The sequence below is a fragment of the Aphelocoma coerulescens genome, chromosome 10 (genome assembly GCF_041296385.1).
Source record: "Aphelocoma coerulescens isolate FSJ_1873_10779 chromosome 10, UR_Acoe_1.0, whole genome shotgun sequence".
Classification (NCBI taxonomy): Eukaryota; Metazoa; Chordata; class Aves; order Passeriformes; family Corvidae; genus Aphelocoma; species Aphelocoma coerulescens.
This window is the reverse complement of record NC_091024.1, coordinates 20,216,818-21,335,344: the sequence shown is the minus strand read 5'-3', so window position 1 is coordinate 21,335,344 and position 1,118,527 is coordinate 20,216,818. Positions and strand designations below refer to the sequence as shown.

Sequence of the window (1,118,527 nt, the reverse complement as noted above, 5' to 3'; positions counted from 1 at the left end):
CATGGCTGGACAGAGGCAGTGTAGCTTTAACAGAGTTTGATGGCAAAGTTCACTCTGTTGCTTACTAAATGGATGAAGTATAAATAGAATATTGAATTGTAATCAATGTTGAATGTTTTATAGGGAGACTGTGCATTTAGAAGTGTACAATATGCAAAGGATATGGATACAAAATTCAAAGGGTGCAAAAGGGTTTACAAGCTCTCAATCCACAGTCATAGGCCTCAATCCACAGCAAGGACTTAGTTATACATTCACAGTGACAACATTGATACCATTATCAATTCACACACCCCCACACTCACAGAGGCACAGAGGAGAGCACATCTGTATTCAGGTGTGTAAATGTACCTATTGAAAATGCCCCTCGGGCTCAGTGAAACGCTCACATCAAATCCCTTTGCGTTTCTCAACCAAGCATGGGTTGGACTTTGAGGAGTGTGTGTGGATGTGTGTGTGGATCAAACCAGGCCTCATCATCAGTGGTGGCCTTTTGAGTACCCCAGCTTTATGGTTCTCAAGCTGCGAGAGACGTTCCACCCAGAGGGAGGTGCTGGCACAGCCCGCTGTGGCCCAGGAGGCCTCCAAGAGCCTCACTCAGGACAGAGCTGTTACAGGCTCACAAGATGATTTGCCTCAGTCATCAGTAAGGTTCCATCTCTGACATAATCCATGGTGGAAACTACTGGAAACAACTCCCAAGACATTTGGAAATTGTTTCCAAAACTGAAGCAACAATGGTGGTCTTCCACTTGGGCTACAATTCATCGAGAGAACGTTTCAAGGCTGTCGTGGGATGACTGATTATCCTTTGTTCCCCACCGTGGCTCATGCTGCTCATGGGAAGCTGATGCTGCTGTTTTGGTCACGGCTGTTCCCAGCTGTATCATGCAGCAGCACCTGGTGTGCTGAGGGACCTTTCCCTGCCCAGCTGGTTTGGTGAAGGGGATGCTTCCTCTTGCAGCTGGTTCAGTCAAGGCTTGTCAGGGGGAGGAGCACAGGAGAGGATGAATGACCACAGCCACAGGGCAGGGTCTCCCAGATGCCTGGCTGAGGCCAAGGCTCAGGAAGCTGCAGCCGGAGACCCTGGGGTTGTGCCTCTTGGGCCTCTGGAAAATGGCCCCAGGGGCCTTTCTTGCTCTCTGAGGGTCCCAACTACAAAGGTGGAGTGGAGCTGTGGTGGGGCATTCCTCCCCCCTGCTTTTTCAGGCCACACTGAGATCTGAGAAATGCTCATTAGGCCTCGGCCTTGAAAACAGCACCTGGTCCCAGCTCTTCCTGAGCCTCTCAGAAACACTCTCTTTCCAAGAACTGCTGTCTGACGGGCTCCTTTTCCTTATGACCGGTCTTTGAAAATACTTTTGTTTCCTGAACGCCATAACATTCCCATTCTCACAGTTTCAAAGCAAGTGCCAACACAAACTGTGGCCAGGATGGAACATTGTTATGGCTAAAGCCCACTCTCTTGCGACCCTATAAACAGCGGTCCAAAATGAGACCATTTGAGCTCTCCTGGAGCACAGCAGGCTGTGACCAGCAATCTCCCTCTGGGTGAGATGCCTCTCAGAGCCAGCAAGCTCTCAGGTTTGCAGTACTTGGAGGATTGCCAAACAACAACAAGTCCTGGGCTGACACCCTCACTCCTTGAGGCCCGACCCTGTGCCCATTGGGAGATGCAAAGGCATCCAAAGTGAATATTTCACTGACCTCTGATGGGAATTTTTCACAGGTACCTTGCGTGCACTGACTCTTTATGTCTGTGTGCATGCACATGCACGTATGCTATAGCAAATCTGGGAGAAATACTGCTTTCTTAGATGTTTAAGTAGCTTGGATATCTAAGTAAATTAGGCCTGTAAGTAAGGTTAAGTTACAGTTATAAATTTGCCTAAATGCTTGTCCTGGGGTGATGTTATCGGGCTGCTTTATTCCTTAACCATCCGCTTAATGCCCAAGGCAGCTCTATCTTTAAGATGGACCTGGGGGCCGGAGCCGCAGCCGCGGGAGCCCGGGTGCGGTCGGTTCACCGGGTCTGTCCAACGGCTCTGGCTCCAACAGCGCTGCACCGTGCTCTGGAGGGAGGGCAGCGGGGACACTGCACTGCTCCTGGGGTGGTTTTTCATTCCCGCTAGCTTGGAAAAAGGTTTTAGTTTTTTTTTCTTTCCTCCCGCTGGCCTTCCTACCTTCCTTCCCTTCTCTCTGGTCCGGGGAGCCTGCAGGGTGGCCCCGGCTGGCCCGAACCCCGAGGAAGGCCAAACCAGTGAGCGAAGGGACACAGAAAGCCACCAGCTTCGCCTGCTGCAAGGAGGAGGAGGACTGGCATCGGAGAAAAATAGGTTTTCCCAGCTGTTCTCTGGAAAATGGCCCTAGGGGCCATTCTTGCTCTGTGAGGGTCCCAACTGCAAATGTGGAGTGAAGCCTTGGCCCAAAGTGCCTGGGCGTTGGTGTCGTGGCACAGGGCATGTGATGAGGAGGGCAGGGAGGGCTGCAGCAGGTAGTTCTGGCTGAGTGGTGAAGGCAATGAACTGGAAATCCATTGGGATTTCCCTGTGCAAGTTTGATTCCTGCCAACTACAGGACACACACTTCTTTTGGGCTGCAGGCAGCTGACCACGCTGCAGCTGTGACACTCCAGGTACCTGCAAAAAGGTACCACTCTACAGGTGGGTGCCATGGACAACAGCTGGGGCTGCCCAGAAGGCTCCTGCACTTGCAGTCCCAGCTGTTCCCACAGAGCAGCCCCAAGGGAGGAGCTAAAGTCAGCCTGCCGCACTTCTAAACAGTGCTTTCTTAAGGAGGTCTGGGTGGGCCTGCCCCTCCCAGGGACTACTGGGAACCGTCTCCCACCCTCAGTAATGTTACGCAGGACACCAATCTGCACCAGGCAGAGAGGAGATTCCTTGTCTCCCTGTCTTGATGTTCGGGGCATCCTTTGGCTGTTGGGCTGTAAAAAGGCAGAGATGAGGCAGGAGGGAGGACAAGACAGGGGCTGTGGGGGAGTGCAGCACAACACAGCCAGGGTAGGAGGTCACAGCCCCTGTGAAAGGCAAGGTACCAACAGCTCTACAATCTGCTTAATGCAAAAAACTCCGTCTCAGACTGAGTTTTTACCTCGCAGTACATGTGACCTGAAGGCCCAACCTAAACCAGCTCTCACTGGCTGAGAATATCCCATATGGACAATAAAAGAATTGGACATTTGTTTAAAACAAAAGACAGTTAACACCCCACTGAGGATCTGTCCTCACCACCTACACAGGAAAAGCACAGAGTCATTATGTGATCAACAGTATCTAATTAGCTCCTCGCAAAAAGATTCATGTCACTGGTCAAAAGAACTGTACTGTAAACGTAAACCTTCTTCCTCCTCTGGGCTGGTCTCCTATATGAGTTGGGCTGGGACCCCTTCTTGTGCACAGCTGTAATAGCAGAATTCCTTCCCTTGGTAATTCCAAGCAAAGGGAGCCTGCGTCCCTCCTTGGCCAGCAAAGAACCAAACTGTTGGGCAGGTGCAGTCCCCAGCGTGCTGGGAGCAGAGCTGGATTTCTGGGCAGCGCTGCAGCCGTCAGGATGGCGCTGGATTTCAGGTGCCCCCGTCCCTAGCAAGGCCCAAGGCTGCAGCCTGCCTCCGGGGTGCCTTGAGCATGTGCAGCGCCAGCCTGGGGGGTCAAAGGGCAAGTGGCCGTGCAGGGCTGTGGGACAAGGGCGAGGGCCGGCCCGGGAGCTGTGGAGCGTATGCCCAAGGGAGATGAATTTGTCGGGGAGTCCATTTTGTGGGGTGCGGGAGGCCGAGCAGAGAGGAAGGCACGGAGGGAGAGAGGGAGGGAAGGAGAGCCAGCAGTGCCCGGGCAGGGTCAGGCCCGGCTGGGGGCGGTGGCGGCCCAGCCCCAGGGGGAGCAGAGTGGCGCAGCGGGAGCGTGCTGGGCCCATAACCCAGAGGTCGATGGATCGAAACCATCCTCTGCTAGGCCTCTTTTTCACCAAAGCTGCCCCACCCAACAGCTTTTACCCTGCTTGCCTCTAGCTCTCTGGGCACCCCTGGTCCTCCTTCTCCCTCTGCCCCTGGTACAGCCCACGGATGGCTGCAGAGCAGTAGGCACAGTTCCCCCACAAGGCCTTGGGACACAGGTCTTCCTCCTTTCCCTGCTGGCAGCTCAAGCTGCAGCTTCTCAGGCACAGGAGGGCACCTCCTGTAGGGGCAGAGGAGGCTCAGCCTGCTGCACCTGGGCTCAGCTCAAAGACCTGGGAGCTTTCTCTGTCCTTGTCTCTTTGCTGCCGTGACCATTTGTAGGGTGATCCAGGATCAGGGCCAAGCAGGTATTCCCAAGGGACACTGTATTGGCTAGAGGTGGCTGGGTGTTGGGAATGGAGGGGACATGGGATTCTGCAGTGTGATCGCTGGGGGAAGAGGAAAGGGGCTGCCCTGTGCTACTCACAGATGATTCAATCTCCATGTCAGACTGCTGAGCTGTCAGCAGTTTGTGGCCTCCATGAAAATACAATGCAGGAAGAGCATAGAGAAAATTTATAAACCCATGCTGCTTGAGTGGATACAAGAATGTGAAGTAGATGAGCTGATCCTGGATAAGAGCAAGGAAAGGTTGTGTTTACTGTTTGTTTGGGGTTTTTCTTTTTGTTATTTACTATGTGAACCTTTTTCAATTGGCCAAACGTGAATTTCCCCAAGTTGAGTCGGCTTTGCCAACAACAGTTTTTGCAAAGCCATGTCTGAGTGTTTATTTTGTCCTGGAAGAATTCTTGTCTTATTTCCTATGCTCCTCATTCACTAAAGGTGGAGCAGGAGTGAGCGGTTGGCTGTGCTTACCCCACCACATGTATGTACTCACAAATGCACCTACACCTGCACGTGTATGAAAGTGGGTGGGGAGTGATGCCATTAACAGCTTTAGGTCCACTAAATCACCAGCAGCACTCACATAAACAAGGGAGACAATCTGATCCTTTTCTTTCTCTGGCTGCTCAGGACTGGAGATTGGTACTGGACACAGATCCATCTCCCACCTGCGCACCCTAGGTCTGTGCAGTCTGCGCCTGCAGCTCAGTCATAATCTGTCCAGGGTCCTGCTCCAAGCCTGGTCACTCCCTGCTGCTGATCTCCTCTAGTCGGTGTCTAGCCCAGCTTGAGTTTCCCAGACAATATCTTACACACAGAAAGCCCTGTACGCTGTGGCAGCTCGTAGCAGTGTGCATGGAAGACACCAGGCTGTGCCTCCATCTGGGCAGCTGTGAACTCCAGATAGCAGAAGAAGCAACACAACCTGCAGGCGTTGGTGGTATAGTGGTGAGCATAGCTGCCTTCCAAGCAGTTGACCCGGGTTCGATTCCCGGCCAACGCAGAATTCATTTTTTGTAGGCTCAGTAGTGTCCTGTCTAATCCCGAAGAGCAGCACGGAGGCCTCGAGCTGTTGTGTCTCTGTAACCCTGGGTGACAGACCACGGCTTCTACTTCAGCCCTCTATTACCTGCCATGACACGTCTTATTTTGATGCACAGGTTTCTCCTCACCTGTGGTTCTCCCCAGTACCTCTCCCAGGGATTCAGATGAGGGTGATGAAAGATGTTTGTATAGCACCAGCTCTTGGGGCCCTGGAGGACACGCTGCTTTCACCAGTGTACTTTTCCAGCTGAGGGGGCTCTGGGCTGGGCTCCTCACTGTACAGGAGCCAGATGAGAGGGATTTTCAGTGTTGCTGCTGCAGGTGGTTGCACCTAGCAAGAGAAGCATGCTGCTCTGACACGGTTATGATGAAGACTGACAATGCCCACGTGGGGACCAAGGCATGAACTGCACATCATGAGGCCAGATATGCAATTTGGGGGTATAGTGGGAGAAGGCCTGTTCTTTATAAAATGTCTCAGTGTCACATTGGAGTGAAATTGCTCTCCATCCTCCACCTTTTCCATCTCTGCAGTGCCGGCTGGTCAAATGCCTTGTTATTCCCCTTCAGAGGGGATGCTGGTATGTACAATGTCTGTGTTCATAGCACAGAGTCATTTAATATGTAGGACTCTTTCTTGAAAAGAGACTGTGGTCCATGTGGGAACTTAGTTTGAAATGACCTGATTAACAATCATGACTGCATGTCTTAGGCACACTGTGTAGGGCTGCTGACCTATTCTGTCCAGGCTCCAGCACCACAGTGATATGCTAAAGTTTAATGGAATTCATTGTAATGATGTTTTTGGTAACTAAAGGCTAAAACAGTCTCATTTCTCTTACAGCTTATGGCTAAGAGAAACTGGCATAAGTTGCTAAACTACTACCCATAAAATTGGAAAAATTGTACAACGAGGGAAATTCCCACTGACTGGAAAAGGGGAAACATAACCATCATTTCTAAAAAGACAAAAAAGGAAGTCCTGAAGAATGATAGGTTGGTCAGTCTCACCGTGGTGCTCGGCAAGATAATGGGAAAGATCTACTGGGAAACTTTGTTAATGCACGTGGAAAACAAGGAGATGAAAGGTGACAGACAGCATGGCTTCCCTAAAGGCAAAATTATTGGCCTATTCTACTGAAATGCAGCCTGGAGAAGAGCTGTGAGGGTGTCAGCATGCTGAGGGAACAGAAAGGCCAAGGTCCCACTGAGAGGTGAACTCAGATGACTGGATTCAGAGTCCAGAGTGCTCACCATTACACCATGGGACCTCCTGCATAGGTGGCCTCTGGCTCCTGTGCCCAGCCTTGCTCAGCCTTATGCCCCTGGCTGAGCAAGGCTGTCTCTCCATCGCCTTGGACATCCATCACCAAGTGCAGCCTTCCTGCAGGGCCTCCAGGCACTCTCTGATCACACCACCCTTCAGGGCAGCAGCACAGCTCCTTCTGCAGGCCCGCCATGGCCTCTCTTACAAGTGCCAGGCTTGAAACCTCACACAATCTTGTCTTTCCCAAATTGCAACAAGCTCTTTCTGTCTCAGGGAAGGCCTTGGAAAGTCACCTTCCCTCAGCAGAAGCCCCCTTGCCTTCTCTTCTCCAGCCCAAACCAGCCCCGCTCCTTAAGGACTAATGAGAGGGAAACATTGCCCCATCTCTACAAAAGGTGAAGAAAGACCTTCTGGGGAACCCAAGGAAAGGGGCTGGAGAGGCAAGGAGAACGGACAGGTGAGACACCAAGGGCTGAGCAACGACTGAGCTCCAGTTCCTGTGGGGAAGAGGTTCCCTCACTGCCCGCGGTGCAGGGCAAGGAGGGCAGAGGCCTCTCTGGGAACTCCTTCTTCTCAGAAGGAACTTGACTGCCAGGCGTCCCAGGAGGACACAAGTCCCAATGGCTGCTCAAAGCAGGGCTGCAGACAAAGCAAGAAGCAGGAGACTCAGTGCCTGAGCCCCATTGCAAATCCCGTGTGATGCCCAGGCGTGGGGAATCACAAAGATCTCTGCACACCTGGCTCCAGTGGCTCTTTGCTCTCTGGGAGTCTCTGCAGGATCCAGAGTAGCCCCCACAGTCTGCTTTTGCCAAGGCCGACCTGGCCCAAAGCCAGTCTGTGCCTGCTGGGCTGGGAGGTGCCTGGAGTCGCGGGCAGGAGGCCCGGCTGAGGGGAGCAGGAGCAGGAGCTCAGCTGCTCTGTGGGAGCAGAACTTGCAGAGGGAAGAAGCCGCGCTGTTCGGGAGCAGGAGAGGCCAGGCAGTGTGGAGCCAGGCTGAAGAAAAGCTGGTCTGCCTTGGCCAGGAATGACCGAGCCCTGCTCACCTGCCTGAGGGCAGCTCTGCCAAGCACTACCCCGCAAGGCTCCCGCAGCGCTGCTGCTTCCCGCTCCTGCCGCCCGCAGCCGGCGCTGCCTCCTGCTCCTCCAGTGCCCACGGGCACTGCCTCCCGCACCGCCACCTCACACCCTGGACTGGCTCCAGCTCCTGCACCTCTCACACTGGCTGCCCCCTCCTTCCACCCCCTGCACACACCCCAGCTCCAGCTCCTGCCATGTGCCTGCGCTCCTCTGGCTCTCACACGTGGCCAAGCTCACGCTGCTGGGTGCTCCTAATGGAGCCCCTCCAGTTGTAGAACACAAGTCCTGTTTCACTGGGGAATCCTCCGTGGTCCCCAGGCCTTTCAGGAAACCTCTTCAGTGCCATGGCTACTCTGCAGGATGGATTGCCATCTGGAATATTCACGTGCTCCAGCAATGGTGCTGAGGGTGCCACGAGCTTCGCAGGTGTTTCAGTGTTGTGGTGGCTGCAGGAACCAGCTGTGTCCTGGGCAGGCCAACCCCTAAAGGTTTTCCAAGAGAGACGGCACCCACAGCACCCTGTGTCTCCTCCATTCCCAACACCCATTCCCAACACCCAGCCACCTCTAGCCAATACAGTGTCCCTTGGGAATACCTGCTTGGCCCTGATCCTGGATCACCCTACAAATGGTCACGGCAGCAAACAGACAAGGATGGAGAAAGCTCCCAGGTCTTTGAGCTGAGCCCATGTGCAGCAGGCTGAGCCTCCTCTGCCCCTACAGGAGATGCCCTCCTGTGCCTGAGAAGCTGCAGCTTGAGCTGCCAGCAGGGAAGGGAGGAAGACCTGTGTGCTCATAATACGCAGGGCCTCGAGAAGGGAGCTGTTCCTGCTGCTCCGCAGCTGCCCATAGGCCATGCTGAGGGGCCCTTTGGGAGTGTTGGTGCCTGAGAAAGCCAAAGAGAAAGTGTCACCTAAGCCTAGGGAAAACAGAAACTATCAAACAACATCTTTTCAATGTTAGAGAATTAGACATTACTTTATTCTGGCCAGGATGTGCTGCCTGGGATGTGCAATAGAAATTATTCCATCCACACATGCCTGGTTTGTGCAGTGGAAATTTTTCCATCACACATGGTTCTTTACCAGATTTTTCACATATTTATATGTCAAAACCCCAAAGAAATTCTTCTTCATTGGACCTGAATTACACAATCCTTAGTATTCCATCTCCTATTGATTATTGATCCCTTTTCCTTGGATGCTAATTTGGTGCTCTTAACAATCTTTTCCCAGTCCACACGTCTCCAGCCACACCAGGCGGTAATGTTAATGTCTGTTTATCTCCTCTATATCTTCTGGCCACTCCCAACCTGTAGGTGCATGTTAAACTCTCATAATCTGGGAATCTTCTTTTTGTTGATTGAGGCCTACCTGGCCCCAGCCAGCGAAACTCCAACCCTGAGTAAACAGAGTCTTTTGAAGAAAAGCTTTGATTCCCCTCCCCCTGGGCAAAGATGAACAAACCCCTGATTAAAGTTAGTTAAAAAAATACTAAAAGTTGTATAATTTCTAACAAAAGCAGGAAGCGGGGGCAGAGGGAAGCAGAGGGCTATCTGCTGGGCAGGGGTGCCCAGAGAGCTAGAGGCAAGCAGGGTAAAAGCTGTTGGGTGGGGCAGCTTTGGTGAAAAAGAGGCCTAGCAGAGGATGGTTTCGATCCATCGACCTCTGGGTTATGGGCCCAGCACGCTCCCGCTGCGCCACTCTGCTCCCCCTGGGGCTGGGCCGCCACCGCCCCCAGCCGGGCCTGACCCTGCCCGGGCACTGCTGGCTCTCCTTCCCTCCCTCCCTCCGTCCCTCCCTCCGTGCCTTCCTCTCTGCTCGGCCTCCCGCACCCCACAAAATGGACTCCCCGACAAATTCATCTCCCTTGGGCATACGCTCCACAGCTCCCGGGCCGGCCCTCGCCCTTGTCCCACAGCCCTGCACGGCCACTTGCCCTTTGACCCCCCAGGCTGGCGCTGCACATGCTCAAGGCACCCCGGAGGCAGGCTGCAGCCTTGGGCCTTGCTAGGGACGGGGGCACCTGAAATCCAGCGCCATCCTGACGGCTGCAGCGCTGCCCAGAAATCCAGCTCTGCTCCCAGCACGCTGGGGACTGCACCTGCCCAACAGTTTGGTTCTTTGCTGGCCAAGGAGGGACGCAGGCTCCCTTTGCTTGGAATTACCAAGGGAAGGAATTCTGCTATTACAGCTGTGCAAATTGTGGTGCCTGAGCTCAACGCTGCTCACAGTTACCCTGAAGGAAAAGCTCTGGGTTCTAGGCACTTTGTGCTAAGCAGGCTGTCAAGCTGCAAGTTCTTGCCTTTCACTCTTGGTGCTAATGCGAGGTGACAAAATGCTCAGCTCCAGGTGCTGTCCACATTTCCCCTTTCCTTCTTCATTGATGCTGACAACATCGCTGAGCTGCTTTTCCCTTGCGGTGCTTTCCCCACGGCAAGTGGCTTGGCTGCAGGGCAGAGACCTTGCAGCAGCACTGGGCTTTAGTCTCCTGCCCTTCCGTGCGCGCCTGAGGCTTTCCCGTGGCCCGAGGAAGGGCCTTCAGAAGCCAGGCAAGGCCGCCAGCAGCTCCTCCCTTGCGGCTGCTCTGCGGGAAGAGCCGGGGCTGCAGTGGCAGGAGCCCTCTGGGGCTGTGTCACGGCTGCAGCGTGGTCAGCTGCCCGCAGCCCAAAAGGGGTGTGCACCCCGTAGTTGGCAGGATTCGAACCTGCGCGGGGAAACCCCAATGGATTTCTAGTCCATCGCCTTCACCACTCAGCCACAACTACCTGCTGCAGCCCTCCCTGCCCTGCACATCACGGGCCCTGTGCCACGACACCAATGCCCAGGCACTTTGGGCCAAGGTTCTTCTTAGGAACGAGTGATTGAGATTGCTTAAAAAAATCGCTGGCAAGGGTATCAGCAAAAGCCAGATTTAATAATAACTGAAAGGACAACAAGGAGTTGTGTTCTCTTGTTGGCAAGAGAAACTCTACTACTTACAGGACAGTTAAGGCACAACAAGGAAAAACAAGCAACAACAAAACCAAACAAAATCCAAGCAATCAAAACAGAAATGGACTAAGAACTATCTAGGGGAATGTGTGTGTTTGTGTGTGTGTGACAAAAGACAGTGAAGGCAAGGATATAACAGAACACAGCCTAACACCTTAACAGCACTCAACAGTATTTTTACTTAACCTATCCCTTAAACTTAATTAATATCTGAACCTTAAAATTTAACAGAGGAATAACACTTGAATAGCATTTAACCTAACATATAACTTTGAAGTTATACTTAGCAACTTAGCAGAAGAGCAACACTTAGCAGCTTTGTCTCAGTTTTGGAGACAAAATTTTAGGAGGAAACGCTCTGGAATGAGTGACTCCTCAAAGGGAAAGGGCCTCCCCCTTTCCTCCGCCAATGAGACAAATTAATAACAGCAGGTGAAAGCGAAAAAAATGAACTGTTTATTAACACAGAACAAAACAGGGATAAAAAAGGAAAAAGGTTATGTGGGGAGGTGCCCGCAAGGAACCTATTAAGATCGGAGTTAAGAAAGTTGGCTTTCACAAAGTTGTTGATTAGTTGTTGATTAGTTATTGAAATAAAGTTGGTAATTAGGGAATAAAGAGGGTTGTTAATTAGTTTGTTGAATGTTTCTGCAGTTGAACAGTTGTACGTTGATCAGATTTAATTGTTGCAACTGATCGAGGTTAAAAGTTATTAGTTAATAACTAATGTGTCATTATATTTACGTGTTCATTTTATTTATTGTTAATAAAATCATTATAAGCATAGTGGTACAAAATGGAGAACAGGGGAATGTTCCAGAACCTCCATGAGGTAATCATAAAAGGAGGGCCTCAACCCTTATCTACATAAGGGTGGAAATGAAGGACTCTTACTGGATGTTCCCCGGACCAGTCAGAAGACCCCAGACAACAGCCAAAGGACACCAAGCCAATAAATGGACTCTAGACAACAGCGAGCCGATCGTGATGCTCCAGTTGGGCGAGGAAAGGGGTGGCTGGGAGATGGAGACTGGGGATATAAAATATATCACCCGAGGCTGCGAGGGGAGCCTCTGCTCTGTGCCCAGTTGAGTTCCTACTGCTGCACTCTTTTGACTTGTGTGAGGCAAATAGCCGCAAGTGGTCTCTTACTGTCTTTTAATTTAGTCTTTGCTAATAAATTTCTTTTAAGGCTCAACCTTGAGCCCGTTTTTAAGAGAAGCGAGAAGGATTGAGTAAAATGTTAACCCCAGAAACTTATCCTCTATCCACACAGCTACACACCCACCCACAGTAGAACAGAAAAACAAAAAAATACAATAAATATGTGGAGAAGGAAAATACACAGGCTGGCAACTGGTCCCCCCAGTCTCCAGGAAGGGAAAGGAGAGTCCACACAGCAGCCTGAAGAAGAGGAGATGGGAAAAAAAAAAACCCTGTCGATTCTCCTGCGCCTGATAACATCACCCCAGGACAAGCATTTAGGCAAATTTATAACTGTAACTTAACCTTACTTACAGGCCTAATTTACTTAGATATCCAAGCTACTTAAACATCTAAGAAAGCAGTATTTCTCCCAGATTTGCTATAGCATACGTGCATGTGCACGCACACAAAGAGTCAGTGCACGCAAGGTACCTGTGAAAAATTCCCATCAGAGGTCAGTGAAATATTCACTTTGGATGCCTTTGCATCTCCCAATGGGCACAGGGTCGGGCCTCAAGGAGTGAGGGTGTCAGCCCAGGACTTGTTGTTGTTTGGCAATCCTCCAAGTACTGCAAACCTGAGAGCTTGCTGGCTCTGAGAGGCATCTCACCCAGAGGGAGATTGCTGGTCACAGCCTGCTGTGCTCCAGGAGAGCTCAAATGGTCTCATTTTGGACCGCTGTTTATAGGGTCGCAAGAGAGTGGGCTTTAGCCATAACAATGTTTCATCCTGGCCACAGTTTGTGTTGGCACTTGCTTTGAAACTGTGAGAATGGGAATGTTATGGCGTTCAGGAAACAAAAGTATTTTCCAGGACCAGTCATAAGGCAAACAGGAGCTCGTCAGACAGCAGTTCTTGGAAAGAGAGTGTTTCTGAGAGGCTCAGGAAGAGCTGGGACCAGGTGCTGTTTTCAAGGCCGAGGCCTAATGAGCATTTCTCAGATCTCAGTGTGGCTTGAAAAAGCAGGGGGGAGGAATGCCCCACCACAGCTCCACTCCACCTTTGTAGTTGGGACCCTCAGAGAGCAAGAAAGGCCCCTGGGGCCATTTTCCAGAGGCCCAAGAGGCACAACCCCAGGGTCTCCGGCTGCAGCTCCCTGAGCCTTGGCCTCAGCCAGGCATCTGGGAGACCCTGCCCTGTGGCTGTGGTCATTCATCCTCTCCTGTGCTCCTCCCCCTGACAAGCCTTGACTGAACCAGCTGCAAGAGGAAGCATCCCCTTCACCAAACCAGCTGGGCAGGGAAAGGTCCCTCAGCACACCAGGTGCTGCTGCATGATACAGCTGGGAACAGCCGTGACCAAAACAGCAGCATCAGCTTCCCATGAGCAGCATGAGCCACGGTGGGGAACAAAGGATAATCAGTCATCCCACGACAGCCTTGAAACGTTCTCTCGATGAATTGTAGCCCAAGTGGAAGACCACCATTGTTGCTTCAGTTTTGGAAACAATTTCCAAATGTCTTGGGAGTTGTTTCCAGTAGTTTCCACCATGGATTATGTCAGAGATGGAACCTTACTGATGACTGAGGCAAATCATCTTGTGAGCCTGTAACAGCTCTGTCCTGAGTGAGGCTCTTGGAGGCCTCCTGGGCCACAGCGGGCTGTGCCAGCACCTCCCTCTGGGTGGAACGTCTCTCGCAGCTTGAGAACCATAAAGCTGGGGTACTCAAAAGGCCACCACTGATGATGAGGCCTGGTTTGATCCACACACACATCCACACACACTCCTCAAAGTCCAACCCACGCTTGGTTGAGAAACGCAAAGGGATTTGATGTGAGCGTTTCACTGAGCCCAAGGGGCATTTTCAATAGGTACATTTACACACCTGAATACAGATGTGCTCTCCTCTGTGCCTCTGTGGGTGTGGGTGGGTGTGAATTGATAATGGTATCAATGTTGTCACTGTGAATTTGTAACTCAGTCCTTGCTATGACTGTGGATTGAGTGCTTCTAAACCCTTTTGCACCCTTTGAATTTTGTATCCATATCCTTTGCATACCGTGCATTTCTAAATGCACAGTCTCCCTATAAAACATTCAACATTGATTACAATTCAATATTCTATTTATACTTCATCCATTTAGTAAATAACAGAGTGAACTTTGCCATCAAACTCTGTTAAAGCCACACTGCCTCTGTCCAGCCATGAAAAGAAGTGTTTTTCTCCTTTCCAGCCCACAATCCTGTACTCATCCCACTGAGAAAATTCCAACATCACCAACAGAAAAGATAAGATTGATTTTCCTATGCTTTTGTGAAGAAGCTCTGACAGGACTGAAAACTTACTCAAAATATATCTGAATTAACTCTCTTTCACAAAGAACAAATTGGCACTGGGCTCTGCAGGACCATGGTCTCCAGGTTACAGACCCAAGCACAGTGACTGAGGCTTTGGTGCTCTGGTGTAATTTCTGGGGGTTCTTTGTGCAGCTGCTGGCAAGCTCAGGAAAGCAGCCAGTGCTCACCCTGGCAGAGCAGGTGGTAGCTGAGGGAGGAGGAGAACAAACGACCACAACTCTCCAGCCATGCTGCACAAAGGCTTTAATGAGAAGGAGCAAAAGCAGCGGCACAGAACACAGACCAAGGGACACGTGTGCGGGGGCCAGGCAGGGAAAGAGATCGGCCCGTTTGCCAAGGACAGAGGGGATGACCCGCCGGCTTCAGCAGATCTGACCGCAGCGGGGGAAAGGCAGACACAGGCCTGACCCCCCCAGCCCAAGGGAGCCCCCAGAAGAGATGGGAACCCCCGCACTGCTGAGGGAGCTGCCCACAGCAGCTGACAGAGAGGATCCCACGGCTGTGCTCTGAGGGAAAGAGCTGAGGATGGGGCCCGGCATGGTCACCACCACCGGCGAAGGCTCGATGAACACCGTGGAGTCAGCGCAGCGGGCGACACAGGGCTCACTGCAGCTGCTTGCAAGGGGGGTTGGGCCACAGGGGCCGCAGGGCCGTGGGGGACAGGGTCTGCAGCAAGACATCTCTCGGCGCAGGAGGCAAAGCTGCAACACAGAGCAGGGAGCGCCAACCAGCCTCAGGATCAGTCTGTCTGTCCTTCAGCTCTCTCCAGGGACACATTTGGTCTTCTAAACACGCTCTGTGCCTACAGCTCCCACGACCCTCCTCATGCCCTGCGAGTGGCACGGCACAGGAAGGCCGCCCCACTTCAGGAATAGGACCCAGCACAGTGGCTTTAAGGCCCCTGTGGAAGGACTGGCCACAGCCCATGTCCAGAACAGACATGGCTGTGTTAGAGATGTCCGGGGACATTTTGCTACACCACGGCAGGTGTGAATTCTGCTGGGCACATCCCGCTGTGGCTGAGCCCCATTGATCCCCTTCTGCTGGAACAAAGCCCCCTCTTCCCAGCTGTCCCCAGCCACCACCATGGAAAGGCTGACGGCCCTTCAACAGTTCTGTGTCAGGGCCGAGCTGAGGCAGCCCAAGGATCAGCCTGGGCAGCCTCCATGACAGCAGTTCAGCCCACAGGGAGAGATGGAGCGGACTCAGGCTTACCTCGTTCCTCGAGGAAAGGCAGGCCAGAGAGGAGGAGGATGCAGAGCCTGCAGCAGCGCAGCCTTTTATGCCGTGTCCCAGAGCCCTGTGGGGCCACAAACATTCCTTGTTCGTGAAACATCCAAACTCCTGGGAGTGGCCACTTGCGAGTCCTCGCTGCTGGTGAAGTCCCTGCCTCTTTCATCTCAGACATTTTTCTCCAGTTTCACACCAGCACCCATGGAAATGATTCATCTGTGTCCCAGCTTCCTAAGGCCCCTTGACTTGGAGTTCCCAGGCCAGTGTGTAAGGTGAGTTTAAATGGATTTGTGGAGTGTCTATTGCTTCTGTCACTTGTTCTTCTTTATGGTTAATCTGGCTCCAGTTACAGTTAAATTCAGCCATGAGAGACACCTCAGGTCAGCTCTCAGGAGCTTTCAGTGCAGGCACTCGGGCTAACCTTGAAAGTCATTACTTCCACGGTCATCACAGATGTACAGAAGACTGTGGGTCAGTTGAGGCAGAAAGTCAACTCTGCACAATCCCATAGTGGGGAAGAGACCCAGCTCTGCAGGGAGGTGGCAAAGCTCAGTGGCAAGCAAAGTGCTTGTTCAGCTGGAAGGATGTCCCCTGCAGGCCTGAGTGACAGCCACAGGGATTTGCTTATGGTCCACAGGCTGTGCCACGGCCTGGTTTTGTGATCAAAGAGATGCCGTGTCCTTCCCTGAAAGAGACCCACAGCCACATTGACCTGTTTTGCTCAGCGTGTTCATCCCAGAGGCCAGAGACCTGGATGGCGGCTTTGGGGCAAGGCTGAGGGCAGGGAGCCCAAAGCTCACGGCTCTTTTTTCTGGGTCAGGAGCGCGGTTTCCCATTTGATGCATTTTACATTTCAAAGGGACACTGGATCAGTCTCCCAGAGCACGTGGGTGTCATCGTGATGTGGAAGAGTTGGGAAAATCCCTGAGCTCCAGGCAAACCTGAGTCACCCAGTGTGGACTGGGTGCCGTAGACTCAGGCATTCAAGGGTGAACAGAGCTCATATCCTCAATGTTCTGCTGCCATGAAGGGCATTTCCCCACCTTTTATCCTCGTTCCTGGATCACCTGGTACAATCTCCTGCATTTGCTGTCTCCCAAGGCATGGCCTTTTGGTGGCTGCTCAAGGGCTCAGATCAACCCCAGAAGGTCTGGGTGGAGCTCTGGAGGTCTTGTGCTCCTATCAAGTGCTCTGGGCAGATCAAACTGCCCCGGTTCCTCAGCAGGCTCTGGGCCTTGTCCTGCTGACTTCTAAGCACTGGCACAGCTCCAGAAAGAGGTCACTGTCCCTTGTGCAGTTCTCCCAGGCCTGTCCCTTGTCTTCCCCCAGGGAGTCCTGGGATTTCTTTTCTTGCAACTTGTGATTGCTGCCTCTTGCCCTTTGGCAGTGGGCCTCTCAGGAGAGTTTGGCTTCATTCTCTCCAGAACCTCCAGGAGGTGGTGGAGACAGCAGCTGCATGCCTCCCTCCACACCTTGCTCACCTCCACCAGGTTGCACAAGCACAGTGCCCTCCGCCTCCCCCCATACGTCAGGGGCTGCAGCCCTTATGTTCTGCCTGGTCCTCTGCCAGTGCCTCTCTCCATAAGAGATCACCACCACCTCCCTTGTCCCTGGGGACACCAAATGGGGACACCAACCCAGATGTGGCTTCTGCAGTGCCAAGGAAAGGGCACCATCCACGGGGTGATCAGATCCCAGGCTTATGGGGCGGGATCTGGAGATGGACAGTAAGGAACTCTCAGGATTAGGGGTGAAAGCTCTCTTGGGACAGACTTTCTTTCTGCTTTCCAGCCCTTGTACCCCAAAGGGATTCCTTGTCACTGGCCTGCCAGTGCAATGCAGAGCAGTTGGCATTCCCTGCACATACCCAGCCCTGTGCTCTCCAGACTGCCATGTGGCGTGTGCTCACCAGTGCAGGCAGCCTCAGTGTCATCTCCTGGTGCTCCTCCCCCTCGAGGACCTGGCAGGCTCAGCTGTAGGAGCCCGTTCCATCTCCTGGTAGCTCCCCAGGGGTGCAGGGCATCCCTGGAAGAGCTGTCCAAGAGACAGGCACCTGTCTGACAGCGGCAGTGTTCAGAGGACAATGGGACAAGGCCCACAGCTTGTGGAGGCAACTGGGAAGTGTGTTCTTCTCAGAGCAGGAGCAGAGGACTTCCATTGGTCTCTGCCAACCTCCATTATCCTGGGTTGCCCCGTGTCCCATGGGCCCTTGAGCAGCCACCAAAAGGCAATGCCTTTTGAAAAGCTGCAGCAGCAGCAGCACAGGATTCCACAGATGTACACGAGGTGGTTTGGGACTGGTCCTAAAGGGTCTGGGAATGCCCCTGACAAAGGTAGAAATTTTGGAGGGAAGAGGCTATGTGTTCTGGTATCCCAGGAATGCCTGAGTCCAGGGCACCGTGTGCACTCATTTCCACATCAAGATGATTCAGGTTTGCCTGAAGCTCATGGATTTTCCCAACTCTTCCACATCACGATGATTCCCACATGCTCTGGGAGACTGATCCAATATCCCTTTGAACTGCAAAATGCATTGAATGGGCAAAGGGATGCCTGCCCCAGGAAAAAGAGCCATGAGCTGTGGGCTCCCTGCCCTCAGCTTCTTTCCCAAATCCGCCATGCAGATCCTGGCCTCGGGGGTGGACACGCTGAGCAAAATGGGTCAATTTGGGTGTGAGAGAATGGGTCCATTTGTCTTTCCGGGAGAGTCGTAGGCACGTGCCTTTGATCACCTTCCTACCTGTTGATTTCCTTGTTCTCTAGAGGATCTCAACTTCCCCAGCTGAGGCCAGAGCTCTGCTTGTAAAATGCATGAGGGCCCTGCTTAGTTTTTGAGGGACACACAGCTGTGGAGATTCCCTTAGACAAGTCCCTTGAGAGACAGTTTATTGAGTCCTTGGTTTTCTTCTCTTGGTTGTCAATCTGCCTCTGTTCCCCAGGCTCATGGGCAGAAAAAAGCAGGCTGTGGCAGAGACTGATAAGAGAAAACAAGGCCCTCGTGGTCCTCCCTCCTCTCAATGAGGAGCTTCCCTCCAGCCCACAGTGATCCTACTTTGCCACTGAGTTTTGCCACAGCCCTGGAGAGGTGCGTCTCTTCTTCTCTATGGGACTGTGCAGCCTTGACCTTCCGCCTGAACTTACCCACCGTCTCCTCCTTGTCAAAGTGACCCCTGGGGAGAAATGCCTCTCAGGCCTGGCTTGTGCATCTGCACCAAAAGCACTTGAGGGCTCCCTCGAGCTGTGTCTCATAGCTAAATTCCACTGTTGACAGGGCAGGCACTGTCCCCATGAAGAGGGCAATGTCACAAAGGCAATCCTTTGTGTGACACAAACCCACCTCCAGTCTTCCTCCACTTCAGCCTCTGACCTCTGAGCCAATTGGCCTTATGCTTCTGGGACACAGATGAATTGTTTTGATGTTGGGACACAGCCCACTCACTTGGTCCTGGTCCTGAGAGGAACTTAAACCACTCAGTCATCTGCTGGCAAAGCAGCACAGGGAACTGCCAGCAGTCCTGGGAACTACTAGAGCGTGTTGTGGACAACTTCCTAGCACAGGGGATAGAGAGCCTGGCCAGAGGAGAGGCACTTCTGGACCTGCTCTTTGCATCCTTCTCTCTAAATAGGAGTGATGTGGATTTTATGGGGAGTGGCCACTCAGTGCATATGGAATTGGATGGATGGCGGCACTCCAGGACTGGTGGTCGAGATGTCCAACTTGAGTGGTATCCAACCAGTGATGAGTGTGTTTTCTCAGGCTTTGGTGATGGGACCAGGAATATTTAATGCCTTGTTGGGAGACATGGCGGGAGGGATTGAGTGCATCCTCAGCAGGTTTGTGGGTGACACTGAGCTGAGTGATGTGGTTGGTTCTCTAGAGGAAGGGATGCCATCCAGAGGGACATGGACAGGCTGGAGAGGTGGGTCTGTGCAAACCTCATGAAGTTCAACAAGTGCAAGTGCCAAGGTCAGGGCAATCCCAAACATGGACACAGGCTAGGCCATGAGTGGATTGAGAGCGGCCCTGCACAGAAGGACTTGCAGGTTCTGAGGGTTGAAATACTGAACATGAGCCTGCACCACGTCCCGGCAGAAAGCCAATCGTATCCTGGGCTCCATCCAGAGCCGTGTGGGCAGCAGGTTGAGGGAGGGGATTGTCCCACTCTACTTGGCTCTCATGACACCATAGCTGGGGTACTGTGTCCAGCTCTAGGACCCACAGCCTAAGAAACACACCGACCTGCTGCCGTGGGTCCAGAGGAGCCACAAAGACCATCAGGCAACTGGAGCAGTTGCTCTGTGAGGACAGGGCTGAGAGGCTTGGGGGTTGTGTAGCAAAGAGAAGAGAAGGCTCCCAGGAGACATTCGGGTAAGAAAGGGAGGGACACCTGGTTGGTGTGTGTGGGGATGGGACGAGGGCTACTGGTTTTAAACTGAAAGCAGATGTGTTTAGGTTAAATATCGGGAAGGAATCCTTTCCTCTGAGAGGAATGAGACACTAGAACAGGTTCTCCAGAGAAGTTGCAGAAGCAATTTCAGGGGGCTCGAGCTAGATGATTTAAGATCCATTCCATCCCCAGGTGATTCTAAGAGTCATTGCACAATTCTGGGTTGTATGAAGTGGGAGCACAACATTTGAGATGAAAGAGGCAGGGACTTCACCAGCAGCGAGGACTCGCAAGTGGCCACTCCCAGGAGTTTGGATGTTTCACGAACAAGGAATGTTTGTGGCCCCACAGGGCTCAGGGACACGGCATAAAAGGCTGCGCTGCTGCAGGCTCTGCATCCTCCTCCTCTCTGGCCTGCCTTTCCTCGAGGAACGAGGTAAGCCTGAGTCCGCTCCATCTCTCCCTGTGGGCTGAACTGCTGTCATGGAGGCTGCCCAGGCTGATCCTTGGGCTGCCTCAGCTCGGCCCTGACACAGAACTGTTGAAGGGCTGTCAGCCTTTCCATGGTGGTGGCTGGGGACAGCTGGGAAGAGGGGGCTTTGTTCCAGCAGAAGGGGATCAATGGGGCTCAGCCACAGCGGGATGTGCCCAGCAGAATTCACACCTGCTGTGGTGTAGCAAAATGTCCCCGGACATCTCTAACACAGCCATGTCTGTTCTGGACATGGGCTGTGGCCAGTCCTTCCACAGGGGCCTTAAAGCCACTGTGCTGGGTCCTATTCCTGAAGTGGGGCGGCCTTCCTGTGCCGTGCCACTCGCAGGGCACGAGGAGGGTCGTGGGAGCTGTAGGCACAGAGCGTGTTTTGAAGACCAAATGTGTCCCTGGAGAGAGCTGAAGGACAGACAGACTGATCCTGAGGCTGGTTGGCGCTCCCTGCTCTGTGTTGCAGCTTTGCCTCCTGCGCCGAGAGATGTCTTGCTGCAGACCCTGTCCCCCACGGCCCTGCGGCCCCTGTGGCCCAACCCCCCTTGCAAGCAGCTGCAGTGAGCCCTGTGTCGCCCGCTGCGCTGACTCCACGGTGTTCATCGAGCCTTCGCCGGTGGTGGTGACCATGCCGGGCCCCATCCTCAGCTCTTTCCCTCAGAGCACAGCCGTGGGATCCTCTCTGTCAGCTGCTGTGGGCAGCTCCCTCAGCAGTGCGGGGGTTCCCATCTCTTCTGGGGGCTCCCTTGGGCTGGGGGGGTCAGGCCTGTGTCTGCCTTTCCCCCGCTGCGGTCAGATCTGCTGAAGCCGGCGGGTCATCCCCTCTGTCCTTGGCAAACGGGCCGATCTCTTTCCCTGCCTGGCCCCCGCACACGTGTCCCTTGGTCTGTGTTCTGTGCCGCTGCTTTTGCTCCTTCTCATTAAAGCCTTTGTGCAGCATGGCTGGAGAGTTGTGGTCGTTTGTTCTCCTCCTCCCTCAGCTACCACCTGCTCTGCCAGGAAGATCCTTCCCTCTCCCATGGCAACAAATGTAACCCCAATGATGGGGCACTGCCCAGTGTTGGTAGAGCTCCTTGAAGTGACTGCAGAGCAATAGAAAGACATTGGCAGGGAAAAGAGGAAAAGAAATGCCGCAGAGGAAAGGAGCAAGAAAGGAGAAGGAGAAAGGACCAAGGTGGGCATACAAGTAATGCCACACCGAGTAAGCTGGTGTTACGGTGGGAATGGTCCAACGTGGAAACAACTGCCCAAAGCGTGTAGCCCAGTCTCCAGTTATTGGATGCATCCAGTGTAGACGCAGAGAGTCCCAGAGCAGCCTCCTGTGCGTGACCCACTTTGAGTGGGTGATCTCCACCTCAGCTGCTGTGTGATTCATCAGAGATCATTCCACAAGTGACCCAGCAGCAGAGTAGAGCTGCGAGGGTGTCAGCATGCTGAGGGAACAGAAAGGCCAAGGTCCCACTCAGAGGTGATCTCAGATCACTGGATTCAGAATCCAGAGTGCTCACCATTACACCGGGGCACCTCCTGCATAGCTCACCTCTGGCTCCTGTGCCCAGCCTTGCTCAGCCTTATGCTCCTGGCTGAGGCTGGCTGTCTCTCCATCGCCTTGGACATCCATCACCAAGTGCAGCCTTCCTGCAGGGCCTCCAGGCACTCTCTGATCACGCCACCCTTCAGGGCAGCAGCTCCTTCTGCAGGCCCGCCGTGGCCTCTCTTACAAGTGCCAGGCTTGAAACCTCACACAATCTTGTCTTTCCCAAATTGCAACAAGCTCTTTCTGTCTCAGGGCAGACTTGGAAATTCACTTTCACCCAGCAGAAGCCCCCTTGCCTTCTCTTCTCCAGCCCAAACCAGCCCCGCTCCTTAAGGACTAATGAGAGGGAAACATTGCCCCATCTCTACAAAAGGTGAAGAAAGACCTTCTGGGGAACCCAAGGAAAGGGGCTGGAGAGGCAAGGAGAAAGGACAGGTGAGACACCAAGGGCTGAGCAACGACTGAGCTCCAGTTCCTGTGGGGAAGAGGTTCCCTCACTGCCCGCGGTGCAGGGCAAGGAGGGCAGAGGCCTCTCTGGGAACTCCTTCTTCTCAGAAGGAACTTGACTGCCAGGCGTCCCAGGAGGACACAAGTCCCAATGGCTGCTCAAAGCAGGGCTGCAGACAAAGCAAGAAGCAGGAGACTCAGTGCCTGAGCCCCATTGCAAATCCCGTGTGATGCCCAGGCGTGGGGAATCACAAAGATCTCTGCACACCTGGCTCCAGTGGCTCTTTGCTCTCTGGGAGTCTCTGCAGGATCCAGAGTAGCCCCCACAGTCTGCTTTTGCCAAGGCCGACCTGGCTCAAAGCCAGTCTGTGCCTGCTGGGCTGGGAGGTGCCTGGAGTCGTGGGCAGGAGGCCCGGCTGAGGGGAGCAGGAGCAGGAGCTCAGCTGCTCTGTGGGAGCAGAACTTGCAGAGGGAAGAAGCCGCGCTGTTCGGGAGCAGGAGAGGCCGGGCAGTGTGGAGCCAGGCTGAAGAAAAGCTGGTCTGCCTTGGCCAGGAATGACCGAGCCCTGCTCACCTGCCTGAGGGCAGCTCTGCCAAGCACTACCCCGCAAGGCTCCTGCAGCGCTGCTGCTTCCCGCTCCTGCCGCCCGCAGCCGGCGCTGCCTCCTGCTCCTCCAGTGCCCACGGGCACTGCCTCCCGCACCGCCACCTCACACCCTGGACTGGCTCCAGCTCCTGCACCTCTCACACTGGCTGCCCCCTCCTTCCACCCCCTGCACACACCCCAGCTCCAGCTCCTGCCATGTGCCTGCGCTCCTCTGGCTCTCACACGTGGCCAAACTCACGCTGCTGGGTGCTCCTAATGGAGCCCCTCCAGTTGTAGAACACAAGTCCTGTTTCACTGGGGAATCCTCCGTGGTCCCCAGGCCTTTCAGGAAACCTCTTCAGTGCCATGGCTACTCTGCAGGATGGATTGCCATCTGGAATATTCACGTGCTCCAGCAATGGTGCTGAGGGTGCCACGAGCTTCGCAGGTGTTTCAGTGTTGTGGTGGCTGCAGGAACCAGCTGTGTCCTGGGCAGGCCAACCCCTAAAGGTTTTCCAAGAGAGACGGCACCCACAGCACCCTGTGTCTCCTCCATTCCCAACACCCATTCCCAACACCCAGCCACCTCTAGCCAATACAGTGTCCCTTGGGAATACCTGCTTGGCCCTGATCCTGGATCACCCTACAAATGGTCACGGCAGCAAACAGACAAGGATGGAGAAAGCTCCCAGGTCTTTGAGCTGAGCCCATGTGCAGCAGGCTGAGCCTCCTCTGCCCCTACAGGAGGTGCCCTCCTGTGCCTGAGAAGCTGCAGCTTGAGCTGCCAGCAGGGAAGGGAGGAAGACCTGTGTGCTCATAATACGCAGGGCCTCGAGAAGGGAGCTGTTCCTGCTGCTCTGCAGCCACCCATGGGTTGTACCAGGTGGCAGGGTCAGAGGGAAAAGGAGGGCTTTGGCCAGGGGTGCCCAGAGAGCTAGAGCCAATCAGGATAAAAGTTGTTGGGCAAGGCAGCTTTGGTGAAAGAGTGCCCTAGTAGTGGATGGTTCCAATCCATGAACCTCTGGGTTATGGGCCCAGCACGCTCCGGCTGCGCCACTCTGCTCCTGCCAGGTTTAACTGTCACCATCCCCTGTCTGGCCTGATGCTGCCAGGCACTGCCAGACCTTGCTCCCTTCCTTCCTCTCTTTTTGGCCCTGGACACACTTTTGTCATTCCTAGACAGGTTAAGCTTTCTGAATGAACTATCTACAGGATTTTAGACCCTTGCCAGTGGTACCTGGTTTTGCCCAAAGCCCCTGATGTGTATTATTTTTTAACTATTCAATATGGCAAGCAAAAAAAAATATGAAGAATCAGTCCTGCAAACATCTATCCAGAGACCGGATCCTTCTGGTAGTGGTCTGATGGCATGATGGCAAGGTGTCAAAAGCCTTTGTGTGGAATTATGCTCCTGTTTACAAATTACAGTCACAGCCTGCTCTAAACTGCCAGTCCCAAGGGCTGTTGATATGGCTGACATTTATGCCTTTGAAAATTGGACCAAAGATTTAGCAATGATTTTAATAATATAGAGTGTTGCAATATGATATAAATTATGTAACCCTAAAAATGGCAAGAAATAGTACCATAAGAGTTTATATTATTGGCCTTTTTTGTTTTTTTTCTGCTTTTGTCCAGTTTATTCTGGAAATGGAAGATTTCTTTTGGTAGATGTCTGCTTGTGTGCTGCTCACCTGAAGCACTTCCCATGATGGCATAGAAACTCAGTTTAAAACACAGGTGAAAAACTAACTGACATTAATTCAAGACTGAAGTATTCAGCACTGAATCAACTCCAGCAAAGCCAACCTTTGTATCCTGGAAAGACAAGTTGAACAAGCGGAACAAAAGAAAACTCTTGTACCAGTGCATCACAGCTGGGAAACGTCACAGAGAAAACACTAGTGTTCTCCTATTGTGAAAGGTTTGACTTGCACCCACCTTCCTGACTGTGCCCCAGGCAGGTCTGATGCTGCTTCTGCTCTTCCCTGAGCCCTGGCTTTCTCATTTGTGTGAATTCTCTCATTTGTGTAAATTCTCTCATTCCTGTGCATGCAAATGTCTGGTGGCCTGGCTTTGCTGGGTGCCAGGCTCTTACCCAGTGCTCTCTCACTCCAGTTCCTCAGGAGGACAGGACAGGGGGACAAAATGAGATGAAAAATCTCATGGGTCAACAGAAAGACAGGGAGATCATTGACTGATTACCATGTGGGCAAACCAGACTGATTTGGGGGAAAATTAACTTACTTCCTTGCCAATCAAAATTATTTGGATGGTGAGAAACAACCTACAAAAACTACATCACCTTGCCCCTACCTTCCCCTTTTTCCTGGGGTCCATTTCATGGTATTTTTATTGATGATCTGGACAAGGTGTTGAGTGTGCCTTCCGTAAATCTGCAGACAAAATGGGGGGGAGCATGGATCTGCTGGAGGACAGGAAAGCTCTGCAGAGGGATCTGGACAGGTTGGATTGATGGGCTGAGGCCAATGGTTTGAGGCTCAACAAGGTAAATTGCTGGGTCCTGTGCTTATGTCACACCAAGTGCCTTGGAACACTCCAGCCCCTCATGACAAGAGCGACACTGAGGGGCTGGAACATGTCCAGGGAAGCAAATGGAGCTGTGGAAGGGTCTGGAGCACCAGGAACAATTAAGGGAGGGTCAGCCTGGAGTAAAGGAGGCTCAGGGGGGACCTTCTTGCTCTCCACAACTCCCTGATGTGAGACTGTAGCCAGGTGGGGGTCGGGCTCTGCTCCCAAGCATCAAGCAATAGAAGAAGAGCAACTGGCCTCATGTTGTGCCAGGGGAGTTTTAGATTGGATATTAGCAAAAAATTCTTCACTGAAAGGGTTGTCATGCACTGGCACAGGCTGCACAGGGCAGTCACCATCCCTGGAGAGATTTAAAAGATGTGTGGATGCGACACTTGGGGGTATGACTTACTGGTGACCTTGGTAGTGCTGGATTAATGGTTGGACTTGAAGATCTTAAAGGTTCTTTGGAACCTAAAGGATTCTATGATTCATTCCTGAAACTTTTATCTCCTCCCTTTACTGACCAGTGGGGGGTTGTGGTAAGTTCATAACAATTTGCCGTTGCTGATTCTTCCTCCACCCGTTTTTCCACTGCTCCAGCGTACATCCTCTCTGGGGTAGCAGTCCTTCAGGATAAATCTGCTCCAGTGTGGGCTGTCTCCAGGCCACAGTTCTTTTGGGGAATGGTCTACGTACAGGATTCAGGCAGGCAGAAGAGCCCCTGACAGATCAGGGGCTGAAGCTGTGTGGTCGGACTTGCACGTGGTCTGGTCATCCAGCCCATCTTGCTGCTGGGCCTGGCCAGCTTCCACCCTCATAAATCCACAAGCTATGTGAGCATAACCTTAAAATTAGTTTTGCCTTGCTCTACCTCTGCATTTCTATAAGTACAACTGGTTGTTCTAGTTTTTGCTCTTTTGTCAAAATAAAACAAGTGAACACCTGCAGTTTCCTTTCATATTGAGATGATTTTGGTTTCTTTTGCAGTAGCTGAGAACAGTTGCTCCATCATCCTCCCCTGAGCCTCCAGGGCTCCTGGCCTCCGCTTGTCTCTTCCGAGAATTCCTGCAGTGTGTGGTGCGTGTTTGTGCATGCCTGGGTGTGGGTGGAAGTGTTTTGGTTGGCCTCTGCTAGTATGTTCTAAAACCGTGTATAATAAAAAAGATTAACTAACATATGATTTCATCATACCAACAAGTTGCTGTCTGGAGACCTGATCCTACTGGGAGCATATGAAAATTGAAATAGCCCCAACAGTTAGCTATAAGAGCCTTTTGAATCAGAGAAGAGATGCTTCCTCTTAGAGAGGAAAACAAAGGGATTTGTTGGGGTTTTTTTTCTTTCATTCTCTTTATTCATAATTTCTCTTTCTCTATGCCTTTGGAATTATTTCTCCTCTTGAAGACAGAGAGAAAACGCCACAACTTTTTGTAACATAAGGTAATATTTAATTTTCTGTTCCTCCTTCTTAGTTGGTTCCTAAGGCAAAACCAAAACATACTTATGTTTCCATGGTTAATTTTTCTAATTGGCACCTGGAGCTGTATTAGATTCTACAAGAGAAATCTATCCCACCTTTAAGCACCAGCAATGTGGATTTTTACATCTGAATTACTCACTCATCCAAAAGGAACCAAAACATCTCTGGCCTAAGTATGTTATTTTCAATGTTTATGATGGAGAAACTTTATACTGACAGTACATTTGCTTATTTCTATTGCCTGTAGAAGACTTTGGCAACTGTAGCTGCTTATTTTGCTGATAAATGTGTGGAACAAATCAATCACAGTGTCTGTATTTTCTCATCTCCTCACCTCTCTTTCAACATTGTTAAGGAAAAGAAAAAGACATTTTCAGAAATCCTGAAAACCCAGATTCCAAAAAATCTATTTTATCGTTATTACTGACGCAGTTTAGCTGTTGTGTAGGTAGCAAGAGTTTTCCTTCATCTGGGTAGAAGCCAAATCCCACTGGACATACAGATATTTTCATGAGACTCCAAGCAATTTATTTTCATTATTTGTTTGGAATTTTTATCTTATCTCATACATGTGAACCTTGTAGAGAAAATGTTAGTCCTTCATTCTCTTAGAGTAAAACTAAACTCCAGGTCTTGTGGGCCACATTATCTTAATCCCAATGGTGTAAATACAGAAAAAAAAAAATTATAATTCTATTATTGTTTTTATGTGTCTTTCAAAATCATCCAAGTTTATTTTGGCTAAAACAGTCCGGGAAGTTTCCCAGACAAATAATTCTCTTAGCAGATTTGATGAGATGGAAAATTCCCAGAAAAAGGAAGCAAGGGGTAGATATGAGCAGCCATGTCTATGCTGAGCATCTTTTTATTCCCCAGAGCTTATTTTATATAAAAACTCAGAATGTGGATTTTATATGATTCGACAAAACAAACAAACACTTCTGGCAGCCTAAACTTGTTTAGGCTTGGATTGTACTTCTGCAGGGTTGAAATGAAATAATGTATGTGGGTCACTTCTGCTAGAGTCAACCCAGCAGGTAGAAAGCCACAGAATCTCCATATCATCTGTCTTAGAGCACCAATAATTAAATTAATTTCAGTTAATTCTAGCTATCCAAAAATCTGGTATTTGCATATTGCATACTCACTTCATTAAGAAGTATACCACCATTCCTTGCATCCTTGAACATCCACGTTAGAAGGAAAAAAATTCTGCATCTGTCTTATGGTATCTTTCTCATCATTAAATATGAAGTGATTCTAAGATCCCTGGCTCCCATTTAGATGTCCATAGACATTTAGATGCTGAAGTTAACTGAGAGGAATCCAGCCCATCCAAAGTCTAATTCTGCTGTCTCATCAAAAATGCTTCTGTCACTCTAAGGTGAGCTGCCCTTTGGAGGTATCAATTTCTTTCTGTATAAAATGAACACAGAATGGTTATTTGAAATTTGTATGTCTGTCTTCTGTTCACCTAATTTCAGGAAGACAAATCCCAGCCTGTTACTGTTAAAGATGATTTTGAACAGGTTCTCCAGCATAGATTTTTTTTCATGGGGGTCACTGTCGTATCCAGTCCAAGTTTCATGACATGTTTTAAACCCCATTTTGCTGCAACTGTAAATATTTCTTAGTCCACAAGTCTGTCTCCAGCTGCTAATCCTTTTGTAGTGTAGTGTGCTTTTTTCTCTTTTAGGATGAGACCTGTTGAGGAAATGAAGCTGGGAAACCAAACCGTCACTATTCACTTCTTACTTTTGGGGTTTGCCTTGCATGGCAAGATGCAGGTACTGTTTTCACACTGATTTCCATTGCGTTTGTGGCCATCTTGATAGGGAACTCTCTTAACTGTTTTGATCACAACCACTGAGTCTGTCCTACACATGCCCATGTACTACTTCCTGCAGAACCTTGCCTTGACAGAGATCTGCTGCAGGCTGAGCATTATCCCCAAGATGCTCATGATTCTGCTGATGGAGGAAAAAATTATTTCCTTCACAGCTTGTGCATTGCAGCTCAACTGCATTATCCTTTTTGTCACCTGTGAGTGTTTCCTCTGGAGTGCAATGGCTTGTGACCAGCAAGTGGCAATATGTCATCCTTTGCAATATGCCACCACGATGAATAGGGATCTCTGTGTCAGGATGACCCTTGGGTCTTGGCTGTCTGGTGCCCCTGTGGCTCTGAGCTTCCCCACATGGTTCTTCTGTCTGCCCTTCTGTGGGAGAAACATGGTCAATCATTTCTTTTGTGGTGTTTTCCCTGTGTTAACGTTGCTGTGTGCAGACACAGCCTTGTTTGAACTACTGATTTTTATTGCTGTTGTCATAATAGTAATGATTCCTTTTTCTCTGATAGCCATCTCTTACCTTCGCATTATCCATGCTGTTCTTCAGATACCACCAGCTGTGGGCCAGAGAAAACCCTTTTCCACATGTGCAGCTCACCTGCTGGTGGTGGCTCTTTTCTACAGCACAGCTGGCATCATCCACCTGCAACCCAAGGCCAGCTTCTCATCCAACATGAAGAAAATGGTTTCCCTGTCCTACACAGTTATCACCCCGATGCTCAACACCATCATCTACAGCTTGAGAAATCAGGAATTCAAGCAAAACCTGAAGAGATGCACTGACAAGTGGTTCCTTAGGAAGCAGGTGGCTGTTTTTTCACTGTCCAGGTGATGGATTCCTTGTAGCTGCACAGAACATGAGAGTTCCCCTCCTAAAAGTAAAATGAAATTTAAGAATAAAGTGAAATTCCTTTCAAAGAGACCTGTGCTGTTTTAGCAATCTTTTGCTCTTAAATCCATACAATATTTTTTTACTCAGCATGTTAGAATACAGTATAGCTGTACCTCTGACCTTGCAAACAAATGAGTAGACCTGAGTCAGTGTAGGAACACTACAAAAGTGGATTATAAAACTCTTATCCTCCCCCACCAATCATTATACTTTTATCTCCCTAAGTGTATAAAATCTCTGTCATGGGAATAAGAAAATTTTTTTCCTCTCTGACAAAGCAAAAGGGATAACCTGAAACTCTCACCACCACCATCTCCACCCCCAAAAAGCCCTCAAAAAACTCATTACTGAGTTGAGAAAAAAGTTAAAACTTTATGATTGGAGGGAAGGAGACATGTCTCCTCAATGTATCAGCTAATGTTGGACCTGAGCATGAATCCAGAGGCTATGGAATAAGAGCTGGCGATGGTACTGTGCCTGGCTGGCATGGTGTCAACTCTTCAGAGCCATCCTGATGGTGTGTCCTTGGCATCTGTGGCTCAAACACTGTTCATAAAACATGAATGTTTTTTCTATTGCTGAACAGAGCTGGTACAGAGGCATGTTTTTTTTCTCCAGTTCTAAGTCCCACAAAGACCAGTAGGCTGAGTGGGGGAACACAGTCAGGACAGCTGACCCAAACTGCCCAAGGGGATATTCCATACCATATTGTATTTTGCTCAGCAATAAAAGCACCTGGAATGGAGGAGCAAGAGGCCGTGTTCGTGGTTAAGGTGTTTGTCTTCACAAGCCACAGTTAGACATGCTGAGCCACTGCTTCCTAGGAAGAGACTGCACATCACCTCTGGATGGGAAGCAGTGAATCAACTCCATTTTTTGCTAGTGTGTACAGCTCTTGCTCTTCTTATTAAACTGCCATTACCTTGACCCATGAGTCTTTTCATTCCACTTTGATTTTCTCCCCAGGGAAGAGGGGCATAGGAAGAGGTAGGATGTTTATACTGTTTCAGGCAGCTTAAGATTAAACTGAGTTACTTTGCATTTTGCAATTAACCCACTTCCTCATACAAGCAGTTTTCCACTTTTACTTCTGTGTTAAGTAAATACCTTATTCTTGTATAAACATGTGACCAGCTGACATATAGAAAAGATCCTCAAGATCTTGTTTGTGGTGTTATGCTGGTGGAACCTGAAGTTACCACTTCCCACGCCCCCTGACACTGGTTTTCTTTGGACAGTGTGAATTCGTCCCCCAGACATTGGCAGTAGTTGTGAACTACTACTACAGTTGAACAAAGCTAGCAAAGGCCGTAAAGAAATAGCCTATATGGTGAATAAATTAAGCATCTTATTAAGGACATGTGGAAGGACAGTGCCTGCTCCTTCAGGGTACCTGGTCAAGGACCTTTTTCAATGTGGCAAAGATAGGAAAGGGAGGAAGCAATGAACAAGAAAGTACAGGAACACAAATCTGACTGTCAAATGATAAGGGAGACAGTGTGGAGAACCAAACCTGGGCTAGCAATAATGTAGTGAAGGGAAAACAGGGATGAACAAAGGGAGGGTAGACAGAAAAAAAAGTATAAAATGTCAGGCTGAGCCCTATGCCTCATCCCCACAGTCATTCTCATCATCTTACTAAATCTTTGCAGACCTTTTCTAGCTCCCAGATCCCATCTTAGAGCAGGCCTCGACCATGTCTGTGAGTTCAGGTTCTCCTGGTAAGGCATCTATGATTTTTCTGCACTCCTCATTTGCGTTATCTCTCACTAACTGCCTTAACAACATCTGCCTTAACCCATCATCCTCAACCTGCTTCCCGAGAGAAGCAGCGACCTTCTCCATGAAAGAGAAATATGACTCGACCACCCCTGAATTACTTCAGTATATCGCCTTCTAGGAGCAGACAACTCTATGGTTTTCAACAGGGCTGTCATGCCGACCAGCTGAGCTTGCTGCAGGACGCTAGGGGGAAAGGTCTCCTGGGGATTGGGATCAGAGAAGGGACCAGTCCCCATAAGAGCATCCATCCCCACTGGTATCTAGGGTCTAGGGTCCTCAGCAGGGAGCTGCATATTCCCTAATGCGGCTTTATCAGCCACCTTTCTCCAGGTAGTCTCAAAAATTGCACATTGTACAGGTTGAAATAGGATTTGACCTAAGTGCCTGATATCAAATGGAGCAAGCAAATCCGTGTTTATCACCGTTATCATTTGCATAACCTCAGCACAACCAAGCCCATGTTGTACAACCTTGGATTGCAGATCCTGTGCAACCTTCCAGGCAATTACCTCATGCTTATCATGCTGGCCTGAATTTGGGAGAGCCTTATACACTGGGAAAGCTTGGATCTCCCCTTTCAGGGAGTCACTACCATCCTGAACTACTGGCACAGCCTGTGGATGCAGTGTAGCAGCTTCCCAATTACTCTCAGAACCCTCAAATCTGCTTGGCATCCCCAGTGTTTCCAATAAATCCCAATCGCCATCCTCCAGAGCCCGCATCTTAAGCGACTCCCAGAAACGGTTGTAGTGGGTCGGACGCACTGTCACAGTGCAGTCCGGGAAGGTCCAGGGGCAAGACTAGAGCAGCCTTTACTTTTGCCGCCTGGCTACAGTGGCTTTACACCCTGGGGCCAAAGCCTCCTCTGCCTCACTGGCTGTCGATGAATTGTCGGGTATGAGCAGCTTTGAGGAGCCGTGAACGAAGAGAGGCAGGCGGGGAAGAATCGACCAACCAGAGGAACTGACAGCAGAGGCTGCAGTCGGCTGTGCAGGGTTTGAACCGCAGCCCCTGTCAGGGATGCAATCTCGGGCGGTTTGAACCGATCCGGCGCTGGGGCTGCTGTGGCCGTCTGCAAGGCTGCGGCCACGCCCGGAGCCGCCGCTGCCTCCTGTGCCGTGGCACCGCACGGAGCCGCTGCCGGCTGGGGCATGGCCACCGCCACCGCCGCTTCTGTTGCCAGTCTCGGCTCCGCTGGCAGCTGGGGTGCAGGCTCAGTGCTGGCTGCTGACACCGCCGCTGGTTCCGGGTTGGGAGCATCTCTTGCAGGCGGGGCATCTCCGGCAGCTGCAACAGCTGCTTGTGCAAGGTGAGCAGCTCCGCCAGCTGCTGCGATGTGTTCGGCAGCTCTGTCAGCAAAGGCAGATGCCATACTAAAAGGCTGACTGCTTGGTTCTGCGCTTGCCCGGAGCAGTCTGTCGCTATGGAGGGAGACGAGCCGCATGCGGGCATTCTCGGCGTCACCATGGGGGCCCAAGACACAAGCCCACTGAAACACGGCGCCGAAAAAGCAGTGACCACCGCTGAGCCGGACGGCAAGGTGGGCTGCACAGGCCACACATGAATTTTTCATCCCCCCCATGTACTTCAAATGGATTAAAGAAACAAACAGTTTGTGATATTACAGTTTCTTACCACGGCATGCAAGAAGATTTTTTTAAGCTGCGCGCGAGAAACGCAACACCGCCCTCTTTTCTCACTTCACCATTTTCAGCTTCATCTCACGGGACTCACTTTCTCTTTCTCTCTGACCCTGAAACCGCCACGTTGAAGAGTGTCCTCGTTCAGGCTTTACGGTGGAGAAAGCCTCGCTCCCTTTGTGCTGCTGGCTGCATGGTGTCCTCTTCAGTTCAGCGCGGAGTGTGCTGGCTGCAGACAGGAGGCTACGCCGGATCCTGTTGGCTCTGCCGGCTCTGTGTGTGGAGGGGAGAGGGACCCGCCAGTCCCAGGAAGCCACGCTGGATGGGTTTAGCTGTGTGACAGTCCATGGCTGGTTTTAGCTGCCTGCAGCTCTGGGACAGTTCCCCCCACAGCGGCCCAGGGTCTGCGCCGCGGTGTTGGGGAGAGGGGGGTAGGAGCCCCGGCCCAGCGCGGCAGAGCCCAGAGGCTCCAAGACCCCCTCCACCTTCCAGCAGGCGAGCTGGGAAAAAAGGCAATTCCTGCTTTTCCATGCTGTTTAAATATGTAAATTGTGAGAAGCGTCATTAGTCTAAAAGCCTGTCCATCAGCTCAGGTTCAGCTCACTACAATCTGTGTATGGGTGTGTGTATCTGTGTGTGTATCTCTGTGTGTATCTCTGTTTCTCTGGGATATGTGCTCAGCTTTGCTGCTGGTTGAACCTTCAGACAGGACAGTGGCTCCTCTGTTCCCCCCACTGTGAAGTTTCCTGGGCCAGAGCAGCGGAGGAGCAGGCTGCACTCCCACATCACTTCACAACCTTAAAGGGAAAATCACACAAGTTATAGTTGTGAGAAATGAGACAACTCTTAGTAAAAAAATTAAAATAATTTATTGAAAACAGAAAAATGGAAAAATTACAGAAATTAGAAAAATATAAAAATTTGGGATCCTATGGCTCGGTAGATGGCATGCCCCAGGAGCGCAGGGATTTTAGATCTTCTGGCTGAAACAGCACTGCACCTCAGGTAGAGAAAAAGGACTTACAGTGCTTGGCTGGCTTTTGGCTGGTCCAAAAGCAAAAAAAAATTACTAAAGGCTCCTTAATAGGAGTAGGCTTTCCCCAGCACTGAACTCCAGCTGGCCTGGAGAGAGAAAAAAGGGGCATGTCTCTAGCTGGCTCGTTATTTTATAGTGCCTTTGCTCCGCCCCAGCCCGCACCCCCAGCCCACCCCTTCGGTTTAAAGTGATTGGTGCTTTCCCTTTGAGAGATTATCTCTGTCCACCAATGGCTCGTCGTTGTCAGAGGGGTGGTATCAGTTGAGATAAGGGTGCTACAATGCCTTCATTAAAATTCAGGTTGCCATGGAGCTTGCCTGCAGGGTAAGGGCTGAGGGGCTAAAAACAGCTGGTGGCTGTTAGAAACTGGGGTTTTTGGAATTAGCCTTGGAACCAAAGTACAAGTAAAAACACCTAAAAAAGTATTAAAATACATCCAACACATCTTAAAACACTTGTAAAAGTATACAGTAAACGCAGGAAAGATAACTCTTATGGTGTACAGGTGGTTTGAAGTTTGAAAAGGGAGCATTAAGTTGGGAATTTTTAACTGGGAAGGGTGCAACTCTTAATAAACTACTTTGAACAATTGAAAACACTGATAATGGAACTTGATTTTTGTACCTGGGCTGATGGGTTAATTTTAGCATTCAATTTAAAAATATTTAACTCAAAATTAATTAATTAAAGCACTTAATATGCAAAGACCAAGCACAAATAGGGATTTCATGTATGACATTACTTCTAGTTGTTCACATCTGAGGTGTAGAGTCTACATCCAAGAGTATTTTGGGGGTTTGGATTTGGTTATTATAAACCATGATCCAGAAGCACTTGGTGCAATACACTAAAGAACTTCTAGTTTATACAGGACATGCAATGGAGACATCCAGTCTAAAATTCATTAAATGCTGTCCATATTTGGGCTGACAATTAAAACCCTAAAGTAAAAGAAAAATTCCCACAACAACATTGCAACAACTTCCAAAGAGGAATGCCCACTCTGTTGCTGTTTGGTGAGAGGAAGGGAGATAGATGAATGGAGAGGGCCATCTTTACCAGACTGAAATTAGTTTATTTTGAATGTGTATTTTCATTGTCCTTGATAATAAACAGGAAATAGGAAAGGGTGTTTAGAATTCTGTAGATTGTGGAATTGTGATTGTTATGTGTGTTCTAATGGTTAATGTGGTTTAAAAAATGAAAGAAATAGTGGTTAACAAAGCTTCCTGCATCACTGAAGTGTCCAAGCAGTGCAACAAGCAGCAGAGAAGAGGCAGCAAAGAACAAGGGTGGTGATCACAGTAAAGAAATAAAGCTTTTAAAAGCAATTAGAAGAGCAAAAAATGGCTAATGGGGAATGTCCCTAGGGTCTAGAGGAGGGAATGACTGGAGGGAGGATTAGTAAAAATAAGAAGGAATAGGTACCACTTGCCACACAAAGCTGGATGAGACAGGAAAATCTTTCTCATGCCTTGACTGAGTTTAGGCAACTAAATAGGGTTTTTAACTCATGAATAAGCATCTATCTGTCCCACACCACTTATCTATAAGACGCCAAATTAACCAGGCCCAGAAATGTCTGTATTGCTTTGTTTGCTTTAATGGATTTCCATTAACACGTAGACATCTGCAACACAAACTCTCCGTGTGTGTCAGTCACCTGGTTTCCCAACATTCTCAGTCAGTGGAGAAAGGCATTTCTACATTGTGACTTCTCTCCACATTTTTGACTTTTGAGGCTGTGGTGAATTGCACCTTGGAAGTGTCTGTTCCTTTCCTTTGATTGTAGGGCAGGTGGCTATGACAAGTTCAGATGTAGAAATTTAGGACTCAAACCACTGGGCAGTGAAGGGCCTTCAGTGCTGTTCAAGACACTCAGGAACATCTTAACTGGTTTCCAGTAACATTGCAGAAGAAGCAGTCTCCTGTGGTCTCTATTTTATTTGCCAATATGAAGCAGATATTTTGGATATTCTAGAATATTTTAAAAGGCACTGGGTATGTCCACAGCAATTCAACCACTGGATTATAGATGTCTGCAGTTACGTATGGTGAATCATTGACTTGCCACCATATTTCCTTACTTGGCACAAAACACTTTGTTCAGTGTGGGTGTAGAACACTCCAAAACCTGGAATCCTCCTTGAGAAGGAGGATTTCCCTAGGCCATCAGGCTGTGCCATGGGAAAAAGCCACCCACTACCAGTGGGAAGACACTGCAGGGGATGAGGGACATCTGGGCTGGAAATGGGAGTATGTACCTGTTTTCTTCATCCTTGTCTCCTTGTCTCTCATCCTTGTGCTGCCTGAGCTCTTTCTTTTTTTTTCAAGCCCTTCAACCCTGAGGGAAAATATAACGGGCAAGGGCTGTAGGAGCAGGCACAGTCTCCTGGATGCCACAGGTGAGCAGAGCATACAGACACAGCTCATGAGACAGAACAACCCTGAGAGGAGGGGGAGCACCCCAGGAGATCTCTGGTTCCCCTCATCCTCAAAGCAGGGACAGCTGTTGGGGTGAGACCACATTATTCCAGGCTTCATACAGCTTGGTCTTGGAGATTTCCAAGGACAGAGGCCACAAAACCTTCCTGCATGACCTACTCCACTTCTTGACAGTCTTCAAGGCCAAAAAGTAGTATATATGACTTTTTATATGAAGATGGCTTCTCCACCTTCTTTAGCATCTGCAGCAGTGCAGTTCTTGGACCCAGAAATATCTCAGAGGTGAGAGATCCCTTTCTCTGAGCATGGCCCTGGTACACACCTCAGTACCCTGGGGCAAGATACTGATGTTACAAGGCAGGAACACCTCAATAGAGTCAGCAGCTTTTGGGAGTGGTCATCCCAGGACCAAGAAAAGGAAAAGGTTTATCCAAAAAATCTGGGTAACGCCAACATGGCAAAACACCAACCCCCCCAGGGGTCCACCCCGCTTCCTTGTGCCTGTCAGAAGGAGGCTGTGGGACTGAAAAGGGACGAAGTCACTGCCAGCAACCCCTCAGGGTAAAACAGGCTCCCGTGCTGGGTAAGCACGTGGGCGACATCCTCAACTTCTCCTCAAAATGAGGAGTCACATCGCAGTGCTGACAGCGTGTCCTCCTTTTGCGCCTGAGTCCCGCTGCCACGGGGCTGCTATGAACACAGTGGTGCTGTCCAAGGCAGATACAAGGTGTGGGATGTGCTGAGTAGCCCCAGTCCCAGGCTTTATGTTCTCATCCAGGGTTTTTTCCAAAATATTTATACCTCCCACTGACAGCAGTTTGGGAAACCATGCTCCCTAATTTGTGAGAAACTTGTGCAAAAATCCACCTACTCACCTGCCTTCTTATATGTTCCCCATAGGACACCTGCCCGTTTTCCCAAAATATGATGGACAGGTGGTTGTACACGACAGGTGAATGGCAGCTCCTACCAGGCAAGCCAGAAAGCAGAAGATACCAGATGGGCTTTGTCTCTGTTCTGCTTTCAGCAGCGCAGTGGGCACTTAGCCTGTGGTTCCCGGGCCAGGGTCAAAGCTATAACAGCCAGTGGGGCAGCCACGCACCAGTGCGTTCATTCCTTGTGCCCCGTTTTGGGGCCAGCGGGGTGTTCCTGTCACCCCACACGGGCTGTCGGTGCCTCCCGCATTGCGATGCCGCCGCTGCTGCGTGCCCGGGGCGGAAGCGGAGATGAGGCCGTGCATGGAGGAGCTCTGCAGCGGCGAGAGCAGAGTGGCGCAGCGGGAGCGTGCTGGGCCCATAACCCAGAGGTCGATGGATCGAAACCATCCTCTGCTAGCGGCGTTTTTGTTCCCTTTTCTGGGGCGGCGCAGCCGGCGGCGGGGCAGGGGATGGCGGCGCGGGGCCGCTGCCAGGCCGGCCGGTTAGCTCAGTCGGTTAGAGCGTGGTGCTAATAACGCCAAGGTCGCGGGTTCGATCCCCGTACGGGCCACCGTAGCTTTTCGTGAATTGCGATTTTTTTTCCCGTCCGGCCCTCCCTTTTTGGCAATGCTGGTGCAGGGAAATAGTCTGTAGGAAAATAGGGATCCTGCCTGCACTACTCAGCCCTGGCTGGATGGTCCACTGGGAGAGCTGCTAGGCTCTCCCCCTGCTTTCCCTACTCCTCCTTTTGCAGGTGTTCATTCCTATTTAAGGATAAATTTCACTGGGTGCTCGTGGCAGGTGCACCAGCTCCAGCAGCCCTCCAGACCTGGGACTGATCTCAGCCGAGCCACAGCTGGATTCAGGCGTGCAGCACTAACCATTGCATCTGCTGGTGCTGTGGAGGGGCTGAAGGGCAGGTGGCAAGGATGTTGTGGCCATCTGACAACACATCAAACTCAGCTGGGGCCCTGGTGGGCAGGCAGGGCAGTGGAGTCAGCTGTCCCCAGAGAAGGACTGTTGGGATCTCCTGCCTTGAGCCATGATGCTGCCCAAAGCCACTCTGTGAGGTTGAGAGCCCTCAATTATTTGGGTGAGTGTTTGCACATTCTGTGTTACCCTTCTAAAATCTTGAGAATTCTGAAGGTACTCAGGTACTACAAATTCCACTTGACATCACACATCTTTATGCAAATATTGACAGAGCTTTAATTAGTTTGATTTGCTTATCTGTTTTAACTGCTTTATAAAACAAATCTCATCAAATTATCTGTGGATTTTACAAGCCTCTTTGGCAATAATACAGCCAACATCACCCAAACAGCGAATAATTGTCAGAAACCAGCTTTGCACAGAAAGTGCACCAGTCAGTGTCCTGCCCCTGCACCTGATTAAGCACCCTAAGAGTGACAGACATCCATGTCCCCGCATCAGCCACCAGCAAGGCTCAGTGTGTCCCCAGGAGGCACAGACTGCGTCTGTAATCCCAGGCTGGCAGATGGGCATTAGATGCCACACAGGCTGTCATATCCTTATCCCTCTATTTTCCCACATTTATGGCTCCCCCAAACCACTTTGATCCCTCCTTCTCCCCACTTTTGGTTCCTCCCCTGAACATCCCATAAATCACAATCCCAAAATGCTCTTCCTTTCCATCCTATAGCACAACATACTTGCTGCTAGCAAGGGACCAGATGTGACCTGCATAGTGGCCCCATTCACCCTTCTGGATGGGAGCTACCTCCGAGCCCTGGGAGCAGCTGGGACAGGGAATCCCTAGTACAGTGGAGGTTCCCAGGGCTACTCCAGCTCCCCCTGCTCCTCTTCATTCAAGGACGTAAGGTTTTAATCACAAAACCTACTGCTGTCTCAGGGGGGAAGGAGGGCTCCCTGCAGCCCTGGCTGACCCCAACACCCCTCAAAAACATCCCACATCCTGCCCTGTCCCTTCCAGAGTGTCCCTGGCAACCTTAGGGGACCTACAGCCCCCAGGCCATTGACCTGAGGTGCCACAGGGAACAGCCCCCACCCCAAGGTGCTGCACCCCAGCCAAGTCCCAGCTCACTGCAGCCCCCAGCAGCATCTCCAGCTCTGCAGAGCCTGGAGGGAACAAGGCTGAGGTTATGAGAGGGGTTGGACATGGGGCGAGGGGTGACAGGGGCCAGGGATGTGGCTCCAAGAAGGGATGTCAGGGTTGTAGCTGGACCTCAGGCATGGGATGCAGCTCTGGGTTGTCAGGCGGGACTCACTCTTGAGCACTGATATTCTAGAATATCAACCTTCTTCCTTGGGTGCCACCTACCTCCAGGGCTTGATCCTATGGGACTGGATCTCCAGATACAGATCTCCACAGAGGCCAAAGTCTGCTCTCCCACTGCCCAGCCCCATAACTTGTGCCTGGCTACCCCCCTCAGACCTCTGAACTCCACCACCTTTTACTGAGGGAAGCAGCTGCACTTTGTTACCTGATCAGAGTAGGAGAAACCCAGACCCTGCAAATCTCATTTTAGCACCTGTTGAAGCAGGCCTATGAGAGGTAGATCTTGAGATTCTTGAGGAATCACCATCTAAATCCCACAAAATGGAGGCACTTTCTCCTAATCAGGGACATGGAATTCATTAACAGCCCCTGAGCTCCCAGAGTCATTAGGAGGCACCCTACTGCCTGGAGACCCTCTGGAACCATGCATGGTAACACTTGAGCTCTAAGAAACTCACTTACCCGTTTTAGGTACTTGTATGTCTCTTGCCCTAAGTGATGGAGCAGCTGTTCCCTCCCTAATCTGGAACGATCTCCTCATTTGACCAGGCTCCTGAGGCAAAGGGGGCTGTAATGCTTTGTAAATGAATAATCACATCAAGCACCACTGGGAGGACTGAACATGGGATTATGTCTTGGGAGAGAGCAATCCGGTTTCAGATATAGGTGCCAGAATGCCGTAAACAGGCACATGGGGAAACAGGGCAAGCCAAATGCAAGAGCACCTCCTAGCAGTCTGCATGGCCAAAGGAATTTTTGGAAATAAAACCCAACAGCTCTGTTTCCTGTATTACAAATTGTGTTTGTAGGTTAATACATACAACACAAGCAGCTTTAACAAGCACAGTTTATATACATTGTCAAGCACCAAAACCCATCTGTTCCAAGGCCTGATTTAGGTACTGTTGCCTCCCCCAGTGTTCTTCCCAGAGGCTCCTGCCTTCTGCATACGGCTCACGCTCGGCTGTCGGGGCATCCTCTGGGCAGATCCTTCCCGGCTGCTTCTTTCGGCCAGAATCTGTGTCCCACTGACAGCAGAGCTGGTTTTATTTCTCCCTGAATAAATAAATACATCCATTAATTTTCACATCCCAACCCAAGCATCACTGCACAGCAGATAGCCACAAGCGTTCCTCAGGAACGATGCAGGAGGCAAAACTCCATTAGATCTCACAAACATCTTCAGCATCCAGTGCAGAAAGCAAATTGGTGAATTCAGCCCAACAAGTATTGGTGCTGCAAAACACAAAGTTGCAGTGGAAGCATTTTTAATTTTCATGAGGTTTAATCTACAAAGTAACCAGCCACTTTGTTCCACTCACTCTGCACAGGAACAGCAGCATAGCAAACAGCACTGCTGGAACACCAAGAGCTTCCAACACCTTGAGCTGGGATAAGTGAAAGGATGTGCCAGTGTCCACCAGCATCTGCTGCCACATCATCAGATCACAAACACTTCTCCCCGTATCACTTCTGTCACTCAATGCACAGATTTGGATTTCCTATAATTTTCTGGTGTTTTCAAGACATTTTCTGGTGTTTTTCTACACAGGACTTCCAGTGTTCTTACTGAGTTCAGGAGGTGAGAGTTCCCCTCCTGGAGGCACCACTGATGGGCTCTGAGAGGCAGAGCAGGAGCAGGGAGCAGCAGTGGGTACAATGGCAGAAGCTGAGGGAGGCAAGAGGCAACAGGATCCTGTCAGAGCAGAGAGTGACAGACTCGGTATTGCTGACACAAATGTCAGGAGGGGATGAAGGACACTGACTTTTCCTGCCACTCCCTCAAGTGAGAAGTAGGACTCACTTTAGGAAAGAGAATAAAAGGAAAGTGATGCACAGCTTTTACTAAAGACGCCAACCTCCATGAAGCACCATAAAAATGAATAATAGCAAGGAGAAAACAAAACAGGAATACAGTGGGCTGTAGTTACATGCATGCAATTAAAATGAAGAGTGACATTTTGGCAACCATTATCAGAGCAACTTCCACAATACCAACAGCTGCTCTACACTCTAGAGTCTCCATGGACATGGTTTGGAAATCTTTATCTTGGATCATCTGTGCTACAGACAGAGGACTGTTACTTATCAGACCATCCTGTCTCCTTGGAGCAGCTGTCTGGGAACAGGACTCACATCAATACCACCAGTTACCACCCTGCTGCACCACAAAGACAATCTGAGAACTTCCAAGTAAGAGCAGGTGGCCACTATTCATCTATAAAATTTGGGTGGCACAAAAATCCATTTACTTATCCCAGCCAAGTCAGGTGCTCTTGGAAAACTCTCTTCTTGTCAAGCACGGCAATGACGTGCCAGCAGTCACCATCCCATGCCAGCCAACCAGCCTTGTCAGCTGTGTAGTAGCTCAGGCACTTTAAGCAGCTTCACTAAAGCAAGTGCTGTCCATGAAAACAAACACTCTGCGCAAAGGCAATACGTGATCTCACAGTATTTGAGAGAAAAAGTGGCAAGAATAAAAGCATTATTCACCATGATGCTTTTAGCAATCCCAGACATGTCCCCAGGTGAATGTCCTCCCCCTTCTCACATGCATCTGTCCGCTGAGAGGGCAGGTCCTCAACCCAGGTATGCATACACACACACCCGTACCCTTAAGCACCACTGGATTCAGGCCCTCAATGTTCTGAAAACAACTTGGGGAGAAAGAATCATTTGACTGAAGAGAAGCTGCACTCAAAGCATGTGCTGTCCATCCCCCTAGCCTTGAAATCACAGTAAAACAAACCAGTGAAACTGCATAAATACCCAGTGTATTTTTGGAAGCAGTCTGTGCAGACCCATGCACCAGACAAGGACAGCTCCAGAAGTGTGCAGGGACAGGTATACAGTTTGTGCTTCCCTCAGTTACACTATCAGAGATAACAGATACAATTACCACCAAGCACAAAAGCAGCTCAAGGACCATAAACTCTCTGTAATTCAAGTAGTACAGACGAACAAAAGGATTTCACTGATATTTTCCTTGGTGACTGCCGTGGTTTGACACTGGCCAAACTCCAGGCACCCCCAAAAGCCATTCACTCACCCTCCCTTGTTACAGCTGGGCAGAGGAGAGAAAATTTAACAAAGGGTTCATGAGTTGAGAGAAGGACTGGGAGAAAACACTCCAAGGGCAAAATGGGCTCATCTTAGAGGTACAAAGTGAGTTTTTTACTAAGAAAATCAGAGAAGGATAATGAGAGGTAAAATAAGTCCTTAAAAACATCTTTTCTTCCCCCAACCCCTCCCTCCTTCCCATGAACAGCAGAGGGAGGCAGGGTGTGGGGGTTTTGGTCAGTTCATCACCCAAGTTTTTCTTCTGCTTGGCTCAGGAGGAGAAGTCGTTCCCCTGTGAGACCAGTAAGAGGTCCTTATCTTGAATGTGTCTGGCTGCCAGAGAGTAACTGCAGCCCAAATAGGTATGGAAGCAAGAGACAAGCCAAGAGAGAGACTAATCAAATATGTGCCTCCCCAAAGACGACCCCAGAAGCAGGAGTTGTTTATCTCCTCGAGAGCCAGGCACAGTTTGGGAAGAATGGTATGTGCACACAAGCAGTCTTAAGTACCAGAGGGAGAAAGAAGCACTGCCTTATGTCAAGCAGGAGGCAAGAAAGGAACCTCAACCCCAAATATGCTTTCAGATGTAGGAATTTAAAGCTCTTCTCTTTCAGTCCCCTCTCTACTCAACCTACTGCTTTCCTCAAGGGATCCTTTCCTGCCTCTGAGCAGTAACAAGGACTACAGATTTTTCTTTCACTGGTAAATAAATAAATACATAAATGTCTGTTGGTACATTTACTTGTAGCACAGTCAGGGATACCAGGGCTGCAACACTCTCAAGATATCTCCTGCAGTGCATATTGCCATCAACTCCACAAGTTGTTCTCTTCTACAACACAATTCTTAGGTCTTCAAAGCTGCTGCCACATCTTCAACAGTTAATACGTAACCTGGGCTCTTTCCAGAACCAAAACATCACTCAAGAGCCCAAATCATTCACCTCTCCTGCTCTTTTGATAAATAGTTCCCTTCAAGACTGCTCAGCAGAGCCACATGAGCTTCTCTCCCATCACTGATCAACATGAAGCACACCAGCCTTTTCCCTACAAATTCTCATGTGTCCCTGGTTGCTCCTCATTTTATTAGTTTTCACCACCACACTTGGGATATCTCATTTTCTCTCTTTCTCTTGCACGTAAGATTACAGAAAGAGAAGATGGAGAAAAGGTCCCTCATTTTTCACAGAGAGCTCTATTGAATCTATAATCATAAGATTTTTTGAGTGTTTCTTTGGTAGGGTGGGGGGAAATAACTGTCACTGAGTTATCATTCAAACTCATTACTTTGCCACAAAACCACACATGACAAGTCTGGCATTTACAGTATTCCTCTAAATCCCTTTCCATTCTTGCCTTGCAGAGCATGAAAAAGAGGAGGAAAAAAGCGTGATAATCAGCCAGAAAAGACATACTGAAAAAATTATCCCAGTGCAGCATTTAGCTCAATGTCAGCAGAGAGAAAAGCTCAGAGCCTCAGGTAAACCTGCAAAGCTCCCGTGGGGAAAGTGTGACAGGAGAGAAACCTCCATGGCCACCTATTCTTTTGGGACTAGAGCCACAGCAGGTGACATTTCAGCCTAGACTTTTAGCAAGTTATTCCTGGGATAAGGAAGAAGAAATAAAAGCTGTTAGTCTGCTGTTTCTCCTGAATTAGAAAAGATTCCTTCACCTGTATTTTGAGAGGATCAAAATTTATTATTACTTCCTGGGATAGGAAAGGTACAGGAACTTTTAACCAAGGCAATTTCAGCCATCCAAAAAAGTACAGGTGAGAAAAATTTTTATCGGTTCTAAAATAACTGACATAATGATAATTTCTGTACCAGAAGATGGCAGAGGTCTATAAATTGAAGTCAGTTGCCTACAATACAGAAGAATCATTCATTTTAGAATGTGAGCCTGAGGGGAAGGGAGAGGAACAGCAACAACTTCGCATCAGGAATGCTTTGTGCATAGAACTTGTCCCATGTATTTACCATGTCCATCACTTCACAAAACATGAATAAAGGCCTCTAATTCAGAAGGCCTAAATTCTATTGTTTATGGTAGGAAAAGCTGGAGGGAGTGAGAGTTGCATGATAAAATCCTGAAGGCAACCTAATTGCTCCTCAGTGAGTGTAGGAAATCCACTCATTGGAATGGTATTGAATGGAGTACTGGAAAAAACCTGAGTATGAGCAACAAAGTAAGAAAACCATGATCAGGACTCTATTAGTCCTTTGATTAGTCCTATTTAAGTCACCAATAGGTCATTCTACAGATTTTTTTCAGAGAAGACATGCAGACCACAAAGTGTCTGGGAATTTTTTCAGGTGCAAGGCACACATTGCCACCACTCAGATCCCATGGAGACATTTAATTTACAATTAAAGCATAATAGCCAGTATAACCCGCAGGAAAATTCAGTGTATGATGTATAAACCCCAGATTAAATAAATTTACGATAAATCCTTAGCATGTCCATGGGGATTCCCCCTGCAATACCAGAGCTTTACACAGCATTCTCCTTGTCAGCATTATCCTTATCTCCTTAATACAGAAGTCTACACTACAAATCCCACATCAAGTCGAACCCTGAGATAGCTCAAGGCTGCGTGGAAGAGGAATGCAAAGCAGCTAGCGTGGCCAGCCAGCAGCACCCAAGAGTCACCACTGCAAAAGGCTGGTCACAGCTAAAGGCAGACAGCACAAGGGGAAAGAAACAAGAAGTGAGAAAAAGGGATGAACAGGGAAGGACAAAAAAACCGCAAAGATGGCAAGAACACACAGGAAGGACAAAGTTGGCAACAAGCTGTGTAATACACGGAGGAGTATTTAGGAAACAGTTGAACAGCAACACTTACAATTCTGAGACCTTGACTGTACCTAAGTATTTACACAGGAAGAAAGTAGTTAAAAATGCTGGGGCAGAAAAGGACTTGTGATTCTCCACAGCATATTTTTCCACACAGACCATAAAAACTCACCCTGTGTGTGAACCTTTGACAGAGCCCATGGCTGGTGATGGGCTCAGTGGCTTTTCCAACAGGTACTGAAGTTTGTGACAGTTTCCCTGGGCAGGAGAGCATTCTGACCCCTGCTATGCACAACTCCTTTCTTCCTGTGTCAATTAGTTCCTTGCAGCCTTAAAAGCCACACACCAAGTGACAGGCCTACAAAGGAGACAGGTTTTGAAAAGCAAGCTCAGGTTAACAACACATTCAGAAGAGAAATAAGCTGGGGTAAAGCTTCGGGAAGTAATTTTATGTGAAGACACTTTCTGGGGAAGCGGGGAATGTGAAAAAAGAGGCTGGAGTTCAAAGAGTGAGAGAAGCATCAAAGACTATTCATCAGCCTAAAAAAAAGAGCAGGGCATTGACATATGCATGTGTATAAAGGGGTAGAAAACTGTGTGGGAACCAGCAGGGACTTGGGGGTTGGCTGATGGAAACAGAAAGCACAGAAAGAGGATGTGAGAAAATGGGACACTTAATTATACATGTTTAGTCTAGGCCAATCTCAACACCACTGTCCTTAACAGAACCCTCCCCCTCACACACACAAAAGAATACCTGGGAATTTCTTTCTCTTTCAAACCAGCACTTTCCCTCCCAAATCAAATGCTGAGGGACCATTTTGAACATAGCTCGCATTAAGTTGCATCCAGCTAAATATGCCAGATGGATGCTCTAAAAACCACACACAGCAATTTGCAGGCAGCTGTCATGGATTCAGTTACCAGCCAACACAGAAGGCCATGGCTGTGTTCTCTGGCAAAACACAAAGTCACTCATTTCAGACTCCCTCTGATGCTTCATCAGCACAAAAGCTGAAATAACTACGGGCACCCCTCACTACCAACAGTGCTGATCAGAACTGCTGAGTCAGCCTTATTCAGCTGTTTTAAAAAGCCTCCCTGCACCATGATGTACTGGGAAGCCTAAGCCAGGATCTCATTACTGATACAACTGGTGCAGAACAGGCTTGGGTGATCTTTGGTGAGACCTGGATTCCTTCAGCCACTTGTGTGCCTTCTGACAGGGGAGGGAGTGCAGGGGCTGAGCCGAAAGCCGTGAAGCAGCTCGAGAAGCCAGCGCAGGACAATCACTGTTCTTGATACAAGCACAGAGCTTGGGCTGTGACCACACACCCAAGTCCCAGCAATGCAGAACAGGCATTTTCCCTCGCCAAATGCCTGGTCCTGCATGGAAGCTGCACCATCCTCTTCTTAAATGGAAGCAGCACCTTCCAGTGAGATTGCAGAGCCAACAGCAGGTAGTGCTTAAGCTCCCCTTCTCTACAGCAGCTCCTAAAGGGAAAGGAGGCAAGGCAAGGCAAACCAAATGCTCCTGCAGAACAGATCCAGCCCAGAGGACACCCCCAGACACCCTGTTAACACTTACCCAACTCCTGAAGGATGGACTTGGACTGTGCCCAGAACTAGAAAGCTCAGTGAAAGAGAAGTAATTCTTTTTCAAGTTGAAGGTTGATAAGTTTAGATCAGGTATTGGGAAGAAATTCTTCCCTCCGAGGGCTGTGAGGCTCTGGAACAGACTGCCCAGAGAAGCTGTGGTTGCCCCATCCCTTGAAATATCCAAAGCCAGACTGGATGGGGCTTGGAGCAATCTGGGATAGTGGAAGGTGTCCCTGCCCATGGTAGGGAGTGGAATGAGATGAGCTTTAAGGTCCTTCCAACCCAAACCATTCTCTGATTCTGTGATCCTTGCAAGGAAGACTGGACAAAACATGTCCTTAATATTAACAAGATCTTACCAGCACTTCTTATACTCACAGAAATGAAAACACAGGACTAAAGTTGTGATAAGCCCCCGCTGAGCTTACATTCTGCCTAAACCATTTTCTGAGCGTTAGCTTTTCAATGATAATTTTATTCACAACGGAAATAGCTCGTGTCAGTGAATGCTGAGTGACAGCAAAGTCACCTGGGCTAGCAGAAACTAAAAAGAGAAGTTTTATTCAAAGTGAGTTAGGGCTCCAATTTAACACAAGCTTACAGAAAACAAAAAACCTGATACAGCTGGGAAGACCAAGTCTTCTGACAAGGTATAGAAGTGCTGTCCATTGGAATTTGGTCAGGGATGAAAGTGAAAAGAAAGAGGAGGCCCAACTGCCTCTTCAGCACCATTACTGAGCAACAGCTTGCAAAGAGGGCAAATCCAAGATTAGCATTTAATGTTTGACCCTATCTGCAGCAAAACTGTAGCTTGATGGGCACAATCTTCCTGCTTCAGCAATTCCAGTGCATTAACTTGCACTGAGAACATATTTTAGCCATGGAAAATAAGGCAGCAACAGGCCAAACTGAACACTGAAAGCCAAACTAATACTGAAAATATTTGCCAAAAGCACCCCCATCTTTCCCTGATCTTCACTACACTTCGCCTTTGGTTCCAAGGGCTTGTCCCAGAGCACTCCAGGATACCAATGTTGCCTTTCCCTGGTCTTAAAATTAAGAGCCAGACATGGTTAAGGGAAACAGGGGTTTTTACCTTGGTATTTATTTAAGGATCCTCAAGGTGCACCACTTTGTCCAGGTGGAATGTGTCGAAATGCAGACCGAAATGCACACACGATAGATCACATATACAATTTATAGGCCTTGCAAATTAGCATCTATCAAAGATTCTCCAATGAGAGGCTCGAATGAACCCCCCCTTCCTGAGGAATCCCCCCCTGGATGGGCCTGTCTTAGTTTACAGGATGTTCTAGGGAAGACCTTGGTTTCTCAGGATAGCATAGGGCTTTCTGGCCTCCGACTGCAAGGCCTCCAGGATGTTTGGTCTCCTGGCTTAACAGAATATTGGGTCTAAGCTAAGTTATCAGACTTCAGGAATTACAAATATGCATGCTAAAAGCACTGGGGATACACAAAAGCTATATAAAAGGGTGTATAAAAGGTATATATATAAAAAGACAAAAAATCATCATAGCATCACCAACACATCAATTTTAAAGGGGTACTAGGGAGAGAAAAGCCTGGCTCGACACAGTAGGACTGAAATCTGACTCAGACCAGGAGATGCTCTGCTAAAGATACAGAATGAGCACCAAATTAAGCTCTCAAGACAACTACTAACTCCTGCAAACTCAGCCTCTCTAAGGTGCCTGAAGCAGGCTGGTAGGAGGCAACAGTTAAGGGCATACCAACTCTACCTTAGGGCTTCTGGCTTTCATCTTGAGAAATTTAATGTTGATTAGAAAACAAGTGGCTATCAGCCTGTTTCAAACCTGAGCCAGCCTACTACTAGCTAAAATTTAGCTCATAGCAGTAGCCCAGTCCAAGAAAAAAAAGCCTCATTTGTCCATAAAGTACCACTCAAAGAGCATACATGAGAGAACAAAAGCTGCTCCACATCACAGACGGGAACAAAAACCACTGCAAGATTCCTTCACAGTTTGAGCAGCCTGTAACAGCTGGAGCACCAACAGAGGAGAGGAGAAAGTAAAATTTAACAGCATCTTTTGTTCAAAATCTCTGCTCTTTTGGGATGTTTCATCTTAATGTGGTACCAGAATAGCACACTGCTTCACACTTCAAAAAATCAAAGTGCTGCACTTCTCCCATTTTGTTCAGAAAAAAAGACAGGTGTCTTCCCTTGCCCCTGTGCATATTCAGAGTCATTTCACAGTCACATGTGAGGCTGTTCTCTTCACGACAACAACCTTCTCGGCAGGGAATTCTTAACCAAGAGCATCTCCTGAGAAAGGGAAACCTGTTCATGGTGAGTCCAGGGACTCCTGGACACTTTACCCACACACTCCATTTGGGCTTCAGCAAACTTCCTAAGTTCCCCTCAGCTGCTAAAGGAGGGGATTCTCATTGAGCTCTGCCGTTGTGAAGGTACCAGATTGTGGCATAATTCCTTTTTCCCAAAACTGACTACTTTTCAAACGAATCCCCCTCTCAGCTTCACCTTCTACAGGACTTGCAAGCGCAGTCAAGAGCATGAACACACCCAACCACCAATGCAGCAGTGAGACCAGACTAAGTGCTACTATGCTATCACGACAGGGAAACCTCACTCTTCTCCCTCCTATGCCCACCAAGATTTTCTTTCTTGCCCCATTCTCTGTGTTCCCAGCATAGTCCTTGCTGACAGTTACTTTTTCAACTTTTGCCTCAAAATTCAGCATAGATCAACACAGACTCAACAGCTACAACAGTGTTTTCACCCTGAAACAGAGAGAGGGAGAGAGAAAAAGACATGACAACACAATTTCACTTGATCTCATCCACTTTCAGACTCTTGCTGGGACCATTGCCCCTTTCTGACACATTTTTGAGCACAAGAGAAATGAACTTTTCCACTGTGAATTCAGGCTTAGTGACAGCAGACTTACTCTAGTTACTTGTTTTTAAACGTTTTGGAAGTAATCCACAGAGTTGGTGAGCTACCAGCCACAAGTCACTTCAGGGAGTAAATAGAAGTTTTATTAGAACTGGCTAGGAAAAAAATAAAATTACATATATATATATATATATGTATATATGGCACACGTTCAGAGCTACTGTTGTTACCATTCACGGAGGTTAGAGCAGTAAGGAGAGATAAATGAATTCAAAAGCAGTAACTATTTTAGCTGACAGTCCCCCATAGCCTTCCACTTCATCTTCCCACACAAATACCACCTCTAGAGGATGGAAACCGCTGGGTGTTAGAAGCCACCACACACGTGAGGACAGAGTAAAGGAAGCATCACAGCTCTCCTCCTTTTCCGGGGATTCCTCATGACCCGGAAACTTTAACTTTTTTTGAGCTATATACAAACAAAGCAGTACTGTATAATATTGTAGAATAAAGGGTTTTGTTTGTTGAGGGCTTGGAGAGAAGAGCCAGGAGGCTACAAAACGCAGCACAAGTACTACAGCAACCTGCCCCCGGCTCTCTCGCTGCCTAGAAACGATGAGCATTAAGACAAACGGGGCGCGGGCCGCGGCCGGGCCGGGGCTCATACCGAGCGGGCCCCTCGGCCCGAGCCGCCCCCCGGGCCCGGCCGAGCAGCCCGCGGGCCCCTTCCCGCGGCGGGCCGGGCGCGGGGCAGCGCCAGGCGCGCTCCGGGCCGCAGCGGCCGCAGCGAGGGGCCGGGGGGCGGCGGGGCCCGGCCGTCCTCGGGGGACTCTGCGCGGGAACACACCGGGGAAGGGCCCGGCACCGCCCCCCGCCCGCCCCGCTCCGCCCCGCTCCGCCCCCGCCCGGCGCGTACCTCGGGTGTCGGCGGGGATCGGCGCCGGCGCGGCGGGACCGCCTTCGGGCCCCGGCGGGAGCCGCTGCCCGGCGCACATCGACTTCAGCACCTGGAACACGGCGAGCGGCGCCACGTTCATGCGCAGCAGGTCCAGCAGCACCCTGCGGGGGGGACACCCGGCACCGAGAGCACCCGTCAGAGGGGACTCCGGCGGCACCGGCGGCTCCCGCGGGGGCCGCCCCTGCCGCTCACCGGAACACCTCCGGGTCCAGCCCGCTGCCCGCCGCCTGCGCCAGCTCGAACAGCTCCGCCTCCTCCGCGCTCAGCAGCTGCTTCCGCCGCAGCCGCGCCTCCGCCATCGGTGCCGCCGCCGCCGCCATTCCCGCCGCCGCCTCCGACATGGCCGTGCGGCCGCGCGCCCACCCAGGCCGCGCCTCCTCGCACCAGGCCGCGCCTCCTCGCACCAGGCCGCGCCTCCGCACGGTTCGGCCGCGCCTCCTCGCACCAGGCCGCGCCTCCTCGCACCAGGCCGCGCCTCCGCACGGTTCGGCCGCGCCTCCTCGCACCAGGCCGCGCCTCCTCGCACCAGGCCGCGCCTCCTCGCACCAGGCCGCGCCTCCGCACGGTTCGGCCGCGGCTCCTGGCGGCCCCGCCCCGCCGGTGCGGCCCTGCTGCTCCCGGCAGGCGGCAGCCGCGCTCCAGCCGCTCCCCGGCCGCGGGCCCCTGCCCGGCGCCGCCGCAGCGCCCGAGCAGTGACAGGGTCTGGGGTGCGGTGTCCGGTGTCCCGTATCTGCCCCGCTGCCCTCCGCGCGGCCTCCCCGCGGGTGCCTCTGCTCCAGAGCAGGGCAGAACCCAGCGAGGGCCGCTGGGCGCGCTAAGGGCAGGACGGCAGTTTCGGATGCGGAGATGCCGTGGGAACGAGCGCAGCTGCACAGAACCGGTGTTCTCGCCCGCAACTGTCCCCAGGGCCGGGCGGCAGCTCCCCCGAACGCGCTGCAGTCCCCGAGCCCAGAGAGCATCTGGCGTTGCTCAGGAAATTTGGGTCTTGAGTTGCACCGTGGCGAAGAGCTGGCAAACTGAGATTGAAATTCCTCTATCTAAATGGAAATGAGCTGTTGCCATCAGGGAGGGATGGCCCATTCCCGCTGACCCTGGCCCACCACACACAGACCCCGGAGCTGCGCTGCTAATGGAGAGCAGAGCAGAGGGGTCACCGTGTCCCCCCAGCACTGCCATGAGAGACCCCATCCCATCCCTATACCAAGCCACAGGAGAAAAGTGCTCCCACTCCACATCCCAAGCAACCTGTGAGTCTGTCAAAATCATCCCCTGCCACAGCTGACCCGACCTTGTGCCCTGATGGCCTTGCTGACAGACATTTACTGCAGCTGCCAAGACAGGAATGAGATGGATGACGATAAAAGAAGGATCTTGCTCCTTATGGCCCCAAGCAGGACCAGCCCAGCAAGAACAATTATGGCTGTGTTTTGAGTGGGAGCAGCTGCTGCCAGCACAAATTACTGTGCTATCTGCAGGGCTGCCAATGCCAAAGCCACAGAGCCTAAGGGTGTCCCAAAAGTTGGATTTTCAGAGGGACCCTCAGCTGAGCGGGGAGTACAGGGTCTGTGATGCAGAAGGCACTGAAAAACATCCCTGTGCTTGCTCTCTTGCCTGTTCTGGTATATGATGTGCCACTTCCTTTGGGACAGGCTGCAAGTGCAAGAGCCCTCATCATGTGGGTGGTGCAGTCTCCAGACCTGGTCCCACATAAACTACCTCCCCCAGCCTGTGGCATGTGAGAGCTCAGCTACAACTCACAACAGAAGTGAGGAAGATGGTTTTTAGCTCAGCACTTCTCTGGGAAAAAACAAACAAACAAACAAAACCCCACAAACTGCCTTCTGTACAAAAAGCTGGAGAAGTCTCAGCTTGTACCTCCCTCCTTCCCAGCCCCAGTCTGTTCCAGCTGGCAGCTCTCCCTGCATGCTGTGGTCACCAGCATCACAAACAGGGCTGGAGACCTTCCCAGGACAAGGGACAGGAGACCCTGTCCCTCCCATGCTTCCTTCATAGCCCACAGCTGTGTCACACCTTCCCCACATTTCTTGGCGTAAACCTGGATGGGCCTAGTCTGTGACTTGGAGTAACAATCCTCTCCTCTGGACTTCAAGGTTTTCTCTGAAGCATTTCTGGGGGCTCTGATATCTCAGTTTCTCCCTTTTGCTCTCCCAATCCAACAGGTCAGTAGAGGAAGTCCTTGGGAATCCAGACACTTCCCCTGAGAAGGCCTCAGTTACTGGAGCTGCAGTGTGGGTGGCAACTGGGACTCTGGCTTAAATGACACTGAGCAGGACCCTGGGTCTTGCTGCCTGCCAGACACTCTCCATTACCTCTAGCAGGACTTTAAAACTCAGTCAGCACTCAGTCCGTGGTTTCCAGAGAAGGATGAGCCAGGACAGCCCAGGATGTTGATGCCAGGCTGCATCTCAGCCCTTGCAGGACATGGTTACGAGAGGGGCTGAGCAGATGGGGGCAGGGGAGGCTCTGACAGCCTGCATGTGTGGAAGGAAAAGGGAGTTAGGTGCAGCAGAGAGCCTGCAATCCTTAGAGTGAGTTACCAGAAAGAGCTGGGGGTTGCTCAGACATCGCCCTACATGGAGGCAAAGAGATGCACGAGCCTTCCCCATCAACCAGGACATGCTGTGCACGGTCAGAGCGAGCACACCAGAGCCAGACGTGCTGTGAATGTGCAGAGGTAACTGTGGGCAGAAGCCGCGACGCTGCGCTCAGGCTGTAAATCACAGCGCGCTGTGGATGCACAGCAAGGCACGGGACAGGAAGAGGGGACATGCAGCAAGCCTGCCAGTCCCACACAGGCACAGGTCAGGGCCTGCCATTTAATGAAGAAAAAGATAGCACACACATGTTCAGGGTGAAAATTAAGAGAAAGACTGGTGGCTGTGCAGGTCATCGAGCTGAGCGAGATGGGAAGGACAGAGAATGCAGGTGTCCCTGCCCATGACAGAGAGCTGGAACAAGATGAGCTTTAAGGTGACTTCCAACCCAAACCATTCTATGATTCTATGATTCTATCTTTTATGATAATTTAGCCTGGTTAGATTTAAGGAAGAAGTTTGACTTGCACCCAGTATGAACCAATTTCCAATGCTGGAAGTCATGGGTATGGATTTAGCAAGAGGAGGAACCAGCTAACCAAGTAAATGCTGGGCTATGTTAAAGGGATGTCTCTGAGCAGCTTCCAGCACTGTTCCCCACCCCAGTCTTGGGATGACCCCACTAATGTTAATAGTAAGAAATGCAGGGCTGGGAGTGTGGAATCATCATGCCTGGGATGTGTTTTGGGGAGGGACACAGCCACATCACTAGCAAGGCACCGGGATGGTCTCACCTGGAAGATCATAGAATCCTAGGTTTGGGTCAGAAGGGACCTTTATAGGCCATCTAGTCCAACCTCCTATTGTGAGCAGGGACATCTTCAATTAGATCAGGTTGCTCCAAGCCCTGTCCAATGTGGCCTTGAACGTTTCCACACATGGGATCTCCACCACCTCTCTGAGCAACCTGTATCAGGGTTTCACCACCCACACTGTAAAAATCTTCTTATATCTAATCTAAATCGATGTTCCTTTAGCTTAAAACAATTTCCCCTTCTATGTGCCTGAGCATGCTGGTTTGGAGACAGGCCTCCAAAACTGTGCATGGAAAAGGAGAGAACTGCTCACAGGTGTAGACTCAAAATTAGGTGGAGGTATACAAGAGGAGATGTCTTGGGACAATTTTCAAACAGGGCACCAGGAGCAAGAAAGTGGCTGGAAGGATGCTAGGAACAGCACTGAAGGGACTGAGTGAGGCTGGTCTCCAAGTCAGAAGCTGAGACTTGTCCCTTGGGTAAAACATTTGGTCTTTAAGAGAAGATTAGAGAAGAGGCATTCAGCTGGCCCATGTCTGTGCCAGTGCACATGTGTGCTATGTATGTGCTACCCTGCACATTCCACTGGCAGCCTGCAAGGATCAGGAACAAATTTTTCTCCTTTGCTCGGAACTCTGGCAGCTGAGCTATTATCTGATCCTCCTGCAGATTGCTGTGGTTGGAGGCAAAACACAGGGCACAGCATTCTCAGGGACACTCAAGTAATTAAGCATCACTGCTAGGGCTGGGGTTTCAAACTAATCACTAGGCTTGGGCTTCAGGGAACTTCTCCAGGCCAGAGGGGCAGGAAGGGGGCATGGATGACAGAGCACACCCTAAACAATGTGAAGGTTTAACCCAGTCCCACAAGGATCATTTACTAGTTGTCTCCAACCTCTGAGGTACTCAGGAGCCTTGATGACTTGTGCTGGGATGGGTGATGTGAGGCTTGGCACTAACCAAAGAGCTTCATTTCCACCAGGTGGGAGACATTAGGGACAGAATTCAGTGAACACACCCCAGCTTCCCAGGTGGGCAGGCTCCAATTCTGCCCTCCATCAGTCTTTTATCCCTCTTGGTTGCCTCCATCCTGCAAAACTACATCTTTTTATAGAATCACAGAATGGTTTGGATTGGAAGGGACGTTAAAGCTCATCATTTTCCAATCCCCTGCCATGGGCAGGGACACCTTCCACTAAACCAGGTTGCTCCAAGCCCTGTCCAACCTGGCCTTGGACACTTCCAGGGATGGGGCAGCCACAGCTTCTCTGGGCAACCTGTGCCAGGGCCTCACCACCCTCACAGCCAAGAATTTTTTCCTATCTCATTTAAACCTGCCCTCTTTCAGTTTGAAAACACTGCCTCATCTTGTCACTCCAGGCCTTTGTCCAAAGTCCCTCTGCAGCTCTGTGCCCTGTAGGCACTGGAAGGGGTTTTTAAGGTCTCCCTGGAGTCTTGTCCTCTCCAGGCTGAACAGCCTGAACTCCTTCTGCCTGTCTGCATGGGAGACAGCCCTGTGAGCATCATTTTGGGCAGTGAAGTCCTGTGGAGGGGTAACACAGCCCCAGGCAGAGCCACAACCAGTCAGAGTGGCACAAGGCCGGGGCCACACCAGCTCAGCCCTGACACTGTGCATGAGCTGTTCCCAACAGTGCTAATCCAATTACAAAACAAACTTCCTTCCTTCATTATCAGGACCTGCAGTATGCTAAACCAGCCTGGCAATTATGGAGGGCTTAGTGAGGGACTAGCAATCGGCGATGAATGACAGAGCTGTTTCACTTACTGGGAGGAGGGACACAGAACACAGGCAGTTGGGAAAACACAGGGGATTGCTGGACAAGTGGATTGGGAATTATTACAAACAAAGGTCTTTGGTCCAACTTTATGCTCCCAACAGGGTTAACCTCAAAGCCACATAAGGTTGCTCATGCCCTTATCCCTCCTGGGGATTAGCGTTCTCATGAATGGGGATCCCTGTCACCTCTGCAGCCCTGGTGGATGCCTGCCCTCACCCACCTCATTCCCAAACAATGCTCACTTCAGTCACAAGATGGCAAAGGCAGCACTAAAATACCCTTTGAAGAGAAGTTCAGTTCAAATCTTCTGGGGACCTGCTGTTCACATTCCATCACTGAGGATGCTAGAACTGGAATCATGTATTTTTGATGGTCAGGACAAAAGGAAGGGGTTATTTCCCTTTATCTGGCATTAGTGAGACCCCACTTGGATACTATTTCCAAGTACATGAAGAGAGTCAGAGAGTCCTGCTGAGGATGGTCAGGGGCAGAACAAGGGAGTTTCACTTCTTTAGCCTGGAGAAGAAAGGGCTCAGGCGGGATGTAACTCCCACAGCAATGATCAAGAGCCACTTTCCTGAAGCACCTGGACACACAGCGGAGCTGCAGGGCAGTCCTGCTGGTCCATGACTGGTTCTGGGGAGCTGGTGCAATGCACACAGGTCTCATTCCTCTCATCCCTGTGCTCAGCAGGGATGCTCCTGAGATGGAGCCAGGCTGCTTGAGTAAGGTTTCACCATAAGGCTGCACAGCCAGCACTGGCTCCCAGGCAGTTTGCTCCCTGCCACAGTTCCTCAAGAAAACAGCCGCACACTACGTGGGGAGCTGCATGGACACAAGAAGCCTCTTCTCTCCCACTCACATCCTCCAAGAAGGCAGAGGATCCCCCGTGATGAGCTCTTCACTGGAGCCATCAGGGGACAGCAGGGCTGCTAAATAGTACTCAAAACCTTCCAAGTGCAGAAAGGGCACACAGCAGCATCTGTGCAGACTTCTGCATCTCCAGCCCTTCCTGCAGGCTCTGGGAGAAAAGCCCTCTCACTAGACTCACCTCCATCCCCACAAAATGCCAAAGGACAAAATGCCTCCCTGGGATGGAGAGAGGCAGCCAGAAGTGCCAGCAGCCAAGTGGGCTGTAAGGAGACACCGACCAACTCAATCTGCTGCCTTTTAAGGAGTGGCAGAGGCTGAGGCATCCTGGAACAAGCTAGCGCAGTTCTGCAGGCTCCCAGCCGCGGGGTGCATTCACAGACCACACCGGCCATGCCTCATGGCCCCCACAGCAGCTCAAAACTGTGCAGGGCAGCCACCCCTCAGCTAAGATAGAGTCTGAAAAACCCCAGAGCCTCGGATGGCAGAGCAAGGTTCCTGCAGTGGCTGCAGCGCTCACTCACGCAAGGTCCTCACAATCCCATCAATCACCTCAGTCCCTCACAGCAACCAGGAGAACAGCTTCTTCCTGGCAGCAGGCAGAGGGGAGGATGATGCTTTTTCAGAAAGCCTTCATCGAGCCACTGCTAACTCATCCCACCGATGCCTGAGGGCTTTGCTCCACTTACAGAAAATATTTTGCTGGTCCAGCAGTGAATTTGCTGCTGTCATTCCCACCCATGGAGCAGAGGGGAAAGGGAATGTGCTGCTGGGAAGCAACAGCAGGATGGAGTTTAGGCTGAAGCACGGATACAGGAAATATAAGTGCATGGGTACAGGAGCAACACCAGGAACAAGGTTAAAAGGCAAGATATGCATGAAACAGTACAGAGCACCAGAGAGAACTTCAGCCAAAAAAAGAGGAGCAAGCTGGCCCAAAGACAAGGTGTCAGGAAGACAAAGAACAGGACTGGAGCCAGTAAATTCTCAGAGGAGATCAGGAGCTCTCTGAAATTCAGGGATTTTGCCTAAGATTTATGAGAGATGAAGGAAAACAAGAAGGCAAAAGATCCCAAAGAGCACCCTCTCTATAGGGAGTAACAGGCAAGTCCAAAGTCAGCTCATCACTGCCCACAAAGGGTCTCAAAGATATGGCAAGGACATGACCACCAGCATCCTTTGTCCCCTGTGTCTCAGAGGAGTGAACTGGCTGGACGGGCACGCTGATGTCAGTGTAGGCAAGGGAGCAGGGAAAATCAATTCACTTAAAAGCTTCCGGCTGCTTTGCCACACTGATCCCCCACGTGCGGTGGGATGTGGGCACACAGTCCCATGGAGCAGGAGGCAACCATGCACCGCTTTATTAGGCAGTGGTGCTGCACACACAGCCGAGGCCGGTCACTATTTACATTTGGCAAAGGATGGCAGTGAGTACTGAGCACCGGTGCAGGTGAGGGCAGCCTGCCTGGGCCCCTGCGTGCCTCGCTGGCCCCAGGCAGGTTCTGCTCACCCCTGCCAGCCTTCTTACCTGCGGGCACAGCCGTTTTGTCTCTCATGGGCACCCTCATGGAGGCACCTCAGGCCTGCTACCAGATGATTTATCCCCGTACTCACACACACTGCCCCCCTCCCTGGACTCTCCAAGGTCCCAGCCCCAGTCCTGGCATCCCAAGCTCTGCCTGGAGGCAGGTGTGGACAGCCGGCGAGCCCCGCTCAGCTCTTCGCACAGGGGGTCCTTCCAGTGCCATGCCAGCAGGCAAACCAGTGCATGGGAGCCCCTAGAAGAGCAGGACAAGGGGCCTGGCTGCAGCAATCCCCAACAGCACTGGCCGTGCCCAGCGAGCTGCTTGTGGGCTGACGGTCTGGAGCCCATCCTCATCACGGTGGCGCTCAGCCCTGCAAATGGGCCAGTTTTGGGTGCACCCAGCCTTAAGCCTGGCTCGTGGGGGTGAGTACTATAGGGTACGGATAGCCACTGGGTAAAGCAAGGACATGTGCTCAGCCCCCTTGATGGGCAGCTTGCGGCTGGCGTAGTGATGGATGATCTCCGGCACGCTGTCGAAGGGCGGGCTGTGCTGACCCAGCACGTACTTGTTTTCCTGCGTCCGGGACAGTTTCATGTGCATGAAGCCCTGGCTGCTCCTGCAAGGACAGATCAAGGCAGGGTTAGGGGGTACAGTTGGCCCCAGCCTCCCAGCTCCTGACCCCCCGACAACAGGCAGTTTGCCTCTGCAGCTGAGGGGGACACTGCTGGCTCCTCTCTGCAGCCATGGCCCTGCCTGCACCATCCTGCTCCTGGCCGACTCCAACAAAGCCCACGGAGCAAAGGAGGGACATGGCCAACCACACTGCACTGTGACCCTTTGGGGAGCACAGCCATGCGACAGGGTGTGCAGGACCCATCTGGGCTGTGTGTGGGCATCACCTGGGCAAGGGCAGCAGGGGCACTTGCTGTAGGGTCATGGAGGGGTAGCAGCTTTTGCTCCTCGCATGTGACAATGCCCCTTTTGCAACCACTGGCTCTCACAGGAGCCCCTCAGCTCCCAGGACTTCAGCTCCCAGATCTCCAGCCTCGCCATGGCAAACCAGGTTTTTCTCCTGTGGCCCACAACCGAAGGATTTTCTCCTTCCCCCTCTCCCCACGCCACTGCTGCAGGCTCCATAAAATCCACTCGGCGTAGTGAGGCCATTTCCCAGCACAGCACGGGCACCAAGCCACGCCAAGCTGTGCAGGCAGATCCTGCCACAAATGCTGATTCCAAGTGGCGGACTAATGGCCCTGTTGCTATTAATTTGCGTCTCCGAGGAGAGCCACAGCCTGTCTGCAGCGTCTGGAATGCACATTACGGCAAAATATTGATGACTTAAAAGCAGACAGGACCTCATCAGTGATGCTGAGCCGCTTCTAGTGCTGCACAGCCTGGCCCCATCCCCCCAGCTGGAGATGGGCCATAATGGACAGCCCAGCTGCATTACTAGAATGGGTTTGAAATCCATTTAGAGACAGAAGCAAAGAGCCAGCTGTCCTGGGAGTCAGCTACAGCCCCCCACCAGGGGCCGAGGAAAAGCAATAGCTTGGCCGTGTCCTGTGTCCCTGTGGCAGGGAACTGGAGCGCTGCCACATGGGACCATGGAGAGATGATACTGGTTGTGTTTTGCCCAAATTGCTCCACAGGTCTTTGTCACAAGCTCAGGGATGTGATGAGATCGCACCCCTAGAGCGATGACTGAGGGAACAGGCTGCAAACACCAGCAGCCAGGACAAGGGGTGGGTGGTGCTCCTGCTGAGCACCTTTACAGGCACAAGGAAGGACCCAAAGCTTTGCAGTGTGGCCTCAGCCACTCTCATGGAGGCACAAACCAGGAGGGACCCACTCTCCAAGCATCTGAGGCAATGACATGACCCTGTCCATGACAGGCAGTGGGGGGCTGCCTATCCTGGATCAGCCCAGGACTGTCACAGCAAGGTTAAATCCTTCCAGCTACCTGACCTCCTCCTGGCTGCTCTCTCTTGTGCATATTTTCCTTTAAAGAAACACCAAAGAACTTCAGGTCAGCATTGGAATGCTTTTCAGACCATCTCCTTGGCTGTGCCTCCTTCCTCAAGGAAAAAAAAAAAAAGTTTAAAAAAATAATAGAGCGAGCTGCAGACAGCCAGCTTACAGCTCTATAAAAAGCATCCCAGGGGATTTTTCCTTGAACAGGCTCTACAGAGAAAGGCAATGGAGTAAAAATCCTGCTCTCAGGGCTGTGAGTTCTCCGCAAACTCTGCAAGGAAGGCAATGCCCAAGCAACTCCTGTATGGACTGGAGAAGGTGGGTGTGATTGCTGCACACCATGCCATCTGAGAGGAGGATTTTGCCATAAAGCTAAGGATGGTGGCAAGAAGTAAGGGAAAAACCACTAAGAAACAGGTGACTGGCTTGTGGAGAGGTGATGGAAAGCCACCTTTGATGATGGAATGGCACCTCCCAGGCTCTCCAACACACGTGCTGACTAATGCCACTCACAAGGTGATGGTGAGACCTCTCGCAGCCTCAAATGCAGCTCACCAACCAGAATAAGCTGTTGTTCCAAAATGGCTCACAAGCCAGGGCAAGGAAAAAGCACTGAGAAAACTAAAGCATCAGTAAAAATTCTGACAAAAAAAAAAAAAAGGGAAAGGAAGGAACTCTTCCAGAAGGGTTTGTTGGATGATCTGAAATCTCTATGTGCAGAAGGAAGAAAGAGTATTTTCAGTGGAACTCCTGCCCTGGGTTTGGTGCTGAAGGCAACAAAAAGAGTGAAAAAAAATATGGAGAGAGACAGAGCAATCTAATTCACAATTGTGCCACCGGGAAATAAAGAGAAGGCTGAAATCCGCAGGGAGCAGTGCAGGTAGAGGGACCACTGGGGAAACCCAAAGTATACTGTGAAAAGTGTAGGGTTACAGGGCCTGCTGTTGGGCAGAGACAGCTGAAGTGCTCCATAAATACTTGTTTCCCATCTGGCAGGAACAGAGCTAATATAGCTGTCCATCAGAAGAGCAAGAAGGTATTTGCTCATCCATCATCATCTTCAGAAAGTAACGGCTTTGATTTTCGCACTGCCCCAAGAGCCAGGAAAGAGCTGGATGAGGAGCTGTGGGCAGTTCCCCCCTGTCAGAACACATGCAAAGATGCTTCATGCAATTTTGGCATTCAGGGAATCTGGAAAACTGGGGAGTATGTAAAGAGTCCCCAAAAAACCCCAAGCATAAACCAAGCTGTGCTGTGGGGATGAGGTTTCCCTACTGGCAAACCAGAGCAGGGTAGAGCCCTCTCTACAGCTGGGAAATGGATCTGTGGGCTGGGGAGGCAAGGATGGGTACCCCTATTTCCATCAACAATGGGCTTGCACAAACTTTCTTTTCCCATGAAACTAAGCTACAAAAAAAGGGGGAACAAGAAGGCAGAGCTGGAAGCTGTAACCAGACACATTTGACTGGGCACTGAGGCACATCATTTGATCCATCTGAGGGATTGTTAGCACTGCCAAGGAAGAGCAGTGGGCCTCCAGATCTCCAAGCCTTCCTGAGAGATGTTTTTGCACGACATCAAACCAGAAACCTGTGCCACACCACAGAGAAGTGTGGACTTCATACTGCAGCCATTTCTGACCACCCATGGTCATCTCATAATTACCCAATTAGCATGGGCACAATTCACTTGGGGCACCCACCTATGGCACCGGGTCACCTCTGCTGTGGGTCCACACCCCCCAGCCCCACCAGGCTCACTCACTTCAAGGAGAGGGAGAAGTCATTCTTGCTGGTCTCGCTGTTGCGCACCAGGTAACTGGCCTCCTTGCACAGCCTCAGCAGTGTCTCTGCGTCTGTCCGGCTGATGGCTCCGTGGTACCAGCTGGAGGGGAGAGGGATGGGCTGTGCTGGGCACAGAGCAGACACCATAGGAAGGGCTCTGCCCTGGGGCAGCAGCAATGCCAGCCCCCGGCACCTCCCCAGGGACTGCAGCCACATTCAGGGAGAGGGAAGAGGGTGGCACCACTGGGGCTGGGAGACAAGGGGCAGGGACAAACAGGCTGAAGTGTGGGGACAAGCAAGAAAGAAAGAAGCAAGTCTGCCCCAGGGCTCCTCATGGTGTGACCACAGGGCTTCCTAGTGCAGGTAGAGGGGTTGGGCAGCCACTCTGGGCAGGCAGGACTCACCACTGGCTCTCCAGGGGCAGGGCAGGGTCAATCCTCTCCCCAACAAAGGGGCCAGGCTCAGTGGTCAGCGTCTTTGTGCTCTTGAGGCTGCTGGAGCCATGCCTGAGGGCAGCCCTGGCCTTCTCCTCCCTGCAGGGCGAGGTGCGGCCGTACCCCAGCCCCTCCGACGGACCTGCAAAACAGACATGCATCACAGGCTGGGATCCTAACTTTCTCCAGCAGGAAGAGCCAGAGCCACTTACATCACTCTGGGTCCCCTCACAGTGCCCCATCCCCCTGCTCTAAGCAAGGGCAGGGCAGCTCTTGGGCTGCTGATCACTGCAGTGCCCAGGCTGGGTCCCCACCATGCCAGGCCTGGAGCCAGTAGCTGAACCCATGGAAGACATTTCCAGGGAGGTTTCAAAAGCTCAGGAGGTTTTGCTAATGCAAAAACACATTTGGTGGCTGTGGTAGAGAGTTAAGTGAGATGCAGCAAGAAGAGGTTCCCCAGTCTCAGAGGAAAAAATTAGATTCAAAAAAAAAGAAGAGGGGATAGATGGAGCTAAAGGAAGCAGTCAGTTTGGAACCGATGGACACATTTCTGCTGGCACAAATAAACATGGGGTGAAAAAACAATTCCCTGAGGTGGGAAGGGGATATTTTGACTGCAGATACCTCCCCTGGCACTGCCACTTGCCTGTCACCAGCCCAGCCATGGCCATGAGCGTGGGGGATTGACCAAGCCATGCCCCAGGGACCTGGCCTCCCACTGCCTGTTATTTCCGTGCAGGATGATTTCACATTAACAATATTGTTTCTCCCTCCTCCCAAGAGTTCATTATTGCTCCCTGTACTGCCAACCCCCTTGCACAAATTACTTATCGATCAGGCGGAGCTGCCACAGTGTGGGGCTGCCAGGGGCTGATACCATGGCAGCACAGTCACCCCAGAGGTGGCTGAGCCCAGGAATCACAGCTCCCAGGACTACTGGAATGCCCCGGACAGGACAACTTCTCTCCATGCTTCCTGGCTGCTGGAGGGGGAGGCAAAAAATAGCCAGAGGGATGTTTTCCTCTCTAGCAGGGCACCCTCTAAGGCAGGGTGTTTGAGTGACACCTTGTCCACATGCTATGCAGGTGAGCAGGACTCCAGCCCCCCCAGCACTGTAAGGAGGGGAAGGCAGCCAAAAGCAAACCCAGCCAAAATCCTCTGCAGCTTAGCATGGCTTGAACCACCATAAGCAGCAGCTCAGGGAGGAGGTACCCAGCACTACGACTTGACAAGCCCTGCCTCTGCGGTGCTCTGGCTTTTCACTAACCATGCTCGCCTTTGTACATCACACCCAGGCTTCAATTTCAACTCATCACCTTAAAAAATGGGGGCAATCGTTAAAAGCTAGACAATCAAACAGCCCAAGTATTTGCTGGCGGCACAGTCATTGCGTTACAGGCTCAAAAGAAATGCATTGCACCTGTCAAGAGGGAGGCAGAGGCATGTGCATGATTAAACAGGGTATTAAAAACAAGCCCTTAGGAGGAAGAAGACATCCTTCAAGACGTTCAAGTCACCCCAAGACACGGGAAGTAGAAAATGAGACAAAACTCTGGCAAGATAAACTTAACATAACAAAGCAAGGCAAGTCAGAGAGAAAAAAGAGACTCTGTGTTGCTAAATCCAGGAAAAATGACAAACTGATGTATTCATCAGGAGCAAGATGCATGTCAGAGTGACTGTGGGCATAATAAATGATGGGAGAAAAGAAGAGGCTGCATAGCAAAGAGATTAATTTTTCTTGACACGTGCATTCATTGCAGGAAGAGGATCAGAAAGTTCCCACCTGCCAAGACCTTTCTTCTTGAGAACTGATCTCAGCCTGCAGCATCGCTACAGTTTTGGGAAGTCCCCAACAAAGCCCTGGCAGAGCGGCCACTTCACTCTCAAGTGACCCCATCACCAGCACCAAAACAAGCCATCACCTGCAGCCTGTGCTCAAACCCACCCGGGAAGCAGCAAAGGCCACTCTGGCTTTATCTTATGAAGCTCTGCAGGGATCTGGGTAACTGCAGATAAGGAAATCAGGTATCTGTACCTGGCATGTTGCAGTGCCCACCTGGGCAGCGTTAGTGGGGAAGGCATGGCATGCCGCTGCACAAGAAAGGGCACAGCTTGCATCCCAGTTCCCCACTGCTAACGACTCAGTCATGGCTTTCCACAAAATCCCCCCACCTACTGCTCTTGGCAAAATCCTAATTCACCACAGCGTAACAGCAAGGTCCTTAAAATATCAATAAAGGGTTAAAAGAGAAGCAGCAATATTTGGCTTTTATAAGCGAGACTGCCAGCAGCATCCAAAGGGGATTTACCCAGGGGCTCTGTGCTCAGCACACACAAAAAAGGCTTCACAACAAGGCAAACCTGAGATGACAAAGTGTACCTGGGAGATTTGGCTGCTCAGGATAACAAAAGCAAGAGTGGAGAATCCACAGGGACCTCCTGACACTAAGCAGCAAGGTAATAAAACAGCAGAGGAAATGGAGCAGTGCTAAATGATGAAGAGGGGAAAAACCAGCCCCATCTTCAGCACTGGGATCTGAATTAGCTGCTAGCACACCTGTAAGGGACCTGGGTATTAAAAGTCACAAGAAAACATCAGCTAAATACTCAGTGCAATTGTCAAGAAGACCTTAAAAGCAGCCATCAAATGTTGGGAATTTGGAGGCAAAGAGGAGAGAACAAAAGGGACAGTAATGACTCCACCACAGAATAATCTCCCAGAGCAGCTCCACTGCTGCAAAGAGCTAGTGCCTCTTCGTAGCAGGAAGGTGCAGCAGCACAAACACCTGGTGTCCAGCACATGACAACTGAGGGGGCCAGGAGGAGCTGCAGGAGGGCAGAGGAGGAGGGTTGTGTCTGGCAGTGCACTGGGCAAGCTCCGAGGCATCGCAGTGGGCCAGGGTCACAGCAAGCACCGGCCACAGCCCCCCCGGACACACCGCTGTCACGCGAGACCCACCATTGGCGTCTTCGTAGCTGTGCTGGCCGTGCTGCAGAGGGACGGGGGCACCAGCCTCCCCATCCGGGGGGCTTTCACCGCTGTCGAGCTGTCCCACCGGTGGGGGCCATGGCAGGTCTTTAATGACCTTGATTTCAACTGGATGGGGGGTGGGGAGGGTGTGGGAAAGAGAGAGAAAGAGACAGAAAGAAAGGGCTTAGAAAAAACCATCAGCAACACCAGAGGTCCATGGAGAAGGAGAACAGTTGTGGGGGGAAAGACCTGAGGACTAAATTCCTGGGAGCCCTACACCAGCTTGGCCATCTCATCCCCTCCATAGCACCAAGCAAGGACAGGCCTGAGGTGGGGTACATTCCCAATGGAGAGACCCTGCTCCTCCATCAGGTTTTCCAGCCAACCCTCTCTAGGATATGGGGGAGCCTGCAATGACCCTATTCCACATACTTGTCTGGGGGCCTTGGCCGAACATTCCATTGCCATCTGTCCTGCCCGTCTTGCCCTAGGTGTCTCCCAGCCACCCACAGGGCCCACATTCCCCTGCCAGGCAGCAGTGGGCTGCAGCCTTGTGCCAGTACCAGCTGCCCATCAACAGGGGTCCCATGGACCCCCAAAGGGGGAATGGGACAGCACAGATATTTTGGCATCACCGGAGAGAAAAAACACCCCACGAGACACAGCAGGACCTTCTCTGGCTTCAGAAAAAAACAGGCAGCAGGTCCCAGCGTGGCCCAGAGAACAGCAACCTGACTCCCTTGGGACTTGGAGCAGGCCTGAAGCAGACTGGGCAGTGCTCACATGCATCCACATGTGAGCCAGACCTGTGAACACACCACCTCCACCCAGGGATATCAAGCAAGGTGGCTCATCCAGAGCACAGACACCGAAGCACAAACCCAGCCCAGCAGTGCACACTGTTCCAAGATGGAGCCCGACACACCGAATCCTCAGAACAGGGTGCTGTGGGACCTGGTGGCCCCAAGCACAAGTAGGCACTGCAGCGCTGAGCCCAGCACACACACCTCCAGCTCGCAGTGCCCAAACCCAAAAGGTGAACCACTCTCCAACCTCAAATTTTCACATCTCTCTCTGCCATCATCTCCACACAGTGCCACCAGCCTGAGCACCCTCAGTGCCAACTGCAACACAGACACACAATGGTGCAATTAAAATGCATCCTAGATAAGAGCGTGGCAATTAGCCAGCACTGGCGAGGAGCCAACGCTAATGCACAGCATGGATTTCCTCATTACCAAACACAAACACAATCGATCCCGCAGCACGGATAAATAGGTCGGGGGGCTGGACGAAGCCTGGACGAAGGCTCCTTGGGCATCCTCCTGCCCTGAGGATGGAGGGATCTGCTTGAGCCCAGGGTTGAACCTACCCCTGCAACCCAAGGTTGGGGGTGCTAATTTGCACCAGAGGCTGTGATTGGTCAGAGCAGGGAAGAGGCAACGGGAGACAGGTGTTGGACAGATGACCAAGGCAGCTCTATCCATCACTCTGTCCAGCCTGGCTCCCTGCTCAGACAAACAGCTTCTGCAAGAACACAGGCGCTCCCTGAGCCATGGAAATGCAGAGGCCAACATTACTGACCCCAAGGATCCAGTTTCACAAAAAGTGTTGTTTGCTTTATGGCTGTTCCCATCACTCACCTGCAAAGGCTTTGGAGATCCGCTCTTTCTTCCACTCCCAGGGCTGGTCATATTCCTCCGGTGGCCGCTCATCATCCTCGGGCAGCCGGGACTCCCTGGGCCTGGGGCAAGCTGGGCAGTCACTGTCCATGTCCAGCACAGGCTCATAAGGAGTGTCATAGAGGTGCAGCGGCCGGGCGGGAGCCTCCCGTAAGCCCTTCTGGCGGATCTCTAGCAGGAGAAGAGGGAAAAGACCATGAGCCTTCTGCCCAACACAGCCATGGTCCCCAAAACCGTGCTAGATGACAGCGCTCAATGTCACCCATGGGTAAAATGGGGTAGGGAGCATCAGCAGAGGAGGAGACAGCGAGCAGCTGCCAGAAGTGGGAGAGCTGCTCAGCAGCACCAAGATCCCCACAGTACCACACCCTCCCTCCTGGGCAGCCCGGCAAAACGGGGTCAGTGGGGACAGAGTACCCCCCAAGCCTGATTTCCTGCAAGCAGTGAGGCTGGGTTTCTCCCCAGGAGACCCAGAGTGGCCAGTTTAATAAAACGCCCTTCCCTCAAGCAAAACATAGTCTCTCCCACAGGCACAAGCAGCCTCTCCACTGTTTGCTGGTTTTTCCAAGAAATATAATGGTCTACTTCAAAAAGCCACATGAGCTTTCCAGAAGCCATTCGCTCCATGAAAACCACAGAGCTCCAAAGCAGAGCCAGAGCTTGGAGCACACAAGCCACCATGGTGACTCTGAGCACTGCCTTCAGGAGCACATGCTCCCAGCTTGCCAGTTTTCCAGCCCCAGACAGGCCCACAGGGGACCCTGCTGCTGCAGCAGACACAGCATGTTCTGGCCCAGTCCTAATTGAATTAAATAGGTCCCACATCCATCTTAGTTTTAAGCCAGATGCATGCAATGTCAGGTCCCTCCTGGCTCGGCCTGGCAATTGGGAATCCTGGGGGACAGCATCGCAGGGAGAGATGTGCCTGTAGTGCTCAGTCAGTTTTTGAGTGCTCTGGCAAACCCAGAGCACAAGGTTGAAGCTGGGAAAATTTGCCTGCAAAATGGCTGTCCCCCACCACAGCCATTGCCCTGGTTTGCCTTGTCTGGGGGAGCCAATGCTGTCACAGGCTGCAAGGAACAGAGTACAGTGGCCACCAAACTTGGGGACCAGAGGTGCAAAGAGTGGCCTTTGCATGAAGCCTTCCACCTTACCAGCCATCATCTTCTGGGCTTCATACGGCTCCATATATCCGTCATTCTCCATCACCTTCTCCAGCCCTGCCTGGCTACCTGCCACCTGTGCCGCATCAAAGGGATCTGCGTAGTCCTCCAGGACAGCCAGCTGGAAGAGGGGAAGAGTAGGAAAAGGGTTAGGGCATTCTCTGCCTTTACTGGGAGGTGGAAGGCAGAGCTCCCCACGAGCTCTTCCAACAGCAGCCAGAGCGGCCACTGACAGCCCAAACCTGCATCATGGCAGCCCTGCAGAGCAGGTGCTGGCAGCTGACAGCTTTCCAGGCACCGGCACTGGGCCATGGAAACGCTCCAGCCTTTGTCCCAAAAGCTGGGATGGAGCCAAGCAGAGCAGAAGGCAGACCTGCCCCTCCCTCACCATCAGGCTCAGCACTGTCAGCACCCACACACATGTCCTGGCCGGGTCCCCACTGCGGCGCAGGGCTGCCAGCAGTGCCGTACCCTCCACGGCACACAGATGCTCTCCTGCACACAGCCACATTTCCTTTCCCAAGGTGGAGAAGGGGCACAGATCCCAAAAGAGGGGTGTCAGCTGGCACTGACATGACTAGGAACTTGCTGGTTATTTTCCAGGGCTCCTGTGCACTCATTTGAAGATATTTTCTAACAAAAGGGCTAAGAACAGCCTATGGCTTCCTCTCCACTCCTTCCCAGGCCTCCACAGCATCCCCAGACACATCCTAAGTAAGACACGATAGAGCCTTCCTCCAGGAAGCAGAACCAGGAGCTTCTCAAGTGCCATGTCACAGGGTCAGCACTAAATTCCTGAGATTTGCACTTACTAGTGAGAAGGAGAGGATCCTGCAGTAGGATATGGGGCATGTCCCAGAGCTCAATCCCCTCCAGCACTGGAACCACATGCCTGCTCTAGCACCTCAGCAGCTTCCCAGCCAGAGCACTCCATCACACAACACTGCAGTCCCCAAGAAGCCTGGAGCTGTACATCCCACCCTCCAGCTGCACAGCCTGCTCCCAAAGAAGGGCCAGGCAATATTTCCAGCAGCAATTAAGCGTACCCAAGCACCTTACCAGGGTCTGCTCACCTACCAGGATGCAAACCCCTGGCTTAGAAAGGTTTGCTACCACAACATGGGCTATGGAGATGTCCCACAGCAAGGACCAAATGTCCCAAGCATGGTGTGGCAGCTGTCTAATCCCACCCAGTGCCAGGCTCCATCATCACCACTACACTGCCCCTGCTCCTGGCCAGCCACAGAGACCACGGCTGCTCACACATTCCTCTGCAGCTCCAATAACCGGCTTAAAACAAAACACTTCTCCCTCCTTCCTGTGCAAAACGCCCAACAATGGCCTGTAACAGCAAAACCCATCAGGAAAAGGGAACAGGAACTGGAACTGTAAACACCTCCGTGCAGTCCCAAGACTTGGCATCCCTATGAGCTACAGGAGGCACATGGCTCTCTGCACCTGGCTCACCACCTCCTCCCTAAATGTCCCACCTCCATGGGCAGCCAATGCATGGGGAACTGGGTCAGCCCTCCAAGCCTGGTCCCTCCATGCCAGGGCACGAGCGAGTAGCTGATCATCCTCAGACCAAATCCCAACTGCCCTAGAGGAGTAAAATAGGGTTCAAACATGGGAGATGCAGGTGCTCTCACCCCTTGGCAAGGCAGCAGAGGACAGACAGTGTCAGAGTACTGGCTCCACCCCGGGCATGGGGCAGAGAGCCAGGACAGGGCAGCAGGAGCAGCCAGCCCCTGGCTTTGCAATCTGCTCTCACCTCCATCATCCGAGGGGTGACATGGCATTGCTCAGGCCCTGTCAGGCACTGGGGACATGAAGAGGCAGTGCTGAGCCCAGGACTCTGCAGCCCTTTGCTTGCCACCACCAGGACAAAATTCCCCAGGGCAAATGCAAGTTGCTGGTGACTTTTACAGGTGCTTGGTCAGCCAGGACCTGCTTCCCAGTTGCTGTCTGCGAGATCTCAGTGAAGCCGCTCCGAACAGCCGGGAGATCCCATGGCCTCTCCCATGCCTCAAAAGCTGCACAGAGGCTCCTGCTGCACCTCCACATCTGTAGAGCAACAGCATCTTCACACACGTGCTCGTGACAATGGAGGCATGGGCATGCTGGCAGTGTCCCCACACACACACAAATGCACCGGTTCGACAGGCAAGGTGGGTGGACGGGCAGTGCCATGTCCAATGCTCACCCTGTGCAGAGCTCTCATGGCTCCAAGCATGCTGGGGAGCTGTGAAATGCAGTCTGCTGACCCTCCTGGGGTTAGTTGTCTGTTCCTCTGGCCCCAAGCCCAACCTGACCACATTTAGACGTGCCACAAACCACATTTCCTAGACAAGCGCAGACCCAGTCCTGGACCCTCCCTCTGCCCCATACACACATAGCAGCTTCAGACAGGGCCAAGAGGCTTCCCTGCATGCAGTGGTCACTGCCATAGAATAATTAAGGCTGGAAAAGACCTCCAAGATCATCAAGCCCAACCTTATTTCCAACTGTATTTCCTCGTGTTTAGGTCTGGCATCTCAGGGGGGAACACACAAGCTCCAGCAGGCTCACAGAGTGGCCTCCACTCAGATGCCTCCAGGTCTAGAAAGCAGAGGATAGTGGAGAATCCTAACAGGTCTCTGTCAAGACCCATAAAACTGGGTATTTTGCCTGAAGAAGGGTGCAGTGGCACTCAGCAGAGATTGTTGACAGAGGATGTGGTTTGCTGGGCTCAGCTTGGACCCAGAGAAAAGGCCTTGGATTAGAGGCAAGCTCCTTGAGTTTGGGGGGAATTTGCCACACTAGTTTGCTTCTCCACTGCCTCAAGGAGAAGGAGCAAGGTCTCCCAACTGTAGGGTGATGAGAACACAAACCCATTTGTTTTTTAAATGGTTAGATATTACAGCAGAGAGCCACGGAAAAGGTGGGGAGGTAATTACAGCCTCCAGGAGCATCACAACCTCAGGGTGCACAAGCAAGCACACAAAAATGTGCTTGACTGAGGGACTGGAGGCTCCAGCCAGTGCCTGGAATGGGGCAAACAGCAGAGATCATGCAATTACCAGGCACATCCTAATGCCCTCGCACATGAGGCCATATTACAGTTGCTCAGGAAACTGCATCTCTGACATTTCCTAATCTGAGTACTGGACTTGATGAGCTATGCAGGACCCTCAGCAGCAGCCACAGGGCAAACGGCTGCTCCCCAGAGCAGGAGAGGGCCACAGCCGCTAGCAGGGCAGCTCCCAGGGTTGCCTAAGCCCCCACACTTTGGTCAAAGGCCAGGCATTTCCATGCTTTGCTCATGTTCCATGTTGCTGAGGGAGCTGCTCACCACCTGCTGATCCCACCACATGGCTATGGAGGCATCGCCTGCTCATACACAGCACAAGGTTCGCTAGACTTGAAATAATTTGGGTGCAAAGCAAAGCCTGACATGCAAAGCCACCATCCCAGGGCAGCTCTTGGTGCAGACCAGTCCTTCAGGGAGCAGCCAAGCACCACTGGCACCTGGACACATATCCTGCTTGAGCATGACTGTTTTTCATGTATTTATCTGCCATGGCAATGCAAATCCCAAATCCCTGCTGCAGCACCAAAGCTTGTCTCGCTCTATTATACATGCCAACTGTAAGGGAAAAAAAAGAAAGTCAAAACAAAATTAATGCAAAGAACCAGATCATCACTGGGTTCTTGCAATCAAACAGCTTTTACGCTGCCCACTAGTGAAGGTGACAGATCACAGCTCTTCAAGAGCATTCACAGTTCCGACACCAAAGTCCCAGGGCAGAGCTGGGTTCTTTGTCCCATCTTGCCCAGAAACATTCTACCTGCCACCACCTTATGCCACAACAAGATGTTCCACTCTATACAGAGGTTTGTAGAGGATTCCTGGGGAGATCTTCCACCTTAAAAACAAGTTTCCCACCCTGGAGATAAAGTGCATTTGGGGTCTCCTCAGAAGACTGGTTAAACCGAGCAAACTCATTTCATTCTGTCAGGTGCAAAATTCCTCCAGTTTTACACATCTGGCAGCTTGGCTTTTGGCAGACACTGAAGCCAAACCCAAAAACAAATACAACACTGACCTTCCAAGAAGGGTCTGGTCCACAGCCCCATGGGGCACGGCATGCCCAGGCTGGGAGCCTAGGGCTGCACCCGTGGCACAGGAGGAGGGCATGCGGGACGGACAGCACGGCATCAGCATCGCATAAGATGACTCAGTTTGAGGAGGCTCTCACAGGAAAGACACACACCCAAGAGCTTCCTGACAGGCTGTTCCCACACCCTGCAGCACTGACCCTGCGCTCCCAGCAAGAACAGCAGAGACAAAGATGTCCTGAGGCAGATCCCCAAGCCCATCCTCAAGCACATCCGGGGTGCGGGCAGCAGAAGGTCCCTCATCGCATCTCTCCCTGCTGCATCCCAGTGGCGTTGCTCCTTGTGCCTAATCCAAACACGGCAGGGAAGACATCTCCAGGGTATCCACCTGGCTCAGGTGAACCACACAGGGCCAGTCCATTGTCCACTGCTGCAGGGAAAGGCCTGTCAGACCAAGAAGACTGAGAAGGGCTTGTGCTGTCTGCACCATTTCCAGCAGAGTTTGGAAAGCAAGTCACTGCAGAGCTCACTCTAATGCAACCCCACAGGATGCTGCAGATCCCACAGAAGGCGCAAAGATGAGATGGCTCATGCTACAGCAGCAAGGCATCGTGCAGCCCAGGCAGGAAGGATTCCTGTGCCAAGATGTTCCTGCCCATTCCATTCTCCAGAACTGGCAAGATAGCTACAGCAGGCAGAGGGCTCCCAGGGAACATAGTCAGCCCCCAACCACAACAAATGACACGGTCTCAGCCAAACCACACAGTCAGACCAGTGACTGCTCTTTCCACTTCTCTCCATCCTCATTGTCCCCACTTGGAAGGGCTGCACATTTTATTAAGAGTGATTTTCCCCATCAATCATTAACAAAAACCCTCTCTGCTCCAGCAGCTTTGTCTGTACACAGAATTGTATTTCTCCTTTATCTCCAGCATCAACACAACCCAAGGGGTCTACAGTCCCAATCCCTGCAGCAGGTAGGGAACAGTGCCCAGAGCCTCTTCCTAAGTGTGTGAGCACTGAGCCCCCTGCACAACCATGATCTCAGCAGAGGCTGCAGCCCAGCTCCAGCATCCCTCCCCTGTTCCAGGACAGCTTGACATCACCAAGAGCAAGGGTCACAAGCAGCAGGAAACCCCCACCAGGCACTTCCATCCTCCTGTACCACCTCCAGGAAGTGCCACCATGATGTTGGAGCAGCTGGGGAACCCACTGCTCAGCCCAGTGCCAAGGCTAGCAGATGAGAGCTGCAAAGGGCATTTCAGCCCAACAGAGTTGCTCCACATGGTGGATGCTCCCTGGCTCCTCCAGGAAAATTGTATTAATGGACAGCTGCAAGCACTATCCAATATTTCCACTTTTACTCCAGTTTCACCCAGGCTCTGGAGCTCTGTCTGTGTCCATCATGCACCAGAGCCCTAAAGAATTAGAAGCCTCCTCCCTACAGTAGTACACAGGAGACTAGCAGTAATCTAATCACCGCCTATCTTGGATAAATGAAGGGTCTTCTTCAGCCTAGCGCTGTTAGCACAGTTTCCCCAAATGTATTCCAGCTTCTGACTTTTCTCTAAACTTCCCAGATTCTCCCCCGCCTTTGGACCCCCAAACAGCCTGGCTGTGTCTGTCAGCAGTCCCTGCTTCCCACAACTCTGGCTCAGCCCTTTGCACATCACAGCCTGAGTCCACACGCTCCTGCTCTGATCCCGCAACGCGTGCTCCAGAGGAAAAACCATCCAGGCTGCCTCAGCAAACCACAGCACCGTGGTGGCACCTCTGGTCCCTGCTACCAGCGCTCCCCTCCTCATCCTCCTCTGCTGCCTGCAGCAGCCAGTTTACCCAGCTCAAAAGGGGAGCTCTGGGCCACTCTGGAAATCTCCAAAAAGCGATTAGTCAGTACAAGCAACTTCCCAAGATCCACCGCAACAAGTTTTTCTATCTGCTTAAAACATTCTCTAGCAGATTTTTTCCCGGTGCTTATTTCATTGTGCCACCCGGCAGTCCCAGGACCACGGATGTGATCACTGACTGGATCCACGACTCCCTCCGCCAGCCGGATCTGCAATCCCGTCGAGTTCGCCTGACAAGCTCCGTCTTGCAGGCGGCAGCGCTAGCGGGCACTAATTACCCCCTCCTGCCTTTATTTGCGCAGTCCCCGCATCAGCCTCTCCGCCGAGAGGGAGGCCCGCAGCCCCGGTTGGGTTTATCCTCCACCAGGCCTTTGTGCCACTAAGAGCCCGTCTCCCCATAGGGAGCTTCTGCCCAGCTCCTACCTCTCACCGGGGATGTTTCTCGCCCCCTTGCCAGCACCGGCAGCGCCAGGCTCTGCTCTCACCCTGGAGAAGCCGGCGGGGGGGCGGCAGACAAAGAGGCGCTGAGGCTCCCTGACAAAGCAGCACGGCATCTCCGGGGGTCCGACCGCCGCCGCTGGCACGGGCAGCCCGGGCAAGCGGGCAGAGAGAGATCCGCCGGGCATGGAGCGGTGTGAGGCCCAGGGTCACCGGCCCCAGCGTCGGAGGGCACCGCAGACGGTCCTGTACTCCTCTGCGAGCGCGCTTCCCGCCGGGGATCATACCTGCCTCCCGCGGGAGCCGGAGGGGAAGCCGGGGCCGCCCCCGTTCCCGCTGACGTGTGCCCGGCATGTCGGTGCTACCAGGGCACAGGGGGGGCGCGACACGAGAGTCCCGTGGAGCCTGGCCGTGGCCCCCTCTCGGTGCTCGAGGATCCTAACCCTGCTCCTTACTGTGGATGCCAACGGTCTGGCGGAACCACCGAGGGCATCTCCGTCACCGAGGCGCTCAGGCTCCACCTGCCCCTGGGGTCCTGGCCCTGCTCGTCACGGCAGGGGCCGAGGGTTCGGCGTGGTCACTCGGGGCATCCCAAGTGCCGGGATACCGCGGGGAGAGCAGCGGAGCCCCGTGCCCGGTCACTCACCTCCTGCGGCGGCTCGTCGGGCGGCTCGGGGCCGGCCGGGGGCGAGCTGGGGGGGGCGGGCACCAGCGGCGGCGGCGGGGGGCTGGCGGGCACCTTTTCCACCGCCTCCACCTTGATGAGCCGGTGCTTGGGCGAGACATAGCGGGGCCCGTCGGGGGCGGCCGCGGGCGGCGGGCCGCTGTAGGGGTCCTCGAAGTCGCGCTCCTTCTGCAGCCGGTAGGCCGCCACGATGTCGGGCTGGGCGGCGGCCAGCGGCTCGGCCGCGCCCCCGGGCGGTAGGGGCGGCTGCGGCGGCGGCCCGGCGCGGTAGTCGGGCTTGGGCGGCGCGGGTGGTGCGGGCCGGGCGCTGCGGAAGCCCAGGTGCTCGCGGAGCCAGCGGGCCATGGTGCCCACGCACTGCGGGGCTCCGCCGGCCCCCGCCCCGCCGCCGCCGCCGCCGCGCTCCGAGCCGGCCGCTCCGCTCAGCAGCATCGGCGCCGGCGGACTGAGCGCGGCGGCGGGGCCGGGGGGGGCGCGGGGGAGGCGGCCGGGGGAGGCGGCCAGTGCCACCTGCCGGAGCGCCGGGTGCGGGGCCTCCCCCGCCCCGCCCGCGCCGCGGCCCCGCGCCCGCTCCCCCCGGCACGGCCCGGCGCGGCCCTGAGCGCGGCCCGGCCTCCCCGGCCCGCCTCTCCCGGGGCCCGCCCCGCTCCCCGCCGCCTTCCGCTGCGCCCGGCGCGGCCCTCCCCGGCGCTCCGGCGGCTGCGGGCTCTCGGCTCGCTCCCGGCGGCCTCGGGCCCGATCCGGCGCCGGTGCTGCCCCCGGCCACCCCGGAGCGTCCTCCGGCACCAGGGCAAGGGCCATCGGGGAGGCAGCCGGCGAGGCAGGGGCGATAAAGGTCCCTCGTGGGGTCACAGAATGTCCTGAGCTGGAAGGAGCCCACGAGGGCCATCGAGTCCAACACCTCGGTGCAAACCCCCTGCCTGGGAGGTATTTGGTGGGAACACTTCGCTCCAGAGAGAGACTGAAACACAAGGCTGGTGCTGTGGACCCCCACAAGAAACACTGCAGGAAAGGGGTGAGCAGGGACAAGGCAGAGAAGTGCTCGGGAAGAAGGCTGAATTCAAGCTGGATGTGCAGAGACATTGGGGCGAGTGTGCAGGGCTGATCCCCAGCACACGGGCTGGAGGACATCCCCTGGGTTGCAGTGGGAATGTGGCACTGAGAGCAGTGTGTTGGAGCATGGCAGCAGAGCCCGAGGCTGCTGCAGCAGCAAAGAGCATGCTAACACACGTTCTGACTGCTCCCCCTGGACACACAGCCATCACCAGCCTGACCACCCCCTCGGCTCACCCACCACGGAGACTGCTTCCCTGTGCTCTCCAATGCCCCAGCAGCCCTGTCTCCAGAGCTATGCCCCCAAATCCTTCACATGCCTTCCAAAATACCACACCTTCACCCAAATCTGCTTCCAGGCTCACAGGCTGAATCCCCTGAAGGCCATGAAGAAAGAAAAGGGCCAGAGACAGGATGCTCCAAGAGCAGGACTCCCACAGAGCTGAAGCTGTGCAGAGGCATCCAGGGAGCAGGGACAGATGCCACAATGGCATGTCCTCACAGCATGAGCCATGGTCCTGCACAGTGTGGGGACAGGTGCTGGGCTATCTCTGTCAGGGTGCCGAGCTGGGGAGCGAAGTTTCTTGTGGTGACCTCCTTCCTACCAGCCCTGTGCAGGAGGAGAGTAAGGATGGGGCTGTCAAGGAACAGAGCCTCTTGTGCCAGCCTGGCACTGTACACACCAACATGTGCCCAGGGAGCCCACTGAGTCCCAGATTTGCTGATTCATTGAGCACACTCCTGCTTGAGAGACCCATCCAGATTCCCCAGGTCCAACCAGACACCAAGGGAGCTTCCTCCACAGGAAGAAGAAAACATGGAACCCAGAAAACAACACTGGAAATTTCAAAGCATAGGGATTGCAAGATGCAAAAGGCATCAGGAGAAAAAGCATCTGCGAGGAACAAAGTGATCACCAGGCAGTGTTTGAGGTCTAGCAGCAGACCTCGCTCCTGGCAGATGGAGATGATGAGACTTATTGAAATGCAGAAAAGACAGAGATTCTCAATAAATCTGCCTGTCCAGCATTTGGAAGGAAGCAGGGCTAATGGCACTTGCGATTGAAAGCAGTTCCACCCTCTGTCAGTAACCAAGGAGGATGTTCAGCAACAGCTGTTGGAGATGGATCTTGTTAAATCCTCAGGTCTGGAAAACACACGCTCAGTGTCTCCAGAGAGGGGATGGAGGAGGTATCTAGCTTGTAGTGGTGTTTGGTTTTTTTAAATACTACCGTACTAGAGGAATTGCAGAGGTTCTTCCTTCCCATCCAGTCCTAACACATCCCTCACATCGCTCCCTCCTTGGAGAGGCAGCTACGCTGGGGCTGTGCTGGGATTTGACAAAGGTCTGTGGTCCACGCCCATGTAGGACCCCAGCACCTCCTCACCATTTGTTGGGCCTGTTTCTCTTCCAGATTGGCCCAATGTAGCCCTGTTCTCTGATCTGTGCCCCTGAGGCATCACCTTCTCACCTCGGGCTTCAGCAGAGCTCGGAGGGGCATCAAAATCCCTGGATGCACCTGAGCCCTCAGATTTGAGCTTCCCCTGGTTATTGGCTTCCCCCTGGCCAAACCACCCAGGCAGCAACACAAGCAGCAGGTGAAGAGAACACATCTGAGGTGACAGCCCCCTTGGGAGACTCCTTTTTGCTTGGGGGGCTTTAATGGCTCTCCAGAAGGAGACCAAATTACCTCCTTACCACCTGCATGGCTTGGCACAGGCACAGGCTGCTCATATTTTTTTCTGCAGCCATGACAAGATGCTGGTGACATCCCTCTGCTCACAGTGGTTCAATTCAGGTTTGGAGGAGCAGTGGCAGATTTCTACATTCCCCCCGCCAAAGCCAGGCTCTGTCTGCAGCTCATGCTGCACCTGGTGCTGCTCCAATCCCAACTGTTTACATGCTCCGTATCTGATGCACCTTGGGACCCAGGTTTGATGCCTGCACTGTGGAGACTGACCCCGATACCACAACGGTGGCTGTGATGCCACTCTGCCTGCGAGTCACCGCAGCTCACCATGACAGATGGCTGCCATGGAGTGCCGCGGGTGTAGGGACTGGCAGGGGATGCGGGAGGGGAGGATCAGGGAGCACACGCCGCACCACTTGTGTGTCAGACTCCACATTTTAGCTTCTCTCTCACACAGCCGCAGCGGGAAGCATCCCCAGGTAGGATATGCAGTGCTGGAGGCTGCCTGCTGCTGGCAGTGTCTGCAGCCCATGGAGCCCCCAAGAGGGAGGGAAAGATGGTGATGAAGCCTTTTGCACACTGTCCTTCAATAGGAAGAGAACAACCCATGGCTGTGCAGAAGTGATTTGGGGTTCACTCTGAGGGACCACAGGAATAGGGGAGGCAGAAGGGCTTTCTGCAGTTGTGCACAAGGATGCAGGGCTGGTCCTCTGCACTGGAATCTCTGCTCCCACCCTCTTCTCCACTTCCGAAGGGTCCAGGAGCTCTTTGCTGAGATCTCCAGGCTGGTGCTCACAGCATCGCCCTTCCTCTCACCAAAGGAGCTGCTTGTCTGGGTATATCTAGACAGGTCAGAGCACGCACCAGGAAAAAAAAAGCCAGGCAATGTCTTCTGGGCTCCTGCCAGCCCAGCAGAGAGCTTTGTGCATCCTCAGCCCTCATCCATCCTCCAGGGCTTGAGGAGCTGTTTCAGCTGCCCTAAGTGCTCCTGGTGCTCACCCCCAGCTGGACACAAGAGCCCTGTTTGGCAGCCGGGCCAAGAACAGGACACAGGACCTTCCCTGGGCTGAGGAGGGATTGTGCCACATCTTCCTGGTAAACCTTCCCCTCCAGTTTAACCTTGGGTGGTGCGGACACAGCCCAGCGTCCCCCAAGCAGCAGCTTCCGGTGACTCAGAGGAGAAGGTCTCTGCCCTTGCACACTCCCTGGTGACTCACCCCCCGTTAATGTGGGGGCTGAATCTGACTCTTGCCAATGTGTCACCTTAATCAGGTGCTGGGTCGGCTCTTTCCCCTGACGCCAGCATCTCCCCCGGCTTGCAGGGAAGGCTGCAGCTCCTTGAATCTTCAGGTACTTCTTCCACAGCTTCAAATAAAAGCCATTCGCAGGAGCTTTGAAATGCCTGTGGTGACTCCTGCTCCTTTCCTCCCCGGGAGCAACCCACATACACCCCATTGTGCAGCACAGCAGGGACCAGGAGGATGTCACATCTGCTAGGTGACACCCGAACCTCCCCCGGGGTCTGGGTAGAGCAGGGGACATGAGGACTGGAAGGTGGCAACTGTGACACCAAAAATGCTTCCTGGGAGGCAGCCAGGGAGTCCCAGACTGATAAATGACACATCTGTTCTCTGCAAATGAACAAAAATTGGCATACGGAGAAGGAAACTGGCATCGTTAGGGGACAGATGGGTAAATATGACATATTGGGGAAGAGTCAACACATCTCTCTTGCAGTGAATTTCTCTTTTCCAAAGCTAGTGACTTTCTTGGAAAAAGCCAGCAGGCCCCTGAGGATGATCCAGCAGAGGTCCCTGCGTTTCCACACACAGATCTTTTGACAAGATGAAGTCAACGGCAAAATCTGCAATAATACGGAATTATTCTGGAAATTGCGGATGCGTGCTAGGAATTGCAGGAGGACTTTGAGAGGCTGAGGAACCTGGCAATGAAATGAGACAAAAGCCAGTGTTAGGGAAGTGACACACATGGGGAAACCAAGGCCAGGCTCTTGTCTAAAGTGATGGGCTCTGAGACTGGGAGCTCTGACAGTCTGTGAAACCGTCCCCTTAGCACTCAGTAGAGGTCAAAACCTTAAAGACTCTCTGTCAAGCTGATAGGAAGGGTCAGGAAAAAGGAGAGATGAAATCAGAGGTGCCACTATTCCCTAGCCAGTCCCAGTCTACATGCATTCCTGGTCCCCATATTCCAAGGATACAGCAGAGCTGGAAAATGTACAGAGAAGGGCAACAGGATGATCCAAGGTCTCTGCACATGGGGTCCATGAAGGACCAGGGCTCTTTGGCACAGCAAAGAGACAGCCAGGGTCACAGAGCAGAGATCTGCACAGCTGGGGGAGGTGGGAGAGGCTGCAGTAACAAGGATAACACAAGGAGGAGACTCAGCACACAGCAGCCCTCCCTGCCAGGAGCTGCTGCAGATGCTACATGGTTTAGGAACAAGACCAGACAAATCCACAGAAAAAAAATCCATGAATACATATTAAATACAAGGACTGGCACAAGGAGCCTTGTGAGTCTTTAGAGGCACAGATCGTGTCCAGGGGAAGTGTTGCTACACATTTGCACCAGGAGACCATCAAAGCCTGGGCAGGATATGCCCAAAGCATGTGTCTTTACCAAATGGAGCGAATTTCTGCAGGCACTTTTTGCAGCTCCCCAACCTTTCTGTAAAAGAAAAAAAATCATTATGTAGTTGATAGCATAATTGAAGCAATGCTAATTGACCAAAAGAAGAGATGACAACTTGCTGAAAGACATCTGCCAGCTTGGAGCCAGATCCATCGGTCATCCCCTCAGCCATGCCAAGCCTGGTCCCTGCCTCTGCTCTTGGTGCTGACAGCCCTCTGCACATCACAACCCCAAATGTCACAACTGCTCTGTGGTGTGATCCGTTATGTCATTAACACTCTGATGAGGTGTAGAGAGCCGTGGGGAACTTAATTTCCACAGGTTCAGGTGCAGCACCCTGGAGACAGGCCAGTGAGAAAGCTGGGTGACAAGAGACGAGGGAAAAATGACTGTAGGACTGACACCCAGAGGGTAAGAAACACTTCTTTCACTGACAAATGCCAGGTTTGAGGGAAATTTCCAAGCAGCCCTTATGTAAACTCTTTGATGTTATTTTTTTTTCCTGCAAGATCGTTCGTGTGGGCTCAAGTCCCAGTGAGCTGAATTCTCCCCACTCAGCTTACATGGGGACAGGGAAACTGAGACACAGGAGGTTTCCTGCAGCAAAACAAGGATCATGGCAGGGGAACCTCATGACAGATGCTGTCTTGGTGGCAACAGCTCTATTATATCATGCAAATTGCATAGCCTCACCCAGCCACCTGCTTCCACACTGCCAGCCAGGTGGATGCTCTTAGGGCTTCAACCGTAGCACAAATTCTGTCCCTTCATTGCTGGCCCTCCATGGGGTTTTATTTGCTCCTACCAAAGGGTTTGACCCTGCAAGGGCAAAGCAGTGTCCAGCTGGGATAAAATGCCTGAATCCCTCTTCTGAGTGAACAAAGGAAGCGGGACCAGCTGGGAGAGCATGCATCTGAACTCAATAGCAAGTGGTAAAGTGGAATTGATTGGAGCCGCCTGCACTCATCGATCTGAGGCTGAGCAAACTAAGGAGTTGGAGCATTTGCAGCTCAATCAGAGCAGCATGCGGGTGGGGGCCTGTGCTGGGGGGCTGGCAGGGGACCTGAGTGCCCCAGGAAGGAGTTAATGGTGGGTTTGATTAATCCAGCTGCAACAGCCACGATCACACAGCTGAGTCCTTCTCCAGACAGACTCACTAGCTTTACATTGCCTGTGGGGTGTGAACCACCCCTGATATCCCCTTATATCTCTTAATTGGGCTGTCATCAGCCATCAGGAAGATGGGCTCAGTGGACAAGGGTAAAACAGTGGCCATTCCTCCCACAGAGAGGGGATCAATTGCAGTTGCCACCAGTCCAGTTTCTCTGAAGGGGCTGAGAGGCAGAAAATGAAGGTGAATTCAGAGACAAGTGCAAGAGGTGGAGAGGTGAGGGCTGGCAGGCTGCCTGGCAGCTCATGGTGGCCTGTTTTCTGCCCATTCAGCAGCACAAAGCCGGGTTAAGAGGTGGCTGTGTGCAGGCCATAAATCCCTGCAGCAGGAGGAGGCTCCTGCTGTGCACAGACAAAGGCAGAGTGAGAGCTGGAGCTGGAAGCTTGAATCAGTCAGGGCACACACAGACATGTGGCAGCATTTATTTAGGGCTGCAGGATGGTTCTCCCCTGGGGCACTCTCCTCTGTTACATCTTCAGCAGGATGCTGGACACACAAGGAAAGGGCTCCAGAGGCTGCTCTGGGCTGTGCTCCCTGGGTTTTGGACAGGACAGCTTTGGTAAATCCTTGCTCCACACATTTTGTGTACCATTTTCTTTGATTTCTGAGCATTGGAGCCAGGCAAGGGGATCCCAAAATATAACCAAGCAGAAAATCAGTCTGTTATATCCTGTTTGCCTTCCCCTCCAGTTTTCTCACTGTCAGACTGTAAAATGTCCTTTGAAGTTCAGGCTTTGGAAGAACCAGGACCCACCTCATGTGCTGTTGTGGGCTCATAAAGCCTCTGGAGAGCATCACAGCCGAACACTCATGTCAAGAAATGCTCAAGTCCTTCTCCTTCAGTCCTTGGTTCATGTCTCATGAGGTACAACCATGGAATGGTTTGGGTTGGGAGGAACCTTAAAGCTTATCTCGATCCACTCCCTGCCATGGGCAGGGACACCTTCCACTGTCCCAGGTTGCTCCAAGACCTGTCCAGCGTGGCCTGGAACACTTCCTGGGATGGGGCAGCCACAGCTTCTCTGGGCAACCTGTGCCAGGGCCTCACCTCCCTCATGGCCAAGAATTTTTTCCAATATCCCATCTAACCCTGTCCTCTGTCAGGTTGCAGCCATTCCCCCTTGTCCTGTTACTCCAGGCCCTTGTCCAAAGTCCCTCTCCAGCTCTCTTGGTGCCCCTTTAGGCACTGGAAGGGGCTCTGAGGTCTCACTGGAGCCTTCTCCAGGTTGAGGCCCCCACTTCTCCCAGCCTGGCTCCAGAGCAGAAGGGCTCCAGCCCTTGGAGCATCTGTGGCCCTAGAAGAGGACAGTGGAGACAGTATGAGGTCAGGTTGATTGCAATTGTTTCCCAGTTCAGGTGTTTTGTCCTTCACTCCTAAAACCCACCCAGACCTTCACCTTCAAATCATCACAGCCCCAGAACCTTTCCCTGCTCTTGCTCCAGTCTCCAGCTCTGCCCCAGCAGCACCTATGGGTATGGGAATATGGGATGTTGGGCTCGATGGTAGAGTTGCTCTGATTTCCTTAGGAAGGAAGGTGGGATTTCAGCAGCAGAACAATTTCTGAGTTGGATTTATTGGCCTCTGAACAGCCAGAGAGGACAGCATTGACCTGCACCGCTGCTTTTTCATCACCAGTAAAACACAGAGCGCCTCCTCACAGCACTGACATCCATCCTGCCTCCCCAGCACCAGGGCTGCTCCTGTGGCTGCTTTAGCAATCCACGAGAAAAAGAGGAGGTGGTGGGGATCCCTCTGCCTCCCATCTGCCTTCCTGAGACTGGGAAAGGAGGCCAGGGGCTGCCTCAATGAGGGAACAGCTGGAGAGGCCACTCAAGGGGCAGAGCAGCCAAGGCAGCCATGCAGTGATGAATTGCTCTTGTCCCTGTGCCAGCTGCAAGATTTATATTTGTGCCACAGAGTGGCAACGTCTGGGCGCAGCAGCAGTCTCTGCCTGGCTGCACCAGTGTTTTGACATTCCAGGCACCTTTAAAATCCCTCTGAATGCAACCCACAGGCATCAGAGGGCTCAGAGGGACAGAGCAGGGTGGGAAGAGCAGAGGAGCCTGCCTGGAGCAGCCATCCTGCCCCGGTGCTGAGCAGCCTGAAGGGATCAGGTTACCCAGTAGACAGATGGGTGCCTCAATGCTCCCACAAGCTCGTCTCTTTTCCTCCATGCTGTGCAAGTACATCCTGGCAGGTCCAAACCACCCGGACAAAAAAGCACATGGCAAACAGGCTGACAACCTGGCACGGTTTCCTTAGGAGTGCTCGCATCCCAGTTCTGTTGGGGAGGGCAGCCTATGGCAGAAAGTTGTGCTGGGACAGGCCACCACCAGCGATGGGTGGCAGCAGCTTCTTGCCCCCTCCTTCTCATCCACAGCCGGTAACTTATCTGTGTCCTCTCGCACCTCCCTGCTTACTTCCAGGCCGACTCCCCTGTATTGCTGCAGTGTTATCTCAGCCATGCCTGTTCCAGCAGTTGAGGTCATTGTAATTCTGCCAACTTCCACATTCTAGAAACATCTGCCAAGCATCCAAAGCACGAGCCCTTCTACCTCCTCCATGCCATCAAGGAGCCCACTGTGCCCAGTGCCCAGCATCCTCCCACCTGCCCAAACATGAGCTCTGCATCCTGCCAGGCCAGGAGTTGGGATAAAGGCCGTGGTGATACCAGCCTCAGGGGTCCCACTCTGCCTGCCCATGCAAGTCCCCGAGGAGGAATCCCCTGGTCATCATGTGTGTCACTGTAGGTTCTCTGTCCCCACCAGTCACGGACAGCATGTCCTGCCAGAGCATGTCCCACCATCTCCCATGGGTCCCACCACACTGTCCTGACTCAACACAGCACCTGTCCAGGCCAACATGGAGCTGGGCTTATCCCTTCACCAGTGACATGGTCCAGCTCATGGCATTGTGCCAGTGGGGAGGGAGGCAGAAGAGACCAGGCACAGGGCAGCACAAGGACCTTTTCCCTTCACAAACTCATGCCCTGGGATTCAGAGCTTGCAGTGATCCCACCTCTACGACTCAGCTACACCTGTCCTGCAGGTGTCTGGTGGCTGGATTTGTCTCCTTGGTGCAGTCAGGAGGATGATGATGGTGTCAAACTCCTTGGGCATGGGAGGAGAACCACGTATCTCCTTCCAGTGTCGCTGTATCCATTTTGTTCCAGCATAAGGACACAGATGGTGATAGGGTTGGACACAGGTGAACAAAAGCAGTATCCCTGCAGTCCCATAAGAGGCATGGACTGGGATCTTGGTGCGTGGGCAAGAGAGGGAGAAAGGTGACACTGGCAGGACAGTAGCACATGGACACCCAGTGTTACAGTGGGGATACTGCAACACGCCTATATCAAACCAGGAGTCCCGTGGAAAAGAAATATATACGGACGGATTCTTGCTAGATGTTTCAGAGATGTTTATTTCCCCAGCCGCATGGCCGGGCTCTGCCGAGGAAACTGCTACAGTCAGGACCCGAGCTCCTTTTGCCCGCGCAGGGGAACACAAACCAACCCATGGGGAACGAGGCTGACCAGGGGCAGGGAAACCCCGTGCCTCCCCTCAGGGCTCCCAGGGCTACATGGCAGGGGAGGGACCCCGACATTTCACCCGTTTTATTTTAATAAAAGGAGAATGAAGACAACTGGATAACCATAACAAGAACTGTTTCAAAACAAAACAAGCCACCCTCCTGAGTCTTTAAATGTCCAAACAGATTCTGTGGAACATCTCAGGGCTGACAGAAGGGAGACAGAACTCTCTGGACATGCCTGTGGGGAAACTGAGGCAGGAGAGGGTTCAATCTCTTCCCTCCCCCTTTTCATCCCCCCATCGGCATCGGAGAGGAATTGTAGGGAAATGGAATTGTATAAGGAAGCCATGGGGTGAAAAACGGATTAGGAATAAACTGGGGACAGGGTAAACTTAGGAAAGGGTTCATATTGGGTATAGGATAAAAGGGGAAATTAGGCTGTGGGTAGGGAAATTGCTGGAATGGATATTGTTTATAATTTTGTGCATAACGGCTGCCTTTGACGGGAATACCTCCAGGCCCAGTAACATTCGCTGCTTGTAAACCCTTCTTTCCTAGTACTATATCAAATTGTACAACTTCCCCATCTCCTACACTTTGCAGGTAATTTTTAGGGTTATTCCTTTTAATGGCAGTTCTATGGATGAATAAATCTTCCCCTGTATCATCTCGTGTTATAAATCCATAGTTGTTTTTTACATTGTACCATTTCACAGTTCCTGTGACTTTCGTTGCTAGAACGTCTCCTATCACGTGCTTGCGTGTCTGTCGTGGGTGCCGGTCCCGCGTGGCCGCCGCCTCGCCGACTCCGACGTCTCGGTCAGGCCCCCGCATTGCGGCTGCTCTGCGCTCTCTGCACGGCCCCGCTCCGGCGCGTGTCTGGGCTCTGCACGGCCCCGCTCCGGCGCGTCTCTGGGCTCTGCACGGCCCCGCTCCGGCGCATGTCTGGGCTCTGCACGGCCCCGCTCCGGTGCGTGTCTGGGCTCTGCGCGGCCCCGCTCCAGCGCATGTCTGGGCTCTGCGCGGCCCCGCGCTGCCATCGCCGCTGGCTCCGTGCCCTGCGAGTGGTTCCGCTCCGCAGACTCCACGCTGCTTCGAGAGCGGCCCCGTTCCGGCTCGGCGCTGCGCGGCTTCTCGTGTCGCTGTGGAAACCGCCGCTTCTCCCTCCACAGGGCTCTCTGAGCCGTATGCACAGAGCGGGCTTCCACGCTGACCTCCGGTTCCTGGCTGCTCGTGGCCCACGGCACCTGCAGCGCCTGCGGCATCGCTCCCTCACTCGCGGCCGCGTGGCCGGGGACCCCGAGACAGGGATGGGGTCCGCAGTAAGGCGCGCGCTCCTGAGGGGGCCGGGCACATCCAGCACAGGCACCTCCGCCGGCATGGCTGCAGTCATACACTCCCGGGATGGCTGCCACGTGGTCTCGGCCACGGGAGAAGTATGATCTTCTGCTTTAGGGGTAATGGGACCATACAAATGCTCCTCAAGAGCTTCGCTGATTATAAGGGATCCACGGAGAGCTTCTATCGCTAGTCCATCCCTTAGCTTATCGCAGATCTCCTTCCAGAAACACTCATGACAAGATCCAGGAGGTTTGATATCAAAAAGTAAGTCTCGAGAAATACAGGGGAACCCTTTGAAAAGCCAGATAAAAAAGTGTTCAAGATCTCCCGGTTCCAATACTTTTTTGTTTTGTTGTTCAATAATTCCTTTTACTTCTAGATACATTTTTTTCTGTGGCTCGGAGAGCCCCATTTCCCACGATTCTTCCATAGTCCAGATATGGAATAGCGAAACAAAACCAAGAAGAGGAATCCAAAGTTTCCAGGGTTTACTCACACGAATCAGTCGCTTAGGGATCGGGGATCGTTCTGCCCTCAATTCTCTACCATATGTTACAGTGGGGATACTGTAACATGCCTATATCAAACCAGGAGTCCCATGGAAAAGAAATCTATACGGACGGATTCTTGCTAGATGTTTCAGAGATGTTTATTTCCCCAGCCGCATGGCCGGGCTCTGCCGAGGGACTGTTACAGTCAGCACCCGAGCTCCTTTTCCCGCGCAGGGGAACACAATCCAACCCATGGGGAACGAGGCTGAGCAGGGGCAGGGAAACGCGGTGTGTCTGTGCCCTCAGGGCTCCCAGGGCTACAGAGAGGGGGGAGGAGACCCCAACAACTCAGGTCATTCAAATACCACCAAAGAGACCCCCTTCACCATCTGCTGGTCAGCCAGTTTGATGTGGGAGAGCATCTCCCACTGCAAAGGCTCCCACCATTGCTGAAGGACCACCGGTGCACAGCAGCAAACTGCTGGGGACAGGACAAGGTGGGCATAGACAAATGGAGGACACAAAAAACCATTCTGTCTTACTCCACCACTATGAGCTCGCTCTTTTGGGCTGGTTATGAGCAAGATGAGCTCAGGGTGCCTGGAGCAATTACTTCACAGAGTAATCAAGGTGCACAGGGCATTTCTCTGGTTTCTCCCAAGCCTCAGGAAGACTGATTTAGATTTAGGACTTGCCAGCTGCAGCAAATACACCAGGATGGATGGGGTGCAGGGACATGCCCAGCACAGTTGTAGGGGACCCCTGCCTCTCCCTGCGCCCCCTCCCATGGGAAGTGTGTGTGTATGACAAGCGATGAGCTCATCCCATGCGAAGGAGATGATGTTTTTGTGACCAGCTCTTCTGAGAGAATGAGTCATACTGCGATGACTCTAAAATATTTTATGTCAAAAAATCTTTTTGATCCCAGGTGCTTGGAATTCTTTGCATATCTGTGAAAATGAAAGGACCTTTAATACTGGGAGCAGGAAAGCAGCAGCAGTGGTGAGAGCAGTCATTAGCTATTGATATGTGCTTCAGCAGGAGAAACAAGGAGTCTGGCACAGACTGATCCCTGGTACTGTTTCAGGGGCATAAAATCCTTAGTCCCACTCTTCCATACCTCTGTGCCCAGTCGCTCATTAGTCCTGCGGCTGGGAGAAATTTTACTCTCTGAGAAACACGAAGGGGACCGAGAGGTGAGGTTACAGCTGGGGAACGGGGTTGCCCTGGGATACACAGGGCTGGGATGAAGGGAGGGGTCAGGATCAGGGTCAGAGCAGGGCGCTGGGCCCAGGGCAGAGGGTGAAGGGGTGAACGCCGCAGCTGGGCTCAGACACGGGGCGAGACTCGGGGCTGGGGCCAGGGGAGGGGGAGCGCCGTGAGAGCACCGGGACCACGCAGAGAGGGGGTCCCGGCCCGGGGCCCATCACCAGGGCCCGGCTGCGCGCGGGGAACAAGGGACGGAGCCGCGTCGGGAACGCCCGCGGGGGCGGAGCGAGGGGCGCGGGCAGAGCAGGGGGCGCGGAGCGGGGGCGGAGCGAGGGGCGCGGAGCGGAGCGGGGGGCGCGGAGCGGGGGCGGAGCGGAGGGCGCGGGGCGGAGCGAGGGGCGCGGAGCGGGGGCGGAGCGGGGGGCGCGGGGCGGAGCGGGGGGCGCGGGCGGAGCAGGGGGCGCGGGCGGAGCAGGGGGCGCGGAGCGGGGGCGGAGCAGGGGGCACGGGCGGAGCAGGGGGCGCGGAGCGGGGCCGGCCCCGCCGCGCGTCAGCAGCGCAGCACCAAGAGCCGCCGCGCCGCCCCGCCCGCCCAGAGCCCCGGTAGCGCGCCGTGATCGTATAGTGGTTAGTACTCTGCGTTGTGGCCGCAGCAACCTCGGTTCGAATCCGAGTCACGGCATCGCCCGGCGGTACCACGGCACACGGGCTCTGCTTTTGCCGTTTTCGCTCGCCCACCGCCCCGGCCGGTTTTTGGTCGCGCCGATGTTTCATTTTTCTTCATTTTTCTTTCTTTTTTTTTTTGCCGGTTGCCGGCGGGGCTCGGGGGCCGGGCCGGGCGGGGGGGGGGAGTCCGCGGGCGCCGAGAGAGAAGGAGTGGAGGGACAGAGAACAATAAAACAACGTAAGATGAAGAAAATAACATAAAAGTAGAAATAATAAACAAAATCATAAAATTAAATCTTAAAGTAGTATTTTTAAAATAAGAGGAGAGGAGACGAGAGGAGAGAATGAGGTACAAAGTAAGAGTAAAATTGGAATAAAAATAGAATTTAAAATTAAGCAAAAATAAAATATAAAAATAAAATATAATAGAAAATATAAAATTAGACTAGGTAAAATAAAAGTTAATAAAATAAAGTAAATAATTAAATTGAAAAATAATATAAAATGAACTATTAAAATAAAATTAAAAATAAAATATAATAAAAAATATATAATTACACTAGGCAAAATAAAAGTAAATAAAATAAATAATTAAATTGAAAAAAAAAATTAAATGAACTATTAAAATAAAATTAAATATAAAAATAAAATATAATAGGAAAAAACTAAACTAAAAGTAACATTCGATGACATAAAGGTAAATAAATGAATAAAATTTAAAAATAGAATAAAGAAAATAGTATTAAGGATAAGAACAAAACATAAAGTAAAAATAAAAAACTAAACTGAAAATTTTAAGTTATATTAAACAGAAAAAATTAAATAAATGAACATAAAGTAACTAAGTAAAAAAATAAAATAAATGAAAAATAATTAAAATAAGTTCAAAGTCCTAAGAGAGAACAACGATATTAAATTATAAAATAAACCAAAGCAGCAACAGCCCCGGCAAAAGCAGAGCCCGTGTGCCGTGGTACCGCCGGGCGATGCCGTGACTCGGATTCGAACCGAGGTTGCTGCGGCCACAACGCAGAGTACTAACCACTATACGATCACGGCGCGCTACCGGGGCTCTGGGCGGGCGGGGCGGCGCGGCGGCTCTTGGTGCTGCGCTGCTGACGCGCGGCGGGGCCCAGCCTCTCCGGGCTCCTTCTTTGTCACCCACGCACCGATCTGTGCCATCGCGCCCTCGCCCTCCCCAACCCTGGGCAGCTTTAGCGGCGGGATTGGCCGAAATCCACAGGGAGAAGGCGCGGAAGTGGCTCGCAGAGCGTTTGTTTACGGGCAGCGCGTGGCACGTGGGTGCCCTGAGTGCCCGGTGGTGTCATTAATCACCCATGTCTGAACTGATTCCTGCCAGCCCCGGTTTGGCACACCCGGAGCCACATCACTACACCGCTCCCTGTGCAAATAGAGAGCGGGAGGTACCAGTGGGGTGCACAAATCTGGGGATGCGATTCCCACCATCCCGCGTGAGAAGGTGGTTTCGAGCGCACGGTGCAAGGGGGGACATTTTTTGTTGGCTTCCACCCCGTCCTTCTCAGGGACCAGGTGATGTGACTTCACGCCACTGAAGCTTTGGAGGCCACGTGTCCCGCACCCCGGATTTCTTTGGGAAACATTTCCTGGGGTGGCGTAAAAGTTCGGTTTCTACCTTCAGTATCTCTCCTCAAGGCTCATTTTGCCTGGGGGGAAAGTCTCCCAGCTGACCTTTCCTTGGGTGGCACGGTGCCCGGCGCGGCCACGCCGCTGGGCTCCCCCGCACGCCTTCCAGAGCGCCCCGGGAGGAGCCGGGGCGGCCCCGGCGCCGCAGTGCCCAGCCCAGCTCTTTGGACCGAGCTGTTAATGGGTAACCGAGGCATTGGACCGGGAGCTGCGGGGCTGGCGGGGCTGGCGGGTGAGTGCGGGGGGACGGCGGGTGCCAGGGCGGGGGAGCCGTGGGGACAGGGAAGGCACGAGGCTACCGGGGGTGTGAGGACGCGGGGGATGAGGCCACCGGGAGTGTGAGGGCGTGGGGTGCAGGGACACAGGGCAGAGGGTCCCGTGGCCACGGTGCTCCAGGGGCTGCGGGGGACACGGGACAGGAGTGCGCGGGGCGCCGGTACACGGGGGGCAGTGGGGGCAGCCCTCCGCGCCCTCCCTCCCTCATTATCTGCCTGTCCAAGTGGTCCCGCCCCTGAGGGGACGGCAGCCAATGAGTCTGCACCAAAACAAGAGGTTTTGGGGCTGGCGCGGGGACGACGAGGTGGCATCAGCCGGGGGTCCTGGGAGGCACCGAGCTTGGGACTGGGTCACAGCCAGGAACCCAGGGTGGTCCTGGAACTCCGTGAGGTCCCGGAGAGGTCACTGAGAACAGATGGGTCCTGGGGAGTGTCCTTGAAGTGGTGGTGGACTTGGGGAGGGGGCCCTCCTGATCTCTGCCAGAGTCCTGGGGAGACATCCCTGAGCACCAGGAGCACCAGCGATGTTGGAGGCCCCTGAGGGGAGTGTGAGGTCCTGGGTTCCCACCATGGGCCTGGGTCCTGCCCTGCTGCTGAGGAGCCATGAACCCAAGGACACATGGGCGCCAGCACGCCCCAGTGGCTCCTCATGGTGGCTCTGTCAGCCTGTGGAGTCCTGGCCACACCACCTTCAGCTGCCATGAGGTCCCATGACGAGGGGGATGTTCTCCAAAACTCCCCACTTTCACCTCTTTCATTTGGGGCTGAGTCTTTCCCTTCAGTGGACACTGTGAGAAACTGGCGATGATGACCCTGTAATCTCCTCCTTCTCCACACAGACCTCTACAACTCTCCTCAAAGCAAAGACAACCTCTTACTGCCCCTGTCCCCACACAGAAGTGCTTCTGCAGTCAATCACTGCCTTGCCTGCAAGTCTCTGCTCTTCCCTCATCCTTCTCCAGGTAGAGGAACCGGGAGGGTGTCCAAATGGGATGATGCTCCAAGGGTTCCTGCCCTGGCACAACACTGGTTCTTCTGGGTTTGCTGGACCAGTTCTCCCTGTATGATTCTCCTTTAGGACCAGTCCCTATGCAAACTACCACTCATTCCTACCCCTCATTCCTTCACTGTGTTAACTATCAGCATGAAAGGACCTTCTTCCTCTTACTTGGTTGCACCAAGACCTTTCGATGAGGAAGGATACTTTTTGAAAAATCCATCTTGCAAAGGGGCTCACAGAGGCTGGTGGACACTGTCACCAACTTGGATGAGGAGTACCAGCGCTCCCTGCTGCATACAGTCCTCTCCTATAATTCCTTAGAAGCACATAAGAGTAAAGACCTCTCCAAAGTTACAAGGAATTCAGCACACCAGCACCATCGCCTGAGGACCCCATAGGATGGTCCCTTGATGCGCTGGGGCAGGACCTGCTCTGAATACTGACTGCAAGGGGCGTTCTCCTCTCAGACACCCAAAACTCAAAAGCAGAGTGGGACATTTGAGCTTCCCTGAGGTGATCCCATATTTCTCTCCCTAGCCAGCACTGGGCCCTCCCAGTGCTGTTTCCCTAATGCACTGAAGCAAAGGAACTTCTGGAGATGGAAGGAAATCAGATAACCCTGGCCAGCCTTGAGAAGGGGACAGATAACCCAGCTTTCAGCTTAGAAGTAAGTTCCCTTCCCTTCCCTTCCCTTCCCTTCCCTTCCCTTCCCTTCCCTTCCCTTCCCTTCCCTTCCCAGCACAGGGTGCTCCAGTTAATGATGTTTTCCAGGGAGAGAAGAGACACTATGAGGATTGTGGTGGTCCATGCAGTGAGAGCCAGGAGGAGAGAAGAGAAGGGAAAGGGAGGTTCTCCTCCTACTGCAGGTGGGATAATCTGCAGAGATGTGTGAGCTCTGCCAGAGACAAACCTGATTTGGGAGTAGAGTAGGGTGGTATTGAGCACATGGAGGGACGGGACAATGTCTGATGGCTCCATGTGGCCTTGTAGGGTGCCAGTGGCGGGTCTCTGTCCCCATAGCAGGTGATGATGGGGGTGCTGGGGTTTGTCACTATGGCCCAACTGTACCACCTCCTGCTGCTGGAAGTGCCCGGTGGGAGCCATGGTCAACTGCCGGCTGCAGTTGGGGTGGTTTGGCTTGGCTTGGGCTGATCTTCCACATCCATCTTCTGTGTCTCTCATGTCTCTGGCATGTGATTCTCCCCAGGAAGGCCCTGCAGCCAGCATCCAAGGCAAAACATTTCTGCAAGGCTCATGCCAAGATGTTGAGAAGAGTTGTCCTGGGGCTCCTTGGAGTAGGTGAGGACTTCCCAGCACTGAGACTCCACATCCCCACCCCTTTGGCTGGCTGCGCCTCCAGACTCCATGTATTGAATGTGGTCATGTGTGTGCAGGTTGTATCCACTCCCAGCAGCCTCACTGCCCCCACCTCACCCCATCACTCCTGTCCAGTTCTGTCTTCTCCTCACTGTCCCCCTGGCCTTTCTCTACCTGCCCAAAGGGTTTTCTGTGCCCCTTCTGCTCCCTGCTGGGGTGGTGCTCTTAAGGTCTCCTCATGCAAAGATGGGATCCTCAAGGGTGGTCAGGGAAGGACATTTGGAGGAAATGAACCTCGTGGTTGGCCCCAGTTAGTTATGAACCCATGATCCTACAGCCCTGATGTTTCTGACCCCCAATGTGCCTTCTCCAGCCTACCTGTGCTACTTCATTGCGGCCTGTTACCTCAACTTCCAGCGAGCCCTTGCCTTGGTGGTCATGACTGCTGTGGTTGTCTTCTTCATCTGCTGGGACATCTTCAAGAAGCACTGTGGGGCAAAGGTTCTGCTGCTCCTCCACCCCATCGGGAAGTGCTTCCAAAAGTCCTGGCAGTGGCTGAAATGGTGAGTCAGAAGGCAGGGCCAGATCCCTCCCAGCAGCTGGGTCCCCTCCCATGGCCCTTGCCAGCACAACCACAGCCGATGGCATCAGGCATGTGCTCTAGTGCCATGCTGGCACCTCACAAATGGCGAGTATGGCCCAGCCTGGGAACCACTTAAAAGCCATGGCAGAGATGTCTTGCTGCTCTGCCTCAGTAGTGTGATGGCTGTTCACACCCCTCGCTTGTGCCTGAGCCCCAGGTTTCTTCAGGTACATGGACCTTACAGTGGCAATTCCATCACAATCAGCTCCTGCCCTTTGTGAGCTGCTCTCCCCATGGGGACACGGTCTTGCTGACAGTCTGGGGTTTCCTCTGCAGGCTCCTGTGGGCGGCCCTCCTGGCAGGCCTGATTGTGTGGCTGGCTTTGGACCCTGGCAGAAACCCAGAGCAGCTCATCTCATTAGGTGGCTTCTGCTTTTTGGTGCTGTTCCTGTTTGCCTGCTCCAAGCACCACAGTGCGGTACGTGTTTCAGGTGTGACTTGGCCATCGGTCCCCTTGCAGGAGGTGGCCACCCAGCACTGGAGAACAAGCACTTCATTCCCCCGGCATCCCCTTCTCTAGAGGAAGCAGAAGCCCAGCAGAGCTGAGCTGAGCTGGGCACAGCCTGGGGAGCTGAACTGGTTGGGTGGGTGGACCCCAAAGCCACCTCACTGCTCTTCTTTGCATTGCTCTCCTTCCCAACCCAGGGCTCCCCTACCTTGCCTCTGCCCTGTTTTCTGCCATGTCCCTCATGGTGGGTCAGACCTAGAAACCCAGCACCAGACCCACACCTGAGCTTCAGGTGCTGTGGGTGGAGGGTGGGCCTGAGTTTCAGGTGCCTTGGGTGCCTGAAATGGTCAGAAATGATTGAAGTCCCAGTGGCTTCCAGCCCAAACTGCTGCAATGCTTTGGGCAGTCCCTTCATCCTGCTCCTCCAAAGGGTTATTGAACAGCCAGTTTCAGTCTAGCAGGCCTGTGCTACCAGTCATCATAAAGTCTTTGTGCTTGTCTCCTGGGTCAGCCTAGAAGGTTATGTTCCAGCCAGTTCCAGAGTCCCACCAACTCATTTCTGGCTCTGTCACCAACCCACGTTTGCCGGTTTCTGTGACACTGTATCAGTCTCCCCATGACCTTCACCCAGGGCACTGTGTGGTGTTTGCCATGTGCTGCTGTTGCAGCAGCTGGAAACCAGAGGGGGAAGCCTGTAGGCTTTGACAACATTTCAGCTCCTGTTCTGCTTTTTGTCCCCAGGTGTCCTGGAGAGCCGTTTTCTGGGGTCTTGGTTTAGAGTTCTTACTTGGACTATTCATCATCCGAACGACTCCCGGCACTCAAGCTTTCCAATGGCTGGGAGACCAGATCCAGGTACTGCATCTACTGATCCCATCCTGTGCTTGCACCCTGCGATTAACAGGAAAAGCTGAGTGTGGCATGGGGAGGGGACATGGCAGGGATTGCATGCTCACAGACACTTTTGTTCAGGACTGGAGGGAAGCCAACTCTTCCCTGGTTTTCTGCAGCAGCCCAGAGCCCTCGGTGTGCTCTCACTTGCAGGCTGTGGCTTTGGGAAAGCCCAACAGTATCCCCATCTGAGGTCTCAGAGAGTCATTCTCCAGTGCGCAGTGAAGGGAGGTGTGGGACTGGGGGCACAGCCCCTCACTAGGCAGAATGAGATATCAGGGAAGGACCTGATGGAGATCTCTGTCCTACTGTGTAACTTCTTCCCTTGCAGTACTTCCTGGGCTACACCACAGCTGGCTCCAGCTTTGTCTTTGGGAACACACTGATTGAAGACGTCTTTGCCTTCCAGGTCAGCCAGGGAATGGGGCATGGGGAGGTTTTCTTCTGGTCTGGCTCTTTGCTGGGTCCTGGAGAGCGGAGAGCTAAATGCAGCCAGATCTGCTGCAGTAGAGCTCAAGCATCTCAGAGACGGATCTTCCTCAGCTGTGTATCCACCTGTGGACTTCCTCAGTGCCATGGAGGATTTTCACTGGTCCCTGTCCCTACTGCCAGCCCAGCTGGGCATTGTGGCACCCAGTAGTGTGGGCTGGCTGTGCAGTACCACATCATGCCCAGCCTGGTGCCCATGGGTGCCGGGATGTGTGGCTCAGCTCTCCTTTAACCCTGTGCCTTGCCTGCAGGCCCTGCCCATCATTGTTTTCTTCAGTTGTGTGATGTCCATCCTCTACTACCTCGGTGTCATGCAGTGGCTTATTCTCAAGGTAGGGCCTCACTCCTAGATCTGAGATGGCAGTGGAAAGGAGAGGAACCTGTTGGGTTCTCTGTCTACTACGGTCAGCTGAGAGATGTCCCAGGAAAATTGTCATGGTACTAATTTGGGGCGATTTGTCCTGCTTAAAAGAATAGGCACAAACCCCCTCTTCCTAGCGTGTCCTTCTCAGAAAGCCGAAAAACCTGAACCCTAGAGCTGACGTTTCTACCAGGTCTGGGGGTGCTTCCCAGGATCGCCTCCGTGCAGGGGCCAAACAGTGCCTGGCTTCATGGGTATGGTGGCAGGGTGCCAGGAGCCTCTGTCAACACAGTGCCCATGTCTTTCCCCAGATCTCCTGGCTGCTTCAAGTCTCAATGGGCACCACTCCCACCGAGACTCTCAGTGTGGCAGGGAACATTTTCGTGGGACAGGTAAGGTCCTGGGCAGCAGATCCAGCTCCTCAGTGCTTGCAGCTGAGACTGCCCTGGAGAAAGGATCTTCTCCGTCCCTATGAAATCTGTGTCCCTGTGTGGCCTCATCCCAAGGACAGGAGGGTTTTCTCTTCCACAGACCGAAGCCCCGCTGCTCATCCGCCCATACCTCACAGACATGACCCTGTCAGAAATCCATGCTGTGATGACTGGTGGCTTTTCCACCATCGCAGGCAGTGTGATGGGTGCCTACATATCCTTTGGGGTGAGTGCACGAGCAGTTGGATTCACATGCTCCCTGCTACGGGGTCCTGACATGCAAGAACTGCCCCGGACTTGAGGATGAGAGAAGACCCCCAGCAGGTGCCCCATGATCCCCTTCCATAAGCAGGATGAGAGCAGGATGTCTAGACTCATCTTGTCCCAAAGACACCCCATCCAGCCTCACCTTTGCTGTCCTGGCCAGAACCCCAGAGCCCTGTCAGGTAGAAGGCAGTGCTATGGGACCCCTACCGTGTGTCCCTGCACAGAATCATGGGATAATATAGCCTGGAAAGACCCTCTGGGAAGGTCTCTGGTCTGGCCTCCTGCCAACTGAGATCATGGCAACTGAGGGGATGCCTGGGGCCTTGTCCAGGTTGGTGGTGAGCATCCCATGGATGGAGATCTCTCCCAGCCTCTCTGGTTTCCCCCACAGGTGCCTCAGTCACAAGAAGCAAATTTTCCTTATATCCAACTCAAACTGTGCCTGTGATTCTCACCTTTTCACTAAGTATCACTGAGCAGTGTCTTCCCTCCAACCCCTTTTTACACAGAACCAGCAATACCCACCCCCCTCTTTTTGCCCAACTGAACAATCCCTGCTCCTCCAGCATCCCCTGGGCACTCCTGGCCCCAACCCCCCAGGGTCCAGAGCACTGATGCCTCTCCAGTTCATCAGTGCTCTGAATAAACCTTCCCCTTAACCTGCTGCCTGAGCTCCTGCTATTTAAACATTAATTAGTGTCCTTAAATGGGGAACCAAGGGTGGAAGGTCAGAGAAATGAGACATTGCCAGGGGAGGGGTGAGGCTGGGAGCTTGGCCCTTTGTCAGCAGGTAGAAGTTCGAAGTGTTACACAACCTATTGCTCTGATACCAGTAAAAAGGGACAAGGAAGGGGCAAGAACCATTATGATTAAATCAAACAGCAGGAGGGATTAACATCACCAAGGGTACAATCACTGCAGCTCCAGCAATGCTTCCATGCAGGCGAGCTGCCCCATGTGCATGGCTGCTTAGCTGGGAAAACCAGCCAATTTTCCCACCCTGAGCAAGTGGAGAGCCCTGAACTGCTCTGAGTGTCACTGGCTGACACCAGGCACGTGCTGGGATGCCCTCAGCCACATACTGGGATGCCCTGGGGTGGCAGGTCACGGGGTGCAGCCTTGTGCAGAGGTGCCTATGCCCCTGGTCTGCACGCTGCAGATCGATGCAGCGTCCCTGATCGCAGCTTCTGTGATGGCTGCGCCCTGCGCCCTCGCCATGGCCAAACTCGTCTACCCTGAAGTGGAGGAGTCCAAGTTCAAGGGCAAAGCAAGCATCCGCCTCTCCAGTGGGTGAGTGTGAGGAGAGGGGCAGTGGAGTGGGGCTGCATGTGTCCTTCCAGTGCAGGGAAGCCATGGGGGCACTTTGGGGCACAAGTGGACGCTGCAGGTGGCCCAAGGCTGGGAGAGCCTGTTGTGTGCACACATCCATGGAGCGAGCGCTGACCTGGCATGGGGGATGCCCAGCCAGATGAGTACATTGGGGTCTTTTTCCATGCAGGGAAGAGCAGAACATCCTGGAAGCTGCTAGCAATGGGGCTGCCGCCTCCGTGGGTCTCGTGGCCAACATTGCGGCCAACCTCATCGCCTTCTTGGCCGTGCTGGAGTTTATCAACGCCACCCTCCGCTGGTTAGGGGAGATGGTAGACATTGAAGGTCTTACCTTCCAGGTATCCCCAGGAGCAGACCCATGGTCTGGGCTGCCAGATCCTGCATCCCCCACCCACCCCCACCTTTGCCTGCTGCCTCAGTGGGCTGCTGAGACCCTTGCTGGGTTTTTGGCAAGTGCTGGCAGCGGATGTCCAATCTGGGGGCTGTGCAGAAGGTCAGCTCTGAGTCATCCCCTTCTGGGATGCTTTTCCCAGGTGATCTGCTCCTACATCCTCATGCCTGTGGCCTTTCTCATGGGGGCAGACTGGGCAGACTCACCGCTGGTGGCTGAGCTCCTGGGGATCAAGATCTTCCTGAATGAGTTTGTGGCATACCAGCAGCTGGCCACGTACAAGAAGAACCGTCTGATGGGCCTGGAGGAGTGGGATGGGAACCGGAAGCAGTGGATATCTGTGAGGGACACCTCCCACCCTGCCAGGCACAGGGCAGGGATGGAGCCAGCTGGAATGGGGCATGGGACCTGGCTAGGCAGATGGGGGGTGGGCAGGCAGAGGATCATAGAACCATTTAGTTTGGAAAAGTCCTCTAAGATCATTGAATCAGGCTGATGGTGCTGGGAGTGGAGGGGCACCTATGGCCAGCTAGACTTGGATGTTTGCTAATGGCTGGGTGTGGGAGGAAGGAGTCAGCGAAGCCCTTTCCCATTTATTCTGCTCCTTGATGGGATGGATCATGGTGCTACAGGGCCCCTTGTCCCCCCAGCCGTTCACCCTTGCTCCCAAAAATAGCTGAAGGAGAAGGGGTTGGGGACTTCTCTCTATCATGTCTATCTGGGAGCTCCAATGTGGTGCTCAGCTCTGGGTGCTCTGGGGTTGCTCTTGGGCAGAGGTGACCATCCCCTGCTGCTGTGCCTTCCAGGAGCGAGCCGAGAGCATCGCCACCTTTGCCCTCTGTGGATTCGCCAACTTTAGCTCCATTGGCATCACTCTGGGAGGCCTGGGTGAGTGTGACCCATGTCCTGGGTGCCTGGGCACAAGAGAGGGGGATCCTGGGCCAGGGAGCAAGAGCTCAGCTGAGGCAGGAGGAATTTGCTGCCCTCAAGCCTCCATGTTTGGTGTCTGCCAGATAAGAAACAGGATTTGCATGAGGTAACTGGGATGATTTTGCTCTGTACCCACGTGCAAGAGCACATGCATGTTACCCCAAGCCTGGGTGTCACCCAGCCACAGGGCAAAGAGCAGAAAGACTCCAGTGCTGGGAGTGCTCAGGGCTCTGGTGGATCACCCACAGGTGCAGGGTGGGCACAGTGCTCTGCCAGGATGGGCAGATAATGCACTGGGTGTTAGCTGGGATCACCACGTCCTCTAGACAGCAGGAATTGGGCTGGGCAGGGCACTATGTGGCAGAGCCATCTTGGGACTGAGGACATGTCCCCATCTGTCCCCAGCCCAGTGTAAAGCCAGAGCAAGGGTCTGACTCACCCCACTGTGTGTTTTGCCCCCACAGCCTCCATGGTGCCCCAGCGCAAGGGTGACCTTGCCTCCGTGGTGCTGCGGGCCCTGCTCACTGGCATCTGCGTCTCCATGCTCAATGCCTGCCTGGCAGGTAGGTCTCTGCCCACTGCCAGTGGGGCCAGAGAGATCCAGGCACAGGGCTGAAGACCCCATAAGTGCAGGGTTCAGGGATGGAGGTGGATGGCCTGTCCCCCCAAGGCTCTGCCAGAGCCTCCAAACCCTGCTCTCCCCTCATGGCTCTGCCAAGGGCTGCCCAAGCCCAACAGCTCTTCTGAGGCCCCTCATCCTCCTCTGGGCTGGAACATTTCAAGGGCAACTTTTGAAGTATTTCAAGGAGCTCCCTGAAGTCTTGGGGGGGTGATGTGGGATGGCCCATGGGACCTGCACAGCCCCAGGTACAGGATTTGCACGCAGGTATAGTCAGGGTGTGGGATTTGTGAGCAGGCATGGGGGTACAGGACTCACAGCTTGCTTGGGGCGTGGGATTTGGATCCATGGTCACGCTTAAGTCCCAGTAGAAGACCTTGTCCCCCAGGTCTCCTCCATGTGCCAACAGAGGTGGGTGACTGCGCAATGTTCTTCAGCACCACCAACTTCAGCTCGACCAGCTACACCATGTACACCTGCTGTAAGCAGCTCTCTGCCAGGTGGGTGTGAAGGGCCCCAGAGCCATCTGGTCCTGCTCAAGGACCCAGGTGGTGGGGCAGCAGCTTGTCCTGACCCTGTGTCTCTCCTTCCAGCTCGGTGTTCCAGAATGGGACACTCTCCTTCACTGGATCCTGGGCTGAGCAGGCAGAGAGCGTTCTTTGGCTCACAGAGTGCTGCGGGCACTACAACCACACGTCCTGTGCATGGACAACCTAGAGGTGGGGGAACACCAGGACCTGCAAGGCCTATCCCCAAAGGTAGAAAAAACCCCAAAGAAACCTGAGCATTTGGTCTTCTCTACTCCAGTGCTGACGGACAGCTGTGTGCACCTTGCAGCCTGCACCCTTAGGTGCTGGCCCTGTGGACACAAGGGAGCAGCTCCCAAATAAATTATGGCAACCCTTGTGTGCTTGCCCTCGGACCCCTTCTGGCCCCTGACTGTGGCTGTCCCACACAGCACAAGGTCCTTTGCTGTGGCTGCATCCCATGCCCGATGCAGACCTCGCAAGCTGAGCCCCTGTCTGCTGCCAGCCTTAGGCTCTGGGCCCAGCCACCATCTTTTTCCCCACGGGGCATGGATGGGGTAAAGCCAGTGCTTGAAGATGTTTCCTTCCCCCAAACACAAAGCCAACCCATCCCACTGTACTTGGGTGCACCTTTCCCAGAGGGACCACAGTGCCAGGGAACAGGCCAGTCCTTCTCGCTTTATTGCACTCGAGAGCACCCAGGCGCCAAGGCAGCCACGTTATGTACACTGGTATTTTACAGTCACCCAACGATGAAGGACCAGGAGTCCAGAGCCTGCCACGCTCCCAGCCCGGCCCCTTCCCTCCATCAGGCTGCACCGAGCCACCGCTTGGGACCCCACCCTGCAGGGTAGTGTCAGTGGCACCCAGCACCCTCCTGCAATGCCCCAAGGAAGGGGATGCTCTGCACAGTGATGGAGCAGACAGTTCCTGTGCCTGTCCATCACTGCCTTGAGCCAGGGGTAGCAGGATTTGGAGTGGGTACCGCCAGCTGTCACTGGAGTCCAGCATGTGCCAAGCAGGGGTGATGCTAAGCACCAGATTGTGCTGTGGGGCTGGGGCGTACAGGATCTATGTATGGCACGGAGGCAAGGAGGAGCGAGTCCTGTGGGCTACACACCCCCATGTGCCAAGGCAGATCCTGGTATGGAGGGGAAGTCGCTCCTTTGTCCTGCTCCCAGGTATCCCATGTGAGGTAGAGCATCCTTACCATAGCACTGGCCACCATCCAGAGCAGCACGGCTGCCCTCAGCAGCCACCCAGCAACAGGGTGGGAGACTTCCCTGGGATGCAGGGGAGGGCAGGAGTGCAAAACCTCATCCCTATGCAGCAGCTGGTACCAGTGCAAGCACCCCGCCCTGGGACCAGCCAACACTCCAGAGGCCCACACCATAGCAGAGGAGCCCTGCAGTGACTGCTGGAGCCCTCTGCAGGAAAAAGGGTGTGCCAGGGCACAGGGGACAGCCTGGGCACTGGTGGGATTCTCATCCTTGACAGTGCTGGCAAGGCTTGGCCCGGTTGCTTTATGGGGACACAGAGAGGGACATGAGGTGCTGGGAGCCAGGAGGGTGTCCAGGACTTCCAGTGTGCTGGGGAGCCAGGCAGGGACATGGTGCCTGCCAAGCCCGAGCAAGCAGCTCTGCCCCTGCCTTAAGGAAGGCCTACGGAAAGTTGAGAGAGGAAAGCGAGTCCGAGCGTGGAGAGGCACACGGCCCCACAGGCTCCCCACAGCAGCAGCAGTAGAGGTACTGGGGAGGTGGCCCATGGCTCACAGCTCCCATGGCTCACAGCTCCCGCAGCCCTGGCCCAGCTGCTCACAATTAGCACACACCACACAATGCAAGCGCTGCAGGCTGGGCAGGAGCCCCACAGAGAAGGCCACTGCCAGGGTCTTCCCCTTCCCACAATGGTCATGTGGGGGTCCCAGCTGCAGCAGCTCTGACTACTGCGGGCAGCCAGCTCTGTTGCTCTCTCCTGACCTGGGTTTGGAGGCTGTTGGGGCCTCCCCTGTTTCTGCAGCTCTCCGGGAGCTCTTGGGGCTCACAGCAGCCTTGCGGGTGCCCTGAGGACTTGTCAGCACCTTCTTCTGGAGCTGGGGGCTGGACTGGGCAGATTTCCTGCCCAGGCAGGGACTCTTGGAGCCCTTGGGCTTGGCTGGCTCCAGCATCTTCAGGCCCAGGATGCTGCAGTAATGATTGCACCTGTGAGCGGCCGGGAATTGCTCCAGCAGAGAGGGGAAGCAGCTCTCCTTCAGCCCCTGGTACCTGCCAACACAGCCATCCTCAGCTCCTGCTTTGCACCAGGACATGTCCCAGCAGAGCAGGGAGGCAAGGATGGAGCGTGACCATCATGGCCCTCGCCAGGTGAGCAGCAGAGCTGGGGACAGCCAGGGCTACCCTGCTCCAGCAGCTGGAGGTCACTCACCCTTTCAGGTTGGTAGCGATCCGCACGTTGGTCAACTTCCAGCCCACTCCTGTAATTTAAGAGGACAACCAGTCTCTGACCAGAGAAGGACAGGCACCAGCACCAAGGGCAGGTCATTGCCCTGGGTAGAGGGCTCCATGGCATGGGGGAAGAGAGAGGCAGGAGGGCAAGCCTGGGGCTTTTCCTCCTTTCACAGGCCGGAGGGTGGTGATGGGCCATGAGACTCACACAGGAGATCCCTTTACCTTCCATGTCAGTCACGAGGATGTTTCCATTTGTCCACTGGTAGACCCAATGCTGGAAGGTGCAGCATTTGAGCACAATCTCTGAGGAGCCTCGTGCCACCAAGCTGCCATCTCTCTCGGTGACACAGTACTGCTCGCAGGGCCTGCCGAGGTCCTCCTCCATTGTGGCATAAGGGATGTTGTTGGCTGGTCGATAAATCAGGTACAGAGGAATTATCCTGTTTGGGAATTCACAGACAATGTCAGCATGGTGACCTCTCCCTCCTCTGCAAGTGGAGATTCACACCACGGTCTGCAACCCTGGCTTTTGCCTTACTCCCAATATCCCTTCCATTTGTGCGTGGGAGTAGAGTGCACTGCCCTTTGGGATGCCCCATCACCCACAGGAAATCTTCCCACCATCCCCTGCAATGCTCTGCCAGGGCATCAAGCCAGTGGAGCTGCAGCACATCACTTACTCAGGCACTGCTCCAAAATCAGGGATGGCTCGTGCCTCAGCAGCAAAGATCTTGCAGTACTCACGGCTGGAGTTTTGGACTTTACATTCCTGGAGGAGCAAACAGAAGAGTCAAGAACCTGTCCCATCTTGCACCAATGCCTCCATGGGACCGCTGCCAGTTGTTTCCCTGTCCTGGTGGTCAAAGGGTGATGGGAAAGTCCCGAGCAGCTCCATGTTAATCAGAGGGAAGAGCTGAAGCCAAGAATGGCAAGGACATGTCCAGCCCCCTGGAACACGGCTAGACCTCTCCAGAGCATTCCAAAAGTGGAAGGAAATAGCAAAAGTGGGCACAGAGCTGGGGACTCTCTGGGGACCAACTCACACGCAGATGGGGAAGGTGGGAGGGAGAAAGGTGCATGGTGGCCCACAAGGATGCCCACCTGGATGGTGATATCATAGTTCTTCTCGATAAGGCTGTTCTCATTCTTGGTCCCAAAGACGATGAAATTGTGCACTTTGATGACACAGGTGTGGCCGGACTCAAAGACAGGCTCCAGGCCGTAGATGGCTCTGGCACGGCAGGCTTTGCGCAGGAAACCAGCACCCACTTCCACGTCCTCGCTCACCACGCGCCCGAAGAGCTTATCCCCCCAATAGCCTGCGTCAGCCAAACCCTTGGCAAACACCATGGGTGTCATCTCGATCTCCTCTCCAACTGGTGGGGGGAAGAGCTGGTGAGGTGGGGACAACATGGGCACGTCCTGCTTCTGCCCCAGAGCTGCCTGCCCCACTCAGCAAGGGGCAGAGTCGCAGCTCATCACATGTGGCCCTTACCTTCAATCTCTTCCCGCAGGATAAATCCTGACAACACTAGAGGAGACAGAAAGCGAAGAGGTGTCAAGGTCCTGCCAGGATCCCACCTTGCCCCGTGCACTTGCACAGCTAGGGATGGCAGGCAGGATGGTGGGAATCACTCATAAATTGGCACACGGAGGCAGAAGCACCTCAGAGGTGGTGTTAAGGAACGTGCCAAGGCTCCCCCGCTGCAGCCTGGCACCGAGCCCTCTCCGCAGTTGGCTATACCACCCATGGCACACCCAGGCAGCTGTGAGAGGCTGCTGAGGGCTCCTCACCTTCTGGGCTGAGCAGGAAATCTGTGGAGTCGGTGCCATACTCGTTGCTGATCACGCACCGATAGACCCCGCAATCCTTCTGGGACGCCTGCACAACAGCCAAAGCTGCCTGGCCCTCATCGCCAGCACTGGAAAAAAAAATGGAGCATGGCCACATCCCCATGTGGTGTGGGGGGGGCACATGGGAGCCCTGTGACAGGCACTCTGGGTGCTGTCACCTGTAGTGACAGCTCTCCAAGAGCAGACCACCTGTACTGCTCTTGGCAGAATGGAAGAAAGCTACAAAGAAAGCCATCCCAAGGGCAGCTCAGCTGCTCCCCCGGCATGTCCTGGCACCAGGAGTCCTGCCCTGTGGTTTGTACTAAGAGACATGCTCATCCTCCAGGCAAACCCTGCAAAGTCTGACTGGGATTAGGCTACAGACTGATAAAGGTACTTGCCCCTGAGTGAGGGCTTCATAGAGGGAAGAGGTGGGACCCTCATCCTGAAACCCACTGGCTGAGAAGGCTCTGCTCTGGTCTGCTGGAAGGCAATGGCCACTCCTGCCCATCTGCCCCAGCTCAAATATCTGCCCCAGGAGACAATTTCTGCCCGAGAATCACCTCTTTCCATCTACTCACTGTAAAGGGAACTCGGGGGACACCAAAGGCATCAGGCAAACCCTAAATGATGTGGATGATGTTCCTACACAAATCCTCTGGGCTTGAGAACAAGTTGCTCTCCATAGTAGACCCAAAGGATAAAACCAGCAACGCAGCTGTCTGAACATGCTCTCCCTGCGCAAGGGCAGTGCCAAGGGATAGGGAGGGCATAACCAGAGCTGCTTTCTCCCAGCAGTGGTTGCATAGAAGACCCTCCCAGCACGGCTGTCACATCCAGCTCTTGATTTCTGTGATGGGAGTAGCACCTTCTCTACCCTCCCCACGGTTTGGGTACTCCAAGCAGACACTCCAGATGGAGCATCAATAAGGATCAATTTGGCAGCAATTCCCCATCTGGGCGATCCTTCCCTCTGTGGGGCACTGAGATGATGAAATTCACAATGTACTGTGCCATGCACGGAGCTTCCCACGCTGCCTTAGCAAGAGGGGCACCTTCACCCTGGTCAAGGCAAGGAGTGGGATGTGACAGGTGACAACATGGACTGTGCTGCCGTGGAGCCGACAGGTTACCTCCTTTGGGCTTCAGCTACAGGGATCTCGTCCTTGTACCACGTCAGCTTAGAGTCGCTCAATATATTGAAGAACTGGCACCAAAGTTTCAGGTTTCCTGATGCATCGGAAAATTGTTCTGCCCTGATCTTACGGACCACCTGTGGAGCTAAGGACAGGGTGCAAAGAGATGGGTGGTGAGACACAGAGTGCTGGCCACAGCTCTGGGGACAGGCCAGCCTACGCCCACGCTGCTGCTCAGGGCTTTGGGTATCACGTGTATGTCAGCACAGCCTGGTGTAACACTGCCTTCCCAGGGAAGGTCTCAGAGCTCCATTGGGATAAACAGGGTGGGATACAAGTGGTACAACAAATTCCTTCAACAGTGCAGCACTGCAACACCCAGTGAGGCCTGGCCAGAGGAAATGCAGAAAAACACTGGAATATTGGAAGAAACATTCATCTACTGAAGTAGGGATTTATCAAGGTTACCCTTACTTTGCAAGAGACCTCATTCCCATGTCACCTAGTTCCTTCAACCCCAGGATTCTGCCTTTTTACAGTCGATGCCACAAGGAATCAAATTAGCACTGACCACAGACGTGGAAGAGGAGTGTGTACCCTGTGATGCCCACTGAATCACGGAATCATGGTTTGGGTTTGAAGGAACTTTAAAGACCATCTCGTTCCAACCCTCTTGCCATGAGAAGGGACACTTTCCACTCGACCAGGTAGCTCAGGATCCCCTACCAGCATCAGGCTTGATGAGGACCAGAACACAGAGACCATAATCAAGAGGATTCTGTGATCCCTTGGGCTGGGGAAGCCCAGGCTGTGGAGACAGCCAGTGTCAGAGCTGCTGCCTCTTGCATTCCTCATCCCTCCCTGCACTGGGGCAGAAGTCTTGGGAGAGACTTTTGGCTTTCACACAGCCAAAGGCTGATGCTGAAAACCCTGCAAATGCACAAAACTCATGTGGCCCCAGCTGACAATCACTGGCTCCCTTTGTAGGCAACAAGGGAATGTGCTTCGTGGGGAGTCTCTCTTCCCTCACCTTTAAATGGGTTATTTGTTTTCTGGGACTCTGCTGGCTGTGCTTCTGGCTTAGCATCTCCAGGGACCTCCTGGTCACCACTGGTGTCACCTGCAGGCTCCTCATACAGCTTAGGAACCTCCAGCGTGGCCATCTTCCTCATGAGGGTTGGAGAGCACTGCTCTGAGGGAGAGGATGGAGCCAGGGCAGGAGAATGTGAAAGGGATGCATTCTTCCTGGATTGCCGTGGTGAAACAGTCGGACTTCTTGTGTGCTCCAGGCTCTCCGGGGTTGCCTCCTCTTCCACCCCCACCTGTTTGGGTTTTGGCAGGTATATTTTGCGCCGGGCCCCCAAAGCGAGCTCTTCTGGTGTGGCACAAGGTAGTACTGCCAGAGGGTCAGCAGGGCTCTCTTCAGAGCCCACTGGAGGCGAATCAGAAAGATGAGGAGCCACTCCTGCTGTGGGCATGCTGCCCACCACAATGGAGGGCACTGAGAGTGGAGGCGGCCCCTCGGCCTCAGGAGCCCCCCAGGTGCGTCTCTTCGGTGGCACAGGCCTGCCAGCCAGCATCTCCTTGCTGGTAACAAATTCCTCGTTAATCATGCCTGTGATCCGTCTGGATGTCCTGGGGGTCAGAGGCAAGTTCTCTGCTGTCTGAAAGAGCTGGTTGTTTTGTACTTTTTCCAAAACTTTCCTTGAGGTGCGAGGGCTAAGGCCAGCAATGCCTATCTCTGGGATTATGCCTTCGCCTGCATTTGGCTGCTCCTTGTCCCCTGAGTCAATATCTCCTTTTGTGGCATCCTTACTGCTATCTGACATTTTTAGAAGTAGTAGCAGGTAGTTCTTTAAGGAGGAAACCAGGTTTTTGTGCTGCATTTTCTCCTCCAAAGACATCTCCTGAGATCTCTCAGAGCCAGGCAGGACCAGTGGTACCTGTGGCTGAACCTCAGAGACTCCTTCCCAAGTCCCTGAAGATGCTGCTGGTTCCTGGCATGGAGCTATGGCTGTCAGGAGTCCTCCCTCCTTCCCCTGAGGTCCCACGGGCACTGGTTTGGCATTCTCCTCCTCTAACATGACGGCTGAAAACATCTCCCGCGGAGCAGATCCATCTGTTTTTGTGATTTCTGTTTCTCCACTCGCAGGAGGCAGCAGCTGGGCTCCAGACAGGACCTCTCCTGCAGTGGCCTCCATCCCTGGGGTGCCATGAGCTACCAGTAGTGCCTCCCGAGCCACTGATGGCCTCACTGGAGGAGCAGGAGGCAGCTCTTCCTTGGCAAGAGGAACTGAAGCAGGAGCTGCCATTTCAGTGTTCTGATGGCCCAAAGGTGTCCCTCCTGCCTCCCTGGGCACAGTCCCAGGATATGGCTCTGCTCCATCACTTCCTGCTGTCCTCACACCAGGATGGCTCCCAGACAACTCTGCTCCTGCCTCTTTGCTCTTCCCATCCTTGACTGTCTGACATGGGATTTGTTCAAGAGGAGTTTTTTCTCCAGGTTCTGGAGGACTCAAATTTGTTAGCAATGACTCTTCCTCACCTTGGCTTTTGTTCTCTTGATTTAACAGTCCTTGCTGAGTCTCTCTGCCCTCAAGAGCACGGGAATGTCTTTCTGCCTGTTTCCTGGGGGGTGGGTGCTCCTTGCCAGACTGTACATGGTCTGGAGAAGGTGCTGGTGGCTTTGGTGGCACCTGAGGCCTAAACCGAGGATTTGTCCTTTCCACAGCCCCCCTGGTCTCCTGGCAAACAGGCACTTCTTTCCTGACCTCCTCTACCTTACTGGCTTGCTGACTGGTCTCTTTGGTTGGACTGGACACTGGATGCTTTAGGTCACCAGGAAACTGTCCCACTCTTGCTGCAACCTAGTTAAAATAAAAAAAAAAAAAAGAAAATTAGCATCATGTTACTGCCCAGGTCTGTGCAGTCATACTTGTGGTCCACCTGTACCATATGGCACTGCCCAACTTCTTCTTGAATCATGAGAATTACCCTGATACCAGTGCTACTCTGTCATCCAGGGTCTTCTAGCTTCACCATTATCCCACAGGAGTGGGTCCCACCTGTCAGGCTGCACAAAATCTTTCTTCTTTTAATCAGCTCCAACCCTTCTGCATTTCAACACCCTTGCAGTGCACAGAGACAAGAGATCTACCTTTCTAAATAATTCAGCTTTTAGTCCAATATCCTCTGGCTCAGCATCTTCCCAAGGAGCAAAGCTTTCCCCTTTTCACCAGCCACGGCTGAGACCTTGTATAATTCCTCTGATGTTTTTAAAGACTCAGTGCTCCCCTATCTCCACTGCGAGACGGGGCAATCAGCATGTCACACACTATCAGAATGAGGCTGCCCAAATGATTTATAGTGAAACTGTACACCCTGACGTTATCAGCACTATTCAGCCATTCTGCTGCTCTGACATTCGGGAAGCTCAAATGTTTCCGACTGCAGCTGCACCCAGCAGACGTGTCAGCAAGCTGCCGGCTGCGACGGCCAAGCTTCATCCCGAGGAGAGCTGCCGAGATCCTCCAGCCAAGGGGCACGGTCTGTTTCTGCAGGGGAGGCAGCGATACCGTGGGACACGCTCTGCCCAGCTGATGCTCTGCAAGCATCACCAGGACAATGGCACGGGGACAGGGCACGCACACAATGGGTCCCCCTTCCACCCTGGAGGATCCGCTGCTAAGGATTTTCTCCTGAGGTCCCTGACTTGAGTTTTAAGCCCACCAGAATGAAGGGCATGGGAAAGGAGGGCTGTGGCTCTTTTTTGTGCTGCTTTTGCTTCATTTGGTAGCTTGGGAAAAGAGGAAAGGTAAGACCAGTCTCTCAGCCCTTCCCCAAGCAAATAAAGGAAACATAGAATGGTTTGTGTTGGATGGGACCTTAAAGCCCATCTCATTCCAATCCCTGCCATGGGCAGGGACAACTTTCACTAGACCAGGCTGCCCCAAGACCTGTCCAGCCTGGCCTGGAACACTTCCTGGGATGGGGGAGCCACAGCTTCTCTGGGCAACCTGTGCCAGGGCCTCACCACCCTCTCAGCCAAGAATTTCTTCCCAATATCCCATCTAACCCTGCTCTCTGACAGCGGAAAGCCATTCCCCCTTGTCCTGTTACTCCAGGTCCTTGTCTAAACTCCCTCTCCAATTGTTAAGGCAACATGAGTATTGAAGGGCTGGGGTGGGGGAAGCACCATTAGAGGCCATTCCTACCTACAAAATTCAAGTATAGTAAAATCATCAGTTTAAAATTGAGGCAAGAGTGATCACCATGCAAATCTAGTTTCTTCTCTGCTCTTGTAGAGGAGGATGCTCACAGCCTGGCTACAGTCTGGCCTTTTGCTACAGATAAATCCAGCTCAGAAGAGAAGTCCTGAGCATAAGGCCCAGCTATGTCCCAAGGCTAGGAAAACACTCAGGCTATGACCTGTATTGTTTAAAAGAGAAAGAATAAAAAAGAAAAGGACAAGTAACCCCTGTCCTGGGAGTTGAAAATACCCTGAAACATGCCTGGAATCGGCTTTAAACCAGCTTATTTGCTCTCACAAAAGCTTGAGGACTTTCCCCAGCAGCACCAACAAGCTGAAGCATTCAAATTCAAATCAGAAGCATTCCCTTTTGTCTCCTCAAAGGCACACCAGCTGACAAGTCACAGGTTTCCCTCTGTGAGTGGGGTTTTTAAAGAGAAAAAAACCTTGATGTACTGTCAAAGGCTCAGGGATGACAGCCCAAGCCTGGCTGCTCCCACCAGCATTTTTCCATCGTTTTTGAGAGCGAGGGGTGTTAAAATGAGCAGACAGGGGAGAAACAAATGGCTTTGCCATGGGCTGGCCTGAACAGCAATAATTTCTGCAGCAGTATGTGATGCTGGTGGGTCAGGCTGAAGACAAGTTCATGGCACTGTGCAGCAGCAAGGCCAGAACCCAGGTGTGCACTGCCTAACACAGCAGGTTCTTACCAGCAAAGCTGCACTCACTTATGGCTAAAGAAATTTAAAAGAGGAAGAAAGGTTATTTTTTTTTCCACTGGAGCACCAGTCAGTCCCTTATGCATTGTGGATTTTTCCACATTCTGAAATACGTGCACTACCTACCAAGCAAGAGGTGCTGCACCTGGAGCCTTGTCTGTACTGGAAGTGTGCACCTCCCACAGCCCAAACTCCAAATCCTGACAGCACCTGCAAACTGGACTCAGAGAACCTTTTATGACAGAAAGGGTCATTAAAGAAAAATGGGGGAAAAATAGTCTGGTAGCTTCCAGTCTAATATTTTCACGGCAAATACTTCAGGTTAGGCGACAAAAATAGTGGTTGACTAAAAGATGCTCTGAGGGTCAGGAGCAGGTGCTGTACCCTGGCACTTCATCACCACCACAATGAGTCTCCCAACAGAGTTTTTCCGACAGGGATGAGCCAAAAAAATAGTCCAGACCTACTGTATACATGTTGCACTGTAAACAAAACTCGAGGCCCTGAGGGTCACATGGGACCTAGCACCCCGAACTCATCTGCACAGGGGGCTCATTAACTGAAGTTCCCTTGCTAAACTGAACAGATGCCATCACAAGGCACCCAGCCCAGCTATAAATACCCATTCAGTGCTCCCTGCCGACCTGATCTGAAAACATTTCGCATGAGGTCAGCCTGCCGATTAAACTGGAGAGCCCCAGGCCACTGAGACCAGCTGCTCAAATGGCCCCAACTTACATCTCTCACCACCTCAGCTGACATTTGTTTGGAGATGGGGTGGAAGCTCTGCTGTCTGGGCTCATCAAATCCAGAAAGCCCTTCTCCTGGGTGCTTTCACCAGTGGAGACCTGCAGAGCCTTGGCAGCAGATCCCGTGGGGTACAGGCAGCCCACCAGGCCCAGTGCCACAATACAAATGCGCAGCACAGATACTTTCTTGTTGCCACCCCTGTGTTGGCTGTTGTCTCTCCTAGTTACCTCTTTGTTTCCCTCCAACTTCTGTTCTTGCTGCTGGCCTCTCTGGCCCTCGGACAGCACAGATTTTGCCTCCAACACCTCAGAGGACAATGGAGCATCCTCTGTCTGTCTGCTGACTTCCACAGGCCACAGGGCAGCCTCACTCCCAGCCTCATCTTTGGCTCCCACATCCTCCTTCCCTGCCGCTGGCTTCACTTGCTTATCAAAATACATGTCCTTTAAAGAGAAGTACACATCATCATTGGTTTTAGTGTCCTGTTTCACAGTTTTCCCAGGCTCTTTGAGCTTTGGACTGGTTTCCACTTCTTGATCACTCGCTGCCCTCAAACGTGCATTCCTGCGTAAGGGGACAGGAGGAGCAAACCTGGGATTTGAAGACGGATTGGCCCTGTCTCTCCCACTTTCTTCTCGCTTAGAAACTTCCTGCGTTGCTGCTGAAGGAGCCTCCACCTTCTTTTTCTTTTTAGCTGCAGAGTCTTTCACCCCTGGCTTAGTTGCCAGGTCCTCCACGGTCTCGTAGATGTATGTGAGAAAGTTGTTCCCATTCTCCTCCCCACTTTCCAAAGTGGCATCTCCATTGGTGGTCACCTCTGCTTTCAGAGGTGCCACCAGTTTGTTTGGGAAGCCTGGCACTGCGTTAAGTGGCTGCTCCTTTGTCTCCTTTGCAATATCCTTGTGTAACCTGGACTGTGAATCAGCAACGTGCACTTTTGCTGCATCTTCCTTCTCCCATGAAGAGTCTCCTGACCGGAGATTCTGATCTCTAGCCAGCCTCCGCTTCCTCTGGAGCCGTTCAGGGCTCATTCCTTGCAACTTCTCCACTTCCACATTTTCTTTTCCTCGTTTCTTGCCCTGTTCTATCTCTTGCAGCTTTTCTTCAGCTTTTCTCTTGATTTTGTCAAACCACTTCTGATGGATTTTGAACTCCGTCATGGTTCCCACTTCCAGCACACCGGAGCAGGACACAATGCCTTTGTTATTTCTAGCTGAGGCCTGGTAAATGCCTGCATCCTCTTCTCGGCACCTGGAAATCAAAAGCTGTGTGTGAGACTACCCATCCTCCCCAGGATGCCCACTGGACACACAAGCATGCACGCTCTCCCACTTCTTGCTCCAGAGAGTCCAGAAGATGTAGCCCATAAGGTGCCCGCAGAACATCTGGAGGCCTTGGGCTGGCCTCCGTCCCTGGCCCTGCCTGCTCTCCACACTAACAGACAAGCAAGTTTGATGTTAAATTTGTTCTGGCTCCAGCCTGGGCTGTAACTCTGGTATGAGGGCTGTGATGGAGGAGCAACAGGCAGCACCAGGCTTCCCAGCTGTTCTTGGTCACAGTCCTCTTCAGGATCTTTCTCTCTCAGCTCTACACAGCCCACATGACATTCTTGCTCTTCCTCTACCCTACTGCACCACCAAAGTCTTCCTACCCCATGTCACAGGCACCAGCACAAGCACCTGCCTGCCTCCCTGCTGTCACCCCTTGAGAACACCTGACCCATGGAGATCCCTCCTGCAAGAGGTGAGCCAGCCTCTGATGGACACCTGGAGCACAGCTGAGGGAGCAGAAAAGCTCAGGCTAGAAGCACAAGGATGGCAGGACTATCAGCAACACTGATATTCTGCATTTTCAGTCAGTGCCACCCACACCTGTCTGACATCCCAAATCCAGGACTCAAGGTGTGACAGGTCTCTGCCTGCTGGGGACAAGGTGTGCCTGGCTCTCCAGAAACACAGTCCTCGCTCAAAGTTAAAAGAAGTTGGTAGTCAGGGCTGGATAAAGGAGGCCCTTAGATTCATTAGTCAGGGCCAAAGCAGCACTTCCCATGATGACAGTTAGGAAAGGCCCACCTGGGCCACGGCTGCAGCCCCTTCCTTGCTTAGGACAATCCTACTGTTTCTACCTGATTCCCTGGCCCATCATCTTGGAGGCAGATAGTGCTTTCCCCTTGCTCACCTTTGTCAGTCCCAATGCTCAGCACTGGAAGGCTCCAGAGGGAGGGATTTCTCCTTCCCTTCCTCTTGCTTCCAGCATGGCAGCTATCACTGGATGCAGTAATGGATCTCATACTGGTGTGATTGGGGAGCCACAACCGGAGGGGAAGGGCCAGCTGTGAACTCACAGTGGGGAGCAGACGGGGCCAGCCAAGTACTGTCGCCACATCACTGCTGACAGCTTATCCAGCCACTGAGAACACACTCAGAGAGAGCTCCCATCACCAAAGCCAGCCACTCTCCAGCTCCTTTACTCACTTGTAGAGCTGCAGGGTGTGGCGGTTTCCGTGGCGGAATATCTCGTACTTAGGTAAGCCACAATAGCGATCCATCTCCTCATCATCCTTGTACCACGTCACCTCTGGCTGTGGATACCCTGGGGAGGACACGGAGGGTATATCAGAGAGTGAAACATTCCACACAGGAGCACAGCCAGCATGGTATCAGCAGCAAAACAATCTGGTACACCAGGATAGATGCTATTCTGGGCTCACCACATTCCTAAATTGCACAACAGAAACAGTGGAAACTTAATGGGCTTATCTCAGACTTTTATCACTCCTAGGAATAGCGCTATTTTTGAGAAAAAATCCCAGCACTTCATTCCTGAACAGAGAGGAGTGGATCACACGCTTGTCTCCTGTAACACTGGCTGCGAGAAGGTGAGCATGCCGTCACTTTTATGTGAAGAGAGATGTTTTGATGAGGCCAAGGCTATGGTTGGAGAACAGGCACTCACCCCTCCATGGAGCTCTCAGCATTTCGCACAGTGTCACAGCCTGTAAGCTGATCCAAAACTTTCCATTGAACAGAAACAACCTTGATTGCATCACAGTCAGCTCAGTGTCCTACAAATGTCACTTGACAACAGATGTCACCTGCCTTTTCAGTAGAATGACATCATGCTGTGTGTGACTGGCTGGCTGGGAAGCTGGGCATGCAGCCATGTACCCCACCACTGGCAGAGGTGTTGGATCAGCATGTAGGTCCCCCATGGACCAGCGCTAGCCACAGCCTTCACTGCCCACTGACAGCAGCTCTAGCTCGGATTAAGAGCAGTTTTCATGCAGCCAGCAGGGGTTCCTGCACTTCACTCAGGGCTTACCGCCCAGCCAAGCTGACCCCCAGGGCATGGGATGAAAGTTTCAGTGATCACATCATGCCTTGGCTGTAGTCAATATGCTCAGCAGCTGTTCGAAGCCCCAGTGCAGACACCTGAAGCTTATCTGCTGCAAATGTCCCTGTAGACTTTCTGTGTGGCCGAAGGAAGCAGTCTGGCATGCTCCTCAACTCTACCTGACCCCAAGGATCACCCACAGCACCCCAGAATGTAGCAAGGGTCAGCTCCCATGGACATCCCAGACATGGGGCTGATGAGGGCTTTCCAGGAATATCCAAAGTGTCCCAACCCAATGGCTCTGGAGTAATGAGAAGGCAGGGAAAAGGTGCACTCTGGACAGTTCCCAGCTACCAAGCCACAGGTTTCAGGGCTAACCAGGACCTCAAATGTCCTTGCACCAGCCAAAGGTGTTGTCAGCCCATAGCAATGCCTGAGCCCAGCTTACTCCTGCTCTCATGAAGGTCCTAGAGCAGGACTGAGAGTCCAGAAGCAGACTCATCAGCATGAATTCACCCAGGTTTTGGCCAATCCAACATGCCTTTGCCCAGAAAAGCAGCATATGCCAAATCTCCTGTACTGCTTTGGCTCCCCTGCTCACCCTTGCTTGTGGTGGCTCCTCAGTGTCCTCTGGCTCCTCAAGGGATTTAGTCCACTGAGACCAGACAGGGCTGGGAAAGTAAGTCTCAGAAGCTTTTCTTTCCTGTTCTCCTCTATGAGCAGCATCCATCCCCACAGCACAGACACCTCAAAAGACTGGATTTTACTCTATTCTTCCTCCCCCTCTAAGGCCTCCTGCTCTACACTGCCCCAGCATCCCCCCTCTCCACCCTCGCTATCCGTACATCTCCCACGTGCTTTGCTGCTTCAATCCCCTCCCACTGCTGCCATCAGCAGCTTTGGCTTTCTGTTGGGTAGTGTCTTGTTTCTCCTCTTCTGCAGGAAGCCAAGCCATGACTTTCTCCCAACACCCTTCCTGCAAGGCTTTCTGTCCTCCCCCTCTGCCCCACTCTTGTCACAGCCTGTTCCTTGCTGTTGTTCTGACCTCCCAAACAGGTTCCTAGAGACATGCAAAGCCCTCAGGTACTTGTGGCTGAAGAAAATGAGCCCTAAACTGGGAACTGGAGAATGCCCTGAGAGCATCCCAGTGACAGGATCATCAGGGATTGATGCTGCTGCTTATATTTTTCATAAAATATTAACTATTGCCTGTACTTGGAAGCAGGACCCTGGGCTGAAGGAGCCTGTGGTGAATTCTTTCTGCTCCAGGGATGATGAACACAACAATTTCCATACACAGCTCACACTGTGCCCAGAGCAATCCAACCCTTCCCAAGGGCTGTTCTGCAAGCAAGACCTTCAGGAGGCCCCCATGGTCCATCCTGCAGGGAGCTGGCAGGTGGACTTTCCTGACACCCTAAGAAACAGCAATCACAGCCCTTCATTCAGGGAACTGCCAGCGGACAGTTTCCGAGAAACCCTGTGATGTCCCCCCGTGGCCTCCACAGCTGATTTCCATTCCCAGCTGACATCTGCCGGAAAGAGCTGCCATTTCCATAGCTGTGCAGTGCCTTCCTGCTATGCTTAAACTCCCTTTGACCTGTAGCACTTCTGTCCTTGAGGCTGCCTGCTCCCTCTGAGCAGCAACCGTCATGCAAGCCCAGTGCCAGGACCAGCTCCCACTGCACGCTCCAGCCTGCAGCCAAAGGGAGCTGCAGGCAAGTGCTGGCTGGAAGTCTGCGGGCAGGTGGATGCTGAAAGGCTTCCCACCTCCCACACAGGGACAGTGGCCCCAGCTGCCTGTCCAAACGCCATCCATCCCTCCCCAGGGACTGTAATTAGAGCCAAGCAGGGGATGGAAAGACTCCTGTGCAGGGACAAGTCTCCCCGGCACGGGGAAGGGAGCTGGTGCTGATGCTGCTGACATCCATCTTTGGGCTGCTGAGGGGGGGGAAAGAGGGGTCAGGCATCACTCCAGGCACATCCCCTGCAGGCACAGCATCCGCAGCTTGTCCAGTGGGATGAAGTGGAACTGAGGGATTGCCACGCTGCAGGCACCGGATGGCCACCCGTAGCAGGAGACACCCTGAGCAGCCACACGTCCTTCCAAACCTTCCTCTGCTGCAGCCCCCCCGTGCAGCTGGTGCCGAGAGGGATTTGCTGGCAGCTGGGCCCCTGCAGCCCCCAGCCAGAGCACCGCAGCTGCAGACAGAGTGGTGCCGGGCGCTCCTGCGAGGAGGGAAGGCATCCACTCCTTATCTTCGGGTCCAGCAAAAGCTTTTTGGGAAGTGTGTCTTCCAGCAGCATTTCTCCAGTGTGATGGCCAGCCACCACAGGATCCTGAAGACTTTTCAGAGCAAGGATTTTTTTTTCATGGAGACTGCCACGTTTAGATCAAACATTTTTTCTGAAAAATGTTAAAATCTGAGAAGTCTTCAAAGCTTGGTGACTGCATCTAAAATAGTTCTTAATATACCTATCCAAAATCACCCAGAGAAACTCTATTTCAAGTCACTTTCTTCTTTTTTTATTTTTTTGCGGGCAGGGAAGGAGAGGGAGTTAGTCTTCTGAAACTTGGGAAGGTGGTAAGAATTTAGAACCATTAAACAATCTCCACAGTTTCTGCTCTACACAAGCTACATGGAGTAGGGGCTTCAAGAGTCTTGGGAATACAATTCATGGTAAGATCTTACCCTTCCTGGTTTCATGGATTTAAACCCCTCCAGCATGCAAGGACAAGGAAGCTTCTAGCAATACTGACAGGAGGGACAGATACTAAGAGCAGTATCTCCCCATGCCACTGTGAGCAGCGCTCATCCACCATCCTTCCTTTGTCCTTGGCCCCAAAGCCAAACCTCCTCATCTCCCAGCAGCCTACTCTCTGCTCTTGTAGTCACTACCCCATCCCCAAACCCCTCTCACAGCCCTTGCATGTCTCCAGACATTCTTCATCCAACACTTCAGTCTCATCCTTCAAACACTTCCCTCAGAGGGTCACCACCAATGCAGCAAGTTAAACTCCTTTAACCTTATTAAAAACTGCATCCACTAAGCATGTGACTGTCTACTCACCCTACCCCAACTCCTTCCCCTTTGCACACTGTACTCTGCATTAAACCATGGAGGCAGGGATGGGATCAAGCTCCTGAGCTGATGATCTGGGAAGCCAGATCAGAGAGGTGGAACGTGGCTAAGGAGGGCTGAAACAGCACTGAAGAGGCAGCTGTACCACAGTGGGCTGGTGCTGACATACAGTGGTCTTGGCTAGATGCAGCTATCACCTGTCCTGGCTGGACTCATCCCTAACAAGCAGCCAGAGACCTAGGCCCCTTCATCCAACTCCCCTCATTTCATCAGCTGACATCTCTCCTTCCCAGCCAATGCTATACAGAAGTGACTAAAAAGCTGGAAAATCCTTGTGGCAGCACCTCCACAAAGAGCCACTCTGAAGAGAGAAGCCCAATATCCACTCACTGGGAATGAGCTGTGATGACCCTTGAGATCCTGAAGTCCAGACAGGCCCACGAAGGAAAGCACTTGGTGCAGAGATGTGGGATGAAGCTGCACAGTAAATGGAGATGTTCTTGTTCCCTTTTTCACATCTCTTAGAGAACAAAGGATGAAACTAATTTTGTCTGAAAAAAGAAAACATCTAATAACTGATGCAGGATTTGACCCAAAAAAGTCAAATCAGACATAGGAGGGACATCAGCAGCAGGCTGAACTAGGCATCAGGAGGAAAGGAAGGTTTGTGCCTCCACGCACAGGAATCTGCCTCTGCCTGACCTGCTTTTTCCCTGCCTGCACCACTCAGCACATTCTGGAGATTGGTTCTTCAAACGCTTGCATCTTTCTGTGTTCCTAGGACAGGCCCAGCAAGCCCTAGTCCAAGTATTCCCAGATGTGGGACTAGCCTGTAACTCTCATTACTGGTCAAGAAGTAGCCAAAAAAAAAAAAAGATGCTATTGTAGGTCATGTATCCATTTTTGTGGCTTGACCGTCAAAACAGGAGCAGGTGACTGTCTGCCCTTTGCCTCCGCCCAAGTGTCCCTGGACTCCAGCCACAGTGCTGGGACTGAACTGGTTCCACTCTGGTCACTGGCCAGGGATGTTGCTGCCGCTTCCTTGCTCCCAGCAATGCCTCCCAGTTGAACACAAACATCATGGCAGGGTGAGATAACTGAGCTACCACCCAGACTCTGCAGTCAGAGTATGCTTTCCACCTCCTGCCCCTCTCTCCCACAGAGATCCCAAGCTCGTAAAGCAGTCCATAGGACCACATGTGGGAGATGCCCATCTGGAAAAGGTAGTCCAAGGCTGATTTTAAAAACATTTCCATGGAAGTTTCTAAGTGCATAGAGACGTCCCCTAACCTAGTTTACCAAGCACAAAAATACTGTGACACATGCTGAAAGAGACTCATTGACAATTTCCTTCACTTGAGCAGAAAATGAGGCCAGTATCAGGTCAAGTTTTCTGCCTGGTGCAGCACACCAGGAAGAGACGGAATTTGTTAGAAGGAACCATCAACCTTCTGCAACTGGTGAAGACTTAAGCCAGTGAGAGAAGCCAGGACTGTTACTCTGTATTTCCCAAAATACCTAAACATTTTCTCACCTCTGACACTTGCAGAATGGTGTGCTCCATGGTACTGCACAACATGTCAGGCTTTTGCTTTCAAAAAACTTAAATTGGGAAGAGCCCTTCTAATGACTCCCCAAATGTTTGGAGACATCTCCCAGCAGCCCCCTTTGGCCCTAGAAGCAGCAAGAAGGTGTGCTGAAGTTAAGCCTCAATAAAATCAATACATCAACTGTGCCCCTGCAAGTTCAGGTGGTCAGCCTTCAGAACAAGGGAATCCAGAAGAGAAAATCCAAGAATTCATAGCTGGCAGCTCTTGGAAGGACTGAGGCTGTGCTTCCTTATTTCCAGCCTGTTTCTAATAGCAAACCAGATTTCCTTAGGAAAGCTTTGGCCCTTGTGCCTAAGAGGCTCACTGGATATACTCTCCTCCTTCCAAAACTTACAAACTTGTTTCATGTCTCTCACTGAGTAACCTGTTGGAAGTCATTAATACTAGTGAGGTCAGGAAGGATCATGGAGTTGTTAACAAGTACATTGAGAGAAGAGATTTTAGTCTCCATATCTAAAGAACAAAATCTCATCAGCAAAGGAGCTACTTGCCTCTATACCAATGTGCTGCCATGCCACATCACCACAATGCCTTAGCACCAGCCCTCTCTTTTGGCCTCTTCCTCCTCCTCTTCTTCTTGACTTGACACCTTCCTTCCCAAGGGGAGATTTTAGTTCATTGGGCAGTGACCAGCTTTTACTTCAGATGTTGACAGACACAGAAGTTTATCACTGATACAAATGTAGCTGTGCTCTAACCATCTACAGCCAGCAAAGACAAGAGTTGGTTCCAGCATGACAGCCTCAGTCTTCAAGACTGCACATTCCTGAGTTATGGAGTGCAGGATTAGAGAAGCAGAGATTAGGACAATAAAATGTAGCTGGTCCAAGCAGCAACCAGCATATCCCACTTCCTGGTCTTTCATTTGCCTTGTTTGAGATGTTAGCTCAAGCCTTTACGTCTTTACACTCTCAGGTGCTTCCCCCCTCCCTTAAATTAAAGCTAAAATCATCATGCAATTGTTGAACCTCTACTTGGCATTCTGACAACAGTGGGCTTGTTATCCTTGTTATCACTTGCTGCACAGTTTAACTGGCATAAGTCCAGCAGGTGAGGCAGAACCAGGTTATTCACTGAAGACACTGTTACCTGTCACTATGCACGTGAATTTAGCATCAGAGTCCTCGGACACAGCACGGGATTTGATAGTGGTTTCAAATAGTGGCTGTGTTTCCTCCGTCAGCTGAGAAATGATTGCGCAGAAGGTGCTCCTGGAAGATTCAAGAAGCATTTCTTAGAGATAAAAGCACCAGAAAAGCCAAAGGGTCCACCTCGTGTCTCACCTCAGCAGCCTGTGTTGTTGCTGTCCATGCCCTCTTACCTCCCATCATCCCTACACTTGCTCACAAGTCCAGTCCAGTGACAGGGCATTTGACTGATTTCTCCTTCCCAAGATGACTATCAATTTAAAGTGTCATTCGGGAGCCATTCCCTTTGTCTTAGCCCCTATGGCTATCAGGGCAATGAATGTTGACTCACTGGATTAATGAAGACCCATTTCAGCTCTGGATTATACCAAAACACCTCTTTGGCCAGCCAGCAAAATTAGAGCCCCATAAAGCCCAATAAAGTCAATTCCCAGTTCTTGAAACATAAATGTTTCAAGAGTTCTTCTGTTCACTGGGATTTTTCTTTATTTGTGAAGAATTTGTGTCATTTCAGGTCAAGTGTGAATCGAACATGTCTCCTGAATGCAGCAGCCCTCTTAGAAGGAAGAAAAGCTGCCAGCCGTGGGACAGCTCACTGAGGAAGACCTGAGTCTGGCTAGCAGCTTTCTGAGCTCAGGAGTTAGCTGGGAATTCCCTGTTTAACTCTTCACTGATGCAGGTAGGCACTCACACTCCCTACTCCAGGAGTTCAGGCTCTGACCTCAAAGTTTGTGCTGGGACACCCAGATAGCCAGCACTGTCCTAACAGTGCAATCTATAATGCTCAAAAGTGGACCATGGATTCTCCAGGTATTTCAGCACTGTTCAGTGAGTGCAATAAATCACCATATTCATCCAGCACTGCCAACCCTGCTGCAGCATCACTGAGAGAGGTCCCAGAAAATCTGGGCTTTCTTAAATAAAGGGAAATAATTTAATCCTAAATTGGGTTTTCCTTCAGATAATGCTGAGGCTCTTGGAAGGGAAGAGCTTCTTATTTCATTTTTCCCTCTGCAATTAAAACACTACACATTTACAATAGGAGAGGGGACCCCGAGGTCTCAAGTGCAAGGACATTGGGAGAAACAGCAAATATTGCAAGAGAACCGGTAGCTGGCAGTTCATTTACGTAATTTTCAGCAGTGAAAGACATTCCTTAAACAAGTGATCAGCTTCTGGAAGCATGCAAGGGATGGAACAAATGCCCAAACCACTCCTGACAAAGCTCCACCACGAGCAGAAGGGCTCAGAGTATATGGTGGGGGTTCCATGAGGAGGACCCCAGCCTCACAAGCAGCCCCAGCTTGCAGGCAGGATGCTGGTGCTGCTGCCACTAATGCTCTACCTGCTAAGGAAGCAAACTGGTTCAGGGCAAACCAAAAAACCCCACATTTAGCATGACCCAGCAAGGGTAGGTGCACTGACAGGGACTAAGCATGCATGGCTGAAGGTGTCAGGAGAGCTCCAGCCACAGTGACTGCCTGTTCCATCCACCCTGAAAACTTACCTGGAGGTGGCAGTGTCATTATTTTCCCTCTGGCTTCCTGCTAGAATGGGTTTGTAAGAGATGCAGGGAGATGAATCCCTGAGTAACAACCCCCTGGGATGCAGCAGGAACCTCACCCAGCTCCCAGGCACCCTGTGCTGGATGAGGGTCAGGACAGGGGAAGCTCAGGATGTTGCAAACCCGATTCATCTACTGGATGAGGGTTAGAAACATGGTCTGTATCCAAACACATGTGTGGGATGGGGTAAAAAAACCAGATTCCACAGCTCAGACTCTTTCCTGTGGAAATCAATGGTTACTAGGACACTGGCCCTGGCAAGCAACTCTTCACTCAACTGTGGGGCCAGGAAAGGGCTGTGGGAGTCAAAAGCTGTTTCAAATCAGAGCAACCTTTCCAAACTCCAATCCCAAGAAAAAAATGCCCATTTCCATGGAGCAAGGCAGACAATCCAGTACAAGGCAGTTACTGGTAGGGTTTTGATGCTCCCTTCAATACAGATCCCCCACCCCATACCAGTAAATGCCTTTCAGATCCACATAAAGGAATTTCCCAAGCATCAACCAACATTTCATACCCCAGCAGGAGGGAAACTGGATCAGCATCTTATAATCAAGTGATGCACACACACATAGTGACACTCGGGACCCAGTTTAATCCCAGCACCACACCACCAGCACCAGCAGGCAGCACCAGGAATAAGTCTGGTCCACTCAGTGCAAATCCCATAACCAGGTGAAATACATATACCAAAGGCTACTGAATGGCTTTGGAAAGCAGCTGTGGTCAGAAGCTGGGGGCTCCACAGGCTTGGCAGATGAATCAGAGACTGGCCCAAATACACTTGGCAGGAAGCCTGGAAGGTCTACTGAGTCTTTCAAAGAAACCATTGTGTTGGTCACAGCAGGATTTGAAGGCTCTGGCACTGTGGGGCTCTCAGCTGACTCACTCCAGCTGCAAGGAGGCTTGTCCAATTCAAATTGCTTTCTAAACCAGTAATTCAGAGTATTCAAGGAACTGGACACAAAGCACTACCCACTTTTTCTCTGGGCCTTCCTGGAGCTGCATCTTTGGGGCAGAAAAAGCCCTGGAGCCTAGAAGAGACCCCCAGCAATTCAGTAGCCTTTTCAATTAAAGAGGGATTTCCATACAAAAGCCTGCTGGAAAAGGAGATTTGAGAAGTATATTCTTCTTGTCATGATTTTCTTTTTCTGACTTTTTGGTTAGAAATCCCAGAGCTACAGAGGTGTTCCGGAGAGGCCTTTCCCTCCACAGTCATTCTTCCACCTGCCACTCCAGCAAACCAGAAATGCCAACTGATTTCCAAATGTGTTCTTTTGCCAAAGGCAAAGTACAGCTGTACAAGTACATTTTGGGGCAGAGTCCAAGTGAAAGAGGATCCTCACAGCAATGATGGGGGGAAGAAAATTTTTTCTCTGGATGTCTCAGGGCAGTCACATCCAATTTTTAATGTCTCTGTATGGAAGTCTCGCTTTAATATAAAGAAGTAGCTGAACACCCATCCTTTGGCCAAGAAAGAGGAATATTTCTTGCACCTTAATACAGGAATTATGATGAACATTCACTTTTCTTTCTGCAGTTCAAGCAAGTATTACAGATCAAATCATGCAAAATGAGGCTGTTAGATCACTTCAGGGCTCTCGACTGATTAATTAATTAGTACCAAAGCATTACAGGTTAATCGTGTGCAGACAGATTCAGGAAAGTGTTTGGTCAGAGCAGTTTAATGCAATGTAGTTTTACCTTCCTAAACTGGAGGGAGAGAATCTGCTGCTTGATAAGCTAAGCAAAAAACAGCATAAAAACCATTAGAGAGAAAAGCATGGAAAGGAGCTGAAATAAACAAACCGTTACAGAGACGTATTAATGATGAGTCGTTTTGCAGAGGTCAGAGTTCCTATTAAAAGAAGGTACAGCTGCCTTAGGCTGCCTGCCAGGACGAGCAAGCCACACTGTGAATTGAAATCAAAGGCTGTAAAACTGAAATGGTCGTTAACTGCACAGAATCAGTGTCAGGACATTTATACAAGTAGGTTTCCAAGAAGCAGCACCTTGAGCCTTCCATGCACCATCCGCAGCACTGTGCTCAAAGCAGGCAACTCCGCCACGGGAGACGTCTGGTTAAACGCAGGCGGGAGTATGGACGAGACCATCCCAATCCTCTGCTGGCAAGCAGGTGGCCTGAGCTGGGTGCCCTCTGTGTTTCCAAGGACAGCTCCTGGGAGAAGCTGAAAACTCTCTGATCACAACACATTGCCTTCCAACCAAATCACTAAGGTCTGGCAAAACATCAAAATAAAATAACAGAAGCAGACTTTACAAGAATCTACAGGTTTTGCTTTCTTTGCAGGAACATGTAGTAGCATTAACCAATTCAGGGAATGAAATCAAACACACAAGTCCTGCACAAGACATCTGGATGAGCTACTTACCAGTGGTCACCAGCTCTCCCAAAGGAGTGTCTTCAGGGACTCATGTCCTAGCCAAGGGGCCACACTGCTGGACTGTGGCAGCAGCCCCTTGCAGGCTGTAGGAAACAACCTCTGTGCACTGACCTGCAGCAGTCAGGAACAGTTCCTCAAGCCTTGAGCTCGCCCATGTGGTAATCAAAGTCTACAACTAACAGGGACAAGCTAGTCAGCAGCATGTAAGCTCAGTGGTTTAATTGCACTGAGGTACATGTTACGCCTATGCAACAACCTCACCATATAGCCTTGGAAGTGACTGCAGCGCAGGCACCCCCTCTGGGATGTACCAAGCCAGACCACCACATCTGTAGATGCTGACAGATCAAACCTTCTCAGCCTCTGTTCTGAAGACCAGTGAACCACCAAACTTCAGTGCTCTAGAATGGTGCTACAGAAGACAGCAGAAAGAACCACATGGAAGTCCACCTGAAGGTGCACCTCTTCAGGTCTCCTACCCAAACACGTGAGTCCCAGTGATGTGGAAGCCAGCAAGACTCCAAGTCTTGCTCTAAAAATGACCACAGAGAGATTCTGAAAACTGCTCCTGCCAAGTGTACATTCCACCTGTGGAGGCAGAACCTCCATGTGAACAATAATGAAAAAAGTAGTTCAGCTTGAAGTCCTGACACTTTCCACAAAAAATTTCCATCAAGAAGAAAAACCTGAAGGGCTCACTGACTCTTCTCTGTCAGGAAAGCAAAGACAGCAGAAGTTTAGGACTGCTGCTCAGGAGCAGCTTTAACCCAACGAACATGGGTGGCACCTGGCCTCTTGGCAGCAGCTTCACCCTCTTCACCCCCCGCCACACGATCCTGGTCCGTTCCCAGCGCCAACTGCTGGTCATGCAGCCAAAGGATATGCAGGCTGGGTGGGATCCAGCTGGGAAAATCAAATGCTCACAGTAAAAGGCTGAGGATCACTCACTCACCTGATCCATCTTTAATGTGCTGTGCTGGTCCATGGGAGAAGCCAGACAGAGAAGCTGTGTCCTTCGAGCTGTGTTCTTCCACCTCCGGCAACATCCCTGTGAGCTCCATGCCCTTTCTGGCACTGCCAGGCACAGTTTTGCATTATCTGCCTTACTGACCAGCACCTCACCAGTCCTCAACACTGTCAGACACCCTCAGAGCTTCCAGAGCTCAAACTGCACCTCGTGCTGCTCTCACCCTGTCCTGTCCTCCTGGGGATCCAGGTTCCTCCTCCCCACACTCCTTCCAAGCACAACCACCCCAAGTGGCAGCTGTATCCCTGGGGTGGTTGCATCCCCTGGGCTGATCCCAGGGGCAGCTGTATCCCTGTGCTCTGGGCTGCCCCCAGGCAGCTCTCTGTCTGGAAGCACAACTCACAGGTTTAACTTGTCTCAAAACATTTTTCTTATCACTGCAAGGAAAAAGCATCTTTTTACCCTCCAGGAATACTAAAGACCTTCTTGAGGGAAGTTCCCAAAATCCTTGCTGGCTAGAATGCTAGTGTATGCAGTAGTGTGGTTTTAATCATGATTTCTTGCGTAAGACAAATAGGGATGTGTCTTGGCTGGGGTGTAAAGAAAATAGCAAGAGGCAGAACAAAGGTTGCCTGTGCCATGAACCCCTTGTGCTCATGGATGGGATCAAACAGTAAGCACTGACAACACTTTTTTTTAATCCCCAGTATTAAGACAACACGGGCTTTATTCACTGCACATCCTGAGACAGTGCTGAACACTGAACTGAGGGTCTCTTGAGGAGCCTTGATATTATCAGAAGAAAAAGACCATCATGCATTAACTGAAGTTTAACCTCAATATGCTAAATTTGCTTTTCAGACTAGAGATTTAAGCCCCAGAGAGCACGATCAAATTGTGGAGGCTGCAGCCAGCACAACCCCGCCTGCAGGCAGCTGGCGCTTCACTTCAATTACGTTCCAGCATATCCATGTAGAGCTGCCACAGCACAGCTACATCAGAACCCAATCCACTCCGCTGGAAACACGGGACTCCTGAGCAGGGCACCAGATGCTCCAGCGTGCCTGGTCTGATTCTCCTGGGACCGGGCTGTCTGTGCCCCAGGCTCCTCAGGGACTTACTAGCACACACAGCACAGGGCTCTGCTAATGAAATGCAGCATCAGCAATGGATGTGTCTCCCTCGAGCAAGCTCAGGGCCATTACAGTTACTGGATAAAGGCAAATGCTCGTGTTATCCTGAGGAACACATCCAAAGTAGTGAATCAAGGGCTCAAGTATAACTTCTCCTTCTATTGGAAAAGTGGACTTCAAAAAGGTCTGCTCTAGGCATGTCCAGCACCCGTGGGATGAAGCCTCCTTCCCATTCATGAAGAGAAGCTCAGCATTTTATAAGCTATTTCTGAAAATATAGAACTGTTCTTAAGTGCTGGACCATAGCATTATACGTTTCTACCACATCCCCTCTACCAGTCTCAATTCTTCATTAAATTTCATTTTATCATATGCTTTCAAACTCCTTTGGCCGTTTATCATCCTCTCAAAGGTTTTAGCCCTTCAACTACTCATAAGTTTCTTTGGAAGTGAAGATAGCCTTCCCCGTTTTTCGTGCACTTGCTGAATTTCAGTCTTGCAAGGGCAGGATGCAGAACTGTCAACACCACCCACTTTTTTTAACCACTCAAGTTGATGGTCTGGGCTGGTACATCACCCCACTGGCACTGAAAAGTTAACTGCTTGAAAAACATAGATTTTCAGTCTGGCACCTTTTCCAACCCTCTCCTGCAATCACTCCATGAAATTACTCTCTTTTGGTATTTCTTTACCCTGAGATAAAGAAATCTTTCTCATTCCAGTTCATTCCTCACATGGAAGTGAACAAGAGCTCAGGAGACCCTAAAATAGGCTTAACAGTGGCTCCATCCTCATATAGAAAAGCACCTGGACTCGAGCTGCTTGAGCTGCAGCAGTGATCAATACTTCTCAGTGCTCTTCCACAGCATGAAAATTGACCAACACAAGCTGTCCAGTGAAGGATAAAAACAGCAAAATATGTCTATGACAGCAAACCTGACAATTCCAAGTTATGTTTTGAGGGAATAAGCATTGCACAAAAGCTACTTGGGAAGCCCACGGAGAGCCGGGCAGCCTGTCCATCCCGGGAGCTGGACAGAGGGACTGGCAATTCCCTACAGACCCTCCTCCTCGCTGGCTCTCTGATCTGTCACATTATTGGGCATGTTTTGGACATGCAGACTTCCAAGTATAAGGTTTCCTATGAACTTGTCTGCCTCCAAGGTTAATACTGCTTGAGACAAATACAAGCCACTCTGAAACCCGCCTCAGCTGTCAGCAGTGACCCCTTTTCAACATTGAAAAGCCAGTACTGAGGCTTTCATGTACGCATGGTTGTGCTCACAGCTGCTTTCCTGCCACGTGTCCCGCTCCTTATCAAGCACTCCCTGCACACACAGAACGAGTGTGCTGGTGTTCATACACCATGGCAGGAGCTATCAGCAGGCCCGTGATAAAGCAGCTCCGAGTGCTGTGTTGCTGTACAAGACACATTATTATTTCACTGACTGGAAAACAGATGTATTGAGTCTTTGCTTGTCAAGGTCACAGACCGAATCGGTGTCAGAGATGCAGAAATATTGCAAATTTTTCTGCAGGTAATTTACTTTTTGCTGAGAAAAACATGGACTTGGGTAGATTTCATTAACAGAGAAGGTGGAAAACAATCAATTAAGTTACACATTCCTGTATCAGCCTCTGTAATGCTCTGAAGATGGCTCAGATTTGTGTATTTTAACTGGGAATTATTGCTGCCTCTATGGCCCAAGTTAAACTTAGAAAGACATCAAGGAGTGAGAAATGGCAAAAAAAAAGCAAAGTAAATATTGGACAATGAGATGCCCAAGAAAGGTGACATCCTCCTGGCAGCTCGCTACACATAGAAAACAACAAAAAAAAAGAAAAGAAAATTGCCTGTAACAGCCCCTCCATCTTCCTCTTCTTGGGACCAGGCAATGCTGTGAAGTGTGAGACTGAGTCAGTGAGAGATAACAACTTCATTCACTCAAGACCTTCTTCCCCTCATCGGAAGAGAGTAAGGGTAGAGCAGGCTTTAATTCCATCTCCTGGAAACTGCCTCTGCTGTGGCATGAGAGGTGCCTTGTTTGGAGATGACCACATTCTCCCCTCACGCAATGGTATCTCTGGCCTGGGAAACATCTCTTTTTATGAGGTTTCCAGAGAGAAGCACAGTTCTCACATGTGATATACCCTGTATTTTAACAGTGGCCCTGAAGGGCATTGGCTCATCAGCCTACACACTCAGCTCTGCTTGGCCTTGTAGGGGAAATGGACATATGGACAGGAGGCTATGGAAAGGGAACTGAAAAATCTCCCTTTGGAATTGTTGGGGATTGTTATTCAGAGTGCACAACTGCCAAGAAGCCCCACTCAAACCAGACACCACACTGTGCAGGTAGTTAGAGCAGTGGGAAACAGACACCTCTGTCCTACAGGTCACAGGGTGTGGAGATGAGTCATTGACGCCTTTAACTTTGCCTTTCCAGTGGGTACTGGCTGTCCCTCCTTCCAGAGTTTGGGACACTTCCATCCCACAAATCAAACTGACTGAGTGCTCTCAGGTGCCTCAGCTGGCATCTGACCAGGGGGTTACACCACTCCTCGCCAAAAGCAAAGTCCCATTGATGCCCTAGGTTTTACTTTTATATTTTTCAAATCCTGTACTGCCTAGTGTGTAACTCTGAAGTTTCTTGTGGCCTTTAGCTACTGTTCTCTTATGCCAGGCAGACATAACAAGACACTCTAGGTTTGCTCTCCAAGGACACCTAGATTGTCCCAGGCTCCAAAATATGTAAACTAAGGCCTCTGAAGAGGAGGGCAAACTTGGGGTAGTTACATCATTAACTGGGGTTCTAATTGGAGAACTGATCCTGATATGCAAATGGACCAAACTTATAAAAGTGTGAAGAAGTCGTGACCTGGGGTCCATCTTGGGAGTAGCCTCTTGACTGCCAGGGGTGCACCTTGAAGGCCCTTCAAATAAATACCTACCTTTGTTCCCTTATTCTTGTCTAGTCTTCTGTCTTTTAGGTGGCCATCTCAGGCATCACCGTCAGACATTACAGATGCCCAGCTGCTAAAGAGGGAACTCATCTGAACTAAACCTGCTTTTCAGGAACCAAGTGCTCCTGAGTTTCTAGCACACTTTATTATAGCAACAGATCTTTCTCCTTCATTTGATATTATGTGCAAAGCAAGAGGGACAACATCGGGAATGGCTTCCAGCCAGAAGAGACAAGTGGCAAGGCCCTCTCCTGAGCTCAACTGCCACCCCGAGCAGTCATCCAAGAAAAGATCAGAGGCAATGTCACTACACTCTATAAATATCTGCATATGATGCAGCCGTGACAGTAGAGAGATATTTGAGCAAGGAAGCAATGCTCTAACAAGACTGAGGAGCAGACACCTGCATGAGGTAAGAGGTGCTGATTACTTCCAGCAGAGAGGTTTGCCTAGCACTCAGATGAAGATTTTATATAAAATTGCATCTCTCTGCACAATACACTCTCCAGACTCACTAGTTCTTACAAAAAGGACACCTAAAAAGATGTCTTGAGAGTTGTGGCCCATGAATGCAGGTAAGGCAGACCCTGGACAGGACTGAGAGCTCCTCCTCTCACTTTGTGAAATAATTATAGGCAAGTGCTTTGAGACATAAGAGGTTTGTTAAAAAAAAAAAAAGCCCACAACAAAACAGCTACCCCAAAATTAAAAAAAATCCTGTCAGCGGCCAGAGCAGAAGGCAAGTCACTGTGGCCAAAAGCTGTTCCTCACACTGTCCAATATCAGGTAGGCTAAAAGACCAGCAAAGGAAAGACACTGAGCTGTTTGCTCACAGGGAAAATCCTTCCAAAAGACTAGTTCCTGAGGGCACAAAGAGTAAATACCCTGAATGCTCTGTTTAATAAAAGGATGATGTTCTCTCTATGGCCATTTTCAACATCTCTATTCTTCTGGCCCCCTTAGCACCACCTCTGGAAAATTCTACAAGTTAAAATCCAAAAAAATCATGTTCTGGTTACCCAATTCATATCCTTCAATTTACATGACAACCCTTTCCTCTGACAGGATTAGGGAGACCAAGTAAGACCATCCAAACTGCCCTCAACATAGAATCACAGAATGGTTTGGCTTGGAAGGGATCTTAAAGCTCATCTCGTTCCATCCCCTGCCATGGGCAGAGACACCTTGCCCTAGCCCAGGTTGCTCCAAACCCCATCCAACCTGGCCTGGAACTCTTCCAGGCATGGGGCAACCACAGCTTCTCTGGGCAACCTGTGCCAGGGCCCCACCACCCTCACAGGGAAGAATTTCATCCTAATAGCCCAACTAACCCTGCCCTCTGGCAGTTTGAAGCCGCTCCCTCTTGTCCTGTCACTCCAGGCCCTTGTAAAGAGTCTCTCTCCATCCTTCTTTTAGGCTGCCTTCAGGTACTGGAAGGCCACAATTTGGTTACCCAAAAGCTTCTCCAGGATGAACAATTCCAGCCTTTCCTAACAGCAGAGGTGCTCCATCCCTCTGACAATCTTGGTGCCTCCTCTGGACTTGTTCCAACAGCTCCATTGCTGTGCTGGAACCCCAGAGCAGAATGTGTTCATAAGTCACCCCAGAAGCAGGGATTTACAACCTCAGTTTCTTTTCTTAAAGAATTTTTCCATGTCTTCATGAATCTCTACCATGTTACTACACTTTCTATTGCTTTAAGAAGTGGTGAAGAGAACAGGCAAATATTTTGGTTAAACATATTCTATATAGACATATAAAGACAGAAAAAGAGAAACCTGAGAAAACCACCACATTTTCTTCGGATCGGAATATCCACTTTTGTTTTCTAACCACCAGAGCAGCCTCCCACAGCAATCCTGTTCTGCATCCCTTGTCCCATTGCCTTTGTTAGCTTCAAACCCAGCAAATCCAAATCCATCCTGTGTTAAAGAGAGCTGCTCAGTGTTATCTGCTGTTCTGCATGTTGCTCATCGTGCTTTTCAAGTTCTCCTAGGCAAGCTCTCCAGATGTTCCTGGATTTAATTACACTCATAATTGTTTTCTGAAAGTCTCCTTGCTATTCCACTCACTTGCCTTCCAGAATTGTTATGATACATTATTTAATTACAACATAAAAAGCCCCACTTCATTCAAGCCCTTGCCCTGCATCTTAGACAACAGTTTCCAAAAATCCTGGCTCAAGCCTTCAGCACTTGTAGGGCTCTGCAGGGAACCAGACTTTTATATGCCTCCTTCCTAACTCATTAGGGAACCTGGAAGTTGCCATGAACTCAAGGAAAGGTCAATTTTGCCATTTAGCAATTATTTAGTCACTGCTTCTTACAACAGAAGGGGCAGACAGCAGAGTTACGAGGCAAAATGAAATTGCCCTCCCTCAGGCTTTGCCAATCATGTATATAAGCGGTTGGAAAAATGACCGGAGAATTTGTGGAAACTGAATGTGCTGCTGATTTAAGCGGGGCAGCACAGAGTCCCTTTGCCAGCACTGAGCTCCCGTGGATGGAAACTGGGGTGCAGCCATGGCAGCATTAGACTGACAAGTTCAAGAGGTTCAGGGCTCAGAGCTCTGCAGCCATGGGCCGGATTTACCACGCCTGAGCCACAGCCTCAAGTGGTGGTGCAGCCAAAAGACACCAGGTGCACTGCCTGCATGGGCTCTGCATTGCTCCATGCCTTCCTCAGCAGACCTAACTTTGGGAATCCGGCTGGGAACACTGAAGGTACTCCTTGCAGGATGGACGAACCCTCCTTCACCGTTAAACTGATTAAAGCTGCAATTTGAGCACAGTCAAGGGAAAGAAAAGTTAAGCTGTAGGCAACCCAAACACCTCAACATCTTTATTAAAGCCTCTCTCAGCTTGTAATCTGCAGAATGGAGTCACTGGGCTCAGTTAAGAGATTTCCTGTCCATGGTATGATCTGAGGCTGCTGGCTGTGGAAGCTGTATGGGCGTTTGGTGGTGCTGAAGATGTCATAGTGTGCAGCCAGTCTGCAATTAGCTCACACCCCAGCATGACACGATACCAGCACAAAGAAACTGAATTTAGGCAACTTCACTTTGGCATTACCCCAGTTTTAACACCTGACTTCCAAGCAGCACTTTTTTATCTCTTTTGGTCCTGCGTTTATTTTTATGAATGTCTGACTCCCTGAGGCATCAATGCTTGACATGCTGGAAATGGATTATTTATAAACCATCAGCAGGGAACAGGCACACTCAATTGGAGAGCTCATAAACTGAAGAACATTCCCAGTGAATTCAAAGAAATTTCGAGGCTTTTTTGAATGCCTCACACAATCACTGATACCTTGGGTGCTGCTGGCATGTCACCCTGTAATTTTGTGTTTCCTAACCTCAGTCAGGCTCAGCTGACAGCATGTTTATCATACCTTTTCCCTGCAAACAAAGCCTTATTCCTACCCCAGACCCTCTGCTGGAGGCCATTCCTGACCCAGGAATGCTGATCTCATTGCTACTCAGCCCCTATCTACATTGTAGAAATGCCTTTTTGGCAATAAGATAAGGCACCCGAGCACAGAACCCAGCGGGCCCCTCGCTCTGTCTGGTGAACAGCTTTACTACAATGAAGGCAGGAAGGTCAGCGCTGTTCCCTGAGTTTAACTGGAGACACTCGTGTTTGTCAGGATTTCACAATTACAGCTTGGACTGAGGCGTCACTGGAGTCTGCAGCTTTCTCATGAGGGGAAGAGGAGAGGCAGCACGGATCAGTCTCTGGTCTCTGGTGACCAGGGACAAGACCCGAGGGACCAGCATTAAGCTGTACAAGGGGGGTTAAAATAGATTAGATTATTGGATATTAAGAAAGGGTTCTTCACTCAGAAGGTGGTGGGTCACCAGAACAGGCTCCACAGGGCAGTATTCACGGCCCCAAGGCTGCCAGAGCTCCAGGAGTGTTTGGACAACCAGCTCAGGCACAGCGTGGGATTGTTGGGGTGTCCTGTGCAGGGCCAGGAGCTGGTCTCGATGATCCTTGTGGAGAGGATATTCCATGATTCTATTCTATGATGCCACCACTTCACACACCCGCCCAGCCAAACACAACGTGCGATGCTGACAGGCCCTGCCCTGCAATAGCTGTGACACCCCCAGCTCTCTTTGGGGAGGCGAGGGACTGGTCTACAGCACACCAGCTCCTCTGGAGGGCCCGAGCCATGGCTTGGTTTTGTCCCCTGGAGCAGCTCCCCGGGGATGGCCAGGCCCATTGGCTACACCACTTCCAGGCGGCCGGCCCCGCGCTCCCTCCGAGGCCGGGGTAGCCTCACGGCTTGGGCGAGGGCCAGCCCGCCCTCCCCGCCTCCCCCGCGCCTCCGTCCCCCGCCCGTCCCCCGCAAGCCCCGCGCCCGCTGTCACCGCACCCACGGCAGCGGCCAGCTCGGGGACACACCCACGGCAGCGCCTTCCCACGGGCCGGCGCTCACCTGTTCTGGGGTCGGATGCCCAGCAGGTAACTCCGCCGGTCCGGCCGCGAGGCCCAGGCCGCGCTCTCGGCCTCCTCCGCGCCGTCGATGTGGCTCGTTCCCCGCCCGTAGAGGCCCGCGAGGGCCCGGCGGGTCGAGCCCATGGCCGGAGTGCGGCTGCCCTGCCCCGCGGCCGTCGCTGCCCGCCCTGTCACTCACGGCCGCCGTTTATAGGCGCCCCGCACATGCCGCTGTCAATCGTGACGCAGCGGCCCCTGCCCGGCCTCCCCGGGCCGGCTGCCCGGCCTCCTCCTCCTGCCGCCCTCGCTGCCGGCTCGAGTCCAGCCTTTGAGGAGGAACTGAACTTTTTCCTATACCAACCTCCCAACCGTGGGGCATTTCTCACACCTCAAAGATGTCTCTGGTGACCCACTGCCAGGACCCGACGGTGCAGCGTGAAGTTGTGTCAGGTTTACCTTGGATATGAGGAAAAGGTTCTTCCCCCAGAGAATGGTCGGGCACTGCCCAGGCTCCCCAGGGAATGGTCATGGCACCAAGGCTGCCAGAGCGCCAGGTGAGTTTGGACAATGCTCTCAGGCACAGGGTTGGATTGTTGGGCTGTCCTGTGCAGAACCAGAAGTTGGACTCATTGGTCCTTGTGGGTACCTTCCAGCTGAGGATATTCCATGATTCTGTGATCTCTCAGGATCAGCTACAACATCCCCCGATTCCTTGCAGGCACAAGGCTCCCACCCTGGCTGGCTGCACCACTCAGTGTGGTCATGGCAGTCACATCCTCACATTGGGGTCTCATGACTTGGCAGCCTGTTTTTTATCCCAGAACGCCAAAGAGAAAGTCTGTGATGGTATTTATTCAGTCTCCGTTTAAAAAGACAGCAAAAAAGAGGGATGTAAAAGGTGGATACATGTCACAAACAGTTACTAGCAGTGATTTAATACCAAATGAAAATATAATGAGTAATAAAATTGGATTATTTTCTTGTTCTACCTTTCTCTTGCCTGTCAAGCTGTTGCATCATGAGCTGCAGACATGTCACTGGTGGCACCGCATCCCTCCAGCACTGGAATGATGGATGGAGAAGATTCATCTGAGTGGATGAGCTGCCTGCCCATGGCTGCACAGCAGCGATTGCGGCAGGAGCAGGGAAATGATGGCAAATTGCTCCATTCCAGGAAATACAACGTGATTTGAGCTGATCCTCCCTGGGCAGGAGAGGCAGCAGATGTGGCGGCAAGCAGCAGGGCAGGTGATGGATCAGTTGCTGCAGGACACTCCTGATTCCTTTTCCCCAGCAAACACTGTGATTTGGAAGGTGACTTTGGATAGGGATTGGCACCAGGGTATGCACAGACACACAGAGTGTGTGCATCACCTATACAGGTGACACAACAGTGGCAGATGATCACATTATCAGGCATGTCAGGTGCAGGATTTGTGATACCAGAGAGGATACTTGATCTTGGCAAATGCAAAGGAGATGGACCTCATAAGACATTTGGATGTGGTCCTAGGAAATATGGAGAATGGTGGTCCCAGAGGGCTGAGTGAAGACCTCACCTTCACCAGGCAGTGATATAGGAGATGAAATTGCATAAAACAAATGTAACATGATCCACGGGGCAAACCACAATACTCATTTTCAATAGGCAGCAGTGCACTCTGTGTGAGCTAATGTCACTTAGAAATAATCCATCTCAAACAGAATACAGCAGACCCAAAATACCCAAAGGCAGAACTCAGAGAAGGGCAGCGAGGATGAGCCAAGGTCCAGACTGGCTGCTGCATGAAGGGTACCTGTGAGGACTGGGACTCTTCAGCCTGGAAGAAACTACTGGGGTGCCCATGACTGAGGGATACACAGCTGAGAAGGACAAGGAGAACAAGTCAAATTAGCAGGTAAAATAAGTGAAAGGGAGATGCTTCCTCCCTCCCGTTAGCTTTAGGCTACTCCCACACATGGCTGTGGCTGTTCACTGTCAACAGGGATTAATAAAATCCACAGGACAAATCTGTGGAAAGAAAATCTCCTGAGGTTTATGCAGGATGAAGATATTACCTTCAGTTCAAGAAATGTTTGAGCTGCATAAGAATATTCAGTGTGTGCATGCCCTGATGTCACACCCTTTGCTCTGCTCTGGCTGCTGCCCAAATGTGGGAGGCAGGATGCTGGGCTGGGAGGACCCAAGCTGGCATTCTCCTGCTCCCATCCCTTTCTTGGGAAGGAGAAGGAGGACTTTCAGGTCCCACACCTTCAGGAAACCTGAATTCAAGTCCCAGCCTATGAATTACATATTATTTTACCACGAGCCCAGTCTCCTGGCATATTGATCTGATGGAACAGAGTCCAGACTATCTAAGAAGCGTGTCCAGAACAGGTAGGTTTCTGCTTTGAGCCTGGAACTGTGTCTGTTCAGATTCCCCAATACAGGAAAGACACAAATATGGTGGATCAAGTCCAGTGAAGGCCATCAAAAAGATTGAAGGAGCTCAAACACCTGACATAGGAGAAGAGGATGAGAGAAACTGGGTTTTAGGCTTCAGGGAAAGACCTTGTTTTCTTCACTACCTCACAGGAGGGCACAGACTCAGAGGTGCAGACTGATGGAATGAGAAGAGAAAATGCAAATGGCAAGGAGGAAAGTTCTGATTAGATATTGGGAAAATTACTTGCCCTGTGAAGCGAATCAAGCAGTACCACAGGGACCCAAGAGGTGGGCAATCTCCACTCTGTGAGACAGTTGGCTGTGGATGGGACATGGTGCTGAGCAGCTGATTGACATCCTGCTCAGAGTGGGGGGGTGGACCAGAGACCCCCAGAGCTCCCTTCCCACCCTGCTCATACCATGATTTGGTGCTTCATCCCGTCAGTGGAGAGAAGCCTGGATAGTGAGCGCAGGTTTAGCTCCAATGTGATGAAAAAGAGCCTGCTATGGTGTTTGATCGTCCCTCCCAGATGCAGAGGGGTTATTTTATATTCTTTTTCTGCCCTTGCAAGCTCTGAATGGTTGTTGTGCCCGTCACTTGCTGAGACAGCTTCCTCTCACAGCATCTGCTCCCCCGTCAGTCTGCTCAGAGAGTGACAGTGCCCTCTGCTCCCAGCTCTGGGGGAAACGTGTTCAGCTGCTGGAGCCTGAGCAAGCTGGGCACGAGGCTTCAGTCCTCATTAGCAAAGCTTTCTTCCTCTGCCTGCAAATCCAGCACTGACTCACAGAGTCACAGATGTTTTCTCACTCCTCTCGCACAATTTATCCTTCCCTTTCCCATTCTGCACCCTTAAGTTCCTCCCTTTCTAAAATGACAGGCTTCTTCATGCGCTCTGACAACAAGCTCTCACCTCTGGTTCTTCCCCAAATATCCACAGATGGTGCCAGGGAAGGGCTCTGACAGAGGACGAGCACAATGGACTTTTTGAGGAGGTCTTTGGAGGAGGATTCTCTCTCTCAAACCTGGAGAAACAGTCTACAGGGAACGGAGCAACCTCCAGCTATTTGAAGAGATTCTGCATCAACCAGAAGTGTTATCTTTAGCCATAGGAAAGTGCTGGGCTTTATTTAATGATAATTTTTATTAGCTACCTGTGCTGCATAGATAATAATTGTGCAGCATACGCATGACATGGAGCTGCTGGCACATACTCATTTACAATCATTCATAGATTTTCAACCTGCAAGGGTGTATTTCCAAATGCCTGGCTGGACCCTCGAGAAAATAGGAAAAAGGACGGTCTGTGTGATTTCAGACAGCTGGGGAGATGAGCACAAAGAAAGGTCCCATGCTAAGCATCACCTTTCCTGTATCCATGGAAGGAGAGGATCAGTCCTTTTTGGAGCAGGGGTTGCTCTGGGTCACATTGGATGGACAAGGTGTAGCAGGTTTTCCTGCCTTTGCAGTGTTAAGTGTCCCATTCTGCACAAAGGAAAGGATGTGGAGGGAGAAAATCCTTCCTTGATCCACCAGGTGTGTTTGGTTTGGCTTTTTCCTACCACCTTCTTCCCCAGTGGTTATAAAAGAAAAGCAGCAGGTAGAGGTGCAGCTCTCAGCCTTTCTTAATCCCTCCAACCCTATGGCACAGCTCAGCCCTGCCCTGGGTTCCATAGAGCGTGGATCCATGAGCACTCGGCCACAACTGCTTCTCTCTGCCATCCTGATGCCCCTATTTGTGCCCTTCCATGCTGCCACCTGGGAGAGACATCCCTGATGGCCTTGCTTTTCCTTGGTCAGCCCATAGCCACTGCTACAGCATAGAGAAATTTCAGCAGCAGAGTGAGAGTCTCACAGCCTCCTCTCTAACTGGTCCATCATCCCCCTCATGCTGAAGTCTTGGTCCCCGTCACTCCTGGCACCATGGGAACCTGCTTCCTAGGATTATGAGCATGGGGAGAAGCCAGCCCGATGCGAATTTCTCTGCCCTGGGAATGGGAACCTTGTCACCACACATCCTGAGCCCAGACCTGCTTAATTCCTATGGGCTTTGTGTCATGCTCCCTTCCCAGTCACTTCAAAGTTCTTTGGGAATGACACTCAGTCACTCCCTGGCCACCCTCTGTCCTCTACATTCACCATTTCCAGGTAATTTCGTTGTAGTCCTGCTGCTTCTGGAAGGGTGATGAGTTTTGGGTTAATGAGTCTGACCCTGTAAGTGCAAGCTACGGAACAGCACTGTGGAGTCGTCAGTCTGTCCTTTCTTTCCCAGAAGGGCTTGTGCAACCTCCGGAGGGCTGGCCTGGCACAACTTCCCCTGGGGCCCTCGTGATGCTCGGCCCAGCTGGCAGGGACTTCTTGGAGGAAGCGGGTTCTACGTGCCCACCCGTGGGAGTGCTCCACCATGAACCTTTCGGGCTGTGGTTCCCAGGAGAGAGGTGAGCGTGGCTGTGGAGCCTGGGGGGTGAGAGCGGTGGGCAGAGGGGATGTGGGCAGGGGGCAAGAGTGGCTGTGGGGATGAGAGCAAGGGTGGTCATGGGGACAGGGGCAAGGATGCCCGTGGGGATGAGGCAAGAACACCTGTGGGAACAGGGTGAGGACACCAGTGGGAATATGGGTGAAGACAGCTGTGGGGATGGGGCAGAGGACATTGGTGGGGAGGGAGGTGAGGACACCAGTGGGGATATGGGTAAGTACACCCATAAGCAGGTGGAGGGCAGTGTGGGGAGGAGGAGAGGACACTCACGGTAAGTGGCTGAGGCCACCAGAATGGGGACATGGACACCTGTGGCAAAGGGGCAAGGACTGTTGTGGGGATTGGTTGAGGTCACCAGTGGGGTTGGGGGTGAGGACACTTGTGGGACATGGACCAGTCCAGCTGTAACGGGGGGGTAAGGGGGGCACTGTAGGGAGGAGGGAAGGCCACCCGTGTGAATGAGGGTGAGGTCAGCAGTGGCGGTGGGCATGAGGACACCCCTGGGGAGAGGGAGAGGTCACTCGTCGGAAGGGAGGTGCGGGCGGCCGTGGCACCCGGGCTAGGGACACGTCCTGCAGCGTCCCCGTCGGAGCGGGCCAGACACGCGGAGCCGGTCCGTGCGGGGCCGGGCCATGCGGAGGCGGTCAAGTCCGTGCCGGTCCGGTCCGGTCCGTGCCGGTCCGTTCGGGGCCGGGCCGTGCGGAGGCAGTCAAGTCCGTGCCGGTCCGGTCCGTGCCGGTCCGTGCCGGTCCGTTCGGGGCCCGGCCGTGCGGAGGCAGTCAAGTCCGTGCCGGTCCGGTCCGTTCGGGGCCGGGCCGTGCGGGGCCGGGCCGTGCGGAGGCAGTCAAGTCCGTGCCGGTCCGGTCCGTTCGGGGCCGGGCCGTGCGGGGCCGGGCCGTGCGGAGGCAGTCAAGTCCGTGCCGGTCCGGTCCGGTCCGTGCCGGTCCGTTCGGGGCCCGGCCGTGCGGAGGCAGTCAAGTCCGTGCCGGTCCGGTCCGGTCCGTGCCGGTCCGTTCGGGGCCGGGCCGTTCGGGGCCGGGCCGTGCGGGGCCGCCGCAGCCCCGGCGCGTGGCGGCGCCGCCCCCGGTGCCGGCGGGCGCGGGGCGGGCCGGGAGCGCGGAAGTGCCGGGGCCGCAGGGCCGGCGGCAGCCGAGTGCGGGCCCCGGCCCGGCGCCGCAGCCCCCAGCCCGCCATGGGCCGCCGCGCCGGGTGAGCGGACCCTCGGCCGAGCCCGACCCGCCCCAGCGCCGCCGTCCGTCGCCGCAGGTGCCGCCGCCGCGTCCCGGGGAGAGGAGCTGCCGCGGGCCCGGCCGGCGGCCGCCCAGGCCGGCGAGGAGCCGCCGGAGAAGCGATGCAGGAAGGTGAGTGGTCACGGGGCAGTGGGTAGAGTGACTGTGCCACCCCCCGGGCACTTGCGAGAGTACCCAGAGGAGCCCCATGTCATCCATCCACCCACCCATCCTTCCATCCACCCATCCTCTTGTCCATCCATGAACACATCCATCCATCCATCCATCCATCCATCCATCCATCCATCCATCCATCCATCCATCCATCCATCCATCCATCCATCCATCCATCCTTCTCTCCAGTCTCTGGGCACAGGAGCATCCCTGTTCTTCCAATCTTTCCTACCTGCTGGGATGAATATCCCTCTTGAAGCCCCCCATGCCTAGCCACTGGGTGAGAGTGAGATGCTGGGCTGTGACTGCAGTGTTGTTCCCAGCTCCACATGCTGTTTCTCCACAGCCATTGCCATAACTGAGCAGCCGGTCTCCGTCTCTGTCCCGGTGGGATACTCCTTCATGCTGCGGTGCCGAGCGCAGGGACACACCTCACTGCAGTACCAGTGGTTTTGTCAGTACCAGGTAAGGATGGGGTGGCCCTGGGTATGGCATCAGGCTGGGTCCTTGCACACAGTGGGGGAGCTGAAGAAGGGGAGGAAACCAGGGATTTCTACTTTTGCTGCTCTTACAAGGGGCTTCCTAGTGCCTTCTACTGCCAGCAGCGTGGAAGGAATTGCTGCCCACTGCCTGTGTTTTCCCTTTAGTCTGACTGCCGCCCGATTCCTGGAGCGACCAACCAAGACTTGCCCATCATTGCAGAGCAGACCCAGCTCTACACCTGCAGGATCAATGATCTCCACAGAAATGCCGTCTTCTCCGACTGGGTGAAGGTGGAAGTCCATCAGTGTGTTGCCAGAGGTACAAGCCTGTCTTTTACCTTCTTGATGTATTATGGAATTACAGAATGGTTCGGGTTGGAAGGGACCTTCAAGCTCATCTTGTACCACTCCTTGCTGTGGGCAGGGACACCTTTCTGTCTCGGTTCAAAACAAGTTTAGGGGGAAACACTCTGGAAGGAACGTCTCCTCCCCAGAAGACAGGTTTCAGCACTCCCCCCCACCAATATGAAAGGAATTTCGTGGATGAAAGTGAAAAAAAACCTATTTATTTAACAAGCAGAGTACCAGCAAGGCACAGGAAGCAAATGACTAATGTTAGAAAATAAACCTCCTCGATGCGGAGAAAGCTGGCGGATTCAGAGTTCTTTTCTGTAGCTGGCTCAGCCCCTCCCGATGTCCAAGGCTGAGATGTGGCATCCCCACAGCCTCCCTGCTGGTCCACGGGGTCTGATGATCACCACGGGGTTCTCAGATCACAGCTAGGCAGAAGAGTTCCAGAAGAAGAGGAAGAAGAAGAAGTTACCGGAGGATTTCAATATGCTAATATGGGAAAATTTCTTGCCTCAGCTAAGAGGCTGGCTAAAAGCAGGAAGATGCTCCCCCGGCTCTGCAGCGGTGGTCCTTGAACACCAACCACACTGAGGAATTCACCTGGCTTCTCTCCCCCCTCTTCTGGACCCAGCTTAAAGCTATGGGACCCATTTCTGGGCATAAAGCAGACAGTAGGGAAATACAGTAGTATCATAAAATCACCCCAAGACACTTTCACTAGAGCAGGTTGCTCCAAGCCCCGTCCACCTGCACCTGCACCTCATGCTTGCCATGGGTTTCCCAGAGTTATTCTGGGTATTGAGACTGGAAGAACCCATCTGGCTACTTCAAAGCTGACCCAAAATAACTTGGGGCGTGGTTGACCTTAGAATGTTGACTGCACCCTTGGAAGGAAAGGGCGAGGATCAGGTTTGGGAAGCCAGAGGCAGGGCTTTGGTGTGGCATTTACTATCACAGGCGTTGCTCTCAAGGGTTCCCTGCTCCCCAGGGAGAAAGGTGATGGTCGAAAATGGCCGTTGTTTGCTGTCCTTGTGGAAGGAGGACCAATTCTGTGTTGCTGCCTTGCAGGTCTGCCCCCTCGGCTGTGGCGAGGAGAACCAGTCATTGTCCTCAACCCCAGCGAGCAGCGGGTGGAGGTGGGGCAGCCGCTGCAGCTGCAGTGTGCTGCCATGGGGGTCCCAGCCCCCAGCTACCAGTGGTACCACAATGGGAACCTGCTGGAGCAGCAGAAGAGAAAAAAACTCTGGGTAAGGTTTTCTGGGGATAGTTCAGAAGCTTTTGCTGCTGAGGTGGGTAATGGGAGAAGCTGATTGCAGGGTTGTGAGAAAGCCCTCCACGTATCACCCCACTGCTTTGATAGCCAGCTGGATGGCTCTGTGTGAAGGGGGAATATGTTTTACGGACTCCTTTCAAAGTTGTGGATATTCCTCTAAGAGGTAACCAATCCACAGATGCGGCAAGGGCTCTCAGCACATCTCTTGTGCCCTTTTACAGCAGAGACATGAGAACAGTTATTGCCTGTGCATGCAGGGGAGTGCGGATTGATGGAGCTGCGGGAATGCTGTGTGCCTGCTGGAGACCTGGAAGGAAATGTGGTTTGCCCTGACAGAAAAGAGTCAGGGAGGCAGTGGAAGGGCTCGCTTTGTTTTGTGTCGCTGGCTGAGTGTAAATCAGTGCTGTCTTCTTGAATCAAGAAAGGAGATTTCCTTCCAGGGCATTACGTGAAGGGCACAAGGACAAGACATCCAGTCTCTTCTCAGTAGTGGTCAATGGTATTACAGATGGCCTTTAATGGTATTACGTGGTGGCCTTAGCTTGCACTTCTGATGGGAAAGCTCAGTCTGGGCACTAAGAAGAGGTTGTTTTCAGAGGTGGATGGTGCTGTGCTGGAGCCAGAAAGGCAGCAAGGTGTCTGTCCTTGGAGGTGTTCAGGGCTTGCATAGACAGAGCTATGGCCACCGTGACTCAGTGGTGGCTTTAGTCCCTCTCTGAGCAGGATCCTGGGCTGGAGAACCAGAGTCCTCGCCAGCTAGTACTGCTCTGGTTCTTGTCCCCATCCTGATTCTTTGTGAGGCAAAGTCTCTGTGAACAACAGGAAAAATACTTCTTATTCCATGAACATGAGTGCCTTCAGCAGATCCTGGCAGGGAGCTTCAGACTTTCACCATAAATAATGTGATTTAACTTTTGGTCTGCCTAGATCACCCATACCAAGGTCAGTGACTCCGGCACGTACCTCTGCTGTGCCTCTAACAGTCACGGAGAGCACTGGACCAACGCCGTGGACGTTCACATCGGTGAGCAGAACCAGCCCACGTTGCTTTGCTGCACATCACCTGGTGTGAGACATAATTACAGGGGACAGAGGAATTTGGTGCTCTCTGGAGGTGCTGAGCTGGTGAACAAGGACTGTGATAAATAGGATTCCTTGATACTGGGGCTCTGAGGGAGTAAAAGGAGCAGTGGCTGGAAAACCCCCTAAATGCAGGGATGTGCTGTGTGACAGGTGGGATGCTGCTGGGCCCTGCAGTGTGTCAGACACCTGCTGTGTAAGGACAGGCTCAGTGCTCTCAGCTGCTCCCTGCCCTTCTCTTGCCATGCCAACGTGCTGCTTTCACAGCTCCAGGCCAAATCACGGCAGGCTCCTGTGGCCAGACCCATTTCCAGTCTCACTGAGATGAAGGGATGTGCTCAGACAGGGAGCTGGAGAGGATGGTGTTTATTTGGGAAGGTTCAGGCCCCTCGGGCTGGCAGCTCAGGGCTGATGCTGTGTGAGTGATGGATCCCAGGGAGAGGATGAGTCCCCAGACTCCCAGGCATGTTCCACCTCTGGCTGCTTTGACCCTCTGCCTTTACCCTATGTGAGGCAGGAATAGCATGGGCTGGCTTTGCTGGCTCTTTACTCCATCTAGAGATTTTTCTATGCCATAAGCTTCTTATCCTGCCTTTTAGGCTGGCTTTAAAATTTCTCCAAAGTGCAAAATTGATCTTGTGTAGCCAGAGAGCACTCTGCCTGCCTCCTCATAGCTGGCAAAACACATCCTAGGGGGATGGACAGTGAGATTTGGACACCAGATTGGGTTGGGTTCAATGTGTTACTGCTGGGGAGCTTTAACATGCAACAGGTGCCTCTGTCAGAGGCAGAAAAGGATGAGTGGTTTTGTTCTGAAGCTTTTCAGGCATCTCTGGTGCATCAGCAACACTGGTTCAGGGGTCAAGGACCCATGAGATTTATGCAATTTATCCCTAATTTTTTCTTTTAGAGCATGTAGGGTTCTGGAATTTTCTCCTGGGCTGGATTTTTAAATTTGTTTCTAATTTAAATAGGAAAAGCTGGAACTGTTAGGGTAATGATGATTTTAAGAGGCTAGAAGTGCTCAGGTAGGAGAGCTTGTGGACCAAAATGAGTAACATTTGGGGCAGCTTTTCTGAGCCAGGAGTGCTAAAACAACAGGGAAAGGCAGAGCAGGGAGATGAAAAACTCTGGGAATATTATTGCAATAAAAGCAAACAGGCAAACTTTCTCTGTTCTGGACATTTCTGGGGAGAAACTCTCCGTTTTGGAGCTTTTATTGAGTCATTGTGTTTCCTTTGCTTTTGCTGCAGCAGGGTAGCAGGTGAGTCACAACAGGTACGAGCTTCTCCATGTTGACCCTCCTATCCTGGTCTGCCACTTCTCCAGGCTTTGCATCCCAGCTGCTCAGGATGTCATAAATCTGGCTGGATTTCATAAATCCTCCTGACATCAGACCAGTGTCTTTAAAGTTAGCAGTCAGGCTATGAAGGAGTTGCCTGAGGAGCATTGCTTGTGCAGATCCTCTGTGTGTTTGATCCAGCTGTGCATTGTTGGGGATATTGGAGCAGGATTCAGACCTGGCACTGGGTGCTGGGCCCAGGCTTATCATTTCCCTCTTTCTTTTCCAGGTACATGTGGCTCTGGAAAGTTTTTTGGTGAGTACTTTCATCTTTTCTTCCTGAGCAATTTTTCCTTTAATTAAAAGCCAGGCTCCAGGGTGGATGGGAGGACAAGGAATGGGAGTGCTTTTTCTGCAGAGACTGCTTCAAGCCTTTATGCCCATATTGCCACAGGCTCTGCACTCTTGGATTAGAGCTGCACAGCATAAAATGAGTCCCATCCCCTGCCAAGCCCTGATCTTTCTCAGCAAGTGGAGTAAGATTATTTGTAATGAGTAACTGAGTCCTAAACTCTGTGCCTGCCAAATGATTTTAAGTGTTGTTCACATGACAACTTATCCCTACTTGAAATACCTCCTCAGAGCAGGGCAAAGTTCCTTGCTCCCACCACTACTGAGCGACATAAAACCCATTTTTTTACAGTGGGAGGTGGGGATAAAATCAAAGCAGGAGCCATGGGTTTCTCTCCTTCAGCCCTGTGAGGGAGAGGACCCCTCAGCCTGGCTCAGCAAACCCCTCTCCCATGCACCACTGACACGCCAGACCTGTGGCCATGGTAGGGCAGGTAGAGCAGAACCTCTGCATTCCTGGGATTTTGGTTGTCAAGTGAAAACTTTTCAAGCCTTTCTGTCAAAATGATTGTTTGTGTATTTTGTTGAAGTATTCAGAAAGCCAAGGGCTTTCTGGAGGGTGCTCCAGGCTTGCAGCAGCCTAGGGTCTATCCTTGCTGCCTAACTCTTTCCTTAGATTGCCCATATCCTCACTCCAACAGGAGGAGGTGAGGTGATCTTGCCTCCTGCTGAGCATTTATGGCTTTTTCACTTGGTGTTTGTTTTAGCTACAGGCAAAATAGCACTTTTAGTGGGCAACAACCGCTACCAGCATCACCCCAACCTCATGGCTCCTGTGAGGGATGTGTTTGAGCTGAGTCGTCTCCTGGAGCATCTGGGCTTCCAGGTTGTCTCCCTGCTGGATCTGAACAAGGCTGAGATGGTGGCAGCAGTCAGTCGGTTCCTGCAGCTCCTGGGGAAGGGAGTCTATGGTAAGGCAAAGCCAGCTCAGCCACCTGCCCATGCTGAGTAGAGATTAGGCAATTTTCTGAACAGTTATTGAATTAGAAGAGAAGAAATTGAGCTTTGCTATCTCAAGGGAGACCTGCATCAGTACCAGGCTTGGCAGGAGCCCCTGGATAAGTGTAGTTCAGTTTTGGCCAGGTTATAGTCAGGCAAAGTGGATGTTTCTCCAACACGTGGCTCACCTCCAATCCCAACAGTGTGGGATCAAACTGAGTTTTTGGGGAGCCAGTGCTTCTGACAGTGAATGGGAAAGGGGGCTTTGATTTTTCCTTGGATGAAAGAATTGAGGAGACTGACTGATTGTCCTCCCCCGTCATGTGTGAGGAAGGGAGCTCCTTTTGAGCCCTGACTGCTGAATCTGGTCATGATTTTCTTAGTTCTCTTTCCTGAAGGTCTAATTTGGGCCCTTGACAACCCTTTGGCAGAAGAGCATTTCCATCTGCAGGTGGCTTTGAGGTTGGGCTTCAAGCTTATTGCACACTGCTCAGTGGGAAGCGTTCCTCAGCCACAAACCCAACCAGCAGATTTGTGGGTCTTAAAGTAGATGTTCAGATTTGGTGGTGCAGGTAGCATCTTTGGGGTCCCTGAGATTCTCCCAGCATGACAGATACCCTGAAAACACCTTGCAGGTGTTTTTTTTTTTGCTTCCAAACCTCAGTGTGGGGCTTACCTGCCAGCTGTGTGGCACCCAGACAGTGAAAGTCATCATGGGCTGATTCCAGGCTGGCACTCAGTGTGAGGTTTGGAGGTTGTGCAATGGATGGGGACCTGGCCATGAGGGAGATGCTGCACAGCCACCTTGTTCTGGGAAGCACTGACTGGAGGGGGAGGCTGAGCTGGTGGGAAGGGCTGTGTGCAGTCCTGGTGCTCCAGCTGAGCGCATCACCTATGACAGTGTATTCCCATGACTTCACTTGCAGCTTCCTTTTGTTGTTGCTCTCTGAAATCCCCTTGTATCCCAGACTTTACCTCCTCTCCCAGGCCAGAGTCATCCCAGCTGCCATTCCTACCCTCTGTCTGTGGCATGTGAGGACCAAATGGCATTTTATCCATGGCCCTTCCTAAGCACTGGAGAGAAAAAATGCTTGGAAACAGCAAACTGTTCATAGTGTCATTCCTTATTTGAACTTTTAGAGCTTTTCTGCATTCGTGGCCTCTGATCCTTCCTAGCAAAACTGATTTTGTGCACTGTCAGGAAAAACCCTAACAGCTGAGTTGAGTGTTGAGTGTTTGTGAGGCAGCGCCTGCTTAGGTTGAGGTTTTCTTAACAGCTCTCCAGGCTGAGTGGTGTGCTGTTCTTTGGAGGCACTGAACCCCAGTGTGAGCTGGGTCCAGCAGTGATTGAGGTCAGGATTCTTGCCACATTGGCTGGAATCCTAATTTAATGGTGGGACATTGGGTCAGGCTGCCTGCTGAGTGCCCCAGTTGTGGTGAGACAGCAGCTCCAGGAACAACCCAGGCAGCCTGTTAAAGACTCCAGAGGTGCCTGTGACAGCCAGTCCTGTACATCTATGTGTGTGTTGGACACGCTCCTGCAGCATCCCAGTGTTCTTGAGGAACCTGGAGGTGCCACCTCCTGTGTAGCAACCACCAGAGCTGAAGTCAGGAGAGCTTTGTGTAGACATACAGAGGGAGGAGAGGGCTGACTGGTGAACATGAACCTCCGTGGGTTGGTGCTCATTGCCCCTTGTTGTATGGTCTGTGCCGAAGAGGGCAGTTGGGCTTTGTGGTCTCTGTAACTGTCCCTCCAGGAACTGTGGGCTTTTGTGAGACTTTCTTCCACTTCCACATCTCCCAACCACCCCAGCACAGCTCCTTCTCCCTCTCCTCCCAGGCCTGGATCCTGAAGTGTTCAAAAAACAAGTGGATGTGGCACTGCATGATATGGTGAGGTTCAGTCCAAGGTTGGACTTGATGATCTTGGAGGTCTTTTCCAACCCTAATGATTTTATGATCCAAAGGTTTCTCCAATTCACTGTATGGAGGTGGTGGATTATCGGGCTGCTTTTCCTCCTAATCTCATCTCAGAAAAGCTGCAGAGGATTTTTGAAGGCCCCAAACATCCCTCAGGCAAATAGGGAATCCCCGTGGATGTTATTTCGAGCATCCTAAAAAGTCCCAAATCAAAAAAATTACATTGGAAATGCAATGAGAGCAGAAAGTTGTGAGTGGAATACTAGGAAAATGGAGTCCTGCCTTTATAAAGCCTCATGCTGCATTGTAAGCAGTGCCTGGAGCTTCCCCTTTTTAATTTGGTACTCGGAAGTTTGTCTGTGATGGGCAGTTCTGACTCATACGATGTGGAAAGAACTCAGAATTAAACAGCCCTTTCCTTCTCTGGGCAAATTGTTGACTTTCCTGCTCAGGAGGAGAGATTTAGTCCAGAAGAGGCTGGAGAAGTTGCTCAGGTGATGTGAAACCCACCCTTTTTGATTTGAACATGAGTCTTTGTGGTTTATATAGCATGGGGAGCACTTGATGGTACATTCAGGTGCTCAACAAGACCTCAAAAGTTAGAAGATTTAAGGATTGAATCATTCTTTGTGGGCTTTCCTGTTATATTTCATTTTTTTCCAAACCTCAGTGATGCTGCCTGGTAACAGATGTCATCACTTCCCTTGTGTGTACAGGCAGAGGGACGAAAGCCACCAGTGCTCAAAGGCTCAAGGGGCCCAACCTGCATCTGATTTTTCTAGAAGGCTTCCTTTTTTATTCTCTTTTCTAGTCTCAGGGGAGGGTATTGTGGGTTGGATTTGCAAGTTATGAAAGTTTAAAGCTTCTGCAAATCAGATCCTACTGTCTCTGGCTGGCAATCCACAAGAAGAGGAACCCAAATCTCATGGGCACCTGTGAAAATGGCCGTTTGAGAAACTTTCCATTGTGCCCTGAGAATAGAAACCAAAGGTGACTCAAGGCCTTTTTGACTATGAGATCATGTTTTCCATCCTCCACACGATGAGATCATGCTTTCAGCCCTTCAGCTCCTGCCCCTGTTACTGCATCCTTGCAAAATCAGACCAAAGTGAGCGTCCTCCCAAGTCCAGGGGCAGGAACAGTGGAGGGAAAATAGAGGAGAGGTTACTCACTGAAGTGTGGGCTTTGGCAGCGAATCTGAGTGAAGAATTTCTCCTGTTGTTGCTTCTTAGCTGCTTTTTCCGATTTCTGACCTCTCACTCTTCACTGTCCTTTGGTTGCAGTAACACAGCTCTCTGTGTCACCTCACAGAGCTATTTTCAACTCTTTTCAACCCATTTCAGCTCTCCAAGTTGGCTTTCACCAACCAGCATCCCCCAAGCAGTGTCACTGGTGCTGGGGAGGGGCAGCCAGCCACTGTGCAGCTTCCTTTTGGGAAGCTCCAGCCTTCTTGGGGATCCCTGTGCCAGCCCTGCACTGAACACAGGGCTTGGAGAGGAGCCCCAGCTTAGGCTGTTCCAAGCTCCCCAGTGCTGGCTTCCCACCTGGATGGCCCTGTGTTGCCATCTCTTGGGAAGGCAGAAACCATTAATAAGTTTCATGTGCTTAAGTGTAAAATCCAAAATTCTTGTTGAGTCTTGGGCTTCCCACCAGCATCTGCATGAGTCTGACTCCTCCCCTGCCTAACAGGGCTGGTGCCTGGTTTGAGGTTGTTGGAGCACATGATCCTTGTGTTCTGGACATCTGAAGAACTCACTTCTCTCTATGTCTAATTTTTCACCAGCTTACAGGTGTGTGAAAACAGGCAGACCCTTGAAATCAAGAATGTTTCCCATCACCTAAGTTGGTGCTGATCACCTAAGAAGAGTTGTTAGTCTCTTCTCCCAAACTAGGAAACTGAGGAGCTTCTCATTTAAATGGCTGTTAATGTATTTTCCATCCTGGTAAAATCCTTTTCTGTTGCCTTATTCCTTCAAAGAGCTGAGGAGCTCTTGTACAAGACATTGTACAAAGGTGAAATTCAGCCTGGCAGGTGCTGAGCCTGGGTGTTGTAGCAGAGAGGTTTTGGAAACATGTAAACTCAGGGATTTCAGGAGACAAGCAGTGCAGGAACCCACAAGTACAGGAGAGCCTCTTGGGGCTGCTTCCAACTCTAATTAAGGGAATAGTTGGGAAAAAGTTGAAACTGTGAGGTCAGTGTAGCTCCAGTTCCATAGGTGCTACTGGTCTAGGTCTGCCCTGCACCAGTATTCCTTCAGGACATGAGGTGGGACATGGCCATGGGGAGCTGGTTACAGACCTGCAGGTTGGCATCCTGAGTCATCCTCTCCTCTCCCTCTTCACAGCTATATTCTACTATGCTGGGCACGGGTACGAACATCTGGGGAGGAACTACATGGTCCCTGTTGATGCTCCACAACCCTATGCCCCTGAGAACTGCATCAGTGTGCAGAGGATCCTCCAGAAAATGCAGCAGCAGAAGACGGCCCTGAACATCATCCTGCTGGACACCTGCAGGAAGTGGTAGGGTCCTCTTCCCCCTTCCCTGCCCGGGCTGGGCGTTCCAAGGGCTGGAGGAGGGTGGCCATCCTCACCTGTGGGTTTTGGCAGCCCCCGTGATTGCCACATCCCCCATAGTGCTGCTGAGCCTCTGTCAGATGTTATTGATCTGTGCCATAAAATCAACCACACTGTCAGGTCCTGCAGGGTGTCCTTGGGGATGGCTCAGTGTCGCGGTGTCCGGCTTGGCGCTGCCGGAGCGCGAGGTGCCACAGCTTCCTAAAAGCATCTCCAGGGCAAAGGCGCTCGGCAGGACCGGCACACACTCACACACACGTACACCCCACACCACACACAGCTCCAGGGATGGGTGTACACCCCACACCACAGACAGCTCCAGGGATGGGTGCACACCCCCACACCACAGACAGCTCCAGGGATGGGTGCACACCCCCACACCACAGACAGCTCCAGGGATGGGTGTACACCCCACACCACACACAGCTCCAGGGATGGGTGCACACCCCCACACCACAGACAGCTGCAGGGATGGGTGCACACCCCCACACCACAGACAGCTCCAGGGATGGGTGTACACCCCACACCACACACAGCTCCAGGGATGGGTGCACACCCCCACACCACACACAGCTCCAGGGATGGATCGACAACAAAGAGATGGGAAGGGTCCTCTTACGGGGTTCCATGGGAGGAGTTTAATGCAGCCACGCTTGTGAAGGGTTCCAGGGACGAAGACAAAGAACATAGGAGGGTCCAGGGTTATATACAGGAGTGGAGGGAGCATGAGGGACCAGTGATCTGAGGGCACAGGGGTGGTACACAGGCAGGACTAGGGTAAGGGGGACAGTGGGGAGCTCTGAGGGGGTGGCAATGGGGCAAGGGCCAATGGGGGAACGGGGAGTGGAGAACCTTCTAGGGCAGGGACATATAAAGTACCAAGGGGCAGGGAGGCCAATGGGCCAACCAGGGAAACAGAACTGGGGTACATTAACATAACAGAGCAATGCATCCTGGGGAAGCCTCTGCTGTCACCCTAACCTGGGGAGGATCTCTGATCTTAGGGACTGTCCCACCAGCAGACTCTCTTTGTCCCTTGTTCCTTAGGCTCACCGGCCTCCACAGGTCAGTCACGTATTAGTGCAGACCTTGTCTGAGATCTGCTGGAGAGAAGGGGCTGGAGACCCTCCCTTGGTTTTTTCAGGTGTAGAAGCCTGGCAAATACAGGCAGGTTGCCTCAGGGCCTGTGGAGGGATAGCTCTGCCTGGCATAAATTGTTGGCTGAAACTCAGCACAGAGTTTGTCTTGTGTTTCAAGCCTGACCCACCTGAGCTGATCTTGCTGACTGTGTGCTTTCCTGCTCCATGTTTCCCACGTGCTCAGGCTGGGAGCGTTCAGTTCACCTCTCTTCTCCTGGCTGCATTCTTGTTAACATCTCAGTGAGAAGAGTGCAGCTTGACAGGGAAAATATTTTAAGCCCTGCTACTTGTTTTTCCTGGCCTTAAATCCTCCTGAAGTGGTTGTGTTGTGAAGCAGCTGCTGCTGAGGTCAGAGATAAGCATTTTTCCTCTTTCTGTGGAAAACCCATCATCCTCACTTGGCCTGCAGACTTCTATCCTGCTGCAGAAAATTACTACTTGTCCAGTTTCAGCAGAGGTGGGTGGACTGTTGCAGTAGAAGCTGTCATTAGTTCATTTATTTCAGGCTCCTGAGGCAGATTTACAGGTCAGAAAAGACCTGGAGAGCAAATGTAGGAATGCCTCTCTCTTTGTGCTGTGGTTCCTGTGCTAAGAACTGGAAAGACAACAGAGCTTTTGATACCCTGAGAGATCTGCCAGCCCCTGGAGAGATGATAAATTTTTCGTGCCTTTTAGCTGTCATGGTGGGGCTGCTTGCTTTGAGTAGCTTAAAGCTGGCTGTGCTGGGACTTGTCCTGCAGCTCTGGAGCGGGAGCTTGATGTCCCTTGATGCTGCCCTGAACTCCCCAGAACGGAGCATCCCCTTTCTCCCTCCTTGCTGGCAGCTGAAAGCAGAGTGTGTTGCTTCCCTGGCACACCTCGCAGCACCTGGCTGCGCTCCCCAGTTTGATAACAGGCAGGGAATGGCCTGCAGCCAAGCAGGAACACCTGGCTCTCATGGATACTCTGCTGGAGCCAGACTAGTGCAGCTCTGGGCTGCTGGTGTGCCATCTGAGGGCAGTGTGTGATGGGGAGGCAGTGTGGGGGCTGCACAGGGACCCCAGTGCCAATGTTAACAATCTGTAAACCAGCTTTTGAGCTGCTGTCTGTCTCCCTTTGAGCTGCTGTCTCCTTCCTTGGCATTTCCAGTGGTTCCTTTGCTCAATGAGTCTCAGTGGTGCTCTGGGAAGAGGATGCAGTGTGAGATCTGCTGTGATATTTAGGCAAAGTTGTGCAGCTGGTTTTCTCCCTCCTTCCGCAAAGTTCACACCTCCCCTTTTCCTCAGCAAGCATGGTGCTTCATGCAGTGGGTGTTATCCCAGACCTTTTGGGGGCAGGAGCTCTCTCCTGAGCTCATTTTTTCTCGAGAAATCACCAGTTCAGCTTAGGGAAGCACCTGGATTTCATAGCTGTGTGTGTTTACACCTCTGTATAAAACAAGGCTCCCAGGGCCTCCCTTCCTGACACCCTCCTGGTCAGACTGATGCTGCAGGTCTGTCAGCAGCTCATGCATGAAGCTGTGTCTGTGCTAAGAGGGAGCTCACCCAGAGTTCCTCCTCACCCCATGTGTTGGCATCAGAAATGCCAGGGTGGTGAGAAACACATCCTTTGCCAAGGGAGCAGATGCTCAGCCTTAGCAGGCGAGGAACCAGAGCACAGAGCCTGTGTGTAGCCTCATACATTTATATGCTGATTTTGGGTGGATGCGATTGCCTTTTCCAGGAATTCCCTGATTTATCCTTGGACCTGGAACCAAAGATTTCTGCTTTAAATTAGGAGCAGTTGAGGAGCAGATAAATCTCAATATTCACATTTAGAAACGTGTCTTCTTTCTCACATTTTCTCTTCTGATCATCTTTAAGACAACTTATACAAGTCAGTTGAATTCTGCCATTAAACATCTCCAGACTGTGCCACCAGCAGTAGGTGACGTGCTGGCTGCTGGCAATACCCCTGTCCCTTCTGCTCTCCTTAGGGTCCCAGCTCTAGCCCCAGGAAACTGTGCTGGAATTGAATTGCATGGACTAATGCTGCCTCTGTGCCTGGCTCTTGCACTGTGTGACTGGAAACAGCTCCGAGTCACTGGTGTGAACTGGAGGCAGCCTGTCCATGTGCTGTCAGTCTGGCTTCAGTCAGATGGGCAAGGCACCATTCAGTGGAACCAAGATATCTTTTTTTGTTGGAAATCAGATCCTGTCACCATGGATCTACCTGATTTTGGGAGTAACAGGGGCTGTGCTCATTCAGCTGCATCTAGACTGAGGTGTCAGGACCAGTTTTGAGCTTTGAGACTTGTGTGCGTGTCCTGGTCCTGTCTCTGAGGGAGATCTGGGGGTGTATCATCCATAGCCTGCTTTGGTTCCCTGAGGCAAAAGTGTGTGTGTGTGGTCTGGAAGGGCCCCATGGGATGTCCCAGACCCCCAGCAAAGGCAACTGAGCCATAACCATGGTGCTGTGCACCTCTGACTTCTTGAGGGACAGTTGTCCCTTGGGCCATGGTGAACCTGTGTGTTCTCTGCACCGTGGTTCTGCCTGGAGATGTTAAAATCCAGCCTCTGGAGGGAGGTGGCAATGTGCACCCATGGCTCCAGGTTGTACCCACAGCTCCAGGTTGTACCACAGCTTCAGGCTCAGGGCAGGGAGCAGTTTACCAGTGCAGTTAAGTCACAGCTGGACATACCTACTCCTTCTCCTGTGGTTTGGGTTCTTGGTGGGACTCCCAGCTTTAGTCTCTCTGGTTATATCTGAGGTGAGGGTTGATCCTACTGCCATCCCTAAGAGATGGACATGAGGAGTGTGTGGGCTTTGTTCCTGCCAGCTGCAGATGTCCTCGACACTGACTTGTGCCTTTGCCTCCTCTCCAGGTACAACCCAGGGTGTGCCTTGTCCCAGGTGCAGCCACTGGAGCCGTGGGGAAACACTGTCTATGGCTATTCCACGTAAGTGACTTCACCACCCCCACACCCTCACGTGGGACCACACTCTGGCACAGCTCTGTCTCCTCTCATCCTTGCATACATGGTGGCTCTGGAGGCTGGAGAGGCCTTCTCTTGTGTTCCCTCTGGCTCTCACCCTCCATCTGCTGGGTTTGCTGTTCAGGCACTTCTGTCCTTCCTGCTGCTGTCAGCCTGTGCTTCAGTTACAAGTTGTGTGTGAAGGTGACATCAGCTCCTGTCACCTGTTCTTCAGCCTGATTCTCCAGGTGCATGTCCCATGAGCAGCCCACCCAAAGCCTTCTGAGATGCTGGGTATTATTTCCTGGTCCAGTGCCAGTTCCACTGGCTTTTCACCTTCATCACTTGCCTGGGCTGGCAAAGGAGACTGTGCTGTCCTATCCCATTCCCTTCCACTGTTTTTTCCCATCCTGTGGCCTGCCCACCCTCTCCAGGGCACAACCGAAGCACTTTGTGTTATTCCTTGAGAAGCTCACTTGGACCCAGCCACTACAGTCTGGATGGAGTTGGCCACCCCAGACTCACCTTGGACCTCATGCCCAATGCAGAACTGTGAGGACTCTGAAGAAATATCCTTATTCTTGCAGGAGTGAAGATGCAGAAGCCTATGAGTTGCAGGATGGGGAGTTCAGCTCTGGGATCTTCATGAAATACCTGAAGAAACACATTCTGCAAGAGAAGAAGGTTACACATATGCTGGAGGATGTGTTAGAAGGTGAGAGACGAGTTAGAAACCACTTGCTTCAGCGCAGGGCGTGAGAAGAGAGAGCAGAGACCATCCCATCCCAGCCAGCCAACCGTTCCTCCCTAAAATCCAAATCACAGGCCATGCCCCATGGGATCTTTCAGTAGCCTGGGAGCAGCATGGGGACATTTGTGTAGGGCCTGAAAGGCAGGGAGATCAATGAGGAACCTGGAGTGATCCTTGTGCTTCCGACTCTTTGCTGCAGACATTGGCCATGATCCCCTGGTCACTGGGAAGCAGGTGATGGAGATCAAGCACACTCTAAAGGAAGCCCGGTCCCTGACGGATCCCATCTGTCCCTCAGGAGCAGCCACTGAGCCCTGGGGACACGGCCAAGGTGAGCCATGGGGGGTGTGGGGAGGAGGGAACTGGGGGGCCCCATGCCCCTCAGGGACACGGCACTGCAGGGAGATGTTGACAGGACCCTCTGAGGAGTTGATCCTGCTTGAATTTCCCTTCCAGAGCCGCTGAGCAGAACGGTGACCTTCCCATGCGGGGCACGGGTGGAGCTCCACTTCCTCCGGCTCTTCTCCAACCTGATGTTCGTGTGTGCCAAGCCACAGCCACCCCCGGCCCACATCACTGACCCCCAGCTCCTGCTCCGCTGGCCTGCCGTGAGTCTTCTGGCCAGTTCTGTTCCTGGGCTGCTTCCCCCATTTCAGAGGTCGGAGGGTGGTTGGGCTGAGTCCTGAGGGCTGGGAAAGGCTGATCCCAGGTGAAAATGGATCCCCTCCCCTGCATACACCTCTTTGAGGCTCCTTCCACACCTCTATGGATTCCCTGCCTTGCTCATCATGCATCACAAAAAAGATTTGGCAGCAGTTTGATGCCTTTAACCAGTTGCCCCTCAGATTGATTTCTGTCCTGCCTGATTAAATTATTGCATTTAATCTGATTGAGGCCAAGAGCTATTCTGTTTTCTGTGTTAGAAAGCAGCTCTGGCTTTTTGACTCATGCCTTCTTTGTCTGCCATGCTAATATATCTTAATGCAACAGTATATTCCTTCCCAGTTGAGCTGTACCAGCTTCCTTGCACCCTTTCTCACACCTTTCCTCACAGACCATGTGCCCAGTGTGGGCTTTCCTGGTGGTCTCCATGGGCCACCCCTATGGATTAATTTGCTGCTCCTTTCTGTAACCATCTCCCTTGTTTTCTGTAGCCCTTCTTCCAAAGCGTAGCTCGTTTGTGGTGGATTTTTTGGCCCTTGTTGCTCATGGAGGGACGCTGCTCCTCAGCACATTGGGGTCACTGATGCAGCGTGGTGTATCCAGGAGGTTTGGAGCCTGATCCTGCCCATTCCTAAGCTGCACCACCATTTCCTCTTGTGAGCATCATGCATGAAAATTGTGTCTATGTGTGTGAGCATGTATTTGTGGGCTTCCCCCAACATCAGTGACTGGGGGGGAAGGGGGACCCAGCTGCCTGCTCCTGCCTCTGGAGCTGTCTCAAGAGGGATCAGAGAGTCAAAAAGGTACCCCAGTACAGCCAGATCCCTGCTTCTGTCCCACTGCACGGCGGAGCTGGCTCATGCTGAGCTCCCGTGCTGTCTGAAGAGGCAGCAGCAGCATGTCCTCCCATGACTGTCACCTGCCCCACCTCAGACATCACAGCCACGACCACACCCCTGTGGGGTCCCTGAGATGCCCTCCGGGCTCCCTCCAGAATCTTTCCAGAGCACCTGAGGGATGCTCAGGGCAGCTGGGGTCCCCCTAAGTCCCACGTGCGTGGCTGAGCTGCAGGAGCCAGAGGCTGAAGGCCAACAACACCAGGCTGAATGTGAGGTTGTAAGCCCTTAGAATGATCCCAGAGAGCTGTCTTGTTGAGGAAATGGGGAATGTAGGAAATGGGAGTGTTGCCACCATTTGCCACATTCTGGTTATCAAAGGGACTTAAATAGGCTTGCTGTGGGTTTTCCAGGAATAATTATGATGGAATTTTCTGGCATTAATTCATTTTCTTTAGTTGTCCCATATTCCCTCCCATCCTGTGGGTTGCCTGACTTGCATTTTTACCTGACAAGCACTGTCTGTAGAGGGAGAGTCTCACACATGACCCAAGGCATTCCTATTTTTTTTTTCCTCTATACTGTTTAAATCCTTACTTTTTAAAAACCTTTATGTTGGATCTCCTTGTTTACCAGACACTTGATCTGGAGCTGTTTGGCATAATGGCCTTGCCAGTCAACCTTCCCCCAACTTATTTAGAATATCCCTATTTGAGGGCCAGCTAAAACCTGGCCTTACCATTCCTGGGCACCATCTTCATTAAAAAACACATCCCACCACGGGGAAAGGTTTATAAATAATTATGAATTGTCTAAAAAAATTAATTTAGAAAATGCTTTTCTCCATTTTCTCCTATACAGCCAGAAATGATAAAGGAGAGTGTGGAAGGGAATTAGTTTGTGGAACAGGAGGCTGTGGAGGCTGGGAATTTAGCAGACTGCAGATACTTGTGGATAATGAGTTGCTGTCAGCTGACAGGTTTTGAATCTCATGTGTCAGGGCTTTAATTCATCCCTTGTGGTCACAGAGTCATTGAACTTTTGGGGTTGGAGGGGATTTCTGCAGATCACAACCCTCCTGCTGAAGCAGACACACCAGGTTCTTGCCCAGGTGAATGTCTTGAAGGTCACTAGGCTGGAGAGCTGTGTTCCCATGGGATACAGCCCTGGATCCCAGCTGGTGGATTTTCAAGGATCCTGAGGAACAGGGAGTCAAGCAAAGGCATCAGGAGGCCTGCATGGGTTTGCTGGGGGCTCCTAACTGAGCTCACACATGAAAAGGTGTGCAAGAGGTGGAAGCAGGGGCAGGTAATGTAGGAGAACTACAGAGATGTGGTTGAAGCATGTAGGAATGGGGCTCAGAAAGCCAAAGCCTATGTGGAGCTGGATCTGGGGGCAACAAGAAGGGCTTCTACAAGTATCTCAGGACTCCCAGAATCCTGAAACTAAGGAGAAGGTCTGAAGCAAGGGAGACACATGGAGGAGGAGCAGGACCAGGTCAGGGAGCACTGAGACAGCTGGACTTTCACAAATCCCCAGGACCCGATGGGTGCACCCACAAGTGCTGAGGGAGCTGGAGATGAGACTGTGAGGACACTCTCCATCTCCTCATGGTCTTCCTGAGGCCTGGAAAAAAGCCACTGTCAGTCCTGCCTTCCAGGAGGGCAAGAATGAAGATTTGGGGAGCTCCAGGAGAGTCAACCTCACCATGACCTCTGAGGAAGTGACAGAGCCAATCACCCCCAAACACAGCAAGGACAAGGAGGTGACTGGGAGCAGTTACAATAGATTGCAAAGGGCCTCCATGCCTGATAACCTGATGCCTTCTGCATCAGTGATGAGCTCGGGGGACAGGGCAAGGGCAGTGGATATTGTTTGTCCTCCACCCATGTCCAGTTCTGGGCTCCTCAGCACAAGAGAGACATGGACATACTGGAGAGAGTCTGGCAAAGAGCCATGGAGATGATGAAGTGGTTGAAGCACCTCCCCTGTGAGGAAAAGCTGGGAGAACTGGGGCTGTTCATCCTGTGGAGGGACAGGCTTAGGAAGAACTCATTCAGGTCTACAAATACCTGCAGGGAGGGTGCAAAGAGGACAGAGCCAGGTTCTTCCCAGTGGTGCCCAGTGCCAGGACTGGAGGCCATGGGCACACACTGATCCACAGGAAATTCCATTTAAAACTAAGAGAAAACTCTCCTTGGAGGGTGATTGAATATATTTGGGCATTTTGGAAAATCAGGGCTGTGGGATTGATTTTTATTTTCACTGATGTGCTTATTAAATACACAGATCCTGTAACACCTGCAAGTGTCTCTGCAAGGTGCTACAAGGCAGGGTTAGATTTTAGAAGGATTTGGATAAACAGAAGGTGCAATTCGAGGCCAAGGCTGTTATTCAGCAGATGCAAGTTCCTGCATATGAGCAAGAATAAAAAGTAGCATAAGCATGGGATGGGCAGTGAATGGGAACCAGTTCTGGTTGGAGCCCAAAACAGCTGGGGCGACAAAATCAGGGCACAGAACCATGGCAAGGTTGCAAACAAGAGCTCTGAGATTTTTGTGAGATCCTGTCTGGCTCTCCTGGCTGTTGCTGGAACACTGGGTCCAGTTTTGGGTCCATGCTTCATAGAAGTGTGCCAAGTAAAGCACAGACGAAGTAATGAAAGGAAGGAGCAAGACAATCGTAGTTTAGGCAAGAAAAGCAAACATTTTGATTTTACAGGGCCTTCAAGTCTATAAAAAGTTGTTTGCATCATGGAAGTAAGTCATGGTTTGAATTGCAGGGAGGAAGTTCCAACGTGGAGATTGCATTCTCCCTAACGTCTAATCTACCGCTACCCCTGCAGTAGGAAGCCATTCCCCTCTTGTCCTGCCTCTCCAGGCTCTTGTCCAAAGTTCCTCTCCAGCTCTTCCAGTGCCTGAAGGGGCTCTGAGGTCTCCCTGGACCCAGCTCTCGCAGCCTGGCATCAGAGCAGGGGGGCTCCAGCCCCCAGAGCATCTCTGTGGCCTCCTCTGGACTTGCTCCAGCAGCTCCAGGTCCTTGTGCTGTGGGACCCCTGGGCTGGAGGCAGCGCTGCGGGTCGGAGCATGTGCTGAGGGAGGATGGAGCTGGCTGGACACAGCAGGGCTGCATCCTCCCTTCTGCAGCCATGCTGCCAAAGCCCTGTGTCAGCAGCATCTGGCTGACCTGCTTTGTGCCTCTTTGGTCCCCAGGTTTAGTTTCCATTCACTGGTTTGATCTTCCCCAAGCTCCCTCCAGTTTATCTTTCCAGTAGTGAGCTGCCAAGTGCAGAGATGGATTTGGCTTTCTCTTGCACAGAGATAAATGGTGTTTCCTCAGCCTCCAGTCACCTACTGGATCAGCGATGGTGCTACTCCTGTTCCACCAGCCTTGCATGCAGGGGTGATCCTGATGCCTGCAGATCCCAGCCAGCATTTGGGATCCAATGTTTTACTTCATACTCTCCTGGCCAGAAACAAATCACTTTGTCTGTTTGCAGGCAGCAGTTCAGGGAAGGCCAGGAAGAGCTCCCAGGGCTTCTCCAACTTCTACCTCCCCAAATATCGTAACGGCCTCCTTCATCAGCATGCCCAGCACAACTTCTCCTGCTAAGGATCACACTGGGATGGTTGCCAGAGTCAGCTAGCAGAGGCAGGTGCCTTCTGGAAGGGACTGGTGGACTATGGTCCATTCTGGAGGGCTCAGATCCAAAGTGAGAGGGACATGGTCACATCCCCAAGGCTGCCAGAGCTCCAGGAGCATTTGGACACTGCTCTCAGGCACAGGGTGGGATTGTTGGGGTGTCTGTGCAGGGCCAGGGGTTGAACTCAATGACCCTTGTGGGTTCCTTCCAACTCAGGATGTTCCATGGTCTATGATTTTGTAAGGCCTTTATTCCCTTGTCTCTTCCCGGGGTATTAGCAGCTCCAAGATTCAGTCAGTACGATCTCATAGACACAGGGCTGTTTTGGCTAAATTTGAGGAACTCAGCAAGAATTGGTAGTTCTGTAGATGGTGGGAGGCTAATTCAGCACTCAGCACAACTCAGAGCTTCCAGCTGTGCCCTTGGAAAACTTGCTGCCTTCAAGCTGCTGGCAGTACCAGTGGTTACAATACTGGCTGGTGCTGCTTCAGGCTCTGCTGAAAATCCCACCATACCCCATTTTTCATAGTAAGATGTACTCGGGGTCTTCTCATTGATATGCACAAGGCAAGTGTGTAAAATCTCTGCATTCCTGTTGCTTGCTCTCTGTAGTACTTCCATATTAGGATAACACAGCATTTCCACCAGGCAACATGTCAATCAAAGCCCTGAGCACGTGTTTGATTGGCAGTTGTGCCTCAATGCTTCATGCTGATGCTAAAATTTCCTTGCATTTCCTCTTGTTTTCCTGGCCCAGGAGACGGATGACGTGGCCATCCAGAGGGAGAGCCATCTGGACCATGTGGAGAGTCTGCTCGCCTCCGTGTACAAGCGGGAGGAGCTGGACTGCATCTTCCAGCTCTGTGCACTGCAGAAAATTCAGGTAGAGAGTAACCAGGTGCAAATTTCTACAGTTCTCCTGCATTCTCATGGAACTGGTGTCCCCATCCCCGTGGCTGGAGCTGGATATGCCTTTCTGACCACGTGTCTGTGTCAGTGTCACATCCAGACTGATGTTAGAGGAGCTTGTTGATCTTCAAGGCACAAAAGCTGCCCTCTTTTACAGAATCACAGAATCACAGACTGGTTTGGGTTAGGAGGGATCCTAAACCTCATCTTGTTCCACCCTCTGCCATGGGCAGGGACACCTTCCATTATCCCAGGTTGCTCCAAGCCCCATCCAGCCTGGCCTTGGACACTTCCAGGGATGGGACAGCCACAGCTTCTCTGGGCACCCTGTGCCAGGGCCTCGCCACCCTCACAGGGAAGAATTCCTTCCCAATATCCAACCTAGCTCTGCCCTCTGGCAGTGGGAAGATATTCCCCCTTGTCCTGTTACTTTAGGGCCCTTGTTTGAAGTCCCTGTCCAGCTCTCTTGGAGCCCCTTTTTAAGAACTGGAAGGGGCTCTAAAGTCATCTTGGATCCTTCTCTCCTCCAGGCTGGACACACCCAGCTCTCCCAGCCTGGCTCCATAGGAGAGCACTGTCCTTTCACCTCACCTTTTCCACCTTAGCATAATCTTTCTGATTTACAGTCAGGCTGCAGAGCCCAAGCGTGGATGCTCTTTGCTGTTGTGTTGTCTCCCCTGCCTGACCTTCCTATCAAAGCTGACCCACACCAGCCTGTGCTGGGAGCAGAGACAGGCATCACCAGTCATGGATTGTTCTGTTTTTCTGTGCTGCCTGGCCAGGGAAGCTGCTCTTTGCTCCATCAGCCACGGGGAGGTCGGACCTGCCCAGTTACCTCAGGTGGAGGATGTCTCACGGGGCTGTGTGCTGGCCTGAGAGATGAGCTCATGGGCTGGCCAGGATCTCCTGTCATCAGAGTAACACTGCCAAGCCTGATCCAAGCTGTGCCTCTTTGGCATGCTTGAAAACACCCTCAAACTATTTAAAGACCATGAGAGAGGCAGAATTGCTGGTCTCCTGGCTTGCCTCTCCTCAAACAGCAGTGTGCTCTTTGTCTCTACTTGGACTTTTTTTCCTCTCCTAACACACAGCCAGTGGATCTTACACCGAGTGCTGCTCTCAAGCTGCTGCCTCAATCTGCCTACAGCAACTTCTGCTTGCTGAGTACGTGATGTGCTTCAGCATATGGCAGTGCTTTCAGTTCTTGATTGTTCCTGGAGCTCTTTTCTGAACCTTTCCCAGTTGTTCTGCATTGCTTTTAAGTGCAGACAGAGACCTGGACTGGGCATCGCCTGCCAAAATCTTCTTGTTCTGTTATACATCTCCCTGCTCTTTACAGGTGTTTCAGGCACAGCGCCGTGCTGGGGTCTGCTTTCAGGGGTTTGACTGCCATGAATGTGGTTATTCTCTTATTTCTTCATCTTCTAGAAAATTCTAAAATAGTGCTAGGCTGTGAGCAGCTCCCTGTGGAGCACTGCTACTTAAAGCTGTTGGTTTTTAGAGTGTCAGGTGTGTTTTAGTTCATAGAATCCCAGAATGGTTTGGGCTGGAAGGGCCCTTAAAGCTCATCTTGTTCCACCCCCTGCCATGGGCAGGGACACCTTCCACTAGACCAGGGTGCTCCAAGCCCCATCCAACCTGGTCTGGAACACTTCCAGGGTTGAAAGTGTTTAATGCTTTCCTCTCCCATGTGCGTTGGTTTTGGCCATGGTGCAGCCCCTCCTGCTCCCCTGTGCCCACATCGCCAGAGTGGTGCTTGCAGTGACAGTGCCCTGATGGAGCTGATGAGATCCCACATGTCCTGATTGCAGGAGAAGTCCTGAAATACAGAATCCATGGCTGAGGCCTGTAAGCGTTGTGAGCTGTGTGAATATGAACAGCTCATTTTCTCTGGCAGTAGCATTGCTCCATCGTGCCACAGCATGGGGCTGTGAGCCCGCACAAGAGCCAGCCAAGGCTCCTTTCTGGCAGCAGCAGCAGCAGCAGGGGAGCTTTGCTTCCGATCGAATTCTCCCATTCACTTTGTGTTCTTTGCTCTCCCCTTCCAGACAGACGTGGTCCTGCAGTTGGATTTGCATTACACCCGGCCAAGCACGAAACAGAGGACTTGTGAAAGCCTCCAAACGACCCTCCAGAGGTCCCTGCTGGGGCAGTTTTTCAGCCAGAGGAATGACTCCCAGCCAGCTCCCGGCCGCGCCGGCAGCGCGTGCCTGCGAGATGCGCTGGCGCTGAGCGCGGACCCGAAGGGCCAGGGGTCCCTGAGCACAGGCTCTGGCCACAGCTTGCCCAGCAGCAGCCCCTCCAACTTCAGCAGCGAGCCCGAGGAGAACGATGAGAGCGACCTGGGCGAGCTCTGCTTGGCGCTGCTTCGGGCTGGCCCGGGGCAGGACGGGCCCTGAGCCTCAGCCCTGGGAGCTGCTCTTTTAACTGAGGCCTCGATTTGAGTGCTGAATCTGTCAGAATCCACCAGCTGCTTCCCAGCCTCGGCATCGCCCTGTCTGAATGAGGCCAAGGCTGCTTTTTTGGAAAGGTTTCTCCTATCTGCACCATGTGGTGTGCAGGGCCTCAATTCCGGGGAATATTCCCTGTGCCATGGCTGCATCGGGACCAGCGGGGAGTCATTGTGTCTGGCAGAGGACAGGGCCACCCTCCAGTCACAGCATTGCCAGGTAAAATTGCAAGACAAGGGCACTGGTTGATGTTTTCTGCCTGAAAACAAAAGTTGCTGCACGGAATGTGATGAGAAGCCCACAAACACTACAGACCCCTCTGGCTCAAATCCCAGCCATGGCTGCTGGGTCTCACCAAGCTGTGCAAGGGACACAGGGCTGGACCAGGGGGACCAGGTGAAAGAGTGTAGGCTCTCCCTGGGGTCCCAGCATGGTTTCCTTCCCATGCCTGTGTCAAAGCAGGTGTTAAGTTATGCATTTATGTATTTCTGAAGAATGTATTTATAACTGGGGCGAGACAGTCGCCAGGAAAAGAAGGTCAGGTTTTCTATGCAGTGTGTGTTTACATTGGAGGCTGGTGTTCCACCAGGAATAGCCTCCAGGCAGGTGCACTGACACCTGCCCCTTCCAGCCTGGTACAGGGGCATTAAAGGGTGTTCAGCCCTCTGCAGTTCCGAGTTCCTCTCAGGTGCAGAGTGTCCTGCTGGAGAGATGGAATGTACCGGGATTGAGAAAGGATAACCTCAAAAAAGTTATTATTAGTGCAGATTGTTTCTTCTGTGTGCCTGTCTGTGCTGTGGGCAACCTCAAGCACTACATGGAGAACCAGCTGTTCGGGGAAAGCCACAGGTGAGCAGGGCCCAAAGGACAGCCTGGGTGGGCACAGGCCCCTCCCTGATTGCTTCCCTAATACATGTTTGATAAAGGTGATTACTCAGTAATGGCCTGAGAGGGTGATCCAATAGTTCCAGAGGGGCCAGTGACCCCAGTGAAGTGTGCAGTCTCCATCCTTGGAGGACAGTTCACTTTGGGCTACAGAAGGTGCAGATGACCTGATCCAAGCTGGCTGAGGGCTGGACCAGAGACCACTGGCGATCCCTTCTGGCTGCTGTGGTCCTGTGGAAGAAAGAGGTTGGAGGGCAAAACTTCTGGAGAGGTCAAGGGTAGCAGGGTGGGGAGAATGCCTGAGCTCTGTCTTGCTTTAAAAGAGGGTTGGAGGCAGAATTTTCTCAGTTTTGCTCTCCTTCAGTGAAGATACATTTCTGTCTGTGGTGTCAGTTGCAGCATAGAAAAATCTGAAAAGTTGCTTCCAGATAAACCATTCTACAAGTGCTGGAAACCTGTCCAAAGAGAACAGAGGAGGCTTTTATTCTTCTCACAGTGAGTAGAGCCAAGAGAAAGAAGAGGGGCCCCAGCTGGCTGAAGGCTAGAAAGTCTCCTAGAAAAAAACCTAAAGCTCAAAAAAAAAAAAAATTCAGAGGATGTAGTTTAAATAAGATGCACTGATAGAAAAGCTAAACCAGAAAATAATAAACTAATTTCAGGAAGAACCAAAGATGAACTCAATACTAGCAGCCACTGAGGGCAGGTCAGTGGGAATGGCTCAGCAGGCATTTGGGAGGAGCTGGGGGTCTCCGTGAGGATTATTCCCACCCTCCTGTGCTGTTGAGGCAAGGCTTGTTCCTGACTCCCATTATCATGCCAGGTGTCATCTAATGTGAATGTTTTCTCATTCAAAGTGAGGCTGTTTATTTTTTCTGAATAAAACACTATTGGTGTTTTTAATGCACAAAGCTTCACGTGGCTCTGAGTTAACTGTGTTTATTTTCCCTCTGATTGCCAGGATGTAACTTAATATTGATCTACTGGGATTTCATGCTTCCATCTTGAGCTTCTAGGCTCTTCTATGTGAGCATTGTTTCTTTTTTTAGGTAACTAAAAATACTGAAGTTTGGATTTAGAAGGCAGATCAAATGACTAGATAGGATGAAATGATGTCAGGTGAAATGTGTAGATAAAATAAGTCCTCATTCATTGTGATTTGCCCCTCTGCTTTCTAAGTGTGGCTCTGATGGCTTAGGTGGTCTCCTGTCCTGGTGCCAACCACAGCACTTGTCCCTGTCATCAGTTCTCCTGCTCCTCCAAGGAGACCCTGCAGCCAAGCCCAGAGGAGAATCACCACATTCCCATGGTGGTTCATTCCCTGAGATGATGGTTTGTCACGTCTGGGAGCTTGCTGAATTGCAAAGGTGAATTTTGTGTCTTGGGCCTCAGCTGGAGTCACTGTAGGAGGGGATGGAACTGTGGATCCTTCATCCCCACCTTTACACATGAAATCCAAACACCCTCATGGTGGTTAGTGCCAGTAAATTCTCTGGAAATCTGTGTTTCCATCTCCCAGCATCCAGGACAGACAAGGCATCCCAAGATTCCCATGTGTGTCTCTTAGCCATGTCCTTTCTGTAGAGCTTGGCCTCCACACCCCCCTGGAAGGGAGGGAAGGGGGAGTGCCCAGGCAGCAGCAGGCAAAGCGGGTCAGCTCCAGTTCACATTCCCTCTCTGCCTCCTTACCTTCCACAGCCATTGCCCTCCACTTCCTCTGCTGCTGGGCCAGCCTGTGCCCAGAGGCTGCAAGCAGTGCTTAGAACCATTTTTGTAGGTAGTACAGCTGCTTTCCTTCACCCAAGCCTGTATTTTCTTTAAAAAGCACCAAGTGAACTGAAGCTTTAAAACAATACATGATGAAAATAGCAGCACCTAAATATTCAATAATTTTATTTTTAGATAGATGCCCTTCTTTTCTTCTCTGCTAGGGCATATGTGTTGAAGGGAAAGGCCTTGGACAACAGCCTGATACGTTCTTCTTCTGCTATAGAATTCATTTGGGATGCAGTTCTCGGCTCATTTGCTGATGTTTGGCAGTTCCTGACACAACAAGGCAAGTGTACCCAACAGGATTGATAAAACAAGGCAGTGAAAATCAGAGAAATCAGGGAATCTTGGAAATGCCATTTCAGTCTGTTTCTGGAAAATCGTGGTCCCAGGTGCAGTCAGGGGGTGTGTTATTTGTGCACTGGCAGATCCACCCCAGCCTGGCACCCTTCAGTTGGCAGCAGATTCCTGAAGGTTTGTTCTCAGTTGGCTTTTTTGTGATCAAAGGAAGGAGAAGATGGATTTGTCTCCCATCAGCCACTCTCCAGCCTCAACCAACGAGAGAAAGAAACACAAGACAGGTCCTTCATTGCAGGAGTCATTTCTGGGGGGAAAAATCAGTATGGGGCAATGTTGAAGTCATTTCACTTACCAGCTCACTTAATTCTTTCCATCTTTTTGGAACAAATCCTTCTCCCTCACAGGAGTAAATCTGAATTTACTCTTCAGAAACTGGTAAAACTAGTAGGTTCTCCCTATTTTCCACTTGTTAAGAGGTTTTCCATGATGTACAGAACGTGCCAGATCATTTCCTACTCCACATTACAGGGCAGAGCACATGGTGCTGTTGATAGAATATGCTTGCAGTGTAATAAAACATATAGAGGGACGTGTAGGGAAACTCCAAGATTCAACAATATAGTTTTGGTCTTCTTTGCCTAGTTTTTGGAAGTAGCTTCTCATACAGACAGGAGAGATCCTGAAGGCATTCAGTGGCCATTCCCTCCCAGGGAAGGAAGGAGCTTCCCAAAGGGCAGGTTATCATGTTCTCTAGAAGTTAATGCTGCCTTTCATGTGGACAAGGAGTGAAGAGGATGATCCTGTGAGCTGATATGATATGGGAATCACCTGTTTTCTGAAATGCTGAGGGTTGCTTTCATTAGCTGAGGATCACTTCTGGAACACCAGGTATTGGAAGTCAGCTTCCTCTTAGCACATCAGGGCCATGCACAAGACAGTAATGGGAGACACAGGCTCAGTACTAGTGAGGAGGGAATCATTAAATCCAGGTGCTGCTCTCACAGCCAGTGTGTCACAGACGGCCTTTATCCATCACATTTTGCACATGGAGACACCCCCGGCTCTGCTCTGCTCTCTCCCAGTGCTGGCAACTGTCCTGCTTCCAACAGGAGGTTGGATTCTGTCCCTCCCAGCCAACGCTGTGGTTGTGCTACCAGAGTGCACCCAGAAGAGTGCATGTGTTCTGAGTGATTCTGAACACCAAACTGGAGTTTTAAGACTCTTTCAGTGAAATATGCCTGCTCCCTGTCCAAAAAGCAAACAAGGACATAGGTTCAGCTTAGCTGGATTCAAAACTTAAAAAACAAAGTTCATGGCAGGGCTAGAAAATAAGGAAAAAATGGTAAATCAGTTCATTTGAAAATGTCAGATGGTTCAGACTCAGTTCTTCAGGGCCTCCCCATCAGGCAGAGGGCTCAGGAGTGAAACCAGGAGCACAGTTTGAAACAAAAGGGGTGAGTGAAGCCATCCCCTGTCAAGCTAATAGACCCAAGGTGACTCACAAGGAGATTCACACTGCTGACCTGCATTTGGGCACCTCTGCAGAGACTGGGGCACCTCTTTGGAAAGCAGAGGCAGGAGCAGGTCTGGTGTCACGGTGAAGTCTTGCAGACCAGGATTTTCTTGTTAATGGTGAGAAATTATTGATAGCACAGACTTTTCATGTTGTCCCAGGGTTCTCTCCTCTATCACAGATTATTTCAATGACTCTTTTGCCACTGTTACTAATTGCTTGAAATTAGGTCTCTAACATCATGTGGCAGTGGAGAAAAACACATCAAAAAAAGGAGGCTCCTTGAAACGCTTGAAGTTGCTTCTTATCTTCACAGTTTGGATAACCTTTTGCGTAACAAGCAACAATTTCAAATGTATTTGTCATATCACCCCCTCAAAGAGATAGAAGACACACTTTGAAATTACAGACCAGACTTCATGCGCAGGAGAAGAACTGACACGGTGTCACACAATAAGGAAGAGCTAATGTCTCTTTGATAAATCTGTCTTCATGGAGTTGGATTTTCTTGCCACAGTGTCAGGAGTAGTTGACGAGACAGACGTGTTATTAAGTGGTAAAAATAAACAGATGGAAGAGACAAGTGCGAGATTTCAGCTATGGCTTTCCAGAATGTCTCAGCAAAGAATAACCTCCTCATTTCCATTCCCTACTAGAGATGAAAGACAGGCAGTACTTACTCACCGTTGTGGAGAGCATTGACGCCTGACCACATGAGCAATGACTGCCTTGGGTCCTCCTGGGAACTGGGACCTATTTTTGACACCCAGCCCCTGTATCCTCCCTCTTCTCTCTGCCTCCCTCTTCCACAGAAGGGGCATCTCAGCCCTTCCCTCAGTGGAGGATGCAGCAGTTTGGCCAAGGCTGTGTTCCCAACCAAGAACAAGGACAGAGGACAGGCAGGCTGAAGATACAGTCACTGCAAGAGATCCTCACTCCAAGGCAGACATTGAGGGGCTGGAGCACGTCCAGAGCCAGGAGCAGAACTGGGGAAGGGGCTGGAGCACCAGGAGCAGCTGAGGGAGCTGGGGGAGCTTGGCCTGGAGAAAAGGAAGCTCAGGGGGGACCTCCTGCCTCTCCACAACTCCCTGACAGGAGGGTGCAGCCAGGTGGGGATTGAGTGGTGCTCTCAGGGAACAAGGGACAGAATGACAGGAAACTGCCTCAAGTTGTACCAGGGGAAGTTTAGATTGGATATTGGGGAAAAGTCCTTCACAGAAAAAGTGTTCAGGGACTGGCACAGGTTGCCCAGGGCAGTGGTGGAGTCACCATCCCTGGAAGTGTTCGAAAAAACCACGTGGATGTGGTGCTTGAGGACATGGTTTAGTGGTGGACTTGGCAACTGGACCAATGATCTTAGAGGGTTTCTCCAACCTCAGTAATTCCATGATCCTATGATTCTATAAGATGTTTCATCCCCTGGGAATGCAGTGGTAGAGCACCAGCTCCTGCAAATGTGACACTGAAAGAGAGTCAAGTGGTCTTACAGTGTTGTAGGAGTGCGGGAGCTGGCCTTGGCATCTGGGATCCTCACCACAGCAGGGCACAACACAAAGTCCTCTTTCCTGTAGAGCTGATGGTCAAGGGATGTTGCTGCCAGAGCTGGCTCATGTCCAGGCCGTTGGGCATTGCTGGAAGAGCAGAGGGTGGCTTCTGCTGTGTCACTGCAGCCACCTCCTGCCTGCCTGCCTTATGCTTCTGTGTCACTTCATATCAATTATAAAATATTAGATCAGATAAATACCTCTAACCTTTCTGGATGATAAGAAAAGATATTGTTCAGCCTCCTAAAATGCCTTGTTTTCACTGGAAAATGCTAATGGGATTATATAAAGGTTATTTCAGCCTCCTTTCAAGTCTGGAGACGTGGCAAAACAATCACGATGCCCTTTGTTTATGCCTTTTTAATGACTGCTTTTACCTTCAGGTAGTTGAGGCCTCTGCATCTTTTCAGGTGATCCTCTGGGGGGTCCTTGGACTGCTTTTTTGTGGAAACTTCCTGGGGAATGTAAATGTGCCTGTGAATTTAGAGGTCTGGAGGAGAGCTGGGGTGGTGGAGTACTCTGGAAGTCTGGCAAGGGTTTGATGTCCATGTTTTGATGCCCTTGTGTATTTTGCAGTGTGAGGGTCAGGAGCTGCACCCCCGGGTCCAACAAGTTCCTGCACTGTGTGTGTGCAGCAGTGCCTGCAGCAGTGCAGCCCTGGGACACTGCTCGTGTCCTTCCCTCGAGGCTCTGCCTGGGAGCCTGTGCCAGGCTGCACACAGGAGGAGCTCAGTGCGTGGCACCGTCCGTTCACAGCCTCCAGCCCAGAGGGACCTTTGCTGCACCGTGCAGGAGTGACGAGAGCGTAAGAAACACAGCTCATGACCCAGAGAAAGCTGCAGAAATTATGTTCCACTCACTCTGTCCTCTGGGAAGGACCTCCCAAACCCGTGATTTCCTCTAATTTTTTTGTTGTTACTGGTCTTTTCCCCAAGTTTTGATTTTCACTAAATCTTGTGTCCCAAGCAGCTCCAATGTTGTGCAGGGAGCTTGTGATGGCCTGATAACCTCCCTGCTTTCCAGAGCAAAGCAGAGCACCAGTTTAGCACCAGGGCAGCCTGCCATCACTTCTAACACCAGAAACAGCAGCAAAGAATTGGTTCTCAGCAGGGAACTCCACCCATGTCCCATCTAACTGGGCCTTGAACACTTGCAGGGATGGGGCAGCCACAGCTTCTCTGGGCAACCTGTGCCAGGGCCTTACCATCCTCACAAGGAAAAATCCTTCTAAGCATAGTTTGTTTGTGTTAATAGGTCGAGTAACTGGAAAGGAAGAAGAAATTGTTCCTGGACAGCAGAGGGCAGGTTAGCTGGGACAGCAGGTTCACAGCTTTCACAGCTGCTGCAGAAAGAGAAGGTGGTTGTCGCTGCCTGTGGAATACAAAAGCATTTAGCCAAGAGCAGAGGCAGAGAAGGTAGTGCATTCCTTGTGTTTGGTGGAGATACAAATGACATATCCCATTACTGAAAGTTGTAATTCTCTTTTTTGAGGTTATTTGGCAGGTGTCCCTGGAGGGTCAATGCCTGAGAGGTCAGAGACAGCACAGAGCAGCTCCTCTGGGAGGACAGTGTTCTCTTGCTGATGGGACTTTTTCATGCACGTTGGCTATGCAAATTCATAAGCACATTTGGGTTTCTCACCCAGTTTCAGTGAGACCATGTGAATCCTCCCAGACTGGGGGATTTCACGGTGTGAGGTGCACACAGCCTGTGTTGGTCATACCCGGATGAGCTGGGCAGTGATCCTGGCAATGTCTGCAAGACAGGATTTGGGGGGGGGCTGGGCTTGGCACGCTCCCTGCCAGGTTGGTTTGGATGGTCACTTTGGGAGCATGTGAAGGGCACAGAGTGAAAAGATTTGAGAGGACATTTGCTTTTCCTCTACAAGTGCCATTTGAGTAGTGTTTTTTTCTGGAGAGCTCCCAGTCAAAGGTGGTGTGGGAGAAGCAGTGGAGGTTCAGCAGGGGACCTTGTCTTTCCTCCGCAACAGTTTCAGCCGAACTCTCTTAAATGAGATTTAAGCACTCTCTCTGCAGCCCTTTCCAGTCACATCCTCACACCACTGGCATTGCTAAACCAATACCTTTGCTCTCTGTGCTGTTTTCCAAAGTTCCACTGCTGCCAAGTTTCTCACATCCTTTTAAAAACGTCTCTCTGGCATCTGTGTAAATTAGGGAAAATCTGCAATTTAATCACTAAGACACCATTTCCAGTTTGGAGATAGTTTTTCTCAGTGCACTGCTGGCATAATGGAGCCCCTGGAGTCCCTCCTGAGCCTGCTGAGAGCTGCTGAGAGCTGCTGCAGCCTCGTGGGTGCCCACCTGCACACAGCCTCCTATTGGCATCGCTGCTGGGCTCCCCCTGACACTGCCTGCCCTCAGTCTCCCTCTCCTGCAAGCCATGGAGTCACTGTGGCCCCACTGTGGTGGCCAAAATCACAAGAAGAAACAGAATGACCCACAGCTGTAACCATGGACGAAGGTCCAGCTCCACTGTGGGCAGAGAGAAGCCCCAGCCTGGGCTTGAATTTCAGTGAATCACAATCACAGAATGGTTTGAGTTGGAAAGCTCATCTTGTTCCACTCCCTGCCATGGACAGAGACACCTTCCACTATCCCAGGTTGCTCCAAGCCCTGTGCAACCTGGCCTTGGACACTTCTGGGGACCGGGCAACCTGTGCCAGGGCCTTAATTTTGGATACACACACTCCTTCAGCTCTTTTGTGCTATAGCTCTTGAATGAAGCATCTGCTGCTTGAGAAATGGTAAAGTCAAAGTTAATCACTTTGCATCAAAAGTGAGATCTCACCAGGAGGGTCCAGCTTCTGCACTGGTTGGGACAAGAATGCAATGGAGAGCACGAAAAAAACATGCTGAAAATTACAATCAATCTGGAAGGAAAAATTGAAGGATTTGGGGCAGAAGAGATTCATTGAAAGTATAAGATCAAGCCTTCCAAGTGGTCTGCATGCCTGTGTCTGTCAGGCTCTGGAGTTCCTTGGGTCATGGATGCTTTTCACTCCATGAGGCAAAGTAAATCCCTATTTAATGCTCACCCACTGCCATGATTTGGCACCAGCCCAGTCACCCCATTTCAGCTCCTCCTGCAGGACATTCAGAAACACATCGCAAACCCCCAGCACATCAGCAACCTCCAGTGGCTTCCTTCAGGGCACTTCAGTGGCTGGAACAAAAAGAGTGTCCCAGACACACACGGTCCCTGTGTCACGGGCAGAAATGCAGAAGCTCTTCCTGAGGTCCTTGTGTGATGCACATCCTTCTTGAGGAATGTGACATAGGGCAGTAGGACCAGAGGAAACGGCCTCAAGTTGCACCAGGGGAGGTTTAGGTTGGATATTAGGAGAGATTTCTTCACTGGACATTTTATGACATAGCAAGATGCTCCAGGAGAAGATGACACATGCTACCTCCCAAAGGGGCCAATTCTTTTATTACCTGTTTCCTTTCTACCTTAACCTACCTGTCTACCTGGGGGTTATAATTTTATCCTGTCTACCTCATTGTAATTTTATTCTTTGACTTCATCAATGCTTTAACAAGGCCCACTTAGCCCTTTCATAGGAAGAGGTTTTATGATCCACAATGCAATAAGGCTGCTTATTCATTCCTGGCTCCTCTCCACTATTTTCCCTGACAGGAAACACTGCTGTTTCCTGGTAGGCTGCAATGAGAGTGCTGAGCGCATTTCTCTGCTGTGCTGGCATGAGTCAATACGAGTTCAACCTTTGGAAAATTGTTTCTTGAAGGCCAGAGACATTTGTTTGTCCTATAGTTAAACATCTTTTGCTGACACATCAGAGCCACCGCAGCCCATAGCTCAGTGTCCTGAGTGACAGCCCAGCTTAACTGAGGGCCCCATGGATGTCTAACAGGATAAAAAAGGACATGAAAATGCTCTAATGTCCACAGTTAATGGGGTCAAAGGAGGCCCACAATTGAAAACTTCATTTTCAGGTCACTTTTGAATGTGCTATTACAGTGCTTTCTCAGTGCAATCCCTCGTGTTTTTAAGGCATAAAAAGAATTTTCTTCTTAACAAATCTTAACAACTGTTGTCTTTTTTTTTTTTTTCCTGAAAAGCCCATTTGTCACACCCCCTTATAGTTTCCTATCTTTTTTCCTTTCTTTCAAAGCTTGGTTTGAACAAAAAGTATTCAGAACCCTGCACTTCTTATGAGACCCTGTGCCCTGATGGGGCTTGGAGCAACCTGGTCTAGTGGAAGGTGTCCCTGCCCATGACAGGGGGTGGAGCAAAATGAGCTTTAAGGTCCTTCCAACCCAAACCATTCCATGATTCTATGAGTTTCTAACTTTTAGGAAATTGATATTGCATCTTATACTGCTTCTCAGGAGCTGCAGCCCTGCAACATGTGGCTGACGGCTGTGTCCTCTCCAGGGGAGTAATTCCTGCTGATTAATTCCAGCCTTTTCCTCAAGTAAGTCTTTCACAGGGGCATGGAGCTGTGTCCTGTGTGGTACCAGTATGGGCTGCCCCACTGGGCAGAGGATGCAGAACTAAAGGTGATACAAGGGCCAAAGGCAAGGCAGGAACAAGAGGCAGCACAGGAGGGAGAGAAGATGCAGGAAGCACAGGAGATGCAGGAGGAAGAGGAGGTGCAGGAGAAATAGGTAGAGGCAGAGGTGATGCAGGAGGCACAGGACATGTAGGATGCTGAAGCTGCACTGACTTGTCTACATTTATCCCCCTGCAGTAGATATGGGGGGCTCTGCCCTCGTGTGTGAAATAATGCAAGACAAAAAGTTGAAGGCAAGACGTTTGTGTTGACAAAATCCAAACCAAATTGAAAATTCAGTTTTTCCAAGATGCTGGTCTTTCCCTTGACAGAGAGCTTGGTGGAAGGATTACCCAGGGAATGAGAGCAGCAGAGTGCCCTGAAGCACACCCTGATTTGCTCGGGACACACATTGGGCACCATATGGGTGGATCCCAGCTCCTGATGCAAATGCATTAGTATGCCACTAGTCTGACATTAATATGACATTAGTATAGCAGGATGGAGGTCAGACACAGGGGATTTTATTACCTCACCTGTGGGATTCCTAGGAACTTGAAGGTTTGGAGAGCAAGAAGAAAAATCCTCTGGTTCCTAGTTATCCTCTTGTCCCTAGTTATGAAGAAAAGCCTCTGCCCCAGATTTGGAACGGTTTAAAATCCAGCTCCTCAGCACAGGCTTTGGGATAAAGCCTCAACATGTGCCACCCTGCCTGGGGCTGGACCCACCCCACTCGAGCCCAGCTGCAGAATAAATTGCTCAGATGCCTCACAGTCCCCGTGACCTTTTCATTATACCCCGGGGAGGATCAGCAGGGCTCCTGTGAGCACCTGGGAAAGTGCCAGAGGCCATTTCAACAGCCAGAAGCACAAAGAAAGGGGCTCAGGAATGTAAGGGCTGGGGCAGAAGTGGCACTGTTGGGGGGAAGGGGGTGCTGTCCACCAGAAGCCCTCATTTCTGAGCTATTTTATCCTTACTCAAGTACTGGAATTCGCTTCTGTACATGAGCCCCTTGTTTTGGGATTATGATGCCCTTAATCCTTGTTTGACACCTGGAAACATATTCTTATGTTCTCCTAAATGCCTCTCCTAGCTCTGTGTGACAATTTGAAGCAGAAGAATTTAATCTACTCACCTCTTCTTTTCCTGCCTTACCTTAAACATGGTCACTTTGGCTGCCTATTCCTCCTGTTGGGAAAAACATCCCACTCACCCCTCAGCTACACCCACACTGGTCTCGTGCCAGCATCTATCTCTCTTTTTGTGAGCATGCAAAGCAATTTCTTGAGTTTTCTTGGGGAGGTTTTTCAAGATACAACTTCCCTGATATTGCTTGGAGTGTGCTACTGGCAGTTTAAGACAGAGAACACTTATGGAATTATTTTTCCTGCAATTTTCTCAAGCTTTGTTTAAACATTTTACCAATGTTCAGGAGAGCTTCCAGGAGCAATGTCGGATGTAGCTCGATGCTGCTGGTCCCTCTACCCCAGCAGGTCTCCCTCCAACTGGATCCCACCTGGGAGCCAAGTACCTCGGTCTTCATTTTTGCCCACACAACCACTTGCCGGACTATGTGTAAGATGAACTTGCATCCTGGGGGCAGTTCTGGGCCCCTCTTGACAACAAAGACCTGGAGGGGCTGGAGCAGGTCCAGAGAAGGGAACAGAGCTGGGAAAGGGCTGGAGCAGCAGGAGCAGCTGAGGGAGCTGGGAAAGGGGCTCAGCCTGGAGCAAAGGAGGCTCAGGGGGACCTTGTGGCTCTGCACAAGTCCCTGACAGGAGGGGGCAGCCGGGGGGGTCGGGCTCTGCTCCCAGGATGACAAGAAGAAATGGCTTCGAGTTTCGTTAGGTTGGATATTAAGGAAATTTTCTTCACTGAAAGGATGTTCAGGCACTGGCACAGCTGCCCAGGGCAGCAGTGGAGTCCCCACTCCTGGAGGGATTTAAAACACAAATGGATGTGGCACCTGGGGACATGGTTTAGTGGTGAACATGGCAGTGCTGCATTAATGGTAGGACTCAATGATCTTAGAGGGCTCTTCCAGCCTAAGTGAGTCTATGATTCTATGACGAGGGATGATTCAAAGCTTAATTTCTTCTGTGAAGAGGTTTACAAGCCTGGATCAGTCCTCTTTGGTTCACAGAGCTGTCCCACTGACACCGCATGGGGCAGCTGGAGGCACAAAGGCCAGAACAGCTCAAGCCAGCCTTGTCACTCTGGGAAATGTATGGGGAAACCATGGTGTTCCCCGGCCACTGCAGGCCCAGGGCCAGGCCCAAGACTGCAGCCACAGGAAACATTGCTTCAGCAGAAGAGAATCTTGAGAAGGTTCTCTTGCCATAGGCTGGAGCGTGGGAGTGACTCCGTTTGGAGGCAGCTGGAGAAGGAGGGGGTCACTGTGAATCACACTCATGTTCAGTGGTCATGAGGAACCCCTCAGTCACGTCAGCTCTACTCGGGCAGAGCAACACGGAGCCCAGGGCTCTGCTGTTGGCACAGAGAATTGTGAAAAGGGTCTTTGCTTGCCCAGATCCTGGAGCGTGTCCTACTGCACCAGAGCCTGCAGTTCTCATGGGTGAAGAAAACTGGCTGTCTGAAGTTATTCTCCCAGTCTTCTGGTCGAGTAGTAGAACTGGTTTGGTATTGCACCAGAAAAAGCTGATAATGGCAACGTGCATCCTTGGCATTTCAGCAGGGTTTGGCTGCAACCTCTCTGCAAGAAATCCATCTAACTCATTCTCTTGGTTTGAAAGGCAGGTGTCTGCTAAGGAAGGCAGGAGCCTCCCTTGCAATGGCAGATGCGACCCCCCTTCCCTCTGAGTTATTATAATTTTGAAATCAAGGGGCTTTCAGGCAAAGATGTGGGAAATAGGAATAACAGTGCTTTACTATTCTATATCTGTATGTGTATAACCAGTCAAACAAACAGCAATAGCTATGGCAGTAACAGCAAACAATCCCAAACCCAGTCCCAGCCTTCTCGGCTGTCAGGCCCTTTCCCCTCGGGTGCAGTTCTGCTCTCAGCCAGCAGTGGCGCTGGCGGCTCCCGGTGAGCAGGGCAGGTGCGATGGTTCCCCCACGGCTGCAGGGGGCGCTCCGGAGCGAGCTCGGGGAGCACACGGCACTGACGGCCTGGGATCCCGGGAAGGGATGGAACAAAGATTTCAAAAACCCCCTGGGCAGCCGATCCCGATGTCCAGCTGGACCCTCGGGAACAGCAGGCTGGAACGGCAGGGACGAGCACAGATCCCAGAGGACAGACGAGATGTATCCAAACGGGGAACCCCCTGGAGGTCTGGGCAGGCAGGGCGAGCACGGCTACAGCGCAGTGATGGCTCGAAGCAGCAGCGGGGCAGGGCGGCCACAGCCCGGCTCCCAGCGGGGCAGGGAAGGCCGGCTTGGGATCCCGGGGCTTGACGAAGCAGCCTCCCTCTCCGTCCAAAACGCTGGGGACCAACTGTCCGCACACCCAGGTGAAACAAAAGAGTAGCCAGATGCGCAACACTTATGGGGAAAATTCCTTTAACAGAAAAAAATCCAGGAGAACTCCTAAAACCTCAACACTCATCATGTCTCCATCTGGAAATCTACCAAATTCCAACAAATGGGATTCAGAAGCACGCCATGGTATGAAACAGTCCTCCTCTATTAGGATGTTGCCACATTATGGTTCTTATTCCTGTTCCCAAACTTGCTGGGATACATGGCTTTGTTCTCTTAGATTTGACTGAGGAATTTAAGGTCAGGGCTCCATCACTGCAAGAGCATATTACAACCACTCCAAGTCATGCTGAGTGAGCATGGATGTGGAGTAGAGGTGGGTTTTTCTGTGTTCATGGTGGATCAGTGGTTGTATAGAGGGATCTTCATTGAAGAGATGCATTGGCTCATCCATATTTGTGTCCATAAGGAAAAAGAGAAAAAAAACACTTTGGGGCAATGAAGAGGGCAGGTCCAGGGAGTGAGGAAGACCAAAAAGCCAAAGTGATAGGTGTAAATGGTTTTACGTGTATACAGAAGACATCAGTGTAATTAATTACCCTGATTTAAGTTACACCACTTTTTGTGTGTGTGTGTAGATAATGCCAAAGGCTACACTGTTATCTTAGAGGAATGTTTGTGTCTGGGGATTTGTACTCACCCTGCCAATAACAAATCTTCCCTGGAGTTTCTGAAACATTAATTATAGTTTTGTAACGCACAAGTTTTGCAACCAGCTCAAGGTAATACCCTACAACACAAACCTCTGGCAGAAACAAATGAATGCTGATGTGAAAACTGACAGTTGCTTAGACATGAATGTTCAAGACTTTGTGATGTTTGTTATTATAAATAAAATGTCTCACTGTTCTTGCCAGCCCGCCTGACTCCATACACTTTTCAGCACATTAGCAGCTGGGAAGAACCATTTCCCCTAGCTAAAAAGCAAGCACTAACAACCCCAAGCAGGTTAAGAATTAAAGGTAAGGTCTCACATGCAGCTGGACATATCTTAAGAGTATTTCCAGGGGCTTCCCTCTCTGAGGTGCCACCAGCAGGTCCCACCGATGTTCCCTGCTCAGGCCTCAGTGCCTCCCACGTGCGGAGGGCTGCTCTGTACATCATCTCCTTAGATCCACACTTTTTGTCTTTTCCACATTAAATCACAAAATCCCAGACTGGTTTGGGTGGGAAGGGACCTTAAAGCTCATCCTGTTCCATGCCCCTGCCATGGACAGGGACACCTTCCACTAGACCCGGTTGCTCCAAAACCTGTCCAGCCTTGGACACTTCCAGAGATGGGGATTCCACAACCTTTACAAAACAAGCCTAGAGACAAATTTAAACTTTAAAAGGAAAACAAAGAGGAGGAAGATTTTTTTACTTCAGATTTGTCATATCACCACATTGGACTAAAAATAAGAAAAGGAATGTGATTTTTAGGTCATGCTGGAAGTCATAGACTCAGAGTGTTTTGTGTGTCTGCTGCCTTGAGGAAGGGACCCAGCCACTCCAGGGCTGTCTCTCCTCCTTGGCCATCTGCAGGATGGAGCTAAATTCCCATTTGCATTACATTTCTTAATTGTCACAATCCTGCAAATTACCGCAGCTTTTCTGCAAGCTACAACTTGTTCGGGACTGTGACTGCTCTTAGTAAATTGTGTAACAAATGTCAGCTCTCTTACTAGATACAACTTAGAGGTTTTCATAGACGTGCTACAATTACAGGTAACAGTTGCAATTTTGAAAATGTTTTCTTTTTGTGACTCCCTTTGTCCTTTTGCTCATTTTTGGAAACTGGCTATCGCCTCCAAAAGGAGAAAAGTGATGATACTGATTCAGAAATCAAGGATGTGAAGCTATATGTGTCAGTTAAGAAAAAAAGATTTTTTTTTTTTGCCCATGATGACAAAGAAAGAAATTAATATTTAACTAGATGAGAAACAAATGCAGTATGAGCAATGCTGTACAGCTGGTATTGGGGGCAGATGGTTAAAATGTCAGTTCATGGGAAGACAGCCTCAAGAAATACTGTTTATTTATCATGATAGGAATGTGCATACCCACACCTGGATCCAAAATGCCTCACAGCATCCCAGAGTATTTGAGGGTGGAAAAGAACTCCTGAGGTCATCTGGTCCAGCCTCAAGCCAGGCCAGCTAAAGCTGGCTGCTCAGAAAATCCAGACTACTTTTGAACAACTCCAAGGATGGAGACTCCACAGCCTCCCTGGGCAACCTGTGCCAGCGTGTGGTTACCGTCACAGGGAAAAAGTATTTCCTGATGTGGATCAGTGTGTGTGCCCATGGCCTCCAGTCCTGGCACTGGGCACCACTGGGAAGAACCTGGCTCTGTCCTCTTTGCACCCTCCCTGCAGGTACTTGCAGACGTTGATGAGCCCTCCCTGAGTCTGCTCTTCCATGGGATGAACAGCCCCAGCTCTCTCAACCTGTCCTTACAGGGGAGGTGCTTCAACCACTTCATCATCTCCATGGCAGCTCGCTGGACTCTCTCCAGTATGTCCATGTCTCTCTTATGCTGAGGAGCCCAGAACTGGACATGGGTGGAGGATAAACAATATCCACCACCCTCTCCTCTTCCCCTGAACTTGCCACAGAATTGGTTTGGCTTGGAAAGGGCCTTAAAGTTCATCCTGTTCCAGCGCCTGCCATGTGCAGGGACACTTTCCACTGTCTCAGGTTGCTCCAAGCCCTGTGTCCAACCTGGCCTTGGACACTTCCAGGAATGGGGAAGCCACAGCTTCTCTGGGCAGCCTGTCCCAAGGCCTCACTACCCTCACAGGGAAGAATGTCTGCCTAACCTCTAATCTAAATCCACCATTCTAGTAATTTTGATGCAGAAGGCATCAGGTTATCAGGGATGGAAGCCCTCTGTAACCTGTGCTGACAGATCCCAGACATCTCCTTGTCCTCGCTGTGTTTGGAAACGACTCCAGGGGTTATTGGCTCCGTCGCCTTCCCAGGGATCAGTGTGAGGCTCACCAGCCTGGAGCTCCACACATCTTTGCTCTCGCTTTTATGGGAGATCAGTGGGTCGGTCAGTGTAATTGTGAGCAAACTGCATCACGGTGGGTGTGGGACACAGCGAGGAAGGAGCTGAAGACACGGAGCGGGGACTGCAGCGGGAGCTGTTCCCGGGGCAGGTTTTGGTGAGGAAACCCAAGAACAGCGGGAGCGCGGGGCCCCGGCGGCATGAGGGGGCGGCGGGTCCAGGCCGGGCCCGTGGGCGCCTCTGTCAGGAGCCTCCCGGAGGGGGAGCGGCAGCGGGGCCCCGGGGTGGCGAGTCTCTGGGGAAGGGAAGGGAAGGGAAGGGAAGGGAAGGGAAGGGAAGGGAAGGGAAGGGAAGGGAAGGGAAGGGAAGGGAAGGGAAGGGAAGGGAAGGGAAGGGAAGGGAAGGGAAGGGAAGGGAGGGCGGTTCCGCCGCGCCCGGCCCGCCCCGGCCCGCCCCCGGCCCCGCCCGCCGCCGCCGCCGCCATGTTGCGGCCGTTGGTGCCCGGTGCGGGGTGAGGCCGCGCGGGCCCGGCGGGCCCAGAGGAGCCGCCTGCGTGGGTGAGTCCTGCCCGCCCGCCCGGGTCTGGCCGCGCCGGGCCCGCCCCTCCCGCTGCCCTCCGCCCTCCCGCGCTCCCTCCTTCCCGCCGGCCCCGCGGCCGGGCGGTGCTGCCGCCCCGCGGGCAGGGCGGGCGGCCCCGCCGCCGGCGCACCGAGCCCTGCGCGCCCGTACCGGCTCTTCCGGCCCGCAGGCCGCCGCCTCTCCCCGCTCCTCGGCTCCCGGCCCCGGCTCCGCTGCGGTGCCCGCGGCGGCCCGGCCCGGCCCAGCCCGGTCCAGCCCGGCCCGGCTCGGCTCGGCTCGGCTCGGCCCGGCCCGGCGGTGCCGGGACAAACTAAGTTCGGCGGGCGGCCCACGTGTGGCGGGGCCGGGCCGGGCCGGGCTGGGCTGGGCTCGGCTGTCAGCGCGGGGGGCGGCGGGTCCGGCCTTTGTCTCGGGTGGGGACGGCGTGGGCCGGGGGTGGTGTGTGTGGGTGAGTGTCTCTGTGTGTAGGGGTGCCATGGGCCGGACGAGTCCCCAGCCCAGCGGCCCCGTTCGCACCGAGAACCGCACCGGGCTCGTGAAACTTTCACGGGTGTTACAGCCCCGGGTCCCGCCTGCCACTGAGCCGCCCTCTGGTGTAGTCCTCCGCCAGCTGCGGCTGCCCCGTGCCTTCCCCGCAGCCCTGACAGCCCCTCCGCGGCTGCTTCCCCCATCCCTTGCCCTCCCCGCGCTTCCCGGCGCCTGCTATTCCTGCCTTCCCAAGGGATTCCCGTGGCATGCAGTCTCTTCATCCCCTCCCGGAGACACCAGCGCCGTGTGAGCAACCCTTGGCAGATGTTTTCCCTTGTACGCTGTTGTTTTGCAGAATTATCAATATTTAGTAATGGCAACGTACGTGATCAATCCCCACAGCAGGGGATTGGAGCTAGATGGTCATCAAGGTCCCTTCCACCCCAAGCCGTTCTATGATTAATTTCCTTGGTGTAACTGGGAAATTATGCTTTCATGCTTCACTATTAAATGGCAATCTCAAACCTCCTTCCTGGTTTGAAAGCTGCAGAGCATCTACTTCCAATCTCCAAAAGCCCCTGGGAATAGCACTGCTAGCAAAAGGTTTGTGTGAAGTGGGTGCAGGATGTGGATCCTGTGGTGCCTCTCCTTGACTTTGAAGCTAATCCATAGCACAACGCTCTGGGATTTCACATCCTTCCCCAGGGTTTTTTTGGATGGCTTGGAGCCTTCTAGGTTTCCAGAGTCCTGGAGAAATGTGCTATAGTGGGGCTGAGTTTGCACACTGAAATATACTCTTTACTTCATAAATCCTTCTTCTTTGCTGATTTTATTCACCTCTTCTACTGCTTTGCAAATCTTAGCCTCCACATTTTCCTTGGATCCCAAGCTTGGGTTCTTATTCCTTTGCACAAGAATGATGGAGTAAGGACAAAGTTCTTTATTTTCAGCTTTCCTCACAAGCTAGTTTACATAATTTCCCTTAGTATCTCTTTCCTGTTTGTTATCTGTGATGAGAGATAAACAGTGTTAAGTCAAAAGTTTAAATTTATGTTAATTAAAAATCACTTCTGTCGATAAAATACTTATTCTCTAGAATCTGGGTCAAAACTTGCTTTATTCTGAGAAGCTGTAGCTTTGGGTTTGATAAGCTTAAGATGCAATTTTGTGGATAAATACTTGGGTAGAGACTTGTGCCCTCATGATTGCAAAGACAGTAAATTCACATTTTATAAGACTCAAAGATGAACACCAATGCTTTCTGAAAAAGCAAGGTTTCTCCCAAGAGATCTTTTGAGATGCTGCAGATACCTGGGATTTATTTTGTCTTGCATTTTAAAACACAGGTGCAGAGAGGTGTTCCAGAGTGGGAAGGGGAAGATCAAGAGTGATTGGCAGGTTCATTTTTCTCTGTACGATACTCAAGCATGCCAGGTTATGGAATGAAGTGTCTTCCTTTCCGAAGGATTTGTGTGCCAGAAATTTTGGTGCCTAGCTCTCTCCCAGCTGGCACAAGGTTTCCCACCCAAAGGAATGGGAAGTTTCAGGTCCGTGCCTTTGCCAACTGCAGTAATCTGTGTTGTTTCCAAAGTCCTTATCAAGTGCTGGGGATGTGGAGTGTATGGATAATTTGGGCTTCCAGGGACTTCATGCCCAGCTGCACTTCCTTGAGGGACATGATTGTAAATTATTGCATAGCCCCCTGTGCATCTTCATATTTAGGGTTTAATTTAAGAACGAGTGTAAGCTCAGCCACAGCAAGCCACTCTTAAGCCAAGTACTCTCTGCAGTGTTTTGCAGTAGATTAACCAAAGCAGCACCTCTGGGACCTGTCTGAAGGAACGGCTGAGCTGAAGCTCAAAGACTGTGAGCTGTGTCCCTGTGCTCCACTCTGAAGTGATTTCTCCTGGCCCAGGAGTTGTTCCCCATTCCAGCAGCCTGGCCAGAAGGGTTGGGCTTTGTTTGGTTTGAGTGCGATGCCTGACAAACTTCTAAACCCATCTGTCAGTAATGACAGCAGCCTTAAAGCAGGGCCCTTTTGGGAAGGCATCAGATGGCTTCTCTCTCTCCCTCTGCCTTGTCCCATGGTCTTCCTCTCTGCCTGCACCTCTGCTCCCAGTTCTTCTCCATTGTCCTGGAATCCTGCCACCCTCTCAGTCTCCCTCTCTTGCTGCTGGCTTTGGCAGCGTTGCTGCAGCCCAAATTGAGTGTGGCAGGACTTACCTTGCCTGTGGATGCTCCTTGCCAAGCAGGAACTGGTGCCCTGCTAGTTCTGTTGACATGCTTTGGTTTTTTTTTCCCCTCCCCTACATACAGCATGCACCAGTTCACATAAATTTAAGGTTTGAATAAAACATATTAAAAGAATGGCTCATTAAATATTTGTGAAGTCTCTATATTGTACCAACTTGAAAATATTTTGGTTTAACAGTGGCAATCCGGTATCTCTGACAGAAGTGAACACAAATGTTCTAGTAATTCTGAGATGTCAGCTTTCATGCATCTCATCAGAGCTTGATTATTCCTGTTGTAGGTTGCTGTGTTGAGTGTTCCAAGTCCCCACTTCCTTTCTGAAGAGCTTAGAAAGAGAGAGCTGGCTGGGAACATGATTTCTTCTTACGATTTGGATATAGATCTTTATTCTATCTTTGGGTGGTTTTGCTTCACGTGTTTACCTAATTAAGGATTGCCCCTGTTTCAAATAACACTTCTTGGAGCTGTTGTATTGAAATATTTACTGAAGATTTCTATTATTTAAATTCCTTAGGGTAGGGAGCCATCTCACTTTTCAGGCCTGTGTCTCTTGGGCCAGCTGTTTGCCCCTGCCTTTCTTCCTTGAGGAAGGACTGAGTTCTTCAGATGTGACAATCTGTTGAGAAATAAGCAGCAATTGCTGCCTATTATCTCTACAAAAACCCTAGCCAAGCAAAAAAGCCCCTCTGCTAATGTACTTCAGAGTCTTCTGTTGATGATGGCTGGGTTTGGATTAGTAATGTACCTGACAGTTCAAAAAGATGTCCCCTGCATGAGCTCAGTGTCGTTTCAAAGGTCATGCTTGTACCAGCTCTGTTCTCGGGGATCCTGGATAAGGGGATGCTTGCTGTCTCCTACCATGCTGCTTGAAGCACCTCCGAGGGGCAGCTCTGCCCACATCCCGGGCTTTGGGCAGCTGTGATTTTTGTAACAGATTTTTGTCACATGTTGATGCACATGAATCTTACAAAGATTGTCCGTGGGGGGAATGTGCTTGACAGTATTTCTTCTGCTTTTAATTTTAGCTTTCATCATGGGGGACATGAAAACCCCCGACTTTGATGACCTCTTGGCTGCTTTTGACATCCCTGATCCGACTAGCCTGGATGCTAAGGAGACCATTCCATCAGCTGGGGAGGAGAGTGAGAATCACCTGAAGTCGTCAGGAATGTGCATCGATGAGAGTGTGTCCTTATCCCACTCTCTGCCTCCCTCTGATGCGCCTGTTGTGAGTGTGATAGTGAAGAACACAAGTCGCCAGGAGTCTTTTGAGGCAGACAAGGAGGGGAATCACCTTGGACCTGGTCTGTTACACAATGGGTTTCGTGGCTCCGATCTGCCAGCCGAGGCTCATGCTTTAGTCCATAATTATGGCAAGTTTGAGTCAACTTTTATTAATGGCGACAGCTCAAGAGGTTACTCTGATAAACTGGACCAGTGCAAGTCAGAGCCTTTGCCGACATTTAGTCAGTTTAGCCCCATTTCCAGCCCTGAACCAGAGGATGCATTCAAAGAGAACAGTATTGGGGATAAACCCAAACATGCCCAAACTCCCTATTTTCCACCGCCTTCAATATATATACCAACAGGGGCTTCAGTCCTAGATCATCTTAGGAAGGTGCCAGAGCCCGAATTAAGCATGTTTGATCAGTACTGTAAAAAGGAACAGAAGATGGAAATCCACTGCCAGCCGGAGAATAGGCTGGAAATGAGCAGGAGAGAGCAAGACAAAGCAGTGGAGAGGTTTGCGGAGTCAAGCAAGGACTTGGTAGATACCAACAGCTTTCTTGGAGAAGGTTTGGTGTTTGGAGACCTCCCTCACAATAATTTAGGAGACTGCAAGGGGTCTGTGCCTGAGCTAAACATGTCTTCATCAATACCACCTCGGCAGAGGCTAAAGCCAACTCATTCCAAGTTGTCGTCCTGCGTGGCAGCGTTAGTAGCTCTTCAGGCCAAAAAGGTTGCGTGTATTCCAAAAGGCGATCAGCCAAATTTTACCAAGGAACCTGGTCCTTTTAAAGACGGGATGAAGGGAAGTCCAAAAATGCCCAAGTCGCCAAAGAGTCCCCGAAGCCCCTTGGAGGCGGTGAGGAAAGCCAGCAAGCAGCCTGAGAGTCCTCGGAGCGTGTGCAGTGACAGCAGTGGGAAAGGCTCTCCTTCCATGGCAGCTGGCTCTCCGCCAGCTATTCCCAAAGTTAGAATAAAGACTATCAAGACATCTTCTGGTGAAATTAAAAGGACTGTAACTAGAATTTTGCCAGAAAATGATGAATTGGGCAAATCTTCAGAGGAGTCACCTGCAGAAACCTCTTCTGCTGAAGAGTTTATCAAGTCTTTCCCATCCCCTGATACTAGTGCAGTTATGGAAAGTGAGGCTGGCAGGAATTCAACCAAAAACGGGGCTGCTGTGGCTATCCAGCTGTCAAATGTAACGAGTCCTTACTCAGACAGTATGAAAATGGATATTGCAAGCAGCACGTGTACCGTGTCCTTATCTCCACTGCCAAACTGTGGCAGCGGTGCCATAAAAGTGGGGGTCAAGAGGCAGCAGCAGGGTACTGTGACGCAGCCATCCAACACGACCACCTCCAGCCTTCTTCCCAAAGCTGTGCACTTGGCAAATCTCAACTTGGTCCCCCACAGTGTTGCCGCTTCTGTTACAGCGAAGACATCGGCACAGAGGCGAAACCAGCCTCAGGTGACACAGATGTCAGTGCCACTGGTGCACCAAGTCAAGAAAGCTGCTCCTGTTGTCATGGAGGCATTCCATAAAGTGCTACACAGTGCCAATCCAGTGCCGATATATACTCCCAACCTTAGCCCCCCGCCTGACACTAGTATTAATTTACCTGCTTCTGGGTATTGTTGCCTGGAATGTGGGGACTCATTTGCCTTAGAGAAAAGCCTGACTCAACACTATAGTAGGCGAAGCGTTCACATTGAAGTCATGTGCACTCAGTGTTCAACTATGCTCCTTTTTTTTAATAAGTGTAGCTTGCTTAAACATGCACGAGATCATAAGAGCAAAGGGTTTATCATGCAGTGTTCTCAGCTGCTCATGAAACCAATTTCCATAGACCAAATGTTTTCACCTTCTCCTACAAGCTCTTCAGTCTCTCCATCTCCTCAGACTTTGCTCTCGTCCTCTCCTCCACCTAAGTCCACTGCTGCTTCAGGAGGCGGGGTAGGGATTTCTGCGAACACTCAGCCAGCCTTGCCTCTCTACACGGACCCTCAGAGGCTAATCCGTCATGGACTTAAGTGTTTGGAGTGTAACAAGCAGGAGCAGGATTACGCTTCTTTAGCAGCTCATTACCAGAGAACCTCAGAAGATAATGAGAGACTGGTAAGTCATCATTTTAATGTTATTAGTTAAATCTCTCTGAGTTTAAAGAGATTGTCCTCAAGGGGAAAAGTAGGCATGGTGGTGGCAAATGAGTTGCTCTGCCTAAAAAAGTGCTTGTGGGGAGGATTTGGAATGCACATGAGCCCAGACACATGTGCGTGAAGGGACGTTTGGTGGTGTTTGCTTGCCCTCTTTTTACCCTTTGCCAGTAAAAAGAGCAGAGTAAGGCGACTGTGGAGATCCTCGAGCATCAAAGAAAGGTGCTGGAGATGAAAGATCGCTTGGATGAGGCGTGCAAGAAAGCCGTAGGGGTGGATCTGTGGAGCGTTTCCTGAAACAGGTTTTTGTGCTGTAAGCATGGCTGGAGGAGATCTGATACAGTTTAATGTTGCCTTTGCTGGAACTGGTGCCAGAACCTTCCGTGTAACACGTCAGGTGCTATTGTTGCTGTTGGCGTGGTCATGTGTGTATTGGACAGGCCTGCTGTGGTACGTGGGGTGGGAGGGTGGTTCTGGCTGTTTTTGCCCTTTGGGTGGTACAGGGTGAGTGGGTACCATGATTGCGTAGGGGGGTTCAAGATCCTTGTTAGTGGCTTCCTGCCTTCCTCCTGTGCTGCCCTGCTCAGGTCTCCACTGCCTTTATGGACCTGGTTGGAATCCCTTAAATTAAACTCCAGATTAGGTTTCTCCTGATGAAGAGAAGAAGATGATTCTTCTTGATATTGTTGTGTACCAGGACCATATACTTTGTTTATGGCTTTTATTTTGGAAGACACAGTCTTGTTTAAGTGTTAACCAACCTGCAGTTCAAGAGGAGGAGGACTCCTTTCTCCTTATCTCTTTGGATGAGGTGAAAGCTTTCCAGGTTGGTATGGTGGCCAGCAGAGCTGGCTCCCTGTGCAAGGGCTTCACAAAATAGGACTCCATGCCATCATTTGGGAAGATGACCACATCTCTGCCATGGCTGTCAGAGCACCTGCACTCTCCAGAGCCTCCCTGTGCTGCTTGAATGGCTTGCAGGAGTATTGAGGTTGCTGTGGTCCCATTTAGATGCTTTGTTATCTTAAATTCATCAGCCACAAAACAAAAAAAAATAGATTATGGCTGAATGGTTTTGATGTCATAAAAATGGCGAGGCCAGAAGGGATCAGTGTGGCCATGTAATCAGGTTTCTTGCCCGAGGCAGGCCAGTGAGCACTGTGCTCTGTCAACACCTGAACTTATTTTTCAACTCTAATGCGTTTTTAGGAAATGTCGGCAGTCTGGCATTAAAAATTCCAGGAGAAGGGATACAGTGGCTGCTCCAAAGTGAGCTAAAATGTTAATCAGTGGCATTAAAAATGTACTTCCTATTTCTGTTGTGGGATTATCAATTCAAGAGCTCCTTAAAGAGGAAAAGAATGTGTGATAGTAAGTATTTTTAGCTTCTAATCAAATAATTTATTCTGTAACTTAACCAAGAATAGAATTTAAGCCTCTCACTTCAGGTAGTTCTGCTAGATGTGAGATTATTTTTGCAGTATTTTTCTGAAGAGAAGCATTGAAAAAAGAGGCTACCTTTGAGCTTCTGAAACCAGTTCCTCCGTTTGATCTTCCCATGCTTATAGTCCATGGGATGCATGCAGTGCTCTGGGAGTCCTTTTCCACTGTATCTGCTGTCCTCCAGGCTGCCTGGTGCTCCATGTTGTTCCCAGAACATCTGCTTCAATAAAGTTGTTATACTTCTGAGGAAATAAGCATTTGTGCCCCATGCCTGTAATTGTAAGTCTGGATTTAGCAGTAGCTGATGGAAACCATCCCACTGCCTTTTACCAGAGCCCAGGTGTTTGGTGTCACTGGGCTGAGAGGTAAAAGGATGTGTGAAATTCAGTGGTCTCATAGGGGTCCCTGGTTCTCTGAGCAGTCCAAAGGAAAAGGTAGGGATGACCTTCACATCACGTGTCCCACAGGGATAACACAGTGTAGCTTCCAGCAGTATCAAGGTCTGAGAAGCTGAAGGTTTTGCATATAGGGTATTAATGAATGTAATACTATTAATCATGGTGTGAGAAGGTCGCAGGTGAAGCTGTTGGAATGTGTGTCATAAACTCCTGGAATAGGAGAATTTGGCCACCCCTTTCCGAGATGATACCCTGACTCTGCATTAAGTTAATTCCTTGGGTTCTTTCTATTTTGGTCAGAAAAAAGAGAAATGTTGGTATGAGCAGGAGAGGATCAAGTGACTGATTTTAGAAACACTTTCTTACATGGTAGAAGGTGGTTGAAAACTCTGGTTTCCATCTCCAGATTTGTGCCAGGACACCTGTGTTTTGGGGCAGTGGTAAAAATTGGATGTAGAGAAATTCTTCCCTGTGATGGGGTGAGGCATGGGGTGTGCAGAGAAGCTGTGGCTGCCCCATCCCCATAAATGTTCAAGGTGAGGTTGGATGGGGCTTGGAGCATCCTGGTCTCGTGGAAGGTGTCCCTGCCCCTGGCAGGGGGTGGAACGAGATGGTCTTCATGCTCCCTTCCAACCCAAACCAGTCTGGGATTCTCTGACTCTCTGAAATTGCGTTGCTGAGGAAGGCATTGATGTAACACCTGTAGTGAACATATTGAGGTGCCCCTAGTAGTGGTTCAAAACCACTGTGTCCACAGGGCAGAAGGTGTTGATTTACATACTGGTACATCTAATTAAAACCACAGTCCACACCAGTCGTCATGCTTGATCCACAGCATGCTGCAGTGGTGGGACAATCTGTCAGAATGCAGAAGTAGTATTCATTGTTGTGGGCAAGCTTGGCTGTGAACCACATCCCTAGATCTCAAGAGACTATCTAGAGTTTGATCATAATTTTGTGCATTTGAGCAAAAACTGTGTATTTCTTCCTCCATACCTGATGTCTTTCTCACTGTATTGAAATGTTGGTTTAGAAGTGGTGGTATGGGATGCAATTGTCATAGTTTCCTAAAGATAGCAAAAAACTGCACTCTGATTGATAATTTGGAAATTTTTTGTATTTTTAAATTTCTTACTGAATCCCAGAATTCAGGCACAAGCTCTTTGCCATGCCGCATTGAGAAACTAGGAAGTACTGATACTTTCCACATAAAGACATGGCTTAATTTATGCCTTCTAAGGAGCTTCAAGAAGTAGCAGGGCAGGTCCCCATTGTATTATGGCCAAAAGCTTTTAATCTGTGACTATTCAGATGCTTGGTACCAGATTGTCCCTAACAATGAGAATTCTTGGAGAGGGTAGATGAATGTATAATAGAAAGAGGAACTTCAGCTGAAGGGAAAGGGTAAAAGCAATTTATCTGCAGCACCTGGGTTAGTACTAGAAGGTGGAGACCTGTGGAAAATAAGCCAGGTGATTTTTGATCAGTGTTCTTGGAAGCTTTTCTGTTAAATGATGCCAAATCTGGATGTACATCCAGTGTGACCATAACTTGAGAAACCAGACAGGCTTTGCATTGCTCAGTTATGGTGCTTTTAACCCAAAAACTGTTTTGGACATGGCTTTGGTGTGGCACCTTGCTAAGAAGGAAGGGTTGATCCAGGTTGTTGGAGAAAGGAAATAGCAGGAAAGAGACTTGTTTTTCAGTACGATGTTTTCGGTTACCCAGAAGCTGAAGGACGAGCACCCTGCGATAAGAGGCAGGAAGGATTGGATTGGAGAGGGGGAAGAGCCTAAGTTGGCTCTGCTCCATGAGAAAACTCATCATTAAGACTTTTCACTTTAACTGGAATTTCTTACCATGACTTTGTGAATTACTCTGACGTTTTCAGGTTTCCCAGAGCTGCTTGAAAGGGGATTGTTGGGTTTTCTCTTTCTTCTAGATGGTGGCTTGGGAAATACCTGGTGTTACATTCCTACATGGCTGCGGGTAAATCCCACATTAATAGGACGGATAAAGGGTAAATGACCTTCATAGGTGTGGCCAAAATGAGAATGACGTGGCTGGGTCACAGTTCCGTTGCAGGAAGGAAGGAAGAGAGGGATGTGGTCTGGACAGCAGGGAAAGGAGGAGATTTGGAGTAAGTGGGAGGAAGAGAGGGGGACAGTGATGTGGTTGAGAAGGCGCTGTGGTTTTCTAAAGGAAGGACCTTTAGAAAAATGATTGAGAGCTTGACCTTAGTGTTGTATTTTAAACATGTACATGATTGCAGTTGCTCAGAGTACAGCAGGGAAATCCTACCTGGTTTATTTTGGTACAGAATATTTGTAGGCAGCTCCTCCCAGCTGAATACCATGGTGGGATGGGATCTCCATGGCTTTCAGAAAAGATACAGGCTTGAATAATCCACTTCAGAAACAGTAAGAACTGGATTTATTAGATGTATGTTTTGAGTGCATCACCTTAATGGATCACAGTGACTTTGCCTTTTTTTGGCAACTAGTGAGGCCAATTCTGCAATTTTTGCTTGTGAATCAAGTTGCCCAATGCACCTGTGTACTGCATTTCCATTGCTGAGCTGCAAGAAGGAAGCAGTATGGGAATTTGAATAGCTGGGAGGTTGGATTTTGTTCAAACCAGAAGCTGTGCTCTATGTAGGCATTATGCTTGTCCAGATGTTGAAGAGGTGGTACCAGATGTTTTGTGTAACTTCAGGTCCATTTGGTCTGACACAGTGGTGTGCTCTAGAGCAAGATGTTTTTGGAGGGGTGGAAAGCTGTAGTTTATGCCAAATTAATCTTTATTTTTGGAATAGAGAAATGAGTGTATCCTCATCTTGATGTTCAGTGAGATGGTTGTTATAGTGCTGCATGAAGAATGGATGTACTGGAGAAGTTGGGTTATGAGGTTGGAGCTGAATCAGGTAAAATCCAGGAAATAACTGCAACTGGGATCAGGTTTTTGTGAGATCTCCTGATGCATGGTTTTGGGTACCTCTGGAGTTAATATTTGTGTTAAGGAGACCTTGGAGGATGACTGTGTAAAAAAATTTGCTGAACCGAACTAACAAAGTAAGAAGTCATGGAAAGTGGGGAGTATTTTACAGGAGGATCTAGATGATCTTGAAGACTGGGTAGGAATGGTATGAAAAGCAACCAAAGGCAGGATTTTTGGTCTTGAGAAGTCCTTGAATGACTGAGGTGACACAACTGTGCAGGAGACTTACGTCAATCTGCAGCACCAGTCAGGGCTGTGGTAATGCTCCCTCTTGCTAGAAATAACCGAGCTGGAGAGAAGTGTATTGTTTTGTTTATCAGGGTAGACTGGAATAAGTGAGGGAAGAATGACCAGAAATGGAAATATGATCTCTTAAGGGGAAATTAAAACACCTTTATGAGTTTAGCTTGGCAAAGGCCTGGTAAGTGAGGGTGGGTCTACTTCAGCACTGAAGCAGACAAAGGATTAAGGTGGGTATAGTGGCACTTTTTTACCCACCAGAAACGAAATCTGCCTATAAGAAGTATTTCCTGTTCTCACAGGAATTGCTCTGGGCAGTTCATCAGCATCAGACAGTTTTTTGTAGCCTTTTCAGGGCTCAAATTACAGGAGAGGAACAAAGCCCATGCAGCTCCTGGTGCCTGCATTTAGGATGTGCTTTTCATTAGTGTCCTCTGTATCCATTCTCACCCTGTATCTGGTGCGATGTTTGTAGAAAGGAGCTTTTAAATTTAGGGACAATAATGATGCAAGAACAGACTGAAATAGATTTACATAGAAAATTAGAGGATGGTCTGTAATCATCAGAGGAATGACTTCTGGAAGAGCTTTGCAGCAGAAGTAACGGAACAAAAGACACAAACTGGTTTTGAGACGGAGCTTATTTGTTTTCTTGGCAAGGACAGACCAGTGCACAATAACGTGTTCAAGAATTAAAAGTACTTCCTTACCCTCTCGGGCATAATTGTCCATCTGCTGGTAACCAGAGATGTTTAATCCTTTTTTCTTTTCCTTTCTTTTTTGACTTGACCACCCAAAATCCACCAAGGTAGCTAACAACTCGAAGGAAGTACAAAATATAAACTCAGGACTTCTGAATTTTCTTGAACCTTTATGCTTTTGTTCTCCTTACTTTTTTTCTTGTTCTTTTATATTTTTTTTTGTCCAATAAGAATTTTTTGGTGAGTTGTGACGTGTCCTGTTTACATACCACCTACACTGGAGTTACTTAAAAGCAATTTTATTGCTGCTTTTTCTTCTTCTTCCTTCCTCCTCTTAAATCAATGCTTTATAATTTATTGGCTAAAACTTGCCAGGAGCTAGTCGGACCACATGCCGCCCTGGTAATTTCCCAGCGGCAAAAAAAGAAAGGCAGCAGCTGTATTTTTCCTGTTTTTCTCTTCCTTCCCCCTCCAAGTTCATGTTTTAATTTAGAAAACAAGAGGGTTGAAAATCAGCAAAAAATTCCCTTGGCCCCATAAAGCACTGTTTTCTCCCTGTCCCAAACCAAGAGTGATTAATGCAGTCCTTAGGTACTAACAAGGATGGGTTTTGTTTTATATGGAAATTTTCCCTGTGGATTTTGTAGAAGCAAAGGGATGGAAGATGTTATGATGAAAGCATGTTGGGGTAATGGAGCTCCAGGCAGAGATTGCTGGGAGTGAAGACAAAGAGATGAGTGGCAGGATAGCAGAGCCTGCACCCAAGGCCAAACCAGAGCATCAGGATGAGGAGGAGAGGCTGGTGAGGAAGAAAAGCCAGGGTGCGGCTCCGTGGTCTGCTTAAATCAGTGTGTGATCTGTTGCCATGAGGCAGCAATCCCACCCTCTTCTCCTTCACCACCCATGCCTGGCCCTGGTGGTCCTGCAGCCCCTGGGGGACTGAGAACAGCTGGAGGGAAGGGGATAAAGAGCAGGGCTGGGAACTGGGGGCCAGGACATGGCTGAGAGTGACGAGGAGGAGACAGCTGGAGGGAGACAGGAGGGCTGTCCTGGGTAGGATGGAACTGGTGTTTGCTGGGACTAAAAGGAAGAGTCTTGCTCCTGCATTTTTCTTCCAGCTGAGAGTATCAGAAGTGACTGCAGAGCTCTGGGGGTGACAGGCCGGGTTATGAGAGCCCAGGTAGTAGTGATGGTCTGCTCAATCCTTGCTGTGAGGAGAAGGTGCCCTCTGAAGTGTCTAATGCTGGTGCAAACACCACGGGCAATAAACGCAATCTCCAATCCAGAGACGCCGTGGCTGCTGCATCCCTGGAAGTGTTCAAGGCCAGATTGGACGGGGCTTGGAGCAACCTGGTCTGGTGGAAGGTGTCCCTGCCCATGGCAGGGGGTGGAATGAGATGAGCTTCAAGGTCCCATTCAACCCAGACCATTCTGTGATCCTGTGATCTATGTGCAGGACTCTGGTCATGTTGACATCACAGGAAAGAGATGGGATGTATTGCATGACTGGAGTGTTGTGATGAAGGGACACAGGCTTTCTGGGAAGGACAGGCCAGGAAGACAAGAAATTGGGGTGCAAGGTGAGAAGAAAAAGGCAGAGCTGGGAGGCTGTGAGATGGTCATCATGGATGGGCAGGAATCAACCCTGCAGGGTGGAGGAAAGAGCAGAAGCCTTTAACATCACCATTGTAAGAAAAGAGAGGGAACGTGTGCCGCGTAGCACATGGGGTCACACTGGTGACTTGAAAGCGTGGGTTTGAAAACTCATTTAATCCACTAAGTGATCATTTCAGCAAGTGGGAGTTCCGATTTCTAGTTGGAACCAGGTGCCTACTCAGCCTTACTCCTCACATTCTTCCCCTGCTCCATTATGGAGTCCTTCCCATGGGAGACAGTCCTTCACGGACTGTCAGCATAAGTCCTTTCCACAGGCTGCAGTTCTTCAGGATCTGCTCTGGGATGGATCCTTTCTGTGGGGTGCAGTCCTTCAGGAACAGGCTGGAAGAGCATGGGCCTCCCATGGAGTCACAGGTCCTGCCAGAAAACCTGCTCCAGTGAGGGCTCTCTCCATGGGCTGCAGTGTCCTCCAGGGCACATCCACTGTGGTCCTCCATGGATTAGAGGGGGACAGCCTGTGTCACCATGGATTCATGATGGTATGCAGGGGAACCTGCTCTGGCATCTGGGCTGTTTCTCTCACATCTTCTCACTCCCCTCTCCCAGCTGCTGCACAGCATCTTTTACCTTTTCCTTGTCCCAGAGGTGCTGCTCAAGAGTTTGGCCTTGGCCAGTGACAGATCCATCACAGAAGTCTGTCCAACATGGAGGAAGCTTCTGGTGTCTTCTCACAGGCCACCCCTGCAGTACCTCCCTATCAAAACCTTGCCATGTAAACCCGGTACAGTGGGTCAAAAGAAAAGATGTGGAAACTGAAATTCTTGAAATTAAAGCTGAGATCATAAAGAGAGAAGAGCTACAGTTTTAGCAAATTCAGAAGTAAGCTGGTTTGATGCAATATTGTCTAAGATCTGTGATGCTAGTGGATTTTTCCATTGCAATTCCACTTTGCTTCTCTAAGCTGTCAAGTTTCTAGACTTACACTGATGCTTTAACCAGGGATTTTTCCAGGTACGAAACAATGGATTTTGTGTTTATTTAACAGCCTTAGTTTCCAAAGATAAGTTTTTATCCGAGTGCCTTACTGAAGCTTAAGCATCGGTGCGTTGGGATGATTGAGATGTGTGTATAGGAGTTGGTCTTGGTGAAGGTCTGAGGAGGACACTGGATTTGGGAGTTAGTGAGGTTCAGGGATGCAAATACAAAAGGTCTAAGGGAGGAGGTGGCATGCAACAATGAGGCTGAGGATGAATAGATGTGAGGGGGGAGTGAGCTGAAGGTAGGAGAGAGGATGGATGGGAGAAGTTTGGGATTAAAGGGTGTCTTGTGATCATGTCCTTTGGCTGAAGGTCAGGCAGGCTCCCTCAGTGGCATTGGCTCCTTAGGCTGACAAAATGGGCAACTATAACCTAAGGAAATAACAATAGCTGCTCTGCTTGGGTATGGCAACAGAGGAGTGTTAATTAGGATAAAATCTCTACATTAGGACTGACCTTAACCTCTGTTTTGTCACTGAAACTTTAACGCACTGGTTTTAGGGTATCAGTTTGGTTCTAGGTTTTTCTTCTTCAAATGAATAATCTTGAGTTTCTGTTGAAGGGGTTTTTTTCATCCATTAATTGAACATGTTAATGCAATGATGCCTGTTCATTTAGAGAGAACCTGGGCAGGAGTATAGTTCAGTTATCACAGCAACAGCAGATTCAGTTCTCTGCTCACCGCTTCTCCTCACATTGGTAAAATGTTGTGTTGCAGTGCTGTAACCTGGATGGTTGAAAGAAGTCAAAAATAGCCCTCCAGGCATCTGGAGCTTGACTGTAGTGTGGCCCACAGACAGTGGGGGATGCGGGAGGGGGAGCACAGGGGGCAGAGATGAAGGTGTTGGGACCAGCTGTGCTCCCAGAGCCAGCACATCACAGCACTACAGTTAAAGCACCCCTGCTGAGGGTTGCAGGTTGCTGGCATTGATCCCAGCCAGGCAGTAAGGGAGAGCTAATGGGAAGTTAACCTTTAACTTTAAGTACTAATTGGTCACTATTTTTTTTTAATAGCAAGAGGATCCTGCTAATCTCTGTCCGTGATCCCTTGGCTGCCCCTGCAGCTCTGCCCGAAGCAGAAAAATTATAGCTTGCAAAAGGCTGGATTTGGGAAGAACTGGGGCTGTTAGGGCACCACTGGTAGGGGATTTTTGGTTTGAATATGTTAGGGGCAAGCATTCTTTAAAACATTAGCAGTCTGCAAATATAATTTCTGTTCCCCTATGACTGTTTCATTTTGAGTCCTTAGTAATTTTGTTGTTGTTTTTTGGGGTCTGCTTTTTTTCTTTTTTTTTTGGTTTGGTTTTGTTTAGAGATAATTTGGTTTGTGAATCTTTTCCTCTTTCCTAGCCCTGGTCCCATGCCATAGGGTTGGTGCCTAAGTGTTTTTAACTCCATGATGAAGCTCCATGATGATCATGTGAAGGTGGACCCTTGTAGTCTGCCTTGGGGGCAGCTCTGAAGTAGGTGTGGACTTCATCACCATTACTTCACCCTGGAACAGCAAAGAGACTAAAACTGCTGGAATGTTTCTTTGCTCATGCTAAAGCCCTGTCCACAGGCACTGTCTGGGGCAAAACTGTGTGTTACTATAAATGCCCTGATTTGCAAACACCTCTATGGCCACAGGGTTGGGTTTAACAGACAAACTTTTTTTGAGTAGTAGTAGTTCAATCTTCACTGTATCTCAGTGAATATTTAACTTTTTTTCCCTTTTGAAGAAGCTAACAAGTAAAAATGGGAATCAACTCAAGTATTCCAAAACCGGCTGAGCTTCTGAGCATTTGTCTGTGTGTGAATGTGACTTGTGGAAGAAAAGCCCAAATGAAATGTGTCAGGCAAACCAGAATTAAAGAAAACTTGTAATAAATAACTCTTGATTAAAGCATAGGCTATGGGAGTATAGGAAAAACACAGACATTACACAACTCAAAATCCTGTCCTGGTAACATGCTTTAGAAATAACTGACTAATGAATGTCTCAAATTGCTGCCAGACTTCTTTGAAAAGTCATGGAAAACTAGGAGAGAGATAAAAATGTGACATCTGGAACCGAGTTATAATTTCTCATACGAAGCAGAATAGTTGCAAAAGGAAAAACCACTCCGTGTCCAAGACTTAGCATTTGGTGGGGAGCCCAGCATGGCCACACATTGGCTCCTGACAAGTGCAGCAGCTCCTGGTGCAAAAGGGATGAGCAGAACCTCCTGTAATCCCCCTGGGCAGGATGCCTGGCCTCGTGTCTTCTGCAGGCATTGGGAAAAGGATGAGTGTGAGCATGAAGATACCAGTTACGTTTTTTTTCTCTTCCTGGCACCTTCCTCAGCTCTAGTATGTTCCTTGCTTGGTTCATTTTATTACCCCCAGCCCTACATGTTCTTTTTGCAGCCAGCCCTCGTGGTCAGCCCTTATCTGTAACATGCTGAGCTACTGGGTTATGATCATCAGTCTTTGCTGTTTAACTTTCCCAGATACTTTGAGGTTATTTTGAAGAGCCCAGATGCCAGCAGAACTTCCTGGGGACCTTGCTCTGTCAAAGGACTGCTTGTTCTTCTCTTCTAACCACTTACTTACCAAGCAAAGTCCTTCTCTTATGTGGTGGTACCTTAGTTTCCTCAAAATCCTGTAGTGAAGGGTGTTGCAAAGCTGTTTGGGAAATCCAGGTATCCTGACCCGTTGCAGCTCAGATCTTCCTTACCCATGTGGTTGTTGACTCCTCTGGAGAGCCCGGATAGCTCCATGTGGCCAGAAGGGAGAAGCTCCATTGACTTCTCCCAAGTTCAGCAGTCATGCTGCTTAACGATGACAGTTTCCTTATTTTTACTCATTTATCCTCGTGTCTCATCACTCTTCTTTGTCTGTTTACTGCCCAACGTCTAGACTCTTCCACAAGACAATCTGAACTTGGAGCCTTGGGCTGGTGTTTGTCCCCCCTGTGGTGTGTGGTGTCAGTGTGGGAATCCTTCCAGCGCCTTCCATGGTGTCTGCAGGAGCAATGAATTCATTTAGCTTTATCCTCACTGAGTCTTGCTTTTTATTCCTGTATCATGTGTCCACACTTTCTGGCAGTCTTCCTGCCAGGCCTGAAGTAGATAACCACAATTTTGATGCCTCTTGCTGACAGTCCCCAAACTTTTCTGCCCTGTGTTAGCCTGGTTTTGGTCCCTGTGGAGCCTTTCGCATAACACAGGAGGTGACAGGAGCTCGCTGCTCCTCTGACATCCCCAGGCAGCAGCACCCTGGCGTGTAGCTCATCAAATACTGAGTGGTTTTGGCATATTTTAGATCCAGCACAGGAACACACAGAGTGGTGAAAATTCAGGTTTTCAATGTGTGGTGATTGATTTTGGAGCAGTGGGTATGACATGCGTGGGAGGAAGAGGTGAGCCTCAAACTGACTTAAAATCCAAACTAAATTGGCTTTGACAAGGCAGGATCTGGAGAGAGGGTTTCTCACTGAGTTACAAGGGCAAAGGTGCTTTCAGCTTGTGGTTGTCCTGACTCTGCCTTAAATACTAGTTGAGATCACAGCAAGAAGAGTCCTGTTTTAACAATGCCAGGGAGATAAATTTTCCATTGCAAATCTCAAGCCAGTTAGAAAAAAAGTCTTAACCACAATAAAACTGCTTTTACTTCTTACTTATTACTACTCTTACTACGAATTTATTGCTAATTACTTACTTCTTGTAGCTCTTACTTGGGGATTTGAGTGTGCATTGGATAGTTAAGGGTCCTGCTCAACTCCTCGCAGAGAGATCCTGGGGGCTTTTCTATTTCCCATTTTCCCATTCCCATGCCTCATTAGCACTGTTTTTCTTTGCTGAAATTGGGGGACTTTTGCAGCATTTGAAATGCTCTTTGAGTTTCCTTTAATTGCAGATGGGTGTGTACATAGGGTCTCTACCATGTGGTTTTTCCACTCATTTCTCTCCTTCCTGGAGAAACCATTTCTTCTCTAAACTTAAGTTGTGGCATGTCTTGGGTCATGTGCCTGAAGCTTTTCATGTGTTTGGCAATTTCTGTGGTTTTCACTTTTGAATGCCTAATTTTTTATTCCCTTCCACCCCATGAACCTTTCAGGTTTGTCATAGCTTTGCATTTTATTAAAAGTGATGCTTTCTCTTAGCTGCAGGGGTTTTGACAGCTCCCTGATGGATGTTATGTAGTGGAGCATCACAGAGGTGCTGCATGAAATAGTAATGATACAGAAAAGGGAGTTGGCCATTAATTTTATGCTAATTTTTTTCAGATTTAGGGGCTTCTGTCCCATGTTTCTACCCTGGCTGCCAGCAGTGAAGTCCACAGAAATTATTTAATTAAATTACCTGATCTGATAATCCATAATTAGCTGCCTGCTGTTGTTCATTCTTAAGTTAGAGGAGTGATTTTGCTTGGGATTATTGTCGAAAGAGTTTTTGCTCCTGAGGGTCTCAGGGTGGGCTGGGATCTGTTCCAGCTCTACTCCTGCTCAGGCATCCAGTAATGTGCATCCTACAGAGGATGAATAGCTGCTCCTGGGCTTTGAAGGAATATAGAGAGTTGAGACACCTGTGAAAGGGAGCAGAGGTTTGACAGCTGTTAAAAATGGGATGATACATCTACATAAAAACTTTACATGTCAGGTAAGTGATGCTTCTGCAAGGCAGTTTTGATCGAAAGCGTGTGTGTAAAAATGGTTTTCGTTAAGGATGAAGTAGGGAGAGAAAGAGGCTTTGTATTATTTCTAGTCACCAAGAAGTTTCTGTAAGGGAAACACACAGTTTGTGGTCTTGGAAAGTTCAAATTTCATCTGATACAAAGAAATTTTGCAAGACACACAGCAGTGGTTTTGATGGGGAAGGTGCACATCAGGACTGCACTACTGCCTTCAGCAGCAGGGGTTTGGAGTTGGGCTGTAATTTTCCTCCTTTTTTATGATGTTTTGGTGTGGGGTGGGGGCTTGTTGAGAAAAGTGCTCTCCTTCTCAAATCAGGAAATGAAAGTGCTGAGCATTCAGAACATCCTCAGAGCTAAGAGGTGAAAAGAGTTTGCTTTTCTTTTTTATGGGGTAAAAAGGAAATAAACCATAGAGGATGTGGTTTAAATATGGAGCTTTTACTTGGAATGGTTAATTGTGAAAATGTTGGGAAAAGATGATAAGGAGATTAGTTAAAGAGCTTTGTGGAGACGATGCTGCTGCTGCTAGAGGAGTATGCCTGTGCTTCCTTTAAACCTGGAAGTTTTATGGGGTGAATTTGGGGGAAAAACCCTCAAACAGAGAATAACTGACTAATGTAACCTTTCTTCCACCAGACGTGCCAAGTGTGCCAGATGATGCTGCCCAACCAGTGCAGTTACTGTGCCCACCAGAGGATCCACGCTCACAAGTCCCCGTACTGCTGCCCGGAGTGCGGGGCCGTGTGCCGCTCCGCCTACTTCCAGACCCACGTCAAGGAGAACTGCCTGCACTACTCCCGCAAAGTTGGCTTCAGGTGTGTGCAGCTCCACAGGCTCTCTGGGAAGCTGGGATTTACACCTCTGCTCTTTGGTTGTGCTTGTGAGGTTATGGCTGTCCCTGTGCTGGCTGTGCTCCCCCCCAGTTTGTTTTGTGTGCCTTCTCACTGGCAGAGCAGGAGACAACACACGCACAAAAACGTCCTTGACTTAGGATAAGGACTTAGCAAAAACCAAAACATCGGTGTGTTATCAATGTTATTCTCATTCTGAATCCAAAACACAGCACTGTAGCAGCTACTGAGAAGAGATTAACTCTATCCCAGCTGAAACTGGGACACCCATCCCTGGAAGTGTTCAAGGCCGGGTTGAACAGGGCTTGGAGCAACCTGGTGTAGTGGAAGGTGTCCCTGCCCGTGGCAGGGAGTGGATGGAATGAGCTCTAAAGTCCCTCTCAACCCAAAACATTATGTGACTATGAAATGTGTCTTACTTACAGCAGAAATGAAAGTGGATGTAGCTGGAGCCTGGTGTGGTTTTCTGCACGACAAAACACATTTGAAATGGGAAATTACTAACTGGATTTAAGGAAGGTTTCTGAGAGCAGACATTATTTTGTGGCATCTTTGAGCTGAAAAGCTCTTGTATTGAATTCATGTTGCAACTGGGTGTCTCAGGATTGATACTTACAGCAAAAAGATTGCAGATCTTAATCCTCTAAATCTCCTTAAGGCTTGAATTTATATTTATGTCAGTTATAATGGTCTGAGGATGTGTGCCTCTGTGAGAAACAGCATAGATTATTTCCTTCTATGGCCCTGCAACTCTCTGAACAGTTCTCATGAGCTGAGACAGGTGGAGGAAGGCTCCCAGGGTTCTGGATGTGGTACAGTATCTTCAACTAAACTGCTTGCTCTAGTAAGATGTTACTTTTCCCTACAAGCCTTCCCTCCATGGCATGTTTAGATCACCCAAGCTGCAGCACAGCTCTAAACACATGATGATTTGCTTGGGACATGAGACTGGGTGATCTTTTGAGGTTCCTTAAAGTTCTGTTTTTTCTCTTGGTTGCCATTAAATAAATACTCTGAGATTTCAAACAAACAGGGCAATTTCTGCTCTTGGAGCTGTTCTTTTAAGATGTCTGCAGATTCAGGAAGCTCTGCTGTGTGGTTTGGTCTGAATCACACCGAGGTTTTCAAGGGCTTTTTCTTTCAACCGTGAAGACAAGAGGCACATAACAAACTGATTCTGAGTTTAATTATATACAGATAAGGTTTTTTAAGGTTTTTTAAGATGTGGGATCTGATTTGAGGAGACCCAGCCCACAACAAAGAATTAATTCCATCACATATTAAATGGCTGTGACACTGGGGCTGTTTGAAAATTAATTAATCTGGGAAGGAGGAAGGCTGGAGGAAAAAATGTTTTCCCTGAGATGGAAAAATGGGAATGGAGTAGATGTCAGAAAATTAACTTGGATTTGGTGTAGTTCTTGGGACTTCAGTGGCACCTGGGAATCAGCAATGAGAGCTTCCATCTGTCTACAGATGTCGTTAGCAGATACCTGCTCGCTGTGCCAGGGACATTAATGAAGATCTAAACAAAGGCAAAGCTCACAAATTAGACTTAGGGGTTTTTTAGCTTTACCCAGCTTCTCTAAAAGCTGAATTTCTTTAACTGCTCCTCTAATTCACATCTGCTGAAGCTCATCTGTGAAAGCTGAGTCCACGAGACAGGTCTGGCTGTGCCATCCTTGTTATCCTGCCTGTCTCTGCTGCAGGGCTGATGTCACTGACATTGTTGAAAACAGAAGAGATAAATTTTGGTTGCAGAGCCATATCTAGATAATCTGTGGCACCTGCCCTGTAGTCACAGAGTGACTTTAATCTTTTCTTTCACGTTTCTTACTTGCAGAGCCGAAAAGCTGAGGAACTCTTTAAATCCCCCCCAGGATGACCATGACTCTTGCTGCTTCTCTTCATGTCCCTGTTTTTCTTGATTTTCTGGAGCATAGATTTGGTTTTGGTTTTGTGATAAGTGCTTATTCTGTCTCCTTTTCTGCTAATAGCCCAATGCTCTCAATTAAATTTGGGGTATGGTTGTTTTATTTGGAATTGAGTCATGGCTAGTGATTGCACTGAAAATGAGAATAGTCTTCTACAGTTAGAAATGAAACTCAGCAAGATTGTCCTTAATGCTCCTTTCTTCTTGGCTCCAAGTGTCACCTTGCCCACTTTTTGAAGCCCCTTCCAGCTGTCCCCACCAATTTGGGGCTCATTTTTCTGCTTGGTGCCATTTGGAGAATTGAGGGGTTGGAAGGTGATGGCATAGGAAGCATTCAGAGGGTTAAGACAACATCTTGTAGCTGTTATCTCCTCTCACAGGATGCTTTGCAGGACTTCTAGCCACCCATCCTTGCCCTGAGGGATCCAAGAGTGCTGGGGATAATAGCGGAATTTGCAAGAATTACATGGCAAGCCTCTTGACATCTCCATCCACTTTGTTCAGCTAATTAGTTTATCAGACCTTGTCCTTCTGGCACTGGAATTCTTAATTACAAAGTGGCTGTTGTTTAGACTTCCATTTACTGTAAATTAAATTAACCTGTGATCATTTGACCCGAGTTAGTGCTTGTTTGTTCCTCATTCTTAATGAAGTACTTCCCAAGATCGAGTGTCAGGCAGAACCATCTCTTGTTAGTTCTGGGAGTGTTTGTGGAGAAAGCCCGTTGGATATTCCTGGATTTACCAGCCATTCCTTACTGCCAGGATTAGTATTTGTTTTTCCATTTATACTTGGGGAATTTATTCTTCCATAATAACGTGGTTCCTGGTCTTACTGTACTAGAATTGTCTGTCTCATGTGCTTGAGGATCAGGCTTGAAGGCAGAGCTACCCCAGCAGAATGTTTTCATGCTTCCCCAAAGGTGACACCAGCTTCTGTCACTGCTTCGCTTTCGAAATTTAGGAAAACAGCAGTTCTGTGTTTTCTTAAAAGTCTGGGGGAGAGGGTTTGGCTCCTTTAGGCTGGCTTCTGCCTAATGATCTTTTGAAGTGTAACTTCAAAGCCTGGGCTTGTTTCCTAAACGCTGTTGGGAGGCTGGTTCGGAGGGAAGGATATTCCAGCAGCTTGTTTGTTTTTGATACGGGCTTGGAGCCGCTCCAGTGCGCGATAGCTGGGGTCCATCTGCACCAGCAGCGCCGAGCGCGCGGCCCCGAACGGCGCCGTGGGCACACACGGCCCTCAGGGTGAAGGGAAAGCCTGCTTATAAGGTGGGGAGCTTGTCCTTGTGCATCTCACATCCCACAAGCACAAGGTTGGCCCTTGCATTGCCAGGCTGGGCTCTCCTGCTCTAGCATCTGTACATGCAGTGCTGCCTTAAGCAGAGTTCCACTGGTGTCATTTTGATGGAATACCCTTGGGAGAGGCTGTTCTGGTCCCGTATCAGCAGAGGTGCACCTATGGGATGGCAAACCCGGCAGGTGGCTGCATCCTCACGTGCCCTTCTAAGTTGGAGCATGGCATCTCTCAGAGCACAGCAGGTAGATCTGGGGAGGAGTGTTAAAGTCAAATGAAGTAAGGTTGCTGGTTGTTGCCATCTTGTGGGAATATCAGGTGTGTGTCTGGAGGAGAGGTGGGCTGGGACCAGAGGGGTGGCCCTGCTCTCCTCTTGGCCTTGTTTTCAGCTGCTGAGAAGAATCCTTTTCTGCTTCTTTCTTCCTCTCTTCCCTGAGCACCCAGGCAGCCCTTCCAGACAAGCACTTTCCAGGCAGCACCTGCATCTTAATGATTTTAATGAGCTTTATCAGTTCCCTTGGGTGTTTCTGTTGCTGTTTTCAGTATCTTCGCTGTTGCTGTTGTGATTTTCTGGAGCTCAGTGGAGTAGCAGTTGCTGAAGATTTCTGACTGGATATTCTTGCTCTTTATTTTGTACTGGGGACTAACTGGTATTTGTGCTGCCTTCTGCCACAGGGAGATCTCATCAGGTACTTTTACTTTAGTCCTTCACTTGTGCCTGGGCTGGAATTGGCTTTCACAGGTACAGGGCTGGCATTCTGTTGAACCACATCTTTATTCTTTTGGGGTTGTTTTAGTCTCTGAAGGTTTCTTTTATGGGTCTTGTTTGCTTGTTGCTAACATTTAGCTGTGAGTTTTGCGCCAAATTCCTGTATCTTATTCCTCCTTGACTCTTCTACATTAATATGGAAGAGATTGAACTGATTGAACCAAGGACCCACTGTAGCCTGGTCCTTCCATCTGTGCCGTTCCAGGGGTGTGATGGAAGCGATGCTGTGGCTGTAACTCAGCTCTTTGTCATCCCTCCCCAGGTGCATCCATTGTGGAGTTGTCTTCATGACCCTCGCCATGCTCAAAGTGCACATCCATGAGAAACACTGCGAAGTCTTCCACAAGTGTTCTTTTTGCCCGAAGGCCTTCAAGTCTGCCGACAGCACCATGGCTCACATGGCCAGCCAGCACCCAACAGAGCCTCACAAGACTACTCAGTAAGTGTTTTGGCTTTATCTCTTCTTCTTCTTCACTGGGTGGCTCCAGGATTCCCCCTTTCCCTCACAGTTTTTTTCTGGTTTTGGCTTCTGTCCTTTTATAAGATGATCCACTGCTTTGTCTGCCAGCAGGGGTCTGCTCCAAACCAGAGCATGCTCTCCTTGGTACAAGCACAGTCTCCTGGGTAGGAGAGGACTTTGGGCAGGGAAGACCTAAACATCCATAAAAGGAACTTAATTGTCACCTCTTTGTCCAGCAGGCCCACAGTGGCACCTCTGGGTAGATGGCTCCAGGGCAAGTGCTGCATCTGGCACTCAAGGGAAGAGGAGAGTTATCCCAGGCAGTGTTGCCCCCAAAAATCACTAGAGAGAAGCCTCCTGATTTTTCCACTCTGTAGCTTTTCCCTCCAAGGCTTGAGCTGGTGCCAAAAATCTGTGCTTTAAGGGAGGAACTATGGAAAGGTGGGATTGAAAGCAGTGTGTAGCTGGCTGGTATGCTTTGTTTTTGCTCCCATCTGTGCTCACACACACTGGAGTTATGCATATGCATAGAAGTAAACTTATTTTTAGCAAGCTGTGGTATGTGCCTGAGGCATTTTGTTGTTCTTCCCAGTTGAGTTAGTGGTTCAACTGCCCACGTGGGTGTGTGTTGACAATACATGGAGAGCACAGCCCTCCTCAGAAGTCCATCCCTTTCTGGAGTTGCTGAACTTTTTCCATTGTCTTGAGGCAGAGAGACTGAATTTACTTTCTTTAATTGTTTCAGGGTGATCTACAAATGCTCTTGCGAGATGATCTTTAACAAGAAGAAGCTGCTCCAAGAGCACTTCCTGCAGAACACCAGCAAGTTGTTAGTGGGAGTGTTTAAGTGCCCACAGTGTCAGCTGGTGTATATGCAGAAGCAGCAGCTAATGCAGCACGTTAAGGTAGGTAACTCCCTCCCTTACTGATGCAAGATCCTTTGTTTTGAGTTCACAGAGAATTTACATCAACCATGTGAGGCAAGTGGTTGAAGAAGTGGAAGATTCTTGAGGAATATCTTAGTGGAAAATATACACTACAGTGATTTTCAGGATCTGGAAATGTCAGTGGAGTGGTTTGTGTTAGTTGGCTTAATGCAGGCAGTTCCTCTTATCTAGATGCATTTTAGCTGTATGACAAAAACTTGTTTTCACAGGTAAATCTCTTTGATTTTTAGCTCTTCTGTTTTCCTAGAACCACAGAAACACAGACTGGTTTGGGTTGGAAGGGACCTTAAAGCCCATTTCATTCTACCCCCCTGCAGGGACACCTTCCTGTATCCCAGGTTGCTCCAGGCCATGTCCAATGTGGCCTCAAACACTTCCCGGGATGGGGAGTCCCCAGCCTCTTAAACTCAAAGAAAGTAATTAAATTCATGTGGCAGCTTTATCTTTGGTTGGGAGACAGGAACAATTAATCTCTGCCCACAGTGTTACTGAATTTACATAGTGAAAGCTGCATCTACCATTCTGGGAGCTCACCTGAAGAGCTTTGGCCCCTTTGCAGCTGCCCCAGAGGGAGGTTACATGGCATTTAACAGCCTGAATTCGTGCTGCTCTGAACCACGCCAGAGTGCAGGAGGGGACTGACAAAGGCAGAAGTGATTACCCTGGAGGTGCCAGCCTTACAGGTCTGATTACCCCATCCATGTAAAAGTGCCACATTTTTCTGTTATCTTGCTCAGGATATTTTTATGTTCAGTGTTCAACAACACTCCATGGAAATCCTGTTGGAAGATTTCTCAGTGGCATTCTGAAGAAAGAGCTTGCAGTCTTCTTTCCCTTTGATTAGGAAAAAAAAAGGATTCTTTTTTTTTTTAATCCGTGACTTTATTTTTTTTTTATACTTACACTGCAAAAGCCACAAGGTTTGTTAGCTCATTCCTGAAAGCAAAACCCATTCAAAACTCCTTCTTTGCTCTCTCCCCCATGTCTTTAACTTGGAAATCTGGAAGTGCTTTGCATGCAGTAATGAATTACAATTTGAAGCCCTCCTGTGAAGTCAATGATTGCTAATATTGGTGCATTATAGCTAGGAAAATGGAGTTGAGATTAAGGCTGGGACCTTCAAAGAGGTGTTCATCCCCAGTGCTAAAAAGCTGGAGCTGAGATACACACCTTGTGGTTCACTGTCAGATCCCACCCCAGGAACCTGCCTGCAGCAGTTTGTACACCAGCACCCCGAGATCTTCACCTCAAAGCTTTGTCTCTTAACCTCTGAGGTAATTGAAGGCTTTTTGGCTGTGGCAGGGTAGTAATTGCACCCCCCCATCTCCTCTGCAGTCACCTTCATGCAGTAGAGTTTTTAGGAAGGGCTGTCTAGTGTGTGCCTACAAACAAAATAAAGAATCCTTGTGCCTCCTCATCTTCCTTGGCTTTAAAGCGTCGCAGAGCAGGAGTTAGCTCTGCTCACTGGTGTTGATTCTGCAGAGAAATCACTTCATTTTTCCATAATCCTCATTTGTTTTACCCCAGTGGTGTAACAATGGAGTAATGGGCACTGAAACACTCCAGAGATTTCCAGGTGGGGAGGAAGGTGACGTGTCTGTGTTCCTGAGGTGGAGGTGGCAGTGCTGTGGCTTCTGTGGTCATCAGCTGGGCCAGGTGCAAAGCACACAGACTTCTCAGCTGAGACCTTGTGTTTGGAGGTTTGTTTGGTGTCTAACCCACAGAAAGACTTCCAAATGCCTGGGGCTTTTGTGTGTTGAAACTTTACCCGTTATTAATTACTGTGCACAATTAAACCTCTAAATTGGCCTTTTGTGTGGATGAACTGTCGATGTTCCTAGGGGAATTTCTTGAGGTTTCTTTGGTATGTTGCTGTTTTACTTGCTTTTGCTTTCCCACAGCTCTTCATTTTTAGATTATTTTCCTTCTGTTCAATTTTCTTTGTTAAAATAACTTTTTGGTGGACTTTGGATTTTGGCGTGTTGAATAACCGAAGAGCCTGGAGCCATATTCCTTATAAGGCTGGTTCCTGGCTTTATGCTTGGTCTTCTATGTCAGGAGCAAAGTTTTGAACAGTGAAAAATGTAAATATCAATAGATGGAGGGGAATTGAAGGAAATAGACTTGGAGAAACTTAAACATTTTCTCTTCCCATCCCTTGAGCAAAGATTAAGCAGCTTTGGAGCCCCCAGGATACCAGCAAACATTTCATTCAGAGCTTACCAAAGCTCTGTGTTTTTAGAGCTTAGGCTCTTGAAATAATGACAATTAAAATTTCTCTTCCATTACATCTTCCCTGTTTAACCAGAGTTCCCAGGGCTTATCCAAAATGCTAAACAGGCAGCACCAAGGAGTGGCTGTTGTCATGTAGGAAACAGAAATAGAAGCTTCGTGTTTCTTGGGAGAATCTCTTGTCAGGGAAAGCACTGCAGCAGCTTCTAGGAGAAATGGGAAAACATGCAGGAGCAAGACAATAACGCATTGTTTGGCCAGTGGGGATTTAAATTAGGTGTTTAAATAGTAAATAGTGTTCCTTAATAAATAAGGGTGTGAAATATGAATTGTATGTAAATGTTATGTCCGTTTCCACTATTACTGTTATACAGGGTGTTCATGGAGTCCCCCAAAATCCTGAAGAGCTCTCAAACTTGCAGCAGAAGTCTGAGAAGGCTTCAAGGAACCAGGTTCATACCTCACCAAAGGAGCTTTTGGTAGCCAATGGGACTTCTCACTCTCCTCTGATGAGGAAAGACATGAGGGTGGAAGGACACAATCCCGAATCCAAGTCCAGACTGAGAAGAACTGGTTGGACTTGCAAGGAATGTTCACAGTGGATCCCTGATCGGGAAACCTATGTGTCCCACATGAAGAGAAATCATGGAAGGGTAAGGACTTGGATGAAACACTTGAGCTGGGGAACTGGGGAAGAGCACCAGGCTCCTGCATTCTAGGCCCCTTTGCAGGGCTGTCGGTACAAGAACTGCAAATCTCAATTTTTTGTGGGTTTCATCCAGCTCAAGCTTTGCATTGCCTTGACCTACTTCTGTCAAGCTAATCCTTGTCACTGGCAGAACATGGGCCAAGATGCTGTGTGCAGCCAGATTTCTCAGTACTTTGGCATCAGGGCCTCTTGTTTGATACCCTGAGTCACCCAGCCATGAATGGGAATCGGGATCATGGTGTTTGAGTCCTTCTAACTTGATTTGGGGAGGGCTGGGTTGTCCCACTTGATCATGTCCTCACTTCAAGAGAAGACCATGAGGGCAGACTGAGAATGCTGATTTTTCTCATTTGAATTCCACAGAAGTAGGAGATTGGGCAAATATTTCAGTTTAATACATACACATAATAATTAAACAAGTCTAAGAAGACTTTAACTGGAGTGTGCATGCAGGTTATACGAAGGGCTGTAGGAAAATTTTGGAGGAGGCTGGTAACAGGCTGGGCGGACTCTCGTAGGGGAAGGTAGATATCATACATGGAGAACAGGAGGGCCCATGTGATGGTTTTTAGCAGATGGGCCTTTTCTTGTGCTGAATTATGAGGAGTGCGAAGGGTAAGTGGATTTTTACTTCACTGGGGTCCTGCTGCCTTCTGGGGCCAAAGGGACCTTCCACTGAGTGAGTTCTGCACGGGGTCCAGCAGTGAAATGAACCCACAGGAGAAGCATATGTGCAATTCCTAATAAAAAAAATCAATAAATTTAAGCATGTGCTTTAAGTAGTCCTGGTTTTATAAGATCAGTGCTGCTATTACCCAGCTGTTGGGCTGAATCTAAGTGGGATCTCAAAATCTCAGTGATCTCTATCAGTGGAATTACATATTATGGAAGAGATTTTTTTGCATCTGAGAAGTAATGTCCAGGTGAAGAGCATGAGAATTAGAATCCAGTCAGTGCCTTCCCTGTCCCTGCTGTTCAGAGCTGTTCCTCTTTTCCTGCCAGTCCGTGAAGAGATACCCCTGTCGCCAGTGTGAGCGCTCGTTCAATGCCTCCAACAGCCTGCGCAGACACATCCGCAACAACCACGACACAGCAAAGAAAGTCTACACTTGCTGGTACGTACCCAAGGCCACTTTGCAAACTACTTTTCAGCAGCAGTCTAATCCTTCAAGTTTGGAAGTTGTAATAACTCGTGTCTGCTGTTCCTGTCTACTCCAGACCGTAAGTTACTGAGGGAAAGTGAGGAGAAGAATGCGTTAAACATGAGAGACTTAGTGGCTAAAATAAGACCTTGCTTTTGACTGCTCAGTGAATGTCCTTTGGAAACTTAAGGGAAGGTGTGATTTGAGACCTGCAGGTGCAAAATGAGATTTACTTTGTGCATCGTTGTGAAACAGCCAATAAAATACTGGGCCAGTCTTTCACTGCTTTGTGCTTGGTGTGGTTATGCATCACTCTTGTGCCTTCTCCTTGGGTGCAAAAGGTGTGTAAAATCCTAATGAACCAGGTCTTGCCACCGCTTTACAAGGGCAGAACTGACTGCACAGGCTGCAGGGCAATGGAGAATTAATCTTGCTGGAATTGCTTGGGAAGTCACACCTCAAAGTTGGAAAATGGATCTGAAGACTTCAGACCAGTTATGTAAATCAGTGGTGAATGAAAATCATTGCTGGTGAACATACTTTAACTGTGGATACAATCTCAGTTCAGGACAAAGCCCGGTGCTTGTGAATCTGCCTCTAACTGCTGCAGAGAAAGTTGTATGCTGAGCAACCGTGCAAAATTCCTTCCTGTCTCATTCTGAGACATCCTTTTGAAACAGGATTAAAGCACATTTGGGTTGAAAAAGAAGTTTGCAGTGATGTAGGTTGGGGGATATTTCTAATTTATCTAAAAATTTTGGTTTAATGCAAGAGTTTCTGACATTTGTTGTCACTTCGCTGCACTCAAGTTGCTAAAACCTCATCTGAAGAGTACAAGTACATTCCTCAAGTACTGTATTTTTTGGGCTATCTAGTGAGCCACAATAGCTTTTAGTAAATGGATGCTGCATAGGCATTACTACTGGGAATACATTCCTGAAACATTTTTTCATCCAGGACTTCTAAACTTTCCATTTCTTATAACTGCTCTGACTTGGAACGTCTGGAGGAGATGAAATGGGTGCTCCCATTGTGTTTCATTCAGCTTTAAGTTCATGGGTGATAGTCTTTGGTGTACATTCACCTGATCTGTGTAAATCTGTTCTCTCTGGATCAGTTGTTTTTAGAGTGAAATGTTTCAGGATCAAAATGAGCATAAGATGTTAGTGGGAAGAAGGATTTGTGTGTGGGAATTCCTGACAGCCTAGGATATGCCAGCCTGCTGTGCATTACCTTGTTACTTTTCAGAACAACACACAGCTGTGGATCCACTGGTTCACCCAAGGGGCCATGATCATGCCAGCAGAGAAGACACACCTAGAAAAGCAAGGGAATTGTGGTTGCATTTAATTCTCCAGCTTGTAGTTGCTCCTTCTCAAAATCTGTTGATGAAGTCTTAATTGCACAGTGGTTGTGCTCTCCTCAATCATGGTAGTGGCAGACTTACTGAAATCACAGCACTCTGCAGATGAAACCTCTTCCTTGGAGTACTGTGCCAGCATCTCCAAGAGCTGCTCTTTGTTTGGATCTGATGTCTCTTGTCCTGTCTTCCATTTGATCCCTCTTAGCTTGTCCAGAGCGCTGTTCTAAAAATCTTACCATCCGGTCTCTGAGTTCCTCCCTGACTCTTGTCAGCACTCTGTAAGGCATCACACGTCCGCTGCTCCTTGTTTCTTCTGCTTCTGGTGTCCCTTTTCCTTCTTCCTGTTTGGCATTTTGTATCACTCTCACCTGTTATTCTCTTCAGGGGTTTTGATGTCTTAACTTCATGTCACCCTCTTCTCCTGGGTTTCCATGTGGAATATGAATAAAATCTGTCATGGATTACTGACTATTTTTGTGACTCCAGCATGCTTGCTTGTAGGTGACCTCCCTCTGACTTCTAACATTCCCAGCTGTGATTTCCCCTTTCTCCCCTTGCCCTGCTTAGGTCTCTGGCTTTGGATAAATTTGTAGGGAGAAACCAGTGCTAGAGGACTTGCTTGAACACTCTCCTGCCATGCTTGTCACTGGAGTAATTCAGGATAGAAAAGCATCTTTCCCTGCTCACATGAAAAGAATTCTAAATAAGGGCAAATTGCAAAATATTGTGATGTATTTTGTATTTTCTTTCATAATTCACTTGGTTATTGTTGTAAGATCTTGTTCTTCTTTTCCAAGTCTTAAATACAAACTGTCTGAAACACTTGATTTTCAACATGTTTATTTTTGATAAATACCACTTAATAACCTCTCAGCTTTTCTCCACAAGGGAGAAAAATTCCATCATCATTAAATATTGATTTATCCTCTGAGCAATTCCTGTTAAAACCCAGAAGTACTCAATGAGCACGTCTGCATTTTTCACATCATTGCTCAGTGTTATTTAATTTCCCTCTAGTTACTGGAAGATCAGTAGGAATCTTCTTCTGTACTTTCAGAAGATGTTGTTGTTACCCAGAGACACTTCAGCTCCTCTCTGTTGCCCTTAATCCCATGTTGCTTCTGTCTCAGATGCAATTAGGGCACTTCAGGGGACTCTGGTGTCACTTGTCCTTGCTCAGGTCCACGTGTAGCTGATGGACCTTCACCGTGCTCTGCTGGCAGGCACCAGAACAGCACAGATACTCAGTTTTGGCTTTCTCAGTTGCTAACAGAACCCTCTGTGCACTTCAGGGGGGCTGGTTTATATGTCTGCAAGGCCTGGCACTTATTCCAGTAGATCTCAGTCACCCAGGAGCAAAGGTACAGACGGCACATCCCCTTCACAGCTCCTTTTGAGATGTCAGCCAGCTCTGTGGCAACTCTGGAGTCCTGCCAGGTTGGAACATGAAGAGTTACATACAAGTGGCATGTTCATGAGTGCTTCTGCCTAGGTTGTTGGTATAAAAGTTGGAATTTCAGCAGTTTAGTAAGAATTTTAACTGTGTTTTGGTACCATCTGGTGGATATGATGCTGGTTCTCCCTGGTACTTGGGAGTGCTGAGTGCAGGACTGTGTGTGCCCCAGGCCTCCTAGGTGTCACTTGAGTCATCAGCTCCCTCTGTGTAGGTCTCTCATGTCAGAGTCTGATTTTCTCCCATATGTTTTCCATCCTGATTATTTATCCTCTGGCACTTGTCACAGGGGGCCTGACCCCCACTAGTCCCTACATTTATTTAGCACTGTAAAGAAGACATGCCCTACTCTCATTCATGAGCACTGTGACAAACTCCAACCTGTTCTAGATTTCTCTTGGGGGTAATGTTTTATTATTAAAATGATGCTTTGCTGTGTATTTTGGTAATCTAATGGTATATTACTCACCAGAGTCTGTCTCCAATGACAGCTCTTGGTTTGGCACAGTACAACGAGCAGGTCCTCTAATAAATTGTCTTCTTTTTTTTATTTCCAAGGTACTGCACAGATGAAAATCAGACATTTCCTCAGCCATTCATGCTGGAGAACCACATCAGCCTCATGCACGGCATCAAAAACCCAGACTTATCCCAGATGGCCAAAGTGAAAGCTCCAGAGAGAGACAGAGCAGAAGTAACTGATACCTATTTTCATGGAAAATTAAATGTGCAATTAAATGTACCTGGCCAGTAGCTGTTCATTTGGGGTGTTACATCAAGCTGTGGCCTTGTGCCAGTCAAGCCCTCCCATCCATAGGGCAGATTTCCTTCCCTCACTCAGTTCCATCCAGCCTGATTCCCTCTGGCAGAGTCAGGGTCAACAGTGTGAGCACAGCTGAGCTGCACCAGGACAACATATCTTGCATTTCTCAAGATTTGCTTGCTGTGTTTTACTGGTGTTTATTCAGTCTACTTTGTAATTTAAGTTTGTTATTACCCTTGTTTTCCCCTGGTACCCCGTTCATGAGCGTGGCACATTTTTCTTCTTTCTCCCTTATTTTTTCTGCTAGTTATAAAAGATTTATTTTCTGTTTTAAAATACTTGCTAGATGAGAACCTATGAGAACTGCATTTTTCTTAAATAGGAATGTGTAATTTTGTATAGTGTATGTAACTGTTCTACTGGTTTTGTTTTGGATTGGAGTGGAGGGTTGGCTGTTTGGGCTTCTTTGCTCCATTTAATTTAAAAATACACATTTTGCATATTACCACAGGGACATATTCAAGCAAGCCATCCTCATGGGAGAAGAAACTGGAGGATTCTAAGAGGGGATGAGTTACTGGGAGATGCCACTAAGACAAAGTCTGAGTGGAGGGGAGGCTGTTCAGAGTTAAATCTGAGAAGTGTTGTCTGGGCTGATGACGACCCCTGTGTCCCCCAGCTGTCCCTCTTCTGTGGGCCCCTCCTTCCCACACCAAGTCTAAGTTGTTTCCACACCAAAACAAAATTTTACCCAGAGAGGTTGTGGCTGCCCCATCCCTGAAAGTGTCCAACACCAGGTCAGGGCTTGGAGCAACCTATAGTGGAAGGTGTCCCTGCCCATGGTAGGGTGTGGAACTGGAAGGGCTTTAAAGTCTCTTCCAACCCAAACCATTTCATGATTCTGTGATTCTAAACCATTTCCCCATTGTGTTTCTGCCCAGCCAGCATCTCCCAGCGTTGCAGGACAGCAGTTGGAATCCTGTGCACCGGGTGAGGTGCTTGGGTATGGGTAGGGAAGGGAATGCCCCAGGAATCCCTAGGCATGACTCATCTACAGACATTCATGTGGATTTTAGCACTTACTCTGCCGTGGGTTCAAATGACAAAGTAACTTTTTAATCTTATATTTTTTAAGGCAAAGTCTCCAAAGAGGATGGCACTGGATGAGCTGGGTCAGGGAGAGAGCACTGCAGGCTTGGATGCGCCGCCAGCCAAAAAACTGAAAGCGCCGTGGAAATGCGCAAAGTGCGGCTTTGCGACGGACGTGCAGCCTGAGTTCCAGGAACACATACCTCGGCACAAGACCGACAGCTCCACCTTCCAGTGCTTGTTCTGCGGCCTGTGCTACACCTCCCACATCTCTCTGAACAGACACCTCTTCATTGTTCATAAAGTCAAAGATGAGGAGGATGAGGAGGAGGAGGAGGAGGAGGAGGAAGATGAAAGGCAGAAGTTACAAATGGAGATGGATGAGAATGGACACAAGGACTACAATGGCGAGTTGAACACTTCGGTGGAAGAGGAAAACAAATACAAAGAGTGCAAAAGTGACTCAGCTCTTTGTGAGCACAGTCAGACATGTGGCGCAGAAGGCCCCAACAGCACCTCACAGAACAATCACTCAAAGTCTCTTAAGACTTAAAAACAAGGAAAAAAAAAGCCCTTTTGGTTGGTTGGGAGTTTTTTGTTAGGGGGTTTCTACTCAGAATACAGGGTGGGGATGGGGCAAATCTTTGAAATATTCTGTTGATTTCTTGGGATGGACATTGCTTTCCGTTAACTCCTATTTGTAAGGGAAATTCAAAACACAAAAAAACAAAACCAACCCTGCCATTGCATCCTAAGCACTAACTCTCTGCCAGCCCAGAGAGGTGAAAAGGGAAAGCAGGGCCAGAATCCTCAGTGGAGCTTGGCCAAATCCTGAGGATCCAGGAGCACTTTGCAGCTGTAGTTTCCTTCAGACGAGCTCTCCTCGAGTGTGCACTGCCTCAGCCTCTGCCCAGAGCCCCAGCCTTGCCTTCCCAATCTCCCTTTCTTTCTCCTTCTATTTATGGCTTCTTTTTTCTCTCCCCATCCTGCCTTTGTGTTACTCATTTTAACTCATAACACTGGCTCGGCCAAACGCACTTGTCAGGGTTGTGCTGGCTGATCTGGGATCTGCGTTACACGGGATGGGTTTGAGCTGTAAGTTGTGCTGATTATTCTTTAGTTGCCCAAATAACAACATTCTTTTCCAAAACACAGTATAATGAAATGTCTTGGACCTGAATCATCCTCGAAAGAGGATTTTGTAGCCCCAGTCCTCCTGGTGAGTACCGTGTTTAGGAGGGCCTGGTTCCCTCCGGGACGTGTTGGCCCTCTGTCTGTGGAGCTGCGCTGCTGGAAGCCATTCCAGGGTGGGTGCTGCCAGGCCCGGCGCTCAGTGGCTCATCCCAGTGGGAAGCTCAGCTTGGCACCATTGCCAGAAGGGGATAACATCCACCATCCCATCGGTGGGGTCAACTGGAGTGAAATTATTCTGGAACTCCCGATGTGTCAGTGCCAGGGCTCCCTTACAGCTTGTTTTGAGGGGAGAGGAGCAGAGCACAGCCCACAGAGGCGTTGAAACCAGTGGGAGGCACCGTCCTGTGGCGCGGCAGGGGCTGGCGCTCCGTCAGTAGCTCCGTAACTCCTCCCCTGCTGCGGCTCAGCGTTACCCATCCTTTAGGAGATGTTTCTTTCCATGTAGTCACATTGACTCTCTCTTCCCTCCCTCATTTCCTGTCACACCCATGCTTTGTGTAATATAATTACCTTCTATACCATTATTTTTTTTCATTCTGTTGAGCCAGAACTCCACTCGTTATTGTTTACTCTGACAATGTTTAAATAATTTAAGAACTATTTATCTCCTTGCTTGGGCTTGTCACCATCTGGTCTTGCGGTGCTTGGATGCAGCCCGTTTGGGCTGTCTGGATGTGGGATTGTGCGTTTGTTGGATGAGTAGAGTTTGGATGTGAGGTGTTGGTTGGATGTGGTGTGTCAGTAGGATGGGGAATTGGGTGGGTGGGGTGTCCGATGGGGGTGTAGATGAGATGAGATGTTGGGTGAACGGGGTGTCGGGTGTCAGTTGGATAGGGGTTTGGTTCGATGGGTGTTGGCCAAATGGGGTGTTCACTGGATGGGGCACTGATGGAAGAGACATCGATGGAATTGGGCATTAGTTGGATAGCTTTTGGTTGGGTGGGGCATCGCTTGGATGTGGTGATTCAGTTGGATGGGTGATTTGTCGATAGTGGGGTGTTGGTTGGAGGGGGTGTTTTGTTGGATGCGGGGCGGTGGCTGGTTGGGGGGTGTGGAGCTGGATGCGGGTGTTGGGTGCGTGGGGCGCTCTCTCGGGTGCGGGTGAGCCGCGGCTCCGCGCCCGCTGCGGCTCCACGGCCGGGTGACCCCGGAGCCTGACCCCGGGGCCGCCCCCCGGAGCCTCTCCCCGAGCTGCCCCCGGAGCTCCTCCCGGAGCCTCCCCCCGGAGCCTCTCCCCGAGCTGCCCCCGGAGCTCCTCCCGGAGCCTCCCCGCGGGGCCTCCCCCGAGCTCCCCCTGGGCCTTCCCCCGGAGCCTCTCCCCGAGCTGCCCCCGGAGCTCCTCCCGGAGCCTCCCCCCGGGGCTCCCCCGGAGCTCCCCCCGAGCTGCCCCCGGAGCCTCTCCCCGAGCTGCCCCCGGAGCTCCCCCCGAGTTCCCCCCGGGGCTCCCCCGGAGCTCCCCCCGGAGCTCCTCGGGCTCCGCGCGCGGGGCGGAAGCGGCGGTGACGTGGCCGCGCGGGCGGAAGCGGAAGCGGGGCCGTGCGGGCGGCGGCGGCGGCGGCGGCGATGATGCTGTCGCTGGACTTTCTGGACGATGTGCGGCGCATGAACAAGCGGCAGGTGCCGGAGGGGCCAGGGGGGCCGGGCGGGGGAAAACCGAGCGGGCGGACGGGGCCGGTCCGCCCTGCCGTGTGCTGGCGGCGGGGCCTGACCGACCCCCTTCCCCCCCAGCTGTACTACCAGGTGTTGAACTTCGGCATGATCGTGTCCTCCGCCCTCATGATCTGGAAGGGGCTCATGGTGGTGACGGGCAGCGAGAGCCCTATCGTGGTGGTGCTGAGGTCAGTCCCGGGGTGCGGGGGCTCAAACCCCACAGGGATGGGTCAGATGGAGGCTCCGGCCACAGCCCCAGCAGGCGAGAAGCTCCTTAGGAATCCAGGCTCAGGAAGAGCGAGGGAAGAGGGAGCGGGTAGAAACAGCATCTCACCTCGCTCTGTCAGCCGGCTGGGTTGGGCTCAGAGGGCTGGTAAAAAAGAGGGAGAGGGACTTTACACCCGGGCAGGTGTGACGGGACAATGGCTTCCTACTCACGGAGAGCAGGGTTAGATGGGTCACTGTGAAGAAATCCTTCCCTGTGGCTGCCCCATTCCTGGAAGTGTCCGAGGCCAGGCTGGACAGGGCTTGGAGCACCCTGGTCTAGCAGAAGGTGTCCCTGCCCATGGCAGGGGGTGGAATGGGATGAGCTTTAAGGTCCCTTCCAGCCCATCTGTGATGATTCAATGGCTGTCCATTACAGAGGTGGTCCTGAGCTTAAGGGTTGTCACCGTGTCACTGGGTGTTTTGGGTGTCACACATTGTCCTTACAGTAGTGCCCTACAGTGGGTACCACCGGGGTTACTCCCACCCTGCTGCTGCCTGGGACAAATTCCCTGGGCTGCCACTGGATGCTGGCACGGATATTGCACCTGCTCTGTGGCCACGCTGGCCTTTCCTGTGTGTTCTGTGTCAGTGTTCATGATGTAGAAAATGCTGTAATGCCATGACCAAGTGCCACTTCAGAACTCCCTCCTGATGTGAAGCATAGGGCAGATGTTTCCTGCTGTTTCTCCCAGTGAGTGAGATGGGGCTGTGAGGTCACATCCCCTCTCCGGTGATGTGATCTGCAGTTCTGAGCAGCAGCTGCTGTGCTCTGTGAAGGTGAAACACAAATGCATGCGGTACTTAAAGTTCATTGTTATGTTTTGCATTATTTATGTAGAATTAGGAAGGATAAGTAGTTGGTAACAATTGCCATTTACAAGACAGAAGAAAAATAACTTGACTCGTGGTGCCTGAAATGAGATCATTAAGCAAAGCAATGAATCACAGTAACAAATTTTTGGCAAGTCCCTGTGTCTGTTTCAGATGGGAATGCAAGAGCCTGATGTTTTCAGTGCTTTGTTTCTGAGGAAAATCTATCTGTCTGCAAAAAATAAATGAAATTAAAAAAAGCTTCCCAGCATTACAGAGCTGCCAGCATTGCCCTGCCAGTGGTGAGCTCAGAAATCCAAAGGTAGTGTTCGTCTTCAGCTTTTTGCCTATTAAGAAAACTTTTCCCTTTGGATGTGCTTGTAACACCAGGTACTGGCAGTGCTCTTCTCCCAGCAAATCCAAACTGCTGGCAACGTGGTGATTGAAAACCTGATTGCAGTAGAGGTTACACAGTTGCATAGTCTCCAAAGTGGTTTTCTCAGAAGCTCTTCATCAAGGTTTCAGCCTGGTCTTGAACACTTCCAGGAATGGGGTATTCACAGCTTCTCTCTCTCTCTGAGGTTCTTGTGAGATTATTCTTAAGGAACCATAAACTCTGAAACCTGGTACTGAGTGTTTAAATATTGTTCAATTGTTCCTCTCCTCTCTTTCAGTGGGAGTATGGAGCCTGCTTTCCACAGAGGAGATCTCCTGTTCCTCACGAACCGAATTGAAGATCCAATCAGAGTGGGAGAAATAGTCGTCTTTAGGATAGAAGGAAGGGAAATTCCTATAGTCCATCGCGTCCTGAAAATCCATGAGAAGTATGCTAAGAATCTGGGGGGTTCTACTGCTGATATTTCCCTAACTGGTATTATTCTTCATCTCCTTGGGTAAACAAGTGGGTGGGATGTCAATCATAGATATCCAGGTGCTGTAGGAAGTAACACAAAAGTTTCAGACAGACAAAATCTGTCCTCCTTGGTTCACTTGTAAAGATCATCCAGTAGAAGGCACAAGCTGTGAGTGTGTGCCAGTGCCCTGGGCACTCCAAACTGTAGAATCATAAAATTGTTAGGGTTGGAAGGGACCTTAAATCCAGTCTCATTCCACCCCCTGCCATAGGCAAGGACACCTTCCACCATCCCAGGTTGCTCCAAGCCCCGTCCAGTCTGGCCTTGGACACTTCCAGGGATCCAGGGGCAGCCACAGCTGCTCTGGGCACCCTGTGCCAGGGCCTGCCCACCCTCACAGGGAACAATTTCATCCTAATAGCCCATCTATCCATGGCAGTGGGAAGCCATTCCCCCTTGTCCTGTTACTTCAGGGCCCTTGTTTGAAGTTCCTCTCCAGCTCTCTTGGAGCCCATTTAGGCACTGGAAGGCTGACACCACTTACCATCTCCTGTGCCATCCTGTCTGTCCCGAGCTGCTGTGCTGTCTGCTGTAGCGTGGCTGCGTTTGTGGGTGAAGTGACTCTTGTTTGTGGGGCATAGCTGTGGCAGAAGGGTATTTTGTGTGTAGCATGTGTTATTTTAGAGCTTGTCTCCATGGTCCTGGTCTTTGCTGTCATGCAGACTCAGGGCCTTTCATCTCCCTAGAAAGTTGTGTTGTTATCCTTGGAGTCTTCATGTACTGTTCACTCTCAGCACTGGGCAGGTTGTGTGTGTGAAGGAATGGAACAGGCATTGGTTTCATGGCTGAACAGGGCTTAGTTTTCCAACCAAGGCTTCCACTGCAGTTATGAGCTTTCCTGTTTTGCTGGATGGAACTGTGGCCTCTCCAGGCCAGTCTGGGGAGATATGAGCCAACCATGTGAGTTGTTTGAGTGAAAACTGAATCTTGAACCGAATCCCTGATTCTTCATGGCAGCTCTGAGAGGCAACAGCTGGTTGGGGTCCCAGCATCTGTTTCTGCTGAGTAAATGTTTTCTGGAGTGAGCTGGAGCTGTGCCAGGTGGCATCTGAGGATTCAGAGTGGAGAGGTCGATGGGATGGAGAGGGTCCCTTTCCCCGTGGAGCATCCAGACCAGTTGTCTGGTCCAGCCCAAGGGGGACCAGCACATAAATGCACAGATGGAATCCTGGCTCTGAGGGAATGGTGCCTCTCCCAGTAGGCAAAGCACATTCTTTGTTGTTCAGATTTATTCTGTACCCAGAACTTTGAACAATGTAGGTTTTCAAAGTGCTGTTCTTTGATACCACTAATTTAAAAATAATGTCAGTTTATGCTCTGAATTTGATACCTAATGTTGCACGAGCACTTTTTGTGATGATGTGGGAACTCTTTCAAGTGAAATGCAGTTTTCCTCCTCCCCTCTTCTGTGCAGCATTTTCTCTCCAGATGTTGCCCACCCTTCTTTTTTTGCCTGGCTCTGTCTCTAGATATTAGGGTATCCAGCACTATTTCTTGTTTAAATGTAACAGGGCCGTAGTGCCAATCCTGGAAAGGTGAAACCATTCTGCAGTACTGTAGGTTTCATTTAACTGAAGCAACCAAACACAAACCTAATCTTTTTATTGGGAGTGATAAAATGAAAAACCCATACTGCAACCTGAACCTGGGAGCTGAAAGCAGGATTTGGGTGTCAGTTGCTTCTTTCACTACTTAAAGAATAATTTTCTAGTGCCAGTTCAGAAGTGAAAAGTCTCTGCAGAAGCTGACAGGAGTGTCAAAATGCAGGAAAACAGAAACAGTGCTCTCTGTGATTTTGGGGCAACTCAGGCCCCAGTTCACATCAGTATTGGGTCAGTGATGAAATGTCTGTTACTCGCTGGCCTTTTCTTTTTGTTCCAGCCCAAAATTGAATTCATTCTTCATTACTAACACAGAGTCTGCCATCAAAATCTACTTAGTGGTTTTGGAGCAGGGCAGCCAGACCAGACTTCAGTCACCTCACACAGTAGAGAAGCACATCCTGGGCTTCTCGTGCCACGTCGTGACAGAGCCTTGACTCTGCTCAATAAGATGCTGCACTCCTACACCTTCACTCTTCAGAGCTAAACTACATTATCTGCACCTTTGGGGATCTTTATCTTTTCCCAGACAGTGTTTCTAAGCTCCCAGAGTGTTTGTTGCTCCCACACAACAAGCCAGATGTGCTTTGGAGAAAGAGCTGCGGGTTTTTTCCCTTCTTCCTTTCCACGCTTCTCTTGTCAAGGAACCTGTTGGTGTTCAGGCATGATGAAAGCAGCCTGAGCTCCACAGAGCTGCGTGCTTTTGTGTTCTGCATTCTATCTGTCATTTCTGTGAGAGCTGAGATTCAAGCACTGAGGACGCTCCTGCTCAGCACCTGCCTGCAGGTGCCACAGGAAGGTGACAGTGGCCAATCCCTGAGTAGTGGCATGAGCTGCTGTCCAGCATCTGAATGGGAATGGCTGGGAAAGGATCTATAAAGGTTTTTCCTGGTCAAAGCAAAGATTCATCTGCTCCAGGATCCCATTTCTGGCAAGCTAATTAATTCATCTCAGGATGAATTAAAGACTAGAGAGAGTATGTAGTGATAATTTCCCTGTTTTCTGCAGGTTACAATTTCAAGCACAAAGTCCTAGTTCTTTGTGAATAGCCTAATGTCCTCTTTTACATGGAGTGTCTGGTCAATTTTTGAGCCAGTGGAATTTTTTGCCAACCAAAATACCTTTGCAGAGAGACGTGGTTTAGTTTGCACTGTGGCTATTTCTGCATACCTTCTCTGCCTGGTTTTAACCCCTTACTTCTGAGCTCCTTTTGGTACCCTCTGGCTCTTGCATTGGAAGAGACAATGAAAAGCTATTTGACTGTTGCTGTCATTTGTGGTGGACTATGTCATATCTCCCGTCAGTTCTGTCTTTTCCAGGCTAAAGAGTCCTGGTCTCTAGTTTCTTGTGTAGAAGTGGTTCCAGACCTTGTTAATCATTTCTCAACCTTTGCCAGTTCTTCTCTCTATTGCAGAAAAGGATCTGGGGGGCTCAGCATTGCCCAGAGCATTCCAGATGTAGGCACATCGTGAGTTCATGCAGTGTCATCATGGTACTATTTGTTTTTTTTCTGTCCCCTTTTCCTAATCAGTTCTAAGTTTCAGCTTGCTTCTGCCCACTGCTGAGTAGAGCTGTGTGCTTCAATCCCAACCTCTCCTTTTGTGTGGTAGTAGGGAGACCAGAACCCAACATTTGTGTGAAGCAAGAGAAGCATCAACACAAGATGGGTCAAAAGCCAAGAGGCAATAGCTGCATCTGCACTAGAAACAGCTCACCTTGCTGGTTCTGTACTGAAACTCTGCTGGAAAGCTTGTCTGGGGCCAGAATTCATTCTTCCCATGGCAGTTTTTCCAAACCATCTGCTTTCTGCTGCATTTGACAGAATTTCCCTCTTTTATCCTGCTTGAATTGTAGGATATGGTTGCTTCTAGTGCCCTTGTGTTGGTCTCCCCGTGCTTGTTGTAGAACTTTGAAGCTTTGAACAAGTTTCTGTCCTGCCTTACCTGGCTGTCTTGTCTTTACCAGGCAAAACGGAGACATCAAATTTCTGACAAAGGGAGACAACAATGCTGTAGATGACAGAGGGCTCTACAAACAGGGGCAGCACTGGCTGGAGAAGAAGGACGTAGTAGGACGAGCAAGAGGGTAAGTGAAGTCGAAAATGATGAGGCTTTTCCCACTGCTGTCCCCCAAAGCCATCTGGTAAATCCCCCTTGTGCCGAGCTGCCCCTGTTGGGTTTTGTAACCTGCCTGAGAGTGTGGAGAGTTCAGTTCTTAGTTTGGCTTAAGCAAAGGCATCAAGTTGTGAGCTGCATCCTGAGATGTTGCTGCTGGATGGACACGGATGTAAGGGTAGCATGGGCTCAGATTTGATCAGAATTGTCATCAGATTTACCCTGGGAGGCTCAGCATTTGCAGGCAGGTGAAATCTGAACCAGGCAGAGGCTGAAACACGCTCTGGGGCTGGTTGTCACTCAGCCCCACTGCCACAGCCTCCCTGCTCGGGAGGAAGTCCCCAGCCTCAGGATGCTTGAGTGACTCTCCCTGTACACCCTGGAATAGTGTTTGTTTTAAGAAAACCTTTATTCTTGTAGATTTGTGCCCTATATTGGAATAGTGACTATCTTAATGAACGATTATCCAAAATTTAAGGTAAGAGCTCTTCCGTTTCCTGCCTGCTTTTACCACCCCAGCTAAAATTCCTTCATGAGAACAGGGGCAGAACCCTGTGCCCTGTGCATTTGCTTCTGTAGATGTGAGTGTGCACTCCTGTGTCTCCTCTTCTCTCTCTTCCAGTATGCAGTCCTCTTTTTGCTGGGTTTATTTGTGCTGGTCCATCGAGAGTAGTCCCTTGCACTGAACTACGAGGTGAAGGTGCCATGGATTTTTCTAGACGAACGTTTTAAGTAGCTGATGGTCGGATGTGCCAGGAGAAAGAAGAAAACATGCATTTCAGAGCTTCTTGCCAGTTTGGGTTTGTTTTGGTTTTTACTGCGTAAGGGCGAATGTTTGTCACAGTATTTCCAATGGTTTGTCACATTTTAGCCTTTTTAGTGAATTTTTATATTAAAAGTTTGAGCCAAACTGTTTAGTGCTTGTACTTTGAAGCTGAGCTTCCTCTCCAAGTGCCTCTGGGACTGTGTCCTGAGTCTGTGCCTGGCTGGGCCAGGTGCCCCCTCCCTGTGCTGACTGAACTGTCCAATGGTGAGCTGTGGCCGTGACGGTTTTTTTCCAATTCAGAACTGGAATAAAGATTTTGCCTCTTGCCAGGTTCTTTGTTATTGCCCTGATGAGAGCAGCCTCCTTGCCCACGTTCTGGGGGATACCTGGGCTTTGCTCTTGCACACTCACTCCTAGAGCCACCATCTAACTTGTCCTCTCTTCACAGAGCAGTAGCAGCTGCTGCTCTCATCTCTTTTTGGAGAGTAATCTGTCCTGAGCTGTAGATTGTTTTAATATTTCTGTGTTTCTGTAAGTCACACTGAAATGATCTGCTTAAAGACTGCAAGGTGTTTGGGGCAGGAGATGGCAAAGAATTGCTTTGTGCACTAGGTAACAGAAGGATTGAGATAGGAAATACCCACAGCTGTTTGGCAGGGATGCTTTAGCAGGATGCAATAATAAAAATTGCTGGATTTTGGAGAAGGGTTTCAGGTCTCCAGCTGGCCACATCTCACAGCTCACCTGAAAGCTACAGGCTGCCCTGAGGTCTGAAATAAAAACCCCACTTGTCAGCACATGCAGCAGCTGTTTTTTTCTGAGCTTCTCATTCAGGCCAGTGATCCTGCTGGTGGAGGTGTCAGAGAGAGCCCAGGGAAGGAGGTGCAAGGCAGCGATGCTGCATTTTGTCAGCTCTTCTCCATGACTGCTCCAGGATTCCAGAGCAACAGGAATCATTGCAGATGATCACTGCCACACACACACAGCTTGTATAAAGCAAAAGTAGTCAGGAAAAGCAAGGACAAAACCCAGTGGGGTGTTCATGGCTGTTTGCAGTTTCTTGCATATGTCCCTCATTGGGTTTGTCAGGCCTCTCCTATCTCTGGAGGTGAATTGTGCTGTTTTGCTGGTTTTGATGTTGCCAGGTGCTTTTTTCTCTATGTAGGATAAGCAAACATCACTTGTAGGGCACTGCAAGAGTCTATGAACAGGTCCAGCCCCCAGCACTGAGCTTCGGGCCTGTGGCTCTGAGTAATCATAACTTCATAATAAAAATGGTAATAAAATCTGTATCTCTTGCTCCCAGTGTTAGAGCCCTTGAGTGGAGAATGTGGATAGAGTTTCTCTGTAATTCTTGAGATAAGGATGGGATGTTCTGTCAGAAGTCAAACCCAGGCAGCAGTGAGAAAACAGAATCTTTGAGAGCTGCTACCCCTGTAGAGCACCTTCCTGAGGGTTGGAGCAGCATTTCCGCCTCTGCAGCTCATGTGGAGCCTGAGTCTGTCCCTGCTTTGCCTTGAACCTAAACAGCTTTTGTGCATAAGTGGGTTTTAGACTTGGGCTCACACAAAGGGCTGAGCTGAGCTCGTCTGAAAGCTGCTAATCAACACCTCCCCATGAGCACTCGCTGGGAGCGCTGCTGCTGCTGCTCTCCAAGTCCTCTCCCTTTCACACCTCCAAAATTCTGAGCATGCGAAAGCAGTTGTGTTCCTGTGACTGAGTTAATTTAACAAAAAAAAAGGCTAAAACACGAAGGATTATAGAGCAAGGATTAGCTCTCAAACTGCTGAGGCCGCAGTTCTTTGGCAGGATGCTGTGTCCAGAGGGTGGCAGCTGCTGTCAGGAGTCCCTGGGCTGGGGGACACATGGCCAACATGAGCTCTTGCAGGAGGCTGTGCCCTGCCCTTGCCTGATGCTGTGTGAAGGAATTGAACAGAAAGTGCTTAAAATATGCGGGGTGAGGGGTGACTGGAGCCCGCTGCAGCCCAGCTTCAGGGGCTCCTCTCCAGCCTCTGCAGGTGCTTGAAGAACAGGCACAGTTGCCCTAAACCAGGGGCTGCCATTTTGAATTTGGGAATTCATCTCTGCAGCCCTGTGCTGCATGTTTTCAGCTCTGTGCAGCTGAGAATGTGGTTCTGTTACCTGCAGTCATGAAATGAGGAGTTGACTAATTAGGGCGAGAATAAACGAGCAGTCAACCCCCTCACAACTCCAACACCCACCACCTCCTGTGGCACCTCCCACATTGCCTCCTGCATTCCAGCAGCACCTTTCCTGCCGTAGTGGGATGAGGGAGTGCCGGGGATGAGCCTGCACAGGCTGGAAACTGGGGATGTGGGGGCAGGATGACACAGAGTTGTTGCTGGCTCCATCCCCGCCAGATTTATTCTGCTTTGCTGAGCAGAAAAGCTACAGAGTGAGCAGGATCTCTGACTGGTTGGGTGCTGATGCTGAGGTGTTTGGGAGCCCTGCTGAGCTCCCACAGAGCCAGGGTGGTTGACGGTAGAACTTGATGTGTTCATGTTTTATTTCAGTTTTACACTACTTTTTTTTTTTAAAGGTGCAACTGTCTGGGCAGCTCCAGCAAAGCCGGTGAGACTGGAGGCTTTGGAAATGGACAGAGATCTTTGTGTCACCACAGGAATGGGATTTGTTTGTAAAGTACGTGGGTGTTGAAAGGTCTGGTTTATAAAGGAGAAAAAAAATGCAGGAAAAAATCTGCCAGGGCTGATTGCTCCTGTCTCTGTTGTGGTTACAGCCAAACAGGGCAGCTTTTCTGGTAGCAATTCCAGTGCTTAATTACTGTTCAGTCACATCCGCAGTTCAGGGCACAGATTCCTTCATGGGCAGGAGCTGTTGCATGGAGCAAAGCCGTGCTGGGCTCTGTCTGATCGCTGCTGGAATTCCAGTGGGTGATTTTTTTTTGTATCAAAGCTAAATGCATAAGCAAGAGTGTGATGGTTGGGAGGTGAGCTGTGAGGGGTGACGTGCTGCAAGCTGGAGCTCCATGAGACAGAGGCTGGTTTTGTGTATTTATGACGCTTGAATGCGCGGTTGTTGGTTAAACAGCAGTGAGCATCGCGGTGCTTCATGCAGATCTGTCGCTGCTTATTGCTTTGCAGGGGTTCACAGGGCTCAGGTTTGTCAGATGGTCAGTTCCCCACTGTCTTTAATGAGATTGGGTGATTTCATGGTGATTTTCATGCCCTTAAAATCAGAACGAGTCAACTGTATTTTTTTCCAAGGAGCATCTTCAAGATGAAACCTGGTCCGTGCATGGTTTGAAGACCACTCTCTGCTGGAGAAATGCACAATGTAGACCCACCATGCAGCTCCCAGGACATCCCAAAAGTTGGCCAAGAGAAGGAGAGGAGACAGGGGAGGGGAGAAGGAAGAGAGGAGAGGTGCTTAGAGCACGTGCCTTGGGGATGGCTCCTGTGCCAGAGCAGGGGCAGTGCAAAGCAGCTGGTTTTATGCCCCACACAGTGCCAGTGACTCAGTGGCTGAATCAGATGAGGAATGTCCTGGTTCCATCCTCTGGGAAGGTGCACTGGGGTGATGCCAGAAGGGCCCAGCCTGCCCTCTTCCCACCGTGTCAGCAGCTCAGGGTGGGAGTTGATGTGTGGTGAGTGACTGATCTGACCCTCTCATCACTGGGAGGAGAGAAACAGCACCCACACTTTGAGCCATTTGAACAGCCTCCTGCCCCTTTTACCTCTCCCCAAGCTCATAACACTTCTGTCCCTTTGTCAGCTGCACCCAGATTCTCAGCTGCCAGGAGCCACAGGTCTCTGCAGGGGTAGATCCACCAGCCCAAGCATGTTGGATTCACATGGGGCACAGGGGCTTTCCTGAGAACCCTGCCTTGGTGGCTCTATTTTGCCCTAGTTGAGTGACTTTGCTGCAGGTTCCTGGTCTGCCCAGCTGTGAGAGCCCCTCTTCAAGTTTGCTCATCCCTGCTTATTCCTCAGTTTCTGTAAAAACCCACCAGCTCCCTCAGACACAGTCCTGCTTCCCCATGGAGCAGGACCTGCCTCTGTGTGCTGGCTGCTGGTTGAACACATTGTGTGTTAAACCTGCTCCAGCTCATGGGGAAACTCATACACTTGTTCAGTTCTAGCAGATCCTGTGAATGGCTGATCTAGCAGGGTTCCCTGAACCTTGGGGGGAAATAAACATCTTTACAGAGAAGAACAGTCTAAATAGGGATGGACTAGAAATCCAACCTCTGTGATTCAGATCACAGAATCACCCTTTCAGAACATCTGTGTTCCAGGATGGAGCAGATGCTCTCAGTCTCTTGCTCCTTCTGCCCAGTTCTTTATCTTTTCACTATTTTTACTCCTTCTGTTTAATAATTCAAAAATTCCTGCATCTCTGCTGAACATTTTGGTATCACCTTTGTTTTCCAACTTCCTCTTTCTCCATAGAAACAGATCTGAAGGAAAAATAATATGGAGTAAATTAACTTCTCTGGGCCTTGATTCTCTCAAACTGGGATGTCAGATTTCTGATGTGTAATTCTGGCTGGGACACTTCTGAGCTGGGCCTGGATTTGCCTGCAAGAAAACACAATTTCCTTCTCTAAGTCTTCTTGCAGAGCAGTTATTTGTATATGTCCAGCAGGCATGGAGTGAAAGGAGAACCTCCGGGAAAACCACAACTCATTTACAGCTTAAATGAAAATTGAAAATGAGTTGAAAACAAGATGTGTGAGATTTCCACTTTTATCTTTTATAAACAACAGCTATTGCCTGTGGACAGATGGATGTAACAGAGGGATTTAATCTTTGTAAACAAGAGAAAAATACATCAGAATAGACCCTTCAGGCATGTGGCAGGACCTGGCTTTGGAAAAGTGGTGAAGAAGAGGCTGAAGCAACTTAACTGCTACTAAGAGTTTTATTGGCACCAGGAGCTCTGTGAAGGAGACAAATAGGGGCATTCGAGGCCTTTGCTCTTTGTGTTTGTTTTTTATTAGAGCCATCAGTTTTGAGCCCAGGTGGATTTTGCAGGGCCTGGGAAGCCTGAACTCCACAGCAGGGAGTCTCTCCCTTGCCAGCCTGGCCACCTCTCTGGGAGATGCAGAGTCAACGCCAACGGTACTAAATCGTGGAATCTTAGAATGATTTGGGCTGGAAGGAACCTTAAAGCCCAACCAGTCCCACTCCCTGCTGTGGGCAGAGACACCTCCCACTAGCCCAGGTTGCTCCAAGCCATGTCCAGCCTGGCCTGGAACACTTCCAGGGATGGAGCAGCCACAGCTGCTCTGGGCACCCTGTGCCAGGGCCTCCCCACTCTCACAGCCAGGAATTCCTTCCCAATATCCCATCCAACCCTTCCCTCTTCCCTCAAGCCATTCCCTGTGTCCTGTCCCTCCAGCCCTTGTCCCCAGTCCCTCTCCAGCTCTCCTGGAGCCCCTTCAGGCACTGGCAGGAGCTCTGAGCTCTCCTTGGATCCTTCATCCTTCTCCAGGGGAGCACCCCCAGATCTCCCAGCCTGGCTCCAGAGCAGAGGGACTCCAGCCCTCAGAGCATCTCTGTGGCCATGTCTGGACTTGGCTCCATGTCTTTCTTGTGCTGAGGACTCCAGACCTGGATGCAAAGCAGAGGAAAAACAAAATGGACCTTGCTTTAAAGCCCTTGAACCAGGGTGTTTCCAGGTTGATCTGTTACATTTGTTAGTGAGGCCCTCTTGGCTGTGCAGTTTTTGCATCCATTTATTTTGCTTAGTTGTGGTTTCCTTTCTTTATCTGGTGAAATCCTGCTTCATCTTTGGGTGCATTTAGAGGATTTGCTACTAGTGCCTGTTTAACAGGTCTGTTTTTGCTCATCTTATCCCTACTTGGACAGGAATTTGATAAGGAACAGGACACCCTAAGAGTAGACTTGGAACTTGTTGAAGGAATTCAGAGGCTCACGGGCAAGGTGAACCCACAGGGATCATCCACCTGGATTCCCACAGGTATTTGGCAAGGTCCCTCAGCAAAGGCTCCTGAAGGAAGGAGGCAGCCCTGGAACAGGGGGTGAGATCTTTACAGGGGAAAATTGTTTGTTAAAATGTAAAGAACAAAAGGGAGAAGGGAAGAGGGAAGAGACTGGGTAATAAAAAAGATGAAATTTTAATGTACATAAATATAAAACAGTGCACAGGGGGGAAAACCAATTTTAACTCTATTTGTAAAACAATGGGTTCCAAGTTAAGTGTTACTATCTGAAACGTCGGCGTTGTTACAGATTGTGCTGTGAAAATGTCAGTTCTGTGGTCAGCAGCCATCCAGAGGAAATGGTGTGTGTCGATTGCTGGGGGAAAACCGAGCAAAACAACCCCTGCTCCCTCTGGCTGCAGGCATCTGCAGGAATCTTCCGGGGAAGCTGAGGATCCCTGGACCTTCGAGGTGTTTTGGGTGGGAAGGGACATTCCTGGAGGGTGTGGGGCTGTGCAGGGCTGCTCTCACCCAGCCCCGGAGGGTAAATCCCACGGGGAGGGGTAGCTCTGTGCTGACCCTCCTCTGCCTCGAGGACATAACCATCAGCAGCCTGCCATTTTCCAAGGAGTCACCTCTGCATCTCCTGCATCACCTGTGGAAGTCAGTGTGCTGACCTCTGCCAGCAAAATTGATTTATAAAGTAGAATTTCTACAGCTTTTTTTGATATGTAAGCTGGGAAGATTCCCGTGGAGGCTGGTAGCTATTGGGAAGGTGAATCTCTGCTGAGCTGGAGAGAGCAAGTGGTGGGGAAGCACTGCAGTGTCAATTCCTACCTGGAATGCTGCAAGTCCCAGCAGGCTCCAGGCTGGATGTGGTGCTCTGACCCACCAAAGCAGGACAAAGGCAGAGGCAGAAAATCTACCACAAACCCACCAGGCTGGTGACCAGGGTCTGGAGCTCAGGTCCTGGTGCCCTTCCCAAGCAGGTCCTGGGTGCCAGTTATTTTCCTGAAAATGAGAAACAACTTCTTTGTGAAGACTGGGAAATCCAGAGAAAATCTGGTCTCTCTGTTGGTGTCTGGGGCTGGTATTTACCGAGGCTGCTGTGGAGGAAGGAATTGCTGTTCCTGGAGCCCTGCCTGCATCCACAGCACTGGTGCTGCTGCTGCCCAGTGAGTGCTGAGCTCGGTGTCCTTTCACCAGCTGTTTGCCAATGAAGCCCCACCGGCTGCCCTGAGTTGTGCTCCCACTTCCAGCCTCCAACACGTCTCTGAGTAGCCGTTGCATTGCTCTTTCCAGGCTTGAAATCAGGGTTATGGGCTCACATCTCCCACACAGACATCAGGTTGTCAAGCCTCAGTACTCAGCAATTAATCTGACATCCCCTCCGTTTCTGAGGGTTTACAGTGACACTGCAAAAGGGCAGGAACTCCCTGATTTCCTTTTCCCAGCCTTTCCCAAGCTTGCTTAGCAGTGCCACTGGGATGGAAAATCCTGTGCCTCTGCTTCTACCTTGGCTGAGGTAACACCGGCTGAAAAAGAAGGAAGATCTGGGTCCATTTGGTTGTGCATTTAATTAGAGCAGTGCAAAAGGCTTCATCCTGTTTGAAGCCCTGCAGCTTCCCACTGCTCAACCCCTGTCCCTGGGGCTGCCTGTGAGGAGCACTGAAGGAGTGGGACTTAACCCCGTCACACTTCAGCTGGTGCCATAATTGCCTGGGGCTCTTTCGTCTGTCCTCTGTAATTGGGATCACTTTATCCCTGGCTTCATCCTCCCTAATCCTACAGGTAACCCTTCAGCTTGTTCTTCCCCACAGTGGAGGATTGCTGCTCAGCTTCCCAAAAAACGCTCCTTCCCCAGGGTAAGGAGAAGCCAGACTCAGCTGTGCCAGTGCTGGGCAGCACCAGGAGCTTCATCCACATCCAGAACCTTCTCTGGACCTCACATCCTCCTCCTCCTCCTGCCCTTCCTACATCCCACACCTTCTCCAGACACCCCAAATTTCCATCACTTTGGCCACCATGAGTGGATTTAAAACTGTTTTAAAGAAAAGGCTTGGGATAAGGTCCATCCATTTCAGGCTGTGTTTTGTCAGTGCAATGGCAGTGCAGGACACTGGCAGGGGACACAGGCTGAGAGAGGAAATAGAGAAGGACCGGGGGTGTTTCTGTCTGTCCAGCTGCAGCACTGGCATGTGGGCACTGGCAGGGGCACCAGAGCCCAAGTGGTGGTCCCAGCCAGCAGCACCACTGGCACCAGGGGCCTCAGGTCTCCTGTCTCTGCTGACTCTGGGGGGGAGACGAGGCTGCCATGATGTGAATGTGGGAGTTGGGGCTGCGGTGCTGCAAATGCCGTATCTGGGGTGAGCACTGTATTCATGCACCCCGTGGCCCCCTAAAGGATCCCATCCTCTAGTGGCAAGGCCAGCACTGCCTGCTCAGCCATTCTCCTGCTGAACACAGGGAAGGAGTGTGGTGAGAGAGCAGAGTGAGATCCCCTTTTAAGTCCAGGACCTCCAGCACATCTGGACACACAGCTGGCAGAGGCGTCACACCTGATGGGTGAGGGAGGAGAAGGCCCTGTCCATCACTGTGCCACATCTCTGGAACAGTAAGGGAGCCCACGCTGACCTGGCCGCCCAAGGGGACACTCACACAGTCTGGGAGGATGCCTGGTAACACAGGAACACTTTGGGATTTTTTTTTCTTCTCATAAGCTTAGAGCTGAGTTTGCAGTCTGAACCCTGCTGCTGAAGGGAATGTGTCCCCTCCAGCCCTGTTCTCCTGAACAGTAGCACACGCTGAGGAGGGCATTGCTAATGAATTCCCTTTGCCACTTCCCAGAACTGGGTCATCTCATCCCCACTGACCAGCAGCTCCTTGCGAAGTCGTGGAACTGTAAATCCAGCAGAAGCTGTCAGGGTCTTTAGGACACGAATTGACTTTCATGTCTCACCTGGGAATTTCCTCTATCCACATGGACCCAGGAACCACTTGAGCTCAGCCCTGGGCCTGTAGTCCGTCACTGATCTGTGTTGTGGGAGCTCAGCAGTGCCTGACTGACTGGCTTGACCTGGCCCCAAGCCCTCCTCATCATTTTGGACCTGCCAGGACTGTGTCGGACCCTGGATACCCCCAGCAGACCTCACCCCAGCCTGCTGTGGTCCAGACTGAGAGTATCCCTGTGTAAATATGGAACCTGGAGGAATCCCTGCTGGCTGCAGGCAAGGGATAAGAAGAAACAGAGCAGAACCTGTGTCTTGGAGCCCTCTGATCAAATGCTTCCAGTTTTACCTGGAATTCACTTCACTTGAGCCCTGGGCACACACAGTCTGTGTCCCAGGCCCCCACTATCTGCATCCCTGGCATGGCCGGGCACAGCTCCATGCCTTTAATGGAAAAGGAGGAGCTCTTGGGGAACATGATAATCCATGGAAGGTTTGGGTGTAAGTAATGAGGAAACAGCAGTCTCCAAAATCTGAAAGGGAGTGGGAAAGGTGAGAAGCGATACACGGACTGGTGCTCACGCTCTGCTCTAAGTGGGATCCTCTGGGAGGCTCCTCTGGAAAGTGAAGGAGCTGGGCAGAGCTGGCAGGTCCTTAAGGACAGGATCCTCGGATTATCCATCCCGATAATCAGGTGCACAGGTACATGTATTGGGAGATGGCTTTGAGCTGAGCTGGAAATGAAGCTCATGGCTGAGCTCCAGCGCAAAAAAGCAGCATGGAGAAGGTGGAAGCACGGAGAAGCCACGACGGAGAGATTTGGGAGCGGGGCTCAGCCCCAGCGGTGGTTCTGCCCCGCGTCCCGCGCCGCCCCAGCGCCAGGCCGGCACCCGCCGGGCACAAGCGGAGTCGGGTGCGCCCGGCGGGCCGGGCGGGGCCGGGCGGGGCCGGGCGGGGCCAGCGGGTCCCGCCCCGCGGCTATAAGGGCGGCGGCGGCGGCGAGCGCGGGCCCGCGGCGGCCATGGCGCTGCGCTGCCTCCTGCTGCTGCTCTGCGGAGCCGCGCTGGGACCTGCCGTCCACCTCGACTTCGCCGAGCACCGCAGCCAGGCCGCCAAGATCAAGGTCAACCCCCGCGGCAACCTCTGGGCCACAGGTACCGGGCGGGGGGACGCGCGGGGTGTGCGGGGCACGGCGAGCTCCTGCGCTGTCCTGCGGCTGCCTGTGCGGAGCCCCCCGCTCCCACGAGGGGAGGGGAATGCTGGCAGGACCACGGTGGGCAGGGGGAGACCAGGGCAGGCGTGAAGCCACCTCCACCTGCAGCCCCGGGCGGCAGGTCCAGCATCCTCAGGCGACTGACGAGTGCAGCATCCCCGGGCGGCAGGTCCGACATCCCCAGCAGACTGACCACTCCTGGGTATCGGGTTCAGCCTCCCCGGGTGGCATCTCTGTAACCCCGGAGATCCCGTCAGCAGGAGCCGAGTGGGAAGTTTCCCAAAAATCCCATGCGGAGTGACGACCTGGGATTTCTGGGTTTCCCTTAACTCAGCTGGTTTGGGCATTAGGTCACTTGGTGCTTCTTGCTGGTTTGTGGCAGTGCAGGGTGGCCGGTGACAGCCCAGCCGGAGCCCTGTGTCCCCCCAGACACACCGTATGTGGTGTTGCAGGTCACTTCATGGGGAAGAAGAGCGTCACAGGCTCCCCACACCTGGAGACTCCGGAGGAGCCTGCAGTGCCAATGGTCTTCGGTCCCTCTCTGCGAGCCCTGCTGGAGGACATGATGGAACTGCTGACCCGGGAGCTCCTGAAAATCCTTCTGCAAGAAAGACTATTGGATGAGAACCAAGGGAAATATGACCTCACTGACCAGGTGAATATTGACTTACATGGAGGGAGATGCTCTGAGCAGGAAGGTGGAGGAGCTGTGCTGGAGATGGGAGCACCTGCACAGCTGCTAGAGGTGCACTCCCCCCTTTACCCTCCTTTTAACCCTCCTTAAACCATTTCTTAAGACCAACCATAAAGGGACAGAGGAGAAGTGTCCTGGGGCATGTGTCTAGCTGGGCGGTGACAATCCCAGGTGCTTGGGAAGGGTGTGAGGATGAGCCAGTAACACTGCGATGGAGCTGTGACAGTGGTGATCTCAGGGGTTGTTAAAAAGCATCTGGGTCTTCCTCAGCCAGATGCAGAAGAGGATGGTGTCCCCTTTTCTAAGGATAGGGAAATCCTTTCTCCCTCTTATTTCCGAAGAGAGAGACCAAGAGGGACAGAGTGTGAAGGGAAAGCATCTGTCAAGCAAAGAGTTTTGGCTCTGTGTCACGGTGGTTGGGATCCCTCAGTGCTGAGGGCACAAAGCCCTGCAGAAGGGAGGTGGGCATTGGTCCTGCTGCTGCAGAGCGGGTTTTGGGGAGCAGGGAGAGGGCAGGAGCTCCACTGGTCCCACTGTGTATCGGCAGATCCTCAGCCTCCTCACTGTGGCTTTTACCTTGGAGCTCGCTCAGCTCCTCGTGGAAAACCTGTCCCTGGGAGCAATGCACAGACACAGATCCTCAGGCAGGACGTGGAGATCAAATTGCTCAGTCCAGGGATGGAATTGCTGTGTCCATAGATGGAATTAGTCTGTGTGGCTCTGCTTGTTTGTTGCCTCCTGCACACTTCCCTGGTGCCTCACCCTTTCCACTCACTGCAGGAAGTAACTGGGAGTCTAAAAAGGATGAAATTCTCTTAGGTCAGTCCCACCTGTGCTGTCCCACTGGGCCAGAAGCCTGAGGAGCTGTCCAGTAGCACTGCACACAGGTAAAGCTATTTCTGCTATGCAGGGTTAGGCAGGGCTTGCTCCTCTGTGCTTTTTTTTGGGAAGGCACAGGTGGAGCAGAGTTGCAGACTTGGGAGCCTGAGTGCCACTGATTGTTCAAGCACCTTTTTGACTCACTTTCAGCAGATTAAGGTAAACTGAGGCTTCCTAAAGAGCCATTCCCATTGGGTAGAGGGCTTTTCACAGTGAAGATCCAGCTGGGCATGGCTGAAGGCATCAGCTCACCCCACTCCCTGTGTAGTGTGCTGTGCTGGGCTGCTGCAGTCTTTGCTTCTCAGATGCAGCTGGAAAGAATATGAGGGCTGTGGAGGTTCTGGACCCTTCCCCATCCTCCTCGAGGAACCTTTGAGCAGGAGGGCACTTGTTGAGAGGATGGGAGAGCTGGTAGATGTGCTGACCTGCTTTGTTTCTGAGCATGTGGTGTGAATTTGGTAAAGGTGCTCCCTGGGGCTCTCCCCTGCGTAGGTCGCTGCTCATGTTGCAGATGTGTTTGTGCAGAGGCTGCCCCGAGCACTGGTGCTGTGCCACAGGCTCCAGCTGAGTGCCTGAGCCCTGCCAGCCCTGCCAGTGCTCCTTCCCAGTGCTCAGGGGTGGGTACTGGCCAGGTGTGGGACTGGGTGCCAAAGCTCTGCTGCTGGAGGGCAATTTGTCTGTGGCCATGCAGGTGCCGGCCAGTGCCTGTCTCAGTGCCCGGTGCCTCTCTGGGTGGGATGCCCTGCCCACGTGTGGCATCACAGCTGAGCTGCTTGATGTACAGCTGCCTTCTGCCCCTCCCTTTCTCTTCCCAAAGCCTGAAGCCTCTCCTTGGCCCGTGCCCTGGTTCCCTTGGTCACCTTGCTGGGTGCTGTTTCTGGTTTTGCTCCTTGGGCACCTCTGAGCACCTCACTTCCCCAACTCCTGTCCTCCTGCTCCTTTCTCCCACCCATCCCCAGGGCATCCTCACCTCTGTGCTGTTGTGGATATTACAGAATTGCTTCTCCCCAGTGCCTCTGAGTGCTGCCCAGGTCGTACTGTTCTGTGTGACCTTACTTTTTCTTGCTCCTGTGGTTGTCACAGTGCCAGTCCAGCTTGGCTTGGCTTGAGGGGGAAAGCTGTCAGGATAGCTTGTCTACCCTGACAGCTTTCCCCCTCAGCATGACTGTTGTTAGACAGTGTTAGACAGCACCCAGCCTGAACTGACCTGTGTGCTGTGTTCCCACCTTCCTCACAGGCTTTTTCATAGCTCTGCCCTGTGCAACTCCCTGTCCATGCCCTGCTCAGGATCTGTTGCTTCCATCTCAACTTTCCAGCCATGTGTGGCAGACAGGGCTTGGCTCTCAGCATGCTGGGGCTTCACAGTGCTGCCATGCTGCTGTGTGTGACAAGGACTGGGCTGGCAGAGGAGGATCCTTCCCATCCTTTGTCATCTCCTTGGGTGTGTGGCATTAATTCCCCAGGATGCAGAGACCATGTGCGTGGAATGGAACAGCTCCAGGGGTATGGGGAGAGCCCTTCTGCCTGAAGGCAGGTGCTGCCTTGCATAGCTCTGGGACCTGGGGGCAGTGCCACTCCCACAAGCCCTTCTGTGACTCTTCCCTGCTGTATTTTCTGTCTCTTTTTGCCTTCTCACATTCTCTGCTGAATGAGGCTCTCCCCCTGGAGCTGCTGCCTCACTGGGATGAAGTTTCCCTCTGACATCTGACAGCCATGGTTCAGCTGTTGGAGCACAGATGGGAGGCTTCTGGCTGTGTCCTTCCCATGTGCTGTCCCAAGCCACCCCTGAAAGTGCCATCATGCTTCCAGGATGGGATGTTTGTCTGATCTGCCCCGTGGCACCCAGCATGGGTGGTGATGGTGGTGGTTGTGTTCATGACCCCGTGTCTCACCGTTGTGTCTTGTTTTGTAGGAGACAGGGCTTTTAACAAAGGTGCTGGAGAAGTACTTTTCAAACTGAGGAGGTGCAGCTGGGGACGATGAGGTCTGCAAGGTCGGCTGTGCGTGGTGAACGCAGGAGAGCATCGTCCTTGGGGGTTTCTACAGCAACATCACTTTTATTTATTGTCTCTGTAATATTGTTAATAGTGATGGTGTGTGTGAAAAGCAGAGCCTCCCTGTATAGTTCCTGTATGTTTTGTGTTGTCTTGATGTCTGATGTGCCCCTGTGAATAAAACTGGCTCTTTGCACAGACTCTTCTGTGGAGGTAGGAGGGCAGACCCCCCTGGGCCTGTGCAGGGAGAAGGGGAAGTGTGGGAGCACCTTAGGGCAGGGTGAAGGGGAGCTCCTGGCTCTCAACAGCTCAGAGGGGTTGGATTCAGTCCCTGCAGCCTCTGCTCACTGAAGGAGACCCTGATATGACAAAACAGCACACTTGGGTGAGCTGATCATGCCACTCACCACTGGAGTATATTCCTGACCCTCCTTGCTGGGAATATTACCAGCAAAATCTTGTCCTGGCAGTGGTGGGATTTCTGGCTCAGTCAGAGTCCCAGCCTTGTGGCACCTCAGGGTTAACTGCAGGCTCGTTGGCCTTGGCATCAAACAGTCTGATGGTGAGGCTGCTTTGTGAGGATGGCTTGGTGCACCCTCACCTCGTGCATGTAGCTAAGCACACCCAGGGGCAGAGGTACAGCCCTGAGGCCCTTTGTTGTGCGGGATGGCTGGGAAAGGGAGCTGGGACCTGGCTGGAATGAGTGATGGAACAGTCCCATGAGCAGACTCTGGTTCTATACCTTCTGAAAGTGCTGCTCACAGATGCACCCCAGGGCTGCCAGCACCTCCTTGGGGTCAGGGGATCATAGAATGGGTTGGGTTAGAAGGGACATTGAAGATCATCTTGTAGCCCTATTCCATGGGCAGGGACACCTTCCACTGTCCCAGGCTGCTCCAAGCCCTGTCCAGCCTGGCCTTGGGCACTTCCAGGGATCCAGGGGTAGCCACAGCTGCTCTGGGCACCCTGTGCCAGGGCCTGCCCATCCTCACAGGGAGAAATTATTTCCCAATATCCTGTCTGTCCCTGCCCTCTGGCAGTGGGAAGGCATTTTCCCTTGTCCTCACACTCCAGGCCCTTGTCCCTCCCTCTCTTGGAGCCCCTTTAGGCACTGGCAGGAGCTCTGAGGTCTCTCCTGAGCCTTCTCTCCTCCCAGCTGAGCAATTGCTACTGTGTCAGCCTTTCCTTGGAATATCTCCATGGCCCTGGGGATGTCCCCCGGAAGGGCAAAACCTGGCAGCAGAGCCCAGAATGATGCCATAAATGAAACCATAAACTTTCCACTCTGCTCCCCATAATTCTGATAATATATTCAACCTCATCCTCTGATCCCGCAGGATGAGAGCCCTTCTCCCAGGAACAGGAACCTCAGAGCCACGTCACACCCAAGCCAAGGGATGATCCAGCATCTGAAGATGCTGATAACTAGTAAAGGGGTCAAAGCCATGCTAGGAGACCTTCCCACCATGCTCCCTATCCCTTCAAGGATAGTTCAGATCCTGTGAAGCCTCCTCTTCCTCACTGGAGCAGTTGCTTGGCTGCAGCCCCAGGGAAGAGCATCACCTTGAGCCTCCCAGGTTCTACATCCTGCTGGTGAACAGCCCACCTGTAGCACCACCTGTAGCTATTCCCTTTGTGAGCCCTTCATGGTCTCCTACCCACCAGCTTAGCTCAAGAGGTTTCTCACTGTCCTGCAGTCGTTCATGCAGGAATCTGACTTCTGTCTACTTTTTGCCCAGACTGGCTGTTGTGTTCTGCGATGTGGGTGACCCCCAGCTCACCTTTTCATTAGCTGGAGCTAAGCTAATTGGCTTAAAACTAATTATTAGCAAGAAAAGTAATGATACTGTGGATTGTGTTTGACACTGGAGGAAACCAGATGCCACTCAGCCAGCAGTGTGAGGGACTGACAGCCTGATGGGGTTCCTGACTTGATGTGTCATGGGACCACCCTGTCAAGCTCACTGGAGGAGGAGCAGGTTCCTGGCAATTAATTTAATATAAGTATTTGATTCAGGTTTTGGAAAAAAACAAACCCCCCAAGCATTTTCACACCTGGGGAAGGTATCTCCCCTCCCCCTTGCCAGACTCAGCACCTCTCCTCCCTGTTGTCACTGCAGGTGACACTCAGTCCTCTTGTGGAAGCAACAGCTGCAGGCAGGAGGGATGTACCTGCTGTGTCATGGATGAGCCTTCCACAGGCAGTGCCTTCCGTGGCAGTGATCCATTCAAGGAGTGCATTTTCCACCGTGGAGCATCTCTTCATCCTCCTCCTCTGAACTGCTGCCCAGATTGGAGCAATGTTGGTCCCCCGAGCCCTGAGTGTCCCACACCTGCCTTGGACACCATCCTACATGCACAGGATGACTCAGGCTGGAGAAAATCTCAGCAGATCTCTAGTGCAGCCATCTGCCCAAAGCAGCATGAGCCCTGAGCTCAGACTGGGTTACTCAGGGCTTGAAAACCTCCACGTGTGGAGACTGGGTCCGCTGCTCTGCTGTTTCAATGTTTCTATTTCTCCCTCACAGGCAAACAACTAAACCCCTATTCCCTCTTGAATTTAGATTACAAACTGAGAAGGTCAAGAAAGCTTTTGAAGAAGCTCATCATTTTGGCAGTTTGCCAGCTCTGCCCTGTCATCCACCTTTCTGACATTTACCTGCTGGCCCACAGCATGCTCAGGCTTTGCACAATGTCCTATCACTCACCAGGTCATGTTCTTTGGAAAGTTCCAGGACCAAAGCTTTGTGCTCAAGCTTAGAAAATGAGTAAATTCTTCACTCTAGTGTTTTTCCTGGCTCTGTTTTGTTCCCATTGCTCCTCTGGTTTGAGGATGACCCTCCACACTGCTGCTGGGGCTCAAGTCCTTGCTCACAGCAGAACTTGCTGTTTCTGCACACCACAAGCAGAGATGCAAGGAGACCCCTCAGGGTCACTGGGATGACTTTCCTGGGCTGCTCAGACCTGTGACACATTTCCTTGGAAGCCCTGAGGGCTCATGGACAGCTGTGAGCATTGCTGCTCCTCGGCTTCCCCCCCAGCCTGCCATGGCACGACCCCAGGGATGGGCAAAGAACGTGAAGTGAGATAAATGGACACGAGCCACCTTCACCATTGACATTTGCGTCTTTGGTTGTGCGGTGACTCAGAGCAGGAGCTGGCTCAGAGGGGTGTCAGTGGAAGCCCTCTGCCACCACTTGGTGTCATTGTTGTCCCAGGCTTAGTGAAGTGTTCCCTGCCGTGCTCACTGACAGAGGACACTCCTGCCGTGTTCTCGCAAAGACATCAGGCTCCAGGTTGGGGTGCTCCCTCCTCTGAGGTGCTTGGAGACCTCTCTTCCACAGGAGACCAACAAGCCAGGCAGTGAGGAAGGGAGGGAAAGAGGCAGAAAGGGAAGCAGGCTGCCATCAGGGAGCAAAACAGTCTCCTAAATTCCATTGCCATCCCCCATGCTCCTCCAGGGAAAGCTCTTCATATCCTGATATGGGCGTGAAACCCTGACCTGCCCAAGGTAAACCCGGCCAGGACAGAGGCCAGGACAGCCCGAGGAAGTGGGTTTCCAGAGCTTGGCACTGTATCCAAACGATTTCCAGGGAGCAAGGCATCCTAGTGCAGAGGAGGTGATGTTAAATGCAGTGTACGATCTCAAAGCTTATAGAGATTCCAAGTGGCCAAAGAGGCCAACAGCACCTGGCTTGTAGCAAAACTAGTGTGGCCACAGCCCAGGGCAGTGCCCACCGCCTGTGCTGGGCACTGCTGAAGCACCTCCAGTCCTGCGGGGAGCTCTGGGCCCCTCACTCCAAGAAGGACATTGAGGGGCTGGAGCAGGTCCAGAGAAGGGAACGGAGCTGGGAAGGGGCTGGAGCCCCAGGAGTGGCTGAGGGAGCTGGGAAAGGGGCTGAGCCTGGAGCAAAGGAGGCTCAGGGGGGCCCTTGTGGCTCTGCACAAGTCCCTGACAGGAGGGGACAGCCGGGGGGGGTCGGGATCTGCTCCCAGGGAACAGGGACAGGAGAAGAGGAAAGAGCCTCAAGCTGTGCCAGGGGATGTTCAGTTTGGACATCAGGAGAAATTTTTTCACAGAAATGGTGGTCAGGTATTGAAAGGGGCTGCTCAGGGAGAGGGAGTCCCCATCCTGGAGGTGTCCTAGGAATGACTCAACAGGGCACTCAGTGCTCTGGTCTGGTTGGCGAGGTGGGGATTGGTCACTGGTTGGACTCAGTGGTCTTGGAGGTCTTTTCCAACCTCAGAGATCCTGTGATTCTGTGCTAAGGGATACAAAGGCCTTTTCCTTATGATATGACCCACCAGCTCACTTTTTCCTATCATGCACCAGCCTCTGGAAAAATCAAACTGGTGAAGATGACACTGAGAGGGTGATAGGACCTTTGAACATTGAGATATGCATTTCACAAAGGCCAACAACCACTCAGTCAACATCAGGGGATCTGCCTGTTGGGCTGGCCCTGCCCAATCCAAACCTTCAGGTACAGTAGAATGGGATAAAGCTCTGCAGTGCACATAAAGTATATGCTGGAGAAAACAATCTGGGTTATTCCTGCCTCAGGCAAAGGCAAACCCATCTATGGGATTCCTTTTGCTCAAGGACTTGAGTCCACTTCGGGGGTGCTGGAGGATGGGAAAGACCAGTTGTGCCTCAAGGCAATTTGATCTCGGGTGAGAACAGCTAATAAATTCAATTGTATGAAGTCAGTTGGTACATGATGCTGTGTATTATCACTTCTATGGCACTTCTATACACTCCTCATCCCACCAGGCACTTCACAGCACGGTCTGGATTTGGGGATCTGAACCTGACTCCCCTCTGATCATCCCATTAACAAAGGATGAACTTTGATGAAACTGGACAAGTGCAGTGGTGATGGAATAAGAACTGGCTTTAACATGGAACAAACTTTTGCGGCCCTGAAAGACAGCTGGAACCCAAGGTCATGGTCCAAATGAGCTCAGTGGACTTTTACAGGCATAGCCCATCAACTGCAGGAATGATCTCTGTGTGTATCCATCAGAACACAGGGAAGGTGACGGGGTCCTGGGAAGTGTGGAACCTGGCATACCATCAGTGGTGTGGGTAAGGGGTGGCTACTGCCCTAGTTTTACTGGGATAGAGTTAATTTTTTTCTCAGTAGCTGGTCCAGAGGTCTGGTTTGGATGCGGGACCAGAATAATGTTGACAACACAGGGAAGTTTTTGGCTGTTGCTGAGCTTACTCTAAGTCAAGGACTTTTCAGTCTCCCATGCTCTCCCAGTGAGGAGTTGCCCAGGAAGCTGGGGGAATCATGGCCAGGACAGCTGAGGGATATTCCATAATACAGAACATCATATTCAGTATATAAACTGGGAGGAGCCTCCAGTTGCCCTGAGGGGCAGCCTGGGCATTGGTCAGCAGATGGTGAGCATGAATCGTGCATCCCTTGTTTTTCTTGGGTGTTCTTTTAACATTTTTTTTAATTACAGCTATTATCATTAGCAGTAATAGTATGGAGTATTGCTAGTATTATTAGTATTTTTATATTTTTGTGATCTTTCAATTATCAAACTGTTCTTATCTCAATCCACAGAATCTTTTTTCCTTTTTCTTGTGGTGAAGCCTTTCATTGCATCAGGTCCTTGGCTCTTGAAGAGATTCAACTAAAGATGGTAGACAGTAAGAGGCCTGACAGAGATCTGGTACTTCTGTAGGAGCCCCAGCAGTTTGGAACCCATTTCACATTGGAACAAGAGTTCTCCAGTTTCACTTGGAAATGAGAAGGGGCCAAACTCCCTGGACACACCAGTCTGTTCTCACTGCTCTGGTCTTTAGAGGAAACTCTTCTCCTGACCCCCTTTCTCAGCCCAGGAGAAATCCCAGCCTTCTGGGATATGAAATGACTCCAGTGTTGCTGGTTCCAAGCCAAATCTTCCGCCAAGGAAATGCCTTGCTCTGGACTGGGACGGGCTGTGCTTCAGAAACTACAGCATGGACATCACAGAACATGGAGCCTTGAAATCCTGAGTGTTCTCCTGCTGTGAATAACCCATGGAAAGAGACACAGGTGCTTGGCTGTGTCAGCAGAATCACAGTCCCCTGCCTGCCCAGTCTGGGAGGTCTCAGGGCTGTGTCTGAGCCAAAGCCCTCTATATGACCCTGCTCAGGAGATGCTCTTACAGTGTGTGTGCACCAAACTGGAGCAAGAGACAGGGATCATCCCAGCTACAGACCCACAAAGTCTTCTTTTATGGGCTTTTGTATGGGATGAAAATGGCTCCAGAGCAGTAGGGACAAAACCAGCCATGGGGTTGGATGAGAGCCCTCCTGCCACAGGACTCCCAAAATCATCAGGGTGCTGGAGTGCAGTGAGAGAACACAACACAATCTCGCTGCCATCTTCTCTTCGTTTCTATTCATTTTAACCCCTGTACGGGGCTGAGAAGAAGCCAAGGACTCCAATAGGAATAAGGTGCTCATATATTTATTGGTTCTTCAGGCTCGTGGAGCATAAAATACAGTGAGCAGGATGCACCTGAGGTAGCACTGGGAAATTGCACCAGTTACAGCTCGTGGCACTCACGGTCCCGCTGTGCTGCAGAGGAAGGTGCCATAAACCACCTCCTACCATGGCCACCAGCCAGCCTTTGAACTCCTTGCACAATGTTGAGACTATGCCAGGGATTGTAGAGCTGGAAGAATTGCCATGGAATTTAGGGATTTTATAAAATATGTGTAGGTCAGTACCGCCACACTGAGGTGTTTTCCTATTGTGGAAGACAAGCGAAGCAGTAATTCTGGCAAATCTGCTTCCTAAAGGAGTAGGCAGAGGTGGGTACAGTAAGACCCTTTCCTAGTCCAGGTGGGACATAGAAACTTAGGACACTCCTTTCTTCCATTTCCTGCTCTCGCTGTTCCCACAGCCTTGTTGACATCCCCCACCCTCTCACGTGCCAAGGAGCACCTTTGCCTTCAGGAGGGAATCTGTGCCTGTTCCAAATGTTTTCAGGCCAAAACCAGCAAAAACTGGTCCAAGGTGGTGGCACTGATAAGGGAGCCACCAGCCTCCAGCATGGCCTCAGGAAGCAGCTCCAGCCTGGCCATGCTGCTGGTGTGGGAGGCAGCAACCTGCTCCAGGACCTGGATCCAAGTGCCACAGGAAGGGATAAGGGAGCTCCTGGCAGGGCAGGAGGACTTGTGGGAATACTTACCTGGGACTTGGGACAACAGGGACTCTGTTCCTCTTGCCTGGGAATATTTGGGTGGCAGGCCTAGACCTCAGAAGACCACGTCCTTTCATGAAGGGCCAGCTTCCTAGCTCTCTGCCATGTGTCTTTTCCCTGGAAGGATGGGAGACACATACCCTGAAAGGTTTTAGGGAACCAGCTCTGCTGGGAGGTCTGTGAGACTATGGTGGGAGGAACAGGCCCTTCAGCCTCGTGTAAATTCTGGTGGGTGACTGCTGAGGGCCTCTGGTTCAACCCTTCACTCACAGCAGGACTGTCACCAACTGCAGGACACCATCCCAGGGTGATGTTTAGTGGGACAGGACCACTGGGTGGGAAGAGCTCTGAACATCGTCCATCAAAGCTCTTGTGACACCCAGAGCTGGTAGACAACATGCATGGGAGACCTGGCCAACCCCAAATCTGCCTTGGATATCTTCCACCACAATATTCCTGATCCGAGATCTGGAAGCTCACACCCCTCAGGAGGTGGTGGGAAGGGATTCCAAGGCTGGCAGGGAGATATAAGACAGAGGAGTTTCCATGGAAAAATGTTTATTGCTTAAAATTGGCCTCTAATGCCAGGGATTACAAGAGAAAGCTTCTCTCTAAGCTGCGGGCAGGGATGAAAGGGCTAATTACCACACAGTGCATCATTAACAAGCCCCAGCAAAGCTGGGAAAAGTTCAACTCCCTGATGGTTACATCGAGCTGGCAGGAAGGGCTGTTATCTGTTATCAAGGTTCCCCAAGCTGGGACAGTAAAATCCCTGATGAGATGCATCCCAAAGCTTATGCACTTCCCTGAGACTCATCCCAGGGCAGAAAAGCTCTGTCAGATGAAGGAGACACTCTGGGATGAGGTTGGAGGAGCAGTTTGGGAGAAGGCAAATCCATTTGCACTCTGATGGAGAGGAAACACCTGTAACAGATGCAAGATGGGAAGTGATGTCTTTCCCCTCTCCTCCCACCTCCCAGGGTATCAGGGTACCTGCTTAGATCCTCACATGATCCCTCCCCATATCCCTGTTGCAGGCTGGGATTAGGGCAGCCTGGAAAGGGCACTTGGGGTCCGTGGACAGCAGAGAAGGGCCAGACCTGCAGCCCCTCATCCAAGCTGAGTAGCCCCAGGAAGGCAAGGGAAGGAACGGGACCAGGCCCAGCCCATTCCCCACCCAGGCATGGGTCAAACATGGAGTCTCTGGGTGGGATGGAGATATTTGGGAGGGCAATGGGATACTATGCTTCTGTCCCCTGGATCTCTGAGAACACATGGAAACCTGTAACCCTGGCAGGAGCGGACAGCAGCTGTTTGGGACTGGAAGTAGAGATGATCAAGTACCCAAAGCAAGATGCTCTTCCTGTCATGTGCCACAGAAGGTCCAGGCCGTGTCCAGAGACTTGTTCCTCTCCTGCATGATGGCTCTGGGAAGGGGCAGAGGGCTGAACACTCAACAAAATTTCTGGATGAGGATTTCCTCAAAGTGCAGCTGAAACCCCTCCTGTTTCAGTTCCCACCAGGATGATGTGTGGCTCCTACTGAGCTCTGCCTCCATCTCCTGGCAGTCCTTTCACTTGACCCTGACCTGTCTCCATCATAAGATGGGAAACTCACTGGTCGGTGTAGCGGGTAGAAACACCTTCTCCCTCTCTCAAAATGTGTAACTTCCAAATAGAGCTGGAAAATGGATCCTTCTTGCAAATATATCTAGAGTCAAACCAAGGCCACGGCAGCCTCTCTGCTCACCAAGGTGGAACTGGTGAGAGGGAGTCCCTCCTTCCTTCTTCCTGTCCTTTCCTTCAAGCTGCTCAATCATGGGCCATTCAGCTGTGGCAAAGATTCCTGGGCAAGGACCCACGGGAGGGGCTTCATCACAACAGAGTCCCAGCTCGACCACAGCTGCAGCTTTGTCCCTGTCAGGGAAGAAGACAGAGGGGTGATGGGGACAGCTGTGGGGCAGAGTGACACCTGGGCATCACATCTGTTTTTCTGGCTCCAGTGGGTCAGAAATCTTCCTGGTCCATCCCAAAAATCACCTCCCTGCCCAGGCATGTACCCACTCTTTCCTCACTGCACTTCCCAGCACGGAGAGAGGTGGCTGATCCAGCACTAAACGTCTGCTTGCACAAGCGGCGCTGGGCGCTGCTCCCCTCGCCCCCACCTCCCTCTGGTGACCTGGATCAAATGACTCATCCCTAATCGGGGGATCCATCTCTCCAGAGGGAGTGAAGCAGAAGCTGCCCAAGGAAGAGGACTGCCCCAGCGAGGGCAGGGTGCTGACAGCGGGAGAAGAAACTCCCTGGAAAACGTGTAATGTTCCCTCGAAACTGTGTGAGGAAATACACACCTTTACTACCTGCAGAAATAGCCAGGAAATTTAAAATTTGAAAAGGTGGAAAAAACACCAACACAAAGTTTAATAATGGCCTCTTCCTATATGCAGAGTGCTGGGTGAGGGGTAAATCAAGCAGTTTTCTCACACTTCCCAGGGTATGATCTCATCAGCAGTCCAGGGAAGAGGAGCATCCCACTGTCACCATCACACCCCATTTCTATCACTGCTGGGGACAGAAGAGGGAACCAGAGCAGCTCTGGGAGCTCCCCCCTGACATCCTTGCACACAAACCCTGTGTTGCTGAGAAGAAGGGGAACTCCCTCCCCCTTGTTCTCATTTCTGGCAATAGGGTATGTCCCCAAAGGACAGGTTTGTGATGCTCACCTGAACAGCCCCAAACCCGCCGTGCCTCAATCCCTTTCAAAGGCAAACTCCACACTTTGGTCTATCCAAGCCAGTGCAGGGCTCATCTCTCTGCTGCCTCTTCCAGCTCCAGGGAGTGCAGCGAGGGATGGTTTAGACCCTCATCCCATGAGTCACTTCACTTCCCCACCTTGATTAATTTCATCCTGCCAGTTACCACCCACCTCCTCAGTTATCCTCTCCCACACTGGAGGGAGACGTGTTTCCACCTTTCCAACAGGTCCAAAGCCCCAAGGGCATCCGTGTGATCACTCCTAAGGATTTGCTCTATTTGCTGTGAAGTCCACAACTCCCTCTTCTTTGCAGAGGCCGACAGAGCTGGAGCTGGTGCCACATCCCCACCAGACAGCACATCTCTGCACAAGCATTCCCCAGCCATGTCACCCTTGCCACCCTTTATTTAATTTTTTTAAATGACTCTTGGGGAGGGATTCAGTGTTCAGACTGGGTGGGACCATTTGGGGACTTGAGGGGAAATGGCAAAATCCTTGCCCCAAAAATGCCTTTATTTCCTGCTGGGCATGAGTGGAAACTTGTTGCCTCCCTCTGCCAAGGGGGTGGGCATCCAGCCAGCCCATTCACTGGGATACAAAAAGAAATAGCCAGGGGATGGCTGTGCCAATTTCAGAGGGAAGACCCCAAACATGGGTCAGGAGAGTGTTTCTGCCACGCTGGTCCCTCTCAGTATCAATACAACCTTCTTCAGCCAACCAAAATGCCAAAGTACAAGAGCAAACCACAAAAGCTTGAATTTCCATGGTCTCCATGCCATGGCCAGGTTACAAAGCTGAGCATCTTTTGCATCATGGAGCTGGGAGCACCTCTAGACCCATTCCTTTCTGCTGGTCCCCTGTGCCAGTCACCGTGTCACCTTGCCCGGTGACCAACAGCTCAACCAGGACCTTCCCAGGGAAACTCCCCCAAGGATGGAGCCAGGAGCAGGGTCATCAAAGAGGCCAGGCAGCCACAGCCCGTGCTCGATGATCTCAGCTGGGAACCTTCACCAGGCGCTGCAGGTGAGGGCTTTGGAGACCTCTGCTCTCTCGCACCAGGATCCACAGGGGCCTGGCAGCTCCACGGTCTTCCTGCCCTGTGGAACTGGACTTTTCACTGTTCTGCAAGAAAAGTAAAGGAGAAGAAGGCAAACCACTCTCAGGACTGTGCCAGCCCGTAGCTTCCCTGTGTGCCCTGGGGCTGAGCAGGAGTGCCGGAGCGGCTGGATGATCTAACCGCCTTTGGAGGAGGGCACTCTGAAAAACACCGAGAGAAACACAGCCGTGACTCCACGCCAGGCTGGTCCTCGCCCGCAGCCCCGGCAGGAAGCGCGGGCAGGCGGGCAGGCAGCATCCCGGCTCATCCCGGCTCATCCCGGCGCTTCCCGGCTCATCCCGGCGCTTCCCGGCGCACGCCCCAGCTCCCAGCCCGGGACCGGCCGCAGCGGAGGTAGGCTCGGGGTGGGGAAGGGGATGTGGGTGTTTCTGCTGCTGCTGCAGGGATAGCCTCCATTCCCGGGGGATGCTGAGCAGCCCTTTCCCAGCGGGACAGTGAGCTGGCCGAGTGCTGCGGTGAAAACAACATTTGGTCCCCCAGGCAGCGTCCCAGCGCTGCCCCCAGGCGGGTCCCGGGCGGGCGGCACAGCGCAGCCAGGGACGGGCAGTTTGTCCGTCCCCTCCGGGTCACTGCCGCTTCCTCGGACGATGAGGAGCTGACACTGCCGGCCCAGCGAGGAGCAGCCCGGCGGGGCTCATCCTGTTGGTGCAGCGATTCACCCAGAGCTCCGGGCACAGAGCGAGCCAGGCTGTTGGATAAAGAGCTGAACTAGGGAGGGTGGGAGCAGAGGGAAGATTTTGGGGATGGAGAACAGGCAGAGGAGGGGAGTGAGCAGCCCAGCGGTGTTTGCGTGTTTTGCTGTCTCTCTTTGGGGACAACCTGATGCCGTGGTGGCTCCAACCCTGTACGCCGGGAAGACGGAGGGCTCCCGCAGGAGATGCTTGAGTGCATGCCCAGTGCGGGATTGCAGAGTCCACGGGGCACTGAGGTGCACACACAGCCGTGCCCGGGACCAGCAGAGTGCTGGCAAGGGGGCAGGAGGTGGTTCCGTGGAGAAGGCTGGGTGGAGTGGAAGTGTGGAGATGATTTTCTCTCATCTGGGTGCCAATTTCCAGTCCTTCCAGGCAGCAAGATGACGCTGTGGGATGGCTCCTACCCCTTCTACCCTGGAGCCAATGCCTGCTTCCCCTTTGACACCACCCGGGCTGTCATCGTCACCGTCTTCCTCTCCATGTTGTTGATGTTCATCATCATCCTGCCAGGGATCCGGGGTAGGGGGGTAAGTGGAGGGGCAGGGGCAGTTCAGACCTCTGGTCCCTGCCTCTGCATCCCACATTCCTCTTCCTTCCCAGCCTCGATAACAGACTTGGCAAGCAAACCTGCCCAGGGCTCTGGGATCTCTAGAGAGCCATGGGGCTGAGCTCTAGCCCATCCGAGCAGGCACACCCGTCCCTGAGACACCAAACACCACCACCCCAGATTTCTGAGGAAGCCAGATCTATCTTGTCTGGATTTCTCTGTGAACAAGCCTGAATGATTTCACCAGAGTGGAGCAGCAGGGTGAGGCTCAAAGATCTCACCCCACCTTCCCAGAAACCTCAGTAAAAGCAGGAGGTGTGTACCAGGCATGTCCCAGCACTGCTCGCTGGGCTCTGCATGGCCAACAGACCCTGCTGTGAGCCACACTGGGTGCTTGTTGTGTGCCCAGTTTTGCAGCAGGGCTGGTTGAGGGGCTTCTGTCCCCCAGGGGACACTCTACAAATGCTCAGTCACTCCTTTTGTCTACAGCTGTGGCCAGCTGTCAACAGGCCCAAACACATGAGGTTTGGATAAGTGTGGAAATGCTAGCTGAAGACTGTTAGGAGGAATGTCTCCACCCTCCTTCCCAAAAAAGGGGACATCACAGCTTTCTCCAGTGGGTCCTTTTGATCTTCTTTCTCTATCTGGATCTCCCTGCTGCCTCCCCCCTGCCCATGGCAGGGATGCCCTGGCCACATGTATCCCCCATGCCACCCACCCACAAAGCACACGGGGTGACTCCTCAGGGGAGGAACAGGTCTATTTCTCACCACCTGGTGAATTCCACGCTTGGTGCCTGAGGTGTCCACGGCAAAATCTGCCTGATAGCTGTCCCTGCACTCTGCTCACCCCTTACAGCGACTCTTCTGGTTCCTGCGCTTGGTGTTGGGACTCTTCATGGGAGCAGCGCTGCTCAGTGAGTACTGGGGTCCTGGGAGGAAGCTCATGGATGCCCAAGACATGGAAGGGAAAGGAGGGGGAGGGTGAACAGACCAGCCAAGGGCCAAGACCAGCCTGTAGGATGAGTTCATGGGGAAGATGGACACATGTCTTTTGTCTGGGGCCTGGTTCCAGCAACTGGTGGAAAGTGCAGGCACCCATCTGTCTCCAGGCTGAAGACTGGTGGTCATATCCAGGGCAGTCACCAAAAGCCCACCACCAGCTTCCAGGGGTTCAGGCAAATTGGCAGGGGCTTAGATGAGAAGCAGTGCCCAGACAGCGCCCACACATCAGCCCCACTGCCTCCAGGGCTAGGATCTACACCAAGGCTGGGGAAAAACCAACCCAAGTGGGGCTTTCAGGGTCATGGGCCGGGGTTGATATTGAGGAAGGACACACAGGACTTTGCCCCAGCCCAGCCATGACCCTGGGGGGAGGTAGGGGATGCTCAGACAATGGTGACTGTCCTGGCAGGTGCTTCCAGCACCAGACATCTTGCTGCCAGGCTGTAACTAACCCCTGAAGTCTTCACAGCTGTCCAGTTCACCAGAGACTGGGAGACGGGCTGGGTGCAGGCAAACACCTCCTACAAGTCCTTCAGCCATGTCCAGGTGAACGCCGACATCGGGCTGCACATCGGCCTGGCGGGGGTGAACGTCACGCTCAGGGGTGAGTCTGACGTCCCCATCTGGAGCTCTGCAGTGGCCATGGCCCCAGGAGGTCTCCAGCTGCTCTGTAGGGGCCCTTGGTCTGTCTGGAGGCTCCTGGGACCCTGCTGTGCCCATGCTCCTGGCTGGCAGTGCCCAGGCGCTGGCACAGCAGGAGCTCAGCTCGTCCCTCCTGCAGGAAACCCAGTGCACCAGATCAACGAGACCATCAACTACAACGAGCACTTCCCCTGGAACTTCGGAGCGGATTACGACCGCAGCTACAGCGAGGGGCTGGAGAAGGGGCTGCCCAGCCCCATCCTCTACGTGGCAGAGAAGTTCAGCAGGCAGAGCCCCTGTGCCGTGCACGGGCAGTACCGCATCGCCGGCCACTACGCGTCCCTCGCACTGTGGTGAGTTACAGCGAGGGGGAGCTGGAAAGAACCAGGGACAACACAGGGAGCTTTATGGAGCCCCCCTCGTCGCTGTAAGGCCGTGCCAAAGCCTTGGCTTTCTGCAGAATGTGGGGTTCTCATGCTTCCTGGCCTGACACAGATCCATAGAATTGTGAATCACAGAGTGATTTGGGTTGGAAGGGATCTTAAAGCTTATGTTGCTCCAACCCCCTGCCATGCACAGGGACACCTGCCACTATTCCAGGTTGCTCCAAGACCTGTCCAACCTGGCCTTGGACAATTCCAGGGGTGGGGCAGCCACAGCTGCTCTGGGCACTCTGTGCCAGGGCCTCACCACCCTCACAGGGAACAATTCCTTCCCAATATCCCATCCATCCCTGCCCTCTGGCACTGGGAAGCCATTCCCCCTTGTCCTCTCCCTCCATCCCTTGTCCCCAGTCCCTCTCCAGCTCTCCTGGAGCCCTTTAGGCCCTGCAAGGGGCTCTGAGCTCTCCCTGGAGCCTTCCCTTCTCCAGGTGAGCACCCCCAGCTCTCCCAGCCTGGCTCCAGAGCAGAGGGGCTCCAGCCTTGGAGCATCTTTTGTCGATGTCTCCAGACTCCTCTTCTGTGTTCCCTGCCTTGATGTACAGAACTGTATTCTGAGAAAAATTATTCTTCATTTAAAGGAAAACAGAGGCAGCTCTGGGGCTCATGGTTTGAGATCTCTCCCAAGGACCAAGATAGAGAGTCCCAGTTAGGACAGGCTGTGAAGGGTCTTCTTTTGCACATCCAAGTGGGCACAGACCTGCCCAAGGGGAGCAGGAGGGACCATCAAGAGGGTGCTCAGAGCTCATCTGTTGGTATGAAGCTGGGAGCCCTTTGTGTGTGTTGTGATTGTGAAGTCTCAGAGGTGGTGGGAAAGGCACCGCAGGGAAGAGCGAGCCTTGCAATTCCCCCGTGAATGTAGGTTCCAGGTCCCTCTACCCATCTCCTTTTTTATTTTCAGGAAAAATAATTATCCCCACCCAAACATTCCTGTACTTCAAAGCAGAAATGTTCACAAAAACCTTATTTTTTGGTTTTTTCCTTGGAATCAGAAAAATTTGTTAGGCTCACCCCCCAGGGTGCTAAACCCAAGCCCCAAGCACAGGGTAGGGCTGGCAGCTGGGTGCACTCCAGGTGCTGAATCAGGTGTGGGCACGGCTCATGGTGCAGTTCTCCAAACAAAGGTGTCCCTTGATGCCATTGTTCCTCTGAACACGTGGGAACTGCCTGGGGGTGGCCGGTTGTGGACAACCACAAGAGTCAGAAAAAATTTACTTTGGAGGGACTGTTGAGATCCAGTTGTTGGAGAGACACCTCTGCCCAAATTAAGGTGCAAATGAGACCATATGGTGACCAGTATGGATTTTATGTCACAGTAAATATGAGGTAGACAAAGACAGAAAGAAATAGAAAAGGAAAGGGGGGAGGAGAGAGAGTGAGAGAGAGACAGATTAAGTGAGAAATATGACCACCCATCGAACCAGACAGTGTCCCATTGATCCCCTTCTTCTGGTCTTCTCAGTGGTGGGGGTCCCACGAAACTCAGAGTTCAGTGCAGGTTCAGGTTTAGGTGGGAACACCCAGGTACCTTCCCTGCAGGGTGACTTCTACTTTGCAATGCTGTGGATCAGGTGTATTTTTCTGGTGGAAGGGCTCAGAGCCTGGGGGTGCTTCAGGGTTCATGATCCCTTCTAAGACATGACCCTGCCTTTCACGCCAGCGTTGAACCGGTTCTGCCCCTTCAGAAGGGATGCAAACCCTCAGGCCGAGGTGTGAGTGGGAACAACGTCCTGTCCCGTGTGAACGGGACCTTTCTGGGAAGGGAGGGCGAGTTTTCCAGCTGAGCCAGTTGTGTAACGGGACATTGGCACGATAATAAACACCACCCCGCCTCTCCAGGGTCTGCTTCTTATCAGCCTTCTCCCTCATTTGGCTCAAAACCCAGAGCTTCTGGGCTGGGTCCTCTGTCTGATGCACATCGGAGGGTTTGCTACCACACCCCCAAAACCCCTCCTTCCCCTCTCGTGGGATGCAAACCCAGCCCCAGCAAAGCATCTGCAAATGGCCAAATGTTTGTGCTATTAAATATTAACATTTCAGTCCCTCACAGGAACCTCCAGAGATTTCTCCTCCAGTCCCACACTCAGAGCAGGGCTGATGCCAAAGCCATACCAAGGCGCTTGGGGGCTTCAGGGAGTTCAACACTGAACGTTCCCAGGTGTGGAGATGGCTCTGCACTGCTGTGGGATCTGTCCCGCAGCTCCAGCACTCGTCTCATTACAGAGCTGCTTGGGTTGTGAGGGACCTCTTCAGATCAGGCTGTCCAGCCTTGCTAGACCAGATTGCCCAGGGCTTTATCCCTCCACTGGAACATGGAGAGGAGATCCTGAGTAGATATTCTAAGCCTGATGTTTTCTGCTCCGTTTTGTGGTCCTTTTGCAGGCTGGCCTTTTGCACATGGCTCATTTCCATCCTGCTCTTCTCCATGTCCATCCTGCTCTATGGTGGCCACATGCTTCTCCTCACTGCTGCTCTGATCCTCTTCTCACTGCTCCTCTTCTTCACCGCGAGAAACACCCCGAAGTGCCCCATCCAGTTCGGCCCAGTTTCCTTGAGAACAGACTATGGCGAATCCTTTTGGCTGACGTTAGCGACAGGTGAGTGCTCAGCTTGCTTCTGGGGCTTTTCTTGTCCCTCCCTACAGAGATGATGCCCCAACAGCACCTCATCCCTTCTTTCTCCATGGCTGGTCACAGAGAATGGTAATTTTGGGTTAGAAGATTTTAGATTAGAATTATCAAGGTTGGGGAGAAAAAGAGATGAGCAGTCAAGAGATTTGAATGTCTGAAGTTCCCTGCTGGATAGAGATTCCCTCTGCCTTTCAGGACCTGCCCCACATCCGGGCAGCAATTGTTTCCTTTGATCAAACCAGAATTTTCCATGCTACAACATCCAGCTCCAGGGAGACCAGCCCTTTTCCGGTAGCAGATAGTAATGAATTCCCCCTGGATAATCCTCTTTTTCAGGCTAAACAAGCCCAGGTCCTCCAGCCTTTCCCTGTGCACAGTGGGCTCCATCCCCAACTCTCTGCCCCAGTTTATGGACCTCTCTTTTGTACTGGGGAGCCCAAAGTGATGCTAAAATCAAGATGGGGAAAGAGAAATCAACACCTTCCCCTGATGTGCCAGGTGATGGCACATGTCCCTGGTGCCCAGCTGGGTCTGGAAGGAGCTGGGAGCCAGCAGGACTCCTCCAGTGGGGTCACTGTGTGTCACCGTGCATTGCAGGGCTGCTGTGCCTGCTCCTGGGGCTGGCCATCATCATCCTCAACTCCGTGCAGCCAGAGAAGCTGAAGCTCATCTTTAGCCTGGAGAAGAGCAGCAAAGAGGAGGTGTGGGACAAGTCCTGCCTGCCAGCTGAGCCCAGCTGCTCTGCACAGGATGTGCTCATGGTCCCCCTGGGTGAGCTCTGCCAGGTGACAGCCACCCAGCTCTGAGGCATGGGGAGGTAGGGCAAGGCCTGGAGATGCTGCTCCTGAATTCACCAAATCCATCAAGAGGCCAGCTGGGAAGAGACATGACAAGAGCCAAGTGAGGAGAATATCCGGATCTGAAAAGGTGTCTCAAATACAACAGTTTGCCTTTTTTTTGTTGTTCTGTTTTTCTGCCCTTTCCTTCTGTCCATTCCTGTGTCTTCCCCAGGACACAGAGATTAAACCAGAATAAACTGGGGAGAAAGCAAGTAACTGCAGACTCATAGATATGAACCAAAGAGAAGCAGAGCCCCCACAAGAGCCCCCTCACCCTGAAAACCCTCGAAAAGTCCCCTTGCCCTTGGATGCTCTTCCCATCAGCAGCCAGGAGGTGCAGATGGAGCTGCGCTGCCCAGGGTGCCCTGTACCCAACATCTCTGGGGTGAAGAGCAGGATGGCAAAGAGGAATATGATTTAGTAGGATGCTGGAGGCACCAGGCTGGGGGGAGGGAAGGAGAGGAGGAGGTGGGAAGGGAGGTGCAGCAGTGCCTTGGAGACCAGCTCTAACCAATTAGGGAGAGGGGAGCAGCGCCTGCAGTCTGGGTTCCTCCTGCCCAGCTGTGGAAACACTCATGTCAGGGGCAAGAGACACTGAAATTCTGCACGCCCAAGGCAGAATTGTCCAAGCCACTCTGGGCTGAGGGCAGCCAGCACCTTGTCCATGCTGGCAGGGAGGGGGCACGCTTCAGCTTTGCCCCCCTTTGCCTCTCTCAGGGTTTCACTACGTTTTTTCTGTTTTGTGCTCACTTATTTTCCCCTCTATCTCCATAAAATGTTTGACCTGGCCTTTCACTTGCCTGTTGATAGAGATGTCCCTCTGAGGGCTGTTGCTGTGACATGGCAGCCACAGGGAAGGGGTAAAGAAGGCAGAGACCTTTTGTGGTCCTGAATGGGGCCCCTAACCAGGGCCAGCCAGTGTGGGGCAATGAAGCCAAGTCAGTGCACCCTAAAGAGGGTATTGGAATATCCCCAGCAAACAAGCAGGGGCAATATGGGAGGACTTTAGCTCCTGGCGTGCCCCTGAGTGTGTGGGAGGTTTGATGGGAGCGATATCCAGCCCTGCAGAGAGGTTTGCAGAGGAACCACCATGGGCCAGGCCCTCTGGGGAGGAGGAGCTCTCCCATGGCATCCTCTCCCATCCCATTCCAGTGGGAAGAGCCTTCAGTGAGAACCTAGAGGACCCACCAGGGTTTGGAGCTGAACTCCCTCAGCTTGGGAGATCTCAGCTGGGATGTTTCCAATGACACCTATCAGGAGATGCTCCAGCCTGCAGATGGACTAAATCCAAGGTGCAACAAATGCCTGTGATTTAGTCAGTCGAAATTCAGGCCTCAAAAACCTTTCCCTGGTGTGTTCCTGGCTGGGCAGCAGGGCAGTGGCTGCCTGCCAGATGCCGTGGTGGTTGCAGTGAGTGCCACCAGGGTGCCACGGTCCTCGCAGAGCCCCAGGCTGCGCTCCCTGAGATGCTCACAGTGCTTTTTCCATTGCTGGCACCGACTCTGGCTGGATGCCAGATTCCCTGGACACTGGGGGGCCAGAGTCCACATGGGCCAAGAGCCGGGGATTTAGTGGTGATCATTTTACCTCTTGTTGTCCAACAACACCTCAGTCCAGCCAGGAAACTGAGCTGGGAGCTGCGGTGGAGGGAGGAGGTGGGACCTGCAGCAGCACGATGCAGGGGCTGCTCAACCACGGCTCTTACAGGGCAAGTGCAGAAGCTGCTGCGACCTGGTGAGGCACAATAATCACCCCGAGCAGCGGCCCTGGCTGTGCCCGTCCGTGGGGAGCCAAGGGAAGAAGCCCCCCACCTGCACATGTTCTTGCAGGCAGCCAGTCCCCTGCACAGCCCCGTCTGTCCTGAGCCGCCCCTGCAGTGCGTGAAAGGTCCATCCCCCATCGTGTCACTGTCGCTGTCACAGCTCAGCTGGCCCCGTGCAAGACCTGCTGCAGCAATCCCGGCCCTCCCGTGTTTAATCTCACAGCTCTGGTCCCAGCCCTCAGCTCGTTAAAGTCCTTTTGAGGCTCTCCCATCCCTTCACAGCTCCTCATGACAAAGATTTCTTAGTGGCTGACCCTGAAATGTGCCAGTGAGACTTTTGTCCCCATGGGAAGGATGCTGCTGCTGGAGGCTTGCCAGAAGTGCAAGACCTTCAGATGTGCCCCATGGCCCCTCCTTGAGAAACCAGCCCCCCAAATGTCCACAGTGTTTCAAAGGACAGGGGTTTCAGTAAAGTTTTATTGAAGAGCCACAGCTGCTCTGGGCACCCTGTGCCAGGGCCTCCCCACCCTCACAGGGAACAATTCCTTCCCAATATCCCATCCATCCCTGCCCTCTGGCAGTGGGAAGCCATTCCCTGTGTCCTGTCCCTCCACCCCTTGTTCCCAGTCCCTCTCCAGCTCTCCTGGAGCCCCTTTAGGCCCTGCAAGGGGCTCTGAGCTCTCCCTGGAGCCTTCTCTTCTCCAGGCTGGACATCCCCAGCTCTCCCAGCCTGGCTCCAGAGCAGAGGGGCTCCAGTCCTCAAAGCATCTCCGTGGCCTCCACTGGACTCACCCCAGCAGCTCCAGGTCCTTCTCTGCAGGTGGGGTCTCACCGAGTGGAGCACAGGGACAGGTTCCCCTCCCTCCCCTGCTGCTCCAGCTGGACAGGGATAACTTCATTCTTCTCTCTCCTTCCTTTCCTATGGCATCTTTTTGGCCTACACTAGGCTACAAGTTTTGTCTAATTATGGCCAAATTTGAAAATGAAAAGAATCACATCACCACATCCCCCACAACAAACTCTGTGGCACATTTACTCAGTCTTTGTTTCTGGAGCAGTTTTTTTAATTCCAGCTCCTGTAGCATCCAGCCTGCAGAAGCTGGATCCATGCCTGGCTTTCCTGGACACACCTAAACCATGAAATTTCATGTTTGGGAAAGAAATGAGCAGGTGTAATCCCTGGCTTTTGGAGTGGCAGGCGGTCCCAGGGAAAAATATCACCCATGAGCTGCTTCTCATTTTCAGCAGGAACACACCAGTGGAGAATCCCTGCACTGTGCTGTGGCAGGGCACGGAGCAGGAAGAGCATTGCTCTGGGACAGGGATCCCCGGGGGGCTGTGCAGCTCAAGCTTCTGGAGCTGGGAGCTGCTCTGCTGGGAGCCTGCCAGCACAGCCTGCCCCTTCCAGAGGGCACTGCCAGGGAGATACTGTGAAGGCACTTGCCAGCAAGGACCTATCCCAATGTGGACTTCAAAGGCAGTTGGACGGGGAAATGCATCTCTGGGGACATCAAGAAGAGTCTGTGATCTGCCCTTTTGGGTCCATCTTCAGGGAAGGAGTGAGAGCTTTCTTCTAGATGCTGTTGATTTCAGAGGGCTGAGAAGGAGACAGGCCCTTGTCCACAAAATGAGGGTTGATGAACACCTCAGGCATTTCCTGGTACTCCTCTGCTTTGTCCTCACGGAGATCAAAGAAGGCTTTCAGCAGGTCCAAATTGAGGTGGTGCATTGCCACGATGGTGATCCCAGCCACAAAACAGAGCAGGCCTGGAAACAAACATGCTCTCTGATTGGGTTCCTGTCATTCCAGCACTGTCCCCACCCAACAGCTCTTCTCGGATGGTCCCCTGCCAGAGGACAATGCCTTTGCTTATGGAAGGTCACCTTCTATTGTGTGAGCAGTTCTGAGCATCTTAAAACCCAGGCACAGGTCTGAAAACCCAGGCAAGTGATCCCAATGTCTTTGCACCTCAGGAACTATAAATGCCTCCACCGCCCTTGAGATGGTGTTTCCCCTTTTCCTATCCCTCTCCACATCTCTGCCAGGATCTGCTTTGCCAAGGCACAGGCTGGGGCTCTGGGGAGCTGCACTTCCCACCTGGGAGGGAAGCACTGGGACTCTCATACATCCAGAGGGACACAGTAATGTGGCCTGGGGCACCCTGATGTTCTTACCAATTGCTAGCATGAGCCAGAAAGATCCCCCGTAAGCTACGTGCAGGGTCCTGGTCCCAATCTGGATCAGACACATCGGGGAGTTCCTCACGGTGGAGAACGAGAGCAGCGAGAAGATGGTGAAGGCCCCTGTGACCAGGAGCATGTATCCTCCATAAACAAGGACAGGCATGGAGAAGAGAATGTTGGAGATGATCCATGTGCAAAAGGCTACCCTGGAGACAAGAGAAGACCAACAGATGAATGGTGCGAGTACCACGGATTAGGATGCTCTGTGTGAGGATTTCCAAGTGGGAGGAGGAATCTGGGCTCCAGAGTGCACTGTACAGGTGGAGAAGCTCTGTGGGCAGGCAGGAATGATCCCTAATCCCCACGCTGAGCAAGCACACGTGCAAGGCTCACACTGCTGCACCCAAAGGGCAGAAACACAGATTTCCTCTTCCCGTTGCTCAGCCTCAAGGAGGCTGTGGCAGCCCACTCGGTGTATCTGGACCATGCCAGTTCCCTGCCCTTCCACATGCGGGGCAGCACAGACCCTGAGAGCAGCACCAGGGCTGGGATAAATGCAGGAGCAGGCAAAGCTCTGCACTTGCTGAGGAGTTGGGCTACAGGGAAGCCCTCAGCTATAGACTAGGAGGTCTTGTTCCATGGCATCCTTCCCTAGTTTCTGTGTCCCTGCTGTCAAACACCAAGCAGGGTGCACTGCAATGGCTCTTGATGGCCAATAATGTGGTGGAAGGGACCATCTCCTGCCAGCTGGGGACCAGTTCTCGCCCACACCAAGTGGGCAGTGACATATCTCTGACCTTGCCAAGGAGTCCAGACCAACTCCACAATAACAGCAGCAGCATCTTTTCCTCACCTGATCCTAATCCTAGTTACAAAATACACTCACAGGGGAGGCTGGGAGAGTTCTTCTTGTGTCCATGGGCCTCTCTGGGCTACTAAGGACAGCAGCTCCAACTCCATCCATGGGGGTGGACTTCTGCCATCATCACCACATCACAGCAAGGACATGCACCATGTTCCTCTCTCCTGTGCTCAGTCCTGCTAGGTTTATCCAGCAGAGAGAACCAGGACTTCCTCTCCGCTCATCCCAAAGCGTCTACAGTGCCTGGCAGGGACCCCTCCATGCACACAGCATCCCTCCCAGAAGGATGCAACCCAACCCATCCCAAAGGCTGGGGGAAAGGCAGCCAAGCCCTTCACATCCCTGCACCTCCTGTGCCTGCAGCAGGATGGGACAGGGCTCACCAGAGCATGGCTGAGGCGTAGTGGCCGGCGATGCGGTACTGCCCGTGCACGGCACAGGGGCTCTGCCTGCTGAACTTCTCTGCCACGTAGAGGATGGGGCTGGGCAGCCCCTTCTCCAGCCCCTCGCTGTAGCTGCGGTCGTAATCCGCTCCGAAGTTCCAGGGGAAGTGCTCGTTGTAGTTGATGGTCTCGTTGATCTGGTGCACTGGGTTTCCTGCAGGAGGGACGAGCTGAGCTCCTGCTGTGCCAGCGCCTGGGCACTGCCAGCCAGGAGCATGGGCACAGCAGGGTCCCAGGAGCCTCCAGACAGACCAAGGGCCCCTACAGAGCAGCTGGAGACCTCCTGGGGCCATGGCCACTGCAGAGCTCCAGATGGGGACGTCAGACTCACCCCTGAGCGTGACGTTCACCCCCGCCAGGCCGATGTGCAGCCCGATGTCGGCGTTCACCTGGACATGGCTGAAGGACTTGTAGGAGGTGTTTGCCTGCACCCAGCCCGTCTCCCAGTCTCCTGTGAACTGGACAACTGCCAGGGAGAATTAAAGCGGGATTAAAGCAGGTCCAGTTTCAGGCTTTGTTGTGCTCAAGGGGAGAATCACAGGCGAGTGGCACCATTCCCACCATGGCACTGCAAGGGAGTGTTAGGAGGGCAGGAGTGCTGACTCAGCCACCAGGATGTGCCCCAACCAGCTCCCACACCCTGCAGAGCTCAGGTCCTCCCCTTGCTAAGCATCCACTCCCTGGATCCGGGAGCAGCAGAGCTCAGATCCCCAGGGATGAACATCATGACCTGATTTCTCCTTGGACATCCTCTCCAGAACTTCCCTGCAAGCTCCCCGCCATGGCAAGCAGCACAGCACCCAGGGACAAGGCTCAGAGATGAGCCTGTTTGTCAGCCACAGGAACAGGGGTGAGTCTCATTTCACACATTCAGCTCCCTAAATTGCACTATTAGTGAATAGTAAAGGTCACTGTCAAATGGAGGCAGTGGAGAGGGGTGGGAAGTGTCATCACAGCTCGGACAGTCCTTCTAGCTGGGAGAAAAAGAAAAATTTGAAGCATTTCTGGTATATGTTTTTTGGCACAAGGTATCCTTTCCCGAAGCACTTCCACTCCACAGTGGGTGTGGAAAGTAAAGCCGATGATTTGATGTCAGGGTGAACAAAACTTTCCTGAGAAAATGTTCAGTTGCTGAGTCAACTTGTGAGGGCACTGATGCAGTGGGAGCTCCACAGGAATGCTTTTTGGCTGCAGTGTGCCCTGCTGCTGCCAGACAGAAACTCTGATGCTGGCTTCGGAACAATTCGTTCCTCCCATGTGCCCAAGCAGAGCCCGGCTGCAGCCGTGTCATGGAGCAGGGCTGGATGGCTCTGCAGGGTGACCCGGATAGGGGGCCGTGGAGTCAGCCCTGGCCTCACCCCTCTGCCACCTCCAGCCTGGCACCATGTTCCCAGGCAGCTCTGGTGGCATCTCCCAGAACCTGGACATCCCCAGGATGGCAACCGCGTGCCGGGATGGTCCATGAATCCTGCAGCTGGTCCCAGTCTGGCTACCTGCTTCTAGTGCCTGGCCAAATCAGGGCTGAATCTTTTAGGTTACCATTATCCCTCTCCCTTCATCATCCCTCTCCGAGCAGTCCTGTAATCCAACTTGTCCTTCACAGCAGGAGGGATTCTTTGATTTAGGGTCAGGGTTGGTTTCTCTCACCACCTGCTGTCTTCTGTCCCCTCAGCACACCTTTTCTTACCCATCCTGTTGCCCTGTCCGAGTTGGAAATCCCACTGCCTGGTTTCCACCACCAGTTATTACAGAAGATTTCCTGGATTTTAGTAAATTAAATCCTCTCCTTCCTCTCCTCTGACCTTGCTCCTTGGGAAGTCTTTACCCCACTACTGCAACCTCTGCCCTGCCTGTGTTTTATTCCAACCTGCTCCCTCCACATCCCTGCAAGGCTCCTCACACCCTCCAAGCATCCTGGCTTGCAGGCAGCACAAGAGGGCTCACATAGTGAGGGAAATAATGGAAAATTGGTGAGGAGGATTGTAAACACACTCAACCAAGGTGCAGCTGGGGTGTAGAAAAACCCATAGATCACAGTAACCACTGTCTAGCCTTGTGTGTTGGAGAAGCAGAGCATCTCTTAGACAGCTCAGAAGCACCTATTGAACAGGCTTGAGATCCTACCCTGCTACAGGAAAGATCAAAGTACATCAGTGAACTATACCTGCACAAATCCCTGAAATACAGGTGAAAACAGCAGGTTTGGTGATCCTCTGGCATGGACCGAGCTCCGTGGTGCCGGTCCCCCCTTGTCCCTGCCCAGTGCTGCTTTGGGGAGCCTCCCGAGGGTGAGGTAATGAAAATAAATCTGCTCTTTGCATTTCATCCTCGCTTTTGTGGTTGTTTCTGCACCCTGTCTGTGTCAGGTCACACACGCGGTCAGAGGAATGTGGGGCTGTGCAGCCTGATGGAGCTGGGGCTGGTTGAGTTACAGCCAGCAAAGCTCCCAGAAGTAACCATGGGCACCTCCGAGCGCCCTCAGCCCCCGTACCAGGGAAGGGAAAGCCATTTTGGGAAGATGTGCAACTGCTTTGCAGAGCAGGGGTGAGTTTGGTAGACCCCACAACCAGCCGTGGCTGTGACCCCCGGCTCACATTTCCCAGACACAGACCCTGCCCCAGGGTTTGATCCCGCCCCCAGACCCATCCCCGAGGGCTGCGCAGCACTTACCAACAATCCCCACTCCCACGAAGAGGCTGAGGAGAACACGGAGAGTCCAGTACAGCCTCTGCAGGGAGAGAGGTGGGACATCAGGCAGGGACGAACAACCCCGGCTCTCCTCCTGCCTCACCCTGAGCCACCCCGGAGGCTCCCAGCAGCCAGAACAAGGGGAGCAGTTGCCCATGCCCGGGGCCACGCACCGCCCGTCCACGGATGCCCGGGATGATGAGCAGAAAGCTGCAAGCCAGCGTCAGGAAGACCACGATGACTATGATGGTCCTGATGTCGAACACAGCAGCCTTCCTCTGCTGCGGGTAGAAGGGGTAGACGCCATCAAAGAGAGTCATCCTGCACCTCCAGAAGCCTGCGGGAGAGGAGTGGTCACAGCAGGGACCCTGCACTGCCCTGCCCCTATGCCTCCAGCCCGTGATGGCTCAGCTCTGGAATAACCAGCTGAGGGAGGTTCGCCTAAAGAGTCCTCAGAGGGACAAGGAAATGTGACGCTGCAAGCCAGCAGGAGGGTGGAATACTCCCCAGCAGAGAGCATGCCACCCAAAAGCCCTCCTTGGAGAAGAGGAGGTGCCTGGGGCAGGGCTCCAGCAGCCCGAGGGACTGTGGCAGCCCAAGGAACCACGAGCCCCTGAGCTGCTGCAGTGTGAGGAGCAGCCCCAGAGCAGGAACCTGTTGAGCAGCTCTTGCCCAGACAGCGCCGGGTCTTTCCCTCCAGCAGGTGCAGCCAGGGCTTTCCGCTTTGGGGTGAACCCTTAGGGGAAGTGCCCAAGCCAGTGACCCCTGCAGAAGCGTTTTCCTTCAAAATTACAAGGAACCACTGAAAACATGGATTTCACAATAGCAAAATTATTTCCAGCCAAGGGCCAGCAGTGCCAAGTGGAACAAAGCCCACTACTCCCACTCCTGCCCATTTCCTCCAAGAAGCTTTTCCCCAAGAGCTGCTGGTCTGGTGAAGGAGGAAGAGGAAGAGGGAGGATTGGTCCTGCACTTGGTCCAGAGGGGCCAGAAGCAGCCCCTAGTCCCAGGATGAGAGTCCAAAGAACATACAAACTTCGGGAGCACATCTCAAGGCTAAAGGAAGCTGAATTACATAAGTTGAAAAGGTGTGTCCATCCCACAGATGACTTTGAACTTCCTCTGACACTCCAGTTCCAGCAATTACACACCTTCTTCCTGCGCCTGAGTTGGATCTTTTCTAATAAAATTGATAACATGCTTAGTCCTCCTGTTTTGCTGATTTAATAGCCTCTCTGCATGTAACCACCCCGGCAAGGTTGCTAAAGCCAGGCAATGCCAGAGCTGATTTGATTCATGACCAAACAGCGTTTTATTCTCTCCCTGTACGGAGGAGGTGATTTTATTCTCTTTTTCCGAGAACAGTATTACTCATATTTTTAGGTAAGATCCAACCCAGAGCAATTCAGCCACAAAAAAATGGCCCCAAATCCCTAGAAGTGAGTGGGGGTCACGACAGCTATCATAAAACAGTTTGCTTGGACAGCTGAATTGCTTTTCAATACATAAAGCAATATTTGATTGGAGAATAATTTTCTGTCCAGTAACCCAGCTAATAACAGCAAAGAGTTTAATGGAGACTGGGATTTTGCAACAGATCTGGACCTGAATTTATCTTGTCTCTGCTCCAGACTAGCAGAGCTGTCATGTGGTCTTACGAATCTCCTTTGGGGCTATTTTGCTGCAAGAGCTTTGGGTTATTTCCTTGGAAAGCCAAACCCAGAGAAGGGCAGCCTTCAAGTGCTATGATTACCTGGCAAGCAGGAGCTGTAGCTGATTCCCAATGCTACCGAAATCCAGCAAAAGTGCCCACAGAACAGTCAGAGCTGCTGCAAGAACAGAAATAAATGAGCAGTTTAACCTAGGACAGATTAAATCTTACTGGCTTGAATTCCACTTGCTCCCTGGTATCTTTGCCCAAATTTCCTATGAGATACAATGGAGCAAAGAAAGATTTCCAAGTCCGTATTCACCAAAATGCAGCTCTTCACAGCTTAAAAAATGAGAAACCAGAACATAACAAGGAGAATGCTGCCTTGTTAAATCTAAATTTAACTTTCAACGAACACCAAGGGATGTCTGCACTTCTGTACACTTTGCAATTTCTGGGACTTGTTTTATAGAGAATTTCCAGGGAAACAACTCTTTTGCTGCCTGCCCATCTTTCTCCCTTGATTGCCCTTCACAGAAGACCAGCTCTTTGGCATTTTTGCAGCTTTCAAGTGGAAAAGTTTTGCCTACAGTTCATGGCAGGAGAAGCTGAACTTGTTGCACCTTGGAAAGCATCCTCCACACTGAAGCATTGCTGTGACCTCAGAGCCCCTGTGGTTCCCTCTGCCACAGTGTATGGAGGGGGGGAAGACTGGAAACATCTCCAAGGAAGGGTCAGCAATTCAGCAGGAATAGACAATTTATCTTATGTTTTAAAATATTCTGGACTTGGGGGAGAGAAAGACAAAGGAGACAGAAAGTTTGCCCAAACCCCAGAAGTTTCTCCGTACAGAAACTCCATTTCCCCTGCTCCAGAACGAATCGAGATAAAAGGATTTTTTTTAAGTGCTCGGCCAAAAACTCCCGGTGGCAGAGCCAGCATCAATCCTAGCTGGGTTGCTCAGGGCTGCAGGTCGGTATTCTCCGTAGGAAAAAGAGAAATCCTGTCCCCTGGAAACTGAATCATCAGAGCTGCAATTCGCAGGTGGAGAAGGAGGGGCGAGGGGCCAACCTCGCTGCACTTTCCCGACCCTGTAGCAGGGTGGAATAGAAGAAACCGAGGGTTAGCTCCAGACGGGGAGCATCCTCCCCTCGCGGTCCCTGCGAGCCGGGACCCCCGGAGCGCGGCGGGCAGCGCCGGGGCCGCTCGCAAAGAGAGGGGCCGGGGCGGGCGGCGGGGGGGGCCCGTCCCTCACACCTCACACCTCGCACCCCCCACCACCTACCTGCTGCTGCTGCTGCTGCAGGCGGCGGCTCGGGCGGCTCCGTCCCGCTGCGCTCTTATAGGCGGCGGCGGCGGCGCGGGCCGTATGTAACCCGCGGCACCGCCCGCCCGCCCGCCGCACTCCGGCCGCGCCGCACGCAGGTGAGGCCACCGCCACCGCAGCGCCCACGGGGGACCGGGGACACGCGGCTCGCTGCCTGGGACCGGGATCGGGACACGCGTGTCCCCGCTTGCGTGGAGAAAAGGGAGGCAGAAGGGCTGGGGATGCTCGTGTCCTTGCTTGCGCGGGGGGACTGAGGGATCAGGGACACCGGCGTTCCCCGTTGGGGGTGTGTTTGAGGGCCACGCGTGTCCAGGCTTGGAAGGATGTCTGGGGGACCGAGGCCACGCGTGTCCCTGCCTGCGTGGGTGGGGTGGCTCCTCGGGATCGGGGCCGCGCGTGTTCCCGCTTGCGTGGGAGCTGCGGGACCGCGAGCGCGCGTGACCCCCCTGCCCCGCCCGGGGACGCGGTGGCCAGGGCCGTGCACGCTGTTACCGGCGGGGGGGTCTGTTGTCACTTCTGGAGGGGACAGGGGCCCGTGCTGCTCCCGCTTTCTCCCGCTGTGGGGACACGTTGGGATCGGGCCGTGCCCGGGGGATGGAAGGGCTCGGGCCGCGTCCCCGTGTCACTGCCCGTCCTCAGGGCTGGAGGGCTCTGGGTGATGTGTGAGGACGGTGAGACGGGGCCGTGCGTGTCCTCACCTGCAGGGTGCGGTGGAGCCACGCGCATCCCTGCCGGTGAGGGAGCAGGCGCGGGACAGAGCGCGTCCCTGCGCGGGGACAGGCAGAGACAGACCCCTGATGTTCCTCCAGGGAACAGAGTCTCTGCTGTGCTCGGGGGCACCGGGGCACCCGGCCCTAGGGGGAAACTGGAGACACCACTCGTCCCTGTGTGCACATTGTCCATGGGGTGTGCACGTGTCTAGGATACTCTGGGATCCAAGGCTGGGGAGATGTAGCCTGTTCTGAAATCCTAAGACTGACTGGTGGGTGGGGTAAGGCGGCAGCGTGTCCCACCAGAGATAGAAATTAGCTGGCACTCACAAGACCGTAGGGATCAGGCTCCAGGCTTCTGGAATGCCTTGGATCTGCTGTCCTCTGTGTGACCACACTTAGGTTCTGCCGTGGGGCTGATGCTCTCTCAGGATGATGGTGTTTTCCACAACCCCAGGTGACCTGTGGCCCTGGGGAGAGCCCAGGAGACTTTTGGAGGCTGAAGCCCTAACTTTAGGGGAGCCAAGTCTGCTGGGATCAGGTGGAACAAGAGATCCTTGCTCTGTGGGAAGCTGTGTGTTTGCACTATCTGACATACAGTTTTTGGAGGGGGGTGAAACTCCAGGCTTTGACAGGGCACAGGGATCCTCTCTGATGGGAGAAGACAAGGATGACAAGCTTAATTTCACTATATGTGGAAGGAGGGAATGAGTTTCCAAAGGTAGCACAGGGAATCTGTGGAAGAGTCTGGATGGCTCATCATTGCAATATTCCTGGAAAACTTGACAAGGCTGTGGAAATAATCCACACTTGGCAAGCTTTCCCTCAGCAAGCTGCACCATGGGCTTCCAAGGTCAGTCTGCAAGATCACCACTGTTACTGTATCACACTGGCCATGACCCAGACTAGAAAACCTTCAGTCTTGGATTGATAAGGCAGTAAGTGAATTTTGGTTTCTGGGGCACGGAGAGATAAAGGCATCTCATCTCATGGCTCGGGACAAGAGCAATTCCCACACTTGAGAAAAAGGGAGGTGTGCTCAGTGACAGAAGGAATTTTAAAACACTTGTTCTGCTGGAGCTCTATGAGAAGACCCAGAGGGAAGGGGGAGACAATCTGTGCCGTGGCTGTGGTGATGTGCTTTGAGCCTTGGCTTTGCTCTTGTGTCTCCTGAGCCACTTCTGTGGCACCTTCAGACCTCACTCTGGATGGGGGTTGCAACTCTGTCCATTTTGAGCCAGCTGTGCCTCTGGGGTGTCCCTTCCCACAGCACAGGAGGCCACGTGGACCTCTGTGCACAAGTCAACCACAAGTGCTGCTGATGCTCAGGGAAGGGGCTGTTTCAACAGGGAGAGCTTTCAGGCAGGAGAGTCCCATGTGATGATGGTGACAGGGCTCTGCCACTCCTGCCAGAGGTCACAGGCATCTCCATGTGTCACCAGAAGCCAAACTTTCATGTTCTTTGCACAGGATGGGGCTCACGGAGCCTCTAGTTCCCAGCAGCTGCACGGTGCAAATCTCACATCCACCAGATAACGCTAAGCACAGGGCTGTGGGATGGAAAGGATGTGGGCTGGAAGAGCTGTTGTGATGGTGAAGGAGCGTGGAAATGTCACTTCTTTAGACACAACTTATTTTCTAATGCAAAAGACCAAAAGTACAGGGATCTCTGGCAGAAGGACTGACCACGGCTTACATGCTCTGTTCACAGCCTGGTGATGAGTGTTTAAATTGATGAACGTAATTAATGTGAGTGCAAATGATAATATTTAAGTCTCAGACCACTTTGTTTTCCAAGCAGACAGTGTGACATGAACTCACACTTTGTGGTTTGCACCACTGGGAGATATAGGTGAAACATCCCCACTGCAACTCTCAGTAAACCCAAAATAAAACCTGCGGAGTTGCTGGTAATGTGTAAGCCTTTCCAAACCCAGATTTTCTTCAAGTTTTAATTAAAATAATGAAAAAAAAAATAAAAGGATCACTTTGGACGTGACAGAGTGGTGTAGGAAAAGCTGAAACCTGCGCAGTGCTGCATCTCTTGGCAGCACAGCTCTTCTGAAATAGTGCTGATCTTTGGATATGCACTGAGACGGGGCAAAGAGCTGTATTTAGTGGAAAGCCCCATCCTGGAGTTAAATTCAGGTCTGGCATTTCTATGCATGGCATTGTCACATTTGTGGCTCTAAATCTTCAGGGCTGGGAATCCCTCTCCTGCCAGGTGTTGCCTGGGATTTTAAAGGTTCAGCTCCCAGTGATGAAATCTGCTCTGGATCCAGGGCTTTTGTGGAAAGGGAGGTGGTAAAGTATCATGAGAAAGGCTGGTCAGGAGGGATGGCAATCAGGTTAGCTCAGAGGGGATCAAGCTGTCTTGTCTGCAGTACTCGCATGCTTTGGGATGTCTGCCCGTGTGCTGAGGCTTTTCCATCATGTTCACAGCTGGATGGGTCAATGCCAGAAAAATTTCCAGCTGAAATGTGCCTGTTTCTGTCTCTGTAACAGAGCAGGCACAACTGGATGATGAGCTGTGAGTCTGTAACTGGGATACCCCGAGGCAGGGCCACTGCTCCTGCTCCAGCAGGAAGGTGTTCTCAGCTCAGCTGACACATCCTGACAGAACTTTCCCAAGGTGACAGGGTCTCACATGAGCCCTGCCAACTTCCCACAGCCCAATTCAGGAGACACTGCTGATGGATGGTGGCAGCAGTGGGGTTCTACCCAGCAGCAGAACCCACAGAAAGGAGCCGAGGTTTTGGTCTGTGCATGTTTCCAGCCTCGGGGAGCAGCCCACCTCCACCTCCAGCTCCAGCTCCCTCCCTCTCCTCTCCATTTGCAGGTCGCTGCTTCCAAGGACCCAGTGGCTGATGCAACCTGCAGCAACGATGTTGAATTTGGTTGTGGTTCTGGTGGGGACATGGACCTTGGGGAGTAAGTGCGATTTTGGGGAAGGGAACCCAAGGGGAGATCCTGGGTAGCTGATGCCCCTCTGGGGAATTTCCTCTGACCCACAGGGCATCATATCAGAGCAACTTGATCTGGTGGAAGGTGTGAATGGCATGGCAGGGTGAATGGAACCAGGTGTTTATGGTGCCTTCCAACCCAAATTCTACGATTATATGATTCTATGATGCAGTTTGTGAGGAGATAAGAAAAAATTGGAGCCAAGTGCAGGTTGAGAGACTGCACTACTGCAGCTGAGATGAGTACACAGCTTGTAAGCAGGAACTGGAAGTCTTTGCTAGTATTAGCAAAGCAAAAAGTAAAAGTAAAAGCAATCAAAATTAACATGAAGGAAATAAGGCTGATGCTGACACAAGAGCACAACTCCAGCGCCAAGATCTTTCCTTGGCTCATGTGGACATTGTAGGAGTCAGAAGTAAGGAGAGGTTTCTGATCCAGTGAGAGAGAAAGAGGAAAGGAATGTCTTTTGGGATTAGACTGGTGGTGGCCACAAATTGATCTGGGCACATCAGGATCACAAGCACAAATTTCTAATTTTAGCTATTGTCCCTCAAAAGTACTGCAAAACTTGTCTAAAAAACTGCATATTTGGGAAGTTGCAGAAAGAATATGGGAAAAGAACACAATATAAATATAATTCTCTAGTGGTGGTGCTTGTTTCATGCTTTTTTCTTGCTGCTCATCAAGTGGGTCCTGTCTCTTCCAGGAGCCCAGGAGAGCATCTCCTGGGAGGTCCAGCGCTACGACGGCTGGTACAACAACCTGCTGCACCACAGCCATGGCTCCGTGGGTGAGTGCCAGGCCTGGGGACAGGAATGGTGGGATGGGGTGAGGCGAGCTGCCCCTTGCCCATCTGGCTTGCTTTGTGGCTGAGACAGAAACCTTTCTGACCTGAGCCTGAACCAGGCAGGTGAGCAGACAACGCCACCTCCCACGGCCCTCAGACCACTGAAGCTAAACCTCTAGACCCCAGAAGCACCTGAGAGCCCTGATAGAGAAGTGTGGAGGGGCCAGGCAGCCCGTGTCCGGGCATTGCCACCTTTAGCTGCTGCCCAGGCACAACCTGCAGGTCATGCTGGTGTTGGATCTGTCCCAGAGCAAAGCTGTGCCTTTCTGAGATCACTCAGAATATCCGAGGCAGGGAGGACCCAGCTCTTTCCAGCAGGCGTTTCTGTGATGGTCAGGGATCCCAGTGCTGCAAAAAACCATCTTTAGCCAAAATCAGCATGCAGTTCAACCAGGATTCAACACAAGGTGGAAGAGTTCATGGTCTGGGAATGCTGAACCTATTGATTTTCTGCCCTGCACAGAGCGGATACTGTGTACTGGTTGGTACTGGGAGAGGCATTCGGGATTTCCCTCTGCCAGAGGTGAACTGCTTCCTCATGCCTACAGCCAGCCCATGGGCTCAGCTCCAGATATCCCTGAGCCAGGGGCCAGGATGGATCAGGCAGGATCTGAAACACTGAAGTTTCCGAATCCTCATTCCTGGCAGCCCAGGTTGGCCACTGCTCTGGCAACGCAGTGGCACAAGGTGGAGCAGCAGCTGCACAGCTTCCTCCGAGTCCAAAGGGCTCTCCCACATGACGTGTGTCACCAGCCCTTTGGTAACACCAAAGCCTGCCAGGGAAAACCAGCCCTGGCAGATCAGGTCTTCCTCTTCTAGAGCAAACAGGTCAGACCTTAACTTTTGGAAACCAACACATGGAAACTAAGCCACAAACTAAGGCAGGAATTCAGGATTTCCCCCAGCTCTGGGGAGCACCAGCAAATGGAGCCCACCACACTGGTGACAAGCCAGTGAGAAATGCCCTCCTGCCTCTGGGCTTCTCAGTTTTGGGACCAGCAGTGCATGCAAGGTCAGGGTGTTTCTCTCTCATCTTTGCACTTGTCTTGCTGCCTCTCTGGCTGTTTCCTCTCCTATTTCCTGCGGTGCTGGCAAACACCACAGGCGTGTAGGATTGCACAGTCAACATGGAACGTCAGCATTGCTCCAGTTACCCACTGGAGCACCACCCCTGACCTCCAGGAGGCAACAGGGATGCACATAGACGAGAGAAGGACAAGTGGAAGAGAGGAAGATGGAGGATCCCTCCTGGGTTTAAGATGACTGATCCCTGTGTTGCAAGTTTTGGGTGATGACACCAAAACTTGCATGTTCTTGGCCACTCTGAGAACCTGTGCTATCCTCTGACCCTCTTCTGGGACCTGCACATGTATCTGTGTATCCCACTATGGCTGTGCCACCCACTGGGTACCACAGAACCCATTCCATGTTTTTTGGCGCTGCAGGGGCCAGGCTGCTGCGTCTCCTGCCAGCCAACTACGCAGACGGCGTCTACCAGGCCCTGCAGGAGCCCCACGTGCCCAACGCTCGCCAGCTCAGCAACGCGGTGGCACGGGGACCCTCGGGGCTGCCCTCCCGCAGGAACACAACCGTCCTGGCTGTCTTCTTTGGTAAGACCTGGGGCCTGACACTGGCTGGAAAAATGGTGGTTTGGGTGGAAAAGTGTTGGTTTCTCACACACCCAAGGCCGTGCATCGGAGTGCTCCTCACCCTCCATAGCAGACCCACATGTGGAGATCAGCCCCACAAAGCCTTGGGTACCACTGTACCACATCACTGTGCAGCCAGGAGAGTTTGTGTGGATTTTCGGTGACCTTTGCCAGCTGACCCAAGTGCTGATATTTGTCTGTTGGGAACTTCCTCATTTGTTTTAGCAGTGGAGTTGCCCCACGGCAAAAACACCGGCCAGGACCGATAAGAGCCGTGCTGGGCTGAACTGCTGTAAGTTGGAGCAGTTTTTTCTGTCTCCCAGGAGCTCAGTGGGGTCTTAGGTCTCCAGGCCCAGAGATGTCTATCTCTGGGAGATCACAAAATCCCAGAATGTTTGGGTTGGAAGGGACCTCAATGGTCATCTTTTTCCACTAGGCCAGGTGTCTCCAAGCGCTGTTCAACCTGGCCTTGATCACCCTTGCTGCACATGGTGGTCCCCTCAGCCCACCTACAGCTGCCCACACTGATGTCCTGCTTCAGGTGGACAGTCCTCGCAGCTGCTGACCATGCTTTGGTCTCTGCCAGGTTTCCATGTGCTCTTGGACATCCTGGAGACGGAGAAACCTGGCTGCCCTGCTGAGTTCCTCAACATCTACATCCCATCTGGAGACCCAGTGTTTGACCCTGCTGGCACTGGACGTGTGGTCCTGCCCTTCCAGCGCGTGCGCTGGGCAGCAGAGACGGGGCAGAGCCCCAACAATCCCAGGGAGCAGGTAGGTGTGGTCTCCTCTGCTCTTTCCCTTTCATCTAAATTCTTCTTCACCCACCATCAGGGTCTGTAGCAGCCAAGATAATTTGCAAAAGTAAAATGAGACACCACTATTTCCCTAAAAAGATGCAACTCTCTAGTGTTTGAACCAATGAAACGAACCCAAAGTCAACCTCCAAGTTACACACTGAGCAACACTGGTGGTTGCTCAAGGTCAAAGAATTTCCTGGACAAAGAAAAGGTAATTAGGTCAGTTAATTATTGCACACTGTTTTAGGCACCAAGCTCTATCTTTAATAATGTATCACAAAGCTGAGCTGGCGCTACCATAAAGTTGTAATGCTTCCCTGAATTTCAGTCATTTTGGAAAATAAATCCAGGTTTTCCCCCAATTTCTCTGGATTTTGCTGTTCTGCTTGTGTTCCCCAGATTCCTTTCATGCTGGAGATCTTCCCAGCCAAACTCACCAAAGTGAAATACCCCCCTGAACCTTTCACGTGACCAATCCTGAAGAGACCAGTTTATAAAGTCATGTTTTTATCAGCATTTAAAAGCTTTAAAAAATGGAAGCTCCAGCATGTTTTCAGAATGAAAAGGATGTTTCCATGCAAATATTTGGCAGGGGGTATACTCAACATGCTGCCAGGACAGCAGGACTTCCTGCTGCGAGGTCAGCTCTGGTGTTCCCAGTTTCCCAAGAGATGGGTTTTGTCTCCTTCCAGCCTACATAGGGACTCATAGATGTCTGCTTCTGGCCATAGTCAAAGTAATTGGGGAAAAAACAACCCCAAATGTACTTTTGAAAAGCCTGGACCTGGTCTTTTTCTCTGCCTGGCACTAATTCCCAAAGTTTGCACAGAGATTGTCTGTGTATTTGTCTGCTTCCCGAGAGCTCTTAAAACAGGGTTAAAACAGGCTGCTTTGCAAGAACCAGAGACAGACTAGGGCTTTCCAGACCTCTTTTTTACACCTTTCCAGGGAAATCCTGGCACCTCTTAATGCCTATTCCCTGTGCCTGCCCTAGACCAACGAGGTGACAGGCTGGCTGGACGGCAGCTCCATCTACGGCTCCTTGCACTCCTGGAGCGATGCCCTGAGGAGCTTCTCGGGGGGACAGCTGGCATCGGGGCCCAACAGGAGCCTCCCGAGGCAGACGGACGGGAAGGTTCCCATGTGGAAGGCACTGGATCCATCCACGGGACAGGGTGGTCCCCAAGGGATCTACGGTAATGGTGGCATTTAAATAGCTTTCCATCCCTGATTGGGAGCAGGGGGAGAAGGAGGTCCCTGGAGCTGAGCCCAGAGGGGTCCCCAGGAAAGGGAAAGGGCAGGAGATGCAGGGAGGCAGGACACATGGGTCAGGAGGCTGTGGGAGAGCAGCAATTTCCCCAGGGGGAGGAAGATTTGAGCCCCAGTGAAGACATCCCAGCAAGGACACACCAGAAACTCCAGAGGCCACGTGCCCAGGAGGCAATGTCAGAGACCAGCTCTGATCCCAGGTGAACTCCTCTGGGGAAAAGGGCTGCTGCTGATACAAGCTCGCTCAGCTTGCTTTGAATTCCTCACCTGCCCAACCCTTCATCCATGCTGGGGGCCCCGTGCTGCTTCTCACTTGCTCAGGTTGCTGGTCTGCCTGGGGAGGAAGGAAGGGCAAGGGGGCAAGGGGACACTGGGCTGCATCCACAGGGCTAGGTGTGCTCCTCCAGCCATGGGCACAGCTAGACCCAGTGGTGACATCCCCTGCTGATGGTCATAGTGGCTCTTGCAGACCTGGGGAGTGCCTGGGGGAACGAGAACCCCTTCCTGCAGGCTGAGAGCATCGCCTGGTTTCGGTACCACAACCAGCTGGCCAAAGCACTGGCCCAGAAGCATCCTGCCTGGTCCGATGAGGATCTCTTCCAGCACGCTCGCAAGAGAGTCATCGCCACTTTCCAGGTGAGGGACGGGACCCCCCAGCTCTGCTGGGACCCCCAACATCCTGCATGGCTCTGGCCCTGACCCAGCTTCCCTCTTCCCTAGAGCATTGTTCTGTATGAGTGGCTGCCAACCCTGCTGGGCACACAGGTCCCGGAGTACCAAGGTAAGGGGTAGGCAGACAAAGGAGTATTGGAAGCAGGGATAGGGGGACCAGGGGAGCTGGTGGGTGGGGAGGGAGAGGGAGCTTGGCCCCTTTTCCCTCCAGCTTGGCTGCTGCCCCACAGGTTACCAGCAGCACCTGGACCCCAGCCTCTCTCCAGAGTTCGTGGCGGCTGCGGGGCAATTCCTGGCCACCATGGTGCCTCCAGGTGTTTACAAGAGGTAGGAGCAGCCCGGCAGGATTATGGGACTGCAGTGCCTGTGTCAGGGGAGGGAATACCCGAGCTGGGTTGGTGGCTGGGAATGGTCTTTGTTGGGATGGTCTCTGTCCCTTCCCTATGTCCTGCCCTTGGCTGAGACAGCCAAGCCCTGTCAGCTCCAGGCAGCCCTGGGAGGGTCCAGTTCTTCTCTGTTGTTCCAGAGACACCAAGTGCCGGTTCCAGAACGTGTCTGTCTCCAGTGGCTCGTTCCCAGCAGTGCGGCTCTGCAACAGCTACTGGAGCAGAGAGGTACAGGGGAGGGAGCAGGGGGGTCCTGAGGATGTGGCAGGCTGGCCAGGGGGCCTCATGTCTTGCTCTGTGTTGTGGGGGACCTCACAGGGGTCTGAAAGGGAAATTAGGTGCAGAGTATGACAGCCAGACAAGGGGTGAGAGATCCTCCCCATCCAGCATCCCCAACCTTCAGCTGTGTCAGGCTCAGACCTCAAGGCTGAGCTGATGTGGAGAAAATGAGCCTGGAAGAAGTCCCTGATTCCCCTGAACTATGGGTCTGCACCCCTGGGGGCACCAGTTCAGGGTTGTGGGGCTACTCCCTCATGCAAGAGGAATCACTTGCTCTTCCCATACCTCTCAGAGGCCTGGGCTGCAGCAGGCAGAAGATGTGGACAACCTCCTGCTGGGGATGAGCTCACAGATTGCAGAGCGGGAGGACAATGTTGTGGTGGAAGATCTTCGAGGTCTGTACTGCAGCTGTGCCTTAGGGGGGGACCCCTACGCCTGAGGCTGTGCCGGGGCCAAGCTGGGGAGGCAGGGCCCATTGCCTCCTCCAGCAGCACCCAACCACATGCTTCAGCTTCAGCCTTGTTAATGGAGGTGCATTGTCCATGGGACCATTCTGGCAAGGCCATGGAGGTATCTCCATGTTTGGCACAGCCCATGGCAGAGGACAAGGCCGGGCCAGCAGCTGTGGTGGTTGGAGCAGCTCCTCTGGCTCTGCCTTGCCATCACCATGGCTTCAAATCCACCCACAGATTACTGGTATGGGCCCCTGAAATACTCCCGCACCGACTACGTGGCCAGCTGGGTTCAGCGAGGGCGAGACCTTGGCCTGCCAACCTATAACCAAGTCCGGGAGCGATTTGGGTTGAAACCTCTCCAAAACTGGTCAAACCTTGCCTCACACCTGGAGCCACAGGTAACAGTGAATTGGTCTGGGCAAGGAATGTATGTGGGCCAAAGGATGATGGGACATTCCAGGCAGGAACTGAATTCTGCAGCATCATAGGAAGAGGGAGATCCGTGCATGTCCTGCCCTGGCTGATTTTCATGCCTGCAGGGGGGTAGCTGTGTAATTTTCATTCTTGCATTGGGGTAACTGTGTAATTACACGGCATGAATAAACCATCCTGCCCCAGTGCTAAACTCCTGTGCCCCCAGGCACTCTGCTCCTCCTGAAGCTGAGATGCTCTGGGAGCAATGCTCAGTCGCTGGAGTTCAAGTCATGAGCTTGAGGCATTGTGAGGCTCAGCATCCTCCCAGCCCACAGAAGTGTGTGATGCCTGGGAAATGCACATTCCTTACACCTCCTAAGGCTTGCCAGGACTTTCTGATGCCCTGGCAGAATTCCCTCACATGTGGTGGGGGTTTCTCACCAGGTCCTGCAGAACGTCGCTGCCCTGTATGCCAACAACATGGCTGGGCTGGAGCTGCTCCCTGGAGGCATGCTGGAGGCTGATGGCTCCCTCTTCTCTACCATCATCTTGGACCAGTTTGTGCGCCTGCGTGATAGCGACAGGTTTTGGTTCGAAAACACCAAGAATGGGTAATGGCCTTGTCCCTATCTGGTAGCTGAGCAGCTACCAAACCCCAGTAACACATGGAAACTGGGGCTGGAGGAAAAAGCATCCTCCAGCTTCCTCAGTTCCCTCCTGTTGCTGGTCAGTGACACCTGGGGCCACCACTTGTCTCCACGTCCTTTTCCTCAGGCTGTTCACGGAGGAGGAAATCAGGGAGATCCGTAACACCACCTTTCACAGTGTCCTGACTGCTGTCACCTACGCCAAATCCACAGACCTCCAGCCCCACGTGTTCGTCTGGACAGAGGGTGAGTGCACCGTGCAATGGGAGGGAGCAGGGAGGGAATGGCTGCAGCAAGGCAGCAAGAAAAGCAGAGTCATCCCAGTGACAGAGCCAGCGACTCAGTGACGCAGGGAACACATCAGGTTTGGAGTTTCTCAAGCCTCACACTTGCTATGACCCTAAACCAGCAAAATGGGCACAAAATGCAAGGGTTGCTTGTGAGCAAGACGTTGATGCATGATGCAGGTGTTGAAAGAGAGCTGAAGTGCAGGCATGATCCCAAGGGGAAAATCCCTACTACTGTGCTTGGCAATATGCCTTTTCCTCTTGGAATCTTGCCACACTCTTTCCATTTACTGTAAGCATTTCATCTGGGTCACGTTCCAGCCCTTGTTCCCTTGGCGTGTATTCCTTGTAATCACACCAGGAGGTCTCCCTGGATTTGCAGCATCCAGATGAGCAGAGGCTCTGAGCCCCAGTTTGCTGTGGCTCAGGGTGCCCCTTGGCCAGCCCATCCCATCAGGAGATGGGCTCCAGAGCACTAGAGTCCAGTTCTGTGCTTGGTTTGCTGTGGCAGGCAAAGGTTGAACCCAAACCCAAAGGCTGTCTCCAAGATCTGGAGTTTGACTCAAGCACCCCAATTTTGCAGTGCTCCCTGAGTCACTCAGCCACAAACCCTATCAACATCTTAATGCAGAAGTTCCTAGGGGCGATGCAGGTGAGCTGGGTACAAGGTCAATGACACTCACAGCTTGTTTCCCCCTTGCAGGGGACCCATGCCCCCAGCCCCAGCAGCTGACAGCTCAACACCTGGCCAACTGCACGCCCATGATGGTGCTGGACTACTTTGCAGGCAGCGGCGCAGGCTTTGGGATCATCATTGTTGTCCTCTGCTGTCTGCCCCTGGGTTTGTCACTCTGTTTCTTAACCCTTCTCCTCTTTCACCTCTCCACCAGAGAAAGGGGCTGGGTGCCCATGGACAAAGCACCTCCCAGCAGGAGCTGCGGAGTCACGGTCACTCCTGAGGTCCTTGGGCACCAGGAGGGAGCCGAAAGTGGGAAGGAGCTTTGTGACCTCTCATGCCTCCTTCTCCCGTGTGTCCCCAGTGACTCTGTTCGTTGCCTGGGTTGTTGCTGCTTTCCGCAAGAGAGATTTCAAGAAGCTGCAGAGGAAGCAGGGCACCAGCGTGCGCAGGGAGGTGTCCAGCGAGGCCATACACGGTGAGGGGGCACTTTCAACCCTGCGGTGGCACCTGGTGGTGCTGCTGCAGTCAGGGCACACACTGAGGCAGGGCTGGGCCTGGGGCTTATACCCAGATGGGATGTAAGGAGGAACTGTTTCCCCAGGAGCATAGTCAAGCAGTGGAACAGGGAGCCCAGAGAGGTTGGTAGCCCATCCTATCCAAGACTTGACCCGATAAAACATTGAGCAGACTGACTTGTGGCTGATCCTGCTTTGGGCAGGAGGTTGGGCAAGATACCCTTCCAGCCTGAGTCCCTTCCAACCTGAGTTATCCTATGCCACTCTAATTCCAGTCCTCCCCAGATCACACCATGCCTGAAGGAAACCTGTGTAGAGCAATTTCACCAGTAGATCCAGGAGAGGGACTGTATCTCCTTGCTCTGCACACTGGAAAAATCCTTCCTCCCTGCTCCACAGTCTGTACTCCTCCTGTGTCCATGTGCTTGAGCTCTGCACTTAGGAGATCATCATTATTCCTTTAAGATGAGCCTGGTTATGAAATCACTCCCAAACTGCCTCTTGAAGGAGGTTCTGGGATTAGTAGGAGCCTTTCCAGCTGAGTCCTGTGCTCTCTCCCACCAGCCTTGGAGTGGCATGGGCCCAAGACAGACAGCTCTCCTGTCTACATTCAGCTCCAAGCTGACAAAGTGCTCAAAGTGCTGGATAGCAGAGGGTCTGTGCTCCGGAGCATCAACCTGAAAGCCCACCAAAGAGTGGAGGTGATCCTCTCCAACAACAAAGGGAACAAAGCTCTGCTCCTGAAGAGCCCCAAGGACTATGACCTGGTAAGTACCATGGTGCATGGGGTATGACACCTTCTTCTGGACCCTCCACAGTCCTCTGCACCACTCAGCTGGGGGCACTGGGAGCAGTGTAAGGCCTTGAAGGGAGGTTGTGGCCTCCTGAGAACCACCAGGTCCAGCAAATACCATGGAGCTGAGCCTCTGATGATCACGGCCAGTTGGTGGGTCCTTTGCAGGTGCTGCTCTTCAGTGAGGAGGCTGAGAGGACCATCTTCATTGGGAAGCTAGGAGACTATTTGAAGGAGAGCAGATTTGACCTGCATGTGTCTGAGATGAAGGAGCAGAGCCTGATGAAACGGGCAGTCACCCAGGAGCAGAGAAAACAAATTCTGGAGACTTTCTTCAGGCACCTGTTTGCTCAGGTGTGTAGAGGTGTAGCAAGCCCTGATGCGTGGGGGAAGGTATTTCTGTATTGATTAAGCAAAGAAAGTTGGGGCTGGTGCTCTCTCTAAGAGCTGGTAAGCCACACACAAGGAAGCTGCCAATACTTCCAGGTCTGAGGGACATTTTCCTTTGCAGAAGACAAAGGGAGATCTGCTGCAGTGATACAAGTGCCTAAAGTGGCAAAGAGACTTTTGGGTGGTGTATCAGTCTCCAGAGTGGTCAGTCGTGTGGAGTGTGAAAAGTCACACCGTGTAGGAAAGACACGGGACTTTCCCCATGGTATCTGCCACGAGTTTTGTGCCAGGGAGCCACCAGTCCTTGTGCAATAGGTCAGAAAGGAAACACCAGCCTTCTGCTCTGCCATCACTCACAGGATTTCTTTTGTGGGACACAACCTGCAGGTGCTGGAAATTGACAGATCCGATGCCGGGGAGCTCAACCTTGAATCTTCACAGAAGGCAAGGGAGGCTCTAACATGTGAGCTGACCAGGGCTGAGTTTGCTGAAGCCCTGGGGCTCAAAGACCACTCCATGTTTGTGGAGTCCATGTTCTCCCTGGCTGACAAAGACGGCAATGGCTACATCTCCTTCCGGGAATTCCTGGACATCTTGGTGGTCTTCATGAAAGGTGGGAGCTGGAGCTGGTTAATGCCTCCATCTGCTGCCCTTGGTCCCATTTCTAGGCTCTGTCAAAGTGGAGGACAAGATTCACCCAGCAGATCAACCTATAGGCATTTAAACCTGCTACAGATTTAAATTCCCTTCACTCAGGACAGCTTCAGCTTGAGTTATGGGCATGACAATGTAATTGTGTTTTCTGGAAGATGGCTCACAAGGGGAGCTGTCTGCCAGCACCACAGACATGTCTGCCCTGTCTCCTGAAAGGGCTGTGCATCCTGTACTTGAGAGATCATAGCAACCGTGTCTGATATCTGATTCTCCCTAAATGACCCCTGAAAAGGTGGATTCATAGGTGGAGGTGTTGAATGCCAGATTCAATCAAAACAACTCCCAGAGAAATCATTGCTGTGCAAAAGCACACCTTGTCTTTGAAAAATAATGTGCAAGAAAGAATATGTGATCAATATTTCACCTTGCACTTGAGAAATTGCAGAAAGTGAGGCTTCACTGCTGTAGGTCCAGACATTCAAAAATGACATATTGAAAACATCTTTGTTGATGAAAATAGGATCTTGTTCTTACTTTGCCTCTCTCCCTCCCCACAGGGTCCCCAGAGGAGAAATCCAAGGTGATGTTCAGGATGTATGACATTGATGAGAATGGGTTCCTCTCCAAGGAGGAGTTTCTGAGGATGCTCAGGTACTCTTCCTCCTCTCTCCTAATGTTTCACAATGTTTATAGGCATGTCTTCAGAAGCAGCTCCCAGTTTCTGTGCTTCAGGCCCCATGAAGACCATGGGCTCAACACTTGCAACCAAGAGCCCATTTCTCCCGTGAAACTGGTCTGGGACTCTGCCCTGTGTTATTTGAGGGACTCAGCTGGTGTTCCCATCTTGCCTTCTCCAGGTCCTTCATCGAGATCTCCAACAACTGCCTGTCAAGAGAACAGGCAGAGCAGGTGACCGAGTCCATGTTTCGGGCCTCGGGGTTTCAGGACAGGGATGAGCTGACATGGGAGAATTTCCATTACATGCTGCGGGACCACGACAGCGAGCTTCGGCTCACCCAGCTCTGTGTCAAAGGTCAGTGGGCACGAGCACTGGGACGCCCCTGGCCCTGCAAGGCTGGAGGCAGGGGCAGCACCCAATATGGAACTCTCAAATCCTGGCTCATCCATCTCCCCCAACCCAACTGCAGTAATGGGGCATCAGCTGTTACTTCATGTGTGACATGTTTGGGCCAGTTCTGAGCTTTTCCCTGCCCACAGGAGATTCCTAACCTTTGTCTTGCACCTTCTGAATGGCTATTTGTCCTTTTGTCTCCTCAAAGGTGTCCCTGAAGTGTTCAAGCAAAATCTGCAAAATTGTGTCTCCTTCATAAAAAAGAAAGAGCCAAAAGGGTAAGGTCCCTTCCTTAGTGTCACTGTTGCTATTCCTTCTCTTTCTGCCCTGGCTCACATCTATCCTTCACCCCAGGCCTTCCAACAGTTGCTCCCACCAGATGTTGAAACTCCCAGCGCTGGGGAAGGGGTGGGAGGTGCGCACTGGGTGCTGCAGTGGGGCTGCCATCCTCCTCCCCAGGCACAGCCAGAGGGGAGGAATTGCCTCCTGTAGAGCCCTGTTGCATCCTCTGTGTGGAGATGGGAGTCCTGCCTTGCTTGTCAGAGGGAGGGGTTATCTTGGACTGAATCCAGACCATGTGCAATTAAAGTTAATGCAAGCAGGCTTGTGGGAAAAAGCTGGACACATTCCCAGCTGAGCTCGAGACAGGAAGTGGAGAAAAGGGGAAGATTTTGGCAAGCACTTCTGGCAAATAGAGCTTTGGGCTAGACACAGCTCTATTTCCACAGAACCATCTCAGAGGAGAAGAAAGACTCAAATCTGGACACTGTGAGTCACCACACGGAGCGAAAAGGCCAAGAACTGAGGAAGAGACCAGGAAGAAAGTGAGTCCCCTCACTGGCTGTGTCTCTGGGGCTTGGGCTCAGCCTGTTTGCTGTTTCTCACATCTCCATGTCAGACTGGGTAGTCCTCCAGTCAAATGACACTACTCCCAGGAGGCACTCATTGGCCAAGGAACTACAGAAACAGTCCCATCTTGGCAGGACAGTGCCGTATCTGGGTCTGGGTGATGTACCTCTACAAAAAAAAAAAAAACAAACAAATGAAGTGGCCAACTCCAGAGGCTGGGATAGTGGTTTTTAGAGAGGGGTCTTGTCTGACAGTTCCTGCCTGTGCTCCTCTGCCCCTTGGGATGCTGCTGGTTCACCTGGGCTGCCTACAAGAGCTGCAGGAGAGAATTTGGTCCTCCCTGCTAGGGCAGAAGCAAGTATTTCTTCAAGGAAGTAGCTCAGCTGTTGTTATTGACGGCCAGAATATCTTGGTTTGCTGTAATTGCACCAATTAAGGAAATTCCCCCTTTGTGGGATAATTTTTGACAGTTGAATATTATTATGAAATTTTCTTTTACAATTCTTATCTACACTTTCATTTGTGAGTCACTCTCTCCACCTTTGTTATCAGCTTTTGAAGGCATTGTAGAGCAGGCTGACCTGAGATCACTCTCTCATGGTGTGCTCTGCAGGCCACCCCTGTCACTGATGTTCAGGGGAGATCATGGTGCTGTGGGAGGAAACCCAAGCTTGGGCCCTGAGCCATTCCTTGCCGGGAAAACCTCGCGGTGACACCAGCACTCCTGTATTTGCCAGGGCAAACCAGTACCAGCTGCGTCTGTACACAGAAGCACAACGGAAGAAGTACGAGAGGAACAGAGTTCAGCAAAAGATCCAGGAGTTCAAGCGCTTCGTTGAGAATTACCGGCGCCACATCGTCTGCGTCGTCCTCTTCTCCGCCGTCACCGCCGGCGTCTTCGCAGAGAGAGCCTACTGTGAGTGCCCACCCAGCCCCACTGTGGGCTCAAAGCTGGGGCTGCCTGGGGCACCATGGGGAGTTGTCCAGCACAGCTTTGGGCAACAGTGTCAGTCTTCCCCTAGAGTGACCAAGGGATCACTGAGGTTGGAAGGGATCTCTGGAAGGGCCTGGTCTAGGTCCCTGCTCAGAGCAAACCCTTTTCCAAAGCTGAATGAGACTGCTGAAGGCCTTGTCTAGAGAAGGTGTGAAGAGTTCCAAGGCTGGTGATTTCACCACTTTGCTGGGCCTCTGCTAGTTTTTGACCATCCTCCCTGTGGAGACCTTTTATTTTACATCAAACCTGAATTTTCTACAGTGAAATTTGTGCTCCTGCCTCACATCCTTCCATTGTGCATCCCTGAGAAAGACTTGCTCTGTTCCTCCATGTAATGCTGCAGACAGCCAGCTTTCCTGACCCATCTCCTCCAGCCTGAACAAGCCCATTTCCCTCAGCCTTTCCCTTACATGATGTCACCCAGCTCCCACCCATCCTAGTGGTCTCCACTGGACTCGTTCCAGTTTATGGACACCTCTTATATTGGATTCTCCAGCTGAGGCCACAGTCCCAAGGTGCAGATTTCCTGTTGGACATTCCCCTCCCTGGATCTCCAAGGTCACCCTGTCACCCAGCAGTTCTGGGTCGTTGTGCCCCTTTCCCCACACAAACCCATTCCTGGTGTCCTCTTTTTGGTGGAGTCACACGGGTGGCCGTCCCCTTGTTGCAGGAAGGCTCATGGCCCTCAGCACCAGGCACGTGACCCCTTCCACTCTCTCCCCCCAGACTACGCCTTTGCATCCCCCAGCACTGGAATTGCACAGACCACCTTCGTGGGGATCATCATCTCCCGGGGAGCAGCTGCCTCCATCTCCTTCATGTACTCCTACATCCTGCTTACCATGTGCCGCAACCTCATCACCGTCCTGCGGGAGACCTTCCTCAATCACTACATCCCCTTTGATGCCGCCGTCGACTTCCACCGCTGGATTGCCATGGCAGCCCTGATTTTCTCAGGTGGGTGGGCTGCTGGGGGATGTGCCACCCACAAGCAGAGGACCAGCTCATCACACCATGGCAGGACCAGGCAGAAGCCTAAAAACTTTGCAGAGACATAGATGCCTTGCACTGCAGAAGAGGAGGCATCTCTGGGTCCCTGGGGACATCAGCAGAGTCTGACACATCTCCATCCACATCAAGAGATGCTTTCTCTGTGTTTTTGTCTCTTACAGTGCTTCACACTGCAGGCCACGTAGTGAACGTCTACATCTTCTCAGTCACACCTCTCAGTGTGCTGTCCTGCCTCTTCTCCAGTGTCTTTACAAATGATGGGTAGGTGGAATTTAAAGCAGAGTCCAGACCAGGTGTCCTGGGCATGGACAGAAATGAAAATGGAAACCATTACTTCATTCTGGTCACTCTGCAGCGCAATCTCTTGTCTTTCTCCAGGTCACAGCTCCCACAGAAGTATTACTGGTGGTTCTTCCAGACTATTCCAGGTGAGAACACCTAACAGACAGACCTGCACACCTGTGCCCAGGATGGACAGCCCTCTGCCCAGCCCAGGTAGAGCCCCTGTGGGGCTGCCCTGTTCCTGCCCACAGGGCCTCCCCACTCTTCCTCTCACAGGCATGACAGGAGTGCTGCTTCTCATGGTCCTTGCTGTGATGTACGTGTTTGCCACCCACCACTTCCGACGCGTCAGCTTCCAGGGCTTTTGGATCACTCACCACCTCTATGTGCTGCTCTACATCCTGGTAAAGGATTTGGGCTGGAAGAGAGGGAGTGTGCCAATGCACTGCACACCTGTAGGTCAAGTCAGTGCAGCTGATGAGATGGAATAGCTGGGGTGGTCCCAAGGGAGATGGTGGCCCCAGTCCTGGCTCCCCATGCTGTTGAGCTTACACCAAATCATCCCTGGGGTGACGATCACCTTGCTAAAGGGTTCTGCTCCCTGCCCAGGTCATCATCCATGGCAGCTACGCTCTGATCCAGCAGCCCCGTTTCTATATCTACTTCATCATCCCGGCTCTTATCTACAGTGCAGACAAGCTGTACAGCCTGAGCAGGAAGAAGGTGGAGATCAGTGTGGTGAAAGCTGAGCTCCTGCCCTCAGGTACCACAACATCCCTGGCCACACAGCAGCAGCCCAGCCCAGGCTCCCTGCAAGAGCATCAGGGGCTGCAGCAATGCAGGAACATCAACTCCTCAACAGCTCCACCTTCCCCATCTCCCCACAGGTGTCACCCACCTGCAGTTCCAGCGGCCACAGGACTTTGACTACAAGTCCGGGCAGTGGGTGCGCATTGCCTGCGTGGCCCTGGGCACCACCGAGTACCACCCCTTCACGCTGACCTCGGCGCCGCACGACGACACGCTGAGCCTGCACATCCGCGCCGTGGGGCCCTGGACCACCCGTCTGCGGGAGCTCTACTCTCCTGAGAACCTGGGCCTCCTCGGCACACTGCCCAAGGTGAGCCCGGAACAGGATCTCAACCACGGGGACATCTGAGCCCAAGAGCATCTCAGCAATGGGTTGTGCCAAGCCTGAGGCTCTTCTCCAGTCCTGAGGGCAGCCAGGACCTTGGCAAGCAGAGACTTCTGCTAACGGCTGACTCCCTTCCAGCTCTACCTGGACGGGCCCTTCGGAGAGGGCCACCAGGAGTGGAACAAGTTTGAGGTGTCGGTGTTGGTGGGAGGAGGCATCGGGGTGACACCCTTCGCATCCATTCTCAAGGACCTGGTCTTCAAGTCATCCATAAACTCCAAGCTGCTGTGTAAGAAGGTAAGAGAAAGTATCTGAAAGATGAGCCCCCCTGAGAGGTTGGACTTGATGATCTCAGGGATCTTTTCCAACCTAATTGATTCTGTGATTCTGAGATCCCTCCTGCTGCTGCTGGCCTCTTTGGGGGTAAAATCCTCTGTGGAGTCCATGGACATTCATAAGGATGCTGGCCCCACTCTGAGCCTCATCCCAATGTGCCACAGATCTACTTCATCTGGGTGACACGCACCCAGCGGCAGTTTGAGTGGCTGACGGACATCATCCGGGAGGTGGAAGAGTTAGACAAGAACAGCTTGGTCTCGGTGCACATCTACATCACACAGCTGGCCGAGAAGTTCGATCTGCGCACCACCATGCTGGTGAGCCTGGACATCCAATGGGAAGGATGCCAGGCCGTGCCATGCCATGCCATGCCATGCCAGGCTGTGCAGGGCCACGTTGGGCTGTGCGGGGCCATCTGACGTGCACCAATCTCTCTTTCAGTACATCTGTGAACGGCATTTCCAGAAGGTGCTAAACAAGAGCCTGTTCACAGGGCTGCGCTCCATCACCCACTTTGGGCGCCCTCCCTTTGTACCCTTTTTCAGCTCGCTGCAGGAGGTGCACCCTGAGGTCAGTGTCCAGCTGGGAACAGGAGGAGGTGCACCCACTGGCCAGTGTGGAGGACTGGTCCCAGCCTGTCCCCAAGGTCCTGGAGACCTCAGTGGCATCTGCACCAAGAACAGGCCAGAAGGGGAATGAATCCTGCTTTCCCTCTGGTGCCAGGCTGAGCTGCAAGAGTCAGCAGTGCCCCGTACCAGCTAAACACCCCCTGCTTTTGCAGGACCCCAGCTGCAACCAGTGATCAGAGCTGGAGGGCTCCCATCCTTCCTCCACGGCCCTGGCATATCCATGGGGAGGTGACAACCTCTCCAAAAGCCTCTGGAGACTGAGACAGACTGCTCAGTCAGCATCCATGCCCCAAGCTGTCAGAGAGCAGGGGATCAAGGGGGGCTGGACTGTGGGGAGAACTGGTGCTGCAGTCTGACCCCTTTGGCTCCCTCCTTTTCCAGGTGCAGAAGATCGGGGTGTTCAGTTGTGGCCCGCCCGGGATGACCAAGAGCGTGGAACAGGCTTGCCGGCAGATGAACAAGAAAGACCAGACCTACTTTGCACATCACTATGAGAATTTCTGACCCTACCCCACACTGTTGCACCCTCTGGCTGCAGCCCGCATTGTTACACCCCAGCACCTAGCAGTGATGCTTCAGGTGGCCACGGTCCCAGGCCCCCACCCACCACCCTCCCCAGGGGAAAGCCATCCACAGCTGAGAGCAGGGATGCTGAGACCCGCAGAGCTGAGACCGCTGTGCCAGTAAAGCCTTGACATCCCAGCATTGCCCCACATGGTCCCAGTGTGAGCTCCTGAGCCCAGGGCATCCTGCTACCATCCACACATTCCTGCAGCCCCATGCCCATGGTCAGGCTGGTGTGTCCCAATCCAGAAAATTCACTCTTTGAGTTAAAACCAGCTCTGCCACTTTAATCCCACAAGACAGAGCTTGTGCTCTGCTGGGGGACTCAGGGAATGTCTCTGACCAGCTTTGGGGAACAGCTTGGTGCCCACACAACCTGAATTCACAGCACTTTGTTCCAAGTGTGGTGAACAGATGGGGTGAGGAGCCAGAGAGCTCCCCACTATCCCTCCTCTTGAAACAGCTTTCCTCACACACTCTTCAGTGCCTGCTTGTTAACTCTCCGAGCCTTCCCTGGGTTTGCATAGGGCCTTAGTTTTGTTTGCATTGGCTTCTTCCAGCAGTGTCACCATCCTTCAATCAGGGATCAGTTGTGCTTGTTTAAGGAATGCCTGGCTTTGCATCACAGCTGCTTTTGCAGGCTGTTGGTTGAGCTTAAATAAAGCTGATTGAAGTTTTAAAACACTTTTTTGCCTCCTGTAGTTGGGTCTTGGTCACCTGCAGACTTGTAATACGTGTGGCACAGTGCTGGCCTTGCTCCTGGCACAGAGCATTAACTCCAGCCCCCTGGGAAATGGGCTATGTTGGAGTGAGTTTCCCCTGCACTGGTGACGTAGGTGGGGTCAGGGATTACAGGCACAGCCCCACTGACTGTGGCCCCCAGCAACGCTCCCACAGTGTCAATGTCCCCAGCAAGACCTGATGAGGGAGCAGATCAGACAAGGAGCCCAACCAGGCTGAGCTGTGGGAATAACTCCAGCCCTCAGGATGCTAAACAGCCCCCTAAGACTACATTTCCCAGTAAGAACAGTCTTGCAAGGGCCAGTGAATCCCCAGCTGTGCCAACGGGGTTCCTCCCAGCATGGGAATGTGCTGAGCACATGTATTCTGACCACTTCTTCCAGCTACAGAAAACTCCCCTGGGTTATGTCTCATCCCTGTAAAATTCAGCATGGACTTGGGGCCTTTCATCTCTGCCAGAATTAACTTGGCCACATCTGGAATAACCATGAAATTTGATTTCCAAGCAGTTGGGTCATTGGAGCTTTCACAGTCCTTCCAACACTGAGCTCAACGTGCACGCTGGCAAGGCCTAGGTCTGCACAGTCCCCTGCAAACCCCTCCAACCCACCACCCCACACTAATGGACACATCTGGAAGGTCTCAGGTAGCCAGAATTTATTGAGGAAAGTTCAGTATCAGCCCAAGGAAGGAACTGATCTTTCAGTACTAAAATTAACATGACTGTAATTAAAGATTAGATTTTTCTACCTTGTTAGTACCATTTTTGTGGCTCACAAACAGCAGGAAGGCTTGATATTCCCAAATAATAATGATTTGTTTACAGTGGCAAAACCTTTGAGTGATGCTGTCCCCTCATGTCTCACCTGTGCTCCCCTCCACACCAAAAGCAGCTGTGCTCCCCAACAGCTCGTTCATGGGAGCCACATAAGGACAGGGCTCTCAGCAGTTCCAGTTTTCCTGCCTGCAGTGGTCCCACAAGGAGCTGCTGCGGGATGACACAGCAAATGTGGCCCCAGCTGGCCTCCAGCTTCCACATAAACCCCAGGTTCTGAGCTTTGTGAAGAGCATGGAGAGAATGACCTGGATGTGCCAGTGCTTCCCGTGGAGTGGGGATGGCCAGGCTTTGTTCCACAGGCTGAACGGTCCCTGAGCATGCACGAGGGAAGGTGCCACGGGAAGGGGGGATATTCACACAGGGCTATCTTGCATCCACGCAGGAAATGCTGCAGCGAGGGCAGTGCGGGGTGGGAAGGGGGAGTGCCAGCACCTCCATCCTGGTTGTGCCACATGCTGGTGACACCCTCCGGGGCACAGAGGAACCTGGCCAGGCTCTCCTGCATGTGTGGTCTGCAGAGAACAGCCACCAACTGTGCAAACCATCATCTCTAATTCAGCCTTTTGATTCAAACTATTGGATGTCCATTTGTAGTTACCTGTTAATGCTCTAGTGCTGTATCCCAGGGCCACTCACCCTCTTTACATGTGATTTCCTAGTTACAAGCAGCAGGGATGAGAGCTGGGCACTGGGACAGCTCAGGGGCCCTGATCAGTGGGGTCACACTTCAGCATGACTTTGACGCCCTCACCCCTCTTGGTGGTCTCGAAGGCCTCTAGAGCCCTCTCCAGGGGAAAACGGTGCGTAACCAAGGGCTTGATGTTGATCCGCTTGGATGCGAGCAGAGCGATGGCCACAGGCCACCTGCAAGGGAAGCAGAGAGCAAGGGATGAGAGCAGCCACTAGCCTGGAGTCCAAGGAAAGAGCACGGAGCAGCCCGGATCATGACAGCTATTTCCTTAGCCCAGGGAAGTTTTGCCTGCAAAGAATCTTCTGGGGAGGGAACCTCAAGTGTCTGGTATGGGAGATGGGACAAGCCACCTGCTCTGGGCTGTCAAGCTCTGAGAAGACAGGCACTGCTACACAGACAGTTGGGAGAGTAAGTGAAATCACAGGAAGACAGTGAAAATCACAGGAAACTACCAGTTTGGGAGCCCTGAATGAAAACCAAAACTGCCATGCTCTGCTCTCCCCTTGCCCGGCCTCCTTGCCCGCACACTGAGCATGGCGGAGCTCAAACTCACGGACTCAGTGCAGGGAGAAGAAAGGAAAAGCCTCAGTCAGCCCCCAGCTTCTTCTCTGGCACAGAGTCTCTCGAATGGATTGCACTGCAACTCCATTTAGAATCATAGAAACATTGCAGTGAGGAAAGGCCTCCAAGACCATCAAGTCCAACCATGAATGGGCCAAGTTAGAGCAATAGGGATACAAAGGAATGCAGCATCTCATCTAATTTTCAAACTGCCTACTTAATAATACTTCTCATTTTAAGAAGGAGCTTGACAACATCCCACGAGTCGTTCCTGGAGAGCTACAGATTAAGCAGATACTTGTTCCATTAGCAAGAAAGTACAACTCTGAAGAATTTTAACTTGGAGACACGTCAGACCCCCTGCACGAGACTCACGTGTTGCAGTAGCGGAATATCCCGCGGATATCCACTTCCCGCACGGCGGCATTCACAATGGGCACCGTCACCATCTCCGGCCCCAGCCCCACCAGCACCAAGGTCCCACCAGAACGAGTGGCCTGCAGAGCAAACACACAAACAGGCTACATTTTGCAGAACACAGCATGTGCAGGGTCTGTAAAAAATAAAGCCCCCCTTTGTGGCTGCAATGCACTGACTGGGGCACAGCAGAGAAGCTGGGGAGAGGCAGGATGCTGTCAGGAGTCTGTAAGAGTGAAACACATGGTAATCAAAGCTAAAAGTGCAATCTTTTGAAAATCTCTGAAGGATTTTGGTATCCAAACCCCATTCTGAAAAATGGCTGGCATTTAGGACTACAAAGAGTACTTTGGGATTTCAATGGGACAGATCTAAAACCAAAAGCTTGATGCTCTACTGGAATTACTCTTTTTGCAGTTTGTCCCATTCCCCTCCCATCCTCTCACTGTGAAACTCCACATGAACCTTCCCCCATCCTCCTGTTAGGATGTTCATGGCAGCAAAACATCCCTTTCTTAATTGCTTCTTTCATTGCTTCTGGAATTAATTTTCTTGATTATTCTTCTTATTTGGAGATAACTTCAGTGGAAGGTGCTGTCCTTCTCCCTGGGTTTCAGGGTCTTTACTGGGGTCTCCTTGGTAAGTGGTTAAGCACCCAAGCATCAAATCAGTTATCAATTATCCCCATGCTGATGTTAACACTTTAATTGTCTCTCTTTGTTTACTGTCTAATGAGCACCTTCTCTCTCCACACCAAGCCCACTTAAATTAAGCACTGTGGGAGTGAAATAGCTCATTCACTGCACCATCCCAGAAAAAAAACCAAACCAATGCCATCACTGGTCTGCCTTGGGAACAAGTGGCACTCACATAAATTCCAGTCTGGATACAGGTTTGCACTCCTGTGCACTCCACAGTTATCTCAGGCATGCAGCCAAGCACACTTTCCACTTTGGAGGCCACCTCCTTCGGGGTCTCATTCTTCACCTGAATGGTGAAATCTGCCCCCACCTCCTTGGCTTTTTGCAGGCGAGTGGCAGATAAGTCTGTGGAAAGAAAATCAAGTCAAGAACGGGAGTACTATGTGAAAGAAGAGGAAGAACCTGGCACATGCTCACTACGTGTGTGTACAGGACAGTGCACAACCAGAAGTGAGAGTTCACTCCTTCTTGGCAGGCAGAGAATGATCATAAAATATTGGAATAGTTTGGGTTGGAAGGGACTTCCAGACTCCACTCCACTTTAAAGTTCCACTCCCTGCCATGGGCAGGGACACCTTCCACTAGACCACAGTGCTCCAAGCCCTGTCCAGTCTTGAACACTTCCAGGGATGGGGCAGCCACAGCTGCTCTGGGCACCCTGTGCCAGGGCCTCACCACCATCACAGGGAACAATTCCTTCCCAATATCCCATCTATCCTTGCCCTTTGGCATGGGAAGCCATTCCCCCTTGTCCTGTCCCTCCAGGCCCTTGATCCAAGTCCCTCTCCAGCTCTCCTGGAGCCCCTTTAGACACTGCAAGGGGCTCTGAGCTCTCCCTGGAGCCTTCTCTTCTCCAGGCTGGACACCCCCAGCTCTCCCAGCCTGGCTCCAGAGCAGAGGGGCTCCAGCCCTCCCCCTTTATTATCTTCATGCCCCTCCTTTGGACCTGCTCTAACAGATCCACATCTTTCATGTGCTGGGGGCTCCAGATGATGAGGATGATGAAGGGTGAGCGATGAGGACAACTTAATGACAGAAGAGATGCCAAAGGCTCCCCAGCTGCAGAAGAGGGTGTGCTTCAAAGAGACTGAAGCACAAACCCACAGATGAAACCCACACCATGCAGAACAATGTCTGAGTGAAGGAACAGCCACCACCACTAGACTGCAGAAGTGTCTTCTAAGACCATCAGTTTGTAGATAGCCCAATTTCTCTTTGGCACTGCCAGAAACACTGAGAGTGTGTCAAGACAAACCAAGGCCAAGCTTAACTCCAAAGGGCACTTCAGGGACACCACAAGAAGGAACCAGATCAGGAACAGCCACGGCCAAGCTGTTGTGGTTGTACTGGTCGCTGTCCTGACACAGCAGAGCAGAGGAACCTCAGTGCAGGCAAAGGCAAAAGGCAGCAGGAGGCCAGGGCTGACAGGGCACCTACTCCAGAGTCAGCTGTGTCCTACCTAAAGCTGCCTCTGGCTGCAGCTGCACTGCCCAGTGTCTCTCTGGCAATGACTCTGATGAAGCAACTTCATTAATTCCCAGGGGACCTTCATCCTCTAGTGAGAATGGACTGTAGGAAACCCCATTGCACACAGTGAGTTAGCCTGTAGGAAGAGCCTACAATGAGGCAAAACCCCACCACTTTTTTTTTTCCTTCTTGGCTGTCCACATTATTTACTCCCACCCTCAAGGACACCTCTCAAAGAGCAAGAGCCAAGGGCAAAGTTGCTCTGACCCTGCTCCTTGATGGCACAGAAATCACCTGGCTATGGACAGCACCAAGAAATCTTTCCAACAGGAGACAACAGGCTCAGAGGATTATTAATGTGGCCATTTCACTTCATTTCACTTCATGATGAGAACAGACCATGAGGTCTCCAAGGGCTTCCTCAAGGAGCCCTCAGCGAGTGCTTTCAGCTGAGCAAACTGCAGAATGCATTAGTTGTAAGCACTTAGTGTGTTCACACTGTCACAGACCTGTCCCAGTCTTTACCCTCCTTGTAGCAGCTCTGGAGGCTGCTGAGCATCTCTCAGATAGTTTCTGTCACACATGAATGAGCAGGCAAGCCCATGAAGAAAAAAGGGAGTGGATCTGGTAACAAGGAGGACCTGAGACACCCCATTAACACAGAGCAACAAAGCTGGTGATGATAAACATCTGTGAGGGCATGGCTGTACTCCTGTACTCCGTCCTGAGGGATCTTGACAGGGCTGTAAATATCACCTGAAGATCCCCAGGGGGTTTGTACCACGGAGCAAGCTGTCCTGCTGGGACATCCCACATCCCCTGGAAGAAAGCCACCTATTCCTCTCCAGGCACCACTGGTAACCAGGCCACCTCTGGAGATAAGGACAGGGACAGCTGAGGAGAAGAGTGGCATTTCCCAGGAAGGAATCACCTCTTTTTCCTGCACTAAAGCAGTGGTCTACAGGGGTCTGCATGCTGGCACTGGAAAAGATGTAATAGCCAAGATTTCCTGGACCCAGAATTGAGGGGTGGGCTCCTTGCAGAGGTCCTGGGCTTGAAGACTCAGAAAAAGATGCCTGTGCTAGGGACACACATGGGAAAGAGGCAGGGCACAGTCTTCAAAGAAGTCAGAGGTAGGGTGGGGTGAAAATATCAAGGGAAAGAGGAGGAGGATAAGGCCAGTTCTCCAACATGAGCTGCTCTGACTCAGCTGCAGTTCTGGGAGTGAGCCAGGCAGAGGCTGTACCCTGCCCATCCCACAGCAAAAATGATGGCACTCACTGGCAGGGCAGGGGATGGACAGGCACTCACAGGCAGGACAGATGATGGACAAACCCCCACGGGCAGCTGGAAGGCTCAGGATGCCAAGTGTGGGCACACCTACCAAGCTGAGCACCCAGGAAAGCTGTGGAGGGCATTTCAAGAAGGGATAACAAAGGATAATAAAATGCAGAAGGAAAGAGGAAAAGCCAAGGCTGAAAAGAAAAGGCAGCATCCCCCTGGAAGCCCCAACATGGGCTCGTTCCTGTGGCTGCAGGAGTCACATCTGTCCCTCCCAAGCTCTGGGCACTGGGCTCCAGGCTGTGTGTGGGGTCATGCTTGACCCCAGCTGAGCTGCACTCAGAGACCTTCCATGCACCAACTGCATGGCCAGGGGCTTTTTGAGGCACTTCAAGTGGTATGAAACACTTTTGCCCAGCATGGCTGGCATCTCCCAAACCTCAGTGTATGGCAAGGAGACCACAGGGGTTCAACAGTGCTCTCAAGTAATGACTCAACTCCCTGTGAAGTTTGGTCTCACAACACCAGCTCACGGCAGACACAGCTGGATTCTGCCATTTTTAACATCTGCTCAGTCACTAATATATTTTAAATTATAAATATATATATTTTATATGTATAATATATATAAACATATAAAATATAATAGAAATTCTATTCTATATTTTACATATTTTATACTGTCTCTCTGGCAGAAATAATCCTCAGGCAGTGCCCTAGGGTAACAGGGCAGCCAGTGCATTTCAAAGTGGCCACAAAATCATTCTCAGGCAGGCAAAAAGCCCTACACCTTTCCTGCAGTTGGCCTCTGTTTGGCTGACCTGCTCAGGAGGGAAGCCCTGGCTCCAAGCAGCACATGGAATGCAGCAGCAACACTGTCAGCCCTGGCCAGGGCTGCAATAACCTCAGTACACCTGAATCACCAGGAAGCACTTACTGAAGCAGACAGATCTGCAAGCCACTGGATTGTGCAGAGCTCCAGACACTTGAGAGTCTTGGGAAGGATCAAGTCATTTGGGCTTTAAACCATACTGTGGCTGAACTCCACACAGCTCTTAGGAAACTGGTCAATTGTAAAATTAAAGGCTTGCATCCTGCCTCTAGTCAGAAATTTGTTTTCACTTCCCAGCCCTGGAGCTAATTAAAGTTTTGATTGCTTCCAGAGAAGTTATCAAATTACCCTTAAGCTTCTCATGATGGTTTATGAGCCAGCTTAACAGACAAATAAATACTCTTGATTTTTCTCAGATTTTCTATGTTGATCTTCTTTCTCAAAGGAGTTGAGCTCTGTACAGTTACTCACCTCCCCTGACCTTGAATTCCAGGATTTCTGGAGGCACCAACACCCAAAACTTCAGATTCAGATAGAACAAGGGGAATAATTTCCCTTCAGTAGGAATTATTAAGTGCACCTTCAGTGACTGACAGAGCAAAGCAAGACAGCCCTAAACACCTAAACTGTCCCTTCACTTACTGGGGAGGAAGGCTGATCTTTTACATGTATCTAAGGAGAAAAGCAGCTTTTCAGAGCAACAGCAAGGCAGAAGGACTGGAGAAGGCTGCCCATAAATACCAATCACACCCACTCGAGTGGAGTGGAGTGGAGAAAGACACATTTTTGGGAAGAGTAGATGAGGACCCATAAAACAAACTGATCTTCTCACCCAACTGGAGTCCACTAAATACATCAAACACTCCAGGCCAGGCAAAGACAGAAGCTGTAGGAGGTGAGTTCTTGCAAAAAAGCTTTTCTAAATATTTCTATACCTGTGAGAAGCTTGTCAAAACAAACACAAACATCTAAAGCCATAAGTGCTGCACAGACAAAGTTCCTCACAGACAAACAAATGATAAAAACTCAGGGCAGTGTATTCAAATAATCTGGTAGCAAAGTGCGAGAGGGCCTCTGTGGGCAGGCAGGCGCCTCACAGGTGTTGGCTCCGAAAGCCGAAACAAAAAGCAATTCCTTGAGACAGGCAGCAAAATCTCCAGTGGCAATGAGCCAAATCAAACCCATTCCTCAGCTCATGTGACACACAAATATTTGACTTGGGACAGCACCTTCAAGGGTGTCTCAGCACCTCAGCCAAAACCCTCATGCGGAAGAGACATCTACAAGTCAGAATCAGTACCTAGGCCAGCACATAAAGATAAGAAGGGGTAATTCCATGCATCCAAGCTTGCTGATTCTACAAACCAAGCACCGGGAACCTCCTGTGGCACATGACCGCCAGCTCAGCTTGCCCAAGGCCCCAGCAGCAGCAGCTCCTGGTGCTATGGAGGCTGGAGTAGGAATGGGGGGCAGGCTGAGCCAGCTGCCTCAGCCCCACCAACCCCAGCTCACCAAGCCTTCCCCACCCAGGGAGCAGGCCACCCCCAGCCCCTGCACCAGCCCAGCTGGGCACAAGGTTCCTCGTGCGTGATTCAGGAGGCAGAGATGTTTTTCTTCCTACAGCAAACATCATCCTCAAATGACAACACTTCACAAAATCTGAGGTGTGGACTGATCACGTCCATCAAGCACACACACCTGCAGGGTGAGGCCAGCACAGCTAAAAATGCCCTGGACTTCGCAGCAAAAGGATTAAGGGAGAAGGGAATACGTGCCTTGTGTTTTGACCTGAGCTGCTACAGAAGGATGTTTCCGTAAAGGCAAGAGGGTGGGACCTGAATTTTATCTCTCAACCCAAAGATGGAAACACAGTAACAGAAGGGTCAAAAATACACCTGGCTCAAAGTATGGGAGGTGAATAACAGCCTCCTGAGAGGTCCAGATCCTTTAGGGCTTTGACATACAAATGGCAGCAGTCTGTGCTCAATGTCCAGTGGCACCTCTAACTGCTCCTCCTGGCCATCACCATTCAGAAAGATTGCAGAGTCGTGGTGGGAGCTGGAAGCACCACTTCCAGGCCCTGTTCAACCCCCAGGTGGAAATTTCAACCAGAGAACATCCTGTGGTTACTCCAGTTCTCCATCCTTCTGGGCAAGCTACAGAGAGAGAGGGCCTGAACCTTAGAGGAGAGCTAGGGGGAGCTGGGCTAGGCTAGCACAGCAAAAAAAAGGTGGGAATGGCTGTCTCAATAACCTGAAGGGCAGCTGCAAAGGTGATGAAGACTCATTTCAGTTCTTGCATCAAGGGGAAATCTCCATAAATGACAGTTTGTGAATGGACCCCAGAAAAAGCTTCACCGTTAAGAGATGCAAACTTGGAGAAGGTATCTAGAAAAATGGGATCTCCTTCCTCAGAGGTTTTCCAGACACAGCTGGACAAAGACATTCCTGCAAGCAGCAGCTGGACTAGAAATGTCTAGGATAGAGTTAAGCAAGGAAGGCCCATTTCTGAAATGCAGAGACCCTGAAAAGGCCATTTCAGTCACTGTGGATAACCAGTGGAAAATGAAACCCCCAGCAGGAGCAGACAGAAGGGCAGAGAAAGACAAGTGGAGAAGCACGGTGTGGCTGCACGCAGAAAACAGTGTGCAAACACTGTCCAGGCCATCACCCAGCACTACCAGAGGAAAAAATAACCTGCTAAGATCAAACCTCCCTGAAAGAGTGGTCAGGCACTGGAAGAGGCTGTCCAGGGAAGTGGTGGAATCACCGTCCCTGGAACTGTTAAAAAAACATGTGGATGTGGCACTTACGGACGTGGTTAGGCTGGGCAGTGCTGGGTTAATGGTTGGGCTTGATGATCTAAGAGGTTTTTTCCAACCTTAATGATTCTATGATTCTGTCTGGTGGGAAACAGGCACACTCTGAAAGGGCTAAAAGGACTTACCTGTAACTACCACGGCTGCTGCACCCATCATCTTAGCAACAATCACATTAACGAGCCCAATTGGTCCTGGGTACAAAGGGGAGAAAGACAACATGAACCACTGCCAGGCAGCATCAGCCCCACCTCGGAACATGCCCAGAGCTCAGCGTGCTCCTGGCCAAAGGAGACTTTGGCAGCCCCAAGGTCCCCCTCACCATGCCTGTGGCTCTGCCATGACCCTCCCTTACAGCAGAGCCCAGAAACAGAGCCTGAGGCTGTCCATCCCCCCCCAGCAAGCAGGGAACCCAAGGACTGACTACGATCACTGTACCAGAGCCAGACACAAAGACTTTGCTTCCCAGAGTGACTCCTGCTCTTTTGCAGGCATGGATTCCCACCGAGAGGGGCTCGATAAGGGCTCCTTCCTCAAAGGTGACGTTATCTGGAAGCCTGCAAGAATGGGACACAATGAACACTTAGCAATGTAGTTTGTGAGGGTGATGAGGAAAACCGTGACACTCGAAGACCAACCATGGGTGTAAATCACAGTGGCAAAACACACTGCCACCTGTGATCAGAGAAACACCAGGCTGGAACACGCTTCAAGAGGTTCCATTGCTTCCTTCTCTCCCCTGAAGCAGCATCAAGTACACCTGAACCGTTTATCAGTGAGGTTTCCCCAAGCACCACACTCAGGGACCCACAAACTTCCCCACATCAACTCTCCAGTACTTGGTGAGTCAACAAGGACTCGGTTGCCACTCAATCCCTTTGGACTAAACCCCCCAGTTGCATATGTACCACCCTGAAGCTGCCCTATGCCTCACCCACCAGTGAGTTCCCAGGCCCCTCACCAGGGTTGAATCAGCTTTTAGAAAACATCCTGCTGCCAGAGGTGATGCCACCAGGAAAGGCAGCCAGATCCAGGTCTCCCTGTAACAGCCAGGATCTCCTCTCCTGAGGCACCAAGTGTTTCAACAAGTGGCCTGGTCCCAGCATGAGCTCTCCCAGCAGTCAGAGACAATGTCTGCAGTGGGTATCAAACACCTTTTGGACAAAACCAGCCCTGTAACGCAGCCACCAAAAGTGACAGAGAAAAGGAGAGGACGTGAAACCCTTCTGAACTGCTGGAAGAAATAAATCTCAGCCCCACAACGCTGCCCCCCAGCAAGCCACCAGTGTGGGCTCTCACACAGCTCTGGGAGCTGTGCCTGCCAGGAGGGTCTCTGTGACAGCACTGGGAAGCTCGAGGTCAGATCTCACCCAGGCCAATGTGAAGCCAAAAAAAATGGAAATGATGGTTAAGGGAAGACAGCTGTACGATATCTGCATGTCCCTTATTTCCAGGAGGCTTTAAAGGTCTGACTCCAAGAGTTCAGTTGTCACAGAGTTTGGCATCACGTTTGCTACTGCTGGGTTTGGGCACTGCCCTGTCAGTGGGGAGGGCAGCTTCACAGCATGACCAAGTTACTCAGAGCACCCAACAGAGAGTCTGTCCACCAGCAGGACACACAATAACTGCCCAAATGTGAGAAAGCTCACTGAGCTCAGCCATCATCTGTTCTCAGCAAATCTGGGCTGGCAGAGTGACTGCATGCCAGGGAATCAGCTCAACATGAGCCACCCGCAGCACTGCTGATCTGAAACTGGGAGCATCATGTCCAGGCTCTGCATCCCAAGGCTTAAAAATAAAATGAAATTGCCAAAGTAATATTTTCTCCAATTGGAGAGAAAAAGGAAAAGCCTGGAAGAAGCCAGCTACAAACCAACCACTTCCTGTCAAGCAAAAACGTGTGATGTTGTCATAAAATGTTATTTTGATACACAGGAAATCGATGACAGTGGGTCTGGACAGTGAGATGTTAATCCAATCCAGACCAGCAGCTGCCTGGTATCTGTTTTGAAAGCTTCCTGCCTGAGGACTCTCAGGAGAAGAGCAGTCAAGCGCCTCCTTCCGACTGACACGATCCTGAACGCTTTCCCTTGACATCAAAGATCAATCCCAAGGGTGTTCCTGCTCATGGAAGTACCAGCTCTGCACACACTGAAAAAGAACAAGCTCCACAGGTAGAGCAGCCTCAGGGGGACACTACTTGGGCTGTTTTTAACTCCTTGTTAAAGGCACTTAAGTGGGTACAACGTTGCACAGGGTTTTTCAGGTCTTGGAGTATTTGAGGCCCTGGCACAGGGTGCCCAGAGCAGCTGCCCCATCCCTGGAAGTGTCCATGGCCAGGCTGAATGACACTTGGAGCAACCTGGTTTAGTGGAAGGTGTCCCTGCCCATGGCAGGGGGTGGAATGGGATGATCTTTAAGGCCCTTCCAAACCAAACCCTTTTGGGATTCTATGATTTGCCAGAGTGTTTAAGCACAGATTTGCTTCTAAGCAAATGTGTCAGTGCTGCCACAACTGATAACATACTCAAGTTTGCTGAACTGGACATGAAAACAGATGTGTAATGCTGGTAGCTTAGTGGGGACACTCAGAGTCACACGAGAAAACAGCTCAGCAGGGGCCCTGCTTTCTGTTCCTGCTCTGCTCAAAGCAGGATGACTTTGTTTCAAACGACAGAGCGAGATGTCAGCAGTCACCCTGGTGTTTCCTGAAAAGCAGCAGCAAAACTCAGCTCAAAGAACCAGACAAAGACCTTCAGGCACTGGCCTAGGAAGGCAAGGATATAAAAAGAGACAGGAAAAAACCCAAGAACCGGGGGCAAATGGGAAAAGGAAAATAATTAAAGGGTAAACCAGCGGTGACATCCCAGGAGACATGCAAGAAATGTTTATGTCTGGCACCAGAGGGGATAAACTATGCCTGCCTGACAAACCCTTTGCAAAGTGGCTGCCATTCAAGCTTAGGCATGTTATTTATGGACCAGAAAGCAATAAAACCTGTTGGGATCACATAAAGAGTGCTCCAAAGGGCCAAGAGGTGATTGCTGCAGCTAATCTCCCCCCAGGGAGTGTGTATTTCCCTGTGGAGAGAACATGGACTGACTTGTAGCAGTAGCTGGCACTGTGCTTGTAGTAGTGGCACAGGTTGCCGTCGTCGGGCGGTGTGGCACAGAAGAAGATGGTCGGGGACAGGTTGTAGCGCCCGGTTTTGCAGAACTCATCCACTTCCCTTGGGACACCCGGCTCGATGGCCACACGGTCACCTGCCAGGGTGAAAGCAAACACAGTGGGTCAGGGACAGGGTGGCACACAGGTAGGAGGAGCATCAAAAACCACAGGAACACTGGCACCATAGAGGCAGGAGGGACATGAGGAAGGTCTTGCTGCATACACTAGGCTGGTTCCCAATGCTCCCTCCACAGCAGCCTCATCACCCAGATCTTCCCAGGTACTTGCAAAGAGGAGGCGTTTTGGAGGCACAGATGGAAGCTCAGCCACGCACACACCTCCCTCCAGCTGCCTTGCAGACAACCTCAGCAGATGAAAGGGCAGCCCCCAGACAACCACACTGTGGCCAGATATTTTGCTGAATCTGTAGTAATCAGAAGAGGAAATACTGAGGATAGGGCAGATGAGCTCAGCTAGCCACCACGCTGCCAGCTGGAAAGAGCTGTTCCCTGGGAATCATAGACTCATGGAAGTACTTGTGTTGGAAGGGACCTTAAAGCTCAGCTTGTTCCACTCCTTGCCATGAGCAGGGACACCTTCCACTAGACCACAGTGCTCCAAGCCTCGTCCAACCCGGCCTTGGACACTGCCAGGAATGGGGCAGCCACAGCTGCTCTGGGCAGCCTGTGCCAGGGCCTGCCCACCCTCACAGGGAAGGAAGCTTAAGGTGCAGAACACCCAGGAGCCTGGCATGACTTATCTGGGAACAGAGACAGCTTGGTGCTACAACAGAATAGCTCAGGGTGCTGGAAGGACACACACTGCAGGACAAAGAGCAATTATTTAATTGCAGTCACAAAGCAGGATGGACTAGAGAAAACAGTGTGAGCACAGTACAAGTACACAAGGGGACACAAAGCCTCACATTTATTTGGCAGAGGAAGCCAATCAGAGCCAAACCTCTGAGCCAAGCTCTCCACCAATAGGCTTTCAGGCAGACATGGGGATAAGCAGCATGGAAGAGCCATCTAGGCCACTGCATCCCCTCTGAGCTGGCCAACAACAGGTGTCTGACAGGACAGAGGCAGACAAGCACATACTGAATACTCTCCCAGCCTCATATGATACACAGCTGTGAGGCCTCCCAAGTTGCAAGTGGTTTTTTTGTCTTCAGTAACACTCAACAGCTTCTCCTCCTCCTTCCACCATGTAAACTACATGGTCTGCTACATCTCAGGTGAATGCTGCACCTCACTGTGACTTGCTCTGGTGCTGGAGCTGATGCCTTAGGTCTGAACTTTCATATTTCTCAAATTCTGCACTGCCTAGTGTGTAACTCTGAAGCTTCTTGCAGCCTGTTAACTTCTGCTCTCTCATGCTAGGCAGACATAACAAAGCCTCTCCAGGCCTGGTCTCCAAGGACACTCAGACCGTCCTAGGCCCAAAATGTAAACCAAAGCCTCTAAAAGGGGGGGCAAGCTTGGGGAAACTACATCATTAACTGAAGCTTTAATTGAAGAATTAACCCTCATATGCCAATGAACCAAACCTATAAAAGTGTGAAGAACTTGTGACCTGCTGTCCATCTTGGGGTCCATCTCAGCAGTAGCCTCTGGACTCCTCAGGGGGTACCTTTGAAGGCCTTTCAAATAAATACCTACTAGACTCCTGTCTAGTCTCTGACTTTAGGTGGCCTCACAAGTCATCAGAGCAACCAGAGAATGGGCAACCTGCTCTCCCAGGCCTCCATGAGTCCTCACATCCTTGAGTTGTCTCTCTAGCTCCCAGCTGAAGCTCCTGACTTGGACATTCATCAGAGATGCTGTTCCACATCTCGTTATCTCCTTGTCCTCCTCTGAACCTTTCTCACTTGTCTTACATCCTTTTGGAAAGGAGGAGACCAGAACTGCACACAGAGTTCCAGATGTGCACTGACATCCTCTGAGTCTCTGTCCCCTTCCTACCAGTGATTTGCATTTTCACTGCTGCTGAGCCAATGCTCCTATGCACAGTGCCAGAGCCATCACCCTTCAGCAGGGATGGTCAGCAGAGCATTTTAGATATGAAGCTGATTTTGTTTCCTCTGTCGTGAACATCACTTTGTGTTTGTCTGCGTTGAATCTCACCTGCATCTCATTGGCACCCCTTGGGTCTCTCTGTAACTCTTGCTGGCTCTCCCCCACATCCTCTCCACCTTGCCTAAGTTGCTCTCATCAGCAAAGTTTGCAAAATTCCCTGCTCAGTCCATTTTCTAGGACATGCATGAGCACAGCTAGTTGTGGAGGTCCCACCACAGGGCCTGGAGCAGTTGCTGTAGTGACCTCTGCACTGTAGGAGGCCATTTGCTCCTTCAAGAACACACACAGAAAAGAAACACTCACAGCAAGTCGCTGGAAAGAGCTACAGATGTGGTTTCTGAAGCTTTATCAAGTTTTCTTAAAAGGTACCTTGTACCAGTATACACTCTGCTCTGCATTAAAATACAGCCAGACCAGCTCAAGATATCCCAGGACAAGGCTACCATAATCTAGTGGCCAAGATGGGTGACTAACAGCAGTGCAGTGACACTTTTTGAAGGAGAAGGTCATACTGTGAGTTCAGAACCTCAGATAAACTTACGAAACAGAACAAAACACAGCCTGTTACCAACACTTCCTTGGGAACTGATTAGGAGGAAAAGGAACAGATGGTTTTGGTTCCAGATACCTGGTTTCAGATGAGTCACCCCTGAGCCCACTTTTACGACAGTCCCGGAAGCTTCATGTCCCAACACCATGGGATCCTTGACAACAAAATCCCCAATTCGACCATGCTGCCAGTAGTGAACGTCGGAGCCACAGATCCCAACGGAATGCATGCGCAGCAGGACCTCTGCCAGAAAAGGAGGAAAGGTTCCTTGTAGAAAAACTGACCTTCTTAGGCACTGGGACAGTAGCACATGGGCTGTCCCTGGGCCCCAGGGCAAAGGCCAAGCCAGTATCGACACATCCAAATTTAATGGCATTCAATCAACACACCAGAATTGTGTGTGCACATGTTAGAAAAGTGGCACATTCATGAGCCACCTGCTGAAATACAAAACTATGCAATGATTCACAAAGCAAGAAGGCTTAAAATAGAGTAAGACAAAAGCTAATGTCAATAAAAAATATGGTCAACAAAATAATACAATTTAAGAGGGACATTATTATTGCTGGAGCAGGAATAAAAGAACAAGTCCATTTAATTTTTCCTTCTCCCTAAGCTATGATTTCAGCCCTGGAGAGTTAGTGAATCAAATTTCTATCAGCCCATATGCCCATCCTATTAATATTGAGTCCTGCATAAGATCATCTGACATGTCCCAAGAGCCATTTACTGTGACATACCCAAACTGATGGAACAGGAAGCAAAAAAGCCAGATAAAGGTGTTTATCTGTGACTGCTTCAGCTCTTCAGCTGGAAAAGCAGCATTATCTGTTTCAGCGACGCAATCTTTTTTTGGATAATTTTGTACTTCCTCAGAAATATTTTATATTATCAAGGAGCAGCAAAAGAGAATGAGAAAACAAAGAGAGAAGTAAAGAAAGCAGACAGAATCAGTCATCTGTAGACCTACCATTGGGACCTGGTTCTGGGATTGGACGGTTTTCCTATGGACAAAAGGAAAAAAAAGCATTTAGCTGCTTGTTCATATCTCTGGGAATATCTGTGGAAACTTAGCCCTGGTTAGCTCAGGCAAATCCATAAGCAGACAGGGTTTTTGGTTCTGTCTGCTCCATGAGACACGGCTGTGCCACACAGAGCCTGCTCCTAAGCTGCCCTCATTTTCCATGCCCAGTGGAGTAACACGGGCACCTGCAGGAGTAAGCACACTGCCAGCTTGTAAATCCACTCACCAAATTATTTTGCAGTGAATTCCCTTTCCCTGCCCAGACAAGAGGCACATAATAAATTTCCCTGCAATGGAGCAGCCCCAAGTTTCAGCTGAATCCTTCATCCATCCCACTGGCTGACAAAAAAAATCCCTTTCTGTAATCTGGGAAGATTCTGAACCACCTGTTCTGTAAAGCCTTAATATTGCAGCACTTATATTATTATCTTAAATAATACAAAACTTTTTTACTACATAATCATAGAATAACTGAATCACAGAAGGAAAGGACCTTAAAGCTCATCTCATTCTATACCCTGCCATGGGCAGGGGTATCTTCCACTAGGCCAGGTTGCTCCAAGCCCCATGCTTGAACACTTCCAGGGATGGGGCAGCCACAGCTTCTCTGGGCAGCCTGTGCCAGGGCCTCCCCAACCTGTGCCAGTAATACATAATTTATACATAATATTTATACATAATAATTTATACCTAATAAATATGTAATGATTTATACCTAATAAGGTAAACACTCACATTCTCTTGTAATTGCCATGGCACCTCTTTACAGGATGAATGAGGAAACCAGAGTTAGAAAAGTGGCCCATATTACCCTTCCACCCAAAAGGTCCACAGAGCTTTTGCCTTCACCAAGCTCCCTCAGCTGCCTCAAAAGCCAAAGGAATAATTTTGTTGGGTTTTACAACATCAGGACAATACAATACCCACCCTGAGGATCATGTCTCTAAGAAAAGCCCCCCAGAGTAGCACCAACAATAAACTCTTAAAAATTCATTTGCTGCTCAGTCTTTGAGGAGTTCTGTTCTGCATTTTAACTATTTAAATCCCAGCAAATTCCACAATTGCTATTTTGTACATCAGCCTGCTAAACAGCATGGAAAGACAAACTCTGGAAACATGTTTTCATACAACTCAACTGACTGAAATTTTCCATGTTCAGGCCTGTATCTGCAATTTTTCTATGTGGGGGCTTTGCTTTGTTCTGCTGAGGACACAGCCCAGAGCATTATTTCTAAAAGAGGTCAATCTAGATGTAACCTCTTCTATAGAAAATGTGATAATCTCAGGATCTGGTGACACACCAGAGGTACAGACCACCTCAGACCAAACAGAAAGTCCACGGTGAGAGACAAAGCCAACTTCTAGCTGAAAAGAGTATGTGTGTGAAAAAAAAAAACAAAACCACTTTTTTTTTTATGGCAATAACAACTGTGCCCAAAAAACCCAGACATCTTGGTGGGAAGTGAATCCTCCAGCCTGAATTGGAGAAAATAGGAGCGACCAAAGTGGAGAACACCAAAGACACAAGTTCTGCTTGTTGTCTGTTGTTCACTGCAAAGTTCAGAAATGGTGGTAAAGTAAACACAGCAAGTATTTTCGGTGAAAGGAGACATGGAAAGGGAGGCCACAGTACAAGTATAAAACAAATAAATCCTCAATGGGCAGCAAAGAGGAACCTGTGCAACTACCTAAGGACAAGAGGAGAGTCAACAAAAACAAAGCAAACACATTTTCACATGGCACAGGGATCACAGCGACTCTGCCCATGAGAAACATGTCCAGGAATCAAGAAAGGTGCGGGAATTACGGGAAGATGGTGTCACCCAACCTTGGGTGTCAATAACAGATAACAAGTTCAGAGTCCACTGCTGAGACTTCTGTGACCAGTGAGTCAATACAGCGAGCACCATCCACATCGTGGAAAGGAACTCCAGGGAAGCCCAGGAGGATCACACAAGGTGCTGCCAGTGAGGCAGGAGGGCACTGGTGACCAGCTCTAAGGTCTCCAGCAGTACAAATATCCAAGGAAAACTCACACATCTGGGTGTAAGCCCATTTAGAGACCAGCAACACAGATGTCGCATGTGTCGCTTGAGCTGGGCGGGAATGGTAAAAAATCAACTGCTTCCCTGGTAATCATCCCCCAAACAAGGCATGTATCCAAAGTCTGTGTGCTCCTGAGAGCCCTCCTGCCAGGACTCTGTGTACAGAACATCGGTGCCTGCCAGTGTTTGCCCATGGAAATCTTCCTTCCTCCCTTTGGCACTTGCCAAACTGGAAGACACGGCTCTCCAGCAGTGCCATGGTGATTCAGCATCCAGGAAGAGCCGAGCATTAGCAGCCAGAGAAGCAGAATGAGCCTAAAGTACTAAAAAAGTAGAAAATAAAAGCCCCCTCCATCTGGGACGGTCCTCCAGCACCTGCTCCCCCTAAACCCTCTGTCCTGCTGCTCACCTGGGCTCTGACAGCCCAGAGAAGCAACAACCACCCTCCACCCCTGCTCCCTGGGAGCGCCTATCTCAGGTGTGAGAATGACTAATCGCAGGGGGGAAAAAAAATTGGGGGGGGGATTCTGGGTTTCAGGGTTAAAAGGTTTTCCACCCAAACGGGGCTGGCAAAGATCTTAAGATTATCCCCTCCTGTGTCCCCTAAGAGCATTCTGCAGCTGAAACCTTTCCAAGACTGTAAAAACAAAAAATGTACAGGATAGGACATGCAAAGTTGCCAGAACCAGCTAAAAATAGACCATGCTTCTGATTGATACTGTTGCATTCTTCTGTTTGCGTGAATGAGCGTATCTATGAATTTATTTCCCTTGTAAAAATGTTACACCTCCCAGGCACACGAGGGCTGGTGCATTTCTTTTTTCTCTGTCCGGGTCATTCCCCGTAACGTTGTGAAGAGCCCGGAGCGGTCACAGGCTTCCCCGCAGAGGGGCTGGGGGGGCCCAGCCATGCATGGCACACCCCCGAATTCGGGCCCCCGCGCCCCCCAGGCCACCCCCCAGCCACGGGACACCCCCGAATTTGGGCACCCCCCTGCCACGGGGCAGCCGCGGCCCGTCCCCGCTCCCAGCCGGGGGCCGGTTCACGGTCACCCGGTGCCGGGAGGAACCGGGGCTGCCGGACACCCCCGGTGCCGCGGGCTCAGCCCAGGCCCCGGGAGCCGCCCCCGCCCCGCCGCCTTCCGAGCGCGGCCCCCGCCCGGCCCCGGCTCCTCCCGGCCGTACCAGCCGCAGGTCCCCGGCTCGGTGAACCACCACGGCCACGTTCTGCCCCGGTGCCGCCATGGCTCAGCTCGGCGCGGACCCGGGTCCAAGGGCCGCCGCCGCCGCCGGGGGGGCCGCCCCCGCCCCGGCCCTCGCCCGCCCGCCGGGCCCGGCACCGCCCCCGGGCACCGAGCGGGTACGGCCGGCGGCAGGCACGGCTCCAGCCGCGATCCCAGCGCCAGGCCCAGCTCCAGCTCCAGGCCCTCTGCCGGGCCCAGGGCCCCCAGCTCCAGTTCCAGGCGCCATCCCCAGTTCCCATTCCAGGCCTCAGCCCCTGCTCCAGTACCAGCCTCAGCCCCGACCCCGGCGCCAGGCCCAGCTCCAGGCCCGGCCCCAGCTCCAGTTCCAGCCCCAGCTGCAGCCACCGCTCCCCCAGCCCCAGCTTCAGGCCCTGGGTCCAGCCCCAGCTCCAGTGCCTGCTCCAGCCCTGGCCCCCGGCCCAGTCCCAGCCTCAGCCCCCGGCTCCAGGTGCAGCTCCAGCCCCAGCTCCAGCCCCGGCTCTAGTTCCAGTCCCTCTCCTGCTCCAGCTGCATCGCCAGCCCCGGCTCTAGTTCCAGTCCCATCCCAGCTCCAGCCCCAGCTCCAGCCCCGGCTCTAGTTCCAGTCCCATCCCAGCTCCAGCCCCAGCTCCAGCCCTGGCTCTAGTTCCAGTCCCATCCCTGCTCCAGGTGCAGCTCCAGCCCCAGCTCCAGCCCCGGCTCTAGTTCCAGTCCCATCCCTGCTCCAGGTGCAGCTCCAGCCCCAGCTCCAGCCCCGGCTCTAGTTCCAGTCCCATCCCTGCTCCAGGTGCAGCTCCAGCCCCTGCTGCTGCTTCCAGGCCCAGTCAGGGCATCAGCCCCAGCTCCAGGCCATGCTGATGACAACACTGCACCCTGCACTTTGACTAAAATTCAGTAAAAGACTTGCCTGGACATGGCACCATTGGAATGTGGTTATCTCAGCTGCAGAAATAGCTTATTGGTGGGGGGGAAAATGGAAATTTCAGGGATTCTGGGTATTGGGGACAAGAGGTTTTCTGCTCAAATGGAGTTGACAAACATCTTAAATAGAATATCCCCTCCAGTGTCACTGAATCATGGAATCATGGAATATCCTGGGTTTAAGGTACCCACAAGGACCATTGAGTCCAAGTCCTGTCCCTGCACAGGGACACCCCAAAATCCCACCCTGTGCCTGAGAGTGTTGTCCAGACACTCCTGGAGCTCTGGGAGCCTTGGGGCCAGGACCATTCCCTGGAGACCCTGCTCAGTGCCCGACCATTCTCTGGGGGAAGAACCTTTTCCTCATACCCAACCTAACCCTCCCCTGACCCAGCTCCAGCTGTTCCCTCGGGTCCTGTCATTGGTCACCAGAGAGAAGAGCATTCTAAGAACATTCTGTAGCTGAAAGCTTTCCAAGGTTGACTTCCTTGGAAAAATAGAAAATATACAGGATTTATTGTGTAAAATTGCCAGAACCAGCTAAAAATAGCTTGTGTTTCTAATATTGTGTCCTCCTCCTTGCATGAATAGATATATTTATGAATTTAGTTTCCCTAAAAATGTTTCACCTCCCAGGCACATGAAGACTGATGCATTCTTTTAAAACACCTTACTCAGTGCTTACACAGCAGTGTAATTCCTACCACATGCATGGAAGCAGGAATATTTGCATTTTATGGAAAGGTGGGGAACAGCTGTCTCTTCCTGGATGTGCTTGTTTTCTCAAGACACCTGCCTGTGCCTTTCCTTTTCAGGGTGTATTTGCCTCCACACTTGACTTGCCACTCAAATTCTCTGCGTGGGATTCACCATGAAATCCCACAGCTCTACCAGCACAGTGCAGCCCGATGCCTGGGCTCCCTGACTCTGAAAAAATGCTGGAGGCATGGACTAGGAGCTTCACTGGGAGCTCAGGGCTCTTGCTATGATACAAGTCCTTTGGGTTCTCGTGTTGGTTCCTTGCCAGCCTTTGGGCAAAAAGTGTCTTCTTGTTGGAGCACAGGAACTGGTTCCTTCAGCTCTTCTGCTCCTCCCTGCCATGAGTGTCAGCACTTTGCCTTCAGTTTTCTCCCCTTTTCTTTCCTGCTTCCTTTCTGAATCAGATTCACTTCACACTTCCATGTTTTCTCTGCCAGAGTTTGCTGCCTGTGCCTGCTGGGCCTGCTCTTCCTTCAGGACCACGAGGACTTCACTAGCTACTACAAACCCTCCAAGATCCTCCTTTAAAAGACGTTTTGAAGACCTTGCCATGGTCCATTTCTCTTTGTTTGCCTTCAGCATTGCTTGACTTTTTGACTGCCAACCAAAGACAAACCACACTTAGGACTTAGTCCTAATTCCTTTATCTTTCACCTACACGTGTGGGTGTCCAGCTTTTACTGGCAGGGAGGCCATTCACGTTCCTCCAGGCACAAAAGAGCAGTGCTGTGGGATTGTCATAGCCATGGTGTGACCTTGCACAATAATCCTTATTACCAGAACCGTTTCACTTTGCTTTAACTCAACCACAATAAAGGTTTGCCTGTTTAGTCAATGATCAGGATCGTTGTGGCCTCACTAGGTAAGGAGGTGGGTGCTTTGTTGACATGAAAAGAGCTCAGTTCACTTGCAGCGGTCAAACTCGGTGTGTATTTTCCCTGTGTGCAAGTTATGAAACACCTCAGAACTAACTCAGTGAGGAAGGGGGGCATGACCTCAGGGAGATGTATCCCCCATGTCTTGGAGGATGAACTCCCCAAAATAAAGAGCAGTGTTGCAGGTCACACACCCACCAGCCCCCATGGAGGGGGAGGACGATGCTTGGGCCCATGGGCTCCCTGCAGTGACCCTTCAGCAGTCCCACACCTGAGGCAGCCTCAGGATGATGGGGACCCTGTGTGGAGTGGCCAAATAGCTGCTGTAAGTTCAGATGTCAGGGTAAGGCTCTGCCTGGTCCAAATTGCACCCAAAGGGCTGAAATCTCTGTGGCCTGGGCTAAATCTCTCCATCTGCATGAGCTCTCCATCTCCACGCACAGCTCAAGCAGCATTCACACTGGAGGCAGATGCTCCTATTCCCCTCCCCTTAGTCACCTTGTAAAGGACTCTTGTGTTTGCCTAGGAGGTGTTGTGACTCTCAACAGGGTCGCTCTGGAGCTTCTCCTTGCACATCCCAACGCCACAATTCTATTTCTGACCAACTAGGTCAAAGTGTTTTCTCCCAAACTGATGCAGAAAATTCTAAGGTGCCTGTCCAAGATCTACCATCACCTTTGACAGAGTTGGAAATGTAAGTCAGCTATTACAGTACTAACTGTGGTAACTGTACCTCAGCTGTAAAGCCACCATCCTGTAACAGCCTTATCTCCCCTCTGAGCCAAAGGGACCTTGACTGGTAGGGCTGTGTAAGGCAGTGATCTGCCACCCAACCTAGATTAGAATGAAGCTCAGTAATGCTATGGGATAGCTCCAAGTGGAACAATTCGATTCTGAAATAATAATCAAGTGATCCAATGGAAGGAGAAGGCCCTGGGAGCCTTTGTGGCCGCTGATTGTAAGTTTTTTGCATTATTGTTCTGTTCTGGGTCAAGACTTTCATCCGTCCCTTCATGTACGTGCCGCTGCTCCCTCCACCTCTTCTACAAATGCCATGACTCCATCAGTCAGGTATTTACTAAACATGGAGTTATTTGCCTACTCAGATTTGTGATTTCCACAGAAGCCATCCTCAGCCCCGACTTCCTTGTCCACCCCTGCTCTCAGCTCTGCCTGATGATAAGGCATGACACCTCATATCATCCCATCAATTAATATGGTAACACACTAACACAACTGTCCCCAGGAAAACACCACTCAGGAAATCATTTGAAATGTCCTTGTGAGACAAATGTTTAGGGACCAAGTGCTAGATTTTGAAGAGCATGAAGGTGTGTGTGTTCCCCCCTCCTGGGAGAGGTGGCTGTTCCCTGCAGGACAACCACCCTGTCCCCAAGCCCGAGGTGGGACAGGAGCACAGTGGCTGACAGTCCCTCTGCACTGCGTGTTCGTCCCCAGAAATACAGAGCTCGCAATCAAACTCCTCTGCAAACGAGCTTTGTCTGAATGGCAGTGGCAGATCTGGGACAGGGGTTGGTGTTGGCACTGGGGCAATGTGTCCACCTAATTTTTTGTGTGTGCTTTCCTGGAAAATCCCATAGGTGTGTGAGTCACGCTGGAGACTGACAGGCTATGCCAGGGCAGGGTGCAGAACGCAAGAGACACCCAGGAATTTGGTGGAGTTCAGGGTCATGGTCATAACCCACAGAATCTCTGCTTTGTTTTGTGACTAACTCCTGCTCTGTGTGCCCACAAACAGCTGGTGTAAAGTCTGTATTTGCTCTTCCTTAGAGGAATATCTGCAAAATTATCCAAACCAGCTGACCCATTTCTCCCACATGTTTTAATAGTGACCAGAAATATCAGAGTAGCAGAAGATCCTAGAAAAAAGGAATAAAAGAGCGGGATGCAAGTGACAGAGAGATATGTAAATCAGTCCAAAATCCGTGGGAGTGGGAGGAAAGGAAGGTGTACCCAGGAGCACTCTCTGGACATGAGCGTGTGTGTCCCTCTGGCCCCAGAACTTCCCCCGAGCAGGTTAGGTTTGCCCAAAGGCTCTGCTTTGAGCAGCAGTGGGATTTCTGTGGGCAAGCCAGGGCACCTCAAGGCACACCTCTCCAAGTACAAAAAAAAGACTGTCGAATGCTTTCTTGACACCAGTGGCATTTCTGAGGAGTGTCAATCCTTGAGATCAGTTACTGGGCACAGCTCAGGCCCCACATGGTTTGCTGGGCTGACATGGAGCTGGTTCACCCCAGTCAAGTCCTCTGTTCTTTCTGGGATGGTTTTGTGGAACAGCTTATCCAAGGAAAGGTGTCCATCCCTGCTCCTTTATTTCAGGGAGGAGATGTCTCCTCTCCTTGCATCTCTCTCTCATCACGGGCTCTGGAGATGCTGTTCCTCACTACCCCTAGCAGTGCTCCACCATTTGGCTTTTCTTCTGGGACTGTCCCAAAATGCTGCCTTGCATCCTGCCTCATTCATGGAAGGCTATGCTGGGAGGAAGAGACATGAAATTAAATGGAAGTAGTTAAAAAAATACTATTTTCCACAGTCCACTGCACAAAGCCCTCGATGTGGTGGCTCAGGAATGCTTTTACCCTGAACAGCTCAGCCCAACTCTCCCCTTCCTCATCCTGACATTGGCTTTGATCAGCCCCTCTCCATCCTTGGAGCTGCAAGGTCTGACATTCATGCCTAAAACTTTGCCCAGAAAGGAAAAGCCCACTGTTCTGATTATTTCCACTGCAAAAAACATGAGAAAACCTCTTGTTTTTCCAGTGTTCACCCCAAAGCAGCTTCTGTGAGTGTCACCAGCATTTGCTTCCAGTTTCTAGCTCAAGAACCTTCTGTGCATGGCAGCTTTGCTCTGATCCCATACACAAACACGCACTGCTGGGAAAACACCTTTCTCTTCACCACAACATACTTGCTTTAGAAACCCAGGGTTTGCTTAATGCCTTGGGATTTGTGTGTCTGTTTGTAATAACCTCTTTTAAGAATACAAACAGATTAAAAAGAAGTTGTTGTCTTCCAGTTTTGTTTTATATAATGCTTTTTTTTAAGGGCAGGCATGAAGAGAACACCAAGAAGTGCTCACACACTCCAGAAAGGTTTAAACCTTCTGGAAAACATTGTCTGCATTCAGTGTCATATACTGAATCCTTAAAACAATAGATATTTTTCATTCTAGCTAGAAACCTTTTTTCTTTAAGGAAAAATATCTGTTCATCCTCATTTATTGAGTGATAAATGACTAGTGACTGTGGCCTGAGACCAGCTTAGCCAGAGTTACCCCTCTCCTAAGCAACATCCCCTAAATTGCAAGAAACAGGGAAAGTTTGAGGTGGAGGCAATTCTGGAGGTCTCCAAGGATGAAGAGATCCCCTCTCCACTGCTCCATATCCTCTCCACTCACTCCGCCGCTCCCAATGTAAATTTTTTGCCCTTGTATCCAACTGGAATTCCTCCCATTTCCCAACAAGGCTGCTCCCCAGCCACAGGCTCTCTCCATCAGAAATGAAAAATAATAATTTTAAACTGTTAAATGCTAAGAGAGGATTTTTAGCCTTCACTAAATGCTAACATCATTTTTAAGGTTCCACCACCACATTTTATTTTACATATATTGGATATAAGCTTTCCGTGTGAGTTTAACAAAGCCAGATCCATCCCAGGAACTCAGCACATCTTCCCAAGAGATACCCTGGAACTTTGGGGTCTGTGGCAAGGACAAATTTTTCAAAATTGGCTTTTTTCTTTTTTTTTTTTTTTTTTCTTTTTTTTTTTTTCTTTTTTTTTTTTTTTTGAAAAGAAACCAAGACAACAAGCACAGTGGTCCCTTGGATTTCCAGGTAAACCTTTCCTTGGTAAATATTAAGGAAGTAGGTCCATGTCAAAATGCTCTGTTCAAAGCCAGTTACTGCATTTCAGGAGGATACTGGCACAGCCAGGCTGATCCACATGAGAAAAATTTCTCTTCAATTCCCAAAAATTGCACCTGAAGAGGCAACTACCTACAAGTGTCAAATTCCATGGAAAAGCAATATTTCCTTGCTGATTCCCAGCGCACATTGAGGTGCTACACCAGAGGGGCAACCTAAAATAGGGGTATTTAATTAAACTTCAATCAAATTTTACCCTGTTTAGTCCATCAGCATTTTAATGTGCTCAGGGCACAAAGGCAAGGCTGGAACAGGATCACAGAACCACGGAATCATTTAGGCTGGGAAAAGCCTCTGAGATGATCAAGTCCAACCATTCCCCCAGCACTGCCGTGTTCACCACTAAACCAGGTGCCACCACCACACACTTTGAACAGTTCCAGGCATGGGGACTCCCGTACTGCCCTGGGCATCCTGTTCCTGGGCTTGACCATCCTTTCAGTGAAGAAATTTTTCGTTAATATCCAATCTAAGCCTCCCCTGATGTGACTTGAGGCCGTTCCCTCTCCTCCTGTCCCTGTTCCCTGGGAGCAGAGCCCAACCCTCCCTGGCTGGGAGCTGTGCAGAGCCACAAGGTTCCCCCTGAGCCTCCTTTGCTCCAGGCTGAGCCCCTTTCCCAGCTCCCTCAGCTGCTCCAGCCCCTTCCCCATATTTCCTCATTACATCCAGGTGGGATCTGGGAAGCAGAGGTGCAGCTGCAGGTCTGGCAGGAGGGCAGGAGAAGCTGTGGGTGGCTTTGTGATGTGCGGGGTGTTATCAGGAGTTTCTCAGCCCATCAGGGGCCCTGCTGAGCTGAGCACGAGGAATTGACACGGAAGGCTCCGACTGTCAGCTCGGCAGAACTTGTTCCCGAGGAAAGATGCCGGGATCAGTCAGTCGGCATCCACCTGCGGCAGCAGGCGCCTTCGGAAGCGCCACACAGGGTCACCCACTCGTGCAGGGACCTCCTGGGGGCTTTGGCAGAGATGAGCCAACCCCTGGCAGGGAGGAGGCGGCAGATATTTGGAGCTGGGCAGCCATAACGCTTCTTACTGAGGGAAGGATGATCCAGCTCAGGCTGACACCGGAGGCACTGGGGACACAGAGCAGCTGACAGCCTTTCCCAGACATTTGCAAGGATCAGGCTCGTCTGCCAAAACCTCGCTCATGATCCTTAAGGGTGACAGATCCCCAGGAGACTCCAGCACATTCTGAGTGACTCCAGTTGGGGGTGGGCAGGTCTTGCTGTCTTTGCCACCAGAGAGGGAAGAGCACTTGTAGCTGTCCCATGAGGGACCCGTGCTGTCACCCATAGACCGCTGAGCAACCGGCTCAGCCCTCAGCATGATGCCAAGGACAGCGGGAGGAAGTGATGGAAACACATCAGTGTCAGCCTGCCCTGACAGCCAGCAGTTGCTGCAGCAGCCATCAGCTTTAACACGCTGATGTCTCCCTTTGCCTGCTGAAACTCCTCTCCTGGGTGAGCAGCATGGAGACCCAGGAGCGATTCAGGAGGTCCCACTCACTCCTGGCACCCAGAGGAGCATGAAAGGAATGTGTCAGCCATAATTAAGCCCAGCAGGTGAAGCCCAGTGGACAAAGCCCAGGGATGATGCCCAGTGGATGAAGCCCACCGGGTGAATCCCACCTGAAGAAGCCCAGGAGATGAGGCATGCTCTGCCATGCCTAGGGAGCATGGGAACTGGAGGGAAAGGGAGAGCTCTGGGTTCCCATAGCAGGACAAACACTCAAGAGACTCCAACCCGTCTGCATCCCGGAGGAAAAGCTGGGATTTCTCCTGATCTGAGCGCCCCAGACCAGGAGAGCAGGACATTCTGATGCATTTGGAGATCCTTCCATGTTTTTATCAGGCTCTGGTGTTCCCGTGTTCCAGGGGCTGCTGCAGCTGGCTCTCCGTGGTCTCCTGCCTGCGCTGGGCTGAGACCCGCAAGTGCAGCAGTGGCCTCTTCTCCCTTCGGGCATCCCAGCTTGTCCCGGGCTAATCTCCCGGTGCCTTCTGCCGTCTGTCCCGACACACCGCGGGTGACAGTGGTGCCCCTGCCCCTCTCAGGCTCCTCGCCAAAGGAGCCGCTCAGGTTGCCCACTGCCTCCGGGTGGCTCCCGCTGCCCGCACGGGTAGAGAGCCGAATGCGTCATGGCTGTGTCATCACAGAAGGCAGCACATTGCTTCTTCTTTTTGAGTTAAATGAGTAATACCAGGAGCTATGCATGGGAGAGGCACCCAGAAGAGGGACAGCTCCAGCCTCAGGGCATTCCCAGGCTCAGCTGGAACAAGCCAGGACCGGCCTAAGCGGTGATAGTCCCACCTCAGCCCGGGTGGACTGTGAACAACTCCCCCCCCCCCCCCCCCCCCCCGTCCCATCCCAGCTCAAATTCAGTGTATTTTTCATAACAACGCTGTAGCTGAACAGAAAAATTAAAACATTTTCCTCTGTTAACTTAATCCAGAGATTCTTTGCCCAAAGTATCTCCACTCTCCCCATCCCAAGGAGGAGAAGAAGGTGCATGACAAAATGCATGCGTGTTTCCTCACTGTCCCGAGCTGCCAGCCGCTGCTGAGCTCCTGCTGGCGGTGACCTTGTTGCCCGTGCTCAGGTCTCGGATGCCACCTCCTGGCTTTCCAGCTGAACTGTGCATGTCGTGGCAGCGCTGTTATCCGGGAGCACATTTCTCACCGCGCTGTCCCGGATAACAACGCCGTTGAAGCCGGACTGGCTCAGAGCAGCTTTTGTTCTTTGCGGATCTGACCCGATACCGTGTATTCCTGAATTGCACTGGAGGTACCTGCTGTAATTAATAACCCTCAGGATCCCATCGCGGCAGCACAAGGCCCCCTTGACTCCCAAGACCCCTCTGGGATGTCATCCATCACTTTGGGGTGGGACCCGGCACCCCTCACCTTTCCCTAAGTTATTTTTGGGGTGTATTTTGTTACATGATCCCTGTGCCATCCGTTGTTTACCACCTGTGTCTTTCCACGGGGGATTGGGATGCCAATTCCAAGTCTCTACAGACTTGTTGCTGGGTTAGGGAATAATTCAACAAGTAGGTGTTTGGCAGGGGGAGAGCAGAGGTATTTTTGGAGCTGTGAGAGTGTGGTGATATCCAAGCAAAACTCCTGAGAGGGAGCACTGTGCAATAAGGAATCATGAGGCAGCCAGAATGTTGTCTCCTTCCTGCTTGGTGTCCATCATTCCCTACCTCTTCCTGCCCTCCTGGTGGTATTTCAGGCCTGGCTGAGCCTGCTTGTACACCTGCCAGCCCAACCTGCCTCTTCCAGAGGGGCTACCGAGTTCATCCATCATTACACATCTCAGCCAGTCATTTTATCTGGCCACGTGCCATGGGCTGGGGCCCCACAGGCATGTGATGCTCCCTGACCACAGGAGACCTGCTCCTCACCCTTGTGGGGGTGGACTACAAATATTTGCCAGGGGAATCCCGGCAACACTGCATGAGATGCAGCTTTTTGCCACAGCTCAAATCCTGTGTTCAGCTTTGGGCCCCTAATGACATTTTGGTGCTGGAGCAGGTCCAGAGAAGGGAACAGAGCTGGGGAAGGGGCTGGAGCACCAGGAGCAGCTGAGGGAGCTGGGAAAGGGGCTCAGCCTGGAGCAAAGGAGGCTCAGGGGGAACCTTGTGGCTCTGCACAAGTCCCTGACAGGAGGGGGCAGCTGGTGGGGGTCAGCTCTGCTCCCAGGGAATGGGGACAGGAGGAGAGGAAATGGCCCCAAGTTGTGCCAGGGGATGTTTAGGTTGAGTGTTGGGGAAAATTGGTTCCCTGAAAGGGTGGTCAGGCATTGCAAGGGGCTGCCCAGGGTGGTGGTGGAGTCCCCATGCCTGGAACTGTTCAAAGATGTGGTGCTTGGGAATGTTGGTTCAGTGGTGGACCTGGCAGTGCTGGGGAATGGATGAACTCAATGGTCTTAGAGGGCTTTTCCAACCTAAAATATTCTGTGATTCTATGATTTGTGGAAATCAGCAGGGAGCAGTAGCTGCTAAATCCTGCTGCAGAAAGGAGCTGGAGCTCTCTGAGACATTTCCTCACAGCTGTGGCCATTGTTCTCTGCCTGATGGCCAAACAACGGGCAGGTCATCAGTGATGTCCAAAATGCTCTCTAGCCATGACAGGCTTCTGCCTGAGACAGGACAGGAAAGGGGATGGTGGCAGCAGTGCTGGCACAGACCATGGGAATCGCTGGGCTTTGATCCTTTACAAAAGCCCTTTGAATTGTTCTTCATTGCATTTCCCGGAGAAACGGGAGGAAAGCACCGATCGTCACCCACGTGACTGAGCTGCATCTGGGGACCCTTCACCATCAGCAGAGGTGTGTGGGACACGAGGGGAGCATCAGCGCTGCGGGATGCTCCTGACTCAGAGACAGGAGCTCCTGTGACCAGCACATTCCTGGATGAACGCTGGTGTGAGATAACCTGAACCCCTTCCTAACTCTCTGGTTGCAGCAGGGACAGAGTTTTGGATCTGCCCCCCCCGGCTGGCTGTGACTGTGTCTAATCACCTCCAATAGGAGCAGCTTATCCAGCACAGCCGTGTCGAGAGGCCCTTTTGCATCACAACAGCTGGATTTTCTATTCCCAAAGTGTACCTTGCCTCAGTGCCCAGACCACACGCCGTGGCAGAGCACAGAGTGTTCGGGAGAGAAGAGTCCGAAGCTCCAAAATTTGTCTTTTGTCCACCTTCAAAACAAAGGAAATAGGGGGAGTTTCCAGTAAAGAGTAAAATGAAAGCATGACAAAAAGCAGCTTTTTTCCCCTGTATTTTTTCCACCCTCACTGTCATCTTCTCTATTCCCTGGTAGGTTTGTCCTTTGGCTATTGGCTGACACGCCCAGGCAGCACAAGGACCAAAGGTGCCATGAACTGCATCCTTTCCCTGCTGATGCCAACAGCTCGTGCCCCACCCAGAGCTTCCCTGCACCTAGAGCTTCATCCTGTCTGGGGCTGTGGATATTCTGGGGGCACTGGCTGTCCCCCAGTCACCTCCCAGAGCGTCCCTGTGAGCAGGACCCCGTCGGGAGCAGCCGGAGCAGCGCGCACGCGGCCGGGCCGGGCACACACGTGGGGCCCCACGCCGGCACCGGCCGGGCAAGGGACGCGCGGGACCCTCGGAGCAGACGTGACCTACTTTAGCTCCGAGGCGAGCGGGTCCCAGTGTAAGAGCTTAATAGAGCCAGGCGTAAATTATTCATGGCCTGGCCATGTTAATGCATGTGCTAAAGGCTTTTTAAAAAAAAAAAAAATAGAGAAGAAGAACGGGAAAAAGTCTGCTCTATAATTAAAGCCTTGCACACTCCCATCACCAGGCCCCGCTGCTCTCCCGGGTGTTTCCGCTCAGGTGAGCAGAGCTGCAAGATGTGGACAGACCCAGCAGGGAAGAGCCGGCCCACTGGAGCTGGGGCTGGAGCCGGGATGCAGGCAAGAGCCTGGGCAGTGGGCAGGGGGAATCCCAGGGGAAGGGGCTGGCAGGCCGGGCAGCCCGCAGCCCCACAGCGAGTCACGGCCCCAAGCAGCAGCGCTCGCTCGAGTCCATTCCCAGGCACGGTGGCCAGCGGGGCTATTTTTAGACCTGCCTTTTTATTTTTCTATTTTTTTTCCTTGCTTTCGTTCAGTGCTGCCCTCGAAGCCCTGGGGAGAGAGGAAAACACTGATCCCCGGGGCGGGACGAGGCGTGGGAGGGCTCTGGAGTGTCCCAGCGCAGGGGCGAGGGAGCCATGGGGACTCCTGAGGCACAGCAGGGAGAGCCCCTGGCCCCACATGGAGATTCCCTCTGGGACAACCAGCCCCGGCCCCAGGACTGCTGTTCCCAGAGCTGCTTGAGCAGGTACAGATAAGGGCACAGAAAGGTTTGGGCAGCCTAGGCACCAGAGCAGGAGCTGGGCGGGCGCGAGGCAAGGCTCCAGCCACGGAGAACATTTGCCTTCTATGGAGATCTCCTTCTGCACTGCTGGCACGGAGGAGAGGCCCTCAGCCTCCACAGACACTGGGAGGGGGAACAAAAACACCCAAAAAAGCTCAGGGCTGCCCGCGCAGAGGGCGCCAGCAGAGCTCAGCACCACCAACCCCCCCACCCCCACAGACCCGTTGAGGCAAGGACTTGCCCTGAGCCCAGCAGGCTGAGGAAGAGCCCAGGTCCTGTCCTCAGCTGCATCCCAAACCAGCCCGCAGCCTTCCAGCCTGGGAAACGGGACCAGGCAGGGGCCAGGCTGGGCCTGAAGCATCCCACACCATTCCCACAAGAAAACACCCAAGACCACAGAAAAAGTCACAGCAGCCTCTGGGTTTTTTGGTTTTTTTGGTTTTTTTTTTTTTTTGGTTGCATTTCATATATTATCCAGTTTCACATTCTCATAGGATCAGCAATTATAGAGCAACTTATTCTCAAATCTTTTAATACAAGCGAGACAGCCATGATCAGATAATACTTAAAGCACTTCAATACCAAGCAATAAGATGCTAAAACAAAAATTGCACAATGTCTTGTTTACTATGCCTGACTCAATCATTGGTACAGAAGACAACCCTTCTTCTTCAAGCTTTTAACTAAACATTAACTTATCTTACAGGATTACAATTTCTCTTTAATAATAATAATAATAATTAATTGCACACAAACACACAAGAAATTCTTTATGATGCATAAATATTTCCTTATTACACATGGTACAAAAATACTCATACTTTTTATTCTTTTTGTTCGGTATTCCCATAAGGATGGATGATTTTTTGGCAGGACTGGATGCTCTCCAATCAGAAGGATGTGGGGGGGAAAAAAAAAAAAAGAGATTAGATATTTTACAGCTGTTCTATATATAGAAGTCTGAAGAAGGAAAAAAAATAACATAATAACCCTGACTTTAAAACCAGAGCAGAATGGATGAGAACAAAAACCCAGTGCATCGTACTTTGAAAAAAAAAAAAAGGAAAAAAAAAGCATTTTTCAAATTTTTCTGGTCGTCCTGGGGAGGGGAGGGTGAGGTGGGAGAAGGGGTGAGACAAGGACAGTTAGTATTTCTCAAAGCCAAGTCTTCACCGAAGCAAGAGGAAAACCTTGATGGATCAATCCGTTGGGCCAAGACCTGTTGCTAACGGTTACACAAACGCTAGAACAAACAAACTTACACTCACACAGACACAAGTTAAGTGTTTTAATTCATGCCAGAAAACATGCAAAACCCATTTTGCCTTTCGATTCCTTCAGCCGAGCTGCCCCCGGGGCAGGGCGAGCCCGGGGAAGCCCAGGACCTAGCCCGCGGCTGGGTTTCAGCGCAGCCGGACGGCAAAGCTCGGTCAGGAGAGGTCCTGGGGCTGGCTTGAGGGAGGGATGGAGGGATGGAGGGATGGAGGGATGGAGAGAGGGACAGAGGCAGCGCACAGCCCACGGCTGGGGCCGCGGCGGCTTCACAGTCCGGGGAAGGGGGTGCTGGCAGCCCCAGGGGCAGCGTGGCGGGGCCGGGCGCGTTGTCTGCCGGCTGCAAACCAAACCCAGAGGAGTCGGAGCAATCGTCCCTGGCACGTCCCTCTGCGGAGAGGCAGGGAGGAGGAACACAAGCCGAGGAAAGACACTGTGGGAGAGGAGCACGGTCAGCAGGGCCAGCTGGACCTGTGTCCTGAGTGTGTCCTGAGTGTGTCCCACGGCCCCCTCCCCACCCCAGGGCTCGGGGGGTCTCCCGAGCTCCCATCACCCAGCTGGGAAAGCCAACCACATCCTTGGGTGGGTGTGTGGGGCTGAGCCCAAGCTCCCATCCCTCCTCCCCACAAGGGTCCAAGGAAGAGCAAGACAAAGACCTGACTCCAAGAGTAATTAATTACTTACTAACGAACTAACAAAACTGACGAGACTTCCATCCTTGCTGGGTAGCTTCAGAGGGAGGATACCAGCGCATCTGGAAAAGAAAGCCACGGCAGAAGTCCATGACCCAGCGTTACCTCAACCAGAGCACAAACCTTCAGCTCCTTCAAGCCATGTGCAAGGTCCACAGAGCAAAGATGTCTCCAGCATGGGAAAGGAGGCTCCAGGGTGAGCTCCAAATACTACTTGAGTAGCTCAGCCAGCCAAAGGAGGCATCTCAAGACCACACATTAAAACTAGACAACCTCTACAGGACATGTATGGGTGAAGAAGTGGCTCATCCACTACAGCAGAGGCCCACAGAGTTTTCCAAGCACCAACCCTGCTGCCAGGAGTGGCTCCAGGCAAACCACAACATGGGAAGAACTCAGCAGAACTGCAAACCAGCAAGACTTGGAGGCTGCCCTGTGCTTGCTGCCACATCTATTTCTCAGACCTGCTCAATGCCAAGGAAGGAGCTGGATGGAGACCTAACAAGGGACAGTAACTGAACAGACACTTTCCAGCCCCTTAGGAGACACAGTGAGCGGGCAACGTCCAGCCCCACAGCCTCGGACCTCCAGTGTGTCCAGCTGGGCTGCATCAGCAGCTCCATGCCTGAGAGCAGCAGGAGACGAGCCCGTGCCACTTGACTGAGCATGGATCCAGCAGCTGGAGCAGCGAATGGAGCTTGGTCCTGCTGCTGGAGCACAGCAGCCACCCCCTGCTCCTCCCTCCCCAGCTGCCAGGAGAGAAGCACAGCCTCAGTACGTTCAGGGCTCTGGGAACCAGCACAATGATGGACTTGGCTCTCAGACAGGGAGAAAAGTGGCAGAAAAGCCCCTGGAGCCCCATGTGAGCCACTCTCTGTGTCCCATTCATCCTGGCACAGCTGTCCCCTCACCCAAACAAGCCTGGCTAGATGCTCCTCTCCCAAGGATGTGTGAAGACATGCAGGGAACTGCTACAACCTCGGCACTGCTGCCTGCAGTTGCCAAGTCCTCCCCCCAGGCATGAGGGCTGCGATGCCAGGAACTGCAGCCACACGAGCTGTGGGCCTTGAGTCCCTCTCCAGGAGGTGGCTCCTGAAGGAGCCCTGCCAGTCTGCAGAAGCTCTGTCCTCACAGGAGCCTCTCATCAGCTCAGAATAAGGCCAGTTTGGACAAGACTTGGAACAACCTGGACTAGTGGAAGATGTCCCTGCACATGGCATGGGGGTAGAATGAGACACCCTTTAAGGGTTTAAGGTCCCTTCCAACTCAAACCATTCCACGGTTCCATAATCTGCTGGACTCTTGCCAGACACCTTCACAGGGCAAGTGGGTGCCACTAAATCAGCTCCCAGCTGGCCCCATACCTCACTTCATGGCACAGCATCCCAGCCAGTCCAGCTGTGGGAATCAAGGGGATGGATGTTACCAACACCCTCCTCCCCAGCGAGGGGTCCCATCCAGTGCCAGGAGCAAGTGCCACACACAGCGTGTTTTCATGTCTCCTTTAGCCTGGGAGAGGGACCTTTGCTGCCCAGCCAGGGCCACCACACTGTGCATAGACACTGCCCAGGAAGGCTTGGAATGGGCAGAAGCATCACTGACAACTTACAGGGCCACCACAGCAGCTGCCAGAGCAAGGACAGGAGCTTCTTGCTCCCCCCAAGCCCTGTCACCAGGAGGTGTTTGCTCAGCAGAGCCACATCTAGTCTGCAGCCATCCTCCCTGGCCTGTGTCTCCCACTCCACACCCCTCCCCTCGACAGCTGGAAGCAGTTTCCTCCTGCCCGGCAGCAACAGGAAACTCCCCCTTCGTTCACAAGGCTGTGAGTGCTTAACCCTGAGAGCTGCCTCCATCCCACGCGAGCTCGGCCAAGCCATACAGGAGCCAGTACAGCCCAGGTGCTGGCCCCTCCACCCTGTCCTCAGAGCCACCTTGTGGCTCACCTGCTGAGCCTCAGCACCTCCACTTCCAACAGAAATTCCGGTTTTCTCTTAAAACATGCCCTGTTCGTAGCTCTGGTGCTAATAAACCATTACTGCAATGGACCCCTCCTTGCCTTCCTCCTGCAGGTCTCCAATGCTCAGCCACCAAACCCACCCAAGCCTGACCCACCGTGGCCCCACAGACCACTAGCCCAGCCCTGCATTCAGAGGGACTCAGCCTGGAGCCCAGCAGGAGCTTCTACAGACGTGACAATCCTGGGTACAATCCAAGGCTCTGACATGCTGGCAGGGCGAGGGAATGACCTGCCAGGTCTTCAGCCCACAGGATTAAGGGTTTGATGGGATGAGGCAGGAACTCAGTAGGAGGGATGTTCCTGAAGCCAGCAGAAAGCACTGGAAGCAGTGGATTGGAGGCAGCAGATAGCCAAGAGGACACTCTCTAAGTGCCAAGGCAGTTTTCTCTTCACACACCTCAAAATACTACATCCGTCAGGGAGGAAGCTGAGAACTAATGGAGACGTCCAGCACTGGGTGAAGAAAGCAGAGCAAGAGAGGCTTTTACTGGAAGAGACACAGTTGTTTCTGGAGAGGCATTAGCTCACAGTTGGAAAGGAGTCTGGTCCCACCACCAAAACATCTCCTGCTCGCAGGGATGAGGCAGCCACTGCCGGCCAACTGCAGCAGCCTCGTGCTGCTGCCTTCAACATCTGTCCCAGGAAACAGCTGGAGAGGAGAAATGTGTGCCTCTGCCTGCCACCTCCCAGAGGCCAGGAACCTTTCCCTTTCTGCAGCACAACACCAGCAGCTGCCTAAAAATCACAACGAAATTATAAATGGGGCAGAGAAACACCCCATCAGAGGTTCACTCTCCTTTGACAAAGCCTCCTTTGCCTCTCCCAATTGCCCTCAGAATTTAAGTATCCAATTGCCCACCACCCTCATGGAGAGCAAGCCCTTCAGAAGGAAAAAGGGGAAGCAAAGACTAAGTATGCAGGTCCCTCTTCAGACCACCTTTGGCTTGGAGGACCTGCCTTTTCTCCTTAGTTACCTCTAGGTCTGCAGCCAGCCTCAGCAACCCTTGGAGCTCTGATCTATCTCTACAGCTGGAAGGGTCCCCAGGGATCAGAAAGGCTCCCGGTGCAGGCAGGGACAAAGCACTCCTTGTGCTCCAGGAGCTGGTAGGATCCAACTAACACGTCCAAGAGCCACATCTCGCTGCCAAGCTGCTGGATTGCAGAGCAGCATCTTCATTGGTGCTGCTGAGATCCTCAGATCCTCAGCCTGGCGAGCCACGAGCCCCTCGCAGGCAGCGCCGGAGGTCACCGGGTGTGAGCCCTGGGCAGCCCCCGCTGGCGGCCGGCGAGAGCTGCTCTGCTCCAGCTGGAAACGCAGCCCGTGGGAATGTGACCCCGGCAGGCAAGGACAGGACAGGGCAGGACAGGACAGGCAGCACAGGCACCACCTCAGCCACTCGTGTGGGCCGGACACACGCCCGCCCCAGCAGCGGGCACTGCACCCAGGCCAGCTGCTCAAGGGCCCCTCAGGGGGGACAATGAGGTGTGGGACCAGAGCAGCCCAGCCCACCACCAGGAAAAGGAGACGCAGTGGGATCGAGCGCGTACATCTCCCCAGGCAGCTCTGGTGAGGGAGAGCTGGAGGATCAGCACAACATCCCACACCAGGGCGAGGAGCACGTGGGGAAAGACAGGCGCTGATCCCTCCTCTTGCTTAGGAATGTTCCAACAGGCACTCATCCATCCACCAATCCAACGGAGACACACCCCTCTCTCTCAGACTGCAGCAAACAAGCATTTCCGCTTTCCCAGCAAGTTGTGCTGCTTTCTTTTGGATTCAGCCAGCCAGGGAGAGCCACTGCTGGCCACAAGTCTCTTCTGATGGCATCTCAGTCCCGTTCACCCACCACTTAGTGAGGACAGCTGCTCAGGAGCATCCTCTGCTTGGAGGATGCTCAGAGCATCTCCTGCCTGCTTTTCCCTGGCTAGGAGGGAACTGCTGGCTTGGGACTGCTTGGCCAGCTATGCCACCACTAAGTCACTGTAGTTCAGGATGTTACCACAACCATGAACATCTTGAAGAGGCTTCACATCTCTGGGAAGCACGGAGCTTGCCCAGAGAGAAATAATCCTGGGAAGTCCCTACACAACAGCACCAACAATCAGGCAACAAGTTATTAGAGACAGAAAATTCATCACTGTCTCCAGTCTAGGGAGGGTCTGTCAGCTTACCTGCAAGGGAAAGGGGGTTTGGAGTACTGACCTCTGCCTTCATCAATGGGATCAGCCTCAACCCAGCACTAGGAAGTCCCAAGGTCCTTCCAGGCTCTTGCACAACCACATGGCCATGATCCAGGACTGCTCCCTCCACCCACCGCTCACTGGGACAGGCCCAAGAACCAGAGACCCATCTCTGCTATCTCCTCAAGGTCTCTCCAGTGGATACTTCGAGGGAACCTTGGGCAGCCCACTCCCAAAAAGACTGGCATCTCTGTGCTCTCAGGCCTTGACCTGGCTGCCTGCCTTGGAAGCACCTACCAGGATCTCCAGGGCTCCAGGTACCCAACACATCAGCTGTGTCCCCAGCAGCACCATGTGGCCCTGTTCTTATGAGCCAATCCTGCACCCAGCCCCTGCTTCCCAGGGCAAGTCCTGCCCAGAGCAGAGCCCTGTCCTCATGGGTGCTGCCACAGCTGGAAGCATCTCTTTGCAGAAGAGCTCAAGGAGTGTGGATAGCCCTGGCCTCCTCTGCTGCCCACTCAGAGCCTGGCTTAGAGGCACCCCAAAAACAGCGGTTCCACCTCAGAGACATAATGCAGCCCAACTCCATCCCACCAGCAATGGATGGGCCTGTCTACCAGGACTAAGCAGAACAAGACAAGCTGTATCACTGTCTCTAAGCCTGTGTCAAGCTCTTCCCATCCTCCCAGGAGGCCAGCTCTGCACATCTCTGCACCTCACAGCTTTCCAAGGGCAAAGGCAGGCCTGGGCCCTCATCTTTGGTGGCTTCTTTTCCCATCATCACTTCCACAGAGAGAAGAAAAAGTCTGCTCAGAACCACAGCAGGGAGAACTGAACCAGGGCTCGTTTCCTTCAGTCAAACATCAACCATCCCCCTGCCAACCAGGCGCAGGCCCTTCCCTCTTCCCAAGCTCCCAGTCTCCTACAGCGCTCTGCTCTCTCCCAGGCTGCCGACTCCCTCCATTACGGCTCACACGACCTGTGTCCTGCCTGTGATTTCAGGTTGCAAGAGAGAAGCCAAGCTCCAGGTAGGAACTGGCTCCATTTCCATTACTGGAGAGGAAAGAGGTGAGATTAGACCCATGATTAAGGGCAGGGTCTGTCCCGGTATGCGATTCTGGAACAAAGTGACCGGCAAGTGATGTTGTCTAAGGTGCCCGCTAAAATTTAGTTGTGTGCTATCACTACCACGTCACTCACCTCCCCCACCGTGTGCCAGGAGTGAGGTCAAGGTGTATTTCTGGTTGCCCTCGAAGGGTCAAAGTTGGGGAGAGACCAGGTTTCTTTCAGGCCGAGTGGCAGGGTGGTCTCTGCCCCGGCTCCACCTCCCACCGGCGGGGCCTGGCCAAGCCTGGCTGAGCTGGGAGGAGCTGATGTAAGATGGTGCCATGCTGTGTGCGCCATGTCATGTGCTGCGAAGTTGGAGATGTGGGTTAGAAAGAAGGCCTGGCATCTCATTCCCCAGGCTCTGGTGGGTGGGTAGCGTGAGGCCCATGCACTGGGTTGCCAAGGAGATACGGGCTACAGAGATGGGCAGAAGCTTGCAAATCCCACGGTGCACCTTGGAGGAGAGATGGTTACCTTACCAGTCTTTCCAGACGTGGCTGCCATCATGCTTAACACTTCTAGGAAAGGAGCTGTAGTACAGCCACTCCACTAGCTGCAATAAGGCATCACTAGGGCGTCCCATCTCCAGGGACAGCTCTGAGCTTCGGGGCTAGCCTGCGCTGGCATCATGGCTGGAGTTCACTAGGGACATCAAAGGAGGGATTTGAGAGAGGGTGGGAGGGAGGGAAGGCAGATGGGACAATCTTAAAGTCAGCAGAGTCCCCAGTGGGGCAGGGTCAGGCCACAGCCACAGCAGCCTGGTGCCTGCCCAGAATATCACCGAGGCAGGGACGTGCCAGGAGCAGCAGCCATCAGTCTTGGCTGGGAATGGCTTACCAAGGGTTCCCGAGGCCAGGCCAGCCTCTCAGCACCTCCTGCCCCTCATCCCTCCTGCCAGCCCTCTGGACAGCTCTTCAGGAGGCCAGGCCAGGCCACCTCCTCTCCCCCTTGCTGAACTCAGCACTGCATGAGCCCTTCAGGTTTAAATCTCTTGTGACAAGATCTTGGTTTAGCTACAGCCTCCAACTTCTTGCCTGCCTCGAGGCTGATCACTACAGAGCTGCTAAAGCTCTGGCCATCCCCACGGATGCCCTCCAGCCAACACCAGTCCACCAGGAGGGAGAACCGTGACTGTTCTGAGCCCACCACATGAGTGAGCCAGCCCCTCCCAGTGAGGGCAGAGGGCTCAGTGCACTGGGACTAAGGGCACAGCTTTTAGCCCAGTTTGTGAGCAAAAGTCATCTCCCTGTTGTGCTCCACCCTCAGCTCTGCAAAGGACAGGGCTCCAGCCCAGAGCTGCCAGCACGAGTAATGTTTAACCCCGCTAAATTTTATTGGTAACATATCCTATGCCAGGACGTGCCCCTGCGGGGTCAGCACCAGCTCAGCACAGCCAGGAACGGCTGGGACTGCCCAGTGGCCTCTTTGGGAAAGAGCTGGGTGCAGCCACAGCCTGGAGGGGCTGCACTGGCTCCCTAAGGCTTAGAGAGCCATCACCACCCATGGACCCCCTTGTGCAGGGAGCTCCTCAGGGTTTTATGGTGAGGACAGACAACCCCTTTGGAAACCAGTAGCTCACCAGCTGGAGGGCAGGAACTAAGACCCCAGAGGGAAGAGATGTAGCTGGAGGCCTCCTTAATACTCTCCACTCTACGAGAGCAGAGTTTTCTCCCCCACCATGCACCACAAAGTTTTGATGTCTAGCCCTCACACTCAGGGTTCCTATACAGTCACCAGTAACCATCCTGGAAGAAACTGCAGCAAAAGTTTCACCTCCCTCAGCCACCTCAGACAGGCCAGAGAGGTTGTTTTTTCTTGGTCTTCCCTTCCAGGGACAATTCAGCCTTGACCATCACCCTACACACACAAGGGGCAGGAAGATGCCTCTCTCCTGGGCCACTGGGAAGCACAGCACAGCCCTGTAGTTGTGGGCACCACCACCAATTTTTGGAAAACACCAGCAAGCACAACCTTCCCAGTGAAGAATCAGCCTGGCTCTGGAGGTCCTTGGAAGAACATCCCAGTACCTGGTCCTGTCCTGAACCCCAATGTACTTCTCCCTACCCCACAGGAGCTTCAGCCCAACACCAGCTCACCTGTAGAAGGGCAGAAGCAGGAGAGGTCTGCAGGTGTGAGAGGGGCAGGACAGAGGATGGGAGTTGGCATCTACTCCATGTGGCATTTGGGAAGCAAGCTTGGCTTGAAGCTGGCCAGTTACCACCACAAAGCTTGCAGGAAGCAACAGGATGCCCAAGGGCCAACATAGCTCACTGCCAGCCAGGACAGCAAGGTGAGAGGACACAGCTCCTCTTCCTCTCCATTTAAGCAGGGAAGAGTAGGAGTCCACACCCTGCTTGGCAGGGCAGAGAGCAGAGGCTAAGCCCCAACGCTCAGTCCCACTGCCCCAGTCCCCCATGGCACCGCTACAGGAGCAGACGGAAGCAGGCAGAGCACAGCTGGCTGGTCACACTGAGCAGGGCAGGGACAGGGGCTCCAGCTTCTCCTGGACAAGTGCTTCAAGCCAAGCACCTTAACTTGGAATTAGGACACTGCTACTCTGTTTGGCTTTCTCTTTGCATATTCATGGTTTCAAGGACTTTATGTGGTCACTGTACATGAAAGCATCCCAGTGTCAGACCAGTACAGGCATTGCTACATCCCCAGCTGTCAGCAAGCAAACCCTGGGACACCAGGCAGTTGGTTGCACCACCACCTGCACTTCCAGAGGTTCATGCATGGAATGACCCTTCTCATTAGCCTGTACCCAGGGGGGCTAACACCCTGTTCCATCAGTTTCTCGCTCTGGCAAGGCTCTAGTCACTCATCTCCTGCAGGACACCCTCCTCCAGCTTTGGAAGTGTTTGAGTCATTTTTGCCCACAGGGTCCCAGCTGAGCCCCTCAATTCAGCATAGAGCTAAGCCCATTGCTTTTGCTGTGACTTGGGATGACATTTCACAGCTATGTTACTCGCTGGCAGGGAGTGTTTCCTCCCAGCAGCCCCTCAGTGTAGTTCTCCGGCCATGGGGAGCAACAGGGCCAGCCAGAAATCGAGCCCCGACTTCCTCCCACCCACCTGCCCCTTGTGGGAAAGAGGGCTGGACCTGCAAGGTCCGAAATCATCACCCAGCTCTGCCTGCTCTCGGCCACACAGAGCCCTCCCTTGGGGCTGGGCGCCCCTGCCCTGCAGCCGGGAGCAGGCTCTGCCCGGGAGCCAAGGTGCAGAGGCCAGGGTCGAACCGGCCAAGCGGAGACCGCGGCAATGAGAGCAGCGGGGCGGGGAGAGAGGAGGGCCCCGCCCTGGCACGGGAGGCGGAGCGCGACTCACCTGAGCGTGAAGAGCGGCGGCCGCAGCAGCAGCCGCCGGGTACGTGAAGGCGGCGTGGGGGATGGCAGGGGTCAGCTCCGTGGTGTACAGTGGGTAGGGAGCCCACGCTTCCGGGGACGCTGGGATGAGAGCCGCTCCAGTCAGGTCATCTAGGCAGGAGGAGGAGACAAGGGACAGCATCTCAGTAGCCGGCCCCAACAGCCTGCTTTGGGACAGGCTCCGGATTCCCCACTCCAGGCTAAAGCTTGGCACTGCCCTCGTGGTGAGGTATAAAACGTGTGTGCACAGCTGCTCCAGGAACGTGCTGCATTACAGCCCCACACGGGCTTTGGACAGACTGGTCCTCACAGGCAGCACAGGGCTGGTGCCACAGGATGCAGGACAGGGGGCTCAGAGCCACGTTACAGGTCACCACATGAGCCTCAGTGGGGTGACCCCACCAGGCTACACAGAGGGTGATGGCACAGGACTCATCCTTTATGCTTCACAATTAGGGACGCTTTAAAGAATTTATGGCATCCCTTGAGCTACCCAAATCCAACTTTCACATCTCAACAGTTCTGTGTAGGCCAGATGCCAGTTATTCTCCTGCGGCTCCAACATCCTGCTGGCCTCCCTGCCCCAGGCAGATTTCAGGCAGAGCAAAGGTGGGTCTGGGTTCCTTTCCACCCTGGAAGCATTCCCAGAGTTGGGCATCTCTCACGTTGGAGCCATGACCTCCAAGCCCCTCCCAGCATACTCACAGGGGTCCCGTGCAATGAAATGTGCGCCCAAGGCAGGGTGGATGTTGGTGGGGTTTGGTGTGGCCATCAGCTTGCTCTTGGCCATCTTTGTGTTGGCTTTAGCGAATTCTAACCGCAAGGTCTGGGGGTTCTCAGGGTCAAAGCGGATGCCCTGTCACAGGAGAGAGCACAGGAGTTTCTCAGAGGTGAAGCTCCAGTCCAAGCACAGGCTGTGGTTATTCATGGAGCAAAGCCCAACTGAGGAACCAAGGCCACCACACTACAGTCACATGCCCAGATTTTTGTGACCTCACTGCAACACTCAAGCTCCCATGTGGTTTTATCATTACGTTTAGCTGGCCCAGGACCACTGCTTCCAACATAAGGGACACAGTTCTGCTCCTTATGTGCAGTTCACCAACCACTGTAGCAGGTATGGCTACCAATGCGGGTCAGGAAAGGTCTGTCTGCTGGAGCTGGGATAACCCTGTCTTACACTGGAACTGGAATAACCCCCATCTGCATGGGAGCTCCCATCTGTGGTGCCCCTACAACTTCTGCCAGCCTGAACAGAGGCACTAGCAGGTGCCACAAAGTCCAAGGCAAGGTCTACAGCACAGCAGAACCATGTCTTGCTGACCAGATCCCACCAACACTCCTTCAGGATGGGGATCATTTTGGGTGTCACTTCCATGTTGACCATCCTCAAGATACTTTCTTGAGTCACAGCAGTTCCCCACACCCACAGAGGCCCTGGAGCTGTCTTCCAGTGGTCAAAAACTACATGGAGACAGCTTGCATCCATTTGCCCAGGCTGATGTCAGCCTTGAACAGCTCTCCTGCTTCCCTGGTGGGATGCTTCAGGACCATTTCACTTCCCTAGTCAAGGGCACAGCTGGGAGACCCTGCCCCTTCCCTGCCCTCAGCTGTGGCTCCAGCAAGGCATGTGGCCCCCAGCCCCCCAGCACGTTGGGTACTCACATTCAAGGCATTCTTCGCTGCTTCAGCGCCAGCCCGGCTGTCGAAGGTCACAAAACCCACTGGCTAAAAGAAACAACACCAATTTCAGCTTGGAAGCTTCTTCCAGCTCCTCAGGCTGCCCTGCCATCCTCTCTGCCCCATACAACCAGCAGAGGAGACCATCCTAAGCTGTACAGGGGCTTCAAGCAGAGCTTGGGTCACTGGCCCAAGGTTCCTGCTCTGCACCTGCTCCCACCACAAATGCTTTGGCACTCCTGTGAGTGGGGACACCGCTCACCCTGCCAGCCCCCAGCATGGGCACCCCTGCCTTGATCAGCAGGGGAGTGGGGAAGGCTGATGGCAGCACAAGGTTTGAGGCTGAAGCCTCAGGTCTCACCCAGGGCAGCAAGAGAAGACATGGAGACATTCAGAACATGCTGGGTCAGTAGAAACCTGCTGTGTAGCTGGTGCTAGCCCAGACAGTGCTTTGCACAGTGAAATGGGATTTTTCCCCCTCTCCCCTCCTGGCGTGTCCAGTTTTCTAGCAAAAGCCAAAAATGCACAGGCTGGAAGGAGGTACCTGCTTTGAAGTCAGCTTGATCAGTGACCCTTCATAACCCTGCAGGAAGGAAGAAAGCAAGTCAGTGTCAGGCTCCTGAAGAGGCCACGCTACAACCAAGACACAACACGACAGCTCCAGGAGTTCCTGTGGCTCCAAGCCCTCCATAAGGCAGGGGCTGCAGCAGGAACAGGGACCATAACACCTCTTTTCCACCAGTGGAGAAGACTGGGGGCAGAGCAGGTATTTTAGCCATTCCATCCTGGCCCTTTGGGAAGGAATCCCATTTTCTAGCTCTTCATCCAGCTACAAAGATGAGCACCCTGCCCTGGTTAGTGCCTAGAGAAAGCAGAGCACCCACCCTGTGCTAGAGGAGGGCAGACAGGGGAACCTCGCTTCCCCAGAGACAGCCTGGGTGGTTATTAGAGAAAGATGGAGTTCAGGGGATGAGGACACATCCTCAAGGAAGGGCTGGTCCAGCTGAGGAGCAGGGCTGACCAAGCAAGTTTCATCAAGCTTAGAGACAGCACAGTTCCAATGGCAGGCTCCCGGGGAGGTTTCCCAGTTGAGCACAAGTCCTGGGATCCCACGCTGGCTTCAGGTTCCCATGTCATTCCTACTTCCCCTGACAGACCTTTGCTGCCAGGTCATCCACAAAACAGCATCTTTCCCACCAAAACCAGATCTGAAGACCTTCTTACCTTGAATGGTCGGAAGAGAAGGTAGAGCTCTCTGGGTTTGATATCCACAGGAAGGCCACTGACAAACAGCGTCCGTACCTAGGGGAGAGGCCAAGCAGCTGTACTGAAAGGAGCTCTCTGGTGCCCAAGCAGGAGCACAGAGCACAGCTCAGAAGATTGGTGCAGTAAGAACAGGACACCTTGGCTCAAAGGTCCACTAACCCCTCCCTGCATTAGAGGGGCGTTTTGCAGGATAAAACATACCCAGCCCTTTGGCCCCTGCCTCAAAGGACTGAGGCTTTTACAAAAATTCAGTCCCTGGCATCGTGGCCTGGGTTGATCAAGGCCTGACAGGACCTTGGTGGCTAAACTGGAAAAGACCATACACTGCCACAAGAACTAAGTTTGACGCATCCCAAAGGTCCAGAAGGGACCAGTACAAACCCCAATTCCCTCCAGCTCTTTCTTCAGACCACATACTAGATCTCCTCTCCTCAATGTACCGTGGGACTTTAATTACATCACCAATTCAAAAGCATCCCTCAATTTTGAGGAACACCTCACTGCCCCACTCGTAGCTTTTGACTTCTGCAACAGCCCCAGAACATCACTGCAGGAAGATTTTTGGGTCCATCCCAGCTCCTTCCCCAGCATACCTCAGACCCTTCAGAATTTGCTCCCAAACCCACTTTCAGAGCAGTTGTTCTGTTGTTCCCAGCCAAGAGCAGCTGTCCTAGGCCAAACCCCTGCAGGCGTCTGCTCTTCCCAGGCTGTTCAAGTCATGGACCAAGTCCAAACACTCATGTCAAAGCAAAAAATACAGTGCCAGGGGAGGATTTCAATAGATAATCCATTAAAATTATAGATAATAGTTCACTTGAATAACCAGGAAGAAGAAAGTGCTGGAGGCTCATGGCCTGGGAGAATTCTGCTCAACAGTCAGACTCACCATGAACCCCTTCTCCCTGCACACTGGCTGGCAGACTACTTCCATAGAAAGCAGCATGATGAAGCTGCAGAGACCTCTTGTAAATCAGCACAGAGCTGGCAAAGGGAAGTTATGCACAACAGCGGTCATGAAGACACTTGTCATTATTAACAAGGAGCAGGAGCCCCAAGCCAGAACTCATCTCCTGGCCTGCTTCCAGCATGGAGTGACCCCACTACATTTGCAGGGCAGAAGGACTCTGCTCCCACATTTCTGGTTTTTCTCAGCCATTTCCCCTTCCCCAGACAGAGCGGGTTGTATCCAAAACCTCTTTAACCACCGAACTAAGCAGCACACACTTGCCCTGCTCCTGGGCTGGAAACACAGGAGCCTCTGCCTCTGTAATTCTTTGGGGGCAGCCAGACACAGACTCCCTCATGCAGGGAAGTTTCTCTCATTTATGGATGAAAACTCACCTCCTTGAGCTCCTGTGCCCAGGACAGTCCTGCCAATGCAGACAAATGCCCTTCCCAGGGTAAAGCCCTCCAGGATGGACAGTGATTGCAAAAGGCTTGGGGTGCTCCTGCTCTCTTGCTCATGCTGAGACTAAGGGCTGCCACTGTCCCCCACTAGTGTGAGTGAGGAGCCCTTCTCGGGCCCAGCACATCTCAGGAGCAGAACCAGAGCATCCTTCCCATCCCCTCCCCTGACCCCTCAACATGGATGGCTCTACCATACACTCTTGCTTTGCCCTGCCCAGGGAAGCAGGATGCTACGTGGAGCTCCAGGAACAGTTTCCAAGCCCAGGCTTGGTCTGACAGGCTTCCCAACCACCCTGCCCCTCACCTGATGCTTTAAGACACCACTCCAAGGCCACCCCATGCCCGGACAGAGGGGACAATGCCACTGTTTCTTGGCTTGCTGGCTGCCTCAAAGACCTCAGCACTTGCACTTCAGCATGAGCGCCACAGAGCGCCTGCAGTGCATTCCCAGAAGACCCACAGCCATCTCTTGCAGGGGAGGACTGCAGAGTGTGGTGGCACACATGTGCCTCAGCCATGTGAAAGCACTGTTCCTTTTCAATATTTCAGGATCTGAGTGTGCTCAGCCCTCAGAATGGATGTTTCTTCCGAGCAGATAGAAATCTGCATCCCTGTTGGGTCTCTAAATGGTCCCGTGATGCGTCACTTGGTAAGTCCTTGCGACAGGCATGACAGGATGGAAGATGCGTGGTGGCTCAGGGAAAGGGGAGTCAGAGCTGGAGCCCTTGCATCAGCCTGAACAGAGCAAGGCAGGTGCCCAGGAAAGCTCTTTGTCAGGGGTAACATGCTCCCAGTGCCAGCCCCATAAGCTGCTGCCAAGGACAGGAGCAAGAAACCTTCTCTCACTGGCCTCCAAGTGCTGTTTGTCACCATCCACAGCATTGGAAAGCCAAGCCACAGCACCCATCAAGGGCTGCCATTGCTCCAAAGCCTGGGAAATTCCAAATGCCACCAGCCAACCTTTTAAAAGAGGGTCTCAAGACAAACTAAGGAAGCCCCTGCTCAGAAGAGCTTGTTGGAAGTGACAATACCAAGTGGTTGGTTTTACAAGAGCTCTGCAATTCAACTCATCCATAAGTGATACAGGGAAGGGTAAGAAAAAAGGGAGACCAAGTTATTCAGTGGAGGGTGAGGCTGGTGAGAGACCTGAGCAGTATTTTCAAGGGACAGAGTGAGCTAAGCCAGAGGGAGCTCACTTCTAATACCAGGCATAAAGCAAAGGAGATCTGGGTTATCCCACAGGAGAAAAACAGGAGGCAGCTCACCAGTCTGAGCATCCTGTGCACTGTGGGCAACCTGGTCCAGTCTCTTCCCCTGCTCCCAAAGAGAGGAAACTGTGGATGAGGGCAGCAGAGTCTAGCATCTTCCAGTGGACTAACCAAACCCAAGTCCTGCAGGCTTTGAGAGCCCAGTAGTACCACCCAGGGCTGACAAATCCAGGCATCCAGCCCTTATACTCAACATGCCACGACAGGATAGCTTCTGATAAAATATATTTGCCCTACTTCAAGTCCCTGCCACCAAACACCAAATCCAGCCTCCCGACAGTGCATCCGGGAAAGGCACAGGACAAAAACCACCAAACCAAAACACACAAAAACACCATCAAAAATATCCATCCAGGGCTGGATCAGGAACCGCCTGGGCCAAACTACATGTCCAGATCTCCAGGAATACCATGTTCTTCTGCTCGTTCTTAGGTGCTGCTGCCAGCCACTCGAAAAGAGATGCCAGGTGAGAGCAGCCTCATCCTACCCAGGGCTGATCTGAACTGGACACACGGGCATGGGGGGAAAGCAGGGCAGCTCTCACCTAGGACAGCCCAGTAGGGTCACACCACTGCAGGCCCTGCAGAAAACATTCTCCCTTCCCCATCCCTGCCCCTCTGGGGATGTCCCTAGTCCAAACACCTGACAGAGACGGAGGAGAGCCATGGAAAACAGGATTCATGCCAGGAGGGACAAGACCATCTAGGCCATCTCTTAGGGAGGATCCTAACATAGCTTCCCACACAGGAGGAGGGAGGGACAAGGACAAACCACTTAGCCCTCAAGTTCCCAGTGTCAGTCCTTGCACAGCTGCATCTCCCCAAAGAGACACCCACCTCGTGCACAGCCAGGAGCTTCGCACCAAGGCTGCAGGGGAGCCAAGCAGCAGCGCCCGCCTTATGCTACCACAGCCCCAGCACCACCAGGAGACCAGCACAGCCCCCACAGCATCCACAGCTCCTGGCCACAGCTGCTTTGGAACAAGAGCTCTCAAAAGGGAGTTCTGAGCTGCCCTGCAGCCCAAAAAGGGAAGAGTTATATCAGAAGTGTCCGATGCAAGGGCACAGGTACCCACCCCCTGAGGCTGCAGCGATGGGTGGTTTTTTGTTAGAAGACTGCTCTGAATCCCCCTCTCAGAGCCAGCAAGGCTGACCCTCCCCTTTGGAGGGATAAGCCCTTTACATACATCACCCACAGCACAGCTTGGGCTACTCCAGCCCCCAAAACTGGCCTGGTCCTGGATCCATTCCAGCAGCCAGAGCACACAAGCCTTTACCAGCTGTGGTCCAGAGACACCTGAGGACAGGTACAGCAGGAGCCTGCTCTGATGCCTCCCCCACAATGTGCCATTGGACATTCCCCCTCTCCAGGAATCCCCAGTTGCATGCCAGTTTTTCCTAGAAATGAGCCATTGCCCACTAGTTCACACTATGTGAAATACGTCCACTGAGCCTTCTTCCTATGCCACCAGCCCCACGCCATCCTGCTGAGGACAGGGACGAGCTCTGCCACAGCATCCCAAGGGCACTCCCCACTCCTGGCAGCCACCCTGAGGTGCCAGGGGCTCAGGGACATGGACTACAGCTTTTCCCGTGGGAGAGCATCTCAGTGGGGTGCCTCCCTGGCATCCGGGGTCACCAGCGAGGCCAGAGGGGGACACAGAGCCCCGGTCCCGGCCACCGCGATACAGCCAGGGCCACTTGACGCGAGAGCGCTGGAATGCGTCGCGGCTGCGGCTGCTCCCGGAGCCGGGACTTATAAGGCACGGGAGGGGAATGGGGCGGCGAGCTTGCACAACAGGGCTGCGGGGAGGGGAACGCACAGAGTCCAGTGGCGGGGCCGAAAAATGGGGCAGCATCCTCCTCCGGGTGTCTGACACGGGCCGCGGGGCTGCAGAGTCCTGCCACTGCAGCCCGGGGCTGCTTTAGCCCTCAGCACAAAGTCCCAGGAACCACAAGGGAGGAGGAAACTGAGAGAGAGATGTGTGGTCTGTGCGAGGGACAGGCAGGCAAGCAGGGCAGCCTCCACACCACGGAGTAAGAATCCTGAGAGAAGGGGCTTGTAACAGGCTACTTCACTGCTCCGTGCCTCAGTTTCCCCTCCACTAGTAAGAGAGGTGTCAAGAGCCAGGGGCCTGCTGCCATTTCAGCCCTAGCAGAGCTCCGGTATCCTCAGGCAGGATCAGGCCAGGAGCCACTCCAACCAGGAAGCCCCAGGCAGGCAGAGAACTTCCCACCCTCTGGAAAGATATTCACCCATCCCCAGAGTGGAAAGAGGGCCTTGAACCTCCCCCAGCTCTTGAAGCAAGATGGGCTTCAGGCATTTCCCTCTGAAAACAGTCTTTTGCACAAAAAGCACACGAGGACCCATGTCCCACTGGCTCAGAGGGAAGAAGGCTGACCACGAGGCAGGCCAAGTGCACCAGAATTTTGTCCCCAAAGCTGCAGTGTTCCACACTGCTCACAGCCGGAGCAGCCCATCCCCAGCACCGCTCTTCCCCCCCATCAGGCAGGGGATGTCAACGGGGCTCAGCCACCCCTGTGGTCAGGGCAGGAAGACACTCCAACAAGGGGGAAGCAGGGAGAGGCACCAGCCCCACTCTGGGGGAGCAGGAAGCACATGGGAGCTGATAAGTCCAGGCACAACAGGACAGCACCCAAGAATAGACCTCGGCCCTGGCAGAGGAAGCGCTGCTGGTGCGGCTTTGCCATGGATGCTTCCTCCTGCTATCAGGTCCCGTCACCTGTGTCTCTGCAGCATCTCATGAAAAGGATGGCACCCAGATGGGCTCGGACCACAACAGGGGCTCAAAGCTGATGAAACATTTGGAAAGGTCAGCCCCACAATTCCCAAGAGACTACTGTCCAACGGGGCAGCTCCCCAGCACAGAGAGGTGCTGGCTGAGCACCCTCAGGTTGCCATCATCACCTTTCCCCTTGCCAAAAGGTCCACTAAGCCAGAGGTGACAGGCACAAGTGCCACAGCCAATGTGCTGAAGGACACTCACATCCACCCTGGCCCTACCCAGCCACCCTGGGCTCCAGAGACCCTCACCTGCCACTCTCTGGTGCTGGGGACCTGCAGACACCTGTCACCACCGGCTGGAGCCATGGACTTTACCTGCTATGGGCAGCTCTTCCTGCCCACACACAAGCACCTGCTCTCCTGGCAGGAGACAGTGGTGAAGTGAGTTCCTCCCCATAGTAGAGGCTGGCAGGAGACATGGGTCTGGAAGCAGGACCCTCACAAGAAACATTCTCACCTCAGATCTTTCAGCACATTTGTATCTGCTTCACCCCACCACACGATGATTCCTGGGCATGTCTCAGTCCTGTGCCTCCCCAGACACATCCAGAGACAGAGGAATCTCTCCTCAACCCAATTTGGGGCAGCACACCAATGGCCACACCCCAGCCCCACGTAGCACATCAGGTACCTCCACAGCCCAACAAGCAAGGACTACATAGAACCCAGGTGATGGAGACCTGAAAGCTCACAGCAGCTCTTCACTGTGGACAGCAGTTATTGGAGTGTCACCCCCAACACAGGGAAACCTTTGGGAACACCGGGAGGATGACAACCACCCACAGGACTAAGCTAACATTGCATCAGTCCAGCTCTTATCAAGACAGGGCCGCTATGGAAGGGCTGTGCTACCAAAACATGGACCAAAAGTGCCAACCCTAACCCACCACAGGCCCTCTGGCTGCTCTCTCCCAATCCATAGCTCACGCTGCACTTCAAGCCATTGCTACAGGTGACCCAGGGCAGTTACACCTTGAGGGAGACATTGGCCTGCTGTCCTCGGAAGTAGATGGGAAGGACACACATCCCCAGGCCAACAGCTTCCGACCCACGGACACATACCAAGACTGACCCCACAGCAGTGCAAGGACCTGTCACCACAGGCAGCACAGGAGGGAAGGCACTATCCCAGACTGGGAGGTCAAACATTTCCACAGCTTCTCCTGGGCTGTGCAGAAGGGCTGGAGAACCTCCACAAGGGTAAGACCACCCACTGGGCCCTCGGGTTTCCAGCCACCCCAGCACACCATGACCCGAAGGGGCAGCGGCCAGAGCACCCTGGCCAAGCCTGTAGCACCCACTTCTGCCGTGCCAAGGGCATGGTCACCTGGTGACACTACTCCCTTCTCATCAGATGTGCTGGGCTGGCTCAGGATCACACCTCAGTATGGGCCAGGTTCAGCAACTCCAGTGCCGGGGCTGTCCCCCCACTGCCCTGCCCCTCCTCAGGTCCAGCTTCACCCGGTCGGGCACAGAGGAGGAACTTGGGATGGTTTCCACCATCCCACATGGTGCAGGAAGATGCTGAATATTGTAGTGAGGTCTGAGCACCTCACTTCTATACTCATGCCACAGTGAAGCTTCAAGCTGAAGCCTTTATTGCAGGCAGAGCTCCAGAGCAGGCAGCAGCACTGCTCATTGCTCTGTGATCCAAGCAGCAAAGTCTCCATGATTTGGCATGGCCAAGACCAGCAACCTCAAAGGATCTTTCATTCCACAACCTCCCACATCAGTTCCAGCAAGAGTCACTCTCAAATTCCCAGATTTTCAAGCAGTAACGAGTATTTTAGACCAAACCACTACAGCTATGAGGAAGGACAGCAAAGCCTGAAGTACTCTTAGCTACCTCCCAGACATCTCAAAGGGCACTTCCTACTTTGGTGAGGGGAAAGCAGAGACCTAGCAAGGGAACCTTTGAGTTTGGCCCTTCCTAACTTTCACAGGCACCACCAAGAACTCCTTAATTCTGAGGCTAAGTAGGGAAAGCTCTGCTCAGCAGCTCCTCAGATTAGCAGAGGAGGAAGACTCATTTCTGAAGCCAGGTCTCATTTAGTAGCCCAGGTGGCAGGAGAAAGAAGTTACCCCATAACGGGGACTAGTTGAGTTGGGATGTCGACGCTCAGACTCATGTCCAAGAAATTTGGATTTGAAAGAGTGAGAAAGGAGGAGGACACTCCTTCCGAGGGTATTCACAGGCACCAGGACACAAGGAGATAATGGGGAGATTCCCACATCCCTCCTCCTGTCAGAGCAACTCAGTGCTCAACTCAAGACCAAGAGGATGTCTGGGAACACACCAGTTCCCAGAACCTCTGTGTGCGTGGTGACTCCAGGGTGTCTGCTCAGCCAACAATCTGTCACTGACAGAAAGCTGCATCTAACACTTAAGGGACTTTTAGGATGCATGAAAACAGCTCTGAGGCACCATCCTGCTTCAGCCAGGCCAAGTGCAAGAGGATTAGCGAGTGGTGACTGTAACTACTACAGCCTACTGTTCTTCATAGCGAAGAGCAGCATCAGAGGAGACATTTGACTCCAGAACTTACACTAACCTTATTTGTTTGCAGCCACAGAGCTGGAATCCACACATGCACGAGGTATCTAGGTCCACTCAAGCAGAGATTACAGAAGTCAAGAGATGCCTGGCACCAGTCCATGAAGTGCTACAGACATCCAGCACATAACACAGCCCACTCACCAGCAGCATTCCCAGGCAGTTCCAGCAGCCCTGGAGTGCAACAGCTAAGGAAAAATGGATGAAGGACTTGCTACTGAGGAGGCTGTCTGGAAGCCAAGAGCCTTCTTGCCTCCCCAACACAAGAGTTTTCTGGCCCACAGCCTTCCATGGACCAATAGGGAAGATCACAGAATTACAGAATGCTCTGGGTTAAAAGGGGCTTTAAAGATCCATCTCATTCAATGCCCTGCCATGGGCAGGGACACCTTCCACTAGAGCAGGTTGCCACAGGCCTCATCCAACCTGGCCTTGAACACTTCCTGGAATGGGGCAGCCACAGCTTCTCTGGGCACCCAGTGCCAGGGCTTCACCCTATCACATGGAAGTATTTCTTCCTAAGATGATTCTCTCTGGCAGAGCTTAGCCAGGTCCTCATCTGGGCTCTCCCAGGACAACCTCACATTTAATGCTTTCCACCTTCAGCAGTCCAGGATGCCCAAGCTCTACCTCAAGAGCAGCAGCCACCACCCATGGAGCTGCACACAGGCCCTTGAGACCAGCCAAGAGGACACACAGGAGGATAACCACAGACTTCAACTGCCAGTTTGGGCACCTACACAGCCAGCTCCACATTTCTCCCGCTCCCACTAGACCTACAACTTCCCAGGAGAGCAAGGACAAATTTCTAGAGTAGAACCAACACGTCTGCATCAGGCACTCCAGAATGCAGGGTGAACACGCAGGGTTTTATTGCAATACAGCCATGGACACAACACACAGTGTCCATGGGAAGCATGAAAGCTCCTCCAGCTGCTGGAAAAAGCTCTGCCTGCCACAGGGGTGGGAGTGCAGCACCTAGGCAGCGGCCCGTCCCACACTACCCCTCAGGACTGCCAGGACAGATGCTGCCACGCAGATTGGCGGCTGCCTGGAAAATTAAACAGAAGATAGCAGCAAGTGGGGAGAGATCGCGTTTGGGGAGGTGTCTGGTGAGGAACAGCAGGGACTGACATTAGGCCCTGTTTGTTTAACATTCCCGTTAACGACCTCGAGAGGAGCGAGAGGCATTCCTGTCCTCTGCGTGTCACCGGCCAGGAAGCGGCTGCAAGATCCAGGGGCTCGCAGATAAGATAAAGGGAAAGGCTGAATTTGGGAGCTTCGCCCCGCTGTATCTGGGGCACACGGCGCCCTTCTGCGAGTGCTCGGGGAGGCAGCAAAAGAGGCGCACGGCGGGGGGGATGGAGGAGTGTCCGCAGCGCCAGGATCTGGCAGTGTTATCCGTACAGTGTGGGAAAATATTCCAGCACACCCTCCTGCATATGTTGGGACCGAAGGATTCCACTTTGCACTGAATGTATTTATCACTCTCTATCAAGCGGAGCTCCGGGCAAGAATTTGGGCCCCCAGACCATGCTGGGATCCTGAGCACAAGGTCACTCCTTATGCCTCCATTAGCTTCTGCAGTGAGGAACAGCTCCTGGTCATCCAGGAAGAGGTACTGGAAAAACAAGCATTCAGAGTAGGCTCAGGGTAGCCACCATGGAGCCCAAACTGTGCTCACCACCCACAGCATTATTTCCGTTAGATTCTGGTGGAGAGAGGACTTTCCAGCAGCAATCCCACTGGGGATTGGGACATTAACCCCCCACCAATCCTAGCCTAACCAAGGTGGTGGGTCCTTTGCTGCAGCCCTGGGTGCAGGGTAACAGAGACAGCCAGCGAGGCCACAGACCATCCAAAAAGGTGGACAGACCGTCCCCCTCCCCGCACGCTCCTGGAGGCTGCACAGTGGAGAGCAGGAGCTGCTTCCGTCCAACCCCTGCCCACTGCATGCCATCTTTAACTCAGTTTTCCAGCCATCAGGCTCCACTCCTGAGAGGACCAGCCTCTCCAGAGGGTGAGGATTTCCAGGCACCTGAAATGCTCCAGCACCCGCTTTGCCAAACAACCACCCAGCAGTGGGGAAAAGACTGGCCCTGCCCCAGCACCAGGAGCTCACCTGACCATCACCTGTGAGGCACCAGCCCAGCTGGAACAACGCCACGGGGATGGGATGCACCAAGTGACATCGACCTCGGGGAGCTTTGCAGGCCGGTGAATAACTGGATCAAGGAGCCGCATTGAGTCTTCTGCGCACGCGTGCGCAGCCCGTGAAACCCCCAGGTACCAAACCTCCCTCCACTGGGAGCGGCACAGGGCCCCAGGTGCTCTGGCTCTCAGCCCACCCACACCAGTACCACCCAGTGACGCTGGGACATCTCACCAGCAGCATCCACATCCCACTGCGCCATCGCATCACCTACACCCTGCTCCACGCTGGGGACGGAATCGCTAAAGCCGCCACCTGCCAATCCATTCCACCCCATTACTCGGGTCACCCTTGCCGGGGTTGAAGCCCAGGGGACACGATGGCCCCAAGTCAGCTGGTGCACAGGGCCCGCACAGCGGCCCCAGTGGGTGGTGGAGCAAGCCAGGCGCCATGTTGCGGCGGCGCGAGCGCACGGAGGACAGCGAGGGGAGGGGACTGAGCACCTCCCCAGTCCTGAGGGCCAGGCGCGGAGGACTGCAGCAAAACGTTTCCAAGGCCGGGCATTTTCTAGAGCCCTCTCCAAGATGGAGAGCAGCTGGTAACCCACTGTGCCAGTACCTGCTCAAGGGGTGCAGTGATGACATCAGCCAATGGCTCCAACAGCCAAAGTGCAAATGTGGAGGGCTGCAAGCTCAGCTCTGGCATGTGGCTACAGACAACTGACCCTTACTAGCCTTCTGGGCCCCGAGTCCAGCAGCATTCAGGCTCTGGCTTGCAGTGGCATCTGGGGGAAGGGGCTGCCGGCAGGTCAGCTCGCAGTCCTCGAGCCCCAGCCAGGCTGCCAGCACACAGAGAGCACGGCAGGGGCTCCTCCACTATTGACCAAGTAGGTCCCTTGCAGCCCACACGAGCAGAACGGTACTGGATCCAGGAGCCCTCCAGCTGCAGGGACTTGGCAACAGGAAATCATGCCCACGGGCACCGGCTGCGCTGGACGGAGCGGGGACATGCCAGCCCGCTGCCCCGCGGGTCTACAGGGACACTGGGCTGAGCAGGGGACTCGCCCTGCCCGGCCCCAGCCCCTCCTCGAGACGGCCCGGGGACTCCAGCGCCGGCTCCCCGACACCTCCGTACTCTGGCTCCCAGAGCCCGGCCCCAGCTTCCCAGCCCGCAGCAGCCCCGGCATCTGGGCTCCGGTTCCCCGACGACCCGGGGGTCCAGCCCTGACGCCAGGTCCTCTGCGCCCCAGACAAGGCGCTGCGCTCCTTCCCGGCTTCCCCGACGCCCCGGTGCCGCCTCCGCAGTCCCCTCTGCCGCTCTGCTCCATCCCCAATACTCCAACCGCGGCTCCCCGACGCCACCGCGCTCCATCCACCGTCCCCCGACACCCTGGCGCTCCATTCCCGTCGCCCCGTCCCTGGTCCCGCCGCCGCTCCCAGTTCTCCGCCGCCGTCGCGACCCAGCCCCAGCCCCCGCGGTGTCCCACCGCCGGCGCCGCTCCCGGCTCCCCGGCGCCCACCTCCTCCTCGACGGTGCCGCCGCCGTTGGTGTGCTCGGTGTCCTTGTTGAGGTTGCTCATGGTGGGGTGCCGGGGCGGGGGGTGGTGCCGGCTGCTCCGGAGCTCCGCGGGGCCGAGCCGGGGTGCCGGGGCCGGTGTGGTGCCGGTGCGCGGGGGCGGTGCGGTGCGGGGCGGTGCGGGGCGGTGCGGCGCTGCCCTCTCGGCTCACATGCGGCGTCCCGGGACGGCGCCGCTGTTAAGGGCCGGGCCGGGCCGGGCCGGGCTGGGCCGGGCCGGGCGGAGCGGGGCCGAGCGGAGCGCAACGAGCCGCAGCTGCGGGGCCGACGCGCCCCAGCCCCCGCCGCCGCTCCCGGTGCCGCCGCCGCGCACCGAGCAGCGGGGCCGGGACCCGCCCGCCTGCCCCGCCCGGGGCCGCCCCCGGCCGCAGCCGCCGCCAATCCCGGCCCGGCACGGCCCCCCGGGACCGCGGGGAGGTTTTTTTTTGTTGTTGGGCTCGAGTTATTTTAATTATTTTTTCCCCTCCTTTCCACGAAAAACTTTGTCAACTTTGATGAACTTTCGGGTTTCGACTTTCTTAAAGGGCCCGCCAGGCTCTGAGCCCGCGGTGGGGCCGGGCCGTTCCCTCCGCTCATCCCCGGGGCGGGGAGACGTGACTCAGCCCCGCGGGGTTCCGAGAGCCCCACGGCGGCACCTTTGTGACCCCCGATGAGAGCCCCAAGCCCCAAGAACAGCAGCCCTGAGAGCTCAGGACGAGGATCCTATAACTCCGGCCCTGAGCCTCAGGAGAGCAGCCCCAAATCTGCCCCGGCAGCACCCCCGGTCCCCCTGGGGACAACAGCCTGGTTCCTCCTGCCAGGGCAGCCCCACATCCATCCTCACGGATACCGATCTGCTCCCCGTGCAAAGCCCTGTTCTTGGGCCCGAGAGGAGGAGCCGGGTTGAGGCACAGAAGCATGGAATCCCATAGTGGTTTGGGTGGGAAGGGACCTTAAATTTCATCTCGTTCAACCCCCCTGCCATGGGCAGGGACACCTTCCATTACACCAGGTTGCTACAAGCCCCATCCAACCTGGCCTTGGACATTTCCAGAAATGGGGCAGCCACAACTTTTCTGGGCAACTTGAGCCAGGGCCTCACCACCCTCATTATCAATCTCCTTTCCTTTCTCCCTGCCCAATAGGATGCCCAACTGGCCACATCCTAAAGCACAGCCCGCTGATGGAAAACATGAGCAGAAAATGGAATACATAGCCAATTCCTGCACACTGCATCCCACAGCCTGGTTCCTCTGCAAGGCAAAGGTGTAAAACCCCAAGAGCTTGGGTCAACCTGACAAGTGGGAGATGTCCAGGGATCTGAGCCCCATTATTTTAACCAGCGTTTCTTGTGCCCAGTCTGTGCTTCTTCCCCAGCACCGAGGCCAGGTGAAAGAGGGGAAACATCAGCCCTGCCCTGCCCTGGAGGTCCCACAGCCCCCCTGCACTGCAAAAGCCATGTGTGCTCCCTGTCCTCCATTGGCCCTGGCTGGAGATACCTGTGCTGTCCCCATGGCACTGAATGTCACTTCAGAGTCAAACTGAGTCCACACCTTGCTCTGAGTGACCATTTCGTTCCAGCAGGAGCTCAGGTTTTGCCTCATGTGCGTGTTGTGAAGAGGTGTGAGCCTGGCTGGGGGTAACCACAGCTGATTTCCCACCACACCTGGGTCCACTGCCCTGTTCAAGCCCCAGCCTCTAACTCCATTTGCCACCTGGATACACAGAGGCTCCCTGTGAAAACGTAACCCTAAACTCAGCCATCCCCCTGCACAAGCATCGTCCCACACCACCCACGGCACTCCGAGTCTGGCACCAGAGAGGCAATACAGGAAACACCATCACCAAGGGGGTGCCCCCAGCCAAGTGCATGAGGGACCAAGTAATCCCTCACAGGAGGTGTGTTGGAGGGAATGAAACATCCTCCTGGGAGCTTGGGCCTTATGCTTCCCTGCTTTCTAGGTTCTGGCTTTTAGCAGCAGCAGCTGTTTGCATGCAGCACAGGGGGTCTGTGGACAGAGTCCTCACACAGACAGCAGCAAAGCAACCACTTCTTTTTCCAAGGCTTTGTAATGAGCTGCTAAGCCAGAGAGCCTGATCCCTGCCAGGTCCTGCATGAGGGGAGAAAACTCCCACTTTTTGACTAAAAAACCCAATTTATTCATTTAAAATGCTATCCTACAGAATGGTTTTGGAGAGACTTTTCACACACCAGCTCTGAGCACCACAGCAAGAGTCCCCCCAATCCACCCATGGAGTTCGGCACGGACAGATCCAGATCAGAGCAAGGACTTTCTCCAGTCTTCAGGGATGCTGCCCTTCACCAAAACTTTGTCCCCAAGGCTGGGTGACAGCCCCATAAGGCTGTGCAGGCATAACTCCCAGGAACAGTGTTGCCTGCCATTCCTCAAAGATTTGAAGCAAGCCCATCCTGACAAAGACCAGGAATATTTGCTTCCTGTGCCAATGGAGCAAAAACCAGAGTAAGCTCACAGCACTTTCTCTGTGCTTAGGTTTGGTGCTTCACTTTCTACAGACTTTGAGTGAGGAGCCTGAGGCAAGTGGAGGAGGGCATGAAAGGGTGGAAGTCAGGAGCAGCAGCAGGCTTTCATCAGACCCCCAAGGAAGCCATACTGCACACACATGCAGAGGAGACATTCTGCCTCTTCCAGAGCAGGAAAACCCTGGCCACAAGCAGAAGAGTTTCTGTATCCATCACTCTGGGGCAATATCAGTGGGTCTACCACGTCACTGCCACACTGATGGCCACAACCTGGGGTTTATTTTGTAGGCAAATCCATGGCATTGGGCTGGAGATAAGTATCCTCCTTGCACAACCACCCCTCCGAGCTGTATGTGGTGGCAGCATCCCTACATCCCAGTATCTTGTGGCTCATAGTGCCTTTGATATCTTCATAAACATCACACCCAGGCAGCCTCTCCCCTCCCAAAGCACTGCAGCATGTGCTTCAACACATGGAGCCCTTGATGGTCCAACCAGCTGTGCACAGAGGGGATGTTTTCTCCCCCCAGGAACTTAAAGGGATGGACAGAAGGTGGGACAAATGAAGCCATCACTGCTACCAGCTTGTGCAGGTGAGCCGGTCCACCAGAAAATGGTGATGGCTCTGCAGAGATTTTGGCTGAGGATTCCACTTCCACGTGGAGATGCTCAGCTTTAAGTGTGCAATCCAAGGCCACACAGCTGAACCAGTGCAGGACCAGGCGACATTTCAGTTTGGACCTTGCTTGCCCATGTCTTGCAGTGGTGTATTTTTACACCAACACTTTTCCTCCTAAAGTATCTTCCACTCAACAGCATCTGGCTCTGCAGTCTGGCCAAGGGCTGCACCAGAGCCTTGTCCTTGCCATACCATGTCCACCAAGATGTGATGGTTAGAAGAGCAGAGGTGATGCTGTGAGCCATCCAGCATCCTCTTACCTCTCCCACATCAATTCCTCATCAGGGTGGACAAGCTGACAGTGAACCCTGTGACCATGTCCCCACAAGCAGCTCCAACCATGGTGCCTTGCAAACGATAGGAACTGCAGAGGCTCACCAGGGAAAAGGAGTAAAAGCTGTGAGGTGTTCACAGCCAACAAGCAGGTCCTAGAAAGGGGGTTAACAAAGTACTTGAGATAGAAACAGGTTGGAATCAGCTGAGACATCAAGGTGGGACTTGGAATGACAGCCAGCTGTGGACAATCTTGTGTTTTCACCCAGCTTTGCATTATCCAATTCTCACTCTTGAACAAGCAGGTGACCAGCTCAGGACACTGGTTAAGGTGGTAACGAGGGATGACTCTCTCCAGCTGGGCTCCTGCATCCTGCCCACTCATTCTGGGATCCCAGACCTCCTTCACCCACCTGTAGAGAGGCAATGAATGTTATTTTGGGCATCATGGTGGTTGTCATAGGGGGTACTTTAGGCCCCTGTTCCTGCCAAGCCCATCACAGGCAGTGCCACACTGGCTGAGGTGCTGGATTGTTTTTGCTGTTTCTCAGTGCTTATCTGGGACAACAACTGAGCCTTGGCCCTTGTCCCAGGGCAGAGAGGATGCTCCCATGCCACTTCCAACATTTCTGAGGTACGGTGAAGGGAGGATTTCCTCTGCTTGCCACTGGCACCAATTTCTCCTCCTGTCCTTGTCTAGGAGGTCCCACATCTCCCCAGACTGCTCTGCTGCTCTCCTCCATCCTCCACCCATTCCAGCTCTTGACTCATGCTCTTAGGCTTTCTGATTAATTATTCTGGACTGGCATTTGCTATGCTGACTGGAAAGAGGCCACCAACCACGAGACATGGAGGAACCCTGATTTCAAACAAGCAGTGAGACCAGACAACACTCTGTCACTGCTCAGACCAGTGACGGGCACGTGCAAGCTGAGTGCTGGTGTCACCAGAGACTCTTTACAGGGCCTCAGATGAGTTCTCAGAGAACTTTCTGGCCACAGGCAGGTGAAGGCTTTGGGACTGCTTTTGGTATGGATCAGCATCCAAACATCTGGAGACTTGTTATAGCAAAGGTGGGAGGGTACCTCAGAACTCTCCCATCCAACATCCGGCAGGACTGTTACTAGCACTGGGTCAGGTTGGTCCTGCCTTGAAAACCCCTAAGGATGGACCAACCCCACCTCTCCAGGTGTCCATCCCAAGGCTGCACCATCCAGCAGGGAAGAAGTCTTCCCTAACACTTATCCTGACCCTCTCAAGCCACCATGTGTGGCTGCTGCCCCACGTAACATCATCTGCTGCCACTATCAAGGAAAGTGTAACTCCACCATCTTCATAACTACCCCTCTAGGGAGGTGTACGCTGCAGGTAGACCCCTGTTCAACCTCTTTTGGCCAGACTAACCCAGCCCAGTTCCTTGCTGACCCCTCACCAGCACCTTCTGTGCTTCCCCCTCTCCCGGTCTGCATCTCTGCCTGACACAGAGCCTACCCAGCCATTCCTCCCACCCTGTAGCCTCCTTTGGTCTATCTGTCTCAAAACAGCAGGGATGGCACTTGTTCAAGGCCAAGCTGAAGAGGAGCTCCCAACCCCTTCCATGGATTTGGTCCTTCCACTGCACCAAACGCCATGTCGCTACAACAGCCCTAAGCACCACAAAGGGCAGAGGATAAAAGGTGTGGCAGGAAAATTCGTACCAGAGACCCCTGATATTTGGGTACTGAATCACAGGATGCAGTTAGCCCCATCCTGGGAGCTGTGCAGGACTTTGAGTGGCCCAGTGGGTGCAGGGCAGAGACAAGCAGCAGTGGAATTGCAGGGCTCATCCAGCATCACATGCCTGGAGTAGCTGCTTTGAGGACGGCAGCGAACACTTTCAAACTTTAATTCCTTTCCGTACGTCACCGCTTGTCTCCTCCAGCTCCGCCTTCCCCCAGGAGGACAAGCTGAAGCTAACTGAGAGAGACAAGGGCTCGGAGGTGTGCACAAATGTTTGCTCAGACGTGTTGGATCGCTGCAAAGCTGCTTTTATGGGCATTTCGGAGCAGCTCCTGGCAGCGCCGCACAAGCCGAGCTCCGCGGATGCTGCGGTGCCCCATGACGTGAACCCACCAAGTGGGCTTCCGACCAAAAACGGGTGAGGAGAGCTTCTGTTTACACAATTTGAATAAAAAGATAGCGCCAAACAGAAAAGCCTGCTTGGAGCCAGGAGCGGGAACAATAAACCCAAACACTTTCTCTGATGGGTTGCAGATGCAGCATTGCCGGTGATCTGGTGGAAAAAGCATGGCTGCATGGCGGGATCTGTCACTTAGTCACCTAGGAAATGAAGACAGGACTTTAGTCTGCCCCAAAACTCATACTTTTTTTGCCTAGAAGATGAAATACAGAGAAGAAAGAGGACAATGCTCCTCCTTGCTTGTGCAGCACTGAAACAATGCACTGTTATCACTTTAGTTTCATAATTAATGTGTCATTTGCACTGCCAGGCATATTAAATATGAGGGGATGAACCAGGGGGAATCCTTTACAGAGAATGTGTTAACTAAAGGCCCCAAAGCCAGCTCAGCCCTGTGCATGGGATGGCCACACACCTGGCTCTAGCCTGCACCTGGCTCTAGCCTGCACTAAACTGCTGCCCAAGGTGCATCCATGGCTGATCATTAACGAGGACTTTTTGAAGTGTGGGGTGCAGGCTGTCTCAGCTCCAGGTCCAGAAGATGTGCCCAGACCTGGCGGACATGTTGGAGCATCAGGGCTCTCCCTCTGTGTCCATCCCCTGCAGCTCCTTCCACCATCGTTCAGCCATGAGGGCAGCTGAAGCCACCACCATGGTGCTCTTGTGGGCCAAAATTCTCATAGTGCAGCTGGACCTCACCAACGACAGGATCATTCCATTGCCTCATCCACAGAGGAGATGGGAGCTGCCCAGCTTGCAGTGGTCCCATGCCAGCTGTAACGGAGGGATTTCTGCAGTTGGATCTGTCCCTCCTCACTGGAGCCATGTCAGGAGCTGCCCCGCTGGCAGAGGGACAGGCTCAAGGCTCCCCAGCCCCGCTGTCACCACCGCCAGCAGCAGGCACAGCTCTGCTCCGGCACCTGGCACTCAGCATTAACAAAGTGGCACCAGTGGGTCTCCAGACCTGTCCCAGCAGCAGGGAGGAGGCACAGCACCTCTGGCAAGTCCTGCCAAGATCCTGCCCCTTCCCTACTCTGCAGTTGTTTGAGTGAGGTTTTGACCAGGTGCTCAGGGAGAACATCGGCTTCAGTGCCAACAGGGATGTGGAGCAGCAGGGATGGGACGTGGCTTGACCCAGACTACCAAGAGACAATCAGTGTTATTGGTGTCCTGAGCCCTCATGTGTGGTCCTACTCCCAGGATCTGGCCCCTCAGGGTGTCAGCAGATCCAGCTTTGGATCCCTCAGCCAGGTGCTACCAAGTAGAGGACCATGTCCCATCCTGCTCTCCAGAGCCACCTCTGACCATCAACAGGGCTCTGCAGGCCTCATCCTCTGCTACATCATCTTCATCCCTAATGAACAGACATTATGGATCATATGGAGGGGAGAAATGCTCCCAAAGTCTGCCATTAAGTATCTGGACAGCCAAAGAGGGCCACCTCTGTAAGGGAGGAGGTGGGCAGCTTTGAGCTATGCCATGGGATACAACCCCTGGTCACAGCAGAACGCACCAACCCGAACTCCCCGAGAGAAAGGCATCCCATTTTCACCAAGGTTATTAATGTCCAGCCCCTCTGCACACTGGAGACCTTGTCAAACAAAACAAAAGGACTTGTTGTGGAGGAATCCTTGGCAACACGACCAACATACACATGACCTTCCGACTTGGAAAACAGATTGTCAAAAACCCAAGCAAGCGATCCTGCCACATACGGCACGGCTCAGCTCCCCTGCCGCCGCCGCGAGTCCCAAAGCCTCCTGGAGCACGCCAGAGAGCAAGAGGGGGTGTGTGGGATGAGCATCGCTCCAGCCTGGATGCGGCACTTTCTCTGTGGCAGCTGCAAGCTTGGAAAAGCCCTTTATCAGCTCATTTATCATGTCCTTCCCCAGGACACTCCCAGCTCTCATGGGTTCCCCTCAGGCAGCCCTCTGCAGATCCACCCCCGGGTATGTGTCCATGGGTGCCCTCGGGGGTAGGGAAGAAGTCTCCTTGCAGCTTCCCTCCTCCTCCCTGCTGTTCTCCAGGTGCTGAGCACTGTGGAGGACAGCCTGGGACACCTCCATTGTCAGACACCCTGTGTGACAGTGCCCAGCATGGGGGAGATCCCAGCATGGATGTGGCACAGAGGAGACTTCCTGCTGACTGCAGCCTCCCATCTCCTCTGGCCAAGCAGGACCCATGCTCTCCTCCTGGAGATGACACCGCCCATCCAAGGGTGCAACCTGCTGTGTAAAAGCTGCTGCCAGAACTCTGAAGGCTGCTCCTCAGTCATGTGAATAACAAGAGGGATTAGCAAGTCAGGGGATGATGAGAGCTAAAGCATTGCCTTGCAAGAGGCTGCTCCATCCATCCTGCTTGTCTTTGGGCAGAGAAGGGAAGGTGGAGGGCAGCACTGGGGCAGGCCAGGGATGCCAGCATGGCTCCACTGTCCCTTCTGCCCTCCTGGAGCTGGGGGTACAATGAAAGCCAATGTGCCACAGCAACACCCTTCCCAGTGCTGTTCCCACATGGGGGATGGACCACAGCCAAGGCTCCTGCACCACCTGCCACAGACTCCTCAGCTTGGGCACAGCCCAGAGTTCCCAATGGGCACAGTTAGTGGCCCATTTCCATCCTCAGGGCACCCCAAGTCTCACCCCTTGGAGTTTCCAGCCTTGACAGCAAACCAACACAGTACATCTTCCCAGTTTTCAATCCCAGCAAAGACCAGACTTGTTTAAACTGGGTTATTTAGATGACTTGGTGTATGTTGGACACCCAGCCTGAAAGATTCAGCTCATGATGAAAGTTTGGCAAAGCCCTAAAACCAGGGAAAACAGAGTTTTATCATGGGAAGCACTGGTCCCTGAGAGGAGCTGTAATTATTTGTCCTGCTTCGACCACAGTGCGTAAACACCACGGACTGACGGCACAAGGGCCGATTTTCCAGAGCTGATCCCTTCGGCTGATGGGACAAGCTGGGGTGCAAAGTGCCCATGTTCCTGCAAGGAACATGCTGGACTCTCACCTGCAGTCTAGGCATTTCCCCTCAGATCCCTATGAAACACCTGTTGCATCACTGACCATCACCAGTGCAAACTTCCCTGGAAAAATTCATTTTCATGCAAGGAATACAGCTTGGAAAATTCCAGCCTCGGTGGGGAAGGACAAGCAAGGGGCTGTGATGGAAACTATTTTGCAACCTTAATTATTTTACCCCAAAGGCTGGCAGCCTGTAATCGCATTAGTCTCCTTGGGAACGCCTGCCCCACCAGAGCCCCTCTTATCGCTCCCCCCAGGCCCCGAAAAGAGCTCCCGGGGAAGCTCGGGGGCCTGGAGAGCCCCTGCATGCAGCCTGCCAGGCAGATCCCGGGAATGCCTGATTTATAGTGTTATGCCTCATTCTGTTTACGCCAGGCGAGTTATTTAAAACGAGGAGAGCGAGAGGAGCCCGGGTTTTGTTTAAAAGTCCAGCGAGGAGATTTGCCTTAAATAGTCAAGAGCTGAAGTTGGAGGGGAGGCCGCCCAGCAGCACGGACCTCCGGGATGGGAGCGGAGCTGGCACCCGCGGGGGGAGCTGGCTGGCTGCAGGAGAGGTGGCAGAAGCCTCGCGTTTAACCCTGGGTACTTAAAGCATCCTCGCAGCCCTGACTTTGCGTGGCCTATGGCACCAGGGACATGGTTCACCTCCACAACGTGAAACAGTCTCAGAGGAGAAACGGCACTGGTCTCACAACACTCTGAACCCTAGCGATGGCAGTCCAAAAAGCTGCTCCACAGCCAGAATTGGCACAGTCATCCCAAAGGAAGCCATGCACAGCCTGGCACAGCCCCAGCTCCGAACCCTCTGGGCAGCTCCTGCCAGCCTCCTCCTCAGGGCAAGGCTCAGTGTGAGGCCACGCTGCTGGAAGGGCCTCCCTCGGGGGACTGACATGAGCTCGGTCTGCTTGGTGCTGAGCACAGATCTGATTGCTCTCTATAAATACATCCGGGGTCAACACCAGGGACGGGGAAGAGCTATTTAAACTCAAGGGGGACGCTGGCAAAAACAAAAGGCTATATATAAACTTTCCATGAGCAACGCCACGCTGGAGGGAAGGTTTTAACTCCTAGAGCAGGGGCGTGGAGAAAGAGCCCTCCAAGGAGTGGGGTGAGGCAGTGGGATGAGGCCAGACATGTTTCACTGTGTCCCCGGGGTGGGTAACCTCAGCAACATCCCCAAGACCAGTAAAACCAGCTGAGGGGCCAGCAACTGGCCTTGGCACCACAGAGAGAGCTCCCAGTCCCACCCCAGGCAGGACGGCAAGGGGTAAGAAGCCCTTCAGATATTTTTCCACTTTCTTGACTTATTTGGTCAAAACTGCTGATGAATTAAGCAGAATAATGAGTAACTCGGGTGCCTCAACACACTCAGCAGCAAGGGTTGACTGCTGAAAGGCTGAACTGTTGAGCCAAGCCTGGCACCCTTTGCTAGGCCTTTCCCTGCATCGCTGCAAATGCCTGTATCCCACAAAATTCCTGTTCCTCCTGCCCATCCTGCACCCCAAAGTTCTGCACCCACTGTTAGCACATGCTAATGTTAGCACCCACATTAGCATCTGCTAATCCCTAACCCTGGCAACCTTGCCCATCCCTGAACCTCTCTGATCCCTGCACCTCAAGGAGCTGTGATGTCTGCTCCCAGGGTACCCACTTGATCCACCTACCAGATCCTTGAATGCCAGCAGTGGCTTGTGGGATCAGCATGAGTGAAAAACATTGCGTTTGGGAGGTGCCATGAAGATGGTGACAAGGAGGACAAGGAGTTATGTGGTGGGGCAGGCTGGTGTCATGGCCCCAGCTAACAGGCAGGCTTGTGGGACACTAACCTGACTTTTTTTGGAGCTTGTCTCAGATGGAACTGAGGCCAGGACATCACCAGCCCCAGAAGAACCATTTGCAGGGTGGGGGATGAGATATTCGGAGAGGTTTAAAGCAATTCAGTGTCTCCCATGGAGCACTGATGAATATTTCAGAGGAATGGGCATCCAAAGGAGGGCTGGGAGCCAGCTGAGCATCCCAGCAAACCACCCAGTCACCACAGTGGCCATGGTGTGGTCTGGCAGGGATGCTGCTGGGGATCGACTCGAGGCAGCCTGTTGGCCAGGGAGGACACCTCTTCTGGAGGTGTCCCATGTCTTCTGCTCTGCCCCCAGGGATGCACCAGCAGTGAGGGCTTGTTCCCATGCACATATCCATGACAGCCATGCATTAGATATCCCATGTCACCGTAGAGTGGCTTCCTGGCAAGCGCCAAGGCAGACCCCATCTTCCCAGTTCCTCCCAGCTCCCCCCATCTCGCTCATCCCCTCCAAGCAGCGTGGTCACTGTGCTCCCACACTGTCACCCCACATGCTGGGCTCGCTGTAGGGGGAAGGTGACAGCAGTGGGTACAGAGGACATTCATTCCATCATGGGAAATCCCTCTCCTCACCCCAGTCCACACAATCTGGTCCTTTCCAGGCGGTATGAGGAGGGATCTGACTACATGGACACTGAAATGTGGGCTCTACATAAGGCACATAAACACTTGCCACTGTAAATTAAAGCAGAGCTGCCCATATCTGCCACTCTCCCAAATTCCCTAAGCCACGGTCCTGAGAGCAGCCCCACCGGCGCCGGTTTTGCAATGACCAGGGGAGTGTGGGGAGTCACATCCTGGGTGAAAAGTTCAGGTCCGAGCCAGGAAAGCCTCTGGGGTAAAGGCTGCGGGGTTTGGGATGCACTGCCAAAGGATGTGCTGGCACCCGGCTGTCCCCTATCTGGCACGGAGCTGCAAGCCACCATCGGACACATGCCCTCTTTGCTCCCAGTGGAGTCAGCGCAGGGCAGGGCTCCAGTGTGCTGCGAAGGGGGTTTAACTCCTGCTACATCCCCCGGGAATGGCAGCAGCACGGCCAGGAGCCAGCAGAGCAGGGACATGGCTGGCTAATGGGAAACTTTGGGATAGCAGGAGGGAAGGCAGCATGGCTGTCGGCACTGCCGCCACAGACTCAGCCAGCACTGGGGCCGCATTCCCCAGAGACAGATAAAAGCTACCGTAAAAGGGGAGACCTGTCACTCAGGCTGGCCTGGCTTGTCTCAGCACAGCGGGGAGAGCGGAGCACCACTCAGCGAGCGGGTGCACTGCAGCTCCAGGGCCTGAGGGCCACCTTATCGCCTGCATGCCACAGCCCGGGCGCCCAGGGATTGCTGAGTGATGCCAGGGAGGGCACCAGCTCGCCCGGCACCTCTGAGCAGCCTCAGCTCCGCCCCCTGTGATGGCAACCTGCAGCCTGATGGGCAGCTGGAGCCGTCGCAGCCCATCAAGCTCCGCTGGCCACCTGATCCGCGCACCGTCCCCGTGCCACTGCAGCTGTTCAGTGGGAAGTTGGGATGGCTCCTGGGTGAGCCCAGGGTTTCCAGGGGTACAGCCATGCTTGGTTCCCTCCATCACCCTCTGCACGAAAGGGAGAGGGAGCTCAGACAAAGGGAAGGCAGGAGAGAGCAGCCCCCTCCAAAGGAGTAAGAGATGAGACCCTCAGCACTCACAGTGCAGAGCATATCCCGCAGGAGCTGGCGGGGAAGCCACCGGCTGCAGCAACTATTGCTTACGATGAGCAAAACACTCAAGATCCATAAGCAGGAAGAGGCTCTTTCGGAGTGAACTGCAAAATATCGTCTTTGCACAGCTAAACTCCCCCGCTTGCGCCTTCTCCTTGAGGCCTCGGCAGCTCTCGGGGAGAAGGTTCCTTCCTGCTCACCCCTCCGCGAAGGGCAGGGTTCCTCCCCACAGTCAATTAGTGAGCTGGGGTCGGGGGTCAAGGGGCTTCCCGAGTTCACGGCACTTATCTCCGAAGCGCTGCCGAGCGAAGCCAGCACCAAGCGGCACATACAGGGCAGCTCCCATGGTCGTCCTGGGACACTCTGGGGACAACCAATTTGTGTGTGTCCCCCCGAGGTCTGCAAATTCCCCTCCTCACCACCGACTGCCAGGTCCCCTCCCTGCACCCGGCTCCCTGCTTCATTCCTCCCTCGACCTGACAGCCTCCAGCTGCCGGCCCGGCCCCCACGCATCCCTCTGCAGAGCCTTCACAGCTTCAGCCCACCACTGGCAGGTTTGCAGGGGTGGAGGAGGAGCCCACATCTCTCCAGCCCCATCTCGGCACCACCACACTGACCTGGGCAGCCCCACTGCATGCCAACCCCCACAGCCCCGTGCTAGCCCCATCCCCTTCCTCTGCAGGCCACGCTGCAGCGGGCTGGTGGCCGCTATCAAATATTGATGGCACTGTGTGGTAAATAAGCATTATGAATTTATGACTTGCTGAATTAAACAGGCCCTGCTTGGGCTGGCTGCTGTTTGGTGAGGCGGAAGGAACAGCGGCATTGCTGGCACGTGCAGCAGCAGAGGCACGGCCCCACAGCCGACTGCGTTCAGACCCAAACCAAGCCCAGGCTTCAGGAGCACCCAGAGCCCTGCAGCCCCGGAGAGCTCGCACCAGGCAAGGGTTCCTGTCCCTCCTGCAAATGCCTCGCTGCCTTCTGCATTTCAGCTCTCCCCAGGGCAGCTGACAGTGCAAACTTCCCCCTCCTTGGAGCTGCAGTACCTCGGACCAGAGAGAAGGGAGTGAATTGAGGCTCAGGTTCACCAGTTTAAACAATAGTGAGTCCGGCACTACAGTTATGTGAGTAACCAGGTTAATTAATAACACGGCGACTGTTGCCTGACGCAGCAAAGAAGCACAAAATGATTCTGCCTGGTACAAAGGGGCTGGTGGAAAGTCACCTGTGAAAAGCCCAGGCAGTGGGAAGGAGAGATGCCCAGCTCTGTTGGAAAAGGCTGGTTTGCCACAGCCAATCCAACATGCTGGGTGCAAGGAGAACCATAGACTGGTTTGGGTTGGGAGGGACCTTAAAGCCCACCTCGTTCCAACCCCCTGCCATGGGCAGGGACACCTTCCACTAGACCAGGTTGCTCAGAGAGCCCTGTCCAACCTGGCCTTGGACACTTCCAGGGATGGGTGTGAGAAGGTGGCATGGCTTGACATCTGAGCCTGGCTGCCTCTTTGGAAGATGTTTGGGTATCCTTTTGAACATCCTCACAGGAAGTGAGACATAAGGACAGGATGGTGGGAAAAGAGATGGGATAAACACTGCAGCAGCATGTGAGACATCACCTAATGTGGGCCAGGGAGGTAAGTGCCAAAGGAAAAGCCAGGGAATGGGATTTCCAGGATTGACACAAGAGGGAGCAAAGGGAAACATAAAAGGAGCTAGAAAGGCTCCCTGCCAGCACCATTTCCCAAGGGAGCACCATGTAAGGCTGGTCCTGTGTGACAATCATAGAATCACAGTTTAGCTTGGAAGGGACCTTCAAGATCATCTCGTTCCACCCCTGTGCCATTGGCTGAGACACTTTACACGAGACCAGGTCACTCCAAACTCCATCCAGCCTGACCTTGGATCAAGCCCAGAGAAGGAAACACTTTTGCCCATGCAAATATGGCCCTTTACACCTCCTTGCCACCCAACAGATTGGCCACTCAGTGAGGCCTGGGACATTGCTGTCACCACGTCCCCTGTGAGGTGGCAACAGGGTGTCACCAGGCCTGGCTGGTCCCCATGCTTAGCAGATGGGATCCCCACCCTCGCTGTTAACACAGTAAATGATCTCCTCAGCCCTCCTTGGTGTGCCAGGCTGGGCACATCCTTCAAGGACCAGCATGGCCAGGCCCTGGCATGACACCACAAAGCCACTATCCTGGAATTGCAAAGTGCCCTGCACTTGGGTGACCTGCTTCCCATGTCTTCTCCATGCTCCTCTTCCTTAAGTGACAACGGAGCCACCAGGGAGGATCAGCAAAGGGGCTGGCTGGGATTGCTGCTTTGGGTCACTGCTACCCCCTTCCCACCCCGTCTTCCTGTCCCCATCGGGTGTCCAGGGCTTTGCCACCCAATGACAGCAGGAACCACAGACACTCCTGGCACACTTGGCTCATCACACATCAGGCAGAGCCAGCTGGGCTCTTTCACCACCACTAAATTTATCCCTGAAGACCCCCTCCCCGGTACAATCAGTTCCCATCACCGGGTGATGCTCCCACCCCCGCAGTTCCCCACCGACCGCCCCACCTCCTCCCCCAGGACAGGACGTTCCCACGTGGGATGAGCTGGCTGGGCTGGGAGCAGCCGTGTTCACACGGGACAGCAGTGGGGCTGGACCCCCTGAGGATGCTCCAGCCTGACCACCAGGGAAGAGCCCGCAGGCTTCAGCCCAGCACCGGGGGGACCTTGCTGTGCCCCCCACAAGCCAGCCCCATGCACCACCACAGCATCAGCTCCTCTCCCTGGCTGGGCAGGGTGCCGCAGGGTGTGTGCTGGCAGACCAGGCATGGCTTCGGTGGGTCGGTGCCCTGCTCACACCAAGAAGAGGGGAAAACCAAACGTGGGATAAGACCTCCCCACAGGAAACCTAGCAGGGTCCTGACATCACCTCACACTCCCCATCATGGAAGCATGGAGGGTTTGGGGTGCTAAGGCAGCTGCAACGAATGCCATGGCGTGTGTTCACATGCCAGACCTGAGGATGACACCGTGAGCTTAAGCCACATCACTCCCTCCCCACCAGTGACAGCCGGGAATGGCCAGAGGAAGAGCAGACCCCAGCTCCCTTGCTGGATCCACACCCAGAGAAGCCCAGGGAGCTTGAAAGCTAATTTATCAAGCTTCCAAGACCACAGAAAAAGTTTATTCCTGCATGGCTGCAGTATTAAAATCAGAGATATTGCTGACCCTGCGTTTGTCCAGTGAAGAGTCCTGGGAGCTTGAAATCCCAGCCAGCACAGGATGCAATGCTCGGAGCTCGTCCTATTGGAAAGCGCATCTGCAGCTCAGGAGGAAAACACTCGCTGTGAAAGAGTGACCCCAAGTGACGCGGTGGAAGGAAACCTCTGCTGGAAAGCGCAGCTGGGAACCTCTGCTGCCGCTCAGCCGTGCGATGCCAGACAGCGAGGGCCGACATCTCCAGGGCAAAGCGTGAAACCTCTGCGGGGAGACACAAGACAGGGACAGAAGTTAGAGGCTCTCGCAGGGGACTTCTCCAGCAGGAGTTTGCTGCCGGGGGAGTAAAGCAGGCTGGTGGAACCTGGTTTGGCATTAAAACATTGGAAAATGTATTTGAGTCCCAAAAGTTCAGCTGGGATTTAAATGCACTGAGCTCTCCATTTTCACTGCCAGCAGCACTGAGATACAGCACTGTTCCTGCTGTCAGCTTCCTGGGACTGGGAACCCTCCTGACCCACACCGACCACCTGTGCCCCAACCGAGCCACAGGAGTTGATATCAACCCCAAAAAGGAGGAGAATACAGTCACTCGTGGGAATGTAGGGGACAGAGAACCAAGGGAGGGAAAAAAGACCAGGTAATGGATGAGGTGACAAGTGACACTGGCAGGGGCTGCCTGGAGATGTGGCACAGCAGGAACAGGGTGGCTGCAGGGTGAAGATGAAGCCTGGGTTTGGTCTCAAGGACCCATCACCCCACAGTGCTCCCCTCTGGCTGCAGGGCAGATGGGGTACAGCCCCCTCAGCATCACTCTCACACCTGGATTCACTCCATCACATCCCAGGACACCCTCAACAACTGACACCAGCCAGAGAAATATGGACCAGCCTGGGAACACTGCAGAACATAACCCACCAACTGCCTGGAAATCCATCCCAAACCTCCCAGAGGCTGTGATCATTGTCCCGTGTCCCAGGAACCAATGAAAAGGGCAACCACAGCTTTGGGCTGGAATTTTTTCACCGCCACAAATAGAAATTTCTACAGGAAAAACTGTCTGCATCTTGCCATTGCTTCCCCACTCTGTTGTTGCTCCCTTTTGACTTCCAAGCAATCCCACATTCCTGTCCCAAATAAACCACCTTCTTCACATGCATCCAGCCCTCTTGCTAGAGAGTGACCTGGAAATGCATGGAGAAAACAGCTGGAAGATGGTGGCTGAGGTGAATATCCCATAAAAGCCCCACAGGGGAAGCGGGCCTAGCAAGGCTGCGCTCGGGCACAAGGACAGGGCACTGCTGCACTCATGTTTCTGGGGCTCTTCCTGCAGGATAATGGCCCCAGCAAGTCCTGGGAGAGATCTGGAGGACAAGGAACTCCAAAAAACAGCCCTTTTTGATCAATTGAAAGGAAAACTTGGCAAATAGTTTAAAAAATGCTTTAACAAAAATGCTGTCAGGGCTAAAAGTGACACTTTAATAATTCCCAAGCACTCAGAGGTTTTGGTGTTCAGAGGAGGCTCCTCACTTAATAAAAAGAAGGAAAACACTAAAAGGCACCTGAGGCATTTCATCTGGCCCATAACAACCTGCCCAGCTTCACGCAGCCGCCGGCGCCCACTCAGACAGGTGTACAGCGGGGGAGTGATGGCTGAGGAGGGAACAGGGTGAAGGGGGTGCTGGGCACCCATCCTTTGCTGAGGAGCACGTGGGGTGCGATGGTGGGAACACGAGGCCGGGCGGTGAGGGGCCTGAGCTGGAGGTGTGTGTGCCCTGTGCTGCCCAGCTCCCTGCGGCGTTCCGCGCCTCCTGGCCCAGGAGAGCGGAGGCAGCGTGCCGGGCGCTGCTCTTGGCTCCTGGGGCGGCTCAGCCTCCGCTCCTCGGGCCAGTTCCCACGACCTGCTGCACTTCCTGTGGCTGGCGGCTGCTGGAGGGCTCTGGGACGTGGTGGCGGAAGCGCTGCCGTTCGGGGGAAGGAGAGGCCGAGAGCTGGCCTCAGCCTGGGAACAGCCTCCATGTGGTGTTCCCCACGGCCGTGACACCCGGGCTGGGATCCGCTGGCGGCCAGGAACCCCTCTGCCTGCCCCCAGTGGGTCTGTGGATGCCCTGGGAGAGCAGGTCTTGGGAAACTTGGTCCCAAGTGATTTCTGCTCCATGTCCAGCACAAGGCTGCACCCTGAGCAGAGCCATTACATGAGTTTGGAAAATGCCCAGGGTTGGCTCCAGCCCAAAATCACTTCCCCTTGCTGGGGGCTGAAAGGGGGCATTCTGGGAGACAGGTGTCGGTGCTCCTGGCCTTGCAGTGGCTCCCATCCCTTCTTCCAGAGATGTGCAGGAGGAGGCAGGGAACAGCAGTGCTTCCCTGCTCAGGCTGGGCACCAGAGCTCACAGAGGCATCTATCTTAGGTATGTTCCACACCTACCCATCACACACATGGCAGGGCAAAGCTATCCAAAAACTGAATTTGGGAATGCCCTCCACGTATGTGTCTTGGGCAGCTTTTTATCAGTGTTCCAGAGCGCTACAGATGGCAGCTCATGTTTGATGGGCATGTTCCCAAGTTTCTTCTTGCAAAACACTTGGACTTTTCTGGAGCTTAGGATCACTTGAAGGTTGGAACTGGAGCTCCAGGACAGCAGGCTGTCCCTGCACATGGTGACAATGACTACAGCCCAGCCTGCACCTGGTTTGGGTCTCCTGAAGGGAGAGAGGTCTCTGGAAATCTGTTAAGCTGTGGGCTCCTGAAGACAAAGGCATTTGGTTTCTCAGGGACTCCTCCTGATGGTCAACTCACCAGGATGAATCCAGCTGGAGTCACCTGCAACTCAAAGGTGTTCCTGTCCCAAATCACAGGCAAAGCTATGCAGAGCCCAGGAGGCCCTTTTCCTGTCTCCCTCTTGTTTCTTTCCTCTCCATTCTTTGAGCAGAGCTGTGTTCAAATAACACTTCCGTGGAACAAGGAGAACTGCAAGGTAATTGGGATGAAAAGGTTTGGCACCTGGCCATGTTCAGAGCTGACAAACCCTCACCCTGTTTTCCACTGCAGTTATAACAATACTGGAAAACTACACTCAGAACACACCCCTGCCACGAGCCCCCAGGGCTGCCCAGCAGACAGAGGAGCACAGAGTGTCACTGCAGGCACCCACAAACACTCACGGGAGCTCTGAGAATAAAAGATCCTCCTCTTCTACCTCATGGTGGCACAAAACCTTCCCAGGTGTGTTCCCCACTCCCAGGCAGACACACACCCACTCAGCTTGCTGTGGATATGTGCCAACAACCCCCAAAAGGTCTGCAGTCATTTTTGCAAGGTAAAAACCGAATCATTCATCATCTATTGTAGCAGGAAACCGCATGAGGAACCCTGATTTTACTTTCTTTTTATCAGTCTGCCCCGAGAGTTCCAGGTGATGGGAGTTCTGAGCTCTTGAGTGTTCTATGATGGTAGTGTAGACCTTTGTAAAAGAGCTCATGGCATTTTTCACATTCTTCTCCCAAACTGCCCTTCCCAAATTAAACTTTCAGCTGCTCCAGAACCCGAGCTTTTTCTCTCCCTCTGTGTGCCCGAGCAGTGATTACTTGGAGAGATTCAAATAAAGAATGGAATTTTATAAGAGTAAATTAATTGCATCTTAAAAACCCCAAAAACACAGTAACTTTGAATCACAAGGGAAAGGAATATTTGGTGGGTTTGAAACAGGAAAAGATCCTAAGTTTATATCAGAAGGAATTTAGCATATTGTGAACAAATTAGTGACCTGCATCACTTGGAAAAATATCCATTAGACCATAAAGCCCAAAATTCAAGGAGACACAGACATTCATAATAAAACTACCCAGAAGATAATTTTAACAGTATTTGGATATTATAAAGGAGCTCATCTCCAGAAAATGAGCAACCTGAGGAACAGCAGCACCCTGGCTTGTGGTTAACACACTGCAGCTGCTGACAGGAGCCAAAAGCCAGAGCAGGGTAGGCAGCTTTGCAGAAAAGTTTTCTTCCATCAGCCCTTTGCCTCTGCTTGCAAATGATGCAGAGGGCTAACACCCAGCCAGCCTCTGCAGGGAGCCCCCAGCGATTTCACTGAGCCTGCAAATTCCTGTGGGGCTGCAAAAACAGGAGCTTTATGACTCCGACCACACTGGAACAGAAACGTGCCCAGCAGACGTCTCACACACACAGAGCCACAGAAGAGAAGAATCCACACAGATCTGGGTGCTTTGCAGGGAGTGCATCCCCAAACCCAGCTGGCAAAATCCATGTTTGCATGTGTGACATGGAAAGAGAGAAACAACACTACCTTTTTTCCAGAGGATGGGCCAGAGTCATGATCACGTTCTAGAAATATCTGGATCTCAGAATGAATCCTCTGAGTGATCCAGTGCAGTGAAACAGGCCTGGACACATTATTATGGGGGTGTAGAATTGAGAAAAACAAAATTATTAAAGCAAAAGGAGGTGTTTTGCCTGGACAGGTCCTCAAGCTTCTTGGCTCTTTGTTTCCAACGGCTTCACCGCCAGCACAGGAGGTGTCAGCAGACAGGAGCTCTGCAGCCAGGGGTGAATCCTCGGCCCTGAACCACTGGTGCTGCCTTGCAGCATCCCCAAGACTTGACACACGTCCCTCTGGAGGATGGGACCAACCCTGGTGTCGGATCCATGGGATCCACTCCTTGGCTCAGTCGGCTTAAATCGAACACGTGGGGAGAGCGAGGCTTAGGGTGCTGCTGGTGTCACCTCACGAGGGAGCACCCTCTGCTCAGGGAGCTTTGGGGCAGCACTTTAAGGATTCCACATCTGCAGGGACCCTAGATTTCCAGATTTGGGATTTCCTATTTTATGGTACAGCCATAGGTTAAGATGAATGACACAAAACAAGCTCCCTCAAGACACAGTTCTGAGTTCTTGCCATGTGAAATTTCTAAGAAGCCTCACTCAGGTACTGTGAATGCCATAGGCAGACACAAGGCTTTAATTTTTTTTACTGTCCTCGCAGTGTGCAGTCAGCTGGTGGTCTTAAAAAGTGCAACTCCAAGAGGCCTTTTGGATTTTTGGCTGGAATAGCAGTGGCTCATCACCATGTACCACCAACACACCACTCAGTCTTTTCCACAACTCCGTCTCTGTTCACGGGAACTTAGGGAACATTTCCCTAAGTACTGACCACAGAAAACCAGCTTTTGTGCAAGTCCCACTGCACAGAAGCACACACAGGCCCCACTTTGGCTCAGTTCAGGCAGCTCCATCAGAAACACCTCCAGCTCCATCCATCCCACCTTCACGCAGCGCCTACAAGGAGCCAAGACAAGACCTCTTTTTCTCCAGGAACAAGCAGCAGAGCTGCTGTTCCCAGCTTACATGTGGATGACTACAGAGAGGTGAACAATGCCTGCCATGCCAGTATGGAATGAACATAGCAAGGATGTGCCAGGAAAGATGAGCTCATTGTAAAAATAATTGAAAGAGCTTTTAAAGGAATCAATACAAAGCCCTGGCTGGATTCAGAAGTGCAAATGCCAGCAGCAAGGCACCTCCCCATCACCCAAGGGCTTTCCTGTATGCTCCTTTTTATCAATTTGTCCTTGATTTTATCCCTTTTTTGTCTCTTTGTGCCACCCACCAGACCCTGCACTGAGTATCCTGGAGTGTGTCCTACTCCACAAGCAGCCAAGGAAAAGAGCTTCAGGCACAGAGCAGCAGGGATGATGCAGAGAAGCTAGAGGCTGTGGAAACAGGGCCAGGGAATCACAGAAGTATTTATTTTGGCCAAGGAAGAAGTGACCTCCGGAGTGAACCCCGGCTCCCACAGATACTCCTCACTGCCAGCTCGGCTGACACAGTCCAGAGCCGGGAGCCGCATGCCTGAACCTCGCATCTACACGTTCCTGGCTTGCTGGAGGCTCTGTACTCCATGGATTACTTTCTCCATCACACCCCATTCCCAGCTTCTGTTGCGCCAGATCACCACAGGTGGAGGAATTGCCTTTTCTTCCCAGTGTCTGCCAGTAAAACCCCTCTGCCTCTTCAGGGCAACCCATCCCGACACTCAGTGCGTGGAGGGACAGTCAGGGACTTGCTCTGGCATGTCTTCTGCACAGCCATCTCATCATCCCAGCAGAGCCCTCTGCAAAGGCACTGATGCTGGCCCACAGCATCCTCCTGGAGCACAGGGCTCATCAATGACACAAGTTTGTGACAGACCCCTCTCATGGTGGGCCACCATGCCACATCACCAGCTCATCCCCCTGACACCATCCAGCTCCTCAGCCCACCCCAATACTACCCAAATTCGGGCTGCACAGGAACACCTTTGCTTGGTGCTGATGCACATCCCACTGGCATGAGGAGGGACAAGGCCTCCTCAGAGCACAGCGGTGGGAATTCATCCCTCATCATGATTTCTAAGTTTTCTTCTGCCTGTTCCCTGGTTCCAGGCCTTGGACACACCAGTTATCGCCATTCTCTGAAACAAGGCGTTCCTTGACCTCCTTTTCCCTCATCACTAATTCACACCGAGCAGGTTTCAGCTCAGCTCATGCATGAACTCCGCGCTGGCACCGCTTAATGGCTAAAGAACGAATTCTGACAAAGCTCATTAAAAAAGAAAGCCACTGATGTCAGCAACGTGCCTTAAATCTGACCCTCAGCTCTAGGCAGGTCTGCCAAGGAATCAAGTCATCCTGCTGGAAATATAAAGGGAGAGCAGAAAACTATCATGCTTTGGAAGGAACCTCATTTGTTGTTACAGATGTGAAGCAGATCGAAGACACAGGTGAGTGACACCAACCAATATGACCATTCAAACTATTAAAACCCACCTTGCAGATGGGCACTCAAGAGACAATTCCAGAAGCACAGATGGGCCAGCTTCATGGAATTTATGCACAGCTCACCTCAAAACACAGGGAGCCAAAATCCCAGGAATGCTCCTGGTGCTGTTGTGGTTGTAACAGACACAGACATGTCAGCACAGGGAGACCGAGCTGGCAGAAGGGCTGGGACTGAGGTATGAAAACAAAATTCCCTGGCAGTGTTCACTTTTGTTTTTTCATTAGGAAAACAAGATCCTCACGTAAAGAAGAAAAAAAAAAAAAAGCAGAAGGGGGATGAAAAGGCACTGTTGAAAACTTAATTACATCCCCAGATACATGTCCAGCCCTAGAAAGTTCTGAATGACACATTTCTAACGATGTTTTTAAATAACTACAGGGTATTAATTACACTTAAAGCTACCAACCCTTTTCCCTCTGTCTGGAAGCCTTTGGAAGTGTTTTTCCATGAGGCAACACTTTTAAGCACAGCCAGCTATGCAGCACTCCTGCAGGTACTGAGGAGCTGTCTGTCTGATGTGATGCCCATCGCACAGCCCAGCGCTGCCCGCACTCCGCTGCACGGGCAGGACACTGCGGAGGGACACGTGCAGTGCTCCCTGGGGGAACAGACACAGGGAAAGGCTGCACCCCACTGCTTCCCTGGTACAATCCCCTCTGCAGCAGGGCTCTTTCCCTTATCCGAGCGGCCGCGTCACCGCGAGGTCGGCAAGAGCCGCTGTGGCTGCGCGGTCACAGAGCCGCCGAGCCGGTGAACTCACTCCGGGCGCTTTCTCACACACAGGCAGAGCCAGGACTGTGGCCAAGGAAGAGCCCAGAGCGAATGTTGGAGGGACAGCCTGTCCTGCAGCAACCCCACTTGCCTCCGTGGCCCCGAACATGTGGGCAGCGTCTCTGCTGTCAGTCCTGTGCACAAGGCGGCTGCGACCGAGCGATCTCGCCTTGGCCTCGCCTCTCTCCCATCCAGGAGCTTCTGTCCCGGCGTCAGGCAGCTCCGAGAGGCTGGAGCCACCTGCCCAGCCCCAACCCACCAGTGTCACCAGCTCCAGGCACAGAGGGGCTCTGAGTCTGTATTCCCTAGCTGGGGAAAAACTGATCACTTCTTTCCATAGTTTGTCCTCATGGAAAGTATTTTTAAGAGCTACACAGTCCATGTATTTAATCATGATAATTAAGGAGATGCTCAATTAGTGTTTGCAAGCTTCTAAAACAGAAAGGTTGCAGATTGCATCTGTTTTACATCAAAAATTTGGGATAGCCAACCCCAGAACCCAGTATGACAGAGTAAAGCTATTTGGAGGTGCCCATCCTTCATCAGACTGGCTGTGGCTAAAAGAAACTGTCCAAAAATATGGTGCAACAGCATTTCTCACTGCCGAAATCCTGGGCAGGGCGACAAAACCCAGGGACAGAAGGAAGGCCTGGTGGCACAGAGGGAATGGAGCGATGCAGGACCTTGTGGGGCAGGGAAAGAGAGAGCCAGGAGCACTGCAGGCAGTGCAGCCAAGTGACAGTGACAAGGGAGAGGACAGGCAGGACCTGAGTCCAAGCAAGGTGGTTTTGCTCTGTGAAATACCTGCCTGGGAGCTCAGGGGCAGCACAGAGCTGCCACAGCCCAGCTGTGCCCAGAATATCCCACAGCAGCTCCGTGCAGGGAACAGCCTCGCACGGCCAAGAATGGCAAGTAAAGAATCCGCCGGGCTCTGCTGGCACCGGCTCCACACAAACAGTGACCCCACGGCCTGGCTGTCCGGCCCAGCCTCACGTGGCAGCTCTGCCACCCCAAAACTGTGGCGCAAGGGCATGTCTCGATGCCAAACCCCAGGCAGAGCAGGAACGATGAGCCCATTGCTCCCAGCAGGGTTCTTGGTGTTCCCTCCTCCGCACTCGGGGGACACTGAGGCACAGAGCAAGCGACATGATGGGTGCTCCTAGGGTTTGGCACCGAGACAGGGGCTGCGTCTCGAGGCCAACCCTCTCTTTGGACTCCATCCCCATGGCTTGTCAGGACACCTCTAAGAGCACCCAGCACCCTTCCGGAAAGGGGCTCATGGGAACAGACCCCCAAACCAGCAGTGGCAAAGCGTTGGAGAGCTGTAAGCAGCACCAGACACCTTGTGCTTCACACACTCTCCTCCTCAGCACAGATGGGGACACGCAATAAAAAAAAAACCACCCTTCCCAGGGGGATGCAAAAATAATACTATGTACATTCCAACTTCCCAAACAACAATTGCTTGAGAAGCCGGCACTGTGGGAAAGTCTCAGTTCGCTTTTCCTAGGCATTATAAATAGAATCAGGGCTACAAGCAGGGCTGGAAATGTGGAGGAAGGGGGAAAAGGCCATTTAATGGGCTCTGTTTGAACTTGGGCCCTGGCTGATGTCCAGCTTTCTGCAGAACAGCTGGTCCCTTCCTGCTGAGCAAGGGGCAGTGCTGCTGCACTGGGAACTGGGAAGCCCCAGCCCAGGGCTGCTTGTCAGAACCCAGAGCCCTGGAGGCTACCGGGGCATCGTACCTCAGGCTGCCCATGTGTCACTCAGGAGCCTGCACTGTCATTCAGAAGCTGCCTCTGCCATGCCAGGTGTGAGACCAGGTGGGTCAGCGTGAGATTACGCAGGGCTCCAACGCTGGGGGCTGGCATCCACAGGGACTCCAGAGCTTCTCTTCCAGAGGGCTTCTCAGTCCTTGACCCCATGTGAAGGCTCAGCACCCACCAAGCTCCCTGCAGGACTGAACCCCACAAGTTCTTCAATCTGCTTGGTTCTCCAGGAGCCTCATCTTTGGTGACTGTTTTTCTCTTATGGATACACTGCTCACCAAAAGCCCCTGCAGAACCCTGCCATGGGCAGCTCCACATTCTGTTATCCGTGTGTTCATTCCATACTCCGGCTCCTACTTACCTGGGTTATAAGCCTGTTGCATCCCAGGCCACATTTTATGCACCAGCAACATACTTTAAGCAGGATACAGAATCATTTTGTGAGGGAACGGTTTGGGTTGGAAGGGACCTTAAACCCCATCTAGCTGCAACCCCTCTGCCATGGGCAGGGACACCTTCCGCTATCCCAGGCTGCTCCAAGCCCCGTCCAGCCTGGCCTTGGACACTGCCAGGGATCCAGGGGCAGCCACAGCTGCTTTGGGCACCCTGTGCCAGGGCCTGCCCATCCTCACAGGGAGGAATCTCTTCCCAATCTCTTAACTCTGCACCAGTGGCTTCTTCTGTGTGGCTCCACCAGTGCTTGGCTGCTCATTCCTCGGCCCTATTCCCAAACCTCTTCTCCCACCACCTCCTCCCGTGCTCCTGCCTGGGCCTTGTCACTTCCCACAGCCCAGGTCGCCGGCCTGGGGCTACCTGAGACCTGCCCCACAGGGGTGTGGGGGGAGAACGGGGAACCCGAGAAGAACTGGGAGCCTGAGGGGAGAACCGGGACCCTGGAGATAAACGGGAGCCCGGGGAGAGCCGGGAGCCTGAGGGGATGACCGGGGCCCTGTGGGTCACCGGGAGCCCGGGGAGAGCCGGCAGCCCGAGGGGGTGACCGGGGCCCTGTGGGTCACCGGGAGCCCGAGGGGGTGACCGGGGCCCTGTGGGTCACCGGGAGCCCGGGGACCACCGGCCGCCTCAGGCGCGCTCCCCTCACCCCCTCCAGGGACGCAGGGCGCGCGCGCGCGGCTCGGTGACGTCACGCGCGGGGGGCGGGGCGGGGGCGCGGCCGGGCGCGCGCTTTTGTTTGGGGCGGCGCGTGCCCGGGCTGCCCGCGCGCCGCGGGGCGGGGCCGGGGGCGGGGCCGGGGCCGGGCGCGCGCGGCGTGGGGGGCGTGTCCGCGCGCGGGCCCGCGGGGTCAGTCGGAGCGCGGCGCCGAGCGGAGCGGAGCGGGGGCACAGCCGGGCCACAGCCGGGGCACAGCCGGGCACCAGCGCCAGCAGCGACCGCAGCCGCACCGGAGCGAGCCCAGGATGATAAACACCCAGGACAGGTGCGCGGCGCGCCCCCTGCTCTCCGTCGCTCCTCAGCGCGGCGGCCGCGGGCGGGCCCGGGGGCGCGGGCGGGCGCTGAGGCGGCGGGGAGGCCGCGGGACGTGGGGAGGCCGCTCCGCCTTTCCCCGGTTAAAATCCTCATCGAGGCGTCGCTTCCCCGTTGAGGAACCTCCCGTGGGTGGGTCTGGGCTCGCCGGGGCCTGAGCACCTCTCTCTGAGCAGCCCTCGCCGCGGCGGGGTCCGAGCGCTCCCTCCCGCACCCCCCGCACCTCTCCCTGTCTGCAGAAAGGTGGCTTTTCCGGGCAGGTTGGGTGTCAGCAGGCACGAACTTGCAGGATCTCTGTATTTTTCTCAGCTGACCGATTTATGTCGTGTGTCTGTTCCTTGTTTAGAGTCCCCAGAGTGTCATTTCCTGCGCCTCTGTCGCCGATAAGAGCACAGAGGATGCGTATGGAGCAGCCTTGGTTCTTGGCCGCTGTCTGTGTGGGAGATGCTTGAGCTGTGCTGTGTTCATCAGATGGTTGTTTACAATTTACTCCTCAAATCGGGCTCCTGGATATGTGTCTAGCATTATTATTATTGTTGTTGTTGTTGTTGTTGTTGTTGTTGTTATGCAGCTGCATCTCCAGTGCCTGTTTTGGGAAGGGGCAGAAAGGAAAACGAACAAAACAGTCATTTCTCCAACGTCAGGGGAGCCCTGTCGATTCTTCCATCTGGTCTAAGTGTTCAAAACAAATAAAACCCCTAAAACACAAGGAAATGTGCCGATTTTGACCCCCGATGTGCTGGTGGTAATCCCAGCCTGGCTCCGGGTGCCGGGGCTGCCTAGGAACAGCTGTGATGGGGTTTTGAAGTTGCCGAGCTGCCCTTTGCACTTCCCAGGGCCAGGGCACGGGGCTGGGATCGCTGGGAGTTTAGGGAGTTAAAATTACACCCGCGGGATGAGAGCGCAACACCGGCCTGCAGCTCCCCTTTCGGGCACGGCTCAGCCGAGCAGCTTTTACTGAGGAGTCTCTCCAGGGAAAGGCCTTGGTGATCTAAATGCATCTTAATTTCAACCAAGCTGCAGGAAAGCAGCTTCTCCGAGGAGGAGAGACATCAGAAGGGAGCACAAACCTAACTTTTAAGCAATAAACAGGGCTCAGGGAGAGTTGCCGTTTGCACAAGGATGCATGAAGGGATCAGACGCTGTCGGGTGTTTGCATGAATTTCTTCCCAGGGAGCTGAAGCACAGCTGGAGAAAGCAAAAGCCCTTTTAATCTGTGCCCCACACGAACTCTCTCCCCTGAGGGTGCTGCTCTCAGAGCCCTTATCCTGGGGGGGATAGTGGTGGCATGCAGGGACCCTGATTTTGGGGGGGGGAGAGTGGAGGTGTGCAGATTTGGGCCAGGACGTGCAGGCAGCAGCCGAAGGGGGCTGGTGTTTTGACTTCTGCATGTGCCAGAGGAAGTGAAACTGGGAAGTGTCTTGGGCTGCTTTGCATGAAAACTGCCTCTCTGTTTAATTTTTTTTTTTCCCACAACTCCACTTCATTATCCAGCTTCTCGATGCCTTGGCCGCAAGTTGGAAAGAGCTATCAATAGTACATTGTTGGCTGGAGGGTAGAGGGAGGAGGGAAGGGAATAACAAAGCTGCCAACAGCTTTCTGGGGGTGGGGACGGCACAAAGTGCTTTGTCATCCTCTCGACATCCACTACTACTGAACACACACTGGCCCATTGATAGCCCGAGGCACACCAGGCAGCACAGAACAGCGGGCTTTGCCCCCAGACGTCTCCTGGTGTATTTAAACTGCCTTTTCTTCAAGAAGTCCCTGCTCTAGCACATGGGAATGCTGCCCCAGAGCCCCGTCTAGCGAACCTGGGGGAGGGAATATGTGGAGGAAGAGTATTAGTGTTTCCTGTAGAAAGATGGTTTTGGTGGTAGGTGGTGAGCAGAGATCCGTGGCGAATTCTGCCTTGTGCTTTCGTGAGTTAGGTTTTTGGCACTCAGAAATGCCAAATTTTAGTAGTTTTTTTGCAGCTGGCACAGGGAAGTTACAAGGCCAGGGTGGATGGGGCTTGGAGCAACCGGGTGTAGTGGAAGGTGTCCCGCCCGTGGCAGGGGGTGGAACTGGATGGGCTTTAAGGTCCCTCCCAGCCCAAACCAGTCTGATTCCACGTTTCTAGGCATCTCAGGTGGTTCTGACAGTGCTGATCTTTACTTGGTGTTTGGATACTTAAGCCTGTCTGCCTCGTGGAGAGGGATTAGAGTGGAAAAACTCTGCATTGAGAACAGCTCAAGTGAGAAGTTTCAGGACAGACAGTGAGTTGTCAGTACAGCTGCAGAATTTATCCACTTTAGCCTCATTCCTCACTCCGTGCTCATGAAAACCCTCCCTCACCCGTTGTTCTGGTGGTGCTTCCATAGCTTTGTGCCGGTGTGTTTCATAACAGGAGCACTGGGGAAGGACTGGTTTCCCTGCATGGCTTTTGCAGGCTGTGCTAGAGGAACGTTGCCGAGCCTCAGCACAGAGCTCTTGTGGTGCTGAGAGAGGAACCAAGGCTCCAGAAGTAAAATAATTTGCTTTGATGAGCTTCCTAAAAGCTGGAGCAGGTATTAAAGCCTGTGTCCAAAGCGATCCTGGAAGACCGTGTGTAGGACTTCCAAACAAACTTGGAAACTGCAAGGGAAATGTGTTTTCTTGCTGTTCAAAGTAGCTCTGTGGGGTGAACTTGTAGTTTTTAGGGTTGGGGTGGAGGATGCTTGCATGACATTTCGTGTGTGTGTGAAAACATCGCCGTGGACATTGTGGAGCGTGTTGAAGGCGTTTGAAGAACCGATCCTTTCACTCCTCCTGGGTCTGAAAATGTGAAACTTAAACCTTCTCCTCCTGGGCCCTGTTGATCTATTTGTAGATATTTGTCTCTAGAAAATGTGTGCTCATCTGGTCATGTGTTCCCAGCCATCTGCTCCTGGCAGCCTTCCAGGCCTCCCTTATTAGCATGAGGTTGCTCAGCACTCTCTCTGGGTTCCTGGCTCCAGCCCCTCCTCCATTCCTAACAAAACACGCTGGGTTCTAGTGCCACTGGGGCAGGGGGTGGTTTCGATGTTGCCATCTGGGTGCTGTGGAGGAGCAGGGATACAAATTGTTTGGGGGTTTGAGAAGCTGGAGCCTCTGAAATGTGATCCCTGCTAATGTAACCTGGTGCTCTCTCTTTTTCTTGCAGTAGTATTTTACCTTTGAGTAACTGTCCCCAGCTGCAGTGCTGCAGGCACATCGTTCCAGGGCCTCTGTGGTGCTCCTGATGCCCCTCACCCACTGTCGAAGATCCCCGGTGGGCGAGGGGGTGGCAGGGATCCTTCTCTTTCAGCTCTGATATATAAGGTGAGAAAGATTTAACATCTGTACATTGACTTGTACCTGTGTTACAGCTGTGCTCAGTTTCTTTCGGAGTCTGATGGGAGTAAATGCAAAGAACTCCAAGATAATAAGTGGGAGAACAGGTAATTTTTCAGAGACTGAGCTGCAAGCAGGTCTCTCCTGCTTAAATATCACCTGTTTATTAAGAAATGAGAGACCATTGTGCAGCAGATCATTCACCAGCCTGTCCCCTGGGCCCTGCTGCAGCTATTGTACACAGAGCCCACATTATCATAACATGAAAGGGCTTCTGAAATGTCTGGCAGAGAGAGGAAGCGGGAGGCAGAAAGGTGAAATGCAGTGAGGGTAGGGCTGGTAAGCGCCTTCCTGCGCCCTGCTCCGGAAGGTGAAGCTGTCGGGGCCTGGGGGCTGCCTGAACCGAGGTGCAGATGGGAGAGGCAGCCATCCAGCTCCCAGGCAGGGGTGCCTCTGGAACATGACCACAGGCAGGGCAAGATCGGGAAGGCTTTGTGTCTGCAGGCTTGCAGCTCTCTCATTTTGTGTTCCTCTTCATTCCACGGGACCTTTCCTTTCGAATGAGGAGACCTGGCTGCTCCTTCCTGTAGAGTAATTGGCACTTGTGTGACTTGGCTCACATCTGTCTCCTTTCTGGGACAAGGGCTGCCCTTCCATTTAGATGAGGCAGCCTGAATTTATGCTCATCTTGCAAATTTGGCTGTTGAGCCAGGGGTGTTGTCATAGGCGTTAGACCTGATTTTTAATTAACCCGTGGGTGGCACACAGATGTTACGTGATGAAAAGATACAGACTCTTCTGGGCCACAGCTCCCAGAGTCTCCTCTTGGAGTTGCTGAGAGAATCACAGACCTCATGGTTGCTTTCAGAGTTACCTTTGGTGAATTTTCAGCACTTTTCTCACCCACTTCCCTTGCAAAATGGCAACCTCTGAGCCTCCAGTGACAAGATCCCATCAGTTTGATGCTCGAGGTGAACTGTCACAGATGTTTGGGGGGTACAGACTCCAGAGAAGCAGCACAATGGGTTTCCTGTCACAGAAAGAAGGTACAAAAATAGCTTCAAGAGGGCTCAGAACAAGTAGTTAATTCCCCTCTGGGTGGGAAATGGGAACTCCTGCCAGCCAGCTTTGCCAAGCCTCATGTGTGCACCAGGCAAGGCCCAGAGGCAGAAAATGGGCTCAGCATGGAGGAGGAATCATGGTTTGGCGACTTTGGAGTCTTTGATTCCAGTACAGCCTTCAACTTGCACAGATTTTGGCAGTGGTGTGTAGGCAGGGGGGATGTCATCCAGATAACTGCATCCCAGAAATATGGATGGAATTCTTCCTGGATTTATTGCTTGAGAAAACTAGCAGAATCTATCAGAAAATCAGCCCCTTCTGTAGCAAAGGATCATGGAATCGTTTGGGTTGGAAAAACCCTCTAAGGTCATTGAGTCCAACTGTTCCACCAGCACTGCCATGTTCACCACTAACCCATGTCCCCAGGTGCCGAATCCACAGGGCTTTTAAATCCCTCCAGGGATGGTGACTCCAGAATTTCTCTGGGCAGCTTGTGCCAGGGCTGGACAGTCCTTTTGGAGAAAACATTCTCCCTAAGATGCAACCTTCCCTGGCCTGGAAATGGTTGAGATAGTTTCCTCTCATCCCATCCCTTGTTCCCTGGGAACAGAGCACCACTCCCACCTGGCTGCACCCTCCTGTCAGGGAGTTGTAGAGAGCAAGAACGTCCCCCATGAACCTTCTTTTCTCCAGGCTGAGCCCCCCTGCTGCTCCTCATCAGACTTGTGCTCCAGACCCTTCCCCAACTCTGTTCCCTTCTCTGGACATGCTCCAGCCCCTCAATGTCTGTCTTGGAATGAGGGGCACAGAACTGACTCCAGGATTTGAGGTGTGTCAGACCTCAGAGGGGTTACAGGGCTCTGTCTGCCCCCTTGGTCACCCACTCAGTCTGGCAGTGCTGTAGTTACAGCAGCCTGAGCTTTGCAGCCAGCAGCCACCAGCATGACCTGGAAAGGCATCTGGATCCAGAAGCTTAAGTCCTTTTTCCAGCTGTATCAGCTGTTCCAGTCCCAGGGATGACCTTTCCGAGCACGCCTGCCTCTGCCGGCGCACGCAGCACTCGGATACATCGCTGCTATAAATTGGGGCTCCCTGTAAGTGCTGGCATTTTTGTGTTAAGAGACTTAAAGCTCAGCCCTCCATCCGGGGAGCTCTGCTGGAGCTGGGAATGCCACAGTGCCCAGTGAGCAGCTGAGACGTGCCCTGGCTGGCAGACTTGGCAGGAGGCTGCAGGTGTAGCACATGCCAGCAGCCGGTGCTTCCACGCCTTTCTCCAGCCACTTGGCCAGGGTGGATCATAACATCCTTCCTTCTGACCCTGCCAACACGCCAGGGCCTCCCCCTGTCCTTCCTGGGACATCTGAGGAGCGGAGCAGAGCTGGAGAATCTTGGGCTCAGTGAATTGGAACCAAGTGGAAGTTGGTCCTCGTGACTTTGTGTTGCTGAAATGGAGCCGGAGGGCTGGGGAGCCAGGGTTTGGGCAGCTGGGTAAAATTCAGTCTGGTGGCAGGGGGTTTTGTCCACAGGAACATGGCAGGGAGATTCTGTGTGGGGATTTTTCCAGGGTGAACTAAAACCGAGTGCTTGTTGTGTAAACAGGATTTTGCTTTGAGCAGCTTCCAAAGAATTCTGGGCTGCTGCTGCTGCTTCACAGGAGCAGCCCACAGAGCCCTTCTCTTCCCCGGCATCTCTTGTTTGGATGCCTAGAAATAAAGTGTCAGCTGCCCCAGCCAGGCTGTGTAAATGTAATTCCCACTGAACCAGGGGAACTGGTTCTGTTAATCCCTGTGGTTGTGCTGTCTTTGGCTCCTAGGCGGTCACAGGGGGGTTTCAGTGGAACAACCTCACTGGGTTTAGAGCACTGGGCATAATTTCTGGTGACAAGGAGGTTCTGAACCAAATGGCTCAGAATGCTTTTCCCTTCCTGTGGCAGTGCCAGTGTTCCCACCCAAAGGCACACCTCCCATGTCAATCCCAGCCTGCTTTCCTTAGCTTCCTCACCCGGTTTCAGTCTTGTGAGCATGAGAAAAGCACGATCTGTGAGCTTTTCTGGAGAGAAGGATGTTTTCTGGAACAGAACCACTTTCTACACTAAAACAACAGCTATAAAGGCTCCTGTGAAGTCACTGCTGAAGGATATGTACATAAGTCCCTTGGATTTGGTTTTTTTTAAGTACCTCTGTACTCAGCCCTGCCTCTCTCTGCTGGCTTCATTACAGCCACAGCCTGACCTCACTGGAGCAGCTCTCAGTGCATTTCTGGTGCACTCAGCCACTCAGACTTCCTTCAAACTCGGTGAATAAACTTATTTCCTACAGGATATTTATTCTGATGAAGTGTAAACTTGTTTTTCAGCTCAGCTTTGTGGGCTTTCAATGAATGGCAGCTTCCTCTGCTCTGCTTTCTGAGGCCAAGCAGCTCCCACTTTGCACATGGTGCTACTTTGTCACCAGTGTGAATGTCCTCGGTGGCTTCTCTGTCATACAATAGTCAAACCAAGGGGCATCTATTTTAAGACATGAGGTAATAGGAATTAAAGCACTGGGACAGTGGCTGGAGGAGCCTGGAAAGGCTTGTAAGGAGCTGCTGAATTAATCACCCTGTTAAAATAAAATACTTGGAGGCTGGACAGTTGCTCACCCAGTGACCCAATGGAGTGAACCACTGCCCACCCACCTGCTGAGGAGGGAGGGACACAGGGCCCTGCAGGTGCTCTCATGACCTCGGGTATCTGCTTTACTTCTGCCCTTCAAAGCTGTGCAGGTGCCTGTGAATGTGAGGGCCAGGGACACACGAGCTGTCACCAGGCACAGGGGACGCATCAGCTTCACTGCAGTTAACAGCATTAACTCAGGGCTCTGCTGCTTTCGCTGGGGCTCTTTGCACTGGAACATGGAAATCATTACTGGGCAAGCCAAGTGCCTGCAGGAATTGTCTGAAGGAATGGAGCTTTAACCACGGAATTGTTTTCTAGGAACTGCTGAGCTGATCCCAAGTGATCTGCATGCTTGGCATTCTCATGAGGCAGGGCTGGGGAGGGACGTGTGTGTTTGTGGTCTCTGGAGAAGACCTCCTCACAAGCTTCACATCGGCCCTGGAATCTCCCTGCGCTCTGTGTTTCCCTCCCTTACACCAGGAGGCAAACCATTGGTTATAAAACCTGGGAAAGCAATTTGTGGTCACTCCTGGAACAGAAGGGCCGTGGTGGGGATGGGGGAGGCACCAAAACTGGTTGGGCTGCGGCAGCAGAAGCTCTGCCAGTGTGTTGGGTCCAGTTGTGTTCCTGGAAGGGCAGTTCATGAAGCACCACCAGATGTGGCTGGGGAGGCAGTGAGGGAGTGGAGTCTTCTACTCTGAAATTTAATATTATGTCAATATGTAACACTACATTCCCTTAACAGGAGAACACAGCTATAAATCACTCTGAGTGATTTGTGATCTGTGTGGTGTGTCCCTGAGCCAGCAAAAAGGGAAGGGAAAATCATAATCCTCAGTAAAACCCTAAGACCATTCCTTTGCATTTGATGTCTCCAGTTGTTCCCTGGCTGTGCAGGACTTCACATTTTTCATTTTCCCAGGATGAGAAGATCACTGTTAGCCAAGATGTCCCAGTGCACGAAGGGAAGCCTCACATTGTCCACTTCCAGTACAAGGTCACAGAGGTGAAGACCTCCTCCTGGGATGCAGTGCTCTCAAACCAGAGCCTCTTTGTGGAAATCCCTGATGGATTATTAGCTGATGGAAGCAAAGAAGGGTAAGTTCTGGATCCCAAAGGTGCAGCTGTGGCTCCTGTGGGGCAGGACTTCGCTTACATGGGTGATGGTGGACAGACACCCCATCCCTGGAAGTGTTCCAGGCCAGGCTGGATGGGGCTTGGAGCAGTATGGTCTAGTGGAAGGTGTCCCTGCCCATAGCAGGGGTTGGAAGGAGATGAGTTTTAAGGTCCCTTCCAACCCAAACCGTCCTGGGATTCCAAGCTGTGTGCAGGGAGAATGGGCTGTGCAATGGCAGCTCTGTTCATGGTTTGTGCACATTCTGCTCCCTTGTCTGCAGAGTCCCCCATGGGAACATTTTCCCCCAGTGGTAATTGCAGATGAGTTGCCATTTTTTGAGTCCCAGCACTAATGAAAAACAAGCAATAAATGAGCAGAGTGAATCTTTGTATACTTTGCTACAGAAAGCCAACAAGATTTTCTCTGGTATTTTATTATTTTTTCATTTTATTTTTCCGCTGGCCACTTGGCAAGCCTATCTTGGCTGGTTTTCCTCTCTTTCAGGGAAGAAAAAACCCCTCCATCCTATTGATGCTCTCCTCGTCAGTAGGTGGATCTGCTCTTGGAGCGCTGCCGCGCTGGCGCCGGGCTCTGCCAGCAGCTCTGATTTTTCTCTTGGCAGAATCTGGTCGTGTTCTGTCCAGACAGCTCTGCTCTGGGAAGTTTGGGTAAACGCAGCTTCCAGAGCAGCTCCTCCTGCCAAGTGCTGTGCCAGAGGTCTCCGCTGCAGCGTAGATGTGGCTTTGCTGGATTCCTCTGCGGAGCAATCCGCTCCGCCTAAATCTCCAAGCAGGCTTCATCCCTCGGTGACACGAGCTAATTAAGGAAAAACCCACTGCTGTGCACCTTCAGGAAGTGGCAGGGGTGCTGCTGTCTCGCACTTGTCTCATTTGACTCTGAGTCCAGATAAATGTTTGTGTAATTTCTGCGGTGGGCCCGTAAATCTCTGGGCTCTCCCGGGAATGGGTCCTTCTGGGAGGGGATTTATTTGCCAGTGTCATTGTGACTTAAAGCACAATTTTGTCAGGTTATTTTTAGCTGGGTGAAACAGCCGAGGAGAGGCCATAATTAAAGTAGTTCATTAACATATTAACAGAACCCTTGCAAATTTAATCTCCTGCGCTGCTGTGCTGACGGCTGGTTAATGAGATGTGGAGTGAAGGCCTGTTTGTCACTGCTCTGGCAGCGCCAGTGGTTACAAGTGACAGCAGTTGCTCCATGTGCCACCCCGGAGGCTCGCAGAGGGGTTACTGCAGCACCGCTTCCATCAAGAGGTGGCAGAAATAATCCAGCTGGAAAGGCAGGAAGCGAGGATTCAGGGGGAAGCAGCTGTGCCAGGCAGCCAGTGCGCTCAGGAAATGGCTTTGCCTGCACACACATTCTCTGGGGATGGCTGGCTCTCCTTTTCTGCCTGCCATGAGCTCGGTTCTGGGCGGTTTTCCTTCCCAAAAAGCACAGAACTCCCAGATCCCCCCTGTGCATTGTCAGGGAATGCAGCCTGGCCTGGGAGCAGCTGCGATATTCCGCTTCCTGCCTAGGAAGGCTTCAGTCCCAAAGCACCACGGGTGGGGAGGGTGTTTGTGGCTGTGAGGACAGGGACTTGTCGTGACTCGGAGCAAGGACAGCTCTTGAATCTGCAGGGCAGGAAGCCCATTGTTTCAGCACCCATTGTTCGCTGGAAGGGGGCTGTAAACAATCTTTGTGTCTGAAAACATCCAAACAGTTGATAATTCGATAATGCTCAGAGGCTTCCTCAGGACAGGACTTCCCAGAGCTGATGTCCTTTTGTCTTCCCCCTCCTTGGCAGGTTGTCAGCACTGCTGGAGTTTGCTGAAGAAAAAATGAAAGTCAACTATGTCTTCATCTGCTTCAGAAAAAGCAGAGAAGATCGAGGTGAGGGCTGGCCCGCGCTCGGGTTTGCTCCTGACATCCCACATGGTGCTGCTGAACCTGTAAAGAAATTTGGTAATCCCAGGGCAAGACCCACAGGACCCTCCTAGTGCAGGGGTTGTTATGTGCCTAATTCTTAGAGGAATAGTTTCCTCTAAGTGGAGGAAATAAGCCCTTTTTGGAGGGTAAGGGTGAAGGGAGTGTTGTGGTTTCTCCAGCAGGTCTGCTGGATAGGGCTTGGAGCACCTGGTCTAGTGGAAGTTGTCCCTGCCCATGGCAGTGGGGTGGAACTCCATGAGCTTTAAGTCCCTTCCAGCCCAAACCAATCTGGGATTCCATGATAAGACCTGGTTTGGTGCCCTGCCATTAAATACTCTGGTGCAAAAAGCTGCTCCTGAATGATTTGGGGGGTTTTCTCATCCAAAGTCAGTTAATATTCCCCTTTTGGTGAGCAGTGAAGTCTCTGTTTGGCACCAGGCTGCTCTGATGTGGAAGGTGAAACCAGGGAGGAGTTATCAGATGGAAAACAAGCACTTAGACCCTGTTGCCCTGAAATTCATCAGCTTTTTAAAGATCTCCTGGCACTTCTGTCCTTTCCAGGCTTACAGGTAATCCTGGCCCTGGCTCGAGATGCTTATGGCTTTGGGGGCTGCATTAGGATCTAAAGATAGACGTGTTGGGTGAGGGATTACAGCTGGGGGGCTGGGGACATGTCACTCCTAAATCCCACCAGCCTCAGGCTGTATCCTGGCGAGTAACTCCAACCCCAGTTCTAATTTTACTCTGCAGCTTCATGAGCTGCCCCGGCTTCTCCGAAATGAAGGCCCTTAGTAGAGCTAAGCTGAGCTGAGCCCAGGAAGATGTCATCATCCCATATTACCATGCCAGGAATAATTTCCAAATCAAGTCCTGGCTGTTATGTCACCACCAGCACTGGTTTGTGTAGGTGGCCCCCGCAGAGGCTGGGGCCAGGGGACAGCCAATGCCAGGGGTTGTTGTAGGAATTCTGGAGGGCTCCAGATCCTGGGTCCTTGTCTATGCAGCTGAAATTCAGTGCTGCCAGAAAATACCTTCAGGAGCTCCTCTACATGGTCATTCAGTGTCCTGGAGCTGATTGCCCGAGGGTGCCGCAGGAATGGGACACTGCACCAGGGTGAGTGTCACAGGTCACGGGAAGCCATTGCTCCAGTGACACAGGCACGGCGTCACAGAACCGTATCTGACAGCCCCGAGGTCTGGGGGCTTCTGGGCTGGCCCCGCTCTGAATCCCCACATGTAACCCAAAGTGGCTTTCCTGAGGTCCCACCCCGGGCTGTGCAGAGCTGTCTGGAGTTTCCACTGAGCTCCAGGACCTCCTTATGGAGACAGCAAATGCCTCGTCCCTAAGCAGGTTCCTCTTTGCTGCTCTCTGTCCTCTCTCGGCACTCTGGGGATGCTGGGGCAGGACAAAACCTGTGGGATGGCCACATGCGTCCTGGGAAAGTGGGGATGTGCACCTGGTGCAGGCAAACCACCAACCACTGCTGTTTCTCACAGGGGATAAAAGAAACATTGCAGGAGAAATATGGACAAAGCTGCTCAGCTGCACAACTGAAATCCCTTCACACTTAGGAGCAGCTGCGATGAGCACAGGAGGAGACAAAAACCCCTGCTGGAGAGGGCTGTGCTTCTCTGCATTGGAAGCTCTGGATGCACTCATAGAGGGTGTCCCATGCACTTGGATGGATATTCATGGCTCAAGGGACAGGTAAAGAGGATTATTCCTGGTGGTAACAGATTTCCTTCTCTTTGGTAGCTCCACTCCTGAAGACATTCAGCTTCTTGGGCTTTGAGATCGTGCGGCCTGGCCACCCCGCTGTCCCGTCACGGCCGGACGTGATGTTCATGGTGTACCCCCTGGATCAGAGCTCTTCCTCCGATGAAGAATAGCTGCAGAGGGGGACTCCAGCAGGACCCCAATTTGCTGTGGAGGGGAGAGGGGACCACCTCCTTTCCTGAGGAAAGGGAAGCCAAGCTTCTGTTGGACTGCAAGCGCATTTCTCATTGTTAGATTGGCTGCGTATCCCCAGAGTTGACTCTCATTGAAACGTGTTGCCTAGAGAACTATCTATCACACATGTAATCATCACTAGGAAAAGGAAGATGTTCATGAACTGCCATAGGAGCTCTTCCCCTGCAGCTGCGTGGTGTGGGAGCCCTGGGGTCGGTACCACCTTGGGGACTCCTCCCAACCTGCGTCGGTGCCTCCTGCCCGCCCGGTGTGGGCTCAGCTGGGACACCTGTTCATTTCCCACTCGAGACCTTAAAAACGGCCTGGCTTGGTGTGGGGTACGTGCAGGAGACGCTCGAGTTTATCCTTTAACACTACATTAAACCCCCCCTGCGTCTCCACTCCGATGCTGGTTTAACTGGTCTAACCTTTATTTTTCCCTTTTTTTGAAAACTTGTTGCTCTTCCAGCTTTTGTTTTACGCAGTCTTAACCCTGTTCCATGTTCCCGCTGCACTATCACGGCATTCAATAAAAGGGGCATTCAGATGAACTTCACACACCCGGGGCTGCTTATTTGGGAGGAGCAGTTTCCTGAGCTGCACCGTGATGGTTGCGATGGTCCAAAGAGCCAAGAAAAGCTCCTGCCTTTACCCTCCGACCCAGGATGGGTCCAGAGCAACCCCAATCCCTCACCTCTGCTCTTGTTCACCTTCCCACAGGGATGAGCTCGAGGCTTGAGATGCCACCAGTGGCTGTATCCAAACCAAAGGGCTGTGTGGGGGCGGGTGCTGGGATGCTCTCCCCAACCAGGAGCTTTTCTGGGAAGGGGCCATGGTGCCAGCAGTAGGTCGTGGCTCAGCCCAGCCCTGTCCCATGCCGGAGAAGGAGGTGCCCTGTCCCTATGCTGTGGCACTGTATCCTGGCTGGCTCTGTCTGACAGGCCCCAGGGAAGGGGGATGTGCCCCAGGGCCGTGCCCTCAGCTCTTCCTGGCCTGGCTCCTTGTTGTGGGATTGCTCCTGTTGTGCTCTCGCCCTTCGATGGATGATTCTGTTGGAAGTTGGACCTGAGTCATTCCATATCCACCATGGTCATTGTTTGGTTTGGGAGAGGTGGGGCTGGGATATGAATGTGTGTGAATAAATCACCTTAAAATTTGGGTCTCTTTTGCCCTCCTTCCCCTCCATGAAACCAAGGGGCCAAAAGGAGCTCTGCTCCCTCCAGCAGGGCATTAGACCCTACATCAGTTTAAAATCAACTGGGCTGTCCCCTGAAAGAGGAGCCCTTGGGAATGGGTGTTCCCTGGCTAAAACTGCTGAGTGCTGCTTCTGGCTTGAGAAGGGCGCAGTTTTATCCCTTCTTGCAGCTGGAGCTGCCCTGGCTCTGGCCCGGGACTGGCCGGTGCCTCCTGGGCATCTCTGCATGTGCCAGCATCCTGCTGCCACCCCATGGTGCTCCAGGCTGGCACATCGCAGCTGAGGGGATGGGAACCACTTTGCTCCTCACTGGTAAAATTGACTGGAAAAGTGCAGGATTCTGGTCACAGGAGCTGGGGTGAGGCTGATCTGAGCTCTTTATTGTGCTGAAGATGCGGGGCTGTGCCACTGCATCTGCTTCTCTGACAGTCCCAAATCCTCTCCTCCCTGCCTCAAGTAAAGGTGGGCAAATGTGGATTTCTCAGATCACCAAATGCATTCCGAAACACCCTCTGGAAAATCTGGAAGGTACCTCTGATGTCCCTGGGTGCTGCCTCCCACACGGATCACCTCCGTGGCAAAGCTGGAGGAACCAAGCCCTGCCCTGTGACCGCCCTGTGCGCCCAGTACCTCCTCTGCCCTGGGGCCATTGTAGGGCAGGGCCTTGGTGCCCAGGGGCTCAAGCCTGGGGGGTTCTGCCTCCAGTTACCAGGTCTGAGTTCAGCTGCAGGCCCCGCCAGAGCCCTAAGTGCTGGGGCAGAGCCGGATCCAGGGGCACAGGGCAAAAGCCTTGGATCAGTGAGCACCAGGAGCCTTCTCAGATGCCCAAGATGGGGGAACCCCCTCTCCCCCCCCCAAAAGTCACTGGCCACAGTTTTTGGGGATAAAGGACCAGACTTGGGGGAACAGGAAGAAAAAGCCACCCTCACAGGTTTGTGATTGTCTCTTAAAAAGATTTATTCTCCCTCCTTGCCCAAATGTACAAAGGCAAGAAGAGTACAGTTTGTATATATATATATTTATATATATATATATAAAAAAACAAGGAACTTGGTAATAATGTACACTTTACAGAAGGGCAGAGTCAGGAAGACTGAAATGAAACCCAACACAGCAACGCCAATGGAAACGAGCTATAAACACCAACGGTCTGACACCGGGGCTGGGGGTGGCCCCGTGGGCAACAAGTGGCCCAGAGAACCCAGGAAATGTCAAACCTCAAACCTATTCTGCATCAACTGTTGTTTCATTTAACACCTAAAGGGAGACTCAACTGGGACCCAACTGGGAAGGTGGGGAGCAGCCCCCCGACCCCCTCCGACTGCCAGCAAAGCCTGTGGCACCCCCCAACACCCCCAGGCACTTCCTCTGCGCCGCTGGAGCCGCTGTGGGCCCCGGCCGTGCTGGGAGCCAGGCTGTGCCGGGCCGGCCGAGGCTGGAGGTAGGAGCAGCCAGTGGGACGCTCCTCCACGGGTGGGATGTGGGGCTCTCCAAAGCACTCCGACCCCTCCAGTCCCCAGCCCCGTGGCTGCACGTGGCTCTGTGACGGGTGTGGGGTGGGTCCGTCACCCACCCCGTCCCTGCGGAGTGTGCCGGGCCACGCGGCCCCATCTCCTTCCAAAGACAACGAAGAGTGGCAGAAAAATGAGTCAAACAACAAGAGCAGGCCGGGGCCACCATGCTGCCAGCACCTGAACTGGGGCCGAGAGCAGCCAGTGCCTCCTTTCCAACTGGGTACAGTGGGATGGGGAAGAAACGGGGAAAGAAAACAAAACCCAAAACAACAGCTTTCAAACAATTGCTTTTTACAGTATGTACAGAGCCCAGCGGGCAGAGCATCCCCGTACAGCGGCCCTCGGGGCCGGGTGCGACACGGACACACACAACCGAGACCGATGGCCCCCATGTCCCCCGGCTGGGCAGCGGGAGAGGCGGGGGCAGCAGGGGCGGCCCGGCCGCTGCGGGGCCGAGGTAGAGTGTCGGCCTGGGGAGAGAGAGCCGCTCTGGGGCGGGGGGCAGAGGACCAGAAAGCCCCTGTCCTCGGAGCTGGGGAGCAGCCAGGAGTGGGGACCATCTTCCTCCAGGACCTGGTGCCCCCAGCCCTGGCACGAGGCTGGAGCGGGGACCAGCATGGCCCCACATGCCTCTGGCAGAACCTAAGTGTGCTTGTTCCTCACTGCGCCCTGCCTGCGGCCTGGGGAAGCCGCCCTAAAAGCAAAAGGTGGATGAAAAGGGGAGCCACAGCCCCCCACAGCAGGATGTGTTGCCCCAGGGTTTGGGGGGCACTTGCCATGGTAGTGGGGCAGAGGAAAGGCTGGGATTTGCAGAGTTGCAGCTCAGAAACCAAAGCAAAAGCCATGGGCAGGTCTGGACCATGCACGGCCTGAAGGGCCCTGGCAGCCTGTGCCCTGCTGCCCCCAGCCCCACAGAGCCCCAGCCCCCATGGGCAGAGGCTGCTTTGCCAGAGCCAAGAGCTTCCCCAGCCCCACTCTGGCCATCGACCATGTGTTGGCAGATCAGGCACAGAGTTGTGGGTGCTGTGGGGTGCAGGACCAGATGAGGGACTGGGAGAGCCCCACAGCTGCCTCCAGCCAGGCTGCCACCCGCCCGCCCAGCTCGCACCAGCCCCCCGACACCTGCCGAGGTTCCGTGAGCCAGTCCTTGCTTCCTTTCCTGAGACTGTGGCCACACGGCAGGCTCAGCCCCGTGTTCCAAGTCCCCACCTGCCCCCAGTCCTGTCATGAAGCAGCAGCTCGCAGAGACACGGCAGGGTCCCAAATTCATCGAGAAACCTCAGTGCTTCTGTTTCCTCTTCATATGCACCAGGCAGGTAAGTCATCTCCAACCTGAGCGCTGGTGCCCAGTAGAATAAATATATCCGCAGGTACCAGCTCATCCACTCACCAGAGAGGGGTGTGGTGGGGAGTCAGTGTGTGTGTCTGACAGGGGAGAAGACAGAGTCTGCCTCGGATCACGGCAGGAACGTCAAGCAGTACAAATTAACACCATTCAACTGATGTCTAAAGGAGTCTCCAGCGCTTCCCCATGTGAGCCAGTCACACGTCTTGTACAGCCCAGGAATCCTGGCGTGTCACATCCTGCCACGACCCAAGGGCAAGTCAGCTCCCGCGAGCCCCGAGGCCACGGGCAAACCCTAAACCCTCGAGGGCACCCGTGAGCACCCGGCCCAGCCACCTGCGGCCCAGCCCAGCCGCCCACGCGGAGGTGCGGCGGGAGCAGAGCCTTACCGTTCTCACCTCCGGGGAGGTGGGTATAGGGAGGGAGTGGAGCCTTGCTGGCTGGCAACGATGGCTGTGGAGGAGAGACCTGGGGGGGAGAAGAGGTGTCAGGAGCTGGCAGACAGGGCCGGGCACCTCGCCGGGGACAGTGTGAGGGTCCCACAGCCCAAGGGCAGGTGCAGCTCGCCCCCAGCCCAGCCCCGCTCTCACCTGTTGCATAGGGCAGGTTGTACTGTGCTGGCAGCAGCGAGTACCCGAGGTGGTGGTGGTGGTGATGCGTGGAGAGCAGGCGCTGGGAGGGCGACGTGCGGGGCCGGTCGCCGCTCCTCTCCCCCACGCCTGCTCCCCCGACGCTGCTGCAGCTCCCGCTGCCCCCCACCACCCCACAGCCGCCGCGGTCCCGCTCCTGAGACGTCTTCTCGCTTATCTGGAGAGGGGAAAGCAGACACATGCTGAGGGACATGACCAGCTACCCCGGGGCACACACCGGGATATTCCCTCTGCCTTTGCCCAAAAGGCTCCCATGATACTTATGGGAAGTGGTGGGACAGCCAAGAGCCTGTGGAGAACACAGGGCCTGTTTGAGGACAACTCTTTCCTCACTGTGTCCAAGCTCTGTCTCCCAGCTCAGCCCAGGAGGAGCCATGGGATGGAGATAGCCCCCACATCCCACCTGCCAGCTCCAGGGCTGAGGACAAGTGTCACCTGGTCGCTGCAGGGCCTGGAGAAGCCCCAGTGCTGGGGCACAGGTTTGGCTGGTCCATCCGAAAGGCTTTGTAACGTTGGGATACTCCACAGCTGCAGGTCCCCCACAGCAGCAGAAATAGCAAAACCACACGGCAAGCGGAGCTGCTCCCACCTCATTACAGGATCCAGGGACTATCCCACAGAGCTGGGCAAAGCCAGCGCCCTCTGACCCTCACCGTGGGTGATTTGCTCTTGTAGTGGCTGGCGTGCTGCTGCAGGATGTCCAGGGCCTTGGACTCCGAGCTGGATTTACAGCTCACACTGGGGCTGGCTCGGGACTTGTCGCTGTCATCGCTGCCGGACGCCTTGCTCCCATACGGAGAGAAGGAATAGCTGGAGGGTAGGTATGACCCTGGGGGGAGAAGAGCAGTCAGGGCACCAGGAGTATTCGGGCAGCACAGTGGGAGCATGGGGCTCTGTATGTGTGTGAGAGGATGTCCCACAGCCATCCCCCACCCTGGGAGCAGGGGCAGCCGGGAACGGACACCCCTCGAAGGGCCTGGCTCCCTACCTGGGTAATTCTGCATCATGACGGTGGGCATGGCGCGGTAGCTGGGGTGGTTGGGGTCGTACGACTGGCTGTAGGAGTAGCCGTGCATGTAGGGGATGTAGGACTGATGCTGCGTGAGGGGTGAGGACACGGGGACGTGGACACTGGGCCTGGGGTCCTTCCCCACCATGCGAGCCTCCTCAGTGGGGGTCAGCTTGCACTCGGAGCTGGTGCTCTCCTTCCCGTCCTCCTTGGACGAGGCTTCTTTGCTTCGATTTCTTTCTTCCTTCAACTTTCGGTCCCTCTCCTCTTTCCACCGCTCATCCTCCGTCTTGATGTCTGAGTACTTTGCCGGGTACACGTAGGTCCACATCCGCGGCTCAGCTTCCTGCAAGAACAGCCAACCATCAGAACAGCTGCCTCCCCCTGGCCCTGCCTGTCCCAAAACCAGCCGGTGTTTGGAGGAGACTGGCAAACCCCACTCCCCTTCCCAGGGCTCTCCTTGGCCCATCCGTGGCCTCCACTTCCTGCAAGAACAGCCAACCACCAGAGCAGATGCCTCCCCACAGCCCCACCTGTCCCAAGCTGGGTTTGGAGGAGATCAGCAAATGCCACTCCCCTTCCCTGGGCTCTCCCTAGCTCACCCATGGCCTCACAGCCCCACCCTTTTTCTGGCCCCAAGGGAATCCCATGGAATGCCACCACAAGCAGAGTACAACACGTGTTCTCCGAGGTGATGGCCCCAGCAAAGCCCAGTGAGCAGCTTCCTGCAGGAGCAAACCCGTGGCTGGACAGGCAGACAGGGCAGGACATTACCTGTCTGTACCAGAGAACAGGGTCCACCTCCGCTTGCCGGCCACACTCGGAGCCAGGCTTCATCTCAGCCGTCTCCTTCCCTAGGTGACCAGCCTCACTCAGCTTCACCTTGAGCCCCTCGGCGACCTGGCTGCTGGACAGCTTGGACGAGTCTTCCAGCTTGGGGATGATGACGGATTTGGCCATATCAGGACCTCCCTGCTCCTTGGGCTTGCTCAGCCCCGACTTGACGAGGTCCGTAAGGCTCGGGGCTTTGGTCAGCGTTGGGGGCATGGGTGGCTTCTGCTTCCATTCCTCTTTGAGAGCCGCCTCCCTCTCTTTCAAGCCCAGCTCCACCTTCTTCTCCAGCCCTCGCTGCTGCTGCTGCTCCAGGCTCTGCCGCTGCTTCTGCTGTTCCTCGTACTGCTGGCGGTAGGCAGGGTTGGTGCTCAGCAGGTGAGCATGGTAGCCCTGCTCATTGTAGCCATAGGGCGGCACGTAGGCGTACTGGTTGTAGTAGAGGGACTGCATGTACATGTTGGGGCGCTGCTGGATGACCGAGGGCTGCTGGCTGGAGCCACTGCCGAGCTCTGCCTTCTTCTCTTCACAGCCTTCACTCTTCACCTTCACCTCCGGGTTCTCCTGCTCCTCGTCCTTCTTCAGCTTCAAGGCCTGTGTCTCGGATCCAGACTGCCCGCCAGGGTTCAGGGGTCCTGGGCTAGCCTGGGGGTAGCCAGGGGAATAGTAGGTTTCAAACCCTTGGTAGTAGGGAGACTCTTTGCTCTGTGGTTGTGGTGGGAAAAGAGCTTTTTTGGCGCCTTCCTTGACCAGCTGCTCGGGATCCTTTGCCTTCACGCTCTCCAGCTTGCCCTCCCCATCCTCCCCAGCGTCGGAGATGTCTGAGTAAGCCGGGCTGTTGGTCTTCACCGAGCTGGCCTCTGCCCCGTTCTGGGTGACAACGTGCAGTGGGGTCAGGGGCTGGGCTGGGTTGGTGCTCTCCAACCTGCTGGCCCCGCCGATGGAGGGACTGGGTGCGTTGTCGGTGAAGCTGTAAATTTTATCCGCCTCGGCCTTGATGCTGGCGAGCCGGCTCTGGTGGGGGTCAGATGAACCATTCAGCAGCCCCTCGCCTTTCATTCCCAGCTCGCTGGATTCCCCCCGGAAAGGGCTCTTACCTTCCTCTGCTCTGCAGGCTTTGCCCGGAGTCAAAGGGTTTTCCACCTCTTTGGGCTCTTTCTTCTTCTTGTCTTTCTTCTTCTTCTCCTTGGAAGGGGTGAGGGCAGGGTTGACGGCGAAGGGCTCTCCCATCACCGTTGGCTTAGGCTGGATGGGTTTGAGCTGGGGGCTGTTGGGCATGGTCTGGACCACGGTTGTGGTGAGGCCAGCGGAGGAGCCGGGGCTGGCTGTGGTGAGCGTGGCAGTCTGGAAGGTGTAAATCGGCTGCGGGGGAATGGCCGGTGCAATGGGTCTGGCGGACTTCAAGCTTTTGGAAGGGATCTTCTCCTGTTTAGCACCAGAGGCCTTCTTTGACTTGTCCTTATCAATGCATCGCTTCTCCAGAGAGTCAAAGTCATCGTTACTCGTCTCATCGGCCACCGAGGGACCATCCTCAGAGCCATCATTGGACAGAGCACCTGGGTCTGTGTCCCCTTCCCCACCCACCTTCTTCTTGCAGGGGACCTTGGTGCTGAACTTGCTGGATGGGGAGGGGCTGTGGGGCTCCATCAAACGCACCTTGGGGGTGGCCGAGCGAGCGGGTGAGAGGGAGCCCTTCTGTGTCCCGGCGGCACCGTTGCAGCTCCCGACATCAGCATGCAGGGAGGGCTCCTCGCCATACTCACTGTCCACATCCGCCTCCAGCTTGCTGTCATCATCCGTGTGTGCGTGGGCCTGGTGGTACTTCAGCCCATTGATATGCTTGTACTTCTTGTTACAGTTGGGGTGGGGACAGTCGATGAGGATGGGAGAAGGGCAGTTGCGCTCCAGGACAGCCGGCTCCACCTTGACCGCGGCAGGTGGCACCGTGGCCGAGCCCATTGAGTTTGTGCGGATGCGTTTACTGCCCTTGGAGTCCTCTGAGCTGGAGTTCAGCTCCATGTCAGAGAGGGGTTTGCTCTTCCGCTTGGTGACGGAGGAGGGGCTGGCCTTCACGTCCTCAGCGGTGCCACCAGGCGGGGTGCGGTGGTCCGAGGAGTTCTGGCTGCCCCGGCGCCCCTTGCTGTTGGCTCCCGCCCGGGTCTTGCTGCTGTTGCTGGTCCCCTTGCTGTCCGAGGCAGCGGCCGTCTCGTTGACCGGCGTGTTGCTGTTGGGGCGCATGCGCTTGCCCCTGCCCCGGCCATTGCGCATCTCCAGGTCACTGGTGGGAGAGTCACAGAACCTGCAGGGAGGAGGACACAGAGGTCTCAACAGAGAGATGGCTGTGCTGTCCCCAAGGCACAGTGAGGATCCCCTTACTCCCCTCACTACCAATCCCATAGACTTCTCCCCCCCACTGACCGATAAAGAGGAACCAGAGCGGTCCCCGGGATGTGCTAAACCATCTCCAGTGCCCAGGACAAGGGACGTGTGACTGCAGGGGCAGAGAGTCACGGGAGCAGTTGGGCTGGGCAAGGAGGAGATTCCAACCCCTGTGGCAGCCCCGTGGGCACATGGCAGAGTGTCCTGGGTGCCGTGGGGGCCGTACAGGGCTGGATTTGCCCTCAGTGCTGGGAGCCCACCGGAGGCCCCCGCCCGCTTACCGGGGAGGTGCCCAGTCATGCTGCGTGCAGTCCAGCAGCGTCCCCACGTACGTCTTGTTCCTCCAGGTGACGTTGACCACCAGCATCCCTGCAAGGCAAGGGGAAAGGGCCAGGTGTGATCCCACCGTGCCAGGAACCTGCCCCTCGAGACAAGCAGGAGGAAGAGCTTAGCTCTAGGGCTGAAGGAAGGGGGACAAGGGGTCTTGGGCTCTCAGAAGAGGTGAGACATGAGGCTCAGGGCTGAAGGGGCACCAAGATGGGAGCTGGAGACTCCCAGCTCATCCCTTTCCTTGGCATGTCTCACCTGCCCCCTCCTCCTGTTCCCTATTTTCATGGGATGTTGACGCCCAAAGGGCTGTGCGATTTCAGGGGGGACCTGAAGATCCACATTGGCTCCATGTGCGCTTAGGTAGGGTAGGGAAGGTGGTCTCCACGGAGGAAGAGCTGGGAAGCCCCTCGGGGAAATGCAGAAAGCCCCCAGCAAGGCTGTGGAACCCACAGCAGAGCTGCACAGCCCCCAGCAGGGCTACGAACCAGCATGGCCATGAACCTCATGACCCTCCAGAGAAGGCTGCTTTTGCCACTAGATGGCAAGCTGAGCCCAGCATTCCTGTTCAGGCGACTGTCCCTGGCAGGAAAACCCAATCCTGGTGGAATAACCCTCGTTGCCCTGCGCCACTTTGCTCCAGCACCTCCAGGGACATCCCTCTGTCCTGTATTTCCATCTGGAGAGCCATCCATGGGGCCACATCCTCCCATCATGGAGCAAAGCCACTGGGCGTTCAGAAAACCTTGGAGTTTCAGCTTTTCCACACTAACTCAGAAGAGGAACTGCCTGGCTCATACCCATGCCAAGGCCAAGGACTCTCAGCACCTCTTTTGGGAGGCAGAGGGGTCCTCCACAGCATTGTGGTGTCTCCTCCCTGCCTCTGATTTCCACACAACTGGAGCACAGTCTGCTGTGCCAGGCACATTTATCCCAGCAAGGTAAAACTCGGGAAATAAGAAACACGTTTGCAAGGGTTGATGAGCGCAGTGAGATATACAGCCCCGGGAGATGGATGGAGCCAAGGGAGCCTGGAGCAGCTGTGCCTGAAGCATGTTTATAAATCTCAGCCCCCATCCCCCGTTGTGCTGTGCCAGCAGCCAGCTGCAGGCTTCGGCATGGATAATACATGGAGCCGAGGCCCGACACGTGGGGCTCCTTCAGAAAGAGAAATGAAATGCAGATCTTCTCTTTCTCCTTTTCCTCCTGGAAAATGTCAGGAGCAGGTCATGGGAAGACACGGTGCCAGCACACGGCCAAGAGCCACAACCAGCTCATCCCAGTGAGCAAGAGACGCTGGGTTCTGCCTTCAGAGAAAGGTGCTGGGGACCTGCCTTAACAAAGACATGGCCAGGATGTGATGATAGAGACAACCTGAGGGAGAAACCAACTGCTGGGAGCCCACAGCCTCACACATGGAAAGATCGATGGGAACAGGGGGATGCTGGTTCCAGGCATCCCAAAGAGGGCACAGGGAGTGCGGCCTTCTGTTCTTCCTAATGCAGCAGTTGTTGGCAGGCAGGAGCCCGTCCCCCTTTCCTTAAAACCCAAGGAAGCTCCTGGCTGCATCCTGCACCCCAACCCAGCCCCACCATTCCCAGGACGCCTCTGGGGAGCTGCTGTGGGATGCTCCCAGGAGCTGCCCAAGGACCTGGGAGCCACTGAGAGACAAGCAGCATTAACCCAGCCCCCACCCCTCCCAGTCCCTCTGCTCTCCCCACCTTTGAAGCCAGAGCAGACCGTGTGTGCCGCTGGAAGTTAACTGCACGACAAACCACTGGAGTCTCTTGTGCATCCTGGGGCCAGCGTGTGACACTAGAAAGGAGGTGCTGGCATTTTTCCTCCCTACCACCACAGTCACAAGAGAGATGAAAGAGGAAGGGGCAAAAGCGAGCCGGCACCATCCCTCCTTCCCTGTTGGAACATCAGTCCTCCAACACACACCAGCCTATATTTAACCCGCTGCAACCAATCATACCAAATCCCCTCCTAATCCTCCAACAATAACCCAGGACAATTTAAACCCCGGGATAGATCCTAAGCAGCTTTTTTCACCCGCTGTGTCCCCCTCCCACGGCAGGATGATGAGCAGGCACAGGCATGACAAGGGCGGCAGGGAGGAGGCAATGCCCTCGCATCTCCAAGAACGGAGATGCTCTTGAACAGAAGGAATCCCACTTGGGTAACTCCCATCCCACCTAGTTTCATGGGAAGGTGACCTCTTTGAAGCTCTTAAGGAATCAATACCACCCAAATCTGGGTGCAAACCACTCAGCATCCTGGTCACCAAGTGCTCACATGAGAGTCGTAGCCTGGCTGGAAAAATGAAGGACTGGTGATGGTGCAAAGTTGCCATTCAGGAAGGCAATGTTTGAGAAAATCCTGGGACTATGTGGGATGGAGGACAACAACTGCTGTGGGCGCCAGGAGCCGTTGTATTGGGGCACATGTCCCCCCTTTTCAAAGATGAATCCCCCAAGCACAACCAAGAACATCTCCATGAATTCCTCCTCCACCTGCATCACTTCCAGGCCACCCTGACTTTGGGATGCCCCTTCTTCCAATAATTTCTTCCCCAGCTGCATCACCTTTGAGATGACCTTTGTCATTTCCCCTCCAGCTGCATCACTTTCAGGATGCTCCAGCTTTTCCATAAACCCTGCCCACATGCAGAGATCCCACCTGACCTGTAGTGCCCAGGCTTTGGGACACAACACCCAAAGCTGTTCATGGCCACCATGCTCCTGCCAGGAGACGGGGACACCATGGGGCTGGGGATGGCCAGCACAATTGTCACCTCACCCAGTGAGGAGAAATCACTCACCCTGGGAAAATTAATTTAATTTATTGCAAATCAAATCAGAGTAGGGTAATGAGAAATAAAACCAAATCTTAAAACACTTTCTTCTGGCTTCTTCCCAGGCTCAACTTCACTCCTGATTTCTACATCTCTGCCCCCAAACAGCACAGGGGTATGGGGAACAGGGGCTGCTTTTTCTCCCCTTCCTAAATACATTATCCCAGAGGTGCTGCCCTCATCGCTGATAGACTCAGCCTTGGCTGACCTGGTCCAACATGGGGGAAGTTTCTGGTGTCTCCTCACAGAGAAGTCCCCTCTATCAAACCCTGCCAGGCAACATGAACACAGTTTGCCCAGCAGGGCCAGAGGGAGACGGGATCATCCCATCATCCCATGCAGGGATGCATGCTCAGATGGTGCATGACTGTCCCTGGCCATCCAATTGCTATCCAGGGACTGCAGCACACAGAAGGATCATTGCCCTGGACTCCAGGAGAGAAAACTTTGGCCTCTTCAGAGACCTGTTTTGACAGGGTGCCATGGAATAGAGCCCTGGAGGGCACTGGGACCCAAGGAAGCCGGCTGATGTTCAAGGATCATCTCTGAATTCAGGAGCAATGCATGCCAACAAAGAGAAGTCAGGCAGAAATGCCAGGAAGCCTGATGGATTAACAACGAACTCTTGGAGAAACTCAAACACACAAAGGAAGCCTGCAGTCAGGGTAGCCCACAGCTGAGGGGCTCAATGACTTGTTTGCCTTGATCTCCACCAGCAAGTGCTCCAGCCACACCACCTGAGATGCAGGAGACAAAGACAGGGACTGGGAGAAGGAAGAACCACCTGTAGGAGAACTTCAAGGTGCACAAGTCCATGAGACCTGATGAGATGCATTCACGGGTCCCACAGGAACTGGCAGAGGAAGTCTCTAAGCCACTACCCATTATATTTGAGAAGTCTTTGCTCTCACCCTCCCATCTTCTCCATTCTGTCCCCATCTATTCCATTTCCCTCCTGCTCCAAGCAAGGACATGTCCATGCTGGCATCTGCCAACCCTGGGCATGCTCATGCTCCATCATACCCTCACGAGAAGTTTGCAAAAGGACAATCCAAATGTCTGGAGTCCAGAAATCTGAGCCACAGGTAACCTGCCACTAACGTCCCAGCAAGGAGCTGGAGGAAGGGATGTGCAGTGTGCTGATGTTTTCCAGGTGCTGCCACACCATGATCCTCGTTGCTCAGAGGGTTTGTGTTTCTTTTGCTGCGATCAGCACTGGTGTGGCACCATGGGGAGGTGAGAAGGTGACATGGTCCAAGCCAGGTGACACCATCTTCACCAAGGGGGATGGAGGAGACCTGTCAGCTCATGAGGCAACAAAGAGAGTGATGCTTCCTGGTGTGATCAGATCAGTTAATAGTTCCTGGAGATCAGAATCACAGATAGCCACACTAGGGGAGCTGCCAAGACAGCTGCTCCCCACCAGAAGTGTCCTGATAAAACACATCCCTGTGCAAGCCAGGCTCAGCAAAGGGACCACGGCCACAGGAGAGCATGAACAGCGTCCACCACCGGCGAGACCAGACTTTGGGCCAACACCGACCTGAAATGGTGGAGGAGAAAGTGGACCAAAAGCCCTGAGCCAAATGGTTGGTAGTGGGAGCCCTCTGGGACGCCTTTGGCAGGGATCATGGACTCATGGCAGGTTTTCTAGTGGGGGATGAGGACAAAGTTGGTGTTTAGGGCAGGAAGGACATCATCAGGTTCCTTGGAGCTTCATGCTCCCATCTCAGATGGACTTGTCCTTCTTGTCCAACTTATCCTTCCAAGCACTGCCAGGCTTTGGCTTTAGAAGCTTTTCTCCATGATTTTGCAGCCCCACACAGAGTGGAGGAGGCTGGCTTCACGGAGACTTTAGAGTCCTTTCCAGTGCCTAAAGCAGAGCTAAAGGAAGGCTGAGGAGGGACTTTTTGCAAGGCCAAGAAGTGACAAACCAAAGGGTAACGGCTTTAGGCTGAAAGAGGGGAGATTTAGATTGGATATTAGGAAAAAAATTCCTCCCTGTCTGGGTAATGAGGCCCTGGCACAAGTTTGCCAGAGAAGCTCTGGATGCCCCATCCCTAGAAGTGTTCAGAGCTAGGCTGGATGGGACTTGGAGCAACCTGACCTAGTGGAAGGTGTCCCTGCCCATGTCAGGGGGTGAAATGAATTGGGCTTTAAGGTCCCTTCCAAACCAAACCACTCCTCAGTTCTGTGATTCTAAACTTGCAGGCCGAGAGCTGCTCTGCTGTCCAACAGTCCAACAAGGCTGCTACATCCCAAGCAGCAAGAGGAGAGATGGATCTCTCTGGGTGAGGTGCTGAGATCCCTCTGGAGATCTTGAGGAATGTTTCCAGATGCTGGAAGCACCTCATCTGGCTTTGCAGACATGCCCTTGGTGTAGCTTTCTCCTCTGCATCCTTTGGGCAAGGGGTGATCCTCGCTGCATCCCTGAACATTTCACAAGCTCCAGCTTCCGACAGCCAGATCCAGCACTGCCCTTGACTCCATCTTTGACAATGGGAAGGCAGGGGAGAGATGCCAGGCAAAAACCAGGGATGATTCCCCTCTGCCTTTCACTCAAGGACGAGAGATGGCGTGACTGGAGCCAAGGCACGCAGCAGACCAGAAGTGACCAAAGGCAACATCAGGGCCTTGTGCAGGGCTGGATGTGAAATCCTTGCTCCCAACGGTGGCAACCATCAGCAGCTGGCAGAGAAGGATCTCTGCACAAGTTCACTGAATTACCACAGACTAAAAATATCTGGGCTGTGGGAAGTCACAGGACGCCTCCAAGGCACACTCCGAAACGGTGGCTGCGGAAGCGAGGGGTAATGCGGACGGACAGGCAGACGGGCACGGAGCTCCACGGTGGGGTGAGGAGCAGGAGAAAAGGGAAGGGAGAACAGCAACCGCTCCCACGGCAAGGCCTCTCAACCAGGAATTGGCAGGGAGGGATGTTTTTGTGCTCCCTGCCTCAGGGATGATCAGTTCATCCATCCTGGCATGGCCACCGTGACCCTCTCCTGATTTCTACCCAAAACCAGCATACAAGGTCCAAGCTCTCATCAGCTTTGCCACTGCCTGTGGGGCTCTCTAGCAGCCCTGGGATTTTCAGGGAACTCTGCAGCTCCAGGGCTTTTGGGTTGAGGGAAGTCACATCAGGAGAGCAGGCTGATGGGGCTGGGGAGATGGGGCAGACCCACAGGTGGAGGGTGTCAGTACTCTGTACTGCTATGTGTCCCAAAACCCAGCCCAGCTGTGCCTCAGTTTCCCCAGCTGAAGGTGTTACATCCTATAAAGTGACCAGGCTCTTGGAGACACCAATCATGCAGTGCTGGAGAGGTGGTAGATCAGTGCAGACCTTCCACAGGTTTCTTTGGAGCAGATCCACCCCGCAGATCCCCTGGCCCTGGGATGCACATAGCAGAGCTCCTGAACTCTCCTGCTTTGTGTTTCCTTCTCACAGATTTTACAACGTGTGACATCCTTCTGCCTTGGAGCAGCAGAGAAAACACACTTACAGCTCCCAGATGCCTCAATCAGGGTGAATTTTTTCCATATGGAATGGACAGTAAAGCAGAGGGCAGAGGAGTGTGGAGATCCCATCCCAAGCTAGACATCCCAGTCTTCCCCAGCATGGTCCATCCACTGCTCTCTTTCCAAACATCTCAGGTGCTGTTTCTCAGTATGCTCTTTCCAAGGGGAACAACTTCAGGGCTCACATCGGGGGCCACTGCAGCACTCGGTCGGTCCTGTGCCAACCATGGTTTCAAAACCAGTTTCCCAGTAGGAAAAAAGAAAAGGCAAACTGGGCCCACCCCCACCTTCCCAAAGCATGGGACAAGAAGAGAACCTCACTAGAAGCAGCTCATGGGAATGGAGATTTCAGCTCAGCTTCCATCATAGATAATAAAGAGTCTCAGTGAGGAGTGGCTGGGATAAAGGCCAACAGCTTCATTCTGCGCAGGGAACAGCAATAGAAGAGTGGGAGCAGATGTCCAAGAGGAGCACGTGGATACCTAGCTGAGATGACCCACCAACCAGCCTCCACCACCGCTGCTCTCTCTCACCTTTGTGCTTCTGGACTGTTTCTGCTTCCAGACACAAATACAAGGAGCTCACCCCATGCCTCCCAAGGCAGAAACCTCCAGCATCCTACTGAGGCTAGAGGGAAGGCCAAGTTCCAGCGCTCGCCATGGGCTGCTGAGCCACCTATTCATCCCTGCGTTCCTTGGCAGAGCCCCAAGAGCAACGAAAACCCATCAAAGGACCTGGGAAAGCAAACCAAGCTGTGCACGGATGAGATGAGCTCCAGCGGAAAAGAAAGATTGGATTGGCTTGGCAAGAGAGCCGAGAAGCTGATCTCCCGCCGAGTCGATTTTGAGAGCTCTGCTGGGGTTTTTTAATCCAGCAGGGGATTTCTGCCGCCTCCCAGGGTTTGAGCGTTTTTGTGACAGACCTGCGGGTTGCCAAGCAAAAATGAAGTCAACTCTGTCGAATTCCCATGCCGGCTGGCACGGCCTTTCCCCTGGCACCTCCAGAACAAGTCAGCTCTTGTCGAAGGGCAGAGAAATGGCAGCTTAGATTTTCGCCTGCTGTCTGGGCAAAGGGAGAACTCAACACATGGGGCTGACGCAAGTATTGGCCCGTTACTCCCTTTGCTGGACGGATTACGGGCTGCTCCCACACAGCTCCTCTGTCCTGACCACCCAGCTGGTGGCAGGAAAGCCCACGATGTGCCAAAGAACAACACAGCAGGGACATGGGAAGGAAGGGACTGCCGTAACTCCCTTGTGATGCTGTCAGAGAGCGAGAAGCTCTGTGACACTCACCGTCCTCTGTCTCCTGCCAGACGATGCCCTCCAGGTTCACGCTGGTCCCAGGCTCGCAGGGGCCCAGGCACTCGGGCTCGGTGGCCAGGGCCACATCGCAGGTGTTCACCCCCACGGAGCGGGTGCGTACCATGATCTGCTCGCACGGCGACGAGATGTCGTTGTTGACGACGGGGACAAGGAGGTGCAAGGGCAACACTGCAGGCGTAGAGACGGGAGATTCCATCTGTGGGGAAGAAGAGACATGTGGTCACGGTCAGGGATACTGTCAGGAACACAGAAGGGAGAACAAGTATCAACAGACATTTACGTTCCTGGAGAACCTCAAGCTCAGGGCTGCCACCTTCAGTTCACGTCCCACACCTCAGCAGAGGACAAGGATCTTGCAGGGCTCCCCCACGCTGGCATTCCCGTGCCCATGTAACCCCAGGGAGCTCTGCAGTCACAGAGATCACACCCAGAAGTCCTAGTGCAGAAGATATCTGTGCTCCTGCTTGAAAGAGCCTGTGCCAAGTTCCTTCCCTGACGGCTTCTGTAATCATCCCTGGTGAGGATGCCTCTTGGCTATGGCTCAGATGTTAATGCAGTCAATGACTTTGAACCCGATGGCTCACTAGAAAAGCTTCAGCTCAACCAGCAGGACAGGACAAATGAGTAGCAAACTCCCTCCAGCACCCATGAAAACCTTCTCCTTCCAGATCTACCCTATGACTACCTGAAGACACAGGCACCTGGATCATATCCCTCTTCCCTATGCAAGTATCTGCTTCAGAGCCTGATCCAGGCATTGTGCTCTCTTTGCACATGGAAACCAGATCCCACAGCCAGAGCCGGGCTTGGAAAGCCAACAAGCCAACTTGCCAAGTGGAAGCCCAGCCAAGCCACCCTGCTGCTGAGAAGCCAAGGTCTTTGGCCGCTCTGCCACGCAAGCAGATTACAGCAGTGTCAGGAGGAGGATGGCTGACAGGCTGATTCTGTGGCTATCCAAGGCAAGGGCAGGGTGGAGACCTTCCCATCCTTCGGGGTTCATCAGCCAAGCCAGCCACAGCCAGCCACCCCCGCGCCTTGGCTTGCGAGGACCTGCAGCAGCTCTGGGGCAAGCCACTCCTCCTTCAGCTCAGACCTCCCCTCTTCACCTTTTGGGATCTTTAGACACTGGGCTACCTCAGAAGAGAAGCAGACTGAGGAAACTCATCACACCAGCAGCAAGTGCTGACCTGGGTTCCAGTTTCAAGCAGGCAAAGATTCCTCTAGAGCATCCATCCAGCACTACTCCCAGACCCCCTAAATCTCTGCTGAGGGAAAACATGATAGATCTGGAGAGCCCAAGTTCGTGGTTATCAAGTGTGGACATGGGCACCAGCCCATGATCACTTCCAGCCTTGCTGCTGACTCCCATCCTGGTCCTGACCAGCTGCCAAATTCACCTGCTCCCTCTCTTGCTCACACATCTCCATCCTTAAAGCAAGGGAAACAACTCCAGCAGAACCTTGCATGTCCAACCTCCCTGGCCCCACCCAGTAGGGTGCCCACAACCACAGCAAGTGCCTGGAGAACCCCACCTCCCCACCACCTCCTGACCCACAGAACCTCTCCACATCCCTGGTGACACAAATCTCTAGGCAGAGGAGCAGAGAGGAGGATATCATATCCTGGCTCTGATAGGGCAGGTGGATTTGCTCTTCCAGCAGAACACAAAGCACTTTCTGTCTGCAGCCCCCTCCTTGCCCTGCATCCATCCTCTCTCTAGACAGCTCATCAGAGCAACATGCAGACCACTTGGCACTAAAGATGACCTGGAGGTCTTGAACAACAGTGGTTTGACTCCACAGTCCCCTCCCCAGCAGCACAGCTTGTGATCCACAACTACCTCCAATCTCCCAGCAACGGGACCAGCTCTCCCCCAGGAATCCATCTCCAGACCACCCATCTCCAAGGCTGCCCCATGGCCAGTGGCCCAACTGCACCCCATGGGTTTCAAGAAGGGTGGTTTGGGCATAAAATCACCCCAGAAGGCTGCCAGTGGAGCTTCCATAAGACTCCCACAGGAAAATCATCCCTCAGAACACAGCAACCTCATCAGCAGATCCAGGGCAAGATGCTCCAAGGAAGCGTGAGGCTCCTTTGAAGGGGCTCCTCAACACCACATTCTGCAAACCACAAGTCAGTGTCCAGCAAAGGAAGAGCCAGGGAGGAACCAGGCAGGGCTGGGCTGCCTGGCTTGGGTGGGCAGCAGGAACAGCTCAGGGGGTGGCAGGGATCACTCGCCCCCATTGCCTGGGGACTGGTGGCTGCCTGTGTGCGTTGGGGACCTGCGGGTTCTGAGACCGTTCAGCTTCCTTCCACTCTGCAACAGAAACCACAGCGCAGCACAGGAGCGTTTAATTACAGTTCCAGCTCTGCTAATTATCGCCCGGTCACATTCGTAATCTGCATTATGCCACAGTGCATAATAAGCAGCTCGCTGAGATCTCTCTAATAAGCAAGGCGGCTTGATGGGATTTCATATCTCACCCTGCTCTGGAACAAACAGCCTCTTTCAGCAGCCGTGGGGAGACAAGGCGGCTCTCCTGCTCCCTTGCCCGAAGCTCCAGAACAAAATAAAAAGGCCCAGGATGCTTCTTCAGGGGTGAGGGCAGAAACAGAGGTTCCCCACTGGGACAAAACCAAAAAAAGCTGAAAGCCATGCTGGAGGAAAAGACAGGGATCAATCCCTGAAATTCACCTCCCCCTCTGTGTGTGCCTTATCTCCTGGTGCCATGATCTTCTCACCCTCCTGCTTTCCGAGCAAGGTCAGGAGATGCAGGATGGCTGGGAGAGCCCTACATACCATGGGGCAGCTCTGCTGGCCACTCTTCCCCTCAGAGGGAGAGAGGGAGCCCAGGGCGATGCTGGCCTGGGGATGGTGGGCAGCACTCACACCCCTCAGCAGTGGGTTTCTCATAGCCTCTGGGGCTGTGCTAGCTGAGATCCCCAGCTCCAAAAGCGAGCCCTGCACCTTCTGGCCACCCCCCATACCACTTCTGGGCCCTAAATCCCCTTTGCAGAAATAAAATTGATTTCTCTTTCCATGCTGGGTAGGCTCTAAGATTAAATACCGGCTACACTGCTGGAGGAACCTGGTGTGTCTCCAGCCACCCCTGTGGGAGTTACATGGGGTGAAGCTTCCCCGTGCCGGCGCTGGCCGTCCGTGTCCGCCCGCCGCTGCCTCCCCTAATGAAAGCCCTTTGTGTTTCTGGCGGAGGCTTTCCCATCACGAGGAACGCGCTTTCACCACCGCCGAGGACAGAAGTGGAACGGAGCCAAGCCTGGGCGGCAGCGGCCAGCACAAGCTCTGCTCGATGGGGGAAAAGCAAATCCACTGAGAGTCCAGGGTGATGCCAATGGCACCGTGGGATGCCAGGCTCCGGGGGATAATTAAAACCTACCCCCTCCTTGTAGCCCCCCTGGAAGGTGGGACGGGGTCCCACGTGAAGGGAAGTGCAGCAGTGGGTGCTGCCGTGGGGAGATGCACACAAAGGAGTTCCTGCCATCTTAGCAGCACTGGTTCCTTAGCATCAGCCGCCCTCAAGGGGACATCACAGCAGCAATTATTAGTGAGAGAATGAGAAGAGGGCAAACCAGAAATAAAAACACCCCTCTGATTTTAATGCCACTCTGTGGACCATCCAGACCATCCATCTGTATTTATGAGAATTTTGGTTTGTCCCAAATAATCTAAGTCAGGCAAGAAAAGCACATTTTGGAGCAATAAAAGCCAAAAGCAATGCCAAAACCCCTGAGAAGAGCAACCAGCAGAGGTGTCTGTGGTGCATCTCCAAGGGCAGAGAGGGTGTGAAGGTGTAGGGCACCCCCAGGAGCTGCACCCCATCTGTCTGCAGGGCTCAGGGTGAGACCACCGAAGCATCTGAGATGGTTCTGGGCTCCAGTGTACCCCCATATGAAGAAGCTATGCAGCATGTGGACCATTCTTCTCACCTACAAGGTCCTTCCACTCCTGCAGACACAGAGACAAGAAAAGCCAAGAGGGAGCCTCGCTACTGGTCACAAACTCATGACTGTGTGTGTCAGGAGACAGAAAGTGGACCAAAACTGCTCCATTACAGGAGCGCTGCTCGAGGCTGCAGTGAACACGTCCCATATCACCAACCAGCTCAGCCCAACCTTTGGGAGCTTTGATGTTCTTACTCCTGTCCTGGTCTGCCACCACATCCCCCACAGCTTTGCTTTTTCAGAGTAGGAGCTGGGAACATTAGCTTGGAGCTCCTTGGAGAGAGATCTCCCAGGCATAGCTCCATCCAGCTGACAAGCACCCTTGGTGGGCATCTCTAGACCCCAAAACTGCAGCACCCACAGTGTCTCTTCCCCTCCACTGACGTCCGCAGGGATTTCACAGTCTTCTCCAACCTGACCCCCAAAGCTGGGTATGCAGAGCCTGAAGACAAAATCCCTTTGTTGGCTCTGGTGCCCACAGTGTCTACAATTCCATCATAAATCCACCTGAAAGCAGAGTTCCCAGACACGTCCCCCAGCAACATCATCCCAACACACTGGAGGTACTCAACCCCAGGCCATGTGCAGCAGGCTACAGAAGACCCCCTCCCCAAACAGTGCAGGTGCCACTCAACACTGACTGTTTGCTGGCTGGATTTCTCCAGCAAGAAAGCAGCCAACAAGAGTTTCCAGCAAACACCCACATGCAGGGAAATAATGGTGGCACAAGCGTCAGGCCCAAGGATGGAGCCAGGACTGTGGTCTGGGGCACTGATCCCATTGCTGTTGCCCATTGCTCTTCCCTCTTGCTATAGCAGGAGGTTGAGGTTGCTGACATCAAGCTGTGAAAAAAGGATTCTGTTCTAGATGAAAGTCTTCCTTCCCTGGATAAACACAAGCTCAAATAAACAAAGCCAGTTATTTCTACAGACCACGGGAACGCTTGGGGAATATACTGGGTTCCTTAGTTGGCAAATCTGAGCCCACAGGGCAACAGGGCAGCTGCTCCAAGAAAAAAGGATTGACATTTGCGACAGCCCTCCCTACCAAGAAGCAGTAAACACCACAAGGAAGGATTAATGCTTCCATGTGCTTCCACATGTGCAGAACGGAGTGGGCTTGGCATCGTACTGCCGGAGTTCGCTGCACAGAGAAGACAAGCGAGCGTGGGACCTCCTGGCCAGCACCACCATCAAAGAGCCAGGCAACTCAGATGGGACGTAAGGATTCTTAAGGAGCAGAGGTCCCAATTTCCCAGCTCCAGGGCTATTAACATCCCCCTAAAAACAAGCCAGGAGAGGCCAATTCCCCACCACTCTCCTTTACAACTTGTTCCCAGTGCTCCTCACCCTCTGCTCCCACCCCTCAGATTTGGGATTCACGGCATCTCCCAGCTGCGGGGCTGTCGATGCCAAGGTGTAATGGGAATGCTCTACCAACAAAAGGTGCCTCGGTGTCCTCTCCTGCCCATGCCAAGCACCTGTGCTCCAGCTCTGAGATCCAGGAGGGGGTTTGCCTCCATCCATGCAAACACCTTCCCTGGCCAGCAAGTCCCTGCAGAATGGCCAGAGGAGATGGTGGCCGAAAGGATGGCACAATGCAGCAATGGCACAAAGCTGGGGTGGGCAGCACATTCCCAACTCAGATTCATCTTTATCTGGGCACTTTGAGGCGGACCTGGCTGAGGAAGTCTGTTCTGGCCGCAGGTGAGTGGGCCACAGGAATCAAAGCCTGGAAGAGGATTTCTGCATAAAGCTCACAGCCCCACCACCAGCACCACCAAAACCAGACCTGGCCACAGTTAATGGGAATATTGGGATGAGACATCCCACCCAGTGATGCTGGAGGTACAACCTCCCACCGTGCCAGTGATGGGGGACTGATCCAAACACCCAGGTGATGCAGACAGCCGGATGCTATCAACCTCAGCCATGCTGCTGGAGAAATGCAAATACAACCCAGCATGACCTACGACGAGCTGCTTTCTCTCTGCAGAGGAGAGGGGAATAAAATCCCTGCTTGAACACAGCCGGTCTTATCTCAGTGCTTGCAGCGTTTTGAGATCAAGAGGAGGCAGACACCGCAGAGGCAGCCTTGCATATTACTGTGTCTTCAATAAAGCCAGGAATAGTATCCAAGGCAGACGTGCTGGCACCAAGTCACCTGCTCCAACCACTTACAAGACTATCAGATCTGCTCTTGGAAGGGAAAAAAAGGTGTCTCCAGCAGGAGAGAGGTAGTGAAGAGCAGTGATGAAAGGGGACAGGTGACATGAGTGAGAGACATGGGAAAGAAATCCAGGCTGGGACCGCTGGGCATTGGTCCCATGACATGTCATTGGGTCTCTGCTCAGCCACCATCAACCACTGATATCCCACAGATTGGCCATGGGTCTCCTCATTTATTGAATTAAAATGCAAAGCAGCTCAGTTGGTGGGGAAAAGGGGAAAGATCCCATGTGGAAAAGCACTGGAGATGCATCTGGGTCATGGGAGAGCAGAGATGGTTGGAAACATAGAGCCTGACCATGGATGGCTACAAGCATCCTTCACAATGACCAACCCAGCCTCCGGCCCCTTCTTCAGCACCACTGCTGCCATGGTCACCAGTCACCCTCACCCCTGGCAGCGCTGCCTGAGCAGGAAAGCTCTGATGACAGCAAGTGACTTCCCACTGGGAACCCAGGTCTCCCATTAAGCCCCACAACTTGCACCCACCCTTGTGCCAACACCATTGCAGATGTGTGGCTGGCGTCTCACTTTGCTGCTTCCTGCATCTCCATCCTCCAGCATCCCCTGCACTGCTGACACCAGCCACGTGTCCTGCAAGCCACCTTTCTACGTGGAAGAGCCACTGTGAGGGAAAGTCTTGCTTTTACTTCTTTTCTTTCCACCAAAACAAGCAGAAAGCTGCACCCAAGGATCCGAGCAGTGCTCAGCTGCTGCCATTAACAGCAGCACTCGCTGACCAGCACATTCAAGCAGGCAAAGGAGAACATAAAAGGTTTCACGAGCGCCTCAGCACATCAATCTCCCAGAAGGAGGACATAAATCCATGAGACCTTTCACAAGCCACTGGCAGCTCCAGCCACTGTTAAAAGCCGTCTGATAACCACCAGCTCCACAAACCCGGCCAAACGACTCTGAGGTTAAAATGGCCAAGCTAGAGACATCCCTAAAAGCTGAATCTGCAGGGCAGGCAAGAGAAATCACAGGAGAAAGCGGCATTTTCGTGGCAAGTGGCTTTAATCTGCCTACAGGGTCTGCCTTGTGCTACACAGCACCCTGGCCGGGATCCTGAGCACCAAGCACAGGCCCCACCACCCAAGTAGGGATGAAGAACATATTGCAGAGCTTGGCATCTCCATTTCAACAGATCAAGAGATCAGCCTGAAAGAGGCAGAAAAACAGGCTCCTGGAGACAGCAAGAACACAAAAGTTACCAACAAACCTTGGCCAGGATCACCAACCAAGGACTGCAAGCCAAAGCTGACACTTGGTAGGTCAGCACTGAGCACAAGAAGCTGGCACAGCAGCTCAGCTCTCTGTTAGGGAATGGCACGGCTCCACCTGCCTCAACCTTTCCTTCAGTTTTTCATTTTTTTTCCTTCATTTTTTTCCTCTACCTCAGTCTCACAAATCTAAACCTTCAAAACATGGACACTGTAGCTGCTGGGCCTCCAGCAATTCATGCCAGGGCATGGCCACACACACACACACCCCCCCCACACACACACCCCTACATGGAAACTCAGAGCATTAATAATTCAATCACTTTTAATTAATGCTTTTCTAGGCACAAAGTCCTTACCTTTGGAAAGCTGCAGTACATAGGAGTCAATCAGAGGGGAGACAGCCTGGGATTTACAAACCATTTCAGCACAAAATTGGATTCTTGTAAATGTAGAAGGGAGAAGATGGATCCAAGCCTTGAAGTAAAAATGAGCTAGGCTCAGACCTGTCTCATCTAGGATGGGTTCTTCTGCTTGCTCGGTGCACAGTGCAGGGACCAGCTTTGTCCACATCCATCCCAATATCCAGTGCCCACTTCCAGGTGAGAATGGACAAAGCCACCACAACCACTCTGTCACTGTGGACCCACGGTGGACAACACAGCCACGTGCATGGATGTGGCTTCATGACACCACCAAGAAACCAACTTTTACACTTGTAAAGCACAAGAGATGATGTGGTAAAGGCCCTGGTGTTTTCAGAGCAGAACCGAGAAAGAAGAGCTAGAGTGGGGGTTAAAGATGGATTTTGTTTGGGGGTGTTTTGATCAACCAGGCTGTGAATGTGGTGTGGGGACAGCTGGACCTTCCATAACAGCCAAAGCTGTGGCATTGGGTTGTGCCTGGAAGGCCTCAAACGGGGCCAAAAGCAAGTGTCGCTCACATTCGGAGTCACTGTGCAAGAAACCTGGGAGAATACGGACTTACAGACATACATAAAACAAGCACCATCCCAGGTGATCCTTTCAGTGACCTAGAGGGGATCATCTCCGAGCTGCCATCTTAATATCCCAGAATGGTTTGGGTTGGAAGGGACTTAAAGCTTATCTCATTCCACCCCCCTGCCATGGGCACAGACACCTTTCACTAGTCCATTCATGACAGAAAAGGACACAAAAGACAAACCGAAGGAAGTTCAGAGAAGAGGCACAAAAATAACAAGGCTGAGGAGATCGGTTTGGAAGAGGAGATTAGAAGAGCTAAATATGGATAGCTTGGTTCAGTGACAGCTATGTGGGGACACAGCCGTAATCTACAAACACATGGGGGATGAAAACATCAAAGGAGAGAGAGGAATTACTCAGAGGATGATACAGAGGAGCAAGGAGAAAATGGGATGAATCAAGGATAGGAACGTTTAAGACAGACATTGGCCACAGCTTTCTGGCAGGGAAATTGTTCCTATGCACACCAGTATTTTCCAAGTGAGAAAATCCTTCACCCTTCCATTGCTCTGCTCCTTTCCTCTTTCTTTCCTACAACACTCCATTAATACCATACAACATACATCACTCCTCACAGCACCCCCTAAGTGCTGCTGACACCCCAGATCCACCCCATGCCAGGCTCTGAATCGCCAACAAGCCACAATCAAGGTTTTCCCAACACATGGCAGCAGTCCTTCTCCTTTGAGAGAGCCAACATCCAGCAGTTTTGGAACTGCCCAAGTTCAGATTAGATTTGCCAGGTTTTGGCAGGGTTTTACTTAAATTTTGGCAGGGTTATCTTTTCTTGATGTTCTTCCACACTGCAGCCATGATAACAAGCATCTCTGATGAGAGAGCAGCTTCAGCTCTATGGTCCTCCTCCATGGCTGGACCATGAGATCCATGGCCAAGCAGATAAGAAAAAAAAAATCCTTCTCTTCTCCCATCCATGTCCCAACAAATGGCAGTGGCAAGATGGAGAGTTTTCTAAGCAGTTCTGCACAAGAAGCCATCTGCCCACAGTTACAAACAGCATTTGATCCTGAAGGTCTTGTGGATCGTGGACAAGAAGCCAAGCCATGTGCTCAGGGCTCACACCGGCAAAATTTGTTTGGGGAAGGGGTGGGAGGGAAGGAGGCAACACTCCGTCCCTGAAAAGCAGGGTGCACCTCCTGAGGCACCCACACAGCTCCTGGAGGAGGTCTAGCACTGGGAGGGCACCAGAGGACCACAGCTGTGACACTTGCCTTGGTGGCACCGTGAGAAGCGTCATGTCCAGACCATGGGGTGCACGTAGCTATGGACTGGGGGAAAAAGAGGCAAATCCATTCATCGGATGCTTCTCCCAGAGACTTTCCGTCACATCCCACATACACGACGAACACCGGAGCATTTTTACACATGGGTTGTAGCCAGGTATTGGCAGCTCTTGGAGAGGCTCAATTCCAGGGCGAGACACACATATTTCGGATGCAACAAGCAGCAAAGTCTAGGAGGAGTTTCAGATCTATTTATCCCTCAGGCAAAAGGAGACATCTTCCTTCCATCTATTTAATATTAAAAACCTGCTTTGGTATGATGTGCACGTCCCAGCCCCCGCAGGCTGCACGTTTAGGAAGCCGCCCACTTGGCTCTCATCTCCTCTTCTTTGTAGGTTTTGCTCCAGTTGCCAGGAGAGATCCTGGTGCTTTCCAGACACAAAGCCAGCTCTGTTCCACGGCCTGATGGGGAGGTTACAGGAGAAGAGCGAGCAAGAAATGAGCCCAATCACATGATACATGAGGATGTGGGTGAGGAAGACGGTGTCACCACATGTGTCTCACACCAGTGGCCACAGAGAGGGGACTCGTGTCTGGAATGTGCCTCTGTGTCCCAGCACACAAGATGGAAACCTCATGCTAACATGGAAATGACAAATGTGCTGCATCCCATGACTGCATCACCCCCCACTCCACAAACCCCAGTTTTCCAGCAAATTCTTTCAATTATGCTATTTTTAAAATGGCACAAGCCAGTATTCCCATTCTGGCTGATAAACGCTGGGCTCACCCCAATCTTTCAAGCAACAAGTTTGCACCCATGTCCATCAGCTCCCATAGGGAACATGCAGGAATTGGTGCCTGCAGGACACACAGCAATTGCCATAGGAAGTTTTTCAAGCCAATTCCCAAAGTTTTATTAATTATTGAAATCAAGCTGCTGCTGCCTCACTATCCCTGAGCAGAACAGTGCCCGGGCACTAACCCCAAAGCAGCACAACACGTGCTCATATTACCATGAAATCTCTAGATGAGCTGCAAGAGAAGGAGGAACAAGCTTTCCACGTGAACCCACAGGCTCCCATCACCTACCCTCACTCCAGACTTTAATTCCAGCCTCAGGGTTGAAAAGCAGCTTTCCTGTCTTTGGCTCAAATGCCTCTTGGTGCCTCTGCTCTGATCACACAATCACAGACTGGTTTGGGTTGAAAGGGATCTTAAAGCTCATCTAGATCCAAGCCCCCACTGCGGGCAGGGACATTTGCCAGGAGGAGGCAGAGCTGATGCTCCTGTGGGAGCCAATGCCTGGCTGCTGGACACAGCAGGGCTGTGATGCCTGAAGGTCTCACCTGGCAGGTTTTGTGCTGACGACCAGCAGCCGCCAGCGGTCGAGCAGCAAGGCTGGGGAGGATCGATCGCACCCTGCAGGGAAGCTGAGCAGCCAGGGAGAAGAGAGCTGAGCCAGAACCAAGCCAGACTGTAACTCATCACCTGCAGGCCACCTACAGCCAGGGAGCGGTGGAGCCACAGTGGGGCTTTCAGCACACCTCCGGGAGCAGAGGGAGCTTCATTATTCGCATCACAGGACTGTGCCGCCCGCAGCCATGCTCCTCCTTGAGAGCACTCCATGTAAAAATAGAAAAATAGCTTCAAGTAGCTGCTTCATCAGCTCCTCTGGACCATAGCAAGGGGAAGAGCTTGGATCTGAAATCCAAATCAGCCCCCACCAGACAGGGACGGATGCTGACACCACCCACAGCTGAAGCCTTCTGCCAGCCCAATTAAGCTCCAGGAAGGTTTTTAGCCTCTAACCTTGCGATTCTCAGGCTACATGCAGGGATACCCACGGGTCACTGAATTCCAGCTAACGAGAAATCATTCCCCTTTGCCACAAAACAAAGCAAAATGAGACAGAAAACAGTCACTACTGAAAAAACACCATCTGATGCCAGCAGTCGCTATGCCTCCTTCCACCCAGCAGCACCTCAGACAGCACAGAGACATGTAAGAATGAGATGCCAGGGGCTGGTGGGCATACAGATCAGGGGAGAAGCAGGGCCAAGTTTATATTCAATCAACACTGGATTTTTAGCTGGCATCCCAAAAATAAGGCAAAGATACTGTCGGAATTAGACCCATCATAAACAAGCCCAGATGTTCATAAATTTAATTTCTTGACCTGCTGAAATGTCTTTGATTCTTCAAATTACCAGCCAGCTATGGCAGAGAAATCCTAATGGCATGAGGAATAGTGGAAAAATAATAAATGAGTTTTATCTCCAAGGATGCCATGCTCGAGTATTGGGGTTTGCTGGCCACTGCACACCTGAACCTGGCCACACACCATTACAATTCAACTCTTCCTCTGGGGGCCAGAGGGACCATGGTGGTCTCAGCTCAGACAGGCAGCCCATGGAGGATAACACAAGTCCTGTTTGGAAAGACACAACAGAGTTGTAAGTCAGAGCCTGGAGGGTTTTTATGCCCAGCAAGGGGGGCATAAATAAAGGGAGCCCTTGGCAGGAATGGGGAGTGCCAATGCTGCATCCTGGGCATCCCAGCTGGCGTGGGAAAGCAGCCATGAGCTCAGCAATGGATTAGCCTAGGGTTGTCATTAAACACCCCCATGCCTGCATGCAGAGGGTCCCAGCTGCAGAGAGCTCTTCCAAGGCAAGAAAAGTCAACAAGGAGCCAGCACTGGGCTCAACAGCTGGCTGCATGGTTCACCTCCTCCACCTCACCTCCTGCCTTGGTGAGAGGTGGGAAGGGATCAGGCAGCTCCACATCTCCTCGCCTGGGCTTTCCATACCCAACAGTTGGCTTCAAGGGATGATAAAAGAGTCATTTTGACCAAAAAATGCTGAGGGTTTGGGGTCACATCCATAAAAAGGATGTCCTTAGCACAGGGGAAGCCACCACCCCACAGCTCCACATTTCCAGGTTCTTTGGGAAGACGGTCCCTCAGTGTTTCTTAGCATTTCATTCTTAGTTTGTGCTATATCTCTTTTTTATAGTCCAGGATCCTGGAGAGTTAAAAGAAAAAAAGAACAACAAAAATACTAAGTCAAGGCAAGTAGGACAAGCAGGATACCAGAGTCCCTCCCAGGAATGCCACTAGATCAGTGTCATGATCTAAGGGAACCCTGTAAGAGAAGATTCCTCAATATCAGTGGGACAGTCTTCCAGAGCCTACTCTGGAAGTTCCAGGACCCCAGCAATGGTTGTCCAACAGCTTTTGATACCTCTGCTCCAGCTTGAAGCAGCCAAAATGCACTTCTGTCTGTAATAAACCCATCTGACCTTTAATCACACCATCTCTCCTGAAAACACAGAGGCAGCATGTCCATGCACATCATCTACTCCTGCTCATACCTGAGGGAAAGGAGCAACAGCTTTTTATTGATAATAATCACACCAGACATTGTTTGGACAATGGGGGAAGGTTCCCATCGTGCCAACCAGCAGCTCCAGGATGGCCAGGACATGCTAATGAGCTGCAGGTCTGCAGGTTGGGGCTAGGAAAGCAGGCACTGGCCAGGGAGCACCAGGGCTTTGTGGAGCTCTACAACACCCAGGAGCAGGCAGGAAAGTGAGTATGAAGACAAGATGATGGATGGATGGATGGATGGATGGATGGATGGATGGATGGATGGATGGATGGATGGATGGATGGATGGATGGATGGATGGATGGATATTTGTGTAACCCCTGTGCTCAGAGTGGTGTGGGGAGCAACACCGTTCCCATAATTTGGGATTTCTGCCACCATCTGACCTGATGGTGGCTTTTACCAAGCCAAAGCAGGTGACTGGTGCCTGTCTGAACACCACCCAGGCCTTCTCTACAGCAGAGACCATGGCAATGTCCCTAAACATACATATCTCATATACATACATAGCTCCTGTGGGGACAACCAAAGAGCTTCCCAAGGGCCTCCAAGAGGCTGCTGGGAAAGGAGAGGGGCACAGCTGATATGGCAGATCCCAGAGATGCTTCTTGGCCATGGAGACTAAGAACCAAACACTGACTGGCATTTGAAGGGCAGTGCCTCAGAGAAGGAAGTTGATGGCGGCAGGGATGAAAGCCTGAGAAAAGCTGCATGGGCACTAGGAAAGGACCTGGGGCTGGGAGGGGCTCAACAGGATTAAAGAGTTAAAACTTGGCAAAAAGCCTGAAAATCACTCCCTTCACATGGAGAAACAGCAACAGCCAGGATGAAGAAGGGGACCTGAAGAACATTCCTGGATACAGTAACACAAGCCAGGCAAATAAGTAACAAATAAGCATGGGAACAGCCAAGGGGACACACCAAAGCCAAGGGTCAGTGATGGTGGAGTACTGACAACCCAGAGGAGCAAGTGAAGAGACCAAAGACAGAGCTGGCACACAGCTGGAGTCACACCGGGGACGCTGCCTTGGGCAGTGCTACGCAGCCAGGGAGAGACGTGGGAGGCAGCTTGGCAGAGGGAGAAAGCCTTTCTCCATCACACCAGCAACTTCCCTTCCCACCCAGAGAGGAGCAAGTGCCCTCTCCGCCCTCTGTGTCGGCAGCCTCCCCAGCTGCCATCCTCAGAGATTGCTGAGCAAGGGTCCTGTTCCTGTAGCTGAGCATCTCCCATGGTCCATGACTGTCATTCTATTCCCTTGAAAGTCCAGAGACCATAATTCATCGCTCAGCTGGCTTTAGTTTCTGTGCAAATGACCCCCAGCCCGGCAAGATGTCCTGCCCATCAGTCATCGCCAACTCAGCCTGGCAGCTATCGCTGTTACACATCAGCTGCAGGAAGCCAGACAGTCCCTGTTCCAGCCTGTTCGCAACCTTGGGAGCGCCAGGAGTCAGCCAGCCACCTCCTCAGGCTGGGAGATACAGCCCTGTGACAGCCCTGGCTCAGCCACTTCCCCTCTCTGGGGACCATCGCTATGGGCATGAGCCAGCCAACGTGGAGACCTGCCCTTTCCTGAGCCAGCAGCTCCCACCTCCTCGCACGCAAGCAGAGGAATACCTTGGAGAACAGAGGCAAGCACCGTGGCTGCAGACACATTTTGTTTTAATTGCATCAGCAAACCCTAAGCAATTAATGGCAGGGAGGAAGAGGAGGAAGAACGGGGCACTGAGAGAGAGAAAGGGGTGCAGCAAGCAAAGGGAACCATTTACTCCTTCCCTAAGCAGAGGGGCACCATTTACAGCTGCAGCAGCCTCACTGACTGCATCCCACTCCTGGAGCATCTCTTGTGCTGTACCCAGATCACTACCATGCCTTGTTTTGTGCTTTAAGCCCTAAAGTCCCTTAACCAGTCATCTCAGCCCCAAACAGAGATCTCCAACCCCTCCACACCCACAAACCCTTCCACATGCTTCCCAAGAGCCACAAGCCAGGCAAGCGCCCATGCCAAGGGCAAACAGGGACTGGAGACAGAGCCTTGCACCACCACCCTGGAGCTCTGGTCTGCAACAGCACTGCCGCTCCCACCCAAAGCACAGCCCAGGCCCCATCACTACCCCTGCCTATCCCAACAACCACAGCAGGAGAGAGACACTCGTTCCTGGGAGTTGTCACCATGCAAAGCCTCCACGCTTGATCCCAGAGATCGCAGCTCCCCAAACACAACCTGGAAAGGGGAGGCGCTGGGATGCCAGGAAAGCGTTGCTGTCAAAAAGCAGTAAACCAAGCGCCGGGATCCATGATCACCTTTGCCGCATCTTTAGGCATGGGAAGCAGAGCTTAAGAAAAAGCTTGAACACAGGAGCACCAAAAGGTGGATAAAAAACCTTCCAGGAAGGGGAAAACAAGGAGATGCTGGCCTGATCCCCAGCTGGAAAATTCAGCTCTGAAAGGAAGGCAGACAAATGAGGAAAGCATGCATGGGAATAGTCCACCAATGGCTTGCAGCAGTCTCACCTAACCCTACTCTTTGTCCCGCTGGCAACCCAGCCCGCTCTGGGATGGCAAAGCCCGGCAGAGGCAGCCTCCCCTGGCAGCTCTGCTCGCCTCTGCTCCCGCTGCTGGAGTAACACACTACAGGAAGTTTTTGCTCTGTTTAGCGAGTGCCAGGACGACCAGCGCTCAAAAGGCTCAGGGCCTGGCTGTGCTCCCTCCAAGCACGCCCTGGGCACTTCACCCACAATGGAAAATAGCTTTCGGATCATTAACAAGTCTATGTTGAGATTAGGGGATTCATCCCCCCTGCTCCCTACAATCTCAAGCACCCCAAAACTCAGTAGTGATAATGCCAAGCATGGATCCAACAAAGCCCTTGGCCAGATCCCAAGTCCTCCTCCTGCTCAGGAGTAAACCTCCGAAGTCCAAGGAGCTGGACTCGTGAATTCACGTGTGCTTAGAGGAAAGGCATGAGGCGCTCCATGCCAGAAAGCTGCCGGCTGGAGCAGGGTGCTGGCAGCAGTGACGTCTCTCTGAGGATACCTCCAGAACGGCCCGTTTGGCACTCCCAAAGGTGATTTCACTGCTTCTAGAAAAAGGCTCAGCAGTGCAGACTCTGTTCCCCACTGTGGCTGCTCCCAGGACAATCCAGGAATGAGCACAGCAGAGCAGTGGAGACCTGGGTAAGTTTAACCATCATGAAGTAGAAACCTGATGCACGCCATGACTGAGCACCAGGTAACTACTCAAAACCCAGAAAACCCACCCTTTATCACCAATCCTTGGCTTTTAAAGACTCAGGCTATCATCAGTAGGATTGGGCAGGAGTCCTGATGTCCATAAGGAGCCGTGCTCCCCAGCACAAGGCTAGAAGGGCAAGACAGCAGTTTATCCAAGTTATTTTCTCTGGCTGAGGAATGACAATAAAAGGGGCAAGGGGACTGGACAGAAGCCTGCCCTGTCTCCTCGCCCCGCACAGGCGCTGATGGCACGCTCGCCCGGCGGCGAGGAGCCATCCGGAGCCTCGCTGCGGATATCGAATTTGCCAAGAAGCTGAAGAGCGGCGCGAGGCACCGGCAGCAGCAGCAGGCAGTGATTTATGGAGCTGACGTGACTTCCCAGGTCACACATCGATGGGAGCCTCGCCTCCTCCGCGGGCCAGCAGCCAGGCCGATTATCTGTCATATGCTGCAGGATGCAGTGCCAACAGCCAAGCCCAGATCACCCAGCTTGTTTGCAAAAAAAATAATAAATAAAACCCTGTAGATCCAGGCGACCGGCTTTTGTTCAAGCCTGTGCTTGCCGGTGGTAGGTGAGCAAGCACAGCAGCCTGCAAGAAAGCATGTAATGCCTGGAGGCTGATCCTCCCCGGAGCTCCTGGAAAGCGCGATGGCAGCTGGCAGCAGGAGCAGCGCTCATGGGAGCAGCTCTGCAGCTGCCTGGCATCTGCCTGTGGGTGTTCTCCCACCTAGACTCACCCCAAATTCGGCCCTAGGGTTTTCGCGGTGCTACAGGCATCGGGATAGAGCTGGCTGCTCCTTGAATCCTGACGCTGGTGCAGAGCTAGGAAAGCAGGAAAACAGCCTGTGCAAAGAGGGTGCTCACAGGGCCGCGAGCACAAGCCACGTGCCTTTTACGATTAGCCCCTGCTGACAAATGCACTTTTTTTCAAAAAAATCAATTTTAAGAAATCAATTTTTCAGAAATTTAGATTTAATATGGTATTTCCTCCAAATCCCTTTTCCTCTGGCAGACCTGAGGGATAAGCTGAGAACCACCTGCACTCGAGTCACCGAGCTGAATCACGGCAGCCTGAAGGACACGAGATTCTGGAGCTGTCGGCTGCCAACACTGCATTAACCTTTTTTTCCCCTTCCTTCTGTTTTAGTGAGTAATCCCCAGATGCAGCCACTAGGCAGCAAGATGCCATTCAATATTCCTTGGGGAGTCTCAGAGCCTTTCCTCCCTCTGGGATCAACAGTGGAAAAAGGTTTGTGGTTCTTGTATGTCAGTCCTGTAATGAGAATCCCATAAATTCCAAAGTGTATTTCATCAGGAGTTTTAAGGGAGAAACCAAATTTCACAGGAGAGAAACTCAAGATGTGGGTTGCGACTTTGAGAAACCAATATTTTGTTCTCTTGGATTCTGCCAAATGCCTTGAAGGATGTCAACTTTCAAAGCAAGGGATATTCAGAGATCCTCCAAAAGATGATGTACAACACTTGAAGCTCCTAACCTAATCACCAATGAAAATACAGCCCAAAACAGTGACCCAACCTTGTGTTCCTCCAGGAATAAGCAAGCCTGAAAGAGCCAAACAGCCATGGCTGAGAGCAAAACACCAAAGATGTGAGAATTTGGGTGCAGACAGGCGAGCATGACCACAAAAAAGCTTTACTCTCATTATTTAGCCCATTTTTGCCCCATCAGCTGCATGCCCAGCTCATGTAGACAAGAAACAGGGCCAACACACTCTGTCCCCACAGGACAGGTGGCTCTTCAGGGAGGTGAGACCTCATCCACATGGAATCTAAGCAACAAATTCTCACCTGTGACGTCAAACCACCTGACACACTTGGAACCCCTCATTAGGTAATCCAGAACCTGAACGTTTTTACACCTCAGATATATCACAGAAGGCCACATGCAAGCGTAAGCCATCCACTGCTCCACAGCCATGGCGAGGAGCCTGCAGCACCATCCAGAACTGGGACCAGGAAGGACCAGCAGGTGATAATCTGGGAACAAAAATGAAACCTTGGGGTTGTGAGCCAGGCTCCATCCCAGCCGAGCTTGCGTGCTAGAATTTTAAGAAGGGGGTTGTTTGCTGACAGCTTAAAGGATTAACCATGGCTTTGCTGATGAAGGAACCAGTGGCAAACTCGGAGCAATCCCATGAGCATGGGGAGAAGCTGGAAGAGGACAGGGAAAGGGCGGACGAGCCTACGACAGCATAAACAACAGGGACAGTTTGTTTTGCACAGTGAACTCAACCAGGAGCAGCTCTTCCCGGCATTGACAACCTTGGTTTGCTGCCCACCAAACATGGGACAGCCAGCTCTGGAGTCCCACCTTCACAGAGCTGGATCATTGGGGTAACCGGAGGTGCCCTGAAGCCGTACAAGGGAGAACATTGCAGACCTCAGCCATGAGGAAAGGCGCCCAAAAAGAAGAGTGTGGAAGGCCTGGAGTGAAAGGATGTGGTGGTGGTGGGAGTCCTGCTCTGGAGGTGGGGCAGGAGGGAAATCCTGCTGTGAGCTGCAGGCAGCAAGGAACCGCAGATCCGCAGCACTGGTTGCCGCACCAAAAGCTTCGTGTTGTTGCCTAAGAACTCCTTGAAGTGTCTACAGCTGAATCAGGCTTATATCCAGGTGAATAACACAGATAAAAGCAGGAGGCTACAGATCTGCTGCAGACTGGCAGAGGAACGCTAACCTGGAGGGGTTTGCTCCAGCAAGCACGGGATGCTGGTCACCAGGAACACACACAGACAGATCAATGGACTTGTCTGGCAAGATGGAGCCCAGCAACAAGGGCATGTTCCAGCTGGGAACAGCTAATCCACCCTCTCAACCCAATGCAGCTGCTCGGCAAACAAGCACGGTCCCCTTAAGAGAAAGCACAATCAGCCCAGATTTAGCTGGAAGAGGGTGGGGATATCGCTGAGCTCCAAGCCATGGTCTGAACCTTATCTGCTGCTTTAATACCTATCAGTGTTGATACAGATTAAAGGATTAGTCAGGATTACTGAAGGCAACCCCCCCTCGCCCAGGCAGTGAGGATGGGCATGGGTGCGGTGCAATTCCAGTCCTCCCCTGCGACCACAGCCCTTGGCTGCACCCTTGGAGAGAAGGAGCCTGAGAAACACCTGATGAGAGGCTCTCCATGAGCGATGGCAGCCATGAAACAGATGCAAGGGAGCGAGACTGGGCTCTCTGGGAAGAAAACAAAGACTCACCAGCCACAATCCAAGTGGGAGTCGGGTTCATTGTCCCTACTGTTGCCTACCAACACAGCAAGCCTTCATGGACCAGCATCACCACCCAAAGAAACCATCCCACCACAATCCATCCTTGGCTGCTTATTCCTGCTGCAGCCCAAAGCCCTCTTTTCCCAACACAGGCATTTGTGGACTGTCGGGAAACTGCCTGGTTAAAACCTGCTTTCGATGTCGCTCAGCACAGCTTTTAATTGGATCATGTCCCTGACCCAATTCCCCACATGGCTGCACAAACCCTTGAGCATTGATGTGGGAAGGGGTGGCCAGGAGCAGGCAGGACACCTCCTGGGGAGCAGCAAAGCTCCAATGACTGCACAAGGAGGCAGGAAGGTTCCTGTGCCCACATTTAGGCCGAACACAAACCTGAGGAAGCTCTCCTCTGAGATCTCCCATCTTCCAAGAGATCATCTCCAAACATCAGCTGTGTCCAGAAGGCTTGGTCCTGAAACATGGCTGGGCTGAAAGTGGTTCAGGACAATGGCAAGATGAGAGATCTCACAGTAGAACAATTCCCAAGTCCTGCCTCCCATCGACATGTATTCTGCTCCCTTCTCCAGGCAGGAGCCAGTAGTAAGGAAGACCACGGCCATCATCTTCTCCTGGACAGCAGGACCTCACATCCCAGCCTGTCATCCAGTAGAGCCAGACTCTCAAAGGACACGGGTGGAAGAAAATACATTTTGCCCAGGTGAAGATTGCCCAGAGAAGTTGTGTCTGCCCCATCTGAGGTCAGGCTGGCCATGGCTTGGAGCAATCTGGTCTAGTACAAGGTATCCCAGCCCATGGCACAGGGTGGAATGAGGTGAGTTTGAAAGTCCCTTCCAACCCAAACCAGCCTCTGAGTCTGTGAAACACTAAGATGGAACCAAACCTGGCTCCTCCAGCTTTCTTGCTTCTCCCACCAGGGTAATGGAAGGGAATGGCAGAAGCACTGAAGCTGTCAGCAACAAGAAGGCAGGCAATTTTGGGCCAAAGACTTGCAGAGAAGGACATCACTGATCTGAAACGATCACCTTCCAGAGCCAAACTTAGCTTACAGAACCACAAAAAAGCTTGGGTTGTTGGGGACCTTAAAGCTTATCCAGTTCCAAACCCCTGCCATGGGCAGGGACACCTTCCAACTTCCCCATGTAGCACACTCACATCCACATGCCAACGTCCCACCCCCCGCAGTGATTCAGGGATGAAACTTCAGATCTAGCCACAAGCCCAAGGCAGTCCCCCCCATTCATCCCCACTCCCCCCAAACCATCTCCTCTGAAGCCCAGGCAGCTGCTTCAGCCATTAGTTTCTTCCCACCAAAACACTACCAGGCTACACACGGCTCATGAAGGAATGTGGAGCCCTGGCCGCAAAAAATACACCCAGATAAAAGACTCCTTTCCCCTGTGCAGAGAGGATCTGAGTAAGAGAGAAGACCAAAACCTTCACGGTACAATCACCTCAACACAAGAAACAAGCTGAAGACCTGCACTGTTGGACATTCAAATGATACTAAAAAAGTCCAACTACGCTGAGATGTTAGCTTTGGTCTCATAAAACCAAGCAGGGTTTGCCCCACTGGGAACACACCAGCTGAAGAAGCCGCACTGGGCATCTGGGGGCCAACAGCAGTAAATCTGACACTGGAAGAACATGCCAGCCTAATGCCAGGACAGGATGATTAAACCCCTACAAATTCTTGGCCCAGATGGAAGAGTGGCTGCTTTCAGCCTCGTTGGGTCACAAGCCAGCTGGAGTTCTCCAGTGAGTCTCCAGAGCCAGGCCCCCCAGCCTGCCCTATGACCCCAGGCAGGAGCCAGAACAGCTCCCAGCCAGCATGGATGCGTTCAGCCATCCTGGGAATTTGAGGAGCTCTGCTGGCAGAGCCACCAAGGTGGTTTCTGGCGATGCTTTCTGATGGTGCTTTCCAGAGTTCCTGTTTCTAGAGCCAAGAGAAAGCCCTGAGTAGGAAGACTCTGTCCTACCAACACAACCTCCTCCAAGTTATTATCATAACTGTTTATGGAGTCAAACCTACCAGGAGTTGGACTTGATGATCCTTGTGGGTCCCTTCTGACTCAGGATACTCAATGGGTCACAACTTCAATCCTCTGCTCACGGGCCATGGTGTGATTCCCAGGTGGGATACACGAGCCACTAGCCAAGAGCCTCAGAGAAAGTCCTCCTATGAACATGCATGTTTTAATAGCACCTCGTTAATTGTGAATTAACTGAACTGACCCAGAGCAGCCAATCCCAGGTCCTTTGGGAGAGGCATGGGGCAACACACATCCCACAGAAGCGTTAAGCTTCCTCCAGCAGCTCGGATTCTGCCCCTCAGGAAGCAGATGGCATCCAAACCATATTTTGCTTCAGGGCCATGCAAGTTTGGAGAGCACATGCCGTGTATACCTACACATCTCGTCAAGGAAGAAGTTCAGCTCCCTGTCACTGCACAAGTTGTCAAACAAAGTCACAGCATACGGACGTGATTTTTAGCAAAAACACTGCCAGAAGGAGGATGACAAAGGGGGCAGCATTAAGGCTGCTGTGCTCCGCTGAGCTCGGCACCTCCCAGGTGCTGACAGCCAAACAACTCCAATGCGGCACCAACCTACTTTCAGATGGATCTTCATACAAAACCTCACGGCTCATCTGTATCCCACTGCCACCATCACATCCTCAACACCTAAAGCTACACTGAGGAAGTATACTTACAGCTTTTTACTGCACTGTAACACTACACCAACTATCACCCTCATTACATCAGCTCGTCACAGGAGATGACAACCCATCCATGAGCAATCCACTGTGGGGTGTGAGGAAGATGGATGTGCATCAGCAGTGCTCCCGTCAATCCAACCACGTTGCATGCAGATCCCTCCTCTCAGGGATTCAGTCACCTCAGCCACAAATCCTGAAACTTCCCTGACTGCTATTAGATCACCTCAGGCAGCACGCGACAAATTCAAACACTCTTGTGGAGAATTTATAGTCCTCCAACCCCCCAGCAGGAATGACCATCTGGAGCATTTGGGGCTTCCTAGGATGGTTCTTCACGCTCACCCACAAATTGTTTTACAAGACAAAGTCCCAAGAGCGGTACTTAGTCTCAAGCAAAGATTATTTTTGGCAGCTTTATCAGAACAGTTCCCACTCCCTTAATCTCTCCTTGGATGAAAGCACGTTTAGGAAACCGTCCAGATGTTGGAATATCAATAAAACAAAAAGCTGTGGTACAACGCAGTCTTGAAGAGCCCTTTACAAATAAACACAACTTGGGGGGGTTTCTGCTCAGCAACGCCAGGCCTGCACTCATAAACCAGAACTACATGCTCCCCTCCCCAGGAATCGGAAAACAAAAGCTGGTTTGGGTTACCCAGCTGCAGGACACACACGCAAGAACTGCTCTTGCAGCTCTCCTACCCCTAAATGGTCAAGCTCCTCATACCACTCCATGGATTTTTAATCAAATTTTCCAAAATAACAATTTACAAAAGGAGTTACAGCCGAGCCAAGAAACTTGAGCTAAGAAGATGTTATGAGAAACTCACCATCAGCTCTAAGTGAGGATATGGAAAGCTGATGAAATCTCCCATCACAGCAACAGGTTTGTCCACTCCTCACACGTCTTAGTTTGAAACCAGACATCATCTACAAGGGCTTTGAAACTCATCGCAGCATTTCTCACTCCCAGCAGTACTCACCCAGCACCACTGAACCATTGAACACTTCGGGTTGGAAGGGATCTTCAAACTCATCTCATTCCAATCCCCTGCCATGGACTGGGACACCTCCCACTACACCAGGTTCCTCCAATCCCCATACAACCTGGCCTGGAACACTTCCAGGGACGATGCAGCCACAGCTTCTCTGGGCAACCCGTGCTGGGGCCTCACCATCCTCACAGGAAACAATTCCTTCCCAATATCCCACCTATCCCTGCCCTCTGGCAGTGGGAAGGCACTTCCCCTTGTCCTCGCACTCCAGGCCCTTGTCCCCAGTCCCTCTCCAGCTCTCCTGGAGCCCCTTTAGGCACTGGAAGGGGCTCTGAGCTCTCCCTGGAGCCTTCTCTAGTCCAGGTGCACACCCCAGCCTGGTTCCAGAGCAGAGACACTCCAAGTCTCATAGTATCTCCATGGCATTCTCTGGACTCTCTCCAGCAGCTTCTGATGTTGGACCCTCAGACTGGAGGCAGCTCTGCGGGTAGGGTCTCACCTGAGTGGGGCAGAGTCCCCTCCCTCCACTTGCCAGCTCCACTCCTCTGGATGCAGCCCAGGTTGGCTTTCTGGGCTGCAAGCAGACACTGCCAGGTCACATCCAATTTGTCAGCCACCAGCATCCCCAGGTCCTTCCCCCGGGGCTGTGCTCAATCTGTTCTCCACCCAGCCTGTGTTTGTGCTAGGCATGGCCCCGGCACAGGGACCTTGCTGAACTTCATGAGGTTCACACAGACCCACCTCTCCAGCCTGCCAAGATCAACCTCTTGAAGAAATCCAACCATACGACAAGACAGTCCCAAACTCCAAGGTCTCTATTAGTAAAAATTACGCAATCTCCTCCTCCTGAGCCATGCTGGCCATCTCCAGCAGGTCTGGGATGACTTTCATCATCTACTCCCAGGGGATTCGGCCTCATTTCCAGCTGACAAGTCTCCAGCATACTGAAGAAGGCTTATTTCCCCCCCTCCCCTCCCAGCAGGGGAGGGCAGAAATGCTAATGGCATCCCATTAAACGAGCCAGAAGAAACCCAACCCACCCGAGCCAAGGCCCTGCCTTTGCCCTTTCCATTCATTGGCAATCCCTGCGTGAATGTGGCTGTCAGAAGATTTCTTGGGTTTCCTTAAGTTCTCCTGCCAAGTTCTGATTAAAATCCTCCTAAGTGGTTTTCTCTTTATTCCATTTCCTAGAACTGAGAAGCAATGCGGACCTGAGAGCAGCTCTGAGTGCTGGAGCTAACAGCCCCCAACTCAGCCAGGCCATCCAAGTCTCCCACACCAGCTCATTCGGATCAGTGGGAAATTGAAAGCAATGCTCTTCCCATCTCCCGTATCAGACCACCAGCTCCCAGCGGAGACTGGGTTTTAATGGCCACGTTCACTGGCAGGAGGCTGGGATTGCTCAGCCAACAGGGGCTGCCGAGGCACCTCACCTGCTTCAGTGTCATTTTTGCAACATGTCTACCAGGGAGGAACATTCCCAAAGGCTTTTGGACAACACACAACAGTGGAGCAGTGGGGAAGGAGCAAAGCACTGCACTGTAACGTGTCTCCATGCCCAGAAACGTCCAATTTACCAAAACCCCAGTCTCTCACCCCCACTCAACATGCTCTGGTTCATGATGGTGGCTTCAAAAGAGAAGGCAACCTCTCACCACAGGCTCCTCGTGCTACCGGCTTGGGATCTGCACCAAACTGGATCCCCTCTTTGCTCAGAAAATTCTGGCTGCTTTGGTAGCCTTTGGTTTCTTGCCCAGAAAGAACAGGCACCTGCAAGTCTAGTCACTCTCATTCCTGCAGCCAAAGGCTGGAGGCCATCGGGACACCACCAAGATGGCTCCTGCCCTCCCAGCCAAGAATAGCTGAGGAGAGCCCCTTCCCTGCAGGAAGGCACATGAATTTGGTCCCGGGGCTCAAGCACACCGAGAGCACTGTACAGGGGTGATGCAAGGGAACCCCAAAACAGCCTCTGTTCATACAAGAAAAACCAGAACCAGATGTGCTGCTGCCCTCTCTGCTGCGTCTTCCTCCTTTGCAGGGCCCTACACGGGGAGCTGCTCCTGCCAGAGCCAAGGCCTTACTGGTGAGTACACAGCCTGGAAATCCCAACATTTCTAGTTTTTAATGCCATGAACCTCCTCATGGCCCCTGGGGGAACAGGAAAACACCGACCCTACTGAGAGACCACGAGGACAGGACACAAGCTGGTCCAAGCTGCCATTGAGGGATCTGACACAGGGAACACCAACAGCTCCTGTTTTCTAGGTCTGGAGGAAGCAGCAGGGAGGAGCACAGCTGTGAGCCCCAGTAAAGCAGGGCCTTTTCCTGGGAGGTGGCTCCTCCACAAGCTTGGCAGGGATCTGGCAAAGCCACAGCACATTTGGTCACATTTGGGCGTGGCTTCACATGCAACTTTGTCTTTTTGGATACAAGATCCAGACCCAGCCCAAGAGCTGAACCACCTGCTCTCCCCACTCCCAAGGGGCTTCGACTCTTCCCCCAGGCCAGGGCAGCTCTGCTCCTGGCTGTAGGGGTTTGACCAAAAGGCTGGTTTCCGTCAAAGGGACATTCACCACTCAGCCCCTCCAGCTCCCTCACCCTACCCACAAAGCAGAGCATTAATAGCCAACCTGTGAGGCCATAAAACACTAACACCCAGAGAGTTCCTGCACCTTGAAATGTTAATGCTGAGCAAAGAAAGAAACCTTCCTGTCAGCAAACCAGGTCCGTGATATACAGACACAGTCGCCTTCCTCCCCTCCAAGCCACAGAACAGCAAACAGCCCTGGAAATGCTGAAACTTTGCTCTGTGTACAAGGTACCCCACAGATCCACTGGTCCCACCTGTGCCCAGGCACGAGAGGCTTTGCCAGTACGGGCCAGCTCTGCTTGATGACTTTGTCACCACCTCAAAGAGCTGCCTGGTGGCCAGCCATCCTCCCCTTTCAGCCTTGGAAAGGAATTTCCCCTGGCCCCTGAGCACATGGAGTCCAGACCCAGCGCTCAGCCGTTCTTTCAAGCCCCTCTTAGCCATTCGATCCCCAGAACTTGGCTCCAGCCTTCATAGACTCATAAAGGCTGAAGAAGACCTCCAGTGGCTGGACCTCTAGTCCAGCCATTAACCCAGCACCACCACGGTCACCACCATACTCCAAGTGCCACATCCACACACTTTTCAAACACTTCCAGGGATGGTGATTCCACCACTTCCTTGGGCAGCCTGTTCCAATGCCTTGCCACCCTTTCAGTGAACCCTTTCTTTGTTCCCTTCTCCTCGCAAAGGGGCATCCATTCTTTACACCACGGTGGGTCAGAGGGACACACAAGTGCAGACCTGGGGCTTGGTGTCCTGTGCAGAAGGCAGCTCAGGATCCCAAGCTGGCTGGGCAGCACCAGCTGGAAATACTTGCTTGGAGCTGGTGCAGTCACAGTAGCCATGGCTCTCGGCGTGCACCATGTCTGGTGTGGGATCACACGGACACAGCAGCCTCTCTGCTGCACCGCAACAGTGATGGAGCATCCCAGCTGCAGTGGTACCGATGATTTTTGGGATGGCCTCCCCTTTCAGACAACACACCCCAAGACTCTACTTGCCACTACCCACACAGGACCCACTGGGTGGGTGCAGCTCTCCCTCCTCCAGCCCAGCTCGAACACAGGACCAAGACCCAGCTCCAGGGTCCTTTTCTGAGGGCTGATCCTAGGATGGCAACCACCAGCCACACGGCAGGCAGTTCACTCCGGAACATGGCACAGCCATCTGCTAAACAGATGAGAGGGCCATTCCCAGCACGGGAGGCAGCGTACCTGCACCCCGACGAGTGGAGGGAGGGGTGGGGGAAGCGTTCATTTGCATAACACCTGGGGAAAATATCACAACGCTGCATTTCCATGGCTAATTGGGGGAGCGAGCGAGCTTCCTGGAATGAAACTACTTTCTGGCTTGGGAAAAAAACCAAGAACACAGCGCCACAACCACAGGATCTGTAGCTTCAACGATGCCTTCTCTACCCAGAGCACCCTCGTGCTCCCCCCAGCAAACCCCACGCTCAAGCCTAAGAGGAGAAACCAATCCATGCAATGGACAGGGGAAATTGAGACACGTAGGCTCCTGCATCTGCATTAAGGGAGGGCAGCCCAGGGGGTGCTCTTACTCCCTCAGCACCAGACAAAATCCACTTTTGAGCTTTATCACACCTCATCCCCTCAACAAGACATAAAACATGGTGACCTCCACATCCCAACCAGAATTCCAGCTCAGGCCTGCAGAGCAGGCATGCTCTCCACACTATTCATCACAACACATTCCAAGACACCCCAAGCAAATGAGGGCCAGACAGTATCTTAAAATAAATCTAGATACTTTTTAAAAGCCACTTTTTAAAGCCACTTCAATGTCAAGGACAGGAAAAGTCAGCAGATATGAGTACATGCCATCACCACACCATACAAAAGCTCTGTGGTAGCATCTTCCTGCACAGGGATTTATCCTGCCCACAGAACACTGGGATGGAGCCAGCACCATTCAGCTGGCAAGGCTGGGAGCACAGGAGGAGGAAGGATGGGAGCACAGGCACCATGTGCTCTCCCGGATTGAGCAGAGCTCATCAAAACCACTGTGAGCCCTGTGAGAGGCCAGTGAGACCCTAAAACCTTTATACCACAGCATGGTCACAGCAAAGCCCCCATCTCCAGCCCCAGGTGCCACTACAACTGCTGTGCCCCCACCCCAGGTGCCACCATCACTGCCATGCCCCCATCTCCAGCCCCAGTGCCATCATGGCTGTCCATGCCCCATCCATCCCAGCTCACCCGTCCATGCCAGCCCACAGCCTGAGCTCACCCCAGAAAACCCTGAGCACGTTTATTTACATCAGATCAGTTCCCTGATCTGCTCCGTGGGCAGGAATGAGTAACAGGGACAGGAATATCTCGAGCAGATGTTGTCACCAAATACAACATATCGTCAGGCTGCTGGTGGCTTTAAATCATTCCGGAGCCCGGCAGTTGTTTCCCAGCCCTGGGCTGCTCTCCCAGCTGCTGCTCAACAGCTCTGAGCCCTGGGGTGGCTCCTCTTGCACCCCCTGAGTGCTTGAGTTCCAGGCACTGATCACCATGAGGTAGGAACGTCACAAAACCACCCCAGAAAGTCCACAGCAATCACCACTGCTTTTTCTCCTGCCCACCTTCAGCTCTGGGGATTTAAGTGCCCTCTTGCCCAACACATGTCCAGGGTTGCCTGTACACGAGGATTCAGAGGGAAGATGGATTTCACAGCTCCAGACCAAAGCAGCCTCGAGAGTAGCAGCAGAGCAATGCAGCACTGTGAAAGCAGTGGCACAGAGGATGTCGTGCCTGCAGAAAACAGGGAAAAGGCAGTGAATCCCCAACCAAGCAGCCTTTAAAAGCATAGGAGGGGAAAAGCAGGCAGCCTGTGCTCTGCAGCCCTTTCCCGTGGCCTCCCTGGCTGCCGGGTGGAGGAGCAGCTTTGCTCATTAGCGGGTTATTCCTGGCACACTCCCCCTGCATCAGCTCCCCGGCAGGGCTTCAGGAGCAGCTCGCAGAGTTTTGAAGCTTTCAGGGTCGCACAGCACTCCAGAGGCGAAAATCTTCCTTTAAAGAAATCTCCCTCGGCAGATAAATGGTGCTGGGTAACTGGGGTCATTAGGCTAATGAGCAGCTACAGCCAGCCTGGAAGCAAAGCAAAAAAACACCACAGAGTCTACCAGAGCCCGTTAGCCTCAAAATCTGACCCATCTCCAGCAGTTCCTGTTGCTCTCAGGGGAGGAATCAGGCCCATGAATCAGCAGGATCAATCACCCGTCAGCCTTCCCATCCAAATCTCTCATCAAAGCACTGGGGGAGCGGATTTGCAGGTCGCTTGCACCAAGGAAGCAGAGAAGGGGCTGTTCCTCTTCTGTCCCCCCTCTATCAGCCCCCTTGTTACCACGGTGTCATTCTACTCTCACGCTTCAGGAGTGGGGAGGTTTTTCCTCTTCTTTCCCAGCGCTGCTCCATTTCCTACCACGATGTCCTTGACAGGGAGCCACATGTCCTGCTGCCCGTTCTGGTGGAGATCAGGCCATGTTTCAGCATGACAGGCAGCTCACTGGGATACAGCAACACTGATGGGTCGGGCATCAAAGCTAACTCAGCCCTTTAGTCCTTCCTAATACTGCCATCTGGGAAAGCAACCAGGGAGAGATGCAATTTTCCCTTTGTAAAGCCTTCAGAGGTGGGATCAGCTGGAACTCCCAGCCTGCTACATCCAGTGGTTATAAAAAAAAGCCCACATATAAATAACCTCTCAGCAGGAGCCAAAACTCCAGCACTAACCCCATGGTTTGAAGTGAACGAGGCCAATTTCCTCCTTTGTAGCTCTTGACACATGTTGGCTGCATGCCCCCTTCTTGCCTTGTTCCTAGAGCAGAAGGCTCCGGGCGGCAGGGCTGGGGACGATAAGGAAACGAGTGGTGTCATTCCCAAGGACTCCCAACACAGCCCTGTCAGCAGCTCTGGAGGCGGCCGATTCCAGCATGGCTGGAGAAAAAGAACCACAGCGAGCAGATCAGGCAGGAGCCAGTAGCTGCCTGCATGCCCCTGCCACCTCCCTGAGCTGCCAATTCCCCGGAAAGAGACAAGCCCTGCAGAGCAAGGGCTGGGAAACAACTTCTCCCCAGGGTTTCGGGCATGAGCAGGTCCCTACCCAAGCACTGGGCTTCCCACACGCCCTAAAGATCCCCGGGGAAAATGAAGCACAGGGTGAACACCAGCTCCAAAGCCAGCAACAATTGTTTTCACCAAAACAGCTCTACTGGGAGTTGCTCCACCCAAATTCTGGGCCCAAGGCAAGGAGCCCCACACCAGTCAAAATCCCAAGCACATCGTCAAAGCACAAGGCTAGGACCAGCCCCCATCTCATCCTGGTTCTCCCCCACATCAAGAAATGTTCCCAAGACAGTCTATGGCCATCTCCTGTTGGGCTTGGACCCAGCAGAGGGACTGGGAGATCTCACCTTTTCAAGCTGGAGATCTCACCTCTTCAAGCTGGAGTCTCACAGAAATCCCTCACCCCAATCCTTGCTGCTGCACCCACAACGAAGCTTCATCCCTCCCCCCAAAAATAGAAAAATGGCTAAAAAAAGGCAACCACGCTTTCATTCCAGGTAAAGGATTAATGGTGCAGGACATCTGGCACCTGGGGGTCCATCCCACATCCCACTGAGGCTGTAGGACCAGCACTGGAGACACCACGCAGGTCTGCATCCCTGGATTAGGGCATGAAGGTCCGCAAAGCTGACACCACAGCCACCCTGCAAACTGCTGAGCAAGCCAGCAGCAGCAGGGATAGTGCACAGCATTGTTTGGGTGTATTTCTTTTTTGGCAGCTGCCACTGGTGTGGGGTCACCACCCCACTGCCTCCATGGCCACCTGACGCCAAGCACTCCCTCTGCTGCCACGCTGTCCTCCCACGGAACCACCAGTTTTGGTGTGAACACACTGCAGTGTCCCCCATCTCACAAGAGCCCCTCTCTATCAGGTCACCCACAGCAGGGATGTCTGCTCTGAGCATGCACAGGGCATCACTACACTGTGTCTTGGGAGAAGTTCAGGAGAAAAAATGCACCGGTGGCTTCCACCCCCTCTCCCGCAGAGGGACACGGATGAATCCATCCTCCTGGCTGCCCAAAACCGCAGCACACGTGACCCAGAGAGGCTTTTCAGAAGAGCCGAGTCTCCAGCGGCTTCTGTTTGCCTTTCCCTTGTCTGCAGCAGCGTCGCATCTGGACGCTCGTCAGAAGAGAAGGGAAAAAAAAACCCCCTCCCTCCTCCTGCTGAACAACCTCTCAATCAAAACAAAGCCGGAGCGGCAGCCAAGAGCTGGGAGGCTCTTTTGTTTAATGCTCAACATCCCCTGGCCAGGCCAGCACGCCCCGGAGTGCCGGGAGCGGGTGCAGGGGCCCAGTGTGGGCAGTGTGGTGGATGCAGGGCTGGTGAGGAAGGGGCCAGCTCGACCACCAGCCCCAGGGCCAGCTCAGCCACGTGACGGCGGCCGGTGGGGCAAAACCAGCGCTGCTCCTCTGTGCACGGCCATTTTGCTGAGCTCGGCTGCTTGCCGAGAGCTGCCATTCCCTCCCAGCACCAGTGTCCCCCAAACCAAACCAAGCCAAACCAAACCAAGCCAAACCAAACCAAACACCAACTCAGCTCCAGCCATCCCCAGTGACCCAGGGATTGACCCAGCCACCGGTCGCCATGCTCATGGGTCCACCAGCACAAGCTCTTTTCTCTCCCTGCTGCAAGTATTTTAAGCTCCCACTGCTGCCCCTCCACATATGTTTTGGGGCTCCAGGGAGCCGCTCAGGCACTGACCACAGCCAAAGGTAAGCCTTCTCAAGGTGTTCAGCCCATCCCAGAGACCCTGGAAGGTCTCAGCAGCGTTACTGCCAGTGGGTTTCAGATCAGCCCCATCCCTGGAGAAGTTATCGCCTGTGTCTCAACACATTGATGGCACTGGGTTCGAGGAGAGCACATAACAAACCAGGACACGGCCAAGATCCACACCAAAAAAAAGGATATTTGGGATATTCAGTTCTGAAGGCTTCACCCCAGAAAGCAGCAACCAGAGCCATGGGGTCACTCTGGCAAAACACATCCCACAGAGCCCAAGGGCCATGTCCACAGGCTCCATCACTGCTGTGTCAGACATGGGAGCGAGGTTGAACTCGCCCATGGACACAGAGCCATGGAGCACCGGCTGACACGGAAAAGTGTCTGGCAAAACCCAAAGCAAAACTCCTTCCTACACCCAACAAGGACTCGACGGCTGCCAAAACCTACAGCAAGATACTGGAAGAACACAAAAGCAGACGTAGAGGCAAGTGGGGTGAGCTGGCTGGGGCAAGAGCTGGCTGCGGCATTGAAGCACCTCATCAAGGAAAAATACTCCCTGCTAAAGTGCTCGTTATTCCAGCCATGGAGATACAACAGAGCCTCCTGGCTGGCGGCTGCCAGCTCAGCACACATCTGCTGCGGGGAGGTCGCCTACCCCAGGCTGAAGGCAGTGGAGGGACAGACAGTCTCCCTTTCTTCATCCGCAGATGGAGACCAGCTTCCCTGCCCGAAACGGAAGCGGGAGCAGCACAGGGTTAAGCAAAGGACAAGCTAAGGGAGACCAAAGGTTGGGCTGAGTCACGTTGTGGCCGTTCCTGTTTCAGTCTGAGCAAGTTTCTCTTCCCAGGCGGGGTTTGTCCCCAGGCCAGAGTGAACCTGCTGCCTTAATCCTCTCAATGCACTGCCTGGAGGAGTTGCCTTCCCTCCCACAGCCAGCATGTACCTCTGCGCTTGGCTTGTCCTTTGGACTCCACATGCAGTTTCTGGGGCATTGCTGCAGCTTTCAGGAGACAGACGGGCCCAACGCCACATCCCCCATTGCATCCCACTGGTCCTCCACCCTGCCCCAGGCATCCACCCAGCCTCAGGCTCTTCCCTCAAGACACAGAACTGCTTTCCCACCCCTTACCATGCAGACACCTTTCTTCTCGCCCACGGCTTTCCCGACCCAAAGGAAGCCATCCAGCTGCCCCCAGGAGGCTGACGAAACACAGACAATGCTTCCTCCTAAGTGACACATGTTCCTGCAGATCCAGACATCAAATCCCTTCTCAAAACAGGGATCAGCCCTCCAGCCTGAGCCTTCACCGAGGGGGTTGTGCCTGAACCTGGACAAGTAAAATGGCAGAACTGTCCTCACCAGGTGTTGGCATGAAGAAAATAGAATCATTTGGGTTAGAAAGGGACCTTAATGTCCATGTTTTTCCACCTCCTGCCATGGGCAGGGACACCTTCCTTCCACTAGACCAGATTGCTTCAAGCCCCATCCAACCTGGCCTGGAACACTTCCAGGGATGGGGCAGCCACAGCTTCTCTGGGAAACCTGTGCCAGGGCCTCCCCACCCTCACAGGGAAGAATTTCTTCCCAATATCCCATCTAACCCTCCCTTCTACAAGTAGGAAGCCATTCCCCCTTGTCCTGTCACTCTTTATCCCAAGTCCCTCTCCAGCTCTCCTGGTGCCTCTTTAGGCCCTGCAAGGGGCTCTGAGCTCTCCCTGGAGCCTTCTCCTCTCCAGGGGAGCACCCCCAGCTCCCCCAGCCTGGCTCCAGGGCAGAGGGGCTCCAGTCCTCAGAGCATCTCCATGGCTTCCTCTGGACTCTCTCCAGCAGCTCCACGTTCTTCTGATGTCAGGATCCCATGGTTGGAGGCAGCTCTGCAGGTGGGGTCTCACCTGAGCGGGGCAGAGGCGCAGAATCCCCCCCTCCCCTGCCGCCCATGCTGGGTGACGAGCCCAGGACACAGAGGGATTTCCAGGTGCCAGCACACATGACCAGGATGTGTGGAGCTTCTCGTCCACCAACACCACACCTCACGTTGGTCTCTCCAACTGCAAAGAGTTTCTGCAGCTGTATCAGTGAAAAAAAAAATCTTTAATAGTAACAACACAGCAAAGCCATGCAGGGTACAACCCAAGGTCCTGCGGCTCCAGTGCTGGCTGTCACAGCAGCCAGCACAGATGGCTACGAGGGAACATAACAGCCAAGCATGTTGAGGTATTTCCCAAACCAATTCCCAGGCTTCTGTCCTCTTCATGTTTTTCCCAAGCCAAAACACATTGCCCTGTACGCCCCCCCAATAAGTTTCTCCTCCACAAGCCCACCCAGGTGCCCCAAATCATAGGTGGACTTCCAGCATCCACAGCTTTTACAAGCAGCATTCCAGTCCATCATGCAAAAGAGCATCTGCTGCTCTTCCTGGTTTCATTCACTTTGGTTCCACTGCCAGAACAAAGGAACATGTCTCCACACCTGAATTTTACAGGCTTCAATCATCTGCCCCAGGAGTCTTCCTCTCAAGTGGAGGAAACACCAACCTATTTAGCAGCCCTTGTCTCAGAGCCATCCCATGGCTGACCATCCCCACCACTCTTTTCTCCGTATATGCTCCCCAACAAATCTCTGGTCTCAGCACCTCTCCCAATGCCACTGTGCCCGCCCCACCCACCCCAGTGCCCCCATTGTGATCCCGACACCAAAGCAGAAATCCTCCCAGGGAACCTGTGGCTGCACATGTGGTGACACTGCTGCTCATACTCCCCAGCCACTCTCCTGACGCACCAGCACTTGCCGACGGCAACAGGGCCAAGCCGACCCGAACGCACGTGCTTGTGGGGCTCACCCTGTGCGTGACAAACACAGGGCTTCACAGGCACGTGCCCACATGCCAGTGACACCTCGTGTGCAGCTGGCACAGAGGAAAGCATAGACCTCCATGTGTTCAAAGTCTTCCCCACCTGAACCAGAAATTGCATCAGCCACTGTGATTGCTTAGAAACCAGCAGAGAGTCCTGAAAAACGGCCACATGCAGACACAGCCATGAAGCCACCCAGAGCCCAGCACCGCCCAGATGGACAGGAGGCCGCTCATCCTGTTGGCCGTCTGCCACTGGCAGGGCTTTTCGTGCCCCTGGTGACCTGGGAGAGCAGCTTGGCCAGCTCAGCATCACTGCCACGTGTTAGTAGAGGAGTGACACGTCAAACATCACCCATAGCCACCCACCAGCCCTAGACCACCACCGCAAGTGGGACAGAGCCCACGTACCATCGGCAGAGCCAGGAGTGAGGTGCTGACTCCTGCCAGCCCTGCTCCTTGTGCTCACCCGCATGCCCATGCAGATCCCACATCCACTAACACGTTAAGGGATCCTTCTCTGCACATGATGCAACCAGCAGGAAATAAATTCCTTCAGGAGCTGCAGGGAGCCTTGACACACAAGGTGAAGCCAGTGGGATGCAGAGCACAGCACAGACTCTGCATCCCCTTGGGAGATGGAGCAGGCAAAGCACCAGGACATCACCATGACTTCAGAGTGACAGAGGCCAGAGAGGACTCACTCAGCACAGCCACAGTGCTGAGAAAAACCAAATCTCAGCGGGTACAGCAGCATGGTACCTGGAGCACAGTGTCTGCAGGTGATTTGCTCACACATGGTTCCCAGCAGCCAGGCCTGACCGGTGTCATTCCATCGCCACGTCCAGACACCAGCACATCACACGGCCAAACCACCTTCATGCCAAAACCAGGAGGCAATGGTCACACATCAGTGCTGGCCCCAGCAGTACAAGACACACGGTCCTGCTCCCTTGTCACCCACAACGCCATGTCCCAGCAACGCCATGTGAGCAGCAGCAACAGCATCCACGCCCCAACACCTTTCTTACCTTCTCTGACTTCACCTTTTTCAGCTGCCGGCACTCACTTTCTCCATCCTCCAGCTCCGACTTTACTCCCAAGGGATTGAGCGCAGCTCCCGTGTCAATAGCTATACTCCCAAGCTGCTCAGTAGTAGCAGGCTCTGTCCCCTGGCCCCCATCATACTGTCCCACCCTCACTGCCAGGGCCAGGGGCTGCAGCACGCTGGGCTCCTTCTCTGCCGCAGCCCCCGCACCCTCACTCCTTTCCTTCTTGCTTTTGGATGAGCTGCCCTCCTTCTCCTTCTTGGAGCCAGCCACACTGCGAGACGCCTTGGCCGACTTCTCCGAGCCCTTCGGGGTGACGGCGGGTACCAAACCACCCGAGTTCGCACCATCCCCAGAGCGTCCTTGAGCCTCCTTCTTGCCACCAGCTCCCTCACCGGGAGTGAACAGGGACGACCCTGAGGTCGGCTTCCCACTGTCCTTGCCAGTCTTGCTCCTTTTCGACTTGGATTTGCCCTCCTTGCCCTGCGGGCCCGGCACTGGGCTCACAAACTTGATGTTATCCGGTAGCGTCGCCACTGCGTTGGGTGCCGGGAGCCCCACCTCCTTGGAGCCCGACATTTCCAATTTCTGCTGATCCTTCTCCAAATCAGCGTCCAGGTCAATGATGAGATTCCCTACACCAATGTCCCACTCATCCCCGCTGTCATACGTTTCAACCGGGTTCGCATCAATTCCTTTCCCTCCGGAAGCTCCGCTGCTCAAGGACATCTTAGAGTTAACGGCCCCTCACGGTTCAAGGCTCTTCCCTCTGCCTCTATGCCCTGGGGGTCACCTACGTCCTTGGGGGGCTTCCAGTGGTCAGGGTCTGCCCAGGTGACGGCATCGCTGCTGGAAGGGAGAGCAAAGAGAACAGGGTTACACACAAAGAACCATGGGCAGGCAGATCATTGACAGCCACACCTGCAGGCAGGAGAGATTTGGGCAGGGTGAAGCCCCCAACCTCCCAAATCTCCCTCGCAGCATCCTTCTGCCACCCCCTGGGCTGGGGCTGCTCCACAGCCGCCCCCGCAGCAGCGGCCATCTGGCACCAGTCCTCGATCAATACCAGCCCTGGCAGGTCACGGCTCTCGGCTCCAACAAGACATTACTCACACATTTCCCCGCTCGCCATTTCCCTCTGAATTATCGAGCGCTGCCCCTGGGAGGGAGGATTGATTCCTCTCCTGCCAATGCCACCCGGAGGGAGGGCTCCCCTCCACACCAGCCTTGCTGCAAGGGACAAGAGCTGCTCGCCAGGGAAGTCAAGTGCCTTGGTGGGAAATAAATCCCAGGCTTCAGAGTGCCTGTGACACTTGGGACGCGTCAGAGCAGTCACCAAAGGCCAAATCGCAACGGGAAGCATGAGAGTTCCCACCCCATCTGCACCTCTGGGCAGAGCAACACAGCACCCTGATTTGGGGTGTTTACCACCATCGCCTCTGGCCATGATAAGCCTCCAGTGGGAAGCAGAGATGCAATTGTACAAGCGCCCAGTCTTAACTGGGAAGCAGGGGTTCAGCCCTACCTGCCCACACCACAGCTGACCCCGGAGAGCACAAAATATCTCCTCCCTGCTTCCCAGCCTTTCTCCCAGGGAGAGAAACAAGAAAGACACCCACGCGCAACCTGACACAGCACCCGAGTCTTGGCAATTACCCTGACGAGACATAATTAACACATGTAACAGCTTCTTCCCAGCACCGCCCAGCCAGGCCGCCTGCTCTCCAGAATCCTTAAGAAATCCTTGACCACCCATTTGGATGAGGCTGCTCTCGAGCAGCACTGTCATCCCCTTCCCTGCCAAGCTGCAGGCCTGCCTGCTCCTGGTACTATTTACAAGTGACACTTCAAAAACAGGTGACTTAAAGAGAAATGAGAGGTAAAAAAAAAAAAACCCCACACCACACACACACAAATTTCTTCAAACCCCAGCAGGCAGGAGCCTGGAAAGCAGCTTCACGGTGCATTTCCAGAGATGCAAACACTGTAAAAATGCCAGGGATTCTTTCATCAGCCAGGCTGCCGCAGCCAGACCATTTTCCATCTGCTCCCCACAGCATCCTCGGCTCTGTACAGCTAATAATCCGCTCTCTGACAGGTCATTACGGAGATTTTTAACCCCAGGAACTGGGGGGCTTGCATGCAAGCTAGAAATGAAAAGCACTGACCTCTCATTTCAGCAGCAGGGAAAATGCCGAATCAGGAGATCACTTTGTGCTCCGGAGTCGCTAACGGCTTCCCAAAGCTGCCCTGCGTGTTTCTATGGCCGCCTCCTCCTCCCCTTCCTACTCCTGCCCCAGCACCTGCTCCCCAGTTCCAAGCTGGTGTGTCCAAACCAACCCCACCAACCTGCCTCTCCAGAGCCTCTCTCCAACTCACCGATGGGGCCGGCGAGCGGCAGCGAGCACCTCACCCCTGCGCAACACTCTTTGTGTCACGGATCCACAGCAATTCCTTTGTGCGGGTGGGCAAAGACGGTAACGAGCTGGATGAACCAGATTTTTGGCTGGTACCAGTCCCTTCCCAGCCCTAAGCTGAGGCATGGAACTCAGGAACAATCCCAGTGAAGCGGTGGACCACTGATGACCACTGATGTGCAGGAACAACCCACAGGAGCTGACAGTAGAAGACGAAGTTCAATCTCCAAATCCAAGAGGTGCCAACCCAAAGCTGGAGCACGCAAAGAGCCATGGCAGGCTTGGGTCAGAGGGAAAAACAAACAAGGATCTGACCTTGCAGTGGCAGGAAAAAGACAGACAATCTGCAGGGTTGTACTGCAACACGCATATTATCACCTGCTCCATCAACACCTGCACGACGCCAGCTTAGCCAGCTCTCCACTCCCACCAGGGAATTCACCTTGCTGCTCCAAACGTGCACATACACATGCACACACATCTCTGTAAATATTATTTATACATGTGGAATAAGGAGAGCAGATGAGCGGGACTTGGGTCTGAAACTCTGCAAACAGCAGCAGCTTTTGCCAACTCCTACCACAACAAAAGGAAGAAGGAGCCCAGAAGTCCGCTGGGTCCCCAGCAATTAGAGAGACAGGAACAATCAAAGGGTTAGAAAACAAGAGGAGCAAAAACCCTCACCCTACGGAGGAGGCGCCGAGGGAGCACAGGCTCTGCTAACGCAGACGGAAGGGAACCACAAACAGGACGGACAGGAACATGCTGGATTGGCAAGAGCAGGGGAAAGGCACGTCCTAACGAGAGTGGGGCAGGGAACTCCAGACATGCCACCACAGGAAGAGGGACTGGGGCAGGGATCGGCCCTTTCCAGACCAGAGCTGAAGGCTGGGACCCTGGAATGCAATCGGGGGGGGGGTGGGGATCTCCTGAACATTCTCCATTGCATGTGGCTCCAAAGCATTTTCTACAGCTTTTTCCCTCCCCAAAACTCCCATCCCAGTTCCCCATTTCTCTACTCCACTATCGCGGGCTCAGCCTCTGCAGCCAGAGGAGCATTTGGGGTCCCTCTCCCAAGTCAAAGCCCCAGGGACCCCAACCTGCCACACCATCGTTATTTTGCGTGCATAAGAACCCCTGGCCACCGCATCCCACGGCCCAGAGAAAGAAGTGCCTTTCCCACCGCCTGCTTTGCCCAAGCTGGAGAAGCACCGGGTGGTATCCAGATCCTCCCCACTCTCCTGCCGGGGGAGTGATGCTGCCACAAATCACAGCATCCAGAAAACAGAGCAAGGAGATTGATTCAGCTGTAAACGTGTCCTTCCCCTTACCTCCTGCCATCGCAGGATTGATCCCCACACAACATGAAAGGCATGTGCTCACTTGTTGGCCTGGAGACCTGCCAACAAAGCGTTTTAAGAGCAGTCCTGGAGCGCAGATCCTACAAGGAGACAGCTTTCTGCTTGGGAATGCTGCACACACAGAGCACCAGACATGAATAATTCAGCTCCATTAGGTGCTGAGACCTCTATAATCCACATCTACGGGCTGGGACTGAGCCAAACCGTATTCGGAGACAAACCTGAAAGTTCACTTTCAGGGCTGCACACACACCTAGAGACAGTTCTTCCACCAGAACAGCTCCACTTCCAAAAGGTAGCAAGGAAACCGCACCAGCCCCTGGCTGTATGTGCTAAAACCGGTGCAGGATGCTCAGAACCCACCGAGCCCGCGCCACTCCGGCCTTCTCTGCCAGTTACCAGAGGCCAGGAGACCAAAGCTGGGAAGGATTGACTGTCCAAGGGTGGTGAGACATAGGAGAAAGCTCTTCTGGCAGCAGCCAGCCCACACATAGGGAGACTGTCTCATAGCCATGTGCTCCAGCCTGCAGCGCTCCAGGATCAGCCTCTGGTGGCTTCCAGACATGACCGACTGCAATTTTCACCCTGATTAACTCTCAGGAATGCCCGCAAGAAGGAGCGGCAAAGAGGACAGGGAAGGGGGGGGAAATCTGCAGGACGCAGCATTTCCTCTGGCGGGCACAAGGCAGGGAGCCGAGGGTTTGGTGAGATGGTTGCTCCAGCCAGCAGCAACCCTGAGGAGCAGAGCCCTCCGCTCCCTCCCAAAAGAGCCAAAGGCAGCGGCGTGGAAGGGATGCTGCCCTCCCAGCTTGCCAAACCCCCAAAGGGCTCCCCACAAGCCCCCAGCTGAGGCAGCAGCAGCACTAGGGGCTGCAGTGCCGAGGCCATTCCTCCAGCCCCTGGCAGCCAGCCGGCTGCTCTCCCCATCCGCTGCCTCTGCACAAGATCCCTTTTTGTTTCCTTTTACGACTAAAGAAACTCAGGGCAGTGGGGGGGAACACACTGCCTAACCCGCACTGCCGCGCTCACTCCCCACTCAGCTCCTACCGCCGCGCCTGTAATCCCCCAGCTGGGCTTGTTTGGGTTGGATTTTTGTTAAGTAACTCCCATGTCTTTTCTGCAGATTTCTTTTTAAGATGTTCCCTTTCTCCCCACCCCCTCTCTCTAGAGCTGGGGGAGAGAGAAGAGAAGAGGAAAAAAAAGAGAGAAAAAAAGAGAAATGTTGAACGCGAGCCAGCTGGCACGAACAAGAGGAGACGGAGAAATCTGCACAAAGGAGCTTCCTCACTCACTTGCTGCTTTCAGCTCAAGAAATCACGCAGGGGAGGAGAGTTCGCTCTCCCCCAGACATCAGTCAGGCCGTAGCAGACAAAGGAGATTTGCCATGACACCCTCCAGAACTGCCACCCAACAGGGGCAGGATCCCTCCACCGCCTGCACCCCGCGGGAGTCCGAGCTGTTGCAAAACACGCCAAGGCACAGGGCTTCAAAACAAGCTGTTCAATGTGGAATTAAGCAAGATTTTGAATGGAGGAGCTGTGCTCCCGCCTCTGCGCTCACACAAGGTGCCGAGAGAACTTCAGTGGCTCTCAAGGCTGAGCGGGACGGCACCAGCAAGCTTCCAGGAGGGAGGAAGGCTGAACCCAATTTGAATAAAATGGAGCCACCCTTCTTTTTTTAACATGGAGGTGCACCCCATCAAGACTACATCTTCCAGCATGCACTGCAGCCAGAGCGCCCAGAGAGACACCGACAAACTTAGGCCAGGACTCCCAAGTTTCCGAAGGCTGAGCCTTGACACTGGAGATGAACCTGAGACAGGGCAGCGCTCGAGCGATGAGTCATTTGTTGGCATTCTTGAGAAAAGCTTGAAATACTTCAGTCCAGGCATGACAAAAGCAGGACAGACAAGGTCACTGGAAGAGGCTGGAGATGGAGGAAAGCGGAGAGGTGAGCAGAGACCACTCTCATGCAGGGCAGCCAGGCAATCACCCTACCTGAAGCAAAGCTCCAGAGATTTAGCCACAACACCCATCTGCTCCCAAATACACACTCAGACCTCAACTTCACATTCATCATCAGGCAAAAGATGCTCCTGGGATCAAAATTCAACCTCACACCCACTCCCATTCACTCATTACTTTAAAACATTAATTTTATAGCAACACTCCACACAACTGCAGCACATGACAATGTCCAGCAAAGCTGTCAATACAAAAGACAGGCACACGGTACCTGTGTGTTTGAAGAAAACACCAGAATAGCTAAAACCTAGCGTTTGCTTCTTCTTGACACTTCTATAACCCAAACACCATGAGGATCAACTTGATCTAGGGCTGAAAAAGCCAGGGTTCTTGAATACGTCTGACTAGCAAAGCCACCGTCGTGAGAAGCCCTCACTTTCCTCAACTCCCAACAGGCTACGCGCAGCCCTGATACACGAGGCACACAGAAAGGGAGAACACAAAGAGGACCAAGAGTTTCAGGCTTTCCTTTGTATCGTGAAACGGGGAAAACTGAAACAAGGACCTCTTTAATCCTCCCATCAGTCTTGCAAGTGTCATCACCAAAGTCCAAACTTTTTGTCTATTCGTGCCTCGAGAGCCTGCGGTTCTTCAGATTTAGTTATTTGATTTTGATGTCTCTCAACTTATGCATTCTTTTCAAGGTACTACTTCTGTACTGAATAAAACACAGCTCACATTTCCCCCACCAACTCATAACAAAGTCCAAGAGCTTCATATTTCAAGAAAACTACCAGCAAGAGAACCATCACGTGGTCCTCAGCACATGGTCCTCAGGTCAAGCAAGAGGCATACCGATACCTACAGACCCACGTGAAGGCACCAAACCCTCAATTCTGTTCCTGTGAAGGATGGCTGGCAAACAGCACCTTCCTGGAACATCTGCTCACTCTCTGCCAAATTGCACTGCTGGAGTCACTTCTCCGGTGGGAAGGTGAGCAAGCACCATCGTTACACACAAGCCTGAACGCACATGTCTACATGACTTGGGTCATAGAACCGTAGAGCAGAGCAGTTGGAAGGGACCTTGAAAAGTCACCCGCTCCAACCTTTTGCGGAAAAGGGAGATCAGGTGAGATTATCCACCACCCTGTCCAGTCACATCTTGACAACCTCCACTGGCATGGACTCTTACTGTGTCCCAGAGGGAGTTGTTTCAGGGAATGGCTGTAAAAAATTTCTTTCTTACGTTGAGATGAAACCTCTCCCAGTACAATTTTTATCTGCTGCCCCTCGACTTCTCCATATGGCTCACCTTTGTAGCTGCCCTTAAGTCCAGCAATGTTCTGCACACACAGCACCCCTGCAGAGAGCTGACAGACCTCCTGCCGGGCAGGAGTCAGGTTTGCAGGAAAGGCCGCAGTGCTAGGATAACACAGTGGTACAGACTCGAGGAGCATCAAGCACAGCACGAGCAGGGGCAAGAGTCACGCCAGCGCTTTGTTACAGCTCTGACAGCACTGTCCTGCGTGAGCCGCGTCCCCTTCCCAAGCCTCTGCCATGGAGATGAGCAGGGAGTAGCAAGGCTCAGGCTCTGGATCACAGCCTGCTCATCAAAAAACGCCACGATAGACATCTTCCAGCAAGCATGACCTTGCACACTCTAAAATCTCAGGCAGCTGAATATGGCCGAGATCTTTCTCAGCACACACATTCACAAGCACAAACCGGTGCCCGGTATCTAAACTTCCGGCTGTATAGGGAAAGAGGAATTGAAAAACCCACATGTGTGGGAGAAAAAGTATTCGATAGGTAAAATGACAGAGCAGCTTCCCTCCTGCAAGCTCAGCTCTCAGATCTACCCTGCATCAGGGCTGCCCAACAAGGATTTACCCCTCACTGTTGGGTCTGCATGCTGGAAGATACCCATGTGGAACTGCCATGCCCAGACCTGCACACAATGGTTTATCAATAACCAGAAACACAGCTCCATCTTCACCCAAAATCTGCATCCCCTGCTCGCCCCGTGATCCTCATGTGCTGCCCTTTGGTGTCATAGCATCACTGGCACCCAGCAGGTGCCCAGCAGGCGCTGGCAGTGCCACAGGAGTAGAGCGGCAGCGCCACAGGGTCCGGCTGTCGAAGGCTGACACACGGGCCATTGGCAGCTACCCGGTGGCAAAAGCAGAGCAACACCATGAGCAATAACCAGCCAGGATTAACCTGGAAGCCCTTTGGGTGAGTCTAACCCAGACAAGCCAGTGCGTTCCGGCAGCACCTGACACGGCCCTGGTGTTCCTTTAACACCACAAAGGCGAATCATTCTTGTTGAGCCCAGCCAGCCGTGTCACTGCTGGCTGGTGCCAAAAATAACATTAAACACTCAAAACGAGATATCTGAGCCAATCTGCTTGGCACTGCAATGCTTCCCATAGGGATAAACCTGGGGAATGACTGTCCCTTGAACAGAGAGCTGGTTTCCACTGGGAAAGTGGAAGAGCTGTGTGGATTTAAAACCAGTGCAGTTACATCCTTGCTAACCCCAACACAGAAGTGAACTGATTTATGAGAGGCTTAAAAGTATCTGAACTGGTGGCCTGTCCTTTCGCGCAGCCTAGAAGCAGGTAGAGGGCACATAAAAATAACCCAAGAGGCTCCCAAACTTCAGCATTCCATGCAGGCTGGAAGATCGCCAGCAGCAAGAGGAAGCAGCAAGATGGATGTGACCAGGAAAGATCCTCAAAGCATTAGTCACGGAGATGGGAAGAAAGAAGACCTGGCGAAGACCAAAGACAACCAACAGGCATAAATAACCACCGGAGTAAGTGCCAGAAAAGGGAGCTTGCCCTTTTCCCCTGCTCACCCAATGGTGTCAGCAGGGATGCAGGAAGGCACCCAGGTGCCGGCAGCATCCCGAGCTCAGGGTGTTGGTGGGAGCAGGGTGGGCCCTACTGAACCAGTCACCAGCTCCCTTTCCCTACAAGGCTCCGGAGGCAGCCTGGCTCCTCACCTTGCTCCTGGTCTCCCTGCTGGCCCCCAGCCCCATCATAAACCCAAACTGGGTTCTCATGGTCACAAGAGATGCAGGTATCCAACAAGGATCACCCTTCACAGAGGTACAGCAGGAACAGCAGACCACTGGCTGCACTGCCACTCTGCAGCAAAGTCAACATCTCTTTTCCATCTTCTTCATCCAAAGGAAGAGCACTGCAGTGATCCCAGCTGAGCAGTGTCTCCCGGCCACAGCCCTGCCTCGACAGGAGAGGGGCACAGCAGCACTGGTTGGAGAGGACCGACAGCTGCTGGCTTGCTTGCTCCCAGGGAAGGGAGAGCTTCTGGGCTTTATTTCCTTTATCTTTCCTTTTAGGAGCAGAGCATGCAGCCAGCCTTGGCTGTTTCCCAGCCTTCTGAAGAGGATGAACATCTCTCCACCGCTCCAAAACCAAAGGAGCTGCCACTTCACCTATTAATGCCTTTAATTCCCTTCATTCGATAACCAATTAGGGCACCTTGGCTCCCAAAGCTGAGGCTCCGTTTGTAGCAAGGCCAGTGCACGCGGCTGTAATCCCTCTTCCTGTCACATCATCAGCCTGGGAACACTTTGGGAAAAAAACAACCAGACTGTGAAGTAAAGGAGGAGGGAAGGCAGATGCAGACAGGGACAAATGCAAGCAGAGCAAGTACCATGCCGAGAAATCCCTTTTTTTTTTTCCCTGGGAGGGATAATAAATAGGTGTATCTCCTAGATTAATACAGCGCATTTGCGGAGCTCTGATATCTATCAGAAAGTTGTTAATTCGTGCTAATGACCCATTGCAAATTGCTGAATTTTGTGAATTAGCCAGCACACAGGAATACAATAAAACCCAATGAAAACCATGCATCAAAGCAGGCTGGGCTTATTTGGGGAGTCCTAGTGCACTTGGAATTACTTGTGGCAATAGATGCAGAGGGAAGGTGCAGATAGATGTGAAACCCCCTCAAAAATAAACAAGAAATCCTCAGGACAAGAAGAAATTTCAACAAGGCTACTAAGTCTTTGGGGAAGGAGAAGCAATTCTCCCAGAGATGAGCAAGATTCGGCCTCTCCTATTGGATTCACGGTGGTTTCTGTTAGTGAAGTCATTACACACCTCATTTTCACTCCTTTAAAGCTGTACAGCACACTCCTCCTGATCCTCCCTTCATCCCCTTGGAGAAGCTTCAGGAAAACTCCAAGTCAAATCTTTGGACCCACTTGAACCAACAATGCTCTCTTTAATCCAAACCACAAATGGGCTCAGCAAATTCATTAAAATCAATTTTGTTATCAATAAATCAGCATAGCCCCATTGCACATGATGGAGCACTGTAGAGATCTCATCATTCCAGCCACTGGAAGAATGAGCAGCCCAAGAACAGCTTAGAGGGGAAATCCAATGCCACAAAACCTTTCTGTGCTTGGGGAAAGAGCAGCATAAAGCAACGTCATCCTTCCTTTTCTTACGCCATGAACAAGGCAATGAATTGTAGAAGTTGGGCATTTAATGTTTCAATACAAAATATCAAGCTTGTCCTGAAATTATCCTTATTCATCCACAAAAAATTGCACTTGCATCCTTTCATACCCCTCACACCACATCTGAGCTGACGCTCAGCAGCTACGTCAGTGGGTTTTGTGAATGTGAAGGACACTCAGCTGCGGAGAAAACAAAACAACCTCTTGGGCTCGTCTCAAAAACTGATTTTTCACCCAAATGCAGATGGGAATTGGTTTCCTTTGAAGAAAAAAATCAATCACAAGAGCAACTTGAGTCCCAGAGCAAGTTTCCTGGTCAGGCAGACATTCCCTATTTTCTTACTGTAAGATTGTTCAAGCTCAGCCTCACTCCTTCCTCTGACCTCACGTCATACCTCAAGGCACCGACCCTCGGTAGCAGGAAAGTGCATCTGCATGGCAAAATAAGCCATATCCCAGCGGGATCTCTTTTCCTGCCCTTTCCCAACACAAAGCAACACCCTTCCTCATCCAAGTCAACCCAGCATGGGAACACAGAGCAGACCAGTTGCTGCCAGGGTGGCCAAAGCTCTGGTTCAGGAGCCGCAAGTGGCCACCAATGAGCTCCCAGGACAGTTGCATGCTCTAAGCCAGTTCATCTACCTACCCCTGATCTTAGAAAAGGTCCTTCACACCCACACGGGCTCCTCAACACACACCCACCCCAACCCCAAACCCTGATGGAGTCAGGCAACCCCATGCAATGGCATCCTCATTCCTCCACCCACTGCCACAAGCACCCAAATTAGGATGTTCCCAAGTAAGCAGGCAAGACCCAAGGGAAAAGGAGAAGCTCTCCCCATGTCCAGAGAGCCCATGAAGCACCAGAAGAGACATCACGGGAGAACTGCAGACAGCCTGGGCCATCTCCAGGTGCTTCAGAGACTTTGGTACTTCCCAAAAAATATCTCCACAAACCACCATCAGCTGCAATGGAATACAGGTTTGGGAACAGACACGTGACTCTCCCAAACCCAAGGCTGGGGAACCAGCAGTCTGTATGCTGCAGGAAGTCTGCTAGGATAACCATGGACTTCTCCATGACCTCAGTGGGCAACCACCCCACGGACTCCAGCACTGATCCACTCGCTGCCTTCACCGCATACAAGCAACCAAGCATGGTTAAACTGTCACCAGCTCCTGGCAAGGTCACCTGCAGCCTCACCTCCTCTCTGCAGGGAGCCAGCATCTGACACACTCCCCGGGAGCATCTGCCCCAGAGGGTCCCTGTCTCTGGCCAGGAACACCGGCAACAGAGCCAACGCTCAAAGGGCATCGCTGCGCACGCAGGATGTCACACAGCCCCGGAACAGCATACCTGGGACCATAAATACCATCTTATTTACATAATGCTCTGGATAAAGGGGACAAAGAGGCTTATTGCATTACATCTGGGACTAGTATTGCATCAGCGCCCACAGGCCCTAATCCCAGTCGGAGCCGTGCCGTGCAGTGGCCTCGGGACAGTGCCGAGGTGCATCCCCACTCCCAGCCCGGCCAAGGTCGAGCTCAAGACTTTTCCTCTTCCCACCACAGGAATGCAGAGAAAGATCCCTACACCATGGAAATGCCAATTAAATCAGGCACGACACGTGACTTTGGTCCTCAACCACCATCAGCTGAGCCCAGGAGTGGGATCCCAGATGTGGGTCTCCACCCTGTCATGGCCTGGACACAACACACAAACAACGACTTTGTCTGGGGAATGAAGCCCACATGGAAGTGCTACAAAGACCAGGCAGGTCCTGGTTTTCTTTAATTTATGCAATCACAATTAATACACTGTAAATATAACCTGGAGGCAATTTTTGATTCAAGGCAGCCCTGTTCTCCAAGAGAATAAACCAGACGGAGCGAACTCTGGTCCATCCTTCTCGTTAATTCAAAATAAAGACACACAAGCTGTTGGGTAGCTCCAATACCATGTGAGAAACACCTCAACCGCCTCTGCAAGCCCTTTCTTCCCAGAAATGCACCTTTTCAGCTCAATTTACAGGGAAAAAGCTTTTGAGGCAGCAAAAGCAATGCCGTCACCACCGACATCCAACAAGCCGGGTGCAAGGAAGCGTGAGGGGACTTTGCAACTGAGGCAAGGGAGGGATTATTTGGGGCTACCACCCAGCAAAGGGCTACAGACGGACAGATGGATCCCCCCAAAAACTCAGGCTGCTTTCAGCAGGCACAGAGATAACAAGTGTGTTAAGAGATACCTCCATGCACACACACACCGGCCCCTGAGGCTAACAAGCAGCCTAATGGCGACTCACCAAACACACAGACCGAGTGCCTGGCTTGGAGAAAGGAATAAAACCCCCTCCCCGTGCTCTGGCCGTACTCAATTACAGGTCATTACAACTTGCTCGATAATTAATTTCCTCCAGTGGCTCTAACGAGAGGCAGCCCTTGCCCTGCACACCAGGCCAGCCCAGGTGAAACATTAAATCCTTGTCCTTTTCCACCACAGAGACGCCGCGCTCTCGGTGCTGCGCACGTCTCCCTTCTCCTCCTCACAGGAGAGGAGAAAACCTCACTGGATGAATGAGGGCATAAAAGGGCAAGGATTTGTGTTTTGCGACTGAAACAGCTTCAAAATAATAAATTATAAATTATTTCTGGTCAAGAGTTAATCAATAAAATCAGCTGCCTGGGTTTTCTGACTGCCATGCATGTGCGGTCGTGTACTGCCAACAAAGAGCTAGAAATGTGCAGCATAATCCGATGCTGGAGTCACTGCACAAAGCATGGAAATAGGTTTTCCTGAGGATGTCCAGGTGAGGAACTGCCTGCGCACGATAGAGCCCAAAAGCCAGCCCCAACACCGGCATCCTTGGATATTCTGAAGGAGGGGGAAAGAGCCCACGGGGCTTTTCGGTGCACGCTTTGGAAAATGAGTGTCTAACGCCTCCTCCAAGGGAAAGGGCCTTCCCAGAAAGGAGGGAAAAAAGAAAGGCAAAAGGAAGGCTGCTGGGAGATGGAGGGGAGCCAAATCTCGCAGACCAGACCTGAACCTGTGACCTTCCCCGTGTACACAACGGGCGGGAGAGCACACGGCAGGAGTGCTTGCCCCGCCGGCCGCCCCAGCCCTCGCGGGACACCCGGCCACGTTGTCACCGGCGGGGTCACCTCCGGATCGGCCCCGCTGGCCAACGGGGGCTCGAAGGACTTGAAGGAGGGCGGCTCGTCCTGCGGCACCGGGCCGCGGGCACACGGCCCAGCCCCAGGGGTGATGCCCGGAGGGGGCTCCGCTCTCGGGGTCTGACCCCCCCCACAAACTCACAGGAACTCGCTAAACGCATTGGGGAACATTTAATCTTCCCGGGATTTGTGCCGAGAAGCCCCTGCCGGCACTACAAAAGAGCTGGGGTCCAGGGAACCTCCGCTCCCGCGGTTCCTCTGCTCCTGTGCCCCCCAAACCCTCCCTGCACAGAGACGGGGGTCAAGAGAGATGACCCCCCCTCCGCCCAGGAACACCGCTATCCCCTCGGGACCCTCCTCCCCGCCTGCATCACCCCCCCAACCCCGATCCTCCCCGCAAAAGCTGGCACGGCGGTGACCCCACGCAGGGGACACCCCCTCCCTGCAGCCGTGGGGACCCCGGGACCCTGAGCGCGACCCTCGCGATGCCAAAGCCGGGCCCCGCACCTCTCGGGGGGACCCGACCCCCAACGGCCACGACACCCGCGGGGGCTCTTTCCCAACGGCCACGGGAGGGACCCGCAACCGCCCCCGTGGTCCCGGGGGGGGCACACAGCCCCTCGTCCCCTGTGGTCCCGGGGGGAGGCACCCGGACCTCCATCCCCACGGCCAGAGGTGAGGGACGGGGAGGCACACATCCCCGTCCCCAGTGGTCGCAGGGGTGGGGGGCGCAGACAGACCCCCGTCCCCAAGGGTCCCGGGGGGGGGGGGGCACAGCCCCATTCCCAGGGGTCACGGGGGGGGGCGGAGGGGGCAGCACTGAAACCCCCGTTCCCAATGGTCCCGGAGAACGGGTACCCAGAGCCCCGTCCCCAAGGGTCACGGGGAGGGGGGGGGGCACAGCCGCGTTCCCGGAGGTCACAGGGAAGAAGGGGGGAGGGCACATATCGCCGTCCCGGCGGTCACGGCTCACGGCGGCGGCCCGGGCCCAGCCCGTGCGGAAGGGGCGGTGGGGGGGGGGGGGTGCCCGAGGCCCGAGGGGAGCCCCAACTGCCGCCCCCCCACCTCCACCCCCCCCGCGGCGGGGCGGCGTGGCGCGGGGCCGGCCCGGCGCGCACTCACCCGGTCGCTGGGGTGTCCGCCCTAGGTGCGCTCCATGCGGGCCGGGGCCGGGGCCGGGGCCGGGCCGGGCCGGCCGGGGCCGCCACGCGCTGAGGCCGCGCCGCGCAGGCCGCGCCGGGTCCGCCGGGCGGGGCGGGGCGGGCGCGGCGCAAAACGCGGAGGGCGGAACGTGGAGCGGCGTCCCCGGGCGGCGGGGAAACACGGAGCGGATACGCCGCCCGGAGGATCGGGAGCCGGAGCGAGACAAAGCCCGGAGCGGCGCATTCCCTGCCCTAGGAGGCGGAGCCCCCGTGGTGCCACCTCGGAAATGGCGGGGGGAATCTTCTGGGGGTGTTTCACGCTCTGAGCGGTGTCTTGTGAGACTTCAGCCTGGGACAGTCCCCCTAAGGCCATGCTTTTAGCTCCCTGAGCCAGCACAGAAGGGCGGGGGGCAGGGGTCATCACCACCCCGGGGCATCCACACCTACCCCAAACCCACCACATCGTGCCCCACGCTGCCACTTTTCCTTTCCAAACACTCTTCTGGAAAAAGCACCCGGATCCCCAGCCGTTTTCATGCCCTGGAGGTGACATGTCCCCTAAACCCTCTGCTTCCCACCCAAAGTCTCAGCACTGGCCCAGCTGTCCAGGGAGAAAATTCCAGCTCATCTCAACCCTGGCCCCTAGACACCCCAAAACCTCCCAAAGCCTCAGCATCAGCCCCACTGTTTGGTGAGGAAATTTCGGTTCACCTCAGTGGGGATGCCCCAGTCCTGTCTCCAGGACACCCCAAGAGCAGGAAGGTGAACTGGTGCGGCAAGCTGTGCCAATGGGAGATGGGATGCAGGATCCAAGCTGGATATGCCAGTGCCTGAAGCAGGAACATGCAGGAATCTCCGGGTCCTGCAGATGGAGAGGGGAGCACCAACTCCATCCGCCCACCCAGGGGCTGCTGTGGGTATTCCAGCCCGGAGAGGTGCCACCATTTCTTGAGTGTGCCACCATCCAGTGTGGTTTCAGGAGGGCACCGAAGGAGATGCCGATTTCTTCTGATGCTTTTTGTCCCAAACAAGGACAACACAAGACCCAAATCCCTGGCAAAGGAGGTGATGCCGAGAAGGCCAGAGGTTTGGGTGTCTCTCCGGCTTTTGGGGCTGGGGCAGGCGGGAGGGAGCCAGCAGAGGTTTAAAGCAACAGGAAAAGAGGGATGAGAAGAGAATTCTTAGAGCCCAAAAGAGAGAAAGAGGAGAAATGCTTCCTTATCCTGATGAAGAGGAAAAACTGTTCTCGCACACCACAGAGTCAATGCTGACAGGCTCCAAGACAACCTGTATTAATAAAACCAGGTCAGTTTTTACTGAAGTATTTTCAAGGATTGGGTAAAAGGTTTTCTGGGCATTTGGTGTTGATGTTCAGCAAATCTCAGACCACGAATGGTGCTTCCAAGGGTGGAAAAACCAGCGTCAGACAGGAACGCAGGACAAACCAGGGATGGGTCAGTGCATCTTTCCTGGCAAAATTGTGATGCCACTAACACAGGAGGAAAATAAAACCCCTGCCAGGCAAGGCAATTCCATTGGGAATGATCTCGGCTTTGCTGCAGTGACACGAGCAGGGCCTGTGATCCAGCAGGGATCCCACGGAATCCTACAGACAACGGTGGACGTGAAACCCTTAGGGATGAAACCTGCAGGCACCAGGTAGATATGAGCTGTAAGTGACAAAGGACAGGGAGGTGACAAGGCAGCTGCCACTCTAGGAGGTGGATGCAGGAGATGGATCTGGCTCAATATGGAGCCAAATCATGGGCTCGTATTAAAGCCTGGCTCAGGCATGGGATGGGTGACCCATCCAGGGAAGCAGCACCTCAGGATAGGGATTTTAACAAGCACTAGGTGTGATGGGCAGGTGGGATTTTATTGGATGACAGAGTTAGTACAAGATCCCACTTTGCCATGGTCTTGTCTGATGGTGCTGCTCTCCTGGGACAGAAGCAGGAGCTGCGGCTGCACCACCTGGAGCCAGCCTGGCACCTCCTCCCTGGGTGCTCAGACTCGCAACCCTCTGTGTCCTGCCTCTCCCACACAGCCCACAAGGAAGGCCTCTCCTGCCTCCTTCTCCCCAAGGCACCAGGACCCCAGGATGACTCCCCAAGCCCCCCATCCCTTTCCAGCTCTGCTCCTATTGGCACTGTAGATATTCCCCATCACTCTCAAGGGACATCCACCAAGACAGTAGGATCTCCATGTAACAAGAGTGCAGGGAAGCCTCCAGGAATCCCAGCACAGCTGACTGGACCATAGTGGTGGGACACAAGGGACAGAACGGATGGGGGGATGGAGCCAGAGGAGGAAGGAAGCAGGAGAATCCCATCGCCCTTGGCCACACCGAACAGCAGCTCCCACACCATAAACTCTGTGCTGATCGCAGGCAGCTCAGGGCTGAAACACCCGCGAGAATTTTCCCACCGAGGAATAACGTGGGTGGGCTTGGATCCAGCCCCACCCTTTTCAGCACCTCAGAGATCCCACAGGCAGCAAATGGAGCCAGAAGACAACTCCCAGGGCAAATGGCATGGGATGATTTCCAGTGCTGCAGCACGAAGGCTTCACACCCTTCCTCCTCCTGTTCCATGGGGCAGAGGGCTGGGACAACTGACACCCAGGGACTGTGGCAAGCAGTTGAGTTGGCAGCTCCCACCACCTTCCTGGGAAAGAGGAGGAGAAGGGATGCTGGGAGTGCTGGGGGGTCAGTCCATCCCCCCCAGAGCAGGGTGGGCTCAGGGTAATGAGGAGGAACTCTTAGACCATGGCAAGGCCTGGAGCCCCGCGGCACGAAGGGATCACAGCCCAGCGCATGATGAGCACGGACATGGCAACACGTGGAGAGGCTCAGTGTGAGGGAGTAGAGAAAAAGGCAAAATTCAGCTTATTCCAAAGGTGCTCTACACAGCTGCCGGGGGCCAGGTCTTGGGGGGTGGCTGCTGCCTTGGTACACATCAGCAGAAGGATGTAGGGTTGGGCACTCAGCAGTGATCCCAAAGGGCTGGAAGAGCACCTGTGAGCAGGCACAGAGCCCACCTCTAACCCCAAACCTCCCATCCCCACTTGGCAGGGCTCAGGATCTCTGGCTGTTGGGAGCCATTCCCCTCATCCTCTCAGCTTCTTGCCCTTCTCCTCCTCCATGTGTCTGACCCCATCCAGCCAAAAATGCCTCAAAGGCACTCTTTGGAAAGGGAGATCCTGCCATAGCCAGGACGGAGCTGGGCTGGCCGCTGCCGGTGAGCTCCCCATGCTCGTTCTGGGACCCGCTGCTCCTGGGGGTGCCAGTGATTGTTGAACCCCATCCTGTCAAGCTCCATCTCCCACCCACCCGTGTCTGCAGTGCGGGACCTCCCCGGAAGCACAGGGCTGTGGGGCCAGTCTTGGTGGAAACATGTCTCTTTTAATACTTTTGGAATACAAGAGATAAAGCAATACCTAAAAACAATCTGGGATCAGGGATCCATCTTGCACCTGCTTCCAGAGCTGAGGACCATCCTGGCACCCTTCAGAGGCAGTTGGGTGCTTCATGGGAACCAGTGCTGCTCCCCGGCGCTCACCCCACAGCTTTCTGCTTCATTAACCCCTTCTTTGCTCCCTGATGGATCTTCGCATCCAGCTTCCCTGTAAAGAGGGGATTAAATAAAAAAAACCCACAACAAACCCTCATCACTCTTTATTTTTAAATGCTATTTGCAATGCAAATGAGCTGGAGGCAGCAAGGTCTCCTAGTTAGTGTGTTCCTGTCACATCCAATTATCCTGCTTGAGGAGCCAGGCGTTTCCAGCCGCCACGGCCTCCCTCCGCAGGCGCGACACCGGGGAGCCAGGGGCAAGCGTGTCCGACGCGGCCAAGAGACACCGGAGAGGGGGAAACTCAGCGAGGAGGAGAGTAAATTAACATCCAGCACTCGCCTGCCACTACCAGGGGGGAAACCGATCCCTGCGCCTGCCCGCGGGATGCACGTCGACACGTTCCGAGGGAACAACGTGTCGGGGACACGTTACTCCACAGTGCGAGCAGAAGCCAGGACTAGGGACAACAAACCCTCAGCTTGGCATGATGGTGCAATGGGCACCCAGTGTGATGGGGACACCTGCTCCACGTGGCCAAGTGCCAGGGTGGTGGTCTCCAAGGCCACCTGCTGCCTTTGCCACCAGGGCAAACCTCAGCCAGCAGCTCCAGTGGGACCTGGAGAAAACACTGCCTCCCCTTGACCTTCACAGCCCTTGGTGGCTTCACTGGCAGCTCTGCTTTCCCACCTAGGACAGGAGCAGGACACCAGAACATGGGATTTTGGGAAACTCCTGCTGAAGAAGACAGAAGCCAGGCATGGTGATGTGCTGCCTCAGAGGAGCGTCCCTGTCCTCTTCTTCCTGCCCATAAAAACGCAAGGATGCTCCAGCTCTCCCAGCTCCCAGAGAGGCTCTGCCAGCAGCCAGCTCCTCTATGCCACGTCTCTCCAGGACTTGCCTTCCTGCTGCTCCCCTGCATCTTCCCATCCTCTAAATGCCAACATCATCCTGTCTCCATAGCTGGGAACAGAGACAGGGCAAGATACACCAGGCTCCAAAGTTCTACTTTGGCCACTGCTCCGGAATCTGCTGGTCAATGCCCGTGTGCCATAAGAAGCAGGTGCTTCTCCAGAGAAAATGGCTCCTAACCAGCCAGTGACCATCACCTCCTCAAACCAAAACGTCTCTGCTAGCTCAACAGAGGGTTTGCGGGTCACCATGCCACAGATCCACAAACTGAAACACGGCTTGGAAGACTGGGAAGTCTGGGAGATCCTCCATCCCCTCAGCCACCTCAGAGAAGACTTCCCCCCCCCACCGCCTAAGGATGGGGAAGAAGCCCCCTCCTTGTAATGGCTGTTTCCAGTCATTGGCACCCAAGGAGGCTGAGCCAGCCCACCCAGAAGCAGTGTGTCAGACCACCCTGTCCCCATGCCAGGGGTGGTTTTGGCAGGAGAAAGGGAGCAAGTTCACACTCTCTCCATGCTCTGGTCCCCCACCACTGCTACTGTCACCAGGGCTGTTACATTTCACGTGCCTGCCTGCTTCTCCTGGACCCCAAAACCACTGGGAGGCTCCTCTGCTCTTCCAGCTGGCAAACAGCACACAGCACACAGGTAACCTTTAAGAAAAGGCTAAAAATAAGGCAAAGCCCCAGGGTCCCTTGCTCTTTCTGATCAATGATTCAAGGCCTCTCATCTCACACCATGTCCTCTGCTCCTCTGCACTCTTCCAGCCGCTGGCTGTTGGAGGCTGGGTTTTAAGTGATGCTTCAGGGAAGCTTTGCCTGGATTCAAGGAAATCTCCCAGGAGAAAGGCCACTGAGCTTTGTCCTCACTAAAACTACGTGGGGACGTGTTTGGGGAGAGCTGTGCTCCCAGATGCAACACTGTGCCCATCCCTTCCACACAAACAATGACCCTGGCAGCAAAAATCGAGCCATGTTAGGGTTTTTTTCCCATCCCCAGGCTGCTAGAAACAACTAATTTGCAACAGAGAAGCATCCGGATGTCATTGTGGCGAGGTCCATGCTGTTATCTGGCAAGGAAAACTGCTCTGGCTTGGCTTCCCAACAGGACAAACTGGCATTTTGTCATGGTTTGAGCCAGGTTTCAAGGAGACCAGGGCAGCCAGCAAGCCCAGGTGGGGATGTGAGCCGGCACCTTCCCTCTGCTCTGCTTCCAGCTGGGAGAATTAAGCTTCTCACTGCCTGGGATGCAATGCCAGCTTCTATTAACACAGCGCCTTGCGCCGATGAAAGGTCAAAGGCTTCCCTGCTCCTTCCCTAGGCTGTCACAAATATCACCCAGACGGACCATGTCCCTTCCGGGAGGTGAACGTGCAGCTCCACAGCCCCCCCGCGCTGCTCCTGTGACAGCTCCTATCGGGATGGAGGGCAGGGAAGGCAGGGCCAGCAGCGGGAGTGGGAGCACAGGCAGCCGCCAGCACAGCCGGCTTCCTTCCAGGCTGTTAGACTGATCCTTCTCCAAGCAGGAAAGTGTCACAACACAAAGGAGATGAAGTGACAGATGGGGAGGGGACCGGCAGCACCTGCACCCGGCGAGGCAGACGCGCAGGAGCTGCACAGCAGCTTCGCCCTCTCCCACCCACGGCTGGACAGAGGCAGAGGCGGGAGAGAAGGGGCACGAGTGAGCCTGGCGAGAGCAAAGGAGAGGTTAAAACAAGGGAAAAGAAGGATGCAGTGGCTGCACCAGCACGCAACGGCCACAAGGCTGTTCTCCCACAGCCAAGACGTTTGCATCCTCAATAACTCCTGCCTGCTCACTGGCACTGGGAATAACCCATCCATGGGGAGGACTGTGCCACAAGCAAGATCTGAGCACTTGCAGCTCTCCAAGCGCTGGTCTCCACTGGCTGAATGCACCTCCCAGGTGCTGCTCAAAAAGGCAAGGAAGCAACCAAGTGGTTTTGCAGGAAATACCCCAACACCCAACTGTGGGAGAAAGGTGCTTCTTGAGCAGCCTCAAAGCCAACAAAAATAACCCTCTGCTGTGCTTCACAAAGCCCTTATTAACCAGTCCTGAGAAATCCCAACACTCCTGAGCCCCAGGTACTAGTCCCAAGGATCCATGTGCAAAGGAGGGAGATCGCCCAGTTGTCAGCTCTGCTGAATAAACAGCCAAGACTCTTCCTGCTTCTGCTGCTTTTAGCCCGTCAAATTAATTTTTCACATCCCCTGCAAGCGCGCGCGGTGCCTTCCCCGGGCTGTGTGGTGGGGAGGCTGCTAATAAGGACGGAGCTGACTGCGGGCTCCCCAGCTGCCGCATCCCTCCTCCATCCTTTTTATAGCAGCGGGCAGGAATAACTGGCAGCCTGCGGAGGGGCTGGTGGCTCGTAAAAGGGACTAACGACGCTGGCAAGTGGAGCGCGGACAGATGCTGCGGCGCTTCCCCGTGCGCTCTGCCAGGGCATCCCATCCCACCGGCCTGCGGATGGGGAACATCCATCTGGCCCTGCAGCTCTTGCTGTTCAAGCCCTCACTGTCCTCAGGAGCAAGAGGGTGATTTGGAACTACGGGACACGGAGGTTGCCAGGATCTGCCTGGGCATCGCTGCACCGACTCCTATCCTGACCCAGGCTGATGCCGGCAGCGGATCGGCCACCGACACGAATGCTCCTTGACTCCCCCAGTGTCTGCAGAGGCAGGAAGAGGCACGCATTTGGAAGGAAGCAACATCTGGGGAAAGGGGAACCGAAGACAAAAAAAATATTACAGATGTATTCGAGCCATTAAACAAACACCTCGAGATCAAAGAGCAGAGGGCAAAGGTTGGGAACTCATCTGGCAACGGCAAGCTGGGGTGGCGAGGGGAGCCGGCTCCGAGGGCCGGGGGGGCATCTGGGGAAACTTTACTACTTACAGATTTTGTGTTTTCCTTTGATGGGAAACTTCAGAACCATCTCCTGGGGATTAGTGCAGATAAAGACAAATGGAGACCCGGACTCCTGGCTCAGGTCCGGATACTGTGAAACACGGAGAGACACAGAGAGCAGAGTCAGAGCAGCTGTGTGGGTGCACAAAGAGCTCAGTGGGCAAGAACAGAGGGATCTTAGCCAAGACATGGGTTATATGGAGGCTGTAGCAGCTCAGACTAAACCACTTCAAGAACTTTTAATGAAAAAAACCCAAACAATTTCAGGTTTGGGTCTTACTCTGCAAGCCCCTTGCTCAGCCTCTTCCCACCGCACCTCCGCTGGTGCTTGCTGCCTCTTTGGATCCGCTCACCCTGGGTGTTCCCAAAACCCCCTCAGCTCCCTTTAGCACTGACCTGTGTTACCCCTGTGGTTTCACACTTGATTTAGGATGATCAGAACCCTGGGGTGTTGACAGGGAGGCGGTCGGGGCCCTGCCATCACCAGCCCACCTGTTCACTGGGACAAGCAAGGGACAGATTTTCAGCCTGATGCATCCAACACTCAGCTGATCGGAAATGTGGGTCTTCCCACTAATACCTAACTAGTCATGGACAGCACACCAGCACCTCAACCAGAACAACCTGCCAAACCCAGCCTGAAATGACCACCAGAAAGGTGGCCACCATCAGCTGTCCCAGCTACGGACACATCCCCAAATGTTCCCCACAAAGCTCAATCCCGAACACAAGGATTTGAGATTTGGAGAGCATGTCCTCTGTCCTGCTGTGGGACACGCATCCTTTGACATTCACTTGCATCTAAAGGGTGAGCAACACACCTGCTACACACCCAGGCGATGGCTCAGAGAGGCCAGCTCAGGGCCGGTCAATGGAGGGATTTTACCACATTGAAGACACGGGGGAATTTTATAGGAAGAGAATAAACAGATTATAGAATCACAGAAGCATTTAGGTTGGAAAAAGACCTCTAAAATTTTTTCTCTCATTAACCATGTGGGGAAAAAGGAGAAAAAACCCACTCCATGTGGGAAGCACACCAAGATCCTGGCTGGCTGCAGCTCAGCCTCTCTGGCATTGAGAGGTGAAATGCAAAACAGTCATAAAAAATGTATATCTCAGCTCTCACCTCAGATTGTCCATGAGCTGCAGAGCTGGTGCTGACAGGCGCTGAGGCCAGCGCATGCCACAAGAGTGCTCCAGCCCAGGAAACCCTGCTCAAACAGACTGCGGAAGTGGTTTTCCTTCCATGGGAAAACTGCCTTCTTTTTTTTCCTGCTCCCCTGCTTTCCTCGAGCAGATCCATCAAGGCTGCTGGAGGGGACAGGATGCCAGACCAGATGGAGCTGCGTGTCCTGGCAAATCCCCCATTTGTTACTAACAAATGACTCCTAGGCCGAGTGTTTGAAAAGCTCTCACCAACCTGCCAAGTTGAGTTTGGATTTGCCCTGGAACAGCTGGGCACAGCGAGGGAAGCAGGGAGCGACCCGCTCTCCCCACACTGCAGCAGGGTTTGGCAGCACTGCCAGCAGTTCAGGGAGACTTACAGAAGCCCAACGATGGGATTGGATCAATCAGCGTTTCCAAGCCCTCTCATTTCACAACAGCATGTAAGAGCTGGGCACTGAGTAAGAGAGATGTACAAGCACTCAGCTGCTCCACGCAGCTCCGTGCCGGGGAGGAGGAGCCGCGCCGATCCGCATCGCGCGCCGATGCCCCGCTGCACCGACCCGGGCTTGGACAGGCTTCTTCCTCTCCGGTTTTTTTTTTTGGCTGAGTCACCTCACTTGACTTGCTTCCACTGCTGCATGCCTATGCCAAGGATTTTCATTTCCCATCTGCAGGGAAGGAGGATCTTGGAAGGTTAGGAAGAGCCGACGTGAATATCCCCGGCCAACACCTGCAGAGTGTGAAATGCTGGCACCGCTTTGTCGCTCTCGGCATCACACGGGTGACTGGTGGCACCTCCATGGCTGGAGGACCTGAGGACAAGCACGGCCTCCAAAGGCCACCCAAACCTGGCTGCAGAGGTGATCCATCCCTGCTCCCCTACACCTGGTTCAGCCCATGGCTTCTTCAGCCAGGTGGGGCAGCCAGGACGGGTGTGTTGCAGAGGTCCTGCTGCTGGAATACAGCTGCTTCCCAAATCTCCTCAGCCACCATCTCCCAGGTGGACCTGGACACCACCATGTCCCCCTCACACCCTCATCCAGGGAACATCTCCCAAACAGGCATCAGCAGTGAAAGCAATAGCCAGGTCGGCTTCTCCACTGACAGCTTTCATCCAAAACCAGGATCAAGCCTTCAGCTCCGACAGTTCCAGCTCAGTCTGATCCCAAGGCCAAGGTGGATGCCACAGCTGTGACTTGGATTCCCACTGCCACACCACAGCCTTTCATCTTTGCTCCCAGGGTGCCTTTCTGTCCGTGAGCCAAATCCCTTCATGTCCCACATTTTAAAAAGCTTTGGTCCTTCCTCTGGCATCTCACTCCTAGGAGGCAGGGGAGGAGCCCCTCGTCCAGCAGCTACATTTAAGGCTCCCTTCTTCCCCTAGTCCCTTCCATGAGTACATTCCATTCATTCATCCCACAGAATTTAGGAAGCTCCACTCTCAACGGAGACGATGCCACCAAGACACCAAACAGGTTTGCCTCCGTCACATTTTCCAAAGCTGCCCAAGTTTATGTACCAAAACCTCATTTCTCACTGTTTCTGCTGTGAAAGGTCAGTCAAGTCACTCCACTGTGTCTGCAACGCAGGAAGTGTAGGAGACGGAGAACAAATTTATTCCCAACTACTCCACCCCACAGGCAGCCCATCATCACTTCAGCAAATCTGAGCTTGGAATAAAAGTCCAAACCCCACAGCTGGTGTGGCAGAGTGAGAGGACAGAGCATATCCTGTCACACTGGTCAGGTTGGACGGGGCTTGGAGCAACCTGGTCTAGTGGCAGGTGTGTTTCACCCCATAGCAGGGGGTGAAATGAAATGAACTTTAAGGTCGTTCCCAACCCAAACCAGTCTGGGATTCTGTGATCCCCAGTAAAGACAATCTTCAAGAGCATTTTTTCAAATAAGAGGTGAATTCAGAGGAAAACCATGCTCCCTCTCTTCCAGAGACCAAGAATCAAACCCAGCCAGGAGTCTGATGGGGGATGTCCCTTCTTAAATTCAACAGCACGCATCGTTCTCATCTTGGAGTGTTCCTAAGACAGGTGCTGGTACTCCAGGCTTTACACTGCCTCTACCTGGAAGCAACTTGGCTTTTAGGGGAAGGTGGATACAACAGACACAGTGCAGAGGCCAGATTATCCCTCAAGAAGGAGCAAGCCCACCCTCCTCCAATCCTGCAGATGAGCAGGGAAGCTCGAAAGAGAGGGGTTATGCAATGCAACTACAGTGTGAAAAAAATGATTCAGCCTCCTTTCAGACCTTCTGCCATCTTGTAGCTGGCTGGTGACAAGGCAGGTGGGAGGCCAGTGGGCTCTGTGGGCTGCAAGCAGCCGACATGGCTCACCAAGAGCTGCTCCTCCCACTGCTTCGCACCAATACCCCACAGACGCGCTCCACACACGGCCTCCACGCAACCACTGCCCCCCCTGCTCGTCCCACCTCTCCAGCTGGGCTTCAGCTTGCTGCTAACAGGTTTGGAAGATCCCGGCTGTGAGGAGATTAGGTGGGAGGGAAGAGAAAAGCAGAGCTCAAGGCAGCTTAACACCCGCAGGAAGAGCTCGAGGTTAAATGAAGCTGGAAAAGGGAGCTGAGCACTGGGCTCCTCTGAAAACCGGCCACCAGACTCACCCTCACGCCAGAGCCAGTGCTTTGGACGTGTATTAAGTGGCTATCAGATGTCCCCAATAGCCACCCAGCTCAAGCTGCAAGCAGGGATAATTGCTAATGAATGTTCCCTACACTTTGTTTTCGCCATCCCTCGTCTCCCATCACCAGCTTGTCACCACCAGGAATAGCAGCAGGGCTGCCAGCCTCCCGCTCCACAGCCCACAGCAAAAGAGCAAAGGAGGGGACGAGCCAGCTCAGAGCCAGCAGAGACACGAACCCACCTTCTCTGACATCTGAGAAAAAAAATTCCTGCTATATTCCCCCCACACACACACCAATCTGTTAAATTTTTTTTTTCCCCAATTTAGGTAAAGCCTGCAGCAGGATGCCAGGGCTATGCAGGCTCACCCAGCATCGCTGGTACCAACGCAGCATTTGGGACCCTTTGCTCATCCTGATGCCATCTCCACAGGAGAAAAAACCATGGAGACGGGCCATCCCAAGGGCCATCCCAAACCCCTCAACTGCTGCACCCCTCCTCAATAAGCTGCGCTGGCTTGAACCCAACTGCCGTGACCCGAAGGCAGAGGAATGGAAAGAGCAGAAGGAAAACGTCCTGGGGGGAAGCCAAACCATCACTAACGAGATGAGCTCTGCTCTGGTGCATCCGAGGCAGGAACAAAGGCACCGCGTGCACGGAGCAGCAGCTCTGCGCAGCACAAAGCCCGAGCGCTCCCGGCAGCTCCTTTAGCGACCCTCCAGGAGCATTCTTGCTCTCATTAAGGCCTCGGGACACAAAGGGGTGGGAATAGCCCCAGTTTCACACACAGCAGCCTAAGGAGCCCCGAAATGCAGCCTGAGCTCTCTGCTTTCCTTGCCATGGAGCGCACATCCCGGTTAGCTGGAGCGTGGCGGAGAATTGCACGCTGGAACCTGTGGTCCTTCCCCTGGTCACTGCCACTCTCTCCATCTTACAGCTGCCGGGGGCACCAGCAGAGAGGAGATGCTTGCAAGGTTCATAATGGAAAGGGGTGAATCATTTTCCTGGCGTGGCTCCTCAGTGAACAACAGGGAAAACACGGCTCGCTCTGCCAGGCAGCGCCGGGCCAGGACACCCGCTCCAGCCTTCATTTCCCTGCTGCTTTCCAAGAGCTTCAGAATAAAAGAGGCAGCACTGGAAAGCAACGCTGTCTGGAAAGAATAAAAGCAAGCAGAGCCCATGTGTTGGCAACAGAGTTCACCATAAAATGCATTCAAAGGGGAAAAAATCATCCTGGTGGAGGCAGCATCCCCTCTGAAAGAGCGGGGCTGCTGGAGCCAGCAGTGGCAATAAATCGGCTCCTCCCAGCAGGCAGAAACACACACTGGGCTCTTCCTGGGTGTTGGAGACACCCCTTGGCCACGTGCAAAAAGAGGAGTGGGATGCAAGGGATCCCCTGGGAGCCCAACTTCCTTCACCCCGTTTTCTTGGTGATTTGTGGGACAGGCGGATCCGCTCTTCTTTCATGCCTCATAAGCTCCACCGCTGTCAGAGCAACGTAACAGGTAATTAACTACTAAACAGCCATTTTCTCGTTCTCTCCGGAGGGAAATTGCTCACCATCCAGCTAGAAAATATTTCTTCAGTGGTTTGCAAGAGCGAAAAGAAAATGGGCAGCTTTTTGGGAGTGACGGGGGTGCTGCGGCCAAACAGGGGCACTTGCAGCAATTCCCGCACCAGGAACACATGGATCCAGGAGAAAAGAAGCCACCAAAAATGAGAGACGATGCTTAACTGGATGTGGGTGCCACTGTGCCCAAGGCACGTCTGGCTTGTCACTTTTCCAAGGAGAGGGGTTTAGGAGCATCAGTTCCCTGTCTGTTGTTCCAATAGCAGCGGTCTCCATCATCTCTTTACAAGGACATTCCCTTTGGGGAATTATCCAGCCAATTTTCCCAACACAGTCCTCACCCCGGGTGCTCCAGGGCACATTCACCTGAAGGTGACGCCCAACTGCGAACAGCAGATCCAGGCTTACCACTGCTGTGTCACCTCCTGACTCAGCCCTCCAGTCCTGGAAAGCACTTGCAGAGCACCTCAAAGCTTCGCTCTGAGCTTTGATCCCCCTCATGACACAGTCTTGCGTCACACTTCCAACTCTAAGCACGTTCTCAAGTACCATCTTCCTAGGTCATAGGCCAACCAGCCTTTGGCCCATGAGAAATGTAACATTTTCCTAAACAGAAACTCAAAAGCAGATCCAAGTTTCTAGAAATGCCAAATTTTCTAGCTTGAGGCAGAAACATCCAGAACACACACCCAAGGAACACTACAAGCTGTCCTTGGCCATGGAAGAGCTCGGGGATGCAGCAGAGCTGCTCCACACAGAGGCTGCGTTAGCAAAGGGATACGCAATCCAGATCAACAGAACGTGAAAAGAAGGGAAAAAAGCAGGATCACAAAGAAATCCAAACAAAAGCCGTCAGCCAAACTTTTGTTTGAAAGCCTGTCAGGTCTAGACTGCAACGTGTGAGGAAGGAACAGCTCGAAACCACAGCTGCTAATGGTTATGGATTTGGCAATCAAAATGTCTTTGTTAAAAAAAAGAGAAAAAAAGTTAACTGCCTGACTATTGAGGTTACAAACCGCAGCCTTGATGCATTGTTGCAGTCAACATCCTCCCTGCTGTTCCTGAGCGCTTACAGCTGCTGCTGGCAGCTCGTGTGCTGGCACATGCTCCCTGCACCAGGATGCACAAGGAATTCTGCGAGCCTGCCTTCCTTTCCCCTTCTTCCCACCACAATTCCTGGCAGCCCTCGGCTGCTCTGCCCCTCGCACGCCTGGCTGGTACGCAACCAGATCCAGGCACAGCAGGCTGGGATGGCCGCGGGATCCTTCCCTGGCCGGGCGGATCCATCCGGTGGGTGTTCTCCACCCCCAGCCCGGAGCCCGGCTCTCATCGTGGTGTTCCTACACCACAGGCTGTACTTTGATTTGAAGGGCAGGGGAAGCAATTAGAACGCAGTAAGTAATAACAGGACTTTGAAATGTAGATTTAAAATTCAAACTTGCGCTGGTGCACTCGGAGCAGTCTGCCAGGGCTCCAGGAGACCCAGAGGACCCAGCGGTGCCAGCAACAGCCGCTGCATCCCCCAGCTCTCCCTGAACCGGCATCGCAGGACCTACAGCCACCAACACCCTCCTAAATCCCAGCCCAGGACAACACCCGCCCATGGTAAACCCTGGAAGGGCTGGACATGTTTATAGAGCGCCTGACGACTGGTTCAGGAGAAACTGGGTGGACTTGGAAAAATATTTGGGAAGGTACTAGCTGAAAGAGCTGTTTTCATCCCCCCGTGCCAAGGGACAGCAGGGGCAGGGCTAAGCTCAGCTCCAACGCGGCCCCGCCGCCCGCGCCACCGGACAGAGCCGGCAAAGAGAAGGGAAAAGCGATGGGGAGGAGGAGACAAGGGGAACCAGGGCACCTCATGGATCTGCGCCTGGCGAGAGACAGTCAGACTTCAAGCAGCTTCACAAAGTCCTTTCATAACCAGAGCTGGGAAGCACAGGGGTAGGACACGCAACCAAGCTGGAGAACCCAAACTTTGGGAACAGGCCCTGCACACCTGTGTCCCTGCCCTGGTTCCCGAGGGCAGCTGCCTCTCCTCATGCTGACCCTTGCTGCTGCTCCCAAAGGAGGTGTGATGCCAGCAGCTGCTCCCAGGATTGATTCAACCCCTCAGATGGGATGGGATTTCTCACAGGACCAGGAAACGCATCGGAGCAACCGGTCTGTTCAGGGTTAGGAAATCAATGACACACCAACAAAAGCTTAAGCAAGCAGAGTCCTTGGGCACTCTACATGTACTGTGGAGGTTGTATTTTGCAGCTGACACATCATTTGGGGTCACCATGGAAAGGGTGGTCACAGCTCAATCTGGACTGGGAGGCAGTGGGGCACCTGACCTGGGGCTCCAGGTCAGTTTAATCTAACCCTCAGTTTCAGGACTAAATAAAACCCAAACACTGAGAAGACAGCAACTATCAGTGACCACATCTGAGAGAGGGAAAAGGCCCTGCCAGCTCGTGAGTAGTTTGCTGAAATGGTAGCAGAGGCGAAGTCCACAGTCATCATTAATTAAGTCATATGCTTCAGCCTTGGCTTCGCTTTCTCCCTTGGGTCTAGGAAACCAGAGGAGAGGGCAAGCAGGCCTCTATCATTCGATTTCTTTGGCATGCTAATGCATTCCTAAATTAATCATCATCAAGTGACAATCTCTCCTTCATCTTAACAGCCTGAGCAGTGGCCTGAGCAAACCTGCTGGCTTATGCAAGGCAGCTGGAGCCTCAGAAGAGCCTCTGATGAAAACCAAAGCACTTCCCATATGGAAAAACTCCCCCATCTCTTACCGTCTCTAATCCAAACCAGCTGCATTCCTGCTCTGCTCCCAGAACCACGAATCAGGGGATTTTGTGGGGTGAGAACCTGAATTAAAGGGATGCATCACCCTGTGAGCCAGCTTAATGCCTGACACCACTGGATCTGGCATCTGGCTACACAGAAAAGACAAATTCAGCTCAGGAGAACGCAGGGACCTGTGAAGTTCAAAGGCCTTTCATGGATTGCAATCATTAACAGCCACGTAGACTGCTGCAGAAGGAAGGATATCTGACCTAGCTAAAAATCCTTCACTGGGAGAGGTGCCTCAGGAATGAGAAGGCAAACATCCCGGTGGTGGAGGCGAGGAAGGTGCCAGGACAGCCACAGCACCACACAAACAGGCATTTGTCTCACTCGGAGCCTGCGCTAGGAAACCCTTCCTTCAGGGACCGGGTCCTCATAAAAAGTCTCTATGCATTTATACTGTTCTTAGAAGTACACATCAATGTCTGTGTTTGTGTTTCTCCCTCTCATTAACTCCTTAGGAAAATATTCCCAGAGGGCTATTGTTCCTTTATTTGGAGATAATCTAAACAGGCACCTTCTGGAGTCTAAATATAGAAAGCCTCTACCCTTCTTCACTCCTGTTTGAGAATCTAAAGTGAGTCCTGTACACTGGGCACCTGAGTCTCATTTTTTTTGTTGTTCTTTTCACCAGGGAGGGAAGAAGAGGCCAAGAGTTTAAACCCAAATTTCCTGAGTGAGAAAGCTGGAGCCTATTTAAATAATAGTTGCAATCTCGTGGCACAAAAATAACTTCTACGTGTTCCCCTGTGCAGATTTAGGACACTAAGTGATCACCTAGAAATGAAAAATAAACACTTAACTCCCATCAAACATAATTAGCCAATATTTCAGCCCAGCATAATAGCTCCATCCAGATATTGGCATGAGTGTGTGTCTGCACTCAAAATAAGCCAAACACACCTATCAGCCACCAAAACAGCAGCAGGAAACGCTCTTTTTTCAGTTAAATAGTCTCTCAGATCAAAGTCATTAGCAAAATGAACATGGACTTCAGAGCACATGGAAATGGCATCAGTGTAAACACTTCCCTGCTGGCTTTAGTCCTGTGCCAAGCCCTGCCTGCCCCATCCCACAGATCCCAAGTGGGCGCTGCTGAAGTCACTGACACCTCGTGCAGGAAAACAAGGGCAGCTCCTTGCTCTGCCCAAGGTGTCGGTGACGTCAGCCCCGGAGCAGGGAAAAGCCGTAGCGAACGCTTGGATCTCCAAGGGGGAAAAAAAGTTTCCAGGTCACCTCTAGCTGAAAAGTGTAACAAAGGGATCATTCTGGTCTTGAGCAGGGCTTTTTGGGCTGCTGCCAGGGAGAGAAGGAAATGAGCCCAGAATGTAGTCTGAGGAGAGGCAAGATGTGCAAAGCTCAACTGGAAATCCTGAGATTTCAGAGGGATCTCCAGGCACCCGGCAAGCTGGGCTGAGTTCAGGAAGCAGCTCCTGCTTCGCTTCCCTGCAAACAAAGCAGGTGACACTGGACACCTGGGCTGGACCCTCCTACCTGAACACAACTTCTGCTGCCAGAGCAGCTTCAAGCCAAAGATCACAGCTCTGAGCAGTAAAATGTGGTGTAAATAACCTCTGACTGGAAGAACCGCTTCATTTTCCATGTGGGAAGGAGGCCCAGAGGAGCAGATTTAACTAGTTCATGCAATAGGCAGCACAGCTGGGATTAGGGTACCTGACGTGCCACTGATCCTAACCCCAAGGACATCTCTACTCTTCCTCTGCTCCCTGCCACCTCCAGCACTCCAGATCCTGTTCCATCATCACTTCCCACACATCCTCAGGATCTGCAAACCATCTCAACAACATCATTTGGGCCTCAAATGCTGCAGGTAGGTCAGAGGAAGGTAGGGCTGCCTCCTCTGAGCGATGACGAAAGGCCAGGCTTACATGTGCAGTAAAAATGTGGATAAAAAACCCCTCCCTGGTCATAATGCAAGAGCTCTGGCAGGGAATGGGCCTGACTCTGCTGGGGCAGCATTGCTTAATTTTGGTTTTTTGAGCACAAGTGTAAAAAAAAATTAAATTAAATGAGGGTAATGATAGAAAAATACCAGCAGGATGCTGCAACATCTTCATTAGCAACCCGAGAGAGGATGCAAACAGCAGGGAAATTAAATCTGCAGACAGTGCTAAACAGGGAGTGGGTGACAGCAGTGAAAGGGCTGAGAGATAATGGAAGAGTCACAGTGGGGACAGACCACAAAACCATGGAATCACAGATTGGATTGGGTTGCAACAACCTTAAGCCCATCCCATTCCACCCCCTGCCATGGGCAGGGACACCTTCCACTAGCCCAGGGTGCTCCAAGCAGACTGGCCTTAGACACTTCCAGGGATCCAGGGGCAGCCACAGCTGCTCTGGGCACCCTGTGCCAGGGCCTCACCACCCTCACAGAGAAGAATTCCTTCCCAATATCCCATTTAACTCTGCCCTCTGGCAGTGGGAAGCCATTCCCCCATGTCCTGGCACTCCTTGTCCCAAGTCCCTCTCCAGCTCTCCTGGAGCCCCTTTAGGCCCTGCAAGGGGCTCTGAGGCCCCCTCAGAGCCTTCTCTTCTCCAGGTGAGCACCCCCAGGACGAAGAAAAACAGGTCCAAGACCAGGAAGAGCCTCCCTTGCCTATGGGAACAAATAGTCACAAGAGTCAAACCAAGCTTCTGTGGCTGCCAAAAAACACTGGATCCCCACCAAAACACCATGAGCAAGCCAGGAACTATTTCATCCTTGGGAGGCTGGTATAACCTGCAAGCAAGGCTCGCCCTGCACTTGTGAAATGATTTCTTCTGGAACATGCAGGAGCCTCAAACGGGAGGTGGTGAGGAGGAGAGGTGTGAGTCAAAGCACAGCGCCTGGAAAAGCTCCACGGCGGCTCAGTCCCCGAGAGGTCTCTGCTCTGCATCCCCTCCCCTCGCCTGCTCACACATTCCTTGAAAATATCCAATGTTTCTGCACGCCCTAAGTGGTGAAAAAGCATCATGTTTCCTTGCCTCTGTCCCTGAGCTGCAGGGAGTCTTTGCACACCGGGAAATGGCTGGATCACAGTGCTGACGCTGCTGATGAACCCGGGCTGAAACACCCACGTGAGCAACAGGAATTCCTTATTCCCAGCGAGACCCAACTCGGATTTCTGAGCTGGTGCTGCACACTTTGTCATCTTGCTGACATTTGCAATTAAACTCGGCTCAGCTTCCTTCAGATGCACTTGCTGCTCCTGAGAACCCACAAAACCAGACATTTCCTCAGAAAGGCTCAGATCTCTGGATTTAAGCTCACAAGCGAGGGAAATTAACGCTGCTTAAAGGAATCCTGGGAAAAATGGACAAAACCACTGTAAAAAGGCAGGAAATTAGGAATTATAAGTAGTTTGCAATACAGAAGCAGCAAAAAGCCAGAGAAATGGAACCCAGGAAATGCCAGAGCATTGAGGAGAAAGGAAAATTTGTCATTAACAGGTTGGATAATGGTGCTCCTGGAATACACTGCTCTGTCTCCAGTGCCTCTGCAGCCAAGCAGTGTCAGCAAACTGGGAGGGATTTCCAGAGAACGTGGCTAATTGTGAGGGTCCTCCATGGGAAGATTAAAGCTAGCTACCTACAGCACAATTCCCAGATCGGAGATGCTGTCACAGCCGTTCTACCAGTGCCTGAAGAACACATCCACAAAGGAAGAGGAGGGATTGTGACAGACAGAAAAGTGCTTGTAAGAGACCAGGATCTATTTTTCCACCACTGTTACAGACAGCAGAAGATAGACAGGAATCTCCACTGAAGCCCAAACTGCAAATCAGTGGATGCTACAAAAGGAAATCCCTACAGTGGCCTCGGTGTCCCTTCCTCTCTCTCTCCCACGGCTTATTCCCATACAATGCCAAATACTCCTGTAGGTTTCATGGTATTCCAGTCCCAAAGCTCCCTCTGCTGCTCATACTCCAACCTCTCTGCCTTCCTCCTGTGACTAACAGACACAACCTCACCAGAAATACAGTCTCTGTCTTTCCAGGCATCTCTTCCTGCTAAAAACCTCACAGGGTCTGGGAAAGCCAGAGGAGCACTCCTGCTGCCTCTACAGTTCGTCACAGCAAGATCACCCTGGTGGATTCCTTCCCAAAGAATCCATCTATTCCACCTCACAAGATGGTCATGGTTCACTACCAAGCCCTATATGGTTTGGTGATTCCCACCAGACCAAACCTGACGTACACAAGGGGCAGTGGAGTGAACAAGGATGAAATGGGATCAGGAGCAGCTGTGCTGTGCTTGGTGCTAAGTGCAGGTTTTGTAAGTCCATGAACCACACCCCGAGGAAAGCTCCTGCTCCAGATTTTGGGCATGGAGTCAGTCACAGCATCAGACTCAGGCCTCAGGAGGTCTCCCAACCAAAGCAGGGCCAACACTGAATTCAGGTGAGGCTGCCCACGACTTTGTCTTCTTGGGTCTTGAAAATCTTCCCAGGTGAAGACTGTCCAACCCTTTGGGCAATGCCTGCCCCACTGCTGGGCCATCCTTATGGTAATTTGTGTTCTTAAGCCACATTGAACCCTCCCCTATCAATTTATGACCCTCCCACCGTGCATGTCAGCACGCAGCCTGGCTCTGTCTCCCAATAATCTCCTTGCAGGAAGTGAAGATCTCTCTGTCTCCTGCCTCTCCCCACAGGGCTCCAGCCCCTAACCACCCTTGGGGTCTCCATGGGATTCGCTCCAGTTTATCAACAATTTTATGGTGACCCAAGTATTCCAGATGTGGTTTAACCAATGCAAAGAGGAATAATCACTTCTACTGCCTATGACTCCTCTGGGATTTGTGCCTGCTCCAGGACAGCAGGTTAACAGATACTCTCCACTCTAACTTTTGGATCCAAGAAGGTCATCAGGTTAGTCAAGCATAAGTTTATCCTTAGGAAAATCCACACTGGCTATTCCTAATGTCCTCCTCCTCCATGTGCCCAAAACTGGCTTCCCAGAGTAATCTCTCTACGAGGTTCCCAGAGACCAAGCTGAAGCTGACTGGCCTGAAGTGTCCAGATCATCCTTCCTTCTCTTTCTAACCACAGGTGCAACAGTTACCAAGGGTCCTCTCCTCGTTTCCACAACCTTCCCAAGGCAAGAGTGGCCTCACAAGGCCACCTGCCAATGCTCTCAGCACATCTGGACACACACCATCACTACCCATGGACTTGCATGGGTTGAGATTTCTCAAAAGACTCCCGCTTCTAGCCTTGCTTCTCTACAGCGAGTCCTGTGGCTCTCCTGTCCATCCTCCCTGGTGGGAAAGAGTTTACCTCCTCCCACGGCTCCTCCTCCAGGTCCAGTGCCCCAACCAGGGCACAACACTCACCAGCTAGGCCAGTGTGACACCACCAGTGAGGCCACTGTGACCTCCAGCTCCTGGAAGAAGCACCAGGCAGATCCAGCAGCTACAGACCGCGATCCCTCCACAGGGGCCAAGCCCCATCTCCTATCCCAGGGCAGTCATTGCTGCTGGCACCACAGGGCAGGGACAAGGTCCCATGGCACAGCACCACCACTGCTGCAGAGTTTTCCATGCTGTCCTGAGTTGCCAGGCCCCTTCACGTCCTCTGCCACACAAATCCCTGCAACAACTTATGTCTTCTCAACACCATGTAAAATTTCCACTCAGTGTCTTCTCCAGAGGTGAGTTCCACCACTTTAAGAACTCGCTGGTAATGCAAGCCTGGAAAGGTTCATTTCTGCACTCACCTGCTCCTGAAATTGCTCTTGTGATAAACAATCAGTCACGTCCACACAGCCCAGGAGGCATCCTGAGGGATAATCACTTGGAAATTCCACATCTGCAGCAAAAGAAACATCTCTTCAGGGAGCCCATATTCCCACACACAGCTGGGATCTTCCAATCCCCAGGTGCCCTTCCCTCTCTTCCAGGCACCTCTACTTTCTGAGGCACAAGAACACACACAGCAATTTTAACACTTTTGTGTGCCTTTTCCAGGTCAGGCTCTTCCCCATGAAGGGCTAAGGCTGGGAAATTTAATTTTATATCTAGCTTTCCCTGCTCAGCAGAGAGGGATTTCTGACACTCTCATTCTGTGGCTCAGTGTACCAAAGCATTCCAAGAATCAGGGAGAGGAGTTCACCTTTCCGGAGCAGCATTCTGTAGGTGGCCTCCAGTTCACAGATCTCCTGAGGGGAAGGTCTTTTAGCAGTAGCTGCAATCCATAACCTCCCTCGATGAGAGGTGTACCAGGTCCTGCCCTCCACCCTAAAGAACAGAGGAAAATTTAGGACTAAAATTCCAGCAGAAATCGCCCACATGGACAGATTTTTCACTCAAACATAGTCAATTCCTGCTGCTAAGCTTTGCCCTGATTATCCCAACTCAAGCAACGTGTCAGGACCACAAAGAAAAGCCGAGACAGGCAAAAAATGTCACAAATAAAGCAGAGCGTGTCCTCAGGGCTTTAGAGGACATCAATCCCCAGCAGGGCTAAGCTCCCAAGCTCCCAAAATCAAGCAGAACAATCAAAGGAGCAATAAGGCACTAGGTCTCTGCATGGAGCAGAGATCCTGGGATTCTGCAGCTGTACCAGAGTGGCTGGAGCATCCCCAGAACACCTGGGTGCAGGATCTGGGCACATTAAGATTTACAGCATCTTTAGCTTGGGAAGTGAAAAAGCTCCACTCTCCAAAATAAGAAATGTGGTGAAGGGAAAAAAAGGCTGAAGAAGATTTTTTGTTCACTATTAACAGTAGGAGCTTCTTTTTGTAACCCAATTCCCAGCCCAGAGGGGGAAGATAGTGGCAAGGGTTGGGTTTCTTTTAAACAAAGCCTGGTGCCACTGTTGCCTTCCTTATACTGAACAAAAACCCAGAACATATTTCAAGTGATTACCTTATTTGCTTTTCAAATTCCACACAGGAACACCCCAACTATAGCAGTGAAATCTCAGCCTCTCTCTACATTCACCCACTGTGAAGAAACTTGTCCCTTACAGGTTAGGTACTATCCCCAAAATAAAAAAGAGGTTCTCCAGCTCCTCAAGCCATCATTACACTGGAAGAGGAAGCACAGCTTCCACACCTGGAGCTATCACAGGTATCAGCTGTTGCACAGAGCCAGTGGGTCCACAGAGATCCTCTGAGGAACACAACTTCCCACCTTCCCTGTGGAGCAGGAGCTGCCTGGGATACCTTCACCTTTTGATTCCTCTCACAAGCAAGGAAGCCCAAGGCTGGTGCAGGCTGAGGCACCAACCATCATCCGAGATCTCCTGCAGCTCTCGGTCCTGAATCCGCAGCCTGCTCCGCTCCAAGCCAGACTCACTTCCAGCCTCCATGGAATGAATGGTTTTCCTTTGTGGGAGCAAACCAGTTTGGTCCACCCACTTGAGTGTTCAAAAGAAAACAGGGAAAAGGTTAGCACCTCTCCAGGAATAATGTGTATCAAGTGCAAATCCTATGTGAAGTTTCCCTTCATTTATGACCTTTATGCCCTTTCGAAAATGGGAATCTGGCAGAAAAGGCCTCATAAAATAGAGCTGAAAGGATGACACAGCCTTAGGCTGACTCTCAGAAATTCTTCTGCTTTCCTGAAAAGCAGGTGGGAGGCTAAAACTCCAATAAACCAACCCACCAGGAGCAGGGCATTGGCAAACCCTCTCTATCCCAAAGTGGGATGGTCAGCGAGGGACACAGGGGAGGAAAGAGGGGGTGAAAAACAAGGGGAAGCAGGGGGAATGGCTTCCCACTGGCAGAGGGCAGGGTTAGATTGGATATTAGGAAGAAATTCTTTACTGTGAGAGTTGTGAGATGCTGAAACAGGTTGTCTAGGGAAATCACCCCATCTCTGAAAGTGTTCTTGGCCAGGCTGGACAGGGCTTGGAGGAACCTGGTCTAGTTGAAGGGGTCCCTGCCCACAGCAGGGGATGGAATGAGATGGTCTTTAAAGTCCCTTTCAGCTCAAACCATCCTGTGATCCTTTGGGGCACTACAGATGTGCTGGAATTGACAATTCTTCAGCTCAACTCTCCCAAAATTAGTCACTACTCTGGAATAAACCACTGAAGCCCCACTGACCAAAGGAGCAGGCTGGAGGAGACGGGGATTCACCAAAACCCCAGAGTTTGGTGTCATCTCTGCCCTGGGGCTCCCGGCTGGCTCACTCAGTGCACCACAGCTCATGGCCTCGATGGTCTCATCCAGTCTGCAAGCACAAATGAGAGGAGTGAACATTCCCTGCTTCCCCTGGAACATCTCCCTTCTCCCCACACACTCTGACCCAAAGCATTTTTTGCCCCATTCCCCCCAGCTAAATGATTTCCTTGCTCGGTCTGATTTCCAGTTTGAGCAGTCACTGCTCTCTACTGCAGAAACTCAGCTTGGTGTGCATTTGAGCTGAATTGGTTCTGTTGAGACAGGCCTACTGCAACACCTCTTTCCCAGGCAGCTTTAACAGGAATGTCAGACCACTCTCCAGAAGGATTTGCACCTCCTTGCTCTCGGGCAGGCTGCCAGCCCTCACGCACTTGCTGTGGTACTCAGCCATGTTGTTGTCTTCCTCCAGGATCTGCCTGCCAGCGAAGTCGATGGTGATTTTCTTGGCAAGCCGAGAGGCGTGGCGCAGCTCCCGCAGCTCCTGCTCCCTCTTCTGGAGCGCTTCCCTTTCCTGCTTGGAGAGCCACTGGTTGGAGTCCGTGGCAAAGTAATCCGACTCGTCATCAATGACCTGGGTGCGACGCACGCTGGGAGAACAACCCCCACAGGAGAAGATGAGCACAGTGGGACCGTGGCAGAGCCCCAAACCCACCCTCCAATCTGCTCCTTTCCCATCTCTCTGGAGAGCTGGACTGTTGGGACAAAAAGCAAGGACACCCAAACAGGATCCATTCCAGAGACTCACTCTTGTCCCACCAAATGCCATAGTTCGGGTGTCTGTGGCTGCAGTCTGGGTTTTAGAAGGAATTCCCAATGTTTTGGCTAAAGGCACCTCACCTGCCAGGTCACTTATGCTATTCATGACACTCTCCCACCTGGTATCTTACCTTGTTCTGTCAAATTCCAGTAACTTGTCTTTGTGCTTCACAGCCATCTCCAGGCCTGATTTGAGTCTCGCTTCCTGGCGAGGCAGCAAGCCTTTGCTTATGGCATCCAAATTCCCTGAACTTTCAGCACCTGAGACACAAAACAAACCACAGCTCAGCAGTCACTGGGTTAAAGCCATTTGGGTGGGACAGGCTGCAGAAATGCCCCCTAAACTAAATGCCATCCCAGGAGCTAAAAGTACAGCTTTGTAGCAAGATCAGCATCTTTCCAGGGAGGTTGAAGCCTCAATTTTCCCTCAAGCCCATTTCACAGACTCCTTCCTCCAAAGAGGAGGAATCACTTGAATATCACAGTGACAAAGTCTGGGTAGAGTTTAGGGAGAAGCTCTTGGTCTTTGGTTCTCTTTCACCCTTCCCTAATAATTCGGGCGGTCAAAATTCCTCCCATCGCCAACCACAGGCCTCGGGTCACAGAATCATGGAATGGTTTGGGTTGAAAGGCACCTTAAAGCTCATCCAGTTCCACCCCTTGCCATGGGCAAGGACACCTTCCACTAGCCCAGGGTGCTCCAAGCCCCATCCAACCTGGCCTGGAACACTTCCAGGGATGGGGCAGCCACAGCTACTCTGGGCACCCTGTGCCAGGGCCTCACCACCCTCACAAAGAGGGATTTCTTCCCAATATCCAATTAAATTTCTCATCTTTTAGTTTAAAAACATTCCTTCTTGTCCTATCACTATCTGTCCATTTAAATAGCCCCTCTCCCTCTTTTTCATAAGCCCCTCTAGGCACTGGGAGGGGCTCTAAGCTCTGGAGGCTTTTCTTCTTCAGCAACAACCCCTGCTTTTTTAGGAGTCCCCTCCTAAAAGCCAAACCCTCCCCACATGTTGTTACCCCTAAAAAGAGCCTCTTGGCCAGGACAGATTCCAGAGAGACCCAGAGCCTTCTGCTGCTGTTTGTGGCCCCCACAAACAATATTCTATCCTGACACACCACACCAGGTTCCCCAAACCAGCTGTTTCCAGAGATGGAGAAATCTATTCCCAGCATATGTTCTTCCTTCTTACCCCTCCTGGCAAGGGGCCCAAAGCCAACCAAACAAACAACAGGGAACGACCAAAAAAAACCACAAAAGGTTTGAACCAGAGCCATGATGGAACAAACCAGTGTATTTCACCACACTGGGAAATGCCTTTGTTTCAGGGAAACAATTGCCTGTATTTCCCTTTGGTCACTGATCCATAATTGTTATTCCCAAGACAAACAGCAAACCACATTCCAGCATTTTTACACAGATAACAAAGCAAGAGCTGGCAGGGGCAGGAGGGAAGAGAGATAAAACAAGTAAGAAAAGGGATCCTGAAGTACACCAGCATGTGTATGGGAAGGACAGAACAGCCTGGCTGGTGCTCTCAGGGACTTCCATCCTCATGCCATCTCCACAGCTCTAAGGAAAAGCCCAGACCTGGAGTAAATATTTCCCCCCCACACCTGGAATAACTACCTCCCCAGTTCTTCAGCAAAGTGTATTTTCCAACCAGGAACACCATGACCTTGGCTGTAGTTCAGCTAAACTCGGACAAACATCCCCACAATGCACAGGTCTTCGCTGGGACACTGGGTAGTATTTCCTCTTGCTTTCCTTGGCTCTGTTCCTATTTTTAGCTCCCAAGATAAGTGTGAGACAAGAAGAGCCATTAGGGAATATTAACCACCACCTCTCTAAGCCCAGCAAATCAGACAGCAGCACTTCATCTTCCACAGCACACATTCCAGAGGAGACTTATCCTAATTTTCAAGGACTGCTACAACGATCCGGTTCATGTGATTGATTCTGGAATGCTGAACGAGCAGCCTTGGGGCCTCAGGGAAAGGACAGCACACGCTGCCATTTGACACTCGCCACTGCCACCTCTGCTGAAGCCCGGGAATGCTGCCGAGGGCTTGCAGGAGAATCCAAGGAGGCAGCTTCAATCCGTCCCTTCAACGCCTACCGCAGACACAGGGCAGCAATGAGGCAAGAGGCTCAGTGAAGTCTGAAGGAAATAACGCACACAAACCATTTGGATTCATTCTGTTCCAGGTATGGAATTGCTACTGACCTGCCATGAGCTTCTTCAGCAGCTTCTGGCTCTTGCTGGAGTCCCGCTGAAGAATGTCCTGCTCTTCTTTAGTGCACACCTGAGGAAAAGAAGGAAATGAAGGCTTGGGAAGGACATCACATGGGAAGGATGTCACAGCTTGACCAGTTTCAGAGCCCTGGACAACAGTTCAGGCTGTTTAAAGTGGCAGTGACAATCCACACCTCCTTTTCTTCCCCACTGACACGGGGAGAACCCTGGAAACTCGTTGTTTACTAAAAGAGAAGTGCAGAGTTTGGTTTCTCCCTGTTCTGTGGGTGGACACGTTGCTGACTGAGCTCAAAGGACAAGAGATGAGCTCAGAACTATCCCAGGCAAAACCACAATCCTTAACTTGGAGGTTTTCTGTCCTTCTTGGCCACTGGCAGTTAAACTGATCATTCAAAATAGCAACCAACCTGCTCTAAAACATTTTGTTCTACCCAACCAATATTTTCCTCTCACACGAAGAGGAATTTCCTCTCATCTGCCATCAGTAACTTGCCCTCTTTCTCCAGAAGGTGCCCTTTGAACTGAATCTGGGTGTTAACAGATATCCCAAAGGATCCACATTGCACAAGAGTTGAAGGAAAGGCAGGACACTGCTCCTGACAGGGCGAGCAGGGCTGTGCCCGGGATGGGGCTGAAGCCTTGCAGAGATTTTGGACACTGGTGTGACCCACAGCAGACTGCCAGAAACCAGACAAGCTCCAAAGCCATGTAAATTATGAGGGAAACCTCCCAAGACGTTCTTTCCTTCCCTGCTTTCGAGCTCTGCAAGAGGAACTTCCACCTAAAGGGCTGGCTCAGCCACCTTCTCCAGGTCCAAGGGGGCAGTGACTCGCAGGTTACTCACCAGGGCCCCGCAGAACAGGCAGGGCCCCGAGCCCTCCTGCTCGCAGACGATGCGCCCGCACTCCAGGCAGTTGTTGATGAGCCTGTGCTTCTGGCCCAGGCACTCGCAGGCGTGGCGGCCCGGGATGAGCACGGCCAGCCTGTCCTGCCCCTCCCTCGTGTACAGGCTGACGAACTTGGGCTTCTTCTTGGAGGAAATGCTACTGCTGCCGACTCCACTGCTGCTCTCCTGGGCCTGGGAAGGGAAAAACAAACAAACAAACAAACAAAACTGTGCTCCCAGTGCAGCACTGGCAGCAGAGAGCGAGTGCTGACCCCTGGGCAGGCCAGGAGGCTCAGACAAGCGTTCTGCTGCCTCACTGGAATGAAACTTGGACCAGACCCCAGACTGAGCGGAAAGACAAGCTCAGGCCTGCCAGAAAAGCCCTAAGGAATCCAAACAAAGCAAGGACACCAGGATGCACTCAAAGTTTGCCACCCGTGCCAGCTGGAGCTGCTGGGATTTGGGCAGCCAGCGCTGCTGTCCACGCTCCACACCTGCAGGAGAGCCTCACACACCTCTTTAACAGCTCCAAACAGCAGCTCAGCCACTCCAAAGTTCATTTCCAAGGATTATTTAGACTCCTTGTTTGTAGCTGTGCACCCTGTGCGTGCCTGTCCCCAGACACAGCTGGTGGTGGCACCAGGGCTGCTGCAGTCACAGACATGTCACCTCCCAGCAGCTTCCCCGCCTGGCACAGCCACCTCAGCAGAGCTTTTCCACACAGGAAGGTTCAAGTACTGAGCTGTAAAATAAATTCTGTTCCTCCTTCTATGATCTGGTCTCAGTGATTTCATGATCCACCTCTGAGTTTCAGTCTGGTTTAGTGACAAGCAGATGCAGCATTTCCAGTCCCCCCAGTTTTAGTGCCACTGCCAGATCCAAACACTGCCACCATGAAAGAAACCCAAAACAAGATAAAGGGACTTTGGCAGATCTTTCTCACTTGTTTTTTTAAATTTTAATTAAGTTAGAAGGTAACTACAAGGAAATGGAACATCACTGTCCATTTTTAACCTTCCAGTTCAAAAATGTGGCATTTTATCCTATAAACACTTTTACAAACACTTTCAGCCTCTGCAGCCTCCCTGCTCCAAAAAGTTCCATTCAAAAACATGGATTCAAGTTCCACTCCTTACTCAGGAGTAGCAGCATTTCTCAGGTTTAGTGTTTCTATGCTCTCATTCCACAGTTTCTTTCTGAAGTATTTCACTTGCCAAGTGATGTTTTAATCAGCATGACTGGGAATGTTTAAATACAGCAGGAAAGGATGTTCTTAACCACTCGGTGGCTTCAATTCCCCACCCTCATATCTGACTTAAAGAAATCCCTTTTATTCCTAATGACAGCCTCGACTTCCTTCACCTGCTCTCTGCTTCAGGCTTTCTGGGGGAAGAAAAATCTATGCTGGCATATTTGCTACCTGATGATTATTTTACTCCCAGTTATAGACACAAACAGACATAACCTTTCTCCCCAGCCTGGATATCATAGAAACATGGAAATGGTTAGGTTGGAAAGGCCCTCCAAGATCACAGAGACCCATCATTAACTCTCCCTCCTTTCCTCTCCCTCTCTCCCTCCCTCCTTTTCCCTCTTCCTCCTTCCCTTCTTTCCTTCCTCCCTCCCCAAGTGCCTCATCCACAGGTTTTTTGAACACTTCCAGGGATGGTGACTCCACCACTGTCCTAGACAGCCCATTACAGTATTTGGCCACTGTTTCCAGGAAAATATTTTCCCCAATATCCAACCTAAACCTCCCCTGGCAGAGCTTGAGGCCGTTTCCTCTCCTCCTGTCCCTGTTTTCTGGGAGCAGATCCCAACTCCCACCTGGCTGCCCCTCCTGTCAGGGAGCTGTGCAGAGGTAGAAGATCCCCCCTGAGCCTCCTTTGCTCCAGCCTGAGCCCCTTTCCCAGCTCCCTCAGCTGCTCCTGCTGCTCCAGCCCCTTCCCCAGCCCCATTCCCTTCTCTGGACCTGCCCCAGCACATCACTGTCTTTCTTGTGAGGGGCCCAAAGCTGACCCCAGGATTTGAGGTGTGGCCTCACCAGAGCATCCCAGTCTGACATGTCCTGGACACCCATTTCCACTTTCCAGTCACATCTTTACCAGTCTCTGACATGCACTTTACCCAGGCCCCAGGTTCCAAGCCTTTCCAGTGACCCCCAGCCTCCCTGGCACACCCCCCACACTCACTTTGGCCAGGTCCAGAGGGGTTTTCACCTCCTCTCCGTGAACACTGGGCTCGGTGTACGCCGGCGCCTCCTGCTTGTTCCGCCCTTTGCGCTTCCCCTTCTTCCCTTGGTCCCCAGCCCGCAGCACTTCTGGAAGTGTGAGCAAGCAGAGAGAGGCTGGCTCAGTGCCAGCAAGAGAAAGATGTCCCTGGACTCCACTTGGTGACTGAAAAGGGGCTTTAAACTGTCCCGACAATCAGGAATGGGAGCAGTGTCCAAAGAGGGATGCACGGCATGGAAAGGTTTTAAGCACAATAACCCGGTTTATTGGAGAGCTTTCCACCCTGCACCACTCACCGTCCTTTTTCCGATACACGGGGAAAGGCTCGGAGGGCAGCTGGGCCGATTTCCTCCACCTGGCCAGCAGCTCTTCCACAAACCAGCTCTTCTTCCCTTCGGTGCCCTGAACGAGGTCAACAACGTATTCCCGGATCTCATCCTCGTTTGTGATCGACAAGATGTACCTACGAGGGGCCGGGTGGATAAAAAGGGGTGAGGGGAGGATGTCCCGAGGTCTAGTCCAGTGATCTCATCGCACAGGTGTGTCATTTATCCACAGGTGTATCATTTATCTACAGTGTGCATCATTTATCTCTCGTTTTCGGATCAGGTTTCTGTGGAGACCGTGGTAAGACCGTAGCAGGGGGTGGAACGGTGTCAGCTTTAAGGTCCCTCCCAGCTAAGAGCAATCTGTGATTCTGTGACCCCACATCCCCGCCCCGCCACTTCCCCTCCCCAAATCTCCACCCGAGAGACAACCCCGGGCACAGACTCCCGACAGCTGCTCTGACACACCCCATTTCCTCCGTGCTGGACCGAGGAGCCCCTGCCAGAGGGCAGAAGGGCCCCGCCCGCCCCGACCCCGCTCACCTCACCACCTCCTCGCCCACGTCCAGCCCGAAGTCGCCGCGCAGGTGTTGGACGCACCAGGCCAGCAGCGCGCTGGGCGCCGCCATCTTCCGCGGGGGACGGGAAACGGCGCCGCACCGCCCGACACCCTCCGCTTCCGTTCCCTTCCCCCCGGGAACGCGGCCGCGGAGCGACCGTTCCGTAAGCGGCTCACAGAGTCCGGGAATAGTTTGGGTTGGAAGGGACCGTAAATCCCATCCCACTCCAACCCCCGGCACAGGCAGGGACACCTCCCACCAGCCCAGGTTACCCAAGCCCCGTTCAGCGTGGCCTGGAACACTTCCAGGGATCCAGGGGCAGCCACAGCTGCTCAGGACACCCTGTGCCAGGGCCCCACCACCCTCACAGGGAATTCCTTCCCAATATCCCGCCTGGGCAGAGGGGAGCGGGAACGGGAGCGGGAGCGGGACGGGGGCGGGCCCGCGCTGCATTGGCGGGCTGAGGCCGAAGGCACTGCCGGGGCGGGGCCGGGCCGGGCCAGGCCGGGATGGCGCGGACCAAGGCGGCGCAGGGCGGCCGCGTCTTTCGCAAGGGTGCGGGGCCGCGGCGGCGGGATGGGACGGGATGGGACGGGATGGGACGGGATGGGACGGGATGGGAAAGGGACGGGAAAGGGATGGGATGGGATGGGAAAGGGACGGGATGGGCGGCGGGCAGGGCCGAGCCGGGTCCGAGTGCCGCCCTGACCCCGCGCTGTGCCCCTGTGTCCGCAGTGTTGGTCGCCCGAGCTCCCCGGAAGGCGCTGGGCTCCAGCAGCATCAGCGCGGGGCCGCCGCTGCCCAGCAGGAGAGGTGAGCGCGGCGGGGCTCGGCCCTTCCTCCTCCCTTCCTTCTCTCCCTCACTATAGCCTTCCTTTCTTCTTTACTTCTCTCTCTCTTTCCTTCCTCCTCCCTTCCTTCCCTCCCTCCTTCTCTCCCTCACTATAGCCTTCCTTTCTTCTTTACTTCCCTCTCTCTCTTTCCTTCCTCCTCCCTTCCTTCCCTCCCTCCTTCTCTCCCTCACTATAGCCTTCCTTTCTTCTTTACTTCCCTCTGTCTCTTTCCTTCCTCCTCCCTTCCTTCCCTCCCTCCTTCTCTCCCTCACTATATCCTTCCTTTCTTCTTTACTTCCCCCTCTCTCCTTCCTTCCTTCCTTCCTTCCTTCCTTCCTTCCTTCCTTCCTTCCTTCCTTCCTTCCTTCCTTCCTTCCTTCCTTCCTTCCTTCCCTCCTTCCCTCCTCCCTCATTTCATCCCTCTCTTTTCCCCTCTTTTCCTCCCTCCCTCCTTCTCACCTCCTTCCTTCCCCCCTCCCTCCCCAGCACTGATATCTCACCCCCCGCAGGTGACAGGCGCCCTGTGGGGCTGAACCGGGTCTGTGTGAGGCCGGTGCCCGCCTGGCAAAGGGGCATCAGCGACTTCCTGAAGCTCCCACCCAAGGACAACGGGGCACCCGACGGAGACGCGCCCGGCACCAGCGGCCTGGAGTGGGTACTGGGGCAAGGGGAGGCACAAGTTGGGGAAGCAAGTTGTGATTATTTCTTCTCCGTGGCTCTGTGAAACTCCAGTTTGTCTTTGAAGGAGCAAGCGACTGCTGAAAAGTTGGCAGTGTGTCTCCTGACCTGTGTATCCTCATGGAAATGATGTTTCTCAGCAAAGTCTGGCAAAGTTTCCAGGGACCTCGTGGAGGTTCCTGAAAATGGGTGGAGTAACTGGTAGTTGAGGCAAGTTCTCAGTGCTCAGACGTAACTTTGCCAGCAGAGCAAAGTTTTGGAAAAGCTTAGGAGACCACTAACAACTTCCATGTGCCAGAAATTGAACAGCTTTTGCAAGCTGAAACCTCAGAGATTAACCTGTGGGCTGCACTACTGACTTAAAAAGGCAGCAGTGTAAAATACTGTCTTACAGACACTCTGTTTTCCATAGAGAATTCTGGGTTGAACCCCCATTTCTCCACCAAATATAGATATTCCTAAACTGCCAGGGGGAGCCCATAAGAATCAGCCCCAAACTGTCCTGCAGGACAAGCAGACAAAGGCTTTTGAGTGCATCCCACCTGTTGGTGAAACAGAAAGCGTTTGCTGTAGCACAGGAAAACCTTCATCCCTTTAATTTGGAGCTCCTTGGGCCGAGTAAGAACCAGGTGCTGAGAAGAGGATGCAGAGTTGTCCCCATCCAAAGCAATTTGCAGCTTCCCCAGTGTGTTCTGGAAGCAGCAGGAACTGCACAAGCTTTTTGTTCCATAAGTTAGTCAGGTGGAAGCTCGGGTGTGAGATGGAGTTACACAGCTTCCAAAGAAAGGTGTGGAGCCTGTGTGTGGCCCTTGGGGTCCAGGACATGCAGGGACCATCCAGGGATGTCTTACTGTGGGATTGTTTGGAAGAAGTGTCTCTGCAGCTGCGTCTGGGCTTTGAGCACGTGGGATAAAGTAGCCCCTGTCAGTCCTGATGCCTCAAGGTGCTGGATGAGGCTAATTAAAGTCATTTGGGTCACATGGGCTTTGGGAAGAGGTCTTGGTTAGCCTTTCAAATCAGAGCTGGGTTCTGCTAATGCTTCTGAAATAATTCTCCTTACAGAGCTCGGCCCCTGCCACTGGATCCTGCCGAAGATGGAGAGTGCTTGGAGGAAGAGTAGATGTGATCTGACCTCAATTTTCATGTTAAAATGCTCTTCCTACTCAAGCTGAGTTTTGTACATTTCTATAGTTTTTTTACAATTTTTTATGGCTTCCTTTCAGCTTTTGTACAAGACTAAAAGTCTGAGAGACAGTATGAACACTGGATAAATTAATTACCTTTTACTATTTGGCACTTAATGTTCAGTGTAAACCACTGGTTTAATGTTTGCTTGAGTTCCTTCTGCATGTTGGGCAGCTTTTGTCTTTCACCTTTTGACTGCCTTGTGCTCATCCAAGATTTGCATGATCGCAGTTGTTCTGTTTCTCAGAAGCAGATCCTCATTTTTTTAAATAAACCGAGGCCTTCTGACCACAAACCTGTGTTGTGTCTTTATGGTAGTAAAAGCTGTAAATGAAGATTTCTTTGTCCAAAGATGGGAAACTGGATTTGGAAAGACACTGGAGAGGTGGGTGGGCAGCTGGAACTTCCTCTGATTAGAGGTGAAGCTTGATTAAAACAAACTGGTTGTTCTAAAGAATCAGAACCTTGAAAGCTGGGGGAGCAATAAACGGTTAAAATGAAATAAAACTTGTTATAGTGGCTGTTATAATGTTGCCACGTAACTTTTGGGGTAATTCATAAGGAAAAAAACAAGTGGGGCCGTGTGATGGGTCTTAATATCAGAGGTTCTGCTTCTGCTCAGGAGCTCCCTGAAAGATCAGAGTGCTGTTGAGCAGATGAAAAGGGGAATTTAGGAGGAGATTAAAATTTAAATTTAGCACATGAGGAGAGTTTAGCTCTCCAGCTCTTGTAGGCAGCCTGGTGGGGAAAGCGGTGAGTGCTGTAAAAACCTCCTCCCAAAAAGTCTATAGCTAAAAAGGAGAGTTGTTACAGAAAAGCAGTTCAAGTTTGAAGGAGAAGTAGCAATTGATTTCTCCTTTAACAGAAATTTTTAAAGATTATGTAAATTAAGGGGGAAAATCTGAACAAGCCACCAACTTCCTTTCCCTGACACCACACAGCAACATCAGTGACAGGTCCCACAGTGGCACTACTGGCAGCTCTTTCCCTTTGACCTGCCAAACCAGCGTATCCTCAGTTCCATTTCTCCTCTAAAAATGCCTGGCAGCAAAAACCTCTGGGCTCTGATCAGATCTGCTCATCACCTGCATCCCCTCAGCTGTTATCCATGCTCAGCTGCTCCATGAGGGCTGTGCAGCTGCCAGGTGGGAAGGGGGGAAGATGAGGAGCTGCTCATGACAGTGAAATCCAGGCTGCTCATCAAGGAGCAATGGCTCGTGGAGACCTGGATCACAGATCCCAGAAGGGTTTGGGTTGGAAGGGACCTCAAAGCTCATCCCATTCCACCCCCTGCCATGGACAGGGACACCTTCCACTAGACCAGGGTGCTCCAAGCCCCATCTAACCTGGCCTTGGACACTGCCAGGGATCCAGGGGCAACCACAGCTGCTCTGGGCACTCTGTGCCAGGGCCTCACCACCCTCACAGGGAGGAATTTCTTCCCAGTAACCCATCTATCCCTGCCCTCTGGCAGTGGGAAGCCATTCCCCCTTGTCCTGGCACTCCAGGCCCTTGTAAATAGTCTCTCCATGTTTCTTGCTGGCTCCTTCAGGCACTGGAAGGCCACAATCAGGTCACCCTGAAGCTTCTCTTCACCAGGCTGAACAATCCCAGCTTTCCCAGCCTTTCCTCCCAGCAGAGCTGCTCCATCCTCTGAACACCTTGGTGCATCCTCTGGACTCGCTCCAACAGCTCCATGGCCTTCCTGTGCTGGATTGCTCTCACACATCGTTAAACAGATAAAATCGGATGGAGCAGGAGCACAGGAGGCTGTGGAGGGATGTGAGGTGCACAGAAGGAGCTTGGGATCAAATATGTGCCTCTGTGGTTACACACCCACCCTGCCGGCAGCCTCAGGAAAGAGCAGCACTTGGTATTCAGGAGCAACTAAACTGCTTCTGCCTCTAATAAACAAATACATGTGCTCCCTCTGCACAGATTAAATCCAAATGTTTACATCAGGAGCTGCAGTCTTAGAGCTGAGATTTTAACAGGAACAAAATGCAGGAGAAGGTGTTTACTGGGCTGCCTTCCTGCCCCCGTGGGAATGCGGGAGGGTGACCTTCAAGCCACGCTCGCTGGGGCTGGAGCTGCTTTAGCTCCAGCTGTGCCCCTGCTGCTAATCTGTGAGTCTACAGAGAAACAGGAACAGCCCCCAGCTCTCCCGAAATGAGGGGGAAAATCTGAAAGGGGGAGAGTGCTAAAGCTCAGGAGCTTCAGACAACCCAAAATAAAATTTATAGGTAAGACCAGACTTGTAGGAGGTTTCCATGTCCAAAAGCTTGCCTGGTTGGTTTTTTTTTGGTTGGTTGGGTTTTTTTTTCACAGCTATTGTTGTTCCAATAAAAATCTCCTAAAAATGGCACTGTATGGGTCTTAGAATGCTGAGGGAGCTGCACCAGTGCTGACACCTGTGCTGAAGGACTTCCATCGATCTCAAGAAGTGTTTCAATCCAACAACATAATTAATAGTGAAGTTTAACGTGGCAAAGAGGGGTCATGCACAGTGTTGAAAATTAATTTATGGATAAATTGTCTGTATCACTGTACTGGATGTAATGTTACAGCACCTAACAGAGGTTCTCCCTGTGAAAGGGGATTTCTGCAGCCGTAGGGCAAGAGGTGTGGTCCAGAGAACCTCCTAGGAGGAACAATCAGCTGGAAATCCAGTCAGTATTAGTTTTATATCTTCAGAGTAGTTTTCCCTTCTGAGGTAATTTCTTGTAATTTTGAGAGATTATTCCATAATGATGGATGATATTTTGGTTAAATCCATATGAACACCACAGCTCACAGACAGCCCTTGGCAGGGCCTAAAGGGGCTCCAGGAGAGCTGGAGAGGGACTGGGGACAAGGGATGGAGGGACAGGACACAGGGAATGGCTTCTCACTGCCAGAGGGCAGGGCTGGATGGGATACTGGGAAGGAATTGTTCCCTGTGAGGGTGGGCAGGCCCTGGCACAGGGTGCCCAGAGCAGCTGTGGCTGCCCCTGGATCCCTGGCAGTGTCCAAGGCCAGGCTGGACATTGGGGCTTGGAGCAGCCTGGGATAGTGGAAGGTGTCCCTGTCCATGGCAGGGGGTGGATTGAGAGGAACTTTATTAAAGTTGTTTTCCAAGCCAATCCAGCCTGTGATTCCAGCACTGTTAAACACCAGTACCCCGTGCTGACCGTAGGTGTCAGCAGCATCTTCAGCTACAAACGCTGGGCTGTGCCAGGGACCGGGCACGGCTCCTTCTGCCTTGGACCAGTTTATTTAGGAAACGCGAAGAGAATATATAAATGTATGGATGAGAGACTGGAACTGCTCATTTCCGGAGAGTCTGTGTTATTTTGCCAGGTAAGGAAATGGCTTCAACAAAATCACCCGCCGTGCCGCCGGCTGAATCCCCGTGGCTTCCTCAAACCCAGCGGTGCTGCAGGGACAGGGATGGGCAGTGAGGGCAACCCACTCCCCCCAGCAGATTTTATTCCCATCCCAACACGTGGAATTTTCTTCCAATAGTCCAAATTATTTTTCTGCCCCCCGACCTTGAGAACATCACAGCCCTGAGAGCACAAATGAGCAATAAACTGTTCTCAGCTGAGCCCCCCCTTCATGCCTGAAGGTTCAAAAGCTCCTTTTGACCCAGGCTGGGGCACCCTCACTTTTCCCCAGGGGACATTGGATCACACCACAAATGAGAGCTCGGGATACACTGCTGGTACAACTGGACGTGTGTTTCAGCAGGAGCTCTTGGATGCTCCAAAAGCAGCTGCAAAGTGAGCACATGAAGCTTTTAGGAGAGGAGATGGAAGTTTTTCAGGAAATAAGAATTCCTGAGGGTCTAATATGTTGAATTTTAAATCTTACGGGGCAAAACGATCTTTGGGCAAGAGAGAGTGATGGAACAGATGCCATCCTATCCCATCCCCATAGCCTCAGGCTTTTCCTTCTTCAACATAGGGATAATTACAAATTGCTGCTGCTCCAGAGCACTTCTGAGCTTTTCCCGGCAGACCCCTTCTCCCCTCGTGTCCGGAACAGGACAGACGGCACATTTCTGGTGGATTTAGCTGGAAGGAAGGATCTCCTGCTGCTGTCCCACAGCCGGGGCTGTGCAGGGGGGCAGCTGGTCGGCGGGGACAGCAGATGTCCGGCCCATGGAGGTGCAGACGGAGGGGAGGGGAACAGGGCCATCAGCTGTCAGGCTGCCGACCTCTCACCCCACCACGGGAAATCCAGCGACAAATCTCAGGGACCTCATCCCCAGATGAGGGGTTTTCATCGGTTTTTTCTGATTTTCAAGGCTTTTCCTAAAAAATAATCTGTTGCCAGACCATGTCCAATTTACAGCCATGATTGTTGACTCCCCTCTCTTTGGGGTGCAGCCTCCCTGCTGCAGACACTGCGGTTTGGAGTTCAGGTGTTGCCTGCTTGTGTTAAGGGAGTTACACTCGACTCCTTCTAGAGCACGATTAATTTCGGTAAATTCCAAAATGTATATTCCTGCTCTGGATTGAGTGGTTACAGGGCTGTTTCCATTGGAAGAGAGAAGGGTGACACCCTGGTGCCTTCTCGCTCTGAGCAGTCGCTCCTCTGCCCTCGCCTCTCTGCCAAAACAGGCACTTCCAAGCTTTGTTTTTACTTTGACTCTGTTTTCTCCCCCTCTGCACATTACCCAGAAGGATCTGAGGTCCGTGTCTGCAGGGTCCCCCCTGCCCACGCTGCTGTGCCGGGGTGGTGCCTCCCTGTGCCTGATCCTCAACAGGAGCTTCATTGTCCTTCCCGCTGCTCCGGACAAAGGGGAATTGTCCTGCCCACCAGCTCCAGCCGCCCTGCGGCCACAAGCCGCTTCATCCCGACCGGAGATGCAAGAAGAAAGGCAGGATGTTTCATTTCTGTTCATAATAAGGCGTTTGGGAATCGGGCTGGAACCTCACCTGTCTGGGCTGAGGACGAGGAGGCAAGTAGAACCTCTGCTGGGGTGCTCCTCATCCCCCCCAAACGTTTTTGGGTCAGCTTTGACCCCCCCCTTCATTCAACACAGGCTGGCGTTGGGATAAACTCCCACGGGATTATCACAGGGCTAATGAGAATCCACACGTTGAACAGGACGTAGCAAAAGAACTACTCCAACTAAAACTGATGATAAATAATTTTGCAGAATTAAGATGCTCCTTGGGAGTGCCTAGAAAAAATGGGAGCCGAATCACAAAAGTGCCTCTCCCTTTGATCAAAGATATTGTCAGTATTGTGATATCCACATTATTATTATTTTCCACGGATAATTGCACAAAGAATAAGCAAAATAAATTCATTCTGTAGCAGAGGCTCAGGGTAAGGTTTGACAGGATGCTGCCAGGACAGGCTTTTCAGGTGGGTGGATTGAGACATTCTACTTTTGATATTGACAACACAAAAGGTTTGATAAGAAATATTAAGCCTTTATTAAACCTATACTGAGTCGGCCAACTGCACATATGTTTTAAAAGAGAAAGGAAAAGATCTAAAGTGAAATATCCATTTTTATTAGAACTGGGCTTTGTTTTCAGGTTAATTATGGCACCAGGGAAAAATTTCCAAGCTCAGCCTCAGGATTATGAGGTAGTAGGGGAAATAAATAATTTTAAAGCCTAAATTCCGGCTCTGAACACATTTTCCAAGTGATATTTCCAAATAAACCTGTGGTTCCTCCTTGGTGGGGCCCATATGCTGGCAAGCTGTTATGTGTGTGGCTGGATAATGGGATTGTCCCCAGGCTGGAGGCCTGCCCACCAGGGAGGGAGGTTTTCCTCACGGTGTTTTTAACCATTTTCAAGGAATGAACAACCTGGTCTGGTGGAAGGTGTCCCTGCCCATGGCAGGGGGGGAATGAGTTGGTCTTTAAGGTCCCTTCCAACCCAAAGCAGTCCGTGATTCCATGATTCTATGTCAGTTTAAAACATCAATTTAAAACTGGAAAATGCCAAGTTTCACCAGAATCAGCCTGAGAACATCCAGGTGACAACCCCAGGGGGTTTCTGCTCCTCTTCCATAGAATCAAGGAATGGTTTGGGTTGGAAGGGACCACCCCAGTGTGTGCCGAACCTCAGAGGATGCTGAGCCTCAACGGGGTGCTGAGCTGAGCCCCAGAGGATGCAGAGCCCCATCAGGTGCTGGGCCGAGGTTTGTGCTGAACTCTGGTGGGTGCTGAACCCTGGAGGATGCTGAGTCCCAATGGAGTGCCAAGCTGAGCCCTGGTGGGTGCTCAGCCCCAGAAGATGCCAAGCCCTGGCGGGTGCTGAGCACGGCTGATGTTGAGCCCCTGTGGGTGCTGAACTCCAGAGGATGCCAAGCCCCGGCAGATGCTGAGCCAGGTTTGTGCTGAGGCTGGCTGCTGCTGAGCACTGGTGGGTGCTGAGCCTGGTTGATGCTGAGCCCTGGAGGATGCTGAACCCCAGCGGGTGCTGAGCCCCGGCTGATGCTGAGCCTGGTTGATGCTGAGCCCCAGAGGATGCTGAGCCCCGGCTAGTGCTGAGCCCCGGAGGATGCTGAACCCCGGAGGATGCTGAACCCCGGAGGATGCTGAACCCCGGCAGGTGCTGAGCCCCAGAGGATGCTGAACCCCGGCAGGTGCTGAGCCCGGCTGATGCTGAGCCTGGTTGATGCGGAGCCCCGGCTGATGCTGAGCCCGGTTGACGCTGAGCCCCGGTTGATGCTGCACCCCAGGAGGTGCTGAACCCCGGTTGATGCTGAGCCCGGCTGATGCTGAGCCCCGGCTGCCGCTGAGCCCCGGCTGTCGCTGAGCCCGGCTGTCGCTGAGCCCCGCCGGGAGCGGAGCCCCGGAGGATGCTGAGCCCCGCCGGGAGCGGAGCCCCGTGCCCGCTGAGCCCCGCCGGGAGCGGAGCCCCGTGCCCGCTGAGCCCCGCACTCCCCGCCCGCCGCTTCCTCCTGGCAACGCCACGCGGTTTCCAGGGCCCGCGGTGCCCCGGAAGCGGCGCGGGCGCGGCGCGGCCATAGGGCGGAGCCGCGCGGGGCGGTGCCGGCGCCGAGCGCTGCCGGGTCGGGCTGTGCCCGTCGAGCGCCGTGAGGGAGGAGCCGCGGCGGGCGCGGGGAGAGCAGCGGCGGCTCCGGCCCGGCCCAGCCCGGCCCGGCCCGCCCGGGGAGCGCAGCGCCGGCGGAGCGGGTACGGCCGCGGGGCGCGGGCGGCGGGGCCCGGGCGGGGGGCGGTTCTCGCGGCCCGCAGCGCGGCGGAGGCTCCGCCGGGCTCGGCGCTCCAGCCCTCCCGGTGCGGCGGCAGCGGCTCCGGCCGACCGGGCGGAGGAGCCGCCGTGGGGCGGCCGAGGGACCCCGCGGAGAGCGGCGGCGGCGGCGGCGGGCGGGGGTCGCGGCTCCCCCCCGGGGCGTGGGCGAGGGGAACCGGGGCGGGTTCGGGGTGCTGGGCTGGTGCTGCCCGGCGGGGCGGAACGGCGGGATTTGGGTCGGGGGAACGTGGCAGCCCTCGCTGAGGGGCTGTCCCGGGAGTGCGGGGAAGGGACCTGCCGGGGAAGGAGCTGGAGGTGCCTTGGGAACTGCCGAGCCTGGTGGTGTTCCCAGTCTAAGGAGGAGAAGTGTTCTGTGTAACTGGAGGTGTATCAGCAACTTATTTGTGTGAAGAAGTTATATATCCCCTCTGTGTCTGGGAAGTATTTCCATATGTTGTTTGGTACAGTGTGGAACTCTTAAGGTTTGGGGTTTGTTGTCTTGTCCAAATCATAGAATCAGGATGGTTTGGGTTGGGAAGATCTTAAAGCTCATCTCATCCCACCCCCTGCCATGGGCCGGGACACCTTTCACTAGACCAGGCTGCTCCAAACCACATCCAAGCTGGCCTTGGACACTTCCAGAGATGGGGCAGCCTCAGCTGCCTCAGGAGGGTGACATCTTCCCTTCCAAACGTTTCACTGCTGCCAGCAGTCCCCTTTAGGCTTTTTCAACAGTGACTTCTCAGTTTGTGGGAAGTCTTCTGAGCAGAGCCCAAGCTCTGTTGAGCTGCCTCCCGTGCTCCGACTTCGTGTGACATTTTCTACCTTCCTCATTTCTGGGGGCTCACCCTGACCTGCCTGAAGTCCCACTGTCATGGGTGTGACCTCAGACTTGATTTTTTTTTTTATCAGTGACCTAATGCCTGTCAGCTTGTGCAGCCACTCCCCAAGTTCTTCAGGACTTGCCTTTTCCTTCTCTCAGCTCCCCAGCTGCCGGCTGTGATTTACCCAGATAAACCATCTCTACATCCCTGCTTCAGTGCTTTGTTGGTAACTCAGTGTCTGCTGGGAGAGGATGATGGGTGAACTGGGAATCACGAGCTTTGTTTCTGTTGAGAAGCTCTTATCAAATATTAGCAGCATTTTCCCACAGACACATTCCAAAAAATACAAAGAGTGCCTTTGAGTTATGAGTTTGTGGAGATTCAGGCTGCAAAATCTGTGAAGGACTCCTCACTGCTTGCCAGTAGCTCAAGTTTTGGAAGCACCTGGGTGGTGAAGTGTTACTGATGAGAGAATTTGGGTTTTGTGACATTGCTGTTGTAGAGAGATGCACACATTGGTTATTTCCACGTGAAGCTGGGCTCACACTGGAGCTCTTGGAGTCAGAGATGAGCTGGGGGTGCTGCCAATGATAAATATCACCAGGAGCTCTTGTGTGGGAAAGGTGACCGCTGGCAAGGTGTGACCAGATAAGAAAAGAATTTAAACACTGTGGTGTGGAATAAAAAAAAAAAAATCATTCTTAGCAAAAAAACCCGCAGATGTACTTAGGAAGAGTGGAGGGTGGAGGTGAGAGCTGCCAGGGAAATCTCAGCTTCCATGTTGAAGTTCTGGCCGCCGGTGTAGCGGCACCGCTGATACTCCAGCCTTCTGGCAAAAATCTTGCCGACTCCAGTGAAATTTTAGACTATCGGCTTGATAAAATCAGGGCTTTATGCTCACACCTAAGCTTTTTTCAGATACAAGTGTTTCTTTAAACAGTTCCTACCCTGAAATCACTTTTTCTGGACTTGGCTGGTGCCTTTTTTATTTTTTAAGAACTGTTGGGTGGTGAGGAAGAGGAGGCGTAGCTCTCTGCTTTCCTCTGCGAGTCTATAACTCTATGTTTTCAACTGCTGGCCAAAAGTCCTCACAAGTTTGGCCCAATTTGGGCTCCTTGCTGTGTTCTGTGTAAGCACAGTTTTCTGGCCATGAGGGCTGGAAACTCGCACTGGATTCTCTCAGTAAATTTATCCGTGGCTGGTACATACCTGCCTGTGTTTATGCCAGAGTTCCTTCCTGTAAATCAGCTCTTCTCTCCCTTGGTGCTTTCGGAAAGCTTGGCCTGAATGTTGGCTCCTTATTTTCAGAACCACACAGTCACTCTTTTCCGTGTTCTGTGTTGCTCTCTTCGCTGCACGTGTTTGCTCAAAGCTAATCCCTGCAGGGAGTGGGCAGGGGAGGGCTCTCTGGGATGCTGTGCCGTGCCATGGAGGATTCCTTTGTGCTGGTATCCTTCATGTCTGAGACAAGTTGGTGGCTCACGGGTCATGGCAACAAGCTAATATCCCGTCTCTTTCTTTTTCCTTGGATTAAAGAGCTTTCCAGTTCGTAGAAGTGTTTCTTGTGAAGTCTGAAGTGTGTGACCTTGCCTCATTCCAGCCCATCTATCGTGCTCTTCCACAGGAGTTTTCATGCTGTTCCAGTTCTTTGCACTGGCAAGAACCTGGTTTGCTGTGCCGGAGTCAGCGGTGGAAAATATTCAGGCAGGCTCAGAGCTCCACTGTGAGGGGAGCTGTGAGCTGGGCAGGATCCTGAGTCCATCCTAGTCCACAGCCACTTGCTGCTTTCCCTGCCCTGACACTGCCCCCTTTTCCAGCTCTTTGGAAGCAATCAGCCACTGTGTATTTTCAGGTTAACAGATGAAATCCTGTGTAATGCCTTAAAAAGTGCTACCAGATGAGACCAGGAATCCATCTGGCCTGGTATCCTGCTCACTGGTAACCAGGAGCAGATGCTTGGGGAGGGGAGAACACAAACATGGCAGATCTAATCCAGGGAAATAGCACTTTATTTTTCTCTCTCTAGCAGTTCATGACCTCCCTGAGCCAGGTGTTGAATTTAGGAGACTTCGCACTTCTCTTCATGATATTCGTGATTTTAGGAAAATACTTCTTCCATTCCTAGTAGTCTCTTGGCTGAATTGTCCTCATATATTTAGACTTTCTGTGGCTCTTCTTGTTTTTCATGTCATTGCCAGCTCTGCTCCAGCCTCCTTGAGACAGGTAAGGCACGAGGGGTGGGGCACAGGACAATGGGGGATGTTGACAGAGGTGCTGGGTGATATTTATGGTGCAGGTTCCTCTTCAGAGGTATTTTAGAGGTATTTTATCCTATATTATTGTCTCTGTAATTACAGATGTTGTGCTTGTTCATTAGTGATCTTAAAACCATGGGGCCATGGTTTTTGTGGAATACTCTGCTGTAGTCCTGCTTCCTATGGTTAGCCTGAGTTCAGTCTGTGGTGTTTCTTGAAGTTGACGTTAGGGTGGTTGTTCCTGATGTGCTGCGCTGTGAATTGTATCACCCACTCAGATCACGAGATTTTACTGCAATTCCTTGGAGTCATGGCTCTTATTTACTTCTCATCCTGAATTATTCAGAGTAGCAAATGTTGTCATCTTAGTAACACAGCTCAGTGTCGTTGAGCAGAATCCTTTGGTGAGTCCCTTCTGCTGCAAAAGGGACCAGTGATACGTTCTTCCCCCTTCCTTACCCTTCTTTCCAGTTATTTATGTACATGTTATTTATGTACGTGTACATTTTCCTTTTATCCTGTAGGGCTTTTCTCTCTAGAGAAGTTTGATGGATTCTGCCATGTAGTATTGCTTTTTTCAGTGGAGTATATCAGCTGCTTTTCCCTTGTTGATGTGCTCTGTCCACTGCAAGAGGAAGAAGGAAAAGGGTGAAAAAAGACAGCAGCCCCTGACTGCTGAGACACAGCTTCATTTTGTACAATATAATTAGCCCTGCAGCAATTTAGGCTGGTCCTTGGGCCAGCTCTGGTTTGCCCAGCATGGCTGGGGTTGCCCAGATGCAGCTGCATCGTTCTGTGAAAGCTGGGCCAAGAGACTTTCAGGTACCAGCTTTAACCAAGGGCATTTCCCCATCTCCTCCTGTGTAACTTTGGGGTAAAGTGAGGCTGTTGCTGTCACCTCATCATCCTTTGCCACCAAAAGCCTGATTTCTGGGGTCAAGCGGGGAGGGAGGAGATGGCCAAGCTCAGCACAGTGCGTGTAAAACACAACTTTAATTTTTGGGAGACGTTGTCTGATGATTCATTAACACACAATAATAGATCCTGTGGCTTCTAACCTTTTTTTCTTACTAAAAGCTTGTAAATTTAGATTTTGTTTCATTCTTGGACATTTAGCCTTGCTGTACAGATGGGTTGGCTTTGATTACTTGGTCAGATCACACCATAGGGCTCGCACCAATATTCCAGCTGCTATCCAAGGTGAAGGCAGGAATTAGTTTTGATTCGATGTTAAGATGAAATTCTTTCCTGTGAGGGTGGTGAGGCCCTGGCACAGGGTGCCCAGAGCAGCTGTGGCTGCCCCTGGATCCCTGGAAGAGGCCAAGGCCAGGCTGGACAGGGCTTGGAACACCCTGGGCTAGTGGAAGGTGTCCCTGCCCATGGCAGGGGGTGGAACTGGATGAGCTTTAAGGTCCTTTCCCATCCAAACATTCCATGGTCCTATGAGTTTCTGCTTCTCTCATCTACCCCTGGAGAGGAATCACTTTTTGCTGTTTAAGAACCAGTGTCACACTGACCTGGCATTTGCTCTGGTGACACAGAGGCAGGTGGAGCCTGGCTAACGCCGGCTGCTGTCGCTGCTCCGGTGTCTGAGGCTCTGGTTTTCTGGTTTAAACTTGGAATTCTGATTTACAGAAGATTTCTTGCTGACACAAAAAACTTGAATTGCTCAAATGGTGGTGTCAGCTTAGGTCCTCTAAATGTTTGCTTAGTCCTTGTGTTTTTTTTAATGTCCAGTGGCTCCTCTACTCTCCACTGTGTTTTGAATTTGAGTGGTTTTGCTATGTCCACTTGCAAACCAGACATTTGAGTTTTTCCATCATACTTTTAGACTTCCAGCGTTTGTGAACAAACACACCTGACCCTTGGTTTTGTCTTTCCATCTGACTTGTACTGTGTTGATTTTTTTCTAGCTGTGGATTTTCACATGGCTAATTCTCGTCCCATCTGTAGGAGTTCTTGAGGAGATGAGGTTCTTATGAATCACCTTTCCCCCCCCCCCCCCCCCCCCAAAACTGCATCCTCCTCAAATATACTCTTCTCTGGATCTACTGGCTTTCTCTACTCCTCTTCTGCAGGGTGAGAGGAGCCTTTGATTGTGATTGCAGGGGCCACTGTCGTGGTGCTGTTTTGATCCATTCAGTCCTTGTTCTTGTACAGGCTTCCAGTTGTCCCAAAACCTTCTCAGATCCTAATGAATCCAAGCCTGAGTGTGGGAGCCGTTCTTTGAGGTGCTGTCACACAGCTCTTTCACATTGCCTTCCTATTCTCAGCCTGAATTTTGCCTCCAGACAGCTTCCCTCCATTCCTTGCTGGCTGTACCCTTGCAGCCAAGGGCCTGGAGGGACAGGACAAGGGGGAATGGCTTCCCACTGCCAGAGGGCAGGGATAGATGGGTTACTGGGAAGAAGTTCCTCCCTGTGAGGGTGGGGAGGCCCTGGCACAGGGTGCCCAGAGCAGCTGTGGCTGCCCCTGGATCCCTGGCAGTGTCCAAGGCCAGGTTAGATGGGGCTTGGAGCAGCCTGGGATAGTGGAAGGTGTCCCTGCCCATGGTAGAGGGGTGGAATGGGATGGGCTTAAGATCCTTCCAACCCAACCCATTCTGGGATTCTATGAAATGGTAAAATCTCAGAATTGTTGTACCTACTTCATCTCTGTGTTCCACATTAATACCCTCCACCCCCCGACCTTTGATTTTTACTTGAGGGAGTCAGTATTTGAACTCCTTGTTAAATGGCCCATTTGATTTCTGGTTCATCAGACACTCCCTACTTTTTAAACAATCCCTTTTTTTTTCTAGAAATTAGCAAAAGCAACAATGAAACTCAATCGGGGTGAAATTACCACCATTTTCTCCTGGCTTTTCATATGTTCTTCCTTATTGTCGGATCCATTTGGAGCAGCCCATCTCCTGCAATGGATAGGTGTCTCTTACCTGTCTCAATCTTCTGGTTTGCTTTGCTCATCTGTGAGCAAATCTCTTCTGGAGAGCAGCTTAATAGCCTGAAGAGTTGACAGTGATTCCACCCTCAAGATCAGCCTGACAGTTTCTGTGTTGTGGAAGACAATTGAATAGCTTGGATTTGCTACTCTGAGCATTTAATGCAGGAATTGGGGATATTCACTGGGGAGATGGGAAAACTGTTTTCCTGTCTGCCTCTGCTCTCCTGCTCCCTTTTTTTTTCTTTTTTCTTCTTCTTATAATTATATTATGACATTCCTTTAGGCTGGGAATATTGTGGCTGTTTACAAAGATGTGAAGGCTTCTCTGCAGTCCCAAATATTTTTCCTGAAGCCATCGTGTCTCTGTAGCTCTCTAAGATGAGTTGGCCACGTTGTGTGGGGTGCATTAGAGGAGCCACATCATTTATTAAATATCCTGAGTAGCTGCTGTCCTATATACGTGTTTTAATGTCTTGGGATAAAGCCTGGGGAGTTCATGCAGTCTGTGTTGAGGTTAAGAATACTCTGGAATACCTGCTTCCTATAGAGCTGCTCCTTTTTCCCAGCCCACAAGGAATCGCTGTGCATCAGTGCCAAAGGTAGTTAAATGAAGTTGTAGGAGAAACCTATTTGAACTGTGTGAAACCAACCTGTCCAATGTGTTTCCTGGAGCTATTTACTTTATGCTGGAAAACACAGTCACTTCCATGGTACCAATTTGCTGCAGAGCTCAGTTCAGGATTTAACCCCTGCTGTGCCCTGGACCAATCCCCCAGTGTGGGCAGCAGGGGAGGAGAGGATTCTGCCCCTCTGCCCCACGCAGGTGAGACCCCACCTGCAGAGCTGCCCCAGCCATGGGGTCCAACAGCAGAAGGACCTGGAGCTGCTGGAGAGAATCCAGAGGAGGCCACGGAGATACTCCAGGGCTGGAGCCCCTCTGCTCTGGAGCCAGGCTGGGAGAGCTGGGGGTGCTCCCCTGGAGAGGAGAAGGCTCCAGGGAGAGCTCAGAGCCCCTTGCAGGGCCTAAAGGGGCTCCAGGAGAGCTGGAGAGGGACTTGGGACAAGGGCTGGAGGCACTTTGGACAAGGGGGAAAGGCTTCAAACTGCCAGAGGGCAGGGATAGATTTGATACTGGGAAGAAATTCTCTGTGAGGGTGCTGAGGCCCTGGCACAGGTATCATCTTTCTTGTAGAAATAAGCCAAACTCAGTGTTCCTTTGTTTTGCACATTCATTTCTGAGTTACAAGTCAGAGGATAGATTCAGATCGTTTCAGTTGTCATCCTTCACATTAATGGAGGGCTCACAACAGGGAAAGCAAACACAGGAAATCTGTCTGCATCTGGCTAGTCTTGCTCTCAGCAAGGAGGGATGTATAAATTGACCATAGACTCATTGACTTGTTCAGGTTGGGATAGCCTTTAAGATCATTGAGCCCCACCATCAACGTTATGTCTCTTAGCTAAAATCCTTTAGGTGGGTTTTGGAAGAGCAGCAATTTGAAGCCTCTCAGACTTGCTGGATTTTCAAGCTTTCATTCCTCATCACTCAAAATTCTTTCCAGATCTGACTGCTGTTTGTTTGGGTCTATTACAGCAAATGAGAGGAAGTTCTCTAAAATACAACTTTTATATTGTTCATTGACAGTGGCAATTCTGCCAAGTGTAATGGAAGGGTTTGACTCTTCTCAAGATTGGAACAAGCTGCTTCATCGTGCAGCAATCCCATCCCGCCCGATCTTGGCTGTCCTTAGGTACCTTGTAACTGTCTTCCTTTGTAATGCACAAGGCCAGTTTAGTTTCTGCAGCTTGTTTTTATTTCCTAGATCTTAAAAGAACAAGTTTCAATGAGCAAATGAAACTTAAGAACCTTTAACGTCTTATTTTAATGAAGCAGAGGCCACAGGCTTTGTAGTTGTCTCCTTTCAAGTCCGGGTTAGACTTCAAAGGTCTTGCCTTCAGGAGTTTCACACTGACTCGTTCTTGCTGTCGCTTTTTGGCAGGTCACAGCACTCTGGTGTGTACTGGGGAGAGACTGGGGTTGCACGTGCTTTAAGTAACTTCTTAGATGGAAAGAAACACTTCCAGCGTACTGTGTGTCATTCTTCCAGCTAGTGAGGTTCTTGAAAGTGTTCAAGGCCAGGTTGGATGGGGCTTGGAACAACCTGGTCTAGTGGGAGGTGTCCCTGCCCATGGCAGGAGGTGGAACAAGGTGATCTTTAATGGCCATTCCAATCCAAATCAGTCTATGATTTTATAGTTCTTCCCCACCCTGAATAATTTTCACTCCCTGGTTGCTCTCACACTTTTCTAGCCATGGCCTACCTCAGCTGGCTTGCCTTCACTGCCAGGTTGGATGCTTTGGAGGCCCTCGGGTTCTCGAAATGATCATCCTGCAGCTGACATCAGGCCTGTAGCCACTTTGGCATCTGATACTGCTTCCCAGCTGTCCTCTGTTTGGAAAGGTTTTGACAGGTTTCCTGTTCTGAAGCAGCTCTGTGCAGTGTTGGCAGCACTGAGGCTTCAGTTTGACTTGTGATAGATGCAACACCAGTGTGGTAAATCATCGCTGGGCTGTGCTTTGCGTCTCTGGGGGGAATACCTCTGCTCAGATCCCTGGTATTCTGTGATTAAAATCCAAAACTGATATTAGGCTCCAAAGCAATTCACAGCCCTTTGTTTTTGTGTGGATTTGCTGGGTACAGCACTGGTACTTAGTGTTTTTTATCCTTTCTAAATGTTAGGAGTTACTGCACGTGCCAAAATGCCTTTGCCTTGTCAAGATCCACAACTGGGAGTGGGATGTTTTGGAACCACTTGTTCTGTTCTTCCTGGTTCTTCAACTGTAAGGAGACAATGAGATTGAAGGCAGGGGTTTGGGGTGAACTTGGCTGCTGTGGTGATAGCTACAGGTTTTGGCTGGGGCACCTGGGGGTCATGGCATCCTCTTGGCTGGGACCACTGCAGGGGAAGGTTTGGTAAGAGCAGCGATGTGCAGGGTGACTGTTGGATGTTCAGGGAGCCTTCTGTGTCACCATCTGTTTGCAGAGGCGTCAGGGGATGCAGCGTGACTTCAGATGCCTTTTGGACACTCAACATCTACTGTGAGAAACCTTGTGCCCGGTGCGGTCATCTTAGTAATCCTGGCTTTGTGTTCTTGAGCTAATGCTTCTGTTTGGGTTTCTGGCACCAAAACAGGTTCTTGAGCATCTCTGAAGGCCTGTGGGGCTGAGGCAGATAGTTCAGAAATTCCCCAGTGGTGTCCTGAAACTAGATTTTTGGACTTGTTTTTTCCAACGGGTAGATTCTTGCAGTGATCCTGGACATCAAACCTCAGTTGAGTGGTGTGATCCTTCCATGGGCTCGTGGTTGACACTGATCCTGAGACCTAACACAGTTGAAGCAGCTGAGTCACCCCTGCCTTTTTGGCTTGGAAAATTATTAAATGTTAGACAAAGCTGTTGGCTTTTGGTAAACTGGGGCTCGTCTTCACAAACTGTTCAATCAGCCTCTGCTAACATTTACAAAACCTTGGAATAATCCCCGAGTTCCTGTCGATCCACTCTTGTGTAGCTGTTAGAACTGTAGTGTGAGGTGTGGTAGAGGAGGAAATGTGCTTGCTAAGGAGGTGTTCTAAAATACATTTGTGCTGAAACCCCATCTGTTAAATCTTCTTGAGCTCCTCCTGCTGACTCTGAATGTAGTAGTTTACACATTGGAGCAAAGCAGCCCAAACAGGACTGCCGTGTCCTGGTGCCGAGTTTGTGGGGTTCTCAGAGACATCTCCCCTTTGATGGATTGGGTTTGGGCTCCCCATTAATAACTTCTAGATCATTCAGAATTAAATGGAGTCGATCTTCCATGGGATTTACCCTGGGACCAGTGCTCCACACCAGTATCCAAGCTTCCCACAACTAACAGGCTTGCCTGAGGCACAGGTGGCTAAATTTAGTCTTCCAGCGAGCTTGGTGTGACCTTGTGCTGCAAGGACTTTTTCTGCTTGTGTCTCTCTCAACACGTAAACGCCGCTTTTGTGCGGTGGACGGAGCTTTGAGGCTCGACGGTGCCAAGCAGCTTTTAGTGTTTGTCACTGGCCAGCACTTCCAGTGTGGCTGTTAGCAGGAATTAATTCCAGATCTGTGTGCAGTGTGAAAGGTCCACGAGTGATCTACAGGTACAAAGCCATCCTCACTGGTGGGTATTAGGGCTTCAAAGGAGACGACGTGATGTGGTGTGTAGAGCAGATTACTTGCTAACAAACATTTCTAATTGACAGCTATGCTGAAGATTAGGGCTTGAAAGCAGAAGTTGAATCAAAGCAACTTCATACAGATGCAATTTCCAAACTGTGGGAAAGGTAATGTTTGCCTTCGAGGTAACATGAAGCTTATCTGTGCAAAATAGCACTTTACTTCAGCTTCTGGGAGAAGTTTGTAGTGTGTGTGAGATGGTGCACAGAGGTGGCCAGTTCTGGCATCTGCTTCCTTGCGTGGGTTTGCCTCCTTGTGTGAAGTGAGACATCCTCCATGTTCAACTTTGGCAACTTCTCGTTGAAGCTGCTTCTAATTAAATACATAATTCAACCTACGAGCATAATGAAGAAGATGCCTTCAGTGTGTACTCAGGCTTCTGGAGCTCTTCTGCCATCCTCCAAAAATGCCAGACTCCTCTGAAGTTGGCAGCATGCTGCCAGCTGAATGGGAGAAGTTGCTGGGAAGTTGAACAGGATTTTCAGGTGTCTGCCACGCTGTTCAGGAGCACAGCGAGTGGTGTGGGTTTTTTGCCTTGTGAAAGAAACTCTTTTGCAGGTGACTGGGCAAAACCCTTTTGGTTGGCATGGGCATGGCTTGGAGCTGCTGGGACTCCCTGGTGTTGACTTGGTTGTTGTTGGCGTGCTGGTCTCTTGCTTGCTACAGATAGAACACATGGGGGTTTTTTTCGGAAGGCTGAAATACTAATCTGATTAAGAATTAGGGTTGCTGAGTGATACACTGAGTGAACTGCAGTGGGTGAGTGTGTGACTACTCCTATTGTGTTGTGCATTTCTGGTCATTGCATCTTCACCAGGGTTGGGAAACATACGGGGAAGGGAAATAGAGTTGAAGGCAGATGAGCAGCTGCCTGTCCTGGGGAGTCTGAAATGCCTGAGACTCTTAGGATTGGGAGGATCTCTTTAAAAAGCAGGCAGCAAACTTCTGAATGTTGTTCTGGGGCTGTGTAGAAGCTGCTGGTTTAGGAGGTTGGACAAACAAAAAAAAGTGGTTGGACAAACCCAGGATCAGCATGTCCATAAAATGAGTGCTGGTAGGACTGGGCAGTTGTGTCCATGCCAACATCTGTAATCCAGTGGTGGCAGATCCTGGAGCAACCTGCAGAAGTTTGCTGCTCCCTGGATCATCCTCAGTTGTCGTGGACAGAACTGACACAAGTGTTCTGCTGCTATTAATTCCACCTTTATGAACCTCCTGCCTTTCCAGAATCCTGGGGCAGCATGAGGAGGTGGTATTTCTGAAGAACTCTGGAGGATGCCTTAGGGATTCTTACAGGAGGGGAAATCTCCAGCTGTTTCCAGGATACTGTCCATACCTACAGGTCTCCCCAGCTGTGCTGTTCAAAGGAGATTTGCTGTACAATGTACTGTGGCTTATGAGTAGAAACATTCTAGGGGGGATAGGTAGAAACGGAAAGGAGGGAAATAAAATTAGAAATTAGGGATGAAGAAAGGAATTGAACATAAAGTTCTTGGTCCCTTTAAAAGGGAAAAATTCTTGAAATTCCACCTTTCTGTGCAGAAAGTGGGAGGAGGTGGTCATAATGCCTCTCTTCAGCTTTCCCAGTGTGGGATCCAGCAGGCAGCTGGGCTGGCAATCAGCTGCTAGCCCAGAACGGGGCAGGGACAGCCAGGAGTGAAGCAGCACATGTTAATGTCCTACTGTGTGTCATACTAATTACATGCAGTGTATATACACGTAGGGATGATCCTGATGTGTCCCTGGGGCTGTTTTGCTTGTGTTCATGTCATGGCTGACCAACTGTGGGTTGCTTTTTTAGTTTCCTGCTCTGTGCCTGCTAAAAATCTAGTTTTAATCAGACTGACTTATTAAACCAGTGATTTTAAGCACGGATGAGGAGCCATTAATGTAGTTTCATACCTAAACATGAAACTTGGTATTTCAATACTTTCCCTGGGATTGAAACGTCCTATTGTGGAATGTTCACAGCTTGAAGCCTTGTTTGTTACCTCCGCAGAGGTACCTGCTGTGCCCAAAAGGGGAGATTTTGTCCTGCCTTTCCCATATATTGCTTGTCAAACCTGTTCCTGAGCTGCTCTGAGTTTCTAACCTGGCACAGAGCTCTCCAGGTATTGTTGGGTCGGTTTTCTCCTGTTGCTGTAATGAGTTAGACTTGCTCAGCAGTGGGTCTGATAAGGGGAGAAACCACCAGGAATTCCTGCTGGGGGTTCCTGCAGCTCTTTGGTTGCTCCATGTTATGAAGAGCACATGTTAAGTTTTCCTTCAGAGATGCTGTTTCATCCTGGTGTCAGTTCTAGACTGCCAACATCTTCCCAACCTTTGGGGCACCTGTGGATTGTTGTGGGGTTCACACATGGAGGAGGAGAACCAGAAGCAGCAAAAAACCTGAGGTCTCCTAAAACTCTTGAGGAGCAGCAGAGGCCCTGAGGAATGGAGACTACTCCGCTTAACTTAGTGTTGCTCCCTCTGTTTAGAGAGCCGTGGTGTCACCTGAGCATGTGATGAACTTTCTGAATCTCTCAAGTAGGGAAAAAGGATTTTAAATATCTGCATTTGGGTTACTGACTTGTGCTTAGGTCTGAGGAGGGGTATGAGCTGAGCTGGCTGTTTGAAAGAGCATTAAATCAAGAGTCTGTTAATGATTGAGTAAGCCCAGGTAGTAAGGGGGAAATGTGGAGCAAATCATTGTTGCTGCTCAGGTTAGGAGCAGCGAGTGCTCCAACAGCTCTGTTATCCTTTCTTCAAAAGAACGTGAAGAACTGGAGCAGTTCACCTTCAGATGTGAATCAAAGGGATCTTGGAAGAAAACTCCTTAGACTAGATGGGAAATTATTTTTAAATTTTTTCTTTTTAAGTATTACTGCATGATGGTCTGGGTTGAGATTGACATCTGGAGTGTGAACTCGGCCGTGTCTGACAGCAAATGCCGTTTAGCACGACTCTAAACTTACCTTAGGAGGGCTTTATCCCTCTTCCAGAGGCACTGGGAGTGGGAACATTTCTTGTGCATATGCTAGACAGATATTAACTGTGTGATTCATGTAACCCGTAAAGGGATCCTTGGAAAAGAGGAAAATAATAATAATAATACAAAATATGAGCAAAGTGCACGGTGATCATGGTAATAGGGAGCGTGTGAGGCGCGTACTGTGTGCTTCAGAGGGGAGTATAAGGTGAGTGAGTGCTGGGTAGAGGCACTTGGGGCAGATCGTGATCAGAGTCTTCCTCAAAGCGTTTTTCCATACAATAGTGAGAGTTCAAAATCCCACGTCTAAATAATTTTCATGACTCGGTGTTTAGTCGAGGTGGATGCTCTGTTTTGGCCCTTCTCCCTGAACTCGGGGCACCCAGACCCTTACTGGGCTCTGTGTCATGGGGTACGCTCTGCTCTTGCTGCAGGGGAAGCCAAAAGGGAAAAAACTCTATTTCTTTCCAATAAAAAGAGAGTAAAAAGCAGATGTTTCATATTAAGATACGTGCTTGTTTTTCCCTGAGCCACACGCTCTCTTTCTTCCAGGCTACTGTTCATTGCACAGTATCTGCAGCTGCTGCAGGGGAAAAGGTTAAATCATCTCAAAGTGAACAAGTAAAGTACTCCTTGGGTGGGCTTTCCCTGTTTGAGTTTCAAGCTCTGGAAGCTGTACCAGACAGGTCAGGGTTTGGGAGCAGAGGCTCACGTTGAAAGGATAAAATAGAGTTCTCTTTGTGAGCGTCCTCAGCCGAGCTGTCACATCTCTGTGCTTCCAGGCCGAGGTGTCACCAAACCACATCATATGGAATGATTGCTGCTGGAAGCATGTAGTGCAGCTCCATGCTGGGGACACCTCAGGTACAGTCAGGGAAAACATCTCGTGAAATTTAATTTAGAATAAGCAGGGCTCTGTTCCTGATGAGTCAAAAGATTTAAAGAATCTCATTCCGTGATATTCCTGTGTTGCAAGTAGGCTCTACCTGAACTTGCCTTCACGTTTTCTCTAAATTTTGTATTCTTGTGTTATTTGAGGCACTGTTCTGTTCCCTTTCATCACGAAGAGGGCTGGCATCAGTTTTGAAGCCTTTAATATTTTGCTGTTAATAAAGTGTAGGCTCCTGTTGTGTGTTAGGGACAAGCAGTTTACTGGGAATATCGAAGCTTCATGTGCTGGGATTGCATTGGGCATGGCATTAGGTAACTCCAAAAAATATTTGCTGTTTTCCTTTTGTAAAGACAGAATTGAGATCTAGACCTGTTCACAGCATTCCCTTGCTGTGTTGGAAGTATGTGGGCTACTCACGAGTTAAGGGAGTTGGGAGAGAGATGTCAAATGGGTTTTGTAAGCCGCAGGTTTGTATAATTCTATTTTTTTACCTTGGTGTGAGCTGACGAAGGCTGTTCTGAGCAGTGCCCAAGTACAGTGCAGGATAAAGGCTGACTCTTTTTCTTCAGCTGAGCAGAATGAATGTAGATGTCAGCTTTAGGGTGTATGCAGGGAGGAATTTGCAAATTACTGAGTCCAAGCAGGACCTTTGCTTCAAGTGCAGTTATGGATGTATTCATCTTTCTGTCCGGCTCTTCCTCAGGCATTGAATGTGTTTGGTTTTGGCAAAAAGACAGCAAAATCTACTCAACAATGTATGACTTTTCCCCCTTTGACCCTGCTGCTTTCCATGTTTTAAGGGCAGACAGCCTTAATGTGTCACTGAGGTCCTTTCTGCTTCACTGCTGCTCTGCTGGTTTTGATATCTACTGATAATCGGCAGATAATGTTGCTGATTTACTCACAGTAAAATGCTGTTTATTGAGTCTGTGCAGTCAAAGTTCGTGTCTCTTCCCCTTCTGCCAAGAAGTGGTTATTTACACCTGTGTGACGTTAAAGGGTCAGCGGGGGGTAAGTCAGGTCACAAAGCCATCAGTGGTGCGTGTGGCAGGACAGTCCACTCCTGCTGCCCGAAGGTCCAGAGAGGGTTAAATGGAGCTGGCGGGAGGTGGGCTCAGATGTTGTTCAGGTAGCCAGGGACTCTTGTGGCTACAAAAACTTTGTGTGAGTCTGGAGAAGAACTGGACACACGCTCGTGAAGAGGCTGCCCTGAGTGTTCTTCACAGAATTGTAGAATGGCCTGTGTTGGAAGGGACCCACAGGGATCAGCGAAGTCCAGCTCCTCACCTTGCACAGGACAACCCCAGCAATCACACCCAGAGCACTCAGATGCCCAAACTGACTTGGGGAGGCCCAGGAATACAAGCCACTGGAGGTGGAAAAATGCCCGGAGAAGTTCAGTATTCTTACTCTCTTCCTTTCCTTCCCGAACATCTCTGCACAGCTCCTGTTCCAAACTGGAGGTCAAGCGAGCTGTGCCCTATCCTTTGGTTCACCTCTGTGCCTCCTGGAGGATGTGATGTGAGGTGTTTCACCTCTGAACTGGATCATCAAATGCAACTCCTGGCGCTGCACAGACACCCCTGCAATCCCACCCTGTGCCTGAGAGGTTGTCCAAACGCTCCTGGAGCTCTGGCAGCCTTGGGGCTGTGACCATTCCCTGGGGAGCCTGGGCAGTGCCCCAGCACCCTCTGGGGGAAGAACCTTTTCCTAATATCCAACCTAACCCTGCCCTGGCACAGCTTCAGTTTCATATATTTAAAGGTTTGTGCTGAAGCTGTCTGCAGAGTTGAGGTGTCCTGAAGGTGCTTTAATGGTCTGCAGAGACCTGATATTTTTCCATATGGTTGTGGAATGCTTTGGTTGAGAGTCTGCTCATGTGAACCCCCACTGATCAAGGACTGATGGGTTGCTTTTGAGATAAGTCACTTGTTTTTGGAGAATTACACATCCCAGAGAATTACACAATCCTGGGCACTGCTAAGCTAGGTTCTCACTGAGCTCAACACAAGTGCTGGAGCATCACGCTGGCTCCCGAGGTTGCTTTCCATCATCTAATGCTGGTGGGAGCCGTTGCACCTTTTCTGCTGTGCTTGATGGTGTGAACACTTTGGAGTAGGGCAGTGCCCATTAGGTTGGAATTTGAATATTATTCTTGTGCTTTAATTTGGGAAGAGTACAAACACCTCGAGCCTAAAGATGAGAAGCTTTTTTAAAGTGTTACCCAGAGTTTTGTGCTGCTAACTGGTAATAAAATAATAATGAACTGAAGTACAAAAGATCCAAGAACTGTCTGTGTACCAGCTTCCTGAGAGAATTACGGAGAAGTGGATTTGTAGAGTCACCTTCCCTGCTGTGGCAGAAGCCATGTCCTCCTCGGGGAGCCAAAAAGGGGCTGTGCTGTACCCCCACCTTGGAAGCACTGTGCCACAGAAGTCACACCTCCTGAGTCAGGCTGGCACATATTTCCCCAGCCCCTGGAGGAGACGAAAGACCTGGTTGTGTACCCCAGGTAGCAAATATCAGCTTTTCACACGATGCCTCCAAGGACGTTAGTTTTTACTCTGAAACTGAAACAAACTTCTCATCTGCTCCTTCCTTTGAAAATGAATGGGGAAAACAATCTGCAAGGCTTCAAGCTTCTGGTGGAGCCTTGTTCTCTCACACTGACAGCTCAAAGAGGTTGTGAGGGTCTTTGTGGCTTCTCCAGCCAGTGTGGTAGTGTTTCTGTGATTCTGTGATATCCAGATAATGGTTTAGGTTGGAAGGGACCTCAAAGCTCATCTCGTTCTGACTCCTACCATGGGCACGGACACTTTTCACTAGACGAGAGCCCTGTCCAGCCTGGTCTTGAATACTTCCAGGGATGGAGAGTCCACAATCTCTCTGTTCCAGTGCCTCACCTGGAAGAAGTAAAGAACTTCTTCCTAAAGTGGCCTTTGAGGGCTGACCACGCTGCTTGCTGGCCATGTGCTGGGAAGAGACAGCTTTGCTGTGGTTCTCTTGACTGGTGCAGAGGGGCTTGTCCTGAATACAGGTGTGTGGGACCCGTGCCCAGCTCCACACCCCTGAATGCTTCATGTCTTCCTGCCTTTGGCACTCTGGAAAATAAGTAACTCTTCTTGCTGAAGTGCCTGGTACAAAGCAGAGCATCCTCGTGGAAGGATATTGCACAACCCCTGAATGGTTGTACAACATCAAGGCCTGTTCAGCTCCAGGTGTCTCTCCAGGCCTGAGGCCTCGCTAGAACCATCTGGGCTAGGACGTGTCACAGGAAATGGGCTCAGTGTCTGGAGCTGCTAATGAAGCACAAAAAGAGTTAATTCTTTGTCAAGAGCTAGAAAGGATCCCTCTTGCTATTCATAGTTTCACACTTCCTCTTTCACTGTCATTCTTCGTTCTGCCTTATTCTTCCCTTCACCCAGGGACCTGGTCCCTGGATTCTCCTTGATATCAGGCTTTGGGCATTGAGGCTGGATGGAAAGGGAGAGGCTGGAGCTCATTACAATGATAAACTGGTGCTCTGACCAGGCTGTCCACATATTCTCACTTGCTAGCCAATGCTTTCTGCTGCTGCCAGAGGTGCCTTTCTGCTCCATGCCATGCTTGCAGCTGAACGAGGTTCCTGCCTTCCCAGCCACGTTTAACATGGGCAGGATTCCTGGATGTATGGCCAGGGACAGGATGGAGACCAAGCTCCTCATTTTGAACCTTGGGTTCTTTCCAGATGCTGTGCTTCAGGTCAAAAGCTCTGTTAAAAAAGATCTTGAATGAGGTGGGGATGGGTTTTGTCACTTGGCCTTGCCAGTGGGAAGTGGCAGAGTCTGACCAGCGTGGGGATTTTCCCATGGTACACTTTGATCCTCTGTAACATGCTGGTCGTCTTGTACTTTGAGCAGAACGTGAATAATGCCTAACCCCCTGGTTCAAACCTGAACCTCAGAATGGCATGAGATGACTTCCTTACCTTTATTCCTAAAGTGAATCATTGTACCATGAAGTGTGTTATAAATAGGCTTCTGTTTCGCTTCCTTGTTCGGAGTCACCACCAAATGCTGGGATTGGTGGAAGGAAACTGAGTAAGTTTCTGGCCAATGAACCCCATCTGGAATTTTTATGCACAGCTTTTGGTTTTCTTTCTAAGTTTAAGTAGGGCGTGTTCCAAGTGGCAAGAGAGCAGAGCTGAAAGGGTGTTCAGCATTTAAATATGTGGACTGTCATGTTAATGGGGTGCTCCAGTTCTTTGCCCAGGAGTGGATGACAAGTGACTAAATAAAGCTGCAATCCCTGTTTTCCTGTGAATGGGTGCTTGTGTTTTTCCTTTCTTGTAGGTCTTGGTTTGGTACAAGTTTGGCTGGTTCTTCCTTGCTGCAGCCTCTGACCTGGTCAAATAACTTGGAATGACTTTAGTACCAAGTAGAACAAAAGCTGGCCTTAAATGCTTCACAATAAATTTAATATTGAGGGCTACGATCAGCTCCCTAATGCCTTTTCATTTGAGAGGAATGAGTGCCACTGCTTGCACACTGGAGTGGTGGCATATGTTCCTTGCACTGGTGGTTGGCTTCATTCCGGAGCTGGTGCTGGATAATTGCAGAGGAGGGTTAATTAATGAGAGCTGTTGGGCTGTGAGGGCTTTCGAAGTCTGCTCCAGCCCCAGTGAGGAATCCTCCAGGCTTCTTGAGGACAGAAACTGTGAACAACATCAGAAGGGCACGGATGTGACTTGGACTGGACTGACCACAAGCTTCTGAAAGGACAGGGCAGAGGTGGACACCAAATTCCTGTGTGCTTCAGTCACAGTGGTGTCACTCAGCAGCACAGCCACAGTGGCTTCGGTCTGTCTTGCACTTCATGTTGGAGAGAGTAAAAATGCTCTCTGGTTTAAGATGTTAATATGGACCTTTACTGTTACGTTGCTGTAACAGTTGGAAAAAGAAGGATAAAGTGCTGACTTAACTTGGAGTACCCATTGGGGAGCTGATTGCTTGTAGCCTGTGTAAGGGAGTCTCCTGTGGTGTTTCAGAAGAACCTTCTTCAGATGACAGAGCTTCTCAGAACTTCAACTTGCTTTTTAAAATTTTCATTTTTGTTAGAACCATCCATGTGTTTTCGTCCAAAGGATGTTACAGGCCCAAGTTTTGAGTACAGAACAGGCTGTCTCTGGTTGCTTTGGGCAGAGTTACCCAGAAATAGTTTCATTTTGGTTTGATTTCCACACCCCCTGTTACAGTGCACTCCCCCTCAGGAATTGCTATTTGGGCCCTGTGCTCTGGAAGGTGTTTTTTAAGGAAAAAAAGTCACAGACAAACAAAAAAAACCCCCATATGCTTCCTTCTGACCAAAGTGCCTGGAGCACAGCAGGAGATGGAGCCAGCCCAGGGATACTGCATCAAAGGAGTTCAGGTTTGGGAACCTGTTTCCCAAGGTGGGGAAACACAGCTTACCAAAAACCAAACCTCCAATTACTGAAGAGACGGAAACATCTATTTTTTAAGAAAACTCTGTCTTCTGAACTAAAGTTCACATTATTTATTGCATGGAAAGCTATGAGTTTGCCCTGATAGCGGGTAAGGAGAATGATTTTCCTATGAGCAGTGGGGTTTGGCTCCATTTCATCCCCAGTACTTGGAAGCTGCCATATCCAGCTGAAAACAAACAATGCCTTTTTGTTTTTAAGCAGCATACAGTAAGATTGGAAGTCACTGGTGTGAGCTGTCGCATGGAGACTTCCTGAAATGTGCTTTCTTCCTTGCCAGGTTCAGTACAGATATGAGTGCCTGGCTGCTCTGCTGCTCCCGCGCCCCAGCGCTCGCTGCCCTGTGATTTTGGATAACAAGCCTAAGAAGTGAGTTGCACCTCGTGTGGTGAGTGTCACATGCCTTTGATATTCTGGAGTGTCTTAGCTTGGAGATATTCAAATATTCCTTCCTAAAAAACCCAAACTCGCCTGTATTTGATAAGAGGCACCTCCCCTACGGAAACAGGGAGAACTGAGGCTGTTCCATCTGGAGAAGGGAAGGTTGTGTGGACACCTCAGAGCACCTTCCAGGATCTGAAGGGGCTGCAGGGAAGCTGGAGAGGGACCATTCATCCAGAACTGTACTGACAGGACAGGGGAGAATGACTTCAAACTGAAATAGTTTAGGTTAAATATAAGGAAGGAATTGTTCCCTGGGAGGGTGGGGAGGCCCTGGCACAGGGTGCCCAGAGCAGCTGTGGCTGCCCCTGCATCCCTGGCAGTGTCCAAGGCCAGGACATGGCTTGGAGCACCCTGGGCTAGTGGAAGGTGTCCCTGCTCGTGGCAGGGGGTGCAACAAGCTGAGCTTTCAGGTTCCATCCAACCCAAACCATTCTATGATTCTTTGATTCTCCAAATAAGGCAAGACACTAAAAATCCAGTATGGTGTCTAGATTATCAATGAAATATCTGCCAAGCCTGTGGAAGGACTCTTAGAGACCCAAATGCAAGTTGTTCAATTCTTATTCCTTATTTCCATTTTAATTTTTTTTCCCCCTCTCAGTTTTGTCAGCATTTTTCATCTGAAGTAACTTACCTGGGAACTTACATTCCTTTCCCTGGCTTTATTTTTAGAACGACACGTGTAGAGCTGAGAAGTAGGTAGCTGCAGTGCTGCTCGTCAGTGACGAACAAGGAAATTGGGCAGGATTAAAGGCAAGGAGAGTCCAGAGTCTTGTGGTGAACTGAGAGCAGAGTTGTTGTGTTCTGCATCTGAGTGTTTGAGTGACAAATAAAATAAGGGCCAGGTTACCTGTTCTATAGCAGCTGACCTGGAATGAGCAGAGAACTCGAAACTGAAGTTGTTGGGAAAATTTTCCTCTCCAGAAATCAAAAGGAAATAGCATTTGTAGGTGAGAGTGTTGGACTGATTCCAGTGGGGATAGATCCCTGGATTTCATTAAAATGAACCAGCGAGTGTTCTGGTTTGGTGAGGGTGGTGACCTTTAGGGAGTGCCAGTCCCTGCTTGGCACAAGGGTTTTTTGGGGTGTACATAAAGGCTGAAACTGGCACTAGAATTCCCTTTCTGGACTTCTGAAAAAGCATTTATGTAGCGATAAACTATTTTTTCCTGTGCGGACTGAGTGATCCTGATTAAGTCATTGGGGTGTTTTGTTTAGGGCCATAATTGTGCAGCATCCTTTGGGAATGTTGTTTCTATTTTTGGCCAAAGTGATGTGACAAAATAAATTCTTTCAAAATTGTCATTTCCATTTAGAATTTTCTCTGTAGAAAGCTTCATGAGCTTCTTGTCTTTTGGTAATTTCAGCTGGGGGCGAGGGGTGTGTGATGGATGGGGCCACAGTTTCATCCTCTCAGCATCTTCCAGCCTGGAGGAGAAATCTGGTTCCACTTTTGCTTGATATTGTATCTCAAATTATTTTTGCAGCTTCATTCCCTAAAACCAATTTGTCTATTTTTGGTGACAGTAGTAGGAGTGTCATTAATTGTTGAAAAGTGTTCAGTTTGAGCAATTCAGGCTGGTTCTGTGCTTTAATATCTTCTATGAGCCCAGCAGAGGCTGTGTCATCTGCCTGGGCCTTGTTTCACATTATTTTTTTTCTCAAAGAGAAAACAGTCTAAAGCTTTGCTGTTGTGATGTTGTGGAGGGTTTCTTTTGGAACTGAAGTCACTGGCTTGTTTTTCTGCATGCTGCCTGTAAGATATCTGGGATCTTGGGAAGTTTTTTTGACTCACATAAACCTGTTTCCTGAGGTTTGGGTTCGTAGCATGCTTTTTCACTTGGGTGAAGCTGGTTTCCTGTTCCTGCCTCCTTTTATCTCTCCGTATATTTTAATTTAATATTTAAAGAAGCGCTGCTTTTCCCATTCCATGGCTTCCACAGGTGCTCCTGTGAGCCAGCACTCTGCCTCATGCCATTACTTGTCTGTGTGTGTCCTCACCTGCGTGTTCCCTGCCTCAGGATCCCCGAGGTCTGCTGGCCTGACTTCCCAGCTCCAGTGAAACCAGTGCCAGATGCTTCCCTCCCACATTTGTGCTGCAGAGCCAGACGCTGCCCATGTGAGTGAGGAGCTGGCTCTTGGCACTGCCGTGGTGACCTCAGTGTGCTTGGTCAGCCACGTCCAGCTTGAGGAATTTGGCCTTAGGTGCAAATTTTTTTCCCTGGATGGCATAAATGAGCAAGAGCAACAGCAGCTGCAGCCTCAAGCTGATGTCCAGAACCAGGGAGACAGCAGAGAGGGCTGCAGGTGCCTCCTCTGTACCCTGCTTGCATCCTGAGAGCGGCCCTGGTAATGTGGGGAAGCCAAAATTTCTTCTTGTACATGGAGCTTTCTAGTTGTATTAGTCATCCATCAGGCTTCTGGATTATTTAAGTGCTTCAGCTCTCCTCAAAAAACAGCAATATCTATTTGTAGAAAGGTACATCATGTGAAGTGCAGTTCCCGTATATTAGAGCTGCCTGCTGGAGATGTTCTTGGGAATGCTGCCCCTCCAGTTGTGGGCCTTGAGGAGCTGGAGAGCCTCTATCACAGATCCGAAATCTTAAAGGCTTCTGGTTGGTCTTGTGGACGTGAATGGTGATACATTAGAGCTCCTCTCAACTTCTCCCACAAAATCACTCCTCCTGTTCAGCCCAGTGCAGCCTCAGCTGGTGGGTGTTGGTCTGCAGACACTGAGAAACCCTGAGGAAAAGATGATCTGTAGCATTAAGGGAAAATACTCTTCCATTAGGCATGGGAGAACTCCTGACTCAAATGGTGACAGACCAAAACCCTCTTCTCTAACTCTTGAACTTGTCCTGGCTTGAACTAAGTCTGAAAGTGCCTAGAGCTGAGCTGGCCCGTTTTTAAGCTGTAAGTTGTCTGTCTGTGCTGTTTGCAGAAAATCTTTAGGATTTTTAGTTGGTAGCTAGAAAGTTAATTCCAATACAGCATGATTATATCCTCATAAACTTAGAGAAAACTCAAATCTTGGTGGGGTTTGTAATGTGTGTGAGTTGACTTCATTGTATTTTAACCCAGAAATTAAACGTGAGCTTTCATGTAAGGTTCTGAGATTCACAGACTGGCAAAACACTTGTCCTTGCTTATGCAGTCTGGCTTTTATGTAACTCATTATTTTTGCTCAAATGTTGCAGATAGTCGGTTTCCTCTAGCAACAGCCACCAGATGTTTCACTGAACAAGACTTAATTCTTTAAAATTGACCTGTGAGAAATGTGTGAAGGCGAACAGGGAGGCGGAACAATTGTATGTCAGCGTGATTTCCATTTCCTTGCTGAAATCCCACTGCAAGCCTTGCAGTTTGATTCCAGCAACGATGGATCCTGATTTTTGTGGTATACTATGAGGCCTTTTCCGTGGTTTTTAGTGCTTCCATAAGTGCAGTGCTGGGAGCAGGGGGATGGGATTGAGCTGTCTTACAACAATTAGTGTTACTTGGGCAATTAGCACTGTATGGATTAATTCTATTTGGTGGATATGCCACCATGGGAATCCTGCTGTCTGTAGGTCTTCTGTGATCCCCCTTGTGCTTTGCTAGACTATTTCCTATTTCTCTATTTCATATTTCCATGGGAAACCAACTCCTACCTCAGTTTTCCAGCTGGGGGAAGAGGTGATCCAGTGTTTTACTGGGGGACATGGGGCAAGTGGTCCTGGTGGTCACTGCAAGAAGTTCCCAGCAGCTCTTGTCTCTGAAACATCCCCATTTTGGGGGTTTGTCCTGTCCATCCAGGACCACTTTGTGTGGGAGAAGATTGCACAGGGATTCTTTGCTGGGGGTGAATGATCCATGACCTGGATTTTTGGGTCTGTTGTTTCCTTGTCCAGGTCTGCAGAGACTACATAAATCAAGGCAGAGCTGTGCCATTTCTCTCCCCCATGAGGATATCTTGCTCCCATTGTGCTGCTTCTTGTGCAGTTTGGACATGGAGGTGTGCAGTGATCTCCAAGAGGAAATTTACTGGTCTGTAACTGGGGGTACTGGTGATAGCTCTGTACCTGAGAAGTAAGGATTGGGTAGAGGAGTTCAGCTCTGCAGATGTTTTCAAGGTTTTGGAGATTAAAGCATCTGCTGGTTTAGGCTAAAGGTGCTTCTGCACCTTTTCCAGTGCTGGAAATGCTTCAGGACACAGTGTGGATGCTCTGCTCCAGTCTTCAAAATTAGGGATTTTGGTATATATTGAACTTTTTTTTTGGTGATTTTTCAGATGTTCTTGGTGTCTGCCACAAAATTTTGGCACCACTTAAGCCAGAGGTAACTTGAATGTCCTTTCCTTGTAGTAAGATGTGTGACTGGTACTCGAAGTAGCATCCTGAACTCTTTTCCCTTGTGCTGCTTCTTCCAGTTTTGAAATTCAGCGTTTCCTGTCCTGTTTTCTCCTGATGGGATGGTGGAGGGGGGCTGTGCTACATCCCAGCATTCCAGAAACCTGTGAGGGTGGAAAATGTGGCTGCAGTTTGAGGGAAAGCTGTTGCTGCTTAGCACAACCAATGTGTTAAGTATAACACGAACGAGAGCCTTTATGTTCTGGCATTGTTACACAGAACTACTGAAAGTTACTGCAGGATGGGGGAAGCAGAACTCCTCGAGTTTGTGTGTTTATTGTGGGGTGTTAGAGGAATCATGAATGTCCAGTTGTCCCCAAGTTCCTTCTCTGTCCAGTTCATGGAGCAACAGTGTGTGACAACCTGTTCCTGCTGGGAGCAATGGTGGCACCGACCAGTGCCTTTCCTTGTGCTGGTTCTGAGGCTTCTTTAACCTCTCAGGAGGATGGTGAGGCCCTGACACAGGTTGCCCAGAGAAGCTGTGGAAGTGTCCAAGGCCAGGTTGGATGGGGCCTGGAGCAACCTGGGATAGTGGAAGGGGGATGGCACTGGGTGAGCTTTAAGGTCCCTTCCAACCCGATCCAGTCTGGGATTCAGCTGGCAGCCAGCCCTGCAGTTCTGGAGTTGACTCACTGAGAGGTCAAACAAGTGCCAGAGCTGGTGCAAAGGAGAGAGTTGAGGGTGTCTGATGGATGGAGGAGCAGGAAGGTGCCTTTTGGAGTAGCTGGATGTTAACTGGGGTACACGTCTGATGTGTGTGTACCAGGCATGCCTGTGCGGCAACCTGGGGGCTGCTCAGCTCTTGAGTCAGAATTACCTCGTCCCAGAATTACAGAATCATTTAGGTTGGAAAAGACCTTTAAGATAAAGTCCAACTTTTGACCAATCACCACCTTTTCAACCAGAACAGAGCACTAAGTCTACCATCAGTCGTTTCTTGAACACCTCCAGTGATGGTGACTCCACCACCTCCCTGAGCAGCCCATTCTGATGCTTCACAACTCCATCTGAGAAGAAATTCCTCCTGATGTCCAACCTGAACCTCCCCTTGCACAGCTTGAGGCCATGTCCTCTTATCCTGTCGCTCCCTCAGCCCCCAGACACCTAAAGAAAGCCTGGGTTTGCCTCCTACTCTGTCCTTCCTCATTGTAACTGTGCCAGTGTGGGGCTGTCACTGCTCATGGAGCTGCTCTGTCCCTCCCAGCAGCATTGGAGGTGTGACCCTGACCCATGGCTGCCAGTGCTGGGAGGCTCTGCTGTGCTGGAGTTGCCTTGTCTTCGCCTAATTTCAGCTTTTAGCCTGTCTCAGCCTGGCTGCTGAACTGCTAATGCTCTGCTCATGGTCTGTTACGTCCCTGGAATGGGCTGGAGGAGCCTGAGCTGCTCTGTGCTGTGGAAGCAACGTTTCAGGCCCATGGGGTGCTGTGGGGCCATTTGGGGGTTCACCTGCAGGCAGCTGCTGGGAAGTGCTTGTAGATTGGATAGATGTTGCTGGGATAAACTGATTTTTATCTGGGAAGGTTTCCTTGCTGCTCGCTTCCTTTGGGTCATGAATCTGGAGGTAAACACTTAATTGTTTCAATTCTAAGGATTTGGAGCTTTTTCTCATCACCTCAACCCCTCATTTCTGAGCTTCAGCAGTTGCAGATGGTTGAGTATGAAACATTTCCTGTGTGTCTGAGAGACTAAGATCGAATCTAAAAGGGACCTGTCTTAGTGAGCAGCATCCCTGCCCATGGCAGGGGGTTGGAATGAGGTGGGCTTTAAGGGCCCTTCCTGCCCAAACCATTCCATGATTCCACGAGCGTGGGGATTGCTGTACATACGGAGCTTTGACTCTCGCCCAGACTCTGTGGCTGTGCTGTTGTAAACAGAGCCAGGAGGGCTGGTTTTGAGCCGTGCTGAAGGCTTGGTCTCACTGACTGCTTTCCTGGGAAAAAAACCCACTACCAGGAAAACTAAAGCTTGATTGCTGAGTTTTGTACCTGATCACTGCCTAGATCAGGTATAAGCTGCTTTTTTGTGTTTGTACATGAATTGGGAAAATTGTCATACGGTACCTCTGACCTTTCCTTGGAACAAACCAACCCCACTGCTAACGTGCACCTATCACAGTAAACCAGGGAGTAATCCCTGGAAAAGACTATAAAATCATTATAATCCTTTCATTTCTCAGCATACAAGTGTGTAAGGGATGTCAGGAGATACTTGGGCATCATCACCTGTATCTGGTAGTGTTTCAAGGGACACCAGAAGAGCTGGCCCCTGGAAGTGGCATCTCCTGTTTCCTGTCGGAAGTCCTTTGGTGTGAGCGCTCCCAGGTTGTGCTGTGCAGCATTTGCACATGTGGGAGAGGAGAGATCAGCTGCAGACAGGGACTATCCGACCTCCTTCCTGGCCAGCTGGCAGGTGATGTGATTTCTACAGGCAAATACATGGTTGTTGTCATCTTCTCTTCCTCAAGCAGCAGCAGAGGTTTGCGGGGCTATAAATCACTTCAGAGAGTGCAGGTAGTGAAGCCAGGTCCCTTGGGGACATCAGACTGGTACTTTATAGATGTGGTCAAGCAATGATCCATCGCAAATAAGAGGTTGATTATATTTAGGTAGGTTGTTCCCTTTTCCATGTGCAGCTTCAGCTTGTCCTGAGATGCAGCCTGTGAGGGATGATGGCCAGACAAGCATGGTTGAGAGTTTATTTTCATTTTAATGTTGCCCTCAGCTGCTGGGAGATCTAATTTTTAACATTTCCTGTAGCAGGAGGCAGATGGCCCTCAGTTTCCTTCTCACCTAAACTTTCTTCTCCAGGTGAATGAGAATCAAATCTGGGCAGTTCTTGTGACAAAACAGTGTTCTTCCAATTCTTGTTCTCTCACTTATCGATGGAAATGGAAAATGGGTTAAGAAGACCTTTCTGATGCAGATTTCTAAATTGGCCATGGTTAATTGTATCAAGCTTTTCTTTTTCTGGGATGCCATCTTTGGGGGCATGGAGCTGCTCCTGTGAACAAGGACAGTGGTTGCCCTCAAATGAGCTCTGAAGGTCACAGGTTCAAGAAAGGATGAGCTACCTCGTGTGGCCCAAGCTGCAGGGCACTGTTCCATGAGCTGTGGGAACAAGAGGCTGCACAGATTCACCCAGAGCAGGGTGAGTTCAGTCAGGGAGGAGAGCCAGTCCAGCACGGTTGCATTGATGATATCACAGGTCCTGAGGTGGTCTGCAAGTCCTTGGCTCCAACACGGAGCATCGCTGTGCTCTTCCCGTGCTCCCAGGGGCTTGGCTGGCTGGTGCTTGTCCACCACACCTGCACTCTCGTGGCATTTCTCTGAATAATCTGAAATGCCCTTGTGCCACCTGCCTGTTTTCATGATCTGTCTGAGAAGACTCAGCTAGAAATAGCCTGAATTTTCTTCCGCATGCGGTGATTCGAAAGCGTACTTTGTGGCTGAGTACAGAGCAAATCATTTCTGGGTTTCAAACCACAAAGGATGATGTTTGAAAAAGTGCCTGAAGTACTGGGCTGTTGTCTAGAGATGCGATCAAGAGGTGCTGTCTTTCCTTGTGGAAGAACTGCCTTGTAGGCAGGAGAATTGGGCTTGCTTTTCCAGCTTTCTCAAGGTCGTGTTGTTGGCATGGGTCAGGGAACAGGTGCTGTAATGGAGTAATTAATCTTGGAAATACAGTTTAAGATAGCACCTAAAGGGGATCTGTGGTTGAGGGAGGCAGGGTTCCAGCAAAGGATTCTTAGAGCTCAGCCTGTATTTAAGTGAAGATTTGGTGGTGGGGGGGAGGATTTGGACGGGAAGTTGGTGCCTCTCAGAGGACAAAGAGGCTTGGTAGCATCTCTGATTTCTCCTGTGGTTTGGAGGCAAATCTTGCATGGGACAAACCCCCACTTCTTGTTTTAGATGATGGTATTAGGACTAATAGGGTGGAAAAAGGTGTTGTGTCTCTGCTCAGTGAGGTTACTGCTTGTGAAATAAATGATGAAGCTTAACGTGAAGAAATGTGCCAGCTGTGATTAGTCCAGGGCCATGCAGTGCAGGTTAAAGGAATGTTATCATCAGGATGTGCTTCCCTTGGCTACAGATCTCTGTGAGCACCTGTGTGGCATCTCTGCTTTGTTTTAAGAGAGAAACTTGACTCTGAAGTCCAGATGAGTGTGAGAGGTAGAATAAACAGCTTTCTCCTTCAGCTCCAGGGACCTCCTCTGATCACCACTCCTTGTTCATTGTTTCCGTGCAGGGCATTGGCTTCAGTTTCTCCCACTGCTAATCCAGGGAGTCCGTAAGGTGTTTTCTAACCTTTCTGCACCAAACTGTTGCTATATCACAGATTTGGTTCTTGAGGAACCTTTAGGCTTCTCTCTGCAGTGTCACTAATTTGTAAGTCATTCTAGGATGGGAAATACGGTTTCATGGAGCTGCACACACTTCCTGTAGATTCTGCTGCTGGAGTAAGTGCATTCAAGGATGTCTTAGGAAACATGGTTTCTGTTTGGATAATCCAGTACCTAATAAGGCCCAAGTTCTGAGGCTGCTTCTGTGAACAGGGCTGAGTGACTCCACTCCCATGTGGATTCCTTTGTGTTACGCTGCATAACTGAGCTGGTGCTTCATTATTTTCCTCACTGAGGTAATGTGTTGATTGGTCTCCTATGAATTTATCATAAATTCAAGGCCTTTGAATTCTTTGTTAAGTGGGATTGATGCCAACTTTGTGTTGTGGTCGGCAGGCTGGCGGGAAGGGATGGCATGCAGAGGGACCAGGGGAGGCAGGACTGTGGGAAGCTCACGGAGCTCAACAAGGCCACATGCAAGGTCCTGCCCCTGGGCCAGGGCCATGCCAAGCACAAACACAGGCTGGGTGGAGAAGGGATGGAGCACAGCCCTGGCAGCCCCAAAACCCCCACTGTGCCCTGGGCTGATTCCCCAGCATGGACAGCAGGGCAGGGGGGGATTCTGCCCCTCTGCCCAGCTCAGGTGAGACCCCACCTGCAGGGCTGCCTCCAGCCATGGGGTCCAACAGCAGAAGGACCTGGAGCTGCTGGAGAGAGTCCAGAGGAGGCCATGGAGATGCTCTGAGAGCTGGAGCCCCTCTGCCCTGGAGCCAGGCTGGGAGAGCTGGGGGTGCTCCCCTGGAGAGGAGAAGGCTCCAGGGAGAGCTCGGAGCCCCTTGCAGGGCCTAAAGGGGCTCCAGGAGAGCTGGAGAGGGACTGGGGACAAGGGGTGGAGGGACAGGACAAGGGAGAATGGCTTCAAACTGCCATAGAGCAGGGCTGGATGGGATATTGGGAAGGAATTGTTCCCTGTGAGGGTGGGGAGCCCTGGCACAGGGTGCCCAGAGCAGCTGTGGCTGCCCCTGGATCCCTGGCAGTGTCCAAGGCCAGGTTAGATGGGGCTTGGAGCAGCCTGGGCCTAGTGGAAGGTGTCCCTGCCCATGGCAGGGTTGGAACAAGCTGAGCTTCCAACCCAAACCAGTCTATAAACACAGGAAAGGGTTAGAAACTTCTGAAACAGGAGTGTCAACACATGAGTCTTAATTCCTTGAGGAATGCAGCAAAATCCTTCTTTTTGGTAACCGCAAGCCTTCCCTCTTGTCCATACTAGGGGATATTTATAGTTTTAGTGGTGTGTGCCTTGCCTTTCCTTCCTAATGGATTGCTACCACAAGTGGGTGGCAGATTTGTTTGTTTTGGCACAATGTTCCCTTTACATAGGCACGTCTGGAGTTTACAGCAAACGGAGCCAGGCCGTGAACTGTGCAAAGTCCTTAACACGAGGGAAAGGAGAGAAGCAGGAAGAGCTGTCACGTAAAATTAGCTCTCCAAAACTGAGCCATCTCTTCAGCTCATTTCCCTGCTGCTTTACAGGCTGCTTCCTTAAGCTGACATTGCTCCATTGGATGCACCGTGAGCTTGAGTGTTTGTGTCAGTGCTGCCTGTTCCTGCCACTTGCCCTCACTGGATGTGCTGTGGGTTGGGAATCCAGTATCCCTCCTCCAGGCCATGGAGTAGCTCCAATGGTGATGCTCTTCTGGCACAAATTGTAATGGAAGGAACCAAAACAGCAAGGTGACCTCAGAAAGGGAGCTCAGGTGTTCACTCACTGTTGGAGTGCCTTTGATTGACCTGTCAGGTAAGCATCAGGTGGTGATGCAGTGCTGAGATGGACATAAAGGGTTATCAGTGGCGGTGGCAGAGGCTGACATTAATTAAATCCACTGCCACAACCTTAACACGGCAGCATTTCCAAATATCTGGCTTAATAATGAAAATGAATGTGCTGTGGATGCTGGATATGGCTTTGGAATTACTGCTTGTGGCTTGAAAAATCTTGTGGAATATCCCGAGTTGGAAGGGACTCACAGGGATCATCGAGTCCAACTCCTGGCCCTGCACAGACACCCCAAAAATCCCATGTCCCTGAGAGTGTTGTCCAAACACTTCTGGAGCTGTAGCAGCCTTAGGGCCGTGACCATTCTCTGGAGAGCCTGGGCAGTGCCCGACCACCCTCTGAGGGAAGAACTTTTTCCTAATATACAACTTAACCCACACATGGTATTTTTCTTGGTCTGCAGGGATTTGGGGGATTGCAGGTGTCCCTGTAGGCATTAACAGCCTCTTGGGCACATTGTCACAAGGCAGGTGATGTCTGACCACACCTGTTTGTCAACCCGTGTTCAGAAGAGCCAGGTGATGTCTGCACCAGGCTGATCCTTCACAAATTTACATTTGTCCCTTTACTGAGAGCTTGAGGGGGGAAATTTGATGACCTTGGTGATGCCCATGTGAAAGCTGGATGGGTACTGGCAGAAGACATCTCTGAAGCTTCTCCAGACTGTCGCTGTGGGAGACCAGAGAGTGTTTGTTGCCATCTCTGGTGCTGCATGTGCCACCCAGGCGTGTTCTGGTGTGTAGGATGGCTTTACAGGAATGCCAGTGCAGAGACTGATGCTGGATGCTCCTGCATGGAGCACATGGATCTCATCTTGGGCTCATTTTACAAAGAAGCTGCACCTATGAAAGCACAGGTAGAAAAATGACAGGTGTGGGATGATGCTTCCTAATACAGCTGGAGGAAGCTAAAATATCCATCCAGGGTGTGAAGACTTTTTAGGAGCTGGCAACTTCAAATTTGAGGAAGAAAAAACCCATAAAACCAACCAAGAGCACAGATCTTCAAGTATTATAATTTTTTAAAGCCATGTGGCTGCTCTTGGAGTGTTGGTGGCTCCTGCTTGGCTTCCCCCTGCGGGCGGGTGCCACGGGCCACTTCCTTGCCAGATTGAGGAAGGAGCTCGGCACAAACATTTACTTGCTGTGAACAAATGCAACTGTCTGACTGTGTATCTTGGGATTATGGTGCCTAATTGCCCTACTGAGGAAGTGCAGATTTTTATGGAGCTGATGGTGTGGGTGTAGCCACCAGCACAGAGTTAGACCAGTAACCAAGACTGGACCTTGCACTGGGGAGGAGGCGGCTCAACTGCCAGCAAATGGAGCGACCTTTGCTTCATTTAGAAATAAATAAAGAAAAATAAAATACAATAAATGAGAATTTAAAAGGCGAGAGACAGGCTCTAAACATCCTCTGGCCCGCCTGCAAGGGGGTTGTGCTTCTCCAGAGGGTATTTTGCTGGGTCTGGATGTAATTCCTGGCACCTTTCAGTCGCACAGGTAATCTAGGTCCTTCTGACAGCTGAACTGCTTCGTCAGGACACACAGTTGGGAGATCTGGGAGATTTAGGGAGTCCTACATCTCAGAGAGGAAGGAAAGGGTGGCTCTTTATGTGCCATGAGGATGCTGCCTTGTGGGATAGATGGGTTTTGGGGTGGGACAGCTTGTTTTGGGGCTGCAGTGTTGACATCATGGAGTTTTTATAAGCCCATACCAGGAAGGGGAGACAAATTGCTGCAGAAGGTTTCAGGCATTGAGCACAACAGTGCCTTAAATATCAAACTCTAGCAGTTTTTAATGGATGTGATCTATCCCAATAAAAACCTTCCTCTCCCAAAACAGAGCTGGCAGGCAATCTGGATGCTGGCAACATTGTTGGGTTGCTTAGGCTGAAGCACTGTTTTTATTAAGCCCAGATGAGCAGGACTCAGGGGTTGTAGTTCTTACCTTTCCAGCTCCCTTGTGCTCTAACCCTTGTAAGCAGCTGAGTGGTCAGTCACCCCTGTCTGACAGCAATTTGCCTCCAGAAAAGCAGCCCATTAAAGGCTGGGGCAGATTTCTCTCCCTGTGTAGGTCTCAGGTACATACTTTCCTCTCTGAGACATGGTTTAGTTGCAAACAAAATATGTAGGTGATATCAGTTGAATTCCTGCCAAATGTCTCATTATATGACGAGACAGCATGGTCTGATCCTCTCTCCATGACTGCTGGAAAAGGCAGTATCTTCACTTAAGGAGAAGGTGAAGTTCAGGCATTAAAAGGAAAAAACATGTACATTAAATCATGGACTATCAGGTTTTCTTGTGTTTTCCCTTAACATACTCCAGCTCTCTCCTGTTGGCATCACCATTACTAACTGTGTTTTTAAGAAGTGCTGCTGTTCCAGCTCACCATCTCTTACATCACCGTGTTTCCAGTTTATTACCCAGCTCTTACAAGGAGTTTTTAGTGATGAGCAACCTCAAGTGAAGTCTGTTGGGCACAGTCAAGAGTCTGTGGGATGGAGTGGCGCAGACTTGGCAGAGTTCTCCTCTTGCCCATTTGCTCTGGAGCATTTGGCCTTGGCCTCCCAGGCCAGGTCTTAAAGTTCAGCTGCACAGAGTGTACTTGAGACTTTTACCCACCTCTGCTGTTCTTGGGCGTGTTCCCTTCTTACCTGTTCATCCCCTCTTCGTGTGAGGCTGTGTGGTGATGAAGAACAGCTGCTTGAGTTACTGTGGGGTGGTGCTTGGAATCACAGAAGGAGGTGGATGCACAGGCTCTTACAGCCACACGAGCTTTGGCTGGTGGCTGCTGTTCATCCCTGCAGGACACACCTGAGCCAGGCTCAGCCATGCCCAGGTCACGGTGCCTTTGGCACTCGGTGGCTAAATCCTCTCACTGAATTAGGTACTCCCTTTCTGAAGGCACCTACTTCTGGTGCACTTTCATAACTTCATCCGTGTTGCATGGAAGTGGAATTTTCTCCAAGGCTTTGCTGCTCTGTGGTGGACACTTGGACACTGGGAGAGCCCTTACACCCATGTTTAGATGTCAATGCTGTGAGAGTCCAGATGTTTTCCTGTCTCCTGAGCCATCAGGTCCAACCAGTGAGCACCAGGAGCCTGATCCTGAATCTGACCAGTGCTGTCTGAAGCTCATTTTAGGCACTGATATGAGACTAAGCAGAAGTTTGGTGTCATTTTTGGTGTCATTTTGAGCTGAGGCAACAAAGAAACAGTTCTGCTTGTTTGTCCTCAGCTTTTGGAGGTGCTCTGGTGGGACAGAGAGGGGACAACCTGTTCCCAACAGGTAACCATAAGCCAAGCCTGGGGTCTTGTATCCCAGCTTTCTCAAGTTGGGATACAAAGACCCTGCATCTGAATCCCACCTCACTGCTCTTCTGTTATGACACTTTTTGTGGGTACTGGATGGCTCTCAATAGGAATATGTCCTTCCACAGGGGAAACACATCCCTGTTAGGTGCTGGATTCACCTTGGGACAGGGCTAAAAGCCTCTCAGCACCTCAGGGCTCCCTGTTATCCTGAGCTGGGTTCCACTAGCATAGCTCTACCCACCCTTGCCATCAGACTGTCTTCAGTTTCCTTTGACCCATCTCCTCAACTTCACAAGGACTTTTCTTCTGGTGAGAGGCTTTTCCCCACCCCACACACACTCTGAACGCTGCCTTGGCTCTGAACTTGATACTTGAGTTTCTTTCTGAAGCAGAAAAAAGCACTTCATGGTTTGGATACTACCAGGGTTTTTGGGGGCAGGGGGAAGTTGTGTTTGGCTGCCAAGTTCACCAGTCTTTTCAAACTGTCTGAGCCTGTCTGCAATTCATCCTCTGGGCTGCTTTTCCTTGCCAGACAGAGCACAGATAAAACAGTCGTAGATGATTGAGGCGCATCTGGGTTAAATTAGGCTGGAGATCTGTAAAAGTGATGTTGCTGCCAGTGATCCAAGGCTGCTCCAGAGCCTAAGCTCCCATGGTGGTCTTGTCAAGGACTTTGATACCACTAACTGCAAACTACATCCATCAGCCACCATGGATGCACCTGAATCCATGTGCTGTGGGTTATTCCTTGATGATGGATGCACATGGCTGTCTAGAAGACATCTTTGCCCCTTTTTTCTTCAAATCCATTGCCTGGAAGGAAGGGGATGGTATAGGGACATCTGCCTGTCTTTTTGCTGTTAAACAACCCAGCATTTTAAGAGGAAAAATAAAACTACAGGTTTATGATGCCTGGATAGCAGAGAAAAGAACTTCTGCAGGGTCTGTTGTAGACCTCTTGCTGCTGGCAGGTTTTTCCTCATTTCCTCTGTAGCATCCCCATAAAAGCATATTTCTGCTGGAACCTGATCTTACGTGGCCTTACACAGCCTGTTTTGGGAGCAGAGGTGCTATCCCGAGCACCAGGCTCTTTGGGAAGCTTTTCAAAGGTTGGACTTGATGATCTTGGAGGTCTTTTCTGCCCCTAATGATTCTAAACACTGGATCGTAAAGCTGGGCTCAGTTGCTGTACTGTCAGGAGGTAGATCCCAGAAGTGCTGTCGGTGTGAGGGTCCCCTCCTGGCAGGGGCTGCAGGATGCAGGACCTGCAGGATGCAGGGAATGCAGCCCTGGGGCTGGTGGGCTGTGTGGGCTGAGCACCTGCATGGATCACAGGGATGTGCTGCTCACAGCCAGGCTTTGGCACTTGGATGGGATTTCTGCAGAAGGGTGTGAGTCTGACGTCTGCTCAAGCCCCAGAAGATACAGGGGAGCTGAGCTGGCAGTTGTGCTTCAGCTTTTTCTCTGCCCAGCCTAAAAAAAAACCAAAAATATGTAGAGCTCGGGTTTCGTGAGGGGATTTTTTTCATTTTATTCCATCATTCAACTGTTCCTTTAGCTGTTCCAGCATAATCCACCTCTTCATAAACTGCACTAACCCTCCTTTACTGACAGATTATGGTCTCTAGTCCTTTTTACATCTATAGGAATGTGCATCCATGGCTGCTGGCACACGTTTGGCTGGGACTCAGTTGAGGGAGAGAAGTCGATGAATTGATCTCACATCACACAAACAACTTCCCTGGAAAATGCTCTATGCTTTGTTTTGACTCTGCTTGTGTGGAAGAACTAAATTACCAACTAAATTAGATTTTCCCTTCCTAACATTCCTGGCTTTTGTGCTGAGCTTCCATCGAGGGTTGGGAGCAAAGTTCAGGAACGAACTTAGGGAATGGGTGCTTGGATCACTCCCAGTGAAACAATCAACGGAGATCACTTGGAAAAGTAACTTGCCAATGTATTTAGTTGGGGATTATACAATTAATATGTTTTAGCATGTTCACAAGGTCTTCAAGGAAAAGAGCTCTTGGAAGTTCACTTCCCCTCAGATGGAAAAAGCCACGAGTTCGTTTGGGCTCATCCCTGTCTGTAAAAACTCTAATTGGAGGATGCAAACTTGACAATCCTGGCCATTCATGAGTAATGAATGAGTGTAGCGATCCACAGTTGTCCATCCTTCTCCCTTCCCAGCAATTTAGACTTAAATACTGTTTGTGTGCCTCCTTATTTTCCGCCTGTGAAGCACTGAACAAAACTAACTGCACAAGCTGAAGATTAAATTGTTGGGTCAAATGATTCAAGGGAAGCAATTCGCAATGTTTAAAAGGCATCTGCAGCCTCCAAGGTTGGGAAGAATCTCCCAAGTGAGGGGCATCCGACATGACGTGCACCTGCTTGCTGTAGTTGGCAGCCAGCTTTGTCACTGCTGTTCCCAGCTGTAAATTGCAACAGAGAATTTTGACCTACTTTTTCAGTTTTTCTGTTGTTTTGCACAACATTGAGGACACTGAAACCAGGTCACCGTAGTGCTGGTTGGGGAAACACAGATAAATGCTGATCTCTGTGTGGAGGTGCTGCTGGGGTACAGGGGGGGAGCTGGAATACATCCAGTGGAAGATCCTTGAAGTAACCAGAAAGCTCTTGAGTGGGAGACAAAAGGCAAAAAAAAAAATCCCAAAAAGGGTATTTCTCATGTCTGAGTGGGGAAAGCATTTGACCTTCCATAATCCTCTGTTCCTTGGCTTGGGTAATAGCCAAGCACCAGAGCAGGGCCCTCTTCCAGGTAATGCCAAGAGTGTGGATCTGCTGGAGGGCAGGAGGCTCTGCAGAGGGATCTGGACAGGCTGGATCCATGGGACAGGGCCAGCCGTGTGGGGGATCAATAGGGCCGAGTGCCAGGTCCAGCACTTGAGTCACAACAAGCCCGTGGAACACTCCAGGCTTGGAGTTGAGTGTCTGGGAGGCTGCCTGGTCAGAAAGGACCTGGGGGTGCTGGTCAACATGAGCCCAGGTGTGCCCAGGTGGCCACAAAACCAGCAGTGTTCTGGCTTGTGTCAGCAATAGTGGGACCAGCAGGACCAGGGTAAGGATTGTCCCCCTGTACTGGGTGCTGCTGAGGTCACACCTGGAATCCCAGGGTCAGTTTTGGACCCCTCAAAGCAAGAAAAACATTGAGGGGCTGGAGGGTGTCCAAGGAAGGGAACCGAGCTGGGGAAGGGGCTGGAGCAGCAGGAGCAGCTAAGGGAGCTGGGAAAGGGGCTCAGGCTGGAGCAAAGGAGGCTCAGGGGGGACCTTGTGGCTCTGCACAACTCCCTGACAGGAGGGGACAGCCAGGGAAGGTTGGGTTCTGCTCTGAGGGCACAAAGGACAGGATGAGAGGAAATGGCTTCAAGCTGTGCCAGGAGAGGGTTAGTTTTGATACTGGGGAAAGGTTCTTCATAGAAAGGGTTGTCAAGGATTGGAACAGGCTGCCCAGTGCCATGGTGGAGTCACTATCCCTGGACTTGTTCAAAAGATGTGTAGATGTGGCGCTTGGGGACATGGTTAATGCTTGGACAGTGCTCGGTTAATGGTTGGACTTGATGACCTTTGAGAGCTTTTCCAACCTTAAGGATTCTGTGATTCTAAGATAGGATATTTGGTAATCTGTTCATTTGTCTCCTCAGGAGCAGGGCAAATCTCAAAACTCACTTATTTTCTCGTTATTAGAACAGTGGCTCTGCCAGGAGTAAGTAACGAGATGGCTGCAGAAGAAGAAAATTCTGTTGTGTCCAGTTGGAAGGACAGAAGCAGGATAAGAAATGCAGTGCCATGAAGGTGGGGAGATAAAGGATGAGAAGGCTTGAAGGGACATGAAGCCGGTGGAGATGTGTGTCCATGCAGAAGAGAGCAGGGCTGTAAACGAAGGCTTTGCTAATTGCGCTTTAATAAAGGCAGAGCCCTGTCGCCTTGGAAGCTGTTAATGCACACAGTGAGGCAGAGCATACAAAGCCAGCTTGATCCTCTAAATTTAGGGGTGTAAGCTCATGAAATGAGTTGGCAGATGCTGAAAACGTGAGCAAACACATCGTGTATGTCCTGGTTTCACATTGTTCCTCCTTACCCGCAGCCTGGCTGCTCTCCCTTTTCCAGAGGGTGAGCCCTTTGTCCCAGTCTGTGGCAAAGCCAGTGAAGTTTTCTGCTGCTGAAGGCTCTACATTTTACACAGTGGGAGGGTGGAAGCTGTGAGCTCATATCTGTGTGTTTATAACATGTCAGTTGAGAGCCCTGGAGGATTTTCTAGTCTTTGAAGTCATGTGGGAAGTAGCAGATCTTGTCTGGAAAGCACTCTCCAGATCAGGAGACTTACCAGACATATTACACAGGCACGTGGGGTGGATGTTGGAAAACCCAGTGGGAAGGCATGTGCCTTGTCCTAAAGCAATGATCTTGGAGCTGCTTTGAGGAATTGTGGTCCTGTGTCTGTAGAGAGCGGGGTGAGCTCACCCATCCCAACACAAAATGGGGTATTCTTGGAGGTCTCTTCTTAAAATAATTTAAAATGAATTATGGGGCTGAATTCCTGCTTTTTTGGGTGTTACTTCATTCACCTTCATTCACAGTTTTATTTCTGGCACGTAATGACTCCTTCAGGGATCAAAACCACACGCAGAGCTGGACCAGGCCTGCTTGCTTCAATTTGAAGCAGGGCGCTTCATTGGCTATTTCAGTTTGGACAGATTTCTGAAATAGTGCCACAAACCAAGACTTTGACAAAACTTGTTCCTATCATGGAAGGGTCTCCAGAGTAACTCAAGGATGTCAAAGAAGTTTTGAGTTCAAGGCAAGCGAGCTTTTCTTTTGAAAAGGGGGAACAAGGATGGCTTTGGCTTCTTTACACCAACCTCTCATTTGCGATGTCCTTTCCTGTGTCTGAAGGGCTCCCCTGTAAAACTCTGTGGCTGTGAGCAGTGTCTCTGTGCCATGCATTAAACACTCCTTTACGCTGGATTATGGATATCAACACAAACAGCAGCTGACTTCCAGGGCTGCCTGGAAGTGTCCAAGGCCAGGTTGGACCAGGCTTGGAGCAACCTGGGATAGTGGAAGGTGTCCCTGCCCACGGCAGGGGGTGGGACAAGATGAGCATTAAGGTCCCTTCCAGCCTAAACCATTCCATGATTTAACACCATCTGGAAGCTGGTTTCTAGCTGTAGTGCTGCAGGTTTATTGATGGAGGAGAGGTTGTGACATAGATTTGGGTCTAAGTGTTTAGAAGCGTGTAGGATACAGTGCTGCTGTTTTTTACATAGCTAACTGTGCTGCAAGTAATTTCCTTTCAAGCCTGTGTCTTTCATTAAATAACTGTTCCTGTGTCTCCAACTGTATTGTAGTGAAATCAATCCTGGAATTGGGCTGATTCACCATGAGGGAAATATCTTCATGCAGCTCTGTTCAAATGGAAGTAACTTTGAGGAGCAATCTTGCTGAGTGGGTGGAAAGGTAGGAAGGAATCATCATAAAAAAGTTTGAATCGTGGCAGGAAGTCATCCTGGTGTTCTGAGCAGCCTTTAAATATTAATGTGACTGACAGTCTGGTCTTCATTCTTCTGCCGCTTCCCCTCCAAAGCTGAGTGCTGTGCTGGTCCTCAAAGGCCATATTTGATGCTGTATTTACGACTCCTGTTTTTAATAGGTGGTAATGACGGCGTAAGATCTGTGTGTGAGCCGGTGTGCTGGCAGCTGGGCTCTGCTCCTCGGCTTAGCCGTGATAAAGAGCTTCCCAGAGGCACCCTTCACTCATCCTTCGCTGCTCCGAATTCCTGTTTGCAGGAGGCTTTCAGCTGAGAGGGGATGTTTAGTGTTTGCAGACTGTCAGGCGTGACCTTTCCCTCCTTCTCCCTGGGGAGACCTGATCCAGATGGGGAGCGGGGGAAGGACGGAGGCGTAGGAGCTCAGAACCGTTAACATCTTATTTTGCGAGCCAGAAAATGTGTGGTGGGACTCGTGCTTAAATTTGCCTGAGAATAATGGAGTTGCTTGTCCCATCTGAGAAGTGCTGAGCAAGGTATAAACTGGGCAGGGTTTGTGCTCTTGCTGGAGATTTCTTTCTGTTTCCATTTCTGAGGTTGTAGGTAGTTCTTGGTCTTAAATTATTCAGCCTTGATTAAAATAATGACTTTGGTCTCCAGGGGGAAAAAATTCTTCTCTGGCTTTGATGGGATCTAGTGTGTTTTCCAAAGTGTTACTGGTTTTTTACTCATAGAATTCCTGTGTCCTGCTCATCTTTCTTAGTGATCCAACCCTAGGAACACCCCAGCATCATGGAATCATTTAGGTGGGAAAAGCCCTCTGAGATCACTGAGTCCAACCATTTTCCCAGCACTGCCAAGCCCATCACTAAGCCATGTCCCCAAGTGCCAGACCCATATGTTTTATTACATGGAAGATGATGGCTTTAACTAGAAATAAAACAACACTTGGCTGGAATGTTCTGTGGCTACTTCTCTTGCCATAGCAGAGATAGACCAAATAGGCAGATAGACCAAAACTTCCCATGCTTCAGTTTTATCTTTCCAGAATTTTATCAGAAATACCAGTGTGAGTAGATCCACCTATTACTAGAAGTCATTCTCACGTTTGGTTTGAGTTCAGCAGTAAAACTCCGTAGTTTCACTGATGGTTCTTTTTCATGTTGTTTGTTTTGAAGCCAGTCTCTCCTCCCGGGACAGCCTGGGGTGGGGTCCAGTCAGGGTGATTTTCTGATATCTGATAGAACCTCATCACTGCTCCTGCAGACTGGTTTCACAGGGCAAACACAACTGTGCTGTGTCTGTGCCAAGCACAGCAGCTGAGAGTGTGTGGAGATGTCTGTGATGAGAAACCAGTTCAGCCGGTTCACCGGTAACGGGTGCTTCCTGCTTATCCATATTCAGTTCTGAGTATTAAATCTGGAATTAAATTGAGGGATGAGTAAAGCTTGGTGATGCTAAACAATTTCTTGTACATGAACATCTCCAGCTCTTTTGTCTAGGCCAGAGGTGCTGAATGGCAAATGGTGTTCCACACGTTGCTGGGGAGCACGCTGGGAGCTTGTCACTTGGGTTTATGGTCAAACTGGTGGTGTGGCTGAGACACCTGAGGTTCTCAGGTGACCCAGTGATTGTCAGACCTCCTGGATATGCTGCAGACATGCTGTGTGACATTTTCTGCAGGGATCCACAACAGTCCCAAGTGACAAGGAGAATTCCAGTACCTAAAGCGGACCTACAGGAAGGCTGAAGAGGGACTTGTTGCAAGAGCAAGAAGTGATAGGTCAAGGGGGCTTTAAGCTGAAAGGATATGTTTAGATTGGATATTAGGGAGAAATTCTTCTCTGTGAGGGTGGTGAGGCCCTGGCACAGGTTTGCCAGAGAAGCTGTGGCTGGCCCTGGATCCCTGGAAGTGTCCAAGGCCAGGTTGGACGGGGCTTGGAGCACCCTGGGCTAGTGGAAGGTGTCCCTGCCCATGGCAGGGGGAGGAATGAGATGAGATGTGCTTTAAGGTGCCTTCCAACCAAACGATTCTGGGATTCTATAAATACTCAAAACCTGGAATTTCCAGCTGGTAGTTCCCTGCATTTTCTGGATCCAGCATGGTGACTTCTGCCTTCTATCCAGGTGCCTTAGGTCAAACCAAAAGTCTCCAGAAACAGAGGTGTTCCACAGCTGGAGGCCAGGGAAAGCACAGTCGGATTTCAGGAGGGCTCATGCTTCTGTTCTGTGTGGATGGGTAATAATCCTTGTCTTTTATTTTTGAATAACTGGAAGTAGGTAGCATAGCTTCATCTGGTGGACCAGAGGATCATCCCTGACTGGGCCAATGCCGGGTTAATGGTTGGACTCGATCATCTTGGAGGTCTTTTCCAGCCTTAATGATTTCCCGGCAAAATGAACACAAGGAACTCTTGCTAAGCCCTCTACAGAGGTATTGCTGCAGGAGAACTGAGCCAGTTGCCCGAGTAACTTTTGAGCTCCCGTTTACATGGTTGTGTTTCTGGGTGTCCTTCCACAGGACTCTTGGTTGGATGGTCTCATTGAGCACTTGTGGGATTGCTTTGGAGGACACAAACCTTGTTGGTAACATTATTCAGGAACTGTTCCATTCACATCTGGAAAATCTGAATGCAGCAGTGTTCCTGTGTGGCTACAATCCAGTACCTTTATATCCTGGGATGTGGGGGTAGTTCCAGGGGTGTTCATTCTAATTCTTGCCTGAGAGCTACACCCCGAGAGTGCCTGATACCATCTCTGGATGCAGCACCTGTGCAGACAAGACATCCTGCAACCTTTCCCTTTATCATGCTGATTTCTTGGGAAGTGAGGGGAAGCTCAGCCACCATGATGGTACCTCTGGGCTGCGCTTGTGGGGCAGGACCTTCTGGCTCCTTGCAGCTCCTGCGAGTCGCCTTTGGTCTTGTTCTTGAGCACAGAAGAACCGCTTGGCCTGCAAGGGTTGAGAAGCATCTATGTTTTGTCCCTTTTTGACTGACTTGTCAGGTTTTAAAAAATAGTTAATCATGTTTTGGCTCCTCATTTTGGTCATCTCTGTAGGACAGCAGTTTGAATTAGCAAATATATCTGAGGTCGATTTGGAGTTGGATTTCAGTGATCCTTGTGGGTCCCTTCCAGCTTAGGTTATTCAGGATAATGTAGATCAACTTGAAAAGAGGTAAAAGAATGGAGAATTTTATTTAAGTGCTACAAAATTTTCTTCTCTTGGCACCTTTCATTGGCCCCTTTGTATTTTTTGTCTGGCATTTGTGTAGTGCTTTATAAATGTGTGAAGTCAGGAGAAACTAAACCTACACTTCACAGGGACTTAAAGGTGGGGTTTCCTTGCAGTGTCCACCTGACACGCTGGTGTAGTCGGAATGGCTTTGGTCACTGTGTGTGGTGTCAGTCCTGATAGCTCCAGTGGAACCATTACAGACTGGTTTGGGTTGGAAAGGACCTTAAAGCTCAGCTGGATCCACCCACTGCCATGGGCAGGGACACCTTCCACTAGACCAGGTTGCGCCAAGCCCCGTCCAACCTGATCTGAGACACTTCCAAAAATGGGACGAGTAGCAACAGTGGATGGGCAGCACTTAACATTTCTTCATGACATCAGGGCTTTTTATCAGAAAATTGTTAAGAAAATGATAAAGTTTTCATATAGCTGTTAAATTCCTTGAGGCCAGGAAAGTTCTGGACATTGGCCCTGTTGTACCTTTCTCACCTGGTATTTTAAAATAATGATCTTTCATATATCTCCTCTTTTCCCCAGGTAAGAAACCAAAAGCAGCCTGCCTTTACTGAATTCTCAAGAACAGAGTCGACCCTTTGGTACATTATCAAGATGCATTAGGAAACTGGATCTGGTGCCAAAAGAACTCCATGAGTTTCCATGACTCTCTTGAACTCCAACACAGATACTTTTGGATATAAATTTCTGTTCTAAGGAGAAGAGTGTGTACTCCAAGTCCTTTCTGCCAGCTTGCTGGCAGAGGTTTTTCACTAAGATCATGGACCATCCTAATAGGGATAAGGATGAAAGGCAGCGGACGACAAAAGGAATGCCGGGAAGGAGTGGGCACGGTTCTCGGCCGAGCTCGTCGGCGTCTTCCGGCGTTCTCATGGTGGGACCCAACTTCAGAGTGGGCAAGAAGATTGGGTGTGGGAACTTTGGAGAACTCAGACTAGGTAAGAAATGAGCGTTTTAGTGGCCTGCGTTATGCAAATTAGCGTTTCACCACTGGAATATAAATGCATAAAAATTTACCCCGGCTCGAGAAACACGTGCGCTTGTCTTGTTTCCCAAGTGTCGAGCTGCCTTACCCGAAGCTTCTGACTCAGAAGATGTAACTCTTAGCATGATTTTGATTTGCATAAAGTCAAAGGGAATACACTGGAGAGGCCAAAGATGCAAATTTTGAACAATCCCAACAAATGAAGACTGTTCACAGCGCTGAATGTCTTGCCTGAGGTGAAAAGAAACCTTCTTAACTGTGAATTGCTAAATCTTGCTCTCAATTTTTTGTTTATAAGCTAGAACGCCCATTTAAAGGGATGGGTGAGACTCTTTCCCAGCACTCAGACTTGATTCCACGTCCCTCTCTAACCTCACTGCCCTAATTTCAGCCCCATCACCCTCTCCCTGCCCTGTGCCTGTGTTGGACTTGCTGGGGAGCAGAGGATGTGCCGAGTGGCCATCTGGCTCCCTCAGCCGACCCAGCAGCAGCCCAACATTTGTTCATGGTCTGTTGGTCTCCTAACCACGTCTTGCAGCTGGTTACCCAAACAGATGGTTCCACTAATGCATTGTTTGTTCAGGACTGCTGAGGAGACCAATGCAAAGCAGGGCACTGGGCTCTTAAGTCATCCTAAAAAAACAATGATTGTGTTTTAAATGAGGTGGGGGAAGCAGCCTCACATAACTCAAGGCTCATAACACTACTGATAGTGTCTTTGTAGATTCCTGCTCATCTTAAGTGAATCTGTGTAATCTCCCACTCTGAGGTTGGGTTATCACATCAGTGCATGTGCTGCTGCTCCATGCCGTGAAGATCAACCAGCTCACTTCTGGTGTGTCTCAGTAAATGGGTATTTTGGTTTCAGCATTGCATCAGAGAAGCTTTACTGATTCACCTGAGCAGAGATAACACTCCTAAGGTGGAGAGAAACCAAGGACAAGGATGGAAACTCCCACCTTCCTGCACATGAGTATAATTGGCAGCTAAAGATAAATTTGGATCCTTACAGTGACATAACATGAATTGCTCTGTTGCATTCTCAAAGCCCCCCCCAAGAGCAAACCTCACGATCTCAGGATCCCCAGGGAGATGTTGAATTGCTCTGTAATCCAAGCTCTGCTCTGAGGTTCAGCAGCTGTAGTGGATCCCTCTGGGTATAATTGAGTTTATTCAGCTGGTGCCCAAATCACAGAACCACAAAATCCCAGACTGGTTTGGGTTGAAAGGCACCTTAAAGCTCATCCCATCCCACCCCTGCCATGGGCAGGGGCACCTTCCACTAGCCCAGGGTGCTCCAGGCCCCGTCCAACCTGGCCTTGGACACTGCCAGGGATGGGGCAGCCACAGCTACTCTGGGCACCCTGTGCCAGGGCCTCCCCACCCTCACAGGGAACAATTCCTTCCCAATATCCCATCCATCCCTGCCCTCCAGCAGTGGGAAGCCATTCCCTGTGTCCTGTCCCTCCATCCCTTGTCCCCAGTCCCTCTCCAGCTCTCCTGGAGCCCCTTTAGGCCCTGCAAGGGGCTCTGAGCTCTCCCTGGAGCCTTCTCCTCTCCAGGTGAACACCCCCAGCTCTCCCAGCCTGGCTCCAGAGCAGAGGGGCTCCAGCCCTGCAGCATCTCCATGGCCTCCTCTGGATTCTCTCCAGCAGCTCCAGGTCCTTCTGCTGTTGGCCCCAGGGCTGGAGCAGCTCTGCAGGTGGGGGCTCACCTGAGTGGGGCAGAGGCGCAGAATCCTCTCCTCCCCTGCTGCCCACACTGGGGGGAAGCAGCTCCTATTTCCATGATTCTTTTTCACATTTCTCAAAATTTTAAAGGTGGTGGGTTTGTGATTCATGTATAGTTTCATGGCATGGACTTTACAGATGAGATTTCACTTCTGAAAACTTAATTTACAGAGAAAGTCAGTTTAAATATGGATATGTAACACCTGCTAATTAAGTGGCTCTTTTTCCAGTAATGCATGTATTGTTAATGCTGGTTTACTAAAAATTTAAGCAATGAGCCACACGTACTGATAACAACTTGTTGTAACAAATTGATAACACATCATTGTAAGGTTCTTACAGATGCTGTATGACTTTTTTTTTCATTTCTCTTGCTTTTTGCCAGTCACTATCACTTTAAGAGCTCCTGTTTGCTCCAACAGCAGCTCTTGCTCCTGCACAGCCCATGGTAATTATTGCTGGGGGGAAGGAGAAGCAGCGGCTGAAATCCGAGCGCATGAGTCTCTGATAACGTTTTGTCCTGCGAAGATGAATGATGTGCCCTCTGCTTTTTGCCTGTTTTTTACATGGTTTCAGAGCAGTTAAGCACCAGTATCACAGGCAGAACAAAGTCACTCACTGATAAGCAAAGGGAAAATAGGCTTTTCCAATTCCCTGAAGAATTTCTCTCTTTTGAGGTGTTGTGTTTTCAGTTTAAGCCAGTCTTGTATCAAGGACTGATTGTTCAGGGTGGAGATGGCACTTACCTAATGAAGCTGTTTGCTGTAAATATCCAGCTCACTGCTCAGGGTTGATCTTTCTTCCTGAAAATACAGATCACCCAAGGATATGACTTTTTTTGGAGCATGTGGGAGCAGCACAGTTGGATTCCAGCCCTTGAGGAGCTGAGATGGGGAGATGAACACAAAATTTAATGTTGGATAGGACAGGGGAAATGGCCACAAATTGTACCAGGGGAGGTTCAGGCTGGATATTAGGAAAAATTTCCTCTCTGAGAGGGTGGCTAAGCATTGGAACAGGCTCCTCAGGGAAGCAGTGGAGTCACCATCCCTGGAAGTGCTCAGAAAAGGAGAAGACGTGCCACTGCACGATGTGGTTTAGTGGGAATGGTGGGATTTGTTTGAATGCTGGCCTGTATGATCTTGGAGGTCTTAAACTTGATGATTCTTTGATCTGGCCCAGAGTAATGAGCTGAAACGGGGTTAGGCAGTGGCTGTTTCTTCAGACAGGCTGCAGAGTAGGGGCTCTGCAAGAGCTTTGGTTTCCAAAGTGGCTCAACCCACTAGCAGGAATATAGTGCCAGTCCCCACCCCAGACCCTGCATGGATTTGGGGGTTCATGGGGATTTAACCTGTTGTATGGAGTGCTGTGCTCAGCCATGGCTGTGAACTCCACCAGAGACCTCTCCAGCCTGGCATGTGAGCTGCCCCCTTAAACTGACTCAAGAGCTTACCCAGGAGATGTTCCTGGTATTCTCCTAAAGTCCTGAACCATGAGCCATGGTAGGGATTAATAAGGCTCTTCAAAAGTCTCTTCTCTTCCCAGTGTTTGGCATTCTTGTTTAAGTAAAGCAATTAAATAGGTACTAATGTAAAATTATTATTGTGTTTTTGGTAGGTTGGCGGGATTTCTAAGATAAACATTAAGTTCTTGTTACAGCAGGCGTTTCTTTCAATCAGAGAATCACAGAGGGGTTGGCTTCAAACTCATCTTTTTCCAACCCCCCTGCCCTGGGCAGGGACACCTTCCACTGTCCCAGGCTGCTCCAAGCCCCGTCCAACCTGGCCTTGGACACTGCCAGGGATCCAGGGGCAGCCACAGCTGCTCTGGGCACCCTGTGCCAGGGCCTCCCCACCCTCACAGGGAACAATTCCTTCCCAATATCCCATCCAACCCTTCCCTCTTCCCTCAAGCCATTCCCTGTGTCCTGTCCCTCCAGCCCTTGTCCCCAGTCCCTCTCCAGCTCTCCTGGTGCCTCTTTAGGCCCTGCAAGGGGCTCTGAGCTCTCCCTGGAGCCTTCTCCTCTCCAGGTGAGCACCCTCAGCTCTCCCAGCCTGGCTCCAGAGCAGAGGGGCTCCACCCTTGGAGCATCTCCATGGCCTCCTCTGAGCTTGTTCCAGCAGCTCCAGGTCCTTCTGATTGTTGGGGGCCCCAGAGCTGTAGACTGGAACCTAAATCTTTTTGATCTAATTGAAACATTATCTGGCATTTTCAAAACAGTGTGTTCAGGTGTCAGTTAAAAATGGCAGTGAACACCGTTTTTCACCCTGCCTGAAACTGTAAAAAATGTTAGAAGAGCAGCAAGCCCCAAGCCAGCAGAAAAGCTGCTTCTCTGGAGGTTGCCAGGTCAGAGGAGTTCGATTGGAACTGGGAAGGTACTCCCAAAAGTGAGAACCACCCAGCTGCCTCCCACGCTGCAGTTTGAAGCCAGGAGCTCTGCTTCAAAACAAGTAAACCAGCAAAATAAATACTTCAAGGTGATAATAGTGTCTGATCCTGGGGCTGTAACTCCAAAATAACAAGTCATGGTGTGACTGGAATAAGGTTAGATGTGGAGGGCAGGGTAGGAGTAGATCCTGGGAAGCACCTACACCAGGAGCTGTTAGTTGGAAACCTGCTCTAGAGGGGACAGCAAGTCAGGCATGTCCCAAGTGCCCGATGCTCTGGTGTCTGTGCAGATGCATCACTTTGGATCATTTGGGGCTTCTCTGCTGTCTCCAGTCCATCCACACGTTCAGGACATCTCACTGCCAAGGCCTTGAGAAATCCACGGGGGGAAGTTTCCCACGTGAGTGCTGCTGACGTAATGCATCTCTTCTCCTTTGGAATATGGAGTTCATCATTGTCTGTGGAACTACCCAAAACTGAGACTTGGACTTAACTGCTCCATCCAAAGTGCTGATTCAGCTTGAAGGGCTTTTGCCAGCACAGTCACATCCTCTCGCTGTGCTGCGGATCTTTGGTCGTGCTAAATGAAGGTGCAGCTGCTGCTCAGGGCTTGTTTCAGTGGGCAGGTCACTGTCTCTGTAAGCCTTTGCTCTTCCACACAACCTGTGCTGCCCAGGAGGAGGAGGAGGAGGAGGGAGAGTAAACCATTGCAGCTTGGACAGTGTGACGGCAAAATCAAGGGGGAGATCTCAGTCTGGAGCAAACCAGCAGAGAGATTTTTGGGATTTACTTCCCTAGAGCAGCTGGCAAAGCAAGCATCTTGGGCTGCAGCTTTGGGAAGGGTTTGAAGCTCAGAGGCTGGACTCATTTATGTTGAGGATCTCCCCATAGCACGTGCTCCGAAGGGGATGAACTGGAGGATGAATTGGTTCATTTACCTTTGGCTGCTGGCCTGATCTAACCCCAGTTATTTAACCGAGGAATTTCATTACCAAAAGTATCTTCTGTCTAATCCTCAGCTTTATGAAACAGACCATAATAGACTGGATTATGGCTCCACATACATGGAGGGTGTTGGCCATGTCCTTCCTTGCCTTGGAACAAGTTTGGAAGAGCACTGCTTCCCGAATGCCGTTACCCTGCCTTGGTGGGAGAGCACATGTGTTGATGGAAGATCTGTGGGGCATCATTCCCTGGGTGGAGGTGGATCTCCAAGGCTGTGATGGGGGTCACAGGATCCATAGGGAGTGGAGTTCTCATGCCTCCCTCCTTGGGGTTTTATTTTGCTCTTCAAAGCATCTGACTTCCTCAGGGATTTGGGCTGGAGCTTCCCTTCCCCAGTGTGCTCAAACTGAGTGTCTCCACCATGTCCTGGGCCGATCCCCCAGCATGGGCAGCAGGGGAGGAGAGGATTCTGCCCCTCTGCCTTGCTCTTGTGAGACCCCACCTGCAGAGCTGCCTCCAGCCATGGGATCCTACAGCAGAAGGACCTAGAGCTGCTGGAGAGAGTCCAGAGGATACCATGGAGATGCTCTGAGGACTGGAGCCCCTCTGCTCTGGAGCCAGGCTGGGAGAGCTGGGGGTGCTCACCTGGAGAGGAGAAGGCTCCAGGGAGAGCTCAGAGCCCCTGGCAGGGCCTAAAGGGGCTCCAGGAGAGCTGGAGAGGGACTGGGGACAAGGGCTGGAGGGACAGGACAAGGGGGAATGGCTTGCCACAGCCAGAATGGAATATTGGGAAGGAATTGTTCCCTGTGTGGGTGCTGAGGCCCTGGCACAGAGCAGCTGTGGCTGCCCCTGGCAGTGTCCAAGGCCAGGTTGGACAGGGCTGGAAGCACCCTGGGCTAGTGGAAGGTGCCCCTGCCCATGGCAGAGGGTGGAATGAGATGAGCTTTAAGGTCCCTTCCAATCCAAGCCATTCTGGGATTTTGGTAGGAGTGATGTCCCTTTTTCCCTTAGGGGAAAAGGCAGTTTCAGGGAACAGGATACAGCTGGAGCTGCCAATGGGGCTCATTTGCTGGTAGCTAATACAGAGCAGATAATCCAGGTGCATTTAGGTTTCCTTCCCTAATGTCTTCAAGTCTTCTCCCCCCCCGCTGTTGGCTGGAATCCCAGTCTGTCTCAGAGGGTGGAGGGGTTTATCTGCCACCTGCTTTTCCATGGATTTGGCCTGTGAGCTCTTTCAGTGCTTTCTGGTGTCAGAGGGTTCCTGATGAAACTGCAAAACCTCCTTTCTACCCTTAGTTTCCAGTCTGGGCATAATACTATGTCTTTTTCTAAAAGATGGAAAGAAATACATGGAAACCCCCCTGTGTGTTAGGGGTTAATGCTGGGGCTCAGCTTTCAGCTCTGCTGGCAGAAAACACCCCCTTTGAGGATATTTAACCTCACATTTAAATCCCTGTTCTGTGTTACAGACCATCAGCAGGTACCAAAACAGGTTGGAGCTATGACATATTCCATTCCTGAGGGATGTAAAAACAATCTGCTTGGTGCAGACTGGGCCTAGGAACACCCAACCACAGATGTAGAGGCCAGAAGTACCCTGAGTGATACAGTGGGGAAAGCATCAAAAGAAGTTAAATGCAGAAAACACGAGCTGTTATAAAGTAAACTCAATTTCCCCTGATGTTTCAGGATTTAAAGATGACTGTGTGTCTTTTCCCATGTTCATAATACCTCTAATTTTATTGAGTCTCCCAGGGCTGTTGTATCCATGTGCTGAGGAAGACATGGCATGTTTTTTAATACTGCCATGTGGATATGGAAGAGCTGCTCCAGCTCCTACCTGCTCTGAATGATGTCACTCCCTGTCCTGGGCTTTCTCAAGGGCTGGACTGTCCAAGCATCAATATCTGTTACAGGAATTGGAAAATAAATGAGTAAGAGAGCTGGGGAAAGCTGGTGCTACAAATAAGCCCTGATGACTTCCATCCTGGATTCCTCCTGAATTTTGGAGCTGCTCAGTAAAAGCATGACTTGTGCTGTGACACTGATGAGCAAAGGTCAATGCTTCCCTGCATAAATCCATAGGGAGCTTTTTTGGTGGGGGCTTCCCTCCTCCAAGGGGACAGGGGGACTAGGGGACATCAGGAGGGTGTCAGGATGGTGGGACAGAGAGGGTCCCGGGACTGCCCAAGCATCCTTCCCAGTGGTATCTCTTCCAGGAGAGTTTGCTGTCAGGCCTGAGCCATGTGGAGGTGGCAGGGGAGTGATTGCTCCAATTCCCTGGCAGAGGAAGCAGAGGACGTTGAGTGATTCGGTAACGGGCAGTGTCAGAACACAGGGAGAGCTGCTCCGTGGCACGGAGCTGTGCATCACTGCCTCGCATCACTGAGGAGGCCCAGGGTGCTTCAAACACCAGACAGGCTCCTGGAGAAAAATTCCCCTCCAGCTGTAGCACACGTGGGTGCCAGCTCCAGCTCGGTGCACCAGGAGCTGGATTTGAGCTTGACTTGTGCTCATCTGACACTCCTGCCCTTCGTGCTTCCCAGAGCATGATCAACCTAGTGAAACTCCCTGTACATCCCAGCATGAAGTTGTTCAGTGTCCAGCAGATCCAAGACATTTTCAAAAGCAATGACACTCTGACTCTTCGTTTTTTGTTCCCCAGACTTTTGGCATGATATGGATAATGAAACCTAGTGTGTCTGGGATACCTCCTGTAACACGTGGAGTGAAAGTGCTGCCCTGAAATACAATTATCTTGTGCTGAGTGGAAGGTGTTATTTGCCTGCCCTGCTAAACTGCTGCAAACTGCTCATTATTCTGGTTATTTTCAGGCTTATTCTTTGTTAAAGGCAGGAACTTCAGGGGGAATTGGGAAAACAGCCCTTCGGCATCAGTGTCACTCTTTCTCATTGTGCCTCGAGCTGCAAGTGTTGAATGTGGAACTAAAAGATTTTTTTCTTCTCCCTTTGCAGGTAAAAATCTCTACACCAATGAATATGTAGCGATCAAACTGGTAAGTAAAAGCTTCAGCTGTCCTTAAATGACTTGTACTTCTTGTTAAAAATTCAGACCAAAAGCAGGTTTTTCACTTTGAGCTCAGCGCTGCTCTCACACTCAGCTGGGAATGACTTATTAAAACTAAGATAAGTTCTTAAAAGCACTAAAAGCAGGGAAAGAACCCATCCTTCCACCTGCTGAAGGTTTTTGGTACCTAGAGGGTCTGTAGCTGTTTTAGAGCAGTGAGAGCCTTGTTCCTCTGCCCAGGTCCCAGTGAAGGGCACTGGCAGTGGCTTTGCCATCTCCTGCTGCTCCATGGCTCGAGCCTTTCTGTTCAGAACTCCATGAACTTTCCAGAGTGTTTGGTTAAGAGCGTGGCACTGTGCAGCCTGGTGGTCCATGTTTTTGGAGGCAAGAGGCAGAAAAGAGGGTGTTCCTATGATGAAATTCCCTGGGGGAGCAGAGCAAAGCTCGGTCTGGTGCGATGCCGAGAGACTGCAGATGCAACAGGCAAAACAAGATGCAATTTGGGGGAGGTCAGTCTTCCCTCTGGCTGCCTTGGGTTGCAGAGAAGATACAGTCTCATCATCTGTGGAATCTGGGGGATGGGGAACTCCCTACCTTGCAGCTCTTCCGCATTTATACACTCACAGCCTGGTAGTTTGTGTTTAGGCCTTAACTTTTCCTATCTGTAAACTCAGACTTTCATTAGTCCCTTGGGGTTTCAGATTCGATGTCTTCAGCTGATGTGCTGAGTTCTCATGCAAACACTCTTTTAACATGATCCAAACCCTACAATCTGAAGTTAAAGTTGTGGTGCTAATTTGATACTGCAGCAAACCCTCTGGTTTGTCCAGTCGATGCTGTCTGGCAAAATGACAGGGATCACTCTGGTGACAGAAAATCAGGATGGACTTGGTGCATTAACTGTGATCATGTTCGAGTGCCCCAGATTCCATAACTCTGGCATTCCCCTAATGATGTGTAGTAGATGAAAAATAATTACAGCTTTGCAGGAGGGACTTGTTTTCACACCTGTTGGCAAATGTCAGACAATGTTCCCTAAAGTAAATAAATGAATGCCTGCGGAGAGATTCAGGAACACAGAATCCCAGATGGGTTTGGGTTTCCTGGAAGGGATCTTAAAGCTCATCTCATTTCATCCCCTGCCATGATGGAACACCAAGGACACCTGGCGCTGTCCCAGGGTGCTCCAAGCCCCAATGTCCAGCCTGGCCTTGGACACTTCCAGGGATCCAGGGGCAGCCACAGCTTCTCTGGGCACCCTGTGCCAGGGCCTCACCACCCTCCCAGCCAGGAATTCCTTCCCAATATCCCATCCAGCCCTGCCCTCTGGCACTGGGAAGCCATTCCCTGTGGCCTGTCCCTCCATCCCTTGTCCCCAGTCCCTCTCCAGCTCTCCTGGAGCCCCTTTAGGCCCTGCCAGGGGCTCTGAGCTCTCCCTGGAGCCTTCTCCTCTCCATGTGAGCACCCCCAGCTCTCCCAGCCTGGTTCCATAGGAGATGCCCTTGATGTGGATTCACATCAGGAAGAAGAATTGTTGATTTTAGGCCCTAGAAAATGTGCTGTGTACACAGAGGAGGCGTTTTATTGAGGCAGTGATGCTTCTAATTTGCTTCCAAAGATAATCCCACAAAGATGTTGCATTGGAAACCATAAGGAAGTCATAACCCAGGTAAAACACAGCTGTACTAGTCCAAAGGGTGCTTTTTTCTCTCAAACAAGTGGCTGCAGTGACACCTCTCAGTAACCTGAAGCTTTTCCATATGGCAGGACTCAATGGCATTGCCTCATGGCTGCCTCAGTCTGACCTGTTTTTCTGGCCACATTCTTTCTTCCTTTTTCCTGCTATTTTTTTTTTCCTGAATAACTGAGTGTTAAAACAGTTACTCTGTAACCCACTCCAGTTTCATTTCCTGTTGTGATCCAGGCTTAAAAATCTCAGGTCCTTCTTGTGTAAAGGGCTGGAATTGCCATCTGAGGGCCATCCAGGTGTCCATGTACCTGCTCCGTTTTGGAGAAGTTTAAGGAGGGAACAGTAGGAGAAATGGGGGTTTCTCAGTCTTCTAATCTTAGACAGAATTCCGCAGGAATAAGAATTACTCAGCCTCCTCAGCAGCAAATACACTTCTCTTACATGTGGACTTAACTGCTATTTTCTTTATCCCTCGAATAATTTGTGGATTAGTGGTGGAGTAGCTGCTTTTGATGTACTCACAGGCAACATTTTCTTTTATCTGCATTGTTGGACCGAGTCAAAGCACTGCTCCAAGTCCTTTGAGTTGTGAGATCATCTCCCACCACTGCAGCCCTGCTGTTCCTGCCTTCTATCACAACGTTAGAGCTGGAAAATGAGGGAATTGTGTGATGGATACCAAGAGCCCACCAGAAAGTGCTGTGAAATTCCATGCTAATGCCTCATGGTTTCTTTTTGGGACTGAGGCTACACCTTAGAAAACTGCTGGCAGTGGAGATTGGTCCCTGTGTTGATTTGTGGTGTCACCATGTAGCTCCTGGTCCTGCTCTTCAGCTGACTTACTTGGTCAGGGGCATCTGGTTTATTCTTCTGAGGGTTTTCAAAGCCCCATTGCCCACAGGAAGAATTTCTTCCCTGGGAGAAGCCAGCCTGGTGCCACCCAGCTGCAGTCAGAGCACAGGTACCAGGCCACCCCCTCGCAGCAGTGATGACGCCGTTGGCTCCAGCTGTGGATTTGCTCCGTTGGGCAGTAGCAATTCAGTCATTTTTGCTACAAACACAACATCTGCCATCATCCCTAAGCCCTTGGCCTACAGGACAACCACCTGTGCTGGTATGATCTTCTCAGAAGCTGCCATGACTCTGGCAAGTGTCCAGAGCTCCGGCTCCAGCAGCTCCTGATGCAGAAGTGGCTCAGGGCTACCTCCCCTGATCCCACAAGCAGCATCATGTCCTGCTACATCAATCCTTCCCCTTTGAATGTTTGGATAAATAAACTGCTCCCTGAACAGGCTGAGTTCCTGTTGCCCTGAGTCCCTGTGCTCTGCAGGTGTCTGTAGACTCTCCCTCAAGCCATGAGCAGCAATTAACTTAATTTAAATGTGACTTATAGAACAAACTTGTTTGTGTGTTGCTTTGTATTTGCCTTCAGTGCAGGTTCAGTTTGGCCTCCAGAATATTTTTTCTCATTGTTTGCTGAGTATTTGGTCATATTGGTCTTCTGGAGCTTTAAAACATCGGGAATTTGGTGATCTTGGAGGCCTTTTCCTACCTCAATGATTCTATGACTGAGTTGAGAAGTAACCAGGAGCACTTGTTCCCCTTGCTGGGAAATGGATGGGATGACTTGAGCTGGTGAGGAACAGCTCAGCTGCAAGTCAAACTGCCTGAATTCCCATACAGAATTCCTTCTCCACAGTTAAAAAGGAGCCTTGACTGTGGAGTTCACACCCAGTGTGGACATCAGTCTTACAGTGCAGACTAGAGGTCATCGAAAACAGAGGCCAGTATTAACTTCTATCTCCAGGCTGCCTGGGCAGGCGGTGAACCCACATCCATGCCCATCCCAAGTGCACAGTTGCATTGCAAATGTAATTACTCCAGTCTCTTAATCCTCTCCATATTAACTTTGTATTTTTAGAAGCTCTGTAATCTTGCACGTTAATGCCTTGATGGATCGTTGGCATTAAGTCTTGTGCGTAAAGCGTGGCTGAGGAACAGCTGACAAATGGGATGGTTTGGGTGCATTGCAGACTTACCCATTTTATTTTTTTTGTGTTTTGTGGATAAAAATAGAATATTCTTGAGCGCTTCAAGATGTTTGACTGACACCTGCCACAAGAAGGGGGAGACTTCTTCCTTTTTCCCAGCTGTCTGGCTTCACTGTGGTGCTCACTGTGAGCGACTGTGGTCTGATCTAAAACACACTTGTATGACTCAACATTTTTCAAAAATACAGGCTGGAGACCAACAAAAGCCCTGTGGGTAATCACAGTGCCCACAGAGTGAACTTGGGGCTTGAGCTTTTGCAACCTTGACTTCCCCCTGCCAATGTCCAGGGTCATTCTTCAAGGACCAGGAGCTTTGTGGAATGATTCTTGAATTTCACTGCAATGAGGGAGCTTTGTATTTAAATGAGGAGGTTATTTCTCCTCCAGAGAGTAAATCTTACTGCTTTTTTAAATGACTTTTTTAAAAGTGAAGTCTGTTGTTAGAATTTCAGTCTGGGGTGTTTTCAAAATGCACAAATCTTCAAGTATAGGATGGAATTTCTTTCAGTCAAACTGATTTTAACCAATTTATTTATTTCTGTTCTAGGAACCAATTAAATCCCGGGCACCACAGCTTCATTTAGAATACAGATTTTATAAGCAACTTGGAAGTGCAGGTGAGTAAACCCACCTTAAGCTTGTCAAAAGTTTGGGATTTCTTTATTAAATCAAACAACACCATAGTATTCATTCTGTAACTGACTTGAACTTAGGGATCTGGGCCAATTCCTTTTAGCCTCACAGAAGTTTTGGAAGAGATTTGGTGAGAATGAGATCATAATGATGATATTGGGTAATTGTGTGGACCTAAACCCTCGAGTTCTTGAGGATTTGCTGATAAGGAAATACTCCTGTGTGTTTGTAAAACATAGGAATCGTCAGTGGGGGGAACATTATTTGTGTATAGAACAACACACCTTAAGCAGGTGATCTAAAGTCTTTAAACCTAGGAAATTGCTCTCATTTTTACTTGTTAAATCATAAGAGTGTCCAAAAGCCCCTGGGCTCCTCTGTGCAACCATGGTCTACAGCAAACAGGAGAAAAATAGAGCAGGATCAGCCAAAGGTGGAATTTTTTATACATTTTTTTCTGGCACTCTCTGATTTCTCTGATACAGAGCTGGAGTTGTGTTTGGATTTTTCTTCCCTGAATTTATGGTTGTTTTTTAAACCTGAAGAGCCTTTTAGCACATGCTGTTTCCCATGCCAAGGATTTCCACAGCCTCGTACAGGGTGTTCCACTGCTCAAGGAAGTCTCTGTGAAGCAACAACATCTCTGCTCCTTCTGTGCCTTGATCATGTATTGACTTCGGGTTTTGACAAATTTCTTACATGACTGTAGTTTTTTTACACTTCTGATTTTATTTTTCCTGTTTTCCCTGAGTGGACCCAGCTTGCAATTGCAGAGGATGTCTGATGGACACCCAGAAATACTTTGGTAATAATGTATTACCAAAACACTAAGTTGAGCTTCCTGCTGGAGTTCTGTTGGTGCTTGTGATTTCTGGGATACCCCAGCCCACATGTCTTGTGACACATGAATGAATCCCAGTCTGCTTTTTCTACACCACTTGGCTTCCTTCCACTCTTTAAAGATGTTATTAAGGAATTATAAAACTGATCAAAATTTGAAGGAATGGCTTTATTTTGGTTAGATTAAATATTTTTAGGTTTTCTCCTGTTCCTAAAGAATTTAAGCTTTCCATCCTGTAATACTTAACCACTCAGAGCATTCATGGAATCATGGACTGGTTTGGGTTGGAAGGACCTTAAAGCCCATCTCATTCATCTCATTTCACCCTCTGCATGGACAGGGACACCTTCCACTAGCCCAGGGTGCTCCAAGCCTTGTCCAGCCTGGCCTTGGACACTTCCAGGGATCCAGGGGCAGCCACAGCTGCTCTGGGCACCCTGTGCCAGGGCCTGCCCACTCTCCCAGGGAGGAATTCCTTCCTAGTCTCTAATTTACTGTCTTGGAGCATTTGTCAAGGGACTGTTGAGAAGCTGCCTGAACAACCTGACTCTGTTTCTCTCTCTGTGTGGTCCCACGGGTGCCTCACACCCAGCTCTGCGGAGCTGTTGGATGCCATTAGAAGCTCTTGTGCTGCAGTTTTGCTAGAACAATTGGAAATCGGCCAAGACTCGAGTGGAGGATGTGAACTACAGTTCTGGTCTCACCATGAAACCTGGAATCTGAACAAAACAAATTTTGGTGGAGTCAGCCTGCCAGGAGCAGGGAGGCTTGACTTGGTGCCTGCACCAGCGATTAGGGGAAGAGTGTCTGGCTGAGAAAACAGATCAGAACTAAGTGAGTGCCAGCTTTGGGGAAATAGAGGGGTCTGTTCTCAGTGATGTTGCTAGTGCCAGGCTCCCCTTAATGGTCCTTGCTCTGAAACTGCTCGAACAGCCAGGCTTGAACTTCCAGTAGAGATGTCTGGTTACTTGGAATTGTCATACGCTTGCCAAACCAAGACTAGAGGTGTCCGAACCCATGGTGTGCATGACTCAGAGAGAACAACAGTAGCGTTGCATGTGACATTCTGCTCAATAAATTAGCCAATTAATCCTGCCAAATGACGTGGCTGGCTGAAGCTCCCACCGTTAGCTGAAGGAGGGAGAGCAGAGGGAGCCTGGCAGTGACGCCGCGGGAGCCGCCTCGTCCCCTCGGCAGCGCAGCGGCCGCGTTCAGCTGCGTGTGCAGCCAGATGGTCCCAGTGAGCTCTGAGACGTCAAAGTTGTCATCACCTGCAGCTTTGGGAGAGAAATGGGGGGTTTTTTCCTAATGAGAAGAGTCTTAATGGTGATTTCCTTCTTGGATGTTCAGAATAAACATTTTTAAATGTATTACTCTTTGGTAGTAGTCAGAGGAAAACTTTGGCTGGAAGGGAGCGACCTACTTGGCCAGTGCCTGAAGGATGTATGCAGGTATCAATACCTGCTTCACTTGTCATCATCAAAAACTAGTGAAAATAGTATTTTTTTCCTTTTTCTAAGCTATTTAGTCAAGTTTTGCATTTCCCTTGGTGTGGTTGGACAGAGTAGCAAATAGCCCAGTAATTCAGAAGCTGAATCCTGAGATGAGCTTCCATGTGAGATGTTTCCACATGAGCAGAGGATGCAGTAACTGCCTCTTCCTTTCACAGTGACTCTGTGGCTCCCTGTGCCACGTGCTCCATCAGCTTTGATGTTCCAAGACTTTCTGACAGGGCACTGAAGTTGCATCTGTTCCTTCCCAGCAGCACCGGTTTCTCTGCCTGCCACATGGCTCCGTGAGGATCCCTAGTCACCTTGGATTAGCCAAGGAACAGACTGGATTTCATATGTCTCAGACATCCTAAGATGCTTCACACTAGATTAAGTGGTGGAGCAGGGAGAAGTTTGTCAAAGGGATCGAAACTGTAGGAATGTGGCTCTTCTTGGTCCTTCTCAGAACAGCTCAATACTGGTGGATGGATCCAGTGGATTCAGAGAAAGTCCTGGGTCAGGAGTAACCAACTAACAGACGTCTCTGATGTGCTGCTTTGGACATTTGATGCTGTCTCTGATGTTTTAGTGCCTCCCTGTTTTAGGGAAACTAACAGCTGCCCTGTAATTCCCTTCCTCTTCCTCTAACTGGAGGAATGTTTGCACACAGAAACAGATTTTCGTGATTCTTCCTTGAACTTTTCTCCCCCCAGAAGTCAAGCAAGGCCCTGCTGCACACTGACCATCTGCTGGCTTCTTATTTCTCGCTGTGGAATTAAATATTTAATAACCTAAAATAGTGTCTGAGTGCTTTACCTTCATGAGAGCAGCAAAACAAAACAGCAAAGCGCGGGCACGGAGTCAGAGACCTGATGGTCAGTCCGTAGGGTGTCTCAGGAAAGGACATCTTTCCTTTAGGAAATGTAATTCCTTCAGGTTTTAGGTAGTCTGGGATACGATCCATTTGCTCCCCAAGGTAACTGAAGCAGTTTTAACAATCTCTGTGCAAACTAGTTGCGTTGCTCTCATCAATCCTCTAATGCCAGTGTTGTACTGAATCATTTCATAATTGTTCTTTGTCCTAAAATCCACAGGAGCTTGCCACCAGCATCCTGGCTGGAGTCGTCCTGGGCTATTCCCAGGATCACACTCCACTGGTGGTGGCACAGTCAGTCCTGGTGGCAGCACCTACCTGAGCATGAACATGAGCAGCACAGTCCAAGTGTGGTAGTTGTTCCCCAAAATTAGGCTCTTGCTCTAAGACCCTCCTTGAGGACTGGCTGTTCCAGGTATTCCCTCCTCCCCAAGGCTGGTTCCTGGGCTTCTCCTTGCTCTGAGGCTTTGTACAGCTGCTTGAATCCGCTGCTTCCATACCTTGGGGACAAGAGGAGCTCCCCCTCTGACTTGACTCGTTGCTTTTGCATCTCCAAGTGCTGCCGGAAGCAGTTCAAGTCTCTGACACGTTTCCAGTATTGGATAAGTCACTTGAACGTGTCATTTGTCCCCTGTACTTGAAGTTTGTGGAATAAACTGAGTTATTTGTCCATGGTCAAACAGACTGCTCCTGGCTCCTGGAATGGTTCCACTTCCTGGGCAGTTACCAAAGGACAAAGCTTTGACTTTGCTTGAACTTGCCCCCTGCTCACCCAGCAGCATCCCAGGACGCTCCTGCTTGTTTTGGGATGAATAAAAGCAACTGCTTTTCCCACGGCTTGCAGGAGTCCTGCAGCAGCTGGGTCTGCTGGTGGCACACCAAGGTCTCAGGGATTCCATTGGCTCTGTCCTGTGGGCTCTGTCTGCTTGTGGATAACAGGAATGGTCTTTCTGTTTTAAGGCTGATTCCAGGTTAGAAAAATCTAATCTTCTCTTCAGGAACAAGGCCAGAGGAGGTCATGGAGATGCTGCAGGGCTGGAGCCCCTCTGCTCTGGAGCCAGGCTGGGAGAGCTGGGGGTGCTCACCTGGAGAGGAGAAGGCTCCAGGGAGAGCTCAGAGCCCCTTGCAGGGCCTAAAGGGGCTCCAGGAGAGCTGGAGAGGGACTGGGAACAAGGGATGGAGGGACAGGACACAGGGAATGGCTTCTCACTGCCAGAGGGCAGGGATGGATGAGATATTGGGAAGGAATTCCTGGCTGGGAGGGTCGTAATGCCCTGGCACAGGGTGCCCCATTCCTAGAAGTGTCCAAGGCCAGGTTGGACGGGGCTTGGAGCAACCTGGTCTAGTGAAAGGTGTCCCTGCCCATGGCAGGGGATGAAATGAGGTGGGCTTTAAGGTCCCTTCCAACCCAAACCATTCTGGGATTTGTTACCACATTTCAAAGCACCTCTGGCATCTCTCCCTGCTGAGGCCATGTGTAGTGCCTTCCCTGTGAGCATCACCTCTGGAAGGTAAAATGGAGCACTGCGTGCTTCCAGGTTTCTTTCGTCTGCATGGAGCCGATGCTCAAGTTTCCACATAGTGACAGCTTCTGCCTGTGCACATCGTGTGCAGAAGTCATGCATTTTTGATTCAGTAGTAGTTTATTTTTATATCAGCTGGCAGATGAGTCACACCTGCCCCCACCCTTCGCAGTCCCACCTTGGCACATGTGATTCATTCGGACACGTGGCACCGCGCGTTCAGTTCTGTGCCGTGCCTCTGTAGCCAATGGTCATCCCCAGCACAGGCAGGTGACACTGGCAGGTGGATGTTGGACGTCATGAGCCTCCACAGTGGCGTAGTGGGGAGCAGAAGAGGAGTCTGATACGCTGGAGAATCCCAGGAAACCGAGATCTCTGCTGTCCCAAGCCCACGCAGTGGATGAGTCACAGTGTAGGAGCAGAATGTTCTGAGTCAGGGAGGGCTATGTCAGTACATATAGAATATTGACGGATTCTCTGGGTTTGTTTTAATTCCTGCTCTGTAAACAAGTTCACCTCTAATGAAGTATGGAGTCTGTGTGTTTACTTTGGGACCTCTCTGTGTTGCACAACTCGCCAGAGCGAAGCAGTCTGTTTACTTGTCAGGAGGTAGGACCAAGGGAAATGAAGGGGGTATAAATAACCGAGCCTTTGCATAGTCTAGTCAGTATTTGCATATATATTCCTCAGTGAGGCTGAGCTGTCTGCTATCCGTGCTGCCTATGGAGTTCTCCTGTCGGGATTGCCCGCCTTGAGCACGTTTTTCTGTGTTGCTCTTGCTTTACCCACACACACTTTGTATGTATGGCTGTGCTTCGTGAAGAAATTCTTTCCGTGCCAGTTGCACAATGCTGTCATTCACATGGCAATCATGGGTCATTTTGGTAAAGCTCGTTACAGGATGGATGTAAACAAGTCTCCTTGGTGGAGCTGCCAACACCACGATTTCACAGGGAGGTCGTTGTGCACAGCACTCTTCCCCAAGGGAGCAGGAGTACCTCGAGGCCATGTGAGGGAGGGTTAGTGCAAGAGGTCCCCACCCTTCTTTAATTAAGAAGTGTGAACATATCCATTAACCGGGGCCACAGTGACTTTAATCTTCAGAATTCCCACTTGTATTTGCCACCTGGATGGAAACATTGCTGTGGCCAGGAGCTGAGCCAGGTCACCCCTCAGCAGGGGGCTGGTTTGGCGGGGGGATGGAGCTGCTGTGTGGGGATGATCATAAAATCATAGAGTGGTTTGGGTTGGAAGGGACCTTAAAGGCCATCTTGTGGCCATGTGGGCAGGGACACCTTCCACTAGACTGGCTTGCTCAGAGCTCTGTCCAACCTGGCCTTGAACACTTCCAGGAATTGCCCTTCTGCACCCCAAGGTGGGTTTGGAGTGGTGTGGAGCAACACGTGGCTGTCACCTGAGGTATTTTGTGTCCTGTGTATTGTGTGGAAGGGTTTGTTCATACCTGTCACACTGCAACGCTCCAGAAAAGCACTGCAGCCTCCTCCTTTGAAATACTGGAAATATTTTAGATTGCCAGTGTTCAGTGACTCTGAGTATTTAATAAATGACTCATCTGTGCAAGGTGATACAAAACTGACATCCATTTGCAAGGGAAACAACTTTGGGACACATCTCATGTCAGTCATTCTCTACCTCAGATGCCTTCAATAGACCCGAAGGTTTTAAGATGTTGGGTTAATTTTCTACCAGCGAGGAAAAACTTCTTCATTCTCGAATCGTGCAGAGAAATGTGCCCTTGGCCATAGGTGGAGATGCTCAGCAATGGACAGTTTCATTCTCCTGAAAATGTGTTTTTTAGGCAAAAAGTGGAGATCCTCACACTGAGCTGCATCTTAAGGAATGGTGATCAGCGGCTTCTCTGTAAAGTCAGGAGCTTGAACTTGAGGGATCCCGGACTTCCAAGCTTTTGAATTGCAGAATGAAATGTAGTAGATTACTGTAAAGTCCTCAGTTAGAGCCTGCTGCTTTCAGAGCTGGCTTGCTGTCGATCTCCAGAGAATTACGTTTTACTGTTTAAAAATACTTGGCTTTTTCTTCATGTGGCCGTTCCCTTGTTAGGAAGGGCTTCCTGAATGTGCACATTTCAGCATCTCAGCATCAGAAGTTTTGACTTCCTTGGGCTAAATTTAGGTTTTGTCAATTGGAAGCTATCAGATGCTTTTAAAGCAAGGCCATTAATATTTGAATACGAGATTAAGGCAGTTTCCTTTTTATATTCTGAAAAGTCCTGATACATCTCATACTCTTCCGGTATTCGTGGCAGTAATCACAAATCAAACGCCAGCGACTCCAGGCAGCGCGTGGAGGGGAACAGCAGGATGCTGGGAAGCTGGAAAATGCCTTTCCTGCAGACACTTTTCCTTGGAGCCCGTCATGGCCATAAACCTGTAACGTCTGGAGTCATCCCAGATGGCTCACTGGGCTCTCCCCGTAGTCAGCGATGTCCGCTGAGAGCCGGCTGTGGGCTGTGGGGTGCACTGCTGCTCTGAGGATCCTGCAGGGCTCGAGGAGAGGGACAGACATTTAGTCATGAAGGTCTCTGTGCTGCTTCTGGTACTTTCTAGCAAACCTGGAGTCGAAATATCTCCTGCTGGCTGTCACCCAGGCTGTGCTTGGAAACTGGAGTGCCTCAGCCATCAGAGTGGGGAGGTGAAGGCCACAGAACCACAGATTGGTTTGGGTTGGGAGGCACCTTAATGCTCATCTCATTCCACCCCCTGCCGTGGGCAGGGACACCTTCCACTATCCCAGGTTGCTCCAAGCCCTGTCCAACCTGGACTTGAATACTTCCAGTGATGGGGAGTCCACACGACACGTGATGTTTGAAGATAAAGTCTGGAGTTTATATTTACATTGAATGATAAACCCAGTTTGTCAGTGAGGGCCAGGATAATTAATAAGGATGTAGGAGTTGTTTGGCTGTTCTGCTTGTCCCCTTTTCCTACCCCTTCTATGAACATTCTTCAAGCCATGGGGTTGCTGCACTTAGAAACTAATTGAGGTCTAAAGCTATAAAATCAGTTTTCAGGGGGGGTGCTGTGTCAAGTGTTGAGCACTACCTTGATCCAAACAAAGCTCTTTCCCCTTTGGAAGGTGGGTGCCTGATTTAGTGGGATCCCTTTCAACACAGCAGAGGCATCCTGCACACACTGGAGGTTTTTAAGGTGAAACACTGAGCTGTGCCAGGGAGGTTTGACACCAGTGAAGTCCTGGGATGGAGGGCTGCCCACCTCCCTGACCAGCTCTCCAGTGGGTTTGGAATTTGTGTTTTGGAGCTGTGCCCTGCCTGCTATTGAAGAACCTCCTCCCATTGTTAAAAGATAAGCCACAGGCTCTGCCCCTGAGTCTGTGGTGGATCAGGCTGGACTTCTGAAATTTTGTAATAATTTTTCTGTCTGAAAGTGGCAGTTTTCCCTTTAAAATTCCATTTCTACCTGTTCCTACTTGGCTCTCTTAAGGTGAAACAGAGATAATATCTGGAGGTAGGATCTGATTTAGCCCCTCTGAACTTCTGTTTGGCAGCAGGTTCTCCTGCGATAGGAGGGAGTGGGAGGTTTTCCCTCAGGCTGGAAGAACCGTGTGGGTAACACTTTCCTACTCATGTGAAAAATCCCTTTTTCCCTCCAATCCTACAGTAGTGATGGGACAGATGGATGCCAGTCTCTTGGCTTCTTGTGGAGAGTTTATGTGCCTTTGATTCTCATCCATCACTTTCTAGTTTGATGCTGCCGCAGGGGCAAACCTGCAAAAATCCACCCTCCCAGTGGGACCAGTATGGGTACTGGAGGCCCGAGCTGCACCACAGCTTTGCAGGCAGATCCCAGCACAGCTGTGGGATCACACATAGGGCTGTGCTGCCAGAAATGGCACCGGATTGTCCCCCCACAGTCTGGTGGGAATCTGCCCTTCAGCTGCCTGAGCAAGGCCGAGCATCATCTTCCTCCTGAGCACCCAAAGGTGCGTGTCTGATACCACTGTCTGCTTTGTCCACCTGGATCTGACCCACTAATCTGCCATCCCAGTTAAAAATGCTGTTGGATCCAGGACGAATCCTGCCTGGTGTTTGCCAGTTTTGCCTTATGCCATCCTGGTGAGAGTGACTGTGGCCAGGGCTCAGCGCTGTGGCTCTCAGACCCGCCCTGCATTGTCATCGTGGCAGTGTCACCAGCTGGGAGGAAGCAGGGAAGAGCTCTGCCTCCAGCCAGCAGTCTCCAATGGAGACAAGCTGAGGAAGGGCAGGGGCCACCCGGGACTTGGTGTGATCAAACCGAAATGGTTCTCTGGGCAGCAGAGGAGCAATTCAGCACAAGCAATTTGTTTTTGGTGCTTTCGTGGCATTTTTCATCTGCCTAGAAGTAGCCTCTTCCCTGGAACTGCTTCTGGAGTTCAATTTGGGTGCTGCTGAACAACCAAGAACTTTTGTTGTTGATTTTTCTTAAGATTATGCCTGTAATGTCATAAACACACATCACTTCATGTGCATAACGTGTTCCTGAGGAGCAGCTCTGATCTCTGCCCCCTGTGACCAGGAACAGCACCTGAGGGAACGGCTGGAGCTGTGTCAGGGAGGTTTAGGCTGGATATTGGGAAAGGGTTCTTCCCCCAGAGGGTGCTGGGCACTGCCCAGGCTCCCCAGGGAATGGGCACAGCCCCGAGGCTGCCAGAGCTCCAGGAGTGTTTGGACAACGCTCTCAGGGACATGGGATTGTTGGGGTGTCTGTGCAGGGACAAAAGCTGGACTCATTGGTCCCTGTAAGTCCCTTCCAGCTCAGGATGTTCCATGATTCTGTGAACTTGTTCTCAAAAGAAAAGAAAATTATCAAGGACCTGTGATTTCATCCCAACTTCTCTGTTACCTGGTTCAGATGAAGTGGCCCAAACCTGCCACTTAACTCCCTCTCAGCAGGTAGGGCTGGGGAATTGCACAGCAAAGGAAAACTGATCAGGAACAATTGCTCCTTAGATTTTTTTTTGGGGGGGGGGGGGGGGGCGGGTGGAGTGGAACTTGTTTCTTTCTTTTTTTCTTTTTGGTTGGGTTTTTGTGGGTGTTCTTGATCAGCAGAACCCGGTTGGCCACACAGATGTGGTGTGGCTTTGAACTGCCTGGCAGAGCTCACACGGCTGTGTGACCTCAGTGGAGCAGAATCACAGAATCGTTCAGGTTGGAAAAGAAGCCCCCCTCAGACCATCAAGGCCACCAGGAACCCGTGTCCCCAGGTGCCACATCCACATGGCTTTTAAGTCCCTCCAGGGATGTTGTTGAGTGACTCCACCACTGCCCTGGGCAGCTGTTCCAATGGTTTTCTTTCATCCTTGTCCTTGTATTGCAGGTGTGTGGTAAAAAGTAATTAAGATAGAACTTAAGCTAGACCTTTTTTGTGTGGTTTAAAATAACTCTCCTAAAATTATTTACTGGTTTTGTCCTTCTCTTAAGGTGGTATTCTATGTGCCAGCTGCTATCATCACTGTAACAAGACGTTGTGTTGGATATAAAATCCAACAGTAACACAGAGATTTGAGTGCAGTCGTTTCCCCTGAGCCCTAGAAATGTGAATTCAGTCTTTTGAAACTTGCCAAAAAAGCAGTTTATTGTGCTGTGCTTTATTCTTTTGTGTTTGTCAAGAATTGAAACAATTTCACTTGACTACTTTAGTTCTCAGAACTAAAATCTGCCTGTGAATGGGTATTTCTAGGTGAGTTTCCCAGATTTTGAAAGTTTTCCTGCATTCGACCTTTCCAGCTAGGGCTGATTCTCCTCCCTGTCTTTTTTTATCTTTATGAATATAAATGTGATTGTCTCCTTGGTACCCCTTCTGCAAGTGCTTCTTGCTTTGTGGATGTGGAGAGTTGTTTAATAAAGTGAAGCCATGATGTCAGGAAACCAGCTTGTACCACTCAAGATGAAATGCCACCCCGTTCTACTAACACAGCAATCCTGAGATTTGTTTTTCTGCAGCTGAAGTAAAAATCAAATCATTTGGATTTTTACCAGCAGCAAGAACAAATATGTTCTTCCTTCTGTCCTTCCCAGGTCTGTTTTTCTTCTGTTCCTTTTCCTGTCTCTTTTCTTTCTGTAGATTCAAATACTACCAAAACGAAACAAAACACAGCAGGGATTAAATATATCCTACATCTCCTGAGATAAGCTGGAGTGAGGCTGGAGTCTTGGAGTCCATGTGGAACTCCTTGGAGATGACAGTAGCTCTGTCTCCTCACACCTCATACACAGCTGTTGCACTGTTATGGGCCTGGTGTCGTCTCTTCCCATTAAAAGCTCAGCTTCCTCTGCCATCATCTGGGGAGAAGGTGTTGATCCAATACCTTCCTGAGGCTTCCCCATCCCTGGAGGTGTTCAAAGCCAGGTTGGTTGGGTCTTGGAGCAACCTGGTCTAGTGGAAGGTATCCCCACCCATGGCAGCTTTGAGGTCCCTTCCAGCTTCTGATGTTCTCCCTTGAGTTATTTCTTCTTGAGTTCAGAGAGTGTTTGAGCTGCACCTTTTCCACATCCAAGGCTGGGAACAGGGCCTTGCTCTGCCTCTCTTCCTCCTCCTCCACCCATGGGCTAAAGGGGAAAGTCCTGCTGCAGAAATTCCTGCTAGGCAGTGGTGCCAGAGCGTTCAGCATTTGCTAGGAGAAATGATTTATCGCCCCGTCGAAGCAGGGAAAAGACGCTGTGAAAAGCTGGCAGCAGAGAGCCAAGTGTCTGGCAGCAGCTGGAGCCAACAGAGCTGGAGGATGTTTGGGGGCAGGAGATGTGCCAGGGGCTCTGGATAGGTCTGGCTGCTCTTCACCCTGTTCAGGTGAGTGAGAAGAACTAAAGGAAAATTGTGGGCTCTCAAAGCACAGTATCACAGCTCGAGAGAGCGAGGAAGTTGTTCAGGAGCGTTTCAGGCTGGCAACACTCACAGCATGGTGGTCACCCCTGTGATCACCATCGGAGCTGCCGCAGTGCCGGCCGTGCTCCGGCTCCTCCGACCCCGCTTCTCCACGTGCATATTTCTGTCTGTGGTTGTTGGATCAGATCACTATTTTTAGGTTCTTTCCCTGATCTTTTGCCAGCTCAAGGTTTGTGAAGCCTTGGAGTGGCTGGTGAGATTGTGGCAGACCTTTTCCACCACCTCTTTTTCCACCTGCAAGTGAGCTGGTGCTAGAGTCACAAATTGCACTTTCTGCTTGTCTTCCTTCACATCTCAACTGCTGTTTCTCAAACAAGAGAAAACACTCTCAATCACCCAAAATCTCTGTCCTTCTCTAAGCTCCTCCAGGTAAGATTGAAGGTGAAGGACTGTATCATAAAGCTTTTGCAGCCGTACTTTGAAGGAAGATATCTCTGAAAGGCATCCAGTCAAACACCTGAAAGACCCTTAGGACAACTTTATTCCCAGTAACAAGCCCAATCTCAACTTTTCTCCCATCTTTCTGTTTTTGAAGCAGACACTATTCCAAACCCTGAAGGGCAGGATGAGTCTTTTTACTTCCAGCTCACAGACATAACCTGTTAACTAACATGCTTAGGTAGATTTACATGGGGCATGTTTGAAGAGGTTAGAAGCTGAGATCTTGGCCCAGTCCCTGTTGATCACAAATCTTCTCTTTCAGCCAGGATTTTATTCCGATTTGAAAATTAAGAGAAGGGTAGATCCTCATTAGTGTAATCAGCTTAAATGGGTTGACTACTCTAAAGCAATTTGTTTAATTTGTTTGGAACATGTTTAATTTTAGCTATAGATATTCAGCCCTCTCACAGTTGCTATTTATGCTGTTCATCGTGTAATTTTGTGTTCTGTGATTTGTAAAAATAAACTTTCTGCTCTGAATGAGAATTCTGTGACAATCTACGGTCCATTCATCAGAGCCTCTTTAAAACCACACAGAACCTTCTGTGCACTGAGGCTGCTGGGGTGTGTCTGCATCTTTTTCAGGATGGGAAAGAGTTCAGGAGTGTCTTCCCTCTGCAATAGAGCTCAGTGTCAAAACCTGCACGAAGAGAGGGTCTGAATTCTTCTTTAATTCTTGAAATTGAAGACATCAGCTTCTCTGTTTGGCCACACCTCATCAAAGGGCCATGGAAACCAACTCCCCATGGGAGCAAAAACCATGGGTGGTTCAGAAACTGCAGATACTGATCACAAGCTCTGGATGTTTCCTGGTGATTTGCTGTTTGGGGATGTGGCACTTGCCCTTCCATTGATGTAGATGCCACGTGCAGCTTCCTGCACTTGCTCCCTCATCCGTCCTTGGGTGTATTTTACTTGCTCTTTATGAGATTTATTCAGAGCCTCTTGTGATGCTCACACAAAGCCTCAAGCCAGGTGCTCTTCTGGTGCCTTCTGCCTCCCGTGCCTTCCATGCGGGGCAGGTGCTGCAAACTCTGGTTTCCCTTGGGCATAACCTTTGATTGGCATCTCTGCCCATCGCTGTTTCATAACCAGTCCTGGAAATGGCTTTGGAATGTCTGTGCCTGAACTAATGTGGTTTTTTGGAGTATGTTGGATGTCTGAGGAGTTGTGGGGCCATTAGTCATGCTGTAAAACATATGGCAGCAAGATAACATTAGTCAAATGGTCCAGGACACTTGGTTGTGTGATGGAACTTTCTGAAAGGTGTTGTTCCAAGTGTTAGTCTGGCTCAGATGAAGCTCTCTGGAAGAGCAGTGATCCTGCTGTTTGTTACTGTTCCCGTTCTTGTGTTCAAGCTCAAGCCAAGGGTTTTTTGGGTTGATCCAATGTATTGCTCAGCCACAGAGCATGAGGAAGGATGGGAAAGTCCCTTTTGGTGGCAGCCCAGAAGCAGTGAGAGTTTAACATCCCCAGAAAGCCAGGGCCAGTCTCGGGAGTGTGGGGGAATCAAAGTCTTGAGTTTTTGGCTTTGATGTCTGCATTTGCTCTCGTTCCAGCGGTGATGCTTTAATCTACAAAATGCTTTGCTTGGTTTTCGCTGTGCTCAGCTTGAATTTCTTCCAAGACATCACTCTGCTGAAATAGCAGAATTTGCCTGTGGATTCCAGTGCAGCGATCAGTCTGTGTTTATTGGGGTGATAAACTTCCTGTGAGAGTGAGGGTGGAGTGGGGCCTTTTCCATGTAGCTGAGCCAAATCACTCAGCAGCGAGACCAAAGCCGTTAAGCAAATTGAGATGATTTCTGCTTGCAGCAGTCTCTGCTGTAATAAACTGGTTTTCTTCCAAAGGAGAACCTGCACATATCATGCCTGTATTTTCTTCCTTTAGTGTATTGCTCTTGTTTGATGCCATGGAGAAATTCCTAGTTCTGATGTGATTTCATGCATTAATTGCATTAAACAGATCATGGTTTGTACTTCAAGTGTTGAGTTGTACCTTTGAATCCTCAATATGAGACTCTGCTCTGCTGGTGACTTTTCATGCCACGGTCTCTGAATCCAGAGCTGCTCACCTACAGCACGACACCGTGGCTTTGTGTGACCTTTCCAGTCTCTCCCAATGTGATGACTTGCCATTAAAAACCTCAACCTCAACTGCCCAGGCAAAAAAGTCCTTTTTCCTCCATCAGTCTCTTTAGTTGGCAACATCCTTCTTAGGTATTTACGGATCTGCTGGTGATATTTATGGAGTTCCTGTGGTTCACTGTGACAATGGACTCAGCACCAGGACACGACGCTCGTCACTGAAATAGAGCCAAGCTACGTCATAAATTATGCAGATGGTCTGTGACAAAATCAAATTTTATGCAGATTTTCTTTGGCTGACCCTTTTTACTGTTCAGAATGGCTCTGGAGCTGCCTGTATCTCAAGTTTTCATCCAGTCTTATCTGCCAACACGCCCTGCAATGTGTACATCAAGTTCATCTGTCGAGTTTTTCTCCTTCCCAAAAAGACAGTGGATGTTGAGTTGAGTTTGAGTGAGCTGAGGACGTGTTACCCTGAGTCCCTCCCAGCTTTATTCCATAACCAGTGTGGAACTGAAGATCCTTGGCTTGGGCTGGGAGCTCCACAGGGCTCAGCAGAGCTGCTCCTTTGGATCCAGGACACAGCGGTGCAGCCTGGCTCTGGAAATCAGAGAGATGTTACAGCAGCTTTATCCTGGCAAAGGCAAGAGGGAAGTCCTTGACTGCAGAGCTGGCAGCACTGCTGAAAACCCTCAGGGAAAAATCAAACCCTAAAAATATGCCTGAAGCCAATGATATCTCCTGTATTCTGACATTTAGGATGCTTTTTTTATGTTCTTCACTAAGGCCTCACCTTGTCAGAGCTCCCACAGAAAGCAGAGCCTTCCTGAGGGTTTTAGAGGGTACTCCAAGGTCTTGGCTATAAGCTCTCAGTAGGTAAAGCTGAAGGAACTGGGATCCCAGAGAGCACTAGGTAGTGTTGCTTCCTTCCCTACATGAAATCCCCACCTTTTGGGTCTTGCTGCAGTCTGTCTTCCTGGTTCTTATGCCCAGTAGGAGTTCCATTTTAATTGCAATGCTCACCAAGGGAGGCTGTAAATGTTCTCATCTTCCCCTGCTCTGGGAATGGGATCCTTTACCTTCCTTAAGAGTCTTTGTGCAATTTTATTCTCCTGCATACCTTAATTAGCAGAGTCCTAATCCTGATTCCTTCCTCAGTTCCACTGTTTGAGACTTGTAGAAATTGTGGTAGAGGTACTCATTGTCTAGCTGTATCTAGAATCTATAATGGGCTCAGGTTTAAACTTGCATGAAATACTCTGCTACTCTCTTATTCTCTATTATTCTTCTATTATTCTCTAAAAAGTAGAGATGCTGATCTTGGTGTTAGAGGTGATTATGTAGGTAAGTCCTCATCAGACCTTACTGAAAGCCCAGTGGCTCACCATGAGTCACTTGCAATTGTTCCTGCCTTCAACACTAAGCTGATGACATTAAATTGCCATTTGTGTCAATTTGGGGGTATTTGAAAGCATCTTGGAGCTGCCTGGATCGTATCCCATCATTGTTTGGCTTTCTGAATTGCTTCTGCATCAAAACATCCTGTCTTCCTAGAGGATTTAATGACTGATGCTGCTTCCTGAAGCATGGGAGCTCTGTTAGGAGCAGCAGCCTCCCAAACCCTGGTTGGGTCAATGTTTAGATGGGACACAGAACTCTGGTTAGACAGGGAATTCCTGCAATACTCTGTAATATCCCATTAATACATCCTGATGACAGATTCCCTGAGCATGTGAGTTAACGAGATTAAAACCCTCCTCGGCTAATCTTTGTCAAGCTGCGTTTTGTTCTTTTGGGGCAGTACTTGGGAGCACAAGTTCTGTGGCATTTCAGCTCTAGTAATCTCAGTGCTGCATTTGTTACACTGTTGGCAGGTTGCAGAGTTCCCTCTGCCATCGGGTGGATTAACAGGGCTTCCCTAAATCTGGAGTAGGACATGTACTTGTTGTGCTGCTGCCTGAAATGCTTCCCTGCCTGAGCACCTCGCAGAGCCGACACCAAACCGTGCACTTAATTAGTCGAGTATTTTGCTGTATCTAATATTGATCACTTATGCAAATCCAGGTGTGTGCCTGCACTTGCTTAAAACATGCCATAAAATTAATAATCACAGTGCTTTCAGGTCCCGTGCTCTGTAATTTATGGATCTCTGGGGGAAAAAAGGCTGCACACGTGGCAGTGCTCCCCGTGCTCAGCCTTTACGCTGAATAGCAGGACGCCAGACCTTTGGGCATTCAAGCAGATACCACGTTGTGACATAAGACAAAGCCCCATATTTCAAAACAAAACCCTCCCATTGTGTTTTGGAGCTGCTTCTGAGGTGTAGACTGGAAGTAGATGGATATTTAAACGCGTTACCCAGCCTGACGCTGGTGCCGGGATGCCGAGTGCTGGTACAGGTGCTGATTAGCAAAATGAGCAGTTGGGCCTGCCCTGAATTCCTCCTGTATGGGCTGCTCTGGTTTCCTTTTCGACTCAAAGGTAATTCCAGGAGTGCTTTGCAGCTCCGTGAGTCTTCCAACACCAAAGCTGGTTTTTTCCCTTTCCTTCTGATGCCTTTCAGAAAGCTGATCCACCCAAAAATCCCCTGCCAGCTGAGTATCAACACTGTACTCCCACAGAGCAATCTGTTGGGTGGGAAGATGGGCTCTGGCTCCTACCAGTTCCATGTTGATAGTTGTGTGTGTGCACATATGCTAATGACCGTGATCACCTATTTTTATGTAGTGATTGGTCAAAATTTAAAACTTTTCCCTATTTTAAAGGAAAAGGATTTTTTCCTTTTTTCTGAGTGTAGACTTCATGTAAGGTTGTGCTGAAAAACAAGGGCTGGGTGTTATCTTTGGTGACAAAGCAGCCCTTTTTTGGCCATGCCTCATGTTCTCCAAGGACTGTTATCTTTCTAACTGCTCCAATAAGTGCCAGCCCCCATCTGGGGCTGTTCTCTGCCTGATGTTTAGTGGAACACAGGGAACTCCGTGTCTTGTTCCCTAAATCCAAGCCTTTAAGCTGTCAAAGCTCGATGCTTTCAGACAGTCTTTTTATTGCTCTGAAATCCATTTGTCTGTCCAAGGGTGTAGCTGAGCAGAGCCTGCACTGGTTTGTCCTTCAGTTCAGTCACAGTGTGTGCTGGAACTTATTTCCTTGCTGGGCAGCATCAGAGAGAATACTCAAGAAGTGACAATAAAGCTCTGCCTAATGAATGGTGTGCACGCAGGAGGAGGGGAATTAGCCTTGTCCCATTGACTGATTCCAGTTCTTTTCCTGTTCTTCCAGCTGAAGGGCTCCCCCAGGTGTATTACTTCGGGCCGTGTGGGAAGTACAACGCCATGGTACTGGAGCTGCTTGGCCCGAGCTTGGAAGATCTGTTTGACCTCTGTGACAGGACGTTCACTCTGAAGACGGTGTTAATGATTGCCATCCAGCTGGTGAGTGCCAGGCAGGGCCCTGCCCTGGGGTTTCCTTGGGTGTCCAGACATCCTAGGGTCGGCACAGTGCACGGTTCAGGGCTGAGAGAATCTTCTTCCATTATAAAATCACTGGGTGGTTTGGGGTGGAAGGAACCTTCAAAGATCTAATCCCACCCTCCCTGCCATGGGCAGGGACACCTTCCACTAGCCCAGGTTGCTCCAAGCCCCATCCAACCTGGCCTTGAACCTTTCCAGGGATCCAGGGGCAGCCACAGCTGCTCTGGGCACCCTGTGCCAGGGCCTCCCCACACTCACATTCTTCCCACTATCCCATCTAACCCTGTGTTCTGGCAGCAGGAAGCAATTGCCCCTTGTCCTGTCACTCTGGTCCCTTGTGCAAAGTCCCTCTCCATCCTTCTTACAAAGAAAACTTCTCGGGTGAGAAGGACTCCTGCCTATGAAGGGAAGGTCAGAGTGTGCTTATGAGAAACTGGCTCCCTGCGCAGCAGAACCAGTGGAGCTGGATTCCTACGGACTTGCATCCCCTGTCCCCTACACGCCCCTGCCCCAGTACCTGCCCCAGCTCCCTCCCTCTGTTTGGACATCCCAGGAACATCTCATTTCTCACCCACTCCACGGCACACACGGAGCACAGCACCCTCCCACACTCCTACCAGTTCTACTGGTTTAGTGCTACTGGGCTGCCCGTAGACTGAAACCCTGTGGGGCAATGGGAGCTGAGCCCTCCTTAGCCAAAATACCAGCATTTGAGGGCTCTCTCTTAGTCAAATTTGGTCCAAATTGGCCAATGGGTTTAAATTACTGTCACGTGGAAAGTGATAGTTCTATGGGCAGCATCACAGAGCCTTTAGTGTACCTGAAAAGGAAAGGAAATCAAGCTGGAAGGGATCTAAGTTTGTATTTGGATTTGTGTTAAAAGTGGACAATGTGAAAGCTGAACATACTGAATGTGGTGAGGAAACTTCCATAAGTCAGTGGGGCCATCCAGTCAGTTTGGCTTTTTTGGTTTTCAGACTGGTTTGCAGATTCCCAAGTGTCTGGGTACCTGCAGATATCCAGGTCTTGGGTACCTGCACCTTGGGGTCACCTGGATACCCCACAGCAGAGTTGGGATTGTATATTCACATTAATAGCTCCGTGGATAGAAGCATGGTAGGGAAGAGGAGATGCAACATGAGGAACACAATCCTTCAGATAAACTGAAGTTTGACACAGCAGAATCTCAAATGGAAAACTGAGGTCAGAACTGCAGAAGTTTGAGCAGCACCTGCCTGGTACTGAGGCCTCCCACAGCAGAGCAGTTGGGTTCTCTTGGTTTTGAGTGTTTCCTCGTCGATGGAAAACCAATTTATAGTGTTGGTTTTGATTAAATCAAGTGGCAACAGCTGGCAAAGCCTCAGATACGGCTTGTGTGACCTTTGGAGGGAAAATGTAAAGGTGTAAATTCATTCCCAAGGGACTGCTGGGGAAATCAAGACTGTCACAGCCGTGGCTGCTGCCTTTTGCCAAGTCCCAGGGCTGCAGCTCAGCTCTGGGCTTGGATGTTCTTCACTGGCATCACCTGTTGATCTTGTGGCCAGGCTGCAGCTCACTGGGGCACTGGTGCCAGCTGGAAAACACATGCTGGGGCTGATGCAGGGGGACACCCAAAGCAGTCGGAAATGGAGGAGCTGATGTTCTCTCACAGGGTCAGGCGCTCCTTTGGCCATGGGGAGATGTTGTAGGACCTTCTTAGTCTCCTCAGGGAGTTCACATGAGTTGCCAGCTTGGAGTGTGCACATTTAAGGAGGCAGGTTCTGCATCCTCAGGCGTGCCCCATGACCTGGCCCTGGGAGAAGTGTTTTCCAAAGGGGCTGGCACTTCCTGCTCAGCTGAAATGAAAGCCCTTTGCTCCAGCCACAAGGCTTTAGGGAAAGTTGTCTTTATCTTTCTCCCACACTGAATGATTGCAGTCACTGAGTCATGCTCCAGTGTGAGACCCATGAGAAAGGAAAGCTGGACTCTCAGACCCCGTGGGTTCACGTCCAGGAATTGCATTTTGTTCTTGCTTCTGACCGGCCAGGTCTGCTTAAGCTGCTGTGATTCTAACCCTGGGCATTTGTCCCCTGATCTTTCTCCTCATACTTAGGGTGATCCCCATGTCTGTAGGAGCATCCAGTCCCTTCCCTTTGTGTTCCATGGTCAGTTTTTAACCAGGGACATCCTGGAAAGACATTTTTAATTACGTATTTCTGGTTGGCTGGTGTGAATGAGCTTGACAGGTTGTGGCATCTCAGGACTGGGGTGGATCCTTTACAGATGTTAGAAGAAAGAGGAGTTTCTCTAGGAAAAACAAGGGCAGTGTCATTTTAAGAAGTACCAAGTGGGATTAAGGGAGAATTCAAGCATAGTTTTACATCAGGAAGGCTCTCCTGGCTGAGGGAGACAGAGACTGGATGGTAATGAGTCTTCAAGAAAGCCAGCCTGTTTGGGAATTGTTCAGACTGGAACTGCTTCCTCCATACTCCACGTGCAGCTGAAGACATCCAGTGGATCAGATCCAGTGGGTGAAGCTCCTGAACAAAGCCAAGCGTGGCAATTAAAATGTGGTCACTATGTCAGTCCCTACAGCCCATAAATTGGGAGAGAATGTTTTTTTAGTCAGGCTTCTGTTTCTCACTCTTGGCCAGGTCCGGCCTGTATGAGCTCACTGACAGCTCACAACAAGCTCTATTGTGCCACCAGGCACTGGCAAAATATTCTGGATGTGATCTGGACCAAATCGTGGCAAGAAGTTTTTCTACTGGTGACCATCAAAATTGCCTTTGAATGAGATTAATTTCATTCTCTGCTGATCTGATCTATATTCAAACGGGTGATGTGTGAGAGAAGGGCTCCAATTTGTCAGGAAGGTCTAGAGATGGAACTGCTGCCAAGATCAGCCCCTTAAGAGTTACCTTTCTGGGAGAAGAGGGTTTGTTACACTTGCTGCCTTGGCAGGAGGAAGGCAAATGAAAGCACGGGTGTCTTTGGCACCTGCTAAATGTCACAATATCCTCTCATTTCTCCACCGCAGCGCAGGGGTCTTGCTGTGTGCCAAGGGATTCTCCCCCCTCCTGAGGGTTTCTCTGACATCTGAAATGGAGATTTATGGCTCCAAGGATGGACTCGGCCGGCCGTGGCCATGGAAATCCCTCTGTAATTCACAGCCTTCCATCTACCCTGGTGCTCCCGTGCTTGCTGTTTTTCCAGTGTTAGAGCAATTCCAAGTTAGTCCCAGTTCCTCGAGTGGTTTCTCTGCCCATAAAAGAATGAATTCAGAATGTTTGAGCCTGTAGTTCAAACCTAAAGGAGGGGGCACTGCACCTCTGCATCCAGCACATTTCTGGAGTGGGAACTCCACTTCCCCTCTCCTTCAGCCACTATGAAGAGGGGTTTGATGCCGAGGTTGTGCCATGGCACCACTGCTCATGTGTGCTCAGGCAGAGTCTGGAAGGGAGATGCAGCACAGACACTCCACATCACAGCAACCACGAGCAGGGAGAGTGTCTTGTCAGGGTAAATAAAGCTACTCGAGGAAACATCTTTTGGGGAGCGTCTTTCAGCTGCCATGGCTGAGCAAAGCTCTCCAGCATGAAGCGTCCAGGCAGGTGGAAGTAAAGAAGGAATATGAAAGACCCCACGGCAGCTGTGTGTGGTGGAAGCAAAAAAAGCAGGTGGGAGGAAAAAAGGCAGGAAAACAAGTACCCCTGAGTGCTGCTGGAGGATATTGTATTGGCTCATCTGACACCTCAGCTGTCCAGGTTGTTGTCCGGCTTGCTGCAATTTGCCGAGAGTTTTTAAAGAAGAAAAAAATGGGCTCTTTTCAGGTTCTCTAATTGCTGTTGGGATTTCAACAACTGAGCTGCTCTGGTAGCAGGAACAAATCAAATGAGCCAGTCAGGCTCTGCTTGGAAGCTTGTTATGTGTGGAGAGGCAAGGAAGCTCTTTGTTCCACTTTCAAGGGTTGCATCTTCATTTGAATTGCCTCCCAATGTAGCTTTTTGTCTCCCAACCTGCTGCTGTGTCCTGTAGGTGATTCAAAGTGTGAAGAATGACTGAAAAGCATCTGCTCTGCTCTGCACCAGCCTGTAATTGATTGGAAATAATGGCTGTTAGCCGTGAAACCCATTTTCTCGGCACATTGGAATCAATCACTGCGTCGAGGGGAGGGAGCGGCAGCACGTGCTGTTCCCTTCTTTGAAGAGTCTTTGAGCAAGCTCTATTTTTTAAGCCTGATTCACCTGCAGCCAATTTTTTCCTGTCTGCTGCCCTCCCTGAACAGCTGTTTATTTTATAAGGAGGGCTGCCCCCTCCTGCCTGCTACTTCTTTCTGAGAGGTGGAAGTGCAGCAGATTTTCCTTTAGAATCGGGTGCATGGTAAGGGAGTGGGATGGAGGATCACATGCATATGGACTTCTAAAGCCAGGTGTGGGTCCAAGATCTGTAAAGAGAAAGAGTGCTCTGGGTTTGCCAGCTGGGAATGTGTCTAGGTTTGGTGAGAAATGGAGGAGCAGTCAGGATCTGTCAGCCCAACGGAGTGAGCAGGGGGCTTGGATGAGCTGATGGGGGTCCCTGCTGCTTGGCTGGGGGAGAGCTGGCTCAGTGACCCAGAACTCCAGCCTGCAGAGCTTTCCCACCAGGATTCACCCAGCGGGGGTGACCAGCTGGTGGCCCTCACCCTGGATGTCCCCAGGTGTTCTGGCACTGCGCTGTCCCTCGCAACGGTGTGGCAGTGACCTCTGGGGACTGAGGCTCGTTAGTGCAAAACCAGGAGCTGGTGGAGCTTTGCAGAGGTTTCGTAGCATTGCCAGCCCACAAATACCCAGGTCAATCCCAGTGGCCTTTCCAAAGAAGCATCTTGTTTAACAAAGCCACTGTGCCCTCTGGCACGTAGGGCAGCTGCGACCAGGACAGCCATAAATGGGGGTTCATGTGTGTTCATTTGAAACCTAAAAAGGCAGTTAAAGGTAATAAATGCAGTGAAATTGAGAATTATTTCCAGTTGGAATCATCTCTTAAGTTTGGGACCCAAAGGAGAACTGCTTGACAGCCTGTTCAGACATCATCTGCAGTATGTTTGGTTTCAAAAGCAATTTCAATGAACTTCTGAATAAGGTGTGTTGTTAGAGGCCCTCCATCACCTCAGAGGTGGGATTCCTGCCCTTTCACCTTCCCTTTCAGTCAAACTTCCAGAAAAAAGTTAGTCAAAAGCTGAAAAGTATTCCAGCTATTCCTAGTTGACAGCAATGAGATTAATTATTATTTTAGTCAGCTTTGAAGATCGTAAAGATTCTGCCTGCCCAAAAATCCCCCTCCATGAAGAATCTGGCGTGTCTAAGACAACATATGGGTCGAGGGAGGAAGGTGGTAAGACACAGAGCAACAGGGGAAGGCGGTGGGCAAGGGAAGAGCTCTTGGTAAGCAGTTTAGTATGTTTAAAATCAATACAAAAAGGCTGCTGCAGCTCCCCGTGGCATCCTGCCAAGAGCTGCATCCCAGCGGTAACGCCTCAGAAGCAGCCTTTGCCATTTCCGTGGGAATAAAGCAGGGAGCACAGCACGATAGCCTTGGAAAGGAGGGGATGACAAATCCCTCTTGCAGCTCTGCTGGGAGCCAGAGCCCTGCTCACAAATAACGTTTCCCCGGTCGTTTTGCAGATCTCTCGGATGGAGTACGTGCACTCTAAGAACCTCATCTACCGCGACGTGAAGCCGGAGAACTTCCTCATTGGCCGGCAGGGCAATAAGAAGGAGCACGTCATCCACATCATAGACTTTGGATTGGCCAAGGAGTACATTGACCCGGAAACCAAAAAACACATTCCCTACAGGGAGCACAAGAGCCTCACTGGAACGGCGAGATACATGTCCATCAACACACACCTTGGCAAAGGTCTGTCTGCAGGGGGGGAGTCCTTTAGGCTGGAAAAGCTCTCCAAGGTCACTGAGTCCAACAACTGACCAGCACTGCCGTGTTCACCGCTAAACCATGTCCCCACGTGCCACATTCACACACCTTTCGAGCACTTCCAGGCGTGGCAGCTCCACCACTGCCCTGGGAAGCCTGTTCAATCCTTGACAAGTGAATTATTTTCCCTGATAGCCAACCTAAACTTCCCCTGGCACAACTTGAGGCCGTTTCCTCTCATCCTGTCCCCATTCCCTGGGAGCAGAGCCCGACCTTCCCTGGCTACGCCCTCCTGTCAGGGAGTTGTGGAGAGCCAGAAGATCCCCCCTCAGCCTCCTTTTCTCCAGTCTGAGCCTCCCCAGCTCCTTCAGCTGCTCCTGGTGCTCCAGCCCCTTCCCTAGCTCCATTCCCTTCCCTGGACACATTCCAGCTTGCCGTTTGAATCCTACAGACCTCCCACAGCATCTTGGCTCACAGCTCTCTCGCACCCTTGGAGCTATTTGTGAACCTTCCAATGCTGTTTACAGTTGTGAGGCTTTTTTTTCCTCCCCTCTTTTGAGGAATCGAGCCAGCTGAAATGTTGGAAGCCTCATAATTATAGTTTTTATTAGGAACTAAGTAACTGGGAGCAGCCCTGCACTGATATAAGAGAATCAGGCAGGCGGTGATTGCTGCACTGGATGATGGACAAATAGATTTTTATAGCACAGCACTGTCCCAATGCCTTGCAGTTCCAGGTGTTAGAGTTGGATGTTCCCTGACCTAGTAATTGGTTGGAGAAAATGAATGATTTAAATAACTTTAATCCTGGCTTTCATCTTCTCTCCTCGCTGCTTTCTTTCCTACCAGAAGATTACATTTCTGTGGCTGAAAGGCAAAAAAAAAACTTATTAAATGTTTATATTCTCTTAAATCCATACGAGCAGTGAGATAATGGAATATTCTCTGGGAGGCCTCCCGGCATGTTGGCTCCCACTTGGAGAGCTCACTCTCTTTGGGGCGTCAGGAGGGATGAGCCTAGCTTCTAATTTTGGAAAGTGAAGAGTCAGGCAGAGCTGGAGGAATGGGAGGGCGCAGTGGGGCTGGGAAGCTGCTGGTGCGGGCGATGCGGAGGGAAGATGTGTTTGTGGTTGAGGTGCACCCTGTGCCTTCCTTAGGACCTCTTTCCCACAGGATGTCAGCTCCTGCCATGGCTCATGCAGGGGAAGGGTCCAGATCGGTTCTGGGGGTGTATTTGAGGGGGCTGTCCCTGCCCAGAGGGGTTGTGAGGAGCTGATGAGACCAGCCCAGGCGGAATCAGTCCTTTCACATTTCAGACTCGGGGGTCTGCAGTTTTTCTGACAGACAAGTGCACTCAGCCATCTTCCTGGAAGTCCATCTGCATCACTGCTCTAAATGACCCAGGGCATCCTCTTTTTTCCCCCTTTTTATCAGGATAACTTCAGGAACTGTTGTTTCAGTTCCCATGTCCCCAGTGTTCCCACTCCCAGCATCTCCTGCAGGTTAAGTGGCCACAGTGTCATGGGTTGGATCTGCTCCTGATCGTGGAGGACATTGTTTGGAGCAGGTGGGGTTCACAGGAGAGGAGGTTGCACCACATGAGTCGTGAGCTCAGTGAACCCAAGGATACAGCTCAGCCCAGCCCAGCATTGCTGGCACATCTTTTGTTCTCTCCTATCCTCTCCTGGAGTTTTGGATACATTTTGGCAGCTTGTTTTAAGGATACTTTTTCCTTTGGCTCCGTGCCCCTTTTCCCCCCTTCATTTATCATTATAACATCTGCATGGCAACAGCAGCAAGTGTCCCACGGCAGCGCTGGAAGGAGCTATTTTTGATCTGCTCTGATGAGCAGCAGGGGCAATTGGGAAAGGGTTGGCACTGTGCAAGGGTAGATCCCTGCAGCTGGTTGTGAGTACCCCCTGTTCCCGTTTAGTCCAGAGGAAATGATCCAGCACCAGATGGCACCATTGACACTGGCAGGTCGGGGAGGAATTGGGGCACTGCTTTATTCCTCTGCAGTTAAGAGTTGTCCGTTCTACCTCAGGTTGAGCTGTGTGTCGTGCAGCTCCCATGTTATCTCATGGCTTCTGGCTGATTTTACACATTTTCTGACTTTCTGAAACAGCTTCTAGGTGGTTTTGCACGAGATCTGAGCTGCAGACAGCGAGTGGACGTCCCTGTGGTACCTTTATCTCAGATACAGGTGTGGCTGCTGCTGAGATCTCAGAGCCATTTCTGCCTCTGCAGCAATAATTTGTCTTCTCTTTTAGAGCAAAGTCGTCGAGACGACTTGGAAGCCCTTGGCCATATGTTCATGTATTTCCTCCGAGGCAGCCTGCCCTGGCAAGGATTGAAGGTAGGTTTGAGCTTTAGGTTTTGTCCTTTAAAACTTTGGTTAGTCTCTACCCAAAGGAGAATCCACTGGGGAAACATTGGCAAAATCCAGTCAGAAACACTGTCCTCTCCTTTGTGTCCTTGAAGCCTAACACCAAGGCATTAAGTTTAGCTACAGGGAAGATTTTAAGGTAGAAATACATTACCTGGCACTTCAAGTTGCCGAATTGGTAGAATTTTGGAGAGAAGGTTGAACAGAGAGACAGAAACAATGAGAGAGCTGTGATTGGAAGCTGCCCCGAGCTGGAGCGTGACTGGGACACAGTGGTTGTTTATGAAATTCAAGTTACAGCACACAATCCCCCAGCTGCATCTGTGATCTGTGTTTATAATGGGAGCAGTTTGATGGGTTTAGATGCACAGATGGACTTCAGCTTGAAAAACTGGTTTTCTGGCACAAGTCTTGGGCTTGGCTTCCCTCCAGACGCACTGGACACTCAGTGCTGGGGAGTTTATGAGATGCTGTGTACAATGTGGAGAGCTGCAAGTAATTGAGTTACCAACTGCCGCCAACATCCATCAGCTGAGCTAACCAGGAGTAAGTCATTTGCTGGCTCCAGAGCTGTTGGAAGCTGCATCTTCACTTCTCCATCACCTCCCTGATGATTAAGCTACTGTGTTCAGCTTTGGAATTGCAGGGAGTGAAGGGACTGAATGTGATCAGGTTAGGTTTATCAGGGGAGACAAGAGCTCCTGTTGGAAAAAGGAGTCGAGGCTTTGGGTTCAGAGCTCTGCAATGGTCAGTGGGTTATAGACCCAGCTGGAGGCATAGACCTTGTTCAGCTGTTTGTCACCACCTATCCAGAGTTAGTCTCAGCTCAGCCTCATCAGGCACATGCCAGAAATGTTGGCAACAGCTCATAAAAGCAAAGAAGGGTTTTTCAAGCATGAAAGGGATTGTGAAAGAAATCAGACTCTCTGATTTTATGTCCACGCCTCTCTGTAAGTGTGTTGTTCTAGTACATGTTTTCTTTCTGGCTTAGTTGAACTCATCTGCTTTAAATTAATCCTGTAAATTATTCTAAAATAATTCCAAGTTTATACAAGGTTCTACTAAAGTTCCTCAGTTCAGTGCTGAACTTCATAAGAATTAGTTGACTCCTTTCTGAGGTCCAGGGCAAACACAGACTCTCCAGCTGGATTTAGAATGTGGTATCTTTGCTCTTCTAGGTTTCCTCAGCTTACACTTCTGGTCTGTATTGTCAGGGCTGTGTCTGCAGAGAATATCTTACAGTGCTAATTGTGCTGCTGCCAGGTCTAATTGGCATATTTTGAAATAGAGGCAAGAAACCCCACTTTTAGGGTGCCAACTGCAGCAGAGTTCTCTGCCTCAGGGTGATTTAGGTGGGAAATCCAACTGCAAATGGTTTCATTTCCTTGTTGACCAGATATTAAACCGTGCTGAGTGATGATGGTTTGGGAGTGAAAGGAGAGGCTGTGTGGGAGCAGCCTGGGATTTGGGAGAAGTGTGACTGATGTAGAGTCAGTATCAATGTGGTGACATCCTGTTGCACAGAGGAAGACCCAAACTGCTGTGTAATGGGTTTGTTTTGCAGTTGTTTGTGAAGGCAGCTTGATGGCCCTAAGCCTGGGGAGGTCCTGATGTGCCATCACAGTTCATGCACCTTTATTTCCTTCTCCCATTAAACCTTCCCTGCACAGTCCTCAGGACTGGGCTGTGAGAAATGAGCCTTGTGAGACACTAATAAGGGTCGTGCCTTTCATTGATGAAGATGCTTTGAACATCCTTGGATGTTCCCTGCCGATAGCCTGTGAAATGTTCCTACTGGTGTAGGCCAGGATGCAGTTCAGGTAAAAGTAACATCTCCTGATGTCACCCAGAATGGGCATTAAATACCTTGTTTTTCTTCCCATACAGCATGTCCTTTCTTACATGGTTGAACTCTTTCTCCACAACTGTTTTGTCTTTGTGCGCTGCAGGCTGACACCTTAAAAGAGAGGTATCAGAAGATTGGGGACACAAAGAGAAACACTCCAGTTGAAGTTCTCTGTGAGAACTTTCCAGGTAAAGCCCTGGTGGGAGCGTGTGAGTGCAGCTGGAGGTGGCCATACCTTGTTAAACAGGATGGGCCTGCACTCCTCTGGCAGAAAGTACTTGGATGACATGTATCCATCATGTCGTTCCTCCAGCTGGCAAAAAACTGGAGCTGCTGCTATAAATTAACAGGGCCTGAGCTCCTAAAATGAACAAACCTCTTCTCATGAAGGAGACTGGACAGTGCTCAAGGGCCTCGTGTGCCTGCTGTGCTTCTTGGCTTCCTTCCAAAAGAGCTCCTCATTATTTTCCCTCTCCCAAATGACCGTGTTGGAACACCTGAGTTAATTCTTTTCCAAATGGAAGGTTTTACAGGTGTTGCAGGTGTAGGTGGCCAGCTTGGAAGCTGGGATGGTGTGTCTGGCCATGAATGCCACCTTCTGGGAGCAGTTTTAAGGAGAGTGTTACTAAGGACATGCTTCTAGCCAAGCCCAGCACCTGATCTCCAGTTAAACACACCCTGGAGCCAGGAGAGCAGGGTTCAGAGTTAGAGCCTTCCCCAGGGTCCCTTGGCCACAGAGTGGCCCTGGGAGGTTTTGGGGAGGTTTCTGAAGTCCTGACACCAGGGAGAGCACCCACAATTAATCCCATTCCTGTAAGAGCTGTTGTGGAACAACAGCAGCAAGCCTGGAACGGGCTCGTTGTTCACTCAAGTCACTGTAATTCCCCAGATGTGTGATTCCAAAATCCACCTGATTCCAACCAGAGTGGCTTCAGGTTGGCCATTCTCATCTTTTTCCCAGTACTCCTCCTCACAGCTCTTTCAGGTCTGGGCTGATGGGAGATGAGAGAACTGAGTTCTGTTCCTTCCTTGCCTGAAACCAGTTGTTCTCCACCTTCTGGAGGTACTTAAAAGAGGGGATTCTTTCTTCTCCTTTTTTTTCCCCTCTTTTACCTCCATGGAAGTCGCAAGCCACAGACAGAGTTAAGTATCAATGAGCAGTTCTGTTCTTTATTTTTGTCAGCTGAAGGCAAGGCCATGAGCCAAGGGAGAGCCAGGAAGGGGCAGGACATGAGTTCCTAGGGCTCAACATTCTGTGCATGCAAACTGCAACCCAGCTGCAGGAAAGCAATTCAATAGCTTAACACCAAACCCTGGTCTGTAAATTAACCCTCTTCAGGTAAATTAACCTTGGACCCTCCCCCTCTAGTCTAGTTTTGAATATTCAGAGGTGTCATGAGGTTGGGCACTGCCGTGCTCTGGGCAAACAGACCCTGGTTGCTGCTGGAGCTCTGGGATGCCTTGGGAGCCCACCAATATCTCCTGCTTTCCTTCCCCAGATGAATGTCTGTGGCTGTTTTATAGAAACATGGCATCACAGAATCCCAGACTTGTTTGGGTTGGAAGGGACCTTAGAGCTCATCCAGTCCCACCCCCTGCCATGGACAGGGACACCTTCCACTGTCCCAGGTTGCTCCAAGCCCCATCCAACCTGGCCTTGGACACTTTCAGGGATGGGGCAGCCCCAGCTTCTCCGGGCAACAGCATTCTAAGTGCCTGTGAGCAGCCTGTCATCAGGTTCAGGGAGTTTATTTCTCACTCTGTTTATTTTTATACAAATGTACAGAATAAATCAAGGTGTGGAAGTGAGATTTGAGCAGGGGTGGGACTTCCATCTTTGCTTGAGAAGTGTTTGAATTGTTTTCAACGTTACTAAAAACCATGACTTGTAGGGGAAAAGCCAGAGGCAGCGCTGGCAGCCCAGACATTGGTTTCTAACAACTCCTTTGGAAGATTCTGGATAAAAGCTGCTGCTTTTTCCCCTTTTCTGGCAGAGGAGATGGCCACGTACCTCCGCTATGTCCGGCGATTAGACTTCTTTGAGAGACCAGACTACGATTACCTACGGACCATCTTCACAGAGCTGTTTGAAAAGAAAGGCTACACCTTTGACTACGCCTACGACTGGGTCGGCAGGCCAATTGTGAGTTGTCCCTGCAAAATCCCATGCCTTGCCTTCCAGGTGCTGCTTCCCCACCTTTTTGTTCCCAGTAATCCCAATTAATGCCAGTGAGTTTAGGATCAAATCTTTCATTTCTCAACACAGTGAGATGTCCTGACGTTGTGTTCAGGGGGTTCTTGCAGTGCCTGGGAGTTTTCCTGAAGGACAGAGGCCCCATCCCACCTCTCTGGACATTCAAGCCTCATTTTCCCACTTGTGACAATGAACACGATGAGACTGAATTCCCTCTAGTCTAGCACAGGATTGGAGACCAGAGTCTAAAATCCATCTCAAAGCAGGAGAATCGTAGAAACCCCCTATAATGGTCATGTGCCCATTGGAAAGGTACAGGAGGTCCAGGCAGGGCTCTGATGGATGTTCAGTGAACAGCAGAATCCCAGAATGGTTTGGGTTGGAAGGGATCTTAAAGCCCACTTTGTTCCAACCCCCTGCCACGGACAGGGACACCTTGCACTATCCCAGGTTGCTTCAAGCCCCGTCCAACCTGACTTTGGACACTTCCAGGGATCCAAGGGCAGACACAGCTTCTCTGGGCAACCTTGCCACCTTCACAGGAAGGAATTTCTCCCAAATATCTAATCTAAATTTGTTCTCCTGAACTCAGAATATCTTGGAGGACACTCAGAGGCCAAACCAGCTCTGTACAGCACATGGCAAGGAAATGTGGGAGTAACCAACCTCCATTTAGCAGTTCCATGAATCCATGTGGACCATGACCCTGATTTTGTTGCGTCACCTTTATCATCAAAAGCCAGTTAAACTCAGAAGGGCCTTGGGCAAAGGATGTGTTATGGGGAAATATGGCAGAAGAATCTAAAGCTCTTTGTTTTGGGTCATTCTGCTCATGACCCACCCCAAAAACCAGTAATGACATCTGTAAATGAATTGTCACTGGTGCCAGATCAAATGCCATCAGTGCTAAACTTGGTACCACTGCCAGTGCTTTACTGTCACAACTATATTTAGCATTCCCAATGCTTACTGTGCTTAGCAGAGTTCCTAAGAAATCATTCCCTTTGTGAATCAAGATTTTCTCTTCATTTTTCTTTAATTACAAAGGCAATTGATAAAGAGCACCTTGTAAGACAAGCGTGCTATTGCTGACAACTGCGGTGGTTGCCATGGAGATCTCGATGTTGGGAGCAGGGATTATGACTTTGGTGAGAAGAGAGCAGATGAAGCTTTAATTTTAACACGTCCTGTTTCTATGCAAGCGTGATTTTTACAAGTGGTGAGACGATGGGATGAGGAAAACAAGTCTCTATATTTTCAGTTGTAATAATTCTGTGTGAGACGCACTAGGTGTGATTTGACACTGAAACAGGCACCTAACTGCATCTTCTTAATTAATTTTTATACGAGACATGTGGTGCTGGTGTCCACCATCAAATCTCATGTCTGTAAATCACAGAGAATTTATAGCCCTGGCTGTAATTCTCCTTGGTTCCTTTGGGCAGTGTTTTGATGTTTTTTCTGCTTCCTACCAGCTTGACAAGGTGGGTGTGCACATGTGAGAGTCCTCACCCTAACCAACACTTTGTTTTCCAGCCTACTCCCGTGGGATCTGTCCATGTAGATTCTGGGACGTCTGCAGTGACAAGAGACAGCCACATCCACCGGGACCGACCGTCGCAACAGGCCCTTCGCAATCAGGTGCATCGCTTGGCTCCTCTCCCAACTCCTCTGGCACTGGAGAAGCAGAAGCCACATGGCACTATAGATGGCTGGGGCTGATTCTTGGTCATGGCACGGACAATTCCTGCTTAATTTAGAGATGATGATTTGAGGAGAATTTTGTCAAAGCAACACGTTGTTGAAATAAGGTATCAACCAGTGGAATTCCTCGGGATCGTGAGCCAGCCAGAGTCCAGTTTGGAATGGGGTAACATGGGTTAAAGTTGATGATCCAGCCTGGTCAGACTCCCTGACTACCACATTTTTTGGGGTGCTTTTACTCATAGCACATGTACCGTGGAGCAGACAGAGTTGTGCTGTTGGCAGCCTGTTCCCAGGTGCCCTCTGCCCACGGAGCGTGTGGCTGCGATAGGGATGTGTGTCCCAAGAACATCCATATGTCCTTCTCAGAGCGTCCAGTTCATAGTGTGAGTGTTGCAGAGCACGAAGGACAGGCAGGGCAGAACCCTCAGGAAGGCATCATGGTCTGGATGAGCGGCCACGGGGAAGCTGAATTCCCCATTTTCTCCTTTCTCATTGTACTGTTTTGTTGGTGTTGAGAGTTTGGATTTTCCGTGGTAACAGAATTCTCAGACGTTCAGTAGGTCTCCAACTGCAGCTCCCAGCTGGAGCTGTTGCTGCTCTTATTCCAAGGGAGTGGTTCTGGGCTTATTCTGCTCCTCCAACCTCCATGTTCTGCTTGGTTCCTCGAGCTAGGGGTTGTGGGTGCAGAACCGAGCATGAGGTGTAACAACCAGCCTGGGCTCAGCCTTGCTGGGCTCTGAAGGGTCACACAGCTAACATAAGGTAGGATACATCCCAGTCCATCAGCTACACTTGAGATGGCTCCTCCTTGGGGTGTTGCTGTAGGAAGCCGGGTTGTTTGCAGCATGTGTGATCAGTGTGGGCTGGAGTGTGAGCCCTGATACAGTCATCTGCTTAAATAAATTCCCTGATGGATGCAGTAACCCCTTGGTTTTGGGAGGATTGTCCAGCCAGTTTCCCATTGTCCACCTTGACCACAGACCTTCACGCTGTGTATGCGTGAGGCATCGTGTTGCCTTGACAGCACAGTGACACCTGGCTTCGTTTTCAGGCATTTTAGTTCACAAAGACCCAAAGAAATCCCCAAATAGGCAGGCAGCCTGCAGGCCTCGTTCTCCTGAGCTGCACGGGTAGTCTGGATGCTGGATTGCACAGCAGTTTTTGTCATATTTTCACTTAAACATTACTTAGGATGATGAATTATTTAATATAACATGGGAGAAATCAGGTTCTTCTCACCAAAACACAAACAACTCTCTTCCGAGGGATTTTCCTTTAAAGTCTTGAGCAAAGCATTTCTCTAAAGGAAAAAGGCAAAATAACATAAACATCTCGAGCAGTGAATTGGAGGCGTGGGTTTGGGCCTCCAGATTTAATGGCCTAATTTTTCTTCTTGGGTGTAATAACTGCAGATTGTCTCTTACAATATTTGGCTCCCAGTAAAGAGCTAAGGTGGGATCTCCTCTTTGTAGCCTTTTCCTCTGGAAAGTGAAGGGTTTTAATCAAAGGTGAGTGAGCTCTTCCTCCTCTTTAGTCTTTAGTCTTGCCATGGAAGCTGGTAGGAGGGTGATGAGTGTTAATGGGAACTTGATGCTCCCATGCTGTGTCAGGGGACGTTTTGGTTGGATATTAGGAAAAGGTTCTTCCTCCAGAGGGTGCTGGGGCACTGAGCAGGCTCCCCAGGCAATGGTCATGGCCCAAGGCTGCCAGAGCTCCAGGAGTGTTTGGACAACACTCTCAGGCACAGGGTGGGATTGTTGGGGTGTCTGTGCAGGGCCAGGAGTCGGACTGATGGTCCTTCTGGGTCCCTTCCAGCTCAGAATATTTTATTCTATTCTGTTCTATTCTATTCTGAATTTCATGGCATCACTTCCTCAGTGTCGCTCCTTAGGTTGTGTTGGGCTCAGCACAAGCCAACTTCAAACCCAGTTTGTCACGTACTTGGATGTAGAGCTAAAAGAGACAAATCTGGCTCTTGTGGCCACTGGAGCCTTTCCTGGAAATTGCTTCCAGGCTCCCAGGCTTCTCCCAGTGCTGATGTAGCTTCATTCCCTGGGCTAGTCAAGCCACCTGATGCTGTGGAAGAATAGCACTCAGTATGTTCTTTCCACTAGCTCATAAAACCTGCATTTAAATTCTCCAGTTGTTCTTAATCTTGTGAATTACAGCCATTAAAAAAAATATTCCAAGGGAAATGCTTTTCCTTTGGATGTCACCAAGGACTAAAGGTGTGAGCAGCATCTCAGGCTGACAGGAGGAACATGTAGTGAGAAGATTGATAAACGAGGTGATCTTAAGGTCCCTTCCAACCCACACCATTCTATGATCCTATGACAAAACCACCTCTAGGGAAATAGCTCTTGGTTTTGGTTCCTGTTTGGAAGAGCAGCCCTGTGGGTCACTCCATGAGGCAGGCAGAGCAAAGGGAACAACAATGGATGTTTTATGGAGACTTCTCTTTTAATTCTCCTACTTTTTGTATGTGCTCCTGCTCTAGTTGAATGACAACTTGCTATTGATTGTTGAAGTTTATTCTAAGGTGTCTGGAGCCTTCACCTTCACTGCTCCAAACCTGGATTTATTCACTGGATCCTCTTGTTTCTTGGCCAGATCTGTGGTGTCTCATTCAGCTGAGGCCTGAGGCCAGCACAGATCTGTTTGTCCCACACTTCCCAGTCTTGGGACCCGTTCTTCCTAGTGGTCAGTTGGGTTCAGGTGTGCTGAGATCCTCCTGGGTCTTAGGTGAACGCTGGATGTGTTATCATCAAAGCTGGGTGACTGCCTTGGTTTGAAAGACAGGTGTCTGCCAAAGGAGGAAGCAACCTCCCTTGGAATGGAGAACATGACCCCTTCCCTCTGAGTTATTATAACTTTGAAATTAAGGGGCTTTCAGGCAGAGCTACAGCAAAAGGAGTAGCAGCTCTTTACCGGTGTGTGTGTGTGGGTGCCAAGGCACACAAACAGCAGCGCCGGCAGCACCAGCGAGCAGCAGCAGAGCCCAGGGCCGGCCTCTCCCGGCCGCGGGCCCTTTCCCCTCGGTGCAGCTCCGCTCGCGGCCGCCAGGGGCGCTGGTGGCTCCCGGCCGGGCGGGGCGGCTGCGGGGATTCCCCCGCGCCTGCAGGGGGCGCTGTGGCGCCGCTCGGCCGCCTCTCTCCCTCACGCGGTGATGGCGGGCGAGCGGAATGGCGAAATGGGCGGCAGCAGGAGCCTCGGCGTGGCAGCTGGGACAGCAGGGATGAGCAGACTCCAGAGCAGCATATGAAATGTATCAGAAACTGCACCTGTAGCAGGAGCTGGGGGCAGGGGGTGGGGGGCGACACTGTAGCAAAAAGCCCGGAGCAGTAACAGAGAAGCAGTGGGGCTGGGCAGCGGCAGCCCGGATCCCGAACCCGGCCAGGAGAGGCTCCCTCAGAGGGGCTCAGAGCTCAGGGTCCCGGGTTTTCCCCTGAGGCACCCAAGTAGATGGTGAGGGTCCTTTCCAGTGAGGTAGGGTGATAACAAGGTCCCAGTCCAACCCCTGCTTTTATGAGCAAAGGCTCACCCACAGTAAGGAAGAAGCAATACAGGGCTGGGCTCTGGCTGTGGCAGTGAATTCTCCCCGCATAAGCAACAGCTTGACCATCCTCCTCCGATGCCGACAGAGAAAGGGAGCTAGGAGCTTGGCCCCATCCCCTTTCCTCAGCCTAAAATCTCGTGTTAACTCTGCCCTTCCCAAGCAAAAAGCCCTCAGGTAAGAGAATAGCCAGCTGCACCCTTCCCCCTCCTCCTCCCAGCCACATCTTTTGTTCTCTTAAGTATGGGTAGTTGTTGTTTCTTAGCAACAGATAGGACAAAATTCCGAGAAAGAAACAAAAGGAAAAATCCTAACCTCCAATAGTGACCCACCAGAGTTTCATGTGCAAGTGCAAAGTGATTCTTCTAATAAAACAGATGAAATTCTAGTAATTTAAATTACCTGACCTTTACATCTGTTGGGAACAAAGAGGAAACTTGTTAGCCAAAGTTTCTTATCTACTTTTCTGCAGAAACCCCAAAAGCCCCCAACCCTCTCTCCAGTCAAGCAGGTGTGGTGGATGTTTCCTTCTGCACTGCACAGGTGAATCAGTGTGTGGAACTGCCTTTGGGTGAAATGAAATGTTTGGCTTTGGTTTATGTTGCAAATTTTAGTTTTAAAAGATGTATTTGAGGGAGGTTGAGCTTGTGAATCTCATCCTGCTGCCATGCCAAGTGCTCTGGTGTGTGTGGCCTGACAGACGTAGTTAAATACTGTCGGGTGATTGTGGCTGTGCTGAAATCCATGGAAGTGAAGTTGTCTAAAGAAATTAATTCCAAAATAGATCTTTCCCTTAATTCAGCAGCTAGAAGAGATGAAATCCACTCACACAGTGGATCAGTGCAGCCACCATGGAGGTAAATAATGAGGTGCACTAGGTAAAGGGGAATTGTAGACCAGCTAAAAGTGTAAATACCTTGCTTTCTGCAAAGAAACTAACTCACTAACCAACACACCTTTATTTCTTCTCATTCATCTTTTGCCCTCTCTTCTCTTTCTCTCACGCTCCTGAACTCCTGAGCAGGCATCATCCGATCGCCGAGGGGAGTGGGAAATCCAGCCGAGCCGGCAGACAAATACCTCGTACTTGACATCTCATTTGGCTGCGGATCGACATGGAGGATCAGTGCAGGTACCTCTTCCTCCTGTTGTGTGCAGCCTTTGTGTTAAACCCCCTGAATTCTCCTCAAATTGCAGCGATGTTGTGGCCAGGAGAGCGATTTCACTGGTCCTGTCCCATATGTCATGCTCAAGCTGTGGTTTGGGAGGGACCCGAGCTGTGATGTCCAGCACCGTGGCTTTTACTGTTTTAACAAAATTTTTTAAGCTGTTTTGAATTCAAATTTGTTAAACTGAAGACAGAAAGGAGTGGTATTAGTAGGTCTGGTCTATAAAGCACCCTCTTCCCTATGTTGGAGGTGCTCTAGGGCAGTACAGGAAGCTGAAGTAGGATTTGTTGGACATTATCCCCATTAATGTTGGGAAAAGAGCTGAGCTGTTCCAAGGAAGACTACTACCAGTCTGAGGGCACGGTGGGCACAAGGTGGATCTCCAGAGGGTTGCACTGGAAGGAGATGAGCAGAGGATGTGCAACAGACAATGTTGGAGCCAGCATTACCAGTCTTTAAATTCCTGGAAAATTCCTGAAAAATTCCTGTTTGTGAAGCCCTACCTGTCCTGGTTGTCACTCAGGCTCACTGAGGGACCTTCTGGCACTAAAGCCAGAATGAGCTGGCTGGACAAGGTGGAGAGAAGGTGCAGGAGTCATCCAAGCAAACCAGAACTCTGATACCGCTGCCTCTTTGGCAGAGCTTTGCTGTGAGAGCTGGGTCTGCTGTCAGACACAACACCCTGAACACTGGCTCTGGTGAAATGGGAATTAGTGCCTGGAGCAGGACAGAGCTGAGCCAAGGAAACGGGTAGTGCAGGATGTCCCTGAGGAAAATGTAGATTAGGTTGACATTTTTACTTATTCCTGATACTGAGTTGGGTTCAATGCGTTTTTGGCTTGATTAGCCATGGTCCTCTTAATGTAAAGATATTTTACTGGGTAGCAGAGAAACAAAGATAAGGTGGACCTGATGAATGTGTAACTCTGTTTTCAGATGTGAGCAGAGAGTGACCCAGAGAAGTGTCCAAGGTCAGACTGGATGGGGCTTAGAGCAACCTCTTCTAGTGGAGGTGTCCCTGCCCATGTCAGGGGGTTGGATTAGATGAACTGTAAAAGGTGCTTTCTGATCCAAACCATTCTGTGATTGTGCAACTTCAGCACTCAGAACAGAGTAGATGTTTTTATTCGTATTTTTTTATGTGAGGGGAATGTTTCCTTGTGACAGCAAGACTGAAGTAGCCCTAGGAATCAGGCGGGAAGAGTTGCCAACCTGAGCAGTTTATGAGCTCCTTGTGCCACTGTAAGCACTAAAATCCTGCTTATCTGCAGTTGAGAACAGGAAATGAGCTGTGTGTGGCTGCTAAACTGCAGAGGCTGGAATTGTTCCTCAGCAGACGCCCCAGCTCGTGCTGGACCTTGGCAGGTCAGCAGCTCCGAGCCGCCATTCCCTTTAAGGTGGAATTTGCCACATGAAAATGAAGTGGCGGCACGTGAAAAGCGAGGAGGAAAATCAAAGCCTTTTGTAAAATGGAATTTAACAAGTAGCTGAACAAAGTGTGGGAAGAGCCCTGGGAACAGCGCGATTAAGTGCCAGCGCTCTGCAGAGCTGCGTGGGAGGCGTGGGGGTCTGGAGAACCTGGGGCAGCCCAGGCGTGATGAGTCAGGGAAGGGGTGAAGACCAAGGCGTTGTCACTCAAGGAGAGCTCTGAGCACCACGTGAGCCAAGTCCTGACCTGCCCTGGCAGAGCCCGAGGGGCCTGGTTGGCAGAAACAGCAGCTCCTGGTAGGACTGAGGTGTTCAAAATTAAGGTAGCGTGCTGACTGGGGGACGTCTGCACCAAGGGCTTCCTTCCCTTCATTCCTGGTGGTCAGATCATCCGGAGCCACCAGGAGTTCTGGGTACCACCCCTACCTCCACCCCATGGGAGATGTCTCCTTTTACTGTATAGAAAGGTGAAGAGGAGAAGCGGGCAGGGGGAAACCGGGCATCCTTACAGCTCTGGAGCCAAGAGCAGCTCCTGGTTTTCACAGCAAGGTGCCGGAGCTTGTGCTAACATCCAGGTGAAGCATGGAAGGGCCGGCCAAACTTTCATCCCATGCAGGTTGCTTTGGGGGTTGTTGTGGTAATGAAGCAGTGATTAGTTGTCCAGAAAATGATGTGGATGTCTTGGTTTGAAAGACAGGTGTCTGCCAAGGAAGGTGGGAACCTGCCTTGGAATGGAGAACATGACCCTCTTCCCTCTGAATTATGTAACTTTGAAATTAAGGGAAAAGGAGTAGCAGCTCTTTACCGGTGTGTGTGTGGGTGCCAAGGCACACAAACAGCAGCGCCGGCAGCACCAGCGAGCAGCAGCAGAGCCCAGGGCCGGCCTCTCCCGGCCGCGGGCCCTTTCCCCTCGGTGCAGCTCCGCTCGCGGCCGCCAGGGGCGCTGGTGGCTCCCGGCCGGGCGGGGCGGCTGCGGGGATTCCCCCGCGCCTGCAGGGGGCGCTGTGGCGCCGCTCGGCCGCCTCTCTCCCTCACGTGGTGATGGCGGGCGAGCCGGCAGGAGAGATGGAGGCTTCCTGTACAAACCCCCAGGGGCAGCTGATCCTGGTTCCCCTCTGGATGGCGAAATGGACTGCAGCAGGATCCTCAGAGCGGCAGGCTGGAATGGCAGGGACGAGCACACCTAATGCAGTACTTGTGCTCGAGGCACGAGCTCTGGTGAGCCCCCGGTCAGAGAGAGTCCAGCTGCGTTACTTCTGTGCGTCACTGAAGCGACTTCGGCATCAGGAAAAGAGCTGCTGGCTGAGCTCGCTGGCTTCTTTGCAGAGGGAACATGGCAGGAGCCGATGGTATCGGCTCACATTAGCTCGGAGACAAAGGAAGAGAGAAGCTGTTCAGGTCTGACCCCTAACAGGTTTATTGTTAGAAGTTTCACAACCCGAACAAGCTCGAAAGGGATGGAATGTGATGGGATTGCACCCCCCGAGGCTTGTCCTGAGTTTTATAGGGAATTTGAAAACCCCGGTGAAAGGGGAAAACAACCAATGAGTTACAAGCCAGGGGGAGGATACAAGTTAACAAGAACCACTGGTGGGAAACCGAGAGGCGTGAGTTAGAACCAATGAACAACCGAGTAACCGGGAATTTTCCCGAACCGGGAGAGGTGGCTTGTACCCGGGCACCGCCCAGGGGGTGCAGCTTAGGCTTCTGAGCCGCCCCTCGACCCACCCTCTGAGTCTGCCTCTTCGGGAAACTCGGTCCAGGGGGTGGGCTGGGATTGATTGGCATCACGCTGCCCCAGCCCCACAGTGGGCTGGGTCACACCAACACACACCCTGGGGTGGCAAACGAAATGTATCACAAACTCTGCAGCTGTAGGAGCAGCTGTGGGGTGTCCCGGTTGGCACAGGATGCTGGGTTAATGTGTAGCAAAAAAGCCCGAGGCAGTGGCAGAAATCAATGGTGCTGGGCAGCGGCAGCTTCCGCACAGGTGCCCTTCAGGAAGGCGGGAGGGGGTCGGAGTCCTGAGTTTTTCCCTTGAGGCAGCTGAACAAATGGTGAGGGTCCTTTGCAGTTAGGTAGGGTGTTAATGGGGTCCCAGTTCAAAAGCTGCTCTTACGAGCAAAGGCTGACCCACAGTAAGGAAAAAGCAGAGCAGGGCTGGACTCCGCGGTGGTAGTGAATTCTCCCCCGCAGTAGCAGCAACTCGACCATTCCCCTCCAATCCGAGAGCGAGAGAGTGAGCGAGGAGTTGAGCCCAGCTCCTCACCCCACAGCCAAAATCTGGAGGTATCTCTGCCCTTCCCAAGAGAAAACCCCCCAGCTAAGAGAGTAGCCAGCTGCACCCTTCTCCCTCCTTGGCCACTTCTTTTGTGGCCACTTCTTGGGCCACTCTTAGGCAACAGATGGGACAAAATTCCCTGAGAGAAAGAAAAAAACCAATAATCCTAATCTTCAGCAGTGGAGCTGCTGGGAGCTGGGGAGCTGGATGGTTATCCCTGTAATGGAAAAGCTGGAGTGAGCCATCATCGAAGGTGTGAGGCAAAAAGAGATGAGGGGCTGTGTCGGTAGCTTTGGGGTGAGGACATAATTCCCAAGATTGGCTGTGTAAGGAATGAGACTTAAGGAATGAGGCTTCTGCCCACGGTACTGTCAGGCAATGGGACTGAGCTGCTCACCTGTAAAAATGTCAGGAGAAAACAATCAGCATCGTACAGCTCATGTGTGTAGGTAGGGCTGGCAGTCAGTGCTCACACCAGTGCCTGTGCTCCCAGAGGGGCCTCTCGATGCCAAGTCATGTGCTGGGCACAGGGATGTGAGCTAGGGAACCCACACATAGCCCCTGCCTGCTGCTCTGCTTTGGCTGCTCCAGCCTGGAGACTCCAAGGCACCCATGTAGCCCAGCAGCCTCCTGAAAGGGTGCAAAGAGACAGGAGCAAACAGATACTCATCAGACTTCCCATTCCCACAGCAGCTCTTGCCAGGGAGCCTCATGAACGGGGTGTTCCTTTGTGTTGCAGGTGGTGAGCTCAACCAACGGGGAGCTGAATGTGGATGACCCAACAGGAGCACACTCCAACGCGCCCATCACAGCGCAGGCGGAGGTGGAGGTGGTGGAGGAAGCTAAGTAAGTTTCCTTTACAACAGGCTTTCCACTGGTTGGTCATTAATCCTTCTCCTGGGAAGCGAGTGGGGACGTTTTTGTGTGGCAAAGTCCTCAATGCTCGTGTCCCATGCCCTTTTCCTTGCATATTGCTGCTTTTGTGCATGGTGCCTTCAGTGCTGCTGCTGCTGCTGCTTCTCTTTGACACTTGTCATGCCTGGAGAACATAACTTTTACTCAGAGCATGTATTGCCAGATAGACATTTCAGGAGCACAGATACCAAAATACCAGGAGCTGATCTCAGGAATCCCAGTGAGTGTCCCCCATTGCAGAGGGAGAATGTGCTGTGCTCTCATGCTGTGAGTGTAGGAGTAGCTCGAGACAGCTCAGCAAAGAGATCAGTGGTCTGAGAGCTGTCACTTCATTTCTGGCTGTGAGAGATGGGTGCCAGGTATCCAGTCTGAAAGTGACTCCTGCAGGGATGGGTAGTTCTCCCTGGGGTTCTCTTGGACCAGCCCTGTAGAAGCTGAGTGAAAGGAACCAGAAGCAGCTTGTGGAGGAGGAAGTGCTCCCTCTAAGCTGACCTCTCCTGTAGCTTGTGGTCAGAAGTGAGAGCTGCTGTCAGAGCTGCTGCGTTGACCATTTTGGCTCCTGTCCTGCATCCAGCACCATCGTGTCACCTTCTGCACCTTCTCGCTGCCTCTGAACTAAACCAGGACCTGTCACTGCAGGGTCCGCACAGAATTCTGGCGCTCTCCGAGCGAGGGGCCAATAGGCCCAGGGCTGCCTTGGAGCCGGTCGGTGCTGAGACGTGGCCCAGCTGCCTGGTTTTTATTTCACTGGGTGATAGTGGTGCCACTTGTCCCCCACTGTTTACCTCAGCCTTTGCGGGCACTTCTGGGTGAAGAGGAAAAGTGGCGGGTGCGAGGAAGGGTGTATTGGATGGAAAAGGTCCCTAGGTATGTGTCATCTGTGCTGGTTGTCCTGAAGGTCTTCGCTCTATTCCCCAATCCCTTGGGAAGCACCTGTGTGGGATCTTGCTCACTGGTAGAAGCCACAGACAAACCTTCTCCTCCCAGCCCAAGAAGCCTCGGATTTGGTGCAGGCTCCTCATCAGGGTGGCAGGGAGGGGGAGATCTTGAGAAGCAGCTTCCAGAGTGGTCAACATTCCTCTTAGATATGGGTTGCGTGGCTGGCAGAGACCACCAGTTTGGCGTCATGGGCTCTGAAGGGGGTCCCCCCAGGCATGCGGCTCCTAGGATGGGGCAGACTGTCACCCTCAACAGTTCTGATCCAACAACCCAGTGCAAGGAAGAACCAGGAACGTCTCCAGCCCGTGTTCATGCAGTGAGGCCAGGCCCAGCTTGCACTCTGTGTACAGGGTAGACGTCAAGGCAGGTGGGAAGGAGCTGTGCCGCCCAGGCCCTGTCCCACAGCACATGGAGCTGTCCTGTCTCTCTCCAACCCTTGTTTGTGGGCTCCCAGATTGGTTTTGGAGGTGCTGGGAAGCAGAGCATAAGCTGCTTTGCACTGACAGATTTGGGGTCTCTTGTAGTTCCCAAGCATAGATCACCTCATTCTGCTTGCCACAGGGAGGACTTTGTCTTTCCTCACATCTCTGATCACAAATCCCCTCAGGCACACAAGAAGAGCAAAGAATTTTGGGATTCTGCTCTGCAGAACAGGGTGCCAAAGACAGCTGGCAGGAGCTGGAGCCAGAGCTGGGCTCTGTGTTTTGAGATGGGCTTTCCCTGGCACTCCACAGGCAGAGCAAATGCAAATGCTTCTGCTTGGAGTCTGTTGGAGAAAAGCTCTGGATTCCGGCTTGTGGGTTTTGCTGGAGGGCAGGTCCCAGGTGTGGATCCATCATCAGGCCCTTCTGCTGCTGGAGCTGCAGGGGACAAGAGCAGATGGTGGCCCGGAGTCCCTTTCTGATCCTAGCCCCAGATAAGAACCTGACGGGGCCGGTGCCCCTGTGGAGAACGGGTGTTTGTCGGAGGCCTCACGCCCACGGAAGAGGTGGCGAGGACAGAGTGGTGTGAGTGCTGGGGCGGGCGGCGGGCAGGCCTGGTGTGTGTCTGCCACTCTGCACTGCATGTTTGCATGGCTGCGGTGACTCGCTTCCATCCCACCTCTGTGAACTAATCGCTCTTTCTTCCTTTCTGTGTTTTTTCTCTACACTCTCTGTAGCTGCCTGAAAATGCTCAACTTGTGGTGAGTCCCTCTCTCCAGTCCACATGCAAGGGGGAGCGGACCAGACTAGACTGGGGTTGGCAAAACCAAACCCACCAAACGCTAAAAAGGCACAAAGTCAAAGCCATCCCAGAGCTGTTTTGATTTTAGGACCACATGCAATATTGGGGAGGGCATGGGCTGTGTCCAACCGGCCACACTAGGCTGAGGGATTCAGCTGATCTCTGAATGGATGGATGCAAAATCGGATTTTAATCCTTCCCTATTTGGCTTTCCATCTCCCCCAAACGTTTACGTCCGTGAGCAGATGATGCCTGATGGAGTTGGGCAGAGTCGGGCCTAAGCTGGCTGAGCCTCTTGCAGGAATTCCTCACGCAGACGGTTACAAAGGGAAAACCCTGCACTGGGTAACAAGCAGAGGGGCCAGTCACTTCCTTGGAAAGTCTCCTCTTGGAGAAGCACAGGCCAGAGAGCATAGAAGGACAAGGCCAGGGAGTCCTCGTTAGTAACAGAGCCCCTGCTCAGAGAGGGTAGGTGGGAGGTGGCTCCTTTCCACCCAGCTGAGGTGCAGGGGAATGGGCTTCTCCAGGAAAGAAGGGGTGGAAAGGTTGGGGTTAGCACTGGTCCAAGCCCAGCTTGGGGCTTTATCGGGGTTTTGTGTCTCAGTCTCAGGTTGAACCAGGAGGAGCCCCTTGGGGAAACCATGTACCCAGTAAGTGGAGGACCAAGCAGATACTCAGATGAGTTTGTAGGCGCCAGGGAGAACTGATGGGTGGGAATTGCCACAGAGTGAGGGGACCAAGCCTGTGTGCGGCGAGGAATGTCCTTGTTGGATGGGAGACTGACTCTGCCCTGCTCTCCATAGGCATCGCCTCCAATACCTCTGGCATCTCTGGCTTCTCTGTATGTCATAGTCTGGGGCTGTTCTCTTGGGCATCGTCTGCATGCAGAGAGATCACGTTCTGTAATTGTCAGCCTGCCTTATCCTTTTATTTTGGTGTTTTGCCTCTGCCTGTCTGAACTGCCAGGACTTCCTTTCCTGAACCCTTCCCTGGACCTCTGAGTAAGAGCCTAAAAAGACAGTCACAAGGAAAACCAGCCAGCAGTCAGTCAGCTCCCTTTGTTCAGTGCCCAAGGAATCGAGTGCTGCTCAGCCCCTTCTTCCCTTACCCGCTGCATGCAAAACCATCACTCATGCATCCTCCATCCTCTCCCTGTGACGTCCCCCTTACTCACCATCGCCCAAGCCATGAAGGAAGGTGGTGGCTACTGTGGGAGAGAAATACTGTGACAGGCTAAAGCAGGAGATGGGGGCAGATGGCCCAGGACAACAAAATGCCAGAGCAATGCCAAGGATCGTCCTGGGGTGGGGTTCCAGCCTTGGCCGGGGGTGCTGAGGTGGCACACAAATACCTCAGGGTGGGTGGGCAGCAATGGAGGCACCACTTGCCCTGCAAGGACAAGGGCTTTGCGTTTCTTCTCATCCCACATCCAAACCGGGCCTGTTCAGGAGCCTAGAGACAAATCATGGACATCAGTCCGTGCAGTGGGAGGGGTGCCTCCTCTTGGGGGGCTGTGAGAGTTCCCCATGTCACAGGGGGACTTGTTTGTTCTCCCAAGCAGTCCATCTGTGCTGGCAGGCTCCGCTCACAGCAGGTGGTGCTCACCCATTGCTTTTGCACCCCGGAGTGAGGCTCCTGCACCCAGGGACAAGCACCTGGATGAGAGTTCCTCCAGCTCTGAGAGGACAGGGGTATAATGCTGACATTCCATGAAGCACCCAGTGAAAAATAGTTTGGAGAAGATGTTAGAGTGGTTTGGAATGTTTTTAGCCTGCAACAGATGGTTGTAGGAAAAAAGGTCTTTGCATCCTCATCTTTGAACAACACTCTCAGGCACATGGTTGGATTCTTGGGGCTGTATTGTACAGAACCAGGAGTTGGACTCGATGATCCTTGTGGGTCTCTTCTGACTCAGGATCTTCTATGATTTAGTGGTCTACTCTGGTTGCTTATCCTGGCATCCTTTCCAGCAGCCTGGAAGAGCAGTCTTCCAGGATCACCCGGGCTTCTCCAGGGACAGCTGTCCCAGCAGATGGAGAACTCTCACAGAGGTGCAGAGAATTCCTGACCGTGGGCTCAGGGTAGAAAGGTAGATACATGTTCAACACCAAGGAATCCTGTAGGAAGCCAGCAGGAATATAGGATCTGGCCAACTGCTCCCAGTGTATCCCACAGGGAACCCACCGCTCCTTACGGTTCAGCTGCGTTGGGCGTTCCTCTCCCCACCTCAGCCTCCACTCTCCATCCTTCTTGCTTCCCCTAATCCTGTGCACCTCCCTCGCATCGGATGGGGGAAGAAGCAGGGGTTCTGCATCCCAGCACTGAGTGATTGATCCGAGGTGGAAGCTCTGGTTGTCGTGAAAGGTTCAGTAAAGAAACCTGGTCCCTGAGCCGAGGTCTCTTTGGAACTTGTTTTTTTAGTGAACGGTGGTGAAAACTAAACTTCTCATGGCTGGGAAGAGCAGCCAGGGCTCGCCATCCCAGTCCACTTCCTCTGGGGTGTGACGGGGGAGTGGAGCACCTGGGTCCCCGTTTTACTGCTTTCCCAGATGGCTCCTTGTGTTGCTGCTCCAGTGGAGCCTGGGAGGGAGAAGCCCGGCCAGCACTGTGGGGCCTGGCAGTGGGACACCCCAGCTGGCCGTGGCCGGTCTCCCAGTCCGGGCTGGTGGTGTCATCCACCCACCAGCACCTGCCCCCCGTACCGGCAACGTGGTGGGGCCTGGGCCGGGCGGGCAGAGGTGCTGTTGCATGAGGACAGGTGGGGGGATGGTGGGAACTTGGCGGGGACATCGCAGGGTGCCAGGCGCGGGGCTGACTCTCCTTGTCCTTTGTGCCCCAGGTGCTGCTGCTTCTTTAAGAGGAAACGGAAGAAGACGGCTCAGCGTCACAAGTGACCGGTGCCTCCTGGGCCTTGCAGGAACCACCATGCCTGCAGCTCCTGCCCTGTCTCACTGCAAGGGGCTTCTCTTTAGGAGGGAGGATGAGGAGGAGGAGGCATAGGAGGAAGAGAGAAAAAAAAAAAAAAAAGTGACATTTTAAACCAAAAAGAGAAGAAAACGTTCCAAAACAAACCACTCTGGGGTGGATCTGCTGAATGGTCTCCCTCGTTCACTCCAAGCCTGAAGCTCCTTTTGGGACCAGGACTGTGGCTGGCTCAGGTCTTGGTCGCCCTGGGAGGGGGGCTGGCTGGCTGACCCTCCTTCCTGTTGTTTACGGCGAAGGCATCGTTCACACAAACCTGAGGACTGTGCTTAGTTCCTGCTCACTTTCCTCCCCTCCCTCCCCTGCACTCTGCTCCTCTGTCCTCCTCCCTCCTTAATTTAAGTGAAGAAATCCCATAGGCTCGATTGGCTGTGGAGAGGGCAGGAGGATGCGGGGCAGGCAGGAGAGTTGCTGGGAGAAGGGCCTGACTGCTCCAGCAGGAAGAGACAGGTTCCCTCTATGGCTCCTTGGGAACAGTTACACTGTAATGTGCAAGCTGTGAGAAATTTGCAATCTACTGTCCCAGTTAGGGTTTTTTTTCCGGCTCCCTTGACACCTCCCTCCTCTGACAGTAACAGAGCAGTGTGGATTGTTTTAAAGAAGCTGACGTCGTTGCACTTTTTATTATTTTTAGCATTTACAGATGCACATTGTATCTGTGGATCTCTGCGTGGCCGCGCCAGCGCAGGCAGACATCCAGCGGGGAGGACGGTGGGGTGCACGGAATGCCCCTGAGTGGGGATGCCCAGGACCCTCGTGCCAGTCTGGGGCTCCCAACACCCACCCTGGGCCGTGCGCTGAGGAAAGCATACTTGAATTTCCAATCACCCTTCCTAGCTGCCAGTGAATGTCCTTTCCATGGTTTCCTACACCGTGCCTGACCCAGCTGGCTGGGAGACGCTAGGCTGTCACCCAACATGGGCCAGAGGAAACAGCACTGGCTTTGCTGATCCTGATGAATTTGTGCTGGTTTAAGAGGTAGATCAGGATTGAGGTTCCTGAGAAACAGCCATTTCCTGAAGCCTGGGCGTTTCTCGGTGTGGGCAGCCAGGCAGCCTTCCCAAATCCCTCCTTGGGGTGGTTGGGAACCTTCTGCAAGAACGCATTAGTGGGAGCAAAGTTTCCCCAGCAGGGGATACTTCATGCCTTAACACTGTTGCCATCTCCCGATGGTCAGATAGGTTTGACTGGAATCGCCTTCACATCGTCTCTGTGAGCGTGGGGCAGGCGCAAGTGTGCCCGCACTGTGCCGCCCCCGGAGCAGCCACGGTTCTCCTGCACCACTTTGAGCCAAACCAATAGCAAGGAAAGGGCTTGGGGTGCTTTTCACACCCAGAAAAACAGTGAAATCTTGCATCCAACTGCAGCGTTGCCCAAATTGGAGGAGATGAGGCTGCCAGGGGTTACTGGAGAGGTGGCAGGGCTGTGGGAGAACTCGGGCAGCTTTGGGGAGGTTGTGAATAGGTTCCTTCGACTTTGTCTTTCCATGTGTGACACCAGACCAGGCTGGAACTGCTCACTTGTCATAAAGTTGGGCCTGGCTTACCCCAAAATCCTAGAGAGCATGAAGGGAGGAAGTGGAGAGACTAGATCTCATTATCATTTATTCAGTTTAATGATAATCTGCGTAGCTTGGAGTTCACAGAGTGGCATTGCCAGGAGGTTCAGTTTCCCTGGCTGGGTAGGAGCAGGCTTAGAGGGCAGGAGATCAGCCTGGGCAGTAAGCTCTGGGCTTGCTCCTCACGCATTCCTGAGTCAGGCAGACACTGGTGTGGTGCCAGGGTGGAAAAGCCTCGCTCCTGGCTGGGATCCCCGCAGGGCATCTCTTCTCCATTCTCCGCCGCGTTCTCTCCATGCCTTATCCCAACAAGCGCAATGGAGGCGCGGAGCCCTCGGCTCACGCGTGCACCTCCTTCCCCCTTAGCAAAGCACTTTTCCTCCAGCCGGGCTGTGGGCCGGGGCGGGAACGGGCAGGAAGGGCACCGCTCACCTCCCGCAGGCACGTGCCAGGCATGCGGCCCTGTCCCCTCCTGCCACAGGGAGGACGTGGCCATGGTCACGTTCCACCTTCCCAAACTCCTCCGCTGCCAGTGGCTCCCAGAAGCCGTGTCTCTGGCACAGGCATTCCCCTCTCTGCTGTAGGAAACCATAGTTTGGCGTCTTGGGAGGGGGGTCCAGGGGCACAGGCGCTCCCCGGGGAGCTGCCCTGCCCGCTGCCGACGGAGCCGGGCCCTGAGACACTTCTGTTGCTGCCCTCCCAAGCCCCACTAAGTGCCTGTCACCAGAACTCGATTCCTTCTGCATCTCCTGCCGTGTTTGGTCATTCCTCGCTGCCTCCGCTCAAGGAGCAGCTTGTAGTTGCAGCATATGTAAGTGTTTGCAGGGTGAGGGAGGGCGGGGGGAAAGGGGCCATCTCAACAGGTTTTGTTCTTAAATGTTTTTGGTTTCTTTTGTTTTGGTTTATTTTTTTGTTTTGGTTTTTTTTGTTTTTTTAAGTGAATGTATTTGATTGTTTAGAAACTTTCCTGACCTTGTTTTTAAGTGGGTTGGTTTGAAAGCTGTTTCATGGTGACCCACTACAGCTTCTCTCCGGAGATACGGTGTTCTTTTAATCCTACAATGATGTGTTTGTAGGGGAGGACTGTCCCCCCACGGCATGCTGGTAATGCTCACTTGTACCAAGCCCTCTTGCACTATAATCGTACGTTGGACTCTTCAAAAAAGGGCAAAGATGTGGGGTGGCTTTTTAACAAAAAAAAAATAAAAAAAAAAAAGAAAATAAAGCAGGTTAACAGCAGGTCCTGTGCTTGAGGGAACCACTGTCCCCAGGGAGCTTGGAGGTGACGAGGAGAGCCAGCGATGCTGTGGAAGGACGTAGGGCATTAACCTGGGCAATCCCTCCTCTCCTTGCTGGGAGTGGTCAGCAGCCGGGAGACCCCGGGCAAGGGGAGGGCTCTCGGGGGCTCCCTGTGCGGGTGCCCCTGACACCGCTCTTGGCCTACCAACGTTGCGATGCAGTCTTCTGAGGTATCAAGTGAGATGATTATTATTTTTTTTTCAATAAAACATTGCACTGCTGCATTGTTCTCCATTAATAGATGTATTTATTACCTCAGCCTGACCACAGCGCTTGTGTTTTGTTGTCCTTTGGCTCTGCTGGGCACTTGTGTCACCCTCTGCTCCCCTTGGAGGGGGCAACGCATGGGTGAGACCTTGTGGGACCTCAACACTTCGTGCTTTACAGCCATGGGCAGTTCAGCCCCATGGAGCTCGGCCAAGGTGCAGTGGCACTGATTTCCCTTCTCCCTGGGCCAGCACATTCCCACCTCAGCTGTGTCCTGGAATGCAGGATGCCTTGTCCTGAGGCAGCCCTTGAGAGGGGTACTGGGACCTGCCCCCCTGGCAAGGCTGTGGGATAAAAACTGAAGGAAGGAGTGAGAGAACCCCAAATTCCTCTTAAATACTAGGAGAGGTCAGGCTGGAAGTACACAGGATTGTCTGTGGTGTTGCAGGTGCCCACGTTCAGCTTAGCACCATCACTGAATGTGTCACTGCCCATGGCAGGGATTGGACCTGTAAAGATCTCTTCCAACCCAAATCAGTCTGAGATTGCAAATCCTGGTGTTAGTTGAACATGTAGGAATTAGGTTTTTTTCCGGTCTGGGTCAGTGTCAAGCCCCAAAAAGATAAATCTCAAAGGTGGAGATGCGGGTTCCAAGGTTCAGGGAGGAAACATTGAGGTTCATCTCCTTGTCAGAGTACACATGTCCCAAGACAAATTTTTGGGAACGGGAAATGAAAGCTCATGCTAAAAATTGGACATTTAAGGCTGGGAATTAAGGGACAAAATGTCACACACGAGAGATCACTGTGGAGCAGGTTCCAAACGTGGGAACACCTCGGTTCAGGTGCGGGTGTCTGTGTGGGGCAGCGCCAGCTGCTCTCAAAGGTGGTTCGGCCCTCGGGTGGCATCTCTTTAACGCGACTGCTCAGACATTGACCCGCAGCCTTTGGCTCGCCGGGGGCTCGGCTCGTCCTCCCGCCGCGGGCACGGGCACCGAGCGGTCACCGCCTTTGGCAGCTCCATGTCCCTCTGCCCGGCGGGCCGCCGCTGCTGCTACCGGGGACGCACCGGGCCCGGGGACAGCGGCCCGGGGCAACACCGGCACACACCAGGGACGCGCCGGGCCCGGGGGGCACACCGGGACACACCGGGACACACCAGGGACGCACCGGGCCCGGGGGGAACACCGGGACACACCGGGACACACCAGGGACGCACCGGGCCCGGGGGGAACACCGGGACACACCGGGACACACCAGGGACGCACCGGGCCCGGGGGGAACACCGGGACACACCGGGACACAACAGGGACGCGCCGGGCCCGGGGCACACACCAGGGACACAGCAGGGAAGCCCCGGGACACACCGGGACACAGCAGGGCCGCACCGGGCCAGCTCCCGCCCTCCGGCCGCGTCCATTGGCCATCGCCACCCTCGGTCCCGCCCTTCTCCCGCCTCCTCCCCCTCAGCGACCAATCACCTCGCGTTCCACTTCTGATTGACAGCGCCGCGGCCGCCCAGCGAGGGGCAACGTGGCAGACGCCCGCGCTCCGCCCGGCCGGAAGGTGCCACGTTCCCCCCCCCTGTGGCCGCGGTTGGTCGCGCCCGGGCGGGCGGAGCGGGCGGGCGCGCAGCTCGGGCGGTACCACGACGCGGCGCGGGCGGGGGTGTGCGGCGGGCGTGGCCGGATGCCGGCGGCGCGGCGGGCGCTGTGGCCGGGCTGCGAGCGGCGCAGGATGAAGGTGCTGGTGGCGGCGGCGGCGCTGGGCGCGGCCCTCCTGCTCCTGCTGCCCGCGGCCTCCCGCGCCGACGAGCGCAAGAAGGGACCCAAGGTCACCGCCAAGGTCGGGGGGGGGGGGGGGGGAGGCGGGGCCGCCGGGGGGATATTGGGAAAGACTTCGGGTGGGGGGAGCCCGCATGGGGCGGGGGAGACCGGGGGAGGGGGGAGGGTGGAGTGAGGGGCCCTGGATGGGCTGGAGGGATCTGGGATTGAGGGGTCCGGACGGGGAGAGAGGGGTAAGGCCGTGAGGGAGGGAGGGTTCAGCGCGGGGGGTCGGGGGTAGCACCCGAAAGGGGGGAGGAGACCTGGGGACAGCTGGGCCCGACTCTGGGGAAGCTGAGGTGGGGGAGCCTGGGCTGGAGGCCTGGGCTGGGGGCGGACCCAGCTGGGGTGAGGGGTGAGGCTGGTAGGGGGATGCAGCCGGCGGGGTGGGGCACCAACCAACCTCACCCAGTGAGGTTTGGGGCCTGGTTGGAGCTGGTGAGTTGGACTCCGGGGATGGATTGGCCCAGCAAGGTGAGTCCGGCTGCCCTGATCCCCCCAACCTTCCTTCGCCCCCCACAAGGTGTTCTTTGACCTGCGGATCGGAGAGGAGGATGTGGGCCGCGTCGTCATCGGGCTCTTTGGCAAGACGGTGCCCAAGACAGTGGAGAACTTCATGGCCTTGGCCACCGGAGAGGTGAGGGGTGTGTGGCACCCTGGGCCTCACCTGCCCCTCCTCGGGTCCTGCTCAGTGCCCTGGGGCAGCGCTGGGGCCATGGAGCTCTGGTCCGTCCCTTTGCCTCACTCCATGTTCTCCCTCCACATGTCCAGAAAGGATTTGGCTTCAAGGGCAGCAAGTTCCACCGTGTGATCAAGGACTTCATGATCCAGGGAGGAGATTTCACCCGCGGCGATGGCACTGGAGGTAACTTTGTGGATCCAAACCACTTGTCTCAGAGTGAGACAGCAGCCACGATTCCAACCACTGCAGGGCTGTCCCTGGGACCACTATAGAGCTGGACCTTGGTGGGAACAAGTGGGCATGGAGCTCACAGAGACGTGGCCTCGGAGCAGAGCTGAGGGCTGGGGTAACTGTGGTGCTGGGAGCCTCCTGCTCCAGCCCCTCGGGCGCGTGATGCCCCTGCCCAGCTCCTGGGGTGCTTCCAGCTCCCTCCAGCAGCCCGTGTCTCATGTATCCCTGTGGCATCAGTGCTACTCCCTGCTCTGCAATTGCAGAGCCAGCCAACTTGTTTTGGAGCTCCCACCACCATCACACCCCTATCCCAACATATTCCATGAGACCACTGTGGCCTTTTTGTCCCCACCTTTAGGAAAAAGCATCTATGGGGACCGCTTCCCTGACGAGAACTTCAAGCTGAAGCACTACGGGCCGGGCTGGGTGAGCATGGCCAACGCCGGCAAGGACACCAACGGCTCCCAGTTCTTCATCACCACTGTGAAGACGCCGTGGCTGGACGGGAAGCACGTGGTGTTCGGCAAAGTGCTGGAGGGCATGGTGAGGGATGGGAGAGGGAAAGGGGTCGGTGCTCCGGGGAGAGCGGGACCGGGTGGGGATTGGCCGAGCTGGCTCTGCCCCTGTGTCCCGCTCTCACACTCTGCTCCGCCCAGGACGTGGTGCGGAAGGTGGAGAACACAAAGACGGACAGCCGGGACAAGCCCCTCAAGGACGTCACCATCGTCGACTGTGGCACCATCGAGGTGGAGAAGCCGTTTGCCATCGCCAAAGAGTGACGGGACCAGGCCCTGCCAGGCTGTGAGGGGCTGTGGGACGGGGGCTGCCGTGCTCCCCCTGCCCCGGCGCCACTGGGTCCTGCTGTGTCCCAGTGCCCGGCCTCTCTTCCTGCTGCCTCCCAGCCAGCAGGACGGGGCACGAGCTGCTCTTCCATCACTTTTGTAAGAAGCACATGCACCAATAAATGTGACCAATGTGTTTTTTTAAAGAGCTGCCTCTCTCCTGCCTTCGGAGGGCTGCAGATCACTCTGCATCCCTCTCCCAGATGCGCCCCTCAGCCTTCCAGCCGTTCTTCTTCCACCTCTCATCCAGCTGGGAGCAGTGCCACAGTTGGCCCTGGGTTTGCTTTGCAGAATTCCACAGCACAGCACTTTGCCAGTCAGTCAAATCCAAGAGATTTATTGCACCAAAGCCTGGACACAGAGAGGTTTTCCAGCACCGTTCAGCATCCAAAGGCTCATACTGCAAGCCCAAAACAGCAGGGGGGGAAGGGGGAGCTCCTGCTCTCCCAACAAAGGCACTTTGCATGGTGGTGGGAGAGCAGTTCCCAACATCCCTTTGGCTTCTCCCACTGTCCCCTTGGGTTCTCCCACCATTTCCCAGCCCCAGCCCAGAAGGGAGGAGTGAGTTTTCACCAGAAGGATCTCTTCCTCACCACTGCGTCTCTGGGTGCTGGGTGGGTGTCTGGGAACTCATTCCAGAGGCTCCGGGCGCTGCCTGGCCGGGGACACAGCTCGGGGCGAGGCAGAGGCCCTGCAGGACCCCGATGAGGACGGTGTTGGGGAGCAGGTCTGCGAGGAAAGGGGAACAGCTGGAACAACTTGTTCCCTCCTGGGCCCCATTAAAGGAGAAGCGCCTTTGTGGGGCCCAGAAGAGACTTCTGGAGGTTTTGGAGACCTGCTCCATGGCCCTGCTCCGTACCAGTGCCGTGTGGCCGCACGTAGGGATCAGAGCAGAAGCCAACGATGGGGCGCTGGGAGGGCCGGAGCCTGGTGCTGCTGTGGAAGAGGGGACATCAGCCCTCAGCCTGTCCCCACTGTCCCCAACCCCGTGGACTTGGGGTGCCTAACACAGGCCAGGGGGACAATCCCGGTGCCGTGAGGGATAACCATGGTGCCGGCAGGACTCATCTACTCACGGGGGGCTGCTGGCCTTGGGGATCTGCTGGCATCGCCGCACCTTCAGGAAGTCCAGGACATCCTGGGGCAGCTCCTCGTTGTGGTACAGCACGCCCTGCAGTGCTCCCGGGGGGTCAGCACCCCAAAAACCCATCCCAAACCCACCATCATGAGTTCCTCACCCCAAAAACCCACCCCAAACCTGCCATATGCTCCTCACCTGCAGGTAGAGCTCCAGGCCCTGCCGGCGCTGCTCCAGCACTTTGGGCATCCAGTTGGGGACATGGCGTGGGGGGAAGTCAGGGACCTTGCAGGTCTTCTTGATCTGGGGAAGAGTGTGGGGCATCAGGGCAGGCCACAGAAGACGAGGCCAGGCCTCCCATGTCCCCTTCCTGTGGAGCTGGGGGGTCTCACCCGCTTGTGCAGCGCCTGGAACTCGCTGTAGCGCTTGGTCACCGTGTGCCGCCGGCCATTGCACAGCACCTCCACCCGGAACACCTGCGACAGGGACAGACACCACGTCCTCTTCATCAGCCCCAGCCTCACCATCCTCGTTGTTCTCACCATCCTCATCATCCTCACCACCTTCACCATCCTCATGAGCCACAGCCTCATCGCCCTCACCATCCTTGCCACCCTCACCACCCTCATCAGTCTCCCAGGGGAGGTAGGAGCCTCTAACTCACACACCTGGGGAGGGCACTTGGGACCCTCCACCCCCACTTGTCCAGGACAGGCAGAGTCCCCCAACCTCCAGGGCGGACCCCCCAACACCCCCATGGCCAATGGGGGCACCCTGGGACCAGGCCAACCCCCAAAAGCAGATGGGACCCCCTTCTCCCCTCCTGAGGGGAACACAGCAAGGTGTGACATCCCAACCCTCACAAAATCCCACCAGACAGTTGGAACCCCGGGGCTGGCAGGGACCCCCAACACCTTGGGGTGTGCAGGGACACCGGGAAGGGGCACATGGGGACCTCAAACCAGTGGGACAGAGGGAGACAACCCATCTTTCCCCAAGGCAGGTGAGGCCCCCTACCTAGGGTTAGATCTCTCCTGGGGAAGGCAGGAGAACCCCTTCTTTCCCCACAGGGCCAAAGGGAACTCCCAGACATGGGGTCCCGCCACTCCACTCCCCAGGGCCAGTGGGGATCCCCCAGGGCGGGGACACCCCCTGCTTCCAAGGGTGGACCCCTGAGGACAGACAGGGATCTCCATCCCACAGTGCTACAGGGGACCCCCCAAAGTAGAAGGGCAGAGCACCCTCCTCAGAAAGGAACCCTGTGGGGACCTCTGCCCACCACCCCCTGGGCCAGGGACCCCTATCCCCTCCCCTTCAAGGGCTTTGTGTCCCCCTCCCCAGAAAGGGATCCACGAGGACAGTTGGGGACCCCATCTGCCCTTCTCTCCCCCTGCCTCCTCACTCACCTGGATAGCTGGGACCCCTGGGAGCAGGTAGGACTGCTGGGAACCCCCCAAGCACTTGGAGGATGTGGGGACACCCCGGTGGGCATGTTAGGAGTCCCACACCCTCCACCATCCAGGGCAAGCAGGCACCGTCATGCCTGGGGCAGAGGAGGCACCCAGAGACAGACAGGGACCCACCAACACCCTGAGGCCAGAGGGGACCCCGTGGGCCAGGGACCGCCCTGCCCTTGCCGTTCCAGGTGTAAAGAGTGCTCTGACAGGGACCCCTCAGGGGCACTTGGATCCTGCACTCCTGGGGGAAGGACACATCCCCATCCTGGGGGCACAGGGGTATGACAAGGACCCCCGGAAACAGAGGGGACACCCTCGCCAGCAATGCCCCTTCCCCTTCCAGGGGTAGAGGGTCACTGTCTTTCCCTCCCTCTCGCCCCAGGATCCCCTGGATGCAGGCAGGGACAGCCACTCCCGGGCATTTGGGGACACCCAGGGGGACACTTGGGGACATGCCACCCCCGGGGCAGATGTGGGACACACATCCCTGGGGCAAATGGGGCTACCCAGGGACGGACAGGGACCCTGTATCCCTCTGGGGTCAGAGGGGGTTCCCAGGGTAGAGGAACACCCCCAGTATCAGGGACAGAGGGTGGCCCCTGGGCTACCCCTGGGACAAGTGAGGTTCCCCAGCGACACTTAGGGATCCTCAATCCCTAGTGCACATGGAGATACCCTTCCGGGCAGATGGGGACCCCGTGGGAGCGACAGGACCCCAGAACAGGACCCCAGGGCAGGCAGGAGGAGCCTCCAACCCCTGGGGCAGGTGGAGGCACTCTCGGGATGTGGGGACCCCCGGGGACAAGGCAGGACCCTGCACCCCCGGGCCGAGAGGGGACCCGCAGGACAGGAACACTCCCGACTGCAAGGGCAGAGGGTGCCCCCGGCAAGGACCCAGGGCAGGCAGAGACCCCTGGGGCAGGTGGGGACCCTCCAGGGGTACTTGGGGACCTCCAACCCTTGAGGCTGGGACATTTCAGGGTCGTCTGGGGGAACCAGGGGACCTCCAGTCCCAGGGCAGGTGGGGCATCCCGGGGAAGGAAGGGAACCCCCAGCCATGGGGGCTACAGGGACCTCTCCCCCTTCCAAAGGTAGAGGGTCTGTGCTCCCACCGGCCGGGACACCCCGGGACAGGCAGAGACCTCCACCCCCCTGGCTCAGGGTGGAGGCAGAAACCCCCAATCCCTCGGGAAAAGGGGAACCACCGTCACGCCCCCATCTCCGCAGCCACGGGGGTGGGGGCAGGCAGGATCATCCCGCACACCCGGGCCCAGAGGGGACCTCCGGAGCAGGGACAACCCCCCCTTTAAAGGCAGAGGGTCAGTGTGCGCCGCCGGCAGCACTGCCCAGGGACCGGCAGCAACCTCCGCTCCCAGAGCACGCGGGACACCAAATCCCCCCGGGAGCACGGCCTGACTCCCCCGCGGGAACCTGGGGACCCCCCCCAGACCAGGGACACCTCCCCCGGCAGGGACCCCCGGGGGAAGGCGGGGACCCGCACTCCCGGGCCAGCCGGGGGACGCTTGGGGACAGCGGGGAGAGCTCCAGCGCCCGGGGCAGACACCGCCACCCACCCGGCCCTGGGGGCGGCCGAGCCCGCACCCCGCGGCGGGGGGACCCGAGCCCCGCACGGCCCCGGCGCTCACCGTGTGCGCCCGCTCGGGGCTGCGCGCAGCCGCCGGGGGCTCCGCCGCGGGGATGGAGACGGCGATCATGGCCCGGGGCGGGCGGGCCGCGGGCGGGGCGGGACCGCCCCGGGCGCCCACGGCGGGGACACGGTGCCCGGAGAGCCCGGGGACGGCCCCGGGCCAGCACAGGGGGAGGGGGCAGCGGAGACGCCGCAGGGACCCGGCTTACAGGGATAAGGGGAAAGGAAAGTGGGAAGTCAGCCCGAGCTGCCTTTTCTCTTTTTTACGGCAGGAAGGGTATCGGTTTTGATACAATCCACACGCCAGGCTGGGGCCGGGGAAAAAGGCTCAAACCCACGCCCGGGTAAGGGGGGTTAGGAGCACCACACGCCGAAGTGGGATTGCTACAGAACCCCGCTGAGCTCAGATCCTAAAAACGGCTCCCGCTGGAAGAAAGGCAGAGAGCCAAAGCCTAATCAAGAGCGGGGACAGGTGGCCAGAGCAGTGTCCAAGGTCACCTCTGTCCCGTCACAACACGGGGGAGGCTCCGCTGCCTCCCTCACCCTCCACGGGATGTGCCCTTACCCCACCCCGCTCCCACCCCGAACACCCAGAGCCTGTTTGCCCTGATAGAAGTTTTATTACAGAATTTTAATGGCACTGCAGGAGTAAGATAATTCATTAGAGCCTTAAAACCCAGCCTGAAAAATAGATATTTGCCAGATCTCATTAACCCCCTGGCTGCGGGTCTGGTCTGGAAGCAGGAAACTAGTTTCTCTTCAGTAAGAAAATATATGTTGCTAAATGAAAAATATACAGTTAGAAGAGTTACTGGCTCGCAAGCTGCTCGTCTGGGGGTGACACCTCTACCAGCTCCAGCATGTGGAACGAGGGGTCGCTCACGTGGAAAAGAGGAGGAGGTATAGTGTATATAAAAAAAAAAAAAAACAAAAACCAAAAAAGGCAAAATTCAGGTTTGTTTGCTCGGTCCAATTAAGAAATGGCCTTGGCTTCGGGCAGGAACGCTTCCCAGTACTTCACCAGCTGCAGGGAGGAGAGGGAGAGAGTCAGGAGCCTTCAGGATGGAGCTGCAGTGGGGGGTCATGCTTGAGAGGTTCACAAGCTCGGCCTGAACTTGGAGGTAAAACCACATCAGGGACCACTCACCTGCTGCTGAGAGTTCAACAACGTCTCAAGGTATTTCGTGACGTGGTTTCTGAAGTCCTTAGATTTCTCTCTCTGCAACACATGGGCACGAGGCTGGACCAACCACCAAAACCCTCCAGATTTTGGGAGGGGGAAGGAGAAACCACTGGGATTTTCCTGTTCCTCCTGGGGTCCCACGAGGAGACCAGCACAAGGGACACAGGATCTCTGCCCACCCACCTTCCTTTTAACGGAGCCCCTGTGGGGAAGCCCCCTCTCAGCCAAAAGCCCTCAGCGATGCCCCAGCTCCCACAGGTCGGGATTTAGGGATGCTGCTCTGCCAGGAGCAGGGGCAGGAGGCCTGGTCAGCCCCAAGGTGCCGAGGGCTGCCCTAAACGTACCTCAAACCGTATCACTTCCTTGCGGATGACGGCAGAAATCCGCTCAAAGTCCCTTTCGTACTGTGTCACCCGGGACTCCCACTGCGGAGACAGGAAGTGCACTGTTTCGGGGCAGGGGAAGGAACTCCTGCCCCCCTTCTCCACGGGGGTTTGGAGCCACGACTGTACATGTGAGAGGTGTTACTGGAGCAGAGCCTGGTGTTTCCAGCCTTTGTCACCACCTTGGCATGGAAGCCACGGCAGGTGGGACCACGAGCGGCCCCTCCTGCAGCTTCACTCAAGGCTGGCTAAGCCCTTGGTGCAACCTGGCCACAAGACACCCGTCCCTCCCACCCAGGAGGTGCTCCCCAGCCCAGAAGGTTCCTTCCCCAGCCCAGAAGGTCCCCCACTGGAGCACGGAGGGCAGGAGCAGAGCAGAGACCCCACGCTCCATTCCCTACCTCCGAGATCTCGTCCTTGGCCTGCTGCAGCTTGTCAGGTTTGTTGGCCCACAGCAGCCTGGCTTCCATCTCCCTCTTCTTCTGGAGCATGGTCTGGGCATCCTGCCACCGCTGCCAGGTCTTCATGCGCTGGTCGAAGGCTCCCTGGAGGGCAGGAGGGGCAGAGTCGAGCTCTGCGCTACCGCTGCACCGAGCGGCTCCAGGGGACTCTCCTGACAAGGGGACACTGGGGGTCCAAAACTGAGCCAGAACAGAGATTGGGTCCTGCTCTGGAGCATCCACAGCTCCCATAAGGACCAGTGCACCAAGGATATGGTGCTCTGGCCTCTGAGGCAGGGTGTGTTTGGGGCAGGAAGGGGTCAGCCTGTCAGACTCGCTGCTCCCATGGGATTGCTTCTTCCCAGTGCACCAGATGGGCTGTGTGGATTTGATGCCCAAGTTCAGGAGCATCAGGACTCAGGCTCTGCCCCAGCAGGCACTTGGCAGGTCTGTTTTCACCACCTGCATCACAGGTTACCAGCTCACAGCTTCAGCCTTCACCTCTGGGAGGGCTGGGGTCACCCACAAGCCATAAACTTGCTCCTCATCCTCTCTGGAGAACAGCAGCACGGCCAGGCCTCACCTACAACCATCTTCCAACCTAAGCAGTGCACACCTGGACAACCAGCAAGTTTTCCCTCTGCCTGAAGAGGCCATGCCCTGTGTGCCCTCTGCCATGTCCTGTGCTTGAGTCTGGAAGATCTCCTGGCATCCCTAAGCCTAAGATAGGTACGAGGAGCAAGAGCAAAGGAGTCCTTACCCTTACAACTGAGAGCAGGCGGATGTAGTCCCCCAGGAGCTCGGCCAGGAGGAAGAAGTCATTGTTAGCCTGTTCATGGTGCAGCTGCTCGATCTTCTCCTCCACCTCAGCCAGCTGGGACAACGCCCGGGATAGGGCCGTGTTGTCCTCCGAGCTTCCCAGCATGGCCAGACTCTTGGCAAACTGGGCTGTGTTCAGTGCCAGCTCTGGGGAACGGGATGAGGGTCAGGAGATGGGCCTGGCTGCACCAGGTGCTCCCCAGCACAGAGATCAGCCCAGGCAGCTGCCTTTCCACAGCTCCAGGAGATATCAGCTGGAAGACCCAGCACTGGCTGAGTCCGAGCCAGCAGCTTCCAGCCACGAGGAGAAGGGGAGCAGCCGAGTGGGAGGACAGGCAGGGCTTTGCAGAAGTCAGTCAAAACATCCAGAGGAAGGAAAACATTTCCACTCCGAGAGGATGTCTCAGAAGGAATAAATAAGGTCAACTCTGCTCAGCTTTGCTACAGAGCCTTCATTCCCATGAGGACAGGCTGAGGGAGTTGGGGTTGATCAGCTTGGAGAAGGCTCCAGGGAGAGCTCAGAGCCCCTTGCAGGGCCTAAAGGGGCTCCAGGAGAGCTGGAGAGGGACTGGGGACAAGGGATGGAGGGACAGGACACAGGGAATGGCTTCTCACTGCCAGAGGGCAGGGCTGGATGGGATACTGGGAAGGAATTCTTCCCTGTGAGGGTGGGCAGGCCCTGGCACAGGGTGCCCAGAGCAGCTGTGGCTGCCCCATCCCTGGCAGTGTCCAAGCCCAGGCTGGACGGGGCTTGGAGCACCCTGGGACAGTGGAAGGTGTCCCTGCCCATGGCAGGGGGGGTTGGAACAAGATGGACTTTAAGGTCCCTTTAGCCCCAAGCCATCTTGGGATTCTATGATCCCACAGGACACAGGTTCCCTTCCACACTACCACCCCAAGCTTGTGGAGCTGGACAGAACTGGGGTGACCATTTTACATCTGTCTCTCAGGAGGAAGGGACAGAGAGTCCTTCATAGCACTGTCCCACCTCCTTGGAAGTGTCCCTGGGGCAGCTGGCCCTGGTGTCCCGCCGCGCACGGCGCGGGTGTGGCCGTCCCCGCGCTCACCTTTGCGGTGGTTCACCAGCGTCTCCACCACAGCGTGCAGCTTCCGCAGCCGCTGGTCCTCGCACTCCACCTCCTGCAGCTTCTCCTCGAACCACTGCAGCGGGGAAAGTCAGAGCTGATTCCCACAGGTGGGGTTTTCCCTGCACCCAAAGCCGGAGCAGGGGAGAGCACAGGGCTCCGGAGCAAGGGCAGGGACAGCCCAGAGGTGCCCCGACACTTACGATGTCCGATTCGTTCATCTTGATGGTCATTTTACTGACAGCATCCGTGGCTTTGTTGAACATCTTCATTATTCCTGCTCCACTCAAGGTCTGGGTGCCTACTGCTCTTGGGAGCTGCAAAGGAATGGAAAAGTTTGCTTTGCCATAGGAGATGGAGCCAGGCTGGGAGAGCTGGAGGTGTTCACCTGGAGAAGAGAAGACTCCAGGGAGACCTCAGAGCTCCTTGCAGGGCCTAAAGGGGCTCCAGGAGAGCTGGAGAGGGACTGGGGACAAGGGCCTGCAGTACCAGACAAAGGGAAATGGCTTCCCACTGCCAGAGGGCAGGATTAGATGGGATATTGGGAAGAACTACTTTTCTGTGAGGGTGGTGAGGCCTTGGCACAGGTTGCCCAGAGAAGCTGTGGCTGCCCCATCCCTGGAAGTTTTCCAGGCCAGACTGGATGAGGTTTGGAGCAACCTGGTGTAGCAGGTGTTCCTGTCCATGGCAGGAGGTGGAATGAGATAGGCTTTAAAGTCCCTTCCAGCCCAAGCCATTCCATGACTCTGTTTTGCCCATGAGGTAACTGCTGAGTGATCTCTCCTTGCCCTTACATCGACCCACGAGCCTTTTGCTTATTTTCTCCCTCCCATCCAGGGGAAGGGATGGTTTAGCAGCTTTGGTGGGCACCTGGAGTCAACACCAGTTCCCACTCCCATTCCCACTCTTAGAGGGTTCTGCCACTTCCCGCTGCCTGCCCCATTAACTGCTCAAGTACCATTTCCTTCAGCACTTCCAAGGACACCTTACTCCACACCACTCACCTCCTCCTTCTCCAAGAACTCCCTGACATCCGGGTCCTGCAGCATGGTTGGATGGCTGACCACTCTCCGTAGGTACCTGTGGGAGGAACAACTCCAGGAGTTACTTTGGCTGTAGCAAAGCTGGCTCTGAGCCATCACAGCAACATCACAGCTTGGTATTTACTCCAGAACAGCACTTGGGAAGCTGGAAATCAAAGCCAACCACTGTTCTAATTCACCCACCAGTTTTCCTACCTCCCTGGGCAATTTGGTGATGCCACCATGAAGACCAGACCTGCCAGACCTCTCTGAGGTCCCTCACTCAGTTCAGGGACAGCCAGTGGGGTCGTACCTCTCTAGAGCAGCCCGACGTTTTTCTAGGAACTCTGCAGAGGAGGAATCTTCTTTCCCAACTTTCACTTTGGTCATGCCTAGCACAGAAGGAAGATGTGATTAATGAGCTGCTCTAAACTCCACACGCAAGATAAAGTGGTTTATTACAGACTATCAAGGTGACAGTGGAGGAGAGGAATCTTAAACAGGAATTAGACTTTGGAAATTTGAAATCTGCTTATACCCAAGGAACTGACATGCAGGAAAGAGGCAAAACAATGGGCTGGACTCAAGTGAACAGCAATTCAGTGACACCCCAGAGGTTTTACTCTTCACCAAGCAGGTGTGGAGGCTGTGAACTCAATCAGGGATTTAAGTCCAGAGCTCCAAGTATGGAGCCAAAGCTTCGTCTGTGCCACAAAACCCAGATTATTTTCCCTGGCTGCTCTGCAGCTTCCCTGTCAGCTCTGAGACTGCTGCAGGCCTGTCCTCAGGCTCAGAGCTCACCATCAGAAGGACCCACGAGAGCTGTGAAGGACCAGCACTGGTGCTGTGCAGCTCCTCACTCACCTATGAGGCTCTTCTCGGGCGGCGGAGGGACAATGAACCCATTCTGGGCGTGCTTCTCCGACAGCTTCTCATAGAGCCCCAGGAAGTCACTGAACCTCCTTTTGACTGAGAACTGCTTGCTCCTGAACATCGGCATGCTGGTCTGGGGGAGAGATGACACTTGGGTCACACTCCCCCAGCAAAGCCTGGCCCTGCCAGCTCTGCCTGCTGGCACCTCTGGGGTGAAGTGGGACAGCACCAGCTCTGCAAGAGGTGACCAGTGAACGGAGCAAGTTTTGGCCCAGGTTTTCCAGAGTTTCCCTCCCAGCTGGGTTCTCCTTGGAGCCAGCAGTAGCATTAATGGCACTAAATAACAAGCAGCTGCTCCTGCAGCCATGGGCTGCTTAGTAAGGCCTGTCCGCTGCCTAATCCCATCATCCCTGCTCCACATGGGAACAGGGACACACCCCTCACATCACCTAAGGACTACAGGGGCCACCAGTGCTTTGGACTGAGTTTGCAGAGCAGGAATTAAGGATAACAAGTCCTCTAGTCTCTTCTTCAGACCACAGGGTGCCTGTAGCCCAGCAGCCATGGTACAGGCAGCTGGAGCAACTTTCCAGAGCCCAGAGCAGGGCTTCAAAGCACTCCAGGAGCTGCATTTCCCATGGAAACTGAGGGGAACAGGTCCTGACATGAATGCAATCACAGCAGCAGCTCTGCAGCGAGTGCTGAGCTCAGGTCAGCTCAATCTGATGCTGGCGCTGGCACAGAACCTTCAGCAGCAGCCCCGGCTCAGGGACTCTCCCAATGGATCTCATTCCTGCTGCTCCCTCCAATGCTGAGCACCCCTACCAGCCAGGACTGCAAAGAGGTAACTGGCTGTGAAAACAAAGCCAGTCTCCTTTCAAAGAGATTCCAACCCTATTCCTCAGTGAGGCTCATCCCTCGTGGATTATAACTCCTGAATCCACAGAACAAGGCATTCAGGCCTCCTGTTTATTTAGGTCACTGCTGGCTTGGCTAAGGGCAGACAGTCCAGCTGCCTTTAAGCATGGAAAAATAATGGAGAATTGGACACAGAGGGGTTAGACATACCTGTGTTGACACTTTGTAGGCTACATAGGCATTCATGCCATCCCCTGTGGAAAACAGAAACGAGGTGTTGGGGATCACAACATCAGCACTTTCCACTATGCCCTGAACACAAAGCACAAGGCTCCTGACCTCTTCCTACCTCAGTGATCCTGATTTTGGGTCTGATGGAACGTGGATCCTCCTGCAGAACCAGAGGCAGCGTCCTGCTGCATGGCCCTGGACTCCTGCCCAGCAGCCACTTCCCAACCTGCTTATCCCTCCCCAGGCTTCCTATGGGAGCCAGCGCTGACAATCGGGCACTTGTTGTGCCAGCAGCGTCTGGGCTGGCTCCACACATCTGCTCAGACCCCAACAATTCGGAGGCTGTGGGGCACATGAAACAGTCTATTCACGGGATGCAAGTCAGGCTGGATGGGGCTGGATCCTGGAACACCACAGGCAGTTTGCTCCAGCTCACACAGAAATCCCCTTGTTCACCTGGCAGTTCATCTGCAGGGCATCCTCCGAGCTCCGGTGCTACCCCTAAGATACGTCTGATTTACACCTCCCAGCTCCAGAGATCATGAGGCATGGAGTGGGAACAAGCTGCCACTCGTGAGGCTGTTCTGCTGGCTGGAATCAGATGTCACCTTGGGTTTTCTGCACCCCAGGAACTTCCACGTGGCTGGTCATGACACTCTGACCCCACTTTCAATAGACAGAAACCCTCTTGCTTCTCATTTTGAAGCCAGAGTTGCTCTTCTGGCAAGCACAGCTTCCAGGGAATGTGCCAGAGCATGGAATAATGCACTTAGTTTCAGGTCAGGGGAATTTTGCCTACCCCATGCCAGCTCCACACAGGGCAGTGCTGGTCACCACAGTGCCAGGCACCAAGAATCCCAAAAACCCAGCTCTGGGCTTTCCAGAACCTGCCTCTGCCTTGCTTCTTCTCACCCTGGGCTTTGTGCAGCATCATTTCTTTAGGATGCTGGAGGAAGCCTCGGACACTGCTCCAGGATCAGGTTGGTGCTTAGAGACAGCCCAGAGGCCAGAGCTGCAGGGCCAAGTCTGGCTCCTCTAACCCTGTTCACCGTGCAGGACAGTAACTCACCAACTTTCTCCGGGTCACTCACTCCCACAGTCAGGTCAAATTTGTCTTCCCGCTCCTCTTCTTCCAGCTGTTTGGAGACAGCACACAGGGACAGCAAGTCAAAGCCAGGAAACCAGGGTTCAACCCCCCCAAACCATTACAGTGAGCTTGTCCCCCTGCCAGGGCCCTCAGTTAGGCCAGGGCCATTCTATAAAGCCTTCCAGCTTCTCATTGTGTCCAGGCAAGGATCCCAAACTGGGTTTGTTGTTCCTACCCCACTATCTGCCCAGACTGATGCATAAACTGCTCAGCCCCAAGATGAAACTGCAGAGCTCCAATTCGCAGCTTGGACCCTGAGGACCAGATCCACCACTGTTACAGCTTTGGAAGCAATCTGGACCTTCACACGAGCAGGAATGCCACCAGGCTGACCTGAGCCCCCCTCCAGTGGTATCAGTCTCAGATGGATGGCCCGAGATACAAATCAGGGCATTCAATAAGGCAATTACATATTAATGACATCATTTAAGATTCATGGACACGTTCCTGCCAAAGACAGTTTGAAACCTGCAGGACAATTTGGAAGAGCAATGCTGACCTCCTCATAGCTCTTTGAAAGGTTTCTAGAAGAACTTTCAGCTACATCTAATGAGGGTGAAGGATTGGATGCTTTGGCCACCTCCTTTTTCTGGTTGTTCTGAGTGTTGTCAAGGGACAGCTCCACAGTGGCATCTGTCAAGAGAAGTTTGCAAGGGTCAGCCTCTCTCCTGGGGTTTCTGGAAAGGCAATTGCAATATTCTCTGGTTCATGGGATCTGGGGAGTAACAGCAGTCTTAATTAGCAAAGAAATCCATAGGGAGGACACCTGTAAGCACTGGGAAGAGCACAACAAAGCATTGGCACTGCAGTAAGAGCATTTGATTGATCCTGCTGGAGAACATTATGTTAATCCAATGAACTTCTTATGCCAGAAGGAGCCAGGCATCACCTCTCGCTGATCACCTCCTTGCTGTGTGCTAGAGGAGCTGCACCCTGCAGCAGCTAAAGCCAAGGTGGATTTTACCTGGCACACAGGCTAGCCTGGGAGGAAGGCTCCTTCCTGGGCCACTTCTCCACCTGGAGGATGTAAAAACTTCCACCTCTTAGCAGATGTATCCAGAATCGACTCTCAGCCCACCATGCCAGGGCTGGGGAATGTCTGACCCTCCTCATTTTCCCCTGCTGAGGGGGGTTGTGTTTCCTGTTCCTTGGGAACAGCCAGGTCTCTACTAGAGACGCTTCCTTCACCAGCACGGAGTCAGGAGAAGGTGGAGAAGGAAAATCCTTCACCTCTGAGAAGACACTCACCACCTCAGGGCTTAAGACAACAAAAGCAACCCCCATTTTAAACCTCTTCAGCTCCCAAACAGTTAGTCCTGTGGCAGGATTATCCCAGAGACCTGGAGGAGGCTGCTCCGACCTTCCCAAATACAACACCAGAGTGAGCAGACTCGAACATGAGTTTGAGGTAAGGACTTATGACCTGCTTTTGGTTATGGATATTTTAGGACTATCACTCCAGGCCTGGAGCTGAGAGAGGCCCAGCACACACAGACTCACCTGCAAATAGGTCCTGATCGTCCTGCTCCACATGAACCCCATTCTCTTTGGAGGAGTTGCTCACAGGGAGAGGAGATTCTGCTTTGGGGGCTGGGGAATTGCTCTGTGAGAGGATTAAAAGGACAAAGACACAAGGTCATTTACACTGAGAGATAGAGGAGCAAACATGTCACCCTCCTCATCACCCCACCCTGTGCCCTTCCACCCACCCTTCAGCATCACGCTCTCTGCCGCTTTTAAGGACAACAAGTGTCACAGCAAACTCCAGAGCCAGTTTCCACCCAGAAAGGACCATCCTGGCTACTGGGAGCAGGCTTGGGGACAAGGGGACAGCCCACCCGAGAGCTTTTATGCCAACCAGTCCTCCCCACCAGAAGGCAGGGCTGCTTTGGCATTCCTGTTATGAATGCCGGCATCCCAAATCACCCCTCATTTTGCAGGCAGACGGATATTCCAAGGAAGAAGGGGACAGCAAGTGCTATTCTGTAGGTCCCAGCAGAGAACAGAGCAGGTCTTTGATGGGCAGTAAATGGAGCTCTATTAGAGACTCCGAACCAACAGCTCCTTGGCACTCTCTCCAGCAAGGAAGCACCATCGGATCCCATCGCTCCTGAAGGAGTGAAGCTGTGCTGAGGCAGCTCTTCTTGGAGGTGGGCTCATGTCTTTGGGTGGTAAAAACAAAACAGCCATCGAAACACTCACTTGATGGCAAGACCTCCTGTATTTTAGGATGTTTTCCTAGAGGAGGGACTGCTCCCAGCTTGGATCAGAGCAGTCAAAGGCACAAGCTCTGCTTATCAGTGATGGAGAGCAGGGGGCAGAGACCCTCCATGCCAAACATCCCCCCAGACCCCCAGGGTCCTTCAGACTAGTGTCCAAGCCAACAAGAGGACTGCTACCAGTGGTGACCTATGAGTAAAGGGCTCACACAGCTCCTCTGCTCCCCCAGGAATTCTTCAGGCTCATAGAGAACCCCATCACACATGGACAAAGTGGTTTTCTACCACAACTGCTTCCCAGTTTGCCTTAGATTTAGTTCCTCAGCCATGAAAGCACCACGCCCTGTTCCTACTTCTCCATCTGCTGCCACAGAGGAGCCGTGGCCTCGTTAGATCAGCCCATGACCTGACACCAGCCGTCCCTGGGGCCGGATGCAGCACCCCCTAACATCACATGTGCGGGAAGAGGCCCCGCCATGCCAGCCTGACGCTCACCACGGGGAAGCAGAACTTGTTTGGGAAGAGCCAATCCTTGGGGGCATCCCTAGAAAGGGCCGTGGTCACATAGGGATCCAACCTCTGTCAACAGACAGGTGAGGTCCAGCTCTGTTCTGTTCAGGTCTGACCCAAATGCTTCCTTGCTGGTGATGCCCAGGTGTCGCTGAGCCACCTGAAGGCCGGCAGCCGGGCGGATCTGCCTCCCCTGCTTCCCAGAAAGTGTTTTCCTAACGTTCAAGGGCAGAGACAAGCAAAGCCACCAGGTCACAAGAACAGCCAAGTATCAGCTATGACAGCGGCTTCCACAACAAAACCAAACACCTGATAAGCTGCTGTGGCTCACCAGCCTCCCCTTCCAGCACAGGGACGCGTGATTCCTGTGAAATCCCACGGCACTTGATGGGCCACAAACCGTCGAGCCACCTACTACATCCTCCAGTTTGTCACCAAAGAAAGGTCCTGAGAAGTTCCAGACCATCTCCATGACCTGGTGCCTGCCATAGGTACCAGCACCTTCCTCTTGCAAGGCCCAGGGCTGAACTTCCCCAGGTTTCCAAACATACAACCCAGCTGCTGCTTTGCCCAGAACAGTGGGAGTTTCACCCTCACAATGTCACAATCTATCCACATTCCCCCAAATCTACCTTTTTCCCTGCTACAAGGCCACTGGAAACACAAGCACAGCTCACAGACACCAGGCAGGAGCTGCACCAGAAGCAGGGCAGAGACAGCTCCAGCTTTGTGTCAGTGGCAGGGGAAGCTTGGCCAGGCCATTCCCAGCAGGTTCATTTGGTCATGGCCACAACCTCCTGCTCGAGGCCTCCCTAGGCTGGAAAACTGCAGAATGTTCCTGGAAAACTTTCTGCCACAGACACCAACTCCTCCTGCTCTGCCAGCTGGATCACGCAGGCTGGAAAAAGTCTGGGTGAGGCAGGCAGAGGCTCCCAGAGCTCAGGGAATCAACCCCACAGCATTCCAGCCTCCAGGCTGCTGGAAGAGCTTCTGCAGCCCCTCTAGCTGAGATCCTCACTCCATGAAGACACTGATCCCAAGGACCAGAGGCCAGTGGCTGACTAGGGAGGGATTCAGCTTAGGAAAGCACCAGTCGGTGTTTTAACTCCCCTCCTGCCTGCTGGGCAGTGCCTGGAGCAAACCTGGGACAATGCCAGCACGAGTTAAGGCCAACAGCCTTCAGCAACCTGGACTTCCTGCACAGGAGGCTGTTGGAAACAAGGAAAGACACTGACATCCTTCGCACCTCCGCCTTCAGCATGGATTTGTGCAGCAGCACCTGGATTGCTGAACAAGTACCACCCTCCTGCAGCCTAGCACAAAGTACTAGTGAGCAGGGGACACTGGATGCATCCTGTCACCTCACGCCTCGCACCACCCTCAGTCTCAAACTGAAGAGATTTCATGGCATGGCAGTCACACCAGAACCCTCTGGATGTTGAGGGGACCAGAGCTGATGATGCTGGGGGAAGGCAGATGGGGCTTCTCCCCCTCACAAGCTGCACAGCAAGGAGGCTGAGCTGTGGCTGCCACTGCAGGGTGATCGTGAGGGACCCTGAAGCCCACCTCGTTCCGCCACCTGCCATGGGCAGGGACACCTTCCACCAGAGCAGGCTGCTCCAAGCCCCATCCAACGTGGCCTTAGGCAGTAGTTCTGCAGGAATGGAGAGGTTACAACCCCGGGGAAAGGGGGAGCAGCTGAGCACAAGCCTTTTCTTAATCCCACAGCCACGGGAGCCGCTCTGTGACCCCCACCCGGCCCCGCGGCTCCCTCTCCGCAGCCCCCCAACGAGGTTGCCCCTGAAGGGACAGGAGTCCAGAGGCATCGCCCCTCCCTTTATTCTGGGGGATTTGGGGGTGTTCCCCACTATTTTCACCAAGCCCGGAGGACGCCCCGGGCAATCCCTAGCACACGGGCCCGGCCCCGCAGCGCCCCCGGGGCGGCGCGCCGCCCGCGGCCGCACTCACGCTGCCAGTGAAGATGTCCTCGCCCTCCGAGTCGCTGTCGGGGGCCCCCGGCTCGCAGGGCTCGGGGAACGGCGGCGGGCGGCGCTCGGCCGGGGAGGGCGAGCGGGACCCGCGGCCGCCGCCCGACGCCATCGCCGCCGCTTCCGCCCGCGCCCGCCCCGCCGGAAGCGCCCGCCGCGCCTTAACCCGCGGGGCGGGGCCTCGGCTGCGGCCGGGCTTCGGATTGGGCAGCGCCTCTTCCCGCCCCGCCCCCGCCGGCAGCGACAGCCAATGAGCGCCGCCGCCGCCAGGCGTCGCGCCGTCACCATGGAAACGGGGTGTACCGGCCGTACCATTGTGCCGGCGGAGAGGGGAGCGTGTCCCCTCCCCCCGGGAGAAGTGGGTGAGCCCGGGGCGCCGTGGCCCCTCAGCGCCCCGACTGCCTGGCTGCCCCTCGGCGGGCTGAGCCCGTGTCCTCTCGATACCCCGGGGAGTGGTCCCTTCCCCCCGGTAAAACAGCCCAGGATGAGCTACATAACCTGTAGATGTCCCAGAATGAACCCCATACAACCTCCAAGGCACCGCAGAATGAGCCCTATACCACTCCAGACATCCCAGGATGAGCCACATTCCCCCCCTAAGATGTTCCAGGATAAGTCCCAGACCCTGACGATGTCACAGGATGAACCCCACACGTTCACCAAGACATCCCAGGATGAGACCCACACCCCTCAAAACATCTCAGGATAAGTCCTATGCCACCAAAAACATCCCAGGATATGCCTCATACCCTGGAGGTGGACCAGGATGAGCCCTATAAGCCCTCAGAACATCCCAGGATGAGCCCTATACCCTGAAGATGTCCCAGGATAAACCCCACACAACCTCCAAGACATCCCAGGATGAGCCCTATAACCCCCAGAAAATCTCAGGATGAGCCTCATACTACCCCCAAGACATCCCATGATGAGCTCTATAACCCCAAGACACCCCAGAAGGAGCCTCATAACCTGAAAAGGGCCCAGGATGAGCCCTATAATGCCCCTAACCATCTCAGGATAAGCCCTATACCCTTGAGACACCCCAAGATTTCCTCCATACTACCACAAAACATCCCAGGATGAGCCCCATACACACCCCCCAAGATATCCCAGGATGAGACACACCTTGAAGGTGCTCCAGGATGAACCCCATACAACACCCAAGACATCCCCTGGATGAGCTCCATCCACCCCAAAACATCCCGGGCTGCACCCACACCCCATGACAGTGACACCCCACCCACGGTCATGGGTCACCACCATCCTGTGGGGCCAATGACCCTCTCAGGAGCGCACCAGGAGGAGCTGGGCTGGGCAGCAGGACAGGTAGAGCCAGGTGAGACACCCTGGACTTCCATCAGCTCTGGATTAAGGGAGAACATCCAGCTGCAGGTGAATGACCTGGGGGGGGGGGGGGGTCCCTGACCTGCAAGACACCACTCAGCTGGATTCATTCCTGGGTGCTGGCCGTGGAGGGGGTCTGTGTCTCCAGGTGGGAAGCACCAGGTGCTGCGGGCCCCTTGGCTGTGGGAGAGTAACAAAGAGATGGGCTTTCCTTCTTTTCCCTCAGCTGTCTCCTGTAATGAAGCCACAAAATCCAGCAGAGATCTCCACCTTCCATGCTAGAGAATTTGGTCTAGTACATGCCTAAAGCCAGGTCACACTTTCATCCTTCAGCCACTCTGGCTCCCAGGCAAGGAGCAAACAGAAAACAGAACATGGCTTATCCTTATCTGAAGGACTTGCCGGTGTCCTCCCCAGTTCCTGCTATCAATGAGCAGCTGCTACTTCCCTCCTGCCTGAAATTCTCCCTGGGATTTGTAACAGCAAGGTCTGTTCGTTCACTGGCAGGTGAGAGCCCATGCTGGAATCCTCTCAGATTGCCTCAGTGGGTTTGGAACTAGGGGTTCACCCCATGGAGAAGCTGCCAGTGTCACTCTTTTTACGAGGATGGCTAGCAATGAATACAACTGTCCCAGAAAACTCCCTAAGGATAAAGTAAGAGGAGCACACACATCCTTTAAGATGAGCAGGAGAGGCAGCAGGAGGAGATACAGCTGCCAGAAGGAGCAGGAGGTCCTGCCAGCTGGACTTTGCACTCTGAAGCAGAGGAAACTGAGCTGCCTTGATAGGCAGTGGAGATAAATCCAACCCCACCCCCTCATCACAGCCTTACTCTCTGCAAATTCTCCCTTTGGCCCCTGAAGGATGCCCTTTTAAAGGAATTTCATCCACTCAGGCTTGGAGCTTGGGCAGTCTGAAGATGAGACACCTTTCTGCTGCAAACCCCTTTTGAATGAACACCAGGCTTTGGGTGTCGGGTTTAGACCTCTGGCTGGGTGGAGGTGGCCCAGTCCCAGCTGTCCCATAGGAGTAGGGGAAATCCCACCACAAAACCGGGCAAGGAGCTACAAAGATTCCCACAGTGGGAGCAGACATTGCACCCACTCAGCCTCAGATACAAAAGTGAGGATCAGTTTGGGGTAGTCAGAATTGCTCAGAAAGATGGCTCAAGGTACTTCATTGTGAGCATAGCTGGAAAACTTCAGACTGAATAGCCTTTGGGAGCTCATCAAAGACAGGAGGTGCTTTATTACCCTCCCACATATGTTTAAGACCCCCCCCCCACACACACACCCCTGCCACCATATCCTTCCCATGTGCTGCCAGATGCCTGCACAAATCTTTACTTCCCTATCAGGACAAGCTCTGATTTATCTTCCCTACCACATCCCTTCTTTTCCAGCCCATTCCCCTCCCTGGCTGCTCAGGCGTGTGGGAGCTCTGATCCCTTCTCCAAGCATTCCTTTCTCTCCTCCTTGATGCTCTGAGCATCCCTCCCCTTCTTCTTGCTCTTTACCAGATCCCCATCCCAGGCCAGGGGTCTCCATGCTCCTGGTGACCACTGTGCATCCAACCATAAGCTACCCCCAGGAGCGAGAGTAGCTCATTAATCAGCTTTTTATTTCATTTCAAATGCTGTACAGAATGTGCTGTAGACAAAATCCCCCGCCCCACCCAGGTGCTTCCAGCGCCCCTGTGCCCCGCCTCGCCCCCACCGTGACCCAGCACCCACCACTGCCGGAGGCGAGGCCAAAATAAGTTACACCCACCCCCCCCCGTGCTCCCGGGCACCGGGACAGGGCGGCACCAGCCCTGCCGCTGCCCGTGTCACCCAGAGTGCCCCGCACCAGGGTAAGTGTTCACTTCCAAAGCCACGGCATCGGGCCCTGCCTGTTCCCGGCACCGCTGGCTCCAGAGCCCATCCCCAGCTCCCAGGGCTCAGCATAACACATCAGCCTCCGTGGGCAGTGGGGAGCACCTGCAGGGAAAGGATGAGGTTGGAGCATCAAGTTGCTGACCTGTCCTGAAGAACTGGGAGCAAAGGCACCAGGAGCAGCTCAGCCCAGTAGAGGTCTGGAGATAATTCCAAGGCGGGATGGAAGCAGTGAGCCCCCAGTGCTGTCTGCTCCTCGCCTGAGGGATCCCCAGGAGAGGCAGGGAACCATTCCAGGCAGTACTCACTCCCCCATCTTGGCTGCCAGGTGGTGGACAGTCTGCTTGTCCAGGTAGCGACAGAAGAGCAAGACAAGGTTGCTGGGCAAGAAGAGAGGCTCTGCCAGCGAGGCCGTAGGCAGCCGCGACAGCTCCCGCGATACCAGGTACACCGTGTCCATCCTGAGGGCACCAACACAGGGGGTGAGCACCCAGCACAGGGGGTGAGCACCCCATGGAGTGGTGACAAACCCCCCAGGCTCACACAGTCCCTCACCATGCCTCGAAGTCCCCTCTGCATGGCTTCAGTGGCGCATGTAAGGACAGCAGCCTCTCTCCATGGCTCAGCAGGGAGTAGAGCAAGGAGATGCCAAACTGCAGGAAAGCACCAGGAGTGTCACAGTCAGCAGCAGTGGCACCCCCAGGGACACAGTGAGGCTCAGGGCCACATACCTGGTTCTTCAAGGCCATGGTGAGGGGAAGCTCTGAAAACTCAGGTAGAGGCCGGGTCAGCTCCTGCAGGACCTCGATGAGTTTGCTGAAGGTCATCCCACCCACCACCTCATTCAATGGGCTGTAGAGCAGGGAGAGAGACTGGGCAGGGCAGAGGGGAGAGCAGGAATCTGAGATCCTGTGACCTGTCACAGGTACAGCTCCCAGCACTTGGTGGGGAGGGTCAGTGTCACCAGGACTGCTGGAGACCTTCTCCTCCCCAAGCATGGGAAGAGGCTCCTGTCTCACGCTAACCCCACAAGAGAGGATCCCCCTCATTGCCCAGGGTGCCCCCTGCACCAGCAAGAACAGAGGAGGAGGGAGACAGCCTGGGTCATCCCTGCCCTGGCTGGAGGTGCTTGCCTCATCCAGCATGTCCTTCTTCATGAGGAAGGGCAGGTGGTGGGTGATGGTCAGCAGGATCTTCTCCCTTTGCTCTTGGGTCAGGTGGGGCAGCAGCCGGGCCACAAGCTTCTTGCCCTTCCGCACACACAGCAGTTGCAGGAATTCATCTTCTGCCTCCCTGAGAACAAAGGCTCCATTGGCACAGATCCCAAGGGACCTGGAGCATCTCTGTCCATCCAAAAGGACCAGCATTAGCTCCACTGGAGGGCAAGGTTCACAGGCAGGGTCAGCATAGGCTGCAGTGACACATGGAAGGAAGGACCCAACCCTCCCATGAACATCTCAGATCCACAAGGACCAGAACATGCTGCCTGCTCCCCTCTCCCCACAGCACAGACTCACTCTTCACTGCTGCAAGCCCTGATTTTCAAGACTTGGTAGATACTGTCCACTTTTTGGCTCTTCTGCTCCTGCCTGGGGGGCTGTTGCTCCCCCAGGGCCAGGGACATTTTCTGTTGCACCTCCTCCACTTCCATCAGCTGCAGGAAGAGCTGGAGAAACAGTACCAGGTAAGGAGGAAGCTTGGAGCATCTTCTACCCACTGGCTATCCAGGACCCAGCCTAGGTAGATGCCCCCTTAGAGAAATCCCTGGATGAAAACAGAACACCTGGGCCATCCTGCCCTGCCCCAAATCACCACCCACTCACCTTCTCGATCCTGTGCAGCGCCCGCAGTCGGTAGGTCCCTGCAGCCTTTGGGAGGGGAGAAAGGAAGGCACAAGGGTTACAGCCACCCCCAGACACTGCCACCAGCCCAGTGCTGGGCCAGCTGCTACCTGGGGATCAGAGGTGGCTTCAGGACACAGAGCAGTCCCATGGGGAAATCACAGCCAGCTACAACTAGCCAGAGCCTGATCCCACCCCTTGGCCTGGCACAAGCTGCTGCTGCTGAGGTGGCACCTCCTCCAACTGCGTGCCCCATCCCACTGCTCAGGGCAGCTCCTAAAGCAGCATTCCTTGCAATTCAGGGCCCCAACCAGCCCAGCTTCTCTTCACCTACCTCCTCCTCCATGAGGGCATGGTGCACAGCATCGATGGCCCGGCGAGGGCTGTAGCAGGTAGACACCGTGACCTGGCCCAGCGAGCCAGCGATGCGCACCACTGCAGGAGAGGGGGAACACGGTGACACCATGTGCCAGAACTCCTCACCCAGCCCCTCACCGCCTGCCCCAGCCCCTCACCAGAGTCATAGGTCTCCACTTTTTGGATGAACGGCGTGACCAGCTTGGGGGGCTTGTTGCGCCTGCCTAGCAGCTCCTCCTCCGCCTGTTTGCGCTCCAACCGGTGGTAGTAGGTCTGTAACAACAGGCAAAGCCAGGAGTTCCCTCCACCAGTCCTGGAGAGTTTCTCTGGCTCCCAAAGCCCCACCCTGGGGAGAACAAGCTGCAGGTGCTGCCAGCAGGAGCCCACCTGGTAGTAATAGTCATCATCCATGTTCTCACTCTGTAGCTGCATCATCTCCACCTTGATGACCCAGTCCTTCTCCTTGGAAGTCATCAGCCCAGCATAAGGGTCCACTTTACGAGACCACAGCTTCTTGGGGGAGACACTGGCACAGGAGAAGACCTCAGCCCACTGTGACCACCCAGAACCCCCCTGCATCCCACAGCACCCCACAGCCCCCCATACCTCTGTGCCTGCCTGCCCTGCTGTTGCATTAGGATGCGCTGGTGCTGGGGGTGCAGCTGGGTCATGTGGCTGGGTGGGCTGCAGGGGACACCAGACAGGGGTCAAGGGGGGTTTTGGAACACCCCCAGAATGAGGTGGCCCCCAGCTGCTTTGTAGGGCCCCTCCAGTCCCACCCCAACACCCCACTCCTGCTACCTGAGGTTCAGCTGGCCCATGGCTGAGGGGCTGAAGAAGAGAGCAGGGTCCAAAGAGGAGGACACGGACCCAAAGTGCATGCCCAGGGGCCGCGGTGGGCTGCCCACGGTGGGGGATCCGGGCTGGAAAGGGGTCGGAGGTGCGTACCCTGCAGTCTGAGAGCAAGAGAGGAGATCAAGGGTCTGAGCATCCCAGAGGGGTCAGCCAGCTCTGTGCTGGCCTCTGGCTTCCATCCCTCAGGCAAAGTGCTACCCCCAGATACTGCCACTCTCCCTATCCCCCGCCACTCCAGGGCCACCTCAGTGGCTCAAAGCCCACCACATTACCTGGTTGGGAGTGAAGAGTGGAGGGGGTCTGCAAGCTGGCAGGAAAGGCCGAGGAGAGCATGGGGAGCGAGGAGACATCAGGGGTGCCTGCTACAGAACAGGAGACAGGAGGTCTGTCCTCGAGGCTGCACCTCCAGGGAGGGGAGGCAGAGAAAGAAGGGATGCAAGAGTCCCCCCCAACCTGTTACCTGCTGGAGAAAGCACCGGGGGAAAGGCTTGGGGGACATCAGTCTTAAGTCAGGGTGCTTAAGCCGGGGAGAGCCCCCATAGCCCCTCTGCACAGGAGAGCCAAGGAAGTCAAGGGCCATATTGGTGGATGGTGGAGGTCTCTCCATGACCTGGAGGACGGCTTTATCCTATGGGGAGGAGGCAGCAGCAGGTGGGAACGGGGCACAGCTGGGAACAGTTTAGTTCCCTTAGTAACAAGCAGCTCACCAAAACCTTTGGTCATTGCTCAACCAGGACCATGCACCAGCTGAGCTCCCACTCCGGTAGTGTGGAGCAGCTGGGACGCATGGGAACACCCAGTCACCCCAAACTCAACAATTTTGCCTTCAAACCCAGGCTCTGCTTTGGGTGGGCACCCACAACACATCTGTGCGCCTTCAGAGCCATTTGGAGATGCCCCAGTTGTCCCAAATTCCTGTGTGACCCTTGTCCTAGAGTAGTGGGAATCCCTTGGCCGCTCCCTGAAGGCCTGGCTGGGGGTACCCACCTCCAGCATGAAGTGACGTGGGATACTGCCAGGGCAGGAGCCCCATGCCGTGGGATCCATCGCCAGCTAGAAAACAGGGAGATGGTTGGCATGAGGCAAGTGAACAGGGGGAGAGGGCAGGGGACACCACAGGGGCCACTCAGCCTTATCACCAGATGGGAGGGGACATTTTTACCATGTCCTCCTTGCTAAACTCTCCCCAGCAAGTACCAATCCTGCTGTCCAGCACTGCCGAGTCCTGGCTCTGCAAGGAAAGGGGAGTTAAAGGCCTACTTCCCTCCCCCAGTGCCCTCTGTGGGGCAGGACCCACAGGTGTGGGGATGGAGGGGGAGCAGCAGGACCCGCCTCTCTCTGCTCACACATCACCTCCAGCGTGGGTTTGCTCCGCACAGCTCTCATCACTGCTGGATCTCCCAGCTCGTTGGGCTCCTCAAAGCACTCCTGCTCTTCCTCCTGTTCCTCAGTCCCCAGCTCCTCTACCTCTTCCTCCAACTGAGAGTTAACCTGCTCCACCTCTGGCTCTATCCCACCTTCCTCCTGGGGCTCTCCCAGATCCTCTAGTTGTTCAGCTGTTCTTCCAGTCGCCTCTGCCAATGCTTTGGCCACCTCAGGGCTTATCTCCGGTGGCACCAGGAGTTTTGGGACATCCTCCTCTGTGGAGTCTCGGTCTTGGAGGGGGGAAGGAGAGTACAGCAGGGTGAGTGAATGCTTGGGCAGTGCCCACCAGGGTGTCTGCTCCCCCCACTGGGTGCTGGCAGGTCTCTCCAACACCGGGGCTCCCCTGAGGTCTTACCTAACCCAAAAGTCATCTCGTTGTACAGGTCGAGCTCCTCATCCTCCTCTTCCAGCAGAATCGCATCTTCCACCAGCAGGAAGTCCTCGAGAATCTGGATTTGGAAGCGGCAGACCTCGCTAAGGGAGAGGTAACCCTAACATGCTCCCAAAGTGGGGGGCATCCAACCTCTTCCGCACTCTACTGGTGGTGCCAGGCAGCCCACAGGGCTCACAGCTGGAAAAGGTAAAATTGGGAGCCAGCGGCACTGCCAGCGAGGGCAAGACCCGCAGGCTCAGCCCGCGGAAGCTGCCGGCACCAGCGAATGCCGGCACGGAACGGCACCAGTGCGGCTGGGCTGAGACACCGTGAGGCTTCAGAGTGAACACCCGCTACGAGGGCACGAGCGGCACGCGAGCACAAGGCAGGGAAGAGTATCCCACCAGCACCTCCAGGGCAGCGTCTGCTCCGGGACCGACCGTTCCGGGGAGCGCCAGCTCCGGAGAACGAGCACCGCGGAGGGAGCGGGACGCCAGGAGGCGGCAGCGGGCAGGGTGTAGCGGAGCAGGGCAGGCACTCACTATGCGCTCGCCGCCCTCCGCCATCCCGCGGTGCCGCCTCCGCCTCCTCCCGCTCACCCACCCTCCGTCCGTCCCGGGTCCCTCTACGGGGCCACGCTGCCCCCGCCGCCCCTTTTACGGGCCGCCCCCGCCGCCCCGGCATGCGCCTGCCGTACAGCATGGCGGCTCCCAGCGGCGCCCCGCGCCTGCGCACTCGGCTCGCCGTGCCCCCGCGCTCGGACCCCCGCAGCCGAGGGAGTGAGGATGAGGAGGGTCAGTGACCCCACCTGCGGCTCTCGGGGCACAGAACACCCCAGCCCGGCTCTCCCCACTGCTCGGGTCGCTCCTTGACTGCCATGGTGTTATCAGAGCTGATATCCTTCTGAGGAGTTCTGGAAAAGTGGTGGGATGTGGTCTGTCGGGATGGAATATTCTCGTAGATGACATCGGGCACAGGTGGCAACACTAACGCTGTAAATTTCTACATCTCACAAAGCATAGTGGGCTGCCCTTATCCCCTTGAATACCAGGAGCACCTTGGTCATGTCACCCACTCCCAAATAATTCTCCCAGTGTTCTGCTAATAAAAGCAGAAATGTCCCAAAAGTGGAAGATTTGGCTACTCTAACCAATTCATTGTGGCTTTTTAAAAAACATCCTCTGGAAGAGTTGTGCTTTTCTTTACAGGTAAATTCTGACAGGTGGTGGGTTACAGCAGAGTCATTGCCAGGGATTCACATCCCAAAGGGCATGGAAAGAATCCATGTCCTGCCATCCTCTCTCCAAGCTGAGGGCAGAGTCCACTTGGGCAGAGCAGATTCGCCCGTGGGTCAGCTGGACCGGGGTGGTGACTCCCGATGTGGTGACCCTGTAGCAACTCTGCCACCAATGGAGCACTCAGGGATTATTTCTGCCAGAGCCCTGAGATCCCTGATAAGGCTCTGGCCACAGCTGCATCTGTTTATCTCACCCTGGAAAAACACTGCGTGTTTTCAGCTGCGTGCCCGGCACCACTCACTGGGCAACCAGCAAACCTAGCAGGAGCTGGGCCAGTGGGAACTGATAACAGTGTTTTCAGGGTTTTCCTTCGTTTGGCCTCTCCTGATTTACCTGCTGCTTTTGGGATGTTCTCCATACATGCTTTATTAATTTAATTTGTGTTTTAACAAGCTGTATTAAGAAAGCAGGTCCTAAAGGGACTCAGTGTTTTTGTACTTACACTGTGCTGCTGTTTTCTCCCCACTAGTAGTGACTTTCCTTTCTTTTCCCTTTATTTTCCTTCCAAGCAGCATTACTGGGACACTCAGTGGCATTTCCAGCCTAGATGGGCCTTGGTGCTCGCAGTTCTTCTGGAGGAGACACCAGAAAACCTGGCTCTTTGGTGTTGGAGTTCTCATGTTTTATGTCAGGGAGTCTGTGCTATGCTCGAACAACAGTCAATTTCTCAGCCCACAGCTACTGGAATGAGACGTTCCACACAGGTTTTGAAAGAGGTTCATAAAGGAAGGTGGACAGCTTGCTCCACCATAGGCTGTTAGTGTAATACTGCCCCTGGATGCAAAATCTTCTGCAAGCGGTGGCTTTTACCCCCATTTAGGTTGGAAAAGCTCTCTGTGACCATCAAGTCCAATCATTCCTCCGGCACTGCCAAGGCCACTACTAACCCATATCCCCAAGTGCCATATCCACACGGCTTTTAAATCCCTTTAGGGATGGGGACTCCACCGCTGCCCTGGCAGTCTGTGGCAAAGCTGGACAGCCCTTTCAGAGAAGAATTTTTCCCTAAGATCCAACTTAAACTTCCCCTGGTGCTACCTGAAGCTGTTTCCTCTTGTCCTGTCCTTTGTTCCCTGGGAGCAGAGCCCAACCCCACCTGGCTGCACCCTCCTGTCAGGGAGTTACAGAGAAAGAAGGTCCCCCCGAGCCTCCTTTTCTCCAGACCGAGTGCCCCCCAGCTATCTCAGCTGCTCCTGGTGCTCCAGCCCCTTCCCCAGCTCCGTTCCCATCCCTGGACACGCTCCAGCCCCTCAGCGTCCTTCTTGTGGTGGAGGGCGCGGCCGCAGCAGCGCCCAGCACAGGGGACGGGCGCTGCCCTGGGCCTGTGGCCACACGGGCGCTGGTCCAAACCCGGTGCCATTGCCACCTGGGCTGACGTCCAGCCGCTGTTGCCCGACGCGCCGCGGTCTCTGCCCGGGTCTCTCGGCGGGGAACTGAAAGCGAAAGCGCCGCTCTGGCTCGCACAACCCCGGAGCTCCCGTTCTGCCCTGAGACTGATGATGCGGCTGCCACTGCGCGCCGCGATTGGCGGTGGGTGCGGAGGGTATAAAAGGCGGAGCGCGGGCAGGGGTGGGGCATTCCGGGAAACAGCGGCACAGCGAGCAGCGGGAATGGCGCGGGGTATGCTGGCGCTCGGCTTGCTGGCGCTGCTCGGCCTGGGGGCGGCCGCTGGTGAGTGCCTGGGGCGGCGCGAAGGGTTCTGCCGGCGTTAAGGGCTGCGGGCTTCCGGCGGGTCCGGGTCACTGTGCCCGGGGGGTGGGCGAGCGTTGGCATCGAGGTGATGCCCACCGCAGCCCCGTTTCTCACGCGCCCTCTCCCCTCTCTCCAGAGCCGCCGAAGGTCGAAGTCTACGCCCGTTCCCGCGCCGAGGAGGGACAGCAGAACACCCTGCACTGCTTCGTCACCGGCTTTCACCCACCCAAGATTGACATCGAGCTCCTGAAGAACGGGGAGCCCATTTCCGGCGTCACGTACGGGGACTTGTCCTTCAACGACAAGTGGCAGTTCCAGCGCCTGGTCTATGTGCCCTTCACCCCCACAAGGGGCGACACCTTCGCTTGCAGGGTGGCGCATTCCACCATGACGGAGCCACGGATTTACCGATGGGGTACGCTGTGCCTTCCTCCTGCATGCTGCAGCTCGTTCCTTTATATCCATGCTGTCTCTTTTTCCTGGGAAGCAGGATGTTGTAACGGAGTGGGGTTTGAAGGTCTTGTGTTAGAGATGGAAAATTAACTTGGTTTTAGCTGAAAAGTCTGTTATATGTACCTATGAAGGATTTAGGGAGGACACGCGTTGGTGTTAATCCATAGGGGTTTGGTGATGCCATGTCATGCGATCTCTGCCTTGGTGAACTTACCTAGAAGGTGACGGGTTATGCAGTGAATTTTGGCTTTATGTTGTGTGAATATAAAGAAGGATGCAGCAGTCGGGGCTGATGGTGGTGACCCAGCCTCAGCTACAGCTGAGGGCAGCTCTCTGGTTACCGCACTGGGGCTGTTTCCGGGGGGGAACCTTGTGGGGACAGGGGAGAGGGGGTGCCCTGTCTGCCCCCAAGTCTAACGCTCTGCCCTTTTTTCCTGCAGAACCAGACTTCTGAGCCGTGTCTGGGATAATCCGTGGTGCTGTGTGCCGTGCTGGTAAGGGAAACATGGACCCATTTCTGTAGGGGGGGAGGGTTTGAAAAGCTGGGGAACAGAAGCAACCACATCCAAAAGGTAGATGGTATTAGTGCTGATTTGGGCCACAGAACTCTCCCCACACCCTTTCTGCTCACTGTTTTGGTCTGGTTTTGGCCATCCCTTGCCTACAAGAGTCATTTGCTCCAAAAAAAGGAGAACTTTGGAGAAAACCTTCCGTGCATGTCGTTTCTGCATGAGCTAGATACTGCAGAGAGTTGTCGCAGGTCCCCTAAAGCCTCCTCAGGCCCTGCAGTGCTGTTTCCTGTCAGGGGAGGAGGAAGTTGCTGAACCGGAGATCCCCGTGCCTCAGGCTGGCTGGCAGGCTGGTTAACCCTGTGGCAGGGCAGCTCCATGAGGCACAAACCAGAAGCACTTTGGGGTTAATTCAGTGGTGTCTAGGAGTCTCAGGGCTCCAAGTTCTTCAAACTGTCTGCATGCAACTATCTGGAGTTAGCAACAGGGAAATTCTAGTTTAACACTTGATAGGGAAAAGAAACTCTGTGGCCTAGCTGATGTCACCCTGGTTGAAACACCTTAGTTACATGCCCTGTTAGAGGCTGGATAATGATTAACTGTGCCTGGGACAAGCCTTGACAGGACCTTATGTGAAATGCCCCAGTTCCTGCAGAGCTCTAAAAAGTTGTATACAGTCACTCCTCTGGTTTGTCACTCACCTTTGGGCAGTGGGGTTGTGAACCTGGCCCCAAGGCAGGGTTTGGAATGTGCTGTGCCCATGCAGAACCACGGCTTCAGTTGGTGGGACATCGTCACCTGTGGTGAAGGATGCCAAGTCTGGCTGCAGGTGGGATGTGGGTGACTTCACTGTGGTCTGGGGACAAGGATTTACTGAGCTGGCATGGAAAGAATTGAGAGCAGGACAAGGTCCCTGGGGTGGAGAGCAAGGATCCTGAACTCTGAACTCCACCAAGGAGGAGACAAAAAAGCAGTTTCTGCAGGATTTTTACCTGAATCTCACTGGAAGGTGGTTCTGCAGGGGTGCTGCAGTCAGAATGCTTTGAGGAAACTGGTTTTTAGTCCTAAAATAATTACAGTTGAAGGTGTCACTAGAGTGACTGATGTCAATCCACTCTCTCCATGCAGGTCTGAGAAAGTCTGCTTGCAACTCAAAGTCTTCTCAAGCTTCTGTCCATTCTTCATCATATCCACAAGAATGATCAACTTCCTTTCAGAAATTCACTAATAAGCCTTGTTAAAAGTCTCACTTAGCCACAGTGTCAAGGGAGCTCTGCAGGCTTTTTGAGCATGTAGCTATAAATGCCCACATTACTGCTTAAAAAACAATCGTAACTCTTCACTGCTCCAAATTTTGCAGGATGTTTATACTTTAATAAACTGCTAGTCCTTAACATGTTTCTTCAGAGTAATTTGACAGCCCAAGCTGATTTCACAGGCTCTGATGGGTTGTGGGTGGATATGTAGCCTTGGGGGCATGATGGTCAGTTGTGCTTTTTTATCCCGTTGAGAAGATGCAAGAGCACTTTTCCATCAATAAAAAGAAAATTAAAGACTGTTTTTGCTGATGTGGTATCTGCCTGGCTGGAGGCTCCTGTGTGGCTCTGAAGGGAAGGCACAAGGTTTAAAAAAGGGATCAAGAACCTTGGGGGCACAGGGTGGGACACAGAAGGAGTGATGGCAGGGAATGGTGCCCGCTCCAAGGGGGAGAGCTCCAGCTGATGCATCTTGGAGTGTGTGGTGTAAAGCTGAGCCTGGGGGAAGCAGATGTGTGTGTTGGTGAGTATCAGTACTGTTTTCTCTCTGTGCCTGACCCCCTGGAGAAGCACAGCTGGAGCCAGTCCTCTGTTGTACCGTGGGGGATTGATGACACTACCTAAAACCAATACTACTCCCATCAGCTCACTCTTATTTTATGAAGAAATCAGAATGATCACTTGAGGAATATTGGATCAAAATGGATTTAACCAGAATCACATGTATGGGATCAAGGGCTCCTGGTGACTCAGGGGATCCCATGTCTCTTCTAGGGTATATTCAGATTTGCTGTGATTGTGTCACAGAACACCCACTTGAGATTTTTGAGGGATATTATCTTGTTCCGTAGCTATTTTCATTATAACAATTTTTTTTGTTAGGGATTAGGAAAATCCAGGCTGTTGCAGTTCCAACACCCATATGGGAGGTTGCTGAGGGGCAGGGCCCCATTACAGGGATCCCTTTGGGTTCATGAGAGGGGTGTTCAAGGCAGGACAGGTGGGGCTGTCATGGCTGGGTGGTTGTGCACAGTGCCCATCACTCAGCATGGAACAGCAAGACACACCACACAGCTCTGCCTGCAGCAGCAGATGCACTCTGGGGACCGGGCAGCCCCAGCAGTGGTCCCTGTGTGGGAGAAGGTGGCCTGGGAGAGGGGAGAAGGTTTCAGCTTCTCTCCCAGAGACCCCAGTGGAGCAGCACCAACTGCTGTGTGAGCCCAAGGAGCTGTGGACCATGTCCTGGCCTCCTCCTGTGGATCACGAAGGGCCACCAAAGTGCTTTCCACCACCTCAGCTCCACCTCTCCTATCCTCAAGAGCACCAGAGTAATGGCTGGGTCACCACTCCACCAGGAGAGCTTCATCCTAATTAGGTCAGGGGTTGAGTTGACTGCAGAAACTGAAGATTCTGTGGAGGATATGTGAAACGACCCTGTCTCCAAAGGACACATCATCATCTTCCCACACTGGGGAAGTCTGCTCTGATTGCATCTGTGGGATTTTTCTGTTCTTAAATATTTTGATAGTTTACTCAAAAATCCCCTGTCTGTGGGAGAACAACACATGGCCACACCAGAGGCTGATTTTCTTTAACAGCTGGATTTCAGGACCATGTCCAGAAATCCCTTCTCTCTTTTATCCAGCATCCTTGGGGTTCTGAGGTACCCGGGATGTTGCTGCTCTGCTGCTGCTGGAGACAGTTCCCAGGGGATGGGGTATCCTGAGGGATATCTTGGGAAGCTTGAAGTATGGAACAAGCCTCATTTGTGCTTTATGAAACACAAGCAATTTTTCTGCGAACAGTTTCCTGAGTCAGCCAAATGCAAGGGTTTTTTTGAGAAAAACTTCTAGGAGAACAAGGATTGAGTCCAACTCCTAACCCTGCAAAGGACACCCCAACCCCCCACTCTGTGCCTCAGAGCGTTGTCCAAGTGCCCTTTGAGCTCTCTCAGGCTTGGGGCTGCCCGGGGGAGCATGTTCCAGTGCCCGGCCACACTGCGGGGGAAGAACTTTTCCCTAACATCCAGCCTAAAGCTCCTCGACACAGCTCCAGCCGTTCTCGCTCTCGCCGGATTTTCCCACCACCGCTTCCCCTCAGGGCGGTTCCCGCCTCCCCCCAGCCCCTCACGGCCGTTCCCGCCATCGTCTCCCCTCAGGGCGGTTCCTGCCTCCCCCCAGCCCCTCACGGCCGTTCCCGCCACCGTCTCCCCTCAGGGCGGTTCCCGCCTCCCCCCAGCCCCTCACGGCCGTTCCCGCCGCGATGTTCCGCGGACACCGCGCTTGGTTCTCGCAGAGCGTCAGCCCGGGCCCGCGGGGTCTCTGGGGTGAGGGGGCCCGGCGACGGCGAAGCCCAGGGGAGCCCCGGGGCACCGAGCTGTCAGGAATCCGCGGGGAATTGAGGGGGGCACAGCCATGTGGCCACTCAGGGGGAATTAGGAGGGGAGCACAGCCCCATCGTTCCTCAGCAGGGCACAGCAATGAGGGCACAGTCCTGTCACTTCTTCGTGGGTCTGAGACCCACACAGTAGGGCAGAGCATGGGTTTGGCCAGTCCAAGGTGCCCCCACACTGAGGAACAGCCCGGAACAACCCTCAGGGGAGCAGTGGGAGTCCCACAGCCCTGGGGAGCTATCACAGCTTTCACTTCAGGGCCCATCCCTGCGGCCTCACCACCAGCTGCCCCCATCCCAGGTCACCCCGAGGTGGGAACCCCCTGGATGCCCACCCTCACCTCACCCCATGTCCCCTGCAGCGGACGGTGGCGGGACGATCACCCACTGGCTGGACGCTGACTACCTCTTCAGCAGCGATGCCGCCCACCCCGACACCCGCAGGTGGGTAAAGGAGGCTTTAATGTCTTTAGTGGAAAGTATTTCATGGATACTGACATCCCGTAAAAGCCAAGGGGGTGTTTTTAAAGTCATGGCATGGATCTGCCAGGATCTTCTTGCCCAGTGGGGTCAGGGAAACTCACACCCACACTAAGCTGTAGATAGACAGAATAGAGAAAAACTATCCGTGTGTTGAGAAGGGATTTGCTGTGATACAAATTAAATTAATTGTGCTGGTTTCTTGCTGGCTGTGAATTACCTGCTGGAAAATCAGCATCTAAAACAATCCACAAGGAAAGAACCTGGTGCTAAAAATCCAATGTGAATTAATGCTAAAAGGAAGCACTGGGATAAAAATGGGTGGAAAAGGGGTGAAATGCTTAATATAAAAAATTAGAGGGCTACGGAACATTTGTACAAATATAAGGAAGGCCTTCAGGATCTTCCTCACTTCCTCAATATCAGTGAATATTTGTATTTATTCATTATTTAGTTATGTAAGTATATTTATGGGAAAGGAAGCTGCAATGTTTCTTTTAGGCTTTGCTAGGCTGGACTAAGCAGTTTATTTTTTAACACACCAGTGCTTAAAACTGGCTTAGAATTTTGGAATCTTTCAGTCACCAGCTCCAGCTAAGGGAGGGGAATTCCAGGAAACACAGAGTAACAACTTTGCTTTCACAACAACATCCTGCCGGATTGGGCTGTTCCCCCAGGGGAATTCTGGATAATTTTTAATATATATTCAATGTATATAGTTAGATAGTTTCTTGTGAAAAAATTTAATCGTTATATGCATCCTTAAACCCAGCAAACAATATTTAATTCCCCTCTAAGGGGAACACTGAGGGCTGGAGCTCCCTCCACTTCCGCTTCCTGCTCAGCTGTGTGAGCAGGGAGCAGCGTGGTGAAGGGTAATTAAAGAAAAATCCTGCCTTTGCCCTCCCCGAAGAAGCAGTTTCGCCTCAAGAGCAGAGTGGGGCCGTGTAATCCCTAAAAGTACATTTACCCTTGTCCTTCCTCCAGGCTGCCCCTGGGAGGTGCCAGCAGCAGGGACTGTGACGGGATGTGACGGGATGTGACTGGTAGAGTCTCACAGTTAGAAAATCACAGAAAATTAGGTGCTTTTGGCAAAAATATCAGAGCAGGTTTAATGACAACACCCATCTAAACGTTTTGGTTATGGTTTGCTTCCAGGTTCTCTGGAAACCAGCTCTCTTTCTCTCTTCCAGCATACACGAGAGCCTCAGTTACTTGGAGGGCAGAGCCACGGTCTTTCACTCCCGTTACCTCTCGCTGTGGGCGGGCACCAGCGCGGGAGAGAAGTCCTCGGTGGTTCTGGGCCACTTCGTCCTGCCCCCTGCCTGCCTGCAAGAAGGTCAGGCAAAAAAATCGTCCGGGGATTTTTTTTTTTCCCAGGAAAATCCCCCATGAGTGCAGGCTTGGTGCAAACCAGAACCGACAGTTACTTGTCTGCAGGGAGGGACTTTTCCTTCTGCCCTGGGAGTGGCTCTTCCGCCCGGAGGGCAGAGTATGATTCATCTACTATCACAGAACATATCACCTTGAACATTCCCAGGGATGGGGCAGCCACAGCTGCTCTGGGAAACCTATACCAGGGCCTCCCCACCCTCACAGGGAAGAATCTCTTCCCAGTATCCCATCCATCCCTGTCCTCTGGCAGTTTGAAGCCATTCCCCCTTGTCCTGTCCCTCCATCCCTTGTCCCCAGTCCCTCTCCAGCTCTCCTGGAGCCCCTTTAGGCCCTGCAAGGGGCTCTGAGCTCTCCCTGGAGCCTTCTCCTCTCCAGGTGAACCTCCCCAGCTCTCCCAGCCTGGCTCCAGAGCAGAAGGGCTCCAGTCTGCGGAGCATCTCCATGGCCTTCTCTGGGCTCTCTCCAGCAGTTCCCTGTCCTTCTGATATTGGGGACCCCAGAGCTGGAGGAGCACTGCTGTTCCTGAGCAGGCCTGAGGGGCAGAATCCTCCCCTCCCCTGCTGCCCACACTGTAGGATGAGCCCAGGACACGTGGCCAGGTCATATTCATGGGTTTCTCATCCACCAGCATCCCCAAGTCCTTCTCCTCAGAGCTGCTTTCAATCCATTCTTGTCCCCCTGAATTTGTGCTTGGGATTGCCCTGGCCCAGGGGCAGGACCTTGCATTGGGGCTTGCCTCTGGAGGCACCTGCAGGGCATTGCACTGGCAGCGACTGCCACAGTCCCGTTCTTTGATGCTCTCACAGTCACTGGTTTTGTTGTTCTTGGCAGAAATCAGAAGGAAAATTGGCCGGTTTATTTGGGAGAAGGCAGACACCCTTGAAGAACAGGTAAGATGAAAAATTTGTACTACACGTGTGTGCTGAAGGACGAGCTTGCACTGAGCAGGGAGCTTTCACAGGAATTCAGGGAAAAAAGAGCACTTACCACCTTTGGGAAAAGGGGCAGGCAACTCAGGAAGTGTTTAAGGATGTCCTTAGGTGATGCAGAAAGAAGAAAATTAGAGGTGAAAGCTCAGTTAGAATTTAATCTGGCCACCTCTGTAAAGGATAATGTGTTTATAAATACTTTATTAACAAAAGGAGGGCCAAAGAAAACCTCCATTCTTTATTGGAGTGTCCATCACCAAAGACAAGGAAAAGGCTGAGGTACTTAACACCTTCTTTGCCTCAGTCTTCAACACTGATTATATCAGGACAAACGGCCCCCTGAGCTGGTAGACAGGGATGGGGAGCAGAATGGATCCCCAGAAATCCAGGAGGAGGCAGAATGGACCCCCAGAAATCCAGGAGGAGGCAGTCAGTGACCTGCTGTGCCACTTAAATGCTCACAAGTCCATGGGCCTGGCTGGGAACCATCCCAGGGTGATGAGGGAGCTGGAGGAAGAGCTTGCCAAGCCACACTCCATCATTAATCCTTAGTCCTGGCTCACTGGGGAGGTCCCAGATGATGAGGTATCAGTGTGACACCCACCCACAAGAAGGGCTGGAAGGAGGATCTGGGGAACTACAGGCCTGTCAGTGTGACCTGTGTGCCAGGGAAGGTTATGGAGCAGATCACCTTGAGTGCCATCACATGGCACATATGGGAAAACCAAGGATCAGACCCAGCCAGCATGAATTTAGGAGGGGCAGGTCCTGCCTGACCAACCTGATCTCCTTTCATGACGAGGGGACCTGCCAGGTGGATGAAGGAAAGGCTGTGGATGTGCCTACCTGGACGTCAGCAAAGCCTTTGACACCATTTCCCACAGCATCTCCTGGAAAGCTGCAGCCCACAGCTCGGACAGCTGGTGTCTGGTCACCAGTGGTATCCCCCAGGGATCAGTGCTGGACCCAGTCCTGTTCAGTAGCTTTACTGATGATCTGAATGAGGGGATTGAGTCCACCATTATCAGATACACAGATGACACCAGGTTGAGTGGGAGTGTGGATCTCCTGGAGGCTAGGAAGGCTCTGCTGAGGGACCTGGACAGGCTGGATCAATGGGCCAAGGTCATCTGTATGAGGGTCAACAAGGCCAAGCACTGGGTCCTGCACTTGGCCACAATAACCCCTGCAGAGCTGAGTGGCTGGAAAGTGGCACAGCAAGAAAGGCCCTGGGAGTGCTGATCAACAGCAGCTAAACACGAGCCCAGGTGGCCAAGAATGCCGATGGCACCTGGCCTGTCAGGAGTAGCGTGTCCAGCAGAACCAGGAAGTGATTTTTCCCCTGTACTGGGCGCTGCTGAGGCCCCAGTTCAAGTGCTTGGTCCAGTTCTGGACCCCTCGATTCAATTCAGGAAGGACATTTTGGTGCTGGAGCAGGTCCAGAGAAGGGAACAGAGCTGGGGAAGGGGTGGAGCACCAGGAGCAGCTGAGGGAGCTGGGAAGGCTCAGACTGGAAAAAAGGAGGCTTAGAGGGGACCTTCTGGCTCTGCACAACTCCCTGACAGGAGGATGGAGCTAAGTGGGGGCCAGGCACTGCTTCCAGGAAATAAGGGACAGGATGAGAGGACACTGCACCAGAAGAGGTTTAGGTTGCAGGACGGAATTTCTTCACAGAAGGGGTGATTAGGCACTGGAATGGGCTGCCCAGGAACGGAGTCCCCATCCCTGAAAGTGTTAAAGGAATGATGGGACACGGCACTCAGTACTCTGGTCTGGTTGACAAGGCGGTGATTGGTCACTGGGTGGACTCGATGGTCTTTTCCAACCTAAATGATTCCAATTCCTTGGGATTGCTGTGCTGGGTGTCCCTCCCAGCATGACATCCCAAAGGGGACAGCACTGGAAGGATTGTCTCCCTTGCCCAGACATATCCAGTCTCCCAGCAGTGTGCTGTTCAGGGACTCCAATTGCCAGAGGCTGAGCTCAGCCCTTGGCTGTGTTTTCCTTCCCCATGTCACTGCCCATTCTCAAAGCAACTTCCCAGCACTTTTGAAGCAGGAATGGCCTTAGATTAAAAATTTAACTCTGAATTACACTTGACAATCACGAGCCCTAAAAATTCCGTGCACTCGGAGCGTGTCCCAGGTGCTCTGCAGTGACTCAGGGCACAACTGTAACATCCTTGTGCTGACAGTCACAGCCAAATGAAAATCCAACAGAGGAACCAGAAGCGGCAAGAAATGCCTGCGAGGAAGAACCAGAGGAGGAAGTGGTGCTAGACCTGGACGAGAGGTATTTTCCTACCTTGGGTGGTGGGATCTGGATGCACCCCCAATTCCAAGCAATCCTAACACACAGGAACTAACACGGATTTTTTTCCCCGATACAGCAGTGAAGAAACAGGCTCTGAAGCACTTGCCCAGGGAGAATTTCCATACCGTGCCCTCCAGGAATACCCAATAAATAACATGGTGACAGGTAAATACACCTGGAAAGGGCTGCGGATGGGGCAGGTGGAGCAGGGACTCAGTGAGCCCATTCTACCTCCGCAGGCTATCCCTCTGCACGGGACATGAAGAAATATGAGGGGGAACTCCACGACTTCATCCCCGGCACCTCGGGCTATGCAGTGTACTGGGTTCAAAGCAAATGTAGCCTTTACTGCGAGAAGACCAAAATGAAGAGGAAATTGTAAGGAACAGGTGGCTGGAGCAGCAACAACTTCAGTGTAAGAGCTGCCAGATGATTTATACGTTATCCAACTGCAGCTCAGTCTTCAGTGTGTTATTTCATTACTGGCTAGTTATTGCAGTATTTGCTTCTTTAAGTAGCTACTTAAACCAAATGTCACAACAAACAGAAATACGGACATTTCTCCCCAAAACCCAGTATTTTCTTTTTAGTCCGAGGGGGGCAGTTTAAGCTGTGTTTATATAGTTTAAGCAAGTTTTCCTTGGAGGGACACACATAGACCTTTCATTTAATCAAGGAATTTTAAGACTTTTCCCTTTCATTTAAGCACTTGAAAGTGATCAAGAGGGTTATAAAAAGCAACTTTTATTGTGGCACAGCCTGACCCCCATGCTGTCCACTTGGAGGAAGCACAGGCAAACCTGAGACAGGCTCCCACAAGCTCCAAGGAGCCACCATGGTTGTCCTCTCCCACTGCCTCAAAGGCAGGAGAGCCTCTAAAGTAACAGCTTTGGCCCCCACACCCCAAACTGCCAGGAAAGAACCCAAAGAGATGCTGGTACACATGAAGGTGTTGAGTCTTCTGCGTGCTCCAATGAGCCCCAAGAACCCACCCTCCCTCACCCCTTGGGTGTCCAAAGACCAGGCAGGCTGAGATGGTTTCCTCACGTTTATTGGAAAAGCGAAACACAGGGACAGACTCAGAGCGCTCCTCGGGGCGTCTTGAAGTTCATTCCCACTGTGGGCTGTGTCACCTGCAGGTTGGACAGGCTGCCAAAGTCCTGGAAAACAGCGTGGGAACAACGGGATCAGTCACAGCACCCTGCCCACTGACAGTGGGGGCAAGTTCCTCTGGGAAGGTGTGGGAAGTGGGAAGGTGCTGTGGCAGCACAAAGGGTGGACACAGTTCTCCTAAGGGGAGGCCACCCTGCTCTGGAGATTGACTCCTTGGTGAGGGAATCATCAGAATAGAGGGCAAGGAGCACACCCACCCTGCTAGTGGCAAAGCCCCTGTGCCTCTGCCCTCCCAAAAGCCATATGGGAATGAATCCTCCCACAGCACCCAGGGCGGAGGGACCCCCTCCACACCATCCAGCCACTCAGGGCAGTGGGAGCTGTGCCGGGGAACTGCAGGGAGCAGCTGCGGCCACTCACCAGGAGCTTCAGCATTTCCTTGGTGTCCGGGTCCACTTCAATGATCTCCTGGTCAAGGGCAGAGACCTGGGGACAGAGGGGAGAGGAAAGGTATGACTGATAAAGCCCCACAGCTGCCAGGGTGTCCCCACAGCCACTCCAGTCTCATCCCACCACTGTGGGGAACAGTTCCAGCAGCAGAGCTGGGAGCATCCTGATGGAACACTGTGAGAGGCCACTGGCAATAGAGGGAAGAGCCTGTTTTATGGCAGTCTTTGGAAACTGAGGCCCAGCCTGCCCCAGGCCAAGGCTGCTGAGGGGCTGGCATGGGACCCTCAACTGCACCAGTCCTGGCAGCCATCAGTGACACTCATAGCTGCCTTGAGACACAAGTCCACCATGGTGCCAGCAAAGGCTGTCCCACCTCCAGGACCTGTGCTTTCCTGCTCTTTAATCCCAGAGAAACTTCCTCCAGCCCTCTCCAGACCCCAAACCTCCACAGGTTTCCTTCCCCAAGAGCTACCTAACATCAGGATTTTTCTAAGAAACCACAAACAGTACAGGTCTGTGTGCTCACAGTCACTCCTTCCCTGCAATCACACCCAGAACCAGCACAGAAACCAGCAGCTCTGCCAGGAGCCGATGGGGAAGAGCTGGGAAAGGGGCAAGGTGTGCTGTGCCTGACAGCTACAGGATTCAGGAGCAACGGGATCATATTCCTGGAACGAGGGAAGCACTCCTGGAGCACCTCACCCAGGTGACAGGTGAGATCTTGATCCCATCCAAACAAAGGCAATGAGGCCTCACCAAAACCCTCTCTCTAGGGACACCGGCTGCAGGACAGGTTTTCAGCCACTCTGAAATATCCTCCTGCCTCACATCAAATTATTTTTTCCCCCCATTTTAAGTTAGGAAAATCAAACCACGAGAAGCCAGCTGCCCTTCCTGTCCCAGGTAGCAGCTTTGGGGGCATCCAACTCAGCCCCCTTGATCCAAACCCTCCTCAGCTCCTCCTGGCTGAGGGGCTGAGAGTTTATTTTAAAAAAATTAGGACCAATTATGGAGATATGGCGAGGCAGGACAGAGCGATGGGGAAGCTGGAGCCTCACCTCTGGGACGTAGTTATCCCTCCTCTCCCTCTCCTCTTCCTGCAGTTTGATGGAGATGCCGCGCACGGGGCCCCTCTGGATTCGCTTCATCAAGTGGGTGACATACCTGCAGGGACACGGGGGTGTCCAGGCTTTCCCAGGGCTCACGTCACCCTTCCCCACACCCCACATCCTGGAACTGCAGCACGATGAGGACAGCTGCCACCACCTGCCCCGGCTATGTCCCACCACTGACACCAGCATCATCCCACCACCTCCAGGGAACATCAGAGACAAAATGTCCGACAGCAACAGGGTTTGGGGGAGACACAGACCCCTCCAAACACGGGAAAACTCTCGCACTCCTCTTCCTGCACTATCAATGACCCGGCCACGGGCGGGACCGTGATCACTTTCGAATGCAGGGCCCAGCAGGAACCCCCACGCCGCGCCCGATCCCCCCAGGACCTTCCGATGCCCAAACACCTCGGGACACCCCCAGCTGCCCAGAGCTCACCAGGGCCCCCACGGTGCCCCAATCCCCCGCGACCCTCCGGTGTCCAAAGCCCCTCCAGGACCCTCCAGTGCCCAAAGCGCAGCCGGGACCCCTCTCGTGCCCGAACCCCCGGTGCCCAAAGCGCAGCCGGGGCCCTCAGTCCCTCACCCCGCGATCTTGTTGCGCAGCTTCTTGCTGGGGATGATGGCGATCTCCTCGCACACGCGCTTGTTGGTGTGGAAGTCATTCCCCAGGCGCGTGTAGTATTTCTCAATGATCACCCGCGCCGCTTTCTTCACCGTCTTCGTCCGGACGCGTCCCTACGCGGGGGCGGGCGGGAGAGCCGCCGGTCAGCAGCCGCCGAGCCCAGGCCCAGCGCTCCCCGCCCCGCTCCCCCCTTTCCCCAGCCATCCCTGCCCCCACCGCCCCCCCAGCCCCCGGCCCCGCTGCCCCCCGGTCCCCACCGCCGCTCCCCGCCGCGGGGGCGCGGGCCCGCCCGCGGATGGCGGCGGATGGCGGGGCCCGGACCCACCATGTCGGCGGCGGCCGCGGAAAGAGAGCGGAAGGTGGCGGGAGGCGGCGGAAGCCCGCGACGCCCACCGCGCCCCCTGGCGGCTCGGAGGGTTGAGCGGCGCTCGGTGGGCGGGGCCGAGCGGGGGCGGGGCTCGGGCGCTGCCGGGGCCGGGAGCCCGCGGGACCGGCCAGAGTCCCGGGCACCGAGAGACGACACTGAGCACCCACAAACTCACACCACCCATGGGCGCAGCACCCAGCGCCAGAGGAGGAGCGGTGACCACAACAAGGCTGCTGCAGAGTTACCACTGTGGGACGCGGGAGCAGCCCAAAGCCTTCCCTGCTCCGGGAGCATGGGGCACAATAGGCGGCCACTGTGGCAGCCTGAGTCCAACTGAGCTCTCTCCCAGCCTCACAGAGATGAGCCCTGGGAGCCCTCACAGCCCTGCAGGGTGTCACCCCCTCCCCACTGCCACACAGGGAGAAAGCACAGCAACACAGGCCCCTGCACTCAGCCTCAGTAACTTGTTCCTGCAATTAGGGGAGTGCTCCAGCTGGGGCCTAGGGCCTCACAGGCACCTCGGGTAAAATCTAAAAATGCATTGCCCAGCAGAGAGCTCCCTCCCAGCCGAGTCACCTACAGCCTCCACAACTCATAGCTCCCATCCATCCCTTCCCCACAGCCTCCAGGAAGTGACACCAGAGCCCTCCCCAGCTGTAGAGATCCCCCACGAAGCACACAAGGCCCAAGAAAGTTTTTTTTGCTGCAACGTGTTTATTATGTGCCAAAAACTACACCACAGCTTACTCCACGCGTCTGTAGGAGAGTGCAGTCTTGCCTGCATATACTACAATGAGGTAGAGACTTCACACACAGCTTCACAAAACCCCACAAAGAGCAGCTGGGATATGCAACAATGCAACATCAGCTCAGCAGGAAAGAAAAAAAAATAATCATAGTAAAGAGGGAGAAATTATGACACTGGTTCTTTGGCACACAGCTTCCGATAGAGGGGAAAGTAACAAAATAATAATAATTGGCATAATTAAAGGTCTCAAATCCCAGCAGCAGCATTTCAGTCGACTGCACTGATACTCCAAACATCTCGGGAAGGAAAGGAAAATTACTTGTCCCCTCTAAGAGAAAGGGCTCCCAGGAACCTTCATCGTCCACCAAAACGCAGCCCTTTTTTAGCTTGTTACAAAAGAAAAGGTAAGTCCTGTGACTTTGTGTGATTAAAAACCTCTATCAACCCCCCATAAGTGCAACTTAAAAAAGTGCAACAAACTATTTAAAACTATATACAGCAGCTCAGAGATCCTCATCCCGTCCAGTTTCAAATCCAAAAACAAAAACAAAGCCCGGCCTGTCCCGTTGCAAACCCCTGGATTTACAACGTCCTGCCAGCAGCCCCCAGACACAAATTGCAATAATGTTAAAAGCTGCCAGGAAAGAAAAAAATCTCTCGTTTCAAACGACTTAAAAACTGTTTTTAAGAGTGTAAAAAGGAACTCGTAAAAACCCTCGAGCGTAAAATATGAAATATGATTTGGTTTAAATGAAGAGCAAAGTCTCCTTGTTGTTACAGTAAAAAACGCCAGCTGAACACCCAGGTCACACCATCCAGGTGGGGGTAAATGAATGGAAAGGCACTGTATGGCAACGGCAAAACAATGACCAATGAGACCTGCGCTCTCTCCACCAGTATTGCAAGGAATGTAAAAAAGCGCCTTTAAAAAATAAAAAAACCAGGGCGGAGGCGCCTGCGGCGACGCCTCCGCGACACGTGGCCCTTGGTTGGTTGGGTTTATTCGTTTTCAATTTTTGCTTCTCGTCAGCAAACCAGGAACCAAAGTCTGGGAACTGCAGAATGGCTTGAGGGGCACTCCCCCCCTCAAAACACCCCCAAACAAACCCCAACAAAACTCACTGTGCATTAGTGCAGAAACAAAAAGACCAGCAAGTGCAAACATGAATGTAAGATTTTTGTTTTTTTTCCCCGTCAGTCCTCAGGAAGAACGTTCCCAGCCGGGCCTGGCTCGGGCAGGCGCTGCTGCGCTCTCCTCGGGGCAGGTTCTCCCAGGACTCTGCCCGCGGCAGCCCCGCGGCCCCTTAGCTGGAGTCCCGGTTCTTCTGGTTGCGCATCAGCGGGCGGTGGTGGCGCAGGACCTCCATGGAGTGCTGCCAGTGCCAGCACGAGCGGCAGAAGTACTTGAAGCAGATCTGTGGGCAGAGCACAGGGGCTACGCTGGGGCGGCTCCCGCAGCAAAGGGACACCGGCAGAGCCGCTCCTCCCCTCCCTGCCTGCCTGCAGCAGCCCCTGCCAGCACAGTGGATCCATGGGCTGGAGAGAGGGAATGCCAGCGATGCTGTGCAGGGCCTGTTGGGCCCAGCTTCCGTCTTTTGAACAGGTTTCAAAGTCAGGGCCTGGGCACTGGGGCAGCAGCTGGGCTCTGCCAGTGCTCCCATCACTCCCACAGCATTCCTGCCTCCTGCTCACACCCCATATCCCAACTCTGCAGGAAGCTGCCCGAGCCCAGCCAAGCTCCTTTGCCTGCAGCGAGGTGAGGTCAGCCAGAGTTCCTTGTGCCTCAGCCAGCCCCAGGGGAATGCACCCCGACCCCAGCTCATCATGGCTCACAGAGCAGCAACCTCCCCTCCCCTCAGGGCCACCAGTCCATCCCACACGAGGCCCCAGAGCTGGCACAGCACCAGTGAACTGCAGCACCCCTGGCTCAAGCCAGGTGGACATTGCCTGCCTGGGCCTCCTGGCAAGTACCTGAGCTGCCCTCCCCAGGAGGGCCACACCTTCTCCAAAACAAGGCCACCCTCCCAGCTGGGGCTCATCTTGCCCACTGGAAAAGAGTCAGTGAATATATCCCGAAAACCCAGCAGCAGGGCCTGCTCCTCTTCGAGGAAACCCCTGAGCACAGGCTGCAGGAGAACTGGCCATACCTGGTCTCTGCAGAAGAATGGGCCAGGCTGGGCATTGCACACTTGGCACATGGAGTCCTCCAGGTACGGGTCAATCTGAACCTGCAGATCAGGAGAACCGGGCAGTGGGCATGGAGCAGCACCAGGCTGACTGCCCTCTGCCTGGGTACCCCAAATCCTTCCCCAGCAGCACCCCTGGGGCTGGCAGAGCAGCAGCCACACTTCCCTCTGCTGGAGCAGGAACATGGGGCGGGCTCCACGAGCACTGGTGCTCCCAGCAGTACCACCCCTCACACAGACCCCTCCCTGGGCTGCCCCACCAGCCCCACTCACCTTCTTGGTAAACTTGGTGGTTTTGATCTCCACGAACGCAGCAGTCACAGCCTTCAGGTAACTGCGCTGGTTGTTGAAGGTGACACGGCCCGACCCTGCAATGAGCCAGACCACAACTGTTAGAGAGGAACAGCAGAGATCGAGAGGGAACCGCTGCCAGCACCACCCCTTCCCCGGTGCCACTCAGACAGGGAAGCAGCTTTGGCAGGAGATGGTATCCAGGGCCTGGGGGCTCTTCCTGCCTCCTTCTCCAGGCACCACATTCCCAGGAGCAGCAGGAGTGCCTCACGCTGCACCTGAAATACGCCGGTGCCGAGACAGCTCAGCAGCTTTTATTCCCAGCCTCCCCCTCACCCCAGAGCCTGGTGTTTTGCAGCCTCACTGCCAGTCAGCAGCATTCCTGCACCACTCGCTCCCAGCCAAGCTCCTGGACTGACACTGGCAGATCCCTACAGCTCAGCCACAGCACAAAGTGCCACAAACCCCATCCATTCTCCTCCTGAAAAGCATCGCACAGGACACAGGCAGGAGGGCCTGGATCCAATCTGGGGTTACAGGAGATGCCTCCATCAGCACAACCAAGCAGGGCACAGCTTAGTTACCAAAACTGAGCTCTGACTGCTGCGACTTTAGGACAGCTCCAAGGGTGGAGCTGTCAAGCTCCACTGAGCTGCTGGGAGATGGATCTTGCCGCCTTGGAGCGAGCTGGGCTCTGCATGAACCCCAGGGGGCTGGGGATCTCACAGGGCCAGCACAGGGAGGTTCTGGGACACCTCATCCACTGTCACACTGAGAACTTGCTTAGTCTCATACTCCCATTCCCACCCCTGTGAGACTGTCCCCCTAAAGGCACTTCAGGGGCTCTGCAGCACCACAGGCACATCCTAAACTTGAGCCTTGCCCAGAAAAGCCTGACTGCTGTCCAAGGACAGTGACAAGCAGAGACAGCTCTGCGCTACCAAGCTCTGACACTGTTACTGCCTGGCAACACCAGGAGATTCAGTGTCTCTCCAAGTTCGTGACTTGCTGCAGCCTGAGCCTGGAAAGCTGCTCCTCAGGCACAGGCTGTGGGGTTTTTCCAACAGACCAGCCACCTCAGTGCTGTCCCCTGGCCCATGAGGCCTCCAGGGAGGTACACACACCATGTTTCAGTTCTGGTGACAAGAGCCCAAGAGTGAGAAGACCCACAGCAGTCTCTGCTCTGGGAATGGATAAGCAGCTACAGCAGCATCCAACCTCTAACAGCATTGAACAAGGACAGAGAAACCTTCAGCAATGCCTACAGCAATATTCAAAATTTCAGGCTGCTCGGGAATGATCCTGGACCTTCCAATCCCAGGCACATCAGCTCTATCAGCCCTCCCCAGGGCCAGCAGATGAGAAGCACAGACTGCAGAAGAGGTTGGACAGCATCTGCTCCCCAGGCCTGGCACCTGGGCAGTCTTCCAACAGAAGGACAAACCAAGGGCACACCGCAGCCTCCTCAGAGCGTGGCGGGGTGACCACCAATCCCGGTGGAATCATCACTTACCTATGGGATACTTGTGCTTGTCAGTGTCGATGCCAGCATAGACCACCCCTCCGAACAGGTCGTACATGACGGCTGCCAGGGCCTCTGCGTTGAGCATCCCGTGCAGGGCCCCCACAAACACCGTCTTGCTGGGGTCCAGCCGCTGAGAGGGGCTGCGCACAAAGTTGCTGTCGGCCAGCACCCACGGGATCACCTGCACCTGCAACCAGGAGCACCCCCAGACCTCAGACTCTGCCCCGAGCCACAAATGTCATTTGTTATCTACTACTGCTGCTCAGGGTCCACATCCATCTGGAGCTCCAGGCACCCCCAGAGAGCCCACAAGGGGATAAAACCAACTCCGCTTCCAGCCAAACTGGAACCCAAGCCAGCAGTCCCTTGGGGGTGGCAGCCAGAGGACAATCCCCATCCCTCCACCTGCATTTAAGGCCCAGGCAGGTACCTCCCAGCACAGGAGCCTGATTTTGGAGGCGACCCCTGCAATAACCACCCACTGCCAGCTCCATCAGGAGCTCCCATCTGCTCTGCAGCTGATGGCAGGCTCTGGAGAGGAGAAGCTTCTGGCAGAACTAAATCACTGAGCACAGAAGCACTGCCAGTTGCCAGACACCGTGAGAGCTGTCTGGAGCACAGTTAGTTTGTGCCTGTCTAGATTAAGAGCTGCATCTCCCTCCTGTAACTCCCTGAACACAGGCAGTTATCCCTAATCTGAGGTCCCCCTTTCCTGTAAGCCCCAGCACCCCCAGAGCACAGGTTAGCCAGCCAAGGCCATGCTGGAGAGCAGCCTGGGATCCAGAACACTGGCCTGCTGAGTGTGAAAGCCACTTGCTCTGCAAGCAGAGGAGGCCTGACAAAACACCTGAGGGATCCCAGTCTGTCTCTGCGAGCAAAGGTGTGATGGAAGCAATACAGAGCAGTCAAATCCCTGTTTCCACGCTCTGTCCCAGCTAACTGAAGCCTGAAGGCAGGGTCCGCCACCAGCCCAGGAGCTCCAGGTTGGTTTGACACAAGCTGTTGTGAAGGACAAACACTGAGCTGACACATCCCTGTCACAGGCACAGAGCAGTCAAAGCCAGCCAGGAGCCGGCATGCCTTCGGCTGCTCTTCCAACCCTGCTTTCCCTTTCCCTTCAGGGATCTCCTCTGCATCTCCTGCTGCCATGTCAGGCTGCTCTCACAGCTCTGCTCACCTCTTTGCAGCGCATCCTGCGGCTGGACATCTTGAAGTAGTACTCACTGAGCCCATCAGGGCTCAGCAGGTCCTGGGAGCACGCCTGGAGCAGGGCACGCACCGACTTCTCTGACTCAAACACCAGGTAGACGTATCCTTTGGAGGGGAAGGGAAAGAAGCAGCTGTTAGAGCTGTGGTGGAGGAGGAACAGAACCTCCCAGTTTGCAGACATCCTCAAAATTGTTCTTGAGTGCCACCTGAAGTATCTGTGTGGCAGCTCCTGCTGTTCCCAGCACACTCTTATGCATAAGCCAAACTGGGAAGAGCCCAAACCCAAGCGCAGCATGAGGGGCAGGATGCCCAGGTCCAGGGCCACGTGGGCCACAGTGTCACACAAACCACACCTGGACATGCCAGGTGGGCACCACCAGCCTGGCCACAGTGAGGTCTGCAAGAAAATAGACCCTGCTTCATATTTAGGATGGCCTGGCTGAAATAACATCCAGGGTTTTAAAGTCCCTTCCATGGATGCCAGTACTCCACCTCACATTGCTCTGGTGACTGAATGAGGCCATCAGGCACTACAGGGCCTCCAAACCAGCCATCTCCTATCCTGTAACTAATTCCTGCTCACACAGTATGTCAGCCCAGCTGCACATGCTGGCAGCAGGACCAGCAGTGGCCGCGGAGCCACAGCCCTACACGGGGCTCCAGAAACACCCAGAGAGGGTTCCCCCAGCCCACAGTTCTGTCCAACCCTGCTACAGATGGGTGGGGACGCTGGGTTTGGGGTGCCAGTGCTCTGCAGCCCAGGTGCAGACCCAAGTGAGGGCAGGACATTACCCCAGGTGCTCTGTACCATCCAGTCACCAGCATGCAGCTGTACCATCCCAGCATCCGTGCTGTAACATAGCATGGGAAAAAAGTAACCCTACCGTGTCGCTATTACCTTTAGGCATATTACCTTTGGGAGGACAGCGTGGGTGTTTGCCATCCTTACCGGGCCACTCCACACTCAGGGAGCCAAAAACACGGAAAGTGTTGATCAGCCCAGCTAGAGACAGAAGGAGAGAGGTCAGTCTCCCCCACAAAAAACTCCATCCTGCACCATCCCAATGTCAACACCCAAGGCCTTGGCATGGGGCCTCACCTTCTGTAATGTCCCACGGGACTCCTCCCAGGAACACTTTGCAGGAGTAGACGGGGTTCTTGTAGTTTCGGGGAGGCAGCTGCCCGCTCCAGGTGCAGGTTGCTTCGTTCACAGCTTGGAGAAGACACCAGGACTACTCAGTACAGGATCGTTTCCTTCCCCCTCTCCCACGGGTCTCCCCACATTCCCCAACTACAGGCTGAGCAGAGCAGCACAGCCACAGGCAGCTGCCCACACCCGCCTGTTCTCTCAACAGGTAGAGCCAGAGCCAGACTTGGGCCTGGAGCAAGCTCTGCTCTGCTGCAAACTCCGTGCCCAGCCAGTGTGTGCACAGAGGCAACCTGCCCTCCCCCAGGTGTGGGACCATCCCCTGGACACTCCTCCTGACTCACCTGCCGCCTGCCGATGAAGCCGGGCTTCTCTTTCAATACTGAAGGGGTCTTCTGGAGAGTCCAGAAGATCCCAGGAAGGCCACGCAGATGCTCCAGGCCATCTTTTCGATGCACTGGCTGGGGAGGAAGTTACTGCAGCCAGGGCAGCTTGATCTTGATCCAGCTGGGATCCCACTCCCATCTTCAGGGGGTCTCTTGATACCCCACTGAGAGGCAAGAAGGGCAGAGGAGGGGAAATGCGAAGGCTTGACTGCAAGAGAAAGGCCACACTGAAATCCAGCTCTGAGTAAAGAGTATGTAATGCCAGAGGTGAGGTATCACTCTGGGGCCCTGCCCATGGCAGGAGAGGGAGCTCTCAGGGATATCCTGAGACCCTCTGAGGCCTGGCCCATGCTCACGATCAGCAGCGGGGATCATTAAGCAGGAGGCACTTCACAGACCACCAAGCCAACAGCTACCCCTGGCTGTGGAGCCTCAAGGACAGTGTCACCCCTGGGGAGCACCAGCCACCCCAGAAGGAGCCTCAGGCTGTGGGCTCTGTGCTGTGCCCACAGTGAGCAGGGCTCCCTGGAAGTGCCCACGGGCTCTGCAGGCACCAGCTGGATCTCATCCTCACAGCCCAGCTCCAGGAACCACAGGGCAGGAGGAGGGAGAGCTCGGATTAATGGAACAGCAGGGAGGTGAGACGCGGCACAGCTCCGTGCCAGCCGCCCACGCCGGGGCCGTGCTGCCAGTCCTGCCCTTCACAAACAAGGCCAGCACAGAGCCCTGTGCCGCCTGCCACCATCACTGCCCGGCTGCTGCAGCCACTCAGCACATCCTGATTCTCCAGGGTGGATCACAGCAGAATCAACCCCACATCCAGTCAGCTCTGTCCTTCACACCCAGCCCAACACAGGGGTCAAGGCCACCACAGCAGAGCCTGGAGCAGCTCCTGGCTTTATCCTCCTGCGCCAAGGTCAGGCCATGCAGCACCACCCTGGAACTGGGCAGAGCCAGGCTGTCCTGCTGGCACCCAGAGCTGCCACTTGCACCCGCCACAGCCCCAGCAGAGCAGACTGGGGCAGCCAGACAGACACTCACTTGCTCCCTGCCTTCCAAATTTAGCTGTGCTTTAGGGAATGGGAGCAGGCTAGACCCAGTTTGCTCTAGAAGAAACCGCCCTGAGATGGAGAAGTGCAGTCAGCAAATGGGAAGGGACAGCAGCTCCTGTAAAGTCCAGGCTGGATCAGCCACCCTGCTGGGATCAGGGCACAGACACTCCCCTGCCACACACCAGCTCAAGCACTCAAGATCCCTCTGGGAGCTACTGTAACCCAGTAGGGCTGCAAGCACAGACCCAGAAGGCCAAAATACTAGCTTAGAAGAAAATATAGGAGGATACTGCTTGCTCGTGCTGAAGGACTGCACAAGCAGCCTTTCTCCCAAACCCTGGGGGCTGTGCCAGTGTGGGCACAACGGCTCCCCCCAGCACTCCCTCCCATTCCTGAGCAGGCAGGGCTCTGGCTGGCAGCTCCACTCAGCTATTCCGTGCTCCCCCAAAAACACAGCGAGACCCCAGGAGGCAAACTTACAATCAAGTCTGAGAGGTGGTCAGAACCAGAGCTGAACCCACTGGTGTCCGAGTCCGAGGGGCTGCTGGAGCGGGAGTCCAGGAGGGAGCGGGAGTTCCTCAGCGATGGTGTGGAAAACTTTTCTGGCAGGTCTGAACCAATGGGGTCTAAAGGCAGAAAACCCAGCGGGGGCTTCCCCAGGACGTTCCCAAGAGGGTTACTCAGCATGCTGAGAACTGCAACAGAGAGAGTCTGTCAGTGCTGCAGCACAACACTGCTCCTTCCTCCTGGCTCCTGTGGCCCAGGAGGCCACCAGGCTCCTGTTAGCCCACAAATGGCACATCTGGCAGGTGGCACCTCTGGTGTTTGCCATCAGTTGGGCCATGGTGCTGCAAAGAACCCACAGCAGCCTGGTGTGGCTGACAAACATGAAGGGTTATGAGACAGACTGCCCAGGAGAACCCACTTCATCTGGGAGAAATTCAGAGACCCTGCATCCCAGATTATGGACCTCAGAGGTGCTCTGGGACAGGGCCCTCTGCCCAGTCCATGCCACTCCCTGTCACTTGTGCTGGAGCAAGCTGGGGCTCAGCAAGCTCCTCAGGGATGGAGGCACACACCCGTGGCAGGCACACCTGGTCCACCAGTAGGAATTTTCAGGCTCAGGGACACTGCTCCCATCAGCCCTGCCAGGAGCTGGCTGTGGGCAGACAGGAAGGTGCCAGCCTGGGCTGCTGACAGAGGCTTCGCTGTCCCCGGTGCGTGTTCACAGCAAGCCTGTCTGGTCAGGCCTCTGCCCCAGAGCCTGCAGACAAGGATGTGCCAGACTGCTTCCCTCACACTGCAGGTTTTCCTCCCACTGAGGAGAATCCAGGAAAATTCCTCCCTACAAACAGAGCTACTTCTGAGCACAGGACCAGGCTACCCAAAGGTCAAAAAGTCACATCCTGGTCAGCGATGTGGGGGCAGCTGCCACCCAGAAGGAGAAGGAACGCAGGGCAGGGATCCCACAGGGGCACAACACAAGCCAGTCTATTCAAAAGGAGCAAGTCTCAGCAAGCTGAATGTGTACCCAAACCCAGTGAAAAGAGCAAAGCATTCAGAAATGGTTTTAATTATTCAGAGGCTGCAAAACAAGGCAGCTTGCCCTGAAGCTTTCAGATTTCAGCAAAGCAAATTTGGGATCCACTTGAGATCCTCCAAGCCCCACCTGGTACAGCAAGCTGAACCACAAGGTTTCAACCCAGATTTTCAGCAGCTCCTGTACCAATGAGGATTAATAATCCAAACCAAGAGAGTGACAACATCACCGTGCTCAAGTGCACCACGGTCAGACACCAGGACAGTGCGGTCAGCACCAGGACGAGCTGCTGAGCGCGACTGAGGCCAGATGCTGGGATGTACCCATCCCAAGCTGCATCATCCAATGGCACAGCTGCCATGAAGCTGGCATCTCCAGCCTCACACTTGGGGAAAAACCTCACCACGCCAACAGAGACTTCACACGGGTACAGGTGGGTCCTTTACTTGAAGCATCTCTCTCAACTCGAGGCAGAGCCCTCAGCAAGAGTCACAACATCCTCCCACCCTTGCAGAGCCTTATCCCTCTGAGATTCCCCTATTTTGGCTACATCACAGGACTAGGAACTCACCTCTGACCGCACTGAGAAAGGGACCTCCTGCCCTTGGCTCTCCCCAACAGCAGCACCTGTGCTCACACCCAGCCCTGCAGCCACAGGAAAATACTGGCCAGCCCAGCAGTCCTTACCTGGGCAGAGCCCGGGCAGCAGCAGCCCCGGGATGGAGGGGATGTGGCACAGCCGGGGAGGAGATGCTCCCTCCTAGTCACAGCTCTGAGCAGGGCACAGCATCTCCCAGCCCCGGCAAGCTGCACTCTCTGCTCTGCCGACTTCTCTGAAGCCACGTGATGTGTTTAAAAATACAGCCGGCGTATTGTTCCGGGGAGACAGCTGAATCTGTCCGACAGCCTCCAAAATCTGATTAGTCACTAAACAGCACAAGAGGCAAAGCAAAGCAGCTGATCCCACAGCCCAAGCCTTGCTGCCAACAAATGCTCCGGCGCTGACACCCTCCTCCTCCTCCCCAGCCAGTGAGGACCGTGGGTTCGGAACGCCGGCAGCCCTGTGCTGACCCCAGCTGCACGGCATTCCAGAGAACTGCAGCAGCTACTGCCAGGCAGACTGCTGCCAGACAACGCTGTCCTGCCCCTCATCTCCTGGTTAGCAGAGATGCGGGACCAGAACTCCATCTGGGATGCAGCAGCAAGAGTTTGGGGCTCCTCAGGAGCTCCCAGTGGCATTACAGGGCCCACAGGTGCTCTGCCCCATTTATGTCACCCTCATCTCTGCCACCATGGACACATTTCTCCCAGGATTTCTCAGCTCTCACAGCAGCTACAAAACCAGTAAGGCCAGTATGAGCACATTCAAGTGTCAAGATTACCGGCCTTCAAACGGATCCACTGTCTGGGCATTTACCACCACACGGAGTCCTGCCAGCTCCAACTGCCCCAGCCCTAACCTCATGTCCTGGAAGTGCTGACATCCTGCTGTTCACACGGATGGATTCCATCCACTCCAGCAGCTTTGACAGCTCTGCACAGGCAGCAGGACACACTCTGCAGGACACACTGAGCTTATGGGAGACCCCACATCATGCCAGTGGGCCTGACTCAGCATCACCTGGTACCCACAGCTGCTCGCAGGGACATTGGGAGGAAAAGCCACGAAACAAACTCTGCATTTCCTCTTTTATCCTTGCTCAGTGACCAGGCTGCGTGCCCTGACGCCAGGTTGTGCAGGTAGCCTAGGAAACACTAGCATGAGACACCCAGATCTCATTCCTCAGCACCACCCCAAAGGCATCCTGCTCTAACTCCCTGCTCCAACCCACCAAACCCTTCCTGGGGAATGGGGCACAAGAGCCCAGCACAGGCTGCCCACCTAAAAAAGCCTCCAAGACCTTGGGGCCTCAGCTCTTCCTGAGAAGCTGGCCTTGTCTCCCCTCCCAAGCAGACAGCTCACATAAGGGAAAAATCATTCCCAACGCACATGCAAGATGCATCAGCAATTCCTGGAGTCAAGAGCATCCACGAAAGTCCCAAAGTGAAAAAGCAAGTATCATGGAACTACTCAGGGTAAGAAAAGAGCATGAGTGCAAAGAAGTATGTTTCACACCTAGAGGGGAAATTTTAACTGAGGGGTCAACACGACTCCCGTTCACCACTCGCACACCAAGAGCTTCTGGAACTTTTCCTGCCTCCGCTCAGTGCAGCACAGGAAGCACATGGCAATGCTCCTCTGCAGGGGACAGCAGAACAGGAGCTTTTAATAGAAACTCGGCACTGACTTTTGACTCACTGCTGCAGCTCCAACGCCTGACGCGGAGCCAGCGCGCTCCGCTCCATCTCCGGGCACGGCAGCCCAGCACTGGCAGGTTTGAGCTCTGTGGAACAGCCGTGACACCGCATGGCACTGCCAGGTCCTGGCTGCACAGGCCACTCCCGGGAACAGGAGCATTCTTCAAACGACTCCTCCTCCTCAGCTGAGCTTTCCCTAGTAACGGCTGTTTGGATACACCTTTATTCCTGCATCATCCCAGGGCCCCTAAAGATGCCCAAGGGAGCACACACAAGACTCATCATACCCGAGCCAGACACTTGAAACAAGCAGCTACACTGAGCCCACAGAGGTGGTTTCAACTCTTGAGGTCAATGCTACGTACAGACCCCAAATTATCCTTTAAATCCTGTTACCAACCACTGAACTGCCACATTTATTGTGAGTTTACCCTGTCTCAAGCAGATCACTCCACCAGCACAAGCTGCAATTCATAACACACCTTGGGAAAGTGCCCCAACAGCAAGCTGTCCAAACCAAGCACTGAGAACAGCTTTTACTATTCCATCCACTGGTCAAGACACACAATTTAAGACTTCCAGCACCTGCCCAGGACCTTGGAGCACACAGTTCTTCCCTGCACACTGTAATTTACAGCCATTTGATGTGTAGACCTTCCTGGTAGCTTTGCCCACACCCATTCTGTCAGAGATGAATGTAAAGATGAACCCCAAAGGATTGCTGGTGCTGGCAGCTCAGGGAAAGACAGGCTCTGGGAAAATAACCACTATGCTGATTACAAATGACACTATCACCTTGGATAACACCTTAAGAGCAACAGCATCATTTTGGTTGGAAAAGATCTCCAATAGAGATCCAAATGCCACATCCAGACATTTCACATAGCACATCCACTGAGTTTACTCCTGATGGACAGAGCTGACCAGAACCTCAGCCACCTCCACACTGCCCTTTGAAAAAAAACTTCAGCTCAGCTCTGCAGGAGACTACCCAGCCAACAGCATGAGATCAGTGCTGATGCTCTTCACTCCCTGGTGCATCTCCAGTTTAGTTAAACTCCCAGTTTAGTTAAATTATCCAGAAACTGAGTCCCATGCAAAAACTGCTCTCATCCAGCAGCTGCCCAGGTCCTTCCACTCAAGTTCTTTCTCCACATTCAGAGCATCAGTGGGAGCTCCCCCATGGCTGAGAGCAGCATCTGCCACAGGGCTGCACCCCTTGGAGCCTGGGGACACAGAGAGGGGGCCAAGAAGCCCTGTTGCAGGAGCAGCATGCCAGGCCTGGTCCTTGAGCTGCCAGCCATGTCTGGCACCCACGGGCTCCATGCGCGGGCAGCTCGACACCGCGCTGGCCGCAGCCCCAGGGGGCCAGGGGACCACACACACCTTTGGAAGTTATGCTCTAGAGATACACTCCAGCCTTTAGAAACTCACTGCAGGGCTGGAAAAAGCCTACTTTGAGGAGTCCAGGACTTGTCTGAGCAAGGCCTTCAGAGGGTCACCTCTGCAGGCTGGCACCCCAGCAAGGTTGGGCAGAGGGACACTGCCGTCTCCAGAAGTTTATCTGCTCGGAGATTACTCAGCACAAGAAGGATGGCAAGCTGTTAAGGCCTCCCCTGCATCCACCAACTACTACATAGGCTGCAAGTCCACCCTTCTGCTTGGATCTCCCCACAGATCAACAGGAATCCTCTCACCAGGAGAAATAAGGTGGGAGAGCCAGGTTTTGGTGACACCTGCCATGCCCAGGGGCTGCAGCACCATCTACACATTTGGGGCAGGGAAGCAGAGGAGAGAAGCAGTGTGACTGGAGGCCCTGGAGATTGAATACAGTGCACTTTCTTTTGTCATGCATCAAATAAGCTTGTAAAGTTTAAAAAAAAAAAGCTAATGTCCTAAACAATAGCCTGCTGCAATTCCAGAAAAACAGCTCGTCTGCAGTTTTTACCACCCAGCCAAGCTCTGCTCTGGTGGGGTGGGAGCAAGCTGAATGTTTTAGTCAGCCAAAAAGCAGCACCTCCTACAGACACTAAGAAACTCCGTGGCAAGAGAAACATCTGCACGCCTGAAAAGCAAATGGGCACCTCAACCACCTCCTACAGCTGTAGCTCAGCAGTGACACAGTGCTGCCAGGGTGAGCTTACCCTCCTCACACACAAGCACCAAGCAGCTCAAAGCTCATGGCAGGGAAGGGGTGACCAACATTCCAGCCCAATTCTGAATTTTAGCACTTCCCGCCTGCAGCCGTGGGACCTGGAGCTGCCTGCAAGGAGCCCACACAGGCACAGCACAGGGACACTGCCTGAACCACGGCCAGCAGCAGCTGCACTGGCAGATGTGGGGCTGGGCCACAGGGCAGGGACAGGCTTTGCTTGGCACAGGGAAGGCAGACACTGGATTCTCCCTATTTACCAAACTCTTACCAGGGCACCAAAAAAACCCAAGGAAGAGCTGCAACAAGAGCAGTGGCACAGGATTTTCTTCCTCTTAGGTGGAGCAGCTATGGGACAAGGCCCAGAGCTGGAGAGGGAACTGTGTCCTTACACCCATGGAGCTCACCTGAGCAGCACATTGGGTAACTCCAGAGGATCTAGCTAGCTCAAATCTTCCCAATTTCACTATATTCCCACTAGTCCACTGAAAAAAACTGTCACTGCTGTTATGAGAGGAGCCACTCAAAGTCCAAGGCACGCAGTCCTCTCCAGGCTGTATCACCACAGAAGCCCCAATAATCTTGAGCCAACTACCAGCTCTGGAGAAAAGCAGCTCCCAGAACTGGAGATGTAATCAAACCAGCAGCAAACACCATCTAAATAGGACCTACAGCACAGCCCACTTTTTTCTGAACTACAAAAGAGGCACCTCTGCCCTCACAGATTCTTCATTTGGGGCGAAGAAGAACTGAGGATATTCGGGCAGCTATTTCTGGTTTGCTAAGAAGGGGGCAGGGGAATAAAAAAAGGCAGCATGATCCCACAGCTGAACCACAGAATTAGAGTCAGGACACCTGAGGTCTATTCTTGGTTCTGGCACCAACATGGTAAGTCACTTGCCCTGAAAAATGGAAACAGCAGCATAACTGGGAACACACAGAAGATGATTGCATTAACATCTGAGAGCACTGGTCCTCTGCCGGCACCGAGAGCAGGACCCAGCTGACAACAAGGCTCACAGCTTCCCGAGGCAGGGAATTTACTCCTGTGCGTTTCTAGGAAGGGAAAACAGCTGCCCAAGGTAAGTATAAAAATCAGACAAGACAGCTAAAATGCAATTCAGGATTACAAGTGCCCAGGTAATTGCATTCACTAAGCAGGCTGCCACAACCACAGCTGTCTTTAAAAAGATCAGAACACTGAAGTACAGCAGGTTTTAACATGTATCAGTCCCAGGGAGATTTAAAAGCCAACATATTCGGGTCAAATTCTGCACAACAAGCTTCAGCTCTGCAAGCCTCAAGAACAAACACTTCTATATTTAAGTACCAAACTCTTCTCAATTATCTGCTGCAACATCTAGGGTGCAAACTCTGCTGTGTGTGTTACCTGACGTGATAACAAGGGTGAGTGACTCATCCTCAGCTGCATCACAGTTTGGGGGTGCCAAGGCCAGGATATCACCTTTAGAAGGGGGGCTCTCTGGAGGGGGGCAGGCTGTTGGCCAGACCCCTCTGCAGGCTGCAGTGAAGGAAGAACAACTGAAAAAAGATACTTTAGTCCCAAACTCAATTGTCTTTGGGAAATGGCACACAAGCCTCACTGAGGCCTTCAACCAGCATACAGCCACTGCTAGACCAGCACCAGTGATGCCTGCAGGCTCCCAGCTACCTTCCAGAGGTCTGCACCGCTTAGCATCACAGATTGGGAGTTTGCCTCACCTTCCCTCCACACTCTCGGGGAGAAAACCAGGCAGAGGGGCAAGGAGGGAGCCAGCACATCCCCACTGCCATCTCAAATGCGTGGCAGCAGCTGCCGTGCCCAAGAGCAGCCTCTGTGCTGGCAGCAGCACAGACAGCACCTGTGATTCAGCTGGTTTGCCATCGCCTGAGGGACCAGGCACAGAGGGAGTGAGCCTGGAGATGTGGATCGAAGGTGCAGCCCTGGCTGGAGATGCCCTGCCCAGTGCCCCAGCCCTACAGCAGCACCGCTCAGCCTCTGTGCAGTGACAGCTCAAGGACCACAGCACCCCTCGGAAGGGGATCATTTCCGAGCCAGCTCAGGGGAGGTGCCCACTTAAAAGGGTGTTTTTGTGGGAACACCAAGGCAGAATTAGTTTCTGGAACCCCCTTGGGCTACATTATTTCTGCCACCACCCAGCAGCTTTCCTACCCTGTTCTGAGCGATGGTAGGACTGGATACCTTCGAGAGGTCCCTTCCAACTGGAGTCACCCTAAAAACCCCAGCCTGCCAAGAGTACTGCAGAGGGCTCACAAGCCCTCTTACAGCAGCTCCACACACAGTCCCCAATGAAAGTCAGCTGGAGGAACTTCAGCTGTGCTAACAGGCCAAATGCTCTCTCCACTGGCTCCTTGGCCTGGCCCTGGTGACAGTGGAGTGACAGGTCACCCCACATGTCACATAGCAGGGCCTGGTTATCACTGTGCCCAGGTACCACACAGCACCAGGGACAAACTCAGGCCCAAGGCAGCAGGAGATGCTAAATTCTGGGCCTGTCCCACCAGAGCTGGGGAAGGGGAACAGTGGGCACCCCTCTGCTACAGGCACACTGGGACAGCAGGTCCAAAAGCTGTTCCCTACCCAGCTCCCTGTGCAAGCACTCAGGCCTGCATGTGCCGGGGAGTCTGCAGTGAGGCACTGAGTCAAAGACATTCAAGGCCTCTCCTAGAGAGGTCCCATGCTCCTGATGGAGCTGCAGCAGAGCTTTTTGGGTCAGCTCTGCCCAGCAAGGAATCATCACATCCACTGCTTAGACACACAGCAGCGCAAGGGCTGGAGGAAAACCTCCTCATCTCTCATCTGACCGGTGCAGTTCTGGGGATGAATCTTACCCCAGGCCAGGGCTTGCACACACTAAACCACCCTCCCTGCTGCTACCTGCAATATCAATCACAGGAAAGACTAAGCCACAAATTTCCTGGGGCAGTTCAGACCCACCAAACAGCAGCTCCAATGCTCTCCCCTTGGCAGGAAACATGCCTGTTGAGGCTCACTTCCTGAGTGAGCCAAGAGGAATGTTCCCCAAACCACCCCTGGACACTGCCACAGGGCTGCTCCAGGGGCCACAATCAAACACCCTCCCCGACAGAAGCCAAGGGGAGGGTTTTGGATGGTACATGCCTGCTCCCACAAGCTGCCTCCAGCACAGCACTGGAGCTGCCCTGACCCACTTCAGTTCTGGCTGGATACAAGCAGAGATGCTGGTTGGGTTCCTGTTCCAGTTACTCCTCTATTTGCATCTTCTGTTTTACAGCATCAGCGCAGATAAAAATAAATCTGTTTTAGAAGAAGCTGCTCAAATGGAAGCTTTAGGAGTTGTATTAAGAGCAACTTCCATTAGAAAACAATTGCAAGCTCAGGTTTGATACTTCTTTTACTTATTTGATACATATTTTATTCTGTTAAGGACCAAACACCACTGCCACATGAGCAGTGTGCAGCTGTTAAGTGCTTCCCTGCTTCCCACTCCCCAGCACGGCTGGCTGGAGCCAAGCACTGAGGAATCAGCCCACAGAGCATGAGCAGCTCTTATGGAAACACATTCAAGGAGCAAGTGCCCATTAAGTAGCCACATCAAGTAAGTCCTTAGAAAAGCTCTACAAGCACTAGGATAGAATGGGACAAGCTTTTAGTAAGGCTGTCTCAGGTACTCCTGGAATACCAGCACCAAGCAGGAGACCAGGAAAGTCAAGCCAGCTCCCAGCTTTGTCCCTTACACCATTATCACCCACAACCTTCACACAGGAAGCACCACCACACCTGTGCTTCCATTACTACGCTCTGAACATCAGCAAGCTGCTCCCAAGAAACCAGGCTGCTGGGAAAGCCTGTCCTCCTTTAAAGGGAACAAAGGACACCAAGAACATGTAATTCAGGACCACCACCAAAACTCTGGATATACTTATTTTCCTGAACCAAGCACAGGAGTGCACAGGAGATCCAAGGTCAGCAGGAGTGGCCCTTCCCTCCTCATCTCAGCAGCCACACCACCAGCAGCACAAAGGAACCTTTTACTGAGTTTTCTAGGCATACTTGAGCTTAGATGGGAGCAAGCCTCACTCAGGTGAAGTGCTCTCCCCCCCACACCCAAAACATCCCTCCCTTTCACTACAGAGAAGGAAAAACCATCCTTGGATACTCTGATGCCAACCTAGTGTTGCCCAGACATTGAGCTCTCCATCAGGATGAGCCTCTGAAATCTTCCTCTAACATAACGAGAAGGATTTACACACAGCCAAGCAGGAATACACAGGAGCTGAGGGCACACCTAAGTCTTCTGAAGCCACTTGTCCAAAAGACAGCAGGAAAAACAGGAGGGAGAGACCTGGACATGCACAAGAGAGAGCTCTATGGAACTTGGCATGGCTTAGCCGAGCAGCAAATTAAACAGATGGAAAACTGGGAACCCAAATCCTCTACCCACCCCAAGCTCTGCATCCAAGCACTCAAACCAGCAGCTCAAGGAAAGCCAGTGACCGCCACGCTGTATTTATTAACAGCCACCCCAGACTGAGCAGCAACTCTCCCCTGGGGGGCTCAGGTGCCCTCCACCACACACAGCATTTGAGGACACTCTGTAAACAGCCTGACCTCAGGGAGTAACTTATGAATCCCTCCTGCTGTTATCGATAAGAAAGGCAAGGAGTCCATGACAACAACTGTTCTTCCTGTGCAACAGGTCTTTTCTTTCATCCTTCAGACAGGGCTTTGCCTTGAAGACTTCAGAGAGATTCGTGCTCCGAGGCCTCCGCTATCTGCCAGGCAACGCACAACAGACTGCCCGCAGCTCCAGCCTGGCAGATTTTAAGCAACTACAGATAAGTAAGCTTATCGCAAAAATGAGTTGCTGTGCTCTGGGAAGCAGAAGAGCCAAGGGCTGGGAAGATTCAGCAGTGTTTTCCTACCACGGGCCATTTCCCCAGAACCAGAGTGACAGGAGCTGCAACCTTGCAGGCTGGAGAATGAGACAGCAGCAGCAGCCACCCCGCAGAGGGCACAGATGAGGCTGGAGCTGCAGTCTCAAGAGCAAATCCAAGGAAAAGCTCAAATCTGTTGCTGCACCAGCAGCTTTAGGGTCACACAGCAAAGCAGAGAGGCAGATGCAGCATGGCGCTCCACCAGACATCATCAGGAAGAGCTCACCTGCTGGGCTCACCTAGAGAGGCCAACATCCTCTCCAGAAGACCTGATCCTGCTAAAAACACTCTCAGGTTAGCCTTGCAGACTTCATGATAACAGACTGCTTTTAGGATGATATCCCAGCAGGCAAGTCTGCTGTCCCACATAGGGACAGCTCCCAATGTAGGGCAGGACAGACCAGCCAGACCAAGCAGCTGGCACACAGGCTGAGAGCCAGGCAGGGAGACCCAAAATCTGCACACGGATCTGCTGTGCACTGCTGTTCTCCAGGCAAAAATTGGATCGAGACCCCATTTGCTTGCGCCCCTTGAGAAACAGAGCAGTGAAGGTAAAGGATACCATCAAGGACAGTCCCACCTCATTGGCTCTTAACCCCTCCTTGCCTCTGAACTCTGAGATCTTTACACACGTGTCGCCTACTCTGAGACTGAAGACAGGGAAACACTGCCTCAAGGTATACAGCCAGGAATGGCAGGACTGGAAGTGTTCAAGGCCAGTTTCCTGCAGAAGTCCCTCCCCAGGCCACAGAGCAGGTTGCTGGGACTTGCTGAAGTATTTCCAGCCTGACAGATCTAGTGGCAGCAGAGGGTTTCAGCTGCTTTGCCTGCTGTGAGACAGCAGTTCAATCCTACAGCCAGGAAGTGCCAGCAGCTCGAGCCTGCAGCAGCCACTGCCTCCAGAGAGCTTCTCCAGGCACCAGCAGCGCCTCTGCCACACTGCCTAGGGCTCAGCACATGCCCTCAGCGCATTATAGGCTGGGTGCAGAAGGAAAACTCCTCACAAATAACCCTGTCTGGGTGCAAGGGGCTCACTGGCCTTTCAGGAACAGGGGATGTAGGCAAGATTGGGGCATACAAACCAGCCCCACTGCTCTCCGACCTATAACCAGCGGGCATCTGCTCCTACTGCACCAAGCTGCATGGTGACAACGCCCTGGGAGCACAAGGTGACACCAGAAGGCTTTGCAGCCAAAGGTCCTTCCCAGGCTGAGGAAGCTCTGTGCTGGCAGGGACTACACAGAGGAGAGGAGGTCCCAGCTCATCAGTACTCAAGCACAGCACTGCAGGGGACCACATCAGCAATATTTTTAGCCTGATTGTTAGCTTTTTTTGTTGCATTTCCACCCTTCCAGCCACCTCCCTGTGGGTCTGCACAGCTGAGTCACTGCTGGAACCTTCCAAACGCTTGGGTGCCAGCGGCACAACAGCTTCGCTTGGCAGTGCCAGCCCTCCCCCATGCCCAGCCACAGCCCAGCGCTGCTGCAGCCTCACCTGCCCACAGGACACCCCAATGGAGACCCCAGCCCTGCGGGCTGGGCCAGCTGCAGCCTCCTAGGTCTCAGCAGCACTCACACACAGCAGCATCCTCTCCATATCCTCCCTCTTTCCATCACAGCACAGACAGGCCACCTGGAAGGACCAGAATCTGTCAGCTCCTCAGACCCACACAGCTTTCAGACACAGGACAATTCTCTGCCACCCAGAGTGTTCCACAACCTTGCAGAGGATACTCCTGAACTACAAGCCCTCTGTTCCCAAGGAGCTCCACTGTCACTCCGGGGCCCTGAGGAAGGGCTAAGGCGCCACAGACATGGGAGTTGTGGGTGGCTGAAGCAACACAAAGCTGTGCACAGGATCAGCCTTTCACCTTCCCAGCCAGCACACACCATCCTCACAGCTCTCAGAGCAGGAGAGTAGCAGCAGCCCAGACCATGGAGCACCCCTGGCCCAGCTGCTGCTCACCTGGGAAGGGAGTGTGGGAGCAAGAGGGAGAATATGGTCTCAGGATCACAACACCCCCAGCCAGAGGGCACTGGACCCTCCACACAGCCACTGAAGGCCAGAGACTGCTCTGTACAAGCAGTACAGCTGCACTTGGGCAGGTCCCACATCCCAGCCATCCTCTCTCTGTATACCAGTGGGACTACCAGGAGTGAGAAGTGAAGAAAAAGGCCTCTCCAGACAGCACTGGGTGCCATCTTCCACCAGCTGTTACCACACTTGTCACAACCACCTAGTGGGCACAGATCATCAGAGCCCAGGGCTGTGCCTGAGGCAAGATCCTTTCCACAGCTCTTCCCAGGCCTCTGCGGCAGGCAGGAGCTCCAGCACGATGCACTGCAGTCAGTGGGGGCACCTGACACCAGATACACCCTCTGTGAGCAGGGAGGTCACCAGAGCACCTTCAAATCCTCTCCAACTCAACCTCCCTCCTGAAACCAGCAGCCTTTCCACCCCCTTGGCAGTAAATTCCCACCACCAGCCCGGCCGTGCCAGCCCCACCACCCAACCTGCGAGGCGCAGAGCCCGCCCCGGGCTCATGCCAGCACTGCTCGCCTGCCTGCCGGAGCGCTGCGGAGACATCCGTGCCTCTGCCAAGGCAGGCTGGCAGGAAGCCGACCAAGAGAGCTCTGGAGATGGCTACGGAGGAGCAGGTGGAGCTGGGACATCCGCACCGAGCGGCCGCCTCCATGTGCGACAGCCTCGTTCCGCAGCGCGCTGTGCGCCGAGCCCAGCGCCAGGGTCACGCCAGGGGATGTCACCTGCTCCAAGTGTGCTCTTCATCCATTAAAGATCCTGTGACACAGGGACCAGCAGGGCCTCAGTCTGCCAACAGCCAGAAGGGGCTCAGAGCAGAGCTCTGAGGCACCTGGCCAGCCCACTGCACACTAACAACTTGTTTCTCCTTCCTCCTTCAAAGTCTCAGCTGGCAATGAAAGTACAGGCAGGAGTGTGTGGTATTCCCTGGTTCATTAGGGGAAGCCCACAGGACCATGTGGAGGTTTGCTCACTGGAGCAGAGCGAGGCTTAATAAAGCTACCGCAGCCGGGCTGCAGGCAGACCCCAAGTGCCCATGCCAGGGCCCACACACCAAGTCTCATGGAAATTAGGCACAGAAACTCGAGTGAGCTGTGCAGATCGAGCTATTCAAACTCTGCTACCCCACCAGTGCTTTTTTTTTCTGCTGTTTTACAACTCACACAGCAACTCAGGGCTGTGTCCCAGAAGCTCTTCCTATGCTCAGGACAGCATCCCCTTGCCCCTCCAAACATCTACATGGGCAAACCCTGCTGCCCAGCCCCCCCCAGAAGCTATCTATATTCCTGTCAGCACCAACTCCATGCCTGGGGCCTCTGTGTCACCCAAGTCTGCGCAGCGATGCACTCTCCTTTTAACAAAGCAGCAGCGTGCTGCTATAAAGGGATGAGTTTCTGTAGCAACCAGGCTGTACTTGTACAAACTCTGCCAAAGCACTAGATCTTTCCACGGACTGATACTTGAACGAACACACCACCATTTGTGGTTTTTACACACCTCAAAGGCTAGCAAGTGAACTCTCCCGTTTTACCCCTCTGCTCCAACACCAGGCTGAGAGGATGCTTTAAGTTTGTACATACAGCACCCCTCTCTCCTGTGATTTTACAGGGAAGGCTGGGTGTCTCAAACAGTTAACTGGACCCCACATCACTCCAGGGGAGGCACCCAGCACCCCAGGAATTCCCCAGCCAATCCCAGCTGCAAAAGCAGACTGGAGAGGATCGAGGGGGAAGGGCACACCAGCCAGCAGTGCATGGCTGCAAGCCCACACCCTGCCCATCACGTAGGTTTGTGCTGGACCAGAAGAGTTAAAACAAGAAGCCATTCCACTGCATCTCCTGCAGCCCACTGCCAGGCACAGCCCGCTATTTCTAGTTGAGCGTGGGAGTGGAGAAGGATCCCTCCAAGTCTCCCACCCAGCCAGCGAGCTGCCGGCTGAAGTTGTCGGGTGCTGGCTGTACCACACCCCACAGCAGAGTTGGGCGAGCACGGCTGCCAGGACTTTGGCAGTCGGGCATGGGGGGGCCCTCTGCAAGCACACCCTCCCCCCCACCTGCAGAGCTGCCTGCCACCAGGGATTTCCTCAGGCTGCCAGAGCGAAGTTCAGCCTCACTCCTACCCAGCGTGTTCAGCCTCCTGACACCACACCCCCCACCCACTCCCTCCAAACACAGCAAGAGGATTTCTCCTCTCCTGGTGAGGTTATTCCCCCAGCAGCATTACAGCTCCGAGCAAAACAACCCCAGGCACTTCTCATCTGCAGTGAGCTGACAGCAGAGCAGAGGGGGCTGTGGCAGAGGCAGCCACAGCCTCCCCAACTCAGCTGTCACATTACACAAGCACCACGGGTCGAGAAGCCCCCGTTAGCCCCAACCAGCACCCTGTTACACAAGCACATCGCTCCATGTTAGCTTGAAACCAGCCAAAAACATACACAGAATCCAACAACTGTTGCTGCGTGTGTCAGCAGACTCACCGGACTGTGTGCTGGTTTGTGCTGCAGCGTCAGAGTCCTGGGTGCTCCAGGGTCTGTCCCACCCTGTCAGGTTGAGGGACTGCAGGCCAAGGCACAGATCGTTGGTGTCTGGGAGGCCACGGGAAGACTCTTGCGTGGATGTAGGGAAGAGCATCCTGCTTGCCACTGCTTCTTCAGAGTCCTGGATGTCTGCTCAGATGGAGAACAAACAGAAGCTTGAGAGTTCAGGGCTGCTTTTTTCTTTTTAAAGCGGGAGTTTTCCAAAGCTTTAAGCCCCGAGCCAGGTCTCGTGCCGCTCTGAAGCCACAGCTCCTGCAACCAGCAGTTGCACCCCAAAAGGGAGGGCTACCATATGTCCAGAATCCAGCCCCCCACCCCCCTCGGCCCCTCCACCTTCCTATCCCGTCTGCATTACTGACTGGGTCAGCATGTGACCAGGCTGCTGATGCTTACTGTGCTGACAGTGACGTCACTCAGCCATGCAAGAGAACTGCATCAGCTCTTACAAAATAAAGGTAAGAAGAAAGGATAAGATTTCCCCTGACAGACAAGACGGTAGCAGGAGGAAAGAGGAGCAGTTCCAGTAAATCAGGGGAGGCAGGCAGCACAAAGCAGGGCTCGTCAGCACAGCAGACACCAGGCTGGAGGCAGCAAACCCCCCAGCAACGACGAGAGCAGCAGCGACAGAGCACAGTTAGTTTTAGTGCTACCCAGCTCTCCTGTCCCCGCCTCCCTCCACCCACAAAACCCAAAAACACTTTAGTCCTGGCCAGCCTCCAGCTGCTGGCTCCGATTCAGAGCCGATGCAAAGCTTCGCAATTCTGCTGGCATAATCTGTTTGGTTGAGCCTGGCCACTGTGCCTCTCACTGACTCGGCATTGTTTACCCCTGAGTAACAAGGATAACCTTCAACCCCCACTACCCAGAGAGCAGCCCATTATCTCTGGTCCAGCCCGAGCGGGCACATCCCACTGGTACAGGAGGAACAGAACCGAGCAGACCCATTTCACATCAGGAATTTTTCATGGCCTGTTTACCTTCCGCCCGCCTGGTCCCCCCTTTCCCAGCCCTCCCCCTCCCTTGCAGGGTGTTCACAAGCCTACGGTACTGGAGACGCCGGATTCTCGCCTTGGTTTAAGCCCGTGCCAACAGCCTAAGGAAACACAGCAGGTTCATAGTCTGAGAATTCCAGTTTAACGCAGGGATCTGGGGGCTGGTGAAACCACAAGATGCTCAGCTGTGCTACCCGAAATCTGAGTCAGAGGGCATTTATAAGCCAACTCCCAAGAAGCAGCAGCTGTCTCCTCCTCCTCCCCCTGCCCCCACAGCCTCCCACTGTGCCATCAGATGTACACCTTGCTCCACACACTGCTCCCGGCTCCTCCACGGGCACTGCAGTCGCTCCAGCCTGTCACGTTATCCCTCACGTGCAGCCCCAGCCATCCCAGGCAGCCACAGCATTCCTGGCCTCCTTTTCCACATCCACATCCCATGCCACTCGGATGCCCATGAGCAAAGCCCAGGCAAAGGCTGGTAGCAGCTGGGTAACCTATGTGTGACACAGGCCACTGCTGCCACCAGAGGAGGGACCCTTGCCTTCAGCCCACGGCAATTGGGGAGCACCAGCATCCCCAGACCCCACTGAGGGGACTGTGGCACCGCAGGCAGGATCAGAGAAGCTAAAACCATAACCTGCTGGCAACACATCACCTTCCCCCCTCCCAGCTGCAGCCTCCTCCACAGCACTCCACCAGGATAGCATCCACCAGGGTGTTTCCTACTCCTAGTAGTACTAGTACAAGCTGTAGTGCCAATTCAGTCACATTACTACCAAGCACCTGTAACAGCATCTACTCCTCCGACAGCATCACGCTGCATCTCCAGCGCGGTATTTCACCACATGAATTCTTCCCAGATAGTTTTCTGATTGCTTGTTTTGGACATCTCTAACATAGGGAGGAGAGGATCAAGGCACAGTGCTCAGCCAACTCAGTTCCCACAGCAACCATAACTTGTCCATATGAATATGTAACATTCCTGCCTTTATGAAAAGGCACAAGTGCTGTGCACAGATCCCTGGCAGCAGGAGACTCCCTTCCCTCTGGGGACCAGGGATCTTGCTAGGTCTCAAAAGAATTAATTCCCACCAAGCTTCATCTTCTGGGAAGCATGGACACAGAGTAGTGACACACAGCACAACTTGAATCCCAACAGCTTGGATGAAACCCATGACTGAAGAAATAAGGAAAACAGGGAACAAATTTATCTGCGGCAGGAAGCGCTCACTCCGCAGCATCCAGCCACGTTTCCCCTCACTATCCCCATTTTTCAGGAAATAAGCTGTTTTGTTTAATCGAACAAAATCAGATTCAAGTAAAAGATCCATGATTCCCTCTGATTACTTCAATCCACATTTAAAAACAAACTCCCTGCAATCCAGTTACAGCTCTAACTGCGGAAGCACAGAGCAGAATCCACTCAGATAACCAGCAGTTTTTAATTAGACCTTCTCCCATCGGAAGCCAACAGCCAGCCCAAGCTGCTTCCCCTTTAACACTCCAAGCCAGGCTAAAAGCTAGATACAGGTCATCCAGGCAAAACATCAACTTAAAAAAAAAAACCTAAGAGAACTTAAAAAGATCTCTGGATTAGTTATTTTTAAAAGTCAAGAGTCTGGAGCTTTGTTACAAAGCAATCAATTGCTGCAGGCAGACAAAACTAATCAGATACCAGAGCAGGAAAAATTAAATCTCCAACAAAAATTCAGTCTAAAGAGTCACAACCTCAAGTTATTCATAACTAAATGTCTACCAAATACTAAATAACTTAACTTTGCAACCTGACACAGCCCAACCCAAATGCTTTACTGCAGATTTTTCCAAGCACCAAACACCAGCACAAGCCCTCCCAACCTGGATTTTTCCCTGGAGTTGCCACTGGAAGCCAACCATCCTGGCAGAGGAACAGCGCTGCGCTCGTGCCCGAGCATCTGGGAGAGACTGAGCTCCTGCCTCCCAAGCCGGTTGGGTTTGATTTCAACAGCATCATGAGAACAAAGTCCTTAATAAAACACTCCCTCGCTGGCCTTGGAGGAAGTGTCTCTCCTGGGTGACTCCCTCCTGCCTGTCCAGGAGATCCCTGGAGCCAGGCTGCAACCGCAGCACAGGCCGGACAGCTTTCCACACCACTGCCCGCATGGAAAGCTGCATTTTCCAGACTTTAACTGTCACAGCCCAGGATTTAAGACATTCCAAAGACTCTTAAAGGTAAGGATCCCCAGAGCTCAGCTCTCACCTGCAGGCAAGGACAGCTCCCACAGCCCCAGCCCTGTCCCCACCCTGTCCCCTCACACCACTTTAGGCAGGTGAGTTTCTAAACAGGAAGCTGGGCTGGGGAGCTCATCTGGTTAAAACCAAGCCACAGGGAGTTAGTTTTAAGCCTGGCTCACTCCCCTGATCTGGTATGCAGCATGGGTGCACCAACCAGGCACTTCAAACAAGAAAATATTAAGGAAATTACAGCCTAAGCCTGTGTGGGAAGGATCCACAAGGCCTGGCAACAGGAGCTGCGATCCACAGGCAGGTTGTGGGCTAAGGGAGCAGGAGGAGCAGGGAGCATGATTCAGTTCCCAGCCCATAGCAGCAGCATCTCTGTGCCATCAGTCTGTAAAGGTGGTGCCTCAACCTAGCACAAAGATGTTCAGACACTTGAGCCTTCCAGATCTGGGAAGGCCAGCTAACAATCCAGCAAATGGGGTTTTTCTTCCTCTGGGTTTTCTCAGAATGGTTAAGCAAACATGAACCCAAGTCAGATCCCACTCCTACCACCTCTACAGCCAGGAGAGCTCTCCCTTTTGCTCCCACACGCTGGTTTCCAACAGAGCCTGAATACAGATGAAGCCCCTCCACAAACGAGGGCCCCAAGTTTTGAGGGCAAGGGAAGGATAAATCCAGCTCAGCTGTAAGCTCCGTTCACTGGCAAAACCAGATTCACCCCATGGAGTGGAGCTCTGACCAAGGCTGAACTTCCAAACTAAATCTGGAGAAGCCAGAGGCAGGGGGAAAAGCCTTCAGATCACAAATAAGAAGGCAGCTGCCAGCAGCAGCACTGCTTGCCTTTCACACCTCTCTACACCTCCAATTGTAAAGGCTAGGAATTGCATCCCTGAAAATTAAGCCTCTCAAGTGCCTTTTGCACACAAGACAAACAAATCCCAAAGTGAAAGCTTTCAGATGAGCCAATTGTACTCCCAAAGTGCAGTGGAGATCATCAGGGACTTAGAAAAGCACTTGTTAGGCATAAACCTACTAGTTACAAGAGGTTTTTCTGAAACACAACTAAGCATCTCCCTTGTAATCTGAAAAGTTCCTGAAGTGGAGACACTGCTGCATGACCTGCTTCACAGTCAGATGAAAGAATCTGCCTTATTCCGTAACCGCAAACACTTGAGCAGCTGGCAAACAGCTACTTCAGAAACCAAGGAAGAGGCACTGCAACAGTCTTGCTGCTCTACCTCCTTCCAAGAGTAACAGAGACTGTCACAGAATTACAGCACCAAAACCTGAGTGACAGAGCTCAGTACACATCAGAAAACTGCTGCATCTTCAGAACACCAGTCTGTGACCACTGCAGAGTACAACAGCTCTAGGCCAAGTCCCTGCTCTGCAGAACACTGACCTGCATTTCTGATACAAAACCCAATTACTAGAGCCACTTTCCAGTACAGAGAAGCATCATGCTTATGTGTAGGCAAAAACCTGATAATGTGACACTTTAAATCCAAAGGCCAAGAGCAAGGGCAGTAAGTGTGCTCCTCTTCTGGGGCACAGGTATGGAATTCCCCTACTCTGGATGTGTACCTGGCATCCAGCACTTCTTTGGGGCAGGCAGAATGGCTCTGCCAGCTTCAGGCTAGCTCCTGCTGATGGTCTCACTCTGCCTCAGGACCTCCAGGTAAGCAGAGCTACCTTTTGGGTCTCTGCATCCTACAACATTTTGTTCCCTGATCCAAGACCATGCACATCAGGTCAGCTGCATCCAGCACTGTCTGGAATATTTCCTTGGGGCTGCAAGCCAGGGAAGAGCAGAGGAATTTACATTACAGAATCAAGACACTTTTTGGACAGCTAAACAAGTGATAGGTCATTAATTGACTGCAGTTAAGAGCAAACAGGAAGCTGATTTAGTCATCAGCTAGTCTGGGTTTGCATTTGTCCTTCAGTTTTCCTTAAATAAAGCAGCCACAGAGTCATTAAAGCCTGATGGGCCACAACTAACAGCCTTTACACTGAACTTGGCACCTGAAGCCTCACCCATCCAAAGGAAGTCATTTAAGCATCTCTCATTTCTTCACACAACGGACTGTCAAGTTGGAGCAAAATAATGGCTGCTTTGTCACAGTTAAATGATCAGAGCTTAATGAAAGATCAGTGTTGCTCGGATATTTGGGGTACCTACATGTCTTTCAAGTTCCTTTTAAGCACGCACTGCCTTCAGTTGAAACCAGCAACAGGCATGCAAGAGCTCCAGTGGGAGCTTTACTCCCAGTTACACTTAAGCTGGAAGTTGTGCCTACAGAAAGAACAGGATAATTTCAAAAGCTGCTATAGGTAGCAGCACCTTCTACCCAACAAGGCCCAGCTTTAAAGCCTGGTAAACAAACCACCGGCCAGTTAAGAAACTGGCCTTGCTCATGTTCTTACTCGGAGGGGTGATGAACATACAGAACAGCTTTAAAACCACATTCCTTGCAAAGCAGCTGCTCAAGGACAGGCAGCTGCTCCAGCAGCACTGGCAGGAGATGTTGATTCTTGCCTCTGTCAAGGCCATGCCATCTCCCTCATCTCCAGAACCACACTAAAAGCCACTAAAGGTTAAGGCCTGCACTGAGGAGGTTCTGCCTTTCTCCAGAGAGGACTGAGGCAGTCTGACAGGCAGCTGTTGTGGAGCATCATCACTGTGTCCCAGAAGCCACCAGACAGGTTCTACAATGACAGCTCTCCTCACACTGCTGCACTGTACCCCACAGTTACAGCAGGCAGTTTACCAGGCAGGTTTCAAGCTCACATCCTGAGCCTGGTGCTTGGGGAGCAGCTACCAACAAACCTCAGGGGGTGGTCAGCCTGGGCATCCCAACACAGCTGGCTCTGACAAGTCAACCAAGTTCACCAAGGATTATCATCAGCTGCAAACTGATCTCGACAGAGATCCAACTTTAGGTGTGACAAGCTGAACCTGCAGCAGCAGTCCCAGCTCTGCCCAGAAGGGGATAATGCTCTGACTGCGTGGATCCAGGAGTGCTGAATCAGCCTGTCCCTCTCACATTGCTCAGGCTGCTGCTGGACTGATCCCAGCACGGCCTCACTCTGAGCCCAGTAAAGTGTCTCCACACGTGCTTCCCCAATAGCATTAGTGAAAGGTCACGAACTTCTGCCATCCCCTCTCCACCACGTGTAATCCTCTTAGTGCTCAAAGGGGCTTCTTCAACCCAAGTCCAAGCCAGGATAAATCTAGTTTGACCTGAAGATGACAACTGAAAAGCTTGAGGGACCATGACTAGATTAAGATCCAAGCATTTACTGCTAGAAAAAAAGGCTCTTCCCCAAGCTCTGCCATTAAAGAAGTTTAAGTTGTAAAAAGACAGTCCTTTTCAACTGTTATAGCTACTACACATTCATGGTTGATCTCCAAGTTCAATACACCTGCCCAAGCAAGAAGTTCCATGATAATCCAGTCTAACTACAGTACACCTGAACAAAGTAAAAGCACCACAGGCTCAGAAATTGTTCAGAAGCAACTTGGAGCAATGACAAAACACCACATAAGCTCAAGGGTCTCTGCTCCATTGGTCACCTACCCAGAAGTTCACTCAAGGGCAAGGCAAACAGCTCCAACAACCTGTTCCAGGCTTAACCACCTGCCCAGGTACCTGCACTATATTCTGAATTTTAGCAAACAGCTGCTCAGCCTTACAGCCATCAGGTGTGAATTTCTGCACAACCCAGGCCAGGGTCCAGGTGCCAAAGTACCTCCCCCATTTATAAATCACAGATGCCCCAGGACCCACATCCTTGCTGACAGTGCCAGCTTTTTCATGGAGAAGACTCTCATTAACAACCTATCAAACATTATGAGCAGCTCCTGCACTTTTCAGCTCCAAAGACAGGACAAAGCTTGCAGAGCTGTCGCGTTCAGGCCCTCCTTACCTACCCAGAGGTCCCAGCTCCCACATTAAGGAAATGAGGCTGGGACTGCAAGGAGACCAATAACTCTGAGCTGCCGACACTCTGGCAGATGCTGACTCATCCACAAATTTACAGCTGAAAACTGCTGGCCCAGGTTGTTCTCTTATCAGTACCTTCACATTTCCATTAGCCCAAACAGTGAGGGCACCCAAGGCAGCCCTCTTCCAGCCCAGCTCAGTATCTTTTGGGAAGTGAGGAATTCTTTCCTCACACCATCATAAGCATTTGTGTCACAGTACAAGGGATTTGGTACAAGCTAAAGCCCTCTTGTCTGGGTAACTACTGCTGAGCAGGACCCCCACCCCTCACTGGTGAGGCTGGCCTCAGCTGCCACAGCAGGAAGAAAGCTGCTTAGGGTGTCCCCAAAGCACAACCTTGGTTTCCCTGCAGCAAAAATAACATTTGCTAGAGGAAGGCACCCTTTTTGACATCCAAGTCCCAGTGTACTTGCCCTGTGAGAGGTCTTTCATAAGACTTACTGAGCACCTGACACAAGCAGTTTAACACCACTGGGAAACTCAAGAGTTTCCAGACAAGACATCACCTCTAAGCATCTCCAGCAAAACCCTCTGGTCCAGATGCCCCTAGGAAAAACCAGAGTAAATGATGGAACAAGCAGAGATTTGCAAGCACTAAGAAGTCAGTAAGAAGTCCTATTTCAGTGCCAGGCAAACACCCCTATCCCTCAGAGAAGAGTTTTCAAAATCAAATACAGCCCTGAAAGTCAAAATTGCTGTGCCAGCTGTTAAGCCCAGACCTAAAACCAGAATTAACCCACAACTTCACAGGATCAATCTGCTCTAACAGGCAGAGACAGCTCCTTTATATACCAGGTTAACTTTGGCAAGCTGAAACCTAATTAGGAAATACCATGAACATGTTTTAAGATTCTATGCAATATTCCCATTCCAAATGGAGCAGGAAGAGCTATAGCTAAGATTTCAACAAGGAAGCCAGAAACAACTCTTTCATGAACCCACTGCAAGGAGATAAAGGAAAATATTTCTGTTTATTTCTCCTTTATGCTTCCAGTGCATCCAGATCAGATGCAGCCTTGGCTACCACTGTGCCAGGGGACAAAAAAACCCAGCCAAACCAACTCAGTCCAACAGGAAATGTCTAAAAATGCACCACTAACCTGAACTGGTTAATATTCACTACACCATTTCTCAGGAGTAGCCAGCATAGCCACCAATACCACTTTACCAGGCAGGTTTCAAGCAATGCTGGCCACGGATCCAGGCCTCGAAGCAAACAATTCTCTTCCTCTGCTATTTCTGCAGCGCCAGCACGGGATCACATGGCCAGATCAGCCCCGGTCCACACTGCTAAGTCCTCAAATACCCAGGAGATTAAGCTGCACTGGAAGTCATCTGGTAGCAGTCATTTCACTAGCCCAGAACAAAGTTGCACTGCGCAGGCATCAAACAGACCCACAGGGTGCCCAGACACTTACTTGGAGCTTTTTTCCACACCCATTTGATTAACACTGGTTACCCATGAGGCTAAAGCAACCCTGTCTCCGCATGACTTCAGAGAAAGCTGCTCTGCCCAGGGCACCCTGCAAGGTCACCAGCTGGGGAGGTTCAGCCCTTTACTTCCCACTTCATTTTACGACATATCCAGAGGGGCCAGTTTGTTTCCCATAATGGCCAAAGTGTTTATTGGCCCTATAATTCAGGGGCTGGAGAGGCAAGAGCAATCCCTTTCAAGTGCCCAAATCCTTGGCACAAGCACTGCTGCTCAGAGGTGTGCTGGCAAAAGGAGTATCAGGCACAGGTACATTTAGTGGCAGAGCTGGGCTGCTGCAAAAGGACAAAAGCATGTCCTTGACTTGGATAAAAATAAGACCAGACCAAACACTCTCTGCTTTGGCACAGAACTTCTGTCTTGAGGCAGCAGAATATGCCCACTCCCCTCAGCCTGGAGGAAACAGAAGCTCACAGCACTGATTTCATCACACCAAGCTTGCTTTGCAGGAAAGTCTGCACCCACCTGTGCTCTTACATGCAGGTTAACTGACCTGTGGCAAACACGTTTTTTTCAAAATTCTGTTGCAATTTCAATGTATGCAGCAACTCAACCTCGCTAACCCTGAGAGCAGATGAATCCCACCTCTAGGAGAGGCAGACTACAGGAGTCTGCTGGAGGTATTCACACCAGGAGTTGGCAGATCAGGCAGGGAGCACTCACACCCTGCCCACAGTCACCCACAGCACCACAGGGAGGCAAGCAAGCCTTCCCAGGCATCTCCACACTGCCAGGGAATACATGGATTATCCACTTCAGGCACACAAGCAAAGCCCTCCCAGTACCAAACATGCTGACACCCACACCACTGAGGATTGCCACTATCACCTGTTCAGCAGGCCCCACCAAGTGCCTCCCCGCTCCAGCAGCCCCCCTCCATTACCTGGCAGGGTGTCACATTTGCTTTTTGTGACAGGCGTGGTGCAGACCCCACTGAAATCCAGAGAGTTGTCCAACATGGCATTTATCCGGCGGAATATATCCGCATTGCTGCAGGTGGAAAGTGCAGGGGCATTCGGGCTATCCCAGCAGTCTTTTATGCTCCTCACAGGATCTTCTTTCTGGTAAAAAAGAACCAGAATTTGTGTCAAATAGGCAAGTACTCAGCACTGAGCTTTCAACACGCTGTGGAACGCCTGGACTGCCTCCAATACTCACATTAGCTTAGGTCTTAGCAACACTCAAGCCCAATTCTTGGCATTAAAGAAGCAGTTAAGCAAACAGGTCAGCAATTTGTCAGCACAGCACACCAGAGCAGACTGCCCACCACACACAGGTACTGGCCATGGACTTTAGACTGACAGCCACACCAAACCAGATGGGTTATGAACACAGCTCCCTGCTGCTTTTCTCCAGCACATCACAGCACTAGGACAGATCTGATTAAGGGGGGCACACACCTTCTCCCCCAAAATCAGTCCCCCGACACCAAGGGATAAGTGGATGTTCACGGTCCAGGCTGACACAAGGAACCACAGCAGCTCCTCTTATGCACGGCAGAGGAGTGCAAGGCTCACCTCACTACCCATCTTGGGGTTCTGAACAGTATCTTGGAATGATCCAAGTCAGCAGCAATCACTTCAGGCTTGCAGAAAAAACCCCAAACAACACTGCTTCCCAGCTAATCAAGCAGCTCCAAATCCTGAGGAAAGGCAGAAGATAAAATCCTGATCTTCCCTTCAGGCAGCAGCTCCTGACCACAAAGGTGGTTACCCCAAACCAGCTCTGCTTCAGCACAACCCTCCACGGGCACGGATCCACCAGCATCAAGATTTTGGGACCATCCTTAAAAAGCATTACCTCTTGTAAAGATTCTGCCTAGGAAAGATCAAACCCCTCCTGCACCCTGGTGCCGGTCCAGAGAACCGGGAAGAGCAGCTGCTTTCCCAGCTCTGCTCACAAGCCACTGACATGCAGGCTCGTTCGGGAGCAGCTGCACCACACTCAAGCCTCGGCCAATTTAGAAGCTTCATCTCTACCAACGTTTTGGGGCCGAGGACAGGTCTGCCCGCCACCCTAAAGCCACTGCAAAATTCTGCTCCCGAGCATGCTGAGCAATCGGTATCGCCGGCAATTAAGACCCGCATTAAAGAGAGGAGCAGGGAGGCACAACCCCGCCAGTCCTGGCCTCCGGAGCAGAATACTGGCCATTAAGCAAATCAAGTTAAATCCAAATCCAAAGAACTGAATAGCATCAAGTCTGGCAAACGACTTTTGGGGAAGAGCCCCTGCTCTTCCAACACACACCGAAGCTCTACGTTGGGCTATTTGTACTTGTCAAGAAGACATTTAATACAGGCACCTCTTGGATGTGCTTCTGCAAGTTTCAGGCCGCACTTACCCTCCAGTCCTGCTTCACTTGCAAACAAGTCTGAAGCGCCGCGCTGGTTTTACTTTCAAATGACCCCTCGCTGATCTTTCAAGGAGGCTGGTCTAAACTGAACCTCACGTGGAGACGGAATATCAGCCCAGCCCATGTCTGGCACTTACGTTCCACCCCCCCATCTCGTCATTAGACGCGCACGACCTGATCGTTTTCCCCAACTCGCCACCACTTAGCTAAAAAAGCAAAGGAAACTCAGTCCTGGAAGCAGCAGGAAGAATAAGCTACCGAACGGTCAACTCGCACGGTGCCTTCAGGCGGGACCTGAGCAATTACTGGCGAACTCCAGCCCATTTAGGGCTATTAGCATCTCTTCAGCGCTGAGGGCTGGCATCTTGGGCTATTGAAATGCTCAGAGCTGTGCAGGAAATCACGCCATGAAAAGCCAGTGTCCATAAAGGAGACAGGAGAGAGGAGTCCTGCAACTTTATTCGAATAAAGGGAGAGAGTCCACTGGGGCACACGCCCGTGGGGTTTTCTCTCTCGAGATCTCAGAGGGCGCAGCCTCTTCTTAGCCTGAACTCCCGGCCGCACGTTGCCCTCTTCCTTTCTCCATCAGCTGAGGTACTAGGAAGGTACAGCCTTCCCGAGCTGCCTACCGCATATCCCCCTCGCCTTAGCCATGTCATTTTCTCCCCAAATCTCAGAAACTCCGGCTTGTGCGGACCCTTTGTCTGTTTCAGGAGTCAAACTGTCTGGGTTCTGTAACAAACCTGCGGCTTGAAGTTGGTAGAGACATTAAGAGCCATTTCAAAGACCTTAACACCCGTACCCTCAGCCATGGAATTGTTTGTGAAGACATGAGCACGCATCTTTCCCATCAGAGCCCACAGCCGGGACTCTGGAACATTTACAAGAGTGGAACAGGTAAGGCTAAAAGCGAGCTGCAGGCTGAGAGAACAGGCAGAGCGAGCTTTAAGCCATCTTTATAAAGAGCAGCTGGAGTACAGAAGCTCAAATTACAAAAGTATTGCCAGTCATCTTTAATAAAAAGGAGTGCCGCATCAGGCTGTCTTGGCACAAGCATGAAACTCCGCATTCTACTCCTGTTCCTGTAAAAGAACCACTTAAATCGGGAGGCAAAGCTTTTCCCTAGGAGTCTCTTCTAGCGAGACAAAATAACCCGGAGCAGCCAGCCGAACGCCCCACCCGTTCCTTCTCATTTAGCCTCCACAACTGGCAGCACCAGTCCTGCTCCAAACAGGAACAGAAACCAGCGAGAACACAGCCAAGCCTTTCCACAAAAATCCCTTCTGCTAGAGAGCTTTTAACCCTAGACTGTCAAGGATATCCTTGGGATACTGAATCATCCTGGACACAGGGTAGGGGGGACCTTGCAGCACTACAACCCCTTGTAGGAAGGGGGTCGTGGCTCACCCTCCTGCCCCAGTCCTAAAAAAAAAAAAGGATACTCCTTTGAGAAGAGCTCTGCAGGTCTCCAGAGCACGCAGAGACCAAACCACCCCCAACCAGCCTGGAAAGGATGGTGGAAAGAGTTTGCAAACTGAAGAATCCACCCAAATCCTTCCGTCTCGGAGTCAATACCAAAGCACAGGGAAACACCACGCCTGAGGCTGCATCCCCAGAGCCGGCGCCGCTCTCACATCCCCAGCCAAGACAAGCAACGCAGCACCCCGGAGCCCAGGTAGGATTCGCTTTCCCTGCCCCACCTGGAAGGATTTGGCAAGTTCAACGTCCTGCCTCCCGAGGCTTCCCTGGAAGCCCTCCACACTGCAGCTACAAAACTACAGATCCCCTCTGCTTCCAGAGGCACCAGTCCAGCAGCACCGGTGGGTCCTCCTGGGACCGTGAGAGACACCCTGGGTCTCACCAACCAGTGACCCAACAGCCATTCTCAGCCATTCCATCCCGCTACACCTCACAACCCCAATCCAGAGGTGCAGACAGTGTTTTATCAGGGGCTGAACAAGTCAATGGAGAAGCTGATCCAGCTGACAGGTTCTTTAAAGCCAGCAGGAATCAAACACCACTTCCTAACACCTGGTAGGACACCCAGTCTCTTAGAGATCTGTAAGTTTCTAGGGAAGCCCCTGGATTAGAACCAAAGGAAAAGGGGAACTCAGTTCTCTGCAGCAGGCACACAGTGCCACGGCACAAATGATTCTGAGACTGCAGGTTAAGTCACTGGGAAGTCAGAAACATATACCCAAACAGCATCAGACACAGACACACAGCCAAGATGAAGCTCAGGCAGGAGGGCAGTCCTCTGCATCCTGGCTCAACTAAGAACTTATGTCCAAGCAGGAAAATTCATTCCCTGAACACTGAGGTTTCAAGGAGGGTACTGTATGGCTCCAGACCCCTCTCGCACCCCAAACAAACACGGAATTGAGAAAAGGAGTGCCAAGAAAGAGAGAGGAGTTGCCCCTCTCTCAGAGTAACAGAGCACCAACAAGCCTTACCAGCATGGCACAGATCTCTTGTTTACCAGCTGTGCATCAGGAAGCTGGCAGGTCCCTGGAGTTCCCATCCCACCAGCCCCAAGCAGACCCGACCCCCCCCAGCCTGCAGAGTTTACCTGCAGGAGGGCCCACTCCAGGCACAACCAGCAGCACTCAGTCAGGGGCACAACACACACTGACTGTCAGCAAAACACCCCGAAGTTGTCCAAGGCAAGGAAATGGGGAACCTCCACAGCCCCGAGGCACACACACCTGCAGGAAACCTAGAGATAATGAAATCCCAGGGCTAGGCAGAACCTGCAGCATCACAACAGCACTAGCATAGGATTAGGATATCCTAATCCTTAGGGAAGTCATTAAAACACAGCTTGGCTGCCAGTATGGCCAAGATGTGCATTAACTCCTGGGGATGCTATGGAGCAGGCAAGGCTCATCCACCTCAGCTACAATCCAGCCTTTGCTTTTTACATCTTCCACAGAAATATCACCCAGGCAGCACCATGCTGATGCCCAGAGGGGTTCTTGGAGCTGTAGCTACAGCCAAGAGGTTCTTGAATCCCAAGACAAAATTTAAGATGCTGTTAAAATAATGCCCATGTCAACATAGCCAAGCCAAGATGGCCCCATACTTCAGTGAAAAGCAGCTCAGAAAATCCTTTTCTGTGGGTACGCTTTGCTTCCCAAGTTGAAGTCAGCTACACCCACACAAAACACAACATTGGTGTAACTGTTTCCACCAAGCAACACACTCCCACCCCCAGCTCACCCCAAAAAGGGTTAGGCAAGGCTGCACCAGCTCTCCCACCATCAGCAAGGCTAAGCTTAAGCAGCTGTCCCGGGGTTTACTGAGTAGAGACATCTTGAATACACCTGGTTGGAATTAAGACTAGAAGGGACTTTGATGGTCTTAATTCACAGGGGAGCACTGACTTCAGAACCACACCAGTTTTGCCAAATCCCTGTTTTTAAAGGCATTTCCCCATCAAGGCAGCTATTATTTGGTATTTTTTTTGGAACAAAACATTTTGAAGCCATCACTCACAAGCAGTTTTGTACCCGAGCAATACCCACAGCTGCCTGTTGCAGCAGATTGTCAAAGCTGAGTAAGGTTTTAATTGGTTTAGGGAGACTGTTCCAGTTGAGACAAAACTGCAGCAAAGCAACGGGGTCCTGGAGCTCTTCCCAGAGCCCAGCTCCCACCCTGTGCACAGCTGTACCCCTTCACCAGCGCTCCAGGTGCCAGCACACCTTGTTAGCCCATCACACAGGCACCTGTAACGAACACTAATTGGTTTCAGCTGGGGAATAATGAAGGGTAAAAAAAGAACTTGTTTTTCAGCAGACGTGTCTCGCTCAGAAGAGTCACCTTTGTCCATACTCAGCTCTGAACTGCGTCTCCTGTGTCACCCCCCCACCTCCCCCAAACCAGACACTACATCGAGCTTTCAGAACATGGTTTAAGAATAAAACAGCAACTTTGGTCACCTTATACACTAAAAAAGGCAGTTTAGAAGTGTGTAAAAATACCACTTGCACGAGTACAAGTGCCCACTCCAGCCAAAATATACCCCACCATCCAAACCTGAGCTCAGCACCTCCAGCCCAGATTCATCCCCCTAAAAACCCGGGAAGAGTAGAACAATAGGTTGCTAGGCTAGGAGCCGGTCTCCTCCAGCGTTTCCCTGAAGGCAGCTCGGGTCAGTCGATGGGCTCCCCGAGCGCCATCAGAGCCCGCTGCTCCCCGGGGGTCCCTCCGCAGCACGACCCCCTCGAGGCCGGTCCAAAGGATTAACGGGGATCCCGTAACAGCGCTCCGACAGGAAGCGGGGCAGCTCCATCCGCGGCTATCCTGAGGGCTGGGGGTTCCCATCCCCTCCTCACACAGGTAAAACAGGCGGGAACACCCCCACACCCCCCAGCACCACCGCGTGGAACCACGTGGCGGGCGGCCTCGAGAGGCGGCACGTGCTCGCACTCACCGGCGGGAAGGCCATGGGCAGCACTGCGGGTGGGCGGGCGGTCCCGAGAGGCGGCAGAGGCGAGCGACGAGGATAGCGAGGGCACCGGGAGCGGCGGGGGCCCTTGCCCGGCCCGCGGCTTTTATGGGCCGGGCCGGGCCGCGGGCGGGGGAGCGGGGGCACGGAGGGAGGGGAGGGGGCGCCGCTGAGGGGCGGGGCTGTGGCGCATGCGCGCGGCGCGCGCCGGCCGCGTGGTGTCTGCCCGCCGCCATCGGGCGGTTCCCGCCGCCGCCCCGCGGAGCCGCCTCGGCCCGGGCGCCCTGAGGGGACGGGGCACCCACGGGTTAACGTGGGGTCACCCGAGCGATTCAGTCGGCCCCCCTGGGGGATGGGGCGGCGACGGCGGCACTGCCCTGTCCGGTTTCGGCTGCCCTCCCAGAGACACCTCAGCGCTGGCAGCTCCCATGCTCAGGGTGTGGCATTCGCTGGGCCCCCGCCGTGAGGGGAATGGGATCCCCCTGGCGTTAAATTGGGGTCCCCAAGGGCAGGCTTAGTGTCGTCATTTCTTCACACGTGGGCTGTGGTACTCACTCAGTCCCCTCAGAGGGGATGGGACCCCCGAGGGGTTAAATCAGCCCCTCTGAGTGGAATGGGGTGGTGGTGGCACTGTGGTGCCCGGCTGTAGGCCCCCGGGCACACCTCAGTACCAGCAGCTCTCCACTCATGGGCTGTGGCGCTCGCTGAACACGCCTTGAGGGAATGGGGACTCCTGAGGGGTTGAATCAGCCCCTCTCTAAGGGGCTGATCGTGGTGGCACTGCCCAGCGGAGCCCCTCGGGGACATCTCAGCGCTGGCAGTGCTCAGTATTCCTCTGAGGGGAATGGGACCCTAAGGGCCGATGTCAGGACTTAAGGACTTAAATCAGCCCTTCTGAGGGGTCTGGGATGGTGGCGGTGCTGACTCTTGGCTTCAGCACCTCCGGGGCCACTCACGGCACATAGGCTGGGTGCTCACAGAGTGCCCTGTGAGGGTGTGCAGGAAATCACGCCATGAAAAGCCAGTGTCCATAAAGGAGACAGGAGAGAGGAGTCCTGCAACTTTATTCGAATAAAGGGAGAGAGTCCACTGGGGCACACGCCCGTGGGGTTTTCTCTCTCGAGATCTCAGAGGGCGCAGCCTCTTCTTAGCCTGAACTCCCGGCCGCACGTTGCCCTCTTCCTTTCTCCATCAGCTGAGGTACTAGGAAGGTACAGCCTTCCCGAGCTGCCTACCGCATATCCCCCTCGCCTTAGCCATGTCATTTTCTCCCCAAATCTCAGAAACTCCGGCTTGTGCGGACCCTTTGTCTGTTTCAGGAGTCAAACTGTCTGGGTTCTGTAACAAACCTGCGGCTTGAAGTTGGTAGAGACATTAAGAGCCATTTCAAAGACCTTAACACCCGTACCCTCAGCCATGGAATTGTTTGTAAAGACATGAGCAGACATCTTTCCTATCAAGGGGAATGGGGTTCCCCAAGAGCAGCCTCAGTGCTGGCAGCCCCCACACAAGCGCTGTGATGCTCACTGAGCCCCCCGTGAGAGGATGGGATCTCCAAGGGCTTAAATCAGTCCCTCTAATGGGAATGCAATGGTGGCACTGGCTGGCTGGAGCCCCTCTGAGGACGTCTTAGTGCCAGCAGCTGTGCATGGGCTGTGGCGCTCACTGTGCTGCTTCTGAGGGGGTGAAACCCCCAAAGGTCTCTTAAATGAAGCCCCCCATGAGTGCACTATGTTGGTGGCAGTGCTGCAGCGCCCAGCTGAAGCCCCCCAGGGACACCTCAGCACCAGCATCTCTCCACACACAGGTTGTGGCACTCGCTGAGCCCCCTCTGAGGGGATGGGACACCCCACAGCTAAAAATGGGGTTCCCCAAGGGCATCCTCAGTGCTGGCAGCTCCTACACATGGGCTGTGGCACTCACTGTGACCCCTGTGAAGGGATGGGACCCCCAAGGGGCTAAACGAGCCCCTCTAAGGGGAATGGGGTGATGGCATGGTGGTGCCTGGATGGACCCCTCCGAGGGATACCTCAGGGCCAGTAGCTCTCCACTCGCTGGCTGTGGTGCTTGCTGAGCACCCCATGGGGGAATGGGACCCCCGGAGGGGTTAAATCAGCCCCCGTAAGGGGAATGGCATGGTGGTGGCACTGCAGTGTCCATCTGGAGCCTTCACAGGGATACCTCGGCGCTGTCAGCTCCCACACACAGACGGTGGTGCTCACTAAGCCCACTCTGAAGGGAATGGGATTCCCAAGGGCTAAAATCGTGACCCCTAAGGACTTAAATCAGCTCCTCCCAGGTACTGGAATGGTGGCAGTGCTCTGACTCTCAGCACAGCTGGCCACCTCAATGCCAGCCACTTGCCACACACAGGCTGGGCACTCAGTGAGCCCACTCTGAGGGGAACGGGACCCAAAGGGGTTAAAATGGGTTCTCCAAGGGAAATGGGGTGGTGGCAGTGCTGTGGTACCTGGCTTTAGCCCTTCCAGAGCCCCCTTGGCTCCAGCAGCTCTCCACACACAGGCTCAGCATGCTCAGGGCTCCCCAGGGGGGAATGAGACCCCCAAGGGCTTAAATCAGTCCCCTTAAGGGGAATGGGGTGGTGGCACTGGGATGCCTGGCTGCAGCCTCCCTCGCAGGGACACCTCAGTGCTGGCAGCTCCCACACACAGGCTGTGTGCTCACTGAGCCCCCCGTGAGGGAATGGGACTCCCGGGGGGTTAAAGTGGGGTCCCCAAGGGCAGCCTCAGTGTGCTGGCATCTCTCCACATACAGGCTGTGACGCTCGCTGAGCCCATGAAGGGATGGGACCCCAAGGGTTAAATCAGCCTCCCTAAGGGAAATAGCCTGGTGGCATTGCTGTGGCTCCCAGCTGCATCCTCCCCCATCAAGTTCGAGGCAGCTGCGGCTCCAGTCCCTGTCCTTGTGGGAATGGGCTTTTCCCTGTGGATCTTGACACCCAGTGGTTGGTGCTGCTGCTCCAGCCAGGGATTCCTCACCCATCAGAAAACATAAAGGTGGTTTTTCCATCTCTTACCCAGAAAAAGCAGAAAGCCCCTCACCCTTTTTGTGGCAGCGGAGGCGGTTCGGGGTTCAGACCTTCCTGCACGTCCTTTGCTCATCCTCTGCCTCTGGTGCCAGGCCTGGCTCTGCGCTGGGCTGCAGCTTTGGATGGAGAGAGCCAGCGCTCTCTGAAATCCCACCCTGGGAGGGTGCTGGGAGGAGAGATCTTAATAAAGAGTCAGATTTCCTTCCTTTTTTTTCTGTAATCCCGGTTTGGAAATGAAAAGCCTCTCTGAGCTGGCCCCAGGAATCCCTCCAGTGACACTGCAGAACAGACCCAGCCCTGACGTAGCAGGTATTTCTGCGGTCGAAGCATGAGCAATTCTGCCTTGAATAAATAGCTGGAACCCTCCCAGGACTCCTCAGGTCTCTGGTCCAACTGAGCACCTCCTGCCCCAAGGGCTTCACCCCGACACCATGTGCCAGGTTTTCTCCAGCAGCCACCCACCCCCAGGAGACTCTGCATGTTTCCAGTCACCTAAGGGATGGCTGGTCCCCTGATGTCCCCCGTGGCTTCCCTGGGGAGGCTGGCAGAGCCCGGCATGGGGGGGAATCTGGGGTTGATGTGCACACAGAGCAGAGGAGGGAAAGGGAGCAGGTTGGAGAAGAGCTTTATTGGGAGATCCTGGACATAATAAATAAGGGTTACACTGGGAGATGATGGTGAGGGACTGGGGGCACATTGTGCTCCATGGGGGCTGGAACCGCTTCTGCCCTTCCGAGTAGGACATCTCCCTGCATCCCATCTGCCGCATTCTGCTCCTTCCACCCAGCAGCAAAGCCGGCCTGGGGGTCGCTGCCTGCCGCCCCTTTTGGGATCGGGTCAGGGAATAACCTGGCAGAAACGGGGGCAGGGAGTGTTTTTGGGAGTGGCATGGGGCAGAAGGGGTGGGAGGGCAGGGCCGTGAGTGCAGAAGGGCCTGGCTGTTTGTCACTGTGCCAGGGCCTGGATGATGTCCTTCACCAGCATGGTGCCGATGACCATCTTCTCGCTGTTGATGGTCAGCTGGGCCGTGGAGCCCTCCCGCCGCTCCAGGGTGATGAGCACCAGGCTCCCGCTTGTCACCGTCTTGGCCGCGAACCTGTTGGGTGGTGAACACAGGGCTTCAAGGTAAGCTGTCCCCTGTCACCCTCTGTTCCCATGGGATGCTCCGGTGGGGACAAGCAGGTGCCTGCAACCCACGGCCACTGTCACACTGTCACATTTGGGTTCATGCAGGCTCCTTGTCCTAAAGGAAGCCCTGAGTGTCCCCACTGTGATTTGGGTGGGAACTGATCCAGGTGTGGGGGTCCAGCTACCTGTACTCGTTGCTGGCACCACAGGGCACGCGGCCCACATTGGCAGCTGAGGTCACTTGCTGGACAATGGTGTGGTCACTCCGGCATTTCTCAGGCAGCGTCAGCTTCTCTGTGATCTCGCTCATGCCCATCAGCTTCCCTAGAGCAGATAACAGAGGCACCTGCCTGTCTCTGGCCACACACCCTACTGGGCCCTGCTTTGACATGCCCAAAGCAAGCCCCTCCAGCTTCCTGCATTCCCTATGCCATCCTGAGCTGGCTGCTCTGCTTGCTCTTGGTTCAGGAGTCAGTGCATTTGGGAAAATCCTTCATGACCCTTCCTGGGCTCATCCCCATGTCTCTGCCTGGTGGCAGCAGCTACGTCCCTGGGGGTGGGCTCCTTTGGACAGTGGCAGCAATGGGGCCAGGTGCTGCAGGGCACCATGGACCCCTCCCCCCCCAGCACCCATCTGTGTGGGCAGGGTGGGGATGTGCTGATCCAGGAGCACAGGGACACAGGGCGTCACTCACCGGACACAGTTCTGGGAGCGCCAGGGGTGGAACGAGCCCTTCACGCTTTGGGGGGACCCAACAAGGCCACCCCGGCACCAGGGATGCTCACCCCAACCCGCAGGCTGGGGGTGCAGGAGGGAGTGAGGGGAGCAGAGCTAGTCTAGGGGCCGGCCGAGCGGCCACTTACCCTCACCCGGCCGTGCCAGGTGCTCTAGGGCCACAGCAAGGGCGGCAGAAGGGACAAAATTGGGGGTGAGTGTCAGTGGTGGGTGCCTGTGCAGCGCCCTGTCCCCATCCCTGACCCCACTCACCCTGCTCCTTCTTGAACTCATTCTCGCTCATGAAGACGGGGGCCATGAGCTCCCCCACGGGCGGCTGGATGGAGACGTAGAACTGGCGTGTGTGAGTGCTGGGGAGACAGGCGGGTGAGAGGGGCACGTGCTCAGAATATGTCCTCTCTCCATGTCCTGCTTCCCATCTCTGCCCTGGGCAGGGGTGGCCAGGGGAAACTGTGACACAAAAGGGCTCAGGAATGGGGGGGAACCTGTCAGGCTGGACCTGAAGCTGCTGCTGCCTCCTTGTCCCCTGCAGGGATCCCTGTGCATTTCTTGCTGTCCCCTGACCACCCCACATCCATCCAAGTGTCTCCTCTCCCCTGGAAGGACCCTGGTGCCTGTCCTGCTGTCCTCTATCCCCTGGGATACCCCATGCCCTGTTTCTGCTGTCCCCTGTCCCCCGCTACTTGGAGGGATGCTGGTACCTATCCCACTTTCCCCATCTCTGGAGCACCTGATGCCCTGATCCCTGGGGCACCCATCCTGCCCTGCCCGGCACCAGATGCTCACCACAGCTGGAAGTTTGCCGCCTGGGTGGAGTCACAGAAGTCGATGCCCATCACCACGCTGGCTGTGTCCCCTGGTGCCAGGCGCTCTGGAACCACAGAGCTGCCATTATATCCCACGTTCCCACCCAACCCCTGTCCCCATTCTCCCACAGTGTCACGGCCATGCCATGCCATGCCATACCAATCTCAGGGAATTCCTGTATCCGCATGCCGGAGAGGGGCTTGGGTTCGTTGACTCGCAGGTTCTTCACCTCGGTGTCGGTGTTGTTGGAGATCTGGATCTGGACGGCCACCATGTGGGGGTCACCCGGGAAGGGCCGGCGGCTGAAGCAGTACTCAACTGCGAGCCCCTCGCCTGCCATGCGGTGCAGCAGCTCGTAGGTCTTCACCGCACTGAACGCCGGGCTCAGCAGCTGCACCGGGGGACAGCAGGGGCTGCTAAGCACTCCCTACAACCCCTGTAGGTGGTAGAGGGCCCAGGAGACCCCCACAGGTGACAGGGGGCCTGGGACCCCCCCAGGGAGGGCATGAGGGGCACTTACAGTGGGCGTCAGGGAGGTGTCGGTGAGAGTGAGGCCCTCCAGGTCGGTCACCAGGCTGGTGGAGACGATGCTGCTGGAGGGGATGGGCTGGGGAGGAGGGGGCATGACTGCAGGGTGGGGAGGGGGGAGGAAAGGGTTAACAGAGCTCACAGTCCCATGGGGACAGACCTGGTGGCATAGCCCCATGGGGACACCCACAGGGACGGTTCTAATGGCTCAGCTCCATGGGGACAATGGCATCGGGACAGCCCTGTGGGGACAGCCCTGGTGGCATAGCGCCATGGGCACAACTCCATGGGGACAGCCTCATGGGGACACATGTGGGGACAGCCCTGGTGGCATAGCCCCATGGGGAGAGCCACACAAGGACAGCCCAGTGGCAGAGCTCCATTGGTTTAGACACAACCCTGTAGGCTGTCCCTGTGCACAGCCACATGGGGACAATCCCATGGGCACAGCCACCTGTCCCACAGCCATCCTCTAGGGACAAGGGCCCCTCACCACACCTGTCCTTGTCCCAACTCTGCAGCTCCCAAAGGACCCATGGAGTCCTGATCGCACTGGGGTGCGTGCTCATGCCTCAGTTTCCCCAGCAGCGCCACCACGGCCATTTGCATGTTCCGGGCAGCCACTCACAGTCATCCAGGTCAAGCAGGGAGATCTCCTTGGGGCCGGCCTTGCTGCTGGGGGGCTGCAAGAGGGCAGAGGTGGGGGGTTTAATAGGGGGTCCAGGTATCCCTGTGCTGCCCCCCATCCCAGCCCATCCCAGCCCTCACCGCCTTCCTCTGCTTGGCCTCTGCCTCGGAGCCCGAGTCGGAGCCGGAGGAGCTGCTCTCGGAGGTGCTGGCCTCCTCTGATGAGGTTTCGGCACGGCCCTTCCTCCCCTGAGAGGCCTTCTTCTTCTTGGCCTTCTTTGCCCCTTCCTCCTCCTCCTCTCCCTCGCTGGGGCTGCAGGGAGAGCCCAGCTCAGGGGGCTGGGGTGGGGATTTCACTGGGAGCACCCCCCCGCCTTCCCAGGGGGTACCTGCCCACGCTCCCTGAGACTGCTTTATGGGAACCTTCCTTGTCCTTCCTCTTCGGCCTCTTCTCCTCTTCCTCCTCCTTGTCCTCTGACTGCTCCCCGCTATCTTCATCCTCCTCTTCTTCCTCCTCCTCCTCGCTGCCAGAACTGGAGCTGCCAGAGCTGCTGCTGCCACTCTCTTCACTGCTGGACTCGGGCTCTGGGGGGGCACAGCTCAGCTCTGCTGCTGTGCCCCCCCACATTCCCCCATCTCCCACTTCATCCCACTACATCCTCCATCCTCCACTGCATCCCCACACCTGCTGCTGCCTCTCCACTGCATCCTCCCACTGCATCCCTGCATCCTCCCACTGCATCCCTGCATAGTCCCACTGCATTCCACTGCATCCCCACTGCCCACCACTGCATCCCTCCACATCTCCTGCCATGTCCCTCCTGTGATGGGGTGTCCCCTGTCCAATGCCCCACCATTGTGGCACCTGCCTGATGGCCACAGTGACCACTGCCCAATGTCTCATGCCATCAGGTCCTCACCACTGTCTGCCGACTCTGTGGGCCCTGACTCGCCCTCTGAGTCAGAGTAGAAAGGCTTCTCCACCTTCTCCTTCCTCTTCTCCCGGCTGGTGCACTTGGTCCACTCAGGAACCTGCGGGCACAGGGTTGATGGAGCAGAGCCATCACCCATGACTGGGGGATCCAAACAGCCACCCTTGTCCCCCCATCCCCAAGCAGATGTGTGAGCACTAGGGAGGGAACGTGGGCAGGTGAGCAGTACCTGGGCACCTTCTGGGGCTCTTCCAAGAACTTGAGACAGTGTCCCCACCTTGGCCCCTCCTCCCCCATGCACCCAGGGTGCTCCACGCACCTCCACATTCCTCACAGAGGGATCAGGGGCCTCGTCCGGCCAGTCGGGCAGCTCCTGGTAGCCCACAGCCTTAGCGTTGAGCAGATGGGACAGGGAGCCCAGTTGGAAATGGTCCCGATCTACAACGAGGTGAGAGGAGGCAACAACTCAGGGACAGCTATGCAGCATTGTGGTGACAGCTGGCCCCGTGTCCCAATGCCCCGTGACCAGGGATGGGTACCTTTGAAGGAGGACTCCAAGATGGGAGCTGGTTTTTGGGCCAGGAAAAGCTTCTTGGCATACTTATTGAGGGCCCCGCTCTTCTCGGTGGGCACGATGAGCTGGCGGATGAAGCGAGCCCGGTCGCGGATGTCGTAATTCTGATCATATTTGGCCAAGTTGAGGACATACTGGGTCAGCAGCTTGCTCTGTGGCAGAGAACATGCTCAGGGCCGGCCTCTCCCTCCCTAACGGGGAAACTGAGGCACACCCTAGGATCACACCCCCGGTACCTGCTTGGAGTTGGTCAGGTAGAGCTTAGCTGCCAGATTGATGACCTGCAGCTTGACAATGTCCTCCTCGTTGGTGAAGGACTTGGCCATCTTGCGCAGCACATCAGGCGCGATCTTGGGCACGTGCTCGCAGTACTCACCGATGAGCCACAAGATGCTGGCCCGTGCCATTGGCACCTGTGAAATGCCCTCGGACATGTGGCACTGCTGCCATCCCCTGCTCCTGTGGGTCAGCAACACCCCAACCCACCTGAATGTTGTCCGTGAGCTTGGCCATGTGCTTGATGATCTCACTGTGCTGGGCGGGCTGCATCTGCAGCAGCTTTTTGATGACCACCACGGATTCAGCCACCACCAGCTCTGTGGGCAGACACCCGGCCTCAGCGAGGCCCTGCCCTGAGAGCAACGGAGCTCCCGTTTCACCCCTGCTGTGCGCACTTACCATCCCTGTTGGAGAGGAGCTGGACCAGGCCATTGAGGCAGGTGTCCCGCACCTTCCCAATGTTGGTAGCACAGCGCCCGATGGCTTGGATGGTGGCTGCCACAAAGTCCTTGTCCATGCTGCGGATGTAGGTCTGCACAGGCATGGAGGGCACACATGACATGTCACCCATGTGCCAGTGACGGGCATCCCCCCTGGTAGTTGTCACACACTGGGGCTCTTTGGAACCACTGATGGGGTTGGCATGGCCTCAGCCCACTCCTCTTGGAGGGGCTCTCCTCTGCCTCCTCCATGGTGGTGGTTTGGCACCAAGAGCCATGCCAGGGTGGCAGCCTCAGTACGGCCGTGGCATACCTGGAACTCCCGCAGGATGGTGGAGATGTTGGTCTCATTGGCCAGGTTGGTGAGGACCTCCAGCTGTGGGAAAGAGGACAAGATGGGCAGCATAGGGGCATGGTGACAAGGCACAGGGGCCTGGCTATTCTCCTGCCCCCAGGGCATAAGGACACCTGACCCAAGGAAAAGGCTTCATGAAGCCCCAAGGCCACCCCTGACAGGTTCTGCCAGGTGTTTCCAGCTCACCTTCAGGATCTTGATCTGTGTGGGGTCCGTGGAGCGGATGTAGAAACTCTTCAGATAGGGCTCAAACATCCCCTGCATGCACAGCCAGAGACATTAGTGCCATCTCTGTCCCCCCGCCTTGCCAAGGCCACCTCCAAGCTCTGGTGACCTTGCTGGCTAATCATCATCTCGCTCCAGAGTCAACAGGGTCAACTCCTCCCACACCAAGTCTGAGACTCACCCGCCGCTTGATGGACATGGTGGCCACATTCTGCAGCACAACATACTGCACCTCGCTGCGGGGACAAAGAGGGGACCACCATCAGTGGGGCAGGGCCAGACACCCTCAGCAAGTCCCTGTGAATACGGGCCAGGACCCACCACCAGGCTGGTACCACCAAGATGTTGTCACCCCATGTCTGGACTGGGCCAGCCCAAAAAGGCCTCCAACCTGATGTCCCTCCAGGGATGGGCTTTTAGGGGGTCTCTCACAGGGTCTTAGAGCTCCCCATGTGTTTCAACAACTAGGGTGGAGGGGTAGGAGACCACTACAACCCCAGTGTCACAGACCTGTGACTCCGCAGGAGCCGTACCAGCGCCTTAGCAATGACTCCAACCTCTGCCTTGGGTGCCAGGTGGAAGTAGAGCTGTGCTACGGCCATCACCACCTATGGACACACACCCAAATGTCACCTGGTGGGAATGGGGGACACCCTGAGGAATGGCTGTGTCCCCCAGTCCCACCCTCAGCACCTGGAGGTAGCCTGACCCTGCGGACACCCATCCCTGGGTGTCCCTCAAGCACCCCAGTGAGTCCTTGGCCGTGGGAACATCATAAGCCCAGGCTGATGGACACCACCAGCGCCCGGGGGGACAAACAGGGTGGGAGTGAGGGTCTCACCGCGGCGTTGCGGCTCTGCAGCAGGGGCTTGGTGTTGCGCAGGAGCAGGCGGTGGTCGGGGTCCATGACGTAGGGTTTGCGCTTAGCCAACGAGGCTGCCTCTGCCTTGGCGTCCTTGGTGTCCTCCTCCTCTGAGCCATAGAAAGCCTTCTCAGTGTTCTCCTCCAGCAAGGACTCCTGCTGGCAGGTGGGACCCTTTGCATCCCCAAGAGCAGTCCCCCTTCACCCCACCTCCCTCGGGGCTCCCAGGACACCCCAAGGCTCTCAGGGCATCCTGTACTCCGAACTCACGTTCTGGTTGGGACTGAGGAACTGGGTGCGGGCATAGCGGGTCAGCATGTTGATGATGACCACCTGCCCCCACTCCTCCACATCGATGAGCAGGTTGCAGAGCTTGCGGTAGTTCTTGTGGATGAGGTCTATGCGCTCTGGGCACACCTCCTCGAATGCCATTACCACGCTGCCAGCCACCAGCTGTGGAGGGAAAGCCCGGGGTGACTCACTGGAGTGGTGGCATCATCAACAAGATGCTGGTTTGGTGGGGATGGTGGCATCTCTGTGAGGGTGCTGGTTTAGTGGGAAACCCTTCCTTGTAGGGATGCCAGCTCAGTGGAGTTGGTGGATTCCCCATGAGGATGTTGGCCCGTTAGGGACAGCAGCACTCCTACAAGGATGCCAGCTCTTCAGGGATGGCTTCATCCTCACAAGGTCACTAATTTAGTGGGAACATCTGCATTCCTGTGAGGATGCTGGATCAGTGGGGACAGTGGCATCCAGCCCTTTGGGGATGGCTGCATCCCCAAGATGACACCAATTTGGTGGGAACATCTCCATCCCCGTGAGGACACCAGGCCAGTGATGTTCCCAGATTTAGAGGTGGGGGAGACACAGCAGCCTGCTCACCGTGGTCTTGTCCGCCAGCAGCTTCTCGATCACTTCAATGAGCTGGTCCTTCTGGTCCGAGTCGAGGCTGTGAGGGAGGAGCAGGGCAGGTGATGCTGGACCAAACTCCTCCCCATCCCTGCCTGTACCAAGCAGCCAAGACCCTTATTGGTATACCCTACCTTTAGCAGCTGACCCCCCCCCATTACCTGTACAGCTTGGGGATGGCATGGGCGGCCGTCTTGCGCACATATGGAGACATGTCCGAGGCGGCCTCCTTGATGGCCAACATCATGATGGGCACGATGATGGGCACGCGGATGCTGGACAGGACCCGCAGGGCGCTGGCGCGGATCAGCTGGTTGGGGTCCTGTGGGGGACGTATGGGGAGCTGCAGTGCATCTGGGGAGGGCTCAGTGCTCCCCAGACCCCCCTGGGTCCCCAAACCAGCCCACCTTGAGTCCTCGCTGGAAGGTGGAGATGGAGAGCAGGGCCAGATCCTGCTGCTCCTCTGCATAGCGCACCAGGTACACGTACACCAGCTTTTTCACCTGCAGGGTGAAGGTGCCACCTCAGAGCCCCCCAAAACACAGCCAATCCCCAAAACTCTCCTACAGGGAAAGTCCCAGACCCTGGGATGCTTCCAGGGCCACCCAAGATCTTCCTCACCTCAATGTTCTTGCAGGCAACGTTTTTCACCACAGCTGGGAAGAGATCAGAGGCGTTTTTACCCCGGGCAATCATCTAGGGGGAAAAGAAGTGGTGTGACACTGGGCAGCTGGCATGGCAGGGGCCAGTACAACGTGACACAGCTCGGCACCAGCAGTGTTCCCCACCAGTGACAGCAACACCCACCGCCACAATCCTCTTCATGGCCTCCAGCTTGAGTGAATCCTTGTTGCTGTCAAGCATCTCCTTGAGGTCATCATGCCTGAACCACAGCAAGGGGAAAAAAATTCCCATTTTCACATTTTTACCTGGTTTTAGTCCTTTTTTTCTACTCCCAGCCTGCCATCAGGCTGGCAATCCAACGCTTCGCCATGAAATATTTATGGGGACAGGAGTTGGGTTACAGCCAGGTGAAAGAGGAAACAGAGGGACTGGCATGGTGCTGGCACCCAGCGCCATTCCCATCCCAGGCACTGGGACAAGAACCCCATCCCATCCTGGCTGTGGTTGTCACCCTACATTGTCACTAAATCACAGGTGCCCATCACCAGCTTCATCCTGGCTTGGGTGGGTGTCCCTTGTCCCCTCATGGACATAGTGGCATGGATGTGCCAGCATGCCCTGACGAAAAGCCCTTTCCCAGTCCCCTCCCAGGACTGGGAAAATGCCACCAGCCTTTTGTAAAGTTGTCACCACTGTCCTCTTTTCTCAGAGACGTTGGTCCCCCCCCAAACTGGGGGCACCTGCAAGGCTGTGTCTATCTGCAGCAGCTGAGGGTGACACCCATGGGATGATGCTTGGCCAGAGCCACCATCACCAGAGGGTCCGGGGGGGGCTCCTCAGGGGAGTCTTACCGCGGTGGTGGCCCGGTGCCAGTGTCCACTGCGGGCTCGGTGCCGGCGAGTGGCCGCAGCTCATCGGCTCGCAGGGCGCTGTAGCAGGTGGGTTGTCCAGCCTCGGTGGCCAGCACCGGGCTTGTCACCTCCTCGGCCACATCACCACCCTCTGGTGTTTTCGGCCAGCCAGCCGGCCCCACCGGTAGCTGCCGCAGCAGCTTCTGCACTGGCGGCAAGGACATCATGGCTTTGGCTGGGGGTAGTGGCCCTGGGGATGGTGACAGGGCTGTGGCCCCGCTCCTCTGCCCAGCACAGCCGGCTGAAACCTGATGCTGTGGTTGGGGTTGGGTTGCAGCCTCGATCAGGACGCCCTTCCCAGTGGATGAGGCCAACTTGCGATGTCACATCCGAAGTGACACCTGACCTGCAGTTGGGACTTGGGGACACTGCAGGGAGCTCCTTCCCCAGTGCTGAGTGGCTCAGTCCTGGGCAGGGAACGCACATCATGGTGGGACACCCACCTAGGTGGTAGGGTGGCATGATGGCGTATCTGTGGGTGTCCCACCTGTGTGGTGGGGTCACACTTGGTGCATTTGTCTTGCCCCATGTGCCATGGATGCCATGGATGGCTCGCAGGAGTGGTGGCAGACCTAGTGTGGCTCTGGTGAAGGGCAGCATGCAGATTATAAGGACCCTGTGGGTGTGGGGGACACTGCCAGGAGGTCAGGAGTAAGAGGACACTGCCGTGAGGGCGGTGACACTGCCGGAGTGGGAGACACTGATGGCAGATCACTGAGGTAGCCTGGACAGACTGGGGGACATAGCCAGGGTGTCAGGGCTGGGGGAGGCTGCCAGAGTGGGGGACACTGCCTGTGGGGGTCAGGGAACACTGGCAGACGTGGGGAGCAGGGGAGCACTTCCAGGCCAGAAGACATTGCCAAGGAAGGGTCAGAGAGGGAGAGACTTGACCAAACTGGGGGACACTGCCAGGGGCTCATGGAAGAGGCACACCACTCTGAGATCAGGACACTGCCAGCGGGTCATGGATGGAGGGCACTGCCAGACTGGAGGACAGTGCCAGTGGATCAGGGTTGGGGGAAACTGTCATACTGGGGGACACAGCCAGGGGTAGGAAGTGTGACACTGCCAGACAGGGCAAAGAACACTGCCCAGGGGTCAGGAAAGGGGGGAACACTATGAGATGGGGATACTGCTAGCAGGTCATGGATGGAGGGCACATCCAGAGTGGGGGACAGTGCCAGGGGCTCAGGACTGGGGGGACACTGTCGTGCTGGGGGACATTGCCAGGGTATCAGAGAGAAGGGGACACTGCCAGGAGTTCAGGGAAGGGGGGACCCAGTGAGATGGGGACACTGCCAGCATGTCACAAATCAGGGTCACATCCACAATGGGGGACACTCTTTAGCATTAGGGAGGAGTAGAGGGAGAGGGGACACTCCCAGACTGGGGACACTGCCAAGAGGTCAGGATGGGGTACACATTCAAAGTGGGGGACACTGCCAGGGAATCAGGACTGGAGGGACACTGTCATAACGGGGGATACTACTACAGGGCCAGGGATGGAGGGGACACTGCTGGACGGGGGGACATGGCCAGGGGGAGAAAGAGTGACACTGTCAGACAGTGATTTCCTGCTGGGGCATCAGAGGGGGGGACACTGCCAGACTGGGGAACACTGACACGGTAGGGAGGGCAATGAGACATTCCTGCAGCTCCAGGAGCACGCATCCCCCCCATCCCTCTTCACCCCTTTCACCCCTGCCCCCCCAGCAGCCTCTCCCACGCAGGGGTGACATTCCTCAACACGTCCCCCCCGCCCCCCGTTTGGAACCTCGATGCGGTGGGGGGGTGTCAGCTCAGGAGAGCCACGGGAGCCAGCAGATCCCGTTGCGGGGAACACCGTGCCCGGGATGCCCCAGCCTGAGGGCGGGAGGTTCAAAGGGGGTCCCTGCACATCTCCCTCAACCACACCAGCTCCAAAATCCCGCGGCGTTCCCACAAAACCCTCTCCGGCCTTTGCAACCCGCAATGACGGTGGCGGCGACGTGACCGCATCCCCTGTCCCCATCCCTGACCCCATCCCCATCCTTATCCCTATCCACATCCCCATCACCATCCTCATCCCCATCCCCGTCCCCATCCCCGTCCCCACGCCGGGGGCCGCTCCAGCCGCTGCTCGGGTACCACGTCCCCGCCGAGAACGGCGGCGAAGGCCTGCGGTGGCGGCCGCACGGGCAGGCTCGTCCTTGTCCCCTGTGCCCGCATTGTCCCCACCTCTTGTAGTCGGAGGAGAAGATGCCGCCGCTGGCGGGGTCGTGGCCGTACTCGGGCTCGCCCAGGCTGGAGGAGCCGCCCTTCTCCTCGCCGTAGGCCGGGCTGGCGGCCATGGCGGCGGGAGGGATGCGGGATGCGGGATGCGGGGGGGACGCGGGAACTGATGTCAGCGCGGGCGGGGACGGGCCCGGCCCCGGCCCGGGGGCAGCGCCCGCCTGGACCGACCCCCGCCGACATCGGGAGCGGGAGCGCGGGGGGCTCTGCACCCCCAGAGGGTCCCTGCCCCGCAGCCCCGCAGCCCCGCTCCTGCTCACGTCTGGGAGCGGGACACGGGTGATTTTAGGAGGAGCAATGTGGGGACATGGCTGAGATATAGCGAGCGTCACTGAGCTCACAGCCGCACACATCGCACCAGTCCAGAACCGTGAAAATCTACAATTACACTAATAGGCATTATTGTGTGTGATTCTAATCAGACATATTTGAAATAGATTACATTATACTGAATAATGCTGTATGTTCGGATTATTTTATCATACTACATTACATCACATCACATTATTATTTTATATTATTTTATACATAGTACTGTGTGCAGTATACATAATATGTATTTACTTAATATATTATATATAATATATAATTTATGTATTCCATTACATGCTGCATACTGTAAACCATATATTGCATGTTATTTACTACATTACATTATGATATATTACAGATTGCATTAATTATGCAATACTATATATTTGCCATATTCAATCATACTGCATTATAGTTAATCCATAAACCATTCTACATTCTACAGTTTATATACAATATAATATATGCAATGTGTTATATATGCTATGTTATAGATGCAATATATTATACTATGCTATATTATATTGCAGATTAGATTAATTCTATTATATAGCATATAATGTAGTATATATTACATATTGTGTATTGTATATTATCTACTGTATTATAAAATTCAATATTTTATTATCTATATTCCACACAATAGTATATGTGCTGTATAATATCTGAATTATTATGTATTATATATTAGGTATCATATTAATTTATACTATTCTTATAGATATTGTTATAGATATGGTAGTTTATATTATATATTATTATCAATAACATGATAGGTATTACCATATACTAGATATATTATCGTATATTAACAATACTACAGATGTTATTAAATACAAATGTATATATTAGATATTACTACAGATATGACTATGCATATGATGGTGTTTCATAGATATTTTTATATAACATATTAATATAAATTATAGCTATTACAGATATCATTATTGATATTATTATAGTTGAGATTTTGTTTGCATTTCTTTGATTTTTCCCAGGTGCTTTATACTATTGGCAGATATTCCTGCTATTATTTCTCCAGGCAGCTGACCAGCCCTGGAGCTGGTGCAGATGGGGCGGCACTCACCCCATCCCACAGCAGTGAGGCAGCAAGGGAAAATGGCCGTGGTTCAAGAGCAGAATTGAATAAAACATCTAATTAATGGCCAGCAATTAATCTCCAGCACAGAGAAAGGGGACACACCCACTCCAGCCCTCCCAGGGACCTCAACCCTTCTTGGGTCTCAGAACTTCCCTGGGGGGCCTGCTGCTCTCCTGGAGACCCCAACCCTCAGGAGACCCAGAGAAGAGCCAGACTCCACCTTCTTTCCCCCCCATAAACACTGATGAAATCCCACTGGGCATTCTCTTCTCCTTGCTGAACTGCTCCAGCTCTTTCAGCTTCCCTTCCTACAGGAAATGCTCCAGATCCTTGGTGGCCCTTTGTGGTATCTCTCCAGTATGTCCCTGTCTCTCTCATACTGGAGAGCTCAGCACAGGACCCAGCCCTCCAGGGGTGCCAGGATCACCGTGGGTTGGTGACTCACTCCCCCCTCACTGCAGCCACACTCTACCCCATCGACTGGACCAATAATGAAGATGCTGACCAGGACTGGACACAGAGTTGACCCCGGGGGTTCACGACCAACCTCCAGCCAGACTTGATCCAGCCTTTCGGCCCAGAAGCCCACAGAATATTCATTTTTATGCTCAAAATTAAATGCCAGCAATGAAAGAGGCAGATGTTGTCTCAGGAGGCCATGGAGAGCAAAGATCAGCCTCTCCCCTCAAGGTGTGTCAAGGTGGGACATCACTTGACAGCAGCTTCTGGGAAAAGTGAGAAAACAACAAATCAAACAGGGCTGGCACAGGGTTTCCATGCAACTGTTTATTGCCACATTGGTGAAGTTCTGGTCCCCAGGGAAGGATGCTCCAGCCCCACACGTTCCCCAGGAGCGCTGTCACCTCCATCACTGCAGCGCTGGAGACACCTGGGAAAAAAGGTTTGGTGACACTTGGCTGGAGCAGGTGCCAGGGTGTCCCAGCGTGGTGGCACCTGATCTGATCTGGTGGTGGTACCCACCATGGCACCAGCAAGGTGGCCCAGCCCCAGGAGGGCGAGGGCGAAGTGGATGCAGTTGCAGGTGATGGTATCGTACTCCACCGGCTGGTTCATGGCCACCCGGATCCGCCGCTGCAGGGCAGCCACGTCCAGCTCTCTCCTCCTCCGGAGCACCTTGGCCGGGCCCCGTGTCCGCAGGAGGTGGCTCTTGCCATGCTTGGCCACGATGCCTGATGGCGATGTCCCTGAGCTGCCTGCGGGGCAAAGTGGGCTCTGTATCCCATGTCCCTTCCGTGGGGATGTCCCCATGCCGTGACACCTCCTGGGGCTCACCTTCCAGGTGGATGATCTCCCCATCACCGCAGTAGATGCCAACGTGGGCGCCCCACCAGCCAGGGCCCCCGGAGGCCAGCGGGAAGAGGAAGAGGTCCCCGGGCTGGGGCTCGGCCGCCCCGTTGGGGACCATGTCGAAGTGTTGTCTCAGCAGCCCCTCGCAGAGGAAGAACCCTGCTGTGGTCACTGCCCCAGTCACTGCCTGGGGACCCAGCCGTGTTTCAGGGCCACTGGTGCCCTGGGGACACCAGCTGCATCACTGTCCTGCTGGCTCATCCCACATCCTTGGTGGCTTAAGCCCAGCTTGGGTCTCGGGTCTCCATGGATGGAAACCCCCTGGGAAGGGACTGCCTCCTCTAAGTGCTGAAGCACCCATGGGTGCCGAGGAGAAGGCAGGGTGTGCAGGATTCGGCCCAGTTGTGCCGGGGGTGAGATGGGCAGCGCAGGGCACAGGGGCAATGCCAGCACTTACCTGCCTGGAGCTGCTCACCTGGAGGGACAAACGCCTTGTGTCAGCCCTGCTGGCATCAGTGTCATGGCTCAGCCCCGGCCTGGGCTGCTGCCACCCCCTGCCCAAGCACCTGGCTGGGGTTCCCATGCCAGCACCCCCAAACCTGACTCACCCAGGAGCCCAGCCAGTGCCAGGACTGGAGGAACAGCCAGTCCGGGGCTTGCAGGGTCTGAAGGAGGGAGCTCACCTGTGGGGAGAGGGTGCAGGGCAAGACAGGGACCTGTCCCCTGCTGACACCCTTCCCCTGCCAGCACCCATCTCTGCCAGCACCCAGCCCAGCTCAGCCCAGCCTCCCAGGCCACACACCCCTTCCCCCCAACCCAGACCCAGCACCAGGCAGGTCCCAGCTGCGGAGTCCAGGGGCAGTGGGTGCTATGGCAGAGGGGTGGGATCACCTGGATGCAGGTGTCGTCCCTGCCAGCTCCCCCTTTACCTGGGCGAGGAGATTCATCTGCAAGGAGAAAACACGATGTCCCGAGAGCTGGGGACAGGTACCCCGTACCTCGGGGACTCCTCTGTCCCCGCAGCTGTGGTGACATGTCACCCTGCTGAAACCCAAGCTGTGGCCTCAGTGCTCGTTCTGTGCCCTGCTGCCTCACCTTGGGGTCACCTCCAAGGTCCCCTCACTCCACCGTGTTTCCCAAGCCGCTGCTGCTCCAAAGGTGGCTGCGGGGCAGGACCTCAGCCCGCCCCGGGAGCACCGCGGTGGCTCTTGGCACCTGCATGTGGCCCCACCGGTGCCTGGGAATGTGCCCGGACCGGCTGCACCGTGGCACCGTGCCCATCCTGTAGGGCCAGTCCCAGGGAGACAAACCCAACCTGGTGTGACATTTCATCCACAAACCTCGTGGGTGACCCCAAAGGAGTCATGAAATAGCCCCGTGGCCACAATGCCCAGGTAACCAGTGACCACCAGGCTGGTGACAAATCACTTCTCGGTGCCAAAACCCTCCGGCCATGGGAGGCCAATCAGCCTGTACCCGGCCCCGTGTCCTAGAGGTGGCCACCAGCCTGTCTCCAGCCCTGTGGCCCCAGAGTGGTGCATGCCCGGGGTCAGCTCTGGAGTCACATTAAACTTTAATCCTGGTGCTGGGGGTCAGTGAAGGCTTTGGCAGGGCTCAGGTGGGTCACTGTCACCCTCTGTCATCGGGCAACCTCCAAAGAATCATTTATCAAGGAGCCTCCAATAAACAAGAGCTAATTACAGGTGAAACCTGAGCCTGGCCCGGACCTGGCTCAGTGCAGGCGGCCACATTAACCCTTCCCAGCCACCTCCAGTCCCACACCACCCTCCAGGAACTTCATGTCGCCTTCTTGTTGGTCTTGTCTCCTTCTGGTCTCCACCATCCTCTCCTGGTCTCTGTTGTCTTGTCCACATGTACCCATCACACCCTTCTCATTCCCATCCCATCCTCCCCTCCCAGTCCCCATTGTCCCATCTCAATCCTTACTATCCCCCATGATCTCCATCCACCCCTATTGCATCCCACTGCCCCCTCATGATCTCCTTGGCAGCTTCCTGGTCCCCATCATCCTCACATGGTCCCTATTGTCATGTCCTGGTCTCCATCATCGCTTCCCCATCACTGCTGTCACCTCCTGCTTGCCACATTTGTCATTGTCTCTGGGTCACCATCAAAACATCCAGGTTCCCATTGTCCCCTTCTGTTCCTCATTATCACCTCCCAGTCCTCATCACCTCCTCCTTGTTCCCATCACCCCCTCCTGATCCTTGTTGTCACCTCTTGGTCCCCATCATCTCCCCTCCCCCCCATCAGCTCCTCTTGGTCTCCATCATCCCCTTCTGGTCCTCACTGTCTCCCCTTGGTCCCCAATATCTTCTCCTGATTCCCATCAATGTCCCCATTGTCTCCTCCTTGTCTTCACTGTCCTGTCCCATTCCTCACCACTCCATGCCACCAACAGGAGCCAGGACAGTGGTGCTTCCCTGGGTCACTCAATGTCCCCAGCCAAGCTGTCCCTGGCCAGGGTGCATCCACCAGCTCCCCACAGCCAGTGGGATTAGGGTGGCTGGAGCCTTGGGGCTGCTCCTGACCGCAGGTCTCAAGCCCATCGCCAGCATCTTTGGGTAATTAGTAAATTAGTAATTAAACGCTCTCTGCCTGCTGGGGGGAAGGGGGGCAGATCCCAAGGTTTTAGGCTGGGTAATCCCATGGCATCTGCCCCAGCATCTGTCACCAAGCCGAGTCACGACCCTGCCTCGGGCTTTAACATTTGCTCCTTCACCCCCACCCACCACACACAGCCCCTCGGCCGCGGCGTCAGGCCTGCTCGTGCTGCACCCAAAATGGGCTGGGTTGGGCTCCCAAGAGTGCCCAGTTGGGTGCTCATGGAGCTCTCATCCCTGGGAAGAGGACAGAGTGCTTCTCCACAGGGAGCCCACCATGGGGACAGCACCCAGCTGGGTGTAATGGAGAAACGGGGTGGGAAACCATATTTTTGTAATTATTGGCTTTCCTGGGGGTGCTGATGATTGGCTGGCAGCAGATGGTTGGCCCAGCTAATCCCCCTCCCAAATCCCTGCTCCGGAGCTGGCTTTTACCCGACGGCGAGGAGGGGACGGGCAAATTAGCCGACTCAGCTGTATCGCCACGCTGGCCGCTCCCCGCTGACCCTGGCCCTGGCCGCCCCTGTCCCCATGGGATGGCCGGCACACCGGGATGCAGCTGCTCCCAGCACCCCTGGATCGGGCACTGGGGGGGTTTCACCCCTGGGTGAGCGGTGTGGAGGCACTCAAGGGCCGGGCAGGGAGGTGACAGCTTGCTCCCGCCGCATTAGCCCAGCGTCATAATTCTGCCGCGGGAGGAGGCGGCCACTGCTGCAGATGGCGGCGGTCAGAGATCTGGGTCAGGACAGGGGCTGTGGGTGGGACAGGCATCCTGGGGAAGCAGGGGGTCCCAGGGTGGGAGGGGGCATGGAGGCAGGGGGGCATGGAGCCTGGAGGCAGGGGGGCATGGAGCCATGGTGCGAGCAAGGATGGGTCATGGTGCAGGCAGGGATGGATCATGGTGAAGGAAGGGATAGAGCCATGGTGAAGGAAGGGATGGGTCATGGTGAAGGCAGGGATGGGTCATGGTGCAGGCAGGGATGGGTCATGGTGAAGGAAGGGATGGGTCATGGTGAAGGAAGGGATGGGTCATGGTGAAGGAAGGGATGGGGTCATGGTGAAGGCAAGAAAGATGGTGGAGCCGTGTAGAGTCAGGAAGGGTGATGGAATGTTGCTGCACGTGGGAACATGGAGCCATGGTGCAGGCAAGGCTGATCGAGTCACAGCGCAGACAGTGCAGAGGGAGAAACGCTTCAGGCAAAAGGGATGGAAGGAGGTTGTAGGCAGGGGGATGCAGGAATGCTGCAGGCAGGGGGGATGCAGGAATGTTGCAGGCAGCAAGGATGGAGCCACACAGAAGTCAGGGATGCCAGAGGGGTGGGCCCCCAGCCCCTGGATCCACTGGAGTCACTGCTGCCAGCCCTCAGCAGGGACTTGCTGCCAGTGCCTGTCCCCCGGGACACCTTCAGGGCATCAACACCCCTGAGCCCCGTCTGGAAGGGGCACAGCAGGCCGGGAACCCCTGTCCTCAGCCTGGCCCATCGCTGGGGACAGCCCGGGCCCGTGACAGTGGCCACCCGCCACCCCCCTGAGCGGGGCGGGGGGGGGGTTTAGCGGCTAAAGCCCACAAATCCCAAATTGTGCTGCCCTGTCACCGCGAGGGTTTAGCCGTGGTTGCGTAACCCGGGGGCCACCTGGCCCCCACCCTCTGCGGTGTCAGCAGCCCCAACATCCATGGGGGCCCCCGACCCCGGGAGGGGATGCTGAGGCACAGTGGGGCCCCTACCGAGCATCCCCCCCTCCCCTCGCCATCAGGGCCGGTAATTAATTACTTGGGGGCAGGGAAATTACCCCCCTTAATTACCACTTTTCGTTATTCCCCTCTAACCGCCTTAGTGAAGGGCTTATGCGCTTACAGGACCTGGTGGGTCCCAAGGGGAAGACGACACATATGGGGGGTCCCCAGCCCGAGCCCCACCTCCCACCTCTGCGGAATCTCGGCCTGGCAGTGCCGGGCTGGGGGTGCTGGCAGGGTGACACCTCCACGGTGGCCCGCGGCGGCGCGCGGGGGGGTGGCTTGGGTGTCGCGGGGTTTAGGGTTACAGGGCTGGGGCTCAGCACCTTTTTAATTCTTCATCGCGTGGCTGATTGATCCCCCCCGCCCCGCGCAGACACTAAAGATTAAGAGGGTGACAAAGAGGCGGCTGCTTACACAGCGCCCGCCGCTAAGCCGCCTTGAAGAGAGCAAGGCAAGAGCCCCGCTGGCCGCAGAGCTGCCGGAGCACCCAGCGCCTGGCCAGACCCTCCGCGGGGATCCAGAGGGACAGGACAGGGACAGGTCGGGAACGCCGGGTGAGGGATGGCTGCGTCCCCGGCGGGGTCGGTGGTGAGCGCCGGGCTGGATGAGAGCCCCACGGGTAAGAGGTGGTTCCGCTGGAGTGGGTGCGACACGGCGGGACATGGGTTTTTCTCTGGGATGGCCAGGCTCCTGCTGTGGTCATTCCCCAAGATGCCTGGGGGTCCTCTTCGTGGTTCTCCTCTGGGATACTTGGAATCCCCATCATGGTCAATCACTGAGATACTTGGGGTCCTCCGTGGCAGTTTTTCTCTGAGATGCCTGGGAGCATCATGGCCTTCTTCTGGATGCCTTTGGTCCCCATCGTGGGCCTTCTCTGAGATATCTGGGTGTCCCTATTATGGTTCATCTCCAAGACACCCAGCGTCCCCATCATAATTGTTTGGGTTGTTTGGGCTCTCCATTGCCAACCTTCTCCAGAATGGCTGGGCTTCTCCTCATGGTCCTTATCCTGGGTGCCCAGGGTCCCCATCATGGTCTGCTGGGATGCCTGGGGTCTTCAGCTGTCATCCTTCTCCAAGATGCTGTGTCCCCATCATGGTCCTTCCCTAGGCCAGGATGCCTGCAGTGCCAGACCCTCTCCATGGTGTCCATGGTCCTCATCTCTGTTCCTTCTCCAGGACCCCTGAGGTCCCCAGCTATGCCTCTTCTCCAGGATTCCTGGGGTCCCCAGTCATAACCCTCTCCTGGATGCCCTTGGTCCCTGGCCCTCCACCAGGGTCCCCACAGTTCCCTGCTGTGACCCTTGTCTGGGGTGCCCCATGTCCCCAGAGCTGTCCCTTCTCCAGGACACTGCCCATCCTTGATTGCAGCCCTTCTCTGGGATGCTCAGTCCCCCTCCTGGGATGCCTGGTGTCCCCATCCCTAAGAACACCGTTTCATCCCTTTTTATTTTGCAAAATTCCTGTGAGAGCTCATCCTGCATCACTCTGTGTGCTGGGGTGGGGGAAAAAGGTGAACCCCGTGTGGAGTCCCTGAGGTGTCCCCATTCACGTCCCTGGGCTGAACCGGCAGAGACAGGAGCCACCCCATCTCCAGGATGCTGGGAGGCAGCAGGGACTGGTGGGAAGGACGAGGGACATCGGGATGCCCAGAGGAGCCCCAGATATGACGGCTCCACTCCCGCAGGGCTGAGCCCGGCCCCCGGGAAGGCGCTGAGCCCGGTGCTGCTGTGCAAGGTGTGCGGGGACACGAGCAGCGGGAAGCACTACGGCATCTATGCCTGCAACGGCTGCAGCGGCTTCTTCAAGCGCAGTGTCCGCAGGAAGCTCATCTACAGGTGGGAACAGGCGTGGGGGTCCCCACAGGGCAGGGAATGGGGGGGTGGGCAGCCAGAGGGGCAGTGACCCTGCAGATGGGCATCCAGGGGGGTAAGAACCAGGGTCCCATGGACAGACAGCATGGAGGAAAGGACAGCCTGCAGGGCAGGGACCCCAGGAATGGCCACCCAGGAAGTCAGAGGATGGACACAATGGGGTGGGAGTGGGGGGAACAGACACCTAGCAAGGTAGGGACACCCAGCAGAGCAGGGACCTCATGGGATGGGGCACCCAACAGGGAAGGGATGGGCACCCAACAGGGAAGGGATGGACACCCTGTGGGACAGGGATCTTGGAGATGGACACCCAGCAGGACAGGGAGTTTGGCGACAGGCACCCAGTGGGGTGGGGTCCCCCGGGATGGACACTCAGCAAGCCAGACGCCTCAGGGCACGGGCAATGGGGGACTTAAAACCATGTAGAGGACAGGCACGCAGGCGGAGAGGCACCTGTGGAGAGGGTGTCCAGAGCTCCCTGATGGGGCCAAAACACCCATCAAGGCAGAGCATTCACTGGGACAGGGCACCCTCATAGTGGGGTCAGGGCACCTGCTGGGAACAGGGTGCCCACAGAGGTGGGGCACTTGTTGGGTGGAGGGAACCCATGGCGGGGAGATACGGCACCCATGGGGGCAGGACCCGCCTCGGGGACAGGGGCCACCCCAGGGGCTGCAGCCAGGTGCCACCTCTCCCCATAGGTGCCAGGCGGGGACGGGGCTGTGCCCAGTGGACAAGGCTCACCGCAACCAGTGCCAGGCCTGCCGGCTCAAGAAATGCCTGCAGGCCGGCATGAACAAGGACGGTGAGATGGGGGGGGACACACAGTGACGAGAAGCAGGGGGTGACAGCGGGGTGGCCGCTGCTGATGCCACCTTGTCCTCCCAGCTGTGCAGAACGAGCGCCAGCCCCGCAGCACAGCCCAGGTCCGGCTGGACAGCATCGAGCTGGATGCTGAGCTGCCCCCTGAGCACGTGGCCACCACACGTGAGGTCCCCCCATCACCCTGTCCGGCTCCTCGTGGTCCCAGTGCCACTGTCGCTGTCACCCCGGGTCCCCGAGCGCCCACACCACCCACCAACCATCGCTTCATGGCCAGCCTGATGACGGCCGAGACCTGCGCCAAGCTGGAGCCCGAGGACGGTGGGTGGCTGCCAGTGGAGAGGGGGGTGGGCGGGTGGTCGATGTCCCCATGGTGTGGTGACAACCAGTGTCCTCTTCCTGCAGCTGATGAGACGGTGGATGTGACGGGCAGTGAGCCGGAGCGGGCGACCGGCGAGTACCAGGTGGCGCCGTACCCGGCAGCCAGCCCCGAAAACATCTACGAGACCTCAGCACGTCTCCTCTTCATGGCTGTGAAGTGGGCCAAGAACCTGCCCGTCTTCTCCAACCTGCCCTTCCGCGACCAGGTGGGGCTGGGAATTTCCGTGAGGAATTGGGGATCTGCCTATGTGGCAACAGGAACCCCAAAAAGAGTAGCAGCCAGTCAGGATGGCTGGAGCATCTCCACAACATTCTTAGGGTTCCCTCGCAGATGCTCTTCAGCCCAACCAGCTGTGGTGGCTGCAGGTCCTGGAGGCTTTGGGGTTGACAGGGACTTTGGGGTTCCCCCTGCTCTCCCCAGGTGATCCTGTTGGAGGAAGCATGGAGTGAGCTGTTCCTGCTTTGTGCCATCCAGTGGTCCATGCCCCTGGAGAGCTGCCCGCTGCTGGCTGTCCCCGAGCCAGCCCCTGGGAAGCTGCTGCCGGCCGCCCTGGACGTGCGGGCGCTGCAGGAGACCCTTGGTCGCTTCAAGGCATTGGCTGTCGACCCCACAGAATTTGCCTGCATGAAGGCCGTGGTGCTCTTCAAACCAGGTGAGGCCACCCCCAGCACCCACCACTGGCCATCCCCGTGCCCCTCCCCAGCCTGTCACTCCCTTGTCCCTGCAGAGACCCGTGGCCTGAAGGACCCTGAGCAGGTGGAGAACCTGCAGGACCAGTCGCAGGTGATGCTGGGCCAGCACAACCGTTCCCACTACCCCGGGCAACCCGTCAGGTACCGCTGTCCCCACGTCCTCATGGGTGACACCAGGGTGGGACACCCACCCATGGCCACCGCTCTGTCCCCCAGGTTCGGGAAGCTGCTGCTGCTCCTCCCGGCGCTGCGCTTCATCTCCTCGGAGCGCGTGGAGCTGCTCTTCTTCCGCCGCACCATCGGCAACACCCCCATGGAGAAGCTGCTGTGTGACATGTTCAAGAACTGAACCCCCTTCCGGCTGTCACCCGGAGTGTTTGTCACCCTGCGCTGGCACCCTGTCACCCCCACCCTGGGTCTCCTCACCCTGGGGTGGGAAGGTGCCCGTGGTCCCATCTCCGGGGCGATGTCCAGGACTGTGGAATGCTGCTGGCAGCTGGGAGGTGGGGCCAGCTTCCCTGGGGGCGGAAGGGGGATGTTCCCAAGTGAGTGCCCAGTGCAGTGGCAGCACCTCGCTGGGGCCGGTCTTGATGGTGTCCCAAACGCTGGAGGAACCCAGGCAAAGGCACCTTGGCACCATGAGGACCCGCTGCCACCCAGGGGCCACCAGCCTGGGGGACACTTACCCAGGGATGACGCCAACCTGGGGAGTGACATCAGCCAGGGATGACAACGGCCAAGGGTGGTGCCACCTGGGGTGACACCAGCCCAGGAGTGACACTGGCCAAGGGTGGTGCCACGGGGGGGTGACACCAGCCCGGCACATCCTCGGCTTGATCCCAGCCCAGGGCTGACACCGCACAGGATGAGCCCAGCCCGGGTGACACTGGCTGGGGGTGCTGCCGTCCCAGGGCCCCCTGGCCGCGACTTCAGCTCCGCGATCGCGGGGGACACGCGGTGCCAGACCCTTGTCCCGCGTCCTGGGGTCTCCCACTCGTGTCCCCCTTTCATACTCGGAATAAAAAGGGTTTTTCAGCCGGAGTCCCTGTGCCGATGACTTGGGTCCCCTTGGATGGGGGACTGGGGGGGACCAGCTGAATGTTAATAACCTGAATAGGAATAAATAGAAATCAATAACCTGAATATAAATACCTTGAAAATAAATTATCTGAGTGGAAATAAACTAAATATAAGTAAAAATAGTATAAATATTCTGAATTAAATAATCAAAATAAGTAAGATTAACAGAAAAATAGGAATAAAAATAAAATGAAAATAACTGGAAATTATCTGAATATAAAAAAGATAAGTATAAATAATATGTCTGGAAAGAATCCATTGGAAATAATCTGAATGAAATAATTTGAATAGAAATATAATGCAACTAAATAAACTGAAATAGCCTGAATAGAAATTAATTGAAAATAAAATATCTTAATATAAGTGAGATGAATATGAATAATCTGACTGGTTAAAATGGGAGTTAAATAACACAAATAGAAATAAAATGAAATTAAATAATCTGAATAGAAATAAAATGCACGTAAATTATTGGAACATAAATATCTGCTTTGAAATATCCTTCACTAAATAATCTGAATAGAAATAAAACTAAATAATCTGAAATAATCTGAATAGAAATAAATTGAAAATAAACAAACTGCATATAAATAGGAGAAACATAATGAATCTCATTGGAAATAATCTGAATTAAATTTTGTGGACAGAAATAAAATGAAATAATCTGAATAGAAATAAACTGAAAATAAATTGTCTGAATGTAAACAGCCTAAAAGTAATCTGAATAGAAATAAATTGAAAACAAATTATCTAAATATAATGAAATAGAAATTATCTGATTAAAATAGTTTGTATATAAATAATCGGCATATACATAAATAAAAATAATGTGAATATCAAGTAAGAGAAACAGAAATTCTCTGAGCATAAATAATGAGAATGTGAATAACCAGCACTGAACAGTCCGAAGGGAAGGGATCCCGAGCCCCGGCTCCCCCTCCCAGCTCCTCCATCCGCACGGGATGGGGAAAATCCACAACTTCATAACCCCATGGAACAAATGGGGGAAACAAACAACCCCTGGGGAGTGGGCAGCAGGAACAGTGTCCCACTGGGAATTCTTGGCCTTTGCAGACTGACACTTTTATTTGTCCGTTTGTGTTGGTTTGTACAGGATTCCGAGCGCGGGCGGCGCGGGATAATAATATATCCTCTTACATACAGACTTTGTTTAATTTACACGCAGCGACTTTATAAATTACTTAGAAAACTTTCCATGAAAAATAACAATAATTCCCCTCGCAGCCCTCCAGTAGTCAGTACATTCAGCCCTCTGGAAAACCCTCTGGGACCCCAAATCCTGCCAGGGAAGGGCTGGGAAGGAGCGGGGAGATGCCGGAGGAAGGGGACCCTGGAACAGCCCATTATCCCTCCAGTCCTGCTCAGCTCCTGCCAGAACTGGATTTTATATATATATATATGTATATATTTCTTTTACACATGTTTTTCTTTATACATATAACCACAAGTATATTATATATATAAAGAAATATATTTTCAATATATTCTATATATATTCCATACACTTATCTATATCAAGAAGTCTATTTTCTTTATATATTTTCCCTACATTCCATACATTTTTATATATATGAAGAAATAGAGAGAAAATAGATTTCTTTATATATACTATATATTTCCTTTATATATTTCTTTACAGAGAAATACTCTTTCTATAAAGAAATATATAAATATATGTAAAGAAACATACATAAACATACATATTAAACATATATTAAATATATGCTTAAATCATATAACATTAAATATGTTTCTACATAGAGAAGAAATACATTAAAATATATATAAAGTAATAAATATTCTATATACATAGTACATATTTCCTTTATATATATACTTCCTTATATATAGAAATATGTAAAATATATACATAAGGAAATATATAGTTAATTTCCTTTCTATACTTTTTTATATATAAATATATAAACATATATACATAAAGAAATATGCATTCTTTATATATAGAATATCTTATATATTTATATATAAATATGTACTATATATGTAATAGAAAATACATAAATGTATTTAGCCTTTATATTCTTTTATGTATTTTTTAATTGTACAGAGAATATTTATTTGTTTGTGTGTATATTTTCTTTATATATAGAATATATATATTATTATATATGTTCTTCATATATATAAATATCAAATATATTTTCCTTATATAGAGATTAAATATATATAAGGAAAATAAATATATTCCAAAAGAAATTAAGTACATATATATATATATTTTTATATCAGTATGTTTGCCCGAGGCAGATCTGACATCCCTGCTCTCATCCCGCTGGGATGAGAAACCTGAGGATGAGGCTGGACCCTTCACTCCTCCCCAGGATCTCCTCCCCCATAGCCATTTTAAGGGCAATTCTGGGGTTTTTAGTTCAAGTGGCTCAAAATGCTGGTTTGGCACCAAGCACTCGATGCTCCCGACAATCGCAGTTCCCAGAGAACTTGGGGTGGCTCCCCAGGAGCTTCCACTGTTGTGGTCACAATCCCCCTTCCCCGTGCCTCCGGGTCGGTCCCCAAAGCCCTGTTTGTCCCTCTGGGGCTGGGAAAATCCCGTTTCCCCCCCGGATGGGGGTGACTGACTCGGTCTGGCTCCACTCCCGGGATGCGGTGCCGAGGCCGATGCTGTTCCCGCTCTCCCTGCGGCATCTGTCGCTTCCCCCGTAGGAAAAAAAATTAAAGATAACATGAAAAAAAAGTGTCAAATTTCAAATAGCAAATAAAAAATAACCCAAATAAATAAACCATCCCTGGAATGGGCAGGGGGAGAGGGGACTGAGGGGCAGCTCGGCCAAACCCAGGCATGCCGGGAAAAGACAAAATACTCAGGAAAACTCAATTTTTTGCTATTTTCCCCATTTTTGGTGGCACTTCAGGAAAGGATGAGCTCCAGCCCACCTGGAAGGACAGATTCAGTCTTTGTAAATCTAATTAGTGAGCCGGGGCTCCTAATTTTTCCTTTCCAGAGGTGTTCTGGCACCTGGAGCTTCTCCAGGTGCCACTGAGGATGATGATGAGACGACTGGGGAGGGATTATGAGCTGAGTCATTAACTAGCATTGTTAATTAGTCCTATGATGGGCTATGATGGGCTAATCACACCTCCAGGGATTTCTTGCTGAAAATAAAACTCCGTGTTTTATTGAGCGATGGCCGGTGACACCAGTGGTGACAGCAAGGATGGCTCAGCCTATTGCTCCCCTCCTCTCTGGCCCAAAAATAATAAAAATAATTAAAAAAAAAAAATTCTGTCTGGGGAAAAATGTTAAAAAAAAATAATAAAAATATATATATTTACATGTAACTCCAGGAACCGGTATATAAACAAATATCGCTTCAAGTAGTCCTCGATTATTATTAATTATTATTATTCTTTAATACTGATGGTCTCAAAAAAAAAAAAAAAAAAAAAAAAAAAAGGGAAAGGTGGTTAGGTCTCATTAAAAAATAAAAAACCAAAGGGAAAAGGTTATTTTTGGCAGGTTTTAACACTTTTCCATGCGCTCAGCGTTGGCGTGGATGAGGCGGTTAAAGCGCGGAGGGCTTGGCTGCAGTGGAGCCGGCTCGGGGTGCTCCCATGGGAGTTCCAGGCTTGGTTTGCTCCTACTGACGGCGATTCGGCACAAGGATCTGGCGGCGGATGCTCCGAGACGTGGGATGCTCCGAGGGGAAGGGCCAGGAGCCGGCCAGGGCCTCCCATCCCGGTCCACCCCCTGGCCACCCGAAGGTCTCAACCCCCCCAAACCATTAAGGCCACCATTAAAACCGTCCCCTCCCGGCCTTTTTAATTAAGAATTCATCCCCCTGGCATTAACGAGGAAACCATCAGAGCACTGCTGATGGGGAGGATGCCCCGGCACGAACGCAGCCCTGGGGTGGAGCATCTCAGACCATGAACTCGTTGCTCCCCAGGAGGACAAGGGGTTGGGCAGCAGCGCAATCGGCCTCGGGGCTCCTCTTGCGTCCCCCTCCGGGCCCCCCCTCCGGGGGCTCTTTGGTTTTTGGGGGGGAAGTTTTCACACTCTTCAGTTTCTGTTTGCCTTTCTCCGGGTTGAAGGTCCCGCGTGTGGTGAACTGCGGCCGGTCCTCGGGATAACGGAGCGGCCCCGCCAGGCCCTCAGGGCTCGCCCGGGTTTCGGGGGCCTCGCCGTGTCCCCCCGCTCGGTAGAAAGGAGATTTGGAGTACATCTGGAAGCGCTTCCGGGGCAGGTGGGGCAAGCAGGAGGTGGATGACTGGGAGGAGGAGGAGACGGGGGTGTCGGTCGGCTCCGCCGGGTCCAGCCGCATCCTGGGGTGCCGTCGCAGCCGGCTCGGCCCCTCGGCCTTGGCAGGGCGCAGGGAGGTAAGTGCTACACTTCTCTCTGCAGGGGCAGAAGGACCATGGATGGTCAACACCCGGACACCACTCAGCACCCAACCACCCCCTCCCTGAGGACACGTGCCATTGAAGCCAGGACAACGTTCCCAGCATCTCGGTGGGGGCAGCGTCACCCCAGATGATGCGGCAGCACTGGAAGAATGTTCACCTCCCCACCAACCCTGGCTGCTCCCATCCATCCCCCCAGGGCCACGTGCTTGAACCCTTAACCCCCCTCTCTGCACCCATTTAAACCGTTGACTTTAAATAAACTTGAAAATCCCAAATAATCCTTTCCAAAGTGACAGAAAAACATGGTGCCCCAAGTTTGGGGGGGGACTGCCCATGGCAGGGAGATGGACTTCATGACCTTTGAAAGTTCCTTCCAACCCAAACCACTGCATCATAAACCCAAGAACACCTGGGTTTACCCGAGCGATCGGAGATGGCTCCTTCGGAGTCGAAGTTCAAATTTTCTGAGCTGTCGGCGGTGCCGATGGAGGCTTCGGACTCGAGGGTTTCATCGTCGGAGGCGCGGGGCTCCAGTGTCAGCATCTCAAATGTCAGCTCCTCCCTGCAAAGCCAACCCAGCCCCATTGACCCAACAGGACCAAAAAGGTGGAGAGGAGAAAGGGATGCACATGTGCCAAGAGATCATGGAGGGATGGAGCCCTCCAATTATCAACCACATGATGTCAAACAACATCCACAGGTTCGGGTTGTGGCTCGAACCCTTGGCCAGACTCACTTTTCCTTCTGCAGGCTCTCGATCTGCTCGGTCAGCACCTTCTCCTCCTGCTGCATGGCCACCTGCTGCTGCTCTGTCACCTCCATCTCCATGGCCTCCTCGCTGCTCATGGTCTCCTCGGGGACATCTGTCACTGAGGGCAAGCGCCCGGTGACAGGGGACGCGGGGCTGGGGTAGGCGCCGCGCCGCACGCGTCCTTTGCCCTGAAGAGAGACAATGGTGTCACCACCACCAGCCGAGGTGATGTGGCAAACACTCAGGTGCCAACCACACTGCTCTCCCAAGGAGTGAAGAAGAAGGGCCCAGACATCAGTCCTCAGTGTGCTGCTGCTGGATGCACCCCAGACCCTCCAAAACCTCTCTTCAGGCTGGGAGAAGAACCAGAAGGACTCAACACATTGGAGGGGCTGGGGATGGAGATGGTGAGGAAGGCAGCAGGGAGGATGATGCTGATGGACCAAGTGCAGCTTGGACTCCAAGCAAGCCCAGCTAGCAGCAGGATGGGTTCCCACAAAGCCCACAGCCTGTGTGATGGGAAGCTTGACAGTGGCTTTAGGTGGGAACATCACAAAGGCTTTGATTTCAGGGCACCTGGCTCCCGCTATATCCTTGGATCAAGTCTCACATCCTTCCCCTATCCACCTTTGGTATTACCTGAGCATCACAAGGGTCTCACTGACCCCTTCAGCAAACAGGAACTCCCACCTAATCATGTTGTCCATGCCCTGATCTCATGTACAGAAGATCCAGAAACCAGGACCACCTCCAGTGGTCCATTGCAAGACAACCAATGTGGATCTTTGTGCCCACAGCTGAACTGGCTCTGATTTAATGCAGCTCTGAAGAACCATATCATTTTTTAAATACTAAAACTGGCAACAAAAAAGGACTCAAACAAGAGTGGTACACATGGAGAGATGTATATGCAGCTGTTTTGATCTTCTGAGGACCAGCTCTACAGATCTGCTCCACAGAGCAGAAGGATTCTTGGAGATGAGGGACATGGCAGAGATTAAACAGCTTTTATCTTAACATTATCGACCAGACATCTCATCTTCTACATTCCAGAACTGATGTGACCAGGACTAAGAGAGGTCCATCACTTGCTGCCCTCCCCTGACAACCATCACCCAGAAAGAATCTGTGTCTCCCTGGGGTGGAAGAGCTTGTTGCAGCTCAACTTTCCTCCCCGTATTTAAGCCCTGCATCCCCAGGTCTTCCCGACAACCCATGTGCCCAGAGCAGGTTTTCAGGATAAAGGATCCTCCCTTTTTCCCTTTAAAAGCTGGAATTCCTCCATTTGAGCCCTTTCATCTTTTAACACCATATCTCAGAGATCTGTCTTTGTCAGCAAAGCCGTTCCTGCGCCCTGGTGTTCTTCTGATGACACCTTTCACGTGGGCTCCTGAGCTGAAGCACAGCTCCCTGAATCCTATTAGCCAAAAGCCCCAAGATCCCAAAGATCCCACTGGCTTGTGGACTTAAGCCCCAGAGAAATGCACCAGGGGAGCAGAGCTCGAATTTTGCTCTTCTCCACCTCCTGACACTCAGGGATGTGGAACAATGGGGGGAACCTGAGGGAACTTTCATCCTGCGCCTACTAGGAAAGGAAACAGCCCTATGAGCATTCCCAAAATCCTGCAGGTGCTTTTCTTGCCTGTCACAGCCCCACAGAACTCAAACTCAAGTTGGGATGGAGTTGGGGAATACAGGGCTTGCTGGACTACTCCTCATTCAAACCTGGGTGTCCTGACCTTGTGTTCAGGGTGGTAGTGCTCCTCCTCCAAGAAGGTGGAGGAGACCTTTGAATGCCTCATGGTCTCCAAGGCATCCAAGCTGAGGTTTTTATCCATCATCTTCAGAAACAGCAGTGCTGTGAAAGGAACTTGATGCTGAAACGCATCCTGAGCGAGGAGAAATTGAGGTGAGAAGGGAAGGGATGAATCAAGCAAAGTAAGAAAGAGGGAAGCACAGGATGGAAAAAGAAAATAAAATAGAAAATAAAGTAAGTAGGAAGGGAAAAGGGGTGGGAAGCGGATTTCTGAGGAGCTGCGTGCAGGGATGGCCGAGCGCCAGCCCCAAACTCCTGTGCCCGGGGGACCTGCGGGAGGAACGGCGGCTCCGAGGAGCGGCGGGACCGGACGGGTCACGGACAATGGCCGGTGGGACAGAGCTGGAATGAGCGACGGTGACACACAGCGAGGGTCGCGGCAGCCGCCGCTGATACATACCGGGATTGAACTGCGGGTTATGCTCATAAATCTAACTGCAATTAGTACGGGCTTCTGGATTAGAGAGGAGATGAAAAGGAAAGCAGAAGGTTAGAGTGCACATGCCGCCGCCCCTCCAAAAACCCGCTTTGCTCAGTTTGAGGTTTTTTCAGTTAACTGAGATGAGTGGGGCAGCTCTGCAGCACCAGCTCCACAATCTTGGGCAGCCCCTACTTGGATTTCATCCCCAAAAAGCAGAAGCAATGTGTCCCTGAGGATCACTGGGGGCAGGTCCAAGCAGAGGGCCTGCTCAGCTGCTCAGCCCAAGCCTGTGCCGATGGTGCCGCGCCGAGTCCGTCCCTCTCCCGCAGCCCAACAAGCCAAGCACAAGTGCATCCGCAGCCTGCCGGCCCCCCGCAAGCATGGAAGCTCAATGAGATGGGTTTGAGGCTCCCAAAAAGGCAGTACGGGAGCAGGGAGAGCCTTTGGGTTTAGGTAATGTGACTGAGCACAAAAAATGATGGTCCAGGTCACCCATGGGGTGATGTTGAGCTGGTCAATGAAAGGCTTGACTCAACTCAGGACCAAACAAGCTCAAATGAAGGTGGAAATGCTGATCAGGAACGTCTGAGCAGGAGTGACAACATTTCCGTGGACAGTTCCCACCTCCTCGTGCTTTGGTATGACTCCCTGTGAAGGTGAGGGGCCACCATGGGGCTGAGGGTCCCTGTCCTGGTGGAGATGGTGTGTGAGTTTGCAAGGGGTTTGGGAGGCTGGGATAAGCAGGAGAAGATAAGGTAGGGTGGCTTCAGGGGCAAGGAGAGGACAGGAGGGGACAGAGAGGGCTTTGGCATCTCACCATAGATCTGCGGATCAAGGAGAGGCGGCTCTTGGCTTTGTTCTCTGCAAACTCCAGGCTGTTGATGTCCTTGAGACGAGCCTTGTACTTGTTCATCTGCTCGATGACAATTAATTCCACACAACTAAGGGAGAAAAAACCCAAAAGAAGGCAAAATTGGAGGAGGAAGCCATTTGATCTGAGCTGCTCTGTCTTGTCTTGACTTGTCCTTCAACAGGATTTCCTGGTAGCTTCTCCCTTAGTTCCAGCACATCCTCTCATTTTATTACAAGGAAAGGATTATTTTGAAAATCTGCCCTGATGGAAGAGCATGGGGAAGAAAAGCTCCAGCTGGAAGCCAGAGGGTGGTGAGAATTCTCCTAGGAAGAGTGATCATGGGCTATGGATGGATTGAGGAACAGCCTACAGGTATTAAAGATCGCCAAGGATCCCACCTGGAAAAGGGAGCAGTGGAATACAAACCTGGAGAAGGCTGATCCCAACTCGCATGCAGTAACTCTGCAGCAGCTTGTGTAACTGAGCCGACTGTAATGTTGTCAGGAGGGTATTTGGGGAACAAAATAGTCCTTTCCTTGTAGTAAAACGAGAGGATGTGCAGGAGCTGAAGTGTGAGGGAGAAGCTACAATGAAATCCTGTTTAAGGACAGGTGTTCCTGCCAGCTGGGTCTCCAAACATGTTCTGGTCTTCAACAATTGTAATATTTACTGGAGGTAAAACCATCTCCTTCAGAAGCCCAGCCCCTCACTGGAGGGTTTTCATTATTGTAATTGACTCCAGTATCTATTTTTAAATCTATTTGGTATGAGCCAAACTGAATCTGGTCAAGTGCTTCACTTTTTCACTGTAAAACCTCTGCAATTATGGCAAACACCATAAATAAATCTAAATATATTAATATTGCTGCAGACCAAGCAACTCACTTCAATAAAAAAGCCAAAATTAGGTAAGAATCAAGATTTGCTCGCCGAGAATGAACTACATTAACTATAACACCATGTCAGCACAAGCTCCACCTTTTCCTGCTGAGATGTGCCAGGCAGGAGCAGAAGCTTATCCACTCTTGGAGATCCTCCATCACTTAAAAATCCTCGTTAAACAACTTCTTGGGGATTGAGAGAATTGGAAATACCTTCATGCAGATGCATTTATTTGCATTTAGATGCTATGTGTTTATCACTTCATGCCAAAGCTCTCAATTTTTGAGCCATCTGACCATCCTAGGGGTTACCTAGGATGAATGGTGGTGCAGTGGTGGAGCTGGCTGACCCAGCCCCAGGCTCTTACGTGGTGGTTTTGCTGATGTCCTGAACACTCTGCAGTGGGTCTGTTGTGTCGGGGCAGCGGAGGATGCAGGGAGCAAACACGATGGCCAAGGCGTTGGCTGACATGCGGTTGGTCTCTTCTTGGAGGGCAATCCTGAAAAACAGGGATTAAGTGAGAAGTCGGAGGTGGAGGCACCTCCACTGCACCTCTTGCACATGGTCATGGATGAAGAGAGGAGATGATATTTCCATGGTGCAACCTTGCTTTGAGGGAGAAAGCCAAACCTCAAGACATCTCAGATATTCCCAAGGCAACAACCATCCCTTTCCACCCAAAAACATGTCCCTGCAGTGGTGGGCAGCACCACAGAGCTGTAGGAACACAGCAGAGGTCACTCATCAACTCAACATCCCTTGGAGGAACAGCTCCACAGCCACCTCCTGGAAGACACAGCGCATTCAAAAGCTCTTCCCTGTCCCCTGCCACCTGCCTCTGGCCTCAGCTGTTCCTCTGGGAAGGATGCCTGACCATCCTGCCTTTGCCTAGAGCTGCCCAGGCCCAGCATACCTGACCAGGTGGAAGATGAGGCGCTCCAGGGTGCTGAGGTGGGTGCGGGAGAGCTGGTCGATGACAGAGTACACCCCACGCACCGTCTCCTTCCTCTCCTGGAGGCCTGTGGAGAAACCACTGGCATTTAGGGGCAGCTTCTACTTCTTTGTCCTATTTTACTTCTTAACACTTAATTTTCCTACTTAAAAGATACAACTCTGGGGCTGAAATTAGCTGAACCGTGATGCAAAAGCCACCAAACTGAGACCAAATTGCCTGAGGTTTTGCATAAAAACCCCTTCATAGCCAAAAAATCAGACTTTGAAACCAGGTAAATACAATTTGGCAAAACCAACTGGTTTGGGCCCAAAGAGTGAATCAAAAGTTTGGCACTAAAAGTGGCCACCATTTCCCTCCACCAAGGGAATGGGATAGTGAGGGAGGCTCCTCACCCATCACCCGCAGGAACTCCTCGTAGAGCTCAAAGGTCATGAGGGGGTTGGGCAGATCTCGGAGCCACTGCTTGAACACGCTGGCAATGACGTGGATGTTGTAGTCGTCTAAATTCACATTATCGATGTCTGGGTTTGGCACCAGATGAAGCAAGAAGGAAAAGAACAAGAGACAATGATCAATATGAAGCCCAAGGCTGGACAAGGTGACCTTTAAAGGTCCCTTCCAACCCAAACTGTTCTATGATAAAGTACTCTAAAATAAAAAATGTTTACGTGCCTTTAATGGCAACAAATCCAGCACTCGATTTCAGCTCCACATGGTAAAATTAGAGAAAAATACATTTTCCAGGGTAAATAACTTCAGGTGGGACCAGGATTTCTCTTCTCACTGATTGCTAGGGTGTCAGTAAGGCAGCATTTTCCCTCAAATAGAATGACTTTTTCTCATGGATTGCTCCCAAAAAACCCATGAGTTGGTGACCTGAGTTACGGCCGCTGATGTGAAATCATCCCTTGCACGTCCCAGAGTCAGGAATGCTGAACCATCCCACTCTCCTCCCATCCAACTTTGCCGCTGCAGAGATTTTCCTCCCCAAGTAGGATTTTATCCCGCCTCCTCTCACCTGTATCGAGGCCTTGCCGCAGCTCCTTGATCTTGTTGGTGGATCCCGATTTCCTGTAGATGCCCTCCGTGTACAGCCCGTGCATTTCGATGTAGTTGATGAGCTTCTCCACCAGCAGCGGCACCGCCCGCTCCTCGCTGGTCAGCCGCGACAGCTCCACGCCGAACTGCCGCGGGGAGAGCTCGGGGTCGTGCTGCACGGGAAAAGGGAAAAAGGGATTAAAATCTCTCTGGGAAGCGAGGCTGGTGCAGCTTTGGATCCGATTATTCAGAGTCCTTCAGCTGATCTAGGAGATGTGTGAGTCTAATGAAGAAGGACAGGACAGGACACGGGTCTTGCAGTGCTAACCCCATCTCTGGACATGCACCCTAAGGCAGAAAAGTCTGGATTTTCTTTCTTTAACCACCCCACTGTAGTTATATTCCCAGCCTGGCAGAGCCAACGCAGCTGGGCACGGTCCTCCTCTACATCCTGCCTCTCTGGCACCATCTCCAGGGATGATTTCACCCCCCCAAGATGCACGAAGCAGAACAGGCAAATCTGAATCTTGGGTGTTTAGATCAATTCGAAGCATTGACAGTTAAAAAAAACAGTGAACAAACAAGATGCCAAAAAAAGAACATGAGAAGACCCATCTACACCTGTCAGGAAGGAACCCTTTGCCAGCTGCAAGCGCTCACTGGAGAGCTGATATCTGGCAAATTGAAATGTGGAGAAAGTCCTCCTGCACAGGAGATTCCGGATGGGAAAAGTCAAAGAATCCAATAAAATATTGACATAAATTCTAAGCCCTAGCCAAAGGAAGCTGAGATGCAACTCCACCTTCAGCAAGGCAGTGGCTCCCCTTACAATTACTCCTGCATTTTTCCTTTTCCCACTCAATGTCTTTCATTGATCCTGCAAACCTTAGGAGCAGATGTCCAGAAGGTCCCCATGTTGTTTCTTTCTCATGACTGAGGGTTTGTAGTTCCCTGTCACTGAGAACAACCCTGAAACCACAAATTCACCAAGCACAGAGAAACTGGAGCCTTCCTAGAGAACTTCTGACTGCCCAGTGCAAAGCTACCCATGAAGGCACAGTGAACTTGCTTCCTTGGGTGCAGCACAAAAACTTCCTTGTGCAGAGAAATCACAACAAAGAAGGTGGCTCCGAGAATGTCTGAAAAAATTAATCAGAGATCTCAATGAACCTCCCAGATTTTAGAGCACAAACTCTTATGAGGTGTTCCCAGCTTTTGCAGAAATAGTGCCAGAAGGGGAAAGAGTGCAGCAAAAATTCTATATATATTCAAAATACAAATGGACTCCTGCAGCTTTCTGGGGGCTGTGTATAATGGAGGTTGTTCTCCCCTGAACAGCCTCCCAGGAAGCTGATAAAACTTTCCACTCATTATTATCCTGACTCTATTTCCTTCTTTTGGGCACAAAATAAGCTGTTTTAAAAAAACCCCACCAAATCTTGATGAGTCATTGTTAGCCAGGATGACCTGCTGCACTCATTCCCTGTTCCCCCCAGCCTTAAATCCAGTAAACAATATTTAATTCCCTGCTAAAGAGGGCAGTGAACATCCTCCACCTGCCCTTCTTCGCACAGCTGTGGCAAGCAGGGACCGTTGGCGTGAGAAATAACCTGTATTTCCAAGAATAACCCCACATTTCCAAATCCTTAAAAGCTACAAAGTGAGGGAAATTCCTATTATTCCGTGTGGTTACAAGTCAGGGAATGACACTGCAATATCTGCTGCATGACTGGGCAGATCTACAGTGACTCATCGCTGCGTAATTCCCAAAATACCTACAAAACTCTGGTTGGAGAGACCTCTGGGGATCTCTAGTCCAAGCTCCTGCTCAAAGGAGGGTTATTGCCAGCATTCTATCAAGTTTTGCACCTCCAACAATTTTTATACAAACTTGGGATCACTGTCTCAAGATATTTAATGAAAGCAAAGCAATGAGAGACATTTACCTTTTTGGAGCACTTGGTCGTGGTTTTAAGACAGCACTTCTTGTGACAAGCATATTTACATACTGCAATGGAGAAAAGGAGTGTTTAATTATCCCAAAAGTCACATTGCTGGAGAAATAGGAATTTATATGAATTGAGCAGCTCTCATCAGAACTACCAGGTCAAAAGCATGTTGGATTTACAGTTTCCAGGGGCCAAGTCTGTATTAGATCCACTCAAACAAAAATAATGAAGTCTTCAAAATTAAAGGTGCCATATGTAAGCCCATGAAACATTAAACTCTCCCCCTCCAACAGATCAACTCAGACTATAATCCATGAGTCACTCTGAGCTATCAGACACAGATACCCTCAGAGACTGGAAATGGCACCTCATTTGTATTCTTCCTGCACTGGGCCTGAAATGCTCCAGGGCTGATGCTGCCAACCTAATCACAAAAATGGAGGAGGGATGATGGAAAAGGTTGATCCATCTCTTGGGCTTTTCCAAAAAGAGACGGATCAACCTTCTCCACCATCCCTCTTCCATTTTCCTGATCTCCCCAAAAATTTACATGCCTGAAAGTCAAAAAGGCGAAGCCAAATGAGTTTGTCAAGGTCAGGATCCCCACAGGCATCCTCAGGACACATTTCCATACCTGACTTTACCGTCCTTCCTACCGTGACACTTCAGTGTGTCTGACCTTATGGGATGGCCACACAACCTGATGGGATAGGATGTGTAACACAAAGCTCTACCTGTGCCAGGAAGGACTGCTGGGGTGGACTTACTAGTTGACTTCAGAAACCTTAAGAACTAAGTTCCTAAAGCTCTTCAGGTGTTACAAAAATCAAAATTACTTGAGCATGGGGCTGGAGGAAACAGCAGTGAACACTTCAAAATCCCCAAACTCATCACTGTGATAGAAGCACAAGAAAAGGACCAAAGAAAGGGTGCTTACATTTACAAACAGAAGCCCTGTCCATGATCCAGATCAAGGAGGAGCAATATTCACAATACGTGGGGATGCTGTATTGGGTTGCCTTGAAAATGTGACCATTGTGCTCTTCCACCTGGAGGATAAAGGTTGGGTGGTGAGAAAAGGGAGCTGGTGCTCAGCCTGCTGCAAAATGGGAAGATGAACACAGTCAGCTGTCCAACTTCAGCTCTTACTTGCTTTTATTTGGTATTTTTGTTTCTTTTTCAGCCCAACAACCCCACAGACAATCCAAACCAATATCCATCTTATAGGGGAACTGAACCATCATGGAAGCAGGTTGGAAACTCTTTGACTGAGCTTGGCAGGTCAACTTCTTCATGTTAAGAAGGTTTCCTATGCATCTGTGGCCCCTTTTTTTGGCTCTGCACCTACATCCTCCCTAGTACCATCATATCCCTTAGGAAAACAGGAGATGTAATGTCCTACATGTCTGATCCCAGAGGTGTAAAACACACACTATAAATTTATGCAGAAACCCAGAGCAAGACTTTGTTTTGCTTTCAGCCCTTCTCTAACAACCCTTGACATTACATTTATGTTTTGGCTGATGAGGGATGTGTTTTCAGAGCCAACCCAAGTGATCCTTGATCAAGCAAAGCAGATCCCTCTCAAATGTCTTTCAAACATGTCCTTTCAGGGCTGACATTCAGATCTCAGCCCAGGACATGTCACAAGCTGGTCTATTGTCATTCTGGCCCCAAGGACATTGATTTTTTAATGTGCAGGCTTAACTCACCACATCTGTTTCCTTTTTCCTTCTCTTTTTTCGTTCTGTTTTTGGCACCTGGTGAGGAAAGAGATTTAAGTCAATTTTTGGACAATTTTGCCAGGTAAAGAGTACAGAGGGTTCATATCTAACATTGTCCAGTGCCTTCCAGCACCATTCTCCAGTGCACCTGAAGCCCCAGGAGAGTCACTCTAGAAAACTCTCCTATGGATCACTCCATTTTTGGAATTTCCCTGGACAACTCTTCCCATCTTCATCTTGGAGCTGGGAGTAGCTGCTGCTCCAGCTCTGACCCCACCACCAGCGACCCACGGGGAACATGATGCTCAGCCTGCTCTGAGGAAAACCTGCCTGGAGAGGAGGCTGGACAGGACTCGGAGCAGAAGAGCCAGGAGATGGGATATTTGCACAATAGACACCATCTCCCAAGCCCGGCCTCAGATCCCGTGGTCAGCCTTGCAGACAATATGGAGCAGGAAGTGAGATCAGGTCTGGGACACGGTGCAGGCTCTTACTGCTCTAAGAACCATACCTAGACCTGAGCCACTGCCTCTTCTCCTGCAACCCAACCCATGTGATGTGTGTGGTCACTTGGGAAGTGGTCAGGAGATGTGAGAGGGTGTATCTCTTTCACTGTCCCTCAAAGTTTGAACAAACCCCCCAGAACTAAAGAAGAAGCACCAGGAGCTGCCTTTCCAACCATCCACAGCTGGTTATAGCTCTGACCTGGAGATAACATTTAATCCTTGGCGTTGGCCAAGCCCGGCTCAGCCCAGATGTGATCTGGGCTTGGCTGAGCCCAGTGACACACAACCAGTGAGTCACACCTTGCCTTGTCCAGCTCAGCTTAAAGCAGAGAAGACAACAGAGGGTCCCAGGCGTCTATAGAGGCACAACCCCACAGAAAGACAGTTCCCAAGCCTTCAAGGGAGTTTAAGAAAAGTGCCAAGTACCTTCCCTGCAGTGTAGTCCAGGGGTTTGTACTCTATCATATATTCATCCAGGAAGACTTTGAAGGTATTGACCCAGACTTTAACCGGAGACTCACTCCAGTCCCTCTGCTCAAGCCTCATGGTCTTCTCCAGGATCTGCTCGAATAAGGCGTAGAGGTCCTTGTAGCGGATGCTTTTCCCATCGTCCATCTTTTAAGGAAACAGAAGCAAAAAGAAAAGTGATTTTTATACAGCCCAGCTTTTTCTGGAGACTTTTTCTTCTCCAGACAATTATTTCAGCCTCACCAGCTTCCAGCTGCTTGGGGAAAATCCAAGTATGATGAAGAGAAGAAAAAAGGATCAGACATCTCCATCACTCGCAAAGGTAACACAAAGGTTTCCAGGCACTTTGGGGGGCAAATTGGAGTTTATTGACTTTCTGTCATCTCCACTTTGGCTGGGAGCAAAGCTGTAATGAGGATCAGGAATCTACACCCAATGTATCCTGAGAGCTGGCTCATGAGGAAGAGTTAGTCCAAATTTAGATCATGGGACTGAATGCAAAGGAAGCATCTCCATCCTTCGGGATGAGCAGACCAGCAATGGAGGGCCTGGCAACACCTGTACCAGGATGACTCAGAATATCCTGTTTCTCCTGGAAATGGAAGTCCCACCCATCATCTGGTCGCTTACCGCCAACGCCGAGGAGTAAAAACTGAAGATGTTTTGTCGGAATTCCTTCAGTGCTTTCTTGAACACGACATCCACCAGCGTGTCCTTCTTGCTATCCTCGTTGTCCAGTTCATTCATCTGGGAAAACAAGGGGGTTTTGGCACCCACAGCCCTTTTGCTGCAGCAGAGCTGGCGTGAGATGAAGCAGCACTAAGAAGCAGCTGCTCCACCATGATCACCAGGTGGTTTCTACTGCATGAAAACCAGAAACTTCTCCCAGACCTGCCCTGGCACCCTTAGATGAATTATTAGCATGACTACAGTTGCCCACAGGACCATTTTGACTTTACTGCCTCCATCTGCTCCTGGATCTCTGTGCTGATTTATGGAGCAGTGAAGGCAGCAGTTACCTTTTTCAGGAGAAACTCATCCATGCTCTTCAGGTCGCTGGCGCTGGTTATGATCTGCAGGGAGTCGTTCTGCCACTGCACGGGCTCCAGAGCCACGTTGCTGATCTTGACGCTGCGCTTGCGCTTCACTTTGGGAGAGGGCTCCTTGTTCTCCTTGAACTCCCGCCGGTAGATGCCCGACAGCTCGGGACTCCGCGGGGGCGTCAGGTGATGAGGACCCAACTCTGCTGGTGATAAATGAGAAGAGGGAAAGAGATTGATGAGCAGATGAAAAATAATTGTGACACTGAAACAGGGAGATGGACACCAATAAAGCTGTGGAGGAGAAAAGCACAGTGTAGAACTCACAGGAAGATTAAATGTCATTTCTGCTTTGGTTATTTCCTCCCTCAAGAGAGGAAACATCTGTCCATGTCCAGATGGTGGCTGGAAGGATTAGTGACATGGAATTCCTTGAGATCCATTATGGATCCCACCCTCTAACCTGCTTGCCATCGCTCTGGGTTGACACCATCCATGAATTAAGAGACATGAACCAGCATGGACATATCCCCATTTTCCAACCCAGTTTCTCTCTCCTTACAACTGGTCCCGTGTCCCCCCACCACGTACCTTCGCCAAGCTGCAAGCCAGGAATGGCCTCCCTGCCAGGGGCTTCCTGCTCCGCGTACAGCTCCAGCAGCTCAGACTGGGTAGCGAGCTTCTCCCGGGGGGTCTTCTTCTCGCCCTGCTTTCCCTTCACCCAGAACCTCATCTTGGCTCTTTGAGGCCTGGAAACAAATCATGGAAAGAGGAACTGCCTTCACTAGGAAATGTCCTTCTACCCAAAACTACCCCAATCTCCTGGACCTTCCTGGTGCTTGAGGAGATAAATCCCCACAATTTCTACCAGGGAAACATGGCTACTCGTCCTCAGCAAAGGCGAGAAATTTCAGTTTCGTGGATGGGATTGGGTGGTTTGGGACAGGACGTGTGGCCCATGTCACCAAAACTTAATTGTGCTGTGAGCCAGACACCTCATTTAATTGGGCCTGTCCATAGTCATGTAGGAAAGGTGGGAAGGGTAACTCGTGCTGGCCTTGGCAGCTCCAAAGGAGCCTGGGTGGTTCAACAGGGTGATGGAGAGCAAGAGGGACACAGGAGGGACTTGTCTGCCATCTCCAGCCGTGATTCCTACCTCCCATCTGGAGTCAGACTCTTCTGCGTGGCCGCCAGCTTCCCAATCTCGCCCTGGGACATGGTTTTGTGCAGTTTGGCCTGGCCTTCCCCGGAGGTGAATCGCTGCACAGTCTGTAACGATTCCAAGCACGGAGCATTTAAAAACAAGACAGCTCTTGGGATATCAGATGATTTTTTTTTTTCCCTATCAAAAATCAGCTATTTCATCTCCTACATCTTTATTTCTACTTGCCTACAAGTGAAAACCTACAGTCCTGGTGAGCCCCTAGAGAAATATTTTAATGACTCCTAATAAAGAGAGGCATTTCCCCTGCTCCAACTCTCCAACCAGGTACAACCTTCTTTTTCCTTGAGCAGTTGGTGATGAAAATCAGTTTGCACCAAGCCACGGGTCCTTATTGCTCAGCCTGCACAGCTCTTCCACCATCTTCACCCAGACACTTCAGCTCTCCACCCAGAGTGTCCTGTTAGCCACAAAGAAGTGATTCCCCAAGGGAACCTTCAACCACCTGGGTCTGTCCCAGCAGAGGTTCCTCCTCCAACTCTTGTTGAGCACTTTACAGAAAAAAAGACCAAAGTCTTTGTGCCAAGGACACACCAAAATGAACCCTTTAATGAAGAAAATTTTCAGCTTTAATAGAAAATATCTCCATCTTTGCCACCATTTAATGTGCCCTTGGATAATTTTTAAGGGTGGGATGAATTTTCAATAATTCAGCCTAACATGATCCCATGAAGTAGTCCAGAAGCAGAATTGCCATATTTAAAAAATACAAAAATTTTTGTTCTATTTTCTGATTGCAGCTGTGATTTGGGAGCTGATGGTCAAATACCTCCTGTAGCTTTCCTATCACCTCAATGTCTCAACTGAATGCTCTATGTTTTAAAGCACTTATTTTACTTCTATTAAAAAGATTTTAAATAAAATTCTATAAAAAATAGGCGGTGGGGGGGGGGCACATTTGCCATATTTACTCCTTTTCCATGTTTTATTTCTCCCCCCCGACTAACCTCTCTTCCAGCCAGGAGATGGCAGCATGTAAGGCAAAATTACCACTGGGAAAGTCAGGAACTGCCTAAACCATGAAAGAGATTTTGTTCCTGTCATTCTTACATTTAGGTGATGATCACACAGAAATTGTGGGTGGACACTGGGAAAAAAGCAATTCAAAACCTGTAAAAGTGACTCCATCCAGCCCAAACCTACTACTTGTTTTAAAAATGATCTGTTAAATATTTGCCCCTACAACATGGTTTTGTTCTTGAGTAATTTCAACTTTTTGAGTTTCCAGCTTTTATAAACAAAGACTAAAAGGCATTTTTTGCATGAGATCCTTCTGTCTGAGGTTCTCTGCCAGGAAACTCTGAAGGGAAAGGACAGGAAACCTTCTAAGATGTCAAGATGAGCATTTGCACCAGAAAATCCCCTCCTAGGGAAGACAACAAAGCACCAAGAGGGCAAATGGCAATAACTGGGGCTCTGAAGTTGTCTCCTGGATGAGGAAGGGACCAAGTATTTTTCCTCTGACAGAGCAACCTGTGTTTCACCCACCCACAAGGTAACTATGACCAAGGGGCTCGTCCCAGCAGGCAGCAGTGCTGTGTGCTACATGGAAAAACTTCCTGAAGCTCAGTGAATGCTGCATGGAAGAACTTCCTCAAGCTCCCTCTGAATGGCTTAGGACAAGAGCTCTTCTTTCACTGCTGGCTCTTCAGCTGTGCTTGGGATCAGCTAGTGGCAAGTACTTGGACTCATCTTCGTCAATTCATGGCTTTAGTGTGGAGGGTGGAGCAAAACGACTGGTTCATTATGCAGGTCCCACTCTCTAAGGATGTTTGCAGAGGGTATTTCTGATGTGGTTCCTCTAGCCAAGGCTTTCCACTTATGCAGCTGCTGCAGGAAAGCTCTCCAGGCTTAGGTGCCAAACAAAAGTGGTGTTAACATGTGCTGACCACAGCCAGGAGCTGCTCCTCCCACTTGTGTCTCACTGCAAGGTAGGTTAATTCTTGGCTATTCACCAGCCAAAAAACTTGAATCTTGGTCTTGTCAGGAAGCCCTTAATCCTTAAAGAACCTCGGAGTCAACTGTACCTGCAGCAGCCACCTCAGGTACAGGTGCCCCATGGGCTGCAGATGCTCTGGGTGTTCGATGCTCTGGGACACCCTGGACATGGGCTGGGAGCACTGGATTCCAGTGGGCCTCTACTCACCAGATGGGGAACAATCAGTGACTTGATGGCCAAGAAAAGAACGGGCAAACCAGGCGGTGCAGCTGGTGACCCATCACATGCTCGGCTCCATGGGGCCGCACGTGATCTCTCACTCATCCATCCAGCAGCCTGGGCTGCTGAGCAGGACATGGGAAGAGGCTGTTTTGGAAGGTTGTAGCTGGAGGCAGGAGCTGTATGAAGGAGCTATTCACTGGCACGGGACCCAGCCTGCACATGGCGGTTGCTGGACTCGCCTTCATGTGACCATCACAAGGCACAACCAATGTGTCTGCACAGACATCAGCCTCCTGTGTTTGTACCCAAACCACCCCCACAGGCACCAGTCCAGCTTTATCACAGGCTGCTCCACCATCTGCAACACCCAACTGGGCTCTGCTAATAAATACGAATAAACAGTCCCTAAATCTTGCTACTTGTGATGATCCTGATCCGAAAAAGCCCCAAGCCAAAGGGCTGATCCCAAACCTGCAATACAGAATACAGATGGAAACACTGGACACATTGTCAGGACACATAGATGGAGGGTAGCGCGCAGCACACGATGTCAGGGGTAGCATTGGCCTAGAAAGCAGAACTTAACCACATGAGGGATGAAAGTCCTGAGCACCAGTTAGAACCAGTGCTGGAGAGCAGAGGAGAAGAGGGACACAGCAGAGACAGGAGAGAGATGGCACCTACTGCTACTCGCATGCAGTGAGAGCTGTTAATCCAGGTGAGCAGAGTCCCAAGGAGCACTTCCAAGGAGTGCAGTGACCCAGGATGCTCCCAAGGATGGAGCTTGCCAAGCACCAGCACAGCACTTTTCACACCCCAGGGGGAATGATTTCTACAGCTACAATTCCCCTTTGCATGTGGGCAGCCTCCAGGAGCACAGTGAGGCACTCCAGGTATGGCACGGGGTGCCATGGGTTGGTGGTGAACAAGGTGGTGCTGGGTTTGTGGTTCGACTCAACAATCTTAGAGATCTTTTCTAACCTAAATGTTCCTATGATTCTATGTAAAAAAGTCCATTTTACCACATAAAATTCTCCCTTTCCCAATCCACAAGCGGGGATTTGCACGAAGCTGCAGCCAGGTTATCTCAGTCCATAGAGATGTGTCTTTCAATCAGGTTTTGAGTATTCCTGTCTCAACCCCCCAGCAAATTTATCAAGAGCAGGCCTAAAAATTTATGGAATTTGTAAATCTCTGCCCTCTTTCAGTGAGGAAATTATCCTGGGAAAAATTATCCTTTACAATAAGAGCTGCTAAAAGAAAAGTCATGAAAAGCCCTCCTTGGCCACCTGCTTTTCTAGGAAAAGCAGCTTTTAGGATCGCATGGGATGTTTGCCGGACTCACAGCAATGCTGTGGCACAAAATAAATCACTGGCTTTGGGTTTCATGCTTTTCTTTGGTTTTATACTCACTCCACATCCTGTACTGCAGCTGGAGGAGAGGAACATGGCAGCCCTACCCAACTCTCCACCCAAACTTTCCCAGCAGGAGATGATTCTTGTTTATCCACACTCCTACAGGAACATCTCCACCACCTCAGGGAAAAAATTATGAGCGGGTTGGAATCTGTTGGCCTCTTCCTCTCGGTTTGTGATTTTCCAAAAGCAGCTTATGTGGCTGGGAGATTAAGCCTGAGATGCAAAATCTCCACTGCGCTGGCTTATGTCGGACCTGCCAAGGGATACTCGTCACTGTGCTTGGAAAAACCACTCAGGTTGGTTGTCTTTGTTTTAAACCCACCATTTCACCCTCACTATGTTTTCATTGCCCAATTTCCATGGTTTTGCTTTCTCTGAGCTGCTGTCTGCCAGCATCACTCTGATAACTGAGGACCGAATAATCATCGGATATTGTGGCTAAGGATAAAAAATCAGAAGTAAATGAAGGTGCACAATTTATATCATTTTGTGGTCTGTTGCTTTTTGGACAATATTTACTTTTGGTTTTGTTACAGATGTGTGTAGACCATTTTTAGATCAAAAGGTTCCAAGGGGAGGATTGAGGTTAAAGCCCCCAAAACAGGTAGTTGTGCAATACAAGTTGTAATGCTCCAGGAAACTGTGGGAACTGTGGTGGACATCTATCAATCCAGGAGCAAGAAACAGAGTTTGGATGGAGCTCTGAGCACCCTGGTCTAGTGGAAGGCATCCCTGTCCATGGTAGGGGTTTGGAATTAGATGAGATTTAAAGTCCCTTCCAATCCAAACCATTCTGTGATTCTGTGATTCCACAGTGTTGCCTCTGTTTCTGCTGCATTCGCCAAATTTACCCATCTACAGCATCCTTGGGAGTGGGAGAAGAAGCGGTGGAGGGATCAGTGCAGCTAAGGTTAGCAAAGAAAGGCTCCCGCAGCTCCGCTCGCTCCCTCAGTTTCATTTCCCCGCCACGTTGGACACAATTACCATTTCGGAGTCACTGTAACAGGCCTGCCCCAGGCGGGCTGCAGGCACCGCCTCGGCGTGAGGAGGGTGCTCAGAGGAGAGAAGGAACTCAAAACTGCCATCGTAATCCTCTTCCTCCGTATCCCCCTCCCCATCAGCAAAAGTACCTCTAGTCAAGAAATCGGAGCGCGTCCGCGCCATGCGGGCTTTCTTTTTATGGCTCGGTCTGGGCACCTGCTTGACCAAAGGATAAAACAAAACAAAACAAAACGAAAAGAAGGGTTTTAAAGTAAAAAGGAGACTCTAGCCACGTAGCCTTAAGACATCTCTGAGTGACGCCGCACCCCACAGAGGGGATGCACTATTATGTCTAGTGACAACAGCAAAGGACCAGGAAGAACAAAAACCAAGACAGGACGGTGGAAATGGACAATCATGGGTGTTACTCAAACGGACGTTAAACCAAACCAGGACAAGACGGTGTTGGACAGTGTTTGCCATCAGGATCACAGGATCCTTTTATCCAGAGCTGCTACAAATTATTCCTACAGGGCTTTTTATTTTAAGAGAAGGTGTGGAGGTTACCATGCTATCATATCCCCCTTCCCTATCCATGTCTAGCAGCCCTTGCACTTCAGAGTTCACTTCATTGAAGCTTTTGAGGGAAAACTGGCAGATTAAGTTATTTTCCGCCTTTTTGATGGAAAGAGAAAATAAACAAGTCACAACTCACCTCGCCTCTGCCAGACCCCGGCATCTTAAACGGCTTCCGTGCTAGTTCACCTTTGGAAAGGCACTGATGATTTGCCTCTCTGCTGAAACACAACAGAACAGAGATCTTTCATCCTCTCCCAAAAGCCTTCCCACCATGCCAGCCCAGCTCCCAGGAGCACACAGTCCAAGCAGTGAAGACCAAACTGCAAGTCTGAGGTCGTCGGGTTTCGGAATTGCTTGCAATTCTTCAGGATTGGACTTAATACCACAAGACAAGAAGAGAAAACATTCTGCCTGTCAACTTTATCCAGCAAGGTGGTTATGGATTGTACCTTTGTACTTTGGGATTCTTAAATGTGACTATTCTGCTGCAGAGCAGAAATTAAAATACAGCAATTCTTAATGTTTTTTCCTCCCTGTTGCTTGTTCGTGTTGCTCATGAACCAGGAAAAGAAATTTTAAACAGGAACCTTCTCTCATCACAAATGGCACAAAACCCACAAGACTACGAAATTTGGAGGTACTTTGAGTTACCAACAGTCATTCACTGGGAGCTTTTGCCTTGGAAAGGGTACAGCAGGAGTTAGGACGGGGGTGGTTTATGTCCTTTTTAAGCTACATGGCCAAAAACACCCCCAAATTAGGCAAGGCACTTTAAGAAACACAACAGTGGGAGCAAACGTTGCCCCAAGACCTTGCTGCCATCTCCAGATCCTGGAGCAGCCCAAGGTGAAGCAACGTGATGGAGCTGAGCAACTGCTAAGCCCATTACAGGTGTAGTTAATTACATATGAGAGTGATACGGTCTCCCAAGCGCCTTCACTCCCAAACTCTCTCTGGAGAGATGGTGTTTTTTCATCTGCAATGGCCAGAGTGTCCACATGGCTTTGCTGGATGTATTAATTATATGGTAAACAAGGAAAATCCTGGAATTTTTTTCCTCATTGAGTAATTTCTATTCCAACCACCCAAAAATCCTAGGAAACTTACTCATCATCTTTCACCTTGAGAAATAAACTCCTAGCACCGTTCATGTAGGGTAAATAAAACCAGTATTGAGCCTGTTCATTGACTCCCTTCACCTGCTAATGTCCGTGACTATCTCCCCTGGATTATATAATGTTATGAGACAGAGAAATCATATTCCAGGTCTTTTTCCTTTCCCTCTGGCCTCCTTGTTGCTAGAAGATCAAGAATGTGCTGTTTAACTATGGGGTTTGTGCAGACTCCAGAAACAACGTTCTGAACCCTTTGTCTAAAAAGGTCCCTAGCAGAAGAAAGAACCTGCGGAGACAGCCTATGGAGACAGCCTATGGAGAAAGCATAGGGGAAAGCCTATGGAGAAAGCATAGGGGAAAGCCTAGGAGAAAGCCTATGGAGACAGCCTATGGAGACAGCCATGGAGACAGACTATGGAGAAAGCCTAGGAGAAAGCCCACCATCTCTTTACTCACTGGAGGCCGAAGGGATTGTCTTTTGGCGTGAAGAACATGGAGCTTGCCCTCGTCTCCTCAGTGCCCTGGTTGGGCATCCGAGGTTGCCGGAGGCGCTCCGTCCTTGAGAAATGGCTGCCCGGATGGTCCTTGGGGTCCAGAGCTGGTTTGGAATGGCAGCGGGGTTCCAGGCCTTCTCTTCGCTCCACGAACATGCTGACAGGTCGGTCTTTGGGAGCACTGTGGGCTGGAGAGCTTGCCCTGGTCCCAACAGTGAGACCCTTGATGTCCACTGCTGAGGTTGGAGCCATGCCAGGGGTGGGGCTGTGCTCCCCTCTGCTCTGGGGGTGCAGGATGAGGACTGACTGAGGCCGGCTGTCTGCTTTTTTGGCTGGTTTGAGGGAGGGGTCCTTCACTCTGCTCTGCTCTGTCCTCTGCAAAGCCTCTACCCTCCCTTGCTGCTCGAAGGCTTTGCGCTGCCTCTCTAGAATTTCCTTCTGCTGGCGGATCTGCTCCATCATCTCCCTCTCATTTTGCAGCTGAAGCTGCTTTTGGCGTTCTTCCTTCTCCACGTTCAGCTTTTCCAGTCTCTTGATGACAGAATCTGGAGAAAGGGCCCGTGCTGCTGTCCCTGTCCCACGTTCCTCTCTCTTGGTAGAGGGTTTCTCCTCTCCCTCTTCTTCTCCCAAGGCTTTGCTCTGGTCTGGCTCAGAGTCCTTCCTGACCTCAGAGAATGTAACTGTCCTCTCCTCTCTTTCCACTGCTTTATTCCTCAGGTTATTCTCCACCAGCTTCACCTTCACATTGTCTTGTGGTGGAACATAGAAAGTCGGGAGGTTGCTGGAAAGGAGGGTTTCTCTTGGGTGAGCCTTTATAACATTCTGGGGGTCACCAACCCCACGTTCCTTCCTGGTGAGGTTATCAGGCAGCTCCGCGTCTGCTGGGGTCTGTCTGCAGCCTGGCAAATCGCTGCTCCCATCCTTCTCCTGCAGCTGGGCCTGGGGACTGCTGGGCAGGGAGTCCATGGAGAACGACTGCGTGTCGTGCTCGTCCAAGACTAAGGAAACAAGTTTAGTACTTGGGGTATCTTCACAGCTTAACAACTCAAAGCTCCCTTGAGAGCTCTCGCTCTCCGGGGTTCCCTGAGGGGAATGCAACGCCTCGGACACCAGCTCGGTGGACCAGCGCTGCTCTTCCGAAGGCGACAGCCCGCCCGTGGAGCGCACCTTGAGCAGCTCCAAGCTGAATTTCGCCTGTTCCAGTTCCCGCATCCTCCGGCTTTCCCTCTTTGCACGAACCACTTTTTTCTGGTTGAGATCCTCCAGCGACTTGGGCCTCTCTCTCACGACGACCTCCTCCTCGGTGTCCATCCCACTCTGGCTGCTGGCTCTCTCATGCCTTTTGTACAGGGAAGTATCCAGTGGGTCCATGTGATTCACCCGATTATTCTCCATCAGCGATTTATGTTGTTCTACAGCTCTCACTCGCTCTTCAAATGAGCCGTCCTCCCACTTAGATGGGTCAGAGCCCTTAATTTCCAAAACATCATCTGCTTCCAGTCCATCCTCTTCTCTACCTGCCAGGCCATTCTCCAGCTGCATCTCTTTTAATTGCTGCTCTTTCAAAGCTCTAAACCTGGAAGAAAGCAGAAAACCAGGATATTCAGCCCTATGCCCACTCAGGACCCTTTAAGGCACTGCACCAGTGGTTTCTTATCACCACCACCACCATCACCTCACCACCACCAGCATCTCAAGCAACCCTCCTTGCACATCTGGTGCAAGGCAAGGCGAGGCACATTTGGTTTTAAACCTTCTCCTCCTTTGCCATCTCTACTACCACCCAAGGGCTGCCCCAACGCACCTGAAAGCTCCCCTTGTGCCGACAGCAGTGGGTCCAGCCTCCATCCCTGGTCTAGCTCCTTCATAAGCTGTCGGAGCCAGAAAAGCTTAACCTATCACACCCCCTTGGCGTCTCCATCTTCGCCATCCTGCCCAGGCTGCGTCTGGAACAACTAGCAGGGACTTGTGCCCAGCACCTAGAGCTCTTTGCAGCTCCCAAATGTTCCACGCTACGTTAAGATGCTCCACACCTTGCAGGCAGCCCCTCTGGAGAGTGAATCGTGACTTGCTCCGTGGCCAGTGCGCAAAGGCATGGCTGGAAAGTCTGTGCCCTCCACAGCGGCTGGCTCCAGTATCCCTTGTCCTTGTGAGCCAGCACAGCAACCAGATTGATGAGGCAATCTGAGCTAAAAATAGGCTACTTAAACTGGTGCTGCTGCCAAGAGGAAAAAAACCCCTTGCGAGTATTTACGGCCTTGGCTTTGCACTGCCTACGTGCTCCAACCTGAAATAGGCTCTGCTTATTCCAAGAGCAGGACATGCAGCTAAATTGTTCGAAAGCGTGGGCAAACGAAGGACCAGGGCAGGTCGGGAGAGGGTCATGGATGCCACCAGGGAACACTGCCCTGCGTAAGTCACTGTAGTGCCCTGATTCACACCAACCACCTCCCTCCCCTGCGAGCACCCCCAAAAAACACCCGAGGCCAACGGCGTTACCTTTGCCGTGCCAAGTACCCCCGGCACGCCGCCTGCAGGCACACGGCTCTGCTCCTGCGGGCTGCGTACGCCTGCCGGGTGCGGTGTCCCCGCCAGGCCGCCTGGATGCTGGTGGCCGCGGCGTGCCGGCGCCTGGCGTGCTCCCGCCAGCAGCTCTGGATGAGATGGGCTGCAAACTGCATCTGCAGGAACCTTCGCCGCTCCACGAAGCCTCGCCAGTGGGTCTGCAGGATGACAGCGGCTTTGCTGAGGACCAGAGGGTCTGGGGATGGTGTGCCTTTTTTTCGGCTCTGGTAGCTACGCCAAAATCTCTGCGAACACAGCAGGGGGTTCCTCGTAACGGGTGTTGTGTGAAGATGGGATAGCACCTGCCTTCATGCACCCTGTCCAGCTCCCCCCCATTCCCAACCTGTTATGGCAGTAGGAGTCAAATCCTGACTGCAAGCTCCTTCCTTGGAAAGGAGACCTGATTTTACCCACGGGCTCTGTCTGTAGGATTTGGGGATGGTAATTTGCTCTGGAATCCAGCAGCAGCACCCACCTGTATGCTGATGGCCGCGTGCCGCAGGCTCAGGAACTGCCTCCTGCAGAGCAGGCTGCGGAACCAGCGCTGCAGCAGTGTGATCCTCCGCAGCACCTCCTGGTGCAGCAGGTCCTGCAGAAGCTGCCGCTCCCGTTCCTTCATGAAAACCTGGCCAAAACAACCCAAAAAACCCACAAGCATGGAAAGCTTCCCAGACCACGAGTCAAATGATTTAATTCTCCTGGTTGCTGTGTCCTGGATGCTCCCAGGAAAGTTGAGGAGTTGAATTTTGTGAAGGCACCTCTAACAGGTTGCAGCAGTTTCACAACAGCCTGTGACTGTCTAAGCTCTGAATTACAGAGTCTCTGCTTTCCCATCAGGGGAGGCAAAATGAGAACCATTGTATCAAGCTAAGTCTACACACACACAGAGTTTTTTGGAGGACGTGAGTTTTTTCAGGCTGCCTCATTACAACAAATAACAAAACAGTATTATTCCTTACTCTTTTATGTTAATAATGTTTTAAGTTTCATTTAAATCACTGATTTTTGGCAAACAGAGGAAAACCAGCTTCATTAATTAAAACCATATATAGATATTAATTTACCAGACAGAAATACAGGCAAATGTTATATCTCTGTCTTAAAGGCTGAGCTGAGGATGAACATTTACCATTGTTCTTCCAACTTGGTAATTGTCTGGATCAAGTTTTATCTTCCGGAAGAAATCGTGGATATTGTGCTTAGACGGGCTGATCCCTTGTGGCAAAAGGACATGGAAATGGTTCACAAAATCCTGAGAAGGAAAAGAAAAGGAACACCAAGATTTGGTTAGTTGGGTCCTGCTGCTTCTTTCTCCCATAAATAACAGATTTGCTCCACCGGCCACATGAAACGGGATCTCTGGAGTGAGCAGAAGAACAGATAACATTTTATGCACTGGGGAACACCAAGTTTCATCCATCATTTGTGGTTTGATGGGAAACACATCAAAGCAGGGAGCCAGCAAGGTTCAAATGTTTTTCAGCATGGGAGGAGAGGTTCTGCAGGAGCCACAGAGTCATCCCGAGCAAAAAAACGCTGCAAATCCCCAGCAAGGGCCACTACGGAAGGCGAATACCAACATCTGCAAAACATCTCTGAGATGCTCCAGCCGTTACTGCTGTGAGGATTCAAAGAGTGAAGGAGGTACAAGAGGAGAGATCCTCCCAAGCAAGGTTGGGATCCTTGCTCCTGGTAAAAAAAAACACTGAGCATTTTTCTTTTTCTAAACAGCTGCTGTGCAGGACACGATGTCTGCCCCAAAGCAGCTGCAAGCAGGAAGCCAATCGGCACCAGCAAAGCATGAAAGGATTGACATGTGCACAAAACCTGGCAAACACATGGAAAAGAAGAAAACAGGAAAAGCTGGCTAACTCCAGCGGTTCAGAGGATGCCGACCACCCTCCTGATGGGACACAGCTCACACTGACACGATAAGGCAAACAGTACTCCCAGTAATTCCAGATGCAGAAGAGAACGTGCAGATCAGACACTTCCAAAAGGGAGTCCCTGTCGCAAAAAAAAAATACTGGTTTTGTTCAAAAATCATGGTGCAGGGGGCTCGCAGCCCTCCCTGAGGTCTAGAGTGGCTCATAGGCAAAGAACAGCCTGTTACATCCACTGCCTTCCAGGAGCTAGAAATTAACTACCCTGATAAAAAACGAGCCAGCAGCACTCAGACAGCGGTGCTAAGGATGCTAAAGGTGATGGCAGACAAAGCCTGTTGTACTCAACCTGGAAGGAGTATTTGCAGCTGTATCCTGACTGGCGAATGCGCACGGTCTCCAGCATCCCCGTGTAGCGCAGCTGCCGCAGCACCAGGCTGTCGCTGAACCGCAGGGGCAGCTGGAAGGGGAAAACCAGACCAAGGATGAGCAAGAATTTCCTTTCACTGAAGCTTTTAAGTGCGTGGACGGGTAAAGGGTTCAGCAGACGTAGCACATCTGCATGACACACACGGCAGGGAGGGAATGTGGGTCCCCAGGAACCACACTAATCCCACTGGGATTGAATCCTGTTTGCTTCTGAGACTTTCAAACAGCTAACTAGATAAATAAAGCCATGAAAAAGATTTTTTTGGATTTGAGTTGAATAAGACCTCCCAAGGGCACAGTTAATGGGTGAGATTGCGAGCAACCAAATAATCTCCCAGGCAAGAATGCCTGGGCAAAACTCTGAAGGATTAATCCACAAAGCAGCCCTACATTTCAAACTGAGGGTCCTCAGTCCATGACACAATTATATAAAGTCAAATTCAAGAAATATGAGCCAGTGTGATCAATGTAGTTTATTCTAAAAGTATCTGCTTTTACTTATGGAAACTTTATTTTAAGGAAGCTTTAGGCTCAGATCCAGCACAAGTGAATTCACTGTTCTATAAATCTCTCTTATGGCTGGTCAGGAGCTTCAAAGTTTGGAGTCAAGTTCATTTATTAAAGCCAATATATTTTTCATATAAATTAAAATAATATATTTCCATATATGTGTTTCTACAAGTATGAGAAGAGCCCGTGCAGTTTATCAAGAGCAGCACTCGAGTGATAAATCCATGCTTCCCCTTGCTCAAATCTTCTACATCCAGCTCCATCTGAGGCTTTGTTTCCTATCTAACTGCCTGCAAAAATGGACAGAAGAGTCCCAAGCTGATTTCCAGCAGGACCACTTTCACAGGATGGGATTTACCTTCTCGGCGTTGGATCGGATGCACTTGACAAAATACGGCTCTGCTTGGCCAAGGGTCTCCATCAGTTTGTTGAGGGATGCCTGCAACAGAGGAGACAAAGGGAAGGGAGAGGAGACCACAGTGGATAATGAAAATCCAAATGCTTAGATCATAAACCAGTATAAATTGGAATTAATTATGAGTAAATGAGGCACATGTGAAATTATTTCCCTAAATGAGTGTTTTAGCACAAGAAACTTGGCTGATTTTGTCTTTGCCCCCAACAAAGAAACCAAAGATGAATATAATTGCTGGGCTGGATTTTCAGATCTCTGGCTCCCTTGGAGCCCAAACTCCTATCCCACTCCATACCACAAGCCTCTTCCAGCCATGAATGAAAGCTCCAAGACAAGAATTTATACCTGGCACCAAACAACCACTGATGTTTTTTAGACACAAATCAAATTTGCCTTTACCAAAAGTGACTCCAGGCAGGATCTAAACCTGATTTTTAATCGTCAAAATGTTACTGTTGACCTAAAAATAATTTTTTTTAAATGGCAGTTTTGCCAAAGGAAAATGGGGAATTCACAATAATTTCTGAAGCCTGCAACCCTGAACACTTCAGAGGCTGTTTCTAGAGAAGAGCTCCAATGTTGGCACGTTCCTGACTGAAGGCTCACTGAGAATAAAGGGATTTCCTGGTTCCATTTTTCTATTTCTCCTGATTTATTCATCACCATTAAAAGCCTCTCCCATAAAAATGAATTTACATTAGCATCACTCTACAGCCAGCTGCTCCAGTGGGATGTCATGCTGAGTTATCCCTTCACCTTGCAAACCTTTGACTTTTTGGGATGAATCACAAGCTCTTGGAATAAAACCAGGCTGAATACCAGAGTGTGCCGAGTCCATTGGTGCTGGCCAGGCTCCTCAGCCACATTTTTTTTGTTGTGTCCTATAAATACTTTGGGCATCTCTAATTGCTGAGCACATCACAAACGTGGCATTGGTAACATGATCCAGAGTTGATTAGTCCTGATTTTAATAGAGTTTAAAACTCAGTCGTGTAAAGGATATTCTGCCACATTCACTATAAGCAGAGTTATACATTTTGGAATACAGGAGTTAATAAACTGGCGTGGTACTACAAAGAAGTGTTTTGCCCACAGATCTGCTCACAGGAAGCCTTTTTTCCTTCTGATAATTTCAAAGACATCTTTATTGGGAAGCCTTTCATGTTCAGAAAAATTCATCCACATTCAGGGTTTTGGAAGGAGCAAGGGATGGAACCCAGGCACATGTGATGCAGCTGTGTTATGTACGTTAACTTCAGGCAAATATCCCTGCTCCTGTCCCAGGGAGCAGCAGGAATGCCATGACGTGGCAGACCTCTGCTGGCACGCTCCTGGTTTTCTTCAAATCTGAAACTACTCTTTTTTACACAAAAGCAGCCTATTGGGAGCTTTCAATCATCAGCGATGCTGCAGCATCCCACTGTGCCCAACCAGGCTGGTGGGAGGCAAAGGGGGTACTCAAGGGACACAACCCCTTCGCTGAAAGCCCAGCAAGCAGAGTGCTCCCAGTGCTGGAAATGATGGGAATGGGATGTGCCGGACCCGTAGGAGGGGACATTTCCTCTCCCTCAGCGCCATCCTGTGTGTGGCAGATGGGCCAGGCACCCTCTGCCATCTGGCCCTGGGGAATCCACAAAGGACACGTGAGGTCGCTGGATTAACCCCGTACCCGTCTCCTTTGTCCCTCTGCCAGCAAAACTTTCCAGCCACTCCTTCACCATCTGTACTTGGCCTTTCAGGAACTGTTCCATCCCTGTCTCCAGGGCACCACCTGCATGTGGCTTAAAGGGAAGCTCGACAGTTTTAGGTAGGGGTGGCTTAGTTTTCCGTTGTGAAAGCCATCCCTGCTCCTGGCACACGCTCCGAGGCAGCTATTTCCCCTACAGATTACCCTAAGTATAGGGATAGTGGAAATCCATAGGAGACGGAGCAGCTGCAAGCCCGGTGTTGAGGCATTAGCCACAAAGCAGCATTTATCCTCAAAAAAAACCATGATAGGAAACATTTGTGTTTCCTGCCCGTGACCCAGTTCCATGCACCACAATTTTATTAGTTTGCTCTTGATTATAAAAGCAATGCTGCTGCTTTGTCCCTCAAAATGCTTCTCCTTAACAAGTGCTCCATGAAATTAGGGCTCTTTGATTTGAATGTGCTGTGAAAATATACCAAAAAATATCAATTGTGCCCCCCTGGGGCTTTCCAGAGTTTTGTTGGGAGCATAAATAGGTTTTGAGAAGGCCTCTCACTCCAAGATATCCCTGTTTCAACTCCTCCACGGATATGAATTAAACTCTGCAGGATTGAATTTTGACCAGAATACCATTGGATTAGACAAGGCTAAATATATAAATATACAGATGTGCATCCTGCAAATTATAGAGATATATATATATGTGTGTGTGCGCATACATATTTTTAATTCTTTAATCTTACCCACACCTACACATGGAGAATTTCTAAATATGAACCACATCTCCAAAAAAACTCAAAAGCAGTTAAAATTACAAGTCAAAACCAACCCAGACTTGCTTAGAACCCAAATTTTACGTGAAAAGCTGCTTTCTATTATTACCACCTGCTCGTGCACATGTCTTGTAGCAGTTTCCAAGCTGTGATGCACATACAGAACAATCACAGACTCACTCAGGTTGGAAAAGACCTTTAAAGATCATTGAGTCCAACTGTGAGCCCAGCACTGCCAAGTCCTTGGAAGATTATTTTCCCTGCAGCAAACCCCAGGGACTGCAGACTGGCACACAGCACTGACAACACAAGATCGATCCCTCCTCCGAATTCCTCTGCCTGCCTGGAGAAAATGCAGCAGGATTCTGACCTTTCTGTCCCTATTAAAATTCCCATTCTGACTCAGCACAGATTATGCTGGATAAAGGACTGCAAAAAGCGTGATTTGGGGATTTTGGGGTTTCTGGATTTGGGGGAGAAAGCACCACAATGCAATGGCTTGGAATGTGAGGTACCAGAGGACAGGGATGCACCAACATCTCCCTCTGCAGCTCATCCTCAGGTCCCACCTTGCTCTGCCACGTCATCCCCCACGACAGCCATCCTCACTCTTATTTCTCTCCACTTGCACCCTTTCAATACCTGCAGCATCTCCCAGCTCCCTCAAGCCCTCAGTGGGATTCACGGCCTAAATGCTGCTGGGGATGGGGCAGGACTGTGCCTGGAGCAGGTGATTCCCCTCTCTCCATCAAAGGAAAGGGCTCACCTGGAACTGGGCACTGATGCTGGGTGGTTTTTTCTTCTTATGGAGGTGGAGAAGAGATTTGGTGATGCGGTCGTGCAACGTCAGGTTCGTGAGGTGCTTGAGGGACTTCACATCCAGCAAGTGCTGTGGAAAAAGAGAGAATCCAGAGAAAATCCAGATGTTATCATCACACCATCTGCTATATCCCTCCTTTGCCCTCACAGGGCTTCCTTAGGTGATGTAATCTCAAGAGGGAACACGGAGGGATGGCTTCCCTGTGAGGGTGGGGAGGCCCTGGCACAGGGTGCCCAGAGCAGCTGTGGCTGCCCCTGGATCCCTGGCAGTGTCCAAGGCCAGGTTGGATGGGGCTTGGAGCAGCCTGGGACAGAGGAAGTTGTTCCTGCCCGTGGCAGGGGTAGAACTCGATGACCTTTAAGGTCCTTTCAACACAAACCATTCCATAATTCCATGTCTCCTCACTGTTAATGAGCAGTTCATTGATTAATTGCATCAGTGCCTCTCCAGGTGCAAGATGGACATGGAGAGTAGTAAAAACAATGTTTGCTCCTCCTGGTGCTCTGTTCCCAACCACAGACGCAGCACCAGCGAGGACCACAAAAAGCATTATTCTTGTAGGAACAACAGATCTCATGGCATCTCTTAAAATATAATAAATGCAGCCAAGATGGAGGGACAGTAACAAGGTTGTTGTCTATCAGGTACCAGCTCCCCTGCGTCATTCACCTGCTCATTTTAGTTTAGAGATCTAATTACTAAATTTCACCAGCATGTAAATACTCCTTCCCAGAAGGAGGGGAAAAAGGAGCCAGAGCAGCTCCAAGGAGGATGCAAGTGCTCGTATCTCTCTCTTCCAGCAGAAATCAGGGCTGAAATCCTTTGGGTTTACAGGAGTTAAAGAGCCCTGAACAAAGCTGAGTTGACCAAGGTCTTGGTGCAGACACAATGGTCTTCTTCATATCCAGCAGCATTGCATCACTGTGCTACAACCTTAACCCACAGCCCCACCAGGGGGAAAATGCTGCTTCTCACTCACCTTTGGGAGACTGGGTTTGGCTTTGAAGTTCTTATTTCGCCTGGGGAGATAATAAACAGCTCAGGTTAACGCACAGTGCAATTGTGGAACGGAGGAGTTCATGAAACCAGCCCCTCAAATCCCCCTGAGCAGCTGCTGCCCACAGCCAGCACTGAATGGGGCTGCCCCTGCATATTGCAGACTGAGAGGAATGTATCCAGTTAATGGCAATGGTTGCCCTGGGAATGATGGGATGCAGGGAATTTGGGAAGAGCGAAGAAGCCGTGTCACAAAATGATTGACCAGCTGCCTGCTTTCCAAACCCCATGTTCATTCCAGTCACCCTGGGGTGTTCCCTGAAATTTCTGAGGAGGCTGCAGTGTGAATCATCAACATCATCTGCCCAGACAATGTAAAATGGAAACTTTGATATCATGTTAGAAGTGTGACTGCATTACACTGCTGCTGTATCTCCAGACTGGTGTGACCAGCAGGTTTGTCCCTTCTCTTTCTTCCCTTTGTCTGTCATTCTCAATGAAGGAGAAGAGTTAAATCAGACGTGTCAAAGATTGCTTTGACCCAACTGGGAAACACCTCCAAGTCTACTTGGCACCCTGAGAGTTTTATATCCTGGCTGTCCCCTAAGTCCCTGTGCTGCTCATTGTGCTCCAGGAGTAAGGCCCAGGTCCCCTCCTGGGTACTGACATGAGGATGCCGTGGGCCCTCTCCAGCAGTTTGCTGTTGGTTGCGTTGACGAATATCCCATCTTTGTCCAGGAAGGCGCCGGGGCTGGCGAGCCTGTTGTGCCTCATCCCCATGCGGCCATTCCAGCCAACTGCGTAGGCATCCCTGAAACACCAAACACCGTTAGGAAGAGATAAAAACCACAGTTCTATGATAAAAATACTTCTTAAAACAACCCATTGGTAGAAAAAGAGCTGCTGCTTTTCTCTCTCTCCACTGTTCATTCGCTCCCATGGGATGAGTCCCCGGTGCCAGACAGCACACGAAGCCATGGGCTACTAAAGCCCCATGGGATGAGTCCCCGGTGCCAGACAGCACACGAAGCCATGGGCTACTAAAGCACCTCTCAAAGATCAAATATTCACAGAAAGAACAAATTATCAGCAGGACACTAACAGCTTCCAGCTCTTCCATACAGAAACCTTGAGTCTACAGATACCACTAGATACCTTTGGTGGTCTGAAGGATACGAGGCCATGAGCTCTGGTGCCAACTCTGTCTCCTCGAATTTACACAATCATTCCATTAGGGAAAGAAAAAGCAAATCTAATTCACAATAAACTCATTATTTGCCACAAAGATGGATGTCAGCCCCAGCTGGACTGATGGGTCAACCCAGAATCACTCTCTGGGACCTGATCACAAATCAGTCACCTGACTGGGTCCTTTCTGCCATGGAGCAGAACTGCTGTGGTCTCCAGAAATGCTCACCTGGCTTCAGAAGGGCTGAAGGGAATGAGGAGAGGAGCCAAAATCCCCTCTTGGAGGGATGGAAATGGATACTTGACCAAACTACACGTCATTTCCAGAGCTGAGGAGACTTCCAGTGGTGTCTGGGGGACATGAAGCCTCTCATGGGCAGCACCCAACCACAATACTTTTGGCTTGGTGGGTTGTTGGTGGTTTGTTGGGGTTTTTAAATTCTAAATTTTTTATCAGCCTTGCAGAAATCATCACACGAAATAAAAGCAATCGAAGGAATGATGTGGGGGCTGCAACCCCCCCGCTCCCCCAAGTTATCTCAGACAGGAGGAAAAGAACAGGAGGAGACTCCAGGCTGCACCAGGTCATGAGGATGCTGAAAGACACGGTGGTTTAAACGTGGCCTCAGGCGCCAGCCACTTCTGAGGTTTGACAACAAGGCAGCCCTTTGCCTTAAAGCCTTGATTTGGAGGAAAGGCAAATCTCAAGTGCTGCATGGAAATTAAAAAATAAAGGATGTAAAGCTGTTTGTTCAGCCAGCTCAAAGCCTGGAGCCAGATCCTCGGAGCAACCTCACCTCCCTGCCTCATCTGAGCACTTCCCAAATTCCTTCCTGGCCCCATTAAATCAGCATTTTGACACAGACCACTATTATAAGCAGGGATGAATCACAGCAAAGTAAAACCCCTGGCTAAATGCTCCAGGAGCTGCTTTCTTAAGCATTCCATTCAAGGATTGTTAGTGAGAAGCTTGAATATCCAGGCGATATCCTCCTGTCCACCTTTCTTCTCTTTACATCTCAGGTACCATCCACCAAAACCCTCTTGTTTGCAGGTAGGGGAAAAAATCACCAGCTGACAGGAACCACCAAAACTCAACAGCCACTTCTGGGATGTACAACACATCATTAATCCTGCCCAACCTCTCTGGAAAACCCTAGAAATTCCCACGTAGCTTTGAAAAACCCAAGAGATAAAGTGACAGCTCTGTTTGTTATGGACACTTTAGGAGGGATATGCTCACATGGTGACAGATGCAGGCTTTTGGTACTTTGGGGTCAAGCATCTCACTGAACCCAGACAGCTGTTTCCAGACCAACACCTGCTCAGACATCCCTGCACTTAAAAGTGTCACCAGTGAGCACAAACCAGCAGTATCCCAACCAGCCCAAGTGGTTTGGGTTAGGCATGGCCTGGCTTTCATTTCTCAGCAGCCAGGGAAGGCACTCCACTGAAGACTGGTTTCCCTCCCAGCATGTGCAAACCACCTGTCCACTTTCTTCTGAGATCAGAGGAGAGCACTTGGCTCCCTAAACCCTCCACAGTGACTTCCTGAGTGATGTCATGCCTCAAAACTGCTTTTAGAAACAGGCCCCAGGCTATCCTGTGGGTTGGATGCACAACCAGACTTATCAGCGAGCGCATGATCATGAGATGGCTTTGAAAGCAATTCCTGTTTAATTTGGAGCTGTAAATTGCTTGCCAGTCAATCTGCTGGGAAGCTGCGAAAGCCAATCTCTCTTCCAGACATGTTACCTGCACCCCTGTGCTCACCTCCTCTTGCTCAACGAGTGCCATTTACCTGGAATACCAACATTTATCAAGTGTCACACGACTCCCCAGATCAAAAGCAGCTGCAATGAAAGGGATCAAAATCACCTGACTACTCTGGAAGCACAGGCTGGACCTTGGAGTTCTTATGAGACACCCTGTTTGTGCTTACAGAAGGAAGGGGCACAGGTGACATATGGAAACCCATCACTGATGATGCCCAAGGGAAGTGAAGATCATGGACCACGCTATCGAGGCACCACAGGAGGAGGAACACAGGAGTTAGGATGGCTCCAAAAGCACTTTTTCTGCAAATAAAGGCTCAGATTGAGGCTGCTGGTAGGTCACAGATGCTGAGGATGAGGAAGGAACACACAGTTCCTCAATTCTGGCTGTTTAGGATGACTTGTCTGCTGTGCTGGCATGGGTTAAGCCACGTAACCAGAGCTGACCACACACTTTTCTCCATAGCAAATAAACACATCTCCCTCTTTGCCTGGGTCAGGAGGAGTTTCCCTGCCTTTACAGCATCCCCTTCCTGAGATAATTGAAACATTTTGGACTATGAAAATGTTGGCAGCCCAAGCTCCCCCACTAAAGTGCCTCTAAAGCTGGAGTTGGGCAGTCAAGAAAAGCCCTGTTCCAGCTCATGGATGTTCCTCACATGCCAAAGGCTGGATAGAGAAACTGCAGGAATCCTCTTATCTACAAGGGAAGATCTCCAAAGGGACAAAGTTTCACGTTACGTTATCTTGAGGGAAACTTGCACAATCAGAGCTGCTGGAAACAGGGAACGTCACCTCTGGAGACACCAACCTTCCCTGCCTCAAGTGTTACCAAGGACCGACTGTCATTGCAACCCAACCCACCAGAGCCCCAGCAGCTGCAGCATCATGAGAAAGGAAAGGAGGTGGCAAAGACTGAGCTGAGGACAGCCAGGGCTGCATCACCTTCCCAGGATAGGGTGGTGCTGCTTGTACCATCTGGATTTCTGCTCAAACTTGAGAAGTGGCACAAATTTATGAATTCAATCCAACCATTTTAAGGAAATCCCATCCTCTCTAACCACTGAAATGGACTTGTCATGATGTGAGAACATTCCACTCTCCTTCAGTAGGGTGCTGCTGCCTTTCTCAAAGGGGAGGAATTATTCAGAGGAATAAGGACATTCTAGCCCTCATGGCACTCAGAGAGCATGTGGTGAACAAAACCAGGCAGAAGAAGCCACTTTTCCTCCCCTAGCAAAAAAAGGAATGACGTGTATCTAATTTTTGTTGCAGCCACTTGGCATCAAAGCCACTAAAAATGAGCCTTCATAATATCCTTGAAGGATATTTAATTTTGTGTGGAAGGGAAGACACTGAGCTGCAAGGACTGATTTGATGGACACATTTCAGGAGACAGACTCAGACTCCTCTTGGCTTGTTCTGGGCTTCTCATTAACCTCAGAGCAGCCATAAAGACACACCTGGATGCTCCAAGCAGCGGCTGTAGGAGCTGAGGATGCTCCTATCACTTCCTTCCCCAGCACACACCTGCTCAGAGGGAAGCAGAGAGGCACCATACCCCTTTGGTGGGGCACTGGGAAAATCAGGCTTCCTGGGATGTGCTGAGGGGTAGCACAAGAGTAGCTGGGAAAAGGATCAGTGCCCAGACATCCCTTGGAAATGAAGACTTTGACCTCACAAGTAACTTAATTCCGAAATGGGGATGAAGAAGGCTTTTCAGGAGAGGAACAGATCTATAATCTCAGGTGTAGATCTGAGTCTCATTCAGTAGCTGCTTAAATGGTCGGAAACTTCAAGGAAGGACTTAAAACTATACAAAAATATGCAAAAATCAATCAACTTTGAAGCAAATGTGTTTTTTTCCCCCTGAAAACAAGCAAGCACTTGGCAAAGTGGGTTTTTAAACTCCAATCTCAATCCCAAACCCTGTAACTTCCAGGTTTTCCACATTCCAGGGCGCCTGGAGCCAGCACAAGCTGTATGCAGTTCTGCACCCAGACCTGTCTTCCTTAAATGACTGTTTCCTTGGTACTGACACACTCACTCATTTTCTTATGCTTCTTACCCCCTCATACACCCCCCCACTGACAACTGCTGCCTTTGGCACAGGGAAGTTGCTTTCCCTGCCTGCTGCTTAGTCAGGAAAGGTGTTTAGATCCGATCACACGGCAGAGAAAGAACGAAGAGAAGATAAGGTTGACAGGCGAGACAGTGAATCTAACTGTCCATACAGAAATGTCAATACAGCTGGTTTTAGGTACAGACAGTGCTCTCCCACCCCAGGTCCCTGGCCATGCCAAGGTAACAGTGGCAGCCTTACCGTGGGCTCCTCTCGTTGATGGTGTTGACTCCCTGGAGGTCTGAGAGCGGCGTCCGCGGGCTCTTCCGAGTGATACCTGCAGCAGCACATGAAGAAGACGTTTCCAGCTGGCTCATACCCAACAGACAATTAGCAGAGCCATCCCCACAGACAATCAGCAGAGCCATAGCTGAGCCCTGACTCCGGCGCGGAGCAGCTCGGACGTGTCCTGGCACATGCCGGGCACAGCCAGGTGCCAGGGATGCCATCACTCCCCAGTCCCACCTCCCTGCCAGAGTCATCACCCTCTGAGTAACACTGTTTGCTCCAGCCTCTAATTCCCCTCCCACACACGCATGGGGTGTTTTAGGGACACGCTGCCCTGGCCAGCCCAATGGGGTGAGGGAAGGGGCTGATGGGGGGGAGCAGCCACCCGTGTTCTCCATGTCCAAGAGATTCCCAAGCTTTCCACTGTGCATGGGATAACCCAGCTGGCACGGGCAAAACACCTGGACATAATTAGAATGCTTGGAAAAATGGTCATTTATTCCTTAGGCCCTTCTTCTCTCCCTCCTTCCACAGATGGACATGTGCAGCAAGTAGGAAATACCTTATATACTGTTTTATAAAGGCTTGACTGCCTATTGAGCCTATATCCTTCGATACCTAGAATAATTTATTTGTAATAAAATATATCTAATAAAATAAAATATTAAATAAAGTATCTATTTTGTATTCAGCCAAGGAAGCTGCCACATATGGTTACAGTAGCAGCTGTTATCTTCCCCAAAGTGGAAATGTTTTGTAACCAAGCACTTAGGAAGACAGGAGACAGTTTCTGTAGACAACAAAACACTTTTCAAGTCACCAAACCACAGAAATGTGAAGATCTGATAATGTGGAGTTTGACATAGAAACAGCTGAGCAATTTTATAACTGTCTCAAAATCGCTGCTGTGAGACAGGAAAAATCACAGCTCTCACCTCAGCTTGGGGAAAATGTGTTTTATTCTACCCTGAGACACCTAGAGTGGAAAAAAAAGGGGGAAAAAACCTTTCTAAAAAGAAAGAAGTCTAAGCTATAGTTCATAGCAGGATGGGAGGGAGCAATGGCATATCCCCTCTTCCCCATATTTATAATTCCACTGTCTCATGCAGCCCAGGTGCTGAGCTAAAAGATTTTTTATTCCCAAAGATGAACACAAAGCAAATACGCTGAGACCTGAGCCCATCCTGCTCTTCTGAGCCTGCAGTTCCTGAGGAGATGAATCCCTACCAAAGGCAGTGGTGACATCCCTTTAACAGGACATTTACTGCCCTCCTTGCCCTGTTGAGATGTTGTAACAGCTCATCTTGAAGCTGAACACTGGGCAGGAGATCCCTGAAAAGGCTGATGGTCCACTTGGTTAAGTTTTTGCATCTAAAGGTGCCCAAATATCCTGGAAACATCAGCAAAAGAAAGTTTGAGGGTGTGCTGCCCCAGGTCACCTTTGAACCCTCCTGTGCTCCAAAGCAGGACCAACCAAATCACTCCTGATGAGAAGGTTTGGCATCTCCAGTACTGGAGGTTTTTGGAAAGCAAGGTGGGTAATGCTTAACAATACCCACAGCTCAAAACTCTCTTTTCAATCCCTCTTTTTGCCATTTAAGCCTTTTTTTTGGTTACATTTCTTGTCCTAGGAGTGTTCTTGTGTCTCTTTCAAGACTGGCATTTCTGTGTCCAAAGTCCTGATGATTTAGAGCACAGAAACCCTTTTGTAAAGAGGGAAAAAATGGGAATAATCAGGAATCTGCTTAAAATGTTGCATTAGTACTGTGTGTAGCTAGTTTTACACTAAGAAAGTACCTAATGTGAAGCTGGATCTATTTTTAATATAGATTGAATTAATATATTTTAATATACCTGGATACTTCCCCATTAAGGCCCAGAAGGCTTTTCTAGCCTAAAGCAGTCCATGAAAAATGGGATTTCACTGGTATTTCCAAGAGTTTTTTAATCCATGCCCCTCTTTCTGCCTTCCTACCCTTCCCCACCAAAGAAAGCAAAGGCCCAAAGCACCTTCCAACCCAACAAGTCGAGCTGAAGTGATGAAGACAAGGTTGTATCAAATTATCCCTGCATCCACACCTTGCATTGCTCAGGAAAAGGGAATTTCTATTTCAGGCTTCCAGGTAACAGCTGCCTTTAAACTGCATTGTGCCAGCTCAGCACCTTAAGTGACTTGTTGATTAATAAAGGTCACAGTGCACAAGTTGGGTTAAAGAGAACTGCTTTAGATACACCAAATACAAAGACTTTTCTACATTGTGCCATCACTTGGCTCTTTAAAGAAGGAATACAGCCAAAAAAAGCTGTCACACTGCTGTAGCCTCTTTTCTGGGAAATAAGGGGGATTCTTACAAATAAAAGGTAAAAGGGTCTTGGGTTTCAGCTGGTGAGTGGCACGTGGCCGTGAGAATTGTGTATGGTGAATATGGGCTATTAAATTGTAGGAATTGATACTCAGCAGGAAAGAACAGTGTGTGAGTGGCAACAGTCTCTCACTCCATCCAGCTCAGACACAGCCTGATCTGGTTTACACTTCAGGCAGAAAATTATTCTGATTTTTCAAGCATATTCCCTTTCCTTCAGCTGGAGTTTTTTGGAAAGATGGACTGATTTGCCTATCAGGTCTTTGCCCTTGTTAGGGAGAGTTTTGGATAATCCCCATCTACTCCCTGTGGATGAATGTCTACCAGCAGAGCTCCAGTCTTGAATCAGAGGTGTCTAAACCCAGTGCCTTGCTCCAGAGGAACTGGTGGACTCCAAGACACCAGGGAAGCAGCTGATGGTAAAGGAAGGGCGACCAGTTGGCTCCAGAAGCTGAATACCAAGGCACCTACAGGGAATCTCAATAAACTCATTAAACCAATTTGTTTTCTCTCTGTTCAGAACTAATTGCACAACTCAAGACAAGGAGACAGCCTTGGCTCCTCTCTCAAGGATGACATGGATGTATAAGCTCATCTGACTTGTGGGAAAAGCCGAGTCCCCGGGCCCGAGCTCGCCTGTGGGGCCCAAAACCTGCTGGATTCTGAACCCCAGCGTTACACACGCTGCAAGCCCACTTCAGCCTGCCAAGGCTGGGAGCCTGGGGAAGCAGGAGCACACCCCATGGGAAGATGGGAATGATCTCTGAACGCAGAACAAGAATTACTCGTTTGCCTGGTCAGATGCCAATTCACAAACCACGGCAATGTTCTTCTTAGACCCACTCGCTGGATTTATCCTAGGAGACCCCAAATTGTGTGGACCAGTCTACCTAAGCGAGGTTTTAAGTGTTGAGGTCAACAATGAGCTCAACTTCCTGCTTCCCACTAAATTGAAAGTCTAAGCATCTCTTGAGTTTTATGAATTTCCTTTTTCCCACCTAAGGAACTGCAAACTAAACCTGCCAAAATCTCCCATACTGCTGGGCCAACTTAAAAATTAAAGTTAAATTGACTCATTAATTGCAAGTAAAATTACTCTGCTGATAATCATCTTCCTTTCCAATAGTTTCTTAGTAGTATCAGTAAGGTCACCTGGCACAACACCACTTAAAAAAATCTAAAATCAAGTAAAATTTAGTATCACTCTTTTTTATTTTCTTATAGCAGTGTTGGGAACTTGTAGGGGAAAATAACATAGTTAAATTAAGAATGAAAGCTTAAATTAAGGCCTAAATCACCTCTGGTCCCCCAACCTCACATGCTGCAGGAAGCACAGGCATCTGACAGAAGGTTTCTAACAGGAAAACCATATTTGTGAAGATTTAACATGCACCTACTGTACTTACCGTGCTCAGCTCTGCAGAAAAAAAGGTGGTTTGCCCTTACACCTAAATTTCATGAAGTTTAAGCAAGTTGGGCTGAGGCTGTGCCCATGCAGAGCAGCTCTATTTCTGTCAGCTTTAACACACAACATGAAGGAAGAGAATAATGGTAGGAAAGTAATATATCTAAACATGAGAGCACCAAATATCTATTTAAATATAAAAATAAAATAGAGTAGTGCAGGCAAGAGTGTCCATGTTGTCATGCAGGATGAGTTTATTACGTGACAGAGCAGTGAAGATGAAGAAATGGAGACCAAGTGCATCATTCCGTAAAATAACACTGACAATGCCTCTGTTTTAAGCAAAAGCCCTGGGAGACAACATTTTCACAAGATGAAGATATTTCTGAAGTCCACTGAAATCCAAATTGAGTTGAATTCCAGCTGTACCAGCCTTGTATCAGGGATGTTCTTTATTATTGTCAGTGAGTAAACGGGGAAATTGTCAACAAAATGATTTTTGCGGGATTTCAAGAGATGGGGGTTTGCTTTTAATTTGACTCTTCCAACCCTGCCTAATCATTTCCCAATAGGCTGAACACTGCTCTGAGGCAGCTGGTTTGAGCAGGGAAGGCTCCTCAGGCACTGTCTTTACCCTTTCTACACGGAATGCACCTGGTTTCCATTTCTGGACGTGTGAGTGTGATATCAGAGGGGAGGGCGGGTGGTGCAGCCTTACTGTACTTCTCCTCCTTGCACCTCTGCAGGATCTCTAAGCTCCTCTGATGCACTGGGTGGTGGAGAAAGCTAAAACTATCCACACTTTTCAAAACCGCACATGGCACTGCATCATCATGCCCTTGGGAAGCAAAATAAAAACAAACAAAAAAACAAATGGAGAGAAGAGAAAGATTTTATAAGCAGAAATCAGGAGAGGGGAAGGAACAAGCCCGAAAGAGCTCGAGGGTCACACGGTTTTCGTGCTCGACACAATCGAACTGCGGTTTCCTCCGCACGGCACCGGGGCACGGGAGCAATGGGCTGGACCACGTCCCAGTCCCAATTATAATCCTCATTAGACAGAGCATAATGACTTAATAATCACTCCAAGATTACTTGGGCAAAAAGAGGATTATTAGATAAATCTTTATTTTTATTAACTTATTTTTTAAATCTTTTCTGTGCCTCTGCCTGGTGTTACGTGCAAATCCCTGTCCAGATGTTCTGTGATGCAACCACCTGGAATTCTTATCTTGCATCCTAGTGCCACATTTTGCTCACATTTTGGCAATTAAAAGGAAAAATGTAAATTATTTGCATTAAGCACGGTTCCCATATTCCCTGAGGGCAGAGAACACAGAGTCTGGAGGTTGGCACGATAGGGTTGAGTTGGAAGAAACAACCAATGTGTGGGGCCAAGGGGACTTCTGATGGCCCAGCTGTGAGCACAGGGTGGAAGAGAGGTGACACCAGTGGCAATGTGCCAACAGGCAGCGCCTCTCTGTCATGGTTGGCCAAGTCCAGGATGTGCCACACTCCCAGCGAGGCGTGGGGAGGTCACCACGGGGTCGCCTTGTGCCAGCACCTATGGGAGCATTTCACACCAACGCATCAAACCATCAGAAAGGGCTGACCTGAATCTTCCACAGGAACACTGTCAAGGGCTGTCTTCCTCACCTTAACACCAGCGACACCTCAAACACCGAGTTTCTGGTTGCTGGCACCTTTATTTGCATTTTTTATTGATTATTTTTGGGGGCAGTGTTTTTTTTGGTGACCAGCTTCAGGAATAAATCTGCAGAAGCCAGGGAGCAACCCTTGTTGGCCAAATCCAACTGCAGAGCCCATCGAGGGCAGGCACAGCCTCAGGACCACAAAACTTTCATCAGAGCAAGGATTTAGGTCCAGCAAAACCAAGTCTCCACAGCCTAGTTTGTATGAACAGCACCATTTTTTCCATTAAGTTTTTGCTAACAGAGAATTAGAGGGTTTTGCATAATAAATGTGTATTGATAACAGCAAAAAAAGTCAATCAGCCAATTTTCTTTCCTAAAAAGCTTGATAGTGTTCCTTTAATCCAAGTTCACTAACAAATCCAGGTCTAACATGCAGTTCCATTGGACCACTTAAATCCGCATTGATAAACTCAGTAATAAAAATAATTAAAAATCAAATTATTGAAGAGTTCCACCCTTCAGCTAAGTGCAGCTTGCTCGATCCTGGCATCTTTGACTTGAGGAGCATTGGCAGCACCGTAAGAAGCATCACTTGGGCAAAACACAAAAGTACCAAACAAAATTCCACTTTGTTGCTCTTCACCTTCAAGTTAACGAGGACAATCACACAATCACCAAAAGCTGCACTAGGAAGGTATCAGGAGCACAAAAAAAGAAGAGTCCCCAAAGCCAGCAAGAAAAAAATGCTGATTATCCTTCCAGAAGCATCTGCTTGGCAGGAAGGAGACAACCAAAAGGATGATGTGGAAAGGAGGCAGAGCAAAAATTTGCAGAGGTGCTTAGACATAAGCCAGGGATTCTTCCAGAAAATCCCCACTGGGTATTGCAAGCGTACAAGCACGAGAAATGCAGCTGGGATTCAGACAAAGAGTGCAAAGAGCCTTTAATTAAAAGAAGCACCTTTTGGGTATTTCCCTGCTCCCTCACTTCACCTGCCTGATGGATGGGGAAAGGACCTCAGAAACCAAGAATGGGCAGCATGTCTTGAAAAAATATCTGTACAAATATTAAGTGTGTGCATGTGGATGAACGTGTGAGAGAGGCTTTTCTTACTCTACCATCATTTTATCAGAAGCTCACATCAGGGGGCAGGTAGATGCCCAAATCAGGCTAATTAAAGCCATCAAGATTTTTTTTTGATAAAAACCAAAATAAACCTCAAACATGTGCTGTCTTTGGTTCTCTCCTTCTATCTATCAAGATGGGAGAATTTTAGTGATACTTTGATAACTCACAAATGTTTTCTGCCATGGAGGTGAAGCATCAATTTGGGGCTTTTCTGCATTATTTTGGAGAGAAGAAGGGACTTCCAGCATCATGTAGCATCATGCTACACCAGCCCATGGCACTGTCCTGACACTGGCTGAGCCTTCTGTCCACGTCCACCTCTTCCACAGCCACCTGCTTTGGTGACAGGATTTTGGAGGACGACAACGGAACAGGAGATGAGTGTGAGGTCACACCAGCAAAAACATGATGGAAACACTGTTACTGATCTCACCTTGCTAAGTGTGACCTGGGCAAAGTCAGAATCCCAGAATGCTTTTGAGTTAGAAGGGACCTTAAAAATCATCCAGTCCCACCCCCTGCCACCTTCCACTAGACCCAATTGCTCCAAGGCCTGTCCAGCCTGGATGGTCATGCTTGGACATGGTGGGTAGCTCTCCAAAGAGGGCAAGGACAGTGATCCCAGCTCTGCCACTGCTTGTAGGCTAAGGTTTTCCCACAGATGAGGTGTACCTCAGTATGGAATTTAGATTTAGGTCATCTCCTCCCAGTAGTGCTGCCTGTATAATGGAGACTTTCTCATGACCTTTTCCCAATTTGGAGCACACAGAAGATCAGGGTATAAATGATCTGAGGATTGTTGGGAAGTTTAAGACAAACCTTACCTGGCTTTCTGAGGGGTTTGTTTGTTTTTTCTTTGACTCAAAACCCAGAGGGTACAAAGCACAAAGCCATTTGAATACAGGCTGAAGGACATGGACAGACACTAGAGCAGCACCATGAAAAGGTTTAGAAATTCAGCCATCACCATGCATTAGTTAATGCTGGTATGGAAAGAGAAGGCGATACAAGAACTGAGGCTCAGAATTGTCTCAAGACCTCCTGGACTCGCCCAGTTATTTATATATCTATAATCATATCTAGGTATTGATATAGATATAGATATAGATATAGAGAGAGGTATAAGCAAGTTACTGCTACAAACTCTGGACTGAAAAGCAGGAGTGAGGAGACGAGCATGGCAGTGAGCAGGACCAGCTGCCAGAGACACAGAAAGCGAAGCAGGGCTTGAAATCAGCTCTTACTTCCTGAGATTAAATGAACTTCTCTTATCTCTTGGATCAGCTCATTTGAGTTCAGCCTGGGGTTTTTGCAAGATGAAAATGCAAAGATGGATTTTGGAAGCCACCTCTTTGAAGTGGCCTTTCTTCCAACGCCAAACATCTTTGCCATCTTCCTCTTTGGTTAGTCTGTCCAAAAACACTGCCTTGATGTGCCAGACAGACCCAGGCTCATGAGAATCAGCTCCTCTCTTATGCTGCATCTGACGGGTGTCAGAGGAAGAACTTCCAGAGCTGAAAGATGATTTTTTGCATTCTGCTCTTCTTAGGATTCTCTCCCAAGAAAATGATTCTTTCTGCTTGAAGAGCTTCCATCCCTGCACTCCTTGTCCCAGGCTCCCTCGCTCTCCACGATGCAAACCTCACTGATTGCAAAATAATTCATGGTGCGGCTCCGCACTTCATTTTAACCCAGCTGACATTTTCCCTGCTGGGGCTCTAATTCCATCATGGATTTCAAGCCCTCTTGTGCCCAGAAATGAATAGTAATAGCTTGTACTCGTCTTCCCGAAATTGCTTTATGCAGAGAAATGGTCTAAAAGCACAGCCAGGTCTTGCCTGCCACAGCATGATGATGCACCATCACTTTCCTTTAATTTAATGCCCCCGTGATCCGTGGTTCTGGATGACTGCAAAGCCATGAATTTTGCTAGACAAGAGACATGCTCTCCTGCAGCTGAAAGGGTGAACAGCTTGGAAAATGATAGGAAGATTTATTGCCTTTTTTTTGTTTCCAGATCTAACTAAAGGCTCAAGAACTATTACAAAAATAATTTGCTTTTTTTGCTGGATAATTTGTATGTCTCTGTTTGAATGATTTGGGTTTCTCTTTCCATGCATCCTACAAAAAGGAAAAATTAAAGCAGCAGTAAAACGAAAATACTTCCTTATGACATGTTAAAATCCAAAAGTACCTTGAAATGTGACTTCTGCAAAAAATCTACCTGTTATTTTAATGAGTTTTCTAATAGATTAAAAACTCCTAATAAGTCAGGCTACTTAAAACAGTGTAATAACATACTAGACCCGAACTGCCACTGGAAAACAGCTCCAGGACGCTGACGGGCACACGTACCAGTTTTCTTCTCCACATATCGTTTTCCAGCCTCCCTAAAAGCGACCATGGCCCTGAAAAAGGCCCTCAGGACAGCCCAGCGGAAAACAGCCACGGGATCAATCCCGATCATGCCGCAGATAAAGGCGTTCCTGCTGCTCCGCAGGAGAGCCACGATGTCCGGGCGCATGTGATCCGTGTTCTTCTCTCGGAAATCCTAGGGAAGGAGAAGGAGGAGAAAAGAGGAAAATAAACAATGCCCACAAGATGCTCCAGGTGGGATCTTCCAGGCTATCTCTGGGCCAGCACAACTATTGAATCCTGTTTCTGTCTTTCTCTCCGGCTCCCATATCAGATACCTCTTCATGACCATCATCTCTGATGCTTATCACGTGTGTTTATTGCATCAGAAACATGATGAGAGATTTGCAGCCGCAAATCCTGAGGCTGTTTCTCACAGAGTCTCATCTGCCCACCAGAATTCCTTCTGCTAATAACTGGCATGAATAGAAATCGGGCCAACTTTGGAATCGTTCACGGGGGGTTCCAGAAAGTACCCGTGGCAGTGGGATGCTGAGACCTAAGCACACATGACCTGTAGTAAAGGTGGCCAATGATGAGTAAAACACTGGGTTTTCTACACAAACAAAGGCCAGAGAGGCCACTAGACACCCAATTTCAACTCATCATTGGGGCGTAGCACTGAACTCAGTGCGCATCCCTAAACTCTTCCTGAAATGCCCACGTGGAGGAGAACAGGATGACCCAGTCCCTACCACCTTTTCATTTCCCCAAACACTTCTCTCCTGACTCTCCCATCTCCTTGAGCCAAGTCCTCTCCAAAACATCTCTGTGGAGCCTCTGGGCTCTCCTTCCCTATCCCAGATTTAGATGAAAGCAGCTGCCGGGGAACAGCTGGGTGACAGACCTTGACTCCGTACTTCACTTTGCCCGCGTAATGTTTGATGATGAAAGCCGGCTCCATCACCGCCGGGAATTCGATGTAGGAGCTCCCTTCGTGTTGACGCTTGAATTTGTCCAGCAGTGTCTGGTTTGTGGCTTGAGGAAAACTGAGTGGAGAGAATTGAAAGGAAGAAGCTGTAAACCCAACGGGAAAACCTTTCCACTTCTTTCTTGGCCACAAAAGGGAAAGCAGAGATCTTCTGAGCTTCCACTTCTGTGTCTGTTTCAGCAGAGCCTCTTGGTAAGAGAAAGCCAACCCTCCATCCTCAACCTCCATGGAAATCTGCAGCATGGAGGTGTATTTCACAACTTTACCCAATTTAAGTTGTTTTAGCCCAGTACAGTATCACTGGGAGACCATCACTGCTGGTTTCTTGTCAATGAGACAAGAAGTGGGGGAGAGACCTCAAATGGTGGGAGCAGACCTCGTGCCCTGGGCCACGTGGATCTGAGGTGACATCAGCAAAACCACCTGGCCTTTCCCTGCCTTTCACATGGAGGGAATTGGCACAAGCATCCAATGGGAGAACTGTTCTGCTCTGAAGTTTCCACACCAAAGAAGCCCCGGAAGCCGCACATTCACCCAAGAACTTCTCCCAGGACGACGGATGGATACAACCAAGGATGCAAATCTGAGGTAAGTCCCTGATGCCCATGAAACCCTGTGGAAATGCAGCCTCTATGGACAAGTGCCCTCACTTTATTTGGGTTCAATTTTTACCAGTAAATTGATAAATCCACGTTATTTCTCAATAATGGCACCTACACATCCTGCTTTAGCTCATGCACTTGGGTTCAGCACCTTCACATGGTCACACCCCAAGAGGCAGGGAAAGAAATTAAGAGAGAAGCAAGGGAAACCTTTTCCCTTCCCTTTAATGGAAGAAATTCTGGAAAGGAATTTCAGTAATTATTTTTTAAGGCTTTTTGCTCAGCTGGCTGATTCTCCACTCTGTGTGTTGCCACCTCGAAAGCAACACTAGAAACATCCATCAGCCCAGTGAGCTATTAGCACCTTTCTGGGAAGTTTGGGGGTTTTTTTTTCAGAAAACTGGAGGATAAACACGTTTTAACTGAAGAAACAAATCTCATTTCCAAAGCCAGCATTTTCCTACTCACTTGCTTTCCTCATCCAGCAGATGGAGCAGCCCCGTTGGCTTCTTGCTGATCAGGTTGATGCAGCTGGAGTTGTCTATGTAGTCGATGTTGTGCCAGCTAATTCCTTCTGCTCTATATTCCTCCTAAAAAAAAACCCACAGATGACATAATGATGATTTGGCGCAAGCAAAAATAAAAGACAAAATCCAAAAGGTTTTGTGGAAACTGATACACCGTTTACCAAAACAAACATCTCTCCTTATTCTACCTATCCTTATTCCTGATATTCCATCAATGCTTTCTGTGAGTCTAAAGAAAAGGATAAAGAACCTCTGGAACAACTTGAAACAAAGGGAACCACAGAGCATTTCACAATTTCAGTTGCACCAGACATTTGTTCGGACACAGGGTGGCTGTGTGGGAGTCCAAGGACACCCAGCACGTGTGGACTGCCACTTTCCTTTTCCTGGATTGCTTCTAAACCACAGCACAGTCTGGGCTGGAAGAAGCTTTAAAGCTCATCTCGTTCCACCCCCTGCCATGGGCAGCAACAACTTGCACCATCCCAAGTTGCCCCGTCCAGCCTGGCCTTGGACACTGCCAGGGATCCAGGGGCAGCCACAGCTGCTCTGGGCATTCTGTGCCAGGGCCTGCCCACCCTCACAGGGAACAATTCCTTCCCAATCTCCCATCCAGCCCTGCCCTCTGGCAGTGGGAAGCCATTCCCTGTGTCCTGTCCCTCCATCCCTTGTCCCCAGTCCCTCTCCAGCTCTCCTGGAGCCCCTTTAGGCCCTGCAAGGGGCTCTGAGCTCTCCCTGGAGCCTTCTCCTCTCCACGTGAGCACCCCCAGCTCTCCCAGCCTGGCTCCAGAGCAGAGGGGCTCCAGCCCTGGAGCAGCTCCGGGGCCTCCTCTGGACTCTCTCCAGCAGCTCCAGCTCCTTCTGCTGTTGGACCCCAGGGCTGGGGCAGCTCTGCAGGTGGGGGCTCACCTGAGTGGGGCAGAGGGGCAGATTCTCCCACTTCCCACACTTTGGGACCTGGGGGGTTTTGGGGTTCCCAGCACCATGTGGCTGGGGCATGCAGAGCTTCCCATCCATCAAAGGGACACACAACTTGCATCAATGAATATTTAATATTCAGTTGCTGGAAGGAAATTGTGGTACAACATATTAATTACACAGAAAAAGCAGTAAATCTCCCTTCCCTGCTTCCCTGGGCTCTGCTCTTCCACATCTCCCACTATTAATGGCCAGTGCTCCATGGGTGAACAAAGACACCTCCAGCCATACAAAGCCACTGCTCCAAGAGCAGCAGAACCACCACCCTCTACAGTAAAAGTGAGGATCTGCCCCCAAATTCAAGCTGAGGCAAAAAAGCCTCAAAGAAAAAAGCCTCAAAATGAAAACATTTTCCATCAAAATAGTTCTAACCCCTTCTCTCCTATAAAGGTTATGTCCTCTGAGATATACTTGCAACTGGATTACTTCAAGAAGTCTTATGCAGAAATTATTTTAGGGCATCTGGATGAAAGTGGAGTTTAAACATCATAATTTTTATCATATGTTTTAAGACTTGTGACTCACTGTCTAAACAGATACTGGAATGTGCACCTTACTCCATGTGTTGGACAAAGACCTACTGATCCAGCTGCCTTTTCACTTCTCTATCACAGGACATTTTGATGGCAGAATTGAAGATGAAAAGGAAACAGGTTTCAAAATCCTAAGAGGATCCATCTTTCTAACAATCAGATTCATTGTTATTGCTGCCTTTGCCTTTATTTGTAATATGAGCAAACAACTTTAAAAGAAGTATGTCCATCCAAGACTCCTCATCCAAAATTAACATGAACTTTACAGATATTCTTAGAATTAAAGAGCCTGAAGAGCTTTGAGACATTTCACAAGGAAATTCTTGCTAAAACAACCCCTACAAGGTTCTGAATTCAGTATGGGAGACGTTGTATAATCTTACAACAACAACGCAGATGGATACAGACGTGTGCTGCCTTAGAAGGAGTTTTTAGCATCCCTAAAGCCTTTGGGATTCAAAATATACAACATCCCCTTGGGAAAAACATCCTGAAAGTAAGGAATGACTCTGCATTATGAATTTTGTTTTCTCTTTTCGTTTTTTAATCTTTTTCCTTCAGCTCTTGCCGAGCAACCAGGACACAGCAGAACCTCACAACAACATTCCCAAGTCCCTGCTGAATGGTAGGCAATAAAAAAATCACAGATTTGATTAAAACTCGTGGCATTTTCAGTGCAAGCCAGGAAAAAGCTTCTATCCAGCAATTGCAGGCTGCGTATTTCGGAGCAGGCGTGAGCTGCTCCCAAGGGATTTCTCAGAGAGTCACTGGCAGTCAGCACCATCCATCAACTGCCCTCTTCCAACAGCCCCTTAATGGAGTGCAGGGTCCATTAGGCCCAGCTTTGCCAGCTCGAGACTGGTCAGGAGCATGGGGAGAGCAATAAAACCTGGGTGTGATGAGCCAAGAGCAGCAGCATTGCAGTGGTGATGGGTGGGTGTTACTGGACTGACATATTTATTATCATGACTCTTTGTTGAAGTACTTGTTGAGGGGCTTTATATTTTTTTGCCCCTCCAAACCCCCTAAATCATGTAGAGTTTTATGTCTCCACACACCTAAAGTGAGAAACTGTCACCCTGCTCTAGAAGGCCTCTAGGCATCCATAATTCCACACGGGACGTTGGGCAGCTGCACAGCAAATGTGCCGTGAGACTCCTCTGGCCACACTAAAAACTTGCACTGCTCCTGAGATCAGTGCAAAAGCACCAATCAGCAATGCCAGACAGGGAGGTTTTTTAAATAGTGCAGTAAATGACCATGAAAGACCAGAGTTCACTTCTCTAGGCTCATTTTCAGCTGTTCCACAGACCTGATGGCCAGTCATCAGGTCCCTCCTGGCCTCGCTTCCTTCAGCTGCAGGATTTTGGCTAATTCTCCCTCCTCTGCTCCTTTTTCCTCTGGGCTGGGTCAGAAACACTCACTCCCAGGCTCTGGGTTCTTCCCTCCCTTCCACCCCCAGCACAACCTGTTCCCACTCTGGCCAAATGAGAAGAGAGATTCAGGCCCTCAACGAACAACCTTTTCCACAATAACTCAGAGATTTGCTCTCATTTCAAGACAGGCAGCAGGAACTATTCCAGAGCAACTGCTCCAAAGCCTAAATGGAAATAAATTCCCCTTATTCTTTTTTTCCTAGCATTTTTCCAGTTCTTGGTTTGGTTGCCTTCAGGATCTCAGCTCAAGAGATACAACTATGGATTTGGGATGGGCTGATGTAATTTCTGGGGCGTTTGCTGGTCTGCAGAACACCCTGGAGGATAAGATCACTGCTGTCCACTAAACTTAATTAAATTGCAGCTGTTAATATTCCATATGATTCCTATATTCGTCTTCTAAAGACCATCTTCCTGCAGAATTCAGGAGATATCCTTAAAGGCTACCTCCAAAATATTCCTTCATCTCTGAGTATGACAACAAAGCCTCTGCCATCCTTGGATGGATGCAGGGTCCTGGAGCACTGGAATATTTGGGAATTCCATTTAAACAATATGAGGTTTTCATTTAACAAGACAAAAACAACATGAAGCACTTTCAGTCCATTCAAACAAAAACCTTTCAAGCTGGAGGTTGATTAAAAATCAGCTTAAATTTATACCTTGATTTAAAACTAAGTTATGTTTAGAGGCACATTCAAATGTCCTGTTCCTGGAAGATCATCTTTACATTAAGAACCAAATTGTTGACATTTCCACGATCTGCAGAAGTTTCTACTGCAGTGAAGTCCACAGAGCCCCAGTTTTGGCATCCTTACTCACAGTAAAAACATGAGGATTTACTCCTCCCATCCCTGGATACCTGAAACCTGGTCTGCTGGAAAGTGGAGCAATGCAAGTTCACTGGAGAGAAGAGCACTGAGCTCCCAGACTTGGCAAAAGAAATGGAGCAAAGAACGAAAAAAGACATTTGGAGTTTTTTTAGAGTCCACCAGCTCCATATTTTTATTTAATTATTGGGTGAGAGGCTACAGATTGTTCTCCAAGTGACCTCTATGGACTCCCTGAGGAGATTCCCACTTCTCAAGTGGGAATTCAGAAACAGCTTTGCTGCCCTGAGCATGGAGTTTGTCAGTGTGGGGTCACTGAAGGGATCTGAATAAAGCACAGTTTAAGATGTTCAAATTCATTAAAAAAAGATATAAAATGGGGACGCAGACCTTGGAATGCACATGGAATATGAGAATAAATGTTTATTCTCACTCTTTACCTGAGGCAAAGTAGCATGTAAAATTTGGGGTACCAAACAAACAGAATAGGGAGAATATCCAACATTTTTAAGCAGGAAAATTACAAGAAATCTAGGAAAGGGAGAGCTGCTAAAGCTCTGTTAAGGAGAAACTCTGCCTGCCTGCACTGTCCCAGAGCACAGACACTGCCCATGGCACAGAATAATGAATTTAAAATTAAAACAAACATACTGAGCATCAGGAAAACCTTCCCAACTGGGCTGCAAGGCCTGATGGAAACCCTCCTGCTAGGAACAGAAAAATTCTGTCATTTTATAGTTGGAGTTGTTGAGAACCAAGTCCTGTTATCTTTACAGGAGCGTTGGAGCAGTTCTGTTATCAGGACTTTATTTTGGTGCTAGACCAAACCAAAACACTCTAATCCAGGGTGGAATTAAAGACTTCTTTATCCTGAGTGGGAGAAAACACCCACAAGCTCAACAAAATCTTGGAGATGCTGGAAAATGTCTTTACACCTCCATAGATGATCATCAATTACTCTGCATCCAGCCACAGCCCTCAGTAAATAAAACCAAATGCTAAAAAGCACAATTAGGGGAGAAAAAGTTAAATATGATTTTTAAGCTCACACTTACCTAGATATGATATCTAACTGTGATAAATATGGAATCTAAATAAGACATCTATGCTCTCTTTGGAGTATCATGGTCCCTGGGCGCTGCTGCTCCCCAAAATCATGTGGTAAAATTCAGAGGTGGGGAGGGAGGGACCAGGGGCTTAAAAAACTTCAGAGAAGAGGAAATGCAGAGATGAAATGACACAAGAGATGTGATAAAAATACAAAATAAAAACCATCATAAATTCCCCATCTGTCTGAAAGCACAAAGCTCAGGGTTTAGGAAATTCAAATCAAAAGGTGGTGAAAAGTCCCACCTAAAGATAAAGGTTTTACCATGATACATGAAATTGCCCTATCATGGGATATCAAAGATACAAATTTTCTCATGATTTAAAGAGGTCCAGAGGGCTTTGGGCATCCATCCACACATCCTGCAAGCCAAAAGCCCTGAAAATCCCTCAGTGTTTCAGTGCCCTGGAGGCAGATGTCTTATCCCACAGGCATATTGCCATTAGTCACAGTGAGAATTGAGAAACAGCCCCAAAAATAACACTTAGAAACCCCAAGAGCAGCAGAAACCCCCACCAGCTCATTCACCTCCTCCCAGGCAGAGCCAGACCAGACCCAGGAGTTTATCTACTCCAGCCTTTCCTTACTGGGGCATAGGAAAACCTTGTTTACACGATGAAAACTCCCAGATTAAAGTGAGAAATCAACTGAAAAATCCCTTTTTCCAGCGTAACTCCACGTGGGAACATTTCCCATTGTGCTCCTGTCATAAAAACTCGTGTAATCCAGAGCCACACCATCAACAGGCAGCTACTTTTGGATATCTAAATGTATATATCTGGCATAAAAATTCCCGACTAAACAGAAGGGTGTGAAATTCCTCTCTTCTTGCCTTGAACACCATCTGCTTCAGCTTCAGGCTTCTTTGCAAAGTGAGAAACTAGGAATTAATCCCCTTCCACATCTCTCTCCATTCCCAGCTGAACTCCCCAGTTTAAAATAATCCCCAAATATTTTTGTATCGTATGTTAAAAATGGTTGTTGTTATGTGAAAAATCAGAGGAGCTAAACCTCATAAAAGCTCTTTTCTGGCTACATATGGACACATTTGCATCCTAAAATCCATCCTGGGGAGCTTGGGAAAATTTGTGCACAGCTGGAAACGGCCAACAAGGTATGGGGGAATCTTTCCCCTAAGGATTCATCCGTCCAGGAATGAACCCATCCCACGGAGGATTAATTGCTGGTTCAGCAGATGGGCCCAGCAGAATCCTCCCAGCATAAATTGATGATTAAAATGAGTTTGATATGATAAATCCATGGGATGTGGAAAGTTCCTAAATGAGTCTGGTCCTTGGTCTGCTTGTGCTGCAGACGGGGTGGATGCCTCGAGTTCCTGACATCCCTCCAGGAAAAGATGCTGAGGCTGAAGGTTTCATTTAGGAATGAGGATTTTTATGTTTGTTCTCAATTTCAGTAGAAAAGGAATTTATAGACACAGACATAATATAAAGATATAACACGTATATTTTTTAACCATGTGCTTACAGACACAACAAATATAAATACTTAGCCACATTCTCTATGAATACATGGTCTATAAACAGATTTTAAGGCCCCCTCTGTCCATGATAACATGGCAGAGTGCAGGGGAGCTGATGAGCCTTCCCTTGAAGCCAAGGTCCTCCTTGAGATGGTCTCCTTCCAGGTGACTATTTCAGCAGCTCCTCAGCAAATGCCAAGTGAATTTGGACTTATTCTGAGGCTGATGCTTCACTCACTGATGACTCCCCCCTGCTGTACATAGGCAGATTTGAATTTATTGGAATTTGCACTCTCCATCATGAAAGTGTTTTAAACCAGCAGGTTCAGCCCAGAAAACCATGTGCCAGCTCCACACCATCCATCTCTGAGCTCAAATCAGCTCCCTGAGCTTCAGTGGCAACAGGTTTTCAGTCATAAATTATATTTTGCTCTCAAAATAGGCAGAATTGGGTTTGCATGGTTCAGCTGGCAGCACACACATTGCCACAATCCCACGGGCTCCCTCTGTGGGAGTATCTTCTTCCCAAGCTGCCCTTACACAGCCAGGAGAAGCACAAGCTTAACATTTCTGTGTGATCTGCTGGTGGATCAATTCCTTTAAGTTCTTCTGATCAAAAATGAAGAGGAAAAGAAATATCTGTATCTGCATCTATTGACACCTTGAAAGATGGATTAGAGTTAGGAGATGTGAAGGAACCTCCACAGTGGTCATGGTGAGCACCAGATGGGTCTCTGAGGCTGAACATCTCGTCCCCCTTCCAGTCCCACTCCCCATTTCTGTCCATTAACACATTCCTGATTCCAGTCCTGCCACAGCAGGACAATTTTTACGTTGGTTGAAGTATTTTACAGGCTTTTAGAGATTTCTTGCTTGTCATCTTGCTTAAGAGGAGATGTCACATTGCACAGCTCTGCCCTATGAAAATCCACCAACAGAAACACAGAATGCTTGCATTGGAAGAGACTTTAAAGATCTTCTGGTTTCAAGATCTTATGGACACCTCCCACTGTCCCAGGCTGCTCCAAGCCCCATTTGACCTGGCCTTGAACACTTCCAGGGATCCAGGGGCAGCCACAGCTGCTCTGGGCACCCTGTGCCAGGACCTCCCCACCCTCACAGGGAACAAGTCCTTCCCAATATCCCATCTGTCCCTGCCCTCTGGCAGTGGGAAGCCATGGCCCCTTGTGGGAAGCCACTTCCCCTTCTCCTGGCACTCCAAACCCTTTTTGTACCATTAATAAATAAAAACTGGTATCCCTGGAACAGTCTGTGCCAATCCATCTGAGTAGGAACCACAATCAGCAGAAAACATCATCTACCTGGAGAAAGGAAGGAACCAGCTCCGAGGAGAGGAAGAAAGCTCAAGAGATCATGGTGACTTGGGAGAGGGATAAGGGCACTGGGAGCAAGCACCTGTGACTTGGAGAGTTACAGCAAGGAGCATGGGATGAGGGATGGGCTGGCCAAATGCAGCACTGGGGTTAAATTAGAGGTCAGGAAATTCCACATGGGGAGAGCTGGAACCGGATGATTTTTCAGGTCCCTTCCAACTCAATCTAATCTATGCTACCAGAGGATATATAAATAATATAACAGATGAGGATATATCCTATTACACGCTATACATTATATGTTATACTTGCCTGTAATGATTACTCATTATCTGGAGAAACCCAGAAACAAGTGGGTGACAAGTGAAGCCCCCCAGCCCCAGTCCCAGCCATGCAACATCCATGGACTCAAGGATGCTGGAAGGACCCAAGACAAAGCTCTGGGAGACTGACAACGGATCCCAAAATCACCAAGCTTGGAAAGACCCCCCAGACCACAGAGTCCAAATTGTGCCTGATTCCCACCTTGTCCCCAGCCCAGAGCACTGAGTGCCACGTCCAGTCCTTCCTTGGACACCTCCAGGGCCGGGGGCTCCACCACCTCCTGGGAAGTTCCAATGCCTCAGCACCTTTTCCACGAAGAAATTCCTCCTGATGTCCCACCTGAACCCACCCTGGCACAGCTCTGACTAGAGCTGTCCCTCAGTTCACTCATGTGCTTTGAAGTTGTCCTACCCTGCAGATCCCATTTAAACAGCTCTCAGCATCCTGATTTTTATTAGTACGATTTATGTGCTCTAAGCATCCTCCTCTTCCCCCAAATGTGAGTTGCATTCGATGGCACTCTGCCAAATAATAAATCAATAGCTTGTGCAGCTCGTTCCTTCTCCACGGGTCATGTGGCCCGCAGCTGACGGCAGCGTTCTCGGGGGGCAGCCGCTCGCCCATCTCCAAGGAAAACACAAACTTCAACGGAGCCTCCCAGGCCTCAGTGGTTGACTTCTGATGGTTGGCTTTTGTCTTCAGAGGCAATAAAGAGGCATTAACGCCTAACCAGTGATGAGATACAGAAAAAATCCTGGCGGGAAGGAAAGGAAGACTGTTCCGAGCAGTGGGAGAGAGACCCTTTTTTGCAATTTATTTTAAATTTAAGTAATTTAGATTGATGCTTTTTAAAATTAATTCACTCCCACCGTGATGAACAACCTGTTGTAACGTTCACAGAACCATAGAATCAAGGCTGGAAAACGTTAATGATTAAACTCACACTTATTTAAATATGGTATCTAAATATCATTTCTAAATGGGATATTTAAGTAAGATATCTAAACCCATTCTAGTGTCATGTTCCCTGGGGGCTGTTGCTCCTCAAAATCATGAGGTAAAACTCAGAGATGGTTGGAGGGAGTGACAGTCCAGACTGTTGGAGCTCTGCACCTATTGCACAGGACCAGTAAACCACACAACCTCCCTAAATATTTATGGAGCTTTGGATGGCTGAGCAAACATTCCATAGGATGCGTTATCCTGATGAAATTCAGTTTTTCAGTCTGAGCAGACTGAGATTTGCTGGCTGGGACATCAAGCTCACCAGGGACCCCACCAGAAAACAGACTTCACTGAACACCTGAGCTCCTGCCAGTTGATTGTGCTCCAAATTATGTAATATTTTCAGCCTCAACCTTGGTTATTTATCGATTTTTTTAAACAATAAAACCATGTCCTTGAAACTGAGGTTTGGTGGGTAAACAAAAGCTGGAAAAAGAGGCAGAAAAGAACTTAAATAGCAAGACCTGTGGGATGGAAAGCTACAGGATGAGTCCTCAACCTTTGCAAAGCATTAGCTGAAACGGGGAAAGGTGGGTGAGGTGGAGAGAACCAGATGAGCCCCAGCAGGGATGGGGGAAGATTGGTGAGGACAAAGATGACAAAGTTTGGAGAACGGGATACATGAAATAAAAACTTGTACTCCTGGCCCTTAAACTGCCAAAGACCTGGAAACTGGGAGGAAACTCAGATCATGGGTGGTATGGTACTGGTGATCTCCAAACGACATCTTCATCCACAGCAATTATTTAGTGCAGTGCCTTAAAAAAACCCAAACAAAAGGCAAGGTGCAATGCAAAAACGCTGTTTTCCTCTCCCAGAAGCACCTGGCTGTTCCCTGACTTGCAGGGCAGCTCTGGGCTTACCTGCTCTGCACAAGAGGCAACTTGAGGGCACAGAGATGGAGCAGGGCCGGGGAACAGACAATCACTGCTGAGGTGATGCTCTGACAGCACCCAGTGAGTGCAAGAGCGACAGGGACGTGTCACCCGAAGCCACCAGCCTGAGGGAGGGATGGTGAAGGACCCCCTGCCTCGTGCTGCCCACATGAGGCAGCAGCTGAAGCCACCAGCTACAGCCCCTCACCCAACCTCCTCCCAGGAACCTGCGAGATACCCGGGGAGGAGAACACCACCTTTGCTCCGTGACAGGGCAAGGTCACAACTCCTGCCACAGCCACCTTTCTACATTAATAAATAGATCATCACCGATCTGGATCCAAGAGTAGGCCAGGATTTATAAAGCCTTTACCCTTCCCCCGTGGTTGGCTGCAAGAGAGGAGGTTGCTCCTGCAAAGGCCTTTGCAGCCCCTCAGGCGCAGCACAAGAGCCGCTGTATTTTCGGGAGGCACCAGGCTGAAGACCGAGGACGCCTTGGTGGTTGTTTGCAAACCACTGGAAATAGCGTCATCTTCAGACAGAAGGTTTAAAAAAAGATTCACCAGACACATTGTATTAGATTTCACCATGGAAAAAAAGGAGGGAATAAAGATTAAAATAACCCCATGGTTCTCCTAGAGGACTGTGGTGGGTATTTTGCTTTCTGTAACATCAACAGCATGTCATGGCAACAATTCCACCATGGCTAAATGCCGTTCTGGCAGACAAATTCTATTAGGATTTCAAGAAAAATCCTTAGTGACCGTTTAATTTTGTCACTTATTTTTTTAGCAGAAGTGTCCGGGTATCTCAGCAATCTCTCCTCAGCCTCCTGCAAGCTTTGGAGAGCTGAGGATTCAGAGAAGGATCTATCCACTTCAGGTCCCTATTACCAAGACATCACAGAAACGCTTACAAAGCCACAAATATCTCAGATAAATTCACATTTTGAGGTAACAGAACTACTTTGCTCCCTAGAAACACAATATTAATTTCTTGGTCTTCATTTGTAGACTCGTGAGTATCATTAAAAAACCTTTGGGCCAGTGAGGAAGGAAGGACATGCTGAAGATCCAAGACCTGAATATACATCCCCGAGTTTTCTTTCCATCAAATCCAATCCTTCACATGCAGCTGGAATTCCAGGGAAAGTAAATGGTTAAACCATCCAATTCATTTACCCAAGAATCAGCACTCCTGCAGCTGCACGGATTATTTGTATTTATAGACCCAAACTATGCCTAGATGCCTGAATTTTCCAGCAGCAGAGCTTGCAGTGCTCCAGCAAGGATCCAGGAGGATGACGTGCTCTGGCATTAAGAATTGGAATGGGCCCTTTGCAGTTTGATGGCTCCACAACTGCTCCTCATATCCATACAGCAAACACTGACTCCACTGACTTCACATGCTTGACAGATTTCAAGGAGAAAGCTAATTAGCCCTGAAGCTGCTCCAAGAATTACGGATTGCTGTGCTCAGGACCTCTGTGCATCCCCCAGGCTTGGGGGGAGCACTGACCTGCTAAGAAATCCCAGCCCAATAACAGGAATTCCCTCATGGATGACGGCATCTTGGAGGAGGCTGCTGAAACCCCACCTCACTGAGGAATCATCTGTCTCCAGCTTTCAGGAAGGGTGCTCCCTCCCCGAGTCTCTTCTAGGAAGTGTATGGTAGCATTTATAAAAAATCCAGCTGGTTTGGCTTTGTGCTAGTATCAAAACTTCCATTTTTATGGTGGGCAATGGGAAAAGAAACCTGTTCCTAGGAATAGACAGGTTTTCCCATTCTTGGAGCATCTGTTGAGTAGGGTGCACCTGCATACAAAGGCCACTTAAAAAACTGAAATTAAATGGGTTTGAGCAGCTCTGCTCCACCTTATTGATCAAAAGCAAAGAGATTTAACAGAAACCATCAAACTCATCAGCAAACACTCCCTAAGTGACCCACACAGGGATAGATCACTTGTTTTTTGAACATCCTCATATTCACGGCAACTTTTCTTCTGAATTTTCCAATCTCTGAGAACACTGAAGAGGCCCAAAATGAAACTATTGGGGTTTTTGGGAAGGGCTAGGCTGTAATGACAATAAGGAGGGGTCCCCTTGGTGTCCCCAAGAAGGCTTTCACCTGGAGGGAGGACATGCAGACTCACATGTCAAAAAAAAGGTCTCTAACATATTTCCGTATTATACAGCCCAATAACAATTGTCCATCTGTGAAATACATACTTTCAGTTTTCTTGTCCTGCTTGTTGTTGGGTAACAAATGGAGAAGCCTCCTCCCACCCATCTAAGCCATTTTGTGTGTGTTACCTGCTGGATTGCAGCCTGTGCTTTTGATATCTCTCTCAAGTGCATTAATTTGAGGCGGCAAAGCAACACCTTGTCTTAACAAACCTAGAGCAAAGCCTAAAGTTCAGCCTCTCCTAATCTGCCAGGGCTATTGAAGGTCATAACGCTGTCAAGTCTGACCTTGGAGAACACGTCAGAGAGACATTTCTCCTCCCTCCCCACAAATCAACACTGGAAGGCAAAAAACCACTGGAAGATTGGGGTGGCTTTTTCACTAGATACCAAAAAAAAACTTTTATGTGATATCAAATGACACGGCAGCAAGTCCAGGCAAAGGCAAGGAAGGAATTGCTCATGGATGAGCCCTCGGAGCACATATCAAGGGGACAACAGAGCAGTCGTTAAGGTCTTCATGATTTTATGGAACCCAAAATGTTTCTTTTAAACCAGCAAATGTCTGGTTGGATTTTATTTTACAGGTGGAAGTTTGTCATACAGTCAGTTAGAAGGTAATTTGAATAATTCAGTGTATACTCCTTAACAAAACAGAATTAAAGGGACAATTTAGGAACATTATCAGGGCTACAAAGTCATGCCAACACTCACTGGCATCAGAGAGTAAATATTTCCAGACTTACCTGTTCCAGTTTAAAGATGTGTTGGTTAAAGTAGTGCTGCAAGCGCTCGTTGGCAAAGTTAATGCAGAATTGTTCAAAACTATTGTTTTCATAGTCTTCAAACCCAAAAATATCAAGCACTCCAATGGATAAAGTCTGCAAGAAAAGTAAGAGTGAGGGTTAGAATAAAATCACATAAAGTGGATTATTTGTACACAGTGCATAATCAAAAGCCCACAGGCAGAATTAAATATACTTAACAGCAGGAATTTTACTGGAATTGTTGATATTGCACCATCTGGAAGACTCCAAATCAGAGAGACAACATGTAACTTTAGATATCTGGACAGAAGGGCTTGTTCTAAGAGAAAAGCCCTTTGAGAGGTGAATTTTTTCTCATTCACAAACAAATGGCCATCTCTGAAGAAACCTGAGCCCCATTCCAAGTTATTCCATTGGATTTAAGAGTATTGATCTTCAGAGAGGAAAAATGGGGATGGGCTTGGGAAGCAAAGGCTTGCACTGTGAAGACAATCCACAGGAAAGGACCTCCAAGGTGAGGGACGTGTCCAAGCAAACCCGCTCCAGCTGCAAACCTCAAGAAGAAGCTCCTGCACATCAGGGCTTCCCATGGAAACAATCTTTAGTTCTCCTGTGAGCACTAAAATAGTATCACAGATAAAGCATGTGCCTTGTTTGTCAGGTGGAGCAGAGGGTGGACTGATGTTTGGGAGCACCGAGTTACTCCTGCTTCACCGAAAGGGGGGAATTAACACAAAAATAATAATGCTGCTGAAAAGGGAGTCCAAAGCCCTGACTAACACTCAGCCCTAACTGCTGGCCCAGCCCTGGCTGTGTCCACGTGGCTCTTCTGCACTCTGGCACCTTTTCCCACCAGCTCCCCCCAGTTTGGGATGAGGGATATGGAGAGACACCTCTGTGCTCCTTTAGCTCATGGGCAAGAGAAGTGTAAAGAGGGAACCACCCTATCTTTTTTGAACCCATTGGGACTATGAGCCCTACATTCTCTGATGAATTTCCAGAAGGTCACAACAGGGAAGTTTTTTCTTTTATTAAATCCATAACCCATAATATAAATTGCAGGATTTGGTGAGTTACAGTTCTAAATCGCCTTTTTTTCCCATCACTTAGATGATTTTGTGAACCTCAGCTGTATCTCATGCCAGGCTTCTCCCCCAGTGCCTGTTTGGTCTCTAATCTACAATGACCTCTTGAGATGCTCATTAAGATGTGGGTGCCCCAAGGTTTCCTATGGTGGCAAAGGGAGGTCAATGCTGCAGTGAATTCCCAGCTTGCTTTGCATCCTCCTGGCCCCCTCCTCTTTGCACAACCAATCCCACTCCCTCCACACCAGCCAGGCAACCAGAGGCAGTAGACCTCTGGCCAGGTGCATGTTGGCCCACGAGTGAGTGCAACCCATCACCTCCTGGCTCAGACTGCTCTTCCTACCCTTGATGGGAGTAGAAATGTGGAACTTTCTCCTTTGACTTAGGTACTGGTTTTCAAAAAACTTGAGCCTTCTGCCTGTCAGATGGATTTGGGAAACCTAGAGGAAGAGGGACAGGGGGATTTGTCAGCAGATAAACCTCATCTGCACAGGGAGCCAGGGAGAAAAACAAGCTCAAGATACAATTTCTGCTGCAGCTTCCAAGCCTGTACCTGACTGTTGTGTCAAAAACCTAATTAATAATGAGTAATAAATAAAACTCGGACTGTGCCCACCCCGCAAGGCTGCTGTCATCAGAAAAAGGGTGAAGAGCCTGAAGGACACGTGCAGGGAGAGCTCCACCAGCAGCTCATTAGAGCACCATGCCCTGGGGTCCAACCAAAGCCACCTCACACAAACACTCCATTCACCCATTACAATTAATTAAATAATTAATAAGAGCGGTAAAAGCATTAGCATTGGTCAAATGAGCCAAACCTCGAGTAGGGAGGAGTAACACCCCCTCTCCTCTACCTCAAAGGACCTGAGAGCTGCCAGGTGCCCTGGTTTTAGTTCTATTGGTGCTACCTGCACTCTGGATTTTCTAAGGCTTCCTTGCTGAGACCGGCTTAATGCCACTGCCAGGAATATAAACCAGACTGTCCACAAGCCTCTCCACACTGCCTTTTGTCCGTTTTCAACGGATCACACAACGTGGGAGGAAAATATTCCTTCTGTGCCCGACTCCTGACCAGGGAACCACCTACAGCTGGAGCAGGCATGGCTGCCGTGGGCAGAGTGGCCACTGGGCTCTGAGTTGGAGCTTTGTCTGACCTGGACTTTGGCCACTGGGACAAGAAAAAAACACAACAAAAAAAGCATTTAAGCACAAAGATAAGTCTCTAACCCATTTTCCCAAGAGCTCATTGGCTACTTCATCTTTTGTCCAGGCTTCTCCCCCTATTCCAGGGCCAGACAGGCTCTACCTCCCCGATGCCATGACAAGGATGAAGGCCCTTGGCCATTTTCCCAGAAGTTTGCATCACTTGGCGAAACACCCATGAGAAACAGCCCTTTGACCAGAAGATGGAAACTGCTGGACCAAGGACTGAGCCTGGCAGAGGGATTCACTCTCACCCACTGCTTCCCGAGGTCCAGCACCTTCTCCTGCTTGTCCCAACGGATGTGGCAACCCTTTTGTTCACAGCTATGTTCATTACCCAGCCTGAAATCTGCCTCACCTCTTTTTTAAATACATCTCAGGAGGAATTCTTCTTAAACTCTGTGTGATTAATGGATCTTATTTTATCTACATTATCCATGGAAAAATTGATGATGGAAACAGGACAAAGTGACTTCTTCTCATCTCCCTTCACAGCACCCTTGCAAATCTCAATCCCAACCACCCCACTGCTCTTCAAGCTCATCCCTACAATCCACAAGAGTTCCCTAAAATTCCCCCACATAAAAGTCTCTATTCCACCACATACAAACAAGACTTGCAAGATAAAACGCTCACATTTCCAGACTATTTATGGATTTACTGACACCAGCTTTCAAAAGCACTGTGCTGATGCTCTGTGGAAATAGTTAAGCCCCTGCCAAGAGTGAAGACTTTAAGCTGAACAGGATCTTTAAGCTCTCACAAACTTAATTTAATATGAAATAACTGAGCACAAAAACCCTCTCCCTTTTTTTCCAAATCTGGTTCATTTACTGCGTCGAAGCTGCTACCAAATGTGGGTGTGGAAATACACTTATAAAGCAAAACAGAAGAGTCATATAGAGCAAAAAATAGCCATGTCAGTTACAAAAGAATCTCATGAAAATATTATATTTTAAAGCTGTATTTTTATAATTTTTTGCTGACACCCAAAATGAAACACGTACAGACCTATAAAGAAATCTGTATTTCACAAAACCACTGCAGGTATCAAACCACACGTCCAGGAGGAGGATGGTTAATTCTGCCATGGTTGTTATACAGAGTAAACCAGCAATTTTTCTCACATCCCTGTGTTCACAACTCCCAAACTCCTCCAGAATACAGATTTTAAGGAGTGTAGTTTTTTGCAGAGTTTCACGCCAGAGAAATCCAGGCAGAACCCTGTGGTGAAACAGTCGTTTGTCCCCTGCTACGGTGCTCCCGAAAGAACGAGGCCAACGGATGCCACTTGGGAAAACTTTAAATCCTGAGAAATTTGGAATTTACGGCTTTTTCTGCTCTCTGTCCCTGACAAAGCAGCACAAATGTACTAACAAAGAGTCAATTCTTGTAGCAAGGTGAAAAAACACCATTTCCATTGACATATACAGGAATTAATTTTGGTGAATGGCCTGTAAAAAGTGTGTAATCTGGGTGGGTTTAGGACTAAATTTGCAGCCCAATAGTTAAAAAAAATAATCAAAGGAGCTTTACATTTACAAATCTTATAAGTCTTCAGTTTCAAATCCATCCTTTGAACAGGTGCCATGAGGAAATCACACAAAGATAATTTAGACCTCGACTTGCCAAGTCTAGTTTGTGGATTAATGCTGTTTCTTTATCAAAACTAACATTTAAAATTTAAAAGTGTGACTGTATCAATTAACATATCAAAATTCCTCTGATCAAGAGTGCATGTCCATGAGGATTTTTAAAATTTGGGTGAACCCTGGGTCAGTGAGCACTTTCTGCTTGAGATGATGAAAAATGACCTCATGCTTTTCTTAAAATGTCTCAGCCATGACATTTAAACACAGAGGAAGAGTTTTAAGGGCTTTTGGCAAATGATGGCCTTGAAGCTCTGTGCTCTCCAATTCCCAAAGTGCCAATAAATAGGGATTGTTGGAGCTGATGTATGTTGCCCCAAATGGACGCTGGTGATGTCATTCCACCATGGAGGTACATTTTGGCAATCACAAATAGGTGTGCTTCAAATTTGGGGGGAAAATCTTGTTTATTACTATTTTTAATTTTTTAATCTCTCTTCATCGTCGTAATTTCTTTTCTTTTACAATATTCCAAGGCTGACACTGCAAGAAATCCCTCCCCAAAACAATCCAAAAATCCATCACCACTTCATCTAAAAGGACCACTCCAAACTACATCACCCCAATATACACGATGACCTATTATATAAAGTGAGAGGCAGTGATTTGCTACAAACTTGGAAGTTGGGACCTAAAATTAATGAACTGATGCACATTAAACACATTGCATGTTCAGCAATTCTTCCTCTGCTTCAGGTCAAAAAGCCAAAAATTAACTGGTTGGTTGAATTTAAATGAATTTTCTTCATGGCCATGAGTCCTTCATGAATTCAACCACGAATTTTTCTTCATGGCCATTAATTTTAATGAATTTTCTTCATGGCCCTGAGTTCTTCATGAGCTCAACCACGAATTTTTCTTCATGGCCATTAATTTTAATTTTCTTCACAGCCATGAGTTCACCATCATCCCCACGTATGCGGCACGTCATCCGAAAACAGCAGCAGGGTGATTTAGGAAGAAATTAAGATACTTCACAAGAACCAAATGGGAAAAGATTAAAAGCACCCTTGGAAATGCCTTTTGATCCACCACGATCTCCACTCTATCATCGTTTTAAGCACTGAGACGAACTTCTAGCAATTCCCAACCTGATTTATGGAAGGGGAATTCAATAAGAGGCTCTGGGAGGTTTAGTAATCTCATTCTCAAGAGAAGGAAAAGTCTCCGACCTCATTAATAAAGGTCAAATTTCAGACAGTTTGTAGGGAATCATGAGAACATAAAAGGAGCTAAAAGCACTTGAGAGAAGATGAAGGAAAAGGGAGTCGGAGCAAATGCAACCCACAGCAGCTCTGCCACTGCCATAAACCAGGAGGTATCAAATAACTTATTCCCAACTCAGGTCAGAAATAATATGCTCCAAATCCTGTCACCAAGCAAAATAAGCCAAATCCCACTATGTTTTCCCAAAATATTTCACTGTACATTTAACTAAATTTGGATATCAAAGGTCTGATTTACATCTTCCAAATATTTGCTGGACAATATGGAAGAACAACGGCCGACTGTTTATTTTTCTTTGCCCAGCTTCATCTTTTGATCTTCTCCTTACTGCTGACATCAAATAAACACATACTGGGATCTGAAAATGACCTCGGTTCCCATTGCCCCACTGCAATCAAATCTACACTCATGAAGAGAGAAACTTCTGTATTAATTTTTCTCATCAACTTCTCCCAAACACACTCTGAATTGAGATGGTTTTGAGTCTTGTTTTACCTCTGCACCATGTGATTATCATAAAAGAAAGCTCTGTGCCCCAAATCCATCATCTGACACTTTCTGAACCTTGCCAATCTGCAGGATTGTTTCAAAACGTATCTTAAAAGTCAGAGGAATATCAGCAGCAAGCGTGGGCTGGGATCAATCTGGGACATTTGCCGCAGGGTGAGTCACATACCGTTCACCCACTGCACACTCAGGAGTTTCTGAGGTGCAAGGCTGTATTTTGCTCTCATAAATCAGAGACTTGGTGTGTTTAAGAGATTTTTTTGGCTGGTAAATGCCAGCAAGGAGATGTCATCCAAGTGCCGAGGTCTTGCCTCGCAGCAAGGAGCTATTCCCAAGGTTTGGAGATGCCACTACTCCCAGTCCACCTCCCAGTTACTCACTGGTGTTGCCCAACCTTGAAACAACATATGGGAGGCTAGGAAGAACCTGCATCCTCATCTGGGGTTTCTCCAAGCATGAACTGAAAAGGATTTCAAGAGGATTGGGAAGTGGTAGGAAAAACCAGATTAGTGGGCATTGGCTCTGTTCCTCAGGGTGGTGATTCTTGGTTGGTGCCTCAAGGGCAGCTGCAAAGCCCGGGATCCCCCGGACACTTGTTGGCAGCAACGTTATTCCTCGAGGGCAAAGGAGCAGCTATTCCCAGCCCTGCCCAGTCCACAGAGACATTTCTCCTCCCTCTGCGCTGGAATGACCCAAGTTGGGGGCTAAAAATAGGGCTGAGGAGGTGACATGGTAGAAGCACTCAAGGGAAAATTGGCTGGTCAATGTTTAACAAAGCTGCTCTGAAATGCACATAAATCTCTTTTTCACCCTCTCCACCCCTAAAATGGGGAGGGTTTGGGCATTTTCCTGATTTCTGGGAGATTTGTGGGAATCAATCCAATTCACAGAGGATTCTGAAGATAAACTGAACTACACTCCTGCCCAGAGCAGCAGATATTCCCTGGTATTTTGTACGCTGCCTTTCTGCTTCAGAAACTCTGGCCAAGTACAGCCCAGGATTGCCTCCCTGGATCTGGGTATGAGCACGTTCCTGCAGCTCCAGGTCCTGGGCATTTGCCAGCGTGGGTGGATCTGCTCTGGCACAGGGGCAACCCTGCTCCCAGCTCCCGGCGCCTGCTGCCTGACCTGGATATTACCGTTACAGTTTGGAGCAAAAAAAAGGGTCAGAAACCTGGGAATTGGGAATTCATGAGATGGCACAGGGAGATGGGCAAGGGGGAAGGTGATTACACTCCATGGGAGTCTTGAGGGGAGGAAGCAGAGGGTTAATGTGCAGCAGCAATGCTGGAAAAAAGCAGGAATTTGGGCTGTTCTGGCTCTTACCTGCTGAGATTTGAGGCTGGGAAGCAAAGTTTAATGGCCCATAAACACCTACTGTGGTGCCTCACTTTCACAGCCACGCTGACTAAGCACAAGTGTCCTAGACTGATTTGTATTTAAATATTACAGAACAGATAATAATTTAAAACAATCACTGCGTCATTAACAAAAAAATAATTAGCATTTGAGATGCACTTCCTTGTCAAAACAAATCCACTTTTCTGCTTCGCCAAGTATGTAAACAGTGTGGTTTGTTTTTTCCTGACAGCCCAGACAAAACTCCTGATGACTTGGAAAAAAAATCAGAAAGAATACAACATTTCTGGTAAAATATTAAACAGAGGGAGAGGCAGCATGTGCAGTCAGAAGGCTCGCTGGATGTTATCACTGTGACAACCCTTCTTTGTCAGAAAAGCATAGAACCAGATTTCATAGCCATGTTTTTATTTCCAGTCCATAATTACTCTCCACAAGCCATTTTTGGAATTAAAGAAAGGAGTGACCACGCCGAGAGTCTCTGCAACTTCAGTCCTCCGACACAATCCAAATGTCAGTGCTTAGCAAAAATCCTCCTTTTGGCAGCTGTGACTTTAGTTTGGATGCACAATCCCCCAAAAAGCCCCACATGCTGCTGGACCATGTCCCAGATTCCCAAGCCAAGGGCAGCTGGAGAGCTGGAAGTGCGTGTGTGCGTGGACATGGATTTTGGGGTCAGTATCCCCCAGCCACGAGGAGTGTGGGTGAATACACGAGAGGGCTGGGGAGGATGTCCTGGCTCACAGCACCCAGACCCTGCTATGGCAGGAAGCTTCATGTCATTCCTTCCATCAATCCTTTGGGAAGGTGGTAAGGCACTGCACCAGCTCCACTCTTCCCACCATGGCTTTTTTTCTTTAATTCCGTTTTTCTATTGTACTACCTCAGTACCTACAGACACCCAGCTTGTTCATCATTTCACCATGGAGCAACTTCACCAACATGAGGTAGCAAGAATTCCCTTTTTTTCCCTCAGTTATACAGGGACCTCTAGTTTTACACACAAGGAGGAAAATTATTTCCATTGCTCCTGGAGGGGTTGGGGGAACTGGCTTCTGTGGCTGCAAAATAATCTCTTCCCTGGTTGCTTTGAGCTTGTAATACTTGAGGTGCTTCACCCTTCTCAGCCCAGCAAGCACCACTTAGAGTAACGATGTACTCAGTTACAATCCAAGGGAAAATTAACTTCATGTAAAGAGAGGAGCCAAAAGAGCTGGTGAGATGTTACCTTGGTGCTTTCCTCCATGTCCTTGGAGTTGAGGAGCGCGTGGTTGATCCTGAACACGATCCAGTCGAACAGGGCACTGTACAACGACTTGGCCATGGAATTCCGCACGGTCACAGCCTGAAAGAGAGAAGAAAAAAGGTGATTGGAAATGATTCCTGCTCTGCTCTAAAATGGCTTTTGCTTCTCAAGCTCCCACATCCAACATTCGTATTTCTCCCTCGCCAAAGCTTTTGCCTGCTGTTTTAATTTATGCCACGTATGTCAGTGGTCCTGAGGGCCCTGGGAATTGGGTGTAATCCCAGGGCTGTGGGATGTGCCCCTGACTTTGGCTTGGTTTCTTTCATGCCTTCAAGTGGATACATGAGATCACACCAAAAGTCCCACCACTGGTGGCGAAAGGAAAGAAAATAAATACACATATTAAATATATAAATAATAAATTCACCAAGATGCTTGGAAGGTTTCCTGGGGGTGAAGGGAGGAGGAGGGTGGATATTGCACAGGAGTGACAGCAAGCAATGGGAGAGCACAGGCCAGGACAGGCAGCGCCTGGCACCAGCAGAAGGGCTACAAAAGGGGAGCCTAAAACCCTTCTAGTAAATCTGAGGGTTCCTGAAAACTTGAAGTTTTCCAGGTACTGCCAGCAGGAGCTACAAATCACAGCAGGCAGGTTCAGCGCTGCTCCAGTGCTGAGGAAGGGCCATCCCCACCACGGCCGGGATCAAAGAGATTCTGCTCGATGGGATGAAAGCTGAGATCAAAGGAGGGTCCCTGGGCTTTCGGACAGGCACCTACATAGAGACCCAGAAAGCAGGAATTCCTATTTAAAGGTTATCTTTGTTCTTGCTGCCTGGGATTCTTCCTTGGTTTCAATTATCACCTCGAGCAGAACTTTGGTACATATTAATCACCTAAAAACTTATGGTATCAGCCACGACCACTACATTTGGGTTCGTTTTAGCCACTGCAGAGGAATAAAAAAGGAACCAGAAGGTTCCCACATAATTATTTCAGTTCAACCCTGAACTGTAACGAATCAGTGGCTTGTGACACATTGCCCTGAAATCCTTCTCACCAACCCTCCCTTTGAGGAACATCATCTGAGTCACCTCATGTCACTGACCCCAAGTGAAGGAATAAAGCTCACGAAGCATCGTTTATCTTCTATCAGCTTGTTCCCCCCTCTTTTTCCCTTGATTTTTGGAGATAGCAGCATTCAGTGTGACCACAAGCCATTCTGCCAATGTTTTGCTCTTAAAACGCAATTAAGTACATGGTCTCACTTCCTCTCCCTGTCTAGCTGGAATAGGAGAAGGGAGTAACATAGTTCATGGCAGGGGAGGTTTAGGTTGGATATTAGGAAAGATTTATTCATGGGAAGGGTTGTCAGGCATTGGAACAGCTGCCCATGGCAGGGGTGGAGTCCCCATCCCTGGAAGGATTTAACAGACATGTGGATGTGACACTTGAGGACATGGGTTAGGGGTGGCCTTAGCACTGCTGGGGGATGGTTGGAGTCTACAGGCTCAGAGGGCTTTTCCAACCTGAACAACTCCATGGTTCTGTGAGGATGCTCACAGCCTCTATACACTGCTAACCAATACTTGGAGGCAATAAAAAGTGACATCCTAGGTAACTACAAAATATGGCCAGAATTAGCAAGGAATTCCTCACCCAAAAAACAACCGAAAGCAAGTGTGTGATGAAAATAGGTGAGCAACAGGACCAAGAGGATTCTGGTGTAGCTCAGACCAAACCAGCACTTTTCAAGAGTGAGCTCTTGAAATGTCCGAGTTCTCCAGCAAGGGCTGGAAAGCAGCCGGCATTTCGAACACACAGAGCTCTAGTTCCCACTAACTGCATTTTCTTCCCTCTACTGATGAAAAGGGTTTGGGGAGGGTTTTTTGGCTGTTAAAAGGAACATGGGTTGTTTGGGGGGCTTTTTGCTGTCTAAGTTTCTTTTTTAATTTTCCTCAAATGTGAGAGACTGTTTCAGTGATTAATAGAAAATTCAAGGCCAATTTTCTATCCCTACTCTCTACCTACACTTCTTTGATTAAGCTGAAAGACAATCAGTGTCACTGTCACACCAGAAAAATCAGTCTCTGGGGAAAGACGAAGGCCAAGACCCAGGAATGCTTCTCACTGTCCTAATGCTTCATCCTGGCATAAACCAGCCCAATTAATTGCTCCAACGTGCAATTAAAAACAAACTCCATTCCTATTTAAAGCCAAAAAGAACGTCATCGTTTCCCCTACAGCTTCACATGTAAGTTTATATTGCAATACTTTTCGCTCCCCCTTTGATTAGAGCCCACAGAGATGTGCAGGACTTCACCCCTGAATTTCCCGGGTTTTTTTTTCCAAAAAAAATGAGGATTTCATTAAGCCTGCACCACTCCAGTGCTGAGGAATGCTGGGAGTGTGACTGCCATGAGTCTTGTGAATGGTCAGACTGGGATGTGTCCCTGACACCAGCACTGCCCAGCTTCCTCCAGGATGTGCAGCGTGGGGGCTGAGCCACTGCTCTTCTTCCCAAGGTAGGCTCAGCTACACGGAAAGCTGGGAAGCCCATGGGAAGGTGATCTCCCTGCTGTGCTTGGGTCCCACAGTTGGTGGCCCAGATCCCAAAGTGTTCAACAGCTACTCTTAGAAGTGATGGCTTAATCCTAAGAGCTGGCAGGAAAGTCCTGGCAAAGCATACAGAGAATATAGGGTGGATGGAGCACTTTGCCTTCATCCATTTAAAAAATACCTGCACTGAAATGAACCTATTTTAAACAACTCAGGGTTTTGGGGGGGTGGGGATGGGGGGGAGGCTTTCTTTCTTTGTTTGTTTGAAATTTTTTCTTTCATTTAGATAAAGTATTTGCTGTTGAGAATAGATCTTGGGTGAGGTCACATTATAAATAAAGCCCCTCACTATCCTAAACAGATACCAAACTACCCAATCTAAAGACCATCAGGAAATATTATTTCTTTTCAAATTCAGGAGCTGCAGCAGAGCATTTAAAATGAGGTTTTATGCTGTATTTATTGAGTAGTTATTTATTCCTGTGTCATCCTACATATTTTAAATTCATTTTAGTCTCTGAACTACATCCCATATATCACATACAACTTGTCTTCAGGTCATCACCTACAGCTTCTGGTCTCTTCCACAAGTCTCCTTACGTGATATGTAGGCAGATCTGAAACATGGTGATGCTCATCAAACCATTTTTATTTCCCTCACAAAGCAAAATAAAAATAGCTGCTGCAATGCCAAAACAAATCTCAGGGGATCAAAGGGAGCGGGACATGTTGCACCCACACAAAAATATTGCTGATTCCAACCGGAGACAGATCAAACGTGCTTTGGCTCGGCGAGTCAGGAAATAAGCCACAGACAAGGTTTTAATCAATAGTTTCCTGCTTATCAAGCTAGAAAGGATCTCTATATTATTTATTATGTGCCAGAAACTCCACTTGTTGGGTTGGCCAATTTTTTAAGATCCTGATATAGCATATTTGAGGTTTTTTGTAAGATTTCATTGCCAAATTAATTGGTCTGAAAGTTGTCATGATCAGCATCAGATTCAGGCCACCTTAAAAATAGATAAACTTCTGGAAACATCTTCTGTCAAAGGGAACAAGGGGAAGACAGACTTAAGAACTAAAATCTACTTTTGAAGTGCTTTGGAACAAGGACTTATAGTTCCAGCAGCAGCAGCCTGTGTTTTAGAGGCTGGAAAAGATGTAATCTCAGGAACCCAAATTTGCTCAAATTAAAAGCCTCTGTAAAACACATTTGTAGATGTACAGGAGATTCTTAAGAACTGAGATTACAAAGTCACTAAATATATTTAAGCAAATCTTCTGCCTGCTGCCATCCCACAGCACCCCCTGCTCCAGGAAGGATCCCTCACTCCTGCCCTTCTACACTCAGCATAGGGCTGAAATTTCAAGCTGGAATTATTAAAAATATTTGTTGGTACCCAGAAAATCTAGGGAAAGCAGGCAGGTTAAAGTCCCCAGCAAGCTTATACATCGAAAACAACAAGAAAGACATTGAGGGGCTGGAGCCAGAGAAGGGAACAGAGCTGGGAAGGGGCTGGAGCAGCAGGAGTGGCTGAGGGAGCTGGGAAAGGGGCTCAGCCTGGAGCAAAGGAGGCTCAGGGGGGCCCTTGTGGCTCTGCACAAGTCCCTGACAGGAGGGGGCAGCTGGGGCAGGGTTGGGCTCTGCTCCCAGGGAACAGGGACAGGACAAGAAGGAACGGCCTCAATCTGTGTCAGGGGAGGCTCAGGCTGGATATTAGGGAAAAAATTTCCTCATGGAAAGGTTGGTCAGGCACTGGCGCAGGATGCTCAGGGAAATGGTGACGTCTCCACCCCTGCAGGGATTTAACAGCTGTGTGGATGTGGCACCTGGGACATGGGTCAGTGGTGGCCTTGGCAGTGCTGTTGGACAGTTGGACTCGATGACCTTAGAGGTCTTTTCCAACCTAATTGATTCCATGATTCCAAGATGTTGAGCTAACCTTTTACAGACATTTTCACCTGATTTTGCTGGAAGTTCCCCCCATGCTCCTTATTGGATTCAGTGTTTTTATTGCTGACTAACCTAACACACGAGCAAGATTGAAGCAATAGCTCAATTCGAACAACAAAACCTCAAATATTTATACATTTTTCAGACTAAGGAGAATAAACAAAGCCCGGAGAACAGAGGATGGGTGGAAGCAAGAGCTGAAGGGCTTTGAAAGGCAAAGAGCAAAAATTGCAGCAATATCCCAGTGACCTGATGTCCCAGGGAGCAGAAGGCAAAAAGATCCCGCTGAGTTGGACTTGATGATCCTTGTGGGCCTCCTTCAGCTCAGGATATTCTCTGAGGAAAAAGCCATCAAGATGCTGCTGGAAGCTCCGTGGTTTCAGTCACACCCTTCCTTAGCCAAGAGGACAATTTTCTGGAGTGTGGACCCCAGGAACCACAGTGAGATCCACAGTGGGACTGAAATACGAGAGACAGACCCTCTCCTCGATGACTCCATCAGACCAACCCAACCACGGAGCGCATCTGGAACAGCAACTGGCCCCTGGTGATCAGCTTTAAGCATTTTTGACCCAAACAAATCCATGGGATGAAGGGCTCTTGTAGCCAATAAATACTTCCCCTAACATTCTGTTTCAAAAGAGCCAGTCTAAAATGAAGAACTGTTTCTGTTCAGGGCATCGCTCAACATGGACACTCAGAAAATCAGAAGACCGAAACAAAGCCAAGCTCATCACTTTTGCAACTCTTAGAAAGAGCAGGGTATTGGTGCACTGAGCAATTCCAAGTAAGAATCATTCCAAAGTGGGTCTCTAAAGGCTTTGAACATCTCAGCTCATTGAGAGGTTTGTCCATCTTCCCTCATAACTAATGTGGAGAACAGCATAGACTGACCAAGGACAGAGGAGAAAGGTGGGAGATGGATACTTGGGTTTGGGCAGCAATTATGACCATCAAAACCCAAGCCATTTATAGATTTGAGTCTGCCCAGGAGGGTTTCTGAGCCTCACTCCATCACTGGAGCCTCTGGAGTGCAGCTGGCACCACACGCTGCTCTCTAGAAAAGCAAGACAGAAAACCCCAAAACCATTTTTCATAGAAAGAGATGCCCTTTTTTACACACACACATTGGACATCACAATCTATTTTGGGTCATTACGATGACAAATGCACCTTAGGAAGGGTGCAGTGCTCAAAGCTGGGGTTTAGACCCCAGTCCCTGAGCACAGACTCAGTTAATGAGAAGTGGATTTAAGCACAACTGGAAAGCGAGTGCGAGCACCAAAACGACTTAAAGCCCTAATGAGGATTAAACACCCGTGGAGTTTATTAACTGTGACAACCCTTATCCCATCTCTCAGCATTATTTAAATCTAGGGAGCATCCATAAAGACGTGCTGACAGACTCAGTTGGTCAACACAACATTATTGCAGCAATTCTGGTCAACACAACACTTTTAAATCCCAGTTTTTCATTGGGGACACCACAGACGTGGGGGCAAGGTCAGTGCACCTACTCTAGATCTTCTACAAGCTCTGAGAACTTGAAAAGGTGGTATCTAAATGCCATTTTTCAAGCACAACTCTGGAGAAGTCCTTGCATCTGGAAGAGAAGACTTGTTAGAAGGCAGCCTGACTTGTTAGCCCCAAAGGCAACTTGGTGCTTTGCTGTTCGCTCCACAAGACTTGTTGTGTTGTTGATCATGGTCTTTTTTTCCTCCAGTTTTCCAGCATTTTCCTGGGGGACTGTGTGTGTGTATCCCATGATGGACATTATCAATGCTCTTTGTTCACACTGGATAAACCCGTTGCCAGCGCCAGCATTCCCTACAAATGCAGAACTCCCACTCATCCCCAAAAATCCGGCTTTCCAAGCAACCCTCCTTGTAATTTTCCCAAGAACCTCCAAAAATTCATTTGTTAAAATAGGAGTGATGTTGATACAGCCATAGGAACTACCTATGGATTCTTGCTCTCCTGGTGACGCCCCAGATCTTCCGGAACACGAGGACACGTGTGCGGCTGTTTCCTGCCCTCCAGGAGGAAAACAAGCAACACATTCCCCTTTCAGACTCTTACCAACAAACACTGAACAATTACAGTAATTCCAAGGTGATAAGAAATGTTTCTTTCCAGGTGTGAAGTTTGCAGGATTTGGTGTAAAACATAAAGAACAGGAATTCAATTATTTAAGTAAAGTTGGGCAACACAAAATACATTTTCTTCTGGTGGAGAGAAGAAACAGAAATTCCTCTTCTCTTCAGGAAATCAGATCCGAACACAGGAAGAGAGGAAATATCCCCTTTTCCCTTAGAGCCTTTGATGGGCTTCCTATAATTTCTATACAAGGATGAAAGGTGCTTCCAATGAAATGTTCAGGAAAAAAAAAGCAGCAGTAGAATTCTTCCTCTTCAGGAAATCCCTCCAAAAATCAAATCTGGATATGTGTTTTTAGTGGCTCTCTGGGAGCTTCATTTGTTTGCTTTTCTTTTAATACGTGGAATAAATTTTCAGCACATTCTCTGATTAATCAATTGGTGTTTCTGCTCACAGGGATTTGGCACTAAATCCCAGGAACCTGCTGATATCCTACCACAGAAATGATAAGCTATTATCATACACAGGATTTGATTTTCATTATCATTTGATGTTTGATTTGAAATCCTTATCAGCCATTTCCATTTCCCCCCCATTTATTCTCGAAGGTGAAATTTGGCTTCATAATTACATTTGTACTTACTGTAACACAAACGTCTCATTCCAATATGATTCAGAGGAAAAAACCATATGTTAGCACCTACTGAATTTTGCCCATGGTTTTTACCTAAGATTTTCACATGAAAATCTCCCTCCTTCAATCATTTCTGTGGGTTTAAATGATGTGTTTAATTTCCAAGCAGGGGAAAAATCAGGAAAACAGTGTACTTGTTTTCCTATATGCTTCAAAGTACCTATTCAACAAACTCATGCTGCATGCAAGTAAGTGATTAAAGAAATCAGTTTCTACTCTAAAAAAATACACAAAAATTATGCTTGCTTTTTAAAAAACCCACATGCACTAACAATGCTTGGCCACTGTGAACAGGGACAGGACTTATCCAAGATTAGAACAAGCAAAAGCAGGAGGAATTCAAACTCTCCTAATGCACTTGATTTGGATCACCTAAAGGGATCTAATGACCAGAACAGAAGCCAACCCCCCCATTCTCAGTGAGCCTTGGATGTGCAGACAATTGAAAACAGCCCACGTGGGCATCCCAGAGATGATGATCTGCAGCAATCACTAATGAAGTGATTAAAAAAAGCAAACTGAAAATACACTTTTATTTGAACAGGGCTTAGGGGTGCCAGATACTACTCAGAGTGCTGGTGTCAGAGGAGTAGCAACCACATGTACTAAAATACTACAAAAATCCACTTTTCATCTCTGACACCATTACTGCTCCACGAGGGCTGACAAAACCCACATGGAAAGTGGCTGCAGCTTGGGTTCATGGCTGTAGGGAGAGAACTGCTGAGGGTGGTTTGTTGGGTCTGACATTCCTGTTCTGAGATGGAGCAGTGACAAAGGAAGGGAGAGACGTAGCTGTGAGAGCTAAATTAGGGAAAGAGCAGAAAGTGAGGAGGATGGTGAGGAAGGGGAGCAGCAGCACACACAGAACCTGCTGGAGCATCTAGGGCTCGTCACCGAAACTGGGAGAACACTTCTGGGTTTGAAGAAAACAGACAGAAACCTCTCAGTTGCTGGAATCAGAGAAGGACTAAATTCCTCTTCTGGTCCAAATGCAGGTTTTAGTGCCTCATTTATAGAACCCCAGAATGGTTTGGGTTGGAAAAAACCTTAAGGATCATCCAGTTCCAACCCCTGCCATGGGCAGGGACACCTTCCACTATCCCAGGCTGCTCCAAGCCCCGTCCAGCCTGGCCTGGAACACTTCCAGGGATCCAGGGACAGCCACAGCTGCTCTGGGCACTCTGTGCCGGGGCCTCTCCACCCTCACAGCCAGGAATTCCTTCCCAATATCCCATCTAACCCTGCCCCCAAGCCATTCCCTGTGTCCTGTCCCTCCAGCCCTTGTCCCCAGCTCCTCTCCAGCTCTCCTGGAGCCCCTTTAGGCACTGCAGCTCTCCCTGGAGCCTTCTCCTCTCCAGTGGAGCACCCCCAGCTCTCCCAGCCTGGCTCCAGAGCAGAGGGGCTCCATCCCTCAGAGCATCTCCATGACCTCCTCTGGATTCTCTCCAGCAGCTCCACATCCTTCTGATGTTGGATCCCATGGCTGAAGGCAGTTCTGCATGGGGGGTCTCAGGAGGGCAGAGTAGAGGGGCAGAATCCCTTCCCAGGCCATGTGTCCTACTCATCCATGGCCAGGATGAACACACTAACCCAGGATGAAAATATTGTGATATCAAAATATTTGTAATTATTTTTTTAAAATATCTATTTTTAAAAATAATGAATTACTAGTAGTTTATAATTTCCTAGAATTGCAAGTAAGCAATTAGCTTTGAAGGACTTCCTTATCAATGTGATGGTATGTTGACATTGGAAAACTGTCTCTCTGGATAAACTTGTCGAATTGACTTGTCCCATTGGGATTTTTGGGAAGGGTGTTACTGGGGTTTGGGAAATCCCCTTAACATGCCTCTGACTAATACAGACTGGCAGGCTGGAGAAGGACCTTTGTCCCAGGAAGGTGGCTGGGAAGGTACCAATTGGCCCAAGGTGGTCATGGAAGGTGCTGGGAAACTGGAACAAGAGGAGTGAGAGCACAAGAAGAATTAGAAAAAAGGTGTTACATAAAATTTGAAACTAACACCTAAACCCCCCCTTTGAATGTGAGAACTCTCCACCTGATTTAGGGACAAAACCCTGAAGTGCCTTTGTGTTTGAGCATTATGTTGCAGCATTGTATGGCAGTGACACTCCAGGCTATTTTCTCTCACTGGAAAATCCACCCATAAGTTCTGGAGAACGTCATTGACACTTGCATCTCTCGGATAAAATCCACTGGCAGGACACCCTGCTGCCTCCCAGCTCCAGGGTGATAGATCAAGGTTTCTGCCAGCATGTGGCAGCCAGCCGGGAGGGTGGGAGCCTGTGATAGTGCAAGGCTTCAGTGCTTTGTTGTTTTTTAAAGTATTTACTTTGCAGGTACATTTATATAATTAAAGCATAAAAATGAGCCTTTACAGGAATGTTCATACTACTTTTAAGCCAACCTTTCCTCTTTTTTGTTGTAATCAAAAATGAAAAAATGCATTTTTCACTCCTTTTCTTTCAATGATGTCTTGAAAGATATTTTTCCTCCTCCTTAATTGTACATAAAAATCATTTAAAAACCTTTCTTGCAGGCTGAAGCCAGCATGGTGCACTGACAATCCGAGCTCTCGTAGGGAAAGCACACAGGAGAATGACAGGATTTTAATAAGATGTTCAGATAAAATATGAGTGTGGAAAATGACATCATACTTCTCCAGCCTGAGCATGATATAACACTCCTGGATGCCAAGTCAGGGATTAAGCTCGAGTCTGATATCCTGCAAGAGTACTTTCCTCTGGGTGTTAAGCCTCTGTTTCAGAAAAACTCCTAATCCTGCTTGTCTCAGCCCACGTCCCGTGAGCCAAGGGGGAACCCCAAAGGCTGCTCGATCCATCCCCGCCGCAGGACACGGATGCAGATGGAAACCAGACACGTTGGGGCACAACTGGGAAGTGAGCGGAACAGTGGGAGATCACAACCCCCCACACACACGTGGGTGACTTGGGACCCACTCAATGGGCTGAACGTGGTGGTAGATCAGTTCTGGGTCATGAAAAGCTCAGTGTGAGCCATCCATGTGCTCTGGGAGCCCCAAACTCCCCCATGGCCTGGGCTGATCCCCCAGTGTGGGCAGCAGGGAGGGGGATTCTGCCCCTCTGCCCAGCTCAGGTGAGCCCCCACCTGCAGAGCTGCCCCAGCCCTGGGGCCCCAGCAGCAGAAGGACCTGGAGCTGCTGGAGAGAGTCCAGAGGAGGCCACAGAGATACTCCAGGGCTGGAGCCCCTCTGCTCTGGAGCCAGGCTGGGAGAGCTGGGGGTGCTCCACTGGAGAGGAGAAGGCTCCAGGGAGAGCTCAGAGCCCCTTGCAGGGCCTAAAGGGGCTCCAGGAGAGCTGGAGAGGGACTGGGGACAAGGGATAGAGGGACAGGACAAGGGGGAATGGCTTCCCACTGCCAGAGGGCAGGGCTGGATGGGATATTGGGAAGGAATTGCTCCCTGTGAGGGTGGGGAGGCCCTGGCACAGGGTGCCCAGAGCAGCTGTGGCTGCCCCTGGATCCCTGGAAGTGTCCAAGGCCAGGCTGGACAGGGCTTGGAGCAGCCTGGGCTAGTGGAAGGTGTCCCTGCCCATGGCAGGGGGTGAAATGAGATGATCCTTAAGGTCCCTTTCAACCCACACCACCCTGTGATTCTGTGATCCTCACAATCCTCACACTATCTCACATACATTCCCACTGAAACAGTTTGTGTCATTTGTGTGCTAGTGTGGTTTCTGAGAAGTAACGTGGGAGGTACCAGTGCTCCTGCAACTGCCCTCTCCTTACTCATCCTTGCTGTCATTAGATGGATGCAAACATGCAAAATGAAGTGGAAAACTTCAAATAAGAACAATAAGAACATCTTTTGTGGGTGTGCTGAAGACCCAGCTATTGTGTCCCCACTGGAGGCAGGCAGGTCTGGGAAAGGAAAGATGGGAGACTCCTCATTCCCATCCCCATCCCCATCCCAGGCCAGAGCCTGCCTGCTGTTTATTTTTAGAGATGATTTCAAGTCCTGTCTCTGATGCTGTCACTTCGCAGCTGATGACTGGAACATGCTGTGGTTACGCTTTTCAGAAACAGCCCCAAGTACAGCCAGGAGCAAAGGAAACCAACACAAATCTTGTCAGAGATTTTCTCCGAGTCCCGACTGCAGAGTCAGGCGGCTGCGAGCATCACCTTCCTAAAAAGATTTCACTCAGAGCCTTCAGATTTGGGTGGTGTGGTTAGAAAATGTCATCTGCAACAAATCAAAACTGAAAAGAAAGGAAAAAAACCACTCCTTCTTCCTGAAATTAAACCCTTCCGGAAAACAAGGCTGCAGTTCTCGCTTCTCCTGTGGAGGAGATGATGAAAGGAGACATGTGGAACATCCCTTAGGGAAAGGTGCTCACAGACCCATCCTGAGCCCACCACAGAGCTACAGGAGAACAGAGCCACCAGGCAGCAAAGGTTGAAGGATCCAGTGATGACAAAATGTGTTTTCCTCTGCCTTGGTGCATTCAGAGTCTGTTCTGCCAAGAGCATGAACTGAGCTTTCCACGCACTTTCATGAACTCCCACTCCACCTCTGTTTTCACGGTGAAACCAGTGTAAAAACCAATTAACAAATTATTTCGTGGCACGAGAAGGAGTTGTGTGACTTGATGTGAGGAGGCCACATTTAGGGAAATTTGCTCAGCATTTACAGGGACAACGTACAAGGATCCTCACCAAGGAGTCTGATCCATCACCAAAACCAGCCCTCAAGCCTTTAAAATCCAAATCCTGCCTTTCAACTGGTCCTTCCCAAGGGCAAGTACAGACAAACTCGTTCTGCCAGTGCACCATCATCAACATTCCAGGTTATTTTTACCATTTTTTTGGGCATGGTTCCCCAAAGAGAAGTTATTTCTCATCACACCTCAGCTGTTACCGCTGTAGAGGCAAAGTTTGTGCAACAGACCTTGTCCAGCCACAGAGCTTCTACACCTCCTCCTCCTTCAGCCACTGACCAACAGCCCTGGGCTGAGGAAAAAAATCAATCTGAATTTATTCAGATTGGGTTTACACATGGAAATCCCATATTCCAAGTAACTGTACCAAAATGACATCCTGTGTGGGAAAAGCTCGCTTACTAACCCAGAAATGGTTTGTTTGCAATCCTTGAAAACTTTTCACATAATTTAAATAACTAAAAGAACTCTGTGAAATTAAAGCATCTTTTGAGTAATCAGATGTAATTTAAAGAATCCTTTAAAGAGCTGAGAATGGTTTTGATGACAGAAAGGGCAGCTGCAGTGGGCTATAAGGCAGAACAGTCCATGGAAAGTCAGCATTTCCCTTCCTGAAGTCCTGATTTTAGACTTTGTTCAGGAATCTTGGGATCCCAATGCCTTCCCTGTTTTTCCAGACATCAGTGCCAAATAAATAGAAGGAACACATTTAACACACAGGAATTTCCATGGTGGCACAGAGCAGAAAAGTGACTGCAGCAGCTTTTGCACATGAGGATGGGGCTGCCCCATCCCTGGCAGTGTCCAAGGCCAGGTTGAAGACGACCTGGAGCAGCCTGGGATAGTGGAAGGTGTCCCTGCCCATGGGGTGGGATGAGAATGGAGAATCACAGAATATCCTGAGTTGGAAGAGACCCGCAAGAGTATCAAGGTCCAACTCCTGGCCCTGCCCAGGACACCCCAAGAATGTGCCTTTAAAGATGATCTTTCAGGTCCCTTCCAACTCAAACTGTTCTGGGATTCTACGAAGTTCAGCAGGTTGGGAAGATCCTCACAGACACAAACTGTTCAGCCAGATCCCAAACCATCCCCTCCCCACCCCTCTGTGAGGATGGGAGGGACAGAATCACACCATAACGCGGAAACATCCTGAAAACTGGTTAAAAACCCCCAGTGCTGATGAACTCAGTCTTTGCAGAAAAGGAAGGATGCTGCAGCCCATGAAGGAATTCACCAGTCTGATAAAACCACTGCTTACCTAACCCCTACTCTGTCACCAGGCACAGATGTTCCTCCCAATTCCGAGGGAAACGTGAGAAACCTCATCCCACAAATCGGTTTCTTTTGAAGTTCTACCCTCCCAGGTTGCCCTCACGTCCTGAAGCAGAGACACTTGCTTGGCTCTTAAAAGCTTTGTGGGGTTTCAGTTTTATTCCATTAATATTTTTCTGTGGATTCTGAATCCACTCATCAACGTAGCAGCTCTTCAAAGGGCTCCTGCTGAGCTCCTCACGTTAATAACCCTGGTGACAACGAGTCTCCTCAGCTAATGGGCTTTGGGATAAGTAGGTGCTTCCAGCAGTTCTGCTGCTTTCTATTCCATTAAGTGTCCCTGTCCTCATACCTCAGGAAATTTTCATTTCTTCATGCTATTAATTATTTTGTCTCCTTCCCACTTTTTCTCCTTGAATATTTTCAGGCTCTTGATTAATTGCAGTTATGATCTTTCCTTTGTTGTTTTTTTTTTTAACATCTTAGGTAATGTTCTGCCATTTGGCCCTGGAACTCCATTCCTTCTCCTTTATAATGGGCTGGAAAAGGCATCAGTCAGTCCCACTACAAGGATATAGAGAATGAACCATCACACGGTTCCTTGCTGTAATGAAATACTTTTTCCTCTCATTACAGTTCACTCCACAAGGCTTCTCTACCTTGTGTCTCTGCCAATTAACTGTTACTGGGCTGAAAATTAAGTGTTTGTGCTGAAAATGAAATGTTCTTCCCGATTTAAAGTCCCTAACACAGCAGAGTTTATCATCCCAAATAACCCTCCTGTGATGGTCATTCCAAGTGTCGTGTATTCCTCAGCAAAAATTCACCCCAGGTAAAGAAGGTCCAGGCAAAGTGACACTTGGTGACGTGGAAAAGTAACATCTAATGGTTTTGTGGCACCAGAAGAGAAAGATGTGTCTGCCCCACCACTCTGGGGCAAAGGTTCTCTCCTCTCCCCTTCTCCCAAAGGACACAAATCCAACTCTTCTCCCACTCCAAGAAGTCTCTCTGGCTCTGCTGAGCCAGCACAGACCCAGGGACAACGAACATGAGAGGATGAAAGGACAAGGAAAGCAAAGCTGTGGAGCCCTCAGCAAATGCTGCCAGAAGACCTGGACTTTCCTCTCCTGCTTTGCTGTCACCCAAAACACAAGGTTCAATGATTGTCACCCCCTGCCTAACCCTGCACATCTCAGATTGTCAGGAGACTGAATATTTTGGTTTGTAAATCTGACCTGAATTGCATCACTGCTTTTCTAACTAATCATGAGCTGATTTCACATGGACTTACAGCTGCACCTGTTTATGTAGGATAAAAAGAATTTCACAGATTTAGTTGTAATTTGGGTGCCCTGGACACAGTCCCAGGACAGTTCCATGGTGACCTTCCATGGCCATGTAACAACAGCACGGAGCACCTGGCTGCTGAAGAGCATCTGGCCATTGAACAAGGACACGATCATGGAATGCCGGGCAGGTTTGAGCTGGAAGGGACCTTCAAGGTCATTCAGTGCCACCTCTGCCATGGGCAGGGACACCTTCCACTATCCCAGGCTGCTCCAAGCCCCATCCAACCTGGCCTTGGACACTGCCAGGGATCCAGGGGCAGCCACAGCTGCTCTGGGCACCCTGTGCCAGGGCCTGCCCACCCTCACAGGAAAGAACTTCTTCCTAACATCCAATCTACCCCTGCCCTCTGGCAGTGGGAAGCCATTCCCTGTGGCCTGTCCCTCCAGCCCTTGTCCCCAGTCCCTCTCCAGCTCTCCTGGAGCCCCTTTAGGCCCTGCCAGGGGCTCTGAGCTCTCCCTGGAGCCTTGTCTTCTCCAGGTGAGCACCCCCAGCTCTCCCAGCCTGGCTCCAGAGCAGAGGGGCTCCAGCCCTGGGAGCATCTCCGTGGCCTCCTCTGGATTCTCTCCAGCAGCTCCAGGTCCTTCTGCTGCTGGGGCCCCAGGGCTGGGGCAGCTCTGCAGGTGGGCTCTCACGAGAGCAAAGCAGAGGGGCAGAATCCCCCTCCCCCTGCTGCCCAGGTTATGGGGGCAGTTGGGGGCTGCTGGCCCAACATCTGCCCCCCAACACCTGCTTGCACTGCCTTGCTGGAGGGACAACTCGGTCCCTTTCAGTTCCTCTGAGTTTTCAGACACCCATTTCCCACTTACAATTCTGAACACACAATCAGTTAAATACAGGGCATGTTTATAGTGATACTCATCACATCAAACAATCAGCTCCCAACAGCTCTCCAGAACTAAAGAAAGGCAAGAATCAGGTCAGTTGTTGCCCATGAACTTGTATCACATCTTTTATTTCCCTTCTGCTGCACAGTTTCACATCAGATTTCTCCCGGAAGTGTGAATTAATTCACTTTCTAACCCTTAGGGTAAAATGTCCTTGATCACAAATGGCTTAAAATTATAAAGATCTGTTAAAATGATGTCTATTAGCAAAGTCACTTGCTTAAGAAATACCAGCTGAGTTAAATGAATTGAAAACAGCATGGACATTTTTTTTCCTGGAGTAATGTAAAGGAAAGGTCACTAACAGATGTATTTACTTTGATAATGAGTTTTCCCTCATTGGATAAAGAACAGGGAAAAAAATGCAGAGACTGGTGAAAAACAGACAAGCAGGTGCTGGACACCAGCCTGACAAACAGAACAGATGGGATGGAAACCAGGCAGGGATGGCTGGGGAGCTCGGCCACAGGCTCATCTCGGGCACGATGGAAAGGGGATGGAACCACCAACCAAGATGGATTTGAGCAAGGTAAATGAGTGGATGAGTCAAGGCATACTCTGATGGCCTTGGAGCCCTGCAGTGAGCGGAGATGGACAAAACCTGAATTCCTTGGATTGTTTAGATAGAAGCAGGAAGACAGAAGATGTGGCCCAGGAGGGCAATTCCTTGCATGGATTAAGATGATACTCAGATTACAAACAGGATCAAGAGGAAGATTTTTAACAACCCTCAAGCTCTCCCCAAAGATGTGACTGAAGTGCTCTGCTCCCACATGTTTCCTACCAAACACCAGTTAGGTCACTTGGTATTTACTGCATCTGGTTTTTTTCTTTTAAATACCTGAACTGTGGCTTGTGAAACTTTCCTACCTCAGTGTAACTGCAAAAATGCACATAATAATATATGAAAAAATACCCCAGAGTCAGGAGTTGAGGGGCACTTTGGGAAGGACAACAGCAACCCACAGCATGCTACTTTGCTGCCATTAAAACCCCATTTTTCCCTGTTTCAGCTTTGTGCCTACTGTATTTTACCTTCTTAAGGAGAAGATGGCTGTGGCTACAGAGATGCCCAATGTTCAAGACATCTGAATCAAAATAGTCCAATCACCCCTACCACCACTGATGGCTCTGCAGCTCCAAGGGTCCTTCCCATTGCTAAATGAAGTGTAATTCTCCAGCTCGCTGTTACCAAACACTGCACTGTGATTTCTCTGGAAACCCATGAAGTGCTGCTGGCTCCATTAATGCACCATCTCGCTCCTGATAAAGTCTTTGGCAGCTGTTTTGCACAACAGCCCAAGACCTCAGCACACAAGTGCAGCCTTTCATGTCAGTGCAGCTTTTTTCCTAAGTTTATCTATGGCCTAAAGCTTCCAAACCTTTGCGCTCGCCTGAACTGCGCAGTCGTTTCAAACACTGCATTAAAACACCATCCAGTGCTATAAAAGGAAAAATGGATGGTTCCAGGAGCAGCTCCGTGGCAGATGAGCCAGTGTGGCTCAGGAGATAAGAGGCAGCTGCCAGAGATGAATATAAGCATTATTTATGGATGTGGTGTGGTTGATTTCCAGAGGCGTCGGAGGTGAAGCCAGAGAGGATGGCAGCTCCCCTGTAGGGTCTCAAATCAAGCCCATGTTTGCCATCAGTGCCACAGCCACGAGAGGCAGAACAAAGCAGTGTTGATTTTTCCCTGCAAAACCAGATCTCTCCTGGACTGCCCTGTCCTTAATTTCAGAAAGAGCTGCAGCTCCAGTGACACAGGGATGTACTCGAATGTTAACAGCATGGTCAGACACAAGCTCTTCTCAATAAACCATGAGGTACTGCTTGATGAGAAAAGCTGATGGCACATTATGCTTTGTAGGGTCTTCCTGAACCACGTGCTCATCCCATAATCCCTGTAACATCCCAAGGATGGGCACTGATGACACACCAAGAATCAATGGATCCAAGAATCAATGGATCCCACCCTGGAGTATGGTTCACAACTATTTATTTGCTCCTATGGCCCTGCTCGAGCAGGTGCTGCTGCCACACACCTTGAATGCTCCTGGGTAAAATAAAGTAAAATGAAATCTCCTCTGTTCTGGGAAGAACTTGCTCAGCTGAAGATGATGGCACCAGCAACTGCACAGGAGGCACCGACTGTAATTGCTGGAATCCTAACTCCTCACTGGACTTCAGTGTTACATTTAACCTGATTTAGATCAAAGACCCACAGACTGGCTTGAGTTGGGAGGGATCTTAAAGCCCATCCCATGCAACCCCCTGCCATGGGCAGGGACACCTTCCACTAGCCCAGGCTGCTCCAAGCCCCATCCAGCCTGGCCTTGGACACTGCCAGGGATCCAGGGGAAGCCACAGCTGCTCTGGGCACCCTGTGCCAGGGCCTTCCCATCCTAACAGGGAGGAATTCCTCCCCAGGATCCCATCTAACCCTGCCCTCTGGCAGTTTGAAGCCATTTCCCCATGTCCTGTTACTCCAGGCCCTTGTAAAAAGTCACTCTGGAGCCTTCTTGTAGGCCCCCTTTAGGCACTGGAATCTGGTCCTTGGATCCTTCAAGATCATCCAGCAGAATAATTATTTGTGGGCAAGAATCAAAAAGTCTTGACTTTATTAAAAGAATCACGGAGTTGATGAAGTCAGTATTTCTGCCTAACTTTAAAATGGCACATTATTCCTGAGGGAAACACCCAACTCAGCTCCTGGGGCAAAGCCATCAAGAGAAGTCCTAAGAGAGGAAGTACAATATGAACAAACAGAGAGGAGGTGGTTGCCAGTTGCAGCTTCTCCTTCAACACTGCAGGCTTCTAGCTGCTGGGAGAAGAGGAGGCTCTGGGGAGAGCTCAGAGCCCCTTGCAGGGCCTGAAGGGGCTCCAGGAGAGCTGGAGAGGGACTTGGGATAAGGGATGGAGGGACAGGACACAGGGAATGGCTTCCCAGTGCCAGAAAGCAGGACTGGATGAGATAATGGGGAGGAATTGTTCCCTGTGAGGGTGGGGAGGCCCTGGCACAGGGTGCCCAGAGCAGCTGTGGCTGCCCCTGGATCCCTGGCAGTGTCCAAGGCCAAGCTGGACAGGGCTTGGAGCACCCTGAGATAGTGGAGGGCATCACTGCCCATGGCAGGGGTGGAATGGGATGACCTTGAAGGTCCCTCCTAACTCAAACCCGTCTGTGATTCCATGATGTCCATCCATGAGTTGTCCCCACTTTGCAGCACCTTTTACCCAAAACATGCCAGAATAAAAGATGTAGTTTACCCAAATTACTGCAAAGATGAACAGAATCAGGACGAGTCAGCCTGGTATCAATTCACAACTGAAGGAGAATGCTTCAAGCAAGCTGCCAAGCGTTCAAACCACTGTTTCTAAAAAAAAAAAGCCCCAAACCACAGGACTGTGTTTCCAATCAGCACACAACAAGAAGGCAGGAGTGCACAGACAGCCAGGAATGTGACATCACTGCAAATCCAACAAAGACGGCCTCTCCGTGAGCTTCGGGACTGCAGCTCGGGAAGGGGAGGAGAAAAGGCTTGGCTTGGACAATCAGCCTCCAACCTCAGCCCTGATGCCTCCAGAACACCAAAGGCAAGGATCCCTTTGGGCCAACTCTGCCCATTCGAGACCCTTAAGGGGGATGACAGTCACAGCAGGACCCTGAGGGCACAGATCTCTCAGGAGCCAGGCTAGGATCACGGAATGATCACATTCACTTTCCATGAAAAGCATTTCTGCGTGGAGTTGTCATCTCCACATCCTCCAGCACTGATGAAAAGATTGGCAAACATCAGCCACTGTGCAGAGCACGGAAAATGGAACACTGCAGAACGGAGCAGATGCCCCAGGGAACCTCACCAAAGCTCAAAACCCATCCCAAATGTAAGATCTCAAAGCTTTTTATGTGGAATCCCAGACTGGTTTGGGCTGGAAGGGACCTTAAAGCTCATCTTGATCCACCCCCTGCCATGGGCAGGGACACCTTCCACTAGACCAGGGTGCTCCAAGCCCCATCCAACCTGGCCTTGGACATTTCCAGAGATGTGGCATCTACCACCTCTCTTGCAGCCTGAAGGTTGGTAGATCTGACTTGCTCTTCTTGATGGTGTAAAGAAGCAAGGACATGCCAAAATGACATTATCCAATCCTTTTTGTGAGAGCCATTAGAGCAGAGTCTTTTCTACACAAATTCCACTGAAACTTTCAGCGTACCAAGCTGTGAAAAACTCCTCAGGCATCTGAAGAATAAAGTAGCTGCTGAATCCATCAGGAAAGGCAGCTGCCTGTGAGCTACAGAGGTCGTGGTGGGAGAGCCATGTCTGCAAATCCTGAAACCCTCAATGGCTCCATCCATTGGAGCCAACTATAATGCTCCTTTGTTAAATACACAGGAATAACCAGCCTGTGGGTTCCCAGGAGTCCAGTGAGTCATGAGTGCGGATTATCAGACATCAATAGCCTTTGTGAAGGCCCAAAATGTCAAATGAATCCCATTCTTCCTTCCTGATTCAGACAGATCTGAATTTAAGTCACTCCTTGTGCTCCCTGAGCCAGAGGAAGACCAGGAGAAGGCCTCTTACCATGGGGAGGTTCCAGTTGGAGCATCTCAAATTCTGCTCTGTGAGCAGTGAACCTGCTCCCAGAGTGAGGTCACTGCTGGATAAAATTTGGTGGTCAGGATGCTGATGATGTAAGGAGGTGAACAAAAAGCTCATTGGGAGGTGCTCATCTTAACACAATTCACAGCTTCTTCCAAAATGATTTTGTCACAGAGATCACATCAACCATTCCCAAAGGCCTTGTGCTCCTTTGTGTTCCCCCACTGCCACCACACCCTGATCGTTCCTTTCTTCTACTGATATTGGTCACAAACCTTTCTAAGGGAACACCTGAGATTTGGGAGCAGCCATATCACCAAAAACATTTTGGAAAGCACTTGAGGAACTCATGCTGAGCCACTCTAGGTCTAAAGAGGTTTCTTCCAGCTCAACAGAAAGAGCATCAAGGTAAGACTGTCCCCAGCTGTGTCAGTACACTACAGGTGTTGAGCAGCAGGTCAAGGGAGGGGGTTCTGGCCCTCTGCCCTGCTCAGGTGAGATCTCACCTGCAGAGCTGCCCCAGCCCTGGGGCCAGCACAGGGAGGACGTGGAGCTGCTGGAGAGAGCCCAGAGAAGGCACCAGGGTGACCAGAGGAATGGAGCAGCTCTTGTGTGAGGAAAGGCTGAAAGAACTGGGATTGTTCAGCCTGGAGAAGGCTCCAGGGCCTGAAAGGGCTCCAAGGGAGCTGGAGAGGGACTGGGGACAAGGGCCTGGAGGGACTTTGGACAAGAGGGAATGGCTTCAGACTGACAGAGAGTAGGATTAAATGGGATATTGGAAAGAAATTGTTCCCTCTGAGGGTGGGGAGGCCCTGGCACAGGGTGCCCAGAGAAGCTGCGGCTGCCCCATCCCTGGCAGTGTTCCAGGCCAGGTTGGACGGGGCTTGGAGCAACCTGGTCCACTGGCAGGTGTCCCTGCCCACGGCAGGAGCCTGGAACAAGATCATCTTTAGGGTCCCTTCCAACCCAGACCACTCTGTGATACCATGATTCTAAGGACCCTCCAGCAGAAGGGTGCTTTTAGCTCAGTTCTGAACTTTCTTAGCCATTTTTTTAAGTCTGTGCCCAAGATGCAGGAAGAAAGTAGAAACACCACATTGATTAAATGTCCATCACAAAGACCCAGTGAAAGCCCTTGTGTGCCCTTTGTTAGGGGACATTCCTCTTTTGCACAAACACAGCACTTCACTTCTAAAGATGAAAGCTCAGTAACAGTTTCTGAGCTTAAACACACCCTCAGAGTAGGAGAAAAGATACTTTTTTTCCCTCTTGGAAAAAGGAGTCACAATATCTCCAGCTGACCCCAGTGACCACACAATGTGTTTACTTATTTGTGACACAACAGGCTGCTCTTCAGATGCTACTCAAGGTGCTGTAAATTCTCACACAACCCTACAGCAAGAGGAAACAGAGGGACCAAGCGCGGTGGGATGCTCGGTGCTCCTAATCTGGGGGATACAAGAAGGTTACAGGCAGAAACAGCCAAAACAAGTAGTTCAGCAGACCAGAACTTATGTATTTTGAATAATGGAAGAGGAAAAAAAAATTTCTCTTTACCAGACACAGAACAGAATTCAGAATTCCTGAAAATCATATTTAGATCCCATATAACTGAACTGGAGTCTGAGGGCAGCTGATGGAGCTGTGGGTGCTCCAAAGCATCACACAAGGGCCCAGGTTGTGAGGGGTCTGAGGAAAAGCTAGTGGGAATCTTCTCTGGAGATCTGCAGCTCTTGCCATACAAGAACCACCACTAACACAGGCACTCCAGAAGGCAGTAAAAATCTCCTGGAGTCTTGGGTCAGCACTCTGCTGTGGATGAATCGGTGCTCCAGCTCAAGGAATGACATCTGGAGACAAACACACACACACAGCAATGCACAGCTCTGCTTTGGACAGCTCTCACACAACCACAAGCAATGAAAGCCCTTACAAACCATCAGAATAAAGCACAAACCTGCCTTCCAGGAATGGCATAGAAAAAAAGTCAATCATTTCCTAGATTAGGACACCCATTAGCTTCTCCTATGTTATTTTGACTTAATAAATAAAAACTGAAAGAAACTCTGAGTGTGCATCTCAAAGTATTGAAAACCATTGCAAGAGCTGCCTTTTAATAACAAACATCATGTACTGACCTCTGCCAATTTGTATGGTAAGATCAGCTTCTCTCCCACTGTCACTGTCTTTCTGGTCACCAGGGCCTCAAACAGCATCTCTTCTTTCACCTAAAACAAAAGTACTGATGTTAATGATTATTCTAGGAATCTTTTTTAATTTTAAATCCAGTTTTAAAAAACGCTAACATTTAAACTTAAAAAAAACCCTAAAATTCGGTGTAAACACATTCAAATTTCAAAATTTAATTAAAAAGAAATCATTAAACCACTTTTGCCAGCCCTTGCAGAGTTAAGTTCAATGGGTAAAAATATGCCATTGGGAGGAGCCAACTCAGCACATAAATCCAGCATCAGAAACCCAACACCAGGGTGTTCAAAGGAACCTGATTTTCTGCATTCAGGCATCCCAGTTGCAGCAATTTCCCATTGGTTTCCTTATTCCCGGTGCTGCTTCTCCCTCCCACACTTTTTCTTGGCAAAATAAGTCACCTTTCTAGTGTTGTCAAGATGAAATCATACAAATTACTCTAGAATAAGCCAAGCAGTGTCATCAGTTTCAGAGCTATCCAAGTGAAGGAGGTTTTTTTTGGTGCTTTTCAGGGTGGGGAGGAGTCAGAAGGAGGAAGAAACCCTTGGAAAAGCACCTGATATTTACTTTGCTATTGGCACTTGATGTTTACTCCCTAAAGCCCCAGTTCCTGGCAGGGTGACAGTCTCCAATCAGCCCTCACAGGTTTGCAGAACAAAAATCAGTTGTGCAAACACAGACACTTCAGCAAAGAGGAAAACGGTGCCGACAAATTAAGTGGTACCTGCAACTGTTGGGAAAAAGCCACTTTTGCCATCAGTTTCAAGACCTTCTTACTTTGAGGTGCCCTGGAGGAATTCAGAAGGTGTCCTCTCTCCCAGAATACGTCAGACAGACCTAAAGACTTTGAGTCATTGACTGATCTTCACTAAATTTCCAACTCAAAAAAGACACCATGAGTCTCGGTGAAAATCGTGGAGCCCAGAATTAATGGATGTGGATTGATACAGAGATGCTGCACTGAAGTCCCTACAAACTGCTTATCCCACCCAAAGGACTCCATGCAGACACCAGACCTCCTCTGGACATCTCTGATGGAGACCGAAATCCACATTCCTGAAGCCATCCCAGGCCATATTTTTATCACAGGGAAACCATTTATGATTTGACATGGAAAATGGGAAACGTGGTGGTCTTACAATTGGACTCAATGATCTTAGAGGTCTTTTCCAACCAAAACAATTCTATGATTGTATGCACTTTGACTTAATGGTTTAATCCAGGAATTGGTATGAAGATAAAATGCAAACAAGCCAGTGGAAGGTCAGAAATCTCACAAACCATTGCAATAATGATGCCCTTCTGTACAAAAATCTCCTTCTGCCAAAGCTACTATCGTGGGAGTCTCCCTGACAAAATCCAGGGCGTTTTTATGTAACTGATTCTTCCTGCAACAAGAACTTGTTGCTGTGGAAATCAGAACCCATCAAGTCACCTCTATATGATGTCACCAGCCAGCAAGGTCTCTGTCATTGGAAATGACACTTCAAGGTTCATTTCTTTTGTGCTCAGAACCACTCAGGAGCCCCCAGTTCCCACAATCCGATTTTACCTTTCAAAATCAAGCAGGGAAAAAAAGAATCTCCTGGTTCATCCAGAGATCCACAGCAAGATTTCACATTTGGTTTCTATTCTTCTACATTCCCCAAAAGATGTGATTTTTGTAATTTTCCAGCAGCTCTCGACGGTGGGACCATCAGCTGCTCTCCCTCCACTGCCCAACTTGGAACAAGAGTGAATTTCACACCATCCATTATCCCACTTCAGGGATGCTGCAAACCCGCAGCCGGCATGCCGGCTTTTCTTAATTATCCAAGGCAACAAGGCAGAGGGCTGTCAGATGGTTCCTAATCAAAACAGTCCAAAGAAATATTCCTCAACAACATAAATGCTTCCAAGTGCCAGATTTGTCAGCAAACACAGGGATTTTAAGCAATTTAAACAACTACCCATGCCACCCCTCACCATCCCCATCTCATGGTCACTCCAGTTCCTTCTCCCCGTGCTCTCTGGATGGAGGGAACCTGTGGATGTGCATCCTTCATCCCCTGACCCGGGGAGATCCCATCAAAGCATCTTCTTGCACAAAAACACTTGGCAAGGATGGGAATGCATCTCCCCAGGCCTCTGCCTGCAATTACCACCCAGTGGAGCTTGATCTTGATTCCTTCATCGCCTCTGATGAACTCCACGGGTGCAGCCAAATCATCCTAATTTTCACTCAAGGTCACAGCGTGGAGGTAGCTGACTCCTGCTGCCAGGGAGGAGCCACTGGAGCTTTCTAAAGATAAACTCAGCACATGCCGATGACTAAGGACATGGAGATACTTGCAGCTTCCCCACATCCTACACTTCCTCCTCCAGTAAGTGTGAAACACTAAAACAGGGACACCCCTTGGTGCAGAGTAGCAAAGAGGAGAACACCACTAACTCCTTTACTTTGTGCCCTGGGAGTTTCACTCTTAGGTCACATTTCACGGACTTTTCCTTCCTGGTGCTAAAGGGCATGGCCTGCTCTCCCTCCTAAACATGGCCCACAGGAGTTTAGATCTTAATTACAGGGACAAAAGGCAGATTTAAGACTTCATTGCCACAAGTGGGCCCAGAGAGGGCTCCAGGAGCCAGTGAAGGGTGACTGGCAGTGCCACGGCTGGGAACGTCAGCGGAGCACGGCGGGAGCAGGGAGCCGGCAAGGGCTGGGCTGGAGCCAAGGCAGGCAGAGACTGCTCCTCCAGGAATGCTGGGTATTATGTTAGAGCAGCTGAAGGAAAATGAACCATTTCCAACTGGAGAGCAAGAAAACATCAGGTTTTGTCTCTCCTCCCATATTTGAGAAAGGGATTACAGCGCTGAGTGCTCGCTCTAAAGATGCCTTGTGTGGAGTAACAGAAAATAAGTTCAGATTTCTATCAGCTCTTCTTGGAAAAGAGCTGAACCTTTTCCTCAGACTTTCCTTCAAATAACCAGAGAGTTACAAAGGATGTGAGGGAACGGCTGGAGCTGTGTCAGGGAGGTTTAGGCTGGATATTGGGAAAAGGTTCTTCCCCCAGAGGGTGCTGGGCACTGCCCAGGCTCCCCAGGGAATGGGCACAGCCCCGAGGCTGCCAGAGCTCCAGGAGCATTTGGACAACGCTCTCAGGGACAAGGTGGGATTGTTGGGGTGTCTGTACAGGGCCTGTGTCTGTGCAGGGCCTGTGTCTGTGAAGGGCCTGGAGTTGCACTCAGTGGTACTTGTGGATCCCTTCCAACTCAGCATATTCTGTCATTCTCTGAAGTTTTCTGACTCCAGTTCTGGCTCAAAACTTTGCATCCGATGAAGATGTCCCTGCTCATTGCAGGGGACAGTGTTGGACCAGATGAACTTCGGAGGTCACTTCCAGCCCCAATCATTCTGTAATTCTACAAAACATCATCCGGAAAACAGATCCAGAAGAAAAAGCTGGAAGCGAGCACTGTCTGCTTCATAATCCTCACCCCCTCCCCAGCTAATTTGCAAGACATTTATCACAGGAGGAGCCCCAGCGCCTGTGGGATCCCTCTGGGAAGCTGAAGGCCATTCTTTAGTGGAAGAAGAACTTGAGAACATAAATCTCTTGCAGAGGCCAACTTTAGTTCCAAACACAAATGTGCACTGGGAGATCTGGCAAAACTACTTTAGGGCACTTGATAACTTGTATTTACCTTTATTTGCATTGAGGCTGGTTACCTAGACCTAAAAACTGAATAGAAAACTGCTCCACTGAGCAAAGCCAGAATTTATGTCCTTTCTCAATGCTCCATCCATGGAAATAATTTCCCATATTAGTAAACACACATGATTAAAATGTTCCTGCTCTTCCAATGGAAAACAAAAAGCCTCTTCTAAGGTTAACTAGATAATCTCTAATATATTATTTCTGTTAATAAGACCACAAATGAGCTTTTCCAATCTTTTCCCCCAGAAACACAAAGGTTTCACCCAGTTTTACACAACCCTCTATGATTTCTGCCCAGGCCCTGGGATATTTGCAGCGCTTGCACAGGACTCCACGTCTGCTTGATCCATCAGGCAGCCTTGACATCACTCCCCGGCACAGCATTTCAGCAGAGTTTAAACAAAGGCCCTGAAAAACCTGCCAAAAGCATCACATAATCCACACGCTATGTCTATTCCTGAAAAAAAATGGAATCAGGGTTTTACTGTAAATGAAACAATGATCTGCAGAGTCTGGCCAAAATTCTATATTGCAGTTTGCTGTTTCAACAAATGCTGCTCTGGATGGTTTAATAAAGCAAAAACATATTGGATGGGGTTGCTGGTATCTAAGAAAAAGCAAATCCATCACAGATCATCATCTCCTCCCAGATTCCTTCAAAAAATCCCTGTTTTAGCTTCATTTGATAGGGACACAGATCTCACTACACAGAGGGAGGATAGTTGTGCAGGGTGTTGCATTAACTGGTGCAGCAGGCAAATTCCCCCAGCTGTCCTTAGAGCTTCCAACACAAACCAACCAGCTCACAAGAATTTGGACCAGATTTCCCTTTGCTGTGGGAGAAGACCTTAGTTTTGCCTAAGTTTTTAATTTCAGCCAGGCTGGTGGTTCCCCTCCTGCCCTCGGAGGCTACATCCCCACCGGAGCCGTGCCGGAGCACCTCTGCATCCCCTCTTGGCTGCTCTCAGAGATCACCAAACCAGCTCCAGCTGGATTTTGTCCTTCTCTTTTCCATGTCAAATCCTTGACTGAACAAATCCAATGAGTCATTTGAGTATAAAGATCAACCCAAAAGTTGATTTCTGGGGGAGCCAGAAGTTCCCCCAAGATAAGGAAGTATCAGAACAACACAGTTTCTTCCATCCATTTGCTGTGCTCAGGACGGTCCCACCAAGCAGTTGGTGACCACAGGAAAGGAAGTTCAACTCTTTGTCAACTCATATTACTTTTATTCTGACATGATTTTTCAGCTATTAGTGTCCAATGCCAAGATCTGGAGAGGGGATTATCAACTTTTTCAAGCCAATTCATAATTTTAGAAACAATGGGAAAAGCAAAAGTGTTCAGTGACCACAAAAAAAAAAAAAAAGTTAAATGTTTTAACCAGTATTTTAGGTCTCTGGCTGAGAAGAATTCATTACACTCAATGTGGAGAGTTGTAAGCAGCCAACTAATGAATAAAGAGTGGTGGCTGCTCTTTGTAATGATGTTTGAACCCTTTGGTTCTCCCTTTGAGTCAAACCTGAATAAGCAGCAGCATCTGTTGAGGTCTGCAAAGAGAAATGTGGCATTTCAGAAAGGGAAATCAAGTCTGGAAATGAGATCATTGGCTTTTTTCAGCTGATTTCAGTGGGTCTGTTGAAAGGTTTACACCTGGAGGCAGCAAACATTTCCAGTTTCAGGATCAATTATCACTGAAATGCAACTGAAGGGACAAACACCACCACTTACCCAAACCCAGTGATGTACTTCATCAGATCCCACCTCAGTGCAGCATGCATTGTCCTGATCTAACTAACAAGCATTTTATTTCTAGATGGCCATTTAATTTGCAAAAGAATTACCAAGATGAACACAAATCTACCACTTTGCTCAGCTACATCAGATCTACACCAGATCAGTGGTTTGGGGTTTTTTTTTCCAAACGGTGAAAAAGAAATATTTATTTTTACATCTATGTTGACACTGCCTGGGGGTGCTGTTGCAGCCCACAGCATTGAGGCACCGTTGGATTGACACAGCTCAGCCAATGCCTCATTTCACATAATCACGTGTAAAAACCACCCCGCGACCTCCCCACGTGCAGATGTTGCAGAAGGGTTTGTTTGCAAAGGCAAAGACCCAAAGCCTGGAACCTTTTCAGATCTCTAAGTTGCTCTCTTACTCAAAACTTTTTTAAAAAACAATTACTTAACTGACTTGGCCACATTGAACAGAGTAAAATCAACAACATTCTCCTCCCAACATTTTCCTTCTGTTTATTTCTGCAATCTCCAAGGCCAAGATGCAAAGAGCATCCAACTGCTCAGACTGTATTTTACAGAAGCTTTCCCCTCCCTAAATTCAAAGCATTAATGAAGTGCTCTGGAAGTCCCTGAGAGCCAATTTCCAAGTTCTTTAGGTAGGGATATAACACAACTGTTATTTAATGGAACGAATGGGAAGAGCACCACATGTACACAAAAGGACAAGTCACCTTCTGATTCTACCACAAAATCATCACAAATTCACCTTCCAGACCATCCAGGGAGTACAAAAGGGTAAAGATAATTGTTGCTAAAACCAGCTACAAGAAAAACATTTCAGTTGCAAGAGGTTTAGAGCATTTCAAGTGAAGTGAGACAGCAAGGGGAGCTTCTGGCCACCTCAATCCATGGGAGGTGTTTGAGCTCAGCTCTTCAAGGCTGAAGGCCAGCAGGACAAGTTGGCTCATTCAAGACTTTTCTCAAGAAAAGTAGTGCCACATCTTCATAACCTGCTTGGGCTGACAGAGCAGATCTCCTAAGAACTTACTCACTGCTTTTGCACTGATTTACAGAGCTGGACATGGCCTGGGCCAGCCAGGCTGACACCTACAAACCCTTCCCAGGCGACACCAGCACAGCGGTGGCTCACAGAGACCAAGGTGTCAGGTCCTAAACAGCAGATAACCAACAGATGCACCAAAGAAATCCACAACAGGCCCATAAAGAGGGACTAGAGGGATGAGATGGGCCTCCAGCATCTCAAACCCAACCCCTGTGGATGCTGACAGGTAGTAACAGACAAAAAACACAGTGAGGGAGCTCAGCACCTCCTACAGCTTCCTACAGAACCACAACATGGGGCTGTGGTTCTACCACTGCTTGAGTTCCTCAGACAGACTTTGGAACAGATTTGAGGAGCACCAGGTGAGGGTGAGGGAGCTGAAGGCTGGCAATTGAAGACACTGCCCTGTTGAGCAGCAGGGTTGCTTTGCATCTAGCCCTGTTCTGCAACCTTTCACATTTAATCCCAGAAAGAGGATTTTCAGTCAATGAAACCTGCAGCTGAAGAGTTGGGGCAGAAACCTACATGAAAAACCTCATTAAAAAAGTTCCTGTACCTTTTCCCTGGCAAACAAGAACAGCCCATAGGAATGGAAACACACAAGAACTTTCTCTTTGGTGAAACTGCAAATAAATTATGTGTGTTTTGTGTCCTAAACCAGAGGTGGCTTGTTTGGTGTGAAAGCTTCAGGAGGGAAAGCAGAGCCTTACCTCCAGCAGCTCTGACACGACAGGAAGTATTTCAGGGTTGCAGATATCGATGGAGTCATCCCGGTAGGTCTTCTTTTTGTACCGGATGTTCCCCAGGTGCAGGATTGCTGACAGCAGAGAGAAAATCCTAAATGGAGAGAATTCATTTTCACTCAGTTGGTTTTTCAGAAAGTGAACGAAGAAGCAAATTTCACTCCCAAGGGCCTTCTCCCTCTTCAGCCCATCCCTCTAATTTTCAATCCAAAGCACCCACTTTGCCTCATGTCAAAAAGATTTTCACTTAGTCAAGTACCAAACTTGCATCCGTACGGTTTCCTTGAAAAATCTCTAACACATCAAGCCCACGGTTACAAAATGACAGCCCATGTTGTAAGAAAAATAGAAATCCAGTAATCTTGATATCCAGATTAAATATTTATCATGCAGTTGTCTAAATTAAGGGGGAGAGTGGGCTCGGCCATGCAGGTGATCCCTCTTAGTCCCTGGCACATGTGTTTCTGTCACCGTTTTGGATCTAGCCCCAGCCAGGAACCATACAAAAGACTGTACAAAACAGCATAAATGCTTTGATAATATATAAGCAACTGAGACAAAGAAAAGTTGTTACACTTCAAGTAAATTTATCCAACCAATTTTTCTGTTTTGGAGGGAATTTGGTCATTTTTAAGTTTTCTTGCCTCCAAAAAAAATAGGATCAGACACTCAGGGAATATCCTGAGTTGGAAGGGACCCACAAGGTTCATCCAGCCCAGCTCCTGAGCCATGGTTGACTTCAGCTATAAACCCTGTTTGTCCTTATTTCTATACTCCCTTGGGAGCTAAAAATGAATAAACCCAAATGTGACTCCTAGCTATGCCACCAGCTTGTCTGGACAACACACCTTCACCTCTCCAAGTCCTCCCTTATCCCCAAAACAGGGATACTGACTCCTTGTTGTGAATTTCAGGATGCAATTATAAAAATTTCTCTTCTCTGTTTCCACAAAGGTGAAACTCCATGTTTTGCTATAAAGAAATTAATGTTAAAAGTATAGTAGTATTTAAAACATCCTTCCTGTATCTCAGCTGAAGGTGGTTCCTTATTTGTGCTGCACTTGTACAACACCAAGCAAAATAAATCTGCTCGTGTAGTGAAGACTCCACTTCATTTTTGACAAGCAAAATTCACCAGGAGCAACTTGTGTGCCAAGAAAAATCATTGCACAGTAAATTAGAAGTGTGAATCTACTGCCTCACCCGACTCTGCTCAGTCCTGACACTTCCTGATTGCTTTGCTCAGGCAATTAAACCCCTCAACAGGCTTTAGACAAACCTCATCCTGAAACCTGATAAAGAAGCCTCTGACACAGAACATATTCACACAAGTTTGGATCCTTGGGTTTGTCCATGTGTGTGGGAAAGATAGAGAAAAAGCGGTTTTAATTTCATAATTGATTTGTTACAAGTGAGGGATAAAGGATGAGCTTCCGAAAATTCTCAGTTGGGTGAAAATGCCTTTGAGGCAATTTTTTACATCAAGTTCTTCCCAACCTACTCAAGCCTTTCAAGCCAAAAATCAACTCAGGAGGGATTATTTTGTGATTTTGGTTGGAGATGACCCTTTATGAACCCTCTAATTCCATGGTGTCAGTGGTGCTGCAACCCGGCTAAAGTCCAGTTTTCAAACCAGCACGTCCAGTGAATTAGTGAAAAAGGCCAGCTGGAAATGAGCCTACAGACCCAGAATTGCATGCAAAGGGTTAAGTTTGATGAGGGATAATGAGGATTTCTGATTAAACCAGGCTCTGGATTCATGACATGCAGAGTGAGGCGTGATTATTCATGAACACTTGAGAAATACTTCAAGATGTCAGCTTCTGCCAACGCTCCATTTGCATGAAGAGAATCCTTAAGCACAGCAAAGATCATGGAATCACGGAATGGTTTGGGCTGGAAGGGACCTTAAACTCATCTGGCTCCATCCTGCCATGGGCAGGGACACCTTCCACCAGACCAGGTTGCTCCAAGCCCCGTCCAGCCTGGCCTGGGACATCTCCAGGGATGGGGCAGCCACATCCTCTCTGGACAATGTCCTGCCAATGGAGGTGATGTTCACCAGGATGATCTCCAAGCCATTAATATGGAAAATAAACTCACTGTCTGCGTGTCTTGGGCAGAAACCCCACCATCTCCATGGCGAGCTGCAGCCGCTCAAAGTCGTGCTTCAGGTCCTCCCCTTCCACGGAGAAACAATCCTGTTGGATCAACCACACAAATTAACACCAGATCAGGGCCAGATGGCCAAGTCAGCGCTCCATAAACATCACTGAGTGATCTCCAGGTCCTTTATCAGCAACATTTCCAACCTGGCACTGGAAATATAACATTTCTGGCTAATATTTTCTGGAGATACATCCTTGTTTCCCAGGTTTAACCTCTAAGGAAAGAGGTGAGTCACCCCATTCCAACAGTATGGTGAGAGCTGGTCAGTGTGGGACAACTCACACACAAAAAGGATGGGAAATAACAACAGGATGAAATCTGTTCCACATTTACAGGCAGTTTATTCCACATTCAGTCCCTTAACTAAAGAGGAAAATTCAGTTTTTGAATAGAATTCAGATAACTTCATGTAAATGATCAGTGCATCAAATCCTGTGTGGGAAAGGCAAAGCTTTAAATATCTTTTTCAGTAACTTTATTTGAACTACCAAGAAGTTATTTCAAAATTGGGAGAATTTGAAATCCAGGGTATTTTATACCTCTTGGAGGTTCACGTGCCTCTACAGTTTCATTTTCCCTTGATATCAGTCACTGACATTTTCAGAAAAATCCAGTGACATTCCAGACCCGACCAAAGCTGTCCTGCACCAATATTTAGGGAACAGAAATGTTCTTTAAATGAATATATAGACCATTAATGCCAAATTCCTTCTGCTTTGGCTCACTATAGGCCTCCCATGGATTATTTATTCTTCTCTCTGCCTTCGTAGCCTATATTTAATATTTTACCCATTGCTGCCTATAAAAATTACCCATCTATGAATCAAAATTAGTTTATAGTGTATCACACAATATCGTGTTATTTTAAAGCTCAGAATATTTTGCTAACACTTAAATCGAGACTTTCTACAAGTCATTAGAGACTTTCAACACGTTAATCCAAGTGTAAGTCAATATAAATAAAAATTCTATAAAATTCTACGAAAAGTCTATTAAAAGAATACAAACTGTAGCTGCAGTTGGAATTAATTAAGCAGCTGAATGCAGATCATTTATTTTGATCATTTCCTGTAAATCAAATTTATCACACAAGCAAATGGGCAAAAAATTTTGCACAAATAATTAGGAAAGTCTGGATTAAACAGGGTTATGTAAATCATTGAAAAGCCACTTGTAGTCACTGATAGTACAGAAAATTGATCATAAATACAGAATACACAGAATGAAGTTATTTTATAGCATCAGCTTTCTGTTTTAGAGCATTTAAAGCCTCACAACCATATCAACAAAGTTCTTCATCCCAGATCATCTTGATCCAGAGCATCATTACAGCCATAGTTATTATTAGAGTGGAAAATCCTTATTTAAGATATTTATTTATATTATTGATATATTTAAATGTCAATATTGTTATTTATTATATTGCTTACATATTTTAAATCTTTATTGCAGCATAGGAGACTCCCACACAACTGCACTAAAAGCCAGAGAAGTGCAATTGGACAAGAAAATCGAAATTTTTTTATCAATTGTCCTCAGGGTCAAGTTAATGCTCCATGGGCAAAGTGAATTTGGAGCTGTTGAACAGTAAAACCATTTAAAACCACGTACAGCATCAATGAAGGCAGGGATTGAACTTCCAGGAGAAAACACCAGCCTGTTTTAGGAAACAGCCATTAGGAAAGGGCATTTTCACCTTCCATTAGGAGGTGACTGGAAACGACCCTGTTCCAGTGCTGTCCAGAGGAACCCAGCAACGACATCTCCACCACCAGCAGGGACACCACAGGCACCAGCACTGGTTATTTACACAATAAAACCTCGGGATAAGACTTTGTCCCTCCTAAACTGCAACCCTGGCTTCCTTGGCCACTGCACTTACACTGAGAACTCAGCAGAACCTCCCACCCTTGTTCCAGCAGGACGTGGACTTGGCAGGACAACAACACAGCCACAAATCCTGCAAATTAGGCTGGTTTAAAGCTTTTTTTAAAGACACCAAGTGGTGCTTTTAGTGGCACTCCACATTCCAGGAGACATTTTCATTTTCTGGCAGCATTCCTCCAAAATTAAGTCACGAGTCAACAGCAAAATACCCTGGACAACTCCGAAGTAGCACACTCTGTGCTGAAGGCAATTTAATTAACGATTTACATAACAATTGCTCGACTCATTAATCCACATGGAAAGGCTTTTAGCAAAATCTCTGCTTAAAAGAGGATGCTCTCTGCAGTGTTCCAGCACGGGACTGCTTCCTAATGGATGACAAATGGAGGATAATTATAAAATAGAGGAGTGTCCTTGATATTAGAGCAGACAAGCATCACTAAGTCCATCCCCACAGACCTAACTTGCCGCTAATGTCCTGCCAGAGCAATTAGTTTCCCAGCAAAAGTGAGTCCCCTGCTTCCTACAGTCACATCGAAGCAATCCATGGATTTCCATGGAAAATTTAAAGAGGATAGAACAGAGTTTCTTTATAAACTCTGCAGGTTGAGTCCATGGGTATGGGGAGAAGCCCAGGGTACGCTTAGGAATGAATCATCAACTGAAGCCAAGATGTCATTTACCAGGAATATCACAGAAAATGATCCCAAACAAAATTATCCTAAATAAATCAGCAAATGAACAGCCAAATGGTAATGACATGTGGTTTTGTTGTGCAGAATAAGGACACAGACATGGCAGCCCCCAGGCTGGCAGGGTGTTCTTGGTCACACCAGGAGAAGGCACCAAATTTCAGGGCTGTTTTAATTTTAGTTCCTTCAGCAAATTGTCCCAGCCCATTCCTAAAGCAACAAAGGGCTTTCCAACTTATAAAGGGTATTAAGGTCTAAAACAGTGTCTGCTCATCACTCCCTGCTCCTGCAGGACCCCTGAGGATGCTGATGGATTAAAGATGCTGACCCAATATTCAGCATTTTTAACCTTGTGAGGGAAGTTCCTTCCTCCCCTCCTAAGGATTTGCAGGGAAATGTTGCTGTTAAGACACTTGTTTAGCCCGAGTGAGCTCCTTCCCAGATCACCTCTTACTCTTCCAGATGCATCAGCAAGACTTTGGCAACCATCAAGCACATGGGAGAACTAGCAGGAAGGACATGCAGGGGATGCCAAACATGCTTCCACATGCAGGACACACCCACGGGGAGCACCAAAGGACACACAGACACCCAGAGCACGTTGGTGGCGCAGGAGGAGCCGGGGAACGGAGAGAAGCTTCACCATTCCCTTTTTTGGGGTGATCCATTTGGAAAGGATGATCATGTCAGCAGAAGTATTTTAGGAGAAGGAATTGTTTCTGCACTCTGAACAATATCAGGATTTGATTTTCTCACAGATGGCTGGGGGGATGTTTTTGGATTTGTCTGTTTTTTCCTGGAAGCTGGAGAGCAGATACACCACTACAACCAGCATGAACTGATGCATCTCTTGGGGCTTCAAGACACTGATTTGCTGTTTTATTGGAATGGAATTTCAATTTTCGCTTCACTGCCACATCACAATTTCCATAAACCATCACGTATTCCATCAGGAAGGAATGAAAACCGCCTTAGTTTTCCAAAACTGAGATGACTGTAGAGAGCTGACCATCTCCAACTGCTGAAGAAGCTTTCCAGATGGAAGGAACCAAAAAAGGGCAAGGGAACAAAACATCTGTACTGTCACAAGCAACACCACGGCAGGGCAAAGGGTGGTTAATGGGTTAAACTTTGTTGGATTTGGCTTTCTTGGTGTCCCTAAAACACTCAGGTGAGAGCAGCCCTGCACCAGCAACACGGAAGAGGAGGGTTCTTGTACTGACCGGCTCCGAGTCATAGCAATAATCATCCCAGCTCTGTCTGAGGGGTTTCTTTGTCATCTGAAAGCAAGGCAGAGTGGGTTAAGTGGTGTTCCCACCCCAAATCACCCCCACGACCTGCTCCCTAACCAGGAAAATGATTGCTGTTATTCTGCAGAGTCATTCCCTAGTTTTATTGGTTTTAAGGGAAGATTTATGATGCTTTTGCATTCCTGGTGCTGCTTCCTGCTCACAGTGTATCAGCGAGGCCCTCTCATCAATAATCCTAATGGATACTAAAACCTTTTCTTCTTCTCCAGAGCTGGGGAAACCCTTGGTTCACCTGAAGAGCTACTGACACCAAAATCACACTGAAGAGCAGATTTGGTTTGTTTCTACTCTCAACCTCTGCTCCAGACACATACAAGTGCAGCAAAAGTGAGATTCTTCCAAGGGACACTCCAAAGCTTTTTAGGAATTTCTGTCTTTTTCCAATCAGACAGAGATAGAGTTGAGAGAAGTTAAAGCATGTGTCAGTGACCAGTCCCAAGAGGGAGACAGATGGCACTGGAGCTCCTGAGGAGCTGAAAATAAGGATCTAAACCTGCAAACGACTGATTTCAAAATGGGTGAAAGTTAACAACCAGCACAGAAAATATTCAGCGAGTTACAGGGTGTGCAGGGGTGGGTGCACCTGCCATTGGGGGAGAGATGGAAAAGTCCCCCATACTCAGGGGACACTTTGAGTAAATTTGCATTTACAAATAGATTGAAATCTTTATTTTCAATCTGCTCCCTGCATTTACAGAGCAGATTTTGATGAAGTATCTGAATAGACTATTTCTTATCTGCAAAGCAAACTCCCCATTTGTTTTGTGTAACAGAACAAGAGCCGAGGAACCTGGGAGGAGGAAAGTAAAGCCTGACTCAGGACTGAGTCACTCCTTCACTTCAGGGGCCTGGTTCAATATTTTATGGCTTCTCTATATGAATATTTAATTTTCAGTAAAACACTTCTGTTCATTTCTGAGCTGGTTCTTTTCCCTTTTAAAAAGGCAGGGTCTTCCCCAGGACACACTTAAGAAGAGACTGCAAATATTCAAGGGTCATTTTATAATTTTTCCCTTAAATGTCTCCCAAATTTCTTTTTCCTTTTTCTCCTTATTTTCCTTTTCCTTTCTCCTACAGGGCAGGGAAAGGCTGCTTCTGCACTGTCAGATGGTCTTCGTGTGAAACCATGCCCTGACCACATCTAAGGGTGCTGTTTTCCCATAGTTGTCAGTGTTAACTCTAATCCCAATTTTTTAAAATTATTCAAAAACTTCCCACAAACTCAGTGTCACTACTGTCCATACACTGTGTTCAGAGAAGTCCAGAGTCTGCTTCCCTGATCCACTGGACTGATCTCAGCAGCCTTCCCCAGCTTACTTGCCTCACAGCACCCTAATTCAGATTAAAATAAACATTTCACCCTACATTATAACATTCCTACTGGTTCCCCACACTCGGTGCCATTAGATTTCTAATTTTCCTTTCAATATAAATGCTCTTAAACTGCTATGTAAAAAAAAGACCCGTAATTAAAAGTAATGTTTTCAACTAACAGAAAGCGACCGGATGGCCCAACAAAACCTGGGAATCTGACAAAACATTCCATCTTGGCACCTTCCTGCTGCAAAACTGTGGCACAGATGGTGCTGGAGATCACACCACGTTCCCCAACCAACGCCTGAGGCACAGAGGCTCCAGCAAAGAGCCTCCAGCCCTCGGAGTGTTCCTCACTTGGGAATATTTCCCAATCCTGCGATGGGAGGGTGGGAGCCATTAATACACAACGGATTTTGATGCTGATTGCCAGCTTTAAAAACATCCTTAAAAAGACCCTGGTAATTGAGAGTGATTCCTGAGTGAAGTTATATTTCTAAAAAGAATAAAGGCTATTTGGGTTGGGCTGTGGGTCCAAGCTTCTCTCCAGTTTAGGGGCTAAATCACTCTTTATGGCTCCTCATGTTTCAGCACCATGAAAACTGCAATTAGTTAAAATCAACATGTAATTTAACTCCTCTTCCACATATTCCTCCTATTTTTGGTCTTTTTGAAGTCCCTATTCTCAAGAGTCACTGGATAACTGCTTAACTACCTGAAGTAAATCAGTTTATTATAAAATTATCATCATGTAAACTGAATCTATTTGGCTGTTGGTAACACCTCATCCATCATTAATTCCCAGGTTTTCAATGGTTGCTGTGGTTTTAGTTATATTAGACTTGTTCTGTTGTTAAAGGGTCGTGTTAAAAGCCAGCCAGAAGCTACAGAATTAGGACTTCCTCATGCAAGATGTTATATCCCAGGATGCCACATTTTCCCCTGTTCTCAGGAGACAGATGTTAATGAGTAAATGACATTCACACAGAGAGCAGAGAAATTCTGACTGTTTCTTCCTCCAGCAATCAAAAACTCAATACATTTAACATATCCCAGGTACAGAAAACACTGATTATTTTTCCCTGAAACACTGCCAGGTGTTCAGATTGCTAATGCAGAATTATTCCAATGACGGAAGACTTCCTATAAACCATTAAAACCCACTTTTATTACTCCACACCTTTAAAAAGCCTCACTTTTACTACTCCACACCTCGTCTTTATTAGCATTAAATATCAGCAGAAGAAAAGGCAAGACCATGGATTGTATTCCCCTATAGAATTCCCACCTGGTTGAGGTAATGATATTCCTCCGGCTGCTTCAGGTGAAACGCTGATCTCTCCTCCTCGCTCGCTCCTGCCAGGAGGTAATAAAATACATGGTAGTTCCTGGTGACAAATGAGAAACAAAAGCTGTTAGACTCGAAAATGAGCAGCAGCACCGAGCAGAGGCACATGGAAACCTCCCAACCTGATTTTCCAGCTCCCAAGCTCAGGCCTGACACCGTTTAGAGCTGGTCTGTACCTGCTGTGCAGGGGTGGAACAGATTCAATTATGCCATGGAGAATGAGATCCCTCTTCTCCATCCAAGGACAGCCACTGCCCTAGAATCTACTTGGGGAATTTCTGGCTGGGATGATCAGGTTTTCCTTCAGAAGCATGTGCAATGCCTACATATTTCACAGAATCCCACAATCATTTAGGTGGGAAAAGACCTCCCAGACCATCGAGCCCAACCGGCACCCAAACCCCACCTTGTCCCCAAGCCAGAGCACTGAGTGCCACACCCAGGAATTCCTGGAACACCTCCAGGGATGGGGACTCCAAACATCCCTGGGCAGCCCCTTCCAATTTCTGACCACCCTTTCCATGGGGAAATTCCTCCTGATGTCCAGCCTGAGCCTCCCCTGGCATAGCTTGAGGCTGTTTCCCCTTGTCCTGTCCCTTGTTCCCTGGGAGCAGAGCCTGACCCTCCCCCTGGCTGCCCCCTCCTTTATTAGAATCACAACATATTTCCTTGCAATGCAGAAATTATAATTTTTAATACCTTATTACCATTAAAAAAGCAATGACTTTGCAGCTGCAGTTCCATGAGACACGACTGAAAAATCTTCAGGTATTTAAAAACCCAAATATTCAAAATTCCTGAATATCACTAATGCTAAATCCACCCCAAGGGACACTCATCTGTTCTGCTTCCAGACGACTCTAACACAGATTAACGTCATTTCTTTCTAATATTAAAACTCTGCTTTTATGTTGGATGTTTTCCAAGAGGATCCCAGTTTAATCATCTTGCAACACTCAAGAGGACGTTTGTCAAGGCTGTAGATGTTTTTTAACTCCAGGAACAGCCCTGGAGCATTCCAGAAAACTCACACATCTGTCTCCAAAGGGAAACACAGCCAGAAGTGCCAAGAGTTGAAAGACAACTAAAGGCAGCAAAATTATTTAAAAGTGGAATAATAATTACTGAGAGAGGAGAGGAATATGCAGCAAATGCTGCAATTAGGAAAGAACACTTCACATAAGTTCCTTCTCTATATAATTTTGGCTCTTTCTAGAGGCCCTTCTGAAGGCTTCAGTGAACTGCAAAGAAGAATGAAAATACCACATGTCTCTCCTAAAATGACACATTAAATAGTTCCCAAGCTGCACAAGAATAAAGTGGTACATAATAATCCATATGCCATAAAGACAATGAAAATTAAATGAAATGTGACAATATTGTAGTGGAAGGTCCCCTGCTCATGGCAGGGGTTGGAACGAGATGGTCTTTAAGGGTCCCTTCCAAGCCAACCCATTCTATGAGTCCACGGTAAGTCAAAGACTGTTGATAAAATAATGGAGTTTATTCCCTCCACGAGCACGTTTCTCCCTAAACAACAAAATATTCAAACATCAAATGCATCATTAATCTTTGCAGCACAGGGTTAGGTGCATGAAAATCCTGATCCCCTGTGCCAGCTCCACCAGGGACTTAAGTTATCTGTGCCATGTACAGGAGCTAAACCCAAGCCTTGGGCAAGACAGAGGCACCCACCGCTCATTGTGCTCCTGATAGACCAGCCGGGACTTCTCCAGGAGGTATTTTTCAACATAAGCTCTGCAAGGAAAAAAATCAAAGCATCATTCATTGACCTGATACTCAGCTCCAACGAAGGCAGCTTTACCAGGGGCTTCAGCCTTGGTACCCACACAAAGAAGTTTCAGCCTTGTTTCACTTAGTTATATAAATTTCCTCCTCGGCAGAACAAGCCCAATATTATGTTTGGCTTCTGCGGTTTTTTTGGTTTGATACCAAGCCAATGCTAACTTGGATCCGAAAAACATGATCTCAGATGTGTCAGCCTATGGGCAGGAGAAATGTTGACAGCAAGGAAGGAGCTCGGATCCCTATTTCATCCAAAGCCAGCAAAATCCCATTGCCTGCAGCCCAGGAGCCGTGCACACGGAAATACATCTGCATGCTGAAGTGTGCAAGATGCTATTTAGCTGCAGCATCGGTCCCCAGATCCCCATTCCCTCCTCCCAAAGAGCCACTTCTCACCAAAAATTTGGGTTATTCACTTGTGGCTCCAGTCAAAAAAAATAATTGCGAAAGCTCCTCATTGCAGTTTACATTTTCTCCTAAGAGCCTCCACAACAAACACGCTCAATCTACATATTAAATATTTTTTTCAAGTCTGTCGAGTTAAACAAAGCTTCCACAGGTTTTTTCTTCCAAACAAACCTAACCAGTAATGACAGGGATTTAGAAGCCGGAGCTCTAAGTGGCAGTTTGGATGATGGAGCTGTGCTTTTCCCGTGACAGATGCCCGGTGACGTGGCACCGACAGTCGGAGCTACGTAGGACACGGGAAACCCAGCGGACCTCGGGCATGGTGGGACAAGGAGGTGCTTCCACACTCGCTCCTCCACCACAGATGGGAAAGCCAGATCTAATTATTACCTCCAGCACAACTTTCTCCCTTCCTTCCATGAAAAACGAAATATAAATCACTTGGGCATGCTGCAGAGGTTTTGTGAAAATTCTTATGGCAACTCTTGGGAGAGGCTACTGGAAGTGGTAAATCCAACTCCCCATGGGGTGATCTTGCTGGACAGGAGGGGTAAAGGAAGACAGACAGCAAAGCTGTATTCCTGTTATTCCCTGGGAGAAAGCTGGAAACGGTCAGTGGATATTCCTCACTGACAGGTTGATGGGGTTTTTATGCTCCCTTTCTAACCTGAACCCAGTTTTTCCTTCCCAAGCAATGAATTCACTGCAGGGTTGGGGAACACAGGAATGAGAGCATCCCAGACCCCACTGATGGGATCCCACTGGATAATGGCTCAGACACGGCTGTACAACGACCTGCACCCCACCCTTGGCATTCATCCCCACCCCAGTCATTTCTGCTCTTATTATAAACCACCCCAAAAATCATTCTTAGGCAATAATTTAGATTGGAAAGGTCTTGTGGAGGTCATCTGGTCCCAGCCACTATTAAAATCAGGGGAATTTTATTTATTTATTTATTTTAAAATTTTTGTTTCACTTTTAAAATTTTATTTTAGAAAGCTTCTGCTTTTAAAATATTATTTTATATTTAATTTTTAATTATTTTTTTTTAATAGAGGCAACTACAATGCTATTTTGGTAAAATGCTCCCTTGCTTAGTGCAAAGGTCACAATGAATCCCTGTCCCAAGAACAACATCTGTTCCCTCTTGTAACAAGATAGTGAACAGGAAAACCAACTTAGGTCTTAAAAAGTTGATGTCTTCAAATTTATTTTTCTTTACCATTGTCAACTATGTCAGTTCTACCTTTAAGAGCAAAGAAAAGAAGCTCTGAGGGGATGATCTTGTGTAAAACACTGATTTAAGCATAGAGAGCCTGTATTTCACAGGGCTTGGATTTAAACCTCTCCTATCTGGCTCTAAAACCTCTCCTATCTGGCTCCTCTGCTGTTCCATGGAGCGTGTGTGTCAGGTGTCAAGGCTTTTGATCATCCCATGGGGACTGAGCAGGTTGCTCCAGGCCTGGCTTATCATGGACCAGGACATCCGAAATTCAGGAGGGCCCCTGGGAATGCCCTGAATGGCAGCACTGCTCCTGTTCCATCAGCCTGAGAGACCTTCCAAGGCTTCACCTCATGGGCTGGCCTTGGGTCCTGCTCAGCCTCCTGCCTGTTCCATCTCTTCAAGTTTTGGGTGATTATACTCAGAGGGCTTGTAAGCAAATATCCAACTGCTATTTTCAACTCTGAAGAGAGGAGAACTCTGATTCGGGGCTGCAAATTATAGTTCCATTACCAAAGCTACTGATATGCAGAACACAGGGTGATAACTGATTTGGGTTGTGCTAAAAAAATCTAGGCTAAGTTTTTACAAAAATCTTCTTTCACTGGAAAAAAAAATGTGGGCTTGAATGCCACATATGCTTTTTGGTTTTAAAATGCCTATATTTTTCTTTAAACATCTTTTATTTTCACTGGGGGAGCAGTGCAAGCTCATAGCAGTCACATCACACTGTGCAACCAAAGACCAAGAAAGCTCATTTTTTAAAAGGCAAAGAAAATTCCTCCTATTTTATGAACTAAAATATATTAATATAATGTTATTTTCACATCTCTGCCAAGTAAAAATAGGGGCCACAACCACAGCACTGACACATCATGCCAAGATAATACATAGTTAAGGCATTTGTTGAATTCTTGTTACCCAGGAGGTATTAAAAAAAAAGAGTTTTATCCTTTTAAGAGAACTGTGCACCAGTGTTAAATAAGGGGGGAAAAAAGAACATCAGGTTTTACGTAGGATGCAAAACCAGCGGGAAGGGACGCGGAGTACCCGAGCTCACTGAAAAATTAATGGCAGCTCTTTGTGTGATACTGTTCTGCTGGAAAATAAGAAAGCAAAAAAAAATTTAAAAGCAATTCTCTAAAATAACAACAGAGTCCCAGCAAGAGGTCTCTTAGCCAGCTGCAGAAGTTATACAGCCCCTGGAATGCTGCTTCTACTTCTCCATTTTTCCAACTGACTCAGCTAACCTGGACAAAAAGGGGAGTTAACGAAGCCCTGCTCATTTACAGCTCCTTGGTGACGATCTGATGCCATGGAAATTATCTAAAGCCAGAGAGAAAGCTGGGTTTAGACAGCTCCAGCCCCTGCCATGGGCACGGACACCTTCCACTGTCCCTGGGTGCTCCAAGCCCCATCCAACCTGGCCTTGGACACTGCCAGGGATCCAGGGGCAGCCACAGCTGCTCTGGGCACCCTGTGCCAGGGCCTCCCCACCCTCACAGGGAACAATTCCTTCCCAATATCCCATCCAGCCCTGCCCTCTGGCAGTGGGAAGCCATTCCCTGTGTCCTGTCCCTCCATCCCTTGTCCCCAGTCCCTCTCCAGCTCTCCTGGAGCCCCTTTAGGCCCTGCCAGGGGCTCCAAGCTCTCCCTGGAGCCTTCTCCTCTCCACGTGAGCACCCCCAGCTCTCCCAGCCTGGCTCCAGAGCAGAGGGGCTCCAGCCCTGGAGCAGCTTCGTGGCCTCCTCTGGGCTCTCTCCAGCAGCTCCAGGTCCTTCTGCTGCTGGGGCCCCAGGGCTGGGGCAGCTCTGCAGGTGGGGCCTCGCCTGAGTGGGGGAGAGGGGCAGAATCCTCTCCTCCCCTGCTGCCCATGCAGAGGGATCAGCCCAGGCCATGGGGGGTTTCTGGGTTCCCAGTGCACACGTCCATGAGCTTCTCATCAACCACCACCCCAAAATTCTTCTCCTCAGGGCTGCTCTCAAATTTCCAATGCTGAAATAAACTGAGGAGAACCATAGTGGAGACAAAGACCTTGCAATGGCATGGGAGGAGAAAGAAGCCTCCACTGGTCAAGGGCTGGGTTAAGGAGACACCTGCAGGGAGAGCCTGGGGGGAATCAGGCAGTGAGCAAGAAGAGTGTGGCTCAACGGCCTCCAGAACTCCCAGCCAGAGATGGAATCCTCCCCTTGGCTTTCTCTTCCTGAGCCTAAGCCAAACCTTTTGCTCCACATCTACTGCTCCAGCTCCCACCCCATCGCAGATAAAACATTCCCCTTTCCTGCCTTAACTCCTTTCTCAGGAGGAGAAGTTGCTTTTCAGGTTCATTGTAAATTTGACATCAGGATTAAGGAGAGCTCAGCTGGCTTGAAGCCAGCTCTGGTGCATCCACCTTGGATGCACCAACATTTCCATACCAGCAGATTTTAAAATGCTAAAACCCATGTATTTTTCTTTTCCTATCTCCATTTTGGGAAAGACACTGGCCAAAGCAATTAACCCCCGACTGCAGCCTGTTCAGGTTTGGGAACACCCAGCTCCCTCCCCCGCTCCCACTTACCCTCGAACGGTGCCCGTCTCCTGGTAATTCACTTGGATGAATTTCCCAAAGCGACTGGAGTTGTTGTTATGGGCTGTTTTTGCATTTCCAAACGCCTGTGAAAAGAGGGAGATGCCGTCGTTAGGCTGGAAAAGGCACCGCCTTGCCTGATTTCCATGGGCGTCACTCACAACTGAACTTGGGGGATTTTCCTATCATTTCACTTCAAAAAAAAGGGGATGAGGAAAGTTTGTTGAGTGGTTCACAAAATAATCCAACGAGCTGCTGGGGACTGTGTTCCTTTGCAAGCTGGTGTTCATGAAGAGAAGCTGAACACTGCTTAAAAATAAAGTGTGAGCTGCACAGAAGAGATTTAGTGTTTGTAGTTATTACAGTCTGCAATAAAGCTGTGCTTTATTAATTTAAATAAATATACAAGTACACTGCTCCAACAGGACCCTGCATTTTAATGAGCTAGAGGAAGCTGCTTTTTAATTATATGTGGAATTAGGGGAGAAAAATGCTTTGAAGGCTACTCAGATGTTAGACAATGTCATACACAGCACCGGCATAACCCAGAGTATTTTCAGCATTTCAGACACCCTCATTTCCATTTGCTGCTCTTGCTTTTCCAAAATCAAAATGCTTTTAAGTCTTTATTATGCAAAGCTTTTATTCCAACTCCGCCTTACCAAAGCACTGACTGGAGAGAGTCATTTATTGCCATTTAAAAGAAATCTCTGAACTGAAACTGCTGTTTTCAGCTGTGCCTAAATCACTTTAATAATCATCCAGACCATGGTGACAGAATCTGCCAAGCAACCATGTCCAATTAATGCTTCATTTATTAAACCACTTCTCGTAATCGCACACCTTTTCTTCTAAGTCCAATTTATTTAAGGTAATTATAATTTCTGAGATAATTTCCAGGTGTTGCTCATGTATGGATATTTTGTGCTGAGGCTTAACATCAGAGCTCGGCTCCCAATAGATTTATTCCCTGCTCAGCCATTTATTAGAAAAGATTAAAAGGGCTTTCCATCTATAATCTGAAGCTTTTCAAATGACCTTTGTGGATTTAACTTCCCAACTAAAAGCAGAATATAAAGGCCAAGTGAAATGAGGCCTTGGAGGAAGGCTATCGGACACGTCCTGGCCGTGCATGATCCGGTTCCCTTCCCAGGCTGATTTATTTCCCAATCTGCTCAGATTTAATGATTTAAGAACCCATGGAGGTTTGCCATGGAATAACAATGGGATTTCCCCCCCTATTTGAATACAGGGATTTGTTTAAATTCAAACTATTGCATATGAATCTGCTTTAGTTGACTAAAGAAGGTTCTGGGAGAGCTGAAATTCGCCGAGCAAACAGGTTATTCTGGAGGGATGATTCCGGAGCTGCAGCTCAGGAACCCTGGAGAGGATTCACATCTTTTCAGGCTGTTCACACTTTTTTCTTGCTTATTCATCCCAAAAATCCTCCCTGTACACAGTATCTCCCCTCAACCCACCCTCCAGAGGACATCGAAGGTGCCCATGCCTCCCTTGAAGCCCCAAACCTCTCCTGGAGATGAAAATCCAGGCATCCTCTCCCCTAACCTGGAATTTTGGTATTAAAAGACAGGATGGTGTTTAAGATTTCCAAAGGATTTACCTCCAGGTATTTCAGTGAGCAGAGACACAGCAAGAAGCTTTTAAGCAGAATATTCAAGACATGCAAGTGCATCACCTTATATTTAGGTATTAGTTTTAAATTGTATTAATTAGGTTATGAGCATTTCTCTGCTGGAGGATCACTCATGTTCTAAGAAAACATCTTAAGGCAATGAGATACATTTTCTATACACCTAATTAACACTGCTTGTTAGAGAAGCAGCACGATGAACCTGAACAGACCAAACAGGAGGCAGCACAGTTTTATATCATCTCATACAATAAATTATCATAAAATCTAACAAAGAATTTCAGCAAAGAACAATATTAAGATGATTTTCTAGTTTGATTCCCTGTATTTATACCCTAAATAATTGCTCAGAGACAAACAAGGTCTATTTATTAGGATTTCTTTCAGAAGAGCCTTGCTCAAGAATCAATCTTTCTTATTCTGTAGCAAGGAAATTTAGGAGAAAACATTTCAAGTATAGGAGTGGGGAACAGCGAGATTCCTCTTTTTTTATGAGCTTTTTTGGGGATGAATGTGCCAGACCACATGTTATGTTATAACCCAAATGCCTCCAGAAATCACAGCCCATAATGTCCCTCTTTCATGCATTTTTCTTTCGTGCTGATATAAATGAGAAAGGTCTTTGGATCCCTTCTTGTGCATACTTCGGGTGACTCTCCAGGCCCAGCACGCTGGGAACGGGCCAACAAGTAGCTGGAGAAACGTCTGGTGTTTGAGTTGAGACAACTTAATACATTTTTGTTTGCTTTACTCACAGGGTTTCTTTAGCAGGACTGTTGGGCCGTAAAAAAGTGCTATTAATTCAATTTATACGTGTCTAATCCACACAGACCAGACCAGGACACCCCGTCCCCTGCAAGCGGGGCAGAATATAATAGTTCAGCCTCAGAAAAGGAGTTACAACTTCTCTAAAACAAATTATCTTCTGTTCATATGATTGCCCTTTACTGACTCATTGATTCGAGGCTGCTGAGCAGCTCAACGCACAGAACTCCGTAACAGCATTCCGAGGATTCTTGGGGAGACCAAAGCTTTTACTGGCCAGGGCTCAACATTTGGAAGGAAACAAAATTCAATACGTTCCTCTGTAGGAGCCGGGCGTCCCTCTGGACCCGGAGGGTGATCCAGCAGTTTGGAGAAGGCAGGAGCGAGCAGCTCCACTCCTCCTCCTCCAGCCCTCCTGCACAAAGAGATGCCTATGGGGAGGGAAAAAAGGGATTAACAGTTTCCTGGCTAAATGCTCCACGTTCCTCCTGATCCCAGAGGCTTGCAGCCTCCTCCTTCTCGCCTCAATATTGATGCAATCTGGATTAATTCCAGATTACAGTCAGAATAAAGATTATTTTAATGTCTTTCCTGAAAAAAGGTTCTTTTCCAAACCTCTGCATCTGGGAAAACACTGTGGTAATCTTATCTGGCAATAAAAAGCTGTTCTATAGATAATCCAAACTGAATGTCATTCCTCCACAGAATAACAGCAATATTCTCCTACAGAATAAGAGCTGCATTCCCCTGTGGAATAACAGCTTCTGTGGTGAAAGAACAAGTGGAAATAGTGGCCTTTGCCAGCATATTTTAGGTCCCCAGCCCTCAGAGGAGCCTTTAGCCCTCACTCATAGAGGGAAAAATAAAAACATCATCTTCTCTTTGCTGTATTGAGTAAGAACTACATTAATAGGCAAGAGTTTGTAAATGGTTCCCCATTAACCTGAAATGTAAATTGAATTTTTTAGAAAGCCATACCATGAATATACCAGGAGAAAAGCAAGACAGCTGCTAAATCTCCATTGTGGAATACTTATATTAATAGTTATATTCCATGGAGGGGCACGGAAGGGACTGGGAGCAAGATTCCATCAAGCTCATCAATGCCAGGGAGAAGAAATAGGTTAATATCAGAGAAGGTAGTGCTGGAAGATTTGTACTCCCTGATTTACTGTGAAATGTGGAGTTCGTTAATCAAATGTTTTCATAAAGTATGAATGACTTGTAACTGTGTGAGCACGTTGGGAACAGCTTTGCTGAAACCTATTTCCCACCAAATAACATAAATACAGAAGGGGCTGGGGCACCAGGAGCAGCTGAGGGAGCTGGAAAGGGGCTCAGGCTGGAGCAAAGGAGGCTCAGGGGGGCCCTTGTGGCTCTGCACAAGTCCCTGACAGGAGGGGGCAGCCGGGGGGGTCGGGCTCTGCTCCCAGGGAACAGGGACAGGAGGAGAGGGAACAGCCTCAAGTTGTGCCAGGGGAAGTGTAGGCTGGATATCAGGGAAAAAATTTCCACATAAAGGGTTGTCAAGCATTGGGACAGGCTGCCCAGGGATGTGGTAGAGTCCCCATCCCTGGAAGTGTTCAAAAAAAGACTGGATGGGGCACTTGAGGACATGGTTTGGTGACAAACATGGTGGTGGTGCTGGGTGATGGCTGTACTGAAGGTCTTAAAGGCCTTTTCCCACTTTAACCCCCCCCATAATTCCATGATGCACATCAGATGTGCATTCCCATGCTTCACCTACAGCTTCTGTGGGAGAAAGCCAGTGTGTGCATCCACAGAGAGTGCTGCTTCAAACATCCCTTGTGATTGATTTCCAGATCTGAGGGCTGTTAATCCCAATATTCTATATGTCATGTGTGAAAAAAAAAAAAATCCATGAAGACCTTCACTCCAAATGAAAAAACACACAGGGAAGAAAAATAGCATACTGGAATTCTTGAAATTCAATGTCTTTTTTATGTGTCCAGGGCATTCACAAATTCCTTCCTCCTCCTGAAACATAAACAGCAGGATGATAAAGATCATTTTCCCTAGTTTTCATTCTACCTGCAACCAAGTTCCCAGCACTCTTCTTGCCCTGTTATATTGCTTTTTAACAGAAATATATTGAATTATGGTCAGAACATAAAATGCAGGTACACTACTTAAGTATAGAGCTGTGCTAAATCCCTTCCCATTATTGCTCCTGCCCAGGGAAGAGCTTTTAAACCTGCAGCTCCCACCTCATGATAAAACCTTCCAGCCCAAATTGCTCTGCTAAAACAACCCCACTTTGATGGATCTCTCACACTTTTGGTTTCCCTGAGGAGCCACCTCGAGGCAGAGAGACCACGACCCCTAAGGAAGCACCAAAGTCAAAAGGTATGAGCTGCAACTTGAATTCCTGCGAAGAAAAACAGCTTTTATGGGAACCCCTCAAGCTGTGGTTCAACAGTAATACTGAAAATCTAATTTATAGCAGCTAAATATGACTTGCAGCGCCGACACCTCGGGGTTTGGCTCTCTTGGTTGTGGCTCCGTGTCCCACGCTGCCGGATGAAGCCAGTGGTGCTTTTGTGGTCAAAAGCACAAACCACAGATTATTTATAGTGTTCGTTCTGCAATGCCTGAGCAGGGCCGAGCAGCCCTGCAGCCCTGAACTGCCACACACTGACCTTTAAAGACCTGCAAACGTTCCTATCTCGCTGTTTTTTTCTTCAAGGGGCCATTGCAGCACCTTGCAGAGCAAACCCAGGTTCTCCATTTCACAGAATCACAGAACCACAGAGTGCCTGGAGCTGGAAATGACCTGGAACATCATCCAGAGCCACCCCCTGCCATGGGCAGGGACACCTTCCTCTGTCCCAGGTTGTTCCAAGCCCCATCCAACCTGGCCTGGGACACTGCCAGAGATCCAGGGGCAGCCACAGCTCTCTGGGCACCCTGTGCCAGGGCCTCACCACCCTCACAGGAAAGAACTTCTTCCTAACATCCAATCTAAATCTCTCCTTTTTAGTTTTAAACCATTCCCTGTGTCCTGTCCCTCCAGCCCTTGTCCCCAGTCCCTCTCCAGCTCTCCTGGAGCCCCTTTAGGCCCTGCAAGGGGCTCCGAGCTCTCCCTGGAGCCTTCTCCTCTCCACGTGAGCACCCCCAGCTCTCCCAGCCTGGCTCCAGAGCAGAGGGGCTCCACCCTTGGAACATCTCTGTGGCCTGCTCTGAACCCTCGAACCACAACATGACAAAGCAACTTAAATTCAAGGTCTCTAATGACAAAATACCGTTTTTTTGTTTAAAAACTGGTGATGTTTGTCTCCAACATTTTAGAGAAAACTTTTCCTGGCTGTGGGCATGAACAGGCTCTAATCCTACACCAGTCTTTGACAGCCAGCACAGCAGAACATCTCCTTGGTGGTGTTTGATTCCTGTGGTAGCTCCCACTGCCTGATGTTTTGCTGATGAGCTTCTCAAACCCATGGAGTTTCCTGTTCCTTCCCATGACATCAATACTCAATTTTTAAGCAGGTGCAGCAACCAAAAGGTGCACCCCTGTCCTGTCCCTGCTCTTTGCTACCCACAAAAGAACCTTTCAAATACATGACCTACAAATACTTCAGATGGGGGAAGTCCAGAGGATAAAGACACCTGGGAAGTCCTGATGAGACCCTTCCTCTCCCTCCTGGCCCTCTGGAGCACATGGAAAACAGGTCCATATGGACAGGCTTGCAAAGACTGCCCAAAGGGCCAAGACCTTATTTAAGGGGCCTCCCCACACCAACCAAACATACCATTTGTTGCATTTATCAAGTTTAAAATGCTCTTCATCCCTTCACTGACACTTCACTGTCAATGACAACGCAATGACACCACTAAATGGAATTAAACTCGGCAGGATTCTTCCAATAAAAAGCACAGCAAATCCTTCGTTCCATAATTACAAGTACTGAACAGCAGCCAAGTGAGTTCTACCCATTGACAGACAAACCCTCTTGTAATTAAACTGATGTGTAAAATACGACTCTCATGATACAAACTATAAAACATCTTCTTCAATCATTTTTTTCTCATTAGAGAGTTTATGCCAACTAAAAATGTCTTGTCTTGGTAAGACACTCGCACTGACCCTACCCGGGGTGAAAACTGAGGTTATTCAAGGACAGCACCTTCCCCCTCTGGGGCATCATGTCGACATCCTGGAATGGAGAATCATAGAATCATGGAGGACCCTGAGTTGGAACCCATTCAGTCCAACTGCTGGCCCTGCACCGACACCCCAACAATCCCATGTCCCTTGAGAGCATTGTCCAAATGCTCCTGGAGCGCTGGCAGCCTTGGGGCTATGCCCATTCCCTGGGGAGCCTGGGCAGTGCCCGACCCTGCTCTGGGGGAAGAGCCTTTCCCTGAGATCCAATCTAACCCTCCCTGACACAGCTCCAGCCGTTCCCTCAGGTCCTGTCCCTGATCACCACAGAGGAGCTCAGTGCCTGGAGAAATCAAACAACAAATTTTTGGCAACAACTTGTCTTAAAATACAGGCTCAGTTATGACCACGTGTCTTTGTGCACATTGAGTTCACACTCCGCAATACAAATAAGGAAGAGAAGGAGAATGGGAGAGCAGCGACTTGGAGAAGGTTTAGGAGTCAATTTAGTTGAAGTGCCAGTGTAATGGAAATATCCAGAGCACCACTATGGGGCAAAATACCTGAGACAAACCCTGTAAGCGTCACTACAACACACTCTTGTTTGGGAGATACAAAGCTCTGCTGATGCAGGGGCTCTATCAGCTACGTAAGAAATAGGATTCAGTGTCTGCATTCCTGGCAAATACTTCAGTGCTAGCAGAATATTCCTCCTTTTCCCATATTTAAGCACAGGATCAGACCACTGCAGCTTCTTCCTTTCAAGTGATGCTCTGGAAAAAAAACAAACAATTGCCACGAAACCACAATGCAAGAAAACAAAACCCCAAAACCCCACCAAAGCCTCCAACCTAAGTCCTCTTCCCGAACAGGGACAGTTTTCCTACGCAAGTGCAGTAATGGGAAAAAACCCCGGCTGAGCTGGCAGTCACCAGCAAACACCCGTACAACGGATCCTGGAGGCAGAGGCTGCCAAATCCCTACGGTCTGGCCAACATTCCTGCTCCTCTGCTCAGACATTCGTGGTTTTGGGAGCAGGGTGGACAACCCTGGGAAGAACAGCCAAAGGCTCATGTTTTCCAGCAAACTTGCACACATTGGTCAGCAAACGTTTGGGTGGAAAAAATCTTCATCCCAGGTTGAGCTTTGGATTTACAGAAGCATCCCGAAATGAAGTTGGGAAGCTTGGTGTTATTACAGTGTCTCTCCAACTCCCAATATTCATATTCTGCAGCCAAAGAACAAACTTTACTCTGTCAAATGCAGGCAGCCAAGTGTCCAACAGGTGCCAGGACTGAGCAAAATCTCCTTAACTGGTGCTTCAAACTATTTTTTCATAGGATAAAGATATAAAATAATCACAATAAAACAGCAATAGCAATAAAGTGACCAGCTGGAAACAAGTCATGCCTAAAGGAGGAGGTTTTACACTCCCCCAGTCAGCAATACAAGAACAGTAAACAAGCACTGCAGTGGGAACAAAGCAGCACTGATAGAACGATGACAGATAAAACCCCATTAATGTGTATATTTCAAGTGATGACTGAGGAGGGTATAACCTATATAACAGGTTATATTATGTATTGCAACATCAAGCCATATCATGATTTTCTCCTCACCTGTCATAATCCTCTTGTGCAGAGCTGGATGCAGTGCAGTGATGCAGCAAAAACTGCAGCTGCTGCCAATAAAACTTGTCTGCCATTGCTAGAAACAGCCTCACACAGTGCCAGGAGCACTGCTGGCTCCCTTTATTTTAAATAAAGTCATACTGCAAAGAATGGAGTGAGAATAGCCCCGGGGAGAAGTTTGGGATGTTGGTGCAGGAGAAGACAGACCTGCCCCAGCAGCCCCAAACCCCCCCTGCCCTGGGCTGAACCCACAGTGTGGGCAGCAGGGGAGGAGAGGATTCTGCCCCTCTGCCCCACTCAGGTGAGCCCCCACCTGCAGAGCTGCCCCAGCCATGGGGCCAACAGCAGAAGGACCTGGAGCTGCTGGAGAGAGCCCAGAGGAGGCCACGGAGATGCTCCAGGGCTGGAGCCCCTCTGCTCTGGAGCCAGGCTGGGAGAGCTGGGGGTGCTCCACTGGAGAAGACAAGGCTCCAGGGAGAGCTCAGAGCCCCTTGCAGGGCCTAAAGGGGCTCCAGGAGAGCTGGAGAGGGACTGGGGACAAGGGCTGGAGGGACAGGACACAGGGAATGGCTTCCCACTGCCAGAGGGCAGGGCTGGATGGGAGATTGGGAAGGAATTGTTCCCTGTGAGGGTGGTGAGGCCCTGGCACAGGGTGCCCGAGCAGCTGTGGCTGCCCCTGGATCCCTGGAAGTGTTCCAGGCCAGGTTAGATGGGGCCTGGAGCAACCTAGGCTAGTGGAAGGTGTCCTTGCCGATGGCCAGGGTTGGAACAAGATGGGCCTTAAGATCCTTCCAACCTAAACCATGCTGTAATTCCATGATGTTACATCCTTTGAGCTGAACAGGTAACAACATTCTCAGCACCACATTTGTGTTTGTCTTCTCAAGGTTGAGGCTTTTGAGCCTCCAGAGCTCTTGATCACTTGTGTCTCATGTGCCCTGAAGTCCCTGATGAAGCAAATATGACTCTTCCATTTTCAGACAGGCAGTCACCCACATATTTCAGTGCTCTGTTGAAGACGGTGGTAAATTCCTGTCTCCAAAGCATCTCCCAGTTTTAGTTCCTGGAGCATTACATCCAGCTGTAGAAAGCCACCCCTCACCCGTGGCTTCACAACCTTCCCAAAGTAACACGGTCTGGCTCTTTTTGGCCTGTTGTCTTGGAAACATTGATGTTTCAAGTGACACAATACACAAGCCAAGTGCTACTTTTTAAGACACAATTTCATTATGCAAAAACATCCATATGGGAAACTCCATCCCGAGAACGCTGTAGGACAACGTTTTCCCGAGCTCTTGTCGCCGTTGTCAGCTGCTGACAGCTCTCGTAGCACTCAGAGGCACTTGCTGAAGCTGTGGCTCACTGATTTTAGGAGCTGCTGATGACAGGTCAGCATCGCCCAAGCCCAGCTGTAGCTCCCATTGCCATACCACCCACTTCAGGCAGAGGAGCTGTGGACCCTCAGCCTGAGGGCAGGTCTGCAAACAATCCATCAGAGTCCTGGAAGGTCATCTTGAAGAAGATACAATGCCAACCCCAGGTGGAGCCACAGCCCCTGCCCACCACAGAAATGAAACATTGCCTGTCGGCAAGAGACTCATCCCCTGCAGAGGCATCTTCACCAGCTTCCAACCCCTCCTTCCCAGGCATCAGCCTCAAATTTAGGGAGAAGGATGCGGTCTGGTGGACAAGCCCCGGACACTCTCCAGCCTCTCAGAGTCCCTTCAAAACTCTAGTTTTTTCCCTTTTTTTTTTAATATAATGATTTGACATGAGGCCATAAATGTTTGGAAATTAAGTTCCAACTTCCTACTGCCTACTTGGATAGCCCAAAAAACGCTCAAAAAGAAAAAAAAATGAAGAAGCATTCACTGCACACTCTGGGCTTGATGTAAGTTTTCCTGCAGTTTGTCACCAAAATTAATGCCACAAAGCAAAAGGCAGGAGAAAGTGTCCCTATTGTAATGCTCCCCATCTGGAACCTCTTAGCAGAGGCAGAGAGCCCTGATGTATATTTGACACACACAGTTTTTCCTGCTTTTCCCAAGAGAAATATGTGTAATGAAGAAAAACAAAAACACGTTAGGCAGCAACCAAAACATACCAGTGTAACCCGAGCCTCGGCCTGGCTCCCGCCCCTGCTGTCCTTCCTCTCAGACTTCAGCCACTTTCTGCTTCTCACCGACAAAAAATCATCCACACCTTCCCCTCCAACAAACAAGCACCAACCAAATCAGAGCTCTGCCATTAAATCAACACAATAACAACAACATTTGTTTTCTGCCACGTAAAAAATCTCAAGCAAGGAGAAGGTTAAATGTGAATCCACATGTCTCCAGCCCTTCCCTGCTTTTCTGTGGGATTATATAAATAATCTACAACTCTTCTTGACACAATTCCAAAATTTCAAGCGCCATTGAGCAGCAGCATCAAATTTCCGTGCCTCGTACGCAGCTTGGATGAGTCGCTTCCACCACGGCAGCGCTGCCGGGCTCGTGTTTTCCAGCTTTTGTAATGTTTCAGTAGCCATAGGCAGCTTCACATGTCTGGCCGATCCATAAAAACACCTTTTCCCTTATTTCCACAGCTCAAACAGTGAAATAAGAGCTTAAAAATACTTATCAGTAAGTGTTGGGATGGACCACAACACCTGCAGGAGTCAGACCGAGGCATAGCACTGAAAAAATTATTATCTCATTGGATTGATGGGAAACACTGAAAAATAATTGTCGTATCAGGGACCAGAATATTCGATAGGCACCAGGAAAAACAACAGCTGGCACTGGTTGTTTTTAGGGAGCAAAAGAGAAGTCTCAGAAATCAATGTGTTCCTATCAGCTATCTGTGTTACGAGAGGGTGTCTATTTTCAGCTGTTAGGTAAAGCAAAACAGGACAATTCAACAGGCACCGCCTGTCACCTTCCCAGAGGAATTAACTGGGGGTTTCCTTGAGGCCACCATGGAGAGGTTTCCTATGACCTGAACCAGTTTCCTGAGCTGGGGATAAATCTGACACTGCTCCATCCATTCCCTGCAGAGGAGCAACAGCTGCGAGGCGAGTGTGGAGCAGCCGATGCCCCGTGGCACGAGATGGGCACGGTGCTGCAATTCCATTTGACACAGGAGAGGTCTCCAGGCAGGAAAGGAGTTTTCACTTCCAAGGTTATCCTGCCAAAACCATCTATTTAGCTTTGTGCAATGTTCCTCAACACTGCCAAGGCCAGTATTTCTGAGAACAGCGCTTTGGGGTTTAAAGGACGAGAGAATCCAACCAAAAAAAAGAAAGCCCTGAATTAATGAAATTAAGGGAAATGTGGTGAGATTTTATGTTCCAGCTTTCCACATCACAGAAAACGTTTCAAAACCAACACGGATGTTTTTCTGCTGTCAAACTCTTACTAGCCTGGCTCTGCAAAATGCCAAGCGGTTGGGATGGATGTTGGAGTGTGTTTTCCTTTTCCTTTTTCAAAAGGGCAGGAGTCAAACCGAGCCCAGGCCTGGTATACCAGGGCAGATGAGCTGCCAGCATGCCAAGGATGCAGAGCCCTCACTGCTCCTCCTCTCTGCACCAAGATGAGCAGCAGCTCTTCATCATCCACCTCGGCCAAGCAGGAGAGACCATGAAGTGGGGACTCAAAAGCACCTTCCTTCAATTCCATGCTTTCATATATGGATTAAGAAATGTAGTTTGAGGTTGTATATTCCATGGAGGGGCAGGATTTTTAACAACACTTCAACTATTCATTTTCACAGCGGCCACACATCCAATCTTGCTGCAAGACTTCCAGGAGCAAAGAGCCAGCCCAAACCACCCATTTTGCATTGATTTGACCCAAAATGGAGCAAACCAGAGGAAGGAACGCAGTCCCAATTTTTACAGCAGCATCCAAGTGCCACTGAAGCTCCTTCTGGGATCTCCCCCAACCAGCTGCTGAGATCTTTCCAGATGTGAGGAGGGCAGGGAAGGGAAGTGGGAGGAGGATGCCGTGTCACTGAGAACGTCTTAGAACAAATTAAGTCTCCAAAGGCATTTAACAGCATTTAATTTTGCCATCTCCTTAGTCTTTGGGCATAATATTTTGGGCAACACCAGCTTTTCAAACCTTCCTGCCCTCCAGAAGAACACAGGATAATGTGTATGTGCAATAATGCATTGGAAGTACAACTATTCCAAAGAAAGGTGTGCTGGACGAGGTGCCGGTGACCTGCTGTCTTGGGAGCTGTGCACGACTGCCTTCCACTGCAGCTGCCAGCAGGAGAAGCACAGCACATACACTTGGAAAACCCACAGGGGCTTTGCTTGCTGGAGCAAACAGCAAACCAGACTTCGTTATCCAATTAATTTCATGTGAATATGCAAGGCTTCGTTAGAGCTCATTAACTTCCCTCTCCTCTGATTTCCTGAAGCGCTGGTTTCCAGAACACAGGTATTGTACTTCTCGTTTCTTTTAACACCTTTTCTGTTTCCTTGCCACCACACAGCCTGACAAACCCTCCCTGATTGTTCCCTACTCTGACGATACTCAGTCCCTCTCCATCATGGTGTAATTAAACAAAAGATTTACAACCCCCCTTATAGAAATTTGCAGCCTTTACAACAGTAACATTCAGACCAGCACTTCTTTGTTCAACCTTTGAATGATCACTTTGTGTGTTTAAGCCTTTTAGTAAACCTTCTGTAATTAAATATACAGTGAATAAACTAAAATCACAACCTGATGTTGGTATCAAAGTAGCTATGATAGGACACAGAAAGAGGTGGGAAATTCTGTAGAGAGACGTAAGATTATCTTTAACCAACGTGACTGGAATAGCTGGAAAACTCAAGCAGGGTTTGAGTACACGTCTTCTGCCAGGCTGAGACAAACTGCAAAGCTCAAATACAAATTCAGAGTATTTTTTCTCAGTTTAGCAAGAGATTCATTGGTTGAACTTAATGGGAGAAAAGGATCCTTAACCAGAGGAGCCCAGGGATGTGAAAAGGCAGAGGAAAAACAAGCACTCCCTGTGCTGAGCAGCAATACATAATTTATAACCCAAATAAAACCACATTTCCATCTATTATTTGGAAGCAACTGGTGGCCTAAAAGGCAGCAGCACAGCAAAATGAAGAGTGGGCCATTTCTAACTACACTTGGTTTGTAAAAATGAACGGAGAACCAGTGTTTCTTTGCAAGGAAAGGAGCTGTTGGCACTCTGGCACTTGCTCCAGGAGCAAGGCTGGAATGCTGGAGCATCCCTCCCTGCAGGGCCAAGGGCAGATTGATGCCCAGAGGCACAAGCCCAGCTCCCACCCAGGACAAATATCCCCCTTACATAATGAGTGTCTCCAGAGGGTGAACATCTTGGATCACGATGACTGATCCAAGACATAATTTTGTGTTCTCAATAAAAAACATAAGAACACATCCAAACCCAATGTTTTGATGTCCTGGGTGTCCCTTCATACAGCAGAACAACGGAGGTGATGGTTTACAGGATTTTAGTCAAGCTCAGTCGAGTGTATGCAGAGGAAGCAGGCCTGCCCATGAAAAACAGACTGGAGGGTGTCTTAGATCCAGATCTCACTTTTTCCAGCACCTATTATCCACTTCCAAAACCTTTATTCCATACACAGAGCTATAAAGTCACTGCTGAGAGGCAACAACCTCCTCATACATCACCCACTTCTCAAGATGATGAAAACATCAAGGACATGATCACTCAAGTGGTCAAAATATCTCCACAAATATCTCCTGGAGGGATTTGGAAAGATCCCCCCCTTAAATAACAACGTACACCTCATCCTGAAAGTGGGATTAAAGCAAGGAGCTCAACCACTCAGGCTGCATTTGGGATGACGTGAATTTATTATTATTTCAATCTGTTTATTATTCTTTCCTTTTTGCATTAAAAAATGCTTGCAGGATGTAGCAGGAATCACTGGATTGCATCTGTTTATCCCAACTGGGGGAGACGGGGATGCTGCTCCTGCTGGTTCACTCAAAGCAGCTTTATAAACCCCAACAAAAACACCATCAGTGCTAACTAAGGAGGGATTTGTTTGCATCTTTCAAGAGAGTATTAAATGCATTTCTTTATTGACCTTAATCAGCAAGTAAAATACTACAGTAAAAAATTAAACTCATGTGAAAACAGCATTTCTTCTCTAAATAGATCTGCCTGCAGTTCAGGAGGAGAGTGGAAAAGGAAACTAAAACACTGACAGAAAGGAAAACCACAGAAAGAAATCTTTCTCTTGCTGAGCCTCATCCTCTTGTTTATAACTCCCAAGGAGAACAGCAGCACGATTGTCCTACCTCGTGCTGGCCGGATTTCAGCAGGAAGGCTTTGCTCACCCAGCCTCCGGCATCCGATAGCGAGGCCTCTCCCTGGCCATCCCTCCTTTTTACTGCTCTTTCTTCCCTGTCTCCCCCTTCGGATGGCATCCAGGATAGGGGAGCTACTGATAATTCACCAGCTGCCCAGGCTAAAGTCACTATAATAATTAAAACCCAGGTGGGAATTGAAACAAGGCATGGAAAAATAATCCCACAGTATCAGGGACTGGACAAAAAAAAAAGGGGGGGAAAGGAGGGAATTGGTGCCAAGGAGCTCTAAAATCTAAGTTTGAGGGTAAGTGATGCTGAGAATCAACATCACCTTCAGAGGTTCCCACCTGTACTCTGCTGTTCCCTGGGACATATGGCACAAATATATGGGGGACCCTGTTCCCAACTGATCCAGCCTACAAACATATGGTTTAGGGGTTGCTACTGCATTTGCAATCCTTCCACTGCCACTTTAGGAAACAAATGCATCAAAGGTAACTCATGTAAGAGGTAGAAAGAGGGAGGGAAATATCCATGTTGAATTATCCACACATTAACATCCTGACTCACTGAACTGTTCACCTTCTGCATCACCTTAACCCCATCCCTGGCACCAGTCCCAGAAAGATGCACAAAATTAAACTGAGCAGATTCCAAGGCAAAGAAAGGGATGTGATAAAAAAATAAAAGGCCACGATTTTTCCTGAAAACACTCTGAGCAATTGCAGATTCCCTGCTCCAGCTACATCCTTGTCCAGAGAAATTTGGCTCCTAAGAAACTGAAGTGTGGACCTGGCGATCAGGGGTGAAGTTGAATTAACTGTGGTTTAAATCAAGTCAAATAAATGAAAGTCCTTTTAACCCAGCCCATTCTAGGGTTCTACTAAATGCAGTGACTTTTCTCAAAGCAAGAAACTTAATAGTAAGCTCAAACCTATTTTCTATTTCAAATTTCCAGTTGAAAGCTTGAAATTTAATTAAACTCTTTGGAAAAATTAGTGGTTAAGATCTTATGACACGATAACCATAAAGCAATTTAAAGCTTACAACCATTAAATCAAAATATAGACTTATGGCTCCTTCAGTACTTGCTCTCACAGATCCTCATACCTTAAGCCAGGAGGTGAGACATCCTACTTACTCAAAAAGCTTCTCCCAGCTCCACTTCTCTTGCCGAACAGACACGATTAACATGGAAAACCAGAAATATTTTGCTTACTCATAATTCTATCTTAATGAAGCTTTCCCAGCACCAAAAACCCACTGAGGGGAGACAATCTAACAACCCACAAGAGTTTTGCAGCCTACATGAAAAAAAAGCCTGCCTATTCCTCAAGTACCCCCCTGCCCAACGGGGTCAATCTGCATGGAGCAGGACAAATGCTCCATTTGCTGAGAGCTCATGGACGTCTTTAAAAGCCCAGCAATCAATAAAGTGCAGGCAAAAAGCTTAGTCCAGGGGGGCTCAACATGATGGGGATTAAGCAGACGCTGACCCACGCTGGTCTAAACTTGGAAATGGACCTAAATGACAACTTTATTCTGATCTAGAGGGACAGATAGGAAGAAAATAATGCATTTTTATTTCATATTTCTACATCTCATGTATATATTATACCTATTTTATATTTTTATATCTCATATGTTATATTTTTATTAAAGTATCCTGTATACCTATTGTATATTTATTTTCTTTCAATATATATAATACTTGACAATTTAGGGAATGTGTTTTTGTTGTAGGCTAACATGATGCAGGTATTCCCACATCGTTAATCCTGGAGCAACCATGGCCAGTCCCACTGAACCAAGGCTGTTCCCATCAGTAAAATCCCCTCTGTGCCCCAGTGCTCTGCTGACATGTCACCTGGGGGATGCACCAAAAATCAGAGTAATATCAACACATGTTATTTATCATTTCAAGCTCTTCCAAGGAAAAACGTGGTGCTTGGCCCTCGTTAATCACACTGCCCGCTGGATGATGCATTAACTCAAGCATCCAAGTGAGTGTCCACTCTGTCGATAAACCCTGCTGATAAATCTAATTAACGCCAGCTGAAAACCAGGCTAACATCAATACATTGTCTCTTTTTTTTAAGCATTATGTTTTCTCCCAGTTTCATTGAAATTATTTGGCTTTCCTGCAGCAGATGAAAACCAGATGTTGCAGAGCGGGAAGGGCTGCGTGAGCCAGCATGAAAAGCCAGGACGGCAAGAGGCAGGTCGCACCCATTCATTACCCACATATTTCCCTTCTGCCAGGAGGTTATTTCTATTGCATCTCTGTGATTACAAATATTATAATTGTGATGTAACTCTAGAAAGCCCCGGGTCGTCCCTCGCAGCCCAGGGCCGCACGCGAGCCGAAAGGCGCCGGCAGAGCTTCTTTGTGCTGCATAAGCATTTTGGAAAGCCTAGCTCCCATCTCCCAGCCTTAATGCCAATACTATGCTTTGTAATCCCTCCTGGAGCAGCCCAAGCCCACGATTAATCCAGGCTTAACAGCTCTTGGATGCCCACTTGTTACACTGAGAATATTCAAGAAGGCAAGGAGTTTGTGTGCATGGACACAAGGCAATTTAGGAAGTTTCACTGTGCAAAATTGAAGGTGCATCCCCCATTCCCCTGATTGGCAGCACAAGTGGAGGAGCAGGAGTTGGGTTATTTGTCATTTTTAGCAGCTACATGATGCAAAAATGGGGAGCATTAATGAATCATGGGTGAATTTAGACTGACCAGCTATATGCACCGGCAATGGAAATGGCAGGTGACTCTGTGCTGAATTTTTAGACATATTTCCCAAGCCAGAAAGGACTTTGAAGGGCTTTCTTTCTCCACAGTGTCATTTTTTAACCATTTAATGTTAACATGTCTAGCAAAAGAATATTCTGACTTCAAGCAAACATCGGTGGCAATCTGGACAGGACGCAGGAGCAGGTCTTTCCGTGCTTCAAATTGTGGGGAAAAAAAAGAGAAGGAAGGGAGAAAATGAGCCTTGTGCTGGATTTGCTACACAAAAATCACCACTCAGCAGCACTGACAGCACTGCTGGGAATTACACATCATCAGCATCCCAGTGTAGAGCAGCTGCTCTTCCAAGGAATTCACTGAAATTCCTTTAAAACTGGCTTAATTTGTATGAGTTTCACCTCCCAGTGATGTAGCCACGTACTGGAGCAGCATCTCCACTGACACCCAACATGCAACACACCTCACCTTTCATTAACAGATGCAATAATTAACATATCAGACAAATTTCCAGTGCTAAATACTCTCCAAAATATTTTAACTGTCCATCACAGCTCTGCTTTTCCATAGCATAAAGGGTTTGTGTTATAGCTTGAGAATTAGGTTAAAATAAAGCTTTTTACATTGACATTAAGCCATGACCCAGAGAAGGCAACAGGGTTTTACCTGAGTAATTGTCTGGGGATTCTGTATGACACCTGAGATGTTATATTAAAAATATATTTTAAAATAAACAAACAAACAAACAAAACAAAACAACAACAACAACAAAACCAACAATAATTTATTATTATATGTAATTATGAACATCTATGACACCAGCAATGCAGATCTGTTTTTGAATATATGCATATAGATATATTGCTATTACATAGATTATTACAGGACATATAAATATATACAAATCTGGACTTCTTTGTGTCACCTGCAAAGCAGGTTTTTCTTTGTGTGTATATATTATTATACTATTATTACATTAGATATACTACTATAACAAATATTATTATAGATGTTATTTTGAACTTCTCTGACACCTGCAGTGCAGGTTGGGGTGTGTATATATATGTAATTACATTACTATTACATATATATTATGGCAGATATTATACATATATTATTTTGGACTTGTATGTGACACTTGCAATGCAGATTTGTGTGTGTATTCATATAATTAATATTATATTACATATATTATTATTATTAGAGGGGATACTAGCATATTTTATTATTATTACTACAGGAGATATTAATGTATATTATTATATGAGTTGTTGTTGTTAGTTATTGATTTGATTTTGATATGACACCTGCAATGCAGATTTCTACCCGCTTGTGTATGAAGTGTCCCAAAACTTCCAAAATCCCATGGCACATTTTCCTCTCGCTCTTACTTGGAGAAACTTAAATGAGCTGCTCATTCTAATTCTCCCTGGCCAGCACATGCTGGTGCTGGCCATCGCCCCCGACGAGCAGCGAGGCTTTTGCAGGCTGATTGTGTGCGTTCATCCCCTCCCGATTAAGGGCTCCGGGGAAAAGCGCGGAGCAGGGGAATCGAGCGATCCGGAACGCGACGGACGAAACAAAGAGACAGCAACGAAACGCCAGAAAACAACTCCCAGGTCGAGTTTGGCAGCAGGCTGGGATTAGATCACTGCGAATCCTGGCTTAAGGAAAGCTCCAGCATGAATTTCCTGACTAAGGTAAAAAAGCCTGGCTCAAATTTATGACCTGCTGGCAAGGTTACCTCTATCCCAGAGGCCTCCAAATACCAGGAACACTCTGGCCCAGAAATGCAGAGTTCAGCCTAATAATTCAAACACATTCCTCCGAGCATCGCCAGCTCCGCGGCCGTAGCCTTGGAGATACAGACAAACTCCAATGCTTCCAGCTCCGCATTTTTCAGAGCCTTAAACTAAACCAGAAACGTGTATTTCCAAAGTCTGCAAAGTTCCCTTTCAATGAAGAAGTGGATATGAGCCTTGTAGAGAAGGTTGTTTTAAGGAGACAACACCAAATCTTCCCATCTCCATCAGCTGGAAACCACTCTACCTGTATTTGCTGAACAACAAAAAAATATTGTATGTTCTGCTCTTCAGGACTATTTTGCGAATCGCCTTAACTAAAGGATAATTCAATTTGTAGATATAAGAAGAAAACTCTCAACTGAACCCCACAATCTCCCACAGGAGAGACTCAGGACTACTCCTTACACCTAATCAGCCTGTATGGAGAATATTTGGAATCCTGAGAAAGCACTAATTCTTCAAAAAAGGATTTTGTGTTATAAAATCTGCTTTGTCTCTTTTTCTTTTGATTCTTCATTTATTTCTTTTCTATTTCTTCTCCAAGCACATCAGATGCTTTGCTGAAATCTGGATCTGCTCTGCTTTGGAAAGCACTCAAGCAACAAATATTTAGGAGACGGCTCCCACCCATCCCACTACACCAAAACTTTGCTCCCCAACCTGTTGTTTCTCAAAAAAATATTTTGATTTCCTCGATGATAAAGCAAATTAAGTATAAACATTTCATCCTTGTGTTGGATGTGAGCATTTTTACCCAGAGGCTTTCATTCTCCTTTGGTATCCTTCACAGAGATCCTTGGCCAAGATTTTTCTCCCAATCAAAAACCTTAAGTAAATCTGCCTGTTTTGGGACAATCAGTAAATCTTTGGTCTCTACCCCAAAGTCACTGCACAGGAATCACGTTCTTTTGTTCTTATCTCCTCCTTTCAAATGAGAATAGTGTGGATCTGGACAACACTGGCAAAAAAAAATTTAGACTTTTTAAATTACATTATGGGCAGAAATTGCTCAACTTTTCTTTTTTTTTAAATATATATACATATATATGTTCTAAAACTATAAATAATGTATTTCATAACAGCCAACAATCCTGATTCATCTTGTGCTGTGCTAAATTTTTAATTATTTTGACTCTTAATTAATATTGTAACATCGTTTCCTCCATTCAGGCTTTCCTTATGGCTGTAGGTAGTCAAGCTGACCCCAAAAACACCCAGTCAGACTTATCAGAGGAAGACTGTGCCAATTTAGGAGACCCCTGAGCTACAGTTGCCTGCAAGAGGTGGGTCTAGCAGGCAAGTCTCATCCTGCTCTGCCTCGTGTCCTCGCAGGGCTGGGCTGAGGTGAAGCCTTCATCTCTTGCAGCACAGAGATCCTTGTGGGACAGGAGGAAGACCTCGCTCTCCAAGGCCCTTCACTACAAAACAGGAGGGGCTTCCCTTCAGCACAAGGCTGCACGGGAGCAGGGAGCTCTGGTGGGACACCAACCACCCAGGGAGAGAAAGCTTTGTTAACTCGCTGATGCAACATGGATCTCTTATACCTTATATGTTACAATAAATGATCTGCAAAAGGTCTCCACTGTTTTAAACTCTTCAGATTCTGCTTGTCCTTTCATCTTCCCTATCGCAGCCTCTGCCTGGAGAAGTCTAAATCCCCAATCACGGTGACAAAGCAAAAGGCTCAACTGTCTGGCACGACGTTTATCCCTCATCCATCTCAATTAAGGGAATAGAAGGGAGCTGCAATCTGCTGCTGCCGTTAAGGCAGATCCCTTCCGCAAACACGGCAAACAATGAATTTATTTGCCTACCCTGAATTGCTGCCATGAGCTCCTGCGAGACTTGTGCAACGTGGGGTTGGGAGAGGATCGTTCCACCGCCCTCCGCTGAGCTTTAACTTAACCTCTACGTAATATTTAACCTTAAACACCAAATGAATTGGAGCAGCTCCTTGCCTCTGCCTCCCTGAAGTGCCTTACTTCTTTTAACTGATTCCTCTTGGATTTGGCAAAGCCATTGGGGCAAATCAGGAGGCACTTGGCTAAATTTCTTCATATCCATCAGATGTTGAAACAACGAAACACAATCCACATGCTGTAGAAGCGGTGGACAACAAGGCCCATCCCAGCAATTCCTGGGTTGAGGCATTTTCAGTGACGTGACCCTAAACGATGACCATCGTCGCACTCCTCAGTGAATGCATTGACTTCTCTATTCCCACAGGAATCATATGGGGAAAGCAGATGTACACATTGCATCGCTGCAGAGCTGTAGCTATCACAGAATCATGGAATCATTGAGGTTGGAAAAGACCTCTGAGATCATCAAATCCAACCTGTGACCGATCACCACCTTGTCAACCAGACCAGAGCACAGAGTGCCATGTCCCGTCATTCCTTAAACACCTTCAGGGTTGGGGACTCCACCCCCTTCCTGGGCAGCCCATTCCAGTGCCTAATCACCCCTTCTGTGAAGAAATTCTTCCTGATGTCCAACCTGAACCTCCCCTGAGGCAGCTTAAGGCAGTGTCCTCTTGTCCTGTCCCTTGTTTCCTGGGAGTATAGCCCAACACCCACCCAGCTCCACCCTCCTGTCAGGGAGTTGTGGAGAGTGGAGCAGGTCCAGCAGAGGCTGCGGAGATGAGGAAGGGCCTGGAGCATCCCCGTGCCCAGGACAGGCTGAGGGAGCCGGGGCTGCTCAGCCTCGAGAGGAGCCCCAGCTGAGAGGGGCCCTGAGCCCTGGGTGTCCCTGGGTGTCCCTGGGTGTCCCTGGGTGTCCCTGGCTGCAGGGAGGGCTCAGGGCAGGGCCCGGGCTCTGCTCCGGGGCCCAGCAGTGGCACCAGAGCCACGGGCAGGGCCTGAGCCCAGCAAGTTCCACCTGGACATGAGAAAGAACTTTTTCACTGTGTAGTGATCAAGCACTGGAACAGATTGTCCAGAGAGGGTGTGGAGTCTCCCTCACTGGAGATATTCCAGAGCTGTCTGGACACAATCCTGTGCCTTGTGCTCTGGGATGGCCCTGCCTGAGCAGGGAGGTGGCACCAGGTGACCACTGTGGTCCCTCCCATAACTAACAACACTTTCTCTGTATCTCCACTTTATAAAATAAGTGACAATAACAATTTCTTGTTACAAATAGCAATTCCTGCCCTATAAATAAGAAGGGGGGACCTCTCTCCCTTGAAGACAGGGAGGACAGAGTCAGAAAATTGTATCTGCTCCCTTGGGATACAATTTCTGAGCTCAGTAGGACACCTCCTCATAGAGCAGTCAGGAGAGGGATTTGCTCCTGGGGTGGCAAACCCAAATGCTCTTCCAAAGGTGTTCAGGGGACAGCACTCACATTCCAGGCCTGGAAAAGCCACGGGGATGGCAGAAACTGTTAAAAAGCCCAAATTTGCCAACAGCTACCTCCGGAGCTGGGTGTAGTCCCTGTCCTACAAAGGCTCCTTGTTCCCAGGTTCTTGTGTTCCCCACCAAGGGCTGCAGCACAGCACCCACCTGGCACCCACCCAGCACCCAGCCCAGCGTGTTGAATCCAATACAGGCTCCCCAGCCACGAGAAAAGTCAAAAGGGTCTCAGTAAATGCTCCTGAAAACCAAAAAAATCTGTATTTTGATTGGGAGAAGGGAGGAGGGGGGAAAGAAACAAAATCCCTACTAAGGCATTAACTTCTCACTCCGTGACTAGAAAAACACGGTGCTGTACTAACTATGCACATTAGGGATAAAAAGTCCTTGTCTTGGTTATTAAGTCTTCATGGAAGCCTTACTGAACAGTAGCAACACCATCTTCCATTGAAAACATTGTTTGTCAAAGTGCTACATTATAGTTACAGCATTTGATAAATAGAGAGAAAAAGGGGAAAATAAGGTGTCAGAAAATGGGCCCTTCCTTCACGTTTTGTTAAATGTGCACCTTGATATTCAAGTTTTACCAAAAAAGCTGAATACAAACCCAAATAACAGACACACTGGTGGAATAAGACAGAGAAAGGTATTTTAAAAAGGGTATTAAGAAAGTAAATTGTTCTCTAATACCATATAATGCTGAGCATCATCTGGGTTTGCATGAACACGTGGTCCCTGCCAGGGTCAGACTCGGGGTTATATTGTATAGATACATAAATATTTATACAATCTGGATAGCCAGAGATCCTGGTACTTAGGGGTCCATAAAGTCTGGCTATCTGGGGGTCCATAAAGTCAGGACATCTTGCAAGGTGAGCACTCCACCCAGCAAGGGCAGGGTTTATTTGGCATTTCCCTCCTGGAAACAAAATAGCTCGTAATTCTTAAGGATGGAGGAAAAGCAGCTTCACGTAAACCTGCTTTAATAACAAATCCATCTCTCCGCTCTCCTCTCAGGGCAGAAACATCAATTTTTGTCATTCAAATGCAATAATCTGGACTTTGGAGTAATGAAATATTTGCTGAAGATAGCAAGTAATGAAAAATAATAACAATATTAGACCCAGGCACTGATACAGCCCATCTGGATATGGCAGGAAGACTCTACAGTGAAAATATTGAATAATTCAGCGTCAGAAAAAGGGATGAACAAGACGCTATTTGATACAGAGCCTGAAATTGTAAAACCTCCCCAGCTGAAGAATCCCAGCATTTTGCAAGCGCTGGTGAAAAGCAGTTGGTGCCTGAGCCTTGCTGTGGGAGTCCTTTGTGTCAGGCCTGCACAAATTCTTCCCACATTAGGCATCAGCTGGATAATCTCTGTGTGCTGCTCCCTCTCTAACCTTTCCAGGCACTAGGGAGGCAAGAATGCAAAGGGAAAAAACCCTGGCTGCTGCGTTCACACCTACACCAAACTGAGATGGCAGAGCAGTGGCAATTGCACATATCACAGCTTAAAAATGATCAAAAGTGAGTAATGAGCAGAAGAATAAATCTTCCCTCTCCCCTTCATATAAATCTATTTTTTTTAAATATAAAACTTCTAGAGCCACAAAATACAACCCAATTACTCAAAAATCAGTGTACTGGAAACTGAACATTGTGATCAGAGAATCTATTTCTTTTGTAAAGTCTATTTTAATGGAATTTGGTTGCCTCCCAATAATACTGTTCCAAGCAGGGGGTAAAAACGTAAATATACTTAAATTTTATCCCCCATTAATACTGTTTCCAGCAGGAATAGGGGAAAAAAGGGGAATATAGTCAAAGTTTACATCCCATTAGCACTGTTCCAGGTAAAAATATGAATATGGCCTGTTTGCAAATGTCGTTTCTCACAGGCAAATAACGGCACCCTAATTCCTATAGGAATGGAGTATCCCCTTATCCTGGCTCCACAGTATAGGAGTGAAGAGGGTGGGATCTGCCAGTGGAGCTGGGTCCTACCTGGGATAACTCCAGGTCTGGCACATGCAGGGGAAGCAGTGGAGGCTGTGTGCACAGGGAGCTTTGGCCCCTCCGTGTTGTCCAACACTGCCCGAACCTACTGGAAGTCCAGGACACGCCTGATCATTCCAGTTAATTGATTTTTTTAACTCGACTCAATGGCTCTTTGTTTGGCTCTGGAAACATTCAGCAGCATCCCCTGCAATTCTGGCAGTGTGGAGTCGTTCTGCTCACACCTCGCAGGGCCACAGCTCCAGCTGCTGCTGCCAGGGCTGAATTCAGCTGGGAGGACGCTGGGCATTAGCACACAGTCCTGGAAAATAACCTTCAACATCTTCTAGATGCTGCCTGCGTTTTCCTCTAACAACCCCATCATCAGGATTAAAGAAACAAGAAAAAATAAAGGCTTTCAGCTTCCCAGACCTTCAGGTGGCAACCCTGACTTCCCCACACAAGCAAAACACACGCATTGTGCAATATTGCTCCAGAAACCAAAAAGCAACTCCAGCTGCTGTTCCTAAGGTTCCTGTGCAAACCACCACCACTGGGAATGCAAATCTCTACAGAAAGCTCTCTGCATTTCTTTCCAAAGCAATTCAAGCAATCAATTCCTTTTTTTTTTTTCTGGCAGAGATGCTGCAGATGTACATCAGCTGTGAAGGGCAGCAGCAGCTCCCCTTGGCCACCGCCTGTCCTCCGAGGCCTCTCCCAGGAACACAGCTCTTGGCTTTTATTTTTTTTAAAGCAACTGAGAGATCCCCACTGGGATGTTTGAAAAGGCAAATAAACAGCTGCTCAGACACCACATCTGCTGTGTGTAGCTGCCATGGCTGTACTCCTGTGACGAACGAGATGCTGAGAAAGGGACCGATGATAAAATCATCTGGTGCAGACTCCTTTAGACCAAGGCTCATCCAGTACCTGTCTGAGGGCCTTTGGGCATACCTGAGCCAGGGAGGAATTTCCTACTTTTGCAGTTTTATGGAGAACTGAAAAAGAAATTAGCAAGATGTAATAAATTAACTTGCACTCAGAGCTCCCCAGAAGGCTGAAGCATGGTTCAGGAGGACGGAGGAGGATGCTCACAGGCTGCACCAGCACAGGGGGATGATCCCATCCACATCCCACCTCTAAGGGTTACAGTCTATGAAAACGAGCTGGGATTCCAACATAAAGTTCATCTGGATGTTTCTAGCTAATCTAATTAAAGAGAAAAGAGGGTTTTAAAACACCGTCCAAGTTCACATCAACAAGTTCCCTAGATGAGGGATAAAATATCCCTGCAGGGATAAAGCACAGTTCTCCAGGTAGAGCATGAATTCAAACATGGCATGACTTGGATCGGAAGGGAACTTCAAAGGTTGTCTAATCCAAGCCCCTGCCCTGGGCAGGAACACCTTCCACTAGACCTGGTTGTGCAACCTCTCCAAGCTACCTTGAACGCCGTCAGGGATGGGGCACACACATCTTTTCCAGTGTGAAGAAATTTTTCCAACCTAAACTTCCCCTGGCCCAGCCTGAGGCCGTTCCCTCTCCTCCTGTCCCTGTTCCCTGGCAGCAGAGCCCGACCCCCCCGGCTGCCCCCTCCTGTCAGGGACTTGTGCAGAGCCACAAGGGCCCCCCTGAGCCTCCTTTGCTCCAGGCTCAGCCCCTTTCCCAGCTCCCTCAGCCGCTCCTGGGGCTCCAGCCCCTTCCCTGGACACCCTCCAGCCCCTCAATGTCTTGTTGAGGTGTGGCACTCTGGGTTCCTGATGAAGCACCAAGCTGAGCAGAAGTTTTCACCTCAGGTATCGCATGGAGTCAATCAGAACCAGAATGGAACTGCAGCACGTGGAACTCTTCCTCAATTAACTACACAAAATTATGGATTTTGAGAAGCTCAGTCTTGACATTAAAGAGCCAGAGTGCAAATTCTTATAGGGAAAAATGTGCTTTATAAGAAAATGGGGGGAAATAGAGGAAAAATATAAAGAAAATCACCTGGTTTTAAAACAATTGGAATCTTGTTATTGGAAAAATTAGTATGGTATTTAAGGAATATAATTTATGACAAATAATATATGAATATGCAAATATTTAAAAATATCATTTATCACCAAAAGAAGCATATTGCAACCATTCCAAGGAGCACCACTACAGCAAAATTTTCCTATTAAATCCCAGTGGAGAAAAAAGAAAATCCATAGGATTTACATCAAATACACTTTAAAAGGACACGCCTGGTCTCAGTACACGTCTCAAACTATGTGCAACTAGTGGATGATGTCACTGTGTTTAGAGGGCAGTAACAGCTTGTCTTGACAGCCGTCCCCAAAAGTCCAATTTGGACAAGACTCAGGAATCTCATGCCACAAAAAAAAATCCCAAACAATAGCCTGAAGCTGTTCAAGAAAGGTAAATTAGGAAAACAGAGAAGCTGCAGGAAAAAAAAAAAATCTTAATTTTGCTCCGCTTCCTCTCCTGCCATGTGAGCATGACAGCAAAGGCATTCCCAGGAACAGGAGGTTCCATGCACTTGTCCTGCCAGAGACACTTTTCAAGCAGAAAAAGAGATCAACGGGTCCAAGGGAACTGTTGGTCGCTCTGTTCCCTAAGTCAGAAGTCACAGCACAAAGAGCTGTGCCACTGCCTCTGAAAGACAAACCTGAGCTGAACACAATCTGATCTTAAATATGCAGAGGGAAAGCAAAGGGATTGCAGAAGGTGTCCGGAGGAGAGAAGAAGAACAAAGGAAAAGAAGAAAAAAAAACCCCAAAATTTGGCATCTAAACTTCCAGAGTTTATTCAGTTTATTCCAACCACAACCCAAAAGGTCAAATCTGCAAACAGTTTGCAGGGTAATGCAACCCAAAGCTCTGCTCTGAAGATCCCTTTCTCGGGAAATTCTAGGAAGAGAAGGAAAAGCAGAAATATGGCCACTTTATCTTTCAGGCTGCCTGATTTGTGACTATTTGGGACCGGTGCTGGCAGAGCAGAAGAAATTCTGGATTACCCCACTTTCTACAAGAGGCCTGGAAGCAGACAAAGCACAACAGCAGCCGTCCAGCTGCTGGAGAGAAGGAATGCAAACTTCTGTTCCAACAGCAAAAAAAAATATAACAGATATGATTCAGGACTTTTTTCCCCTCAAAAACAGCTGCAGATCTTGCGAAAGGAAAACAAAAGGCTGGAGTGCATCTCTGCCCTTCACCTCATCCCAACGCACACAACTCACCAGGACACCGGGGCTTTGAGCAACCTCATCTAGTGGAAAGGGGACCAAGGAGAGAAACTACAAAGGTGCTTTTTAAAGGAAAAAAAGACTGAAAATTAGGAAGGAATTGTTCCCTGTGAGGGTGGTGAGGCCCTGGCACAGGGTGCCCAGAGAAGCTGTGGCTGCCCCTGGATCCCTGGAAGTGTTCCAGGCCAGGATGGACATTGGGGCTTGGAGCAACCTGGGACAGAGGAAGGTGTCCCTGCCCATGGCAGGGGGTGGAATGGGATGGTCCCTCCCAACCCAAACCATTCTGTCAATGGTCCCCAGAAGAAGTGAGTGGCCACCACTAGGTCAGGATTCCCAGTAAACCACTTGTGCTGCCTCTCTCCATTCAGGAGCCAAGCAAGTAGAGAACCTGTTCCTGAGAAAAGTAGAATCTATGGAAAAAAACAATTCCTCAAACTTCCTTCTACCTTCCCTTTCATGGAGATCTCTCTTCTCCACCTCTGCAAATCTAACCTAGACAGAAATGCTCCCTGTGACACTGCTAAAGAAAACTATAAAATGACCTCGGTCCAACATGACACATTAAGCAACATACCAAAAACTAAACAGCATGGAGATGTTTCAAATAAGTAACAGGACTGCAGGTGGAATAACAGGATCGGAGGTGGAATGCAATAGTTTTCATACTGGTTTTCTGAAATTAATGTGGTCACCAACGTGGGTCACCGCAGTAACCACCATTAATTGCAGACTACGGGAGCCTGGTCTGATGTTTTCTCAGCCTCAGCAAGAAGCAGGTCCATAATCTCTTGGATAACAACAGGAGAAACAGTGGTGAGTGTCAGGACAGGGAGTCCACCTGCCCATGTGCTTTAATGAAAATTAACAGCTTCCTGCACACTGTCCCAAATAAAAAGACCTTTTAATTTCTTTACCTTCAGTTTGTCCCACAGCTTTGCTGCTTCTCAGGGCAAAGCCCATCCCAAAGTACTGTAATCATTGGCTAACTCCAGACTAAATGAGCTCAGCCCATTCCACCTGATATGAAACACAAATAAAAACCTTTTGGCCTTGCAAAATGAGGCTGTTTGCTCATCCTTTGTTCAAGCACTAGTCCTTCCTCTGATTCCCAGTTTTCTGCTGGTAGCTGAGGCTGACCCAAGTCCTCAGACTCATTAATGGAATAGAGGCACAAAGAGTAGGTACCTTTGTCTACAGCTGCCAAAGCATCCCTTTCAAAATAGAAACAGATCACCAAGAATATGGGGAGGAGAGAGGAGAGGAGAGGAGAGGAGAGGAGAGGAGAGGAGAGGAGAGGAGAGGAGAGGAGAGGAGAGGAGAGGAGAGGAGAGGAGAGGAGAGGAGAGGAGAGGAGAGGAGAGGAGAGGAGAGGAGAGGAGAGGAGAGGAGAGGAGAGGAGAGGAGAGGAGAGGAGAGGAGAGGAGAGGAGAGGAGAGGAGAGGAGAGGAGAGGAGAGGAGAGGAGAGGAGAGGAGAGGAGAGGAGAGGAGAGGAGAGGAGAGGAGAGGAGAGGAGAGGAGAGGAGAGGAGAGGAGAGGAGAGGAGAGGAGAGGAGAGGAGAGGAGAGGAGAGGAGAGGAGAGGAGAGGAGAGGAGAGGAGAGGAGAGGAGAGGAGAGGAGAGGAGAGGAGAGGAGAGGAGAGGAGAGGAGAGGAGAGGAGAGGAGAGGAGAGGAGAGGAGAGGAGAGGAGAGGAGAGGAGAGGAGAGGAGAGGAGAGGAGAGGAGAGGAGAGGAGAGGAGCACCAAACCACCTCAGTGCATCACGGCTTCCAAGGACAATGGCATGGCTGAAGCTGACATATCACCCATGTGCAGATGGGCTTTAACCAAAAAATTTCTAACCAGCAAAGCTGGCAATTCCAAGGAAAACCATCTCAAAGACTATGGAGCAAACTCAAGACAAATTAATGAAGCTGGTATCCCAGAGTATCTTCAGAGTTTCATACCTGAAAATTGATGGCCCAGTTCATCTAATCTCTAATACACAGAAAGAGTCCTCATAAAGTAAGCAAAATGTGGCCAAATCAAGCAGTCATGGTTAGAAAACCCAATTTTGACCATGAAAGTTACCTTTGATTTCTTCCCCAGCTCAAAGAAGCTGAGTGCACAGAAACTCCATAAATACAAAATTGTCAATACACTGTGTGCAATGAATTCTCTTCTCAATGTACTAGAAAATGGCTACTGATAATCCTCATTTCCATTTTCTCACTGAGAAACCACCGAGATAAACCAGTATTAAGAAACACTTGAGTGAAAACAAAGCATTAACAAATTTGGCAACAAGCCATTTGCTGTACATTTATTTTTATCTTTTTTTTTTGGAAGCAGGTAGGATTCTATAGGTGGAAGCACAACCTTCTCTCATTGCCAATGCTGTTGTCACTTTATTATCAGTATTTAGCAGATAACCCCAGAGTAGTGTCATAATAAAACCCCAACTACTCGGGTTTGGTTTTTTTTCACCGTTAAAACATTTCCACACTACTATCGCTTCCATCTTACCTCAAGCACTGGGCCAGCTCCAAGAATAATCTGTTCTACTCCGCTGGCAAATCCCTTCTGGCTGAGGGCGGTGAGGTGATGAATCAGAAAGTTGGTGCTCTGTGTCTTTCCCGAGCCGCTCTCTCCTGAAATCACGATGCACTGGTTCTTCTTCCTCTGGAGCATAGCATGGTAAGCCACGTCTGCCACAGCGTAAATGTGGGGCTCCAGCTTCCCCAGCTGATGGTTATCGTACATCTTGACATACTTGGGGTTATAAATAGGTAGGAACTTGAAGGGATTAATAACAATGAGGATGCTGCCCACGTAGGTGTAGATTTTTTCCTGCTTGAAGCGGTTTCTGAGATTTTCCAGGAGCGTTTTCTCGTTCAGGTCCGGCAGACCGCACAAGTCATCGTAGTCCTTCTGCGGGGGCTGGGGGAGGAAGCCCCGCTCCACCATCCTGCGCCGCTCCTCCGTCACCCGCAGCCAGGACTGCAGGCTCCCGTAGTGGATGGAGCCATCCAGGTTCTTCTCCCGCAGCAGGAAGCGATAATCCTCGCCGCTGATGCGGTTCTCCAGCGCCATGCGCGGCCACAGCATCATGCGCTGCACCGGGCAGTCCGTGGGGTTGAGGATCCATTCCTCCCCTCCAAACTCCTTCACTTCGGCCAACACGTAACATTTTGTTTTCTCGAGCTGGAGTTTGTTGATGAGCGAATCGATCACCTCGGCGGCCGTGGACGTTTTCCTGGCGGTGATGGGGCAGTAGATTGTCCCCTCTGCGATGCTCCCGGGGTAGATGTGCAGCGTGTACTCGCTATCCTCAAAGCGTCGTCTGCCTCCAACATCATTCACACTCATATTGGATCCTTTCCCATCAGTCCCTGCACTGCATAGTCAGGACCGTGTTGTATCTTGTCAGGTCATCATGTTAGCAAGGCTGAAAAAAACCAAAATAAAACCAGGTTAGGTGTTATCCTCCAAATACCCCAAAGCTGTAGCAGATAACACTACGCACACAACACAGGCTCCCCTTCCTCATATGTAACTCCCACAGCACCTCGAGCTTTTGCTAATTTTGCCCTCAATCTGAGGTATCAGAAAGACCCTCAAATTTTCAATGAAAATTTTGTGACCAACACACCAGACAATCTCCGAAATCAATCTCATGGGTGCGTGGTACTCAGCACCCACAAATTTTAGCTGCTAAAACAAAATGACCATCACCTTTCCCTGCACACCTGGCTCTTGCCCCAGATACATTTCTCTATGGTCCTGTGCCAGTGAAGAGTAGATAAACTCCTTTCCTTCCTGCCCAGGAGATTTTGAACCCATGAAGATTTAATCAGCAGCACTTTTAACCCTATCAAGTCACTCTTTTTCAGAGATGTCCATATCTCACACTGGGTATGAGTTATTGCAACCAACTCCCTCATACATCACACTTTTTATTTCTTTTGTACTGCTTAAAACCAAACAAACACAAATCTTTGGCACTGAAACATCAAATGCAGCTGATTTCTCAAACTTCACCATTACAAGAAGATAACGCACCACCAGCAGCCCCAAATTAAAGCAAATGCAGAGTTACAGGGCCCCGGTTCTCTGCCAGTTCTAACAAACTCCAAACTGCCCTGGAAGATGTCAGTTTTTCCAATACAAAGACAGAAAGGAACTAGGGAGAAAAGCGGGACCCTCAGAACCAGGACCTGGGCCATCAGGTGGCAGTGACACTTTATACAGATTAAAGTCTACAGGATGCACATCCTAAGGTGGTGTGTAATGTTGAGCTTTCCATTGAGCACTGCCCCACTGGAGCAAGACCTCACAACTATGACAGTTCCCTCACAGCATCAACAAAATGCTCAAGAAGGGTCAGAAAACACGAAGTCAAAACCCACAACAGGTTTAGGGAACTTCAGATATTTGATGCTGGAAAGAGTATTCAGAGAGAGCATTTCACTGGTCACCCTGTCCTTGCAGTCTCCCCCACGTTCCCAGATCCAGAACCTTCAGTCCAAGTACAGCCACCCTCATCTTCCACATCCACTCCAAGGCTGGGATTTGGAGAATTGTTTCATTTCTGAGGCCCTCAAATGAACAGCGCTATTTTACGCTGTATTGTTTCTCGTTCCAATATTTCATTAAGGATATTATCCTCAGCCACGCGCACTTCAAAGCACAGAAATTAATATGTCCCAGTGAAATACATCTGGCAGGGATTCACGGCGCATTGCTTGGTAGCAGGACATACATTATACACCAGGAAGTGTTCCAGCTGCTTTCCTATGCCTTTACTACAGGCACAGACGCAACAGGGATGATGTCAGGGAAGTGCTGGGTTGAGCTTGCTTTGTGTAGCTCTGCAACTCCAGCATCAGCTTTGCATCAAGAAATGGGGAACAAATCCCCCACCATACTTAAGCTCAATAATTCCTCACCCAGATTTTACTTCAAAGCTCAGGCCAAGAGGGCCGGCTATTTTTATTGATGTTATCAGAGCGTATTCAAGATTGCTGACTCACATGAGAAGTGCAAACACGACTTTAAGTTGGTTACCTTGAGCAAACTGACCTTGCCTCCTCCCTCCTGCACACTCAGTAAGTAGGCTATAAAGCATCAGGCCACTCCACCCCACCCACCCAAATATCTCTAGAGATGTTCATTCTGCATGGAATTGGTGTAACAACAAACATCTGTGCCTTCTGTATCCAAACAACTTGAATCCAGCAGGATCGCGAGCCAAGCGTGAACCCCATGGAGATGCTAAAAGCCTCAGCAGCTCTGGGGATGCAGAAGAGCCAAGTCCCCCCCACAAAACCACTCAAAGACCAGAAGCTTCCAAGATCAGAAAGCAAAGGGGTGTTAATTCGAGCCTTGTAAATCCCAGGGGTGTCACGGGGTTTACTGGTAACAACCCCAAACATGGCTCAGAGTGTTACTGGAGGTCAAAGCAACGCTAATGAAGTTAACTGGTTGTGGTCTCCCACGCCCAGGAGCCTGGCCCTGCTCGGCATCCAACACGCCTCGTGCATGCAGCCGGCTTTTCCGAAGCACTTTGGAGAAAATAATGCAATGAAATATCCATCCCGAGCTAATTAGCATATGTCAGGGAGAAAGGCTCTCCTAACGACAACCATTCCAGCAGGCTGTTGTATTAGCTATTACATGACTTGAAAAATTAGTGATATTTTTGCGTTTAGACATAAAAAATTAAACGGGAACATGAAAAGAATGACACAAAGTTCGTATTTTGCCACCCATTAATATTTGCTCTGTGCACTATTTTAATTAAAGGCCTTTCGAGTCGCTGCATGCTTACATTTACAGGTGAACATGCAAAAATGATGCTACACTTCAGTCATTTGTACATTTTGCCTACTGCAAACTCCTGGGAACACTGGCCAAAAATTCATGGACTCTGCACGCCTATGAAAGGAAACATTTATGGCCTTTTAAGTCAATATAAAATCATGGAATAGTGTGAGTTGGAAGAGATTTTAGAGCTCATCTCATTCCAGCCCCTGCCATGGACAGGGACACCTTCCACTGTCCCAGGCTGCTCCAAGCCCCGTCCAACCTGGCCTTGGACACTGCCAGAGATCCAGGGGCAGCCACAGCTGCTCCGGGCACCCTGTGCCAGGGCTCACCACCCTCACAGCCAAGACTTTCTTCCCAATATCCCATCCAGCCCTGCCCTCTGGCAGTGGGAAGCCATTCCCTGTGTCCTGTCCCTCCATCCCTTGTCCCCAGTGCCTCTCCAGCTCTCCTGGAGCCCCTTTAGGCCCTGCAAGGGGCTCTGAGCTCTCCCTGGAGCCTTCTCCTCTCCACGTGAGCACCCCCAGCTCTCCCAGCCTGGCTCCAGAGCAGAGGGGCTCCAGCCCTCTGACCATATACTTTCAGCCTAATATTTTCTATTTCCTTTTCCATTTTCTATGCTTTGATGAAGATTCTTCTCAAATTAACCCTGAATTCTGATTTTGCTCAATTTTACTACACTAATATAGTTTTATTTCCAACATAAAAAAAGCACAACCTCCAAACACGGTTATAAATTAATTCTATTACTTGGGTTCTCTGACGTAACAAAATAAATTACTATTTCCAAGGGGAAGGCTCAGAGGTCCTGATAACACCAACAATAATCATCTGATTATTGGCAGGTCGACAGAAAAAGACTAAAACTTTGATTGCCAATTAGGCTTTGTACAGACACTTAAACACGCAAATACTGGTTGATATTTACATTCTGTGTGATTGTTTGCTATTTGACCACAGTTTAATACCCATTCAGAAAGATCAGCCTCAGTATGTTCATTTTCAGGGACAGCATTAGCAACACGTGGCAAAAATCCAAAACAAACTGTCCACTGGAAGCATCCGAAGCCGGCATAAATAATCTGTGACAGCTAAAGCCTGAAATCATGGGCAGAGTTTGCCAAATACCGAACTATTTGGAAAAAACAGGGATCAGTGTCAGTGTTGAGGCTGCTAAAGGGGCAATTCTGGAAGCAAAGTTCACTGGGTTTATTATAACATCCCCTAAGCTGGCAAGGGACTACAGAAACAGGGAAACTTTCTCCCCATTCCCAGTCCTCAGGGCTCAGTTCTCAGGACAGCCTGGATTTATCCATCCACCAGCACATCCCAACACACACTGTGCAGGGCAGTAATTCCTGGTATAGATAAACTTATAAAATCTGATAAAGAAGCTGCCAATCTAAAAACACTTCACTGCTTAATCTGAATCTATGGGCACAAGAGCTCTCCAGATGTTTCTCCTGCAGCAGCCAACAGCCTCGTGCTGCTGGTACCCAAAGTGACACCTTGGTGACATCAAAACTGACACCAGACTGACACATCTGTGACAGCTACACACAGGAGGAATACCCAGGTGGAAGCTCAACATCTTGGTTATCACTGCACCGTTTCACATGTCAGTTCCTTTCAGAATCTGTGTAACGCTTAACCCTCTCCTTTTATCATCTTCCTTTTCCATGCTCACCGTGTTTTTCTCTTCCCACTGTTTGATGATGGGAGAGAAACATTATTATTGTCACTTAATCACCTACGTGGGCCCCTCTCAAAGAACTTTGTGTGCAAGTGCAGGAGGTGGTGGTACCCAAAACACAGATTTATGCACCCAGGTATTGGTGTGGGGAGGGTGTGAGGTGCAAAATTTCTCTTAAATTATATTAATCCAAAAGAATGAAAGTTCTATCACAGGAAAAGTGAGATTTGGAAGCGTTACAGAGATCTTGGAATGGTTTGTTTTGGAAGAGACCTGTAAAGGTCATCTAGTCAAACCCTCCTGCAATGAGCAGGGATGTCTTCAGCTTGATTTATAATCACAACTCAAATTTACTTCTTAAGCGATGATAAGCTTGGATGGGGGAAACAAATACCCATTAGCACTCCAGGATTGTCCACATACAGAAGAAAGGTCTTTTGGCTGAATTTCAGAGCAGTTTATTTGGACTGAGGCACCTAAGTAAGATGCCAAAGCAGTGAGACAACTTAAATTAGAACAGAAAATGAAAGCAGAAGTGGAGACACATTCCCAGAGGCTCTGCAGCAACACAGGACCCTGCTGGACCCGGCACTGAGCCAAAACCAAGCCCCGCAGGCACCAACAGCGAGGACATGCAGGAGACGGCAGCAACATCCCAACGACACATCTGACTGCTTCAGGGGCTTCTTTCCTCTCCCCTTAAAATTCTCCATTTGGTCCCAATTGCTTTGAAAGAAAGAAATTCTTCGCTAAACCTGCTTTGTCTTGCTCAGAGTTCAAGGCAAATGTGGGTGAACCTAAAAATTTGGTGTCCTTTCATTTCCTGCAAACCCAAGTGATTTTGAGTTAAACCTCCTCAATGTCTCCAGTCCAAGTCAGATTCGTAAACTGGGGTATGGCTGTTATTATCAAGAGCCATAATAAAAGGAGTGTCAACCCTTAGTCAGTGTCACCCATCCTGCCTCAAGCAGAAGGGCATATTTCTGGAAGTAAAGATGCCTGTACAGCCAGAGATGCCTAGTCAGCCTCTGAGGGGGATTCCCAGAACATAAAAGAAGCAGTGACACACCTCACCCTATGTAAATCATTCCCAAAGACCTACAGTTGCCCACACTGGAACTAAAATAGGTTGCAAGTGTTCTCTAAGTTGTTCCTGAGCTCAACAGCTTCTTCCATGGCCTGAAAAATTTGAGACAAGTCCTATCGGGCTGGTTTTTCCCTGTGTCTTTCCGTTTTATTCAGCACTTCAAGCAACTCTGTCGCCTCCTTGTCTGTTCACTTCTATAGTGGAGGATGACACTCGAGTTTCGCTTTGGCACCTGGGAGCTCCTTGCTGGGCACTGGAGGTGTTTCCCCCTCTCTTTCAGAGATGGGCTTGGTTGCCCCATACTTTAATCAGACACTGGTATTATGAAGTTCATACATAAAGCACCTCAGTGGACGATAATCCTTTCCAGAGCCTGGAATCACCTTGTCTTGAGGTTTTGGTATTCCCCTATGGTATGACAACCCCTCAGTGGCTCCTCTTCTTCTAAAAACTGGGAGGTGGGTGAGGATGTTGCTGTCCATCACATTCCTGGTGATGCATCTCCTGTGGAAATCTCTCAGCTTCTACCAGACCTTTTAGCTGAGACAAAATGAAAACGGAAATAAAAAAAAAACCCAAACACAACTAAAAAAAATTACAAGAAAAGCTGTTGTGAAATGAGTTACTCCTCAAATGTTACAAACGTTTCTGATGAAGGAGGAACTGAATTAGGACGTGAATAACAACACGATCACTTATGCTTTCCCTTGAGGTCAAAGCACTTTCTGTGCAGGCAGTGAATCAGCATCCAAGGAATTAATCTGGGCTATGCAGTGAATGAAGCTCCTGCCTGCATGACTCCTGCCTCACCGGCTGGAGATGCTACCAAAGGCACAGACAGGTGCCAAAGAAATGAAAATTAAATAAAGGAACTACAGGAAGGCTTGATGAGGTCTCGACTGAGGCAGCTGCATAGGAGAAGTGACTTCCATCTTCGCTTCAGTCACAGCATCTCAGTGTGATGCTGGGAAACCCAAAAAAGGGTGCAAAGAAATCCTGCCCCGGATCGTTCCTCTTTCTTGAGCTTCGGATTTGAGTCACTGAATCTTGACTTCTGGAAGCACATCTGTTCCCCCAAAGCATGCCCCTACACAGAGAATGGGATCCTCCAGCTGCTCCCTTGGCTTTTACTGCCAGAAACCAACCAAATAGTAATATAAACTGTAAAATTTAAAGAAACAAAAGGAATTGCTGGTTCTGCTTTCTGACTGCAATGGTGGCACTTGTTTAACTTCATGTGCTGCTCCCCCATTCCCTATATGACTAATGAGAACTGTCAGTGAATGGCAGGGATTAACAAAAAGGCAGAAACTAAGGAAGAGTCTGGTGTATCCCAAGTGTTTTGAGTCCTCCAGGGGAACAAATCCTTGCTACATGTTGTTTTGCTGCTTCTAATGGCTAATGAAGTAGTCAGTGGCCAGAGGTGGGATAATCCTGTTCCAAACACCAAGACAAATCTGTCATTTATGAAACTGATAGAATTACATTTATAGCCCCTTCAGGTTTTCCTGGATTAACTCCAGGCTCCAGCATCATCATCAGACAGAGCATCCCTCACCAACACAGCAATTCTGTTCACATGAACAGCCAAAATATCAGATTTTCCGACCTGACTGGTTGGATTTGCTCCTCACTGGTGGACACAGAGCAGTTCAGCCTCTGGAAATAAATTTGGAGCTGATATCCCAAAACCACAGATCACTGTCAAATCCCACACTGATGCAGGCGCAGAGCAGAGCCAGTGGGCACGGAGACGGCTGCAGAAACTGTACATGGACTCAGGATCTCCCTTTTAGCTCTACAAGCATGTGCCCAGCTATTTATATTTTAGTTTGCAGCTAAAAATTCACATATAGAGCCTGAAAACCAGCAGCACTTACAATCAAAACATTTTTGAAAGCCGTTAAAAATGAAGGATATGAAGTGTAAGAGCAGAGCGACACTGCCAAGGACTAAAGGAATTCACACCAAGGAGCGTCTTCCAGCCCCAAAATAGCTGCAGAAAATACCTTTTGAGAGCTCAGGAATTACACCAGCGTTGAGGACAAGGTGCTTCTATCCTAGAGGAGCTCAAGAGCTTCAGAGAACAAAACCTGGGGAAATCAAGGGATCCTTCTCCTAACGCAGCGCTGCAGGTGCTGGGAGCAGCCTGAGGACTGTCGTGCTGAAAAGGAAGCTCGCTGAAGGATGTGGAGGCACTCCAGGACCACTTCCAGCTCCAACAAGCACCACACTTGAAATAACAGCTGAGCAAAAGGCAGAAGCATTTCCAGAAGCACCAAGGATTGCACAAACACATTGTGCTGCCACCTAAATGCCACCGAATCGCAGCAATAGGAAGTTTCCAAAGGTAACAGCAACAAAGGGCAGCTCGTTAAAAAAAAAAAAAAATATGTTATCACCAAAAAATTATTTCTCACCTGTATGATGAAATGGCAGAGTATTTTGAATATTGTCCTATAAATAGATATTGATCTATATCAACTCCATATATCAATATACTGATAAATATCAATATATAGATCCATGCCAAAGGATTTTGTTGGGTTAAAGAATCATGTCCTCCCACAGATCCTCAACATAGATCCTTCCTCAACATTCTCTGTCCTTGGGAAACTCAGTCCACTTCCAGCACAAGCCAAGACAAACACTGACACCTCTCAGCCTTGCTTACTGTGGAGCCCACGGACACAGGAAAATAAACATTAAATCACGATGGAAGTGACAATACCTGCGCTGTATTCCCCTAAAAATATAAAATTAGGGACAATTGACATAACTGAATGTCACTACATTATTTCTGAATACTGGGTCAAATAATAATTAATAATTTCAGATGTTTTTCCTGTAGTCTTAGGAGCTTTGAAGTTATTATGAAGAAGATAATTCAGCTTAGGAGCAAAGTCAAATTTAAGTGCAATAGCATCAGGAGAAGATGTAATAATGTGGTTACTGATGTTCTCCCTTTCCTCATTTTAGGGAGGATTATGGACCATGATGGATAGCGAGGAAGGGATGGTTTTAAAGCCTTCTCACAGAAAACTCATTTTGGCAAACAGTCCATTTCAAATAAAATTTTCCAGTGTTCCCTGCACAATTTTATTGCATTTCACAAGAATTATTACCTGTGACCCACCAACACAAACCCATGACCTTTCTCTTCTGCCAAGACGATTCCAACTTTCCTCCTGATAGGACATTCACTACTCAAGATCAAAATGAACGATAAAAATTAACTCTGGCTGGGCAGCAGCCAAATCCCAATTTTTCCCATTTTAGGTAGAACACACCTGCTAACGAACGAGAGTTTAGAAGGCTGATTCTCCAGTATTTCAGCTCCATCTCCTACTTCTTAAGCTAGATTACAATCTAGCTTTTCTCAAGCATCTGAATAGGAATAAAGTTATTTTGGGGAGTCCCTAATCTCACAGTGCCATGTGCCCCTGCAGCTGCTGGTTTCTCCTGCTACAAGTCTGATTTTCCAAACAAAATAACCGAAGCTTCCCCTCCAGCCCATCCTCATTCTTTTAAACCCTCGTGAAATGAAGGCAACCTTCAACTAACTTCACCCTTCAGCTGCCTCTCGTCCTTGCACCTCCTTCCCGTTTTCCATGGGTGATGAAATCATTTCCCCACAGAGAATCATCTTCTCTGCACTCAATGGAGGTCAGCCCTCAGCAGCAAGAGCTGCAGCCTCCTCAGGAAATCAAGAGACTGCTCCTGACTGGATTTAGTTTCGTGTTAAGTAAGAGGTGATGCCATTTGTTATCTGTCTCCTCTCCACGTTCAGTGTCTCAAACAGCTTAGTGATATTTAATAACCTACAGATTTTAGCAGAATAATATAAGTAACTTATAAATAATTGATATGTTTTAGGGATTTGATCTCTGCAGCCAGATCATACAGGTACCTTCCACTCCTTTAAACCAAGCAGCTCAAAATACTCCAAAATTACTGTTTCTTTTCAATGCAGAACTACTGAAAATCCTGTAGCACCAACATGAAAGCATCCTTCTGCCCCCTGGTCCATGCAGGAGCAGGATTCTATTATCCAGAGACTGATTTAAGGCTGGTAGCAATCTATAGATTCTCTGCACAGCCCATACAGCACAAGGAATAGATCTTAGAGCACTCAGAATTGTGCTGTGGAAGATCAAAGGGAAAAGAATATTAAAACTGTACTGCCAGATCTTGCCTAGTTACCTTACAAAGGAAAAAAAAACCCAAAAAACCCCAAAACCAAAACAAACACCAAACAGGATTAGTCATAGTTTAAACAAGACTTTCAGCAACGAGTTCACAGAAAAAAAAATAGTATTTTTCCTCTAAAGGCCATATTTATAAAAAATATTCAGCCCACAGATGATGATAATTTACAAGCAGCAGGAGGAATAGGATGTTAGATTTAAATGAACCACAAACCAATATATTCTATCTGAAAATTAAACTGTCAGGCAAATGCCACAACACAAGAGTGGCTTTTAAACTTGAGGAAGAGTGTTCTGAAAGCATCAGGACATGAAACCAAAAACAAAAGCCTTCTCACAATGCAAGAAGTATTGAAAAATCCCTTGAATTAGAGCTGACAGCTCCACTAAAAATAGTTCTTGGCAGCTACCTGAAACACAGGCTTTGTAGTTCTTTGAAAACATTGGTATCAGACAGAGAAGCAAAAAAACAAACCAAAAAAAGCAGGAGCTAATGAAGTATTTAATTGAAGTATTTCCCTTGTCCCAAGTCCCTCGCCTGGAGCCCCTTTAGGCCCTGCAAGGGGCTCTGAGCTCTCCCTGGAGCTTTCTCTTCTCCAGGTGAGCACCCCCAGCTCTCCCAGCCTGGCTCCAGAGCAGAGGGGCTCCAGCCCTTGAAGCATCTCCATGGCCTCCTCTGGATTCTCTCCAGCAGCTCCACGTTTTCCTGATGCTGGAGGCAGCTCTGCAGGTGGGGTCTCACCTGAGCAGAACTTGAAGCCCTGGACAAGCAAAATTCAGCTCCTCCTTAAGGTCCTCAGGTTATTGCTTTTCCTGATGGATCAGATACACTGACTGGAGGCTGCAGAAATTCAGAGATGTTTGATGACTGGCATCAGGGAATCAATACATCCATTAGGAATGTCATCATTCACCTTTTTAAAATGAAATAAGCAGTAAATAATCGAGGATCTACAGCAGATGCTCTGACCCAGCATTTTGCTGTAATAAACATGTATTTTATGGTGCCTCTGGGTTATTTAAAGCTGTTTATAGGGGTTCCCACACCTTGTGCTAATTGTACATCACTGATAGGATTAGGAGGAAAGCATCCCTGATTTCCAAACCTGGGAAGCAGGTACATCCCTACAGCCACCCAACACAAATAAGGACAGACAGAACCTACAAATAAGGACTAAGATGACACTGAGGAACAAAGACATATGGAGACTTTGCATTTCATTTGAATCTTCCCAGTTTGGGGCAAAAGCTGGAACAACATCACAGCTGGGATCAGGATTTGATTCTGCACTTGGGTAAGAGCTTCTACCTCTCCCAGCCAAGCTACAGCTCGACACAAACTTGGGGAGCAGAGAAATGTGTCTGTGGAGAAAATAAAATTCAAAAGTGCATTCTGGAAAATAAAATTATTTTATAAATCACCGCATTTATCCAATAAGGCAGCAATTAAATCGATTGAGATAACAGTCTGTATCTCATTATATTCTCCAGAAAAAAAACCAACCCATCTCATCTGGAAGCTGAAGATCTGGCTTCTTGGGAGATCAAGCAGCAAGAATCGAAATATTCACCGGACTGGCAGTGGAATGATTTCAGTGCTTCAGTGAGCACAAGTTAAACCTGAGCATATTCAAACTAGCACAGTGGATTTGCTTTTTCTCATGTGTCCTCTCTTGTCTTTAGGACTACTTTTCCATCCAGAGTATCATGTGGGGGGTGAGATTTTCAATTTTTTTCCATTGGCAGGCATGATTTTTCATTAGGATAGAGCACTGCTATGAAGAAGAAATTCTGACCCGATCCATCCTCAAAAAGGGAAGATTAAAACAAAGGGAAAACAAACGCCCCAGAGCATAGAGCACGGAGAGAGGTCAGGCATCCTCAGACGGCTGAAGAAATTAGATGACAGATTGCAGCAGCCCAGTATTAAACAGCTCCAAGATAATTCCCCATCCCAAGCTGAACCATCTCGGGGAGAAAGAGAAGCTCCTCTAAGCCAGGTCTGCCAGGGTGCTTCTCCAACATCTGTTCCTGCATTTTCCGCCGGCCGCTCCCAAAGCGGCTCCGGTGACGGATTTGCCCTAATTGCAGGCGGTGGATAATCGCCCTTATCCCGAAACGGGGTGCCCAGTGCAATGTGGAAACATCTCCTTTCCGACTCCTGTGCTCATTTCCTACAAAACCTGCTCTAAATCTAAAGCCTCCCGTGGGATACCTTGGCTTTGAACATGTCTGAGGTGGTTCTATAATTATTGAAGGAGTATAAGCTTTGGCTGCTGGGTTATTCCCAGAGAAAGTCATCGGGCCCTCTCACCTTTTACTTTTCACCATGAGCCAACCTGTCCATCCCAATTTTTCCCTTCCATGTTCAAGTGAAAGCAGAGGCACCTCCTTCCCACAAAACACACAGAGAGGTCCCTATCTTAGGGCAGAAAACCATTGATTACACCTGACAGGAGGTGAGATCCCTCTAAAAACTGCAGCACACTTGGGTTTTAAGCCTCTTCCTTAATAAAAAATATTAAGTATATTTTAGATACTTTTTGTGCCATCAGTACAGAAAAAGAAAATTCTGCGTTGAGCAAACTCACAGTGAAGAACTGATTATAAACATAATCCTTAAGTTTCTTGAAGCTCTTTAAAAAATATTATGAGCAATTAGATTCCACAAGCTTGAAACAATTCCTAAACCTGGCATCACCACCCTTGGGAAGGGACAGGACACAGCCAAGGTCAGCTGTGCGTTATCTGGAGAAACTGAAACGTGATGCTGATCCTGGTGGGACAGGCTCAGGTGACGCTACTGGCTTCATTTCCACCTTTTATTTACATGAAGGACAATTGAGATGGGAATGACAGGCCCTCCAGATCTTCAGATCTCGGTGGTTTTCCACAAGCACATCTTCACTTGGAAAATATATGGATTTCTCCAATATGTTTAGGAGAATCCAACATCGATCATAAAAGAGAACCCATGCTTTTCTGCCACACTAAAATACAATGTTATATCACAAACCTCTCCCTGAAGTTCACAAGCACCTTCCAAAATCTCACCTAAAAATATTACACAATTTACTTTTCTCAAGCTATTAAATCTTTAACTTATATTCACCACATTGCAAATACTCCAGGTGAAATATTTCCAGTCCTGTGCATGTCTTATCTTTTTCATACTCAAAGGATTTATTTCAAAACATTCATCTCCCCAACTACCAACACACCTCAAAGTTCCCCAGGAATTGTTTTATGTAGAGCAGAAGTTTGGGGAGGGGGACAGTAAATCCTTTTAACCGAACGCTTTCAGATTACGACAAATTATTCCACTGGCACAGGGCCAGCACAACTCTCCACAGCAGAAAAAGAGGTCGGGCAAATCCAATAACGAGTATTTAAAAAGACAAGTCAACAAAATTAGTTCAATTTTCTCACTGGAGGCAATGTAAGGTCATTATGGAACAGGGACAGGTGGGGGATGAAAAGGAGATTCAGCAATAAAATAATAAAAAAACCCCAGAATATTCAACCTATTGGGTTTTGGAATTGCTTCCACTCCATTTCACCGGCAGAATTAGAAACATTAGGACAGCAGCGCTGCCACAACAGGCAGGTGCCCGGGGCCATGACATCCAACAATCCATCCCCTCTCCCTCTGCCCCGCAGCCATCGGCGTGTCCGGAGCAGATGCCACCTCTCAGCTCTCATCAGCCACGGGAAGACACAGCGTGGGTCCGACGTGCCCAGAGCTCCCGGGATTAGCTGCCAGCATGAGCACGGTGGGAAGAATGTGCAGGTGTGTCACCCCTGTGAACTTCAAAATACACTAAGGAAAAATTCCAAGTGCCCTAAAAAGGGATTTATGACACAGGGATCTCAGCAGAAGGGTTTGGAGGACTTGTCTTGGTTTGGATGAATGCCAGGTTATTGCTCATTGTTCAGACCGGACCAAAACAGACCTGATTTCTTTACCATCCGTGATATTTTCACAGTGTCTGTATTCGTTTGGGGGTTTTTTGAGACATAAAATGATAGGAAAAGTTCCTTCTGTTCACTACAGGCCCATCCTCATGTACCTCCCTATAAAATTCTGTCCCCAATACACCACGTCCACCTATATTGTGAGCACAATTCAGACCAGAAACCTGAGATTTAACTGACTTTTCAGGACAGAAAACTTGTTTTCTACCCTATCTTTCACCCTCAGTCAAAAGTCCCTTTCTGCAGAAAACCAGCCTAGGATTGTTATCCTTGTCTATACCCTGGCTGCAGGCAGAAAGCATTCCAAATCTTCCCAGAGATTTAAAGGCATAAATGTGTTTGTGCTGTCAGTGCTTGGGGTCTGACAGACACAGAGGAACCTAATCGTTCTTCTCCTGCTTGTCCTTGCTGACTTTACACCTGAGCCTCAGGGATTTTCCACTTTCCTTGAGCCTTCCCAATGAAGTCTGTGGTAAAACTCATCAGCAATTTGACTTAAACAAACATCCTTAACCCTTTAACCTTTAAAGGATGATCAGGTTTGAAGGGTAATTTTTTAATGGATGAGGGCTTTCAGTTGTTGCCCGTATTAAAACATGTTTCTCTGAAATAGAAGTTCGGGGATTTTTAAAAATTTTATTTATTTTAATGAAGAGTAAAAGACAAGACCAAGTTCCTTGTCCTCACATTCCATAACCTGCTGGTTTGAGATTCCCCCCATCAAAAGTCCCCCCAGGTTCTCATGTTGCCATGAGGAAAGTACATCCTGCATCTCCATCTTCCAAACTGCTACCACTGAAGGGATTTGCTGATTTATCATCCAACCATTGACATCCCTCCTTGCAAAGTCTCCCTTATCACTTTTATCCCTGTATCACTTAGATCCCAGCTACAGCCCTGAAATCAACTAGGTAGAGGTTTCAGCCTCAACAGTGTAAAATACAGCAAGAGATTTGATGGAATAAAGCTGCTCCCCGTGATTAGAGAATCCCAGAATTGTTTGGGTTGGAAGGGACCTTAGAGATCATCTCGTTCCAACCCCATCATGGGCAGGGACACCATCCGCTACACACCATCCCTTTTTAATTGTTCAACCTCTTTTACAATGCCAGTTATCAGCAGACATATTTTCAAAAAATTTCTTCTCTACTAAGACCATGAATTCATAATTTATGTTAAAGGACATTAATTTCTACAAAAGCAGTAAAAATGAGTCCTGCGTGGGAAATGGGTGTTCTTGTTGCACTGTTTTGTCAAGTTAAAAAATACACTGGCATTCTGGTTTCTGGCTCCATTCATCAGTAAAAAACCCAAATTTTAGTTTAAAAAACCCCAAACACTATGGAAGTGTGTGCAAGGAAGAGATTTCCTAGCCCAAATTACCAAATAATCCAACTGAGTATTTTTTCCTCCAAATTTCAGTCACCTCTTTAGTCCAAGGACAACCTGTTCACCTCTAACACAAACCAATCAAAACAAACTTTGCTCAAAGACAGTCGTAAAACAGATTTGTTTAAAGAATGAAGGTTTCAACTTTTTTAGTACCATCCAGATGCTGCTAAATTTGTCAACTTCAGTGCATTGCTCCAGTAATTTAGGTAAATTAGTGAAGCCTTGGCAGCCATTCATAATTGCATCTGAGTTTGTTCTTCACAGTTTGTTAGATAGGAAAAAATAGTTAGGTAGGAAAAAACCCAGAAAGGGATTGGGCATTCTCCAAGTACATAATTCAGTTTTAGAATTTACATTAACACTTAGCTAGGGGGATTTGAGCAGGAAAGATCCTCAATCTGTTAAATTCACCACAATATTTACATTCCTACCTTTCCCAATAATTAATGTTATGGAAATGATGGTTGCTCTTTAAGGAAAACATCCCACTAGCAGGATGGGGGGTTAAGTAAGTCTAATAAACATTCCAGAGTGAGTACATGATTGCCTTGTCCTCGCATTCGTCCTTCCTGACTCCTCTAAAAGACAACAGGAGACGGAACCTTCAGAAAGTCATCAAGACTTCAATGACTTCCCAAGTCACCTCAGAGCCTCTCGGAGGACGTGTGTGCCTCCCCCTGTACCTGAAAAGCAGAGCACGTCTTGGCATCACACAGGAAAGCAAATTATGTCCACATAATTATCCCTCCAGAACGCCTTGAACAACATATGGTATGGAAATGAAACTGCCTGAAATGGATTAACTCGGCTGCGTGATGAGATCCACAGAAGAGAGCGTGAAAAAAAACATTTCAAAATGTATTCAGTGTAGGATCCCACAACTAGGCACATTCATCATCCAGATAAGGTAATGACACCAGGAAATGAGCTAAGTAAATCCAAGATTGAAGTTTCATTTTCTGAAGTGCATCTGTTTGGCTCGTATTCTCCTGAACTCATCATTCACCAACGCTGGGTCTCATCTCGGAAGCAAAAGATGCAAGAACATAAATCAAAACAGCTCCTCTGATGAGCAGCTGTGGCCAACGTGCTTTTAATTTGATTTTACAAATAAATTAACTGCATCCCAGCAGGTCCTTGCCACAGCCCTCCATGACATCTCCTTTCAGGTTGTCCTTTACTGCCGGGTTCAGGGTTTTTTTGGGTGGTGTTGCTACGGGAAGTTAAACCAGCTGGTTTTTCAGAAGAAACTGAGAAGCACTGGATTGAGCCAAAAAAAGTAACAGGAACAGCACGTTCCTGCAGAGGAGGTCACATCCTCCAACACTCCTTCCCTGTGATCATCTGGTCACTGGTTTCTATGTTTGGCAATGAGGAAAGCCAAAAGTGAGGTGGGCTTACCATGGAGACAACCAGCCAACTCAAAACTTTTCTAGGGATGGCAAGTATTTTTCACACTTCATGTGCCAAGAGCACAAGCAGCTGGCCAAAACTCTGGCTGAATGTGACCATGGTGGGACTCTGACTTTGGATCAGGCTGGTAGAAAAGTTGTTAACTTGTCCAAATGAGTCAAGTGGAGGTCCATCACACCAACCACCAGAAATCCTGTCAGGCTGAGGCACCTACAAAGCATTCGACATCAAGGCTTGGGGAAATTTCCAAAGGAGAGCATTCATATTCTCCATGCCTAAGGACTCTGCTCACCAGTTCAGGTTTAAGGTGAACAACCCAGGCAGATAAATACTGGACCAAGACCAACCGGGTGTTAGGAAGTTTTAGTCCCATGAGTTCTGCTGGCAAACATTCACAGGAGCACAAATGAGAGGAAAAACCAAGCAAGACCCAGACACATAGAAGCTTTCAAAATTAACATATAGATACTTTACGATGCGTTCAAATTGAATTTTGAATTGTCTCCACCAAAATTACACAAGTTGATGACTACTTTGTATGTCCCACGTGACTGCAAATGCTGATCAGGACTGATTTTGTCCAGCTACAGCCTCCTACATCCCCCTCCCCTGTCTCTCGACACCCCATTATGTCCCTGAGGTTTCCCTTCATTGCACACCACAACCAGAGCAAACGGAAGCACCGTTATAAACCAACACAAAGAATGATTCAATCAGATGAGCATCGAAGCCACCAAATGGCCCACTAGGGCATTGAAAATATGAATTAGGAGAAATATAAAGCAGAGAAGGTCAGTTAATGAGTTTACATAGAAATAGGATGAAGTGAGAATAGATACCTCATCTCCAGTAATATGATGAAGAACTTCAAAGGGTTTTTTTCAGATTCATCTTGAGCATGGCCACATCATGGGCTGGCTTTGCAAGAGGTGAACCAAGGGGAGCTCTCCAAGGGGTGTCCTGGTGTTATTTTGCAAAGAATTCCCCCATAACACAATGCCTTAACAGGAATTTTGTAAAAGGACAGGGAGAAACCACCTGCATCTATTAACTCTACTGCCATCTCTATTCTAGTGCTCCCTGCCATCAGCTGCAAGACCACCTCCAGAAGCAGTTTTCCCTCCACTTTTTTCACCCAGAAAGCCAAAAAACCTACATCATAACGACCAACACTCTGGAAACTCATAAAGACACTTCAGAAGTACCCAACTTAAAATAACTTAAAAATCCTCCCTCTTTCCAAAACCAGCCACCTTCTGACACCGACCCTATACGTCACTGAAGCTTTGAGGCTTGGGGCAGCCCGACTCACTCGTTCCGTTCCAAGGCAGAAAGTGCTGGACCTCCAGGATTCCCTCCAGGATTGCAGGATGGACAAGAGGTTTTATTTGCAAGGGCAGCAATTTGCTTGTGACCCTTGCCATCCCCCTGCTCCTCCTTGCCAGGCTGCCAGATCATGTAGGCGCTGAGGGAACAGGCTGCACTTATTTCAGCCACGGGGCTGGAAGGCCTTGGCCTGACGTGGGATCTGCCCACAGACACCGGATTCTTTACGCATTTTCTGCATGCACACCATAGGCAGTGCCAGAAATACCGGTCACGTGGGAAAACAGGAAAATATTTTATTCCTGGGCTAGGGAAGAAGCCATCGAGCTAAATGCGGCTTTGTTTAGGGGCAGGAATGCCCCATCTCTGCAACAGGGGCAATTCAGGAATGCTGATAAGTCTGTTTTCCGTGCATAAATAACCTACGTTCAAGCACAACCGCTTTATCTCAGGGAAGGATAAAGCCCTCGGTGGCAAGGCCCCAATATTTGTCTACTCGCTTATCAAGCAGGAGCCTTATTACAAAGGCTAATTCAAGTGGAGATTAGATTTCCCGTATGGAGGAACGGACAATAACATCAGATATTCTTCAAACACCAGTAAATAAGATTAATGAAGTGCTGCTGCCATGGGCTTTCACCTCCACAGTGCCTTAAAAAACCAAAAAAACCTCATCCTGGTAGCTCCAAGCAAATCTTTCCAAGGGTTTCATCATATTTCAGTGTGCAGACATCACCTCGCTTCAGTCGGCCAGCAGCAACTACAAATAGCCTGCAGGAAGCCACTGATTTCCTGAAAAGAGGGTTAACCGAGAATCATAGGAAACAGAGAAAATTAAAGCTGGGTCTAACATCTTGACTCGGCTGAGGAGGGAAAAAAATACAGCAGCAGCAGCACTGAGCATGTTCAGACACCTGAATCCATGCAAAATTTAATGAGACTCTTAAAAACCACAGACCTAACAAAGAATTACCTCCTTCAGCACATCGTACCCAGTCTAGGCAGCTTTCACATAAAACCACCTACCTGTGACCATCTAAAATCTTAATTGGAAATAGACCCAACTCAGCACTGAGATCCACCGAGCACATCACAAATTGCAATACTTTGCATTTAAGTGCTCTCAGCTAAAGGACTAACTCAAAAACCGAGCAGCAAAACAGAACTTGGCAATCAGTGAAGCTTCACGTGCTCAACAGTTGTGCTGACTGATCAGACACAGGCAGAAAATCAACTCAGGGCTCTGTGGGAAACAATCTGAAATAAAAATGTCAATACCAAACAAAGTAGGGAGCTTGGTTTTAAAATGTCCTAAATTGTGGCAAAGTGTTGCACAACGCAAAGGAGTTCTGGAAAGCACAAAGTGAACACGTAGACAGCAGGTGAAAAAACGAGAAAAATTGCTGAAATGTAAGTATTGCAGCAGCCCTCCAAACTCCAGGGACTGCAGGAGACAGATGCAGAACAAGGAGGTGATATGAAAACCATAACCCCACCCGCGTGCTGCAGACGCTGTCACACACGTGGAGCAATTGCAAGGACAGGAATGTGTACGTGAAACGGAAGCAAAAGAGGAATCAGAGCAATCTGGTATTAAAAGTTGAGGGGGATAAATCCCTCCTAAAAAAAAGAAGAGTTAAAGCTCCCTTTTCCAAGCCCTTATCCCAGCCAGCAGAGCAGCTTCCCTCTGATCTGAGAAAGGCAATCTTGCCCTGCCCCGACCTGCCAGGACATTGCAGCAAAAGTCATTGTTTTACATGACTTTGTTGCTTTTCTCTTGCGTCCCAATAGATCCTCACTGCATTAACTTTGTGTTTTTAATCTGTACTCTGAGGCTCTTCCTCATGTGGAACTCCAGATCACTATCAGGAGGTTGACTCCTCTGCCAGCTCAGGATGCTGATCTCCAGTTCCAACCCATTCAGGAATAAAAAAAAATAGGAAAACCACCCCTTTTCATGATATTCCAAGACTCTCCTGCCACATATTTGAAAGAAACAGCCTCTAAATATTTATACTTCCCTTTCATATTCTCTGCTGCTTTTCTCTCCCTTACATGACACCTACAGTGAGGAATATCCCACAGCCAAGGCTGTAGGTGTGCCAAGACCTACATCTCTCCTTGGTAGACCCTACAGATCCATCTCAAACAATAAAAGTGTTCACAACTTCACAAGAGACCTGGGACGGTAATTTGGGCACATGGCGATACAATAAAAAGGTAGGAAAAGCCTAAAAATACTATTTAACACTGTAAATAATTTATAAAATAATATTAGAAACCTACAAAACCTTCGACAATGCACTTCAATTGGAAAAAAAATCCCTAAAAATAAGAGTATAGCTCATGAGGATATTCTCACATCAAACCACCAGTGACATCCTGCAGGCTCTCCTGGGTCCCGATGGCACGATCCTAAACTCCTGGTGGAGCAGCTCAAACTCTTTGCTCCAAATGAAAAAAAAAAATTGGTCTTTCAAAGATTTAGAGCCAAGTTGGTTGAACCAAAACCAAGGGAGAAGCATTTGTATTGTCACTTTTACCAGGAGAATGAAGGAGAGGAGGGCAGGAGTCTCTGCTGCACCATAGCCCTGAGCAAGGAGCACCTCTACCTATGCCCTCAGGAAAAATAAAACTAAAAATTTCCTTCCTGGCTGAAGAATTTCCTAACTGCCACACTAAACCCCTGCAAATCAGCTCTACCCGAGAAACCAGAAGTGAACAAACTCTTCTGCTGGTTGTGTCATTGACCTCAAAGGGCCTTTCCCAGCCCATCCCCAGTAGGGCAGGACCCTCTGGACAGGCACGTGCCTTGCTCAAAGCAGAAAGAAGAAACCCTTCTCACCCTCAGGATGAGTTCATCAAATTTATCACCAATTCCCTTGAGATTTGGGAGCATCTCACCACCTTCTGTACTTCGAGAGATCCCAGGACCAGAAAAACAGCCCTTGCTCCAGGAAGGTCCTGGTGCAGCTCCGGTCTGGAAGCGCGGGCTGCTCCTTTGATGCCCTGCCAGAAGTGGCCTCCAGTGAGGAAGCCCGGGATGAGTCACGCCACCAGCAGAAGGAACTTGCCAGTCTGGATTGAAACATTCAGATGAAACTATGGGATTTTTCTCCCTGCTCTGCCATCTCCCTTTGTGCACAGCAATTCCCAGTAATTGCACGCTGCCAGGCAGGCAGTCCGGCAAAGGGGAAGCAATAATACCCGGCAGACACAGGGACGGTCTGCCAACCATGGCCTTGTCCTAAAAATTGAGGCAGGAGGGTGTTAAGGGACCGAGAGGATCATTTGGGAAGAGCACCATAAAAGCTTTTCTGGTTTTTCACTGACTTGCACAAATTCCAGGTGGCATTGGGGTTTATTGCTTTCCATGCCTGCAGAGCTCTGAGCCCAGAGCTCGTACCATGTCTGCAGCATATCTTCAAATACTGTGTCCTCTAATCTGAGTTATCTTATACATAAATCCAGGGAAAAAACTTTCAAACCCATGCGACACCTCCAAGAAAAAGAAGTTTAGCCCTAGTGGCCTCTTCAACAGGGAATAAAACACATACAAAACTGATCCATGTTACATGCACAAAGATGCAGGTAGTCTTTTTATGAAAACATAACATTCTGAGCATTAAAGACTAAAAATTAATTCCTTTTTCCCACCAAATCCATTTTACTCAATGATGAGTACAAGGTATTTCTTTGCTTCATTCACTATCTCAACCTACTGCAAGCCAAAAGCATATTAAAGAATAAAAGCAGTAGCAACATCTCCTCTGTCTTTTCAGCTCGATTTGGCAATTCTGGCAATAAAACTCCTAATTCAACATGTTCTTTACTTAAAATTGAAACTGCAGGACATCTGCTGTAGCTGCTGAGCTCACTGTGCACCAGAGCATTTCAAGTCTCACTCTGTGCCTCTTTAACGTTGGGGTTTGTTTTTTTTTCTCTCTCCAGCCCAACCTCTAATTTAAAGGAAACTGTGCTGGATGCTCTAATTGACCCCGTTCTCTTCCTTCCCCAGTTTGTCTCTATAATTAGCCCTTCCCAGCGAAGAGAATCAGCAACAAGACCTTTCTGAGCCCCACCCTGCAGACCACAGCAACTGCCTTGTATTGTTTTTGCCCAGAAATCAACAGCTTCAGGACAACAAAAGGTTTAAAATTTGGGAAAAAAAAAAAAAAAAAGCAAGATCAAATGTGTATTGATAATTTTTCGGCACATTACGGTGAGTGAAGCAGGTAACCCAAAATTTCACCTGAATCCCTCAGCAGTACTTTGTAACATGAGCAAAATACTTGCTTTCCTCAAAATAACACAGAGTTGCACAGCTGCCCACCCCAAATTCACCCGCCCAAGCCCTCCCCTGGGGATCTCAGTACATGCACCAAACACAGAGGATTCCAATCTCCACTAAGGCACCAGAAGGCCCCACACCTTGTTTCTTGAGGAATTAAAAGGCATGTTGAGAATGAGGAAAGGAAATGCATTAAAAAAATTTCTTATCAAAAAGCAAATGCCACCAGAGATTTTACTTCCCTACTTGCCTCTACTATAGGTGGTGGTTCCTACCAGGTGACCGGAGCTGGGGGTATTTTTAGGCATTTAGGGGAAAAAAAGGAAGCAAACAAAAAAACCCACCACAACAGCACCAAAAAAACCCCTAAAGCCAAAACAACCCCCCCAAAACCCAGTTCAGGTCCACATTTCAGAGCTGCTGAGCCCCAGGAAGTGCAGGATGAAGCAGAAGATCCCAGCAATACCAGCAAAAAAACATGGGATGGTCTCAGGTCTAATATGGCCTAACTCAGGTCCTCAGTGCCAGCACAGCAGCTTCTGTCTCAGTCTTCCCTAAAGGATGATATTCCAGCTAGCACAATCCAAAACTAAACCGGAGAAATTTCTCTGGTTAGTTTTGAGCTTTGTTTTTCTTCCACCCACTGTTGCTTCTCCCATCCCCAAGGTTCCAAGGACACCCATCTCAGCGGGCTGCTCCTGAAGAAGATACCCACCAGGAGAAGTATCTCAAGGTCTCCTAACTCACTATTTTCCACTCAATTTTCCCACCTGACTTTGCAGCTTTACAGTCATTTTGCACCCCACATTACATAGAGCTGCATTACATTAGAAACCAAACAGGCTGAATTTATGATCTTGGTGATTAATTTCCCAGACTGACATTCTCTTCAAATCCATCAATGCCATTAGGTAATTGAATTATCCCAGCAGTCCAGAGTTCCAGCCTCCCAAAGCACACCAACACACATACTTGTGTAACAATCCGGAATTTCAACGTTTAGACATTTAGAAAATTAAACTGCAGCTGGCGGGAGTCTCGCTAATAATGGCAGCACCTGAACCTGTAATGATCCTTCACCTAAGGAAAATTGTTCAAGTTTTTTGAATACCTGTCCCCTCGCAGCCCCTGAAGAGCATACCTGAAAGGAAAGTATGTAGATTAATGCTCCCAAAACAGAAAAGAAAGTTGATCCAGTCCTACAAGAAGAGAAAAAAACCCCAACACCTTTCTCAGTGCAGAGGGTAGTCCATGCTCAGAGAAAAGACCTTCAAAATACACAAAAAACTGCACCCAAACCATTGTAAATCCATGTCTATAGGTTTTAATTTCCAATTATTATTTTTCTGAGATATTCTCTTGAGGATTCCACTTTTATTAAAAATAGACTCAACACAAGACCGAAGATCACAATGTCCCCACCACACAGTCTGAACCACGAATATCAGACCGAGCTACTTTCAGACTGAGTTTTTAAACGAGTTTTACGTGCAATTGAAAAAGTTTCATGCAGGGCCACTCCTTAGACTGCAACAACTGCATAAAACATCTCATTTAGCTTTTGCTCCTCAGGTTTCACATCTTCCCCGACACAACAAAAATGAAAGCAGCCTTCAAGCAGCTGAGTTGCAGAGAAAAAAGACGGGAGGAAACTCCTGATGTTGCTAAAACCCAGCCAGCAAACGCTGGGTGAGATTCACACCTTCCCTCTGTGGGAACAGGAAAATACTCAGGCAGGGATTTTTTTTCCCTTGTTTCAGCAAAGACTTTTAGGTAGGAGAATGAATTCTCAGTCCCTCAGACATGGACCTTTGTGCTCATTTTTTTCTCCTTACTCTATGTGCTGAAAGCGCTTTTTTTTGAATATATTTTTCTCCTCATATTTATCGTATTGTTCACCCCAGATGAATGGCAATGGCTCTGAAGGGGTATTTCAATCACATAAATGAAGAAACACAGCACAGGACAGCTGAACTCAGAAACAAAACATTGGAAGGCAGCAGCTCCCACCTGGAATTACAAAGAGACTGGAGCCTGGAACAATACACGAGTCCATGTCTTTTCCACAAAATTGGTGGGGCAAGGAACAGGCAACAGCAGCCATGTCATCTTTCTTGGCAAGTTATTCCTTAAAGATAGAAGAAGAAATATTGCTGCTAATGTTTATCAATGCTAATAAATTCCTTAATCAAATCCCTGTGGATTGCAGTGAGACCAGAGATGCATTTGGAGAAGGGAACTACGCTTTGAAACAAGTGCTCTGACAAGTCAAGGTGCACTTGGCAACCCCTGGAGTTGAGCAAGGTTAAGCAGCGAGCAGCAAAAGGATTTGTGGGTTTATCCAATCCTCCCTGCAGACTCCTCAGTTGCTTTTGGTAAAGTTCATTCTCTTCATAGCTGAGGAAAACTCTTAAGATTCCTCGTTATCTGCTGCAGGCACCTCAAACCTGACCTCTGCTCCTCATTGTCCTCCTATCTCCTTGCCTACCTGCCAGGCACGGTGAAGCGCCTCCGGATAAGATTATCCGCGCCGATGGCCGCCCCAGCTCTCCTGACAGGGAGCGCCGGCGCCTGCCTGTGCAGGTTATTTGTGCCACGGTCTGGCCGGGAAGCAGGAAACCCAGAGTGTGCCCTCCTTGCTCAGCCAGACGTTTCGCTGCGCTCCGCAAACACGGGGCCTGAATCCCAAGGGAGGCGCCTGGGCCGCCGCATCCCTTGGCAGCAGGGCTGGATCTTTATTTTCGGATGAAAAGAAGCAAAAGAAACAGTGGCTCTGCTTTTAAACATCTCTCCAAATCCCTTTGCTGAGCTGCAGTGGTTCAGCCATCCTTGCCACCACCAGCAGCAACAAATTCCACATAATGATGCCCCGTTTACGAAGCAATTGGTGAATTAAGGAGCAGAGACCGGCTCTCCTGCACTCGAAGAAACCCCCAGAAGGGGTATTTACCCACATAACCTCCCTCTTACAAAAAACCCATTTATTTCAAATAAATCGTTACAAATTGCTCAGCATTGTTTTCATCAAGCACAACGTTTCTAACGATCCACTGCGGTCCTTTTTTTTTTTTTTTTTTTTTTTTTTTTTGCCTAATGGGACCACATTCCTTAACAATTAAATCATTTACTAATTCCTCCCCGGGGAGCTGTCCTGTGCACCCAACAAGCACAAACCAACCTAACAGTTCATAGACAAGTGCCATAAAAGTTTAAATGGCAACATTTAGGAGAATTTTTATTTTGGTCTATGTACTTACGTGAAGTATGAAAAGACAGTAGAGTTACGGAAGTCTACTAAAGTAAATATTTTCAGTTAACTTGTTTTAAGTTCATCCCTCAAAACCAACCATGTAGATGCTGAATACAATAAAAGAATTCTTGGCGGTTTATCAAAAACATTCGTAGTCTGGGATGGTTTTAAAGCTCAGGTTTTCCAAAGATGGATCTATCTGGATCAAACGCTCCTCTTCCATCAATGCTCATCCATGATACAGCATATCCAGGATCCTCAACCTTTTTAAAGGTCATGCTTTGCAAGAAATAGAAGACAGTCCAAAGAATTTTGATTAAATAACAGCACAGAGGCTGTCAGATTATCTGTGCATGATGGATAAAAGCCAAGACCTGGAACGGGCATCTGAAGAGTAACTCTAGGATTCAGGGTCATCTGGGGGATGCCAGAAGTGATTCAAGTGAAGAGACCAGCAAATAAGACTCAAAAATTATATTGAAACCCACATATTTTGGCTATTTTTACATTTAAAGGGGGTAACCAAGGCATTTGTTTATTTTAAACTATATTTTTCCTTTGCTACTTCACGCAGCATCCAAGCGGGACAGTCCCCTGCTCTGCTCCCCACTGCTCCTAACAGGGATTTGCAGTAACTCCTACGAGTCACAGGAATGGAAACCAAGACGATTTTTCCAAGAGAAGCTGAGCAGACAGTTGGAACCACCAAAACTACCAGGGTTGAAAGGGTCCAGTCCAGCCCTCCCCTCAAAGGGGATGACCTACACATAGAACCAGCCTATCCCTAGGGGCCTTAACACCAACGGGGATTTCACAAACTTCCTCCATGACCTGGAAGAGATCTTTAAAGGCACACTAGAACCCAACAGAGAGATGACAAGAGATCACAGCAGAGCTATGCCTGCATCTTGCTTTAAGTCAGGCATGTAGCTGCAAAAAAAGCAACATAACTCTGTAGGTGTGTGAGACGAGAGCTTGGATGAGACACAGCTGGCTGAGCTCCCCCCGTGACGATGTCACATCAACAGAGAGAGGATCCAACTAAGGAATATCAATATTCCTTGGGAGGATGGAGTGATGGATCTCAAAGGGTCCAAGCAAACTTCAAGCTTGAATCTGGGTGCTTAATGCAGAGACAGCACAAGTATCTATACCCAAACCTGGACACACTGTATGTCTGCCCAGGATAACTGGCTGCCTCAGCAGCTCCTGTAGCTCCTATCTTCTTTGTTTTCCATGATGGCATCGACCCAGGCTCACTGCCGTCCTACCCCGAGCATCCTCAGTGCACCATGGCCTTTCCACTCCTGAGCCCCATCTCCCTTGGCAAAAAATCTGCCTGGCTGAAGACCTCACTCTGTCTCTTCATGAGGCTCTTAGCAAAACTCTAAAGAAGGGCTGACAAAAAAACACCAACGGAGCCCAAAACTATGACCCATGGCTTTGTTTCACCACAGTCTGGCACAGTGTGAACAGCTGCATAAAGAGATGTCTCATCCCTCTCCAAAGGGATGCCCATCCGTGCCTAATGAGAAACTGCAATGCAAGACTTAACAGTAGAAAGTAATCACAAGAGTAACAATAATCCTTAAATCACAGGTATTTGTTTATTTCGTTTTGCCTAGAAAAACTCTGAGGAGTTTCCACCAAAACGCTGTGGAGCTGCTTGCCAGCTTCATGCTGATTATCAGCAAATGGACCCGGACTATCCCTGTTCCCCTCCCAAGACTGACTTTAGCCAGGCCAGACCCTCTTTCAACTGGAGCCTGTGGCTAGACCAGCTTAATGAACTCATGGAAAGGCAGTAGGACAGTAAACTCATGGAAAGGCAGCAGTTTAACAGGCTGTGCTCTGCAAGCAGTAGATCACAGATAATCTCATTCTCCACAGACACTTCCCACCCAATGCAGCTCAAACCACTTCCTTTCGCTTCTCCTCCTGCAGCCCACAAACCACAGGTAGAAGATGACCAACATGAGACACCTAAAGCCACGAGGAACCCAATGTGACTTTGCAGACGATCCTGCTGGCAGCAGGATTTTGGACCAAGTGACCTCTTGCGTTCCCTTCTGAGCCAGGCGAGCCTACATTCCTCCATCAGAGGTAGCATTAAGATCATGGGGCTTTTGTTAGGAATAAAAAGCATTTGTGGCAAAGACATGGAACTCTCACCTCACCTATAAGATTTTTCCACAGGTACCTATGAAAAAGCGATCCACAGATTCCTCCTCACAGACAGAACAACGCTAACACAAGGTCTAACAAAACCACAACTCTTAATAATGGTTTAAAAGCAGACACAAAAATTAGATCAACTCTAAAAATCCCTGTTCAATAGCCTTCCCTCCTGAATTTTCATATTTTCTGAGGTCTAGTGGTTTGTTGAGGTCCACTTTTAAAAGTTTAATTCCATGACACAGAGGTTAAGACATCAACACAATCACAGGAGCAAGACGTACAAATCACCATGGTGTTCAACCTGTCAAACACAGCACAAGATTTAATATTAAAGAGTCACTCAAAGAAAACAAAGATTATTTCCTGTTTTCATCCATTATCTGGCAAGAGTATCACATGTTTGGTTTCTATAGTCTCAACTCTGAACACCTGTGTCCTCACACATATACCCAAAACTTACAGAAAAATTGGGCCTGTGTAAAAGAAAAACAAAATTCCACCAAAAACAATCTCAATTCCAATGATCCATAGACATCCAATCAGCAGCATTTTGTCCTTAAAATTCCATAAGAAACCCAAGCTTTGTGATAATCCCAGCCATCTAACCTGAAAACACGGCAGAGTATTTTTGCAGCGTGAAGCCCAAAGAATTACCAAGCTTCTCCCCAGAGCAGGGAAGCACCCAGACACATCCCAAACCTCCGACGCTACTGCTTCTGTCCAAAGGAATGCTAGAGAAAGTCTCCAATTTGCAAACTTGAGCCGTGATCCTTTAAATATTTATGCTCATGTTTACTTTGTCGAGAGGGGAGAAATCCCGTTCACTCGAGAGGAAGTGAAGCAAACATTGGCATGCAGGACAAAGCCTGAGAAATTCAGATGCTCTTTTAAACCTCAACACAAAAAAATCACCACGTTCCAAAGCTGAAACCTGCACCCAGCCTGTCCCAGGGAGCCAGAGTCCAAGACCAGGCTGGGAGCTTCATCAACGACACAACAAACATGCCTTCAACCCCGCTGCTTCACGTGCAAGCGGGAACGCAAATTCCCTTTTATTTACAAACCAAGAGGAGGCAGGAATTTCTGAAATCAAGTTTGACCGGCTAAGATGCTTCCAGTGGTTCAACGACCTTGTTTGCTCCCTCATAAATGTATTTTTAAAGGAATTGAGTTCAAAAGTTGCACGGTTTAGAGCGAGAACTAGAATTGGGCAGAAAATGGCCACACTACACTCACCAAAACCAACCACCCTAAACGACTTTAGAAACTCTCCAGTCATGTTTGAATGACAGAATCCCAGACTGGTTTGGGCTAGACGGGACCTTAAAAGCTGATCTTGTTCCAACCCCTGCCATGGGCAGGGACACCTTCCACTAGCCCAGGTTGCTCTAAGCCCCATCCAACCTGGCCTGGAACACTTCCAGGGATGAGGCAGCCACAGCTGCTCTGGGCACCCTGTGCCAGGGCCTCAGCACCCTCTCAGCCAACCCTTTCTTCCCAATATCCCATCTAACCCTGTTCTCTGGCAGTGGGAAGCCATTCCCCCCGGTCCTGACACTACAGTTCCTGATGAAGAGTCCCTCTCCAGCTTCCTTGTACACCCCCTTCAGACACTGAAAGTTTGCTCCCGGTTTCCCTAGACTCAGGGTATTTAAGCTCCAGGACTACAGGACACACGTGGTCCCAAGGCTGTGATGGTGAGTCCTGGTCTTCCTTGTCAGCTCAGTGGTGCCAAGCTGCAAAACCAGTGGAGGGACCAGCACTGTCCCTGTGCTCCCAGGACTCCCCCTGTTGACTTGCGGGCATGTGAAGGAGCGGTCTGATCCGTTCTTCCATCCAGAACAGAATACTGTTCTCCCAGAAACCAAGCAGGGGATGAGGATTTCAAGTCCAGCCGTACCTTGAGCTAAATTAAGCTTGCACAGATAACTTGGGTTTCATGCTTCCCAAGTGCCCAACCTCGGGCGCTTCACATTCGCAGGGGTTTTCCTGCCAACCTGATCAATGCTCACAAAACTCATCATAAACATCCTGGATAAAAATAGTTTAGGCATAAAGCATTCCGATTTGCCTAGCAAAGGATCCCAAAGGTTTGACTGTCTGAGTGGTTTAGTACCAGTGTTTGTGAAAGATGCTGTAACAGCAGACGTCATCTCAGGCATTTGATACCTCGAATCTTAAAATGCAGCTTCCCCACCCAAAATAAGAAGGAAAAAAATGGCTAAAATGTGGAGTTTATAAATCATAACAGGAGCAACAGATGCACAGAACAAATGACTTCACAAAACAGATCTACATTTTAAATACATGATGAATTCAAATAAAGCTTTTTCCAAGTGCTGCTGATGGACACCAGGCCTTTCAACACAGAGGAAAAATCTCTAAAGCCACCCTGATTTATGCATCAATTGCAATAAATAAATAAATAAATAAATAAGAAGTTGCATCATCATCAATAGGCCAGGAAACAAAAGCTTATTAGTTGTGTGCCAGGGCTGCTGAATTACCCTCCCTGCCATCAGCAGCCTGACTGACAGCTTGCAAAACGGTCTTGGGGATCAAAAATCACAGCCAAGAAGGAGGGCAACAGCTGGGAGAGCCTTCATGAGGGGAAAAAAGGCATAGAAAACCCTCTCATTTTAACTAAACAAAATGTAACAGTGAGAAAAGCCATTGAAATGGGTGAGTTTACTCAAGGACATAGGGGAAATCGTGTGACTGCAGGACGAGGGGCTGAAAAGATGATGCCCTTCAGGGATAACGCAGGCTCTGACCCAGCCGGAGTTTATGGATAAGCTCAGATTTGTAAGGTCGTGCTTAAGGATTCACAGCCCATCACCGCAGCATCCAGGGACCTCTCCACGGGAACACAACGCTCCCCTGTCATTTCCTAGCAGTCCCATGGGAAAAGCGTCAGGAAAGCACTTGAGCCGGCCAGAAACCCAATTCTCCACCTAGCAATCTATTTACAGAGCGATTTATTACAGCGCTAGGTTATCGACTGAGAGAGACACCGCGCCGGTTTCCCTCCCGTAGCAGCAAATCTCCTTCCTCTGCCGCTACGTGATTATTTTTTTGATCCGCCGATGGGCAGGGACCGCGCTGCAGCGAGGGATGGGAAAGCCATGATTTCTGCTGAGCTCACGCTCCCCACTTTATCAACCTCGGCTTGATTTGGGGATAGGAAAACGTAAATGGAGGAGGAGGAAGCCGATCGAGAAGCAGAAGGGCGGCAAAACGCCCGGCTCCGAACTCACGGCAGGTCCTAGCGCAGGTCACGTCGGAGGGGGTTTATTATTTTGGGATAAAGCAAAGGCCCTTTTGGCTACATTTAGGAAAATTCCAGACAGAAATATCGACTGTTTTAACCTTCGGAGGAGCAGTGCTCCCACAGGGGTCCGGCGTGCCAGAGGGGAACTGCCGTGAAGTCCAACACTGCGCTAAGCAAACCCAGGTATACCTCATTCCGACGGGTGGGAATGGCTGATGGGTACCCGGGAATGGCTCTGCGCGGCGCTCCGGGCTGCCGGAGCCACGGGGCGACCGCGGGCGATCGCGACCTGCTCCCGTCGCGATGCCCATCGCCGTGGCCTCAGGGCTACTGCCACACTCAGGGAGACAGCCCACGGCCGCACTGGTGACACTGGGGACGCCACTGAGGTAAATCTCCTCCCCCCCAGGCTGGTTTTTCCATGTTCTGCGTGTCCAACCCACCCGCGATGGGGGTGAGAGGCACCGGGAGGTGAAACCCCGCGCATGAGGGGGGGGGGAGGCGCGGGGCTGCCCCGCAACCGCGCACCCACCGGGGGCGGCTCATGCGGGGAGGATCCCACACCACCGAGGGGACTCCGCGACACCGGGGAGACCCCACGATGCTGGGGGGACTCGCCCTCCTCTGCCGAACAAAGGCTCCCGCCGGCCCCGCGATGCTCCGGCAGGGCTTGCCCCACGACCCCCGCCCCGCCGCTCCCACCTCACGCGCGCACCGGAGGCCCCCGCCCCGCTCCGCTCCCCGCTGCCGCCGCCACCGCTCACCTGGGTGTCGGGGCGCGGCGCATCCCTCGCCCGCAGCCGCTGAGGGGGATCCCGAGGGTCGTTGGCTGAGGGAGGTCGGTTCTGAAAAGAGGTCCCGGGGGTCTGTGCTGAGGAGGGTCGGTGCTGAGGACTGTCCCAAGGCTCGGTGCTGAGGGGGATCGGTGCTAAAGGAGGTCCGGGGGTCCCGGGGATCGGTGCTCAGAGGGGTCCCGGGGAAGGGAGGGGAGGGGAGGTGCGGACGGGCGCTCCCGCCGCCTCCGCCGCCGCCCGGGCGCTGCCCGACTGCCCGCGCGCGCGCGCCGCCCTCACGCGCCCGCCCGGCGGAGGCAGGGACGGACGGACGGAGGGAGGGCGGGGGCGGGAGGCGCGCGCACCGCCCCGCCGTGGCCGCGCCCACGGACACGCCCCCTGGACGCGCCTTCTGGCGTTACGACGCGGCCGCGGCCGCTTTACGGCAGCGCGCAGCAACCGGGCGGCGGCGGCGGCGGCCGGCGATGAGGCGGCGGGTGAGAGCCGGGGCGGGGACACGGGAGGGAACACGGCGGGACACGGCGGGACACGGCGCCACACGGTGCCACACGGTGCCACACGGTGCCACACGGTGCCGGTGAGGCCCCGCCGCTGGGCGCCATGCCCGGGGGTCGCGCAGGGCCGCAGCCGTCGGGGGTCGGTGCTGGTCGGCTCCAGGCCCGGAAGCTTCAGCCCGCGTTTTAAGGGGGAAAACGGGTAAAGGAGGAGTGGAGGTGTGTTACGGTGCTGTGGGTGGTCCCTGCTCCCGCCCCGGCCCTGCGCCCGGCCCGGGTGCACCCTCTCTGGCCCCGTAATTCCCGTTTATTCCCGCAGAAGCAGCGCTGGGACGAGCGAGCCCTTCCCGGGGCTGCTGGCGGGCTCTGACCCCGGCACCGGAGCGCCGGGACACGCTCGGGGTCAGCCTCGGGGTCAGCCTCGGGGTCAGCACGTCGCTCCTCCTCCCGTGGGGCGTGGGACACCCCGAATCGCTTCCTCTGACCGAATTCCCACTCCTGACCAAATTCCTGTGGCCTCCAGGTCTTTCGGGCAGGTTACATTCCCTCCCCGTGCTTGCTGCTGCTCCCTGGATTAGACCCTTTCTGCGGGAGGTGAGAGGTGAGTCCATCGGCGTTCGGGTTAAGGATCTGAGCTGCGATCCCATCGGTACCGACCCCAACGGTACTTCTGGGACATTCCCGGTGCCATCGCTCATCCTCAGGCGTTCTGGTCGCTGAGGGGTTTTTCCTGTTAAACTCCAGGTTTTGCTCCATCCTGGGGAGCAAAAACCATTGGGTGTTGTTCCTGTGGCTCTTGGTTTCGTGCCCTGGGAGATGCTGTGACAGCAAGAAAGGTTCTGAGTTTGGTTGCAGAGTCTCTAGTTTGGGGAATTTGTCCAGAACAGAGAAGTCTGGACTTAGTGAGTACAGAGCTTGGAATATTTTCCTCTGATTTCAGCATTCATGGCCTGTTGAACCTGCAGAAGTGGGATGTTCTTGTATCATACAGGAATTATAACCTACAGCTACAGAGAGATTAGTTATATTTAACAAAAAAGGAGACAACTGCGCTTCCGTTCTGGTTGAGTTGTTTAATTTTCCTTGAGTTTCTCCTCTGGCTCTGTCAGGAAACACAGAAGTCCAGAGATTCAGGCGTCACCCAGCCCGGCTCCTGCTGGTAAACAGAAATTAATGTTTCTTGTCTGCTCTTGCTCCATTAACAACTATGCAGACATGGTATCTAAATCCCATATTTCCAGGAAAAGTGAATAGTCTGGGGGTTAAACCATAGGGTCTTTTACTCTTCATCTTTAAAAGACAAAACCTTCTCAGTCCCTCCTCCTATTCCCTGGTAAAATCTGGATTTTTTGCCTACCAGGTGACCATTTTCCTATTTACTCCCGTGTTCTTTAAATTAGGAACAGGACTCTAGCGATGTGTCACCTTAAACTATTCACTCTGGAGGTTCTTAGCACCTTTAATTTATTAAAATAGACTTTAGGAATCTGATCTATCCTTAGTTCACGCTTCCTTTGCTCTGTCACTGCCTTTTTACACTCAGGTACTGAGGAGTCTCATTCCTTGGCTCTCAAGTGCCTTCAACAATTACCTGCATAGAGTTGTTGTGTGTAATGGTGTGAAAATTACAGGTTATGGGTGTTTTTTGGTCAAGTGGTGGAAAACAGAGGCTTTGCTTTGTGTCTGGACACGAAGGAGCCCCATCCATTTATGGATTGAACTCGCACCAATGTCAGCAGCTAATTTGTTAAATTATTATAACTTCAGTGAGGGAAACTTGACCTCTCGCCCTATTGATGCAACACAGCACCGTTTTCAAATCTGTACATGAAAGGATGGTGTTTGTATTGAAATGCTCCTTCCTTTCTCCCCGCTTTCCTTGTCTCAGCACTAGAAATGGGGCGGCTGAAATCCCTTGGGGGAGCTGAGGATTCCAGGGAGTTTGCACACATTCCAACTATTAATATGCAAACAAAACGAACCAGCAAGACACTTGTTGGCAACCTCCAGCAAATGTTCCAGGCTTCTGCCAGTATTTATTCCTATTTTTATGAAAACTGAACAGAGTGTGCCTGAGCCTTCAGGAGGAGAGTCCTGCCTGTGGCTGAGCAGAGCTGCTCCCAGTCCATGTCAGGATTTCAACGCTCCTCAGTCTTGGATCCACGTCCTGGCTCCTCTGCAGATCCATCTTTAGCTTTAATGGGAGGTTCTCCCAAACAAAGCCACCTCACCAGTGGCTTTTCACAACCCCACCACGTTGTTTTGGTCCTCGCTGCTTACCTGACCTGGCTCTGAGGGTTTTCCTTGGAGCTGCATGTGGTGAGTCATGCCACAGAACTCACAGGCAGTTTCACAAATACCAGATGGCAATAAAATTAAAAGTAGTAGCTAGTGGCAATTGAGCACTTGCTAGAACCATTCTCCTTCCTGACTGGAGGAACCTGCCAAATGTCCTGACAGGAAAAAAAAAAAACAACCCAGCGATGTTTCTGCAGAGTGGAAAATTAACAGAGCACGGGATACACGCTTCCCTTGCCTTTAATCCCATTTGGACTGGAGTGGAAAGCTATTGGCTGGACTTCTCCATGTCCAGGAGAAGATGAAGCAGAAAGAACACAATGTAAAGGAAAATTTGGGGCATTTTATGGGGACATACAAGAAGTATTTCAGCAGTGCCCCTGTTAAACCCCCAAACAGGATGTTGGGAGGACGTCCAGATCTTTAAACCAGGCTATATTCGGGCAGGCTGAGGAGTTACTGGGATTCCGTTTGGATTTCTTGTTTTTATACTACGAGGCTTTGCACCACGAGCTTGGAAATAGTTGGAGCTCGTTAAGGTCGGAAGCGTGTCCAAATGCCATTGTGTTTGGCTCAGCATAAACAGGGGCTGCTCCCTTCCTCCGGTGACTCCTGCTGCTCGGCATCTCTGGGATGCACCAGCCACACACAAACGCTCGCTGGCTGTTTCATGCCCCAAACACTCACCTCTTCCCTTCCTTCCCACGTGTTCCACATGGGCCATGGCTCATCCATTCCGTTCCTTGCCTGTCACGTGCCAGGGGACCTTGCCAAGATTTTTGAGAGCTAAATCCCTTAATTTATGCATCCCAGGCCAGGAAGGGTTATTCTTCATGATTCATGTCACAGTAAGAAGCGTGAATCTATGTCTTCCTAAAAGAACACTCCATTTGCTTCCTTCCTCCTTATCATGATGGAAAATTAGTGAATTATTTATAGTGAATCATATTAAAGTGATCTTATCGTTCTTAGCTTTCACACGAGGCTTTCAGAAATCTGTTTTTGTGCTGCCTTTGGGACAGAGGAGGGAAGGGTGAGGCCAAACCAGCTCCATGTCACCCGTCACAAGCTGTGGCGTTTCCAGCCCTGTCCTGGCCAGGAAAGGAGCTGGAGGCTGAGGATGCATCACAGCACTGAGGAGCCTGGAAGGGCTGTGGGGCGTGAGAGCTAAAGGAAAACCAGGGTGGATATAGGGGCTTTAAATCAAATTTCCCTATGGAAAATCTCCTAAATCCTACTCTGGCTACATAGAGAGTCGTCCTAAAGATTCCCACGGTTGGGAACTGGTTTCTTTGTGATCTCGTCTTGCTTTGTTACTCCTTACTCATGGCTGTGCCTCCTGTGCTGGTGGCCCAGCAGGTTCTCCTGGAACAGGTCATGCCTCTGGCACAGAGCTGGGGCACTCTGTGCTCAGAGAAAGGGACCATATGTCTGTCAGACAGCCCAAAAAGGATTTTATTTAGGGAATACTAGCGATGCAAAGAACTCCAGTGATTGTCACTGCACAGGTAAAACACTGAGACACCCAAACACCACCTGACTTCTCCTGGATCACTCCTGGTTTCTGTGCAGGAACTGCTCTGAAACTCCTTTGCTGTGAGGTTCGGATCCTCAGGATGGAAGGTTGATCTCACTGGAGCTACAGTAGGTTGCTGCTCAGCCCGACACCGTATGTTCTCCATCTCTCATGGTCCTTCAGATATCCGTCTGGGCGTCCTGGGCTCTCACTCACTGCTGCTGAGAAGGAACTCAAGGTGTTTGCTGGGCTGTGTCATGTCCCAGGTGTGATCAATTCCTAACCCGCGTTCCCTTTCTCCGTTGCAGCTCTGGCGGGTCCCTGGAGCGGCGCAGGATGGATCCCGTGGTTCTCAGCTACATGGACAGCCTGCTGAGGCAGTCGGACGTGGCCCTGCTGGAGCCCCCGAACTGGCTCAACGACCACATCATCGGCTTCGCCTTCGAGTACTTCGCCAACCAGCAGTTCCAGGAGTTCAGCCACCGCGTTTGTTTCATCAGCCCCGAGGTGGCTCAGTTCATCAAGTGTGCCCTTAGTCAGGAAGAAATAGCCATATTCCTCCAGCCGCTGGACCTTCTCCGCAAGGAGCTGGTGTTCCTGCCTATCAATGACAACTCCAGCCAGGCCGCTGGGGGCACCCACTGGAGCTTACTGGTCTATTTCAGGGACAAGAAGTGCTTTGCCCATTACGATTCCCACAGTAAATGCAACTCTGTCCACGCCAAGCAAGTGGCGGGGAAGCTGGAGGCCTTTCTGGGAAAAAGAGGGGGCAAAGCCACCTTTGTGGAGGAGAAGGCGCCGGCACAGCAGAACAGCTACGACTGTGGGATGTACGTGATCTGCAACGCCGAGGCTCTGTGCCACGGGTACTTCCAGGGCCGGATGGAGCCTCTGCTGCAGCTCCTCACCCCTTCCTACATCACGCAGAAGAGGTCAGAGTGGAAAGCTCTCATCACAAAACTGGCACAGAAGTGATGGGGATGCACCTCCAGTTCCCCAAAAACTGCCTTCCCAGTCCAGGAGGCAGCACCCCCAGTGCCTGAGGGAGATGCCCATGCGCAGGATTGTCCCAAAGAAAAAGAATGTAACCCCTCTAGCATGGCTACACCCCCCAAACACCCCTTTCCCTCCAGGAAAAGCCTTATTCTCCTCTGGAAATCACCGGCCTTTCAACTTCTAATGACAAGAGTCACTTTGCTTTCAAAGAAACCCTCTCCATGGTACATTTCTACAGTAATGGCTGTGGCAAAACAGGTTGCTAAAGAGACTTCTCCACCTGTGCCCAGCAGGCAACACACCCTCATTAGGTGGCTTTAGTTGGCTCCAGGCATTGTCCTTCAAAGCCAGGTTTAGCAAATGCCCTTTAAACCCAAGCCCCCGAGTGCTTTATCATGGACAGTTCTAGTTTGTGCCTCCTGCTAATGGTAATGGAGCAATCTGGGATTTAGCAGCCTGGATTTTGTACCTCTGAAAACCTAACATTGAGGTGTCACTGCAAAAAGATGAGACTCCAAAGGAAATGCTACAATTAATTTAAGAAAAACAGACTCAGTTTTCATCAGCCAGGTGCTCCTAGGCCACACAGCAATGGCTTTTTTTGGTCCCCTGCCCCTGCTTGTTCTTACTGCAAATTAAAACCCGACTCTGAACTGCTGGAAGATTAATAGGAAGCTGAGAAAGCCAATCCTAGGAAAGGAAACTTAATTGAGATGAAAAGCGACACTCACTCTTTGAAGTTTGGGGTTTTTCATTAGGATTTTAGGTCGTCTCTGTGTGGGGAGGGTTCGTCAGCGCTCCCCAACCCTCGTTAGCGTCACTGCACACAGCGGTCGCTGCTCTAACACAAAACCAGTTCTGTTACTGGAGAGAAAAAAAACCACACCAGGAAGAACAGAAGGACAGAGTTTGAGGTATAAAAGCCAAAGATAACTGCGGGCTCCTTGAAGTCCTTAATGCACTTCAGAAAACTGAAAGACTTCCCCTCCCGAGCTGAATGATGGCTGGGATCCCAGAGTGGATCCTCTCCTTAAAGTCAGGCTTAGCAGTGTGGAAAATAAAAATTAAACTGAGATGTCATTGCAGGATAAGGAATAATCTCTCACCTGATGAGAAGCAAGGATCAGGTTGCTCAGGTGGTGTCTAGCAGAGCAACCACACCCCAACCTGAGCAGGGAAATCCGGGTTAAATACAACCCTTGGGGAAGGATTGTTTTTAACCTGGAGCTCTTCACCACTGGTGTGTGCAGCAGCACACCACTGAGGGGATGGAGGGCCTCACCTTCCCTTGCTCCCAGTGAAAGGCAAGAAACCAGCCCAGGCTGCCCCCAAACACCCTCATGGCAGCACTGGGGCCTGAAAAGGGTTGGGGTCGTTCCCCTGCCTCCTAACACTGCCTGGACAGGAGAGCAGCCTCCAGCACCAGCCCTCCCTGGAAAACCCACTCAGCTGGAGCTGGAATGGGATCGAGCCGCTCGCTGAAGGGGATTCACTTTGGACTCCGAGGGGCTTTGCCAGAGCGACGTCACTGCCACTCCCAAATCCCAAATAAAACTCAGACCAAACCGTGCACTTCCCGGCGTCATCCCGTCCTTGGTGTCCCTGCTCATGCTGTGGCTCCTGCTGCCCCACAGTGTCACAGCATGGTGGCTCTGACTCATGCGTCTGACAGTGCCTTCTTGGCTGATTTAATCTCCCAATCCTATTTTTAGAGGTTGGCTTGGGCTGGGGAGGGAGGAAGACAGGATGGTGGGTGTGGCATGGGGAACAGCAGGGGGATTTGAGGGCAGGGGCTGTGCTCATCCAGCACCACCCTGTGCTCCTCATCCCTGTTTCCAGGCCAGCAAGGTGAGCGTCCAGGGACGTTCCCTGCACCTGAGGCTTTTATATGGCATTTCTTTGCACAAAGAAAAGCAAATAGGCTCAAGCAGGGCGTCACTGGGAGAGCCAACATGCACCGAATGGGCGGGCAGACACCAGCTGGGAAACAAAACCAGAGCCTTGAACCACATCCTGGCAGCAGGGACCCCCCCCAAGCACACTGGGGGCTCATCCCAGTGCTCCTCCAAACCTCCTCCACATCACTGCACCCATGGCTTGTCCCACCACTGGCTTTAACCAGAGTTCCGAGAGGAGACCACATTCCTGGCTCGGGCTCAGCACAGGGACCCCACGCACCTGCTGTTGTAGCACCCAGCAAACACCAGGCTGGGCACATCAGATCAAGCTCCCCACCCCCTCAAAACCTCTTTTTTGCAGCCAAGAGCCCCACTTTGAGGTTGGACCCACTGAACACCAACCTGTCTGTTGGAAAAACAACGCCAAACCCATTTCCACCAGGTAAACGAGCTGGGTGAGTCCCTGGCAGGGACAGGACAGCGCCTTTCATCCTTCCTCCAGGTCACCCACGGAATCAAAGGCTCCGACAGCCCTGTAACACCGGGGCTTTGAAGAAACCAGACCATCCCCCCCGGGCACCCCTGGGTGCTAAATCCCCCCCAAAATGGGTGACACCACCCCTGACCCCACTTAGCCAGTGCCACTGTGGTTTTCAAGGTGGGCCATTTTCATGCATTTTGTTGCATAGGCCAGGCCAGGGGAAGGAGTGGAATTGGGTTGTGCATGTGCAGGGAGGAGGAGGAGGAGAAAGAGGAAGGCTCACCCTGCCCACCCCAGCAGGGTGGGGCTGCAACTCAGCTCCCTGCCCCGGCACCGCTGTCCCCAGGGTGGCCCTGCCACCGGCGCGTCACATCCCGCAGTCTCTGCTGCCATCTAGTGCAATAACCTCCTTGGCCCCTCCGTCGGGAGCATCCCTGTCCCCTTGTCCCCACTAGAGGATGGGCTGTCCCCATGTCACCCACGTCCTGAAGGGGCAATGGGACAGCACAGATTTTGGGGTGCCTGGTGTCGGGGCTCACAGCCTGGCACCACTGTGGAGGATGCTGGTGACAGACAGCGATGTGCTAGAAAATCCTGCATTTATTTTCATTTCATTTAAAAGCCGTTCCAAGCCCGGAGCGAGCAGCGAGCTCTTCCCCAGGGCGCAGGGATTTGGCCCCGTCAGCACTTGTAGCTCCCAAAAAACCAGGAAAGAAAACCCAAAGGAATCACACAGGTGTCACCTGGCACCCCAGTGCACTCCTGGGTGGGCTGTGGGACAAATCCAGGGGGACAAATCCTGCAGCACTCAGCTCCATGCAGTGTCAAAGTCAACGACGCTGCGCTCCGGGACATTCCCCTGTGCCAGCCATGGGCTCCTTTCCAACGTCGTAACAGCATGAGCGGGACTAACCAAGTCCACCGGGGCCAGGTGTGGACCCCAGCGAGGACACCTGGTCTGGGGGACCCTAAAGTGCTTTGCAAGGGACACACACAAACACACACCCCCCCTCTGAGCCCGGTGCTCCAGGAGAAGGGCTGGGGGGCCCTGGATTGTACCCCCACCCTTGGGTGTGGGATAGATGACGCCCCACAGGGCTAGTGGGCCCTTTCTCCCCATCCCCACAGATCCCTGTGTTTGGGGCCATTCCTCCAGGCACATTCCCAGGGATACTGAGACAGGGACAAACAGGTGGGTTCTCCCAGAGCAGCAGCGGCAACTCATCCACATTTTTGGGGGTTCCTGGTAAGCCCAAGGTCATCTTTTAACAAGAAAAAACCAAGCCTGAAATAAAAACCAGCCTCCATTTTAGCAGCAAGTCCTAAGGGAAGGTCCAAGTGCTCGGCAGCCCCGAGCCATCGTCCGGTGCTACAGCACGGCAGTGTCCCAGGGAGAAAACAGGTTTCCAGTGGGATGGGGAGTTGGCACTGGTGGCCAGAACCTGGCTGGAAAGTCCCACCAGGAGCGAGTGCCGGAAGGAAGAGAGAAAATACTTGGTCCCATTTTACCGAGGGAAAGCTGGGCCACGTGTAACAGCCACGGTTGGGAGGACATGGCACCGGGATCTGTGGGCAGGGTGTCACCACCTCAGTGTCCATCCTCAGCCAGCACCAGGGAACGGTCACCTGCAAGCAGGGAGTGGGGTAAGATGGAATGAGTGACTGCAGAGGCTCCGTATCCCATTCCGGTGCCTTCTGATGTCCTCAGCCCAAGGAGATCCCATTCCTGTCCATCCCATGCTGATGCCCATGGCCTCAACCCCTGGGCACAGCCCAGCTCCAACGAGATGTCCTGGTGCTTCCTACAAGTGGAGAACCAGCCCCAAACCAATGTGGAAACCTCTTCCCAAGATCCAGAGTCTCAGGGACAGCAGAGCTTCCCAGTCACTCAAACCAGCAGTTGATGGGATCACCTCCAGTGTGGAGATGGCACTGTGGGTTCTGTCACTGGCCAGCCCAACAGCAGGCCCACAAGAAGGGACAAAGCCTTCTTTAGGCACATCACAGAGCGGAACCATTCCTCTTCGCACCCACATTCCCTCAAGCCCTCCACTCATGGCAGGACCTGTGTGTCCCAAAATGTCCTGGAGAGTCCCTCACCTCCTGTGCCCGCGGGAGAGGTAATCCCGGTTCAGAGAGCAGAGCTGCTGCTCCAGACGGAAGATGCGGAACGCCAGGTACGAGGAGGACACGACCAGGAGGCAGATGCTGGGAGCAGAGGAACAAGCCAAACGCTCAGTTGAGACTGAGACCGACATTCCCAGTGCCCCCAGCTTCCTCACGCCCTCGGCACACTTACAGCACGATGAAGATCTTCAGGAGCTGGTAGTCGGAGGGTCTCAGCTCTGCCACACAGCTCTGCTCCACCTCCAGCTCCTCCTCGGTGTTTATTGCACTTTCTGAAAGGCAAACCCAGAGTCAGCGGCACAGCCACACTTGGCTGATGCTCCTGCTCCTCCAGCAACTGGGAAACATCAAATATTCCTCCCTCATGGGCTCAGACCCTGCAGCCAGGTGACCCCAGCCAATCCCCAGGACTCCATTGCTGACTCCCAGCCTAATCTGCAAGGCAGAACTCCCCTGCACGAGAGCAGAAGATGGATGAACACACTTTTATGGATGTTATCACCCAGTACCATGTGGAGCAGGGCACAGACCCATGTCCCTCACCCGAAACCAGCGGCTCCTCAGAGGTGAAGGAGCTCTCCTTGGCGCTCAGGCTGCTGACAGAGGTCCGGTGGATGCACTGGTAGTTGGCATCTGGCAGTGACAGTGACAGTGAGGTAGGTGACACCTTCCTCCACTTGCCCTCGGGGACAATCACCTCCTGTGGGAACAGTCCCAGTGAGCCATGAATGAAACCAGCAGTGCCAAGGATATGGTGGAGCCAGATTCAAACTCAAACCTTACAGCATCTCCATGGAGCACCACCACATTCAAAACATCATCCTGAGGGAGAGATGGTCTTCCATGATGGCTCCATGGGAATGCAGGTTCCCACTGCCACAGAAGGACCTGCCCACATACTCCACACCTGCCCCAAATACCAACTGCTGCCTCCTCCACACCTTGAAGCTCAGGGCGGTCACCTGGAATTCTCCAGCATGCCCCAAAAAGGCAGCAAATCAAGCAGGGTGGCAGCTGGCACAGAGAGGGGCTCCCCCAACAGAGAGTTCCCAGGGCTGGAGCTGCCAAAGGGCTGCATCTCACTGAAGCACCAGGAGATGCTGCCAGATCAGCCTGAATCACACCCGATTCAGCCCTTGAAATGAATCTTTAACCCCTGGGATATCACCAGACCATGGGTGACATCCCACCTGTCACCCTCTGGTGCACCCCAACTGTCACCTCCTGCACCCAGCCCAAGGCTCAGGACCACCAGCCACAGAGGACACCCTTTTCCAGAGGTGCAGGACATGGCCCCCCGTGCTCCCTGGATCACACCACGGTTCAGCAGGTGTTTCCCTCTCCAGCCATCCTACTCATCCCACAGATTCTTGGATAACTCAACCCCATTCCCAGCCTGTTATCCACATTCCCAGCTGTGAAGAGCATCAGCCATTGGGGAGCAGAGTGGCAGCATTTTCCACATCACTCTGAAGTTTTTCCATCTGTAAACAGACAGAGTCACTGGCTGTGCTCAGCCGGGACCTCTTGACCCATCTGCTCCTGCCAAGTGTGGGGATGAGGGTCCCAGAGGACGAGCTATGATGGTGACAGGCGCGTCCTTGCACAACCTTTGCACACAGACAGGAGAACCGACTCTCTCCCGACTCTCTGAGCAGCCACCAGACAGTGTCAAACCCACCACGGGGGCCAGGCGGGCCCTCTCCACCCACAGCATGAGGTCAGGGGTCTCTCCTCTCCCAGAGCTGCCCTGACCCTCACCAGTGACACGGAGTCCGGCTCCTCCGACAGCTCCTTCAGACTCAAACTTTTCTTACTGGAAACCTGGAAGGGAGGGAAAGGATCGGGCGTTACGGTGCCACCTCTCCCTGCTTCAGCCTCAGCCACAAAATGGAATTTGGGCTTTTCTGCTGAGACTGTGAAGAGCAGCTGCTAGAACTTACAATCACGGGGATTTGGGGGATGAGGAAAGGGCACTGCGTCACTGATTCCCCTCACCAAAAACCTGGTGGGGCCGTGGTTGAGCCAAGGGCTTCCATGGACAGGATAAAACATCAGGGGGTAAAAAAAAGAAGGGAATATCTGGGCAGAGCCCAGCACATTTCAAAGAATAAATCCCCTAGTTTGGCAATGGCGCTGAATTACCCAAGTCGCTGCCCTGGCACAGCTGGCACACACCCTCCTGGGCAGGGCAGGGCTCCTGCACGGCTTCCCATGTGCTTCAAAGGCAGGGAGAAGAGGTCCCCACAGTCCTCCTCTCCAGCTCGAGGGCTAATGGATGTCTTCCCCCACTTAATTTAAATTCTTTTTTAACTTTGTACCATTTTTCCTCCCCTTAAAACTTTAGATCTGGGCAAAAGGCATAAATGTGCAGAGTGGCAGAACTAGTATTACCACCAGATTATAAATAATTCATACCCACGCCCTGAGAGAGAGCAGAAACTCAGGGCTCTGCCTCATCCATGACCCAGAAAAGCCCACGGGGACAGGACGTGCCCAAGGCATGGCTCCTGCCCCTCTTCCCATCCCTTGCTGCGGAGTGAGGATGCTGGGAATTGGAGAGGGCTTTGGGAGCAGTTCAAAGCCTTGGAGGCAGTGATGAAGAGCTGTGCTCAGCCCGAAGGCAGGTGCAGAGTCCCAGGGCCATGGGCACACGGTGGGACACAGAGTGGGGGTACCTGCAGGTGCGTGCAGACTCTCCTCAGGACATCATAGACGCTGTCACGAGAGATGAGGGACACGAAGATGTACTGCAAGAGAAAGAGATGTGCTGTTGGGAGAGATTCCCCCATCCCGAGTCCAGCTCTCCACAGGGAGGGACAGGCAGAGACGTCCTGCCCTTGAATCTCCCCGTTTTCGGGAGCCACGTCTCCCCCACAGGCATTTCCCTGCGGAGTTTCCCTGCTGTTATTTTTGCAACCTGCTAAAACCTGGACCAGATTTTTTTGGGGCCAGTCTCGCTCAGTTGCTGTTCCTACGGCTTTTCCATGCTCAACCCAGAGGGACATGGCAGCAAACGGGGCTGGGACCGATGGGAAACATCCCCAGGGATGGAAGGGACACAGGGCCACACTCACCGTGCCTGACACAGAGACCCCGGGTGGTGTGCAGGGCAGCCAAACGTAGCTTTGAATGCCCAAATCCTGCCCTGTGCCACTCCCTGCTAAAGCCCACCTCCCAAAATTCCGCAGGAATAACTGCCTCCCAAAATCCTGCAGGAACAACCCCCTCCCTGGCAGGGACAGGCAACACAGAGTGCTTGGCAGCAGCACCCAGGCAGGCGAGGACTTGGACACACTACATCAGCTCACTGCAGCCAACAACATCCTACGGGATTTAAAAGCTGGAAATGCAGCCCCATATCCAAGTTTTCCGCCAGCTCTGGCTGAATGCCAGCCCAAACCCTTTCCCTGCTTGTGTTTAAGGAGTTTAAAGGTTTTACGTGAGCCTGGCAGGGATTTGTCAGGCTCAGCCGAGTTTCACTTGGGCTTTGCTTCGTCCAGGAACAAAGTGAAATTCAGGAACAAAAGGAAAGCTGTGGTGTTTGCCCTGGCTGGCAGCCAGCACAGAGAGCAGTGCTCACTTCCCAACCAGGGATGGGAATCGCTTCGTTCCCTGCTTTCAAACCACATCCAGCTCGGACCTGGGCATCTGCTGGGTGCTGGTGTTACCTTTCTGCTGGCAGTGGTGGTGATGGCCAGGCCATTGGGCAGCAGCCGAGCTGTCTTGTGCTTCTTTATCAGCTGTACGGACACCACCGGGATCACAACCTGTGGGGCAGGAACAGGGGGATGGACACGGCACACGCATCATGCAGCCAGCCTCCCTAAGGCCCACCAGGACAGCCCCCCCTGCAAGCCTTGGGAGGGTGAAAAATAAGGCAGGATGTTATTTTTGGCAGGATTTTTGCTGAAACCTCGAGCCTCCTTCAGGTATTTGTTTAAAGCATCATATATAAATAATTCAGTTCTTCAGCCCAGTTTTAAAGGAAGTCGTCTCTCCCCAAGATCCCCGTCAGCTACAAGACTAATGGGGAAACATCAGATTGTAAATCAAGAAGAAAAGCCAAGAGAGATTCAAATCTCACCCCCCCTAAAACCTTTGATCTTCCTTCAAGTGCTGTTGTGGCTGGAAGGAGGTTTTGCATCAGGGAATTTTAAACCAAACCAATATTTGGTTTCGCCAGGCCAATGCCACAGGTCATCAGAAGGGAGGGCATGGCCGTGCTCCCCTTCCCACTGGAGGCTTCTGTTGGGGGTTTTAGTGGTATTTGGGTGCAGGAGGGGATAAGCTGCGGTTACAAGCCCTGAGGGACCAGGGTGAGCCGGTGCCCCCATTACCTTAATGTCCTTCCCAAAAAGGTTTGCGTAGAAGCAGAGCCAGTTGGGGGAGATGTAAAGCCTTCCCTGGATGAGGATGTCTCTCTGGAGCGCGCAGGAACAAACTGCGAGGCAGAGAGAGAGCCATGGCAGTCCCTGTGCCGGATCCTGCCGCCTCCATGCCCATCCCTCACCCTGCCACCCACCTTTCAGCACGCTCTCCTCCGTCGGGATGTCCTTGAACAGTTTGTGGTACTGGGAGTTGTACTTGCTAGCGGCCTAAAAGCAAAGCAGAGCAAAGTTATCCAGTGACCTTGCTGAGAAGGCGACCCAAAAATCTCTCTGCTGCAAGAAAACCTCCCTCTGCCCGCACCCGGGACCGGCGCAGGGGGGTCCCACCGGGCTGGGGACGGGAGCCCCGACGGATTAGAGGCAGGTTGGATGATCCAGCACCCGGCGAAGCCTGTGCCATCCTCCCAGATGAACATTTCCCTTAATATCTACGGAGGCTGCTGAGCCTCGGCGAGGAGCCGGTTTTCTGCCGGGCTCATCCGCAGGCAGTTTGTTTTGCCCAGCGGTTTCTCTCCTCCTCCTCCTCCTCTTCCCTTATCCGGGACACGGTGACAACACTTGCTTTGCGCCCATCGCGCCGCGCCATCCAGCTATTTATATTCCCAGCGCCGCTTCAAAGCTGCTGGCAGCCGCGGCGGGAGGCTCGGCCCTGAAACGCTCCTGTGGCGAAGGCAAAGCTCCGAAGCACTTCAACGCCTTCCATAAATCCGCTCAACTGGTCCTGCAAGGCAGCTTCGTGCCCCCTGCCCTCGGGATGCTCCCCAGGGATACGGCTGCCCTGCAGCAGTGACAGCTGCCCCCCGAATTCCAAGGAAGGAGCTGCTTTGCCAGGATGCAGAGAAGGCTGGCACAGCAAGGCTGGTTTGTGGCAGCCGCGCAGGCAGAGCCCTCCTGCCCACAGGAACAAGGTCACCTTTGCTCTGCGCACCTTGTCACCGGATGAGCTGGGCCCTAAGAGGATCAAGGCTCAGCAGCACCTGGAGTTGGCTCAGACACCTCCCGGAGGGATGCCGGGATGGTAGGGGTGCCAGTGGGAGCGTTCCAGGAGAACACGAAGGGCAATTCCACCAAGAAACACCCCCTGGTCCCAGCACAAATCCACTGCTGACCCTGTCACCCTCGCAGATGCCTCTGAGGAACTGGAAAAATGATTTCTCCTCCATTTCCTTCATGAGGAAAGGCAAAATGCCACTTCCTGTCACTCCTTCCTCTTCCAGGGCATCTCTTGTCTGTAGATGGACCAAAACCATCTAATTTGGCCATGATCTGAACAACCAAAAAAGGTTCAAACGGACAGAAATTTAACTGCTCTCAGCCAACATTTCCACTTTCTCCTTTGCTCTGGATGGAAAATCCTGGAAGTGTTTGCAAGGCAGAGCATGGGCCACACAAAACCATCACAGTCCCCTGAAATTAAATGCAGGAGGCTCTGCCCCACACCAGGAGCTGCCTCCGGCTCCCTCAGCCCACACCTGAGACCCCAGGTGGGCTCCTCCTGGGGCAACAGGCTCCAACACACCAGCCTGGTCATTCCCAAAGCCAAAGGCTTACCACTTCCCGGTGGCATTTCTTGATGTCCTCATCCTTGAGGGCTTCGTTCAGGCGGAGGCTGGAAGGGAAAAGGATAATCACTGGGTAAGCAAAGAGCCACAGGTCTCTCACCTGCTCCCTAAAACACGTGTGCTGCAATATGAGACATGGAAAAATGTAAAGGACCAAAGAGAGACCTCAGGAAGCCACATTTTGGGTGTCTCCATGATTTATCGTGACATCGGGCATTGCTGAGGCTCAGTACTGGCTGTTGAGGGCTGATCTCTGATGGGAGCCGTGGAGGCACCAGGGCCAAAGTACCCCACACACACCCCAGCTCCTGGGGAAGGAGCCCAGACCTGACCCGGCAGCAGCTTGGGACAGGTTAGGAGCTACAAATGTGCAGCTTTGGCTGGGGCAAGGATTCCTGAGGGAAAGCAGACACAGGAATTTGGGAATGTGCCTGAGCAGGAGGGTGGACTCAGCTTTGGCCGTGCACAGGGACATCCATCCACGTCCATCCCACAGACAGATGAAGAGACAAACCACGAAGACAGCAATATCCTCCCAACAACCTCAGCAGTGGGAATACCGACCCCTTCCCTAAACCCCTCTCATTTCCCTACTTTTATACCCACAGTATTTCAGGGAGAATACAAAGTTGGGCCCTCCCTGTGCCCTGTCCCAGTTGGCAGGCAGTATTTGGGGCTCGAAGGCAGCAGGAATGCCAGAGCAGGAAGGAAAGACAGAACACTCAACCGCAGGCAGATCCCAGGATGCTGCTCCTCACCTGCTGTCGAGGGAATCCAAACTCTTCTGCTTGTGGGACACCTCCAGCTTCTCACGGCCGTGCCTGGGCTCGGGGCTCTTCAGGGGAGCTGCCTTCTCGTGCATCGGCGTGGCACTGCAAGGAGACACCTGTCAGCCCCCTAGGGAAAGGGGAACAGGGGTCTGGAGCTGTAAATCTGTTCCCTTCAATCCCAGCCTGCACAGATATGTCAGAATCTGCCGCTCAAGGACAGCGAGAATATTTCTGCTACTTCTCAAGTCACGTGGAGAGGAAAGAAAAAAAAAAAAAAAAAAGCCATTTTTCTGCCAGGGACTCCCCAGCGCTCACAACAGAGCAGCCAAATTGCTGCAGCTCCCTGGGATAACACCCTCCAAAGCAGAGCCTCTCCTCCTTAAGGGCTGGAGGTTGGGATGGCAAAAACCACAGGTCTACGAAACTCCTTGGGGAGATGGATTTCAGCCAGGGCCTGCTCCTCTTGGTTGGCAAAACACCATCTTCCCGGGGCAGAGCCATAGCCAGGCACGTTAGAGCCGGTTATTTACCATCGGGAATGTTATCAGAGGTGCTTATCAGCCACGGCAGGCAAAGTAAACACGGCCCCAGTGCTGCGGGCAGGTTATCACCTGGCAGGCCACAAAGGTGACACTTCCACCCTCGGCAAACCACCACCTGAGATTGCTGCGGCACCGGCAGCCAAGCAGAGCACGATCCCAGGGGACTGGTGGCACGGCAGAGCCAGCAGAGTCACAGACCCACGGAGAGGAAATTATTCCAGGGAAAGCACTCGGCTCACCATGCAGGGGGCGATGCCGGAGCAGGTGGGGTGCCGGCAGGACAGGATGAGCGCCAGCAGGCGGGACGAGCGCGGAGCTGGAGCGCATCCCGGTGCCCGCGGGGACGGTGCCGCGGCAGTGCGGCAGGCAGAGGAGCCGTACCAAACTTCCTATGCTCTGAGAGCAGCTCCTTCGCCACCTGTACTTCCCTAGACACATCCTGCTCCGGGGGGCTCATCTGAAGGAGAACCTATGGAAATAATCCCCCCTGACTCGGGGAGAGCCAGGATAGGGGTGCTGGGTCCCAACAGCTGTGCCCAAATGGGCTGAGGGCTGAAGCCACGTGAGCTCCCACATCCCCACAGCCTCAGGGCCCTGACCAAAACGCTGTCCGGAGGTAATGGAGCCCGGCTGAATCCCGGCTGGAGACATGAGGAATGCTCCCACAACAGGCAACACATACAAGGGGGTGCAGGAGAACCAAACAGAAGTCACTGGTGCTGTGTGACTGGAAAATAGCTCCTGGATCCCCACAGCCAGTGTTGGGAAAGACCTGCCTGCACAGCCCTGGAGTCTGAGCACTGCAGGGATGGGATGGACATGCCGAGGTTGTGGGTTTTTAGGAGCTCAGGTCAAAGGATGTGTCAGGAGGGGAAAGGAGACCTTACTGACAAGAAGCACCAAAATAACATCGCTTGGCATGGCACCAGAAGGTGTTTTCCCTGCCTGATTTCTCAAACACCCTCTGCCAGGGGATACCATGCTGCCCTGAAGCTGAAACTCCTACTACGGAGGCACCAAAGCCTTCATCTGCCCTTCTCCCGTGCTGGAAAAGGGGCTCTGACCCTATCTGGAGCCTCCTTGTCCAGAGCTCAGCACGCTTCGGCTTCCCTCACGTCATCCCTTAAATCCCCAAGTGCTTGAACTGCTTAATCCGGGTGAGCCGATTTATCCCTAACTGGGGCTGACACCGAGGGGCACCACACAGGGATCAGGGACAGGCAAAGGCATCAGAACCCCCCCGAAGTCATCAAACACACAGAAATCCCCTAAAATGAGAGAAAATACAGGCCGGAGAGCACTTGGAAGCACTGCATCCTTGTTTTCTCTCCCTCTCATGGCCACCACCAAGGACAACTCCTGGGTAAGATGATCCTGGACACAGCGCTGGCAGTGGGATGCTCCAGGGAGAGTCTGGCAGCTGTGAGGAGCATCCTCAGCCCCAGCAGGGACATCACAGGAGCTGCTTTGTCTCTTCTATCCAGATCTTGCTCCATCCCGGCTCCCACATGCATCAGGGATGCACAATCCAGAGTTTGGGAGCACAGGATAAGGTTGGGCTCCAGGCACAGGGAGGTTTCCCTTCCAAGAAGTGCTTCCAGTGACAGCACAGTGAGAAAAACACTTTCTAGCAGCTCATAGTGTCACCCTCCTCAAGGAATTTGTTCAGTGGGAAGCTGCTCCTGAGATAAACTCACCATCCCAAGTGTCCCAAAACACAAGTGGAACAAAAACAGTCGGAGTTCAGAGCTCCTGAGGGGAGGCAGAGAGGGTGGGTGGAGAAGTTCCCAGCAAAGCAAAAATAACCCAGCGACCTGGTGCCCCTCTGCCCACTCCTGACACCCCCTCCCCGCCCACACTGGCTCCCCGAAGCCCCAGGCTTTGCCACGAGAACCCCAGTGCTTCTCCCTCCCACGGGATCGCCGTCTCCCTTCCCTTACGCGGCGCTGGGATCCAGCCTGGAAAAGGTCCGGCGCGAGCCCCTCCGTCGGCGAGCGATTTTCGCTGGATCCCTTCCCCGCTGCCGGGGAAGCGTGCGGCGGAGGCCGGAGCGAGCCAGGCAGGGATCCCGCCTCCCAAAAAACCCCAGGAGGCTCAGAGGCGGAGGGAGGCACCGGCGGGCGGGCGGCCGCGGCCCGAGCGAGCCCGGGCGGGATGCGGCGAGCTGCCCTTGGTCCCGGCGTCCAAGGTCATTTCAGTCCCGCGTGTCGGAGCTGGAGCGGAGCCACCCCGGGATGCTGGAGGGGAACGGCCGGAGCCGAGCGGCGCTGGCAGGAGAGAATGAGGCGCGACGTCAAGGCCGGAGGGAGCCCCGCGTGTCCCTCCCGCGATGTCTCCAGTGTTCCCCGCCCCGGCAACCGGGGGATCACGGACGGGACAAAGCCGAGCCCCCGGTCCCGGGATGTCCACAGCGCCCGCGGCGCGGGGTCTCACCGGGAGCCGCTCCGAGCGCCCCGCGGCACCGAGGGAGCACGGCGGGAGGTGACCCGGGCCTGCGGGGCTGTGCGGGGCACGGTGGGACGGGGGGTCTCGGCCACCGCCGGGGCCGCGCCCGGGACAGCCCCGGCGCCGGTCGCATCCCCGCCCGCGCTCGGAGACCCTCAGGCAAAACCGGCGGGTCCTCGCGGGCAGCGGCGGGATTCCTCCCCGGCCCGGCCCGGCCCGGTCCGTCTCTTCAGGGAAGAGGCGAGGGGCTGTCGGTGTTTCCGCGCTCCCCTCAGCGGGGCGCCGCCGGCCGGGACAGGCCGAGGGGCAGCATCGGCTCCGCGGCGGCAGCGGGAGGGACGCGCCCCCGGCACCCTCCGGCCCCGAAGCCCTCCCCGGTCCCAACCCCCCCTCAGCCCCGGGTCCCCCCTCAGTCCCGGAGCCCCCCGAGGCCCCCCGGTACCTGCGCGCGGCCCCGCGCGCCGCCGTCATACCCCGCGCGCCCCGGCCTCCTCGCGCCGCCACGGCGCCCGCCCATTGGCCGTTCGTCTCCATGCCCCGCCCCCTTCCCCCGCCCATTGGCCGTTCGTCTCCATGCCCCGCCCCCTTCCCCCGCCCATTGGCCGTTCGTCTCCATGCCCCGCCCCCTTCCCCCGCCCATTGGCCGCCCGCCCCGCGGCCCCGCCTCCATCACGAAGCAGCAGCTCCCGCCCCCACAGGCCCCGCCCACCGCTGTGAGGGGCCGGAGCCTGGCGGGGTCCCGGCCCTTAAAGGGGCCGCGCGGCGGGCACAGCTCGGGGCGAGTCCCACAGCCGGGCGGGGCTCAGGCCGCCCTCAGGCCCTGTGCTCCCGGGGGAACCCGGCCTGGGACAGCCGGGCCCCAGGGCCCCTTCTGGCTCTCTCCCCCAGGCATGGAAACCCCAACACCCACAGACCCCCCCCACCAATCCCTGCAGAGCCCCCAGCCAACTCCAACAGGGCCTTCAGCCCTGCAGATCGCTCCCTTGGCCCCCTAACCCATGTAGAGCCCCTCCACCAGAGCCCCCTTCAGCCCCTAACCCTAACCCTAGCAAACTCCTCCACTGTCACCCAAACTGCAGCACATCCCCCCAACCCCTGCAGACCCACAGCAGACCCCCCCCCACCCCACTGCCTGCAGATCCCACAACAGCCATCCCAAGCCCTACAGAGCCCCACCCCAAACCTTAAGCACTTCCCAACCCTTGCAGACCTGCCCAGCTCCTGTAGCCCCTCTCCACCAGCTCTCCCCCTACCCCTGCAGACCCCTCACCCCCCCCAAGGAGCAGCTCAGGCCGGCAGGTGCTTCAGCTTCTCTTTATTGATGGACAGTTGTGCTCTCCCACCCCAGGGCCCATCGGAGTGCTGGGTGAAGGGGAGGCTCTGGGGCGGTGGGGGGACACGACTAACACAGGAGACAACGCTGCGAGGGGAGCACAGGAACCTCTTCGCGTGGAGCCAACACCCTTCTCCTGCCCCCATCCCAGAAACAGCCAGCTGAGAAAGGCTGGATCTGCCTTGGATTGGGTCTGGGGAGGCGTGTGGCCATACAGGAGGGAGGAGTAGCAGCTTGCCTCGAGAGCAAGGAGGGGTCCAGGGGTTAACCACACACTGCCTCTCCCCTTCCCCAAAACCCCACACCAGGGCCATGGAAAGGAACACTTCACACCCTGAGGACAATCACCAGGAAAGAGGAGTCCCAGCAGCACACAGGAACCTCCTACACCGACTCCAACACATATCAAGGCAGGACTTTAACTACAGGAGAAGTTTTTTAAAAAACTAAACACTTCAAGTATATTTTTTTTAGTGATTTAAGGTCTCTTGCCCCTGCTGCTGCTGCACTGGGTGGTGTTTAGCAACCTACATCCACTCTAGGGACAAGGAGAACAGCGCAAGCGATGGCTGGTCTAATGCAAGGGGAGAGGGGGCAGTGGGAGGGGAGTGGGGCGGGGGAAGGAAGGCCCAGTGGGTGCTCAGGGTACGGGCACCACGCGCATGGTGTTGGTGTAGCCGGAGCCGGGGCGCCAGCCTGTCAGCACGATCACCAGGTCGCCGCTCTTGAAGAAGCCACGAGCCTTGCCTGCAAGAGAAGAGGGAGGTGTCAGAGCCCAGTCCCAGCCTGGCTCCTTGCCATGGGGCAACAGTGCTCGTCGCCTGCTCCCTAAGCCACCAAGGCTGCCTGTGCCGTGGCAGTCAGGGTTCCAGGAGGGTATCAGAACCCCACCTTCCTGCTGCCCACCCATCTGAGACCCTCCACCTCTGCTTTGGGGTTCTCTGCAACACAGCTTGAAATTCCAAAGCACAGGATTTGGAGGTGCTGCAGGACAGAGTCAACCCCACTCGAGGTTTCCCTTGTCCCTCAGGAGTGGTGAGTGGCACAGTTCCATCACTCACCACCATAAACCCAACCTGGTCTTCTGTTGCAACCTCTTTAAAGGCAGCTGTGCCAAGCCCACCACCCCATTTCCCCATCGGATGTGGTTGTGCTCATGCAACCACCACCCGTTTCCCGTCCGGATCCGGTTACCACACAGGCAGCCAGTTCCTCTCTCCCCATCAGTGTCCCCAAAGTACCACCAGGCGCTCGGGGCCACCACATCCCGGGGGAGGGGGAGCGGTGCCACTCACCGACATTCATGCCCAGGGTGACGCGCAGGTCCACGTCCTCAGCCCAGGCGTCCTGGGCAGGGTCTTTGCAGAGCACGGGGAAGATGCCGCGGTACAGGTGGGCCTGGCGCGCCGTCTGCTCATTGCGGGTGATGGCGATGATGGGGGCCCGCGGGCGGTACCGCGACACCAGGTGTGCCGACCTGCGGGGAAAACAGCCACGCTGGGGCTCCACACACCCGGCACAGCCTCCGGAGAGGACCCCTGGGAACGGCCCGGGGCAGCACAGCAGCACCAAGGTCTGTGTGTCAGCCACGAGGGCTCCCCAAAACCCCTGGAGGGACATGACTGGTCTCCACAAGAGCCACTCACCAACCAGCCTGATTTCCAGTTAGGCAACTGGGCAGACCACCACTGGCTGTCCCCACTGATGGTGACAATCTCCTCACCTCCCAGTTTAGCAACTGCCATCAGGGTTGTTTTGGTCCCTGAACAAGCCTTTACTTGTCTCTGTTGCTATGTTAGGGTGGCGAGGTGCCATTTATTCCAGCCTCTGCAAGCAGGCCTTGGCATCTCAACAGGGGTCCCTGAAAGTTCCCTGTTTAGAGGAGCTCCCGGTTTACAGGGTCAAAAGAGCCGGTGCCAGCAGCGCTGCCCAAAGCATGCCAAGGAGGAAGCCGTCTGCCTCCCAGCCACCTGCTGAAGCCAGCAAACAGGCCAGTTCCTCCACACAGAGCTCTGCTCCTGCACCCAACGGGAAGCAAATGCAACACAGGCCATAATTTATACTGGGAAGTTGGGCACAGAATTCTTAAAATGCTTTAAAATAGCAGCAGCACAGCCTGAGTGGGGACTAGACTACAGCTTCCCATTCTCTGGGGACTGCTGAGGGAGAGCATCTGCAAACAGACAGATTCAAACTGCAAGGCTGTGGCATCTGCAGCTCCATCTTTCCAACGGACATGCCGGGGTCTCCACTTGCTTTTGCAGCCTCGTTTAGTGGAGCCAAGCTCAGCAACACTCAGATGCAAAGTCTGCTGCTTAAAGCAGGGGCCAGCAAACTGCTCCAAGCACCCAACCACACGTGCCAGCTCTCAGACAATCCTTCCCATACTGTCCAAGCCACCTCCCGAGAGATCCAGGAGATCCAGGTACTCACAAGAGTTAACCAAATCCACAGCTAAAAATATTCAAATATCAGAGTTCAAGTCTCTTTAAAAAGGTCAAGTGTAAGGTTAGAACATTTGACAAACATTAGAAGCACGAGGGTATCCAGAACTCGGTGCTTATAGTTCCCTCCTCATCTCTGCATAAAGTGGCTGCTCAAAATCATTTTAAGCTGTGCATTTTGGTGAAGGTTTCACCGATGGTCCAGATCTTCAGGTAGGTGATGCCCAGCACACACAACCACATCTCTGCTGCTGCACTACTGTTCTTGTGTGAATCCAGTGTGAGAAATCCTGATTTCCTTCCAGAAAGCAGTCTGAGACTTATGGTCGGACGTGCTTTGGGAGCAGGCAGCCCAGTTCCTCTAGATGGAAGAGCTGATCCATGAGGCTCCAGCACCCTTTCCACAACTGGAAGAACAAGTCTCTGCTTGGCAGCTGTCACTGTTGCTGGACAGAAATCCCAAACTACATTGTTCCAGCGCATCTCACCTGCAGCCACTGAGCTCAGCTGGTGCCTGCCAGATGCCTGCCTGTGCAGATAGATTACCTGCAGGCACAAGGAATCCTGGAACAGGAAATTTCCAACGCTTTCCATTTCCCTGCCTACCAATCCCAGGCTGCGCAGTCCCTCTTCGCCCCTTGGGCTGAGGCAAGCAGGGCTGATGACTGCAAAGTCCAGCAAGGGACCGATAATTTGGATGCTGCTACAAAAGGCCAAAGCCATGATTAAAAAAAAAAACAACATGATTCTGCATCCACTGAACTTCTGCCTCACTGTTACATCGATGATTTCTTGCCAAGAAGTTTGAATTGAAGCTTCAACACTTATTTTCCCTTGGCTCTTCCAGCTGGCGCCACCACTTGCAGCAGTGAGGGGAGGCCGGGCTCGGAGCTGGTGCCACGCTGGCAGAGGCAGGCCGAGGACTCAGGAGTGTAGGGATGTGTGTCCATCTCCCAAGGAACCAGCACTGCCAGAACCTGACTCCACCGGTCTCTCAAAGCCGTGTTTTTGGGATTATCCTTCCCCCACCCTGTCACAAAGCAGGCTTGACCTGGGGGCACCTGTCCCCTCCTACCTTCCAGACTTGGTGAGGACAATAATGGCCCCGCTGCAGCACTTGAAGGACGCTTCCACAGCGCCAACTGCAGCGGCCTCGGTGGGGTCGCAGTTGAGGGGGGTCAGACGACGCAGCTCCTCAAACAACTGCCTGTGAAAGATGGCGGCTTCGGCCTCCCGGGCAATCTACAAGAGCAACACGCGTTCGGAGACAACACTCACGGCAGGCGCTCGGGCACGGGGCAGGGCGAGGTGCTCCAGCACAGGGTGCCACATCGGTACTGCCAGCCTTTGATGCTGGCATTAATCAGCGAGCCCAGACTAAGCTCGCCCCAATGGCACATCCCTGCAGAGGAACCACTCGATTCCTAAGGGCTCTTTTCGGAATGGCGGCACCTCGCCCTGCCAAGCCCACACTCAGGTGACACTCATGCCAACTGCCAGGCACTCTCGCTCTGCTCCTGCCTGCTGGGGTCCCTCCCTGGCACAGGGTCAGCTCACATGGCAGCGGTTATGCAAGGTTGGCACGGGCAGCGAGCCGCTGGCCAAAGACTGCAGTGTTAGGGTGGAGCGTGTTTTTGCCACGGAAAGGGCTGGCCCAAGCCCCCTCTCTGAGCCCTACCTGCCGGACTCAGTCAGGACTAGCAGGGCTGCAGCTAAGCACTTAAAAGAGGCCTCCACTGCGCCCGCCGCCATGGCATCGGCAGGGTCCCTGGTGTTAACATTGAGGCGTAAAATTTCTTCGAACAGCTGACGATGAAACATTGCGGCCTCAGCCTCGCGGGCGATCTGCAGGCCCGAGTGGGAGGGAAGAGGAGAACAGGGGAAAGAAAAGGAAACAGAGGAAAGATATACCAGAGGAACATGAGATCACATTAACTTGCTTAATTGTCATAGTAATGCATGCAAGAGGGTATTAAGATGAAGCTGTGAAGCTTTTTGGCTCTCAGGTTTTGACTTTGCCAAATGCAACCCAGTCTAAGATTCACCATACCACGGAACCGGCAGGCCCCAGTCACTGGGCAGGGATTCCAAACATGGCATTTTTGTTGTATTTGGGAGTTCCAGCAGAGCAGGCAAACACAAATTACATTTTAAGGACCAGAACAAGCCAGCTCAGAGCCAGATGGTGCTTTATCATGTCTGCTCATGACCTCCATGAGAGACTCTTGTGCCACCTACCTGCCTGCCTGTGGTCCTGCTTGCAATTCTGTAAGAAGGAATCTCTGGCTTCCTTTCCCAGGCTCCCAACAGCACAGAGTGCTGCTGGAACAGTTTTCATGGAGTCAACAGGCAAGCAACACATTTTGAATGTCATCCCTGAAGGTGGGAGACTGTTCTCTCAGCCCTGTTAAGATTTAGTTTAACTTCAGAGTCAATGAAGATTTGGCTTACCTTAGGAGCCAATAAAGATTTCATCTGAGAGCCAATAAAGCTTCACATCCAAGTGGGATACCAACTTCCCTTTGGTAATAGGGAAATAAACAGGAACAAGTCTTCCTTATAGGGTTGTCACTGTGTGGATGTTGGGCTGTTTGTGCAGTGCCAGATATGGACAGATGAGAGGGACAGAAGCACAACTAAGGGCTTTGTGTTCTGGCTGAGCATTGGCAACAGGTTCACCTGTTCATCTCAGAATCCTGGGAATCACCATGTTTAATCATCTCGGAAGGCCTGACAACCCAATAAAGAAGGCTTGCAGAGACTAGAAAAGCATGCAAAGGTTCATGATCTTCTCAAGGAAAACTTCACCCAGTTACTCCACAAAGTGAGCAGCCACTACACAAAGCATGACAAGTTCATGTTAAATTAGAGACTGATGTGCCATTACTGTGAAAGCTCTGGAGTTAGAAAAGTCAGAACTTTGCTACTCTAGTGTTAATGAATTATTTTATGCGATGCTGGGAATTATCCCTTCCACAGTTATCAGTTTAAGCCAAAGTAGTTAAGTATCTTATGTCTAAAAATAACAGGACACAGGCGGCAGGCCGGAACAGCAGGCCAGTGCCAACTTGTCCTAAAGCATTTTGTTACTGCTGGATTTAGATAAAATGGGACTATTTGCATCACAACACTTACTGCAAATGCAGGAGCTGGAAGCCAGGCAGTTTATTTTCAGCTCCTGGTACAAAGGCAGCAGCTCCATGTAACATAGAGAGCAAACCTGATTTTAGAGGGAAGTCTGCACTGCCCAGGTGTAATGGAACATGGGAATACAGGTGTCTGCTTTGACAGTGGCTGCAGAGGGGCACAGCAATCCTTAACTTCACCCCACAGCTGATCTGCTCAGACAGGAATGGCTATAGAGGGTTTCCAGTTGGTGAATGGGTGGAGATTGCGGGGAGGTGGGAGAAAGGAAAACGGAGAGACTGTTTAAACCTTGGTCCCATCAGGCAGCATAGCATGGCCAGGCTGGGCTCTGAAGTGTGGATCCTGGAGTGGAATGGGAAGGAAGCCCACTCCCACCTGCAGCAATCAGGCTGCCCAGTACTTGGAAGTTTGCTACTGCCCACTTCAGATGGAAACATCCACCTGCTCCAGCCATGCTGCAGATCTCCAGACCGTGGTTACTCAGGGCACTGTTGCTGGACTCAACTAACAACAAGTGAATTAGCTCAGAGGAAAGAGCCTCACTGTACTGGCATGTGCGCCTACCGTAAGAGTTGGCACCTTGCTGCCTGGAACATCTTACATTTAGTCAATCTGTATTTCAATTTCTGCAGAGTGTTAAAGCCTTCAGTGTTTCCCCAAGGGCCCTGGTGGAATGAACACCACCACATGCCCAGGTCTGTAGAACAGGGAAGCACATGCAACAGATCCTCAAATCAAGCTACAGGTACAACACAACCTGCCCAGGCCAAAGAATTAATGCCAGGATGAAAACCCAGGTGTAACTTTGCTGCAGCAAGTTCCCAAGTCTTGGTAAGAAGTTGATCCTTGTGATTTAGAGTTGGAAAAGGAGGGAAAAGCTTTAAGGTGCACTGTTAGCATCTGGCCTGTAAAGGAGCACCACTGCCCAGTGATTATAAGTCATATTTTGCATTTGCCTCATGCAAAAAACACCACTCCATATTGAGGTAAAATATGTTTAGGTAGCACACTGCAAACCAACACTGGCTGAGTTGATTAATCTATAGAACCTGAATTGCAAATAAAACTGGTAAGAGTTAGAACTGGTGAGTTACCACTGCTGTGATTCACAGCACCAGTAACTGGGGAGCAGCAACGCTCATAGGTACTTGACATCAGGCTTTTATCAGATGAAACACGAACTTGAAGCAGAGCAGAGGTTTCTGGCAGTTCAGGCATGTAAAAATATGGTGCTGTCAGTACTCATGCAACAAACCCCCCCAACCCCCAGCACACAGCAGGTGCTGAATGCAACAGTGCTGTAAATCACCCTCAGGAACCTCCCCACCCCCTCCTATGCAGGACTCAGCCAAAACCTTTCATTATCTATAGATAAACTGCTTAAGCAGCTCCTTGACCTTGCAGAAGTTTAAAGCCACTGCAACGGGACATTGGATTAAATCTCTGTTGAGATAACAGCAAAAAGAAATAGGAAGTTTTGTATCTCAGCATTGCAGAGCAGCTCTCAGCTCTGCTTGGCAAGTTTGGAGCACACAAAATGAGATGCCAGGCCCTCAGGACCATGCTTGTTCAAAAAAATCACCCACAGCAGAGTGTGAGTAAAGAAATGGCTACTTTGAGCAGCCGGGTCCGTTGAGGCCTTTGAGTGGCCAGCTCAGGTGGCTGGCTGGCAGCAAGGTGGTGTCCCTGTCCCCAGCAGGCAGGGCAGGGCAGGGCAGGGCAGTACTCACAGCGTGCTGCATGCGCACAGCCTCCAGGGGATAGTCTCCCTTGGCTGTTTCCCCGGACAGCATGATGCAGTCCGCTCCGTCCAGGACGGCGTTGGCGACGTCGCTGCCCTCGGCACGTGTCGGGCGAGGCTTCTTGATCATGCTTTCCAGCATCTGGGAGAGAACAAACCCACGGGCATCAACACACTGCCAGAGGAAGCAGCTGCACTTCAGTACTCCTTATGGCTCCGGCAGAAAGTGGGGTGCAACCTAAGGACTCCAAGAGTTCTCCACAGGTATGGAACAGAGAGGGGGTCTGGTCCCTAAACCAGCTTTGATTTAAAGCCTCCACCAGTGAGGAAAACAACCCATTTTATTTTATACTCATTCCACATTTACTCCTTTTCCAGGGAGATTTAAGCCACACAACATCCCAGACATAATACTCCAACCTTCCAATTCAACTTCTCAGCAGAAGGCTCAGCCTAAGGAACTCAGAGCTCTTTAGAGCAGAGTGTGGCTTTAGACATTCATGGAAAGCTCAAAGCCAGTCATACGTTCTCAAATTTGGGGATTTTATCATCTAGAAATCATTAAGAGCAGGGTCTGCACCAATGAAGTCAGCTTCATCCAACACAAGATTTCAAATGCTTTGGACAATATGTACAAGGTAGTAAACTCAGAACAGTTAACTCCACCAGCTTCCTAAGCATCCCCACTTAAGAGAGTGGAAAACAGGACAGCTTTAGTACTTCCTAATCCCTTTCTGCACCCACAAGTCTGGCCAGCTCTCTTGTCTTCCTCAGGTGCTCAGGTTCCCCCAGCTGGAGCTCACCACTTGCTTCACCCCTGAGACATTGCCTGAGGCTGTGTTCCAGCTGCATTTCTGTAGCAATACAGGAAAAAGGAGCACATGCCACTGTAAATCCAGAACCTTGTTCAGTGACTGCTGTCTAAAGACAGTTTTCACTTCCACAGCCTGTGTGCAGAGCAAGGACAGCCAAGAAAAACCAGTCCTCCCAGTGCCCAAGGACTGCACACATGATCCCTACAACTCCCAGGAAAAGAAGATGGATCCTTTACTCAGTTCCTTCTGAAGCTGCAGTGTGGGTGGCATTTCCTAAGGCACCTGGGAACCCCAGCAAACCTTCCCTGTCAGGCACAGATGTGCTGACACAAGGTGCCAAGGAAAAGCACGTGCCATTTTTCCCCATGAATTTGCAAAGTCAGCCCCAAAGGCTCATTACCATGTGATGGTTGGAGGTGTATAACCTTTGGCAAGAGGTCCTATAACCTAACTGGAAAAGATCCCAAACACAGAAATGCCTAAATAAGAGCTTTTCAGCTATGAGCAAAACCTCTCTGCATCCCACTCTTTCACCAACGCCATCAAGCCATGGCTGCCCCCAACATTGCTTCCAGGCCAAACTCTGTCAGTGAGGAGCCAATGGTGAGCTTCCAGTACCTGAGTGGCACAGATGATGGGTTTGCCAGCCCTGTTGCAGCGCCCAATCATCATCTTCTGGGCAAGGAAGACTTTTTCAGCTGGGATCTCGATTCCCAGGTCACCGCGGGCCACCATAATGCCATCGCTGGCCTCCATGATCTCATCAAACCTGACAGCGAGAGAAGAGCTGTGTTAGCCCATTTGCTCTACAAAGCACCTTCCCATCAGTCTGTCCTCCTCTGAAAGGAGCACACAGGCTTTCCATGGGCTGCTTGGGTTCCTGCAATGCCAAGGAAGGAGGAAGAAAACCAGGAGCAAGGCACAGCACAAATCCAGTGCTACACAGAGCTGTCTGAAGCCATAAAAAGGGAGTGCGAGATGCTTTATTTCAGTGTGACAAACCCAAAGTGCCCCCTGCACAAAGCTCACCTGCGCACACCCTCGTGGTTCTCGATCTTGCTGATGATCTTGATGTTCTTTCCCTTTTCCCCCAGCACCTTCCTGACAGCGTGGACATCAGAAGCCTTGCGGATGAAGGAAGCGAACACCATATCCACGTTCTGCTCCACACCGAATTTTAGGTCCTGAATGTCCTTTTCGGAGACGGCGGGCAGGTCGACGGCGGCGCCGGGCAGGTTCACGCCCTTCTTGCTGCCGAGCATGCCGCCGTTCTCGACCTCCGTCATGACATAGTCCTTCCCTGAAACACGCGTTCCCACGGTCAGGGTTTACGGCACAGCTCCCGCCGCCGGCTCCCACACCACCTCCCTGCCTGGGAACTGCACTGCCAACAGCGGCACACGCGATAAAAAGCACATCCCATCTCCTCAGAGCATTTCTGTACCACACGAGCTTGCAGTTTACCCTTGGGAACACAATAGATTGGTCTAAAACAACTTCTAGGCTGTTCCTGAATAAGATAGCAGCCTGCAGGAGGTTGGGATTGCCTCCCCCAAGAAAAGCTAGTGGGTTGCAGTTCTGCACACAAAGCTCTGCAACACCAAACAGAGCACTCCAAAGCCTCACCTCCCACTCCCTACATGATCACTGATTAGAGGCTTGAGGCTAGAGCAGTTTAGGCAGCACTATAAAGGGAGTATCATGGAAGTAACCTTGCCTCTACGTTACCAGTTAAAACTAGTTCTGTCTCTTAACTACAAAACCCAGGCTCTGGGCTGTAAAACTAGTTAAATCCTGTGTTAAGAGCATGAATTAGCCTGGCTGATCGTGAGCAATGGTATGGCCCTACCACACATTCCCCTTTCAAGATGGGGTTTAAATGTCTGCCCAGTGAAACCCAGCTGAAGTTAGTTTTTGGGAAGTTCCTACACTTGAGGTAGAGAAATTTAGCTCAAAGTCACACTGTAACATCAAGAACCATGTTCTCCTTTCTTTAACACACAACTGCGAGCTAAGAAACAGTTACCGGAGGGAAAGCACAAATACGTCCTAAGGAAAAACCAAACAGGCAGAGCTGGAATGGCTGTTACTCACCTTTCTCCTTAACCAGCAAAGAAATCAGACCATCATCCACGTAGATTTTGCTGCCAACTTCTACAACCTTGGTGAGATTCTTGTAGTCCACCCAGAGCGTGTTCTCGTCGCAGTTCTCCATGAAGGCATCGTCCAGGGTCACTTTGAGCTGTGAGCCCTTCTTCAGCTCCACTTCTGCTGTGCCGCTCTGTGTGACAACAAAACCAGTAAAAACCAGCACACCACCACCTCCCAGCCCACAGCAGTTTGTCCAAACTTTTGGGAGGTGGCTTGTTACCTCATTTCCTAGGATATTTTTTGTTTGGAAAAGGCCACAGGCTTAACATGGTATCAAGTCTATGTGGTAAAAAAAGTGGGATAAAAAAAAACGAAAAACAACTTACTCCCTTAATGAGTCCAGTTCGGATTTCAGGTCCCTTGGTGTCCAGTGCAATAGCCACTGGTCTGTAGGTGATGGGATCAGAGGCAAAGCTCTCTGTGGCTTCTCGCACATTCTTGATTGTGCCCTCGTGATACTGGCAAAAGGAAAAAAGATGGAAATGTTAAAGCTGGTTCTACCCTGCTGCTTACAGAAAAGATCCCTGTGTACCCAGAGGCTGCCCAAGCTGACAGCTCTGCTCTCAGCTTCAGTTCTACCTTCAAAATTTAACCCACACAAAGCTTCCAGTATAGCAGAGTGCAAGGATACAAAGGCCTTCCTGCCATGAAAGTGGAGTCTGGAAGTTATCTGGCTGTGTCCTCAGCTCTAATTCCAGAAGGACAACTCAAGGACACAGTCCCAAGGCCAGGCTGAAGTGATTTTTCCATGAGGACACACATTGCCAATTGAAGGCAGCTCACAACTGAAGGCCTTTAGGAGTCACTTTTCCAAAGGCTTTCCTGAACACCTGCCTATTCAACACAGCAGAATATTCACAGCACCAGCAGCTGGATAATTGTGTGCATTGAAGGACACCCCCAATGGCAGAAAAATGTCACAGTGCCACACACAGCTGTGCTCCTCCTCCCATCAGAGCAAGGGAAGATGCCTCTGTACACTGCCAGCTCCCACACACACTTCCAGCCTGACCCACTATCAGTCCTGCAGGTGGACAGGCTTTTCGGCTTAAATTCCCAGAGATAAAGGATTTGCTAAAAGAATGTTATCCATGTAAATATATACAGTTTATTTCCAGAGCCAAAGCAATCACAGACAGGCGCTCAATACTCCAGCATCACACGCCTGGCTTCCACACCTTGTTTGTGAGAGCATTCTGCTAAATGCTGCCAGTTTCGTGAGAAAACCCATCCCAGCTCCCTCAAATATGCTACAGATGGCCAGCAAATCAGTTTACTTTACTTGTTTAAACAACATTAAGAGATAACCTTACCTACTTACAACTAGTAAGAGTTGTATAACATTTGACAGATTTCAGTAGATAAGACATAGCCTTTCCCCTCTGTGTCACATGGGCTGACGGAGTTTGACCTGACTCATCTGGCACACCTGGTTCCCTGTGCCACTCACCCACCCCAGCACGAGCCCTGCACGCCGACTTGGGCATCTCAGGGATGACAAGCCAGCACCAGGAAGGTGAGGCTGGAAAAAGCCATGCTGAAGTTCACGTGTGCCCTTGGCCAGAGATACCCAAGAGCTGATTACTCTTTAGAGCAGAACATGAGTCAGTTTATTGACTGAGTGTGCAAGCTGGGACTGAGATGGCCTTGACCTTTCCAGGCACTGCAGCTGGGGTGGATGCAGCACAGAGAACATGCCCCAACAGTGCTACTACACTTATCTGAACCCAATCATCTGGGATTTTTCCATTTTAGTTTCCTAGCAAGGACTAACTGGCTCCTAGGAAGCCTGACTTCCTGAAGAGTTACATACGCAGAACAGGCATGCAGGCAGACCCAGAGGTAAAAGCCATTTTTATTCCATAAAAAGGAGCCAGGCAGGTGCCAAAGCACCTCTGTTAAAGCTCAAGCCCCATTAAATGCTTTAGAGTGGACATGAGAACTGAAGCACTTGTGACAGATGGAAACTCTTTGGGGCTTCACTGGAAACTGGAGCGTTTTGGAGGAGCCAGGATGGGACACAAACTTAGGACTGGCTATGGCTGATGGTCACACTCTGCAGGCCACAGCCAGACCAGAGCCTGCAGTCAGCCTAGTCGGTGTGAAATGTGCACCTAGACCTCACACAAAGCAGAAAGCCACGCTCCCTGTCCTCAACCTCAGCTGAGCTCACAGACCGCAGCAACTGGGCAATAACGGTGGGAGAATTCCCAGCTTCAGCCTGGCCACCTACTCCCTTGATGTGTCACCCAGCCCAAGAGCCACCTGGCCACAGGACTTGACTCCTGGGAGGCACAGTTACTCCACACTACCCTTTCTCCAGGTTGATTTCCCAACTGCAAGGCATGCACTGACACTATCCCAGGGTGGTTAGTCAAGGTCTGATGGTTGCTCACAGTTAAGTATCAGGCCTTTCGATCCTGACACTGCCCTGTGCCCATTAAAGGCCACAAGGTTGAGAGGCCAAGCTGTTACACACCACGAGGCTCATGGGTCACTAAGTAAAGCCACCTACAGCTGCTACTAGGTGACATTTTGAAAGCTGGAAAGCAGCCAGGGTTAAAAAAAAACAAGAAACAAAACCTCAGCAGAAAGGCTCAGGGTGGCATTTCAGGCAATGCAGAATGGGATCCTCAGCTCCTCCAGTATCACTGAGGATCTCAGCTATCTATAGCAATAAGGGCTTGACTGTCACGGAGCGTTGATTTCTTTTGACCTTATTCTTCTAAGCTCACCACACCACGTCCCAAGCTCCATGGTAGGGCCTTCCAGAGTGCCAGGAATGTACCCATAGCAGCCAGTTAGCCAGAAAACCCAGGAGCCCATTCTTCCCACTGGGCACAGTAATTACATCAGATCACTAATAACAGATGCCTTTTGATCAGGGTTATTCATCAATCGCCTGCCTGCAAAACCCCCAGCAATGGAACAAGAAGTGAGATGAACTGATAGTGTGACCTCCTGCAGAGGTGCAAAACAGGGACAGTTCTTCTCGGCTTCTGCTGCTCACTGGGAAGCAGCAGCTCTGGGAACAGCAGGATGTGAGGAAGAACTGAAGGATTTCACGGCAAGCAGCTGGCACACAGTGTCAAATACCAGTTACCTGGCTACCCGCTCCAGGGCAGGGTGTGGAACTGAACTGCTTTCAAAAATGGCTCAGAAAACACACTTCAGTGTTATCAACAATGACGCAGGCTCGGTATGTACAACCAGCGTGCTTTCCCCAAAGGCAGCTATTTGACCTTCCCAAACCAAGGATGGTCTGGATGAAGCTGCACTTCTCCTTTCCCTGAAGGACAGGATCAGCAGACACACAGGGGCCATAGCAGCTCAGACCCCACCCTTACCTCATGGGTGCCGTGAGAGAAGTTGAGTCGGGCAACGTTCATTCCAGATTTAATCATTTCCTTCAGCTTCTCCACAGAGCGGGAGGCCGGGCCTAGGAGGAAGAAACAGTTTGAACATTAACTTTGGAAAAACAATGAGGTAACCCACACAGACCAGGCTGTTTCATGTGGAAGAGAAAAGGTAAATGGATACAGCATTACTCAGCGCTGCAGCAATAAATATTGTTTTAACTTGCCCACTGAGTGCAGCAGAACCAAAGCGATTCCCATTTCCTTGGATACTGGATTCACTCCCAGCAGTAACACAGGTTAGGCAAACATGGGAAAGTCATGCTCCTTCACCACACAAGTTCAGCCCTGGCAAGGGATGAAAGCCAGATTCCTCTCACAATTTCCCTAACAAGTTTCACCAAGGTGTGGGCTCCTAGCTGCAATTCTCTCCTATCTAGGAATGGCCTACCAATGGTGCAGATGATGCCGGTGTTTCTGGCAATGGTTGGCTCCGAGTCGATGTCCAGGCGGCACATGTGCTCCAGGAAGGTGTCTGCCATGGCAGCGTGCAGCTGCTGGGTCTGGATGAAAGCAGTCCCTGCATCGTGGTGCTTCGACATGGTCACTCGATTCCTGTGTCTGGAAGGGAAGAAAGCGGTGCCAGGTTTGGGAATCACCCACCCCAACTTGCCCACCAAGCAGAGACACCAACACACCCACATGATGAATATGGAGGTAACAAGAAAGCTGCTACTGGATCCGACTATCGTTATGTTCCTACTCGAGAGTCTTAACAGGCAAGACATTTCTATTTCCATGGCATCCCCCACGTGGACCGCCCAAAGCTCACCTGCCTTCTATGCAGATGTTCCCTTCATAGCTTCTCTTCATTGCCAGTCTTCCCTTGGAGCTACACAACGCAACAAAATTCAAGCACTTGAGTGCGCAGGCAGAGGTTCTGCCTCCTCCCTCCCAGCTCGCCACTCATTTCTCCTACAGGCCTCAACTGCACTTCCCATCCCACTTGGGACCGGGGCAGCTCGGCGCTGGCGTGACTGCGGCACACCCAGACACGGGCAACCTTCTGCCCAGGAGCACCTAATCATGGCAAAGTACACCTAAGCCTAAACCCCATCCTTTAAGCCTGGACAACAAAGCAGACTTGAGTTGATTAAACACAACACCTTGGCAGAGAACACATAGAAGACTGAAGATTTAATACACTCCAAGTCCCTCTTTGACTGAAGATGCTGTGGGTCTCCCCTGCCCCCTGCACTCCCCTTCACCCATAGCAGCAGAAATCTATCACAAGGTTTAAAGCCTGTTGTATTTTTTGGTTTTTGGATTAAAAAGCTCTCTGAACTCAGGCTGTTTGTCTCCTCCAGACTAGAGAGTCCCCACAACAGCAGGACCGGCCTGTAATCCCAAGAGGAAGCTGAAGCTTAACAGTCCACAGGGATGGGAGGACATTCATTTCACGGGAGTACCAGTGCCCCAGGCATTTCTAATTGCAATAATTTTGTTCTCAAGTAGCAGTGGCAGCTAAAAGCTTTTTGTCTCTTGGGCCTGCCCAGGCTAGAATCCCAGCATTACAAAAGCCTCCGGTAAAAGAGTGGTGCAAGGTGGTGGCTATTGGCATGGGCAGAGCACTCATTTTGACGTTCAAGATTGGTTTGACTTCGAACTCCATGCCCTGGGCACAAGGGCAATATTCAGAGCACTCACGAGCTGCCTTCATCTCCAAGATGTGCTTATAGAAACATGAGCTGGGGCTCAGCTAAAATCTGGGACAGAGCAGGAATAGAGCTGGGCTTTTGTTCTGCCCACCCCAGGCAGACAAAGCACACCAATAAACCACGGAACGGTGTGAGGGGCACACACCAGCCAGCTCAGCACATCCAGCTTTGACACAGAGGCACCAAGAGACCCAAAAACTCTGCCAGAGCTGGCAGGACTGAGTCCAGTGAAGAGCAGGCCACATCCTGCCCGGTGCCATCCCGGTGCCGCAGCGGCCCCGCTGCCTGGCCCGATGCTCCTCCCCTGCTCCGCAGCCCTCCCTCACGTACGTGCAGATCCTCGCGCAGGCAGCCCTGACTCACTCTCGCTGCACTGCCATGCGCCACAGAGCAGCCAGGCCAGCAAAAACCATAATTTGACCTGGCAAAGCCTCTTTTCCCTCAGCCCTGCCAGAAGCTGCTGATTCACCGGAGTCATTACAAGAAGGTCTGCCCACATAAAAAGCCCAACAGAGTCTTATTATTATAGGAAAACCCTCTGGTCAGTCCTAAAACATTGTGTTTCAGCCCTCTAACACTTGCTGCTGCACTCTCCGACACCTGCAGAGCAGCATCAGCTTCCTTAGATGCCAAAAAAAACAAGCCTTTGCTGGGAAATCACCTCCACACACAGGGCATCAGGTTTGCACAGCTTCTAGGAACAAGAGGAATACGGAACAACCCTATCCCAACGCGGAAACTGCAGCCAGAGCATGACTTGGAAGCTTATAAAAAATAGTCAGGTGAATTCTCCCTGCCTCATGGAAATCCCCCACCCACTCAAGTCATTTGCAAATGTAATTTTAACACCCTTGAAGACTTTCTAGAAAAAGGAAAAGTTCACTTCCCAGCCAGAATCCCCTTCACAAGATTTTCCAACAGTTCAGAGGGCTCAGAAAAATCAACCGCAGACACAGTGACCTTGTCCAGGGGCGAGAGCAGAAACGTAGGACCCAGAAAGTATCCCAAACACCCATCTGTCCACAGCACCGTGCCCACGACCACCAAGAGCCACTCTAATACTCCCTCCTGCCTTCCATCGCTGTGCATTTACAAGGTGTCGATTGAATTCTACTGGAATGACCAGTCTCGTATTTATAACAGGAATGTCTGGCATTTCCCACTACTCTGCTTTTTTTAAAATCAAACAGAGGAGTAAGGACTTCAAGGACACCAGAAAACACGGAGCACTCAGTCTAGGCAGAGTGAGGAAGGGGGGGGTGAGCAATACCCTACAGTGCCTGAATGTTTCCAGCACTGAATAAACCTGAATTCATTCCTCAAGGAATAACGATTAAATCACCAAATTTATTACTTGGCCTGCCCATGCTTCAGGCAGGGTGTCCCAATGATGTCTGCTATCTCCCCAGCTCCTGAATATTTCAGACAGAGCCAGCTGAGGTCAAGACTGGTTTTACTGCAGCCAGGCGACTAATTCCAGCCAGCTCATCCCATGGGTCAGATGAAAGAAAGCCTAAAATCACGGTTTCTCCGGATATGCCCCTTGGGGATGGAGAAAGGAGAGGGAGCAGCAATCCCCACCCAGGCAATCCCCACCCAGGGCCAAGTCTTTGCTGTTATCAGTGACAAAGGGAAGTGGAAACTGCAGCAAGGGCTGTCCCCAGGCCAAGGAGGCAGAGCTGTGTCACTGCCTGCAGGAATTCCAGCCAGGAGGCTCCCAGGGGGTGATGATTCGGAATTTACTGGTCAGCCTCACTTACACAACCTCATGGACACTGCAGAGCAAGGCTGCTCATGCCCAGTGTCCCTGCCCAGAGGCAGAAATGGTTTGAGTTAGTGCTCAGGGCAGGGTTATGAAAGCAGGCAGGCCTTCAGATTCCCAAAAAAAAAGCCTAGGAAAACATCAGCTTTGCTCATTCCAGAAGCTAAAGGCACTCAACAACAGAGAAATGCAGCTCTGCAGAGAAGCAGGTTTTTACCCTGGCCTGGCATCCCCTCTCCCAGGGAGGCAGGACAGCACACTCCTGCCAGGCAGACGGTGCCGGAGGTGGTGTCTCGCCGTTACGCAAGGACAAAATGGCCACCCCAAAATTCCACCCCTTTTCTGCAAGCCTGGATGGAACCCAGGAGCCACCACCTGCTCCCGGCTGGCCGATGCTCTCCCCGGCATTGAGCTGAGGATCCACGGGAGGAGAGACCCACAACGGAGATGCCTCTCCAGTTTTTGGCAATGGGGAACATGAAGGTCAGGCTGGCTCAGCTGAGCTGCCCTCCCTGGAAGGCTTAACTAAAAAAATAAAGAGGAGGTGATAAGCATCGGATGTTTGGTGACGAGAAAGACTTATCTCGAGGTAATTTGTAGGACACACCTACAGGCTTAACCTTGCAGAGGACAAGGAGCCTTTTGGCCTGGCAAAAAGCACCTGGCTGCCTTCAGGCAAGCTGTAAAAGCCTGCTTTACACGATAAAAGAAAGCTTGGGGGTTTTCTTTTTACATTTAACTAGGCAGAAGTGTAGACCACTGTGCTGCATCCCCACTCCAGGACGGAGATGGCTGCACGTGGCAGCGCCCCGGTACTGCAGCCCCATTCCCTACGTGCCATCCATCACCACCCGCTGCGGCTCCATCTTCCCCCGGGAGAACAACGGCCAGGCGGGAGATAAAGGACCAGCACGTGCTCCAGCCGGCCTGGGAAACGTCCTGTTCCCATCAAATTAAATTATCAACTTGTTGGGTGGAAAGGGAATTAAGGCCGGCGGTAGATCGCTCCAGCTAACAGCAATAAAAAAAGGTTTTAATAGCTTCAGATGGATAAAGGAGTAGGTAATCAAAAAACGCAGGCTGCTGCAGACTCCCCGGGCTTTTTATCTAGTAAAAGCGAAGTTTCTCGGAAGGGTTTCACAGGCAGAAGTCCCCGGTTCAAGCACGTGGCTCGCAGCAGTGCTTCCTGCCTCGCACAAAAACCTTCTGCTTAATCCGCTGATGGGCTGGAAACCCGCTGGCACCAGCCCGGCCCATTAACCCATCGATCTCCTTTATATTAGCCAGAATTCTGCTCTATAAATGAAATGTCGGGCATGAAATTCTACTCCTCAGAGTTTTGTTGGTTTTTTTTAGTTTTTTTTTTTTTTAATTAAGCACTCCTAATTACACAAGACCCCGGACGTGTCTGAGTAACCAAAAACCTCTTTCTCATCGCACCTTTGAGCCAAGGCAAGTCACGATGAGCAGCAGCAGGAAAGTTAACACTTTAACATGACAAAAACCTCCATAAAACACTGATTTTTTTTTTTCCTTAACCTGAGCCTCACCGATACCGAGTTGCTTTATCAGAACAAAGCAGGTTTTTAGAGATTGCCATCTACTTTTAGTAGTCTGAGGAGACACTCGGGAGGTTGCCATTGTCCACCGACAAAAGGGCTATTCATGCCCTGGTAGCCCTGTAGAGAGGGTTTAAACACGTTTCAAAGGTTTTCACAGTTCGAGAGACTGTCCAAAACAATTGGACGTGTTTAAGTAGGCACAATTACGGGAGAAGATTAATTCAGAAGGGGCCTTCTGTTGCTGGGGGGGGCCGGGAAGAGGCTGCAGCATCAGTGGTGGGTGCAGTGAGCCGGACGCTGATTTGAGCTGATGCCCTTCGGGGAACTGCCGGCTCTTAGGCGAGCGCAGGCACAGGGCGGGGGGGCGGCCCGGCGCCTCACTCCGTCTGCCTCTGACTCAGCCTCGCAGCAGCTGCTCCGGCACTGCCCGGCCAGCAGGAACCGGGCGGCGGCCGCAGCGGGGCCCTGCGCTCCGCTAAACGGCACGGCCGCGCCGCACGCGCGGGGCTCCCCGCTCCCGCGTGTTCCCCTTCCTACACCCGGGCCCCCGCACCACAGACCGGACCCCCGCCGCCTCCCCGTGCCCGGAGCGGCCGTTTCCCGGAATGGGCCGTGGGGAGATGCTCGGAGCGGGCGTTCCCCGCCGTTGGGTCACGGGGGGATGCTCGGAACGGGCGTTGCCCGGTGCGGAGTCTCGGGGGGATGCTCGAGGAGGCAGAGGACGAGACGCGGGGCTGGGGCCGCCGGCGGCCACGTGCTCGGCGCCGCGAGCCCCCCGCGCGCCCCCTCCTCAACCGTCCCGTGGGGCGCACGCCCCCTCCCCTCAGCCGCCGCCTGGGGGGGACCCTCTCCCGGCGGGGGAGACACGGGGAAAGCGGCGGCACCAGCGCGGCCAGCCCCGCCGCTCGCCGCCCCTCAGGCCGCCGTTACCTGCCGCTGCTCAGTCACGCCCCTGGCACGTCCTCTCCCTCCGAGCGCCGCCGCCGCTCTGCGCACCGCCCCCACGCCCCGCCAAGGTGATCCCGGCCGGCCGCACCACCGCCTCCCGCAGATCCCTCCGCCGCCCGCTCCGCCGGGGGCCACAAGGGCGGGGCGCCGGGGCTACTTTCACGGGCGGACGCACAAAGCGGAGGGGGGAGGCACTGAGTGACGGCACGCGCCCGGCCGGCCAATGAGGAGGCGGCGCAGCCGCCGCGCGCGGACGGTGAGTGGTCGCCGCCTTAAAGGGACCGCGGCCCGGCGCGGTGCTCTTAAAGGGGCCGCGGCCCCCAACTCACAGCGGGCCCTCCAATTCATACTGACCCCGCCCAACTCACACCGCGCCCCCCCCAGCTCACACGGACACCCCCAACTCACATCAAGCCCCCAGCTCACACCTCAGGGGTCCCTCACTCTGGGGGCAGCGGCTCTGGGTGTTTTGGGGTGCTTTGGAAGGTCCCGAGGCCCTCCAGTGGGGACACTGGGAACTAATGTGGGTGCTCCGTAGTGGGGCCACGAGGACACCGTGCTGGGGACACTGGGGACACGAGGCTGGAGATGTTGGGGACATGGTGATGGGGATGCTGAGGACACTGTGCTGGGGTCAAGGAGAGACCAGGCTGGAGGTGCCTCGGACACAGGGGACACTCTGCTGGGCCCACTGGGACCGCTGTCCCAGCCGTGTGGGGACCCAACAGGGACACCGTATGCCAGATCCATGAAGGCCCTTGGCTGGGTATAGTGGGGACCTCAAGCTGGAGATGCTGGGGACATGGTCCCAGAACCATGGGGACCTTGTGCTGGTGACCCATGACAGTGGCTCCACACTGGGGCTGTGCTGACGCTGGGGACATGCCATTGACACAGGCATCTGCCACACAGACCCCGTGCTGGACTGTAGGGACACTGTCACAGCCATCTGGGGACACAAAATGGTCACTGTGTGCTGGGACCACAGAGGGATCCTGTACTGGGTACACTGGGGACCCTGTGGTCCATGGAAGGGACCAAAAATGGTCATCCCATACTGGGGCGCTGGGGACTCTGTACTGGGGTCTGTGGACTGTGTACTGGGGATATTGGGAACCCTGTGCTGGGCTGTGGGGACACCGTGACAGCCATGGAGGGGACCCAAAACGGTCACCCTGTGCTGGGGACACGGGACCCGTGATGGACCATGGGGACATTGTGGGGGACACCCGACACGGCCACGCCATGGGGCGCCCTGTGCTGGGGACCGCAGTGACCCCGAGCTGCGAGGCGGGACCTACACCGGGGACACCGGGGACTCTGGGGTCCCCGGGCTCCCCGCCACTGCTGCGCGCCCGCCGAGCCGCTGCCCCGCCCCCGCCGCTTCCGGGGGGTCCCCGGCGGTGACGTCACGGCGGCGCCGCTGGGTGACGCGGTGCGGCGGCTCTGACGTCAGGCGCGGCCCCCCGGCAGCATGGCGGCCGTGCCCGCGCCGCCCGGCCCGCGCTGACATGGTGAGGGGCCGGGACGCGGGAGGGGACGCGGCCACGGCCGCGGGGGGGGGAGCGCGCCCGGCCGAGGGGGCGGGACGGGCCTGCGGGGCCGCGGGGCGGGGGAGGGACAGCGGCCCTCGGGGTGCCCCCCGTGTCCCGGCGTCCCCCGGCTCGGGGCGGGGATGGGGCTGGAGGAGGAGGGACCCCCCCCCCCCCCCGTGGCGATCGGCCGGGCCCCCCGCCGGCAGCTCCGTGCGCAGTCCCCGGCCTGGGCCTCCATCCTGGTCCTCCATCCTGCTGTTCGCATCCTGCTTCCCAGTCCTGCCGTCCCATCCTGTTCCCTCACGGTGGTCCTCCATCCCGCTGTTCCCATCTTGCTCCCCCATCCTGTTGTTCTCATCCTGGTCCCCCATGGCACTGTCCCCATCCTGCTGGTCCCTCCTGCTGTCTTCCATCTTGCTCCCCCTTCACGCTCCCCCATCTCGCTCCCCTATCCTACTGTCCCATCCTGTTCCCCAATTCTGCACTCCCGTCCCGCTATCTCCATCCCACTGTCCCCACTCTGCTCCCTTCTAATCTGCTCCCCCCATGCTCCCTCTCCCAACCTGCTCCTCCATCCCACTGTCCCCCAAATTATTCCTCCCATCCTGCTCCCCCGATCCCGCTGCCCACATCCCCGTCCTGCTGCCCCCAAACACTCCCCCCAACTCACCTCATTCCCTCTGTCCTACTGCTCCCCCCAAACTGCTTCCCCAAATCATTCCCTCAATCCACTGCCCCCAACCCTCTCCCCAGAACCACCTCCCCCAGTTTGCTCCCCCCTAATTCCCTCCCTGTTAATGTGCTCCCCCAATCCACTTCCCAACCCTCTCCCCCATCCCTGCTGCCTCCCAACCCTCTGCCCTCAGGACCTCAAGGGCCAGTACTGGACGGACGATGACTCCGACGGGGATAATGAGTCTGAGGAGTTCCTCTATGGCGTCCAGGTGGGTGCTGGGTCCCACAGGTGCCACGGGGAGCTCGGGAACCCCAAACTTGAGCCTGATCCCAGGCCTGGGGCTGCTGGGGGCTGCGGGAGGCTCCGGGTGTGACGGAGCCGTGGGCGCTGTGCCGCAGGGGACCTGCGCCGCCGACCTGTACCGGCACCCACAGCTGGACGCCGACATCGAGGCGGTGAAGGAGATCTACAGCGAGAATGCCGTGGCCGTCAGGTGGGTCCGTCTGCTGCCCCCTGCCCCGGGCAGTGCCAGCCCCAGGCACACAGCTGGGCCACGCCAGGAGCCCAGCTCTGCTATCCCCAGGCATCCAGCTGTGCTGTCCCTGGGTACCCAGCTGTGCCATGCCCAGGCACCCAGCCTGCCATCTCTGGGACACCTGGCCATGGCTGACACCAGGCACCTGGCTGAGCCATCCCTCAGACATACCCTCTCCAGGACACTGGCCACAGTGTCCCCTGGGCATTTGGCTGTGCTGTCCTTGGGCAGCCAGATGTGGCATTCCTGGAGCATCCAGCTGTGACAGCCCCAGGCACGCATCTGTGCCATCTTCAGACACCCAGCTGTGCCATTCCCAGCACACCTGGCCATGCCATTCCCAGGCACCTGACCACGCCATCGTGGAGCACCCAGTAGTGGCACCCCTGCATAACCAGCTGTGCCATCCTCGGGGCACCTGACTATGGCATTGCCAAGGCACCAGCCTCATCTCCAGGCACCCAGCTGTGCCATTGCCAGGGCACTCAACCGTGGCACCCCCAGGACACCTGGCCATGCCATCCCCTGAGTGCCTGGCTGTGCCGTTCCCAGGTTCACATCCACATTCTGGGCACTCCCCCATGCTCATGCTTGATACGTGGGGAGCCACACGTGCCAGTGTCACTGTCCCATGAGCCTGCCCACCCTGGCACGGTGGGCACCGGGCCACTCTCCCAGCACCGGGCCACTCTTCCAGCACCGTGCCAGCCCCCCGTGCCACGGCACCACGTGTCTTCACAGGGAGTACGGGACCATCGATGACGTGGACATCGACCTCCACGTGAACATCAGCTTCCTCGATGTGAGTGCCCGGGGTGCCCCCGGCAGCGCTGGCATGGGGAGGGTGGGCACATGCGCCAGGGGGGTCCCCAGTTTCCCCTGCCCGGGTGGAGGTGCCGTGGCTGTGCCGAAACGCGGCTCTCCCTCGGCAGGAGGAGGTGGCGACGGCGTGGAAGGTGCTGCGGACGGAGCCCATCGTCCTCCGCCTGCGCTTCTCCCTCTCCCAGTACCTCGATGGCCCCGGTGAGTGGGGCCGGGCGGGATGTGGTGTCCCTGTGCCCTCGGGACAGGCGCAGGGGTGGCACCGACGGCTCGTCCTCCTGTGTCCCCGCAGAACCGTCCATCGAGGTTTTCCAGCCGTCCAACAAGGAGGGCTTCGGGCTGGGTCTGCAGCTGAAGAAGTAAGAGTTGAAACGTGGTGGGGCACCCGAGGGTGGTGGGTGGGGTGGCACACAGAGTCACTGTTCTGCCCCGAAACCGGCCACGTGCCACATGTCGCTGAGCCACCACCTTTTATCCACCACACAACCCCATGATGGGCTCACCACCATCTGTGTGTGGGGAGGAGGAGGGGCTGGGGTTGTCACAGACCACCAAGCACCCACGGGTGCTGTCCCCCTGTCTGTCAGGATCCTGGGCATGTTCACATCCCAGCAATGGAAACACCTCAGCAACGATTTCCTCAAGACCCAGCAGGAGAAGCGGCACAGTTGGTTCAAGACGAGCGGCACCATCAAGAAGTTCCGTGCCGGCCTCAGCATCTTCTCGCCCATCCCCAAGTAAGGTCCCGATGCTGTCCCCCAGGGGACCAGCCCTCCGTCCCCTCATCCTGGGTGAGGCCTGGCACTGTGCCTCAGTTTCCCCACTTGGATGCTGCTGCTCCCTGCCAGATCCCAAGGAGGTGGCAGTTGCTCCCAAAAAGTAACCGACGGGTGAATCTGGCACTGGGTGATGGAGGAGCAGGGAACGGTGACAAACAGGTGCTCAGGGGGATTCTGTGCCCACAGGTCTCCCAGCTTCCCTGTTATCCAGGATTCAGTGCTGAAGGGCAAACTGGGCATCCCCGAGCCTCGTGTGAACCGCCTGATGAACCGCTCCGTGTCCTGCATGGTGAAGAATCCCAAGGTGGAAGTTTTTGGCTACCCGCCCGCCAGCACCCAGGCAGGTGTTGCCCCCTTCAACATCCTGGTGGGTGCCACCCCGCCTTGGGGTTTGCTTTCCTCTTCTTCCCCTTCCCAGGGGCTCCTCTGGGGTCAGATCATTTGCTGGGGGGTGCTGGGACTCCCATGGGATGGGGGGAGCCCCTGTGGGGTTTCTTGTGCCCACTCTTGGGTGCTCTCGGGGAGCTGGGGCCTGGCTGTGGGGTCCAGTGGGATTTTACCCCACTCTTGGTGCCACATCCCTGCTGTGCCAAGGGATGCTGGCGTGTTGGGGGTCCTGCTGTGCCAGGGGATGTTGGCATGATGGGGGTCCTGCTGTGCCAGGGAGCATTGGGATATCCATGGTTCCGCTGTGCCAGGGGAAGGTTGGATGTTGTGAGTCCCACTCTGCTGGGAGGGGTTTGGCATGTTGGGGCTCCCCTATACCAGGGGGTGTTGGGATGTTGGGGGTCTCACTGTGCCAGGGGGTGTTGGCATGTCAAGGGTCCCACTGTGCTTGGGGTGTTGGGGGTCCTGCTGTGTTGGAAGGGGTTTGGCATGCTGGGGGTCCTGCTGTGCCAGGGTTTTGGCATGTTGGGGGTCCCGCTGTGCCAGGGTTTTGGCATGTTGGGGGTCCCGCTGTGCCAGGAGGGGTTGGAATGTCGGGGGTCCCGCTGTGCTGGGGGCTGCCCATGCCATGCAGAGCTGGGGCTGCGTGTGGGAAAGGGGATAACGCAGCTGGCTCTGCTCCGGCTCTGTCACAGGTCGGCGGCCACTGCAAGAACATCCCCACGCTGGAGTACGGCTTCCTTGTCCAGGTGAGAGTCCCACATCCCACCCAGCCTCAGCCTGCTGTGGAGCATCCTCCCCACTGCTCCACATCCCACATACCCGCATCCTGCTGCCCAGAGTATCCTCCCCACTGTCCCACTTCCCACTTATCCACATCCTACTATGCAGAGCATTCTCCCCGCTCCCCCATGTCCTGCTCGTCCTTATCCTGATGCCCAGAGTATCCTTCTCTCTGTTCCGCACCCCGCTGATCCCCATCCTGCCGCCTGGAGCATCCCCCCAAGCTCCGTGTCCGCGGCAGGACTGACTCCCTCTGTCCTGCCCCTCAGATCATGAAGTACGCGGAGCAGCGGATCCCGACGCTCAATGAGTACTGCGTGGTGTGTGACGAGCAGCACGTCTTCCAGAACGGCTCCATGCTCAAGGTGGGGTGGCAGGGCCAGGTCGGGTGAGGGCTGTGCCCCCTTGTCACCATCCCTGACCCTCACCACGCTCCTGTCCCCTCCACAGCCGGCTGTGTGCACCCGGGAGCTCTGCGTCTTCTCCTTCTACACCCTGGGCGTCATGTCCGGCGCGGCCGAGGAGGTGGCCACGGGTGCCGAGGTAGGGATGGGCATGGTGGTGACCCCACCAGCCCCATGGGGCGTTGCCCCTTCAGTCCCTGCTCTGCCCCAAGGTGGTGGACCTGCTGGTGGCCATGTGCCGTGCTGCCCTCGAGTCCCCTCGCAAGAGCATCATCTTCGAGCCTTACCCCTCCGTGGTGGACCCCAATGACCCCAAAACTCTGGCCTTTAACCCCAAGGTAAGTGTGTCACACCAGGGGGTGACTGGGAGCCCCAAAGACTTCTCTGATGGCCACCCCTCTCTTGCCCCATGTGCAGAAGAAGAACTACGAGCGGCTGCAGAAGGCCCTGGACAGTGTGATGTCCATCCGGGAGATGACCCAGGTACGTGGTGTGGCCCCACACCCCCCTGGCCGCGTGTGACCTCCCTTCCCCGTGTGGGATCCAAGCCGGGAGTGGCATTTTGGTGCTGATCTCCATCTGCCCGTGGCTGGGTGGATGCTGGGGGACCCACCTGCACCCCCTCTTGCCTCTGCCAGGGGTCCTACCTGGAGATCAAGAAGCAGATGGACAAGCTGGACCCCTTGGCACATCCCCTCCTGCAGTGGTAAGGCCGAGGGTGCTGTGGCCCTCTCCCACTGCCCCTTGTCCCTCCCACTGCCCCACATTCCCTGGGACACGGGATGGGGTGGGGGGCAGCCAGGCATCTGTGGAACAGCCCTCTCATCTCCTTTGTCCTGGGGGGTCACGAGCATCCAACAGTCTCGAGGCAGATTGGGACCACCCTTTCTGACCCTCCTCCTTTTCCTCCTCCTTTTCCCAAGGATAATCTCCAGCAACAGATCCCACATTGTCAAGCTGCCTCTCAGCAGGGTAAGGGACCAGGCCAGGCTCCAGGTGGGGTGCAGGATGGAGGGTGTGGAATGTGGGATGTGGGATATAGGAGGTGGGATGGAGGGTGCAGGAGATGGGATGTAGGCTATGGGCTGTGGGATGCAGGATGATGCATGTAAGGATATGGGATGGGCGATGGAAGGGTCTGGGATATAGGGTGGATCCTTCTGGGTGGGGTTTGAGCCTGGGAGATGAGGGAGGCAGGACATGGGATATAGGAAGGGGGATGTTTGTCATGGGCTGTGGGGCGGGGACAAGACAGGGTTGCCAAGGACCCTTCTGGCAAACTTGGAGTGGCCAAAGCCGGGCTGGGCTGGACCCGGGGCCGGGCGGCCGTGCATGATCTCTGTCTGTCTGTCTGTCTATCTTCTCTCCTGCTGGCACTGCCGTTGCTCTTGCTGTTCTCCTGGTAGCAGCTGAAGTTCATGCACACCTCCCACCAGTTCCTCCTGCTCAGCAGCCCCCCAGCCAAGGAAGCCCGGTTCCGCACAGCCAAGAAACTCTACGGCAGCACCTTCGCTTTCCAGTGAGTTGCCAAGGGGGGGACGGTGGGAGCCCCCCGGGTGGGCGCCGTGGGCGTGATGGACGGGGGCTGACGTGGGGCTGGCTCTTTCCAGTGGCTCTCACATTGAGAACTGGCATTCCATCCTCCGCAATGGGCTGGTCAACGCCTCCTACACCAAACTGCAGGTACCGCTCCGCTGCCAGCGCCCAGCACACCCCGGGCAGCAGGCGGGCAGGGAGGGGGCAGGAAGGCAGGGAGGGGGCAGACATTGGGAAGTGCCAGGTGTCCTCCACTACCACCGTGCCCGAGCTGTCGGGGTGATCCCACCACGCTCACCCTGGTATTTTCCCGCAAGCTGCATGGAGCAGCCTATGGCAAGGGCATCTATCTGAGCCCCATCTCCAGTATTTCCTTTGGATACTCAGGTAAGAGGCTGCCTGCACTGCCCGGTCCTGCCTGTGCTCCCGTTCCCATTCCCTGCATGGGCCCAGGGAGGTTCAGCATCGTGCTGGCTGGAGAAGCCGCGCATGAGTGGCAGCATCCCATATCCATCCCATCCACAGCAGCCTCTTCCCAGCCAGGTTGGGGCTTTCCCACACGCCAAAGAATCAAACTCCTAACATTTCCTAGGCTTCAAAAGCTGCTGTGCACACTTTTGGGGGGTTCCCAGGGCTCAGCTGCAGGGTGGGAGCGCTGAGGGTGGCCGTCCCTGTCTGTGGCATGTGTCCCCACATCACCCCAGGGCGTTCCCTGAGGGAGTGACAGCCACTGCCTTGCTTCTTACGCAGGAATGGGGAAAGGGCAGCACCGGATGCCATCGAAGGATGAGCTGGTGCAGCGGTACAACCGGATGAACACCATCCCCCAGGTGATGGGCCAGGGGACAATGGGGCAGGATGGGAACGGGGACATGGCACCCATGGGTGCCAGGACAGGGTGGTAACACTGGCTGCTGTTCCCACAGACCCGCTCCATCCAATCCCGCTTCCTCCAGAGCCGCAACCTGAACTGCATCGCGCTTTGCGAAGGTATGGGGACATAGTGGGGAGGGACAGGCAGCACCCATGGGATCACTGGGTGGGTGGAGGGATGGAGGGTCCCCGCAATGGGCTGTCCCCAGGTGGTCCCTCCGTTCCCCATTCCGTGTCCAACAGCCCATTTCCCTGCAGTGATCACCTCCAAGGACCTGCAGAAACATGGCAACATCTGGGTCTGCCCTGTCTCGGACCACGTCTGCACACGCTTCTTCTTTGTGTGAGTCCGGCTGCGCCCACCCTGCAGCACCTGCGGGGCCCCCACGGGACCCCCCTCACCCCCTTCTCCCCTTCCAGGTACGAAGACGGCCAAGTGGGAGACGCCAATATCAATACTCAGGACCCCAAAATCCAGAAGGAGATCATGCGTGTGATCGGGACTCAGGTGTACACAAACTGAGCGGCGGCGGTGGCAGTGGGACCCCGGGACCCCCCGGGCACCGAGCGAGGCCCCGGGCAAGGCTGGGCAGGGGCCGAGCGGGTTTTGAGCCCCCCGGGCAGGGCAGAGCCGGGGCGACGCCGGCGGCTCCACCTGTACATAGGCGTCGGGCACCCTGTGAGCACCAGGCGGGTTCAGCGGTCCCTTATCCCCTCCCTGTCCCCTTCCCACTGTCCCCGACCCTGTGGCAGCGTGGAGAAGGAGCCGCGGATCCGGCGTGGCCGGGGGCCGCCCCTCCTGGCATTGGCAACGACGGCGTTTTTATCGATGATGAGAAACCGAAGCAAAAAAAAGAACCAACCAGAGCAAACCCAAAAACAGGAAAAAAAAAAAAAGAGAAAAGGAATCAGTGTTCGTGGATTTAACTGGGATTAAAGTGTGGGGTATGGGAAGGGGATGCTGGGGAAGGGATGGGGGCACAGGGAATGGGATTGTGAGGAAAGGATGGGGCAGAGGATGGTGGGATGGGATCACAGGAAAGGGATGGGATGGCGTCACAGGGAAGGAATGGGATTCAGGGGAAGGGGTGGGAGTGTGGGGGATGAATAGGGGTGCGGGGAAGGCACTGGAACCTGGGGAAGGGATGGGGGCACAGGGAAGGGATCATGAGAAAGGGATAGGATTGTGGAGAAGGGACAGGAAACAGAAGGGATGGTATCTTGGGGAAGGGATGGGATTGAGAGGAAGCGGGGTCATGCAGAAAGGATGGGTTCATGGGGAGGGATAGGATTGAGGGGAAGGGATGGGATGGTGGGGAGGTGTCATAGGGAATTGATGCAGCTTTGGGAGGGAACCACTCCCCCATCACACCATGGCAAAGGGATGGTGCTGTGGAAGCAGAATGCAACAGAGAAGGGATCGTGCCTCAGGGATGGGGATATGACCCCACAGAGAGGGCCCTGGTGCTGCAGCAGAGACTCAAAACGAGAAGGAACCTCCCAGGGACAGCATTTTATGTCAGCCCAAGCCAATCTCCACAGACATGGAGGCAGTGCCAGCACAGCTGCATCCTGCTACACCCAAACCTGGATGGAAACCCAGCAGAGACAGCCCAGAGGCTGCCAGGGCTCAGGGCGGGCAGAGGGGGCTGGGCACTGCGGGTGCCCACAGGCCAGGGGCTCTCGGGGTCGGTCACGGCAGCGCGAGGCCATGATGTCAGCCAGGATTTATGATGGAACTGAAGAATCAATCTAAGAATTATCCTGGTTTTGGTACAGTCACCACCTGAGTCCTGACAGGCTCATTATACCAATGGGTGCACTCAGGGTCGCTTCTGTCATTTTCCTGCCCTCTGTCCCCCCTGGATGGATCCCAACATCTGTCCCTCCCCACTCATCCCACGCTGGCTGCTCCATGTTCCCAAGGGCCACCCAAACCTGGGCCGGTGGCCATTCCCTCACCCCTGGCCCTGCCACCCACCCCTTGGGGGGGTTTTGCTTAAATTGGTGGGGTTTGGGGTTTTTCCCGGGATCACAGCAGTCGCTCAGCTGTACCCACAGGCGGGAAGGGACATCCCGTGGGACACGGCCACATCCCCCTGAACCTCCTCTGTCACTGGGAAAGTCAGTGAAACCACAGGCCTGTGTCCTGATTCCCTCTGCAGCCAGGGTGAGTTCCTCCAAAAAACAGCAATTCCTGGGAAAAAGCAAATAAAAAGAGAGGCCTATGGTCCTCTCCCAGCTTCACCAATTCCTGGCTGATGCTCTGGCCCAGCTGGAGCCGAGGTGGCCCTAAAGGGGGCCCTGGTGTCGTGTTTGGGTGGTGGACGCGGCAGTGATTGCTCCAAAGAACCAACCAAGGTGACGATTTTGACAAAATAAGTTTATTTCGCTTCGCTTCATTTCGGCCGAAACCTCACATTTTTCTTTTTTTTTTTAAGTTTTTTTTGGCTGAAAAAAAAAACCCAACCCAAAAATCCCCCCAAACCAACCCAAAATGCAAAGAACCACATCACTCCACCCTCTGCCAGAGGCGACCGAGGGGCTCCGAGTCCCCCTGGGCCATGGAGCTGGGGGAGCCACTGCAGCCCCCCCCAAAATCCCCTCTGCATCCCCCCAGTCCCCAGCCACGAATTGGCCCCCGAAACCGAGCCCTTGAACCCCCCAAATCTGAGCCCTGTAGGAAACGCTCGTGGCTCTGAATGCCCGAGGGTTTTACTCAACCTTCTTAATTTTTGTTGGATTTTCTCCTCCTTTCCCGACGTTTTTTTGTGTGTTTTGTTGGTTTTTTTTTTTAAATTAATTTATTTATAGATATATTTAAAAAAAGCAATAGTCCTTTGGTCCCTAAACTCTAAGGAATGATATGACTCTGAAACAAGTAATCCTATGTCCCTGTGCCAGTGACAAGCAGGGGAAGCGCGTGTCCCGCCACCCTGCTCCATGGGATATATATATATATATACTTATTTATATATATCTTCTATAAGTCCAACATACTTTGATCCTTCTTTTTTTCCCCCAATGCAGGGAAAAAGGAAAATCTTGCCGTTTTTCTTTATTTTCCAAACAAGCATCCTCCAGGTGAAGCGCCCGAGGCTGGTCCCGTCCCACCGGCTTTGGTTTAAGAATCCATTTGGAGCCTCTTTTCCTCGTTTCTCCTGGGAAATCGGTAGCAGCAAATGAGTGCTTTAAAAAAAAACCCCAAAAAACAAAGGTAGATCGTGGCCCGGCTGCCCGGAGCCATCGGCCTTGCTCCCGGCGAGGGATCCAGTGAGTCCCGGCGAGCGGCCGGCGGCGAATCGCAGCCCCGGCGCCGCATCGCTCCCCTCCTTCCTTGTCTTCCTCTCGTTCCCGTTAAACAACAAACAAGACCAGTTTGGGAAAAAATTCAAAAAGGAAAAGCTACGACCAAAACACTCTCTTCTTCGCCGTTTTCTCCTTCACCTCCTCCTCCTGCTCCTCCGGGATGTGTTGCAAAGAAAGAGAGTTACGGGTTTGGATACTGCACTTGGGGAAGGGGAAAGTCGTCAGACACCGCGGGACGTCCGACCTGAAACAGGAGGAAAGGGCCGTCAGCCTGCTCCTGGGGGATGGAGGGAGGGAAGGACAGAGGGAGGGACCCAGGTCCACGGGGTGGGTGGTGCCAGGCAGGGATCCCTGCACACACTCAGGGATGTAGCACGGGGACGCTCCACGACCGCCACGTCCCGAGGGCCAGGCCCCCTCACCTCTCCGCAGGCTGAGCTGGGGTCAGTAGGGTCTGTTGGCGTCTTTCGGCCGCTTTAGCTGCACTTTTAGCCTCTTCATGCCGATCTGGAAGCCATTCATGGCCTGAATGGCCGCCTGAGCGCTCGTCGGATTGTCAAAACTGACGAAACCTGGCAGCGAGGGGACACGGGGCTGTCACCGCACACAGCGCAGGCGGCTGCCTCGCCTCAACCCAGGCACCGAGATCCCGTGGGATGCTCCTGGTCTGGGAGTGCTGGGAGAGGGGTCCTGGGGTAGCATCAGAGCCCCAGATGGCAGGGGACTGGGTGACAGGTGATGGCACCTGCAGGGACACTGAGGTCTGCTCTGGAGGACACTGAGGTGACAGAGCTGTGAGGACAGCAGGACACTGGAGTGGTCTGCAGGGACACTACGGGATGGGATTCATGGGGTCACTGGGGTGACAGGGTCTGTTAAAGTGATAGGGGCTGCAGGGACACTGAGGTGATGGGGTCTGTGGGGACACCAGGATGAGATGTGTGGGCTCGGGGAACATCTGGAGGCCAGGTCTGCAGAGACCCTGAGGTGTCCAAAGACACCGCAAGGAAAGAGTCCGTGGGGACACCAAAGGGTCTGTGGGGACACCAAAGGGTCTGTGGGGACACCGAGGTCTGTGAGAGGGAGATACAGATCCCTGAGCTGGGGACACTGGGGAGAACAGGACCCCCAAGCAGGGGACAGCAGGGAGACACGGACATCCAAGCTGGAGACCAGGGAAAGACAGATCCCCAAGATGAGATGTTGGAGAGACAGACTCCCAAGCAGGGACCTCAGGGAGAGATGGACCCCTGAGATGGAGATGCTCTGAGCTGGGTTGTTGGGAAGAGCCAGACCCCTGAGCTGGGAACACTGGGGAGAGCCAAGCCCTTGAGCTGGGATTTGGGGAGAGACAGACCCCCCTGAGCGGGGATAGTAGGAGAGCTGGATCTCCAGGCTGGAGACCAAGGAGAATGGGACTCTGGAGCTGGAGACTGGTGAGAGCTGGGATGCCGAGGAGATTCAGATCCTTAAACTGAGATGCAGAAGAGAGCCAGACCCCTGAGCTGGGATGCTGAGAAAGAGCCAGAGCTCCAAGCTGTGATGTTAAGGATGGCTGGAACCTTGAGCTGGGGACTGGGAGGAGCTGGAGCCCTGAGCTGGGACACCAGGGAGAGCCACACCCCGGGACTTACCAAAGCATTTACTCTGGTTGGTGGCACGGTCCACAAAGACTTTGGCAGAGATGACGTTGCCGAAAGGCAGAAACATCTGTGTGAGCTCCGCGTCCCCGAACTCCTGGGGCAGGTGATAAATAAACAGGTTACAGCCCTCGGGACCTGGGTGACACACAAAGGACAGGACATGTCAGCCGCGAGGTGGGGTCACCCCGGGGGGACACCGAGGAGCCACCGGCCCCACGCGGGGTGACCCCCACCCCTCACCTTCTCGCTGCTGCTGCGGGATGAGGGGTGCTTGCTGGGGGAAGGCTTGGCTGATGGGAGCGTAGGCAGTGGGATATGCTGCTGGAAGAGAGAAACAAGAAGCTGAGGCCACGGCACCTGCCCCAGCCACGGAAAGGGCTGGGACAGGCATGTCCCCTGCTGCCACCTGCGATGGAGGGGCCTCTCCTGCCCCAAGGCTGCTGGCTCTGCCTTTCCCACTCCTCTCGGCACACCAGGGATGTGGGAACAGCTCTCCTAGGAGGGATCCTGGTGATAGCAGTAATATGGCCTCAAGGCTGAGGAAAGATGGTACTTTTGGCTGAAAAACCCCAAAAATTTGGGGTCCAAAACTTGATTTTCGTTGCAAATCTGGATGTTGCTGTCAATGCTCCTATGCTGTCAACGCTGCTGGGCTTGATGTAGTTCCACGGGAGGCTCTGACTCCCTTCCCTCCGTGGCCCATGTCCTTGGCCATCTGATTTGGTCACGTCATGAACATCCAAAGACTTCTGGTGTCTTGGTGTGGAGCTGGCCCTCTGTCACCTCCCAAATCTCACCCCCTCTCCTCGATACCACTGCCAGGGCTCCCCCATGGAGTTCTCTCAGCCCCATGGGTATTAAAATTCACTTTGCACCACCCAAAATTTGCAGGGGGGGCCATGACAGGAGCCAGTGGGATGAGGGGATGCTGCTTTCACTGGCATTGCCGCCCCGGAGCTCCTGCCAGGGCACAGCACGTGGTGCCCCCCTCATCGATCCGTGCCCAAATATGCTGTCCCAATCCAATGTTCAACCCCAGGGTGATGTTCACCTCCCAAAAATAAGGGTGAGGAGCAAAGAGGGGAGAGAGGGAAGGAGTGGGAAGCGAAGTTTGAGACCTGCATAGTGCTGCATGCCGGCGTAGGCCTGCTGGAGGGGGTCTGCCACCGTGGGGCTTTGAGCTGGGAAGAGAAGAGAAAGGAGAAGGAAGATAGAGTAAGCCAGAGAAAGCCAGGGATGCATGAGCAGCTCCCGCAGGAAAGGGTTCCTGGCCACCCACCGCCGTGGAGGGGCAGAGCTGCTCCCTGCCTGAATTCCCTCCTCCCTGCAGTGATGCCACCGGAGCACGCGGCTGGTTCATCACGCTCCTGGGGTGGGGAGCACCCCTGGAGCACCCCGCCCGAGCCAAGCACACACCCCCAGCCCCGGGGGAAGGGTGTACCTGGGTAGGGGTGGATGCCGTTGGTGTAGATGGTCTCGGAGGCGGGCTGCCCGTTGGTCTGGGGCGGCAGCGGGCTGAAGCCGTTCACCCCGATGGGCGTGGCGATGCTGGGCACCGGCGCCGTGCTGATCCCTGGAGGGGTGCTTGTACCTGCGGGAGCGCGGCGTCAGCGCCGGCATCGCCCCGAGAGTGCCCCCCGAGGGTGCCAAGCAGCAAACGCGGGGGTCCTACCTGAAGAGGGGGTGAGGGGGGCAGCCACCAGCCCGCTGACGTTGAAGGCGGCCATTTGTTGCATCTGGGCAGCAGCGATGGCAGCCATGGGGTTGAGGCAGGTGCCCTGCGCGGCCGCCATCAGGGCTGCCTGCTGCTGCATGATCTTTGGGAAAGAAAGGGGGAGAGGGGACAGAGAGCGAGGGACAGAGAGAAGGAGGGAGAGGGGAGAGTAAATCACCATCTCTGCTTTGGATGGATTCAGAGGGAAAAATGCCACCCTCTGCCAGACCTGGGGACAGGAGGAGGTCTTGGTGACACTAAATATGGGATCGCTGCACCCTACAGCCACCCTCAGCTGTGGGGGGAAGCCCTGCGCGTGGCACAGGGATACACAGGGATACACCGGCCCTGCCAGGCATCCACACCCCCTGGCACTGGAGCTTTTATGGGCCAAACCACCCCCCCCACCCACGGGGCTCCCCCAAAGCCCCCGGTCTGCACCAGCTCCTACCGCTTGCGTGTAGGCCCCGTAGGCACCGAACTGGATGGTCATGGGGTTGAAGATGCCCAGCTGCCCCGCCATCTGATGCATCCGCCGCAGGGTCCTCTCCTTATCTGTGTCTGCAAACTTCACCACCAGGCTGGACGAGGCGCCCTGCGGTGGGGGAAGATGGGGCTGATGGGGGGACCACAGCAAAGCCCCCAAACTGTGTACCCGCCGTGGGTGCTGGCTCACAGCATCCGCAGCATCCTCAGCCCTGGAGGCACTGCCCAGCTTGGCAGCAGCAACCAACGATCGATGTGAGGTTTAATTATAGCCAGTTTTTCTCCCTGGTGGCAGCTCCCTGACCTCTGCTTCCTTTCCCCTTCCTTGTTCACAATTCTGACCTTCAGCGTTAATTAAACTGCCCCTTTCTCTGGCATGGAGAGAATTAGGCCCACGCTCCCACCTCTGGGGCTCAGCGCCCTGGCAAGGAGGAACCTGGGGTGATGTAGCCAACAAATTGCCAGTTCGTAGGATTTTGATCCAATTAGACTCAGGATCAAATTAGTGGGTGATTGGATTAGGCAGGCAGCGTGGGGTCAGCTGGGGCAGGGTGCAAGCCTGGCACTTACCGGCATGGTTTGGCTGCCATGCAGGCTGTTGATGGCAGCCTGTGCCTCGGCATGGCTGCCGTATTTCACAAAGGCACAACCTAAAGGAACAGAGAGAACATGGAACAGGTTGGATTTGGCCATTGCAGGTCCATAGGGTGGCCACCCGGTGCCCCAAAGCCCACCTTTGCTGGCTCCATCAGGCCCTCGGAGGATGGTGCACTCCTCAATCTGGCCAAAGGGCTCAAAGAGGCGGCGGACGTCGTCCTCGCTCTGCTGCTTCCCCAGCATGCCCACAAAGAGCTTCCTGTCTTCTAAAAACAAAACCAAGCCCATCAGAGAGAGGGAGGTCACTCACCATCCCAACCCCTCATCACAAATGGTGACATCAGAGGGAGGGAGCGACACCGATCCCACGGAGAAGGTGCTGGGCTTATCATCTCCATCCTACAGAACACTCAGGGCAGGAAAACCTCTTCTGTGGAGAAATTGCTGAGGGGTGAATCCTGGAAGAGTCATTGCTTTAGGGAGTGGAGCTGGGGCTTTTCCCAGGGATGGGAGGCTGGCTCCCCCAGCACTGGGGTGAGACGTGGTGGGAACAAAGAGAACCCACAAACCAGTGGTGATCACCCTCGTATGATCGACTCGCAGAACAACCCGCAGCCTCCGGCCGTGCCCAGGGGGCATCAATAACCCAAACACAAGAGAAGGGATAGTAAATAATGAGAATTTCATGATTATTACCAGCATCTGTCTTGTGCGGCCGTGCGCTCCCGCCGCACGCTAATGGCATTTGACAAAGAAAATAAGGTGCCCTGTCAAGAGTGTTGCCGGGGAAATAAATAAATAATGGCAGGAGACGATGAATGCTTCGTCCGTTAAGGTACCAGGAAAATTAGTTAAGGGAATAGGGCTGGTGTGTTGTCTAGTTAAACATAAACCATCTCCCAGGGGGAGTGGGCTGGGCAGCCCAGTGTTGCCTCCTGCGTGAGGGGGCTGGACCGGGAGCCCCAGCTCACCCATTGATTTTTAATCCTTCACCAATTACGCTCGGTAAGTGGGTAATTTATTTGCCAGATCCCTCTGGGACATGCTGGGACCAGCTCCCGGTGTGTTTAATAACAGGGTTTGGATGGGGGGGGATCTACCCCAGTCATCCTGCCAAGGGCAGGCGGCCCCACGAGAGCATCCTGCATGTCTGATAGCGCCTACCTGCCCAGTAACACAACAGATGTGGGATTTTGATGCAATTCCTGAGACTGTGCCCAAATGATCACCTCAGCCTGGCAATGCCACAGCCCCATGAGTGGCAGATGCTCACAAAGAATTTGGGGGGGTGGTAGTTTGAGAGGGGCTAGCTGGTGCTCTGTCCCCCAGGATGTTGGGATGCTCCCTGGAATGTCAGGACATTCCCAGGATAATGTCAGGATGTTCCCCCCAGCTGACCAGACAGGGAGAGAGAACGTGGCATTTGCTCTGCACTCGGTTTGGATGCCACCAGCAAAGGCAGCTCCTTTCCCGGATTTCTCTGCAAACCAACCCTCCCAAAGCAACCCCCGCGATGCTGCCACGTCCCCCATCACCCCCTGGGTGACCCTGTGCCCCCCTGCCCGTGCCAGGCAGCCAGGGAATTGGGGACCTACCTCCTCGGCCCTCACTGTCGGCCGGCTTCACCTGGATGGGGCGGTTCATCTGCAACACAAGCGAGAGCGGGTGGTCAGTGTGGTGCCCCCTGAATCCTTTCCATGGGGATCATCAGGATTTGGCCAACAACTGGCACTGGGAGCCGGGGAAAAGGGGAGGGACCTGCAAGAACAGATCCGGGGCTCGTGGTCACAGCGACCTGGGGGTGCCATGTGCAGAGGGCAATGCTCCAGCCCTGGCGATGGGCACCCGGTGCTGCAGGCGCCCGCGGGGCCGCCAGTGCCAGGCTTGGCTCTCTGCCCGCTTTCCTCGACTGCAAAGGACTGCAGAGGCAGCAGCAGCACCCCGCTGGCCCCAGCCCCTCTGGCACCACTGCCCTCCTTTTCCCAAACCTCACCCAAATTTGGCCTCCTCCTTGTTACTGCTGTGTGCACCCACGAGCGTGGCACCCGTGTGCAGCAGGACATGCCGGGCTGGCAGGCACACCCCTGGCCCGCTGCCCCATGGAGCCATTTCTCCTCCTCTCTCCCCCTCCTTTTTCCCCTCTTTTAGCCGAAAAATGCTACAATTATGGCCGTTTCCATGGCAACAAGCGTGCTTCCCCCGCGATGCTGCGGAGCCCGAGCCATGTGCTCGATGGGGTCGCCACGGCAACGGCGAGATGTCACACATGACGGCGCGGGGGTGTGCACATGAACACGCCTTGAGCACACACGGGGACAGTCGCCCCCATGTGCGTGTGCACCCCCATCCCAGGTGCCCCCCACCGCACCCCTGGAGGGGGTCCCTAAATTTTGGGGCTGGGTGGGGGCAGAGCCAGTTCCCCCCACATCAGGGTGAGGAAGAGGATGGGTAAGAGAGAAGAGGAGGGAGGTTTCCACAGCAACCGCCTCGTCTCCAGGGAAACGTGGAGAGAAATGTCAGCGCAGAGCTGGGGATGGTCCAGGGAAGGGATTGAGTCCCCAGGAGTCATGAGGTGGCACAGGGTGGCACCGAGGGACACCTCACAGTGTCACCCATCATGTCACCAGTTCCCCAAATATCCACCTTTTGCTGGGGCAGGATTTGGCTCACCCCAAACTCAGGAGGCTGTGACAGCACCGAGACCCTAAACCCAGCACCCTGCTGTCCCTCACATCCCTGCCACGGCTGGGAGGAGGGAACCCCATTTTGGGAGGGGCTGCCCCCCTCACTGACCCGCCAGCCCCATTTACCAGCATGATGGCCTTTGATGGAATAAATTTCCCATGCCCGCTGCTGTATGCTTAATGTAATAAACCCAGTGAGGATGATTTAGAATAACATTTACGGAGCCGCAGAGTGTCATTTTGATGTGTCTCCCGTCTCCGCTCGCCGGTTATTAAACTGTATTGATTCCCCGGGAGCGGCTGATGTTTATAAATGTCAGGCCTCAGGGACCAGCTAACCTACCCCAGGGCTGCCACACTGCACCGGGAAGAAATCGCCCTGGCCTCTAGACACCCCCAGAAGGGGGTTTTGGCACCCTTGGCATCGCCACGTGCCCACCACAGGGTTCTCAGTGACCCTCTGTGGCACCCACACCTCCTGGCTGTCCCCACAGCACCCCTGCACCATGTCCACACAGCCACCAACCACAGCCCTCTATCCATCCTCCCACACTAAACAGCCACCCAGGCATTTCCCCCTGCTCCTGACACCCACCTGCCCACCCTGCAACACCCATCCATCCATTCATCCATCCTGGACACCCACACAATCACCCACATACCCATCTTCCCCCAGGATTCATCCAGCCATACTCCCAACACCAATTCCCATAGCATCCATCCATCCCCATAGAACCCATCCATATTCCCAACACCCATCCTCCTAACACTCATCCATCCCCAACACCCATCCTCATAACACCCATTTGTTCCCATAGCATCCATCTGTATCGCCAACACCCATCCATCCACCCCCGAATGCCCATCCATCCCCATAGCACCCATCCATGTCCCCAACATCCATCCCCATACACCCATCCATTCCCATAGCATCTATCTATATTGCCAACACCCTCCATCCACCCCCCAACACCCATCCATCCCCACAGCACCCATCCATATCCCCAAAATCCCTGTACTACCCGCCCATTCATCTCCCATCTGGCCACCACCCACCTTTCCACCCCCACAGCATCCGTTCATCCATCCATCCATCCATCCATCCATCCATCCCCAACTCCCAGTCACCTCCCACAGCTCAAGGACATAGTGACACCCTGCTTGGGGTGTTCCAGCACCCACCATCACCAGCAGTCCACATGCAGTCCACCAGCTGCCCCATGGCCAACCATTGGTATTCCACAGCACAGGGGGTCACCAGTGGTTGCTAAACCACTTCCTGACCTGCTCAGGCACTGTCCCTCACCCAAATTCAGAGCCCCCCAAGAGCCTGGGTACCAGGGAGAGCCAGCCCATAGTGAATCACTGCTGAGGGATGTGCCCAGTGGGACAGGGTCACTTCTGGCCTTTGTTCCTTCCTTGGCATCACTCTCCTCCTCCTTGTCCTCACAACCAACAGCCAGAGGATCCAGCAGGCCATCATGCATCCAAATGAGACGGAGGTGGTGGGTGACAGTGGAGCAGCAAGTGCCTGTGGGAGCCTGGTGTCCATGTCATCCCCAGGGTCCCCAGGCCCCTCTGTAGCCAGTGCAGGGAGACAGGAACCAGGGTACTGGCAGCCACTCACTATGGGAACACCTTGCCAGAGCCCTGGGGGTGACCCACAGAGAGGGCACACAGCCGGTCTGGGGACAACCACACCACCACACAACCCTGCACGTGTATGACCACCCTGGCACACCCTGCACACACCCACACACCTCTGAGCACAACCACAGACCCCCAGCACCCTCCAAGCACACCCACCCCCAATCCCCCCGGCACAGCCGTACACCTCCGCAGCCACGCACCTGTGCCCACGCAGTGCTGTGCATCCACGTGCACCACCGCACCCAGCCCCGCAGGCACCTGGACAGCCCCGGTCCGCACGCCCACGCAACACCCACAGAACCCTCCCTGCTGCCATGGATCCCACACAACCCTGGGCACGCACCCCAGGATGCACAGCTGACGCCGAGAACACAATGCCCCTTGCCTCACTTTCCCCTTTGTGGCAGCAGGACCAACAGAGGGACCCCTGGGAGCCCTCTGTGGACACATGGACACCTTGCGCAGGCTCACGGCACCCCCAGCAGCACCCACATCCCATCCCCATGGCCACCATGCACACCTGAGCCCAGCGCAACACCTGCGGACACCTGCACTCCCTGTCACACACAGTGTGCCCACACACCCCCACTGCTGCCACTCCCCCAGCCATGTGCACCCACACCCTGTCACCATCACTGGGGGGCAAAGACACCCTCAGCTCCTCTCCCCACACAAACACCCACGCGCTTGCACACCCACCTGCGCGCACCCAGGGGGCAAAGCAGTACCCCTGCCTATGCACACACCCCTTCCCGCACTGCCTGCGGGTGCAACGCTCCCTGAGCGCTGCCCCTTGCACACCTGCACCACACACACACAAACCTGCGGTGGAAAAATACATCCTCCAGCCAACACACACACCAAACCCATCCCTGGGGGCAGATACACCTCCTCACCATCATCCTCCATCCCTGCTTGCAAACACAACCCCCACAGCAAACACCCCATTCCTGGGTGCCAGAATACCCTCCTCACCGCCACCCACACCACACAAAGCCCCCCTGGGTGATACAAGATACACCACCAACACCCCTCTGCCGACACCCTCCCCTTCCGTGGGTGCAGATACACCCTCTCGGCAACACACACACACACACACACACACACACCCCCCATCCCTGAGTGCAAATACACCCTCATCACCAACAACCACCCTGCCAACACATGCACTCCATCCCTGGGTGCAGATACACCCTGCTCAGCAACACTCACACCCACACAGCCCATCTGTGGGTGCAGATACTTCCCCTCACCAACACCCCTCCTACCCCATTTCTCTGTGCAGATACACCCTGTCACCAACACTCCTCCATCCTCATCCCTGGGTGCAGATACACCCTGCAACATGCCCACTCACACACCCCAACCCTGTGTGCACATTCACCCTGCTCATCGACACCCCTCCATCCCCATCCCTGTGTGCAAATACACCCGGATCACCAACACTGCTCCATCCCCATTCTATGCCTGGGAGCAGATACACCCCCTCCCCAACACTGCTCCATCCTCATTCCCATTCCCATCCCTGGGTTGAGATACACTCCATCACCAACACCCACACTCACACCCACCATCCCTGTGTGCAAATACACCCTGATCACAAACACTGCTGTATCCCCAGCCCCATCCCTGGGAGCAGATGCACCCCCTCACCAACACCCCTCCATCCTCATCCCAGTGTGCAGATACGCCCTGCTCACCACCATCCCCCCGTCAACACCCCTCCGTGCCCATCCCCGGGAGCAAGGATCCACACCCTCGCCATCACCCCCACTCCCACACAGCATCCCCGGGAGCAGATACACCCCTTCGCCATCACCCACATCCCTCCTGCAGCTCCCCCCCGGTGCAGCCCTCCCCACCCCGGTGCGGGCGGAGGCTGCCGGGCGGTGCCGGGCCGTGCCGTGCCGGGCCGGGCGGAGGCGGCGGCAGACAAAGGCGGGGCCCTACCTCGATGCAGAGGATCTTGGACCCGGCGGGCACCCACAGCACGGGCGGCCGCGGCCCGGGCGCCGGCACCTGCGGCAGCTGCATGGCCGGACCGGCCGGACCGCCGGCTCCACCGAGGCGGTTCGGCTGCGCTCGGCTCCACCCGAGGCGGCTCGGCCGGGCTCGGCTTAGCTCGGCTCGGCTCGGCAAGGCCGGGCTCGGCTGGGCTGGGTTCGGCTCGGCTCGGCTGGATTCGGCTGGGCTCGCGCAGCGGCGCGCGGGGGGCGGAGCACAGGGCGGGGCGGCCGCAGCCCCGCCGAGCCGAGCCGGGCCGGGCCGGGCGGGGGGCGGGGCCTCGCTGGGGACACGCCCACCGCCGCCTGGACATGCCCCCGGACCCCCGACACGCCGGGGGAGGGGCCTGGCCGGGGAAGGGGGGCGAGGGTGGGAACACGGGGGGGCGCAGGCACAGGGGGTCAGCAGGTACAGGGGTGTGAGCACAGGTACAGGGGGTGAGCAGGTACAGGGGTGTGAGCACAGGCACAGGGGTGTGAGCAGGTACAGGGGGTGAGCAGGTACAGGGGTGTGAGCAGAGGCACAGGGGTGAGCAGGTACAGGGGGTGAGCAGGTACAGGGGTGTGAGCAGAGGCACAGGGGTGAGCAGGTACAGGGGTGTGAGCACAGGCACAGGGGTGAGCAGGTACAGGGGTGAGCAGGTACAGGGGTGTGAGCACAGGCACAGGGGTGTGAGCAGGTACAGGGGGTGAGCAGGTACAGGGGGTCAGCAGGTACAGGGGTGTGAGCACAGGCACAGGGGTGAGCAGGTACAGGGGGTGAGCAGGTACAGGGGTGTGAGCAGAGGCACAGGGGTGAGCAGGTACAGGGGGTCAGCAGGTACAGGGGTGTGAGCACAGGCACAGGGGTGAGCAGGTACAGGGGTGTGAGCAGAGGCACAGGGGTGAGCAGGTACAGGGGGTCAGCAGGTACAGGGGTGTGAGCACAGGCACAGGGGTGTGAGCAGGTACAGGGGTGAGCAGGTACAGGGGTGTGAGCAGGTACAGGGGTGTGAGCACAGGCACAGGGGGTGAGCAGGTACAGGGGTGTGAGCACAGGCACAGGGGTGTGAGCAGGTACAGGGGTGAGCAGGTACAGGGGGTGAGCAGGTACAGGGGTGTGAGCACAGGCACAGGGGGTGAGCAGGTACAGGGGTGTGAGCACAGGCACAGGGGTGTGAGCAGGTACAGGGGGTGAGCAGGTACAGGGGTGTGAGCACAGGCACAGGGGGTGAGCAGGTACAGGGGTGTGAGCACAGGTACAGGGGTGAGCAGGTACAGGGGTGTGAGCACAGGTACAGGGGTGACCAGGTACAGGGGTGTGAGCACAGGCACGGGGTGAGCAGGTACAGAATGTGAGCACAGGTACAGGGGGCGTGCAGGTACAGGGTATGAGCAAGGACAGGTGTGACCACAGGTAGATGTGTGTGAGCAGGTACAGGTGTGTGAATACACGTAGAGGGGGTGCATACATACAGGGGGTAAGCACAGGTACAGGTGGTATGAGCAGGTACAGGGTGTGTGAGTACAGGTACAAGGGGTACGAGCAGGTACAGGGTGTGTGAGCACAGGTACAGGGTGTGTGAGTACAGGTACAGGGTGTGTGAGCACAGGTATAGGTGTGTGAGCACAGGTACAGGGTGTGTGAGTACAGGTATGAGCAGGTACAGGTGGTATGAGCAGGTACAGGGTGTGTGAGTACAGGTACAAGGGGTACGAGCAGGTACAGGGCGTGTGAGCACAGGTACAGTGTGTGTGAGCACAGGTATAGGTGTGTGAGTACAGGTACAGGGTGTGTGAGCACAGGTACAAGGTGTGTGAGCACAGGTATAGGTGTGTGAGTACAGGTACAGGGAGTGAGCAGGTACAGGAGGGATGCACAAGTATAGAGGAGTGTGCACAGGTAGAGGGGTTGTACATAAGCACACATGGGTATGCTTGTGTGCAGAAGCAGAGAGGTGTGCACAGCCACAGAGGTGTGTTCACAGGCACACACAGGTGTGCACCCAAGCGTACACAAGTGCATACACGTGGGCGTGCGCAAGCACAGAAGGGGTGCTCAGGCACAGACAGGTGAGCACATGGAGGTGTGAGCACCTTCACAGGGTGTGCCCAGGCACAGATAAATGTGAGCACAGGCAGGTGTGAGCACCTGCATGGGCACAGGGGTGTGAGCACAAGCACACAGTGCTCTGCACCGCCGTGTGCACGCACACACAGAGGGGCGCACACAGCCCTGAGCCCCTGCGGGGCCTGTGCCCACACGCCCACGTGCACACACGTGCTCACACACACACCCCCAGCGAGCGGCCGTGGCAGCAGCCTTACACACACGTGTGTGCCTGATGAGAACCCCCTCCTTTAGGCTGCCCAGGTGGGTCATTAACTCTTGAACCTACTGACACGTGGCCCGGCCGGTGAGAGCGCGGCTCAGGAAGTCGCATCCCCGCAAACCTCATCCCCCTCTGCCAGCTCCACGCACATGCAGCAGGGATTGATATTCACGGGCCCCGGCTCTTTCCCCAGCCAACCCGCGGGCCTATTGATTTTTATTTAGGCGAATAATTAAATATTTATTTTCACTTTGTTAAGCTCGGGAGGTCGGAGCCCACAGAAAGTGCAACAGCACGCGGGCGGCTGGAAAATCGATGCCTCGGTTTGCGGCCGCTGGAAGCGGCTCCCGCGCCTCGGGGAGGTGTCACCGGCCCCCGCCCTGGCTCACCCTGATCCCCCGGTGTCACTTAAGGCTCCCATGCCTTGGGGAGGTGTCATCAGCCGCTGCTCCAGCTCACCTCGACCACCTCAGCATCACTTAATTCTCCTGTGCTTCAGGGAGGTGTCACCAGCCCCTGTCCCAACTCACCCCGACCCCCTGGTGTCACTTACCCCTGGCAGAGTCTTCTGCTCGTGCAGGGCACTCTGTGCCTTCAGTGCGGAGTCGCGGGCGCAGTAGGTGAGGAAGGCACAGCCTGTGGAGACAGGGAGATGGGGTCAGTGTTTGGCCTGGTACCACCACAGAGACTCGGGCACGCAGGGAGCCGATGGCACAGCTGACATGGCACTGTGGTGTTTCAGCATCCTGGCATCCAGCACAGTGATACCCAGCATCCTAGCCCCCTGGTACTGTGGCATCTGGCATCCCAGCAGTCTGGCACCCTGGCATGGTGGCATTCAGCACCTCAGCACCACAGCATCCAGCATCCCAGCACCCTGACATCCTGGCATTCAGCATTCTGGCACCCTGGCAGTCTACAGCCTGGGGTCTGGCACCCTGGCATGGTGGCATCCAGCACCCTGGCACTGTGGCATCCAGCAGCTCAGCACCGTGGCACTCACCATCCCATCACACTGACACCCTGGCACCATGGCATCCAGTATCCAGCATCCTGGCACCCTGGTACTCCACACCAAGATGGACACACACAGGGTCAGAGCTCACCCCCAGAACAGGGTAGGAGATGGAGCAGCGGGATGAAAGAAGGAGCCAGGGAGGAGCAGGCAGCACACCGGCAGCAGCACTCCGGCCCCAGCCCTGGGGAAAGTCACAGCCCAAGTCCTCCAGGAAGCAATCTCCAGGCATTGAGGCTGTGCACCCTGTCTTGCCACCACGCTTCTCCCAGCCCTGAGCATCCTCCTTGGGATGAGATTCATGTGGCGAAGGCGCTCCGTCTCCTTCGACATCATGGCGCTTTGGAAATCGGGAATACGCCTGGGGTGAGGTTTTCCCACGCTGACTCACTGCCGAGCCACTCGCTTGCACAGAGCTGGCAGCGACGAGCGAGCCCTAGGGACAGGGTCCGGTCCTCTTCCCTCCGTCTCTCCTGGAGCATTCCTGGTCCCTGTGCCACCACTGTGCCGTTCCCTCCCTGAGGGCTCCCCCCCAATTTGCTGGGGTCATATCCAAAAGCATCTGAAAGTGATATTAAAACAGCAGCAAAACAGTTTCCCTTCAACAAAGTAAATATTTAATGAATAAAATTGACATTGATGCATTTTTAATATTGGCACAATTAAATCCGCCAGCTGATTAAGTATTAATAACTCTTAATAAGTACAATCAGCGTGCCTGGGAGGAGAGGGAGCATGGCGGCAGGGCGGAGGATGCTGCGGGATGGGGTCCCTCACCCGCCTTGGGGTGTTGGGGACATCTGCCCTCGCGGTGACCAAGAAGAGATCCCCCATGGTCAATATTCTCCCGCTGCGGGTGGGAAGGGGAGATCAGCACAGCAGCTCGCCTCAGTCCCGGTGCCATTTCCAGTGTTTACCATCTGTAATCATGTTGGCTTCCTGCTCTCTGCTCTTCCTTCTCTTTTTTTTCCGTGTTTTTCCTGCAGGCGACAATGTAAACGGTGCCTGGGCATTCTGGAGAAGTTCGGAGGGCTGGCGCAGGAGTGGTTCTGCTCCGGAGGCTCGCCGGGAGGGAGGATGCCGTTCAAATTAGAGGAGCGTCCGCAATTAAATCACGCGGCTGGGCCGCAGACGTTGAAGCCTGCGCTGGAGGAAGCGCTGAGGGGGCCTGGAAGGGTGCAAATCCCATTGATCCAGGCACACAAGCAGCTTCAGAGACACCTGGAGAAATGTTGGAGGCCACAGTGCCAAGAATGACAGAGTCCAGGCGGCTGCCCCATGGCTGAAGGGCATCGACGAGGCAGCATCCAAAAGCTCCAAGTTTTGGCATGCCAGTGAAGCAGGTGCTGCCCGTGGCATGGGGGCTCGGTGACAGCTTGTGGCTCCTGTTTGGGTGACACCTGGGGTGCTTTGGCCCTGCTCTGGCGCTGCACACCCCGGCTCTTGGGTGGGGGGGTTCCGTGGAGACCCCGGCTATGCCTATGTGACCCCCTCGGTGCGTCACTGCTCCGAGTGCCAGTGCTCCACATGGCATGTCACAGTGCCACAGCACCTGGGACACACTGCAGACACGGGGTGCTCCCATCCACACTGGGTGCCTGTATCCCAGGCGTGCTCCAATTCCAGGGGTGCACAAAACTCACGTGGGTGTGCTGATGCCAGACAGGTGCCCCCAAGCCAGACAGCAGCATCCTGACCCCAGGTGGGTGCTCCCCTCTTCCTCAGGGGTACCCCAATCTTAGGAGGGGCTATATAGCCAAATGCTCCATACTGGGGTGTTCCCACTTCAGGGTGCTCTACCTCAAGGTTTCCTCCAAATCAGGGATACCTTCATCCCAGCGGTTTCCCCTCCTTGGGGTACCCCATCCTTATGGGTAGCCTGCAGATCAAGGGTACCTCCACCTCAGGTGTAACTCAACAGAGGGGTGCCCCATATTTGGGTGCCACACCTCAGAGTGTCCCACTTCAGGGGTACCTTCATATCATGGTGCCCCCTCTCAAAGCATCCCATTTGTATCTCAGGGTGCTCCCCATCAGGTTATCCCACCTCAGGGGTGCCTCCACCTCAGGGATGTCCCACCTTAGAGGTACCCCTGTCTTGGGATGCTCCATCTCAGGATGTCCCACACGAGGAGTACCCTCATCTCACGGCATCCCACCTCAGTGGTGCTCCACACTTACGTACCAAACCTCAGGTTGTCCCATCTGATGGGGAACCTCCTTTCAGGACTGCCTTCACCTCAGGGATATCCTACCTCAGGCTGTCCCGTATCAGGGGTGCCTCACACTTGGGTACCTTTGCCTCAGGGTGTCCCACTTCAGGGGTTTCACCCCAGGGGTGCCCCTATATACCAGGGTGCTCCATCTCAGTTTACCCCACCACAGGGGTACCACAGCTGAGGGGTCCCCACCCTCAGGGCATCCCACCTCAGGGCATCCCACCTCAGGGGTATTCCTTTATCAGGATGCTCCATCTTAGGCTATCCCACCTGAGGGGTACCTCACCTCAGAGGTATCCTGCCTGAGGGACAGGACCCCTCATCTGAGAGGTTCCCCGCACCTCAGGTTGTCCCGCCTCACGGGTGGCCCATGCTTAGGTGCCACATCTCAGTGGTGTCCCACCTGAGGGGGGCCCCCATCTCAGGGTACTCCACCTCAGGCTGTCCCACCACAGCAGTACCTCACTGAGGGTCCCCTCACACCTCAGGGCATCCCACCACAGCGGTACCTCACTGAGGGTCCCCCCCACACCTCAGGGCATCCCACCACAGCGGTACCTCACTGAGGGTCCCCCCCACACCTCAGGCTGTCCCACCACAGCGGTACCTCACTGAGGGTCCCCCCCACACCTCAGGCTGTCCCACCACAGCGGTACCTCACTGAGGGTCCCCCCCACCTCAGGCTGTCCCACCACAGCAGTACCTCACTGAGGGTCCCCCCCACCTCAGGCTGTCCCACCACAGCGGTACCTCACTGAGGGTCCCCCCCACACCTCAGGGCATCCCACCACAGCAGTACCTCACTGAGGGTCCCCCCCACACCTCAGGCTGTCCCACCACAGCGGTACCTCACTGAGGGTCCCCCCCACACCTCAGGCTGTCCCACCACAGCGGTACCTCACTGAGGGTCCCCCCCCACTTCAGGGCATCCCACCACAGCGGTACCTCACTGAGGGTCCCCCCCACACTTCAGGGCATCCCACCACAGCGGTACCTCACTGAGGGTCCCCCCCCACTTCAGGGCATCCCACCACAGCGGTACCTCACTGAGGGTATTGAGGGTCGCCCCCACCCCAGGGTATCCCACCTCACCTCAGGACAGCCCCACACCTGGGTGTCCCATGTCAGGGCGTCCCACCCGGGGGGTCCCTCGGCCCGCCGCCCCCGCACCTTTGTGCATGCCGGTGAAGCGATCCTTGAGCACGGTGAGCTCGTAGATGCGGCCGAACTCCTCGAAGAGCGGCTTGAGGTCGCTCTCCTCCAGGTTGCGCGGAATCTGCCCCACGAACAGCTTGATGGCGTCGTGGTCCTTCATGGCGATGGCGCCGGGCGGGCGGCTCAGCCCGTTCACCCGGCCGCTGTTCGCGGTGCTGAACGCCGCCCCCGCCGCCTCGCCCGCCGCCGCCGCCGCCATGGCCCGTTCCGCGCCCCGCCCCGCCCGACCGGCACCGCTCGGCACCGCCCGGCACCGCTCGGCACCGCTCGGCACCGCTCGGCACCGCTCGGCTCGCCTCGGCACCGCTCGGCACCGCCCCGCTCGGCACCTCCCCGCTCGGCTCGGCTCGGCCCGCGCCCGCCAGCGGGCCCGTGACGTCAGCCGGACGGCCCCGCCCAGGAGCGCCGTATTAGCATAATGAGGGGGCGGTGGCCAATCAGAACCGGGGGGCGGAAAGAGGGGCGGGGGGCGGCCCGGCTCCGCCCACTGCTGCCCCCTGCCGGGCTGACCCCGAACCCCCCCGCGCCGTCACCCTCCCGCCCCCCGTGTCCCCCCTTTCGGCCCCCGTCACCCCCATCACCCCCGCCATCCCCATCACCCTCCATCAGCCCCCGTCATTACCATCACCCCCCCCCCACCAGAATCCTTGTCACCCCCTATCACCCCCATCATCGCCATCACCCCTATCATCCCCTTTACCCCTATCACCACCATCACTCCCATGACGACCATCATCTTCCTCACCCCCCCATCACCTCCATCACCCTCCCCCATCATCTCCATCATGCCCATCACCCCCATCACCCCCGGTTCCCCCTCCACATCCCTCCCATCACTTCCTGTGACCTCCATCACCCCCCGTCATGCCCCACCACCTCCTATCCCCCCCATCACTCCCCATGTATCCCCTTTCCCCTCATCCCCCCATCACCTCCTATGTCACTCCCTTTCCCCTGTCTCCCTGTCACCCCCATTCTCCCTCACCACCTCCATCCCACCTTCCCTCCCTCACCCCCCTCCATCCCCTTTTTGCCCCCCATCATCCCCCCAACTCCAGTCAGGGCTGGCCAAGGGGCTGAGCAACCTCCCACCTTCCCCCTACAGCCCTTTAGTAGCCTCCAGACCTCACCCCCCTCTGTTCCCCACCTCAGAGCAGGGTTTAAATCCACAGAAGAGGCTCAAAAAGGGTCAGTTTGGACACTTTGTTGAGTTTTTCCACCTCCATGGACCCCACGCTGCCCCTGTTGCCCCCCTGGGGCTGCCCCAGAAGGGGGAGGAGGGGAGCACCTCTCTCCTGCACCCCATGTCACCCCAAAAGATCTGTAATTAGACTGAGCAGCTTCAATACCTGGTGTTGCCGTTAATTAACTAATTAGTCCCAAAGCAGCAGCCAGGTGGGGGGAGGCCTGGCTTCCCAGGCGCGCTGCCTTGTGTGTGCAGGGGCGTGTGAGCGTGGGGAAGGGTGTGAGCGCGTGCAGCTGTGTGCATGTGTGTGTGAGCATGTGTGCAAGGCTACACAAACACGTGCATGTGTGTTCAAGCGCGTGCAAGCACATACAGGCGCTGCAAGAGCGCAGACGTGTGTGTAAGTACAGCACATGTGGCTTCAGGCCAGCGTGTGAGTCTGGGCAATGACACGTGGGGGCATTTGCACATGTGTGCAAGTGTGTGCAAGTGTGTTACAGGAACGTGCAGGCTTGTAAGGACCCATAGGCACACGTGTGCAATGACCTATAGGCACACGTGTGCTAGGACTCCTCAGCACGAGTGCAAGTGTGTGTGTGTACACGTGCGTGCAAGCACGTGCATGAGTGTGAGGACACCCATGCACGTGTGTGCAGGGATCCATACGGACACGTGTGCAGGCATGTGCACAAGTGTACGTCTGCAAGGACCTATATGCACGTGTGTGCAAGTTTGTGCATGAGCGCACGTGTGCAAGGGCCCACACGCAGGTGTGAGCAGGTGCATGTATGCAAGTGCACACGTGCAAGGGCCCTGAATGCACGCGTGCAAGTGTGTACCCAAATGCGTGTGTGCTCAACAACCCTTGTGCACGTGTGTGCCCAAGTGTACGTGTGAGGACCCACAGCCACGTGTGTGCGAGCGCGTGCACGTGTTCACAAGCACACACGTGTTCACACGCAACGCACACAATGCACACGTGCTAACAAGCACACACAGTACACACACGTTTACAAGCACACCCATAACACACACAAGTATTTACAAGCCCACACACAATGCACACACTTTTACAAGCACATATATGTTTACAAGCACACACATGTTTACAAGCACACACACACACAATGCACACACGTGCCCGCCACTGCAAGCGTGTCCCAATAAACTCCCCTGGCTGGTGCCAGTGCCCACGGGTGGGTTTGGGACGTGTGGAGCACAATCCTGCCGGAATCCGGGGGCTTGGCGGCTGCTCCTCGCCGCCGCTTGGGTTTATTTTTAAACCCGTTGGCCCCGAGTGATTCACACGCTGCCTGTTCCCTGTTCCCTGCTCCCCGGCAAGTTTTACACGACCAAAATAGATGTTCTGGAAGGAACGGGCCACCCGGCAGAGCCGCGGCGGGGAAAGCGGGGTGCTCCCGGGATCCCGGCCCTTCAAGGGTGGAAACGTCACTGAGCCACCTCCATGATGGTGGTTTTGGGAAGATGCTGGCGCAGACACCCTGGAAAATGGGAGCACGGGTGTGATGTTTAACCTGGATCACAATACCAGGCTTCAGTGGAAGGTGCTGTGTTGGGGGGGGGTCCTCCATGGGCATCCCAAGCCCTGGGGGGTCTCACACCTGGCTACGGGGGAAAGGGAGCCCAACAAGGCGGAAGGGAAGGTGGAATGAGGGCAGGGAACTGGGATAGCGTGGTGAAGAGTCTCTCTTGCAGAGCATCATCTCTGGGAACAGAGCATCGTTCTTGGGAGCAGAGCACCCTTCCCAGAGCCAGGGTCCCTCTTACCCCAGCCTTGCTGGCAGCAGCTCCCTGCAGTGACAAAAGCACCCGGCCAAGGTACCACTTTACAGCACACTGGGGGAAAAAAAAAAAAAAGGAAAAAATCCAACTTATAAAACCAGGAGGCAGTAATAACTGTTAATTCATTATTTTTAATTTAAAGTTCAATCATAAAAGGTTTCCAGCCATAACAGGGCATCTCACTCACTTAAGACCAAGACACACATACAACAGTCCCATCCAGCCAAGATTTCTCCCTGAGAGATTCCCTGCTTTCAGCTGAATGCCGTTTCCAGCACGGCAACCCCAACCATTGAGGGACAACAATCACACCTGTCCCAGTTCTGTGGGACAGCAGCACCACTGGTTTCTTCTGCAAGGAAAACACCATTGAAACCAACTCCTCTGGATGGAGGAGACCTGGAGAATTATCCTGAGAATAACAGAGCAGGAGGAGGATGGGTCAGTTGGCCAAATCCCAGGGAGAGGTGACAGCCTGAAGAGCTGAGCAAAGATTTCATAATATCCATGCACCACTCAGCAGATTTGCAAGGGCTCCTCAAAGCGGCTCCAGGGTGTCATCTGCTGAGGAGAAGCCAGAGGAGGTGGCAGCAGCCAGGGTTTAGGGCAGCACACGTGGTGGCTTGCAGGCCTGGCCATCAGAGAAGAGAGGAGGGACAAGGACAGGACCCCACAGCACAACATGACTGCAGAAGCAAACCCTGCAACAGCAGCAGAGGCTAAGCCCAGTTTATCCAGCTGAGCAGGCACCCTGCAAGCTCAGGAGCCACCGGGATGGTGCTTCTTCACCAGCATCTCTGAAGCAAGCTTTACCCATCTCCTGCTAACCCTTGCACAGTCTCCCAAGCCCCAGCTGAGCAGGAATAGGCACCTTTTTCCTCTTTGGGGTCATTTATTTACAGATCTGAAGAAATAAAAATAGAAAAAGAGGCAAAGAGTGCATGCCGAGGCAAAAAAAATGTTCCTTGCAATGAAGCCAGAGCAGAAGGTGAGGTGGGAAGGGGTCCCTCTGCCCTTCTGAGGGAGGGACATTCCTCCTCCATGCACAGAGACTGAGGGCAGCAGGGCTCTCCCTTCAAACCCTGCCGAATTCTTGGTCACAGTATCCGATGTAGAGAGGCTGTGCTTGGACACCACGCCTGGGAAGAGAACAGAAGGATGCCATCAGGGAGAGGGCACAGGTAGAGCCACCACTGGGTTTGAGGGGTTCCAGCGGCACAGGGTGGCCATGGGTGCCCCGTTCCAGGTGTGACAAGGAGGGAGTGGTTTTCATACTGTACTTATAAACTCAGTGTTTTGCTCATGTGTGGGAGCACAGGGTGAGGACAGGTTTCCCAGGGAAGCTGGTGCTGCAGGAGGAGTGGCAAGAGCTGACAAGTCCCCTCCTTCCTCAGCACAAAGCCCTCTCCTCGCCAAAGCCACCAGCCCACGCCGGCAGCAGGAGAGCTCTTCCAGCACTGCACAAAGCAAGCTCTGCCCACGGCACAGGCACCAGGGAAACCAGGGCTTTCCAGAGGAACAAGGGTCATTTTGCAGCAGGGCAAGCCCTTCTCCCTCCCTCGCTGCCCTCCCAGGGCTGAGCCCAGAGCAGTTGTGCCAGGGGGAGTTGTCCCAGGACAGTTACCCGAGCAAGGTGCAGCGGAACTCCGCCAGCCGGGCGTACGCGTCTTCCACATCCCTGACGGTCTCATTGCTCCAGAGTCTTTCAGCTACGGCCCCAGCTCTTGGCCTTGAGGACAAGGGACAGGCAGTCAGAACAGGGGGGAGCTCAAAAGCTTCTCACATTGAAGCCCTGAGCTCCCAAACGCTTTCCTGCCCAGAGTCCTTCCACACACAAAGGCTTCAGTGTATCCCAAGATCCATTGCTGGACACATGCCCACCGGCAGCAGACCAGGGTGACAGGACAGACAGGTGTTAAACACAACCTGTTTGCAGCAGCAGGTTGTTACAGCCTTGCAAAGCCTCATTTCAGCCTCAGTGAAGCTGTTACCGGCACAGAGGGGATAGGGACAGCCACCATGCGCAGACCAAACCCACGAGTTCAGCACATGATGCTCAGTGGCAAAGAAAAGGGACACAAGCCTGGCCCCACATGACCCAAGTGACCTCCCAGTGGTCTCTCTTACCAGAGCCTGGGGGTCAGGTTGGTGACATCCACATATTCACCCCACATGCAGGCCTCACCACCCATCACCAGGGCCTTCTGCTCAGGGCTGCCTGTGGAGGGGACAGCAAGACAGCCAGTTCTGGCGCTACGTCTGAGCACCAAGCCAGCTGCCATGCAGTAAGGGGACACAAGGAGCACACCTGCAAAGTTCAAGGGCTCCACCTCATAGGCTGCTATCCAGTCCTGCCCGTAGGAGATGCGGTTGAGGTACCAGGGTGCAGAGAGCAGAGCCCGGTAGCCAGCCCTGGTGACGTTGGCCATCTCGTTCACGTACTGCATGGAGTTCTCCTTCCACACGTGGATGATGGTGTCGGGCCTCAGCTGAGGAGCACAGGTGAACATGGTGCAGGGGATCGCTGCGGTGACAGAAGCATCACCTGCTCCCCCGAGTAGAGCGCCCTGACCCCTCCACACCCCCAAAAGGAAGCTGAGGCAGACTTGGGCTCGATTTTTGAGCCATTTCCCATCTAGTTTGCAGGAGCAACAGAAGGAGGGATAAGGCCGTTTGCAGAGTGTCCTGGGCAGGGTTAAAACCTGCATCTGGCAGACGAATATACAAGAACCTGGAGGGATCGAAGCATTGGCAGCAGTGTGACAAAGCCACCATGAGGGCAGCTCACTGGCAGCACCACCTAGAGATCGACCCCAGTCCCATTACAGAGTAACCCCCACCAGCCCCAGCATGGCCCCCCCAGAGCACACCAGTGTGCCAGGCTGGGCTGCGGGCACCGTTCACCCCAGCACATGCAGCTCTCACCTTCACATCGTTGTCAAACACCTCCTGCCACACAATATAACCTTTTCCAAGGGAAGAGACAATGTGCAGAAGCCTGGAGTGGGAAAAGTACCGAGTTTTGGGTGATCCTACTGATGCCCTCTTTGGTGGTTACATACAGTCAAAGGAGCAGCACAGATATTCCCAACATCCTCAGCAGGATGTGGAGGTGCTTCTGAAGGAGAAGGGAGAGAGCACAGCCCCTTTCTCATCAGCTCCAGGCTTTTTTGTGGCCAGTCTCCCACTAAAATGTTCCCTTTTGGGGTCAGGGAGACAAGACCAATGGGGATGCTCCTGAAAAGGAGATCTGGTGTCCCCAAGACAGAAGACATTTGTGCCAGTCACACAGTGCAGCTGCAGGCCCTGGATGCCCTGTCCTTACCTCTGGATGTAGAAAGACTCTAATTTTTTGTAATCTTCACCAAAGCCCATCTCCTTCATGAAAGCACGGATTTCTGGATTGGATTTCCTGTGCACCAAAGAGAAGGAACAAAACCATTGCAACCTGACCTCTGGAATAAAGCCAAGGCATGGTCAAGCCCCTCCCACATCGGTCCAAGGCATGCCCAGGCATTCCAGAGCTGTGGCTGGACCAGCACCAGCAGCTCCCTACATCCAGCATCATATGATGCACACATATGAGCACAGAAATACCAAAAATCCCAAGCATCAGTGCTACCCCTGGCCTGGGAGAGCAGGACACCAAAGATCATGACCAAGAAGCAATGGGCTGGGACTCCAATCCCAAATACTTTCCCCCAGTCCCCATTCAGACTGATCTCAGGCTCACCAGCACGTGAAATCCACCTCATCGCCACCCAGGTGGAGAAAGAAGTCTGGGAACACAGTGCTGACCTCCTGGAACAAACTGGTCACAAACTGGTAGGTGCTGTTAACGATGGGGTTGATGGGCCCATAGACTCCAGAAGGAGCCTTGCCCATATAGCAGGGAGTCAGGAGGCCTGGAGCACCTGATGAGAACAAATGCAGGATGGTGAGGAAGGGGCCAAGTGTGACCATGTCATCCTCTACAATGTCCCTCAGCACAACACAGGGCCCATCAGGGGACAGGGAAGGAGGGACAGCCACAGTTCCCATTGTGACCACACACATGGTGAATTCTAACATGGGCCTTGGCATTTGGAGGCAGGGGAAGGGAAGAAAAAGACAATGGAATGTTTTCCTGGAGTTTCTTGCACTTCCAGACATGGAAGAGGAGATGCAGTTCTCGGAGCAGAGAGTGGTGTGTCAGGACTGGGACACAGGTGAGTAGAGCAAGGGAGCTTGGCCAGCTGTACCCTGAGTTAAACACAAGATCCTTGCAATAGCCATGGTAACAGTTTTGGAAGAGCAGATGTTCCCACAAAAAAATCACCCAGCTTGGACCCAAGAAAAGATGGAAACGTTTCCCTTTGGATTTTGCTCCAGAAGTTGGACCACTGGGTTCCACATCCCCCAAATAATGGCTTGCTCCTCCTCAAAGCCAGCCTGTGGGACACCGCTGCCCACACCCAGCTTTTAGGGTCCAGATTGCAGCTCCCACTCCTGCCCCTGGGACAACTCCAACTCTCCTCAGAGCAGCAGCAGCAGGCAGGGTCTGCTCCTCACCTGGCCCCCAGGAGAGGGTGTGGCCAGGGGTGTCGAACTCAGCGATGACTCTGATGCCGCGCAGGCGGGCGTACTCGATCACAGTGCGCACGTCGCTGGCTGTGTACACGTGGGTCATGGCATTGAAGGCTCCCTGGGAACATGGGAAAGCTCAGTGCCCTGCTCAGGAGCAGAGGCAAGGATCTGCTCACCTGAACTGGGCACTACGTGGGGATCAAGGAGCATTACCTGCTTGCTGAGCTCTGGGAACGTGGAGCTCTCATAGGGGAAAGATGGGTCATCCACAATGTGCCAGTGAAACACGTTGAACTTGTTGTAAGCCATGACATTCTGGGAAGGAACAGGAACAAAGATGAACCTGCCTCATCCCTTCTGAAAGGTCATCCAGCTTGCCACAGATAGGGGACAAGGTCCTCCAGCTCCAGAAGGACAAGGCAGAGTCTCTAAATGCTCCCCAAGATCCAAGAGGGACTCAGACACCTCCCTCTAAACACAAAAAGCTGCACAGGGCCAGGAATACTTCTGCTCAGTAAAATCCCTGCTCTCCCTGTAACTGAGCCACTGGTGGAAACCTGCAAGTTTAATTCTGCTTGGGATAAGCACAGAAGCACCAGCCACCTTTACCAGTGTTTTCCCTTGCCTTAGAAACAACTCAGCCTTGGAGAGTAACCTGGACTGCAGGAATCCAAGATACCTCAGGGTTTTCTTTTTAACAAAGGCAGCTGAGAAATCACCCAAACAAGGGAGCTCAGTTGTCACAGGGGAAGGGGCACACAATTAAACCTCATCTCGCAGCACAGGTGCCCTACCAGAGTTTCCAGGATGGCTCTCAGAGGCAGGTAGTGACGAGAGGTGTCCAGCAACAGTCCCCGGTGAGGGAAGCGGGGAAAGTCCACGATTTCTGTCTCATTGATGTAGTACTGCACACAGAAGACATGAGGAAGACATGAGCAGGATGTTGGGAAAATGGCCATTAGCAAGAGACACTGAGGGTCACCACTGTCCCCAGGGCTGGCAGGACAGGGGTGCCCTCACTGCCCAGAGTGCAAACTGGCCAGAAGGAGCTGCAGCACTTCTTTACCCACTCAGAAGGCAGGGATCTGGCTGGATCCATGAATCTCCACTTGGCTCTTGGCAAAGCTGGGCCCACTCATCCCAAGCATCCCAGCAACCCTCAGCCTGTCCCCATGGAGGCAGGGGCATTATGGGGAGCTGCCTGCCCCCAGGAGACGAGGCCAGAACTCACCGTGCCATTCTCATCTCTCCCAACGAGCTGGCTGAATGTTTCCAGGCCTGCAGGAAAACACACAGCCCCTTTCTCAGCACAGACACCCCCAAAGGAGCAGAGCTCAATTAACAAAGAAGTATATGGAAAGAGAGAGGCACCGTGAGACATCCCCACAGGCCTGAGGCAGGGAGAGCAGGAACGCCCTGCAGAAAGCACAGCTCACCTCGGAGAGCTCCCCAGATGGTCTCTGCAGAGAGCAGCATGGAGCCTTTGGAGACGGACAGTTTATCTGAAACACAGCATCAGGGGGCTGTCCCACATGGCCATGACAGCACTGGCAGGGCTCAGGTACTGAACTGCACCCTGAGACCCCGAAGAACTGAATTTTGGGCTGCTCTTGCTGTTTTAAACCTCTTCCCACTGCTTCATCAGCACCCTCAGGTACGTCCCTCCTGCGCTGCCCCAGTGTCTCAGTAATGGGGGACTGGTGCCCTCCCCAAAACCAAAGGTAACCACACAGTGCTTCTTCCCAGTGACAGGCACAGAAACAGCCACATTCCCTCCCGCTCCCAACCCCAACACTTACAGCTCTCCTTGGAGTCTAGGCTGGGAAACCCATCGCAGCCTGGAGTGGAAACATAGACAAGAAGCTCAGAGCAGGGTGTTTCCCAGGATGGCTCATTCTCTGCAAAGGACACGGATAATGCACAACAACCCCATCCCAGCTCTTTTCCCTGCTTCCAAGCCCACCACCATCCTCCCAGCCAGAAACAGGCACCCCTTCCTGCACCCCAAAACAGACACCAGGGTGTTCAGCAGGGGCTAATTTCAACACAGCCAACCAGGAGAACATGAGCTGATCCCAACCTGTGAGGAAGCTTAAAAGGAGCATACAAGAGAGGAGAGACATCAGAATATGGAGTAGCAGCAGCCCCCGAGGCTTCCTGGACACCAGCCCTGGCTCTTAAGCTACAGCCATGACTAGTCAAAGCTTCTCCATGAGGGTGAAGAGCTTCTTGTTTCTAAGCTCTCCCAGTGCTGGAAGAAAGTACAAGCCTAAGAGCTCTGCCCTACCCACGCTTCTTGGAAAGGGCAAAGAAAACCTGTAAAAAGGGGTGGAGAATGAATCTGCTAAACCAGGCTGAGTTTGAGGCGATCAAAAGGTCTCACCCAGCTCAGAAAAGCTCCTGACTGACTTCACCTTCCGCAGAGCAGGTCTCAGGTGCAGCAGCCAGAGAACTGAACCCAGTCACACTTAGACCTCAGGCAGGAGCTCTGGGCACACTTCCCTAACTGAAGAGCACTCCCAAGGATGCACAGACCTGAATCCCCACTTGAGTCACTCCCCCACTCCAAAGGGATATTCAACCTCCGCTGGGACGGAAGGGACTACTCACAGCAGTCAGCTGCCAGGAGGAGTATAGGGTAGCGGGGTGGGACCCTGCTCATCCCAGCCCAAGTCCATGCCTACACCCCCACAGCATTCCCAAGAACAGCCAATGCTCAATGTGGTCACTGAAAATAAAGAACTTGGCTTTGAGTGAGCCAAGAGCACCAAGAAGTTTCCAGAGAGACTGTGGCACTGCCAGCATTTCAGGGAAATGCAGAGAGCCCCTGCTCCACCACTCACAGGAGCCAGAATCCCCCGATTTCTCCATGAAGGGATGACGAAACCTCTGCGGAGAGAAGGAAAACAGCTTGAAGCCAGCCCTGTTTTGAGCCTTCCTCTCAGTTGCAGACAAGCTGGTAGCCAAGGCAACCTCGCAGATGTGCAAGCAGCACAGCAAGACCTGCTCCCTCCGCTCGGGAAGGTGGCAGTTCACCGGGAACAGCCGCTCTCAGGCCTGGGGACACAGGGAACACTCATCCTGCTGAGGAGTCTCGAACTGGTCCCACCACCACATACTGTGTTTGGATCTGCCCAGGGAGACACTTCCCAGCCCAAACATGGCCTCCTAGGCCAAGGTGCAGACAGGCACCACCGCCACCACACCCGAAAGGCAGCGCAGCCAGAAAAGGTTTCTGCCATTTATTTCCTCTATTAATAGAAATTATTTCCTTTCATCCAGGGTTTCCACTGCCTGCTCGTACTAACCACCCATGCAGAAAAAAAAGACCAAAACAAAATGAAGGCAAAGAGGGGAAAAAAGGCCTTAAAATAATTTGTGTAGTTGGAGCACCATAAAGCAGGGCATATGAAAAATGATGAGTGTGAGCTGGATCTTGTGATCACAACGTTGCTCCAAGTGATTTGATGGTCACATTTCCCCTCTGAGTGGAACAGGAGAGCGTGAATAATTAGATCAGCTGTTTTTAGTTCCTAGCAGCGAAAGAGAACCAAGAGGAGTCTTCTTGGCTCCCAAATCAAAATTTATTTCTACTGCTACTCACAAGAGTTGAAGAAATAAAATAAGCAGAAGGGTTCTCTGTTTCAAACCTGCTTTTTTCAAAGTATGATGTACTCAAGACAAAGCCAAGCGGCTTCCAACGCTGCCACCCTTCTCCGCTTTGATCAGCAGCGACAGAGTTCACACTGACATTTAAAATACTCAGGAGCAGAGTTACTAGCTCTTTTTGATGAATGAAGTGCTTCATATGTCCTGGATATAGCACTTCAGGCTGCAGCAGACCCACGCAGCCACTGAGCATCTCTGCATGTCGGCTCCACAGCCAAGAGATTTCCTGCAGCTCATCCCAGACAAGCAATGGGTGCTATCATGAAGAAGTCTGGGTTCAAGAAACCTTTAGAACCTGTCCCAAAGCAAATTCAGACTCTCAATGCCTTTGCCTTTCCTCATCTTACCCTACAGTTTCAGGATGAATCCAGGAGCTAATCCCTCCCTGGCAGAAAAGCCATGGTGCCTTGGGACTTTTAGCAGCTCCACTTTGGCAGAGGTGCCCCATAGCACAAGTATGTACTTGGAAGAACACACAGGAAGCAGCAAGTCTTTCCTCAAGGTGAGACCTCACACAGGACACCGAGAGCTGCTAGGAATGGGAACAGCCAAGACTTAGCAGTAACCCTGGAGCAGGAACGGCTTCGAGACCGGCAGCGGCTCTCCCTGCAGCCACAAGAGAAAGAAGCGAAATGAAGCAATGGGGAGCTGTAACACTATCCGGAAGAAGTAAAAAATGAGATGGAGGAAACCCTTGATAGCAAGAGCCTGGCAGGAAGACGATTAGTGCTGTGCCAAACTCGGTTAGATTTATTCTATACAAGCAATAAGCATTGCCCTCCAAATCCTAACGCATCGCTGCCCTTGCCTCCAGACTGCATTCCAGCCACACCTCCCACCCCACCTGCCCCACCAAACTGAGGGGAGGCAGACGGCCACCAAACCCCGTGGTTTGACCCCAAAATTAGCGAAGGTGCGGGGGGGTGTTAAGCTCAAAGCCACGGAGGGAAGGGTCAGCGCCCGCCGCGGCCCTCACCGGTGGGACGGCCGAAGAGCAGCGGCCAGTACCGCTGGAAGGCGGCGTCCAGCACGGCGCAGCCCGGCCCCACGGCCGAGCCGTCCGCCGCGGCGAAGCGAAACCGGCGGGCCGGCACCGGGCAGCGGCCGGCACCGGGCGGGGAGCTCTGGGCTTGGGGCTGCGGCCACACGGCCCCCGCCGGGCCCGGCAGCAGCGGGAGCAGCAGCAGCGGCCGGAGCAGCGACAGCCGCAGCGCCCGCGCCGCCGCCATGTCGCGCCCGAGCCTGAGGGAGGCGGCACCGCCCGACAGCGGGGGGCCGGGCGGCCGCGAAATGGCAGCTTGGGCCCGCCCTCACGGCCTCCCCCGCGCTGCCCCCTCGCCCCTCAGCCTCTCCCGGTAGTCCACACTCGCCTCGTTCTGTTCAAATAAAGCCCCCAAACCCCTCCGACTCCCCAGCAAGGGTCATTTCTGCCCCAGCCCTCACGCGTTACAGCCCCCCGCCTATGCTTCCTGTCGTAAAGGAGCCTCAGCAGCCTGCCTCGGGGTTTGATGAGATTAATGGTTTAAAACACGTATTTCACCCGTGCTGCTTTAGTGGAATCCTGTAGTGTTTTGGGTTGGAAGGGATCTTAAAGAGCATTTAATTCCATCCTCTACCATTAACAGGGTCACTTTCCACTAGACCAGGTTGCTCCGAGCCCCATGTCCAACCTGGCCTTGGACACTTCCAGGAATGGGGCAGCCACAGCTTCTTTGGGCACTCTGTGCCAGGGCCTCATCACCCTTATTGTAAATAAATTCTTCCTTATATCTAACCTAACTAGACCTTCTCTCAGTTTGAAACCAGCACCCCTTGTCCATGCTTTGGATCCACCTTGAGTCTGGGCTTCTTCTGTTGGTGCTGTGTATTTTTATGAGCAATACTCTATATAAATCACCCCTTGCACAGGTTTCCAAGGATATTTTATATGTGATCAGTGAAATATTGTTTGGGTTGTACAAAAATAAAGGGGCTTTATCCCATGGTGGATCCTCACAATTAAGTGTTGCAGGGCTGCTTTCCATGCAGTGCTTGGCTTTTCTAAGGAAAGCCTTAACCTCAGATGAACTCTATTTAATTTTGCTTCCTCCCTCCAGCTCTGCTTTCCTTAGCAATCCCCAACTCAAATAAGGGCCTTAAGCCCAGGTCTTACCCATCTAATTGCCAGCACAAACCTACAAAGGGAATCCACTCCATCAAATTGTTAAAAACCTGTTGTCCCAGAAAACTCCAAGGTATCAGGAGTGCTGGGCGACAAGCCAGAGGCATGGGAGCAAGCAGGAAATTAAATAAATGGCACAGGAGAAAGTGTGACAAGGGAGATAGCCCCATCACACAAGAGGAAAAACCACCCTGTGTGAAAGGTCTGGTGGGGGAATGGAAGGGATTGTCCCTCACAGGAGCAGTGTAGAGAGAACAGGACGAACAGGAAAAAAGCATTTTGTAGGAAAAAACCTCAAGAAAGTTGTCAAAGGTTACAATAGCACCAGCACAAAGCTAGGGACGGATGGTGAAAGTAAAAGAGCTGGGAGGACATGGAAGGGTTTCAGTGGGGCTGGAGAGAGATGGAGGAAGGTGCTCTCCAACACTGAAGGAGGCTGTGAGGTTCCAGTGAAGCTTTTGGAGGTGAAAAAGTTGTGGGAAGGCTGGGCACCAGGAGAAGATCACAGCTGGGTTTGGGTCTAAATGGGATTGTGGGAATTTAATGCGGTTAGTGAAAATTAATAGGGGGCTCATGTGGGGGGAAGGCAGGGAGGGGACTAAGGGCCACCTAGAGACAGAGAAGCTGGGCTCCATCAGGAATGGGGTCAAAGAGAGGCAGGTGGTTATGCCATCAGCTGAACACCTACACAGCACTGCATCCTTCTTTTCCAGCCCTGGAGAACAGCAAAGTCCGCCTAATGGGAAGGTGAGCCTGGAGCCAAGGACAGACACAGCATTACCAGGTGGGTGTACCTCCACAGCCAGGCTAACAGAGCACAGGGGTGGATCAACAGCCTAGGTATCACCCAGAGAATTAAAGGCACCAAGTGAAGTCCAACATTCATCTAGGAATACCTAGGAGCAGGTACACCCACAGGAGAGATCAGGAAGAGTTGGTTGCCTGACTGTCAGATTGAATGGAGCTTATGGAGTTCATGGGCGGAGGTCTCAGGAGAGGCTGACTGGGGCAATTAAAGCCTGTTGGTTCCCTCAGGCTCCTGAAAATCCTCCCTTGTTTTCCCTATAGAGGTGGCAGGACCCAAATTCAACGCAATGGCACATACCAGGCTGCTTCCTCACTATTCTTCCAGGATTTTTGTGGCCCTTCTCTATCTCTGTCCTCATCACACAGCAGGAAGTGAGAACACCTGTATTCCAGCCTGTGTCAGACCTCTGGAAAAGTCGCTCCTGTCATTCCTTATGTTCAAGTTTCCTGCTGCCAGTCTACATAAAGCCTCTGTGGTCTTGAGCTGGGTTTGTTGCTTTTCCCTGTGCAAACTTCTGGAGCACCAGCTGTTGCCACCATTTTCTGACTATATTTGATTGATTCCACTATCTCTGGACTTGTCCTCAAGTTGTTTCACTGTATTAAAATTTCAGTGGAAGGAAAACCACCCCAAGCAAGCCAGTTTGTTGCTGTCTTGCGTCAGGCAATGTGAGGACTGCGCTTCCCAGCGCATGAGACAGAACTGTGGGAGTGCCCTGGCTTGAGGCGAATTCTCATTTCAGCCTGGGGAGGGTGGCATGTTTGCCAGCTTATGTAAAGCATTGTGATCAGAGCTTTCAGTCCAAATATTCCAGCCTTTCTACAGATTCAGTTGCTGATGCTATTTTAGGGGACCTGATGTCTCTGGGGGATGACTCATTGAAGTTCATCTGTAGCTGGCCGGCATTAATCCAGACTAACAGTCTGATTTGTGAATGTTTCTTTACATAAGAAAACTACTTAAGCATGTGTTTAACTGTGGAGCTTGGCTGAAAAAACCTGGATTACACTCTGTCCTGCGGTGGGCACGGAGCACCAGCAGCCAGAAGCTGCTGATGCTCTTCAGTAGCCCATCAATAGACCAGCTTGTGGCTCGGAGCATATCTCCAGGGTGATAGATCCACCTGGGAGGCCTTTTCCAAGTTAGTTCAGCAAGGAACACGCAGGGAGTGAACCTGAGGCAGGGCTGTACCTGTCACGAGGAGATGCTGCAAGTTCTTGCGGAGGCTGAGACCCGCGGTGGGGGTACCTACAAATCCCTCTTGTCATCTCTCTGATGCAAAAGCTTGGACTTGCTGGAGGACTGCAGAAAACTGCTGCCCCAGGACACTGCTGGATTACCTGCTTGCTACGAACAATGAATTTGGTAGCAATCCAAATTAATTATTCTGATATAAATTGTTACAAAACCTGGCTGGTGTCACACTTGAGTCTTTCTGGTTTGTTTTCCTTGGGGCATGAAGGTGGCCTTTGGGCTATGCAGTTGTACCACAGCATTTTTAAAAGATATAAATCCATTTATTATGCTGCCTAACTCCCTATAATGTTGGCTGTTTCTGCATTTAACCAGAAGGGTGCTTTGCACGCAGATTCTTCCACTGGTGAGAAGCGTCTGAGCCAGTGAAGTGGGAACGGAGGAAGTCATTCATGAACGCCTTCACAGGGCATGAGTTTTCTATTTGCTTTGCTCTTCGAGCCAGCACTGTCTAGGAAAATTGCTCCTGAATGAAGCAACTTGAGCTGAAGAAGCTCAAGGGACCTGCTGGTGGTGTGGCTGGAAGAGGGCTTTGGAAAACACAGAGCATCTCCTGCAAATACCTGTAGACCTCTAACTTGAATTTTGGCATTTCTGGGCAAAACTACCATCTCCATTTACTTGTTTACCTTCCCTTTAATTCTTGGTAAAATAATGATGGGATTTGGACTGCAGCCACGAGGGTTGCAGGGTTGAAGTGTCCTTACTTGTGGTGATGGTCTGGAGGGAATGTGGTCAGCATGTGCCAGGTCTTTTCAGGTACGGACCCACCTGTTGCACGTCTTTGTATTTCAGGGATGATATTGCTCGTCATCAAGCAGAGGGGTGCTCACATTTAAACACCCAACTGGAGCGCCCAGAGACATTTGGTGGAGCTTTAGCATGTGCACAATGAAGATCCTAAACATGAGATGCTCCTAAATCCACATCCAGGGTATTTTCACCAGCTCCAACAACTCAGCCCATGAAGAACCTCGATATTTTGGGGGGCCAAAGCAGGCTGGTGTATGGCAGGATGCTTTTGGAGCCACAAGGATGCATCCAAATGCTTTTCAAAGCACAGGATAACTCATTTCCATATCCCTACCTTCCCACCTAGACCACCACTTATCAATGCTGCCATCAAATGGTTTAGCAGGTGCACGTGGTGAACGAATTTTTCAGCAAAGATGGGGTTTAACAGAAGGGACCTCTTCAGCTGGGAGAGCACGTGTGAGGGGAGTGAGGCCTGGGAGGCTTGGATTGAACAGGCAGCAGCGAGGAGAAGTATTTCAACAGTTATGAGCTTGAGAGTGGAGTTTAAAGCAAAAAGCTTGAAGTGAGATGTGTTAATCAGTGTAGGATTTGGGGTCCTGACTCGAGCTCAGCCTGGTGGTGTTTCCACTGTTGATGTTATCACAGAGACTTTTTTCTTCTGGGTTATCTCCAGCTCACACAGCTTTGGGGTGGTGATCCAAGGGGCTGCTCAGCCCATGCTTATGGTTGAGGTTGTTAAGGAGTGTGCAGACACCCAAAATCAAACCCTGGGCATTGAGAAATCTTCTGGATTTCCTTTCTCCCAGCGTGGGAGCTCTGTGTGTCTCTGGTGATGGAGAAAGAAAGGCTTTTTCCAGAGATCCTGCCTGCCTCAAGGAATGCGGGATCAGGAAGAAGGCTGGGTGGGATGGGAGGTTCACCCTCAATCTGCAGGCGGATTGTGGTGTGGGACACCAGCACTTTCACAGCATTTTGGTATCACGAATCAGGGCTTGTCACGAGGAGATGCTGCAAGTTCTTGCGGAGGCTGAGTACATGTGGCTGCTGTCCCTGGCTGCTCCCAGTCACGGCTGTGGGGCTGAGCTGGAATCAATCAGAGCCTGTGGATGTGCCGTGACAAACTCCCTGTGCCCAGAGGCGATGCTCCCATAAATCCTGTAAGCATGTGCTTAACTTTGGGGAGCAAGGTGATTGCAAGGCAATATTTTATTCTTGTCAGCTTCAGTGTTAACAGTTACCAAAATCACTTGGGTAATTAAGCTCTTGCAAGAATAAAGTGAAAAGGCACCAGGTGTCTGTGGAGATCTAAATCATTTTTCAGAGTGGGCAGAAGAACAGTTTTTGGCTTTCCTCAGTAGCTGGAGTCCTAAAATCCCCAGAGGCAGCACAGATCCCCTGGAAATGAGCTGAAGACAGCAGCCCTGCTTTTCTCAGGTACCTTTTGCCAACCACCTACAAGAAGCTGGTGGGTGACCAGGGCTTCGTACATGACTATTGGTTGGGAACTTCAAAATAAAGAAAGACCTTTTGCAAAGGGCGTGGCTAAAATTTCATTCCAAAGAGTATTTTTGAGATGTATTAGTGTAACTGTTGCTGGAGTAACCGGCTGCAAAGTGCTGATCCCTGTCTTGCAGTTGGGAAAGATAAGACTGGGACTGCAGAAGGCGAACTGGTTTCCTATATCTGTGGGATGTCATTGGGAAGATCCCATCAGTGTTTATAAATATTTATTACTGGGATCATAGAAACATCACAGAATCATAGCATGGTTTGAGTAGTAAGGTAGGTCCCTACCTCTACAGATCATCTTGTTCCATCCCATGCCACAGGCAAGGACACCTTCCACTGTCCCAGGCTGCTCCAAGCCCTGTCCAGCCTGGCCTTGGACACTGCCAGGGATCCAGGGGCAGCCACAGCTGCTCTGGGCACCCTGTGCCAGGGCCTCCCCACCCTCCCAGGGAACAATTCCTTCCCAATCTCCCATCCAGCCCTGCCCTCTGGCCGTGGGAAGCCATTCCCCCTTGTCCTGTCCCTCTATCCCTTGTCCCCAGTCCCTCTCCAGCTCTCCTGGAGCCCTTTAGGCCCTGCAAGGGGCTCTGAGCTCTCCCTGGAGCCTCCTTTTCTCCAGGTGAATCCTCCCAGCTCTCCCAGCCTGGCTCCAGAGAACCTCCTCTCTCTGGGCTCCATGCAAGGCTCTGAGCTGAACTCTGCAGCCTTGGCCAGGGCCAGGACATGGCTGTGGGGAGGTTCTTGGAGCACCCGGAGATGGCCAGTCCCTGCTCCCAGGAACAGCTGCTTCCCAAACATGCTCCCGAGTCTGTCCCTGAGGGGAAGGTCACCTCGGCCAAAGGTTTTTGTGTCCAGAGCTGCCAAAATCCAAAAAAGCAAAACCCCACTGTTTGGCCAGTGCCTTTCTTGGGATCCTGTGGGCAGATGAGCAGCCCCAAAATGGCTTGTGCCTTGTCATTGTTGGGCAGGAGCTGGGCATGTCACCAGCTGGGCAGAACTAGCTCAGCATCCCAGGGGGTGACACACAGTCCCCCTTGGGCATAAAACGTGGGGTGAGGACCTGGAGCAACCACCTGAGCCCCCATGACTTGACGTGTGAGGTGGGACCAGCCTGGCAGATGTCCAGATGGTGCATCTGGAGCTGAACCAAGTCAGGGCTACTTAGATTAATGTAGGGCAGGATGATTAAAGCTCCGGCCTTTGCAATTCCACGTAAGTAGGGTAATTAGAGAACTGGCTTTATTGACTAGGTAGCATCGCATGAGGCAATGAGCGTGCCCAGACCACACCCCCTGTGTGCTCCTGACCCGGGCAGAGCAGAGCGCAGGGAGCTGCCTGTGTTTCTGAAGACGCAGCTGGGTACCCAGTGAGGGTTCTAGAGACACCTGCCAGGCCATTGGACGCTTAATCTCCCTGGATCCCTGAGGGCACCTGCATGTGTAAACCCCTGTCGCTGCAGCCATCATTATGCTTTCTGTGTTCAACAGGAAATAAACAGCCTTTTGAATGTGGCTTCTAATTTTCTTCCTGTTTCACGAGGGATTTGTACGAGACAGAAGCAGGAAGCAGGATCCCGCTGCACTGGATGACTCCTGTCCCAAAGAGCTGATGAAACTTGTCACACCTACACCACATACTGCCCTGCTGAGTCTCATCTTCATCCGGGCAGAGTGGGTGAATAACGTCACCACATCCGCACGGCCCCACTTCACCCCGGGAAGAAATGATTCCCCAGGGCACGAGGAAGTGGAAGGTGAGCACCACTGGGAGAAGGTGGCCTTGGAGCCCTCCCGGGGCTGTGCCGGGCTCTCACATCCACGGTGAACAGTGGTGGAGGGGGGAGCAGCTGGTTCTCCTCTGGGCCAGACTGCAGCCTTGTTTCCAAGCCAACCAGAGTTCCGTGAGCTCCCCGAACGGCTGCAGACAATGAGCCCAGCGAGCCTCCCCCGTATCAGGCTGAGCGCAGCTGATGCTGGAGGCAGGGAAAGCTGAGGCAAAGGGTGCTCAGCCCCCGCAGCCCCTCAGTGTCCATCCTGCCCTTCGCTGGCAGCTCAGTGTCCAGGTGAGAGGCTCTGGCAGGGATGAGACCACCTGGGCACAGCATTCCTGACCGGCCCAGGGCACTTGTCAACACCAGGAGGTAAAAAAGTCTATCCCTGGTCTGGGGGTGAAACCACTTGTGTGTTCTTCCCCCTGAAAAATGTCAAATTAACAGAGAAAAAAGGGAATCAAGCCTGGCACCAAGGAAATCCCAGGTAGTACCATCTTCATGGACCAGAAGGCAACGCTGGAGCTTGGAGATGCCACCTGGCACAGTCAGGGTTCCCCCAGAGACGGTGGGCTCACATTTATCCTGTGGAATGATTGGGAATTTCTGCCTGGAGGGTCTCATTGCAATTTTATTCTGATTTTGAGGCAGATCAACCTATTTTCCTATACCTTTCCCTCACATTCCCCTCACATTCACATCACATTGCCCTTACAAGTCGCTTGCCACAGACCCCACACCACTCAATTAAACGGTGGCACTGGGAGTCTTCTCTGCACTTGGCCCCACAGAACACTTCAGGAGGGCTCCATGCCCCAGCTTCACCTCATGTCCCGTCACTGGGTGGGCAGGAGAAGAAGCTGGTAAGCCCCCCAAACCTTCCACTCCCCCCCCCCACACCCAGCTTCCTTGGGAACTGTAGGGATAGGACAGAGTAATGGGTACAAACTGAAAAAGGGAAAATTTAGGTTATATATTGGGAGGAAATTCCTCCCTATGAGGGTCATGAGGCCCTGGCACAGGTTGCCCAGAGAAGCTGTGGCTGCCCCTGGATCCCTGGAAGTGTCCAAGGCCAGGTTGGATGGGGCTTGGAGCAACGTGGGCTAGTGGAAGGTGTCCCTGCCCATGACAGGGGGTGGAATGGGATGAGCTTTAAGGTCCATTCCAACCAGTTAATATTGGGTAGCACCAGGAGCAGCTGAGGGAGCTGGGACAGGAGCTCAGCCTGGAGAAAAGGAGGCTCAGGGGGGATCTTCTGGCTCTGCCCATCTCCCTGACAGGAGGGGGCAGCTGGGGAGGGTTGGGCTCTGCTCCCAGGGCACAAAGAACAGGACAAGAGGAAACGTCCTCAGGCTGTGCCAGGGGAAGGCTCAGGTTGGACATCAGGAGGAATTTCTTCATGGAAAGGATTCTCAGGCATTGGAAGGGGCTGCCCGGGGAGATGGTGGAGTCCCCATCCGTGGAGGCGTCCAAAGAAGGACTGGACGTGGCATTCAGTGCTCTGGTCTGGTTGACAGGATGGTGTTGGGTCTCAGGTTGGCCTCGATAGTCTCGGGGCTCTTTTCCACCCCAGTGGTCCGGTGATTCCGCGATGCTTCCCCGCCGCACCCAGCCTGGCGCCGCGCCACACTCAACATGGCGGCGTCAGCGTGAGGCGGGCGGGGGCTGGGCGGGGGCGTGTCGCGCACTCAAGATGGCGGCGGCGGGCGGGGTGAGATGGCGGCGGGCGCGCAGGCGCGGGCGGGCGGCGGTGACGCGCGGGGCGCGCGGTGACGGAGCGCGGCGGCCGCGGCCCTTTGTTGGCGGCGGTTGAGGCGCGGCGGGGCCGGGCCGGGCCGGGGCCAACGGCGGCGGCGGCGGGGCCGGACGCGGGGAGGCCGCGGGAGCCGCCGCCGCTCCCTCAGCGCCTCGCCATGGACTCGGACGAGGGGTACAACTACGAGTTCGACGAGGACGAGGAGTGCAGCGAGGACAGCGGCGCGGAGGAGGACGAGGAGGACGAGGAGGAAGACGAGCCCGACGATAACCTGGACCTGGGCGAAGTGGAGCTGGTGGAGCCCGGGCTGCGCGTCGGCGGGGAGCGCGACGGGCTGTTGGGCAGCGAGACGGGCGGGCTGGGCCCCGGCGGTGGCGGCGGCGGCGGCGGCCTGGGCGGCGGGCCGGGCCCCGGCGGCGGCCCCGAGCAGGAGGAGGATTATCGCTACGAGGTGCTGACGGCCGAGCAGATCCTGCAGCACATGGTGGAGTGCATCCGCGAGGTCAACGAGGTCATCCAGGTGCGGCCCCCCGGCACCGGGACTGGGGGGGACACACCGGGGAAGGGGCGTGGGGGGTGGCGGGACGGGTCAGCGGCCTCCTGAGGGGCACCGGAGCCGGCCCGTCCACGGGCCGGGGCCTCACACACACCTGTCGGCACCCCCCGAGGCTGGAAGGGGCTCCTCGGTACCTCCCGGGGCTGGAGGGGACTCAACTCGGTATCCCCCGCCGCTGGAGGTGGGGAGGGGGAGCTCTTCTGGGTACACCCTGGGGGTGGAGGGGACTCCTCGTCACCCCATTCTCCCGGGAGGCTCCTCGGGCCTGGCCAGGATCTCGCTTCCTGCCGTGGAAGCGTCGGGAACGAGGCCTTTGGCACTGAAAGGGCTCTTCTTTCTTTGTGTGTTTGCGAGCTGGGGGCCGTAATCTATGTTTTTTCCCTTATTCTTCTCCGTCCTCCTGGTGTTCGGCGGGGTGTAGCTCCTCCGGCTCCTTCGGTAACCCGCGGAGTCCATGGCAAGCCCTGGAATTCCAGGAGAGGCACGGCTCTGGTTTTGTTGCCGTCTCCCTTCCCTTCCCCCCGCCACACACAGAGGTTGAACCTTGTGTTTATTTCCAGCACAGACCAGGAGGGGTACGAGCAATCCCTTCACAACCGTAACTTTTTTTACCCTCAGTTTTTAAGCGCGTCTCTTTAAAACTGAAATAGAGTTTGAAATAACATTTATCCTCTTTAGATCAAAGTATCTAAGTCTTATCTCTTGGCTCCTGAGCTTTTGGGGAAAAAATTCAAGCCGCTGAAATGATTCAGCATCCCTTTCTAAATGTTCGTGGCAGGGTTTGGCTCCAGCTCACCATCAAGTTTCTGATACAGTTCACTTTTCTTCAGGTGATGGGTTTTCTTTAGTTCCCGTTTACTTACCATTATTCAGAGTAAATAGGAGGTGCTACCCCTTTTCCAGTATGCCAACCGGAATAGCGTGAGAAATCTGTGGATACTAAATATTGAGGGATTCAGTGCCCAGAAAGCAGTTGTTTTGCTGGTTGTGTGTGTTCGTAAATCTCTTTATACATGAGATGCCTCAGTGTATGTTTTTTCTCCAACTGTCCTGTGCTCTGCAGTGGCTGTGACAGCAGCTTTGAAATGTTGCTTTATGTGCTATAAATCCCCTGTAGTTTATATGGAGCTTGATGCAAACAGCTGTAAAAGTATTTGCGTGCAAAATTAGTACATGGCATTCCTTGAGTCAAATTAAAGTTTATTACTTTAATGATAGCATTGCCCGTGTAAAGCTGAATAAAGGAGTCTGCCTGGATTAGCTGATTACCCTGCAGTTAAAGAAGATTTCATAGTTAAACAGGGATGTTTCTTTGCTCCCAGTTATTGATCCTGATATAGGGAGGGAAACAATTGGGAGGCAGACATGCAAACAGTTGGGAACTTCAGGTTTTTACTCTTTCAAATAGCCATTAAGATAGTGAGTCTCTGTTTAATGATTAAGATTGCAGAAGTCATGGCCCAAACTGTTTGTATTGAACAGATTCTGACATATTCCTTATCTTTGTATAAGACAAGTGGTGGAAAAGTTGCTGCCAGTGAGGAGTTGAGAGTGTTCCTGCCTCCTGCATTTTCCAGACCCGACTGGTGAACTCACCTGCATGTCCTTCGTGAACTAATTTGTTAGAGAAGGTCCTGATTGGTGGTCTGAGCGGATTTGCCCCCCTCTTACACCACCCTTGAAGCTGTTTGACTGTGTGCTCGACCTGTGAGTTGCAGAACTAGTGCAGAGAAATGGATTTAGGTGATGAGCCCCTTGTTCTGCCCCTGTCCCCGGGGTGGCAGCAGGAGGCCTGACCCTATGCTGGGCTCTGCAGAACCACCCCCCGGACCCTCCCGTGGCTGCTCTCATGCTCCAGTTGCTGCCTGGGGTTTGCAGTAGTTCCTCGTGGTTTAGCAGAGCAGGGTGCACAAAGCCAGTCTGTTCAGAATGTCATGGGTAAACTTGGGACCCAAAACCAGCTTAGGCCCTGGAATACATCAGAAGAAGGTAGGAAAACACTTAGTTGCCGTGGATGGCTGTTAAATGCCAGCTTCCTGCCATCAGATTTCTGGGCTGTTCTGGGATAAGTGGCCCGACTTCGGCTGATGCTTCAGGATTTGCTCATTCCCACTCCTGTGGCTGCTGGTGAAATCTTCCAGCGCTCTGTTCTGTTTATTTCCTTGTGTTTGGCGCCCAACCAGGATTGCTGCTGCTGCTTTTCTGGTTCAGTAAACCTTTTCTGGAGTCACATTGGCTCGGGATGCTGCTGCAGATCCTCGGTTGCTGAGCTGTGATTCACTTGTTCCAGTCAAGGACTGGATGGCTTTGGTCCCTGTGTCTCTGCCGTGGGTTCTTGGTAGCAAGTAGTGATGGTTGTGGTTACGTTTTTGAGTGCTTTGAACTTACTTGTCCAAGGGAGGATGTAATGTACAGCCTGAAAACTTCAGCTGTAGGTCTTGTGCTCTCTAATGAGTGATTTTTTTAATAATCACGTGCAAGGTATAAATGGGATTTTGTTTTGTAGCTGTAGCGTAAGGAAAATGGAACAGGGAGCCACAGAGTATTTGCAAGGAGGTATCTGAGCCATGGCAGGTGTAACTCTATATTAAAACACTCAATTCAAGCAGTTATTGGCTGAAAGGGCTATAGTTGAAGTGACTAAATTATTCTCCCATCCATTTGGTCATTTCCAAATACAAGCTGTGTAAGAAAAAACGTGAACTTTTCTGGGCAGGGATTTATCTGATGGAGACTTTGCAGAAGTAGGAGCTAACCTGTGACTAAGTTGCTGCTCACAGAGCCTGTGGTTCACCCCGTAGCGTGGAATGGGCTCTTGGAGACATCTGCTCAGTGCCAAACTGCTATCACTTGGCCTCCCTAAGACCACTGAACCTACAGTGAACCAGGCAGGTTTCAGAATGTCTCAAATATTCTGAATATTTTACACTTGCTCTTTCTTGTCTGAGCATAAGCAGGATTTCAGGTGTTTAATGGTGGTTTTTGCACTGTATTTGGCACTTACGTTCATAATCTGATTTGTCTCCGTGTGTCGCATGACAAGAATTCCCCTTGCTCTCTGAATGCAAAAATAGGGATATGAATAACCCCTTAACCTTGTGCTGTTGGTTGGCTGAGATTTGTAAACCTCAGAGTATTCCTCCTGTCCTCTCCCTGTGATTAGGCAGAGCAGAGAGCAGTTTGCCATGGTATTTGGAATTTTAGTTGTCTAAGTAAACAGGCTGATTTCTGATGGTTTTCCACCCGCTGGCAGAATAAGTTAGCAAAGGACTGTAAAAACCTAGACACAGAGGTGCTGTGGAACAAAAGGCTTCCTCCTCCCAAAGGCATTTTCCCACAGTTAAATGTCTTCCCCATATTCTTTCTCTCTGGACTTTTGTCCAAATAAGCCACTGCCACTTCTTTTTCTTTTTTAATATCAGATTGCTATTTCCATTTTTGCTCTAGATTTTTTCTGAAAATAAACTTGAAAAATGTTTAGAATGGCATATTTATTTCTGCTCTGAGTAGAGCACATGATGTGTCTCTGTAGCCTGGCTTGGCCCAGTGTTCTCCTTGCCTTGTTGCAACCTTGTGCAATTCCAGTACTTCCAGGTTGAATTAATTCCCCCTTTTTGCCTGCCTTTTTCTGGAGCGTTCCAATGACATTGTTGCGATGTCACCGACCATGTTCATCCTTCCTGGACTTTGTAATGGTGAGGTGTTGAAAATACTGGGGCGAAGCTCTGAGGTGGCAGAAAAAGGAGCTGAGCCTCTTGTTTTCTTTCCCCACCCCACAGCGGGGATCAGGATCCTGGATGTGGCTGGGTTTTGTGCCTGGCCTGCTGTGTGATTGTGAGCATGTTGAGCTTCAAACCTCAGCTTTCTCTGGAAGGATGTGGCATTACTGGATCCGACAAAACTTAGTCTAGCTCAAAAATGCCTTTTCTTTTGATTAAAGGCTTTACATTAGATTTTTTAGAGCAGACCAGGTCAGGTGTAACATCAGAGCATTTGCAGCAAGTACAGGTTTCTTATTTACGTGATGGAGCTGGGTTCCTTCTTTGGAAGCAAGGTTAGGTCCTTGCTGGTAGAAGCTTTGCCATTAAAATAAGCCCAAACCCCAGGCCACTCCGAAGTTAAAAACCCATGTTTGTTGAGGAATGGCTTTTCCCAGAGGCCCCTGGAGTTCCACAGCCCTGCTTAAGTAGAGCTCTGTCACGGCAAGTGCAAACCCATTGTTACAGGAGGGGTCTTGTTAAGCAGTAGCTTCACTTGCTTGGACAAAACATCCCGATTTCCAGGCGAAACTTGGGAAATCTTCCCAGTACTGGTGTAATTCAGCATACTGTGGGCAGTACATTCCAAAGGTATTGTCCAGAACAGGGATGACTTGCCAGTGAGCAACAGGAATTGCTGCTTGTTGCTCAGGGTCGTGCTTAAAACTGTGCTTAGAGATGACATCTTGGAAATTCAAAGTACTTGGATCTGCCTGACAAGCATTAGGTGGGAGTCTGTGGGTGGAAGCACTCGAGGCTGGTGCTGCTTCCATCGGGGTCCGCTCACAGCGAGAGGTGATTTGCAAACCTCCTTGTGTGGTTACTTACTTGATAACGAAATTCATGTCGGGCCTAAATGTTATGATGCTGGGAGGAAATGCTTTGTTAAAACCCCATGTTTCTGTCACGTGGTGTTTATAAGGTGTTTCATTATAGCAGGAATGCATTTAATATTTCCAAGGAATGGAATAAACTTCATTGTGACAAAGCATTCCTGGAATCTTGTATAAGCAATCACTCCAAAACTTTTGGAAATGACATGGTGTCTGTTCCTGACTGTCAAGACATGTAATTCTGAGTATAATAGAATTTTTAAAATATTACTTTAAATTTCAGCATTACCAGATAGAAAAGTCTTGTTAAGTCTCCAGAGGAATTTCAACTTCATACTTAAATATGACCCATTTGCTTTGTGCTTTATGTTTCTGTTAGGCCAAATGCAAATCTCATGGTTGGCCATGTGTGAAAACATTTGACACTGGTTGCTTTTGTCTCAACATAATTTTCCCAAAATCACAGCAAGGCAGCCTTTTTCTCAGGGGCCTTGGGGTGCACATGGGGACAGGCGTGTATTGGGATGTTTTCAAAATGAAACTGAAAACACTCGTTTTTTAGCTACTTTTAAACGTTTCTTTCCAGAAAGCTGAAACTAAATAGTAAATACAGTTGTTGCTGTTCCCTGTGGGTTTAATTTCAGTGAGCAGGACCATTCCTGCTATGCAAAGTAGAAGGGCTGTTTCTGCTATAAATTGGAAGCTGTGCCACCGAGAAGTCAGAGTTGAGACTGCAGTTGATGCGAAACAAGAGCTATTTCTGAGTGTTGAAGCATCACTGAAAATGAAAACACAGGTTCCCCTTTTATACTTGTCCCAAGCTCTGACCCCTTAGTTTTAACCTTGCACGAGTTCAAGTCCCTAACAGCAAATAAACCCCAAAGCTCCAATGCCCTTTGGAAATGTAGGGCAGTCCTGTTAAATAGTTTTCAGTTTTCTATTTTGAAACTATTTTCTCTTCCTCTTTACTCCATGAATGAGACAAACAAGAATGTGGTTCTGCTGTTAGTGTCAAGTGTGATAGTTGAAGGAAGTGATGGTTGAGATCTCCACACTGTGCTTGTTTTAACAGCAAGTCAAGGTTTTCATCCACAATTTCTTTGTAGGAGCCTTTTTTTTTTCCTGGAGAAGGTATAGCTCAGTCCTGAACTCACCTGTTCAGGGTCCTCCAGATTTCTGGTACTTCTGGAATTATTGGGATCTGAGTATTGTAAGGGATGTTTTCTCTTCGTGGCTGACTACGCTGGATCCCTGACATCCACAAAGGATGTTTGGAGGCTTTTGGGTGCATACAAGCACATAATGCTGCTGAATTTCATCAAGTCTTTTAGTAGCTCTAGCAACTGCAAGGAAATTGCAGCCTCATTTGTTGTAAAACACCTTGGGAGGGTTCGTAGTTGCTCAGTAATGCCAAATGGTGCATTTGAGCACAGCCCGGAATACAGATGCCTGAGGTTTGGGAGAGGGCTGCTGGCTTTGTGTGGGACGTTGGTGCAGGAGGCTCTGAGAGGACGAGGCAGTCAGCTGGAGAAAAATCATTAGTAATTTGATAATGGAAATATCAATATATGTGATAATATTTAAGTATCTTCACCATCCCAGGTGTTTGGAGTGTTGGAAACCCTGAACTTGGCCTATATAGAATTCCTTTCCTCGCTCTTGGCTTTTGATCTTGGCCTGTGATGGAAACACTGTTTAAATAAATGCTTTGAAAACTGCCACCCCAGGCTTCCCTCAGTAGTTGCTTCAGGTGTAACTGAGTTCATACTTCACAAGTCTGTGCCTTTCCTGAGTTTGGAATGCCCATGTAAGTGCAGAGGCTCTTGCAGGAGCGATCCCTTGTTTACGTGGTACAGCAATGCCAGGTCATTAATTCTGGTACTCAGAGCAGCTCACTGTGGTGAGGGTTTGAGCCACTCTACATATACAGCACTCAAACAGAACCGTTGGCATTGAGTCTTTTCCTTGTTTTTAGAGACTGAGAACTTTTTCCACATGCTGGGAATTGTTTCAGATCCAAAACGTGACGTAGATAGCTTTCAACAGCATCAAAGTCGCTTGGAAGAAGTGACTAAGCCCTTGTGAAACTGTCTTGGATGGTTGTGGTGCATTTTGGCATTGCCAGCTGTCTTGCCTTGGGTTTTGGGCAACTTTTGGGAGCTGGTGGAGCGCAAAGCTGGTAGGAATTGCCACTGCCTAGTAAAAAGGGAGAAACAAAGAAGTGACTTTGTAGGGACACGTGTCCCCCCCTTGGTGTCCTCCCTCTGGAGAAGCATGGAGCGCAGACGTCTGGAGAGGAGCGCACAGCTTCTCCATGGCTGTGTTACGGTGCCTGTCCTTGTTGCCAGGCTCCAGCACGTCTGTGTGATGGCAAAAGGTTGTGGTCCTCTGTGGATGTATTTGGGAGAGGAGCCAAATACAGCTGCTGGGGACAGGGCAGTAACTGAGGGCCCTGTGAGCAGGTGACTCTTGGCTCTAATCTGGTAGTAATTGAGTGTATAACCTACCTAAAACTGGGCTTCTTGGTCTTCTCCTGGTGGTTTCCACTGGTGCCCACTTACTGATGTTGGCACATTAAGACCCTTCTTCCCAGTCTTTCTTAAACATTCCTGGTTTTGTATCTTCCTTGGTTAAAAACTTATATCCTAGAGCACCATGTGGCACCTCTTGTTTCCAGGGACAAGCAGTGTAAGGATCATGTCTTGGCCATCTGCTTCAAAATTAGGTCTTGTGGGAGAGTACTTGGGTCTGAAACATGAAGGTGTGAAAGGCTTCCTGGTCTGAGGGGAGGGACTCTCCATGTACTGTGTCACCACAAACAGGCCTTTTTATGTGCATTTTAATTCACAATAGATGAAGCTTTCATTGCTTTGTGATTTGAGGAATTTGGGAGCTGGAGGGAGATAATCCCAATGTTTAAAACTAAAAGCTTGGATATTTGCTTATTTCCTTTGCAGCCCTTCAGAAAAATTGTCTGTGATTGTTACAGTAATTTCACCAGATGAAGGATGCAGACTCTAAACTGTTTCCCAGCAGATAATCAGGATAGAGTAGGAGTTCCTGCTCTAAAGGATTCTACATGGGCACAGTTAAAGTCCTCTCAAAGTGGAGAACACACAGTAAAAACTTAGTAGAACCAGAAGAATCTGTATAATTACACCTGAAAGTAGTCAAATGGCAAAATAACTGACTTCTTTGGGTGTTAGTTCAAAGATTTTAAACTAATATTTGCTGTTCCTGTTAAGGAGAAAGCCTGAAGAGATTTTGTTCCAAGGTAAAGAAATGAAAATTTGAAGTGGTTCTGTAGGTTGCCACTTCCTGTCTGGTGTCAGTGACTGGGTCAGCCTCTGAAGGAGCGTGTTGGGTGCTGCCCTGCAAAGGATGTTTCTTTGCTGTTTTCTTCAGCAAAACTCTTCCAGAGCCACAGATGAAAGAGCTGGTATTTGACCAACAAGCACCCTTGTGTAAAAATCCCAGCAGGACATGGCTGTTTTTACTGTCCTGTGCTGCTTTGATGTGTGTGTGGACCTGGTGCTGTAGTGACAGTGCAGTGCTTCACCCTGGGTCACTTCTTTGGGGTTTGCTATTGGTTTTCTTAGCTGGGGCACTTGGGATGGGCTTGGTTGGCTTAAAACACTAACACACTCAAACCGTTGTGATGTTTGAGTGTCTGACACTCATCCCCAGTAGTGCTTTTTGGGATATACAGACGTACACCCACAACAGAGCCGTGGTTGTGTGGATATTGCGCTTGGGCAGTTCCCATTCCCTGACTGCCTGGATACAGCTGTTTGCAGGGCCATGGAATGCAGGGAATCAGGGAACTCTCCAGTTAAAAGTGTCTCCTCTCTGCTCTTCTTGCTCAGCCCTCTGACCCCATGAGCAGCTACTTTGCTCCAGTTGCCAGAAGTGGTGGTATTTGACTTGTTAGCTCTGTCAGCCAAACAAATGGATGTGCATCTACACTTCAACATTTCTGTGGCCTATTTTGTGTGCGCATCTAGTTAGAGGTGCATATTTAACTTTGGAAAGAGCTCTGGGGAGTTTTTCAAAATTCTGATCCCCTCTGCAGCTGGTAACTGTGGGCTTGGTGTGTTCTTGGGCAACAAACCCGAATGCAATCAGCATTCCTTTGTCTGGCAGGTAGAAATGTGGAGAGGGATTAGAGGAAACCAGGAGGACTCACATGAATAAACAGTCTCACTTGCAGTGAGCTTTCCTGTGTGGTAAGAAAAACTTAAAACTAAGTTAACTCCTAGTAATGTTCACCCTAGTCATCTAGGATCTCAGAAATAGGGAGTGAAAGGAGTGGTGTGGAAAGAAGAGTGTGGGAGAGCCATGTCTTGAGGTTGGATTCCAGAGCAGGAGCTTGGAAGTGACAGAGCTTTATTGACCAATGTGTATTTAAACTGGGCTGAACAGCAGCTTTTTAATAAAAAAGGAGGAAGAGCAGCATTCTGACCCTTAGTTAGCAGCATAATTTTTCTTCTTGGAGCAACAGTGTAAAGTGGAAGGTCCTTGGAGTAAAATCTCACCTAGTGTGCATAGAGGAAAATAACTATAACACAAAATAAAAATTCAATAAAAAATTAACCATTTCTGCACACTATGAAGATCTGATGAGATAATGTATCAGATGTCTTTGTTTTTATAGTCTGTAATACTTCTGCAATGACTGAAAGGCCATCTCAGCAAATTGAGGTGATACTCTTTGATTTATACACATTTTGGATATGTGTTAGCTTGTTCTGTAATAACCAGTCTCTTTATTTTATGTGGTAATATGACATGCTTGAAATATCCTTATTTGTATTGTTAATAGAGCTGAAATTGATGCTTGAAAATGTGCACAAAACTATTTCTGGCTGGGATGACAGCTTCTAGGAGGGGAACAGTGCAAGGACTTGGAGTTCTCTTTAGGGATGATGGATAGTGAAACTCTCTGGAGGGAGGGCGTTTGGGATCTCTGTCACTCTCGTGTGCCGTGGTGTAATTCCCTGCTGTCCCTTGCCAGGGTGTCTCTGCAGGCAGCACTGGGATTTGGAGGAGGCTGGGTGCCAGCCTATTCAGTGCACTCAGTTATTCACCAGTCATTAGTGTAATTATTCCTCTTGTTGCCCTGCACAGCAGTTGCAAAGGCAGGGCTGATTAGGTGGGTTTTTCCTCTTGCAGAAGCCCAGTGTCTTGATGATGGTAATATTTTAATGGGAGAGGAACAAGGGATATCCTTGTCTGCTAGTGCACAGTCCATCAAATACAAAATTGCACATCCAGGTTTGTTTCCCATTCTCTACCAATAGGGAATAGAGATGGGGAATCTGTACTTACTTCCTGGTTTGACTCAACAGATGTAGAAACCCTTCTGATTAAATGAGTGCAAGTCTGTGTAGAGGCAAGTCTTCAAAGCCCTTAATTGAGAAAATGGTGAAAACACTGGAGGTTTCCTGTTCTCCCCCACTGCTGTAGGATTTGTGTTCTGCTATTTCTGTATCAGATCCCACCAGACTATTTTCTCTTAACTCGAGGGAGCTCAGGTAGCTGGTTAAAAATACCTGCAGCAATTAGAGACTGCAGTTAGACTTTGAGGTATATCTTGTTGGGAACAAGAGTGAACAAGCGATTGCTAAACTCCTTATGCCTCCAGAATATCCTTTCTTCAAAGGTGGCTTCTGCAGAGCCCTCAGAGGAAAAAGTTTTGGGGTGTAAACAGGCAAAATTGCTTCTTGTAGCGGAAATCCCGGCTTATAAAATAACGTGTTGCCAGGGCTGTGTTTTGTTGGCTGTAAAACTAAGTAAGAATAAATGAGCAGAGTGTGGTAAATAAACTGCAAAGTCATCATTAAAAAATGATCCGAACTAGAGGAGGCTTGTTGGGAAAAGGATGCTGGCAGGTTTTCCAAGTGCAGATGCAGGTTGTGCCAGCAGAACAAAGTGCTTTTGCAGGTAAAGCTGCTTTTTGCAGGGAAGCGGTACAAGCCACAACCACATCTGCGCTGGGGCTGCTGCCAGCGTCAAGATGTTGCCAAAGATTACATCCCCAAGCCACTGCTGCATTGGCAGTGGTTTCCTGGGCCTAAAGAGTTTCTTAAGATGGCTAAATTATTATTTTTTTTCCTTGACTGAGAGTTGTAGACTAAGGCATAGGCATCACCAGAATGGATTTCCTGCCTGTTTGACAGGGTGACATTGGGTGTTTAAAACATATTTTGCCTGTGATGGAGAGATGAAATCACCCTAAGGAATGTGGTTTTCTTCTTTCCTAAAATACTGTGGAGTGTGGTGATGCTTCACTGCGATGGGAAAACTTCCTCTTTGCCCAAGTGAAGAGGGAATGGTTCATGAACTGTTCCTTTGAAGAAGGGACAAAATCAGAAGCACTATGAGGGACAGAGGATTGAAGAAAAGTACCAAGTGCTCACCTCACTGGGGCCTGGAGGAGATAGAGAAGATAGAAGAATGTTAAGGATTTTTTTTTTCTCCAAAAATGCTCATGTGAATTGCCCCTAGCTAAAAATTCTTGTGCCAAGCCCATGTCTCTCATCAGTCACGCTGTCGCTGAAGGGGTTAACACTTGCATGCCACCAGTGACTATGTATCCACATGTTTTTGAAGTAACCTGGCCGTTGCCACGAGAGAAGTTATTCATCGGGATGGCTTTTGTTTACTTACCGTGGTAGATCTTTAACTTGCAGGGGTTTGTGGGTGCCACCTCATTGTGCTCATGGAAGCAGTTATCATCCCTTGCCATTTTCTTCTTCCTGTCTGTATATTTGTTGGAAAATGTTAATTATAATGTTCTGAACTGGAAGTCAAGATTCAGGACAGGCTGCACAGGCATGTTACTGTGAGATTTTTGTGTAGTGAGTTATTTCCCCCAAGTACCTGTGAGTCTGAGGGCTCTAATTTCTGGGGATAAAGCTCTGTTCACGGTCAGGTTATCTTGTGATTTTTAGGAATCAACAGTGCTTATCTTGAGGTGATACAGAGTTTGGCTGGATTATATCTTCTGTATTAAACAGCTGGTGTCTTTGTGCCCAAGCACCCTGTGATGGGTGTTCTCCAGCAGTGCCCAGTAACAAAAGCAGGTGGGAGGCAGATCACCCGAAACCTGAGACTTAACCAGCAGTGTTTGAGAGGCACCTTCATGCCGAACATACCTGGGGGCTGATCCTCTGCTTGCACACTGTCTAAAGAGGGGACACCCTTAAATCATCATCTGGAAGGACAAATTGAGAGCCCCGTGCTGAGAATTTACAGAAGTTAACCCAGAAAATCAGTTAGTTGTTTTCAAGGCACGTGTTTGAGCCTACAGACAGACCTGCTGTGGAAACAGTCTGTGGAAAAAAAACGCACAAATTAAGAATTTACCTTTTCCAGTATAACTGTGATGCTGAGTATTAGAAAAATACCTTCATCCTCCCAGAGTTTGTCTGATTTCTTCTAAACATTTCAAGTATGCCATGGCACCATTATTTCTTCAAGTTGCTTCTGATACTTCTTCCACTGATCTGCTCATAGCAGCCTCCTAACACTGCCCTGGACTGGATGGTGCCTTTGAATGTGCTTAAAGCAGCAAAAGCAAAGTTCTGTTGTCCTAAAGGTGTGCAAAATCCATGAGGTGCTGGATACTGTTAACTGGGAAATCATTCACTGGCCAGAGCTGAGGTGCCTGTTCCTTACGCTGCATGAGCTGCTGGAAGCAGGAGCCAGCAGAGCCAGCAGTTTTCCTCCCTGGTGTGGAGGAACAGAGCCAGTCTCCTACAGATTTATAAATCCCAGGATGTGGGTACAGCCCTTTGGGTGCCTCTGGCTCTGGGCCAGACCCTGGCAGTGCGCAGTGCAGTGAAAGAGCCGAGTCAATGTACCAGTACATACTGGAGTGAGGGAAAAGAGCAGGGAGAGCTCTTTTGAGACTCCAGAAGACTGGTACAAAATGATTTAAAGGAAGAAAGCAGATGTACAGTTGATCATTCAGCTTTATTCCTTTAGCATCCATTTCTGCCTGCAAACAGGACAGTTTCTAGAGCTCACATCAGCAGACCTGTACTTTCCCAGAAATACACAGTTCATTCAGGAGTTGGGTCACTGAAGACAGCATTCCCATGAAACCCACATGTGGTGCTTTGGGTTGTTTCCTTTTATCGGCTTGATGGGTAGCTGACCTGACATCTGCTGCTTCCAGTCTTTCCAACATTGACTAATGAAAGACCTTAAAAAAAAGTGCATTTCTGTCAGGCTCACTTGGAGGACACTTGGTAGTAGTTCTTGGCAGTATTCCCACAGTTTACTATCAAAATCTGGTATTTGGTAGCCCAGGTGAATATAGCCCCCAGACACTGGGGTGAAGAGGATGAAGGCCTGCCCTTTGCAGCTGGTGGGATAATGGAGAAAAAAAGTGGGACCTTTGGCTGTGCCTGGCATCAAAGTATGTCCCAATATACTTTACAGTCTTTGGGACAAAAAGATTTGGGGGTCTGTTGATATGGGAGGACCCAGTTTTAACATGCCTGACACGTGGCTCTTGGCAGACTGAGACAAACAGATTTCTTGGAAGCAAGTCCCTGTTGTCCAGGTTGTGCCAGCTCAGCTGTCTGGTGACACAGTGATCCTGTCTGTGTTAAAATAAACCAGTGACCCCCTTCACCCAGTCAGTTCCTGTGTTTGGTCACTCGTGTTCCCATCACTGACGGGCCGGTGGGAAGTCCAGGAGCCAGTGCTTGTGTGAACTTGTGTTGCTGCTGAATAAATACTTTCTGAGCTGGTCTGGTCTTGCCCAGTTATTGCCCTATTTCAGATTAAAATCATAATCCAAGTAGCTGTCACTTCATCTCATAGGCAAAAATAGAGCTGGTGCACAGCTAAGCTGTTCTGGGTGTCTAGAGTCTTCCTCGGCCTCTCTGGAATCTTGTGCAGGGGGAGAAATTTCTGACCTGTGCTCTTGGGCCAAGCCATGGTGTTTTGGTACTTTTTGCCAGTCACTTCCTTCATTCAGTATCGTTTCTTTCTGTGGCAAAATGTGCTTTTGCTTTCCTCTTGAAGCAACACAGGGTATTTTATTCAAGCCAGGCATTGTTATATCGGTCTGAGATAAGAATTGAAACTGCCCCTGTGTGTAGTCTTCCAGAGACTATGTGGAACTGAAAGTATCTAATGATGTTCTTTCTGCCTTAGGAATGCTTGTGATCTGGAGAAAACCCAACTTTTTCTGTCTGATGGTGCTGGATACATTTGTGATCCATATATGAGATCAGTGCAGTAACTGTGGGGTGGGTCCAAACTGAAGTGTGGTGGGGTGAGAATTTCAATAGGATTGGGGTCATGTTGGATAGAAGAGGAAAAACGGAGCCTGGAGGTCTGGAAGAGCAGTGGTATCAAGAGGGAAGGGGGCTCAGATATGCATTGTGGATGCTGGTTGTGGGAGTGGTGTTCTGTTGACAAGCAGGGAAGGTGGCTGTGTGTCATTTGTGATGGGGACACAGAGGTCTGTTATTGATTTCCTAAATATCCATTTCTATTTTGTGGACTGTCATCCTGTCAGAGCAACTCTGTGGTGCTAGATGTTGACTGAAGGTTTGACTTGAGGGCGAAATGGGTGATTACCGGGGACTTGGAGTTTACCTGGATGAACCCACAGGCCCTTTACATCCATGGTAGCCAAAACTTGCAGGGTTTTTGCTCTCACCTCGTGCCCAGCCTGGCTGCAGCGCTGGGGGCTGTTTGCTTCCTCCAGAGCGGGAGGGGAGATATTACGGAGCTGCTGAAATAGTAAACTGGAAGAATTATATGGAAATGATGCCATCACCTTCTCCTACTCTTTTAAGGCAAGTCTTTGCAAATCCTTGAGTGGGAGGCACTAGGTTGAATAAAGCCGTTGTGCAGCGTACTCCGGCACCCATGTGCTCCCACTCCGGTGCTCAGCACGGCAGCTGCAGGCGCTCAGCGGAGACTCCGGAAACCAGAGCTGGGGCTCATGTTGCCTACCCAGCTTTGCTGAGCTTCTGTTCATGTGTTGGGATTTCTTGTGCTGGGAGACACCAGTAAGAGAGAAATCCTTTGGGTGATAACTGCTGTTGTGGGCAGTGAAACATCAGCTCAGGACCTGTGGGTCCTTCCTCTTTAAAGGATGGACTTTATACTCCAGAACTATAGAAAAACGAAGTAGAATCCGAAGTGTTCTTCAGTTTAAATGTATAAAATAAGGGTTAACATCTCTCTGTGTCCTACCATCAAACCCTAGCTCTCCTGCTATGGAAGCGAGCATAGCTGAGATGCTGGAAGAGGCCTTCCCTGGTTGTTTTTAATTTGTGTTGGGTTGCTGGTGGAGCTTCTGCGGTCTTCTGAGAGCAACAGGGTGAATCCGTGCCATCTTCTTTTATTTAAAGTATTACAGTGTGAATTCAGTTTTTACATTTCCAAATCTGCTAATTCATCCTGGAATTGTTGCTTTAGTGGTTTTTTCTGATTTTAAAAGCTCTGTTAGACAATGGCTCTTCATTGCAGCTCCTAATCATTAACCTGAAAGCTTTCCAAAAGGCTCTGAGAAAATGTAAAGCAGCTGACTGCTTCATTTCTGCCTCTTGAACCAATTAAGTGAAGTAAGAGAGTTTTCGCCAAAGTTGCTTTTTATTACTTCCCCTGCTAGAAGAATGTATGTTCATCAGAGCTGGAAACAGTCAGTAGAGTGCAGGTAAGTTACTACAAACTCAGATCATCAGATCAAGCTGCCATTTGGTGCCATCACGTAATGGTCCTAATTCAGTAACTCTGTAAAACTTAATTTTCAGAATTAGGAGATGATGTGTGAGGGGAAGTTAATGAGATGGAAAAAGATGTAGGGAGCTAAGGAGATGATCGGTGTTGAAGTCAAAGGCTCTGTATGTGTTAATGGGGAGTTATGATGAGGTGGCAAATGCCAGATAGAGGACAGTAGATGACAGTAGTCACAGGGAGCAGCCTGGCTTCTTGTGGAGTTGTACAGAAATGGCAGGAAACTGGTACATTTTCAGGTGGTTTAGAGTTCTAACTCAATCTTCAAATATGGCTTTAGTAGTATGTGAGATGCAAAGAGCATCCCCTCAGTAGGGTACAGAGAATGAGCAGTACTGATGGTGTTATTATCTCTAACGGGAAGATGAGCAGTATCAGATCCACCAGCGTGTTGTGCTGTCCCTGTGAACCCTGAGATGGCAATGGCAGAAATGTCCCATGGTGTGATTCTCTCCCAGACCCCAGGGGATGGCAGAGGGAGAGAGCACGGATGGGTTGGCAGATCGATCCATTTAGCTGCTGTCCTCTTCTTGCAGCAGCCCTCTCATGTTCTGGCTGTAATCAAGCCAGGGAATATTAGATTACACTGAAGTTTTCCAGCAGCTTCTTGGAGTGCTCAGTTGGTGGTGGTTAAAAACTAGCAAGTTTGAGATCATGTCCTGGAAGTACTCAACACTTGGATCTCATCTTCTGTGCTGGCTTCCTGGGAATTTTATTAAGCTGCTAGAAATGAGGTTTTGTGCTTGTAAGATTTCCTGTAATTGTCTCCTGGAAGAATGAATGTGAATGGATCTCCACAAATGAAGGTCACTCAGTGCACTTGCAGAACAGTGCAAACCTTTTGCTGACAGTTGTACTGTGGTGTGTTTTAGCAAGTTAAAAGCTGAGTTAAGACACTAACTGTATCTTTATATCTGAGATTGTCTGTGTGGGGCTGGGAGAGGTGCAGGTGAAGAGCAGAGGGTTCAGGTGGAGCATATACCAGGTTATTGCAGAATTTTGGACTAGTGCCCCTTGGTTATTACATGATGAAGCAGCTCTTTGGTGCCTGGTGTGGGGTGTTGGTCACAGTCCCTCCTGCTGGGGTTGCTCCTCCTCTCCCTGCTGCCGTAAAACATGACCTGTGGGTGATTTATCAGCGCTTCTCCCATGGCACGGTGTGCGCGTGACAAGCCTTGGAGATGCTGGGCAGCGGGCATTTCCACTCAGTGCTCTACTGTTGCAAAGCCTGGGGGTTTGGCTGGTTAAATATTTACAGTGGTGGTGTGACGGCTGTCCCCAGGTGCCACTTCACTGGAGCAGATGTTTGTGCTGCTTGGCTTCAGACCAGCATTAGCTTGTGGTGGCTCTTTGCTCCTCCACCAAGCCAAGCCCTCAGTCTTGTCGGCTGATGTGAAACCATTGGTTTCCTTCTGCTGGGGAATGTAAACCCAGTCTTGTGTCCCCATGGGATACAGCAGTGGACATTGCTGAGGTTTGAACCCTGTACAGAGTTCTGAGGCTTGGGCAAAGCCAGGGTTTCTGGAGCATCTGCTTGGATTCACAAGTGCAAAGCAGTTGTGTAGAAAACCCAAGCCTCTGTTATTGGGATGGTGATGCTGCAGTTGGGATGAAAACTGTTGGAATGCAGAAGCTGCCATGGGTAGAAAACAAAACCAGCCATGGCATGGAAAGAAACAAAGAATTTATCAATATCATGTCTCCAGGAGGTGGGAAAGGATTTTGCTGGAGAACTGAGCTTAAGTTGTTCTTAAATGATTTTTATTTGCAGTAAATGCTGAAACTGAACCAGGAGCTGACTTCCAGCATGTGAGGAGAAGCTGAACTGTAAAATGTGCTTTTCTTGGTAATAACATCAGGAATTAACCATGCAGCTCGTCTTGATGGATGGAAACATGAATGGATCAAGTGCTCCCAACTGTCATTCAGCAAATTGTGCTGCTTGGAAATTCTGATTCAAGCTAATGTTCTAATAATATTTAATTTATAATTCATTTAGGCATTTAAGTGCATCCATATTCTTCCTTCCGATTCATACTTTCTTATTTTGACAGCAGAAAGAATTCTAACTCTTATCACTGATGAAGCTTCCAGTTGAATTAAATTCTATTAAATTAAGGAGTTTTATTTGAATTAATAATGCTTCTTTGGTGAAGTCCAGACCTCTGTAGGGCTTCCTATTGCTGTATCTCCTGCTTGCATTGGTGTGCTGGAGCATGGCAACAGATAAGGACAGTAAGTGTAAATACCTCTAGTGAAAAGCTGTGGTGGAGTGGAATTTGTTTGAAGCATATGTGGGACTTGGTTGCTTTGTTAGCACCACCCCCACCACCCGCCCCCCCCCCAAAAAATCCCTGCTGAAGGACTGAGGGTGTTTCACTCTGGGCAGAGCTTTATTCGGAATGTTTTGTTAGGGAATCTTTTGAAGTGCCTGGAGAATTTCAACAAAATGGCTGCTTTCCTCGGGTTTGTTCCTATCTGGATATCAACAGGCTCACTGCCCTCGGCTCCAGGCAATCCGCCTCAGCTCCGACATGTAAAATTTAATAGGAGGCTGCTGTAAGTGAGATCTGCTGTTTCAGCTTTCATCAGACCACGTTTGGAGGAGAACGTGTTGGCTGTTTCCTTGCTCGCCGTCCGTCCCTGGCTGCTTTCTGTAGGAAAATTCATCTTTGTAAACAGAAAATAGCTTTTGTAGGAGCGCGCTCTTGCAGCCGCGGGAGTAATCCCGTCTGAGCGGCAGCGGAGCCTGTTCATAACCAATCTGCGTGGTGTCACTCGTAGGGAATAATCCTGTGTGCCAAACGAGGAGGCAGAACAGAGCCTGTAGCTTCCCAGTGCTGTGCAACCCAGTATTTGGATATTCCATTAATTTTTGCAGCATGAGCGTCCAAAGCAATGGCTGAGGATTGGTAAGGGCTGGAGTAGAACTGGTGTTGAAATACCACATTATTTTGGTGGTGTTGTAACCCTGTGTGCCCAAGGTACAGGACACAGCTCTCGCTGGGGTGGATGCTGTGGTTGACTACTCCAGCACTGCTCCGGAATAATTGTGCGGGAAGCGTGTTCATGTAAGCTATTCCCATGGAACAGCTGTTCCATGATGGTGTGCCTGGTCTGAGGTTGGAACAATCAATCCTTCATGCCAGAACTTCCAGCATTTGTATTTAACTCTGGTTTGCCCCTTAGCTGCCTCCCTCCCAGTCTCCTGTGCTCCCCGTGCGCTGCCAGCTCAGATCGTATCCCTGTCCAGGGATGAGCTAGGGCAGGGCTGTGTTAATCCTTGCCTTCTGTATCCGGGAAACAGCCAGGGGAGGTTTGAATGCTACATCTGGGATGTGGCAGGCAGAGAAAGCAGGCAGCCCAGCTATTTCTGGTGGGAGCTTGTCATGCTGCTGGCGTTTCCTTTCTTTTTTACGTGTTCAGCCAACAGTGCTGGAGGAAGCTGGAGCCCAGCAAGCCAGGAGAAGATGATAGCACACAGAGTCAACAGTATAAGCCTAAATAACGTCCAGTTTTGTGCCCTGACCTCACAGTGCTGGGATACCTGGGGGCTCTGACCTAGGGAAACTTTCGGAATACCTCAGTGCCTGTGCATTGGGAAAATGGAGAGGCCACAGATGAAACCCTCTTGTCCTTTCCAACCACATGTCCTTTGGGGAGTGGTATTTCCTGGATCAGCCTTGTTCTACTTAATAATCACTGCAGACCATTCGAGTTTCTTATCCATGTACTGTAACTTCTCCTTCAGTGCAGGGGAGACCTTCTGGCTTTTTAAAAAGTCAGCCAGAGACCACTACCTCCACTGCCTCTTAGCCTATTAAGTGATTAATAGGTATTCCCAGAAGCCTTAATAAGTGGCCAAGTGGGCTGCTGTGGCAGAAGGTAGGACAAGACTTCAGGCTGATTTTAATTAAAGCTCTCTCAGTGCCTTTGTTTGAGAAATGAAGAAAACTGTGTTTTTCTGTACATCTGGCAGATCTCTGGGCTGAGTGAAGACTCCTTGTGTTGAAGAGCTGTGTGCTTTGCTGTCTGAAACTCATAACTGGAGAATTACAGGGGCTGGTATCATAACCAAGATAATCTAGAGATAAGATTGGTTTATTTACTAAGGTATATTTTCATCTTTGATTAAATTGCTCTAGGAATTGTCTAAGTGAGCTTTTAAGAACTCCTTTAGGTCCTGCTACATAGTACAGATAGAGTTACAGAAAAGGATGTTGTGGAGACCCAAATACAAAATAACCTGGAAAGATCAGAAACTAGACCCTGAAAGAGGCTGCTGGAGGAGACTTTTGGTGAAGGAGACCCTTAAATTCCCATAGAGCTTCTTGTTGGCAGGACTGAGCTGTTGGCTTCCCTCTGCAGGGCTGGATGAGGGAGGGGTGCTGTCAGAGAGCTGGTGACATGTGGTTGTCAGCCAGGCACCTTGTGTTGCTGCAGGGAAGAGCTTGGATCCCTGTCACCTGGGAAACTGGTTGAGGTGTGGACCAGAACCACACTGTCACCTTGCAGTGTTAGGCAATACCCATTTCTGGTGTCTTCTGCCCCATACTGCTGTCCAGATCTGCTGTCCCAGCTGTTTATGGGGCTCCACAGGGACTGGATCAGGGATCTGGTCTAACCTTTCTAAAGCTGCTTTTGTTCACATGGGCTTTGTAAGCTGGAAAAAAAGTTATTAGTTTGGCCTTAAACAATCTGTGCTGGCATTAATAAGAGTCAGAACACGCTGGAGAAGGAGTGGAGTGTCACTTTTTATAGCATAAACCACAAGACTGGTTCTTTGTGCTTATTACACTGTCACCCGAGGGCTTTATTTCAGTGACTGTTTTGTTGGTGTTGGTGGTGAAAGAGGCTGTCCTGCTTTCCCCTTGTGCTAATGCAGCTGTTTGTGTGGTCAGGCAATCAAATAGATCGGAGAACTGATTCAGTGAAAAAAACAACCGAAATGAAAAGAGAAGATCAGTTTCTGAGGCAGTATTTGCAGCATAAAATGGCTGTAGTGGTACGGACTGGTGAGGGGCAGGACATGCAGGGATGGGGTGGGATCGCTGCTGTGGGTGACAGCATTGGCTTTTGGCAGCATCAAGTTGTGGCTGTAGCTCCAGGGCTCAGGAAATCACATTGCTGGTTTATGTCCTACTTTTCAACAGCTTCAGAGCGTCCATTGAACATTGGCCCTGAGGCAAACTTCCATTTTGGTGTCAAATGGCAAAGTACACACTGCACGTTCTCGGGGCGCTGCTCTTGTCTCCTTTGCATGTAAATGATCCTAAAGCTGAGCCCAGAGAGTGGATTTGGGGAGCTGAAATGTGCTTCTGGGGTGTAACAGAAGCCATATGGTCTGGTGTGTTTCTCATATAATCAAACTCTTGGCTGATGATACAGATTTAACTGGAAGAAAAACGTGTACACGAGTGAAGATCAGCTCCTGTGTTCCATCTTCTTTCTGACCTTTCTAGGCTGTATTTCTTTACTTAGCTGTATGGCTCCATGAGTGTTTTCTGGGTGCCATGGTGCTTCAGGAACATCTGGGGTCTCCCAAGGACTTTGTTGTCTTACACTGGCAGCCAGCTGTATTCTGGGAGAGTTTTCAGCCCAAGTGTTTTGATGGTCAGGACTGGAATATTCTTGCTCTGCAGGTGGTGTGGAGGTTGTGGCAAAAATGGGTATGATGGGTGGAAATCAGCCCTTCCTGCATTTTACAGACATCCTGGAATTGTATTGTGTGGGCATGCTGGATATGGAGATGTTGGCACTGTGGTAGCTGTAATTAGTCTGGTCCTTAAATCTTCAACCAAATCCTCGTTTTATACAGATGGTTGGATTTAGAGAGTGGGGTTTTTTTTTCCTTTTAAATTTGTCTATCTGTCAAGTCCAACTATTTCCCAGTCCATGCCGGTAAACATGTATGGTCTGAACAGATGATGTTATCAGAAACACTGATTTTCCCTTTGCCTATTCAAAGCTCTGCTTGGTGTTCTCACTCCAGCTTAGTTACTCAATTATTGATTGTTTTTTCTCTTCTTTCTCCAGAATCCAGCGACTATCACTCGAATACTGCTTAGCCATTTCAACTGGGATAAGGAGAAGCTGATGGAGAGGTAAGCAGCCACCTCGGCATGCAACCACCTTGTGCCTGAGAGCTGGAAAAAATGTTTGTTCCTGGATTAATTGAGGGTGGATGAATGCACAGTGTGTGGCAGGAGAATCTTTTGTGTAAGCTCTAAATGTTCCCCCTTTCCCAGCTAAGGGTGACTCATGGCTCCTTGTTGTAATATTGTTGATGCCTGTTAGAAGCTGTGGAAGTTAAGTTGCCCATTGGAAAGAGGGATTTCCAGTTTGAACGCGTACAGGCACAGCATTTGGACAGGCTTTGGAAAAAAGCAAGCAGGAACAGGTTCTTGTTATCTAGCAACTGTTTTGGATTTGGGTTTAGCTGCTCTTGCCTGTCATGCTGGCATGTGTATTCCTGACATGTTTATTCGCTGGTCTGGCCAAGGCTAAATTGTTCCTGACTGATAATGGTCCTGCCTTGTCTTCATGCCCGCAGCTCCAGGTTTCCTTCAGTGTGTGTAAATAATGGCTTGAATTTTGCCTCTCCCTCCCCCTCAGAGCAGAGTGTTTTATGGTTATTTCCCATCTTTGATTCCCAGCTCTTGGAATGTTGCTTGGTAAAGATACTTTTCAGTTTGTTGTTGTACAGTGGAGACCAAAACCAGCTGCATTTGGTTCATTCCAATGCCAGTGTTGGTGTTGAAGAGAGTTGAGGGAGCTGGAGAATTTAATTTACTTTAGAAACTGAGGAGAATTAATCTTGACCAAAAGGAGCAGTAAAGGCTGTGCAGGGACTTGCTATTTGTTGTGGTCTCTACTGGTCTTAAAGGTGTGAAGTGACCAATGGGTGGGTGTGGAGGGCCTGGTGGGATCATTAGTTTGACTTTCTCTTAATTACCATTTGCTTTGCCTGATGATCAGGGAAAGATGGGAAGATGGGATGTGCTTGGTAAACCAGGAGCAGTTGTTGGTGCTCCTGTGAATTGATAAATGTCCTTTCACTGAGCCTGGGGGATGAGCCTCTGTAGTTTGGTACTCGTGTCACCCAAGGAAAGAGGATCCAAGGTTTTCACACTGCTAGTAATCATTTTGGAGTACAAATATTTCTGCTATCCTTGGTTACTGAATTTAGGACATCTTTAGCCCCCTTTGTGTAATATTTTTGGTTAGTGGTGGTGCTCAGGTATCTTTTATGTTTTGTTTAACCTAGATTTTTTTTCTGAAGTGATTGTATTTTTTTTACAGCTTTAGTCCTTATTTTCCTGAGATTGACCTCTTTTAGTTAATGTTGAAAGTGTGAAAGCTTGGTGTTACAAGTATAGCCACTATTTAACTCTGACCACAGCTGTTAAGCATTCTGATTTAATTCCTGCTCTGCAACATGTCTATTCACTTGGTATTTGAGTTTCTTGGGCTGGTTCTCTTGGTCAGGGTAAAGTTCACTCTCCTTGGCTGCCTCTGTCTCCCTGTGAGATACCTCTACACAAGTGCACTGAAAAGCCACTCCTTTGTACAGTAGGTTTTGTCCCTTGTCGTCAAAAGCTTTTTTAGGGCTGCCATCAATTTAAAAATAAAAATTGGGCTGTGGTTTTGTTTTTGTTTTTTTTTTCCCAAGGGAGGTGCCAGCCAGGTCAATGTGAGGTATTATTGTTAAGGCTTTTGCAGTTTAAGTACATGTTATATTTACAAATCCACAGGTAAACATGTTCATTAAAATACTTAACTCAGCAGGATTACCCCTGTGAGTAATAGAATACGTAACTTGCTTAGGCAGGCCTGTTGCACACTGGTCCCAGTTTTGGTGCTTATCGATGTCCTGGTGTATTAGAAAAACACCAGAACATCGTCTCTCAAGTGCCTGGTGCTGCCTTCTGTCACTTCTGCACCAAATAACTTCCATGAAATCCTTTGGAGTGCTCAGCTGTGTTAAAGCAGGAGCGGGAAGCTGGGAAGGAGGCTGAGAGCAGGCTCTTCGTGTTCAAGAGGGTTTGGTCATTGCTGTGGTGATAGTTGAGGATTAAGGGGGAAAAACCCCAAAATACACATTTTGCTTGGAAGTTCCTGTTGTTTTATGGTGTATGTTTGCAGTTCCTAATCAGTGCCTGTTTTCCCTTAGCTCATGGTGAGTCAGCACGACCTCCCAGCAGCCTTATCAGACCTGGCCTGGAGGAAAGCACTTTAACCAAGGGGCTTCTCTTTTTTTGATAGGTGGGGAGGTCTGAGCTTGTGACATGAAAATTTCTCTGTTTTCCCACTTTTTTTAGCCTTGCTATGCCTGTTGTTAATGAGCAGCTTGTTAATTGTCCGTGCCAGCTTTGTCATGGAGTAATTGCACAGTGGTGTTGAGAGGGCAGATGTGCTTGCGGGTATTTATTCCTCTTACAATAAAGTAATAACAGCCACAATTGAAAAACTGCTCTCTCCCACTGGTGAAACACTTAATTGTTTGTGTGCAAAAGCAAAATTGGGGGTTTGGGGTGGATTTGTTCGTAGGATGGAAGTGAGGAGTGGAGGAAATACTAGTTCAGCCTCTGATATGCTGTGTGTGTTTAGGAGCATAAAGATGTCAGGTGTTATTTTCCTGTGTCTTGTAAACTTGATTCATAGGGACAGGAGAGCAGCAGGTGCAGAATGACCACATCACCTCAGAAACAAGTGAAGAAAGTGCTTTAGCTTGAACTTTATCTTGATTAACTTGTAATTGTACTATGGCTGATGGTGTCCTCTCCTGAGGGGAGTTTGGGGAGGAACCTCTGATAGAGAGGTTAAAATGCAGCTCTCCTGCTTTATGTCCCTTCCCCTGGTCATTTTGTTAAGAGAAATGTCTCAGCATGTCCCCAAGGCCCGATTTAATCCCTGGAGGCGCAGCCAGAGGTACAGCAGTCCCTTGTAGCTGCTTATCTTGGTGGCCACATGTCCCTGTTCCTCTGAGCAGAGGAGGGATGTCAGGAATGCCCAGATTGCCTCTTCTGTAGAACCTGGCTGCCTGCTTTCCTTGGAACAAATAATGCTTTACACTCCTTAGCAGAGGTTGAACAGGTGAAAAATGGTGCATGGCAGGAGTTCTGATGTGGAGATATCTTTTACTGCGAGTATATTGCTGTACTGACACTCACAAATGCTCTTCCATGGAAGTAAATATCCCAAAGTGTGTACTGGAAGCAATTTTTTTCAGTAAAAAGGCTTTTTATCTTTGATACTCCCATGGGTAGGATTTGATTATGTCTGGGAAATGGGGATTGAGCAGTTACAGACAGCAGGAGGGAATTTTGAGGAGATAAAGGAGCTGACAGCTTGATCCCTCTGCCAAAAAGACTTGGTACTGTAATAGGTTTGGTCTTGGTAAGTAGAAACACTTGAAAATAATGGACAAACACTGGTTTGTCCATTCATTTTAAAATAGCAGAAAAGCCCCCAACTTTGTGGTGAAGCAAAGGAACTTTGAAGAATTAATAGAAGAAATTCTCATGTGCCAGAAGTGCTGGAATTACTCAATATCTGCATTGTGAAGGGAAAGGAGGGCAGAGGATTTCAAGGGCTGTGTAAGGTGCTGTGCTCCTCCCCAGGATGAAAATAAGGATGGAGGTACCAAGAACCAACCCTTTAATTGAGTGTATTTGAGGAAAAATCAGAATTCTTGGAGTTGTGAAGGAAGTGAGGAGGGATGCTGACATGGAGGAGCTCTGGAGAAATGTAGCCATCTTTTGCGATGCATTAGGTGAGATTTGCCGGAGAACTCTGGTGAAATTCTATGAGATCAGGGTCAGATCTGGACTGGGATTGCATGTGTTTTGGCTTCTTAGATTCAAGGAGGATGAATGGAAATGGGAATTGGTGGTGGAGAAGGTTTGCTGGCCAGGGAAGTTGGTGAATGTCACATGGAGCTCACTTGCTGTGGGAGGGAAGGGTGTTAGAGCTGCTGCCTGGGAATCCTTTGACCAAAGAACATGGGAAGGGCAGAGGGAGATCTGCCTGCATGGATGGGCTGTGGTGATGCTGGAACAAGTGGGAAAAAGGGATGGTCACTGGAATTAGGAGTTGTTCCTAACCATTGAAGGAACTGCAAGAGTCTCCTGATGGAGCCCTTGGCGTGTTTGCGTAAGGAGTGGTGGAGCAGTGAGACAGCTGTTGGACTTTGGAGTATCCATTGGAACTGCATGTTTTCAAGGAGATCCACATTTTCCTCTGCGTTTTCTGGAGTTCTTACGGCTCAGTGGCAGCATGAGTTTGAGTTTGAGAGACATTAATGAAAACAAATGTGGAAATTACTCAGAAAGAAAATGCATGAGAAGAAGACAGCATGGAGAAGTAGGAATACTATCCATAGGTATTTAAAGGGGATAGGTAATTCTAGGTGAAAAAATTCAAGTTCCTGACATGGATATTCACCCTTAGAACCAGCCCACCACTACAAAAACCTCTGGTATTTCCATAAGCATTTAGCTGGCCATGAGCACCAGGGTTCAAGTTGCATCATAGCATTTGTATACAAAACTATTCAAACCCATCTGTGTGTCTGCTCTCTTCAGAACACGTCCTGTGCTGCTCCTGCTGCCTCTAAGGGCAGTTGTAAGGCTGGAAAACTTCTGTGGTCTTAATATTTATCCATGATTCTTAATAAACAAGTACTGCCTATAGTGGGACCGCACTGAATTCACTTGCTAAAATTTTCTACAGATATAATTTTATATATTTAAATATAGCATAAAAAATTCTAAATATAATCCTCTAAGCAAACAAAAGAACTTGGTTGAGTTAAATCCTGAGCTAACACTGAAGAACAGTGGCAAAGCCTCGTGGATGCTGTGATGCCAGAATTCACCACTTCCTTCCAGATTCAGTGTTCAGAAATTTAAGATCTAAAATATGTGAACTGCACTGAGAAACATATGAAACAGCAGGAAAATGGATATTTTTTCAATTATAAATCAAGCCTTGTTGGTAGGTAGAGCTGTAAGGGAGTGGGGGAGCGACTTAGTGGGTTTGGCTGGGGGATGTGTGCAGGTGATGGGGCTGGTTAATTGTCTGGTTTAATTAGTTCTTTGCAGCTGCTGCAGGCTGGAGAGAGGTGTGTGAAGGATTCTGGGAAGAGGCTGAGCTTCCTGATAATGATTCTCTCCACTTTGGTCCTCCTCTCCAAGGAAGAGCTTTTTATAAGCCTTGAAAGCAAACCAGTATTGTTTTCCTTAAGGGAACAGGAAATAGAAAGGAAGTGATCTTTTTTTCTTCCCCCAAGCAATTTTGCATCCTCCTTTCCAATAGGTACCTAATCTTTGGAAGCATTGTAAACCTGGAACTGTATTTTTTAGGAGGTTGTCAAATTACCTCAGGTTGGCTGAAGAGAAAAGCTGCTCGAATGGCTACTGATCAGAATAGTAGGAAAAATGGAAGGCTTCAATTGAAAAGAATTGAGCTTGGAGGCATGAAACCTGTGCTTTAGGAAGGTGTTCCAATGCCTGGACTGTGAACTCAGGTGTTCTTGCTCTAGTTTCCTGTCCTGGAATTCTAACGCAAAGCAATCACTGGGGAGAATCATGAATTACTTGAAATGCAGCTGAAGAATTGAAGATACCTGAATTTCAGGAGTGTAATTCAAGTGAGAGTCTCTGAAATTATGTAGTTGTCTAATATCCACCTCTGTGTTGTGCTAGGGAAGAGTTTGTTGGAAGTAGTGTGTGTGTGTGTGTTTTGAAATATTGAAAGCATCTTTGTACACTTAGCTGCCAAGTAGAATGGAAGAATGATTTAGTAGGTGGTTAAATTTTCATTCTCTCCTGTGTTGTGCAGGTACTTCGATGGCAACTTGGAGAAGCTCTTTGCTGAGTGTCACGTAATTAATCCAAGTAAAAAGTCTCGAACGCGCCAGATGAACACCAGGTCATCAGCCCAGGACATGTCCTGTCAGATCTGCTATCTGAACTACCCAAACTCGGTGAGTACCCGGTGGCCTCGGTGCTACCTGACCATCAACTCCCCAGATTTCCTACCTGAAATTTCACATTTTCCTGCAAAACACCTCTGAGAGTGCTGGGGCCTGGACAGCGGTGTAGTAAAGTTCAGGAAGAAGCAAGCAGGTGATGTTTGCAAAGGTCAGATACCAACTGAGATGTACAGATAAATGATATGTGAAATTAAAAATCTGTGAAAAGCATGATGGGCAAAGGCATATTTTCGGAAATAGAAGGGCAAGGCAGGAAACGGCTTTTAGAAGCAGTAAATAATGCTACAAAGTAGTCAAACTAGGAAGTCTGGAATAAAAGTGAGTAGAAGTAAAATGTGGATATCTTTGGATCTTTATCATGTTTGGACAATACCCTCTTGGTCAGACATGAGAGTGTGTTATGCAGTACTTGCTGGGGCTGTGCATCAATGTCCTGGGTGATAGTGCTGCTTTTTTGTGGCTGTTGACCAAACTGAAGCATTCCCACACACTGCTCAGAGGTCCAGGCTCTGCTGGGGCTCCCAGGGGCAGGACATACTGGTGGGAGGTCTGGGAGAAAAGGAGATGAGTGGAAAAGCTCAAACAGGAGAGTTTGTCAAAAGGCAAAGTGCTGATAGTAAGGAATTCTTCCTTTATTGGAACCTGCTCTTCGCGGGGGAGCTGCCCCTCCAGAACACCCTAAAACATGTGCTGGGTCTTTCCAAGCAAAGCTGCCCTGACAAAAGGCTTTGTTCTTGGCTCTGGGTGTGTTTTCAGCGAGGAAACATGATGAGCTTTGGGGTTCAGGAGTAGCCTGGGGTGAAGTTCCCTGATTGCAGCCTCTTCCTTGCTCTGGATCTTCCTTCCCTGGAGTGGGCAGAGCTGAGCAAAGGTCGGTTTCAGTCCTCCCATTCTCAGCATTAAGGTCCCTGTTCCTCTTGAGCCAGAAACCACAAGGCTTCACGTGTCTCCTCTTCAGTCTTGTGTGCCCTGACCTCCTTCTTGGAGAGGAGCTGCAAAGGCAAATTCCTGCTTTTTTATATGATGAGGTGCTTTGAAAGAGAAAGGCAGTATATCCTAATACGCTGTTCTCTCCTTTTTAACGTAGTTGCTGTGCTGGGTGGGGGTAAAACTCACAAGTGCCAGGCCTGTCCTCTGCCTTGGGGTACTGTGCTGCCTGGGAAGCAGAATCCTAGAGTCATGGAATACTGTGAGCTGGAACAGGCCCGCAAGGATCATCGAGGCCCTGCACAGGACAGCCCCCAAAATCACACCACAGCATTGTCCAGAGTTTTGAAACTGGAAAGAACAGCACAAAGCACACTAATACTTCTTGATTTTGTAGCTCAAATAGCAGTGGCCCAGTTGATAGAAGAGCAGATTTTTAGCTGGAGCAGAGAGATGTTGCAAGTGAGCAGGGCTGTCTCTGTTGTTGGTGTTGATTGAGTTAAAAGACATCAGAGGGGAACCTCTGTTTCTTTGCCCTACAAAAAAGCTGGAGCCTATAGGAAAAGTAATATTTATTATTTCTTCTGTAAAAGGCTTTAGTTTCTGTGTCTAAGGTGATTGAAATCTGTTTTGAAGCCGTTTTAGTTGATGTGAATTACAAACTCTAGGATTATTTTTATGTTCAGTGCCCAACCTAAAATCTCAGCTTTGCAAATCCCCTTGCAATGATCAGCTAATTTTTTTTCCACTTGAAAGCTGGGGGGTGGGGGGTTTGCCCTGTGAGCCCCTTTCAGCCTGTGGAAAGCTAGAGAGCTTGGGGGTGTTAAGAAGTTTTCCAGTGTGCAGTTGTTGCAGGAATGTTAGTCTTGAATATTCCCTCTCTTCTGTCTACAAAGTCTCTGTAGCTCTTCAGTCACCTCCAAAGAACTGTGGTTTGAGGTTTTGGGAAGCACCTGCCAAACGAGGCATTGGAAGCTCTCACCCAGCAAGTTTGAGGACTTAAGGGAGATGTTTTACCTGCTCTGTGTCCCTGTCAAGCAGTGTCAGGTCCCAGCAGTTATTTTGGGTGACACCTTTATTGGTAAGACAGGAACTGGGAGGGTCATGGCTTTGCCTTCCTTCTCTCTTGCCTCTCACCCTCAGGTTCCTTGGAGAGTGGGCTGGGGGTGTTTTTGGGAACATCCTGCTTTGTCCAGACTGTAGATGTTGAGCACAGATGTGGTGACAGCAGAACTGTCCCCTGGGCTAACGAGCTGCCTAAGGAGTCACTGCTCCCCCCCATCCTTGGTGGTTTTATGTTGGCCTTTTTACTTGCTCCCTTGACATCTTCTGTCAGCTGAGCCAAAAATAATTGGGAACTCCCTCAAAGTAAAGAAAAGAGCTGAGAGATTCTCTGCATTCCTTCCAGCCTGGGAGGAAGTGTGGTGATGGCTGCCTTTCTGTGGGCATTTAGCAAACCTTTTCCCTGCCTGAAATAGCCAAAACAGGTCTTACATGAAGATGTGTTCTGTGCTGGTTCCTCGTGTGTGCCTGCTGCAGGAGTATTTGGGTTTGGTAAGGAATGATTCCTTTGTCTGTGCTTGCTTCCCATCACATGTGGAGAAGCCAAAATTCAGGGAAAAGTCAGTGCTGTCTTTGGGATGGTTTCGTGCTGTGGCATCCCAGAAGTTACAGATGTTAAAGTAACTTTACTCTAACTCTGCATCTCCAGGAGACGCCACTTGGCCACAGCAGCATCTGTGGAGCATCAGGTACCTTTGTTATCTGGCTCAATAAGGGTTCAGAAATTGGAAGGTGTCTTTTTTCACTCTTGGAGCCAGTGTACCTGGCACCACATAGGTGTCAGCCTCCTCTCTGATCTCTTTGTTGGTTTTTTTGGGGCGGATGTCTCTATTTTTACCTGGAACTGAGTCAGATGCTCAGGTCAGAGTCACCCGTGTTGGTGCTCACAGGGTGCAGCCTGTGCTGGTGGCAGGAGTGTCAGAGCAGTGAAATCACAGCCTGCCAGCCTGGGGGAAGAGGGTGCTGACAGGCACCTTCCCTGGGCAATCCTGTGCCAGAGCATCCAGAGACAGCACAGCACAGCTGCTGCACCTCTGTGGGATGATGGCTGAGGAGGTGGTTTGGGAAGAACATTGTCCTCAAGTGGATTCTCCTTTCCTCAATTACCACCATTCTGCTGTTGTTTTGGGCTGTTCCACAGAGGATTCTGGGTTCTTTCCTCTGTGGAGTTTCATAGTTTGATGGTATCTGAGGGTGGAGTTCTGGTTTTATCTCACTGGCTGAGAAGTTGGTTTGCAAAGCTGAGCCAGCAAATACTACCTCTATAGTGGTATAAGTGAAGTGTTTGAAGTACAGTTTTCCTTGGTGCTGACTCTGGGTGTAAAATAGCTGTAAGCTGACCAGAGAAAAGTACTTTAATTCCAGTCTTTCCTCAGCAGTGTTTGCTTCTCCACCCCTTGTGTAACTCAGTCCCAGATGATATCTTGACAGCTCTGTGCAGATGATGCAGACAAGGATGGAGTTGTCCCTGCTGCTGTCTGTGACAGCTGATCATTATTGAATTTTATTTAGCAATTTACACCTGCCAATCAGGATCTTTAGTGTCCTCATCTGATGGGCATCTGGGTTTCAGGGGGAGGTTCCCGAGGAGGTCTAGGACTTTTGGGCAGCACCCACATGTGCCAAGGGGAAAAAATAGGAGGAATGAAGACTGTATCCTTATCACTGTGACCTGTTTGGTGTTGTATTTATTTGACTGATGTCCAAAGTAACATGGGAGAGAGCCATGCTGTGCTCCATATACACTCCTTAAACAAGGATAAATTTAAATGGGCCAGGATGGAAACATAGGCCACACCTTTTCTTGCTGCTGGGGTTGGGGATTAAAGTCTGGCTTTGGAAGAGTGACTAAGGCTGCTTTGGCAATGTTCTGTAGGGTGATGATGCAAAACGAATAGCAGTGTCTCAAGTGTGGTGTGGGGAATGAGGGATGGGATGGATGAACTGCACAGCACCAAGAAGGATGAAATTATGGAGTGAGTCCAGTGATAAAATGAGGCAATGTCTTGTGTTCTTTGTCATTGCAGTACTTCACTGGCCTAGAGTGTGGACACAAGTTCTGTATGCAGTGCTGGAGTGAATATTTAACTACCAAAATAATGGAGGAAGGCATGGGACAGGTAAAATCTCACCTCATGGCTTATTTCTGGAAATTCTGTGTATTGGAGAGATGGGGGAGAGTGTCCCCTGCTGAAGTTTAAGAACATCCAAAAGAATGACTGAGAAAACCCAAACCCCAAAGGTTTGGGGGCTGCAGGCTCTGCTACAGGTGAATCTGGAGGGAATTCTGTGGAATTGGTGCAGGTATCTGGGCTGGGGAAGGAGGAACCAGTGGCACAGCTGGGATGTGGTGGGAGAGGCAAGGCACTCCTTTGGCTGTGGATTGTAATGAAGTCTGTTGCCTTGGAATTCTTTGTGATGCAAAACCAGGATAAGCACTGTTCCTCCTATGACCTTTTTGTGTTTTTCAGACCATTTCATGCCCTGCCCATGGCTGTGATATCTTAGTGGACGACAATACAGTTATGTAAGTAATGCTCTTGGCTTTGCTCTCTCTTTCCATTGTGTTACTCATGTGTTATTCAAATCTATTCAAATGCTTATAACAAACTGCACAGAGGCTTGTAGGCAGCAGAGAAGCCTGTCTTGAATTGTTTGTTTTGATCCCACAATGTCTCTTAACTTCCTGTTTAGGTGTGACAACCCCATGTGACAGCACTGGGAGGAAAGAGTCCCTGACCAGTTTGGTCAGTGTGACACCAGGGTTTCCAAACCCTGTTTTACTGCTTTGTTCGTTTTGTTTCCTTCGATTTATGTCGGAATTCAGGACTTCTACCCAGGTCAACCCACTGGTTCCCCAAGCCCTATAGCTGTGGTTAATAGGTGAGTCAGAGGACAGGAGTCCTAAGGGCTGATTCAGGGTGTGTTTTTTGCCCTCTGATAGGAAGCAGTTGACCCTCAAACAGAAGATTTGATTAAGCTGGTGTGTCAGCCTGTGTCCTTGGAGTTATTGAGTTGTCCAGCTGTAGAATGACTGTTAGTTCGTGGTGGAGCAGTGAATTCCATGAGCTTCCCTCTCTGTTGTACTGGGGGAGGCTGTTGCATGAGCAATATCCTTCATAGTCCTGAACTTTGTTCAAGTTCATTTTAATTCTTCTTGCTAAAAAGCATCTCAGTAGAGGCTTATTCTGTTACCTTATTCTTTCCTTCCTGAAGCCTGACTCACTCATTGATATTAATTTGCTGGTTTTTATTATCAGTTGCTTTCAGAGTAGTGATTTCCCCAATTCTGCCTCTCTGTTACTCATGGAGTGTAGGCTGGATGGAAGTGGAAGTAGCTGAAGTGCTTTCCTGCCCTGTTGAGGGGTGGTTTGTAGAGCCCAGTGGGTGGAAACTGAGCTGAAGTTGGCATATCTTGAGTAACTTGATTGAGATTTTTGTTTACCAGAGGTTGAACTTCAATTTGTGGAATCGAATGCTCTCAGCAGGACTTTTTTGAGTGTTTTCTTGATTGCAACAGTTGGAATGAGCTGTTCAAACGGTGCATGTGAAATTGAGTAGCTGAAACCATTGGAGGCTGCAGTGGCAGCAGCAGCAAGGAAAGGATGGAAGAAAAGGAAGGCAGTGCTGTGGGATTCCAGCTGGCTGCAGAGGGCAGGGACAACGCCTGGGATAGGGCAGTGGCAGCTGGGTGCTAAAGCAAACAGGTCCCCTTTGTCTGAGTAAAACTAGAAACTGTTTCTAGAGGTAAAAATCCACCTTTCCCTGTTCTTACCTGCATTTCTGAGGGGAGGAAGGTGCATTTTTTGAAAAACTCATTCATTTAAAAGCCAGAATGGACAACTGTGGCAATCTTAGAATATGTCAATATATGTGACAAAAATGTAAATGATCTCAACTGGAACCTGCACCCACTTCTGTGACCTTAATTACTACTTTTTAGGTCTTTTCCTGTTTACAGAGTCTCCAGCTCTCAGTTTCTAAGTGATATGAACGCAAAATTAATATGATTTATGGGCTCTGGGCATGGGTTTCATCTCTTAATTTGTCTAGTTTCATTTATGATTTACCAAAAGACAATAATATTCAAAGCTAAATTCTTGAAGGTCTTGACCTGGTGATGCTGATCAGGGCAATCAAAGCATTTTGATAAGCAAAAAACCAGTGGATTATGTGCTCGGGTTAGTCATGGCATGACTATTAATTTAAATGCCAGTGCCTGATACATTGTTATAATTCAGTACATTTCCAAAGTGATACTTAGTATGTCTTGAAGCCCAGGTATGGGGTAAAAAATAGAAATTTATAATTCATACTAAATTCAGATTGTTTTCTCATACTTCAGTAAGTTCGACTCCAGAATTGCAGGAGAGATGCTTTGTCAGCTGATTTGTTTTATTTTAGCCCTGGGAATTGAGCTGCCACGTGCTGTGATTTATGTAATAACCAGCATGTGCTTGAGTGAGGAGCTCCCCAGCTGCCCAGGGCTGGGATTTGTGCTCATCCCATGGGCACACGCCACTCCTCAGGGAGTGTTGTAAGGATAACATGCAGGAGTACACTTAGTTTTGGCTGCAGCTGGAAAGGAAAATCCATTAATTCCAATATTCATCCATGGTATGGCCTGTATAAAGCTGTATTCCACAGTAGGATTTAAACCAGGAATGCTACACAGGGTGTGTTTGTCCAGCTTTATATTTAGGTATATTGGGAAGACACTTCAGTGTATATAACTTCAGTTATAGCTAAAAGACATTTTTGGAAGTGCTCAGCAATCCATAATTAAGTTACTTTGGATGTATTTAGGCTGGACAGTGCAAATGCCAGCTGGGATGGTGTGCCCAGGAGAAGAGTGGTCACCATGCTTGTCAAGGGTTCCCATCAGTCAGTTTTCCTCTGCTCTCCCAGTTCCAAGCAGACTGGAATTAATTTAAAGTCCATGTTGTGTACACTCCTAGTGATGTTGAATTCAAATCAACTTTGTTTTTATGGTAAATAGATTAAAACACCTTTAAGCTGAAGCTGTAGCATTCCACTGGAACCCAGCTAACATTAGGCTTCCCAAAGTTATTAACCACACAAGGGTTGTTCTGGAGCTTTTTAAAGGGATTTGCCACACAATGTGCATGTTTTATGTAAATGAACTGATTAAATTACTTGCTTTGTTTCTTTGGCTCTTCAGGAAAGTGTTTTAAAATAAAAATCCTCACACCAAGAGGTTCAGTTCTTTTGAACTGCATGAGCTTTCTGTTTCTGAAGCTAATATATTTATATGTGTATTTATATATTGAATACAATGAATGTAGTTTTCATAATAATAAATGGTCTAAAAAATAAATAGTGAACAGATGAGTACAAAAAGTATCTGCAAGTGCAGAAGGACAAATCAAACCTATTTGTCCTAACTTACTGGCTGTGTATGGGGTAAACAAGATTTCTGCTACAATTTTTGTTTCTTCCCTTCCCACAGGCGTCTGATCACAGATTCCAAGGTTAAATTAAAGTACCAGCATTTAATAACCAATAGTTTTGTAGAGGTGAGTTTTTACTTGAAATTTTTAATGGTTTGTAGGTTGTTTTTGTCTCACACACATACCCAGTCAGAGACTGGAGGCTTGTTTAGAACTGCAGAGCAGGGTTTCTTTGCATAGTCTCTAATCAAGTGTGAATGCAGCAGTTGTTTTATAGTCCTTTGCCTTACAGAGACAGTTGTAGGAAAATATTAGAAAAACTTCAGGACAAAAGACCTAAAGAGAATGCAAGAGCTGTTGCTTATTATCTGGGTCCTGAGAAGCAGAATTACACAGTTTTAACAGTTACATAATAGTTATTTATAACTCTTGAATGTTACCTGAGATACTTCAGATTGGAAAGCAGGAAATGCTGTAAACAACATCACTCATTAAACATTTTGCAAGTTGAAGTAAAACTGCAAAAATGCTTTAGCAAAATACTAATAGTTTTGTAGCCTCAAAATAAACTTGGAGAAAGGTGCTTTGCAAGATGTTTGCACTGTCCCAGTTTCCCAGTTGTGTGGGTTCAGCTGTCCTGTAGAGCCCATGGAGGAAGTTGTTATGGGATCAAGCTTTCAGTCCTTGCCAGAAGTGATGGGTGCAGTGGGTTTGGTTTTAATTTCTTAGCTGTTTACAGCCACGGCAAAGGGATGCAGGGCAGGAGCTGTCCTTGAGCACCTCCTTCCTGTGTGATGTGATGTGGGCTCTGTGCTTTGTTTCGCAGTGTAATCGACTGTTAAAGTGGTGTCCTGCCCCCGACTGCCACCACGTCGTTAAAGTCCAATACCCGGATGCTAAACCCGTGCGCTGCAAATGTGGCCGTCAGTTCTGGTAAGAGCCATCAGGGAAAGCTGCTGGAACTGCTTTGTGTGCACTGCCCTGAAGTGTTCGTGTGTGTTCATGGAGTCCCAGACTGCTCTGGCTTGGGAGGCGCCTTAAAGGCGATCGAGTTCCACCCTCTGCCATGGGCAGGGACACCTTCCGCTATCCCAGGCTGCTCCAAGCCTCATCCAGCCTGGCCTTGGGCACTTCCAGGGATCCAGGGGTGACTTCTCTAGAAACCGGTTTCAGTGTCTCACAACCCTCACAGTAAAGAATTTCTCCCTAATAATTCCATCTAACCCTGCCCTCTGACAGTGGGAAGCCATTTCCCCTTGTTCTGCCACTGTTTTGAAGTGGCCCTTGAGGGATTTCAGGATTGAAGGGGGGTGTGTTGTGTTTCCTTAGGACTGGCTTTGAACAACCCAGAAGAAAACCTCCCGTTTTAATTACAAGTACAATCATCTGCCCTGTTTGCTTATTTCCCCTTTTCTTTCCCTTACAGCTTTAACTGCGGTGAAAACTGGCATGATCCTGTTAAATGCAAGGTGAGCACGTCAAGGTCCTTTCCCAAATCTGTGTTTTGAAAAAGTTTTAAATCAATTTATGTGCAACACTTATCACTGAAGCCCAAGTTTTTGTGGCTGTCCATAGAATCATAGACTATCCTGAACTGGAAGGGGCCCCCAGGGATCACTGAGCCCAGCTGTTGTTCCCACCAGGGAGCAGAGTAGCTCATCTGTTTAAATCATAGCGTGAGAACCAGCAGTGAAATCCTACTGGGTGCCTTTACTGGCTGCCTCACAGTTGGACCTTGTGAGGGAACAGTGCCTCATCCAGGTGGGAGTTGTCTGGAAGAGGAGGTTGTGAGACCTGTGACCCCCTGCAGAGGAGTGAAGGTGCTTTTTGGACAAGGAGCATTCCTGTATGAGGTGTCCCTGTAGTGTTTGGTGCTTTGCATTGTACTGAAGGAACCAATTTGGTTTTGCTGGTTTGGGTTTGAAGGGATGCTAAAGGTTATCTAGTCCCACACCCTGCCATGGGCAGGGATACCTTCCACTAGCCCAGGTTGCTCCAAGCCCCATCCTTGAGCACTTCCAGGGATGGGGCATGCACAGCTTCTCTGGGCACCCTGTGCCAGGGCCTCACCACCCTCCCAGGAAACACTGCCTTCCCAATATCCCATCTAATCCTGCCCTCTTGTAGTGGGAAGCCATTCCCCCTTGTCCTGTCACTCCAGGCCCTTGTAAACAGTCTCTCTCCATCTTTCTTGTAGGCTCCTTTCAGGTACTGGAAGGCCACAGTTAGTCCCCCCAAAGCCAAAATGTCCTTATTATTTAAGGGTCCAACATGAAGTTTCTGTTGATTGAGCTTAAGAGCTGCAAACTCATTGCAGGAGTGTTTGTGCTGGGTGCTTGTGCTTGCTGGATCAGAATGGAGCTGCAGGAATTTTCTGCCACTAGATTAGTGGCTGTTGGCACAGTTTTCCAGCACCAACACCCCCCTATTCCCATGTGGTTGGGTGTACCTTTCCTTAATGTGAGCAGGTGTCTTGGGAACATCCTCCAGTTAGATTTAACGCTCTTCTTCAATCATTTTTCTGACAGTGGTTAAAGAAATGGATTAAGAAGTGTGATGATGACAGTGAAACCTCCAACTGGATTGCAGCCAACACAAAGGTGAGAGGTTTTTCATATTTTATACAGAGATTTTATATAGATTTGTCAGGTGAAAAGGACATCAATCTACTTCCATGCACTAGGATTGTTTTTTCTATTCTATGTTAAGAGCAAGCCTTAAAATCCACAGTACACTGAAGTGCTCTTGTTTGAAGAGCAAACAGGTGTTAATGCCTGGAATAAGGTGAGTTTCTTCAAGTTCAGTGAAAGAAAGTGCTTGGAAAAAACCAGTTAATTGGAGACTCAAAGGAAGCTCAAGATTTAAGACTTTGGGCTCCTGTCTGGCACTGGTGGCTTCCCTGAGCAAATCCATGCCCCATTCTGTGTGTGGAACATGTTACCACCACCAATGGCTCAGTTTGGCTGGGATCATTTACATCTGCCTTCAAATCCGTGGGACTGGTCTCCGGAGGAGCCTTCATTTCCGCTGGGCAGCGTTCCAGGTGGAGACTGGCAGAACAGCTGTTTGGGATTTCATTATGTTAAGGTCTTCCTTCTACTTAGCCCAACTTCGCCTGAAACTTTAGCATTTGATCACTTTGGGACAAATTAAAACCAAGGTTGTCATGGTGGCAAGGACACAAAAGCAGCAGATCCCGTGGGGGGCGAGGAGCAGGCCTGGGGCTCCCAGCTGAAGGAGGAAGGTGGAGAGGGAGTGAGGAAATGGCTGCTTTGTTTTCTTGGTTCTGTTATGTAACTGGTTAATGGCATTGTTTGCAGCAGCCTTGCTGCTTTCCAGGGCTGGCTGCCTGGTTTTCATCGAGCTGGAATGTTGTGTTATGGTGGCAGAGAAACACCCACTGTGCAGCTCAGATCAGGCTGGAGTGGGGCCGTGTGGGCCCTGCTTGGAGCTCACGGTGCCACCAAAGGGACTTTGGCTTTGTCTCAGTGTGTTCCAACGTGGCTCGGGGACTGAACCAGGTTTGTTTGGAGTTTGCTGGCTCTTCAGGGACTGCTCCTATTAAACCTGAGGAAGAGCACCCAATAGCTTGGAAAAGGCAGAGTGTAAGCACTGCTAGCCTTGGGTCTCACATATTTGGGACACTGGAACAGCCACAGCCCTGTTTTGCCTGTTAAAGCCCTCAGGAGGCTGATCTTGGGGTTCCCCATCTTGTACCTCCCCCTGCCTTGGGAATAAGAAGATTTTTGAGGGTGGGGAGCACCCATCTGGAGGGTGGCATCTGCCACCAGCCCTGCATCTCCGTTGGTACCTGTAGTCTGGTGGGAGCAGCAGAGCTGTCCTTGGACATTGCTGTCTAAGCTACTTCCTCTAATACTGTCCCAGACACTCCTACAGGGGAATACTTAGGAGCCCAGGCTGCAACAGGGGGAATATTGCCATCAGGGTAATCACTCCAGACATTTGAGCAAGCCAACTGTCCTGGAGTCTTGTGGCATCCATATCCATTGAATTAGCTGAAGGACAATATGGCATTCTTCTCTCGGAGCTGACGCTGGATTCAGTTGAGGGGAAAGTTGGGAGGGAGAGGAACCCACCCTCATGCTGATCTCTGCCTTGGGGAAGGTGGGAACCTCCAGCTTTGGCTGCTAGGATTTGTGCCCTGGGAGCTTTGCAGCCTCTGGAGAGCCCGATCAGCCTGGGATCATGGGGCTGCAGCCACCTCCCTCGTGCCCCAGTTCCCTGCTGGTCCCTGACCAGAGGCGTGGAGAGACCCAAGTGCTGTCTGGATGTGGGGCTGTAGCAATGGACTGGGATGGGAATTGTGCAGTTGGAGCGTGTATCCATCCCTCCTTTCTCTCTCTACTGTTCCTAGCAGGAAAGCAGGGCAGCCGTGTTTGGTGAGGCACAACTTGTGCCTGCACTGTTGGCTTCACAGCCTAAATTCTGTGTTGAATTTCATTTTGAAGAACCTAGAAAGGAATCGGGTACCATGAGATGCAAAAATCCCCATTTTCAGTGGGAACAGCTCTCCAAGGAATTCAATTGTGCCTACAGGCTCTGTTGCTGTTTCTGGCTTTTGGAAAGCACTTTCTGGAGCCATCCAGGCGTGAGTCCTGTCCCATGTGGGCTCCTCTCAGGGAAGGAGACTTCCTGTCATACCAAGATGAAGGTGTAAGAGCAAAATACCAATCCTCTGGAATGTGGGCTTGAAATCTGGATAATCCTTTGCAATGGGAGAATGTGAGATACATTTGTTCCGGCTTGTCCTGGGAGATGGAATTGGAAAGGAAAATTAGGCAATTGTGTGAGAGAATAAAAAAGTGAAACCCAGCTGAATTGGGTTCTGTTCCCAAACTGGAATGATGCGATGCATTTTTTGATGAATTATGTAGAGTGGTCTGAATGAAAAACGAGGAGATTCGAGTAGTGAGTTCTGTGGTTTCTGATATGATTTTTTTTTTCTTTTGCATTCATTTACTTGCACTTAGGAGACCTAAATTCCTTCTACAAAAGATACAGCCCTTGCAGCAGAGTGTGCTGGAGTAAATGTCTTTTTTCTTAAAATGAGCTACTTTCACATGAGTTCTGCTTAACTAGATTAATTTAAAGTTAAGGCAATACAAGTTCTTTATCAAGCCTGTAGTCCTCAGTCTTCTTGAGGAACGGGGTTGAATAGTCCAAGGATTTGCATATTTCTTCCTTTTTCAGTTTGCTTGATGAACTTGGTGCTTCAGTAGTTCCTTTCTTGAGTTAAACTAGGCAGGTTTCAGGTATTTGGGAATAAAGAAACCACTGAGATCCATTGCTTTTGTTACGTGGACATTCAAAAGAGCGAAAAAATAGAGGAAACTTGGATTTGTGCATTTATTTTGGGTTCTTGAGGGGTATCAAGACTATCTGAAAGTGGTCTAAAAGGAGGAGGGGAAACCTGTTTGGAACCCGAGTGTCAGCGATGTTAATCTCTGCCTCCTGGAATACCAAAGGGAGAGGAACAAAGGCGGTAATGGTGCTGGCCTTGGCTCAAGGCACTGCTTTTTACTGTGGGACTGAAATTGGTGTTAATGAAAGTTGTTCATCTGATACTAAAAACACCCCAGCCTTGCTTCTTCTGGCTCCTGGCACATCCCCATCCTTCCTTCCCAGACCAGACAGAGCTTGAAGGGCTGATGGATAAACCAGGCACATTTTCTTCTCAAAATAAACCATTGGCTGTTTTTGTCCCCTGCACAAGATAAAATGGCATGAGCACACATCTCTCCCTTTTCAGGTCACTTTTTAATGGCTGAACAAGTGCTCCCTCTGTACTTTCTGGAGATCCTGCACTTGTTCTAACGCGTGGAATTTCTGGCAGGACACGGGATCCTCCTGGGTACCTGCACCAAACTCTGCTCCTTCATTTCCCAGCATGCCAGAGCCGTGGTCAGTGTTTTTCCAAAGGTGTCCCAAGTGCCATCTCCTTCTTTCAGATGAACTGGTGTTTAAAATATGTTTTAAAAAGCTTTGCTCTGTGACTCTAGGTGTTGGAACCGTGTACTGTTTTGTGCTAGCCATAATTAAGTTTTTGGGTTTTGTTGAAATTCATTAAGAAATCCCTGTGGTTTTTGAGGATCCTTCTTATAGGATGGGTTAGAGGTGAAGGCATTGCTGTGAATGTGGCTGTGGGAGGCTGATGTCCACCAGTTCCTCTGGGAGCTCTGGAAAGAGCTAATCTCTTTTGCCTGCCCTGAAATAAGAAACGTGTTTCTCTTTAGCTTCCTGTTCATAAAAGAGCAGCTGAGGTTTATGGTGCTTTATGTATGCATGGACTTTTACAACAAAATCAGGATTGTTCTCCTTTGCCAGGTTTGCCCAGGCTTTTGTTTCCAAGCCCAGCATGGAATTGTTTGGAGTGCAACAATGTTAATGAGGTCACTTCTGCGTTGTGCTGTGACTGATAACGTGCACAATAATCTGCAGGTTTAGTAACTTGATTTGCTGCCTGTTGGGTTGTTGCATAGCTGTAATTCTCAGGGAGATCTTCCTTCCCTATCCTCCTTAATCTATAAATCTCTCCCACTTGTTGTGTTGGTGACTTGAGTAGTTACTGCTTCTTTTTCTGCTGATGTCCAGCATTTCTTTAGTATGTACTTTTCATGGCTTTAATTTTTAAAAATACTCAACTCTACACTTTTACACAGCTTCAGGAATCTGCACAGATACCGTGTCACCTCTTCCTTGTGCTCTGCTAGAGAGGAGCAAAAGGCTTGGAAAGGATGGCATTTCCTGTGAGAAAAGGGCTCCAACGGAATGGTAGAATCATGGAATGGTTTCGTTGGAAGGACCTTAAAGATAATCAAGTTCCACCCCTGCCATGGGCAGGGACACCTCCCACTATCCCAGGGTGCTCCAAGCCCCGTCCAACCTGGCCTTGGACACTGCCAGGGATCCAGGGGCAGCCACAGCTGCTCTGGGCACCCTGTGCTAGGGCCTTGCCACCCTCACAGGGAACAATTCCTTCCCAGTATCCCATCTATCCCTGCCCTCTGGCAGTGGGAAGCCATTCCCCCTTGTCCCAAGTTCCTCTTCAGCTCTCCTGTAGCCCTTCAGGCACTGGAAGTGTCTTCTTGTCCTAGTTTGCATCCCAGAGCTTGAAGCCCTGAGCACTGTGGACACACTGGAGAGCTTGGTCCCACTGCAAAGACAGGAGGGCAGAATTTCCATCCTCCTGATGGAGTCTCACTGGGGGTGAGGTGGCCCCACATCCCTGGGTGTGGATGTGCCCGTGGCACCTCTCCAGCTTGGCAGGTCACCTGGGAACTGTTCTCCCTCTCTTGCAGCTGTAGGATTTTGCTCAGCAGGAGGGATCAGCGCAGCTGCGCGGATTGGCTGCGTCTCCCACGGGTGATGTTGGCACCTGATGGGAGGAGATGTGTCTGGAAGAACTGCACAGCTCCACAACCTCCTCCGAAAAACCACTCTGGCTGTGTGCCCTGTGGTCACCGTGGTGTGACAGGGACAGGGCCACTGTCTGTACTTCCAGGCACCCTGGCTGATGAGCAGACTGAGCAGGGATCTGCACAGTTGGGAAGGACATTGCTAGCATAAAGTTAAATTTGAGTCTTGACTTGTTGGTGCAGGTTTGGAAGAGGGAGGAGGGCTGCCTGGAAGAGGGAAATAGATGCTGCACTGAGTGCTCTGCTCAAAGGAGAGACCATTTTTGACTCCAAAGTTCACAGAACTGCACGGACTAACTGGGAACAAGCTTCCCTGGCTGAATATCCAGCCTGTGGACAGTCCTGGGGGACATCTTGGTGTTGTGCCCCTGAGGGGACCAGCACAGGAACCACTGTGCTTCACTTACTCTGTTTGTAGTACAGTTACTGAGTTTGAAGGACAAACACAGGTGACTGGGAAGAAGGCAGGTCTGGAAAATTCCTCTTCTGTGCTTGGTTGCTGCTTGATCCCATTGGTTTGATGTGCAAATTCTCCTGTCCCTGACAATACAAACTGGTAAACTCATCTAAAATGCAGTAGTAGTTGGGACACTCAGAGTGGGTGTACAAGAACCTGTTGGATGTGTCCTGTGTACAAGTAGCAGTTATGGAGTGATTGTGCATGTTGGTTTCTTCCTTTACTGAGAGTTTATCTGAATGCCAGGGTAGGAACTGCTCGCTTTGGTTAGCAAAGACATGCTCCAGACTCGGGAGGGGATTTCACATGCTTCTGACCCAAAAGCTGCAGCTGATTTTACAGGTGTGTGTATCACTGGCTTGGATATGTTTGTAATTGTCTTGTATATAAAAACTGGTTTGTGCAGAAACTCCATGAAGGCTGGTGTGGTTGTGGGATGAGTTGGATGAGGAGCTGATTCAGCCTAAAATGGCTTTGGTTTCATTTATGCAGTTTTTTTCTCTGTACTTGCTTTGTTGATTTGTTGATTTCTAAGTTCATGGAGACCATGATATTAGTGTTATATTCCCCAGCTATTTCCCTGTGCAGAGCTGCCCTTTGAGATACTCACATTTGTCAAAAGCCTTACTCCTGAAAGGGAAACCCCATGTGAGCTTTTATGGAAAAGTCTTCAGTGAGGTGTCACATGAAGGGAAAAAACGGACCTGATGGGAAACGTAGAAACATCTCAGGAAGAGAAGTGTCTTTTTAGCTGACAGCAGCTTCTTTGAAGCACACTAGAGTCTTGCTGCATGTTTTCAGCTCCTTTCTGGATGGCGTGTTACAGCTGCAGGTGTCTCGGATTGGTAACAGCGTGATTCCGGCTCGGTCTCAGTCCCAGAGTGGACCAGACACTTGGTGGTGAGGAAAGCCAGATGCTTCCCAGGCTCTTACAGACCACCCCTCTGCTGGGATTTTGGGGAAGGTCATGAAGTGACTCACCCAGTGTCCCTCTGTGAGAGCAGCATAGATAAAATGTGTTACTCCTTAAGTTTTTTCTATCTAACTGCTCCGGGTTTGGAAGTATTTTAAGGCCTGACTCTGAAGAGGATCTCGATGTCCAAAGGGAAGAATTAAATCATGTATTTCACTTGATGTGCTCTGTCTGACTGCCGTGGGAACCCTTCCAAGTTCCCCAGGCTGTTGGGGTTCCGTGCTTGCCCTGCTAACGGTGCTCTCTGTCCTGTGGACAGGAATGCCCAAAATGCCACGTCACCATCGAGAAGGACGGGGGCTGCAACCACATGGTCTGTCGGAACCAGAACTGCAAGGCGGAGTTCTGCTGGGTGTGTCTGGGCCCCTGGGAGCCCCACGGATCTGCCTGGTGAGTTCGGGAGCGTGCCTTGCTGGAAGGCGAGGAGGTCGTGGTGCAAACGGCACGGATTTGGACTGAAATCTGTGGAATCGGTGTCCCTGTTACAGGTACAACTGTAATCGCTACAATGAGGATGATGCAAAGGCAGCAAGGGATGCACAGGAGGTGAGTCCATAACCTTCGGTGATGAGGGAGATCACCAGCCCTGTGGTGTGCTTTCTGTAAACCTACACATCTGCTCTGAAGGAATTCATGGATTTGGGCACAAATCCAAGGGACAGTTAAGTCTTTTGACTTTTAAGATAGGGATGGCTTTGCCTGGTACGTGCTACCTTTGTACATCCACAGTACACAAGTTGAACCATGCCCGTGGTGTTATTTTTTTACAGCTGGTCTGTCAGTGTGAAGAAAATAAGATTAATGACTGTGTATTGAGTCATTTTGGTTGTCTTGCACTATTTAGCACACGGTGCTTTTCCCCTGCTCTATAATCAACCTGAGATTGCCCTCTTAGCATGAGCACAGTAACTAGAATTCCTCATTAGCAAAAAAAAAACCACCAGCACCAAAACATCATCTTTTCACTTTTGTCATGACACTGGGAGCATTTGAGTGTTGTACCTTGAGTCGAGAAGCTGAAATACAAAAGTGATGAGGCTTGAGCAGTGTGATTGTAATTGCTTCCAAGGTTGGGAGTGAGGATGTCAGAGCTGCGCTGGGAAGTGCCCGGGGCACTTCCCAGGGTTAGCGGGGCCACACGGAGCTGTCTGCCCAGTGTGACAGGAGAGGAGGCTCCTTTGGAAAGGAAGCTTGTTCTCTGGGTCAGGAAGAGCCTTGTGAAGGGTTTACTTCTCTTGCAGCCATTACTTTGTTTTAACAATTTGTTCTCTTTCTCCCTAATGGGAATTAACACAGCGATCCCGAGCAGCCCTGCAGAGGTACCTGTTCTACTGCAACCGCTACATGAACCACATGCAGAGCCTGCGCTTCGAGCACAAGCTCTACGCTCAGGTGAAGCAGAAGATGGAGGAGATGCAGCAGCACAACATGTCGTGGATCGAGGTGCAGTTCCTGAAGAAAGCAGTCGACGTCCTCTGCCAGTGTCGTGCCACACTCATGTACACTTACGTCTTTGCCTTCTACCTCAAAAAGAATAATCAGTCCATTATCTTTGAGGTAGGAGAAAATGGGGTTGTCAGGAATTCAGATTGCAAAGCTGAGGAAATAAGATTTAATGCTTGGAGGCCTCGTGTCCCCACTTTTACCCAAGTTAGTCTGGTTTGATATTCTGTCGTGCAAAAGTTAGAGGCTCTCTGGGCATTGTGTAGCATCGGCTGCTGGAGGAGTCACAGAATCACTAAGCTGTGGCTGCCCCTGGATCCCTGGAAGTGTTTAAGGCCATGTTGGATGGGGCTTGGAGCAGCCTGGTCTAGTGAAAGGTGGCCCATGGCAGGGTGTGGAACTGGATGAGTTTTAATGTCCCTTCCCACCCCAAATCAGTCTGGGATTCTGTGATATCTAATCGTCCTTTTGTATTTTGGTACTGATTCCAGTTATGCTGAAATAAAAATCTCCCCCTTTCCTCTACCCCACCTCAAACACTTTTTTTCTTTTGTCTTTACAGAATAACCAAGCAGACTTAGAGAATGCTACAGAGGTGCTTTCTGGGTACCTGGAGCGAGATATATCCCAAGATTCGCTGCAAGACATAAAGCAGAAAGTACAGGATAAGTACAGGTTTGTGTTGGAATACTCCTTTCTCTCCAAGCTGCCCGAGTGTTGCCATTCCCTGTGTCAGGTAGTGACCTGAGCACTTGCCAAGATACGGTTTCTCCAGAGCCACATCCCTGGGAAGCTGTTTGCTCTTGGCTTTGTGCCACCCATTGTGATCAGCCAGTCCCTGGATATCCGAGAGCAGCAGCGCTGTCCTGTGCCAGCCCCGGATCCTCCTGGAGAAGCCCTCACGCCGATGCTGGCAGTGGGTTTTTGTGTCCCTGCTGGGAGCAGCTCTCGGGGGAGGTGACAGCCTGCGGGCAGAGGCTCCCAGCTCTGCCTTCCATCTGCTTTGCAGAGCAGGAGCTGGAAGATCCAGCCCCGGAATGGAAAAAATCCTGTGTCCAGAAGCAATGGCTCTCAGTACACTTCTGTTCCTGCACAGAAGGAGCATGTGGGAATGGCCAGCACCAGGATGGGATCTGCAGAGCGAGGGCCAAAGAACAAGGAGTGACTTTGTTGTTCCAAGCTGCCAGCTCTGGCCTAGGATGAGCTGCCAGCAGAGAGCAATTGGCTCTTTTAATTGTCTGCTGGGTCCATTTGTGCAAAACGTGGGTGTAGAAAAGCTGTCCCTAAGGAAGAGGGAGAGAGCAGCCTGCCCAGCTGGGAAGGGGAGCAGGGGACTGGGGTCCAGGTGACACAGATGCCAGTGCTTTGTTCAGTCCCAGGGGAATAATTTCTGCACAGTGGAAAAGTACAAAGCTGAAAATGCGGATGAGTCACAGGATTAGGGCTTGCATTTCTGAGGCATTTTGCCAAAATCACTGAATTTGTTATGCCTGGCTTAGGGGGAAGAAAATATCCGAAGTAGGGTGAGCTGTAGGACTCAATGGACGTGGCAGGAGCTGTTAAGCTCTGGTGTGCCTGTGGCTCATGCTGCCCAACTTTGGCAGCACAGCTGGGGCTGGACAAGACTTCCTGACCTTCTTTTTGAAGACATTTTATAATTTACCCTTTAAGGCCACCATTAATTTGGTATTTCAGATGAAGCTGCTTGTTTACTTCAGTCCTCTGAACCTGGATGCTTTTGTAGGGATGAAATTAAAAGCTAATATAGCTTGAATTGCTTGGAAACAGTATCCCAAACCTGCTTTCACATTTCTGCGAAGAGAGAATTCCATCTGTCAAGCCCGTGCAGGTCCCTAATTAACCAGTTCAGTCATGTCTTAATCATGTCCTGCACGGTGCCCTTTGATGCAAGACTGGGAGCAGGATGTCACCGAGGTGGGTTTAAAGAGCTCTGGGAAGCTGCAGGAACTGCCCTCCAGGCTGGTTTGGTTTCAGCTGTTTGGATCTCTTTGCTTGCAAAGACATTTCTAGAAAACAGGATTAACCCCCGCCCCCAGCAGAAAAATAACTAAAGTTGGGAGAGCAGAGACCACGTGTTTGCCATCACATGCTCCTGAAAATCAATGGGACTCTGTGTATGGGGGTTTGTCTAGCACCAGCTGCCAGCAGTGAGGGGAGCCACAGCTGCTCTGGTGGATAAATCAGTCACTCTGATCAGGTCCTGAGCGGCAGGTGAGGAATTCCTGCCAGGTGTTAGTGTGTGTTGTGGTCAGGGATGGCTTCCCGCTGGGAGATTCCTCCTGAGGGATGTCTGACCACTGCTGAGCAAGCTGGCTTCCCAGCAGCCAGAGCCTCTCAGATGCTTGTTTAGACTTTGCTCTTGGAACCTGAATTCTTTAAATGTTTCTGTGCTGATGACCAAAATGACCATGGCATCCTTTGCTGTGTTCTGTGATACCCCTTTTCCTCAGGATCAGTGATCCTGGACTCCGGGATCAGTTTTATGTGCAGCACTTTTCAGTCAGCATAGGTGGAAATACTCCAAGGGTGTAGTGTCCCTCTGAGAGCCACGTGTTGGGATGTGAGGTGAAACCTGCTCTCCATCCAGGCCAGTAACCCTTTGGACTGCTTCCATCTCCCCTGGGAAACAGAACTCTCAGCACTCCTGAGGTTTTCATCAGGGCCTGGTTTGGGTTGGAAGGGATCTTAAAGTAAATCTTACTCCACCTCCTGCCATGGGCAGGGACACTTTCCACCAGACCAGGTGGCTCCCTCCCACCTGGCCTTGAACACTTCCAGCTAGTTTTTCCCAGCTAACTCATGGATTTTTGTTGTCCTGATGGGGCTTAGAGCAGGCACCAGGCCACGTTTGAGGAGAACTCATCCCATTCCATGTGTCACCACCAACCTGTGCTCAGGCTTTTTCAAACCACAGCTGCTGCTTCCTCATCTTCCAGTTATTCCTGAAGGTTTCTCAGCTGTAGGGGCTCTGGGGATACTTTTGCCTGAAGAACTCCCAATTTGCACACTGGTTTTCCAGCCAGGGACCTAGAGCTGAGCGACTGGAGCAACCAAAGTCTTAATTAGCACTGTTAACGGGCTGTAAATGCAAACTCCCGCCTCGGGGGATCTCCTCTTTGGGAAGTGAGGCGTGGCAGTAGGTTTGGGTATCTCGGTGCCAGGGATGCTGTGTGATTCCTGACGTGCCTTTTCCATGCTGTCCCTGTCCCCTGCAGATACTGCGAGAGCCGGCGGAGGGTTTTGTTGCAGCACGTGCATGAAGGCTACGAGAAGGACCTGTGGGAGTACATCGAGGACTGAGCCCGGCCCCGCAGCAATGAACTCTGAACCCTTTCCCATCCTAGAGTGCTCATGCAATTCCAATAAAACCCACCCAGGGCGCTGCTCCGCCTCTTACACCGCTGGTCTGTAGTACCGGGATTCTGTTTTGTTAACAGAAAAATTAAGTAAATTATATTGTAATAAAAAAAAAAAGGTAGATAAACCATTGTACAACAGTATTCTAGGCGGCCAAGAGTGTGACAGACGCACTAAAAAACCCTCCAACTTTAACTTGTAACGTAGCTTCATCCTCCAAGCCGACTCCTTTTTCTTTTCTCTCTTTCTTTTCCTGTGTGTAGTACAGATGAAACTTAAACCAGTTTCTTGACACTGCTTTTCATGTCCAAACCAGCCATTTTGATGGACTTTGGTAAGGGGGGTGGCTCTCCCGCCCCCCTCCTCCTCTCTGCCACCTAAGTACACGGATGAATGTGGATTGGTTCGTTGTAAAGAGGATTTTTGGGGAGGGAAGGAGGGGGGTACACAGCAAGGAAAAAAAAAAACCCAACCTTTGTATATGACTTTTAAAACAAAAAGAGGACAACACAGTATTTTTCAAAGTTGTATATAGCGCATATGCATGGACAAAGAGCAAGCGTGGCACGTGTTTGCATAATGTTTAATTACAAAAAAATATTTATTCTTTAAAAATCTTCAAGATTATGTCTATTTGCTGTGCATTTTCTTTCAGTTTGATTCTTTTGTTTGGTTTTGGTTTTTTTCCCTGGGCTGGGGTGGGGGAAGCGTGTGCTGGTGTAGTTGAATATATCTATATATATTTTATTTTTTTTTTCTTTTCGGAAAGCTTTTTCCAGAGCAGTTGGGTTTCTCCTCTTCCTGCAGTTCCTTTCTGTCCAGGGCCTCCCCCAGGGGTGTGTGGGTGTGTGTGTTTGTTTGTGTGTGTATCCATTGCTGGCGCCGGCCGCGGCCCCTTGCAGCTCCTGGAGCTCTGGTTCAGGATGCCTTGCCTTTTTCTCGGTTTATTTTCGGCCCCAGATCTTTACCTGCCCAAATGCAGCTCTCTGTTCCCAGCCGTGCACGCAGGACACGTGCTCTGATCCCAGAGGAGGCGTGTGTGTGTCTGTGTGGGTGTCCGTGTGTGTGTTTAGAGGTTTGTGTTGGATCCCGAGGCAGGACAAGGAGGGGTGTTCTGCACCACTTCTCCAAAGACTTCCGGCGAGATTTCGGCTGTGGATCTTCTCTCCCTCCCCCTTTCATCTGTCAAATGGACCCTTTCTTGCTGTTTTAATTTTCACTTCATTATAACGAGTCGTAACATTGAAAAGGAAAGCTGATGGAATTGTCTTTGTGTTTGTTTTGGGCTCAATCACTGGGCGTCCTGTCCTGGCAACTATTTAACACTCCATCTAGTGCACTAGAAGCTGAAATCAGTGGAGTATTTTTCAATTAAAAGGGGAAAGAACTAATGAGTTTAGCTACTGAGTCCATTTTTATGATTTCTGTAACAAGAGCTATGTTAAAGTAAACAATTGGTGGTGGTTTTATTAAATTTACTCCTGTATAGGAATTCCTTCTGTGGTATTTTTCGCCAGGCAAGTGTTCTCCGAGCCTCCTGCCCCTCTGCCAGCTTCCAGAGGATATGGAAGCTGTGAAGGGATCAAATAAAAGGCAGATCCCAGGCAGGGCTGCAACACGGGATGCTCTTTCCAGCTGAGAGTGGAGTCACTTCGGCTCCCTCACCGCTCCTACCGACGTTCCAGGGATGTGTTTTTGTCCCTCTGTGCCTGCTTTCCCCTTTATTTGCCCTGGCAATGAAACGTGAGGGAGTGCAGCCGCTTTCCCGGTGCTTTTCCTGGTGCTGCTGGAGGGGTGGGATGGCGCAGGGCTGCGTGGGAGCGGCCCTGCCCGTGTCCGTCCCTGCCATTCCCGCTGGGAATTCTCCGTCCGTGCGTTGGAACACGTGAAAGCTGCAGCGAGGTGGGCTGGGGAGGTGCAAGCACAGAGGCGGTCGGTTTTCACTCCGTGTTTCCCAGAGGAATACGCCAAGGATGTGGGCACTCCACCCCAAAGGAACCCCGGTCTGTGGCGTCCTCCATCCCGATGGCTGCTGGCAAGCCTAAAGACAGTGTTACAGCCCTGTGCTGTGGGAGAACCTGCTGCTCTTCCTCTCCTCCGGGTTTCAGGCGTTCGCAGGTGAATTACCTGGCTGGCTGGACACCGTCCCCACAGACACTGTGGAAATATAAAGGAAAATAAACTCTGTCATCCCAGCCCCCCTCCCTGCTGCTACTGTGGGGCGGGGAGGGAGCGGGGCCACGGCCGCTCAGCGCTTCCCGGGCTGTCCCTCCTCACTGGCGGCCTCATTTCCCTCTACACCGCGGAGTCCCCAATAAAACCTTCCAAAATCCGGACCTTTTATTATTTCTGTGGTTATTCGGGTGTTTTCCCACATTAAACGGGGGCCGGGGGGGGGGGGAGGCCGGGGTCCTCCTGTCAGCACCGCCACCGTCCCGCCGTGCCCCGCGCGCCATGGCCGCACCGGAAGTGGCGGGCGGTCGCCATGGCAACCCCGGCCCGCCGCGGCCATGGCGGAGCTGCAGGACGCTACGGTGAGGGGCGAGAGCCGCCCGGGCTGAGGGGACCGAGAGGGACCGGAGGGGCGAGGGACGGGAGGGGAGATGGGCGGAGGGGAAAGGAAGTGAGAAGTGGCGGCAAGTTGTTTTGAAGAGCGAGTTTTTAATCTGCACACTTGGTATAGGAAACGTGAGGGAAATTCAGCCTTTGCTAAAGTAATTAACATTAATAATCGATTATTAGGTGCTGGAATAGGGGAAGAGTAATGGAGATGGAGAAGGGACTGCAGCACAAGGAGTGGCTGGGGGAGTTGGGAGTGTGCAGCCTGGAGAAAAGGAGGCTCAGGGAGAGCTCAGAGCCCCTTGCAGGGCCTAAAGGGGCTCCAGGAGAGCTGGAGAAGGACTGGGGACAAGGGATAGAGGGACAGGACACAGGGAATGGTTTCCCAGTGCCAGAGGGCAGGGCTGGATGGGAGATTGGGAAGGAATCTCCTGGCTGGGAGGGTGGGGAGGGGCTGGCATGGAATTCCCAGAGCAGCTGTGGCTGCCCCTGGATCCCTGGCAGTGCCCAAGGCCAGGATGGACATGGGGGCTGGGAGCAGCCTGGGACAGTGGAAGGTGTCCCTGCCCATGGCAGGGGTGGCAGTGGATGAGCTTTAAGGTCCCTTCCAACCCAACTGATTCCGTAATTCCGTAAGTTTTTTGTGCTGGAGGGTGGTTGCTGTGAAGCCCTGCAGGGATCAGTACCAGGCCTGGGTTGTTCAGTGTAGTTAGAAATGATCGGGACAAAAGGATGAGTAGAAAGTTACTCAGGTGAGGAGGAAATAGGAGAAACTCCAGGAAAAGTCTTAATGGAGCTGAGCGAGAGGAGTCAGAATTGTAATGATGTGTGTGCAGATTATAAAAGATGGCAATATATTAAAAAATGAGGTGTTTGTGCTGCTTATTCCTGCTGAGGATGGAGTGCTCGGAGTTGGGGAATTCTGTGAAAATAGCAACTCAGTTTTTCACAATAGGAATCAGAAAAGTCAATAAAATTTTAGAAACTGTTAAGAAACAAAAAGGTAAACAGTAAAAATAAAAAAGGAAGAGCCTTTCTTGGGTTATTTTTCATGTCACAGCATCTCTGATCCACCCCGTCTCCAGAAAAAAAGATGCAACTAGGAAATGTCCCCAAAACATTGCAATGAACAAAGCTTGGCTGAATCTCTGATTTTAAAAATTATTTTTTTAAGGAGAGGGGAGGTGACACAGGTATAAAATCCCGTGTTGTGTCTTCTCAAAAAGCAAAGTGAAAAATAAAAATACTTCCCTGTGTAAATCTGTTTCTCTTCTGTGAAGATGGTTGATACAAAGTAAGAAAATCATAGAAAATTGATTTATTTTCCATGGACTGGGAGCTCTGGACAGTGTTTGCAGGGGGAGGTTCCCTGCCCTCCATGTGGTGGGACATCCCTGTGCTCAGATCCTGCCCACTCAGATGGTTCCCCGGGAACAGCTTTGCCCTAATTAACTTCATAAACATTTTATAATAAATGTTTTTGACTTATTTTCTGTGTGATCTCTAATGAGCTTCTTAAATGCTCCAGTACTGGTTGTTTGCAAGGTAAAGATCACTTCCCAGGATGCTGCTGATCAGGAGTGACCCCACGAGCAGGGATGTGCTGCACAATGAGGGTGTTTATTTAATCGAGCTGTGGAACAGAAATCTCTGCCTTGCTTGGCAGGGCAGAGTTTGTCCAGCAGCAATGCTGCTATTTTTATGCCCTCCTTTGGGATTTGCCAGTTGTCCTTTCTGATTATTTTCTAGAACAGAGCTTCAAGAAACCTTGCCTGGTATATTTACTACTCCTGGTTTTTGTCTTTTCAGGTTTCTTCATCGCCAGCGGCTACAGAACCAACAAAACCCCGTCCTAAAAAAGGTTTGTTTGAAGACAAGATTGTGTTTCTTGGGCAGGTTGGTTTTAAGGTTTCTTCTATAGTGTGTGCAGCTGTCTAGGAGGAAATAAATGTCCTCTGGGAAAAGAGGAGACTGTCTAGACCGTAATTTGCTGAGTACCAGTATTTTTCCAGGGTCTCTGTGAGCTCAGTGCTGTCCCTGGCTGACTTACCGTAGCCACAGCCTGTATCATGTTTGCTTATAATCTGTGAGAGTGTTTATTTTATTGTGTACTTACTTATGGGGCTGTTCATGAGTTTGATCCTCATTTATCCTCTCAAATAATAAACAGGGGTTTGTTTTGGGTTCTTCAGAATGATGGCTTGCTCCGGAAATAATCTTGAGAGGCAAACATCATGTCTTGTGGGTGTTTTTTATGTCATGTGTTCCAATTTTTGAAGTAAAAGTGGTATCAAATCGGGCAGGTTGTGACTGATTTAATTATTGTTTCTTTGCTTTTGTTTGTTGTTTCTTTTTAATACTGAAAATGTGTTAATTCACTCAGTGCAAATTGTTGTTTTGAAGTCTTGGTTGAATCTGAACTGAACAGGTACGATTTCTGTTGTTGGTTCAAAATGTTTTACCAAATCCTGCTGTTTTTTGAGGGATCTGGTAAATTCTTCTGCCTCTCCTTTGCCCCTTTCACTCGTTCTTGAGGCAGGACTTGCCTCAAACATGCGATGAGTGTTTGCCTACCTGAGCTGAGCTTTTGGGATGGTTTTTAATGGACTCTCCTTTCTCAAGCGTGCAGAGGGCCCCATCAGTTCAGATTATAATTGAGAGTATTTACTCCCAGTGCCAGAAGCAGTCCTCCTTTTCCCTTGCCTTTGCATTCAGGGAAGCTCAGCTGGTGGACACAGCCCTCTGGCCATTTTCTGCCCTGATGTGCCTGTCAGAGTAGTATTCCTTGGGACAGAGACTGCCTTGGGATAATGCTGGCACTACAAAGGAGTAGGGTTGGTAACTGGGTACTGCACTGACATTCTGCCTAACTGGGGAATGTTCTTTGTTGTGCATGTAGGCCTTGGCCTTGGGAAGCTGGAAGCTGGAAGAGCCACTTTGCTTTTGGGGAGCTCGGGCCAACCTCACATAGTCCCAATTCCTGGTAGAATTCCAGCCCTTGAGCAGAGTATGGCTGTCCTGGAGATGGGGCTTGAGGTCTCAGCACAAGCCCAGGCCTCTTTGGTAGCTTGCCCAGAGCTGAGGAGAAGATTGCTACTGCTTCAGGCCTGCATGCAAGTAAAAATAACTCCCAAATTTACTGTTATCTTGATCCTCAACTCTTTCAGAGCAAGGATTACTCTAAAATCACTCTAAATTGGTTACTTTGAAGCAATTAGTGTGACTTCCATGGAGGCACTGATGGGCTCCCTGGTGAGAGGTTCATCTCCATCCTTTATTCCCATAAAGGTTATGACTCCCATCTCCTCATCCTCCATAACCCCCACCCTGCTCTGCCTCGTTGTGCAAGTCCCATTTATTTGTGGCTCTGGATCTCCCTTTTATACTGACACAACCCTTGACTCCAAGTAAACTATGATGACTAAAAAAAAATCCTCTAGCCTGTGACTTTTGTAATTCTCTGCTCTGTCCCTTAAGGTAAATTGAGGCATCTCCAGTGCCTGGCACACCTCGGGTTGTTCTGACTGAAAAGCCTTGGAAGCCTTTGGGCTTTGCCATTTAATGTTTGACTTCAGTGCAGCGGGGAAAGCTGATTTGAGCTGCCTGATCGTTAATCTCTGGGAAATGAGGGCAGCAAAAAGATTTGTACTTGGAGTGATGTAACTGTGTCCTCTGCGTGTGGGTGGGGGACTAGGGGCATGGAAAAGAGGAGGAGGGAGAACGAAGGGATGTTGGATATGTTTTTGTGGAATTTGGCAGGAAAGAGCAGCATCTTTTTTCCCATGACAGCTGGGATTTTTTAATAGAATATTTGTAGAACATCTTAATTAATTATCGCATCCCGTTTTAGTTTGGCTGAGGAGAATTACGCTGAACTTTAGGAGCCAGGCTACACCAGTGCTGTGCTGAACAGAAGAGTGCTGCTAAACTTATTTTAAACTGACATTTTAAACACTGAATGGCCACTTTCTGTTGCAGCAAATTGCCTTTTTATATTTGCATTGTATTTTCAAGCAGGATAAAGCTTCGGTAGCAGTGTTTTCTCAGGCAAGAGAGATCCTGAACTCAACATTAGCACAAACAGGTCTGTGAAATGCAGAGACCATATGAACAGTTTGGTGTGGGCAAAATCCGTGCCCAAATAGAGCAATAATGGATGATGTGGTTGCACTCAGATGTAGCAGAGTGGGACCCAGTCATTGCTGAGGCCCTATTTTAACCATCACATTCAGCCTGTAACAGCTTGTCTGTGTTTGTACTGGGCAGGAGCGAGGTATTAAATGTGTGTTTCTCCAGAATGGAGTCTCAAATTTGCCAAAAATCATTGGAATGACAGAATCCACATGTGAGGTTTGTAGCTTTAACCAGAAGACCACGTTTTCAGTGATGCAGGTGTGAATACATTGGATATTTTGAACCTGAATTGAGTAGCTTCCCCTCACTGTTCCTTGCTTTCCTCCTATGATCCTGCCTGTGAGCCAAGAAAAAGTGGAAAGCTACAACCAGTGTTTAGCAGCCTGATTTTATGGCTCTTGAAACGGTAACGCCGAGTTGGGGGGCAGAATTTGCTCGTGACGTGGCTGATCCATCATGTGGCTGCATGATGGGCTGGAAAAGCCCGAAAGTTGGGATTTGGGCGAGTCTGGCTTGTCAGCAGGCCAGCCCTCAGGGAAGAGGATGGGCGTTCCACGAGGGTGAAGGAGGTCTGAAGGTTCTGGAGCAGGTGGTGCTGGTGGCATCGGGTTGGAAATCTCTGCATCCAGAGATCCGAATTAACGGCACGGGTGGAGGCGACTCCCTCCGAGGACCTTGTGGCCTCTTGGTGACAATGGTCCCTCAGCAGCTGACACAGGAGTAGCAAAACCATTCATTGTATTGTCCTTTACGCCCTGCGGGGAGAGCTGCTCCGAAAATCAATTCCCTTTGTTGCTCCATCAAGATCCATAACCCTCCCTGTGCTGATCCCCAAGCAACTGAGGGTGGAATAAAGGGAGCTCTGTTCCTTGAAGCGATAAGGAGTTAATGTCAGCCTGCTGAGGTGGGGTTGTAATCTCCCTCCTGCATTCTAAATTAATCAGATATTTTCCTAAATGCTTTACTGCTTCGGAATTGAGATAGGCTGTCTCCCATCTTCCCACTTTCATTTTCCCACACGGGCAAATCAAGTCATTTTATAGGATCAGATAGCACTGGAGTGGAGAAGTGCTTTTGCCAGCTTGTATTGTTGATTTTTATGGAGCATAACTTGAATTTATTTCCCTTTATTGTGGAAAAAATGTTTAGAAAGTAAGTTCTGAGCTCGTGCTTGTGTAATAGCAGTTCAGAGGTTAATGGGACAATTTTAAATGCATTTGGATTTCTACATGAGTATGAGACCTCAGACTTTCTGAGATGCACTGATGGTGTTTTAATGATAAGGTAGAATCCTAAATATGTGCATGGTATAATAAATTCACTGAAGCAAAATGGATTTCATTTGAATCACTGGGAAGAACTTGTCCTAAAAATCCATTAATCTGTCAAGAATGAGAATTCTGAATTGTCATCAACCTCCTCTACACTTACCACAGGAAGGGTCAGGTAGATAATTTTCAAAATGAAAACCCTGTAAAAGTATTAGCAGGGATCAAGTGTTCTCCCAGGGCTGGGCACTGGGGTATTTTTTGGATCCTTTGTAGGTATGTTTTTTCTAGGGTTTGAAGCAAGGAATTAACTGTGACCTTTGGCAAAGTGCTTTGGCTTTTGTTGCTTTCCATTTATCAACCACAAGCTTGGCCTAATACCCAGTGACAGGTTTTGGATGCTGCAGGCCTTTGGTTAACAAAACATTTGGAGACATGAAATGAAGTCTCGTATAAATGGATATATTGCAATGCACTGCTTGGCCTGTTGGGTGGTGACTCTGGCTAGGAAGTGCCAGTGACAAGAAACAGTCTCAAAATGTGGCTCTTAGATAATCAATAATGCTCAGATTATGCAGAAATAGATAAGTGGCTTTTGATGAGCTGTCCTGTCTCTCTGCGGGTGGCTCCTGCTCGCCCAGATGAACCAGTGGGGATCCCTCCTGCTCCTGCAGATGTTTTAAGGGATTCTGTGAGTACTTAATCTGAAGAGCAGGAACTCTCTACCCCGAGGAGTCGGTTCCATGCACTTGCAGTGCCGATCATTTCTGAATTTCTGATACATTTTCTTAAATCAATATAAATCCATTCTTTGAGCTGGCTTCAAAGCTGCCTTTGAACTTGTAAGAGTGAAGCTGCCTGAGAAATCCAGATAAAAACAACCCCCTTGAGTTAAATTAATTAATACTTCTAAGTGTGTCAGAAAGAAAAGGCCTTAGTGGGAATGTTGTGGTCGGGGGGAGCCAATCCAGCCCTTATCTGTCCATACCCATTCGCTTCCATTTGGCCACATGCAAGACAAGATCTTTTAGTCCATTTAAACCCCCAACCTTGTGGGAAGAAATTGGTTCCTAAATAAGCTAGATTAGTTGGTAATTACATCATTGTTTTATGTAAGAGACTTGGGTATTTCCATCTCGCCGATAAGTGGGGAGCAGTGAGTGCTGTGTGTGATGCTCAGGATCTGATGCAACTGCTAGTTTTGAGTAGTGAGATTAAAAAAATGGATTATCATTTCTGGGTAATTAAATTCTATAATATCCTTCGCTTCATCCTCTTCTCCCCAAAATAACAGCCCAGTAATCCCTGCACTGCAAAGAGCTGGTAATATTTAAATTGGAATGTGCTAGCACAGCTCTGCCCTCTTGTGTGTGTACATTAATATCTGTGCTGACGGGAGCAGGGAATCCTTTGCAGGCAGCACAGCAGGGAACATTTTAGTGCCAGCTTTTAAAACAGGTAAATTCATTTTTTGAAGCTTCTTTGAAAGTCCTTGGTGCCAGGCAAGTTTCTTTTGATTTTAAAGCCTTCAGCTCCAGTTTGTTGGCATGCTGCATACAGATAAAATGGCATCTCCTGATGGGAATTTAAAAATAATTCTGTAAAAATAGTAAGTGACAAATTTAGGAAGGGTGGGATCCATCTTTCTGCACTGAGATCTCTCTGATGCAGAACAAGTCTCAGCAGATCACCCGTGCTCCATGTTTAGTCAGTGCAAAGGGCATCTGTGCCATTCCCTGACCTCTCCTAGCCACCTGTGCTGGGATGAATCCCTTCCTAAGGATGCCTATTCCTCTTCTTTACCTTGGAGACAGCCCAAAGCAAGTCACTCATATCTTCATTTTCAGACACTTGAAGGAGATGCAGCTCACTCAAGAGTCAGAATTCCCGTTGTCTGTGCAGCTGGAATTTGAGCATCTGAGTCTTTCGTGACATAATGACCTGTTGGATTTAGCCCAGCTCTCCAACAGCATCTGTGGCACAGGAATGATGGGACTTGCTGAGCATGGAGCAGCTCACCAAGGGCTTTTTGAATAAAAACCATCTCCATTCATTCCTTCCAGGGCCTGTCCCCTCCGCTGCTGACGCTTCCAGCTGCGTTACACACGCTGCAAGTCCTGGGATTTAGTCACTGGTTTATTCATAATTCTCAACAATTTAGTTCCCTGCCTCACTGTGATTCATTTTTATATTCATAATTAGAAGGAGGCAGGGGTGTGCTTCTGTGACTGTGTAATTAGAGACTGTGTCACTAACACATTTGTGCAGAAGGGAAAAGTGAAGGTGCACAGGCAGATTCTGGGATAGACTGGGATTTCCCACCTGGAAAACTTCATCCTGAGGCAATGAGACTGGAAGAACTCAAACTATAAGGTCTTGTGGTATGGAGTATTGAAATGTTTGCAAGACCAGCTTCTCTATTTTTTTGTATATGTATATGTTCTTATAATGTTCCTCTAGTATAACATTCTTTGGCAGTGGATGAAGCGAGGACAGGTTCTAGGTGCTGTTCCTTATGGAGTGGGAAGTTTCAATGACTGTCATGGCTGGATTGTGGTCCTCTCCCTGTTGGAATTTTATTTTGCTTTCTAAAGGAAAAGCTTTTCTTACAAATGCCTTAGAACAACTTTCATTTCAATTTCCATGTAAAATACCTCACACTGTAGACAGAAAAAGACTAAGCATAGGAATTAAAGCCAAAGGAAGGATTAGAGTGGAAATCCCCAAACTACTGTGCTCCTGATGCTGGAATTAATGAGAAGCTGGTTATTTTGGGAATGCCTGCAGCCACTTCGTGAGGGAAATATCTCCCATCCCAGCGTTGCTGTGGGAGGAGACAGTGAGGAGCCAGCAGTAAGTATCTCAGACCACCTCTGCTGTTCATAAGGCATTTTATTGCCAAGCCTTTGCAGTGGTGTGCTCTGCTTCCCAAATCTGGGAACAGTGTTGGCAAACAGACACCCGGAGAGAGCTCAGACTCCACCTTGCCTACAAAAGCACAAGCAGGACATGGTTTAAACAGTGAAGATGAGAGCTGGGACGTCATGCCAGGGCTTGGATCCTTGGGTATCTCCAAGTGTGGTGTCTGTATTCTCAGGGACTTAAGAACTAACATGTAAAGTAGCCTGGGTTTTGGGTTTTTTTCCCTATTTTTTGGTTTTCCTCTGTTCTGAGCACATCTCTGCTCAGCAGTCAGTGCCGATGGTCAAAATTGGCTCATGCAGAGCAAACAGACTTTCAATTCTTATTTTTCAGAAAGACCATACTTTTTCAAATTTCTTTTTAAGGGTATTTGTTACTAAATTTCTCTCCAATATTATTTGTTTGAATCAAATTTTAGCCTTGAATTGAGCATTATCAGGCCTGAATTAAACTTTTTACGCAGTAATGATCAGGATCATGTACGTGGGTTAATGTGTGTAAATCTCATCCCCCCGGTGGATTCAAGACTGCACAGTGGTATCTCACCACTAACAGAGATTTCCCAGTAACCAAACTGGTTCTGCCCCTGGGAACCTCACTGGCACTGGGAGGTCCAGGGGATGACAAGCCTATGTTTATTTACAGATCAACCCACTTCACCTTAAGGTTGAACTTGAGCAGCACACAGTAGAAGACAAATAATTGAATAAATTAATTCTGTTTATAAGGCAAATTAATTGAATAATCAGTGTATTTGTCTCATAAATGAAACCATCTCTCTTTGGAGTAACTCAGAACTGTAAATGTCTTAAATCAGAAGAAACACAAATCTGAGCAAGCAACTCTGTGAGATTTATGCAGTGCAAAGTAGCAAGAGAAAATGCCTTTATTTCCCCATGCCCTAGAGTATAAATCAGATTTAAGATACAATTTTGTACTCTTTCATCTATCCTTGGCTAATTTTCCTGCAGGGGGAGGTGGAGAGTCAGAAACGTTGCTTTTTTTGTTGTTTAAACCACTGTTTTCCAGCCTCCTTCCAGCTTTCCCTGCACCTCGTGGAGCCATTAAACCACGGGAGGCAGCTCTGGGGATGAGTTACGGCTCCTCGCCAGCGCCGGGCTCTGTGTGATGAGTTTTATTAACCCCAGCTGACTGTAAATAACGAGCAACCACACGGCTTTAGGGCTTGATTTAAAGGTGTTCCAGCTACAATTTGCAAACGGGAAAACAGAGGGAAAAGGGATTAAACAGAGAATGGCTGCAACAGAAAGCTGCTCCTTTTTTGTTGTTGTTTATATCCATTTTAGAGGGATTTGTGCACACAAACACCTCTATTCTCACATATATTCACTCACACATGGTGAGTGAAATACAGCTCGTAGAGGCTCTTCTGAGTGCTGGGTTTTGGGGTTATTTTTCATTATTACTGAGTTTTGAATACATTAACGGCTCCATTTTCAAACTCCAAGGATGGATCTGGGCGTAGGAAGAGCAATGTTCCTGTGCTAGTTTTCTTTCAAAGCTCTAATGTATTTATACTGCCACAGTCTCAGTAAAAGAGTCTGAGGAAGGAAGAGGATTTCTTGTTAAATTTGGCTCTGCTAGAAATTTGTAGGATGCTCCTCTCACACCAAGGCAGTCTGTTAGTTTTAAATCTTGATAAAAAGGTTGATGTTAGAGCTTACAAATGCTTTCTATCCATTATCATACCTTGTTTTGGAAAATCCAGTTCTCTGCAGTGCTGTGCTGTTCTGTAGAAGCTGTTTGAGTGTGTGCCCTATTATTTTAATGTTATTTTTGCCCAGAAAATGCCCATTCCCTCCCTGACACTGGATTTACAAACGGTAGTGGAATTCCTGGCGTTGGCAGCTTGTGAAGCTCAAGGCAAAAAGGAGACAGGCACAGATGGGCTCATCCTCCCAAGCCATGTTTATTTAACATGGATATGAGAGCACAGAGCTGCGTTTGGGCTGTAACAGCAGCTATGCCTGAACCTTCCCCAAGCTCTGGGAGTGGAAATAATGGTAACCCTGGCAATAATGTCAGCACACGTCCGCAGGAGGCTGGGCTGGGAGCGCGGGATGGGGCGGGCGGCGCTCCGCAGAGGATTCCCTGCATTGCCCCTCATGGGGATGCTCTCCTGCAGTGCCAGGTGAAGTGGCTTTATGCCACTGGGAGTCTGCCCCTAAGGCAATGACCAGAGCTACTTGGAAGTGGGGATTGAATCTGCAATCTGATCCAATCCAGTCCAATCCAATCCAGTCCAATCCAATCCAGTGCTGCTGTGTGTCCAAGCAAGCCTTGCCTGATGATGGGAGCTGATAACCTCCATCCTTCTGGCTTTGCTCCAGCCCAGCTTCTTGCTTTGATTTCTTCAGAGCAAGGTGCAGTGGTTTTAAACTGCCAGAGGGCAGGGTTAGATGGGATATTGGGAAGAAATTCCTGGCTGTGAAGATGGGGAGGCCCTGGCACAGGGTGCCCAGAGCAGCTGTGGCTGCCCCTGGATCCCTGGAAGTGTCCAGGGCCAGGTTGGACGGGGCCTGGAGCACCCTGGGCTAGTGGAGGGGGTCACTGCCCATGGCAGGGGCTGGGACTCGATTATCTTTAAGGTCCTTCCAACCCAAAGCATCCTGTGATTTTGAGATTCACTTTATGAAATTCTTTTGGGCTTCTGCTGCCTCAATATCAAAATGTCACAAATAGAGACTTGAGGCACTGCCTGTGTGTTTGTTAGTTTTGAATGTATCTGTGCTTGGATGATGCTGTTTTGCAACATGGAATTTTGAATTAGAATTTGGAAAGGGATAGCTGAGTCCTTTTGGAAAACCTGTCTCACGTATGTGGTACCTACTGTGATGGATCCAGACTGTGGCTCGTGAAGCTACTGCAGAATAAAAAAATTAAAAATTCTTCTATTTAATTGCCTTTCCAAAGCTTTTCTGCCCTCTCCTTGTGCTGTATTTTATGTGCGCTTTAGGTTATTGTGGATTTTGGGCAATAACAAGTTCTTCTTTGTGTCTTCTTGAGTCTTTTGCCCTTTTGCTGCTCTTGCCCAGGTTGCTGCAGGTTGGGTTCAGAGTTGGAAGGGGTGAACTGGGGCTTGGACCCTTTCCAATAATCTGGATTGGAAGGAGGGCTGGGCTCTGAACTGTTTTTTTCCTCTGAGATGACTAAAACGTGTTCTTGAGCCACTTCTTACTGCTGGTGCTTTACCAATCATTTCCCCTATGAAATCTCTTAAGAGCTTCTGGGTTTTTTTTTCCCCCCTCTTCTTTTTACAGCAATTTAAAGCCCTTTTATTAAATCTAAACCCTACTGTTTGATAGTTCATCTCTAAGCTATAATTACCCAATATGAAGATGCAAGCACAACATAATTTCCTAGGGAGGTTTACACAAAAGGGAATAACTCATTATTATTTTTTTCAGTCCTTTGAGAAAATCTGTAAGAGGATGAATAAAGGGAAGAGTGATGATGGAGCAGCATAGATACAAACCTGATGATCTTACTCTGATTCTGTCAGGGTTTCCGCTCCAGTGGCTTCCTTAAAGGAGCATTGTCAGAAAGAAAAATCACATTGCTGGAAGTGGCTCGTGCAATCAATCACTGGCCAGCGAGGAGGTAGGGAATCAGATGGATTCCCTTTTGAATTCAATCAAAACACACTTCAAAGGCATTTAATCATATATTTGGTGCCTGACTCTCTGGTGCAGGACTTTTGTAGTCCCACAAAAGTGAGGCCAAAAGACAATTACACAAGTTATGAACTCTTTTTGCTGTAGATACCAAGTTTTTTGATAACTCTGTTTTCCTGGACTGGCCCTTGGGCAGATTGATTTACAGAAAATAATGGCTTTTTGTTTCTTCACTGCTAGAAGGATCTAAACTACGCTTTTCCAACCTGTGCCTGGATTATTGCTAGAGGTGACACAGAAAAGTGTGTCTTCATATAGCAGTGACATGGGAGAAACTCCTGAAGGTCCATATGTTGAAGAAAGTGTTTCATTCCCTTTCTCTGGAGCTAGAAACCCAAATAGCCAGGGATTTGTATTTCCATTTTCTTCAGGAGAATGCAGTGACCCGTGGCACTGCGACAGCCCTTATCAGCAGGCTGGGGGAGCAAACCTGAGGGAGATAAATGCACCAGGAGCAGGTATCCACTGCTTTGTGGGAAAGCAGAAACACAAATTAAGATGGTTGTGGCTCTGGATAGGTGTGTAAATAATTTCCATTCATTCTTTCTGCATCTGAATAGAGCATGGAGCCTGGTAATAATCCTTTGGGGAGGATCAGATATGTTCCTGTGTCAAATATAATCATGAATTTAGACAGAGATTTTGGAAAACATCAGACTTGTTTGCCTGCTTTCAATTTGCTTGTCTTAGGGAGAAAGAAGAAAAAAAGCGAGTCGTGTCTCCTCAGTCAGCCTTGTTGCTATTTTCAAATGAGATTTAGGAGCATAAATCTCTCCATGTTTTCCCAATCCCACACAGTTATCCTTAGCTCCGTGTATCACTGGGGGAAGCAGAGCTGCTTTATCTCTGCAGATGTGAGCAGTGCTCACTCCTGGGGCTCACGGTGGCTTTTGATTGCTCTGTTTCTCTCCATCCCAGCACTTTTAGGCAACTCCATGGGTTTTCCCCTTTCCCTTTGCAGCCTGATGCTCTGCTCAGCCCTCATTCTGATGTTCAGCATTTCTTCCTTCCCATCCCTGTTCCCAGTAGGCGTTTCCATGGCGTGGGAGTGGAGTATAACATCCTTCTTGTCTCTGAAGTGTGAAAAAGCTCTTTCCTTCAGGAATTAAACAACCAATCCTCCATCCCCTCTCTGGTTTACTGGCCTCTTATCTTAGCCCACAACATTGGTGTATATTTTAACCTTAAATGGTACTTTTTCTTTTTAACCTCCCAGTAAGGCATGAACAGATGGTTGGAGACCTGGTGGGGTGTGTCTGGAGAGCTTTGGATTATTCCCTATTTCAGACAGCTGCAGGATTTTCTAATTTGAGACTGTCAGTGGAATGTTGATGGGTACACAGAGTTTGCAGTGTCTGTCCTTAAATCCATACTTACAAAAGAAGGTGAGAAGTGCCCAGGTGTGTCAGGTTTGGTGTTTTACATCAGTCAGTGGCACCAGGAGATGCCAGGCAGGAAGGGCACACAAATCCAGCTGCTTTTATAGAATCCCAGACTGCTTTGGGTTCGAAGGGACCTTAAAGCCCATCTCATCCCACCCCCTGCCATGGGCAGGGACACCTCCCACTGGACCAGGGTGCTCCAAGCCCCGTCCAGCCTGGCCTTGGACACTGCCAGGGATCCAGGGGCAGTGCATTGCCAGCACCCCCAAGTGCTGTGTTTCTGTCACGCCCTGGTACCCGCAATAACTTACACAGGGGAGTAGTTACAGAGTGTCACTGAATTAGGTAGCCCCTGAATGGGCTTCAGATGTGAAATAGTGGGGTTTCAATCCATTTGTGGCTATTTAGGCAGCCTCTTGACTCTTCCCTTCATCCTCTCACTCTAAGAAGGACAAATGGAAAACGTAAAGCCATCAGAAATCAATTAATCTGATCTGGGAACACGCTTATTAAAATGCCTTACTTACAAAGATCCAGGTACTCCACAGCAGAGCAGAATTTGGGAACATCTGGATCCCTGATCTGTGCATTTCTGTAAGCTTAGCCTGTTTGCATTACTCTTTTGTTTGGATTCCTTCTTTGTTTGGATTACTCTTTTGTTTGTTTGGATTACTTTTTTGTTTGGACTGCAAGCTTTCTATTTGTTTTAGGGTAGTTGAACCTTCTTTAGAAGGTATTTGACCTTAAACTGCTAGTGCGCACACTTAATTCTCAGCTCTAATATAAATCTAGATGGATATTCTGGAATTTAAGAAAGAAAAACCAAGAAAATGAGAACAGCTTTGTGAAATGTTTTCCAAATTCAACAGCTGAAGGATGTTGGTTTTAGGAGCTCTCAGTGAAACTGGACTTGATGTGGGTTGTGGGGGGGAGCCTGGTGTGCTCCAGAAGTGATTAAAGCTCAGCCATTCCAAATGATAATTACTCTTGGCACCTGCCTCCCGACGTGATCCAGCCCTTCCCCCTGCAGGGTTTCTTCTTCCTCACCTCTGATGGCGGAGGGGAGCACGGACTGCCCAGTGTCAGCTCCGGAGCCCGAGTGTCCGTGCCCCGAAGGGCTGGAGAAGGTGTCCCTGCGCCGCGTCCCCCCAGCTCTGCCCCAGCCCTCGCCTGGCTTTGCCTCTGCACTCGTGTCACAATATTGACTTGCAAACACGGAGCTTTTGGGCCAGTTGCTATGGTTACCCCTCGGAATGGAGACTCCAGTCCCAGGCAATACATTCCCAGCCTTAATGAAATGCACAGCAGCGTGTTCAACTTGTAAACCCGACGTGGATATCGCTAAGCAACATCCATCCGTGATTTGCCATAATTACTGCTGCGAGCTCCGCACCACTGAAATGCTGGAGCACAAGGCTTCCTCCTCCTCCTCCACTGCATCAAGTGTTTTTCTGCAGTAGCTTCGCAGTCTCTCAGACCTGTGATGTTTCATAGTCCCTTCACAGTTTCAAAGAACTACGTCTGACCTCTTTGAATTTTTCACACCTTCAGACCTCTTCTCCCCAATCTCCTTTTGTGTGTATCGCCCGTTTCCTGTTCATTCACTCCCAGAAATTTATCTTAAAGACCTTTGATTCTTCTGCCCTGCTTTCAAGATGTGAATCCAACTCATTTCCTCCAAGCTGCTTCTTGCGCATTTGAAAAAATCCAATTCCTCCAGCCAGTGTTGGTGTTGAATTAAAATGTGTGTGTGGAGCTGTTTACTCCAGGAGCTGCTCCAGAAGGAGCCGATGCCTCAAGTCCTTTAGAATCCCAGACTGGTTTGAGTTGGAAGGGACCTTAAAACCCATCTTGTTCCAACCCCCCTGCTGTGGGCAGGGACACCTTCCAGTAGACCAGGTGGAAGGTTTCTGCTTAGAGCTTTTATTTAGTGTCTATCCTGAGCACGGTGTTTTATCCACCAGTTTGAGAAGTAGAATAAAACCAGACCCTGGTTAGAAGTCCACACTCCAGCCTTCAAGTCAAATAATTAATTGCAATTTCAGTTCTTGAATTACTTGCCTTGTGCTGGCAGTTGGGGTGGTTGGGAATATCTCTCCCAGGTTCTCTGCTGCTCAGTCTGATCCCCTGTGTTCTGTGAATATTTTCCATCTACAGCACCGGAGCTGCCAGTCCTAGGGAGGAAGAACTGGTTGATTTATCTGCTCTACGTCCGCAGAGACTACGAGGAGTGTAAGGTAAGAGCTGCCTCCAGAACCTGGGAATTATTTTACTGATGTAATGAAAAAACAGTTTTCTTGACAATTTCCAAACCACTCTCTTTCCTGACTTCTTTTGGAATAAGGGGACCAAGAGAAAACCCAAGCAAAATTACTTCAGTGTTCTCCAATCCTTGGCTACCTTCAGGATCCGAGGGTGCAGCTCTCTGGAGCAATCTGTGAGCTCAGGATGTCACTGGGAGGGGAAAAGTGGAAAGAACTGCAAACCTCTGTGGTTCCAAGGGATGGATGGGGTTTTCCAAACTGATAATAACACAGTTCCACAGTGCAGGTTTCTCAGGGGTACTTCAGAGACGCTATGAAAACACTTCAGCTGAGGGAAGCATTACTGCCAAGTGTAAATAAAAAATATCCTGGTTACTCTTGAGCAAAATTCTTTCAATTTACACATGATCCATGACACACTTTAATTCATCTTGGGCTTGGTGAGTAGTTTGGAACTGGTTGTTTGTTTGGGATTATAATGGTAAGTGGACTAAGGAAATGGCAAATAATTATTTAACAGTGTGTTTTCCTGATAAAATGAACACAAGAAGAGGGTGCACCCAGGGGCAGGAGCGGGGAATGAGAGTTGCCTTTCTATATTCTGGAATGTGCAACAAAGATCTGAAAAGACTTTTTGGCTTCTGAAACATCAGGTTGGTCAGGACTTGCCTCTGCTGGAGAGGTCCTGGGGGTGCTTAGGAAACGAGCAGGCTGGAGGAAATTCATTTAGCTCCTAATTAGCAGAGCCAGGGCCTTGTATCATCAGTGCAGTGATTTCCTCTCAGGTGTTGGTTTGCACAGATAGAAACACAAGTGGGACTAGCCCTCAAAACAGAAATGTTTCCCTTTTTTGTTGTCTGACTGGAGTTCTTTGGTGTACATCCGTGTGTCGATTATTTCTGTGGTGGGATGTGGAATCACAGAGTACAGAAAAGAAAAATATGTGCAGCTTAGGAAACCAGAGAAAATAACAAGATGATATAAGGGCAACACTGACGTCTCCATGTCTTCATCAGTCATGGAAGCAAGGAAATAGCGGGGAAAAATCGAGAGAAGACAGCTAATAAATACTCCTCTGCTTGGCAGGCCAGCTTTGCTTTTCCTCAGAGCTCACAAAGCAGTGTTTCTGCAGTAAAAATCAAAGATTCCAGGACAGTTTGGGCATTGTTAAAATCCATTAGTTTAGTCTCACTAAGAAACCAGTGACCTGTGGTGTTAGTTCATTTTGGTTTTTCCCACTCAGTGCTTTGAAATGCTCCCTCTCTAACGGTTTTAAAATCTCCCATAGTTTTCAATGAACTAAAAGCCCATTAAAAAACTATTTATTTACTGGCATCAGCTCCCCAAAGTGAAGGCATTAAAGTGATTTTGACCCTTTCAATGCCACTCCAGCAAGGTGCCAGGCAGACATCCCCACAAGTCTGCAGCTGCAGCATCCCCAGGGATGACAGAGAGACTGGCTGGTCTCCTGCCAGTTATGTCTAAATTCTGTCGTCAGCACCTTAAATAAACTTGGGGGGGGGGGGGAAATCTGAGATTACAGATCATATTCCTCAGCTGTGGGCCTTTTGCTTTGGGATTTCTTAGGGTTTATAGAATGAATCAGATTTCTCTAAAAGATAGCTCTCTATTGCCCTCTCTTGCTCTGAGAATCTGGGCTTATGTAGATGGAACAATCCAGACTATCCGAACTGAGGAGATGTTGGTTATTTCTGAGTTGAATGGTTTATAATAGTGCACTTTGTAACGAGTTATCTATATAAATTAGCAGGTACAGGTGAGGGAAGAGCAGCAGAAGTCCTGTTCTCCCTTTTCCTTCCTCTCTTTATGAGTGAGGAGTGTCAATAAGAATTTTCCTTCTTCTCAATGACAACTTCTCAGTTAATACCTTCTCAAGAATCACTTTCTCAAGAATAGTTTTCCTCCCACGTGCTGTATTTGAGGTTCAGTTTTCAGGTCCTTCACTTCTGTTCCTCTCGGAGGGAGGGGATGCTGGTACTGACCATACACATCTGGAATGCCAGATGAACACCGGGTCACTGCTCACCCAGGAATTGTTCTTGCCCCTGTATCTCTTCCACTTCTGCACAAAAGAGGAGTCTCAGAGCACAAATTATGTTTTTTGGTTCTTACTCGGGGTGTTCATCCTCCCAAAGGTGGGACCAGCTGTGGCTATGGAATATATCTGAGCTGCACCCACCCCACCCCACCCCAAACTGGGAGCTGCATGGATGCAGCCAGCAAGAATTTGCATTTTCATCAGGTTTTTCCCGTGCACTCCTCGTTTGTTCTTTTGGCTTTCATTGACTCAGCTGCAGTTGCTCCAGTTCAATTTATTTCTTCACAAAGGGCCTGGAGTAGATACCCTTATCAGCAGAGGATGCTTTCAGAGATGCCTCGTGGCATTTTCCCCAGGTAGTATCTAATTATCTTGGGGAATAGGAATGAACAGAGGAATACTAAAGGGCCGCAGTGTTCCTGGCACAGAGCCCTGTCCTGTGCACTGTGGGGTTGTCCCGGTCATGGTCCAGTGCCCTTGTTACAGGTGGGGTTGTGGTTTTTGTGAGTGGAACCAAATCTCTGGAATCAGTTGTGTTAAAAGGATGTGAGTTTACAATTTTGTCCTTCCAGGCTGTCATCAAAGAGCAGCTCCAGGAGTCCCAAGGGCTCTGTGAATATGCTGTCTACGTTCAAGGTATGTCCGAAAATCTTCTTTTTGCTAAAGCAGGTCACCCCTGATTTGAGATACAGAGAGCAATACAGGGGATAGATGAGGGAAACATACAATTATGTAAAAAATACATTCTTTTTCCCCTGCTCGCCCCATTTAGTTTTGAAGTTTGGGATTTCCACATGAAATGGACACATTAAATGTCCTGTTTTCTCTGTATTTGTCCCCAGTTCCTCCTTGGATTACGGGCTCCTGGCCTTCAGTGTGTTGGTGTGTGTTTGATTGTGTTACAGATGCATGTTTTTGGTTCGTTACCCACCCCAGGTGGTTGTTGTCTCACTCCTTGCTCCAAGGATGGTATTCCTCTTCCTGCCCTGCCCTCTGGCCCCTAAAAAATGTCCCCCCAAATGTGGCATTCCAGTTCCAAGTGCCATGGTGGCAGACAGTGGAGATTTGCTGGCAGGGACATACTGCAGCCTGGAGAGGCTGGGAAGGGGAGAAATCCAGACTGCATCTGTACAAGGAACTGCCCAAGGTTTAACGCTTAAAGGTTTTGTTCTGACCCCCAAATTTCTGCAGGCACACAGAGTCCTGCCTGCAGACACAAACTGCGGGTGCTGCAGGAGGAGGAAGCGCCAGAGGAGTGTTGGTGTGATGTATCTGTACTCCCCCTTCTTTCCCTGCTCTCAGAGGCACGTTTTTCCTGCTGAGAATGGATTCATTTGCCTGCTGTATGTTGTCTTACAGCTTTGATATTTCGCTTGGAGGGGAAAATTCAAGAATCTCTTGAACTTTTCCAGACATGTTCCATTCTGAACCCTCGAAGCGCTGACAACCTCAAGCAGGTGGCACGATCCCTGTGAGTGGTGTTTTATTTGTTGTTTCTCTTGGATGTGCCACCCAGGACCTTCCATGCTTTGTTTTTCTCTTAGGCTGCTTGATTCCAGACATGTTTCCTCCTTATCAACACTTGGCTTGGCTTCCAGAAGCGTGGGTTGTTCTTTAAGCAGAATCTCTGTTATCTGCCTGGCTGCTGTTGTGTTTTCCTTTGGGCTTCAAGCAGAAAGGTGATACTGATTTCAAGGTCCAGAGCTACAGGTGCTGACCTGAGCTGGGCAGACTTGCCCTACAGACCCTTTTCTGTCTCTGGATGTCGTGTTAGGGCACCTGTCTCTTTCCTTGGAGACAAAAGCAGGCTGCAGAGCCTGGGCATTCATTCCTTACATCCCCACTAGTGCCAGGATGGATGACCTTGGTCCTGAGAGGGAGCAGTGCTGAGGTTGTAAACTTCTCCTGCAGATGTCTGGAGAAGCAGCAGATAGGATCATTTCTCACTGGCAAAGGTGATAGTGGCTGCACAGCAGGGTCTGAACACAGGAAAAACATAAGCATTGCAATCCTTCTGCAGGTTTCTCCTGGGGAAGCACAAGGCAGCCATCGAAGTGTACAATGAAGCAGCAAAACTCGATGAGAAGGACTGGGTGAGTGTTCAGGGAGTTGCAGGTCCTTGTGATAGCTGCAAACTTGTCCCAAGCCAAGGTGAGCTCACACTGCCTGTGGTCTGAGCCCGGTTTGGATCACAGGAGCCAAATCCCACGCGTTGGCTTGGGGCACGGAGAATTGAGCAACGTGTTTGAGCTTTGCAAAGGATCATTTTAACATAACCACATCTGTACTTTAAGGGAAGTATGGGGAGAATTTGGAAACCTCGGTTATTAAAACTTGCTTGAGTAATTGGGAAAGCTTTCATAATGCAAAACACCATATACAGGAACAGTGATTAAATTAACTCTTGTGTATAAAAGGACAAAAGCGTTGCAAAGGGAAAGGTGGGACAGTGGGTGAGGGAGAGGCCATGCCTTGCAGCCTTCTGCAGCTGCCTGTTTTGCCTGCAGAAGTGTTTCTAAAGTAGGTTTGCAATATGTGAGCTCATTCCTTTGTTTCTCAGTACATCTAAAATTCAGGATACAAGGATAACTTTGGTGTTAATTCGACTTACCCTGTGCCAGACAACTCAGAAACCTTTTGTATCATGAGTCTTTTCCCCACCTGCATTCCCAGTGCTTGGCATGCCTGTAACCCTGTTTACAGCCCGGCAGGCAGGTGCCAGTGGGTATTTTGATTAGTTATTCCCAGTTCCTGGCTCAGCACTGGAAGCACAGCCAGGCTGTGCTCTTCCCTCATTCTGCAATCCACAGCAGCCTGGAGTCTCTGATTCAGTTCTGCACAGCTGCAGAGGCTGCGTGGAGGAAAACAGGTTAATGGGGAAATAAGAGAGTTTCCTGTGAAAGGTCAAGGCTGTCTAAGATGGTGAATCAGTGAAATGCTCACCAGAATAAAATCAGGAATGGGAGGACCTTGCTTTTCAGGGATGTGCTGGGGTGGGGAAGGTGCCTTGTGTGTTAAACTGGGTGAGGAATTAGGGGCACAGACGATCCCTACAGTGTCACCAGTGTGTTGAGGATCCCTAAGGGATCTTCCTCCCTGTACGAAACTGTGTAGGATGCCAGAGGGATATCAGATACTTCAGTGCTCAAGTTGTGTTTTGGAAAATGAGGCACATCTTCCAGTTTTGTCCAGCTGGGTTGGACACTGTGCATATCCTACTGATGTACAGCCAGACTGAGTCACCCATGAGGGCAGCTTCCCTGGTTTTAGAGAGTGACACCATGGTGAAGAAACCAGTCTGTGCTCCTTGTTCTCTGAAGAGAAATGTCTGATCTCTCTTAAAAGAGATTTGTCATTTCTGTGGTTTTTGTCTCAGTGGCCTGTAATGTTTTGTGTACAACTCCACTTAAGCTCTGTAGGTGCCTGAAGTAACTGGGATTTATAGGTTTACTTGCTCTACAAAGCAAGAAGGGTGTGGGCAGGCACAGGGCTCTCCTGCTCTGGGTCAGTGTTGTCAGATTTTATATTTCATACCTTGTGCTGATTTGGTTTTTTGGTTTGGTTTTTTTTTTCCCATGTAGGAGATCAGCCACAACCTGGGTGTGTGCTACATGTACCTGAAACACTTCAACAAGGTAATGCCAGTGGGAAGCAGGAAGCATCCCAGAAATGTCACTGTCTTTGGTAGCTTGAAATGGATCATTTGCAGCAAGAGGTATCAAGGAAGTTTTTTGCTTCAGTGTTTGTTTCTGGGAGCAAAGGTTTGTGAGCTGTCTCTGTTTCCATTTGTGTGCTGAATTACTTTGAGTCAGCTGCAAGTCAGTGAGGTTGGATAAAGGGAGATCAGCTTGTGGCAGGGCCAGAGGCTTTTTCTGAAATTTAAGATTTTTCAGAGAACATTGCTGGTTTTAAAGGGAATGCTTGAGAAACGTCAAACTAGACAGAAAATGGGCTGTGCTCCAACAAGAGCTGCTTCTGTCTCTGAGCTGTTTAAAGTCAGACCCAGGCACACTGCTGGCTTGGTAGGAGCAGCAATCCAGGTCCATCCTCTTGAAGCAAGAGAAGGATGGTGGTAAAACCCCAAACCATTTCCCCAGCACAAACTCCTGCACTCCATGCAGAGAGTTCCTGAAGGAAGCCTCAGCTCCTTGGGGCTGTCAGGATTCAGAGGGAAGGAGTTAGAGGATTGTTTGCTAGAGGTGCAGCAGGTCTTTTTTTCCTCCATGGGAAGGTTTTGCTCCTGCGTCTGAAGCTCCTTTTGAACTAAATCTGGAGTTAGTAGAGGAGTTCTGGAGGTTCAAATGCAGTTTTATTCCCAGGTCTGAGCACGCCGTTCCCAGTTCCTTACTTAACCATCCCCTGCGTGCTGCTGGTGAGCACTGAGCTGTCTCTGATCCAGCTACTTTGTAAGGGAAAAACCAGCATTTAGACCCTTTTTGTTCCCAATTTGGCCCAGCTCCTCCCTGCTGCTCTTGCTGGTGGGGTGCTATGGCCCTTGCAGCAAACCCCAGCTGTGCTCCCTGTTTGAGGCATCCCTGTAAAAAAACAACCTCTGGAGTGTGGGTTCACACTTGGGGTTTGTTGGCTGCACTAACACCTTCCCAGCTGGGACCTGCTCACATCTCCACTCAGATTTTCACTTGCTCACTGCTGGAATAAGCATTTGAAGGAAGAAAAAGTATCAGTTCACCCAACAAATCCAGAGCATCCCTCAAGCCAAACAAACTCAAATCCAGGAACAGGCCTGTGCTCATCTCCTCCTTGGGAGGCCAATGCCTCTTGCTTGCCTTGAAGGTGTTGCCTTTTGCTGCCCCTAAAAGCAGGTGGCTGCCAGTGCAGAGCTTGTTCCAAGGATTAGCTGGGCTGGGGGTTGTGTTCCCCAGGCTCAGGGGGTGTTTGTTGGCTGTCCTCCTTCCCTGGCTGTTGGGGATTACTCGTGGGCTGTTGCTTTGCTGAGGGCTCTGTAATCATTTATTGTTTTTTTACTCTCTGTGGTTGTGTTTTTAGGCACGAGACCAACTCAACAATGCCCTGGAGCTCAACAGACACGATCTGACCTACATGATGCTGGGCAAAATTCACCTCTTGGAGGGGGAGATGGATAAAGCCATTGAAATATATAAGAAAGCTGTAGAGTAAGAAATATCCCTTTTTTCCATCTGCCCATTCCCATCCTATGCCAGGAGAAAATTGATTGCTGTCCCAGATCTGAATTGAGGCCATGATTAAAAAGCTAATGGTAATTACGGAGGCTCTGAGCAAAGCTGGTGCTTCCAAGCACTTGAGCTGTCTCTGCTCCTGCTGACAGTGTGGCAGGGAAGAAGGGAGCTGTTGGAAGGGCTGCCAGAAAAAAAAGTGGAATAACAAATGGATGGAGATGCCTGGGAGCAAAGTGATCCAAAACTGACTTCATCCATCCCAAAGGTTTATCTCCCAGAACGATGTAACCCTGACTGTCCCTCCACAGTCACTGGCTGGCTGTCACTTGCTGCTTTCCCTCAGAGCAGTTTGTGGCTGAGGGAGATGTGCTGGTGCACAGGGAATTTCTCCCACCCTTTCAGTGCTCCTCAGTGCCCACCTGTCCTTGTTTTAGGGCATTCCCAAGCATTACCAGTGCTGTCAAATGTAGCTTTGCCATGGAGGCCAGCACTGGAAAGAAAATCAGGAGTGTGTTGGGAGCCACTGGAGTACCCATGTAGTGTCTGCTCACATGTCTGCCCTCGGCTGCTGCCTGACAGCAGACATTTGGACTAATCTAGAATGTCTATTACATAAATAATCCTTGCTAAGCATCTTACCAGGTTTATATTCTTATCCTGGTGCTCCCCTGCCCTCCTTTCTTCTTCATTCCTGTTTATTCCTGGGGTTTTTTTTTGTTCTCATCTGCCTATTACATTTTTCTTGCTGTTTCCAGCTCCAGGATAGCCTGTTATTCCATGTTTATGTTCCACCAGGCACAGGTGGTTTTGTTCTGGTTGAGGTGTAGAGGTGCCAGTGTAAGTGTGCAGATCACATTTTTTTAAGTCTTGGTAGCAAGGAATTAAAAGCTGACTCCTGTTGAGGTGAGTGAGACCACAAATAGTGTCTCTCTCTGCTTTGTCCTTTTTTGTTGTGGTTTCCATCCTATTTATTTGGGATCTTTTTATAAGGTGAATTAAAATTCTGATGAGGAGTGTGTAGGATCCATCAGGAATGCTGAGGATTGCCTGTCCTATGTGGCCCAAGAGGCTTAGGAGGGATGGATTTACAGGGTGGTTTATGAGAGATGATGGAAAATCCCATTTTGTATTTCCAGGTCACTGATTCAGACTCACTTTGAAGCTTAACAAAACCACATTATCTTATTATGTGTCCAGATCTATTTCACAGAGCCTTGCTGCCTTCCCACTGATACCCAGAAGATATTTGGGAAGCTGAGGTGTGATGTTATTCAAAGGAAGTCCCTGTGATGGCAGTTGTTCTAATATTTGTTTTTAATAATAACAGTTTAATTTCCTGAAGTGATACCACAGTAATGTAGCATCAGAATTCCATGTCTATGTTTACCCTGTTCTGGAAGGGCTGAAAAGCAAACCCAGCCCTTTGGCTTTTGTGTTCCAGGTTCTCTCCAGAAAACACAGACCTCCTCACATCCCTGGGCCTACTGTACCTGCAGGTACTAAATGCTGTTACTGTTACAAAAACGTAATTATTTTCAACAGAACCGTGTTGGGTTTTTTACAGAGTTAATTTCTGCCCACCTTCCCATGACTTGCACATGCTTCTCTATGGACTGAATTTAACAGGGCAGAACTTGCTTTTCTGTATCTTCTCTTTGCTGCTAAAAGCAAGCTGATTCCCTGGACCAGAGCCAGAGCAGGAATTCTGTCTGGCAACCACCCTAACTCTGTTATAAATCCTCCAAGTATAACAAAACATGACTAGGCATTACCTTGTTTCTGCAGCAGGAGTCTTGCAAGTTATCCTGAAAAAGCAGCCATGAAATTGTGAGCCTTAATGCACCATAAAGGAAAATCAGAATCAATTTAAATAACAAAGGTGTGCTTATCCTTGTGTCTGTGAAATGGATGGGAAGGGCTGGATTATTCCAGAAGTAATCTTCCCAAAGAGGGAACAAGCAAAGAAGAATAGGCAGTAGTGCCTGAAAGGAGGAGGAGGCCCTGGAGCTGCTCCCAGGGCTGGAGCCCCTCTGCTCTGGAGCCAGGCTGGAAGAGCTGGGGGTGCTCACCTGGAGAAGGGAAGGCTCCAGGGAGAGCTCAGAGCCCCTTGCAGGGCCTAAAGGGGCTCCAGGAGAGCTGGAGAGGGACTGGGGACAAGGCATGGAGGGACAGGACACAGGGAATGGCTTCCCACTGCCAGAGGGCAGGGATGGATGGGAGATTGGGAAGGAATTGTTCCCTGTGAGGGTGGGCAGGCCCTGGCACAGGGTGCCCAGAGCAGCTGTGGCTGCCCCTGGATCTCTGGCAGTGCCCAAGGCCAGGCTGGACAGGGCTTGGAGCAGCCTGGGACAGTGGAAGGTGCCCCTGTCCATGGCAGGGGTGGAATGAGATGAGCTTTAGGTGAATTCAGGTGAAACCACAGAATCACAGGATGGCTTGGTTTGGAAGGGATTTGGAGCTCCTCTGGTTCTGATCCATAGGATTTAAGCAATTCCAAGCTTTCACATGCTCATATATGGCCACAGTGATGCCCACTAACACCTGCAGTCCATGAGAAGACAAGGGAAGGGTTTGTCACCTGAACAGGAGAGCCCTGGGGAGTGAGGAATTTGTGGTGAGGGAATTGGGGATGTGCAGAGTAGCAGTGTGTAGCTTCTTTTCTGGGATAAAGGAGCGGAGACCTGTGAACCCAGAGCTCATTTGTGTGTGAAAAAGTCAGAATACAAACTCTCTGGAAACCTTTGGTTGGGTCAGAACAGTGAATCCAGCCAAGTCAAATAAATTCTTAGAGTCTGTTCTGTGGATTGTCAAACAGGAGCATGTGTGTGTGGTGGGAGCACCATAAAACTCGCTCTTCTCACTGTATAACTGAACCAGAAATTCTGGTGCCCACAAAACCTGTATTCTCCTTCTTAACTCCCCTTACTCTGAATTTCTGATGCTTATGTACTTCTTTTGCCAGACTGGGGATTACCAGAAGGCTTTTGAACACCTTGGAAACGCACTTACCTATGACCCAGGCAACTACAAGGTACGGTGAGGAGTGGAAATGAACCAAGTGAACCATGAGGGGACACCTCCTAAAGCTAATCCCACTGTCAGAGCTCTGCCATCTGCATCTAGGGCCTGGAGAGGCTGGAAAGGATCCTGCCCAGAAAGCTTTTGGTGAAATACATTCCTGGGATGTTTCCCTGGGTAGGGAGTTGGGTGTGTGTGGAGGTAGGGAAAAGGGGAGGAGGCAGAATGTGGGGTGTTAAATTGATCCCTTTGGTTTTTAATCTGAAGTTGCACCAAAGCCAGGTGGAATTTACTTTGGAAGGAAGGTCTTCTGGATTTTAAAAATCCCAGAAGAGTGGTGCCAGGTCCCTTGTGATCCAAGTGATACTGCATTTTATTATTCTCCCATCTGCTGATACCCTGTGCCTCCAGCTGCTGTGTGTATTTCCTTGGCTCTGGCCTGGAAGGCTGAGCTTGGTATCTAGGTTTCATTCCTCGTTGTGGAACTGCTTCCCTTTTTAGGGCTGTTACTTCATTTCTCTCCTTTTTTTCCCTGTTAACGATGCAGAGCATTGAAATGTGTGGTTGACAAACATGAGTTGTTGTGAAAACACCTTTACACTTACGGATTTTACTTGTCACTGTGAAATCTTATAAAGGACTTAACTAGTGTGGTTTAAATATAGTGTGTTGTACTCACTTCCATTTTTCCCCCATGCATATTCCCATTAATTTGCAGTATCAGCCAGTCAGTGTGAACTAGGAGAGCTTTGCTGCATATGTCTTGCTTGAGTACATTTTACTCCCCACTTAACTTGCACCAGAACTATTTCTATCTGTGCTTGGTTGTAAAAAGAATCTATTAGTGCATAGATCTTTTCAGAGCCTCAGACTCTAAGAAGTACTTCTGTCACCCCAAAAAATACCCTAAACATTTGCAATGTCATGTTGCAATATTTATGGAATCACAGACTCACAGAATGGTTTGAGTTGAAAGGGACCTTAAAGCCCATCCTGTTCCACCCCCTGCCGTGGGCAGGGACACCTTCCACTAGCCCAGGTTGCTCCAAGCCCCATCAGCATGGCCTTGGGCACTTCCAGGGATCCAGGGGCAGCCACAGCTGCTCTGGGCAAACTCATTTCTGAGACAGTTATGATCAAAACAGTGCAGGAAGAAGCAGACTCAGGTTTGTTCTTCACCCTGTGTTCTGCTCTGTGGTGGGAGATTCCAGAGTCCCCATCTGCTCCCACTGTTGGTCTTGGCAGCCCTTAGAAGTGAAAGGGTTGTTCCTGAGATGGTTTCAGTTTAATCATTTTGTCCTCTGGTGTTCTTGCTGTGTCTGAGCAAACGGGGCTGTGAGTGGCTCGCTGTTGTCTCGTCCCCAGGCCACCCTGGCTGCTGGCAGCATGATGCAGGCCCACGGGGATTTCGATGTCGCCCTCTCCAAGTACAAGGTGGTGGCCAGCAGTGTTCCTGAGAGCCCCCCTCTCTGGAACAACATTGGCATGTGCTTCTTTGGGAAGAAGAAATATGTGGCAGTAAGAACCCAGTTTCCATTTTTCTCCCATCTCCACCAAATTCCATGCAAGCACAAGATTCCTGTCCTGAGGAGGCTGTTCTAGCACATTTATCCCTCTTTTTTCAAGGCGATCAGCTGCCTGAAGAGGGCAAACTACCTGGCTCCCTTTGACTGGAAGATCCTGTACAACCTGGGCTTGGTGCACCTGACGATGCAGCAGTACGCCTCAGCCTTCCACTTCCTCAGCGCTGCCATCAACTTCCAGCCCAAGATGGCAGAGCTCTACATGCTCCTGGCAGGTGGGGGATGCTCTGTGCAGCTGCCTGTGCATCCCACCTGGGAATGCCACAACACAGGCAGGAGCTGTGTGATGAATTAAAGGAAGCACGGCATTACTGAGGAGCTGTTGCCCAGTCTCTTCTCTCTGGGGGAATAGAAGGGAAACTTGCAGTCAGATACAGATTAAATGTGGGACAGGACTTGACACATGTGAGACTGGGGTTGGGTTGCCTAAGGAGTGGGTGTGGGTTTCCAGCACTGGATGTTTTTGGGGTGAAATTAGATAAACATGTCAGAAGTGACATCGTAGGGTTACATGGGATATTGGGGAGGAATCTTTCCCTGTGAGGGTGGCAAGGCCCTGGCACAGGGTGCCCAGAGCAGCTGTGGCTGCCCCTGGATCCCTGGAAGAGGCCAAGGCCAGGCTGGGCAGGGCTTGAAACAACCTGGGCTAGTGGAGGGTGTCCCTGCCCATGGCAGGGTTGGGACTGGATGGGCTTTAAGGTCACTCCAGCCCGGACCATTCCTTTCAGTGGGGTTAATCCTAGCAGTGCTCCAGACAACCCTGCTGGCACCTGTTTTATGGCATTCAGAATTGTCCTAAAAATGAGCTGCTTGTGAAACTTCTCCTCCTGTGTGTACGTTTTGCTTTGGTGCAGTTGCTCTGACCAACCTTGAAGACATTGAGAACGCCAAATGTTCCTATGAACAAGCTGTGGCCTTGGACAAGTAAGTCTTTGTCAGAGCTGTCACTTCTTTGGTCTTGCTTTGCCTCCCTGCACCTCATTTCCTTTGCCTCTCACTGTGCCTTGACCCTAAATGGTTTGCAGTAGGGAAACACTTTCATTCTTGTAGCTGTGCAAGTCACAGTGTTAAAACCATTTTTTTTTTTTTTAATTCAAGTTAGCTCTGAAAACTGAGAGAGGATTTTATTTCAGAGCAACTCAAAGCTGTTTTTTGTTTTGCTGTTTGGTTAGTGAGTCAGTGGTGATGACTTTGGATGCCAGCCCTCCTTTTGGTGAATATTTATATACAGTGGAGCAGATTGAATAGAAGAAAACATATTTTTTAATCTGAAGTTTGAGCACAGTGTAGAGCAGTGAGATGCCTGGGGTAGAGTCTGTTCTGAATTGGGGAAAGGGAAGATTTTAGCTGGGAGAATGTGCGAGAAGTTTGTATAGAGCAAATAAAAGGGCAGCTCCTTCATTAAGAACATCTATGCTTGCAGTCTGAGTCTTAAAATCAGAGCACTTGGTTTCAGAAATGTTAAGCTGCACTTCAGAGTATGTCATTATTTCAGGCACAAAATCAAAATTATCTCAGATTTATTGATAGTTTTGTTTCTGTCCCCAGTTTACTGTGTATATTTGCACACTTAGACCTACCAAGCCCTCCTGAGCCCAGAGTCTGTCTGCAGGTGACAGAGCGGTGCCAAAAGCACTTCCACCTGCAGGGGCCACACAAGGTGGTGATAGATGAGATACAAGGGATAAATCCTTCCCTGGGAGGGTGGTGAGGCCCTGGCACAGGGTGCCCAGAGCAGCTGTGGCTGCCCCTGGATCCCTGGCAATGTCCAAGGCCAGGCTGGACAGTGGGGCTTGGAGCACCCTGGGCTAGTGGGAGGTGTCCCTGCCATGGCAGGGGGTGGCATTGGATGGGCTTTAAGGTCTTTTCCCACCCAAACCATTCCATGGTTCTGTTCTAATCAGCTTTCCTTGCCTGGCAAGGCAGGACAGGACCTTAAAGGCAGCACAGGCTCTTTAGTCGGGGGCTTGTGTCCTCTGCTCGAAGAGGAGGAGCAGTCAGTTGGCTCTACAACTTTGCCCAAGTATTTGGCACTCAGGCAATGCTCCAGCTCTACAATCCGACCAGCAAAATAAACCCTCAGCAAAGCAAAAATGAATTCCAACTGCCAGGGCCTGCTGGGAGGAACATGCAGACTGTGAGGCTGGTTCAGCTGACACGCTGTGGATTTTAGCCAGTTATGGTGTGGCTGAATCTGTGTCCCCACAAGTTTCCTTTGCCGGCGTGTTCAGAGCTGTCTGGGATGAAGGTGGTTGGTTTGCAGAGAGGGAGGCAGCCAGGGGAGGGATTTACATTGTCACTGACACGAGGGGACTTTGCAGAGCCCAGCACTGGGTCTGTTATCAGGAATGCTTTTGTAGTGGCCTGGGTGCCACGCTGGGGGCTGGAATGGAAATAGCTTGGAACACTGTTTAGAAAAAGGTGTTCCACTCCTGGTTCTGGCTTGTGACTGTCCTTTCTGTGGGTATTCAGCTATTGATTTTTCTCTGGCTGTCATATTGCTTCTCAGCTCTTGAAGGCAGTGAAATAGCTCCATCAGGTTCAATTAAATTTAAGACTGGCTGTTCCCAGGACTGTCTGATCTCCTCAGTGTTTTGGCAAAATGTTTCTTCTGTGGTGGGCTCAGCATTCCAGTTTCCCCGTTAAAGGAGAAGCCATGGTCATAAATGCAGTCAGATTTCTTCTAAGAGTTGCCTTCCTTGCACTGGGATGGAGAGTCACCAGGACTGGCGAGTCAGAGCCTGCAGGTTACACTTCATTTATTGCCCCGTGCCAGCAGGGTCCTCCCCTTCTGCATTGCTCCAGAGGATGCTGCCTCTGCCTTGGCCGTGGGTGGTTCCAGTTATCCCAGCCACGCTCCAGGAGAGGGCACCAGTTCCTCACTCACATTTCTTGTGAACCCAGGGAGCATCGGAGCGTCCCTGCCTGGCCTGCGTGCAGGGATGCTGCTGTGGGGCCCACACGGGGAGCTGCGGGCAGGCAGAGCTCCTCCACCCGCCCTGGCACTCCTGGGCGGGCCAGACGGAGAGGGTTAATGTATCCCAGTGAAGGAAGCAGATCGTTTGGAAAACGAGAGTGTATGGAGCAGCTCTGCCTTGTGAAAGCTGCATTCAGGAGGGGAGGCAGGAGCGTGCAGGTGCCTGTGTTCACCTGTAGCAGTACCTGCAGTTGTGTGTGGTTTTGCTGGGGGAAGGAGAGAGAAGAGGTGAGGAAATGAAATGTGAACAGCACATTCTGTGGCGTCTCAGGTTATAAAACAAAACCCAAGAGCGGGGCTCTGTTCCACAGCCTGTCCCATGGTGAGCTGCTCTCCTGCAGACTGGGAATGCTGGGAGAGTCGAGGTAAATCAAAGATCATCTGTCTCAGTGTGACAAAAGCCCCTGTCACTGCTCTGCCTGCCCTGGGAGGAAGGGGCTGGGACACCAGCAGAGCCCCAGGATGGCCCCCAGGTGCACAGAACTGGCTGTTGCAGAGAGGGAGGCAGCCAGGGGAGGGATTTACATCACTGACACGGGGGGACTTTGCAGAGCCCAGCACTGGGTCTGTCATCAGGGCAAGGGTCTCAGCCATGCTCCCAAAGGGCTTTGGCTGTAGCCTCTCCGTCACTGCCAGACACGGAGGTCTGTCCAGCTTTGCTGCTCGGGCACATCTTAGCATTATTCCAGCCAGGATAAGTGTTCCCACAGGGAATGTGATGCCTCCCACGTGTCTGCTGCAGGTGCAACCCCCTCATCAACCTGAACTACGCTGTCCTGCTCTACAACCAGGGCGACAAGCAGGGGGCCCTGAGCCAGTACCAGGAGATGGAGAGGAAGGTCACCGTGGCCAGGGAGAGCAGCGCACCCGACTTCGACCCCGAGGTTTGTGCCTGAGCTCAGGAGCCACCCTAGGGCTGGCAGCAAACGAGGAGGAGGTTTGACTTTGAGTCCAGTTATTAGGAAGAAATTCTGCTTATGAGATTTTCCGAGCAGAGCGGGCGCCTGCTGAGAGCTGCTCGCTTCCTTTCTGCTCTTTGAAGCTCAGTTCTTCAATCAATACAGAGTGAGACAAGATTCCCTCTTAATTAAGGGACTGAATTAGCAGAGATGTTTCCCCCAAGCACCAAGCTGCAGCCAGCTCTGCACAGCTCTTTTCTTGTAGGTTTTTTTGATGGTGTTGTTGACTTTATTGTTGTCTGACGTGTCCCTGCTTACAGTGCTCTTCTCTTTTTGCTTCTCGAGAAGATGGTGGAGATGGCCCAGAAGATGGGAGCTGCCCTGCAGGTCGGGGAGAGCCTGGTCTGGACCAAGCCCTCTAAAGAGTCCAAATCCAAGCAGAAAGCTGCTGTGTCAGGGAAATCGAGCTCTCAGCAGCCTTTGGGCTCCAACCAGGCCCTGGGTCAAGCCATGTCCTCTGCCGCAGGATATGGGAAAGCCATGCAGCTCCCCCCAGGTACGTCTCCTCTGCTGTTCTTTCAAGTGGAGATGTGGGAGGAAAGCAGAGAAATGTCTCCTCCCTTGGGAAGAGTTACAGCACATCTTCAGGAAGGGACTGACTTGCTCATACAGCAGTGAGAGCAATGTTTGGTGATAGCTTTCCCGGATTTCTGAGTTCAGGAAGATGCTCTGTGTAGTGTATTTCACTCTCCTGCTTTTGCAGGGATGTGGGAGGCTGGGAAAGTTTCCCTTCCTGTCTGAGCCACAAAGATTCCATTAGCATGGGATTGTGATCTTGCTGTGGGAAGGAGGCATTTTCAGCAACCAGACCTCTTGCCTTTCTTTGGAGGGGCCCAGGAGCTGGTGTGCACAGACAGGCTGCTGCAGAGAAGGGAAAGGACAGACAATTTTCCAAAGCACTTTCATCATTTCTCTGACAGCAATAACAACAGCTGGATTACTCTGAAGCTGCACAGCCTTGCAGATGCTGCTGGGTTTAGAGGGACTGAGGGTTCTCAGGAGGTGATGTGAGCCTTTTGGAGGCTCAGCCCATGATTCTGTGTGCTGGGGCTGGGTAGAAGCATCCCCTGAGCCATTCCAAGCATGACCTCCTCTCACCCCTCAGCTTCCGAGGAGGAATGCACTGGAGATGTTGCTCATCGTGGTGATTTTCTGTCACTCTTGGTCTTGTTGCCTGTGGACTGAACCAGGAGAGTGGTTGTGTAATCCAGGCCTCTTTCTTTGGCATCCCTAAGGACATGTTCCATTTCTCACACATGGAATAAACTTTCCATGCAGGGAAGACTTAGCCAGAAGATCTGAAAAATAAAACTCACCAAGGGTTTAGGGTGTACCTGAAGGACTTTATTATCCAGATCAGAGAAGGGAGCTGGTTCATAGCATCAGCTGGCACCCTAAATGTAAGTGTAGAGACAGCTTGTGTCCTGTTGTGATTTAATTCTGTAAGTAGCTACTTTAACTGCCTGGAAACCCTCCCCACATTTGCTAAAACTGTGAACTGAAAACAACACTTTGGTTGGGGCTCCAGCTTGAGCATAAACCAGCTTCAGTGGAGCTGGAAGTGGCACTTCCCTGTGAGGGTGGGGAGGCCCTGGCACAGGGTGCCCAGAGCAGCTGTGGCTGCCCCTGGATCCCTGGAAGAGGCCAAGGCCAGGCTGGGCAGGGCTTGAAACAACCTGGGCTAGTGGAGGGTGTCCCTGCCCATGGCAGGGGGTGGGATGAGGTGACCTTTAAGGTTCCTCCAACCCAAACCATTCTGAGATTCTGTGATTCTAGAAAATGTTTTCCCTTCCAGAGCATGAGTTAATTCCTCCATTTGTACTGAATTCTGACAGCTGAGAGACTGTACCTGAGCTTCCTTTCCGCAGTGCTTTGGGCACTGTAAGGTCTGGATAGCTCCGTGTCAATAAACTGATGTCAGGCAGAAGGAATCTGAGGGTAATTAAAAGCTGTGACAAAACACACGTAGCCATAGAGTAACTAACTGTGCTCTCTCCCCAGGTGCTGCAACACCAGCTCTGCCAAAAAAGCCTCCCTCCCTGCCTCTGGAACCAGAACAGGAGCAGGATTCGGAGACGAGCCCTGAGGAGAACTCGGCTCCCCCAGGGGACGAGGAGCAGAGGAAGGAGAAGCCCCAGAGCCAGGAGGCAGCGGAGTAGGGCGGCTCTGGGCAGCACAGGCTGTGCAGGAGCCTCCCCAGGGCTGCCTGGGATTGGAGAAGGGACCTGCCCCACCCTGCCCCGTGGTGGCTTCTCCCCAGTGTCAGTCTGGATGCAGCTGTGTTCCCTCAGTGATTTTAGCTCGAGGGCTCTGCCTTGTCCCAAGGAGTCGTGGCAGTGACCAGAGGTTTCTGTGTAGCTGCTCTTAGTGCGGTCACAGCTCCCCACACAACTGGAGGGTCGAGCCCTCCACAGGTTGGGTGTGAGTCCTCCAAAAGGACATTTAGCAAAGCCAGCAGTAGTTATTTAGGATCCTGCACCCTGGGGAGGATCACACCCTTCCAGTGGTTGAACTGGTGAGCAGCTGATTTTGCATAAAGAACCAGTAAACTGAAGCTTCAGGGCTCTGTGTTTGCTGGTGAAGCTCCCCAGCTGTTTGAAATGTATTTCCTGCTTTTAGTTCTGCACTGTTGGACTGGATCCCTCCATAATTACGAGTCCAGGAGAGGAAGGTTAGTAATGGAAACATTCTCAGTGTGCAGGCAGCATGAGCAGGGCTCTGGGTACATCCCAGCCTCCAGCTGTGCTTTGTGGTTTGCTGCTCTTATCCAGAACAACATTAATGCATCTTCAGAGCCCAGGCAGGAGCTGAAGTGCTCTCCTGCTCCCTGGAGAACACTGAAGGAGTAGGACCCCTCACTTTCCCCTGGGTTCTGATAACCCAAACTGACTGCTTATCTTAAATGTGGCTTTTTTTCCCCCCAGCTGCCCTTTCTGCTGGGTTTTGTGTCAGGTCAGCTCCGGGGCAGCACTCCTGTAAGGATTCCCTCCTGCCAGGAGTTAAAGAAAACAGAATTGTTTGGTAGAGCACTGGCAAATTGAAACAAACCAGACAAGGAGCAGTGTCAGTCAGGTACAGTGCAGAGATTTTTATTCACATTTAACTTCTTACACTGAAAGTTCCTGCAGCCTAACAGAGTGCCTGGGAAGGAGAGGTGAGGATTGCAGGGCAGGGGTGGGCAGGGGCTGGGAATTCTTCACCTCAGCCCCAAAACTTTAATTCAAGGCAGATTTTTGTGCTAGGATGCTTTGATGGGATAAATGTCACACAGGGAGCACATACTGCACTTGGAGTTACTGTGAAGGGATTTATTTTAAATACATACTTTGTGAAAAGCTTATGCAACAAGGAACCAATTCTTCCATGAAATGAAGCAGTAGCACCTTCTTACTTCCTGGGAGCTTCATGTCTAAGGGAGCATTTTTAAATACGTAATTCCAGTTGGATAATAAATAGAACTGCAATTCCTCATCCTGTCCCCTCTCCTCCCCTGGGCATGGCAGTGGTGGCATTTGCATGCAGTATATTCCTGGGATCTTTCTGGAGAGTGTTTTTGTGCTAATGGTAATGAGGCTGGACTGCTCTTTCAGCTGGAATTAAGCAAGGGACTCTTCAGCAGGACTGCACTGAGGCATTTAGGGATTTTGGAAATCACACCTTATGTTCCAAAACCTGTTTCTGGCATCAGCCATGATTCTAATCCCCTCTTTTCCCCCCTCAACAGAAAAGAATCATGAGCTTAATTTCTAGGGAAGCAGAAACCATCTGCTTTAGGACTTTTCTTCCCCTTTTTAGGGAAAGGTCTGCAATGAACCAGGGTAAATCACAGAGCTCACACGATACTTTGCATCTTGGCTTCTGCACAGGAAACAAACTAAAAGACATTCAAACATCAATGCCCGGGCAGCGAGACCTTGTTCCAGCCAAGAGTAATGATCTGTCCATCCAGCAACATGTGTTCAGCCCAAAAAATGTAGTGTTGAGGTCCCTGAGACAACTGGATGCTGATTTATGGTACAGGCAGTATTAGTGGGTACGTGCTGTGCTCCTGTGCTTGTTTGCTCAGTTGTGACTGAGGCAAGGTGGATGTGGGGGCCTTAAAGCTGTTCAGAATTTAGATTTAGATGGGAAGTGGGTTTCAGTTGGCAAAGCCTCTTCTGCAGAGACAGACAAGCCTCAGTGCTGAATGGGGGAAAACTTTACTAAAATAATAAGCTCCACACATAAATGCATTCAAAAAGGGCCCATGTTATAACAAGTGCTCCATCTGCCAAGACTTTTCTGTAAGAGAAAATCCAGTTCTGCTACAAGGAAAGCTTTACCACTCTCTCAAACCACACTGCTCTAAGAAGTCCATGTTTTTAGTGGAAGACACAGGTGAGATCTGAACCCAGTCTGCACCGAGGGGCAGCTTTCCTGACAAATTCACAGGGGAGGTTTTCAGGGTGTTTTTTCCATTGCCCTCCCCCTGTTGCATTTTGATGGGATAATTCCTGCCAGCATTTGTGTTCCTCAGCTGCTGTGAGATCTGCTGAGCACAGGCTGATCCCAGGCTGTTGGGAACAGAGCTCCTGGCCCTGTGCCATTTCCAACCCGCACCTTTCCTTTGCTGAGGGAACATCCTCCCACCAGAGTCTGGATCAGTGACTCCCTGAGAATTCAGCCTGGAGCCACCTGAGATACCACACGAGAAACTGCTCTGGAGTGACAGAGGAGAGCTTCATCCAACATCTCCAACAGGCAGAACCAGCATTCTGGGCTCTGAGATCCAAGTTTTACTGCAGAGGTTACTCAGACTCAGTATTTTCCTCTGGTTTTCTGCTGTTCTCCCCTAAACTCTGAGGTTCCTTAGCCCAGGAACAGCAAGGCAGCAATTGTGTGACACAAGTCGTGCCAGCACTGCTCTGGAACAGGTTGCACACAGACACTTCAGCTGTTCACTCGCTCACAACCCTCAGCTTTCACCTAAGCTGCAAGCTCCAAAAGAATCCCCAAACCAACATTTTAGGATAACTGGAAATTGAGTCCTGTTGTACCATACCACAGAAGTGTCCCATTATTCAACTCTTTGCTCAGGACATGGCTGGAAAGGTCACCCCGTGGCACAGAACTCCTGATAATTCAGTGTATCATTACAGAATAAAGAGTAAAAAAAAAAAGCCAAGCACAACTGCTGACAGTTTTCCATTGGGTTTTGGAATGGATTTAGTGCTCTGCTGCTTTCCAAGCTTTGGATTCCAGTGGTTAAGGAGTGGAGCTGAGCTCTAAACCATCCAGCACAAAGCAGTTAATGAGGTCTTTGCCAAAGGCTTAGGAAGAACATTTCAGCACCAGTTCTGTAAAATGAACTTGGGAGGGGAGGGCAAACTTGACTGGATCTCACACATCCCAACAGGAGATAACCAGGAAACACAAGAAAATCAAGCAATTCTTTAATAATGCTCTGAAATTCCCCTGGAGAGGAACAAAGGTAAAGAGCCTTTAAACTGGCAAGAGCTAGATTTGGGATTGGCTCTTCCATGGCACAGCACCAAGGGCAACAGTGGAGAAGGAACGTGTCCTTTGAGACTCTGCCAGGCCCCTGTGATTCACACCTCCCAAATCATCCAGCACTTGACCCTGAGTAAGTGCCATGCACAGAAAACGGGAAGAATGCTCATTTTGGATCATGGATAAGACAAAATAAACCCAAGCCAAGGTGGCTGCAGGGACACACAAGTAAAAATACCAACGTGCACAGGTTTTACCATGGAGAGCTGTCACAGTGCTGAGCTCAGCTGCTGCATCTCCAGCAGGATCTGTGTGAATAAACATTTCCAGTGCAAACCCTGCTTCAGGAGTGAGGCTGGCTGAGGGTTGAGTCATCCAGCACTGGATTTCAAGGTGCAAGTAACACAGGAGAACAAACAGGATTTGTAGAGATAGAGGATGAAGGGGAGCAGGCTCAGCTCAAGCCTGGTTTTGAAGCTTTGGTATTTTTGCAGCTGTTGAAGCAGCTTTTCTTTGTTGTCACTACTGGAGCTGTGCAGGTGTGAGACTACAGGTGCAGGGGAAGGATTTCAGGAGCTCTGCCTCCCCTCCCTGTCATTAATTTGGGAAGGCAGGAGGAAGTTAAGCACATCATGTTCACAGCATGTGAAACAAAGCAAAGGCTGCTGGGCCCCTCCATCCAATTCACATTTATTACCATATAGATTGTTCCTCAACTTAATCAGGGTCCCACTGGCACAGCTGATGAATGGGTCAGGGTGGTTACAGATTCTCCTTGGGAAGTCACGTGGGGGCAGGTGAGCTCTGTGTACCTGCTAAAGCCAATTTGGGTAGAGCAGCAGCCTGGCCATCCCAAGGTGCTGGGATTTGAGCTGGGACTTCCTGTGCCAGGCGTTCCCAGTGCACCCAGAATGGGCCACAGCAGAAATGTTACCTGTGAGGAGCAGCAGGAAGGAGGTAACAGTAATTACCAGTTTAGATTTTTGGCCCAGATGATAGATTCTAAGCAGCAAGCTCCTTTTAAATGATTGTTTACAGCAGTTATTGACTCTGATTAAAGAAAGCTTATTTTGGCCTGTCATGTTCCTGTTCAATGCAAGCACAACTGACCCTGGGACAAGGGCTGTAGGTGCAGTCACGTGGTTTTAGGTGGCCATAAGGAATGTCAGCCCCATCAGCCTCACATCCCTGGAAGTGTTTTGGGAAGAAAGAAGTGAAATACAGCAGCAGGGGCATTGCTGGTGACTGCTTGAGTGTGTGTAGTTTTATTTCCAGCTTGAGAATCCACAGAGCTTGCCCAGTATCAGGAAAGTGGGACCCAGTGTAAGCTAAGGATCACTTTCCAGCTGGCAGATCCACGGCCTTTGGTGGCCCTAGGAGTGCAGAGCCAAAAGGCCACCATCCCAGGCTGCAAAACAGCCTTGCTAATGGCCTTGGACTTCTAAGACAGCCAAAAGGAGAGGTTCTTTTCATTTATTTTCAGTTTAGGAAGACTAAACCAGAACTCCAAGTCCGGTGCTACAGTTTATCAATGATAATAGTAATAACAATCATCATCATCATAAAAAAATAATCTGGGTAGAAATGCTTCCAGTCTTAAGAAGATCCTGCACCTGGATAAAATGCTGACACTCAAGGGAAGCTCAGGGTGGGATGAGCTGCAGGAAAACACAGCATTGCTGTACTTCTGCTCTGTACAATGCAGAAGACTTTGCTCACGGGGAAAGCTGAATGTACGTGACAGACAGCATTGTGTGCTGAGTCAGTGCAAGTACAACAGCTGCCAGTTTTCATCCGTGCAGAGCAGTCAGGATGGCTTTTCCCACCAGAGAACACCACTGACAGCAGCCTGACAGCATTATTGCAACAGATCACTCCACCCTGAGTGACACACACTCTCGACTCCCTCCATTCAGGTGCGAAGACTGACCTGGAACAACCTCCCCCAAGCTCTAGTGAGGCACAGGCTTGCCCAGACATGCTGATTGCACTTAACCCACTTCTACTGAAAAGTGTCTTGAGAGCTGTGCACATACACTCCAGGTTCCTGAAGTGGCCAGACACAAAACCATGCTGGTGCTCTGCAATTCTTAGTGTGTGACTATGAAGAGCTAAAAAAAGAGAAGCAAAGTATTTAACAAGGACACATGGTTCTGCTTTTTTAATTCCAAAGGCCAGAGCAAAGAAACTATCAGTGACCTAGTCAGAAAAACCCCAACAGCAAACCCTAAAAAGGCCTCCTCACTTCAGTCTTACCTGGGAAACGCTGTTGCAGCTTCTGAGCTTCCAGAGGGGCCTTCCTAATATATTAACCTTTCCTAAGAGAGGCCAGGGAGACTGAAGAATTTGGCACAACCATTCTCAACCAACCAAAAAGGAGTCCCAGCACTCAAGAGCTTTTCTGTAACACACCAACTGTTAGAGTATTTAGCATACAGCAAACACAGGGAATGGTTTGGGGGTTCCCTGGCAGGGAAACAGAGCTGTCCCCCAAACAGAAACCCTGATTATCTTCACTCCTAATTCCCAAAAAACTAAGCACAGGCTGCTGGGGCTCAGTTGAACACCTTTAGTCACAGATATCCAGAATCACCTGTGCAGCCTGGGGTAGGTTCAGTCTGTGTCACATTTTGGGACCGTGGCTCCCTCTGGGGCTGGGCACACGGAGAGGTGATTGCACCAGGCAGTAATTCCATCCTCATCCCAAGCAAGGTTTGCAGTGTGCTGGGAGGAGATAACCCACAAGCCTTTTATTTTGAATTTACCAGAGGCAAGGCAGGGCCAGGCACTGCTATGCTCTCCCTGGGATCCAGGGGCAGGAAATTCTCCTTGCTGCTGCACTTTCCAGCACCACCAGAAAAGATCCTTTCTGAGCTAAGAACAGCAAACTTTGCCAGCCAGGGATTTTGGTCTTTGTGTCCCTCCCCCTTTAAGACAAAGCCAGTTTTCACATTAAATACTAAAACATCTGCACCTGCACGTGAAGCGCTCGAGTCACTGCCGAGTGACTGGAATGTAGCCGACAGTTTATACCTGGAATTATTCTTTGGCTCTTTTTCAGTTATACCCAGAAAACACACCACACCCTGGTTCTGTTCCTATACCACCACTGCTTCAAATCCCAATCCACGGGTCTCAGACACCGTGCAGTGTTGGAGAAGAAGGAGGGTCCTGGTTTCCTACTGAGGATACACTTCGGAATAGAGCAGTCCCTCGGCTGAAATGGCATCCCCGAGTCCCACGGTCCGGACGGGATCCTTGCACACCAGCACGGGGGTGAAGTGGAAGGAGATGCCTTCCCTGTGCCAGTGCACCACGGGCTCGTCTGGATTGAGGGAGATTTTGGACGGTGCCTCTGTGTGGGAGGTGACAAACTCCAGAGGAGCTTTGAGGAAGACCTTGCTGGTGTCGATGGTGTCGGTGGCACAGGCCTGGGTGCCGGCAGCCCTGGCCCCGGCCGCCACCGCCGCCGCCTGGTTGCCCCAGTGCCCGTCCACAGTGGCCAGGATGTGGTAGGCCAGGGTGTGGAAGTGGATCCGCGTCAGGTCCGAGGCGCGCTCCGCCGTCTTGCCGTGCTCCTTCAGGATCCAGAAGAGGATGTCGCTGACCACCCCCACGTCGGGAATGCCGCTCCAGGAGGCCAGGGAGGCGTAGGGACCAGAGGCAGACTGGGTGAGGAACAGCAGCTCCTGCTCGTTCAGCCCGATGGAGTTCACCAGGGGAAAGACCTGCTAACAGAAACAGGGAACAGCAGGTTTGCCTTCAGGGGCAGAGTCAGACCTGGGATTCCCCCCAGGCTGTGGTTTTTGCAGCACCCTGCTGCTGGCTCAGCAGAAGCAGCACCCAGTTTCCCAGTCGCTGCACTTCCACAAGTTGGCAAGAATTACTTAGCCAATAAAACATTCCATTTGGTGCAATTAATTTTCCAGACACACACTTTGACAGTAAAGAGTAACAACACATCAACTCCACATAAAACATAACACTGAGATCAGAGCCGTGTCACGCTAAACAAGGAACCACCAGGAAAGAAATTCTGCAAAGAAACCGAGGGATTTTTAAAATTATAAACTCAGCTCAAATTCAATCCTCAATTTATCTTTGAATGTATGGTCCAAATGTTGAGTTTTGTTTCTGTATTCATGCACTAGTGTGTGCACCGTGATACTGAACCTGATCAAAGGAGCACATCCTTTCATTTTCCTTACCTGATGCATAATGTTGCTCATAAAATCCTGATCAGTCATACTGGCCAGCTCCAGGTGTATGGGAATGTCTGTTGGGATATCAGAGATGGAGGCCACAGCCTACAGGAAAATAGAAAAAACAACCCTAGAACATGTATTTATTAAGGAACAGAAGGAGAAAAAGGGTTTGGACTCAAGATACACATCCTTTAATCTTCCTGTGTGTGGATATGAACAATTCCAATGGGATGTCTGACCTGTGTGTGTACTACTAAGGAGAGGAAATAAAACAACTTCTAGTTTGCAGAGTCCCAGGGCAGGAAAACTGTATCTAACCTTAATCTCCTCCCAGCTCAGCACCTTTCTAATGGATTAATTCCAAAAACCTCACAAACCTGAAGCAGCTGCAGAAGAGCTGATCCTAGAACAGGAAAAAGGCCAGTGCCTCACGGTAGGACGAGCCCTCAGTTGTAGAACAGGTGGTACAAGACAGATGCTGCTTAAGGAATGCAGGTGTTGATTACAACCTGGATCACCTCAGTATCCAGGATAGAAACAGTGTGGTTTAGCTGCTAGACAAGCCCAGTAACCAGATCAACACCCTCCAGCCAGGCAAACAGCCCTTCTTTTCCCTGGACAGGCCACTGAATCTAAGAAAAACCAGTGTTACAGGATTAGACTTCGGCCATGCCTGCAGCTCCCACTCTGCTTTTGGCTTTGAATACTGAGACCTGTGGGAGCTCTAAGGCACAGCCTTCCTGCTCCTTCAAACCTGGGAAAACAAGGCCTTGCCACGAAACACTTGGAGTGGAAATTAAGGAGATTCAGGGATTCAGTATCTCACCTCCATGAGTCGTCTCTGTCGCATCTCCTTGCTCTGCCCTTCCATCATGTGGAGTCCTGAAAGCACCACCAGGTCTGGCTGGAATTCATCCAGGCTGGACACAAACACTTCCAGCATGTTCAGGGCGCCGTTGGACACGTCGTGGGAGAAGATGAAGCGGTTGGCAGCGGGTGCCCTCACTCGGCCCCACTGCTCACCTGGGGTGGAGCAAACAGGACCAAGTGTGTGTGAAGTGGTTTATTCCTGGGCAAGATCACAAATTCAATGGGCTCCATCAGTGGCAAGAAAAGCCCTGGAGTTGTCTGAGCCATTACATGAAGGTTACCCCGAGTTTCATCAGCACTTGGTTAAATCTGTGTTTTCAGGGAGCATTTGTGTTTATGGAGCTTCAGAATGACACCCCTCAGGCTGTGCACCAATCTTAGAGATGTTCAGGGGCTCCACTGAACACTCAGCCTTTGGCAAGGTACCTGCTTGATATTCCAAGATAAGATGGAATTCATCTCTTTCCTGCATGGATTCTGGCGGCACAACCACATTGTCATCGAGCAGTTCATGGAGTTTGGGACCAACTGGGCCACAAAGGAGGATCTAGAAAACAAGGAAAAACAAACAAGGTTTCTCTTGCCATGTCCCTTGCCAAAATTTAAGCATCACAACTGATGCTTAAATTAGACAACTGATTTTACAAAGTTAATAATTCTATTTTTAAAAATCAGCTTGGAAGTCCAACCATATGTCCCACCAGCAGAACCTAAGAAATAACTGCCAGATCCCCAAAACCTACACAGAAGTGACATGAGACAAGCAAAGTAAAGAAGACAAGCAAATGGCATGAAATGTTTGGAACATGTGTGTACCTTCAGGTCTGGATTTGTTGCGAGCTTCTGCCCGATGAGAGCAGCATTTCCTCCCACGTAAAGCTGTAAAACAAACAGAGCTGGGTGTGGGCATCCCCTGGCTTTGGGACCTTTAAACACATTTTAGTCCTCAGCACAGGCTGGAGATTTTGGCTTTTTAAAACAGGGTTCAGCAGTACCCAAGTTACTAAAGGTTAATGGGGCTGAAGGCAAAAAGATTTTACAATTCTCTGTGAGATCTCAACAAGTTGAGCATTCTTTATTTTTAATCTAAATATTCACCTTCAGGTAGCGGCCCTGTAAAAATCAATTCATTCATAACAGTGACAGCACTGTAAAAACCAACTCATTCAGCACATAAACAGCCCTTACTCCTGAGCAACCTCTCTGTGGCTAAAGCCCTGTGGGTTTTTAGCAAGGCTGACAAGGAGTCATTAAAATACTGCAGCAATTCTTCCTCCAGTTTGAGGTCGAGATGAAACCTGCTGCCTGTGTCCACATGAAGGAACTGTGGAAGTTGCTTCAGTAAAAAAGGTCAAACTTTCCAGTAAAACTCTGATTTGAGCTTGAAAAGCAGTGAGTATGGATTGTCCTGAGGGTCACAGGTGCTCAGAGGAGGTCACAGAGATGCTCCAAAGGCTGAGAGAGCTGGGGGTGCTCACGTGGAGAGGAGAAGGCTCCAGGGAGAGCTCAGAGCCCCTTGCAGGGCCTAAAGGGGCTCCAGGAGAGCTGGAGAGGGACTGGGGACAAGGGCTGGAGGGACAGGACACAGGGAGTGGCTTCCCAGTGCCAGAGGGCAGGGATGGATGGGATATTGGGAAGGAATTGTTCCCTGGGAGGGTGGGCAGGCCCTGGCACAGGGTGCCCAGAGCAGCTGTGGCTGCCCCTGGATCCCTGGCAGTGTCCAAGGCCAGGCTGGACATTGGGGCTTGGAGCAGCCTGGGACAGTGGAAGGTGCCCCTGCCCATGGCAGGGGGTGGCACTGGATGAGCTTTAAGGTCCCTTCCAACACAAACCACCCCTGGCTTCTCTCACAGAAAACATACATACAGCTAAAAATCAGGAGATTCCTCACTCCCAGCCTCATCCCAAGGTGTTGGAGGCTCTTCCACAGCCTCAGCCCCATCTGGCTCCCAAGAGGCATCTCTGACATTTCAGTTTGGGAATGTCAGCACGGGAGAGACCATTTCAACCCCTCCCATTTGCAGTAGGGGCAGAACCCCATGGAAAACCATTAACACAACTCAAGCTACACCACAAGTTTCTTCCTAAACAGTTTGGTCTCTAGAGGGAGAGTGAAAGCCAGCAGTGCTCAGGGAGTAAGGAAGAGGAGTGCCGAGGCTCCGCTGCGGGTGCAGACCCACCTGTGCCGCGGGGTGCTCCGAGGCTGTCCGCGCGATGGCCTGGAACGCCTCGGCGTCGCTGAAGAAGCGCTCGGCAGCCGCCCCTCTCTCCATGAAGTGGGCAAAAGCCTCCCTCAGGTCCTGCCCGGAGCTCAGGACCGCGTGGTTCTTCCCTTCGCCGGGCTCCAGGCCCAGGGCCTCCAGCAGCTTCACCCCGGACAGAACCACATCCACGCAGGCGTTGACGCTGGGAGAGAGAAGGAAAAGGCCTCCTGGGAAAACCAGACAGACCTCAGGGCACCTGGGAGTGCAGTGAGGTCACACCCCTGACTGTGCAGGGGGAGAACAACCAACCAAAGGGAAAAAGGGCACAGGAATTTCCTGAAATTCTCTCCTAAAGCTTTCTCCATTTGACTAGCTTTTATCGTGCCCAGAGAGGGATTTCTAACTTCCTGCTGAATGAAAACAAGGAAAGCTGCGTGATCCAAAGGTGGTTGAGTATGTCACAATACAAGTCCTACTTAATTTCCTGCCTTGGGCTTGCTCGAAAAGAACAGGCACAGTAACAGTAGAATTTTAAATTCCTAGAAGCTTTTAAAAATGTATGTATTTTGGGTTTCAAATGTGCATGTGATTCAAAACTGTTAAAAGCAAAACTGAAAGTGTTTAAATCAGCTAGATCAACCTCTGGAGTTTCAACTATTCCTAATAATACCCAAAGCCACACATGAACTCCCCACACTGGCTGGTTCTGTTTACGAGAAGTCAAGAGAGAATCTGTCAGTTGAAGTATTTGAAAATGGCAGTTTCTGAAGGACCGTCCCAAACTTACAGAAACAGCATGCAGTGGGAACAGGAGAAAAATCCTGTGATAGTAAGGGAGGGAGAAGAACCATTTCAGCAGATCCAGGCTTTACTGAAAGTCTAACTTCCAGTCCCCATTTCTCATTGATTTAATCACAGTCTAATTCAGACTAGAGGACAGGAAAGTTTCTAGCTGGAACCAGAACCCCGGGAAGACAATTTATAAATATTTGCCCTTGTCTCACTCCATGGTTTGAGAGAGATAACAACATACAGCAAATACTTCCTGAGATTACACCAGCAATTATTTAAGCATCTTCTGGAGCTGCTGTCAAGTTCCATTTCTTCTCCTCTGCCCCACATGTCCCTGACAGGGATCCAAACCATCCATGAAACTCGTGCAGGATCCCTGACTTTCTCCACATCTCCCCCCACGACACTCCAAGGGCCAGTTCCTGCTCCCTGTCAGTGTGGAGTGCTCAGCACTCAGCACTCCCTTGGCAGTGACCTCTCAGGACTCAGATTTGGGCTGCAACACGGCAAAGCTGCATCAAATGAAATGAAGGACATGAAAAACCCTGAGGCTTTCCACTCCACGAGGTAACCAGCCCAGAAATCCTCTGGATGTGCATCACCTCCTGCACCGAGGACAGAGAAATTTCCTCGCATGCCAGAGAAAAGAAACCACAAGCTCAAGCAGCATTTTAGCCCCAATTTTATGTTTTAATGAATCATTACAGATCCAAGAGGATGAAGCTAAGTCACATTCCTCTGCTAACACAGAGCTACACAGCCATGGAAGTGGATACTCCTTCCAACATCCAAAGGCTGAATCCTCCAGTCAAAGGCAAGTAATCCTGCCATGTCCATATATTTAAAAGAAAGTGAGTCAAGCACTAAATATAACGTCTGGATTAATGGTCAGACTTAAACCCAGCATTTAAGATCAATGTTACATTCCTGAACTTTCCCCTTGTTCTCTTCCCACTTTAAAAAGAGAAAGTGGGTTGAATTTCCCTGTGCTCAACATCCATTGCCTTCCCTCTCCCTTCCCTCCACACCTCTCTCCAGCTCTGCCTGGACTCAGTCACCTCTTCCCAAAGGTGAAGGCTTTGCTCCCTTCTCCACTTTATAAACTTGTCTCGGGTACCTATTTATTGCCAGCCTGTGCTGGATGGACCAGCAGCTCCAACTGACCCCAACCCTCAGATGCTGCACATGAATTTGTTTCAAAGACAAGCAAGCTGGGAATAATGTCTCTGGAGAAGGGCTGTCAACAGGGCCTGAGCCCAGCTTAAATCCCCACCACAGGAGTGCTCTGGATCATTGATTGCCTCGGCCGATGTCCAGCTCAGACTGAGCAGCGCTAAGGGAGGTGCTGCACTCACGTCTGGCTCTTTTCATGGAATCACGGCATGGTATGGAAGGGACCTCCAAGATCATCTGGCTCCATCCCCTATCACAGGCAGGGACACCTTCCACTATCCCAGGGTGCTCCAAGCCCCGTCCAACCTAGCCTTGGGTGCTGCCAGGGATCCAGGGGCAGCCACAGCTGCTCTGGGCACCCTGTGCCAGGGCCTTGCCACCCTCCCAGGGAACAATTTCTTCCCAATATCTCACCTAATCGTGCCCTCTGGCAGTGGGAAGCCATTCCCCCTTGCCCTGTCCCTCAATTCCCTTGTCCCCAGTCCCTCTCCAGCTCTCCTGGAGCCCCTTTAGGCCCTGCAAGGGGCTCTGAGCTCTCCTTGGAGCCTTCTCCTCTCCAGGTGAGCACCCCCAGCTCTCCCAGCCTGGCTCCAGAGCAGAGGGGCTCCAGCCCTTGGAGTATCTCCGTGGTCTCCTCTGGATTCGCTGCAGCAGCTCCAGGTCCTTCTGCTGTCGGGACCCCATGGCTGGGGCAGCTCTGCAGGTGGTGCCTCATCCGGGCGGGGCGGACACATCCCAGGTACATGGCTGCGCAGGCCGGGCCGCAGCACATCCGTACCCGCACATTCCACACGCACGCACGTGGGCACCGGGACGCACATCCCGGCCCAGGCGCGCTCCCCGCCCCGCCGCCAGGGGCGCTCCCCGCGCGCTCCCGCACCTACCCGACGGCGACGCGCGCCCAGCCGCGCGCGGGGCGGACAATGGCCGCCTGCCAGGCCGCCACCGTGCGCGCCTCCAGCGAGCGGGCGCGGCGCAGCGTCCCCAGCAGCGAGGCCGAGAGCTGCCGCAGGGCCGCGGGGGGCAGCTCGGGGCCCAGCACGCACAGGTAGCCCAGGGCCAGGGCCAGCAGGCCCACGAACACCGACCGCTGCCACATCGCGCCGGACGCGCTCCGCTCCTCCTCCTCCTCCCCCGCCGCCGCGGCTGAGGCGGGGCGCCGCCGGCGGGGGCCTCCTTACGCCGCCTCCGTAGCGCCCCGCCCCCGCTGGCTGCCGGACGGCGTAAACCGCTTCGGGAATCGCGGCGCGCCGCGCCTCCTGCACAACCTGCGTGCGGCCCGGCCGTGCGGTTGCGCCACTTGCGTAACTCGGTACGGGAACAGCGCTCCCGCTGCCCAACTTGCGTGCGGCCCGACCACGCCGCTGCGCCGCCTGCGTAACTCGGTACGAGAATGGCGCTCCTTCTGCGCAATCTGCGTGCGGCCCGGCGGTGCGGCTGCGCCACTTGCGTAACTCGGTACGAGAATACCGTAGGCGGCGCGGGGCGGCGCGTCGTGAGGGGAGATGGCGGGACAGCGGTTCCCTCACGGCACCGCCGGGCCGAGGCCTCCGGGAACGGGCCGGCCGAGGCAGCCGGGCCCTCGGGCAGCGGGGAGCCGGGGCGAGGAGCCCGCGGTGAGCACTGCCCTGGTGCCGGGGCCTTCAGTAGCGCTGAGCTGATGTCCGGCTGGGCATCGTGTCTGCACCCTCCATGTACGTGGTACTGCTGCTCCATCCCCTCCTCGGAGTTCCTCCTCACGGTGCCGTTGTTTCTTTGTTTCTTTGTTTCTTTGTTTCGCAACACCCGTGTGGGTCTGTGTGGTGTTTCCACTCTGCCCCAACAGCACAGTGCCTGTGGTCCCACAGCTCCTCTGCCCTGCCTCACACCAAATTTCTCTAAAGGCTCACGTCCAGCAATCTAGTCACCGTCCAAAGCTAGTAACCAACCCTAGTAGGGTTGGTCATTCTTTCTTTTTGGTGGAAAAGTTCCTCTGTCTCGCCGTGTTCCGTGCCATTCGCAGGGTGAGGTGTCCTCATCAGACCTGCCCGCAGCCCTGAGGCCGCGCGTGCCGGGAGCAGGGCCGGGACCCCCTTTGCTGCCCGGTGCACCCATCACAGAGGTGCTGTAGTGCGCAAGGGAGGTTTCCCTTTTTAATGAAAGGGAGTTTTTCTGGGCTTCTTTAGAAATCACAGCAACGTTCGCTCAGAGACTTCTGACAAAATTTGCAAGAGTTTGACAACTATGTGCCATAGCGCGTTGGCTGAGGCAGCCGATAATTTTCTTATTCAGTTCTGTGTTTTGAGTGATTGTCATCTCCTCAGACTCTGACAAAGTAAGCAGTAAAGGAGATAGAATAGTGGAAGGCTTTTTTGTTGATTTCTCTTTCTTTTTAGGATAGTATTTAGTCAGCAGCCATTGTCATGGATTCATGACTGGCCCTCAGGGCTCATTGGCTGCTCATCAGGTTCCCTTTCTTACTAGGCATTGCCATAAAGGACTTCCTCATTTATTTATGTATTCTCTCCCTCTGAAGTTATTCCTCAGAGCTTTGAGGGTGCAAAGGTGGGCAGGACAGGCGGATGATGGAGGCTGGAATTGCTGGTGAAGGAGAGGGTGAGAAAAAAACCTTCCTCACCTGACAGCTGATGGTGACCAGGGGCACTGACTGAGTTTGTGAGCCTAAAGCGTTATGAAAATGTGATGATCTTTAAGAACAGAATCCTGAAAACAAATTGGAGGCCTTTCTGCCTTCCCTGCTCTTCAGCAGATCCTTCAAACTGTTCTTTATGCTGGAATACCTTCCTGGTGTAGTGCCCCTTCACAGAACGATCACCTTCTCCTCTCAGACCCTGTTCAGCCCACCAGAGTTGCTCTGTTAATGTGTAACCCCCCTTTTCCTTTGCTCAGGTGGTCTTTGAGTTTTGTCAGTAGCTTTTTCATTTGAACAAATTTAATCGTTTCCCCTTCGGTGCTTTTCTGGCTGATGTTTGATCTGTCTGTGATTATGACATCTTGCTGGTTTCACACTCCCTGGGGGACACGCCTGCGAGGCTCTCATGGTTACAAGCAGCCCTCCAGCCCAGGCGGGTAGAGAGAACAGAGAAAATACCTGCCCAAAAACCCTGCTGCAATGAGGGCTTCACCTGTGGGACCGGGATATTTATAGCCTTGTCAGAGAACATCATAATTAGATGTGCCCACGGGGCAGCCCCAACCCAGAGCATTGTCACCGCTCGGGGACCCTGTTATTAGTCCCGTGTCTGGGTGTGACTGTGAGCAGCAATCTGACACAGCTACACCTTGGGGAATTAAGGCACAATTCCTCTTTCGGGTGATTAGTTTGTCACCTGATGCTGATGTTGCCCTGAAGACTAAAATTGTTTGGGTGGGGTTTTTTTGGTTTTTTTTTTGGTTATTTTTTTGGGTTTTTTTACAACAGGTGCAGTTTCCGCATACACGCAATTGAAGCTGCTGAGGAGGAGCCACCTCGGTTTGATCTTTGTAAGCTGCTGGTGTTCAGCCTCCATGGACAGTTCTGTCGGTGCATTTGAACAAGGCTGCAAAGGTAATTGTAAGATTTGTTTTGCAATCTGCCAACAAAAATAAGAGGTTTATAAAAAGACAAGTTCCCTCAGAGAACCTGTTCAGTTAAAGAGCTAAACACCCATTTCTTGGTCAACATTTATTTTTTAAGCCAATGGAGATCTAGATTTGTCTCAAACAGCAAAATTAGAGGTGAAACTGTCAGCTGAGAACTGAAGTCCAGCTCCTTATTGCCTGCCCTTGAGCCACCCCATGAATTCCAGTTAGAGGTAACAGAGAGGGACCCAGGGCTGTTGGATTCACAGGAGCTAACTCAGACTGAATAAAAAGTATTAATTAAATACCTGTTTAATTATGTAAATAGCAAGCTGATTGCTTCTGGGTCACTGCTGTGTGTCATTTCAAAGAGCTGAAATTGATCTCCATGAGTTTTCACTGGGAGACTTTTATTAAAAGCATGGGAAGAAAAGGATAAGAGTTAAGAGATTTTTTTAGAATGGAAAGAGTTAAAATTCAATGTCAACAGTTTTCCTTCGGTTCTTTTCCCTGGTGTTATGAAGTCCTTGTATAAGAAATCTTTTTCTTGACAGTTTTTTGGTATAAGCTGCTTGTGACTTGGGGGGGTGGCAGAGGGACAGTGGTTTTAATCAGTGTTCAGTTATTGGAAATGGAACTTGTTCCCTTTAGAAAAAACAAAAAAGAGAAAAGGTGGGGAAAAAAGAGAAAAGGTGGAAAACCCCCCTTTTTCTGCAGGAAGCAGACAAAGGATGTGTTTTTTCCTTGTTTGGAGATTAGCTATGGAGAGTTGCACATGTGGCCTGTGTTCTCAGGCCACTTGGAGCTGACAGACCTGTATGTGTGAGCTTTTCACCTCGCAGAATTTGCTTTTCAGACCATGGGCTTGGTTTGGAGAAATGAGGGCTTGCCAGACCCTCATTAGGCAGGAGGCAAGAGGGAAGGGAACAAGGGTGGGCAAGGGGGGGAAACAGCAGGGAGGGGTGAAAACCAAAGCTTCTAGCTCCCAAAGGAGCTCTGGAAATCTGTTTTTCTTACTTTGAACTCACAAGCTTGAAGCAATTGTCTTTACTCCTTATTAAGTTGAATTTCCATATTCAAATGAGCTCATTCCCTTTGACCTACTTTGGCCAGTTAAACTCTAGGCCAGTGCGCAGTGCAGGGAGGGGAGGAGCCTTCCCAAAGTATGAATTCCTTTATTGTTGTGAGGATCGGTCCTGTGTGTGTCTGCAGTGCCTGGGATGGACCCTGTAGCTGGAGCTAATGAACACTGGGCAGGACCCAGGGCACGGCTTGGATGGCAGGTCCTTGCAGCCCTCTCAGCTCCTGTCCTGTCCAGCACTCCCAACCTATTGTCCCTCATCTCTGCCTTCCCCGAGCAGCCTGGATTAGTTACTCGGGTTTTGTGTGTCCAGCTCACCCATCTGTGTGTCATACCTTGCTGTCAGGCTGCCTTTCCTCACAGGCCTCATGTAATCCGAGCTGGCCACTCTTTCCAGAGCCACACATCACTCCATGTCCATGGAATCAGTGCCTACCCGTGATATTCCACAGGAGCCAACGGCAGAACACGTGGGCTGGGTGGTTGCTACTGGTGTGGCTTCTCTGGGGCAGGAGAAGAAAAACACTGAAGGTAGGCTTTTTGGATGGATCCTAATAAAGGTCTGGAGAATTCAGAAAGTTTCTGCTGAGCCATGCAGATGAGCAGAGGAGCTCTAATTAAAATACAGACCCTGTGTTGTTCTCAGAAACTGGGCAACATTCCCCATCTGAGCTCTGCCAGCAGATCTCAGTCCTGGACTTCAGCACCCACTGCTGCTCTGCTCCGTGAGACACCCACTCAGCTTGGCCAGCACAGCTCAATCTCTATCTGAAACATCTCATGCTGTTCCAATTCTGGGCCCTTTTGGAGCAGAAAATGCCATCTCTCTACTAAATTGTGCCAAATTGCTTAGTTTTGGCTGCAGAACTCATTCTCACTTGTCACCTAATGGGATACCTGGGGACTTCCATCTACACTGTCAGCAACAGAGGAAGAATCATGTGCGTGCCCAGCCTCCTGCTAAGCCCCTGATTATATAGTGATGTGTTAATAACAAACACTCTTTCATGTCTTGGCAGTTGCAAACCTCTCCTCAGTAGTGCAGTACTTCAGAAGTAGAATCACACGGGAAATATGCAAGTCCCAGTTTTAAATAATTAGTATCAGCTTCTCTGGCAACCCTGTTCCCAGAATGAGAGATGGGAAGAGTCTGAAGCTGCCAGATGCCAGTTGTGTGGATGTTCTGCAGAATCATGTTCACGTTGGAGAGATTTGCCATTGCAGAAGTGTTTCTGCACAGAGAATCTCTCTCCCTCCCTCCCAGGTTATGAATCTGCCTTCCTTGGAGACCTTGCCACCTCCCAGTTTTTGAGAGCTCAGCAGTGGGAGGTAGAACTGTTTCCATCTTGCCTGAGACACCAGGGCTGGAGCTGGCATCATCCATGTCCAAATTTATGCATTTCTTTCAATTGGAGCCAAATTGCTGGATTTTGCAGTGCTGGTTGCTCACACCCTGTGGTGCCCAGCCTGGCTTCCAGAAAATCCACAGGAACTGGAGCAGGCGTGAGCCACCACCTGTGCTGGTGAACACCCCGAGCAATCAGAGGTGGTGGCAGTGACTGCTGAGCTGCTTGTTTCTGGAGCAAATGGTCCAGATCAATAGAGATGGAACAACTAAAATCTGTGGGAAGAAGACAGGTTAGGAAATTATCCTCAGGAAGTGAGAAACTTTGGTAGGAAGGTGTTTTGACTGCATTTCCAGTCTGGCTCCTGTGGGACTCCAGCTGCAGCATTGTCAGGTGCTGAGAGCTGCAGCTAAACCCCTGTTTATCTGTAGGGTGTGGCCCTGTAAACATGAGAGTGATTAGATATGTTAGGGGTGTGTTGCGTGCTGTTCAGAAGAAAGGATGGGTGTATGTAAGCAGAGCAATGCTCAAAGTGTTTTCAGCTTGGCAAGGTAGAAGATGGATGACAGATGCTCAATCTTATCTCTGGGAAGGAATTCTGAAATCCAGACTCAAATTATTCTGCAGTCCCCTCCATCCATCCAATTTGCATACCCATTGGTGAGTGCTCTGTGGGTTGTATCTCATTGTAAATACTTTGGATTCCATATTATAGTTGCTATTATTTATATTCACATCATTTCAGCACTAACGGCAGTGCCAGCGTTGTTGGGAGTGAATGTGCCTTGAAATGTTTGGTACTGGTACTGAACCTGACCTAATTCCTGTGATACAAAGGGCATTGTTAAAACCTCATCATTACCTCAAACTAACAAACTGGTGTAATACAACCCCACCAGCAAAATTACATGCCCACAGGGCAACCTTTATTTCTGTTGATGCCTTAGGTTTTAACTTTTATATTTTTGAAATCCTTTACTGCCTAGTGGGTAACTGAAGTTCGTGTGGCCTGTTAGCTGTTGTTCTCTCATGCTGGTCAGACATAACAAGGTTTTTAGGTAGCCCCTCAAGGCATCACTGTTACTGTTGCAGAAAGCTCCCAAAAGCTGGATCCTGGAAAAACCTTTGATTTGCAGCCTTTTAAGGCTGGAGTTGAAGCCCTTGCTGTGGCAGAGGACTATGGAAGAAGGATTTAGGCAGGCCCGGAGAGGTGAGAATAGAGAAGCCAAGTGTTTGCTGTGCTGTAGGGTCTGTCAGCTTGCAGAACTCTATGTGGGGGCTTCTGAGGGCACTTTGCAAGGGACAGGACAGCCTCAGGTCAGATTTCTGTGAGCAGGGGAGAGGGAAAAGGCTTTATGGCTGACAGGAGCCCTACAGTTTTACCAGCAAAAATGCACTGGAGCTCTCCGCATGAACATAAGCTGTTCTGTTCTCCCTTAGTGTGTGTCCCATGCATGTCTGGAATAGCCAGTCTGGGTCATGGGCACGGCAGTGTGTGTCCGTGGGGAGTGGTTCTCTCCCACTGGCTCAGCTGCCATTTTGCCACTCCAGTCACCCACAACAGTGTGGGAGAATCGCTCAGGGTGGGGACAGCGTGAGGTGACATCAGCTGCTCATCCTCGGGGATCCTGCCTGACAGATCACGTCACTTCCCACAGAGCAGCGGCAGGGCCACCTCTGCTCCACCTCCTGGTCCCTGTCTCTTCCTTAGCACCTTCCAGGCTGTGCCACAGCTCCAGAAGCTGCACAGTGTGCAGCCAGGTGCACAGTCCTGCTCTCTCAGGGGCGGCTGATCTGGATAGGATGTGCCTTATGCAATACTGTAAGCTGGGTGTATTTTAACATGCCAGCTGAAGCCCTGAATGAGGCTTTGCAGTGAATGTGTGTATTGGTGTTCTGAGAGGCAGTTGTTTGAGAATGTCACCGCTGAGACTGCCAAACCTATTTGTGTATTTCATAGCTCATACTGTAAACTGCTCACACGCCCCCCGGGTTGTGCATTAACAGACACAGCTCATAAATAGCACTGCCTGGCAAAGCTGTCAGCTCTAGATCTGTCCACAGAGGTTTGGGCCACGGAATTTGCTGTGAAAAAGGTGTCCCTGGTATTTTCTTTCTGTGTGAATGCAGGAAGCATAGGACATGGAATGCTTGGTGTTAAATGAGACCAGAGCTAGTGGTTGTGGCTGCACGTGGAACCGGATTTGTCTCAGTTGGTAAAAGAAGTCTCTAACCTCTTCCATAAAGAGACAACAAGCAGAGATATAGAAACGTGGTTGAGAAAAGTGATGCACAGTCAGAACACCCAGAATATGTTTCATAAAATAAAGAGGGGGTGGAGAAGCAAAGGGGTGCTGAAACTGGTTGTGTGGGGAAGGGCTTGAATACATCTCAAAGAAAGTATCTTATGATCTTGAAATGAGGCTGTAAGACACTGGAAAACCACAGAAATCCAGAACACAATAGGTCCTTTTATAAGTATTTGAGGTCTGTTTTTTCTTATGTGAATGTGTAGGTATTGCTGAGGCTTTGTGAGCATGAAATTCCTTTTTCCTTTGTAGTTCTGTGGCACTTCTAAGTCTTGTGAGGATGTCTTGCCTCTAGGCTGGGCATCAGGAATGACAAGTACTAACCAAAAGAGATCAAAGGGAAACCCAGGTGGATTCCCAGGGAAATTGCTGGGTGATCAACCAGCTCAGGCTCCAGAGACTGCCTTTTGCAAGTGTGCATGTGATTTACTCTGTCTCCATTCCCTGAGCTCAGACTGAACTTTGTTAGTGCTGCACAGCTACTAGTGCTGCTTCCCTGCCGCGTCCTCAGGCTACTTGGGGTGAGGGGGTGGTTGATCTCCCTGCCTCAGAGCACAGCACATCTCCTGTAGAAATGGCTGGTGGGCACTGATGGACCATGGCCTTGTGCTCTGGAAGACAAGGGGCTAAAGAGAAGAGAGAAGGCACTGGAAGCCTCTCCATGGTGGACATACTGAAAAAGACTCTTCCTCCATCATCTTGTACAGAAGGAAACAAACCAATGCTTCTCTACTTCTGCTGCTCTCTGGATTTCAGAAAGGACTGCTGTGGCATTTCCCTTCTCAGAAGAGGCCAAGACAGACCGTCACTTTATTCCTTCCCCTTTTCCTCTAGCTGAAACATCCCACTGCAGAAGACCTCAGCAGCGAGTGACTGCTCCATCTGCTGTCTGGAGGAGGTCATTCGTCTCCAAAGGGAACAACAGACTTTCAGTGATTCCTCCTGAGGAATCAGCCACTGACAGAACATTCTCCTTAGCCAAACTCAGGCTTACAAGGACAGTTTTAGTTGCTCGTTAACCTCAAAAACTATACAGTATAAAAAATAACCAGGAAAGAACAATCTGTTGATCTGGACCAGACTCTGTACAAGGAAGAGTTGACTAAAAAGGAACCCTTCAGCTCCAGAGCATTGCTGTAGAGGGCTGTGAATTCCTTCATATCTAGAGGGTGAGCAGGGAGGGATGGCTCTCCCTTTCCCAGGTATCTCACTGTTCCAGAGGTGGGATAGTGGCCCGTGGGAGTCTGCACGTGCTGTGACTGTCTTGTGTCCTGCTCTGGAGGGGAGAGGTGTTACTGAGCTTGGTTTTCACTTCACGTGGAGTGCTGAGGTGCCAAATATGGAGGTGTGTGAGGAAGCCTTTCCCAAACAAAGCTCCCTTACAGGAAAAGAGCTGATAATCTTTGGAGTCTGCTGTGGATTTAGCACTTAGCTGGCAGTTGAAGGTGAGAAAGACAGGTCTGGGCAGCTGCACAGGACATGGGGCTGGGAAAGGGCACAGCTATGCCCTGAGCACCTGATGAGCAGGCTTTGAGATTATCCAAGGAACTGTGCTACCAGATGAGGAGCAGGAGCCCGTGGACAGCTGCATTTGCAGCCTGCTCCTGTCTCTGTCGAGACACAGGTGCTGAGATGCTTCTCACTGCTGGGCTCTTGAGTTTTCAGCTGGGCACCTGTCCAGCCATCCATCACTCCTTGGATCTGGTCCATGGGAAACCAAATCTGATTTGAGGGTTGCCACTGCAGTGGAGATATCAAACAGACACCTGGCATTTAATACAAACCGAGGGAAATTGGGGCTGAAAATAGAACTGGGCAGTGCCTTGAGTGCTTTGAGTCTGTGCTGGAGCTTCTGCCTGGGGTCATGGCCCTGTGGATCAGCTCAAGGCAGAACCAGCTTCTTGGGTGTAACTGTGGAAAAATGGATGTGGGGCAGCTCAGAACCTCAGGTGAATTGGAAGCCAGTGCAGGGATTTTCTTTTTTCCCCAGGATTTGATCACATGAGGAACAATGGAGCGAGCGCTTCTGCACTTTGTGGTACGACTGACAGATAGTGCAGGGGAGGCGAGACTGGCTTTGTTTTCAGCTGTGAAACCCAGGAAGGGATATGTTCTTTGTGAATTAATTAATCTGGAGAAAAGGCAGTTTAACTATTTGACAAAAGATTCATTTCCACCCACTTCCCAGCTGGCAGCTTAGCCATGGACTGTCAGATTTCCATCAGCCTCCAACATTCCGACTGAAATAACAATTTTTGCTTGGCAGGGCAGAGAGTAACAGTTGTGAGCCCTGTGCTGCTCATGGGTAACAGGTAAGGGAGGTAGGACAAGGTTCTGCCCTGCTCCAGGCAGGGCTGGTTGGTGCTGCATGGCCTGTTCGGCAGATGTCATGAGCAGGAGCTGAACTTGAATCCCTCTGAGCAGCGATTTTAGTTTGTTTCCTAGGCTAGCAGGTTTCAGGGATTCTGCTCTTGACCTTGTTGTGAAATGGGGGGAATGACACCGTCCTTCACCCCACGGGAAGGACTTTCCACGTGGGTTATTCAGTGTCTCAGCAGCACAGCAAGCAGGGAGGAGTGGGAGTCAGTGCAGTGCCCAGTGACATTCTCAGACAGGCACAGAGACATCTTCAAGACAGAAGTTGAAGAAAATCATAATCACAAAGCCACCAGTCTGCTAACAAGAGCTGGGGGAGTATGAAACCTCAAATGAAATCCTAGTTTGTAATAGCACACAGCAGATACCTGCTGGATTCCCGAGGTTGGGACTTGGCCCAGGAAAGGTGTGTGCTGCCAGTTCAGGGGCTGTTGGGATGTAAAAATGCCAGATTCCTTCCAAATATTTGCAAGCCTTGAGCCAAGCCCTACCAAAGAGACAACCATTAGGGAGACATTTACATCCACGTGACACACCCACAGCAGGTCTTATCCCTCAGTGATAGAGGTGACCGTGTCACCTGTTGCCAGTCAATGGAGTGGCAGCAGAGCAGTGGCTTTCCTGTCCATGTCACTGCTATCAGCAGAGCAAAGATGTCTCTAAATAGCACAGGAATGTTTAGCAATTGTGGTCTCATGTGAAAAGTTCAAGCTGTATTTCAAGGACAGAAGGTCTTCTAAGAAGGAAGAGATCAAATCCCCAAGGAGCTGTTGGAAAATGCCACTGTGAGTGTCCCCCAAATGCCTTCAGCACATTCTGCTGAAGTGACACGCTGCAGCTTGTGTTTGTGTGATGAGGAAAGGACACAAGGGTACAGAGCTGGGACCCTGGGCAACATCACACATCATAAATACCACAAGGTAATGGCAAAATGAGATCTTTATTCTGCATAAAAGAAAATGCAGAAAAAGAGGGCATCAGCCAAACTTTGTGTGCAGTTAGCAGGAATCTGAGACCAAATTGTGCAAGACACACAGTTGTGAATATTTGCTGCTCTGTCAAGATTGAGGGCTCCTGAGAAGTCTCAGTGCCTGCGGAGATTTAAACAAGCTACTGCAGCCCCTGGAAAGACTGGCCTGGGAGTTGCACAGTGGGAGACTCAGATGAGGTGTTTCTGGGAAAGTTGGAAGGACAAAGCAAGGAGAGGGATCTGTGTATCTCAGACAAGACTGACCTAAGCCCAGTGAATCCAGATCTGTTCATCCCTCAGCTGTCTAAAAGCAGAAAATGCTTTTTAAAGATTCCTTTTGTCAGTTCTGGCATTTTGATTTTCATCTGCAATGTTGCCCTGGAGGCATGAACTACAAACTTCAGTCCCTGCAAAGCTGGGGCTCTGCAAGTGCCCTCACATTAGTGGGATTCATGTCTTTGCTGGAGTAACAGGCGGTGTGAGCTCGGGAGGGAGCTGCGGGCAGTGCGGTGGGGTTGGAGCCTGCCAGGGTCAAAGTGAGTGAGGAGCTGTGAGCACTGACAGGAGAGCTCTGTCAGGACAGTGTCACTGTCACCCTCCTGAGGTTAATGCTGTGGTGCCAGTCCAGCAGCTGTGGTGATCACAAACTGAGTGGAGACAGAGTGAACAGAGGGGAATCTTTGGGGCTCGCAGAGCTGGACGTGGCACCCTGGCACAATGTTTGATGCCAGGGTGGGTGTATATGGTCAGTGATGGAGTCAGGGGCATGGAGACCTTGCCCATGTCTGCTTTGGATTCGATCTGTTCCTTGCCTAGAGCATCAAAAGGGGCATTTCCTCACATTGGTGTCTGCACACCCTGAAGCTGGTGCTCTCGATGTTACCACAGCCAGCAGTGGTGGAAGACCCAAGACAAAGCAGAGAAGCACTAAGAGAACCCAAATTCTCTATCACCAGCACACAAAAGAGCATGTGGAACTACCACCAGGAGGTCCTGCCAGTGTTACACTGCTCTTTGTGGACACGTGGGACCCAGCAGAATCCACTGAGCAGGTAAATTCTTGCTCATATGTTTTGCTGACACCAAAAATACACACACTCACTGCAGGTGTGGGACAACTGAGACCTGGAGCACAGGGATATGTGCAGGGATGTGCTCAGCAGCAGCAGGAGGAACACAGACCTGCTGCCTGCCATGGAGGATGGAGCAGAGTCCCAGCCCTGTTACAACCCCATGTGAGCCACCCTCCTGTCACCACAGGGCCGTTGCACTCACCCCATCTGACCTCCCACACAGCACGCACAGGAGTTTTCACAATGGCACCAAAAGAAGGAAGAACCTTCCCAAGCCTGGAGAAAATCCCTTTGGTGCCAAACCCACTGAGGTCAGGGCAAATGAAGGCTGGTGTTGCAAGGGATGTCTTGGCTGGGCAGATCTGTAAGGATATGTAACGTGATGTGAGAGACATGACGTTTATTTCTGCTGTCTCAGATGGATGTGGCAGGAAGGAATATTGCAAAAACCCACTTCCCAGCAGCAGGTGCTGGTGCATGAGCCAGGGTAGGGCCTGAGGACACATCTGGCCAGATGCTGCGAGTGCCCACACTGGGGAGAGCAGGTCTGGGACATGGCACAGTGCTGCTGCTTCTTGCTCAGAGGGAGCCCTGGGCTTCTCATTTGCATTTGGGCCAAATGAAATGTTCTGGTCAATCAAAATCCCGTTTTATTTCGTTGGTCATTTTTTCTGCTGACTTTATTCCAGGAACTGCAGTGTGGTGCTGAACGTCCTGCGGGTGTAGCTGGGTCTGGCTCTGACACTGGTGCCTCCTGCAGTCCCTTGCACTGAGGAAGGGCAGGAGTGTTTCCAATTTTCATGACAGCCAGGAAGCCTTTGCTTCCTGGGAGTGGTGTTCTCTGGGGGAAGGCTGACTTCTCCAGCACATTGCTCTCCTGACAGGGTGGAAGCACTCAGCCAGGCCTGGCATCATCTCTTCTCTGTATCTAATGAAGGGGCTGAAGCCCTTTCTGGATCTCCTGGGGATGGGACATCTCATTTTCACCCACTTGGAAAGGAAAATGGCAACTGTGGATCAGCTTTATTTGTTCTGTCTGTGCTACGTATCTGTATTCATGAAGCTCCTTTATTCAGATCCTTGGCTCCCAGTGCTAGGAGCAGTAACTTGCCCTTTAAAATGATAATAGTCCCAAGCAAACTCCCTACAGAGACAAAACTTGTCATTGCTTTGCCTTTGGCTTTGCAAGTATCTCGTGTTTCTCCTCCTAATGTGCTGCGCTGATGGGTCTGGCATGAGGTCTGCAGTGTGAGCATGGAGATGCCCGGAGCACAGTGCCCAGGGCAGCGTGGGACAGGAGCAGCTGCTGAGAGAGGCTGTACAAAACCTCTGTGATGGTGGTACGAGAACAGACCAGGGAGTTTTTGGCTGCTCGACGCCAAAAGGTGCAGCCAGACCTCACGTGGTGAGCAGAGACCGTGTCCAAGAGAGGGATAACGGCTTTATTCCACACTCCTCTGGCAGATGCCAAACTCAGGCCCTCAGCAAAGCCTCTGTGAACCTCCTCACCTTTATCTGAAGTGCCCAGCGTTGCTGGAAAGCTGTAGGTAGGCAAAGACTTCTGCCTCTCTCTGCTCACCAGAATCCCTCAAGGCGCAGAGAAGTCGCTGCCGGTTTGGGTGGTGCCGGGGTTAGCCCTTGCTGGGCGATACCTGACCGCCCGTGAGCCTGTCCGGGGGCCGGGCCCGCCGGGCAGGGCAGGGCAGGGCAGGACAAGGCAGCCCCGGAGCGCTGCGGGTGCCGGCGCCGGGGGTGCCCCGGTGCCGCGGGAGAGGGCGCTGCGGGCCCGCGCTGCGCAGCCCGGGCTGGGCACCGGGAAGCGCCGGGGAACCTCCGAGCGCTGCGATCGCAGCCCTCGGCGGGGAAATGCTGCTGGAAACTTCACCCAAGCCGGCCCGGGGAGGGGAGGGGCAGATCCTCACTATCCGCGTGTGAATTATATTGTATTTAGTGCAGGGGTGTCTCTGCCTTGAAGGGTGTTTTAATGGATTATTGCACTTTCGAGTTCAGCTGCTGCTCACCAGAAAGGATGGTGGGGTTTGATTCATACCATCAGATATCTTTTCCCCCTTCTTGTTCTGTTTGTGCCTGCAATATATCCAGTCCTGAAGGCTGTCACTAGAAAGGGATGTTAGAAGTGGTCCGAATCTACATCAGAAAAGGTATGTCGTGTCACAGGCATCCGTTCTCTTCCCATTTCCATGGAAACATGGACTTCGGTGGTGTCAGGCAGAGCAACCCGGCAGGATGTAGTGGACTCTCTCCAGGAGGGGCTGCTGGCAGCAGCACACAGAAATGTGCCTTGGTCTCTTCAGGTTTGGAAAGCCCAGGTAGTCTGGTCCTTTAGAGTAACAGCACTCGAGAGATCGCATCAGAAACGACAGCTGCGACAAACATTTAACTCCCTACTTCCCCCTTCCCACCCTGCCCTTCCGCAGCCCAGTGCCCCGTCCAGTCCCGCAGAGAGCACTGCACACCACAGGCTCCGGTTTTTAATTTCCTGGGGGGCACAAGGGGTGGAGAGCACATCTTGTGGCGGCTGACAGGCTTTTTGTTCTGCGCCAGTCCTTTTATTAACCCCCCGCTAGATCATTCGCTGTCTGTGCTGAGCTGCCCCCGCTGCGATGGTGATGAGAGTGTTTGTAGCAGCAGGGCTGCCGGGGGGGATTACGGGGATCCCGCGGACCGGAGCGAGGGGCCGGGCACCGGGACACAGATTGCTGCCGCAGCCTTGCCTCCATCTGCCCCCGCCTCGCCCGAGACACCTCTCATGGTCCCTGCGGCGACAGCAGTTGTGTGTCTGATCCCCCCGTGGCCATCCCGCACCTCCCGTGTCCCGCCCGGGAAGGGGGTGGGGGTCGGCAGGCCGGCGGGGGGGCCTGTTGCACATGGATAGGGATACGGTGGAGGCGACGGCCAGAGCATCATCTGCTGTCCACACCCTGCCATCCCACAGCCTCACCCAGCCCCTTTGATTTATCGTAGATCTTAAGCAAAAGCAAGTGTTTCCACTCAATAATCTTGCCCAATTCCTCTTCTGTATTTAGGGCCTCAATTCCGTAAAACATTTATCCCAGACATGGGACTGCGCAATTTATGGGAGGAATTGAGATCTTTCTGAGCAGTTGCTTCCTTTTCCTTTTGGATCAGACTGCTGTTGGTGGTTGATTATTCAAACAAATTAATTTGGGATGCACACACAAGTTCTAATTAGCTGCAATTATTCACTTATTTCCCCCCTGCTTCCCTCCTACATCGCCAGAAATTAAAAAAATATCACCCTAACACAGTGTGCCCTGCAATAATTATCCCTCGGGCCAATCCTGAACCTCTCAATCTACAATCAATACCTTCATCTGTCAGCCACAATTAATTAAACACAATCCCACTTCCAGGGCTTTGATTCATATCGCTCCAGAACATCTTACTGGGTATTATAATCCAGACTGATGCTAATGCTGTCCTCAAGTGGAAGGGAGGGGCTGACTGAGATATCAACCCCCAATTTCATTAAAAGCCAAGTGATAGAAGGGCTCTCGTTGTGAGGTGAGTGATGAGTAGGTGGGACTGTATTCTCCTCTAGAGCCCTGCTGCTTCCCAGGGGTATAATGCTGCTGGAATGAGGCTGGGGCAAGGCTGTTGCTCTGGGTGGGGAAGGGAAGCTGAGTTAGACCAGCATGATGGTTTTGCTGTCCGTGCTGTCTGTGTGAGCGTGTTCTGTTCTACAGAGGCTTCTTTTTTCGGACAGTGGTTGGGATTTTGGAATTTGATACGTTTTTGAACAGTAATTCAATATCCAAAGGCTGTTTAGAGCTTCCCGACAATGGTCTGTGGTGGTCTAAGCCAGAGCTCCAGAGATGCTATAACAAAGCTCTTAAAAACAGTAAAATTGTTTTTCTTGAGATTCTTCTGGTGCTTTTAATAATCCTCTGTTCTACACATGGAGTGGTAAAAGCAAAGAGGGATGTAGGGCCAAGCCACATAGGGATTGGATCCAAGATTCATGACTCCCTTCCCTCTCTGCTGTCTCCCTCAGATAGGCAAGGAGGTCAGACCTAAAAGCGGTGATTTGAATCTATTCCAGGCCTTAAACCTGAGAGCCCATTCCCTTTTTGCTGATGCTGGCCATGTGTCTCAGCCAGCATCCTCTCCTAGGATTGCAGCCCTCACATTCCTTTTTACTCTGATTCAGAGTCAGGCGCTCTCCTTCCCTGATGCCTGTTCCTTGCACCTTCACCCTCAGGACTTCAAAAGCCTCAGATCCAACATCCAGGAGCCTGGGGGCAGCTCCTGTGATCCACAAAGGGCAGGCAGCTCAGCAAATCTTCAGACGATAAGAGAGAATGATTTCTAACTTTGAGCCACCTGGAATAAAGTGGAGTTGATGATGTTGCAGGGAGTCGTGACCCCAGGACTGGGAACAGCAAATCTAACTATGTTGGAGCTCTCCAGTAGGCCTCAGTGTCCAGTTTCATCAGTGCAACTGTCTGGGGGTTTCCAGGACATCTTCCAAATGACAGATGTGTTTTGTTTTCTGCCCTTGTAGGACAAATGACTTCGGAGCCATAATCAAAGGGGAATAGGCAGGCGCTGTAGGTCAGCTCGGGATTTGTGCTGGCTCTGTTGGAGGAGAGCCCAGTGTTTGCACAGAACAAGCAGGAGCCTGTTTCCAGGGCTGGAAATGTTACACTTGGCCATCCCAGCAAAATTTACACCTCGGTGGTACATAATGGAGGCAGAAAGGTATGGAAAACCTTCCCCTCTGCCCGTGTCCAGGGTCAGCAGGGACAGCAGGGGCCCAGAACTGCGGCAGCCTCGCGTGAGGGAGCTGCCGAGCAAACCACAGCCTTCGCTTGAATTTGGGAGTTCATTCCAGTTCAGTGAGGCAAGGGATATTTCCATGCCTGCTCTCCACACAGGGCTCTGCTGTTTGAGCTGCACCAACAAGCCTGTTGCATCCAGAAATGATTAAAGCCTGAACGTTTCCTAGGCAAATTCTGTGAGTTCGATAGGACATTCAATTAGGGAAGAGGAATGAGAGCACGCAGTGTGCTGGGAGCTGAGCCTGCCTCTCTGACAGACCTCACTGAGAACTCACAGTGGCTTTGTAGGGAGGAACAACCACCATGTGAAACTTGGAAAATAAATAATTAGTTGGGATTTTGCTGCCTATCTTTTCCCAAAGCCCTGGTTCCCACCTTCTGATGAGGATCAGAAAGCTGTTGCTTTATCTGCACTTTAAGCTTCAGCTTGTAAATAGCAAAATCTCTGTGATCAGAATGATTTTAGGTACAATGAAGCCAAAAAAATGCCAATTTCTCTGCTATCCACCTAAGAAAATGGAGTGATGGGTTTGTAGTAGAGCAATAAACCACAGTGCCTTTGTGGGTGCAAACTGTTAGCCTGAGGTTCCCTGCAAGACAGAGGAACAAAGGCCACTTTTCTTTCATCAGCCACTTGAGCAATACAGACCCCCCACCACCCTCCCCGAGTGAAAGGCTCTGCTGGTGTCTTTATTGCCAGGAGAAAATGAAAATTATATGCAAAATATAGACGAGAAAATTCGTATCTCTGCGTTTGAGTGCCGTGCTGGGTATGACATCACTGGGAGCCAATCAGCAAGCTCCCTTTGTGTCTGGCTTTCTAATAAAAGCCACTTCATCAGAGTAATTTGCAGTAATAATTTATTCACCTTCTAGGAACGGCACCACCTGACTCCCTGAGCAGCCAGGGAGAGTGAGCGGGCAAAGGTCCCGAGCCCCAGATGTGGCTGTGCCCTGGGTGAGCACAGCTCCAGCTCTGCCTTGATAAGAGTTGCCTTCAAGTTGCAAATAAGAGAAGTGATCACTTGTGTTCATTCATTACCCCATGACTGAGCACCCCTAAAGCTGCTCAGTGCTGCAGGTGCCCAGAGCGCAGAGGATGGTTCCCAGCAAGAAAAGGGGCTCTGGGGTTGGAAGCATGGCACTGGGGCCACATAACAGAACTCTGCAGTGCTGGGCAGGGTGGGAGGGTTCCCCTTGCCCTGCAGAGGAGCCATGGTGCGTGCTTTGCATGGACACAGGGAAGAATTTGGCCTTTTGAATTTGGGGTTTGTCTGGGCAGGGAAGCCTGTGCTGGGGGCACAGAGAGAAACTGAGGCACCACAGCAGTGTGTGCAGTTCAGATGGCTGGTGCTGTGCAGGGGAGGATCCGTACACACGGGAGTGTCATGGATATGGTCATGGATATGCCCTCTGGCAGTTGTGTCACTAGTGCAGCTCACAGGAACCTTCTTTGCAGGCTGGCATAGCTCAGAGCTCCTTGGTGGCATCCAGCCTTACAGGCAATGAGTAATAGCTCTGTGAGCGAGGACAGACCCCACAAAAAAGAGCAGCAGTCTGTGGGATCACTCCCTGAATCCCAAGAAAATGTTGCTTCGAGCAGCACTCCGGGGCTGAGTAATCCGGTTGTGCAGGAGACGTGTGGGCTGCTCGTCCCACGTGTCTCTAGTAGGAGCTTCACTGTGCCAGAATGTTGTGTGGGAGGCTCTTCCAGAGCCGTGTGTAACTGCTGCACTGGATGTGTATTCTGGTAGTGTAAAGTCTCCTAATCAGATTCTGCACACACAGGGCTGGATTTGGAAACAGAGCACAGAGCACTGAACAGAGACCAGCCCATGAAGACAACCCAAACAAGAGATCACTTCTACCCGAATGATTCATTCTGTTTTACAGTGAGCAAAAGCAGCAGGGCTGGGAACAGCAGATGTCCTGAGCTGGCCAGAGGCAGCCCAGGCAGACACACCAATACAGCCATCAGCACACAGGTAGTGGAGATCTCAACTGAAGATGCAGCCAGACAAAAACCCAACGGTTGTTGGTGGCAGAGTGAGGGGGTCTTCATTCTCATTGTGGGCAACAGCAGCCCTCCTCTCTGGCTGAGTTGTCAGCATTGTGTCTTATGCAGCTTTTGGAGATTTTGAAAGAAAAAAAAATCCAAATAATTCAACCAGTGGAGTTAATTTGCTCTGTAAATCCTGCTGTGAGTGCATCCAAGCAGGCTTTGTGTCAGAGGTTTCTCTGGTAGCTCCCTTGCCTCTGTGTGATTGATCCTGGAGAGCAGGACAGCTCCTGGTGATAAATAACCCACGTCTCAGCTCTTCCCTCGGGAAGTGCTTAGCCAGCAGTCCATACTGTGCTCATGGGGTCCATTATGATTCACCTTGGAGGAGCTGCCTGAGGAGGTACAACCTTGTTGGAGCTTCTTGGGAGACTCCCAAAGATCAGATCCTGTGCCTTTATGGCTGTTGGTGTGCAGGGAAGTCTGGGGAGCCAGAAGCAGTGTAAAGGAGGATTAGGGGTGAACATGTGCTCCCCTGGGATTCCCAAATAAATCTAGCTGTGCTCTACTTGGATGTGTTAGTCTCCATGTGACAGCAAGCCTGAGGGGCCCTAAATGTCTTCAGTAAGAGAGGGAGGTGCCTGGCCCCTTTCTGAATCCAGGCTTTCCAGGTTTGCCATTCCAGTCCATCACTGAGGTTGAGATGTTTCCTTGGGTACCTCCAGGACCACCTGCAGCAACCAGGAGACCCTGGGTGCAGCCCCCGTGGGTACCACAGGCTGGCAGTGAGGGGTATCCCTGCTGATGGTCCCTGGGAGACCCTCCCACCAGCCCTGATTGTGCTGTGACACCCACTCATGCTCTTTTGGTGACTCCAGGGACTTGGAACACTGGAGGTGCCATTCCAGCTGCAAGGCAGGCCCTGGCCCCTACTCCCATACTGTAAAGCAGCACTGGGAGCTTTGGGAAGTGTTTTCCTGTTCGGATTTCACCCATTTACTTGGTTAGGTTGAAGCACAGCAGTGATAACTGGGGAGGGCTAGGGCTGTGGTGCTGCCCCCAGCCTCTGTCTGTAGGACCCTTTTAAGCCTTGTTTATTGATTTACTTTGAAACTACATCCTTGGCTCAAATGAGTGCAATCAGAGGTGGCAGAACTCCAGAGCAGAAGAGTTTATAACATATTTTCTAGGAATTGCATGTCATATCTGAAGGGGAAATGGAAGGGTAACATAAACACACACAAAGCCTGGGGATAATGGCTATTACTGTGTGGAGACAGTGGTCTCGGAGCCTGGAGTGATCTGATGAAGTCTGGTAGTGGGAATTTGGGCTAAGCTGTGCTTTGCAGACTGGATTCTTTTATAAATGAAGCTGTGTAAAAGAAACTCTGGACTGCTGGGTCAGGTAAACAGGAAAGCAGGCAGCCTGCAGAGACCAGGCCACCTTGTCCCGACTAACTGCATTTTATGGAGCCTGGCTTTTGGATAACCTCTGCCACTCATCCTGGCACCAGCTGATTGAGCTTTGCCTCTGGGGTTTGTACCAGAGATGTTAAGGCTCCTCACCCCATCACAGCACCACATCAGGTCTGTATAATATCTTGCTTCCATCAGGCATTGTGTACTTCAAACCTGAGTGGTTTGTCTTTGTCGTGAACATGCAGACAGAAACATAATGTTTAGACCACTTAAATGCCTCACCCTCTCTTCTCCACTGACTTGGCCAGGCATTTCCAGGTTGTAAGACTGACTCATTATTAGCCTCAGATTAGGCAGCAGCAACACTGCTTAAACCCGTCTTAACTGCCAGAATAGGCCCTTTAATGCAGCCCTTTTGTTCTTGGACCATTGTCCCAGTGGTCTGTTCCCAGCCCCCCTTCCCCTTGCTCAGCCTGGGGCTTGCTGGACTTGCTAAGAGCCTCTGTGGCTAGAAATGGATCTGCTTTTTTTCAGGATCTCTTTGTTGTCTTGAGCTCTCAGGGTAACTGCCTAACACCTGCAACACTCCCACATCCATGTGTAAATTGCCTGCGTCCCTCGCTGACAAATGAGAGGCCATTGCCAGCGACAAGGTAACCTGGCATTCCCTTCGTGCTGCCTTCTGCTTCCCAGCCAGCTCCAGGTGAGTGGGTGAGCTCAGCCCTGGCGTCTGCCCAGCTGGCTCTGTAACCTGGGGTCAATTGTGCCTTTCAGGATCCCACTGCTCTTGCCCCTGCAATCACAGCCACGAGTCTGGCTCTTCCAGCACCTGGAAAGCAGCTGAATAATGCTGGGTAGGCTCAGCTTCCCACACAACTCCCTGCCAGCTGCAGCTGTGGGCTTGTCTTTTCCAATCTATGGCTACCACTAGCACACTGACATCGCAGTTTGCTTTCTCTTCGGGTTTGGTAGTGACAAGTCTACCTGTTGGTGGAGGGGAGGTTTGTTATTCCCCTCTGCCCGAGGAGGACATGGTTGCCCCTGCCTCGATGGATCTGAGGCTGTGCCTGCCCTGCCTGACAATTCTCAGGTACTGTCAGCTACTTCGCCTGCTTCATCGTTGGCCACTCGCCCAGCCCTCCTCTCTTCCTCCTCTGCGTTCCCTCTTGGGGTGACCTTATTTACAAATTTTGCATATTTAATGTCCTGCTGATGACTCACAGAGCGATCACTTTCCTCTTAAACTGTCCTGCACTGTCTAAATTAATTCACAGTCTGCTTTCTGACAGCCCTTCCTGGACACCTACCTCCTGCCTTCAGCTCAGGGGTTTTAAATCTCCTCATGCTTGCTTTTCCCTGCTCCTTTCTTGATGTCTCTTTCTCACCATCCACTCACCCCCTCCATCCTCTTTGACTTGACCTTTCTCTAAATACCCATATCTGGGCTCTGCTGAAAGCTGGATGGTTCTGCCCAAAGGTTATCTCTAAAATCCAACTCGTCCTCCCTGTGCACCCAGCTGAAATCCCTTTGGAATGCCCAGGTTTTCGAAGCAATCAGATATCTGCCACACTTATCAGTGCTGTGCAGAGTCCCACACACCTTATCATTGGGATTTTCCTGGGAGCCTCTGACAGTGCAGTGTTAAAGGGTTGTGTGAGCGAGTCTCACCCAACCTGTCACCTTCTCCCTCACGCTCCCTGTGAAGTGCCTGTGCTGTCTGCAGGCGGCCTGTCCTCCTGGCCCTGCTCCATCCAACCATCAGCTGGATTTTCCACTGCAGAGATACCAGTTTGTCCTGCCAGCCATGCCAGTTCCCATCTGCCACCACGTGTTTCTCCCAGGTTACTCCCTCTGCAGCAGAGGAGCAACCTGTAAACACCGACAAAGCCTTTTTTCCTTCTTCTAGATCCCTGCTAAAATCTGCTGGGCTGCACTGGCTGCCCACAGCTCCTGCTACCCAGTGTCTGCCTTCATGTTTGTGCTCCTTTGCCTGTGTATGGTCTCTTTGTGTCCCCTAAGCGTGTTCTTGGGGTGCGGGCACACTTCTGAACGTCCCTCTGTGCCATCAGCAAGATGAGACCATCGTACAGCCCATAATGAGGGAGGAAAGTGGAATCACTGGAAGCCTGAATGATGAAGTCCGATCATTTTGGTTTCTGAGAGCAGCAAACACCAGGCTGGTTTCAGGGCTTGCAAACCTCCCGATTCCCAGGCCCATTGTCCGTGGTGTTGCCTCTGTCAAACACAGCAACTCTGGCTCTCCTCCCACAGATTATCTGGGCATGCAAATGACCTCAGACAGATACACTGTCATTTTCTCATGCTGTGATTTTCCTTACACCCCCCTGCGGGACATGACAATAAAATTACCCCTCTCATTCCTTTCCCACAGACAATCTCGCAGCGTGTCAGTCAGCATCACGTGAGCAGTCCCCATCCATTGCTCCTGGGACCCAGGGGGTGATTTGGAAAGGATCTGCTGGGCTGTCACTCACCTCCATCTGCCTTTAGGAGAAGGATTCTGGGTTCCATGCTGTTTCCTCTTGTGCCTGCATGGCTCTTTGATCACAATTTGCTTCTCAGGCCTTCAGAATCACAGCTGCCCTGTAAGGTTTGCCCGTAATCCTGCTGACATGTTGTTCCCTGGCAAGCTCTGGACCTACTTGCTCCCAGTTTGGGATTAACTGCTATTTCTGATGATTCTGCTGTTGCCAGATTTCCCATTTCTTACCTGGGTTAAAGAGCTGTTTGGGTCTAAAGTACTCCTGACCTTCTCTGTCATCTGACCATCCACATTTTCACTTCAAGATTTCATTATTCAATCCATTTCTCTCTCTCTCTCATTTTTGTCCCCACTGACCCTTGTGTACAACACACAACCAGACCTGCACCAGGAATTTGTGTGGAGAGCCTGCATGAGCCTGCAGCACTCACCAGCACTTGCCAGCAAGGTTCCTGTCTGGAAAAGAAAAGCAACAGTGCTCTGACATGCCAGCAAGGTCTGTATCAGATAAACTCATGTGCTTTCTCATCTTCGTCCCCAAAAGACTTCAGACATGCACCAAAGTTTGCACTCCTGGAGCTGAGTTTGAGCTGGTCAAGCCAGGATCAGAAATGCTTGCAGGCAGGAAGGTTTATACTCAAATGTTTCCCTTCTTCCCACTTACTGCAGTGTGTGCTTCCAGGAGCAGGATATCAGAGTTGGTTGCCAGCTGCAAGCCAGTGGCCATGTGGTTCTTTCCAGGGCAGAGCTAATGGTGAGATAGCCCCTTGCTAGTGGGGTGTGGAACCACTCCAGGAATCCTCATCTGTAGGAGAACTGTTGTGCAAGTGATGGGGACAGCGAGTGCTTGTGGGTGGCTGTTACTGAGCACGGCAGCGTGTTCTGTGGGTATGAGCTGTAACAGTCATAGAATCAGAGAATCCCAGCCTGGTTTGGGCTGGAAGGGACCTTAAAGCTCATCCAGTGCCACCCCCTGCCACAGGCAGGGACACCTTCCACTGTCCCAGGCTGCTCCAAGTCCTGTCCAACCTGGCCTTGGATGCTGCCAGGGATCCAGGGGCAGCCACAGCTGCTCTGGGCACCCTGTGCCAGGGCTTCCCCACCCTCCCAGGGAACAATTCCTTCCCAATATCCCATCCATCCCTGCCCTCTGGCAGTGGGAAGCCATTCCCTGTGTCCTGTCCCTCCATCCCTTGTCCCCAGTCCCTCTCCAGCTCTCCTGGAGCCCCTTTAGGCCCTGCAAGGGGCTCTGAGCTCTCCCTGGAGCCTTCTCCTCTCCAGGGGAGCACCCCCAGCTCTCCCAGCCTGGCTCCAGAGCAGAGGGGCTCCAGCCCTGGAGCAGCTCCATGGCCTCCTCTGGACTCCCTCCAGCAGCTCCAGGTCCTTCTGCTGTTGGCCCCAGGGCTGGGGCAGCTCTGCAGGTGGTGCCTCACCTGAGTGGGGCAGAATCCCCTCCCTTGACTTGCTGGTGCAAAGCTCCCCTGTGCAGAGGCTGTGTCTAGATCAGGTAACTTTTGAGAGGCCTGAAAGGTCTGAGCATCCAAGGATACCCTCTGGAGAGCGGGAAGGGAACACAGCCCATGAAGGCTGAGGAAGACATTGTCCAGAGCATAGAGGAGGAGTGTCTGGAATGGGAAAGGCTCCCTGGGCACAGGACACACTCTCCTTGCACCACCTGCCCCAGAGAAAGGATCGAGCAGGTGAATTTTCCCACCTGGGTCTACAGAGCCCATGTGAATGCTGGAGTTCAGAGTTCCACTCCCTTCCCACATCTCCTGTGTCTGGCAGAGAGGGAAAAGCACTGAGGGAGGAGTACCCCCAGCTTGCCCTGAAAGCAGGGACTAAATCAGACTGCAGTAAGAAATGACTTCCATTTTTCTGTAATATATTTTGTATTTGATAATATCAGGAGTGACGTCCTGGTCAGATGTTTCAGGAAATTTAATGACCAGCTGTGAGAGGGGACCTTGGCTTCACCTTCCATCTTCCTGGCTTGCAGAAGCTGCCAGCTCATCACTGGCACGTGCAGCAGCACTGATGTTGCCTGGGGGTTAGCAAGGGAAAGTTTTCCTAGGTCCTTCTTCTCCTGCCTGAATTCTGGGCAAACAGGGCTCACGAATCCCTGTTTGTACAGTCAGAAAATGTCATTATTCCCTTCAATTATAATCCCAAACTGAAAAATTCATTAAGGCAGGTATTAAATTAGGCAGGTTTTGCTTGAGTAAATATTTACCATTTGGGAGCCTAATCTATTCACTTAATAATCTAACCCTTTTTTTTTTTTTTAATTTTTGGTTTGCAAAAAAAGAATAATGTGTGTTCCATTAGGAGCTGCCACTGGCTTAAGAGGATTTCACTCCCATTTTATGGTTTGGATCAAAGAAGATTTATTCTTGCAATAGATTTAATGATTCTTAGCTAACATTGTCTTCCCAGCTGCAGTTGGACTGTAATAAAAAAACCTTCAGCTTTTGTTAGACTTGCACATTCTTGGCTGCCAATAATGATTAATCTTTCCCCCTACAAGACCAGCTTATTACTTGAGTTTGACTTAGGAGCTGCCGTTCCCTCCGGAGCTTGGTCAGAGCTTCTCCCGGCGCAGCTCCGGAGCAGCACAGGTGTGACCTCAGTGCCTCCCTTGGCAGTCTGTCTTTGCCCCCTAATTGCTGGTCTGTGGCACTCCTCCACACAGCAGAGCTATTGTGGGGGTGGCAGGGAATTAATTGCAAGAATTCCTGAATACTTCCATGCATGCAAGGGCCCTCGGCATCCCAGCAGGGAGGATTGTCTAGAAACAGGGGTGAGGAGATGGGGGGGGAGGGCAGCTCCCACTCCTCCCTGACCTTGGGCAAGCATGGGGAGCATAGATCCTCACCCCAAACCACTGCGAGCTCCCAGCTCTACTTTTCCCTTTCCCACAGCTCCCAGGGGCACAGACTGTATCCCAGCCATCCTCTAAATCGACAGGGAGGGATGGAGATGCCCCTGGAAGGCACAGGAGAAGGCTGAGAGTGTAGGGCTGCTCTAGGTAGATGTCTGGGACAGCATTCCAGCAGATGATTTTGGGACACTGCCCAACATGTGGGTCTGGATCTTCATGCTGAGAAAATGTGTGGGTTAATTCCTGGCCATTTGGCCGTGTTTTGAAGGTTTGTTTTAATAAAACCCCTGGGAAGAGGAAGGGAAGAGATGATGCCTTTGCCATTAGCAGGACACAGGTGCTGGCCAGCCTGTCACAGCAGGCACGAGGGAATTTATGAGAGATGAATTTGCTGTGCTGTCCCTCTGTCTTTGCCTGCGGGATTTTTGGGCAAGGTGCTCACACTGGAGGTGCTGTGTGAAGGAATCTCTTCCCCGAGCTGTGCTGGTTGTATGAAGAGAAGTGACCCTCAGAACCAGCCATTAAAATAGAAGTGGGAAATGCTTCTCACTCACCAAAAGGCCCTAACACCTATTCCAAACTGTGCCTGCCCACCTCCACAGGGGGTTTCTCAAGGCTTAGGGAGCGCTGGGATATCCCTGCAGATCACTGCTCCTCTGCAAGGACTGGAATCTGAAGGTGCTTTGTCACTGTGCCTGAGCCATGTGGGGTCAAGCAAAAATATCTGCAAAATTCAGGGCAAACTCAGCAAGTCATTTTGAGCCAAGGAAACACACCCAGCACTCCTGTGGGATTACAGCTCCAGTCCTTTCTTCCTTAGTTTAAAAAGAAATTGCTCAAGGTTTCATTTTGAGGAGCCATTTCATTTAGAAATGTAGCTGGCTGACATTTTTGTAGCTGCACAAAAGCTTCTGAAACCAAAACCAAGCAAAATTTGTTCGGGGTCGGCTCCGAAAAATGTTTTTGGATTTGAGTTTTTTCACTTCAGCAAAGGAACTTGATGGTCTTTCGTGATGGCTTGGCCTGACGAAGTTTGGGTATTTTTTTCCTCTGTTGTTTTTCTTTTAGCTCAGTCCTTGAAAGGTCCTGCAGATGCCACTGACATTCCTGCTGGCTGAGGTGTTCAGCTCTGCTGGGAGACCCCTCCATCCTCTTCCTGCTCAGCAAAGGGACACAACTGGGCCCTGGAAGACCAGCTGGGTGGAGGGTGAAGTGCTGAGAGTGGAGTTGTTCTGTGTTTGAGAGTAAATGTGGATGAACATCCCTTACCCCTTGCTGACGGAGCACTGTGGTGTCCCTGCCTGCCCTTCACACCAAATGGGTGAGCTTGACCACTTCCTTTATTTTAAAAATCATTGCACCTGTATCTGTAGAATCACAGGCTGGTTTTGGTTGGAAGGGACCTTAAAGATCATCTCATTCCAGACCTTGCCATGGGCAGGGACACCTTCCACTAGCCCAGGGTGCTCCAGGCCCCATCCAGCCTGGCCTTGGACACTGCCAGGGATCCAGGGGAAGCCACAGCTGCTCTGGGCAGCCTGAGTTTGCCCACTTTCTTTATGCTTGTTTCATCATTGTACCTGTATTCCTTTCCAACCAGCAGGTCAGGGTTTGCCATATCATGTGTAGGGAGGATGTTTCCCCATCCTTGCTGCTCCAGCTGACTGCCCATTCCCACATACCCCTCTGGGACTGTTTCTGGGCTCACAGCACTTATCACCTTCCTTGAGTGCAGGCTGTGTTTTCTCACGTCCTGCTCAAGTAACAAAACCAACCTTCCAGTGTGAAGGGGACTGATCCAGGGTGTTTGAAGTTTAACTCTTCCATGTCTTCCCTCAGAGCCAGGGCTCAGTCATGCTGTGTCACTGGCCCATGTTGTGCTGGTCAGCTGGGTCGTTGGGGCTTCCAGCACCGCACAGGCACTTCAAAGAACTTTCCATGGCCAGGAAACAGGGAGATTAGAGGCACACTGAGGCTTTTGTTTTATGCCAGCACTTTGCAATGCTCTTGCTGGTATTCCTGAGGCCCCATGTTTAACCATGGATAGAATAGAGCAGAAGGCACTACACATCACATTTCTGAGGGATGAGAGTCACAAGGCTCTTCACACAGCCCAAGAGCCAAGTGGTTCCAGGGGAGCTTCAGGACTGGCTCCTCCCCTGGCAGCAAGGAACAGCTCAGCCTCACCACCACAGGCACTGCTTGGAGCCTGAGGTTGGCTGTCCCCTGTCCCCTTGCACCCCAGGGACAGGCCACCTGCCTCAGAGTGTGCTCTGGGAGGCAGTGCTGAGGTAGCCAGAGCTCCTGGCAGGCTGGAGGAGTGGCTGGTGCTGGGGTTTTGCTGCCTCTTCTGTTATCTCGTGCCTTTGCACCCTTTCCAGATGTGCATCAGCTCCACTCCCTCCCACAGCAGTGGAGCAAACAGGAGTGGAGTTCTTCCCACTGGGAAGAGCACGCTCCAGCTGCTGTTCCTCCATGCTTTCTCCCCAGCAATGTAAACAGTTTACAGGGGACTTTGTAAACAGCAGATTTGTTTAGGATATTGTCTGCATTCCCCTCGCCTCTGTGCTCTCTTTTTCAGCAGCACAGGGAGGGCTGACCTGCCAGCTGTAGGGCTGGAGCTTGCCTGGCCAAAGGGGACAGTGGTGACAACCAAGAGGAAGGAGTTGTGTGCACTCCTGAGCTCCCTGTGAGCCTGGTGGATTGAGGGGACCATACACAAACACTGTGGCTGCATGGAAATGTTTCTGCATCCAGCAGAGAGGGAAGCTGGCATGGGGTGCCCTTTGCAGGACGTGGTTGTGTGGGAGAACAGAGTGAGCAGAAAGCCCCAGGGCACTGGGAGAGATCAGACATCTTCAAAGGCAGGAGCTTTATCCCAGAAAAGCACTGCCTGTTAGAAAAGCCTCAGAAAGTCGTTGGCTCCCTCGGAAAGTGGATTGTCCACCTAGGGAAGGGAGGCTGTTAAATCAGCTTGGTGGGAGTAACATCTGAGGATGCCTGTGCTCCCTTCAGGGCTCTTCATGCAGAGATCCAGCCTGTGCCTGGCTTCCCTCTTAGCCCTTGGAAAGGAGAAGAGGAGGGAGAGGACAATTTCCACCTGAGCTTCTGCACCTGCCACAGCAGCTCTGTCAAACTTCCCTCCCAGAAAACTTCCCAAACAGAAACTCATTAAACCTCAGGTGTGCACACAGCAGACAGGAGCAGTCTCAGGAGGGAGCCTCAAGTAGAGGTTGACATGTCAAAAAGAGGGTCGGGGTTGGGAGAGCAGCAAAAAAGGTTTAGAAGCAGTCAGGGGATGTTCCTGTAGCCCCAGACGTTTAGTGCAGCTGTAGGTGAGTTCCACCTTCCCTGTGCTTGTGAAACAACAGACCCTGTAGAGGAGGGAGCAAAGCACAAATGTTTCAGTACTCTTACTGTCTGCTGGGTTTTTTAAATTTTGTCTTGTAAGTCTGAGCAGCTTAAATCTGTGACAGGCCCTCGAGCCACTGCCTCTGTACTCCGGCATTCCCCATGGACAGGAGGGATAACTGCTGCAGGCCGGGCAGCCAGGAGCTGACAGCAGATTGTTTGGCTCTTTGTTTGCCCCCGTTCCCTGCCAACCACAAGTCTGAGGCTTGAATTTAAACATCCTGGGTAGAAAGGACAAGATCTCCAAATGACAGCTCCGGTTTGTTGCCAGGGAAGTCTTGCATCCAGGAGACACAAACAGCTCCACAAAGCCAAACACGGGGAGAAGCAATCTGACCCCATTTTCTACAGCATGGGCTTCCCAAGTATGTGGCTGCTGGATGCAGTTCGGAATGGTCTCCACCTCCTCTGTTTGTGTGACCATGTGAGGGGCTGGTGACCTGCTCTGGCTGTGTCCATGTGGGCACATTATTAGGAAGAAAAGGCCAGCAAGTTTTTCCTGCTTCCCTCAGAGGCATGGATGTATGGCACAGACCCAGCTTGGCCCAGGAACAATTGTGAGGGCTTCATTCTGGATGGCTCAGGATGCTTTAAATACCACATAAAAACCCTGTTTGCCTTTGAGGGATGTGGATAGTTGAGTGTTGTCCAGCAGAATCCTGTTGATTTTCTGGTGAGCTCTAACTGTAAATATTTGTACAAAAAATTATCTTGTGTTAACCTTAGGGAAATTTAATCTCTCTGTACATAGTGAAATCTGGCTGGAGTCACAAGTGGAAGTGAGAGTGGTAGTTTCATCCCCAGTGGATGGTCACCCAGACTGGCACAGAAACCAGCGTGTTGCCCATCATGGATGGCACCTTGCTCGTCAGGAAGGGCTGAAAGGACAGCTGGAATTGCTGGGCAGGATGAAGATGCATTGGTAGAGGTTGATACGGTCCTGAACAGGAAAGCAGGAGAGCTCCAGCTCGTGTGGGATGACTGAGGTGGCTGGTGGAAGGCTCAGGGCTGTCAGGATTGTTCCCAAAATCTTTCAGTTTCCTTGCAGGGTCTGGATTTAGCCTGTAGCATGGGACCAGTTTTGCTATAAATCTCAAAGCTCAAGCAGATTTTTCAGCCCTGCTTTAGCTCTGTTCAGCTCAGCTCAGCTCAGCTCACTGACGGGCGTTGTGCCCTCTTGGGAGGAGGGTGGATGTTACAGGAAGGGCTCAGTTCCCCCCTTCTCTTGGATACTCACCTTTGTCAGGGTGTAGAGGAGACAGGAAGCTCCCTGGGAACCTCTGCCTTCACCTCCTGTCTGCCTAATTCATCCCTGGAACTCTGCTACAGCCTGGGATAGAGACACCAGATTCCCAGAGGGCAGAGCTGAGTTGGAGGGAAGGAAGAAGAGTACAAATCACCAAGGAGAGGCTGAGCAGATGCGTGGGTGGAGGGAGACAGCAGCAGTACCAGAGCAGAAGTGGGAAAAGTGGGAAGAACTGTCTGTCCATGGGGAGCTGCTGGGCATGAGGAGAGAGCTCCCACAGCCCTGCAGACCACGCTGGACTTGGAGGGCCCTGGCAGTGTCTCAAGCATTGATGTTCCCACTGAGGAACAGCTGACAGCTGCCCCTGCAGCCCTCAGGTGCCTTGAAACCCCTCCTTCCTTTACAGTCAGTTAGATCCCTTGGGTGGAAACATCTGGAAGCATTCTCCCCAAACCCCCCCTGCTCAGGAAAACCAGGCAGGTCTGTTCCTTTTGTACCCATCCAAAGGGAGTGAGTGCAGGGCTGAGCTGTGTCTGGGATCCTGTCAGGAAGGGAGATATCCGTATGTGGTCCAGCTCAGCTCCATTCCCAGTTTCAGGCCTCGGCTTGGGCGTAGCTGCTCCGTGTGAGGGTTGGGAGTGTGTGTGCAGGCAGGAGCTCCAGTAGGCTCTGGCAATTCCCATTTAGGTTTGACCTTTTGCTGGATATTAAAGCCTTTCTGTGGCTCAGTGAGATGAACGCTGCAGCAAACACAATTCCTCAAGATGAAATATCTCTCCAGAGGGTAATTCCAGCCTCATTTGAGGGTTGTTGTATTTTTTTTCCTTTCCCGCTGAATCATTTATTCCTGGTGTCAGGAGGGTGCAGAATGACTTTCCCCACTGGCTTTCAGAGCTTCATTGATTCTTCAACTCCCACTCCTGCAAATCTGCTGGAACAGCAGCCCTTTGCCTCTCCAATTCTCCCAGGAGGGGAATGGGGAAGCGAGGGTCTCAGGACTGAGGGAGCTCTTTGGGGAGCCTAGTCACAATCTGGGGGAGATGCCCTCATATTTTAAGCTCTATAATCCAGAGGCAATGTATTTATCTGTAGGGTTTTTGCCTTAAAAGCCTTCTCAGCACTCTGCTGTCTGCGTGGGGAAGGGAAAGAGAGCAGGACACCTTTCACTGAGGTTGTACAGGGCACTGTGGACCTTTGGCCCTTCCTGCTTTGTGGTTCACTGTTGCAGCTGAGCTCTGCTCATGATGGGTTTGAATCCTTCAGCAAAGGAAGGCAGTGTGCTCCCAAAATATGTGTAGTGCACAGATCCAGTCAGTGCCTGGCTGCCAGGCAGCAGTGACTGAAGCCAGGCCTCTGCCTGTCATCATCAATCCATTTGCAGCCCCAGCTCGGAGTTCACACCTCGTGCTCTCCACTGCAGCTCCCTTCTCTGTGCTCCTGGGACACAGGGAAAGGCTCTTCTTCCCGTTGGGGGGGGGGGAGGTGGGAGGACAAGAGGCAATGGAGTGAGACCTGGAGAAAAGAGGGTCCTGGAACCCAACCCGAGGGGTGCCATCACATCACTCTGGGATCCCGTGTGCGGGCAGGAGCGGCAGCTGCTGGGCACTGGGGTGTGGAGCTGAGGGAGCCAAGTGGGTGTGAAGGGCAGGGTCCTGCTTGACCCCTCTCCAGAAGAGGAGCAAGTAGAGCAGGACTGCTGCCACATGGAGCCCAGCCTTTCCTGATGGCTGAATGGACCCCTGTGTCCAGCAAAGTTTGTCAGCAGGCGCTGGCTGCAGAGCCCAGAGCTTTGATTTAAGGAGTCTGAACCAAGCGCATTAGCACTTATGTGATTCCCGTGCCAAGCAGTTGTAAATGTTTCTATTTGTTCTGCACTTGGCCTGGCTCCTCCTGTTTATTATCCCAAATGTGCCCAGATCATGACCCTGTTCCCCTTCTCCAGCACTCCCTCCAATTTCATTTATTTTCCACCGCTTCCCATGAACCCCTGTAACACAAGTACCATTCAAAGGACAGAAAAACGGAGGGGGGTGGATGTTCATGGAAGTGCTGTGCCCTCCTTAGGATCAGGCACTGGCATCAGTGTCAGTAGGAAATGCAGAGGGATGCTGCCAGGGAGCTGGGGGCCGGAAAACGATGGAGGAAACTCAGTGCTGGCAGACATTTAAGTCACTCTTGATTGCAGTGCTGCACAGGAACAAAAAGGATCAATATTTATTAGTTGCAGAAAGCATAATTTTGCATGAAAGGCATTGATCAGCATGTCAGCCCAGACAATGTCATTACATCTTTATGATTTGGTCAACATCCCTCTAGGAATAAGGACATTGTTCCCCTAGACAGACAGAGCTGGAGGTGAAGGAAGGGTTCAGCACAATGCTGTGATCAGAGTAGGGCACAGCAGGAGTGTTTGGTGTCACAGGATGGGCTTGGGGGCTCTGGTCCGCTGCCTCATCATTCTGTGTGGTCAGTTTGTCTCTGAGGTCTAAGGGCCACCAAGAGAAATTCCCTATTTCAGAGTCAGGGCCTAGTATTTTAGTCCTCTTTCCCAGTTTATTAAGCTGTGTGTGTGAAAGCTCCCCCATAAGTACCAGTGCACAATTACTTGCTTTATGGCAGTGGCTTGGAGAAGGCAGAGGAGCTCTGTGGCAGCCTTCAGTGAGGCAGAGAGGTGTTGGAGAGGATCAGGTGGAAGCAGGAAGATGAGGATGGTGGAAGTTGTTGCAGTTTTACAGCTGGACACAAAGCCAAAGGGAAGAGGCTTCTGGAGCTGCACTGTGGGAGATGATTGCTGCTCACATCTCTCCTTGCTGTGTGTCTGTTATGATCCAGCTTTAAGGTTCTTAGAAATGCTTCTGCCTGAAATAAGGTGCAAACGAGACCATATGCCAGTGACAATAGTAAGGGTTTTATTTGATGGTAAATATGAGAGAGAGAGCGTAAGAAAGAAAGAAGTAGAAAATACGTGGGGGGGACAGAAAGAGTGACAGGGACAGAATAAGGAAAATACCACCACTCTGTGGATCCCGAGATGTCCCGCTGATCCTCTGCAGCTGGGCTCTTGGCGGTGAAGGTCCCCCAGAGGGCACAGAGTCCCATGGGTGTATATGCTCGGGTAAGCATGTCCCCTGGGGTGGGGGTCAGTCTCTCACAGCAGGCTCTGGGTCTGTTGCACCACGTGCAGTCCTGTGGGGCCAAGCCTCTCACGGGAAAGTCCCGTGGATGTGCCCTGTGGGGTTGGGGGCTCCGCAGCTGGGCCAGTTTGTGTAATGGGAGGATGGGTGTTTATTGCCTCTCACCAGAGGCTGCACCACACACCCAAAACCTCCTCCTCCCCCCTCGGCTGGGGGGAGTCTGTGTAAACCTGGCTTCTGTGAGCTGTGCTCTCCCCCCACCCCAAACTCAGCTGGGGATAGTTGCAGTTGGTGGCTTTGGCCTTTTGCACACCTTTCCCTCCGCCTGAGATGACTGAACAATGTGTTTCCCTTTATCTAATCAACAGTTTGACTTTCAGTTCAAAGTCACACTCTTCAGGGAGGCTTCTGCAGTTGTAGCTTCTTTATAATGAGCAAAACTTTACATCAATGTTTGAGGCATGAGCTATTTTCAGGCTCTGACAGGGTCCAGCAGCTCAAATCCTGCCTTTTCCATCCCTGAGCTGGCCCCAGCAGAGACACAGGAGCACAAAGATGGGCCTGGAAGCAGCAGGCCCTGTGGTTTTGCAGAACGCCTGAGTCAGGATTCTGGGGTCAGAATTCCCAGCAGTGCCATGGATTCCCTCAGGGCAAGCCACAAGCCACCACACACATGGCAATTGCAGAGCTTGGCTTCCACTTGGATCCCAGAATAATCAGCTCCACAAAACCAGCCTGCTCCAGTCACTGGGGGTATGGTGTCTGCTCAGAAAAACCCTGAAAAAGTCCTCATGGAAGCGAGCAGTTCTTCCAGCCTCCAGCTCTGTGCTGGATGTGAGCCAGGAGAACATGCCCCTGGCATGGTAAAAAGATCCTGATGGGTTCACAGGCTGGCTGTGAGTCAGTCTAGGTGTTTGTAGATAAAAGGTGTCATCGAGTGAAGATGAGTGGCTCTGTCTGGCTCTCTGAATGATGAATGAGGTGTTGTTCCATACAATCAGAAGGAACCTCTGTGTGAATCCTGAAATACAGTTTTTGAGACAGCTGTTCCTGCCTAACCTGACAGGCAGCCCTTTAGTCGGCAGGAGAGGCTGCTGAAGAGATGGCACAGTCAGGTTTAAAGTGCCTGCAACCCACCTGCATTGCAGCTGGTGCTGCAGGGATCTGTGGATCTGGTATCCCTGGTATCCCTGGTATCCCTGGTATCCCTGGTATCCCTGGCACAGGGGGCTGTGGGGTCCCTCAAGCGTGGGAGCCCCAAATCGCACCCATCAGGGTCCAGCATCAACATGTTGCTCCAGAGAGTTTGGGGGCACTGCACTGGGGTAGGTGAGTCAGTGAGCCTGGGTGGGGGCTGAGGGATGGATTCCACCCAGGAGCATTGGGAAGGAATGAGTTTTCAGCGCCACTTTTGCTCTGGCAGTTGGAATGCCCGGAGCAGACAGCTTTGCCTCATGGAGTCTCAGTGAGAGAACCATTAATTTTGTATTAGGACATAAAAACTGTTTGAGCTGAACAGACCAATAGTCCTTCCAGCCCTATATCCTGTCTCCACCAGAAGCCAAGCCGGATGCCTTAAAGGAAGGCATAAAAATCCCATAATGCCCATAATTGGGCAATACTACCCTGTGAGGGGAGATTCCCCTCTGACCCCAGCTGGCAGCAGCTCCTACCCCAGAGCAGGAGAGGCAGGAGCTGCTCTGGTTGTCTGGAGCTGGAGTCCCTGCAGATGCTGTTCTTGTGCACATAAATGTCCAATCCTGTGGTGAAGCTCTCTAATTCTGGTTGTTACAGCCCTTTTCTGATACCCTGGTGAGGAGCTGATAGTGTTGGATGACCTGCTGCAGGCTGCTCTGAGGAGAGCAGAAGAGGAGCTTTGCTCCTTCCCCATGCCAGTGCCTGCCCCTTCTTGACCTCTGGAATTAGTTTAAAAGTGTCCAAGGCCAGGTTGGATGGGACCTGGAGCACCCTGGTCCAGTGGAAGGTGTCCCTGCCCATGGCAGGGGTGGAACTGGATGAGGTCCCTTCCAACCCAACCATTGTGGGATTTATGATGAACTCTCCCTGTGGCCTGACCCTGCCATGCTGGGAGGAGCAGCACTGCCCATTGCCATGCCTCTGTGGGCTTTTGGCTCAGGGGTTGCTCCACAAGCAGCCATGTACCAAAGGTAGGTTTCTTTGCCTATGGAGTGTTTCCTGGATATTCCTTAGAGAGGGATTCTGGGGCTAATGGGAGACTGGTTGATCTGTGGCTGGGTGTAACCTCAATCTTTGGGTGATAGAAGCACTTTGTAGTCTGGCAGGGCCCTCTCAATCCTCCTTTCCTTGGACATCCCAACCAAGCCTCTTGCTGTGAGTGCCAGGTGGAGCTGCTGGGATGCTGAGCAGGTGCTGTGTGACAGAGGCTGGAGCTGCTGGAGACGAGGATGGTGGCTCCCTGTGATGTTTGGGAGGAGAGCTTGACATGACTTTAATGAGAATTTCTTCATTAGATTTTTGCTAATTAAGTAGAAACTTAGATTTTCACCCATGGAAAAAGACCAGCTCCCAAGTAGCCACCTTTAGGATGAGATACCCATCCCAGAGACCACCTCTTCCGCTGGTCTGACATCCCCAGTCCCCCATCCCTGGGCATGGGAGAAGTTAAGTCGAGGACTACCCATGAAGGAGCAGCAAAGGTGTGTTTGCCTGCTGGCAGAACAGGAGGGGGGAATGGAGGCAGGAGAGCAGGTCTGGGCGTGCAGAGCAGGGAGGAGGTGACACCGCCTGGGATAATTGGACCATTAAATCTCACAAAGGCACCGACACTTACACAGTGTGGCTCAGGGAAACAATCACTCTCCAATAGCAACCCTAGCTATCTGCAACCATTTTTCTGCTGATCCAGTGCTTAATCCCATTGTTCAGACTGCAGGTTAAATTGTCCTCACCCCACAGTGCAGAGGCCAGGTATGTTTGCAGAGATGTGCAAGCACGACTGAGGGGAAATTTTGGCTCAGAAATCCATTTGTGAATGTTTCTCAAATGTCTGCTCCTGCTGCCTCTGCCTACTCTCTGCCAACCCTTCCACCTCCAGACATCTCCACATCAGGGGGAGCCGTCCCAGCCCTCTGGTCAAGCCCCCTTTATTCTGCCCTGCTTCTCCTGAGTACAAAGAATGCCAGAACTGCCTGATACAGTCACAAAATTGGCTGCAAATCCTTCTAGTTTGCAGAACTGTTTTAACTCTCTTTATTTACTGTAGGTCTGGGGAGGAGGGGTTTAATCCTTTAGCTGCATTCTCAGACTCTTCAGCTGTGGGAGCCCAGAATGCCATTTTTGCAGTAACAAAGGTGGAATTTTGCATGCAGACACAGGGCCCCAGGAGCTGGGGACTGAAGAACACCCTGTTTCTGAAGGCTTTGTAGTAAAGTTGTGGCTCTGGGTGCTTTGGGGCTCCCAGGGCTGATCCTGGATAATATCTTTATAGGTTCTTAATTCACCAGCTCTAATCCATGGAGCACATCAGACCCCCCCGTGGATTGTTGTTTGGATGGTAAAGTGCAGGCAGGAGGTTTGACCAAGGCTGCTCAGATCCCTGAGCTGAGTTTGTGGTGCTGGGTGTCCCTGGCCAGGGACAAAGCCCTGCTCCCATGGTTGGTCACAGGTCCTGTTCAGTTCTGGAGTGTTCAGGGGCTGACTGTGCTCATTGCTGGGGTGCTGGCATGAGTCCTGGGGCTAAAGCCCTCGGGGTCTGGGATTAAAGCCAAAAACAAAGAGAATTTTACCCATCTCTTGGGTTTTTCAGCAGAAAACCCTTTCTCAGTCCGATGTCTGGCCAGGCAGGAGATTGCATAACACTGCAGATGTTCCAGTTGTGCTGCTGAAGTGCTGGGTGTTGCTTCTGTCTTGGTTTACTCTGGTCTTTGGTAGAAAGATGATTTACAGGTGTTACCTGGCACAGTCACATAGGTGACAGCAGGATAGGAATGAGACCCTCAGCCTGGCAGAAAGGGTTGGATTGGGACAGAAGGAGATCCCAGACTGTGGGATACCAGGTCAGGGGCATGAGGTGTGGCTGGAGCTCCTTGGGGAACGTGAGCTGGAAAGTTTGTGACTCCCAGTAATTCATTCCCTTCCTGGGGCTGTCTGAGCTCCATTAAGACTATCCAGAGATGCCTGGGGTATATTTATTTTCCTCTTTTTTCCCTTTGATGCCTCTTTCCTTACTGTGGGAGACTGCTGCAGCTCAGGGTTGCCCTTCTCTGCCTGGGCTGGCCAGGGCTCCCTTGGTGAGCACGTATTAATGGCAGGGGAGGGCAGGACCTGTGATAACTCAGCCTGGCAGCCCCAGCAGCACCAGGCTGATGGAATGGTCTTCGGAGACCCAAAGAGCTTCAGTCAGCACATCTGCCTGAAAAGAGTTGTTGTGAAAGGGTGAAGGAAAGTCACCCCAGATCCCAGGACACAGGGTTCTTCCTTTGGGCGGGTGTGACTGGATTGCTGCCAGCAGTGTGGTTTCACTTGAACATTCATTTGAACAGAGAAGTAAAGAGAATGGATTTTTCCTCCTGCCAACGATTTATACACATCCCTCTCACGCAGCCCCTCTCACCACTTCACTGAGCCCCAGGCAGAGTTTTGAGGGCTGGTGTGGCTCAGTTTCCTGCAGCTTGAGCAGGGAGTTGGGCTCTGGGATTCCCAAGTCCAGACGTGAGACTCTGTGGCTGAAGTATGGTGTGGAGCACGTTCTGTGGGGGCCCAGTGTGGCTGCAGAAACCTCCTCCTTTGTTCCTCCAGTGGTGCTGATGTCATGGTGCCATCCTATTCCCCGCAGATGGTTTTCATCACCCTCCCATTAAGCCAAGCCAGCCTGTTAGCACAGCACATGTCCCAGCACCCAGATTTGCGAACCAGATCAGCTGTTCCTGCTGCAACACCCCTTGCAAATGCTTATTTCCTCATGTCCTATCAGCCTGGAGTTCTTCCAGGGCACCTTAGGGGTAGGAAGCACCTTTAGTTTGTGAGCAGGGTTGTTGCTTATCCCTGTTGCTCATATTTTTATATCCCCTACACAGTGATGAGCCATTCAGTACCCAGGATGGTCACCCCAGCACCCGTCCCCTACAAATTTGGGACACCTTGTCACCACTGTGCATGTGGAGGTGCCTCCTGATGTCCACTGTCCACTCTGGGGCGTGTTACAAGGATCCCAGCTCCCTGTGTCACTGCCTTGCATCACCTGCAGCCCCAGCCCTGCCTCCCAACTGGAAGGGGCTGGTGTGGGGCTGGCAGGATGGGAGCCAGGACTGGCATCTGGCTGGGCAAGGGAACCACTTCAGACATCACACTGGCCTTGGCCCCAGTCAAATATTTTCTGTCACTGATCCTTACGAGTCTTGTGGCATCCCCAAATGAGACACAGGGGATTACAGAGCAGCCAACTCTCCTTTAAAGCTTGACCTTGGCATCAGGCTGGTAGCATGGCAAGGAAGAGAGATGAGTTAGCTGGCAGCCTGCCTGTGTGTGCCAAGGGGCCTTTAAAGACTCAAAGGATGCATTAGTTTGATGTCAGAGGCTTTGTTTGTGGCGTTCCCTGGAATAATCCTCCTCCCTCTGTGTGTGCGTGTACGTGTATTTCCTGCCTGCATCCCTGATGCTCCCCCATCCCGTGTCCGAAGGGCTTGGCTAGGCAGCACGGACAGCTCCAGTGAGACAGATGGAGATGGATCCAGGCCTCTGTGGGGACAGCTGCGTCCCTGACAGTCCCCTCTGGTTGTGCACCTGTTAGGAACTATACTTAGCATGGGAAAACTTTCCAGAAAAGAGAAAGCAGGGCAGAAGTGGGCAGGCAGAAAGGCTGGGAATTTGGCCTCATTCTCCTCGGCAGGTCCCAGAGC

General features: G+C 51.3%; 41 protein-coding genes, 1 long non-coding RNA gene and 10 other non-coding genes across 102 annotated transcripts; 25 read left to right on the top strand and 27 right to left on the bottom strand.

The window, feature by feature from the left end:
* The first annotated feature begins 3,895 nt into the window (after nucleotides 1-3,895).
* On the top strand, nucleotides 3,896-3,967 carry TRNAM-CAU (transfer RNA methionine (anticodon CAU)). Its single transcript has one exon. It is a non-coding gene; the product is annotated as a tRNA-Met (tRNA).
* A 1,318-nt stretch (nucleotides 3,968-5,285) lies between these two features.
* Nucleotides 5,286-5,357, top strand: TRNAG-UCC (transfer RNA glycine (anticodon UCC)). Its single transcript has one exon. It is a non-coding gene; the product is annotated as a tRNA-Gly (tRNA).
* A 1,240-nt stretch (nucleotides 5,358-6,597) lies between these two features.
* TRNAQ-CUG (transfer RNA glutamine (anticodon CUG)) lies at nucleotides 6,598-6,669 on the bottom strand. Its single transcript has one exon. It is a non-coding gene; the product is annotated as a tRNA-Gln (tRNA).
* Nucleotides 6,670-9,378: 2,709 nt separating this feature from the next.
* TRNAM-CAU (transfer RNA methionine (anticodon CAU)) lies at nucleotides 9,379-9,450 on the bottom strand. The gene has a single exon. It is a non-coding gene; the product is annotated as a tRNA-Met (tRNA).
* Nucleotides 9,451-10,426: 976 nt separating this feature from the next.
* TRNAS-AGA (transfer RNA serine (anticodon AGA)) lies at nucleotides 10,427-10,508 on the bottom strand. Its single transcript has one exon. It is a non-coding gene; the product is annotated as a tRNA-Ser (tRNA).
* Nucleotides 10,509-28,758: 18,250 nt separating this feature from the next.
* Nucleotides 28,759-29,674, top strand: LOC138116457 (olfactory receptor 10A7-like). Its single transcript, XM_069025803.1, has one exon. The coding sequence runs from the start codon at nucleotides 28,813-28,815 to the stop codon at nucleotides 29,608-29,610; it is 798 nt and encodes a 265-aa protein (XP_068881904.1). The 5' UTR covers nucleotides 28,759-28,812; the 3' UTR covers nucleotides 29,611-29,674.
* An 8,161-nt stretch (nucleotides 29,675-37,835) lies between these two features.
* On the top strand, nucleotides 37,836-37,907 carry TRNAM-CAU (transfer RNA methionine (anticodon CAU)). The gene has a single exon. It is a non-coding gene; the product is annotated as a tRNA-Met (tRNA).
* An 80-nt stretch (nucleotides 37,908-37,987) lies between these two features.
* TRNAI-AAU (transfer RNA isoleucine (anticodon AAU)) lies at nucleotides 37,988-38,061 on the top strand. Its single transcript has one exon. It is a non-coding gene; the product is annotated as a tRNA-Ile (tRNA).
* A 2,470-nt stretch (nucleotides 38,062-40,531) lies between these two features.
* LOC138116571 (mitotic-spindle organizing protein 2B-like) lies at nucleotides 40,532-51,467 on the bottom strand. The gene is made up of 3 exons (XM_069026016.1): nucleotides 51,252-51,467; nucleotides 51,018-51,160; nucleotides 40,532-40,806 (listed from the first exon to the last, which is right to left on the bottom strand). Exons 1-3 carry the CDS (start codon nucleotides 51,398-51,400, stop codon nucleotides 40,646-40,648), a joined length of 453 nt encoding a protein of 150 aa, XP_068882117.1. The 5' UTR covers nucleotides 51,401-51,467; the 3' UTR covers nucleotides 40,532-40,645.
* Nucleotides 51,468-57,952: 6,485 nt separating this feature from the next.
* Nucleotides 57,953-76,149, bottom strand: LOC138116570 (SH2 domain-containing adapter protein F-like). Of its 3 annotated transcripts, none has more exons than XM_069026013.1 (7): nucleotides 75,662-76,149; nucleotides 68,624-68,753; nucleotides 67,431-67,640; nucleotides 65,776-65,913; nucleotides 62,784-62,955; nucleotides 62,360-62,479; nucleotides 57,953-59,240 (listed from the first exon to the last, which is right to left on the bottom strand). In XM_069026013.1, exons 1-7 carry the CDS (start codon nucleotides 76,130-76,132, stop codon nucleotides 59,054-59,056), a joined length of 1,428 nt encoding a protein of 475 aa, XP_068882114.1. In that variant the 5' UTR covers nucleotides 76,133-76,149; the 3' UTR covers nucleotides 57,953-59,053. The 3 variants fall into 3 exon arrangements, with proteins under 3 accessions (XP_068882114.1, XP_068882116.1, XP_068882115.1); XM_069026015.1 differs by lacking the exon at nucleotides 75,662-76,149 and adding an exon at nucleotides 75,303-75,319; XM_069026014.1 differs by lacking the exon at nucleotides 65,776-65,913 and having other exon boundaries at nucleotides 75,662-76,148.
* A 13,302-nt stretch (nucleotides 76,150-89,451) lies between these two features.
* TRNAH-GUG (transfer RNA histidin (anticodon GUG)) lies at nucleotides 89,452-89,523 on the top strand. The gene has a single exon. It is a non-coding gene; the product is annotated as a tRNA-His (tRNA).
* A 971-nt stretch (nucleotides 89,524-90,494) lies between these two features.
* On the bottom strand, nucleotides 90,495-90,566 carry TRNAH-GUG (transfer RNA histidin (anticodon GUG)). The gene has a single exon. It is a non-coding gene; the product is annotated as a tRNA-His (tRNA).
* A 795-nt stretch (nucleotides 90,567-91,361) lies between these two features.
* On the top strand, nucleotides 91,362-101,478 carry LOC138116539 (sodium/nucleoside cotransporter 1-like). 2 transcript variants are annotated; one of them, XM_069025955.1, is made up of 20 exons: nucleotides 91,362-91,404; nucleotides 92,287-92,409; nucleotides 92,985-93,114; nucleotides 93,219-93,313; nucleotides 93,655-93,746; nucleotides 94,138-94,327; nucleotides 94,684-94,825; nucleotides 95,597-95,710; nucleotides 96,078-96,155; nucleotides 96,487-96,567; nucleotides 96,908-96,988; nucleotides 97,128-97,253; nucleotides 98,454-98,584; nucleotides 98,793-98,961; nucleotides 99,157-99,354; nucleotides 99,821-99,902; nucleotides 100,409-100,507; nucleotides 100,952-101,063; nucleotides 101,157-101,282; nucleotides 101,371-101,478. In XM_069025955.1, exons 3-19 carry the CDS (start codon nucleotides 93,046-93,048, stop codon nucleotides 101,278-101,280), a joined length of 1,983 nt encoding a protein of 660 aa, XP_068882056.1. In that variant the 5' UTR covers nucleotides 91,362-91,404; nucleotides 92,287-92,409; nucleotides 92,985-93,045; the 3' UTR covers nucleotides 101,281-101,282; nucleotides 101,371-101,478. The 2 variants fall into 2 exon arrangements, with proteins under 2 accessions (XP_068882056.1, XP_068882055.1); XM_069025954.1 differs by having other exon boundaries at nucleotides 101,157-101,478.
* Nucleotides 101,479-101,747: 269 nt separating this feature from the next.
* ALPK3 (alpha kinase 3) lies at nucleotides 101,748-135,075 on the bottom strand. 5 transcript variants are annotated; one of them, XM_069025551.1, is made up of 14 exons: nucleotides 134,877-135,075; nucleotides 124,669-124,707; nucleotides 121,341-121,462; nucleotides 114,699-114,816; nucleotides 112,452-113,475; nucleotides 107,537-109,373; nucleotides 106,504-106,651; nucleotides 105,332-105,459; nucleotides 105,033-105,068; nucleotides 104,639-104,913; nucleotides 104,218-104,306; nucleotides 103,760-103,977; nucleotides 103,515-103,563; nucleotides 101,748-103,354 (listed from the first exon to the last, which is right to left on the bottom strand). In XM_069025551.1, the coding sequence occupies exons 1-14, from the start codon at nucleotides 135,017-135,019 to the stop codon at nucleotides 103,033-103,035; spliced, it is 4,548 nt and encodes a 1,515-aa protein (XP_068881652.1). In that variant the 5' UTR covers nucleotides 135,020-135,075; the 3' UTR covers nucleotides 101,748-103,032. The 5 variants fall into 5 exon arrangements, with proteins under 5 accessions (XP_068881652.1, XP_068881653.1, XP_068881654.1 ...); XM_069025552.1 differs by lacking the exon at nucleotides 124,669-124,707; XM_069025553.1 differs by having other exon boundaries at nucleotides 121,341-125,204; nucleotides 134,877-134,946.
* Nucleotides 135,076-136,394: 1,319 nt separating this feature from the next.
* On the top strand, nucleotides 136,395-166,850 carry LOC138116342 (mucosa-associated lymphoid tissue lymphoma translocation protein 1-like). Of its 3 annotated transcripts, none has more exons than XM_069025557.1 (16): nucleotides 136,395-136,773; nucleotides 139,571-139,736; nucleotides 141,041-141,135; nucleotides 141,524-141,642; nucleotides 141,825-141,978; nucleotides 143,079-143,257; nucleotides 144,211-144,307; nucleotides 145,935-145,961; nucleotides 146,764-146,967; nucleotides 151,261-151,438; nucleotides 155,475-155,549; nucleotides 156,152-156,279; nucleotides 156,515-156,646; nucleotides 156,772-156,923; nucleotides 162,215-162,340; nucleotides 164,415-166,850. In XM_069025557.1, exons 2-16 carry the CDS (start codon nucleotides 139,630-139,632, stop codon nucleotides 164,763-164,765), a joined length of 2,124 nt encoding a protein of 707 aa, XP_068881658.1. In that variant the 5' UTR covers nucleotides 136,395-136,773; nucleotides 139,571-139,629; the 3' UTR covers nucleotides 164,766-166,850. The 3 variants fall into 3 exon arrangements, 2 of the variants coding, with proteins under 2 accessions (XP_068881658.1, XP_068881657.1); XR_011154111.1 differs by lacking the exons at nucleotides 136,395-136,773; nucleotides 164,415-166,850 and adding exons at nucleotides 137,199-137,252; nucleotides 157,470-157,634 and having other exon boundaries at nucleotides 162,215-162,302; XM_069025556.1 differs by lacking the exon at nucleotides 136,395-136,773 and adding an exon at nucleotides 137,199-137,252.
* A 15,480-nt stretch (nucleotides 166,851-182,330) lies between these two features.
* ZNF592 (zinc finger protein 592) lies at nucleotides 182,331-217,782 on the top strand. 2 transcript variants are annotated; one of them, XM_069025508.1, is made up of 9 exons: nucleotides 182,331-182,408; nucleotides 186,177-188,497; nucleotides 202,261-202,439; nucleotides 206,733-206,909; nucleotides 207,676-207,835; nucleotides 210,484-210,762; nucleotides 211,821-211,933; nucleotides 215,335-215,470; nucleotides 216,675-217,782. In XM_069025508.1, the coding sequence occupies exons 2-9, from the start codon at nucleotides 186,185-186,187 to the stop codon at nucleotides 217,179-217,181; spliced, it is 3,864 nt and encodes a 1,287-aa protein (XP_068881609.1). In that variant the 5' UTR covers nucleotides 182,331-182,408; nucleotides 186,177-186,184; the 3' UTR covers nucleotides 217,182-217,782. The 2 variants fall into 2 exon arrangements, with proteins under 2 accessions (XP_068881609.1, XP_068881610.1); XM_069025509.1 differs by lacking the exons at nucleotides 215,335-215,470; nucleotides 216,675-217,782 and adding an exon at nucleotides 212,037-213,803.
* A 1,569-nt stretch (nucleotides 217,783-219,351) lies between these two features.
* SEC11A (SEC11 homolog A, signal peptidase complex subunit) lies at nucleotides 219,352-226,270 on the top strand. The gene is made up of 6 exons (XM_069025875.1): nucleotides 219,352-219,439; nucleotides 219,551-219,660; nucleotides 221,224-221,373; nucleotides 225,030-225,149; nucleotides 225,599-225,656; nucleotides 225,801-226,270. The coding sequence occupies exons 1-6, from the start codon at nucleotides 219,386-219,388 to the stop codon at nucleotides 225,849-225,851; spliced, it is 543 nt and encodes a 180-aa protein (XP_068881976.1). The 5' UTR covers nucleotides 219,352-219,385; the 3' UTR covers nucleotides 225,852-226,270.
* A 9,553-nt stretch (nucleotides 226,271-235,823) lies between these two features.
* On the top strand, nucleotides 235,824-239,794 carry NMB (neuromedin B). Its single transcript, XM_069025782.1, has 3 exons — nucleotides 235,824-235,972; nucleotides 236,484-236,686; nucleotides 239,517-239,794. Exons 1-3 carry the CDS (start codon nucleotides 235,840-235,842, stop codon nucleotides 239,562-239,564), a joined length of 384 nt encoding a protein of 127 aa, XP_068881883.1. The 5' UTR covers nucleotides 235,824-235,839; the 3' UTR covers nucleotides 239,565-239,794.
* An 11,956-nt stretch (nucleotides 239,795-251,750) lies between these two features.
* On the top strand, nucleotides 251,751-257,439 carry DUOXA1 (dual oxidase maturation factor 1). Its single transcript, XM_069025835.1, has 6 exons — nucleotides 251,751-251,897; nucleotides 252,776-252,833; nucleotides 253,391-253,525; nucleotides 253,703-253,916; nucleotides 256,386-256,600; nucleotides 257,231-257,439. Exons 1-6 carry the CDS (start codon nucleotides 251,751-251,753, stop codon nucleotides 257,437-257,439), a joined length of 978 nt encoding a protein of 325 aa, XP_068881936.1.
* Nucleotides 257,440-260,728: 3,289 nt separating this feature from the next.
* DUOXA2 (dual oxidase maturation factor 2) lies at nucleotides 260,729-265,731 on the bottom strand. Its single transcript, XM_069025821.1, has 6 exons — nucleotides 265,585-265,731; nucleotides 265,394-265,451; nucleotides 263,055-263,189; nucleotides 262,664-262,877; nucleotides 261,410-261,624; nucleotides 260,729-261,001 (listed from the first exon to the last, which is right to left on the bottom strand). Exons 1-6 carry the CDS (start codon nucleotides 265,729-265,731, stop codon nucleotides 260,808-260,810), a joined length of 963 nt encoding a protein of 320 aa, XP_068881922.1. The 3' UTR covers nucleotides 260,729-260,807.
* A 6,220-nt stretch (nucleotides 265,732-271,951) lies between these two features.
* On the top strand, nucleotides 271,952-290,544 carry DUOX2 (dual oxidase 2). The gene is made up of 33 exons (XM_069026216.1): nucleotides 271,952-272,030; nucleotides 272,770-272,853; nucleotides 274,356-274,520; nucleotides 275,146-275,333; nucleotides 276,354-276,555; nucleotides 277,098-277,264; nucleotides 277,349-277,409; nucleotides 277,531-277,627; nucleotides 277,827-277,914; nucleotides 278,258-278,360; nucleotides 278,655-278,818; nucleotides 279,279-279,445; nucleotides 279,609-279,727; nucleotides 280,472-280,609; nucleotides 280,809-280,922; nucleotides 281,527-281,729; nucleotides 281,924-282,109; nucleotides 282,533-282,758; nucleotides 283,357-283,450; nucleotides 283,657-283,832; nucleotides 284,080-284,149; nucleotides 284,600-284,695; nucleotides 285,458-285,636; nucleotides 286,441-286,671; nucleotides 286,887-286,986; nucleotides 287,104-287,153; nucleotides 287,284-287,411; nucleotides 287,617-287,770; nucleotides 287,895-288,127; nucleotides 288,281-288,439; nucleotides 288,643-288,798; nucleotides 288,923-289,051; nucleotides 289,492-290,544. Exons 1-33 carry the CDS (start codon nucleotides 271,967-271,969, stop codon nucleotides 289,612-289,614), a joined length of 4,614 nt encoding a protein of 1,537 aa, XP_068882317.1. The 5' UTR covers nucleotides 271,952-271,966; the 3' UTR covers nucleotides 289,615-290,544.
* A 513-nt stretch (nucleotides 290,545-291,057) lies between these two features.
* On the bottom strand, nucleotides 291,058-310,179 carry SORD (sorbitol dehydrogenase). Its single transcript, XM_069026218.1, has 9 exons — nucleotides 310,071-310,179; nucleotides 306,788-306,821; nucleotides 305,896-306,060; nucleotides 303,125-303,284; nucleotides 300,460-300,578; nucleotides 300,150-300,215; nucleotides 293,793-293,968; nucleotides 292,881-293,002; nucleotides 291,058-292,117 (listed from the first exon to the last, which is right to left on the bottom strand). Exons 1-9 carry the CDS (start codon nucleotides 310,128-310,130, stop codon nucleotides 291,952-291,954), a joined length of 1,068 nt encoding a protein of 355 aa, XP_068882319.1. The 5' UTR covers nucleotides 310,131-310,179; the 3' UTR covers nucleotides 291,058-291,951.
* Nucleotides 310,180-323,759: 13,580 nt separating this feature from the next.
* Nucleotides 323,760-348,134, bottom strand: RBPMS2 (RNA binding protein, mRNA processing factor 2). 3 transcript variants are annotated; one of them, XR_011154113.1, is made up of 9 exons: nucleotides 347,770-348,134; nucleotides 336,023-336,100; nucleotides 335,343-335,381; nucleotides 334,784-334,846; nucleotides 333,824-333,974; nucleotides 333,081-333,229; nucleotides 330,234-330,396; nucleotides 324,442-324,511; nucleotides 324,176-324,190 (listed from the first exon to the last, which is right to left on the bottom strand). XR_011154113.1 is itself a non-coding variant. In XM_069025584.1 (8 exons), the coding sequence occupies exons 1-7, from the start codon at nucleotides 347,827-347,829 to the stop codon at nucleotides 324,449-324,451; spliced, it is 603 nt and encodes a 200-aa protein (XP_068881685.1). In that variant the 5' UTR covers nucleotides 347,830-348,132; the 3' UTR covers nucleotides 323,760-324,190; nucleotides 324,442-324,448. The 3 variants fall into 3 exon arrangements, 1 of the variants encoding a protein (XP_068881685.1); XM_069025584.1 differs by lacking the exon at nucleotides 330,234-330,396 and having other exon boundaries at nucleotides 323,760-324,190; nucleotides 347,770-348,132; XR_011154114.1 differs by lacking the exon at nucleotides 324,176-324,190 and having other exon boundaries at nucleotides 330,229-330,396.
* A 25,735-nt stretch (nucleotides 348,135-373,869) lies between these two features.
* Nucleotides 373,870-386,685, top strand: OAZ2 (ornithine decarboxylase antizyme 2). Its single transcript, XM_069026131.1, is given in 6 exon segments — nucleotides 373,870-374,034; nucleotides 377,245-377,320; nucleotides 377,322-377,402; nucleotides 382,055-382,230; nucleotides 384,057-384,142; nucleotides 385,935-386,685. Coding segments are annotated over 6 exon segments (573 nt in total). The 5' UTR covers nucleotides 373,870-374,014; the 3' UTR covers nucleotides 386,069-386,685.
* Nucleotides 386,686-389,112: 2,427 nt separating this feature from the next.
* ZNF609 (zinc finger protein 609) lies at nucleotides 389,113-453,241 on the bottom strand. Of its 3 annotated transcripts, none has more exons than XM_069026130.1 (10): nucleotides 453,153-453,241; nucleotides 438,599-439,465; nucleotides 403,051-403,276; nucleotides 395,334-395,421; nucleotides 392,617-394,972; nucleotides 391,822-392,188; nucleotides 391,487-391,662; nucleotides 390,774-390,990; nucleotides 390,573-390,651; nucleotides 389,113-390,422 (listed from the first exon to the last, which is right to left on the bottom strand). In XM_069026130.1, exons 2-9 carry the CDS (start codon nucleotides 439,343-439,345, stop codon nucleotides 390,578-390,580), a joined length of 4,251 nt encoding a protein of 1,416 aa, XP_068882231.1. In that variant the 5' UTR covers nucleotides 439,346-439,465; nucleotides 453,153-453,241; the 3' UTR covers nucleotides 389,113-390,422; nucleotides 390,573-390,577. The 3 variants fall into 3 exon arrangements, with proteins under 3 accessions (XP_068882231.1, XP_068882229.1, XP_068882230.1); XM_069026128.1 differs by having other exon boundaries at nucleotides 390,582-390,651; XM_069026129.1 differs by having other exon boundaries at nucleotides 390,582-390,651; nucleotides 438,599-439,462; nucleotides 453,153-453,207.
* A 3,314-nt stretch (nucleotides 453,242-456,555) lies between these two features.
* On the bottom strand, nucleotides 456,556-484,350 carry TRIP4 (thyroid hormone receptor interactor 4). 2 transcript variants are annotated; one of them, XM_069025837.1, is made up of 13 exons: nucleotides 483,943-484,350; nucleotides 483,370-483,536; nucleotides 483,035-483,162; nucleotides 480,801-481,034; nucleotides 479,927-480,005; nucleotides 477,824-477,953; nucleotides 477,308-477,523; nucleotides 476,859-476,985; nucleotides 475,980-476,167; nucleotides 474,920-475,044; nucleotides 474,525-474,616; nucleotides 460,569-460,671; nucleotides 456,556-456,796 (listed from the first exon to the last, which is right to left on the bottom strand). In XM_069025837.1, the coding sequence occupies exons 1-13, from the start codon at nucleotides 484,026-484,028 to the stop codon at nucleotides 456,729-456,731; spliced, it is 1,743 nt and encodes a 580-aa protein (XP_068881938.1). In that variant the 5' UTR covers nucleotides 484,029-484,350; the 3' UTR covers nucleotides 456,556-456,728. The 2 variants fall into 2 exon arrangements, with proteins under 2 accessions (XP_068881938.1, XP_068881939.1); XM_069025838.1 differs by lacking the exon at nucleotides 483,035-483,162 and having other exon boundaries at nucleotides 483,943-484,029.
* A 77-nt stretch (nucleotides 484,351-484,427) lies between these two features.
* On the top strand, nucleotides 484,428-486,950 carry PCLAF (PCNA clamp associated factor). Its single transcript, XM_069025583.1, has 4 exons — nucleotides 484,428-484,514; nucleotides 484,695-484,772; nucleotides 485,302-485,443; nucleotides 486,533-486,950. The coding sequence occupies exons 1-4, from the start codon at nucleotides 484,469-484,471 to the stop codon at nucleotides 486,588-486,590; spliced, it is 324 nt and encodes a 107-aa protein (XP_068881684.1). The 5' UTR covers nucleotides 484,428-484,468; the 3' UTR covers nucleotides 486,591-486,950.
* A 6,727-nt stretch (nucleotides 486,951-493,677) lies between these two features.
* Nucleotides 493,678-599,245, top strand: CSNK1G1 (casein kinase 1 gamma 1). 3 transcript variants are annotated; one of them, XM_069025489.1, is made up of 14 exons: nucleotides 493,678-493,802; nucleotides 513,749-513,837; nucleotides 537,082-537,497; nucleotides 545,583-545,623; nucleotides 549,923-549,992; nucleotides 567,458-567,609; nucleotides 573,291-573,525; nucleotides 575,811-575,896; nucleotides 577,876-577,960; nucleotides 579,767-579,915; nucleotides 581,503-581,607; nucleotides 586,251-586,358; nucleotides 590,844-590,950; nucleotides 596,022-599,245. In XM_069025489.1, the coding sequence occupies exons 3-14, from the start codon at nucleotides 537,320-537,322 to the stop codon at nucleotides 596,074-596,076; spliced, it is 1,371 nt and encodes a 456-aa protein (XP_068881590.1). In that variant the 5' UTR covers nucleotides 493,678-493,802; nucleotides 513,749-513,837; nucleotides 537,082-537,319; the 3' UTR covers nucleotides 596,077-599,245. The 3 variants fall into 3 exon arrangements, with proteins under 3 accessions (XP_068881590.1, XP_068881589.1, XP_068881591.1); XM_069025488.1 differs by having other exon boundaries at nucleotides 513,749-513,856; XM_069025490.1 differs by lacking the exon at nucleotides 513,749-513,837.
* Nucleotides 599,246-600,884: 1,639 nt separating this feature from the next.
* Nucleotides 600,885-602,951, top strand: PPIB (peptidylprolyl isomerase B). Of its 2 annotated transcripts, none has more exons than XM_069025773.1 (5): nucleotides 600,885-601,072; nucleotides 601,574-601,687; nucleotides 601,822-601,915; nucleotides 602,322-602,506; nucleotides 602,620-602,951. In XM_069025773.1, the coding sequence occupies exons 1-5, from the start codon at nucleotides 600,917-600,919 to the stop codon at nucleotides 602,740-602,742; spliced, it is 672 nt and encodes a 223-aa protein (XP_068881874.1). In that variant the 5' UTR covers nucleotides 600,885-600,916; the 3' UTR covers nucleotides 602,743-602,951. The 2 variants fall into 2 exon arrangements, with proteins under 2 accessions (XP_068881874.1, XP_068881875.1); XM_069025774.1 differs by lacking the exon at nucleotides 600,885-601,072 and adding an exon at nucleotides 601,189-601,244.
* Nucleotides 602,952-603,126: 175 nt separating this feature from the next.
* SNX22 (sorting nexin 22) lies at nucleotides 603,127-607,090 on the bottom strand. Its single transcript, XM_069025775.1, is given in 7 exon segments — nucleotides 603,127-603,471; nucleotides 603,473-603,534; nucleotides 603,665-603,741; nucleotides 603,882-603,976; nucleotides 604,082-604,186; nucleotides 604,276-604,359; nucleotides 606,987-607,090. Coding segments are annotated over 7 exon segments (528 nt in total). The 5' UTR covers nucleotides 607,056-607,090; the 3' UTR covers nucleotides 603,127-603,435.
* A 510-nt stretch (nucleotides 607,091-607,600) lies between these two features.
* Nucleotides 607,601-619,884, bottom strand: SNX1 (sorting nexin 1). The gene is made up of 15 exons (XM_069025826.1): nucleotides 619,727-619,884; nucleotides 616,530-616,632; nucleotides 615,529-615,662; nucleotides 614,952-615,018; nucleotides 613,862-613,905; nucleotides 612,785-612,926; nucleotides 612,234-612,312; nucleotides 611,903-611,978; nucleotides 611,102-611,215; nucleotides 610,881-610,974; nucleotides 609,755-609,960; nucleotides 608,956-609,099; nucleotides 608,516-608,596; nucleotides 608,136-608,207; nucleotides 607,601-608,012 (listed from the first exon to the last, which is right to left on the bottom strand). The coding sequence occupies exons 1-15, from the start codon at nucleotides 619,856-619,858 to the stop codon at nucleotides 607,962-607,964; spliced, it is 1,539 nt and encodes a 512-aa protein (XP_068881927.1). The 5' UTR covers nucleotides 619,859-619,884; the 3' UTR covers nucleotides 607,601-607,961.
* Nucleotides 619,885-622,611: 2,727 nt separating this feature from the next.
* PATL2 (PAT1 homolog 2) lies at nucleotides 622,612-628,520 on the bottom strand. Its single transcript, XM_069025544.1, is given in 20 exon segments — nucleotides 622,612-623,068; nucleotides 623,272-623,424; nucleotides 623,519-623,616; nucleotides 623,695-623,835; nucleotides 624,097-624,256; nucleotides 624,481-624,629; nucleotides 624,787-624,831; nucleotides 625,139-625,239; nucleotides 625,320-625,434; nucleotides 625,549-625,687; nucleotides 625,768-625,845; nucleotides 625,963-626,117; nucleotides 626,289-626,375; nucleotides 626,477-626,644; nucleotides 627,004-627,069; nucleotides 627,179-627,247; nucleotides 627,370-627,671; nucleotides 627,797-627,890; nucleotides 628,357-628,428; nucleotides 628,430-628,520. Coding segments are annotated over 20 exon segments (2,319 nt in total). The 5' UTR covers nucleotides 628,517-628,520; the 3' UTR covers nucleotides 622,612-623,028.
* A 2,151-nt stretch (nucleotides 628,521-630,671) lies between these two features.
* On the top strand, nucleotides 630,672-633,326 carry B2M (beta-2-microglobulin). Its single transcript, XM_069025546.1, has 4 exons — nucleotides 630,672-630,783; nucleotides 630,941-631,219; nucleotides 631,698-631,751; nucleotides 632,895-633,326. Exons 1-3 carry the CDS (start codon nucleotides 630,723-630,725, stop codon nucleotides 631,709-631,711), a joined length of 354 nt encoding a protein of 117 aa, XP_068881647.1. The 5' UTR covers nucleotides 630,672-630,722; the 3' UTR covers nucleotides 631,712-631,751; nucleotides 632,895-633,326.
* Nucleotides 633,327-635,284: 1,958 nt separating this feature from the next.
* Nucleotides 635,285-641,112, top strand: TERB2 (telomere repeat binding bouquet formation protein 2). Its single transcript, XM_069026114.1, has 7 exons — nucleotides 635,285-635,348; nucleotides 635,776-635,857; nucleotides 637,087-637,232; nucleotides 638,120-638,178; nucleotides 640,412-640,509; nucleotides 640,607-640,695; nucleotides 640,770-641,112. The coding sequence occupies exons 1-7, from the start codon at nucleotides 635,285-635,287 to the stop codon at nucleotides 640,910-640,912; spliced, it is 681 nt and encodes a 226-aa protein (XP_068882215.1). The 3' UTR covers nucleotides 640,913-641,112.
* A 453-nt stretch (nucleotides 641,113-641,565) lies between these two features.
* On the bottom strand, nucleotides 641,566-644,234 carry RPS17 (ribosomal protein S17). The gene is made up of 5 exons (XM_069025952.1): nucleotides 644,159-644,234; nucleotides 643,795-643,946; nucleotides 643,152-643,257; nucleotides 642,064-642,129; nucleotides 641,566-641,690 (listed from the first exon to the last, which is right to left on the bottom strand). The coding sequence occupies exons 1-5, from the start codon at nucleotides 644,159-644,161 to the stop codon at nucleotides 641,610-641,612; spliced, it is 408 nt and encodes a 135-aa protein (XP_068882053.1). The 5' UTR covers nucleotides 644,162-644,234; the 3' UTR covers nucleotides 641,566-641,609.
* LOC138116733 (small nucleolar RNA SNORA71) lies at nucleotides 643,430-643,557 on the bottom strand. The gene has a single exon (XR_011154318.1). It is a non-coding gene; the product is annotated as a small nucleolar RNA SNORA71 (small nucleolar RNA).
* Nucleotides 644,235-644,907: 673 nt separating the features above from the next.
* Nucleotides 644,908-683,846, bottom strand: CPEB1 (cytoplasmic polyadenylation element binding protein 1). Of its 4 annotated transcripts, none has more exons than XM_069025866.1 (12): nucleotides 683,748-683,846; nucleotides 677,846-678,023; nucleotides 668,189-668,377; nucleotides 653,225-653,439; nucleotides 651,651-651,900; nucleotides 651,259-651,372; nucleotides 651,058-651,162; nucleotides 650,128-650,264; nucleotides 648,939-649,137; nucleotides 647,408-647,502; nucleotides 647,096-647,176; nucleotides 644,908-646,363 (listed from the first exon to the last, which is right to left on the bottom strand). In XM_069025866.1, the coding sequence occupies exons 1-12, from the start codon at nucleotides 683,760-683,762 to the stop codon at nucleotides 646,253-646,255; spliced, it is 1,689 nt and encodes a 562-aa protein (XP_068881967.1). In that variant the 5' UTR covers nucleotides 683,763-683,846; the 3' UTR covers nucleotides 644,908-646,252. The 4 variants fall into 4 exon arrangements, with proteins under 4 accessions (XP_068881967.1, XP_068881968.1, XP_068881970.1 ...); XM_069025867.1 differs by having other exon boundaries at nucleotides 651,073-651,162; XM_069025869.1 differs by lacking the exons at nucleotides 677,846-678,023; nucleotides 683,748-683,846 and adding an exon at nucleotides 671,101-671,163.
* A 3,574-nt stretch (nucleotides 683,847-687,420) lies between these two features.
* Nucleotides 687,421-699,081, bottom strand: AP3B2 (adaptor related protein complex 3 subunit beta 2). Its single transcript, XM_069025483.1, has 27 exons — nucleotides 698,966-699,081; nucleotides 696,021-696,096; nucleotides 695,835-695,909; nucleotides 695,621-695,716; nucleotides 695,375-695,535; nucleotides 695,187-695,253; nucleotides 694,575-694,757; nucleotides 694,284-694,460; nucleotides 693,953-694,050; nucleotides 693,624-693,678; nucleotides 693,404-693,475; nucleotides 693,176-693,238; nucleotides 692,822-692,954; nucleotides 692,630-692,739; nucleotides 692,380-692,556; nucleotides 692,109-692,295; nucleotides 691,889-692,007; nucleotides 691,558-691,669; nucleotides 691,027-691,222; nucleotides 690,779-690,950; nucleotides 690,639-690,693; nucleotides 690,003-690,109; nucleotides 689,642-689,873; nucleotides 689,462-689,546; nucleotides 688,928-689,025; nucleotides 688,125-688,263; nucleotides 687,421-687,907 (listed from the first exon to the last, which is right to left on the bottom strand). The coding sequence occupies exons 1-27, from the start codon at nucleotides 699,076-699,078 to the stop codon at nucleotides 687,757-687,759; spliced, it is 3,309 nt and encodes a 1,102-aa protein (XP_068881584.1). The 5' UTR covers nucleotides 699,079-699,081; the 3' UTR covers nucleotides 687,421-687,756.
* A 2,118-nt stretch (nucleotides 699,082-701,199) lies between these two features.
* On the bottom strand, nucleotides 701,200-702,972 carry LOC138116356 (uncharacterized). Of its 2 annotated transcripts, none has more exons than XM_069025588.1 (7): nucleotides 702,837-702,972; nucleotides 702,671-702,688; nucleotides 702,350-702,424; nucleotides 702,199-702,216; nucleotides 701,727-701,964; nucleotides 701,415-701,647; nucleotides 701,200-701,322 (listed from the first exon to the last, which is right to left on the bottom strand). In XM_069025588.1, the coding sequence occupies exons 2-7, from the start codon at nucleotides 702,686-702,688 to the stop codon at nucleotides 701,302-701,304; spliced, it is 603 nt and encodes a 200-aa protein (XP_068881689.1). In that variant the 5' UTR covers nucleotides 702,837-702,972; the 3' UTR covers nucleotides 701,200-701,301. The 2 variants fall into 2 exon arrangements, with proteins under 2 accessions (XP_068881689.1, XP_068881690.1); XM_069025589.1 differs by having other exon boundaries at nucleotides 701,727-701,928; nucleotides 702,837-702,970.
* A 3,692-nt stretch (nucleotides 702,973-706,664) lies between these two features.
* NR2E3 (nuclear receptor subfamily 2 group E member 3) lies at nucleotides 706,665-710,221 on the top strand. Its single transcript, XM_069025790.1, has 8 exons — nucleotides 706,665-706,722; nucleotides 707,790-707,940; nucleotides 708,678-708,781; nucleotides 708,865-709,119; nucleotides 709,204-709,385; nucleotides 709,601-709,832; nucleotides 709,908-710,013; nucleotides 710,089-710,221. Exons 1-8 carry the CDS (start codon nucleotides 706,665-706,667, stop codon nucleotides 710,219-710,221), a joined length of 1,221 nt encoding a protein of 406 aa, XP_068881891.1.
* Nucleotides 710,222-713,070: 2,849 nt separating this feature from the next.
* Nucleotides 713,071-890,136, bottom strand: MYO9A (myosin IXA). 7 transcript variants are annotated; one of them, XM_069026172.1, is made up of 43 exons: nucleotides 889,864-890,136; nucleotides 857,716-858,637; nucleotides 827,583-827,677; nucleotides 823,279-823,341; nucleotides 821,524-821,623; nucleotides 818,835-818,891; nucleotides 814,967-815,064; nucleotides 812,831-812,957; nucleotides 805,548-805,637; nucleotides 783,265-783,381; nucleotides 774,986-775,120; nucleotides 762,092-762,213; nucleotides 760,938-761,079; nucleotides 760,031-760,226; nucleotides 755,611-755,730; nucleotides 751,098-751,173; nucleotides 746,479-746,622; nucleotides 745,795-745,834; nucleotides 744,762-744,884; nucleotides 741,476-741,556; nucleotides 740,528-740,638; nucleotides 739,425-739,547; nucleotides 738,771-738,920; nucleotides 738,230-738,540; nucleotides 735,693-737,306; nucleotides 734,258-734,339; nucleotides 733,546-733,761; nucleotides 728,916-729,028; nucleotides 728,351-728,508; nucleotides 727,739-727,965; nucleotides 727,350-727,466; nucleotides 726,678-726,866; nucleotides 725,734-725,781; nucleotides 724,959-725,070; nucleotides 724,019-724,080; nucleotides 722,053-722,245; nucleotides 721,427-721,555; nucleotides 720,993-721,098; nucleotides 720,447-720,578; nucleotides 719,162-719,285; nucleotides 716,093-716,295; nucleotides 715,776-715,918; nucleotides 713,071-715,348 (listed from the first exon to the last, which is right to left on the bottom strand). In XM_069026172.1, the coding sequence occupies exons 2-43, from the start codon at nucleotides 858,556-858,558 to the stop codon at nucleotides 714,873-714,875; spliced, it is 7,908 nt and encodes a 2,635-aa protein (XP_068882273.1). In that variant the 5' UTR covers nucleotides 858,559-858,637; nucleotides 889,864-890,136; the 3' UTR covers nucleotides 713,071-714,872. The 7 variants fall into 7 exon arrangements, with proteins under 7 accessions (XP_068882273.1, XP_068882274.1, XP_068882275.1 ...); XM_069026173.1 differs by having other exon boundaries at nucleotides 727,739-727,962; XM_069026174.1 differs by having other exon boundaries at nucleotides 733,546-733,758.
* Nucleotides 889,217-896,769, top strand: SENP8 (SUMO peptidase family member, NEDD8 specific). Of its 5 annotated transcripts, none has more exons than XM_069026182.1 (3): nucleotides 889,217-889,282; nucleotides 890,911-890,988; nucleotides 894,510-896,769. In XM_069026182.1, the coding sequence occupies exon 3, from the start codon at nucleotides 894,538-894,540 to the stop codon at nucleotides 895,174-895,176; it is 639 nt and encodes a 212-aa protein (XP_068882283.1). In that variant the 5' UTR covers nucleotides 889,217-889,282; nucleotides 890,911-890,988; nucleotides 894,510-894,537; the 3' UTR covers nucleotides 895,177-896,769. The 5 variants fall into 5 exon arrangements, with proteins under 5 accessions (XP_068882283.1, XP_068882280.1, XP_068882284.1 ...); XM_069026179.1 differs by lacking the exon at nucleotides 889,217-889,282 and adding an exon at nucleotides 890,307-890,369; XM_069026181.1 differs by lacking the exon at nucleotides 889,217-889,282 and adding an exon at nucleotides 890,451-890,589.
* Nucleotides 896,770-898,158: 1,389 nt separating this feature from the next.
* Nucleotides 898,159-909,161, bottom strand: GRAMD2A (GRAM domain containing 2A). 2 transcript variants are annotated; one of them, XM_069026184.1, is made up of 12 exons: nucleotides 908,909-909,161; nucleotides 906,415-906,528; nucleotides 905,646-905,703; nucleotides 904,229-904,301; nucleotides 904,044-904,147; nucleotides 903,375-903,473; nucleotides 902,382-902,453; nucleotides 901,465-901,527; nucleotides 900,247-900,403; nucleotides 899,876-899,975; nucleotides 899,677-899,784; nucleotides 898,159-899,202 (listed from the first exon to the last, which is right to left on the bottom strand). In XM_069026184.1, exons 2-12 carry the CDS (start codon nucleotides 906,516-906,518, stop codon nucleotides 899,199-899,201), a joined length of 942 nt encoding a protein of 313 aa, XP_068882285.1. In that variant the 5' UTR covers nucleotides 906,519-906,528; nucleotides 908,909-909,161; the 3' UTR covers nucleotides 898,159-899,198. The 2 variants fall into 2 exon arrangements, with proteins under 2 accessions (XP_068882285.1, XP_068882286.1); XM_069026185.1 differs by lacking the exon at nucleotides 898,159-899,202 and having other exon boundaries at nucleotides 899,673-899,784.
* Nucleotides 909,162-910,713: 1,552 nt separating this feature from the next.
* Nucleotides 910,714-930,480, bottom strand: PKM (pyruvate kinase M1/2). 3 transcript variants are annotated; one of them, XM_069026334.1, is made up of 12 exons: nucleotides 930,373-930,440; nucleotides 925,233-925,292; nucleotides 924,852-925,021; nucleotides 924,392-924,483; nucleotides 921,371-921,502; nucleotides 920,988-921,174; nucleotides 919,923-920,193; nucleotides 919,512-919,662; nucleotides 918,068-918,220; nucleotides 914,266-914,432; nucleotides 912,042-912,223; nucleotides 910,714-911,493 (listed from the first exon to the last, which is right to left on the bottom strand). In XM_069026334.1, the coding sequence occupies exons 2-12, from the start codon at nucleotides 925,271-925,273 to the stop codon at nucleotides 911,387-911,389; spliced, it is 1,653 nt and encodes a 550-aa protein (XP_068882435.1). In that variant the 5' UTR covers nucleotides 925,274-925,292; nucleotides 930,373-930,440; the 3' UTR covers nucleotides 910,714-911,386. The 3 variants fall into 3 exon arrangements, with proteins under 3 accessions (XP_068882435.1, XP_068882436.1, XP_068882434.1); XM_069026335.1 differs by lacking the exon at nucleotides 925,233-925,292 and having other exon boundaries at nucleotides 930,373-930,480; XM_069026333.1 differs by lacking the exons at nucleotides 914,266-914,432; nucleotides 930,373-930,440 and adding an exon at nucleotides 914,869-915,035 and having other exon boundaries at nucleotides 925,233-925,254.
* Nucleotides 930,481-931,835: 1,355 nt separating this feature from the next.
* Nucleotides 931,836-939,608, top strand: PARP6 (poly(ADP-ribose) polymerase family member 6). Of its 6 annotated transcripts, none has more exons than XM_069025375.1 (22): nucleotides 931,836-931,904; nucleotides 932,792-932,869; nucleotides 933,000-933,094; nucleotides 933,878-933,938; nucleotides 934,069-934,159; nucleotides 934,251-934,317; nucleotides 934,546-934,695; nucleotides 934,924-935,077; nucleotides 935,820-935,873; nucleotides 936,177-936,272; nucleotides 936,358-936,450; nucleotides 936,524-936,649; nucleotides 936,729-936,794; nucleotides 936,950-937,017; nucleotides 937,235-937,283; nucleotides 937,721-937,830; nucleotides 937,922-937,994; nucleotides 938,165-938,234; nucleotides 938,598-938,677; nucleotides 938,774-938,837; nucleotides 938,979-939,063; nucleotides 939,141-939,608. In XM_069025375.1, the coding sequence occupies exons 1-22, from the start codon at nucleotides 931,902-931,904 to the stop codon at nucleotides 939,241-939,243; spliced, it is 1,836 nt and encodes a 611-aa protein (XP_068881476.1). In that variant the 5' UTR covers nucleotides 931,836-931,901; the 3' UTR covers nucleotides 939,244-939,608. The 6 variants fall into 6 exon arrangements, with proteins under 6 accessions (XP_068881476.1, XP_068881475.1, XP_068881474.1 ...); XM_069025374.1 differs by having other exon boundaries at nucleotides 937,718-937,830; XM_069025373.1 differs by having other exon boundaries at nucleotides 934,924-935,104.
* Nucleotides 939,609-941,354: 1,746 nt separating this feature from the next.
* Nucleotides 941,355-959,766, bottom strand: CELF6 (CUGBP Elav-like family member 6). 9 transcript variants are annotated; one of them, XM_069025379.1, is made up of 14 exons: nucleotides 959,523-959,668; nucleotides 955,672-955,754; nucleotides 948,065-948,113; nucleotides 947,166-947,204; nucleotides 946,607-946,735; nucleotides 946,443-946,522; nucleotides 945,838-945,981; nucleotides 945,345-945,489; nucleotides 945,114-945,263; nucleotides 944,791-944,853; nucleotides 943,913-943,993; nucleotides 943,664-943,807; nucleotides 942,452-942,601; nucleotides 941,355-942,273 (listed from the first exon to the last, which is right to left on the bottom strand). In XM_069025379.1, exons 1-13 carry the CDS (start codon nucleotides 959,665-959,667, stop codon nucleotides 942,474-942,476), a joined length of 1,380 nt encoding a protein of 459 aa, XP_068881480.1. In that variant the 5' UTR covers nucleotide 959,668; the 3' UTR covers nucleotides 941,355-942,273; nucleotides 942,452-942,473. The 9 variants fall into 9 exon arrangements, with proteins under 9 accessions (XP_068881480.1, XP_068881481.1, XP_068881479.1 ...); XM_069025380.1 differs by having other exon boundaries at nucleotides 943,913-943,990; XM_069025378.1 differs by lacking the exon at nucleotides 947,166-947,204 and having other exon boundaries at nucleotides 959,523-959,766.
* LOC138116320 (prestalk protein-like) lies at nucleotides 952,921-954,715 on the bottom strand. Its single transcript, XM_069025511.1, is given in 6 exon segments — nucleotides 952,921-953,153; nucleotides 953,203-953,579; nucleotides 953,703-953,861; nucleotides 953,930-954,067; nucleotides 954,139-954,188; nucleotides 954,191-954,715. Coding segments are annotated over 6 exon segments (1,482 nt in total).
* Nucleotides 959,767-962,667: 2,901 nt separating the features above from the next.
* HEXA (hexosaminidase subunit alpha) lies at nucleotides 962,668-972,039 on the bottom strand. The gene is made up of 14 exons (XM_069025650.1): nucleotides 971,768-972,039; nucleotides 968,922-969,020; nucleotides 968,559-968,624; nucleotides 968,354-968,400; nucleotides 967,917-968,027; nucleotides 967,336-967,437; nucleotides 967,108-967,240; nucleotides 966,290-966,470; nucleotides 965,882-965,968; nucleotides 965,482-965,554; nucleotides 964,865-965,045; nucleotides 964,684-964,774; nucleotides 964,181-964,285; nucleotides 962,668-963,695 (listed from the first exon to the last, which is right to left on the bottom strand). Exons 1-14 carry the CDS (start codon nucleotides 972,018-972,020, stop codon nucleotides 963,632-963,634), a joined length of 1,593 nt encoding a protein of 530 aa, XP_068881751.1. The 5' UTR covers nucleotides 972,021-972,039; the 3' UTR covers nucleotides 962,668-963,631.
* Nucleotides 972,040-980,823: 8,784 nt separating this feature from the next.
* ARIH1 (ariadne RBR E3 ubiquitin protein ligase 1) lies at nucleotides 980,824-1,031,193 on the top strand. The gene is made up of 14 exons (XM_069025240.1): nucleotides 980,824-981,323; nucleotides 1,002,754-1,002,821; nucleotides 1,008,562-1,008,706; nucleotides 1,012,732-1,012,824; nucleotides 1,013,176-1,013,231; nucleotides 1,016,175-1,016,241; nucleotides 1,016,942-1,017,048; nucleotides 1,017,542-1,017,584; nucleotides 1,018,644-1,018,715; nucleotides 1,025,241-1,025,371; nucleotides 1,025,470-1,025,527; nucleotides 1,026,278-1,026,538; nucleotides 1,026,987-1,027,099; nucleotides 1,029,661-1,031,193. The coding sequence occupies exons 1-14, from the start codon at nucleotides 980,961-980,963 to the stop codon at nucleotides 1,029,743-1,029,745; spliced, it is 1,662 nt and encodes a 553-aa protein (XP_068881341.1). The 5' UTR covers nucleotides 980,824-980,960; the 3' UTR covers nucleotides 1,029,746-1,031,193.
* Nucleotides 1,031,194-1,032,287: 1,094 nt separating this feature from the next.
* BBS4 (Bardet-Biedl syndrome 4) lies at nucleotides 1,032,288-1,067,121 on the top strand. Of its 2 annotated transcripts, XM_069025241.1 has the most exons (16): nucleotides 1,032,288-1,032,336; nucleotides 1,034,171-1,034,222; nucleotides 1,047,920-1,047,999; nucleotides 1,050,658-1,050,721; nucleotides 1,051,445-1,051,556; nucleotides 1,052,106-1,052,178; nucleotides 1,053,667-1,053,720; nucleotides 1,055,093-1,055,220; nucleotides 1,056,686-1,056,740; nucleotides 1,058,207-1,058,275; nucleotides 1,059,628-1,059,780; nucleotides 1,059,889-1,060,060; nucleotides 1,060,700-1,060,769; nucleotides 1,063,565-1,063,706; nucleotides 1,064,070-1,064,277; nucleotides 1,065,783-1,067,121. In XM_069025241.1, exons 1-16 carry the CDS (start codon nucleotides 1,032,313-1,032,315, stop codon nucleotides 1,065,938-1,065,940), a joined length of 1,614 nt encoding a protein of 537 aa, XP_068881342.1. In that variant the 5' UTR covers nucleotides 1,032,288-1,032,312; the 3' UTR covers nucleotides 1,065,941-1,067,121. The 2 variants fall into 2 exon arrangements, with proteins under 2 accessions (XP_068881342.1, XP_068881343.1); XM_069025242.1 differs by lacking the exon at nucleotides 1,032,288-1,032,336 and having other exon boundaries at nucleotides 1,034,184-1,034,257; nucleotides 1,051,498-1,051,556.
* A 3,607-nt stretch (nucleotides 1,067,122-1,070,728) lies between these two features.
* Nucleotides 1,070,729-1,079,661, bottom strand: ADPGK (ADP dependent glucokinase). Of its 2 annotated transcripts, none has more exons than XM_069025244.1 (7): nucleotides 1,079,400-1,079,661; nucleotides 1,076,527-1,076,752; nucleotides 1,075,163-1,075,225; nucleotides 1,074,773-1,074,893; nucleotides 1,074,303-1,074,499; nucleotides 1,073,480-1,073,578; nucleotides 1,070,729-1,073,002 (listed from the first exon to the last, which is right to left on the bottom strand). In XM_069025244.1, exons 1-7 carry the CDS (start codon nucleotides 1,079,612-1,079,614, stop codon nucleotides 1,072,451-1,072,453), a joined length of 1,473 nt encoding a protein of 490 aa, XP_068881345.1. In that variant the 5' UTR covers nucleotides 1,079,615-1,079,661; the 3' UTR covers nucleotides 1,070,729-1,072,450. The 2 variants fall into 2 exon arrangements, with proteins under 2 accessions (XP_068881345.1, XP_068881346.1); XM_069025245.1 differs by having other exon boundaries at nucleotides 1,070,729-1,072,999.
* A 420-nt stretch (nucleotides 1,079,662-1,080,081) lies between these two features.
* LOC138116636 (uncharacterized) lies at nucleotides 1,080,082-1,100,163 on the top strand. Its single transcript, XR_011154258.1, has 3 exons — nucleotides 1,080,082-1,080,209; nucleotides 1,081,937-1,082,062; nucleotides 1,100,007-1,100,163. It is a non-coding gene; the product is annotated as an uncharacterized lncRNA (long non-coding RNA).
* The last annotated feature ends 18,364 nt before the right edge of the window (nucleotides 1,100,164-1,118,527 follow it).

Coding starts and splice junctions, on each gene's coding strand:
- LOC138116457 (XM_069025803.1), top strand. CDS start 28,813: ATGCCCATGTACTACTTCCTGCAGAACCTTGCCTTGACAGAGATCTGC.
- LOC138116571 (XM_069026016.1), bottom strand. CDS start 51,400: ATGTCGGAGGCGGCGGCGGGAATGGCGGCGGCGGCGGCACCGATGGCG. Junction 51,161..51,251: donor CTGGACCCGGAGGTGTTCCG/GTGAGCGGCAGG, acceptor TCCCCCCCGCAG/GGTGCTGCTGGACCTGCTGC. Junction 40,807..51,017: donor GATCCCCGCCGACACCCGAG/GTACGCGCCGGG, acceptor TTATTTATTCAG/GGAGAAATAAAACCAGCTCT.
- LOC138116570 (XM_069026013.1), bottom strand. CDS start 76,132: ATGCTGCTGAGCGGAGCGGCCGGCTCGGAGCGCGGCGGCGGCGGCGGC. Junction 68,754..75,661: donor CCGACGAGCCGCCGCAGGAG/GTGAGTGACCGG, acceptor CCCCTCTTCCAG/CTGGCTGTCCTGGAGGACTA. Junction 62,956..65,775: donor CAGCTACGAAGACGCCAATG/GTGGGTCTCGCG, acceptor TCTGTTTTGCAG/GTCCGTCGGAGGGGCTGGGG.
- LOC138116539 (XM_069025955.1), top strand. CDS start 93,046: ATGGAAGGAAATCAGATAACCCTGGCCAGCCTTGAGAAGGGGACAGAT. Junction 96,156..96,486: donor AAGACGTCTTTGCCTTCCAG/GTCAGCCAGGGA, acceptor CCTTGCCTGCAG/GCCCTGCCCATCATTGTTTT. Junction 101,064..101,156: donor TGTAAGCAGCTCTCTGCCAG/GTGGGTGTGAAG, acceptor CTCTCCTTCCAG/CTCGGTGTTCCAGAATGGGA.
- ALPK3 (XM_069025551.1), bottom strand. CDS start 135,019: ATGGGCTCGACCCGCCGGGCCCTCGCGGGCCTCTACGGGCGGGGAACG. Junction 105,069..105,331: donor TTTCCTGCTCAGCCCAGAAG/GTGAGGAGCCCT, acceptor TGTCTCCTCTAG/TGTTGTCAGGATTTATCCTG. Junction 104,914..105,032: donor CCTGCGGGAAGAGATTGAAG/GTAAGGGCCACA, acceptor TCCCCCCACCAG/TTGGAGAGGAGATCGAGATG.
- LOC138116342 (XM_069025556.1), top strand. CDS start 137,210: ATGGAACAGAGTCCAGACTATCTAAGAAGCGTGTCCAGAACAG. Junction 139,737..141,040: donor CTGTGGTTCCCAGGAGAGAG/GTGAGCGTGGCT, acceptor CCGTCGCCGCAG/GTGCCGCCGCCGCGTCCCGG. Junction 141,979..143,078: donor CCATCAGTGTGTTGCCAGAG/GTACAAGCCTGT, acceptor GCTGCCTTGCAG/GTCTGCCCCCTCGGCTGTGG.
- ZNF592 (XM_069025508.1), top strand. CDS start 186,185: ATGGGGGACATGAAAACCCCCGACTTTGATGACCTCTTGGCTGCTTTT. Junction 206,910..207,675: donor GAGCCTCACAAGACTACTCA/GTAAGTGTTTTG, acceptor TAATTGTTTCAG/GGTGATCTACAAATGCTCTT. Junction 215,471..216,674: donor CAGAGAGAGACAGAGCAGAA/GTAACTGATACC, acceptor ATATTTTTTAAG/GCAAAGTCTCCAAAGAGGAT.
- SEC11A (XM_069025875.1), top strand. CDS start 219,386: ATGATGCTGTCGCTGGACTTTCTGGACGATGTGCGGCGCATGAACAAG. Junction 219,661..221,223: donor CCTATCGTGGTGGTGCTGAG/GTCAGTCCCGGG, acceptor CCTCTCTTTCAG/TGGGAGTATGGAGCCTGCTT. Junction 221,374..225,029: donor GTCCTGAAAATCCATGAGAA/GTATGCTAAGAA, acceptor TGTCTTTACCAG/GCAAAACGGAGACATCAAAT.
- NMB (XM_069025782.1), top strand. CDS start 235,840: ATGGCGCTGCGCTGCCTCCTGCTGCTGCTCTGCGGAGCCGCGCTGGGA. Junction 235,973..236,483: donor CGGCAACCTCTGGGCCACAG/GTACCGGGCGGG, acceptor GTGGTGTTGCAG/GTCACTTCATGGGGAAGAAG. Junction 236,687..239,516: donor AATATGACCTCACTGACCAG/GTGAATATTGAC, acceptor CTTGTTTTGTAG/GAGACAGGGCTTTTAACAAA.
- DUOXA1 (XM_069025835.1), top strand. CDS start 251,751: ATGACGCTGTGGGATGGCTCCTACCCCTTCTACCCTGGAGCCAATGCC. Junction 252,834..253,390: donor CATGGGAGCAGCGCTGCTCA/GTGAGTACTGGG, acceptor AAGTCTTCACAG/CTGTCCAGTTCACCAGAGAC. Junction 253,526..253,702: donor GGTGAACGTCACGCTCAGGG/GTGAGTCTGACG, acceptor TCCCTCCTGCAG/GAAACCCAGTGCACCAGATC.
- DUOXA2 (XM_069025821.1), bottom strand. CDS start 265,731: ATGACTCTCTTTGATGGCGTCTACCCCTTCTACCCGCAGCAGAGGAAG. Junction 265,452..265,584: donor CGGGCATCCGTGGACGGGCG/GTGCGTGGCCCC, acceptor CTCTCCCTGCAG/AGGCTGTACTGGACTCTCCG. Junction 263,190..265,393: donor CGTGGGAGTGGGGATTGTTG/GTAAGTGCTGCG, acceptor TCTCCCTGGCAG/TTGTCCAGTTCACAGGAGAC.
- DUOX2 (XM_069026216.1), top strand. CDS start 271,967: ATGCAACCTGCAGCAACGATGTTGAATTTGGTTGTGGTTCTGGTGGGG. Junction 277,628..277,826: donor CCTCCAGGTGTTTACAAGAG/GTAGGAGCAGCC, acceptor CTGTTGTTCCAG/AGACACCAAGTGCCGGTTCC. Junction 279,728..280,471: donor CGTGTTCGTCTGGACAGAGG/GTGAGTGCACCG, acceptor TCCCCCTTGCAG/GGGACCCATGCCCCCAGCCC.
- SORD (XM_069026218.1), bottom strand. CDS start 310,130: ATGGCGGCACCGGGGCAGAACGTGGCCGTGGTGGTTCACCGAGCCGGG. Junction 306,822..310,070: donor GAGCCGGGGACCTGCGGCTG/GTACGGCCGGGA, acceptor TTTTGTCCATAG/GAAAACCGTCCAATCCCAGA. Junction 292,118..292,880: donor ATATTCCGCTACTGCAACAC/GTGAGTCTCGTG, acceptor CTTCCCTTGCAG/GTGGCCTGTGGCCATCGCTC.
- RBPMS2 (XM_069025584.1), bottom strand. CDS start 347,829: ATGAGCAACCTCAACAAGGACACCGAGCACACCAACGGCGGCGGCACC. Junction 333,230..333,823: donor TTTCATTGCACGGGACCCCT/GTGAGTATGCTG, acceptor CCTCCTGCCTAG/ATGACCTGACTGGAGCGGCT. Junction 324,512..333,080: donor CCGCCGCTCTTCACGCTCAG/GTGAGTCGCGCT, acceptor TTTCTTTTCCAG/ATGCGCTGGTATCCTCCCTC.
- ZNF609 (XM_069026128.1), bottom strand. CDS start 439,345: ATGTCCTTGAGCAGCGGAGCTTCCGGAGGGAAAGGAATTGATGCGAAC. Junction 395,422..403,050: donor CTGGCAGGAGACAGAGGACG/GTGAGTGTCACA, acceptor CTTGCCTTGCAG/GGATGCTGGTGGTCAACGTC. Junction 391,663..391,821: donor CATGATGCAGAATTACCCAG/GTAGGGAGCCAG, acceptor TTCTCCCCCCAG/GGTCATACCTACCCTCCAGC.
- TRIP4 (XM_069025837.1), bottom strand. CDS start 484,028: ATGGCGGCGCCCAGCGCGCTGCTGGCCTGGTGCGTCCAACACCTGCGC. Junction 483,537..483,942: donor GTGGGCGAGGAGGTGGTGAG/GTGAGCGGGGTC, acceptor GGCCCCTCGTAG/GTACATCTTGTCGATCACAA. Junction 460,672..474,524: donor AAGAGCAATTTCAGGAGCAG/GTGAGTGCAGAA, acceptor CGTGTTTCACAG/TATCCGGACCTGAGCCAGGA.
- PCLAF (XM_069025583.1), top strand. CDS start 484,469: ATGGCGCGGACCAAGGCGGCGCAGGGCGGCCGCGTCTTTCGCAAGG. Junction 484,515..484,694: donor CGGCCGCGTCTTTCGCAAGG/GTGCGGGGCCGC, acceptor CTGTGTCCGCAG/TGTTGGTCGCCCGAGCTCCC. Junction 484,773..485,301: donor GCCGCTGCCCAGCAGGAGAG/GTGAGCGCGGCG, acceptor CACCCCCCGCAG/GTGACAGGCGCCCTGTGGGG.
- CSNK1G1 (XM_069025490.1), top strand. CDS start 537,320: ATGGACCATCCTAATAGGGATAAGGATGAAAGGCAGCGGACGACAAAA. Junction 573,526..575,810: donor CAACACACACCTTGGCAAAG/GTCTGTCTGCAG, acceptor CTTCTCTTTTAG/AGCAAAGTCGTCGAGACGAC. Junction 581,608..586,250: donor AACAGGCCCTTCGCAATCAG/GTGCATCGCTTG, acceptor ACTCCTGAGCAG/GCATCATCCGATCGCCGAGG.
- PPIB (XM_069025773.1), top strand. CDS start 600,917: ATGCCGGCGGCGCGGCGGGCGCTGTGGCCGGGCTGCGAGCGGCGCAGG. Junction 601,688..601,821: donor TGGCCTTGGCCACCGGAGAG/GTGAGGGGTGTG, acceptor CCACATGTCCAG/AAAGGATTTGGCTTCAAGGG. Junction 602,507..602,619: donor GCAAAGTGCTGGAGGGCATG/GTGAGGGATGGG, acceptor TGCTCCGCCCAG/GACGTGGTGCGGAAGGTGGA.
- SNX1 (XM_069025826.1), bottom strand. CDS start 619,858: ATGGCGTCGGGCGGCGGCCGCGGGTCCCGCTCGCCCTCCCCGGCCGAG. Junction 615,019..615,528: donor TTTCAAAGAGCTATGAGGAG/GTCAGCATTGCT, acceptor GTCTCCAAACAG/CTGGAAGAAGAGGAGCGGGA. Junction 608,013..608,135: donor TGTTGAACTCTCAGCAGCAG/GTGAGTGGTCCC, acceptor TCCTCCCTGCAG/CTGGTGAAGTACTGGGAAGC.
- B2M (XM_069025546.1), top strand. CDS start 630,723: ATGGCGCGGGGTATGCTGGCGCTCGGCTTGCTGGCGCTGCTCGGCCTG. Junction 630,784..630,940: donor CGGCCTGGGGGCGGCCGCTG/GTGAGTGCCTGG, acceptor CCCTCTCTCCAG/AGCCGCCGAAGGTCGAAGTC.
- TERB2 (XM_069026114.1), top strand. CDS start 635,285: ATGTTCCGCGGACACCGCGCTTGGTTCTCGCAGAGCGTCAGCCCGGGC. Junction 635,349..635,775: donor GGGCCCGCGGGGTCTCTGGG/GTGAGGGGGCCC, acceptor TGTCCCCTGCAG/CGGACGGTGGCGGGACGATC. Junction 635,858..637,086: donor GCCCACCCCGACACCCGCAG/GTGGGTAAAGGA, acceptor TCTCTCTTCCAG/CATACACGAGAGCCTCAGTT.
- RPS17 (XM_069025952.1), bottom strand. Junction 643,258..643,794: donor CTGCGCAACAAGATCGCGGG/GTGAGGGACTGA, acceptor GTGTCCCTGCAG/GTATGTCACCCACTTGATGA. Junction 642,130..643,151: donor GGGATAACTACGTCCCAGAG/GTGAGGCTCCAG, acceptor CTCTGTCCCCAG/GTCTCTGCCCTTGACCAGGA.
- CPEB1 (XM_069025866.1), bottom strand. Junction 653,440..668,188: donor ACAAACCAGCACACAGTCCG/GTGAGTCTGCTG, acceptor TCTCTGTTGCAG/TTCTCAGCATGCTGAGTAAC. Junction 649,138..650,127: donor GCAGGATGCGCTGCAAAGAG/GTGAGCAGAGCT, acceptor TCCTGGTTGCAG/GTGCAGGTGATCCCGTGGGT.
- AP3B2 (XM_069025483.1), bottom strand. CDS start 699,078: ATGGCCGCCAGCCCGGCCTACGGCGAGGAGAAGGGCGGCTCCTCCAGC. Junction 694,758..695,186: donor TGCTGGCGGACAAGACCACG/GTGAGCAGGCTG, acceptor TTCCCTCCACAG/CTGGTGGCTGGCAGCGTGGT. Junction 691,223..691,557: donor CACAGAGTCGGCAGACAGTG/GTGAGGACCTGA, acceptor GTGCCCCCCCAG/AGCCCGAGTCCAGCAGTGAA.
- LOC138116356 (XM_069025588.1), bottom strand. Junction 701,648..701,726: donor GGAGATCATCCACCTGGAAG/GTGAGCCCCAGG, acceptor TTTGCCCCGCAG/GCAGCTCAGGGACATCGCCA. Junction 701,323..701,414: donor GCCACCTTGCTGGTGCCATG/GTGGGTACCACC, acceptor CTTTTTTCCCAG/GTGTCTCCAGCGCTGCAGTG.
- NR2E3 (XM_069025790.1), top strand. CDS start 706,665: ATGGCTGCGTCCCCGGCGGGGTCGGTGGTGAGCGCCGGGCTGGATGAG. Junction 708,782..708,864: donor GGCCGGCATGAACAAGGACG/GTGAGATGGGGG, acceptor TTGTCCTCCCAG/CTGTGCAGAACGAGCGCCAG. Junction 710,014..710,088: donor TACCCCGGGCAACCCGTCAG/GTACCGCTGTCC, acceptor TCTGTCCCCCAG/GTTCGGGAAGCTGCTGCTGC.
- MYO9A (XM_069026172.1), bottom strand. CDS start 858,558: ATGAGTGTGAATGATGTTGGAGGCAGACGACGCTTTGAGGATAGCGAG. Junction 762,214..774,985: donor ACATCTTTAAACTGGAACAG/GTAAGTCTGGAA, acceptor GTTTTTTTTTAG/GAGGAATATAGAGCAGAAGG. Junction 727,467..727,738: donor ATGAGTTTCTCCTGAAAAAG/GTAACTGCTGCC, acceptor TTGTTTTCCCAG/ATGAATGAACTGGACAACGA.
- SENP8 (XM_069026182.1), top strand. CDS start 894,538: ATGGATCCCGTGGTTCTCAGCTACATGGACAGCCTGCTGAGGCAGTCG.
- GRAMD2A (XM_069026184.1), bottom strand. CDS start 906,518: ATGCACGAGAAGGCAGCTCCCCTGAAGAGCCCCGAGCCCAGGCACGGC. Junction 904,148..904,228: donor GGAGGAGAGCGTGCTGAAAG/GTGGGTGGCAGG, acceptor TCTGCCTCGCAG/TTTGTTCCTGCGCGCTCCAG. Junction 902,454..903,374: donor CCACCACTGCCAGCAGAAAG/GTAACACCAGCA, acceptor TTTCTCTTGCAG/TACATCTTCGTGTCCCTCAT.
- PKM (XM_069026334.1), bottom strand. CDS start 925,273: ATGAAGAGAAGCTATGAAGGGAACATCTGCATAGAAGGCAG. Junction 924,484..924,851: donor CGGCATCATCTGCACCATTG/GTAGGCCATTCC, acceptor TCTTCCTCCTAG/GCCCGGCCTCCCGCTCTGTG. Junction 920,194..920,987: donor TTTGCTGGTTAAGGAGAAAG/GTGAGTAACAGC, acceptor CGCGTGTTTCAG/GGAAGGACTATGTCATGACG.
- PARP6 (XM_069025371.1), top strand. CDS start 932,723: ATGTGCTCCCCCAATCCACTTCCCAACCCTCTCCCCCATCCCTGCTGC. Junction 934,160..934,250: donor CCAGTACCTCGATGGCCCCG/GTGAGTGGGGCC, acceptor GTGTCCCCGCAG/AACCGTCCATCGAGGTTTTC. Junction 937,831..937,921: donor GGCAGCACCTTCGCTTTCCA/GTGAGTTGCCAA, acceptor GGCTCTTTCCAG/TGGCTCTCACATTGAGAACT.
- CELF6 (XM_069025378.1), bottom strand. CDS start 959,766: ATGGCGGCGGCGGCGGCGGGCGAGGCGGCGGGGGCGGCGTTCAGCACC. Junction 946,523..946,606: donor GCCTGATGGAGCCAGCAAAG/GTGGGCTTTGGG, acceptor CTGTTCCTTTAG/GTTGTGCCTTTGTGAAATAC. Junction 945,264..945,344: donor CCCCCTCACCCCCTCTTCAG/GTAGGACCCCCG, acceptor GCGCTCCCGCAG/GTACAAGCACCCCTCCAGGG.
- HEXA (XM_069025650.1), bottom strand. CDS start 972,020: ATGGCGGCGGCGCGGGCGCTGCGGCTGTCGCTGCTCCGGCCGCTGCTG. Junction 969,021..971,767: donor GCTCTTCGGCCGTCCCACCG/GTGAGGGCCGCG, acceptor TGTCCTTTGCAG/AGAATGAGCCATCCTGGGAA. Junction 966,471..967,107: donor CACCCTCTCCTGGGGGCCAG/GTGAGGAGCAGA, acceptor TGTTCTCATCAG/GTGCTCCAGGCCTCCTGACT.
- ARIH1 (XM_069025240.1), top strand. CDS start 980,961: ATGGACTCGGACGAGGGGTACAACTACGAGTTCGACGAGGACGAGGAG. Junction 1,012,825..1,013,175: donor TGGAGGAAGGCATGGGACAG/GTAAAATCTCAC, acceptor TGTGTTTTTCAG/ACCATTTCATGCCCTGCCCA. Junction 1,025,528..1,026,277: donor CAGCAAGGGATGCACAGGAG/GTGAGTCCATAA, acceptor GAATTAACACAG/CGATCCCGAGCAGCCCTGCA.
- BBS4 (XM_069025241.1), top strand. CDS start 1,032,313: ATGGCGGAGCTGCAGGACGCTACG. Junction 1,050,722..1,051,444: donor ATATGCTGTCTACGTTCAAG/GTATGTCCGAAA, acceptor GTTGTCTTACAG/CTTTGATATTTCGCTTGGAG. Junction 1,059,781..1,059,888: donor GGAAGAAGAAATATGTGGCA/GTAAGAACCCAG, acceptor TCTTTTTTCAAG/GCGATCAGCTGCCTGAAGAG.
- ADPGK (XM_069025244.1), bottom strand. CDS start 1,079,614: ATGTGGCAGCGGTCGGTGTTCGTGGGCCTGCTGGCCCTGGCCCTGGGC. Junction 1,074,500..1,074,772: donor TATCTTGGAATATCAAGCAG/GTACCTTGCCAA, acceptor GCTCCACCCCAG/GTGAGCAGTGGGGCCGAGTG. Junction 1,073,579..1,074,302: donor GACAGAGACGACTCATGGAG/GTGAGATACTGA, acceptor ATTTTCCTGTAG/GCTGTGGCCTCCATCTCTGA.